This window comes from Hevea brasiliensis, chromosome 10 (genome assembly GCF_030052815.1).
Source record: "Hevea brasiliensis isolate MT/VB/25A 57/8 chromosome 10, ASM3005281v1, whole genome shotgun sequence".
Classification (NCBI taxonomy): domain Eukaryota; kingdom Viridiplantae; phylum Streptophyta; class Magnoliopsida; order Malpighiales; family Euphorbiaceae; genus Hevea; species Hevea brasiliensis.
The window spans coordinates 26059225-27212657 of NC_079502.1; the positions used below are offsets into that span (position 1 = coordinate 26059225).

Sequence of the window (1153433 nt, forward strand, 5' to 3'; positions counted from 1 at the left end):
TAATATTATCTCTTAGATTTTTATGTCTGTAAATTAAATTGTGAATGTAAATTAATTATTTTAAATACAATGTGTGTGAATTATTTGGAAATATTTGAGATGACAATTTTGACTTGAATTGCGGATTTTGAATGGAATTATTGTTGATGTTGTTGGTTTGAAATATTTGGAGGTAAGGGTGTGATTGAAACTTATTTGGAAGTGCTTTTCTACAGGTTTAAATTTTTTGTTTTTCTCAATTACAGCCTGCATTGTGCCGAAATTTTTACAAAATTTACAAAAAATAGAATTTGTAAAAAATTTTACCTAGCCTTTAAAATTCAATTAAAAGTTTTTAATACTTGTCAAAAGTTTTCACCACTTTCAAAAGAAGTAAAAAGTTTTAAAATCCCTTATAGTATATTTAATGGGTTAATGGTAGGTGAAGTTCAGTAATTCATTAAGTATACTGCTGGATCATGTTATACCTTACGGAGGGGTAAGGTGTGACATGTTTTAGTGGTATCAAAGCATGGTTTTGAAATGAGTTTTGACTATGCATGTGAATATTTCTTTTGATAAGTACAACTGCTCAAGTGTCCTAAATTGATACATGTGACATATTTACATCATGAATATGCAGTCAACCTCTTTGTGTTTGTTATTAGGGAGTAGAAAATTACTGGAATCGGAATGAAAGAGGGAGATCATTTCGTAGAACAGTCTATTGAGGCTGAGGCACAAGGGGAAGCCCCATCACTTTAGAATGTGAGTGGGTTAGCCACTCTAGCTCCTCCTCAAGTACCACAGTTCCCTGCTCAGTTTGCACAGCAAATGGCTATATTGTTTCAACAAATGGCGGAAAACTTTCCACCACAACCTCAGATGCAAGCACCAGCAGCGCAACCACAGCCCCCAGCCCTGCAATATGAAAAATTAATGAAATTTAGGGCTACAGAATTCATAGGAATAGTGGATCCACTGGAAGCGAAGCAGTGATTAGAGAGGATGGAATGAGTTTTCAAAAAATTACAGTGTGTTGAAGAGCTGATGTGACACCCCTTACCCGTGTACAGTATACCCGAGTAAGTAATGCCACACAGTGTACTGGCACACTCTAATATACCTTACTTAATTTGTATCATGCTTTTGAAGCTAATTTATGAAATATGATTCATTTAAGCCATTTATCGAAATTATTATTCATTTGAGGTTCCGAAAATTTTAAAGAAAATCCGACGGAGTACCGGCTAAAAATGGAGAAAACAGTTCTTCGGAACCTGTTAAAAAAACTTCCAAATAATTTCCAAACAATCCCAACTTCAATTTATCAACAAAATCTCAATATTAAGATCTCAACAACATTTCAATTCCAGTTCTCAATCATCCATCACATGTGATGATCACATATAAATCACAAGTAAACATTTACTTTTCTATTCACAAGTACAATTTTCATAATTTACATAAACATCAATATACATTACACAAGTTTAATTACATAGGAGAAAAACAAAGTTAAGTTACAAAATGTCAAAATGACACCTAATGTCCTACCAATGCACTGCAGAAGTTGAGGTGACACGGACACTGTGCAGAGCTGCAGGATGGACTCACCCAGTCTGTGGTCTACTGGGCTCACAATCGGAATCTCCAGTACCTACGCGTGGCAAAAGCAAAGCGCTAAGCAATAATGCTTAGTGGTGCAATAATATAATAAAGGAAAATAGCAAGAAAATAAATGTGTATAGAATGTGTATGCTTTCTTTGTTTGGTGTTGGTATATTCATTATTTCATTAACTTTGTTCACTTTTATTCATTTGGTTGCCCAAGTAACCTACACTAGACGATCGGATGGATAACGGGTAACCGCACCGGGTACCTAGTACCTCGGGCCACACCATCGGTCACATATGCATCTCCTGTGCAAATGTAATAGCTAACAAGTCAGAATAATATCAGGCATAAGGCCAAGTCTCAATACAAAGTCAGAATGGCTAAAAGCCATGAAATCATAGAATGGCATATCGCCATGTGCAGTACTGCTAACTGAACCCTATTGGCATGCCAAACTATCCAAACCAATCTTGTTAGGTATACTAGGGCATTCGATACTTTAAAATTCTTCAATCTTTGAATTTCAAGTTTCGGTGTTACTATTCACCTCTATGGTCAACTAAAATGTTGACTTTTAGGTAGAAATTAGGTACATTGGTTTTGGCACTCCCAACATACCACATTTTGTATTTAAAACTCTTTGGAATTGAGCGTTAATACCATTTCTAAGCATCAAACAAAAGGAGCAGATTTTTCAGATTTTGTACCATAACTTTACTGTTCCATTTGGAACTGTTACAGTGGACATTTGAAGAAATGGCAAACATGAAAGTTGTTCCTTATTTTGTCTAGTTGAATTTCCTTTTTTGAATCACTCCATTTGGAGTTTTGTAGCTCCAGATATGGTCCAAAAACCACAGCTGGCCGGATTTCCATTCTGCAGAAATTACCATATCTACAGTAACATGAACAGTAACTGCCACTGCCATTTAGGTTAGGTTCTGGCCATAATTTGGGGTAGGTTTCTTTATGAAAGTTGTTTGTCTATGTCTTAACTTGTTGCTGTAAAACTTTCAGGTCAATTGACCAAATCTACAGTGAGTTATGGCCAAATGAACAGTTACTGTTCATTTGGTCAATTCTGCAGGGGCTGTTGCAGTGTGTCCGGATTGGGGCCAAGTTTTGGTCCTCTTGCTTTGGTCTTTTGGGCATGGTTTCTTCAGCAAAAATGTGCCATTATAAGCCTAGTTTCATGTCCAATTTTCCAAACATCAATTGGACCTACACAGCCAAAGTTATGGCTGTGCAAGTGGACTGAAATTTTAGTCACTCTGCTGCACTAACAAGGCAGCCTACACATTCACTTGGCTATACTATTTTTCAGTCCAATTCATGGTCAACATGCCTAAAATGGTCACTAATTGACCCTTATAATGTTCTTTCACAATTTCATAAGCTAAATCCAAGTTTCACTTCTCAAAACCCTAATGTCCAATTTAAATTACCCATAAACCTCAATTAGCACACTATTTTAACATCCATGCATATTCATACCTTAAACATCATTTCTATCCATTCTAAATTCATTAAAACAATCAACCTCATCCTTCCTTAGGGCTGCCGAAAATTGAAGATGCCCTAACACATATAATTTACTTCAAATTCTTACAATTTCTTAACTTAAAATGATGCTCTAACAAGGATTAAAGGAGTGAGAGTGAAAGGATAGCACTAACCTCACTTTAACCTCTTGTAGGGCAGATTTCTTCAAGCTAAAACTTCACTTTCCTTCTTCTTCTTGGCTGCCAAAAGCTTCCCCAAGTGATATGGTCAAGGTTTAATGAAAGGGGTTAGGGTTTAGTGGTGTAACAAGGTAGGAAATTAAGCTTGCTTGATTAAACATCAATGGAGGGAGGAAGAAGAGAAACTCACGTTTTTGGCTGAAGAGAAGGCAGCTGGTTTTTGGTCTTCCTTGGTCTTTATTTAGCTCTTTTATTAGTTAGTCAAATGGTTACTTAATGGTGATTGGTTGGCAATTTTAAATGACATCATCAAGATGTCATAAATGAGCTTTTCTTTGATTTTTCTTTTCTTTTCATCACTACTCAACTTCAATTTAATTTCTAGTAATGTTTATTCATATTTTATGTCATATTAATTATTTACTCAACTGGACAAGCCAGCCAAAAATCACCTCTGAAGGCGAAATGACCAAAATGCCCTCCGTTTGGCTTAACGGGTCAAAATTGTCTGTACCGATTGAAAAATTTTCCTAGGTATTTTCTTGGCATTCTAATGCCATGGGAACCTCAATAACCCTTTTTTGGAGTCCGAAAAATTATTTTATAATTTTTCCCCCGGGTCTAGGGCTCCTCGTTGCGAGAACCGCAACTTCCCTCCGGTTACCCATCGCTTGGGCACCGACTCATTTTACTTGGTTGTATTTTATTTTTAAAATTTTTACTAAGTGTTTCTTATTAATATTTGAGTTAATTATGGTCCCTCACTTAAGTTTAATTATTTTTTCGGACGTTCTAGTCATGGACCGACCTGGTCATCGAGCAGTAGAATGTACGGAGTTGTTATCGGGAGGGTGTTACAACTCTTCCCCTCTAATTTAAATTTCGTCCTCGAAATTTACCTGATGCAAACAGTTGAGGGAACTATTGCCTCATCGTCTCTTCACTTTCCCAAGTTGCCTCCTCGGTGTTGTGGTGCCTCCAAAGCACTTTCACCAGTGGAATCTGCTTGTTCCTCAACTCTTTTACTTCCCGAGCCAGGATCCGTAGAGGTTCTTCTTCATTTGTCAAATTCATTGTATTTCAATTTCTTCTCTGGAGATGACATGTGAAGGATCTGAGCGATATCTTCTGAGCATGGACACGTGGAACACATTGTGGATCTTGCCCAGCTCTGGTGGTAAAGCTAGCCTATAGGCCACTGGACCCACACGTTCAATGACTTTATATGGGCCAATGAACCTAGGGCTTAACTTACCTTTCCTTCCAAACCTCAATACTTTCTTCCATGGTGACACCTTGAGGAACACCTTGTCTCCAACCACATATTCTATTTCTTTTCTCTTTAGGTCGGCATAGGATTTCTGTCTGTCTGAGGCAACCTTGAGATTTACTTTGATTAGTTTTACCTTTTCCTCAGTCTGTTTCACCAGGTCTGGCCCCACCAATTTGTCTTCACCCAATTCAGTCCAGCACACTGGAGTTCTACATTTTCTCCCATATAGCGCTTCATACGGGGCCATTTGGATACTAGCTTGGTAGCTATTGTTGTATGCAAATTCTGCCAGTGGGAGGTATCTATCCCAACTTCCCTCAAACTCAATGACACAACTCCTCAGCATATCCTCAAGGACCTGACAAGTATTTCACGTTATTGTTATCACTTCAATTCAATATTTGTATCAATTTCATTGGTTTCAGTTATTTACCTGGATTACTCTTTCAGATTGCCCATCCGTCTGAGGATGGAAAGTCATCTTGAAATGGAGTTGTGTACCCAAGGATTCATGCAACTTCTTCCGATCTCGATGTAAACCTTGGGTCTCGATCAGATATGATGGAAAGTGGAATTCCATGCAGTCTAACTATCTCACTGATATACAATTTTGCTAACCTCTCTAGTGAGTTGTCATCGGTCTAAGCGAGAAAGTGTGCTGACTTTGTCAATCTATCAACTATCACCCATGCTGCATCATGTTTCTTCTGGGTGAGGGGTAGACCACTTACAAAATCCATGGTGACCCGATCCCATTTCCATTCAGGTATGCGTATAGGCTGTAGCAAACCTGATGGAACTTGATGTTCTGCCTTGACTTGCTGACATGTCAAGCATTTAGTCACATAGTCGGCTATGTCCCTCTTCATACTGTGCCACCAATCTGAAGCTTGGATCATGATACATCTTTGTACTTCACAGGTGCATAGCATATACACCGGTGTGTGCCTCTTTTAGAATCTGGCCTTCAATTCCCGTCATCCGGTACACACAGTCTTCCTTTGTATCTGAGACACCCATCTGCTTTCACCTCATAATCGATTGCTTTTCCCTCGATATTTTGCTCATAATAGCCATTAGCTTCTCATCCGCCTTTTGCCCATCTAAAATCTGCATAGCGAGTTTGGCCTCACTTGCAACTCAGCCAAAATAGCTCCATCTCGAATCAAAGTTAGACGGGCATTCAATGATCTCAAGGCTGTCATGGATTTTCTGCTCAAAGCATCAGCAACTACATTTGCCTTCCCAGGATGGTAGTCAATTACACAATCATAGTCCTTCAAGAATTCAATCCATCGCCTCTGTCTAAGGTTGAGCTCTTTCTGGGTTGGCAAGTATTTCAAGCTTTTGTGGTCTGTGTAAATATAGCACTTTTCACCATACAAGTAATGCCTCCATATCTTCAGTGCGAAGATAATTGCTGCAAGCTCTAAATCATGGGTAGGGTAATTCTGTTCATGTGGCCTTAGCTGCCTGGAAGCATAGGCGACCACCTTCCCCTCTTGCATCAATACACACCCTAACCCATTATGAGAGGCATCACTGTAGACCACGAAGTCCTTTCCTGACAGTGGCTGTGTTAACACTGGTGCCTCTGTCAACATAGCCTTTAACTTCTCAAAAATGGTCTGACACTTGTCATTCCAGTCAAATCGGACATTCTTGTGTAACAACTTGGTCATTGGAGCAGCTATTAGGGAAAATCCCTTCACAAATCTCCTATAATACCCAGCTAGCCCCAAAAAGCTTCTGACCTCAGTTGTGTTTCTGGGAGGCTTCCATTCCATCACTGCTTCTATTTTCTTGGGATCCACCCTAATCCCATCAGCTGACACTATGTGTCTAAGGAATGCAATCTCATTCAACCAAAAGTCACACTTGGATAACTTAGCATACAGCTTCTTTTCTCTCAGGGTTTGTAGAACAATCCTCAAATGCTCATCATGTTCTTCCCTGGTCTTGGAATACACCAAAATGTCATCAATAAAGACCACTACGAATCAATCTAAGTATGGATGGAAGATACAGTTCATAAGGTCCATGAATGCTGCTGGTGCATTTGTTAGGCCAAAGGGCATCACTAGGAACTCATAATGCCCATATCGGGTCACGAATGCGATCTTTGGCACATCTGCATCCTTCACCCTCAATCGATGATACCACGATCGAGATCAATCTTAGAAAATACTCACGCTTACGATCAAGCGGATCATCAATTCTAGGCAACGGATATTTGTTCTTCACGGTCACTTTATTCAAGCTGCCGGTAATCAATGCATAGCCTCAAAGTCCCATCCTTCTTTTTCACAAACATTTGATCGAGCTCCCCATGGTGACACCTTGGGCGTATGAACCCCTCATCTAACAACTCTTGCAACCGAGTTTTCAACTCCCTCAATTCGATGGGTGCCATCCTATAAGGAGCAATGGAAATGGGTCTTTGTGCCAGTGTCTCAATAACAAATTGGACTTCCCTTTACGGTGGTAAACCGGGCAACTCTTCAGAAATACCTGCAGGAAGTCTCTTCTGTGGGTATATCATTCAAGTTTGGCTTAGCACGCCTAGTATCCACCACATGTGCTAGGTAGGCTTCTGACCTTTTCTCATCATTCTTCTTGCAACGATGGTGAGATGACATTGGACAAGAAATCATCCTTTCCCCCACAAGCGTGATCTCATTACCCTTTGAAGTTTTTAGAAATTCTCTTCAATTTGCAATCAACTATTGCACGATGGCGTGACAACCAGTCCATTCCCAAAATCACGTCAAACTCGTGGAAGGGTAACTCAATCAGTCGGCCAAGAATTCATACCCACAATCCTTAACGGGCAACCCTTGTATACTTTGTTCACCACTACTGCTGTGGCCTAATGGATTAGTGACGAGAATGTCTTGGTCACTCTCCCTACCAGTATCCCCCTTTCTGGGTAGATTGATGCGGATGTATGAGTGAGTGGATCTGGATCCACCAATGCATGCACAGTGTAGTGTAGAGGAGAAACGTACCCGATGACGTCAGGGCATCTTGCTCCTCTGAGCTCTCGGGGCATAATTTACGGCGGGTGGTACATTATCGGCCTCTCTGTGGCTCGGATCTGAGCCTCTGTGATGGTCCAACGACCTAAGATTTGCAGTTTTCTACCTCTGCGTAGTGCGGGAGGCAGTGCATGCGCTTGTGTTGGAGCATTTGTAGTAGTTCTGCGTGGGCGGTTCCTTAGCGATGCTCTGTTGACCCACACCTCAGCGAGCACGATTACTCTCTAACACTCCCCCTTATGCCACTTCAGCGGTGTGGACATGCGAGAAGATGTTGGGGCTGGTCCTGAACCCCATCCACGGAGGCGCGCTTGATGGTGTGGACTGACCTCTCCTAGGGGTGAACTGTGGCCTGGGCCCCTGAGACTGACCCTGACCCTATGGCTGAGCTGAACTCTATGCAGGAGGACCCTTGAACTTCTTCCCAAATACAGGAGCTGAACTAGACTGACCCGGGCCCCTCTTCTGCTGTCTATCCCTTCTGGTTTGCTCACTGATTCTCACTTTTTCCACCTTTATTGCAGCTTCCACTAACTTGGTAAATTCTGTGATTCCCAAGGCAGTGAGCTGGATCTTGATGTTGTCATTTAGTCCCTCTTCAAATCTCTTGCACTTTTCAGCTTCATTAGGGACTATCTCCCTTCCTTAGCGGCTCAATCTTACGAATTCCTTCTCATATTCGGCCACTGACAGCTGTCTCTGCCTCAGGTTAATAAACTCTCTTCTTCTCTCTTCCAGGTATACAGTACCCACATATTTCTTCTTGAATTCAGAGAGGAAGAAGTCCCAAGTTATAGTTTCTGGCTGCACTTCACTGGACACCGTGTCCCACCACTCATAAGCATCATCTTGCAGCAAAGATATGGCAGCTTCCAGGTTTTGCTCTGGAGTGCAGTGGAGTTGTTTTAGGACTCTGCCTATTCTGTTCAACCAATTCTACCGCAATGAGTCATCTTCTCTCTTGCCATAGAAATCCACTGCCCCAAACTTTCTTAGTCTTTCCGGGTGTTTCTGCTGTGGAGCTGGTGGTGGTGGTGGTGGTGCTGGCATTACCCCGGCCATTTGTCTAAAGAAATCGGCCATTTGCTGAAACATGGCCTGTGGAGGCTGAGCGGGCTCTGCCTGAGCTGGTGGAGCAGGTTCTCCCATGCCCCCAGTCTCAGCTGCTGCAGGTGGAGCATGACTCTCCACTTCCTCCTCAACAACTCTCTGAGATGAAGGGTCCATATCCTATTCAAAATAACAAAGACAAACAGGTCTGCATTAGTGTCACCTCGACTCTTACAAATGCAATGCATGGTATGGACTCAATCTAGGCCCAGAAACGCCTAAACCGTGCTCTGATACCACTAAATGTGACACCCCTTACCCGTGTACAGTATACCCGAGTAAGTAATGCCACACGGTGTACTGGCACACTCTAATATACCTTAATTTGTATCATGCTTTTGAAGCTAATTTATGAAATATGATTCATTTAACCCATTTATCGAAATTATTATTCATTTGAGGTTCCGAAAATTTTAAAGAAAATCCGACGGAGTACCGGCTAAAAATGGAGAAAACAGTTCTTCGGAACCTGTTAAAAAAACTTCCAAATAATTTCCAAACAATCCCAACTTCAATTTATCAACAAAATCTCAATATTAAGATCTCAACAACATTTCAATTCCAGTTCTCAATCATCCATCACATGTGATGATCACATATAAATCACAAGTAAACATTTACTTTTCTATTCACAAGTACAATTTTCATAATTTACATAAACATCAATATACATTACACAAGTTTAATTACATAGGAGAAAAACAAAGTTAAGTTACAAAATGTCAAAATGACACCTAATGTCCTACCAATGCACTGCAGAAGTTGAGGTGACACGGACATCGCAGTGCTGCAGGATGGACTCACCCGATCTGTGGTCTCTGGGCTCACAATCGAATCTCCGGTACTACGCTGCGTGGCAAAAGCAACGCGCTAAGCAATAATGCTTAGTGGTGCAATAATATAATAAAGGAAAATAACAAGAAAATAAATGTGTATAGAATGTGTATGCTTTCTTTGTTTGGTGTTGGTATATTCATTATTTCATTAACTTTGTTCACTTTTATTCATTTGGTTGCCCCAAGTAACCTACACTAGACGACTGGACTGGATAACGGGTAAACTGGCACTGGGTACCTAGTACCTCGGGCCGTCACACCATCGGTCACATATGCATCTCCGGCAGGCATGTAAGCGGCTAACAAGTCAGAATAATATCAGGCATAAGGCCAAGTCTCAATACAAAGTCAGAATGGCTAAAAGCCATGAAATCATAGAATGGCATATCGCCATGTGCAGTACTGCTAACTGAACCCTATTGGCATGCCAAACTATCCAAACCAATCTTGTTAGGTATACTAGGGCATTCGATACTTTAAAATTCTTCAATCTTTGAATTTCAAGTTTCGGTGTTACTATTCACCTCTATGGTCAACTAAAATGTTGACTTTTAGGTAGAAATTAGGTACATTGGTTTTGGCACTCCCAACATACCACATTTTGTATTTAAAACTCTTTGGAATTGAGCGTTAATACCATTTCTAAGCATCAAACAAAAGGAGCAGATTTTTCAGATTTTGTACCATAACTTTACTATTCCATTTGGAACTGTTACAGTGGAAATTTGAAGAAATGGCAAACATGAAAGTTGTTCCTTATTTTGTCTAGTTGAATTTCCTTTTTTGAATCACTCCATTTGGAGTTTTGTAGCTCCCGATATGGTCCAAAAACCACAGCTGGCCGGATTTCCATTCTGCAGAAATTACCATATCTACAGTAACATGAACAGTAACTGCCACTGCCATTTAGGTTAGGTTCTGGCCATAATTTGGGGTAGGTTTCTTTATGAAAGTTGTTTGTCTATGTCTTAACTTGTTGTTGTAAAACTTTCAGGTCAATTGACCAAATCTACAGTGAGTTATGGCCAAATGAACAGTTACTGTTCATTTGGTCAATTCTGCAGGGGCTGTTGCAGTGTGTCCGGATTGGGGCCAAGTTTTGGTCCTCTTGCTTTGGTCTTTTGGGCATGGTTTCTTCAGCAAAAATGTGCCATTATAAGCCTAGTTTCATGTCCAATTTTCCAAACATCAATTGGACCTACACAGCCAAAGTTATGGCTGTGCAAGTGGACTGAAATTTTAGTCACTCTGCTGCACTAACAAGGCAGCCTACACATTCACTTGGCTATACTATTTTTCAGTCCAATTCATGGTCAACATGCCTAAAATGGTCACTAATTGACCCTTATAATGTTCTTTCACAATTTCATAAGCTAAATCCAAGTTTCACTTCTCAAAACCCTAATGTCCAATTTAAATTACCCATAAACCTCAATTAGCACACTATTTTAACATCCATGCATATTCATACCTTAAACATCATTTCTATCCATTCTAAATTCATTAAAACAATCAACCTCATCCTTCCTTAGGGCTGCCGAAAATTGAAGATGCCCTAACACATATAATTTACTTCAAATTCTTACAATTTCTTAACTTAAAATGATGCTCTAACAAGGATTAAAGGAGTGAGAGTGAAAGGATAGCACTAACCTCACTTTAACCTCTTGTAGGGCAGATTTCTTCAAGCTAAAACTTCACTTTCCTTCTTCTTCTTGGCTGCCAAAAGCTTCCCCAAGTGATATGGTCAAGGTTTAATGAAAGGGGTTAGGGTTTAGTGGTGTAACAAGGTAGGAAATTAAGCTTGCTTGATTAAACATCAATGGAGGGAGGAAGAAGAGAAACTCACGTTTTGTCTGAAGAGAAGTCAGCTGGTATTTTGTCTTCCTTGGTCTTTATTTAGCTCTTTTATTAGTTAGTCAAATGGTTACTTAATGGTGATTGGTTGGCAATTTTAAATGACATCATCAAGATGTCATAAATGAGCTTTTCTTTGATTTTTCTTTTCTTTTCATCACTACTCAACTTCAATTTAATTTCTAGTAATGTTTATTCATATTTTATGTCATATTAATTATTTACTCAACTGGACAAGCCAGCCAAAAATCACCTCTGAAGGCGAAATGACCAAAATGCCCTCCGTTTGGCTTAACGGGTCAAAATTGTCTGTACCGATTGAAAAATTTTCCTAGGTATTTTCTTGGCATTCTAATGCCATGGGAACCTCAATAACCCTTTTTTGGAGTCCGAAAAATTATTTTATAATTTTTCCCCCGGGTCTAGGGCTCCTCGTTGCGAGAACCGCAACTTCCCTCCGGTTACCCATCGCTTGGGCACCGACTCATTTTACTTGGTTGTATTTTATTTTTAAAATTTTTACTAAGTGTTTCTTATTAATATTTGAGTTAATTATGGTCCCTCACTTAAGTTTAATTATTTTTTCGGACGTTCTAGCTGTCCGGACCGACACCGGTCATCAGAACAGTAGAATGTACGGAGTTGTTATCGGGAGGGTGTTACAACTCTTCCCCTCTAATTTAAATTTCGTCCTCGAAATTTACCTGATGCAAACAGTTGAGGGAACTATTGCCTCATCGTCTCTTCACTTTCCCAAGTTGCCTCCTCGGTGTTGTGGTGCCTCCAAAGCACTTTCACCAGTGGAATCTGCTTGTTCCTCAACTCTTTTACTTCCCGAGCCAGGATCCGTAGAGGTTCTTCTTCATTTGTCAAATTCGGCTGTATTTCAATTTCTTCTCTGGAGATGACATGTGAAGGATCTGAGCGATATCTTCTGAGCATGGACACGTGGAACACATTGTGGATCTTGCCCAGCTCTGGTGGTAAAGCTAGCCTATAGGCCACTGGACCCACACGTTCAATGACTTTATATGGGCCAATGAACCTAGGGCTTAACTTACCTTTCCTTCCAAACCTCAATACTTTCTTCCATGGTGACACCTTGAGGAACACCTTGTCTCCAACCACATATTCTATTTCTTTTCTCTTTAGGTCGGCATAGGATTTCTGTCTGTCTGAGGCAACCTTGAGATTTACTTTGATTAGTTTTACCTTTTCCTCAGTCTGTTTCACCAGGTCTGGCCCCACCAATTTGTCTTCACCCAATTCAGTCCAGCACACTGGAGTTCTACATTTTCTCCCATATAGCGCTTCATACGGGGCCATTTGGATACTAGCTTGGTAGCTATTGTTGTATGCAAATTCTGCCAGTGGGAGGTATCTATCCCAACTTCCCTCAAACTCAATGACACAACTCCTCAGCATATCCTCAAGGACCTGACAAGTATTTCACGTTATTGTTATCACTTCAATTCAATATTTGTATCAATTTCATTGGTTTGATTATTTACAGGATTACTCTTTCAGATTGCCCATCCGTCTGAGGATGGAAAGCTGTGCTGAAATGGAGTTGTGTACCCAAGGATTCATGCAACTTCTTCCAGAATCTCGATGTAAACCTTGGGTCTCGATCAGATATGATGGAAAGTGGAATTCCATGCAGTCTAACTATCTCACTGATATACAATTTTGCTAACCTCTCTAGTGAGTTGTCAGTCCTAACTGGCAGAAAGTGTGCTGACTTTGTCAATCTATCAACTATCACCCATGCTGCATCATGTTTCTTCTGGGTGAGGGGTAGACCACTTACAAAATCCATGGTGACCCGATCCCATTTCCATTCAGGTATGCGTATAGGCTGTAGCAAACCTGATGGAACTTGATGTTCTGCCTTGACTTGCTGACATGTCAAGCATTTAGTCACATAGTCAGCTATGTCCCTCTTCATACCAGGCCACCAATACTGAAGCTTCAGATCATGATACATCTTTGTACTTCCTGGGTGCATAGCATATACACTGGTGTGTGCCTCTTTTAGAATACTGGCCTTCAATTCCCCGTCATCTGGTACACACAGTCTTCCTTTGTAATACAGACACCCATCTGCTTTCACCTCATAATCAGTTGCTTTTCCCTCTGAGATTTTGCTCATAATAGCCATTAGCTTCTCATCTGCCTTTTGCCCATCTAAAATCTGCTGTAGCAGGTTTGGCCTCACTTGCAACTCAGCCAAAATAGCTCCATCTCGAATCAAAGTTAGACGGGCATTCAATGATCTCAAGGCTGTCATGGATTTTCTGCTCAAAGCATCAGCAACTACATTTGCCTTCCCAGGATGGTAGTCAATTACACAATCATAGTCCTTCAAGAACTCAATCCATCGCCTCTGTCTAAGGTTGAGCTCTTTCTGGGTTGGCAAGTATTTCAAGCTTTTGTGGTCTGTGTAAATATAGCACTTTTCACCATACAAGTAATGCCTCCATATCTTCAGTGCGAAGATAATTGCTGCAAGCTCTAAATCATGGGTAGGGTAATTCTATTCATGTGGCCTTAGTGCTGGAAGCATAGGCGACCACCTTCCCCTCTTGCATCAATACACACCCTAACCCATTATGAGAGGCATCACTGTAGACCACGAAGTCCTTTCCTGACAGTGGCTGTGTTAACACTGGTGCCTCTGTCAACATAGCCTTTAACTTCTCAAAAATGGTCTGACACTTGTCATTCCAGTCAAATCGGACATTCTTGTGTAACAACTTGGTCATTGGAGCAGCTATTAGGGAAAATCCCTTCACAAATCTCCTATAATACCCAGCTAGCCCCAAAAAGCTTCTGACCTCAGTTGTGTTTCTGGGAGGCTTCCATTCCATCACTGCTTCTATTTTCTTGGGATCCACCCTAATCCCATCAGCTGACACTATGTGTCTAAGGAATGCAATCTCATTCAACCAAAAGTCACACTTGGATAACTTAGCATACAGCTTCTTTTCTCTCAGGGTTTGTAGAACAATCCTCAAATGCTCATCATGTTCTTCCCTGGTCTTGGAATACACCAAAATGTCATCAATAAAGACCACTACGAATCAATCTAAGTATGGATGGAAGATACAGTTCATAAGGTCCATGAATGCTGCTGGTGCATTTGTTAGGCCAAAGGGCATCACTAGGAACTCATAATGCCCATATCGGGTCCTGAATGCAGTCTTTGGCACATCTGCATCCTTCACCCTCAACTGATGATACCCTGATCAGAGATCAATCTTAGAAAATACTCCTGCTTCTGATCAAACAGATCATCAATTCTAGGCAACGGATATTTGTTCTTCACAGTCACTTTATTCAACTGCCGGTAATCAATGCATAGCCTCAAAGTCCCATCCTTCTTTTTCACAAACAGCACTGGAGCTCCCCATGGTGACACACTGGGGCGTATGAACCCCTCATCTAACAACTCTTGCAACTGAGTTTTCAACTCCCTCAATTCAGTGGGTGCCATCCTATAAGGAGCAATGGAAATGGGTGCTGTACCCGGCAGTGTCTCAATAACAAATTGGACTTCCCTTTCTGGTGGTAAACCAGGCAACTCTTCAGGAAATACCTCTGGGAAGTCTCTTACTGTGGGTATATCATTCAAGTTTGGCTTAGCCTGCCTAGTATCCACCACATGTGCTAGGTAGGCTTTACAGCCTTTTCTCATCATTCTTCTTGCAACGATGGCTGAGATGACATTGGACAAGAAATCTGTCCTTTCCCCCACAACTGTGATCTCATTACCCTTTGAAGTTTTTAGAGAAATTCTCTTCAATTTGCAATCAACTATTGCCTGATGACGTGACAACCAGTCCATTCCCAAAATCACGTCAAACTCGTGGAAGGGTAACTCAATCAGGTCGGCCAAGAATTCATACCCCTGAATCCTTAACGGGCAACCCTTGTATACTTTGTTCACCACTACACTGTGGCCTAATGGATTAGTGACCAGAATGTCTTGGTCACTCTCCCTACCGATATCCCCTTTCTACGGGTAGATTGATGCAGATGTATGAGTGAGTGGATCTGGATCCACCAATGCATGCACAGTGTAGTGTAGAGGAGAACGCACTCGATGACGTCCGGCATCTTGCTCCTCCCGAGCTCTCGGGGCATAATTTCGGCAGGTGGTCATTATCCGCCTCTCTGCTCAGATGCGAGCCTCGTGATGGTCCAATGACCTAAGATTTACGCATTTTCTACCTCTGCGTGGTGCGGAGCAGTGTCTGCGCTTGTGTTGGAGCAGCTGTAGTAGTTCTGCGTGGACAGTTCCTTAACTGATGCTCTGTTGACCCACACCTCAAGCAGGCACCAGTTACTCTCTAACACTCCCCCTTATGCCACTTCAGGCAGTGTGGACATGCAGAAGATGTTGGGGCTGGTCCCCTGAACCCCATCCTCGGAGAGCGCCACCGATGGTGTGGGTGACCTCTCCTAGGGGTGAATCGTGGCACGGGCCCCGAGACCACCACGACCCTATGGTGAGCTGAACTCTATGCAGAGGACCCTTGAACTTCTTCCCAAATACAGAGCTGAACTAGACCGACCGGCCCCTCTTCTGCTGTCTATCCCTTCTGGTTTGCTCACTGATTCTCACTTTTTCCACCTTTATTGCAGCTTCCACTAACTTGGTAAATTCTGTGATTCCCAAGGCAGTGAGCTGGATCTTGATGTTGTCATTTAGTCCCTCTTCAAATCTCTTGCACTTTTCAGCTTCATTAGGGACTATCTCCCTTCCTTAGCGGCTCAATCTTACGAATTCCTTCTCATATTCGGCCACTGACAGCTGTCTCTGCCTCAGGTTAATAAACTCTCTTCTTCTCTCTTCCAGGTATACAGTACCCACATATTTCTTCTTGAATTCAGAGAGGAAGAAGTCCCAAGTTATAGTTTCTGGCTGCACTTCACTGGACACCGTGTCCCACCACTCATAAGCATCATCTTGCAGCAAAGATATGGCAGCTTCCAGGTTTTGCTCTGGAGTGCAGTGGAGTTGTTTTAGGACTCTGCCTATTCTGTTCAACCAATTCTCGGCTGCAACAGAGTCATCTTCTCTCTTGCCATAGAAATCCACTGCCCCAAACTTTCTTAGTCTTTCCGGGTGTGATTTCTGCTGTGGAGCTGGTGGTGGTGGTGGTGGTGGTGCTGGCATTACCCCGGCCATTTGTCTAAAGAAATCGGCCATTTGCTGAAACATGGCCTGTGGAGGCTGAGCGGGCTCTGCCTGAGCTGGTGGAGCAGGTTCTCCCATGCCCCCAGTCTCAGCTGCTGCAGGTGGAGCATGACTCTCCACTTCCTCCTCAACAACTCTCTGAGATGAAGGGTCCATATCCTATTCAAAATAACAAAGACAAACAGGTCTGCATTAGTGTCACCTCGACTCTTACAAATGCAATGCATGGTATGGACTCAATCTAGGCCCAGAAACACCTAAACCGTGCTCTGATACCACTAAATGTGACACCCCTTACCCGTACAAAGATACCCGAGTAAGTAATGCCACACTGCAATCTTGGCACACTCTAATATACCTTAATTTGTATCATGCTTTTGAAGCTAATTTATGAAATATGATTCATTTAACCCATTTATCGAAATTATTATTCATTTGAGGTTCCGAAAATTTTAAAGAAAATCCGACGGAGTACCGGCTAAAAATGGAGAAAACAGTTCTTCGGAACCTGTTAAAAAAACTTCCAAATAATTTCCAAACAATCCCAACTTCAATTTATCAACAAAATCTCAATATTAAGATCTCAACAACATTTCAATTCCAGTTCTTAAGTTTAATTATTTTTCCGGACGTTCTAGCTGTCCGGACCGACACCGGTCACCGGAACAGTAGAATGTACGGAGTTGTTATTGGGAGGGTGTTACAGCTAAAGTTCAAATATTCAGTATTACTTCTGCAAGGGGATGCTTATGAGTGGTGGAAGACCATCCCCCACAGCCTGGGAGAACCACCAGTTCTCACTTGGGCTGACTTTTTGAGAGAATTTAGGCAAAAATGGGTCCCCGACACTTATGTTGACATGAAGCTGCAAGAATTCCTGAATTTAAAGCAAGGGGACAGAATGATAGTAGAGTATGAGCGGGACTTCTCTCAACTAAGCCACTACGCTAGGAACGTAGTTTCTACCCCTAGAGATCGATGCAAGAGGTTTGAGGCTGGGTTGAGGCCTAGCTTGAGAATTCAAGTAGTGGGGTTCAGATGCCAGAATTTTTCTGAGCTAATTTCACAAGCCCTTGAAGTAAAAAGAGTTGAAAATGAAGGATTAGTTAAGAAGGGTACACAAGAGAAAGAGAAGACTGAAAAGGCTACTAGCCAAGCTACTGAGAGTGGTTCTAGGAAGAGGAAACAGTTTGGGGGATCCAGCTCTTGTAAATCCGATAGAGGTAGATTCTCTGGCCAGAGACCACCCCGGTATGGTCAGCAGACACAGCAGGCACACCGAGGTGCATTATCAGTCCGCCAATGCGAGACCTGTGGCAGAACACATGGTGGGGTATGCTTTAAAGCCACAGGCACATGTTTTAATTGTGTAGAGACTGGACATTTTGCAAAGGACTGTGCCAGTCCACACCATTCTGGACCATCTGCCACCTCAGAGGGATCAGCCCAAGCCTCTACACCGAAGGGTTCACAGCCAGTTAGTAGAGGCAGAGGCAGAGGTGGGGGTAGTACCCTAGGAAGTCAGAGCGTAGTAAATTAGCCTATGCAAGCTCCAGCTAGAGTTTACACCACGACACAATGAGAAGAGGCTAAGACTTCAGACATAGTAGCAGGGGCATTACAGATGGTATCAAAGCTGGAGCCCCTCCAGTAGATGTGTGGTTCAGGAATGAACCAGGTGGAAGCTGGTAGGCCTGTAACATCCTGTGTGGCAAGAGGAAATAATCTACAGCTGGAGTCAGGGCCTCGTGTAACACCCCTATGTTCATCAGTCCCGTACAGTCTACTGTTCCGGCACCTGATGTCTATCCAGACAGTCAAGATGTCTAGAACTATATCTATGACATCCAGGTAAGCCATAGATAAAAATAAATAGCTACTACGTGAAGGTAAAAAGGAAATGAAGAAAATAAAGCATGAAGGGTTAAATGAGCCGAGGGTCACAGCGATGGGTGACCGTACCAGGAAGTGACTACGAGGTCAGTTGTAGCCCTAATTTCATACGGGGCATTGTGACACCGCAATTCTAGGAACTATTGTGAAGCTAGTGGAAATGAGAAAATCATATAAAAGAGTTAAGAAGTAGATCAAATAATTAGGTTAGAGTTCTGGAAGGAACATAGTATTATTGGTAAACCGGATCAGACAGGCGAGGGGCAAATTGTTCAATTCATCCTTAGAGGTGACTCATGGCCTAACTGTCCAATAAAATGTGAGAAATTAAAATTGTGAAATATATAATTAAATTGAAGAAGTGGGGAAAAAGAAAGGAAAAGAAAAGAAAAGAAAATATTAATGACATCATCACACCCATGTAAGCATGACCAAATTAATCTATAATTTTAATTTTTGAAATTATGGGATAATAACAATATAAAGTCACCAACTAAAATAAAAGTTTTATTTTCTCATTTCCTTCTTCTTCTTGCCAAATTGCTCCTCACTCTCTTCTCTCTCTCTTTTTCATTTTTCCTCCATTAAAGCTCACTTTGGAGCTTCCCTAACCTTAAATTCCACCATAATATTTCTAGCTTCTTAGATTAAATCTTATATTTGAGACTTGGAAAGAAGGTGGGAGAAATAAATTGAGGGAAAAAGTGAAGAGATTTGAAGATTGAAAAGCTATACAAAGGTTAGTGTTATTCCTTCAATTCTTTCTTTATCTTTATGCTTAAATACTTGAATTAAGTGAAATTTGATGAAAAAAAATTGAAAAAAAAATTATGTAAGTAAAGAGACCCCATGAAAATCGGTCATGCTAGGGATAAGTTGGAATTGAAGGTGTTTAGTTAAATTAACCGTGAATTCTTGGTGAATTGATGTTGTATAGATGATGTGTATGTGTAAATTGCATGAATTGAAGAAATTAGGAAATTAAGGTTCATGGACAATGAGAAATTGGGGGAAAAAAGATAGAGGTTTTTGAAATTAAACTAAATTGACCAAATTGAGACTCAAAATGGTCAATTGGGACCAATTACGGTGTGTTGGAATGGTGAGAAGTGAAACCAAATTCGAATTGGTAAGTGTCCAATTATGGATAGCCAGACCTTGCTCCACTTAAAGGACCAAAACTGTAATTCTGCAACTCTAATTGGTGTGATGAAAATTGGAGATGAAAGTAAACACATAATGCCTTAATTTTCATGTAGAAACTCTGCCTTGAAAATGACTTTAAGTTAGTGCACAATTAGGTCAAATCCGAAATAGGTACCCTGCCACTGGGCAAAACTGCCATATGAACAGTATATGTTCAAATGGCCATAACTTGGTGTAGGAAGGTCCAAATGACTTGATTTTTATACCATTAGAAAGCTATGACATAGCACTACAACTTTAATCAAGAACATAGACCTAAATTCTACCCATAACCAAGTCAATTTGCCACCCAAATTTGGGTCACCAAAACTACCAGAACCAGAATTGTGCCCAGAATTCTGGGTTTGGACCAATCTAGCTAGCCTTTGAAAAATAGGCATAAATTGAGCTAAAAAACTCCAAATGGAGTGATTCAAAAAGGAAATTAAAGCTAAGACAATAAGGAACAACTTTGATGAAGGCAAGATTGCCAAATTTTCATTGTAGATATGGTCAATGGAACAGTAAACTTGGGTAATCAAAATTGAAATTTTGAAATGTCACTTAGAGAGTTTGAAATTTCAATTGGCAATCAATGCCAACAAAATTTAGACCCAAAATGTAGTATGTGGGTGTAATGAGAATTGATATACCTATTTAGTACGGAAAAGTCAACATTTTGACCCAATGGTCAAATAAATAGTAACCCCATAACCATAAATATAAGAATTCATCTTATGCGACCTAATAGGTAAATTTAGTAGGAAAGAATGAAATTATTGTTGGATTAATTTCTAGAAATAATTGAAGGGGTATTGAAATACTTTAAAATTTTGTGTTTCAGTTGGAAAGAAACTATTCAAGGAAAGAGGAAAAATTAGATTAGATCAAGACAACTAAATAGGTTTGTGCACAACTAATTTTCCATTTATAATGTTTTGCATATTTCCTTTGATTAAATGAGTTTATTTTCTTTATGTATTATGTTTCTCAAGCATTGAACTTATTTCAACAATTATGAAAATGTGTTACACTATGAATGAGTTTATTTTTGAGAAATGGTTAAATTATGACTTTTTTGTTATTATGGATTGAAAAGAATTTTATTTTGGAAAATTATGATTGGAACATGGTTACATGGGAAATGGATAAAGTATGTTTTGAATTGTGATGGGCATAAAAATTATTGGATATTGGAATTGACATTGAATTGAATTGTATTGTGAATTTTATGCCCACAAAAAGAATAATGAAATTTATGAGGTTATTTTATATCTCACTATAGATGCTTGACTTGGTTATTACCCGTCCCTCATTTGTTGAGGAGACACTAGAGTTAGCTTTGTTTTGATTACCATGGTACGTGCACATGCTTAGATTCTCCTCTTATTAGAGGATAGATCTAAGTTTAACTTGGCCCTTTTCGGAAGTAATTTGTTGTGTGGATGTAATGTGCACGACGATTCGATCTCCCAGATCATAGGGAGTTATAATCACTTTGAAGATAGCCCTGACGGATTAGTCCTGCATAGTTAGTGAGATAAAGAATGGTTTTTAGAGAATGAGCAATGGTGATTTTAAAATGATATTTGTGCATAATTGATTTTAGTGAAGTTTATTCTTTATTTTCATAAATTGATGGGATTATTTTAAATGTTCATTTATAATTTGATAAATTATGATTATTGATCAAGGTCATTTAAGCAAATGATTGATATTATTGGCAACGTTTATTGTGATTTTTGGAATTTTGATGAATTTAAAGATTTTCAAATTTTTGTTATAATTTGTCAATGTATATTGTATTACATTTTAAATTATAGTTGTGCACCACTGAGTTCACCGCTTAGCGATAGCTTTGTATGCTGTCGCAGGTGAAAGTAAGGAGAGAGTAGTTGAGTGAGATCACTTGTAACTACGCCTCGAAGACACATTGGGACTAGCTTCGGGTATATTATAGGTATACCTTTGTACATTAAATTTTGATGTAATCATGTAATTATATGTATGTAATTTCATTTGAGCAGTTGCATAAATACTCTTATAAAATATTTTGGTATGTAATTAAATGCAAATGATTGTAATGTAATTTTAAGATTTTGATTATCTGTATAGTTTTGTAATAGTAATTTTATTACCTTAATGAATGTAATATTCAAAATTCCTTCTGAGTTTAGTAATGAATGAACTGTTTCCTTTATGATGAGTTTAACTTGAAAATTGAATTGAGTTGCTTGTATTGAATTGGGAGATGAAATTGAGTTTATTGGAGTTATGGTTGAGAAAATATATTGGAAGTGTTTTTCTTTTCATATTTTGAAGAACTGTTTTATCAAAATACAGCCGGCATTCTGCTGAAATTGTGAAAAATTTTCGTAACACCAAATTTTTTTTGAAGATTTGATCCATGACCAAAATTTCAATTGAAGGCTTTTTAATAAATATTCAACGTTCCCACCACTATAAAAATGATCAGAAATTGTTTTAAAATCCTTTGTAGTATATTTAATAGGTTACCGATATGCGAAGTACGGTAATTTATTAAGTGTATTAAAGAAGCATGTTATGCCTTACGGAGGGGTGAGGTGTGACACCTTGCTTAAGACCTTGACCAAATAGGGGGTAGGAATGAACCTAATCATACATTGAAATGGAGGAAAATAATCACTAGAAGTGCCTTTTGGTGGAATGGCCTGGAGAGTTAGAAGAACTCCAGGTTAAGCATGCTCGCTTGAGAAAAATCCTAGGATAGGTGACCTCCTAGGAAGTTCTCCATTCCACCTATGGGACAAAACCGTGAGGCTCAGGATGGGGTGGGCCAAAGTGGACAATTCCTCTAGTGGTTGGAGTAGGGGCGTTACAAATGAAGAAGAAGAGGATAGCGCAAGATAAATAATAGGCAGTCATCATTGAAGTCAATAAACTTTTAAAAGTAGGTCCCATAAGAGAGGTTCAATACATGACATGGGTGGCAAATGTGGTTTTGCAACTATCAAAGACTGGTGAAGAAGATGTTTAGAAACAGTGGAAGTGTACATTAATGATATGATCACGAAAAGTAAAAGATTGGAAGATCACGGAGGTAAATTGTCAAATCCAAACACCAATCGCAAAAGTTTAGACATCCAAGTGTCAGTACTTTCATCTGCCTACATAAGCACACAATCAAAGGTAGTCCAACTCTTAAACCAAATCCTTCTTGTGGTCTTCCTTACTTCGGCCAAGCAATACACAAATTTGGGAATGGGTTAAATTGGTTTTACTTTTGGGTAACTAGAAAATAAACTTCTTTAACTTTGATTTAATAGTAAAATACTTATTGCAAGAAGAAAATGGGTAGAGAAAAACTTTAGCTTGAGAGGACAAGAAAGAAAAGAAAAGTTATCTTTCAAAAGATACCACCAAATGAAGATGTTGTTGGCTTTTTATGCTTTAAGGATTTCCATATCCCTAAAGTGGATAGAATTCTCTAAACTTTAGAGATTTTAACCCCTAAACATGGTTAGTGGAGATTAGTTATCTCTCACTAATAAGATGAGCTTTACAAGTGTCATCTTCTCATCTAATTAATAAGATGAGTTGCCACCATCTCATGGTGCCACTTGTCATCTTAAGCCAAATCTCTACCAAGCCACTATTCTCTCATGGCTTCAAAAGCCATATTAGTTAACTTAATTATAATATCTTATAATTTAATCACATATAAATTGCTAATTAATTGAACTCTTTTAATTAATTAAGCTTATATTTAAATACTTTAAATGTTAGCTTATATTCTTCTAATAAACCCAATTGCTTGAATTTGGTTTTAAGTTATGCTAGGGACTTTGCAATCTAATTATAAACTATCTTTATTAATTTAATTAATTAATTAAACTATTTAATTAATTAATCAAATTAATCATTCCTTGATCATTTGTTCTTATGTGTGTGACTTCTTAGGTCCATTACAAATTGGCAATGAGAATAATATTAAACTTTAATATTATTGGAACTCTTTCCACACTTAAAGTGAAATTCCCTTTTCACTCTTGAGTCTCATAAATCATGGTTGACACCTAGCATAGTGTACCTTGACTACCCAATTAGTGCTGAATTAAATTCATGCCTTAATTTTGAGCCTTGATCATACATGCCATTTGCTAAAGTCTCTCTACTATAAAATCCTAATTCTAACTAGAGTCACAGTTTATGTCAAACCTTTCACACCTTACCCTTCCATAAGATATGACATGATTCTGTAATATGCTGAATGAATTATCGAACTCCGTCTACCGATAATCTATTAAACATACTAGAAGGGATTTTAAACAATTTCAAATTCACGTTTTAAATTAAACTTGGTGATAAAAGATTTAAGAAAAATATTATGAAATTAATTAGGAAGAAAAATAAGCAATGAAGCAATTTTTAAAGCTTAAAGAAATTTTATGAAAATTGGCGTGGTGAAGGTTAAAATTTCAATTAACAAAAAATTTAAACCTGTTTAATAAAACCTGTAGCAATATATACATTGATCACAAATACTCATCAAATCAACAATTCATCAAATCCACGTTTCTTCAAGGCTTTTCTTCATTCACAATCAAAAGAAATAAGTTTTTACGAATTTACATTCATTTGAATACAATGAAATAGTATTACATTAATTTTGTACAATTGCTCAAATGATTCTTACATGCACATATAGTTCATATTTACATCAAAACGAATTTCAGAAAGGTATTCTAGAAGTATACCCTACTAGTCAAGGAGTACAACTTCTATTGCTTTCACTTAGCTATCTTATCTTTTCCTCTACCTACGACAGCATAAAAATAGCTATCGCTGAGTATTTAAACTCAATGGTGCACAACTATCAAATTTTTAAATCCATCATAAAACATAATTTACCAAACCATAAATGAATATTTAAGATGTTCAAACTTCCATGAATATGAAGGCTAGGGAAGCGTGGAATAAGGGCATTAGGAGCTTGAATTTCAAAAATTAAACTAGGGTTACATGCCCCATGTGTGACACCCCTTGCCCGTGTACAGTATACCCGAGTAAGTAATGCCACACGGTGTACCGGCACACTCTAATTTTCCTCAATTAATTTATATCATGCTTTTGCATATAATTTATGAAATACAATTTATTTAAGCCATTTATCAAAAGTATTTTTCATTTAAGGTTCCGAAAATTTTAAAGAAAATCCGGCGGAGTACCAGCTAAAAATGGAGAAAACCGTTCTTCGGAACCTATGAAAACACTTCCAAATAATTTTCAAACAAACCCAACTTCAATTCATCATCAGAGTCTCAATATCAAAAACTCAACAATACTTCTCAATTTCAGTTCTCAATAGCCTTTTCATTTCTCAAACATCCATTTCTCAGGGTTCTCATATATATATAAATAACAATTAAAAGCTCAAATTACTTCCATACATAACCATAAATCTTTATTATTTACATGAACCTCAAAATACATTACATAATCCCAAATACATATGAGAAAATAAAAATTTAATTACAAAATGACAAAATGACACCTAGTGCCCTACCAATGCACTGCAGGTAGTGAGGTGACACGGACACTGTGCAGATCTGCAGGATGAACTCACCCAGTCTGCGGTCTACTGGGCTCACGATCGGGATCTCCAGTACCTACGCGTGGCAAAAGCAACGCGCTAAGCAATAATGCTTAGTGGTGTAATAATATAATAAAAGAAAATAGCAAGAAAATGAATATATAGTGAATGTGTATGATTCATTTGTTTAGTATGGTTATATATACATTAATTCAGTAACTTTGTTCACTTTCATTCATTTGGTTGCCCAAGTAACCTACACTAGACGACTGGACTGGATAACGGGTAAACTGGCACTGGGTATCTAATACCTCAGGCCGTCACACCATCGGTCGCATATGCATCACCCGGTGTGCAACAGAACAGCTACCAAGCTGTAAATAATCTCAGGCACAAGGCCAAGTCTCAATGCAAAGTCAGAATGGCTAAAAGCCATGAAATCACAGAATGGCATTTTTGCCATGTGCAGTACTGCTAATTGAACCCTATTGGCATGCCAAACTATCCAAACCAATCATGTTAGGTATACTAGGGCATTTGAAACTTTTAAATTCTTCAATCTTTAAATTTCAAGTTTCGGTGTTACTATTCATCTCTATGGTCAACTAAAATGTTGACTTTTGGATAGAAAATATGTACATTGACTTTGGCACTCCCAATATACCACATTTGGCATTCAAAACTTGTTGGCATTAAGTGTTTATACCATTTCTAAGCATTAAACCAAAGGACAGATTTTTCAGTTTTTGTGAGTCAACTTCACTGTTCCATTGGACACTGTTGCTGTGGGAATTTGTAAGAAATGTAAAACATGAAAGTTTTTCCTTATTTTGTCTAGTTGAATTTCTTTTTTTGAATCACTCCATTTGGAGTTTTGTAGCTCTAGATATGGTCCAAAAACCCAAGCTGGCCGGATTTGCATTCTGCAGAAAATACCATATCTACAGTAGCATGAACAGTGACTGCCATAGCCATTTGGGTTAGGTTCTGGCCATAATTTGGGGTAGGTTCCTTCATGAAAGTTGTTTTTCTATGTCTTAACTTGTTGCTGTAAAAATTTCAGGTCAATTGACCAAATCTACAGTGAGTTATGGCCAAATGAACAGTTACTATTCATTTGGTCAATTCTGCAGAACCAGTTGCAGGGTATCCGGATTGGGGCCAAGTTTTGGTCCTCTTGCTTTGGTCTTTTGGGCATGGTTTCTTCAGCAAAAATGTGCCATTATAAGCCTAATTTCATGTCCAATTGGCCAAACACCAATTGGACTAACACAGCCCAAGTTATGGCAGTGCAAGTGGACTGAAATTTCAGTCCCTATGCTGCTGTCCTAGGGCAGCTTACTCCTTCTCTTTGCAATCCCATTTTTCAGTCCAAATTGTGCTCAACATACCTAAAATAGTCACTAATTGACCATTAACAAGTTCTCTAACAATTTCCTAAGCCAAGTCACATTTTCACCTTTCCAAACCCTAATGTCCAAATCAATTTACTCATAAACCTTAATTAACATACTTAGTTCAATATCCATGCATATTAATACCTTAACCCTCATTTCCAGCCACTCTAAGTTTATTAAACAATCAAACTCAATCTTCCATAGGGCTGCCGAAAATTGAAGGTACCCTTAACACATGTAATTTACTTCAATTTCTTAAAATCTCTTAGCTCAAAATGATGTTCTAACTAAGATTACAAGAGTGAGAATAAAAGTGTAGCACTAACCTTGATTGGGCAGAATTTCCAAAGCCCTAAACTTCACTTTCTTTCCTCTTGTTGGCTGCCAAAGCTTGTTTAAGATGTGGGGTAGTTTTAATGAAGAGAGGTTAGAGAAATATAGTGAAAATGGTGGAAATCTAAAGCTTGAAAAAGCTTGAATGGAAGGTGGCTATAGAGATGAGTTTCGGCTGGTCTTTTGGGAAGGATGGCTGCTGCAATTTCTTTCTTATTTTGGTCTTCTTTTATGTCTTTTAATAGTTTAGTCAAATGGTAGCTTAATGGTGATTGGTTGGAAACTTTGAATGACATCATACTATGTCATTATTTGCATTATTTTGCATTTTCTTTTCTTTTCTTTCACTACTCATTTTCAATTTAATTTCTAGCAATATTTCTTCATATTTTATGTCATAATAATTATTTACTGAACTAGACAAGTCAGCCAAAAATCACCTCTGAAGGCGAAATGACCAAAATGCCCTCCGTTTGGCTGAACGGGTCAAAATTGTCTGTACCGATTGAAAAATTTTTCTAGGTATTTTCTTGGCATTATAATGCCATGGGAACCTCAATAACCCTTTTCTGGAGTCCCAAAAATTATTTTATAATTTTTCCTCCGGGTCTAGGTCTCCTCGTTGCGAAAACCGCAACTTTCCTCTGGTTACCCATCGCTAGGGCACCGGCTCGTTTAACTTGGTTGTATTTTATTTCTAAAATTTTTACTAAATTTTTCTTATTAATATTTGAGTTAATTATGGTTCCTGACTTTAGTTTAAATATTTTTCCGGACGTTCTAGCTGTCCGGACCGACACCGGTCACCGGAACAGTAGGATGTATGGAGTGGTTACCGGGAGGGTGTTACACCATGTTTGATGAGTTATGTGTCTAATCAATTTTCAATGCCCAATTGTGACATCCTTTACCCGTCTACAGTGTAGCCTAGCAAGGCATATCACATTCAGTGCCGGAGCACCTTAACTTATCTTACTTTATTCCTTAAATCATTTTAAACTCATTATCTTTTAATATCAATTAGTTTTCTAAGGAGAAATCGATGGAGTTTCCCCTATTCTATTACCGTTTGGCGTCTCTCGCTACTTACCTGCTTGAAAATTCAACAACATTTTTACAATAAAACTCTCATCCATACTAATTATAATTATCTCATCAATCCAAATATCTTCTATATAATTCAATTTCATATTCATTTCCATACATTCCCACTCATGCTCAACTCATATGTGAAAATTCTCAATCTTCATTAATTTACATGATTTACAAGATAATTACATAAATTCACAATTTACATGATATAAAAATTAATTACAATTTGCTAATTTACATTACAACATAAGAAATAATTAACATATACAAAATACATGATATGCTTAATGTGAGCCCTATCTACATGCATTGCTAAGGAGGTGACAACCTTGAACACTTCTGATACTTTTGCAGATCTGGACTCCAAAAATCCCAGTCAAATATCCACTGGGTTTTATCTTCAGTACTTGCATGAAAGAAACAAATCCATCGCGCTAAGCATTGCTGTTTAGTGGTGCTATAATATAACAAAGAATGTAATATATATATATATATATATATATATATAATACAGATGGAAATAAAACATAGTTCAGATAATTAAGATTTAATTATGCTTCAATGAGGTTTCTAAAATTTGATATCTTTTATCCTAATTTAGTCCTCTTTGGAGGTGATTAGTTCGTAAGGTTACAGTAAGAATATACAATTTACTAATATTCTAATAACATTATTCTTAACTTAATATTATTATGAAAGGTACATTTGTAACATTTATTTAAATTATATTTCTATTACTAATCTTTTTGTATCATTTAATTAAATACCTTCTAGGTTGTCTTAGATTATTTCATACTGATTAAAGTCCTCAGAGTTATTTCATAATAGATAAATTTTAATTTTAATCCAGTTCCTTTTCAGGTCTTTCATATAAATAATCTTCTTAGAGCTAATCTAATTTAGTTCGGGTCTTTCTAACTCATTTATTTAATTTCTCATATTTGCATTTCTAGTATTTTAATTTCTAATATACTTAATTTATTTCACTGTCCAAGTAACCTATGACAGGCTGACTAAACTAGATAACGAGTCGTGGGCACTAGACACCGTAGTGTCTCGGGCCGTCATACCATGGGACGTGTAAGCTCAGTACGTCAACCACATATGCAATCAATATATCAAAAAGCCATGAAATAGTATGGCTATGTAGACCCTTATTTTGTGATGAGTATGTGCATTGAGGCTGTGGGAAACCCGATGATGAAAAATTATATGACTGTAAGATGTAATTGGAGGCATGAAGCTGAATTATTAATTCCGTGACATGATCTTGAAAAAAAATATATGTTTTTTGGGAAATTAATTTAATTTAAATAAAATCTTGTTTTGTTTAAATTTAATATGGGTAGTTCTTAAATAGAACTAATTAAGTTTAATTGGGCTCCATGGGCCTAAGAAAGCCTAGTTAAAAATTTTAAATAAGACCCATTTAATTTATTTTTTGAAAATTAAAATAAGAAAATATATTTTTCTCTATCATTCTCCCATACAAACTCTCTCTCCCCCTTTGGCCCCACTCTCTTCCTCACTCTCTATTGGTACCACCCCCTTTCCCTCTCTTCCTATTGGTTGAAACACCTCACTCATATCCCAATCTCATCCAAATTCCTCAATCTCGATTTTTTAAGTTATTTGAACCTTATCATACTAGGACTTCAAACCCTACCACGCCTCTTCCTCACTCCCAATTGGTGCCTTCCCCTTCCCCTCTCTTCCCATTGGTTGAAACACCTCATCCACATCTCAGTCTCACCCAAATTCCGCAATCCTAGTTGTTTAAGTTATCTGAACTTTATCACCCTAGGACTCCAAACCCTATCACACCTCTCTCCCAAAACCCTATAAATACCCCACTAAAAAAAAGGGAAGGTGGAGGAGAAGACAAAAAAAAAAAAAAAGGAAAAAAAATTAAAAGGAGGAATAGCCAAAATTCTTTTAGTTCTTCTTTCTTTCTAGCGATATTTCTTAAAGGTTAGTTCTTTTATTTTCTTTTTAATATCTATGCCATGTAATGTTTAATTCTATGTTCCTTATTTTTAATTTATTTTATATGTTCATATAGACCATGTAATCATGTTTAATTTTAGGGGATACACAACTCTGCACATATTTAGTTTTTTGTTTCTCATATTTTTATTATTTTTTGTTATTTTTTGAATCTGTAAAAAATTTGTAAAAATTATATTCATATTTTGCACGGAATTCTATTAATTTTAGGCTCAAGAATCGCTAAAGAAGCTTTAATATTTTATAAGTTATGGCTATTTGAAGTTAGGGTTTCTGTAAAATCCAATTTGCAGGATACCCGACTTGTGAAGCCTATATCTCCCTTGTTTCTTAATATTTTTGTGTAAATCTAGAATCTAAAATTAAGTTTGGAATCTTGTGAATCTTTTCCAATTAGTTTCGCTTTCATATCTATTATGGTTGGTGAGTTATGAATTTTACAAAAAAGTAGTGCGATTCTATTACTGGAAAAAGTTACGATTTGTGTAGACCATTCAGCTAGGGTTTTATTTGGTTTATAAATTTTATGATATTGTATGATGTTTTGAATATCTTCTTTAATTTTTTCATGATTTTTAGGCTTGCTTAACTATTTTTCAAAAATCAAATTCCTTGCCACTATCAATCTGCTAGAATTTGGAAATTGTATATTTATGCATGTTCTTGTATTTTCTTGGGTTCCAATTGATATTTGATCTATTTTCTATGCTTTTTTAATTCAAGAAGTATTATGAAGTGTTTGGAATATGTTAGAAGATGTGGACCCTTAGGTAGTTGTAACTAATTAGGAATCTTGATCCTTTAGGAGACTAGAGTTAGAATCCAATGAAAATTGTTATTAATATTTTTCTTATTTTCTTTATTTCTTTTATTTTCTTTAGTTTCTTTATTTTTTATTACAAACAAAATTAGTAAGTAGCCCTAAGGTAAGTACCAAAGAGGGCATTTGCGTGGAGGTTACATGGAGCTAAAAGAGTAAGCAAGGAATATCATTGTCATACTAGAAGAGAAGACCCTTTTTTAAGGGTAGCTTGCCCCAATGGCAATAGCAATTACTAACAAGTAATCCTAAATTCCTAGAATGACCATTGGCATGAAATTGTAGTAATAATATAATTTTTATTTGGTAAATTAAAATTAACTTTGTTTTTAATTTAACTGATGTTTGCATGTAATTAATTTAAATAAATGCTTTGTAAATTAAAATTAATTTTGTTTGTAAATTAAACTAACATTGGCATGTAAAATAAATTTAATTTAATACTTGGTAATTGTATAATAAATTTGCATGGTAGAAATTTTTATTAGGTTGTGATTGTTTGGGCCTTATGTGATATTAGAACAAATTACGCATGTACATAATTAACTTATTTCAATTATCCTTATGGTAACTTGGTAAAAATTAATTAATTAGTTTAAATAGAAACTTAGGGTTATTTGAAATTGAATTTGTTTGTAAATTAAATTCTCAATAATAAATTAATTTTAGTCATCTGATAAATATCATTTAAATAATTAGCAACCCCATAGATAGGAATTACTTGTGCATGAAAATTGTGTGTAAACAACAACCCTTTTGTGAATTACTTGTGTGTGTAGGATTAGAATTGCATTTTTTAGGATAAAGTTTAACAAAGGAATAATAAACAAGACTTTTAGAAACATTAGTAGAGGACTGGCACTCGAATTAACAAGGTTAGACTAGGCGTAAGGGGTGCCTAACACCTTCCTCTTACGTACGCACTATCCTGAACCTAGACATTGGGCTATGGTAATGATGGTTGTGGAAATTTTGCAAGGAGTTAGTTGCCATCCATGACCCTCGGAAGAAACACTAAATATGTCCCGGTTATTACCCGGGTAGCGACTCCTGTCTATCTATGACTTTGTGACATAAATCCTTAGTACCATGGTAGTGTTATGGGACGACGGTACTTACCAGTGGTTTGATTCTATTAGAATTGTATGAAGTGCATGTCTAAGAAATGCTGTTTAAGGAGGTGCTACTTAAGTGAGACCATTGTGACTCTACCATCTTTCCTGGGCATTACCTGGTGCATTTTATATAATTCTAATGGATGATATTTTGCCTCACAACCTCGCTCCTACAGGCTAAAACTCATGATAACAGATAATCGGACATATAAGCCATGAGTGTGGGCATAAACATAAAGCCATAAATACAGGCATAAAGCCTTATACAGTACTGCTATAACAATACCCTATTGGCATGCCAATCTATCCAATCTGACACATGTGTCTAGGCAATACATGGGTACACTAGTACTATTAAATGTTCTTAAGTTTTATTCTTTCAATATATATTCCAATTATAGTTCATAGTATTCTAATTTTCCATTCATAGTAGAAGCATAATTCTCCAATTCTCATTTTTACATAATTTATCATTCATCATACCATTCACGTTAATTGCAATTCACATCAATCGATTTTCATGTACCATTTGTACATCAAAATATATTACTTTCTCTCATGATGGAAACAAATGTCCCATTCACACATTTATATGATGTATTCATTCATTACAATACTTATATAAATTATTATTCACAATATAAGAAGTGTTTTACATAGTAGGTATTTGTAATTCACATTATTTCCACTCTTGTACCATTTATTGTACAAGGTATCATCATCATTCTATTTATAATGGGAACATAAGTCCTAAGTATGGCTTCACTTCATTTTCACATTTAACATTTCCTTTATGCTAAGACATTTTCATATTTCAAGTTATATTGCAAATATATTATGAGTTCTATTTGTGATGGGAATACAAGTCCTTACTACCTATGATGCCCCTCACCCGTCTACTGTGTAGCCGAGCGAGGAGGGCCACATTCGGTGCCGGAGCACCCTATCTCATCTTATCATGTCCATTAAAAATTTGTAATATCATTTAAATAGGTAATCCATGTGTAGGGAAATTTTTTTTTTCTATGGAGACCCGGACAGAGCCTCCTCTGTTTTATTAGTATTTGACGGGTTCCACTAATTACCTGTTAACATATTCATTTCACACATTTCCATCATATTTTATTGTGTCGTATCATTCACAATTTATTCATGAGATCTCAAAAATATCATCTATTGCATACATATAGAAATTCATAGATAATAAATTACAAGTTTACATTGCAATGTCAAAGTTTAATTACAATCCAAAATGAAATACATTATAGGTTTATGTATGATGAAAAAAAGACAAAAGCTAGACATACATGGGCCCTACCAACAAAATACAAAAGACTGAGGTGGCTCTGGACGGTGGCAGATCTGGTCCAGGCTCTGTTAGGGCACTACTGGTACTGCTGCTGTGATTGCTGCGACAGCTGGGACTGATGGGACTGATCTCCAGTACCTACGCGATGGAAAACCAACACGCTAAGCATAACGCTTAGTGGTGCATAATTTACAATAACAATAATTAAACAATTGAATTAATAGTTGCAAATCATAATTTTTGGGTCTTTAACATTTTTATTGCACTTTAGAAATAATTAACATTATCGGGATCTTTTATGTTTACTTATTGTATTTTAAGTCTTAATTAATTTTTATCAATGCCCAAGAAACCTATAACAAATTATAAAAGCTGGATGCACTGGAGTATACTGGTTAGACAGCCATATGTCAATCCAGTATACGTCGGTCATTTCATAAGGCCATATGTCAATCCAGTATACGTCGGGTATGTAGCCTGCGGGCAGGCTTTTAAGCCTGATATAAAAATTAGGCACAATGGCCAATGGGCAGGCATGAGGCCTGTAGAACAATCATATCAGACATATTTTATCTGTTATTGATTATTCTTAAGGGCAGTACTGTAGACCCTTATTTCGTGATGAGTATGTGCATTGAGACCGTGGGAAACCCGATGATGAAAAATTATATGACTGTAACATGTAATTAGAGGCATGGAGCTGAATTATTAATTCCATGGCATGATCTTGAAATAATAATAATAATAATAATAATAATAATAAAGTTTTGGGAAAATTAATTTAATTAAATTTAAATAAAATTTTATTTTGTTTAAATTTAATATGGGTAGTTCTTAAATGGATTTAATTAAGTTTAATTGGGCTCCATGGGTCTAAGAAAGCCTAGTTAGGAATTTTAAATGGGACCCATTTAATTATTTTTTGAAAATTAAAATAACAAAATATCTCTCTCCTCTTTGGCCCCACTCTCTTCCTCAGTCCCTATTGGTGTCATCCCCTTTCCCTCTCTTTCTATTGGTTGGAACACCTCATCCATATTTCAGTCTCATCCAAATTCATCAATCCTAGTCATTTAAGTTATCTGAACTTTATCACACTATGACTCCAAACACTACCACATCTCTTCCTCACTCCCTATTGGTGCCTTCCATTTTTTCTTGTCTTCCTATTGGTTGAAACACCTCACCCATATCCCAGTCTTATTCGAATTCTGCAATCGTAGTTATTTAAGTCATCTAAACTTTATCACCCTGAGACTCTAAACCCTATCATACCTCTCTCCCAAAACCCTATAAATACCCTACTAGAGAAGGAAAAAAAGGGGGGAGGTGGAAAGAAAGAGGAAGAGAAAATTCATAGCTATAGGAAATTTAGAGATGTTCAAGACTCTTTGAGTTCTTCCTTATTTTTTTTTTTCTTTTCTTCAAGAAGATTTTCATACAAAATTTTTGGAAGGTTAGTTTTTATTGTTTTCTTTTCAAGATCTATGCCACACAATATTTTAATTATATGCTCTTTGTCTTCAATTTATTTTATATGTTCATATAGATCATGTAATCATGTTTAATTTGAGGGGATACACAACTCTGCACATGTTTTGTTTCTGTCTCTTATATTTTTATTATTTTTCTTTAATTTCTGAACCTGTAAAAAATTTGTAAAAATTATATTCAAATTCTACACGAAATTCCATTAATTTTAAGCTCAAGAATCATTAAAAAAGCATTAATATTTTGTAAGTTATGGCTGTTTGAAGTTAGGGTTCCTGTAAAATCTGATTTGCAGGATATCCAACTTGTGGAGCCAATATCTCCCTTGTTACTTAATATTTTTGTGTAAATCTAGTGTCTAAAATTAACTTCAGAATCTTATGAATCTTTTCCAATTGGTTTTGTATTCATATCTATTGTGGTTAATGAGTTATGAATTAAAAAAAAAAATAGTACGATTCTGTCACTTAGAAAAGTTACGATTTATGTAGACCATTCGGCTAGGGTTTTGTTTGATTTATAAATTTTATAATATTGTATGAAATGTAGGCTGCCTTCTGTAATTTTTTTTATGAATTTTAGGCATGTCTAACTATTTTAAAAAAATCAGATTTCTTGCTACCATCAATATACCAGAATTTGGAAATTGTATATTTATGCATGTTCTTGTATTTCTTGGGTTTTAATTGATATTTGATCTATTTTTCTGTGTTCTTTTATTTTAAGAAGTGTTATGAAGTGTTTGGATCATGTAGAAGACTTAGACTATTAGGTAGTTATAACTAATTAGGAATCTTAACCCTTTAGGAGACTAGAGTTAGAATCCAATGTAAATTGTTATTAATATTTTCTTTATTTCTTTTATTTTCTTCTTTATTTACTACAAACAAAATTAGTAAGTAGCCCTAAGGTAAGTACCAAAGAGGGCATTTGCGTGGAGCTTATATGAAGCTTAATGGGAGTAAGCCATGGATATCATTGCCATACTAGAAGAGAAGACCATTTTTTAAGGGTAGCTTGCCCCAATGGCAACTGCATTTACTAACAGGTAAGTAGCTCTAGACTTCTCGAATAACCATTGGTATGAAATTGTAGTAATAATAGAACTTTTATTTGATAAATTAGAATTAACTTTATTTTTAATTTAACTGACTTTTGTATGTAATTAATTTAAATAAATACTTTGTAAATTAAAATTAATCTTGTTTGTAAATTAAACTAACATTGGCATGTAAATTAAATTTAATTTAGTACTTGGTAATTGTAAAATAAATTTGCATGTTAGAAATCTTTATTAGGTTGTGATTGTTTAGGCCTTATGTGATATTAGAATAAATTACACATGTACATAATTAACTTAGTTCAATTATCCTTAGGGTAACTTGGTGAAAATTAATTAATTAGGTTAAATAGAAATGTAGGGTTATTTGAAATTAAATTTGTTTGTAAATTAAATTCTCAATAATAAATTAATTTTAGTCATCTGATAAATATCATTTAAATAATTAGCAACCCCATAGATAGGAATTACTTGTGCATGAAAATTGTGTGTAAATAACAACCATTTTGTGAATTACTTGCGTGTGTAGGATTAGAATTGCATTTTTTAGGATAAAGTTTAATAAATGAATAATAAACAAGACTTCTAGAAACATTAGTAGAGGACTGGCACTCGAATCAACGAGGTTAGACCAGGCGTAAGGGGTGCCTAACACCTTCCCCTTGCGTACCCACTATACCGAACCTAGACATTGGGCTATGGTAATGACGGTTGTGGAAACTCTGCAAGGAGTAAGTTGCCATCCATGACCCTCGGAAAAAATACTGAATATGTCCCGGTTATTACCTGGGTGGCAACTCCTATCTATCTATGCCTTCGTGGCATAAATCCTTAGTACCGTGGTAGTGTTATGGGAAGATGGTACTTACCAATGGTTTGATTCTATTAGGATTGTATGAAGTGCATGTCTAGGAAATGCTGTTTAAGGAGGTGGTACTTAAGTGAGACCATTGTGACTCCACCATCTTTCCTGGGCATTACCTGGTGCATTTTATATAATTCTAATGGATGATATTTCGCTTCACGCCCCCTCCCTACAGTTTGGCGACTCCACTGGGGACTAAATGGATAGTTACTCCAACATGTTTCTATTAGTCTAATATTATTCCTCTGTTAAACTTTTTGCATTGCACTACACTATCACACAGACCACCCTTACCCTTTTAGCCCCGTTAGTACTAGCCAAGGAGACCATGGTTCTACTCGAGCTATGATGAATTGGTGAATGCTAGCACCCCATGCCCGTACCTTCGAGTATATAAAAGAGCCGCAGCTCCGGCCGTTGTGCTTAATGGACAAGCTCTCGCATGGGTGACCCTTTTCCTACCCAATGAAGCCCATGAGCCATAGATTTCAACCCTAGGTACCCCATAGATTTTTATTGTGCTGGATTCGTATCCTTACTGGTCAAACCATAAGTTCTAGTGGTAGTTGAGATGAACCTAGGCCTATGCATATACCCAATGTGTGTATAGGCTCAAGTCCATTTTAAAACCCATGTTAAGCAAGAGGATGCTTACTTATGGTTAAACTTTAAGGATACAAATCATTTGTTTATAAAGGAAAGGTCGTCCTGGACCACCCCTTGTTGGTGTGTCTAGTGTACCATAGCCTAAGATAGATTTTTTTCCTACCCTACACATGAGAGTTGAAGGTATAAGGGGGCGAAGATTCAATTCTGGAGACATTCTTTTCGGTTTTTTATTCAGTCTTTGGTCTGATCATAGTTCAGTTTATACAGTTTGGTTTTGGTTCAATTTTGGTCCTATTAGTATGGTTCGATTTTGGTTTTGTAAAGGCGAAGGTAAAAATGAAAGTGCATATTCTTGCATTCATGCATTGCATTTGTACATACCATAAGATGTTAAAACCTTGTATTTTATTTTTCTTCACTGGTAGTAAACATAGCTTTAGAACACATCGGAAAGACTTCTAACTAGGTCACTTGGGTTAGGGAGGGAAAGAGATTAGTAAGAGTCACACCTGCACAAGCTAAAATGGAAGACACTAAGGTCATGTTTAGACAGATGCTTGAGGAAGCTTTGATTGCCAAGATGGCTGAGCTTCAAGGAAAAATCATGGCCAACTTTGAGAAGAAGCTAGAGATGGGTGGGCCTGGTGACATTCAAGTGAAAAGGCCCGAAGAAGATACTGGTAAAAAAAAGGCCTTTGATGACCTTTGGGATGAAGAGGATTATCTCCAAGACAAGGCCAAAAAGAAAGAAAAAGGGACAAGTGAGGAGATTAGAGTTGTTACTGAGATGATGGAAAAACTTCAGGCCAGTGTGAAAAAGCAAGCTGAATTTACTGGAATGGGGCTGTTAGATGCAAATGACTTTGACATCCAGATGGACGGAAATCTACCTGAAAATTTCAAGATGCCTGATTTGCCTAAATCAATGGTACTAGTGACCTAAAAACCCACCTCAGGTCTTATCTGATAGTCATGAAAACAACTGGTTTTACTAGGAACCAAGTCACTCAGTTCTTTTTTATGTCACTAGAAGGGGTTGCATCTTCATGGTATCATCGGCTAGAAACCACTGTGAGAAAGATTGGGAGGAGCTAGTTAGGAGATTTATGCAACAATACTCCTATAATACAGCTTTAGATGTTACCCTAAGATACTTAGAGTCCACTAGGCAAAAACCAAATGAAACCTTTTCAGAGTATCTATTGAGATGGAGGAAAAAGTCCATGAAGATGACCAATAGGCCTACTGAAAAGGATCAAGTGCGATTAGTAGTGAAAAGTCTGCAGCCTAGTTACTATGAGAAACTTTATTATTATCCCTTAGTGTCACACCCTACCCCTCTGTAAGGCATAACATGATCCCATAGTATACCTAATGAATTACCAACTCCGTCTACTGATAACCCATTAAATACACTACAAGGGATTTTAAAAACTTTTCTTACTTCTTTTACAGTGGTGAGCACTATTTACAGGTGTTAAAAACCTTTTTTAACTGAAGTGATAGAACTGACACATTTGACTTATTTGGAATTTCTGTGATAATTTTGGCAGAGTGCCATTTGTAATTTGGATAAAACAGTTCTTCAAAAAACCTGTAAAAAGCACTTCAATATATTTTCCAAATCTCAAATCCAACATAGTTCTCAACACAACATTTTTCTCAACTCAAATCTGCAGTGATTTTTCAAAGACTGAGATAAAAGAAATATAATACAATTTTTACAAGCCAAAATAACTCATAATTATTTTACAACTTCAATGTACAATTTTTATTTACAACTGCTCAAAACCAACAACAATATGTACATACAGTGAACATACATTACATTACAAAACACAAAATATTGGTATACTCATTATACCCAGTAGTCTCTCGCTGGAGGTACTAGCAGCCTAGTCTGCTGCACTGTCTGTCTGTCTACCTGCGATAGCAATAAAAAGCTATCGCTGAGACAATGTCTCAGTGGTGCACAACATTAACCAAATACAATTTAAATCACAATTCATAAATCATATAAATAGTGGATACTTAAAAACCATAGTTAAATTCAAGACAATACTGTCATAAGGAATTTAACACAATATCAAAATAAATCTCAATAATCAAAACATAGTTAAATTCGAAAGACAGTAAATGTCAATAAGAATTTAAACTTCATTTCACAAATTATCAAATTGCATAACAACAAAATTTAGTCGAATAAGTTAAGAATACAGTGTTGCCAATTCATTCACAACTTGAGCCATGACACAAATTTCCGATCAATGCCGCGTTGTACACCACGACAAAGCAATCACAACCCCTCTAATCGAAATCAATGAGGAAGGGAGCTAGCTATATAATGAGTACTCATCCGATCACCTCAATTGGTAAACCAAAGAGGGAGAAAAATAAACGATCACGACTCCATAAATGGAGAAGGAAAATAAACGATCACAATCCCATAAAAGGAGAAGGAATGATATGATACTGTCATGCTAAGTGTGAACACAAAATCAATTCCAAACATTTTATTCAAATGATTCGTGAGAATCCAATAAATTTCCAAAGTTATAATTTCATTCACAAAATGGCAACACAATTCATAATTAACTTCAATTTTCACAAATCACACTAAATCAATTTTTTCACAGTTTCAAACCATTTACAATGCTTTTCAAGCAATAAGTATCCATCAATATCATTTAAACAATTTTTCACAATTTCAAACTATTTACAATGCTTTCAAGAAATAAGTATCCATTCAAACACATTTCCATAATTAAAAACAATAATATTCAAATAGTCATAATTCATTTCAATTGAAAAATTCAAAAGAAATACTATTGTGCACAAACACAATTTAAATCAATAACATACAATTAATCATATGAAATATTATTCAGAGCAAAATCAGTTGAAAACTAGTTGTGCACAAACCTCTGATAATTGTCTCCTGGTCTGGACTCAGTGTTCCCTTCCCTTTTCCTGAGTCTTTGGTAACTGAGAAACACAATTTGAAGTGTTTCAGTACTAAATTAAATTGTCTCTAACGATAATGTTCGATAATTAATTCACTGAAGGCTATTATTTGCTCAATCACCTAATATACTGACCCTCGATGCGTTTTAGGTAAATTAGGTTTTAGTGTCATTAATATGTCACATTCGATAGGGTTTTAGGGTTGGTACGTTTTACCAAACTCATTTCCTTGTTTAGTGCATTTTAATGCAACTTGCTGGATTCCGGGATACTAGTTTGACCTAGCCGGATGACCTAGTTCCCTCGATTTTCGGGTTTTGGTCAAAACTACAAACTTGTAGATCCATGTCTTATTGCACGCGGGGAAAAATTTTAGGTCAATCCGAGTTAAGTAGACCAAGTTATGGTCATTATACTATTGCTGGTCAAATGGTATCAAATTAGGTCAATTTTATGTCAATTTGGTCAACTTTGGTTCGGCCAGTTTTTGGACCCGAACTTGTGCAAGCTTTTTGACTTTCTTATGGTCATTTCTGGGATTTTGTGTCTTCATAAGACTTGTAGGTATGGGTCTTAACTATTCATGGTTAAAATTTCAGGTCAATTGGACCTGTTTTGAGTGAGTTATGGCCTAAACACTAACTGCTGCCCAATTGGTCAGTTTTTAGGTCTCAATTGCACTTAATCCGAATTGGTCATTTTTCATATCACCTTGCAAGCAGAATTTTGGTATGCTTTCTCAATGAAAGTTGGCACATTTTGTGCCTAGTTTCACCTCCAATTGGTCTCATGCCAATTGAGGTTAAACATCTAAAGTTATTGACTAAAATGCATACTGCCCTTAACTACCATGCTTAAACACACATCAATTACACATGTACCTTACTATATGTTCACTTCCCCTACCATTTCTGTTTTGGTTCATTACCAAAACCATATCCCACTTTACATTAACATCACTTTGGGCAGATTACAAACATCCTTGATACACCAATTAAAGCTCACATTTACAAAGTCTAAATACAATCACATACACACCTAAACATCACTAATTCTTACATACACTTTACACAATCAATCTTTACACATATCCATCAATTCTCAAGGTCAATATTCTGCCAACACCTTCATGAACATATACATTTATCCAAGTATCTCAAGGCTGCCGAAAATTTCCTCAACACCAAAGTATCCCACAATTCATCAATTTCCATCCAAGTGCAAAAATCACTATATACATATGAAGTAATTTATTAGGGTATTAAATCACCATAACCAACAACATTTCTCATCAAATATATACACAATTATTTCATCAATTACATGACTCTATGGCTGTCCAAAATGAACATCTCAACAACTCTTCAAACTTAAAAATTTTCTTCACAAAACCAACACCCATAACATGCACACAAAGTTTAACAAAGCTATCTTCAAAAATGCTAATTTACCTTATAGTTGGAACTTGTTAAACCTTGATTAAACTTCTTAAATTTGGTATCAAACTCTTCCTTGTGATGTGTAGACAATTTTTCATGAAGGAACCTAAGTGTTTAGAGGTGAAATGAGGGAGTGTATGAAGGTTGCATGCAAACGCCCATGGAGGTTTTCTCCTTTCCTTCAATTCGGCTGGTTTGGTGTTTTGGAGAAGATGAACTTTTCTGTTTGGATAATGGAGTTACAGCTGCCCCATTATGTGTCTATTATATTCCTTTAGTGGCCCACTCACTCATTTTTAACTATATAATAAGCTTACATGTTTTATTTACACATTTTTCACTCCATTTTGGCTATTTGTATTAGGTACCCTCAATTTAATTTTTCATTTTATTTTCTAAGTGTAATATTATTTATTTTTAATGGACATTTAGGTTAAAAGACAATTCGGGATGTCAAATGACCATAATGCCCCTGTTCGGGTTGCATTCCCGATTTTTTGGTAATACCGGGTTTTGTCTATTTTTCGATTTCTCACTTTTCTTTGTACTAATTATTTAATTTTTCTTTGATCTTTCTATTGATATTTATTCTTCAATAAGGGTCTATTTAAGTCCTACAAATATTTTCTAGGGTTCCTCGCAGTCCAGGGCTAGTCAACGGTCCACGCCGTGACTTCCCAGTGCGGTCAACCATCGTTAGGTTTCCCGGCTCGCTTAACTTGATCACATTTCTTTGCTATTATTTTTCCTTTGTTTTTCTTGTATTTTCTTTTCTTGTATTTCATCATTTTATGTCTTCTCACTCATATCGAAGTGTAGTTCTAGGCATCCTAGCTGTCCGGACAACACTGGTCACCGGAGCAGCAGAACGCACTACCGAACTTAGGGGTGTTACACTTAGCTACCTTTGAACAGCTATATGATGCTAGGGTATTAGTGGAGGATGTATTGAAAAATGAAAGGAAGAATTATTAGCCTAAGAGGGGAGGATACCAGTTAGCTGGCAACATTACTGGGGAAAACAAAGTCATTGAGGTTCAAACTGTGTCCCGCACCCCTAGAAAGTTCTCTCAGTTCAACCAACCCCTATCTAAAGTCTTCGAGCGACTCAAAGCTCAGGGTCTCCTCCAACCCTTGGCACCTAGACCACCACCAAACCCACTGCCACCCAATTACAATGCTAACCTATACTGCCAATTCTATCAAACTCATGGCCATGACACTGATAGATGTTTTCAGCTAAAACACGAAGTTCAGGACCTGATCTATGCTAAGAAAATAGCTGACCCAGAAAATCGACCCAACACACGCACCAGCCCAGTGCCCAACCATAATGTTCCACCTCCACTAGGACTTTACATGATTTCCACCACCTCAATTGACCCTGACCAAATTCTTAACCTTATCCAACCTATCCAAAAGCTTGATGAACCTTGATCTGTGATGACAATTGATATCTGGGATAGTTCCAGTGATGAGGAAGGTTTGTTAGATGTTTGGGTTGACTCCGACGGAGAGGAAACAAGTAGGGTGAGCCACATAACTAAGAGTGGTAGATATTATCCTGATCCACCCATAGAGAAGGATGATGTGAGAGGGAAAGCCAAGGTGTTGGCTGAAGAGGACACAAATAAAGAGGATGATCAGTTCCTTAGGCAATTGAAAAGGACTCAGGCTAGCATAACGGTCTGGGAATTGTTATTGGCATAAGAAAAACACAGAACCGCGCTGACCAAGGCCCTAAGTGTACTTAAGGTCTCCACGGAGAAAACTCCAGAAGAGATTGCCAAAGTTGTGCTTATAGAAGATGGGGTTCATATTACTTTCTCGGATCATGATCTCCCAGCTGAGGGGAAAAACCATAGCAAGGCTCTGTTTGTGACCGCCGAGGTTGGAGGGTGGAAAGTGCCTTGTGTGATGATAGATGATGGGTCAGCCATCAACATATGCCCTCTGAAGATTCTGCCAAAATTAGGAATTTCTATGTCTGAACTAACTGGTTCTGATCTGGTTATCAGTGCCTATGATGATTCAAAGAGAAACGTGATAGGGGTATTCAAGACTATGGTTAAGGTGGGGCCTATAGAAACCGAAGTTGAGTTTACTGTGCTAGACATCCCCATGACATTCTCCTTAATGTTGGGTAGAATCTGGTTCCATCCCTTAGGTGGAGTCCCCTCTACACTCCACCAAAAGATCAAGATCCCGCACTAAGATGGTATAATCACCGTCAATGCTGAAAGAGATGGGGAAGTAGCTATGCTGCAAGTGGATGGTTCGGTACCACTGTTGTCTGGTTTCCAAGTTCCTGGGATCTATGGAGACTGGATGAACCCTAGGGTGGCCACTATGATGAAAGAGATGAAGTTTTTTCCTGGCATGGGTCTGGGAAAACGAGCTAATGGCTTAGTGACTTTTCCAGAAATAAAGGGGCAGATCACTAGATATGGGCTGGGCTATCAGCCAACTGAAGATGAAGAGGGACTCAAGCCCACCAAGTTTATCACGGAGGGCGCAATTGCATGGACTGATGACTAGGAGCTGCCACATGTTGAGGAATTAGAATAAGAGGTCAGTGCCATCAAGTTAAGGTCTGCATGGAAGCCAAGCACTTGGACCTACACCCCTACGTTTGAGTCTATCTTTTGTAATGCTCACAGTAGTGATACTAATATTGTTATTTCTAATGTACTTAATGACAATTTTGAGGCAAAAATAAATAATATGACTAGTCCTTTTGCTTATTTGTTTGATGTTCATCCTAATGGCTATACGCATGGCATTCATAATCATTTAGAATCTGTTTCTGTTAATGCATTAAAATCAATCTCTATTAATTTGGGTACACCAGATGATCCTAAAGACATTAAGTTAGCTGAAGATTTAACCCAAAAAGAAAGAGATAAATTTGTACCCTCATTAATAAAGTACCAAGAAGCATTTGCCTGGTCTTATAAAGATATGCCGGGAATTGATCGAGACATAGTACAACACAAGATCCCCAAAGACCCTAACATGAGGCCAGTAAAATAAAAGAAGCGTCGGTGTAACACCCCTAAGTCCGGTAGTGCGTTCTACTGCTCCGGTGACCAGTGCTGTCCGGACAGTTAGGATGCCTAGAACTACACTTCAATATGAATGAGGAGACATAAATAATGAAATACAAGAAAAGAAAATATAAGAAAAACAAAGGAAAAATCATAGCAAAGAAATGTAACCAAGTTAAGCGAGCCGAAAACCCTAGCGATGGGTGACCGCACCGGGAAGTCACGGCGTGGACCATTGACTAGCCCTGGACTGCAGGGAACCCTGGAAAACATTTTTAGGACTTAAATAGACCCTTATTGAAGAATAAATATCATTAGAAAGATCAAAGAAAAATTAAATAATTAGTACAAAGAAAAGTGAGAAAACGAAAAACAGACAAAACCCGGTGTTACCGAAAAATCGGGAATGCAACCCGAACAGGGGCATTATGGTCATTTGACTTCCCGAATTGTCTTTTGACCTAAATGTCCATTAAAAATAAATAATATTACACTTAGAAAATAAAATGAAAAATTAGTTTAGTGGTACCTAAAGTAAATAGCCAAAATGGAGTGAAAAATGTGTAAATAAAACATGTAAGCTTATTATATAGTTAAAATTGAGTGAGTGGGCCACTAAAGGAATATAATAAACACATAATGGGGCAGGTGTAAGTCCACTATATCCAGCAGAATGTTCATCTTCCTCACTCCCTTAACTTAGGCGAATTGAAGAAGAAAAATCCTCCATGGCCATTTTTCAATCAAGCTCCATGCACTCCTCCATTTCAACTCCAATCACCTAGGGTTCTTCATTAAAGTTTGTCTACACATCACAAGGAAGAGTTTGATACCAAATTTAAGAAGTTTAAGCAAGGTTTAACAAGCTCCAACCATAAGGTAAGTTAGCATTTTTGAAGATTTCTTTGATAAACTTTGTATACATGTTATGGGTGTTGGTTTTGTGAAGGAAATTTTTAAGTTTGAAGAGTATTGAGATATCCATTTTTGGGCAGCCATGTAATCATGTATTGATGAAGTAATTGTACATATATTTGATGAGAATTATGTTAGTTATGATGATTTAATAAACCTAGTGAATTACTTCATATTTATATGGTGATTTTGGCACTTGGATGGGAATTGATGAATTGTAGGACAATTTGGTGTTGAAGAAGATTTTCGGCAGCTTGGGGACACTTGAATAAATGTATGTATTCATGGAAGTGTTGGCAGAATATTGACATAGAAGGATTGATGGATATGTATATGAACTTGTTGTGTAAAGTATATGCAAAAATTTGTAATGGTTAGGTGTGTATGTGATTGTACTTAGAACTTGTAAATTGAGTGTTAATTGGTGTATTGAGGATAATTGTAATCTGCCCAAAATGATGTTAATGTAAAGGGGAATGTGTTTTTGGTAATGTACCAAAACAGATTTGGTAGGGAAGTAAACATATTGCAAGGTAAATGTGTGTAATTAATGTGTGTTAAGCAAAGTAACCAAGGGCAGTGTACATTTTAGCCAATAAGTTTAAATGTGTAACCTCAATTGGTATGAGACCAATTGGAGGTGGAACTAGGCACAAAATGTGCCAACTTTCATTGAGAAAGCATACCAAAATTCTGCTTGCAAGGTGACCTAAGAAAATGACCAATTCGGATTAGGTGCAATTAGGACCTGAAAAATGACCAATTGGGCAGCAGTGAGTGTTTAGGCCATAACTCACTCAAAACAGGTCCAATTGACCTGAAATTTTAACCATGAATAGTTAAGACCCATACCTACATGTCTTATGAAGACACCAAAGCCCAGAAATGACCATAAGCAAGTCAAAAAGCTTGCACAAGTTCGGGTCCAAAAACTGGCCGAACCAAAGTTGACCAAATTGACCTAAAAATGACCTAATTTGATACCATTTGACCAGCAATAGTATAATGACCATAACTTGGTCTACTTAACTCGGATTGATCTAAAATTTTGCACCGCGGTCCATAAGACATAGATCTACAAGTTTGTAGTTTTGACCGAAACCCGAAAACCGAGGGAACTAGGCCGTCCGGCTAGGTCAAACTAGTATCCCGGAATCCAGCAAGTTGCATTAAAATGCACTAAACAAGGAAACGAGTTTGGCAAAACGTACCAAACCTAAAACCCTATCGAGTGTGACATATTAATGACACTAAAACCTAATTTACCTAGAAAACATCGAGGGTCGGTATATTAGGTGATTTAGCAAATAAAGGTATTCAGTGAATTGTTTAGTGAACATTATCGTTAGAGGCAAATTAATTTAGCACTTAAACACTTCAAATTGTGTTTCTCAGTTACTAAAGACTTAGGGAAAGGGAAAGAAACACTGAGTCCAGACCAGGGAGACAGTCATCAGAGGTTTGTGCACAACAACTATTTCTTTTGAATTTTTCAATTGAAATAAATATTGACTATTTGTACATTATAGTTTTAAATTGTGGAAATGTGTTTGAATGGATATTTATTGCTTGAAAAGCATTGTAAATGATTTGAAACAGTGAGAAATTGTTTGAATGATATTGATGGATACTCATTGCTTAAAAAGCATTGTAAATGGTTTGAAATTGTGGAAAAATTGGTTTAGTGTGATTTGTGAAAATTGAAGTTAATTATGAATTATGTTGCCATTTTGTGAATGAAATTATGACTTGGGAAATTTATTGGATTCTCACGAATCATTTGAATAAAATGTTTGGAAGTGATTTTGTGTTCACACTTAGCATGACAGTATCGTATCATTCTTTCTCCATTTATGGGGTTGTGATCGTTTATTTTGCTTCTCCATTTATGGAGTCGTGATCGTTTATTTTTCCCTCTCTGGTTTACCAGTTGAGGTGATCAGATGAGTACTCATTATGTAGCTAGCTCCCTTCCTCATTGATTTCGACTAGTGGGGTTGTGATTGCTTTGTCGTGGTGTACAACGCGGCATTGATCGGAAATTTGTGTCATGGCTTAAGATGTGAATGAATTGGCAACACTGTATTCTTAAATTATTTGACTAAATTGTGTTATTATGCGATTTGATAATTTGTGAAATGGAGTTTAAATTCTTATTGACATTTACTGTCTTTTGAATTTAACTATGTTTCGATTACTGAGATTTAATGTGATATTGTGTTAAATTCTTTATGACATTTATTGTCTTGAATTTAATTATGGTTTTACGTATCCATCATTTATTTGAATGAATTGCGATTTAAACTTGTATTTGGTTAATGTTGTGCACCACTGAGACATTGTCTCAGCGATAGCTTTTTATTGCTGTCGCAGGTAGACAGACAGACAGGGCAGCAGACTAGGCTGCATATACATCTAGCGAGGGATTACCTGGTATAATGAGTATACCAATATTTTGCATTTTGTACTGTAATGTATGACACTGTATGTACATTTTGTTTTTGGTTTTGAGCAGTTGTAAATTCAAATTGTACCTTGAAGTTGTAAATTAATTACGAGTTATTTGACTTGTAAAAATTGTATTATATTTCCTTATCTCATACTTTGAAAAATTTCTATGGAATTGAGTTGGTAAATTGTTGTGTTGAGAAATGTATTGGAGTTGAGATTTGGAAAATTTTTGAAGTGCTTTTTTACAGGTTTTCTGAAGAACTGTTTTGTCCAAAATACAGATGGCACTTTGCCAAAATTTTTACAGGAATTCCAAATAAACCAAATGAGTTAGTTGTTTCACTTCAGTTCACCAAAGTTTTTAATACCTGTAAATAGTGCTCACCACTGTAAAAGAAGTAAGAAAAGTTTTTAAAATCCCTTGTAGTGTATTTAATGGGTTATCAGTAGACGGAGTTGGTAATTCATTAGGTATACTACGGGATCATGTTATGCCTTACAGAGGGGTAGGGTGTGACAGTCGGCTTAGGCCAGAATGGGAAGAAAAGATAGCTCAAGAGGCGAAAAAGCTCATTGAGGCTAATTTCATTGAAGTAATTGAGCATCCCAAGTGGTTAGCCATTATTGTGCCAGTCCCCAAGAAGGATGGGCGAGTTCGGATGTGTGTAGATTATAGGGACCTGAACAAGGCTACTCCTAAGGATGATTTCCCATTGCCTCACATCGATGTGCTTGTTGATAGTGTTGCTTGCATGGCCATGTATTCTTTCATGGATGGTTTTTCGGGATATAATCAGATCCTCATGGATTTGATAGATAAAGCAAAGACAACTTTTATCACTGAATGGGGGACTTATTGTTATAAGGTCATGCCTTTTGGGCTAAAAAATGCTGGTGCGACTTATCAGAGAATGGCTACTATGTTGTTTCATGACATGATGCACAAAGAAGTTGAAGTATATGTGGATGACATGGTAGTCATAGTAGTAAAATCCCCAACTAGGGAGAGACATTTTGAGGCATTAGAGAAGTTCTTTCAGAGGGTCATCAAGTATAAATTGAGACTGAACCCTAGCAAGTGTGTGTTTGGGGTCACTTCAGGCAAACTATTAGGGCATATGATCAGTAGGAAAGGGATTGAGGTTGACCCAGATAAGGTGAAGGCAATCCAGGAGATGCCAACCCCAAGAACAGAAAAAGAGATTAGAGGTTTCTTAGGAAAATTACAGTACATCAGTAGGTTCATAGCTAGGCTCACAACTACCTGTGAACCAATTTTTAAGCTACTAAGAAAGAATCAGCCAGTGGTGTGGAATGAGCAATGTCAAGAAGCATTTGAAAAGATAAAGCAATACCTGAGCAATCCACTAATTTTGTCACCAACCATCCCTAACATCCCTCTAATCCTCTACCTATCAGTAGAAAACATGGCCCTGGGGGCAATGTTGGCACAAGAAGTAGAGAACCTGGAGAAAGCCATCTATTACATCAGTAAGAAACTCCTTGCTTATAAGAAGAATTATTCACTAATAGAAAGAACCTGTCTGGCTGTAGTATGGGCAACTAAAAAGTTAAGGCACTACTTTCAGACCCATCGAGTTATTGTAGTATCCCAGATGGATCCTTTAAAGTACCTATTTGAAGTACCGATGCTAGTTGGAAAATTGGCCAAATGGTTGGTCCTACTGTCTGAATTTGATATTGTGTATGAGACTCGAAAAACCATTAAAGGGAGTGTAGTGGCTGAATTTCTTTCTGAAAATCCAGTTAATGAAGAGGAAGAAGTCGAAACAGCCTTCTCGGATAAGAGTCTCAAGCTAGTAGAGGTCCAGCCATGGAAAATGCACTTTGATGGGGCCATGAATAAGAGCGGAGCCAATATAGGGGTAGTTTTGGAAGCACCGAATGGAGAACAATTGTTAATATCAAAAAGACTATGTTTCCTAGCCACTAATAATATTGCAGAATATGAGGCTTGCATTTGTGGCCTAGAGGCATTAATAGCTGTTGGGGCTAAAAAAGTGGAGGTGTTCGGAGATTCAATGCTAGTGGTTTCCCATGTTAAAGGTGAATGGGAATTGAAAGAAGAAAAGTTGAGGCCATATCTGGAGTATGCTAAGAAACTATTATTTAGCTTTGAGGAAGTGACAATGAAGCACATGCCTAGAGCTCAGAACTAGATGGCTGATGCTCTAGCCACGCTAGCATCCTTATGGGAGAAGGGTGATCAGAAGCTGACCCAGCCAGTTATCCTAATGAGGAGTAGAATCACATACTATGAAGGGTTAATAATAGCACATTTAGATCTAGAAGATGAGATGAAATGGTATGAGGACATAAGAAGATATTTAGAGGTAAGAGAATACCCATAGTCTGCTAAGAGTAGGGATAGAGCTACAATTCATAGATTAGCCACTCAATTCACTTTGGCTGGGGGGCAACTCTACAAAAGGTTCTTCGAAGGATTATTGCTCTTGTGTGTGATAAAAAAGCAGTCTAAGCAGATAATGGAGGAAGTACATGCAGGAGTGTGTGGTCCTCACATGAACGAAAGGGCATTAGCGGGCAAAATTTTAAGATTGGGCTATTACTGGTCTACCATGGATACTGACTGCGCTAAATTTGTGAAAAGATGCCATGAGTGCCAAATCCATGGGAATTTGAATCACCTACTGTCCAGTGAACTCTACAGCATAACTTCACCATGGCCATTCTCAATATGGGGCATAGACATTATTGGGAAGATTTCTCCTACGGCTTCTAATGGCCATAGATTTATCATTGTGGCAATTGACTATTTCACTAAGTGGGTTGAAGCAGAATCTTATAAAGTAGTAGGAGCCAAGTAGATAAGTAAGTTTGTGCAAAAGAACTTGATTTACAGGTTTGGGGTACCCAATGAGATAGTATCAGATAACGGTAGCCAGTTCAAAGGTGATTTCTTAGAATTAATTACCGAATTCAAGATTAAGCATCACAAGTCCTCACCATACAGGCCACAAACTAATGGAGCAGTAGAAGCAGCAAATAAGAATGTGAAAACCATTTTGAGGAAAATGGTCGAAACCTATAAGGATTGGCCTGAGAAACTCCCTTATGCTCTTTAGGGTTATCGCACTACTGCAAGAACATCGACAGGGGCAACTCCATTCTCTTTAGTGCATGGGACTGAAGCAGTGCTACCCATTGAGCCAGAGGTCAAATCCTTAAGAGTGATACTAGAAGCTAAGATTCTGGAAAATGAGTGGGCCCAGAAAAGATATGAAGAACTAGCTTTGATTGATGAGAAGAGGATGCGAGCCTTGTATCATATGCAGGCTTATCAAAGGAAGATAGCAAGGGCCTTTAATAAGAAGGTGAAGCCAAGAAAGATCAAAGAGGGAGACATGGTTTTGAAACAAGCTCGGCCCATCCCTTTTGATCCAAGAGGAAAGTTTAAGCCAAACTGGGATGGTCCATACATAGTCAAAAACATCTTGTCAGGAGGTGCTGTAAGAATATCAGACCTAGATGTGAATGAATTTCAAGAACTAGTAAACTTAGATAAGCTCAAACGGTACTTTGTGTGAGATAGGCCCACTAGGCTGAAAACTTACAAAAGACAGTCTAGGAAAAAGTAAGGGTCAAAGAAAAAAAAAAGAAAAGAAAAGAAAAAAATGCTAGATTGAAAACCTGCAAAAGGCAGTCTAGGCAAAAGGAGAGAGGAGAGAAGATCTGGATGGAAAACCTAAAAAGGCCATTCGGCAGGTTATAAAGCTTATTTCTAACTTTGGAATGTTAGAAATTTGGCAAAACTAAATGTAAGAGGGAGTAATGGTGCACCTGAATAAATAAAGAAATTTTTATTGCATTAACTAGGAATGGGTTTTATTTAATTATGATCACGAATGTTTGTGTTTTGAGGGATACATCAAATGATTAAGTAATTGAACTGCATTGTTTTGATTTTATCTATGTCTTATGAGCATGACAAGATAGGTGCTTGATATGAATGCCCTAGTAATTGTCTAATTTAAAAAAAAAAAAAAAGGGAGCTTGCTAGGTGGAAAACCTAAAAGGGCCACTTAGGCAAAAGTTAGAGCAAGCCCGCTGAGATGAAAATCCAAAAGGACATTTCAGGCAAAAGTTAGGGCACAGAGAATGGAGTTCATGGAAAAGAAATGAGTCAAAGCAAAAATTGTAACACCCTAGGCAAATCCCACATCGGCAAAACACGGGAGAGATGCTGGGTTTATAAGTTGGTAGTTCGTAACCCCTAGTGACGCGTTTTAAAACCGTGAGGGCTTTGGCCTAGAGCAGACAATATCACTAGTGGACCGGGCCATTACATTTGTGGTATCAGAGCCGCTCCGCGTGCAGCCTTGGGCGATGGTGGGGCAAACCTCAGCGAGGACGCTGAGTCCCATAAGTGGGGTGGATTGTAACACCCTAGGGAAATCCCACATGGGCAAAACACGGGAGAGATGCTGGGTTTATAAGTTCATGGTTCGTAACCCCTAGTGACGCATTTTAAAACCGCGAGGGCTTCGGCCCAGAGCGGACAATATCACTAGTGGGCCGAAGCCCTCACAATTTTAAAACCCGTCACTAGGGGTTACAAACCACCAACTTATAAACCCAACATCTCTCCCGTGTTTTGCCGATGTGGGATTTGCCATGGGGGGAGAGAAGAAAAAGAAAAATTAGAGGGCAAATGTATTGTGACCTTAAGGAAGTCTTTTTTGATGAACAATTATTCTAAAAAATTTTGAGGTTATAAGAAAGTTTTTGCAAAAAGAGTTCCCCCAGAGAACTAAGTTTTTTTTAGAATCTCGAGTAAAATCAGCATGCCCATGATAGGAAGTAGCATACAAGAAGCACAAAAAAATAAAAAAGAATTTTGAAACCCAGTCATCCCAACTTTTTTCAAATCATGAAATATATACTTTTTGGTAAGTCCTTAGACATTATTTAGGGCGCACGACATAGTTGTGTAAGGCTTAGAAGAACACACATCAACATGTCACCTATAGGTGTGTAAGGCGTAGAAAAACATGCAGCACTATAGTTTCAAGTGTCGAACTACAAGGGGGTCTGATTCTTTCTCAGGATAACTAGGGGGATACATAGGTAGTTTAGGACCGAGGTCCTAAATACGAACCCACAACATTTCATGACAAATGTTTTTTGGCAAGTCCTTAGACGTTGTTTAGGGCATATGGCATAGTTGTGTAAGGCGTACAAGAACACGTGTCAACATGTCACCTGTAGGTGTGTAAGGCGTAGAAGAACATGCATCACCATAGTTTCAAGTGTTGAACTACGAGTGGGTCTGATTCTTTCTCAAGATAACGAGGGGGATACGTAGGTAGTTTAGGATTGCGGTCCTAAATACAAATCCACAACATTTCAAATCACACAGTTGCCATTGTCATGAGACCGTAGCTAGTCTCATGACACAAAGTGTATCGACAGAGCAAGATGCACTCAATTTTCACATGACACAGTTATCACTGTTATGAGACCATAGCTAGTCTCACGACGCAGAGTGTATCGACAGAGCAAGATACACTCATTTCTCACATGACACAGTTATTACTAGTATGAGACCGTAGCTAGTCTCATAACATAGAGTATGTCGACCGAGCAAGATATACTTGATCTTCATAGCCAATGCTTCATAGTTATTAGAAATTTGAGTTTCACTTTGACGAAACTTGAGCAATGCTTTCGCATTGATTTCAACTTTCGCCAAAGTGGGGGGCAAACTGTAGACCCTTATTTTATGATGAGTATGTGCATTGAGACCATGGGAAACCCGATGATGAAGAATTATATGACTGTAAGATGTAATTGGAGGCATGGAGCTGAATTATTAATTCCGTGGCATGATCTTGAAATAATAATAATAATAATAATAATAATAATAATAATAATAATAATAATAATAATAATAATAATAATAATAATAATAAAGTTTTGGGAAAATTAATTTAATTAAATTTAAATAAAATTTTATTTTGTTTAAACTTAATATGGGTAGTTCTTAAATGGATCTAATTAAGTTTAATTGGGCTCCATAGGCCTAAGAAAGCTTAGTTAGGAATTTTAAATAGGACCCATTTAATTATTTTTTGAAAATTAAAATAACAAAATATCTCTCTCCTCCTTGGCCCTACTCTCTTCCTCAGTCCCCATTGGTGTCATCCCCTTTCCTTCTTTTTCTATTGGTTGGAACACCTCACCCATATTTTAGTCTCATCCAAATTCATCAATCCTAGTCATTTAAGTTATCTGAACTTTATCACACTAGGACTCCAAACCCTACCACACCTCTTCCTCACTCCCTATTGGTGCCTTCCATTTTTCTTGTCTTCCTATTGGTTGAAACACCTCACCCATATCCCAGTCTTATTCGAATTCTGCAATCGTAGTTGTTTAAGTCATCTAAACTTTATCACCCTGAGACTCCAAACCCTATCATACCTCTCTCCCAAAACCCTATAAATACCCTACTAGAGAAGGAAAAAAAGGGGGGAGGTGGAAGGAAAGAGGAAGAGAAAATTCAGAGCTATAGAAAATTTAGAGATGTTCAAGACTCTTTAAGTTCTTCCTTATTTTTTTTCTTTTCTTCAAGAAGATTTTCATACAAGATTTCTGGAAGGTTAGTTTTTATTGTTTTCTTTTCAAGATCTATGCCACACAATATTTTAATTCTATGCTCTTTGTCTTCAATTTATTTTATATGTTCATATAGATCATGTAATCATGTTTAATTTGAGGGGATACACAATTCTGCACATGTTTAATTTCTGTCTCTCATATTTTTATTATTTTTCTTTATTTTCTGAACCTATAAAAAATTTGTAAAAATTATATTCATATTCTACACGAAGTTCCATTAATTTTAGGCTCAAGAATCACTAAAAAAGCTTTAATATTTTGTAAGTTATGGCTGTTTGAAGTTAGGGTTCCTGTAAAATCTGATTTGCAGGATATCCGACTTGTGGAGTCCATATCTCCCTTGTTCCTTAATATTTTTGTGTAAATCTAGTGTCTAAAATTAACTTCAGAATCTTATGAATCTTTTCCAATTAGTTTTGTATTCATATCTATTGTGGTTAATGAGTTATGAATTTTACAAAACAATAGTATGATTCTGTCACTTAGAAAATTTACAATTTTTGTAGACCATTCGGCTAGGATTTTGTTTGATTTATAAATTTTATGATCTTGTATGAAATGTAGGCTGTCTTCTGTAATTTTTTTTATGATTTTTAGGCATGTCTAACTATTTTTAAAAAATTAGATTTCTTGCTACCATCAATCTGCCAGAATTTGGAAATTATATATTTATGCATGTTCTTGTATTTTCTTGGGTTTTAATTGATATTTGATCTATTTTTCTGTGTTCTTTTAATTTAAGAAGTGTTATGAAGTGTTTGGATCATGTTAGAAGACTTAGACCATTAGGTAGTTGTAACTAATTAGGAATCTTAACCCTTTAGGAGACTAGAGTTAGAATCCAATGTAAATTGTTATTAATATTTTCTTTATTTTTTTTTATTTTCTTTAGTTTCTTTATTTTTTTATTACAAACAAAATTAGTAAGTAGCCTTAAGGTAAGTACCAAAGAGGGCATTTGCATGGAGCTTATATGGAGCTAAATGGGAGTAAGCCAGGGATATCATTGCCATACTAGAAGAGAAGACCCTTTTTTAAGAGTAGTTTGCCCCAATGACAACTGCATTTACCAATAGGTAAGTAGCTCTAGACTTCTCGAATAACCATTGGCATGAAATTGTAGTAATAATAGAACTTTTATTTGGTAAATTAAAATTAACTTTATTTTTAATTTAACTGACTTTTGTTTGTAATTAATTTAAATAAATACTTTGTAAATTAAAATTAATCTTGTTTGTAAATTAAACTAACATTGACATGTAAAATAAATTTAATTTAGCACTTGGTAATTGTAAAATAAATTTGCATGTTAGAAATCTTTATTAGGTTGTGATTGTTTGGGCCTTATGTGATATTAGAATAAATTACACATGTACATAATTAACTTAGTTCAATTATCCTTAGGGTAACTTAGTGAAAATTAATTAATTAGGTTAAATAGAAATGTAGGGTTATTTGAAATTGAATTTATTTGTAAATTAAATTCTCAATAATAAATTAATTTTAGTCATTTGGTAAATATCATTTAAATAATTAGCAACCCCATAGATAGGAATTACTTATGCATGAAAATTGTGTGTAAACAAAAACCCTTTTGTGAATTACTTGCGTGTGTAGGATTAGAATTGCATTTTTTAGGGTAAAGTTTAATAAAGGAATAATAAACAAGACTTCTAGAAACATTAGTAGAGGACTGGCACTCGAATCAACGAGGTTAGACCAGGCGTAAGGGGTGCCTAACACCTTCCCCTTGCATACCCACTATCCCGAACCTAGACATTGGGCTATGGTAATGACGGTTGTGGAAACTCTGCAAGGAGTAAGTTGCCATCCATGACCCTCGGAAGAAACACTGAATATGTCCCGGTTATTACTCGGGTGGCGACTCCTGTCTATCTATGCCTTCGTGGCATAAATCCTTAGTACCGTGGTAGTGTTATGGGAAGATGGTACTTACCAGTGGTTTGATTCTATTAGGATTGTATGAAGTGCATGTCTAGGAAATGCTGTCTAAGGAGATGATACTTAAGTGAGACAATTGTGACTCCACCATCTTTCCTTGGCATTACCTGGTGCATTTTATATAATTCTAATGGATGATATTTTGCCTCACACCCCCTCCTTACAAGTACTGCTATCTGTAGTCCCTAATTGGTATACCAATTTATCCAAACTAAATAAATAAGTCTAGGTATACTATGGGCAATTACACATGATTTTAATTATTTTAGTACTATTCACTGTCACTGTTTTCTAGTACTATTCAGTGGTACCATTAATTTCATATTAATAGGACATTAGTCTCAATTACATATTCATATCATTTTTAATATTTAATTAGCCTTATGAGTGTTTTAATTATCATGTATAGCATTTTTCCCATGAACCTTTCTTTAGGTTCATTTTGATGTATTATATTTATCTAGGAATTTGGCTAGGTTAGGATGTATATTTGGTCATCCTTCCTGCATAACAATTGCTCTTCTATGTTTAAACTTGAGTTTCAATTTTGAATCACTCAATTTGGGGCTGTAGAACTCAAGTTATGGTCAAAATACCATAAGTGGTCCATTTGCCTCTAAGCTGTCCAGAATTGACAATTCCTGGTTAATAAACTTTGACCAGTCATTTGATCATTTTATGGTCATTTTTAGACTTAGGTTCCTTCACAAGATATGTTCCTCTCTGTCTTAGGGACTCCCAGGTACAATTTCACAATTTTTCAAGCTTGGTATAATGAGTTATGGTCAATGTATTGACCTAGACTCTTAGTCCTATAAAGTCAATAATTAAACTTCAGGGTAGTATATTTGACCCTCTTTTTAAGGTCTTGACACTTAGAATTTGGCAAAGGTGTCTAAATCAATGTTGTAGTCCTAAGTATCATGTTTCCAGATCATATTGGCACATCTCAAATGGAATTTCCTAGTGGGAGTTACGGCCAAATGAACACACGGGTATCAAATGGCATTCAGGGTTTAACTTAACATTTTCCAGATTTCAACTCCTAACTTTGGCTAATATTTTCCCTAGGATGCAGTGAGTTTTGGAGCTTGGTCAAAATAAAAATTGTTGTGCTATGTCTTATGAAACTTTCAGCACTGGTTTCACTAAATTTGCAGCTTTGGAGACCAAGTTATGGTATATTTGCCAAAACTGGTCAAGCATACTAAAGGAACAGTGTTTTGGTCAATTTCTAGGTTGGCAGTTTTAGTGATCCAACTTTTGCTAACAATTTAACTTGGTTAAATATAAAACTGGGTCAAGTGGTCTCCATGAAAAATGTAGCCCTATGTCTAAGCTTTCCATTGATGTAAATTTTAGGTCATTTGGACCAGTATAGAGAGAGTTATGACCAAATGAACACGTACTGTTCATTTGGTCATTTTCTAGGTTTTAGTGTTTGGTCATCCAAGTTTGGGTAGAGAATTGGTCATGATTTTGATAGAATTTGGGTAGGGTCTCTTCTTGAAAAATGAATGTTTGGATGTCCCAAAACACCTCCACTTGGCCTCATACCAATTGGAGTCACACATTTTCAGTTAAGGTTCAACAAACACATTGGACTCATTGAGTCCCAACCTGTAGAAAATTTGACACTCCCAAAATTCAATCCCCTCCTTCTTCCAAATTCCAAATAAGCATACATGGTAGTTCTATAAGCATCATTCACAACTCAATTAGGTCAATTTCAAAAATATCACCAAATCCCCAATTTCAAGTGCACAACCCTATTTCAACATCAAATTCACATATATAACCATGAAATCAATTCCCACTTATAATACCATGTTAATTAACTTCCCTAACTAAATTAAAACCAACAAAATCCATCAATTTCATGGTTCCTCTAGGGCTACCAAATTCAAGGGTTTCCTTCCTTAATTTTTCTTTTTAATTTCATGCAAATTTTCACTTGGTTTAGCATGATTTTCATGCTTAAAGAAGAGATTAAGAGTTTTGAGCACTAACCTCACTTGAGCTTCCCAAACTTGAACTTTCTTGCTTCTTACTACTATTAATAGCTTCCTTAGGGTGTAGGGAGTATTTTTTGTGAAGGGTGCTAAAGGTTTTAGTGAGGACAATGGGGTGGAAATCAAGCTTGAAGCTTGAATAACAATGGAGGAAAAAGGGACAAGGGTGGGTGGCACAAAGAGAAAAAGAAGAAGAAGAAGTGAGTTGGTGGTGTTTTGTCTCTTGTGGGTATTTATATATATTTATATGTGTACTTAAATTTAAATTTTTCATAAGCCTTTCTTTTCTTATCTTTTTCCTTTCTTTTCTTTTCTTTTCTTTTTCTTTTCTTTTTCTTCCTAATTCAATTCATAATATTAATTTGTGTTAATTATTTTTATTCTCTAAATTTTATTTTAACATTTAGGTCAAAATTCACCTCTGGGAGTGAAATGACCAAAATGCCCTTCATAATGCATATCGGGTCATTTTTATTATTTTTGTACCAATTTATAAATTCTCTAAATTTTTTCTATATTTTCTTTACATTTATTTCTTCAATTTATGCCTCCTCACTATAGTTTAGGTATAGTTCCAAACATTTTGATTGTCCGAACAGACATTAGTCATCGGAACAGTAAAATGTATGGACTACCTATGGTGAGAGCGTTACACTACCTATTTTCATGATTTAGGTATTCATTAAGTCATTAAAGTGGGTATTATTCATATTCTAGGTTATTCCGAACCCTTTTCATAAATCAAATTTGTCTCTAAATTTTCCTAAATCATTAGGGTCACTATTCACATTATTATTTACTCAAAATGTTGACTTTTTTTTTTTCTATATAAAAGATGTGTTAATGCCAATTGCACTAAGATCCCATATTTTGGGTTCTAAATTTGTTGGCATTGATTGCCAATTATAATTCAAAGCCTCCTAAAAATATTTCCAAATTTTTAGTTTTTATATCCTATATTTATTGTTCCATTGGTCTATGCTAAAGTGAGAATTTGGCTAATGTTTCTTCATGAAAGTTATTCCTTTATGTATCTAGTTTAATTTTCTTTTTAAATCACTCCATTTGGAGTTTTGTAGCTCAAGTTATGGTCAAATAACCTTAACTGGTTCCCTTCCTAATTCTGGTTCCTTGACTAGGTAGATTTTGTAGTTACAATTTACAAATTTTATTAAACAAGTTGTAGTCACATTTAGGTTTAGTGTTCTTCATAGAATTTGTTACTCTATGTCTTATGGTCACTCAAAATTTTGAATCACAATTTTTCAAGTTTTTTAGAATTAATTATACCAATTTAACTGGCCTAGACTCCAGTACCCTATGTCTTTAGGGTCTAGGTTCAAGTCAGTGACTGCGAATGGATTTTTAAGATTCTTACATTCATAATTTTAGGAAAGTTTCTAAGACAAAGTTGGAGCCCTGTGTCTTAGGTTTTTGGAAAGGTATGTCTCATCCTAACTGGAGTTTTCTAGTGGCATATATGCTATGAAAACTAATCCGGGGTCAGATGTAATTGGGTCAAATTCCAGGTTTTGATGTACTAAATTCTTCTAAGCATCTGACCTAGTTCCTTTGGGTTCTGGGTTTGGGTCAAAAGATCAATATTGTAGACCTATGTCTTATAAAACTTTTTCCATTTGTTTCATTGCATTTGAATTTTTATAGACCAAGATATGGCCATTTTCCCAAAACTGATTTGGTAGGCTTATATCCAAAAAATTTTGGGTAGAATGGATTCTAGTCAGTTTGGTGACCTCACTTAGGCCAATAATTTTATTTGGTTAGAGGCATTTTGGGGCTTGTGTTCTTAAAGAAAGTTGTAGTCCTATGTCAAAGCTTTCCAATGGTATAAAATTCAGGTCATTTGGACATTTCTACACTGAGTTATGACCATTTGAACAAACACTGTTCATTTGGTCATTTTCCAGGGACAGCATGTTGGTCACCCGGATTGGGGCAATTTTTAGGTCAACTTAAGTTGGTTTTCTGGGCAAGGTTTCTTCACCAAAAATGTTGCATTATATGTTTAATTTCACCTTCAATTGGCCTTGCACCAATTAGAGCTACACAAGTCCAATTAACGCTGTCCAAACACACTGGACTCCAATGGTTTAGAATCCATCACATAAGCAGCCAATCCATTTCAATATCCAATATCACATATGATCCCAAATTAAGGTCAAACCATGACAATTGGTCATCAATTGACCTTAAGAATCCTAATTGACCATCAATTTTGAAAAACCCTAATTCTTCCTCAAACCCTAATTCCCAAATATTCAAATCCTACTTCACACACTTCAATTTATGTTCAAAGTCTCATAATCACCATCAAAGCCACCCATAAACATCTTTAATTGTATCAAAACTCATCAAATACTTTCCTAATTCATGGCTACCAAAAAAAATGGAAGTAGCTCATACATGGATATTTTTTTTCAATTCTTTCAAATTCTAAGTCAATTCATGCTGCTAGCATGAAATCTAAGGAGAAATTAAAGAGTAGTAGCACAAACCCTTTTTGAGTAGAATTTTCCCATGCTTAGACTTCACTTTCTCTTCAATTCTTGGTAGCTAAACACTTCCCCAAGAGGTATAAAAAAGTTTTTGTGAAGAGAACTAAGGGTATTATAGTGATTTAAGGTGGGAATCAAGCTTGGAGCTAAGAGAAAATGGAGGATTTGTTTCAGAGAGGTTCGCCTAGCAAGGGAAGAAGAAGAAGTACAAAAATTATTTTCCAATTTTTGACCTTTTTAATGAGTTTTAAGTGTGCTTATTGCATGGTGATTGGCTAAGGGGTCCTTATGACATCATATTATGTCATAATTAGGTATTTATTTCATTTTTCTTTCTCTTTCTTTTCCATTCATTTTTAATTAAATTTTTCATCAATATTGGTTCACATTTTAAGTCATATAATTCACCTACTTAAATTGACAAGTCAGTCAAAAATCATCTCTGAAGGCAAAATGACCAAAATGCCTTCGTTTTGCTTAACAGACTAAAATTATCTACACCAATTTAAAAATTTTTCTAAGCATTTTCTTGGTATTCTAATGCAATTCAAACCTCAATGACTCTTCTCTGGAGTACCAAAAATTATTTCACAGAATTTCCCTCGGGTTTAGGGCTACTAGCTGTGAAGACAGCAACTTCCTGTTAAGGTCACCCATCACCGAGGCACCGGTTCATTTAACTTTGTTGTATTTCATTTTTAAAATTTTTTCTTAATTTTTCTTACAATTGTTTGGTCTATTTATGACTCATCACTCTAGTTTAATTATAGTTCCAGATATTCTGGCTGTTCGGTCATACATTGGTCACCAGAACAGTAGAACGTACGGATTATCTAAAGTGAGGGCGTTACACCAATTGCATACCAAAACACATTTTAGCATGCATTAAACTTTCATTTGCCATCATAGATTGTGAATAAACATTTAATTCTAAATAATCCTAACTAAAAGAGAGATTTAGGGTACTAACCTCTTGAAGCACAATTGATGGAATTCCCACTCTTTGGATGCTCTTAGGACCCCAAATGAAGTCCCTCTAGCTTGTCCACCACAAGCTCACCAATGGTAGCACCTATTTGACTTTCCAAGCCTTTGCCAACCACTTATAATTAGGGGTTTATGTTTTAGTGAGGTTTAATGGATATATGTATCACTAGAAACACTTTCTAGCAATTTTAATTCAAAGAAAATGAAGGATTTCTCTTTGAATTGAAATGAACAAATGAAGAAAGAGGGGAGGGAGCTAAGGTTGCCATCCACTTTGAAGAAGAAGAAGAGAACTTGTTTCTCTTTCTTCCTTTTCCCCTTTTATAGTAAGGTCAAACCTTACTAACTCCTTGCCACATGTCACCACAAGATCCCATCTTTTCTTGGTTGACTTAATCCTATGGAGCCAAGTGTCAAGCCCCCTTTAAATCATGAAAGGTGGTCTTCCATCATGGGAAGACAAGTGGCAATATCATATGGTGCTATGTGTCAACATCTCATAGTGTCACATGTCACCACATGATTTTCCCAAAATTATAATTTCTTCTCTTCAAAGTAATTTATATCAAATATAATTAATCAATTAATTAATCTCCATTAATTAATTTTTCTCACAATTAAATTTATATTAAAACACTTTAAATATAAATTTAATTTAAGCTATATATCCCATAACCTAGATTTAGTTTCAAGTCATGCTAGAGACTTTGCAATCTTATTGCAAATCAAACCTGTTTAATTAATTAATTAAACTCTTTAATTAATCAATTAAATTACATTTTACTTGGTGATTAACTTGTGTAGTTGTGTGACTTACTAGGCTCATTACTTATTGGCAATGAGAAATGATATTAACTCTTAATATCATTAGAACTCTTTCTTGCTTTAAATGATTTCTCTAAATCATATTAGGCATCTCATAGACCATGGTTAACACCTAGCATAGCATGCCATGGCCACCCAATGAGTAATAAGGAATCCCTTAAATGAACCTTTAATCATATGTTACCATGCACTAGAATCTCTCCATTACAAAATCCCAATTCTAGCTAGAGTCATGGTTAATGTCAAACTCCATTTACTATGAACATTATGTTCTCTTTTAATTCCAATTCTTGACTAATTAGATTTTCTTGTTAGAAACCCCTTTTCGACTAAATCTATCTGTCCTAGGCAGGAACTTAACTCATCAAGAACAATTAAATGAACATAGTATTCTATTCCTATTTACTTAGGGTAACAGATTCCATCTTGATCAACACTTATCTCTATATATAACTAGTAGGAGCCAACACATGTCTATACACTCATACACAGTACGAGTATGAAAGCAGTATCAAACTCAAACCACCTATATATAAGATAACTGTGTTATCTTAGGTCTAAATATGATTTATGATAATGCATTGACAAGAGTAAACTCCACATGCTTGTCATAAGCATCACTGGTTCAGCCTACTTATCGTGTATAAGTGCCTATCATGTTTGTTATGTGGCATGAGACTCACCACTCCAACTTATTTATATCTCATATTAATACTTTGGTAATAAACATGATTACAATCTTTCTGGATAAGTCATGTCCTTTGTGAAGTATCCACGATTGTGAACCAATTTATGATACTTTGTACTAGAAATACTATCACTCATATTTTTAACAACTTAAGAATAGAATTTCTAATAAAATATCAATGGACCTTTTCAATTACACATAAATAAATTATGTAAACAAAAAAGTGAAAATGCCTTTTATTAATGAAATATGTACAAGATACATATAAAATAATATGCTCTAGGGCATATTACTAACAGAATATGAAAACAATAATAATGTTCTCAACATAAAAAATTTGTAATTCATAGATCATTTATTTGCTCAGCACATTTATTAAAACAATTAAAATCATTTCTGTTGCCAACTACCCATGGTTTAAGCGATAACACAAAATTTCATGATCAATGCCATATTGTACACCATGACAAAGCTATCTTAACCCCAATAGCCATTACTAATAAGGGAAGTAAGGCTAGCTGGCAAATATGAATGCATTCATCTTATCTCAAACTCAATTGGCAAGTCAGAGAGGGAAGGTAACAAATCAATCTCAACCTCATTAGCCGTTATTAATGAAGGAATAATCAAAGTTTGCCATGCCAACTATGATTTCAAAACAATTTAAAGCAATTTCCATTCAAATAACAACATTTGAAATCATCACAATTCAACAAATAGGGTTGGCAATGTAACACCCTCACTGTAGCAATTACGTACATTCTATTGTTCCGGTGACCGGTGTCGGTCCGGATAGCTAGAACGTCAGGAAAAATAATTAGACTAGAGTGAGGAGTCATAAATAACTCAAATATTAATAAGAAAAATTTAGAAAAAATTTTAGAAGTGCCCTAGCGATGGGTAACCCAGTGGGAAGTTGCGGTTCTCGCAACTAGGAGCCCTAGACCCGGGAGAAAATTTATAAAATAATTTTTGGGACTCCAGAGAAGGGTCATTGAGGTTCCTATGGCATTAGAATGCCAAGAAAATACTTAGAAAATTTTTTCAATCGGTACAGACAATTTTAGTCTGTTAAGCCAAACGGATGGCATTTTGGTCATTTCGTCTTCAGAGATGATTTTTGACCAACTTGTCCAATTAATTAAATAATTATCATGACATAAAAAATGAATAAATATTGATGAAAATTGAATTAAAAATGAGTAAAAGAAAGAAGAAAGAAAGATAAACCGACAACTCGGTAAGAGCAAAATTTGGTCAATTCAATTTGAGGGTCCAATATTGACAAAAAATGATGATTATTAATTTAATGAAGCTAAATTAATTTAATTAATTGAAATTATAAAAATTAAAAATAATTATTGAAAAGTCAAATTATAATGATTATAAACTTCAAAATAATTTCAAATTTGCCATTCTACTTATTTACCATATTGCCATTAAATATTTAATTATTATATAGGCTAATTATTGAACCAAAATTCTGCATTTTTTCCCTTCTTCTTCCCGTCACTTGCCTTCTTCTCTTCTTCTCTAAAATTCTCCATTAAAACCCAAAATCCAAAGCTTAAAACCCTAAGTCTCAACCAAATTTTTTCTTGGAAAAATTATAGCCCACCCTAAACTAAAGCCTAATTAGTAGAAAGCACTCAAGAAAACCAAAAAAAAAAATTGATTTTGGGGCAAGAGGAATTTCAGCCAAGGTGGACCAAGAAGGAGCTTCAAGTTTTTGATTGATTAGAAGGTTGAATTGAAGTTGAGTGAAGCTAAGGAATAAGGTTAGTGCTAGAAATTCTCTTGGAATTTAAAATTTTTGCAAGTTGATTTAGGGTTTGCTCAAATATGGAATTTTATGTTGTGACTTGAATTTGATGATGTTGAGGTTGATTATTGACAATTAGAAGTGTTATAAATGTGAATTGAAGTTTGGAAGTTGGGTGAAATTGAAAATTGGGAGTGCTTCTCTTATGCAGGAAATTTGGACCTATGAGTCCAGGGTATTGTTTGACCTATAACTGAGGTTGTATGACTCCAATTGGTATAAGGCCAATTAGAGGTGAAACTAGACACATAATGGCACAACTTTGATGAAGAAACCATGCCCAGAAAACCAAACCAACTTGACCAAAAGTTTGCCCTAATTCGGGTGACCTGCAATCTGCCTGGGCAAAATGACCAAATGAACAGTATTTGGTCATTTGGCCATAACTCAATGTAGCAAGGTCCAATTGACCTGAAATTTTACCAGAAACAAGCTGAGATATAGACCAACAATTTTCATGAAGAAACCTGACCCAAATTATGACCATAACCTAGTCAAATTGCCAACCAAACTTGAGTTACCAAATCTGGCAGAAACAATTTTACCCAGAATTTTGGGTTCTGCCCAATCCGGCCAGTCACGGTTTTTAGGCCATAACTTGAGTTACAAAACTCCAAATGGAGTGATTCAAAAAACGAAATTCAACTAGACAAAATAAGGAACAACTTTCATGTTGAACATTTTTCCAAATTCCCAATGCAAAAGTGACAAATGGAACAGTAAAGAAAAAGCATGAAAACTGAAAATTTTGCCCAATTAACATTAAGCTTGGAAATGGTATTGGCAACCAATACCAACAAATTTTGAATGCAAAATGTGGTATCTTGGAGAACTTAGGTTCAATAAATTTATTATGTATTAAAAAATCAACAATTTGAGTGAATAGTATTGTGAATAGTAATACAAAGACACAAAGTATAATAACTAAATTAGTAGAGGAAATTAAGGTATGAAATTTGGAATCCATGAAACATTCATGGATTACTTGGAATAGAAGTAGTAATTTACCTAAATGACTTAATAAACATTTAAGTTATGTGAGTATATGATTAAGATTTGTATTCCCCTTACTAGTAGGTCTAATAAAACATAAGTAATACCACTTGAATATGAAATGAAATTAAACTAGATGGATTGTTGAGTATAAATAGGATAAGGTTTACATTAGGATTTATGTTTCCATTACAAATAAGATAATAACACCATGTATGAGTTATGAATTCATATAAATATTGTAATGAATAAATGAATCACATGAAAATATAAATGAAACATTAGTTCTATTTATAAGAGAAAGGAAGAAAGTTTTGAGTACAATGGTATATGAACACCATTGTTGTGAATTGTGATCAATATGAATGATGTAAGAAATGTATGAATAGTGTGATGAATGTTTAAATTATGAATTTTATTATGAAATAATAAAGTCATAAAACACAATATATTAATATTTAATGATATTATGTGCCCTTGTATTGCCTAGACATGTGTGTCAGATTGGATAGTTTGGCATGCCAATAGGGTATTGTTTTAGCAGTACTGCGAAAGGCTTTATGTCGGTATTCATGGCTTTGTGCCCGTATTCATGGCTTTATGCCCGCATTCATGGCTTTATGCCAACATTCATGGCTTTTATGCTTGATTATGTGTTATCATGGTTTTTTAGCCATACTGACTGCATACGTGGTTGACGTTCTACGTCCCATGGTATGACGGCCCGAGACACCGCGGTGTCTAGTGCCAACGAACCGTTATCCAGTTTAGTCAGCCTGTCATAGGTTACTTGGGCAGTGAAATTTATTGAAATAAGTTAAGAATACTAGTAATTAAAAATATTAGAAATTAAATAAAATAAATGAGTATGATGACCTAAAATAAATTAGAATAGTTATTTATTAGAAAGAATCGAAATGAACTAGACCGATATTAAAATTTACTTATTATGAGATAATCTGAGACAACCTAGCAAGTATTAAGAAAATGCTAAAAGATTAGCAAAGAAAATTATAACATAAATAAATATTGCAAATGTGACTTATATAATAATATAAGCATAAATTTATTATTTTTAGATTATTTTTCTTGGTACATTATTACTGCACATTGGCAAAATAAACACTTTCAAAGAAGACTCAATTAGGATAAAATATATTAAATTTTAGAAATCGCATGTTAAGTATAAATAAATCTTAATTATCCGAATTTTGTTTCTATCATTATTTGTATATTATTTCCTTGTTATATTATTGCACCACTAAGCAGCAATGCTTAGCGCGATGGAATTGTTTCCTCGCGCAGGTACTGAAGTTAAAGCCCAGCAAATACTAAACAGAGATTTTAGAGTTCTGATCGATCTGCAAAGCGTTCAAGGTTGTCACCTCCTCAGCAATGCATGTAGATAGGGCTCACATTAAGCATATCATGTATTTTGTATATGTTATTTATTTCTTATATTGTAATGTAAATTAGCGAATTGTAATTAATTTATATATCATGTAAATTATGAAATTTTGTAATTATTTTGTAAATGATGTAAATTAATGCAAATTTGAGAATTTTGCTATAAGAATGGAGCATGAATGAATTTGTACAAATGAGTATAGATTTGAATTACATAATGATTTTTCAAATGATAATATGAGTATGGATGAGATTACACTTAGAAAATATTGGTGAATTTTCAAACAGGTGAATAGCAAAACACGTCAAACGAAAATAAAATAGGGAAAACTCCGTTAGTTTCTCCGTCGAAAAATAATCGATATTAAATAGAACGAGAACAAAATTTTTAAAGAAATAAAGTAAGATAAGTTAGGTTGCTCCGGCACCGAATGTAGCACGCTTTACTCGGCTACACTATAGTCGGGTGAGGGGTGTTACAGGCAACACATCAAATTCTCAAAGCACTTCTAAAACACATTCAATCCGGCCACCTCCTTACTACAGTAAAATCAATGGCCAAATGTCTGCCTTTTCAACACAATAACACATTCTTTTCAACATTCAAATTATTCTCAAAACAATGTAAACATTTCTCAAATACAAAGGAAATTCACATTAGTTTCATTTGTAAACTTAAAACACAAGAAAAATTCAAGTTGTGCACAAACCTCAACTTAGACTTCTTTATTAGGCTTAATTCTCCCTTATTTCCAACGTTCTCTTCTCCACTGAAAATATACAATTTCAAAAGCTTCAATACTGATTCTAATTTCTACTAGTAGCTAATCAATTAAATTCCTAGTGGAATCCTAAGATAATTACACATTCTACTATTCCTAACTGCAAGGGAGCAATTGAGCATGTCTTTTAAACTTAATTTCAACCTAGTTCCAATCATAATTTGACAAAGTGATCTTCATAAAAGTTGTTCCTCTATGTCTTAGCTTTAATTACCATTTTGAGTCATTTAATTTGGAGGTCTAGATCATCAGTTATGGTTAAAATACTAGGTATTGCTCCTGGTGTCTTATCCTTTGATTCTTAGGCTTTCCAGATTTTCACCAGAATTTGCACTTACTATTCAAGTACTTTACTCCCAGAATTTATACTAGATCTCTAAAGAAAAGTTTTGGGCCTTTGTCTTAAGTTTCTAAATCATTTTGTAGCACCTCAATTGGATATGTACAAAGAAAGTTCTGCTCTATTTACTACTTGGAGGCCACAGAGCAAAATTACTGAGTTGTAGGAAATTCCAATTTTGATGTTCTAATTTACTCTAACATTTCAACCAATTTTCCCTAACATCTAGGTCTAGGTCAAAATATGAAAGTTATAGTTCTATAGCTTATATGTGTTTTGGCTTTAGAATCATCTAATTTTCATTTATATAACTTCAGTTATGGTCATTCTGTAAAAACTGTCCAGGTGACAATTTCTCAAGCTTTAGGTCAATTTCAGAATCAAGGCAGAATTTTGGACTTACATTTTCTAATGAATTTGGGTAGGTTATAGTCATAATTTGGCTTCATAGTCTCAATATGAATTGTTTTCCTATGTCTCAGGATTACACAAGTTCAAGAATGACTCAATTTTGAGTTTTGCAGAGTGAGTTATGCTCAATTAAGTACATATTGTTCATTTGGTCAGTTTTTTAGGTTCTAGGGTTTACATTATCGAATTCTAGCCCTAATTGAGATATTTACTAGCCATTTTCAAGTCAAGTGTTCTGCATGAAATTTTAGCATTTTGTCTTAGTTTTCATTTCCGTTGGTTTCACATCAATTGGAGTTATGTAGCTTAAGTTATGAGTATTTAACCCCACTAGACTCAAGCTATCCAGATTCAGCACTTAGGGTACCCTTATCCTTTCATTCAATTTCTTCACCAATTCATCCTTGTTTCCTAATAACCACACATCAGATAGTCACAATATAACCATATTAACATTAATTAAGCTCCATACCACAAAAACCCTAATTTCCATCTTTCAATTTCAATCAAATTCAAGTACACAATTCATGTTTCCTACTTCATTCAAGCCTAAAATTCAAGTTATTGGCATCAAAACACATAAACCCTAACTTCTTCATCTTGACCAAAATTCCCCTCTTTCATGTCATGCATGATTCACTCAATTTTCACAATAATTTCTACACAATCAAACTTAAATTTAATGAATACACAACTAATTAAGCTTGAATCTCAACTTACCTCACTTGGCTGAATTTCCTTCTTCACAAATCTCCCAAATTTCTTGAATTTCTTGCTTCCTTTCTTCACTTTAGGGCTTAATTCAATGATTTCTAGTGATTTTCTATGAAATTTATGGAAGATTTGTAGGGTTTGGAACCTTGAAGTGAAGCAAAAATGGTGGTTTAGTGAGAGAGAGGTGGATAGCCAACAAAGAAAGAAGAAAAAAATGATGGTGAGTGATGATGAAATGATGTAACTAAATGAATTTTTATCTTAAATAATCAAATTTTGTCTTACACACAAAATCTCTCAATAATTATATTTATAATTTTATTTATATTTATTACAATTTTAATAATTCCTTCTATGTCCCTTTTAATCTTTCATATACCTTTCCATTAATTAAATCCTATTCTAATGTATTAATCTCACTTGCTTTAATTGATATTTTTGTCAAAAGTCAACTCTTCAAGTGAGTTGACCAAAATGCCCTTCACCGGGTTATAGTCCATCTTTTTCATTAATATCGATTATGTCTATAACCCGATTATCACTTCTATTTTTATTCTACTTATCTTAATTAATTTCCATCTCATTTTTAGTCCTCAAATTGGCTTTGAATAATACTATTCAGAATTTGGAACTTTTAGGACATTACAAAACCCTAATTGCTTGGAATTATATGTTCTCATCTTAATTGTAATTCCACCAAAAACTTTTTTTTGACTTAGTCTATTTATTCTCACCAAGAACTTTATTTATCAAGAAAAATTTAGATAAGTAAAAAACTTTATTCTCATTTACTTAGACTTTGTCCTCGTTTACTTAGGGTAATGTATCCCATCTGGACTAAACACCTATCTCCATATATAATTAGTCAGAGCCAATTCATGCCTATATACCCATAACTAGTACAAGTAGGTAAGTAGTATCAAACTCAAATCACCTATATACAAAATAACCATGTTATCTTAGCTCAAGCAACTATATGCACTATGTGATTTGGATGACAATGTATTGATAAAAGTAAACTCGATGTATGTACATGTCCTCTCAATATCATTAGTTTAACCTATTTATTTTATAAGTGCCATTGTGTTTGTCCTAATATCATAATGTTAGATGGAATGAGATTCATCATTCTACTTTCATTAATATGTCATACTAATTCATGAAAATAAACAGAGGTGACAATCTATTTGGCTAAACTATACCCAGTGAGTTATACTCGATTGTGTACCATAATTCATGATACTTGTGCCAAATTATTCCATCACTCATTCTTAACATCTTAATAATGTAATATCTAACAAGCTCCTAATGGATGTTTTCGATTAACTATACACTATTTAAATTAAAAGAAAAGATATTTGCCATTAATTGGGAATTAAATATTTATAAGATATAAATTATAAGTAATGCTCTAGGCATATTACTAATACAGGCTAAACTAGAGAAAATCTGAGCCATCTTAGGCATGTAGCCACCTAAAAGCATTAAGGAGATCCAGAGGTTAAATTGCTGGATCACAACTCTCGGACGTTTTATGTCCTGTTCAGTTAAGAAATGCTTTCCTTTCTGCCAAGTGCTCAAACCTTGAAGGAACTTCAAATGGGGAAAGGACTTTTAGGTAGAATTTAATGAGTTGAAATTTTTTTGACTAATTTACCTTTGCTTGACATGACCAAATAGGGAAAAGTCCTATATCTATATATTGTAATGACTAAGGAAACTGTAAGCTTAGTTTTGGTTCGTGAGGAAGGAGGTGAGCAAAGGCTGATGTATTACACAAGTTAAGTATTGAAGGCTATCGAACTCAACTATCTTTTCCTCAATAAGCTTGCCTTTGTAGTTATCTTAGTTGCTATAAATTTAAGACCATACTTTGAGTATCACACAATTATGGTGCGAACCAATTTCCCATTGTGAAAGACCTTACATAGACCAGACACATTAGGCAAGTCTTATGATGTTTTAACTATCTTATGTAATCTTTTTTCTGATTTTTAGGCATGTCTAATATTTTTCAAAAAGTAGATTTCTTATTACTGTCAATCTGCCAGAATCTGAGAATTATATGTTTATGCATGTTTTTATGTGTTCTTGGGTTCCAATTGATATTTGATCATTTTTCTATGTTCTTTTAATTTAAGAAGTGTTATGAAGTGTTTGGATTATGTTAAAAAACCTGGACCCTTAGGTCATTGTAACTAATTAGGAATTTTAATCCCTTAAGAGACTAGAGTTAGAATCTACTGCAAATTATTATTAGTATTTTCTTATTTTCTTTACTTTCTTTATTTTCTTTAGTTTCTTTATTTTTTTATTACAAACAAAATTAGTAAGTAGCTCTAAGGTAAGTACCAAAGAGAGCATTTGCATGGAACTTACATGGAGCTAAACGGGAGTAGGCTAGGGATATCATTGTCATGCTAGAAGAGAAAGCCCTTTTTTAAGGGTAGCTTGCCCCAATGGCAACTGTAATTACCAATAATTAAATAACCCTAAATTTTTAAGATAACAATTGGCATGAAATTATAGTAATAACAGGATTTTTATTTGGTAAATTAAAATTAACTTTGTTTTTTAATTTAACCAACTTTTGCATGTAATTAATTTAAATAAATACTTGGTAAATTAAAATTAATCTTATTTGTAAATTAAACTAACATTGGCATATAAAATAAATTTAATTAAATAGTTAGTAATTATAAAATAAATTAGCATGTTAGAAATCTTTATTAGGTTATGATTGTTTGAGCCTTATGTGATATTAGAATAAATTACACATATACATAATTAATTTAGTTTAAATACCCTTACGATAACTTGGTGAAAAATTAATTAATTAAGTTAAATAGAAACTGAGGGTTGTTTGAAATTGAATTTGTCTGTAAATTAAATTTTTAATATTAAATTAGTTTGTCATCCAATAAATATCATTTAAATAATTAGCAACCCTATAGATAAGAATTACTTGTGCATGAAAACTATTTATAAACAACAACCCTTTTTGGAATTACTTGCATATGTAGGTTTAGAATTACATTTTTAAGATAAAAGCTCAATAGAAGAATAATAAACAAGACTTTTAGAAATATTAGTAGAGTACTAGTACTCGAATTAATGAGATTAGACTAGGTGTAAGGAGTGCCTAACACCTTCCCCTTATGTACTTACTATCCTGAACTTAGACATTGGGCTATGGTAATGACGGTTGTAGAAACTCTGTAAGGAGTAAGTTGTAATCTATGACCCTCAAAAGAAACCCTAAATATGTCACGGTTATTACTCGGGTGGCAACTCCTGTCTATCTATGCCTTCATAGCATAAATCCTTAGTACTGTGATAGTGTTATGGGAAGATAGTACTTACCAATGATTAGATTCTATTATGATTGTATAAAGTGCATGTCTAGAAAAAGCTGTCTAAGGAGGTGATATTTAAGTGAGACCAAGTGACTCCACCATCTTTCCTGGGCATTATCTAGTGCATTTTATATGATTCTAGTTAATAATATTTTGCCTCACGACTTAATACAACCCCCCTCATACAAGTTAAGGAACTTGAGAAGCTTAAAGGAGAATTGGATAACTCCTTGACTCTTGAAAAGGAAGCCACTAATTAGTTCTTCTCCTTGCAAATCAAATTAATTAGAGTTGATCAAGAGCTAAAAGAGTTGAATGCCAAGAAGGAAAGACTTGTATCTTCTTTGGGAATAGTTGAGAAAGAGCTATAAGATAGGCAAAGTGATGTTTCAAGAATATAAGAAAAGATCTCTAATGTTGAGAATATCGTTGTCTGTGGTGAAGTGGAAGAACAAGCCCTACAGCGAGCTCAGAATCTACCTCAAAATGAATTTGAAGGCGTAAAGAGTTTCCATTGGGAACCATAACATTTTTTTTTAATTGTTTCCTTATCTTTTGCTATTCTATTCCCTGTGTAATAAAATAATTATTTAATAAAACTCACAAACTTGCTTTAGTTCTTTAATAAAACACCATTTCATTCATTTATTCATTAATGCACAACACACTTTATTTTTTCGGTGTGACTGAACTTGGTAAGATTCCAAGATGTCTATGTACCTTCATGAGAAGGATCAAGTCAAAACATAGTTCATTACAAAGGTTTTTCTTTTTCACACATTTTTTTATGTGACTGAACTTGGTAAGATTCCAAGTTGCCTACATACCTTCATGAGAAGGATCAAGTCAGAACCTAGTTCATTACAAATGCTTTTTTTTTTTTTTAGTCATTCATAGTTTTAGCACATGCAGGCCTAGAGCACTATTGAGCTTCAAGTATAGTACCTCTTTAAAAATCTACCATTGATAGGCCCAATACACACTGCATAACATATGGGACATACTAATTTGGAAGAACCCTATACCTCATGCGTCGAGACATAATGATTAGCCTTCTTATTGCAAGCACCAAATCTCTAACTTGAAAGGAACATGGGTGAACTTTTTGGTTAAAAGCTTTGGAGAGTCTAGCTTGATAACACTCTAACCTTTGTTGTGCTTCTCTTCATCTAGTGCCTCAAGTTCTTTAAGATGTAGGCGAACATAATCTTCAGTGGAAAGATGTTCTTGAATAGCAATCCGTGGGGAAGGAACTTGGCATTCAAGTGGTAGCACAACTTCTACACCATACATAAGTGAATATGGAGCAGCTTGAGTTACTGTTCTATAAGTGATTTGGTAAGCCCAAATATCTTTTCTAATCCATTCATGCTAATCCCTCTTAGAGCAATTGACAATCTTCTTAAGCAACTTACATAAAGTCTTATTGAAAGCTTCAGCCAAACCTTTAGTAGGTGCAGAAACATTGAAGAATTGTGCTGTATGTCCATGGCTTTGTTGCAGAATGCCTTACAATTGTCAGTTATGATGTTTCGAGGTACAACATACCGATAGATAATGTTGGATCAAATGAAGTTCACCATGGTCTCTTTCTTCACTTCCTTTAATACTACAGCTTTAGCCCACTTAGAGAAATAGTCAGCGGCAACTAGAATGTAAAGATTTAGACCCAAGCTCTTGGGAAAAGTGTCAACCACATCTAATCCCTAAGCATCAAATGGCTAAGAAGCAATAGTTAGATGAAGTGGCTCTGGAGGTTGGCAAATAAGGCTGCCACTAGAGTTGGCTTTAATAATAACTTCTTCATCATCAAAGTCATCTACTTCTCCAATGTTTTAGCATGAGAAGATCATGGGTTCTGATTCCACTAGTACCTTCGGCATGAATTCCTGTAAAGTTATAAAAGTCCTTAGTTTTTGTAATGCCCTCACTTTAGGTAGTTCCGTGCATTCGACTGTTCCGATGAATAATGTCTGGTCAGACAGCTAAGATGTTTGGAACTACACTTGAACTAGAGTGAGGAGTCATAAGATGGTTAAATAAAGATCAAGAAAAATTAAAGAAAAATAAAAAAAAGCAAAGTTCAACTTGGTTAAATGAGCCGGAGGTATTGGCAATGGGCAACCCTAATGGGAAGTGACTGTGAAGACAGTTGCCAACCCCAGACTCGCAGGGAAACCCTGTTAGAAAAATATTGGGACTTAATTGAATGATTAACTGACAAAGAAAATGCTAAGAAAATATAAGAAAATTTAAGTCAATCGGTACAGACAATTATAACTCGATGAACATAATGAAGGGCATTTTGGTCATTTCACTCTCCGTATTGAATCTTGACCTAAATGTCAATCAAAATAAGAGAGAATAAAACCTTAAAAATAAGTTAAAATCATGAATTGGGTAATGGAAAAGAGAAAAGAAAGAAAAGGAAAAAAAATTTAATTATGACACAGACATTACCTCATGATGACTTAAGCATGACTAAGCATGATGAGATAATGAGATAATTAAAACTTTAATTCATTTATATGAAGATAAATATATAGCTAGAGACAAATTTGGCTAAAGAAAATCATCTTCTTCCTTTAACTCCTTCATGGCCGAACCTTGAGTCCCATTCCTTTCTACCATTTTTGATCTTCAAAGCTTCAATTTCCCATCAATTTCCCATCAATTTCTTTCATATTTCAAACACAAAAATTTGATATTTGACCTTGCTAAAGTGATTAGTAGCAAAAAGAAGTAGAAAAAGAGAAGGTTTGGCAAGCTTGGAAATCCTTTAATTGAGGTTAGTGCAAGATTCTAACTACTTCTCTTATTTAATCATTTATAGCATGTAGGAATGAGTTGAAATTCCATGAAATTGAAAGAATATAATGAGTATATGAAAAACCTAAATTTCGGAAGCCATGGGAGGGAGATTGGGATTTGATAATTTATTTGAATTAAATTGCCTAGAAGTGGCTTTTGATGAGTATATTTGAGTTAGATCTTGGTTGGTATATGTTACATGAGATTGCAAAATTAATAAGTTAGGGTTTGGTATAAAAATTGGGAATTTCATGATATGTTGATTAATTGATGATGTTGAGATTAATTATGGACTATTTGAAGTGCATTTAATGTGATTTGAAGTTGGTAGTAGTATGGAAATGTGGTATTAGGAGTGTTGTTTCATGCAGAAAATTTTGGACCTTGTGTCCAGTACATAAATATGGCAATAAGTAGAGCTATGTTGCTCTAATTGGTATGAGACTAATTGAAAATGAACCTTAGGACATAAAGCCTCATTTTTTATGAAGAGACCCTGCCCAGAAACCAAACACAAAAAGACCTAAAATTGGCTTGAATCTGGGTAACCACATGCTGGACCTGAAAAAATGATCATATAAACAGTAATTGTTCAAATGGCCATAACATACTCTAGGAAGGTCAGAATGATTTGATTCTTGAACCATTATAAAGGTTAGACATAGGAGCACATTTTTCATGAAAAACATAGAGTCCAATTTGATACATGCTCCACAAGTATACGAGTCATTCGAGTAGTAAAGAAAAGATATCGTCCCACAGAGATTTGTTGTTTGAGTACCAAACTATAAAAGTCACAATTATTTGGGCTATCGATGATGTGTGCTAAAAAGTAAAGGAAGAGATGCAGCAAATTAAATTGGGAAAGTAAAGAAATTATAATAAAATAAGCAATTAAGTTTCTAAACACTATATTAATTTACTAAAATTTCAACAAGTAACTAAAAATTTAATTAATTAATGGCAAAATTGATTCCAGAGTTAAGGTTCATGAAGTAAATTTCATTGGAATTGGATAGGCAGAACCAAGATTAAGGGAAATACAAGTTTGAAGGAAGTTGATTTTGATTTCCTTTAATTTCTCTTTCAAGCAAATTAATGAGTATTTTAAAGGAAACTAAACCCCATTCTCATACGATGTTTAATTACCCAAAACCCTTTAAGCTCTTTAACCAACTTGAAATTTCTCTTAACCCACTAGTTTATTTCAACACTAGGTGATTAAATTTATTAGCTTGATTATCTATCATATATTTTCACCTCTCGGTCCTTTAATCTAAGATTAAGAACAAAACCCAAAGGGTACCAATGATGGGTATGTAAATAAGCACACAAGATAAGAATCAAAACTTATATACACTAAAATCTGGTTAAAACAAGTCTAAATCTACAAATAAAACTTAAATCATTACACCCAACTCTGAAATCTTAAGTATCTACTCACTCATGCTTGTATTTACAAGTAGAAAATATGTAATAGAGCAAAAAAACATGAAAATAAGGCTAAAAATAATAGAACCCAGAAGAAGAGAATCCAAATCTCTGAAAATGGAAGCTGGAAACGTCACTCTGCAGGTGGTTTTCCTCCAAAAATGGCATGGTTCCTTTTTTCCTCCCCCTTTTGATTTTTCTCTCTTTTTCTCCTTATAGTAAAAATGAGAATATGATGCTTATATATCCCCTCAAGCTTTACCCTAAAAATGGTCTCTAAAGGGATAAAGACAAAAGGTGTAAAAGGTGTGAGAAGAGAAAATTTTTTCATGTCAGCAAATGTGCCAACGTCATCCCACATGCCTCATGTTGATTTAAGTTGTTTTGAACATGCCTCATGTTGATTCAGAGGGGAAGCCTTTAAATTCTGCACGACCAACTACGTGGGGCCTATTGAAGCCCTTGAAACTTTTGACGTGTTTTGTTCCAAAATCTCTATTTACATGACCCAGTGTTGAATCTACATGCCTCATGTGGATCCCTGTTGACTGACCCTTATCTCCGCACCACCTTCAACATGGGGCATGTTGATGCCCTTGAAAATCTTTGCTAGTCTTCTTCCTTAGGCAAATTTTCTTTTTCCTTCACACTACTTTAACCTTCCAAATCACTCAGAATTTCTTCTATATGGACTTTTTTGCCTTTAAACCTTTCAAAAACATTAAAATTCCAAAAATCAAATATAATGAAACTAAAATGAATAAATTAACTAAAATAAGCTCTAAAAACATGAAATTACTAAACTAAAAAGGGCAAAATGGATGCAAAACTACCCTAAAATACCTATATAAAATGAGTTTATCACAATTCTGCCTCTAACCCAACCAATTTGCTAGAATAAGTTAGGTCAACAATTCTGACCAGAACCAAAACTAACATGAAATTATGGACTTGAACCTACCCAACTAGTTTTGGTAAAAATGCCATAACTTGGTCCAAAAAACTGCAAATGTAGTGAAACTAAAGCTCAAATTTTTATAAGACCTAGATCTACAATTTTTATGTTTTGACCAAAACCCAAAAACAAATGCAACTTAAAGAATTGCTAGGAGAAATTAGGACTTCCCAATTTGGAAATTTTTACACCTGGACCAAATTGATCATTTGACACCTGGATAGTAAATGAACCATAACTTCCAGTAGAAAACTCCATACATGATGAGCCAAATTTATTTGGAAACTTAAGAAATAGAGCTAAAATTTTGGTTTAGAAACCTCACTCAAATTATGAGTGTAAGAACCTCAAATGTGGGTTGCAAAGATTGACTTGAACCTGAAATACTGGATGTATAGGGTGTAGGAGTCCAAGTCAACTAAACTACCATAACTCATCCTATATAGCTTGAAAATTTGTGATTTTTGAACCTATATGACTAGGAAACATAGGGGAACAATTCATATGCAGAACATTAGGCCAAAATATGATTGTAGCTTGTCCAAATGCCTAGTCAAAATGAGGTTCCAGAATCTATTAGGTTCTGGAATAGTAAAGGGTCAGTAAACTAGTCTTAGTCAATTGACCATATCTGGAGTTACAAAGCTTTAAATTGAATGATTCAAAAAGGAAATTAAAGTTAAAACATAGAGGAGTAACTTCCATAAAGGAAGCAGGCTCAAAAGAAGTTTACATCTCAATGAAATTGCTAGGGGAATTTGAGTCTTCAATTTTGAAACTTATAATACATTAACAATACAACTTGAAATATGAGATGTAATTAATATAAATGAATTGTTAAATGTATAAATGAAGTGAATCTATCATTAAGACTTATGTTTCTATTGCAAATAGAATAATAATATCTTGCACAATAAATGGCACATGAGAGGGAATAATGTAAATTATAAATACTTAGAATGCAAAACACCTCTTGAATAAAATGCTTTGAGTACAAATGATACATGAAGTCAATTAATGTGAATTGTAATCAACATGAATGATATGATGAATGCATAAATTATGTAGAAATGTGATTTGGAAATTTATGCTCCCACCATGAATAGAATTAAAATGCTATAAAATATTAACGAAACATATAACGAAATAATGGAACATATGAACACTTAATGGTACTAATGTGCCAATGTATTATCTAGACATGTGTGTCAGATTGGATAGATTGACATGCCAACAGGGGATTGATTTAGCAGTACTACGTAAGGCTTTATGCCCATTATTAAGGCTTTATGCTTGCATTTATGGCTTATATGCCCGATTATGTGTTACCATGGCTTCTTAACCATATTGATTATGTACGTGGTTGACGTTATGAGTCTCATGGTATGACTGCCTGAGGCACCACGGTGTCTAGTGCCAGAGACTCGTATATCTAGTGCAATCAACCTGTCATATGTTACTTAGGCAGTGAAATAAATTAAGAATATTGGAAATTAAATAAATAAGTGAGAAAGATCTGAAAAGAACTAGATTAGCTCTAAAAATTTATTTATTATGAAATGATCCAAAACACATAGAAAATGTTGAGTAAAATAATGTCACACCCTACTCCTCGTAAGATGTAATATGCTCCCGTATTACACCTAATGAATTACTGTACTTCGCCTACCGGTAACTCATTAAATATATTACAAGGGATTTTAAAATAATTTTTGTTTATTTTTAAATTGGTGGGTAAAATTTTTTTCCAGATATTAAAAACCTTTATTAAAAGTCCAAACATAAATTAAATTCTTAGATATTTAAAATCTTCGTAATTTTTACAAAAATTTCGGCAGAGTGCCGTCTATATTTTGAGAAAACAGTTATTCAAAACCTGAAAATAAAAGCACTCCCAATATATTTCTCAATCTCAACTCTATTATTCAATCTCATTTCACAAATCAACACAAGCAACTCAATACACATTTAAATTAAATTAAACATTGAAATATCTCTTTAGGGTAACAAAATTAATATTTACATTCATGGGAGCATTAAAAATTTAATAGTGCAAAACTTTATAAGTATATAAAATCTCAAGATAACCTTACAATAATTTGTATTTGATTACAATCTAAAAATATATTACAAAAGAGTTAATACAACTGTTCAAATGAAATTACATACATATAATTACATAATTACATCAAAATCTAATGTACAAGGGTATACCTATGATATACTCGAAGGTAATCTCACTATGTCTTTTCAATAATCCTGCTCAGCTGCTTTATATTTCCTTTCACCTGTGACAGCATACAAAGCTATCGCTGAGTGGTAAACTCAGTGGTGCACAAACTAATAATTTATAACTTAATACAAATTATGCTTGATAATTCATAACAAATAGAATTTTAAAATTTCTAAATTCTTCAAAATCTATGACCTTCAGAAATCAATATTTTCATTTGAATAAATTATTCATTTGAATAACATTTTGATTAAATAGTAACTATTTATTTGCATTTCTTTTAAATTTCGAAACAATACAAAAAAATTTTGAATCACTGACAAATTATTTATTTTAATCATAATTTATCAAATTATGCATAATTTAAAGGGCGTTGCCAACAATTCACACAGTTGAACCCATGACTCAAAATTCAAATAGATGTCATGTTGTACACCACGACATTTCAAACTCTTCTAATAACCAAGGCAAAAAGGGAGGAACAAAGACTAGTTAGTATATATGAGTACTCATTTAAACTCTTCCCCAACGGGCAAGCTAGAGAGAAAGGAACTCGCCCCATCTAGTTGAGGAGATATCTCACTAGACAAGCTAATGAGAATTCACAACATATTTTGCCATGTCAACTGTGGTTTCAAATCATATTCAAAATAATTCCTATTTACAAAAGTGTTTACAAATCATCAACATATTAAATTATCATAAATTCATGCTCAAGGTTGGCAACACATCAAACTTAAAATTTATAAATCTCAAAACCATGCAACAAATCCTTAAATGCATAAGAAAATTTATATTTAAATTATACAATTTTATTCAATAAATTAAAATTATCAACACAACAAACATAAAATAAACTTGTTCAAATCGATTTAGAAGTAAAAATATAATAAAAGAGTTAGTTGTGCACAAACCTTATACGAGTCGCCTCTTGGCCTTGACTCGATGTCTCGAATTCTTTCCCGGTATTCTTTTCCACTGAAACACAGTATTTCAGTATCACCATTTATCATAACTCCAAAAATAAATTCAAATCTACTTTTACTTAGCTTTAATATGCTAAACTTAATGTTCTTTAAAATTTGTGTTTCGGGGTTACTATTCACAATACTATTTAAGTCAATTTGTTGATTTTCTAAGGCTTAATAGGTATGGGAATTCCAACTTTACCCACATACCACATTTGGTTACTAAATTTGTTGGTTTTGGTTGTTTACTCAAATTCTAAGTCTTTTAGACAAATTTGCAAATTTTCAGTTTTGGTGTCTTATGTTGCACTGTTCCATTGGTCATTTTTCTGTTAGAATTTGGCAAAACTTTCTTCATAGAAAATGTTCCCTATTATCTTAACTTTATTCTCATTTTTTAATCACTCCATTTAGAGTTTTGTAGCTCAAGTTATACGATTTGAATCATGGCTGTCAGATTGGACTTAACCCAAATTTCTGGGCACCAAACTGGTTTAGGCAGTTTTAGATCACAAATTTTGGGTGGCCAAATGACTTAGTTAAGGGCATAATTTGGGTTTGTGTTCTCCATAAAAGTTTTAGGTCTATACCTCAGCTGTCCATTGGAAAAATTTTAGGTCAGTTAGACCTATCTAGCCCAAGTTATGGCCAAATGAACAAACACTGTTCATTTGGTCATTTTTGTACAGGTCAGACTGCAGAAATCCGGATTTGGTCAATTTGTTCACTAGGTTTTAGTCACTTTTTGGGCATGATTCCAAAATGAAAATTGTGTTATTTTGTGTCTATTTTCATTCTCAATTGGTCTCATACCAATTGGACTTGTAAATTTTTAGTTTTGGTCCCTCAAAGGGACCTTGATCCTGCTGCCTGCAGCATGACCCTAAGCAACCCGAATTTGCATTTGGTTCCAACACATCTAACATACTCCAATTGGTCTCAAATGACCATTTCTCACCTCAAATCAAGTCCAACACGCCATTTACCACATTCTCACATTTTTGTCTCCAAAACCCTAAATGCCAATGCAACACCCCAAAGATCGATAGTGCGTTCTACTGTTCCGGTGACCAGTGTTGTCCGGACAGCTAGAATGCCTAGAACTACACTTACATATTAATGAGGAGACATAAAATAATGAAATACAAGAAAAGAAAACACATGAAAAACAAAGGAAAAAAAATAGCAAAGAATTATAACCAAGTTAAGCGAGCCGAGAACCCTAGCGATGGGTGACCGCACCGGGAAGTCACGGCGTGGACCGTTGACTAGCCCTAGACCGTGGGGAACCCTGAAAAATATTTTTTAGGACTTAAATAGACACCTATTGAAGTATAAGTACCATTAGAAATATCAAATAAAAATTAATTAATTAGTACAAAGAAAAGTGAGAAATCGAAAATTGGATAAAACCCGGTGTTACCGAAAAATCGGGAATGCAACCCGAACAGGGGCATTGTGGTCATTTGATACCCTGAGTTGTTTTTTGACCAAAATGTCCATTAAAAATAAGTGGTATTAAATTTTTTAAAATGCCATGGAAATAAGAAATTTTACAAGTAATGTAATTAGAGGACTTAAGGGGGATTAATTGAAATGTTAATAAGATTTGATTGTTATAATATTAATTACACTTAATGGACAATTAGTGGACCACTAAGTGGGACTATAAAATGCCAAAATTCTGCCCACTTTCACCTTCATTTTTCTCATTTCTTGATTTTTGCCGAATTCATTTTCTCTCCATTGTCCTCCATGGCCACCCACCCATGCAAAGCTCCAATCTTCACTTTCAAGCCATAATTTCTTGTAAGTCTCTCCATTAAAAGTGATCCTTACACAATGGGCAGTAGATAGGCAGCAAGAAGACCATGTTTTGGAGAGGTTTTGAAGAATTTCCAAAGTGGTAAGTTTGTGTTTTTGGTTATTGCTTCATTAAAGTTTGTGAGGAGGTTATGGGTACTTGAATTGTGGAAAGAATTTTGAGGTTTGATGTTTAAAGGGAGAGCTGTATTTTTAGTAGCCATGGAAACTCCTTAAGGACAGTTTATTCTTACTTGTAAATGGTAGATTAAAAGGTTGATTAAATGTTTATGTGTATAGGAATTAATTTTGGGTGATGTATACTTAGTATATGTGAATGTGTACTTGAATTTGGAAGCTTGGAAATTAATGGATTGTAATGTATGAATCGGCAGCCTCGTTTGGTGAACCATAAAGATGTTATTTCATGTTTGGTTGATGGAATATTAATATTGAATTGTGATAGTTGTTATGGCAGCTTGGGTATATGTATGATGGTGTGAGGTTGGACATGTAAATGAGCTAGGTTAGGTGATTGAATTATTGTAATTGAGCTTGAAAAATTCTGCACTATATGGTGCATGTTGAGTGTGATTATAAGCTGCCAAAATGACCAACAATATGTTGTGAAATGTATTTAGGTTAGGGTACAAACCAAAATTGGCATGATTGTGTAGTTTGGTAAGTGTTGAAAGTATCCTTTGATGAGTAATGAACAAAATGCAATAGGGCAGTTTATGTTTTGGACCTAGAACCTTAAGTGTGTGGCTCCAATTGGTATGAAACCAATTAGAGGTGAAACTAGGCACAAAATGTGCCAACCTTCATGAAGGAAGCTTACCAAAATTCTTCTTGTAAGGTAACTTGAAAAGTGACCAAATTCGGATTAGTGCAATTGAGGCCTGAAAATTGACCATTTGGGCAGCAGTTAGTGTTTTGGCCATAACTCACTCAAAACAGATCCAATTGACCTGAAAATTTTGACATTGAATAGCTAAGACCTATATCTACAAGTCTTATGAAGACACCAAAGCCCATAAATTACCATAAGCAAGTCAAATAGCTTACACAAATTCGGGTCCAAAAACTGGCCGAACCTAAAATGACCTAAAATGACCTAAAGTGACCAATTTTGATGCATTTTGACCAGCAATAGTAAAATGACCATAACTTGGTCTACATAACTCAGAATGACCTAAAATTTTGGCCCGTGTGCATTAAGACATAGATCTACAAGTTTGTAATTTCGACCGAAACCCGAAAACGGAGGGAACTAGGTCGTTCGGCCAGGTTAAACTAGTATCCTGGAATTCGACAAATTGCAATAAAATGAAATATAAATGGAAATAAATTCGGTAACAAATGTGACATATTGGTAACATTAAAACCTAATTCACCTAGACTGCATTGAGGGTTGACATCTTAGGTTGACTAAGGAAATAATAGAATTCAATAAGTTAATTATTAAGCTTTATTCTTAGAGACAGTTTAAATGAGTACTGAAACACTTCAAATTGTGTGTTTCAGTTAGCAAAGACTCAGGGAAGGGGAAGGAAACACTGAGTCAGAGCCAAGAGATAGGTATCATAGGTTTGTGCACAACTAGTTTTCAACTGATTTTGTTTTGAATATTTCATATGATTAAATGACATATTTTTCTCATGTATTATGTTTAACAAGCATTGGATTTAATTCAATGATTATTGAAATTGTTATAGTATGTATGAATTTAGCTTTGTGAAATGGTATTTCCACAAGTATTAAGCATTGTTATGGATTGAATAAATTATGTTTTGGAAAATTGTGATAGAACATGTTTTGAATTGTGATGGTAATTTTCATGGAAAAATGCAAATTTATGATTTGAATTGTGATGAGCATAAAAATTATTGGATATTGGAATTGAATTTGAATTGAATTATATTGTGATTTATGCTCACTAAAAGGATTGTGATATTGTTTTATATCACACTATAGATGCTTGACTAGCTTATTACCCGTCTCTGTCATTTGTTGAGAAGACAATGGAGTTAGTTGTGTTTTGATTATCATGGTACGTGCACAGGCTTAGATTTTCCTCTGATTTGAGGTTAGATCTAAGTTTTTTTATCGTTATGGCCCTTGCAGAAGATTCATTATTGTGATGTGTACTGTGCACGATAATTCGACCTCCCCGACCATAGGGAGTTAGAATCTGATTCGACCTCCCCAACCATAGGGAGTTAGAATCACTTCGAATATGGCCCTTTCCGATTAGTCTTGCATAGTTTGTGAGATAAAGAATAATTTTTGAGATACAGCATGATTTTTGAGATACAGCGTGGTTTTTGAGATACAACATGATTTTTGAGACACATAATGTTTTTGAATAGTAAAGAATTATGATTTCAGTTATGATTTATGTATAATTGATTTTGTTGGAATTACCTTAAATGGTTAGTCATGATTTGATAAATTGAATTTTGTATTCAAAGTCATTTTATACAAATGATTTACATTATTGGCAATGAATATTTTGAGTTTTGGAATTTGATGAGTATTCAGATTTTCAAATTATGTGCTGTAAATTTTGTCAATGTATATTGTACTATGTTTTAAATTATAGTTGAGCACCACTGAGTTCACCACTCAGCGATAGCTTTGTATGATGTCGCAGGTAAGAAGAGCACAGAGTAGTGAGTAAGTTTCTTTGAAGATACATTCAGATCAGCTCCAGGTATATCATAGGTATACCCATATACATAAGTTTTGATGTATGCATGTAATATTATGTATGTAAATTATTTGAGCAGTTGTATAAAAACTCTTGTAAAATATTTTGGTATGTAATTAAATGTAAATTATTGTAAATGTAAATTTGGGATTTCATTTATCTGAATAGTTTTGTAATATTAATTTTGAGTCTTGTAATCAATGAAATGTTTCTTTTATGAGGAGATTGTTTTGATTATTGAGATTTGAATTATGGGTTCAAATGAAGTTATTGAAGTTGTATTTGAGAAAACATATTGGGAGTGTGTTCTTTGCAGGTTTTGAAGAACTGTTTTCTCAAAATACAACCGGCACTTTGCCGAAATTTTGAAAAAACATTTATAACGCCAGATTTTAATCGATGACTTAAATTTCATGAAAATTGTTTTAAAATCCCTTGTAGTATATTTAATGGATTATCGGTAGGCAAAGTACGGTAATTCATTAGGTGTACTACGGGATCAGGTTACATCTTACAGGGGAGTAGGGTGTGACATGTTTAGTGGTATCAGAGCAATGGTTTTAAAGTAAATTTCGAACTGTGAATTTGAAATCTTTTTGTCAGTAACTACAACTACTTAAATGTTTGATACATATAGTACATTTACATCATAAATATGAACTAATGGAGAGGAATCTCCTTATGTTGGTTGTACAGGAATAGAAAATCTTGTGAAAAGATATGGAAGAGAAGAATGAGACAATAGAACAGTCCGTGATGGCAGAAGTACAAGTTGAGGCCCCAGCTCCACAAAGTGTCGAAGGCCCGACTGTACCAGTTTTACCAGTACAAATTACTGCACAAATGGCCCAGCAAATGGCCACTTTCTTCCAACAAATGGCTGATAATCTGTCAGCCCAAGCCCAAGTACAGACCCAACCCCCACAAGGGCAGTGTGAAATAGAGAAGAGGGAGAAATCTACAGGTCAGAACTCGAGCAGTAATTTGGGGAAGAGAAAGAATTTGAGGAACCCCGAGCTCAGAGATATGACAGAGGCAGATCATTAGGGCAGAAAACACCAAGATCTAGTAGTCGAACAACCAGAAGTTCCTATTCTGCCCGTTTCTACCATGTTTGTGGTAAGCTAAATGGAGGTATTTGTGGAAGGGCCTCTGAAGCCTGCTACAATTGTGGAAAGCTTGGACACTTTGTAAGAGATTGTACTAGACCACCTCGATATGCTCTCCGAAGTTCACAGATCGTCAGTCAGAGTCGAGATAGAAATAGAGTTGGTACTCCTCACCACTATAACACAGTGAATCAACCCGAATATAGTAGCACACCAATCAGAGCGTCCACTAAGCGCCAAGGAGAAAGAGTAGAAACTTCGGATGTAGCTGCTGGCAAGTTCTTAATTTTTGAAAGAAACAATGAGTTATTATTTAATCCCAGCACTACTTATTTATATGTTAGTGTTAGAATTCTATGTTTTGTTGCTATTCCTTTACAGGGGAATAAATTTTGATGTGTTAGTGTGTAACACCCTCCCTGTAGCAACTCCGTACATTCTACTGTTCCGGTGACCGGTGTCGGTCCGGACAGCTAGAACATCCGGAAAAATATTTAAACTAAAGTAAGGAACCATAATTAACTCAAATATTAATAAGAAAAATTTAGGAAAAATTTTAGAAATAAAATACAACCAAGTTAAATGAGCCGGTGCCCAAGCGATGGGTAACCCAGAGGGAAGTTGCGGTTCTCGCAACTAGGAGCCCTAGACCCGGGGGAAAAATTATAAAATAATTTTTGGGACTCCAGAGAAGGGTCATTGAGGTTCCTATGGCATTAGAATGCCAAGAAAATATTTAGAAAAATTTTTCAATCGGTACAGACAATTTTGACCCGTTAAGCCAAACGGAGGGCATTTTGGTCATTGCGCCCTCAGAGGCAATTTTTGGCCGACTTGTCTAGTTGAGTAAATAATTATTATGACATAAAATATGAATTAATGTTGATAAAAAACTAATTTAAAGTTAGTAGAAAAGAAAATGCAATAAAATGCAATAAAATGCCAAATATGACATCATTATGATGTCATTTAAAAGTTTCCACCAATTATAATCAAACAACCATTTCATTGACTAATAAAAAGAGATAATTGAGACAAAAGAAATTAAAAACACCAGCTGCTTCCTCCTTCCTCAAACCAGCTGAAATCATACCCTTGCCCTAAACCTCCATTAACACTCCATTCAAGCTTAAAAATCTCTCAAACCTCACCCTAAAACCCTAAGTCACCTTCACTAAAACTTATCTACACACCCTAAGGAAGCTCTAGGCAGCCAAGAAAAAGGAAAAGAAGGGAAGTTTAAGCTTGGAAAATTTTTCCCTACAAGAGGTTAGTGCACATATGTATATAAAGCTCTTTATTTCTATGTTAGAGACTTGAAATAAGTAAGAATTTGTAACTTAAATGAATAAAAATCATGTGTATGTCCACCTTGGATTTCGGCAGCCCCTAAGGAAGGAATGAGTTTGATTGTTTTAATGGACATTGAATGAATTAGAGATTATGTTTAAAGTGTATATATATACATGTAATGAATGAAAGTGTTTAATTAAGGTGGGTGGTGTGAACTTTGAATTTGGGCTAGGGTTTGGGAGTGAAAATTTGACTTGGCTTATGAAATTGTTAAAGAACATTCTAATGGTCAATTAGTGACCATTTGAGGTAAGTTGACCATAATTTGGACTGAAATATAGCATGGCAAGGTGAAATGGTAGGCTGCTTAGGGACAGCAGCAAGGAGGCTGTGAATCCAGTCTGTTTGGACTGCCATATCTTTGGCTATGTAGGTTCAATTGGTGTTTGGCCAATTGGACATGAAACTAGACTTATAATGGCACAATTTTGCTGAAGAAACCATGTCCAAAAGACCAAAGCAAGTAGACCAAAAATTGGCCCCAATCCGGATACCCTGCAATTAAATTCTGCAGAATGACCAAATGAACAGTAACTGTTCATTTGGCCATAACTCACTGTAGAATGGTCCATTTGACCTGAAATTTTTACAGAAATAAGATAAGATATAGACAAACAACTTTCATGAAGAAACCTACCCCAAATTATGAACAGAACCTATCCAACAAGGCAGTGGCAGTCACTATTTATTGTACTATAGATTTGGTAAATTCTGCAGATTGGAAATCCGGCCAGCTGTGGTTTTTGGACCATATCTGGAGCTACAAAACTCCAAATGGAGTGATTAAAAAAAAGAAATTCAACTAGACAAAATAAGGAACAATTTTCATGTTTGCCATTTCCTCAAATTCCCACTGCAACAGTGCCTAATGGAACAGTAAATGTGGGTTACAAAAACTGAAAATTTTGCTTCCCTTGGTTTAAGCTTAGAAATGGTATTAATGCTTAATGCCAACAAGTTTTCAATGCAAAATGTGGTATGTTGGAAGTGTCAAAACCAATGTATCTATTTTCTATCCAAAAGTCAACATTTTTGTTGACCAATGAGATAAATAGTGACACCAAAACTTGAAATTCAAAAATTGAAGAATTTAAAAGTATCAAATGCCCTAGTATACCTAACAAGATTAGTTTGGACAGTTTGGCATGCCAATAGGGTTCAGTTAGCAGTACTGCACATGGCATTATGCCATTCTGTGATTTTATGGCTTTTAGCCATTTTGATATTGTGTTGAGACTTGGCCTCGTGCCTAATATTATTTACAGCTTGTTAGCTATTCCGTTGCACACCGGGAGATGCATATGTGACCGATGGTGTGACGGCCCGAGGTACTAGATACCCAGTGCCAGTTTACCCGTTTATCCAGTCCAGTCGTTCAGTATAGGTTACTTGGGCAACTAAATGAATGAAAATGGACAAAGTTAAAGAAATAAATGAATATAACAGATACAAAACAAATAAGACATATACATTAAATACATATTTATTTTCTGCCATTTTCTTTTATTTTATTATTGCACCACTAAGCATCATTGCTTAGCGCGTTGCTTTTGCCACGCGTAGGTTCTGGAGATACTGATCGTGAGCCCGATGAGACCGCAGGTGGGTGAGTCCATCCTGCAGCTCTGCACAGTGTCCGTGTCACCTCACCTTCCACAGTGCATTGGTAGGACACTAGGCTTCATTTTGGTATTTTGTAACCAATTTTTATTTTCCTTTGTGTAAATGAAACTTATGAAATGTATTTTGATGTTCATGTAAATAATAAAGATTTGTGATTATGTATGGAAAAATCTGGGTATTTATTCATTGCTTATATATGAGTACCCTGAGAAATGATTGATTGAGAAATGTTGTTGAAAAATATTGAGTTTGTGATGACATTGGAGTTTGAGAATGATTGAATACGATTATTGGAAGTGTTTTTCACAGGTTCCGAAGAACTGTTTTCTCCATTTTTAGCCAGTACTCTGCCGGATTTTCTATAAAATGTTCGGAACCTCAAATAAATTATAATTTCGACAAATGGCTCAAATATATTATATTTCACAAGTTATATTCAAAACTATGACAAAAATTGATTAAATTAAAATAGAGGGTGCCGATACACCGTGTGACATTGCTTACTCGGATATACTGTACACGGGTAAGGGGTGTCACATTTAGTGGTATCAGAGCACGGTTTAGGCGTTTCTGGGCCTAGATTGAGTCCATACCATGCATTGGATTTTTAAGAGTCGAGGTGACACTAATGCAGATCTGTTTGTCTTTCTTATTTTGAATAGGATATGGATCCTACATCTCAGAGAGCAGTTGAGGAGGAAGTGGAGAGTCATACTCCACCTGCAGCAGCTGAGACTGGGGGTATGGGAGAACCTGTTCCGCCAGCTCAAGCAAAGCCTGCTCAGCCTCCACAGGCCATGTTTCAGCAAATGGCCGAGTTCTTCAGACAAATGGCTGGGGTAATGCCAGCAGCACCACCACCACCACCACCTCCACAACCAAAATCACACCTGGAAAAATTGAGAAAGTATGGAGCAGTGGACTTCTTTGGCAAGAGAGAAGATGATTCTGTTGCAGCCGAGAATTGGTTGAACAGAACAGGCAGAGTCTTAAAACAACTTCACTGCACCCCAGAACAAAACCTAGAAGCTGTCATATCTCTGTTGCAAGATGATGCTTATGAATGGTGGGATACGGTGTCCAGTGAAGTACAGCCAGAAATAATAACTTGGGACTTCTTCCTCTCCGAATTCAAGAAGAAATATGTGGGTACTGTATACCTAGAAGAGAAAAGAAGGGAATTCATTAACCTGAGGCAGAGACAGTTGTCAGTGGCCGAGTATGAGAAGGAATTCGTTAGATTGAGCCGCTATGGAAGGGAGATAGTCCCTAATGAAGCTGAAAGGTGCAAGAGATTTAAAGAGGGACTAAATGACAACATAAAGATCCAGCTCACTGCCCTGGGAATCACAGAATTTACTAAGTTAGTGGAAGCTGCAATAAAGGTTGAAAAAGTAAGAATCAGTGAGCAGACCAGAAGAGAGAGACAGCAGAAGAGGGGCCCAGGTCAGTCTAGTTCATCTCCTGCATTTAGGAAGAAGTTTAAGGGTCCACCTGCACAGAGTTCAGGCCAGCTACAAGGTCAGGGTCAGTCTCAGGGGCCCAGGCCACAGTTTACCCCTAGGAGAGGTCAGTCCACACCATCAGTGGGCAGCTCTCCAGGGATGGGGTTCAGGGGACCAGCCCCAGCATCTTCTGCGTGTCCACATTGTTTGAAATGGCATAAGGGGGAGTGTTGGAGAGTGACTGGTGCCTGCTTAAGGTGTGGGTCAACAGAGCATCAGTTGAAGAACTGTCCACACAAAACTACTACGGCTGCTCCAACACAAGCAGACAGACCTGCTCCTGCACCACAAAAGGGTAGGAAATCTGGCAAATCTGACGCAGTGGGACCATCACAGAGGCCTGCATCTGAGCCAGCAGAGAGGCCTGAAAGTAGACCACCTGCAAGAGCTTATGCCATTAGAGCTCAGGAGGAGCAAGATGCCCCAGAGGTTATCAGGGGTACGTTCTCCCTCTACAATACATCTGTGCATGCATTGGTGGATCCAGGATCCACTCATTCATACATCTGCATCAACCTACCCGTAGAAAGGGGGATACTAGTAGGGGAGAGTGACCAAGACATTCTGGTCACTAATCCATTGGGCCACAGTGTAGTGGTGAACAAAGTATACAAGGGTTGCCCGTTAAGGATTCAGGGGTATGAATTCTTGGCAGACCTGATTGAGTTGCCCTTCCACGAGTTTGACGTGATTTTGGGAACGGATTGGTTGTCACGTCATCAAGCAATAGTTGATTGCAAATTGAAGAGAATTTCTTTGAAAACTTCTGAGGGTAATGAGATCACAGTTGTGGGGGAAAGGACAGATTTCTTGTCCAATGTCATCTCAGCCACAGTTGCAAAAAGAATGATGAGAAAAGGCTGTGAAGCCTACCTAGCACATGTGGTGGATACTAGGCAGGCTAAGCCAAACTTGAGTGATATACCCACAGTAAGAGACTTCCCAGAGATATTTCCTGAAGAGTTGCTTGGTTTGCCACCAGAAAGAGAAGTTGAATTTGCTATTGAGACACTGCCAGGTACAACACCCATTTCCATTGCTCCTTATAGGATGGCACCCACTGAATTGAGGGAGTTGAAAACTTAGTTGCAAGAGTTGCTTGATAAGGGGTTCATACGCCCCAGTGTGTCACCATGGGGAGCTCCAGTGCTGTTTGTGAAAAAGAAGGATGGGACTTTGAGGCTTTGCATTGATTATCGACAGTTGAATAAAGTGAATGTGAAGAACAAATATCCGTTGCCTAGAATTGATGATCTGTTTGATCAGCTGAAGGGAGCAGAAGTATTTTCTAAGATTGATCTCAGATCAGGGTATCATCAATTGAGGGTGAAGGATGCAGATGTGCCAAAGACTGCATTCAGGACCTGGTATGGGCATTATGAGTTTCTGGTGATGCCCTTTGGCCTAACAAATGCACCAGCGGCATTTATGGACCTTATGAACCGTATCTTCCATCCACACTTAGATCGGTTCGTAGTGGCCTTTATTGATGATATTTTGGTGTATTCCAAGACCAGGGAAGAACATGATGAACATTTGAGGATTGTTCTGCAAACCCTGAGAGAAAAGAAGCTGTATGCTAAATTGTCCAAGTGTGACTTTTGGTTGAATGAGATTGCATTTCTTGGACACATAGTGTCAGCTGATGGGATTAGGGTGGATCCCAAGAAAATAGAAGCAGTGATGGAATGGAAGCCTCCCAGAAATACAACTGAGGTCAAAAGCTTCTTGGGGCTAGCTGGGTATTACAGGAGATTTGTGAAGGGATTTTCCTTAATAGCTGCTCCAATGACCAAGTTGTTACACAAGAATGTCAGATTTGACTGGAATAACAAGTGTCAGACCAGTTTTGAGAAGTTGAAGGCTATGTTGACAGAGGCACCAGTGTTAACACAGCCAGTGTCAGGAAAGGACTTTGTGGTCTACAGTGATGCCTCTTATAATGGGTTAGGGTGTGTATTGATGTAAGAGGGGAAGGTGGTCACTTATGCTTCCAGGCAGCTAAGGCCACATGAACAGAACTACCCTACCCATGATCTAGAGCTTGCAGCAATTATCTTCGCACTGAAGATATGGAGGCGTTACTTGTATGGTGAAAAGTGCTACATTTACACGGACCACAAAAGCCTAAAATACTTACCAACCCAGAAGGAGCTCAACCTTAGACAGAGGCGGTTGATTGAGTTCCTGAAAGACTATGATTGTGTAATTGACTACCATCCTGGGAAGGCAAATGTAGTTGCTGATGCTTTGAGCAGAAAATCCATGACAACTTTGAGATCATTGAATGCCCGTCTATCTTTGGTTCGAGATGGAACTATTTTGGCCGAGTTGCAAGTGAGGCCAAACACATTCTGACAGATTTTAGATGGGCAGAAGGTAGAAGAGAAGCTAATGGCTATTATGAGCAAAATCTCAGAGGGAAAAGCAACTGACTATGAGGTGAAAGCCGATGGGTGTTTGTATTACAAAGGAAGATTGTGTGTACCAGATGATGGGGAATTGAAGGCCAGTATTCTAAAAGAGGCACACACCAGTGTATATGCTATGCACCCAGGAAGTACAAAGATGTATCATGATCCAAGCTTGATATTGGTGGCACAGTATGAAGAAAGACATAGCTGACTACGTGACTAAATGCTTGACATGTCAGCAAGTCAAGGCAGAACATCAAGTTCCATCGGGTTTGCTACAGCCTATACGCATACCTGAATGGAAATGGGATCAGGTCACCATGGATTTTGTAAGTGGTCTACCTCTCACCCAGAAGAAACATGATGCAGCATGGGTGATAGTGGATAGATTGTGAAGTCGACACACTTCTGCCCGATTAGGGTGACTACTCCGGAGAAGTTAGCGTAATTGTATATCGGTGAGATAGTTAGGCGCATGGAATTCCACTTTCCATCATATCTGATCGAGACCCAAGGTTTACATCGAGATTTTGGAAGAAGTTGCATGAGTCCTTGGGTACACAACTCCACTTCAGCACAACTTTCCATCCTCAGACGGATGGGCAATCAGAAAGAGTAATCCAGGTAAACAATTGAACTAATTGAATTAATACAACTATTGAACTAAAATGATAACAATAACATGAAATATATGTTAGGTCCTTGAGGATATGCTGAGGAGTTGTGTCACTGAGTTTGAGGGAAGTTGGGATAGATACCTCCCACTGGCAGAATTTGCATACAACAATAGCTACCAAGCTAGCATCCAAATGGCCCCATATGAAGCATTATATGGGAGGAAATGTAGAACTCCAGTGTGTTGGACTGAATTGGGCAAAGACAAACTGGTGGGGCCAGACCTGGTGAAACAGACTGAGGAGAAAGTGAAACTAATCAAAGCCAATCTGAAGGTTGCCTCAGATAGACAGAAATCTTATGCCGACCTGAAGAGAAAAGAAATAGAATATGCAGTTGGCGACAAAGTGTTCCTCAAGGTGTCACCATGGAAGAAGGTATTGAGGTTTGGAAGGAAAAGTAAGTTAAGCCCTAGGTTCATTGGCCCATATGAAGTCATTGAACGTGTGGGTCCAGTGGCCTATAGGCTAACTTTACCACCAGAGCTGGACAAGATCCACAATGTGTTCCACGTGTCCATGGTCAGAAGATACCGCTCAGATCCTTCACATGTCATCTCCATGGAAGAAATTGAAGTACAACCGGATTTGACATATGAAGAAGAACCTCTACGGATCCTAGCTCGAGAAGTAAAAGCATTGAGGAACAACCAGATTCCACTGGTGAAAGTGCTTTGGAGGCACCACAACACCGAGGAGGCAACTTGGGAAAGTGAAGAGATAATGAGGTAACAATTCCCTCAACTGTTTGCATCAGGTAAATTTCGAGGACGAAATTTAAATTAGAGGGGAAGAGTTGTAACACCCTCCCGGTAGCAACTCCGTACATTCTCATCGTTCGGTGACCGGTGTCGATGCAGACTAGAAACGTCCGGAAAAATATTTAAACTAAAGTAAGGAACCATAATTAACTCAAATATTAATAACAAAAATTTAGGAAAAATTTTAGAAATAAAATACAACCAAGTTAAATGAGCCGGTGCCCAAGCGATGGGTAACCCAGAGGGAAGTTGCGGTTCTCGCAACTAGGAGCCCTAGACCTGGGGGAAAAATTATAAAATAATTTTTGGGACTCTAGAGAAGGGTCATTGAGGTTCCTATGGCATTAGAATGCCAAGAAAATATTTAGAAAAATTTTTCAATCGGTACAGACAATTTTGACCCGTTAAGCCAAACGGAGGGCATTTTGGTCATTGCGCCCCTCAGAGGCAATTTTTGGCCGACTTGTCCAGTTGAGTAAATAATTATTATGACATAAAATATGAATTAATGTTGATAAAAAACTAATTTAAAGTTAGTAGAAAAGAAAATGCAATAAAATGCCAAATATGACATCATTATGATGTCATTTAAAAGTTTCCACCAATTATAATCAAACAACCATTTCATTAACTAATAAAAAGAGATAATTGAGACAAAAGAAATTAAAAACACCAGCTGCTTCCTCCTTCCTCAAACCAGCCGAAATCATACCCTTGCCCTAAACCTCCATTAACACTCCATTCAAGCTTAAAAATCTCTCAAACCTCACCCTAAAACCCTAAGTCACCTTCACTAAAACTTATCTACACACCCTAAGGAAGCTCTAGGCAGCCAAGAAAAAGGAAAAGAAGTGACGTTTAAGCTTGGAAAATTCTGCCCTACAAGAGGTTAGTGCACATATGTATATAAAGCTCTTTATTTCTATGTTAGAGACTTGAAATAAGTAAGAATTTGTAACTTAAATGAATAAAAATCATGTGTATGTCTACCATGGATTTCGGCAGCCCCTAAGTAAGGAATGAGTTTGATTGTTTTAATGGACTTAGAATGAATTAGAGATTATGTTTAAAGTGTATATATATGCATGTAATGAATGAAAGTGTTTAATTAAGGTGGGTGGTGTGAACTTTGAATTTGGGCTAGGGTTTGGGAGTGAAAATTTGACTTGGCTTATGAAATTGTTAAAGAACATTCTAATGGTCAATTAGTGACCATTTGAGGTAAGTTGACCATAATTTGGACTGAAATATAGCATGGCAAAGTGAAATGGTAGGCTGCCTAGGGACAGCAGCAAGGAGGCTGTGAATCCAGCCTATTTGGACTGCCATATCTTTGGCTGTGTAAGTTCAATTGGTGTTTGGCCAATTGGACATGAAACTAGACTTATAATGGCACAATTTTGCTGAAGAAACCATGTCCAAAAGACCAAAGCAAGTGGACCAAAAATTGGCCCCAATCCGGATACCATGCAATTAAATTCTGCAGAATGACCAAATGAACAGTAACTGTGCATTTGGCCATAACTCACTGTAGAATGGTCCATTTGACCTGAAATGTTTACAGAAACAAGATAAGATATAGACAAACAACTTTCATGAAGAAACATACCCCAAATTATGACCAGAACCTATCCAACAAGGCAGTGGAAATCACTGTTCATTGTACTGTAGATTTGGTAAATTCTGCAGATTGGAAATCCGGCCAGCTGTGGTTTTGGGACCATATCTGGAGCTACAAAACTCCAAATGGAGTGATTCAAAAAAAGAAATTCAATTAGACAAAATAAGGAACAACTTTCATGTTTACCATTTCCTCAAATTCTCACTGCAACAGTGCCCAATGGAACAGTAAAGTTGGGTTACAAAAATTGAAAATTTTGCTTCCCTTGGTTTAAGCTTAGAAATGGTATTAATGCTTAATGCCAACAAGTTTTCAATGCAAAATGTGGTATGTTGGGAGTGTCAAAACCAATGTACCTATTTTCTATCCAAAAGTCAGCATTTTTGTTGACCAATGAGGTGAATAGTGACACTAAAACTTGAAATTCAAAAATTGAAGAATTTAAAAGTATCAAATGCCCTAGTATACCTAACAAGATTGGTTTGGATAGTTTGGCATGCCAATAGGGTTCAGTTAGCAGTACTGCACATGGCATTATGCCATTCTGTGATTTTATGGCTTTTAGCAATTTTGATATTGTGTTGAGACTTGGTCTCGTGCCTAATATTATTTACAGCTTGTTAGTTGTTCTGTTGCACACCGGGAGATGCATATGTGACCGATGGTGTGACGGCCCGAGGTACTAGATACCCGGCGCCAGTTTACCCATTTATCCAGTCCAGTCATTCAGTATAGGTTACTTGGGCAACTAAATGAATGAAAATGGACAAAGTTAAAGAAATAAATGAATATAACAGATACAAAACAAATAAGACATATACATTAAATACATATTTATTTTATGCTATTTTCTTTTATTTTATTATTGCACCACTAAGCATCATTGCTTAGTGCGTTGCTTTTGCCACGCGTAGGTTCTGGAGATACTGATCGTGAGCCCAGTAGACCGCAGACTGGGTGAGTCCATCCTGTAGCTCTACACAGTGTCCGTGTCACCTCACCTTCCACAGTGCATTGGTAGGACACTAGGCTTCATTTTGGTATTTTGTAACCAATTTTTATTTTCCTTTGTGTAAATGAAACTTATGCAATGTATTTTGATGTTCATGTAAATAATAAAGATTTGTGGTTATGTATGGAAAAATCTGGGTATTTATTCATTGCTTATATATGAGTACCCTGAGAAATGATTGATTGAGAAATGTTGTTGAAAAATATTGAGTTTGTGATGACATTGGAGTTTGAGAATGATTGAATACGATTATTGGAAGTGTTTTTCACAGGTTCCGAAGAACTGTTTTCTCCATTTTTAGCCGGTACTCTGCTAGATTTTCTATAAAATGTTCGGAACCTCAAATAAATTATAATTTCAACAAATGGCTCAAATATATTATATTTCACAAGTTATATTCAAAACTATGACAAAAATTGATTAAATTAAAATAGAGGGTGCCGATACACCGTGTGACATTGCTTACTTAGATATACTGTACACGGGTAAGGGGTGTCACATAGTGACTAGTCTTTTAGGATCAAAACTACAATAACAAGTATGATTGACATTAATTTTGGAAGAATTGTTAGCTAAAAGTATTTTCTAACATACCATAAATTATAAAGCTAATTGGCGAGCCTACTTAATGTAAGGCAACAGGACCTAAAAGTAAGTTACAGTAATAGAATTGCTCTAGATGAGGGCAAAGATGTTACTGTTAGTAATTATTAATGGATATTGTAATCATAATCATTTAGGATATTAGTGGATTCAAGAAAGATAAGATGTTAGAAAACCTAGTCCATGAGGTTATAATGTAGTGACTATATAATGTTCTCGATGTTTGTATTGTAAGTGCGATTACTGATGCAGGCACGAGATTATTATGTAGAGCTACGTGCTTCCTCATGGTACAATAAATTAATAATATTTGTAAGTAATCTATAAATTGATACAGTTGCGCCCGAATAGAGTACTATTACGGGAAATAAATGTGAAAATTCTAGTAAGAAATTTAAAACTTTAAAACTAGCCTATCAAGCGACTACACTTGTAAGGTAGCTAGAGTCAGTGACTCGGTTACATTAATGTGAATTACCTATACCACAGTAATTGTTATAAGCTTAGAGATATCAGTACGACTTATCATCCTCAGACGGATGGACAGTCGAAACAAGTGATTCAGGTAAATTTTGAAACTCATTGAGTTTCTATAAATAATGAAATGAAATGATAATAATAACTTGTAATATGTGATAAGCCCTCAAGAATATACTGAGAACTTGTGTCATTGAATCCGAGGGGAGATGGGACAGATGCATCCCACTAACAGAATTTGTATACATTAATAAGTGTCAAGCTAGCATACAAGTGGCACCCTATGAAACATTGTAAGGGAACAGATAACTATGGATTTTGTGATGAGACTTCCGAGGACACAGAGTAGTCATGATGTAGTATGGGTTATAGTTGATAGACTAACCAAGTCTGCTCACTTTTTGCCAGTCTGGATGGACTATAGCCTGGGAAGATTGGCCAGATTATACATAAATGAGATTGTAAAACTGCATGGAGTGTCAGTATTGATTGTATTAGGCAGAGATCCTAGGTTCACTTCTAGATTCTGGGGTAGTCTTCAGAGAGCCCTAGGAACTAGATTGAACTTCAGCACGGCATTCCACCCACAGATAGATGGCCAGTCTGAGAGGGTAATTCAGATATTGGAGAATATGCTATGGGTTTGTGTGATTGAGTTTAAAGGTAGTTGGGATACACACTTGCCTTTGATTGAGTTTGCTTATAACAACAGCTACCAATTAAGCATTAGAATGCCTCCATATGAAGCTTTGTATGGCAGGAAGTATAGAACTCCCCTATGTTGGGATGAAGTAGGTGAAAGGAAGATGATTGGGCCAGAAATTGTTCAGCAGACAGAGGAAAAGATCATATTGATCAGAGATAGACTCAAGGCTGCATTAGACCATCAGAAGTCCTATGTTGGTCTAAAGAGAAGAGATATTGAATATGCAGTGGGTGATAAAGTATTCCACAAAGTTTCTCCTTGGAAGAGGATTATGAGATTTGGCAAAAAGGGGAAACTAAGTCCTCGTTTCATCGGACCATATGAGATTCTAGAAAGAGTGGGCCCTTTGGCATATCGGTTGGCATTACCTCCGGAGTTAGCAAGGATACACAGTGTCTTCCATGTGTCCATGTTAAGGATGTACAGATCAGACCCATCTCATGTACTATCAGTTGAAGAGATTGAGGTAAATCCAGACCTCTCCTATGAGGAAGAACCCATAGAAATTCTTGTTTATGAGGTGAAGCAGCTGAGGAATAAACAGATATACCTGGTTAAAGTATTGTGGAACCATCATTCAGGCCAGGAATCTACTTGGGAACATGAATAGGATATGAGTAGACAGCACCCGCAGCTGTTTAGAAACTAATGCCAGGTAAAATTTATTTTAAGAGGGGGAGAACTGTAACACCCTGAAGTTTGGTAGTGCGTTCTACTATTCCGGTGACCAGTGTTGTTCGGACAGCTAGAATGCCTAGAACTACACTTACATACTAATGAGGAGACATAAAATAATGAAATACAAGAAAAGAAAATACAAGAAAAACAAAGGAAAAATAAAAGGAAAGAAATGTAACCAAGTTAAGCGAGCCGAGAACCCTAGCGATGGGTGACCGCATCGGGAAGTCATGGCGTGGACCGTTCACTAGCCCTGGACCGTGGGGAACCCTGAAAAATATTTTTTAGGACTTAAATAGACACCTATTGAAGTATAAATACCATTAGAAATATCAAAGAAAAATTAATTAATTAGTACAAAGAAAAGTAAGAAATCAAAAAATGGACAAAATCCGGTGTTACCGAAAAATCAGGAATGCAACCTGAACAGGGGCATTGTGGTCGTTTGACACCCCGAGTTGTCTTTTGACCTAAATGTCCATTAAAAATAAGTGGTATTAAATTTTTTAAAATGCCATGGAAATAAGAAATTTTACAAGTAATGTAATTAGAGGACTTAAGGGGGATTAATTGAAATGTTAATAAGATTTAATTATTATAATATTAATTATACTTAATGGACAATTAGTGGACCACTAAGTGGGACTATAAAATGCCAAAATTCTGCCCACTTTCACCTTCATCTTCCTCATTTCTTGATTTTTGCCGAATTCATTTTCTCTCCATTGTCCTCCATGGCCGGCCACCCATGCAAAGCTCCAATCTTCACTTTCAAGCCATAATTTCTTATAAGTCTCTCCATTAAAAGTGATCCTTACACAATGGGCAGTAGATAGGCAGTAAGAAGACGAAGTTTTGGAGAGGTTTTGAAGAATTTCCAAAGTGGTAAGTTTGTGTTTTTGGTTATTGCTTCATTAAAGTTTGTGAGGAGGTTATGGGTACTTGAATTGTGGAAAGAATTTTGAGGTTTGATGTTTAAAGGGAGAGCTGTATTTTTGGCAGCCATGGAAACTCCTTGAGGACAGTTTATTCTTGCTTGTAAATGGTAGATTAAAAGGTTGATTAAATGTTTATGTGTGTAGGAATTAATTTGGGTGATGTATACTTAGTATATGTGAATGTGTACTTGAATTTGGAAGCTTGGAAATTAATGGATTGTAATGTATGAATCGGCAGCCTGGTTTGGTGAACCATAAAGATGTTATTTCATGTTTGGTTTATGGAATATTAATGTTGAATTGTGATAGTTGTTATGGCAGCTTGGGTATATGTATGATGGTGTGAGGTTGGACATGTAAATGAGCTAGGTTAGGTGATTGAATTGTTGTAATTGAGCTTGAAAAATTCTGTACTATATGGTGCATGTTGAGTGTGATTATAAGCTACCAAAATGACCAACAATATGTTGTGAAATGTATTTAGGTTAGGGTACAAACCAAAATTGGCATGAATGTATAGTTTGGTAAGTGTTGAAAGTATCCTTTGATGAGTAATGAACAAAATGCAATAGGGCAGTTTATGTTTTGGACTTAGAACCTTAAGTTTGTGGCTCCAATTGGTATGAAACCAATTGGAGGTGAAACTAGGCACAAAATGTGCTAACTTTCATGAAGGAAGCTTACCAAAATTCTGCTTGTAAGGTAACTTGAAAATGACCAAATCCGGATTAGTGCAATTAAGGCCTAAAATTTGATTATTTGGGCAGCAGTTAGTGTTTTGGCCATAACTCACTGAAAAATGGTCCAATTGACCTGAAATTTTGACCATGAATAGTTAAGACCTATATCTACAAGTCTTATGAAGACACCAAAGCCCATAAATGACCATAAACAAGTCAAATAGCTTGCACAAGTTCGGGTCCAAAAACTAGCCGAACCTAAAATGACCTAAAATGACCTAAAGTGACCAATTTTGATGCATTTTGACCAACAATAGTAAAATGACCATAACTTGGTCTACATAATTCAGAATAACCTGAAATTTTGCCCCACATGCAATAAGACATAGATCTACAAGTTTGTAATTTCGACCGAAACCCGAAAATGGAGGGAACTAGGTCGTTCGGCCAGGTCAAACTAGTATCCCGGAATTTGACAAATTACAATAAAACGCAATATACATGGAAATAAATTCGGTAACAAATGTGACATATTGGTAACAATAAAACCTAATTCACCTAGTCTGCATTGAGGGTTGACATCTTAGGTTGACTAAGGAAATAATAGAATTCAATAAGTTAATTATTAAGCTTTATTCTTAGAGACAATTTAAATGAGTACTGAAACACTTCAAATTGTGCGTTTCAGTTAGCAAAGACTCAGTGAAGGGGAAGGAAACACTGAGTCAGAGCCAAGAGACAGGTATCAGAGGTTTGTGCACAACTAGTTTTCAACTGATTTTGTTTTGAATATTTCATATGATTAAATGACATATTTTTCTCATGTATTATGTTTAACAAGCATTGGATTTAATTCATTGATTATTGAAATTGTTATAGTATGTATGAATTTAGCTTTGTGAAATGGTATTTCCACAAGTATTAAGCATTGTTATGGATTGAATAAATTATGTTTTGGAAAATTGTGATAGAACATGTTTTGAATTGTGATGGTAATTTTCATGGAAAAATGCAAATTTATGATTTGAATTGTGATGAGCATAAAAATTATTGGATATTGGAATTGAATTTGAATCGAATTATATTGTGATTTATTCTCACTAAAAGGATTGTGATATTATTTTATATCTTACTATAGATGCTTGACTAGGTTATTACCCGTCTCTCTCATTTGTTGAAAAGATAATGGAGTTAGTTGTGTTTTGATTACCATGGTACGTGCACAGGCTTAGATTTTCCTCTGATTTGAGGTTAGATCTAAGTTTTTTTATCGTTATAGCCCTTGCGGAAGATTCATTATTGTGATGTGTACTGTGCACGATGATTCGACCTCCCCGACCATATGGAGTTAGAATCTGACTCGACCTCCCCGACTATAGGGAGTTAGAATCACTTCGAATATGGCCCTTTCGGATTAGTCTTGCATAGTTTGTGAGATAAAGAATGATTTTTAAGATACAGAATAATTTTTGAGATACAGCATGATTTTTGAGATATAGCATGGTTTTCGAGATACAGTGTGGTTTTTGAGATACAACATGGTTTTTGAGACACTGAATGTTTTTGAATAGTAAGGAATTGTGATTTCAGTTATGATTTTTGTATAATTGATTTTGTTGGAATTACCTTAAATGGTTAGTCATGATTTGATAAATTGAATTTCGTGATCAAAGTCATTTCATACAAATGATTTACATTATTGGCAATGAATATTTTGAGTTTTGGAATTTGATGAGTATTCAGATTTTCAAATTATGTGCTGTAAATTTTGTCAATGTATATTGTACTATGTTTTAAATTATAGTTGTGCACCACTGAGTTCACCAATCAGCGATAGCTTTGTATGCTGTCGCAGGTAAGAAGAGCATAGAGCAGTGAGTAAGTTTCTTTGAAGACACATTCAGATCAGTTCCAGGTATATCATAGGTATACCCATGTACATAAGTTTTGATGTATGCATGTAATAATATGTATATAAATTATTTGAGCAGTTGTATAAAAACTCTTGTAAAATATTTTGGTATGTAATTAAATATAAATTATTGTAAATGTAAATTTGGGATTTCATTTATCTGAATAGTTTTGTAATTTTAATTTTGAGTCTTGTAATCAATGAAATATTTCTTTTATGAGGAGATTGATTTGATTATTGAGATTTGAATTATGGATTCAAATGAAGTTATTGAAGTTGTATTTGAGAAAACATATTGGGAGTGTATTCTTTGTAGGTTTTGAAGAACAGTTTTCTTAAAATACAACCAACACTTTGCCGAAATTTTGAAAAAAAATTTATAATGCCAAATTTTAATCATAAACACATGTATTAAACTCAAAATTCCAAAGTAAATAGCTTACCTCAACTTTGATATTCAATCTTCAAATTTTCTCCTCTTTTCTTATTTCTTTCTTGCTAAATCTCTTTCTCAAAGGAAGAAAATAAGGTTTTATGAAGTGATTGGGGAAGAAATTAGGGTTTAATGGGGGATTTAAAGCTTGGAGCAAGCTTTCATAGAGGTGTGGTAATCGTGGTGTTAAGGGAGAGGTGGGGCGGCACACTTGGTGGAAGAAGAAGAAAAATTATTTTTATTTCCTTTTTTTAAGTATTTTATGTCTTTTAAAATTGCTTTTGACTTGGTTAATTTAGGTAGAAAAATTAAAATTAGTTTTGACATTATGATGATGTCATAAAAGTGATGTAATAAACTTTTTAAATTTTCTTTTTCTTTTGTATTTATTTTTCCATTAGTTCTTTAATTTAATTCTTGATCCCAAAATTTTCTTTTCTCCAATTTTATTGGACAGTTAGGTCAGGAATCACCACTAGGAGTGAATTGACCAAATTGCCCCTCGCTGGTTCAATCTGGTTTGTGAGTTATTCGCTATTTCTTCCGGATCCCTGACCTAATTATTTGACCTGCTTAACAACTATTTTTCGTGATTTTCTCTTTTCCACTGTGTTCGCAATAGTCCTAAGAACCGCAGCGTCACATTTTATTGTTTGAAATTTGAGTTTAAATCGACTTCGCAGTCCTTCCCGAGAAGATCACCCATCGCTGTGACTCTCGGCTCGTTTAACTTCTTATGTTCTGTTTTTCTTGTTTATACTTAACTAATTGACAATTACTTATTATTTTTGTTTATGGCTTATCTAGTTGTCTTAAGTATGGTTCTAATCCCCTTAATTGTCTGGACCGACACCGGTCACCGAAATAGTATAATTTACCAGGCTATACAAATAGGGGTGTTACAAATAATGAAAAGATTAGCAAAATAAGTATAACTTAATGATTATTACAAATGCATCCTCCATAATGAATATGAATATAAATACAATATTTATATTTATTTTGTATATTGTATATTATTATTGTAAACTTATGATATAAGCGCTTCCAAGGAACAATAAAAATCACAAAAGATATTTAATATTAAAAATTTCATATGAAAACAAAATAATTCTTGATTATAGAAATCGTGCTCCATTTTTATCTTTACTTGTATATATTATTTCCTTGTCATATTATTGCACTATTAAGCAGAAATGCTTAGCGCGATGGATTATTTCCTCGCGTAGGTATTGAAGATAAAGCTCAGTGGACATCAGACTGAGATTTTGGAGTCTAAATCTACAGAAGAGTCCAAGGTGTCACCTCCTCAGCAATGCATGTAGATAGGGCCCATATAGGTCATATTAATGTATTTTGTACATTATAAATATTCATTATGTTTTAATGTAAAATATGAAATTTTATTTAATATGTACATGACGTAAATTAATAAATTAGTTATTTTATATGTAATGTGGGTTGTAAGCCGTTGTAAATTGAAATGGATGGAATTTTTGAAATTGTGATAAAAAAAAAACATGAATTGAAATTTATGAGATGAAATTTGAAATTGTGGAAATGATGATGTTGAGAAATGATATTTGGGATTATGAGTTGAATTTTTTTGGTTATGATGAATACGGATGAGATTATTATTATAAAATATTGTTGAAATTTTTAAACAGGTGAATAGTAAAATACGGCAAATGATAATAAAATAGGAGAAAATCCGTTAGTTTCTCCTTAGAATATAATTGACTTTAAAATATAATGATTTTAAAAGTATTAAAGCAATAAAGTAAGATAAGATAAGTTTCTCCAGCACCGAATGTAACATGTCTTGTTGGGCTACACTATAGACTGGGTAAGCGGTGTTACAATTTTGGTGTGGAACAATTGTCAAACATCGCCTGAGTTGGCTTCCTCTTCCTCTTTTGAGGTTTTGCTTTTCTCGTGGGCCTCCTCACCATTTTAGATCACCTTGGGGTTACTTTGGCAATGGTGCCTCCTTCATTTTACTCCTTTAATGAGTGACTAAAGTCCATCTTTCATCAAACTCTACCTCACTTTTGATACTTTCAACCTTGATGCCCCCAACACACTTTTGGTTGTTAGTTTAAAATAGAGCCTTTTAAAGGGCGATGAGGTTTAAACCAAGGATTTACTTCCCATGACTTGAATTGGTTCTAAAGACCCAAATTTCAATATCATGAAATATGTTCTAGCATGTGAACTGATTCCTCCAATGGTAGCCATGTTGGACATTGCAGCTTCCTCATCAAAAACTACCTCTCCTTTTTCATGCAATTGCATAATTTTATCTTTTAAGATGAAACATCTTTTAACAGGATGGCTAACCAAAAAATGATACTTGAGGTAGTTCGAATCATTCACTCGATCAACTTCTTCTAGGCATTTCATCTTAGGCAATTCAATGAGGTTAACTTGAAGTAAATCCTCTAACATTTTTGGTATGTTAGAATCAGAGAAGGGATACTCTTTCTCTTTTCTCTCTTTCAGAGTACTTTTCTTTTTACCATAACCATTGGTACAAAAGGTCTTCTCTTCTTTTTTTTCTTCCACTTTAGCATTAGCGAAGAACTTCATTGGTGTTGTACTTACAGACATTGATTGTTTCCCTTCAATTTTTATAGGAGCCATGCCTTCTTTATGAAACTCATATTTTTCCTTAGCTTTCTTGGGCTCTTGCATCAAGAGAGCTTAACTTCCTACAATAGTGATACTGTCATGAGCACAAGTAGCTAATTCTTCAAATGTTTTAGGCTTGATGCCTTAAAGAATGTATCATAGTCCCCAATTCATGCCTTGAATACACATATCTAGAGCAGATACTTTTGAAAGGCGATCCTTATAATTGAGGCTTAGGTTTCTCCACCTATGAATGTAGTTGATTATAGGCTTTTCTGCCCATTAACGAGTTTTTGTGAGTTCAATAATGCTAACAATTCGACAAGTGTTATAGAAATGATTAAAGAACTCACGTTTGAGCTGCTCCCAACTATTAATAGTGCCTAGTTCCAAATCAATATACCAATCAAAGGCATTTCCTTTTAGTGATCAAATAAATTACCTGACCATGAGATCCCCCTTAGTACTAGTGTTGTTGCAAGTTTCCATAAAGTGGGCCATATGTTGCCTCGGGTTGCCTTTACCATCAAACTATGGAAACTTTATAGCTTGATAGTTAGTAGGCATCTTCATGACATCAATTCTTAGACTGTAAGGTTTAGAATATGAGTAGGATGGCTAAGTGATACTGTCAACTTGGTCTTTGATGGCCTCCTCGATAAGATCTTTCAAGTAGTTGGAAGGAATAAAACCATCAATAGTAACTTACGAGATTTTTATAACAGTAGCAGTAGAACTCTCTGTAGCCTCTTGATGACCTTGTGGCTGAAGCTCCTTGGTGACCTTATTCACAATCTGATTGTCTTTCTCTTTAACATAGTCCACAAGCATTTCTAAATGTTTGCCCATTTTGGCTATTTATTCTTCTAGAGAAATAGTGTTGGTCATCATAATAGTCATGGTGTCAACAGGTTTGTGAGGAGTCTCCAATGAAGTGTCACTAGTTGGAAAAGATTCCTCACTTATTTGGGAGTGTAGTTTTCCCTGAGATTTGTTAGCAGCCTCATTACTTCAGGATGACTTCCCATTTGCTCTTTGCAAAGTGGTTGGTGTTTGGAGCACAGGAGCACTCCATGTATATACATCTTCAATTGATCTTTCTTTGATTTAAACACTGGGGCTAGCATCAGTAATTGCCTAAGTAGTGAAATTGATAGGTTAATTCATCTTTGAAGCCATTGAAGTTGATTCTTAATTCTTGACAAGGAAAGACATGAAAGGTAGAGATATCCCACTAGGCGTGCTGGAAATTTGTACACACAAATTTCATGTCTAGAATCTAAACACAAGACAATGGTGAACAAATATCAATGCTTGCATACATTCACATACATCTCATTCATACATGGACAAACAAATAATATGGTATGATCATGGACTTTCTAAGGGATTCAATTATGAGCCACCAAGAATTGAATCAGGGCATTCCTAGGTGCATTTCATTCATACATTTTACAAGAGTTGATCTTGATTTCCTCCCACTGGTCCCACCAATGCTCTTGACCTCCTTGATCTTTTTATAATCCAATTACATTGTAATCCTTGGCATTCCAAGGCGAGTTTACAAGAATATGGACTTTAAAGTCCTCAAATAAATGAAATTACAACCCAAATTATTGCAACATTTATAATACATGCCATTAAAATAAAATTAATTATTTTACAATCCAAAGAAAAATAAAAGAAATAAATCCAATTACATTGGTCTTTTATTATCCATGATCATCCATCATGCATATTAAAATTTAACAATTAAACAAAATATACATACTAAAAATTAAATTGAATATCACATATTCAACCAAAAATTCAGATTTGAATCTCATTCAAATAATTTAAATTTAGAAACCCTTTCCAAATTTAATACCTTGAAAACATTTTTCAATAATTAATTGTGTGATTAAAATTCCTAATTAAACAATTTAATTATGTATGGGCCTAATTATGGGCCTTAAAATATACAACAATTGCATGATTAGCCCATAAACCATGCGCATAATTGAAACACTCCCTAGGGGTGTTCTTCACTTTCATACCGCCACCTTTGATTACCCAAATAGCTTTGAATCAATCCAAATTTGATCCAATCACACAATTAAACCTCATAAAAAATCTTAATGGCAAATAAAGTGGCTCTGATACCAATTGAAAGAGTGGAAGCGTGATTATTGGACATTAGAACCTTGAATTTCAAAAATTATTTCTAAGGTTACATGCTCCATACCATGTTTCTTATAAACCTAATCAATTTCTAATGCCCAATTGTATACCAAAACATATTTTAGCATGCATTAAAATTTCATTTACCATTAAAGATTATGAATTAACATTTAATTCAATCAAACCCTAACTAAAAGAAGGATTTTTAGGTACTAACCTCTTGATGCACAATTGATGCAATCTTAGGATGTTCTGAGGACCCCAAATATTGTCCCTCTAGTTTGTCCACACAAGCACACACCAAGACAGCAATGGCAGGCCCTAGATTGGCTTCTCAAGCCTTGTTAACTAATTATGAGATGGGATTTATGCTTTGTGAAGGTTTTATGAATGTATTGGGTGTTAGAAACACTTTCTAATAATTTAATTCAAGAGGAAACCTTAGTTTTTCTCTTCAATCAATTAAGAAATTGAGAGGAGAAGGAGAGAGCAATGTTGCCGTCCCATATATAGAGAAGAAAAAGAGGTGGCTCTATTTTTTTTTTATAACTTCTCTTTATATACTTAGGTCAAACCCTAACTCCCTTGCCACATGTCACCACAAGATCCCATCTTCTTATTATTTGATTTAATTCTATGAAGCCATGTGTCAAGCTCCATTTAAATCATAAAATGTGGTCTTCTATCATAGGAAGACAAGTGGCAAGATCATATAGTGCCATGTGTTATCATTTCATGGGGCCATATGTCACCACGTGAAAGACCAATTTGCCCTTACTTTTTAATTTGAGTTTTCAATCCAAAATTATAATTTCTCCTTTTTAAATCAATTTATATCAAATATAAATAAATAAATAAATAAATTTCTATTAATTAATTTCTCATAATTAAATTCATATTTAATCCAATTAAATATAAATTTAATTTATACTATACATCCAATAACCTAGATTTGGTTTCAAGTCATGCTAGGGACTTTGCAATCTTATTACAAACAAAACATCTTTAATTAATTAATTAAACTCTTTAATTAATCAATTAAATCATATTTTAAATTGTGATTAGCTTGTGTAGATGTGTGACTTACTAGGCTTATTACTTATTGGTAATGAGAAATGATATTAACTCTTAATAACATTAGAACTCTTTCTTACCGTAAATGATTTCTCTAAATCATTTCAGGCATCTCATAAACCATGGTTGACACCTAGCATAGTATGTCATGGCCACCCAATTAGTAATAAGGAATACCTTAAATGAACCTTTTATCATATGTTACCATGCACTAGAATCTCTCCGTTATAAAATCCCAATTCGAGCTAGAGTCATAGTTAATGTCAAACCCATTTGCTATGAACATTATGTTCTCTTTTAATTCCAGTTCTTGATTAATTAGATTTTCTTATCAAAAACTCTTTTCTGACTAAATCTGTCTGTCTTGGCCAAGAACTTGAAACATTAAGAACAATTAAATGAACATAGGATTTTATCCCTATTCACTTAGGGTAACGAATTCCATCTTGATCAATACCTATCTCCATATATAACTAGTAAAAGCCAACACATGCCCATATACCCATACACAGTATAAGTATGAAAGCAGTATCAAACTCAAACCACCTATATACAAGATAACTGTGTTATCTCAGGTCTAAAGATTATATGCACTGATATGATATATGACAATGCATTGACAAGGGTAAACTCCATGTGCTTATCATAAGCATCACTGGTTTAGCCCACTTATCATGTATAAGTGCCTATCATATTTATTATATGGCATGAGACTCACCATTCCATCTTATTTATATCTCATATAAATACCTTGGGAACAAACATGATTACAATCTTTTTGGATAAGTCATATCCTTTGTGAAGTATCCTCGATTGTAAACCAATTTATGATACTTTGTACTAGAAATGTTGTCACTCATATTCTTAACAACTTAAGAATAAAATTTCTAACAAAATATCAATGGACCTTTTCTATTACATATAAATATATTATGTAAAAGGAAAAGTGAAATTGCCTTTTTATTAATAAAATATGTACAAGATATATACAAAATGATATGCTCTAGGGCATACTACTAACAATCTCCCACTAGCACTAGAGCCATCCATTATAATATCTTAGACCCATCTTCTCAAGATGTTAGTCTAACTGAGCTTGTGACATAGGCTTTGTGAGTGGATCAGTTGAATTTTCAACTGATGCTATTTTCTATATGGCTACATCGCTTCGCCCAATTATCTCTCTGATAATGTGGTAGCACCTTTCTATGTGTTTGGATTTCTGGTGAGACTAGGGTTCCTTAGCTTGTATGACGGCTCCATTGTTGTCACAGTAGAGAGAAACTACTAACTCAATGGAAAGAACTACTGCAAGTCCTATCACAAACTTCTTTATTTGAACAACCTCTTTTGTAGCATCTAGTGCAGCTGTGTACTCAGCCTCTATAGTGGAATCAGCAGTCATACTCTGTTTGGAACTCTTCCAAAAAACTGCACCTCCATTACAAATGAATACAAACCCAGAGGTAAACTTTCTATCATCGATATCAGATTGAAAATCAGAATCAATATAACCATCCAATTGCAAGTCACCACCTCCATAAATCAAGAATAAATCCTTAGTTCTTCTCAAGTACTTAAGGATATTCTTGATAGCTATCCAGAGTTCCAAACCTGGATTGGATTGAAACCTGCTAGTCAAACTAAAAGCATATGCGATATTCGGCCTAGTACACAATATTGCATACATTAAAAATCCAATATCCAAAGCATATGGAATCCTAGCCATTTTATCTATTTCTTCAGGTGTCTTTGGAGGCATTTCCTTAGAAATGTGGATACCATGTCTTACTGGTAACAATCCTCTCTTTGAATCAAGCATGTTAAACCTCTTTAACACCTTTTCCAAGTATAGATTTTGGGATAAACCAATTATTCTTTTCGCTCTATCTCTATAGATGCGAATTCTAAGAATATAGGTTGCCTCCCCTAAGTCTTTCATGGAGAATGTATTTGACAACCATACCTTGATAGTTGTCAACATACCTATGTTATTACCTATCAACATAATGTCATCCATATATAAGACAAGGAAAGTGATAGCACTATCACTAACCTTCTTATATATACATGGTTCATCCACATTTTTTATAAAACCAAATGTCTTAATGGCTTCATCAAAACGGATGTTCCAACTCCTCGAAGCTTATTTTTGTTAGTAGTATGTCCTAGAGCATATAATTTTATATGTATCTAGTACACATTTTATTAATAAAAGGTAATTTCACTTTTTCGTTTACATAATATATTTATGTGTAATAGAAAAGGTCCATTGATATTTTGTTAGAAATTCTATTCTTAAGTTGTTAAGAATATGAGTGACAGAATTTGTAGCACAAAGTATCATAAATTGGTTCATAATCGAGGATACTTCAAAATAAGGACATGACTTGTCCAGAAAGATTGTAATCATGTTTGTTCCCAAGTTATTTATATGAGATATAGATAAAATGGAATGGTGAGTCTCATGCCATATAACAAACATGATAGGCACTTATACATGATAAGTAGGCCGAACCAATGACACTTATGATAAGCACGTGTAGTTTACTCTTGCCAATGCATTGTCATAAATCATATTAGTGCATATAATCTTTAGACTTGAGATAACACAGTTATCTTGTATATAGGTAGTTTGAGTTTGATACTGCTCTCATACTTGTATTGTGTATGGGTATATGTGCATGTGTTGGCTCCTACTAGTTATATATGGAGGTAGGTGTTGATCAAGATAGAATCTATTACCCTAAGTAAATAGAGATAAAATCTTATGTTCATTTAATTGTTCTTGATGTTTCAAGTTCTTGGCCAGGATAGACAAATTTAATCAGAAAAGAGTTTCTGATAAGAAAATCTTATTAATCAAGAATTAGAATTAAAAGAGAATATAATGTTCATAGCAATTAGAGTTTGACATTAACCATGGCTCCAGCTGGGATTGGGATTTTATAATAGAGAGATTCTTGTGCATGGTAACATATGATTATAAGTTCATTTTAGGTATTCCTTATTACTGATTGGGTGGCCATGGCATGCTATGCTAGGTGTTAACCATGGTCTATGAGATGCCTAAAATGATTTAGAGAAATCATTTATGGTAAGAAAGAGTTCTGAAGATATTAAGAGTTGATATCATATCTCATTGCCAATTAGTGATAAGCCTAGTGAGTCACACACATACGTAAGTAATTACCAAGTTAAAGTGATTTAATTGATTAATTAAAGAGTTTAATTGATTAATTAAATAGGTTTAGTTTTCAATAAAATTGCAAAGTCCCTAGCATGGCTTGAAACCAAATCTAGGTTATTGGATGTATAACATAAGTTAAATTTGTATTTAAAGTGTTTAAATATGAATTTAATTATGAGAAATTAATTAATAGAGATTAATTAACTAATTTATATTTGATATAAATTGATTAGAAGAAGAGAAATAATGATTTTGGGTTGAGAACTCAAAATTACAATACAAGGGTAATTTGGTCATTTCACAGGGTAACATGTGGCACCATGAGATGGTGACATGTGGAACCATATGAGTTTGCCATTTGTCTTCCTATCATGCAAGGTGATCAAAGCCAAGATTAAATCTAGCTTTGACACTTGGCTTGATGTGATTAGGTCAATTAAAAATAAGATGAAATTAGGTGATGACATGTGGCAAGGGTTTTAAGTGATGACCTAATTATAAAAGGAAAAAGAAAGAAAATAAAACACATTCTTGAGATGGTGACACATGGCACCATATGAGTTTGCCATTTGTCTTCCTATAATGCAAGGTGATCAAAGCCAAAATTAAATCTAGCTTTGACACTTGGCTTAATGTGATTAGGTCAATTAAAAATAAAATGCAATTAGGTGATGACATGTGGCAAGGGTTTTAAGTGATGACCTAATTATAAAAGGGAAAATAAAAGAAAATAAAACACATTCTTTCATCTTCAAAAAGCTGCCGCCACCCCTTGTGCTGCCTCTCCTCTTCTTCTTGTTCTCTCATTAATTCAAAGAGAATTTCATCAATTCCTTTGAATTAAAATTGCTAGAAATTGTTTCTAGTGTTCTATATACATCTACAACCTCTCTAAAGGCAAATCCCTAATTTCTAATTGGTTGGCAAGGCTTGGGAAGCTAGTAAAGGGGCTGCCATTGGTGATATTGGTGTGCACATGCTAGAGAGACAACATTTGGGGTCCTAGGTGCTTCACAAAGGTATCAATTACATCTACAGTGCATCAAAAGGTTAGTGCACATCTTGTTCTTCTAATATAGGGTTCTAATGAATTAATTTGTTAATTCAAAAATCTTAAATGGCAAATGTAGATCCTAATACATATTAAAAGTGTTTTAATATACAATTGAACATTGAAATCAATTAGGTGCATAATGGATATGGCATGATGCATGAAACCCTAAAAGAAAATTTTTGAATTTAATGTTCTAATTAACCTACCAACATGCTTCTGCTCCTTCAATTGGTATCAGAGCCACTATATTTGCCATTTTGATTGTTCAATATGAGATTTAATTGTGTGATTTGATCAAAAGTTAATCAATTCATTGCTGGTTGGATTCATCAAGGTGGCAGCATTGTGAGTGCACCATGGGTGCACATGGCTTTAGGCCATTTAAGTGGTGCGCATGAATCCTTTGGTTCTTTGGGTAATCTTTGTACAATTGTTGTATGCTTGATGCCCATAATTATGTCCACGACTAATTAAATTTTTTAATTAGGAATTATAATCACACAATTAAATTTGTTTGAATGTGATTCAAATCTGAATTTTTAAATTTGTTTGAATGTGATTCAAATATGAAATTTTTAAATTTGTTTGAATATGACTCAAATATGAATTTTTAAATTTATTTGAATGAGATTCAAATCTAAATTTTTAAATTTATTTGAATGAGATTCAAATCTGAATTTTTTAATTTGAATATGAGATATTCAATTTAATTTTATTATGTATGTTTTATTTAATTGTTAAATAGTAATATGCATGATGGATGATCATGAACAATAAAAGACCAATATGATTGGATTTATTTCTTTTATTTTTCTTTGGGTTGTAAATTAATTAATTTATTTTGGTGGCATGTGTTATAAGTGTTATAATAATTTTTGGGTTGTAATGTCATTTATTTGAGGACTTTAAAGTCCATGTTCTTGTAAATTCGCCTTCGTAAGCCAACGATTACTATGTAATTGGATTGCAAGAAGATCAAGGAGGTCAAGAGCATTGGTGGGACCAGTGGGAGGAATTCAAGATCAAGTGTTGATTATGTACGCCTTCAGTAACTCTTGTAATATGAATGAATGAAGTACACCTAGGAATGCCCTGATTCAATTCTTGGTAGCTTAGAATTGAATCCCTTAGAAGGTCTATGACACCCTTTACCCGCCTACAGTGTAGCCAAGTAAGATATGTCACACAGTGTACCGGAACACCATATTTTATCTCAATTATTTTTATCCTTCCTTAATTTATTTCTTTATGATAATGAAATGCAATTTGGGAGATTTGACTCATTTAAGTCATTTATTGAAATTATAATTTAATTTGGAGTTCCGAAAATTTTATAGAAAATTTGGCAGAGTGCCGGCTAAAAATGGAGAAAACAGTTCTTCGGAACCTTTGAAAAACACTCCCAAATATTCATCCATATTCTCAAACTCCAATAACCATCAACATGGTCTCAACAATTTTCAACATTCACAATCGTCTCAAGTTTTCAACATGAATCGACAATTTCATTCAGATTAAAATCAAATCTAATTTCATGAAGATATTCTCAAATTATATTAGTTAACGAAATTTTATAAAATATGTACATCAACATATGATTACATAAATTTACTATTTACATGAGTTCATAATTTAAAAATCACAAACTACTACCTATTACAAAATGCAAAAACCAAATTTTAAAAGGAACCTAAAGCTCCTACCACTGATTCACTGCAAATGAGAGGTGACTCTGACTCTATGCAGATCTGTGACCTCACCCAGTCTATGGTCTGCTGGGCTCTCTGTCAGTCTCTCTAGAACCTACGCGTGGCAAAAAGTGACGCACTAAGCAATAATGCTTAGTAGTGCTAATAATAAAATAAAGAGAACTAAAAAGAAATAAATATGCATTGTGTATATTGATGTCTCATGCAGACAAATTTTTGGTAATTATTTATAATCTTATTTATTTAGTACTTCTTGTATCCATTATTTCGTTAGATTTATCAACTTCCATTTTTGGTTGCCCAAGCAACCTATAATGGATGACTGGACTGGATAAATGAGTAAGCTGGCACTGGGTACCAAGTACCTCGTAACACCATCAGTCACATAGGTATCTGCCGGTGTGCAACAGAATAGCTAATAAACTTTAATAATCATTAGGCACAAGGTCAAGTATCACCATAATATCAGAATAGCTAATATCCATAAAATCACAGAATGGCATAATGCCATGTGCAGTACTGCTAACTGAATCCTATTGGCATGCTAACCCATCCAAACCAATCTTACTAGGTGTACTAGGGCACATTACTAAGTTATTGATTGAATTTTCATGCTTTACATATAAGGTTACTATTCATTTCACTATTTAGGTCAAATTATTGACTTTCCAATGCATAATAGCTACATAGGTCCTAATCACGTAAATTTACCACATTTTGGTTCCCAAAATTATTGGCATTAGTTGCCAATCCATACTTCTAACCAATGGTTACTAAATCAGAAATTTCAATTTTGGGTGCTAGAATTCACTGTTCTATTAGGCCATTCTACAGTGAGAATTTGACCAAATGTTCTTCATCAAAGTTGTTCCTTATTGTGTCTAGTTACATTTATTTTTTTTTAATCACTCCATTTGGAGTTTTGTAGCTCAAGTTATGGCCTAAGCACCATAACTAGCCGGATTGCAATTTTTTTAGAATTTTTGGGCAGAATCAATTCTGCAGTTTTTTGTACATAGGCTGCAGGTTAGTTTTTGAACATGTTATGGTCAAAATTTGGGTTTATTTTCTTCATGAAAGTTGTAGGGCTATGTCTCAAATTTCTACCGGTAAAATGTTAGGTCAATTGAACTTTTCTATACTGAGTTATGACCATTTGAACAAACACTATTCATTTGGTCATTTTCTAGGGACAGCATGTTGGTCACCTGGATTAGGGTAATTTTTAGGTCAATTTGGTTTGGTTTTCTGGGCAAGGTTTCTTCAGCAAAGTTGTGCCATTATGTGTTTAGTTTCATGTCTAATTAGCCTTGTGCCAATTACACCTACACCTTTCAAGTTACAGCTGCCCAAACCTACTAGACTCACACCCAGCCCTATAGGTCACCAAGGGCAGCATACCTAACTTCAATTCCATTGTCCTAAATCACTTTAATTCCTCATCACATATAGTTAAATGATCACTAATTGACCATTACAATGTTTATATACCATTACATGAGCAAACCCTAATTTTGTTCAAGTCTCCAAGTTCTCAAAGTTCAATTTATGCATTAAACTTATAATTTCAACTTATATCACGTCCTTAAACATGAATTGAGTGAGAGAGAGAATAAATTGGGCACTAACCTTGAATGGAGTCAATCCCAAGCTTGTAAAAGCTCTTCCTTCTTGCTTCTTTTTTCTGGCTAGAGATAGTTTAAGGTGTGAGGCAAAATTTTAGTGAAGAGAGTGAGGGATTTTGAGGTGAAATGGAGTGGGGTATAAAGCTTGATAAAGCTTTAATGGAAGAATAGAGATGGGTTTCAGCTGGTATGGCTAAGGAAGAAGAAAGCAGATTTTCTTTTCTTGTTTTCCTCCCATTTTATCTCTTTTTATTTATTTTAAGTGGGCTTGGTTAAATGTGATTGGTGGAAATGGTTTAATGACATCATGTGATGTCAAAATTCAATTTTTCATCCATTGTTTTCTTTTCTTTTCTTTTTTACTCATTTTCAATTCAATTTTTAGCAATATTTATTCATATTTTATGTCATACAAATTATTTATTTAACTGGACAAGTTGGCCAAAACTCATCTCTGAAGACGAAATGACCAAAATGCCCTCCTTTTGGCTTATCGAGCCAAAATCATCTGTACCGATCTCAAAAATTTTCTAAGTATTTTTTGGCATTCTAATACCATCGAAATCTCAATAACTCTTCTCTGGAGTCCCAAAAATAATTTCATGAATTTTTCCTTGGGTTTAGGGCTCCTGGCTACGAAGACCGCAACTTCTCACTGGGTTACCCATCGCTAGGGCACCGGCTCATTTAACTTGGTTGCATTTTATTTCTAAAATTTTTCATAAATTTTTCTTATTAATATTTGAGTTAATTATGGCTCCTCACTTTAGTTTAAATGTTTTTTTTTTCTCTAGACGTTCTAGCTGTCCAGACTAACACCGGTCACCTGAACAATAGAATGTATGGAATTGCTACAGTGAGGGATGTTACAACTCTTCCCCTCTAATTTAAATTTCATCCTCGAAATTTACCTAATGCAAACAGTTGAGAGAACTGTTGTCTTATCGTCTCTTCACTTTCCCAAGTTGCCTCCTCGGTGTTGTGGTGCCTCCAAAGCACTTTCACCAGTAGAATCTGCTTATTCCTCAACTCTTTCACTTCTCGAGCCAAGATTCGTATGGGTTCTTCTTCATATATCAAATCCGATTGTACTTTAATTTCTTCCATGGAGATGACATGTGAAGGATCTGAGCGGTATCTTCTTAGCATAGGTACATGGAACACATTGTGGATCTTGTCCAGCTCTGGTAGTAAAGTTAGCCTGTAGGCCACTGGACCCACACGTTCAATGACTTCATATGGGCCAATGAACCTAGGGCTTAACTTACCTTTTCTTCCAAACCTTAGTACCTTCTTCCACAGTGATACCTTGAGGAACACATTGTCGCCAATTGTATATACTATCTCTTTTCTCTTTAGGTCGGTATAGGACTTTTGTCTGTCTGAGGCAACCTTCAGATTGGCTTTGATTAGCTTTACTTTCTCCTCAGTCTGTTTCACCAGGTCTGGCCCTACCAGTTTATCTTTGCCCAATTCAGTCCAACACACTAGAGTTCTACATTTCCTCCCATACAGTGCTTCATACGGGGCCATTTGGATGCTAGCTTAGTAGCTATTGTTGTATGCAAATTCTGCCAGTGGGAGGTATCTATCCCAACTTCCCTCAAACTCGATGACACAACTCCTCAGCATATCCTCAAGGACCTAGCATATATCTCATGTTATTATTATCATTTCAGTTCAATATTTGTATTAGTCCAATTGGTTTCAATTGTTTACCTGGATTACTCTTTCTAATTGCCCATCCATCTGAGGATGGAAAGCTATACTAAAGTGGAGTTGTGTACCCAAGGATTCATGCAACTTCTTCCAAAATCTCGATGTAAACCTTGGGTCTCGATTAGATATGATGGAAAGTGGAATTCCATGCAGTCTAACTATCTCACTGATATATAATTATGCTAACTTCTCCAGTGAGTAGTCAGTCTTAACTGGCAGAAAGTGTGCTAACTTTGTCAATCTATCCACTATCACCCATACTGCATCATGCTTCTTCTAGGTGAGAGCTAGACCACTTACAAAATCCATGGTGACCCGATCCCATTTCCATTCAGGTATGCATATGGGCTATAGGAAACCCGATGGAGCTTGATATTCTGCCTTGACTTGTTGACATATCAAGCATTTAGTCACATAGTCAGCTATGTCATTCTTCATACCAGGTCACCAATAATGAAGCTTCAAGTCATGCTATGTAACTGCCTGAACCTCCGAGTTATGAATAGTACCATTTTTTATCCGTGACTAGTACTATTCAAAGACACCTTGAGGACTAAAAATAAATAAAAAATTAATTGAGATAGACACAATAAAAATTCAAGTGAAGCAAAGACCTAAGGATTTAACGGGTATCCAAAAAAAAAAAAGAAGGATTATGACCCGATGAGGCGCATTTTGGTCAATTCAATTCAAGAGTTAATTTTTGACCAAAATATCAATTTAATTAAATGAAAATAAAATATTGAATTATGAAGAAATATTGAGGGAAAAATTAGAGTAAAAGTGAAAAGAAAATAAAAGAGGCAAAAATCTAGAATTTTAAATTGCATTTTTGACCCAAAAAAAAATTAAGGGACCAATGGGCTTGTGACAATTAAACTTAATTAATTAATTAAAAGAAATTAAATGGGTATGAAAGAAGACAAACCCCTCCCTTTTATTCTCTATGTGCCGCCACCCATCTTCACTCTCCCTTTCTCTTCTTTTCTCTTATTCTCCAATCTTCTTCCACCATTGTTTTCCCTTTCAAGTCTTGATTCACTTCAATTCCCTTCATAAATCCCATAACCCACTAAAAGAAAAGATCAAAGAGAACTTTGATTGAGGTATTGGAGCAAGTAGAGCAAGAGAAATTGGAAGAAAAATTAAAGTTGGAAAGAAATCACTTGAGGTAAGTTTCTTTTCATGTTAGATTAGTTGTGTAAGCCTTGAATGAAGTTAACTTATGATGAAATTTCATGAGAAATTGAAAGGAAACATGTATGGAAATCTAAACTAGGGTTTTGGCCAACTTAGAGGAAATTAGGGTTTTGATGTATTTTAGTTAAATTGATGATAAATCAAGTTAAATTGAAGTAGTATGCATGATTGGGAGTAGTAAGATTTCATGAGATTGCATAAATTGAATTATGGGAGATTAGGGTTCATGGAAAAATTGGGTTTTGGTGCTAGAGAGTGAAATTGGTGTGTGTAGTGTTAAATTATGATCATTTGAGGTTTATTTAGTTTGAATTAACATTGGCTTGATGAATGGAAGTAATGAAATGGTAGGATTAAGGAAAATTGCAAACTTTGGTGTTTGAAAATTATGGGTTTTGTGCTAGGAAGTGCCATTGATGTGTCAATGCTAAATTATAGTCATTTTGGGTGAATTAAATGTGAATTGAGGTTGGTTAAAGGGGATAATTGAAGAAATGAAAATTTTAAACCTAGGGCAGAATTTGCACACTGAGTTCAGTGTGTTTGACAGCCCATAAATTGAGCTACACAACTCCAATTGGTGTGAAACCAATTGGAAATGAAACTTAAGACATAGGGCTAGAATTTTCATGAAGAGACCCACCCTAGAAACTGCCCAGAAATTGCCTAAACCTTGGCTTGAACTTAGAGACACAATTCTGGAACCTGCAGAATTTGACCATATGAATAGTAAACTTTGGATGGCCATAACTCTCTCTAGAAATCTCCGATTTATATGATTCTTAAACCGATGGAAATGTAAGACATAGTATAACATTTCATATGAAGAACTTAAGGCCAAATTATGGACTTAAGCCAATCAAATTGCCGAGCAAAGTTGAATCATCGAATCTGCAGAACTGTAAATTTATCATATGAACAATAAATTTTGCATGGCCATAACTCTTTCTAGAAAACTCCGATTTAGGCGATTCTTAAACCGATGGAAACCTATGACATATTAGAACATTTAGTATGAAGAACATTAGACCAAATTATTGACTTAACTTGATCAAATTGCTGAACGAAGTTGGATTGATAAATCTGCCAGAGCTGATTCTGCAGCATGAACAGTGACATGAACAGTAACCATATTTTGGTCGTAACTTAAGCTACATAGCTCCGAATTAGGCGATTCAAAAAAGAAAATAAAGTCAAGACCTAAATGAACAATTTTCATGAAGAACACCTCACCAAATTATTATTGAAACTAGGTAAAAATTTAGTTCAAAGATTGGGGGTACCAAGTTGTCCTAAAACCAAAATATTCTAAAATTTTCAAAGCTAACTTGGGATGCATTAGACATGCATGTAATGAGTTCTTGGCAGCAATTGATATTGGTATTGAGGTATTCTATTTGTGTATTTTCAGTAGAAAAAGAAGTTGGAATGGACAAGGAGAAGTAGGTAACAAGAAAGGAGAGCATTGAAGGTTTGTGCACAACTACCATTTTCTTTGTTTTTAAACTTGTAAATTGCTTGGAATGTGTTACATTGAATGAGTTTGCTTTGAACAAGTTTACTTTGACTGAAATATGGTTTTTCTCTTGTATTTAAGAAATTTAGGTGTTGCCACTTTTATTTGGATATTATGATGAATTTAAATGTGATTGTTGAATGGAAAATTTTTGGAAACTGTTTTGAAACCACAGTTAGCATGATAGTCCCTTTCGGAAATCCTTAGTAGTAACGGCTACTTGGGGTCGGTAATTGATATTGATTATGTCTCCCATTAATAACGGTTAGTGGGGTAAGACTACATGTGTACTCATTAGCTAGCTAGCCCTTCCCTCATTAATAATGGTTAGTGAGGTTGAGATTGCTTTGTCGTGGTGTACAACACGGCACTGATTGTGAAAATTTGTGTCATGGCCTGAACTGTGTGTTGATGTTGGCAACACTAATGCTTTGTGAATTGTGATTTATGAAGAATGATTTCTCATTTGAAATGTTATTCCAATAAATGGCTCTTATGAACTTAGAACTATTATGAAGTTTTCATGCTTAAGAAAAATATGATTTATTATGCTTTGACAAATTGTGTTTTACCTTAAGTTTTAAAGTTATTAGTTGTGCACCATTGACTGATATACTCAGCAATAGCTTCTTTATGCTGTCACAGGTAAGGGAAAGGAGAAGGCTGCCGAGTGAGAGACTTGAAAGCAGCATTTTGGTATTGATTGTGGGTATATATCGTAGGTATACCCCTGTAATTTCCTTTTGATGTATTTTGTACCTATATATATGGATGTACGGATATTGAGTAGTTTGTATTTAAAAGCATTGCATTGCTATCACATTTTGAGTTTGTAACTATTTTGTATTTTACTTTGAGACTTATGAAAATGTAACTTTTGTAATATTTAGTCTATCATTATTTCCAATGAATGTTTACAAGGAATTTTAACTATTCTCATGCAGTTTTCCACAAAAGAATTGATAAGATAAAAGGCTATGGTTGTATTAAAATCCTTTGTAGCATAACTAATTGGTTATCGGTAGGTGGAGTTCGGTGATTCATTAGGTATGCTATGGGAACATGTCGTGCCTTACAAGGGATAAGGTGTGACATGTTTTAGTGGTATCAGAGCTTTGATTTTTATATAAGTTTTGAAATTGCATGTTTGAAAATTTTTTATAAGTACAACTGCTCAACTGTCATTATTGATGCATATAGTGCTTTACATCATAAATATGGACTAATAGAGGGAAATCTCCTTATGTTGGTTGTTCAGGGAGTAGAATTCCTTGTGATTTAATATGGAAGAGGGGGATCACACAGTAGAGTAATCAGTAGCAGCTGAGGTACAGGGGGAAGCCCCCAGCTCCTCAGAATGCCAGTGGATCGGCTACACCCATCTCACCCATGCAGTTTCCTGCTCAGTTCGCTCAGCAGATGGCTGCATTATTTCAGCAAATGGCTGGCAATATACCAGTCCAAGCTCCTGTGCAAGCACCTCCAGTGCAACCACCATCCCCAGCCAGACAATATGATAAGTTAATGAAGAATGGGGCAGCAGAGTTCAAGGGTATAGTGGACTCATTGCAAGCTGAGCAATGGTTAGAATGGATGGAGAGGGTCTTCAAGAAATTGCACTGCACAGATGAGTTGAAGTTTGAATATTCAATTTCCTTGCTGCATGGAGATGCATATGAGTGATGGAAGACCATTCCCCACAGTTTAGCTGAACCGCCAGTGCTTATATGGGATGACTTTCTAAGGGAGTTTAGACAGAAGTATCTTCCTAATACCTATGTGGATATGAAGCTGCAGAAGTTTCTCAGTTTGAAGCAAGGGAACAAGACTGTAGCCGAGTATGAGAGAGACTTTTCTCACCTCAGCCACTATGCTGGAATCCTACTCACTACCAGTAGAGACAGATGCAAACGGTTTGAGGCCGGTTTGAGGCTTAGTTTGAGATTGCAAGTGGTTAGGTTTCGACATGACAACTTATCTGGGTTGATATCACAGGCCCTTGAATTGGAAAGGATAGAACTGGAAGGGGCATCTGAGAAGGTAAACACTGAAAAAGAGAAGAGAAGTAAGCCTACAGTTCAGAGTCCAAGTAACAATTCGGGTAAGAGGAAGAGCTTTGGGGGGCCAAGTAATAGAGGATCTAGTAGGGAAAGATTCTCAGGGAAGAGGCCACCTAGATCCGGACAGCAGCCATCTAGGGGTTCCTTTCCTACCCGTGCTTATGAAACTTGCGGCAAGACTCATGGAGGAGTATGTTATAAGGCCATAGGAGCCTGTTACAACTGTGGTGGAAGTGGGAATTTTGCTAGAGATTGCACTAGTGCCCGCAGATCTGGGCCGCCTACTACCACTGAGGGATCTATTCAAGGTTTTGCTTCCAGAGGACAACAGACAATTAGTAGAGGCAGAGGCAGAGGCAGGGGTAGAGGTAACACTTCTGGCAGCCAGGGCACATTGAGCCAACCAGAGCAGAGTGGTGCACCAGTCAGGGTGTACACCATGTGCTAGAGGGATGAAGCTGAGACATCAGATGTTGTGGCTGGTACTTTCTCCATTTTTGATAGAGATGTATATGTGCTGTTTGACCCTGGTTCTACACATTCTTATGCTAGTGCCAGTATTACATGCTTTGTTGCTATTCCTTGTGTGAAATTGGATTATGATGTGCTAGTGACTAGTCCTTTAGGACAAGAGGTTAGGGTGAACAAATTGTATAAGGATTGTCCTCTGGTGATCCAAGGACATACATTCTTGTCAGACTTAATTAACATGCCCTTTCGAGATTATGATATCATCTTGAGCATGGATTGGTTAGCCAGGCATCACGTCATGATCGACTGTAGACTGAAGACAGTCACTTTTGGTCTTCTCGAGTATGCAGATATAGTGATACACGAGGAGATGCAGTTATTGCCATCGAACATTATTTCAGCTGCACTTGCTAGAAGATGATTAGAAAGGGATGTGAAGCTTATCTAGCTCATGTGATAGACACCCAGGTGAGGACTCTAGATCTTAAAGATATTCCTATGGTATGGGATTTTCCGGATGTCTTTCCAGAAGAATTATCGGGATTGCCTCCAGAAAGAGAGGTACAGTTTGAAATTGAGACTATGCCTGGTGTGGAGCCAATCTCCATCAATCCTTATAGGATGGCACCTGCTGAGTTGAAAGAGTTGAAGGTGCAATTGCAGGAATTGTTAGATAAGGGTTTCATCCACCCTAGCGTGTCACCTTGGAGAGCACTAGTATTATTTGTGAAGAAGAATGATGGTACTCTCCGTCTATGCATAGACTATAGACAATTGAATAAAGTGATCATAAAGAATAGATATCCTCTGCCATGGATCGATGATTTGTTTGATCAGTTGAAGGATATAACTGTATTCTCCAAAATTGACTTGAAATCAGGCTACTACCAGTTGAGGGTACAGGAGCAAAGTATTCCTAAAACTGCCTTTAGGACTTGGTATGGCCACTATGAGTATTTGGTAATGCCATTCGGGTTGACTAATGCTCCAGCTGCTTTTATGGGCCTAATGAACACTATCTTCAGGCTATATTTGGACCAGTTTGTTGTGGTGTTCATTGATGATATTTTGGTGTACTTAAAGAATGCAGAGGAACACGACAAGCACTTGAGGATAGTATTGCAGACTTTGAGGGAGAAGCAGTTGTATGCCAAACTGTCGAAATGTGAGTTTTGGCTAAAGGAGATTTCATTTTTGGGGCATATTGTATTTGCAGAGGCTATCCAGGTGGATCCTAGCAAAGTAAAAGCCATTCTTAATTGGAAGCCACCTAAAAATGTCACAGAAGTTCGGAGTTTCCTGGGTTTAGCTGGGTATTATCGAAGGTTTGTGAAGGGATTCTCCATGCTAGCATCTCCACTGACCAAGCTAGTTAGGAAGGATGTAAAATTTCAGTGGACTGATCGGTGCCAGGAAAGTTTTGATGAGTTAAAGAGGCATTTAACTAAAGCTCCAGTCTTAACCTTGCCCACTTTGGGTAAGGAGTATACCATATATAGTGATGCTTCTCATAACGGATTAGGCTATGTGTTGATGCAAGATAGAAATGTCATTGCCTATGCTTCACGCCAGCTTAAACCGCATGAGAGGAATTGTCCCACGTATGACTTGAAGTTGGCAGCCATTGTCTTTGCCTTGAAGATCTGGAGACATTACTTGTATGGGGAGAGATGTTATATATACACAGATAATAAAAGTTTGAAGTACTTGGGCACACAAAAGGAATTAAATTTGAGGTAGAGGAGATGGTTAGAGCTAATAAAAGATTATGATTGTTTGATAGACTATCAGCCTGGAAAAGCTAATGTTGTAGCTGATGCTTTAAGTCGCAAGACTATGGCTAGTTTGAGGGTTTCTCCATTGTCCATGGTGCATGATTTAAGGGTATTGCATGCTAATTTGGAGATTAATAAAGATGGTCAGATGGTAGCTACTTGGCAAGTGAAGCCAATGCTGGTAGAACAAATTAAAACAGTTGCACATAAGGATGATAAGTATGTGAGGTTTATGGAAGAGGCTCGGGATGGCAAGAAACCAGAATTATCAGTAAATGATGAGGGCTTATTATTATATAAGGGTAGAATGTGCATTCCTGAGAATGTTGAACTGAGGCAGACCATTTTAAAGGAAGCACATGATTCACCTTTTGCAATGCACCCCGGTGGAACCAAAATGTACAAAAGTGTGAAAGAGCACTATTGGTGGAGAGGAATGAAGAAAGACATTGCAGAATATGTTGCCAAATGCCTAACTTGTCAGAAAGTAAAGGCAGAACACCAAGTGCCTACAGGGTTGCTACAACCATTGCCAATTCCCGAGTGGAAATGGGAAAGAATCACTATGGATTTTGTGACAGGACTTCAATATACACAAAAGAATCATGATGTAGTTTGGGTTATTATTGATAGATTGACCAAGTCTGCACACTTTTTGCTAGTGAGAATGGATTACAACCTGGAAAGATTGGCCAAACTATACATTGACGAAATGGTGAGGTTGCATGGAGTGCCAATGTCTATTGTGTCTGATAGAGATCCTAGGTTCACTTCTAGATTCTGGGGTAGTCTCCAAAAAGCCCTAGGGACTAGATTTAACTTCAGTACAGCATTCCATCCACAGATAGACGGCCAGTCTGAAAGGATCATTCAGATTTTGGGGGATATGCTTCGGGCTTGTGTGATTGAGTTTGAAGGGAGTTGGGACACACACTTGCCTTTAATTGAATTTGCCTACAACAACAGTTATCAATCAAGCATCGGAATGCCTCCATACGAAGCACTTTATGGCAGGAAGTGTAGAACTCCTTTGTGTTGGGATGAAGTGGGCGAGAGGAAGTTGATTGGTCCAGAATTAGTACAGCAGACAGAAGAAAAGGTTAAGCTCATTAGAGACAGACTCAAAGTTGCAATGGATAGACAAAAGTCCTACATTGACCTAAAGAGAAGAGATATTCGGTATATTGTGGGTGACAAGGTGTTCCTGAAAGTTTCCCCATGGAAGAGGATCATGAGGTTTGGTAGAAAGGGGAAACTAAGTCCTCGCTTCATTGGGCCATATGAGGTTCTAGAAAGAGTGGGTCCATTGGCATATAGACTTGCATTACCTCCGGAGTTAGAAAAGATTCACAATGTCTTCCATGTCTCCATGTTGAGGAGGTACAGATCAGATCCCCTCTCACATTTTGCCAATAGAGGAGATTGAGGTGAATCCAGACCTGACATATGATGAAGAGCCCATAAAGATCTTGGCACATGAGGTGAAGCAGCTGAGGAACAAACAGATACCTCTAGTCAAAGTGTTGTGGAACCATCATTCAGGCCAGGAGGTTACATGGGAGTGTGAGGAGGACATGAGGAGACAACACCCATAACTATTCAGAGACTGAGAGCAGATAAATTTCGAGGACGAAATTTATTTTTAAGGAGGGGAGAAATTGTAACAACCCGAACCTCCGAGTTATGAATAGTACCATTTTTTGTCCGTGACTAGTACTATTCAAAGAAACCTTGAGGACTAAAAATAAATAAAAAATTTATTGAGATAGACACAATAAAAATTCAAGTGAAGCAAAGACCTAAGGATTTAATGGGTATCAAAAAAAAAAAAGGATTATGACCCGATGAGGGGCATTTTGGTCAATTTACTTCAAGAGTTGATTTTTGACCAAAATATCAATTTAATTAAATTAAAATAAAATATTGAATTATGAAGAAATATTGAGGGAAAAATTAGAGTAGAAGTGAAAAGAAAATAAAAGAGGCAAAAATCTAGAATTTTAAATTGCATTTTTGACCTAAAAAAAAAATTAAGGGACCAATGGGCTTGTGACAATTAAACTTAATTAACTAATTAAAAGAAATAAAATGGGTATGAAAGAAGACAAACCCCTCCCTTTTATTCTCTATGTGCCACCACCCATCTTCACTCTCCCTTTCTCTTCTTTTCTCTTCTTCTCCAATCTTCTTCCACCATTGTTTTCCCTTCCAAGTCTTGATTCACTTCAATTCCCTTCATAAATCCCATAACCCACTAAAAGAAAAGATCAAAGAGAACTTTGATTGAGGTATTGGAGCAAGTAGAGCAAGAGAAATTGGAAGAAAAATTGAAGTTGGAAAGAAATCACTTGAGGTAAGTTTCTTTTCATGTTAGATTAGTTGTGTAAGCCTTGAATGAAGTTAACTTATGATGAAATTTCATGAGAAATTGAAAGGAAACATGTATAGAAATCTAAACTAGGGTTTTGGCCCACTTAGAGGAATTTAGGGTTTTGATGTATTTTAGTTAAATTGATGATAAATCTAAGTTAAATTGAAGTAGTATGCATGATTGGGAGTAGTAAGATTTCATAAGATTGCATAAATTGAATTATGGGAGATTAGGATTCATGGAAAAATTGGGTTTTGGTGCTAGAGAGTGAAATTGGTATGTAGTGTTAAACTATGATCATTTGAGTAATGAAATGGTAGGATTAAGGAAAATTGCAAACTTTGGTGTTTGAAAATTGTGGGGTTTGTGCTAGGAAGTGCCATTGATGTGTCAATACTAAATTATAGTCATTTTGGGTGAATTAAATGTGAATTGAGGTTGGTTAAAGGGGATAATTGAAGAAATGAAAATTTTAAACCTAGGGCAGAATTTGCACACTGAGTTCAGTGTGTTTGACAGCCCATAAATTGAGCTACAAAACTCCAATTGGTATGAAACCAATTGGAAATGAAACTTAAGACATAGGGCTAGAATTTTGATGAAGAGACCGACCCTAGAAACTGCCCAGAAATTGCCTAAACCTTAGCTTGAACTTAGAGACACAATTCTGGAACCTGCAGAACCTGACCATATGAACAGTAAACTTTGGATGGCCATAACTCTTTCTAGAAAACTCCGATTTAGGCAATTCTTAAACTGATGAAAACATAAGACATAGTAGAAAATTTCATATGAAGAACTTGAGGCCAAATTATGGACTTAACCCAATCAAATTGCTAAGCAAAGTTGAATTATCGAATCTGCAGAACTGCAGATTTACCGTATGAATAGTAAATTTTGCATGGCAATAACTCTTTCTAGAAAACTTCGATTTAGGCGATTCTTAAACCGATGGAAACCTAAGACATATTAGAACATTTTGTATGAAGAATATTAGACCAAATTATGGGCTTAACTTGATCAAATTGCTGAACGAAGTTGGATTGATAAATCTGCCAGAGCTGATTCTGCAGCATGAACAGTGACATGAACAGTAATTGTATTTTGGTCGTAACTTGAGCTACACCGCTCCGAATTAGGTGATTCAAAAAGGAAAATAAATTTAAGACCTAAATGAACAATTTCATGAAGAACACCTCACCAAATTATGATCGCAACTAGGTAAAAATTTGGTTCAAAAATTGGGGCACCAAGCTGTCCCAAAACCAAATTATTCTAAAATTTTCAAAGCTAACTTGGGATGCATTAGACATACATTGAATGAGTTCTTGGCAGCAATTGAGATTGGTATTGAGGTATTCTATTTGTGTATTTTCAGTAGAAAAAGAAGTTGGAACAGACAAGGAGAAGTAGGTAACAAGAAAGGAGAGCATTGAAGGTTTGTGCACAACTAACATTTTCTTTGTTTTTAAACTTGTAAATTGCTTGAAATGTGTTAAAATAAATGAGTTTGCTTTGAATAAGTTTACTTTGACTGAAATATGGTTTTTCTCTTGTATTTAATAAATTTAGGTGTTGCCACCTTTATTTGGATATTATGATGAATTTAAATGTGATTGTTGAATGGAAAATTTTTGGAAACTATTTTGAAACCACAGTTAGCATGACAGTCCCTTTCGGAACTCCCTAGTAGTAATGTCTACTTGGGGTTGGTAATTGATATTGATTATGTCTCCCATTAATAATGGTTAGTGGGGTAAGACTACATGAGTACTCATTAGCTAGCTAGCCCTTCCCTCATTAATAACGGTTAGTGAGGTTGAGATTACTTTGTCGAGGTGTACAAAGACAAGACCGATCGTGAAATTTTATGTCATGGTTCGAATCAGGTGTTGATATTGGCAACACTAATGCTTTGTGAATTGTGATTTATGAAGTATGATTTCTCATTTGAAATGTTATTCCAATAAATGGCTCTTATGAACTTAGAACTATTATGAAGTTTTCATGCTTAAGAAAAATGTGATTTATTATGCTTTGACAATTTGTGTTTTACCTTAAGTTTTAAAGTTATTAGTTGTGCACCACTGAGTGATATACGCAGCGATAGCTTTTTTATGCTGTCGCAGGTATGGGAAAGGAGAAGGCTGCCGAGTGAGAGACTTGAAAGCAGCATTTTAGCATTGATTGTGGGTATATATCGTAGGTATACCCCTGTAATTTCCTTTTGATGTATTTTGTACCTATATGTAACTATTTTGAGCAGTTTTTATTTAAAAGCATTGCATTGCTATCACATTTTGAGTTTGTAACTATTTTTTATTTTACTTTGAGACTTATGAAAATGTAACTTTTGCAATATTTAGTCTATCATTATTTCCAATGAATGTTTACATGGAATTTTAACTATTCTCATGCAGTTTTCCGCAAAAGAATTGATAAGATAAAAAGCTATGGTTGTATTAAAATCCTTTGTAGCATAACTAATGGGTTATCGGCAGGTAGAGTTCTGTGATTCATTAGGTATGCTACGGGAACATGTCGTGCCTTACAAGGGATAAGGTGTGACATGATACATTTTTGTACTTCCTGGTTGCATAGCATAAACACTGGTGTGTTGCTCGTTTAGAATACTGGCTTTCAATTCCCCATCATCTGGTACACATACTCTTCCTTTGTAGTACAGACCCCCATCTACTTTCACCTCATAATCAGTTGCCTTCCCTTCTGAGATTTTGCTCATAATAGCTATTAACTTCTCATCTACCTTCTGCCCATCTAAAATATGCTGTAGAAGGTTTAGCCTCACTTGCAACTCAGCCAAATTAGCTCCATCTTGAGCCAAAGATAGACCGGCATTCAATGATCTCAAAGCTGTGATGGATTTTCTGCTCAAAGCATCTGCAACTACATTTGCCTTCCTAGGATGGTAGTCAATCACATAATCATAGTCCTTCAGGAACTCAATCCATCGCCCCTGTCTAAGGTTAAGCTCCTTATGGGTTGGCAAATATTTTAGACTTTTGTGGTATGTGTAAATGTAGCACCTTTCACCATACAAGTAGTGCCTCCATATATTCAGTGCAAAGATAATTGCTGCAAGTTCTAGATCATGGGTAAGGTAATTCTGTTCATATGGCCTTAGCTGCCTAGAAGCATAGGCGACCACCTTCCCCTCTTACATTAATACACACCCTAACCCATTATGCGAGACATCACTGTAGACTACAAAGTCCTTTCCCGAAACTGGCTGTGTTAACACTGGTGCCTCTATCAACATAGCCTTCAAATTCTCAAAACTGGCCTGACACTTGTCATTCTAGTCAAATCTGACATTCTTGTGTAATAACTTGGCCATTGGAGTAGCTATTAAAGAAAATCCCTTCACAAATCTTCTGTAATACCCAGCTAGCCCCAAGAAACTTCTGACCTCAGTTGTATTTCTGGGAGGCTTCCATTCCATCACTACTTCTATTTTCTTTGGATCCACTCTAATCCCATCAGCTGACACTATGTGTCCAAGGAATATATCTCATTCAACCAGAAGTCACACTTGGACAACTTAACATATAACTTCTTTTCTGTCAAGGTTTGCAGAACAATCCCCAAATGCTCATCATGTTCTTTCCTGGTCTTGGAATACACCAAAATATCATCAATAAACACCACTATGAACCAATCTAGGTATGGATGGAAGATACAGTTCATAAGGTCCATGAATGCTGTTGGTGTATTTATTAGGCTAAAGGGCATCACCAGGAACTCATAGTGCCTATACCGGGTCCTGAATGCAGTCTTTGGCACATCTGCATCAGTCACCCTCAACTGATGATACCCTGATCTGATATCAATTTTAGAAAATACTCCTGCTCCCTTCAACTAATCAAACAGATCATCAATTCTAGGCAACGATTACTTGTTCTTCACAGTCACTTTATTCAACTTCCGGTAATCGATGCATAACCTCAAAGTCCCATCCTTCTTCTTCACAAACAACACTGGAGCTCCCCATAGTGACACATTGGGGTGTATGAACCCCTTATTCAGTAGCTCCTGCAACTGGATTTTCAGATCCTTTAACTCAGTAGGTGTCATTCTATAAGGAGCAATAGAGATTGGTGTTGTACCCGGCAATATCTCAATAGCAAATCTGACTTCCCTTTCTGTTGGTAAACTAGGCAATTCTTTAGGGAACACATCTGGGAAGTCTCTTACTATGGGTATGTCACACAGATCTGGCTTAGTCTGCCTAGTATCCACCACATGTGCTAGGTAGGCTTCACAGCCTTTTCTCATCAGTTTTCTTACAACTGTGGCTGAGATGACATTGGACAAGAAATATGTCCTTTCCCCCACAACTGTAATCTCATTACCCTCAGAAGTTTTCAAAGAAATCCTCTTCAATTTACAATCAACCATTGCTTGATGATATGACAACTTTTCCATTCCCAAAATTACGTTAAACTCATGGAAAGGCAATTCAATCAGGTCTGCCAAGAATTCATACCCCTGAATCCTTAACGGGCAACCCTTGTACACTTTGTTCACCATTACACTGTGGCCCAATGGATTAGTAGCTAGAATGTCTTGGTCACTCTCCCCTACCAGTATCCCCCTTTCTATGGGTAAGTTGATGCAGATGTATGAATGAGTAGATCCTGGATCCACCAATGCATGCACAGATGTATTATAGAGGGAGAACGTATCCCTGATGACATCCGGGGCATCTTGCTCCTCCTGAGCTCTTATGGCATAGGCTCTGGTAGGTGCTCTGACCTTTGGCCTCTCTGCTAGCTCAAATGCAGGTCTCTGTGATAGTCCCATTACCTCAGATTTACCAGACTTCCTACCCCTTTGAGGTGCAGGGGTAGGTCTATCTACTTATGTTGCAAAGAATCAGAAAGGCTGCGTGATGCAGTTCCTTAATCGATGCTCACAACCCACACCTTAAGCAGGCACCGGTCACTCTCCAACACTCCCCCTTATGCCATTTCAAGAAGTGTGGACAAGCAGAAGATGTTGGGGCTGGTCCCTTGAACACCATCCCTGGAGAGCTGCCCAATGATGGTGTGGACTGGCCTCTCTTAGGTGTGAAGTATAGCCTGGGCCCCTGGGATTGACCCTGACCTTGAGGCTGACCTGAACTCTGAGTAGGTGGACCTTTGAACTTCTTTACTAATGTAGGAGATGAGCTAAACTGACCTGGACCCCTCATCTGCTGTCTTTCTCTCCTGGTCTGCTCACTTATTCTAACTTTCTCAACTTTTATTGCAGCTTCAACTAACTTGGTGAAGTCTGTGATTCCTAAGGCAATGATCATTATCTTTATGTTGTCATTTAGCCCCTCTTCAAATCTTTTACACCTCTTGGCCTCATTAAGGACTATCTCCCTTCCATAGCCGCTTAGTCTAACAAATTCTTTTTCATACTCTGCCACCATTAACTGTCTCTGCCTCAGATTAATGAATTCTCTTCTTCTCTCTTCCAGGTATACACTACCCACATACTTCTTTTTAAACTCTGAGAGGAAGAAGTCCCAGGTTATTTGTTCTAGCTGCACTTCACTAGACACTATATCCCACCATTGATAGGCATCATCTTGCAGTAAAGATACAATAGCTTCTAGGTTTTTCTTAGGAGTGCAATGGAGTTGTTTTAAAACCCTTCCTGTTCTGTTCAACCAGTTCTCAGCTGCAACCGAATCATCTTCTCTCTTGCCAAAGAAATCCACCTCTCCAAATTCCTCAGTTTTTTAAGATGGGATTTCTGCTGTGGAGGTGGTGGTGGTGGTGGCATTAGTCCTGCCATTTGTCTAAAAAACTCGGTCATTTGCTGGAACATGGCCTGTGGAGGATGAGCAGGCTCTCCTGGAGCTGGTGGAGCAGGTTTTCCCCTACCCCCAGTTTCAGCTGCTGCAGGTGGAGCATGACTCTCCACTTCCTCCTCAACTGCCCTCTAAGACGTGGGGTCCATATCCTAATCAAAATAACAAAGACAAATAGATCTGCATTAGTGTCACCTCAGCTCTTACAAATACAATGCATGGTATGGGCATGATCTAGACCTAGAAACGCCTAAACCGTGCTCTGATACCACTAAATGTGACACCCATTTCCCGTCTACAGTGTAGCCAAGTAAGATATGCCACACAGTGTACCGGAATACCATATTTTATCTCAATTATTTTTATCCTTCCTTAATTTATTTCTTTATGATGATGAAATAAAATTTGGGAGATTTGACTCATTTATGTCATTTATTGAAATTATAATTTAACTAGGGGTTCCGAAAATTTTATAGAAAATCCAGCAGAGTGCAGGCTAAAAATGGAGAAAAAAGTTCTTTGGAACCTGTGAAAAACACTCCCAAATATTCATCCATAGTCTCAAACTCCAATAACCATCAACATGGTCTTAACAATTTTCAACATTCACAACCTTTTCAAGTTTTCAACATGAATCCATAATTTCATTTAGATCAAAATCAAATTTAATTTCATGAAGATATTTTCAAATTATATTAATTAATGAAGTTTTACAAAATATGTACATCAACATATGATTACATAAATTTACTATTTACATGAGTTCATAATTTACAAATCACAAACTACTACCTATTACAAAATACAAAAACCAAATTTCAAAAGGAACCTAAAGGTTCCACCACTGATGCACTGCAAATGAGAGGTGACTCTGACTCTATGCAGATTTGTGACCTCACCTAGTCTGTGGTTTGCTAGGCTCTCTGTCAGTCTCTCCAGAACCTGCGCGTGGTAAAAAGCGACGCTCTAAGAAATAATGCTTAGTGGTGCCAATAATAAAATAAAGAGAACTAAAAAGAAATAAATATGCAGTGTGTATATTGATGTCTCATGCAGACAAATTTTTGGTAATTATTTATAATCTTATTTATTTGGTACTTGTTGTATCCATTATTTCATTAGATTTATCAACTTCCATTTTTGGTTGCCCAAGTAACCTATACTGGATGACTGGACTGGATAAACGGGTAAACTGGCACTGAGTACTAAGTACCTCGGGCCATCACACCATCGGTCACATATGTATCTCCCGGTGTGCAACAGAATAGCTAATAAGCTGTAATAATTATTAGGCATAAGGCCAAGTATGTGCAGTACTGCTAACTGAACCCTATTAGCATACCAACCTATCCAAACCAATCTTACTAGGTGTACTAGGGCACATTACCAAGTTATTGATTGAATTTTCATGCTTTACATGTAAGGTTACTATTCATTTCACTATTTAGGTCAAATTATTGAATTTCCAATGCATAATAACTACATAGGTCCTAATCACATAAATTTACCACCTTTTGGTTCCCAAAATTGTTGGCATTAGTTGCCAATCCATACTTCTAACCAATGGTGACTAAATCAGAAATTTCAGTTTTGGGTGCTAGAATTCACCATTCCATTAGGCCATTCTACAGTGAGAATTTGGCCAAATGTTCTTCATCAAAGTTGTTCCTTATTGCGTCTAGTTACTTTTCTTTTTTTAGAATCACTCAATTTGGAGTTTTTTTATCTCAAGTTATGGCCGAAACACCATAACTGGTTGGATTGCAAATTTTTCAGAATTTCTGGGCAGAATCAATTCTTCAGTTTTTTGTACACTAATTGCATGTTAGTTTTTGAACATGTTATGGTCAAAATTTGGATTTGTTTTCTTCATGAAAGTTGTAGGGCTATGTCTCAGGTTTCTACTAGTAAAATTTTAGATTAATTGAACTTTTCTACATTGAGTTATGACATTTGAATAAAGACTATTCATTTGGTCATTTTCCAGGGACAGCATGTTGGTTACCTAAATTAGGGTAATTTTTAGGTCAACTTGGTTTAGTTTTCTGGGTAAGGTTTCTTCACCAAAGTTGTGCCATTATGTGTCTGTTTTCTTTTCCAATTGGCCTTGCACCAATTACACCTACACCTTTCAAGTTACAGCTACCCAAACCTACTGGACTTACACCCAGCCCTGCAGGTCACCAATGGCAGCATACCTAACTTCAATTCCATTGTCCTAAATCACTTCAATTCCTCATCACATATAGTTAAATGGTCACTAATTGATAATTACAATGTTCATATACCATTACATGTGCAAACAATAATTTTGTTCAAGTTTCCAAGTTCTCAAAGTTTTATTTATGCATTAAACTTACAATTTCAACTTATATCGTGTCCTTAAACATGAATTGAGTGAGAGAGAGAATAACTTGGGCACTAACCTTAAATGGAGTCAATCCCAAGCTTGTAAAAGCTCTTCCTTCTTACTTCTTTTTGCTGGCTAGAGATAGTTTAAGGTGTGAGGGAAAATTTTAGTGAAGAGAGTGAGGGATTTTAAGGTGAAACGGAGTGGGGTATAAAGCTTGATAAAGCTTTAATGGAAGAATAGAGATGGGTTTTGGATGGTATGGCTAAGGAAGAAGAAAGCATATTTTCTTTTCTTGTTTTTCTCCCATTTTATTTCTTTTTATTTGTTTTAAGTGGGCTTGGTTAAATGTGATTGGTGGAAACGGTTTTAATGACATCATGTGATGTCAAAATTCAATTTTCCATCCATTTTCTTTTCTTTTCTTTTCTACTCATTTTCTGTGACACCCCTTACCCGTCTATAGTGTAGCTGAGCAAGATATGCCACACAGTATGTTGGAGCACCCAAATCATATTTCCATTACAATTTACCCTTTTTAATTCATTTATTTACAATTTTGATTAATCTGAATTTTTTGCAAATTTTATAGAAAATCCGGTAGAGTGCCTACTGTAAATTGGAAAAACAGTTCTTCTGAATATGTTAAAAACACTTCCAATATAATCATAATATCAATCTCAATCAACCACCAACATATTTTCAACAATTTCTCAATTGACTTCAATATCTCAAAATTCAAGTCGTTTCATATCATACTCAACTCAATAAGAAATACTCAAATTTATTACTGAACATGGTTTATAGATAATTATATCAAAAGCATAATTACATGAGTTTATAATATACATGAAAAAATAAAAGTCTAATTACAAAAGTTTACAAAGTACAAAATACCAAAAGTAACCTAATGTCCTACCAATGCACTGCAAATATGAGGTGACTCTGGACTATGTGTGCAGATCTGACAATTCATCCGGTCTGAGGCCTGCTGGACTCCCCAACTATGTCTCCAGTACCTGCGCGTGGCAAAAGTGACACGCTAAGCAATTCTGTTTAGTGGTGCTAATATAAAATAAAATAACTAAAATAAAATAAATATGCAGAATGTGTGTTTATATTTTATGTAAACTTAATTTCTGACATTTATTGCAGTATCATTTGATTAAAATTTGGTAAGATTTGTTTTAATTGCCTGAGTAACCTATACTAGTCGACTAGACTGGACAAATGGGTAAACTAGCGCTGGGTACCAAATACCTTGGACCATCACACCATCGATCATATTGTGTCTCCCGGTATGCAACAGAACAGCTAATAAGCTATAATAATTTATCAGGGATAAAACCCAAGTATAGCAACTCAACCAACATAGCCAAAGCCTATTATATCATAGAATGGCACGAGAGGCCATAAAACACAGAATGGCATAAAGCCATATGCAGTACTGCTAACAGAACCCTATTGGCATGCCAACCTCTCCAAACTAATCTTGCTATGTGTACTAGGGCATGTTACACTTTTAAATTGTACAAAATTTTGAAATTTAAGTTTAGGTGTTACTATTCATTTCATTAGTCAGCTAAAATGTTGACTTTTGCATAGATAATAGGTACATTGGTTCCAACATACCACATTTTGCATTCTAAATTTGTTGGTATTGGTTACCAATACCATTTCTAAGCTTAGTGTTCGTTGTTCAAAATTTTCAAATTTCAAGCCTTGTGTTTACTATTCCATTGGTTATTTTTACAGTGGGAATTTGGCAAGGTTGTCAACATGAAAGTTGTTCCTTATTGTGTTTAGTTACATTTCTTTTTTTGAAGCACTCCATTTGGAGTTTTGTAGCTCAAGTTATGGCCTAAACACCATAACTGGCTGGATTGCAAACTTTCTAGATTTTCTGGACTGACCAAATCTATAGTGTTTTGTGCAATGGCTGCAGGTCACTTTTTAAACATGTTATGGTCTAAATTTGGGTTAGGTTTCTTCATGAAAGTTATAGGTCTATATCTCATCTTTCTGATGGTAAAATTTCAGGTCAATTGGACCTTTCTACATTGAGTTATCACCAAATGAATAAATACTATTCATTTGGTCATTTTGCCTAGGCAGAATGCAGGTCACCCAGATTAGGGCAATTTTTAAGTCAACTTAGTTTGGTTTTCTGGGTAGGGTTTCTTCACTAAAGTTGTGCCGTTATGTGTCTAGTTTCATGTCCAATTTTCCTTGCACCAATGGAACCTACACAACTCTAGTTATAGCTGCCCAAACCTGCTGGACTCACACTCAGTCATAGAGGTCACCAAGGGCAGCAACACTAACTTCAATTCCCACTAAACAAACCACTTCATTTCTTATTCACACATAACCAAATGGTCACTAATTGACCATTAAAACTTACTTTCACCATTACATGATCAAAGTCTCAATTTCATACCCAAACCCTAACTCAAGCATCTCAAATCATGCCTTCACTTACCTTTCAATATCCTAAGCAATAGATTAATGTTAAGGGCAGCTAGGGTACCATTTTAATTTAAGAAAATCTTCAAAACCCTACCAAGCCCAAGGCTGCTGAAATTTTAAGTAAGACATACACATGATGTTTACTCAATTTTTTTGTAAATTTGCATTCAATTTCACTCTTTCAACATGATTTGAAAGAGAAAGAGCAAGTTTGGTCACTAACCTCTAATGGAGTTAATCTCAAACTTGTAAAAGCTCCTCCTTTCTACTTCTTTTTGTTACCTTTAGCTTGCCCAAGGTGTAAAACCAGTTTTTAATGAAATCACTAAGGGGTTTTATGGTGGAGTTGAAGGGGAGATGGAGCTTTTGGGTGAGCAAAAATGGTAGAAGGGATATGGGAGCTGGTTCGGCTAGGAAGAAGAGATGAGGGCAGATAGCTTTTTGCAATTTTGACTTCTTCTTTCTTTTTTAATTTATTTTAAATGTATTTAGTGATTTTTTATTGGCCAAAGTATTTTAATTATCTCATGCTTACATAAGCATTAAGTAATAATTCTAATTTACTTTCATTTTCTTTTCTTTCATTTTCTTTTCATTTTTAAATAATTTTTCATCAATATTTGTTCATATTTTATGTCAGATAATTTACTTACATAAATGGACAAGTTGGTCAAAAATCATCTCTGAAGACGAAATGACCAAAATGCCCTTCGTTTGGCTTAACGAGCTAAAATTGTGTGTCCCGAGTAATTAAATTTTTCTTGTGTTTCTTAACATTTTATTGTCATTGGAACTCCAATAATCCTTCCCTGAGGTCCCAAAAACTATTTCATGAGGTTTTCCTCCAGTGTAGGGTTGCTAACGGCCTTCACCATCACTTCCTATTCGGGTTACTCATCACTAGGGTTTCGGCTCATTTAACCTTAGTGCATTTCATTCTTAAAAATTTTCCTTGATTTTTTTATGAGCATTATTTGGTTTCTTTATAACTCCTTACTCTAGTATATTTATAATTTCAAATATGTAGCTGCCTGGATCGACATTGGTCACTGAAATAGTAAATTGTACGGACTAGCTAAAGTGAAGATGTTACAACTCTTCCCCTCTAATAAAAATTTCATCCTCGAAATTTGCCTAATGCAAATAGTTGAGGGAACTGTTGCCTCATCGTCTCTTCACTTTCCCAAGTTGCCTCCTCAGTATTATGGTGCCTCTAAAGTACTTTCACTAGTGGAATTTGTTTATTTCTCAGTTCTTTCACTTCCCGAGCCAGGATCCGTATAGGTTCTTCTATATATGTCAAGTCCGGTTGAATTTCAATCTCTTCCATGGAGATGACATGTGAAGGGTCTGAGAGATATCTTCTTAGCATAGACACATGGAATACATTATGGATCTTATCCAGTTCTAGTGGTAAAGCTAGCCGATAGGCCACTAGTCCCACATGTTCAATGACTTTCATATGGGCCAATGAACCTAGAGCTTAACTTATCCTTTCTTCCAAACCTCAGTACTTTCTTCCACGGTGAGACTTTGAGGAACACTTTATCGCTAACTGCATACTCTATCTCATTTCTCTTCAAGTCGGCATAAGATTTTTATCTATCTGAGGCAACCTTCAAATTAGCTTTGATTATCTTTACTTTCTCCTCAGTCCGTTTCACCAGGTCTAGTCCTATTAGCTTATCTTCGCCCAATTCAGTCCAACACACTGGGGTTCTACACTTCCTCCCATACAGTGCTTCACATGGGGCCATTTGAATGCTAGCTTGATAGCTATTATTATATGCGAATTCTGCCAGTGGGAGATATCTATCCCAACTCCCCTCAAACTCAATGACACAACTCCTCAGCATATCCTCCAGGATCTAGCACATAATTCACATTGTTACTATCATTTCAATTTATTAATTGTGAAAATTCAATTAGTTTTTAGGTTTACCTGGATTACTCGTTCTGACTGTCCATCCATCTGAGGATGAAAAGCCATGCTAAAGTGGAGTTGTGTACCCAAGGCTTCTTGCAACTTCTTCCAAAATCTCAATGTAAACCTTGGGTCTCGGTCAGATATGATGGAAAGTGGGATTCCATGCAGTCTAACTATCTCACTGATATACAATTCTGCTAGCTTCTCCAGTGAGTAGTCAGTCCTCACTGGCAGAAAATGTGTTGACTTCGTCAATCTATCCACTATCACCCATACTACGTCATGCTTCTTCTGGGTGAGAGGTAAACCACTGACAAAATCCATGGTGATCCGATCCCATTTCCACTCAGGTATGCATTTAGGCTGCAGCAAACCCGATAGAACCTGATGTTCTGCCTTTACTTGCTGACATGTCAAGCATTTAGTTACATAGTCAGCTATGTCCTTTTTCATACCAAGCCAACAATAATGAGGCTTCAAATCTGTGACACCCCTTACTCGTCTACAGTTTAGCCGAGTAAGATAAGTCACACAGTGTACCGGAACACTCTATTTTATTTTAATCATTTTTATCCTTCTTTATTTATTTTTTTTCATAGTTATGAAGTACAATTGTGAAATATAATTTATTTAAGTCATTTATTGAAATTATAAATTTATTTGAGGTTCCACAAATTTTATAGAAAATCCGACAGAGTACTGGTTAAAAATGGAGAAAACAGTTATTTTGAACTTGTGAAAAACACTTTCAAAATTTTCAATCAATCCCAAACTCCATTTCATCTTCAAAATCTCAATATTTTTTAACAACATTTTCATTTCTCAATCATTCATTTCTCATGGTTTTCATATACAAGCAATAAATAAATACTCAATTTTCCATTCATAAACACAATTTCCACTATTTACATTAACATCAAAATACATTACATAAGTCTCAATTACACATGAGAAAATAAAAGTTAGTTATAAAATACCAAAATGAAACCTAGTGTCCTACCAGTGCACTGAAGATGGTGAGATGACACGGATACTATGCAGAGCTGCAGGAGGTCTCACCCAGTCTGTGGTCTACTGGGCTCTCGATTAGTATTTCCAGAACCTACGCGTGGCAAGAGCAATGCGCTAAGCAATAATGCTTAGTGGTGCCAATAATAAAATAAAAAGAAATAACAGGAAGTAAATATGCAGTGCATGTTTTGATGTCTTATGCAGACAATGTTTTTCGATCATTATTGGTAATCTTATTTATTATGTACTTGTTTTATTCATTATTTCATTAAATTTGTTCACTTTCATTTTTGGGTGCCCAAGTAACCTATACTGGATGACTGGACTGGATAAACGGGTAAATTGGCATTGGGTATCAAGTACCTCTGGCCGTCACACCATCGGTCACATATGTATCTCCCGGTGTGCAACAGAACAGCTAATAAGCTGTAATAACATTAGGCACAAGGCCAAGTATCAACATAATGTTAGAATGGCTAAAAGCTATGAAATCACAGAATGACATAATGCCATGTGCAGTACTGCTAACTGAACCCTATTGGCATGCCAACCTATCCAAACCAATCTTGCTAGGTGTACTAAGGCATGTTACACTTTTAAATTGCACAATTCTTGAAATTTAAGTTTAGATGTTACTATTCATTTCATTAGTCAACTAAAATGTTGACTTTTGCATAGACAATAGGTACATTAGTTCTAATACTCCCAACATACCACATTTTGCATTCTAAAATTGTTGGTATTGGTTGCCAATACCATTTCCAAGCTTAGTGTTAGTCATTCAAAATTTTCAGATTTTAAGCCTCATATTTATTGTTCTATTGGTCATTTGTACATTAGGAATTTGGCAAAATTGTCTTCATGAAAGTTGTTCCTTATTTTGTCTAGTTACATTTCGTTTTTTGAATCACTCCATTTGGAGTTTTGTAGCTCAAGTTATGGCCTAAAAACTATAACTGGATGGATTGGACAAAATCCAAAATTCTGGGCAAAACTGGTTCTGCCAGATTTGATAACCTAAGTTTGGTTGGAACTTTGACTAGGTTATGGTCAGAATTGGGATTTATGTTCTTCATGAAAGTTGTAGGTATATATCTCATCTTTTTTCTGGTAAAATTTAAGGTCAATTGGACCTTTCTACACTGAGTTATGACCAAATGAATAAACACTATTCATTTGGTCATTTTGCCCAGGCAGATTGCAGGTCACCCAGATTAGGGCAATTTTTCGGCCAACTTGGTTTGGTTTTCTGGGCAGAGTTTCTTCACCAACGTTGTGCCATTATGTATCTAGTTTCATGTCTAATTGGCCTTGCACCAATTGAACCTCTACAACTCCATTTATAGCTACCCAAACCTGCTGAACTCATACTCAGTCTTGCAGGTCGGCCAAGGCAGCTCACCTAAACTCAAATCCAACATCCTTACTTACTTCAATTCCTTCTCACACACATTCAAATGGTCACTAATTGACCATTACAAGGTTAATAAACCATTACATGAGCAAAACCTAATGTTGTTAAGTGTCCACATTTTCCATGTCTATACATGCCAAAACTTTGCATTTTACTTACACAACTAGGTTCAATCACTCATTTAATACCAAGGGCATCTCATAACCATTTTTCTACCAAGAAAAATCATCAAACCCTAGCTAACTCTAGCTGCCAAAATTTTTAGAGTGCACACACACATATTTTTATGTTGTTGTCTTACATTTCCTACTTACTTTATACCATTAAACATGAATTTAATCAAAATAGCAAAAAATTTGGACACTAACCTTGATTTAGCTAATTCCCAAAGCTTGAGAACTCCTCTTTTTCTCTTCTTTTTGCTGCCCAATACTTGTTCTAGGTGTAAGGGTAAATATTTGTGAAGGGAAGCTAGGGTTTTGGGGTGATTTAGGTGGTGAACTCAAGCTTGGTGAAGCTTTAATGGAGTTTTCCTTCCTCTCTCTCACTCTCCATGTTTTTGGCTGCCCCAAAGGTTGAAGAAGCCACTGATTTTTCTTTCTTTTTTTTTGGCCATTAAGTTATTTGAAATAACTTAATGCCATGTGTCAAAGTTTGATTGGGTGGGAGGATTTTTAATGACATCATAATGATGTCATAATTCCAATTCCTTAATTTTCTTTCCTTTTCTTGTCTACTAAATTTCAATTTAATTTTTAGCAATATTTATTCATATTTTATGTCACAATAATTATTTATTTAACTAAACAAGTCGGCCAAAAATCATCTCTGAAGACGAAATGACCAAAATGCCCTCCGTTTGGCTTACTAAGCCAAAATCGTCTGTACCGATTTAAAAATTTTTTTAAGCATTTTCTTGGCATTATAATGTCATAAAACCCTCAATGACTCTTCTCTAGAGTCCCAAAAGTTATTTCATGAAATTTCCCCAGGGTCTAGGGCTCCTAGTTGCGAGAACCGCAACTTCCACTAGGTTACCCATCGTTAGGGCACCGGCTCATTTAACTTGGTTGTATTTTATTTCTAAAATTTTTCCTAAGTTTTTCTTATTAATATTTGAGTTAATTATAGTTCCTCACTTTAGTTTAAATATTTTTCTGAATGTTCTAGCCATTCGGACCGACACTGGTCACCGGAACAGTAGAATGTACAGAATTACTACAGGGAGGGTGTTACAACTCTTCCCCTCTAATTTAAATTTCGTCCTCAAAATTTACCTAATGTAAATAGTTTAGGAAACTTTTGCCTCATCGTCTCTTTACTTTCCCAAGTTGCCTCTTCGGTGTTGTGGTGCCTCCAAAGCACTTTCACCAGTGGAATCTGATTATTCCTCAACTCTTTCACTTCCTGAGCTAGGATCCGTATGGGTTCTTCTTCATACGTTAAATCTAGTTGTACTTTGATTTCTTCCATAGAGATAACATGTGAAGGATCTGAGCGGTATCTTCTTAGCATAGACACGTGGAACATATTGTGGATCTTGTCCAGCTCTGGTGGTAAAGCTAACCTGTAGGCCACTGGACCCACATGTTTAATGACTTCATATGGGCCAATGAACCTAGGGCTTAACTTACCTTTTCTTCCAAATCTCAGTACCTTCTTCCACAGTGACACCTTGAGGAACACTTTGTCGCCAACCGCATATTCTAGTTCTTTTCTCTTCAGGTCGGCATAGGATTTTTGTCTGTCTGAGGCAACCTTTAGATTGGCTTTGATTAGCTTTACCTTCTCCTCAGTCTGTTTCACCAGGTCTGGCCCTACCAGTTTATCTTCACCCAATTTAGTCCAGCAAACTGGGGTTCTATAGTTCCTCCCATACAGTGCTTCATACGGGGCCATTTGGATGCTAGCTTGGTAGCTATTGTTGTATGCAAATTCTGCCAGTGGGAGGTATCTATCTCAACTTCCCTCAAACTCAATGACACAACTCCTCAGCATATCCTCAAGGACCTAACATATATTTCATGTTATTATTATCATTTCACTTTAATATTTGTATTAGTTCAATTAGTTTCAATTGTTTACCTGGATTACTCTTTCTGATTGCCCATCCGTATGAGGATGGAAAGCTATGCTGAAGTGAAGTTGTGTACCCAAGGATTCATGCAACTTCTTCCAAAATCTCGATGGAAACCTTGGGTCTCAATCAGATATGATGGAAAGTGCTATTCCATGCTGTCTAACTATCTTACTGATATATAATTTTGCTAACTTCTCCAGTGAGTAGTCAGTCCTAACTGGCAGAAAGTGTGCTAACTTCGTCAATCTATAAAATATCACCCATACTGCATCATGCTTCTTCTAGGTGAGAGGTAGACCACTTATAAAATCCATAGTGACCCGATCCCATTTCTATTCAGGTATGCATATAGGCTATAGCAAACCCGATGGAACTTGATGTTCTGCCTTGACTTGCTGACATGTGAAGCATTTATTCACATAGTCAGCTATGTCCTTCTTCATACCAGGCCACCAATATTGAAGCTTCAGATCATGATACATTTTTGTACTTCCTGAGTGCATAGCATAAACACTGGTGTGTGCCTCTTTTAGAATACTAGTTTTCAATTCCCCATCATCTGGTACACATACTCTTCCTTTGTTGTACAGACGCCCATCTATTTTCACTTCATAGTCAGTTTCTTTCCCTTCTAGGATTTTGCTCATAATAGCCTTTAGCTTCTCATCTACCTTCTGCCCATCTAAAATTTGCTGTAGCAGGTTTGGCCTCACTTGTAACTCAGCCAAAATAGCTCCATCTCCAGCCAAAGATAGACGGGCATTCAATGATCTCAAAGTTGTGATGGATTTTCTACTCAAAGCATCAGCAACTACATTTGCCCTCCCAGGATGATAGTTAATTACACAATCATAGTCCTTCAGGAACTCAATCCATCGCCTCTGTCTAAGGTTGAGCTCCTTCTGGGTTGGCAAGTATTTCAGACTTTTGTGGTCTGTGTAAATGTAGCATTTTTAACCATACAAGTAGTGCCTCCATATCTTCAGTGTGAAGATAATTGCTGCAAGTTCTAGATCATGTGTAGGGTAATTCTGTTCATGTGGCCTTAGTTGCCTGGAAGCATAGGCGACCACCTTCCCCTCTTGCATCAATACACACCCTAACCCATTATGAGAGGCATTACTGTAGACCACAAAGTCCTTTCCCGACGCTGGCTGTGTTAACACTGGTGCCTCTGTCAATATAGCCTTTAACTTCTCAAAACTGGCCTGACACTTGTCATTCCAGTCAAATATGACATTCTTGTGTAATAACTTGGTCATTGGAGTAGCTATTAAAGAAAATCTCTTCACAAATCTTCTGTAATACCCAGCTAGCCCCAAGAAACTTCTGACCTCAGTTGTATTTCTGAGAGGCTTCCATTCCATCACTGCTTCTATTTTCTTGGGATCCACTCTAATCCCATCAGCTAACACTATGTGTCCAAGGAATGCAATTTCATTTAACCAGAAGTCACACTTTGACAACTTAGCATACAGCTTCTTTTCTCTCAGGGTTTGCAGAACAATCCTCAAATGTTCATCATGTTCTTCCTGTTAGTAGTATGCCCTAGAGCATATCATTTAGTATGTATCTTGTACATATTTTAATAATAAAAGGCATTTCCACTTTTCCGTTTACATAATATATTTATGTATAATAGAAAAGGTCCATTAATATTTTGTTAGAAATATTATTCTTAAGTTGTTAAGAATATGAGTGACAATATTTCTAGCACAAAGTATCATAAATAGGTTCACAATCGAGGATACTTGATAATAAGGACATGACTTATCCAGAAAGATTGTATTCATGTTTGTTCCCAAGTTATTTATATTAGATATAAATAAGATGGAATGGTGAGTCTCATGCCATATAACAAACATGATAGGCACTTATAAATGATAAGTAGGCGAACAAGGACACTTATGACAAGCACATGGAGTTTACTCTTGTCAATGTTTTGTCATAAATCATATCGATGCATATAATCTTTAGACTGAGATAGCACAGTTATCTTGTATATAGGTAGTTTGAGTTTGATCTCGCTTTCATACTTGTACTATGTATGGGTATATGGGCATGTGTTGGCTCCTGCTAGTTATATATGGAGGTAGGTGTTGATCAAGATGGAATCTGTTCCTCTAAGTAAATAGAGATAAAATCCTATGTTCATTTAATTGTTCTTGATGTTTCAAGTTCCTGGCCAGGACAGATAGATTTATTCAGAAAAGAGTTTCTTATGAGAAAAATATTTTAATCAAGAACTGGAATTAAAAGAGAACATAATATTCATAGCAAATGGAGTTTGACATAAACCATGACTCCAGCTTGAGTTGGGATTTTGTAACAGAGAGATTCTAGTGCATGGTAACATATGATTATAGGTTCATTTAAGGTAAATCTTATTACTAATTGGGTGGTCATGGCATGCTATGCTAGGTGTTAACCATGGTCTATGAGGTTCATAAAATGATTTAGAGAAATCATTTATGGTAAGAAAGAGTTCTGATGATATTAAGAGTTGATATCATGTCTCATTGCCAATTAGTGATGAGCCTAGTAAGTCACAAACATACACAAGTTATCACCTATTTAAATATGATTTAATTAATTAATTAAAGAGTTTAATTGATTAATTAAATAGATTTGGTTTGCAATTAAATTGCAAAGTCCCTAGCATGACTTGAAACCAAATCTAGATTATTGGATGTGTAGTATAAATTAAATTTATATTTAAAGTGTTTAAATATGAATTTAATTGATGAGAAATTAATTAATAGAGATTAATTAATTAATTTATATTTGATATAAATTAATTAGAAGAAGAAAATAATTATTTTGGGTTAAGAACTCAAAATTAAGATACAGGGGCATTTTGGTCATTTCACAGTGTGACACGTGGCACCATGAGATGGTGACACATGGCATAACACATAAGCTTGCCAAATGTTTTTTTAATCATGTAAGATGATTAAAATCAAGATTAAATATAGGTTTGACACTTGGCACAATGTGATTGGGTCACTTAAACCTAGAGCTAATCAAAAGGTGACATGTGGCTAGGGTTTAATGTGTTAACCTAGCTATTTAAGTGTGGTTATGAAAAGAAAACATAACCAGCAGCCTCTCCTCTCATATGTCACGCCACTTTGAGCCTCTCCAGCTATTTCTCTTCATCTCTCATCAATTCAAAGAGATTAGCCATCAATCTCTTGAATTAAGAACACTAGAAATTGTTTCTAGTGTCCTGTTTACATCTTTAATCTCTTAAAAGGCAGAACTTGATTTTCTAATTAATAGAAAAAGCTTTAGAAGCCATTCAAGGGCTGCCATAGGTGTTCTTGGTATGGACAAGCTAGAGGGACAACATCTGGTGTCCTGAAGACGAATCTCAAAGGCGCAGACACGTTGCAGTGCATCAAGAGGTTAGTGTAATCGTTCTTGATTTAATCTAGGGTTCTAAAATTAATCTGATTAATTTTAAAATCTTAAATGGCAAATACAGATCCAAAAACATATTAAAAGAGTTTTAATATGTTGTTTATCATTGAAATCAAATAAATAAAAATCAATCTTGCATGGTGCATGTGACCATAGATGAAAATTTTTGAATTCAATGGTATAATCTTGTGTTTTTCACGCTTCCGTTCCTTCACTTCCCTGGTCTTGGAATACACCAAAATATCATCAATAAAGGCCACTACAAACTAATCTAGGTATGGATGGAAGATATGGTTCATAAAGTCCATGAATGCCACTGGTACATTTGTTAGTCTAAAGGGCATCACCAGGAACTCATAATGCCCATACCGGGTCCTGAATGCAGTCTTTGGCACATCTGCATCCTTCACCCTCAACTGATGATACCCTGATCTGAGATCAATTTTAGAAAATACTCCTACTCCCTTCAACTGATCAAACAGATCATCAATTCTAGGCAACGGATACTTATTCTTCATAGTCACTTTATTCAACTGTCGGTAATCAATGCATAACCTCAAAGTCCCATCCTTCTTTTTCACAAATAGCACTAGAGCTCCCCATGGTGATAGACTGGGGCGTATGAACCCCTTATCCAGTAACTCCTGTAACTGAATTTTCAGTTCCTTCAATTCTGTGGGCGCCATCCTATAAGGAGCAATAGAGATTGGTGCTGTACCTGACAGTATTTCAATAGCAGATTCAACTTTGCTTTCTAGTGGCAAGCCAGGCAATTCTTCAGGAAACACATCTGGGAAGTCTCTTACTGTGGGTATGTCACACAGATCTGGCTTAGCCTGCCTAGTATCCACCACATGTGCTAGGTATGTAACATCCCCACTGTACGTATTCTTACGTTCTATTACTCCAGTGGCTAAATAACAATCCAGGCAAGTTAGGATGTCTGGAAATACACTTCGGTGATAGTGAACAGACATATAATGATGAAATAAATAAAAAGAAAATACAAGAAAAATGAAAGAGAGAAAATGAAGCTAAGTTAAACGAGCCGGCACCGCAGCGATGGGTGACTGAATTGGAAAGGCTGTTGCTAACCCCAGGACTGCGGGGAACCCTCGGAATTTAATTTTGAGGCATAAATAAAGGTTTGTTGAAATGTAATTAACACTAGAAATATTAAAGAAAAATTAATAAATTAGTACAAAGAAAAATAAAAAATAGAGAAACAGACAAAAATCGGTGTTACCGAAAAATCAAGAATATAACCCGAAGTGGGGTATTTTGGTCATTTGACACCTAGAGTTGCCTTTTGACCTCAATTTCCATTAAAAATAAATGATATTACACTTTATAAATGTCATGAAAAATTAAATTGTGATACATTATAAGAATAGTGAAAGAAATAGGGGATAAAATCTAATTTATGAAACTTTGAATAATTAACATTAAAATCCAAGTTAGTGCTCCACTAACTCTTAATTTGGGACACTTAAATATTCCTTTGGGACAGCAGAACCATCATCTTCCACCTTGAGAAATAACCAGCTAAGAGAAATGAAGTTCACCATGGAAATCTCCATGGACGCCTCATATGCAACCTCCATGGGTGCATGATCAAGCCACCATTTCTACTTAGTTCCTTCATTAAAGCTTGCCTATTCACCTTGGGGAAGATATTGGCAACAAGAAAAATAAGATTTGGTGAATTTTTTATAAGCTCTAAAAGTGGTAAGTGTCCAAAACCTCTCCCTTACTTTAGTAAACCTTGTGTTTAGGTTGAGGTGAGTATTTTGGTAAAGAGAAATGAAGAAAATCTTAAGAAATGAAATGGTCCATTTTTGGCAGCCATGAATATATGTTGTAGTTGAATTTTTCTTATCTATAATGGATGGAAACTAAGGTTGAATAACTTAAATGGAGGAAGTAGTAAGTTAAAATATTCTGCCCAAAATTGTTGCTGAAATTGTGTACAATATATATATGGAAGTGTTATTGATTGAATATTGAAGTAATGAGGAGGAGAAGGAAAATCAAATTGGAAGTGTATGTGCTTTGTGCAGGTTGTGTATTGAAGGCAGTACCTAAATTAGGCCATAAATGCCAACCTATGAACCCAATTGATATGTGGCCAATGAGGGGTGAAACTAGACACCAAATAGGCCAACTTTCATGTAGAAATGTTGCCAAAATTCTACCTAGAAACTTACCTTAAAAATGACCAAATCCGGATGAGCAACCTTGCAACCCAGATTTTTGACTATATGAACAATAGTCCTTGGGATGACCATAACTCACTCAAAACAAGTTCAATTGACCTAAAATTTTTCCCATGGTTAGTTTAGACATAGATATACAATTCTTATGAAGACACCAAAGCCCAGAAATGGCCAGAACCAAGTCAAATGGCTTGCAAAAATTCAGGTACAAAAACTGCCGAACCAAAAGTGACCTAAAAATTGACCAAATTTTGCACTAAAGGTGCAATCTGTCTAGCTCTAGTAAATTGACCATATCTTGGTCTATACAACTCAGAATGACCTGAAATTTTGCCCCGCGTGCAATAAGACATAGAGCTACAATTTTTCTTCTTTGAGTGGAAGCTAAAAACCAAGAGAAATAGGACTTTAAGCTAGACCAATCTAGCACACAAAAATTAAGAATTTGACATCTTACATACAATGATGCTTGAAGCATTTTGGCAATGAATGCCAACTTGTAAAAATGGTAAATTGCACTATATTGGCAGCATATTGAGATATAAATTGTGACATATTGATGCTAGAAACAACTTATCCATATTACCTAAAAAGGTCAACATATGCATTGACTTGTGAATTATATAATAGTTAGTAAACTCCAAAGATTGAAGAATTAAACAATTAATTTATAATGTGCCCTAGTTTACCTAGTTGACTAGTATGGATAGGTTGGCATGCCAATAGGATTCTGACAACTGTTCTGTAAATGGCTTCATGCCATAGTGTGTTTCTACAGCTTATTATGCCGCACTGTGACTTTAATAGCCTACGACTATACATAGTGTGTATTTATTCTTGGCTTATCGCCATATTGACTATATGGCTTCTTAGCCACACTAATTGCACACCGAGAGACACTTTGTGACCGATGGTGTGACAGACCGAGGTACTAGGTACCCAGTGCCAGTATATCCGTTTATCCAGTCTTGTCAGTATATAGGCTACACGGGCAATAATTCAAGTACTATTAAATTCAAATAGCTAAATCCAGTCTACTGACATACAGCACCACCAAAAATTCATAAACACTTTATTTATTTTATTTTAGTGTATATTTTTTTATATTTGGCACCACTAAGAAAAATTGCTTAGCGTGTTGCTTTTGTAACGCGTAGGTATTGGAGACACAGATGAGGAGCCTAGCAGACCTACGACTGGGTGAGACATCAGATCTACACAGGAGTCCATATTCATCTGCACTACATTACATACATGGTAGGACTTAGGATATCTTGTATTTTGTACTTTTATTGTATTTTTGAAATTCGGCCTTGTATTTTCTAATATTATGAAAGCCCTAAAGTTTGTAATATCTTGTACATATTAAATAACATGGAGATTTTCTGGATATAGTTAAATTATTATGGACTATATTATGGAACCGTTTAATAACTGTAAAAGTCTATTGACTTTACTGAGAAATACAGACTGTGAAATATTTGAGATTTTAACATTATCATATTGAACTGTTTTCAACAGGTTTAGAAGGATAGTTTGTCCAAAATACAAACGACACCTTGCCAAATTTTTATTACCAATCTTGAAACATTGATTTTATTAATGTATGAAAATAGTATCAGCATCATATGAATATTACATAAAAGACTTCTTGAAATCAAATTGAGCTTAGGAAAAGAGATAATCACAAATTAGGTGTTCCGGCACGCTGTGTAGTACGCCTTGCTCGGCTATTCTGTAGACGAGTGAGGGGTGTTACAAGGTAGGCTTCATAGCCTTTTCTTATCAGTTTTCTTGCCACTATAGCTAAGATGACATTGGACAAGAAATCTGTCCTTTCCCCCACAACAGTGATCTCATTACCCTCAAGAGTTTTCAAGGAAATTCTCTTCAATTTACAATCAACCATTACCTGATGACGTGATAACGAGTCCATTCCCAAAATCACATCAAACTCATGGAAAGGCAATTCAATCAGGTCTGAAAAGAATTCATTCCCCTGAATCCTTAACGAGCAATCTTTGTACACTTTGTTCACCATTACACTGTGGCCCAATGGATTAGTGACCAGGATGTCTTGGTCACTCTCCCTTACTAGTATCCCCCTTTCTACAGGTAGGTTAATGCAGATGTATGAATGAGTGGATCCTGGAACTACCAATGCATGCACAGATGTATTGTAGAGGGAGAACGTACCCCTAATGACATTCGGGATATCTTGCTCCTCCTGAGCTCTCATGACATAGGCTATGATAGGTGGTCTACCCTCAGGCCTCTCTGTTGGCTCAGATGCAGGCCTCTGTGATGGTCCCACTGCCTCAGATTTTCTAGATTTCCTACTCCTTTGTGGTGCAGGAGCAGGTCTGTCTGTTTGTGTTGGAGCAGCTATAACAGTTCTGCGTGGACAATTCCTCAACTGATGCTCTGTCGACCCACACCATAAGCAGGCACTAGTCACTCTCCAACACTCCCCCTTATGCCACTTCAGGCAATGTGGACATGCAGAAGATGCTGGGGATGGTCCCCTGAACCCCGTCCCTGGAGAGCTGCCCACTGATGATGTGGACTGACCTCTCTTAGGGGTGAATTATGGCTTGGGACCCTGAGACTGACCCTGACCTTGTGGTTGACCTGAACTCTGTGCAGGTGCACCTTTGTGAAGGAACGGAAGCGTGAAAAACACAAGTTTATACCATTGAATTCAAAAATTTTCACCTAGGGTCATATGCATCATGCAAGATTTATTTTTATCTATTTGATTTCAAAGATAAACAATATATTAAAACTCTTTTAATATGTTTTTGGATCTGTATTTTTCATTTAAGATTTTAAAATTAATCAGATTAATTTTAGAACCCCAGATTAAATCAAGAATGATTACACTAACCTCTTGATGCACTGCAGCGTGTCTATGCCTTTGAGATTCGTCTTCAGGACACCAGATGTTGTCCCTCTAGCTTGTCCACACCAAGAACACCTATGGCAGCCCTTGAACAGCTTCTAAAGCTTTTTCTATTAATTAGAAAATCAAGTTCTACCTCTTAAGAGATTAAGGATGTAAACAGGACACTAGAAACGATTTCTAGTATTTTTAATTCAAGAGATTGATGGCTAATCTCTTTGAATTGATGAGAGATGAAGAAGAATAGATGGAGAGCCTCAAAATGGCGTGGCAAAGGAGGAGTGGTTGCTGGTTGTGTTTTTTCTCTTTATAACAACACTTATATAGCTAGGTTAACACATTAAACCCTTGTCACATGTCACCCTCTGATTGGTTCTAGGTTTAATTGACCCAATCACATTGTGCCAAGTGTCAAACCTATATTTAAACTTAATTTTAATCATCTTACATGATTAAAAGACATTTGGCAAGCTTATGTGTAATGCCATGTGTCACCATCACATGATGCCACGTGTCACCCTGTGAAATGACCAAAATGCCCCTGTGTCTTAATTTTGAGTTCTCAATCCAAAATAATTATTTCTCTTCTTCTAATCAATTTATATCAAATATAAATCAATTGATTAATCTATATTAATTAATTTTGCATTAATTAAATTCATATTTAAACACTTTAAATATAAATTTAACTTATACTATACATCAAATAATCTAGATTTGGTTTCAAGTCATGCTAGGGACTTTGCAATCTAATTGCAAACCAAACATATTTAATTAATCAATTAAACTCTTTAATTAATTAATTAAATCATATTTAATTAGGTGATAACTTGTGTATGTGTGTGACTTACTAGGCTCATCACTAATTGGCAATGAGACATGATATCAACTCTTAATATCATCAGAACTCTTTCTTACCATAAATGATTTTTCTAAATCATTTTATGCACCTCATAGACCATGGTTAACACCTAGCATAGCATGCCATGGCCACCTAATTAGTAATAAGGTTTACCTTAAATGAACCTATAACCATATGTTACCATGCACTAGAATCTCTCTGTTACAAAATCCCAACTCAAGCTGGAGTTACGGTTTATGTCAAACTCTATTTGCTGTAAATATTATGCTCTCTTTTAATTCTAGTTCTTGATTAAAAAGATTTTTCTCATCAGAAACTCTTTTCTGAATAAATCTATCTGTCCTGGCCAGGAACTTGAAACATCAAGAACAATTAAATGAACATAGGATTTTATCTCTATTTACTTAGAGGAACAGATTCCATCTTGATCAACACCTACCTCCATATATAACTAGTAGGAGCCAACACATGCCCATATAACCATACATAGTATAAGTATGAAAGTAGTATCAAACTCAAACCACCTATATACAAGATAACTGTGCTATCTCAGGTCTAAAGATTATATGCACTGATATGATTTATGACAAAACATTGACAAGAGCAAACTCCATGTGCTTGTCATAAGTGTCACTGGTTCGGCCTACTTATCATTTATAAGTGCCTATCATGTTTGTCATATGGCATGAGACTCACCATTCTATCTTATTTATATCTCATATAAATAACTTGGTAACAAACATGAATACAATCTTTCTGGATAAGTCATGTCCTTATTATGAAGTATCCTCGATTGTGAACCTATTTATGATACTTTATACTAGAAATATTGTCACTCATATTCTTAATAACTTAAGAATAATATTTCTAACAAAATATCAATGGACCTTTTCTATTACACATAAATATATTATGTAAACGGAAAAGTGGAAATGCCTTTTATTAATAAAACATGTACAAGATACGTACTAAATGATATGCTCTAGGGCATACTACTAACAATCTCCCACTAGCACTAGAGTTATTCATTACAATATCTTAGAACTATCTTCTCAAGATGTCGGTCTAGCTGAGTCTGTGACATAGGCTTAGTGAATGGATCAGCTGGATTTTCAGCTGATGCTATTTTCTGCATGGCTACATCGCCTTGTCCAACTATTTCTCTGATAATGTGGTAGCGCCTTTTTATGTGTTTGGATTTCTGGTGAGACCTTGATTCCTTAGCCTGTATGACTGCTCCAATGTTGTCACAGTGTAATGGAACTGCTGACTCAATGGAAGGAACTACTGTAAGTTCTGTCACAAACTTCTTTATCCAAACAGCTTCCTTTGCAAAGATTCGATGCAAAGAATATACTCAGCCTCTGTAGTGGAATCTAAAGTCGTGCTCTGTTTGGAACTCTTCCAACTGACTGCACCTTCATTACAAATGAATACATATCCAGAGGTAGACTTTCTATCATCGATATCTGATTGGAAGTTAGAATCAGTATAACCATCCAATTGCAAGTCTCCACCTCCATAAATCAAGAATAAATCCTTAGTTCTTCTCAAGTACTTAAGAATATTCTTGACAGCTATCCAGTGTTCCAAACCTGGATTGGATTGATACCTGCTAGTTAAACTAACAGCATATGCGATATCCGGCCTAGTACACAATATTGCATACATTAAACTTCCAATAGCCAAAGCATATGGAATCCTGGCCATCTTATCTCTTTCTTCAGGTGTCTTTGGAGACATCTCTTTAGAAAGGTAGATACCATGTCTCACTGGTAACAATCCTCTCTTGGAATCATGCATGTTAAACCTCTTTAACACCTTTTCCAATTATAGACTTTGGGATAAACCAATTATTCTTTTCGCTCTATCTCTGTAGATGCGAATCCCAAGAATATAGGTTGCCTCCCCTAAGTCTTTCATGGAGAATGTATTTGACAACCCTACATTTATAGTTGTCAACATACCTGTGTCATTACCCATCAACAATATATCATCCACATATAAGATAAGGAAAGTGATAGCACTATCACTAACCTTCTTATATACACATGGCTCATCCTCATTTTTGATAAAACCAAAGGATTTAATGGCTTCATCAAAACGGATGTTCCAACTCCTCAAAGCTTGCTTCAACCCATAAATAGATCGCTTTAGCTTGCATACCTTGGAACCATCTTAGGATTCAAAACCCCTAGGTTGTTCCATGAAAATGTTTTCATCAATGTATCCATTGAGAAAAGCTGTTTTGACATCTATCTGCCAAATCTCATAATCATAGTATGCAGCTATTGCTAATAAAATCCTAATTGATTTAAGCATGGCAACAGGCAAGAAAGTCTCCTTATAGTCAATTCCTTGCCTTTGTCGAAACCCTTTCGCTACTAACCTTGCCTTATAGGTCTCTACCTTTCCATCAGAACCAATTTTTTTCTTGAAAACCCATTTATTTCGTATAGGTACAATACCTTCAGGTGGGTCAACAAGATCCCAAACTTGATTCTTATACAAGGAATCAATCTCGGATTTCATAGCATCAATCCATTTTGAAGAGTCTATATCTGATATAGCTTCTTCATAGGTGAGTGGATCATCTCCATGATCTACTTCTTCATGAGTAAACAACCCTTGTTTTTCTTCATGAAGAAAACCATATCTTACTGGTGGGTGAGATACCATGGTTGTTCTACAAGGAACAGCTGTAGATATTTCATCAATGGGTATAGGTTGACTAGATGGATCTATATCCATCTGATCTGTTGGTTGGTCAAAATTCTCCAATTCTAACTCTATTTTCCTTCCTTTGCCTCCTTTTTGAACAAACTATTGTTCAAGAAATGTGGCATCTCTACTTATCACAATCTTTTGTGAAGTAGGCAAATAAAATAATATCCAAAACTATCTTTTGGATATCCAACAAATCAACCTTTTTCTGATCTGGTTTCCAATTTATCAGTGTTCAGCTTTTTGATATAAGCTGGACAACCCCAAATCTTAACTTGCTTAAGACTTGGTTTTCTTCCATGCCATATCTCATAAGGTGTGGAAGAAATTGATTTTGATGGAATCCTATTCAGAATATACAAAGCTGATTCTAATGCAAATCCCCAAAAGGAGATTAGCATATCAGTATAGCTCATTATACTACGTACCATATCCAATAGGGTACGATTGGTGTTCCTGGAGGAGTTAGCTTGGAAACAATGTTGTGCTCTCTCAAGTATTCATCAAATTCAGTACTCAAATATTCACCTCCACGATCTGATCGAAGAGCTTTAATACTATTTCCTGTTTGATTTTCTACTTCAGATTTAAATTCTTTGAACTTTTCAAAGGATTCATGTTTCTATTTCATCAAATACAAATACCCAAACCTTCATTGATCATCAGTAAAGGTAATAAAGTAATGAAAACTGCCTCTAGCCATTTCTTTAAATGGACCACATATATCACTATGTTTTAACTCCAAAATATTTTCAGCTCTTAGCCCTTGTCCAACAAAGGGTGATCTAGTCATTTTGCCCTGAAGGTAAGATTCACAAGTTGGAGTAGGCTCAGAGCCCAATGAGGATAAAATCCCAATTTTCTCCAATTTTGCAATCCTATCTTCTGTAACATGACATAACCTTAAGTGCCAAATATATTTTGAACTTGAGTTGGTTTTTCACCATGGCATTGCATTCATTTAGATTGCTATACTCTGGCCAATGGAAACACTTTCTTACTGGCAATGGAAACACTTTCCTATTAGCAATGAAAACACTTTTCTGTTGGCAATGGAAACACTTTCCTTTGCCTTTTTCAGCTTTGGTTTTCCTTTTCTGTTTAGCTATTTTCTTGGAAGGACCAGGAATCTGAGGTTTCTTTTTCTTATTGCCCTTCTTCTTGTTGGATTTTCCAGCAGAAGAAGAAGCAATCAAAGCTAACTCTTTTCCTTTATTGCTCGGCATATTCTTTTGGGCAATAATTATCATGTTGAGTAAACCAGCTAAGGTGCATTCCTGTTTAGTCATATGGAAATTTGTCACAAAATTCCCAAAAGACTCAGGAAGGGACTGAAGAATCAAATCCGTCTGTAGTTGGAAATCCATATTGAAGTCAAGATGTTCCAACTACTCAATCAGTCGAATCATCTTGTGGACATGATCCCCAACATTTTGTCCCTCAGACATCCTCATGCGGAACAGCTGCCTAGATATCTCATACCTAGCATTCCTACTGTGCTCACCATACAACTCTTGTAGGTGAAGGAGGATCTCACTTGCACTCTACATGTTTTCATGTTGCTTCTGTAACTCATTACTCATGGAAACAAGCATGTAACACTTAGCTCTCATATCATGCTCCTTCCACTTGTCCAAAGTTTCATGTTTCTCTTGAGTGGCCTATGGAGGTAAGGGACCAGGAACATTTGAATCTAGAACATATCCTATATGTTCAAAGTTCAGGACAAGTTTCAAATTTCTTAGCTAATCAGAGAGATTAGGTCCTGTCAACCTATTGCGATCAAGTATGCTTGCAAGGATATTGGATGGTGGTGGTTGTTCTGTGCTCTTTATTATCAGAAAATTAATTGCAGAAAATAACCAGATTAATTAGTAAATGTATCATGTATTTAACCAAAATGATTATGGTCTTTTAATCAAATTGGTCCTCCCACTAACTTAGCGAATCCTACACTTCCAAATTAGAAAACGGAAATCCTAGTTGGATGGATTTCTAGTGGGTGATTGAATTCTTATAATTCTATTGATCATCCTCAGGTACATCCGTTATTGGAATTATAATAAACTATAAGTGCGTAACTCCTTGCTCATCACATCTCATGTGAGGTTCAATCCTTTACCTAGCCCCTAATGCTCAAAATCTCAGGTACATCCATTATTGACTTATCTTGCATTAGTTAAGTTGATCCCATTGAGCCACTAATTATGAAAATAATTTTAATGTCCTCAGGTACATCCAATATTAGCCACCAAACCATTTACATATTTATAACATCTCATACTTAACAATTATTCTTAAGAAAATCTCTTAAATTAATTGAATCTTATGCAACTATTTAAAATTTCTTAAAATAATTGCCCCAATGGAGGGCCTATGTTATAATTACTTTAATTATAGCATTTCCAACTTAATCATTTGTTTGGAAGATTTTATAGTCATTCTAATTACTATTAAGGTCTCACTTTGCACATTATCCATTTAGCATGCATATATCATATAATTGCATACATTCCCATACATCTCATGCATTCATAGATAAGTAGTAAATATGGTATGATCATGGACTTTCTAAGGGATTCAATTCTGAGCCACCAAGAATTGAATCAGGGCATTCCTAGGTGCATTTAATTCATTCATTTTACAAGAGTTGCTCAAGGAGTACATAATCAATACTTGATCTTGAATTCCTCCCATTGGTCCCACCAATGCACTAAAGCCATTCATTACAATATCTTAGACCTATCTTCTCAAGATGTCAGTCTAGCTGAGTCTGTGACATAGGCTTAGTGAATGGATCAGCTGGATTTTAAGCTGATGCTATTTTCTGCATGGCTACATCGCCTCGTCCAACTATTTCTCTGATAATGTGGTAGCGCCTTTCTATGTATTCGGATTTCTGGTGAGACCTTGGTTCCTTAGCCTGTATGACTGCTCCATTGTTGTCACAGTGTAATGGAAATGATGACTCAATGGAAGAAACTACTGTAAGTTCTGTCACGAACTTCTTTATCCAAATAGCTTCCTTTGCTGCATCTGATGCAGCAATATACTCAGCATCAGTAGTGGAATCTGCAGTCGTGCTCTGTTTGGAACTCTTCCAACTGACTGCACCTCCATTACAAATGAACACATATCTAGAGGTAGACTTTCTATCATCGATATCTGATTGGAAGTCAGAATCAGTATAACCATCCAATTGCAAGTCTCCACCTTCATAAATCAAGAATAAATCCTTAGTTCTTCTCAAGTACTTAAGAATATTCTTGACAACTATACAGTGTTCCAAACCTGGATTGGATTGATACCTGCTAGTCAAACTAACACCATATGCGATATCCGGCCTAGTACACAACATTGCATACATTAAACTTCGAATAGCTGAAGCATATGAAATCCTAGCCATCTTATCTCTTTCTTCAGGTGTCTTTAGAGACATCTCTTTAGAAAGGTAGATACCATGTCTCACTGGTAACAATCCTCTCTTGGAATCAAGCATGTTAAACCTCTTTAACACCTTTTCCAAGTATAGACTTTGGGATAAACCAATTATTCTTTTCGTTCTATCTCTATAGATGCGAATCCCAAGAATATAGGTAGCCTCCCGTAAGTCTTTTATGGAGAATATATTTGACAACCATACCTTTATAGTTGTCAACATACCTGTGTCATTGCCCATCAATAGTATATCATCCACATATAGGATAAGGAAAGTGATAGCACTGTCACTAACCTTCTTATATACACATGGCTCATCCTCATTTTTGATAAAACCAAAGGATTTAATGGCTTCATCAAAATGGATGTTCCAACTCCTCGAAGCTTGCTTCAACCTATAAATAGTGGGGGTGGTGGTGGTGGTGGCATTACCCTAGCCATTTGTCTGAAGAATTCGGCCATTTGCTAGAACATGGCCTGTGGAGGCTAAGCAGGCTCTACTGGAGCTAGCGGAGCAGGTTCTCCCCTACCCCCAGTCTCAGGTGCTGCAGGTGGAGCATGACTCTCCACTTCCTCCTCAACTGCCCTCTGAAATGTGGGGTCCATATCCTATTCAAAATAACAAAGACAAACAGGTCTGCATTAGTGTCACCTCAACTCTTAAAAATGCAATGCATTGTATGGACTCGATCTAAGCCCAGAAATGCCTAAATCATACTCTGATACTACTAAATGTGACACTCCTTACCCGTCTACAGTGTAGCCGAGTAAGATAAGTCACACAGTGTACCGGAACACTCTATTTTATTTCAATAATTTTTATCCTTATTTATTTATTTTTTTCACATTGTTACTATCATTTCAATTTATTAATTGTGAAAATTCAATTAGTTTTTAAGTTTACCTGGATTACTCATTCCGACTGTCCATCCGTCTAAGGATGAAAAGCCATGCTAAAGTGGAGTTGTGTGCCCAAGGCTTCTTGCAACTTCTTCCAAAATCTCAATGAAAATCTTGGGTCTCGATCAAATATAATGGAAAGTGGGATTCCATGTAGTCTAACTATCTCACTGATATACAATTCTACTAGCTTCTCCAGTGAGTAGTCAGTCCTAACTGGCAGAAAATGTGCTGACTTCATCAATCTATCCACTATCACCCATACTGCGTCATGCTTCTTCTGGGTGAGAGGTAGACTACAGACAAAACCCTTGGTGACCCGATCCCATTTCCATTCAGGTACACATATAGGCTACAGTAAACCTGATGGAACCTGATGTTCTACCTTTACTTGCTGACATGTCAAGCATTTAGTCACATAGTCAGCTATGTCCTTCTTCATACCAAGCCAACAATAATAAGGCTTCAAATCTGTGACACCCCTTACCCGTCTATAGTGTAGCCGAGTAAGATAAGTCACACAGTGTACCAGAACACTCTATTTTATTTCAATCATTTTTATCCTTCTTTATTTATTTTTTTTATAGTTATGAAGTACAATTGTGAAATATAATTTATTTAAGTCATTTATTGAAATTATAAATTTATTTGAGGTTCCACAAATTTTATAGAAAATCCAGCAGAGTACCGACTAAAAACGGAGAAAACAGTTCTTTGGAACCTGTGAAAAACACTTCCAAAATTTTCAATCAATCCCAAACTCCATTTCATCATCAAAATCTCAATATTTTTTAACAACATTTCCATTTCTCAATCATTCATTTCTCATAGTTTTCATATACAAGCAATAAATAAATACTCAATTTTTCATTCATAAACACAATTTTCACTATTTACATTAACATCAAAATACATTAAATAAGTCTTAATTACACATGAGAAAATAAAAGTTAGTTATAAAATACCAAAATGAAACCTAGTGTCCTACTAATGCACTGAAGATGGTGAGGTGACACGGACACTATGCAGAGCTGCAGGAGGTCTCACCCATTCTGTGGTCTTCTGGGCTCTCGGTCAGTATCTCCAAAACCTACGCATGGCAAAAGTAACGCGCTAAGCACTAATGCTTAGTGGTGCCAATAATAAAATAAAAAGAAATAACAGGAAGTAAATATGCAGTGCATGTTTTGATATCTTTTATGCAGACAATGTTTTTCGATCATTATTAGTAATCTTATTTATTATGTACTTGTTCTATTCATTATTTCATTAAATTTGTTCACTTTCATTTTTTGGTGCCCAAGTAACCTATACTGGATGATCGGACTGGATAAACGGGTAAACTGGCACTGGGTATCAAGTACCTCAAGCCGTCACACCATCGGTCACATATGTATCTCCCGGTGTGCAACAGAATAGCTAATAAGCTGTAATAATATTAGGCACAAGGCCAAGTATCAACATAATGTCAGAATGGCTAAAAGCCATGAAATCACAGAATGACATAATGCCATGTGCAGTACTGCTAACTAAACCCTATTGGCATGCCAACCTATCCAAACCAATCTTGCTAGGTGTACTAGGGCATGTTACACTTTTAAATTGTACAATTCTTGAAATTTATGTTTAGATGTTACTATTCATTTCATTAGTCAACTAAAATGTTAACTTTTGCATAGACAATAGGTACATTGATTCTAACACTCCCAACATACCACATTTTGCATTCTAAAATTGTTGGTATTGGTTGCCAATACCATTTTCAAGCTTAGTGTTAGTTATTCAAAATTTTCAGATTTCAAGCCTCATATTTACTGTTCCATTGGTCATTTGTACAGTAGGAATTTGGTAAAATTGTCTTCATGAAAGTTGTTCCTTATTTTGTCTAGTTACATTTCCTTTTTTGAATCACTCCATTTGGAGTTTTGTAGCTCAAGTTATAGCCTAAACACCATAACTGGCCTGATTGGATAGAATCCAAAATTTTGGGCAAAACTGGTTCTACCAGATTTAATAACCTAAGTTTTGTTGGAACTTTGACTAGGTTATGGTCAGAATTGGGATTTATGTTCCTCATGAAAGTTGTAGGTATATATCTCATCTTTCGTCTGGTAAAATTTCAGGTCAATTGGACCTTTCTACACTGAGTTATGACCAAATGAATAAACACTGTTTATTTGGTCATTTTGCCCAAGCAGACTGCAGGTCACCCAAATTAGGGCAATTTTTAGGCTAACTTGGTTTGGTTTTCTGGGTAGGGTTTCTTCACCAAAGTTGTGACATTATGTGTTTATTTTCATTTTCAATTGGCCTTGAACCAATTGAACCTCTATAATTCCATTTATAGCTGCCCAAACCTGCTATACTCATACTCAGTCCTGCAGGTCAGCCAAGGCAGCTCACCTAAACTCAAATCCAACATCCTTACGCACTTTAATTCCTTCTCACACACATTCAAATGGTTACTAATTGACCATTACAAGATTAATAAACCATTACATGAGCAAACCCTAATGTTGTTAAGTGTCCACATTTTCCATGTCCATACATGCCAAAACTTTGCATTTCACTTACACAACTAGGTTCAATCACTCATTTAATACCAAGGGCTGCTCATAACCATTTTTCTACCAAGAAAAATCATCAAACCCTAGCTAACTCTAGCTGCCAAAATTTTTAAAGTGCACACACACACATTTTTATGTTGTTTTCTTACATTTCCTACTTACTTCATGCCATTAAACATGAATTTAATCAAAATAGCAAAAGTTTGGACACTAACCTTGATTTAGGTAATTACCAAAGCTTGATAAATCCTCTTTTTCTCTTTCTTTTTGCTGCCTAAGACTTGCTCTAGGTGTAAAGGTAAATATTTGTGAAGGGAAGCTAGGGTTTTGGGGTGATTTAGGTGGTGAACTCAAGCTTGGTGAAGCTTTAATGGAGTTTTCCTTCCTCTCTCTCTCTCTCTCTCTCTCTCTCCATGTTTTTGGCTGCCCCAAAGATTGAAGAAATAACTGATTTTTCTTTCTTTTTTTCTGCCCATTAAGTCATTTTAAATAAGTTAATGCCATGTGTCAAAGTTTGATTGGGTGGGAGGATTTTTAATGACATCATAATGACGTCATAATTCCAATTCTTTAATTTTCTTTCCTTTTCTTGTCTATTAAATTTCAATTTAATTTTTAGCAATATTTATTCACATTTTATGTCATAATAATTATTTATTTAACTGGAAAAGTGGGCCAAAAATCATCTCTGAAGACGAAATGACCAAAATGCCCTTCGTTTGGCTTATTGAGCCAAAATCGTCTGTACCGATTTAAAAATTTTTCTAAGTATTTTATTGCAATTCTAATGTCATAAAACCCTTAATGACTCTTCTCTGAAGTCCCAAAATTTATTTTATGAAAATTTTCCTGGTCTAGGACTCCTAGTTGCGAGAACCGCAACTTCCCACTAGGTTATCCATCGCTAGGGCATCGGCTCATTTAACTTGGTTGTATTTTATTTCTAAAATTTTTTCTAAGTTTTTCTTATTAATGTTTGAGTTAATTATGTTTCGTCACTTTGGTTTAAATATTTTTTCGAATGTTCTAGCTGTCCGACCTTTAATCGGTCACGAATAAAGAGAATGTACGGAGTTGCTACAGGGAGGGTGTTACAAAATCATTATACATTTTTGTGCTTCCCGGGTGCATAGCATAAACACTAGTGTGTGCTTCTTTCAGAATACTAGTTTTCAATTCCCTATCATCTGGTACACACACTCTTCCTTTGTTGTACAGACACCCATCCGCTTTCACCTCATAATTAGTTTCCTTTCCCTCTGGAATTTTACCCATAATAGCCATTAATTTTTCATCTGCCTTCTGCCCATCATGTATCTGCTGTAGCAGGTTTGGCCTCACTTGTAATTCAGCCAAAATAGCTCCATCTTAAGCTAGGGACAGACGGGTACTTAGTGATCTTAAAGCTATGATGGACTTCCTGCTCAAGGCATCAGCAACTACAATTGCCTTCCCAGGATGATAATCTATCACACAATCATAGTCCTTTAGGAACTCAATCCATTGCCTCTGTCTAAGATTGAGCTCCTTCTGGGTTGGAAAATATTTTAAACTTTTGTGGTCTGTGTAGATGTAGCATTTTTCACCATATAAATAATGCCTCCGTATCTTCAATGCAAAGATAATTGCTGCTAACTCCAAGTCATGAGTAGGGTGGTTCTATTCATGTGGCCTTAACTGCCTAGAAGCATAGGCGACCACTTTCCCCTCTTGCATCAATACACACCCCAACCCATTATGCAAGGCATCACTGTAGACCACAAAGTCCTTTCCTGACACTGTCTGTGTTAACACTGGTGCTTCTGTCAACATAGCCTTCAGCCTCTCAAAACTGGCTTGGCACTTATCGTTCTAGCCAAATTTCACATTCTTGTGTAACAACTTGGTCATTGGAGCAGCTATAAGAGAAAATTCCTTCACAAATCTTCTGTAATACCCAGCTAGCCCCAAGAAACTTCTGACCTCAGTTGTATTTCTGGGAGGCTTCCATTCTCACTACTTCTATCTTTATGGGATCCACTCTAATCCCCTCAGCTGATACTATGTGTCCAAGGAAGGAGATTTCACTCATCCAGAAGTCACACTTGGACAACTTAGCATACAACTTCTTTTCTCACAGGGTTTGCAGAATAATCCTCAAATGTTCATCATGTTCTTCCTTGGTCTTGGAATACACCAGAATATCATCCATAAAGACCAATACAAACCAATCTAAATATGGATGGAAGATACAGTTCATAAGGTCCATAAATGTTGCTGGTGCATTTGTTAACCAAAATGGCATCACTAGGAATTCATAATGTCCATACCGAGTTCTGAATGCAGTTTTTGACATAGCTACATCCTTTACCCTTAGTTGATGATACCTTGATCTAAGATCAATTTTTGAAAATACACCAGCTCCCTTTAACTGATCAAACAGATCGTCAATTCTGGGCAACGGATATTTATTCTTCACAGTTAGTTTATTCAATTGCCGGTAATCAATGCATAATCTTAAGGTTCCATCCTTTTTCTTCACAAACAGCACCGAAGCTCCCTATGGTGATGAAGGAACGGAAGCGTGAAAAACATAAGTTTATACCATTGAATTCAAAAATTTTCACTTAGGGTCACATGCATCATGCAAGATTTATTTTTATCTATTTAATTTCAATGATAAACAATATATTAAAACTCTTTTAATATGTTTTTGGATCTGTATTTTCAATTTAAGATTTTAAAATTAATCAAATTAATTTTATAACCCTAGATTAAATCAAGAACAAACACACTAACCTCTTGATGCACTGCAGTGTATTTGCGCCTTTGAGATTCGTCTTCAGGACACCAGATGTTGTCTCTCTAGCTTGTCCACACCAAGAACACCTATAGCAGCCCTTGAATAGCTTCTAAGCTTTTTCTATGAATTAGAAAATCAAGTTCTGCCTTTTAAGAGATTAAAGATGTAAACAGGATACTAGAAACAATTTCTAGTATTTTTAATTCAAGAGATTGCTTGTTTATCTCTTGGAATAGTTGAGAGAATAAGATGAAGAGAAGGAGAGCCTCAAGGTGGCGGCACAAATGAGAGCAGTTGCTGGTTGTGTTATTTTTTTTTTCATAACATCATTTATATAGCTAGGTCAACACATTAAACCCTTGCCACATGTCACCCTTTGATTGGTTCTAGGTTTAATTGACCCAATCACATTGTGCCAAGTGTCAAACCTATATTTAATCTTAATTTTAATCATCTTACATGATTAAAAGACATTTGGCAAGCTTATGTGTAATGCCATGTGTCACCATCTCATGGTGCCACATGTCACCCTGTAAAATGATCAAAATGCTCCTATGTCTTAATTTTGAGTTCTCAACCCAAAACAATTATTTCTCTTCTTCTAATTAATTTATATCAAATATAAATTAATTAATTAATCTCTATTAATTAATTTTTCATTAATTAAATTAATATTTAAACACTTTAAATATAAATATAACTTATACTATACATCCAATAATCTAGATTTGGTTTCAAGTCATGCTAGGGACTTTGCAATCTAATTGCAAACCAAACCTATTTAATTAATCAATTAAACTCTTTAATTAATTAATTAAATCATATTTAATTAGGTGATAATTTGTGTATGTGTGTGACTTACTAGGCTCATCACTAATTGGCAATGAGATATGATATCAACTCTTAATATCATCAGAACTCTTTCTTACTATAAATGATTTCTCTAAATCATTTTATGCACCTCATAGACCATGGTTAACACCTAGCATAGCATGCCATGGCCACCCAATTAGTAATAAGGTTTACCTTAAATGAACCTATAATTATATGTTACCATGCACTAGAATCTCTCTATTACAAAATCCCAACTCAAGCTGGAGTCATGGTTTATGTCAAACTCCATTTGCTATGAATATTATATTCTCTTTTAATTCTAGTTCTTAATTAAAAGATTTTTCTCATCAGAAACTCTTTTTTGAATAAATCTATCTGTCCTGGCCAGGAACTTGAAACATCAAGAACAATTAAATGAACATAGGATTTTATCTCTATTTACTTAGAGGAACAGATTCCATATTGATCAACACCTACCTCCATATATAACTAGTAGGAGCCAACACATGCCCATATACCCATACATAGTATAAGTACGAAAGCAGTATCAAACTCAAACCACCTTTATACAAGATAACTGTGTTATCTCAGGTCTAAAGATTATATGCACTGATATGATTTATGACAATGCATTGAGAAGAGTAAACTCCATGTGCTTGTCATAAGTGTCACTGGTTCGACCTACTTATCATGTATAAGTGTGTGTTATATGGTATGAAACTCACCATTCCATCTTATTTATATCTCATATAAATAACTTGGGAACAAACATGAATACAATCTTTCTGGATAAGTCATGTCCTTATTATGAAGTATCCTCGATTGTGAACCTATTTATTATACTTTGTACTAAAAATACTGTCACTCATATTCTTAACAACTTAAGAATAGAATTTCTAACAAAATATCAATGGACCTTTTCTATTACACGTAAATATGTTATGTAAATGGAAAAGTGGAAATGCCTTTTATTAATAAAAACATGTACAAGATACATACTAAATGATATGCTTTAGGGCATACTACTAACAGGTGATACACTGGGGCATATGAACCCCTTATCTAGTAACTCTTGCAACTGGATTTTCAACTACCTCAATTCAGATGGTACCATCCTATAAGGAGCAATAGAAATTGGTGTTGTACCCATCATTACCTCAATAGCAAATTTGACTTCCCTTTCTGGTGGTAAACCAGGCAATTCTTCAGAAAACACATCTGGGAAGTCTTTTACTGTGGGTATATCACACAGGTTCAGTTTAGCCTGCCTAGTATCAACCACGTGTGCTAGGTAAGCTTCACAGCCTTTTCTCATCAATCTGCTTGCAATTGTGGCTAAGATAACATTGGGCAGGAAATCTGTCCTTTGACCCACAATTGAAATCTCATTACCCTTAGGAGTTTTTAGAGAAATCCTCTTTAATTTGCAATCAACTATTGCTTGATGACGTGATAACCAGTCCATTCCCAAAATCATGTCAAATTCGTGGAAGGGTAATTTAATTAGGTCTGCCGAGAATTCATACCCTTGAATCCTCAATGGGCAACCTTTATACACCTTATTCACTACCACATTGTGACCTAACAGATTTGTGACCAAAATATCTTGATCACTCTCCTCTACTGAAACTCCCCTATCTATGGGTAGTTTGATGCAGATGTATGAATAAGTGGATCCTGGATCCACCAATGCATGCACAGGTGTGTTGCAGAGGGAGAACATACCCCTGATGACATCTGGGGCATCTTGCTCCTCCTAAGCTCTTATGGCATAGGCTCTGGCAGGTACTCTGGCCTCTGGTCTTTTAGCTGACTCAGATGCAAGCCTCAGTGATGGACTAGCTGCCTCAGATTTACTAGACTTCCTACCCCTTTGAGGCGCAGGGGCAGGCCTATCTGCTTGTGTTGGTGCAACTGTAGTAGTCCTCTTTGGGCAATTTTTGATCTGATGTTCTATAGATCCACACTGTAAGCATGCACTAGTCACTCACCAATAATCCCCCTTATGCCACTTCTGGCAGTATGGACAGGCAAAAGATGTTGGGGCTGGTCCCCTGAACACTGTCCCTGGGGAGCTACCCACTGATGGTGTGGACTGACCTCTCCTAGGTGTGAACTATGGTCTGGACCCCTGGTACTGACCCTGACCTTGTGGTTCTCTCGAACTCTGAGTAGGAGGACCCTTAGACTTCTTACTAGGAGCAGAGAATGAACTGGATTGACTTGGACCCCTCTTCTGCTGTCTTTCCCTTCTATTTTGCTCATTTATTCGGACTCTTTCTACTTTCGATGCAGCATCTACTAATTTAGCAAAATCCGTGATCTCCAATGCTGTTATCATGACTTTGCTATTGTCATTGAGCCCTTCTTCGAACCTTCTGCACCTCTCTGCCTCTGTAGGGACTATTTCCCTCCCATACCGGCTCAATCTGACGAATTCTCGCTCATACTCTACCTTTGATAGTTGCCTCTGTCTTAGACTGATAAATTCTCTTATTCTCTCTTCTAAATACACTTTACTGACATACTTCTTCCTGAACTCTGTGAGGAAGAAATCCCAGGTGATCTGATCCGGTTGCACCTCACTGGTTACTGTGTCCCACCACTGGTATGCATCATCTTGAAGTAGGGACACAACACCCTCCAGGTTCTGCTCGAGGGTGCAATGAAGCTGTTTCAACACTATGACTATTTTATCCAACTAGTTTTCAGCTGTCATAGGATCATCCTCCTTCTTCCCAAAGAAATCCACAGCCCCATGTTTTTATAGTTTCTCTATATGGGACTTCTGTGGTGCTGGTGGGGGTTGTAGCTGTGGTTATGGTAGCAGAATTGCCCCTAATCATTTTTCTGTAAAATTCGGTCATTTTCAGGAATAATGCAAACTGTGGTTGGGCAGGTGCCTCAACTACTGGTGGCACAGATTCTCCCCTGCCTTCAGATTCAACCCATAGTAGAGCACAACTCTCTACCTCTTCATCAACTGCTCTTTGAGAAGTAGGATCCATATCCTAATCAAAATAAGAAAACAAATAGATCTGCATTAGTGTCACCTCAACACTTACAAATGCAATGCAATGATATACTCTCTATCTAGGCCCAGAAACGCCTAAACCGATGCTCTGATGCCACTAAATGTGACACCCCTTACCTATCTATAGTGTAGCCGAGCAAGATATGTCACACAGTATGCCGGAGCACCCAAATCATATTTCCATTACGATTTACCCTTTTTAATTTATTTATTTACAATTTTGATTAATCTGAATATTTCACAAATTTTATAGAAAATCCAGCAGAGTGCCGGCTGTAAATTGGAAAAACAGTTCTTCTGAATCTGTTAAAAACACTTCCAATATAATCATAATATCAATCTCAGTCAACCACCAATATATTTTTAACAATTTCTCAATTGACTTCAATATCTCAAAATTCAAGTCATTTTACATCATACTCAACTCAATAAGAAATACTCAAATTTATTACTGAACATGGTTTATAGATAATTGCATCAAAAGCATAATTATATGAGGTTATAATATACATGACAAAATAAAAGTCTAACTACAAAAGTTTACAAAATACAAAAGATCAAAAGTAACCTAATGTCCTACCAATGCACTGTAAATGTGAGGTGACTCTGGACTCTATGTGCAGATCTAACAATTCACCGGGTATGAGGTTTGCTGGACTCTCCAGCTATGTCTCCAGTACCTGCACATGGCAAAAGTGACGCGCTAAGCAATTCTGCTTAGTGGTGCCAATATAAAATAAAATAACTAAAATAGAATAAATATGCAGAATGTGCATTTATATTTTATGTAGACTTAATTTCTGACATTTATTGCAATATCATTTGATTAAAATTTGGTAAGATTTGTTTTAATTGTCCGATAAGCTATACTAGTCGACTGGACTGGATAAACGAGTAAATTGGCACTGGGTACCAAGTACCTCAGACCATCACACCATCGGTCACATTGTGTCTCCCGGTATGCAATAGAACAGCTAATAAGCTGTAATAATTTATCAGGAATAAAACCTAAGCATAGCAACTCAACCAATATAGCCAAAGGCTATTATATCACAGAATGGCACGAGAGGCCATAAAACATAGAATGGCATGAAGCCATATGCAGTACTGCTAATAGAACCCTATTGGCATGCCAACTTGTCCAAACCAATCTTGCTAGGTGTACTAGGGCATGTTACACTTTTAAATTGTACAATTCTTGAAATTTAAGTTTAGGTGTTACTATTCATTTCATTAGTCAACTAAAATGTTGACTTTTGCATTGACAATAGGTACATTGGTTCTAATACTCCCAACATACCACATGTTGCATTCTAAATTTATTGGTATTGGTTACCAATACCATTTCTAAGCTTAGTGTTAGTTGTTCAAAATTTTCAAATTTCAAGCCTTGTGTTTACTGTTCCCTTGGTCATTTTTACAGTGGGAATTTGGCAAGGTTTTCAACATGAAAGTTGTTCCTTATTGTGTCTAGTTACATTTCTTTTTTTGAAGTACTCCATTTAGAGTTTTGTAGCTCACGTTATGGCCTAAACACCATAACTGGCCAGATTGCAAACTTTCCAGATTTTCTGGGCTGACCAAATCTATAATGTTTTGTGCAGTACTGCAGGTCGCTTTTTGAACATGTTATGATCAAATTTTGAGTTAGGTTTCTTCATGAAAGTTGTAGGTCTATATCTCAGCTTTCTGATGGTAAAAGTTCAAGTCAATTAGACCTTTCTACACTGAGTTATGACCAAATGAATAAATACTATTCATTTGGTCATTTTGCCTAGGCAAAATGTAGGTCACCCATATTAGGGCAATTTTTAAAACAACTTAGTTTGGTTTTCTAGGCAGTGTTTCTTCACCAAAGTTGTGCCATTATGTGTCTAGTTTCATTTCCAATTGGCCTTGCACCAATTGAACCTACAAAACTCCAGTTATAGCTACCCAAACCTGCTGGACTCACACCCAGTCCTGTAGGTCACCAAGGGCAGCAACACTAACTTCAATTCCCACTAAACAAACCACTTCATTTCTTATTCACACATAACCAAATGGTCACTAATTGACCATTAAAACTTAATTTCACCATTACATGATCAAAGTCTCAATTTCATAGCCAAACCCTAACTCAAGCATCTTAAAAATTTTCTAAGTATTTTCTTGGCATTCTAATGCCATCGAAACCTCAATAACTCTTCTCTAGAGTCCCAAAAATAATTCATGAATTTTCTCCTGGGTTTAGGGCACCGCAACTTCCCACTGGGTTATCCATCACTAGGGCACCGGCTCATTTAACTTGGTTGTATTTTATTTCTAAAATTTTTCCTTAATTTTTCTTATTAATATTTGAGTTAATTATGGCTCCTCACTTTAGTTTAAATGTTTTTTTTTTCTCCAGACGTTCTAGTTATCTGGACTGACACTGGTCACCGAAATAGTAGAATGTACGGAATTACTACACTCAACAACCACCACCATCCAATATCCTTGCAAGCATACTTGATCATAACAAGTTGATGGGACCTAATCTTTCCGATTAGCTCAGAAATTTGAAACTTGTCCTAAACTTAGAACGTATTGGATATGTTCTAGACTCAAAGGTTCCTGGCCCATTACCTCCAGAGGCCACTCAAGAGGAACATGATACTTTGGACAAGTGGAAGGAGCTTGATATGAGAGATAAGTGTTACATGCTTGCTTCTATGAGTAATGAGTTATAGAAGCAGGATGAGAAAATGCAATATGCAAGTGAGATCCTCCTCTACCTGTAAGAATTATATGGTGAGCACAGCAGGAATGCTAGGTATGAGATATCTAGATAGTTATTCTGCATGAGGATGTCTGAGGGACAAAATGTTGGGGATCATGTCTACAAGATGATTCGGCTTATAGAGCAGCTGGAACATCTTGACTTTCACATGGATTTCCAACTACAGACGGATTTGATCCTTCAGTTCCTACCTGAGTCATTTGGGAATTTTGTGACAAACTTCCATATGACAAAGCAGGAATACACATTGGCTGGTTTACTCAACATGTTGGTTATTGCCTAAAAGAATATGTCGGGCAATAAAGGAAAAGAGGTAGCTTTGATTGCATCTTCTTCTGGAAAGTCCAACAAGAAGAAAGGCAATAAGAATAAGAAACCTAAAATTCCTGGACCTTCCAAGAAGATAGCCAAATAGAAGGGGAAGACCAAAGTTGATGGAGGCAAAGGAAAGTGTTTCCACTGCCAGAGGGATGGGCACTGGAAAAGGAACTGCCCATAGTATCTTACTTCTCTGAAGGACAAGAAGGATACACCTTTAGAAGGTATATCTATATCTTGTTATTTAGATGCTGATGATTCTCATATTTCATCTATAACTTGGATTTTAGATACTGGTGCCAGTTCTCACATTTCTTATGATATGCAGGAACTAGTAAACAGTAGAAGCTTGCATGCTAGAAATGTTAGACTCCGGATTGGCGATGGCTCAACTGTTGAAGCTTTAGCCATAGGATCTAAATCCTTTTACGTATGTGGACATGTTTTGTGTTTAAGTAACATTTTGTATGTACCTGATGCTTTTAAGAATATTATTTCTATATCTAGTTTGACTAGAAATGATTATGAATTTCAGTTCACAAATGATGGTTGCAATATTTATTTTGGAAATAAATATGTTGGCTCAGGCTATATGCATGATGGTCTTTATTATTTGGATAATAATGATAAAAACAAATTGAATGCAAGCAATCTAAATGAATGTAATGCCATGATGAAAATAAACTCAAGTTCAAAATAACTTTGACACTTAAGATTAGGTCATATTGTAGAAGATAGGATTGCAAAGCTGGAGAAAATGGGGATTTTATCCTCATTGGGTTCTGAACTTACTTCAACTTGTGAATCCTGCTGTTAGGACAAAATGACTAGATCATCCTTTGTTGGACAAGGACAAAGAGCTGAAAATATTTTAGAGCTAATACATAGTGATGTATGTGGTCCATTTAAGGAAATGGCTAGAGGCAGTTTTCATTACTTCATTACCTTTACTGATGATAAATCAAGGTTTTGGTATTTGTATTTGATGAAATACAAACATGAATCCTTTGAAAAGTTCAAGGAATTTAAATCTAAAGTAGAAAATCAAATAGTAAAAAGTATTAAAACTCTTCGATCAGATCGGGGAGGTGAATACTTGAGTACTGAATTTGATGAATACTTGAAAGAGCATGGCATTACTTCCCAGCTAACTCCTCCAGGAACACCATAGCTAAATGGTGTATCTGAAATGAGAAATCGTACCCTATTAGATATGGTACACAGTATGATGAGCTATATTGATATGCCAGTCTCCTTTTGGAGATTTGCATTAGAATCAGCTTTGCACATTCTGAATAGGATTCCATTAAAATCAGTTTCTTCCACACCTTATGAGATATGGCATGGAAGAAAACCAAGTCTTAAGCATGTTAAGATTTGGGATTGTCCAGCTTATATCAAAAAGCTGAACACTGATAAGTTGGAAACCAGATCAGAGAAAGGTCGATTTGTTGTATATCCAAAAGAAAGTTTTGGATATTATTTTTATTGGCCTACATCATAAAAGGTTGTGGTGAGCAAAGATGCCATATTTCTTAAACAACAGTTAGTTCAAGAAGGAGGCAAAGGAAGGAAAATAGAGTTGGAATTGGATAATTCTGACCAACCAACAGATCAAATGGATATAGATTCATCTAGTCAACCTACACCTGTTAATGAAACATCTACAGTAATTCCTCATAGATCAACCAGGATATCCCACCCACTAGTGAGATATGGTTTTCTTTATGAAGATGAACAAGAGTTATTTATTCATGAAGAAGTAGATCATAGAGATGATCCACTTACCTATGAAGAAGTTATATCAGATATAGACTCTTCAAAATGGATTGAAGCTACGAAATTCGAGATTGATTCCATGTATAAGAATCAAGCTTGGGATCTTGTTGACCCACCTGAAGGTATTGTACTTATAGGGAATAAATGGGTTTTCAAGAAGAAAATTGGTTTTGATGGAAAGGTAGAGACCTATAAGGCAAGGCTAGTTGCAAAAGGGTTTCGCCAAAGGCAAAGAATCGACTATGAGGAGACTTTCTCGCCTGTTGCTATGCTTAAATCAATTAGGATTTTATTAGCAATAGCTGCATACTATGATTATGAGATTTGGCAGATGGATGTCAAAACAACTTTTCTCAATGGATACATTAAAGAAAACATTTTCATGGAACAACCTAAGGGTTTTGAATCCTAAGATGGTTCTAAAGTGTGCAAGCTAAAGCGATCCATTTATGGGTCAAAACAAGCTTCGAGGAGTTAGAACATCCGTTTTGATGAAGCCATTAAGTCATTTGGTTTTATTAAAAATGAGGATGAACCATATGTATATAAGAAGGTTAGTGACAACACTGTCATTTTCCTTGTCTTATATATAGATGACATTTTTATTGATGGGTAATGACATTGGTATGTTGACAACTGTAAAGGTATGGTTGTCAAATATATTCTCTATAAAACACTTAGGGGAGGCAACCTATATTCTTGGAATTCACATCTATAGAGATAGAACAATAAGAATAATTGATTTATCCCAAAGTATACACTTGAAAAAGGTGTTAAAGAGGTTTAACATGCTTAATTCCAAGAGAGGATTGTTACCAGTGAGACATGGTATCCACCTTTCTAAAGAGATGTCTCCAAAGACACCAGAAGAAAGAGATAAAATGGTCAAGATTCCATTTACTTCAGCTATTCGAAGTTTAATGTATGCAATATTGTGTACTAGGCCGGATACCACATATGCTGTTAGTTTGACTAGCAGGTTTCAATCTAATCCAGGTTTGGAACACTGGATAGCTATCAAGAATATCCTTAAGTACTTGAGAAGAACTAAGGATTTATTCTTGATTTATGGAGGTGGTGACTTGCAATTGGATGGTTATACTGATTCTGATTTTCAATCAGATATCGATGATAGAAAGTCTACCTCTGGTTTTATGCTTATTTATAATGGAGGTGCAACCAGTTGGAAAAGTTTCAAACAGAGTACGACTGCAAACTCCACTACAGAGGCTGAGTACATTGCTGCATTAGATGCTACATTAGATGCTGCAAAAGAGGCTGTTTGGATAAGGAACCCAGATCTCACCAGAAATCCAAACACATAGAAAGGTGCTACCACATTATCAGAGAGATAGTTAGGTGAGGTGATGTAGCCATATAGAAAATAGCATCAGCTTAAATTTAGCTGATCCATTCACTAAGCCTATATCACAAGCTCAGTTAGGCCGACATCTTGAGAAGATGAGTCTAAGATATTGTAATGAATGGCTCTGGTGCTAGTGGAAGATTGTTAGTAGTATGCCCTAGAGCATATCATTTTGTATGTATCTAGTACACATTTTATTAATAAACGGCAATCTCACTTTTCCATTTACATAATATATTTATGTGTAATAGAAAAGGTCCATTGATATTTTGTTAGAAATTCTATTTTTAAGTTGTTAAGAATATGAGTGACAGAATTTCTAGCACAAAGTATCATAAATTGGTTCACAATCGAGGATACTTCACAATAAGGACATGACTTATCCAGAAAGATTGTAATCATATTTGTTCCCAAGTTATTTATATAAGATATAGATAAGATGGAATGGTGAGTCTCATGCCATATAACAAACATGATAGGCACTTATACATGATAAGTAGGCCAAACCAGTGACACTTATGACAAGCACGTGGAGTTTACTCTTATCAATGCATTGTCATAAATCATATCAGTGCATATAATCTTTAGACCTAAGATAACACAATTATCTTATATATAGGTAGTTTGAGTTTGATACTGCTTTCATAATTATACTGTGTATGGGTATATGGGCATGTGTTGGCTCCGACTAGTTATATATGGAGGTAGGTGTTGATTAAGATGGAATCTGTTACCCTAAGTAAATAGGGATAAAATCCTATGTTTATTTAATTGTTCTTGATGTTTCAAGTTCCTGGCCAGGACAGACATATTTAATCAGAAAAGAGTTTCTGATAAGAAAATCTTATTAATCAAGAACTAAAATTAAAAGAGAACATAATGTTCATAGCAATTGGAGTTTGACATTAACCATGGCTCCAGCTGGGATTGGTATTTTGTAACAGAGAGATTCTAGTGCATGGTAACATATGATTATAGGTTCATTTAAGGTATTCCTTATTACTGATTGGGTGGCCATGGCATGCTATGCTAGGTGTTAACCATGGTCTATGAGATGCCTAAAATGATTTAGAGAAATCATTTATGGTAAGAAAGAGTTCTAATGATATTAAGAGTTGATATCATATCTCATTGCCAATTAGTGATGAGCCTAGTGAGTCACGCACATAGACGAGTAATCACCAAGTTAAAAGTGATTTAATTGATTAATTAAAGAGTTTAATTAATTAATTAATTATGTTTGGTTTGCAATAAAATTGCAAAGTCCCTAGCATGGCTTGAAACCAAATCTAAGTTATTGGATGTATAGCATAAGTTAAATTTATATTTAAAGTGTTTAAATATGAATTTAATTATGAGAAATTAATTAATAGAGATTAATTAATTAATTTATATTTGATGTAAATTTATTAGAAGAAGATAAATAATGATTTTGGGTTGAGAACTCAAATTTACAACATAAGGGTAATTTGGTCATTTCACAGGGTGACATGTGGCACCATGAGATGGTGACACATGGCATCATATGAGTTTTCCATTTTTCTTTCTATCATGCAAGGTGATCAAAGCCAAGATTAAATCTAGCTTTGACACTTGGCTTAATGTGATTAGGTCAATGAAAAATAAGATACAATTAGGTGATGACATGTGGCAAGGGTTTTAAGTGATGACCTAATTTCATCTTCAAAAAGGTGCCGCCACCCCTTGTGCTACCTCTCCTCTTCTTCTTCTTCTCTCATTAATTCAAAGAGAATTCCATAAATTCCTTTGAATTAAAATTGCTAGAAATTGTTTCTAGTGTTCTATATACATCTACAACCTCTCTAAGGCAAATCCCTAATTTCTAATTGGTTAGTAAGGCTTGGGAAGCTGGTTTAGGGGCTGTCATTGGTGATCTTAGTGCGGACAAGCTAGAGGGACAACATTTGGGGTCCTAGGTGCTTCACAAAGGTACCAATTACATCTACAGTGCATCAAAAGGTTAGTGCACATCTTGTTCTTCTAATATAGGGTTCTAATGAATTAATTTGTTAATTCAAAATCTTAAATGGCAAATGTAGATCCTAATACATATTAAAAGTGTTTTAATATACAATTGAATAATGAAATCAATTAGGTGCATAATGGATATGGCATGATGCATGAAACCCTAGAAGAAAATTTTTGAATTTAATGTTCTAATTAACCTACCAACATGCTTCCGCTCCTTCAATTGGTATCAGAGCCACTATATTTGTCATTTTGATTGTTCTATATGAGATTTAATTATGTGATTTGATCAAAAGTTGATCAATTCATTGCTGGTTGGATTCCTGAAGGTGGCAGCATTGTGAGTGCACCATGGGTGCACATGGCTTTAGGCCATTTAAGTGGTGCGCATGAGTCCTTTGGTTCTTTGGGTAATCTTTGTGCAATTGTTGTATGCTTGATGCCCATAATTATGTCCATGACTAATTAAATTTTTTAATTAGAAATTATAATCACACAATTAAATTTGTTTGAATAAGATTCAATCTGAATTCTTAAATTTGTTTGAATGTGATTCAAATATGAAATTTTTAAATTTGTTTGAATGAGATTCAAATATGAATTTTTAAATTTATTTGAATGAGATTCAAATCTAAATTTTTTTAGTTGAATATGAGATATTCAATTTAATTTTATTATGTATGTTTTATTTAATTGTTAAATAGTAATATGCATGATAGATGATCATGGACAATAAAAGACCAATGTGATTGGATTTATTTCTTTTATTTTTCTTTGGGTTGTAAATTAATTAATTTATTTTGGTGGCATGTAGGAAATGAAAATCCTAGTTGGATGGATTTCTAGGGGGTGATTGAACTCTTATAGTCTTATTGATCATCCTCAGGCACATCCATTATTGGAATTACAATAAACTATAAGGGAGCAACTCCTTGCCCATCACATCTCATCTGAGGTTCAATCATTTATTTAGCCTCTAATGCTCAAAATCTAAGGTATATCCATTATTGATTTATCTTGCATTAGTTATATTGATCTCATTAAGTCAGTAAACATGCAAATAATTTTAATGTCCTCAAGCACATCCATTATTGGCCACCAAATATTTACATATTTACAACATCTCATGCTTAACATGTCACACCTTACCCCTCTGTAAGGCATAACATGATCCCGTAGAATACCTAATGAACTACCGAACTTCACCTACTGATAACTCATTAAGTACCCTACAAGGGATTTTAAAACCATTTCCTTACTTTTTAAAAGTGGTGAGCATTTTCTTACATTTAATAAAAGTTTAAAAATGAGTTAAAATTTTTGAACATTTTATTTTTACGCAAATTTTTAGAAAAATTTGGGCAGAGTGTCTTCTGTATTTTAAGAAAACAGTTCTTAAAAAACCAGTAAAAACACTTCCAATAATTCTTTAAATCAAACTCACTACTACCTTAACAAACTTCAACATCATTTCTCAACTCAATTGTCATCAAATATAACACTCAATATTTTCATTCATTTTTCATTAAACTAAAAACAATTTACATTTATCAACCAAACTTTACATTAGTAAAACCAAAATAATATTATTACAAACTCTATATAACTGCTCATGACCAGTTACTACATGTACATACAGTTACATACACAAATATAAGCATTACATTCAGGATATAAAATATACCCGACAAAACTTCAAAAAAGGTGGCTCCAAGATCCTTAGCAGCTCACTCTGCTCCTCTTCTAGTCTCTATATCTATGACAGCAATAATAGCCATCGCTGAGTACTATGACTCAGGGGTGCACAACGTACTAAAATAACATTTATGCATAATTCAAATCACATTTATTCAAACACATTGCTTAAAATGAAAGACAGATACAAAGCATGATTTATAAACTTTTTATCTAAACAATTTCATTTTGGAAGTCTCAAAACAAATTTTATAAAAACACACAGTTATGTCATGCCATTCGAACCATATTCATCTCAATAGCTGGAGGCTTATGAGAAATCATAAGGCTAGCTAGCTCAAATATATGAGTACCCATTCAAATTTCTTTTTCTACTGGCACACACCTTAATATTTCAGCCAGAAAAGGAATCAAAATTCAAAACTATTTCCTTCCACTAGTCATGCTAGTGAGGTATTCAAATATATAGTCATGACACTGTGATTTCAAAACTATCTTAGCAATTGACTAAACATTTATTACCATTAAAAACACATACAACTAAACTTTCAACAATTTAACTCAAAAACGTAATACACATTTCAATAACTATTTTGTAATATAAGTAAGTCACAATTCATTTCATGCACTTTGCAAATAAATTTTAAAGAATGATTATGTTGTGCACAAACCTTATACGAGTCGCCTCTTGGCCTTGACTCGATGCTTCGAGTTCTTTCCTGATATTCTTTTGAACTAAAACACTCAGATTCAAAGTTTTTCAATATCATAATTTATCATAAATCCAAAAATAATTTCAAATATATTTATATCTAACTTTAATATACTTAACTTGACGTTCTTTAAAATTTGCATTTTAAGGTTACTATTCACGATACTATTCAAGTTAATTTGTTGACTTTCTAATGCTTAATAGGTATGGGAATTCCAACTTCACCCACATACCACATTTTGGTTACCTAATTTGTTAGTTTTGGTTATTTTCTCAAACTTTAAGTTTCTTAGGTGAAACTTTCAAAATTTCAGATTTGGTGTCCTGTTTTGCACTGTTCCATCGGTCAAGTTGTTGTGGTAATTTGGCTAAGTTTTCTTCATAAAAGTTGTCCTTATTGTCTTAAATTTATTTCTCTTTTTGAATCACTCCATTTGGAGTTTTGTAGCCCTAGTTATGGCCATTTGAACATGGCTGGCCGGATTTGGTGTTACCCAGAATTCTAAGCAATTTCCTGGATTATGGCAATTTTTTGCATATTGACTGCAGGTGGTTTTTCAAACAGGTTATGGTCAAAAATTGGATTTGTTTTCTCCATAAAAGTTATAGGGCTATATCTCAAATTTCTTTCGGTATAAAATTCAGGTCATTTGGACCTTCCTATACCAAGTTATGATGATTTATGTAACTACTGTTCATTTGGTCATTTTTGTACAGGTTAGTTTGCCCAATTCTAGATTTGGCCTAATTGTTCACTAAGTTATGGTCACTTTCTGGGCATGATTCCTAAATAAAAAATGTGTCATTTTGTGTCTAGTTTCATTCCCAATTGACCTCATACCAATTAGGTTGGCAAATTTTCAGTTTCGGTCTTTGAAAGGGACTTAGGTCAAGCTGCCTACAGATTGACCTTCACCAATCCGAATCGGAACTTGGTTCCAACAATTCATACACACCACAAATGGTCACAATTGACCATTTCTCAACTCAAATAAGGTCAACTACATTATTTGGCCAATTCTAAAATTTTTCTTCAATTTTTCATATGCTCAAAACCCTAGCTACACATAAAATTCAATCTAATGCATTTTAAAGTGTGTATTCATTTTTTATACACCTAATTCATCTCAAATAACCATTCAAAACCATCAAACTCATTCATATCAAACCCTAACTCTAGTTGGATGAAATTTCTATTTGGTCCCTCAATAATTGTTTTTGCTAGAATTTAAGTTAAAATCTAAGTTAATTAAACTAGAACATAAACATTTAACTGCAATTTCCAAGTTTAGATGACTAACCTTAACTTTGATGTACAATCTTCAATTTTTTTCTTCTTTTCTTCTTTCTTTCTTGATCAATCTTCTTCTCAAATCACCAAAGTAAGGTTTAGTAGCAAATTTGAGGGAAATTGATAGAAATTTGAGGGTTTAAAAGCTTAGACTTAAGCTTTAATGCAGGTTTTTTTCATGGAGTGGGAGAAAGAGATGGTGGCTGAACCACTTCAAAAGATGAGGTCTGATTTTTTTTTTTTTTTTTTAAATTATGTGTTTTAAGTCTTATTTTGTGTATTTGAATTGGTCAAAAAATGTGGGAAATTAAAAATAATGTTGACATCATAATTGATGTCATCAACATGATATAATAAAACTTTTTCTTTTCTATTTTTTTTACATTTATTTTTTCATTAGTTCTTTAATTTAATTCCCAATTATGAAATTTTTTTTTCTCTAATTTTATTGGACAGTTAGGTCGGGTGTCAGCACTAGGGGTGAATTGACCAAATTGCCCCTCGCCGGTTTGATCCGGTTTGCAAGTTATTTGATATTTCTTCTGGATCCTTAACCTAATTATTTGACCTACTTAACAACTCTTTTCTATGATTTTCTCTTTTTCACTGTGTTCACAATAGTCCTAAGGACCGCGGCGTCACATTTTACGGTTCAAAATTTGAGTTTAGACTGACCTCACAGTCATTTCTGAGAAGGTCACCCATCGTTGTGACTCCCAGCTCATTTAACTTCTTGTGTTCTGTTTTTCTTATTTATACTTAACTATTTGACAATTACTAATTATTTGTGTTTAGGGCTTAACTAGGTGTCTTAGATGTGGTTCTAATCCCCTTAATTTTTTGGACCGACACCGGTCATTAGAACAGTAAAATGTACTAGGCTATGCAAATAGGGGTGTTACAATTCTTCCCCCCTTAAAATAAATTCCGTCTCGAAATTTTACTAGGTATCAATCTCTGAATAGCTATGGATATTGTCTCCTCATGTCCTCCTCTAGTTCCCAAGTAGCCTCCTGGCCCGAATAATGGTTCTACAGCACTTTTACCTGTGGTATTTGCTTGTTCTGTAGCTGCTTCACCTCATAAGCCAGAATCTCTATGGGTTCTTCCTCATATGTGATGTTTGGATTCACTTTAATCTCTTCTACTAGTAGTACATGAGATGGGTCTGATTGATACCTCCTCAACATCGATACATGGAAGACGTTATGTATCTTCTCCAACTCTAGAGGTAATGCTAGATGATATGCCAAAGGACCCACCCTCTCCAGAACCTCATATGGCCCAATGAAATGAGGAATCAATTTCCCCTTTTTGCCGAATCTCATAATTCTCTTCCAAGGGAAACCTTGAGGAATACTTTCTCACCCACTACATATTCAATATCCCTTCTCTTCAGATCAATATAGGACTTCTGACGGTATGATGTAGTCTTAAGTCGATCTCTCATCAATCTGATTTTTTCTTCAGTTTGCTGAACAATTTCTAGCCCAATCATCTTTCTTTCACCTACCACATCCCAACACAACAGGCTTTTACATTTTCTGCCATACAAAGCTTCATATGGAGGCATCCCAATGCTTGATTGGTAGCTGTTGTTATAAGCAAACTCAATCAAAGGCAAGTGTGTGTCCCAACTACCCTCAAACTCAATCACACAAGCCCGTAGCATGTCCTCTAAGATCTGAATTATTCTCTCGGATTAGCCATCTGTTTGTGGGTGGAATGTCGTACTGAAGTTCAATCTAGTTCCTAGGGCTCTCTGAAGACTACCCCAGAATCTAGAAGTGAACCTAGGATCTCTATTTGATACGATGGATACTGGCACTCTGTGCAGTCTTACTATCTCATCAATGTACAACTTGGCCAATCTTTCTAAACTGTAGTCCATCTGGACAGGTAGAAAATGAGCAGACTTGGTCAGTATATCAACTATAACCCATACTACATCATGACTCTTCTGTGTCCTCGGAAGTCTCATCACAAAATCCATAGTTATTCTCTCCCATTTCCATTCTGGTATTGGTAATAGATGTAACAAACCAGCTGGTATTTGATGCTCTGCCTTCACTTGCTGACAAGTTAGCCATTTGGAAAAAAATTCTACTACATCTCTTTTCATACCCATCCACCAATAGTGCCCTTTCAGCCCTCTATACATTTTTGTGCCACTAGGGTGCATAGCAAAAGAGGACTCATGTGCTTCCTTCAAAATGATCTGTCTCAAGTCAACATCATTAGGAATGCACATTCTGCCCTGGTGAAGCAATAGACCATCATCTCTCACTGAGAATTCTAGTTTCTTGCCCTGTCTGACTTCTTCTAATAGCTTCTGATACTTTTGATCATTCTGAGCAGCCATTCTGATTTAATCAATCAACACTGGCTATACATGCCATGCAACTGCTGTCTGCCCCTCATCATTAATCTCTAAGCTGGCATGCAATACTCTCAACTCATGTACTATAGACAAAGGAGAAACCCATAGACTTGCCATAGTCTTGCGACTTAAGGCGTCAGCCATAACATTTGTAACACCCCTATGTTCGGTAGTGCGTTCTACTGTTCCGGTAACCAGTGTTGTCCGGACAGCTAGGATGCCTAGAACTACACCTCGATATGAGTGAGGAGACATAAAATAATGAAATACAAGAGAATAAAACACAAGAAAAACAAAGGAAAAATAATAGCAAAGAAATGTAACCAAGTTAAGCGAGCCGAGAACCCTAGCGATAGGTGACTGCACCGGGAAGTCACGGCATGGACCGTTGACTAGCCCTAGACCGCGGGAAACCCTGGAAAATATTTTTAGGACTTAAAGAGACATCAATTGAAGTATAAATGCCATTAGAAATATCAAAGAAAAATTAAATAATTAGTACAAAGAAAAGTGAGAAATCGAAAAAACGGACAAAACCCGGTGTTACCAAAAAATAGGGAATGCAACCCGAACAGGGGCATTGTGGTCATTCGACAGCCCGAGTTATCTTTTGACCTAAATTTCCATTAAAAATAAATAATATTACACTTAGAAAATATAATGAAAAATTAATTTAGTGGTACCTAATGTAAATAGCAAAAATGGAGTGTAAATGGAGTAATTATCAATTAAAACATATAATATAGTTTAATTAAGGTGAGTGGACCACTATGGATTGAATTAAACACTAAATGGGCAGGTGCAAATCCACTACCAATCTGAAAACTCATCTTCAACCTTCATTCTTCTCCCATGCTGAAATGAAGCTTGAGAAACCTCCTATGGCCGCCCAAATGCATGGTTCATTACACCCATTTTCAAGCTAGATTTTGTTTACTTGTCTTCATTAATTTTGATCCTCACACTATGGGCAGTAGATAGGCAGCAAGAAAGGAAAGTTTTTGTGGAGTTTTGAAGAATTTCCAAAGTGGTAAGTTTGTGTTTTTTATTATTGTTTAATTAAAGTTTGTAAGGATGTTATGGGTGTTTGAGTTATGGAGAGAATTTTGAGGTTTGATGTTGAATGGGGAAGTGTACTTTTGGCAGCCATGGAAACACCTTGAAGAAAGTTTATTTTTGCTTGTAAATGGTGAATTAAAGGATTGATTAAATGTAAATTGTGTAGGAAATTATTTGGGTGATTATACATAGTATATGTAAATGTGTATTGAAATTTGAAGCTTAGAAATTAATGGAATGTAAATGTATCATTGCGGTAGTTTGTTGACTCTTGAAGAATGCTGGAATTCATGCTTGGTTTATGGTATATTAATGTTGACTTGTGTTGGATGTTATGGCAGTTTGAGTGTATATATGATAGTGTGAGGTTGGACATGTAAAAGTGTTATGGTTAGGTGCTTGAATTGTTGTAAATTGAGTTTGACAAATTTTGCACTTTATGGTGTATATTGAATGTGATTTTAAGATGCCAAAATGACCTATAATATGTTGTGAATTATGTTTAGGTTATGGTACAACCAGAATTGGCTTGAATGTTGAGTTTGGGGAGTGTTAAAAGTGATCCTGGATGTGTATAAAAGAAATGCAATAAGGCAGTTTGTGTTTTAGGCCTAGAACTTTAAGTGTGTAGCTCCAATTGGTATGAGACCAATTTGAGGTGAAACTAGGCACAAAATGTGCCAACTTTCATGAAGGAAGCTTGCCAAAATTCTGCTTGCAAGGTAGCTTGAAAAATGACCAAATCCGGATTAAGTGCAAATAAGGCCTGAAAATTGACCATTTGGGCAGCAGTTAGTTTTTAGGCCATAACTCACTCAAAACAGGTCCAATTGACCTGAAATTTTGACCATTAATAGTTAAGACCCATATCTACAAGTCCTATGAAGACACCAAAGCCTAGAAATGACCATAAGCAAGTCAAACAGCTTGCATAAGTTCGGGTCCAAAAACTGGCCGAACCAAAATTGACATAAAATGACCTAAAATGACCAATTTTAGTGCAATTTGACCAGTAATAGTAAAATGACCATAACTTGGTCTACATAACTCAGAATGACCTAAAATTTTGCCCTGCGTGCAATAAGACATAGATCTACAAGTTTGTAGTTTAGACCAAACACGAAAACCGAGGGAACTAGGTCGTCCGGCTAGGTCAAACTAGTATCCTGGAATCCAGCAAATTGCAAGAAATTGCAGTATACACAGAAATGAACTTGGTAACATGTACCAACCCTAAAAGACTATCGAATGTGGCATATTAGTAACATTAAAATCTAATTTACCTAGAATGCACCGAGGGTCAACATATTAGGGTGACTAAGCAAATAATAGAATTCAATGAATTAATTATTAAGCATTATCGTTAGAAACAGTTTAATTTAGTACTGAAACACTTCAAATTATATTTCTCAGTTAGCAAGGAAAGGGAAGGAAACACTGAGTCAAGACCAGGAGACTGTTATCAGAGGTTTGTGCACAACAGCTATTTCTTTTGAATTTTTCAATTGAAATGAATTATGACTATTTGTACATTATTATTTTAAATTGTGGAAATGTGTTTGAATGGATACTTATTGCTTGAAAAACATTGTAAATGGTTTGAAACTGTGAAAAATTGTTTGAATGATATTGATGGATACTTATTGATTGAAAAGCATTGGAAATGGTTTGAAACCACAGCTATCATGTATATTGATTGTATTCCTCACTAGCTTGTCTAGTGGGACGAATTAAATTCCCTCTCTGGCTAAAGTGTTGAGGTGTGTGCCTGTTAAGGACGAATCAAATGAGTACTCATATTTTTGCTAGCTAGCTATGTTAATCCTCATTAGCCATCGGCTTCTAGGACGAATTGAATACCTCATTAGCCATCGGCTTTTGGGATGAATTGAACTTTGGAACATGATTAAGCTGTGTGTGATTTATTGATATGTATTGTGAGATTGTGAAGTGAATTTAAACTCTTATTGACATTCACTGTCTTTTGAAGTTAACTATGTTTTGATCTCTGAGATTTATTGTGATATTGTGTTAAATTTCTTATGACATTAATTGTCTTGAATTTAATTATGATTTTACGTATCCATCATTTATATGATTTATGAATTGTGATTTAAAGTTGTATTTGGTTAATGTTGTGCACCATTGAGACATTGTCTCAGCGATAGCTTTTCATTCTTTATCGCAGTAAATGACAGACGAGCGTGATTAGGTCGCTAGTACATCCAACGAGAGATTATCGAGTATAACGAGTATACCACATTTTGCATTTTGTACTGTAATGTATGACCACTGTATGTATATATTGTTTTTGGTTTTGAGCAGTTGTAAATTAAAATTGTACATTTAAGTTGTAAAGTAAACTATGAGTTATTTTGACTTGTAAAATTTGTATTATATTTCTTTTATCTCATCCTTTGAAAATACTGAAAAGTTATTGTGGATTTGAGTTGAGAAAAATATTGTGTAATTTAACTGTTGGAGTTGAGATTGGGAAATATATTTGAAGTGCTTTTTACAGGTTTTTCGAAGAACTGTTTTATCCAAAATACATATGGCACTTTGCCAAAATTTTTACAGAAATTACTAATAGTCCAAATGAGTTAGCTGTTTCACTTCAGTTCACAAAGGTTTTTAACACCTGTAAATAGTGCTCACCACTGTAAAAGAAGTAAGAAAAGTTTTTAAAATCCCTTGTAGTGTATTTAATGGGTTATCAGTAGACGGAGTTAGTAATTCATTAGGTATAGTGCGGGATCATGTTATGCCTTAGAGAGGGGTAGGGTGTGACATGTTTTAGTGGTATCAGAGCTAGTTTTTAAATTTTGTTTTCACCTATTATTTGAATATTCTTTCTTCATAGTACAACTGCTCAATATCATTGTTTGATACATACAGTACATTACATTATAAATATGCACTAACGGGAGGATATCTCCTTGTGTTATTTGTTCAGGAGATCTAAGATCCTCGCATTACCATGGAAGAGGGTGATCGTTCAGTTGATCAATCTATAGAGGCTGAGGTGCAAGGGGCGCTGACCCTTCAAAATGTCGATGGTTAGTGACACCGGCCCTGCGATCGCAGATTTCTTACTCGATTCGCTCGTGAGATGGCTGCAATGTTCCAACAAATGGCTGGTAATATGCCTACTCAAGTCCCAATATAGATACCAGTGGTACAACCACAGTCTCCTACTAGGCAATACGACAAATTGATGAAGTATGGGGCTACAGAGTTCAAGGGGACAGTAGATCCTCTAGAGGCTGAACAGTGGTTAGAGAGGATGGATAGGATATTCAAGAAACTGCATTGCACAAAGGAGCTCAGATTTGAATTCTCAGTATCTTTGCTACAGGGGGATGCTTATGACTGGTGGAAAACCATTCCCCACAGTCTGGTAGAACCTGCAGTGTTAACATGGAATGACTTTCTCAGGGAATTCAGACAAAAATATGTCCCCGATGCTTATGTAGACTAGAAGTTACAAGAATTCCTAAGTCTTAAACAGGGGAGCAGATCAGTGGCTGAGTATGAAAGAGAATTTTCCCGCTTGAGCCATTATGCAGTAAGTTTACTTTCTACCAGTAGGGAGAGATGAAAGAGGTTTGAAACTGGCTTGAAGCCCAGTATCAGATTACAAGTAGTCGGATTCAAACACACTAACTTCTCTGAACTTGTTTCTCAAGCCCTATTTGTTGGAAAGAATTGAGTCTGAAGCTGCTCCTGAGAAAAAGAAATAAGAGAAGACAGAGAAAGAGGGAAAATCAGTATAACAGAGTTCCAGTGGTCCTACTGGAAAGAGGAAGAATCATGGGGGACATGGCAGAGGTGGCAAGAAGTCTGGTAGGGGAAGATATTTAGGATAGAAGCCTCCTCTATCTGGTCAGTAGAGTACCAGAGGTTCCTGTTAGTAGTATGCCCTAGAGCATATCATTTAGTATGTATCTTGTATATATTTTTATTAATAAAAGGCATTTCCACTTTTCTGTTTACATAATATATTTATGTGTAATAGAAAAGGTCCATTGATATTTTGTTAGAAATATTATTCTTAAGTTGTTAAGAATATGAGTGACAATATTTCTAGCACAAAGTATCATAAATAGGTTCACAATCGAGGATACTTCATAATAAGGACATGACTTATCCAGAAAGATTGTATTCATGTTTGTTCCCAAGTTATTTATATGAGATATAAATAAGATGGAATGGTGAGTCTCATGCCATATGACAAACATGGTAGGCACTTATAAATGATAAGTAAACCGAACCAGTGACACTTATGACAAGCACATGGAGTTTACTCTTGTCAATGTTTTGTCATAAATCATATCAGTGCATATAATCTTTAGACCTGAGATAGCACAGTTATCTTGTATATAGGTAGTTTGAGTTTGATATTGCTTTCATACTTTTACTGTGTATGGGTATATGGGCATGTGTTGGCTCCTACTAGTTATATATGGAGGTAGGTGTTGATCAAGATGGAATCTGTTCCTCTAAGTAAATAGAGATAAAATCCTATGTTCATTTAATTGTTCTTGATGTTTCAAGTTCCTGGCCAGGACAGATAGATTTATTCAGAAAAGAGTTTCTGATGAGAAAAATCTTTTTAATCAAGAACTGGAATTAAAAGAGAACATAATATTCATAGCAAAAGGAGTTTGACATAAACCATGACTCCAGCTTGAGTTGGGATTTTGTAATAGAGAGATTCTAGTGCATGGTAACATATGATTATAGGTTCATTTAAGGTAAACCTTATTACTAATTGGGTGGCCATGGCATGCTATGCTAGGTGTTAACCATGGTCTATGAGATTCATAAAATGATTTAGAGAAATCATTTATGGTAAGAAAGAGTTCTGATGATATTAAGAGTTGATATCATGTCTCATTGCCAATTAGTGATGAGCCTAGTAAGTCACACACATACACAAGTTATCACCTATTTAAATATGATTTAATTAATTAATTAAAGAGTTTAATTGATTAATTAAATAGGTTTGGTTTGCAATTAAATTGCAAAGTCCCTAGCATGACTTGAAACCAAATCTAGATTATTGGATGTGTAGTATAAATTAAATTTATATTTAAAGTGTTTAAATATGAATTTAATTGATGAGAAATTAATTAATAGAGATTAATTAATTAATTTATATTTGATATAAATTAATTAGAAGAAGAAAATAATTGTTTTGGGTTAAGAACTCAAAATTAAGACACAGGGGCATTTTGGTCATTTCACAGTGTGACACGTGGCACCATGAGATGGTGACACGTGGCACCATGAGATGGTGACACATGGGATTACACATAAGCTTGCCAAATGTTTTCTTAATCATGTAAGATGATTAAAATCAAGATTAAATATAGGTTTGACACTTGGCACAATGTGATTGGGTCACTTAAACCTAGAGCTAATCAAAGGGTGACATGTGGCAAGGGTTTAATGTGTTAACCTAGCTATTTAAGTGTTGTTATGAAAAGAAAAAGCAACCAGCAGCCACTCCTCTCCTTTGTCATGCCTCTTTGAGGTTTTTCATCTATTCTTCTTCATCTCTCATCAATTCAAAGAGATTAGCCATCAATCTCTTGAATTAAGAATGCTAGAAATTGTTTCTAGTGTCCTGTTTACATCTCTAATCTCTTAAAAGGCAGAACTTGAATTTCTAATTAATAAAAAAAGCTTTAGAAGCTATTCAAGGGCTGCCATAGGTGTTCTTGGTGTGGAGAAGCTAGAGGGACAACATCTGGTGTCCTGAAGACGAATCTCAAAGACGCAGACACGCTGCAGTGCATCAAGAGGTTAGTGTAATCGTTCTTGATTTAATCTAGGGTTCTAAAATTAATCTGATTAATTTTAAAATCTTAAATGGCAAATACAGATCCAAAAATATATTAAAAGAGTTTTAATATGTTATTTATCATTGAAATCAAATAGATAAAAATAAATCTTGCATGATGCATGTGACCCTAGGTGAAAATTTTTTAATTCAATGGTATAAACTTGTGTTTTTCACGCTTCCGTTCCTTCAATTGGTATCAGAGCCACTATATTTGCCATTTAGATTGTTGATTATATGATTTAATTGTGTGATTTGATCATGAGATGATTGATTCATTGCTGGTTGGATCAAGAGGAGTGGCGGCACACATGGTGAAGTCACCATTGGTGGCGGCAACAATGGTTCCATGGGTGGTTCAAGGTTTGGCTTTTAATTCTGCAATTGTTGTATGATCTAAGGCCTATTCTTTGACTAATTAAAGTGTTTAATTAGTTGTTTTAATCACACAATTAAATTATGATTCAAATCAGAATTTTAAAAATTATTTGAATGTGATTCAAATCTGAATTTTAAAAGTTGTTTGAATTTGATTCAAATCTGAATTTTTAAAGTTGTTTGAATCATATTTAAATCTGATTTTTTAAAATTGATTCAATAAAATTCAGATCTGATTTTTTAAAAAATATTTGAATGTGATTCAAATCTGATTTTTTTAAAAAATGTTTGAATGTGATTCAAATCTGAATTTTTGAAGTTGTTTGAATGTGATTCAAATCTGAATTTTTAAATTTGTTTGAATGAGATTCAAATCTGAATTTTTAAATTTATTTGAATCATATTCAAATCTGGATTTTTAAGTTGAATATGAGATATTCAATTTAATTTAAGTATGTATGTTTTATTTAATTGTTAAATAGTGATATGCATGATGGATGATCATGGACTATAAAAGACCAATGTGATTGAATTTATTTCTTTTATGTTTCTTTGGGATTGTAAATTAATTAATTTATTTTAATTTATTTTGGGCATGTATTATTAAGTTTGTAATATTTTTTGGGTTGTAATTTCATTTATTTAAGATCTTGTAAATTCGCCTTGGTATGCCAAGGATTACTATGTAATATTGGATTGCAAGAAGTTCAAGGAGGTCAAGAGCATTGGTGGGACCGGTGGGAGGAATTCAAGATCAAGTGTTGATTATGTACTCCTTCAGCAACTCTTGTAAAATGAATGAATGAAATGCACCTAGGAATGCCCTGATTCAATTCTTGGTGGCTCAGAATTGAATCCCTCAGAGAGTCCATGATCATACCATATTTACTGCTTATCCATGAATGCATGAGATGTATGGGAATGTATGCAATTATATGATATATGCATGCTAAATGGATAATGTGCAAAGTGAGACCTTAATAGTAATTAGGATGGCTATAAAATCTTCCAAACAAATGATTAAGTTGGAAATGGTATAATTAAAGTAATTATAACATAAGCCCTCCATTGGGGCAATTATTTTAAGAAATTTTAAATAGTTGCATGAGATGCAATTAATTTAAGAGATTTTCTTAAGAATAATTGTTAAGCATGAGATGTTGTAAATATGTAAATGGTTTGGTGGCCAATATTGGATGTACCTGAGGACATTAAAATTATTTGCATAATTATTGGCTCAATGGGATCAACTTAACTAATGCAAGATGAGTCAATAATGGATGTACCTGAGATTTTGAGCATTAGGGGCTAGGTAAAGGATTGAACCTCACATGGGATGTGATGGGCAAGGAGTTGCTCACTTATAGTTTATTGTAATTCCAATAATGGATGTACCTGAGGATGATCAATAGAATTATAAGAATTCAATCACCCACTAGAAATCCATCCAACTAGGATTTCCGTTTTCTACTTTGGAAGTGTAGGATTCGCTAAGTTAGTGGGAGGACCAATTTGATTAAAAGACCATAATCATTTTGGTTAATTACATGATACATTTACTAATTAATCTGGTTATTTTTTGCAGTTAATTTTCTGATAAAAATGAGCACAAAACAACCACCACCATCCAATATCCTTGCAAGCATACTTGATCACAATAGGTTGACAGGACCTAATCTGTCTGATTGGCTAAGAAATTTGAAACTTGTCCTGAACCTTGAACATATAGGATATGTTCTAGATTCAAATGTTCCTGGTCCTTTACCTCCAGAGGCCACACAAGAGGAACATGAAACTTTGGACAAGTGGAAGGAGCATGATATGAGAGCTAAGTGTTACATGTTTGCTTCTATGAGTAATGAGTTACAGAAACAACATGAGAACGTGCAGAGTGAGAGTGAGATCCTCCTTCACCTACAAGAGTTGTATGGTGAGCACAGCAGGAATGCTAGGTATGAGATATATAGACAGCTATTCCGTATGAGGATGTCTGAGGGACAGAATGTTGGGGATCATGTCCACAAGATGATTCGGATGATTGAGCAGTTGGAACATCTTGACTTCAACATGGATTTCCAACTACAGACGGATTTGATCCTTCAGTCCCTTCCTGAGTCTTTTGGAAATTTTGTGACAAATTTCCATATGACTAAACAGGAATGCACCTTAGCTGGTTTACTCAACATGCTGGTTATTGCCCAAAAGAATATGCCAGGCAATAAAGGAAAAGAGGTAGCTTTGGTTGCATCTTCTTCTGCTGGAAAGTCCAACAAGAAGAAGGGCAATAAGAAAAAGAAACTTCAAATTCCTGGTCCTTCCAAGAAAATAGCTAAACAGAAAGGGAAGACCAAAGCTGACAAAGGCAAAGGAAAGTGTTTTCACTGCCAATAGGAAAGTGTTTCCATTGCCTGTAAGAAAGTGTTTCCACTGGCTAGAGTATAGCAATCTAAAAGAATGCAATGCCATGGTGAAAATCAACTCAAGTTCAAAATATATTTGGCACTTAAGGTTATGTCATGTTGCAGAAGATAGGATTGCAAAACTGGAGAAAATGGGGATTCTATCCTCATTGGGCTCTGAGCCTACTCCAACTTGTGAATCTTGCCTTCTGGTCAAATTGACTTTATCACCCTTTGTTGGACAGGGGCTAAGAGCTGAAAATATTTTAGAGCTAATACATAGTGATGTATGTGGTCCATTTAAAGAAATGGCTAGAGGGGGTTTTCATTATTTTATTACCTTTACTGATGATAAATCAAGGTTTGGGTATTTGTATTTGATGAAATACAAGCATGAATCTTTTGAAAAGTTCAAAGAATTTAAATCTGAAGTAGAAAATCAAACAGGAAAGAATATTAAAGCTCTTCGATCAGATCGTGGAGGTGAATATTTGAGTACTGAATTTGATGAATACTTGAGAGAGCATGGCATTGTTTCTCACCGACTCTCTAGGAACGCCACAATGAATGGTGTATCCGAAGGAGAAATCGTACCCTATTGGATATGGTACGTAGTATGATGAGCTATACTGATGTGCCAATCTTCTTTTGGGGATTTGCATTAGAATCAGCTTTGTATATTCTGAATAGGATTCCATCAAAATCAGTTTCTTCCACATCTTATGAGATATGGCATGGAAGAAAACCAAATCTTAAGCATGTTAAGATTATATCAAAAAGCTGAACACTGATAAATTGGAGACCAGATCAGAAAAAGGTCGATTTGTTGGATATCCAAAAGATAGTTTTGGATATTATTTTTATTTGCCTACTTCACAAAAGGTTGTTATAAGTAGAGATGCCACATTTCTTGAACAACAGTTTGTTCAAGAAGGAGGCAAAGGAAGGCAAATAGAATTAGAATTGGAGAATTCTGACCAACCAATGCATCGATGGATATAGATCCATCTAGTCAACCTATACCCATTGATGAAACATCTACAGCTGTTCCTCGTAGAACAACCAGGGTATCTCACCCACCAGTGAGATATGGTTTTCTTCATGAAGAAGAACAAGAGTTGTATACTCATGAAGAAGTAGATCATGGAGATGATCCACTTACCTATGAAGAAGCTATATCAGATATAGACTCTTCAAAATGGATTGATGCTATGAAATCCGAGATTGATTCCATGTATAAGAATCAAGTTTGGGATCTTGTTGACCCACCTGAAGTTATTGTACATATAGGGAACAAATGGGTTTTCAAGAAGATAATTGTTTATGATTGAAAGGTAGAGACCTATAAGGCAAGGCTAGTAGCGAAAGGGTTTCGCCAAAGGCAAGGAATAGACTATGAGGAGACTTTCTCGCCTGTTGCCATGCTTAAATCAATTAGGATTTTATTAGCAATAGCTGCATATTATGATTATGAGATTTGGAAGATGGATGTCAAAGCAGCTTTTCTCAATGGATACATTGAAGAAAACATTTTCATGGAACAACCTAGGGGATTTGAATCCCAAGATGGTTCCAAGGTATGCAAGCTAAAGCGATCCATTTATGGGTTGAAACAAGCTTCGAGGAGTTGGAACATCCGTTTTGATGAAGCCGTTAAATCCTTTAGTTTTATCAAAAATGAGGATGAGCCATGTGTATATAAGAAGATTAGTGATAGTGCTATCACTTTCCTTGTCTTATATGTGGATGACATACTGTTGATAGGTAATGACACAGGTATGTTGATGACTATAAAGGTATGGTTGTCAAATACATTCTCCATGAAAGACTTGGGGGAGGCAACCTATATTCTTGGGATTCACATCTATAGAGATAGAGCGAAAAGAATAATTGGTTTATCCCAAAGTCTATACTTGGAAAAGGTGTTAAAGAGGTTTAACATGCTTGATTCGAAGAGAGGATTGTTACTAGTGAGACATGGTATCCACCTTTCTAAAGAGATGTCTCCAAAGACACCTGAAGAAAGAGATAAGATGGCCAGGATTCCATATGCTTCGGCTATTGGAAGTTTAATGTATGCAATGTTGTGTACTAGGCCGGATATCGCATATGCTGTTAGTTTGACTAGCGGTATCAATCCAATCCAGTTTGGAACATCTGGATAGTCATCAAGAATATCCTTAAGTACTTGAGAAGAACTAAGGATTTATTCTTGATTTATGGAGGTGGAGACTTGCAATTGGATGGTTATACTGATTCTGATTTCAATCAGATATCGATGATAGAAAGTCTACCTCTGGATATGTGTTCATTTGTAATGGAGGTGCAGTCAGTTGGAAGAGTTCCAAATAGAGCACGACTGCATATTCCACTACAGAGGCTGAGTATATTGCTGCATCAGATGCTGCAAAGGAAGCTGTTTGGATAAAGAAGTTCGTGATAGAACTTACAGTAGTTCCTTCCATTGAGACAGCAGTTCCACTACACTGTGACAATAATGGAGCAGTCATACAGGCTAAGGAACTAAGGTCTCACCAAAATCCAAACACATAGAAAGGCACTAACATATTATCAGGGATATAGTTGGGCAAGGCGATATAGCCATGCAGAAAATATAACATCAGCTAAAAACCAGCTGATCCATTCACTAAGCCTTTGTCACAAGCTCAGTTAGGCTGACATCTTGAGAAGATGGATATAAGGTATTGTAATGAATGGCTCTAGTGCTAGTGGGAGATTGATAGTAGTATGCCCTAGAGCATATCATTTAGTATGTATCTTGTATATATTTTTATTAATAAAAGGCATTTCCACTTTTCCGTTTACATAATATATTTATGTGTAATAGAAAAGGTCCATTGATATTTTGTTGGAAATATTATTCTTAAGTTGTTAAGAATATGAGTGACAATATTTCTAGCACAAAGTATCATAAATAGGTTCACAATCGAGGATACTTCATAATAAGGACATGACTTATCCAGAAAGATTGTATTCATGTTTGTTCCCAAGTTATTTATATGAGATATAAATAAGATGGAATGGTGAGTCTCATGCCATATGACAAACATGATAGGCACTTATAAATGATAAGTAGACCGAACCAGTGATACTTATGACAAGCACATGGAGTTTACTCTTGTCAATGTTTTGTCATAAATCATATCAGTGCATATAATCTTTAGACCTGAGATAGCACAGTTATCTTGTATATAGGTAGTTTGAGTTTGATCTCGCTTTCATACTTGTACTGTGTATGGGTATATGGGCATGTGTTGGCTCCTACTAGTTATATATGGAGGTAGGTGTTGATCAAGATGGAATCTGTTCCTCTAAGTAAATAGAGATAAAATCCTATGTTCATTTAATTGTTCTTGATGTTTCAAGTTCTGCCAGACAGATAGATTTATTCATAAAAGAGTTTCGATGAGAAAAATCTTTTAATCAAGAACTGGAATTAAAAGAGAACATAATATTCATAGCAAAAGGAGTTTGACATAAACCATGACTCAAATTGAGTTGGGATTTTATAACAGAGAGATTCTAGTGCATGGTAACATATGATTATAGGTTCATTTAAGGTAAACCTTATTACTAATTGGGTGGCCATGGCATGCTATGCTAGGTGTTAACCATGGTCTATGAGGTTCATAAAATGATTTAGAGAAATCATTTATGGTAAGAAAGAGTTCTGATGATATTAAGAGTTGATATCATGTCTCATTGCCAATTAGTGATGAGCCTAGTAAGTCACACACATACACAAGTTATCACCTATTTAAATATGATTTAATTAATTAATTAAAGAGTTTAATTGATTAATTAAATAGGTTTGGTTTGCAATTAAATTGCAAAGTCCCTAGCATGACTTGAAACCAAATCTAGATTATTGGATGTGTAGTATAAATTAAATTTATATTTAAAGTGTTTAAATATGAATTTAATTGATGAGAAATTAATTAATAGATATTAATTAATTAATTTATATTTGATATAAATTAATTAGAAGAAGAAAATAATTGTTTTGGGTTAAGAACTCAAAATTAAGACACAGGGGCATTTTGGTCATTTCACAGTGTGACACGTGGCACCATGAGATGGTGACACATGGGATTACACATAAGCTTGCAAATTTTTTTTTTTCATCATGTAAGTTGATTAAAATCAAGATTAAATATAGGTTTGACACTTGGCACAATGTGATTGGGTCACTTAAACCTAGAGCTAATCAAAGGGTGACATGTGGCAAGGGTTTAATGTGTTAACCTAGCTATTTAAGTGTTGTTATGAAAAGAAAAAGCAACCAGCAGCCACTCCTCTCCTTTGTCACGCCTCTTTGAGGTTTTTCATCTATTCTTCTTCATCTCTCATCAATTCAAAGAGATTAGCCATCAATCTCTTGAATTAAGAACGCTAGAAATTGTTTCTAGTGTCCTGTTTACATCTCTAATCTCTTAAAAGGCAGAACTTGAATTTCTAATTAATAAAAAAAGCTTTAGAAGCTTGGACCACCTCCTACTACTGCAGAAGGGTCAGTTCAGAGCCCTATCACTAGAAGTTCACAACCACCCAGCAGAGGAAGAGGCAGGGGTAGAGGTAGCCCAGTAGGCAGCCAAGGCACAGTAAAACATTCAGAGCAAAACAGTGCTCCAGTCAGAGTCTATGCAATGAGACAGAGGGAAGAGACCGAGACATCTGATGTTGTGGCTGGTACCTTTTCAACTTTTAATCAAGATGTGTTTGTGTTATTTGATCCGGGTTCTACCCATTCTTATGTGAGTGCTAGCATCATTGATTGCATTGCTATTCCATGTACAAAAATGGACTTTGAGGTGCTAGTAACAAGTCCGCTAGGACAGGAGGTCAGGGTTAATAAAATGTATAAATATTGTCCTTTGGTGATCCAAGGACACACTTTTCTGTCTGATTTCATTGAAATGCCCTTCAGAGATTATGATATCATCTTGGGCATGGATTGGTTAGCTAGGCATCATGTCGTGATTGACTGTAGGCTGAAGACAGTCACTTTTGGTCTCCCTTAGTACAGTGATGTGGTAATACATGGGCAGAGGCAGTTATTGCCATCAAACATCATTTCGGCTGCACTAGCCAAAAAAATGATCAGAAAGGGGTGTGAAGCATACTTGGCACATGTGGTAGACACCCAAGTTGGGAGTCCAGCATTGAAGGACATCCCTACAGTATATGACTTTCCAGATGTGTTTCCTAATGAATTGCCAGGATTACCTCCAGAAAGAGAAGTGCAGTTTGAAATTAATGTTATGTTCGGTGTGGGTCCAATCTCCATAACACCATACAGAATGGCACCAGCAGAGTTGAAGGAGTTAAGGATACAGTTGCAAGAATTACTTGAAAAGGGCTTCATCCGCCCTAGTGTGTCACCTTGGGGAGCACCAGTGTTGTTTGTTAAGAAGAAGGATGGTACTCTCCGCTTATGTATAGATTACCTACAGTTGAATAAGGTGACAATAAAGAACAGATATCCATTGCCTCGCATTGATGATCTGTTTGATCAGTTGAAGGGTGCAGCTGTATTCTCCAAAATTGATTGGCGATCTGGTTATTATCAGCTAAAGGTGCAAGAGCAGAGTATTCCAAAAATTGCTTTCAGAACTCGGTATGGCCACTATAAGTTTCTAGTAATGCCATTCGGGTTAACAAATGCTACAGCTGATTTTATAGATCTGATGAACACTATCTTCAGACCATATCTCGGCCAATTTGTGGTGGTATTTATTGATGACATCTTGATATATTCGAGGAATGTAGAGGAGCATGACAGACATCTGCGGATTGTACTGCAGACTTTAAGGGAGAAACAGCTATACGCCAAATTGTCGAAGTGTGAATTTTGGCTGAAAGAAATCTCTTTTTTGGGACATGTTGTGTCAGCTGAAGGGATCAAGGTAGATTCCAACAAGGTAGAAGCTATCCTTCATTGGAAGCCGCCCAGAAATATCATAGAAATTCGCAGTTTTCTGGGTTTAGCTGGATATTACCGTCGGTTTGTGAAGGGGTTTTCTGTGTTATCTTCTCCACTGACCAAACTGCTTCGGAAAGATGTAAAATTTCAGTGGACAAATAAATGCCAGCAAAGTTTTGATGAGTTGAAGAGGTGTTTGACTGAAGCTCCAGTTCTCACTTTACCTACTCCGGGTAAAGAATACACAGTTTATAGTGATGCTTCTCACAATTGGTTAGGTCAAGCATCGATGCAAGATCGGAATGTCATTACTTATGCATCACGCCAGCTGAAACCGCATGAGAGGAACTACCCAACACATGATTTGGAGCTAGCAGCTATTGTTTTTACTCTGAAGATCTGGAGACACTATTTGTATGGGGAGAAATGCTACATTTACACAGATCACAAGAGCTTGAAGTACTTAGGCACCCAGAAGGAATTGAATTTGAGGCAGAGGAGATGGTTAGAACTCATTAAAGATTATGATTGCTTAATAGACTATCATCCAGGGAAAGCAAATGTGGTGGCTGACGCCTTAAGTCATAAGACTATGGCAATCTCAGAGTTTCTCCTTTGTCCATGGTATATGAATTGAAAGCACAGCATGCCAGTTTAGAGATTGATGATGAGGGACAGACAGTAGTTGCATGGCATGTACAGCCAGTGTTGATTGGTCAGATCAGAATGGTTGCTTAGAGTGATGAAAAATATCAGAAGCTACTGAAAGAAGTCCAACAGGGCAAGAAACCTGAATTTTCTGTGAAAAATGATGGTTTATTGCTACATCAGGGCAGAATGTGCGTTCCTAGTGATGTGGAATTGAGACAAATCATTATGAAGGAAGCACATGAGTCTCCTTTTGCTATGCACCCTGATGGAACTAAAATGTACAGAGGGCTGAAAGAGCATTATTGGTGGATGGGAATGAAGAGAGATATAGCTAAATTTGTTTCCAAATGCCTAACTTGTCAGCAAGTAAAGGCAGAATATCAAGTTCTAGCTGGTTTGTTACATCCTTTGTCAGTACCATGGTGGAAATGGGAACAAATAACTATGGATTTTGTTACAGGACTTCCAAGGACATAGAGTGGTCATGATGCAGTATGGGTTATAGTTGACAGATTGACCAAGTCTGCTCACTTTTTGCCAGTTCTGATGGACTATAGCCTGGAAAGATTGGCCAGATTGTACATATATGAGATTGTAAAATTGCATGGAGTGCCAGTATCAATTGTGTCTGACAGAGATCCTAGGTTCACTTCTAGATTCTGGGGTAGTCTTCAGAGAGCCCTAGGAACTAGATTGAACTTCAGCACAACATTCCACCCTCAAACAGATAATTGTAACACCCCTATGTTCGATAGTGCGTTCTACTGTTCCGATAACCAGTGTTGTCCGGACAGCTAGGATGCCTAGAACTACACTTCGATATGAGTGAGGAGACATAAAATAAAGAAATACAAGAGAAGAAAACACAAGAAAAACAAATGAAAAATAATAGGAAAGAAATGTAACCAAGTTAAGCGAGCCAAGAACCCTAGCGATGGGCGACCGCACCGGGAAGTCACGGCGTGGACCGTTGACTAGCCCTGGACCGCGAGGAACCCTGGAAAATATTTTTAGGACTTAAAGAGACATCAATTGAAGTATAAATGCCATTAGAAATATCAAAGAAAAATTAAATAATTAGTACAAAGAAAAGTGAGAAATCGAAAAACGGACAAAACCCGGTGTTACCGAAAAATCGGGAATGCAACCCGAACAGGGGCATTGTGGTCATTCGACAGCCTGAGTTGTCTTTTGACCTAAATTTCCATTAAAAATAAATAATATTACACTTGGAAAATATAATGAAAAATTAATTTAGTGGTACCTAATGTAAATAGCAAAAATGGAGTGTAAATGGAGTAATTATCAATTAAAACATATAATATAGTTTAATTAAGGTGAGTGGACCACTATGGATTAAATTAAACACTAAATGGGCAGGTGTAAATCCACTAACAATCTGTAAACTCATCTTCAACCTTCATTCTTCTCCCATGCCGAAATGAAGCTTGAGAAACCTCCCATGGCCGCCCAAATGCATGGTTCATTACACCCATTTTCAAGCTAGATTTTGTTTACTTGTCTTCATTAATTTTGATCCTCACACCATGGGCAGTAGATAGGCAGCAAGAAAGGAAAATTTTTGTGGAGTTTTGAAGAATTTCCAAAGTGGTAAGTTTGTGTTTTTTATTATTGTTTAATTAAAGTTTGTAAGGATGTTATAGGTGTTTGAGTTATGGAGAGATTTTTGAGGTTTGATATTGAATGGGGAAGTGTACTTTTGGCAGCCATGGAAACACCTTGAAGATAGTTTATTTTTGCTTGTAAATGGTGAATTAAAGGATTGATTAAATGTATATTGTGTAGGAAATTATTTGGGTGATTATACTTAGTATATGTAAATGTGTATTGAAATTTGAAGCTTAGAAATTAATGGAATGTAAATGTATCATTGCGGCAGTTTGTTGACGCTTGAAGAATGCTGGAATTCATGCTTGGTTTATGGTATATTAATGTTGACTTGTGTTGGATGTTATGGCAGTTTGAGTGTATATATGATGGTGTGAGGTTGGACATGTAAAAGTGTTATGGTTAGGTGCTTGAATTGTTGTAAATTGAGTTTGACAAATTCTGCACTTTATGGTGTATGTTGAATGTGATTGTAAGCTGCCAAAATGACCTATAATATGTTGTGAATTATGTTTAGGTTATGGTACAACCAGAATTGGCTTGAATATTGAGTTTGGTGAGTGTTAAAAGTGATCCTTGATGTGTATGAAAGAAATGCAATAAGGCAGTTTGTGTTTTAGGCCTAGAACTTTAAGTGTGTGGCTCCAATTGGTATGAGACCAATTGGAGGTGAAACTAGGCACAAAATGTGCCAACTTTCATGAAGGAAGCTTGCCAAAATTCTGCTTGCAAGGCAGCTTGAAAAATGACCAAATCCGGATTAAGTGCAAATAAGGCCTGAAAATTGACCATTTGGGCAGCAGTTAGTGTTTATGCCATAACTCACTCAAAACAGGTCCAATTGACCTGAAATTTTGACCATAAATAGTTAAGACCCATATCTACAAGTCTTATGAAGACACCAAAGCCCAGATATAACACTCCTATGTTCGGTAGTGCGTTCTATTGTTCTGGTGACCAGTGTTGTCCGGAAAACTAGGATGCCTAGAACTACACTTCGATATGAGTGAAGAGACATAAAATAATGAAATGAAAGAAAAGAAAATACAAGAAAAATAAAGAAAAAATAATAGCAAAGAAATGTAACCAAGTTAAGCGAGCCGAGAATCCTAGGGATGGGTGACCGCACCAGGAAGTCACGGTGTGGACCGTTGACTAGCCCTGGACTGTGGGGAACCCTGGAAAATATTTTTAGGACTTAAATAGACCCCTATTGAAGTATAAATATCATTAGAAATATTAAATAAAAATTAAATAATTAGTACAAAGAAAAGTGGGAAATCGAAAAATGGACAAAACCCGGTGTTACCGAAAAATCGGGAATGCAACCCGAACAGGGGCATTGTTGTCATTTGACATCCTGAATTGTCTTTTGACCTAAATGTCCATTAAAAATAAATAATATTACACTTGGAATAAATAATGAAAAATTAATTTAGGGGTACCTAATGTAAATAGCAAAAATGGAGGGTAAATAGAGTAATTATCAATTAAAACATATAATATGATTTAATTAAGGTGAGTGGACCACTATGGGAATTAATTTAACATCTTATGGGCAGGTGTACTTCCACTAAACATCAACTTCTCCATTTCTTTCATCCAAACCGAAATGAAACCTTAGGAAACCTCCATAGCCGAAACTTGAGTGAAGCTTCAAACCTCCTCCATTTTCACCTCCAAACACCAAAGTTCCTTCACTAATCTTGATCCCCACTTCACAAGGAAGAAGTAGATACCAATTTCAATAAGTTTTGGTGAAGATTTAAGAAGTCTCATCCATAGGTAAGTTTAAGTTTTTGATTGTTGCTTTGTTAAAGTTTGTAAGGATGTTATGGGTGTTTGATTTATGGGGAAATTTTTGAGGTTTGATGTTGAATGGGAGTGTGTACTTTTGGTAGCCATGGAAGCACCTTGAAGGCAGTTTATTTGTGCTTGTAAATGGTGAATTAAATGATTGATTAAATGTATAATGTGTAGGAAATTGTTTGGGTAATGTACACTTAGTATATGTAAATGTAAAATGAAATTTAAAGCTTGGAAAGTAATGGAATGTAAGTGTACCTTTGTGGTAGTATGCTAACTCTTGAGGAATGCTGGAATTCATGCTTGGTTTATGGAATAATGATGTTAAAATGTGTTGGTTGTTATGGCAGTTTGAGTGCATGCATGATGGTGTGAAGTTGGATATGTAAATGAGCATGAATTGGTGATTGAATTGTTGTAAATTGAGTTGGACAAATTCTGCACTTATTGGTGCACATTAAATGTAATTGTAAGCTGCCAAAATGACCTATAAAATGTTGTAAATTATGTTTAGGCTGTGGTACAACCAGAATTGGTTTGAATGTTGAGTTTGGTGAGTGTTAAAAGTGATGCTTAATGTGTATGCAAGAATTGTAATAAGGCAGTTTGAGTTTTAGGCTTATAACTTTAAGTGTGTGGCTCCAATTGGTATGAGACCAATTGGAGGTGAAAATAGGCACAAAATTTGCCAACTTTCATAAAGAAACCTTGCCAAAATTCTGCTTGCAAGGTAGCTTGAAAAATGACCAAATCCGGATTAAGTGCAATTGAGGCCTGAAAATTGACCATTTGGGCACCAGTTAGTGCTTAGGCCATAACTCACTCAAAACAGGTCCAATTGACCTGAAATTTTAACCATGAATAGTTAAGACCCACATCTACAAGTCTTATGGAGACACTAAAGCCCAGAAATGACCATAAGCAAGTCAAACAGCTTGCATAAGTTCGGGTCCAAAAACTGGCCGAACCTAAAATGGCCTAAAATGACCTAAAGTGACTAATTTTGGTTCAATTTGACCAGCAATAGTAAAATGACCAAAACTTGGTCTACATAACGCAGAATGACCTCAAATTTTTCCCCGCGTTCCATAAGACATAGATCTACAAGTTTATAGTTTTGACCGAAACCCGAAAACTGAGGGAACTAGGTCGTCCGGCTAGGTCAAACTAGTATCCCGGAATCCAGCAAATTGCAAGAAAATGCAGTATACACGAAAATGAATTTGGTAACATATACCAACCCTAAAATACTATCAAATGTGACATATTAATAGCACTAAAACCTAATTTACCTAAAACGCATCGAGGGCCGATATATTAGGTTGATTAAGCAAATAATAGCATTAAGTGAATTACTTATCAAGCATTATCGTTAGAGATAGTTTAATTAAGTACTGAAAATTCAAATTGTGTTTCTCAATTAGCAAAGACTCAGGAAAAGGGAAGGAAACACTGAGTCAAGACCAGGAGACAGTTATCAGAGGTTTGTGCACAACAACTATTTCTTTTGAATTTTTTAATTGAAATAAATTATGACTATTTGTACATTATTGTTTTAAATTGTGGAAATGTGTTTGAATGGATATTTATTGCTTGAAAAGCATTGTAAATGGTTTGAAACTGTGAGAAATTGTTTGAATGATATTGATGGATACTTATTGATTGAAAAGTATTGGAAATGGTTTGAAACCACAGCTATCATGTATATTGATTGTATTCCTCACTAGCTTGTCTATTGGGACGAATTGAATTCCCTCTCTGGCTGCAGTGTTGAGGTGTGTGCCTGTTGAGGACGAATCGAATGAGTACTCATATTTTTGCTAGCTAGCTATGTTATTCCTCATTAGTCATCGACTTTTGGGATGAATTGGATACCTCATTAGCCATCGGCTTTTGGGACGAATTGAACTTTGGAACATGATTAAGCTGTGTGTGATTTATTGATATGTATTGTGAGATTGTGAAATGAATTTAAATTCTTATTGACATTCACTGTCTTTTGAATTTAATCATGATTTGATTTATTGAAATTATTGTGATATTGAGAAATGGAGTTTAAATTCTTGTTGACATTTACTGTCTTGAATTTAACTATGGTTTTAAGTATCTACTATTTGAATGATTTATGAATTGTGATTTAAAGTTGTATTTGGTTAATGTTGTGCACCACTGAGACATTGTCTCAGCGATAGCTTTATTCTTTGTCGCAGTAGACAGACAGGGCAGCAGACTAGGCTGCTAGTACATCCAGTGAGAGATTATCGGGTATAATGAGTATACCACATTTTGCATTTTATACTGTAATGTATGACCACTGTATGTACATATTGTTTTTGGTTTTGAGCAGTTGTAAATTAAAATTGTACATTGAAGTTGTAAAGTAAATTATGAGTTATTTTGACTTGTAAAAATTGTATTATATTTCTTGTATCTCAGTCTTTGAAAAATCACTGTGGATTTGAGTTGAGAAATATGTTGGAGTTGAGATTTGGAAATATATTGAAGTGCTTTTTACAGGTTTTCTGAAGAACTGTTTTATCCAAAATACAGATGACACTCTGCTAAAATTATTACACAAATTCTAAATAATTCAAATGTGTTAGTTCTATCACTTCAGTTCAAAAATGTTTTTAACATCTGTGAATAGTGCTCACCACTATAAAAGAAGTAAGAAAAGTTTTTAAAATCCCTTGTAGTGTATTTAATAGGTTATCAGTAAACGGAGTTGGTAATTCATTAGGTATACTACGTAATCATGTCATGCCTTGCAGAGGGGTAGGGTGTGACATGTTTTAGTGGTATCAGAGCAAAGTTTTTAAATTATGTTTTCACCTATTATTTGAATATTCTTTCTTCATAGTACAACTGCTCAATATCATTGTTTGATACATACAGTACTTTACATTATAAATATGCGCTAACGGGAGGAAATCTCTTTGTGTTATTTGTTTAGGAGATCTAAAATCCTCGCATTGACCATGGAAGAGGGTGATCATTCAGTCGATCAATATATTGAGGCTGAGGTGCAAGGGGACGCCTCAGGCCTACATAATGTTAGTGGTTCAGTAGCACCAGCCCCTACAGTACCGCAGTTCCCTACTCAGTTCGCTCAGCAGATGGCTGCAATGTTCCAACAAATGGTTGGTAATGTGCCTACTCAAGTCCCAATACAAATACCAGTGGTACAACCACAGTCTCCTACTAGGCAGTATGGCAAATTGATGAAGTATGGGGCTACAAAGTTCAAGGGGACAGTAGATCCTCTAGAGGCTGAACAGTGGTTAGAGAGGATGGATACAGTATTCAAGAAATTGCACTGCACAGAGGAGCTCAGATTTGAATACTCAGTATCCTTGCTACAGGGGGATGCTTATGACTGGTGGAAAACCATTCCCCACAGTCTGGTAGAACCTGCAGTGCTAAAATGAAATGACTTTCTCAGGGAATTCAGACAGAAATATGTCCCCGATGCTTATGTAGACCAGAAGCTACAAGAGTTCCTAAGTGCAAACAGGGGAAGCGGTCGGTGAGTATGAAAGAGAATTTTCCCGCCTGAGCCATTATGCAGTAAGTTTACTTGCTACCAGCAGTGAGAGATGCAAGAGGTTTGAAACTGGCTAGAAGCCCAGTATTAGATTACAAGTGGTTGGATTCAAACACACTAACTTCTCTGAACTTGTTTCTCAAGCCCTAGAGTTGGAAAGAATTGAGTTTGAAGCTGCTCCTGAGAAAAAGAAATCAAAGAAGATAGAGAAAGAGGGAAAATCTGTAGAACAGAGTTCCAGTGGTCTTACTGGAAAGAGGAAGAACTATGGGGGACACAGCAGAGGTGGCAAGAAGTCTGGTAGGGGAAGATATTCAGGACAGAAATCTCCTCTATCTGGTCAGCAGAGTACCAGAGGTTCCTACCCTCCCCGCCAATGTGAAACTTGTGGAAGAAATCATGGTGGGATATGCTACAAGGCTATTGGAGCCTGTTATAACTGTGGAGGCACAGGACACTTTGCCAAGGACTGCACCAATAGTCGCAGAGTTGGACCACCTCCTACTGCTGCAGAAGGGTCAGTTCAGAGCCCTGTCACCAGAAGTTCACAACTACCCAGCAGGGGTAGAGGCAAGGGTAGAGGTAGCCCAGCAGGCAGCCAAGGCACAGTAAAACATTCAGAGCAAGACAGTGCTCCAGTCAGAATCTATGCAATGAGATAGAGGGAAGAGGCCGAGACATCTGATGTTGTGGCTGGTACCTTCTTAACTTTTAATCAGAATGTGTTTGTGTTATTTGATCCGAGTTCTACCCATTCTTATGTGAGTGCTAGCATCATTGATTGCATTGCTATTCCATGTACACAAATGGACTTTGAGGTGCTAGTAACAAGTCCACTAGGACAGAAAGTCAAGTTAATAGAATGTATAGAGATTGTCCTTTGGTGATCCAAGGACACACTTTTCTGTCTGATTTCATTGAAATGCCCTTCAGAGATTATGATATCATCTTGGGCATGGATTGGTTAGCTAGGCATCATGCCATGATTGACTGTAGGCTGAAGACAGTCACTTTTGGTCTCCCTCAGTACAGTGATGTGGTAATACATGGGGAGAGGCAATTATTGCCATCAAACATCATTTCGGCTGCACTAGCCAGGAAAATGATCAGAAAGGGGTGTGAAGCCTACTTGCCACATGTGGTAGACACCCAAGTGGGGAGTCCAGCATTGAAGGACATCCCTACAGTATATGACCTTCCAGATGTGTTTCCTAATGAATTGCCAGGATTACCTCCGGAAAGAGAAGTGCAGTTTGAAATTAATGTTATGCCTGGTGTGGATCCAATCTCCATAACGCCATACAGAATGGCACCAGAAGAGTTGAAGGAGTTGAAGATACAATTGCAAGAATTACTTGAAAAGGGCTTCATCCGCCCTAGTGTGTCACCATGGGGAGCGCCAGTGTTGTTTGTTAAGAAGAAGGATGGTACTCTTCACTTGTGTATTGACTACCGGCAGTTGAATAAGGTGACAATAAAGAACAGATATCCATTGCCTCACATTGATGATCTGTTTGATCAATTGAAGGGTGCAGCTGTGTTCTCCAAAATTGATTTGCGATCTGGTTATTATCAGTAGAAGGTGCAAGAGCAGAGTATTCCAAAAACTGCTTTCAGAACTCGGTATGGCCACTATGATTTTCTAGTAATGCCATTCGGGTTAACAAATGCTCCAGCTGCTTTTATGGATCTGATGAACACTATCTTAAGACCATATCTCGACCAATTTGTAGTGGTGTTTATTGATGTAACACCCCTAAGTTCGGTAGTGCGTTCTACTGTTCCTGTGACTAGTGTTGCCCGGACAGCTAGGATGCCTAGAACTACACTTCGATATGAGTGAGGAGACATAAAATAATGAAATACAAGAAAAGAAAATACAAAAAAAACAAAGGAAAAATAATAGCAAAGAAATGTAACTAAGTTAAGCGAGCCGAGAACCCTAGCGATGGGTGACCGCACCGGGAAGTCACGGTGTGGACCATTGACTAACCCTGGACCCCGGGGAACCCTGGAAAATATTTTTAGGACTTAAATAGACCCCTATTGAAGTATAAATATCATTATAAATATTAAATAAAAATTAAATAATTAGTACAAAGAAAAGTGGGAAATCAAAAAACGGACAAAACCCGAAATTACCGAAAAATCGGGAATACAATCCGAACAGGGGCATTGTGGTCATTTGACACCCCGAATTGTCTTTTGACCTAAATGTCCATTAAAAATAAATAATATTACACTTGGAAAATATAATGACAAAATTAATTTAGGGGTACCTAATATAAATAGCAAAAATGGGGTCCAATTTAGGTAATTAACACATTTTAAACATAAAATATAATTGATTTTATGTGAGTGGACCACTAAGGATTTTAATATGTATTAAGTGGGCAGATTGCTCCACTAAAACTTCATCTTTCACTTTAGAAATCTCCATTGCCGTAGATGAAGAGCTCCCAAAACCTCCATTGCCACATGTAATTCAAGCTTCATCATCTCCTTCATTTCACCTCCAAACACCTAGGTTGCTTCATTAAAGTTTATCCCCACATCACAAGGAAGAGTTTGATAGCAATTTCAAGAAGTTTTGGTGAAGACTTGAGAAGTCTCATCCATAGGTAAGTTTGAGTTTTTGATTGTTGCTTTGTTAAAGTTTGTAAGGGTGTTATGGGTGTTTGATTTATGGAGAAATTTTTTAGTTTTGATGTTGAATGGGAATGTGCACTTTTGGCAGCCATGGAAGCACCTTGAAGGCAGTTTAATTGTGCTTGTAAATGGTGAATTAAATGATTGATTAAATGCATATTGTGTAGGAAATTGTTTAGGTAATGTATACTTAGTATATGTAAATGTAAAATGAGATTTAAAGCTTGGAAAGTAATGGAATGTAAGTGCACCATTGTGGTAGTTTGCTAACTCTTGAGGAATGCTGGAATTCATGCTTGGTTTATGGAATAATGATGTTAAAATTTGTTGGTTGTTATGGTAGTTTGAGTGTATGTATGGTGGTGTGGAGTGGGACATGTAAATGAGCATGAATTGGTGATTGAATTATTGTAAATTGAATTGGACAAATTCTGCACTTGTTGGTGCACATTGAATGTAATTGTAAGCTGCCAAAATGACCTATAATATGTTATAAATTATGTTTAGGTTGTGGTACAACCAGAATTAGTTTGAATGTTAAGTTTGGTGAGTGTTAAAAGTGATGTTTGATATGTATGCAAGAATTGCAATAAGGCAGTTTGAGTTTTAGGCCTATAACCTTAAGTGTGTAGCTCCAATTGGTATGAGACCAATTGGAGGTGAAACTAGGCACAAAATGTGTCCACTTTCATGAAGGAAGCTTGCCAAAATTCTGCTTGCAAGGTAGCTTGAAAAATGACCAAATCCGGATTAAGTGCAATTGAGGCCTGAAAACTGACCATTTGGGCAGTAGTTAGTGTTTGGGCCATAACTCACTCAAAACAGGTCCAATTAACCTGAAATTTTAACCATGAATAATTAAGACCCATATCTACAAGTCTTATGAAGACACCAAAGCCCAGAAATGACCATAAGGAAGTCAAACAGCTTGCACAAGTTCGGGTCCAAAAACTGGCCGAACCAAAATTGACCTAAAATGACCTAAAATGACCAAATTTGATGCCATTTGACCAGCAATAGTAAAATGATTATAACTTGGTCTACATAACTCAGAATGACCTGAAATTTTGCCCCGCGTTCCATAAGAGATAGATCTACAAGTTTGTAGTTTAGACCAAAACTCAAAAACCAAGGGAACTAGGTCGTCCGGCTAGGTCAAACTAGTATCCCGGAATCCAGCAAGTTGCAAGAAAATGCAGTATACACGGAAATGAACTTGGTAACATATACCAACCCTAAAATACTATCGAATGTGACATATTAATAACATTAAAACCTAATTTACCTAGAATGCATCGAGGGTCGATATATTAGGTTGATTAAGCAAATAATAGCATTCAGTGAATTACTTATCAAACATTATCGTTAGAGACAGTTTAATTAAGTACTGAAACACTTCAAATTGTGTTTCTCAGTTAGCAAAGACTCAGGAAAAGGGAAGGAAACACTGAGTCAAGACCAGAGGAGCTTATCGAGGTTTGTGCACAACAACTATTTCTTTTGAATTTTTCAATTGAAATGAATTATGACTATTTGTACATTATTGTTTTAAATTGTGGAAATGTGTTTGAATGGATATTTATCGCTTGAAAAGCACTGTAAATGGTTTGAAATTGTGAGAAATTGTTTGAATGATATTGATGGATACTTATTGATTGAAAAGCATTGAAAATGGTTTGAAACCACAGCTATCATGTATATTGATTGTATTCCTCGCTAGCTTGTCTAGTGGGACGAATTGAATTCCCTCTCTGGCTGAAGTGTTGAGGTGTGTGCCTGTTGAGGACGAATTGGATGAGTACTCATATTTTTGCTAGCTAGCTATGTTATTCCTCATTGGTCATTGACTTTTGGGACGAATTGAACTTTGGAACATGATTAAGCTGTGTGTGATTTATTGATATGTATTGTGAGATTGTGAAATGAATTTAAACTCTTATTGACATACACTGTCTTTTGAATTAAACCATGATCTGACTTATTGAAATTTATTGTGATATTGAGAAATGGAGTTTAAATTCTTGTTTACAATTACTGTCTTGAAATTAACTATGGTTTTAAGTATCCACTATTAATATGATTTATGAATTGTGATTTAAAGTTATATTTGGTTAATGTTGTGCACTACTGAGACATTGTCTCGTGATAGCTTTCATTCTTTGTGAGTGCAGAGACAGAGCAGCGTGATTAAATTTGCTAGTACATCCAGCGAGAGATTATCAGGTATAACGAGTATACCACATTTTGCATTTTGTACTGTAATGTATAACCACTGTATGTATACATTGTTTTTGGTTTTGAGCAGTTGTAAATTAAAATTGTACATTGAAGTTGTAAAGTAAATTATGAGTTATTTTGACTTGTAAAAATTGTATTATATTTCTTTTATCTCAGTCTTTGAAAAATTACTGTGGATTTGAGTTGAGAAATATGTTGTGTTGAGAAATATGTTGGAGTTGAGATTTGGAAATATATTGAAATGCTTTTCTGAGTTTTCAAGAACTGTGTTATCCAAAATACAAATGGCACTCTGCCAAAATTTTTACAGAAATTCCAAATAATTCAAATGTGTTAGTTCTATCACTTCAGTTCAAAAAGGTTTTTAACACCTGTAAATAGTGCTCACCACTGTAAAAAAGTAAGAAAAGTTTTTCAAATCCCTTGTAGTGTATTTAATGGGTTACCAGTAGACGGAGTTGGTAATTCATTAGGTATACTACGGGATCATGTCATGCCTTACAGAGGGGTAGGGTGTGACATGTTTTAGTGGTATCAGAGCAAAATTTTTAAATTCTATTTTCACATGTTACTTGAATATTCTTTCTTCATAGTACAACTGCTCAACATCATTGTTTGATACATACAGTACATTACATTACAATTATGCACTAACGAGAGGAAATCTCCTTGTGTTGTTTGTTCAGGAAGTCTAAGATCCTCGCATTGACTATGGAAGAGGGTGATCGTTCAGTCGATCAATCTATTGAGGCTGAGGTGCAAGGGGATGCCCCAGCCCTCCAAAATGTCAGTGGTTCAGCTGCACCAGCTCCTGCAGTACCGCAGTTTCCTGCTCAGTTCGCTCAGCAGATGGCTGCAATGTTCCAACAAATGGCTGGTAATGTGCCTACTCAAGTCCCAATACAGACACCAGTGGTACAACCACAGTCTCCTACTAGGCAGTATGATAAATTGATGAAATATGGGGCTACAGAGTTCAAGGGGACAGTAGATCCTCTAGAAGCTGAACAGTGGTTAGAGAGGATGGATAGGGTATTCAAGAAACTGCACTGCACAGAGGAGCTCAGATTTGAATACTCAGTATCTTTGCTACAGGGGGATGCTTATGACTGGTGGAAAACCATTTTCCACAGTCTGGTGGAACCTACAGTGTTAACATGGAATGACTTTCTCAGGGAATTCAGACAAAAATATGTCCCCGATGCTTATGTAGACCAGAAGCTACAAGAGTTCCTAAGTCTGAAACAGGGGAGCAAATCAGTGGCTGAGTATGAAAGAGAATTTTCCCACCTAAGCCATTATGCAGTAAGTTTACTTGCTACCAGTAGGGAGAGATGCAAGAGGTTTGAAACCGGCTTGAAGCCCAGTATCAGATTACAAGTAGTCAGCTTCAAACACACTAATTTCTCTGAACTTGTTTCTCAAGCCCTAGAGTTGGAAAGAATTGAGTCCAAGTCACTGAGAAAAAGAAATCAGAGAAGACAGAGAAAGAGGGAAAATCAGTAGAACAGAGTTCCAGTGGTCCTACTGGAAAGAGGAAGAACCATGGGGGACATGGCAGAGGTGGCAAGAAGTCTGGTAGGGGAAGATATTCAGGACAGAAACCTCCATTATCTGGTCAGCAGAGTACCAGAGGTTCCTACCCTTCCCGCCAATGTGAAACTTGTGGAAGAAATCATGGTGGGATATGCTATAAGGCTATTGGAGCCTGTTATAACTGTGGAGGCACAGGACACTTTGCCAAGGACTGCACCAGTAGTCGCAGAGTTGGACCACCTCCTATTTGGCTGAAAGGTCGATTGAGCCTGCTACTGAAGTTCACACCACCCAAAGAGGTAGAGGCAGGGGTAGAGGTAGCCCAGCAGGCAGCCAAGGCACAGTGAAACATTCAGAGCAAGACAGTGCTCCAGTCAGAATCTATGCAATGAGACAGAGGGAAGAGGCAGAGACATCTGATGTTGTGGCTGGTACCTTCTCAACTTTTAATCAAGATGTATTTGTGTTATTTGATCCGGGTTCTACCCATTCTTATGTGACTGCTAGCATCATTGATTGCATTGCTGTTCCATGTACAAAAATGGACTTTGAGGTGCTAGTAACAAGTCCGCTAGGACAGGAGGTTAGGGTTAATAGAATGTATAGAGATTGTCCTTTTGTGATCCAAGGACACACTTTTCTGTCTGATTTCATTGAAATGCCCTTCAAAGATTATGATATCATCTTGGGCATGGATTGGTTAGCTAGGCATCATGCCATGATTGACTGTAGGCTGAAGACAGTCACTTTTGGTCTCCCTCAGTATAGTGATGTGGTAATACATGGGGAGAGGCAGTTATTGCCATCAAACATCATTTCGGCTACACTAGCTAGAAAAATGATCAGAAAGGGGTGTGAAGCATACTTGGCACATGTGGTAGACACCCAAGTGGGGAGTCCAGCATTGAAGGACATCCCTACAGTATATGACTTTCCAGATGTGTTTCCTAATGAATTGCCAGGATTACCTCCGGAAAGAGAAGTGCAGTTTGAAATTAATGTTATGCCTGGTGTGGATCCAATCTCCATAACACCATATAGAATGGCACCAGCAGAGTTAAAGGAGTTGAAGATACAGTTGCAAGAACTACTTGAAAAGGTCTTCATCCGCCCTAGTGTGTCACCTTAGGGAGCGCCAGTGTTGTTCGTTAAGAAGAAGGATGGTACTCTCCGCTTATGTATAGATTACCAGCAGTTGAATAAAGTGACAATAAAGAACAGATATCCATTGCCACGCATTGGTGATATGTTCGACCAGTTGAAGAGTGCAGCTGTATTCTCCAAAATTGATTGTCAATCTGGTTATTATCAGTTGAAGGTGCAAGAGCAGAGTATTCCCAAAACTGCTTTCAGAACTCAGTATGGCCACTATGAGTTTCTAGTAATGCCATTCGGGTTAACAAATGCTCCAGCTGCTTTTATGGATCTGATGAACACTATCGTTAGACCATATCTCGACCAATTTGTGGTGGTGTTTATTGATGACATTTTGATATACTCGAGGAATGCAAAGGAGCATGATAGACATTTGCGGTTTATACTGCAGACTTTAAGGGAGAAACATCTATACGCCAAATTATAGAAGTGTGAATTTTGGCTGAAAGAAATCTCCTTTTTGGGACATGTTGTGTCAACTGAAGGGATCAAGGTAGATTCCAGCAAGGTAGAAGCTATCCTTAATTGGAAGCCACCCAGGAATATCACAGAAGTTCGCAGTTTTCTAGGTTTAGCGGGATATTACCGTCGGTTTGTGAAAGGATTTTCTATGTTATCTTCTCCACTGACCAAGCTGCTTCTGAAAGATGTTAAATTTTAGTGGACAGATAAATGTCAGCAGAGTTTTGATGAGTTGAAGAGGTGTTTGACTGAAGCTCCAGTCCTCACTTTACCAACTCCGGGTAAAGAATACACAGTTTATAGTGATGCTTCTCACAATGGGTTAGGCTGTGTACTGATGCAAGATCGGAATGTCATTGCTTATGCATCACGCCAGCTGAAACCGCGTGAGAGGAACTACCCAACACATGATCTGGAGCTAGCAGCTATTGTTTTTGCTCTGAAGATCTGGAGACACTATTTGTATGGGGAGAAATGCTACATTTACACAGATCACAAGAGCTTGAAGTATTTGGGCACCCAGAAGGAATTGAATTTGAGGCAGAGGAGATGGTTAGAACTCATTAAAGACTATGATTGCTTAATAGACTATCAGCCAGGGAAAGCAAATGTGGTGGCTGACGCCTTAAGTCGCAAAACTATGGCAAGTCTCAGAGTTTCTCCTTTGTCCATGGTATATGAATTGAAAGCACAAAGATGCCGCTTTAGAGATTGACGATGAGGGACAGATAAGAGTTGCATGGCATGTACGGCCGGTGTTGATTGATCGATCGAATGGTCGCTCGTGAGTGATGAAAAATATCAGAAGCTACTGAAGGAAGTCCAGCAGGGCAAGAAACCTGAATTTTCTGTGAAAGATGATGGTTTATTGCTACATCAGGGTAGAATGTGCGTTCCTATTGATGCTAAATTGAGACAGATCATTATGAAGGAAGCACATGAGTCTCCTTTTGCTATGCACCCTGGTGGAACTAAAATGTATAGAGGGCTGAAAGAGCATTACTGGTGGATGGGTATGAAGAGGGATATAGCTGAGTTTGTTTCCAAATGCCTAACTTGTCAGCAAGTAAAGGCAGAACATCAAGTTCCAGCTAGTTTGTTACATCCTTTATCAGTACCATAGTGGAAATGGGAACGAATAACTATGGATTTTGTTACAGGACTTCCAAGGACACAGAGTAGTCATGATGCAGTATGGGTTATAGTTGACAGATTGACCAAGTCTGCTCACTTTTTGCCGATTCGATGGACTATAGCACGGAAAGATTGGCCGATTGTACATATATGAGATTGTAAAATTGCATGGAGTGCCGTGATCAATTGAATCGATAGAGATCCTAGGTTCACTTCTAGATTCAGGGTAGTCTTCAGAGAGCCCTAGGAACTAGATTGAACTTGAGCAAAGATTCCACCCACGCATGCATGGCCACCGAGAGGGTTATTCAGATATTGGAGGATATGCTACGGGCTTGTGTAATTGAATTTGAAGGTAGTTGGGATATACACTTGCCTTTGATTGAGTTTGCTTATAACAACAGCTATCAATCAAGCATTGGAATGCCTCCATATGAAGCTTTGTATGGCAGAAAGTGCAGAACTCCCTTATGTTGGGATGAAGTAGGTGAAAGGAAGATGATTGGGCCAGAAATTGTTCAGCAGACAGAGGAAAAAGACCAGATTGATCAGAGATAGACTCAAGGCTGCATCAGACCGTCAGAAGTCCTATGTTGATCTGAAGAGAAGAGATATTGAATATGCAGTGGGTGATAAGGTATTCCTCAAAGTTTCTCCTTGGAAGAGGATTATGAGATTTGGCAGATAGGGGAAACTGAGTCCTCGTTTCATCGGACCATATGAGGTTCTGGAAAGAGTGGGTCCTTTGGCATATCGGTTGGCATTACCTCTAGAGCTAGCAAGGATACACAGTGTCTTCCATGTGTCCATGTTAAGGAGGTATAGATCTGACCCATCTCATGTACTATCGGTTGAAGAGATTGAGGTAAATCCAGACCTCTCATATGAGGAAGAACCCATAAAAATTCTGGCATATGAGGTTAAGCAGCTGAGGAATAAACAGATACACCTGGTTAAAGTGCTGTGGAACCATCATTCAGGCCAGGAAGCTACTTGGGAATGTGAAGAGGATATGAGAAGACAGCACCCACAGCTGTTCAGAGACTAAAGCCAGGTAAAATTTCGAGACGAAATTTATTTTAAGGGGGGGAGAATTGTAACACCCCTATGTTCGGTAGTGCGTTCTACTGTTCCTGTGACCAGTGTTGTCCGGACAGCTAGGATGCCTAGAACTACACTTCGATATGAGTGAGGAGACATAAAATAATGAAATACAAGAAAAGAAAATACAAGAAAAACAAAGGAAAAATAATAGCAAAGAAATGTAACTAAGTTAAGCGAGCCGAGAACCCTAGCGATGGGTGACCGCACCGGGAAGTCACGGCGTGGACCGTTGACTAACCCTTGACCGTGAGGAACCCTGGAAAATATTTTTAGGACTTAAATAGACCCCTATTGAAGTATAAATATCATTAGAAATATTAAATAAAAATTAAATAATTAGTACAAAGAAAAGTGGGAAATCGAAAAACGGACAAAACCCGGTATTACCGAAAAATCGGGAATACAATCCAAACAGGGGCATTGTGGTCATTTGACACCCCGAATTGTCTTTTGACCTAAATGTCCATTAAAAATAAATAATATTACACTTGAAAAATCTAATGACAAAATTAATTTAGGGGTACCTAATATAAATAGCAAAAATGGGGTCCAATTTAGGTAATTAACACATTTTAAACATAAAATATGATTGATTTTATGTGAGTGGACCACTAAGGATTTTAATATGTATTAAGTGGGCAGATTGCTCCACTAAAACTTCATCTTCCACTTTAGAAATCTCCATTGCCATAGAAGAAGAGCTCCCAAAACCTCCATTGCCACATGTAATTCAAGCTTCATCATCTCCTTCATTTCACCTCCAAACACCTAGGTTGCTTCATTAAAGTTTATCCCTACATCACAAGGAAGAGTTTGATAGCAATTTCAAGAAGTTTTGGTGAAGATTTGAGAAGTCTCATCCATAGATAAGTTTGGGTTTTTGATTGTTGCTTTGTTAAAGTTTGTAAGGGTGTTATGGGTGTTTGATTTGTGGAGAAATTTTTTAGTTTTGATGTTGAATGGGAATGTGCACTTTTGGCAGCCATGGAAGCACCTTGAAGGCAGTTTAATTGTGCCTGTAAATGGTGAATTAAATGATTGATTAAATGTATATTGTGTAGGAAATTGTTTGGGTAATGTATACTTAGTATATGTAAATGTAAAATGAGATTTAAAGCTTGGAAAGTAATGGAATGTAAGTGTACCATTGTGGCAATTTGCTAACTCTTGAGGAATGCTGGAATTCATGCTTGGTTTATGGAATAATGATGTTAAAATGTGTTGGTTGTTATGGCAGTTTGAGTGTATGTATGGTGGTGTGGAGTGGGACATGTAAATGAGCATGAATTGGTGATTGAATTGTTGTAAATTGAATTGGACAAATTCTGCACTTGTTGTTGCACATTGAATGTAATTGTAAGCTGCCAAAATGACCTATAATATGTTGCAAATTATGTTTAGGTTGTGGTACAACCAAAATTAGTTTGAATGTTAAGTTTGGTGAGTGTTAAAAGTGATGTTTGATATGTATGCAAGAATTGCAATAAGGCAGTTTGAGTTTTAGGCCTATAACCTTAAGTGTGTAGCTCCAATTGGTATGAGACCAATTGGAGGTGAAACTAGGCACAAAATGTGCCAACTTTCATGAAGGAAGCTTGCCAAAATTCTGCTTGCAAGGTAGCTTGAAAAATGACCAAATCCGTATTAAGTGCAATTGAGGCCTGAAAACTGACCATTTGGGCAGCAGTTAGTGTTTAGGCCATAACTCACTCAAAACAGGTCCAATTGACCTGAAATTTTAACCATGGATAGTTAAGACCCATATATACAAGTCTTGTAAAGACACCAAAGCCCAGAAATGACCATAAGCAAGTCAAACAGCTTGCACAAGTTCGGGTCCAAAAACTGGCCGAACCAAAATTGACCTAAAATGACCTAAAATGACCAAATTTGATGCCATTTGACCAGCAATAGTAAGATGACCATAACTTGGTCTACATAACTCAGAATGACCTGAAATTTTGCTCTGCGTTCCGTAAGACATAGATCTACAAGTTTTTAGTTTAGACCGAAACTCGAAAACCAAGGGAACTAGGTCGTCCGGCTAGGTCAAACTAGTATCCCGGAATCCAGCAAGTTGCAAGAAAATGCAGTATACACGGAAATGAACTTGGTAACATATACCAACCCTAAAATACTATCGAATGTGACATATTAATAACATTAAAAACTAATTTACCTAGAATGCATCGAGGGTCGATATATTAGGTTGATTAAGCAAATAATAGCATTCAGTGAATTACTTATCAAACATTATTGTTAGAGACAGTTAATTAAGTACTGAAACACTTCAAATTGTGTTTCTCAGTTAGCAAAGACTCAGGAAAAGGGAAGGAAACACTGAGTCAAGACCAGGAGACAGTTATCAGAGGTTTGTGCACAACAACTATTTCTTTTGAATTTTTCAATTGAAATGAATTATGACTATTTGTACATTATTGTTTTAAATTGTGGAAATGTGTTTGAATGGATATTTATCGCTTGAAAAGCACTGTAAATGGTTTGAAGTTGTGAGAAATTGTTTGAATGATATTGATGGATACTTATTGATTGAAAAGCATTGAAAATGGTTCTATCATGTATATTGATTGTATTCCTCGCTAGCTTGTCTAGTGGGACGAATTGAATTCCCTCTCTGGCTGAAGTGTTGAGGTGTGTGCCTGTTGAGGACGAATTGGATGAGTACTCATATTTTTGCTAGCTAGCTATGTTATCCCTCATTGGTCATTGACTTTTGGGACGAATTGAACTTTGGAACATGATTAAGCTGTGTGTGATTTATTGATATGTATTGTGAGATTGTGAAATGAATTTAAACTCTTATTGACATACACTGTCTTTTGAATTTAACCATGATCTGACTTATTGAAATTTATTGTGATATTGAGAAATGGAGTTTAAATTCTTGTTGATAATTACTGTCTTGAAATTAACTATGGTTTTAAGTATCCACTATTAATATGATTTATGAATTGTGATTTAAAGTTGTATTTGGTTAATGTTGTGCACCACTGAGACATTGTCTCAAATGATAACTTTTCATTCATCACGCAGTAGACATGCATGTGCAGTAGCAGATTAGGCTGCTAGTACATCCAGCGAGAGATTATCGGGTATAACAAGTATACCACATTTTGCATTTTGTACTATAATGTATAACCACTGTATGTATACATTGTTTTTGGTTTTGAGCAGTTGTAAATTAAAATTGTACATTGAAGTTGTAAAGTAAATTATGAGTTATTTTGACTTGTAAAAATTGTATTATATTTCTTTTATCTCAGTCTTTGAAAAATTACTGTGGATTTGAGTTGAGAAATATGTTGTGTTGAGAAATATGTTGGAGTTGAGATTTGGAAATATATTGAAGTGCTTTTTACAGGTTTTCTGAAGAACTGTGTTATCCAAAATACAGATGGCACTCTGCCAAAATTTTTACAGAAATTTCAAATAATTCAAATGTGTTAGTTCTATCACTTCAGTTCAAAAAGGTTTTTAACACCTGTAAATAGTGCTCACCACTGTAAAAGAAGTAAGAAAAGTTTTTAAAATCCCTTGTAGTGTATTTAATGGGTTACCAGTAGACGGAGTTGGTAATTCATTAGGTATACTATGGGATCATGTCATGCCTTACAGAGGGGTAGGGTGTGACAATTGATGACATTTTGATATACTCGAGGAATGCAGAGGAGCATGATAGACATCTGCGGATTGTACTGCAGACTTTAAGGGAGAAACAGCTATACGCCAAATTGTCGAAGTGTGAATTTTGGCTGAAAGAAATCTCCTTTTTGGGACATGTTGTGTCAGCTGAAGGGATCAAGGTAGATTCCACCAAGGTAGAAGCTATCCTTAATTGTAAGCCGCCCAGGAACATCACAGAAATTCGCAGTTTTCTGGGTTTAGCTGGATATTACCGTCAGTTTGCGAAGGGGTTTTCTATGTTATCTTCTCCACTGACTAAGCTGCTTCAGAAAGATAGAAAATTTCATTGGACAGATAAATGCTAGCAAAGTTTTGATGAGTTGAAGAGGTGTTTAACTGAAGCTCCAGTCCTCACTTTACCTACTCCGGGTAAAGAATACACAGTTTATAGTGATGCTTCTCACAATGGGTTAGGTTGTGTACTGATGCAAGATCGGAATGTCATTGCTTATGCATCACGCCAGCTGAAACCGCATGAGAGGAACTACCCAGCACATGATCTGAAGCTAGCAGCTATTGTTTTTGCTATGAAGATCTGGAGACACTATTTGTATGGAGAGAAATGCTTTATTTACACAGATCATAAGAGCTTGAAGTACTTAGGCACCCAGAAGGAATTGAATTTGAGGCAGAGGAGATGGTTAGAACTCATTAAAGACTATGATTGCTTAATAGACTATCAGCCAGGAAAAGCAAATGTGGTGGCTGACGCCTTAAGTCGTAAGACTATGGCAAGTCTCAGAGTTTCTCCTTTGTCCATGGTATATGAATTGAAAGCACAGCATGCCAGTTTAGAGATTGATGATGAGGGACAGACAGTAGTTGCATGGCATGTACAGCCAGTGTTGATTGATCAAATCAGAATGGCTGCTCAGAGTGATGAAAAATATCAGAAGCTACTGAAAGAAGTCCAGCAGGGCAAGAAACCTGAATTTTCTGTGAAAGATGATGTGCGTTCCTAGTGATGTGGAATTGAGACAGATCATTATGAAGGAAGCACATGAGTCTCCTTTTGCTATGCACCCTGGTGGAACTAAAATGTACAGAGGGCTGAAAGAGCATTACTGGTGGATGGGTATGAAGAGAGATATAGCTGAATTTATTTCCAAATGCCTAACTTGTCTGTAAGTAAAGGCAGAACATCAAGTTCCAGCTGGTTTGTTACATCCTTTGTCAGTACCAGAGTGGAAATGGGAACGAATAACTATGGATTTTGTTACAGGACTCCCAAGGACACATAATAGTCATGATGCAGTATGGGTTATAGTTGACAGATTGACCAAGTCTGCTCACTTTTTGCCAGTTCGGATGGACTATAGCCTGGAAAGATTGGCTAGATTGTACATATATGAGATTGTAAAATTGCATGGAGTGCCAGTATCAATTGTGTCTGACAGAGATCCTAGGTTTACTTCTAGATTCTGGGGTAGTCTTCAAAGAGCCCTAGGAACTAGATTGAACTTCAGCATAGCATTCCACCCACAGATAGATGGCCAGTCTGAGAGGGTTATTCAGATATTGGAGGATATGCTACGGGCTTGTGTGATTGAGTTTGAAGGTAGTTGGGATACACACTTGCCTTTGATTGAGTTTGCTTATAACAACAGCTACCAATCAAGCATAGGGATGCCTCCATATGAAGCTTTGTATGGCAGAAAGTGCAGAACTCCCTTATGTTGGGATGAAGTAGGTGAAAGGAAGATGATTGGGCCAGAAATTGTTCAGCAGACAGAGGAAAAGATCAGATTGATCAGAGATAGACTCAAGGCTGCATCAGACCGTCAGAAGTCCTATGTTGATCTGAAGAGAAGAGATATTGAGTATGCAGTGGGTGATAAAGTATTCCTCAAAGTTTCTCCTTGGAAGAGAATTGTGAGATTTGGCAAAAAGGGGAAACTGAGTCCTCATTTCATCGGACCATATGAGGTTCTGGAAAGAGTGGTTCATTTGGCATATCGGTTGGCATTACCTCTAGAGTTAGTAAGGATACACAATGTCTTCCATGTTAAGGAGGTACAGATCTGACCCATCTCATGTACTCTCAGTTGAAAAGATTGAGGTAAATTCAGACCTCTCATATGAGGAAGAACCCATAAAAATTATGGCTTATGAGGTGAAGCAGCTGAGGAACAAACAGCTACACCTGGTTAAAGTGTTGTGGAACCATCATTCAGGCTAGGAAACTACTTGGGAACGTGAAGAGGATATGAGGAGATAGCACCCACAGCTGTTTAGAGACTAATGCCAGGTAAAATTTTGAGATGAAATTTATTTAAGGGGGGGAGAATTGTAACACCCCTATGTTCGGTAGTGCGTTCTACTGTTCCGGTGACCAGTGTTGTCCGGACTGTTAGGATGCCTAGAACTACAATTCGATATGAGTGAGGAGACATAAAATAATGAAATGCAAGAAAAACAAAGGAAAAATAATAGCAAAGAAATGTAACCAAGTTAAGTGAGCCGAGAACCCTAGCGATGGGTGACCGCACCGGGAAGTCACGGCGTGGACTGTTGACTAGCCCTAGACTGTGGGGAACCCTGGAAAATATTTTTAGGACTTAAATAGACCCCTATTGAAGTATAAATATCATTAGAAATATTAAATAAAAATTAAATAATTAGTACAAAGAAAAGTGGGAAATCGAAAAACGGACAAAACCCAGTGTTACCAAAAAATCGGGAATGCAACCCGAACAGGGGCATTGTGGTCATTTGACATCCTGAATTGTCTTTTGACCTAAATGTCCATTAAAAATAAATAATATTACACTTGGAAAATATAATGAAAAATTAATTTAGGGGTACCTAATGTAAATAGCAAAAATGGAGGGTAAATGGAGTAATTATCAATTAAAACATATAATATGATTTAATTAAGGTGAGTGGACCACTATGGGAATTAATTTAACATCTTATGGGCAGGTGTACTTCCACTAAACATCATCTTCTCCATTTCTTTCATCCAAACCGAAATGAAACCTTAGGAAACCTCCATAGCCGAAACTTGAGTGAAACTTCAAACCTCCTCCATTTTCACCTCCAAACACCAAAGTTCCTTCACTAATCTTGATCCCCACTTCACAAGGAAGAAGTAGATACCAATTTCAAGAAGTTTTGGTGAAGATTTAAGAAGTCTCATCCATAGGTAAGTTTAAGTTTTTTATTGTTGCTTTGTTAAAGTTTGTAAGGATGTTATGGGTGTTTGATTTATGGAGAAATTTTTGAGGTTTGATGTTGAATGGGAGTGTGTACTTTGGCAGCCATGGAAGCACCTTGAAGGTAGTTTATTTGTGCTTGTAAATGTTGAATTAAATGATTGATTAAATGTATATTGTGTAGGAAATTGTTTGGGTAATGTACACTTAGTATATGTAAATGTAAAATGAAATTTAAAGCTTGGAAAGTAATGAAATGTAAGTGTACCATTGTGGCAGTTTGCTAACTCTTGAGGAATGCTGGAATTCATGCTTGGTTTGTGGAATAATGATGTTAAAATGTGTTGGTTGTTATGGCAGTTTGAGTGCATGTATGATGGTGTGAAGTTGGATATGTAAATGAGCATGAATTGGTGATTGAATTGTTGTAAATTGAGTTGGACAAATTCTGCACTTATTGGTGCACATTGAATGTAATTGTAAGCTGCCAAAATGACCTATAAAATGTTGTAAATTATGTTTAGGTTGTGGTACAACCAGAATTGGTTTGAATGTTGAGTTTGGTGAGTGTTAAAAGTGATCCTTGATGTGTATGCAAGAATTGCAATAAGGCAGTTTGAGTTTTAGGCTTATAACATTAAGTGTGTGGCTCTAATTGGTATGAGACCAATTGGAGGTGAAACTAGGCACAAAATGTGCCAACTTTTATGAAGAAAGCTTGCCAAAATTCTGCTTGCAAGGTAGCTTGAAAAATGACCAAATCCGGATTAAGTGCAATTGAGGCCTGAAAATTGACTATTTGGGCAGCAGTTAGTGTTTAGGCCATAATTCACTCAAAACCGGTCCAATTGACCTGAAATTTTAACCATGAATAGTTAAGACCCATATCTACAAGTATTATGAAGAACCAAAGCCCAGAAATGACCATAAGCAAGTCAAACAGCTTGCACAATTTCGGGTCCAAAAACTGGCCGAACCTAAAATGACCTAAAGTGACCAATTTTGGTGCAATTTGACCAGCAATAGTAAAATGACCATAACTTGGTCTACATAACTCAGAATAACCTAAGATTTTGCCCCGCGTTCCATAAGACATAGATCTACAAGTTTGTAGTTTTGACCAAAACCCAAAATCTGAGGGAACTAGGTTGTCCGGCTAGGTCAAACTAGTATCCTGGAATCCAGCAAATTGCAAGAAAATGCAGTATACACGGAAATGAATTTGGTAACATATACCAACCCTAAAATACTATCAAATGTGACATATTAATAGCACTAAAACCTAATTTACCTAAAATGCATCGAGGGTCAATATATTAGGTTGATTAAGCAAATAATAGCATTCAGTGAATTACTTATCAAGCATTATCGTTAGAGATAGTTTAATTAAGTACTGAAACACTTCAAATTGTGTTTCTCAGTTAGCAAAGACTCAGGAAAAGGGAAGGAAACACTGAGTCAAGACCAGGAGACAGTTATCAGAGGTTTGTGCACAACAACTATTTCTTTTGAATTTTTCAATTGAAATGAATTATGACTATTTGTACATTATTGTTTTAAATTGTGGAAATGTGTTTGAATGGATATTTATTGCTTGAAAAGCATTGTAAATGGTTTGAAACTGTGAGAAATTGTTTGAATGATATTGATGGATACTTATTGATTGAAAAGTATTGGAAATGGTTTAAAACCACAGCTATCATGTATATTGATTGTATTCCTCATTAGCTTGTCTAGTGGGACGAATTGAATTCCCTCTCTGGCTGAAGTGTTGAGGTGTGTGCCTGTTGAGGACGAATTGAATGAGTACTCATATTTTTGCTAGCTAGCTATGTTATTCCTCATTAGTCATCAACTTTTGGGATGAATTGGATACCTCATTAGCCATCGACTTTTGGGACGAATTGAACTTTGGAACATGATTAAGCTGTGTGTGATTTATTCATATGTATTGTGAGATTGTGAAATGAATTTAAATTCTTATTGGCGTTCACTGTCTTTTGAATTTAATCATGATTTGATTTGTTGAAATTATTGTGATATTGAGAAATGGAGTTTAAATTCTTGTTGACATTTATTGTCTTGAATTTAACTATGGTTTTAAGTATCCACTATTTGAATGATTTATGAATTGTGATTTAAAGTTGTATTTGGTTAATGTTGTGCACCACTGAGACATTGTCTCAGCGATAGCTTTTTATTGCTGTCGCAGGTAGACAGATGGACAGGGCAGCAAACTAGGGTGCTAGTACATCCAGTGAGAGATTATCGGGTATAATGAGTATACCACATTTTGCATTTTGTACTGTAATGTATGACCACTGTATGTACATAGTGTTTTTGGTTTTGAGCAGTTGTAAATTAAAATTGTACATTGAAGTTGTAAAGTAAATTATGAGTTATTTTGACTTGTAAAAATTATATTATATTTCTTGTATCTCAGTCTTTGAAAAATCACTGTGGATTTGAGTTGAGAAATATGTTGGAGTTGAGATTTGGAAATATATTAAAGTGTTTTTTACAGGTTTTCTGAAGAACTGTTTTATCCAAAATACAGATGGCACTCTGCTAAAATTTTTACACAAATTCCAAATAATTTAAATATGTTAGTTCTATCACTTCAGTTCAAAAAGGTTTTTAACACCTGTAAATAGTGCTCACCACTATAAAAGAAGTAAGAAAAGTTTTTAAAATCCTTTGTAGTGTATTTAATGGGTTATCAGTAGACGGAGTTGGTAATTCATTAGGTATACTACGGGATCATGTCATGCCTTACAGAGGGGTAGGGTGTGACACCAGAAATGACCATAAGCAAGTCAAAAAGCTTGCACAAGTTTCGGTCCAAAAACTGGCCGAACCAAAATTGACCTAAAATGACCTAAAATGACCAATTTTAGTGCAATTTGACCAGCAATAGGAAAATGACCATAAGTTGGTCTACATAACTCAGAATGACCTGATATTTTGCCCCGAGTGCAATAAGAAATAGATTTACAAGTTTGTAGTTTAGATTGAAACCCAAAAACCGAGGGAACTAGGTCGTCCGGCTAGGTCAAACTAGTATCCCAGAATCCAGCAAATTGCAAGAAAATGCAGTATACACGGAAATGAACTTGGTAACATGTACCAACCCTAAAAGACTATTGAATGTGAAATATTAGTAACATTAAAACCTAATTTACCTAGAATGCACCGAGGGTCAACATATTAGGGTGACTAAGAAAATAATAGAATTCAGTGAATTAATTATTAAGCATTATTGTTAGAAACAGTTTAATTTAGTACTGAAACACTTCAAATTGTGTTTCTCAGTTAGGAAAGACTCAGGAAAAGGGAAGGAAACACTGAGTCAAGACCAGGAGAGAGTTATCAGAGGTTTGTGCACAACAGCTATATCTTTTGAATTTTTCAATTGAAATGAATTATGACTATTTGTACATTATTATTTTAAATTGTGGAAATGTGTTTGAATGGATACTTATTGCTTGAAAAACATTGTAAATGGTTTGAAACTGTGAAAAATTGTTTGAATGATATTGATGGATACTTATTGATTGAAAATCATTGGAAATGGTTTGAAACCACAGCTATCATGTATATTGATTGTATTCCTCACTAGCTTGTCTAGTGGGATGAATTGAATTCCCTCTCTGGCTGAAGTGTTGAGGTGTGTGCCTGTTGAAGACGAATCGAATGAGTACTCATTTTTTTGCTAGCTAACTATGTTATTCCTCATTAGCCATCGGCTTCTGGGATGAATTGAATACTTCATTAGCCATCGGCTTTTGGGACGAATTGAACTTTGGAACATGATTAAGCTGTGTGTGATTTATTGATATGTATTTTGAGATTGTGAAATGAATTTGAACTCTTATTGATATTCACTGTCTTTTGAAGTTAACTATGTTTTGATCTCTGAGATTTATTGTGATATTATGTTAAATTTCTTATGACATTAATTGTCTTTAATTTAACTATGATTTTACGTATCCATCATTTATATGATTTATGAATTGTGATTTAAAGTTGTATTTGGTTAATACTGTGCACCACTAAGACATTGTCTCAGCGATAGCTTTTCATTGCTGTCGCAGGTAGACAGACGGACAGGGCAGCAGATTAGGCTGCTAGTACATCCAGCGAGAGATTATCAGGTATAACGAGTATACCACATTTTGCATTTTGTACTGTAATGTATGACCACTGTATGTATATATTGTTTTTGGTTTTGAGCAGTTGAAAATTAAAATTGTACATTTAAGTTGTAAAGTAAATTATGAGTTATTTTGACTTGTAAAATTTGTATTATATTTCTTTTATCTTATCCTTTGAAAATACTGAAAAGTTGTTGTGGATTTGAGTTGAGAAAAATATTGTGTAATTTAACTGTTGGAGTTGAGATTAGGAAATATATTTGAAGTGCTTTTTACAAGTTTTCTGAAGAACTATTTTATCCAAAATACAGATGGCACTCTGCCAAAATTTTTACAGAAATTACTAATAGTCCAAATGAGTTAGCTGTTTCACTTCAGTTCACAAAGGTTTTTAACACCTGTAAATAGTGCTCACCACTGTAAAAGAAGTAAGAAAAGTTTTTAAAATCCCTTGTAGTGTATTTAATGGGTTATCAGTAGACGAAGTTGGTAATTCATTAGGTATACTACGGGATCATGTTATGCCTTACAGAGGGGTAGGGTGTGACAACATTAGCTTTCCCTAGCTGATAGTCTATCAGACAATCATAGTCTTTTATCAACTCTAACCATCTTCTCTGTCTCAAATTCATCTCTTTCTAAGTGCCCAGATACTTCAAACTCTTATGATCTGTGTAGATATAGCACTTCTCCCCATACAAATAGTGTCTCCAAATCTTAAAAGCAAACACAATAGCTACTAGCTCCAAGTCATGTGTCAGATAATTCCTCTCATGCAGTTTCAGCTGGCGTGATGCATATGCAATGACATTCTGATCTTGCATCAATACACAGCCTAACCCATTATAAGAAGCATCACTGTAAACTGTGTATTCTTTACCCGGGGTAGGTAAAGTAAAGACTGGGGCTTCAGTTAAACATTTTTTCAACTCATCAAAACTCTGTTGGCATTTATCTATCCACTGAAATTTCACATCTTTTCGAAGTAGCTTAGTCAATGGAGATGCCAACATGGAGAACCCTTTCACAAATTGGCGGTAATATCCAGCTAAACCCAAAAAACTGTGAATTTTTGTGATATTTTTAGGTGGCTTTCAAGTAAGAACAACTTCTATATTACTTGGATCTACCTTGATGCCCTCAGCCGATACTATATGCCCCAAGAAGGATATTTCCTTCAGCCAAAATTTACACTTCAACAATTTGGCGTATAGCTGTTTCTCCCTCAAAGTCTGCAATACAATTCGCAGATGTCTATCATGCACTTATGCACTCCTCGCATAAATCAATATATCATCTATGAATACCACAACAAACTGGTCAAGGTATGGTCTAAAGATAGTGTTCATCAGATCCATAAAAGCAGCCAGAGCATTAGTTAACCAGAATGGCATTACCAAGAACTCATAATGGTCATAGCGGGTTCTAAAGGCAGCTTTAGGAATACTCTACTCTTGTACTTTCAGCTGATAATAACCTGATCTCAAGTCAATTTTGGAGAACACAGCTGCACCCCTCAACTGATCAAATAAATCATCAATACAGGGCAATGGATATTTACTCTTTATTGTCACCTTATTCAACTGGCGATAGTCGATACATAAGCGGAGAGTGCCATTCTTCTTCTTAACAAACAACACCGGCGCTCCCCAAGGTGACACACTAGGGCGAATAAAGCCCTTGTCAAGCAGCTCTTGCAACTGCACTTTCAACTCTTTAAATTCTGCTGGTGCCATTCTATATGGTGTTATAGAGATTGGATCCACACCAGGCATAACATCAATTTCAAACTGCACTTCTCTTTCTGGAGGTAATCCTAGCAATTCATCAGGAAGCACATCCGGAAAGTCACATGCAGTAGGGATGTCCCTCAGTGCTGGACTCCCCACTTGGGTGTCTATCACATGTGCCAAGTAGGCTTCACACCCCTTTCTGATCATCCTTCTAGCTAGTGCAGCCGAAATGATGTTTGATGGCAGTAACTGCCTCTCCCCATGTATTACCACATCATCGTACAGAGGGAGACCAAAAGTGATTATCTTCAGTCTACAGTCAATCATGGCATGATGCCTGGCTAACCAATCCATGCCCAATATGATATCATAATCTCTAAAGGGCATTTCAATCAAATCTGATAGAAAAGTGTGTCCTTGGATCACCAAAGGACAATCTCTATAGATTCTATTGACCCAGACCTCTTGTCCTAACAGACTAGTTACTAGCACTTCGAAATCCATTTTGACACACGGGACAGCAAGTGAACTGACTATGGTAGCACTAACATATGAGTGGGTTGAACCCGGATCAAACAGTACAAATACATCTTCATCAGAGATAGAGAATATACCTGCTACAATATTGGAAGTCTCAGCCTCTTCCCGCTGTCGCATCGTGTAAACCCTGGCTAGAGCACTCCTCAGGCCGATCAAGCACAATGATCCCACCGCGTAAACATTTCCTCTACCTCTGCCTCTTCCTCTGCTAACCGGTTGTGAACCTCTAGTAGTAGGACTCTGAATGGATGCTTCTACAGTAATAGGAGCAGGACTAAATCTAGGGGCACTGGTGCAGTACTTAGCAAGATGGCCTTTGCCTCCACAGTTAAAGCAAGCTCCTGTTGCCCAATAACATTCTCTCCAATGAATCTTGCCACATGTCTCATAGGGGCAGGGAGGATATGAACCCGTGGTCGACTGCTGACCAAATCTAGGGGGTCTCTTTCCAGAGAATCTGCCCCTTCCAAACCTTCCACCTCTACCTCTGCTAGGTCCCCCAAATTTCTTCTTTTTTCCAGATGTACCACTAGGACTTTGCTCTTCTGATTTTTCCCCTTTATCTTTCTCTGATTTTTCAGTCTTCTCAGATTTTTCTTTCACTGGGGTCACTTCTAATTCAATCCTTTTCTAATTCAAGTGCCTGAGAGATGAGCTAAGAGAAGTTATAGTGTCTGAATCCCACTACTTACATCCTCAGACTGGGCTTCAAACTGGTCTCAAATCTCTTACACCTTTCTTTGCTGGTAGACAGGAGACTCCCAGCATAGTGGCTTAAGCGGGAGAACTCCCTCTCATACTCTGCCACTAATCTGTTGCCTTGCTTCAGACTCAGAAATTCTTACAATTTCTTATCCACATATGCATCTAGGACATATTTCTATCTGAATTCTCTGATGAAGTCATCCCAGGTCAATACTGGCGGTTCTGCTAAGCTATGGGGGATGGTTTTCCACCAGTCATACGCATCCCCTTGCAATAAGGATACTGAGTATTCAAACTTTAGTTCATCCGGGCAGTGTAGTTTCTTGAACACTCTATCCACTGCTCTGCCTTTAAAGGGTCCACTGCACCCTTAAACTCTGTAGCCCCATAATTAAGTAGCTTGTCATACTGCCTGGCTGGAGGCAGTGGTTGCATCATAGGTGTTTAGGGTGGAGCTTGAGCAGGCATGCATCCATCCATTTGTTGGAACATCACAGCCATCTGCTGGGCTAATTGTGCAGGAGACTGTGGCATTTATGGGCCTGGTGTCACCGAGCCACTGACATTTTAAAGAGCTGGGGCTTCCCCTTGGGCCTCAGCCTCTACCGACTGCTCAACTGAGCGATCCCCTTCTTCCATCTCAAATCAAAGTTAAGATATCTCCTGAACAAATAACACAAGGAGATTTCCCTCCGTTAGTTCATATTTATGATGTAATGCATTGTATGTAACAAATAAGGACATTGAGCAGTTGTACTTAGCAAAGAAAAGACACAATTTCACATGTCAAAACATACTTCAAAAATTTCCCTCTGATACCACTAAAACATGTCACATCTTACCCCTCTGTAAGGCATAACATGATCCCATAACATATCTAATGAACTACCAAACTTCACCTATTGATAACTCATTAAGTACCCTACAAGGGATTTTAAAACCATTTTCTTACTTTTTAGAAATGGTGAGCATTTTCTTACATTTAATAGAAGTTTAAAAACTAGTTAAAATTTTTGTCCATTTTATTTTTACGTAAATTTTTAGAAAAATTTCGACAAAGTGCCATCTATATTTTAAGAAAATAATTCATCAAAAGCCTGTAAAAACACTTCTAATAATTCTTTAAATCAAACTCACTACTACCATAACAAACTTCAACATCATTTCTCAACTCAATTGTCATCAAATATAACACTCAATAATTTCATTCATTTTTCATTAAAGTAAAAATAATTTACATTCATCAACCAAACTTCACATTAGCAAAACCAAAATAATATTATTACAAACTCTATACAACTGCTTATGACCAGTTATTACATGTACATATAGTTACATACACAAATATAAACATTACATTTAGGGTATAAAATATACCCGAAAAAACTTCAAGAAATGTGGCTCCAAGATCCTTAGTAACTCACTCTGCTGCTCCTCTAGTCTCTATGTCTGCGACAGCAATAACAGCCATTGCTGAGTACTATGACTCAGTGGTGCACAACATACTAAAATAACATTTATGCATAATTCAAATCACAGTTATTCAAACACATTTCTTAAAATGAAAGACAGATACAAAGCATGATTTATAAACGTTTAATCCAAACAATTACATTTTGGAAGTCTCAAAACGAATTTCATAAAAACACACAGTTATATCATGCCATTCGAAACATATTCATCTCAATAGCCGGAGGCTTATGAGAAATCACAAGGCTAGCTAGCTCAAATATATGGGTACCCATTCAAATTTCTTCTTCTATTGGCACACACCTCAACATTTTAGCTAGAGAAGGAATCAAAATTCAAAACTATTTACACCAACTAGTCATGCTAGTGAGGTATTCAAATATATGGTCATGACACTGTAGTTTCAAAACTATCTTAGCAATTTACTAAATATTTATTGCCATTTCAAATACATACAGGTAAACTTTTAACAATTTAAGTCAAAATCATAATACACATTTCAATAACTATTTTGCAATATAAGTAAGTCACAATTCATTTCATGCACTTTGCAAAGAAATTTTAAAGAATGATTATGTTGTGCACAAACCTTATACGAGTCGCCTCTTGGCCTTGACTCGATGCTTCAGGTTCTTTCTCGGTATTCTTTTCAACTAAAACACACAGTTTCACAGTGTTTCAATATCATAATTTATCATAAATCCAAAAATAATTTCAAATCTATTTATATCTAACTTTAATATGCTTAACTTGACGTTCTTTAAAATTTATATTTTGGGGTTACTATTCACGATACTATTCAAGTCAATTTGTTGACTTTCTAATGCTTAATAGGTATGGGAATTCCAACTTCACCCACATACCACATTTTGGTTACCTAATTTGTTCATTTTGGTTATTTTCTCAAACTTTAAGTTTCTTAGGTGAAACTTCCAAAATTTCAGATTTGGTGCCCTATATTGCACTATTCTATTGGTCAAGTTGTTGTGGTAATTTGACTAAGTTTTCTTCATAAAAGTTATTCCTTATTGTCTTAACTTTATTTCCCTTTTTCAATCACTCCATTTGGAGTTTTGTAGCCCTATTTATGGCCATTTGAACATGGCTGGCTAGATTTGGTATTACCCAAAATTCTAGGCAATTTCCTGGATTATGGCAGTTTTTTGCACATTGATTGTAGGTGGTTTTTCAAACAGGTTATGGTCAAAATTTGGGTTTGTTTTCTTTATGAAAGTTGTAGGGCTATGTCTCAGCTTTCTTTCAGTATAAAATTCAGGTCATTTGGACCTTCCTAGGTCAAGTTATAGTTATTTATGTAACTACTGTTTATTTGGTCATTTTTGTATAGGTCAGTTTGCCCAACTCCGAATTTGGCCTAATTGTTCAATAAGTTATGGTCACTTTCTGGGCATGATTCCTGAATGAAAAATGTGTGATTTTGTGTCTAATTTCATTCCCAATTGGCCTCACACTAACTAGGTTGGTAAATTTTTAGTTTTAGTCCCTGAAAGGGACCTAGGTCAAGCTCCTTGCAGATTGACCTTCACCAATCTGAATTGGAACTTGGTTCCAACAATTCATACACACCACAAATGGTCAAAATTAACCATTTCTCAACTCAAATAAGGTCAACTACATCATTTGGCCAATTCTAAAAATTTTCTTCAATTTTTCACATGCTCAAAACCCTAGCTACACATAAAATTCAATCTAATGCATTTTAAAGTGTGTATTCATGTTTTTATACACCTAATTCATCTCAAATAACCATTCAAAACTATCAAACTCATTCATATCAAGCCCTAACCCTAGCTAGATGAAATTTCTATTTGGTCCCTAAACAATTTTTTTTTCTAGAATTTAAGTTAAAATCTAAGTTAATTAAACTAGAACATAAACATTTAACTATAATTTCCAAGTTTAGATGACTAACCTCAACTTTGATGCTCAATCTTCAATTTTTTTCTTCCTTTCTTCTTTCTTTCTTGATCAATCTTCTTCTCAAGTTACCAAAGTAAGGTTTAGTAGCTAATTTGAGGGAAATTGATGGAAATTTGGGAGTTTAAAAGCTTATACTTAAGCTTTAATGGAGGTTTTTTTCATGGAGTGGGAGAGAGAGATGGTGGTTGAACCACTTCAGAAGATGAGGCCTGATTTCTTTTTTTTTTAATTTTTATGTGTTTTAGATCTTATTTTGTGTATTTGAATTGGTCAAAAAATGTGGGAAATTTAAAATAAATTTTGACATCATAATTGATGTCATCAACATGATGTAATAAAACTTTTTTTTTCTCTTTTTTTTTCATTTATTCTTTCCATTAGTTCTTTAATTTAATTCTTGATTCTGAAATTTTCTTTTCTTCAATTTTATTGGACAGTTAGGTCAGGTGTCAGCTCTAGGGGTGAATTGAATAAATTGCCCCTCGCCGGTTCGATCCGGTCTGCAAGTTATTCGATATTTCTTTTGGATCCCTGACCTAATTATTTGACCTTCTTAACAACTCTTTTCTATGATTTTCTCTTTTCCACTGTGTTCGCAATAGTCCTAAGGACCGCAGCGTCACATTTTACAGTTCAAAATTTGAGTTTAGACTGACCTCGTAGTCATTCCCGAGAAGGTCACCCATCGCTGTGACTCCCGGCTCATTTAACTTCTTTTGTTCTGTTTTTCTTATTTATACTTAACTATTTGGCAATTACTAATTATTTGTGTTCAGGCTTAACTAGGTGTCTTAAATGTGGTTCTAATCCCCTTAATTTTTCGGACCGACACCAGTCACCGGAACAGTAAAACGTACCAAGCTATGCAAATAGGGGTGTTACATAACAATTATTCTTATCTGTTAAATAAATGCATCACATGCAAGTATTTAAAATTTCTTAAAATAATTGCCTCAATGGAGGGCCATAATATAATTACCTTAATTATACCATTTCCAACTTAATCGTTTAATTGGAAGATTTTGTGGTCGACTTAATTAATATTATGGTCTCATTTTGCACATTATCCAATTGGCATGTATATATCATATACTTGCATACATTCATATACATCTCATGCATACATGGACAAACAAATAATATGGTATGATCATGGACTTTCTAAGGTATTCAATTCTAAGCCACCAAGAATTGAATCAGGGCATTCTTAGGTGCATTTCATTCATTCATTTTATAAGAGTTGCTGAAGGAGTACATAATCAACACTTGATCTTGATTTCCTCCCACTGGTCCCATCAATGCTCTTGACCTCCTTGATCTTCTTGTAATCTAATTACATTGTAATCCTTGGCATAACAAGGCAAGTTTACAAGAATATGGACTTTAAAGTCCTCAAATAAATGAAATTACAACCCAAATTATTACAACATTTATAATACATACCATTAAAATAAAATTAATTATTTTACAACCCAAAGAAAAATAAAAGAAATAAATCCAATCACATTTGTCTTTTATTGTCCATAATCATCCATCATGTATATTAAAATTTAACAATTAAATAAAATATACATACTAAAAATTAAATTGAATATCACATATTCAACCAAAAATTCAGATTTGAATCTCATTCAAATAATTTAAATTTAGAAACCCTTTCCAAATTTAATACCTTGAAAATATTTTTTAATAATTAATTGTGTGATTAAAATTCTAAATTAAATAATTTAATTAGGTATGGGCCTAATTATGGGCCTTAAAATATACAACAATTGCATGATTAGCCCAAAAACAATGCGCATAATTGAAACACTCCCTAGGGGTGTCCTTCACTTTCATGCCGCCACCTTTGATTACCCAAACAGCTTTGAATCAATCCAACTTTGATCCAATCTCACAATTAAACCTCATAAAAAATCTTAATGGCAAATATAGTGGCTCTGATACTAATTAAAAGAGAGGAAGCATGATTATTGGACATTAGAACCTTGAATTTCAAAAATTATTTCTAAGGTTACATGCACCACACCAAGTTTCTTATGAACCTAATCAATTTCTAATGCCCAATTGCATACTAAAACATATTTTAGCATGCATTAAAATTTCATTTGCCATTAAAGATTATAAATTAACTTTAACACCCATCACCCGACTATAGTGTAGCCGAGCAAGGTATGCTACATTCAATGCCGGAGCACCCTATCTTATCTTACTTTATTCCTTTAATAATTTTGTTCTCATTTTTTTTCTATAGAGAAACCAGCGGAGTTTCCCCTATTTTTTTTACCATTTGGCGTATTTTACTATTCACCTGCTTAAAAATCCCAATAATATTTTCCATATAATAATTCATCCATACTCATATCATTATTTCAAAAATAATTATGTAATTCAAATCCATACTCATTTGTACAAATTCATTCATGCTTATCACATATATCAAAATTCTCAATTTCATTAGTTTACATAATTTGCAAACTAATTGCATAAATTCATAATTTACATCAGGTGCATATTACATACAATTTCCTAATTTTCATTACAACATAATAAATAATTATAATGCACAAATTACATAATATGACTAATGTGAGCCCTATCTACATGCATTGCTGAAGAGGTGACAATCTTGAATCCTTTTGACATTTCTGCAGATCTGGACTTCAAAATCCCAGTCTAATATCCACTGGGTTTTACCATCAGTACTTGCGCGAAGAAAACAAATCCATCGCACTAAGTATTTCTTCTTAGTGGTGCAATAGTATAACAAGAAAATAATATACAATAAGAAAGGAAATGGATCAAAATTTAGATACTCTAGAATTTAATCTAATTTCATATAATACTTCTAGTATTAATTATCATTTGTTCTAATTTATTCCTCTTCAAAAGTGCTCAATTCTTTCATAATAATTAAATTTTAATATCATTCCAATTCATTTCAATTCTTTCTGCTAAATAACTAATCTAATTTATTTTAAATATTCTTACTTGTTTATTTAATTGCTAATATTTTTAGTTGCTAATATTCTTAACTTATTTCAATAAATTTCACTGCCCAAGTAACCTATGACAGGCTGACTAAACTGGATAACGGGTCATTGGCACTGGACACCATGGTGCCTCGGGTCGTCATACCATGGGACGCGGAACGTTAACTACATATGCAATCAGAATGGCTAAAAATTCATGATAACACATAATCGGGAATAAAAGCCATGAGTGCAGGCATAAAGCCATGAGTGCGAGCATAAAGCCATAAATACAGGCATAAAACTTTTCGCAGTACTGCTAAAACAAAACCCTATTGCCATGCCAATCTATCCAATCTGACACACGTGTCTAGGCAATACATGGACACATAAGTACCATTAAGTGTTAATATGTTTTATTTTATTATTTCATTATAAGCTCCAATAATAATTTATAATATTTCAATTATATTCCTAGCGGAAATATAAATTTCTAAAATATAATTCTATATAATTTATGCATTCATCATAATTTATACATTCATTTGATCATTTATATGATCACAATTCATGTCAATTATCCTTTTATACCATTGTACTCAAAGTACTTTTCCTTTCTACAATAATGAGAACTAATGTCTCATTCATACATTAACATGATCTCTTTATTCATTACACTATTTATATAACTTATCATTTGCAATTTAAGTTTTGGTCCTTTGCATTAATATTATTGAGGTTACTATTCACTTGACCATTTCCCTTCAAAGGTTGACTTTTTAATTCATAATAGTTTTGTTAAGCCTAAGTTCACTAATATATCACATTTTATACTTTATTTTTGTTGGCATTGATTTCCAATACCATTTCAAAGCTTATTTTATGGTATTCAAAATTTTCAGATTTCATACCTTAAGTTTACTGTTCCATTGGTCATTGTTACAGTGGAAATTTGGCAAAATTTTCTCCATCAAAGTTATTCCTTTATGTATCTTCTTTAATTTCCTTTTTGAATCACTCCAATTAGAGTTTTATAGCTTAAATTATGGCCTAAATACTATAACTAGCTGGATAGGGCAGTACCCAGAATTTCTGGGCAGAATCCATTCTAGCAGTTTTGGTGTCTGAGTTTGGTGGGCAATTTCATTAAGTTCTGGTCAAAATTTGAAGTTGTTTCCTTCATGAAAGTTGTCCTAAATTGTCTAAGCTTTCTATTGATATAAAGTTTAGGTCATTTGGACATTTCTACACTGAGTTATGACCATTTGAACAAATACTGTTCATTTGGTCAATTTCCAGGACTAGTAGGTTGGATACCTGGATTTGGTCAATTTTTAGGGTATCCTAAGTTTGTTTTCTAGACAAGATTTCTTCATCAAAGTTGTGAAATTATGTATCTAGTTTCATGTCCGATTGGCCTTCAACCAATTGAATCTACACAACTCAAGTTACAGCTGCCCAAACTTGCTAGACTCACATCTAGACCTGTAGGGCACTCAAGACAGCACACCCAACCTCAAATCCTAAGCTACAATTCACTTCAATTCCTCATTATACTCAGCCAAATGGTCACTAATTGACCATTAGAACTTCCATTTACCATCAATATGGTGAAACCCTAATATAGCTCAAAACCCTAATTTCCAATACCTTAATTCATGCATAAGACCTTATAATTCAACTTCTACCATATACAACTCATCAAGAACATTAGTAATCAAATTTAATTCCATCAAAATCATAATTTCCTCAAGGTTCCTCATGGCTGCTGAAATTTCATGAAATATAATCATGCATTTTTAATTCAATTTTCAACAAGTTTTCAACTTAGCTTAGCTTAAATTCATGTTTAGAAAGAAGTAAGAGAAAAGAATATGGCACTAACCTCTTGAATGATTTTCTAAGCTAAGTTTTCAACTTAGCTTAGTTTAAATTCATGTTTAGAAAGAAGTAAGAGCAAAGAATATGGCACTAACCTCTTAGATGATTTTCTAAGCTTGTTCACACCTCACTTTCTTTCACTTTCTCTTCTTCTAATTGCTGCCCAAGTCTTGCTCTAGTGATAAGGGAAATTTTTAGTGAAGGAAGGATGAGGTTTTGAGGTGAATTGAAGTGGGAAATGAAGCTTAAGGAAGCTTTAATGGTGGAAAGGGTTTTGGGAATGGGTTCCACTGGTTGGAGGTAAGGGAAAGACATCGAAACCTCAATGACTCTTCTCTGGAGTTTCAAAAATTATTTCATGAATTTTCTCCCGAGTTTAGGGCTTCTAGCTGCGAAAACCGCAACTTCCCACTTGATTACCCATCGCTAGGGCACCGACTCATTTAACTTGGTTATATTTTATTTCTAAATTTTTTCCTAAATTTTTCGTATTAATATTTGAGTTATTTATGACTCCTCACTCTAGACTATATATAGTTCCAGTCATTCTAGCTGTCCGGATAGACATTAGTCACCGGAATAGCCAAATGTATGGACTAGCTAAAGTGAGGGTGTTACATTAACTTTTAATTCAATCAAACCCTAACTAAAAGAGGGATTTTTAGGTACTAACCTCTTGATACACAATTGATGCAATCTTAGGATGTTCTTAGGATCTCAAATGTTGTCCCTCTAGTTTGTCCACCACAAGCACACACCAAGACAACAATGGCAGCCCCTAGATTGGCTTCTCAAGCCTTGTCAACCAATTATGAGATAGGGTTTATGCTTTGTGAAGGTTGTATGAATGTATTGGGTGCTAGAAACACATTCTAATAATTTAATTCAAGAGGAAACCTTAGTTTTTCTCTTGAATCAATTGAGAAATTGAGAGGAGAAGGAGAGAGCAATGTTGTCGTCCCATATATAGAGAAAAAAAGAGGTGGCTCTATTTTTCTTTATAACTTCTCTTTATATACTTAGGTCAAACCCTAACTCCCTTGCCACATGTCATCACAATATCCCATCTTCTTATTATTTAATTTAATTCTATGAAGCCATATGTCAAGCTCCATTTAAATTATAACATGTGGTCTTCCATCATAGGAAGACAAGTGGCAAGATCATATGGTGCCATGTGTCATCATCTCATGGTGTCACATGTCACCATGTGAAAAGACTAATTTGCCCTTACTTTTTAATTTGAGTTCTCAATCCAAAATTATAATTTCTCCTCTTTAAATCAATTTATATGAAATATAAATTAATTAATTAATTAATCTCCATTAATTAATTTCTCATAATAAAATTCATATTTAATCAAATTAAATATAAATTTAATTTATACTATCCATCCAATAACCTAAATTTGGTTTCAAGTCATGCTAGGGACTTTGCAATCTTATTGCAAACCAAACCTCTTTAATTAATTAATTAAACTCTTTAATTAATTAATTAAATCACATTTTAAATGGTGATTAGCTTGTGTAGATGTGTGACTTACTAGGCTCATTACTTATTAGTAATGAGAAATGATATTAACTCTTAATACCATTAGAACTCTTTCTTACCTTAAATGATTTCTCTAAATCATTTTAGGCATCTCATAGACCATGGTTGGCACCTAGCATAGTATGCCATGGCCACCCAATCAGTAATAAGGAATACCTTAAATGAACCTTTAATCATATGTTACCATGCACTAGAATCTCTCTGTTACAAAATCCCAATTCGAAATGGAGTAATGGTTAATATCAAACCCCATTTGCTATAAACATTATGTTCTCTTTTAATTCCAGTCTTGATTAATTAGATTTTCTTATCAGAAACTCTTTTCTGACTAAATCTGTCTATCCTGGCCAGGAACTTGAAACATCAAGAATAATTAAATGAACATAGGATTTTATCCCTATTTACTTAGGGTAACGGATTCCATCTTGATCAACACCTATCTCCATATATAACTAGTAGGAGCCAACACATGCCCATATACCCATACACAGTACAAGTATGAAAGCAGTATCAAACTCAAACCACCTATATACAAGATAACTTTGTTATCTCAGGTCTAAAGATTATATGTACTAATATGATATATGACAATGCATTAACAAGAGTAAATTCCATGTGTTTGTCATAAGCGTCACTGGTTCGGCCTACTTATCATGTATAAGTGCCTATCATATTTGTTATGTGGCATGAGACTCACAACTCCATCTTATTTATATCTCATATAAATAAATTGGGAATAAACATAATTACAATCTTTCTGGATAAGTCATGTCCTTTGTGAAGTATCCTCGATTGTAAACTAATTTATGATACTTTGTGCTAGAAATGCTGTCACTCATATTCTTAACAACTTAATAATAGAATTTCTAACAAAATATCAATGGACCTTTTCTATTACACATAAATATATTACGTAAATGAAAAAGTGAAATTGCCTTTTTATTAATAAAATATGTACAAGATACATACAAAATAATATGTTCTAGGGCATAATATTAACAATTTAAATGGGCTTATTTAGTGAAATTAATTAAAAAAACACTAAATAAAATTTATGGGCTCAAAAGCCATGTGGTGATTTGTAATTGGAATTTAAAATTTTCATTCCTACAATAAGATTCAACTATCACCCTAATAATAGATCTTGAACAAATAAATTCACATAGATATAGAAAACCAGGTGTGGCAATTCGGGTTGGTGGGTCATGCTCACATCGTGTCAACAAGCGACATAAATGCGATTAAGATCAATACGAACACGACACGATTAATAAATCGTGTCAAAAATTTAAATACGAACACGACCCTTCTATTATACGGGTTACACGACACGACACGATTAATATTTAATTGTATTAGGTGTATTCAATAAGACATAACCCATTTAACACGAAATAACCCATTTAACATGGTTTGACATGACTTAACCCATTTAACACACTATATAAGTGGGTTCGTGGGTCATAGTGGGTCCAATGGGTTAGTGGGTCACGGGTCAACCTGTGACACGACACGATTATAATCGTATCATAAGTGGGTTGACACGAACACGAATAAGCCTAACCCAAACCCTATATTTTCGTGTCGTGTTCGCGGGTCATGTCCAAAATTGCCACCCCTATAAAAAACATACCTGATGCAGAGTTTAATTGAGCCATGGTAATAAATAAGAGAGATCTTTTGATTCAATAAATTGATTTCTCCCTCTTGACCCTTTTTGATTCACACATATAACTTTAATGATGGAAGACTTTCTTGAGATGACCCTAATATCTCTAACTTTATAAAAGAGAATATGTGTCACCTTGTAAGTAGAGAGAGGACCAGCTTATATATATATATACTTAATTTGGTACGTCCATCGAGTAATTCTTATAAAATTAGAATTAGGATTTGTTTTACTCAAAGTAAATATCAATTAATATTAGGCCACATTAAAGGAATTGATTTTAGCCTATTTAATTTTTTAAAGTCATGGGCAAAATCTTACATTTAGGTGATATGTCTCATCTCATGATGACACATGGCATCATATGCCATAAGACTATGAAACCCACTAAGCTTTCTTTTGTCTCTCATGACTTCAAAAGTCATAAGGAATGAAATACCCCATGCCATATCAGCATGCGCCATGTAACACTTGCATGCACTTGCTTGGATGCAACATGCCCCATGCTACCGCTACATGCCCCATGTAACTTTTGCATGCCTCGTGCAATAATTGCTTAGGCTGTGGCATGGCCATGCCATAAGGCCATATTTGTTTCTTATTCCTTAATAATTTATATCAAACACATAAATTATTCTTTAATTAAACTCCTTTAATTAATTATGTTGATATTTAAAAATCTTAAATATCAACTAATTTTCTTTTAATTAAACTAATTCTTTTAATATAATTTCAACTCATGCTAGAGACTTCATAATCTTATTGCAAACTTAATTCATTAATTTAATTAATTAATTAAACCATTTAATCAATCAATCAAATTAATATTTTCTTGGTCATAAGTTATTATGTGTGACTTTTTAGGTTTATAGCTAATTGGCAATCAGAATTATATTAATTCTTAAATACCATTGGAACTCTTTCCATAACTAGAGGGGAATTCCCTTTTCACTCTTGATTCTCATAAATCATGATTAACACCTAGCATAGTGTGTCATGACCATCCAACTAGGGATGAATCAAATTCACCCCATTCCTTAAAACCTTCATCATACATACCATGTACCAAAGTTGCTCCGTTATAAAGTTTTAATCCTAGCTAGGGCCATGGTACATGTCAAACCCAGTTGCTTTGGACCATATGTCTTCATCTAAACTCCAATTCTTGAATAATGAGACTTTTCATCAGAAACTCTTTTTTTACTAAATCTATTTATTCTGGCCAGGAACTTTATTTATTAAGAATAATTTAGATAGCATGGGACTTTATCCCTATTTACTAAAGGTAATAGATCCCATCTTTATTTAATACTTATCTCCATATATAACTAGTCATAGCCAATACACACTAGTATACCCATACATAGTACAAGCATGTAAGCAGTATTTGTAACATCCTTACTTAGAGTAGTTCCATATATTCTACTGTTCCAATAACTAAAGTCTGTTCAGACAGCTAAAATGTCTGGAACCACACTTAAATTAGAGTGAGGAGTTATAAATAAATTAAATAAAGATCAATTAAGGTTGAAGAAAAATAAAAGAAGTGGAGTACAAATCGATTAAATGAGCATAAGTCCCGGCGATGAACAACCCTACTAGGAAGTGACTGTAAATTTAGTTGCTACTCCAAACTCATGCAGGACCTTGTAAGACCCGAGTTATAGTTTAAATGAGATATTATTAATGAATTAATAAGTCAAGAAAATGAAAAAAAAAAAAAGCACAAATAAGTAAATTAAAAGCTAAGGTGAAAATTGAAATTTAGGACTTATCGGGTATTATGAAAAAGATGAACATAAACCTGGTAAGAGAAAAATTTAGTCAATTAAATTTAAGAGTTTAAAATTGACAAAAATTGAGATGAATTGAGTTAATGAAGCTAGATTAATTACACTAATCAAGCTTAAGAAAAAAAAAATTAAACATAATTGGTAAAAGTCAAATTGTAATGATTATAGATTTTAACATAATTACAATTCTATCATTCCCCTTAATTACAAAAATGCCATTATCCCATAAAATAACATAAATATGCATAAAAAGAAAAAAAAATCAGATCAGCATCTTCCTCATTAAGATTGTCATCCCTTTTTCTCTCTTCCTTCTCTCTCACTTGTTTCAACCATTAAAGCTTAACCAAGTTTTCAAACCCTAACTTTCCTCCATGATTTTTTTAGGAAATCACTAGAAAACCCTAAATTAAAGCTTGAATTGAAGGAAGCATACAAGTGATTCAAGAAATTTGGGAGATTGGGTGAAGAAAAATTCTGCCCAAATTGAGGTAAGCTATGTTTAAGCTTGATTAGTTATGGAATTAAGGGTATTCAAGTTTAATTGTGGAATTGCTTATGGGAATTAACTTGAATCATGGGTGTAAATGGAGCTAGGGTTTCAGTCAAGGTGGGAACAAGAAGAAAGTCAACTTGTTGGCTGTTTTAGAGGTAGAATTGGAGTTGATTCAAGTTGGTGATCAGGGTTAGTGCTATGATTTATAATGAATTTTAAGGTTATAGTAATTCGAAATTAGGTTTCATGAAATAAGAGTTTTTAATTCTTATGCCCTATTTGACGTGTTTATGCCTAAATTAAGACTATTTGATGTGTAATTGTTATGAAATATTGATGAAATGCCAAAATAGAGTGGTGGATTCAGACTGCTTCTAGACAACCTGAGTCTAGCGAGTTCAAATGCTCATAACTTGAGCTAGACTACTCCAAATGATGTGAACCTAAAGCCAAATTAAAGATAAGACAAAATACTAAATTTTTCATGCAGAACACTTGACCTAAAACTGACTCGAAGTCACTTGAATTCTGAGTTGAATCTAGATATGAAAATCTGGGATTCTAAAAAAATGACCAAATAAATAGTATACACCAAAATGAGCATAACTTGTACTAGGAAACTCCAAATGAGGTGATTTTTGTTTTGTTGGAAAGTTGAGACATAATAGAACAACTTTTATAAAGAACAAACTGCCCAGTTATAATTGTAAATTAGCCAAATTCTGGAATCCAAAAACTTCCTCAAAACCTATATTAGGACTGGAATAGTAAAATATAGTATATGAATAGTAGTGAATCAAATGACCATAACTTTTGATCCAAAATTCTAAATTGAGTGATTCTTGAACTTGTGTAACCCTGAGACATAGGGGAATAATTTATATGGGGAACATGAAGTCAAATTGTGATTGGAACCTATCCAAAATGGCTTGATAAAGTAGTTCCAGAAATCTGCCTTATTCTAAAATGCCTTGAACCTGAAATTGGCCACTAGACTAGTTTTGGTAAAATGGCTATAACTTGAGTTACACATATGCAAATTGAATGATTCCAAAGCCAAAATAAACATAAGATATATATCTACAAACTTCATCAAGAAAGTATGGCCAAATTTTTACTGCACATATAAGAGAAGCTAAAGTACCAAATCTGAAACTTATGAAATATCCATAAAATGACTTGAAATGTAAATTGTACTTGATGCCAATGGCTTGGTGAACATATATCATATGTGAATATGTGATTGGGACCCATGTTCCCACTATGATTGAGATGATAATGCCATGATGAAAGAATGATGATGAAAAAAAAAATGAACATTGAAAAGCTAATGATAATAAATAAGCCCAAGGGTACCTAGACAGTAGTGTAAGCGTTAGATAGATTAGCATGCCGAGAAGGGGTCAGATTAGTAGTACTGCACATGACTTCTATGCCAGAATACCATGGGCAAGCACCGAGTGTCCGATATGGTTATCCCTTATTGATGATGACTTGAATAATCATGGGCAGGCACCGAGTGTCCGATGTGATTATTCCCATGGCTTTATGCTCGATATTACATACTCGGTAGGCACCGAGTGTCCAACGGTATGATGGCTAGCAGGCACTAAGTGTCCATTGCCAGTATACTAGCTTATCTAGTCTTAACAGTCTATTAGAGGTTACTTTGGGTACTGAAAGTAAGAAAGAGAGTTGAATAACAAAGTAAAAAAAAGTAAAGATCCTCTAAAAGGAACGATTCTAAAGATCATGAAAATATGGAAAGTACCCAAAATTTATTACATAGTAAACATATGTAGAAGTTATAAACATTTGACATTATAAAACCTACATTACTATCAAATTGTTTTATGAAAACTCATATGTGAATTATGCTTACTCTACACAGCTTGTTAACTAATTTAATTTATATATATTGCATTTTATTATATTGTTATACCACTAAGTAAAAATGCTTAGTGCGATGGTTCTTCCTCGCGCAGGTACTAGAGATAAGACCTAGTAGATATCAAACTGGATTTTGAGACAAATCTACTGTGACACCCCTTACCCGTCTACGGTGTAACCGAGTAAGGTATGTCACACGGTGTACCAGAACACCATATTTTATCTCATTCATTTTTATCCGTTCTTAATTTATTTATTTATAGTTATTAAGTAAAATTTATGAAATTGATCTCATTTAGATCATTTAGTGAAATTATAATTTAATTTGAGGTTCTGAAAATTTTATAGAAACTCTGACAGAGTACCGGCTCAAAATGGAGAAAACAATTCTTCAGAACCTGTGAAAAACACTTCCAATAATCATTCAAATCCATAACTCCAATTGTTATCATCCATTCTAAAAAATTTATCAACAATTTCTCATAAATTCTTCTATTTGTCATTCATTCATTTTACATGGTAATCATTTTCAAATCATAAATAAATACTCAATTATTATTTATAAACACGTTACAAATGTTTGCATTAATACAAAAGTGTATTACATGAGTTTCAACTATACATGTAAAATAAAAGTTTAATTACAAAATACAAACAGTATAAAATACCAAAATGGGACATAGTGTCCTATCAATGCACTGTAGTCTGTGAGGTGACACAGATACTATGCAAATCTGTATACAAGCCACACCCAGTCCGTGGTCTGCTGGACTCTCTGTCAGTCTCTCCAGAACCTACGCGTGGCAAAAAGCAACGCGCTAAGCAATACAGCTTAGTGGTGCCAATAATAAAATAAAAGGAACTAAAAAGAAATAAATATGCAGTGTATTTGTTGATTTCTCATACGGACAAAAAAAAAATTTTTTTTTGTAGTAGTATTCATATGGTGTTATTTATATTAGTTATTTACTTAAATTTATCCATTTCCATTTTTGGTTGCCCAAGTAACCTATACTGAATGATTGGACTGGATAAATGGGTAAACTGGCACTGCGTACCAAGTACCTCGGGCTGTCACACCATCGGTCACATATGTGTCTCCCGGTGTGCAATAGAACAACTAATGAGCTGTAATAAATATTAGGCACAAGACCAAGTATCACCATAATATCATAATGGCTAAAAGCCATAAAATCACAGAATGGCTTGAGCAGTTGTACTTATCAAAGAAATATTCACATAAATAGTCAAAATTTATTGCAAAGCCATGCTATGATACCACTAAAACATGTCACACCTTACCCCTCTGTAAGGCATAACATGATCCCATAAAATACCTAATGAACTACCGAACTTCACCTACCGATAATTCATTAAGTACACTACAAGGGATTTTGAAACCATTTTCTTACATTTTGGAAGTTGTGAGCATTTTGGTAGGAATTAAAAACATTTACTTGAAGTCTCAAAATTAGTAAAAAAATTTTGTCCATTTTATTCTTCCGCAAATTTTATAAAAATTTCGGTAGAGTGTCGTTTGTATTTTGAGAAAATAGTTCTTCAAAAACTTGTAAAAACACTTCCAATAAATTTTTCCACAACTCCTAACCTCCAAATAATCTCAATTCAACATAACTCAAATCAATTTCACAATTCAATCCAAGTTTGTCATCTCAAAATATTTCATCATTTCATTCAATAAAGTTAATTTACATTCACAAGTTTAATTTACAGATATAAAATATAAAAATAATATTATTACAATTTATTATACAACTACTCAACTTTACATTGATACATAAAATATTACAATGTTTACATCAAATAATTATAAGGGTATAAATAAATACCCGTACAAAAGTGATCAAGAAGTTCTTGCCAATCCAGCAGCTCACTCTGCTGCTTTTTCCTTGCCCTTATCTGCGATAGCAAAACAAGCTATCGCTGAGTATAAAAATACTCAGTGGTGCATAAATAAAAATTTGAAATACAATACATAAATCATTCATTGACAAAACATAATTTAAATGTTACACAATTTCATTTCACAAATTATCAAAGCTCATTATAGCAAAATTTTGGGTCAAATAATTTAATAAACACAGTGTTGCCAATTCATACACAACTTAAGCCATGACATAAAATTTCAGATCAATGCCGCGTTGTACACCACGACAAAGCAATCTACAACCCCACTAATCGAAATAAATGAGGGAGGTGGCTAGCTAGCTAATGAGTACTCATCCGATCTACAACCTCAACTGGTCAACCAGAGAAGGAGGAAAATAATCGATCTCAACCCCATAAATGGAGGAGGAATAATAAGTCACTGTCTTGCTAAGTGTGAATCAGAAATCCATTTCAAACATTTTATTCAAATATTGCATATAAAAATCAAATCAATTTCCAAAGTTACAATTTCATCACAAGGTGGCAACACAAAAGTTCTTAAATTCATAATGCGTACTAAGTCAATTTTTTTCAAGGATAAAATGCTTAAATAGGGTTTATCGTGCACAAACCTAATGTGAGTCGCCTCTGGGCCTTGACTCAGTCTCTCAGACTTTCCAAGTCTTTTTCAACTGAAACACAAAATTTATAGTGTCCCTGTATCTTTACTTTGTAACAATTCCAATAATTAATTCCAATATGTTTAAACTTGCATTCTTGCAAATTTCATGTTGAGGTTACTATTCATGATACTATTCAAGTCAATTTGTTGACTTTCTAAGGCTTAATAGGTATGGGAACTCCAACTTCACCCACATACCATATTTTGGTCACCAATTTTGTTGGTTTTGGTTGTTTTCTCAAAACTTAGGTCTTTTAGGCAAAATTGCAAATTTTTCAGTTTTGGTGTCTTATGTTGCACTGTTCCATTGGTCATTTCTCTATTAGAATTTGGTAAAACTTTCTTCATAGAAAATGTTCCCTATTGTCTTAAATTGATTCTTCTTTTTGAATCACTCTATTTGGAGTTTTGTAGCTCAAGTTATAGCCATTTGAATCATGGCTGCCGGATTGGACTTAACCCAGATTTCTGGGCACAAAACTGGTTCTAGCAGTTTTAGGTCACCAATTTTGGGTGGCCAAATGACTTGGTTAATGGCATAATTTTAGTTTGTGTTCTTCATGAAAGTTTTAGGTCTATATCTCAGCTTTATACTGGTAAAATTTTAGGTCATTTAGACCTGCCTAGCCCAAGTTATGACCAAATGAACAAACACTGTTCATTTGATCATTTTTATACAGGTCAGACTTCATAAATCAGGATTTGGTCAATTTGTTCACTAGGTTTTAGTCACTTTTTGGGTATGATTCCCAAATGAAAAATGTTCTATTTTGTGTCTATATTCATTCCTAATTGGTTTTATACCAATTGAACTTATAAATTTTCAGTTTTGGTCCCTTAAAGGGACCGCAGCATGACCATTTTCAATCTGAATTCAAACTCACTTCCAACACTTCCAACACATCTCAATTGGTCACAAATGACCATTTTTCATCTCAAACAAGGTCAAACACACCAATTGACCAATTCTCACATTTTTGGTTTCCAAAACCCTAGGTGCCAAAACCCTAATTTGTCTAAATACACAAATCATATATACACTTAACCCAACTTCTCTAACACTTTAATTCCAATATTTTCCATCAAATCCAATATCTCCCTAGGCTGGCCAAATTCCCACACAATCCTCCAAAGAAGTTTTATTATCATTTTAAGCATATCTCTAGGTTTATTTCCAAGTTCAATAAGTTAGAAATGCAAAAATCAAACTAAAAGTGTTAAGTTTGCTTACTAACGTTGCTTTGAATTTTCACCTCTTCAAAACCTCTTCCTTTCTTCTTCTTTTTCTTGTCAAGTTCTCTACCAAAGCTTAAAATCAAGATTTAATGTTGGAGGCTTAACTTTCTATGGTGGGATTTAGGGTTTGATCAAGCTCAAAATGAGCTTCCATGGAGTTTTGGTGAGGGAGAGGGAGAGAGAGAGTTGGACGGCAATGAAGAAGATAATCTCTTTTTTTTTTCTTTCTTTTCATTTTTTTTTATGAGTTAGTAAGACCACAAATTTTAAAATTATAAATTTTAATTATAATAATTATGGCATCATGCTTGATGTCATCTCTTTTCACCTTTTTCATTTTTCCTCTTTTTTTATTTATTTTTTCATTAGTTCTTTAATTTAATTTCCAATTCCAAAATTTTCTTTTCTCCAATATAATTTGACAGTTAAATCAGGAGTCAGCTCTCGGGGTCAATTGACCAAATTGCCCCTCGCCGGTTCAACCCAGTTTACAAATAATTAAGTATTTCTTTTGGATCCTGGACCTAATTATTTGACTGGCTTAACAATTCTTTTTCATGATTTTCTCTTTTCCATTGTGTTCACAATAGTCCTAAGGACCACGGCATCATATTTTACGGCTCGAAATTTGAGTTTAAATAGACTTTGCAGTCCTTCCCGAGAAGGTCACTCATCGCTGTGACTCTCGGCTCATTTAACTTCTTATGTTCTATTTTTCTTATTTATACTTAACTAATTGGTAATTACTAATTATTTGTGTTCAGGGCTTATCTAGTTGTCTTAAGTATGGTTCTAATCCCCTTAATTATCCGGACCGACATCTGTCACCGGAATAGTGAAATATACCAGGCTATGCACATAGGGGTGTTATAATGATGCCATATGCAGTACTACTAACTGAACCCTATTAGCATGCTAACCTATCCAAACCAATCTTACTAGGTGCACTACGGTACATTACAAAGTTATTAATTGAATATTTGTATTTAACATGTAAAGTTACTATTCATTTTGTCATTTAAGTCAAAATATTGACTTTCTCATATATAATAGTTACATGAATTCTAATCATATGAAATTACCACATTTTGGTTCCCAATAATGTTGGCATTAGTTGCCAATCAATATTTCAAACCAATAGGAAATAAATAAAAAATTTTAGTTTTGGGTGCTAGAGTTCACTATTCCATTAGGCCATTCTTTAGTAAGAATTTGGCCAAATTTTCTTAATCAAAGTTGTTCATTATTGTGTCTAGTTATATTTCCCTTTTTAAAACACTCCATTTGGAGTTTTCTACCTCAAGATATGCTAATTTGAACAATACTAGCCGGATTAGTATCTGCCCAGAATTTCTGGGCAGAATCCCATTTTGCCAGATTTGGTAGCTTAACTTTGGCTAATAATTTCATTTGGTTTAGTTCAGAATTAGAGTTTGTGTTCAACATGAAAGTTGTTCTAAATTGTCTAAGCTTTCCATTGATATAAATTTCAGGTCAATTAGGCCTTTCTACACTAAGTTATGACTAAATGAATGAACACTATTCATTTAGTCATTTTGCCCAAGCAGAATGTGTGTTACCCGGATTTGGTTAATTTTTAGGCTATCCTAAGTTTGTTTTCTAGACAGGTTTCCTTCATCAAAGTTGTTCCATTATGTGTCTGATTTCATGTTCAATTAGCCTTGCACCAATTGAACCTACAAAACCCAAGTTATAGCTGCCCAAACTTGCTGGACTCACATCCAGCCCTGTAGGTCACTCAAGGCAGCACATCTTACCCCAAACCAAAAGTTACAATTCACTTTAATTCCTTATTATACATAACCAAATAGTCACTAATTAACCATTAGAACTTCTATTCACCAACCCATGAGCAAAACCCTAGATTTTCCCCAAACCCTAACTCCAACAACTTCAATTCTTCCATATACATACAATCAATGAATTTAGGCATAATTCATGTTCAATGGCAGCCATGTACAACTATAATTCAATCAAATCAATAAAACCCTAATGTACCCTAAGGCTGCCGAAATTTGGTGAATTTTAACCATGGAAAATTTGTTTAAATTAGCTTAATTTCACACATTTCATGTTCTCCATGATGTATACACAAAGTATTAAAGATTAATTGGCACTAACCTTGAATGGAGTCACTCCTAAGCTTGCTAAACTTCACTTTTTCCTCTTCAAATTGCTGCCCAAGTCTTGCTTTAGTGGTAGGGACAAATTTTCATGAAGGAAAGTTAGGGTTTTGAGGTGGTTTGGTGGGGGATTTGAAGCTTGGTAAAGCTTTAATGGTGGAAGAGAGGGAGAGAGTGGTTTGGCTAGAATGAAGAAGAAGGTGAGCAGATGGTTCTTTTATTTTTTTTTTCCTCATTTTCCTCTTTTTTAATTAGGTTTACGTATGCTTGTTGAAGTGTGATTGGTGGAGGGATTTTAATTGACATCATATGATGTCAAAAGTCCCATTTTTCTTCATTTTTCCTTTCTTTTCTTTCTATTCATTTTCAATTCAATTTTTTTAGCAATAGTTATTCACATTTTATGTCATGTAAATTATTTATTTAACTGGACAAGTCGGCCAAAGATCATCTCTGAAGACGAAATGACCAAAATGCCCTCCGTTTAGCTTATTAAGCCAAAATCATCTGTACCGATCTAAAAATTTTTCTAAGCATTTTTTTGGAATTCTAATGCCATCAAAACCTCAATGACTCTTCTCTGGAGTTCTAAAAATTATTTCATGAATTTTCTTCCAGGTTTAGGGCTTCTAGCTGCGAAGACCGCAACTTCCCACTGGATTACCCATCGTTAGGGCACCAGCTCATTTAACTTGATTGTATTTTATTTCTAAAATTTTTCCTAAATTTTTCTTACTAATATTTGAGTTATTTATGACTCCTTACTCTAGTTTAAATATTTTTCTAGATGTTCTAACTATTCAGACTGACACTAGTCACCGGAATAATAGAATGTGCGGAATTGCTACAGTGACGGTGTTACAACTCTTCCCCTCTAATTTAAATTTCATCTTCGAAATTTACCTGATGCAAACAGTTGAGGGAACTATTGCCTCATCATCTCTTCACTTTCCTAGGTTGCCTTCTAGGTGTTGTAGTGCCTCCAAAGCACTTTCACCAGTGGAATCTGCTTATTCCTCAATTCTTTCACTTTTCGAGCCAGGATCCATATGGGTTCTTCTTCATATGTCAAGTCCGATTGCACTTCAATTTCTTCCATGGAAATGACATGTGAAGGATTTGACCTGTATCTTCTTAGCATAAATACATGAAACACATTGTGGATCTTTTCCAGCTTTGATGGCAAAGCTAGTCTGTAGGCCACTGGACCCACATGCTCAATGACTTCATATGGGCCAATGAACCTAGGCCTTAACTTACCTTTTCTTCCGAACCTTAGTACCTTCTTCCATGGTGACACCTTGAGAAACACCTTGTCGCTAACTGCATATTCTATCCCTTTTCTCTTCAAGTCAGCATAAGATTTCTATCTGTCTGAGGTAACTTTCAGATTAGCTTTGATTAACTTTACCTTCTCCTCAGTCTATTTCACCAGGTCTGGCCCTACCAGTTTATCTTCGCCCAATTCAGTCCAACTTACTGGAGTTCTACATTTTCTCCCATACAGTGCCTCATACGGGGCCATTTGAATGCTAGCTTGATAGCTGTTGTTATATGCAAATTCTACTAGTGCGAGGTATTTATCCCAACTTCCCTCAAATTCGATGACACAACTCCTCAACATATCCTCAAGGACCTAACATATATTTCATGTTATTATTATCATTTCAGTTTAATATTTGTATTAATTTAATGGGTTTCAATGTTTACCTGGATTACTCTTTCTAATTGCCCATCCGTCTGAGGATGGAAAGCTGTACTAAAGTGGAGTTGTGTATCCAAGGATTCGTGCAACTTCTTCCAAAATCTCGATGTAAACCTTGGGTCTCAATTAGATATAATGGAAAGTGGGATTCCATGCAGTGAAACTATCTCACTGATATACAATTCTGCTAGCTTCTCTAGTGAGTAGTCAGTCCTAACTGGCAGAAAATGTGCTGATTTCATCAATCTATCCACTATCACCCATACTGCATCATGCTTCTTCTGGGTGAGAGGTAGACCACTTACAAAATCCATAATGACCCGGTCCCATTTTCATTCAGGTATGCTTATAGGCTGTAGCAAACCCGACGGAACTTGATGTTCTGCCTTAACTTGTTGACATGTCAAGCATCTGGTTACATAGTCAACTGTGTCCTTCTTCATACCAGTCCACCAATACTGAATCTTCAAGTCATGATACATTTTTGTGCTTCCTGGGTGCATAGCATAAACACTGATGTGTGCTTCCTTCAGAATACTGGCTTTCAATTTCCCATCATCTGGTATACACACTCTTCCTTTGTAATACAGGCACCCATCTTCTTTTACCTCATAATCAGTTTCTTTCCCTTCTGGGATTTTGCCTATAATAGCCATTAACTTCTCATCTACCTTCTGCCCATTTAAAATCTACTATAGTAGTTTTGGCCTCACTTGCAACTCAGCCAAAATAGCTCCATCTCGAGCCAAGGACAGACAGGCATTCAATGATCTCAAGGCTGTGATAGATTTTCTGCTTAAAGCATTAGCAACTACATTTGCTTTCCCAGGATGATAGTCAATCACATAGTCATAGTCTTTTAGGAACTCAATCTATTGCCTCTGTCTAAGTTTGAGCTCCTTCTGGGTCGGCAAATATTTCAGACTTTTGTAGTCTATGTAAACGTAGCACTTTTCACCATACAAGTAGTGCCTCCTTATCTTCAGTGCAAAGATAATTGCTGCAAGTTCTAGATCATGGGTAGGATAGTTCTATTCATGTGGCCTTAGCTGCCTGGAAGCATAGGCGACCACCTTTCCCTCTTGCATTAATACACACCCTAGCCCATTAATTGAGGCATCACTGTAGACCACAAAGTCCTTTCCCGACATTGGCTATGTTAACACTGGTGCCTCTGTCAACATAGCCTTCAACTTCTCAAAACTAGCCTGACATTTGTCATTCTAGTCAAATCTGACATTCTTGTATAACAACTTGGTCATTGGAGCAGCTGTTAAAGAGAACCCTTTCACAAATCTTCTGTAATATCCAGGTAGCCCCAAGAAACTTTTGACCTCAGTTGTATTTATGGGAGGCTTCCATTCCATCACTGCTTCAATCTTCTTGGGATCCACTCTAATCCCATCAGCTGACACTATGTGTCCAAGAAATGCAATCTCATTCAGCCAGAAGTCACACTTAGACAACTTAGCATACAGCTTCTTTTCTCTCATGGTTTACAGAACAATCCTCAAATGTTCATCATGTTCTTCCCTGGTCTTGGAATACACCAAAATATCATCAATAAAGACCACTATGAACCGATTTAGGTATGGATGGAAGATACGGTTCATAAGGTCCATGAATGCTGCTAGTGCATTTGTTAAGCCAAAGGGCATCACCAGGAACTCATAATGCCCATACCAGGTCCTGAATGTAGCCTTTGGCACATCTACATCCTTTACCCTCAGCTGATGATACCCTGATCTGAGATCAATTTTGGAAAATACTCCTGCTCCCTTCAACTGATCAAACAGATCATCAATTCTAGCCAACGGATACTTATTCTTCACAGTCACTTTATTCAACTGTTGGTAATCAATGCATAACCTCAAAGTCCCATCCTTCTTCACAAATAGCACTGGAGCTCCCCATGGTGACACACTGGGGCGTATGAACCCCTTATCTAGTAACTCCTGCAACTAGATTTTCAACTCCTTTAACTCAGTAAGTGCAATCTTATTAGGAGCAATAGAGATTGGTGCTGTACCCGATAGTACCTCAATGGCAAATTTGACTTCCCTTTCTGGTGGCAATCCAGGCAATTCTTCAGGAAACACATCTAGGAAGTCCCTTACTATGGGTATGTCACACAGATCTAGCTTAGCCTGCCTAGTATCCACCACATGTGCTAGGTAGGCTTCACAGCCTTTTCTCATCAGTTTTCTTGTAATTGTGGCTGAGATGACATTGGACAAGAAATCTATCATTTCCCCCACAACTATAATCTCATTACCCTTAGGAGTTTTCAAAGAAATTCTCTTCAATTTACAATCAACCATTGCCTAATGACATGACAACCAGTCTATTCCCAAAATCATGTCAAACTCATGAAAAGGTAATTTAATAAGATCTGCCGAGAATTCATACCCCTGAATCATTAACAGGCAACCTTTGTACACCTTATTCACCACCACACTGTGGCCTAATGGATTAGTGACCAAAATGTCTTGGTCACTCTCCCCTACTAGTATCCCCCTTTCTACAGGTAGGTTGATGCAAATGTATGAATGAGTGGATCCTGGATCCACCAATGCATGCACAGATGTGTTGTAAAGGGAGAACGTACGCTTGATGACATCCAGGGCATCTTGCTCCTCCTGAGCTCTCATGGCATAAGCTCTGGCAGGTGCTCTGTCCTCTGGCCTCTCGGCTGTCTCAGATGTAGGTCTCTGTGATGGATCAGCTGCCTTAGATTTACCGGAATTCCTACCCCTTTGTGGTGCAGGGGCAGGCCTATCTGCTTGTACTAGAGTAGCTGTAACAGTTTTACGTGGATAGTTTCTTAACTGATGCTCTGTAGACCCACAACTTAAGCAGGAACCTGTCATTCTCCAACACTCCCCCTTATGCCACTTTAGATAATGTGGACAGGCAGAAGATGCTGGGACTGGTCCTCTGAACACCATCCCTAAAGAGCTGCCCACTGATGGTGTGGACTGGCCTCTCCTAGGTGTAAACTGTGGCCTGGGCCCCTAGGACTGACCCTGACCTTGAGGTTAACCTGAACTTTGAGCAGGTGGACCTCTGAACTTCTTTCCAGGAGCAGATGATGAGCTGGACTGACCTGGGCCCCTCTTCTGCTATATCTCTCTTCTGGTTTACTCACTAACTCTGACTTTCTCAACCTTCAAAGTAGCTTCTACTAACTTGGAAAAATCAGAAATCCCCAAGGCTGTAATCATTATTTTAATGTTATCATTGAGCCCTTGTTCAAACCTTCTACAACTTTCTGCTTCAGTGGGGACTATCTCCCTTCCGTAGCGGCTTAATCTGACGAACTCCCTCTCATACTCCACTACCGATAACTGCCTCTACCTCAGGCTGATAAACTTTCTTCTTCTATCTTCTAGGTACACACTTCTCACATATTTCTTCTTAAATTCTCTTGAATTCGGCAAGGAAAAATTCCCAAGTGATCTGCTCGGGCTACACCTCACTGGATACTGTGTCCCACCACTGGTATGCATCATCTTGAAGCAAGGACACAGCACCCTCTAAATTCTGCTCTGGGGTGCAATGCAGTTGCTTTAATACCCGGATGGTTCTGTCTAACCAATTTTCAGCTTCCACTGAATCATCTTCTCTCTTACCCAAAAAGTCCACAGCTCCAAATTTCCTCAGTTTTTCTAGGTAAGATTTTTGCTGTGGAGGTAGTGGTGGTGGCATTACCCATGCCATTTGTCTGCAGAATTCTGGAACCTGCAGAATTTGACCATATGAATAGTAAACTTTGCATGGCCATAACTCTCTCTAGTAAACTCCGATTTAGGAAATTCTTGAATCGATGCAAACCTAAGACATATTAAAACATTTCATATGAAGAATATTAGACCAAATTATGGACTTAACTTGATCAAATTGCTGAATGAAGTTGGATCGATAAATCTACCAGAACTAAATCTGCAGCATGAACAGTGACGTGAACAGTAATCGTGTTTTGGGCATAACTTGAGCTACACAGCTCCGAATGAGGTGACTTAAAAAGGAAAATAAAGTTAAGACCTAGATGAACAATGTTCATGAAGAACACCTCACTAAATTATGATCGAAACTAGGTAAAAATTTGGATTCAAAGATTGGGGCACTAAGTTATCCAAAAATAAAATTTTCTAAAATTTACAAAGCTAATTTGGGATGCATTAGACATTCATGTAATGAGTTCTTGGCAGCAATTGAGATTAGTATTGAGGTATTCTATTTGTATATTTTCAGTAGAAAGAGAAGTGGGAACGGACAAGGAGAAGTAGGTAACAAGTAAGGAGAATTATTGAAGGTTTGTGCACAACTAACCTTTTCTTCGTTTTTAAACTTGTAAATTGTTTGGAATGTGTTTATTTGAATGAGTTTGCTTTGAACAAGTTTACTTTGACTGAAATATGATTTTTCTCTTGCATTTGAGAAATTTGGGGGTTGCCACCTTTATATGGATAATATGATGAATTTAAATGTGTTTATTGGTTTATAAACGTGATTGTTAAGTGGAAAATTTTTGGAAACTCTTTTGAAACCACAGTTAGCATGACAGTCCCTTTCGAAACTCCCTAGTAGTAACAGCTACTTGGGGTTAATAATTGATACTGATTATGTCTTCCATTAATAACGTTTAGTGGGGTAAGACTACATGAGTACTCATTAGCTAGCTAGCCCTTCCCTCATTAATAACGGTTAGTGAGGTTGAGATTGCTTTGTCGTGGTGTACAACATGGCACTGATCGTGAAATTTTGTGTCATGGCTTGAACTGTGTGTTGATGTTGGCAACACTAATGCTTTGTGAATTGTGATTTATGAAGTGTGATTTCTCATTTTAAATGTTATTCCAATAACTGACTCTTATGAACTTAGAACTATTGTGATGTTTTCATGCTTAAGAAGGATGTGATTTATTATGCTTTGACAAATTGTGTTTTACCTTAAGTTTTGAAATTTTAGTTGTGCACCACTGAGTGATATACTCAGCGATAGCTTCTTTATGCTGTCGCAGGAAAGGGAAAGGAGAAGGCTGCTAAGTGAGAGACTTGGAAGCAGCATTTTGGTTTTAATTGTGGGTATATATCGTAGGTATATCCCTGTAATTTTTTTTTATGTATTTTGTACCTATATGTATAGATGTGCGGACATTGAGCAGTTTGTATCTAAAAGCATTACATTGCTATCACATTTTTGAGTTTGTAACTATTTTGTATATTACTTTGAGACTTATAAAAATGTAACTTTTGCAATATTTAGTCTATCATTATTTCCAATGAATGTTTACATGGAATTATAACTATTCTCATGCAGTTTTCTGCAAAAGAATTGATAAGATAAAAAGCTATGAATTGTTTTAAAATCCTTTGTAGCATAACTAATGGGTTATCGATAGGTGGAGTTTGGTAATACATTAGGTATGCTTCAGGAATATGTCATGCCTTACTAGGGATAAGGTGTGACATGTTTTGGTGGGATCAGAGCTTTGGTTTTTGTACAAGTTTTGAAATTGCATGTTTGAAAATTTTTGATAAGTACAACAGCTCAACTGTTATTAATTGATACATATAGTACATTACATCATAAATATGGACTAATTGAGGAAAATCTCCTTGTGTTGGTTGTCCAGGAAGTAGAATTCTTTGTGTTTCGGTATGGAAGAGGGGGATCACACGGTAGAACAATCTGTAGCTGCTGAAGTACAGGGGGAGGCCCTAGCTCCTCAAAATGCCAGTGGATCAGCTGCACCCGTCCCGCCTATGCAGTTTCCTGCTTAGTTCGCTCAGTAGATGGCTGCACTATTTCAGCAAATGACTAGCAATATACTAGTCCAAGCTCCTGTGCAAGCACCTCCAGTGCAACCACCATCCTCAGCCAGATAATATGACAAGTTAATGAAGTATGGGGCAACAGAGTTCATGGGTACAGTGGACCCATTGGAAGCTGAGCAATGGTTAGAACGGATGGAGAGAGTATTCAAGAAACTGCACTGCACTGATGATTTGAAGTTCTAATACTCGGTCTCTCTACTGCATGGAGATGCATATGAGTGGTGGAAGACCATTCCCCACAGTTTGGCCTAGCCATTAGTGCTGACATGGGATGACTTTCTAAGGGAGTTTAGACAGAAGTATGTTCCTGATACCTATGTGGATATGAAGCTACAGGAGTTTCTCAGTTTGAAGCAAGGGAACAAAACTATAACCGAGTGTGAGAGAGACTTTTCCCGCTTCAGCCACTATGCTGGAAGCCTACTCACTACCAGTAGAGATAGATGCAAATGGTTTGAGGCCAGTATAAGGCCTAGTTTGAGATTGCAAGTGGTTGGGTTTTGACATGACAACTTCTCTGGGTTGATATCACAGGCCCTTGAATTGGAAAGGATAGAACTGGAAGGGACATCTGAGAAGGTAACCACTGAAAAAAAGAAGAGCAGTAAGCCTACAGGTCAGAGTCCAAGTAACAATTCGGGTAAGAGGAAGAGTTTTGGAGGACCAAGTAACAGAGGATCTAGTAGGAAAAGATTCTCAGTGCAAAGGCCACCTAGATCTGAACAACAGACATTTAGGGTTTCCTTCCCTGCTCGTACCTATGAAACCTGTGGCAGGAATCATGAAGGAGTATGTTATAAGGCCATAGGAGCCTGTTACAACTATAGTGGAAGTAGGCATTTTGCTAGAGATTGCACTAATACTCACAAGTCTAGGCTGCCTACCACCACTAAGGGATCTGTTCAAGGTTCTACTTCTAGAGGACAACAAACAGTTAGTAGAGACAAAGGCAGGGGTAAAGGTAACACTTCTGGCAGGCAGGGCACAGCGAGCCAACCAGAGCAAAGTGGTGCATCAGCCAGGGTGTACACCATGTGCCAGAGGGAGGAAGTTGAGACATCAGATGTTGTGGCTGGTACTTTCTCCATCTCTGATAGAGATGTATATGTGCTGTTTGACCCTGGTTCTACACATTCTTATACTAGTGCCAGTATTACATGCTCTGTTGCTATTTCTTGTGTGAAATTGGTTTATGATGTGCTAATGACTAGTCCTTTAGGATAAGAGGTTAGGGTGAACAAATTGTATAAAGATTGTTCTTTGGTGATCCAAGGACATACATTCCTTTCAGACTTAATTGAAATGCCCTTCTGAGATTATGATATCATCTTGGGCATGGATTGGTTAGCCAGGCATCATGCCATGAGTGACTGTAGACTGAAGACAGTCACTTTTGGTCTTCCCGAATATGCAGACGTAGTGATACACAGGGAGAGGCAGTTATTGCCATCCAACATCATTTCAGTTGCACTTGCTAGAAAGATGATTAGAAAGGAATGTGAAGCTTATCTATCTCATGTGATAGACACCCAGGTGGGGAGCCCAGATCTTAAAGATATTCCTATGGTATGGGATTTTTTGGATGTCTTTCTAGAAGAATTGCTGGGATTGCCTACGAAAAGAGAGGTGCAGTTTGAAATTGAGACTATGCCTGGTGTGGATCCAATCTCCATCACTCCTTATAGGATGGCACCAGTTGAGTTGAAAGAGTTGAAGGTGCAATTGCAGGAATTGTTAGATAAGGGTTTCATCCACCCTAGTGTGTCACCTTGGGGAGCACCAGTATTATTTGTGAAGAAGAAGGATGGTACTTTCTGCCTATACATAGACTACAGACAGTTGAATAAGGTGACCATAAAGAATAGATATCCTTTGCCATGGATCGATGATTTGTTTGATTAGTTGAAGGATGCAACTATACTCTCCAAAATTGACTTGAGATCGGGCTACTACCAGTTAAGGGTGCAGGAGCAAAGTATTCCTAAAACTGCCTTTAGGACTCGGTATAGCCACTATGAGTTCTTAGTAATGCCATTCGGGTTGACTAATGCTTCAGCTGCTTTTATGGGCCTGATGAACATTATCTTTAGGTCATATTTGGACCAGTTTGTTGTGGTGTTCATTGATCATATTTTGTTGTACTCAAAGAATGCAGAGGAACATGACAAGCATTTGAGGATAGTATTGCAGACTTTGAGGGAGAAGCAATTGTATGCCAAACTATCGAAATGTGAGTTTTGGCTAAAGGAGATTACATTTTTTGGGCATATTTTATCTGCAGAGGGTATCCAGGTGGGTCTTAGCAAAGTAGAAGCCATTCTTAATTGGAAGCCACCTAGAAATGTTATAGAAGTTCGGAGTTTCCTTGGTTTAGCCGGGTATTACCCAAGGTTTGTAAAGGGATTCTTCATGCTAGCATTTCCACTGACCAAGCTACTTAGGAAGGATGTAAAATTTCAATGGACGGTGCTAGGAAAGTTTTGATGAGTTGAAGAGACATTTAACTGAAGCTCCAGTCTTAACCTTGCCCACTTTGGGTAAAGAGTACACCATATATAGTGATGCTTCTCATAACGGATTGGGCTGTGTGTTGATGCAAGATAGGAATGTCATTACCTATGCTTCACGCCAGCTTAAACCGCATGAGAGGAATTATCCTATGCATGACCTGGAGCTGGCAGCCATCGTCTTTGCCTTGAAGATCTGGAGACATTACTTGTATGGGGAGAGATGTTATATATACACAGATCATAAAAGTTTGAAGTACTTGGGCACACAAAAGGAGTTAAATTTGAGGCAGAGGAGATGGTTAGAGCTGATAAAAGATTATGATTGTTTGATAGACTATCAGCCTAGAAAAGCTAATATTATAGCTGATGCTTTAAGTCGCAAGACTATGGTTGGTTTGAGGGTTTCTCCATTGTCCATGGTGCATGAGTTAAGGGCATTGCATGCTAATTTAGAGATTAATGAAGATGGGCAGATGGTAGCTACTTGGCAAGTGAAGCCAGTACTGGCAGAACAAATTAAAACAGTTGCACAGAAGGATGATAAGTATATGAAGTTGATTGAAGAGGCTCAGGATGGCAAGAAACCAGAATTATCAGTAAATGATGAGGGCTTGTTGTTATATAAGGGCAGAATGTGCATTCCTAAAAATGTTGAACTGAGGCAGACCATTTTAAAGGAAGCACATGATTCACCTTTTGCAATGCACCCTGGTGGAACCAAAATGTACAGAAGTGTGAAAGAGCACTAATGGTGGAGAGAAATGAAGAAAGACATTGCAGAATATGTTGCCAAATGCCTAACTTATCAACAAGTAAAGGCAGAACACCAAGTGCCTGCAGGGTTGCTACAGCCATTACTAATTCCCAAGCGGAAATGGGAAAGAATCACTATGGATTTCATGATAGGACTTTCATGTACACAAAAGAATCATGATGCAGTATGGGTTATTATTGATAGATTGATCAAGTCTGCACACTTTTTGCCGGTGAGAACGGATTACAGCCTAGAAAGATTGGCCAAACTATACATTGACGAAGTTGTGAGGTTGCATGGAGTGCCAATGTCTATTGTGTCTGATAGAGACCCAAGGTTCACTTCTAGATTCTGGGGTAGTCTCTAAAAAGCCCTAGGAACTAGATTGAACTTTAGTATAGCATTCGATCCACAAACAGATGGCCAATCTGAAAGGATAATTCAAATTTTGGAGGATATGCTTCGGGCTTGTGTGATTGAATTTAAAGGAAGTTGGGATACACACTTGCCTTTAATTGAATTTGCCTACAATAACAGTTATCATTCAAGCATTGGGATGCCTCCATACGAAGCACTTTATGGCAAAAAGTGTAGAACTCCCTTGTATTGGGATGAAGTGGGCGAGAGGAAGTTAATTGGCCAAGAATCAATGCAGTAGACGGAAGAAAAGGTTAAGATCATTAGAGATAAACTCAAAGTTGCAACGGATAGACAGAGTCCTACATTGACCAAAAGAGAAGAGATATTCAGTACAGTGTAGGTGAGAAGGTGTTCCTGAAAGTTTTCCCATGGAAGAGGATCATGAGGTTTGGTAGGAAGGGGAAACTAAGTCCTCGCTTTATCGAGCCATATGAGGTTTTGGAGAGAGTGGGTCCATTGGCATATAGACTTGCATTGCCTCCGAAGTTAGAAAAGATTCACAATGTCTTTAATGTCTCCATGTTGAGGAGGTATAAATCAGACCCCTCTCACATTTTGCTAGTAGAGGACATTAAAGTGAATCCAGACCTGACATATGATGAAGAGCCCATAAAGATCTTGGCATATAAGGTAAAACAGTTAAGGAACAAATAGATACCTCTAGTCAAAGTGCTGTGGAACCATCATTCAGGCCAAAAGGCTACATGTGAGCGTGAGGAGGACATGAGGAGACAGCACCCACAGCTATTCAGAGGATGAGACCAGGTAAATTTTAAGGACGAAATTTTATTGTTAAGGAGAGGAGAATGGTAACACTCCGAACCTCCGAGTTGTGAATAGTACCATTTTTTGCATGTGACTGGTACTATTCAAAGACACCTTGAGGACCAAAAATAAATAGAAAATAAATTGAGAAAGACACAATAAAAATTTAAGTGACCCAAAAATTTAAGGATTCATCGGGTATTAGTAAATAAGAGGATTATGACCCGATGAGGGGTATTTTAGTAAATTCACCTCAAGAGTTGACTTTTGACCAAAATATTAATTAAATTAAATGAAAATAAATTATTAAATTATGAAGAAATATTGAGGAAATTTTAGTGTAAATATAAAAAGAAAAGAAAGCAAATAAAATTGTAAGTTTTATGACATTTTTTACACAATTAAAATTTTTAATTGAAATAAACTAATTTTGGGAATAAATATATATAAAAGATAAAACAAATTAAAAAGCCATTTTTTTCCCTTTCTTTCCCATTGTTGCCGCCCCATATTCTCGCCCTCTTCCTCTCTTTTATTTCTTTTTTCTTCACTCTTCCATTCACAAGTTCTCTCACCCTTTTGATTCCCCATATTTCTTCCATTAATCTTCCAACAAATTAATAGAAAAACATTGATTAAGCATCCAAGTAAAGATTGAAACAAGAAGAAGAAGATTTGGAAGAGATTGGAAGTGGAAAAAATCATTAAGTGAGGTAAGCTCTCTCTTTCATGCTTGATTTCCTAAGTATGCTTTAAATCAAGTTTGGGTGTGATGAAATAACATGAAAAATTGAAAGAAAACATGTATGGAAATCTAAACTAGGGTTTTGGCCAATTTAGAAAAAATTAGGGTTTTGATATATTTTAGTTAAATTGATGATAAATCTAAGTTAAATTGAAGTAGTATGCATTATTGGGAGTAGTAAGATTTCATGGGATTGCCTAAATTGAATTAACGAAGATTAGGGTTCATGGGGAAATTGGGTTTTGGTGCTAGAGAGTGAAATTGGTGCGTGTAGTGTTAAATTATGATCATTTGAGGTTATTTAATTTGAATTGACATTGGGTTGATGAATAAAAGTAATGAAATGTTAGAATTAGGGAAAATTGCAAACTTTGGTATTTGAAAATTGTGGGTTTTGTACTAGGAAGTGCCATTGATGTGTCAATGATAAATTATAGTCATTTTGGGTGAATAAAATGTGAATTGAGGTTGGTTAATGGAAGTAATTGAAGAAATGAAAATTTGAACTTAGGGCAGAATTTTGCACACTGAAGTTAGTGTGTTTGGAAGCCCATAACTTAAGCTACACAACTCCAATTGATGTGAAACTAATTGGAAAAGAAACTTAAGACATAGGGTTAGAATTTTCGTGAAGATACCCTTCCTCAAAAATGAACTTAAGCTATACAAAATGAGCCTTAAACTTAGAGACAAAATTTTGAAACTTGAAGAATTTGACCATATAAACAGTAAAATTTGCATGGCCATAACTCTCTCTAAAAAACTCCGATTTAGGTGATTCTTAAACCGATAGAAACTTAAAATATAGTAGAACATTTCATATGAATAACTTGAGGCAAAATTTTGGACTTAACCTAATCAAACTACTAAGTAAAGTTGAATCACCGAATTTGCAGAATTCTGGAACCTGCAGAAGTTAACCATATGAACAGTAAACTTTGCATGGCCATAACTCTCTCTAGAAAACTCCGATTTAGGCGATTCTTGAACCGATGCAAACCTAAGACGTATTAAAACATTTCATATGAAGAACATTAGACCAAATTATATACTTAACTTAATCAATTTACTAAACAAAATTGGATCGATAAATTTGCCAGAACTGAATCTGCAGCATGAATAGTGATGTGAACAGTAATTGTGTTTTGGGCATAACTTGAGGTACACATATCCGAATTAGGCGATTCAAAAAGGAAAATAAAGTTAATACCTAGATAAACAATTTTCATGAAGAGCACCTCACCAAATTATGATCGAAACTAGGTAAAAATTTGGATTCAAAGATTAGGGCACCAAGTTATCTAAAACCAAAATTTTCTAAAATTTGCAAAACTAATTTGGGGTTTGCCACCTTTATATGGATATTATGATGAATTTAAATGTGTTTATTAGTTTATAAACGTGATTGTTGAGTGGAAAATTTTTGGAAACTGTTTTGAAACCACAGTTAGCATGACAGTCCCTTTCGGAACTCCCCAGTAGTAATGGCTACTTGGGGTTGATAATTGATATTGATTATATTTCCCATTAATAACGGTTAGTGGGGTAAGACTACATGAGTACTCATTAGCTAGCTAGCCCTTCCCTCATTAATAACGGTTAGTGACGTTGAGATTACTTTGTCGTGGTGTACAATATGGCACTGATCGTGAAATTTTGTGTCATGGCCTGAACTGTGTGTTGATGTTGATAACACTAATACTTTGTGAATTGTGATTTATAAAGTGTGATTTCTCATTTAAAATGTTATTCCAATAAATGACTCTTATAAACTTAGAACTATTGTGATGTTTTCATGCTTAAGAAGGATGTGATTTATTATGCTTTGACAAATTGTGTTTTACCTTAAGTTTTGAAATTTTAGTTGTGCACCACTAAGTGATATACTCAGCGATAGCTTCTTTATGCTGTCACAGGAAAGGGAAAGGAGAAGGCTGCTGAGTGAGAGACTTGGAAGTAGCATTTTGGTTTTAATTGTGGGTATATATTGTAGGTATACCCCTGTAATTTTCTTTTGATATATTTTGTACCTATATGTATGGATGTACGGACATTGAGCAGTTTGTATCTAAAAGCATTGCATTGCAATCACATTTTGAGTTTGTAACTATTTTGTATATTACTTTGAGAATTATGAAAATGTAACTTTTGTAATATTTAGTCTATCATTATTTCCAATGAATGTTTACATGGAATTTAAACTATTCTCATGCAGTTTTCCGCAAAAGAATTGATAAGATAAAAATCTATGAATTGTTTTAAAATCCTTTGTTGCATAACTAATGGGTTATCGATAGGTGGAGTTCGGTGATTCATTAGGTATGCTACAGGAACATGTCATGCCTTACCAGGGATAAGGTGTGACAATAATCATATTCAAATCATAAATAAATACTCAATTATCATTTATAAACACAAGTTACAAATATTTACATTAATACAAAAGTGTATTACATGAGTTTTAACTATACATGATAAAATAAAAGTTTAATTATAAAATACAAATAGTACAAAATGCCAAAATGAGACCTAGTATTCTACCAATGCACTGTAGTTTGTGAGGTGACACGGATACTATGCAGATCTGTATACAAGCCTCACCCAGTCTGTGGTCTGTTGGGCTCTCTGTCAGTCTCTCTAAAACCTACGCGTCGTAAAAAGCAATGCGCTAAGCAATACAACTTAGTGGTGCCAATAATAAAATAAAAAGAATTAAAAAGAAATAAATATGCAGTGTATGTGTTGATTTCTCATACGGACAATTTTTTTTTTTTTTGTACTAGTAGTATTCATATGGTGTTGTTTATATTAGTTATTTACTTAAATTTATCCATTTCCATTTTTGGTTGCCCAAGTAACTTATACTAGATGACTGGACTGGATAAACAGGTAAACTGGCACTGGGTACCAAGTACGTCGGGCCGTCACACCATCGGTCACATATGTGTCTCCCGGTGTGCAACAGAACAGCTAATGAGTTGTAATAAATATTAGGCATAAGGTCAAGTATCACCATAATATCATAATGGCTAAAAGCCATAAAATCACAGAATGGCATGATGCCATGTGCAGTACTGCTAACTGAACCCTATTGGCATGCCAACCTATTCAAATCAATCTTACTAGGTGTACTAAGGCACATTACAAAGTTATTAATTGAATATTTGTATTTAACATGTAAGGTTACTATTCATTTTGTCATTTAAGTCAAAATATTGACTTTCTCATATATAATAGTTACATGAATTCTAATCACATGAAATTACCAAATTTTGGTTCCCAATAATGCTGCCATTAGTTGCCAATCAACACTTCAAACTTATAGGAAATAAATCAAAAATTTTAGTTTTGGGTGCTAGAGTTCATTGTTCCATTAGGCCATTCTTCAGTGAGAATTTGGCCAAATTTTCTTAATCAAAGTTGTTTCTTATCGTGTCTAGTTACATTTCTCTTTTTGAAACACTCTATTTGGAGTTTTCTAGCTTAAGATATGCTAATTTGAACAAGACTGGCCAGATTGGTATTTGCCCAGAATTTCTAGGTAGAATCCCATTCTGCTATATTTGGTAGCTTAAATTTGGCTAATAATTTCATTTGGTTAAGTTCAGAATTAGAGTTCGTGTTCTACATGAAAGTTATTCTAAATTTTCTAAGCTTTCCATTGATATAAATTTTAGGTCAATTAGACCTTTCTACACTGAGTTATGATCAAATGAATGAATACTATTCATTTAGTCATTTTGCCCAGGCAGAATGTGTGTTACCCAGATTTGGTCAATTTTTAGGGCATGCTAAGTTTGTTTTTTGGACAGGTTTCCTTCATCAAAGTTGTGCCATTATGTGTCCAATTTCATGTTCAATTGGCCTTGTACTAATTGAACCTACACAACCCAAGTTATAGCTACCCAAACTTGCTGGACTCACATCCAGCCCTGCAGGTCACTCAAGGCAGCACATCTAACCTCAAACCTAAAACTACAATTCACTTCAATTCCTCATTATAAATAGCCAAATGGTCACTAATTAACTATTAGAACTTCCATTCACCAACCCATGAGCAAAACCCTAGTTTTTCCCAAACCTTAACTCCAACAACTTCAATTCTTCCATATACATACAATCAATGAATTTAGGCATCAATTCATGTTCAATGGCAGCCATGTACAACTATAATTCAATCAAATCAATAAAACCCTAATGTACCCTAAGGTTGCTAAAATTTGGTGAATTTCAACCGTGGAAAATTTGTTTAAATTAGCTTAATTTCACACTCAATTCATGTTCTCCATGATGTATACACAAAGTATTAAAGATTAATTGACACTAACCTTGAATGGAGTCACTCCTAAGCTTGCTAAACTTCACTTTTTCCTCTTCAAATTGCTGCCCAAGTCTTGCTTTAGTGGTAGGGACAAATTTTCATGAAGGGAAGTTTGGGTTTTGAGGTGGTTTGGTGGGGGATTTGAAGCTTAGTGAAGCTTTAATGGTAGAAGAGAGGGAGAGAAAGTGGTTTGGCTGTAATGAGGAAGAAGGTGAGTAGATGGTTCTTTTTTTTTTTCCTCATTTTCCTCTCTTTTAATTAGGTTTAAGTATGTTTGTTGAAGTGTGATTGGTGGAGGGATTTTAATTGACATCATATGATGTCAAAAGTCTTATTTTTCTTCATTTTTCCTTTCTTTTCTTTCTATCCATTTTCAATTCAATTCTTTTAGCAATAGTTATTCACATTTTATATCATGTAAATTATTTATTTAACTAGATAAGTTGGCCAAAAATCATCTCTGAAGATGAAATGACCAAAATACCCTCCGTTTGGCTTATTGAGCCAAAATTATCTGTACCGATCTAAAAATTTTTCTAAGTATTTTCTTGGCATTCTAATGCCATTGAAACCTCAATGACTCTTCTCTGGAGTTCCAAAAATTATTTTATAAATTTTCTCTCGGGTTTAGGGCTTCTAGCTGTGAAGACCGCAACTTTCCACTGAGTTACCCATCACTAGGGCACCGGCTCATTTAACTTGGTTGTATTTTATTTCTAAAATTTTTCCTAAAATTTTCTTATTAATATTTGAGTTATTTATGGCTCCTCAATCTAGTCTAAATATTTTTCTAGACATTCTAGCTGTTCGGACCGATACCGATCATCAGAACAGTAGAATGTACGAAATTACTACAGTGAGGGTGTTACATCTACAGTAGGGATTGTTTTCACTTCATCCTACCACTTTGGTAGGGCTCACGGTTCCAGAGCAATGTATATTTTGCATATTGTAATTAAATGTAAAGCCTATAATTAAATTTTGAGTTTGTATAAAAATTATGTAAATGATGTACATTGAGTAAATTATGGGAATGAGATAAATCCATATATGGAATGGATGTGAATGACATGAAAACATGATTTTTGATATTGAGTAGTTATGAAATTGAGATTATATTGTTGAAATATTTGAACAGGTAAATATTTTAACAAGGCAAAACGTTAATAAAACAAGGAAAACTCTTGCAGTTTTCACTTAAAATTTTCATAATTAAATTATAACAAACCTAAAGTGACAATTAATTGAAGGAAGACAAAATTAAGTGTTTCGGCACTGGTTGTGACATTCTTTTGCTTAGCTATAGATAGATCGGGCAACGCGGTGTTGCAGTATTAAACTCAAACCACCTCTATACAAGATAACTATGTCATTTCAAGTTAAGAGACTCTATACACTATTATGATCTACATGAAAACATATTAACAAAAGTAAACTCCATGTATATATGATCCATGCACTAGTGATTTGACCTACTTATTTTTTAAGTGCCCACTATATTTGTCTCGACATCATAATGTCAAATAGCATGAGATTCACAATTCCAGTTTTATTAGTATCTCATACTAATCTGTGGAAACATATAGAGGTAATAGTGTATCTAGATAAATCATGTCCAATAAAATATCCTTGACTATGAACCATTATTTATAACACTTGTACAAGATAGTTCTGCCACTCATATTCTCAACTCTTTGAGAATGGAACTTCCAATAAGAAACTAATGGGTTTGTCCAATTAAACATAAACATTTTAAGTTAAAACAAAACATTAATGCCATTTGTTGGGAATAAAGTTACAATACATAACGCAAAGGTATTGCTCTAGGGCACACCACTAACAATATTATAATATTCGACTTAGGGCTCTAAAGTGGGCTTCTTTGCTTGTTTGATGGTCTTTACTTTCTTCTAAATACTTTAACTTAACCATATTTATTTTTGGAAGGCTAAAATTGCATAAAATAACTACCATATAAATTAAAATCAAAAGCAAATTCAAACAGGGAAGTGATTAAATTACAAATTAGGAAATAAATTAAAAAAAAAAAAAAACGTAAGTCTGCACAATTTCAATCAAGGGTTCTTAAATCCTTAGCCACTCCATTCAGTCATCAATCCATAGTAAATATGTCCATTAACATTGTATAAAACAAAGGTAAAATGGTTGGTAATTAATTTTGACAAATAAAATGAAAAGAAAAATCAAAATTTTCATTAATTTAACTCATACACTGTACAGGGCAGCAAATATAGAAATTCAAGGAAAAATAGTAAACCTGTATGAAAAAAATACCAAATTTTATGAGAATTCTCCTAACATGCCATTCTAAAATATAGAAAAAAAAAAAGAATTACTAAAAGATAAACTAAAAAATTAAAAATGAATTTACAAAGTACTATGTACCCAAGTAGAATCTGTCCACCAAAATTAAAATCCACTTGCATACCAATCCATATAGAATTTTGTAAAACTAAAAATTGGGACAGAAAGAGGACATCCAGAAATTGATTGTAAGCATAAGAATCACTCAAAAAGAGTGTTCGCTCATCAAGTTATAGTCCTCCAACTTTAAGGTATATGCATAGAATTGATGAAAAACTTTAAAAATTTATAATTTGGTGTAGAAAATTGATTTTTGAGTGATTAAGAAGCCAAAATTTAAATAAAAATATGACCAAGACCAAAAGAGCCCTCCAGCTATGAGACACAACTGGACAGAACAATGGTTGCTATGAGACTGACATAGAGGATTAAGGTTTTCCTCAAATTGTTTTCCATTCTTGTGATAATATTGGACTCAATTGTCCTCGTAAACACTTGTACAAGTGTATAATCAAACTAGCCCATTCTCACCTTTTGACAGTGGGTTTAGGTGTGTCAATCGGCTGTAGGAATTTTTCGAGAGGAGAGTGGCTTTCCTTTTTAGCATGTGAGCATTTATTTTTTACTGGAATAAATTAATTATTGTAAAAATTTTAATTTAAAATATTTTTTATTAAAAAAGTTAAATTTTTTTATTTAAAAATTATTTAACCATTTAAATTATTTTCAAAAATATATTTACATATTAAAATTTAACTAATTTTATTTTAATAATAATTTATAAAAATATAAAATTTTGTATTATTATAATAAAGTATTGTAATTAATTTATAGTATTTATTTAATAATATACCAGTTAAACTACGATTCAAAACTGGTTGAACTTTAAATTTTTTGTTTTCACCGTTTTAATAACTGAGCAGGTTTTGAAAGCCTTGATAAATACCCATGTATTTACATATTCTATAAATTTTAACAGACTTTGATAAATTTCTCTTCAATAAAATGAGGTTGAATTTATTTTATCTTTAAGATTTTATATTGAATCTTATATATTTGGGAGTTTTAGACTAAACCTGTTTAAATTTAAGGGTATCATGTGCTTTTTTTTTTTTTTTTTTTTTTGTGCTGTACGCTGAATCAGAGATTGTGTTGATGGATTAGAGAAGGAGATCAAAGAGGTCTTAAGTCAAAAGCTAGAAGCAAGCCAATGAGGGAGAGGGAACAAGGAAGGAGAGGGCAAGAGGTAGTCCGAGGAAGGAGGCAAAGAGAGGGAAAGGTCTGGAGAGGAACTAAGCTTCTTAGGACAAAACACAATGCTTTAGGAATAAATCATTAATATGCTTTATAGTGATAAATTTACAACATCAATTAAATTTATAATCTTTCAATTAATAAAACGATGGATTAGATCCCGTCGTTGTTCCAATGTTAAATAGCGGCATTTCTTTTAGGTAGATTTCTCTTAAGATAATAATTAATATTAAATTTAATAAATACTTAATGATGGAACATTTTTCGCTATATTTCTACTGTACTTTTAATTGCATTAATTTTGTATGCAATGTGTATTGTACATTATTATTCTCTATACTTGTGATTTAAATTTTTATACATTATTTTTTTATTAAATTTTTATATATGATAAAATATTAACATGGTATTATAAATATTATATTTAACTATTTAAATTAAAATATTAATTTTTATGTTATTTTAATTAATTATATAAATAAAAATATTATTTAATTTAAAATTATTAAATATTTTTATTGAATCACATTTTTATGAATATGAATATGGGATACATATAATAATAACGTAATTATAAACTTAATTGTAATATAATAAAAAAGATATAATAATAATAATTATATTATATATGTTCTAAATATATTGTAGATTTAAAATATAAATTTAATCACGTATTAGTTAATTCATCTTAATTATATAATTAATACGCTCAAGTAGTTAATTTTTTTTCCTTTTCATATCTACTTGTTATTTTAAAAATTTAAAACATAATAATTTAAAATTAATATTGAGAGAAGCATATCTTTTTATATAAATATATGCAAAAATATAATTAATTAAGCTTTCTTATAACCTTATGATAAAAAAAAAAACTTAAGTAAGATTTACTAATAAATTAAAAATAAAAAAATATATATGTTTATGAACATCAGCATAACATTTAAATTAAATAAATATACAAAAAAATTAAAATCCATACAATCATATATAAAATATATTTTTTATGCAAAGATGATATTAATCATCCCAAATATTATATGATGCATCAATATAAAATAAAAAATAGAAAAATCAATTTATCTTAGTGTATATCAATATCATTGAATTTGTAAGGATATTTCTTTTATTTGATATTTGAAATAATAATAAAAAAAAATTTAGTGATTATATTAACAGGCAACTACCTTATAAGAATGATACTTATGACATACAAAAGTTCAAAAAATTTAAAGATTTAGAAATAGATTTTGCCCGTTAAAGAAAAAAGACACACAAAAAAGTAGTAAAGAAAGAAAAAAACATATTATAAATCAAAGGTAATTAAGTTTAAGTCTTATTGGGCGAAAATACAGTGTCTAAATGTAAAAATTATCATAACTCATATTAAAATAAAAAAAACTACAAATTTATAATAAATAAAATATTTGTCATTTAATATGCTTAGAATTTTATATATACTGATATAAATACAATTTTTGTATTTAATTAAATAGTTAAATTTTAATAATAATTTTATAATTATATTAATTAAATAGTTATTTTTAAAATAGTAATTTTATAATTTAATATTATAAGTTAATAAATATTTAGAATAATTAAAAAAATAAATTAATATAAGTGAGATTTTATTAATTTTATTAAAAAATAAAATAATTTTCAAGAAATTCATAGTACTTATAGGATTAAGAATATAGAATTATAATATGATTTTTAACATAAGTACAATTACAATTAAAGTAATATTAAATTTTTAATTCATATTAATGTTAATAATATTAGAAATTAAAATTATTATAAATTTAGCAACGGATAAGTCATCCTTAAAATTATTAGTGACAAATTTCTATTGAATAACTTAAATTATTAGTGTGGAAAATTTATTAATAAAAATTATTAGCAAAGAACTTGTATAAATAATTTCTCAAAGCTGAAAGAATTACCGATGACATTATATGAAATAGTTTTCTATTACTTAAAATATTAGCGATGAATTTAGAATCGCTAAAAGTAATTAGCGATGTATTTTCATACTAAACTTGAATAAATTATTATTTATTACAAAAATTCCTAAGTGACAACTGTATATAATTCTTCTTAAACAAAACTACTTTTATTATTATTTCTTTTTTCTTTTGATCTAATAATAATTTTATTATATATATATTATACATACTTATTATACATACTTATAAACTTAAAATAAAAATTTTAATTAAAAAAACACTCTTTCTTTCAATGATTTTTAGTTTAATTAAGTTTTTTAATTTTTTTAATGTCAAATAATATGAGAGAATTTTGCCTATTTAAAATTAATTTTAGTTTTCATTAATCAATAAAATTTAATTTTTTATTATAATCAATTTTAAATTACATAAGATTCATTATTATAATATGATATTTTTAAAATTCTATTTCCCCCTCGCCTTCTTTATAGATATATAGAAAATAATTAGATATATCTTTCAGCCGTCTATAATTTACAATAGCCTAACCACGTATTTTTTTATTATTTTTCAAAAAAAAATTATTATGACAAATTTTCTCTCACTAAACTATCCTTAATATGTGATACAAAATTGCCGCCCAATTCTCTCTATTGATTGATTACACAAGTTGTAATAAAAAATAGAAAAGGGCGAATGAAAGCCAATCTTATCTAATCTGCGGACATTAGCTTCTTGCCGTTGCCGATACAAAAACCTATCAAAATTCTGCAGAGAAGAATACTCCGCGCAATAAAATTGGTAAATTCTATAATCTAGAAAAAAAAATTGTGTTTGAAAATATTCTGTCACTAACTCCATCACAACCTTACTTTAAATTTTAAATTTTAAATATTTATATTTATTTTTTGCTATTATTATTCTATTATTATATACAAAAATTATTATTTAGTCTTTATGATTTAACAAAATTAATTATTTAATTCTATATTTTGAAAAATATAGTATTTAGTCTTTATATTTTACTTCCGTTAAACTATTTAGCCTCCATTAAATTCTTCGTTATTCATGTTATTCAAACTCATATTTTCCGTTATTCATGTTATTCAAATTAATATTTAAGTACTCCATTTTGAGAAAACTAATTAGTTAATTCTTATATTTAGAAAAACACTATTATTTAGTCATCTATTTTAGTAAAACTAATTAGTTGGTTCATATATTTTTTGAAAATATAATATTTTTAAAAATATATTTGTTGGGTAAAAATAGAAATTATACTATGCAAAGACTAAATTTGAATTTACATTTTTTTTATTTTCCAATTGCTTTGACATTATTTTTGTATTTTCTCTACTAGAAAATAATTTTTCTTGATTACTTATAATAAAAAAACTGATTAACTTTTTTGTCTAGATAGCTTATACAGTTTTATCAACAGACGAAGATAAAGAGAGAATGAAAAGGAGAAGGATGTGGACGTAGAGAAGAAAAAACATGATGAGAGAAATAGGGAAAGATAAGAGAAAAATGAGGAGGAGAGAATTATGGTAGTTTAGATATAAAAAATAATTATTAGAGTAAATAGTTTTTGGAGTCAAATTATAGAACTAATTAATGTATTTTTTCAAAATATAGAGACTAACTAATTAGTTTCACTAAAATAGAGGGATTAAATAGTAGTTTGACTAGTATTAATTAATGAAAAAATTGACAGAGGAACTAAAAAATTTGATAAAAGTAAAATACATAAATTAAATAGTGCATTTCTAAAATACAAATATCAAGTATGTAATTTTATTAAAATACAAAGACTAAAAAGTAATTTACCACACACACACACATATATATATATATATATTGAAATTGTATCAATCACTATTTTAAAATTAAAGTTTAAAGTAAATTAATATGGATTTATATATTTTCACAAGTCTAAAGTGCTTTCGCTAATGGTTGTTGGGACATTAATTAACACGATCATAGAATTGTAAATGCATAATTTATTTGATTACATCACAAAGACGAGGTCAGAATCCCTTAAAGGATGGAGCAAAGTTGACCTTCATGGGGTGAAAACCCGACAGCTACGAGTTCGCATTGCTTACAACAAGTAGGGAGCGGTTTATAAGGTTTCTGCTTGTCTTGTTTTGGATTTTCTTTCTTTGGTGGTCCGACGCTTTTGTTACTACCACTGGATCAACACTTCCTATCACTATCAATTCTCCCTTGTTACCATCAACAGTCATCTCGCTTATACCTGTTAAGTAAACACTGGTGTAAGCATACCTTATGATAAGTAATGATAATAATTAGCTATTAATTAAAAAAAAATTATCCACAAACATCTTAAACTTATGAAATTAAGCTGGGACCTCTAAATCACAAACAGAGAAATTTGACCATTACATCAAAACAACCTGCTATTAAAGTTGGCATAAAAAGAGTCCTCTCCTCCTACTTTATTTTCCTCCTATGAGCTTTAATCACTTAGAAATATGAAGACCTTCAAGTTTGGCAACAGCTTTCAAAACCTCCATCTTGCATTTGACGCAGTTGGTGCAGACCTGCAACGCTATCTTCTGCTCGTACGTATGAATACAAAAAGTATATAAGCAGAAGAATTTTTTAGCATAATTAGTTATAAATAAATATACATACCTTTTCATCCATGGTTGATATATATCCATGGATCAGTGATACAAAGAGCCTTTACGGAACTCTACATATGTTTGCTCAGACCTGGTTGACAAGGGCATATATATATATATATATATATATATATATATATATATATATATATATATATATATATATATATATATATATAACCTAGTACTGATGCTACAGCCTCATAGATGAGTTAATCAATAATAGAGGCGCCAACCGGCCGGTGGGACGAGCCTAGGTTCACAATATTTTGAACAGTAGATTATTATAAGTTTTGCTTCTTTTTTTTTCATAAATATTGATTTTGTTATTTTATTTTGTCAATTGATTAGGTTATTTATTTGACTTCTATATAAAAAAATTTTTAATCAAATTCAAATCAACCTATAAATATAAATCATTTCGGATGAAAATGTTAAATTTAAAAAAAAAATTTATCGATCAACTTTCCAATTGAGTGTTATTATTATTATTATTATTATTATTATTATTATTATAAGGGATAGAGTTTAGGACAGTTGAGCTTGGACTATGCCTGTCACTACATATCGAACGCTGAGTCTTAATAAACACTTAATTTCATGAATCATTTGAATTTAGATTGTTTTAAATTTCGTAAGAGTTAAAGTGAGTTACGTATCAATTTGAGCGAATGGATTCGAATTGAATTGACAAAATTAGATAATAATTTATTACCTCTAATCAATAATATATTAATTTATTATTATTAATATTGTTTCTCTCTCCTTTTCAATTAGGTGCTTAATCAAAAATTTTTTTTAATTCTTAATGCAAATAATTAACAAGACATTAATATTATTTTGGTAACCACATAGAATAAAATAATTTTATCAATGCCTCAACATATATATGAACATAAAATAATTAAACTTAGTGCTAGAAAGTTGTTTGATGAAAATTAATAGATTAAGACTTCTTCCTTTAACAAACAATCGGACCATATACTTGATGACATATGTTGAAAATATACAGAGAATATATGTCGCAGGAGGTGTGTTATATATGCATTGCCATTAAGAATAAACTGCATCCCTCAAAAATAAATAATTTTATGCTAACTTTATCATAATTTAATTTTAATATTTAGGATTTAATTAATTATGAGTTTGAGATTTAAAATTAAATTGTCTGATTAAAATGGTACGACCCATAATTTAAATCAAGAGAAAATTAAAAGTTAAAAGTCAAAAGAGCAGTAATTATCTTGAAATAAGAAGCAGTTAAAGTGATTACCAGAATCAAGACCCGTTACAAGGTCATGGATCATTATCAGTTGGTTACCTATGATCATACTGCAGTGGATGAAGTGGTTACGTGGATAAGGAGCACCATGCATGTGGTTACTAGAATCAAGATAATGGATAAAGTGGTTGTACCATTTATGGCTGAAGTGGTTGCAACTTAGACAAAGTATTGGATAAACAGGACGTGAAATTGATGATAAGTAGAATTCTTGGATGCAGTAGCTACATTTAAGCATGCAAAAGCTGATGTACTGGATATAGATGTACTTGTTCACCAAGTTTTCCGAGATATAATCCTTGGTTACCAAGCAAGTCAAGTTTATAAATAGTGAAGCAAGCTTCATTTTAAGACACAACTAGACAATCAACACAAATCAACACATATCAACACATACATAATGTCTTAGATCAATTCCCTTAAGTTCAACAACCTTTTTACTTTTCATAAATCAATTTTATTTTAGTCAAACAATCAATTTCAATTTCAATCCTATTATTTGCATTTCAAGCAATCAACTTTCAGTTTCAGTTTAAAATTTCTCCACATATTTCAATTTCAGAAATCAATCTTTAGTTTCAAAGCTCTCATTTATAATTTCTTCCAAGTCTTTTAATTCAAGCGACTAGTCTTTATTTTCAATGTTCAATTCTTGCACATATTTCAATTCTAGCAAATCAGTTTTTTAATTTTCAATGCCAGTTAATAATTTTTTGCACGTATTTACGTCTCAACAATTAACTCTTTAATTTTCCTAGCTCAGTTAACATTTTCCTGGAAATTTTTTCATTCAAGTGATCAGTTCTTTAATTTTCAAAGCTCTCAGTTACTTTTTCCTACACATATTTACAATTTTTTACAAACAATTTTCTTTTTCAATCAAGGCTCAATTTACATATTCCTACACATATTTACTTTACAATGTGATCTTTTACATTTACTATAATAAACAGACTTTAATTTTCAAGCACAATTTTTGCCATTTCATGCACAAGTGATTTTTCAATTACAACAATCAATCTTAGCTTTCTCAAATTTCCAAAGTGATTCAGTAGAGAACTTGACAAAATACATCCTAGTAGAGTTAAGGAATCCAACGTAATTCGGTCCTTTATTTTTTGCTAATCGTTCAGATTATAAGTTAGATCAGTACATTTATTTTGCACAATTGAAATATTATGTCTATGATACATTGGCAATTCTATACACACGTGAGAAAAAAGACCATATGACTTTTGACATGCTCAAATTTAGTAAAATCAATTCAGTACAAAAACACATGTAACATATATTAGCATGTTTAATTCAAAAAGGAAAAAAAAGAATTTAATTCAATTGAATTTTACTTAATTTTTTTAATAATTAATTATATATTTTAAAAAAATAAATTTATGCATAGAGATAATTTACAAAAATTCAATTTATTTAATGATCTGTTTTATTAAAGCTCCTAAACCTACTTAGGTTATATTTATTTTTATTAACAAAGTAAAATAGGAATATAATAACGATCATTTTAGATTTTAAGTGTTTCAAACAATAAAATTTACAAGAATTTTATATTTTAAAACTTATTTTAAATGCAAAAATTTTATAACAAAATTATTAGAAGCAAATTCTTTTAATAAAATTAAATTTAGTTTTAGGCTAAAAATCATTTCAAAATGCTTATAAACTTAAAATACGACAAACACTAATTAGGTGTTCAGGAATAATAATATCTATTTCTCAAAAGAATAATATTATAAATTAATTTTATAATATTCACAACAAAATAATTCAATAACAATAATTCTTTTCAGTAATATAAATATCTTTTGCTTACGTACTTATGCTATATTTTAATATATAGTAGGAAGTTGAAATTAAAAAAAGAAAAATGTGATGCATGATGTATGGGTGGTATTAGTAGTATTTTAATTTATTTTTATAATGTTGAGGATAAAATATATAATTATGATTGACAATAACATTTTTTATTTAATAGGATATGATATATTATATCTGCTTGTGTAAAAAATTTTAAAAGATAATAGTTAGAATAAAATGATAAAAGAATGAAAAAATAATTTATTGCATTTAAGATAAAGATGAGACATAAATTAAAAAATAAAATAAGATTTCACATAGATAAATAAAATATTGTAAAATAGTATGTAGTCTTGTATTAAATGATCTTATTCCTTAATTTTTATATGTACTATACAATAAAATGATTGATTTTTCGTCAAATGTGCACTAAATAGATGAGGAGATTACACTGTTCTTTCAGTATAATTGATTTTGATTATGAGTTGAATTTTGAATTTCATAATTTTGAAAATCACTTCAATATTGCTAAATTAAAGTTAGTTTATTCAATTAAAATACACTTTTCTTTTTATAGATTATTTATTTATTTCTCATGATAAAGGTAAATAATTTTAGAATAGTTAAATAGAGAGACATAAACTCAAAACCTGCTCACTCTTTCTACTTGGAGGTAGAAAAAAACTAACCAAGCTACTTAATTAGCAACTAAAACACACTCCTAATTGCCTTTGAAGTTTTTCATTCTTTGAAGGATAGATGTCAGGGTAAGAAAGGGTTTTTTTTTTTGCTTCAAAGATGGATATGTCAAAAGCATATGATAGGGTTGATTGGCACTTTTCTGGAAAATGTTATGAGAAGGATGGTTTTTCCAGCTTCTTTTGTGAGATTAATTATGACTTGTCTCTGCACTGTGTCCTTTTCTTTTTCAATTAATGGCAGCCCATCTGGGTTTGCGCAACCTACCAGAGGATTGTGTCAAGGGGATCCTCTCTCCTCATACTTGTTCCTTCTATACGTTGAAGGCTTCTCAGTCTTGATTAGGCAGGCGATGAATAGACAGGAAACTCATGATGTTCAAATTTGTATGGGTAGTCCCAACATTTCACACTTTTTTTTTTTTTTTTTTGTGCTGATGACAATGTGATGTTCGCCCATGCCAATAAGCAAGAATGTTGAAGCCTAAAGCTATTATTCAGAAGTGTGAGAGGGTGCCAGGTCAGAGGATCAACTTTGATAGATCAACTATCTCTTTTTAGTTCTCAGGTACTGGCTGATGTACGTGATATGGTTAAAACCACTTTGGGTGTTAATGTAGTGGTAAGCTATGTAGCACGGAAACGAAAACGCGAACACGGGAAAATGCTGAAACGGACACGGGGAAACGGCATTTTAAAAAACATAGGAAACGGAAACGTGGGGGAAACGTATAAATATAAAAAAATATAGGGGTATATTTATAAATAAATAAATATATATATATATATATATATATATATCATGAAAGATGTTCAATAATAAATAAAGTTGAAATCAACATTTAAATTCAACCATAAAAATACATATTTAGAAGTTTCATACTTATAAGAAATAAATATTAACTACAACACATTCAAATATTAAAAAAGAAAAGATAATGAAATTTATGACATTTCCTCAATTTCACTGTCTTTCTCATTCTCCTTCTCCATGCTTGTAGTTGCATTTTCATCAAACAAAATAGACTCTAACTCTGGTTCATCCAATGAAAGGTTGGCAAATTCAAGAACTCCTACATCTTCCATACTCCCAAATTGATCACCACCAACATCTCACAATTTTATATTCTCATCATAATATTGGGAAGAGTTTCTTGACAGAAGACGAAGATTATTATGGACAAAAACCAAGTCCTCTACACGTTTTGGAGTTGATTTATTCCTTCTACATGAATGAATGAAGGAATAAATACTCCAATTTCTTTCACAACAAGAGGAGGTAGTAGGTTGTCCAAGCACTTTAAAAAGCCAACCTTTGAAGTAAAGGTGCATTAGAACCAAAACATGCCCACCATTTCCTAGTATCTGTAGCATACATACTTCCAATAGAATCAGGATCAGCAAAAGGTCCACTTTTCAAAGAAAAATTTGTAAATTTATCATTTTCTCTAATTCGCTCATTTTCATTAGAAAAAAATCCTCCTAAAGCATTTAATTCTCTCAGTTGATACTTCTCCATCCATATGAGGAGGCACTCTACCTTCTCCCTCTTGAAGCCATTTTTCACTATAAAATCTTCAAAAATAAGAAAATAAATTCAGAAAATAAAAAAAAATTATAACAAGAAGATGAGTATGTAAGTTAGAAATTTACCTTGGATTTAATGAATGGGCTAAACAATGAAGGGAGTGTTGCTCTTTGCCCAACGATCAACAAGAATTCGATGAACCACATAATAAAAAGGAGAAAACCCATCTGCTTGCTTTCCTTCATGATCAAAAATAACTTGCTTCATTTTTTTCAATCATAGAATCCCACAACTCATAAACCAAATGAAGGCATGGTTTGTCTGTGTCACAAACTCTGATCATGTCATAAATGGGCCCAGTAAAAGCAATGATGTAATCAACCTTTTCCCACTAATCCTCATCTACCACTTTATCATGAACAAATCTAGCTTTGCCTTGGTCATCTTCTCGGTATTGTGCCCATTGATCACTCATAACCATTGCTTCTAAAGCACGCCTAATAAGTTTAAATCTTTTAAGCATCACAACAATAGAAGCAAAACGAGTGTCAGCAACTGAAAGCAATTTCAAAGGGCTAAACCGATTATAAATTGCAAGCCTCATGGAATGATTCATTATAAAATTCTTGATTTGCAAAGCATCCCCATGGATTTCAGTGATCCAGTGACACATCATAAGTTTCTTGATTAGTTTCCAAATTTTTTGCTGCATATATATTCTTCAAAGCAAGATTAAGAGTGTGCACAACACAAGGAGTCCAATAAATATGTGAAAACATTCCCTCAATGATTTCTCCAGCACCTTTACAATTTGAAGCATTATCAGTAATGACTTGTACCACTTTTTGATGACCCACCTCATCAATTACTTCTTTTAGCAAATTAGCAATAAATTGCTTATCTTTCACTACACCAGAACAATCTACAGATTTGATAAACATGGGGCCAGACTCAGAAACAACCATAAAATTAATCAAAGGCCTCCTTTGGGGATCACTCCATCCATCACTCACAATACTAACACCCTTTTCTAACTAAGTGCTTTTAATTGGTTCAAGCAACCTCTCTACATTTGCTTTTTCTTACTGAAGTAATGTGGTTCTCAATTTGTTATAACCAGGCGGCACATAACCACCCAAAACATGATTAGCAGCAAAAGAATAAGAACTCACATAATAAGGATTTCTAGCAAAATTAAAAGGTAGACCCCTAGTGTAGAACATTCTAGCAATCTCTGCATCTAATTGAGCTCTAGTTTGCAAGTCAAAAGCTCTACCAAGGGGAGAATCATTAACTTTTCTTTTCTTCAAAGCTGCTGAAATACTTGGTTCAGTTATATTCAATGAAAGAACAGAAGTTATACTAATAGGCAAAGAAACTCGCCTAGATTGTGAATTGGTAATTTTGTTTGTTGCCTCATCCTTCTGTTTCCTCATTTCAGAAAAACTATCATTCATCACTTTTTTACACACACCAATCCCTTTTCCAGTGATTTTCAATAAATGAGCCCTCACTCTAGTATAAGTCCCTTGCTTTTCTTGTCCACAAAAATTGCATATCCATTTATAATTACCCTCTCCTTCTCCAGTTTTCTCTAGTTTAGTTACATATCTCCACAAAGGATTAAATTCTTCCTCCCTAGTTTTTGAAGAAGTGGCACTAGTGCTATTTGCTTGGGTAGAATTTGAGTTCGAAGAATCCATTCAAATATTGTCCTATCAAAATGACAAAAAAAAATGCAATTTTATATAATTTACAAATTATTTAAACAAATTATATACTAAGGATTAAAGCACAATGCAAATTATATATTAAAAGATTAAAGAATTAAATAATAGAATTGAATAAATTGACTATATTATGAAAAATTTTAATATATAATATAACGATGCATTAAAACAAATTATATTAAACACATTATAAATCAATTATTACAAAAATATAAAATATATTAATATAAAATACAAATTTTTAATGTTGGAATTTTTTTTTATTTATCATTAATTAGAATTTAAACTTGAAATTTTATAATTTTAAAAATAACTTTAAAAATATATTTACATTTGTCCTTAATTTCCTTCAAAATGTTGATTGTAAAAATATGGCAAATCTTGAAAATTTTTAGTGAATTTGGGAAAATTTTTTTTTTATCTTTTTTTAAAAAAAAAAATATTTATGATAACTCCTCAAATTTAGTTTGAGAAAAATCTAATTATGAAATATAAATTTAGAGAAAAAAAATTGATATTAAATATGATAAATTTATGATTAATTAATGGAACAAAATTATAATTAATTAATAAAAGTTGCTTAATAAAATTATTTCACAAAGAAATTAGAAAAGGAAAATAATAAATTAATAATAAGGAAAATAATAAATTAATAAAACCCCAATATAAACCTAATTATTCTGATTCACAATCGGGAAGAAAAAGAAAATAGGAAAGGCCACTTACCTGTCGATATTCTCGCTTCGGCTGTTGCTGCTTCTTCTTCTTCTTCTTCTTCTTCTTCTTCTGTTGATAAGGATGGAGAGAGCATATCAAAGAGTGAATATGGCAGATCAGAGAGAAATGAAGAGAAAGGGTTGTGATTCTTACCTGCGTTGAGAACTGCGACGCTGCCGACTGCCGTTGAAGATACTCCCTTTCTTTTTTCTTTTTTTTTCTTCTTCCTTTTCTATTGGTGAATGTTGTGAAGTAATCGATTTTAACCTACCCTTTTTTTTTTAATTTTCTTTAAAGAAACGCGTTTCCCATTTTCAATATTTTCGGAAACGGCCCGGAAACGTTTCCCAGCCGTGTCAGTTCGTTTCCTCGTCGAAAACGTTTCCGACACTGGGAAACGTGACTCAGTGCTGTTTCCGTGCTTCATAGGTGGTAAGTCATGCTTGGTGTTTGGGTCTACCCACTATAATTGGCAGGACTAAGAGGGAGATTTTCTTCTTATGTTAAAGATAGAGTATGGAAAAAGCTAAAAGGGTAGAAGGAGAAGTTTTATTGCAAGCTGGTAAAGAGGTTCTTATTAAATCCATAGCCCAATCCATTCCAAATTATGTTATGAGCTGGTTTGCACTTCCTAAAACTCTATGTGATGACATTCATAAAATGGTTGCCTCTTTCTATTGGCAGAAAAGTGAGAATAATCGGAAAATCCATTTGCTATCATGGGAGAAACTGTATCAGCCAAAAAAAGTTCGGAGGTCTTGGATTCCGAGATGTTCACCGCTTTAACCTTACTTTACTAGCTAAGCAGGGATGGAGACTTCTCCAAAACTTGGACAGTTTATGTGCAGGAATCTTGAAAGCTAAGGATTCCCTCATGTTCATTTTCTGGAGGCTAAGGTTAGTAATAGGTCCAATTATATTAGGCAGAGTATTACGAAAGGAAGGGATGTGCTTATGCGTGGATTGAGGTGAAGGGTGGGCAATGGTGAATCAATTAAGCTTTGGTCTGACTCCCAGATTCCATATGTTCCTATTGGCAAACCACTGATCTGAAGAATTTTTCTAAAGGATGCCGCTGTTCCTAACTCAATTAATTTCGTAGAATATTTCTCTAATCTTTCAAGTATTTCTTGCACATGAATAGGAGGCCATTATTCGTATTCCACTAAGTTCTCGCCAGCCTCATGATAGCTTATTTTAGCCATATGTGCATAATGGTGTTTACTGAATTTGTTCTGGGTACTATATTGCGAAGGAGTTATCTAGTGCGCATATATCTGCTCCATCCACATCATCCTTTGTTCCTTTTAACTAGAAGAAACTATGGGACATCAAAGTGCCACCCAAAGTACGTGTTTTCTTATGGCGTTGGCTTCATGGGAGCCTTTCGACGTGGGCTACCTGTCTAGAAGAATTGGGCACGTCTCAGAAGTGCGTCCACGATGTGGTGCTATGAGGGAGACTTATATTCATGCTCTTAAGGTATGTCCTTGGGTTAGGGCTTGTGGCTCTTACCTCCTCTTGCTTTGAGAGTTGGCGCTGTTTCTAGTGAGGATTGTTGGTCTTTCTTTAAGATTGTTTTCTTCAAAGTTGAATGAGGACCAGCTTGTCTTGTTTGTTTTATTGTTGTGGAGTTTTTGGTGTGGTTGAATCAATTGGTCTTTCAACAATTAGATCTTTTGGCACCAAAAACATACAAGGTGCGATAAGGGTGTTTGACGAAATGTCCGGTCAATTAATGGATCTTTTTGAGAGGTATTCTTCTTCAGCTTCTCCACAATGGATAACTCCCTCTCTCGTGACTCAAACTTAATGCTGATGGTTCAGTATTATCATCCACTACCTCAATAGGATAAGGTTGTGTCTTCTGAATTCGAGTGGTGATATTGTGTCAGCTGCTTGTGCTCATTTGAGTTTTTCTTTGGAGTCGCAGTCTTTGCAGAGCGTCAAGCTCTTTGTTTCGTCTTCACCAGGTTATTCAACATGTTTTCTTGAGTTACAAGTTGAGGCTAACTTGGTTGAACTCATACATGCAATTAATGGTACTAAGCTCCACTTTGGCCCCTTGTTCCTTAAAAATGACTTACTTAATCACTTTAGCAATTATTTTGTAATAAATTTAGTAGGTTGCAATGAGATTGATTACTAGTTTACTTTGCAACCGAATGATATTTCCATTGCTATCAATAATCGAATAACAATCAACAATTCATTTGCAAGTAGCAACCGACAATAGTTTTGGTTACTAGATTAATTAATTTTACAAAATAGATAAACTGACAACAATTTACTAATGACAATATGCTGTTAACAGCAATTGGTACCATAATTGGTTGCAAATTTTTGAAATCTTTAATTAAGCAATATGACAACCAATATAGCAACCGTTTTTAAAAAATCAGTTGCTTTTTGTAATTGATTTAGCAACAGATTTTATGTTGCTTTTTGTAATTGATTTAGCAATAGATTTTATGCTGCTAATTAAAAAAATAAATTATAAAAATTTTACTAATAGAAATAACAAATAAAAAATTCATATAACTAAATTGTAATAACAATTACTACAATAATAAATTATTAATGAAAAATTAATACTAAAAATTTAATATAAAAATATTATAAAAACAAATTACTAATAACAATTAATAACGAAAACAATATAATAAATAAATTATAATAAATATTACTAATAAAAATATACTAATAAGCTACTAACAAAAAAATAATATAAAAATATATTTATAAGACAAATCAGTAAAAAAATTACCATATATATTATAAAAATTACTAAAAAAATTAATTATTACTAAAAACTACTACTAAAAAAATTACTAACAAAAAATATATTTATATAAAAATTTCCATTTTATGACTAAAAAAATAAATTAAATAAAAAAGATGACAAAAAAAATATGATGAAAAAAAAAAGAAGAGAAAAAAAATATGATGATGAAGAAAATAAGGAGTAAAATGAGAGAAAAGTATATATATATATATATAAAAGGAAGAAAATGAGAGAAATAACAGAAAAAGAAAATAAAAGAGAGCTAACGAAAATAAAAATAATAATTTATATAAACAAATTAGTAACTGACTTTGAAATCAATTCAATTGATTCCTAATTTTTTAAAAAGAAAATTGGGTTTTTTCCCTCCATAAATTAGCAATCGATTTCGTAAATCAATTGCTATTTTTTTTTTTAAAGCATACTTTTGAAAAATTAACATAAATTTTCCTCCTAAAATTAGTAACTAATTCAAAATATTTTATATATTTAGCAATCAATTCGTGAATCAATTGCTAAATTTATTGTCAATTAAAAAACTCTAAATTTAGTAATTGATTTGTGAATTGATTGCTAAATTTAGTGTGAATTAAAAAATCTCTACAATTTAACAATTTATTCAAAATCCATCAGTAAACAAGATTTGTCAATCGGCTGCTAAATTTGGTTTGAATTGATTACTAAATTTTAGAACCAATTAGAGAGGCACTAATAAAACTTAACAGCCAATTCAAAATCAATTGCTAAGTTTAGCAAATGCATTTTAAATCGGTTATTGGTAAAAACTGATTTTACAAATCAGTTGCAATATATTCATCTATTTTTATAATATTGTTCAGCAATCAATCTGACATCAAATAATATTTTTATTATTATTAGCAACTAATTTAGTAATAAAATTTTAAGTTGATTGTTAAAATATTGTTCTGTAAAATTTTATTTAAAAAAAAAACCAAAATCATATATTAGCTGTAAAATTTATTGTTAACAATAATCAATTTTAGTCGATTGCAAATTTACTTATTTTTTTAATAATATTGAATTCAATATTATTAGGATAATTTTTATTTAATTTCAAAATTTAATAGGAATCAATTGTATTAAAAAAAGTTGATTTATTAAATAAATTACTTAATAAAAATATGAGAATGAGGTATTAAAAGAAAACAAAATATCGAGTCAATATTCCATTGAGACCATGGATGATTAAAAATTTTTGCTGATTAACTGTGGACGAGTTGGATGACATAATTGCAAAAAGCTTATTAATTACATTTTTAATCATTATTATAGAGAACGATAGCGACAGTTAACAACTATCAACCATGTATTTCTCATCATCATGATTTCTGTTTCAAGGGTGCTTGGGCTGCAACTAGGTAAATTAAATAACCATAACCCTGCTTTCAATAATAATAATAATAATAATAATAATAATAATAATAATAGCCCTGTCTTATTTTTTATATAATGTTTAATATTTTTATTTTTTAAATAATTTATAATTTAAATAAATTGCAAATTATGTGATATATTTTTTTATTCAGATAATTTGAAATGCTATTTCCTATTAATATTACGTGAATACTAGAAAATAATTAATATATCTAAACAAAATACCACTTTTGTTTAACTTGGAATGGATCTGCCGATGGATGGAATCAGTGAACTTCTAATCTAAGCAATAAATTAATTTAAAATTATAATTAAATCAAATAGTAAGTGATCCAACCAATTTTTCATCAATCTGTGTGATCCCATGAGTTAATCTTGAAATTTTCTTTTTTTTTTTTTTTAGTATTGACAAGAATATTGGAACTCAAAATTAACCTCATGGAAGATCTTTAAAAAGCACAAATAATTGTGTTTGCATTATAATTGTATAATTTTTATTCTTAATTAACGTGATAATTATATAATTTTTATTTTAAAACATATATACTACAAGTATTTGACGGATTACCAAATGCATCGCATAATAATTATATAATTATATCTCTTATTCTATAACAATTGTTTTATTATAAAATTATTTTATGCGAATTTAGTCATCATAAATAAAATATATTCAAACTAATTTTATTTGTTGAAAATAAAATTCATTTACTACTTCTTATACTAAAAATATTTAAAAATTTAAATCTTAATAAAATATTTAAATAATTCATGAAATAAATATATTTTATTTAATTTTTTAATATTATTAATAATTATAAAATAATATAATAAATATTGAAAATTTAATTTTAACAATTAAAATGAATTAATTAAACCTATTTATTTATATTAATAGTCGTGACATATAAATAATTTAAATAAAACTTATTTTTCAATAATTTATTGATTAAATTATTGACCTCTAATTAAATCAATGATTCAATAGATCCAATTTCCTAACCGGATCAAAATTCAAACAGAATTTAATAACTATACATCATAATTTCATTTTTTATTTATTTTTATATATACATATTTATTTTTAAATGCATATATTTTTTAGCATAATTAATATATATCTCACTTAAGAAATCCAAATGCATTATCAGAAAATTTTAAATTTCACAAAAAACTAAAATCAAGAATTTTTAGCATAAATTTCATAATTTTTTTGGGTATGGTAAATGTTTTAAAATTTTAGATCTTATTTTGTTTAATTATATGATAAAATTTATTTCATGATATAATTTATTTACAAATAAATTTCTTTATTTGATATATTTTTTATTAAATATTGAATTAAATTTCTAATAAAATAAATTTTATGTTAAGAGTGAAAAATTCAATTCAAAATGTTTTTTTTTTCAAAAATATCTTTCTATATCTATTATTGCATATATCTTCTCTTTTTTTCCTTTTTTTTTTTAAAAGAAAATACATACATTTAAAATATTTATAATATCATATGTTTGTGTATGCATCTGTCTATCTATCTGCGTTTGTATTCATTTATTTTAGTCTATCTCTATTTGTGTGTATCTGTGTCTGTGTCTATGTCTGTGTCTGTGTTTGTATCTTTATTTGTGTTTGTGTCTATCCTCTTACGCCTGCATATGTCTGTCTATCTATTTTTGTATCTATATCTATCTATCTATCTGTTTGTTTGTCTACTTTTATATATGTCTATGTCTATGTTTGTGTTTGCGTGTGTGTTTATCTGTCTGTGTCTGTATTTGTGTATATATCTATCTTTCTACATATGTATATCTCTATCTATCTATGTTTGCATCTATCTGTTTAGCTATGTTTATATATGTTTGTGCTTGTGTCTATGTCCATTTGTCTAAGTCTTTATTTGTGTATATATCTGTGTTTCTACACATGTATATCTCTGTCTATCTGTTTATCTATGTTTATATATGTTTGCGTCTATGTCTGTGGCTGTATTTGTGTATGTATTTATCTATTTATGTCTATATATGTTTGTGCCTATCCATGTTTGCGTTTGCCTATCTATATTTGTATATGTCTCTTTTTGTCTGATTCTATGCTTGTGTCTATCTATATATCTGTGTATGTTTGTATCTGTGTCTTTATATAACTGTGTTGATGTCTTTGTCTATGTCTATTTGTGTTTGTGCCTATATTTGTATGTGTCCATGTCTATGTTAATGTTTATTTGTGCCTATGTTTATGTCTTTGTTCGTATCTGTATATTTGTTTATTTGTATATTTGTTATACAGATAAAATGAGGAAATATAAATAAGAAGAGAAAATAAAATAGAATGATATATAATAAGAGAGAATAATTTTGTCACTTACTATTAATTTTAATGGAATTTGGTTTAGTTATAGTAAATTTCATAAAATTAATTATTAAAAATTCCAAATGAATTTTTATTTAAACAAAACATTTAAATTTTATATTTACAAATGAATTCTACAAAATCTTATGGAATTCATTTATAAGAAATTGGACCTTAGCAAATTTCTAAAACTTCTAAAAAGTTAGAAAAGTTAAAACGACACATCATTTCACTTTAAACAACTGCATGTTTGGGCCATGCGTGATGCATATCATAGATGTGCCAAAATAGTTCGTCATTTTGGTCTTCCCTATCCTTTAGCTAGGGCAACACCAATTTCATTTAGTGCACCATCATACTACTACAAACTTCATTTGTTATATTTCATTGTTAAATTTGTTGCAGTTATTTATAACAACAACAGCAATAATAATAATAATAATAATAGCAATAAATAAATAAATAAATAATTGTATCTTATGATCATTGAATGGCCAAATATAAGTTATGGCCATTGAAATATATATAGATAGTAGAGTAGGTTGACAACATGACACTTTGATCGTCAACACAGAGTTTGAGAAGCAAGCACCTGCAATTGTTCCACCCAAGTTCTTTCTTTCCTTTTTATTTGAACTTTTGCGGATGAATGCTCTTAAGGAGGGAGATTGTAATACTCTTCATCAAGATAGACAAAATATGACAAAATATGCGCTTGGAGATGGAATCGGATGAGTCCTACTCAAGCTCTCTTCCTCCCTTTTATGTTTTAAGTTTGAGTACAAATTTTTATTACTCAAATTTTTATTAAGGGTAGGAGAATGCAATACCTTAAAAAATTCAAGAAATAAATAAATTATGAATTAGGTAAATTGAAGGAATAAACTGAAATAATTATGTTATTTTTATTATTGTTATTCTTTTCATTGTTAATTTAATAGTTAATTAATGTGCAATAAGATTACATGTTATTTTAGTATTTTATTAGGAGAAAGTTAAGGTAGATATTTTTAGGTTCAATATTATTATTATTATTATTAAACAAACATTCAAAATTGCGAGTAGTAAAGGATACCCTATCTCCGAAACTTCATCTCCCTCCCCCTTCGCTTGTTTCTTCTCTAACACAGGTCAACGCCTAGCGAAGCTCTAGCCAGTAGCTATGGCATCAGACGATGCCTAAAGAGGCGAAACAGACGATTAATGGCGAGGATCAACTGTTCTTGGTTGAAGGAGAGACTAAGTGAGCACAACGCTTTTCCAGTGCCATTCACGGCATTCCTAACGTTTAATCGATGTAATCCAGTGGCTATGGACTCCTTGAGTGATGAGTGTGATGTCACAACTAAATTTCTAAGGTACTACTATTCACAACAGCTATTGTTCACGTTCCTAATCCGGTATTGCAAACATTAACTTCTAACAGATTAGCTCATTTACTCAATCAAGATTTCTCATAATTTTTTTAAGTAATTCTATTTAAAAAATTAACTAATTTTCTTCTCAAAAACTTAATTAAAATAACCTGTAATCAATCTCTGAAACCATAATTTTAAACTCAAAACTCATTTCTTCATAATAATCAATTTTTGCAAATTATGTTTTGAAAAGTACTTGTCACATAACCGAAGCCAAGAATAACACTCGTTTACATTCTTATTTATAACATTTTCCAAAACATTTATGCAATTTTGCAATCCTGATAATGTATGCAAATGCTCATATACATGACCCAAGTTTCGACTATTACAATTGTCTTCGTGTCTAATAGATTTACCATTCTTCTCTTTCAACTAAAGAATATCCTTGACACAATACCAACAAAAATAATAAATACTATTAAATAAATTAATTAATGAATAGCAAGAATTAATAAATAATTCCTAAAACATCAGATTCAAAGTTTCTGGAAATTTTGGTATTTCCATTCTCATCAACAAAACCTTTACTAATCAGTTAAACAACATATTTATCATATTATTTTATTACCCTCCATAAGTTATAATTTATAGTTCAGTATTTTCAGATTTTCTCCAATAATCATTCTTGACTGATAATGACAAAAAGGGAAAATTATGCCATTATGCAAGATTGCGCAAATATAATTTAAAACCATTATTTTAATTCACAAAATTTCTCAATCTTAATCCATTATATGGTATGGTAATTTCTCAATCTTAATCCATTATATGGTATGGTACTAACATCTAAAAACAAATTATGGCAACACATTATTATAAATTCCTTATTTAGAACTATTTACACCATAATTTAGTTTTAATATTTTTGAACCTCAATTAATTAATGGGTCTAAAATATTAAATTAAATCACCTATTTAATGTGGCATGGCCTGTAGCTCAAGCTGGCAGAAGGCCAATAATTAGTTGGTATTAATTATTTCGAGCTAGACCAGCAAAATGATTAGTTGTATTAGTGGGTGTTATTTATTGGGCAGTTACAGATATTAAACGTCTAAAAATATCTACTAAAAATAATGGACATGAAAGTGGAGTAGTAGGAAAGTGGAGAAAGTTGCGTAAGTAGGTGGTTATGTGTGGTTATGAGTGGTTGTAGATAGTGATTAGTGGTGAGAAGAATGTGTAAGTGCCGGAGAAAGTGGTCACTACCAAACATGGTCACCAAGCAGCTCTTCTCCTATAAATAGACGTGCTGGGCTTTAGTCAAACATACAACAATAGCCAATCAATTAATCAACACCTGATAGACACAATGTCTTAGCTCAATTTTCCTTGTAGTTTAACCTTTTCTTTTATAATTCAACAGCTATTTTTATTTTTTATTCTAGTATCAGTTTCAATTCAGCATTGTCATCTTCTTTTCAAGAAAATAATTTACAATTCGTCCGCAAATATTTTATTCTTGTATTCAAGATCTTCAATTTTCAATGCAATTTATAATTTCTTATTCATATTTCATTTCCTGCAAATCAGCTCTTTAATTTTTCAGCAAGCCAATTTACTATTTTCTGCCAGTGTTTACATTTTCAAGCAAATTAGTCTTTCAATTTCTTAAAACTTTTATTTACACTTTTTGCATATATTTACGTTTTCTTAACAAGCAATTTACTCTTTCAATCAAGTGCAATTTTTTCCTTTTTTGCATGGATTTACTTTTCGAAGTAATCAACCATGAACAACCTTTATTTTTCAAGCACAACATTTACTCTTTCATGCACGAACGATCTTTTAAATTCTTAATAATCAATTCCAATTCTTAAAATTTTTAAGTTGATCAAGTAGAGATCTTCTCAGTGGAGTTAAGGAACTCAAGGGAAAATTGAGTCTTTTATTTCCTATTAATTGCTCGGATTAGAAATCAGACCAGTGCAAATACATTTACAAATGGGATCACACGTGTCTCTTGCTTGCCCACAATCCAACTCTCATGTGCGAAAAAGGCTATATTTGAAGGAGCAGAAGCATGAAAAGCATAAGTTTAGATCATTGAATTCAAAGTTTTTTTTCATCTAGGGTCACATGCATCATGCAAGATTTATTTTTATCTATTTGATTTCGATGATAAACAGCATATTAAAATAATTTTAATATATTTTTGGATCTACATTTGCCATTTTAGATTTTAGAATTAACAGATTAATTCATTAGAACCCTAGATTAGATCAAGAACAAGTGCACTAACCTTTTTGATGCACTGCAATGTGTTTGGCACCTTTGGGATGTGCCTAGGACACAAGATGTTGTCCCTCTAGCTTGTCCACACCAAGATCACCAATGGCAGCCCCTTGAATAGCTTCTCAAGCCTTTTCAATCAATTAGAAATTCAGGTTTTGCCTTTTTTGAGAGATTACAGATGTATACAGGACACTAGAAACGATTACTAGCAATTTTAATTCAAGAGAATGTCAGCTATTCTCTTTGAATTGATGAGAGATGAAGACGATGAGAGGGGAGAGGCTCAAAAGCGGCAGCAATAAAGAGAGAATGAGCTGACTGTATTTTTTCTTTTCATCATTTCTCTTATATAGCTAGGTCACCACTTAAAACCCTTACCACATGTCACCTTCTGATTGGCTCTTAGTTTAATTAGCCCAATCACATTGTGCCAAGTGTCAAACTAAGATTTAATCTTATCTTTAATCATCTTACGTGATTAAAAGACAATTTGGCAAGCTTATGTGTAGTGTCATGTGTCACTATCTCATGGTGCCATATGTCACCCTGTGAAATGACCAAAATACCCTTGTGTCTTAATTTTGAGTTCTCAACCCAAAATAATTATTTCTCTTCTTTTAATTAATTTATATCAAATACAAATTAATTAATTAATCTCTATTAATTAATTTCTCATAATTAAATTCATATTTAAACACTTTAAATGTAAATTTAACTAATACTATACATCCAATAAACTAGATTTGGTTTCAAGCCATGCTAAGGACTTTGCAATCTAATTGCAAACCAAACTTATTTAATTAATCCATCAAACTCTTTAATTAATTAATTAAATCATATTTAATTTGATGATTACTTGTGTATATGTGTGACTCACTAGGCTCATCACTAATTGGCGATGAGACATGATATCAACTCTTAATATCATCAGAACCCTTTCTTACCATAAATGATTTCTCTAAATTATTTTATGCAGCTCATAAACTATGGTTAACACCTAGCATAGCATGCCATAGCCACCCAATCAGTAATAAAGTTTACCTTAAATGAACCTATAATCATATGTTACCATGCACTAGAATCTCTCTATTACAAAATCCCAATTCGAGCTGGAGTCATGGTTTATGTCAAACCCCATTTGCTATGAATATTATGTTCTCTTTTAATTCCAATTCTTGATTAAAAATATTTTCTCATTAGAAACTCTTTTCTGATTAAATCTATCTGTCCTGGCCAGGAACTTGAAACAATTAAGAATAATTAAATAAACATAGGATTTTATCCCTATTTACTTAGGGTAACAGATTCCATCTTGATCAACACCTACCTCCATATATAACTAGTAGGAGCCAACACATGCCCATATACCCATACAAAATACAAGTATGAAAGCAGTATCAAACTCAAACTACCTATATACAAGATAATTGTGCTATCTCAGGTCTAAAGATTATATGCACTTATATGATTTATGACAATACATTGACAAGAGTAAACTCCATGTGCTTGTCATAAATGTCACTGGTTCGGCCTACTTTTCATGCATAAGTACCTATCATATTTGTTATATGGCATGAGACTCACCATTCCATCTTATTTATATCTCATATAAATACATTGGGAACAAACATGAATACAATCTTTGTGGATAAGTTATGTCCTTATTATGAAGTATCCTCGATTGTGAACTAATTTATGATACTTTATACTAGAAATACTGTCACTCATATTCTTAACAACTTAAGAATAGAATTTCTAACAAAATATCAATGGACCTTTTCTATTACACATAAATATATTATGTAAACGGAAAAGTGAAAATGTCTTTTAATTAATAAAACATGTACAATATACATACTAAATGATATGCTCTAGGGCATACTACTAACAATCTCCCATTAGCACTAGAGCCATTCATTACAATACCTTAGACCTATCTTCTCAAGATGTCAGTCTAACTAAACTTGTGACATAGGCTTAGTGATGGATCAGCTAGATTTTTAGCTGATGCTATTTTCTACATGGCTACATCGCCTTGCCCAGCTATTTCTCTGATAATGTGGTAGTGCCTTTCTATGTGTTTGGATTTCTGGTGAGACTGGGGTTCCTAATATCCAAACAGTCTCTTTTGCAATATCTGATGCAGCAATATACTCGGCCTCTGTAGTGGAATCAGCAGTCGTACTCTATTTGGAACTCCTCCAACTTACTACACCTCCATTACAAATGAGCACATACCCTGAGGTAGACTTTCTATCATCGATATCTGATTGGAAATCAGAATCAGTGTAACCACCCAATTGCAAGTCACCATCTCTATAAATTAAGAATAAATCCTTAGTTCTTCTCAAGTACTCAAAGATGTTCTTGACAGCTATCCAGTGTTCCAAACCTGGATTGGATTGATACCTGCTAGTCAAACTAATAGCATATGCGATATCCGGCCTAGTACACAACATTGCATACATCAAACTTCCAATAGCCGAAGCATATGGAATCCTAGCCATTTTATCTCTTTCTTCAGGTGTCTTTGGAGACATCTCTTTAGAAAGGTGGATACCATGTCTCACTGGTAACAATCCTCTCTTGGAATCAAGCATGTTAAAACTCTTTAACACCTTTTCCAAGTATAGACTTTGGGATAAACCAATTATTCTTTTTGCTCTATCTCTATAAATGCGAATCCCAAGAATATAGGTTGCCTCTCCTAATTCTTTCATGGAGAATGTATTTGACAATCATACCTTTACAGTTGTCAACATACCTGTGTCATTACCCATCAACAAAATGTCATCCACATATAAGATAAGGAAAGTGACAACAATATCACTTACCTTCTCATATACACATAGCTCATCCTCATTTTTGATAAAACTAAATGACTTAATAGCTTCATCAAAACGGATGTTCCAACTCCTTGAAGCTTATTTCAACCCATAAATGGATCGCTTTAGCTTGCGCACTTTGGAACCATCTTGGGATTGAAAACTCCTAGGTTATTCCATGAAAATATTTTCTTCAATGTATCCATTGAGAAAAGTTGTTTTGACATCCATCTGCCAAATCTCATAATCATAGTATGTAGTTATTGCTAATAGAATCCTAATTGATTTAAGCATGGCAACAGGCGAGAAAGTCTCCTCATAGTTGATTCCTTGCCTTTGGCGAAACCCTTTCGCTACTAGCCTTGCTTTATAGGTCTCTACCTTTCCATCAGAACCAATTTTCTTCTTGAAAATCCATTTGTTCCCTATAGGTATAATACCTTCAGGTGGGTTAACAAGATTCCAAACTTGATTCTTATATATGGAATCAATTTCGGATTTCATAGCATCAATCCATTTTGAAGAGTCTATATCTGATATAGCATCTTCATAGGTAAGTGGATCATCTCCATGATCTACTTCTTTATGAGTAGACAACTCTTGTCCTTCTTCATGAAGAAAACTATATCTCACTGGTGGGTGAGATACCCTTGTTGATCAATGAGGAACAACTGTAGACATTTCATTAATAGGTGTAGGTTGACTAGATGGATCTATATCCATCTGATCTGTTGGTTGGTCAGAATTCTCCAATTCTAACTCTATTTGTCTTCCTTTGCCTCCCTCTTAAACAAACTATTGTTCAAGAAATGTGGCATTTCTACTTACCACAATCTTTTGTGATGTAGGCAAATAAAAATAATATCCAAAACTATCTTTTGGATATCCAACAAATCGACCTTTTTCTGATCTGGTTTTCAATTTATCAGTATTCAGCTTTTTGATATAAGCTGGACAACCCCAAATCTTAACATGCTTAAGACTTGGTTTTCTTCCATGCCATATCTCATAAGGTGTGGAAGATACTGATTTTGATAGAATCCTATTCAGAATATACAAAGCTGATTCTAATGCAAATCCCAAAAAGGAGATTGGCATATCAGTATGCATCATGCCACATATCTTATGTGCCTAATTAATTTTAATGCTCAATTGCATATTAAAACACTTTTAATATGTATTAGGATATATGTTTTTCCATTCAAGATTGTGAATTAACCAATTAATTCATTTAAACCCTAGTTTAAAAAAGGAGTTAGAGCACTAACCTCTTTGATGCACTATGGATGTAATTGGCACCTTTAAGAAGCACCTAGGACCCCAAGTGTTGTCCCTCTAGCTTGTCCACACCAAGATTACCAATGGGCAGCCCCCAATTTTCTTCTCAAGCCTTTGCCAACCAATTATAAATTGGGTTTTTGCCTTTAGAGAGGAAGTATGCATGTATAAAACACTAGAAACAATTTCTAGCAATTTTAATTTAAAGAAATTTGGGCAATTCTCTTTGAATTGATGAGAAAAGAAGAAAAGGAGAGGGAGAATGTTGGCTGCCGCCACCTTTGAGGAAAGAAGTGTTATATTTTATTTTTCATTCTTTTCCCTTTTATATAATTAGGTCATTAAGTCACTTAAACCCTATGCCACATGTCACTACCACATTGCATCTTATTTTTAATTGAATCAATCACATTAAGCCAAGTGTCAAAGCTAGACTTAATCTTGACTTTGATAATCTTACATGATAGGAAGACAAATGGCAAGCTAATATGGTGCCATGTGTCACCATCTCATGGTGCCTCATGTCACCATGTGAAATGACCAAATTACCCTTATGTTGTAATTTTGAGTTCTCAACCCAAATCATTATTTCTCCTCTTCTAATCAATTTATATCAAATATAAATTAATTAATTAATCTCCATTGATTAATTTCTCACAATTAAATTCATATTTAAACACTTTAAATATAAATTTAACTTATACTACACATCCAATAACCTAGATTTGGTTTCAAGCCATGCTAGGGACTTTGCAATCTTATTGCAAACCAAACCTAATTAATTAATTAATTAATTAAACTCTTTAATTAATCAATTAAATCACATTTTACTTGGTGATTATCTTGCGTATATGTGTGACTTACTAGGCTCATCACTAATTGGCAATGAGATATGATATTAACTCTTAATATCATCAGAACTCTTTCTTACCATAAATGATTTCTCTAAATCATTTTAGGCATCTCATAGACCATGGTTGACACCTAGCATAGCGTGCCATGCCCACCCAATCAGTAATAAGGAGTACCTTAAATGAACCTATAATCATATGTTACCATGCACTAGAATCTCTCTATTATAAAATCCCAATTCGAGCTGGAGTCATGGTTTATGTCAAACCCCATTTGCTATGAATATTATGTTATCTTTTAATTCTAGTTTTTTATTAATTAGATTTTCTTGTCAGAAACTCTTTTCGGGCTAAATCTGTCTGTCCTGGCGAGGAACTTGAAATATCAAAAACAATTAAATGAACACAGGATTTTATCCCTATTTACTTAGGGTAACAGATTCCACCGTAATCAACACCTATCTCCATATATAACTAGTAGGAGCCAACACATGCCCATATACCCATACACAGTACAAGTATGAAAGCAGTATCAAACTCGAACTACCTATATATAAGATAACTGTGCTATCTCCGGTCTAAAGATTATATGCACTGATATGATTTATGAAAAAATATTAACAAGAGTAAAATCCATGTGCTTGTTATAGGCGTCACTGGTTCGGCCTACTTATCATGTATAAGTGCTTATCATGTTTGTTATATGGCATGAGACTCACCATTCCATCTTATTTATATCTCATATAAATACCTTGGGAACAAACATGATTACAATCTTTCTAGATAAGTCATATCCTGTGTGAAGTATCCTAGATTGTGAACCAATTTATGATACTTTATGCTAGAAATACTGTCACTCATATTCTTAACAACTTAAGAATAGAATTTCTAACAAAATATCAATGGACCTTTTCTATTACACATAAATACATTATGTAAATGGAAAAGTGAAATTGCCTTTTATTAATAAAATATGTACAAGATACATACTAAATGATATGCTCTAGGGCATACTACTAACAATCTCCCACTAGCACTATAGCCATTCATTACAATATCTTAGACCCATCTTCTTAAGATATCTATCTAACTGAACTTGTGATAGGCTTCGTGAATGGATCAGCTGGATTTTCAGCTGATGCTATTTTCTGTATGGCTACATCGCCTCGCCCAACTATTTCTATGATAATGTGGTAGCACCTTTCTATGTTTTTGGATTTTTGGTGAGACTGGGGTTCCTTAGCCTGTATGACCGCTCCATTGTTAGCACAGTAGAGTGGAACTGCTGACTCAATGGAAGGAACTACTAATGTTTTAAATGATTGCCCATATAGCCTATACACTGACCAGACTGGATAAACGGATATACTAGCACTGGGCACCTAGTACCTCGGACCGTCACAACATCGGTCACAAAGTATCTCCCGGTGTGCAAGCAGTGTGGCTAAAAAGCCATATAATCAATCAGGCATTAAGCCGAGTATAATAACACAAACTGCCATAGGCTATTAAAATCATAGTATGGCATAATAAGCCATAAAACACAGTATGACATAAAGTCATTCACAGAACAGCTGTCAGAATCCTATTGGCATGCCAACCTATCCAAACTAGTCAACTAGGCAAACTAGGGCATATTACGAGATTAAATATTTATTTCTTTATTTTCAGGGTTTACTGGTCATTACACAATTCACTGGTCAATGAAAATATTGACCTTTTCATACATCATGGATAAGTTGATTCTAGTATCAACATATCACAATTTGCATTTCAATATGCTGCCAATATAGTGCAATTTACCATTTTTACAAGTTGGCATTCATTGCCAAATTGCTTCAAGCATCATTGTATGTAAATGTCAAATTCTCAATTTTTGTGTGCTAGATTGGTCTAGCTTAAAGTCCTATTTCTCTTGGTTTTTAGCTTCTGGTTAAAGAAGAAAAATTGTAGCTCTATGTCTCATTGCACGCGGGGCAAAATTTCAGGTCATTCCGAGTTGTATAGACCAAGTTATGGTCAATTTACTAAAACTGGACAGATTGCACTTTTGGTGCAAAATTTGGTCAATTTCTCAATTTTTGTGTGCTAGATTTGTCTAGCTTAAAGTCCTATTTCCCTTGGTACTGTTCCCTTCAATTTATTTCATTAGTCAACCTATAATGTTAACCCTTGATGCACTCTATGTGAGTCAATTCTAATGTTACCAATATGTCACATTTTATAGCCCTTTAGTGTTGGTATATGTTACCAATTTCATTTCCAAGTGTATTGCATTTTATTGCAATTTACCGGATTTCACTATACTATTTTGACCTAGCCGGACGACCTAGTTCCCTCGGTTTTTAGGTTTCGGGTTTCGGTCCAAACTACAAACTTGTAGGTCTATGTCTTATTGCACGCGGGGCAAAATTTCAGGTCATTCTGAGTTGTGTAGACCAAGATATGGTCAATTTACTAAAGCTGGACAAAATGTATCAAAATTGGTCACTTTAGGTCATTTTAGGTCATTTTAGGTTCGGCCAGTTTTGGACCCGAACTTGTGCAAGCTTTTTGACTTGCTTATGGTCATTTCTTGGCTTGGGTGTTTTCATAAGACTTGTAGATATAGGTCTTAACTATTCATGGTCAAAATTTCAGGTCAATTGGACCTGTTTTGAGTAAGTTATGGCCTAAACACTAACTGCTGCCCAAATGATCAGTTTCAGGCCTTAAATGCACTAATCCGGATTTGGTCACTTTTTAAGGTCAGTTTCTAGGCAGAATTTTGGCAACCTTTCTACATGAAAGTTGGCCTATTTGGTGTCTAGTTTCACCCCCCATTGGCCTCATACCAATTGGGTTCACAGTTTGGCACTTATGGCCTAATTTAGGTGCTGCCTTCAATACACAACCTGCACAAAGCTCATACACTCCCAATTTAATGTTCCTTCTCCTCCTCATTACTACAATATTCAATCAATAACACTTTCATACATCTATTGTACACAATTCCAGCAACAATTCTGGGTAGAATGTTCAAGTGCTCAATGCACACAATTCATCATTAAGTTCAACATTCACTTCCACCAAAATTCAACATACTTCAATGTCAATTTACACATACACTTCAACATATTCATACTTCAATGTCACTTACACTTGCTGCCCATAATTTAACATTAGCATATACCATTAATAATCACATGTTCACACACAAATTCATGCTATTAGGGGCTGCCAAACATGGCAGTTTGCTCAAGGCATCAAGGTTCCATTTCACACCCTTAATTTAAACACTACATGCACATACTTAAATACAAACTTACTACAACTTTCATTTGAATTAATCAACCTTCATTTTCATTCATTAGAAGTAAAAATAACTCAAGCTCAACAAGGGTTAATGGCTGCCCAAAATGAAGCAACAACACAAATCTCCAATAATTGTTTCAAACCATAATTTAAATTTCTCAATTTCAATCAATTCAAGTCCTATCACTTCCCATACATATACCCATATCAAACACCATCTTTAAACTCATCTACATCATTTAAAAACCTCAAAATCCCATGAATGTCTTGGCTGCCGAAATGAAGGGCTCACCAAATATACATTAATTTACTCAATTTCTTCACAAATCAACTCACCCAAAGCTCAAAACAAGATCTAATGAAAGAAAATGGGGAGATTAAGCACTAACCTCAACTTGGGCTTGATTAAACTTCACCAAAACTCCTCTTTCTTGCTTCCTACATGCTGCCCATGATGTGTAGACCAAGTTTAATGAAGATACTTGCATGGAATCATGGCTTGATCAATGGTGCATGAAGGCTTGTATATGGGGCGGCCATGGATGAAGCTTGGAGAAATTTCAATTCAGCAAAGAAGAATAATGAGGAAGGAGATGAATAGTGGAAAAATCTGTCCTAGTGGTCCTTATATACTCCACTAATGCCCCACTAATCACAATTAAAAATTACATTAATTCATGATTTCCTTTAATTGCAATTATGCCCTCCAATTCCCTTAAATTACATGTTATCTTGAATTTCATTTTTCATGGGATTTTTAAAATATAATACCACTTATTTTTCATGGACATTTAAGTCAAAAGTCAACTCTAGGTGTCAATTGACCAAAATGCCCCAGTTCGGACTTTTTCGGTAACACCGATTTACTCCTTGTACCGCCGATTTCTTTAATTTTTATTTTTTTCATTTATACTAACTTTCTAATTTTTCTTTGACATTTTCTAAGTGTAATATCATTTATTTTTAATGGAGATTGAGGTCAAAAGGCAACACTATGTGTCAAATGACCAAAATACCCCACTTCGGGTTATATTCCCGATTTTTTATCTGTTTCTCGATTTTTCATTTTTCTTTGTACTAATCTATTAATTTTTTTTTTGATATTTCTAGTGTCAATTACATTTCAATAAACCTTTATTTATGTCTTAAAATTAAATTCAGAGGGTTCTCATGATTCTGGCTCGGCAAGCAACGGCCTTCCAGCAAATCACCCATCATTGCGATGCCGCTCGCTTAACTTAGCATCATTTTCTCTCTTTCATTTTTGTTTGATTTTTCTTGTATTTTCTTTTATTTATTTCATCATTATATGTCTGCTCACTATCACCAAGTGTAGTTCCGCACATCCCGACTTGCCTGGATCGTTATTTGGCCACTAGAGCAACAGTAACGCATGCAACACGCATGATGGGGATGTTACAACTCTTCCCCTCTAAATAAAAATTTCGTCCTCGAAATTTACCTGATGTGAAGAGCTGAGGGAACTGTTGTCTCATTGTCTCCTCGCTCTCCCATGTTGCCTCTTCCATGCATAGGATTTTCACTAGTGGAATTGTCTTATTTCTGAGCTCTTTTACCTCTCGTGCCAAGATTTTAATTGGTTCTTCATATGTCAGGTCAGGTTGTACTACAATTTCTTCTGCTGAGATGACATGTGAAGGATCTGATCTGTATCTTCTGAGCATCGAGACATGGAACACATTATGTATCTTGTCCAGCTCAGGTGGTAAGGCTAATCTGTAGGCTACTGGTCCCACACGTTCAATAAATTCATATGAACCAATAAACCTAGGGCTTAATTTTCCCTTTTTCCCAAATCTCAACACTTTCTTCCATGGTGATACTCTGAGAAATACTTTCTCGCCAACTTCATACTCAATGTCCTTTCTTTGCAAGTCAGCATAAGATTTCTGTCGGTCTGAGGCAACTTTCAAATTGGCCTTTATCAGTTTCACCTTTTCCTCTGTCTGTTTTATCAGGTCTAGCCCCACTAGCTTATCTTCACCCAACTCAGTCCAACATACAGGTGTTCTGCATTTTCTCTCATACAGTGTTTCATAGGGTGCCATTTTTATGCTAGCTTGATAGCTATTATTGTATACAAATTCTGCCAGTGGAAGGTATCTGTCCCAACATCCTTCAAACTCAATAACACAACTTCTTAGCATATCCTTGAGGACCTATCACCTATGTTTGGTTATTATTATCATTATCAGTTCAATTATTGTTTACAATAACTCAATGAGTTTCAAAATTTACCTGGATTATTCTTTCCGACTGTCCATCCGTGTAAGGATGAAAAGCCGTACTAAAATGGAGTTGTGTGCCCAAGGATTCTTGTAATTTCTTCCAAAATCTAGATGTAAACCTTGGGTCTCTATCAGATATAATGGAAAGTGGGATTCCATGTAGTCTAACTATCTCACTGATGTACAATTCTGCTAGCTTTTCTAGTGAGTAGTCAGTTCTGACTGGCAAAAAATGTGCTGATTTGGTCAACCTATCCACAATCACCCATACTGCATCATGCTTCTTCTGAGTGAGAGGTAGACCACTGACAAAGTCCATAGTGACTCGGTCCCATTTCCATTCAGGTATGTTTATGGGCTGTAACAAACCTGATGGAACTTGATGTTCTGCTTTGACTTACTGACATGTCAAGCATCTAGTTACATAGTCAACTATGTCCTTCTTCATACCTGGCCACCAGTATCGGAGTTTGAGGTCACAGTACATCTTTGTGCTTCCTGGGTGCATAGCATACACACTGTTATGTGCTTCTCTCAGAATACTAGTTTTCAATTCTTTATCATCTGGTACACATACTCTTTCTTTATAGTACAGGCACCCATTTTCTTTCACTTCATATTCAGTTTCCTTCCCCTCAGTGATTTTGCCCATAATAGCCATTAATTTCCCATCTGTCTTTTGCCCATCCTGTATCTGTTGTAACAGATTCGGCTTCACTTGAAACTCAGCCAAAATAACTCCATCAATGGAAGGTATCTATTCTTGCTTCCGGAGAGAGCATCAATACAATTTCTAAATGTATTCTCAAATACCTACATCATTCCTTTCTGTCAAAAATATTAAAATACTGATAAGACTCCATATCAATGTCTAGATATCTTCATCCTTAAGGTGTTCTTTCTAATTTATAGCCATACTAGATTCTCTAAGCTCATAGCAATTTTTGAGGTAATGGTAGTCCACATTACTGTAACTGAGTCTCTGACTCTAGCTACCTTAGAAGTGTAGTCTTTCAATAGGCTAGTTCTGAAGTTTTAAATTTCTGAATAGAATTTTTTTTTTTACATTTATTTCCCGTAATAGTACTCTATTCGGGCGTAACTGTATCAATTTATAGATTACTTACAAATATTCTTAGTTTATTGTACCATGAGGAAGCACGTAGCTCTACACAATAATCCCATATCGGTATTGTAATCTGCAGCTTACAATACAAACATCGAGAACATTACATAGTCACTACGTTATAACCTCATGATCTAGGTTTTCTACTTCTTTTTCCAATGCCCTCTGCGACTCTGAGTCAATATTTTAACTTTGAATAATCAAAAGTAAACAGATCTGCATAGTGTCACCTCGATTCTTATGAATGCAATGCATGTATGCACACTAGTTCTTTCTACTTATCTTTGCCTAGGAATGCCTAAACCGTGCTCTGATACCACTAAATGTAACACCCCTCACCTGTCTACAGTGTAGCCGAGCAAGACGTGCTACACGGTGTGCCGGAGCACCTGATCTTATCTGATTTCATTATAGTTCTAGATTTACTTGTTCAAAAACTTTATCTGAGGTTTAGGCTATTTTTACTTTTATCAAAATCTGACTAATTTGGAAAATTCAAAAATTTCAATGATAATCCAGAGTCTTTGTGATAATTTGGACTAACAGTTCTTCTGAACCTGCCAAAAACAATTTCAATATATACTCAATTTCACAACTCAGAATTAGTCTCAAAATTTTTCATACTCAATCTTAATCAGAATCATCATGATCAGATACTTAACTCATATATCAAAATTCTTACATTTTATTATTTTGCATAATTTACCAACTAATTACATAAATTTGTCAAGTACAGGATGTATAAATAATTTACATTATACTTAGAATGAACAAAATACATAACATGTATAAATATGAGCCCTATCTACATGCATTGCTGAGGAGGTGACAACCTTGGACTCTTCTGACACTTCTGCAGATCTGGACTCCAAAAATCTCAGTCGATAGTCTACTGGTTTTACCTTCAGTACCTGTGCGAGGAAGCAATTCCATCGCGCTAAGCATTTCTGCTTAGTGGTGCAATAGTATAACAAGAAATAATATATACAAATAAAGAAAGAGATAAATCATAATTTGGATACTCGAGAATCAATTTAATTTGGTATGGTATTTCTAGTATCAACGATCTTATATACTAGTTGGTTCCTCTTTGGAAGTGCTTAGTTTATAGCTTTTCAGTAATACTACCCAGTATACAAATTATTCTAACTGTATTGTATTTCAAGTTTCTACGATTCTGCAATTTATATTTTTGTTATGTTGTTTTCGCTAATTTCTTTTACTCATTCATTCAATACTTAATTTAATTGTACTGAAATTTCATTATACTTAACTTAACTTAGCTACCTGAATTGTATAATGTTTTAAATGACTGCCCATATAGCCTATACACTGACCAGACTGGATAAACGAATATACTAGCACTGGGTACCTAGTACCTCGGGCCGTCACACCATCGGTCACAAAGTATCTCCCGGTGTGCAAACAGTGTGGCTAAAAAGCCATATAATCAATCAGGCATAAAGCTGAGTATAATAACACAAACTGTATAGCCATAGGCTATTAAAATCATAGTATGGCATAATAAGCCATAAAACACAGTATGACATAAAGTCATTCACAGAACAGCTGTCAGAATCCTATTGGTATGCCAACCTATCCAAACTAGTCAACTAGGCAAACTAGGGCATATTACGAGATTAAATATTTATTTCTTTATTTTCAGGGTTTACTGGTCATTACACAATTCACTGGTCAATGAAAATATTGACCTTTTTATACATCATGGATAAGTTGATTCTAGTATCAACATATCACAATTTGCATTTCAATATGCTGCCAATATAGTTCAATTTACAATTTTTACAAGTTGGCATTCATTGCCAAATTGCTTCAAGCATCATTGTATGTAAATGTCAAATTCTCAATTTTTGTGTGCTAGATTGGTCTAGCTTAAAGTCCTATTTCTCTTGGTTTTTAGCTTCTGGTTAAAGAAGCAAAATTGTAGCTCTATGTCTCATTGCACGCGGGGCAAAATTTTAGGTCATTCCGAGTTGTATAGACCAAGTTATGGTCAATTTACTAAAACTGGACAGATTGCACCTTTGGTGCAAAATTTGGTCAATTTCTCAATTTTTGTGTGCTAGATTTGTCTAGCTTAAAGTCCTATTTCCCTTGGTACTGTTCCCTTCAATTTATTTCATTAGTCAACCTATAATGTTAACCCTTGATGCACTCTACGTAAGTCAATTCTAATGTTACCAATATGTCACATTTTATAGCCCTTTAGTGTTGGTATATGTTACCAATTTCATTTCCAAGTGTATTGCATTTTATTGCAATTTACCGAATTTCAGTGTACTATTTTGACCTAGCCGGACGACCTAGTTCCCTCGGTTTTCGATCCAAACTACAAACTTGTAGGTCTATGTCTTATTGCACGCGGGGCAAAATTTCAGGTCATTCTGAGTTGTGTAGACCAAGATATGGTCAATTTACTAAAGCTGGACAAAATGTATCAAAACTGGTCACTTTAGGTCATTTTAGGTCATTTTAGGTTCGGCCAGTTTTTGGACCCGAACTTGTGCAAGCTTTTTGACTTGCTTATGGTCATTTCTTGGCTTGGGTGTCTTCATAAGACTTGTAGATATAGGTCGTAACTATTCATGGTCAAAATTTCAGGTCAATTGGACCTGTTTTGAGTAAGTTATGGCCTAAACACTAACTGCTGCCCAAATGATCAGTTTCAGGCCTTAAATGCACTAATCCGGATTTGGTCACTTTTTAAGGTCAGTTTCTAGGCAGAATTTTGGCAACCTTTCTACATGAAAGTTGGCCTATTTGGTGTCTAGTTTCACCCCCCATTGGCCTCATACCAATTGGGTTCACAGTTTGGCACTTATGGCCTAATTTAGGTGCTGCCTTCAATACACAACCTGCACAAAGCTCATACACTCCCAATTTAATGTTCCTTCTCCTCCTCATTACTACAATATTCAATCAACAACAATTCCATACATCTATTGTACACAATTCCAGCAACAATTCTGGGCAGAATGTTGAAGTGCTCAATGCACATAATTCATCATTAATTTCAACATTCATTTCCACCAAAATTCAACATACTTCAATGTCAATATTACACATACACTTCAACATATTCATACTTCAATGTCACTTACACTTGCTGCCCATAATTTAACATTAGCATATACCATTAATAATCACATGTTCACACACAAATTTCTGCTATTAGGGGATGCCAAACATGGCAGTTTGCTCAAGGCATCAAGGTTCCATTTCACACCCTTAATTTAAACACTACATGCACATACTTAAATACAAACTTACTACAACTTTCATTTGAATTAATCAACCTTCATTTTCATTCATTAGAAGTAAAAATAACTCAAGCTCAACAAGGGTTAATGGCTGCCCAAAATGAAGCAACAACACAAATCTCCAATAATTGTTTCAAACCATAATTTAAATTTCTCAATTTCAATCAATTCAAGTCCTATCACTTCCCATACATATACCCATATCAAACACCATCTTTAAACTCATCTACATTATTTAAACACCTCAAAATCCCATGAATGTCTTGGCTGCCGAAATGAAGGGCTCACCAAATATACATTAATTTACTCAATTTCTTCACAAATCAACTCACCCAAAGCTCAAAACAAGATCTAATGAAAGAAAATGGGGAGATTAAGCACTAACCTCAACTTGGGCTTGATTAAACTTCACCAAAACTCCTCTTTCTTGCTTCCTACATGCTGCCCATGATGTGTAGACCAAGTTTAATGAAGATACTTGCATGGAATCATGGCTTGATCAATGGTGCATGAAGGCTTGTATATGGGGCGGCCATGGATGAAGCTTGGAGAAATTTCAATTCAGCAAAGAAGAATAATGAGGAAGGAGATGAATAGTGGAAAAATCTGTCCTAGTGGTCCTTATATACTCCACTAATGCCCCACTAATCACAATTAAAAATTACATTAATTCATGATTTCCTTTAATTGCAATTATGCCCTCCAATTCCCTTAAATTACATGTTATCTTGAATTTCATTTTTCATGGGATTTTTAAAATATAATACCACTTATTTTTCATGGAAATTTAAGTCAAAAGTCAACTCTAGGTGTCAATTGGCCAAAATGCCCCTCTTCGGGTCAAGTTCGGACTTTTTCGGAACACCGATTTACTCCTTGTACCGCCGATTTCTTTAATTTTTATTTTTTTCGTTTATACTAACTTTCTAATTTTTCTTTGACATTTTCTAAGTGTAATATCATTTATTTTTAATGGAGATTGAGGTCAAAAGGCAACACTATGTGTCAAATGACCAAAATACCCCACTTTGGGTTATATTCCCGATTTTTTGTCTGTTTCTCGATTTTTCATTTTTCTTTGTACTAATCTATTAATTTTTTTTTTGATATTTCTAGTGTCAATTACATTTCAATAAACCTTTATTTATGTCTCAAAATTAAATTCAGAGGGTTCCCCGCGGTCTTGGGGTCGGCAACGGCCTTCCCAGTGCAGTCACCCATCGCTGCGATGCCTACTCGTTTAACTTAGCATCATTTTCTCTCTTTCATTTTTATTTGATTTTTTTTGTATTTTCTTTTTATTTATTTCATCATTATATGTCTGTTCACTATCACCGAAGTGTAGTTCCAGACATCCTGACTTGCCTGGACTGTTATTTGGCCACTAGAGCAACAGAACGTACAGAACACGTACAGTGGGGATGTTACAAATATATTCAGTCTCTATAATGGAATCAGCAGTCATACTATGTTTGGAACTCTTCTAACTGACTGCACCTTCATTACAAATGAACACAAGTCCAGAGGTAGACTTTCTATCATCAATATCTGATTAGAAATCAGAATAAGTATAATCATCCAATTGCAAGCCACCACCTCCATAAATCAAGAATAAATCCTTAGTTCTTCTCAAGTACTTAAGGATATTCTTGACAGCTATCCAGTGTTCCAAACCTGGATTGGATTGAAACTTGCGAGTCAAACTAATAGCATGTGCGATATCCAGCCTAGTACACATCATTGCATACATCAAACTTTCAATAGCCGAAGCATATGGAATCCTGGCCATTTTATCTCTTTCTTTAGGTGTCTTTGGAGACATCTCTTTAGAAAGGTGGATACCATGTCTCATTGGTAACAATCCTCTCTTAGAATCAAGCATGTTAAACCTCTTTAACAACTTTTCCAAGTATAGACTTTGGGATAAACCAATTATTCTTTTCGCTCTATCTCTATAGATGCGAATTCGAAGAATATAGGTTGCCTCCCCTAAGTTTTTTATGAATAATGTATTTGACAACCATACCTTTACAGCAACATACCCATGTCATTACCTATCAACAGAATATCATCCACATATAAGACAAGGAAAGTGATAGCATTATCACTAACCTTTTTATATACACATGGTTCATCCACATTTTTTATAAAACCAAATGACTTAATGGCTTTATCAAAATGGATGTTCCAACTCCTCGAAGCTTGTTTCAACCCATAAATGGATCGCTTTAACTTGCATACCTTGGAACCATCTTGGAAATCAAAACCCCTAGGTTGTTCCATGAAAATGTTTTCTTCAATGTATCCATTGAGAAAAGCTATTTTGACATCCATCTGCCAAATCTCATAATCATAGTATGCAGCTATTGCTAATAGAATCCTAATTGATTTAAGCATGGCAACAAGTGAGAAAGTCTCCTCATAGTTGATTCCTTGCCTTTGGAGAAACCCTTTCGCTACTAGCATTGCTTTATAGGTCTCTACCTTTCCATCAGAACCAATTTTCTTTTTGAAAACCCATTTATTCCCTATAGGTACAATACCTTTAAGTGGGTCAATAAGATCCCAAACTTGATTCTTATACATGAAATTAATTTCAGATTTCATAGCTTCAATCCATTTTTAAGAGTCTATATCTGATATAGCTTCTTCATAGGTAAGTGAATCATCTCCATGATCTACTTCTTCATGAGTAAACAACTCTTATTCATCTTCATAAAGAAAACCATATCTCACTGGTGGGTGAGATATCCTGATTGATATGCGAGGAATTGATGTAGATGTTTCATCAATAAGTGTAGGTTGACTAGATGGATCTATATCCATTTGATCGTTGGTTGGTTAGAATTCTCCAATTCTAACTCTATTTGCCTTCCTTTGCCTCCTTCTTGAATAAACTGTTGTTCATGAAATATGGCATCTCTGCTTACCACAACCTTTTGTGATGTAGGCAAATAAAAATAATATCCAAAACTTTCTTTTGGATATCCAACAAATCGACTTTTTTTTTATCTGGTTTCCAATTTATCAGTGTTCAGCTTTTTGATATAAGCTGGACAACCCCAAATCTTAACATGCTTAAAAGTTGGTTTTCTTCCATGCCATATCTCATAAGGTGTGGAAGAAACTGATTTTCATAGAATTCTATTCAGAATATGCAAAGCTAAATCTAATGCAAATTCCCAAAAGGAGATTGGCATATCAGTATAGCTCATCATACTACGTACCATATCTAATAGGGGTATGATTTGTCTTTTCAAATACACCATTCAGTTGTGGCATTCCTGGAGGCGTTAGCTGGGAAATAATGCCATGCTCTTTCAAGTATTCATCAAATTCAGTACTTAAGTATTCACCTCTACAATTTGATCGAATAGTTTTAACACTTTTTCCTGTTTGATTTTCTACTTCAGATTTAAATTCTTTGAACTTTTCAAAGGATTCATGTTTGTATTTCATCAAATACAAATACCCAAACCTTGATTTATCATCAGTAAAGGTAATAAAGTAATGAAAACCGCCTCTAGCCATTTTCTTAAATGGACCACATACATCACTATGTATTAGCTCCAAAATATTTTCAGCTCTTAGTCATTGTCTAATAAAGGGTGATCTAGTCATTTTGCCCTAAAGGCAGGATTCACAAGTTAGAGTAGGTTCAGAACTCAATGAGGATAAAATCCTCATTTTCTCCAGTTTTGCAATCCTATCTTATGCAACATGACCTAATCTTAAGTGCAAAAGATATTTTGAACTTGAGTTGATTTTCATCATGGTATTGCATTCTTTTAGATTGCTTGCATTCAATTTGCATTTATCATTATTATCCAAATAATAAAGACCATAATGCATATAACCCGAGCCAACATATTTATTTCAAAAATAAATATTGCAAACATCATCTGTGAACTAAAATTCATAACCATTTCTAGTCAAACTCGATATAGAAATGATGTTCTTAAAAGCATCAGGCACATATAAAATATTATTCAAACACAAAACATGTCCACACATGTAAAAAGATTTAGATCCTATGGCTAAAGCTTCAACAGTTGAGCCATCGCCAATCCGGAGTCTAACATCTCGAGCATGCAAGCTGCTACTGTTTGCTAGTTCCTGCATATCATAAGAAATGTGAGAACTGGCACCAGTATCTAAAACCCAAGTTGTAGATGAACTATCATCAGAATCTAAATAACAAGATATAGACATACCTTCTGAAGGTGTATCCTTCTTGTCCTTCAAAGAAGCAAGATACTCTAGGCAGTTCCTTTTCCAATGCCCATCCTTCTGGCAGTGGAAACACTTTCCTTTGCCTCCATCAGCTTTGGTCTTCCCTTTCTGTTTGGCTATCTTCTTGGAAGGTCCTGGAACTTGAGGTTTTTTTTTTATTGCCCTTCTTCTTGTTGGACTTTCCAGCAGAAGAAGATACAATCAAAGCTACATCTTTTCCTTTATTGCCAGTATATTCTTTTGGGCAATAACAAGCATGTTAAGTAAACAAGCCAAGGTGTATTCCTGCTTAGTCATATAGAAATTTGTCACAAAATTCCCAAATGACTCAGGTAGGGACTGAAGGATCAAATCCGTCTGCAGTTGGAAATCCATATTAAAGTCAAGATGTTCTAGCTACTCAATAAGCCGAATCATCTTATGGACATGATCTCCTACATTCTGTCTCTCAGATATCCTCATGCGGAATAGCTGCCTAGATATCTCATACCTAGCATTCCTTCTATGCTCACCATACAACTCTTGTAGGTGAAGAAGGATCTCACTAGCACTTTGCATATTTTCATGCTGCTTCTGTAACTCATTACTCATATAAGCAAGCATGTAACACTTGGCTCTCATATCATGCTCCTTCCACTTGTCCAAAGTATCATGTTCCTCTTGAGTGGCCTCTGGAGGTAAGGGACCAGGAACCTTTGAGTTTAGAACACATCCAATACGTTCTAGGTTCAAGACAAGTTTTAAATTTCTTAGCCAATCAGAAAGATTAGGTCCCGTTAACCTATTGTGATCAAGTATGCTCGCAAGGATATTGGATGATGGTGGTTGTTATGTGCTCATTATTATCAGAGGAATAACTATAGAAAATAACTAGATTAATTAGTAAATGTATCAAGTAATTAACCAAAATGATTATGGTCTTTTAATCAAATTGGTCCTCCCACTAACTTGGCGAATCCTACACTTCCAAAGTAGGAAACAAAAATCCTAGTTGGATGGATTTCTAGTGGGTGATTGAATTCTTATAGTCTTATTGATTATCCTCAGGCAAATCCATTATTGGAATTACAATAAACTATAAGTGAGCAACTCCTTGCCCATCACATCTCATGTGAGGTCGTCACAACTTACCCCTCTGTAAGGCATAACATGATCCCGTAGTATACCTAATGAATTACCGAACTTCGCCTAACAATAATCCATTAAATACACTACAAGGGATTTTAAAATAATTTTATTTCTTTTTGAAGGTGGCAAGAACTTTTGGTAGGAATAAAAAACTTATACTTATTACATTAAAATACTTAAATTACATACACAAGTTAAATTTACAAACATAAAATCCAAAAATAATACTATTACAAATTTACTGTACAATTGCTCAATTTTACATTAATACATATGACATTACAATATTAACATCAAAATAAATACATTGGGTATAGAATAATACCCGTACAAAATTTAACAGAGTCCTCTATCTCAATAGCAGCTCACTCTGCTGCTTTCTCCTTTCCTTTATCTGTGACAACAAAATAAGCTATCGCCGAGTATAATTTACTTAGTAGTTCACAATAAAATTTAAAATGCTGAATATAAAATATTCACTGATAAATCATAATTCAAACATTTCACCCTCATATTTCACAATTTTCAAATCACATTTATAATACAATTTTGTCAAATAATGTAATAAACACAGTATTGCCAATCCATACACATCTTAGGTCATGACACAAAATTTTCGAACAATGCCGTGTTGTACACCACGACAAAGCAATCTACAACCTCACTAATCGAAATCAATGAGGGAGGTGGCTAGCTAGCTAATGAGTACTCATTCAATCTTGACCTCAACTGGTAAGCCAGAGAAGGAGGAAAATAGTCGATCTCAACCCCATACATGGATGAGGAATAATGTGGTACTGTCATGCTAAGTGTGAATCCAAAATCAATTTAAAAGAATTTATTCAAATATTGCATGAAAAATCCAATCAATTTCCAAAGTCCAATTTACAAGCACAAAGTGGCAACACAATAGTTCTCGGAATTCATAATTAACACAATACATTTACAATACGAAATAAATCAAGTTTTCAAGGTGAAAATAATAATTTAGAGTTATTATGCACAGACCTGATTTGAATAGCCTCTAGGCATTGACTCAATGTTCCTTATGCTTTTCAATGTCCTTTTCAACTAAAACACAAATTTACAGTGTTTTAGTATCACATCTCATAATAATTCTAACAATTTATTTAATTGTATCCTTACATAGGCTTAAAATGGCATTTTCTAGACTTTCCATTTTATTGCAATTTTTCAGATTTGTTATGCTGCCTTGACCTAGCTAATTAACTGATTTCCCTTTATTTCTGGGTTTTGGTCAAATTACCAATAATGTAGCTCTATGTCTTATTGAAATTTTGCCACTGATCTCATGTCATTTGGAGTTCTATGGACCAAATTATGGTCATTTTACTATGGCTGGTCAAGTTGCACTTACATTGCACAATTAGGTCATTTTCAGGTCAAAATCAATTCGGCCAGTTTTTGTAACCCAACTTGGGTAATCATTTTGACTTGCTTAATGGCATTTCTGGGCTTGGTGAGATTAACCAAAGTTGTAGCCCTATGTCTAAGCCTTCCATTGATATAAATTTCAGGTCATTTGGACTTGTTTTGAGTGAGTTATGGTCATTTGAGTAACTACTATTCATATGGTAAAAAATCTGGGTTCACATGTTAGGCAATTCCGAATTTGGTCATTTTTTTATGTCACTTCTAGGCAGAATTTAGGCATGACCTATACATGAAAATTGGTCTACTATAAGTCATATTTCACCTTCAATTAGCCTCATACCAATTGGAGTCACACATTTCCATTTAGAACCTAAAATATGCACTGTTTTTACTAATACACTTTGCATTGCAAATTTTGGCAATTCTAATGGACATTATGCACTTTATACTTAGGTCAATTGTCCAATATCAATCTAATACAACCAATATCCAGCCAGAATATATGTGATCAAATATCCAGAAATTTTATCAATGCCCAAATACAAATTCAACTCAAGTAATTCTCCATCACACTCAATTGATCAAATCCATGTCTAACAGCAATTCAATTACTCAAACCTAATCCAACTAACCAAGATCAATAACATACTCCCATTGTTCTTAAATCAACATTAAATATACATGAAATTAAGTTCTTCCTAAGCACATCAAGGCTGCCAAATTTACATATACACTTCAAACTTCCCATTTTCAATTCACAACCTCACTTCACATACCAAATTCAAACATACATATGCTAATTAACTCTTATACATTTGAGAACTCTAATCAACCCCTCAAATCACCATTTACATGAAGAAATAATTCATACTCCCATGGACATAAGGGCTGCTGAATTGGAGACTTGTCAACACTCAACAATTTCTTTAAATTCTTTAATATTCCTACTCACCATAACCTCAATTACAACTTTAATGAAGCAAGTAAGGAAAATAAGCACTTACCTCTTTTGAAGCTTGTCCAAAACTTCACCAAAACCTTTCTTTCTTGCTCCTTATCTCTTCCCCAATGTGTATGGACAACTTTTAATGAAGGAGACTTAAGGTTTTTATGGTTGGATCATGGATGCATGGAGCTTGAAGCTTACACGGCAATAGAGTTTCTTTGGAGAATTGATTTTGGCTGAATGTTGAGAGGTTGAAGATGATGACATTTTCTATCCCAAATGGCTTATATAGGTCTCTTAATTTGAAGTTAGTGGAGCACTAAACTTACTTAATGAATTAATTGATCCAAAAGTTTCTTAATTTGCAATTATGCCACAATTCTTTCACTATTTATATTATATACCACATTTCTTATTTTCATGACATTTTCAATGTTTAACATCACTTATTTTTCATGAAAATTTAGATCAAAAGTCAACTCTAGGTGTCAATTGACCAAAAAGCCCCTCTTCGGGTTGTATTTTGGATTTTTCGGTAACACTGATTTAGTCCTTGTCCCGCCGATTTCTTAAATTTTTTTTTTCGTTTATACCAACTTACTATTTTTTCTTTGACATTTTCAAAGTCAATTATACCTCAATAGATCTTTAATTAGGTCCCAAATATATTTCCTAGGGTTTCCCGTGGTCCAGGGCTAGTCAACGATCCTCGCCGTAACTTCCCGGTGCGGTCACCCATCGCTATGGTTTCTGGCTCGTTTAACCTAATTGTGCTTCATCACTTTTATTTTCTTTTAATTTTTCTTGTATTTTCTTACCTTATATTTCATCATTTTATTTATTCTCAATATCATTTAAATGTAGTTCTAGACATCCTAGTTGTCCGGACAGACACCGGTCACTGAAACAGCAAATTGTACAGAACTACCTATTATGGGGGTGTTACAGAGGTTCAATCATTTATCTAGCCCCTAATGCCCGAAATCTTAGGCACATCCATTATTCATTTATCTTGCATTAGTTAAGCTAGTAAACATGTAAATAATTTTAATGTCCTCAGGCATATCCATTATTAGCCATCAACTTATTTACACATTTACAACATCTCATGCTTAACAATTATTCTTAAGAAAATCTCTTAAATTAAATGCAGCACATGCAAGTATTTAAAATTTCTTAAAATAATTGCCTCAATGGAGGGCCTATAATATAATTACTTTAATTATACCATTTCCAACTTAATCATTTGTTTGGAAGATTTAGTGGTCGGCTTAATTACTATTATGGTCTCACTTTGCACATTATCCAATTAGCATGCATATAACATATACTTGCATACATTTCCATACATCTCATGCATACATGGATAAACAATAAATATGGTATGATCGTGGACTTTCTAAGGGATTCAATTCTGAGCCACCAAGAATTGAATCAGGGCATTCCTAAGTGTATTTCATTCATTCATTTTACAATAGTTGCCGAAGGAGTACATAATCAACACTTGATCTTGAATTCCTCCCACTAGTCCCAGCAATGCTCTTGACCTCCTTGATCTCCTTGCAATCCAATTACATTGTAATCCTTGGCATACCAAGGCGAATTTACAAGAATATGGACTTTAAAGTCCTCAAATAAATGAAATTACAACCCAAATTATTACAACACTTATAATACATGCTACCAAAAATAAAATTAATTATTTTACAACCCAAAGAAAAATAAAAGAAATAAATCCAATCACATTAGTCTTTTTTTGTCCATGATTATCCATCATGCATATTACCATTTAACAATTAAATAAAATATACATACTAAAATTAAATTGAATATCTCATATTCAACTAAAAAATTCAGAATTGAATCTCATTCAAACAAATTTAAAAATTCATATTTGAATCTCATTCAAACAAATTTAAAAATTCAGATTTGAATCCCATTCAAATAAATTTAAAAATTCAGATTTGAATCCCATTCAAACAAATTTAAAAATTCAGATTTGAATCTCATTCAAACAATTGAATCAAAATTTAATTGTGTGATTATAATTCTTAATTAAACAATTTAATTAAGCATGGGCCTAATTATGGGCCTTAAATACCAAGCCCATACATCAAAGCCAAACCATGCGCATGGTTGGTGTTCACAACCATGCAAGCCGCCACACATAAGGACTTCAACATGCATGCCACCACCATTGGTTAATCCAAACAGCTTTAGATCAATTCAATTCACATAATTAAATCTCAATAATCAATCTAAATGGCAAATATAGTGGCTCTGATACCAATTAAAGGAGCAGAAGCATGAAAATTGTTTCATTAGAGCATTGAATTTCAAATTTTTTCTTCTAGGGTTACATGCATCATGCCATATATCTTATGTGCCTAATTAATTTCAACGATCAATTGCATATTAAAACACTTTTAATATACATTAGGATCTATGTCTACCATTCAAGATTGAGAATTAACAAATTAATTCATTTAAACCCTAGTTTAAAAGAGGAGTTAGAGCACTAACCCCTTTGATGCACTTTGTATGTAATTGGCACCTTTAGGAAGCACCTAGTGTTAGTAGTATGCCCTAGAATATATCATTTAGTATGTATCTTGTACATGTTTTATTAATAAAAAGGCATTTTCACTTTTCCGTTTACATAATATATTTATGTGTAATAGAAAAGGTCCATTGATATTTTGTTAGAAATTCTATTCTTAAGTTGTTAAGAATATGAGTGACAGTATTTCTAGCACAAAGTATCATAAATTGGTTCACAATCGAGCATACTTCACAATAAGGACATGACTTATCCAGAAAGATTGTAATCATGTTTGTTCCCAAGTTATTTATATGAGATGTAAATAAGATAGAATGGTGAGTCTCATGCCATATAACAAACATGATAGGCACTTATGCATGATAAGTAGGCCGAACCAGTGACACTTATGATAATAACGTGGAAGTTTACTCTTGTCAATGCATTGTCATAAATTATATCAGTGCACATATTCTTGTATCAATCTAAGGTTCTAATGAATTAATTTGTTAATTATAAAATCTTAAATAGCAAATGTAGATCCTAATGCATATTAAAAGGGTTTTAATATGCAATTTGTAACACCCCTAAGTTCGGTAGTGCGTTCTACTGTTCCAGTGACCAGTGCTGTCCGGACAGCTAGGATGCCTAGAACCACACTTCAATGAGAGTGAGGAGACATAAAATAATGAAATACAAGAAAAGAACGTACAAGAAAAACAAAGGAAAAATGATAAGCAAAGAAATGTGATCAAGTTAAACGCAGTGGAAACCTAGCGATGGGTGATCAGACTTAGGAAGTCACTGGCGTGGACCGTTGACTAGCCCCGATCATGGGAATCCTGGAAAACATTTTTAGGACTTAAATAGAACCTTGTTGAAGAATAAATCTCATTAGAAAGATCAAAGAAAAATTAAATAATTAGTACAAAGAAAAGTGAGAAATCGAAAAATAGACAAAACCCGGTATTACCGAAAAATCGAAAACGTAACCCGAACAGGGGCATTATGGTCATTTGACACCCCGAATTGTCTTTTGACCTAAATGTCAATTAAAAATAAATAATATTACACTTAGAAAATAAAATGAAAAATTAGTTTAATGGTACTTAAAGTAAATAGTTAAAATCATGGGTTAATGTGGGATTAAGTGAACAATTAGATTATAAAATGATTAAATTTGTGAGTGGACCACTAATGCATAAATTAAATACATAATAGGGCAGCTGTAACTCCACTAAACCAGCAGAAATATTCATCTTCTCCAAAGCATTCAAACTTGCCGAATTGAAGGAAAGGAGAAGAACTCCATGGGCGTTTGCATGCAAGCTTGATCCATCCTCCATTTTCAACTCCAATCTCTTAGGTTCCTTCATGAAACTTTGTCTACACATCACAAGGAAGATATTGACACCAAATTTGAGAAGTTTGGTGAAGGTTTAGCAAGTTACAATTAAAGGTAAGTTTACATTTTTGAGAATTCCTTTGTTAAACTTTATGTTCATGTTATGGGTGTTAGTTTTGTGAAGGAAATTTTAAAGTTTAAATAGTTATTGAGATAGCCATTTTTGGACAGCCATGAGGTCACGCATTTAATGATTTATTATGCATATAATTGATGAGAAATAATATTGATCATGGTGATTTAATATCCTAGTGAATTATTTCACATATATATGGTGATTTATGCACTTGGATGGGAATTGGTAAATTATAGGGCACTTTGATGTTGAAGGAAAATTTTCGCAGCTTGGGAACACTTGAGTAAATGTATGTATTCATGGAAGTGTAGGCAGAATATTGACCTAGAAGGATTGATGGATATGTATGGAGATTGATATTGTAAAGTGTATGTAAGATTTGTAATGGTTAGGTGTGAATGTAATGGTACTTAGAACTTGTAAATGTGAATTATATTTGGTGTGTTGAGGGTAATTGTAATCTGCCCAAAGTAATGTTAGTGTAAAGTAGAATATGCTTTTGGTAATGTACCAAAACAGATTGGTAGAGAAGTAAACAAATTGCAAGGTAAATGTGTGTAATTGATGTGTGTTAAGCAAAGTAACCAAGGGCAGTGTACATTTTAGCCAATAAGTTTAAATGTGTAACCTCAATTGGTATGAGACCAATTGGAGGTGGAACTAGGCACAAAATGTGCCAACTTTCATTGAGAGAACATACCAAAATTCTGCTCGCAAGGTGATGTGAAAATGACCAATTCGGATTAGGTACACTTGAGACCTAAAAACTGACCATTTGGGCAGCAGTGAGTGTTTAGGCCATAACTCACTCAAAACAGGTCCAATTGACCTGAAATTTTGACCAAGAATAGTTAAGACCCATACTTACAAGTCTTATGAAGACACCAAAACCCAGAAATGACCAGAAGCAAGTCAAAAAGCTTGCACAAGTTCGGGTCCAAAAACTGGCCGAACCAAAGTTGACCAAATTGACCAAAAATTTACCTAATTTGATACCAATTGACCAGCAATAGTATAATGACCATAACTTGGTCTACTTAACTCGGATTGACCTGAAATTTTTCCCCGCGTGCAATAAGACATAGATCTACAAGTTTGTAGTTTTGACCGAAATCAGAAAACCAAGGGAACTAGGTCGTCCGGCTAGGTCAAACTAGTATCCCGAAATCCAGCAATTTGCAATAAAATGCAAGAAAACGCAATATACATAGAATTGAGTTTGGTAACACGTACCAAACCTAAAACCCTATCGAATGTGACATATTAATGACACCAAAACCTAATTTACCTAAAACGCATCGAGGGTTGGTATATTAGGTGATTAAGCAAATAACGGTATTCAAAGGAATTGTTTATCGAACATTATCGCTGAGGCAAATTAATTTAGCATCAAACACTTCAAATTGTGTTTCCCAGTTAACAAGGACTCAAAGAAAAGGGAAAGAAATACTGAGTCAAGACCAGAGACAAATATCGAGGTTTGTGCACAACAACTGTTTCTTTTGAATTATTTTCAATTGAAATAAATATTGACTATTTGTATATTATTGTTTTAAATTGTGGAAATGTGTTTGATGGACACTTATTGATTGAAAAACATTGTGAATGGTTTTAAACTGTGAAAAATTGTTTGAATGATATTGATGGATACTTATTGATTGAAAAGAACTTAACATGGTTTTTGTGGAAATTGAAGTGAATTACAATTGTGTTGCCATTTTGTGAATGAAATTATAACTTTGGAAATTTATTGGATTCTTACGGATCATTTGAATAAAATGTTTGGAATTGTTTTGACTCACAATTGGCATGACACTGATACTATGTTCCTCCTCCATTAATGGGGTGAGTGTGATTATTCCTCCCTCTTTGACTTATCAGTCTGGGGTGAGTATGATTATGTTCCTCCCTCTTTGACTTATCAGTCTGAGGTGAGTGTGGATGAGTACTCATTATATAGCTAGCTTCCTCCCTCATTGATTTCGATTATTGGGGTGAGTGTGTCTTGTCGTGGTGTACAACACGGCATGTACGAAAAAAATTGTGTCATGGCTCAAATTGTGATATTGATTGGCAACACTGTATTCTGCAGTTATTTGATCGAATTGTGATATTGATTGGCAACACTGTATTCTTCAGTTATTTGATCGAATTGTGTTATTGATTTACAAAACGATATTATTCAGTTATTTGATCGAATTGTGTTATTGATTTACAAAACGATATTATTCAGTTATTTGATCGAATTGTGTTATTGATTTACAAAACGATATTATTCAGTTATTTGATCGAATTGTGTTATTGATTTACAAAACGATATTATTCAGTTATTTGATCGAATTGTGTTATTGAATTGCAAAACGATATTATTCAGTTATTTGATCAAATTGTGATATTGATCGGCAACACTGTATTATTCAGTAATTTGATCAAATTGTGTATGAATTGGCAATACGGTATTCTTAAACTATTTGACTAAATTGTGTTATTATGAATTTTGATAAGTTGTGAATTGGAGTTTAAATTCCTTATGACATCCATTGTCTTGAATTTAACTATGGTTTTACGTATCCACTATTTATATGGTTTATGAGTTGTGATTTAAAGTTGTATTTGGTTAATGTTGTGCACCACTGAGACATTGTCTCAGCGATAGCTTTTTATTGCTGTCGCAGGTAGACAGACAGATAGGGCAGCAGACTAGGCTGCTAGTACCGCCAGCGAGAGATTTTTGGGTATAGTGAGTATACCGCATTTTGTATTTTGTAATGTAATGTATATTCACTGTATGTATATTTTGTTTTTGGTTTTGAGCAGTTGCAAATTCAAATTGTACCTTGAAGCTGTAAATTAATTATGAGCTATTTGACTTGTAAAAACTGTATTATATTTCCTTATCTCAGACTTTGAAAAATTTCTATGGAATTGAGTTGATAAATTGTTGTGTTGAGAAATGTATTGGAGTTGAGATTTGGAAAATTATTGAAGTGTCTTTTTATAGGTTTTCTGAAGAACTGTTTTATCCAAAATACAGATAGCACTCTGCCAAAATTTTTACAGAAATTCCAAATAAATCAAATGAGTTAATTGTTTCACTTCAGTTCACAAAAGTTTTTAACACCTATAAATAGTGCTCACCATCGAAAAGAAGTAAGAAAAGTTTTTAAAATCCCTTGTAGTGTACTTAATGGGTTATCAGTAGACGAAGTTGGTAATTCATTAGGTATACTACGGGATCATGTTATGCCTTACAGAGGGGTAGGGTGTGACATGTTTTAGTGGTATCAGAGCAAAGTTTTTAGATTCTGTTTTCACATGTTATTTGAATATTCTTTCTTCACAGTACAATTGCTCAATATCATTGTTTGATACATACAGTATATTACATTATAAATATGCACTAACGGGAGGAAATCTCCTTGTATTATTGTACAGGAGGTATAGAATCCTCGCACTAACTATGGAAGAGGGTGATCGTTTAGTCGATCAATCTATAGAGGCTGAGGTGCAAAGGGATGCCCCAGCCGTACATAATGTTAGTGGTTCAAGAAAGACCACTTCTACAGCATTTCTGCTTCGTCATTCGCTCGCCAGATGGTCGCAATGTCCCAACAAATGGCTGGTAATGTGCCTACTCAAGTCCCAATACAAACACCAGTGGTACAACCACAGTCTTCTGCAAGGCAGTATGATAAATTGATGAAATATGGGGCTACAGAGTTCAAGGGGACAGTAGATCCTCTAGAAGCTGAACAGTGATTAGAGAGGATGGATAGAGTATTCAAGAAACTGCATTGTACAGAGTAGCTCAGATTTGAATACTCAGTATCTTTGCTACAGGGGGATGCTTATGACTGGTGGAAAACCATTCCCCACACCGTAAAACCTACAGATTAACATGGAATGACTTTCTCAGTGGAATTCGCATGTAAATATGTCCCCGATGCTTATGTGGACCGTGTCGCAAGAGTTCCTAAGTCTGAAACAGGGGAATAGATCAGTGGCTGAGTATGAAAGAGAATTTTTTCGCCTGAACCATTATGCAGTAAGTCTACTTTCTACCAGCAGGGAGAGATGCAAGAGGTTTGAAACCGGCTTGAAGCCCAGTATCAGATTACAAGTAGTCGGCTTCAAACACACTAACTTCTCTGAACTTATTTCTCATGCTCTAGAGTTAGAAAGAATTGAGTCTGAAGTTGCTCCTGAGAAAAAGAAATCAGAGAAGACAGAAAAAGAGGGAAATTCAGTAGAACAGAGTTCTAGTGGTCTTACCGAAAGAGGAAAACTTTGGGGATACAACAGAGATAGTAAGAAGTCCATTAGAGATAGATCTTCCGGATGTAAACCACCTCGATCCGATCAAGAAACTCAACGTAAAACCCAGAAATGCGCTGTCAGATCGACTTTGTGAAAGTTGTGGTAAACCACATAGTGGGGTATGTTATAGAGCCGTAGGAGCATGTTTTAACTGTGGAGAGACTGGCCATTTTGCTAGGGATTGTGTAAATCTAGGTCGTTCTGGATCATTTACTACACCAAAGGGATCAACCCAAGTTTCTACCCCAAATAGTTCACCATCAGTTAGTAGAGGCAGAGGTAGAGGTAGGGGTAGTACACCTAGAAGTCAGAGTACTGTGAATCAGCCAGAACAGGGTGATGCTCCAGCTGGAGTATACGCTATACGGCAGAGAGAAGAGGCTTAGACTTTTGATATTATTACTGGTACTTTCTCAATTAGTGACTAAGATATATATATATGTATTGTTTGCCCTGGAACCTGCATACTTTTATGCTAGTGTTAGAACTATATGTTCTGTTGTTATTCCTTTACAGGGGAATAAATTTTGATGCATTAGTGATTAGTCCTTTAAGATAAGGATTGTAATAATAAGTGAAATTACTTTTGAAAGAGTTTATCGGCGAAAAGTATTTTCTAACACACCATAAATTATAAAGCTAATTGGCGAGCCTACTTAATGTAAGGTAAGAGGACGTAAAAGTAAGATGCAGTAATGGAATTGCTCTAGATGAGGGCAAGGAGGTTACTGTTAGAAATTGCTAATAGATATTGTAATCAAAATAAGATTCGAATATCAGTGAATTCGAAATGGATAAAAGATAGGAAAGTTTGATTTATTGGGATGTATCGTAGTAACTATGCAATGTTCTTGATGTTTATACCGTAGTCGCAGACATGACTAACTTGAGATTATTGTGTAGAGCTACGTACTACCCGATAGTACACCTAGATGAGAATAGTTGCCAACGGCATCTGTTTTGGTATAGTTATGCCAGGACAGAATTTAATTGTTAGAAATAAGTTTGAAAATCCTACTTAGGGATCTAAAACTCAAAAGTTAAAATATCAAAAGGTTATAGTTCAGTACAAAAGGAAGTAAGTTATAGAATATTGACAGATAAAAAGAGTTATGGAAGTAGAGATTTGAACAATTGATTCATATATAACAAAGAAATATTACGAATGTGAGGAAGACTATGGACTAGAATGGTCAGAGGACCAATGACTGATGAATGATTCTAACATGACCTCAAGGGTCATTCAAGAAGGAACGTGAACCGAAATATTAGACAACATAATAGTAAGAGGAGATTAGTATTATACAAACAAATTAAACGTGGTATTAGATTGTTAAAAGTCTTATACAAATTTGAGGAAAAGAAGATTATACGATCATATAGACAGGAGAAAATAAAAGTATGACTATTGTAAGATAGCTATTGGGTAAAATTTCGTGGACGAAATTTATTTAAGGGGGGGAGAATTGTAACACCCCTAAGTTCGGTAGTGCGTTCTACTGTTCCAGTGACCAGTGCTGTCCGGACAGCTAGGATGCCTAGAACCACACTTCAATGAGAGTGAGGAGACATAAAATAATGAAATACAAGAAAAGAACGTACAAGAAAAACAAAGGAAAAATGATAAGCAAAGAAATGTGATCAAGTTAAACGAGCCGGGAAACCTAGCGATGGGTGACCGCACCGGAAAGTCACGGCGTGGACCGTTGACTAGCCCTGGACTGCGGGGAACCCTGGAAAACATTTTTAGGACTTAAATAGAACCTTGTTGAAGAATAAATCTCATTAGAAAGATCAAAGAAAAATTAAATAATTAGTACAAAGAAAAGTGAGAAATCGAAAAATAGACAAAACCCGGTATTACCGAAAAATCGGAAACGTAACCCGAACAGGGGCATTATGGTCATTTGACACCCCGAATTGTCTTTTGACCTAAATGTCCATTAAAAATAAATAATATTACACTTAGAAAATAAAATGAAAAATTAGTTTAATGGTACTTAAAGTAAATAGTTAAAATCATGGGTTAATGTGGGATTAAGTGAACAATTAGATTATAAAATGATTAAATTTGTGAGTGGACCACTAATGCATAAATTAAATACATAATAGGGCAGCTGTAACTCCACTAAACCAGCAGAAATATTCATCTTCTCCAAAGCATTCAAACTTGCCGAATTGAAGGAAAGGAGAAGAACTCCATGGGCGTTTGCATGCAAGCTTGATCCATCCTCCATTTTCAACTCCAATCTCTTAGGTTCCTTCATGAAACTTTGTCTACACATCACAAGGAAGATATTGACACCAAATTTGAGAAGTTTGGTGAAGGTTTAGCAAGTTACAATTAAAGGTAAGTTTACATTTTTGAGAATTCCTTTGTTAAACTTTATGTTCATGTTATGGGTGTTAGTTTTGTGAAGGAAATTTTAAAGTTTAAATAGTTATTGAGATAGCCATTTTTGGACAGCCATGAGGTCACGCATTTAATGATTTATTATGCATATAATTGATGAGAAATAATATTGATCATGGTGATTTAATATCCTAGTGAATTATTTCACATATATATGGTGATTTATGCACTTGGATGGGAATTGGTAAATTATAGGGCACTTTGATGTTGAAGGAAAATTTTCGGCAGCTTGGGAACACTTGAGTAAATGTATGTATTCATGGAAGTGTAGGCAGAATATTGACCTAGAAGGATTGATGGATATGTATGGAGATTGATATTGTAAAGTGTATGTAAGATTTGTAATGGTTAGGTGTGAATGTAATGGTACTTAGAACTTGTAAATGTGAATTATATTTGGTGTGTTGAGGGTAATTGTAATCTGCCCAAAGTAATGTTAGTGTAAAGTAGAATATGCTTTTGGTAATGTACCAAAACAGATTGGTAGAGAAGTAAACAAATTGCAAGGTAAATGTGTGTAATTGATGTGTGTTAAGCAAAGTAACCAAGGGCAGTGTACATTTTAGCCAATAAGTTTAAATGTGTAACCTCAATTGGTATGAGACCAATTGGAGGTGGAACTAGGCACAAAATGTGCCAACTTTCATTGAGAGAACATACCAAAATTCTGCTTGCAAGGTGATGTGAAAAATGACCAATTCGGATTAGGTACACTTGAGACCTAAAAACTGACCATTTGGGCAGCAGTGAGTGTTTAGGCCATAACTCACTCAAAACAGGTCCAATTGACCTGAAATTTTGACCAAGAATAGTTAAGACCCATACTTACAAGTCTTATGAAGACACCAAAACCCAGAAATGACCAGAAGCAAGTCAAAAAGCTTGCACAAGTTCGGGTCCAAAAACTGGCCGAACCAAAGTTGACCAAATTGACCAAAAATTTACCTAATTTGATACCAATTGACCAGCAATAGTATAATGACCATAACTTGGTCTACTTAACTCGGATTGACCTGAAATTTTTCCCCGCGTGCAATAAGACATAGATCTACAAGTTTGTAGTTTTGACCGAAATCCGAAAACCAAGGGAACTAGGTCGTCCGGCTAGGTCAAACTAGTATCCCGAAATCCAGCAATTTGCAATAAAATGCAAGAAAACGCAATATACATAGAATTGAGTTTGGTAACACGTACCAAACCTAAAACCCTATCGAATGTGACATATTAATGACACCAAAACCTAATTTACCTAAAACGCATCGAGGGTTGGTATATTAGGTGATTAAGCAAATAAAGGTATTCAGTGAATTGTTTATCGAACATTATCGTCAGAGGCAAATTAATTTAGCACTGAAACACTTCAAATTGTGTTTCAGCTTAACAAGGACTCAAAGAAAAGGGAAAGAAATACTGAGTCAAGACCAGGAGACAAATATCAGAGGTTTGTGCACAACAACTGTTTCTTTTGAATTATTTTCAATTGAAATAAATATTGACTATTTGTATATTATTGTTTTAAATTGTGGAAATGTGTTTGATGGACACTTATTGATTGAAAAACATTGTGAATGGTTTTAAACTGTGAAAAATTGTTTGAATGATATTGATGGATACTTATTGATTGAAAAGCACTGTAAATGGTTTTTGTGGAAATTGAAGTGAATTACGAATTGTGTTGCCATTTTGTGAATGAAATTATAACTTTGGAAATTTATTGGATTCTTACAGATCATTTGAATAAAATGTTTGGAATTGTTTTGACTCACAATTGGCATGCCATCGATACTATGTTCCTCCTCCATTAATGGGGTGAGTGTGATTATTCCTCCCTCTTTGACTTATCACCGGGGGTGAGTATGATTATGTTCCTCCCTCTTTGACTTATCAGTCTGAGGTGAGTGTGGATGAGTACTCATTATATAGCTAGCTTCCTCCCTCATTGATTTCGATTATTGGGGTGAGTGTGTCATGTCGTGGTGTACAACACGGCATGTACGAAAAAAATTGTGTCATGGCTCAAATTGTGATATTGATTGGCAACATCAGATTCTCAGCTTATTTGATCGAATTGTGATATTGATTGGCAACATCTGTATTCTTGATTATTTGATCGAATTGTGTTATTGATTTACAAAACGATATTATTCAGTTATTTGATCGAATTGTGTTATTGATTTACAAAACGATATTATTCAGTTATTTGATCGAATTGTGTTATTGATTTACAAAACGATATTATTCAGTTATTTGATCGAATTGTGTTATTGATTTACAAAATGATATTATTCAGTTATTTGATCGAATTGTGTTATTGAATTGCAAACGATATTATTCATTATTTGATCAAATTGTGATATTGATCGGCAACATCAGATTATTCAAGAATTTGATCAAATTGTGTATGAATTGGCAATACGGTATTCTTAAACTATTTGACTAAATTGTGTTATTATGAATTTTGATAAGTTGTGAATTGGAGTTTAAATTCCTTATGACATCCATTGTCTTGAATTTAACTATGGTTTTACGATTCCACTATTTATATGGTTTATGAGTTGTGATTTAAAGTTGTATTTGGTTAATGTTGTGCACCATCGAGACATTGTCTTAGCGATAGCTTTTATTGCCGCAGTGCAGTAGACAGATAGGGTAGCAGACTAGGTCGCTAGTACCGCCAAATGAGAGATTTTGGGTATAGTGAGTATACCGCATTTTGTATTTTGTAATGTAATGTATATTCACTGTATGTATATTTTGTTTTTGGTTTTGAGCAGTTGCAAATTCAAATTGTACCTTGAAGTCAGAATTAATTATGAGCTATTTGACTTGTAAAATCAGATTATATTTCCTTATCTCAGACTTTGAAAAATTTCTATGGAATTGAGTTGATAAATTGTTGTGTTGAGAAATGTATTGGAGTTGAGATTTGGAAAATTATTGAAGTGTCTTTTTACAGGTTTTCTGAAGAACTGTTTTATCCAAAATACAGATAGCACTCTGCCAAAATTTTTACAGAAATTCCAAATAAATCAAATGAGTTAATTGTTTCACTTCAGTTCACAAAAGTTTTTAACACCTATAAATAGTGCTCACCACTGTAAAAGAAGTAAGAAAAGTTTTTAAAATCCCTTGTAGTGTACTTAATGGGTTATCAGTAGACGAAGTTGGTAATTCATTAGGTATACTACGGGATCATGTTATGCCTTACAGAGGGGTAGGGTGTGACACAATTAAACATTGAAATCAATTAGGTATAAAATGAATCTTGCATGATGCATGAGACCCTAGAAGAAAAATTTTGAAATCAATGTTCTAATGAACAATTTTTATGCTTCCGCTCCTTCAATTAGTATCAGAGCCACTATATTTGTCATTTATATAGTTTAATATGTGATTTAATTGTGTGATTTGATCAAAAGTTGATTGATTCATTGCTGGTTGAGATTCAATATGTGGCGGCTAGATTGTATATGACCACCATAGGTGGCGGCATGAGTGTTCATGCCCACTATAGCTGGTGGCTTGATTATGAATCACACCCTAAGGGTGTATTTGATGTATGGGCTTGATTTTTAAGGTCCATAATTAGGCCTATACCTAATTAAAATGTTTAATTAGGAATTTTAATCACACAATTAAATTTTTGAAAATTGTTTTCAAGGTATTAAATTTGCAAAGAACTTCTAAATTTAATTTATTTGAATGAGATTCAAATCTGAATTTTTAAATTAGGTTGAATGAGATTCAAATCTGAATTTTTAAATTTGTTTGAATGAGATTCAAATCTGAATTTTTATATTTGTTTGAATGAGATTCAAATCTGAATTTTTAAATTTGGTTGAATGAGATTCAAATCTGAATTTTTTAGTTGAAAATGGGATATTCAATTTAATTTCTTAGGATGTATGTTTTATTTAATTGTTAAATGGTAATATGCATGATAGATGATCATGGACAATAAAAGACCAATGTGATTGGATTTATTTCTTTTATTTTTCTTTCGGTTGTAAATTAATTAATTTATTTTTGTGGCATGTATTATAAAGGTTGTAATATTCTTGTATTATAATTTTATTTATTTGAGGACTTTAAAGTCCATATTCTTGTAAATTCGCCTTGGTATGCCAAGGATTACAATGTAATGAATTGCAAGAAGATCAAGGAGGTCAAGATCATTGGTGGGACCAGTGGAAGGAATTGATGATCAAGTGTTGATTATGTATTCCTTCAGCAACTCTTGTAAAATGAATAAATGAAATGCACCTAGGAATGCCCTGATTCAATTCTTAGTGGCTCAGAATTGAATCCCTTAGAAAGTTCATGATTATACCATATTTATTGTTTATCCATGTATGCATGAGATGTATGAGAATGTATGCAAGTATATGATATATGCATGCTAATTGGATAATGTGTAAAGTGAGACTATAATAGTAATTAGGCCGACCACAAAATCTTCCAAACAAATGATTAAGATGAAAATAGTATAATTAAAGTAATTATATCATGGGCCCTCCATTGAGGCAATTATTTTAAGAAATTTTAAATAACTTGCATATGATGCAATTAATTTAAGAGATTTTCTCAAGAATAATTATTAAGCATGAGATGTTGTAAATATGTAAATGGTTTTGTGGCCAATAATGGATGTGCCTGAGGACATTAAAATTATTTGCATGTTTACATGTTTAGTGGCTTAATGGGATCAACTTAACTAATGCAAGATGAGTCAATAATGGATGTGCCTGAGATTTTGAGCATTAGGGGCTAGATAAAGGATTGAACCTCACATGAGATGTGATGAGCAAGGAGTTGCTCACTTATAGTTTATTGTAATTCCAATAATGGATGTGCCTGAGGATGATCAATAAGATTATAAGAATTCAATCACCCACTAGAAATCCATCCAACTAGGATTTCCATTTCCTACTGTGGAAGTGTAGGATTCGCTAAGTTAGTGGGAGGACTAATTTGATTAAAAGACCATAATCATTTTGGTTAATTACATGATACATTTACTAATTATCTAGTTATTTTTTGCAGTTATTCTTCTGATAATAATGACCACACAACAACCACCACCATCCAATATCCTTACGAGCATACTTGATCACAATAGGTTGACAGGACCTAATCTTTCTGATTGGCTTAGAAATTTGAAACTTGTCCTGAACCTTGAACATATAGGATATGTTTTAGACTCAAATATTCCTGGTCCCTTACCTCCAGAGGCCACTCAAGAGGAACATGATACTTTGAACAACTGGAAGGAGCATGATATGAGAGCCAAGTGTTATATGCTTGCTTCTATGAGTAATGAGTTACAGAAGTAGCATGAGAACATGCAGAGTGCAAGTGAGATCCTCCTTCACCTACAAGAGTTGTATGGTGAGCATAGCAGGAATTCCAGGTATGAGATATCTAGGAAGCTTCCTTCGAATGAGGATGTCTAAGGGATAGAATGTTGGGAATCATGTCCACAAAATGATTTGGCTTATTGAGCAACTGGAACATTTTGACTTTAATATGGATTTCCAACTGCAGATGGATTTGATCCTTCAATCCCTACCTGAGTCATTTGGGAATTTTGTGATAAATTTCCATATGACTAAATAGGAATACACCTTGGCTGGTTTACTTAACATGCTGGTTATTGCCCAAAAGAATATGCCTGGCAATAAAGGAAAAGAGGTAGCTTTGATTGCATTTTCTTCTGCTAGAAAGTCCAACAAGAAGAAGGGCAATAAGAAAAAGAAACCTCAAATTCCTGGTCCTTCCAAGAAGATAGCTAAATAGAAGGGGAAGACCAAAGCTGATGGAGGCAAAGGAAAGTGTTTCCACACCAAAAAGATGGGCACTGGAAAAGGAACTACCCAGAGTATTTTGCTTCTCTAAAGGACAACAAAGATAGACCTTTAGAAGGTATGTCTTTGTCTTGTTATTCAGATTCTGATGATACTCATAGTTTATCTACAGCTTGGGTTTTAGATACTGGTGCTAGTTCTCACATTTCTTTTGATATGCAGGAACTAGCAAACAGTAGCAGCTTGCATTCTCGAGATGTTAGACTCTGGATTGGCGATGGCTCAACTGTTGAAGCTTTAACCATAGGATCTAAATCTTTTTACATGTCTGGACATGTTTTGTATTTGAATAATATCTTATATGTACCTGATGCTTTTAAGAACATCATTTCTATATCTAGTTTGACTAGAAATGGCTATGAATTTCAATTCATAGATGATGTTTGTAATATTTATTTTGGAAATAAATATGTTGGCTCGGGTTATATGCATGATGGTCTTTATTATTTGGATAATAATGATAAATACAAATTGAATACAAGTGATCTAAATGAATGCAATGCCATGATGAAAATCAACTCAAGTTCAAAATATATTTGGCACTTAAGGTTAGGTCATGTTGCAAAAGATAGGATTACAAAGCTGAAGAAAATGGAGATTTTATCCTCATTGGATTCTGAACCTACTCCAACTTGTGAATCTTGCCTTCAGGGCAAAATGACTAGATCACCCTTTATTGGACAAGGGCTAAGAGCTGAAAATATTTTGAAGCTAATACATAGTGATGTATGTGGCCCATTTAGAGAAATGGCTAGAGGCGGTTTTCATTACTTTATTACCTTTACTAATGACAAATCAAGGTTTGGGTGTTTGTATTTGGTAAAATACAAACATGAATCCTTTGAAAAGTTCAAAGAATTTAAATCTGAAGTAAAAAATCAAACAGTAAAAAGTATTAAAGCTCTTCGATCAGATCGTGGAGGTGAATACTTGAGTACTGAATTTGATGAATACTTGAAAGAGCATGGCATTGTTTCCCAGCTGACTCCTCCAGGAACACCACAGCTAAATGGTGTATCTGAAAGGAGAAATCATACCCTATTAGATATGGTACATAGTATGATGAGCTATACTAATATGCCAATCTCCTTTTGAGGATTTGCATTAGAATCAGATTTGCATATTCTTAATAGGATTCCATCAAAATCAGTATCTTCCACACTTTATGAGATATGGCATGGAAGAAAACCAATTCTTAAGTATGTTAAGATTTGGGCTTGTCCGGCTTATATCAAAAAGCTGAACACTGATAAATTAAAAAACAGATTAGAAAAAGGTTGATTTGTTGGATATCCAAAAGAGTTTTGGATATTATTTTTATTTGCCTACATCACAAAAGGTTGTGGTAAGTAGAGATGCCACATTTCTTGAACAACAGTTTGTTCAAGAAGGAGGCAAAGGAAGGCAAATAGAGTTAGAATTGGAGAATTCTGACCAACCAACAGATCAGATGGATATAGATCCATCTAGTCAACCTACACCTATTAATGAAACATCTACAGCTATTCCTTGCAGATCAACCAGGATATCTCACCCACCATTGAGATATGATTTTTTTCATGAAGATAACAAGAGTTATTTACTCATGAAGAAGCAGATCATGGATATGATCCACTTACCTATGAAGAAGCTATATCAGATATAGACTCTAGAAAATGGATTGATGCTATGAAATCCAAAATTGATTCCATGTATAAGAATCAAGTTTGGGATCTTGTTGACCCACCTGAAGGTATTATACCTATAGGGAATAAATGGGTTTTCAAGAAGAAAATTGATTATGATGGAAAGGTAGAGACCTATAAAGCAAGGCTAGTAGCGAAAAGGTTTCACTAAAGGCAAGGCATCGACTATGAGGAGACTTTCTCGCCTGTTGCCATGCTTTAATTAATTAGGATTCTATTAGCAATAGCTGCATACTATGATTATAAGATTTGGCAGATGGATGTCAAACAGCTTTTCTCAATGGATACATTGAAGAAAATATTTTCATGGAACAACCTAGGGGTTTTGAATCCCAAGATGATTCCAAAGTATGCATGCTAAAGCGATCCATTTATGGGTTGAAATAAGCTTCGAGGAGTTGGAACATCCGTTTTGATGAAGTTATTAAGTCATTTGGTTATATTAAAAATGAGGATGAGCCATGTGTATATAAGAAGGTTAGTGATAGTGCTATCACTTTCCTTGTCGTATATGTGGATGACATTTTGTTGATGGGTAATGACATAGGTATGTTGACAACTGTAAAGGTATAGTTGTCAAATACATTCTCCATGAAAGACTTAGGGGAGGCAACCTATATTCTTGGGATTCACATTTATAGAGATAGAGCGAAATGAATAATTGGTTTATCCCAAAGTCTATACTTGGAAAAGGTGTTAAAGAGGTTTAACATGCTTGATTCCAAGAGAGGATTGTTACCAGTGAGACATGGTATCCACCTTTCTAAAGAGATGTCTCCAAAGACACCTGAAGAAAGAGATAAAATGGTCAGGATTCCATATGCTTTGGCTATTGGAAATTTGATATATGCAATGTTGCGTACTAGACCGGATATCACATATGCTATTAGTTTGACTATCAGGTTTCAATCAAATCCAGGTTTGGAACACTGGATAGCTATCAAGAATATCCTTAAGTACTTGAGAAGAACTAAGGATTTATTATTGATTTATGGAGGTGGTGACTTACAATTGGATGGTTATACTGATTCTGATTTCCAATCAGATATCGACAATAGAAAGTCTATCTCTGGGTATGTGTTCATTTGTAATGGAGGTGCAGTCAGTTGGAAGAGTTCCAAACAGAGTACGACTGCAGGTTCCACTACAGAGGCTGAGTATATTGCTGCATCAGATGCTACAAAGGAAACTGTTTGGATAAAGAAGTTTGTGACAGAACTTGCAATAGTTCCTTCCATTGAGTCAGCAGTTCCACTCCACTGTGACAATAATGGAGCAGTCATATAGGTCTCACCAGAAATCCAAACATATAGAAAGGCGCTACCACATTATCAGAGAGATAGTTAGGTGAGGCGATGTAGCCATGCAGAAAATAGCATCAGCTGAAAATCCAGCTGATCCATTCACTAAGCCTATGTCACAAGCTTAGCTAGACCGACATCTTGAGAAGATAGGTCTAAGATATTATAATGAATGGCTCTAATGCTGGTGGGAGATTGTTAGTAGTATGTCCTAGAGCATATCATTTAGTATGTATCTTGTACATGTTTTATTATTAAAAAGGCATTTTCACTTTTCCGTTTACATAATATATTTATGTGTAATAGAAAAGGTCCATTGATATTTTGTTAGAAATTCTATTCTTAAGTTGTTAAGAATATGAGTGACAGTATTTCTAGCATAAAGTATCATAAATTGGTTCACAATCAAGGATACTTCACAATAAGGACATGACTTATCCAGAAAGATTGTAATCAAGGTTGTTCCCAAGTTATTTATATGAGATGTGAATAAAATGGAATGGTGAGTCTCATGCCATATAACAAACATGATAGGCACTTATGCATATAAGTAGGTCGAACCAGTGACACTTATGACAATCACGTGGAAGTTTACTCTTGTCAATGCATTGTCATAAATCATATCAGTGCATATAATCTTTAGACCTGAGATAGCACAATTATCTTGTATATAGGTGGTTTGAGTTTGATACTGCTTTCATATTTGTACTATGTATGGGTATATGGGCATGTGTTGGCTCCTACCAGTTATATATGAAGATAGGTGTTGGTCAAGATAGAATCTGTTACCCTAAGTAAATAGGGATAAAATCTTATGTTCATTTAATTATTCTTGATGTTTTAAGTTTCTGGCCAGGACAGACAGATTTAATCAGAAAAGAGTTTCTAATAAAAAAAATCTTTTTAATCAAGAACTGGAATTAAAAGAGAACATAATATTCATAGCAAATGGAGTTTGACATAAACCATGACTCCAGCTCAAATTGGGATTTTGTAACAGAAAGATTCTAGTGCATGGTAACATATGATTATAGGTTCATTTAAGGCATTCCTTATTACTGATTGGGTGGCCATGGCAGGCAATGCTAGGTGTTAACCATGGTCTATGAGGTGCCTAAAATGATTTAGAGAAATCATTTATGGAAAGAAAATAGTTCTGATGATATTAAGAGTTGATATCATATCTCATTGCCAATTAGTAATGAGCCTAGTGAGTCACACACATACACAAGTAATCATCAAGTTAAATATGATTTAATTAATTAGTTAAAGAGTTTAATTGATTAATGAAAGAACGAAAGCTTGAAAAACACAAGTTTATATCATTAAATTCAAAAATTTTCACCTAGGGTCACATGCATCATACAAGATTTATTTTTATCTATTTGATTTCATTGATAAACAACATATTAAAACTCTTTTAATATGTTTTTGGATCTGTATTTGCCATTTAAGATTTTTAAATTAATCAGATTGATTTTAAAAATCTAGATTAAATCAAGAACGATTACACTAACCTCTTGATGCACTGCAGCATTTCTGTGCCTTTGAGATTCATCTTCAGGACACCAGATGTTGTCCCTCTAGCTTGTCCACACCAAGAACACCTATGGCAGCCCTTGAACAGCTTCTAAAGCTTTTTCTATTAATTAGAAATTCAAGTTCTGCCTTTTAAGAGATTAGAGATGTAAATAGGACACTAGAAAGAATTTCTGGTGTTCTTAATTCAAGAGATTGATGGCTAATCTCTTTAAATTGATGAGAGATGAAGAAGAATAGATGGAGAGCCTCAAAATGGCGTGACAAAGGAGGAGTGGCTGCTGGTTGTATTTTTCTTTTTTATAACAACACTTATATAGCTAGGTTAACACATTAAACCCTTGCCACATGTCACCCTTTGATTAGCTCTAGGTTTAAGTGACCCAATCACATTGTGCCAAGTGTCAAACCTATATTTAATATGGATTTTAATCATCTTACATGATTAAAAAACATTTGGCAAGCTTATGTGTAATCTCATGTGTCACCATCTCATTGTGCCACGTGTCATACTGTGAAATGACCAAAATGCCCCTGTGTCTTAATTTTGAGTTCTCAACCCAAAATAATTATTTTTTCTTCTTCTAATTAATTTATATCAAATATAAATTAATTAATTAATCTCTATTAATTAATTTCTCATTAATTAAATTCATATTTAAACACTTTAAATATAAATTTAACTTATACTATACATCCAATAATCTATATTTGGTTTCAAGTCATCCTAGGGACTTTGCAATCTAATTGCAAACCAAACCTATTTAATTAATCAATTAAACTCTTTAATTAATTAATTAAATTATATTTAAATAGGTGATAACTTGTGTATGTGTGGGACTTACTAGGCTCATCATTAATTGGCAATGAGACATGATATCAACTCTTAATATCATCAAAACTCTTTCTTACCATAAATGATTTCTCTAAATCATTTTTTGCAACTCATAGACCATGGTTAACACCTAGCATAGCATGCCATGGACACCCAATTAGTAATAAGGTTTACCTTAAATGAACCTATAATCATATGTTACCATACACTAGAATCTCTCTGTTACAAAATCCCAACTCAAGCTGGAGTCATGGTTTATGTCAAACTCCATTTGCTATGAATATTATGTTCTCTTTTAATTCCAGTTCTTGATTAAAAAGATTTTCTGATTAGAAACTCTTTTCTGAATAAATCTATCTGTCCTGGCTAGGAACTTGAAACATCAAGAACAATTAAATGAACATAGGATTTTATCTCTATTTACTTAGAGGAACAGATTCCATCTTGATCAACACTTGCCTCCATATATAACTAGTAAGAGCCAACACATGCCCATATACCCATACACAGTACAAGTATGAAAGCAGTATCAAACTCAAACTACCTATATACAAGATAACTGTGCTATCTCAGGTCTAAAGATTATATGCACTGATATGATTTATGACAAAACATTGACAAGTGTAAACTCCATGTGCTTATCATAAGTGTCACTGGTTCAGCCTACTTATCATGTATAAGTGCCTATCATGTTTGTTATATGGCATGAGACTCACCATTCCATCTTATTTATATCTCATATAAATAACTTGGGAACAAACATGAATACAATCTTTCTGGATAAGTCATGTCCTTATTATGAAGTATCCTCGATTGTGAACCTATTTATGATACTTTGTGCTAGAAATATTGTCACTCATATTCTTAACAACTTAAGAATAATATTTCTAACAAAATATCAATGGACCTTTTCTATTACACATAAATATATTATGTAAATGGAAAAGTGGAAATGCCTTTTATTAATAAAATATGTACGAGATACATACTAAATGATATACTCTAGGGCATACTACTAACAATTAATTAAATAGGTTTGGTTTGCAATTAGATTGCAAAGTCCCTAGCATGGATTGAAACCAAATCTAGGTTATTGGATGTATAGTATAAGTTAAATTTATATTTAAAGTATTTAAATATGAATTTAATTATGAGAAATTAATTAATAGAGATTAATTAATTAATTTATATTTGATATAAATTGGTTAGAGGAGGAGAAATAATGATTTTGGGTTGAGAACTCAAAATTACAACACATGGGTAATTTGGTCATTTCACAGAGTGACAAGTGGCACCATGAGATGGTAACACATGGCATCATGGTTTGTCATTTGTCTTCCTATCATGCATGATGATCAAAGTCAAGATTAAACCTAGCTTTGACACTTGGCTTAATGTGATTACATCAATTAAAATTAAGATGCAATCAGAAGATGACATGTGGCAAGGGTTTTAAGTGATGACCTAATTATAAAAGGGAAAGAATGAAAGAATAAAATATACATTTTGATTTTTATCTCATAGGTGTCACCACCTCTATGCCTTTTTCCTCTCTTCTTTTTCTTCTCTCATCAATTCAAAGAGAATTGTCCATATTCTCTTGAATTAAAATTGCTAGAAATTTTTTCTAGTGTCCTATGTACATCTACAACCTCTCTAAAGGCAAATCCCTAATTTACAATTGGTTGGCAAGGCTTGAGAAGCAAATTGGGGGCTGCCCATTAGTGATCTTGGTGTGGAGAAGCTAGAGGGACAACACTTGGGGTCCTAGGTGCTTCCTAAAGGTGCCAATCACATCCATAGTGCATCAAAGAGGTTAGTGCTCCAACTCCTCTTTTAAACTAGGGTTTAAATGAATTAATTTGTTAATTTACAATCTTGAATGGCAAAAAAAATCCTAATACATATTAAAAGTATTTTAATGTGCAATTGAGAATTGAAATTAATTAGGCACATAAAGTATGTGGTATGATGCATGTAACCCTAGAAGAAAATTTTTGTAATTCAATGCTCTAATGAACAATTTTTATGTTTCCGCTCCTTCACTTAGAACCCCAAGTGTTGTCCCTCTAGCTTGTTCAAGATCACCAATGGGCAGCTCCTAATTTGCTTTTCAAGCCTTTGCCAACCAATTATAAATTAGGTTTTTTCTTTTAGAGAGGTAGTATGTATGTATAGAACACTAGAAATAATTTTTAGCAATTTTAATTCAAAGAAATTTGGGCAATTCTCTTTGAATTGATGAGAAAAGAAGAAAAGAAGAAAAGAAGAGGGAGAATGTTGGCTGCTACCACATTTGAGGAGAGGAGTGTTATATTTTATTTTTCATTCTTTTCCCTTTTATATAATTAGGTCATTAAGTCACTTAAACCCTATGCCACATGTCACTACCACATTGCATCTTATTTTTAATTGACTCAATCACATTAAGCCAAGTGTTAAAGCTAGATTTAATCTTGACTTTGATCATCTTACATGATAGGAAGACAAATGGCAAGCTAATATGTTGCCATGTGTCACCATCTCATGGTGCCACATGTCACCATGTCAAATGACCAAATTACCCTTATGTTGTAATTTTGAGTTCTTAACCCAAAATCATTATTTTTCCTCTTCCAATCAATTTATATCAAATATAAATTAATTAATTAATCTCCATTAATTAATTTCTCATAATTAAATTCGTATTTAAAATTAGTGATAAGTCTAGTAAGTCTCACTCATACACAAGATAATCACCAAGTAAAATGTGATTTAATTGATTAGTTAAAGAGTTTAATTAATTAATTAAATAGGTTTGGTTTGCAATAAGATTACAAAGTCCCTAGCGTGGCTTGAAACCAAATCTAGGTTATTAGATGTATAGTATAAGTTAAATTTATATTTAAAGTGTTTAAATATGAATTTAACTTATACTATACATCTAATAACCTAGATTTGGTTTCAAGCCACGCTAGGGACTTTGTAATCTTATTGCAAACCAAACCTATTTAATTAATTAATTAAACTCTTTAACTAATCAATTAAATCACATTTTACTTGGTGATTATCTTGTGTATGTATGTGACTTACTAGGCTTATCACTAATTAGCAATGAGATATGATATTAACTCTTAATATTATCAGAACTCTTTCTTACCATAAATGATTTCTCTAAATCATTTTTGGCAACTCATAAACCATGGTTGACACCTAGCATAGCGTGCGATGGCCACTCAATCAGTAACAAGGAGTACCTTAAATGAACCTATAATCATATGTTACCATGCACTAGAATCTCTCTGTTATAAAATCCCAATTCGAGCTGGAGTCATGGTTTATTTCAAACCCCATTTGTTATGAATATTATGTTCTCTTTTAATTTTAGTTCTTGATTAATTAGATTTTCTTATCAGAAACTCTTTTCTGACTAAATCTATTTGTCCTGGCCAGAAACTTGAAACATCAAGAATAATTAAATGAACATAAGATTTTATCCCTATTTACTTAGGGTAACAGATTCCATCTTGATCAACACCTATCTCCATATATAACTAGTAGGAGCCAACACATGCCCATATACCCATACACAGTACAAATATGAAAGCAGTATCAAACTCAAACCACCTATATACAAGATAACTGTGTTATCTCAGGTCTAAAGATTATATGCATTGATATGATATATGATAATGCATTGACAAGAGTAAACTCCATGTGCATGTCATATGCATCACTAGTTCAGCCTACTTATCATGTATAAGAGCCTATCATGTTTGTTATATGGCATGAGACTCACCATTCCATCTTATTTATATCTCATATAAATACCTTGGGAACAAACATGATTACAATCTTTCTGGATAAGTCATGTCCTGTGTGAAGTATCCTCGATTGTAAACCTATTTATGATACTTTGTACTAGAAATACTGTCACTCATATTCTTAACAACTTAAGAATAGAATTTCTAACAAAATATCAATGGACCTTTTCTATTACACTTAAACACATTATGTAAACGGAAAAGTGAAATTGCCTTTTATTAATAAAATATGTATAAGATACATACTAAATGATATGCTCTAGGGCATACTACTAACAGGAGCTTTAATATCTCCTTCTTCACTATCTCCATCATAAGTGAATTTAGCCTCCTTTATACCTCATAAGCAGGTTTGGCATCTTTCTCCAAAAGAATCCTATGCATACAAGTGGAAGGGTTTATTCCCTTTATATAAAAAATGGTCCACCCAATAGCACTCATATGCTCCTTCAAAACCACCTTTTTCTCGTGCTCCAATATGAGGTTATTAAAGATTATAACAGGAAGTGTATCATTCTCTCCTAGGTACACGTACTTGAGGTGATCCAGAAGACATTTTAATTCCAGTTGATGTGCCAGCACAATAGAAGGTAAAAGCTTTATATGAGAAATAAGTAACTCTTCAAATCTATGTCCATGCTTTACTTATAGTGCAGGGATTAATTCCTTAAGTGTATCCTTCATTTCGGCAATCATTGCAAAAATATCATTCATAATTTTTGCATTTTTAGGATAAATGCCATGCATAAGTGCTAACTTCAAATGATCATTAGTAGCAAAATTAATAACATCACGAACACAAGAATCAATAACATTTAGAATCAATAACATTTAGATGGTATACTGAATCATCATCACTTGGATATTTCATGGCATCATAAATATTGAATTTGCAAATTTTGCCATTAAATTCCAAAGAAACACTACCTTCAAATGTGTGAATCTTAGCCCTTGCTGTTTTAAAAATGGTATTCCTAGCAAAATAAGAGGTGTTTCACTCTTTTCCATATCAAAGCACATAAAAGTCAATAGGAGAAACCAAGTTATCTATATGCACTAACACATCCTTAATTACACCATCAGGGTAAGCTTTGGATCTATCAGCTAATTTAATGACAGTACTAGTTTCATTAAAAGGTCTTAGATTCAATGATGCATAAATAGATTTTGGCATGACATTAATGGATGCACCTAAATCTAGCATAGCTCTTTCAATCCTAGTATTACTAATTTGAATAGGAATGGTAAATATACCTAGATCATTTAGCTTTGGTGGGAGCTTCTTTTTAATTGCTAAAGAAACATGTTCTCCCTCACTAGCTTATTCTTTACCCATTAACTTTCTTTTATTAGTGCACAAGTTCTTTAAGAATTTTGCATACTTAGGAATTAATTTGATAACATCTAGAAGAGGGATATTCACCTCTACTTTTCTAAATGTATTAAGTTTTGTTTTTTCTTCTTCCTCTTTCTTAGACTTAGCAAATCTTGTAAGAAAGGGAGGGTGAAGGAGCGGAAGCATGGTAATTGGTGCATTGGAGCATTGAATTTTAAAATTTTTTTTGTAGGGTTTCATGCATCATACCACATCTCTTATGTGCCTAATTAATTTCAATGCTCAATTGCATATTAAAACACTTTAATATGTATTAGGATCTTCATTTGACATTTAAGATTGTGAATTAACAAATTAATTCAATTAAACCCTAATTTGAAAGAGAAATTTGGGCACTAACTTCTTTGATGCACTATGGATGCAATTGACACCTTTAGGAAGCTCCTAGGACCCTAAGTGTTGTCCCTCTAGCTTGTCCACACCAAGATCACCAATGGCAGACCCCAATTTTGCTTCTCAAGCCTTGCCAAACAATTATAATTTGGGGTTTTGCTTTTAGAGAGGTTATATGTGTGTATAGGACACTAGTAACAATTCCTAACAATTTTAATTCAAAGAAACTAAGGGATTTTCCTTTGAATCAAGTGAGAAAAGAAGAGAGGAGATGGAGAGAGCCTTTGTGCCATCCCACATGAGAGACAAGAGAGAGTGTTTTGTTTCTTCTTTCTTTTTCTTTTATAATTAGGTCAAATAATCACTTAAACCCATTGCCACATGTCACCACCACATTGCATCGTATTTTTTTAATTGACTTAATCTCATTATGCCAAGTGTCCAAGCTAGATTTAATCTTGACTTTGATCATTTTGTATGATAGGAAGACAAATGGCAAGTTTATATGGTGCTATGTGTCACCATCTCATGGTGCCACATGCCACCATGTGAAATGACCAAATTACCCTTATGTTGTAATTTTGAGTTCTCAACCCAAAATCATTATTTCTCCTCTTCTAATCAATTTATATCAAATATAAATTAACTAATTAATCTCTATTAATTAATTTCTCACAATTAAATTCATATTTAAACACTTTAAATATAAATTTAACTTATACTATGCATCCAATAACCTAGATTTGATTTCAAGCCATGCTAGGGACTTTGCAATCTCATTGCAAACCAAACCTATTTAATTAATCAATTAAACTCTTTAATTAATCAATTAAATCACATTTTACTTGGTGATTAACTTGTGTATGTGTATGACTCACTAAGCTCATTACTAATTGGCAATGAGATATGATATTAACTCTTAATATCATCAGAACTCTTTCTTACTATAAATGATTTCTCTAAATCATTTTAGGCATCTCATAGACCATGGTTAACACCTAGCATAGTGTGCCATGGCCACCCAATCAGTAACAAGGAATACCTTAAATGAACCTTTAATCATATGTTACCATGCACTAGAATCTCTCCGTTACCAAATCCCAATTCGAGCTGGAGTCATGGTTAATGTCAAACCCCATTTGCTATGAACATTATGTTCTCTTTTAATTCCAGTTCTTGATAAATTAGATTTTCTTATCAGAAACTCTTTTCTGACTAAATCAGTCTATCCTGGCCAGGAACTTGAAACATCAAGAATAATTAAATGAACATAGCATTTTATCCCTATTTACTTAGGGTAATAGATTCCATCTTAATCAACAACTATTTCCACATATAACTAGTAGGAGCCAACACATGCCCATATATCCATACATAGTACAAGTATGAAAGCAGTATCAAACTCAAACCACCTATATATAAGATAACTGTGTTATCTCAGGTCTGAAGATTATATGCACTAATATGATATATGACAATGCATTGATAAGAGTAAACTCCATGTGCTTTTCATAAGCATCACTGGTTCGGCCTACTTATGTAACACCCCTGATTTTTTTATATATTATTATTGGGCTTCGTGTAGGTATCCTCAATTCGCGGAAATTCGACAGTTGTCCGGATCTGTGAATTTTCGGCCAGACAGACCAGCTACCGGAAAAGTCTCCGAATTGGATCGAGGTTTTGGCTACCCCACCATTGTCAGGCATCCCGACCGCGTTCCCGAAGTCAGAATCGGCAAAGGTAAACCCGAACCTTGCTTTTTCGTAATTTTCTAGTGCTTAAATAGGATTAAAAATCCATAAAATATTCGTGGTAGCTTAGAAAATTACGATCCTTTTTGCAATAGCTTAGTAATATTGCTAAGGACCGCGGGGCAAAGTTTTAGAATTTTTAGAGCTTATTTGGGCAGTTTTTGCAGAAATGGTCAATTATAGGGACTAAATTGAAATTTTACATATTGTGATGGATGATTGATTTGATGGGCCCAGGAGGGGCTGTGTGATGTGATTGAGTTGTGGATATATGGATTGTGAGTATAGAAGTGTGTTTTGAGCCATTTTGCAGGTTGGGTAGGTCCTAGGTATAGGGGAGACTCTGCCGGATTTTCGGCACGACTTAGGACGTATTGGTCTTTTTCTTTGTTTGTATTGAGTCAAATTTATTAAATGATTGTAATAAAATTGTCAGGTGAGCCGGGACAGCCTTCTTCCTCCGCCCAGCCGCCTCAGTGACCATCGTCAAGTCTGTGAGTAAAATATTAATTTTAATTGTAATTTCGATATTATTATATGTTTAAGCATGCCCATGCATCACTTATATGCATATATCTATGTAGATAAATCCTAGGCACGATTTATGTTGCATTCATAACTGTGAAAGTGCCATGTATGTTGTTGTGGTAATTTGGAGCAGTGTGCGTGCGTTGGCGTGCGTGTGATGTGGTGTGGACTATGGATAGGACGGGGTAGTCACGGCTTGAGTAATTCGCTGGGACCCGATCCTTCGAGGGGTAGTCACGGCTTGAGTAATTTTGGGACCCTCGATTTGGTTATTAAGTGGAAGTCCGAAATGAGTAATTCACCGGCACTGGTTGGATTTAAGAGAGCTGTATAGGGGATCAGCTCCCATATGTTATGATTGATACTACAGGGTGTGTGAGTGCTCCAAATTACCTTTTTGATGTTATGATGTGAAAATGTTGTTGCTGTTGCATTTCACTCTACAGGGTGCATTAGTTTTAGATAGTTATAGGGATTATGGTTAAAATTGATATTTTACTCTCTGAGTCGAACGCTCACTCCTGTTCAAAAAATTTTACAGGCCACAGGAGGATATTTTTTGAGGATAACCTGCTTTCTCCCTCGCAGGTCAATTATTACTGTTTGTATAAATTTGTTAAATCTTAGAATTTCCGCATGTGTTAGAAATGTTTATTTGATTTGGGTCTGTAAACTAAATTATTATTTTGGACCTGTAAACTTAATATTCTATGCATGTTTGATGGATTGGATGAGGGAGCTGAGCTCCCATTCATTTTTATGCTGATGAGTATGTGGAGGGTGAGCTGAGCTCCCCAATTGAGTATTTATTGTGTTTACAGGTTGGGTGAGTCGAAAACTCCCCGTTGGAAAGTCCATTTTATGGCCGAACTCTGTCCGTTTGGTTTCTTGAAATTGGGCCCAAATGGGCCTTAGAATTGGGTAAATGAACAGTTAGGCTTACTACGGGCCTCGGGGGCTTTAGGCTGGCCCAGGTCCTAGTGCCGGTCCGGCCCATAGGTTGGGTCGTGACAACTTATCATGTATAAGTGCCTATCATGAATGTTATGTGGCATGAGACTCACCACACCATCTTATTTATATCTCATATAAATACCTTGGGAACAAACATGATTATAATCTTTCTGGATAAGTCATGTCCTATGTGAAGTATCCTCGATTGTTAACTAATTTATGGTACTTTGTGCTAGAAATACTGTTACTCATATTCTTAACAACTTAAGAATAGAATTTCTAACAAAATATCAATGGACTTTTTCTATTACACATTAATATATTATGTAAACGAAAAAGTGAAATTGCCTTTTATTAATAAAATATGTACAAGATACATATAAAATGATATACTCTAGGGCATACTTCTAACAGAGGGGGCTCTCTATATTCATGCATAGTGGAAGAATTACTTACCTTTGGAGGGGGTGTGGTGCTTTTAGCCATGGTTGGGTTGGCCACCTCCAATTTAGCCTCATCATCATTCTAACCCTTAGTGTTCTTTTCAGCTTCTTTTTGGCGCATAAGAGTATCTTCTAATTCCTTTCCACTCTTTAATATGATAGCACTCATGTTATCTTTTAGATTCACGACAAGTTGTGATGGGATTTTTTTGGAGCTTTGCATTTTAGGCATGTTAATGTCATTAGCCAGTTGGCTAATTTGGTTCTCCACCATCCCTCTATCAACTGAACGTAGTCCCTCATAAAAATATTGAATTAACAATTGATCTCCAAATTCATGTGGACTTGATGTGCACAACTTCATGAATCTCTCCCAATATTCATGGAGAGTTTCTTGATTAAATTGTTAAATTCCTTTGATTGCCTTCCTTATTTGCATTTCCTTGGAAGTGGGAAAGTATTTCTCAAGGAACAATCTCTTCATTTCATCCAAGAATTAATGGTGCCTGAAGGTAAGTAATATAGCCATTCCTTAGCTGAATCAGCCAAAGAAAAAGGAAAGGCCTTAAGCTTCATTTGTTCATCTGTAGCACCTTGTGGTTTCATGCTAGAGCAAACCACATGCAACTTCTTCAGATGTTTATGTGAGTCTTCACTAGGAAGTCCATGGAATGTAGGCAATAAGTGAATTAAGCCTGATTTTAGCTCAATAGATGGTACACCAGCACAGAAGTTTATGCACAAAGGTTGTTGATTGAGGTGCGCCTAGGATTATCCACTGCCATGGTTTTAGCTTCAATTTCTGATGCACTAGATGATGAGGTTTCAATTTTGGTGTCCTCTACCCTAACTTTCTCTTCAAGCCTTGTATCAAATCTTTTAGTGATGGGGGTGTTTAATGAAAAAGTAGGAGTATGTTTAACTGAAGATCCAGGTGTGTTAACTGAGATGATGAACTCACGAATTCACCTTAACCTGGGATTAATGTCTTCATTAAACATACACTAATACTTGAAAAACAAAAGAAAAAAAAAAGGTGAATGAAATCCTAACAATAGCCAAATACAAACAAAGCAAAATAAAGTAAAAAAACAGCAAATAAACACTTCTAAAATCTAATTACTTAATTAACCACACTCCCCGGAAATGGCGCCAAAATTTGATGAGTGCTGAGGTCACCAATTAAATTACTATTTATTCTAATCCAATTAACTTGTAGTTAGGGCAAATAGGATATTGTTCCCACAGAGAATGTGTAATTAAGCTAATTTAATCTCAGAAGTAACTAAACTAATAAACAAAAACTAATTAATACTAACTAAATTGGGGTTATGATTTGATTTTGTAGACAAAATAGAAGAAACAATTTAAAAATTAATCTATCAAATACCTAATGTATGCAAGACAATAAGATGAATGAGTTTGATGCTAAAACAATAATATGATAAACCTTAGCATAGATAACCAATTCCACAACTTGGTTAACATTAATCATGGACCAAAATTAAGTTAATTTAGTTCATACAATTTGATTGTGGATTATTACATGCGTGACCACTCCCTATCTCTTCTTAAGCTTAGATTAATTTAGCCAATGAGCCTAGCTAACCCCTAATCATATGATCCATCCCATCATGCATGTGAATTAAATTCAGTGATTACATTCATGTACCAAAGAGACATCATCAAAACAAGGTAGTATAGATGACATGCGCATAAATACTTATCCTAGCTCATATACTTTCAATTAATCATGATGGATACTCAATATATTAATTGCTGCCACTTTGAATAATCAACTTAATAATTATGGATTAAGTTAATTAAACTAGCTTTAGAATCACATGAAAATTATTGTGCACCCTAATAACATGTATTCATTGACAAAAGTATATGAATGTATGAACAAAATTAAGCTTTCTCATTAAAACAGAATCAAGGTCTCATAATGTTAACTTGGTAGCTTCATGGCATCTATGCTAAGAATCTAATATGCTCACACATAACTAAAAACAAAACACAAAATAAAAGAGATAGAATTATGGAAAACATATTCCCTAATTGAATTCACTTGAAATTCTTTGAAGATACACCAAGATGAATATGCGGCCACACTAAGGTTGTGCCAAACAAATCTCCAACTTGATTAACTCCTTGCTGCCATGGGGTATGATGCTCCAAATAACTCAATTCTTCAACTTAAAAACAGCCACAAGTATACTATGATGTGTGCACAATGGTAGCCTCCTTATACTTGCAAAAACCTAAGGAATTTTTAATGCAAAAATCCCTAGATTTTCTTGGGTAATATTTGGCCACTATGAGAAAGAGGGGAGAAGTATGAAATTTCTAATGCAAGTGTGTGTTCTCTCATCATTCCTAAGGCCCCTTTATATAGTGTTGCTAGGTTAAAATTCCATTAGGAGTAGGACTTCATGCCTTGGCCAAATTCTTCATGGGAGGATTTAGCTTGATTTTCTTGCTTAAATCTAATTGGTTGATGCATATTTATCTTGCATATGATTGGTTAAAGAGAGTTCTTGAAGATGTGGATATCAAAATCCAACTCCAAGCATGATTTCTAATGTTGGCCGAATTTTCCATGGTGGTGTAAACATGGTTTGAGCTCTTGTTGGTATGGAAAATTCTAGTTGGTTAGAGTGTCATATGTCTTTTCCTCATTGGTCCATCATGTCATCACCTTATCCTACAGGAAAGATAAATCCATTCTTAAGTAAACTAGGATAGGGATTAGGAATCCTGAAACAACAAGGAAAAGAAAGTAAACTCATCTTTAATTCTATCCATCCACATGCCACACATGTGCACTTACTCAAACATGCACATTTTTCACATGCTTGGCCAATCACATAATGCCAACACATTAATGAACTAATTAACACATGTTTAATTAACTTATGACACATATCATGCAATTAAAATCCCTAGCTTATTAATAAGCCCATTAAACATTAGTTACTACTGCTTAAGCCCAAAATGAAATATGTATTTTATAAGCCCATAATAGGAATTAAATAAGACACTTCACACGTGGGCCCATATGAAGACATGCTTAATTAACTTAAGGCCTTTATTGGACATATGTCCAAATTAAGACCAAAAGCCCAAAATTGATTTAAGACATCATAAAAACACATTTAAAAGCCCAATAAACATGTCTTACATGTAGGGGAGAGCAGTTTTGGGGTTAAACTGATTAACCGAACCGAATTGAACCAAACCAAAATTAGTGGTTCGGTTCGGTTATAACTTTCAAGGAGTTTCGGTTATCAGCTCAGTTCAGTTTAATTATTAGTTATAACTAAAAAAATTGATAAAACTGAAATTGATACAGGCCTTTATAATTTTATGAGAATACAAATATCTAAGCCCAACCTTTTCACACAACCCAGCCCATTATTGATTCCTTAACCTAAAACTAAAACCAAAATCTGTAGCCTTTCTCATCTATCGACTGCTGCTGCCGCTCCGCCCACTCGACTTGTCTCCTCCAAAAGCTGAAATCCCAAGCTTGCTTCCTCTTCGTCTCTCTTCTTCCTTGAATCCTTGCTTTCTGGAGATGTGGACTCTGTGACACCCCTTACCCGACTACAGTGTAGCCGAGCAAGTTATGCCACTCAGTGTGCCGGAGCACTCTATTTTATCTGATTTCATTACAGTCCTTGATTTATTTATTCAAAAACTTTATTGAAGATTTAGGCTATTTTTACTTTTATCAAAATCTAACTAAGTTGGAAATTTCAAAAATTTTAACGATAATCCGACAAAGTGTCGGCTGTAATTTGGACTAACAGTTCTTCTGAACCTGCCAAAGACAATTTCAATATATACTCAATTTCTCAAACTTAATAGTCTCAAAAATTTTCAAACATAATGTATCTCAATGCAGTATCCAGATTTCTCAGAAATCTCATTAGATTTTCAATATCTCAATATTCACAAGTATAATATCATTATAACTCAAATTCAATTCACATACTAAAATACTTACTTTGAATAGCTTCCATAATTCATAGGTTAATTACATGAGTTTATTTTGTACAAGATATACAAATAATTTATAATGTGCTAGGAATGAACAATATACATAACATGTATAAAATGAGCCCTATCTACATGCATTGCTGAGGAGGTGACAATCTTGAACTCTTCTGACACTTCTGCAGATCTGGACTCCAAAAATCTCAGTCGACAGTCTACTGGTTTTACCTTCAGTACCTGTGCGAGGAAGCAATTCCATCGCGCTAAGCATTTCTGCTTAGTGGTGCAATAATATAACCAGAAATAATATATACAAGTAAAGAAAGAAATAAATGATAATTCAGATACTCAAGAATCAATTTAATTTGGTATGGTATTTCTAATATCAACGATCTTATATACTAGTTTGTTCCTCTTTGGAAGTGCTTAGTTTATAACTTTTCAGTAATACTAGCAGGTATATAATTTATTCTATCTGTATTGTATTTCAAGTGCATGCGATTACGCAATTTATATTTTTGTTATGTTTCTTTTACTAATCTCTTTTGCTTATTCATTCAATACTTAATTTAATTGTATCGATTTTCATTATACTTAACTTAGTGCTGAATTGAATAATACTTTAATTGATTGCCCAAGTAACCTATACTAGGCATCGATCGATAACGGGTCGTTGGCACTGAACACCGCGGTGCCTCGGGCCGTCATACCATGGGACGCAGAACGTCAACCACGTATGCAGTCAGTATGGCTAAAGAGCCATGATATCACATAATCGGCATAAAAGCCATGAATACGGGCATAAAAGCCATGGATACGGGCATAAAGCCATGAATACAGGCATAAAGCCTTTCCTTTCGCAGTACTGCTAAAACAATACCCTATTGGCATGCCAAACTATCCAAACCAATCTTGTTAGGTATACTAGGGCATTTGATACTTTAAAATATTAATATATTGTGCTTTATGACTTCATTATTTCATGATAAATTTCAATCATAATTCATACATTCATTTGATCATTTATATGATCACAATTCACATTAATTATCCTTTTATACCATTGTACTCAAAATACTTCTCCTCTTTACAATAATGAGAACTAATGTCTCATTCATACATTTATATGGTTTATTTATCCATTCATTATGTTATTCATATTGATCCCAATTCTAAACAATGGTTCACATGTACCATTGTATTCAAAACATTTTTCCTTTCTCATTTATACATTAAAGAGTCTACTTATGTAATTACAAATTTTATATTTCAAGTTGAGTTACTAATATTTTATGAATTCCATTTGTGATGGGCATATATGCCCTAACTATCTATTCACATCAATTAGGTGACTTATTTTTCATGTTTCAAGTAATCCATGAATATTTCATGGATTTCAAATTTATGGCCTAATTTCTTTTTGACAATTTTGACTAGGATGCATAGTCCATATTTGTCATACAATTATAAGCATTTAAGCTTAGAATTGGTTCTAGGTCTTCATCTTAATTCACTAATCATTTTGATTACTATTCACCATACTAGTCAACCAAAATGGTGACCTTTTTATACTTAATGGATATATTAATTCTAATTACACCAAGATCCCACATTTTGAGTTTTACATTTACTAGTATTAATTTCCAATTGCAATTTAAAGTCCCCTAGATGCATTTCTAATTTCAAATTTTGAATTTCAAGTTTTGGTGTCACTATTCACCTCATTGGTCAACAAAAATGTTGACTTTTGCATAGACAATAGGTACATTGGTTTTAACACTCCCGATGTACCACATTTTGCATTTAAAACTTGTTGGAATCAATTACCAAATCCATTTCCAAGCTTATTTCAAGTTTTCATGTCACTATTCACTTCATTAGTCAACTAAAATGTTGACTTTTGCATAGAAAATATGTACATTGACTTCGGCACTTCAAACATACTATATTTTTCATTTAAAACTTGTTGGTTTTGGTCACTTTCTCAAAGCTTAGGTCATTTTGGCAAAATTGCCAATTTTAGTTTGGTGCTCAGTTGCACTGTTTCATTGGTCGATTTACTGTTGGAATTTGACAAAACTTCCTTTATAGAAAATGTTCCTTATTTTGTCTAGTTGAATTTATTTTTTTGAATCACTCCATTTGGAGTTTTGTAGCTCAAGTTATGGCCAAAATAAGTTTCTTGTTCACGTGCCTTTATTCATCTTTGAGATTTTGGGTCCGCAGATTTTTGGTCCAACTTTGGTCAGTAATTTGATCAAGTTAAGTTCATAATTTGGTCTAACTTTCTTCTTATGAAATGTTCTACCATACCTTAGGTTTCCATCGGTTCAAGAATCGCCTAAATCCGAGTTTTCTAGAGAGAGTTATAGTCCTCCAAACATTGCTGCTCATATGAAAATTCTGGAAATCTCGATCTGATAAACTTTACTTTGCTCAATGATTTGATTAGGTTCTGGTCATAATTTGGGGTAGGTTTCTTCATGAAAGTTGTTTGTCTATGTCTTAGCTTGTTGCTGTAAAATTTCAGGTCAATTGACCAAATCTACTGATGAGTTATGGCCAAATGAGCGATTCGTTCATTTGGTCATTCTGTTTGTTGCGAGTATCCGGATTGGGGCCAAGTTTTGGTCCTCTTGCTTTGTTCTTTTGGGCATGGTTTCTTCAGCAAAAATGTGCCATTACAAGCCTAGTTTCATGTCCAATTGGCCAACATCAATTGGACCTACACGACCAAAGTTATGGGTGCAAGTGGACTGAAATTTCAGTCACTCTGCTTTGCACTCACAAGGCGACCTACACATTCACTTGGCTATACTATTTTTCAGTCCAATTCATGGTCAACATGCCTAAAATGGTCACTAATTGACCATTAAGATGTTCTCTAACAATTTCCTAAGCCAAGTCAATTTTTCACTTCTCAAAACCCTAGTTTTCCCTTATGATTCACACATACACCTAATTAAGCACTTCCATTCATTATTTATGTGTATATACACCTTAAACATAATCTCTAATTCATTCTAAGTCCATTAAAACCATCAAAAACACTCCACCTTTGTTCCTTCCTTAGGGCAGCCAAAATTGATGGCATACATACACATAGTTTTTATTCATTTTACTTACAATTCCTTACTTATTTCAAGTCTTTAACATAGAAATAAAGAGTTTTAAATAGATAGGTGCACTAACCTTGAATGGGGCAGAATTTCCAGCCACCCAAACTCCTTTCTTTCTTCCTCTTTTGGCTTCCTAGAGGTTGCTCAAGTTGCTAGGTTAATTTTTTGTGAAGTTAGGTTATGATTTTGTTGAGTAGAAATGGGTGAATCAAGCTTTGAAAAGCTTGAATATGCTTAGCTATGGAAGAGGTCACGTATTGGAAGAAGATGAAGAAGAAGAAGAGCAGAATTTTTAGGTCCATTTGTCTCTTTTATTGGTTAAGTAAATGGTTGGTTAAATGTGATTGGTGGGAAACTCTTAGATGACATCATATGATGTCAAAATTGACATTTATTGTCATTTTTCTTTCCTCTTCTTCTCTACCCATTTTCACTTTAATTTTTAGTAATATTTATTCATATTTTAGACCATAATAATTATTTACTTAACTGGACAAGTCGGCCAAAAATCGTCTCTGAAGGCGAAATGACCAAAATGCCCTCCGTTTGGCTTAACGGGTCAAAATTGTCTGTACCGATTGAAAAATTTTTCTAAATATTTTCTTGGCATTCTAATGCCATAGGAACCTCAATGACCCTTCTCTAGAGTCTCAAAAATTATTTTATAATTTTTCCCCCGGGTCTAGGGCTCCTCGTTGCGAGAACCGCAACTTTCCTCTGGTTACCCATCGCTTTGCCATCGGCTCATTTAACTTGGTTGTATTTTATTTCTAAAATTTTTACTATATTTTTCTTATTAATATTTGAGTTAATTTTGGTCCCTCACTTTAGTTTAAATATTTTTCCGAACGTTCTAGCTGTCCGGACCGACACCGGTCACCGGAACAGTAGAATGTACGGAGTTGCTACCGGGAGGGTGTTACAACTCTTCCCCTCTAATTTAAATTTCGTCCTTGAAATTTACCCAATGTAAATAGCCAAGGAGCTACTATCTCTTTATTTCTTCACCTTTCCGTGTTATCCTACTTCACTTTCTCCTTAGTCTCAATCCTATCCTCAAACAGTTATGTACTTATCCTTTTTCATCTTAAATACAGTCTCTTTCTCATCTCCATTCGCTATCTCATTGTCTCTTCACTCTCTTATTCCATACCTTAACCTAAAATAAACAGGAAATACAGATCTGCAATAGTGTCACCTCGACTCTTATGAATGCAATGCATGATATGCAATCTATCTAGGTCCAGAAACGCCTAAACCGTGCTCTGATACCACTAAATGTGACACCCCTTACCCGACTACAGTGTAGCCGAGCAAGTTATGCCACTCAGTGTGCCGGAGCACTCTATTTTATCTGATTTCATTACAGTCCTTGATTTATTTATTCAAAAACTTTATTGAAGATTTAGGCTATTTTTATTTTTATCAAAATCTAACTAAGTTGGAAATTTCAAAAATTTTAACGATAATCCGACAAAGTGTCGGCTGTAATTTGGACTAACAGTTCTTCCAACTGCCAAAGACAATTTCAATATATACTCAATTTCTCAAACTTAATAGTCTCAAAAATTTTCAAACATAATGTATCTCAATGCGGTATCCAGTTTCTCGAGAAATCTCATTAGATTTTTAATATCTCAATATTCACAAGTATAATCTCATTATAACTCAAATTCAATTCACATACTAAAATACTTACTTTGAATAGCTTCCATAATTCATAGGTTAATTACATGAGTTTATTTTGTACAAGATATACAAATAATTTACAATGTGCTAGGAATGAACAATATACATAACATGTATAAAATGAGCCCTATCTACATGCATTCTTGAGGAGGTGACAATCTTGAACTCTTCGACACTTCGCAGATCTGGACTCCAAAAATCTCGATCGACAGTCTCTGGTTTTACCTTGATACTGCGAGGAAGCAATTCCATCGCGCTAAGCATTTCGCTTAGTGGTGCAATAATATAACGAAATAATATATACAAGTAAAGAAAGAAATAAATGATAATTCGGATACTCAAGAATCAATTTAATTTGGTATGGTATTTCTAATATCAACGATCTTATATACTAGTTTGTTCCTCTTTGGAAGTGCTTAGTTTATAACTTTTCGTAATACTAGCGGTATATAATTTATTCTATCCGTATTGTATTTCAAGTGCATGATTACGCAATTTATATTTTTGTTATGTTTCTTTTGCTAATCTCTTTTGCTTATTCATTCAATACTTAATTTAATTGTCTTTGGATTTTCATTATACTTAACTTAGCTGAATTGAATAATACTTTAATTGATCCCAAGTAACCTATACTAGACGATTTGGATGGATAACGGTCGTTGTACTCGACACCATGATTGCCTCGGGCCGTCATACCATGGGACGCAGAGCGTCAACCACGTATGCGATCGGTATGGCTAAAGAGCCATGATATCACATAATCGGCATAAAAGCCATGAATACGGGCATAAAAGCCATGGATACGGGCATAAAGCCATGAATACAAGCATAAAGCCTTTCCTTTCGCAGTACTGCTAAAACAATACCCTATTGGCATGCCAAACTATCCAAACCAATCTTGTTAGGTATACTAGGGCATTTGATACTTTAAAATATTAATATATTGTGCTTTATGACTTCATTATTTCATGATAAATTTCAATCATAATTCATACATTCATTTGATCATTTATATGATCACAATTCACATCAATTATCCTTTTATACCATTGTACTCAAAATACTTCTCCTCTTTACAATAATGAGAACTAATGTCTCATTCATACATTTATATGGTTTATTTATCCATTCATTATGTTATTCATATTGATCCCAATTCTAAACAATGGTTCACATGTACCATTGTATTCAAAACATTTTTCCTTTCTCATTTATACATTAAAGAGTCTACTTATGTAATTACAAATTTTATATTTCAAGTTAAGTTACTAATATTTTATGAATTCCATTTGTGATGGGCATATATGCCCTAACTATCTATTCACATCAATTAGGTGACTTATTTTTCATGTTTCAAGTAATCCATGAATATTTCATGGATTTCAAATTTATGGCCTAATTTCTTTTTGACAATTTTGACTAGGATGCATAGTCCATATTTTTCATACAATTATAAGCATTTAAGCTTAGAATTGGTTCTAGGTCTTCATCTTAATTCACTAATCATTTTGATTACTATTCACCATACTAGTCAACCAAAATGGTGACCTTTTTATACTTAATGGATATATTAATTCTAATTACACCAAGATCCCACATTTTGAGTTTTACATTTACTAGTATTAATTTCCAATTGCAATTTAAAGTCCCCTAGATGCATTTCTAATTTCAAATTTTGAATTTCAAGTTTTGGTGTCACTATTCACCTCATTGGTCAACAAAAATGTTGACTTTTGCATAGACAATAGGTACATTGGTTTTAACACTCCCGATGTACCACATTTTGCATTTAAAACTTGTTGGAATCAATTACCAAATCCATTTCCAAGCTTATTTCAAGTTTTCATGTCACTATTCACTTCATTAGTCAACTAAAATGTTGACTTTTGCATAGAAAATATGTACATTGACTTCGGCACTTCAAACATACTACATTTTTCATTTAAAACTTGTTGGTTTTGGTCACTTTCTCAAAGCTTAGGTCATTTTGGCAAAATTGCCAATTTTCGCTTTGGTGCTCAGAAGTTGCACCTTTGTTTCATTGGTCGATTTATGTTGGAATTTGACAAAACTTTCTTCATAGAAAATGTTTCTTATTTTGTCTAGTTGAATTTCTTTTTTGAATAACTCCATTTGGAGTTTTGTAGCTCAAGTTATGGCCAAAATAAGTTTCTTGTTCACGCAATCGCTCATGCTTTGAGATTTTGGTCCGCAGATTTTTGGTCCAACTTTGGTCGATAATTTGATCAAGTTAAGTTCATAATTTGGTCTAACTTTCTTCTTATGAAATGTTCTACCATACCTTAGGTTTCCATCGGTTTAAGAATCGCCTAAATCCGAGTTTTCTAGAGAGTTATAGTCCTCCAAACATTGCTGCTCATATGAAAATTCTCGAAATCTCGATCTGATAAACTTTACTTTGCTCAATGATTTGATTAGGTTCTGGTCATAATTTGGGGTAGGTTTCTTCATGAAAGTTGTTTGTCTATGTCTTAGCTTGTTGCTGTAAAATTTCAGGTCAATTGACCAAATCTCTGATGAGTTATGGCCAAATGAGCGATTCTTGTTCATTTGGTCATTCTGGTCGCTTTGCAGGGTATCCGGATTGGGGCCAAGTTTTGGTCCTCTTGCTTTGTTCTTTTGGGCATGGTTTCTTCAGCAAAAATGTGCCATTACAAGCCTAGTTTCATGTCCAATTGGCCAACATCAATTGGACCTACACAGCCAAAGTTATGGCTGTGCAAGTGGACTGAAATTTGATCCACTCACAGCACTCACAAGGCAGCCTACACATTCACTTGGCTATACTATTTTTCAGTCCAATTCATGGTCAACATGCCTAAAATGGTCACTAATTGACCATTAAGATGTTCTCTAACAATTTCCTAAGCCAAGTCAATTTTTCACTTCTCAAAACCCTAGTTTTCCCTTATGATTCACACATACACCTAATTAAGCACTTCCATTCATTATTTATGTGTATATACACCTTAAACATAATCTCTAATTCATTCTAAGTCCATTAAAACCATCAAAAACACTCCACCTTTGTTCCTTCCTTAGGGCAGCCAAAATTGATGGCATACATACACATAGTTTTTATTCATTTTACTTACAATTCCTTACTTATTTCAAGTCTTTAACATAGAAATAAAGAGTTTTAAATAGATAGGTGCACTAACCTTGAATGGGGCAGAATTTCCAGCCACCCAAACTCCTTTCTTTCTTCCTCTTTTGGCTGCCTAGAGGTTGCTCAAGTTGCTAGGTTAATTTTTTGTGAAGCTAGGTTATGATTTTGTTGAGTAGAAATGGGTGAATCAAGCTTTGAAAAGCTTGAATATGCTTAGCTATGGAAGAGGTCACGTATTGGAAGAAGATGAAGAAGAAGAAGAGCAGAATTTTTAGGTCCATTTGTCTCTTTTATTGGTTAAGTAAATGGTTGGTTAAATGTGATTGGTGGGAAACTCTTAGATGACATCATATGATGTCAAAATTGACATTTATTGTCATTTTTCTTTCCTCTTCTTCTCTACCCATTTTCACTTTAATTTTTAGTAATATTTATTCATATTTTAGACCATAATAATTATTTACTTAACTGGACAAGTCGGCCAAAAATCGTCTCTGAAGGCGAAATGACCAAAATGCCCTCCGTTTGGCTTAACGGGTCAAAATTGTCTGTACCGATTGAAAAATTTTTCTAAATATTTTCTTGGCATTCTAATGCCATAGGAACCTCAATGACCCTTCTCTGGAGTCTCAAACATTATTTTATAATTTTTCCCCCGGGTCTAGGGCTCCTCGTTGCGAGAACCGCAACTTTCCTCTGGTTACCCATCGCTTGGCCATCGGCTCATTTAACTTGGTTGTATTTTATTTCTAAAATTTTTACTATATTTTTCTTATTAATATTTGAGTTAATTTTGGTCCCTCACTTTAGTTTAAATATTTTTCCGAACGTTCTAGCTGTCCGGACCGACACCGGTCACCGAATAAGAGAATGTACGGAGTTGCTACCGGGAGGGTGTTACAACTCTTCCCCTCTAATTTAAATTTCGTCCTCGAAATTTACCCAATGTAAATAGCCAAGGAGCTACTATCTCTTTATTTCTTCACCTTTCCGTGTTATCCTACTTCACTTTCTCCTTAGTCTCAATCCTATCCTCAAACAGTTATGTACTTATCCTTTTTCATCTTAAATACAGTCTCTTTCTCATCTCCATTCGCTATCTCATTGTCTCTTCACTCTCTTATTCCATACCTTAACCTAAAATAAACAGGAAATACAGATCTGCAATAGTGTCACCTCGACTCTTATGAATGCAATGCATGATATGCAATCTATCTAGGTCTAGAAACGCCTAAACCGTGCTCTGATACCACTAAATGTGACACCCCTTACCCGACTACAGTGTAGCCGAGCAAGTTATGCCACTCAGTGTGCCGGAGCACTCTATTTTATCTGATTTCATTACAGTCCTTGATTTATTTATTCAAAAACTTTATTGAAGATTTAGGCTATTTTTACTTTTATCAAAATATAACTAAGTTGAAAATTTCAAAAATTTTAACGATAATCCGACAAAGTGTCGGCTGTAATTTGGACTAACAGTTCTTCTGAACCTGCCAAAGACAATTTCAATATATACTCAATTTCTCAAACTTAATAGTCTCAAAAATTTTCAAACATAATGTATCTCAATGCAGTATCTAGATTTCTCAGAAATCTCATTAGATTTTCAATATCTCAATATTCACAAGTATAATCTCATTATAACTCAAATTCAATTCACATACTAAAATACTTACTTTGAATAGCTTCCATAATTCATAGGTTAATTACATGAGTTTATTTTGTACAAGATATACAAATAATTTACAATGTGCTAGGAATGAACAATATACATAACATGTATAAAATGAGCCCTATCTACATGCATTGCTGAGGAGGTGACAATCTTGAACTCTTCTGACACTTCTGCAGATCTGGACTCCAAAAATCTCAGTCGACAGTCTACTGGTTTTACCTTCAGTACCTGTGCGAGGAAGCAATTCCATCGCGCTAAGCATTTCTGCTTAGTGGTGCAATAATATAACCAGAAATAATATATACAAGTAAAGAAAGAAATAAATGATAATTCAGATACTCAAGAATCAATTTAATTTGGTATGGTATTTCTAATATCAACGATCTTATATACTAGTTTGTTCCTCTTTGGAAGTGCTTAGTTTATAACTTTTCAGTAATACTAGCAGGTATATAATTTATTCTATCTGTATTGTATTTCAAGTCCATGCAGTTCTGCAATTTATATTTTTGTTATGTTTCTTTTGCTAATCTCTTTTGCTTATTCATTCAATACTTAATTTAATTGTACCGATTTTCATTATACTTAACTTAGCTGAATTGAATAATACTTTAATTGATTGCCCAAGTAACCTATACTAGACGATCGATGGATAACGGGTCGTTGGCACCGACACCGCGATTGCCTCGGGCCGTCATACCATGGGACGCAGCGCCAACCACGTATGCATCGGTATGGCTAAAGAGCCATGATATCACATAATCGGCATAAAAGCCATGAATACGGGCATAAAAGCCATGGATACGGGCATAAAGCCATGAATACAGGCATAAAGCCTTTCCTTTCGCAGTACTGCTAAAACAATACCCTATTGGCATGCCAAACTATCCAAACCAATCTTGTTAGGTATACTAGGGCATTTGATACTTTAAAATATTAATATATTGTGCTTTATGACTTCATTATTTCATGATAAATTTCAATCATAATTCATACATTCATTTGATCATTTATATGATCACAATTCACATCAATTATCCTTTTATACCATTGTACTCAAAATACTTCTCCTCTTTACAATAATGAGAACTAATGTCTCATTCATACATTTATATGGTTTATTTATCCATTCATTATGTTATTCATATTGATCCCAATTCTAAACAATGGTTCACATGTACCATTGTATTCAAAACATTTTTCCTTTCTCATTTATACATTAAAGAGTCTACTTATGTAATTACAAATTTTATATTTCAAGTTAAGTTACTAATATTTTATGAATTCCATTTGTGATGGGCATATATGCCCTAACTATCTATTCACATCAATTAGGTGACTTATTTTTCATGTTTCAAGTAATCCATGAATATTTCATGGATTTCAAATTTATGGCCTAATTTCTTTTTGACAATTTTGACTAGGATGCATAGTCCATATTTTTCATACAATTATAAGCATTTAAGCTTAGAATTGGTTCTAGGTCTTCATCTTAATTCACTAATCATTTTGATTACTATTCACCATACTAGTCAACCAAAATGGTGACCTTTTTATACTTAATGGATATATTAATTCTAATTACACCAAGATCCCACATTTTGAGTTTTACATTTACTAGTATTAATTTCCAATTGCAATTTAAAGTCCCCTAGATGCATTTCTAATTTCAAATTTTGAATTTCAAGTTTTGGTGTCACTATTCACCTCATTGGTCAACAAAAATGTTGACTTTTGCATAGACAATAGGTACATTGGTTTTAACACTCCCGATGTACCACATTTTGCATTTAAAACTTGTTGGAATCAATTACCAAATCCATTTCCAAGCTTATTTCAAGTTTTCATGTCACTATTCACTTCATTAGTCAACTAAAATGTTGACTTTTGTATAGAAAATATGTACATTGACTTCGGCACTTCAAACATACTACATTTTTCATTTAAAACTTGTTGGTTTTGGTCACTTTCTCAAAGCTTAGGTCATTTTGGCAAAATTGCCAATTTTCGGTTTTGGTGCTCCGAAGTTGCACTGTTTCATTGGTCGATTTACTGTTGGAATTTGACAAAACTTTCTTCATAGAAAATGTTTCTTATTTTGTCTAGTTGAATTTCTTTTTTTGAATAACTCCATTTGGAGTTTTGTAGCTCAAGTTATGGCCAAAATAAGTTTATCGCTCACGCAATCGCTCATGCCTTGAGATTTTGGTCCGCAGATTTTTGGTCCAACTTTGGTCAGTAATTTGATCAAGTTAAGTTCATAATTTGGTCTAACTTTCTTCTTATGAAATGTTCTACCATACCTTAGGTTTCCATCGGTTTAAGAATCGCCTAAATCCGAGTTTTCTAGAGAGAGTTATAGTCCTCCAAACATTGCTGCTCATATGAAAATTCTGGAAATCTCAGTACAGTAAACTTTACTTTGCTCAATGATTTGATTAGGTTCTGGTCATAATTTGGGGTAGGTTTCTTCATGAAAGTTGTTTGTCTATGTCTTAGCTTGTTGCTGTAAAATTTCAGGTCAATTGACCAAATCTACAGTGAGTTATGGCCAAATGAACAGTTACTGTTCATTTGGTCATTCTGCAGGGTCGCTTATGTGGTATCCGGATTGGGGCCAAGTTTTGGTCCTCTTGCTTTGTTCTTTTGGGCATGGTTTCTTCAGCAAAAATGTGCCATTACAAGCCTAGTTTCATGTCCAATTGGCCAACATCAATTGGACCTACACAGCCAAAGTTATGGCTGTGCAAGTGGACTGAAATTTCACCACTCACTGCACTCACAAGGCAGCCTACACATTCACTTGGCTATACTATTTTTCAGTCCAATTCATGGTCAACATGCCTAAAATGGTCACTAATTGACCATTAAGATGTTCTCTAACAATTTCCTAAGCCAAGTCAATTTTTCACTTCTCAAAACCCTAGTTTTCCCTTATGATTCACACATACACCTAATTAAGCACTTCCATTCATTATTTATGTGTATATACACCTTAAACATAATCTCTAATTCATTCTAAGTCCATTAAAACCATCAAAAACACTCCACCTTTGTTCCTTCCTTAGGGCAGCCAAAATTGATGGCATACATACACATAGTTTTTATTCATTTTACTTACAATTCCTTACTTATTTCAAGTCTTTAACATAGAAATAAAGAGTTTTAAATAGATAGGTGCACTAACCTTGAATGGGGCAGAATTTCCAGCCACCCAAACTCCTTTCTTTCTTCCTCTTTGGCTGCCTAGAGGTTGCTCAAGTTGCTAGGTTAATTTTTGTGAAGCTAGGTTATGATTTTGTTGAGTAGAAATGGGTGAATCAAGCTTTGAAAAGCTTGAATATGCTTAGCTATGGAAGAGGTCACGTATTGGAAGAAGATGAAGAAGAAGAAGAGCAGAATTTTTAGGTCCATTTGTCTCTTTTATTGGTTAAGTAAATGGTTGGTTAAATGTGATTGGTTGGAAACTCTTAGATGACATCATATGATGTCAAAATTGACATTTATTGTCATTTTTCTTTCCTCTTCTTCTCTACCCATTTTCACTTTAATTTTTAGTAATATTTATTCATATTTTAGACCATAATAATTATTTACTTAACTGGACAAGTCGCCAAAAATCGCCTCTGAAGGCGAAATGACCAAAATGCCCTCCGCTTGGCTTAACGGGTCAAAATTGTCTGCACTGGATTGAAAAATTTTTCAAACTATTTTCTTGGCATTCTAATGCCATAGGAACCTCAATGACCCTTCTCTGGAGTCTCAAAAATTATTTTATAATTTTTCCCCCGGGTCTAGGGCTCCTCGTTGCGAGAACCGCAACTTCCCTCTGGTTACCCATCGCTTGGGCACCGGCTCATTTAACTTGGTTGTATTTTATTTCTAAAATTTTTACTATATTTTTCTTATTAATATTTGAGTTAATTTTGGTCCCTCACTTTAGTTTAAATATTTTTCCGAACGTTCTAGCTGTCCGGACCGACACCGGTCACGAGCAAGAGAATGTACTGAGTTGCTACCGGAGGGTGTTACAACTCTTCCTCTAATTTAAATTTCGTCTCTAAATTTACCCAATGTAAATAGCCAAGGAGCTACTACCTCTTTATTTCTTCACCTTTCCGTGTTATCCTACTTCACTTTCTCCTTAGTCTCAATCCTATCCTCAAACAGTTATGTACTTATCCTTTTTCATCTTAAATACAGTCTCTTTCTCATCTCCATTCGCTATCTCATTGTCTCTTCACTCTCTTATTCCATACCTTAACCTAAAATAAACAGAAATACAGATCCGCAATAGTGTCACCTCGACTCTTATGAATGCAATGCATGATATGCAATCTATCTAGGTCCAGAACGCCTAAACCGTGCTCGATTACTAAATGTGACACCCTTACCCGACTACAAGCAGCCGAGCAAGTTATGCCACTCAGTGTGCCGGAGCACTCTATTTTATCTGATTTCATTACAGTCCTTGATTTATTTATTCAAAAACTTTATTGAAGATTTAGGCTATTTTTACTTTTATCAAAATCTAACTAAGTTGGAAATTTCAAAAATTTTAACGATAATCCGACAAAGTGTCGGCTGTAATTTGACTAACAGCTTCTTCCAACCCGCCAAAGACAATTTCAATATATACTCAATTTCTAAAACTTAATAGTCTCAAAAATTTTCAAATAAAATGTATCTCAATGAAGAATCCAGATTTCTCAGAAAAATCATTAGATTTTCAAAATCTCAATATTCACAAGTATAAACTCAATATAACTCAAATTCAATACACATACTAAAATACTTACTTTGAATAGCTTCCATAATTCATAGGTTAATTACATGAGTTTATTTTGTACATGATATACAAATAATTTACAATGTGATAGGAATTAACTATCTTCATTACTTGTATAAACTGTGCCCTATCTACATGCATTGCTGAGGATGTGACATTCTTGAACTCTTCTGACCCTTCTGCAGATCCGACTCCAAAAATCTCAATCGATACCATCTGGTTTTACCTTGACTACTGCGAGGAAGCAATTCCATCGCGCTAAGCATTTCTCGCTTAGTGGTGCAATAATATAACCGTAAATAATATATACAAGTAAAGAAAGAAATAAATGATAATTCAGATACTCAAGAATCAATTTAATTTGGTATGGTATTTCTAATATCAACGATCTTATATACTAGTTTGTTCCTCTTTGGAAGTGCTTAGTTTATAACTTTTCAGTAATACTAGCGGTATATAATTTATTCTATCCGTATTGTATTTCAAGTCCATGCATTCGCAATTTATATTTTTGTTATGTTTCTTTTGCTAATCTCTTTTGCTTATTCATTCAATACTTAATTTAATTGTATCGATTTTCATTATACTTAACTTAGTGCTCGAATTGAATAATACTTTAATTGATCGCCAAGTAACCTATACTAGACGATCGGATCGATAACGGGTCGTTGGCACCGACACCGCGGTGCCTCGGCCGTCATACCATGGGACGCGTAACGCCAACCACGTATGCAATCAGATGGCTAAAGAGCCATGATATCACATAATCGCATAAAAGCCATGAATACGGGCATAAAAGCCATGGATACGGGCATAAAGCCATGAATACAGGCATAAAGCCTTTCCTTTCGCAGTACTGCTAAAACAATACCCTATTGGCATGCCAAACTATCCAAACCAATCTTGTTAGGTATACTAGGGCATTTGATACTTTAAAATATTAATATATTGTGCTTTATGACTTCATTATTTCATGATAAATTTCAATCATAATTCATACATTCATTTGATCATTTATATGATCACAATTCACATCAATTATCCTTTTATACCATTGTACTCAAAATACTTCTCCTCTTTACAATAATGAGAACTAATGTCTCATTCATACATTTATATGGTTTATTTATCCATTCATTATGTTATTCATATTGATCCCAATTCTAAACAATGGTTCACATGTACCATTGTATTCAAAACATTTTTCCTTTCTCATTTATACATTAAAGAGTCTACTTATGTAATTACAAATTTTATATTTCAAGTTAAGTTACTAATATTTTATGAATTCCATTTGTGATGGGCATATATGCCCTAACTATCTATTCACATCAATTAGGTGACTTATTTTTCATGTTTCAAGTAATCCATGAATATTTCATGGATTTCAAATTTATGGCCTAATTTCTTTTTGACAATTTTGACTAGGATGCATAGTCCATATTTTTCATACAATTATAAGCATTTAAGCTTAGAATTGGTTCTAGGTCTTCATCTTAATTCACTAATCATTTTGATTACTATTCACCATACTAGTCAACCAAAATGGTGACCTTTTTATACTTAATGGATATATTAATTCTAATTACACCAAGATCCCACATTTTGAGTTTTACATTTACTAGTATTAATTTCCAATTGCAATTTAAAGTCCCCTAGATGCATTTCTAATTTCAAATTTTGAATTTCAAGTTTTGGTGTCACTATTCACCTCATTGGTCAACAAAAATGTTGACTTTTGCATAGACAATAGGTACATTGGTTTTAACACTCCCGATGTACCACATTTTGCATTTAAAACTTGTTGGAATCAATTACCAAATCCATTTCCAAGCTTATTTCAAGTTTTCATGTCACTATTCACTTCATTAGTCAACTAAAATGTTGACTTTTGCATAGAAAATATGTACATTGACTTCGGCACTTCAAACATACTACATTTTTCATTTAAAACTTGTTGGTTTTGGTCACTTTCTCAAAGCTTAGGTCATTTTGGCAAAATTGCCAATTTTCGGTTTTGGTGCTCCGAAGTTGCACTGTTTCATTGGTCGATTTACTGTTGGAATTTGACAAAACTTTCTTCATAGAAAATGTTTCTTATTTTGTCTAGTTGAATTTCTTTTTTTGAATAACTCCATTTGGAGTTTTGTAGCTCAAGTTATGGCCAAAATAAGTTTACTCGCTCACGCAATTCATGCCTTGAGATTTTGGGTCCGCAGATTTTTGGTCCAACTTTGGTCAAGAATTTGATCAAGTTAAGTTCATAATTTGGTCTAACTTTCTTCTTATGAAATGTTCTACCATACCTTAGGTTTCCATCGGTTTAAGAATCGCCTAAATCGAGTTTTCTAGAGAGTTATAGTCCTCCAAACATTGCTGCTCATATGAAAATTCCGAAATCTCGATCTGATAAACTTTACTTTGCTCAATGATTTGATTAGGTTCTGGTCATAATTTGGGGTAGGTTTCTTCATGAAAGTTGTTTGTCTATGTCTTAGCTTGTTGCTGTAAAATTTCAGGTCAATTGACCAAATCTCTGATGAGTTATGGCCAAATGAACGATTCTCGCTCATTTGGTCATTCTCAGTTTGTTTGCAGGGTATCCGGATTGGGGCCAAGTTTTGGTCCTCTTGCTTTGTTCTTTTGGGCATGGTTTCTTCAGCAAAAATGTGCCATTACAAGCCTAGTTTCATGTCCAATTGGCCAACATCAATTGGACCTACACAGCCAAAGTTATGGCTGTGCAAGTGGATGAAATTTGATCACTCTGCACTCACAAGGCAGCCTACACATTCACTTGGCTATACTATTTTTCAGTCCAATTCATGGTCAACATGCCTAAAATGGTCACTAATTGACCATTAAGATGTTCTCTAACAATTTCCTAAGCCAAGTCAATTTTTCACTTCTCAAAACCCTAGTTTTCCCTTATGATTCACACATACACCTAATTAAGCACTTCCATTCATTATTTATGTGTATATACACCTTAAACATAATCTCTAATTCATTCTAAGTCCATTAAAACCATCAAAAACACTCCACCTTTGTTCCTTCCTTAGGGCAGCCAAAATTGATGGCATACATACACATAGTTTTTATTCATTTTACTTACAATTCCTTACTTATTTCAAGTCTTTAACATAGAAATAAAGAGTTTTAAATAGATAGGTGCACTAACCTTGAATGGGGCAGAATTTCCAGCCACCCAAACTCCTTTCTTTCTTCCTCTTTTGGCTGCCTAGAGGTTGCTCAAGTTGCTAGGTTAATTTTTTGTGAAGCTAGGTTATGATTTTGTTGAGTAGAAATGGGTGAATCAAGCTTTGAAAAGCTTGAATATGCTTAGCTATGGAAGAGGTCACGTATTGGAAGAAGATGAAGAAGAAGAAGAGCAGAATTTTTAGGTCCATTTGTCTCTTTTATTGGTTAAGTAAATGGTTGGTTAAATGTGATTGGTGGGAAACTCTTAGATGACATCATATGATGTCAAAATTGACATTTATTGTCATTTTTCTTTCCTCTTCTTCTCTACCCATTTTCACTTTAATTTTTAGTAATATTTATTCATATTTTAGACCATAATAATTATTTACTTAACTGGACAAGTCGGCCAAAAATCGTGTCTGAAGGCGAAATGACCAAAATGCCCTCCGTTTGGCTTAACGGGTCAAAATTGTCTGTACCGATTGAAAAATTTTTCTAAATATTTTCTTGGCATTCTAATGCCATAGGAACCTCAATGACCCTTCTCTGGAGTCTCAAAAATTATTTTATAATTTTTCCCCCGGGTCTAGGGCTCCTCGTTGCGAGAACCGCAACTTTCCTCTAGTTACCCATCGCTTGGCCACCGGCTCATTTAACTTGGTTGTATTTTATTTCTAAAATTTTTACTATATTTTTCTTATTAATATTTGAGTTAATTTTGGTCCCTCACTTTAGTTTAAATATTTTTCCGAACGTTCTAGCTGTCCGGACCGACACCGGTCACCGGAACAGTAGAATGTACGGAGTTGCTACCGGGAGGGTGTTACAACTCTTCCCCTCTAATTTAAATTTCGTCCTCGAAATTTACCCAATGTAAATAGCCAAGGAGCTACTATCTCTTTATTTCTTCACCTTTCCGTGTTATCCTACTTCACTTTCTCCTTAGTCTCAATCCTATCCTCAAACAGTTATGTACTTATCCTTTTTCATCTTAAATACAGTCTCTTTCTCATCTCCATTCGCTATCTCATTGTCTCTTCACTCTCTTATTCCATACCTTAACCTAAAATAAACAGGAAATACAGATCTGCAATAGTGTCACCTCGACTCTTATGAATGCAATGCATGATATGCAATCTATCTAGGTCCAGAAACGCCTAAACCGTGCTCTGATACCACTAAATGTGACACCCCTTACCCGACTACAGTGTAGCCGAGCAAGTTATGCCACTCAGTGTGCCGGAGCACTCTATTTTATCTGATTTCATTACAGTCCTTGATTTATTTATTCAAAAACTTTATTGAAGATTTAGGCTATTTTTACTTTTATAAAAATCTAACTAAGTTGGAAATTTCAAAAATTTTAACGATAATCCGACAAAGTGTCGGCTGTAATTTGGACTAACATTCTTCCGAACTGCCAAAGACAATTTCAATATATACTCAATTTCTCAAACTTAATAGTCTCAAAAATTTTCAAACATAATGTATCTCAATGCAGTATCCAGATTTCTCAGAAATCTCATTAGATTTTCAATATCTCAATATTCACAAGTATAATCTCATTATAACTCAAATTCAATTCACATACTAAAATACTTACTTTGAATAGCTTCCATAATTCATAGGTTAATTACATGAGTTTATTTTGTACAAGATATACAAATAATTTACAATATGCTAGGAATGAACAATATACATAACATGTATAAAATGAGCCCTATCTACATGCATTGCTGAGGAGGTGACAATCTTGAACTCTTCTGACACTTCTGCAGATCTGGACTCCAAAAATCTCGATCGACGATCTCTGGTTTTACCTTGATCACTGCGCGAGGAAGCAATTCCATCGCTAAGCATTTCTGCTTAGTGGTGCAATAATATAACTAGAAATAATATATACAAGTAAAGAAAGAAATAAATGATAATTCAGATACTCAAGAATCAATTTAATTTGGTATGGTATTTCTAATATCAACGATCTTATATACTAGTTTGTTCCTCTTTGGAAGTGCTTAGTTTATAACTTTTGATAATACTAGCGGTATATAATTTATTCTATCGTATTATATTTCAAGTCATGCGGTTACGCAATTTATATTTTTGTTATGTTTCTTTTGCTAATCTCTTTTGCTTATTCATTCAATACTTAATTTAATTGTCTTGGATTTTCTTTATACTTAACTTAACTTAGCTGCCTGATTTGAATAATTCTTTAATTGATCGCCCAAGTAACCTATACTAGACGATCGGATCGATAACGGTCGTTGGCATGGACACCGCATGATTGCCTCGGGCCGTCATACCATGGGACGTGAACGCCAACCACGTATCACGATCGGTATGGCTAAAGAGCCATGATATCACATAATCGGCATAAAAGCCATGAATACGGGAAAAAAAGACATGGATACGGGCATAAAGCCATGAATACAGCATAAAGCCTTTCCTTTCGCGATCGCTAAAACAATACCCTATTGGCATGCCAAACTATCCAAACCAATCTTGTTAGGTATACTAGGGCATTTGATACTTTAAAATATTAATATATTGTGCTTTATGACTTCATTATTTCATGATAAATTTCAATCATAATTCATACATTCATTTGATCATTTATATGATCACAATTCACATCAATTATCCTTTTATACCATTGTACTCAAAATACTTCTCCTCTTTACAATAATGAGAACTAATGTCTCATTTATACATTTATATGGTTTATTTATCCATTCATTATGTTATTCATATTGATCCCAATTCTAAACAATGGTTCACATGTACCATTGTATTCAAAACATTTTTCCTTTCTCATTTATACATTAAAGAGTCTACTTATGTAATTACAAATTTTATATTTCAAGTTGAGTTACTAATATTTTATGAATTCCATTTGTGATGGGCATATATGCCCTAACTATCTATTCACATCAATTAGGTGACTTATTTTTCATGTTTCAAGTAATCCATGAATATTTCATGGATTTCAAATTTATGGCCTAATTTCTTTTTGACAATTTTGACTAGGATGCATAGTCCATATTTTTCATACAATTATAAGCATTTAAGCTTAGAATTGGTTCTAGGTCTTCATCTTAATTCACTAATCATTTTGATTACTATTCACCATACTAGTCAACCAAAATGGTGACCTTTTTATACTTAATGGATATATTAATTCTAATTACACCAAGATCCCACATTTTGAGTTTTACATTTACTAGTATTAATTTCCAATTGCAATTTAAAGTCCCCTAGATGCATTTCTAATTTCAAATTTTGAATTTCAAGTTTTGGTGTCACTATTCACCTCATTGGTCAACAAAAATGTTGACTTTTGCATAGACAATAGGTACATTGGTTTTAACACTCCCGATGTACCACATTTTGCTTTTAAAACTTGTTGGAATCAATTACCAAATCCATTTCCAAGCTTATTTCAAGTTTTCATGTCACTATTCACTTCATTAGTCAACTAAAATGTTGACTTTTGCATAGAAAATATGTACATTGACTTCGGCACTTCAAACATACTACATTTTTCATTTAAAACTTGTTGGTTTTGGTCACTTTCTCAAAGCTTAGGTCATTTTGGCAAAATTGCCAATTTTCGGTTTTGGTGCTCCGAAGTTGCACTGTTTCATTGGTCGATTTACTGTTGGAATTTGACAAAACTTCCTTCATAGAAAATGTTCCTTATTTTGTCTAGTTGAATTTCTTTTTTTGAATCACTCCATTTGGAGTTTTGTAGCTCAAGTTATGGCCAAAATAAGTTTACTGTTCATGTGCACTATTCATGCTGAGATTTTGGGTCTGGCAGATTTTTGGTCCAACTTTGGTCAGTAATTTGATCAAGTTAAAACATTAAGTTAGGCTAGGAAATTGTGGAATTGAAGAAAATTAAACATGCTAGGGTAAATGGTGAATTTTGGCAGCCCATTGGGGGTGATGATTTTAATTGTTTTGATGGGCTTAGAGTGGACTAGAGATGGTGTTTAAAGTGTATATATATATATATATATAATGAATTAGTGTGTTTAACTAAGGTGTGTGGTGTGAATTGATATGGGAAATTAGGGTTTTGGAGAGAAACTTAGACTTTGCTTATGTAATGGTGAATGAACATTTTAATGGTCAATTAGTGACCATTTGAGGTAAGTTGACCATAACTTAGAGTGAATTATAGCATTACAAACTGATTTGGTATGCTGCCTAGTGAAACCAGCAGGGTGGCTGTGAGTCCAGCCTGTTTGGACAGCCATAACTTGGGCTGTGTAGGTTCAATTGGTGTTTGGCCAATTGGACATGAAACTAAACACATAATGGCACAATTTTGGTGAAGAAACCATGCCCAAAAGACCAAATAAAGTAGACCAAAAACTTGCCCCAATCCGGATGTCCTGCAACCAGTTTCTGCAGAATGACCAAATGAACAGTGATTGTTCATTTGGCCATAACTCAGTGTATAATGGCCCAATTGACCTGAAATTTTACCAGAAACAAGCTGAGATATAGACCAACAACTTTCATGAAGGAACCTACCCCAAATTATGACCAGAACCTATTCAACAAGAGAGTGGAAGTTACTGTTTACTACACTGTAGATATGGTCAGTTCTGAAATTTTTCAATCCGAGCAGTTGTGGTTTTTGGACCATAACTTGAGCTAAAAAACTCCAAATGGAGTGATTCAAAAAAAGAAATTCAACTAGACAAAATAAGGAACAACTTTCATGTTTATCATTTTCCCAAATTCCCACTGCAACAGCAACTAATGGAATAGTAAATATTGGGTATGAAAACTGAAAATTCTGCTCCATTAATTTTAAGCTTAGAAATGGTATTGTTAACCAATACCAACAAATTTTGAATGCAAAATGTGGTATGTTGAGAGTGTTAAAACCAATATACCTATTTTCTATGCAAAAGTCAATATTTTTGTTGACTAATAAAGGGAATAGTAACACCAGAACTTGAAATTCAAAAATTGTAAAATTCAAAAGTATCAAATGCCCTAGTATACCTAACAAGATTGGTTTGGATAGTTTGGCATGCCAATAGGGTTCAGTTAGCAGTACTGCACATGGCATTATGCCATTCTGTGATTTCATGGCTTTTAGCCATTCTGACATTGTGTTGATATTTGGCCTTGTGCCTATTGTTATTGACTTATTAGGCATTACATTTGCCTGGGAGATGTATATGTGACCGATGGTGTGACGGCCCGAGGTACTAGATACCATGTGCAGTTTACCCGTTTATCCAGTCCAGTCGTCCAGTATAGGTTACTTGGGCAACCAAAAATGCAAGTGGATAAATTTAATGAAATAATGAATATAACAAGTACAAAATAAGTAAGACTACAAATACTCATCGAAAATTTATTTACAGTAAGACACCGATACATTCAATGCATATTTACTTCTTGTTATTTCTTTTTATTTTATTATTGGCACCACTAAGCATTATTGCTTAGCGCGTTGCTTTTGCCACGCATAGGTTCTGGAGATACTGACCGAGAGCCCAGTAGACCACAGGCTGGGTGAGACCTCCTGCAGTTCTGCATAATGTCCGTGTCACCTCACCATCTTCAGTGCATTGGTAGGACACTAGGTTTCATTTTGGTATTTTGTAACTATCTTTTATTTTCTAATGTGTAAATGAGACTTATATAATGTATTTTGATGTTAATATAAATAGTGAAAATTGTGGTTATGAATGGAAAATTTGAGTATTTATTTATTTCTTATACATATGAGTACCATGAGAAATGAATGATTGAGAAATGTTATTGAAAAATATTGAGTTTTTGATGATTGTTGGAGTTGAGAATGATTGGATATGATTATTGGAAGTGTTTTTCACAGGTTCCGAAGAACTGTTTTCTCCATTTTTAGCCGGTACTCTGCCGGATTTTCTATAAAATTTTCGGAACCTCAAACAAATTATAATTTCAATAAATAACTTAAATGAATTATATTTCACAAGTTATATTCAAAACTATGATAAAAATAAATTAAGGAAGAATAAAAATGATTATGATAAAATAGAGTGTTCCGGTACACCATGTGACATATCTTACTCGGATACACTGTAGACGGGTAAGAGGTGTCACATTTAGTGGTATCAGAGCACGGTTTAGGCGTTTCTGGGCCTAGATTGAGTCCATACCATGCATTTCATTTGCGAGAGTTGAGGTGACACTAATGCAGATCTGCTTGTCTTTGTTATTTTGAATAGGATATGGACCCTACATCACAGAGAGCAGTTGAGGAGGAAGTGGAGAGTCATGCTCCACCTGCAGCAGTTGAGACTGGGGGTAGGGGAGAACCTACTCCACCAGCTCAAGCAGAGCCTGCTCAGCCTCCACAGGCCATGTTCCAGCAAATGGCCGAATTCTTCAGACAAATGGCTGGGGTAATGCCAGCACCACCACCACCACCACCTCCACATCATAAATCACACCTGGAAAGACTAAGAAAATTTGGAGCAGTGGACTTCTTTGGCAAGAGAGAAGATGATTCTGTTGCAGCTGAAAATTGGTTGAACAGAATAGGCAGAGTTTTAAAACAACTCCACTGCACTCCATAACAAAATCTAGAAGCTGCCATATCTCTGTTGCAAGATGATGCATATGAATGGTGGGATACTGTGTCCAGTGAAGTACAGCCAGAAGTAATAACTTGGGACTTCTTCCTCTCCGAATTTGAGAAGAAATATGTGGGTAGTGTATACCTGGAAGAGAGAAGAAGAGAGTTCATTAACTTTGAGAGGCAGGTGTGATGGCGAGTATGAAAAGGAATTTATCAGATTAAGCCGCTATGGAAGGGAGATAGTCCCTAATGAGGCCGAAAGGTGTAAGAGATTTGAAGAGGGATTAAATGACAACATAAAGATCATGATCACTGCCTTGGGAATCACCGACTTCACCAAGTTAGTGGAAGCTGCAATAAAGGTTGAAAAGGTTAGAATAAGTGAGCAGACCAGAAGAGAGAGATAGCAGAAGAGGGGCCCAGGTCAGTCTAGTTCATTTTCTGTATTTGGAAAGAAGTTCAAAGGTCCACCTGCACAGAGTTCAGGTCAACCACAAGGTCAGGGTCAGTCTCAGGGGCCCAGGCCACAGTTTACCCCTAGGAGAGGTCAGTCCACACCATCAGTGGGCAGCTCTCCAGGGATGGGGTTCAGGGGACCAGCCCCAGCAACTTTTGCATGTCCACATTGCCTGAAGTGGCATAAGGGGGAGTGTTGGAGAGTGACTGGTGCCTGCTTAAGGTGTGGGTCAACAGAGCATCAGTTGAGGAACTGTCCACGCAGAACTACTACAGCTGCTCCAACACAAGCAGACAGACCTACTCCTGCACCACAAAGGGGTAGGAAATCTAGCAAATCTGAGGCAGTGGGACCATCACAGAGGCCTGCATCTGAGCCAGCAGAGAGGCCTGAGAGCAGACCACCTGCCAGAGCCTATGCCATGAGAGCTCAGGAGGAGCAAGATGCCCCGGACGTCATCAGGGGTACGTTCTCCCTCTACAATACATCTGTGCATGCATTGGTGGATCCAGGATCCACTCATTCATACATCTGCATCAACTTACCTATAGAAAGGGGGATATTAGTAGGGGAGAGTGACCAAGACATTCTGGTCACTAATCCATTGGGCCACAGTGTAGTGGTGAACAAAGTATACAAGGGTTGCCCGTTAAGGATTCAGGGGTATGAATTCTTGGCAGACCTGATTGAGTTGCCTTTCCATGAGTTTGACGTGATTTTGGGAATGGACTGGTTGTCACGTCATCAGGCAATAGTTGATTGTAAACTGAAGAGGATTTCTTTGAAAACTCCTGGGGGTAATGAGATCACAGTTGTGGGGGAAAGGACAGATTTCTTGTCCAATGTCATCTCAGCCATAGCTGCAAGAAAACTGATGAGAAAAGGCTGTGAAGCCTACTTAGCACATGTGGTGGATACTAGGCAGGCTAAGCCAGATCTGTGTGACATATCCACAGTAAAGGACTTCCCAGATGTGTTTCCTGAAGAATTGCCTGGTTTGCCACCAGAAAGGGAAGTTGAATTTGCTATTGAGACACTGCCGGGTACAGCACCCATTTCCATTGCTCCTTATAGGATGGCACCCACTGAATTGAGGGAGTTGAAAACTCAATTGCAAGAGTTGCTTGATAAGGGATTCATACGCCCCAGTGTGTCACCATGGGGAGCTCTAGTGCTGTTTGTGGAAAAGAAGGATGGGACTTTGAGGTTATGCATCGATTACCGGCAGTTGAATAAAGTGACTGTGAAGAACAAATATCTGTTGCCTAGAATTGATGATTTGTTTGATCAGTTGAAGGGAGTAGGAGTATTTCCTAAGATTGATCTCAGATCAGGGTATCATCAGTTGAGGGTGAAGGATGCAGATGTGCCAAAAACTGCATTCAGGACCCGATATGGGCATTATGAGTTCTTAGTGATGCCCTTTGGCCTAACAAATGCACCAGCGGCATTCATGGACCTTATGAACCGTATCTTCCATCCACACTTAGATCGGTTCGTAGTGGTCGTTATTGATGATATTTTGGTGTATTCCAAGACCAGTGAAGAACATGATGAGCATTTGAGGATTGTTCTGCAAACCCTGAGAGAAAAGAAGTTGTATGCTAAGTTGTCCAAGTGTGACTTCTGGTTAAATGAAATTGCATTCCTTGGACACATAGTGTCAGCTGATGGGATTAGAGTGGATCCCAAGAAAATAGAAGCAGTGATGGAATGGAAGCCTCCCAGGAATACAACTGAGGTCAGAAGTTTCTTGGGGCTAGCTGGGTATTACAGGAGATTTGTGAAGGGATTTTCCTTAATAGCTGCTCCAATGACCAAGTTGTTACACAAGAATGTCAGATTTGACTGGAATGACAAGTGTCAGACCAGTTTTGAGAAGTTGAAGGCTATGTTGACAGAGGCACCAGTGTTAATACAGCCAGTGTCAGGAAAGGACTTTGTGGTCTATAGTGATGCCTCTCATAATGGGTTAGGGTGTGTATTGATGCAAGAGGGAAAGGTGGTCGCTTATGCTTCCAGGCAGCTAAGGCCACATGAACAGAATTACCCTACCCATGATCTAGAGCTTGCAGCAATTATCTTTGCACTGAAGATATGGAGGCATTACTTATATGGTGAAAAGTGCTACATTTACACGGACCACAAAAGCCTAAAATACTTGCCAACCCAGAAGGAGCTCAACCTTAGATAGAGACGATGGATTGAGTTCCTGAAGGACTATGATTGTGTAATTGACTACCATCCTGGGAAAGCAAATGTAGTTGCTGATGCTTTGAGCAGAAAATCCATCACAGCTTTGAGATCATTGAATGCCCGTCTATCTTTGGTTCGAGATGGAGCTATTTTGGCTGAGTTGCAAGTGAGGCCAAACTCTCTACAGATTTTAGATGGGCAAAAGGCAGATGAAAAGTTAATGGCTATTAATAGCAAAATCTCAGAGGGAAAAGCAACTGACTATGAGGTGAAAGCAGATGGGTGTCTGTACTACAAAGGAAGAGTATGTGTACCAGATAATGGGGAATTGAAAGCCAGTATTCTGAAAGAGGCACATGCCAGTGTTTATGCTATGCACCCAGGAAGTACAAAGATGTATCATGATTTGAAGCTTCAGTATTGGTGGCCTAGTATGAAGAAGGACATAGCTGACTATGTGACTAAATGCTTGACATGTTAGCAAGTTATGGCATAACATCAAGTTCCATCAGGTTTGCTACAGCCTATACGCATACCTGAATGGAAATGGGATCGGGTCACTATGGATTTTGTAAGTGGTCTACCTCTCACCCAGAAGAAACATAATGCAGTATGGGTGATAGTAGATAGATTGACGAAGTCAGCACACTTTCTGCCAGTTAGCACTGACTACTCACTGGAGAAGTTAGCAGAATTGTATATCAGTGAGATAGTGAGACTACATGGAATTCCACTTTCCATCATATCTGATCGAGACCCAAGGTTTACATCGAGATTTTGGAAGAAGTTGCATGAATCCTTGGGTACACAACTTCACTTCAGCACAGCTTTCCATCCTTAGACGGATGGGCAATCAGAAAGAGTAATCCAGGTCTTTGAGGATATGCTGAGGAGTTGTGTCATTGAGTTTGAGGGAAGTTGGGATAGATATCTTCCACTGGCAGAATTTGCATACAACAATATCTACCAAGCTAGCATCCAAATGGCCCCATATGAAGCATTGTATGGGAGGAAATGTAGAACTCCAGTGTGCTGGACTGAATTGGGCGAAGACAAACTGGTAGGTCGGACACAGTGAAACAGATCGAGGAGAAAGTAAAACTAATCAAAGCCAATCGAAGGTTGCCTCAAATGCATGTAAATCCTATGCCGACTTGAAGAGAAAAGAAATAGAATATGCGGTTGGCGATAAAGTGTTCCTCAAGGTGTCACCGTGGAAGAAAGTACTGAGGTTTGGAAGAAAAGGTAAGTTGAGCCCTAGGTTCATTGGCCCATATGAAGTCATTGAACGTGTGGGTCCAGTGGTCTATAGGCTAGCTTTACCACCAGAGCTGGACAAGATCCATAATGTGTTCCACTTGTCTATGCTAAGAAGATACCGCTCAGATCCTTCACATGTCATCTCCATGGAAGAAATTGAAGTACAACCGGATTTGACATATGAAGAAGAACCCATACGGATCCTGGCTCGGGAAGTTAAAGAGTTGAGGAATAAGCAGATTCCACTGGTGAAAGTGCTTTGGAGGCACCACAACACCGAAGAGGCAACTTGGGAAAGTGAAGAGGCGATGAGGCAACAGTTCCCTCAACTGTTTGCATCAGGTAAATTTCGAGGACGAAATTTAAATTAGAGGGGAAGAGTTGTAACACCCTCCCGGTAGCAACTCCGTACATTCTACTGTTCCGGTGACCAGTGTCGGTCCGAACAGCTAGAACGTCCAAAAAAATATTTAAACAAAAGTGAGGAACTAAAATTAACTCAAATATTAATAATAAAAATTTAGAAAAATTTTTAGAAATAAAATACAACCAAGTTAAATGAGCCGGTGCCCTAGCGATGGGTAACCTAGTGAGAAGTTACGGTTCTCGCAACTAGGAGCCCTAGACCCGGGAGAAAAATTATAAAATAATTATTGGGACTCCAGAGAAGGGTCATTGAGGTTCCTATGGCATTAGAATGCCAAGAAAATATTTAGAAAAATTTTTCAATCGGTATAGACAATTTGACCCGTTAAGCCAAACGGAGGGCATTTTGGTCATTTCGTCTTCAGAGATGATTTTTAGCCGACTTGTCCAGTTAAGTAAATAATTATTATTATCTAAAATATGAATAAATATTGCTAAAAATTGAATTGAAAATGAATAGAAAAGAAAAGAAAAGAAAAATAAAAGAAATTGAGAATAATGACATCACATGATGTCATTGCAATGCCCTCCACCAATCAAATTTCAACAAGCACTTTAAAAGGAGATAATTGAGACAAAAATTGAAAACAAATCTGCATCTTCCTCTCCTAAACCAGCCGGCAGCCACCTCTCCCATTTCCACCATTGTTATCTTTCATTACACCTTGCTAACTTTGAATTTTTCACCATAAAATCCCTACCTTCCTTCATAAAAATTTAATATTACATCTTGAGCAAGTGTTTGGCTGCCAAGAAAAGCCAAGAAAGTGAAGGAAAAATTGAAGTTAGCTAAGGAAAAATTCTGCTCAAAGAGGTTAGTGCCATCTTTCTCCTTCTTCCTTTGGATATTCATGTTAAAACATTAAGTTAGGCTAGGAAATTGTGGAATTGAAGAAAATTAAACATGCTAGGGTAAATGGTGAATTTCGGCAGCCTATTGGGGGTGATGATTTTGATTGTTTTGATGGGCTTAGAGTGGACTAGAGATGGTGTTTAAAGTGTATATATATATATATATATATATATATATAATGAATTAGTGTGTTTAACTAAGGTGTGTGGTGTGAATTGATATGGGGAATTAGGGTTTTGGAGAGAAACTTAGACTTTGCTTATGTAATGGTGAATGAAAATTTTAATGGTCAATTATTGACCATTTGAGGTAAGTTGACCATAACTTAGAGTGAATTATAGCATTACAAACTGATTTGGTATCTCGCCTAGTGAAACCAAAGCAGGTGGCTGTGAGTCCAGCCTGTTTGGACAGCCATAACTTGGGCTGTGTAGGTTCAATTGGTGTTTGGCCAATTGGACATGAAACTAGACACATAATTGCACAATTTTAGTGAAGAAACCATGCCCAAAAGACCAAATCAAGTGGACCAAAAACTTGCCCCAATCCGGATGTCCTGCAACCAGTTTCTGCAGAATGACCAAATGAACAGTGATTGTTCATTTGGCCATAACTCAGTGTAGATTGGCCCAATTGACCTGAAATTTTACTAGAAATAAGCTGAGATATAGACCAACAACTTTCATGAAGGAACCTACCCCAAATTATGACCAGAACCTATTCAACAAGAGAGTGGAATTTACTGTTTACTGCACTGTAGATATGGTCAGTTCTGAAATTTTTCAATCCGAGCAGTTGTGGTTTTTGGACTATAACTTGAGCTACAAAACTCCAAATGGAGTGATTCAAGAAAAGAAATTCAACTAGACAAAATAAGGAACAACTTTCATGTTTATCATTTTCCCAAATTCCCATTACAACAGCAACTAATGGAACAGTAAATATTGGGTAGGAAAACTGAAAATTCTGCTCCATTAATTTTAAGCTTAGAAATAGTATTGTTAACCAATACCAACAAATTTTGAAAGCAAAATGTGGTATGTTGAGAGTGTTAAAACCAATGTACCTATTTTCTATGCAAAAGTCAATATTTTTGTTGACTAATAAAGGGAATAGTAACACCAAAACTTGAAATTCAAAAATTGTAAAATTCAAAAGTATCAAATGCCCTAGTATACCTAACAAGATTGGTTTGGATAGTTTGGCATGCCAATAGGGTTCAGTTAGCGATCGCACATGGCATTATGCCATTCTGTGATTTCATGGCTTTTAGCCATTCTGACATTGTGTTGATATTTGGCCTTGTGCCTATTGTTATTACAGCTTATTAGCTGTTCTGTTGCACACCGGGAGATGTATATGTGACCGATGGTGTGACGGCCCGAGGTACTAGATACCATGTGCCAGTTTACCCGTTTATCCAGTCCAGTCGTCCAATATAGGTTACTTGGGCAACCAAAAATGAAAGTGGATAAATTTAATGAAATAATGAATATAACAAGTACAAAATAAGTAAGACTACAAATACTCATCGAAAATTTATTTGCAATAAGACACCGATACATTCACTGCATATTTACTTCCTGTTATTTCTTTTTATTTTATTATTGGCACCTCTAAGCATTATTGTTTAGCGCGTTGCTTTTGCCACGCGTAGGTTCTGGAGATACTGACCGAGAGCCCAGTAGACCACAGGCTGGGTGAGACCTCTTGCAGTTCTGCATAGTGTCCGTGTCACCTCACCATCTTCAGTGCATTGGTAGGACACTAGGTTTCATTTTGGTATTTTGTAACTATCTTTTATTTTCTATTGTGTAAATGAGACTTATATAATGTATTTTGATGTTAATGTAAATAGTGAAAATTGTGGTTATGAATAGAAAATTTGAGTATTTATTTATTTCTTATACATATGAGTACCATGAGAAATGAATGATTGAGAAATGTTGTTGAAAAATATTGAGTTTTTGACGATTATTGGAGTTGAGAATGATTGGATATGATTATTGGAAGTGTTTTTCACAGGTTCCGAAGAACTGTTTCCTCCATTTTTAGCCGGTACTCTGCCGGATTTTCTATAAAATTTTCAGAACCTCAAACAAATTATAATTTCAATAAATAACTTAAATGAATTATATTTCACAAGTTATATTAAAAAATATGATAAAAATAAATTAAGGAAGAATAAAAATGATTATGATAAAATAGAGTGTTCCGGTACACCATGTGACATATCTTACTCGGATATACTGTAGACGGGTAAGGGGTGTCACACTTTTTCTATTTACTAGCTTGATATCTCTTATTTTATTTTTATTTAAATGATTTACTGGCTTTCATAAATCTTCATTAGGAGATGCTTTTCTAATATTATCATGGTATAAATGAAGGAGCGGAAGCATGAAAATTATCAGATTAGAACATTGAATTCAAAAAAATATTCTTTTAGGGTCTCATGCATCATGCAAGATTCATTATGTACCTAATTGATTTTAATGTTCAATTGCATATTAAAACACTTTTAATATGTATTTTGATCTACATTTGACATTTAAGATTTTAGAATTACAAATTAATTCATTAGAACCCTAAATTAATTCAAGAACATGTGCACTCACCTTTTGATGCACTATAGATGTGTTTGGTACCTTTAGGAAGCACCTAGGACCCCAAATGTTGTCCCTCTAGTTTGTCCAAACCAAGATCACCAATGGCAGCCCCTTGAACAGCTTCTCAAGCCTTGCCAACCAATTAGAAAATAGGGATTTGCCTTTAGGGAGGTTGTAGAAGTATATTAGACACTAGAAACAATTTCTAGCAATTTTAATTCAAGAGAATATGGGCAACTCTCTTTGAATTGATAAGAGACGAAGAAGAAGAGAGGAAAAGAGCCTTTTCGGTGGCAGCACCTTTGAGAGAAAAATCATATTGTTATTTCATTCTTTCATAACATCACATTATATAATTAGGTCATCACTTAAAACCCTTGCCACATGTCATCTTCTGATTGCATCTTAATTTTAATTGACCTAATCAAATTAAGCCAAGTGTCAAAGCTAGGTTTAATCTTGACTTTGATCATCTTACATGATTGGAAGACAAATGGCAAGCTCATATGGTGCTATGTGTCACCATCTCATGGTGCCACATGTCACCCTGTGAAATGACCAAATTACCCTTGTGTTGTAATTTTGAGTTCTCAACCCAAAATAATTATTTCTCCTCTTATAAATAATTTATATCAAATATAAATTAATTAATTAATCTCTATTAATTAATTTCTCATAATTAAATTCAAATTTAAACACTTTAAATATAAATTTAACTTATACTATACATCCAATAACTTAGATTTGGCTTCAAGTTATGCTAGGGACTTTGCAATCTAGTTGCAAACCAAACCTATTTAATTAATCAATTAAACTCTTTAACTAATTAATTAAATCACATTTAACTTGGTGATTACTTGTGTATGTGTGTGACTCACTAGGCTCGTCACTAATTGGCAATGGGATATGATATTAACTCTTAATATCATCAGAACTCTTTCTTACTATAAATGATTTCTCTAAGTTATTTTAGGCATCTCATAGACCATGGTTAACACCTAGCATAGCATGCCATAGCCACCTAATCAGTAATAAGGAATACCTTAAATGAACCTTTTATCATATGTTACCATGCACTAGAATCCCTCTGTTACAAAATCCCAATTCGAGCTGGAGTCGTGGTTTATGTCAAACCCCAATTTGCTAGGAATATTATGTTCTCTTTTAATTCTAATTCTTGATTAAAAAGATTTTCTCATCAGAAACTCTTTTATGTTTAAATCTGTCTGTCCTGGCCAGGAACTTGAAACATCAAGAACAATTAAATGAACATAGGATTTTATCCTATTTACTTAGGGTAAAAAATTCCATCTTGATCAACACCTACCTCCATATATAACTAGTAGCAGCCAACACATGCCCATATACCCATACACAGTATAAGTATGAAAGCAGTATCAAACTCAAACCACCTATATACAAAATAACTGAGTTATCTCAGGTCTAAAGATTATATGCACTGATATGATTTATGACAATGTATTGACAAGAGTAAACTCCACGTGCTTGTCATAAGTGTCACTGGTTCGGCCTACTTATCATGCATAAGTGCCTATCATGTTTGTTATATGGCATGAGACTCACCATTCTATCTTATTTACATCTCATATAAATAACTTAGGAATAAACATGATTATAATCTTTCTGGATAAGTCATGTCCTTATTGTGAAGTACCCTCGATTGTGAACCAATTTATGATACTTTGTGCTAGAAATACTATCACTCATATTCTTAATAACTTAATAATAGAATTTCTAACAAAATATCAATGGACCTTTTCTATTGTAGATATGCTCTAGGGCATACTACTAACAATCTCCCACTAGCGTTAGAGCCATTCATTACAATACCTTAGACCCATCTTCTCAAGATGTTAGTCTAACTGAGCTTGTGACATAGGCTCAGTGAATGGATCAGCTGGATTTTCAGCTGATGCTATTTTCTGCATGGCTAAATCACCTCGTCCAACTATCTCTCTGATAATGTGGTAGTGCCTTTCTATGTGTTTGGATTTCTGGTGAGACCGAAGTTCCTTATATCCAAACAGCCTCTTTTGTAGCATCTTATGCAGCAATATACTCAGCCTCTGTAGTGGAATCAGCAGTAGTACTCTGTTTGGAACTCTTTCAGCTGACTGCACCTCCATTTCAAATGAACACAAACCCGGAGGTAGACTTTCTATCATTGATATTTGATTGAAAATCAGAATCAGTATAACCATCCAATTGTAAGTCACCACCTCCATATATCAAGAATAAATCCTTAGTTCTTCTCAAGTACTTAAAGATATTCTTGACAGCTATCCAGTGTTCCAAACCTGGATTGGAATGAAACCTGTTAATCAAACTAATAGCATATGCGATATACGGCCTAGTACACAACATTGCATACATCAAACTTCCAATAGCCGAAGCATATGGAATCCTAGCCATTTTATCTCTTTCTTCAGGTGTCTTTGGAGACATCTCTTTAGAAAGGTGGATACCATGTCTCACTGGTAACAATCCTCTCTTGGAATCAAGCATGTTAAACCTTTTTAACACCTTTTCTAAGTATAGACTTTGGGATAAATCAATTATTCTTTTCGCTCTATCTCTATAGATGCGAATCCCAAGAATATAGGTTGTCTCCCCTAAGTCTTTCATGGAGAATGTATTTGACAACCATACCTTTATAGCTGTCAACATACCTGTGTCATTACCCATCAACAAAATGTCATCCACATATAAGACAAGGAAAGTGACAGCACTATCACTAACCTTTTTATATACACATGGCTCATCCTCATTTTTTATGAAACCAAATGACTTAATGGCTTCATCAAAACGGATGTTCCAACTCCTCGAAGCTTGTTTCAACCCATAAATGGATCGCTTTAGCTTGCGTACTTTGGAACCATCTTGGAATTCAAAACCACTAGGTTGTTCCATGAAAATGTTTTCTTGAATGTATCCATAATAATTATTTCTCCTCTTCTAATCAATTTATATTAAATATAAATTAATTAATTAATCTCTATTAATTAATTTCTCATAATTAAATTAATATTTGAATACTTTAAATATAAATTTAACTTATACTATACATCCAATAACCTAGATTTGGTTTCAAGTCATGCTAGGGACTTTGCAATCTAATTGCAAACTAAACCTAATTAATTAAATCACATTTAACTTGGTGATTACTTGTGTATGTGTGTGACTCACAAGGCTCATCATTAATTAACAATGAGATATGATATTAACTCTTAATATCATCAGAACTCTTTCTTACCATAAATGATTTCTCTAAGTCTTTTTAGGCATCTCATAGACCATGGTTAACACCTAGCATAGCATGCCAAGGCCACCTAATCAGTAATAAGGAATACCTTAAATGAACCTTTTTTCATATGTTACCATGCACTAGAATCTCTCTGTTACAAAATCCCAATTCAAGCTAAAGTCATGGTTTATGTCAAACCGCAATTTGCTATGAATATTATATTCTCTTTTAATTCTAATTCTTGATTAAAAAGATTTTCTCATCAGAAACTCTTTTCTAATTAAATATGTCTGTCTTGGCCAGGAACTTGAAACATCAAGAACAATTAAATGAACATAGGATTTTATCCCTATTTACTTAGGGTAACAGATTCCATCTTGATCAATACCTACCTCCATATATAACTAGTAGGAGCCAAAACATGCCCATATAACCATACACAGTACAAGTATAAAAGTAGTATCAAACTCAAACTACTTATATACAAGATAATTATGTTATCTCAGGTCTAAAGATTATATGCACTGATATGATTTATGACAATGCATTGATAAGAGTAAACTCCACATGCTTGTCATAAGTGTAAATGGTTCGGCCTACTTATCATGCATAAGTGCCTATCATGTTTGTTATATGGCTTGAGACTCACCATTCTATCTTATTTACATCTCATATAAATAACTTGGGAACAAAAATGATTACAATCTTTCTGGATAAGTCATATCCTTATTATGAAGTATCCTCGATTGTGAACCAATTTATGATACTTTGTGCTAGAAATACTGTTACTCATATTCTTAACAACTTAAGAATATAATTTCTAACAAAATATCAATGGACCTTTTCTATTACACATAAATATATTATGTAAACAGAAAAGTGAAAATAAACATGTACAAGATACATACTAAATGATATGCTCCAAGGCATACTACTAACAATAAATAGTTGTACTTATTAGAGTAGTGATTCCTGTTAATTGATATCTAATATTATCAAGTGTTTCTTAATTAATGTCAAACTAGTGCACTTACCCAAAACCAAAAGTCTGTTCTTGTTAATGTTAGTTCTAACCTGAATTTATTCCCTCCTCTGAAGAAACGATTATTGTGCTTTAGGTTCTTCTCTTTGATAAAAGTGATATTTTTACTTGATTCAGTCTTTTTTTTTTTGTTTATTCCTTTTGTTGAAATGCATGTAAATGCAAGAATTGAATACTTTCTACTTAATCTTAATTGTTCCAGCTTTGACTCTGATTTTTCATTTGGCTTTTAAGAACTTTTGTAGTCTGATTTTATATTGACTAAAGTGGCATCATTATTTCTTGATTAATTACTACAGATATCGCGAATAGTTTGCTAGGTTCATGTTTTTCCTACCTTATCTTAATTACATCAAGTGGCACCATTTTATTTATACCTATTGTTCTTTATAGGAACCTTAGAGATGAGACATGGCCAATTTCAATTGAATTTGTCGAGCCTTTGGAACTTCATGACCAAGTTTTTCAATGCAATCCTGAAGCATTTGAACTTCATAATCTTAATAAATTACATATACTAATAATTTATATTATTAATGTTAATTGGAATTTATTAAAAATTCCCTTGCCTTTAATTTATTAATTAATATGTTAGTAATTCTTATTGGGAACTCAATAATTAAGTTGAACTTTTGCTTGGAAGTAAAATCTTGATCAACTAAGTGATCATTTGCTTTAATAGTTGGAAGTTAGTTTTTGATTTTTAAACTCCCAGCCTCTTAATTTAAACGTTATCACATATGCAACATATTTTTCAAAGCCAATCTTGTATTAGTGTGAGTATCTTTTACATTGAGTTTCATTAGGCCTACTACACCTCAAATAGAAACCTTCTTTTCTACATTGGGCTTACTCCTCCTTGAATAAAAGCTTTTCTCTTAGTATTTACAGAGTCATCGAAAATCCAATTACACCACTAATTCTGCCATCAAACTTCACGGATCTACTCTTTTTCATTAGTACATCTAACTATTTCATTAAGTTGATTTTACTGAGAGTCACCATTCTATCAATTTATAAATAATCTCTTTGCTCTTTCATCCACTTATGAGAAGACAAAATGTATTTAATATATATCCAAAACAAAATGTAATTAATATATATCTTTAAACAAATTTAATTGCATGACTATATATATATAGGTAAAAAAATTTTTGAATCATTAATATTGATTAGAGTTCTATGGTAGAAATAGAATTGCTCTTTCTATGGTAGCTTGTGCTCCACAATAATATTGATTAGAGTTCTAATATTAATTAATTGTGTACTCTTGTAGTAGCTGAACACGGATTCTAGTTCTAGTGGGCAAAATGATCCAATAAATACAACTGATTCCAATCAAAGTGAACAAGAAACTGCAGCAAGTTCAAAATCAAAAGTGAAAAGAAAGCCAGTTAGGCCAAGGTCTATAGTTTGGGATCACTTCACCAAGTTCAAAACTGATGATGGCAACACCAAAGACAAGTGTAATTATTGTAATAAGGAATTTTGTTGTGATCCCAAGAGAAATGGAACCACTGCACTTAGCAATCATATGAATGTTTGCAAAAAGCATCCACATGCCATTGAGACTAAGCAAGCACTATTGAATTTGCAACCAAATTCAAACAATGTAGAGGGTGAAGTAGGCACACTTACTACTTGGAAATATGATGAAAATGCAATTAGGGAGGCTCTTGTTTCCATGATTATCATTGATGAGTTGACATTTAAATTTGTAGAAGGTGAGGGATTTCGAAAATTTATGAGAGCCATATGTCCTAAGTTTAAGATTCCCTCTCATTGGATTATTTCGCGAGATTATTATTTAGTGTATGTTGAGGAGAGGTCAAAATTGAAGTCTTATTTGAAGAGAAATTGTCAAAGGGTGAGTTTTACTATGGATACATGGACATCATTACAATGAATTAATTATATGTATATTACTGCTCATTTCATTGATAATGATTGGAAGTTACATAAGAAAATCATTAATTTTTGTCCTATTACAAGTCATAAAGGTGATGCTATTGGTAGAGCTATTAAAACTTGTCTGCTAGAGTGGGGGCTAGATAAGATATTCACCATTATAGTTGACAATGCTAGTTCAAATGATATAGCCATTTCTTATTTGAAAAAAAAGCTTGCAAATTGGGGTGTTAGTGTTTCTAATTTTGATTACCTTCATATGAGGTGTATGGCACATGCAGTTAATTTGGTTATCATGGATGGCTTAAAAGATGTTGGTGAGTTAGTTTTAAAAGTAAGGAATGCAGTGAGATACATTAGGAGTTCTCCAACTAGGTTAAAAAAGTTTAAGGAGTGTGTTGAATATGAAAAACTAAATGGCAAGTCTTCTTTGTGTTTGGATGTGTCAACTAGGTGGAATTCAACTTACTTGATGTTGAATACATCTCAAAAATATGAAAGGGCATTCAAGAGGTATGAGTCACAAGAACCTATGTTTAGGCTTAAATTGGGAGAGAATGGGGTGCCTGATTTTCATGATTGGTTTGAGTGTAGGAAAATGGCTGAAATGTCATCTCATTTTTATGAGCTTACTTTGCGTATTTCTAGTTCTCGGTATGTCACATCTAACATGTTTTTTTGGGAGATAAATGACTTGGCTTTTATCTTAAATCGATGGGTGGATAGTACTAATATTGAGGTGAAAAATATAGGGGACAAAATGAAGAAAAAATTTGACAACTACAAGGGGGATATAGATAAAATGAATAAATTGATTTATTTTGCTACTGTTCTTAACCCTCGTGATAAGTTTGAATATATGGAGTTTCAATTTTGCCAAATGCATGGAGAAGAAAAGGTTGAGCAGTTGTTCTAGAAGGTGAAGTCATCTTTGATTGACTTATTTAATGAGTACAAGAAAATGTACCAAACTGATTGTGAGCAAACAAATGATAAAACTATCTCATAGCTCTCAAGTGGTAGTGGTAGTACAATAAATCGGAAGTCCAAATTGTACTTGAAGCATCACTACAAGAAGCAAAAGTTAGAAAAAAATAGAGGTTTAGATTCAAAAATAGAGTTGGAAGTGTATCTTAATGAGGCAATTCAAGAGGACAAGGAAGATTTTGATATTTTGAAATGGTGGAAAATCAATTCTGAGAGATTTTCTATCCTTAGAAAAATGGCAAGAGACACATTGGCAGTCCTAGTTTCAACTGTTGCATTAGAGAGTGCTTTTAGTACTGGTGGGAGAGTACTAGATCCCTTTAGGAGTTCTTTAACTCCCAGAATTGTAGAGGCTTTGATATGTGCACAAGATTGGACACGTTCCTCAAATTGTCTAATAAATGTTGAGGATGTAACACCCCGATTTGTATAGCCTGGTATATTTCACTGTTCCGGTGACCGGTGCCGGTCCGGACAATTAATGGGATTAGGGCCACACTTAAGACAACTTGAGAAGCCATAAACAGAAATAATTAGTAATGTTTAATTAGTTAACTATAAATAAGAAAAACAGAACATAAGAGGTTAAACGAGCCGAGAGTCACAGCGATGAGTGACCTTCTCGGGAACGACTGCGAAGTCATTTTAAACTCAAATTTCGAACCGTAAAAAGTGACGCTGTGGTCCTTAGGACCCTTATGAACACAGTGGAAAAGAGAAAATCATGAAAAAGAACTGTTAAGTCAGTCAAATAATTAGGTCAGGGAGCCGGAAGAAATATTGGATTATTTGCAAACCGGGATGAACCGGCGAGGGGCAATTTAGTCAATTGACCCCGAGAGTTGACTCCTGACCTAACTGTCAAATAAAATCGGAGAAAAGAAAATTTCGGAATCGAGAATTAAATTAAAAAACTAATAGAAAAAAATAAATAGAAAAAAAAGGAAGAAGATGGAAAAGTCAAAGGTGATGACATCATGCATGATGTCATAAAGGATTAATTAATTTATTTTATTAAATTGGGATTTTTGGTCTTCTAAAAGGGGATAATTACTAACAATTAAAAAGAAAAAAATCACTTTCTTCCTCCCCATGTCCAACTGTCCCTCTCTCTCTCCATTTCTCTCAAAAATCCTCCATTGATGAATATTTGAAGCTCATAAAACCCTAAATTTTCTTCATAATTCTCATAATTCCCAACACCAAATCTTGATATTAGACCTTGGTTAAGAACTTAGAAGCAATGAAAGGAAGAAAAAGTGAAGAGATTGAAGTTGGGAAAAGCTTCATCAAAGGTAAGTCTCCCTCTCCTAACTTAAATTAGTTTATACTTATGAAAATGATGTTGAGCAAATGAAAATTAAATGAAAATGGAAAGAAATATTTTGTTGAGGGAAAAAGGGAAATTCAGCCAACTTGATGGGGGGTTAGGGTTTGATGGAATTGATAGAATTGAACATGTAATTGAGGTTTGATGCATTAGAATGAGTTTAAAAGCTTTATTTAGTTGAATGGTTAAGTTGAAATTCTTAAACGTGATTAATTGCAACAAAGTAGTGAGATTAGGGTTTTGAGGCAAATTTTGGAGAAATGCATAAATGATGACTTTGGTCTATTGTGAGATGAAAAATGGTCAATAATGACCAAAAGAGATGTGTGGAAATTGTGAGAATGAAAGTTAAATTCGTAGGTCAAATGGTCATGCTGCTGGCAGTATGACCAAACCAACTTTGAAGGACCAAAACGGAAATTTTACAAGTCCAATTGATATGCCACCAATTAGAGATGAAAATAGACATAAAATAGCACAATTTTCATTAAGGAACCATGGCCAAAAACTGACTAAAACTTGGTGAACCAATTGACCAAAGTGAAATGAGAGCAGGCTGCCACTGCACCAAACTGACCAAATGAATAGTAACTGTTCATTTAGTCATAATTCGAGCTATACAGGTCAAATTGACCTGAAATTTTACCAGTAATTAGATATGACATAGATCTAAAACTTTCATGAAGAACACCACCCCAAATTATGCCATTAACCTAGTCAAATTATTGAGCAAAGTTGAGTTATTAAACCTGCAACTCTGCAGAATTGCCATTGAGCAGTAAAGTTCCAATGGCTATAACTCTCTCTAGAAAACTCCGATTTAGGTGAATCTTGAACCGATGAAAACCTAAGACATAGTAGAACATTTCGTATGAAGGAAATTAGACCAAATTATGAACTTAACTTGATCAAATTACTGAACAAAGTTGGATAAAAAACCTGCCAGAACCATAGTTGCAGTATGAACAGTGCACGTGCACAGTAACTGTATTTTGGCTATAACTTGAGCTGCAAAACTCCGATTGGGGTGATCCAAAAATGAGAATACACTTAAGACAATAAGGAACATTTTCTATGAAAGAAGTTTTTCCAAATGCCAACAGTAGATTAACCAATGGAACAATGCAACTTCGGAGCACCAAAACCGAAAATTGGCAATTTTGCCAAAATGACCCAAGCTTTGAGAAAATGACCAAAACCAACAAGTTTAATGACCAAAATTTGGTATGTGGGTGAAGTTGGAGTTCCCATACCTATTAAGCCTTAAAAAGTCAACAATTTGACTTGAATAGTATAGTGAATAGTAACCCGAAACACAAAAACTTCGAGAACGTTGAATTTAGCACGTTAGAGCTAGGTAATTGTGAAGCTAAATTTATTTTGGATTTATGTTATGTTCTAGTACTGAAACATTGTAAAATTGTGTGTTTCAGTTGAAAAGAATATCGGGAAGGAACCCGAGGAACCGAGTCGAGGCTAAAGGACGACTTGCTTGAGATTTGTGCACAATAAACCCTATTTAAGCATTTTATCCTTGAAAAATTGATTTAGTACGCATTATGAATTTATGAACTTTTGTGTTGCCACCTTGTGATTAAATTGTAACTTTGGAAATTGATTTGAATTTTGTATGCAATATTTGAATAAAATGTTTGAAATGGATTTCTGATTCACACTTAGCATGACAGTTACTTATTATTCCTCCTCCATTTATGGGGTTGAGATCGTTTATTTTCCTCCCTCTCCGCTTGCGATTGAGGTTGTAGATCGAATGAGTACTCATTAGCTAGCTAGCCACCTCCCTCATTGATTTTCATTAATGGGGTTGAGATTGCTTTGTCGTGGTGTACAACGCGGCATTGATTGAAAATTTTGTGTCATTGCTTAAGTTGTGTATAACTTTGGCAACACTGTGTTTATGAAATTGTTTGACTAAACTGTGTTTAATAGATTATTTGACAAAATGATGTTATTATGAACTTTAATATTTGTGAAATGTAATTGAGAAACATTTAAATTGTGTTTGGCAATGAATGATTTATTTATTGCATTTTAAATTTTTATTGTGCACCACTGAGTATTTTTATACTCAGCGATAGCTTATTTTGCTGTCGCAGATAAGAGCAAGGAGAAAGCAGCAGAGTGAGCTGCTGTTAAATCGAGGACTACTCTGATCATTTTGTACGGGTATTATTTTATACCCTTGTAGATAATCTTGATGTTATTTGTATCAATGTAAGTTGAGCTGTTGTAAATAAATTGTAATGATATTATTTTGGACTTTCTTCTGTAAATTTAATATTTGTACATATGAAATTCCTACTTTATGCTTTGTGAATGGAATTATTAACTATTCTGAGTTGATAAATTTGATTTGGATTGTGGAACTGTTTTGAAATGAATTGATTGGAGTTGAATTGTGATTTATTGGAGGTTGGAAATTGTGAAACATTTTTGGGAGTGTTTTTCTCAGGTATTTGAAGAACGGTTTTCTCCAAAAACAAACGGAACTCTGTCAAAATTTTTACTTGAATAAATGGTTTTTAATTCTCACTAAAATGCTCACCACTTCCAAAATGTAAGAAAATCGTTTTAAAATCTCTTGTAGGGTACTTAATGAGTTATCGGTAGGGGAAGTTCGGTAGTTCATTAAGTATTCTACGGGATCATGTTATGCCTTACAGAGGGGTAAGGTGTGACATGTTTTAGTGGTATCAGAGCATGGTTTTGCAATAAATTTTGACTATGCATGTGAATATTTCTTTGATAAGTACAACTGCTCAAGTGTCTTTAATTGATACATATGACATATTTACATCATGAATATGCACTAACGGAGGTTAACATCCTTGTGTTTGATCTCAGGAAGTAGAAATTTTGAGAAAACGGAATGGAAGGAGGAGAACATTCTGAAGAACAATCTATTGAGGCTGAGGTTCAAGGGGAAGCCCCAGCACTCCAGAATGTGAGTGGGTCAGCCACTCCAGCTCCTGCCCAAAGATCGCAGCTTCTGCTCAATTTATGCAGCAGATGGCTGCCTTCTTTCAGCAAATGGCGGGTAATGTGCCACCCCAAGCTCAGATGCTAGTACCTGTAACACAACCACAGCCCTCAGCTCGGCAATATGAAAAATTGATGAAATTTGGGGCCACCGAGTTTAAAGGCACTGTGGATCCACTGGAGGCAGAACAGTGGTTGGAAAGAATGGAACGAGTTTACAGAAAACTGCAGTGCACGGAAGAGATGAAGTTCGAGTATTCTATTTCCTTGTTACAAGGGGATGCATATGAATGGTGGAAGACCATCCTCCATAGCCTAGTTGAGCCGCCTGTGCTGACATGGATAGACTTCCTGAGGGAATTCAGGTAGAAATGGGTTCCCGATGCGTATGTAGATAAGAAATTGCAAGAATTCCTGAGTTAGAAGCAAGGGGACCAAACCATAGCAGAGTATGAGAGAGACTTCTCAAGGCTAAGCCACTATGCTAGAAGCTTAGTCTCCACCCCCAGAGATAGATGCAAGAGGTTTGAGTCCGGCCTAAGGCAGAGTCTGAGAATGCAAGTTGTGTGTTTCAGACATCAAAATTTTGCTGAATTGATCTCACAAGCCTTGGAATTAGAAAGGATAGAATCCGAAGGGGCAGTGAAGAAGGGTTCACAAGAGAAAGAGAAGGCTGAAAAGACTACTGGACAAGCATCTGAAAGTGGTTCTGGCAAGAGGAAACAGTTTGGGGGATCTAGCTCCCGTAGAGGCAGAGGCAGATTTTCTGGCCAAAGACCACCTCAGTCTGGTCAGCCGACCCTCTTCTCGAGGATCTCTATCGGTCCGGCAGTGTGAAACGTGTGGTAGAACTCATGGTGGGGTTTGTTTCAAGGCTACTGGTGCATGTTTTAACTGTGGAGGAAGCAGACATTTCGCTAAGGATTGCACTAGTCTGCGCCGGTCTGGATCTTTTGCCACATCTGAAGGATCAACCCAAGTCTCTGCACCTAAAGGGTCACCGTCAGTTGCTAGAGGTAGAGGCAGAGGTAGGGGTCCTGGTAACACTCCTGGAAGTGAAAGCACTGTTAACCAGCCAGCACCCAGTGGTGCACCAGTTAGAGTGTATACCATGCGTCAGAGGGAAGAGGTTGAAACATCAGATGTTGTAGCTGGTATTTTCTCCATCTTTGACCAAGATGTGTATGTGTTATTTGATCCTGGCTCCACACATTCGTATGTTAGTGCTAGTGTGATGTGTCCTACTGCTATTCAGTGTGTACCAATGGACTATGATGTGCTAGTAACTAGTCCATTAGGCCAGGAGGTCAGGGTAAATAGGCTATATAGGGACTGTCCTTTGGTGATCCAAGGACACACTTTTCTGTCTGACTTAATTGAAATGCCCTTCAGAGATTATGACATTATCCTGGGCATGGATTGGTTAGCCAGGCATCACGCCATGATTGGATCAGAGACAAGAGTCACTTTTGGCCTTCCTCAGTAGGTGATGTTGTAATACATGGGGAGAGACAGTTATTGCCTTCAAACATCATTTCAGCTGTACTGGCCAGGAAAATGATTAGAAAAGGGTGTGAGGCGTCCTTGGCACATGTGATAGACACCCAAGTGGGGAGTCCAGCACTGAAGGACATTCCTACTGTATGTGACTTTTCGGATGTATTTCGTGATAAATTGCCAGGATTAACTCCAGAAAGAGAAGTGCAGTTTGAAATTGATGTTATGCCTGGTGTGAACCCAATCTCTATAATGCCATATAGAATGGCACCAGCAGAACTAAAAGAATTGAAAGTACAGTTGCAAGAGTTGCTTGACAAGGGTTTCATCCGCCCTAGTGTGTCACCTTGGGGAGCGCCAGTGTTGTTTGTAAAGAAGAAAGATGGCACTCTCCAGTTATGCATTGACTATAGGCAATTGAATAAGGTGACAATAAAGAACAGATACCCATTGCCCCGCATTGATGACTTGTTTGATCAGTTGAGGAGTGCAGCTGTATTCTCTAAAATTGACCTGAGATTAGGCTATTACCAGCTGAAAGTACAAGAGTAGAGTATACCTAAAACTGCTTTCAGAACCCATTATAGCCATTATGAGTTCTTGGTCATGCCATTCGGGTTAACTAATGCTCTGGCTGCTTTTATGGATCTGATGAACACTATCTTCAGACCATACCTCGACCAGTTTGTTGTGGTATTTATTGATGATATATTGGTCTATTCGAGGAATGCAGAAGAGCAAGATAGACATCTGCGAAATGTACTGTAGACTTTGAGAGAGAAACAGCTATATGCCAAATTGTCGAAGTGTGAATTTTGGCTGAAGGAGATATCCTTTTTGGGGCATGTAGTATCAGAAGAGGGTATTAAGGTAGATCCTAGCAAAATTGAAGCTGTCCTTAATTGGAAGCCACCCAGAAATGTCACAGAGATTCGCAGTTTTCTGGGTTTAGCTGGATACTACCGTAGATTTGTGAAGGGATTCTCCATGTTGGTATCTCCATTGACCAAGTTGCTTAGAAAGGATGTGAAATTTCAGTGGACGGACAAATGCCAGCAAAGTTTTGATGAATTGAAGAGACGTTTGGTCGAGGCTCGATCCGACTTTACCTACACCGTAAAGAATATACGATTCTGATGATGCTTCTCACAATGGGTTAGGTTGTGTGTTGATGCAAGATCGAAATGTCATTGCCTATGCATCACGCCAGCTGAAACCGCATGAGAGGAATTATCCGACACATGACTTGGAGCTTCCAACCATTGTGTTTGCTCTTAAAATCTGGAGACATTATTTGTATGGGGAGAAATGTTACATCTACACAGATCATAAGAGTTTGAAGTATTTGGGCACCCTGAAAGAGTTGAATTTGAGACAGAGGAGGTGGTTAGAGTTGATAAAATACTATGATTGCCTGATAGACTATCAGCCAGGGAAAGCTAATGTTGTGGCTGACGCCCTAAGTCGCAAGACTATGGCAAGTCTACAAGTTACTCCTTTGTCTTTGATACATGAGTTGAGATTATTACATGCCAGTTTCGAGATTAATGATGAGGAGCAGACAGCAGTTGCATGGCATGTACAGCCAGTGTTGATTGATCATATTAGAATGGCTACTCAAAATGAGAAGAAGTATCAGAAGCTGATGGAAGAAGTCCAGCAGGGTAAGAAACCAGAGTTCTCAATCAGAAATGATGGTTTACTGCTACACCAAGGCAGAATGTGTATTCTTAATGATGTTAATTTGAGGCAGATCATTTTGAAGGAAGCACATGAGTCTCCTTTTGCTATGCACCCTGGTGGTACAAAAATGTATAGAGGGCTAAAGGAGCATTACTGGTGGATGGGTTTAAAAAGAGATGTGGCAGAGTTTGTGTCAAAATGCCTAACTTGTCAGCAAGTAAAGGCAGAGCATCAAGTACCAACTGGGTTGTTACATCCACTACCAGTGCCAGAATGGAAATGGGAGAGAATAACAATGGATTTTGTGATGGGACTTCCAAAGACACAGAAGGGTCATGATGCAGTATGGGTCATTGTTGATAGACTGACTAAGTCTGCTCATTTTTTGCCAGTCCGAATGGACTATAGTTTAGACAGATTGGCCAAATTGTACATCGATGAGATTGTGAGACTGCATGGAGTGCGATTCTATCGTGACGCATGCAGATCCTAGGTTCACTTATAGATTCTGGGGTAGTCTTCAGAGAGCCCTAGGAACTAGATTGAACTTCAGTACTGCATTCCACCCACAAACAGATGGCCAGTCTGATAGGGTAATTCAGATTTTGGAGGACATGCTACGGGCTTGTGTGATTGAGTTTGAGGGTAGTTGGGATACACACTTGCCTTTGATTGAGTTTGCTTACAACAACAGCTACCAATCAACCATTGGGATGCCTCCATATGAAGCATTGTATGGCAGGAAATGTAGAACCCCGTTGTGTTGGGATGACGTGGGTGAAAGAAAAATGATTGGACCCGAAATTGTTCAACAGACTGAAGAGAAAATCAGGGTGATCAAAGGTCGACTTAAAGCTGCAACAGACCGTCAAAAGTCCTATGTTGATTTGAAGAAAGGGATATTGAGTATGCAGTGGGTGAGAAAGTGTTCCTCAAGGTTTCTCCTGTCACACCCTACCCCTCTATAAGGCATAACATGATCCCGTAGTATACCTAATGAATTACCAACTCCGTCTACTGATAACCCATTAAATACACTACAAGGGATTTTCAAAACTTTTCTTACTTCTTTTACCAAGTGAGCACTATTTACAGGTGTTAAAACCTTTTTGAACTGAAGTGATAGAATGGACACATTTGAATTATTTGGAATTTCTGTAAAAATTTTGGCAGAGTGCTCTCTGTATTTTGGATAAAACAGTTCTTTAGAAAACCTGTAAAAAGCACTTCAATATGTATTTGCAAATCTCAACTCCAACATATTTCTCAACACAACATTTTTCTCAACTCAAATCCGCAGTGATTTTTCAAAGACTGAGATACAAGAAATATAATACAAAACTATTCAAGTAAATGAAATCTCAAATTTACATTTACAATAATTTACATTTAATTACAAACCAAAATATTTTACAAGAGTTTCTATACAACTGCTCAAATAATTTACATACATATTATTACATGCATACATCAAAACCTATGTACATGGGTATACCTATGATATACCTGGAGCTGATCTGAATATATCTTCAAGGAAATTTACTTATCATTTATGCTCTTCTTACTGCGACAAAGATACAAAGCTATCGCTGAGTGGTGAACTCAGTGGTGCACAACTATAATTTAAAACATAGTACAATATACATTGACAAAATTTACAGTAAATAAATTGGGAATCTGAATACTCATCAAATTTCAAAACTCAAAATATTTGTTGCCAATAATGTAAATCATTTGTATAAATGACTTTGATCACAAAATTCAATTTATCAAATCATGACTAACCATTTAAGTAATTCAACAAAATCAATTATACATAACCCATAATTGAAATCACAATTTCTTACCATTCAAAAGCCATTCTGTATCTCAAAAATCAATCTTTATCTCACTAATATGCAAGACTAATCCGAAAGGGCCATATTCGATGTGATTCTAACTCCCTATGGTCGGGAGGTCGAATCGATTCTAACTCCCTATGGTCGGGAAGTCGAATCATCGCACAGCATGCCATCACAATAATGAATCTTCCGCAAGGGCCATAACGATAAAATAAACTTAGATCTAACCTCAAATCGAGGAAAATCTAAGCTGTGCACGTACCATGGTAATCAAAACACAACTAACTCCATTGTCTTCTCAACAAATGAGAGAGACGGGTAATAACCTAGTCAAGCATCTATAGTGAGATATAAAACAATATCACAATCCATTTAGTGAGCATAAATCACAATACAATTCGATTCAAAGTCAATTTCAATATCCAATAAAGTTTTATGCTCATCACAATTCAAATCATACAATTGCATTTTTCCATGAAAATTGCCATCACAATTCAAAACATGTTCTATCACAATTTTCTAAAACATAATTTATTCAATCCATAACAATGCCTAATACTTGTGGAAATATCATTTCACAAAGCTAAATTCATACCTACTATAACAATTTCAATAATCATTGAATTAAATCCAATGCTTGTTAAACATAATACATAAGAAAAATATGTCATTTAATCATATGAAATATTCAAAACAAAATCAGTTAAAAACTAGTTGTGCACAAACCTCTGATGACTGTCTCCTGGTCTGGACTCAGTATTTCCTTCCCTTTCCCTGAGTCTTTACTAATTGAGAAACACAATTTAAAGTGTTTCAGTACTAAATTAAATTGTCTCTATCGATAATGCTTGTTAAGTGGTTCACTGAAATCTATTTTTTGCTTAATCACTTAATATACCGACCCTCAATATTTTCTAGGTAAATTAGGTTTTGGTGTCCTTAATATGTCACATTCGATAATGTTTTAGGATTGGTACGTGTTACCAAACTCAATTCTATGTATATTGCGTTTTCTTGCATTTCATTGCAAATTGCTGGATTTCGGGATACTAGTTTGACCTAGCCGGACGGCCTAGTTCCCTCGGTTTTCGGGTTTCAGTCAAAACTACAAACTTGTAGATCTATGTCTTATTGCACGCGGGGCAAAATTTCAGGTCAATCCGAGTTAAGTAGACCAAGTTATGGTCATTACACTATTGCTGGTCAAATGGCATCAAGTTAGGTCAATTTTAGGTCAATTTGGTCAACTTTGGTTCGGCCAGTTTTTGGACCCGAACTTGTGCAAGCTTTTTGACTTGCTTCTGGTCATTTCTGGGTTTTAGTGTCTTCATAAGACTTGTAGGTATGGGTCTTAACTATTCATGGTTAAAATTTCAGGTCAATTGGACCTGTTTTGAGTGAGTTATGGCCTAAACACTCACTGCTGCCCAATTGGTCATTTTTCAGGTCCTAATTGCACCTAATCCGAATTGGTCATTTTCTTAGGTCACCTTGCAAGCAGAATTTTGGTATGTTTTCTCAATGAAAGTTGGCACATTTTGTTCCTAGTTTCACCTCCAATTGGTCTCATACCAATTGAGGTTACACATTTAAACTTATTGGCTAAAATGTACACTGCCCTTGGTTACCTTGCTTAACACACATCAATTACACACATTTACCTTGCAATTTGTTCACTTCCCTACCAATCTGTTTTGGTACATTACCAAAAGCATATTCTACTTTACATTAACATTACTTTGGGCAGATTACAATTACCCTCAACACACCAAATATAATTCACATTTACAAGTTCTAAGTATCATTACATACACACCTAACCATTACAAATCTTACATACACTTACAATATCAATCTACATACATATCCATCAATCCTTCTAGGTCAATATTCTGCCTACACTTCCATGAATACATACATTTACTCAAGTGTTCCCAAGCTGCCGAAAATTGTCCTTCAACATCAAAGTGCCCTACAATTTACCAATTCCCATCCAAGTGCATAAATCACCATATATATGTGAAATAATTCACTAGGATATTAAATCACCATGATCAACATTATTTCTCATCAATTATATGCATAATAAATCATTAAATGCGTGACCCCATGGCTGTCCAAAAATGGCTATCTCAATAACTATTTAAACTTTAAAATTTCCTTCACAAAACTAACACCCATAACATGAACATAAAGTTTAACAAAGGAATTCTCAAAAGTGTAAACTTACCTTTGATTGTAACTTGCTAAACCTTCACCAAACTTCTCAAATTTGGTATCAATATCTTCCTTGTGATGTGTAGACCATTTTTCATGAAGGAACCTAAGTATTTAGAGATGAAATGGAGGGTGTTAAGTGAGCTTGAAGAAAATGGCCATGGAGTTTTCCTTTTCCTTCAATTCGGCATGGATGGAGCATTTGGAGAAGATGAAGTTTCTGATTGCATTTTAGGTGTACACATGTTCCACTTAACTCTTAGTTTATTCCTTTAGTGGCCCACTCACTCACTTAATCATATAATATGTTAAACTTTCACTTAATCCCACATTAAACCCTTAATTCTCACTATTTACTTTAGGTACCACTAAATTAATTTTTCATTTTATTTTCTAAGTGTAATATTATTTATTTTTAATGGACATTTATGTCAAAAGACAATTCGGGATGTCAAATGACCATAATGCCCCTGTTCGGGTGGCATTCCCGATTTTTCAGAATACCGGTTTTGTCTGCTTTTTCGATTTCTCAGGTTTCTTTTTACTTATTTTTTATTTTTTATTTGATCTTTATATTGTTATTTATTCTTCAATAAGGGTCTATTTAAGTCCTAAAATGTTTTCCGTGGTTCCATGATCCAGTATTAGTCAACGGTCCACGCCGTGACTTCCCGGTGCGGTCACCCATCGCTAGGATTCCCGGCTCGCTTAACTTGGCTACATTTCTTTGCTATTATTTTTCCTTTGTTTTTCTTGTATTTTCTTTTCTTGTATTTCATTATTTTATGTCTCCCCACTCATATTGAAGTGTAGTTCTAGGCATCCTAGCTGTCCGGACAACACTGGTCACCGGAGCAGCAGAACGCACTACCGAACTTAGGGGTGTTACATCTCCTTGGAAGAGGATTATGAGATTCTGCAAGAAGGGGAAACTAAGTCCTCGTTTTATCGGGCCATATGAGGTATTGGAAAGAGTGGGTCCTTTGGCTTATCGTTTGGCACTACCTCCAGAGTTAGAGAAGATACATAACGTCTTCCATGTGTCGATGTTGAGGAAGTATCGATCAGACCCATCTCATGTACTACCAATAGAAGAAATAGAAGTGAATCCAGACCTCACATATGAAGAAGAACCCATAAAGATTCTGGCTTATGAGGTGAAGCAGCTACGGAATAAGCAGATACCATTGGTAAAAGTGCTGTGCAACCATCATTCGGGCCAAGAAGCTACTTGGGAACGAGAGGAGGACATGAGGAGACAACACCCATAGCTATTCAGAAATTGATACCAGGTAAAATTTTGAGACGAAATTTATTTTAAGGGGGGGAGAATTGTAACACCCCTATTTGTATAGCCTGGTATATTTCACTGTTCCGGTGACCGGTGTCGGTCCAGATAATTAATGGGATCAGGGCCACACTTAAGACAACTTGAGAAGCCATAAACACAAATAATTATTAATGTTTAATTAGTTAACTATAAATAAGAAAAACAGAACATAAGAGGTTAAACGAGCCGAGAGTCACAGCGATGATTGACCTACTTGGGAACGACTGCGAAGTCATTTTAAACTCAAATTTCGAACCGTAAAAAGTGACGCTGCGGTCCTTAGGACCCTTATGAACACAGTGGAAAAGAGAAAATCATGAAAAAGAACTGTTAAGTTAGTCAAATAATTAGGTCAGGGAGCCGAAAGAAATATTGGATTATTTGCAAACCGGGATGAACCGGCGAGGGGCAATTTGGTCAATTGACCTCGAGAGCTGACTCCTGACCTAACTGTCAAATAAAATCAGAGAAAAGAAAATTTCGGAATCGAGAATTAAATTAAAGAACTAATAAAAAAAATAAATAGAAAAAAAAAAGGAAGAATATGGAAAAGTCAAAGGTGATGACATCATGCATGATGTCATAAAGGATTAATTAATTTATTTTATTAAATTGGGATTTTTGGTCTTCTAAAAGGGGATAATTACTAACAATTAAAAAGAAAAAAATCACTTTCTTCCTCCCCATGTCCAACCGTCCCTCTCTCTCTCCATTTCTCTAAAAAAACCTCCATTGATGAATATTTGAAGCTCATAAAACCCTAAATTTTCTTCATAATTCCCATAATTCAAAACACCAAATCTTGATAATAGACCTTGGTTAAGAACTTAGAAGCAAAGAAAGGAAGAAAAAGTAAAGAGATTGAAGTTGGGAAAAGCTTCATCAAAGGTAAGTCTCCCTCTCCTAACTTAAATTAGTTTATACTTATGAAAATGATGTTGAGCAAATGAAAATTAAATGAAAAAGGAAAGAAATATTTTGTTGAGGGAAAAAGGGAAATTCAGCCAACTTGATGGGTGGTTAGGGTTTGATGGAATTGATAGAATTGAACATGTATTTGAGGTTTGATGCATTAGAATGAGTTTAAAAGCTTTATTTAGTTGAATGGTTAAGTTGAAATTCTTAAATGTGATTAATTGCAACAAAGTAGTGAGATTAGGGTTTTGAGGAAAATTTTGGAGAAATGTATAAATGATGACTTTGGTCTATTGTGAGATGAAAAATGGTCAATAATGACCAAAAGAGATGTGTGGAAATTGTGAGAATGAAAGTTAAATTCGTAGGTCAAATGGTCATGCTGCTGGCAGCATGACCAAACCAAATTTGAAGGACCAAAATGGAAATTTTACAAGTTCAATTGATATGCCACCAATTAGAGATGAAAATAGACATAAAATAGCACAATTTTCATTAAGGAACCATGGCCAGAAACTGACTAAAACTTGGTGAACCAATTGACCAAAGTGAAATGAGAGCAGGCTGCCACTGCACCAAACTGACCAAATGAACAGTAACTATTTATTTGGTCATAATTTCGAGCTAGACAGGTCAAATTGACCTGAAATTTTTTCCAGTAATTAGATAAGACATAGATCTAAAACTTTCATGAAGAATACCACTCCAAATTATGCCATTAACCTAGTCAAATTATTGAGCAAAGTTGAGTTATTAAACCTGCAACTCTGCAGAATTGCCATTGAGCAGTAAAGTTCCAATGGCTATAACTCTCTCTAGAAAACTCCAATTTAGGTGAATCTTGAACCGATGAAAACCTAAGACATAGTAGAACATTTCGTATGAAGGAAATTAGACCCAATTATGAACTTAACTTGATCAAATTACTGAACAAAGTTGGATAAAAAACCTGCCAGAACCATAGTTGCAGTATGAACAGTGCACGTGAACAGTAACTGTATTTTGGCTATAACTTGAGTTACAAAACTCCGATTGGGGTGATCCAAAAATGAGAATACACTTAAGACAATAAGGAACATTTTCTATGAAGGAAGTTTTGCCAAATTCCAACAGTAGATTGACCAATGGAACAGTGCAACTTCGGAGCACCAAAACCGAAAATTGGCAATTTTGCCAAAATGACCTAAGCTTTGAGAAAATGACCAAACCAACAAGTTTAATGACCAAAATTTGGTATGTGGGTGAAGTTGGAGTTCTCATACCTATTAAGCCTTAAAAAGTCAACAATTTGACTTGAATAGTGTAGTGAATAGTAACCCAAAATACAAAAACTTCGAGAACGTTGAATTTAGCACGTTAGAGCTAGGTAATTGTGAAGCTAAATTTATTTTGGATTTATGTTAAGTTCTAGTACTGAAACATTGTAAAATTGTGTGTTTCAGTTGAAAAGAATATCGGGAAGGAACCCGAGGAACCGAATCGAGGCTAAAGGACGACTTGCTTGAGATTTGTGCACAATAAACCCTATTTAAGCATTTTATCCTTGAAAAATTGATTTAGTACGCATTATGAATTTATGAACTTTTGTGTTGCCACCTTGTGATCAAATTGTAACTTTAGAAATTGATTTGAATTTTGTATGCAATATTTGAATGAAATGTTTGAAATGGATTTCTGATTCACACTTAGCATGACAGTTACTTATTATTCCTCCTCCATTTATGGGGTTGAGATCGTTTATTTTCCTCCCTCTCTGGCTTGCCAATTGAGGTTGTAGATCGAATGAGTACTCATTAGCTAGCTAGCCACCTCCCTCATTGATTTTCATTAATGGGGTTGAGATTGCTTTGTCGTGGTGTACAACGCGGCATTGATTGGAAATTTTGTGTCATTGCTTAAGTTGTGTATAACTTTGGCAACACTATGTTTATGAAATTGTTTGACTAAACTGTGTTTAATAGATTATTTAACAAAATGATGTTATTATGAACTTTAATATTTGTGAAATGTAATTGAGAAACATTTAAATTGTGTTTGGCAATGAATGATTTATTTATTGCATTTTAAATTTTTATTGTGGACCACTGAGTATTTTTATACTCAGCGATAACTTATTTTGCTGTCGCAGATAAGAGTAAGGAGAAAGCAGCAGAGTGAGCTGCTGTTAAATCGAGGACTACTCTGATCATTTTGTACGGGTATTATTTTATACCCTTGTAGATAATCTTGATGTAAATATAGAAATGTTATTTGTATCAATGTAAGTTGAGCAGTTGTAAATAAATTGTAATGATATTATTTTGGACTTTCTTCTGTAAATTTAATATTTGTACATATGAAATTCGTACTTTATGCTTTGTGAATGGAATTATTAACTATTCTGAGTTGATAAATTTGATTTGGATTGTGGAACTGTTTTGAAATGAATTGATTGGAGTTGAATTGTGATTTATTGGAGGTTGGAAATTGTGAAACATTTTTGGGAGTGTTTTTCTCATGTATTTAAAGAACGGTTTTCTCCAAAAACAAACGGAACTCTGTCAAAATTTTTATAAAAATTGCGGCAAAAGTAAAATGGATAAAAATTTTTACTAGTATTTAAACTTGAATAAATGGTTTTTAATTCTCACTAAAATGCTCACCACTTCCAAAATGTAAGAAAATCGTTTTAAAATCTCTTTTAGGGTACTTAATGAGTTATCGGTAGGGGAAGTTCGGTAGTTCATTAAGTATTCTACGGGATCATGTTATGCCTTACGGAGGGGTAAGGTGTGACAGAGGAAGATTTAGAGGAATTTGAAAATTTTGAAGAGGGTATGTAATAAATACATGTATTTAGATAATTTTTATCTTTTAATATTTTCATTTCAACATGGATTGATTTTTTTTTTTTCATTATATAATTCAATTTTCAATACTACCAAGTGTTGACCTAACCCAATTAGGGGGATCAAGTTATTCAACCCCTACGCTTAACACCCTCCCGATAGCAACTCCGTACATTCTACTGTTCCAGTGACCAGTGTCAGTCCGGACAGCTAGAACGTCTGGAAAAAATATTTAAACTAAAGTGAGGAACCATAATTAACTCAAATATTAATAAGAAAAATTTAGAAAAAATTTTAGAAATAAAATACAACCAAGTTAAACGAGCCGGTGCCCTAGCGATGGGTAACCCAGAGGGAAGTTGCGGTTCTCGCAACTAGGAGCCCTAGACCCTAGAGAAAATTCATAAAATAATTTTTGGGACTCCAGAGAAGGGTCATTGAGGTCCCTATGGCATTAGAATGCCAAGAAGATGTTTAGAAAAATTTTTCAATCAGTACAGACAATTTTGACCCGTTAAGCCAAACGGAGGGCATTTTGGTCATTTCGCCTTCAGAGGTGATTTTTGGCCGACTTGTCCAGTTGAGTAAATAATTATTATAACATAAAATATGAATAAACATTACTAAAAATTAAATTGAAAATGAGTAGAGATGAAAAGAAAAGAAAAATCAAAATAAAGCAAATTATGACATCTTTATGATGTCATTTAAAAGCCCCCTCTAATCACAATTAAACAAACACTCAACTAACTAATAAAAGAGATAATTGAGACCAAAAAAATTAAAAAGCAACAGCAGCCATCCTCTTCTTCCCTAACCAGCCGAAATCCAAGCTTGCCCAAACCTCCATTAACACCTTCAAAAAAAAGCTTCATTTCTCTCTTTGTTTCACTACTAAACCCTAAACACCTTTCATTAAAATTTGTCCATACCTCTTGGGAAAGTGTTTGGCAGCCAAGAAAAGGAAAGAAAGTGAAGTTAAGCTTGGGAAAATTCTGCCCTACAAGAGGTTAGTGCACATATATATCTTAAACTCTTTAATTCCATGTTAGAGACTTGAAATAAGTAAGAATTTGTAACTTAAATGAATAAAAATTATGTGTATGTATACCCTGAATTTCGGTAGCCCTAAGGAAGGAACAAGATGGAGTGTTTTTGATGGACTTGGAGTGAAATAGAAATCATGTTTAAAGTATATAAACATAAGGAAAAGGAATTAGTTAGTTAACTAAGGCAAATGGTGTGAACCTTGAATTTGAGCTAGGTTTTGGGAGTAAAATTTAGACTTGGCTTATGAAATTGTTAAAGAACATTCTAATGGTCAATTAGTGACCATTTGAGGTAAGTTGACCATAATTTGGACTGAAATATAGCATGGCAAAGTGAAAAGTGTATGCTGCCTAGTGAGTGCAGCAGGATGGCTGTGATTCCAGCCCACTTAGACAGCTATAACTTTTGTTGTGTAGGTCCAATTGGTGTTTAGCCAATTGGACATGAAACTGGACATAAAATGGCACAATTTTGCTGAAGAAACCATGCCCAAAAGACCAAAGCAAGAGGACCAAAAGTTGGCCCCAATCCGGATACCCTGCAAACAGGTTCTGCAGAATGACCAAATGAACAGTTTCATTTGGCCATAACTCACTGTAGAATGGCTCAATTGACCTGAAATTTTTACAGCAACAAGATACGATATATACAAACAACTTTCATGAAGAAACCTACCCCAAATTATGACCAAAACCTATCCAACAAGGCAGTGACAGTTACTATTCACTGCACTGTAGATATGGTCAATTCTGCAGTTTTGCAATCCGGCCAGCTGTGGTTTTTGGACCATAACTGGAGCTACAAAACTCCAAATGGAGTGATTCAAAAAAAAGAAATTCAACTAGTCATAATTAGGATCCACTTTTATGTTTACCATTTCCTGAAATTCCCACCGCAATAAAGGCTTAATGGAACAAAGAAAGTTAGGGTTCAAAAACTGAAAATTCTGCTCTCTTGGATTTAAGCTTAGAAATGGTAATGATGATCAATTCCAACAAGTTTTAAATGCAAAATGTGGTACATTGGGAGTGTTAAAACCAATGTACCTATTTTCTATCCAAAAGTCAACATTTTTGTTGACCAATGAGGTGAATAGTGACACCAAAATTTGAAATTCAAAAATTGAAGAATTCAAAAGTATCAAATGCCCTAGTATACCTAACAAGATTGGTTTGGATAGTTTGGCATGCCAATAGGGTTCGATTAGCGATCGCACATGGCAATATGCCATTCTGTGTTTTCATGGCTTTTAGCCATTCAGACCTTGTGTTGATATTTGGCCTTGTGCCTATTGTTATCTGACTTATTAGTCGCTGCTGCACAAGAGATGCATATGTGACCGATGGTGTGACGGCCCGAGGTACTAGATGCCCAGTGCCAGTTTACCCGTTTATCCAGTCCAGTCGTTCAGTATAGGTTACTTGGGCAACCAAATGAATGAAAATGGACAAAGTTAAAGAAATAAATGAATATAACAGATACAAAACAAATAAGACATATACATTAAATGCATATTTATTTTCTGCTATTTTCTTTTATTTTATTATTGCACCACTAAGCTTCATTGCTTAGCGCGTTGCTTTTGCCACTCATAGGTTCTGGAGATACTAAACGTGAGCCTAGTAGACCGCAGACTGGGTGAGTCCATCCTGCAGCTCTGCACAGTGTCCGTGTCACCTCACCTTCTACAGTGCATTGGTAGGACACTAGGTTTCATTTTGGTGTTTTGTAACTAAATTTTTATTTTCTCATATGTATTTGGATTTATGTAATGTATTTTGATGTTCATGTAAATAATGAAAATGGTGTTGGTGAATGAAAAATGTGAATATCTATATGTAAATTGTACTGGATTATCACATGAGATGAATGATTGAGAAATTAAATTGAAAAATGTTGAGGTTGTGATGATATGGGAGTTTGAGAGTGATGAGATATGAATATTGGAAGTGTTTTTAACAGGTTCCGAAGAACTATTTTCTCCATTTTTAGCCGGTACTCTGCCGGATTTTCTTTAAAATTTTTGGAACCTCAAATAAATAATAATTTCGATAAATGGCTTAAATAAATTATATTTCATAAAATGTATTCAAAACTATGACAAAAATTGATTAAGTTAAAATAGAGGGTGCCGATACACCGTGTGACATTGCTTACTCGGATATACTGTACACGGGTAAGGGGTGTCACATTTAGTGGTATCAGAGCACGGTTTAGGCGTCTCTAGGCCTAGATTGAGTCCATACCATGCATTGCATTTGTAAGAGTCGAGGTGACACTAATGCAGATCTGTTTGTCTTTCTTATTTTGAATAGGATATGGACCCTACATCACAGAGAGCAGTCGAGGAGGAAGTGGAGAGTCATGCTCCACCTACAGCAGCTGAGACTGGGGGTATGGGAGAACCTGCTCCGCTAGCTCAAGCAGAGCCTGCTCAGCCTCCACAGGCCATGTTCCAGCAAATGGCCAAATTCTTCAGACAAATGGCCGGGGTAATGCCAGCACCACCACCACCACCAGCTCCACAACCAAAATCACACCTGGAAAGATTAAGAAAATTTGGAGCAGTGGACTTCTTCAGCAAGAGAGAAGATGATTCTGTTGTAGCTGAAAATTGGTTGAATAGAACAGGCAGAGTCTTAAAACAACTCCACTGCACTCCAGAGCAAAACTTGGAAGCTACCATATCTCTGTTACAAGATGATGCATATGAATGGTGGGACACGGTATCCAGTGAAGTACAGCCAGAAATAGTAACTTGGGACTTCTTTCTCTCCGAATTCAAGAAGAAATATGTGGGTACTATATACTTAGAAGAGAGAAGAAGGGAATTCATTAACCTGAGGCAGAGACAGCTGTCAGTGGCCGAATATGAGAAGGAATTCGTTAGATTAAGCCGCTACGGAAGGGAGATAGTCCCTAATGAAGTTGAAAGGTGTAAGAGATTTGAAGAGGGACTAAATGACAACATAAAGATCATGATCACTGCCTTGGGAATTACAGACTTCACCAAGTTAGTGGAAGCTGCAATAAAGGTTGAAAAAGTAAGAATCAGTGAGCAGACCAGAAGGGAAAGATAGCAGAAGAGGGGCCCGGGTCAGTCTAGTTCATCTCCTACATTTGGGAAGAAGTTTAAGGGTCCACCTGCACATAGTTCAGGTCAACCACAAGGTCAGGGTCAGTCTCAGGGGCCCAGGCCACAGTTTACCCCTAGGAGAGGTCAGTTCACACCATCAGTGGGTAGCTCTCCAGGGATGGGGTTCAGGGGACTAGCCCCAGCATCTTCTGCATGTCCACACTGTTTGAAATGGCATAAGGGGGAGTGTTGGAGAGTGACTGTGCTCGCTAAGGTGTGGGTCAACAGAGCATCGATTGAAGAACCGCCCACGCAGAACTACTACGGTGGCATACGCACTGCTCCAACACAAGCGCATGCACTGCTCCGCACCACAAAGGGGTAAAAACTGCAATTCGACGCAGGTGGGACCATCACAGAGGCTCGCATCCGAGCCGCAGAGAGGCACGATAATGCACCACCTGCCGAGCCTATGCCATTAGAGCCCAGGAGGAGCAAGATGCCCCGGACGTCATCAGGGGTACGTTCTCCCTCTACAATACATCTGTGCATGCATTGGTGGATCCAGGATCCACTCATTCATACATCTGCATCAACCTACCCATAGAAAGGGGGATACTAGTAGGGGAGAGTGACCAAGACATTTTGGTCACTAATCCATTGGGTCACAGTGTAGTGGTGAACAAAGTATACAAGGGTTGCCCGTTAAGGATTCAGGGGTATGAATTTTTGGCAGACCTGAATGAGTTGCCCTTCCACGAGTTTGACGTGATTTTGGGAATGGACTGGTTGTCACGTCATCAGGCAATAGTTGATTGCAAATTGAAGAGAATTTCTTTGAAAACTTCTGAGGGTAATGAGATCACAGTTGTGGGGGAAAGGACAGATTTCTTGTCCAATGTCATCTCAGCCACAGTTGCAAAAAGAATAATGAGAAAAGGCTGTGAAGCCTACCTAGCACATGTGGTGGATACTAGGTAGGCTAAGCCAAACTCGAGTGATATACCCACAGTAAGAGACTTCCCAGAGATATTTCCGGAAGAGTTGCCTGGTTTGCCACCAGAAAGAGAAGTTGAATTTGCTATTGAGACACTGCCGGATACATCACCCATTTCCATTGCTCCTTATAGAATGGCACCCACTGAATTGAGGGAGTTGAAAACTCAGTTGCAAGAGTTGCTTGATAAGGGGTTCATACGCCCCAGTGTGTCACCATGGGGAGCTCCAGTGCTGTTTGTGAAAAAGAAGGATGGGACTTTGAGGCTTTGCATTGATTACCGGCAGTTGAATAAAGTGACTGTGAAGAACAAATATCCGTTGCCTAGAATTGATGATCTATTTGATCAGTTGAAGGGAGCAGGAGTATTTTCTAAAATTGATCTCAGATCAGGGTATCATCAGTTGAGGGTGAAGGATGCAGATGTGCCAAAGACTGCATTCAGGACCCGATATGGGCATTATGAGTTTCTAGTGATGCCCTTTGGCCTAACAAATGCACCAGCGGCATTCATGGACCTTATGAACCGTATCTTCCATCCACATTTAGATCGGTTCGTAGTGGTCTTTATTGATGATATTTTGGTGTATTCCAAGACCAGGGAAGAACATGATGAGCATTTGAGGATTGTTCTGCAAACCCTGAGAGAAAAGAAGCTGTATGCTAAGTTGTCCAAGTATGACTTTTGATTGAATGAGATTTCATTCCTTGGACACATAGTGTCAGCTGATGGGATTAGGGTGGATCCTAAGAAAATAGAAGCAGTGATGGAATGGAAGCCTCCCAGAAATACAACTGAGGTCAGAAGCTTCTTGGGGCTAGCTGGGTATTACAGGAGATTTGTGAAGGGATTTTCCTTAATAGCTGCTCCAATGACCAAGTTGTTACACAAAAATGTCATATTTGACTGGAATGACAAGTGTCAGACCAGTTTTGAGAAGCTAAAGGCTATGTTGACAGAGGCACCAGTGTTAACACAGCCAGTGTCAGGAAAGGACTTTGTGGTCTACAGTGATGCCTCTCATAATGGGTTAGGGTGTGTATTGATGCAAGAGGGGAAGGTGGTCGCTTATGCTTCCAGGCAGCTAAGGCCACATGAACAAAATTACCCTACCCATGATCTAGAGCTTGCAGCAATTATCTTCGCACTGAAGATGTGGAGACATTACTTGTATGGTGAAAAGTGCTACATTTACACAGACCACAAGAGTCTGAAATACTTGCCAACTCAGAAGGAGCTCAACCTTAGACAGAGGCGATGGATTGAGTTCCTGAAGGACTATGATTGTGTAATTGACTACCATCCTGGAAAGGCAAATGTAGTTGCGGATGCTTTGAGCAGAAAGTCCATCACAGCTTTGAGATCATTGAATGCCCGTCTATCTTTGGTTCGAGATGGAGCTATTTTGGCTGAGTTGCAAGTGAGGCCAAACCTGCTACAGCAGATTTTAGATGGGCAAAAGGCAGATGAAAAGTTAATGGCTATTATGAGCAAAATCTCAGAGGGAAAAGCAACTGACTATGGGGTGAAAGCAGATGGGTGTCTGTACTACAAAGGAAGACTGTGTGTACTAGATGAGGGGGAATTAAAGGCCAGTATTCTAAAAGAGGCACACACCAGTGTATATGCTATGCACCTAGGAAGTACAAAGATGTATCATGATCTGAAGCTTCAGTATTGGTGGCCTGGTATGAAGAAGGACATAGCTGACTATGTGACTAAATGCTTGACATGTCAGCAAGTCAAGGCAGAACATCAAGTTCCATCAGGTTTGCTACAGCCTATACGCATACCTGAATGGAAATGGGATCGGGTCACCATGGATTTTGTAAGTGGTCTACCTCTCACCCAGAAGAAACATGATGCAGTATGGGTGATAGTGGATAGATTGACAAAGTCAGCACACTTTCTGCCAGTTAGGACTGACTACTCACTGGAGAAGTTAGCAGAATTGTATATCAGTGAGATAGTTAGACTGCATGGAATTCCACTTTCCATCATATCTGATCAAGACCCAAGGTTTACATCGAGATTCTGGAAGAAGTTGCATGAATTCTTGGGTACACAACTCCACTTCAGCACAGCTTTCCATCCTCAGACGGATGGGCAATCAGAAAGAGTAATCCAGGTAAACAATTGAAACCAATGGAATTGATATAAATATTGAATTAAAATGATAACAATAACATGAAATATATGTCAGGTCCTTGAGGATATGCCGAGGAGTTGTGTCATTGAGTTTGAGGGAAGTTGGGATAGATACCTCCCACTGACAGAATTTGCATACAACAATAACTACCAAGCTAGCATCCAAATGGCCCCATATGAAGCACTGTATGGGAGAAAATGTAGAACTCAGCAGTCTTTGGACTGAATTGGGCGAAGACAAATCGATAGGGCGGACACTGTGAAACAGACTGAGGAGAAAGTAAAACTAATCAAAGCCAATCTGAAGGTTGCCTCAGACAAACAGAAATCTTATGCCGACCTGAAGAGAAAAGAAATAGAATATGTGGTTGGCGACAAAGTGTTCCTCAAAGTGTCACCGTGGAAGAAGGTATTGAGGTTTGGAAGAAAAGGTAAGTTAAGCCCTAGGTTCATTGGCCCATATGAAGTCATTGAACGTGTGGGTCCAGTGGCCTATAGGCTAGCTTTACCACCAGAGCTGGACAAGATCCACAATGTGTTCCATGTGTCCATGCTCAGAAGATACCGCTCAGATCCTTCACATGTCATCTTCAGGGAAGAAATTGAAATACAACCGGATTTGACATATGAAGAAGAACCTTTACGGATCCTGGCTCGGGAAGTAAAATAGTTGAGAAATAAGCAGATTCCACTGGTGAAAGTGCTTTGGAGGCACCACAACACCGAGGAGGCAACTTGGGAAAGTGAAGAAACAATGAGGCAACAGTTCCCTCAACTGTTTGCATCAGGTAAATTTCGAGGACAAAATTTAAATTAGAGGGGAAGAGTTGTAACACCCTCCCGGTAGCAACTCCGTACATTCTACTGTTCCGGTGACCAGTGTCGGTCCGGACAGCTAGAACGTCCGGAAAAATATTTAAACTAAAGTGAGGAACCATAATTAACTCAAATATTAATAAGAAAAATTTAGGAAAAATTTTAGAAATAAAATACAACCAAGTTAAACGAGCCGGTGCCCTAGCGATGGGTAACCCAGAGGGAAGTTGCGGTTCTCGCAACTAGGAGCCCTAGACCCGAGAGAACATTCATAAAATAATTTTTGGGACTCCAGAGAAGGGTCATTGAGGTCCCTATGGCATTAGAATTCCAAGAAGATATTTAGAAAAATTTTTCAATCGGTACAGACAATTTTGACCCGTTAAGCCAAACGGAGGGCATTTTGGTCATTTCGCCTTCAGAGGTGATTTTTGGCCGACTTGTCCAGTTGAGTAAATAATTATTATAACATAAAATATGAATAAACATTACTAAAAATTAAATTAAAAATGAGTAGAGATGAAAATAAAAGAAAAATCAAAATAAAGCAAATTATGACATCTTTATGATGTCATTTAAAAGCCCCCTCCAATCACAATTAAACAAACACTCAACTAACTAATAAAAGAGATAATTGAGACCAAAAAAATTAAAAAGCAACAGCAGCCATCCTCTTCCTCCCTAACCAGCCGAAATCCAAGCTTGCCCAAACCTCCATTAACACCTTCAAAAAAAAGCTTCATTTCTCTCTTTGTTTCACTACTAAACCCTAAACACCATTCATTAAAATTTGTCCATACCTCTTGGGGAAGTGTTTGGCAGCCAAGAAAAGGAAAGAAAGTGAAGTTAAGCTTGGGAAAATTCTTCCCTACAAGAGGTTAGTGCACATATATATCTTAAACTCTTTAATTCCATGTTAGAGACTTGAAATAAGTAAGAATTTGTAACTTAAATGAATAAAAATTATGTGTATGTATACCCTGAATTTTGGCTGCCCTAAGGAAGGAACAAGATGGAGTGTTTTTGATGGACTTGGAGTGAAATAGAAATCATGTTTAAAGTATATAAACATAAGGAAAAGGAATTAGTTAGTTAACTATGGCAAATGGTGTGAACCTTGAATTTGAGCTAGGTTTTGGGAGTAAAATTTAGACTTGGCTTATGAAATTGTTAAAGAACATTCTAATGGTCAATTAGTGACCATTTGAGGTAAGTTGACCATAATTTGGACTGAAATATAGCATGGCAAAGTGAAAAGTGTATGCTGCCTAGTGAGTGCAGCAGGGTAGCTGTGATTCCAGCCCACTTAGACAGCTATAACTTTGGCTGTGTAGGTCCAATTGGTGTTTGGCCAATTGGACATGAAATTGGACATAAAATGGCACAATTTTGCTGAAGAAACCATGCCCAAAAGACCAAAGCAAGAGGACCAAAAGTTGGCCCCAATCCGGATACCCTACAAACAGGTTCTGCAGAATGACCAAATGAACGGCCATAACTCATTGTAGAATGGCTCAATTGACCTGAAATTTTTACAGCAACAAGATAAGATATAGACAAACAACTTTCATGAAGAAACCTACCCCAAATTATGACCAGAACCTATCCAACAAGGCAGTGACAGTTACTATTCACTGCACTGTAGATATAGTCAATTCGCAGATTTGCAATCCGCCACTGTGGTTTTGGACCATAACTGAGCTACAAAACTCCAAATGGAGTGATTCAAAAAAGAAATTCAACTAGACAAAATAAGGAACAACTTTCATGTTTACCATTTCCTCAAATTCCCACTGCACAAAGGCTTAATGGAACAGTAAAGTTAGGGTTCAACAACTAAAAATTCTGCTCTCTTGGATTTAAGCTTAGAAATGGTAATGATGATCAATTCCAACAAGTTTTAAATGCAAAATGTGGTACATTGGGAGTGTTAAAACCAATGTACCTATTTTTTATCCAGAAGTCAACATTTTTGTTGACCAATGAGGTGAATAGTGACACCAAAACTTGAAATTCAAAAATTGAAGAATTCAAAAGTATCAAATGTCCTAGTATACCTAACAAGATTGGTTTGGATAGTTTGGCATGCCAATAGGGTTCAGTTAGCAGTACTGCACATGGCAATATGCCATTCTGTGATTTCATGGCTTTTAGCCATTCTGACCTTGTGTTGATATTTGGCCTTGTGCCTCATTATTACAAATTATTAGTCGCTGTACACCGGAGATGCATATGTGATCGATGGTGTGACGGCCCGAGGTACTAGATGCCCAGTGCCAGTTTACCCGTTTATCCAGTCCAGTCGTTCAATATAGGTTACTTGGGCAACCAAATGAATGAAAATGGACAAAGTTAAAGAAATAAATGAATATAACAGATACAAAACAAATAAGACATATACATTAAATACATATTTATTTTTTGCTATTTTCTTTTATTTTATTATTGCACCACTAAGCAGCATTGCTTAGCGCGTTGCTTTTGCCACGCGTAGGTTCTGGAGATACTGAACGTGAGCCCAGTAGACAGCAGACTGGGTGAGTCCATCCTGCAGCTCTGCACAGTGTCCTTGTCACCTCACCTTCTACAGTGCATTGGTAGGACACTAGGTTTCATTTTGGTTTTTTGTAACTAAATTTTTATTTTCTCATACGTATTTGGATTTATGTAATGTATTTTGATGTTCATGTAAATAATGAAAATGGTGTTGGTGAATGAAAAATGTGAATATCTATCTGTAAATTGTACTGGATTATCACATGAGATGAATGATTGAGAAATTAAATTGAAAAATGTTGAGGTTGTGATGATATGGGAGTTTGAGAGTGATGAGTTATGAATATTGGAAGTGTTTTTAACAGGTTCCAAAGAACTGTTTTCTCCATTTTTAGCCGGTACTCTGCCGGATTTTCTTTAAAATTTTCGGAACCTCAAATAAATAATAATTTCGATAAATGGCTTAAATAAATTATATTTCATAAACTGTATTCAAAACTATGACAAAAATTGATTAAGTTAAAATAGAGGGTGCCGATACACCGTGTGACATTGCTTACTCGGATATACTGTACACAGGTAAGGGGTGTCACATTTTCTATAAATTTTTCATTACCTAAAAAATTCTAATACCTGCATTCATCAATATCATCAATTCTGTTTGTTACCCGAAAAATTTTGATATTAAAAAAATTCATGCAAACTCATCAAATTCATCAATAATTCATTAGCCATAAATTTTTTTGTCCTCAGAATCATTTAACTTCACATCATTCTCATCAAAACAATAAATCTTTTGTTACTTAAAAATTTCTGATACATCGAAAATTGCTAAAAATTTAAAGAGAACAAGTCTTTTTCTTCGCCTTTTCCCTTTTCCTTTCTTATTCCTTTCTTTCTCTTTCTTTTCCTTCCTTTCTTTTCTTTTCTTTATCTTCCTTTTTTCTCCTTCGCACCACCCTTCTCTCCTCCTATCCTTAATGCCGCATTGCTTTGGGTCCTTCTTTAGATGGTGATCACTATTCCCTCCTCTCCTTGGCTAGTGGCAATACTTCCTCCGCTTCCTTGCTTGCTAATTTGGAGCTTAATGGGTGTGGGTTTGTGAGATTTGAGAGGGTTTGGTGAGTTTCTTGGTTGAAATTAAGAAGAAAATTAGGGATTTATGAGTGATTAGAAGGAAAATTGAGAGAAAACTATAAGATTGAGAGAGTGAGAGAGATAGATCAATGGGGAGTGAGAGAGAGATGGTAAGAGAATGGAAGAGAAAAGAGTGTGTGAGAAAGATGTGTTGTGGGTGATTTAGGTTTATGTGTGAAGTTTAGGTACCTGTGTGAACTAATGGGCTTGTAATTGGGTGAGTGAGAGTTGTGATATTAAGCCCATTAGTAAGAGTGATGTGAGATTTGGTCCATTATGTTTAGGTAAAAGAGTTGAGTTCAGGCTCATTATATTTTAAGAGCTAATGGGCTAGTGAGAAAGAAAATTTGATAGTCTATTATGTTTAGGTAAGGAATTTATGAAACTAAGTTTATTATTTATGGGTAAGAGAGTTAATGGGTCCATTGTAATTGGGTAAGAGAAAAATAAATTGTGAGCGGGCTTATGAGAATTAAAATAACACATCATTTTAATTTTTTCAGGGTCTCTATGGTTTGTGAGAGAAAACGAGTTATGTGTGTATATATATATATATATATATATATATATATATATATATGATACACTTAAATTATATAGATGTCACACCCTACCCCTCTGTAAGGCATAACATGATCTCGTAGTATACCTAATGAATTACCAAACTTCGTCTACTGATAACCCATTAAATACACTACAAGGGATTTTAAAACTTTTCTTACTTCTTTTTTACAGTGGTGAGCACTTTTGACAGGTATTAAAAATTTTCTTTTACTAAAGTGAAACCAAATAACACATTTGAAGTATTAACAATTTATGTAAAAATTTTGGCAGAGTGCCATCTGTATTTTGAATAAAACAGTTCTTCAAAAACCTAAAAAAAAAAAAACACTTCCAATATATATAATTCCTCAATCTCAAACTCCAATAATTTTTTCAACACAATAAATTTCTCAACATTATCAACTCAGTTCAACAATCAATTTCTAGTGTTTCCAAAAATAAAAGCTGAGATAAGATAAATTTATCACAATACTTTTACAGGCCAAATAGTTTACAAATTTAGTTTACAACTGCTCAAGACTAAGTACAATATATACATATAGTGCATATACATTACAACAAAAACTACACAATATGGTATACTCAATATACCCGGCGAAATCTCAAAATGTGGTACAAGCAGCTTACTCTACTGCTCTGTCCGTCTATCTATCTGCGACAGCAATGAAAAAGCTATCGCTGAGTAAAATTTACTCAGTGGTGCACAATAACAATTTAAAATGTGGTATGTAAAACTTTTGTTGATAATTTACAATCCAAATAATTTACAAATTTTCAAAGCTCATATAACACAAATTTGATCAAACAATTGAATAACACAATTTGATCAAATAACTGAAAAACACAAGGTTGTCAATCAATAACACAATTTGATCAAATAACTGAATAACACAGTGTTGCCAAGCAATAACACAATTTAGGTCATGACACAAACTTTTCTGAACTTGTCGTGTTGTACACCACGACAAGGCACACTCACCCCACTAATCGAAATCAATGAGGGAGGAAGCTAGCTAGATAATGAGTACTCATCCAAACTCACCTCAGACTAGCAAGTCAAAGAGGGAGGAATATAATCACACTCACACTATAAATGGAGGAGGAACATAGTAACATTGTCATGCCAAGTGTGAATCAAAATAATTCCAAATCACAATATTTCATACAAACCACAAATCACATTTTATCTCAAAATTTCCATTTGCAAAGTAGGCAATACAATAATTTCCAAATACAATTCCCAAAGTTAAAACAATAAAAAATTATTCATAACTCAATTCTCCAAATAAATTTTCTGGTAAAAGCAGTGAATATAAAAAGTATTGTGCACAGACCTCTGATATATGCTTCTTGGCCCTGACTCAATGTTCCTTACGCTTCTCAATATCCTTTTCAACTGAAACACACAATTTATAGTGTTTCAGTACTCAATGAATTTGTTTCTAACAATAAAATCCAATATTTAAATTTTCTTAATACTATTCCCTTCAATTCATTTCATTAGTCAACCTATAATGTTAACCCTTGATGCACTCTAAGTGAATTAGGTTTAATGTTACCAATATGTCACATTTTATAGCCTTTTAGTGTTGGTACATGTTACCAAATTCATTTTCAAGTATATTGCATTTTATTACAATTTGCCAGATTTCGGAATACTAATTTGACCTAGCAGGATGACCTAGTTTCCTCGATTTTCGGGTTTTGGTCCAAACTACAAACTTATAGTTCTATGTCTTATTGCACGCGAGGAAAAATTTCAGATCATTCTGAGTTGTGTAGACCAAGATATGGTCAATTTACCAATGCTAGACAGAATGCACCAAAATGGTAGGCTTAGGTCATTTTTAGGTCATTTTCACTTCGGCTAGTTTTGGTACCGGAATTTGTGCAAGCTATTTGGCTTGGTTCTGGCCATTTCTGGGCTTTGGTGTCTTCATAAGAATTGTAGATATATGTCTAAACTATTCATGGTAAAAATTTCAGGTCATTTGGACCTGTTTTGAGTAAGTTATGGTCAAAATATTAACTGCTGAACAAATGGTCAATTTTCAGGCTTTCAAGTTACTAATCCGGATTTGGTCATTTTTCAAGTCACCTTCTAGGCAGAATTTTGGTAAACTTTCTTCATGAAAGTTGGCACATTTTGTGCCTAGTTTCACCTCCAATTGGTCTCATACCAATTGGAGTCACACACTTAAGGCTCTAAGCTAAAACATACACTGCCCTGCTACACATTATTCAACACTTACCAATTACACATTCAATACTTACCAATTACACATTCAATACTTACCAAGTTTGCCTTTCATGCCAATTCTGATTTGGTATCATAACATTAACACACTTTACATCACATTTTGGTTATTTTGGGTAGCTTGTAACCACTCTCAACATACACATTATAACTCAGAATTTTCAAAGTCCAATTACAATAATTTAACCACATGAACATACCTCATTCACATGTCCAAATCCAAACAATTATTCACATACACATGCTGCCACCATAAGCAACATAATTCAACAATATTTCATGAACTTAAACACTTCAATCTTCTTCATGAGGCTGCCACAAGTTTACACATATCCATCAACTTCCATTTTCACTTTTCAAGCTTACAAATCAAACCTTACACATGGAATTCAACTTCAATACAATTAAACATTTAAATCATCATCCAAACAACCATTTACATGCAAGGACAAGCTATTCATGGTGAGGTTTCATGGCTGCCAAAATGGCTCAACTCCAATAATTCATCAAACATAAAAAATTCTTCCATAAATCAATTACCCACAACCTTGGTTACACTTTTAATGAAACAAGAATTGAAAACACCCACTTACCTCTTTTGGACTTCTTCAAAACCTCACCAAAACTTATCTTTCTTGCTCCAAGTATGTTGCACAAGGTGTGTAGAAAACTTTAGTGAAGGAACTTTAACAAATGGAAGCTTGGATCATGGAGAGAGAAAGCTTGGTTGGGACATCCATGGAGTTTTCCTTTCAGAGAGAAATATAATTTGGCAATGTGGTGATTCAAGGTTGAAGATGAGTTTTTGTTGTCCCATTTAGCTTAACTAGGTGTCCCAAATCTACCTTAGTGGAGCACTAATGTAGTATATTGATTATTTATTCCAAAGTTTCATTATTCCCACATTTACCTCATTTCTTTTTCTATTTACATAATGTATCTCACTTTAATTTTTCATGATATTTTCAAAGTGTAATATCATTTATTTTTAATGGACATTTAGGTCAAAAGGCAACTCGGGGTGTCAAATGACCACAATGCCCCTATTCGGGTTGCATTCCCGATTTTTCGGTAATACCGAGTTTTTATCTATTTCTTGATTTTTCATTTTTCTTTGTACTAATTATTTATGTAACACCCCCGTTTGCATAGCCTGGTAGATCTCACTGTTTCGGTGACTAGTGTTGGTCCGGACAATTAAGAGGATTAGAATCACATCTAAGACAACTAGATAACCTATAAAAACAAATAATTAGTAATGTCCAATTAGTTAAATATAAATAAGAAAAACAGAACATAAGAAGTTAAACAAGCCGAGAGTCACAGCGATGGGTGACCTTCTCGGGAATGACTGCGAAGTCGATTTAAACTCAAATTTCGAACCATAAAATGTGACGCCGTGGTCCTTAGGACCATTACGAACACAGTGGAAAAGAGAAAATCACGAAAAAGTATTGTAGTCAAATAATTAGGTCAGGGAGCCAGAAGAAATATTGAATTATTTACAAACCGGGTTGAACCGGCGAGGGGTAATTTGGTCAATTGACCCCAAGAGCTGACTCCTGACCTAACTGTCAAATAAAATTGGAGAAAAGAAAATTCCGAAATCGAGAATTAAATTTAAGAACTAATAGAAAAATAAATAGAAAAAAAAAAAGAAAAAGAAAAGTCAAAAAGGTAGTAACATCTTCAAGGTGACATCACATATTAAGTCATAAATAAATTTTTGTATACTTGATATTTTGACTAAGTTAATTAAGGGATAAATATACAAAATAAAGAAAAAAAAATTCATTGTATTCTTCTTCCCTTCCAAGCCGTTCTCTCTCTCCCCAAAGTTCTCTCTTCCAAACTCCATTGGAGCTCCAAATTTAAGCTTCATACACCCCAATTTAACCATAAATTCCCCTAAAGTCCTTAAGTAAATCTTAACCTAGACCTTTGATTTAGCTATTGTCTACAAAAAGAAGAAGAAAGGAGAAGAAATAAGAAGAGGAAAAAGACACCTAACATGGTTAGTGATTTAAGATACAAAATTAGTTTATTTGTTGTGTTTTTAGCTTGATTAACTTGTAAATAAACTTAAAATGAAAAGAAAAATTTTTTAAGAGACCATGACTGAAATTCGGCCAGCATGTGTATGGGGGTTTTATTGCATGGTTTGAATGGTTTGAATGGGTATATGAACCTTAATTAGTTGAATGACTATGGTTAAAGGCATGGAAATGGTTGAATGCAACAATTAGAGTGAATTAGGGTTTTGGACATTAGGGTTTAGAGACAAAAATGTGAGAAAATTGTAAAAGATGTCTTTGACCTAGTTTAAGGAGAGAAATGGTCAATTGTGACCTAATGAGGTGTGTTGGAGTGGTTGGAGTTAAGGCCAAATTCGGATTGAGCATGGTCATGCTGCTGGCAGCATGACCAAGTTACCTTTGAGGGACCAAAAATGAAATTTTACAAGTCCAATTGGTATGAGACCAATTGGGAATGAAAATAGACACTAAATGACACAATTTTCATTTAGGAAGTATGCCCAAAAAGTGACCAAAACCTAGTAAACAAATTGACCAAACTTGAAAAATCACAGTCTACCCTGTACAAACTGACCAAATGAACAGTGTTTGTTCATTTGGTCATAACTTGAGCTAGGCAGGTCTAAATGACCTGAAATTTTACCAGTGGTTAGATGAGATATAGACCTAAAACTTTCATGAAGAACACAAACCCAATTATGTCATGAACCAAGTCATTTGGCCACCCCAAGTTGGTGACCCAAATCTGCCAGCACCAAAAATTACCCAGAATTCTGGGTTGAGTCCAATCTGGCAGCCATGGTTCAAATGGCTATAACTTGAGCGACAAATCTCTAATTGGAGTGATTCAAAAAGGAGAATAAACTTAAGACAATAGGGAACATTTTCTATGAAGAAAGTTTTGCCAAATTCCAACAGTAAAATGACCAATGGAATAGTGCAACCTAAGGTACCAAAACTGAAAATTTGCAATTTTGCCTAAAAGACTTAGAATTTGAATAAACAATAAAAACCAACAAATTTAATGACCAAAATGTGGTATGTGGGTGAAGTTAGAATTCTCATACCTATTAAGCCTTAGAAAGTCAACAATTTGACTTGAATAGTAGAGTGAATAGTAACCCGAAACACAAAAATTTCAAGAACATCGAGTTTAGCACATTAGAGCTAGGTAAAAGTGAAGTTAAATTTATTTTTGGATTTATGCTGAGTTATGGTACTGAAACACTGTGAAACTGTGTGTTTCAGCTGAAAAAGACTTGGAAGGTCTGAGAGACTGAATTAAGGCCTAGAGGCGACTCACGTCAGGTCTGTGCACAATAATTATTGTTTAAATATTTTATTCTCGAAAATTTGACTTATGTGATTAATTATGTATTGTGTTGCCATTTTATGATCGCAAATATGACTTTGAAAATTGATCAGATTTCTCACAAATTATTTGATTAAATTGTTTTAAATTGATTTTGTGTTCACACTTAGCATGAAAGTGACTTATTATTCCTCCTCCATTTATGGGGTGAGATCGATTATTTTTCCTCCCTCTCTGGTTTACCAGTTGAGGTTGTAGATCGGATGAGTACTCATTAGCTAGCTAGCCACCTCCCTTATTGATTTCAATTAGTGGGGTTGTAGATTGCTTTGTCGTGGTGTACAACACGGCATTGATCAGAAATTTTGTGTCATGGCTTAAGTTGTGTATGACTTGGCAATACTGTGTTATTAAATTATTTGATTAAATTGTGTTATTATGAGTTTTGATAATTTGTGAAATGTGATTGAGAAATATTTAAATTGTGTTTTGTTAATGAATGATTTATGTATTTTATTTTAAAATTTTATTGTGCACCACTGAGTATTTTTATACTCAGCGATAGCTGTTTTTGCTGTCGCAGATAAGAGCAAGGAGAAAGCAGCAAAGTGAGTTGCTATTGAATTGAGGACCACACTGATCTTTTTGTACGGGTATTATTTTATACCCTTGTAGTTAATTTTGATGTAAATATTATAATGTTTTATGTATCAATGTAAAGTTGAGTAGTTGTATAATAAATTGTAATAATATTATTTTTGAATTTCCTTCTGTAAATTAAGATTTGTATTTGTGAATTTCATATTATATGCACTGTGGATGGAATTATGAAATATTTTAAGTTGATAAAATTTTGGTTGAATTATGGAATGATTTGAACTGTGTTGATTTGAGACTAATTGGAGGTTGGGAGTTGTGGAAAATTATTGGAAGTGTTTTTCTCAGGTATTTGAAGAACTGTTTCTCCAAATACAAACGAAACTCTGTCAAAATTTTTATAAAATTTGCGAAAAAATAAAAATGGACAAAAATTTTTACTAGTTTTTAAGCTCTGAATAAATGATTTTAATTCATACCAAAATGCTCACCACTTCCAAAATGTAAGAAAATAGTTTTAAAATCCCTTGTAGTATACTTAATGACTTATCGGTAGGTGAAGTTCGGTAGTTCATTATGTATTCTACAGGAAAATGTCATGCCTTACAAAAGGGTAAGGTGTGACATGTTTTAGAAGGCTAGCTAGCTCAAATATATGGATATCCATTCACATCCTCTTCTACTAGCACACCTCAACACTTCTCCAGAGAAGGAATCAAAATTCGAAACTAATTACCCCCACTAGTCGTGCTAGTGAGGTGTTCAAATATATGGTCATGACACTGTGGTTTCAAAACTCATCTTAACAATTTGCTAAACATTGTCATTTCAAATATACACAATAACTTTCACAATTTAAATCAAAACATCATAAATAAGGTCACAATAAACTTTCAACAATTCAAAGCAAAAGTAAAATGCATATTTCATTCACTTTATCAATGAATTTTAAAACATAGTGATGTTGTGCACAAACCTCAAATGAGTCCTAGTACTCAGCGATAGCTTTTATTGCTGTCGTAGATATAGAGACTAGAAGAGCAGCAGACTGAGCTGCTGAGGATTGAGGATCTTCCTGCTTTAAAGCTATCGGGTATAATTTATACCCTGATTGTAAATATTTATTTTGATGTATGTAATGCACAGAAATGCATGGACATGTGAAAATGGGTCTTGAGCAGCTTGTACAAAATCTATATAAAATTCGTAATAAATTTTAGTTTGGATTTTCTTAATGTAAATTTTTGTATGATGTATATATAAATTGTTTATCTTTAAAGAAATATGAATGTATGAAATTGATTAACAGTACCTTGAGGATTATTGAATTTTGAACTTGAGAAATTGATTGAAATGATTGTGGAGTTGTTGAAATTGATTGAGTTTGATTATGAAATTGAAGTAGTTGTTGAGAAAATTATTATAAGTGCTTTTATTTCAGGTATTTGAAGAATTTTTTTCTCAAAATACAGACGGAACTCTGTCAAAATTTTTATAAAATTTGCGGAAAAATAAAATGGACCAAAAATATTAACTAGTTTTAATTTTAACTAAATGTTTTAAATTACCTAGTAGAAAATGCTCACCACTCATAAAAAATAAGAAAATTGTTTTAAAATCCCTTGTAGGGTACTTAATGAGTTATCGGTAGGTGAAGTTCGGTAGTTCATTAGGTATTCTACGGGATCATGTTATGCCTTACAGAGGGGTAAGGTGTGACAATTTAATTTTTCTTTGACATTTCTACTACCATTTATTTTTCAATAGATGTTTATTTAAGTCACAAAAATCTTTTCAGGGTTCCCCGTGGTCCAAGGCTAGTCAACGGTCCACGCCGCAACTTTCCTATGCGGTCACCCATCGCTACGATTTTTGGCTTGTTTAACTTGGTTACATTTCATTGCTATTATTTTTCCTTTATTTTTCTTGTATTTTCCTTTCTTGTATTTCATTATTTTATGTCTCCTCACTAACATTTAAATTTAGTTCTAAGCATCCTAGCTGTCCGGACAGACACTGGTCACCGAAACAGTAGAATGCATTACCGAATATAGGGGTGTTACAATAGATGTTTTTAAGAGCATTTGTATACTATCTCATGGAATTTAGGTAAGTAATCTCATGCATAGTAGTTGATTTCATTAGTTTTTGTAATTTCTATTATCAAGATCTTAATTCCATGTTTTCTGCATCATTTCAGACGTTTTGGTGAAGTCACAGAGCATAGGAGTGCAAAAGGGAAGCTTGGAGGGATCAAAAGACTCAGAATTGCTACTGATACAAAGTACATGGGTCGTGCAAGCAAAGCCATAGACCCATGTAACTTTCTGCCAAAAGAAAGAAAGAGAGCCAATGGAGAAATAAAAGTACACGGGTCGTGTAATTGGACCCGTGTAATCTGCATGGACCCGTGTAAGTCTCTGCTGGGCACAAGCTTGAAGAACTTTCTGAGAACAAAAGTACACGGCCTGTGTAATCAGGCTCGTGTAGCCAACGTCGACCCGTGTAAGTCTCTGTGCCAATGCAAGAATCCGTAATTCTGCTCGAGTAAGTTACACGGCCTGGGGCCGTGTAGTGACACACGGGCTGTATACTATGTGGCAGCCAGTTTTTTAACCCGGATTTCTGCTCTTGTTTACTGATTCAAATCAGACTCCTAAAGCTTTTTGGACTCAAAATGACCTAACCCTAGAACAACCATTATAAATATAAGCAGAAGACATCCAAAGTGAGAGAAATCTTTTGACAGCACTTTTTAGGAGTTTCAAAGAGGATTCGCCTCTGAAATCTCACCAGCCGTCTTGAGGAGAAGAATATCAGTATCAAGAGGAGTTTTTCAGCCGAAGTTCCACAAGATCAAAGCTTCAAACCCTCTTTGGTTCTTTCATTCCATTTCCTTAAATGGATTTTTATCGCTTTATTTCTTCTAGACGATTTCTTTTTATTGTCTTTATTTTTGTTTATCATGATGTTTGATGAACTCACCATGAGTGAGTAGTTTTCATATTCTGGAATTGGGAGAGTAATGCTTGCAATCATTATTGTGGATGAACATTAAGTTTTATTTATTGGATTTGAGATTTGTTCCTTGATTTAATTTCTTGTGATCTTAATGCATGCTATGTGTTGGTACCCACTTAGTAATGATTATAGATATTAATTGAAGGACTGAAAGGTGAAGATTAATATTAGAAAATCAAGATTTTGAACCTAGGAATTCTAACCTAGACGTAGGCCGATACCTTTGTGGAATTCAAAATTGGTCAAAGACCTTAAAGGATTTTAATTAATTTGATCACACGAAAGTCGAGTTTAAGTTAATTAGAATACACCCTAGGTGCCCTAAGAGAGGACTTAGGATACCTTAGGATTAATTTCCATCAAGGCAAACGATTCTCAATCCATTAAATAAATAAGATAACATCTATAGTAAGATTCAAGTGTGAAATCTTAATTCCGAAATTATTTAAAAATAGATTATTTCATTTTAAGTTTATCATTTTAGTGTTTAAAATAAACAACTTTCATTCCCTCATTGTTCGATAGCCTAAACAGTCAAAAGTACTGTGTAGATTGGTGCTTACTAATCAAATCCCTCATGGGAACTATACTTTACTCATCACTCTATTACTTATTAGCGATCCGTGAACTTGCGGGGTTGTAAAACCAGTGAAATAAGTTTTTGGCGCTGTTGCCGGGGATTTTTACTTTAGTAATATTGAGCGATTTCTATTTGATTTGTTTTATTTCTTTTCCTTTCTCTTAGGTGCTTGACCTGGTATATGACCAGAACAAGGCCAGAAGAAGAAACCTTAGACTGTGATCCAGAGATAGATAGAACTCTGAGAGCCATCAGGAGGGAAAGGAAACACCAAGAGCACAATCAAGAAGATCCTGACATTCCAACCATAGCCGATAATAATGACAGGCCAAGACTCTTGCGAGACTATGGAGCTCCATCTATCCAAGGATTTTAGCCCAGTGCCACAAGACCTATAGTAGAAGCCAACAATTTTGAGTTAAAACCAGCATGGCTTCAAATGATACAACAAAACCAGTTCGGAGGCTCACCAACAGAAGATCCACACTATCACCTCCAATGCTTTCTTGTCCTTTGTGACACATTCAAGATGAATGGAGTTTTTGATCAAGCTATAAGACTCAGAGCATTCCCATTCTCCCTTCAAGACAGAGCAAGGAAGTGGTTACTTTCTCAACCAGCTGGAACGTTCACCACCTGGGAAAACCTATCACAAGCTTTTCTAGCAAGGTACTTCCCACCTGTAAAGACTGTAAGACTGAGGCTTGAGCTCAACACCTTCAGATAAAAGGAAGGTGAATCACTCTATGACGCATGGGAAAGATATAAATGAAGGAGCATAAGCATGTAAATTGTTAGATTAGAGCATTGAATTTCAAAATTTTCTTCTAAGGTTTCATGCATCATGCCACATCCATTATGTGCCTAATTAATTTCAATGCTCAATTGCATATTAAAACAATTTTACTATGTATTAGGATCTATGTTTTCCATTTAAGATTTTTGAATTAACAAATTAATTCAATTGAACCCTAGTTTAAAGAAGAAAATGTGCATTAACCTTTTGATGCACTAGTGATGTAATTGCCACCTTTAGGAAGCACCTAGGACCCCAATTGTTGTCCCTCTAGCTTGTCCACACCAAGATCACCAATGGGAAGCCCCTAAATCAGCTTCTCAAGCCTTGCCAACCAATTGTAATTTAGGTTTTTGCCTTTAGAGAGGTTGCAGATGTGTAGAGGACACTAGAAACAACTTCTAGCAATTTTAATTCAAAGAAAACAATTGATTTCTCTTTGAATTGATGAGAAAAAGATGAAGAGAGGAGAGGGAGGAAGAGGTGCCACCACACATAAGAGAGAATAAGATTGTGGCTGAATTTTTCTTTCTTTTTCCTTTATAACTAGGTCTGTAACATCCCCACTATACGTGTTCTGTATGTTCTGTCGCTCCAGTGGCTAAATAACAATCCAAGCAAATCAAGATGTCTGGAACTACACTTCGGTGATAGTGAACAGACATATAATGATGAAATAAATAAAAATAAAATACAAGAAAAATCAAAGAAAAGTGAAAGAGAGAAAATGAAGCTAAGTTAAACGAGCTAGCACCGCAGCGATGGGTGACTGTACTGGGAAGACCGTTGCCGACCCCAGGACCGCGGGGAACCCTCGGAATTTAATTTTGAGAGATAAATAAAGGTTTATTGAAATGTAATTGACACTAGAATTATCAAAGAAAAGTTAATAAATTAATACAAAGAAAAATGAAAAATCGAGAAACAGACAAAAATCGGTGTTACCGAAAAATTAGGAATATAACCTGAAGTGGGGTATTTTGCTCATTTGACATGTAGAGTTGCCTTTTGACCTCAATGTCCATTAAAAATAAATGATATTACACTTTAGAAAATGTCATAAAAAATTAAATTGTGATACATTATGTAAATTGTGAAAGAAAGGAGATAAATGTGTAAATAAAGGAAACTTAGTATAATTAAACATTAAACAATTGATTAGTGCTCCACTAACTACATTATAAGGTACATAAAATAACCATTAGTGGGCAGAAATGGGTCATCTTCAACCTTTAGAGAAAGCTAGCCAAAGTGAATTCCACCATTGAAGTCCACCATGGCCAAATGAACTCTTCTTCCATTCAACCTTGATCAAGGCATCCTTTCCTCTTGATTCCTTCATTAAAACTTGTCTACTCACCTTGGGGAAGATATTGGCAACAAGAAAAACAAGATTTGGTGAAGTTTGAAGGAAGCTCTCAAGTGGTAAGTGTCCAAATCTTCTCCCTAGCTTTAGTAAAAGTTGTGTTTAGGTTGAGATGAGTAGTTTGGTGAAGAGAAATGAAAGAAATAGTGAGATATGGACTTGTCCATTTTTGGCATCCATGAACCTTTTTTGAGTTTGAGTTATTTTTACTTCTAATGAATAGAAATGTAGGTTGATTAATTCAAATGAAAATTGTAGTAAGTTTATATCCAAGTATGTGCATGCTAAGGCTTGAATTAAGGGTTTGAATGGGATTTTGATGCTTTGGCAAACTGCCATGTTTGGCAGCCTATAATATCATGAATTTTTATGTATGAATATGTAGTTTATTAATGAAATGTAATGGTGTTAAATTGTGGGCAGCATGTGTAGTTAAAATGGAAGTGTATGTGTAATATAAGTGTTGATGCACATTGAATTTGGGTGGATGTAAATGTTGAAGTTTAATGGTGTATTGTATGCCTTGTGCACTTGAGTATTCTGCCCAGAATGCTTGCTGGAATTGTGTACAATATATATATATATATATAGAAGTGCCATTGATTGAATATTGAAGTATTGGGAGGAGGAGGATTGTTAAAATTGGAAGTGTGATGTTCAAATACAGGTTGTGTATGTTGGCAGCACCTAAATTAGGTCATAAGTGCAATATTGTGAACCCAATTGGTATGAGGCCAATGGGGAGTGAAACTAGACACCAAATAGGCCAACTTTCATGTAGAAATGCTGCCAAAATTCTGCCTAAAAACTGACCTTAAAAATTACCAAACCTGGAATGGCAACCTTGCAACCCAGATTTTTGACCATATGAACAGTAGTCCTTGGGATGACCATAACTCACTTAAAACAGGTCCAATTGACCTGAAATTTTTACTATGGTTATTTTAGACATAGATCTACAATTCTTATGAAGACACCAAAGCTCAGAATGGCCAAAACCAAGTCAAATGGCTTGCACAAGTTCGGGTACAAAAACTGTCGAACCAAAAGTGACCTAAAATTGACCAAATTTTACACTAAAGGTGCAATCTGTCCAGCTTTAACAAATTGACCATAACTTGGCCTATACAACTCAGAATGACCTGAAATTTTGCCTCGAGTGTAATAAGACATAGAGCTACAATTTTTCTTCTTTGACCAGAAGCTAAAAACCAAGAGAAATAGGACTTTAAGCTAGACCAATCTAGCACACAAAAATTGAGAATTTGACATTTTACATATAATGATGCTTGAAGCATTTTGGCAATGAATGCCAACTTGTAAAAATGGTAAATTGCACTATATTGGCAGCATATTGAGATATAAATTGTGACATATTGATGCTAGAAACAACTTATCTATATTACCTAAAAAGGTCAACATATGTATTCACTTGTGAATTATATAATAGTTAGTAAACTCCAAAAATTGAATAATTAAACAATTAATTTATAATGTGCCCTAGTTTGCCTAGTTGACTAGTATGGATAGGTTGGCATACCAATAGGATTCTGACAGCTGTTCTGTAAATGGCTTCATGCCATACTGTGTTTTTACGGCTTATTATGCCGCACTATGACTTTAATAGCCCACGGCTATACATATTGTGTATTTATTCTCGGCTTATAGCCAGATGGACTATATGGCTTTTTAGCCACACTATTTGCACACCGGGAGACACTTTGTGACCGATGGTGTGATGGCCCAAGGTACTAGGTACCCAGTGCCAGTATATCTGTTTATCCAGTCTGGTCAGTATATAGGCTACACGGGCAATAATTCAAGTACTATTAAATTCAAATAGCTAAATCCAGTCTACTGACATACAGCACTACCAAAAATTAGCAAATATTGGAATGTTAGCAAATAAAAGTAAAATCAGTAACTACAAAGTATATCGCTGTTATAAATTTGTAAACACTTTATTTACTTTATTTTAGTCTATATTTCTTTATATTTGGCACCACTAAGCAAATTGCTTAGCGCGTTACTTTTGTAACGCGTAGGTATTGGAGACACAGCTAGGGAGCCCAGCAGACCTACGACCGGGTGAGTCATCAGATCTGCACAGGAGTCCAGAGTCATTTGCACTGCATTGCATACATGGTAGGACTTAGGATATCTTGTATTTTGTACTTTTGTTATATTTTTGAAATTCAGCCTTGTATTTGGTAATGTTATGAAAGCTCTAAAGTTTGTAATATCTTGTACATATTAAATAACATGGAGATTTTCTGGATATATCTGAATTATTATGGACTGTATTGTGGAACTGTTTAATGACTATAAAAGTCTATTGACTTTACTGAGAAATAGAGACTGTGAAATATCTGAGGTTTTGATATTATCATATTAAACTTGTAATACTCCTATTTGTATAGCCTGGTATATTTCACTGTTCTGGGTGACCGGTGTCGGTCTGGACAATTAAGGGGATTAGAAACACACTTAAGACAACTAGATAAGCCTTAAACCCAAATAATTAGTAATTGCCAATTACTTAAGTATAAATAAGAAAAATAGAACATAAGAAGTTAAACGAGTCGAGAGTCACAGCGATGGGTGACCTTCTCGGGAACGACTGCGAAGTCGATTTAAACTCAAATTTCGAATCGTAAAATGTGATGCCGCGGTCCTTAGGACCATTATAAACACAGTGGAAAAGAGAAAATTATGGAAAAGAACTGTTAAGCTAGTCAAATAATTAGGTCAGGGAGCCAGAAGAAATGTTGAATTATTTGCAAAACGGGTTGAACCGGCGAGGGGCAATTTGGTCAATTGACCCCGAGAGCTGACTCCTGACCTAACTGTCAAATAAAATCGGAGAAAAAAAAATTCGGAATCGAGAATTAAATTAAAGAACTAATAGAAAAAAAAGAAGGAAAATAAAAAAGTGAAGAGAGGTGACATCATGCATGATGCCATAAATCCTATAACTTATAAATTTAATTAAATTGATTTAAATACCTATTAGAAAATGCTCACCACTTATCAAAAATAAGAAAATTGTTTTAAAATCTTTTGTAGGGTACTTAATGAGTTATCAGTAGGTGAGGTTTGGTAGTTCATTAGGTATTTTACGGGATCATGTTATGCCTTACAGAGGGGTAAGGTGTGACAAAACTGTTTTCAACAAGTTTGGAAGGACAGTTTGTCCGAAATACAGGCAGCACCTTGCCAAATTTTTATTATCAATCTTGAAACACTGATTTTATTAAAGTATGAAAATAGTATCAGTATGATATGAATATTACATAAAAGACTTCTTAAAATCAAATTGAGCTCAGGAAATGAAATAATCACAGACTAGGTGTTCCGGCACGCCGTGTAGCACACCTTGCTCGGCTATACTGTAGACGGGTGAGGGGTGTTACAAGGTCACCACTTAAAACCCTTGCCACATGTTATCACCACATTGCATCTAAATTTTAATTGACTTAATCACATTAAGCCAAGTGTCAAAGCTAGACCTAATCTTGACTTTGATCATCTTGCATGATAGGAAGACAAATGACAAACTATGATGCCATGTGTCACCATCTCATGATGCCACATGTCACCCCTGTGAAATGACCAAATTACCCTTATATTGTAATTTTGAGTTCTCAACCCAAAATTATTATTTCTCCTCTTCTAATCAATTTATATCAAATATAAATTAATTAATTAATCTCTATTAATTAATTTCTCATAATTAAATTCATATTTAAACACTTTAAATATAAATTTAACTTGTACTATACATTCAATGACCTAGATTTGGTTTCAAGCCATGCTAGGGACTTTGCAATCTTATTGCAAACCAAACCAATTTAATTAATTAATTAAACTCTTTAATTAATCAATTAAATCACATTTTACTTGGTGATTATCTTGTGTATGTGTGTGACTCACTAGGCTCATCACTAATTGGCAATGAGATATGATATCAACTCTTAATATCATTAGAACTCTTTCTTACCATAAATGATTTCTATAAATCATTTTAGCCACCTCATAGACCACGGTTAACACCTAGCATAGCATACCATGGCCACCTAATCAGTAATAAGGAATATCTTAAATGAACCTATAATCATATGTTACCTTGCATTAAACTCTCTCCGTTATAAAATCCCAATTCGAGCTGGAGTCATGGTTTATGTCAAACTCCATTTGCTATGAACATTATGTTCTCTTTTAATTCCAGTTCTTGATTAATTAGATTTTCCTGTCAGAAACTCCTTTCTGACTAAATCTGTCTATCCTTGCCAGGAACTTGAAACATCAAGAATAATTAAATGAACATAAGATTTTATCCCTATTTAAATAGGGTAACAGATTCCATCTTGATCAACACCTACCTCCATATATAACTAGTAGGAGCCAACACATGCCCATATACCCATACACAGTATAAGTATGAAAGTAGTATCAAACTCAAACCACTTATATATAAGATAATTGTGTTATCTCAAGTCTAAAAATTATGTGCACTGAAATAATATATGATAATGCATTGACAAGAGTAAACTCCATGTGCTTGTCATATGCATCACTGGTTCGGTCTACTTATTATGTATAAGTGCCTATCATGTTTGTTATATGGCATGAGACTCACCATTCTATCTTATTTATATCTCATATAAATACCTTGGGAACAAACATGATTACAATCTTTCTAGATAAATAATATCCTTATTGTGAAGTATCCTCGATTGTGAACCAATTTATGATACTTTGTGGTATAAATACTGTCACTCATATTCTTAACAACTTAAGAATAGAATTTCTAACAAAATATCAATGGACCTTTTCTATTACACATAAATATATTATGTAAATGGAAAAGTGAAATTGCCTTTTATTAATAAAATATGTACAAGATACATACTAATAATATGCTCTAGGGCACACTACTAACAATAAAGACCTGCAGAGGGAATGTCTACACCATGGCATACAGGATTGGCTACTAGTATAAAACTTCTATAATGGGTTACTACCCTCTACAAGGAGAATAGTTGATTCAGCTGCAGAAGGTGACCTAATGGAGAAAACAGTGACACAAGCACTTGAACTTCTAGAGAGGGTTGCATACCATAATTATGAGTGGTCAAATGAAAGAGGAAATGCAAGGAGAACAGCAGGGGTCTTGGAAGTGGATGCCCTAAGCATGATAAATGCCCAATTTGATCAGCTTACAAGGAGGCTTGATAAAATGCAAGCCAATGCAGTAGGGATGAATAGTCAACATGAGGACAGCTATGGAGTAGGATACATGAATTTAGAATATAACAGCTTCAATGAACCTTCCACAAAACAGATGAACTATGTGAATAATGGAGGAAACTTCAACTAGAGGTAGCACAACAATCCATATTCAAACACTTATAACCTTGGATGGAGGAACCACCCAAATTTCTCATGGTCCAATCAGTAGAATCAGCCAATAAACAAGCAACAGGGGTACAAACCACTAGCAACCCCTAGATTTCAAAATAGAGACTAAAACTTTGCACAGCCACCACCGCCTCCTCAACCTCAGCAACCTGAACCGAAGATAACCATGGAATCCATGATGGAAGGTTTCCTAACAGCTCAACAACAATAGAATGAATTAATTAAATAGCTAACTTCCAAAATGGACCAACTTGCTACCTATAACAAGATGCTAGAGAATCAAATTGCTCAGCAAGTAAGTTCTTCAAGTAAGGCTACTGGTAAACTGCCTAGTCAACCGGAGATGAATCCAAGGGAGCATTGTAAGGCAGTTACATTGAGGAGTGGGAGAACTCTAGTACAATCAGAGAAAGAACCAACAGAGGATGTAACATCCTCATTTTCGTAGTCCGTACGTCCTACTGTTCCGACAGCTAATGTCTGCCCCGAAAAGTCGGAATGTCTGGAACTACACTGTAATGATAGTGAGGAAGTATAATGAAAATGAAATATGTGATGAGAAAAATTAAGGAAAAATAAAAGAGATAAAATGTGACTAAGTTAAACGAGCCGAACCCGCAGCGATGGGTGACCGCACTGGGAAGTTACGGCGAGGACCGTTGACTAGCCTTGGACTGCGAGGGACCCAGGGAAATATTTTCGAGACCAAATTAAAGGTCTACAGAGGTGTAGAAATGTCAAAGAAAAATTAATAAGTTAGTATAAATGAAAAATGAAAATTAAAGAAATCGACGGTACAAGGAGTAAATCGGTGTTACCGAAAAATTCAAAATACAACCCGAAGAGGGGCATTTTAGTCAATTGACACCTAGAGTTGACTTTTGACCTCAATGTCCATTAAAAATAAGTGGTATTAAATTTTGAAAATTTCATGAAAAATGAAATTATACAAGATATTTGCAATTAAGGAAAAATGAGTGGTGTAATTTGGAATAATTAAAAGTGGATTATTAAACTAATTAACCTAAGGTTAGTGGAGCATAATATATATTAATTAACCTAAAGAAAATGGGGCATAAAAGTGCTAAAGTGGACAGATTTCTCCACTAACCCATTTCATTTTCTTCAAGCTTTCATCCATGGCCGAAAATGCTCTCCCATAAAACTCCATGGCCATTCATGCATGAAGTTTCAATCCTCCATGATCAAGCCCTAGTTTCTTCAAGAGTTCTTCATTAAAGTTAGCCTACACATCATGGGCAACACATAGGCAGCAAAAAGAAGAAGTTTTGGTGAGGTTTAGCAAACTCCAAATAAAGGTTAGTGCTTAATCTTTCCATTTTCCTTCAATAATCCTTGTGTTGAGCTTTGGGTAAGTTGAATTGCTAAGAAAAATTGAGGAAATGATGAGTATTGGTGAACCTTAGTTTTGGCAGCCATGGCAATGAATGGTTAGTGACTTATTCTTATATTTAATGAATGAGAATTAAGGTTGATTAACTCAAATGGAATTTGTAGTAGGTTAATGTTCAAGTATGTGCATGTTAGTGCTTGAATTAAGGGTTTGAAATGGGACCTTGATGCTTTGGCAAACTGCCATGTTTGGCAGCCTATAATATCATGAATTTGTGTGTGTGAATATGAAGTTTATTAATGAAATATGATAGTATTAAATTGTGGGCAGCATGTGTAGTTGATATTGAGGTATGAGTATATGGAAGTGTATGTGTAATATTGATATTGAGGTATGTTGAATTTTGGTGGAAGTGAATGTTGAACTTGAATGGTGTATTGTGTGAATTGAGCACTTGAGTGTTCTACCCAAAATGCTTGCTAGAATTGTGTACAATATATATAGAAATGCCATGATTAAATGTTGAAGTATTGGGAGGAAGAGGATTGTCAAAATTGGAAGTGTAATGTTCAAATGCAGGTTGTGTATGTTGGCAGCACCTAAATTAGGTCATAAGTGCAAAACTGTTAACCCAATTAGTATGAGGCCAATGGGGGTGAAACTAGACGCCAAATAGGGAAACTTTCATGTAGAAATGTTGTCAAAATTCTGCCTAGAAACTAACCTTAAAAATGACCAAATCTGAAATGGCAACTTTGCAAACCCAGATTTTTGACCATATGAACAGTAGTCATTAGGATGACCATAACTCACTCAAAACAAGTCCAATTGACCTGAAAGTTTTACCATGGATAGCTTAGACATAGAGATACAATTCTTATGAAGACACCAAAGCCCATAAATGGCCAGAACCAAGTCAAATAGCTTGCACAAGTTCGGGTACCAAAACTGCCAGAACTAAAAGTGACCTAAAATTGACCAAATTTTGCACTAAAGGTGCAATCTGTCCAGCTTTAGTAAATTGACCATATCTTGGTGTATAAAACTCAGAATGACCTGAAATTTTTCCCCGAGTGCAATAAGACATAGAGATACAATTCTTATGAAGACACCAAAGCCCAAAAATGGCTAGAACCAAGTCAAATAGCTTGCACAAGTTCGGGTACCAAAACTGCCAGAACTAAAAGTGACCTAAAATTGATCAAATTTTGCACTAAAGGTGCAATCTATCCAGCTTTAGTAAATTGACTATATCTTAGTCTATACAATTCAAAATGACCTAAAATTTTACCCAGAATGCAATAAGACATAGAGCTACAATTTTTCTTCTTTGATCAGAAGTTAAAAACTAAGAAAAATAAGACTTTAAGCCAGACTAATCTAGCACACTAAAATTGAGAATTTGACAATTACATACAATGATGCTTGAAGCAATTTGGCAATGAATGCCAACTTGTAAAAATGGTAAATTGCACTATATTGGCAGCATACTGAATTACGAATTGTGACATGTTGATACTAGAATCAACTTATGTATGATGTATGAAAAGGTCAACACTTTCATTGACCAGTGAATTGTATAATGACCAGTAAACCCTAAAAATAAGTGTTTAATCTTGTACTATGCCCTAATTTGCCTAGTTGACTAGTTTAGATAGGTTGGCATGCCAATAGGATTCTGACAGCTATTCTATAAATGACTTTACATCATATTGTGTTTTATGGCTTATTATGCCATACTATGATTTTAATAGCCTATGGCTATACAATTTGTGTTATTATACTCGGCTTAATGCCTGATTGATTATATGGCTTTTTAGCCACACTGTTTGCACACCGGGCGATACTTTGTGACCAATGGTGTGACGGCCTGAGGTACTAGGTACCCAGTGCTAGTATATCCGTTTATCCAGTCTGGTCAGTGTATAGGCTACATGGGCAATCATTTAAAATATTATTCAATTTAGGAAGCTAAGTTAAGTTAAGTCTAATGAAATTTCAGTACAATTAAATTAAGTATTGAATGAATGAGTAAAAGAGATTAGCAAAAGAAACATAACAAAAATATAAATTACAGAATAGTAGAGACTTGAAATACAATACAGTTAGAATAATTTGTATACTGGGTAGTATTACTGAAAAGTTATAAACTAAGCACTTCCAAAAAGAAACAAACTAGTATATAAGATTATTGATACTAGAAATACCATACCAAATTAAATTGATTCTTGAGTATCCGAATTATGATTTATTTCTTTCTTTATTTGTATATATTATTTCTTGTTATACTATTGCACCACTAAGTAGAAATGCTTAGCGCGATGGAATTGCTTCCTCGCGCAGGTACTGAAGGTAAAACCAGTAGACTGTCGACTGAGATTTTTGGAGTTCAGATCTGCAGAAGTGTCAGAAGAGTTCAAGATTCTCACCTCCTCAGCAATGCATGTAGATAGGGCTCATTTTAAGCATGTTTTATAATCTGTACATTATAATTAATGCTATTATTGTAATGCGAATTAGTAACTGTAATTTTATTTGTATATCTTGTACTTGATAAATTTATGTACTTAATTGGCAAATTATATAAGTTAATGAAATATAAGAATTCTGATATTTGAGTTGATTATCTAATCATAATGATTCTGAATGAGATTGAGTTTGAGAAATTTTGAGACTAAATCTGAGTTTGAGAAACTGTTGAGAATGCTTTGAGATAATCTGAGTTATGAATTTGAGTATATATATTGAAATTGTTTTTGGCAGGTTCAGAAGAACTATTAGTCCAAATTACAGCCGTCTCTCTGCCGAATTGTAGTTAAAATTTTTGAAATTTCCAAATTAGTCAGATTTTGATAAATAGTAAAAATAGCCTAAACCTCAGATAAAGTTTTTGAACAAGTAAATCAAGAATTGTAATGAAATCAGATAAGATCATGTGCTCCGGCACACTGTGTAGCACGCCTCACTCGGCTACACTGTAGACGGGTGAGGGGTGTTACAAAGGAGACCTCAGAAGAATCTGAAAGCCGAGCAGAGAAAAAGGAGGAAGAAGCCAAGAAAGATCAGAAAGAGGAAGCAGGGAAGAAAAAGAATTTACTAGAGCCATACCAGCCTCCCCTACCTTTTTCTCAAAGATTTCAAAAAGCCAAATTGGACAAGCAGTTTGGGAAGTTTTTAGAAGTTTTATAGAAACTTTATATCAACATTCCCTTCACAGAAGCACTCTCTCAGATGCCATCCTATGCCAAATTTTTTAAGGAAATTCTGTCAAAGAAAAGAAAACTGGAAGACTATGAGACAGTTGCTCTAACAGAGGAATGCAGTGCCATACTGCAAAACAAGCTACCCCCAAAGTTGAAAGATCTAGGAAGCTTCTCCATACCTTGCCTTATTGGCAAAAAGAAAATAGACAAAGCCCTCTTTGATCTTGGGGCAAGTGTGAGTTTAATGCCTCTATCAATATGCAAAAAGCTGGAGATCGGAGAACTGAAGCCCACGACAATTTCACTGCAATTAGCTGATCGATTAGTTAAATATCCAGTGGGCATACTTGAGAACATCCCCATCAAAGTGGGCAAATTCTTCATTCCAGTAGACTTTGTTGTCCTTGAGATGGAAGAAGATGTTCAGATCCCCATCATCTTAGGAAGACCATTCTTGGCAACTGCCGGAGCAATCATAGACGTCAAAAATGGGCGACTAACCCTCAACGTAGGAAAAGAAGAAGTGGAATTCAACTTGTTTGGCATAATGAAACACAAATTTGAACCTGATGAATGCTTCAAGGTTGACATAATTGACAAACAAGTTGAAGAGGAATTTTATAAGATACATCTTAAAGATCCTTTTAAAGCATGCATTGTGCACAGTCACATGGCAGATAATGAAAACACAGAAATAGCAGTCTATGCACAATAATTAGCAGCTCATCCACCCCCTACCCCTAACTCAAGCCTCCAAGATGGAGGAGTTAAAGGAGGAACAGCCCAAGGACAAGCTCCAGGAAAACACCAAACAGGTAGAGCTTAAACCTCTCCCATCCTCGCTAAGGTACGCATTTCTGGACTCAAACTCTAAATATCCTGTTATAATCAATGCTAGCCTGTCTAAGTTAGAAGAGGAAAAATTGTTAAGAGAACTTAGGATCCACAACAAGGCCATAGGGTATACAATAGAAAACCTGAAAGGGATTAACCCCTTTATTTGCATGCATAGGATACCTATGGAGGAAAATAGTAAACCCATTATAGAGCACCAAAGAAGACTAAACCCAAACATGAAAGAAGTAGTCAAGAAGGAAATTTTAACACTATTAGATACAAATATCATATACCCAATTTCTGATAGTAAATGGGTTAGTCCAGTACATGTAGTTCCTAAGAAAGGTGGGACAACTGCTATCTAAAATGCAAACAATGAACTGATCCCTACTAGGGTTATCAATGGTTGGCGAATGTGCATAGAATATAGGAAATTAAACAGTGCCACCAGAAAAGGCCACTTTTCTCTCCCTTTCTTTGACCAAATGTTAGAGAGGTTAGCAAAACACTCTTATTTCTGTTATTTAGATGGGTATTCAGGATTCTTTCAAATTCCTATTTACCCAGAAGACCAAGAAAAGTCCACATTCACTTGCCCTAATGGAACATTTGCATATAGAAGAATGCCTTTTGGTCTTTGTAATGCCCCTGCTATCTTTCAAAGATGCATGATGGCTATTTTTTCTGATTATATTGAAAATATCATGGAAGTATTTATGGATGATTTTTCTTTCTATGAAACTACTTTTGATGATTGCCTAGCTAATTTATCTAAGGTGTTGCAAAGATGTGAAGAATCAAACTTGGTTCTAAACTGGAAAAAATGCCACTTCATGGTAAGGGAAGGTATAGTGCTGGGACATTTGTTATCAGAAAGAGGAATTGAGGTTGATAAGGCAAAAATTGAGATTATTGAAACATGCCACCACTAACATTAGTCAAGGGAGTGCGAAGCTTTTTGGGCCATGCAGGGTTCTACAGAAGATTCATTAAAGATTTTTTCAAAATAGCTAAGCCACTTACCAACCTGTTAATTCAATATGTTCCCTTTGATTTTGATGAAAATCGCCTTATCTCTTTTAACAGGATCAAAGAAGCCCTAATCTTAGCACCGAGTAATTTAGCCACCAAATTGGGAGCTACCATTCGAGGTGATGTGCGATGCGAGTGACTTTGTAGTTGGAGCAGTGCTCGGGCAAAGAAAAGATAAAAAGCTCCATGCCATTTATTATGCCAACAAGACACTTGATAACGCACAAATAAATTATGCTACCACAGAGAAGGAATTCCTAGAAGTGGTGTTTGCAATGGACAAATTCAGATCCTACTTAATTGGGTCAAAAGTCATTATTTTCACAGATCATGCTGCAATCCGGTACCTTTTGAATAAGAAGGAAGCAAAACCAAGGCTAATTCGATGGATTTTACTCCTGCAAGAATTTGACCTTGAAATCAAGGACAAAAAGGGGTCTGAAAATGTAGCAGCTAACCATTTTTTCAGCCTGAAATTGGAATACGCAGGAGACTTTGAGGATTTGCCAATTAATGACTCATTTCCTGATGAGCAATTATTAGCATTCTCCCAAGCTCCATGGATGCTGACTTTATTTATTTTCTTGTATGCAGGGTATTGCCTCCAAACATGACTTATCAGCAAAGGAAGAAATTCCTATAAGATGTGAGATACTACACATGGGAGGAACCTCTACTATACAAGAGATGCAATGATGGACTAATAAGAAGATGCATACTGGAGAAGGACATGGAGAGCATCCTCCAGCACTGCCATTCATCACTATATGGAGGACACTTTAGCACCACAAAAATAGCAGCAAAAATTTTACAAGCTAGATTTTACTAGCCACATTTGTTTAAGGATGTAAGATCCTTTGTGTTAGCTTGTGACCAATGCCAAAGAACAGGTAACACTTCAAAAAGGAAAGAAATGCCACTATATGGTATACTTGAGGTAGAATTGTTTGATGTATGGGGGATAGACTTCATGGGCCCATTCCCCTCTTCCCATGGAAACAAGTATATTCTTGTTGGTGTTGATTATGTGTCAAAATGGGTAGAAACAATAGCCACACCAACCCTCTTCCTATGGAAATAAGTATATTCTGGTTGGTGTTGATTATGTGTCAAAATGGGTAGAAGCAATAGCCACACCAACCAATGATGCTAGAGTGGTCACAAGATTCCTGAAGTAGACTATATTCACAAGATTTGGCATACCGCGAGCAATAATCAGCGATGGAAGAAGTCACTTCTGCAACCAACAATTCGAAACTCTATTGAAAAAGTATGGAGTGACTCACAAGGTGGCCACACCTTATCATCCTCAAGCCAGCAACCAAGTAAAAATCTCAAACAGGGAACTGAAGTGGATTCTAGAGAAAACTGTAAACAGATCTAGGAAGGACTAGTGTATGAAGTTAGATGATGCACTGTGGGCATACCGCACTGTATATAAAATAATTGGCACAACACCCTTCTGACTGGTTTATGGAAAATCATGCCATCTCCCTGTCGAACTTGAACATAAAGCTTACTGGGCAATTCAGATCATAAACTTTGACTTCAAAGCTGCTGGTGAAAAAAGGCTCCTACAACTGAATGAGTTGGAAGAAATCCGACAGGATGCGTACGAAAATGCCAAAATCTTCAAAGATAAAACCAAAAGATGGCATGATAGGCGCATAGCAGGAAAGAAATAAAAGAAGGAGACCTTGTCTTGTTATTCAACTTTAGATTAAAACACTTTCCAGGGAAGCTGAAATCAAGATGATCTGGACCTTTTAAGGTCACTCGAGTCTTCCCACATGGAGCAACAGAAGTGTAGAGCGAAACCTCAGGAGCATTTAAGGTCAATGGGCAAAGGCTGAGGCCTTACTTTCAAGGAGAACCCATAGAGAAGGGAGTCAATTTCACCCTCGACCATCCTACTGACAGACCATGAAAGATGAAAGCAAAGTCGAGCTAATGACTATAAACAAATGATTTTTGGGAGGCAACCCAACATTTCTAATTTTTCTTTCTTTCTTTCTTATTTTAATATTTGTTCACATTTTCTTTTGTAGGAATCCCAAAAGATCTTAGATCCGAAAAAGCAAAGGGGAGTAGAGAACAAGAGAAGAGAGGAATCATCAAGTCAAAACCACAAAAGAGAAGATTGAATAAAATCGGGGAAGTAGCTCTGTTGCTAACCTTTACATTCATTTCATGTATTGTGATGATAAAATTTTCATTAGAAGAAAAAAATTTGGAAAATCAAAAAATTACACGAGTCGTGTTCTGGTTTCACACACCTCGTGTAACTTTTTGGAAGTCCATAAATTTCTTACAATTTTTAACTCTGAGGAAGACAGAAAGTTACATGGATCCATAGCCAAATTTACACGGGCCGTGTAATGTTACTAGTAGAATAATCTAATGATAAAAAGTTACATGGGTCCCCTTTGTAATTTACATGGTCCATGTAACATGTCTAGCAGAGCAACTCGAGAGGCAGTAAGTTACACGGGTCCCAGAGCTCAATTACAAGGGTCGTGTACTATGTCAGACTTTGAAATTTTTGGGCAAAAATTTACACGACCTTACATGTCAGGACCCGTGTAGTGATACACGACCTGTGTATCATATTGTAGATGTGACTCCTAGGGCACAAAACTCGCGAAACGAAGAGTCTTAACAGCTCTTTAAATGCACCCCTCGCCTTAAACCTGTTCATAAAGGCACAACCCTTCATCTCCACCCCTCCTAGTGTAACACCCTCCCGATAACAACTCCGTACATTCTACTGTTCCGGTGACCGGTGTCGGTTCGGACAGCTAGAATGTCCGGAAAAATAATTAAACTTAAGTGAGGGACCTTAATTAACTCAAATATTAATAAGAAACACTTAGTAAAAATTTTAAAAATAAAATACAACCAAGTCAAATGAGCCGGTGCCCAAGCGATGGGTAACCGGAGGGAAGTTGCGGTTCTCGCAACGAGGAGCCCTAGACCCGGGGGAAAAATTATAAAATAATTTTTGGAACTCCAAAAAAGGGTTATTGAGGTTCCCATGGCATTAGAATGCCAAGAAAATACCTAGAAAAATTTTTCAATCGGTACAGACAATTTTGACCCGTTAAGCCAAACGGAGGGCATTTTGGTCATTTCGCCTTCAGAGGTGATTTTTGGCCGACTTGTCCAATTGAGTAAATAATTAATATGACATAAAATATGAATAAACATTACTAGAAATTAAATTGAAAATGAGTAGTGATGAAAAGAAAAGAAAAATCAAAGAAAAGCTTATTTATGACATCATTGTGATGTCATTTAAAACTCACCAACCAATCACAAGCTAATAAACTTTCTTAAATACTTAAAAGAGACAAAATGAAGACCAAAATAATTAAATTGCAGCTGCCTTCTTCTTCTCCAATTCCAGCCGAAATCTCTCTCTCTCTCAACCTCCATTAAACCTCACTTCCCAAGCTCCCTTTCTCCTTTGTTTCCACCACTAAACCCTAAACCCCTTCATTAAAACTTAATCACACCTCTTGGGGAAGTGTTTGGCAGCCTAGAAAGTGAAGGAAAGTGAAGTTTTAAGTGGGGAAAAATATGCCCTATTCAAGGTTAGTGCATATATATACTTAAATCTCCTTTATTCCATGTTAAAGCCTTAAAGTGAGCAAGAATTTGTAACTTGAATGAATGAAATTTATGTTTATGCATGCCTTGAATTTCGGCAGCCCTAATGAGGGAACAATAATGGAGTGTCTTGATGATTTTAATGGACTTAGAATGAATTGGAGATTATGTTTAAGCTATATATCTACATAGATAATGATTTAGTGTGCTTAACCAAGGTGCATGAGTAAATTGGAATGGAAACTAGGGTTTTGAGGGTGAAAAATTGACTTGGCTTAGGAAATTGTTAGAGCACATTTTAATGGTCAATTAGTGACCATTTTAGGTAAGTTGACCATCAAATGGACTGAAAAATAGGATTGCAAAGTGAAGTTGCAGGCTGCCCTAGGACAGCAGCAGAAGGACTGAAAATTCAGTCCACCTGCACTGCCATAACTTTGGCTGTGTTGGTCCAATTGGTGTTTGGCCAATTGGATATGAAACTAGGCTTATAATGGCACATATTTTCTGAAGAAACCATGCCCAAAAGACCAAAGCAAGAGGACCAAAACTTGGCCCCAATCCGGACACTCTGCAACAGCCCCTGCAGAATTGACCAAATGAATAGTAACTGTTCATTTGGCCATAACTCACTGTAGATTTGGTCAATTGACCTGAAATTTTTACAGCAACAAGTTAAGACATAGACAAAAAACTTTCATGAAGGAACTTACCCCAAATTATGGCCAGAACCTAACCCAAATGGCAGTGGCAGTCACTGTTCATGTTACTGTAGATATGGTAATTTCTGCAGAATGGAAATCCGGCCAGCTGTGGTTTTTGGACCATATCTGGAGCTACAAAACTCCAAATGGAGTGATTCAAAAAAGGAAATTCAATTAGACAAAATAAGGAACAACTTTCATGTTTTCCATTTCTTCAAATTTCCACTGTAACAGTTCCAAATGGAACAGTAAAGTTATGGTACAAAATCTGAAAAATCTGCTCCTTTTGTTTAATGCTTAGAAATGGTATTAACGCTCAATGCCAACAAGTTTTAAATACAAAATGTGGTATGTTGGGAGTGCCAAAACCAATGTACCTAATTTTTACCTAAAAGTCAACATTTTAGTTGACCATAGAGGTGAATAGTAACACCAAAACTTGAAATTCAAAGATTGAAGAATTTTAAAGTATCGAATGCCCTAGTATACCTAACAAGATTGGTTTGGATAGTTTGGCATGCCAATAGGGTTCAGTTAGCAGTACTGCACATGGCGATATGCCATTCTGTGATTTCATGGCTTTTAGCCATTCTGATTTTGTATTGAGACTTGGCCTTGTGCCTGATATTATTCTGACATTGTTACATTACTGCCGGAGATGCATATGTGACCGATGGTGTGACGGCGAGTACTAGGTACCCGATGCGGTTACCGTTATCGATCCGATCGTCTAGTGTAGGTTACTTGGGGCAACCAAATGAATAAAAGTGAACAAAGTTAATGAAATAATGAATATACCAACACCAAACAAAGAAAGCATACACATTCTATACACATTTATTTTCTTGCTATTTTCTTTTATTATATTATTGCACCACTAAGCATTATTGTTTAGTGCGTCGCTTTTGCCACGCGTAGGTACTGGAGATACAGATCGTGAGCCCAGTAGACCGCAGACTGGGTGAGTCCATCCTGTAGTTCTGCACAGTGTCCGTGTCACCTCATCACCTGCAGTGCATTGGTAGGACATTAGATGTCATTTTGTCATTTTGTAATTAAATATTTGTTTTCTCATATGTATTTGGGATTTATGTAATGTATTTTGAGGTTCATGTAAATAATAAAGATTTATGGTTATGTATGGAAATAATTTGAGTATTTAATTGTTGTTTATATATGAAAACCCTGAGAAATGGATGTTTGAGAAATGAAAAGGTTGTTGAGACCTGAAATTGAAAAATTGTTGAGATCTTGATATTGAGCTTTGTGATGATATTGGAGTTGAGAATGAATGAATTTGTTCATTGGAAGTGTTTTTAACAGGTTCCGAAGAGCTGTTTTCTCCATTTTTAGCCGGTACTCTGCCGGATTTTCTTTAAAATTTACGGAACCTCAAATAAATTATGATTTTAATAAATGACTTAAATGAGTTATATTTTACGAGTTATATTCAAAAGCATGATATAAATTAATTAAGGAATATTAGAGTGTGCCGGTACACCGTGTGGCATTAATTACTCGGGTATACTGTACACGGGTAAGGGGTGTCACACTTAGTCTATAAAAACCCCTTAAATCTCTTCTCCCTTCACAAAACCCTACTCTTCTCCTACCCAAAAACTGATCAATGGTTCCTGCGAAGCGATCTGCGTGAAGAATGGGCTCTTCCTCGAGGCAAGGAGGGGAATCCTCACCTTCTCCCCCTCAGCTGACACCCCAATGCCCAAGAATAGGGCAACCTTTCCTCAACCAGCCCCTCCTCAACTACAACCCAGCCACAAGCTGCACTATAACCCAAAATCTCCATTCCTTGGGGATTCCGTAATGATGCCCACAAGGCAATGTACACTCGGCTTCACACCTAAAAAATTAGCTCCATGAAATACATGGATTTTACGCTACTAGAGCAAATCGGGCTGTAGCATAAGATCAACATGCTACTCAATAAGCATCGGGTGGACAAGGTTCACCTAACTCTAATTCCCAGCATATCGAGACACCACATTGGAGTTTTTGGGCAGTTTCAAGGCCACCTTATGGCCTACCCACAGGGAAGATAGAGGCAGAATTGAATTTTGCCATTTCCATTGCCCCGAACACAGAGTCGTATAACTCCAGCAAGTCCAAATCCTCGGGTATCACAAGTCCAGCCCTGCACTACATGCACCGATTAGCCGCCCACACCATCATGGGCCGTGGTGATAGCCTTAGTGTGGTATATACCAGCGAGCTATTTTTCTGATGGTATATGGTCACCGGGCAGCGCTACAGCACCGATTTCTTTTTGTGCAACCACCTTTGCTGCCTTTGTCATCAGGCTACCGAGCACATCGTGCTTAGTGGCCTCGTCACAACCATCACCCTCCACTTTGGATTCGTTCCAGGACATCACAGGCTACGCTCAGTCAGCAGAACATCAAGAATAGATCAAACCATCTACATATCCATGGGGATATGTAAGAAGGTGGGCAACACTTGCTACCTGCTTGATGCCGAAGGGAATGTAATCCCTCAGAGAGACGAAGCACAAGAAGGGCCTGGAGAGACTTCGCAGCCATAGGCGGAAGCCCAAGAGCCACTGTTTCATGAGTCCCCCACTCGAGTGCCTCCATACACACCACTACCTACAAACCTAGTCCTCACATACCTATAGCCCATGGAGACCACCATCAATAATAGGATGCGAGCAATCGAGGACAGCCTCCAAGAAGCCCACAACAAGTTAGACATGCTAATGGAGAGGCTCGATGAAGAGGAGCCAGCATCGCCATCACCACCATCAGAGACCTTTTAGAGCTAGGACTATAGGATAGGTTCTTTATTGTAAAATCTTGAATACCTTAAAATCTTGAATACCTTAGTCCTAAACTGCAATCATAAGTCTCTTTCATTTGCTTTATGTCCAAACTTTTCCATGCTTAATAAATAATATGCTTTCTTATAATTTTTGTACATTTTCTCTAATTTTGCATATTATGTTAACATTGAGGACAATGTCCGATTTGAGTTTAGGGGGGTATAAGTGCATTTCATGTCTTGCATATCATTACATTGTTTAAATTCAGCTATATTATTCTTGTGTATCAAAATTCCAGAAAAATATTGAAAATTTTTAAAAATTTTGAACTTTGAATTGTGAAACTTAGCACTATAACCAATTTCTAGTAAGCTAATAATTGGACTCCACGGGATAGAGGAATGAATGTATTTGGATAGAAAAAAAGGGATTCTAACATGTTGTTTGTGAAAAACCTAATCTCTTTAGTGGAACTAGACTAGTTAAACCCCTTCATAACTATTAATTTGTCACATCGAACTTGTGAAGTTAGGAGAAATTTCTTGAAATATAAACAAACCTGAAAATATCTCACCAGCTCTAGAACATATCTCTTGGACCTATCAACAGGAAATCCTAGCATATTTTTTATAAAGAAATGATTAAGGCATTCTTTGCTATAGCCAAATTAAGCCTTAGCCACCCTTAGTCAGATATGTCCCTTGCACCCAACTTGAGCCTATATTTTTACCTATGTGATTTTCCTTGCTTACCCATATTATTTACCTAGCCCCTAGCCTAAACACATACCTACCCTTTTGAGGAAGTTAAATGCATAAGTAAAAAGTATATTAAAGTGCAAAAAGAAAATGGAGAGAGGATGAAGAACTCGAGAATGAGTGTAAGTGTGAAATTGAAACCAAAGAAAAATCTGCCTTCCTAACCCAACAAAAGCAATGAGTTTGGGGGAGAAAACAAAAGGGACATAAATAAATAAATAAAGGGAAGAGAAAAAGGAAGTCTCAAGAATCATGGAAGCATGCTTAACACTATAGAAACTAAAAGCCCCTCCTCTCCAGAAAAAATCAATAAACCTTTCATTGGCAACCCAGTCATTATCCCTTTAGCCCCATTACAACCATTTTAAAGACCTTTTGATCTTTTGAAAAGTGTATGCTATATTAGTGGAGATAGAAAATTGAGATATGCCTATGGAGTTAGAATTGAGTCACTTCATCATAATTATCCACAATAGAGACAAATTTAAGGGAGTAAGTGTTTCTCAAGTCTATCCTAATAAAACAGGTTATTTGTGACTTATTAATGGCCTTGTATAGAGGAATAATTAGTTGAGACACCAAGAAGAGAGGTGAAGTTCCAAACAGGTAGCTATTAGAATCCTTATGCCTTGAAAGAGGGTAATTGGTATGAAGGATTGGAGGAGTTCAATTTTGTGCTTATTAAATTATTGGTTATATTCCTAAGTTATCCCTGAAAATGTGTTTTAAAATAGAGTTTTGTTTTGCTTGAGGACAAGCAAGAGTTTGAGTTTGGGGGTATTTGATACATTTGAATTATATAGATGTTTTTAAGCACATTTGAATACTATCTCATGGCATTTAGATAAGTAATCTCATGCATAGTAGTTGATTTCATTAGTTTTTATAATTTCTATTGTCAAGATCTTAATTCCATGTTTTCTGCATCATTTCAGGTGTTTTGGTGAAGTCACAAAGCATAGGAGTGCAAAAGGGAAGCTTGGAGGGATCAAAAGACTCATAATTACTGCTGATGCAAAGTACACAGGTGAAGGAGCGGAAGCATGAAAAATATAAGTTTAGATCATCGAATTCAATATTTTTTCATCTAGGGTCACATGCATCATGCAAGATTCATTTTTATCTATTTGATTTCAATGATAAACAGCATATTAAAACTCTTTTAATATGTTTTTGGATCTACATTTGCTATTTAAGATTTCAGAATTAACAGATTAATTCATTAAAACCCTATATTAGATCAAGAACAAGTGCACTAACCTTTTGATGCACTGCAGTGTGTTTGGCACCTTTGGGATGTGCCTAGGACACCAGATGTTGTCCCTCTAGCTTGTCCACACCAAGATCACCAATGGCAGCCCCTTGAACAACTTCTAAAGCTTTTCCAATCAATTAGAAAATCAAGTTTTGCCTTTTGAGAGATTACAGATGTAAACAGGACACTAGAAACGATTTTTAGAATTTTTAATTCAAGAGATTGTTGTCTAATCTCTTTAAATTGATGAGAGATGAAGAAGAAGAGAAGGAGAGATAGCCAAGGGTGGTGGCACTAAAGAGAGAACAGCAGCTTGTCATTTTTTCTTTTCATAACAACACATTATATAGCTAGGTCATCACTTAAAACAACTTTTGATTAGCTCTAGGTTTAATTGACCCAATCACATTGTGCCAAGTATCAAACCTATGTTTAATCTTGACTTTGATCATCTAAAATGATTAAAAGACATATGGCAAGCTTATGTGTAGTGCCATGTGTCACCATCTCATGGTGCCACATGTCACCCTATGAAATAACCAAAATACCCCTGTGTCTTAATTTTGAGTTCTCAACCCAAAATAATTATTTCTCTTCTTTTAATCAATTTATATCAAATATAAATTAATTAATTAATATTTATTAATTAATTTCTCATTAATTAAATTCATATTTAAACACTTTAAATATAAATTTAACTTATATTATACATCCAATAACCTAGATTTGGTTTCAAGCCATGTTAGGGACTTTGCAATCTAATTGCAAGCCAAACCTATTTAATTAATCAATTAAACTCTTTAATTAATTAATTAAATCATATTTAATTTGGTGATTACTTATGTATGTGTGTGACTTACTAGGCTCATCACTAATTGGCAATGAGACATGATATCAACTCTTAATATCATCAGAACTCTTTCTTACCATAAATGATTTCTCTACATCATTTTATGCACCTCATAGACCATGGTTAACACCTAGCATAGCGTGCCATGGCCACCCAATTAGTAATAAGGTTTACTTTAAATAAACCTATAATCATATGTTACCATACACTAGAATCTCTCTGTTACAAAATCCCAATTTGAGTTGGAGTCATGGTTTATGTCAAACCCCATTTGCTATGAATATTATGTTCTCTTTTAATTCCAGTTCTTAATTAAAAAGATTTTTCTCATTAGAAACTCTTTTCTTATTAAATTTATCTGTCCTTGCCAGGAACTTGAAATATCAAGAATAATTAAATGAACATAGGATTTTATCCCTATTTACTTAGAGGAATAGATTCCATCTTGATCAACACCTACCTCCATATATAACTAGTAGGAGCCAACACATGCCCATATACCCATACATAGTACAAGTATCAAACTCAAACCACCTATATATAAGATAACTGTGCTATCTCAGGTCTAAAGATTATATGCACTAATATGATTTATGACAATACATTGACAAGAGTAAACTCCATGTGCTTGTCATAAATGTCACTGGCTCAGCCTACTTATCATGTATAAGTGCCTATCATGTTTGTTATATGGCATGAGACTCACTATTCCATCTTATTTACATCTCATATAAATAACTTGGGAACAAACATGATTACAATCTTTCTGGATAAGTCATGTCCTTATTGTGAAGTATCCTCGATTGTGAACCAATTTATGATACTTTGTGCTAAAAAAACTGTCACTCATATTCTTAACAACTTAAGAATAGAATTTCTAATAAAATATCAATGGACCTTTTCTATTACACATAAATATATTATGTAAACAGAAAAGTGAAAATACCTTTTATTAATAAAATATCTACAAGATACATACTAAACGATATGCTCTAGGGCATACTACTAACAATGGGTCGTGTAAGCAAAGCCACAGACCCATGTAACTTTCTGCCAGAACAAAGATAGAGAGCCAATGGAGAAACAAAAGTACACGGGTCGTGTAATTGGACCCATGTAATCTGCATGGACCCATGTAAGTCTCTGCCGGGTGCAAGCTTGAAGAACTTTATGAGAACAAAAGTAGATGGCCCATGTAATCAGGCCCGTGTAGCCAACGCAAACATGTGTAAGTCTCTGTGCCAATGAAAGAATCCACAATTCCGCTCCAGTAAGTTACACCGCCCGGGGCTGTGTAGTGACACACGGGCCATGTACTATGAGGCAGCTAGTTTTCTAGCTCGATTTCCCGCTCTTGTTTACTGATTCAAATCAGACTCCTAAAGGTTTTTGGACTCAAAATAACCTAACCCTAGAACAACCATTATAAATAGAAGCAAAAAAACATCCAAAGTGAGAGGAATCTTTTGACAGCACTTTTTAGGAGTTTCAAAGAGGATTCACCTCTGAAATCTCACCAGCCATATTGAGGAGAAGAATATCAGTATCAAGAGGAGTTTTCCAGCCGAAGTTCCACAAGATCAAAGCTGTAAACCCTCTTCGATTCTTTCATTCCATTTCCTTAAACGGATTTTTATTGCTTTATTTCTTCTAGACGATTTCTTTTTATTGTCTTTATATTTGTTTATCATGATGTTTGCTGAACTCACCATGAGTGAGTAGTTTTCATATTCTGGAATTGGGAGAGTAATGCTTGTAATCATTATTATATATGAACATTAAGTTTTATTTATTGGATTTGAGATTTGTTCCTTGATTTAATTTTTTGTAATCTTAATGCATGCTATATGTTGGTACCCACTTAGTAATGATTATAAATATTAATTGAAGGACTAAAAGGTGAAGATTAATATTAGAAAATCAAGATTTTAAATGTAGGAATTCTGACCTAGACATAGGCTGATACCTTTGTGGAATTTCAAAATTGGTCAAAGACCTTAAAGGATTTTAGTTAATTTGATCACCACGAAAGTCGGGTTTAAGTTAATTAGAATACACCCTAGATGCCTTGAGAGAGGACTTAGGATACCTTAGGATTAATTTTCATCAAGGCAAATGATTATCAATCCAGTAAATAAACAAGATAACATCCATAGTAAGATTTAAGTGTGAAATCTTAATTCCGGAATTATTTCAAAATAGATTTTTTCATTTTAAGTTTATCATTTTAGTGTTTAAAATAAACAACTTTCATTCCCTCATTGTTCGATAGCCTAAATAGTCAAAATTACTGTGTAGATTGGTACTTACTAATCAAATTCATCATGGGAACAATACTTTACTTATCACTCTATTGTGTTAGCGATCCATGCACTTGCGGGGTTGTAAAACTAGCGAAACAATATATATATATATATATATATATATATATATATATATATATATATATATATATATATGTACAAAGAAGGAGAAAAAAAAATAATACAGGGAAAAAAATGTGAGCATAGTCATGAAAAATTCAAGCTACTTTTGTTAAATAAATTTTGGTTGGCACATCATTAGTTAAATTTTATTTAATAAAATTAAAAATCTCTTATTTAATTTATTGGGTACAATTTTTGCTCTACCATTATTGCCAATTTTTATTTAGTAGATTATATCCTTCAAAAATTTCCCCATGGAAGCAAGTCGACAGAAGCAACACAGAAGTTACAGAATTTCTAGTCCAATTCAAAATAGTCAAGTGGCCGATGAGATAACATTCATATGTACAAGTTAATTTCTCAAGCTATACACATGGGGGCATCTGTTTGCACTATAATTTAATTTTAATATTTTTGAGCCCCATTTAATTAACAAGTTTAAAATATTAAATTAAATTGCCTATTTAATGTGGCATAGCCCATAGCTCAAGCTGGAATAAGATTAACAGTTAGTGGGTATTAATTATTTCGAGCTAGACCAGTAAAATTACTATCTGTATAAGTGGGTGTTATTTGTTAGGCAGTTAAGATATTGAATGTCTAAAAATATCTATTGAAGATGATGGACATGAAAGTGGAGTAGTGAGAAAGAGGAGAGGGTAGTATAAGTGGGTGGTTATGGGAGTTATGAGTAGTTGTGAATAGTGGTTAGTGGTAAGAAGAATGTGCAAGTGGTGGAGAAAGTGGTCACCTCCAAACTTGGTCACCAAGTAGCTCTTCTCCTATAAATATGCGTGCTGGGCTTCAGTCAAACACGCAATAACAACCAATCAATCAATCAACATTTGACAATATATAAGCTTAATTTTCCTTTTAGTTTAACCATTTTTTTACAATTCAACAAATTTCTTTATTTTTCAATCTACTAGCAATTTCAATTCAGCATTGTCATTTTCTTTTCAAGTAAATAATTGTTAGTAGTATGACCTAGAGCATATCTTGAAATTGTATCTTGTAAATATTTATTCCCTTTTTAATAGCATATATCTTTTTCTTTTAACTTTAAATGGTTTAAATTTAATAGAAAATATAATTTAGTAACTTGTTAGATGTTTTGTTCTTAAAGTGTAAAGAATATGAGTGACGAAACATTATGGTACAAGTGCTATAAATTATGGTTTACAGTTATGGATACTTCAGAGGAAAAGATTTATCCATATAGACTATCATATTTGTTTGTTCCCATCGATTAATGTAACACCCTTACCCGTTCTACAGTGTAGCCGAGCAAGGAATACTACATTATGTGCCGGAGCACCTTATCTTATCTTACTTTATTCATTATTAATTTTAATGCCCTTATAATTTAAAACTCAATATTTTTAAGTGGGGAAATGGGTGGAGTTTGCTCTATTTTATTAACATTTGACATGTTAAATATCTTCACCTGTTTAAAATCTCATCAACATTTTCTAATTCAAATCATACAATCATTTCCTTCAAAATCTCAATAAATTCCACATATTAGCTCATATCAAATTCCAAACTCATATTATACATGAAATGATCAAATTTATTAATGTACATCATGTATAAATTTTATAATTTATATCATATACAAACTCTTATACCATCTCATAATTAACATTACAACTGAATGAAAATTTGCAATGTACAAAAATAATTACTATGGCCTAGCGGGCCCTACCAAAACGCACTACGGAGAGAGGTGACACAACTCGACACTATGCAGATCCAAATACTCCAACTCCCAGTCTGATGTCTACTGGGCTTTATCCTTATCTCCAGTACCTACGCAAGGAAAAATCCACGCGCTAAGCATAACGCTTAGTTGTGCAATAATAATATAAAAATAAACTAAATAATTAAAAATAATGAATTCATGTTCATGTTGTCATGGGAGGTACATTTTTAATAAATATTTGAATTACATTGATTTGTTGATCCTTTCATTCATTTATTTATTATTTACTTTTCAACATCTCATTTCAATGCCCAAGCAACCTATGACAGACTGATTGGACTGGATAAGTGGGTAAACTAGCACTGGACATATCTATGCCTTGGGCCGTCATACCGTGGAACACATAATGTCAACCAGGTATGCAACATAATGGCTAAAAAGCAATAATAGTAATCAGGCATAAAGTTATGTACAACAAAATGCAACATAATGGCTAGAAGCCATAATCACATAATGGCAATAAAAGCCATGATAACAGAATGGCACAAAGGCCATAGTCACAGAATGGCACAAATGTAACGTCCTGAACTTCTAAGCTCTGAACAGTACTATTTTCAGTCCATGAATAGTACTATTCAAAGCCAATTTGAGGACTCAAAATGAAATGAAAATAAATTGAAATAAGCAGTATAAAAATCAAAGTGATCATCGGGTTATGGACTAAATGGTCATTGTCGAAAAAGATAGACTATAACCCGATGAGGGGCATTTTGATCATTTGACACTTAGAGTTGACTTTTGACCTAAATGTCCATTAAAATGAGTGACATTAAAATGTTGAAAATGCATTAAAAATTTAAAGTGTTTATGGAAACTAATAATGGGACATAAAGGAAATTAAAGGATTTGATATAATTAAAATTATATTAATTAATTCTAAATAAAAATTTTAACTAATTAAAATTAGACAACATATATATATAGGGACAAAATAATTAAATGAATCAAAAGTGGTCTTCTTCTTCCTCTTGCTTACCTTGGCCGAACCATAGGCACTTCCTCTTCCTCCATTTTTTCTTCAATTCAAGCTTGAATTTCCTTAGGTTCTCACCATAAAACCCATAGTTCCCAACACTAAACCTTGTTATTTGATCTTGGTGAAGAGTTTGGAAGTAAAAAGAAGTAGAGAATTAGAGTTTTGCCAAGCTTGGAATCCACATAAGTGAGGTTAGTGTAAATTCTTATCTTCCATCTTCTTCTAACCTTGAAATTAAGTAGAGTCATGAAGAATTAATTGGAAAAATGAAGAAAATATGCATGAAGAAACAACATAGGGTCTCGGTCAGCCTTGCTGATATGGGGTTTTGATGGTTTTTTATCAAATTAAACTTGTTTACTAATGTTATTAGAGATGTTTGCATGAATTATGATTGAAGTTGCATGTGTTGTATAAAGTTGAGAATTGTGAAAGTTAGGGTTTTGAATAAATTTGGGGATTTGATGCTATGATGTACAAATGATATGTTTGAGGTCAATTATGGACCAATTGATGTGTGTTGGTTGAGAATTGAAGTTGGTTGTTGAGTTGAATTGATGAATTGGAAGTGTGACTTTTGTGCAGGAATTCTGGACCTTTGAGTCCAGTGTGTTCATATGGCTATAAGTAGAGCTAAACAGCTCTAATTGGTGTGAGGCTAATTGGAGATTAAACATAAGACATAATGCTAGAAATGCCATGAAGGAAGTTTGCCCAGAAACTGACCACAAGCTGCCCTAGATTAGGCTTGAATCTGGAATTGATGTTCTGGACCTGGGCAGAAATGACCATATGAATAGTATTTAGTAATTTAATCATAACTTGCACTAGGAAACTCCAAATAACTTGATTCTTGAACCTATGAAATTATGAGACATAGGAGAACATTTTTCATGAGGACTAGGAAACCTAGTTTTGACCCATGGACCAAATCTGACCTGGACCAATCCTGACCTGGAAGTCCTAAACTTTAGGGTACCTGCTAGTTGTGGCAAAAATACCATAACTTAGTCTACAAAACTGCAAATGCAGTGATTCAAAAGCCAAAATTTCCATAGACCTAAAACTACAACTTTGATGTTTTTATAAGAACTTGGATCTCAATGCAACTTAGAGAAATTGTTAGGATAACTTAGGAACTCCAATCCTGGAATTCCTGTACCTGGAGCAAATTGCCAATTGACACATGGATACTAATCAGACCATAACGTCCACTAGAAAACTCCAATTAGAGTGAATCAAGATGATCTATATACCTAAGAATGAGGGCTACAACTTTTATTTTAGGGACTTACTCAAATTCTGGATGTAAAATCCTTAAATGTTAAATGAAAAGCTGACCTGAACTTGAAATCCTAAATGTATAGGGTTTATGAGTCTAGGTTTGTTAAATTGCCATAACTCACCCTATACAGGTTCAAATTTAGAAATTCTTGAACTTTTATAACTATGAGACACAGGGGAACAACTCATATGAAGAACACCAAGCCAAATTATGCCTATAACTTGTCCAAAAAGGTTGATAAAGTGGAGTTCTAGAATCTGCCTTGTTCCTAAATAGTATTGGTCGCTGGACTAGTACTTAGTAAATTGACCATAACTAGAGCTACAAAACTTCAAATTGACTGATTCAAAATGGACATTAAAGTTAAGACAATAAGGAATAACTTCTATGAAGAAAGTGTGGCCAAATTACTACTGTAGCTTGGCCTACTATAAGAGTAAAATTAAGATGGAAATTTTGGAAATTATGATGTACTCCTAAAATGACTTGAAATATGATTCGTAATTAATACCAATGACTCATGGAATATGATTGTGATGTAAATGTGTATTTGGAACTTATATTTGTTAATATGATTGAAATAAAAATGTTATGAAGTATAAATACTAATTGCCCATGTATGCCTATACATGTTTGTATGGGTTGAATAGATTGGCATGCCAAGATGGGTTCTGATTTGTAATATTGCTTATGGCTTCGTGCCATTCTGTTATCTTGGATTTTATGCCATTCTGTTGATTATGGCTTTTAGCCATTCTGTTGCATATGATGTATATAACTTTATGCCCGATTATTATTATGGCTTTTTAGCCATTCTGTTGCATACCTGGTTGACATTATGTGTCCCACGGTATGACGGTCCGAGGCATAGATGTATCTAGTACTAGTTTACCCACTTATCCAGTCCAGTCAGTCTGTCATAGGTTACTTGGGCATTAAAATGAAATGTTGAAAAGTAAATAACAAATAAATGAATGAAAGGATCAACAAATCAATGTAATTCAAATATTTATTAAAAATGTATCTCCCATGACAACATGAACATAAATTCATTATTTTTAAGTGTTTAGTTTATTTTTATATTATTATTGCACCATTAAGCGTTATGCTTAGCGTGTGGATTTTTCATCGTGTAGGTACTAGAGATAAGGATAAAACCTAGTAGATATCTGACTGGGAGTTGAAAATTTTGGATCTGCATAGTGTCGAGTTGTGTCACCTCACTCCTGCAGTGCATTCTGGTAGGGTCTGCCATACCACATTAGTGTATTTTGTACATTGTAAATATTCATTTAATTTTATAATGTAAATCATGTATTTATGTAATTAGTTTGTACATGATGTAAATAAATAAATTTGAAAATTTCATGTATGAATTGAGTATGAATGAATGAGAATTAGAATGGTTTGATGATTTGAATTTGAGAATGATGACGAGACTATGAATTGGAAATATGATAATATTGATGAAATTTTTAAACAGGTGATTAGTGTAACACGGCAATGTTAATAAAACAGGGAAAACTCCATCGGTTTCTCCATTTAAATATTTGGATTTAAATAAAAAAAAAAAGAAATAAAAGTAATAGTGAATAAAGTAAGATAAGTTAAGGTGCTCCGTGTAACACTCTCACCGTAGGTAGTCTATACGTTCTACTGTTCTGACGACTAACGTCTATGCGGACAGCTAGACTGTCTAGAACTACACTTAAATGATAGTGGAGAGACATAAAATGATAGAATAAATGACAAAAAAATACAAGAAAAATTAAGGAAAAATAAAAGAGATGAAATGTAACTAGGTTAAATGAGCCGTGGTTCCAGCTATGGGTGACCGTACCGGGAAGTCACTGTGTAGACAGTTGACGACCCCAGACCCACGAGGAACCCTTTTCAGGACTTAATTAAAGGTTTACAGAGGTACAAATGACATTAAAAATGTCAAAGAAAATTTAGTAAATCGGTACCGATGAACATGAAAATTAAAGGAACTGTCGGATTAGAGATTTAATCGGTAGTATCGAAAAAGTTCGATTGTACCCCTAAGAGGGGCATTGTGATCATTTGACACCTAGAGTTGACTTTTGACCCATATGTCCATTCAAAATAAGTAGTATTAAATTTTGAAAATCACATGAAAAATGAAATTATATATGAAATTTAATTAAGGAAAAATGAAGGGGGAAATATTTGAAATATCAAAACTTGATTATTATAATTAATTAAAAAAAGATTTAGTGGGCATATAAATAGTATAAGATGGCAAGGATTTCTCCACTTCACTCATCTTCTTCCTAAGTTCTTATCCATGGCCGAATTTCATCTCCATTTTCTCTCCATGGATTCTTCACATGCAAAGCTCCCAATCCCACCATTTTCCATATGAAATCATAAAGTTCCTTCATTAAACTTTGTCCTTACCTCTTGGGAAGACTATAAGCAACAAAATGAAGGAGAAATTTCAAGGTTTTAACAAGCTCAAGAAAAGGGAACAAAAAGGTTAGTGCTTAATCTTCCCACCTTTCTTTGTTAATTCTTGAATTAAGATTAAATGGAGTTGATATGATGAGAAATTGAAGGTAATTGATGAGAGACTTGAAACCTTCATATCGGCAGCCATGGAAACTATGGGAATTTGATTGATTCTTACATGTAAAAGATGATTAGTGAAGTTGATTAATTAGTTACATGTATTAGCAAATTAATTGCATGTGTATATTGAGGTTGACAATGTGAATTAGGGTTTTGAATTGATTATTGGAGACTTGTGTAAATTGCTGGAAATTTGACCAATTGAGATTTTATTGATAATATTAGAAGTGCCATGAATGCCTAAATTGTAGTTTGGGAGATGGAGGAATGAAAATTGGAAGTGTTCTTTTGCGCAGGTTGAGTGATTGTGGAAATCAGTGTATGTTTTGAGCTATAAGTGAATATGTGTGACCCCAATTGGTATAAGGCCAATTGGAGGTAAAACTAGACCTAAAATGTGTCATTTTCCATGTAGAAGTCATTTTCAAATTCTACCTAAAAAGTGACCAAAAGTTTGCCCTAATCCGGATTGCCATTTAGTGAACCCAGAAAATTGACCAAATGAACAGTATTTATTCATTTAGCCATAACTCACTGTAGACAGGTCCAAATGACCTAAATTTCATACCATTGGAAATCTTAGACATAGGGCTACAACTCTTGTGAAGACACCAAAGTCCAGAAATGCCATTAACCAAGTCAAATTGCTTGCCTAATTAGGGACACCAAAACTGTCCAGAATTGAAACTGCCCAAAATTGCTAGACAAAGGCAAACTGACCAGTTTTGGTAAAGAGACCATAACTTGGTCCACAGAACTCCAAATGATATGAAATGAGTGCCAAAATTTCAATAAGACATAGACCTACAATATTGGTATTTTGACCAAAACCTAAAAATCAAGGGAATTAGGTCATTTAGCTAGGTCAACATAGCATACAAAATCTGGAAATTTGCATAAGTAGCCATGGAGTCCAGAATAGTCTTTTAAGCATAACTTGAGCTAGAAAACTCCAAATGGAGTGATTCAAAAATGAATTATAGAAGACATAATAAGGAACAACTTTGTTAAAGAGAGTTTAGCCAAATTATTACTGTAGCAATGACTAATGGAACAGTAAACTCAAGGCATAAAATCTGAAAATTTGAAATAACATGTAATAAGCTTTGAAATGGATTTGGCAACAAATGCCAACATTTGTGGAATGCAAAATGTGTTATGTTGGTGTTATTAGAACCAACATACCTATTGCTTATGAAAAAGTCAATATTTTGGTTGACTAGTAAGATGAATAATAACTATTGAACTTCAATTGCAAAGAACTTCACATTTAAATTTGTAATAGGCCCTAGTAGGCCTAGCGTGATTGGTTTGGATAGGTTTGCATGCCAATAGAGTTCTGTTAGCAGTACTGCATATGGCATTATGCCATTCTGTGATTTATAACATTTCGTGCCATTCAGTGATTTATGGCATTTCGTGCCATTCTGTGATATTATGGCCTATAGCCATTCTGCTATGCTTAATATACTTGGCCTTGTGCCCAATGATTATTACGGCTCATTAGCTGTTCTGTTGCACACCTGGAGACACTTTGTGACTGATGGTGTGATGGCCCGAGGTACTTGATATCCAGTGCCAGTTTACTCGTTTATCCAGTCCAGTCAGTTGGTTATAGGTTACTTGGGCAGTGAAAAGTATTAATGAGATTAAAAATGTATTGAAATAAAGTATAGGAATTGAGTAATAAGACAAAGAAGGAAAAGCAAGATTGCAATGAAATTAATATTTCCAAAGTTCAATAAAACTTAAAATGATGTTTAAGATCAGTATAGGATCAAAATGCTAGGAAGAGTTGATACTATAAATTTTAATTAGCCTTCAACTAATCCATAACTTATTTAGTATACATTTTCCTTATAAGTATTACAATTTGGAAATTATTACTTTCATTTGTATATTATATTTTCATTATATTATTGCAACACTAAGCAGAAATGCTTAGCGCGTTGGATTTTCCATCGCATAGGTTCTTGAGATAAGGAGAAAGCCCAGTGGATATCGAATTGGGAGTTTGAGATTTTGGATCTGCATCGGTATCAGACAGTATCACCTCCTCCATGCAGTGCATTTGGTAGGGCCCACTAGGACATATTAGTTATTTTTAGTGTATTGTGAATATTCATTAAATTTTGTAATGTAAATTATGAATTTATGGAATTACAATTGTACATGATGTAAATTATAACTTTTTGTAATAAATTGTATAGTGATGTAAATTAATGAAATTTGAGAATTTCATGTATAAATTAACTATGAATGGATGAACATCTAAATGAATTTGATGGCTTGAAATTGAGTAATGTTGATTGGGATTTTAAATTGAAATTGAGAATGTTGATGAGTACATGAATTGATATGAAATTGTTTTAAGCAGGTGAATAGTGTAATACGTCAAATATTAATAAATTAGGGGAAACTTAGTCAGTTTCTCCTGTAAAATAAATCAATCTGAACTTAAATAAAATTAAATGTGATAACCAAGAATATAATGGGATAAGTTAAGATGCTCCGACACACTGTGTGGCATGCCTTGCTCGCCTACACTGTAGACGGGTAAGGGGTGTTACACTCCTACGCAGAATGCAGCATTCCTTTCTCGACTACACTGTAGATCAGGTTGTGGTGTTACAACAAAGCCATAAGCAGTACTACAGAATACAACCCTTCATAGCATGCCAATCTATCCAACCGAGAGAATTTGGCCACTATGAGTGGAAGGGAATTTTTCAACTCTAGATCCATATTTGGATCTTTTTTATAAAGAAAAATAGGTTAAGTAAGACTCCAAATCTGATTTGAAAGTCCTAGTTGCATTTGGAAGTCCTAGTTGTATTCTGACTTAAAACTCTCTTAAGAATCCTAGTTAAAGTAAGAAAACAAGTTAAAAACAACTCTCCTTACATAGATTTACTTGAATGACCTTGGCGACTCACACACCTCTATTTTATTTATTTTAGGCCTTTAATAAAATAACTAAACCCACCAATTAAGGCCCTAACTCTTGGTCCAACATAACTCAGCATAAAGAGCCCAAACACACTCAACATGTGACTTTCAATGTAATCTGGCCTAACTGCACTCAATTTTCATATACAACTCAACTCAACTCAACTCAACTAAGTCTTTATCCCAAAAATTAGGGGTCGGCTATATGGATTCTCTTTCTACACTCTAAACGATTTTGCATTAAATCCTCGGAAATATATAATGCTTCTAGCTCATGTTGTACTACTCTCCTCCAAGTCAGTTTAGGTCTACCCCTTCTTTTCTTTCTATCCTCTAACCTAATGTGCTCTACTTGTCTAACTGGAGCCTCTGTATGTCTACTATGACACCCCTTACCCATCTACAGTGTAGCCAAGCAAGTTATGCCACTCAGTGTGCCGGAGCACCAATTTATGTTTCTATTACAATTTATCCCTTTAAAATTCATTTATTTTCAATTTTGATAAATCTGAATTTATCCGCAAATTTTATAGAAAATCCGACAGAATGCCGGCTGTAAATTGAAAAAACAGTTCTTTTGAACATGTTTAAAAACACTTCCAAAATAATTTTCAAATCCAAACTCCATTATATATATATTCAAGTCAATCTCAAATTTTCAATCTCAATCACGAAACTATTTTCAAAACTTTTCTGTTCACTTCATCACTTGAAGCATATTCACAAATAATTCTCAACATTTCATTTGTCAACATACATAATGCAGAAAATCTCAATAATATGAAATTTCATATATTTACATTAATACATAATTACAGGAGTTTATAGTTACAATCCAAACTAATACAAAATGCAAAATACAAAAAGGGCCACCTATAATCCTAATGTCCTACCATATGCAGTGCAGATGTGAGGTGACTCTGGACTCCTGATGCAGCTCTGAAGACTCACCCCGTCTGATGTCTGCTGGGCTCCCCAGCTAGGTCTCCAGTACCTGCGTGTGGCAAAAGCAACGCGCTAAGCAATTCTGCTTAGTGGTGACAATATAAAATAAAATAAAATATAATAAAATATGATAAAACAAAGATGCAGAATGTGTGTTTACATTTTTGGTAGATTCAACTTCTGATATTATTTGCATTATTATACGATTAAAATTTTGGTAAGGTTCATTAACATTGACCGAGTAACCCATACTAATTGACTAGACTGGATATAGGGGTAAACTGGCACTGGATACTAAGTACCTCTGACCATCACACCATCGGTCACATTGTGTCTCCCGGTGTGCAACAGAACAGCTAATAAGCTGTAATAATTATCAGGGTTAATACCCAAGCATATCAACTCAAATAACATAGCCAAAGGCTATTATGTCACAGAATGGCATGGGAGCCATGAAACATAGAATGGCATAAAGCCATATGCAGTACTGCTAACAGAACCCTATTGGCATGCCAAACTATCCAAACCAATCTTGTTAGGTATACTAGGGTATTTTACACTTTTGAGTTTTACAATTTTTAAATTTCAAGTTTTGGTGTTACTATTCACCTCATTAGTCAACCAAAATGTTGACTTTTGCATAGACAATAGGTACATTGGTTTTAATACTCCCAACATACCACATTTTGCATTCAAAATTTGTTGGTATTGGTTGCCCATACCATTTCTAAGCTTAATGCTAATTGAGCAGAATTTTTCAGTTTTCATGCTTCATTTTTATTATTCCATTAGTCATTTTTGCAGTGGGAATTTGGCAAAATGATCAACATAAAAGTTGTTCCTTATTTTGTCTAGTTGAATTTCCTTTTTGATTCACTCCATTTGGAGTTTTTTAGCTCAAGTTCTGATCCAAAAACCACAACTGGCCGGATTGAAATTTTTCTGGACTGACCATATCTATAGTGCAGTGAACAGTGATTGTAACTCACTTGTTGGATAGGTTCTGGTCATAATTTGGGTTAGATTTCTTCATGAAAGTTGTTGTTCTATATCTCAGCTTGTTGCTGGTAATATTTCAGGTCAATTGGACCATTCTACACTGAGTTATGGCCAAATGACCAAACACTGTTCATTTGGTCATTCTGCAAAAACAGACTGCAGGTCACCTGGATTAAGGCAAGCTTTTGGTCCACTTGGTTTGGTTTTATGGGCATGGTTTCTTCACCAAAGTTGTGCCATTATGTGTCTAGTTTCGTGTCCAATTGGCCTTGCACCAATTGAACCTCTACAATTCAAGTTATGGCTGCCCAAACCTGCTGGACTCATGTGCAATTCTGCAGGTCACCATGGGCAGCCACACCAACTGCAATTCCCACTAATCAAACCACCTCATTTCTTGCTTACACATAACCAAATGGTCACTAATTGACCATTACAACTCACTTTCATCATTACATGATCAAAGTCTCCATTTTATACCCAAACCCTAACCCTAACATCTCAAATCACGCATTTAACTTGCCTTTCACAATTCTAAACAATAGGTTAGTGTTATGGGTAGCCACAATACCAAATTTATTCAAGGAAAACAGTCAAAACCCTACCCTTCACATAGCTACTGAAAATGGGGGTTTACATAATCATCAATTTCATTTAAATCTCTCTCATTTTCTAGCTCAATTTTTTGTCCCTAAACATGAATTTCAAAAAGAAAGCAAGGATTGGTCACTAACCTTTGTTGGAGAGTTTCCCTAGCTTAGAAAACTTCTTGATTTTTCTTTCTCTTTGCTGCCCAAAGTTTCCTCAAGGTGCTAGGTTAATTTTTTTGTGAAGAAGGCTAGGGTTTTGGAGTGAGATTTGGTGAGGTTGGGAGCTTGGGTGAGCTTTAATGGAGTTTTTCCTTCCTCTCTCTCTCTCTCTCCACGTTTTTGGCTTCCCCAAAGGTTGAAGAAGCAACTGATTTTTCTTTCTTTTTCCAGCCCATTTTACCTCTTTTATATATGTTTATGCCATGTGTCAAGATTGGGTTGGTTGGGTGAGTTTTAATGACATCATGATGATGTCATAAATCCATTTTCTTTCATTTCCTCTCCATTTTTTGTCTGTTTAATTGCAATTATATTTTTTACAATATTTATCTATATTTTATGTTATATAAATTATTTATTTAACTGGACAAGTTGGCCCAAAAATCATCTCTGAAGACGAAATGACCAAAATGCCCTCCGTTTGGCTTAACGGGCCAAAATTGTCTGTACCGATTGAAAAATTTTTCTAAGTATTTTCTTGGCATTCTAATGCTATAAGAACCTCAATGACCCTTCTCTGGAGTCCCAAAAATTATTTTATAATTTTTTTTTTACTAAATTTTTTTTTCTTGTTAATATTTGAGTTAATTTTTGGTTCCTTACTTTAGTTTAAATATTTTTCCGAACGTTCTAGCTGTCCGGACAGACACTGGTCAACGGAACAGTAGACTATACGCACTAGCTAAAATGAGGATGTTACAACTCTTCCCCTCTAAGAAAAATTTCGTTCTCAAAATTTACCTGATGCAAACAGTTGAGGGAACTGTTGCCTCATTATCTCTTCACTTTCCCAAGTTACCTCTTCAGTGTTGTGGTGCCTCCAAAGCACTTTCACCAGTGGAATTTGTTTATTTCTCAGTTCGTTCACTTCCCGAGCTAGGATTTGTATAGGTTCTTCCGTGTATGTCAAGTCCGGTTGGATTTCAATTTCTTTCATGGAAATGACATGTGAAGGGTCTGAGCGATATCTTCTCAACATAGAAACATGGAATACATTGTGTATTTTATCCAGTTCTGGTGGTAAAGCTAGCCGATAGGCCACTTGTCCCACACGTTCAATGACTTCATATGGGCCAATGAACCTAGGGCTTAACTTACCTTTTCTTCCAAACCTCAGTACCTTCTGCCATGGTGACACCTTGAGGAACACTTTGTCGCCAACCGCATATTTTATTTCTTTCCTCTTTAGGTCGGCATAAGATTTCTGTCTGTCTGAGGCAACCTTCATATTGGCTTTGATTAGTTTTACTTTCTCCTCAGTCTGTTTCACCAGGTCTAGCCCTACTAGTTTATCTTCACCCAATTCAATCCAGCACACTGGAGTTCTACATTTCATCCCATACAGTGCTTCATACGGGGCCATTTTGATGCTAGCTTTGTAGCTATTGTTGTATGCAAATTCTGCCAGTGGGAGGTATCTATCCCAACTCTCCTCAAACTCAATGACACAACTTCTTAGCATATCCTCCAGGATCTATCACATAATTCACATTGTTACTATCATTTCAATTTATTAATTGCGATAATTCAATTAGTTCTTAGGTTTACCTAGATTACTCGTTCTGACTGTCCATCCGTCTGGGGATGAAAAGCCGTGCTAAAACAGAGTTGTGTGCCCAAGGCTTCTTGCAACTTTTTCCAGAATCTCGATGTAAACCTTGGGTCTCGGTCAGATATGATGGAAAGTGGGATTCCATACAGTCTAACTATCTCACTGATATATAATTTTGCTAGCTTCTCCAAAGGAGTAGTCATCCCTAATCGTAAAATGTGCTGACTTCGTCAATCTATCCACTATCACCCACACTGCATCATGCTTCCTTTGGGTGAAAGGTAACCCACTAACAAAATCCATAGTGACCCGGTCCCATTTCTATTCAGGTATGCTTATAGGCTGTAGCAATCCTGATGGAACTTGATGTTCTGCTTTAACTTGCTGACATGTCAAACACTTAGTCACATAGTCAGCTATATCCCTCTTCATACCAAGCCACCAATAATGAGGCTTCAAATCATTATACATTTTTGTGCTTCCCGGGTGCATAGCATAAACACTAGTGTGTGCTTCTTTCAGAATACTAGTCTTCAATTCCCCATCATCTGGTACACACACTCTTCCTCTGTAGTACAAACACCCATCTGCTTTCACCTCATATTCAGTTTCCTTTCCCTCAGGAATTTTACCCACAATGGCCATTAGTTTTTCATCTGCCCTCTGCCCATCTTGTATCTGCTGTAGCAGGATTGGCCTCACTTGCAACTCAGCCAAAATAGCTCCATCTTGAGCTAAGGACAGACAGGCATTGAGTGATCTTAAAGCTGTGATGGACTTTTTGCTTAAAGCATCAGCAACTACATTTGCCTTCCCAGGATGATAGTCAATCACACAATCATAGTCCTTCAAGAACTCAATCCATCGTCTCTGCCTGAGGTTGAGCCCCTTCTGGGTTGGCAAATATTTTAGACTCTTGTGGTCTGTATAGATGTAGCATTTTTCACCATATAAATAATGCCTCCATATCTTCAATGCGAAGATAATTACTGCTAACTCCAGGTCATGAGTAGGGTAGTTCTGTTCATGTAGCCTTAACTGCCTGGAAGCATAGGCGACCACTTTCCCCTCTTGCATCAATACACACCCTAGCCCATTATGTGAGGCATCACTATAGACCACAAAGTCTTTTCTCGACACTGGCTGTGTTAACACTAGTGCTTCTGTCAATATAGCCTTCAGCCTCTCAAAACTAGCTTGGCACTTGTCGTTCCAGCCAAATTTCACATTCTTGTGCAACAACTTCATTATTGGAGCAGCTATAAGAGAGAACCCCTTCACAAATCTTCTGTAATACCCAGCGAGCCCCAAGAAACTTCTGACCTCAGTTGTATTTCTGGGAGGCTTCCATTCCATCACTGCTTCTATCTTTTTGGGATCCACTCTAATCCCCTCAGCTGATACTATGTGTCCAAGGAAAGAGATCTCACTCATCCAGAAGTCACACTTGGACAACTTAGCATACAGCTTCTTTTCTTGCAGGGTTTGCAGAACAATCCTCAAATGTTCATCATGTTCTTCCCTAGTCTTGGAATACACCAGAATATCATCAATAAAGACCACTACAAACCGATCTAGGTATGGATGGAAGATACGGTTCATAAGGTCCATAAATGCTGCTGGTGCATTTGTTAACCCAAACGGCATCACTAAAAATTCATAGTGTCCATACTGGGTTCTGAATGCAATTTTTGACACATCTGCATCCTTTACCCTCAACTGATGATACCCTGATCTGAGATCAATTTTTGAAAATACACCGGCTCCTTTCAACTGATCAAATAGATCGTCGATTCTGGGCAATGGATATTTGTTCTTCACAATTACTTTGTTCAACTGCCGGTAATCAATACACAATCTCAAAGTTCCATCCTTTTTTTTCACAAATAGCACCGGAGCTCCCCATGGTGACACACTGGGGCGTATGAACCCCTTATCAAGCAACTCTTGCAACTGAGTTTTCAACTCCCTCAATTCAGTGGGTGCCATCCTATAAGGAGCAATAGAAATGGGTGCTGTACCCGACATTACCTCAATAGTAAACTCGACTTCCCTTTCTGGTGGTAAACCAGGCAACTCTTTAGGAAACACATCTGGGAAATCTTTCACTGTGGGTATATCACACAGGTTCAGCTTAGCCTGCCTAGTATCAACCACATGTGCTAGGTAAGCTTCACAGCCTTTTCTTATAAATCTTCTTGCAACTGTGGCTAAGATAACATTGGACAGGAAATCTATCCTTTCACCCACAACAGTGATCTCATTACCCTCAGAAGTTTTCAGAGAAATCCTCTTCAATTTGCAATTAACTATTGCCTGATGATGTGACAACCAATCCATACCTAAAATCACGTCAAACTCGTGGAAGGGCAACTCAATTAGGTCTACCGAGAATTCATACCCCTGAATCCTCAACGGGCAACCTTTATACACCTTATTCACTACCACACTGTGGCCTAGTGGATTTGTGACTAGAATGTCTTGATCACTCTCCTCTACTGGAACTCCCCTCTCTATGTGTAGTTTGATGCAAAAGTAGGAATGAGTGGATCCTGGATCCACCAATGCATGCACAGAAGTGTTGTAGAGGGAAAACATACCCCTGAACACATCCGAGGCATCTTGCTCCTCCTGAGCTCTGATGGCATAGGCCCTGGCTGGTATTCTAGTATCTGGCCTCTCAGCTGACTCGGATGCAGGCCTCAATGATGGACCGGCTGCCTCAGGTTTATGGGGCTTCCTACCCCTTTGTGGTGCAAGAGCATTTCTGTCAGTTTGTGTTGGAGTAACAGTAATAGTCCTCTTCGGACAATTCTTGATCTAGTGTTCTGTCGATCCACACCGTAAGCAGGCACCGGTTACTCGTCAACATTCCCCCTTATGCCACTTCTGACAGTACTGACAAGCAGAAGATGTAGGGGCTGGTCCCCTAAATACCGTCCCTAGAGAGCTGCCCATTAATGGTGTGAACTGGCCTCTCCTAGGTGTGAACTGTGGGCTGGGCTCCTGAGACTGACTCTAACCCTGTGGTGGTCCTGAACTCTGAGTAGGAGGACCCTTACTCTTCTTACTGAGAGCAGAAAAAGTACTGGACTGACCCGGACCCCTCTTCTGCTGTCTTTCCCTTCTATTTTGTTCATTAATTCTGACCCTTTCCACTTTTGATGCAGCATCAACTAATTTAGCAAAATCAGTAATCTCCAGTGCTGTGATCATGATTTTGATGTTGTCATTGAGCCCTTCTTAAAACCGTCTGCACCTCTCTGCCTCTGTAGGGACTATCTCCCTCCCATATCTACTCAGTCTGAAAAATTCACGCTCATACTCAGCCACTGACAACTGTCTCTGTCTCAGACTGATAAATTCCCTTCTTCACTCTTCTAAATACACTTTGCTAATATATTTCTTCCTAAACTCTGTGAGGAAGAATTCCCAGGTGATCCGTTCAGGTTGCACCTCATCGTTCATCGTGTCCCACCACCGATATGCATCATTCAAGTAGGGACACAAAGACCCACCGTGTTACGCTCGGGGTGCAATTTAGGCTTTCAAAGACTGATGGTTCTATCCAACTAATTTTCTGCAGCCATGGGATCATCCTCCCTCTTCCCAAAGAAGTCTATAGCCCCATGCTTCTTTAATTTCTCCAAATGAGATTTCTGTGGTGCTGGTGGAGGTTGTGGCTATGGTTGTGGTGGTGGAATTGCCCCATCATTTGCTGGTAAAACTCGATCATTTGTTGAAATAGTGCAAACTGAGGTTGGGCAGGTGCCTCAGCTGCTGGTGGAGCAGGTTCTCCCCTGCCCTCAGACTCAGCCCTTGGTGGAGCATGCCTCTCCACCTCTTCATCAATTGCTCTTTGCGAAGCAGGATCCATATCCTATTCAAAATAAGAAAACAAACAGATCTGCATCAGCATCACCTCAACACTTACAAATGCAATGCAATGGTATGCACTCTATCTAGGCCCAGAAACGCCTAAACCGATGCTCTGATACCACTAAATGTGACACTCTTACCCGTCTACAGTATAGCCGAGCAAGTTATGCCACTCAGTGTGCCGGAGCACCAATTTATGTTTCAAAATACAAAAAGGGCCACCTATAATCCTAATGTCCTACCATATGCAGTGCAGATGTGAGGTGACTCTGGACTCCTGATGCAGCTCTGAGGACTCACCCCGTCTGATGTTTACTGGGCTCCCCAGCTAAGTCTCCAGTACCCACGCGTGGCAAAAGCGACGCGCTAAGCAATTCTGCTTAGTGGTGACAATATAAAATAAAATAAAATATAATAAAATATGATAAAACAAAGATGCAGAATGTGTGTTTACATTTTTGGTAGATTCAACTTCTGATATTATTTGCATTATTATACGATTAAAATTTTGGTAAGGTTCATTAACATTGCCCGAGTAACCCATACTAATTAACTAGACTGGATAAACGAGTAAACTGGCACTGGGTACTAAGTACCTCTGACCATCACACCATCGGTCAAATTGTGTCTCCCGGTGTGCAACAGAATAGCTAATAAGCTGTAATAATTATCAGGGTTAAAACCCAAGCTTATCAACTCAAATAATATAGCCAAAGGCTATTATGTCACAGAATGGCATGGGAGCCATGAAACATAGAATGGCATAAAGCCATATGTAGTACTGCTAATAGAACCCTATTGGCATGCCAAGCTATCCAAACCAATCTTGTTAGGTATACTAGGGCATTTTACACTTTTGAATTTTACAATTTTTAAATTTCAAGTTTTGGTGTTACTATTCACCTCATTAGTCAACCAAAATGTTGACTTTTGCATAGAAAATAGGTACATTGGTTTTAATACTCCCAACATACCACATTTTTCATTCAAAATTTGTTAGTATCGGTTGCCCATACCATTTCTAAGCTTAATGCTAATTGAGCAGAATTTTCAGTTTTCATGCTTCATTTTTACTATTCCATTAGTCATTTTTGCAGTGGGAATTTGGCAAAATGATCAACATGAAAGTTGTTCCTTATTTTGTCTAGTTGAATTTCCTTTTTTGATTCACTCCATTTGGAGTTTTTTAGCTCAAGTTATGGTCCAAAAACCACAATTGGCCGGATTGAAATTTTTCTGGACTGACCATATCTACAGTGCAGTGAACAGTGACTGCAACTCACTTATTGGATAGGTTCTGGGCATAATTTGGGTTAGGTTTCTTCATGAAAGTTGTTGGTCTATATCTCAGATTGTTGCTGGTAACATTTCAGGTCAATTGGACCATTCTACACTGAGTTATGGCCAAATGACCAAACACTGTTCATTTGGTCATTCTACAGAAACAGACTGCAGGTCACCCGGATTAAGGCAAGCTTTTGGTCCACTTGGCTTGGTTTTATGGGCATGGTTTCTTCACCAAAGTTGCGCCATTATGTGTCTAGTTTTGTCTCCAATTGGCCTTGCACCAATTGAACCTCTACAATTCAAGTTATGGCTGCCCAAACCTACTGGACTCATGTCCAATTCTGCAGGTCACCATGGGCAGCCACACCAACTGCAATTCCCACTAATCAAACCACCTAATTTCTTGTTTACACATAACCAAATGGTCACTAATTGACCATTACAACTCACTTTCATCATTACATGATCAAAGTCTCCATTTTATACCCAAACCCTAACCCTAACATCTCAAATCACGCATTTAACTTGCCTTTCACAATTCTAAACAATAGGTTAGTATTATGGGCAGCCACAATACCAAATTTATTCAAGGAAAATAATCAAAACCCTACCCTTCACATAGCTACTAAAAATGGGGGTTTACATAATCATCAATTTCATTTAAATCTCTCTCATTTTCTAGCTCAATTTTTTGTCCCTAAATATGAATTTCAAAAAGAAAGCAAGGATTGGTCACTAACCTTTGTTGGAGAGTTTCCCTAGCTTAGAAAACTTCTTGATTTTTCTTTCTCTTTGCTGCCCAAAGTTTCCTCAAGGTGCTAGGTTAATTTTTTTGTGAAGAAGGCTAGGGTTTTGGAGTGAGATTTAGTGAGGTTGGGAGCTTGGGTGAGCTTTAATGGAGTTTTTCCTTCCTCTCTCTCTCTCTCCACGTTTTTGGCTGCCCCAAAGGTTGAAGAAGCAACTGATTTTTCTTTCTTTTTCCAGCCCATTTTACCTCTTTTATATATGTTTATGCTATGTGTCAAGATTGGGTTGGTTGAGTGAGTTTTGATGACATCATGATGATGTCATAAATCCATTTTCTTTCATTTCCTCTCCATTTTTTGTCTATTTAATTGCAATTAAATTTTTGACAATATTTATTTATATTTTATGTTATATAAATTATTTATTTAACTAAACAAGTTGGCCCAAAAATCATCTCTGAAGACGAAATGACCAAAATGCCCTCCGTTTGGCTTAACAGGCTAAAATTATCTGTACCGACTAAAAAAATTTTCTAAGTATTTTCTTGGCATTCTAATGCCATAAGAACCTCAATGACCCTTCTCTGGAGTCCCAAAAATTATTTTATAATTTTTTTTCCCAAATTTTTTTTCTTATTAATATTTGAGTTAATTTTTGGTTCCTTACTTTAGTTTAAATATTTTTTCGAACATTCTAGCTGTCCGGACAGACACTGGTCACCGGAACTGTAGACTATATGGACTAGCTAAAATGAAGATGTTACATCTACGCTTCACATGATCAAACCACCTCAATCTCCCTTCTATCAACTTATCCTCATCAATTTTCATATGATACCTCAAAATATGTCAATTAAGGTCCATCCAAATTGATAAGGTTATATAAATAATGGATCACATACAAGCTTCATTAAGACTATCCAAAAAAGCTCAACATGGGTTGATATCCAAATCTGTTTACTTTTTACCATTAGCCTCCAAATACCATGAATAGAACACCTCTAAACCCATTTTGTTATTGGCTAACTCTCTATCAAAATTGCACCTCTTTATGCCTTAGAATGCTTGATGTGTGTTTTGCTTATTTTTATGCTCAGTTGACCCTTTTATGCTCAGTTGACCCCTTTATGCTTCATAAACTCTTTCGTATTCTTGTACACACTTAATAATATAAAAACAAGCATTAAAAAGCTAATTAAATCAGAAATAAACTCAAAAGACTAAGTATTCAATGACAACTATCACCATAGCTTTTCAAAACCACCAAATTGGTGATTTGGCATGGTTTAAAATTTTTGTTTTCCTATTTTATTCTTGCACAATATATAAAATTCTAATTATAAATATTATATATTTATAAAGTATATTTAGTGATTAATTAAAAAAATAAAATATCTTTAATTATTATAATAATATAATTTATAAATTAATATTTTATTTAAATAAATATTTTTAAATTATTAATACATTTAAAATAATATTAAGGATATTTTAATAATTTTTATACTTATTTTACTATATTATTTAATAAAATAAAAAATATTATCAAACTATTATGCACTATATTTTTTTAAAATATATTATAAATAAAAATATAATATATCATATAATATGTTAATAAACTATGCTACAATCGAACTCGAACAGAAAGAGGTAAATCTTGCTGGCCTTTTGTACCTTAACAACATGTTGTTTTGGTTTGTCTTATCCGAAACATGTCATTCAGATTTGATGAGCATCTAGGCGCGCAATTGTTTCAACCAAAGGACATGTCTTTTGTCAAAGTCAACTTTTTCAGTTTTCTTTTGATTTTCCAAAAATTTTAAAATTTGCCAAATATTCTTTGGTGCTCGGAAAATTTACTAAACCCACGTCACAAATTCTTAAATTTCTCTTTTTTTTTCTGTAAGGTTTGAAAACATTTTGGTTATTACTTTTTTAAATTTCAATATTATATAAATTCATAATTAAAATTTGAATAACAAAATTACAGATATCAAATAAAAATATTTTAATAACTTTTGTGTGCAAAGTACCTGACCAGTACATGAAAATAAAAGCAATTCCATAAATAATTGATATACAGTTAAAGGAGGATAAAACCAAAGAATGCATAAATAAAAATGAAATTTTCAGAGGGGATAGAAAGTGAAAACTCATATATAGAACCTCTCTGCTATCTGCCGTCTTCTAGCGTGACCGTTAACTCGTTGTTGGAGCAAGTTTCTGGTTTGCCAGATGAAGAAGCTCTGCTGGAAGGGCATCTCCTAACAACGAAGGCTGGTTGTTTAGGGCCTGGAAGAGAAGCAGTTTCACTGCCAAGCATGAGTAGTACATTTGACATAGTGGGACGGTCACAGGGGTCCTCTTGTACACATAAAAGTCCAACAGTTATGCACTTCAAAAATTCATTTGCATTGCAGGTTTTCCTCAGGGTTGGGTCTAAAAAGTCCAACGCCTTTTCTTCTTTCCACAGATTCCAGGCCTGTGAACAATTTTGAAATGGGAAGTGGCATGAAGTAATAATGCAGGATTATGGAGTTCAGAAAAATATGAAAAGTTGCACAAACTCACATAACCTAGAAGACTCAGAGATTGTTCAGGTTGATAAAAACCTATGTTCCTTTTTCCACTTATAATCTCAAGCACCACTACTCCAAAGCTGAACACATCTGACTTGAAAGAAAATAGACCATCCAGTGCATACTCAGGAGCTATATATCCACTGCATAACCAGAATTTCATAGCTCTTCAGTGAAAATGTAAGCAACTGACTGTTTTTCTAACCTAGGAAGATCAGGGTTTGAGAAGTATATGGCACGAAAATTGAACAATTAACTTTGGTGATTTGAAAATTGACATAAAACTTACTAGGTTCCAACTACTCTGGTGGTATTTGCAGCTGTTTCTTTGCCTCCGAAAATCCTTGCCAAGCCGAAGTCAGAAATTTTGGGGTTCATCTCCTCATCTAGCAAAATGTTACTTGTTTTCAAGTCTCTATGGATGATCCTCAGCCTGGAATCCTGGTGAAGATATAGAAGCCCACGAGCAATTCCCAAAATTATGCTATAACGCATCCCCCAGTCCAAAGTCACACGCAGCTTTCGATCTTGCAAGGTTTTTTTTTTTTTTTTTTCCATTCAAGAACGTTGAATCAATGACTATTTTATGCAAGTCTCTATCAGTCCAGTAAATTTTGGAAGGTATATTGCACAATGAAAAAACTAACCAAATATGAAAGAGTCCAAGCTTTTGTTGGGCATGTATTCATAGAGTAGCATCTTTTCATCTCCTTCAACACAATAGCCTAAAAGCCTGACAAGATTCCTATGCTGAAGTTTGGCAATCAGTACAATCTCATTTTTAAATTCTTGCAAGCCTTGACCAGAACCACTTGAGAGCCTCTTAACAGCAATCTCTTCTCCTCCCGGAAATGTAGCCTGATTGTAGAACCCATAGAGATCCAATTTTAACCATAACCTAACTGACAAATGAACTTAATGTTTGAATTTCTGATAACCAACACGAGGAAAATAAATGGGTTATTACCTTGTAAACAGGTCCAAACCCACCTTGTCCTAGCTTGTTTGAATTTGAAAACTTATTTGTAGCAGCTAATATGCTTTCCAAGTCAAAATATCGCACATCCATGGCTTTTGTCTCGTCTTCTTTGAACCTACCTGAGTCAATTATATCTTTCACAAGTCGCTCACTGTTATACAAGTGAAGGCCTAGATGTCTTTGCAGAGTTCCCCTGTTTCCTGATTTTACAGGATCATTGCCATAACATAACAAAGCATCATATCCCAGTTAGAGATACAAAATTCCACATCTAATAAACACAAAATATCAAAATTTGATAACATATTAGACCTTCTAACTTCAACACCTGAATTTGAGGTTGAACTTGATTTGTAATATGATATCAGAACTAATTATACGCTCCTCATTATGCACATTCACATTGTCTATTTGCTACATGTTTACCCATTTCACGCCAAGTTTTAATTTGGCAACGTATTTCTGCTATGTGAACCTTAGCTTTCTATTATTTCGCCTCTTGTGCTTTTAATCAATTAATTACACTTTTTTCATACTAGGTTCTTAACAGTAGAGCTTAACCCGTGTGCGTTCTAATAAAAAATATATGCTGTAATATAAAATTGTACCACATACAAGTAGGATAGCAAGTTTCAAAAGGTGGTGTTAGAGATGTGACATTTCATATCTAATAAATAGAAAAGATACCAACAAGTAATAACTTCTTATACCCTCTAACTTCAATACCTGAGTTTTGATGTTGGGCTTAGTTTTCTAAAATCCTCATCGCAAAACTTGTGAAAATGCATTTCTTTTTCTAAAAGGCATCAATTAATAACAGTTATATGATTACTAGTTACCTTGTACAATTGCAAGCCTTCTTCTCTGCAAATACATAAAAATAATAGTGCTTGACAGAACAACTAGACCAATGACACTAGCGAAAGCTACTGCGACAATAAGGGATGCGGGGATCTTTCCTATCGAAGGTTTATTTTTTTGCTTCCTGTAACCTTCTGCAAGAATAAAAAAGGAAAATTTCTTTCACTTGCACGTATAGAATGAATGTGCAACATTTGATTCTTTCGAGTTGATAACATGCTTACCTTGAGTACAGTTCAATCTCAAGCAATCCCATCGAAAGTTCATATTGCATAGACACTTTTTCTTTCGATCTCCTGGTGCCTGGCAAGTCGAATTTGGCCAATCTTTGCAGTCTGTTGGAGAAGAGCAAGTTGGCTCTGGTGGTGGGTCCCAACTTACCTCTACTTCACCTCGTCCTGTAAATGATGCATCAGAAGTATAATTTCCCAGATCAGCCATACACCACCTAATCACATGAAATGGTGATGATTGGTTGAGCAGTAAAAATTTGGTATTTGAATTTATGGCCTTGCAACTATCGACATCATTTGTCTGCATGACGAACTTGCGCATTTGTGAATTGATTTTTGTGACTCTGTAAGTGCCACCTGGCGCCTGAAAGTTAAGTTGCCCTGTGGAGATGTTGCAGTAGAAATTGAAGTAGTAGGGATCTCCACAATTAGGCCCAGTGCTAAGGGGATAGGGAATTATGTTTGCACCACAAGTCCCACAGTTCCTTGAAGTTAAATCTGCAGAAGTAAAATTTCTTGAAATTTCAGGACTTTAGTCATTGATATCTTGTTCTCTACTATAGATGGAAAGTTTAATAAAGTAATTATAGAAATTTCACTGATATCCTAATCTCTTCACATGAGTCTGAATGGTGGTCACCAACACATAAGGTGTAAGGGCTACGATAAAATGAGAAATGCAAGAGAAATATGCCTGTGATGATAAATTAGAAGTCCAAGAACATCAACCACAGAGCAGATTTACATATAACTCAGTGGGTCAAAAAGTTATCAATTTTGAAATTTAAACTGGTTCAAAGGTAAGAAATTTACCTATATCAGAAACTGATATACGTACATTGAGATTTCGGCCACCATCATACTCCTCTTGAAGGTCGCTGAGATCCTCCAACCAAATCCAGCATTTGGCACTGCCAGATTCTCCCTGTTGTGTGATTTCAGCTTCTTCATAGGAAAAGGCCTGGCATTGGCAGTTGTTAAGGCACTCTGTTTTGCACTCCAATTCACTTTTAGCCTTGAATTGAGAATCTGGGTTTCCTACTTTCATCATTTTTAAGTTCAAGAATGAGTCACTTGCAGCATTGCCGCTGCATAATGGTGACCTCCTGGTGCACCCCCCTGAGTAGTCTCCAGAATTCCAATATTCCGGTGAGATTGGCTGAAACCCAGGCAAACACTTGCAAACAAGTTCATTATTACTGTTGCAGCTACCAAAATTTCCACAAGCATTATAAAGACTGCATCTTTTTCTTGGCATTGCCCAGAACAAGGTCCAAATCTTCTGAGTGTCCCACTTCAGGTACTGAATTTGGCCTGAGAAGCTCATGATCATTCTTGTGTCTATGTACAATGATGATGTGATGTACGGCACAGAATCATTGTGGGCTACAGTTGAGGTGAAATTTGATAAGAAATATGATATTGAAGAAGGCATCTCACTGGAGCTGCCAACTTTACCTGAAACTCCACTTCTCCAGTATCGGATCGATCTCTTCCAGATGACAAATTGGTCTGCTTCTTGATCTAGCTGAAAAGTAAAGTTCCCAGATGCAGGATCATCATAACTTTTCCATGAAACCAATGCCATATCTTCATTCATTTTCATTCCAGGAAGAAATGTATCAGTTGGGTTATCAAAACTCTGCCACAAAGTTCTCCGCAAGTGATTTTCTCCATCCCCATCGCTGACAACAAGGTTCCCAGTATCCATTAACTTTGTTTGCCTGTCCACAGATGAATCTGCCCCAAGATTTGTCGACCAGTAAGATCTCCCCCTCCCATCCAGTATCTTGACGTTGCCATCTTCTGCCATTGAAAAAACTCCATCATAATCTAAAAGTGGATTATCTCTATTGGCGACCCAAACAACAGTAAGTGGATTCGACATGTAATACCAAATCCCAATATATCTCCTTCCTGAGCTTCCATTAGGAGTAAAGAATCCAAGCTCAAACTTTTCACCAAACGAAACAAGAGTTTCTCCTCTGCTGTCACTGATAGAACTATCCTTAGTTATGGTATCTCTGCCAAAGGAATGTAGAAGCAAAGAGCAGAACAGAAACGCATACGGAATTAATGTAGTGCGTAGCATCTGTTTTATAGAGCATTCAATTCTCATCCTACTTGTTTTATTTGTGATTGCAAACTGAATATAAGTAGTTAGAATCTTTCCTTGCTTACTAGGAAATCTATACTGGCTGCTGCTAAAATTCAAATACATGTCTTTTCCTCTATGAAAATTATCCGTAGGCCCTATTTGTCTGTTTCAATATCCAAAATGACGTAATAGTATGCAATAATCATTAAGACTACAGGTTGAAAATAATTGAGGGATTGCACTAGTGAATCACCTTAATAATTGTAATCTTTATCCCTTACTTAAAAATTATTGATTTGGAGCTCAATTTTAAGGTAATGTCCAAAACACAATATCCAAACAAAAAATAAAAATAAAAAAAGGGGAAACACTATTTGCAATCCAAATCAAGGTCCTTGGGTACCAGACTATGTACTATAGCCAAAACTAAAAATACCTAGAAGTGATTATAACCTTTGCAAAATGATTGCTTCCTAAGGAAAGCAACCTTTTGTTCAATATGAGGATGCGTCTATGTAAGTTGTGTAGGGAAATTTATTAAGGCCGACTGGATATAAATAGATATACTTTTCTGCTAACAAATTATATATAAATGTTCTAATTTTAGATCATATATTTCAACCTTTAAGATTGTGAGCATATTCAAATCTCAAAATTTAAAGTAACAAAATGTATTGACTTTAAACTATTTTTCAGTTTTCTATCAATCAGGTAAACAATTTTTACAATCCTCCAAATTAATGTTTAGATTTTGACTACAATTATTTCCAATTTTAAAAGTTAAAATACGAGATTCAAAATTAGAATATTAAAATATAATTATTAATTAGTAAAAACTTTTGATATTTTTTGTTCATTAGACCATTTATTAAAAACGTTAGGTACTTGAGTTATTTATAGAACTACAAACTCCCTTGAATTTAAGGAAAAAAAAATCTCTGAAATTCTGTGTACACACTTACATCTGTGTTGTTTCAAATTAGATACTTAAATCGTTACACTACCACTAGTACAAAAATTTGAGAGATTGAAGTGTTTTATAATATAATAATTCACATGCTAAAATGTATAAAAATTTAAAATACAAAAATATAAATTACACCAAACCTTAAGTAGGATGGACCTAAGTAATATCCACTGTTTACAATTAGTTACGTTGACAACTTGAACAATTACTTTCCTTTTAAATACAGCAAACTAAAACTAGGAAAGGCTTAATTTTGTATTGTCAACCCCAAAAAACTATATTGGGTTAAACCCTAAATCTCCAGATGAGCGTATATGGGAGCACCGACATCAATGGCCTTTTACAAATGAGAGTGGAAAATGATATCATGTAATAGCTTCCAAGAGAATAGAGACAGAAAAAAGGGCAAAACAACAAAAAAAAGAATTGCCATTTCAGTAGAAGTTTAGTCGATTAAATTGAATTATTGGGGAGGAAGGAAGCTGTCAAAGTTGATGAGCAACAATGCAAAGGTCTCTGGACTAGTATATTTCATGTTTCAATCTGTGGTCCCACCTTTGCTTCAATTTTCTTCCTCTTTTTGTGAAAATTCTTGAAAAGAATAGGATTGCGAGGGGCTCCATACACAAAGCAAAACCAATCTCTTCATGTGTCCATTTTTTATTGGATTGATAATGACCCTTCAAGGCCATCACCAATCTACATGGATTTTTATGTGCTGCCCACTTACTGAGTGATGTGCAAACATGGAAATGGACTGTTCACTGGCAGAAAACCATTTTTATAATCCTTAAACCATTTTTATAATCCTTCTTCTTTTCCTTTGAGCTAATTACCTTTAAAAAAAAAATTAAGGGAGTCACCAACCTTGACTAGAGAGGACAATTTAGGATAACTGATATTAATGAAATTTGGTATGGATTACACGTGTCAAATTCAAATCGGTTGGAGGAGGGAGACTTTAGTATTTGGTGAGATGCAAAACTTGTGATTTTATTTCATTTCACCACTAAATTAAGACACGTACCATTAAGTCTTTTCAGTAATTAACTATATGTTTATCATTTAATTATCTCTTTAAAACTGATTATTATGTCATAAATAAAGCATTTGTTCGCATTTGATTTACTAAAATTTCAGTATAAATGATCAACATGAATAGAATATTAAACGTAAATGTTATAATTTACAAAGACCATGTAAGAAATTATTTGATCCCAACCCATATGCTACAATATTTTGCATTTGCAGCACGCTTAATATAACCCACATTTGCTGTGTATAGCAATGGAAGAAAAGTAGAACATCATACTCAAACAACAAACTGTATTATGCACGATCTTTACCCTTGTTTCATATTTTTTTAAGCTAATTCTTCCAACTCAATACAACTGGAACACCAAACAGGCAACCATTGACAACATTAGTTCTGGGATTGTATTCTATTTGATCATAGAGTATGACATCTTACAATTGCTTAACAGAAGTAACATATATGGCAATTTATCAAGGAAAATGCAGACAATTTTACTTTTGAGAAAATAAATAAATAAATAAAATATAGCCTAGCATTATATTTGATGCATGAGCATCATCGGCCTCCTCCAAATGCAGTTGTTGAGATGGTACTTATTTCTTGTTTACTTGAAGAAGAAGCTGTATCAGCAATACCTTCTCTTTCAACAAAGGCTGGCTGCTTAGGTGCTGGAAAGGTTGCAGTGTCACTGTTGAGCATAACAATAACATATGACATGTCAGGCCGGTCAGCTGGATCTTCTTGAACGCATAACAGTGCGATGCGTAGGCACTTCAAAAACTCATTGCTGTTACAACTTTCACTTATCGTCTTGTCCATGAAATCCAATGCCTTGTCTTCTCTCCACAATCTCCATGCCTGACGATTTCAAATTTGGTCAGAACCAAGTATTAAACAAGTATAGAGAACTGTGGCTTAGACGAATTAGTAGAACTTACATAACTCAGAAGGTTTAAAGCTTGTTCAGGCTTAAATACTCCGGTACTCCTCCTTCCACTCAGAATTTCAAGCACAACCACGCCAAAGCTAAAAGCATCTGATTTAACTGAGAAAAGCCCATCTAATGCGTACTCTGGGGACATATAGCCGCTGCATTTTAACAATTATCAAGACAATTAGAGGAATTTTTTTTTTTTCCAACAGCTTAGTCAGGGTCATATAAAATTCTGAATTGATATATGAATAATCAACCCATGAGGGTTGTGTTTGAGAGGCTGTTCATCCAGATCCACAAGCCAACTGGTCATCCCCCAAAAGATATCCCCAGGAGGTAATCAGGCATGCACATTTAAATATACACGGCATAAGTGAAACTTACTAAGTTCCGACTACTCTGTTTGTGCTTCCCTCTGTTTGTTTGCCTTCAAATATCCTTGCCAAGCCAAAGTCTGAAATTTTGGGGTTCATTTCTGCATCTAGTAAAATGTTGCTAGTTTTCAAATCCCTATGAATAATCCTCAACCTAGAATCTTGGTGCAGATAAACAAGTCCTCGAACAACTCCGATAATGATATTGAAGCGCACCTCCCAATTCAGAAGCATGCCAAGCTTTTCATCTGGAATGTTTTCCATGCATAAAAATAGCAGAAAATAGTGATTTTTGACAATCTGGTTTACACATATAGATATTGAGTTTGCCTTGAAATGAGGATGAGGAACTCCTTTTGAGGCTTACCGAATAAAAAAGAATCTAAACTTCTGTTAGGCATATATTCATAGAGTAAAATCTTTTCATTTCCGTGAATGCAATAGCCCAAAAGTCTTACAAGATTCCGATGTTGAAGTTTAGCAATCAGCACAACTTCATTTTTGAATTCCTCTAACCCTTGTCCTGAAACACTTGAAAGTCTCTTTATAGCAATTTCCTGGCCCCCTGGAAATATACCCTGGAACCGAAGTGCTATTACAGGTTATTGAGCCATCAGCCAGACAAACATAAATGAATAATCTGAAATTACCTTGTACACAGGCCCAAAGCCCCCTCTTCCAAGCTTGTTCGCATCTGAGAAATTATCAGTGGCAGCTAGTATGCTGTCTAAATTGAAAAATGGTACATCTATGCCCTTCTTGTCCTCTTCCTTAAAATCTTTGGAGCCCATCAAGTCTTTGATGCGTTTCTCAGTGCCATACAATAGAGCTGCATTTCTTTCAATGTTTTCTCTTTCTGAATTCAGCATTGTAACCATAGACTTAAGAAATGAAACAAATATCTGCGTAGAACCCCAAAAATTCAGTTCTGACATAAAAGACGGAAAATTTTTCTACTTACCTTGTCTTTTTCTCATCCTTCTTCTGCATATGCATATGAAAGCAATGGTGCATGAAAAAACTATGACACTTGCAATTGTTACTCCAATGATTAAAAGCAACGGTGTCTTTCTTCTTGAGGCTAATTGCTTTGGATAACTCGTATTTTCTACGGGAAGAAAGAGGAATATCCTTGTGTGTCAAATTAGAAGAAAAGAACCTACAAAGTCTTTACTGTAAGAAATACGTGTCAAATTCAAACAATATATGGTTTTCATTGACTTTTGCAGTGTTTTGTCTTGCAGTGCCAGATTGTCATCTTATTTGGCACCCTGCCTTTTAGGAGATATGGCTTGACTCACAAGGAAATTCTTATTTGCATTGGGTTCTTCACCGACTCAAGACTTATACTTGTGAGATTCACTGTTTAACAAGTGAGTGTTACTATTTATATTATTATATATATTGTGTCTTCCATCTATAGTGCACCCGATCTAGTTAAAAGAAAAATCCGACTCACAAATACACAGACATATATATGCATGCATGGTAGACCCTCAAGTAACTGGGAAGTTCAACACGAAAGTGGAAATGCAACATTGCAGTTTCGTGGACATGATAAGATTCTCACCAGAAGTAAAATTCAGCGCTGATCCATTCCATCGAAAGTTTGCATTACAAAGGCATCTTCTCATGCCATTTCCTGTCACTTTGCATGTTGAAAATGGCCAATCCTTGCAGTCAGCAGATGAACTGCAGCTTGGCTCTGGGGGTGGATCCCAACTGATCTCTATTTCATCCATACCTTTTGACAAAATATTAGCACTAAAATTCTCCACCTCATCACTACAGTTGTGGGTTTCATTAATCACTTTAAATGGTAATGACTGGTCAAGATGCAGAATTGCACTATTTCTAGCATTGCAATTATCTGCTTCTTTGGCATGGATGACAAATGTTCTTGTAATTGGATTGATACTGGTGACATCATAAGTTCCGGTAGGTACCTTAAAGTTAAGCTTTCCTGTGGAGTTGTTGCAGTAGAATTTCAAGTACATAGGATCACCACAATTTGATCCAGTGCTTAGGGGATAAGGAATTAAGTTCGTGCCACAAGCTTCACAATTTCTAGCCGTTGATTCTGAAAAGGTTGAAACTTGTCAATACAGAACAAAATTCTAATGAGCAATCAGGTGAAGGGTTTATAGGCACTTCATAACTAACCAGATTCCTGCTAGGATTTGGAATACTAAGGAAGATTCTAATCTGATAACTAATACAAGGCAAACAATTTTACGAAGATTGCTTAAGAAATTAAAAATTCTCAAATAATACTGAAGCCCTAAATTTCCTATGTAGAAAAGCTACAAGAAATATGGTTTTCCATTACCACACCAAGAAGCTAAGTAATTTCCAGAAACTTATCCAAATTAATTGAAAAAGAACAGGAGAAGAAATTAAGTACCTATATCGGACCTCGCTACACGGACAAAGAGGTCATGACCATTATGATAGTCCTCCTGTAGATTGCTAAGATCCTCTGTCCAAATCCAGCAGGTGGGGCTACTAGGTTCAACGTCTCTCCGAGAACTATTATTACCTTCAATATAGGAATAAGCGTGGCATTGGCAATCGCTGAGACACTCCTCTCTGCATTTTGTCTCATTAACATCAGATTTTGATTCTGTGTTGGCCACTTTCATCATCTTCAAGTTCAAGAAGATGTCATTCATGCCGCATGATGTTGACTTTCTATTGCATCCACCAGAAAATTCTCCCTTGTTCCAATCTTCCGGATGTTGGGGCTTGAAACCTGGCAAACATTTACAGGGTATTTTGTTGTTGTTATTGCAGCTGCCAAAGCTTCCACAAGCTTTAAGAGCACTGCATCTGTCTTTTGGTTCCCACCAAATTAATGACCATTCATTCCGCTCATCCAAGCTCCAACATTGTATCTCTCCTGTAAAATTCATCACAATCCTTGTCTTATTATAACTGGAGGGTAAAGGATGGCCTTCTGACCTGTGAGGCCAAACATTTTTGTTAAAGTTGAATAAAAGGTAGGCTACTGTGGAATTTACTTCATCTGTACTAAAGAATTCACCAGATACTCCACTTCTCCAATAAGGGAAATGTCCATTCCTAATGATGAACTGGTTCTTATCGTCTTCATATGGATTAAACTTGAATTTTCCAGGTGCTGGATCAACGTGACTAGTCCATGAAGTCAACGCGATGTTCTGGTCCATCTTCATACCTGAAATAAATGTATCAGTTGGGTTCTGAAAGCTCTGCCATATGATTATCGCTAACTGATTCCTCAAGACCAAGTTCCCAGAATCCAAAAGCTTAGCTTCCCAGTAATGCCGATATCTTGGTGATGGTGTTTCAAGCTCTGTTGACCAGAAAAGATTTCCAGATTTATCCAGTACCGTGAGGTTGCCGTCATGCACAGCAAAACATCCACCAACGTCCGAAAGTGGCTTGTTTCTATTGGCAACCCATATGACTGTTCTTGGATTTAATCCGTAATACCATATCCCTACATACCTTTTGGTATCAGAGCTTCCAGCAGGAGCAAAGAATCCCAGTTCAAATCTGTTTTCAGCGGAAATAAGGGTTTCTCCATCGGTAAGTGAACTGTTTATTGATGAGATGGTATCCCTAGCAAAGGAATTTAGAAGTGAAAAGCACAATATGAACACACAAGAAAAGAAGATGGTATTTAGCATATTTTCCAAAGATTCCAAAGATTATGGATGGTTGTTTTGGTTATCATCAAGATCAAAAGGATGTATCTAATTAGAGAGTAGTCATCCATACACAAGGGCACGCTGTGGCTAATCATACAAGAACCTGTAGATTTCTCCTCAGCTCATTGTTCTTTTGTGGAAATGGTGTCCAGCAAGAGTCACAGGACTCACGGGACGCACTAAAAGACACATCCATGTTTTACGTTTAATGCTACTCTCATTATTATAGGCTAAAGTCTGTACATTGTGGTTGAGAACATTCAAAATGACTCTGAAAAGTCATTTATGACAAATTTTGCACGAGATTAGATGCTCCGCAGTCATAAAATTTTCGCAGCAGTGAAAGGAGCAGAATAACAGCCTACAATGAAACGAGACAAATTGATAACAGCTAGCATTCAGATTAAAACAATGGACGCGCTATAAAATATCATCTTTTAAATGTAAATATCTTGGAATAAATATAATATTTATTATTAATAATTATTATTTAAGATAAAATTTTATTAATCTTTAAATATTATATTATTTATTTTTAATAATTTATTTTTTAAATAAAAATTTATTAATTTTTAAATGTTATATTATTTGTTTTTAATAATTAATTTTTTTTAAAAAAATTTATTAGCCTCTAAATATATAATTATTTATTTTTAATAGTTAATTTTTGAAAAAAAATTTATTAATCTCTAAATATTATATTATTTATTGCTAATAATTAATTTTTTAAGCAAAGTTTATTAATTTTTAAATATTATATTTTTTGTTTCTAATTCATTAAGATTAACTTTATTTATGTAAGAAGTTTTAAGGGTTTTTTTTTTAATTTGTTATTAAAAAATTCCCTTTTTCACATTAAAAAATTTCAATAACTAATATATATATATAAAGTGTGTTAAAGTATGTATAGATTATATATAGTTAAATAAAAAAGTGATTTTTAAAAATTAAACATGTAAATACATACACATATATAATTATATTGCATTATGTTTATATATATTAAAATAGAAAAATTATATTTTACTTTTAATCTATATAATTAAAGCTTTTAATCAATACATTATTATTAATCATTGAGTTAACAAGTGTTATAATTTATTAAGAAAAGTACTAAAAAAATTGATAAAAACACTTTTACCATTAAACTACAAATATTTTGATGATTTAAATTTATTAATTACACATATATTAATATATTTATTTTTAATTAAATTTATACTTAAAAATATAAAAGTACTATAATAAATATGTAATGCCCTCACTTTATGTAGTTTCATATATTCCGCTATTCTGACAATTAATATTTATTTGGACGGCTGGAATATCTGGAATTATCCTTAAATTAAAGTGACGAGACATAATTTAATATTAAATTGGTCAATTAAAGGTGAAAGAAACAATAAAAAAAAATATTAGAAACAGTTAAATGTGTTCAAGTCCCGGCAATGAGTAACTCCCTGAGAAATAGCAAAAAATCAGTAATTTGATTACGTTGCTATTTTAATCAATGTAGGACTTTGTAAGACTCTCATATTAAGATATAATTATAAATTAATAAGCCAAAGCAATGAAAAGATGCAATTAAGTTAAATTAGAATAGGAAAAAGGACACATTTAGCATAATTAAGGAAGATTTAGGTAGCAATTAAAAACTAGAATTAGTCATGTTACTTGCATATGACCCATACAGCAATAAAACATCCCTTAAACCATATTAGAGTGCAGAAAATAAAAAAGAAAGGAGAAAGGGAGAGGGAGAAGAGAAAGGGGAAGAAGAAATTCTATCTTTTAACTTGATTTCTCACTTCTAATCAAGGTAAATTGACTCCAAATCAACTCTATGCAATTTATTTTCACTTTTTCTTATTTAATTTCATGAATTGGGAGAGAGGAAAGTTAGGGTTCATGTGGGTTGGAATATGGAAATTGATAGATGTAACACCCCTATTTGCATAGCCTGGTATATTTCACTGTTATGGTGACCGGTGTCGGTCCGGATAATTAAGAGAATTAGAACCATATCTAAGACAACTAGATAAGCCCTGAACACAATTAATTAGTAATTGTCAATTAGTTAAGTATAAATAAGAAAAACAGAACATAAGAAGTTAAATGAGCCAAGAGTCACAGCGATGGGTGGCCTTCTCGGGAAGGACTGCGAAGTTGATTTAAACTCGAATTTCAAACCACAAAATGTGACGCCGCGGTCCTTAGAACTATTGAAAACACAGTAGAAAAGAGAAAAGCGCGAAAAAGAATTGTTAAGCCAGTCAAATAATTAGGTCAGGGATCCGAAAGAAATATCAAATAACTAACAAACCGGATCGAACCAGCGAGGGGCAATTTAGTCAATTCACCCCTAGAGCTGACTCCTGACCTAACTGTCCAATAAAATTTCAGAATCGAAAATTTCAGAATCGAAAATTAAATTAAAGAACTATTGAAAAATTAAAGAAAAAGAAAAAGAATAAAAATGAGACTTATTACATCATGATGATAACATCATATATGATGTCAAAATTAATTTTAATTTTCTAACCTTTTTGACCAAGTCAAATAGCCAAATAATTACAAAAAAAAAAGAGAAAGAAAAGAAAATAAGGATTAATGACATCATGCATGACATCATAAAGCTATAATTAAAATTTAGAAAATTATGGATAAAGACAATACAAAAGGGACCAATTAAAATTAAAGGATAAAAAAAAAGAAAAACAAAATAGTTATCTTCTTCTTCAACCTCCTTGCCGCCCCATTTCATTCATTTCTCTCTTCTCTCTTTCTTTCCACCATTAACAACATTACCAAGCTCTAACACTCCCATTTCTTCCATAAACCCCATGCTAAATTAATAGAAAACATTCAATTGACACTTGATAGGAAGAATTGAAGCAAAAGAAACAAGAAAATTTGGAAGGATTTTGAGAATTGGAAAAGCTCCATGAGAGGTAAGCTAATCTAACCTTCCCTTTTTGGTATTAATGATTGATTTAGGATAGGATTGAATGAAATTATATGAAGAAAAGTGAAAAACTATGCATGATTGGTAACTAGAGATTTCAGCCAACTAAGTAATAAGTAGGAATTGATGGATTTGGATGCATTTAAATATGTAGGCAAGTTTGATTGAGTGTGTAGATAATGTTTATACACTTTGATTTCATGATTTGAAGCTATTGAAAAATTAGGGTTTTGGCACCTAGGGTTTTGAGAGAAAATATTTTGAGAATTGGTCAAATGATGTGTTTGACCTTGTTTGAGTTGAAAAATGGTCATGTGTGACCAACTGTGATGTGTTGGAAGTGTTAGAACCAAATTGAAATTCGGATTGGATATGGTCATTCTGCAGGCAGCATGACCAAGGTCCTTTTTAGGGACCAAAACTAAAAATTTACAAACCCAATTGGTGTGAGGCCAATTGGGAATGAAACTAGACATAAAATGGCACATTTTTCATTTAGGAATCATGCTCAGAAAGTGATCATAGCTTAGTGAACAAATTGGCCAAACCCGGAATTGGGCACACTGCTCTGTACAAAAATGACCAAATAAATAATGTTTGTTCATTTAGCCATAACTTGGGCTAGGCAAGTCTAAATGACATGAAATTTTACCAGTAGAAAGCTGAGATATAGACCTACAACTTTCATGAAGAACACAAGTCCAAATTATGCCCTTAACCAAGTTATTTAGCCACCCAAATTTGGTGACCTAAAACTGCCAAAACCAAGTTGGTGCCCAGAAAATTTGGGTTAGACCAATCCGGCTAGCCATGTTCAAATGGCTATAACTTTAGCCACAAAACTCCAAATGGAGTAATTCAAAAAGAAAAATAAAGTTAAGACAATAAGGAACAACTTCTATGAAGAAAACTTAATCAAATTCTAACAGCAACATGACTAATAGAATAGTGCAAAATAGGACAACAAAATTGAAAATTTGAAATTTTGCTTAAAAGACTTAAGATTTGAGAAAACAATCAAAACCAACAAATTAGGTAACCAAAATGTAGTATGTGGGTGAAATTACAATTCTCATACCTATTAAGCATTAGAAAGTCAACAAATTGACTTAAATAGTGTCATGAATAGTAACCCCGAAATATAAATTTTAAAGAACGTCAAGTTTAGCATATTAAAGCTAGGTATAAGTATATTTGAATTTATTTGTGGAGTTATAATAAATTGTGATACTGAAACATTGTGAAACTGTGTGTTTTAGTGGAAAAGAATATCGGAAAAGAACCCGAGACATCGAGTCAAGGCCAAGAGGTGACTCGTATAAGGTTTGTGCACAACTAACTATTTTGTTACTTTTCACTTCTAAATTGATTTGAACAAGTTTATTTTATGACTTATGATTTTTTTGTGTTGAGAATTTTAACTTATTGAATGAAATTGGAAATTTTAAATATAAATTTTCTTATGCATTTAACGATTTATTACATGGTTTTGAGGATTGTAAATTTTAAGTTTGATGTGTTGCCAATCTTGAGCATGAATTTATGATGATTCAATATGTTAATGGTTTGTAAACACTTGGTAAATAGAAATTTTTTTGAATATGATTTGAAACCACAGTTGACATGGCAAAATATGTTGTGAATTCTCATTAGCTTGTCTAGTGAGATATCGCATTCACTAGATAGGGTGAGTTCCTTCCTCTCCGGCTTGCCAGTTGGGGAAGAGTTTGAATGAGTACTCATATATACTAACTAATCTTTGTTCCTCCCTTTTAGCCTCGGTTATTGGGAGAGTTTGAAATGTCGTGGTGTACAACACAACATCTATTTGAATTTTGGGTCATGGGTTCAACTGTGTGAATTGTTGGCAACGCCCTTTTAAATTATGCATAGTTTGATAAGTTGTTGTTGAAATAAATAATTTGTCAATGATTCAAAATATTTTTGTATTGTTTCGAGATTTAAAAGAAATGTAGATAAATAATTACTATTTGATCAAAACATTATTCAAATGAATAATTTGCATGAATGAAAATATTGATTTTTGAATGTTATGAATTTTGAAGAATTTAGAAATTTTAAATTTTTATTTGTTATGAATTGTCAAGCATAACTTGTATTTAAGTTTTAAATTATTAGTTTGTGCACCATCGAAGTTCACCACTCAAGGATACTTTGTATGTCGTCAGTGAAAGAAAATATAAAGCAGTTGAGCAAGATTACTGAAAGATATAGTGAGACTATCTTCGGGTATATCATAGGTATACCCTTGTACTTTAGATTTTGATGTAATTCTGTAATTATATGTATGAAATTTCCTTTGAGCAGTTGTACCAACTCTTTTGCAATATATTTTTGGATTGTAATTAAATACAAATTATTGTAAGGTTATCTTGAGATTTTATGTATTTATAAAGTTTTGCACTACTAAATTTTTAATGCTCCCATGAATTTAAATATTAATTTTATTATCTTAATGAGATATTTCAATGTTTGATTTAATTTAAACTGTGTATTGAGTTGCTTGTGTTGATTTAGGAAATGAAATTGAATAATGGAGTTGTGATTGAGAAATATATTGGGAGTGTTTTTATTTTCAGGTTTTGAAGAACTATTTTCTCAAAATACAGATGGCACTCTGCCGAAATTTTTATAAAAATTTTGGAGATTTTAGATATCTAAAGATTTGATTTATGTTTGGACTTCAAATAAAGGTTTTTAATATATGAAAAAATTTTTGCCCACCAATTTAAAAATGAACAAAAATTATTTTAAAATCCCTTGTAGTATATTTAATGGGTTACTGGTAGGCAAAGTACGGTAATTCATTAGATGTACGGTAATTCATTAGATATACTACGGGAGCATGTTACATCTTACGAGTAGTAGGGTGTGACAATAGAAATTTGGGAATATATGAAAGTAATTTGATTTAATTAGGTTTAATTTGATTTTTAGCATGATTTTAACATTCTAAACACAAAACCAATAAGAATTTTGCATGAATCAACAAAATTCACCTAGGGTACCAAGAATCATGGTTCGGCCAAGATGGGAGAGTTTGGGAAAAATAGATTTTGATTCTAATAAACAAGTTAAATAAGCTAATTAAGCATCCTAAGCATGATTTATAATATTAGAACACTTGTTTGGATATTGGATTGAATTTCTTATGAGTTAAAGTGTAGAAAATGTATGAGAAAATGAAGAAAAAGTACTTTTTGGGCAACCACATTGATAAATTTATTTGATATTGTGTGGATGTTGATTGGATGATTGTGAATAGCAAGATTAAAGTGCATTTGATGAAGAATACCAAGGTATTTTCTGAGGTTCGAAAAACAAAGGAAGCTAGTTCTTTTTGGTATGTGAATGTTGCACACTAAGTGTTTGATAAAATGCCTAAATGAACTTGATATAATGTAGGAAGAATGACCAATTGGTTAAAGAAAATTTTTATGGTTTATCAGGTACGAAAATTCTTGAATAAACAGCAAAATTAACTCAGCGGGAGTGCTTATTAGGAATAGTAGAGGAATTTATTATAAACTATCTGTATTTTTCTGTATGACAGCAGTTAATAAGGAGAAAGGTAAAAGTGTTGACTTAGGAACCAAATCCACATAAATTGGAGATAAACAGGTTTGTGTGTAACACCCCTATGTTCGATAGTGCGTTTTACTGTTTCGGTGACTAGTGTTGTCCGGACAGCTAGGATGCCTGGAACTACACTTCGATATGAGTGAGGAGACATAAAATAATGAAATACAAGACAAGAAAATACAAGAAAAACAAAGGAAAAATAGTAGCAAAGAAATGTAACCAAGTTAAGCGAGCCGAGAACTCTAGCGATGGGTGACCGCACCGGGAAGTCACGGCGTGGACCGTTGACTAGCTCTGGACTGCGGGGAACCCTGGAAAATATTTTTAGGACTTAAAGAGACATCAATTGAAGTATAAATATCATTAGAAATATCAAAGAAAAATTGATTAACTAGTACAAAGAAAAGTGAGAAATCGAAAAAACGGACAAAATCTGGTGTTACCGAAAAATCGGGAATGTAACCCGAACAGGGGCATTGTGGTTATTTGACACCCCGAGTTGTCTTTTGACCTAAATGTCCATTAAAAATACATGATATTATATTTAGAAAATGTCATGAAAAATTAAATTAGGGGTACCTAATGTAAATAGCAAAAATGGGATTCAAATTGAGTAATTAGCACATTTAACTTATAATGTAATTAAATTTTGGTGAGTGGAGCACTATGGGGTTAAAATAATCACTATGTGGGCAGGTGTAAACTCCACTAACACCTTCATCTTCTTCATTCACTCACCATTGCCGAAATGAAAAGCTTGAAAATCCTCCATGGCTGATTTGCTTGAAGCTTCATAACCTCCTCCATTTTCACCTCCAAACACCAAAGTCCGTTCACTAATTTTGATCCCCACCTCACAAGGAAGAAGTAGATACTAAATTCAAGGGAGTTTAAAGAAGATTTAACAAGCCTCATCAATAGGTAAGTTTGTGTTTTTGATTTTTGTTTTACTAAAGGTTGTAAGGATGTTATGGGTATTTGATTTATGGATAGATTTTTGAGGTTTGATGTTTAAAGAGGGATGTGTACTTTTGGCAGCCATGGAAACTCCTTGAAGACAGTTTATTTTTGCTTGTAAATGGTGGATTAAAGGATTGATTAAATGTTTATGTGTGTAGGAAATTATTTGGGTGATGTATACTTAGTATATGTGAATGTGTATTTGAAATTTGAAGCTTGGGAATTAATGGAATGTAAATGCATGAACTGGCAGTTTGGGTATATGTATGGTGGTGTGAAGTTGGACATGTAAATGAGCATGAATAAGTGATTAAATTGTTCTAATTGAGTTTGACAATTCTGCACTTTATGGTGTATGTTGAATGTGATTATAAGCTGCCAAAATGATCAACAATATGTGGCAAAATATGTTTAGGTTATGGTACAAACCAGAATGGGCATGAATGTGAAGTTTGGTAAGTGTTAAAGGTGACCTTTGATGAGTATGAACAAAATTCAATAGGGTAGTTTGTGTTTTGGGCTTAGAACCTTAAGTGTGTGGCTCCAATTGGTATGAGACCAATTGGAGGTGAAACTAGGCACAAAATGTGCCAACTTTCATGAAGGAAGCATGCCAAAATTCTGCTTGTAAGGTAACTTGAAAAATGACCAAATCTGGATTAGTGCAATTAAGGCCAAAAAATTGACCATTTGGGCAGCAGTTAGTGTTTAGGCCATAACTCACCCAAACAGGTCTAATTGACCTGAAATTTTGACCATGAATAGTTAAGGCCCATATCTACAAGTCTTATGAAGACACCAAAGCCAGAAATGACCATAAGCAAGTCAAACAGCTTGCACAAGTTCGGGTCCAAAAACTGGCCAAACCTAAAATGACCTAAAATGACCTAAAGTGACCAATTTTGATGCATTTTGACAAGCAAGAGTAAAATGACCATAACTTGGTCTACATAACTCAGAATGACCTGAAATTTTGCCCCTCGTGCAATAAGACATAGATCTACAAGTTTGTAGTTTTGATCGAAACCCGAAAACTGAGGGAACTATGTCGTCCGGCTAGGTCAAACTAGTATCCTGGAATCCAGCAAATTACAAGAAAACGCAGTATACATGGAAATTGTAACACCCCTAAGTTCGGTAGTGCGTTCTACTGTTTCGGTTACCAGTGCTGTCCGGACAGCTAGGATGCCTAGAACTACACTTCGATATGTGTGAGGAGACATAAAATAATGAAATACAAGAAAAGAAAATACAAGAAAAACAAAGGAAAAATAATAGCAAAGAAATGTAACCAAGTTAAGTGAGCCGGAAACACTAGCGATGGTGATCAGACGGAAGTCACGGCGTGGACCGTTGACTAGCTCCTGGATGGGAACCACGAAAACATTTTTGGGACTTAAATAGACCCTTATTGAAGAATAAATATCATTAGAAAGATCAAAGAAAAATTAAATAATTAGTACAAAGAAAAGTGAGAAATCGAAAAGCATAAAACCCAGATACTAGAAAAATCTGAATGCAACCCGAACAGGGGCATTATGGTCATTTGACATCCCGAATTGTCTTTTGACCTAAATTTCCATTAAAAATAAATAATATTACACTTAGAAAATAAAAAGAAAAATTACTTTAGTGGTACCTAAAGTAAATAGCAAAAATGAAGGGTTTAATGTGGAATAAGTGGAAATTCAACATATTATATGATTTAAAGTAAGTAAGTGGACCACTAAGAATCATAAAATGAATTAAAAATAAGCATAAGTGGGCAGATTGCTCCACTAAAAGATCATCTTCAACATTGAAACCTCCATTTGCCGTGAATGAAAAACTCCCCAAAATCCTCCATGGCCATTTTTCAATCAAGCTCCATGCACTCCTCCATTTCAACTCCAATCACCTAGGGTTCTTCATTAAAGTTTGTCTACACATCACAAGGAAGAGTTTGATACCAAATTTAAGAAGTTTAAGCAAGGTTTAACAAGCTCCAACCATAAGGTAAGTTAGCATTTTTGAAGATTTCTTTGATAAACTTTGTATACATGTTATGGGTGTTGGTTTTGTGAAGGAAATTTTTAAGTTTGAAGAGTATTGAGATATCCATTTTTGGGCAGCCATGTAATCATGTATTGATGAAGTAATTGTACATATATTTGATGAGAATTATGTTAGTTATGATGATTTAATAAACCTAGTGAATTACTTCATATTTATATGGTGATTTTTGGCACTTGGATGGGAATTGATGAATTGTAGGACAATTTGGTGTTGAAGAAGATTTTCGGCAGCTTGGGGACACTTGAATAATTGTATGTATTGATGGAAGTGTTGGCAGAATGTTGACATAGAAGAATTGATGAATGTGTATGTAAATTAGTAGTGGAAATTATATGTAATGATTAGGTGTATTTATGTACATATATTGCTAAATTTGGACTTTGTGGTTTAGGGTTGCATTTGATGTATTGAGAATATTTGTATTCTGTCCAAATTGACCATAGTAAGAAGTGATAAATGAATATGGAATGGTATAAAATCAGAATTAGGTAAGGGGATTTAAAGTAGAGCAAGATAAATGTGTGTTTGAATTGGGGTTTGAAAGGCATATAGAGGGCAGTGTGCAAATAGACCAATAAGTTTAAATGTGTAACCTCAATTGGTATGAGACTAATTGGAGGTGAAACTAGGCACAAAATGTGCCAACTTTCATTGAGAAAACATACCAAAATTCTGCTTGCAAGGTGACCTAAGAAAATGACCAATTCGGATTAGGTGCAATTAGGACCTGAAAAATGACCAATTGGGCAGCAGTGAGTGTTTAGGCCATAACTCACTCAAAACAGGTCCAATTGACCTGAAATTTTAACCATGAATAGTTAAGACCCATACCTACAAGTCTTATGAAGACACCAAAGCCCAGAAATGACCATAAGCAAGTCAAACAACTTGCACAAGTTCGGGTCCAAAAACTGGCCGAACCAGAGTTGACCAAATTGACCTAAAATTGACCTAAATTGGTGCCATTTGACCAGCAGTAGTATAATAACCATAACTTGGTCTACTTAACTCGGATTGACCTAAAATTTTGCACCGCGGTCCATAAGACCTAGATCTACAAGTTTGTAGTTTTGACCGAAACCCGAAAACCGAGGGAACTAGGCCGTCCGGCTAGGTCAAACCAGTATTTCAGAATCCAGCAATTTGCAATGAAATGCAAAAAAATGCACTAAACCAGGAAATGAGTTTGGTAACACGTACCAACCCTAAAGCCCTATCGAATATGACATATTAATGACACTAAGACCTAATTTACCTAGAACACGTCGAGGGTCGGTATATTAGGTGATTAAGCAAATAAAGGTATTCAGTGAATTGTTTATCGAACATTATCGTTAGAGGCAAATTAATTTAGCACTGAAACACTTCAAATTGTGTTTCTCGATTAACAAGGACTCAAAGAAAAGGGAAAGAAATACTGAGTCGGGACCAGGAGACAAATATCGAGGTTTGTGCACAACAACTGCTTTTGAATTATTTTCAATTGAAATAAATATTGACTATTTGGATATTATTGTTTTAAATTGTGAAAATGTGTTTGATGGACACTTATTGATTGAAAAATATTGTGAATGGTTTGAAATCGTGAAAATTGTTTGAATGACATTGATGGATACTTATTGATTGAAAAGCATCAGTAAATGGTTTTGTGCAAATTGAAGTTAATTACGAATTGTGTTGCCATTTTGTGAATGAAATTATAACTTTGGAAATTTATTGGATTCTTACGGATCATTTGAATAAAATGTTTGGAATTGTTTTGACTCACAATTGGCATGACACGGACACTATGTTCCTCCTCCATTAATGGGGTGAGTGTGATTATTCCTCCCTCTTTGACTTATCAGTCTGGGGTGAGTATGATTATGTTCCTCCCTCTTTGACTTCCCAGTCTGAGGTGAGTATGGATGAGTACTCATTATATAGCTAGCTTCCTCCCTCATTGATTTCGATTATTGGGGTGAGTATGTCTTGTCGTGGTGTACAACACGGCATATATGGAAAAATTGTGTCATGGCCTAAATTGTGTTATTGATTGGCAACATTGTATTATTTAGTTATTTGATCAAATTGTGTTATTGATTTATAAAACAATATTATTCAGTTATTTGATCGAATTGTGTTATTGATTTGCAAAACGATATTATTCAGTTATTTGATCAAATTGTGATATTGATCGGCAACACTGTGTTATTCAGTAATTTGATCAAATTGTGTATGAATTGGCAATACGGTATTCTTAAACTATTTAACTAAATTGTGTTATTATGAATTTTGATAATTTGTGAATTGGAGTTTAAATTCCTTATGACATTCATTGTCTTGAATTTAACTATGGTTTTAAGTATCCACTATTGATATGATTTATAAATTGCGATTTAAAATTGTATTTGGTTAATGTTGTGCACCACTGAGACATTGTCTCAACGATAGCTTTTTATTGTTGTCGCAGGTAGAGAGACAGACAGGGCAGCAGACTAGGCTGCTAGTACATCCAGCGAGGGATTACCTGGTATAATGAGTATACCAATATTTTGCATTTTGTACTGTAATGTATGACCACTGTATGTACATATTGTTTTGGTTTGAGCAGTTGTAAATTCAAATTGTAACTTGAGGTTGTAAAATAAATTATGAGTTATTTTGACTTGTAAAAAAATTGTATTATATTTTCTATATCTCAGACTTTGAAAAATTTCTATGGAATTGAGTTGATAAATTGTTGTGTTGAGAAATATATTGGAGTTGAGATTTGGAAAATTATTGAAGTGCTTTTTACAGGTTTTCTGAAGAACTGTTTTGTCCAAAATACAGATGGCACTCTGCCAAAATTTTTATAGAAATTCCAAATAATACAAATGAGTTAATTCTATCACTTCAGTTCACAAAAGTTTTTAACACCTGTAAATAGTGCTCACCACTGTAAAAGAAGTAAGAAAAGTTTTTAAAATCCCTTGTAGTGTATTTAATGGGTTATCAGTAGACGGAGTTGGTAATTCATTAGGTATACTACGGGATCATGTTATGCCTTACAGAGGGGTAGGGTGTGACATGTTTTAGTGGTATCAGAGCAAAGTTTTTAAATTCTGTTTTCACATGTTATTTGAATATTCTTTCTTCATAGTACATGTGACACCCCTCACCCGACTACAGTGTAGCCGAGCAAGGCGTGCTACAATCGGTGCCGGAGCACTCTATTTTATCTGATTTCATTACAGTCCTTGATTTATTTATTCAAAAACTTTATTGAAGATTTAGGCTATTTTTACTTTTATCAAAATCGAACTAAATTAGAAATTTCAAAAATTTTAACGATAATCCGACAAAGTGTCGGCTGTAATTTGGACTAACAGTTCTTCTGAACCTGCCAAAGACAATTTCAATATATACTCAATTTCTCAAACTTAATAGTCTCAAAAATTTTCAAACATAATGTATCTCAATACAAGATTCAGATTTCTGTAAATCTCATCAGATTTTCAATATCTCAATATTCACAAGTATAATCTCATTATAACTCAAATTCAATTCGCATACTAAAATACTTACTTTGAATAGCTTCCATAATTCATAGGTTAATTACATGAGTTTATTTTGTACAAGATATACAAATAATTTACAATGTGCTAGGAATGAACAATATACATAACATGTATAAAATGAGCCCTATCTACATGCATTGCTGAGGAGGTGACAATCTTGAACTCTTCTGACACTTCGCAGATCCGACTCCAAAAATCTCGATCGATACCCATCGGTTTTACCTTCAAGACTGCGCGAGGAAGCAATTCCATCGCGCTAAGCATTTCGCTTAGTGGTGCAATAATATAACCAGAAATAATATATACAAGTAAAGAAAGAAATAAATGATAATTCAGATACTCAAGAATCAATTTAATTTGGTATGGTATTTCTAGTATCAACGATCTTATATACTAGTTTGTTCCTCTTTGGAAGTGCTTAGTTTATAACTTTCAAGAATACTAGCGGTATATAATGTATTCTATCTGTATTGTATTTCAAGTCCATGCAGTTACGCAATTTATATTTTTGTTATGTTTCTTTTGCTAATCTCTTTTGCTTATTCATTCAATGCTTAATTTAATTGTACTGGATTTTCATTATACTTAACTTAACTTATTGTTTAGTCGAGGGCTAATCATGTTTCATGATATTAAGTTTCTTTGTATTCTATCGTAATTATTCCTGATATTTGATTTTTGTATTTTCTTTAACAGTCAGTTCAATTACAGTTATACTTTTCCATGCCCAAGTAACCTATACTGGACGACTAGACTGGATAACGGGTCGTTGGCACTGGACACCGCGGTGCCTCCGGCCGTCATACCATGGGACGCTGAACGTCAACCACGTATGCAGTCAGTATGGCTAAAAAGCCATGATATCACATAATCGGGTATAAAAGCCATGAATACTGGCATAAAAGCCATGAATACGGGCATAAAGCCATGAATACAGGCATAAAGCCTTTCCTTTCGCAGTACTGCTAAAACAATACCCTATTGGCATGCCAAACTATCCAAACCAATCACATTAGGCCTACTAGGGCATTTTGCATATTTAAGTTTCACAATTTTTGGATTTCAAGTTTTCATGTCACTATTCATTTCATTAGTCAACTAAAATGTTGACTTTTGCATAGAACATAGGTGCATTGGTTTTAACACTCCCAATGTACCACATTTTGCATTTAAAACTTGTTGGTTTTGGTCACTTTCTCAAAGCTTAGGTCATTTTGGCAAAATTGCCAATTTTTGGTTTTGGGGTCACTATTCACCTCATTGGTCAACAAAAATATTGACTTTTGGATAGAAAATATGTACATTGACTTTGGCACTCCCAACATACCACATTTGGTGTTTAAAACTTGTTGGCATTAAGTGTTAATACCATTTCAAAGTGTAAACCCACACAAGCAGAATTTTCAGTTTTGGTGAGTCAACTTCACTATTCCATTGGACACTGTTACTGTGGGAATTTGAAGAAATGTAAAACATGAAAGTTGTTCCTTATTTTGTCTAGTTGAATTTCCTTTTTTGAATCACTCCATTTGGAGTTTTGTAGCTCAAGTTATGGCCAAAATAAGTTTACTGTTCACGTGCACTGTTCATGCTGCATTTTTGGGTCTGGCAGATTTTTGGTCCAACTTTGGTCAGTAATTTGATCAAGTTAAGTTCATAATTTGGTCTCACTTTCTTCATATGAAATGTTCTACTATGTCTTAGGTTTCCATTGGTTCAAGAATTGCCTAAATCCGAGTTTTCTAGAGAGAGTTATAGCCATCCAAACATTACTGCTCAAATCAAACTCTGCAGAGTTGCAGGTTTGAACAGTGACTGCCATTGCCATTTGAGTTAGGTTCTGGCCATAATTTGGGGTAGGTTCCTTCATGAAAGTTGTTTGTCTATGTCTTAACTTGTTGCTGTAAAAATTTCAGGTCAATTGACCAAATCTACAGTGAGTTATGGCCAAATGAACAGTTACTGTTCATTTGGTCAATTCTGCAGAATCAGTGCAGGGTATCCGGATTTGGGGCCAAGTTTTGGTCCTCTTGCTTTGGTCTTTTGGGCATGGTTTCTTCAGCAAAAATGTGCCATTATAAGCCTAGTTTCAAGTCCAATTGGCCAAACATCAATTGGACTAACACAGCCCAAGTTATGGCTGTGCAAAGGGACTGAATTTTCAGTCCCTATGCTACTGTCCATAGGCAGATTTCACCTTCACTTTACCATCCTATTTTTCAGTTCAAATTAGGGTCAACCTACCTAAAATGGTCACTAATTGACCATTAGGATGTAATTTAACAATTCCATAAGCCAAGCTAATTCTTACTCCCCAAAACCCTAGCTCAAATTCAAGGTTCACACAACACACACCAATTAAACATACTAATCACACTTCTCATCATAACCAAGCAAGTTATCCATTTTATTTGCAATAAAACACTTCAAATCCTACTCCTACACAAGCTGGCTGGATTCTTAGTCTAACATATATCCATCAATTTCAACATTTATCATGTAATCCTAGTGTAACTCACTTTATTTTCATCATTTATCATGTAATTCTAGTGTAATTCACTTTATTTTCATCATTATAAGAGGAAGAAGTAAGAATTTAGCACTAACCTTTGCATGAGCTTTTTGTCCCTTCCTCAAAGTCTTGGTTTCCTTTTTCTTTTTGCTCCCACAATAATCACTAAGATGATAGAATGAATTCTTGTGTTGGTAATTAGGGTTTTTTAGTGGAAGAAGGCTAAGAAAGATGAAGGATGAAGGGTTGTTAATGGTGGAATGGGTAAGGGTGAGTGAGTGGCGTGAAGAAGAAGAGAGGGGGCTGGTTTTGGGTTTCTAAAATTCTGCCTCATTTACCCATTTTTATTTCATTTTAATGGACTTGCTTAAATTTGATTGGTTGGAGGTAAGTGAGTGACATCATAATAGGTCATAATTTGCTTAATTTTTGATTTTTCTTTTCTTTTCTTTTCTACCACATTTCAATTTAATTTTTAGCAATATTTCTTCATATTTTATGTCATATTAATTATTTACTCAACTGGACAAGTCGGCCAAAAATCACCTCTGAAGGCGAAATGACCAAAATGCCCTCCGTTTGGCTTAACGGGTCAAAATTGTCTGTACCGATTGAAAAATTTTTCTAGATATTTTCTTGGCATTCTAATGCCATGGGAACCTCAATGACCCTTCTCTGGAGTTCCAAAAATTATTTTATAATTTTTCCCCCGGGTCTAGGGCTCCTCGTTGCGAGAACCGCAACTTACCTCTGGTTACCCATCGCTTGGGCACCGGCTCTTTTGACTTAATCAGATTTTATTTCTAAAATTTTTACTAAATTTTTCTCATTAATATTTGAGTTAATTATGGTCCTCACTTTGATTTGAATATTTTTCCGATGTTCTAGCTGTCCGACCGACACCGGCCACGAATAAAGAGAATGTACTGAGTTGCTACGGAGGATGTTACAAGATACACCGCTCAATATCATTGTTTGATACATACAGTACATTACATTATAAATATGCAATAACGGGAGGAAATCTCCTTGTATTATTGTACAGGAGGTCTAAGATCCTCGAATTGACTATGGAAGAGGGTGATCGTTCAGTCGATCAATCTATAGAGGCTGAGGTGCAAGGGGATGCCCCAGCCCTACATAATGTTAGTGGTTCAAGAAGACCACTCGCAGCATCGCAGCTTCTGCTTCGCTCAGACAGACTACTGCAATGCTCCAACAAATGGTCGTAATGTGCCTACTCAAGTCCCAATACACCGATGGTACAACCACGATCTTACGCTAGACAATATGACAAATTGATGAAATATGGGGCTACAGAGTTCAAGGGGACGATAGATCCTCTAGAGGCGTAATGCTGGTTAGAAAGGATGGATAGGGTATTCAAGAAACCGCACCGCATTGCAGAGGAGCTCGATTTGAATACTCGGTGTCTTTGTTACAGGGGATGCTTATGATTGGTGGAAACCATTCCCCACACCGTGGAACCTACAAAGGTCGACATGGAATGACTTCCTCAGGGAATTCAGGCAAAAAAATGTCCCTGATGCTTATGTAGACCAGAAGCTGCAAGAGTTCCTAAGTCTGAAACAGGGGAGCAGATCAGTGGCTGAATATGAAAGGGAATTTTTCCTCCTAAGCCATTATGCAGTAAGTCTACTTTCTACCAGTAGGGAGAGATGTAAGAGGTTTGAAACCGGCTTGAAGCCTAGTATCAGATTACAAGTGGTCGGATTCAAACATAACAACTTCTCTGAACTTATTTCTCAAGCACTAGAATTAGAAAGAATTGAATCTGAAGCGGCTTTTGAGAAAAAGAAATCAGAGAAGACAGAAAAAGACGGAAAGTCAGTAGAACAGAGTTCTAGTGGTCCTACTGGAAGGAGGAAAAACTTTGGGGGATACGACGGAGATAGTAAGAAGTCCAGTAGAGATAGATCTTTTGGACAGAAACCACCTCGATCGGATCAGCAAACTCAACAGAAACCCAGGAATGCGCTGTCAGATCGACTTTGTGAAACTTGTGGTAAACCACATAGTGGGGTATGTTATAGAGCCGTAGGAGCATGTTTTAACTGTGGAGAGACTGGCCATTTTGCTAGGGATTGTGTAAATCCAGGTCGTTCTGGATCATTTACTACCCCAAAGGGATCAACCCAAGTTTCTACCCCAAATAGTTCACCATCAGTTAGTAGAGGCAGAGGTAGAGGTAGGGGTAGTACACCTAGAAGTCAGAGTACTGTGAATCAGCCAGAACAGGGTGATGCTCCAGCTGGAATATACGCTGTACGGCAGAGAGAAGAGGCTTAGACTTTTGACATTATTGCTGGTACTTTCTCAATTAGCAACTAAGATATATATATGTATTGTTTGACCTGGAGTTTGCATACTTTTATGTTAGTGTTAGAACTACATGTTCTGTTGTTATTCCTTTACAGGGGAATAAATTTTGATACATTAGTGATTAGTCCTTAAGATAAGGATTGTGATAATAAGTGAAATTAGTTTTGGAAGAGTTTATCGACGAAAAATATTTTCTAACACACCATAAATTATAAAGCTAATTAGTGAGCCTACTTAATGTAAGGCAAGAGGACGTAAAAGTAAGATGCAGTAATGGAATTGCTCTTGATAAGGGCAAGGAGGTTACTGTTAGAAATTGCTAATGGATATTGTAATCAGAATAAGATTCGAAAATCAGTGAATTCAAAAAGGATAAAAGATAGGAAAATTTGATCTATTGGGATGTATCGTAGTAACTATGCAATGTTCTTGATGTTTATACTGTAAGCTGCAGATTACAGTACTGACTTGAGATTATTGTGTAGAGCTACGTACTACTCGATAGTATACCTAGCTAAGAATAGTTACCAACGGCATCTGTTTTGGTATAGTTATGCCAGGACAGAATTTAATTGTTAGAAATAAGTTTGAAAATCCTACTTAGGGATCTAAAACTCAAAAGTTAGAATATCGAAAGGTTATAGTTCAGTACAAAAAGAAGTAAGTTATAGAATATTGACAGATAAAAAAAAAAAAAAAGAGTTATGGAAGTAGAGATTTGAACAGTTGATTCATATATAACAAAGAAATATTACGAATGTGAGGAAGACTATGGACTAGAATGGTCAAAGGACCAATGACTGATGAATGATTCTAACATGACCTCAAGGGTCATTCAAGAAGCAACGTGAACCGAAATATTAGATAGTACAATAGTAAGAGGAGATTAGTATTATACAAACAAATTAAACGTTGTACTAGGTTGCTAAAAAGACTTATACAAATTTGAGGAAAAGAAGATTATACGATCGTATAGAAAGGGAAAATAAACGTATGACTATTGTAAGATGGCCATTGGGTAAAATTTCGCAGACGAAATTTATTTAAGGGGGGGAGAATTGTAACACCCCTAAGTTCGGTAGTGCGTTCTACTGTTCCGGTTACCAGTGCTGTCCGGACAGCTAGGATGCCTAGAACTACACTTCGATATGTGTGAGGAGACATAAAATAATGAAATACAAGAAAAGAAAATACAAGAAAAACAAAGGAAAAATAATAGCAAAGAAATATAACCAAGTTAAGTGAGCCGGAAACCCTAGCGATGGGTGACCGCACCGGGAAGTCACGGCGTGGACCGTTGACTAGCTCCGGATCATGGAACCTCGAAAACATTTTTGGGACTTAAATAGACCCTTATTGAAGAATAAATATCATTAGAAAGATCAAAGAAAAATTAAATAATTAGTATAAAGAAAAGTGAGAAATCGAAAAACAGACAAAACCCGGTCTTACCGAAAAATCGGGAATGCAACCCGAACAGGGGCATTATGGTCATTTGACATCCCGAATTGTCTTTTGACCTAAATGTCCATTAAAAATAAATAATATTACACTTAGAAAAATAAAAAGAAAAATTAGTTTAGTGGTACCTAAAGTAAATAGCAAAAATGAAGGGTTTAATGTGGAATAAGTGGAAATTCAACATATTATATGATTTAAAGTAAGTAAGTGGACCACTAAGAATCATAAAATGAATTAAAAATAAGCATAAGTGGGTAGATTGCTCCACTAAAAGATCATCTTCAACATTGAAACCTCCATTTGCCGTGAATGAAAAACTCCCCAAAATCCTCCATGGCCATTTTTCAATTAAGCTCCATGCACTCCTCCATTTCAACTCCAATCACCTAGGGTTCTTCATTAAAGTTTGTCTACACATCACAAGGAAGAGTTTGATACCAAATTTAAGAAGTTTAAGCAAGGTTTAACAAGCTCCAACCATAAGGTAAGTTAGCATTTTTGAAGATTTCTTTGATAAACTTTGTATACATGTTATGGGTGTTGGTTTTGTGAAGGAAATTTTTAAGTTTGAAGAGTATTGAGATATCCATTTTTGGGCAGCCATGTAATCATGTATTGATGAAGTAATTGTACATATATTTGATGAGAATTATGTTAGTTATGATGATTTAATAAACCTAGTGAATTACTTCATATTTATATGGTGATTTTTGGCACTTGGATGGGAATTGATGAATTGTAGGACAATTTGGTGTTGAAGAAGATTTTCGGCAGCTTGGGGATACTTGAATAATTGTATGTATTGATGGAAGTGTTGGCAGAATGTTGACATAGAAGAATTGATGAATGTGTATGTAAATTAGTAGTGGAAATTATATGTAATGATTAGGTGTATTTATGTACATATATTGCTAAATTTGGACTTTGTGGTTTCGGGTTGTATTTGATGTATTGAGAATATTTGTATTCTGTCCAAATTGACCATAGTAAGAAGTGATAAATGAATATGGAATGGTATAAAATCAGAATTAGGTAAGGGGATTTAAAGTAGAGCAAGATAAATGTGTGTTTGAATTGGGGTTTGAAAGGCATATAGAGGGCAGTGTGCAAATAGACCAATAAGTTTAAATGTGTAACCTCTATTGGTATGAGACCAATTGGAGGTGAAACTAGGCACAAAATGTGCCAACTTTCATTGAGAAAACATACCAAAATTCTGCTTGCAAGGTGACCTAAGAAAATGACCAATTCGGATTAGGTGCAATTAGGACCTGAAAAATGACCAATTGGGCAGCAGTGAGTGTTTAGGCCATAACTCACTCAAAACAGGTCCAATTGACCTGAAATTTTAACCATGAATAGTTAAGACCCATACCTACAAGTCTTATGAAGACACCAAAGCCCAGAAATGACCATAAGCAAGTCAAACAACTTGCACAAGTTCGGGTCCAAAAACTGGCCGAACCAGAGTTGACCAAATTGACCTAAAAATGACCTAAATTGGTGCCATTTGACCAGCAGTAGTATAATAACCATAACTTGGTCTACTTAACTCGGATTGACCTAAAATTTTGCACCGCGGTCCATAAGACCTAGATCTACAAGTTTGTAGTTTTGACCGAAACCCGAAAACCGAGGGAACTAGGCCGTTCGGCTAGGTCAAACCAGTATTTCGGAATCCAGCAATTTGCAATGAAATGCAAGAAAATGCACTAAACCAGGAAATGAGTTTGGTAACACGTACCAACCCTAAAGCCCTATCGAATATGACATATTAATGACACTAAGACCTAATTTACCTAGAACACGTCGAGGGTCGGTATATTAGGTGATTAAGCAAATAAAGGTATTCAGTGAATTGTTTATCGAACATTATCGTTAGAGGCAAATTAATTTAGCACTGAAACACTTCAAATTGTGTTTCTCAGTTAACAAGGACTCAGCAAAAGGGAAAGAAATACTGAGTCAGGACCAGGAGACAAATATCAGAGGTTTGTGCACAACAACTGTTTCTTTTGAATTATTTTCAATTGAAATAAATATTGACTATTTGGATATTATTGTTTTAAATTGTGAAAATGTGTTTGATGGACACTTATTGATTGAAAAATATTGTGAATGGTTTGAAACTGTGAAAAATTGTTTGAATGACATTGATGGATACTTATTGATTGAAAAGCACTGTAAATGGTTTTTGTGGAAATTGAAGTGAATTACGAATTGTGTTGCCATTTTGTGAATGAAATTATAACTTTGGAAATTTATTGGATTCTTACGGATCATTTGAATAAAATGTTTGGAATTGTTTTGACTCACAATTGGCATGACACGGACACTATGTTCCTCCTCCATTAATGGGGTGAGTGTGATTATTCCTCCCTCTTTGACTTATCAGTCTGGGGTGAGTATGATTATGTTCCTCCCTCTTTGACTTCCCAGTCTGAGGTGAGTATGGATGAGTACTCATTATATAGCTAGCTTCCTCCCTCATTGATTTCGATTATTGGGGTGAGTATGTCTTGTCGTGGTGTACAACACGGCATATATGGAAAAATTGTGTCATGGCCTAAATTGTGTTATTGATTGGCAACATTGTATTATTTAGTTATTTGATCAAATTGTGTTATTGATTTGTAAAACAATATTATTCAGTTATTTGATCGAATTGTGTTATTGATTTGCAAAACGATATTATTCAGTTATTTGATCAAATTGTGATATTGATCGGCAACACTGTGTTATTCAGTAATTTGATCAAATTGTGTATGAATTGGCAATACGGTATTCTTAAACTATTTAACTAAATTGTGTTATTATGAATTTTGATAATTTGTGAATTGGAGTTTAAATTCCTTATGACATTCATTGTCTTGAATTTAACTATGGTTTTAAGTATCCACTATTGATATGATTTATGAATTGCGATTTAAAATTGTATTTGGTTAATGTTGTGCACCACTGAGACATTGTCTCAACGATAGCATTTTATTGTTGTCGCAGGTAGAGAGACAGACAGGGCAGCAGACTAGGCTGCTAGTACATCCAGCGAGGGATTACCTGGTATAATGAGTATACCAATATTTTGCATTTTGTACTGTAATGTATGACCACTGTATGTACATATTGTTTTGGTTTGAGCAGTTGTAAATTCAAATTGTAACTTGAGGTTGTAAAATAAATTATGAGTTATTTTGACTTGTAAAAAAATTGTATTATATTTCCTATATCTCAGACTTTGAAAAATTTCTATGGAATTGAGTTGATAAATTGTTGTGTTGAGAAATGTATTGGAGTTGAGATTTGGAAAATTATTGAAGTGCTTTTTACAGGTTTTCTGAAGAACTGTTTTGTCCAAAATACAGATGGCACTCTGCCAAAATTTTTATAGAAATTCCAAATAATACAAATGAGTTAATTCTATCACTTCAGTTCACAAAAGTTTTTAACACCTGTAAATAGTGCTCACCACTGTAAAAGAAGTAAGAAAAGTTTTTAAAATCCCTTGTAGTGTATTTAATGGGTTATCAGTAGACGGAGTTGGTAATTCATTAGGTATACTACGGGATCATGTTATGCCTTACAGAGGGGTAGGGTGTGACAGAAATGAATTTGGTAACATGTACCAACCCTAAAAGACTATCGAATGTGACATATTTACCTAGAATGCATCGAGAGTCGACATATTAGGCTGACTAAGCAAGTAATAGAATCCAGTGAATTAATTGTCAAGCATTATCATTAGAGATAGTTTAAATGAGTACTGAAACACTTCAAATTGTGTTTCTCAGTTAGCAAAGACTTAGGGAAAGGGAAGGAAACACTGAGTCAAGGTCAGGAGACAGTTATAAGAGGTTTGTGCACAACATATATTTCTTCTGAATTTTTCAATTGAAATAAATTATGACTATTTGTATATTATTATTTTCAATTATGGAAATGTGTTTGAACGGATACTTATTGCTTGAAAAGCATTGTAAATGGTTTGAAACTGTGGAAAAATTGATTTAGTGTGATTTGTGAAAATTGAAGTTAATTATGAACTTGAAAAGCATTGTAAATGGTTTGAAACTGTGGAAAAATTGATTTAGTGTGATTTGTGAAAATTGAAGTTAATTATGAATTGTGTTGCCATTTTGTGAATGAAATTATGACTTTGGAAATTTATTGGATTCTCACGAATCATTTGAATAAAATGTTTGGTATTGATTTTGTATTCACACTTAGCATGATGGTATCACATCATTCCTTCTCCATTTATGGGGTTGTGATCGTTTATTTTCCTTCTCCATTTATGGAGTTGTGATCGTTTATTTTTCTCCCTCTCTGGTTTACCAGTTGAGGTGATCGGATGAGTACTCATTATATAGCTAGCTTCCTTCCTCATTGATTTCGATTAGTGGGGTCGTGATTGCTCTGTCGTGGTGTACAACGTGGCATTGATCGGAAAATTGTGTCATGGCTTAAGTTGTGTATGAACTGGCAACACTGTATTCTTAAATTATTTGACTAAATTGTGTAATTATGAGCTTTGATAAATTGTGAAATGGAGTTTAAATTCTTATTGGCATTCATTGTCTTTGAATTTAACTATGTTTTGATTTCTGAGACTTATTGTGATATTGTGTTAAATTCCTTATGACATTCAGTGTCTTGAATTTAACTATGGTTTTACGTATCCACTATTTATATGATTTATGAATTGTGATTTAAAGTTGTAGTTGGTTAATGTTGTGCACCACTGAGACATTATCTCAGCGATAACTTTTCATTGCTGTCGCAGGTAGACAGACGGATAGGGCAGCAGACTAGGCTGCTAGTGCATTCAGCGAGAGATCATCGGGTATATTGAGTATACCACATTTTGCATTTTGTACTGTAATGTATGTTCACTGTATGTATATATTGTTTTTGATTTTGAGCAGTTGTAAATTAAAATTGTACATTGAAGTTGTAAAATAAATTATGAGTTATTTTGGCTTGTAAAATTTGTAATGTATTTCTTTATCTCAGTCTTTGAAAAACTATTGGGGATTTGAGTTGAGAAATATATTGTGGTGTTTAACGGTTGGAGTTGAGATTGAGAAAAATATTGAAGTGCTTTTTACAGGTTTTCTGAAGAATTGTTTTATCCAAAATACAGATGGCACTCTGCTAAAATTTTTACAGAAGTCACTAATAGTCCAAATGTATTAGCTGTTTGACTTCAGTTCAAAAAGGTTTTTAACACCTGTAAATTGTGATCACCACTGTAAAAAGAAGTAAGAAAAGTTTTAAAATCCCTTGTAGTATATTTAATGGGTTATCAGTAGACGAAATTGGTAATTTATTAGGTATACTACGGGATCATGTTATGCCTTACAGAGGGGTAGGGTGTGACATGTTTTAGTGGTATCAGAGCTAGTTTTTAAATTCTGTTTTCACTTGTAATTTGAATATTCTTTCTTCATAGTGCAACTGCTCAATATCATTGTTTGATACATACAGTACATTACATTATAAATATGCACTAACGGGAGGAAATCTCCTTGTGTTAATTATTCAGGAGGTCTAAGATCCTCGAATTGACTATGGAAGAGGGTGATCGTAGCTGAGGTACAAGTTGAGGCCCCAGCTCCACAAAGTGTCGAAGGCCCGACTGTACCAGTTTTACCGGTACAAATTACTGCACAAATGGCCCAGCAAATGGCCACTTTCTTTCAACAAATAGCTGATAATCTGTCAGCCCAAGCCCAAGTACAGACCCAACCCCCACAAGGGCAACATGAAATAGAAAAGAGGGAGAAACCTATGGGTCAGAGCTTAAGTAGTAAATTGAGAAAGAGAAAAGAATTTGAGGAGCCCCGAGTTCAGGGATATAACAGAGGTGGATCATCAAGATAGAGACCACCAAGGTCCAGTCGTCGAACAACTAGAAGTTCCTACTCTCCTCGCCAATGCGAAACTTGTGGTAGAAATCATGGTGGGGTATGCTACAAGGCCATAGGAGCCTGTTATAACTGTGGAGGCATAGGACACTTTGCCAAGGACTGCAGTGCTCGCAGAGTTGGACCATCTCCTACTACTGCAGAAGGGTCAGTTCAGAGCCCGGTCACCAGAAGTTCACAACCACCTAGCAGAGGTAGAGGCAGGGGTAGAGGTAGCCCAGCAGGCAGCCAAGGCACAGTGAAACATTCAGAGCAAGATAGTGCTCCAGTCAGAATCTATGCAATGAGACAGAGAGAAGAGGCCGAGACATCTGATGTTGTGGCTGGTACCTTCTCAACTTTTAATTAAGATGTGTTTGTGTTATTTGATCAGGATTCTACCCATTTTTATGTGAGTGCTAGCATCATTGACTGCATTGCTGTTCCATGTACAAAAATGGACTTTGAGGTGCCAGTAACAAGTCCGCTAGGAAAGGAGGTCAGGGTTAATAGAATGTATAGAGATTGTCCTTTGGTGATCCAAGGACACACTTTTCTATCTGATTTCATTGAAATGCCCTTCAGAGATTATAATATCATCTTGGGCATGGATTGGTTAGCTAGGCATCATGCCATGATTGACTGTAGGCTGAAGACAGTCACTTTTGGCCTCCTTCAGTACAGTGATGTGGTAATACATGGGAAGAGGCAGCTATTGCCATCAAACGTCATTTTGGCTGCACTAGCCAGGAAAATGATCAGAAAGGGGTGTGAAGCATACTTGGCACGTGTGGTAGACACCCAAGTGGAGAGTCCAGCATTGAAAGACATCCCTACAGTACATGACTTTCCAGATGTGTTTCCTGATGAATTGCCAGGATTGCCTCCTGAAAGAGAAGTGCAGTTTGAAATTAATGTTATGCCTGGTGTGGATCCAATCTCCATAACACCATACAGAATGGCACCAGCAGAGTTGAAGGAGTTGAAGATACAGTTACAAGAATTACTTGAAAAGGGCTTCATCCGCCCTAGTGTGTTACCATGGGGAGCGCCAGTATTGTTCGTTAAGAAGAAGGATGGCACTCTTCATTTATGTATTGTTTGACCTGGAACCTACATACTTTTATGTTAGTGTTAGAACTATATGTTCTGTTATTATTCCTTTATAGGGGAATAAATTTTGATGCATTAGTGATTAGTCCTTTAAGATAAGGATTGTGATAATAAGTGAAATTAGTTTGGAAGAGCTTATCGGCGAAAAGTATTTTCTAACACACCATAAATTATAAAGCTAATTGGCGAGCCTACTTAATGTAAGGCAAGAGGACATAAAAATAAGTTGTGGTAATAGACTTGCTCTAGATGAGGGCAAAGATGTTACAGTTATTAATTATTTATGGATATTGTAATCAGAATAAGTTTCAGATATCAGTGAATTCGAAAAGGATAAAAGATAGGAAAGTTTGATCTATTGGGATATATTGTAGTAACTATGCAATGTTCTTGATGTTTATACTTTAAGCTGCAGATTACAGTACTGACTTGAGATTATTGTATAGAGCTACGTACTACTCGATAGTACACCTAGATGAGAATAGTTGCCAACGGCATCTATTTTGGTATAGTTATGCGAGGACAGAATTTAATTGTTAGAAATAAGTTTGAAAATCATACTTAGGGATCTAAAACTCAAAAGTTAGAATATCGAAAGGTTATAGTTCAGTACAAAAGGAAGTAAGTTATAGAATATTGATAGATAAAAAGAGTTATGGACGTAAAAATTCGAACAGTTGGTTCAGATACAACAAAGAAATGTTACGAATGTGAGGAAGACTATGGCAAGTCTCAGAGTTGTGGTCATTTGACACCCCGAGTTGTCTTTTGACCTAAATGTCAATTAAAAAAACATGATATTATATTTGGAAAATGTCATGAAAAATTAAATTAGGGGTACCTAATGTAAATAGCAAAAATGGGATTCAAATTGAGTAATTAACACATTTAACTTATAATGTAATTAAATATTGGTGAGTGGAGCACTATGGGGTTAAAATAATCACTATGTGGGCAAATGTAAACTCTACTAACACCTTCATCTTCTTCATTCACTCACCATTGCCGAAATGAAAAGCTTGAAAATCCTCCATGGCCGATTTGCTTGAAGCTTTATAACCTCCTCCATTTTCACCTCTAAACACCAAAGTCCCTTCACAAATTTTGATCCCCACCTCACAAGGAAGAAGTAGATACTAAATTCAAGGGAGTTTGGTGAAGATTTAACAAGCCTCATCAATAGGTAAGTTTGTGTTTTTGATTTTTGTTTTATTAAAGGTTGTAAGGATGTTATGGGTATTTGATTTATGGAGAGATTTTTGAGGTTTGATGTTTAAAGAGGGATGTGTACTTTTGGCAACCATGGAAACTCCTTGAAGACAGTTTATTTTTGCTTGTAAATGGTGGATTAAAGGATTGATTAAATGTTTATGTGTGTAGGAAATTATTTGGGTGATATATACTTAGTATATGTGAATGTGTATTTGAAATTTGAAGCTTGGGAATTAATGGAATGTAAATGCATGAACCGGCAGTCTGGTTTGGTGAACCATGAGGATGTTATTTTATGTTTGGATTATGGTATAATTGTGACACCCCTTACCCGTGTACAGTATATCCGAGTAAGCAATGTCACACGGTGTATCGGCACACTCTATTTTACCTTAATCAATTTTTGTCATAGTTTTGAATATAATTTATGAAATATAATTTATTTTAAGCCATTTATTGAAATTATCATTTATTTGAGGTTCTGAAAATTTTAAAGAAAATCCGGCAGAGTACCGGCTAAAAATAGAGAAAACAGTTCTTCGGAACCTGTGAAAAACACTTCCTATATACATATTCAATCATCTCAACTCCATTTATCAACAAAGTCTCAGAATGATTTCATCAACCTTTCCATTACTCAAAAATTCTTTTCTCATGTTACTCATATACAAACAATAAATAAATACTCAAATTTTACATTCATAACCACAATTTTCATTATTTACATGAATATCAAAATACATTACATAAGTTTAATTACATATGAGAAAATAAAAGTTAGATACAAGATACCAAAATGAAACCTAGTGTCCTACCAATGCAGTGTAAAAGGTGAGGTGACACGGACACTATGCAGAGCTGCAGGAGGTCTCACCCAGTCTGCAGTCTACTGGGCTCTCGATCAGTATCTCTAGAACCTACGTGTGGCAAAAGCAACGCGTTAAGCAATAATGCTTAGTGGTGCAATAATAAAATAAAAGAAAATAGCAGAAAATAAATATGAATTGAATGTATATGTCTTATTTGTTTTGTGTTTGTTATATTCATTTATTTCGTTAACTTGTCCATTTTCATTCATTTGGTTGCCCAAGTAACCTATCTTTGGGCACTGGATGGATAGCAGATGGCCCGCCTTTGGGTATCAAGTACCTCGGGCCGTCACACCATCGGTCACATATGCATCTCCCGGTGTGCAACAGAACAGCTAATAAGCTGTAAACAATATTAGGCACGAGGCCAAGTCTCAAGACAATATCAAAATGGCTAAAAGCCATAAAATCACAGAATGGCATAATGCCATGTGCAGTATTGCTAACTGAACCCTATTGGCATGCCAAACTATCCAAACCAATCTTGTTAGGTATACTAGGGCATTTGATACTTTAAAATTCTTCAATTTGTGAATTTCAAGTTTTGGTGTCACTATTCACTTCATTGGTCAACAAAAAGTTGACTTTTGCATAGAAAATAGGTGCATTGGTTTTAACACTCCCAATGTACCACATTTGGCATTTAAAACTTGTTGGAATAAGTCACCAAATCCATTTCCAAGCTTAGCACTAAGGGGGCAGAAATTTCAGATTTTGTACCATAAGTTCACTGTTCCATTAGGGACTGTTACATTGAGAATTTGAGGAAATGGTAAACATGAAAGTTGTTCCTCATTTTGTCTAGTTGAATTTCATTTTGTGAATCACTCTATTTTGAGTTTTGTAGCTCCAGATATGGTCCAAAAACCACAGCTGGCCGGATTTCAATTCTGCAGAATTTACCAAATCTACAGTACCATGAACAGTGACTGCCACTGCCTTGTTGGATAGGTTCTGGTCAGAATTTGGGGTAGGTTTCTTCATAAAAGTTGTTTGTCTATGTCTTATCTTGTTGCTGTAAAAATTTCAGGTCAAATGGACCATTCTACAGTGAGTTATGGCCAAATGAACAGTACTGTTCATTTGGTCATTCTGCAGAATCTGTTTGCAGGGTATCCGGATTGGGGCTAACTTTTGGTCCACTTGATTTGGTCTTTTGAGCATGGTTTCTTCAGAAAAATTGTGCCATTATAAGTCTTGTTTCATTTCCAATTGGCCAAACACCAATTGAACCTACACAGCCAAAGATATGGCAGTCCAAACAGGCTGGACTCACAGCCTCCCTGCTGCTGTCACTAGGCAGAATGCCCATTTCAGTTTGCCATGCAATAGTTCACTCCTAATTATGGTCAACTTACCCCAAATGGTCACTAATTGACCATTAGAATGTTCTTTAACAATTTCCTAAGCAAAGTCAAATTTTCACTCCCAAACCCTAGCTCAAATTCAAGGTTTTCACAAATTTCCTTAGTTAACTCTTTCATTCCTCATATATATATATATATATACACTTTAAACATAATCTCTAATTCACTCTAAGTCCATTAAAACAATCAAACTCATTCCTTCCTTAGGGCTGCCGAAATTCATGGTAAACATACACATAAATTGTATTCATTTGGCTTACAAATTCTTACTCCTTCTTAAGTCTCTAACATGGAAATAAAGAGTTTTAGATATATATGTGCACTAACCTCTTGTAGGGCAGAATTTTCCAAGCTTAAACTTCACTTCCTTCCCTTTTCTTGGCTGCCAAAAGGTTATGCAAGGTGCAAGGATGAATTTTAGTGAAAGGTGTCTAGGGTTTATGGTGAAATGAAGAGGGAATTTGAGCTTTGGATTGAAAATCAATGGAGGGAGGGGGAGAAGGGTTTCGGCTGGCTGAAGAAGAAGAAGAAGACCAGAATTTTTTTTTGTCTATTTTGACTCTTTTAAGTGATTTAAGAAAGCTTGTTAACTTGTGATTGGTTGGGAGTGAGATAATGACATCATAATATGTCATAAATGGCATTATCTTGTATTTTTCTTTTCTTTTCTTTTCTACTAACTTTAAATTAATTTTTCATCAATATTAATTCATATTTTATGTCATAATAATTATTTACTCGACTGGACAAGTCGGCCAAAAATCGTCTCTGAAGGCGAAATGACCAAAATGCCCTCCGTTTTGCTTAACGGGTCAAATTTGTCTGTACCGATTGAAAAATTTTTCTAAATATTTTCTTGGCATTCTAATGCCATAGGAACCTCAATGACCCTTCTCTGGAGTCCCAAAAATTATTTTATGAATTTTTCCCCGGGTCTAGGGCTCCTAGTTGCGAGAACTGCAACTTCCCTCTGGTTACCCATCGCTTGGGCACCGGCTCATTTGACTTAGTTGTATTTTATTTTTAAAATTTTTACTAAATTTTTCTTATTAATATTTGAGTTAATTATGGTTCCTTACTTTAGTTTAAATATTTTTCCGAACGTTCTAGCTGTCCGGACCGACACCGGTCAGGAATGGAGAATGTCTGAGTTGCTACCGGGAGGGTGTTACAACTCTTCCCCTCTAATTTAAATTTCGTCCTCGAAATTTACCTGATGCAAACAGTTGAGGGAACTGTTGCCTCATCGTCTCTTCACTTTCCCAAGTTGCCTCCTCGATGTTGTGGTGCCTCCAAAGCACTTTCACCAGTGGAATCTGCTTGTTCCTCAACTCTTTCACTTCCCGAGCTAGGATCCGTAGAGGTTCTTCTTCATATGTCAAATCCGGTTGTATTTCAATTTCTTCCCTGGAGATAACATGTGAAGAATCTGGGCGGTATCTTCTGAGCATGGACACGTGGAACACATTGTGGATCTTGTCCAGCTCTGGTGGTAAAGCTAGCTTATAGGCCACTGGACCCACACGTTCAATGACTTCATATGGGCCAATGAACCTAGGGCTTAACTTACCTTTTCTTCCAAACCTCAGTACTTTTTTCCATGGTGACACCTTGAGGAACACTTTGTTGCCAACCACATATTCTATTTCTTTTCTCCTCAGGTCGGCATAAGATTTACATGCATGCGAGGCAACCTTGGTCGCTTTGATTAGTTTTACTTTCTCCTCGATCTGTTTCACAGTGCAGCCCTACCGGTTGTCTTCGCCCAATTCAGTCCAAAGACTGCTGGAGTTCTGCATTTTCTCCCATACAGTGCTTCATACGGGGCCATTTGGATGCTAGCTTGGTAGCTATTGTTGTATGCAAATTCTGCCAGTGGGAGGTATCTATCCCAACTTCCCTCAAACTCAATGACACAACTCCTCAGCATATCCTCAAGGACCTGACATATATTTCATGTTATTATTATCATTTTAATTTAATATTTGTATCAATTCCATTGGTTTCAATTGTTTACCTGGATTACTCTTTCCGATTGCCCATCCGTCTGAGGATGGAAAGCTGTGCTGAAGTGGAGTTGTGTACCCAAGGACTCATGCAATTTCTTCTAGAATCTCGATGTAAACCTTGGGTCTCGATCAGATATGATGGAAAGTGGAATTCCATGCAGTCTAACTATCTCAGCGATATACAATCGCTAACTTCTCCGGTGAGTAGTCGGTCCTAATCGGCGAGAAAGTGTGCTGACTTCGTCAATCTATCCACTATTACCCATACTGCATCATGTTTCTTCTGGGTGAGAGGTAGACCACTTACAAAATCCATGGTGACCCGATCCCATTTCCATTCAGGTATGCGTATAGGCTGTAGCAAACCTGTTGGAACTTGATGTTCTGCCTTGACTTGCTGACATGTCAAGCATTTAGTCACATAGTCAGCTATGTCCTTCTTCATACCAGGCCACCAATATCAAGCTTGGATCATGATACATCTTTGTACTTCACAGGTGCATAGCATATACACCGGTGTGTGCCTCTTTTAGAATACTAGCCTTCAATTCCCCATCATCCGTACACAGTCTTCCTTTGTAGTCTGAGACACCCATCTGCTTTCACTTCATAGTCGGTTGCCTACCCTTCTAGCATTTTGCTCATAATAGCCAGAAACTTTTCATCCGCTTTTGCCCATCTAAAATTTGTCAGCGAGTTTGGCCTCACTTGCAACTCACCAAAATAGCTCCATCTCGAACCAAAGATAGACGGGCATTCAATGATCTCAAAGCTGTGATGGATTTTCTGCTCAAAGCATCAGCAATTACATTTGCCTTCCCAGGATGGTAGTCAATTACACAATCATAGTCCTTCAGGAACTCAATCCATCGCCTCTGTCTAAGGTTGAGCTCCTTCTGGGTGGGCAAGTATTTCAGACTCTTGTGGTCTGTGTAAATGTAGCACTTTTCACCATACAAGTAATGCCTCCATATCTTCAGTACGAAGATAATTGCTGCAAGCTCTAGATCATGGGTAGGGTAATTTTGTTCATGTGGCCTTAGCTGCCTGGAAGCATAAGCGACCACCTTTCCTCTTGCATCAATACACACCTAACCCATTATGAGAGGCATCACTTGTAGACCACAAAGTCCTTTCGACACCGTTTGTGTGCTGCTGGTGCCTCTGTCAACATAGCCTTCAACTTCTCAAAACTGGTCTGACATTTATCATTCCAGTCAAATCTAACATTCTTGTGTAACAACTTGGTCATTGGAGCAGCTATTAAGGAAAATCCCTTCACAAATCTTCTGTAATACCCAGCTAGCCCCAAGAAGCTTCTGACCTCAGTTGTATTCCTGGGAGGCTTCCATTCCATCACTGCTTCTATTTTCTTGGGATCCACCCTAATCCCATCAGCTGACACTATGTGTCCAAGGAATGCAATCTCATTCAACCAAAAGTCACACTTGGACAACTTAGCATACAGCTTCTTTTCTCTCAGGGTTTGCAGAACAATCCTCAAATGTTCATCATGTTCTTCCCTGGTCTTGGAATACACCAAAATATCATCAATAAAGACCATTACGAACCGATCTAAGTGTGGGTGGAAGATACGGTTCATAAGGTCCATGAATGCTGCTGGTGCATTTGTTAGGCCAAAGGGCATCACTAAGAACTCATAATGCCCATATCGGGTCCTGAATGCAGTCTTTGGCTACATCCTTCACCCTCAACTGGTGATACCCTGATCTGAGATCAATATTAGAAAATACTCCTGCTCCCTTCAACTGATCAAACAGATCATCAATTCTAGGCAACGGATATTTGTTCTTCACAGTCACTTTATTCAACTGCCGGTAATCAATGCAAAGCCTCAAAGTCCCATCCTTCTTTTTCACAAACAGCACTGGAGCTCCCCATGGTGACACACTGGGGCGTATGAATCCCTTATCAAGCAACTCTTGCAACTGAGTTTTCAACTCCCTCAATTCAGTGGGTGCCATCCTATAAGGAGCAATGGAAATAGGTGCTGTACCCGGCAGTGTTTCAATAGCAAATTCGATTTCCCTTTCTGGTGGCAAACCAAGCAATTCTTCAGGAAATACCTCTGGGAAGTCTCTTACTGTGGGTATATCACTTAGGTTTGGCTTAGCCTGCCTAGTATCCACCACATGTGCTAGGTAGGCTTCACAGCCTTTTCTCATCATTCTTCTTGCAACTGTGGCTGAGATAACATTGGACATAAAATCTGTCCTTTCACCCACAACAGTGATCTCATTGCCCTCAGAAGTTTTCAGAGAAATTCTCTTCAATTTGCAATCAACCATTGCCTGATGACGTGACAACCAGTCCATTCCCAAAATCACGTCAAACTCGTGGAAGGGCAACTCAATTAAGTCTGCCAAGAATTCATACCCCTGAATCCTTAACGGGCAACCCTTGTATACTTTGTTCACCACTATACTGTGGCCCAATGGATTAGTGACCAGAATGTCTTGGTCACTCTCCCCTACTAGTATCCCCCTTTCTATGGGTAGGTTGATGCAGATGTATGAATGAGTGGATCCTGGATCCACCAATGCATGCACAGATGTATTGTAGAGGGAGAACGTACCCCTGATGACATCCGGGGCATCTTGCTCCTCCTGAGCTCTCATGGCATAAGCTCTAGCAGGTGGTCTATTATCAGGCCTCTCTGTTGGCTCAGATGCAGGCCTCTGAGATGATCCCACTGCCTCAGATTTGCCAGATTTCCTACCCCTTTGTGGTGCAGGAGTAGGTCTATCTGCTTGTGTTGGAGCAGCTGTAGTAGTTCTGCGTGGACAGTTCCTCAACTGATGCTCCGTTGACCCACACCTTAAGCAGGCACCAATCACTCTCCAACACTCCCCCTTATGCCATTTCAAACAGTGTGGACATGCAGAAGATGCTGGGGCTGGTCCCCTGAACCCCATCCCTGGAGAGCTGCCCACTGATGGTGTGGACTAACCTCTCCTAGGGGTATACTGTGGCACAGGCCCCGAGACCACGACCTTGTGGTTGCCCTGAACTCTGTGCAGATGGACCTTTGAACTTCTTCCCAAATGCAGGAGCTGAACTAGACTGACCTGGGCCCCTCTTCTGCTGTCTCTCTCTTCTGGTCTGCTCACTGATTCTTACTTTTTCCACCTTTATTGCAGCTTCCACTAACTTGGTGAAGTCGGTGATTCCCAAGGCAGTGATCATAATCTTTATGTTGTCATTTAGTCCCTCTTCGAATCTCTTGCACCTTTTAGCTTCATTAGGGACTATCTCCCTTCCATACCGGCTCAATCTAACAAACTCCTTCTCATACTCGGCCACTGACAGCTGTCTCTGCCTCAGATTAATAAACTCTCTTATTCTCTCTTCCAGGTATACACTACCCACATATTTCTTCTTAAATTCGGAGAGAAAGAAGTCCCATGTCACTATTTCTGGCTGTACTTCACTGGACACAGTATCCCACCATTCGTATGCATCGTCTTGCAGCAGAGATACAGCAGATTCCAAGTTTTGCTCTGGAGTGCAGTGGAGTTGTTTTAACACTCTGCCTGTTCTGTTCAACCAATTTTCGGCTGCAACAGAGTCATCTTCTCTCTTGCCATAGAAGTCCACTGCTCCAAACTTTCTCAACTTTTCCAGGTGTGATTTTGGTTGTGAAGGTGGTGGTGGTGGTGGTACTGGCATTACCCCAGCCATTTGTGTGACACCCCTTACCCGACTACAGTGTAGCCGAGCAAGTTATGCCACTCAGTGTGCCGAGCACTCTATTTTATCTTAATTCATTTTTATTCTTCCTTTTGAATATAACTTGTGAAATATAATTTATTTAAGCCATTTATCAAAATTTTAATTTATTTAAGGTTCCGAAAATTTTAAAGAAAATCCGGCAGAGTACCGGCTAAAAATGGAGAAAACAGTTCTTCGGAACCTATGAAAAACACTTCCAATATTCATATATTCGTATTCAATTACTCTCAAACTCCAATAATCATCATCTCAACATTTGTCAACCATTCATTTCTCAATTTCAATTTTCAATCATTCATCTCATTTAATAGTCATGTAACAATCACAGATCAATATTCACTTTTCCATTTACAAACACAAATTTGCATTATTTACATGAAAATCAAAATACATTACATAAGTTTCATTACATATGAGAAAATCAAAATTTATTACAGAATGCCAAAATGACACCTAGTGTCCTACCAATGCACTGCAGAAGTTGAGGTGACACGGACACTATGCAGAACTGTGAACTGCCTTACCGAATCTGTGGACTACTGGGCCCTCTGTCCAAATCTTCAGTACCTACGCGTTGCAAAAGCGACGCGCTAAGCATAAAGCTTAGTGGTGCCAATAATACAAGAAAATATAATATGCAAATAAAAATAATAATTTCCTTGCTATTGTGTTCATAAGAAATGAATAATTACTAACTTATTGTTTAGTCGAGGGCTAATCATGTTTTATGATATTAACTTCTTCATGCATTTCGTTAATTATTTTCTTCATGATCTTGAGCTTCTTTGTACTTTTATAATTATTCCTGATACTTAATTTTCGTATTTTCTTTAATGTTTAGTTCAATCACAGTTATACTTTTCCATGCCCAAGTAACCTATACTGGACGACTGGACTGGATAACGGGTCGTTGGCACTGGACACCGCGGTGTCTCGGGCCGTCATACCATGGGACGCAGAACGTCAACCATGTATGCAGTCAGTATGGCTAAAAAGCCATGATATCACATAATCGGGCATAAAAGCCATGAACACTGGCATAAAAGCCATGAATACGGGCATAAAGCCATGAATACAGGCATAAAGCCTTTCCTTTCGCAGTACTGCTAAAACAATACCCTATTGGCATGCCAAACTATCCAAACCAATCACATTAGGCCTACTAGGGCATTTTGCATTTTTAAGTTTCACAATTTTTGAATTTCAAGTTTTCATGTCACTATTCATTTCATTAGTCAACTAAAATGTTGACTTTTGCATAAACAATAGATACATTGGTTTTAATACTCCCAACATACCACATTTTGTATTCAAAACTTGTTAGTTTTGGTCACTTTCTCAAAGCTCAGGTCATTTTGGCAAAATTGCCAATTTTTGGTTTTGGTGTCACTATTCACCTCATTGGTCAACAAAAATGTTGACTTTTAGATAGAAAATAGGTGTATTGGTTTTAACACCTCAAACATACCACATTTTGTATTTAAAACTTGTTGGTATTGGTTGCCAATACCATTTCTAAGCTTAATGCTAATTGAACAAAATTTTCAGATTTGGTGCTTCATTTTTGCTGTTCCATTTGTTATTTTTACAGTGGGAATTTGAGGAAATGGTAAACATGAAAGTTTTTCCTTATTCTATCTAGTTGAATTTCATTTTTTGAATCACTCCATTTGGAGTTTTGTAGCTCAAGTTATGGCCAAAATAAGTTTACTGTTCACGTGCACTGTTCATGCTGCACTTTTGGGTTTTGGCAGATTTTGGTCCAACTTTGGTCAGTAATTTGATCAAGTTAAGTTCATAATTTGGCCTAACTTTCTTCATATGAAATGTTCTACTATGCCTTAGGTTTTCATCGGTTCAAGAATCGCCTAAATCTGAGTTTTCTAGAGGAAGTTATAGCCATCCAAACATTACTGTTCAAATGTAAATCTGCAGAGTTGCAGGTTTGATAACTTAACTTTGCCCAATCATTTGAATGGGTTAATGGCATTATTTGGGGTAGGTTTCTTCATGAAAGTTGTTTGTCTATATCTTTTCTTGTTTCTGTAAAAATTTCAGGTCAATTGACCATATCTACAGTGAGTTATGGCCAAATGAACAGTTACTGTTCATTTGGTCATTTCTGCAGGGGCTGTTGCAGGGTGTCCGGATTGGGGCCAAGTTTTGGTCTTCTTGCTTTGGTCTTTTGGGCATGGTTTCTTCAGCAAAAATGTGCCATTACAAGCCTAGTTTCATGTCCAATTGGCCAAACATCAATTGGACTAACACAGCCCAAGTTATGGCAGTCCAAGTGGACTGAATTTTCAGTCACTCTGCTGCACTAACAAGGCAGCCTACACATTCACTTGGCTATACTATTTTTCAGTCCAATTCATGGTCAACATACCTAAAATGGTCACTAATTGACCATTAAGATGTTCTCTAACAATTTCCTAAGCCAAGTCAATTTTTCACTTCTCAAAACCCTAGTTTTCCCTTATGATTCACACATACACCTAATTAAGCACTTCCATTCATTATTTATGTGTATATACACCTTAAACATAATCTCTAATTCATTCTAAGTCCACTAAAACCATAAAAAACACTCCACCTTTGTTCCTTCCTTAGGGCAGCCGAAATTTATGGGCTACATACACTTAACTTTTATTCATTTGGTTCACAAATTCATACTTATTTTGAGTCATTAACATGGAATAATAGAGATATAAGTGGAATTAGGCACTAACCTCTTGTAGGGCAGAATTTTCCAACTTTAATCTTCACTTTCTTTCCTTTTCTAGGCTGCCAAACACTCTCCCAAGATGAGTGGACAAGTTTTAATGAAAGGGGTTTAGGGTTTAGTAGTGGAAACAAGGGAGAAATGAAGTTTTTTGGTTAAACATCAATGGAGGGAGAAGAGGGAGAGGTTTGAAACGTTTTGAAGAAGAAGAAGGCAGCTGGTATTTTAATTCCTTTGGCCTTGTTTATCTCTTTTTATTAGTTAGTAAATTGGTTGTTTAATTGTCATTGGTGGATGCTTTTAAATGACATCACCTTATGTCATAAATAAGCCTTTTTTTCTCATTTTCTTTTCTTTTCTTCTCTACTTCTTTTCAATTTAATTTTTAGTAATATTTATTCATATTTTATGTCATATTAATTATTTACTTAACTGGACAAGTCAGCCAAAAATCACCTCTGAAGGCGAAATGACCAAAATGCCCTCCGTTTGGCTTAACAGGTCAAAATTATGCATCTGATTGAAAAATTTTTCTAAATATTTTCTTGGCATTCTAATGCCATAGAAACCTCAATGACCCTTCTCTGGAGTTCCAAAAATTATTTTATGAATTTTTACCCGGGTCTAGGGCTCCTAGTTGCGAGAACCGCAACTTCCCTCCGGTTACCCATCGCTTGGGCACCGGCTCATTTGACTTGGTTGTATTTTATTTCTAAAATTTTTACTAAATTTTTCTTATTAATATTTGAGTTAATTATGATTCCTGACTTTAGTTTAAATATTTTTCCAGAAGGTCTAGTCAGGGACCGACATCAGTCACCGAACGATGAAGTGCGGAATTGCTACCGGGAGGATGTTACAATTTGTCTGAAAAATTCGGCCATTTGATGGAACATGGCCTGTGGAGGCTGAGCAGGCTCTGCTTGAGCTGGCGGAGCAGGTTCTCCCATACCCCCAGTCTCAGCTGCTGCAGGTGGAGCATGACTCTCCACTTCCTCCTCAACTGCCCTCTGAGATGTAGGGTCCATTTCCTATTCAAAATAAGAAAGACAAACAGATCTGCATTAGTGTCACCTCGACTCTTACAAATGCAATGCATGGTATGGACTCATTCTAGGCCCAAAAATGCCTAAACCGTGCTCTGATACCACTAAATGTGACACCCCTTACCCGTGTACAGTATATCCGAGTAAGCAATGTCACACGGTGTATCGGCACACTCTATTTTACCTTAATCAATTTTTGTCATAGTTTTGAATATAATTTATGAAATATAATTTATTTTAAGCCATTTATTGAAATTATCATTTATTTGAGGTTCCGAAAATTTTAAAGAAAATCCGGCAGAGTACCGGCTAAAAATGGAGAAAACAGTTCTTCGGAACTTGTGAAAAACACTTCCTATATACATATTCAATCATCTCAACTCCATTTATCAACAAAGCCTCAGAATGATTTCATCAACCTTTCCATTACTCAAACATTCTTTTCTCATGTTACTCATATACAAACAATAAATAAATACTCAAATTTTACATTCATAACCACAATTTTCATTATTTACATGAACATCAAAATACATTACATAAGTTTAATTACATATGAGAAAATAAAAGTTAGATACAAGATACCAAAATGAAACCTAGTGTCCTACCAATGCATTGTAGAAGGTGAGGTGACACGGACACTATGCAGAGCTGCAGGAGGTCTCACCCAGTCTGCGGTCTACTGGGCTCTCGATCAGTATCTCCAGAACCTACGCGTGGCAAAAGCAAAGCGCTAAGAAATAATGCTTAGTGGTGCAATAATAAAATAAAAGAAAATAGCCGAAAATAAATATGTATTGAATGTATATGTCTTATTTGTTTTGTGTTTGTTATATTCATTTATTTCGTTAACTTGTCCATTTTCATTCATTTGGTTGCCCAAGTAACCTATCTTTGGACGATCGGATGGATAACGTAATGGCAGCTTTGGGTATCAAGTACCTCGGGCCGTCACACCATCGGTCACATATGCATCTCCCGGTGTGCAACAGAACAGCTAATAAGCTGTAAATAATATTAGGGACGAGGCCAAGTCTCAAGACAATATCAAAATGGCTAAAAGCCATAAAATCACAGAATGGCATAATGCCATGTGCAGTACTGCTAACTGAACCCTATTGGCATGCCAAACTATCCAAACCAATCTTGTTAGGTATACTAAGGCATTTGATACTTTAAAATTCTTCAATTTCTGAATTTCAAGTTTTGGTGTCACTATTCACTTCATTGGTCAACAAAAAGTTGACTTTTGCATAGAAAATAGGTGCATTGGTTTTAACACTCCCAATGTACCACATTTTGCATTTAAAACTTGTTGGAATAAGTCACCAAATCCATTTCCAAGCTTAGCACTAAGGGGGCAGAAATTTCAGATTTTGTACCATAAGTTCACTGTTCCATTAGGGACTGTTACATTGAGAATTTGAGGAAATAGTAAACATAAAAGTTGTTCCTCATTTTGTCTAGTTGAATTTCCTTTTTTGAATCACTCCATTTGGAGTTTTGTAGCTCCATATATGGTCCAAAAACCACAGCTGGCCGGATTTCAATTCTGCAGAATTTACCAAATCTACAGTATCATGAACAGTGACTGCCACTGCCTTGTTGGATAGGTTCTGGTCAGAATTTGGGGTAGGTTTCTTCATGAAAGTTGTTTGTATATGTCTTATCTTGTTTCTGTAAAAATTTCAGGTCAAGTGGACCATTCTACAGTGAGTTATGGCCAAATGAACATTTACTGTTCATTTGGTCATTCTGCAGAACCTGTTTGCAGGTATCCGGATTGGGGCCAACTTTTGGTCCACTTGATTTGGTCTTTTGGGCATGGTTTCTTCAGCAAAATTGTGCCATTATAAGTCTAGTTTCATGTCCAATTGGCCAAACACTAATTGAACCTACACAGCCAAAGATATGGCAGTCCAAACAGGCTGGACTCACAGCCTCCCTGCTGCTGTCACTAGGCAGCATGCCCATTTCAGTTTGCCATGCAATAGTTCACTCCTAATTATAGTCAACTTACCCCAAATGGTCACTAATTGACCATTAGAATGTTCTTTCACAATTTCCTAAGTAAAGTCAAATTTTCACTCCCAAACCCTAGCTCAAATTCAAGGTTTTCACAAATTTCCTTAGTTAACTCTTTCATTCCTCATATATATATATATATATATATATATATATATATATATATATATATATATATATATATATATATATATATATATATACACTTTAAACATAATCTCTAATTCACTCTAAGTCCATTAAAACAATCAAACTCATTCCTTCCTTAGGGCTGCCGAAATTCATGGTAAACATACACATAAATTGTATTCATTTGGCTTACAAATTCTTACTCCTTCTTAAGTCTCTAACATGGAAATAAAGAGTTTTAGATATATATGTGCACTAACCTCTTGTAGGGCAGAATTTTCCAAGCTTAAACTTCACTTCCTTCCCTTTTCTTGGCTGCCAAAAGGTTATGCAAGGTGCAAGGATGAATTTTAGTGAAAGGTGTCTAGGGTTTATGGTGAAATGAAGAGGGAATTTGAGCTTTGGATTGAAAATCAATGGAGGGAGGGGGAGAAGGGTTTCGGCTGGCTGAAGAAGAAGAAGAAGACCAGAATTTTTTTGGTCTATTTTGACTCTTTTAAGTGATTTAAGAAAGCTTGTTAACTTGTGATTGGTTGGGAGTGAGATAATGACATCATAATATGTCATAAATGGCATTATCTTGTATTTTTCTTTTCTTTTCTTTTCTACTAACTTTAAATTAATTTTTCATCAATATTAATTCATATTTTATGTCATAATAATTATTTACTCGACTGGACAAGTCGGCCAAAAATCGTCTCTGAAGGCGAAATGACCAAAATGCCCTCCGTTTGGCTTAACGGGTCAAATTTGTCTGTACCGATTGAAAAATTTTTCTAAATATTTTCTTGGCATTCTAATGCCATAGGAACCTCAATGACCCTTCTCTGGAGTCCCAAAAATTATTTTATGAATTTTTCCCCGGGTCTAGGGCTCCTAGTTGCGAAGCAACTTCCCTCACAGTTACCCATCGCTTGGGCACCGGCTCATTTGACTTAGTTGTATTTTATTTCTAAAATTTTTACTAAATTTTTCTTATTAATATTTGAGTTAATTATGGTTCCTTACTTTAGTTTAAATATTTTTTCGGACGTTCTAGCTGTCCGGACCGACACCGGTCACCGGAACAGTAGAATGTACGGAGTTGCTACCGGGAGGGTGTTACAATAATAATGTTGAATTGTGATGGTTGTTATGGCAGATTGGGTATATGTATGGTGGTGTGAAGTTGGACATGTAAATGAGCATGAATAGGTGATTAAATTGTTCTAATTGAGTTTGACAAATTCTGCACTTTATGGTGTATGTTGAATGTGATTATAAGCTGCCAAAATGATCAACAATATGTGGTAAAATATGTTTAGGTTATGGTACAAACCAGAATGGGCATGAATGTGAAGTTTGGTAAGTGTTAAAGGTGACCTTTGATGAGTATGAACAAAATTCAATAGGGCAGTTTGTGTTTTGGGCTTAGAACCTTAAGTGTATGGCTCCAATTGGTATGAGACCAATTGGAGGTGAAACTAGGCACAAAATGTGCCAACTTTCATGAAGGAAGCATGCCAAAATTCTGATGGTAAGGTAATTTGAAAAATGACCAAATCCGGATTAGTGCAATTAAGGCCAAAAAATTGACCATTTGGGCAGCAGTTAGTGTTTAGGCCATAACTCACTCAAAACAGGTCCAATTGACCTGAAATTTTGACCATGAATAGTTAAGACCCATATCTACAAGTCTTATGAAGACACCAAAGCCAGAAATGACCATAAGCAAGTCAAACAGCTTGCACAAGTTCGGGTCCAAAAACTGGCCGAACCTAAAATGACCTAAAATGACCTAAAGTGACCAATTTTGATGCATTTTGACCAGAAAGAGTAAAATGACCATAACTTGGTCTACATAACTCAGAATGACCTGAAATTTCGCCCCGCGTGCAATAAGACATAGATCTACAAGTTTGTAGTTTTGACTGAAACCCGAAAACCGAGGAAACTATGTCGTCCGGCTAGGTCAAACTAGTATCCCGGAATCCAGCAAATTGTAAGAAAATACAGTATACATGGAAATGAATTTGGTAACATGTACCAACCCTAAAAGACTATCGAATGTGACATATTTACCTTGAATGCATCAAGAGTCGACATATTAGGCTGACTAAGTAAGTAATAGAATCCAGTGAATTAATTATCAAGCATTATCGTTAGAGATAGTTTAAATGAGTACTGAAACACTTCAAATTGTGTTTCTCAGTTAGCAAAGACTTAGGGAAAGGGAAGGAAACACTGAGTCAAGGCCAGGAGACAGTTATTAGAGGTTTGTGCACAACAGTTATTTCTTTTGAATTTTTCAATTAAAATAAATTATGACTATTTGTATATTATTGTTTTCAATTATGGAAATGTGTTTGAACAGATACTTATTGCTAGAAAAGCATTGTAAATGGTTTAAAACTATGGAAAAATTGATTTAGTGTGATTTGTGAAAATTGAAGTTAATTATGAATTGTGTTGCCATTTTGTGAATGAAATTATGACTTTGGAAATTTATTGGATTCTCACGAATCATTTGAATAAAATGTTTGGAATTGATTTTGTATTCACACTTAGCATGACAGTATCACATCATTCCTTCTCCATTTATGGGGTTGTGATCGTTTATTTTCCTTCTCCATTTATGGAGTTGTGATCGTTTATTTTTCTCCCTCTCTGGTTTACCAGTTGAGGTGATCGGATGAGTACTCATTATATAGCTAGCTTCCTTCCTCATTGATTTCGATTAGTGGGGTCGTGATTGCTCTGTCGTGGTGTACAACGCGGCATTGATTGGAAAATTGTGTCATGGCTTAAGTTGTGTATGAACTGGCAACACTGTATTCTTAAATTATTTGACTAAATTGTGTTATTATGAGCTTTGATAAATTGTGAAATGGAGTTTAAATTCTTATTGGCATTCACTGTCTTTGAATTTAACTATGTTTTGATTTCTGAGACTTATTGTGATATTGTGTTAAATTCCTTATGACATTCATTGTCTTGAATTTAACTATGGTTTTACGTATCCACTATTTATATGATTTATGAATTGTGATTTAAAGTTGTAGTTGGTTAATGTTGTGCACCACTGAGACATTGTCTCGTGATAGCTTTCATTCTTTGTCGCGGTAGACAGACGGATAGGGCAGCAGACTAGGCTGCTAGTGCATTCAGCGAGAGATCATAGGGTATATTGAGTATACCACATTTTGCATTTTGTACTGTAATGTATGTTCACTGTATGTATATATTGTTTTTGGTTTTGAGCAGTTGTAAATTAAAATTGTACATTGAAGTTGTAAAATAAATTATGAGTTATTTTGGCTTGTATAAGTTGTACTGTATTTCTTTTATCTCAGTCTTTGAAAAACTATTGGGGATTTGAGTTGAGAAATATATTGTGGTGTTTAACGGTTGGAGTTGAGATTGAGAAAAATATTGAAGTGCTTTTTATAGGTTTTCTGAAGAACTGTTTTATCCAAAATACAGATGGCACTCTGCCAAAATTTTTACAGAAGTCACTAATAGTCCAAATGTATTAGCTGTTTCACTTCAGTTCAAAAAGGTTTTTAACACTTGTAAATTGTGATCACCACTGTAAAAAGAAGTAAGAAAAGTTTTAAAATCCCTTGTAGTATATTTAATGGGTTATCACTAGACGAAGTTGGTAATTCATTAGGTATACTACGGGATCATGTTATGCCTTACAGAGGGGTAGGGTGTGACATTGTGCACAACTAGTATTAAACTATTAAATTTTTTTAATATATTTATGTTGATAATATGGTTTTATTGTTACATGTTTTATATTTCCCATGACATAATTTTTCTACAACAGCTGATTGAGTTCATTATGGTTATGATGAATTTTATTTGAAATTATGATTTTATATTGTGTTTTGCATGAAAAGTATATGATGCTGAGATTTGCAGGAAATGAATCCACATGGTAATTTCATACTCATACAAAAAGGGAAATAAATTTATAATATTGTTTTCATATCTCACAGTTAATGCTGAGATGGTTATTACCTGTCCCTCATTTATTGAGGTGACACACTAGTATTCTGGTGGATGTGATATAGATACCATGGTATGTGCACATTGTTATAATATGATCTCCTTTATGTAAGAGGTGAGATGAGATTTGAAGATGGCCCTTTCGGATTATAGACATAAATGCGGTGTTATGAATGGCATGTGCACATTGTTATGATATGGTCTCCCTCATGTATGAGGTGAGATGAGATTTGAAAATGGCCCTTTCGGATTGGTCTTGCAATAGGCTGGTGAGATTAAAAATGGAATTGGAGATGTGCAAATGTGTTTTAAAAATAATACCTTATAAGTAAATGATTCATAAGAAACTGCTTTCTATATGTGATCCATACTTATATATTCACCTTGTGAGTATAATTGAATATCTATTTTCATGACTTGTTTTGAATATTGTTTCCATGACTTATTACTTGATTATTTATTTGGTTTATGGATTAATAATTATTGTGTATCACTGTGTACATTTGCACTCAGTGTTAGTTGTTTTCTAACTAACATAAATAAAGGAAAGGAAAAGGTTTTAGGCGAGTAGGAGCAGCACCTGTTACCACGATTGTAACACCCTTCACTTGTCTATAGTGTAGCCGAGCGAGGTGTGCTACATTTGGTGCCAGAGCACCCTATTCTGTCTTATCATGTACAATATTCGTTTAACTATATTATCTTATGTGTAGAATTCTTTTTTTTTTTCATCACATCTTATTTTTATGGAGACCCAGATAGAGTCTCCTCTATTCTTTTAATGCATGGTGGCTTTCCTGTTAACTGTTAAACAATGTATATTCTTTTCATCTATTCATTCATCATATCATTTATCATGCACATATAATTTTTCAAGAAAATAAAATAACTCATTTCATTTATATAGAGTCAAGTACAATATTTTCAATTTATATACAATCCAAAATTTAATTACATGTCTTAATTACATATAATACCAAAATGCAAAATCTAATATGTGCATGGGCCCTACCAAAACAACTAATGAGGTGACAATCTACCCTATAGTAGATCTGATCAAGTCCAGACTAAGCTCTACTGCTGTTGCTATGGGTCTCATGTACCTATGCGATGGAAAGACCAATGCGCTAAGCATAACGCTTAGTGGTGCATAAATAAAGAAAAATAACCAAACAATTTAAAATAATTATTTTAAGTATAATCTTATAAAGTAACTGTAACATCTCCCTGTACGTATTATGTACGTTTTGTTGCTCCAGTGGCCAAATAATAGTCCAGGCAAGTCAGGAAGTCTGGAACTACATTTCGGTGATAGTGAAAAAACATATAATGATGAAATAATTAAAAAAGAAATACAAGAAAAATCAAAGAAAAATAAAAGAGAGAAAATGAAACTAAGTTAAGCAGTAGGCACATGATGATGGGTAACGATGCAGGAAGGCCGTTGCCGACCCCAGGACTGCAGGGAACCCTCAGAATTAAATTTTGGGACGTAAGTAAAGGTTTATTGAAATATAATTGGCACTAGAATTATCAAAGAAAAATTAATAAATTAGTACAAAGAAAAACGAAAAATCGAGAAACAGACAAAAATCGGTGTTACTGAAAAATCGGGAATATAACCCGAAGTGGGGCATTTTGGTCATTTGACACCTAGAGTTGCCTTTTGACCTCAATGTCCATTAAGAATACATCATATTACACTTAGAAAATATTATGAAAAATTAAATTGTGATACAATACGTAAATAGTGAAAGAAATGAGGTAAATGTGCAAATATGAAACTTAGTATAATTAAACATTAAACTATTGTTTAGTGCTCCACTAACTACATTGTAAGAGACATAAAATAACAATTAGTGGGCAGAAATGGGTCATCTTCAACCTCAAGAACAAATAAGCCGAATTGGTTCTCCATGAAAGACTCCATGGCCGAATGAGCTCTTCCTCCATGCAACCTTGATCTAGCCACTCTTTCCACTTGGTTCCTTCATTAAACCTTGCATACTCAGCTTGGGGAAGACATTGGTAGCAAAAAAAAGAAGAAGTTTAGTGAGGTTTGAGCAAACTACAAAAAGAAGTAAGTGTCCAATTCTTTTCCTTTCTTTAGTGAAAGTGATGCTTGAGTTAAGGGATGTTGTTTGGTGAAGAAAATATGTAGAAATGTTGAGTATTGGAATTGAGCCATTTTCGGTAGCCATGAAGGTTTGTAATGTTTGAGTTTTTCTTACCTCTAATGGATGGAAATTAAGGTTGATTAACTCAAATGGAAGTTATAGTAAGTTAATATCCAATGATGTGCATGTTAGTGCTTGAATTAAGGGTTTGAAAATGGGTCTTGATACTTTAGTAAACTGCCATGTTTGGTAGCATAATAAACCATGAATTTGTATGTAAGTTTATGTGAATTATAGATGAAATGTGATGGTGTTAAATAGTGGGCAGCATGTGTAGTTGTCATGGATATATATGTGAAATATTGGTGTTGAGGCATGTTGTATTTCGGTGGAATTGAATGTTGGACTTTAATGGTGAATTGTGTGCATTGAGCACTTGAATGTTCTGTCCAAAAATTGCTTGCTGGAATTGTGTTTAGTATTTTTAGAAGTGCTATGAATGAATAATGAAGTCATGAGGAGGAGGAGAAATGGCAAATTGGAAGTGTAATTGTCTTGTGTAGGTTATGTGTTGTTGGCAGTACCTAAATTAGGTCATAAGTGCCAAACTGTGAACCCAATTGGTATGAGGCTAATGGGGGGTGAAACTAGACACCAAATAGGCCAACTTTCATGAGGAAATATTGCCAAAATTTTGCCTAGAAACTAACCTTAAAAATGACCAAATCCGGAATGGCAACCTTGCAACCCAGATTCTTGACCATATAACAGTAATCATTAAGATGTCCATAACTCACTCAAAACAAGTCCAATTGACCTGAAATTTTTATCATGGATAGCTTAGACATAGAGCTACAATTCTTATGAGGACACCAAAGCCCAGAAATGGCCAAAACCAAGTCAAATAGCTTGCATAAGTTCGGGTACCAAAACTGCCAGAACTAAAAGTGACCTAAAATTGACCAAATTTTGTACTAAAGGTGCAATCTGTCCAGCTTTAGTAAAGTGACCATATCTTGGTCTATACAACTCAGAATGACCTGAAATTTTGCCCCAAGTGCAATAAGACATAGAGCTACAATTTTTCTTCTTTGACCAGAAGCTAAAAGCCAAGAGAAATAGGACTTTAAGCTAGACCAATCTAGCACACAAAAATTGAGAATATTAACATTTACATACAATGATGCTTGAAGCAATTTGGCAATGAATGCTAACTTGTAAAAATGGTAAATTGCACTATATTGGCAGCATATTGAATAACAATTTGTGACATGTTGATGCTAGAAACAACTTATCCATAGTACCTAAAAAGGTCAACATATGCATTGACTTATGAATTACATAATAGCTAGTAAACTTTAAAAATTGAAGAATTAAACAATTAATTCATAATGTGCCATAGTTTGCCTAGTTGACTAGTTTGGATAGGTTGGTATGCCAATAGGATTCTGATAGCTGTTCTGTAAATGGCTTTATGTCATACTGTATTTTTACGACATATTATGCTGCACTGTGACTTTAATAGCCTACGGCTATACATATTGTATATTTATACTTGGCTTATCGTCAGATTGACTAGATGGCTTTTTAGCCACACTGTTGCACACCAGGAGACACTTTGTGATCGATGGTGTGATGGCCCGAGGTACTAGGTACCCAGTGCTAGTATATCCGTTTATCCAGTCTGGTCAGTATATAGGCTACACTGGCAGTAATTCAGGTACTATTAAATTCAAATAGCTAAATCCAGTCTTCTGACATATAGCACCACCAAAATTAACAAATATTGAAATGTTAGCAAATAAAAGTAGAATCAGCAACTACAAAGTATATCAATGTTATAAATTCATAAACAATTCATTTACTTTATTTTAATGTATATTTCTTTATATTTGGCACCACTAAGCAAAATTGCTTAGTATGTTGCTTTTGTAACGTGTAGGTATTGGAGACACAGCTGGGGAGCCCAGCAGACCTACGACCGGGTGAGACATCAGATCAGACAGAGTCGAGTCATCCAGACCTTTGCATTGCATACATGGTAGGACTTAGGATATCTTGTATTTTATACTTCTGTTGTATTTTGAAATTTGCCCTGTATTTTGTAATGTTATAAAAGTTTAAAGTTTATAATACTTTGTACATATTAAATAACATGGGGATTTTTTGGATATATTTGAATTATTATGGAAATGTTTAATGACTGTGAAAGTCTATTGCCTTTACTGAGAAATTAAGACAGTGAATGAGATTGTAATTTTGAGAATACTATATTGAGACTATTTTTAACAGGTGCAGAAGGACTGTTTGTCCAATTTACAGATGGCACCTTGCCGGATTTTTATTATTATTTTTAAAACACTGATTTTATAAAAAAAAGAAAATAGAACTAGTATGTTATGAATAGCACATAAAGACTTCTTAAATCAAATTGAGTTCAGAAAATGTGATAATCATAGACTAGGTGCTCCGGCACACCGTGTAGCACGCCTTGCTCGGCTACACTGTAGATGGGTAAGGAGTGTTACAGTAACATATAATTATATTTATTTACAATCCTTTTTACTTGTTTATCAAACTTTGAAAGCAATTAAATTAATCGGGATCTTTTTATTCATGTAATTTATATTCGGTCCTATATAATTTATATTAATGTTTCTCTCATGTACTTATTTGAATTTAAAATTTTATTTCTCATAACTGTGCCCAAGTAACCTATGACAAACTATAAGGACTGGATACATGGGAGTATACTAGTTAGACAACCGTATGTCTAACATGTATACAGTGGTCGTGTCAGGCACAAGGCCAATGGGCAAGTATAAGCTAGTAATAATGAAAATTGGCACTATGGCCATTGGGCAGGCATAAAGCCTGATAAACAATCATATTAGACATATGTTGTCTATTAATGATCATTCCTATGGGCAGTACTACAATTTATAATCCCTAATTGGTATACCAATAGATCCATACTATATAAGTAAGCCTAGGTACACTTAGGGCAAATTAATATTATTAAGTATTTATAGTTTTATATTATGTGCTAGTTGTATTTAATAACATTTTCATGTTACTTATGATAGGAAACATGAGTCCCCAATGTACATTCATGTCACATTCATGTCTAACAATTCATTTTGATTAACTTATTATCATGTAACAAGTCATTTTAGGAACCTTTCTCAAGGTCCAAATTTGGTATCTTAAGTTCATCTAACAGATTGATCAAGATGGGGCCACTGTTTGGCCACACTTACTTCATGGAAGTTGTCTATCTATGTCTTATCTTCGTTTTCCTTTTTGAATCATGTCATTTGGAGTTTTAGAACTCAAGTTATGATCAAATAACCATAACTAGTTCACTTCTTAATTCTGGTTCCTTGAATAGACAGATTTTGTAGTTACATTTTACAAATTTTATTGAACAAGTTGTAGTCATATTTAGGTCTAGTGTTCTTCATAGGATTTGTTGCCTTATGTCTTATAGTCACTCAAAATTTTGAATCACAATTTTTCTAATTTTTTAGAATTAGTTATGGCCAAATCACTGGCCTGGACTCAAGTACCCTGTGTCTTCAGGGTCCAGGTTCAGGTCAGTGAATGCGGGTGGATTTTTAAGGTTCTTTCATTCATAATTTAAAGAAGATTTGTAAAACAAAGTTGTAGCCCTGTGTCTTAGGTTTCTAGAAAGGTATGGGTCATCCCAATTAGATTTTCCTAGTGGAAGATATGACTAAAAGAGTATTCTGGGGTCAAGTGAAGTTTGGTCAGATTCCAGGTTTTGATATATTGACTTCTTCTAGAAATTTGACCTAGTTCTCTTGATTTTTGGGTTTTTGTCAAAATGCCAATATTTTATATCTATGTCTTGTGGAAATTTTGCCACTGGTTTCATTGGATTTGGGTTTTTGTAGGCAACCATTTTGCTAAAACTGGTCAGGTAGGCCTATGTCCAGGAAATTCTGGGCAGAATGAATTTTGGTTAGTTTGGTGACCTCATTTGGGCCAGTAATTTCATTTGGTTAGAGGCATTTTTGGGCTTGGTGTTCTTAATGAAAGTTGTAGTCCTATGTCTAAGCTTTCCAATGGTATCAAATTCATATCATTTGGACCTGTCTAGAGAAAGTTATGGCCAAATGAACATGACTATTCATTTGCTCAATTTTCTGGGTTCAATGTCTGAACATCCGGATTGGGATAGTAAATTGGTCAACTTATGGACAGAATTTGGGCATAGTTTCTTCATGAAAAATGGGGCATTTTGTCCTAGGTTTCATCGCCAATTAGACTCACACCAATTGGACCAACACAACTCTAGTTATAACTTAAAAAATACACTAGACTCATAGGTCTGAATTTCCTGCATAAAAATCATCACTCCCAAATTCAATTCTCCCAACTCCACAAACTTCATTTGACATACATGGCACTTCTAATGGTCATTAAATCATCTCAACATCATCAATTTCAAGTCACACATCAATTTCCCCAAAGTTAGGTCACAAACCCTAACTCAACATTCCTCAAGTCATGTAAACACATGCCAATCAACATATTGATCACAAATACTCATCAATAACACTAAGAAACACAATTAATTTCATCAAAACCATTAAACTACAACTCTTATCATGGCTGCCAAATTCTAGGTATTCATTTACACATAGCATTTCTTTTAATTTTATGTCAATTTAACTTAATTTAGCAAGCTTGTCATGCTTAGAAAAGAAATAGAAGTGAATTAGTGCACTAACCTCTTTAATCAATTCTTGACTTTGACAAAACTTCAATATTCTTCAATTCTTTTGCTCCTAATCATTCAAGCTAGGTCAAATATCAAAGTTTTATGTTGGAGACTATGGAAATTATGGTAAGAATTCAAGGAAAATGAAGCTTAGAAAAAGAAAATCAATGGTGGAAGAAAACTCAAAGTGTTCAGCCAAAGGGAGCTCAAAGAGAAAGAATATGATTTTTATGAATTTTGGTCTCTTTTTAACTTCTCTTCTTATCCCTTTAATTGGTTGTTAATTTCCTATTGGTCCACAATTTTTTTTAATGATGTCATATGACATCATAAATATAAAGTAATAATATTCTTTTCTTTTCTTTTCTTATTTTCTTACACAATTTCATGTTTTTAATTAATTTTATGTATTTTAATCTCTCTCATTTTAATTGAAATTTAGGTCAAAATTCATCTTTGGGGATGAAATGATAAAAATGCCCTTCGTTGGCTTATCGGGTTATTTTTGGTCTGTACCGATTAACTAATTTTCTTTGACCTTTCTGATGTCATTTATACTTCAATAAATATCTAATTAGGTCTCAAAAATTATTTCCTAGGGTTCCCTGTGGGTTTGGGGTCAACAATTGACTTTACAGTCGCTTCCCATTAGGGTTACCCATCACTATGACTCCTTCTCATTTAACCGAGTCGTACTTCGCTTTTTTTTTTTCTTCATTTTCCTTAGTCTGTATTCAGTAAATTTATACTTCCGCACTCTAGTTTGAGTGTAGTTCCAGACATCCTATCTGTCTGATCAGACATTAGTTATCGGAACAGTAGGATACACGAATTACCTAAAGTGAGGGCATTGCAATTCTCCCTCTCTAATAAGAATTTCGTCCTCGAAATTTACCCAGTATAAATAATCGAGGAACTGCTATCTCTTTAGTCTTTTTTACTAGTTCTGGTTTTACGATCTTATTCTCAACTAGTTCTGTACCTATTTACTTTCATCTCGTGCACAGGGTCTATTATTACATATACTAAAATATTATAATGAGAAATATACCTCTGACATCATCTGCCGGCTCTGGCTCCTCCTATGCTCTCATAGCATATACATGAGGTGCAACTCTGGTCTTGGGCCACTCAATCGTCTCAGAAGCTGGTCTCTGTGAGGTACCCGTTACCTCTGGTCTCACAGGTCATCTACCCCTCTGAACTGTAGGGGTAGATCTCTCAGTCGGTGGTGGGGTAGTGGGAACACTCCTATGGGGACAATCTCGTAGAAAATGGTATGTAGCTCCACATCGGAAGCATCCCCTAGTTAGCAATCGACACTCTCCTCGGTGCCTCCTCTCATAGTAGGTGCATAATGGTATAGAGGCAGATCCCTCTACCACTGTGTCAGGAGAACTCCCCACTGATGCTCTGGACTGTCCTCCCCTCTGTATAAATTGAGACCTTTGTCTCTGGTCCTAGCCCTGCGAACCCTTGGGCCTCTTACCCTAAGGAACTGATATGCTGGACTGACCTTACCCAGAACTCCTCTTTTGCTGTCTATCCTTCCTAGACTGCTCCTCATTTTGTACTCTATCCACATTAAGTGATGCAGCCACTAACTTGGAGAAGTCTGTATAATCATGTGCTATCACTATAATTTTGATATTATCATTCAGTCCATCTTCAAAACTACGGCACCTCTCTGCCTCTGTAGGCATGATATCCCGAGCATATCTACTTAACCTTAGAAACTCCCTCAGAGACCGTGAGCTGTCTTTGCCTCAAAGTCAGGAACTCTCTCCTCCTAGCCTCTAGGTATATATGACTAATATACTTCTTTTAAACTCAGTTAGAAAGAAATCCCATGTATGCTCTGTCGGCTACACTGCTCTAGAAACTATATCCCACCACTGGTAAGCTTCATCCTGTAGCAACGACAGAGTGCACTCTAGCTTTTGCTCTGGAGTGCAGTGCAACTGCTTCAACACTCTCTCAGTCCGCTTTAGCCAATGCTCAATAGCGGCTGGGTCATCTCCTTCTTACCCATAAAGTCAACGGTCCCATATTTTCTCACTTTCTCTAGTGGGGACCATTGTGTAGACTATGAGGTGGCTCCGGTAAACTGGTGGAGCATCTGAGTCATCTGCTCCAAATACGCCTGCTGCGTTCTACCTGCAGCACCATGTGAGGACTCCTCTCTCCTGTCTCGACCTTGGCAGCAAAAAAGCATGTGGCTACTAATCTCCTCCTCCTCAAGTCTGTATGACCCATCCTCTGAAGGATTGGACTCCATCGATCCTATAAAACAGACAAAGAACATATCTGCTTTAGTGTCACCTTGACTCCTAAATAAGGGCTCATGCATGTAATGTACACTATATCTTTCTATCTATCTATGCCTAGGAATGCCTAAACCTTTGCTCTGACACCATTAAATGTAACACCCTCACCCTTCTACAATGTAGTCGAGTGAGGTGTGCTACATTTGGTATCGGAGCACCCTATCCTGTCTTATCATGTACAATATTCGTTTAATTATATTATCTTATGTGTAGAATTTTTTTCATCAAATCTTATTTTTATGGAGACCCATACAGAGTCTCCTCTATTCTTTTAGTGCATGGTGGCTTTCCTGTTACATGTTAAACAATGTATATTCTTTTCATCTATTCATTCATCATATCATTTATCATGCAAATATAAATTTTCAAGAAAATAAAATAACTCATTTCATTCATATAGAGTCAAGTACAATATTTACAATTTATATACAATCCAAAATTTAATTACATGTCTTAATTACATACAATACCAAAATGTAAAATCTAATATATAAATGAGCCCTACCAAAACAATTGATGAGGTGACAATCTATCCTGTAGCAGATCTGATCAAGTCCAGACTAAGCTCTACTACTGCTGCTGTGGGTCTCATGTACCTACGCGATGGAAAAACTAACGCGCTAAGCATAACGCTTGGTGGTGCATAAATAAAGAAAAATAACTAAACAATTTAAAATAATTATTTTAAGTATAACCTTATAAAGTAGCATACAATTACTTGAATTTATAGTCCTTTTTACTTGTTTATCAAACTTTGAAAGCAATTAAATTAATCGGGATCTTTTTATTCATGTAATTTATATTCGATCCTATATAATTTATAACAATGTTTCTCTCATGTACTTGTTTGAATTTCAAATTTTATTTCTCATAATTGTGCCCAAGTAACCTATGACAGACTATAAGGACTGGATACACGGGAGTATACTAGTTAGACAGCTGTATGTCTAACATGTATACAGTGGTCGTGTCAGGCACAAGGCCAACGGGCAGGTATAAGCCAGTAATAATGAAAATTGGCACTATGGCCATTGGGCAGGCATAAAGCCTGATAAATAATCATATCAGACATATGTTGTCTATTAATGATCTTTCTTGTGCGCAATACTGCAATTTATAATCCCTAATTGGTATACCAATCGATCCATACTATATAAGTAAGTCTAGGTACACTTTGAACAAATTAATATTATTAAGTATTTATAGTTTCATATTATGTGTTAGTTGTATTTAATAACATTTTCATGTTACTTATGATGGGAAACATAAGTCCCCAATGTACATTCATGTCACATTTATGTCTAACAATTCATTTTGATTAACTTATTATCATGTAACAAGTCATTTTAGGAACCTTTCTCAAGGTACAAATTTGGTATCTTAAGTTCATCTAACAAATTGATCAAGATGGGGCCACTGTTTGGCCACAATTCCTTGATGGAAGTTGTCCATCTATGTCTTATCTTCATTTTCCTTTTGGAATCACGTCATTCAGAGTTTTAGAACTCAAGTTATGGTCAAATAACTATAACTGGTTCACTTCCTAATTCTGGTTCCTTGATTAGGCAGATTTTGCAGTTACAATTTACAAATTTTATTGAACAAGTTACAGTCACATTTAGGTCTAGTGTTCTTCATAGGATTTATTGCCCTATGTCTTATGGTCACGTAAAATTTTGAATCACAATTTTCCTAATTTTGTAGAATTAGTTATGGCCAAATCACTGGCTTGGACTCAAGTACCCTGTGTCTTCAGGGTCCATATTCAGGTCAGTGAATTTAGGGGATTTTTAAGGTTCCTTCATTCATAATTTGAAGAAGGTTTCTAAAACAAAGTTATAGCTCTATATTTTAGGTTTCTGGAAAGGTATGGCTCATCGCAATTAGATTTTTCTAGTGGAAGATATAACTAAAAGACTGTTCTGGGGTCAAGTGAAGTTTGGTCAGATTCGATGTTTTGATGTATTGACTTGTTCTAGAAATTTGAGGAAGAACAAGTCTGGATCCTCCAATGCATGCACAGATGTGTTGTAGAGGAAGAACTTACCCCTGATGATGTCCGAGGGAAATCTTGCTCCTCCTGAGCTCTCATGGCATAAGCTCTGGCAGGTGCTTTGGCCTCTCGGCTGGTTCAGATGCAGATCTTTATGATGGACTGACTACCTCAGATTTACCAGACTTCTTACCCCTTTGAGGTGCAGGGGCAGGTTTATCTACTTGTGCTAGAGCAGTTGCGGCAGTTCTGCGTGGACAGTTCCTTAACTGATGCTCTGTCAACCCACACTTTAGGCAGGCACTCGTCACTCTCCAACACTCCCCCTTATGTCATTTCAGGCAATGTGGACAAGCAGAAGAGGCTGGGGCTGGTCCCCTAAACACCGTACCTAGAGAGCTACCCACTGATGGTGTGGACTGGCCTCTTCTAGGTGTGAATTGTGGCTTGGGCCCCTGGGACTGACCCTGACCTTGAGGCTGACCCAAACTCTGAGCACGTGGACCCTTAAATTTCTTTCTAGGTGCAGAAGATGAACTAGACTGACCTGGACCCCTCTTCTGTTGTCTCTCTCTTCTGGTCTGCTCACTTATCCTGACTTTCTTAACCTTTAAAGTAGCTTCCACTAACTTGGTGAAGTCCATGATTCCCAAGGCAGTGATCATTATCTTGATGTTATCATTCAGTCCCTTTTCAAATCTTCTACACCTCTCGGCCTCATTAGGGACTATTTCCCTTCCATAATGGCTTAGTCTAACAAATTCTCTTTCATACTCTGCCACTTTTAGCTGTCTCTGCCTTAGGTTAATGAATTCTCTTCTTCTCTCTTCCAAATATACACTACCCACATACTTCTTTCTAAACTCTGAGAGGAAGAAGTCCCAGGTTATTTGTTCTGGCTGCACTTCACTAGACACTGTATCCCACCAGTGATATGCATCGTCTTGCAGTAGAGATACAGCAGCTTCTAGGTTTTGCTCTGGGGTGCAGTGGAGTTATTTTAAAACTCTTCCTATTCTGTCCAACCAGCTCTCAGCTGCAACAGAATCATCTTCTCTCTTGCCAAGAAATCCACTGCTAATTTCCTGAGTTTTTCCAAATGCGATTTTTGCTGTGGAGGTGGTGGTGGTGGTGGCATTACCCCTACAATTTGTCTGAAAAACTCAGCCATTTGCTGAAACATGGCCTGTGGAGGCTGTGCAGGCTCTGCTGGAGCTGGTGGAGCAGGTTCTCCCTTACCCCCAGTTTTAGCTATTACAGGTGGAGCATGACTCTCCACTTCCTCCTCAACTACCCTCTGAGACGTGAGGTCTATATCCTAATCAAAATAAGAAAAACGAACAAATCTGCATTAGTGTAATCTCGACTCTTACAAATGCAATGCATGGTATGGACTCGATCTAGACCCAGAAACGCCTAAACCGTGCTCTGATACCACTAAATGTGACGCTACTTACCCGTCTACAGTGTAGCCGAGCAAGATATGCCACATAGTGTGTCGAAACACCATATTTTTTCTCATTTATTATTATCCATTCTTGATTTATTTATTTATAATTATTAAGTGAAATTTATGAAATTGATTCATTTAGATCATTTATTGAAATTATAAATTAATTTGAGGTTCCGAAAATTTTATGGAAAATCCGGCAAAGAACCGGCTAAAAATGGAGAAAACAGTTCTTCGGAACCTATGAAAAACACTTCCAATACATTTTCAATCATTCTCAAACTCCATTATATCAACATAATCTCAATATTTCTCAATCATTTCTAAAAAATTCTTCTATTTATCATTCATTCATTTCACATGATAAACATGTACAAATCATAAATAAATACTAAATTTTCATTTATAAATACAAATTACAAATATTTGCATTAATACCATAATATATTACATGAGTTTCAACTATACATGAGAAAATAAAAGTTTAATTACAAAATACAAATAGTACAAAATATCAAAATGGGACCTAGTGTCCTACCAATGCACTATAGTCTGTGAGGTGACACGGATACTATGCAGATATGTGAACAGGCCTCACCCAGTTTATGGTCTACTGGGCTCTCTGTCAGTCTCTCTAGAACCTACACATGGAAAAAAGCAACGCGCTAAGCAATACTACTTAGTGGTGTTAATAATAAAATAAAAAGAGCTTAAAAGAAATAAACATGTAGTGTATATATTAATTTCTCATACAGACAAATTTTTTTGATAATTATTTATAACATTATTTATTTGGTCAATAATTGATTAAAATTTTTCAATATTTATTTTTTGTTGCCCAAGTAACCTATACCAGTTGACTAGATAGGGTAACGGGTAAACTAGCATTGGGTATCAAGTACCTCGGGCCGTTACACCATCGATCACAAAGTGTCTCCCGGTGTGCAACAGAACAGCTAATAAGCTGTAATAAATATTAGGCACAAGGCCAAGTATCATAACAATGTCAGAATGGCTAAAATGCCATAAAATCACAGAATGGCCATTTAAGCCATGAATCATAGAATGGCATAATGCCATGTGCAGTACTGCTAACAAAACCCTATTGGCATGCCAACCTATCCAAACCAATCACACTAGGCTTACTAGGGCAATTACACTTTTTAATTATGTAATTCTTTGAAATTGAAATTTTATGGCTACTATTCATTTCATTAGTCAACTAAAATGTTGACTTTTTCATAGACAATAGGTATATTGGTTCTAATATCACCAACATACCATATTTTGCATTCTAAAATTGTTGGCATTGGTTACCAATTCCATTTCAAAGCTTAGGGTTGGTTATTTAAAATTTTTAGATTTCAAATACTTGGTTTACTGTTCCATTGGTCAATTGTACAATAGGAATTGGCAATATTGTCTTCATGAAACTTGTTCCTTTATGTGTGTTCTTTAATTCCCTTTTTGAATCACTCCATTTGGAGTTTTCTAGTTCAAGATATGCCACTTTGAGCAAGGCTAGCCGGATTGGTATCTGCCCAGAATTTCTGGGCAGAATCCCATTCTGCTAGATTTGGTAGTTCAAATTTGGACAATAATTTCATTTGGTTAAGTCCAGAATTAGAGTTTGTGTTCAAAATAAAAGTTATTCTAAATTGTCTAAGCTTTTCATTGATATAAATTTTAGGTCAATTGGACCTTTCTACACTGAGTTATGACCAAATAAATAAACACTGTTCATTTAGTCATTTTGCCCAGGCAGAATTGGTGCTACCCAGATTTGGTCAATTTTTAGGGCATCCTAAGTTTATTTTCTAGATAGGATTCCTTCATCAAAGTTGTGCCATTATGTGTCTAATTGCATGTCCAATTGGCCTTGCACCAATTGAACCTACACAACTCAAGTTATAGCTGCCCAAACTTGCTGGACTCACATCCAGTCCTGCAGGTCACTCAAGGAAGCAAACCCAACCTCAAATCCATAGTTACAATTCACTTCAATTCCTCATTATACTCAGCCAAATGGTCACTAATTGACCATTAGATCTTCCATTCACCAACACATGAGCAAAATCCAAATTTTGTGCCCCAAACCCTAACTCCAACAACTACAATTCTTCATACACACACAATCAATGCATTAATCCATCAAATTCATGTTCAATTGCTTCCATTTACAACTATAATTCAATTCTATCCTTGATACCCTAAGGTACCATATGGCTGCTGAAATTAGAGGGGTACATAACTTATGATTTTCTTTTCAATTTCTTGCAATTCCTAATCTAAATCAAGTCCTTAAACATGTATTGAAAGAAAGGAAGAGAGATTGGTCACTAACCTTGTGAGCAGAATTTTTTCACTCTAAATTCCTTCACTTTCTTAGCTTTTCTTGGCAGCCAAACACTTGCTCCAGATGTAATATCAAGTTTTTATGAAGGAAGGTAGGGATTTTATGGCGTATTTACAAGGAAAATCTAGTGAGAAGGATGAGCATCCATGGAGGTGGAAGGAGAGATGGGTTTCGGCTGGTTGGGAAAGAAGAAAGAGCTGATGGTTCTTTTTAATTTCTGACCTCTTCTTCTCTTTTTTAATGTATTATTAATGTTTTTGTTGGATTATGATTGGCTAACACAATCTTTATGAGATCATTATGATGTAATAATTAAGTTTAAACTTTTTTTTTCTTTCTTTTCTTTTTTACTTAATTTTAATTCAATTTTTAGCAATATTTATTCACATTTTATGTCATATAAATTATTTATTCAACTGGACAAGTTGGCCAAAAATCATCTCTGAAGACGAAATAACCAAAATGCCCTCCATTTGGCTTATCAAGCCAAAATCGTCTGTACCGATCTACAAATTTTTCTAAGCATTTTCTTGGCATTTTAATGCCATCGAAACCTCAATGACTCTTCTCTGGAGTCCCAAAAATTATTTCATAAATTTTCTCCCAGGTTTAGGGCTTTTAGAGGCGAAGACCGCAACTGCCCACTGGGTTATCCATCACTAGGTCACCGGCTCATTTAACTTGGTTGTATTTTATTTCTAAAATTTTTCCTACATTTTTCTTGTTAATATTTGAGTTAATTATGGCTCCTCACTTTAGTCTAAATATTTTTCTAGACGTTCTAGCTGTTCGGACTGACACCGATCACCTGAACAGTAGAATATATAGAATTGCTACAGTGAGGGTGTTACACAACATTCGTCAAGTCATGTAAACACATGCCAATCAACTTATTCATCACAAATACACATCAATAACACTAAGAAACACAATTAATTTTATCAAAACCATTAAACTACAACTCTTATCATAGCTGCCGAATTCTAGGGGTTCATTTACACATAGCATTTCTTTTAATTTCATGTCAATTTAACTTAATTTAGCAAGCTTTTCATGCTTAGAAAAGAAATAGAAGTGAATTAGTGCACTAACCTCTTTAATCACTTCTTGACTTTGATAAAACTTCAATATTCTTCAATTCTTTTGCTCTTAATCACTCAAGCTAGGTCAAATATCAAAGTTTTATGTTGGAGACTATGGAAATTATGGTAATAATTCAAGGAAAATGAAGCTTAGAAAAAGAAAATCAATGGTGGAAGAAAACTTAAAGGGTTCGACCAAAGGGAGCTCAAAGAGGAAAAGATGATTTTATGAATTTTTTGTCTCTTTGTAAACTCTCTTCTTATCCCTTTAATTGGTTGTTAATTTCCTATTGGTCCAAAATTTTTTTAATGATGTCATATGACATCATAAATATAAGGTAATAATTTTCTTTTCTTTTCTTTTCTTTTCTTATTTTCTTACACAATTTCATGTTTTTAATTGATTTTATGTATTTTAATCTCTCTCATTTTAATTGACATTTAGGTCAAAATTCATCTTTAGGGATGAAATGACCAAAATGCCCTTCGTTGGCTTATCGGGTTATTTTTGGTCTGTACCGATTAACTAATTTTCTTAAATTTTCTTTGACCTTTCTGATGTCATTTATACTTCAATAAATCTCTAATTAGGTCTCAAAAATTATTTCCTAGGGTTCCCTGTGGGTCTGGGGTCAGCAACTGACTTCACAGTCGCTTCCCATTAGGGTTACCAGTCACTATGACTCCTGCTCGTTTAATCGAGTCGTACTTTACTTCTTTTATTTTTCCTTCATTTTTCTTAGTTTGTATTCAGTAAATTTATACCTCCTCACTCTAGTTTGAGTGTAGTTCCAGACATCCTCACTATCCGAACAGACATTAGTCATCAGAATAGTAGGATACACGAACTACCTAAAGTGAGGGCGTTACAATGGTGATAAGGAGCCAACTTAATGTAGGAGACTTGATTCCTCTATTTTTTGCGTATATATATGATGTTAACCATTTGCAATAGGATATTTTGATTTAAATATCTGAGCAGAGCAGAATAATATTTTGTTATCTGTATATAAATATAAACTTAATGAAATGATTTATAAGTTACTTGAGGAAAGAAAACTAGTATGCAATTCTGATACCCATGGGACTGTTGAGTTATGGACTTGCCACAGGTTTCCACAGGTGTTATTTTAAGGTATTATTTGAAATGTTTTAGCTGAAATACAACAGTTTTAAAATTTAAGGTTATCTGATTTAAAGTTTTTCTATAGGAAAACTTATATTTTGAAACTATATCATTTCCTTAAGAAGGTGTACTGCAACTGATTTTAAAATAAAATATAAAATTGCAAAGTACTTTGAAAATAGATTAAAATAAGTGGTAGCGAATTTATGATTTACAGCTATTTTACTAATCATTTTGTAGTCTGAAGTTCAGTAGTTAAATGTTGCTTACTATATTATATTTAAAAGAAAGTGATTTTAAATTTGTGCTAAATCCCTAGTAATGTGTTCACAGGGTTCCTGTGACACCTCTCACCCGTCTACAGTGTAGCCGAGCAAGGCATGTCACACAATGTGCCAGAGAACCTTATCTTATCTTATTTCCAATTTATTATTTTAAAAGCTTTCATCTGAAGTTTATGTCATTTATTGAAATTTTGAATTAATTTGAGATCCTAAAAATTTTTATAGAAAATCCGGCTAAAAATTTGGAAAAGAGTTCTTCGAAACCTATTAAAGACACTTCTAATATATTATTCATATCATCAACTATGTAACACCCTCCCTGTAGCAACTCCGTATATTCTATTGTTCCAGTGACCAGTGTCGGTTAGAACAACTAGAATGTCCAGAAAAAAAAAATTTAAACTAAAGTGAGGAACCATAATTAACTCAAATATTAATAAGAAAAATTTAGGAAAAATTTTAGAAATAAAATACAACCAAGTTAAATGAGCCGGTGCCCTAGTGATAGGTAACCCAGTGGGAAGTTGCGGTTCTCGCAACTAGGAGCCCTAGACCCAGGGAAAAATCCATAAAATAATTTTTGGGACTCCAGAGAAGGGTCATTGAGGTTCCTATGGCATTAGGATGCCAAGAAAATGCTTAGAAAAATTTTTCAAATGGTACAGAAAATTTTGGTCTGTTAAGCTAAACGGAGGGCATTTTGATCATTTCGCCTTCAGAGGTGATTTTTGACCGGCTTATCCAGTTAAGTAAATAATTATTATGACATAAAACGTGAATAAATATTGCTAAAAATTAAATTGAAATTAAGTAGACAAGAAAAGGAAAGAAAATGAAAGAAATTGGAATTATGACATCATTATGATGTCATTAATGTAACACCCCTATGTTCGGTAGTGCGTTCTATTGTTTCGGTGACAGTGTCTGTTCGGACAGCTAGGATGCCTAGAACTACACTTAGATATGGGTGAGGAGACATAAAATAATGAAATACAAGAAAAGAAAATACAAGAAAAACAAAGGAAAAATAATAGCAATAAAATGTAACCAAGTTAAACGAGCCGAAAACCATAGCGATGGGTGATTGCATTAGGAAGTTACAGTGTGGACTGTTGACTAGCCCTGGACCGTGGGAAACCCTGGAAAATATTTTTAAGACATAAATAAACGTCTATTAAAGTATAAATGTCATTAGAAATATCAAAGAAAAATTAATTAATTAGTACAAAGAAAAACGAAAAATCGAAAAACCGAAAAAAAATCGGTGTTATCGAAAAAGCCAAAAAGCAACTCGAATAGGGGCATTGTGGTCATTTGACACCCCGAGTTTCCTTTTGACCTAAATTTCTATTAAAAATAAATGATATTAAACTTTGAAAATACCGTGAAAAATTAAAATGAGATACATTATGTAAATAGTGAAAGTGTGGTGGCCAAATTGCAAAAATTGGAAAGTTTAACATTAAAATAGATTTTTAATCAATTAGTGCTCCACTAACATCACTTAAGTGGACCTTTAATCAACCTTTGGACTGAAAATTCTGTCATCTTCAACCTTTGGAAGAGTGGCTAAAATGAACTCCATGGGAGACTCCATGGCCAAACTCACATCCACACCCATGCATCCATGATTCAAGCTTCCTTTCATCATAAGTCCTTCCTTAAACCTTGCATACTCAACTTGGGGAAAACATTGGCAGCAAAAAGAAGAATTTTAGGTGAGGTTTTGAAGAACTTCAAAAGTGGTAAGTGAGTGTTTTCAATTCTTGTTTCATTAAAAGTGTAACCAAGGTTGTGGGTAGTTGATTTATGGAAGAATTTTTGAAGTTTGATATTTTAATGGAGATGTACATTTTGGCAGCCATGGAAATTCAGTATATGTAGCTTGTTTTTACTTGTTTATGGTTGTTTAAGATGTTATTGATGGCAGCATGGATATGTGTATAATGGTTTGGAATTGGGTATGTAAATGGGGTATGTTGATGTGGTTAAATGATGTAAATGGACTTTGGAAAATTTTGTATTATAGTGTGCATATTGAGAATGGTTACAAGCTTTCCAAAATGACCAAAAATGTGTTGTTAAAGGTGTTAATAGTAAGGTACAAACTAGAATTGGCATGAAGGAAGTAATTTGGTAAGTGTTGAATATGCAATTGGTAAGTGATGAGAAGTGTGTTGTAGGGCAGTGTATGTTTTGGCTTAGAACCTTAAGTGTGTGACTCCAATTGGTATGAGACCAATTGGAGGCATACCAATTCGAGGTGAAACTAGGCACAAAATGTGCCAACTTTCATGAAGGAAGCTTACCTAAATTCTGCCTAGAAGGTGACTTGAAAAATGACCAAATCCGGATTAGTGACTTGAAAGCCTGAAAATTGACCATTTGGGCAACAGTTAGTATTTTGACCATAACTTACTCAAAACAGGTCTAAATGACCTGAAATTTTTACCATGAATAGTTTAGACATAGATCTACAATTCTTATGAAGACACCAAAGCCCAGAAATGGCCAAAACCAAGCCAAATAGCTTGCATAAGTTCAGGTACCAAAACTAGCCGAACCAAAAGTGACCTAAAAATGACATAAAGTTACCATTTTGATGCATTCTGTCCAGCATTGGTAAATTGACCATAACTTGGTCTACAAAACTCAGAATGACCTAAAATTTTACCCTGCGTGCAATAAGACATGGACTTACAAGTTTGTAGTTTGGACCGAAACTCGAAAACCGAGGAAACTAGGTTGTCCGGCTAGGTCAAAATAGTACACCAAAATCTGGTAAATTGCAATAAAATGCAATACACTTGAAAATGAATTTGGTAACATATATCAACACTAAAGGGCTATAAAATGTGACATATTGGTAACATTAAACCTAATTCACCTAGAATGCATCGAGGGTCAACATCTTGGGTTGACTAAGGAAATAATAGAATTCAATAAATTAATTATTAAGCCTTATTGTTAGAAACGATTTAAATGAGTACTGAAACACTTCAAATTGTGCATTTCAGTTAACAAAGACTCAGGGAAGGGGAAGGAAACAATGAGTCATAGCCAAGAGGCATTTATCAGAGGTTTGTGCACAACTAGTTTTTAACTGATTTTGTTCTGAAAATTTCATATGACTAAATGACATATTTTTCTTATGTATTATGTTTAACAAGCATTGGATTTAATTCAATGATTATTGAAATTGTTATAGTATGTATGAATTTAGCTTTGTGAAATGGTATTTCCACAAGTATTAAGCATTGTTGTGAATTGAATAAATTATGTTTTGGAAAATTATGATAGAACATGTTTTGAATTATGATAGGCAATTTGCATGGAAAAATGCAAATTTATGATTTGAATTGTGATGAGCATAAAAATTATTGGATATTGGAATTGACTTTGAATCGAATTGTATTGTGATTTATGCTCATTAAAAGGATTGTGATATTGTTTTATATCTCACTATAGATGTTTGACTACGTTATTACCATCTCTCTCATTTGTTGAGAAGACAATGGAGTTAGTTGTGTTTTGATTACCAAGGTACGTGCACAGGCTTAGATTTTCCTCTTATTAGAGGTTAGATCTAAGTTTTTTATGTTATGGCCCTTTCGAAAGATTCATTATTTTGGTGTGTACTGTGCACGATGATTCGACCTCCCCGACCATAGGGAGTTAGAATCACCCCGAAGATGGCCCTTTCGGATTAGTCTTATATAGTTAGTGAGATAAAGAATAGTTAGTGAGATAAAGAATGGTTTTTGAGATAAAGAATGGCTTTTGAGATAAAGAATGGCTTTTGAGATAAAGAATGGTTTTTGAATAGTAAAGAATTGTGATTTCAATTATGATTTATGTCTAATTGATTTTGTTGGAATTACCTTAAATGGTTAGTTGTGAATTGATAAATTGAATTTTGTGATCAAAGTCATTTTGTACAAATGATTTATATTATTGGCAATGAATAATTTGATTTTTGGAATTTGATGAGTATTCTGATTTCCAAATTATTTACTGTAATTTTGCTAAGGTATATTGAACTATGTTTTAAGTTATAGTTGTGCACCACTGAGTTCACCACTCAGCGATAGCTTTGTATGTTGTCGTAGGTGAAAAGAGCATAGAGCAATTGAGTAAGCTTCTTTGAAGGGACATTCATACCAGCTCCAGGTTTACCCATGTACACAGGTTTTGATGTATGCATGTAATAATATATATGTAAATTATTTGAGCAGTTGTATAAAAACTCTTGTAAAATATTTTGGTATGTAATTAAATGTCAATTATTGTAAATGAAAATTTGAGATTTCATTTACACGAATAGTTTTGTAATATTAATGTTGAGTCTTGTAATCAATGAAATATTCTTTATGATGAGATTGGTTTGAAAGTGAATTAATTTGATTATTGAGATTTGAATTATGAGTTGAAATGAAGTTATTGGAGTTGTATTTGAGAAAACATGTTGGGAGTGTTTTTCCTTTTCAGGTTTGAAGAACTGTTTTCTCAAAATATAGCCGGCACTTTGCCAAAATTTTGAAAAAAATTTTATAACACCAGATTTTAATCGATGTTTAAATTTCATGAAAATTGTTTTAAAATCTCTTATAGTATATCTAATGGGTTATCGGTAGGCGAAGTACGGTAATTCATTAGGCGTACCACGGGATCATGTTACATCTTACGGGGGAGTAGGGTGTGACAATTAAACATCCTCCCACCCAATCAAACTTTGACACATGGCATTAACTTATTTAAAATGACTAAATGGGCAGAAAAAAAAGAAAGAAAAAAAATCAGTTCTTCTCCTTCCCCATTTCCAACCGTTTCCTCTCCTAGCCCAAAACCACTATTAAAGCTTATATAAGCTTTCTAACTCACCAAATCTCACTTGAAACCCTAAGTCCACTTCAATAAAATTTGTCTATACAACTTAGCAAGGTGATTGGCTGCCAAGAAAAGCTAAGAAACTGAAGTTTATGATGGGAGAAAATTCTGCTCCAAGTTGTAAGTGACCATACTCTTGCTATTTTTAGTTTAATTCATGTTTAATGGCATGATATGTGCAGGAAATGTAAGAAAATGAAACAAACAAGTGTGTGTGTGCACCCGACAAGTTTAGGCAGCTAGGGTTAGTTAGGGTTGGTGATTTTGCTTGATAACAAAGTGTTGATGAGTAGCCCTTAGTGCTAAATGCATGATTGAACTTAGTTGTGTAGGTGAAATGCAATGATTAGGCATGTATGAACATGGAAAAATATGGACACTTAACAACATTAGGGTTTGCTCATGTGATGGTTCATTAACCTTGTAATGGTCAATTAGTAACCATTTGAATGTGTATGATGAGGAAATGAAGTGAGTTGAGGCTTGGCATTTGTGTATGGGTGAGCTGCCTTGGCTGACCTACAGGACTGAGCATGAGTCCAGCAGGTTTGGGCAGTTATAAATAGAGTTGTAGAGGTTCAATTGGTGCAAGGCCAATTGGACTTGAAACTAGACACATAATGGCACAACTTTGGCATAGAAGCCCTGGCCAGAAAAGCAAGCCAAGTTGACCTAAAAATTGCCCTAATCTGGGTGATATGCATTCTGCCTAGGCAAAATGACCAATGAATAGTGTCTATTCATTTTGTCATAACTCAGTGTAGAAAGGTCCAATTGACTTGAAATTTACCAGCAAAAAGCTGAGATATAGACCTACAATTTTCATGAAGAAACTTGACTCAAATTTTGATCATAACATGTTCAAAAAGTGACCTGCAGTCACTGCACAAAACACTGTAGATTTGGTCAGTCCAAAAAATCTGGAAAGTTTGCAATCCGGCCAGTTATGGTATTTAGGCCATAACTTAAGCTACAAAACTCCAAATGGAGTGATTCAAAAAAAGAAATGTAACTAGACACAATAAGGAACAACTTTCATGTTGACAACTTTGCTAAATTCCTACTGTAAAAATGACTAATGAAACAGTAAACACAAGGCTTGAAATCTGAATATTTTGAACAACTAGCACTAAGCTTAGAAATGGCATTGGCAACCAATACTAACAACTTTAGAATGCAAAATGTGATATGTTGGGAGTATTCGAATCAATGTACCTATTGCCTATACAAAAGTCAACATTTAAGTTGACTAATGAAATGAATAGTAACACCTAAATTTAAATTTCAAGAATTGTACAATTTAAAAGTGTAATATGCCCTAGTACACCTAGCAAGATTGGTTTGGATAGGTTGGTACGCCAATAGGGTTCAGTTAGCAGTACTGCACATGGCATTATGCCATTCTATGATTTTATGGCTTTTAGCCATTTTGACATTGTGATGATACTTGACCTTGTGCCTAATATTTATTATAGCTCATTAGCTGTTCTGTTGCATACCGGGAGATACATATGTGACCGATGGTGTAACGGCCCGAGGTACTTGATACCCAGTGCCAGTTTATCCGTTTATCCAGTCTAGTCATCCAGAATAGGTTACTTGGGCAACTAAAAATGGAAGTGGATAAATTTAATGAAATTATGAATATAACAAGTACAAAATAAATAAGATTACCAATAATGATCGAAAAATTGTCTGCATAAGACATCAGAACATGCATTGCATATTTATTTGCTGTTATTTCTTTTTATTCTATTATTGGTACCATTAAGCATTATTGCTTAGCGCATTGCTTTTTACTACACGTAGGTTCTGGAGAGACCGATAGAGAGCCCAGTAGACCACAGACTGGGTGAAACCTTCTGCAGCTCTACATAGTGTCTGTGTCACCTCACCGTCATCAGTGCATTAGTAGGACACTAGGTTTCATTTTGTGTATTTTGTAATTAACTTTTATTTTCTCATGTGTAATTAAGACTTATGTAATGTATTTTGGTATTGATGTAAATAGTGAAAATTGTGTTTATGAATGAAAAAGTGAATATTGATTTATGACTTGTACATGAATATCATATGAAATAAATGATTGAGAAATGGAAATATTGTTGAAAAATATTAAGATTTTATTGATGAAATGGAGTTTGGGAATGATTGAAAATTTTGGAAGTATTTTTCACAGGTTCCAAAGAACTGTTTTCTTCATTTTTAGTCGGTACTCTGCCTGATTTTCTATAAAATTTGCGGAACCTCAAATAAATTGATGTTTTCCATAAATGACATAAATAAATTATACTTCACTAATTGTACTTTATAACTATGATAAAAATAAATAAAGAAGGATAAAAAGGATTAAAATAAAATAGGGTGTTTCGGTACACTGTGTGACATATCTTACTCGGCTATACTGTAGATAGGTAAAGGGTGTCACATTTAGTGGTATCAGAGCACGGTTTAGGCGTTTCTGGATCTAGACTGAGTCCATACCATGCATTGCATTTGTAAGAGTCGAGGTGGCACTAATACAGATCTGTTTGTCTTTGTTATTTTGAATAGGATATGGACCCCACATCTCAGAGGGCAGTTGAGGAGGAAGTGGAGAGTCACACTCCACCTGCAATAGCTGAGACTGGGGGTAGGGGAGAACCTGCTCCACCAGCTCCAGCAGAGCCTGCTCAGCCTCCACAGGCCATATTCCAGCAAATGGCCAAATTCTTCAGACAAATAGCTGGGGTAATGCCACCACCACCACCACTTCCACAGCAGAAATCACATCTGGAAAGACTGAGAAAATTTGGAGCAGTGGATTTCTTTGGCAAGAGAGAAGATGATTCTGTTGCAGCTGAAAACTGGTTGAACAGAACAGGGAGAGTTCTAAAACAACTCCACTGCACTCCAGAGCAAAACCTAGAAGCTGTTGTATCTCTATTGCAAGATGATGCCTACCAATGGTGGGATACAGTGTCTAGTGAAGTGCAGCCAGAAGTAATAACTTGGGACTTATTCCTCTCAGAATTCAAGAAGAAATATATGGGTAGTGTATACCTGGAAGAGAGAAGAAGAGAGTTCATTAACTTGAGACAAAGACAGCAGACAGTGGCAGAGTATGAAAATGAATTTGTCAGACTGAGCCGCTACGGAAGGGAGATAGTCCCTAATAAAGCCGAAAGGTGTAAGAGATTTGAAGAGGGATTAAATGACAACATAAAGATCATGATTACTACCTTGGGAATCACAGACTTCACCAAGTTAGTGGAAGCTGCAATAAAAGTTGAAAAGGTTAGAATAAGTGAGCAGACTAGGAGAGAGAGACAACAAAAGAGGGGCCCGGGTCAGTCTAGCTCATCTCCTGCACCAGGAAAAAAGTTCAAAGGTCCACCTGCACAGAGTTCAGGTCAACCACAAGGTCAGGGTCAGTTTTAGGGGCCCAGGCCACAGTTTACCCCTAGAAGAGGTCAGTCCACACCATCAGTGGGCAGCTCTCCAGGGACGGGGTTCAGGGGACCAGCCCCAGCATCTTCTGCATGTCCACATTGCCTGAAGTGGCATAAGAGGGAGTGTTGGAGAGTGACTGGTGCCTGCTTAAGATATGGGTCGACAGAGCATCAGTTGAGGAACTGTCCATGCAGAACTGCTACATCTGCTCCAACACAAGCAGACAGACATGCTCCTGCACCATAAAGGGGTAGGAAATTTGGAAAATCTGAGGCAGTGGGACCATCACAGAGTCCTGCATCTAAGCCAGCAGAGAGGCCTGAGGGTAGAGCACCTGTCAGAGCCTATGCCATAAGAGCTCAGGAGGAGCAAGATGCCCTGGACGTTATCAGGGGTATGTTCTCCCTCTACAATACATCTGTGCATGTATTGGTGGATCCAGGATCCACTCATTCATACATCTGCATCAACCTACCCATAGAAAGGGGGGTATTAGTAGGGGAGAGTGACCAAGACATCCTGGTCACTAATCCATTGGGCCACAATGTAGTGGTGAACAAAGTGTACAAGGGTTGCCCGTTAAGAATTCAGGGGTATGAATTCTTGGCAGACCTGATTGAGTTGCCTTTCCATGAGTTTGATGTGATTTTGGGAATGGACTGGTTGTCACATCATCAAGCAATGGTTGATTGTAAACTGAAGAGGATTTCTTTGAAAACTCCTGAGGGTAATGAGATTACAGTTATAGGGGAAAGGACAGATTTCTTGTCCAATGTAATCTCAGCCACAGTTGCAAGAAAACTGATGAGAAAAGGATGTGAAGCTTACCTAGCACATGTGGTGGACACTAGGCAGGCTAAGCCAAATCTATGTGACATACCCACAGTAAGAGACTTCCCAGATGTGTTCCCTGAAGAATTTCCTGGCTTGCCACTAGAAAGGGAAGTTGAATTTGCTATTGAGATATTACCGGGTACAGCCCCAATCTCTATTGCTCCTTATAGGATGGCACCCATAGAACTGAAGGAACTGAAAATCCAGTTACAGGAGTTACTGGATAAGGGGTTCATACGCCCCAGTGTGTCACCATGGGGAGCTCCAGTGCTATTTGTAAAGAAGAAGGATAGGACTTTGAGGTTGTGCATCGATTACCGGCAGTTGAATAAAGTGACAGTGAAGAATAAGTATCCATTGCCTAAAATTGATGATCTGTTTGATCAGTTGAAGGGAGCAAGAGTATTTTCTAAAATTGATCTCAGATCAGGGTATTATCAGTTGAGGGTAAAGGATGCAGATGTGTCAAAGACTGCATTCAGGGCCCGGTATGGGCATTATGAGTTCCTGGTGATGCCCTTTGGCCTAACAAATGCACCAGCGGCATTCATGGACCTTATGAACCGTATCTTCCATCCATACCTAGGTCGGTTCGTAGTGTTCTTTATTGATGATATTTTGGTGTAATCCAAGACCAGGGAAGAACATGATGAGCATTTGAGGATTGTTCTGCAAACCCTAAGAGAAAAGAAGCTGTATGCTAAGTTGTCCAAGTGTGACTTCTGGTTGAATGAGATTGCATTCCTTGGATACATAGTGTCAGCTGATGGGATTAGAGTGGATCCCAAGAAGATAGAAGCAGTGATGGCATGGAAGCCTCCCAGAAATACAACTGAGGTCAAAAGTTTCTTAGGGCTAGCTGGGTATTATAGAAGATTTGTGAAGGGATTTTCTTTAATAGCTGCTCCAATAACCAAGTTGTTACACAAGAATGTCAGATTTGACTGGAATGACAAGTGCCAGGCCAATTTTGAGAAGTTGAAGGCCATATTTGTAACACCCCTCACCCGACTATAATGTAGCCGAGCAAAGTGTGCTACATTTGGTGCCGGAGCACCCTATCTTATCTTACTTTATTCCTTTAATCATTTTCAAGTTATTATCTTTTAATATCAATTATTTTTCGACGGAGAAACTAACGGAGTTTCCCCTATTTTATTAACGTTTAACGTATTTCACTATTCATCTGCTTGAAGTTTTCAACAATATTTTAAAATAAAAATCTCATCAATAATTCTCATAATCATCTCATCATTTCATGCATCATCATTTCTGATAGTGTCCATACATTTCGATTCTTATTCATTACCATGCATATTCATTCATGCTTATTTCATATATCAAAAATTTCAAATTTTCATTAATTACATAATTTACAATTTACATAATACACATATTAATTACAATTTCATAATTTATATTTCAACATGATAACTAATTATAAATACATAAAATAACTTTTGTGAGCCCTATCTATATGCATTGTTGAGGAGGTGACAACTTGAACACTTCTGACACTTCTGCCGATCTGGACTCCAAAAATCTCAGTCAAAGTATCTGCACGAGGAAACAAATCCATCGCGCTAAGCATTGCTGCTTCGTAGTGCAATAATATAACAAGAAAATAATATATACAAATTAAGAAAAAAAACAGAGCATAATTTAAGTATTCAGAAATCAATTTGATTTACTATGATGTTTCTAGTATTATCTACTAATATGATAATTTGTTCCTCTTTAGAAGTGCTAAGTTTATACAGTAATAATATTCGATATACAGATTAATCCTAGGAGTAATGTATTTTCGGTTTCTACAATTCTAAAAATTTCATTTACTACTACTTGATTCAATTATGTTTCCATTACTAATCTTTTTTTTTTCCTCATTTTATTCAATACTTTCTAATATTTTTAATTACTAATGTTCTTAAATAGTTTTAATAATTTACATTGCCCAGGTAACCTATGACAGGCTGACTAAACTGGATAACGTGTCATTAGCACTGGACATCGCGGTGCCTCTGGCCGTCATACCACGGGACGCAGAACGTCAACCACGTATGCAATCAGTATGGCTAAAAAGCTATGATAATACATAATCGGGCATAAAAGCCATGAATACGGGCATAAAAGCCATGAATATGGGCATAAAGCCATGAATACAAGCATAAAGCCTTTCGCAGTACTGCTAAAACAACACCCTATTGGCATGCCAATCTATTCAATCTGACACACGTGTCTAGGCAATACATGGGCACATAGTACCATTAAGAGTTTATATGTTTCATCATTTCATTATATTTTTCGTTTATATATTTTATAGCATTCTAATTTTGTTTATAATGGAAACATAATTTCCAAATTCATATTTCTAGGTAATTTATGCATTCATCGTAATATTCATACTAATTACAATTCACATTCATTTAATCTCATGTACCATTCACATTTAAAACATCTTTCCTTTCTCTCTTGATGGGAACCTAAATCCCAAATGACACTTTTATCACATTTATTCATTCAACAATCTATTCATGTAAAGTACATTTCATACTTCAAGTTGTATTGCTAATATATTATGAACTCCATTGGTGTTGGGAGTATAAGTCTCAACAATCCATCTAGGTTAATTTCATTTCATATTCAAGTGGTATCACTCATGTTTATTAAACCTACTAGTAATAGGAATACAAATCTTAATTATATATTCACATAACTTAAAAGTTCATTAAGTCATTTAGGTAAATTACTATTTTTATTCCAAGTAATCCATGAACATTTCATGGATTCCAAATTTCATACCTTAATTTCCTCTACCAATTTAGTTACTACACTTTGTATCTTTGTATTACTATTCACATTACTATTCACTCAAATTATTGACTTTTTAATACATAATAAATTTATTGAACCTAAGTTCACCAAGATACCATATTTTGCATTTTATTTTTGTTGGTATTGATTTCCAATACCATTTTAAAGCTTATCATATGTTATTCAAAATTTTTAGCTTTCATATCCTAGGTTTACTGTTTCATTGATCATTTGTACAGTAGGAATTTTGTAACACCCCTAAGTTCAGTAGTGCGTTCTACTGTTCCGGCGACCAGTGTTGTCCGGACAGCTAGGATGCCTAGAACTACACTTCGATATGAGTGAGGAGACATAAAATAATGAAATACAAGAAAATAAAATACAAGAAAAACAAAGGAAAAATAATAGCAAAGAAATGTAACCAAGTTAAGCGAGCCGAGAACCCTAGCGATGGGTGATCGCACCGGGAAGTCACGGCATGGACCGTTGACTAGCTCTGGACTGCGAGGAACCCTGGAAAACATTTTTAAGACTTATAGAGACATCAATTGAAGTATAAATATCATTAGAAATATCAAAGAAAAATTAAATAATTAGTATAAAGAAAAGTGGGAAATCGAAAAACGGACAAAATCGATGTTACCGAAAAATCAGGAATGTAACCCGAACAGGGGCATTGTGGTCATTTGACACCCCGAGTTGTCTTTTGACCTAAATTTCCATTAAAAATAAATAATATTACACTTGGAAAATGTCATGAAAAATTTAATTAGGGGTACCTAATATAAATAGCAAAAATGAAGGGTAAATGGAGTAATTAACACATTTAAACATAAAATATAGTTTATAATTGGTGAGTGGAGCACTATGGATTAAATATAATCATTAAGTGGACAAAGTGGGCAGCACTTAAAACCTTCATCTTCAACCTCACGTCTCACCATTGCCAAAGTGAAGAATTCCTCTCAAAGAAACTCCATGGCCGCACCATGTATGGAGCTCAAGTTCTCCATGATCAAGCCTTGATTTCTTGCAAGTGTCTTCATGAAAAATGATCCTCACACCATGGGCAGTAGATAGGCAGCAAGAAATGAAAGTTTTAGTGAAGATTTAGCAAATCCCAACAATAGGTAAGTTTGTGTTTTTGATTGTTGCTTTGTTAAAGTTTGTAAGGATGTTATGGGTGTTTGATTTATGAAGAAAATTTTGAGGTTTGATGTTGAATGGGAATGTGTACTTTTGGCAGCCATGGAAACACCTTGAAGATAGTTTACTCTTGCTTGTAAATGGTGGATTAAAAGGTTGATTAAATATTTATGTGTATGGGAAATCATTTGGGTGATTATACTTAGTATATGTAAATGTGAAATGAAATTTAAAGCTTGGAAATTAATGGAATGTAAATGTACCATTGTGGCAGTTTGTTAACTCTTGAGGAATGCTGGAATTCATGCTTGGTTTATGGAATAATGATGTTAATTTGTGATAGGAGTTATGGCAGTTTGAGTGCATGTATGATGGTGTGAAGTTGGGCATGTAAATGGGCATGAATTGGTGATTGAATTGTTGTAAATTGAGTTGGACAAATTCTGCACTTGTTGGTGCACATTGAATGTAATTGTAAGCTGCCAAAATGACCTATAATATGTTATAAATTATGTTTAGGTTGTGGTACAACCAGAATTGGTTTGAAGGTTAAGTTTGGTGAGTGATAAGAATGATGCTTGATGTGTATGCAAGAATTTCAATAAGGCAGTTTGAGTTTTAGGCCTATAACTTTAAGTGTGTGGCTCCAATTGGTATGAGACCAATTGAAGGTGAAATTAGGCACAAAATGTGCCAACTTTCATGAAGAAAGCTTGCCAAAATTCTGCTTGCAAGGTAGCTTGAAAAATGACCAAATCCGGATTAAGTGCAAATAAGGCCTGAAAATTAACCATTTGGGCAGCAGTTAGTGTTTAGGCCATAACTCACTCAAAACAGGTCCAATTAACCTGAAATTTTATCCATGAATAGTTAAGACCCATATCTACAAGTCTTATGAAGACACTAAAGCCCAGAAATGACCATAAGCAAGTCAAACAGCTTGCACAAGTTCGGGTCCAAAAACTGGCCGAACCTAAAATGACCTAAAGTGACCTAAAATGACCAATTTTGGTGCAATTTGACCAGCAATAGTAAAATGACCATAACTTGGTCTACATAACTCAGAATGACCTAAAATTTTGCCCCGTGTTCCATAAGACATAGATCTACAAGTTTTTAGTTTAACCCGAAAACTGAGGGAACTAGGACGTCCGGCTAGGTCAAACTAGTATCCCGGAATCCAGCAAATTGCAAGAAAACGCAATATACATAGAAATGAATTTGGTAACATGTACCAACCCTAGAAGACTCTCGAATGTGACATATTAGTAACATTAAAACCTAATTTACCTAGAATGCACCGAGGGTCAACATATTAGGGTGACTAAGCAAATAATAGAATTCAGTGAACTAATTATTAAGCATTATCGTTAGAGACAGTTTAATTAAGTACTGAAACACTTCAAATTGTATTTCTCAGTTAGCAAAGACTCAGGGAAAGGAAGGAAATCGAGTCAAGACCAAGAGACGATTATCGAGGTTTGTGCACACTAGTTTTTAAGCGATTTTGTTTTGAATATTTCATATGATTAAATGACATGTTTTTCTTATGTATTATGTTTAACAAGCATTGGATTTAATTCAATGATTATTGAAATTGTTATAGTATGTATGAATTTAGCTTTGTGAAATGGTATTTCCACAAGTATTAAGTATTGTTATGGATTGAATAAATTATGTTTTGGAAAATTGTGATAGAACATGTTTTGAATTGTGATGGTAATTTTCATGGAAAAATGCAAATTTATGATTTGAATTGTGATGAGCATAAAAATTATTGGATATTGGAATTGAATTTGAATCGAATTATATTGTGATTTATGCTCACTAAAAGGATTGTGATATTGTTTTATATCTCACTATAGATGCTTGACTAGGTTATTACTCGTCTCTCTCATTTGTTGAGAAGACAATGGAGTTAGTTGTGTTTTCATTACCATGGTACGTGCACAGGCTTAGATTTTCCTCTGATTTGAGGTTAGATCTAAGTTTATTTTATCGTTATGGCCCTTGCGGAAGATTCATTATTGTGATGGTACTGTGCACGATGATTCGACCTCCCCGACCATAGGGAGTTAAAATCTGATTCGACCTCCCCGACCATAGGGAGTTAGAATCACATCGAATATGGCCCTTTCGGATTAGTCTTGCATAGTTAGTGAGATAAAGATTGATTTTTGAGATACAACATGGTTTTTGAGATATATAATGATTTTTGAGATACAGAATGGCTTTTGAATGGTAAAGAAATGTGATTTCAATTATGGTTTATGTATAATTGATTTTGTTGGAATTACTTAAATGGTTAGTCATGATTTGATAAATTGAATTTTGTGATCAAAGTCATTTATACAAATGATTTACATTATTGGCAATGAATATTTTGAGTTTTGGAATTTGATGAGTATTCAGATTTTCAAATTAGTTACTGTAAATTTTGTCAATGTATATTGTACTATGTTTTAAATTATAGTTGTGCACCACTGAGTTCACCACTCAGCGATAGCTTTGAATGCTGTCGCAGGTAAAAAGAGCATAGAGCAGTGAATAAGTTTCTTTGAAGACATATTCAGATCAGCTCCAGGTATATCATAGGTATACCCATGTACATAGGTTTTGATGTATACATGTAATAATATGTATGTAAATTATTTGAGCAGTTGTATAAAAACTCTTGTAAAATATTTTGGTATGTAATTAAATGTAAATTATTGTAAATATAAAGTTGAGATTTCATTTACTTGAATAGTTTTGTATTATAAATTTTAAGTCTTGTAATCAATGAAATGGTTCTTTATGATGAGAGTAGTTTGAAAATGAATTGATTGTTTATTGAGAATTGAATTGTGAATTGAAATGAAGTTATTGAAGTTGTATTTGAGAAAACATATTGGGAGCATTTTCTTTTGCAGGATTGAAGAACTGTTTTCTCAAAATACAGCCGGCACTTTGTCGAAATTAAAAAAAAAAAAAAAAAATTTATAACACCAGATTTTAACCGATGATTTAAATTTCACGAAAATTGTTTTAAAATCCCTTGTAGTATATCTAATGGGTTATCGGTAGGCGAAGTATGGTAATTCATTAGGTGTACTACGGGATCATGTTGCATCTTACAGGGGAGTAGGGTGTGACATGTTTTGTGGTATCAGAGCAATGGTTTTAAAGTGAATTTCGAACTGTGAATTTGAAATCTTTTTGTCAGTAACTACAACTGCTCAAATGTTTGATACATATAGTACATTTACATCATAAATATGAACTAACGGAGAGGAATCTCCTTATGTTGGTTGTATAGGAATAGAAAATCTTGTGAAAAGATATGGAAGAGAAGAATGAGACAATAGAACAGTCTGTGATGGCAGAAGAACAAGCTGAGGCCCCAGCTCCACCAAATGTCGAAGGCCCGACTGTACTAGTTTTACCGGTACAAATTACTGCACAAATGGCCCAGCAAATGGCCACTTTCTTTTAACAAATGGCTGATAATCTGTCAGGCCAAGCCCAAGTACAGACCTAACCCCCACAAGGGCAACATGAAATAGAGAAGAGGGAGAAACCTATGGGTCAGAGCTCAAGCAGTAATTTGAGAAAGAGAAAAGAAATTGAGGAGCCCCGAGCTCAGGGATATAACAGAGGTGGATCATCAAGGCAGAGACCACCAAGGTCCAGTCGTCGAACAACTAGAAGTTCCTACCCTTCTCGTCAATGTGAAGCTTGTGGAAGATATCATGGTGTGATATGCTATAAGGCTATTGGAGCCTGCTATAATTGTGGAGGCACAGGACACTTTGCCAAGGACTGCACCAGTAGTCGTAGAGTTGGACCACCTCCTACTACTGCAGGAAGGGTCGATTGAGCCACCTGTCACCAGAAGTTCACAACCACCCAGCAGAGGTAGAGGCAGGGGTAGAGGTAGCCCAGCAGGCAGCCAAGGCACAGTGAAATAATCAGAGCAAGACTGTGCTCCGGTTAGAGTCTACGCAACGAGACAGAGGGAAGAAGTCGAGACATCTGATGTTGTGGCTGGTACCTTCTCAACTTTTAACCAAGATGTGTTTGTGTTATTTGATCTGGGTTCTACCCATTCTTATGTGAGTGCTAGCATCATTGATTGCATTGCTGTTCCATGTACAAAAATGGACTTTGAGGTGCTAGTAACAAGTCTGCTAGGACAGGAGGTCAGGGTTAATAGAATGTATAGAGATTGTCCTTTGGTGATCCAAGGACACACTTTTCTATCTGATTTCATTGAAATGCCCTTCAGAGATTATGATATCATCTTGGGCATGGATTGGTTAGCTAGGCATCATGCCATGATTGACTGTAGGCTGAAGACAGTCACTTTCGGTCTCCCTCAGTACAGTGATGTGGTAATACATGGGAAGAGGCAGCTATTGCCATCAAACATTATTTCGGCTGCACTAGCCAGAAAATGATCAGAAAGGGGTGTGAAGCATACTTGGCACATGTGGTAGACACCCAAGTGGGGAGTCCAGCATTGAGGGACATCCCTACAGTATATGACTTTCCAGACGTGTTTCCTGATGAATTGCCAGGATTACCTCTGGAAAGAGAGGTGTAGTTTAAAATTAATGTTATGCCTGGTGTGGATCCAATCTCCATAAAACCATATAGAATGCCACCAGCAGAGTTGAAGGAGTTGAAGGTACAGTTGCAAGAACTACTTGAAAAGGGCTTCATCCACCCTAGTGTATCACCATGGGGAGCGCCAGTATTGTTTGTTAAGAAAAAGGATGGCACTCTTCGTTTATGTATTGTTTGACCTAGGGTCTGCATACTTTTATGTTAGAGTTAGAACTATATGTTCTGTTGTTATTCCTTTACAGGGGAATAAATTTTGATGCATTAGTGATTAGTCCTTAAGATAAGGATTGTGATAATAAGTGAAATTAGTTTTGGAAGAGTTTATCGGCGAAAAGTATTTTCTAACACACCATAAATTATAAAGCTAAACGGCAAGCCTACTTAATGTAAGGCAAAAGGACATAAAAGTAAGATGCGGTAATAGAATTGTTCTAGATGAAGGCAGAGATGTTACAGTTGTTAATTTTTAATGGATATTGTAATCAGAATAAGTTTCAGGTATCGGTGAATTCGAAAAGGATAAAAGATAGGAAAGTTTGATCTATTGGGATGTATCGTAGTTACTATGCAATGTTCTTGATGTTTATACTGTAAGCTGCAGATTACAGTACTGACTTGAGATTATTGTGTAGAGCTACGTACTACCCGATCGTATACCTAGATAAGAATAGTTACCAACGGCATCTGTTTTGGTATAGTTATGCCAGGACATAATTTAATTGTTAGAAATAAGTTTGAAAATCCTACTTAGGGATCTAAAACTCAAAAGTTAGAATATCGAAAGGTTATAGTTCAGTACAAAAGGAAGTAAGTTATAGAATATTGACAGATAAAAAGAGTTATGGAAGTAGAGATTTGAACAGCTGATTCATATATAACAAAGAAATATTATGAATGAGGAAGACCATTGATTAGAATGGTCAGAGAACCAATGACTAGATAAATCGTGCTAACATGACCTCAAGGGTCATTCAAGAAGGAACATGAACTGAAATATTAGACAGCACAATAGTAAGAGGAGATTGGTGTTATACAAACAAATTAAGCATTGTATTAGATTGTTAAAAGTCTTATACAAATTTGAGGAAAAGAAGATTATACGATCATATAGAAAGGAGAAAATAAACATATGACTATTGTAAGATGGCTATTGGATAAAATTTCGTGGACGAAATTTATTTTAAGGGGGGGAGAATTGTAACACCCCTAAGTTCGGTAGTGCGTTCTACTGTTCCGGTGACCAGTGTTGTCCGGACAGCGAGGATGCCTAGAACTACACTTCGATATGAGTGAGGAGACGTAAAATAATGAAATATAAGAAAATAAAATACAAGAAAAACAAAGCAAAAATAATAGCAAAGAAATGTAACCAAGTTAAGCGAGTCGAGAACCCTAGCGATGGGTGACCGCACCGGGAAGTCACGGCGTGGACCGTTGACTAGCCCTGGACTGTGAGGAACCCTGGAAAACATTTTTAAGACTTATAGAGACATCAATTGAAGTATAAATATCATTAGAAATATCAAAGAAAAATTAAATAATTAGTACAAAGAAAAGTGGGAAATCGAAAAACGGACAAAACTCGATGTTACCGAAAAATCAGGAATGCAACCCGAACAGGGGCATTGTGGTCATTTGACACCCCGAGTTGTCTTTTGACCTAAATGTCCATTAAAAATAAATAATATTACACTTGGAAAATATCATGAAAAATTAAATTAGGGGTACCTAATATAAATAGCAAAAATGAAGGGTAAATGGAGTAATTAACACATTTAAACATATAATATAGTTTATAATTGGTGAGTGGAGCACTATGGATTAAATATAATCATTAAGTGGACAAAGTGGGCAGCACTTAAAACCTTCATCTTCAACCTCACGTCTCACCATTGCCAAAGTGAAGAATTCCTCTCAAAGAAACTCCATGGCCGCACCATGCATGGAGCTCAAGTTCTCCATGATCAAGCCTTGATTTCTTGCAAGTGTCTTCATGAAAAATGATCCTCACACCATGGGCAGTAGATAGGCAGCAAGAAATGAAAGTTTTAGTGAAGATTTAGCAAATCCCACAATAGGTAAGTTTGTGTTTTTGATTGTTGCTTTGTTAAAGTTTGTAAGGATGTTATGGGTGTTTGATTTATGAAGAAAATTTTGAGGTTTGATGTTGAATGGGAATGTGTACTTTTGGTAGCCATGGAAACACCTTGAAGATAGTTTACTCTTGCTTGTAAATGGTGGATTAAAAGGTTGATTAAATATTTATGTGTATGGGAAATCATTTGGGTGATTATACTTAGTATATGTAAATGTGAAATGAAATTTAAAGCTTGGAAATTAATGGAATGTAAATGTACCAATGTGGCAGTTTGTTAACTCTTGAAGAATGCAGGAATTCATGCTTGGTTTATGGAATAATGATGTTAATTTGTGATAGGAGTTATGGCAGTTTGAGCGCATGTATGATGGTGTGAAGTTGGGCATGTAAATGGGCATGAATTGGTGATTGAATTGTTATAAATTGAGTTGGACAAATTCTGCACTTGTTGGTGTACATTGAATGTAATTGTAAGCTGTCAAAATGACCTATAATATGTTATAAATTATGTTTAGGCTGTGGTACAACCAGAATTGGTTTGAAGGTTAAGTTTGGTGAGTGATAAGAATGATGCTTAATGTGTATGCAAGAATTTCAATAAGGCAGTTTGAGTTTTAGGCCTATAACTTTAAGTGTGTGGCTCCAATTAGTATGAGACCAATTGGAGGTGAAATTAGGCACAAAATGTGCCAACTTTCATGAAGAAAGCTTGCCAAAATTCTGCTTGCAAGATAGCTTGAAAAATGACCAAATCCGGATTAAGTGCAAATAAGGCCTGAAAATTGACCATTTGGGCAGCAGTTAGTGTTTAGACCATAACTCACTCAAAACAGGTCCAATTGACCTGAAATTTTAACCATGAATATTTAAGACCCATATCTACAAGTCTTATGAAGACACCAAAGCCCAGAAATGACCATAAGCAAGTCAAACAGCTTGCACAAGTTCGGGTCCAAAAACTGGCCGAACCTAAAATGACCTAAAGTGACCTAAAATGACCAATTTTGGTGCAATTTGACCAGCAATAGTAAAATGACCATAACTTGGTCTACATAACTCAGAATGACCTGAAATTTTGCCCCGCGTTCCATAAGACATAGATCTACAAGTTTGTAGTTTTGACCGAAACCCGAAAACTGAGGGAACTAGGACGTCCGGCTAGGTCAAACTAGTATCCCGGAATCCAGCAAATTGCAAGAAAACGCAATATACATAGAAATGAATTTGGTAACATGTACCAACCCTAGAAGACTCTCGAATGTGACATATTAGTAACATTAAAACCTAATTTACCTAGAATGCACCGAGGGTCAACATATTAGGGTGACTAAGCAAATAATAGAATTCAGTGAACTAATTATTAAGCATTATCGTTAGAGACAGTTTAATTAAGTACTGAAACACTTCAAATTGTGTTTCTCAGTTAGCAAAGACTCAGGGAAAGGGAAGGAAATACTGAGTCAAGACCAAGAGACAGTTATCAGAGGTTTGTGCACAGCTAGTTTTTAACTGATTTTGTTTTGAATATTTCATATGATTAAATGGCATGTTTTTCTTATGTATTATGTTTAACAAGCATTGGATTTAATTCAATGATTATTGAAATTGTTATAGTATGTATGAATTTAGCTTTGTGAAATGGTATTTCCACAAGTATTAAGTATTGTTATGGATTGAATAAATTATGTTTTGGAAAATTGTGATAGAACATGTTTTGAATTGTGATGGTAATTTTCATGGAAAAATGCAAATTTATGATTTGAATTGTGATGAGCATAAAAATTATTGGATATTGGAATTGAATTTGAATCGAATTATATTGTGATTTATGCTCACTAAAAGGATTGTGATATTGTTTTATATCTCACTATAGATGCTTGACTAGGTTATTACCAGTCTCTCTCATTTGTTGAGAAGACAATGGAGTTAGTTGTGTTTTCATTACCATGGTACGTGCACAGGCTTAGATTTTCCTCTGATTTGAGGTTAGATCTAAGTTTATTTTATCGTTATGGCCCTTGCGGAAGATTCATTATTGTGATGGTATCAGGCACGATGATTCGACCTCCCGACCATAGGGAGTTAGAATCGATTCGACCTCCCCGACCATAGGGAGTTAGAATCACATCGAATATGGCCCTTTCGGATTAGTCTTGCATAGTTAGTGAGATAAAGATTGATTTTTGAGATACAACATGGTTTTTGAGATACATAATGATTTTTGAGATACAGAATGGCTTTTGAATGGTAAAGAATTGTGATTTCAATTATGGTTTATGTATAATTGATTTTGTTGGAATTACTTAAATGGTTAGTCATGATTTGATAAATTGAATTTTGTGATCAAAGTCATTTATACAAATGATTTACATTATTGGCAATGAATATTTTGAGTTTTGGAATTTGATGAGTATTGATTTCCAAATTAGTTCTGTAAATTTTGTCAATGTATATTGTACTATGTTTTAAATTATAGTTGTGCACCATCGAGTTCACCACTCAATGATAGCTTTATGTCGTCGCAGTAAAAGAGCATAGAGCGATGAATAAGTTTCTTTGAAGACATATTCAGATCACCCAGTGTATATCATAGGTATACCCATGTACATAGGTTTTGATGTATGCATGTAATAATATGTATGTAAATTATTTGAGCAGTTGTATAAAAACTCTTGTAAAATATTTTGGTATGTAATTAAATGTAAATTATTGTAAATATAAAGTTGAGATTTCATTTACTTGAATAGTTTTATATTATAAATTTTGAGTCTTGTAATCAATGAAATGGTTCTTTATGATGAGAGTAGTTTGAAAATGAATTGATTGTTTATTGAGAATTGAATTGTGAATTGAAATGAAGTTATTGAAGTTGTATTTGAGAAAACATATTGGGAGCATTTTCTTTTGCAGGATTGAAGAGCTGTTTTCTCAAAATACAGCCAGCACTTTGTCGAAATTTAAAAAAAAAAAAAAATTTATAACACCAGATTTTAACCGATGATTTAAATTTCACGAAAATTGTTTTAAAATCCCTTGTAGTATATCTAATGGGTTATCGGTAGGCGAAGTATGGTAATTCATTAGGTGTACTACGGGATCATGTTGCATCTTACAGGGGAGTAGGGTGTGACAAATTTGACAAAATTGTCTTCATGAAAGTTGTTCTTTATTGTGTCTTGTTATATTTCTTTTTTGAATCACTCCATTTGGAGTTTTGTAGCTCAAGTTATGGCCTAAACACCATAACTGGCTGGATTGGACAGAATCCAGAATTCTGGGCAAAACTGGTTCTCGCAGATTTGGTGGCCTAAGTTTGGTTGGCAATTTGAATTAGTTAAGTTCAGAATTTGAGTTTGTGTTCTTCATGAAAGTTGTAGGGCTATGTCTCAGATTTCTTCTAGTAAAATTTCAGGTCAATTGGACCTTTCTACACTGAGTTATGACCAAATGAATAAACACTATTCATTTGGTCATTTTGCCCAGGCAGAATGCAAGTCACCGGGATTAGGGCAATTTTTAGGTCAACTTGGTTTGGTTTTCTGGGCAGGGTTTCTTCACTAAAGTTGTGCCATTATGTGTCTAGTTTCATGTACAATTGGCCTTGCACCAATTGAACCTATGCAACTCCATTTATGGCTGCCCAAACCTGCTGGACTCACAACCAGTCCTGCAAGTCACCAAGGGCAGCATGCCTAAGCTGAACTCCAACATCCTTACTCACTTCAATTCCTCCTCACACACATTCAAATGGTTACTAATTGACCATTACAAGGTTAATATACCATTTCATGAGCAAACCCTAATTTTTTTTCACAAACTCTAATTTCCAAGTGTCCATTTCATGCTATCATGCCATCTAACATATCCAACACACATAATCCAACATCTAACTCAAGTTTTCTCATCACAAACCACTTCTAAACAATTCAAGTCATACAAATTAACAAATCTCATCCTTCTCCCATGGCTGCAAATTTTCCTACACACTTCAATATAATTGTTTTGTTCAATTTTTCAACTAACTCTCATTTAATTAGTCTTCCTAACAAGGATTAAAAAGAGAGGGAAGTAAGTATAGGCACTAACCTTTTTGAGCTTCATTTAACCTTGATCAAACCTCCCTAATCTCTTCTTCTTTGGCTGCCAATAGCTTTTTCTAGGTGAAAGATCAAATTTTTGTGAAGGGACCTGGCAATTTTGGTGAACAAATGGAGAGGAAATTCAAGCTTTTAAGCTTGAAAATGGTGGAATCTCTTCTCTCTCTCTCTCTCTCTCAACGTTTTTGGCTGCCCAAAGGTTGATGATGCAGAATGTTTTTCAAATTTTGGTCTCTTTTATCTCTTTTAATGAGTTTAACAAATTGTGATTGGTGGAGGAAATTTAAATGACATCATATGATGTCATAATTAGCATTTTCTTTTATTTTATTTTCTTCTCTTCTCTACTTATTTTCAATATTTATTCATATTTTAGATCATAATAATTATTTACTTAACTGGACAAGTCGGCCAAAAATCATCTCTGAAGACAAAATGACCAAAATGCCCTCCGTTTGGCTTAATAGACTAAAATTGTCTGTACCGATTGAAAAATTTTTCTAAACATTTTCTTGGCATTCTAATGCCATAGAAACCTCAATAACTCTTCTCTGGAGTCCCAAAAATTATTTTATAAATTTTCCTCCAGGTTTAGGGCTCCTAGTTGTGAGAACCGCAACTTTCCATTGGGTTACCCATCGCTAGGGCCCCGGCTCATTTAACTTGGTTGTATTTTATTTCTAAAATTTTTCCTTAATTTTTCTTACACTTATTTGAGTTATTTATGACTCCTCACTCTAATCTAAATATTTTTCCAGATGTTCTTGTGACACCCCTTACCCGGCTATAGTGTAGCCGAGCAAGTTATGCCACTCAGTGTGCCGAGCACTCTATTTTATCTTAATTCATTTTTATTCTTCCTTTTGAATATAACTTGTGAAATATAATTTATTTAAGCCATTTATCGAAATTATAATTTATTTGAGGTTCCGAGAACTTTATAGAAAATCCGGCAGAGTACCGGCTAAAAATAGAGAAAACCGTTCTTCGGAACCTGTGAAAAACACTTCCTATGATCATATTCAATCATCTCATCACTCTCAAACTTCAATACCAAAATCACAACATTTTTCACCATTCATTTCTCAATCATTCATCTCATGTGATAATCATGTACAAGTCACAGTTATGTATTCACTTTTCCTTTCACAAACACAATTTTCTTAACAATTCCTCTATTTGTCATTCATTCATTTCACATCATCATTAGACTCAAATCATAAATAAATTCTCACATGTGATTTATAATCACAAATTACAAGTACTTACATTAATACAAAATTATATTACATTTGTTTCAAATACACATGATAAAATAAGAGTTTAATTACAAAATTTACAAAAATCTCAAAATACAAAATGGGACCTAGTGTCCTACCAATGCACTGTGGATGGTGAGGTGACACGGACACTATGCATAACTGTGAACTGCCTTACCGAATCTGTGGTCTACTGGGCCCTCTGTCCAAATCTTCAGTACCTACGCGTTGCAAAAGCGACGCGCTAAGCATAAAGCTTAGTGGTGCCAATAATACAAGAAAATATAATATGCAAATAAAAATCATAATTTCCTTGCTATTGTGTTCATAAGAAATGAATAATTATTAACTTATTGTTTAGTCGAGGGCTAATCATGTTTTATGATATTAACTTCTTCATGCATTTCGTTAATTATTTTCTTCATGATCTTGAGCTTCTTTGTATTTTTGTAATCATTCCTGATACTTAATTTTCGTATTTTCTTTAATAATCAGTTCAATCACAGTTATACTTTTCCATGCCCAAGTAACCTATACTGGAGGACTGGACTGGATAACGGGTCGTTGGCACTAGACACCGCGGTGCCTCGGGCCGTCATACCATGGGACGCAGAACGTCAACCATGTATGCAGTCAGTATGGCTAAAAAGCCATGATATCACATAATCGGGCATAAAAGCCATGCATACGGGCATAAAAGCCATGAATACGGGCATAAAAGCCATGAATACAGGCATAAAGCCTTTTGCAGTACTGCTAAAACAATACCCTATTGGCATGCCAAACTATCCAAACCAATCACATTAGGCCTACTAGGGCATCTTGCATTTTTAAGTTTCACATTTTTGAATTTCAAGTTTTGGTGTCACTATTCACTTCATTAGTCAAACAAAAAGTTGACTTTTGTATAGAAAGTAGGTACATTGGCTTTGGCACTTCAAACATACCACATTTTTCATTTAAAACTTGTTGGAAGTGATCACCATTACCATTTCTAGGCTTAAACCAAGGGAAATAAAATTTTCAGTTTTTGAAGCTTAACTTTACTATTCCATTAAGCACTGTTACAGTGGGAATTTGAGGAAATGGTAAACATGAAAGTTGTTCCTTATTTTGTCTAGTTGAATTTCTTTTTTTGAATCACTCCATTTGGAGTTTTGTAGCTCAAGTTATGGCCAAAATAAGTTTACTGTTCACGTGTACTGTTCATGCTGAAATTTTGGGTTTTGGCAGATTTTGGTCCAACTTTGGTCAGTAATTTGACCAAGTTAAGTTCATAATTTGGTCTAACTTTCTTCATATGAAATGTTCTACCATGCCTTAGGTTTCCATCGGTTCAAGAATCGCCTAAATCCGAGTTTTCTAGAGGGAGTTATAGTCATCCAAACATTACTGTTCAAATGAAAATCTGCAGAGTTGCAGGTTTGATAACTTAACTTTGCTCAATAATTTGAATGGGTTAATGGCATAATTTGGGGTGATGTTCTTCATGAAAGTTGTTTGTCTATATCATATCTTGTTGCTGTAAAAATTTCAGGTCAATTTGACCATTCTACAGTGAGTTATGGCCAAATGAACAGTTACTGTTCATTTGGTCATTTCTGCAGGGGCTGTTTGCAGGGTATCCGGATTGGGGCCAACTTTTGGTCCACTTGCTTTGGTCTTTTGGGCTTGGTTTCTTCAGCAAAAATGTGCCATTATAAGCCTAGTTTCATGTCCAATTGGCCAAACACCAATTAAACCTACACAACCAAAGTTATGGCAGTCCAATTGGACTGAAATCTCAGCCACCATGCTGCTGTCTTTAGGCAGCCTACCATTCCACTTTGCCATGCCATTTTTCAGTCCAATTTATGGTCAACATACCTCAAATGGTCACTAATTGACCATTAGAGTGTTCTTTAACCATTTCATAAGCCAAGTCAAATTTTCATTCCTAAACCCTAGCTAAATTTCAAAGTTTTTCACAATTTCCCTAATTTACTCTTTCATTCTCTATATATATATATGTATACACTTTAAACCTAAGCTCTAGTTCACTCTAAGTCCATCAAACACTCCATTTCTATTCCTTCAATAGGGCTGCCGAAATTCAAGGAGTACATATACATAAATTTCATTCCTTTAATTCACAATTCCTTACTTATTTTAAGTCCTTAATATGGAATAAAAGAAGTATAAGTATAAATAGGCACTAACCTTTTTGAAACCAACCTTGAGCTTGTTATTCTTCAAGATTTCCCCTAGAATCATAATAATCATAATCAATTATAACTTCACTTTCCTAAATTAAATATCCAATAAAAATTCAATAGCATTTCCCCTTAAATTGGACTAAACTCCTATCATAAATCTTAAATCCACAACCACCCATTAATACCCAATCTGGCAGCTTGTGCATTCAAATTTATATATAATGATCTAACCGTTAGATAAATCCCAAATTTTAACCATATATTCAAGACATCCCTATACAATATCAGTAAAAATTTTAGTATCAAATAATCTCTATATCATGAGATATCAAAACATTCATTCAACCCTTCAAAATCTGAATTGTTGCAGAAATCAGTCTTACTCAGACAGCTCATGCAAAACAATTTATATCTCATAAACCACAAGCCTAAAATTCACCAAATTTTAACCCAGCAGCCTCAACATCCCAAATATCATTTGTACCAAATTTCATAATTTTATAAGCATCCTAACTATTTATTTTTCTCAAATTTCAGTAGCCAAAATTCAGAATTCAACCTACAGACAGCGTGTGTTCAACAATATATTTCTCCAAATCCAACCGTTGAACAATCGCCAAATTTTAACCGTAACTTCCACACATACATACCTCAAACATATCCAAAAATGAGCCATAGATGTTGAGCCAAACTCACTTGGACGGAAGAGAAACATGCTGCCCTGCTGAACCCCTTTTTCTGCTACTGTTCATCTCCTTCTCCTTCTTCCTTTCTTTCTTTCTTTTCCTTTTCTCTCTCTTTCTCTCTTATTCCAGCCCGTATGAAGAAGGAAACTGCTGGTTTCCTTTGTTTTTTTATCTCATTTTAAGTCATTTTTATCTCTTTTTATTGGTTTGTCAAATGGTGATTGGAAGGGGCTTTTAAATGACATCATCATATGTCATAATTAAGCATTTTCCTTCATTTTCTTTTCTTCTTTTCTCTACTCATTTTCAATTCAATTTTTTAGCAATATTTATTCATATTTTAGATCATTATAATTATTTACTTAACTAGACAAGTCGGCCAAAAATCACCTCTGAAGGCGAAATGACCAAAATGCCCTCCGTTTGGCTTAACGGGTCAAAATTGTATGTATCGATTGAAAATTTTTTCTAATTATTTTCTTGGCATTCTAATGCCATAGGAACCTCAATGACCCTTCTCTGGAGTCCCAAAAATTATTTTATGAAATTTTTCTCGGGTCTAGGGCTCCTAGTTGCGAGAACCGCAACTTCCCTCTGGGTTACCCATTGCTTGGGCACCGGCTCATTTGACTTAACTGTATTTTATTTCTAAAATTTTTACTAAATTTTTCTCATTAATATTTGAGTTAATTATGGTTTCTCACTTTAGTTTAAATATTTTTCCAGAAGTTCTAGCTGTCCGGACCGACACCGGTCACCGGAACAGTAGACTGTGCGGAATTGCTACCGGGAGGATGTTACAGTTCTAGCTGTCCAGATCGACACCGGTCACCGAAATAGTAGAATGTGCGAAATTACTACAGTGTGGGTGTTATAATTCTTCCCCTCTAATAAAAATTTCGTCCTCGAAATTTACCGGGTGTAGGTATTTGAGATAATTCCTTTACCTTTCTATTGCTCATTCTTTCTACTTTTTTTTATATATATATGGTACTATTTAGTATCTACGAATCTATCATTATACACTTAGGCATATTATAAGGGAAGGATACTTTATCTCAAAATCACATTTGGGGCTTCTTGCTCCTCTCTGGCTTGGGTGACATTTGGAAGTGGTGTTATTGTTGTACTTGGTCCTTCCACAACCTCTGTTTGGGTCCGTGGTAAATTCCTCTTAGGACAATCTTTTAGACGATGGTCTATGGCCCCACATCTATAATAGGCTCCAGTTAATCCCCTACATTCACCTTTATGCCACTTGTTACAATGGCCACATTTTCTTGCTAGTCTTGGCGCACTCACTACTAGTGTTTCTGGTTGATCTCTTTTAGGTATAGGCCTGGGTCTAGATCTCCTACTTTGATCAGATGTCTGACTTAACTATTCTCTCGGTCTCTTATTACTAGACTGTCCAAATTTCCTCTTTTGCTAATCACCACTCCTCTTCATGAACACGACTAATATATTTCTTTCTGAACTCTATCAGAAAGAATTCCCAAGTTACATCGGCTGGTGGCATTACCTTGGTTACAACGTCCCACCATCGATATGCAGCTTCTTGTAATAATGAAACTGCACACTCCAAACTCTTTTCTGGTGTGCAATGGAGCTACTGCAGGACTCTTTCAGTCCTTTCTAACCAATACTCAGCCGCTGAAGAATCGTCTTCCTTTCTACCATTGAAATCTATAGCTCTATACTTCCTAATTTTTCCTAGAGGTGATTTTTGCTGAGGCGGTGGTGGAATAACCCTAGTCATCTGTCGAAAGAATGCAGTCATCTGCTCAAACAAGGCTTGTTGGGGTTGTACAGGCACCTCTTGCACTGGTGGAGTAGGATCTCCCTGATTTCCAATATCACTCTCAGTCGGGATACGAGTTACTACTTCTTCTTCTACTGCCCTCTGCGATTCTGAGTCCATACCTTAACCTAAAATAACCAAGAAAACAGATCTGCATTAGTGTCACCTCGACTCATATGAATGCAATGCATGTTATGCACACTATCCCCTTCCATCTATCTATGCCTAGGAACGCCTAAACCATACTCTGATACCAATAAATGTAACACCCCTCACCCGACTATAGTGTAGCCAAGCAAAGTGTGCCACATTCGGTGCCGGAGCACCCTATCTTATCTTACTTTATTCCTTTAATCATTTTCAAGTTATTATCTTTTAATATCAATTATTTTTCGACGGAGAAAATAACGGAGTTTCCCCTATTTTATTAACGTTTGACGTATTTCACTATTCATCTACTTGAAATTTTCAATAATATTTTAAAATAAAAATCTCATCAATAATTCTCATAATTATCTCATCATTTCATGCATCATCATTTCTGATAGTGTCCATACATTTCAATTCTTATTCATTACCATGCATATTCATTCATGCTCATTTCATATATCAAAAATTTCAAATTTCCATTAATTACACAATTTACAATTTACATAATACACAAATTAATTACAAATTCATAATTTATATTTCAACATGATAACTAATTATAAATACATAAAATAACTTTTGTGAGCCCTATCTACATGCATTGCTGAGGAGGTGGTAACTTGAACACTTCTGACACTTCTGCTGATCTGGACTCCAAAAATCTCAGTCAAAGTACCTGCGCAAGGAAACAAATCCATCACGCTAAGCATTGCTGCTTAGTGGTGCAATAATATAATAAGAAAATAATTCATACAAATTAAGAAAAAAAAATAGAGCATAATTTAAGTATTCAGGAATCAAATTGATTTGCTATGATGTTTCTAGTATTATCTATCTTATATGCTAATTTGTTTAGAAGTGCTGAGTTTATACAGTAATAATATTCGATATACAGATTAATTCTAGGAGTTTCTACAATTCTGAAAATTTCATTTACTACAACTTGATTCAATTATGTTTCCATTGCTAATCTTTTTTTTTTCTCATTTTATTCAATACTTTCTAATATTTTTAATTACTAATGTTCTTAAATAATTTTAATAATTTACATTACCCAGGTAACCTATGACAGGCTGACTAAACTGGATAACGGGTCGTTGACACTGGACACCGCGGTGCCTCGGGCGGTCATACCATGGGACGTAGAACGTTAACCACGTATGCAGTCAGTATGGCTAAAAAGCCATGAATACGGGCATAAAAGCCATGAATATGGGCATAAAACCATGAATATAGGCATAAAGCTTTTTGCAGTACTGCTAAAACAATACCCTATTGGCATGCCAATCTATCCAATCTGACACACGTGTCTAGGCAATACATGGACACATAGTACCATTAAGAGTTTATATGTTTCATCATTTCATTATATTTTTCATTTATATATTTTATAGCATTCTAATTTTGTTTATAATGGAAACATAATTTCCAAATTCATATTTCTAGGTAATTTATGCATTCATCGTAATATTCATACTAATTACAATTCACATTCATTTAATGTCATGTACCATTCACATTCAAAACATCTTTCCTTTCTCTTTGATGGGAACCTAAATCCCAAATGACACTTTTATCACAATTATTCATTCAACAATCTATTCATGTAAACTAAATTTCATACTTCAAATTGTATTGCTAATATATTGTGAACTCCATTGGTGTTGGGAGTATAAGTCTCAACAATCCATCTAGGTTAATTTCATTTCATATTCAAGTGGTATCACTCATGTTTTATTAAACCTACTAGTAATGGGAATATAAATCTTAATTATATATTCACATAACTTAAATGTTCATTAAGTCATTTAGGTAAATTACTATTTCTATTCCAAGTAATCCATGAACATTTCATGGATTCCAAATTTCATACCTTAATTTCCTCTACCAATTGAGTTACTACACTTTGTGTTTTCGTATTACTATTCACATTATTATTCACTCAAATTATTGACTTTTTAATACATAATAAATTTATTGAACCTAAGTTCACCAAGATACCACATTTTGCATTTTATTTTTGTTGGTATTGATTTCCAATACCATTTCAAAGCTTATCTTATGTTATTCAAAATTTTTAGATTTAATACCCTAGGTTTACTGTTCCATTTGTCATTTGTACAGTAGGAATTTGACAAAATTGTCTTTATGAAAGTTGTTCCTTATTATGTATAGTTACATTTCTTTTTTGAATCACTCCATTTGGAGTTTTGTAGCTCAGGTTATAGCCTAAACACCATAACTGGCAGGATTGGACAGAATCCAGAATTCTGGGCAAAACTGGTTCTGGCAAATTTGGTGACCTAAGTTTGGTTGGCAATTTGAATTAGTTAGGTTAAGAATTTGAGTTTGTATTCTTTATGAAAGTTTTAGGGCTATGTCTCAGCTTTCTTCTTGTAAAATTTCAGATCAATTGGACCTTTCTACACTGAGTTATGACCAAATGAATAATTACTATTCATTTGGTCATTTTGCCCAGGCAGAATGCAAGTCACCCGGATTAGGGCAATTTTTAGGTCAACTTGGTTTGGTTTTCTGGGCAGGGTTTCTCCACTAAAGTTGTGCCATTATGTGTCTAGTTTCATGTCCAATTGGCCTTGCACCAATTGAACCTATGCAACTCCATTTATGGCTGCCCAAACCTGCTGGACTCACAACTAGTACTGCAAGTCACCAAGGGCAGCATGCCTAAGCTGAACTCCAACATCCTTACTCACTTCAATTCCTCCTTTCACACATTCAAATGGTAACTATTTGACCATTACAAGGTTAATATACCATTTTATAAGCAAACCCTGATTTGTTTTCACAAACCCTAATTTCCAAGTGTCCATTTCATACTATCATGCCATCTAACACATCCAACACACATAATCCAACATTTAACTCAATTTTTCTCATCACAAACCACTTCTAATGTAACACCCCTAAGTTCGGTAGTGCGTTCTACTATTCCGGTGGCCAGTGTTGTCCGGACAGCTAGGATGCCTAGAACTACACTTCGTTATGATTGAGGAGACATAAAATAATGAAATACAAGAAAAGAAAATACAAGAAAAACAAAGGAAAAATAATAGCAAAGAAATGTAACCAAGTTAAGCGAGCTGAGAACCCTAGCGATGGTGATCATGCAGGAAGTCACGGCGTGGACCGTTGACTAGCCCTGGATGGCGGGGAACCCTGAAAAATATTTTTAGGACTTAAAGAGACATCAATTGAAGTATAAATATCATTAGAAATATCAAAAAAAAAATAATTAATTAGTACAAAGAAAAGTGAGAAATCGAAAAATGGACAAAACCCGGTGTTACCAAAAAATCGGGAATGCAACCCGAACAGGGGCATTGTGGTCATTTGACACCCTGAGTTGTCTTTTGACCTAAATGTCCATTAAAAATAAATAATATTACACTTGGAAAATATAATGAAAAATTAAATTAGTGGTACCTAATATAAATAGCAAAAATGGGGAGTTAAATGTGGGAAAATGAAATTTATGAATAAACTAATATTAAAGGCCCTTAGTGCTCCACTCACCCACCAAAGTGGACCACTTATTCATCAATTTGGACCAGCAGATTGTCATCTTCCTCACTTCTCAAAATTTCAGCCGTGAACCTCCATTGAAGATACTCCATGGCCAAAGTTTAACCAAGCCATGCAACCATGACTTAGCCACATTTTTCACTAGCTTCCTTCACAAAAACTGTTCTACACCACTTGGGCAGTAGATAGGCAGCAAGAAGACCAAGTTTTGGAGAGGTTTTGAAGAGTTTCCAAAGTGGTAAGTTTGTATTTTTGGGTTATTGCTTCATTAAAGTTGGTAGGAATGTTATGGGTACTTGAATTGTGGAAAGAATTTTGAGGTTTGATGTTTAAAAGGAGAGCTGTATTTTTGGAAGCCATGGAAACACTTTGAGGACAGCTTATTTTTGCTTGTAAATGATAAATTAAATGATTGATTAAATGTATATTGTGTAGGAAATTATTTGGGTGATGTATACTTAGTATATGTAAATGTGAATTGAAATTTGAAGCTTGGAAATTAATGGATTGTAAATGCACTAATGCGGCAGGTTGTTGACTCTTGAAGAATGCTGGAATTCATGCTTGGTTTATGGTATATTAATGTTGACTTATGTTGGATGTTATGGCAGTTTGAGTGTATATATGATGGTGTGAAGTTGGACATGAAAAAAATGTTATGGTTAGGTGCTTGAATTGTTGTAATTGAGTTGAAAAATTTTGCACTTTATGGCGTTTGTTGAATGTAATTGTAAGCTGCCAAAATGACCTATAATATGTTGTAAATTATGTTTAGGTTATGGTACAACCAGAATTGACTTGAATGTTGAGTTTGGTAAGTGTTAGGAGTGATCCTTGATGTGTATGAAAGAAATGCAATAAGGCAGTTTGAGTTTTAGGCCTAGAACTTTGAGTGTGTGGCTCCAATTGGTATGAGACCAATTGGAAGTGAAACTAGGCACAAAATGTGCCAACTTTCATGAAGGAAGCTTGCCAAAATTCTGCTTCCAAGGTAGCTTGAAAAATGACCAAATCCGGATTAAGTGCAATTGAGGCCTGAAAATTGACCATTTGGGCAGCAGTTAGTGTTTAAGTCATAACTCACTCAAAACAGGTCCAATTGACCTGCAATTTTAACCATGAATAGTTAAGACCCATATCTACAAGTCTTATGAAGACACCAAAGCCCAGAAATGACCATAAGCAAGTCAAACAGCTTGCACAAATTCGGGTCCAAAAACTGGCCGAACCTAAAATGACCTAAAATGACCTAAAGTGACCAATTTTTATGCATTTTGACCAGCAATAGTAAAATGACCATAACTTGGTCTACATAACTCAGAATGACCTGAAATTTTGTCCCGCGTGCAATAAGACATAGATCTACAAGTTTGTAGTTTTGACCGAAACCCGAAAACTGAGGGAACTAGGTCGTCCAGCTAGGTCAAACTAGTATCCCGGAATCCAGCAAATTGCAATAAAACGCAAAATACAAGGAAATAAATTTGGTAATATGTACCAACCCTAAAAGGCTACAAATGTGACATATTAGTAACATTAAAACCTAATTTACCTAGAATGCATCGAGGGTCGACATATTAGGTTGACTAAGCAAATAATAGAATTCAGTGAATTAATTATCAAGCATTATCGTTAGAGACAGTTTAAATGAGTACTGAAACACTTCAAATTGTGTTTCTCAGTTAGCAAAGACTCAGGAAAAGGGAAGGAAACACTGAGTCAAGGCCAGGAGACAGTTATCAGAGGTTTGTGCACAACAGTTTTTTTTTTTAATTTTTCAATTGAAATAAATTATGACTATTTGAATATTATTGTTTCAATTATGGAAATGTGTTTGAATGGATACTTATTGCTTGAAAAGCATTGTAAATGGTTTGAAACTGTGGAAAAATTGATTTAGTGTGATTTGTGAAAATTTGAAGTTAATTATGAATTGTGTTGCCATTTTGTGAATGAATTTATGACTTTAGAAATTTATTGGATTCTCACGAATCATTTGAATAAAATGTTTGGAATTGATTTTGTGTTCACACTTAGCATGACAGTATCGTATCATTCCTTCTCCATTTATGGGGTTGTGATCGTTTATTTTCCTTCTCCATTTATGGAGTCGTGATCTTTTATTTTTCTCCCTCTCTGGTTTACCAGTTGAGGTGATCGGATGAGTACTCATTATATAGCTAGCTCCCTTCCTCATTGATTTCAATTAGTGGGGTTGTGATTGCTTTGTCGTGGTGTACAACGCGACATTGATCGGAAATTTTGTGTCATGGCTTAAGTTGTGTATGAATTGGCAACACTGTGTTCGTAAATTATTTGACTAAATTGTGTTATTATGAGCCTCGATAATTTGTGAAATGGAGTTTAAATTCTTATTGACATTCACTGTCTTTTGAATTTAACTACGTTTTGATTACTGAGATTTATTGTGATATTGTGTTAAATTCCTTATGACATTCATTGTCTTGAATTTAACTATGGTTTTATGTATCCATCATTTATATGATTTATGAACTTTGATTTAAAGTTGTATTTGGTTAATGTTATGCACCACTGAGACATCGTCTCAGCGATAGCTTTTCATTGCTGTCGCAGGTAGACAGACAGACAGGACAGTAGACTAGGCTGCTAGTACATCCAGTGAGAGATTATCGGGTATAATGAGTATACCACATTTTGCATTTTGTACTGTAATGTATGACCACTGTATGTACATAGTGTTCTTGGTTTTGAGCAGTTATAAATTCAAATTGTACATTGAAGTTGTAAAATAATTATGAGTTATTTTGGCTTGTAAAAATTGTATTATATTTCTTGTATCTCAGTCTTTGAAAAATCACTGTGGATTTGAGTTGAGAAATATGTTGTGTTGAGAAATATGTTGGAGTTGAGATTTGGAAATATATTGAAGTGCTTTTACTGAGTTTTACAAGAACTGTTTTATCCAAAATACAGATGGCACTCTGCCAAAATTTTTACAAAAATTCCAAATAATTCAAATGTGTTAGTTCTATCACTTCAGTTCAAAAAGGTTTTTAACACCTGTAAATAGTGCTCACCATTATAAAAGAAGCAAGAAAAGTTTTTAAAATCCCTTGTAGTGTATTTAATGGGTTATCAGTAGACAGAGTTGGTAATTCATTAGGTATACTACGGGATCATGTTATGCCTTACAGAGGGGTAGGGTGTGACATGTTTTAGTGGTATCAGAGCTAGTTTTTAAATTTTTTTTTTCACCTGTTATTTGAATATTCTTTCTTCATAGTACAACTGCTCAATATCATTGTTTGATACATACAGTACATTACATTATAAATATGCACTAACGGAAGGAAATCTCCTTATGTTATTTGTTCAAGAGATCTAAGATCCTCGCATTGACTATGGAAGAGGGTGATCATTCAGTCGATCAATCTATTGAGGCTGAGGTGTAAGGGGATGCCCCAGGCCTACACATTGTCAGTGGTTTAGCAGCACCAGCCCCTGCAGTACCACAGTTTCCTGCTCAGTTCGCTCAGCAGATGGCTGCAATGTTCCAACAAATGGCTGGTAATGTGCCTACTCAAGTCCCAATACAGACACCAGTGGTACAACCACAGTCTCCTACTAGGCAGTATGACAAATTGATGAAATATGGGGCTACAGAGTTCAAGGGGACAGTAGATCCTCTAGAGGCTGAACAATGGTTAGAGAGGATGGATAGGGTATTCAAGAAGCTACATTATACAGAGGAGCTCAGATTTGAATACTCAGTATATTTGCTACAGGGGGATGCTTATGACTGGTGGCAAACCATTCCCCACAGTTTGGTAGAACCTGCAGTGTTAACATGGAATGACTTTCTCAGGGAATTCAGACAAAAGTATGTCCCTGATGCTTATGTAGACCAGAAGCTACAAGAGTTCCTAAGTCTAAAATAAGGGGGCAGATCAGTGGCTGAGTATGAAAGAGAATTTTCCCGCCTGAGCCATTATGCAGTGAGTTTACTTTCTACCAGCAGGGAGAGATGCAAGAGGTCTGAAACCGGCTTGAAGCCCAGTATCAGATTACAAGTAGTCGGATTCAAACACACTAACTTCTCTGAACTTGTTTCCCAAGCCCTAGAGTTGGAAAGAATTGAGTCTGAAGCTGCTCCTGAGAAAAAGAAATCAGAGAAGACAGAGAAAGAGGGAAAATCAGTAGAACAGAGTTCCAGTGGTCCTACTGGAAAGAGGAAGAATCATAGGGGACATGGCAGAGGTGGCAAGAAGTCTGGTAGGGGAAGATATTCAGGACAGAAGCCTCCTTTATCTGGTCAGCAGAGTACCAGAGGTTCCTACCCTTCCCGCCAATGTGAAACTTGTGGAAGATATCATGGTGAAATATGCTATAAGGCTATTGGAGCCTGTTATAACTGTGGAGGCACAGGACACTTTGCCAAGGACTGCACCAGTAGTCGCAGAGTTGGACCACCTCCTACTACTGTAGAAGGGTCAGTTTAGAGCCCTGTCACCAGAAGTTCACAACCACCTAGCAGAGGTAGAGGCAGGGGTAGAGGTAGCCCAGCAGGCAGCCAAGGCACAGTGAAACATTCAGAGCAAGACATTGCTCCGATCAGAGTCTATGCAATGAGACAGAGGGAAGAGGCCGAGACATCTGATGTTGTGGCTGGTACCTTCTCAACTTTTAACCAAGACGTGTTTGTGTTATTTGATCCGGGTTCTACCCATTCTTATGTGAGTGCTAGCATCATTGATTGCATTGCTGTTCCATGTACACAAATGAACTTTGAGGTGCTAGTAACAAGTCCGCTAGGATAGGAGGTCAGGGTTAATAAAATATATAGGGATTGTCCTTTGGTGATCCAAGGACACACTTTTCTATCTGATTTCATTGAAATGCCCTTCAGAGATTATGATATCATCTTGGGCATGGATTGGTTAGCTAGGCATCATGCCATGATTGACTGTAGGTCAAGATGCCACTTTTGGCCTCCTCGATCTGTGATGTGGTAATACATGGGGAGAGGCGATTATTGCCATCAAACATCATTTGTTTGCACTAGCCAGAAAAATGATCAGAAAGGGGTGTGAAGCATACTTGGCACATGTGGTAGACACCCAAGTGGGGAGTCCAGCATTGAAGGACATCCCTACAGTGTATGAATTTCCAGAGGTGTTTCCTGATGAATTGCCAGGATTACCTCCGGAAAGAGAAGTGCAGTTTGAAATTAATGTTATGCTTGGTGTGGATCCAATCTCCATAAAACCATATAGAATGGCACCAGCAGAGTTGAAGGAGTCTGAATACTTTTATGTTAGTGTTTGAATTATATGTTATGTTGTTATTCCTTTACAGGGGAATAAATTTCGATGCATTAGTAATTAGTCCTTTAAGATAAGGGTTGTGATAATGAGTGAAATTAGTTTTGGAAGAGTTTATCAGTGAAAAGTATTTTCTAACACACCATAAATTATAAAGCTAAACGGCAAGCCTACTTAATGTAAGGCAAGAGGACATAAAAGTAAGATGCGGTAATAGAATTGTTCTAGATGAAGGCAAGGATGTTACTGTTAGTAATTGTTAATGGATCTTGTAATCAGAATAAGATTCGGATATCAGTAAATTCGAAAAGGATAAAATATCAGAAAGTTTGATCTATTGGGATGTATCGTAGTAACTACGCAATGTTCTTGATGCTTATACTATAAGCTGCAGATTACAGTACTAACTTGAGATTATTGTGTAGAGCTACGTACTACTCGATAGCACACCTAGATGAGAATAGTTGCCAACGACATCTATTTTGGTATAGTTATGCCAGGACAGAATTTAATTGCTAGAAATAAGTTTGAAAATCCTACTTAGGGATCTAAAACTCAAAAGTTAGAATATCGAAAGGTTATAGTTCAGTACAAAAGGAAGTAAGTTATAGAATATTAATAGATAAAAAGAGTTGTGGAAGTAGAAATTTGAACAGTTGATTCAGATATAACAAAGAAATGTTACGAATGTGAGTAAGACTATGGACTAGAATGGTCAGAGGACCAATGACTAGATGAATGATTCTAACATGACCTCAAGGGTCATTCAAGAAGGAACATGAACTGAAATATTAGACAGCACAATAGTAAGAGAAGATTGGTGTTATCCAAACAAATTAAACGTTGTATTAGATTGTTAAAAGTCTTATACAAATTTGAAGAAAAGAAGATTATACGATCATATAGAAAGGAGAAAATAAACGTATGACTATTGTAAGATGGCTATTGGGTAAAATTTTGTGGATGAAATTTATTTTAAGGGGGGGAGAATTGTAACACACCTAAGTTCGGTAGTGCGTTCTACTGTTCCGGTGGCCAGTGTTGTCCGGACAGCTAGGATGCATAGAACTACACTTCGTTATGATTGAGGAGACATAAAATAATGAAATACAAGAAAAGAAAATACAAAAAAAAAACAAAGGAAAAATAATAGCAAAGAAATGTAACCAAGTTAAGCGAGCCGAGAACCCTAGCGATGGGTGACCGCACCGGGAAGTCACGGTATGGACCGTTGACTAGCCCTGGACCGTGGAGAACCCAGAAAAATATTTTTAGGACTTAAAGAGACATCAATTGAAGTATAAATATCATTAGAAATATCAAAGAAAAATTAATTAATTAGTACAAAGAAAAGTGAGAAATCGAAAAACGGACAAAACCCGGTGTTACCAAAAAATCGGGAATGCAACCCGAACAGGGGCATTGTGGTCATTTGACACCCCAAGTTGTCATTTGACCTAAATGTCCATTAAAAATAAATAATATTAGACTTGGAAAATATAATGAAAAATTAAATTAGTGGTACCTAATATAAATAGCAAAAATGGGGAGTTAAATGTGGGAAAATGAAATTTATGAATAAACTAATATTAAAGGCCCTTAGTGCTCCACTCACCCACCAAAGTGGACCACTTATTCATCAATTTGGACCAGCAGGTTGTCATCTTCCTCACTTCTCAAAATTTCAGCCGTGAACCTCCATTGAAGATACTCCATGGCCAAAGTTTAACCAAGCCATACAACCATGATTTAGCCACATTTTTCACTAGCTTCCTTCACAAAAACTGTTCTACACCACTTGGGCAGTAGATAGGCAGCAAGAAGACCAAGTTTTGGAGAGGTTTTGAAGAGTTTCCAAAGTGGTAGGTTTGTATTTTTGGGTTATTGCTTCATTAAAGTTGGTAGGAATGTTATGGGTACTTGAATTGTGGAAAGAATTTTGAGGTTTGATGTTTAAAAGGAGAGCTGTATTTTTGGCAGCCATGGAAACACTTTGAGGACAGCTTATTTTTGCTTGTAAATGATGAATTAAATGATTGATTAAATGTATATTGTGTAGGAAATTGTTTGGGTGATGTATACTTAGTATATGTAAATGTGAATTGAAATTTGAAGCTTGGAAATTAATGGATTGTAAATGCACTAATGCGGCAGGTTGTTGACTCTTGAAGAATGCTGGAATTCATGCTTGGTTTATGGTATATTAATGTTGACTTGTGTTGGATGTTATGGCAGTTTGAGTGTATATATGATGGTGTGAAGTTAGACATGAAAAAAATGTTATGGTTAGGTGCTTGAATTGTTGTAATTGAGTTGAAAAATTTTACACTTTATGGTGTTTGTTGAATGTAATTGTAAGCTGCCAAAATGACCTATAATATGTTGTAAATTATGTTTAGGTTATGGTACAACCAGAATTGACTTGAATGTTGAGTTTGGTAAGTGTTAGGAGTGATCCTTGATGTGCATGAAAGAAATGCAATAAGGCAGTTTGAGTTTTAGGCCTAGAACTTTGAGTGTGTGGTTCCAATTGGTATGAGACCAATTGGAGGTGAAACTAGGCACAAAATGTGCCAACTTTCATGAAGGAAGCTTGTCTAAATTCTGTTTGCAAGGTAGCTTGAAAAATGACCAAATCCGGATTAAGTGCAATTGAGGCCTGAAAATTGACCATTTGGGCAGCAGTTAGTATTTAGGCCATAACTCACTCAAAACAGGTCCAATTGACCTGAAATTTTAACCATGAATAGTTAAGACCCATATCTACAAGTCTTATGAAGATACCAAAGCCCAGAAATGACCATAAGCAAGTCAAACAGCTTGCACAAATTCGGGTCCAAAAACTGGCTGAACCTAAAATGACCTAAAATGACCTAAAGTGATCAATTTTGATGCATTTTGACCAGCAATAGTAAAATGACCATAACTTGGTCTACATAACTCAAAATGACCTGAAATTTTGTCCCGCATGCAATAAGACATAGATCTACAAGTTTGTAGTTTTGACCGAAACCCGAAAACCGAGGAAACTAGGTCGTCCAGCTAGGTCAAACTAGTATCCCGGAATCCAGCAAATTGCAATAAAACGCAAAATACATAGAAATAAATTTGGTAATATGTACCAACCCTAAAAGGCTACAAATGTGACATATTAGTAACATTAAAACCTAATTTACCTAGAATGCATCGAGGGTCGACATATTAGGTTGACTAAGCAAATAATAGAATTCAGTGAATTAATTATCAAGCATTATCGTTAGAGATAGTTTAAATGAGTACTGAAACACTTCAAATTGTGTTTCTCAGTTAGCAAAAACTCAGGAAAAGGGAAGGAAACACTGAGTCAAGGCCAGGAGACAGTTATCAGAGGTTTGTGTACAACAGTTATTTCTTTTGAATTTTTCAATTGAAATAAATTATGACTATTTGTATATTATTGTTTTCAATTATGGAAATGTGTTTGAATGGATACTTATTGCTTGAAAAGCATTGTAAATGGTTTGAAACTGTGGAAAAATTGATTTAGTGTGATTTGTGAAAATTTGAAGTTAATTATGAATTGTGTTGCCATTTTGTGAATGAATTTATGACTTTAGAAATTTATTGGATTCCCACGAATCATGTGAATAAAATGTTTGGAATTGATTTTGTGTTCACACTTAGCATGACAGTATCGTATCATTTCTTCTCCATTTATAGGGTTGTGATCGTTTATTTTCCTTCTCCATTTATGGAGTCGTGATCGTTTATTTTTCTCCCTCTCTGGTTTACCAGTTGAGGTGATCGGATGAGTACTCATTATATAGCTAGCTCCCTTCCTCATTGATTTCAATTAGTGGGGTTGTGATTGCTTTGTCGTGGTGTACAACGCGGCATTGATCGGAAATTTTGTGTCATGGCTTAAGTTGTGTATGAATTGGCAACACTGTGTTCGTAAATTATTTGACTAAATTGTGTTATTATGAGCTTCGATAATTTGTGAAATGGAGTTTAAATTCTTATTGACATTCACTGTCTTTTGAATTTAACTACGTTTTGATTACTGAGATTTATTGTGATATTGTGTTAAATTCCTTATGACGTTCATTGTCTTGAATTTAACTATGGTTTTACGTATCCATCATTTATATGATTTATGAACTGTGATTTAAAGTTATATTTGGTTAATGTTGTGCACCACTGAGACATCGTCTCAGCGATAGCTTTCATTCTTTATCACGGTGAAATGACAGACAGGGCAGCAGACTAGGCTGCTAGTACATCCAGCGAGAGATTATCGGGTATAATGAGTATACCACATTTTGCATTTTGTACTGTAATGTATGACCACTGTATGTACATAGTGTTCTTGGTTTTGATCAGTTGTAAATTCAAATTGTACATTGAAGTTGTAAAATAACTATGAGTTATTTTGGCTTGTAAAAATTGTATTATATTTCTTGTATCTCAGTCTTTGAAAAATCACTGTGGATTTGAGTTGAGAAATATGTTGTGTTGAGAAATATGTTGGAGTTGAGATTTGGAAATATATTGAAGTGCTTTTCTGAGTTTTTGAAGAACTGTTTTATCCAAAATACAGATGGCACTCTGCCAAAATTTTTACAGAAATTCCAAATAATTCAAATGTGTTAGTTCTATCACTTCAGTTCAAAAAGGTTTTTAACACTTGTAAATAGTGCTCACCATTATAAAAGAAGCAAGAAAAGTTTTTAAAATCCCTTGTAGTGTATTTAATGGGTTATCAGTAGACGGAGCTGGTAATTCATTAGGTATACTACGGGATCATGTTATGCCTTACAGAGGGGTAGGGTGTGACATCTAAACAATTCAAGTCATACAAATCAAAAAATTTCATCCTTCTCCCATGGCTAAAAATTTTCCTGCACACTTCAATATAATTGTTTTGTTCAATTTTTCAACAAACTCTCATTTAATTAGTCTTCCTAACAAGGATTAAAAAGAGAGGGAAGTAAGTATAGGCACTAACCTTTTTGAGCTTCACTTAACCTTGATTAAACCTCCCTAATCTCTTCTTCTTTGGCTGCCAGTAGCTTTTTCTACGTGAAAGATTAAATTTTTGTGAAGAGACTTGGCAATTTTGGTGAACAAATGGAGAGGAAATTCAAGCTTTTAAGCTTGAAAATGGTGGAACCTCTTCTCTCTCTCTCTCTCTCTCTCAATGTTTTTGGCTGCCCAAAGGTTGAAGATGCAGATTGTTTTTCAATTTTTGGTCTCTTTTATCTCTTTTAATGAGTTTAATAAATTGTGATTGGTGGAGGAAATTTAAATGACATTATATGATGCCATAATTAGCATTTTTTTTATTTTCTTTTCTTCTCTTTTCTACTCATTTCTAATTTAATTTTTAGCAATATTTATTCATATTTTAGATCATAATAATTATTTACTTAACTGGACAAGTTTGCCAAAAATCATCTCTGAAGACGAAATGACCAAAATGCCCTCCGTTTGGGTTAACAGACTAAAATTGTCTGTACCGATTGAAAAATTTTTCTAAACTTTTTCCTGGCATTCTAATGCCATAGAAACCTCAATAACTCTTCTCTGGAGTCCCAAAAATTATTTAATAAATTTTCCTCCTGGTTTAGGCCTCCTAGTTGTGAGAACCACAACTTTCCATTGGGTTACCCATCGCTAAGGCCCCGGCTCATTTAACTTGGTTGTATTTTATTTCTAAAATTTTTCCTTAATTTTTCTTACACTTATTTGAGTTATTTATGACTCCTCACTCTAGTGTAAATATTTTTCCAAATGTTCTAGCTGTCCAGACCGACACCGGTCACCGAAACAGTAGAATGTGCAAAATTACTACAGTGAGAGTGTTACAATATTGACAGAGGCACCATTATTAACACAACCAGTGTCGGGAAAGGACTTTGTGGTCTACAGTAATGCCTCTCATAATGGGTTAGAGAGTGTATTGATGCAAGAGGGGAAGGTGGTCGCTTATGCTTCCAGGCAGCTAAGGCCACATGAACGGAATTACCCTACCCATATCTAGAACTTGCAGCAACTATCTTCGCACTGAAGATATGGAGGCATTACTTGTATGGTGAAAAGTGCTACATTTACATAGACCATAAAAGTTTGAAATATTTGCCAACCCAGAAGGAGCTCAACCTTAGACAGAGGCGATGGATTGAGTTCCTGAAGGACTATGATTGTGTGATTGATTACCATCTTGGGAAGGCAAATGTAGTTGTTGATGCTTTGAGTAGAAAATCCATCATAGCTTTGAGATCATTGAATGCCCGTCTATCTTTAGCTCGAGAAGGAGCTATTTTGGCTTAATTGCAAGTGAGGCCAAACTTGTTACAGCAGATTTTAGATGGGCAGAGGGCAGATGAGAAATTAATGACTACTGTGAGTAAAATCTCAGATGGGAAAGCAACTGACTATGAGGTGAAAGCAGATGGGTATCTGTACTATAAAGGAAGAGTATGTGTACCAGATAATGGGGAATTGAAAGCCAATATTCTGAAAGAGGCACACACCAGTGTTTATTCTATGCACCCAGGAAGTACAAAAATGTATCATGATCTAAAGCTTCAGTATTGGTGGCCTGATATGAAGGACATAACTGACTATGTGACTAAATGCTTGATATGCCAGCAAGTCAAGGCAGAACATTAAGTTCCATTGAGTTTGCTATAGCCTATACGCATACCTGAATGGAAATGAGATTGGGTCACCATAGATTTTGTAAGTGGTCTATGTAACACCCTCCCTGTAGCAACTCCATACATTCTACTGTTCTGGTGACCAGTGTCGGTCCGGACAGCTAGAACGTCTGAAAAAATATTTAAATTAAAGTGAGGAACCATAATTAACTCAAATATTAATAAGAAAAATTTAGGAAAAATTTTAGAAATAAAATACAACTAAGTCAAATGAGCCGGTGCCCAAGCGATGGGTAACCTAGTAGGAAGTTGCGGTTCTCGTAACTAGGAGCCCTAGACCTAGGAGAAAATTCATAAAATAATTTTTGGGACTCCAGAGAAGGTTCATTGAGGTTCCTATGGCATTAGAATGCCAAGAAAATATTTAGAAAAATTTTTCAATCGGTACAGACAATTTTGGTCTGTTAAGCCAAACGGAGGGTATTTTGGTCATTTCGCCTTCAGAGGTAATTTTTGGCCGACTTGTCCAGTTAAGTAAATAATTATTTTGACATAAAATGTGAATAACATTACTAAAAATTAAATTGAAAATGAGTAGAGATGAAAAGAAAAGAAAATGAAAGAAAATACCTAATAATGACATCATATGATGTCATTAAAAACCTATCCACCAATCACAATTAAGCACCACTTAAATTAACCTATTGAAGAGGATAATTGAGACAAAGAAAAAAAAATCCATCTGCTCTTCCTCACCCAAAACCAGACTTCACACTCTCTCCCAAACCCATTCCTCCATGGAAGCTTAATGGAAGCTTGAGACAACCCACCAAATCACCTTTAAACCACAACCTTGCTTCACTAAAAATTGATTTTGCAACTTGAACAACCTCTAGCCAGCAAAAAGAAGAAGGAAGAAGGGAGTTTTGGAGACTTGGAAAAGTTAGCAAAAAAGGTTAGTGCCCAATTTATTCTCTCTCTCACTCAATTCATGTTTAAGGACATGATTTAAGTTGAAATTGTAAGTTTAATGCATAAATTGAACTTTGAGAACTTGGAGACTTGAACAAAATTAGGGTTTGCTCATGAAATGGTATATGAACATTGTAATGGTCAATTAGTGACCATTTGAATGTGTGTGAGGAGGGAATAAGGTGAGTTGACGCTTGGCATTTGTGTATGGGTGGGCTGCCCATGGTGACCTGCAAAATTGGACATGAGTCCAGTAGGTTTGGGCAGACATAACTTGAATTGTAGAGGTTCAATTGGTATTTGGCTAATTGGACATGAAACTAGACACAAAATGTCACAACTTTGGTGAAGAAACCATGCCCATAAGACCAAACCAAGTGGACCAAAAGCTTGCTTCAATCTGGGTGACCTGCAGTCTGTTTCTGCAGAATGACCAAATGAACAGTATTTGGTCATTTGGCCATAACTCAGTGTAGAATGGTCCAATTGACCTGAAATTTTACCCACAACAAGCTGAGATATAGACCAACAACTTTCATGAAGAAACCTAACCCAAATTATGACCAGAACCTATCCAACAAGTGAGTTGAATTCACTGTTCACTGCACTGTAGATATGGTCAGTCTAGAAAAATTTCAATCCGGCCAGTTGTGGTTTTTGGACCATAACTTGAGCTAAAAAACTCCAAATGGAGTGATTCAAAAAAGGAAATTCAACTAGACAAAATAAGGAACAACTTTCATGTTGATCATTTTGCCAAATTCCCACTGCAAAATTGACCAATGGAACAGTAAAAACAAGGCATAAAAACTGAAAATTCTGCCCAACTAACATTAAGCTTAGAAATGGTATTGGCAACCAATACCAACAAATTTTGAATGCAAAATGTGGTATGTTGATGAGATTAAAACCAATGTACCTATTGCCTATGCAAAAGTCAACATTTTTGTTGACCAATGAATGGAATAGTAACACTAAAACTTAAATTCCAAAAATTGTGAAACTTAAAAGTGTGAAATGCCCTAGTATACCTAACAAGATTGGTTTGGATAGCTTGGCATGCCAATAGGGTTCAGTTAGCAGTACTACACATGGCATTATGCCATTCCTTGATTTCATGGCTTTTAGCCATTCTGACATTGTGTTGAGACTTGGCCTTGTGCCTAATGTTATTACAGCTTATTAGCTGTTCTGTTGCACACCGGGAGATACATATGTGACCGATGGTGTGACGGCCCGAGGTACTTGATACCCAGTGCCAGTTTACCCGCTTATCCAGTCCAGTCGTCCAGTATAGGTTACTTGGGCAACCAAAAATGAAAGTGGATAAATTTAATGAATAATGAATATAACAAGTACAAAATAAGTAAGACTACAAATACTCAACGAAAATTTATTTGCAATGAGACATCGATACATTCACTGCATATTTATTTTCTGTTATTTCTTTTTATTTTATTATTGGCACTACTAAGCATTATTGCTTAGCGCGTTGCTTTTGCCACGCGTAGGTTCTGGAGATACTGACCGAGAGCCCAGTAGACCACAGACTGGGTGAGACCTCCTGCAGCTCTGCATAGTGTCCGTGTCACCTCACCATCTTCAGTGCATTGGTAGGACACTAGGTTTTCATTTTGGTATTTTGTAACTAACTTTTATTTTCTCTTGTGTAATTGAGACTTATGTAATGTATTTTGATGTTAATGTAAATAGTGAAAATTGTGTTTATGAATGGAAAATTGAGTATTTATTTATTGCTTATATACGAATACCATGAGAAATGAATGATTGAGAAATGGAAATGTTGTTGAAAAATATTGAGATTTTGATGATTATTGGAGTTTGAGAATGAATGGAAATGATTATTGGAAGTGTTTTTCCCAGGTTCCGAAGAACTGTTTTCTCCATTTTTAGCCGGTACTCTGCTGGATTTTCTATAAAATTTTTGGAACCTCAAATAAATTGTAATTTCAATAAATGACTTAAATGAATTATATTTCACAAATTATATTCAAAACTATGATAAAAATAAATTAAGGAAGAATAAAAATGATTGAGATAAAATAGAGTGTTCCGGTACACTGTGTGACATATCTTACTCGAATATACTGTAGACAGGTAAGGGGTGTCACATTTAGTGGTATCAGAGCCAGCAGAGAGGCCTGAGGGCAGACCACCTGCCAGAGCCTATGCCATGAGAGCTCAGGAGGAGCAAGATGCCCCAGACGTCATCAGGGGTACGTTCTCCCTCTACAATACATCTGTGCATGCATTGGTGGATCCAGGATCCACTCATTCATACATCTGCATCAACCTACCTGTAGAAAGGGGGATACTAGCAGGGGAGAGTGACCAAGACATTCTGGTCACTAATCCATTGGGCCACAGTGTAGTGGTGAACAAAGTGTACAAGGGTTGCCCGTTAAGGATTCAGGGGTATGAATTCTTGGCAGACCTGATTGAGTTGCCTTTCCATGAGTTTTAATGTGATTTTGGGAGTGGACTGGTTATCACATCATCAGGCAATAGTTGATTGTAAATTGAAGAGAATTTCTTTGAAAACTCCTGAGGGTAATGAGATTGCAGTTATGGGGGAAAGGACAGATTTCTTATCCAATGTCATCTCAGCCACAGTTGCAAGAAAACTGATGAGAAAAGGCTGTGAAGCCTACCTAGCAAATGTGGTGGATACTAGGCAGGCTAAGCCAGATCTGTGTGACATACCCACAGTAAAAGACTTCCCAGATCTATTCCCTGAAGAATTGCCTGGTTTGCCACCAGAAAGGGAAGTTGAATTTGCTATTGAGATACTGCCGGGTACAGCACCAATCTCTATTGCTCCTTATAGGATGGCGCCCACAGAATTGAAGGAACTGAAAATCCAGTTACAGGAGTTGCTGGATAAGGGGTTCATGCGCCCCAGTGTGTCACCATGGGGAGCTCCAGTACTGTTTGTGAAAAAAAAGGATGGGACTTTGAGGTTATGCATTGATTACCGGCAGTTGAATAAAGTGACAGTGAAGAATAAGTATCCGTTGCCTAGAATTAATGATCTATTTGATCAGTTGAAGGGAGCAGGAGTGTTTTCTAAGCTTGATCTTAGATCAGGGTATCATCAGTTGAGGGTGAAGGATGCAGATGTGCCAAAGACTACATTCAGGACCCGATATGGGCATTATGAGTTCCTAGTGATGCCCTTTGGCCTAACAAATGCACCAGCGGCATTCATGGACCTTATGAACCGTATCTTCCATCCATACCTAGATCGGTTCGTAGTGGTCTTTATTGATGATATTTTGGTGCATTCCAAGACCAGGGAAGAACATGATGAGCATTTGAGGATTGTTCTGCAAACCCTGAGAGAAAAGAAGCTGTATGCTAAGTTGTCCAAGTGTGACTTCTGGTTGAATGAGATTGCATTCCTTGGACACATAGTGTCAGCTGATGGGATTAGGGTGGATCCTAAGAAAATAGAAGCAGTGATGGAATGGAAGCCTCCCAGAAATACAACTGAGGTCAGAAGCTTCTTGGGGCTAGCTGGGTATTACAGGAGATTTGTGAAGGGATTTTCCTTAATAGCTGCTCCAATGACCAAGTTATTACATAAGAATGTCAGATTTGACTGGAATGACAAGTGTCAGACTAGTTTTGAGAAGTTAAAGGCTATGTTGACAGAGGCACCAGTGTTAACACAGCCAGTGTCAGGAAAGGACTTTGTGGTCTACAGTGATGCCTCTCATAATGGGTTAGGGTGTGTATTGATGCAAGAGGGGAAGGTGGTCGCTTATGCATCCAGGCAGCTAAGGCCACATGAACAGAATTACCCTACCCATGATCTAGAGCTTGCAGCAATTATCTTCGCACTGAAGATATGGAGGCACTACTTATATGGTGAAAAGTGCTACATTTACACAGACCACAAAAGTCTAAAATATTTGCCAACTCAGAAGGAGCTCAACCTTAGACAGAGGCGATGGATTGAGTTCCTGAAGGACTATGATTGTGTAATTGACTACCATCCTGGGAAGGCAAATGTAGTTGCTGATGCTTTGAGCAGAAAATCCATCACAGCTTTGAGATCATTGAATGCCCATCTATATTTGGTTCGAGATGGAGCTATTTTGGCTGAGTTGCAAGTGAGGCCAAACCTGCTACAGCAGATTTTAGATGGGCAAAAGGCAGATGAAAAGTTAATGGCTATTATGAGCAAAATCTTAGAGAGAAAAGCAACTGACTATGAGGTGAAAGCAGATGGGTGTCAGTACTACAAAGGAAGACTGTGTGTACCAGATGATGGGGAATTGAAGGCCAGTATTCCAAAAGAGGCACACACCAATGTATATGCTATGCACCCGGGAAGTACAAAAATGTATCATGATCTGAAGCTTCAGTATTGGTGGCCTGGTATGAAGAAGGATATAACTGACTATGTGACTAAATGCTTGACATGTCAGCAAGTTAAGGCAGAATATCAAGTTCCATCGGGTTTGCTATAGCCTATATGCATACCTGAATGGAAATGGGATCGGGTCACCATGGATTTTGTAAGTGGTCTACCTCTCACCCAGAAGAAACATGATGCAGTATGGGTGATAGTAGATAGATTGACGAAGTCAGCACACTTTCTGCCAGTTAGGACTGACTACTCACTGGAGAAGTTAGCAGAATTGTATATCAGTGAGATAGTTAGACTGCATGGAATTCCACTTTCCATCATATTTGATCGAAACCCAAGGTTTACATCGAGATTTTGGAAGAAGTTGCATGAATCCTTGGGTACACAACTTCACTTCAGCACAACTTTCCATCCTCAGACGGATGGGCAATCAGAAAGAGTAATCTAGGTAAATAATTGAAACCAATTGAATTAATACAAATATTGAACTAAAATGGTAATAATAATATGAAATATATGTCAGGTCCTTGAGGATATGCTGAGGAGTTGTGTCATTGAGTTTGAGGGAAGTTGGGATAGATATCTTCCACTGGCAGAATTTGCATACAACAATAGCTACCAAGCTAGCATCCAAATGGCCCCGTATGAAGCACTGTATGGGAGAAAATGTAGAACTCCAGTGTACTAGACTGAATTGGGCGAAGACAAATTGGTAGGCCCAGACTTGGTGAAACAGACTGAAGAGAAGGTAAAACTAATCAAAGCCAATCTAAAGGTTGCCTCAGACAGACAAAAATCCTATGCCGACTTGAAGAGAAAAGAAATAGAATATGTGGTTGGTGACAAAGTGTTCCTCAAGGTGTCACCTGTTAGTAGTATGCCCAAGAGCATATCATTTAGTATGTATCTTGTACATATTTTTATTAATAAAAGGCATTTCCACTTTTCCGTTTACATAATATATTTATGTGTAATAGAAAAGGTCCATTGATATTTTGTTAGAAATTTATTCTTAAGTTGTTAAGAATATGAGTGACAATATTTCTAGCACAAAGTATCATAAATAGGTTCACAATCGAGGATACTGCATAATAAGGACATGACTTATCCAGAAAGATTGTATTCATGTTTGTTCCCAAGTTATTTATATGAGATATAAATAAGATGGAATGGTGAGTCTCATGCCATATAACAAACATGATAGGCACTTATAAATGATAAGTAGGCCGAACCGATGTGATTATGACAAGCACATGGAGTTTACTCTTGTCAATGTTTTGTCATAAATCATATCAGTGCATATAATCTTTAGAACTGAGATAGCACAGTTATCTTGTATATAGGTAGTTTGAGTTTGATACTGCTTTCATACTTGTACTGAGTATGGGTATATGGGCATCTGTTGGCTCCTACTAGTTATATATGGAGGTAGGTGTTGATCAAGATGGAATCTGTTCCTTTAAGTAAATAGAGATAAAATCCTATGTTCATTTAATTATTCTTGATGTTTCAAGTTCCTGGCCAGGACAGATAGATTTATTCAGAAAAGAGTTTCTGATGAGAAAAATCTTTTAATCAAGAACTGGAATTAAAAGAGAACATAATATTCATAGCAAATGGAGTTTGACATAAACCATGACTCCAGCTTGAGTTGGGATTTTGTAACAGAGAGATTCTAGTGCATGGTAACATATGATTATAGGTTCATTTAAGGTAAACCTTATTACTAATTGGGTGGCCATGGCATGCTATGCTAGGTGTTAACCATGGTCTATGAGGTTCATAAAATGATTTAGAGAAATCGTTTATGGTAAGAAAGAGTTCTAATGATATTAAGAGTTGATATCATTTCTCATTGCCAATTAGTGATGAGCCTAGTAAGTCACACACATACACAAGTTATCACCTATTTAAATATGATTTAATTAATTAATTAAAGAGTTTAATTGATTAATTAAATAGGTTTGGTTTGCAATTAAATTGCAAAGTCCCTAGCATGACTTGAAACCAAATCTAGATTATTGGATGTATAGTATAAGTTAAATTTATTTTTAAAGTGTTTAAATATGAATTTAATTAATGAGAAATTAATTAATAGAGATTAATTAATTAATTTATATTTGATATAAATTGATTAGAAGAAGAAAAATAATTATTTTGGGTTAAGAACTCAAAATTAAGACACAGGGGCATTTTGGTCATTTCACAGTGTGACACGTGGCATCATGAGATGGTGACATATGGGATTACACATAAGCTTGCCAAATGTTTTTTTTTAATCATGTAAGATGATTAAAATCAAGATTAAATATAGGTTTAACACTTGGCACAATGTGATATGGTCACTTAAACCTAGAGCTAATCAAAGGCTGACATGTGGCAAGGGTTTAATGTGTTAACCTAGCTATTTAGTGTTGTTATGAAAAGAAAAGCAACCAGCAGCCACTTCTCTCCTTTGTCACTCCACTTTGAGGCTTTTCATCTGTTCTTCTTCATCTCTCATCAATTCAAAGAGATTGGCCATCAATCTCTTGAATTAAGAACACTAGAAATTGTTTCTAGTGTCCTGTTTACATCTCTAATCTCTTAAAAGGCAGAACTTGAATTTCTAATTAATAGAAAAAGCTTTAGAAGCTGTTCAAGGGCTTCCATAGGTGTTCTTGGTGTGGACAAGCTAGAGGGACAACATCTGGTGTCCTGAAGACGAATCTCAAAGGCACAGACACACTGCAGTGCATCAAGAGGTTAGTGTAATCATTCTTGATTTAATCTAGGGTTCTAAAATTAATCTGATTAATTTTAAAATCTGAAATGGAAAATAAAAATCCAAAAACATATTAAAAGAGTTTTAATATGTTGTTTATCATTGAAATCAAATAGATAAAATTAAATCTTGCATGATGCATGTGACCCTAGGTGAAAAATTTTTGAATTCAATGGTATAAACTTGTGTTTTTCACACTTCCGTTCCTCCAATTGGTATCAGAGCCACTATATTTGCCATTTAGATTGTTGATTATATAATTTAATTGTCTGTTTGATCATGAGATCAAAAGATTATTGCTGGTTGCAAAGCAAGGTGGCGGCATACTTGAAAAAAGACCATCAATGGTGCGCATGGTTTGGCTACCATGGGTGGTTCAAGGTTTGGCTTTTAATTCTGTAATTGTTGTATGATCTAAGGCCTATTCTTTGACTAATTAAAGTGTTTAATTAGTAGTTTTAATCACACAATTAAATTATGATTCAAATCAAAATTTTAAAAATTGTTTGAATGTGATTCAAATCTGAATTTTAAAAGTTGTTTGAATGTGATTCAAATCTGAATTTTTAAAGTTGTTTGAATCATATTTAAATCTGATTTTTTAAATTTGATTGAATAAAATTCAGATCTGATTTTTTAAAAAATGTTTGAATGTGATTCAAATCTGATTTTTTAAAAAATGTTTGATTGTGATTCAAATCTGAATTTTTAAAGTTGTTTGAATGTGATTCAAATCTGAATTTTTAAATTTGTTTGAATGAGATTCAAATCTGAATTTTTAAATTTATTTGAATCATATTCAAATCTGGATTTTTAAGTTGAATATGAGATATTCAATTTAATTTAAGTATGTATGTTTTCTTTAATTGTTAAATAATGATATGCATGATGGATGATCATGGACTATAAAAGACCAATGTGATTGGATTTATTTCTTTTATGTTTCTTTGGGATTGTAAATTAATTAATTAATTTTAATTTATTTTGGGCATGTATTATTAAGTTTGTAATAATTTTTGGGTTGTAATTTCATTTATTTAAGTTCTTGTAAATTCGCCTTAGTATGCCAAGGATTACTATGTAATATTGGATTGCAAGAAGTTCAAGGAGGTCAAGAGCATTGGTGGGACCAGTGGGAGGAATTCAAGATCAAGTGTTGATTATGTACTCCTTCAGCAACTCTTGTAAAATGAATGAATGAATGAATGAAATGCACCTAGGAATGCCCTGATTCAATTCTTGGTGGCTCAGAATTGAATCCCTTAAAAAGTCCATGATCATATCATATTTATTGCTTATCCATGAATGCATGAGATGTATGGGAATGTATGCTATCATATGATATATGCATGCTAATTGGATAATGTGCAAAATGAGACCTTAATAGTAATTAGAATGACCATAAAATCTTTCAAACAAATGATTAAGTTGGAAATGCTATAATTAAAGTAATTATAACATAGGCCCTCCATTGGGGCAATTATTTTAAGAAATTTTAAATAGTTGCATGAGATGCAATTAATTTAAGAGATTTTCTTAAGAATAATTGTTAAGCATGAGATGTTGTAAATATGTAAATGGTTTAGTGGCCAATATTGGATGTACCTGAGGACATTAAAATTATTTGCATAATTACTGGTTCAATGGGATCAACTTAACTAATGCAAGATAAGTCAATAATGGATGTACCTGAGATTTTGAGCATTAGGGGCTAGGTAAAGGATTGAACCTCACATGAGATGTGATGGGCAAGGCGTTGCTCACTTATAGTTTATTGTAATTCCAATAATGGATGTACCTGAGGATGATTAATAGAATTATAAGAATTCAATCACCCACTAGAAATCTATCCAACTAGGATTTCCGTTTTCTACTTTGGAAGTGTAGGATTCGCTAAGTTAGTGGGAGGACCAATTTCATTAAAAGACCATAATCATTTTGGTTATTTACATGATACATTTACTAATTAATCTGGTTATTTTCTGCAGTTAATTTTTTGATAAAAATGAGCACAAAATAACCACCACCATCCAATATCCTTGCAAGCATACTTGATCACAATAGGTTGACAGGACCTAATCTGTCTGATTGGCTAAGAAATTTGAAACTTGTCCTGAACCTTGAACATATAGGATATGTTCTAGATTCAAATGTTCCTGGTTCCTTACCTCCAGAGGCCACACAAGAGGAACATGAAACTTTGGACTAGTGGAAGGAGCATGATATGAGAGCTAAGTGTTACATGCTTGCTTCCATGAGTAATGAGTTACAGAAGCAACATGAGAACATGCAGAGTGCGAGTGAGATCCTCCTTCACCTACAAGAGTTGTATGGTGAGCACAGCAGGAATGCTAGGTATGAGATATCTAGACAGCTATTCCGTATGAGGATGTCTGAGGGACAGAATGTTGGGGATCAGGTCCACAAGATGATTCGGCTGATTGAGCAGTTGGAACATCTTGACTTCAACATGGATTTCCAACTACAGACGGATTTGATCCTTCAGTCCCTTCCTGAGTCTTTTGGGAATTTTGTGACAAATTTCCATATGACTATATAGGAATGCACCTTAGCTGGTTTACTCAACATGCTGGTTATTGCCCAAAAGAATATGCTGTGCAATAAAGGAAAAGAGGTAGCTTTGGTTGCATTTTCTTCACTGGAAAGGCCAACAAGAAGAAGGGCAATAAGAAAAAGAAACCTGATTCTGGTCCTTCCAAAAATAGCTAAACAGAAAAGGAAGACTAAAGTCGATGGAGGCAAGGAAAGTGTTTCCACCGCCAAAAGGATGGGCACCGGAAAAGGAACCGCCTAGAGTATCTTGCTTCTCTCAAGGACAAGAAGGATACACCTTCGGAAGGTATGTCCATATCTTGTTATTTAGATTCGATGATACTCATAGTTCATCTACACTGGTTTTAGATATCGTGCCGCTTCACATTTCTAATGATATGCAGGAACTAGCAAACAAGAGTGGCCATGCGTTCTCAAGATATTAGAGTCCGGATTGGCAATGGCTCAACTGTTGAAGCTTTAGCCATAGGATCTAAATCTTTTTACATGTTTCGACATGTTTTGTGTTTGGATAATATTTTATATGTACCTGATGCTTTTAAGAACATCATTTCTATATCTAGTTTGACTAGAAATGGCTATGAATTTCAGTTCACAGATGATGTTTGCAATATTTAGTTTGGAAATAAATATGTTGGTTCGGGTTATATGAATGATGGTCTTTATTATTTGGATAATAATGACAAACACAAATTGAATGCAAGTGATCTAAAAGAATGCAATGCCATGATGAAAACCAACTCAAGTTCAAAATATATTTGGCACTTAAGGTTATGTCATGTTGCAGAAGATAGGATTGCAAAACTAGAGAAAATGGGGATTTTATCCTCATTGGGCTCTAAGCCTACTCCAACTTGTGAATCTTGCCTTCAGGGCAAAATGACTAGATCACACTTTGTTGGACAAGGGCTAAGAGCTGAAAATATTTTGGAGCTAATACATAGTGATGTATGTGGTCCATTTAAAGAAATGGCTAGAGGGGGCTTTCATTATTTTATTACCTTTACTGATGATAAATTAAGATTTGGGTATTTGTATTTGATGAAATACAAACATAAATCCTTTGAAAAGTTTAAAGAATTTAAATCTAAAGTAGAAAATCAAACAGGAAAGAGTATTAAAGCTCTTCGATTAGATCGTGGAGGTGAATATTTGAGTACTGAATTTGATGAATACTTGAGAGAGCATGGCATTGTTTCTCAGCTGACTCCTCTAGGAATGCCACAGCTGAATGGTGTATCTGAAAGGAGAAATCGTACCCTATTGGATATGGTACGTAGTATGATGAGCTATACTGATATGCCAATCTTCTTTTGGGGATTTGCATTAGAATCAGCTTTGTATATTCTGAATAGGATTCCATCAAAATCAGTTTCTTCCACACCTTATGAGATATGGCATGGAAGAAAACCAAGTCTTAAGCATGTTAAGATTTGGGGTTGTCCAGCTTATATCAAAAAGCTGAACACTGATAAATTGGAGACCAGATCAGAAAAAGGTTGATTTGTTGGATATCCAAAAGATAGTTTTGGATATTATTTTTATTTGCCTACTTCACAAAAGGTTGTGATAAGTAGAGATGCCACATTTCTTGAACAACAGTTTGTTCAAGAAGGAGGCAAAGGAAGGCAAATAGAGTTAGAATTGGAGAATTCTGACCAACCAACAGATCAGATGGATATAGATCCATCTAGTCAACCTATACCCATTGATGAAACATCTACAGCTGTTCCTCGTAGAACAACCAGGGTATCTCACCCACCAGTGAGATATGGTTTTCTTCATGAAGAAGAATAAGAGTTGTTTACTCATGAAGAAGTAGATCATGGAGATGATCCACTTACTTATGAAGAAGCTATATCAGATATAGACTCTTTAAAATGGATTGATGCTATGAAATCCGAGATTGATTCTATGTATAAGAATCAAGTTTGGGATTTTGTTGACCCACCTGAAGGTATTGTACCTATAGGGAACAAATGGGTTTTCAAGAAGAAAATTTGTTCTGATGGAAAGGTAGAGACCTATAAGGCAAGGCTAGTAGTGAAAGGGTTTCGCCAAAGGCAAGGAATCGACTATGAGGAGACTTTCTCGCCTGTTGCCATGCTTAAATCAATTAGGATTTTATTAGCAATAGCTGCATACTATGATTATGAGATTTGGCAGATGGATGTCAAAACAGCTTTTCTCAATGGATACATTGAAGAAAACATTTTCATGGAACAACCTAGGAGTTTTCAATCCCAAGATGGTTCCAAGGTATGCAAGCTAAAGCGATCCATTTATGGGTTGAAACAAGCTTCGAGGAGTTGGAACATCCGTTTTGATGAAGCGATTAAATCCTTTGGTTTTATCAAAAATGAGGATGAGCCATGTGTATATAAGAAGGTTAGTGACAGTGCTATCACTTTCCTTGTCTTATATGTGGATGACATACTGTTGATGGGTAATGACACAGGTATGTTAACGACTATAAAGGTATGGTTGTCAAATACATTCTCCATGAAAGACTTAGGGGAGGCAACCTATATTCTTGGGATTCGCATTTATAGAGATAGAGCGAAAAGAATAATTGGTTTATCTCAAAGTCTATGCTTGGAAAAGGTGTTAAAGAGGTTTAACATGCTTGATTCCAAGAGAGGATTGTTACCAGTGAGACATGGTATCCACCTTTCTAAAGAGATGTCTCCAAAGACACCTGAAGAAAGAGATAAAATGGCCAGGATTCCATATACTTCGGCTATTGGAAGTTTAATGTATGCAATGTTGTGTACTAGGCCGGATATCGCATATGCTGTTAGTTTGACTAGTAGGTATCAATCCAATCCAAGTTTGGAACACTGGATAATTGTCAATAATATCCTTAAGTACTTGAGAAGAACTAAGGATTTATTCTTGATTTATGGAGGTGGAGACTTGCAATTGGATGGTTATACTGATTCTGATTTCCAATCAGATATCGATGATAGAAAGTCTACCTCTGGATATGTATTCATTTGTAATGGAGGTGCAGTCAGTTGGAAGAGTTCCAAACAGAGCACGACTGCAGATTCCACTACAGAGGCTGAGTATATTGCTGCATCAGATGCTGCAAAGGAAGCTGTTTGGATAAAGAAGTTCGTGACAGAACTTACGGTAGTTCCTTCCATTGAGTCAGCAATTCCACTACACTGTGACAATAGTGGAGCAGTCATACAGGCTAAGGAACCACGGTCTCACCAGAAATCCAAACACATAGAAAGGCGCTACCACATTATCAGAGAAATAGTTGGGCGAGGCGATGTAGCCATGCAGAAAATAGCATCAGCTGAAAATCCAGCTGATCCATTCACTAAGCCTATGTCACGCACTCGCTTAGACTGACATCTTGAGAAGATAGGTCTAAGATATTGTAATGAATGGCTCTAGTGCTAGTGGGAGATTGTTAGTAGTATGCCCTAGAGCATATCATTTAGTATGTATCTTGTACATATTTTTATTGATAAAAGGCATTTCCACTTTTCCGTTTACATAATATATTTATGTGTAATAGAAAAGGTCCATTGATATTTTGTTAGAAATATTATTCTTAAGTTGTTAAGAATATGAGTGACAATATTTCTAGCACAAAGTATCATAAATAGGTTCACAATCGAGGATAAGTCATAATAAGGACATGACTTATCCAGAAAGATTGTATTCATGTTTGTTCCCAAGTTATTTATATGAGATATAAATAAGATGGAATGGTGAGTCTCATGCCATATAACAAACATGATAGGCACTTATAAATGATAAGTAGGCCGAACCAGTGACACTTATGACAAGCACATAGAGTTTACTCTTGTCAATGTTTTGTCATAAATCATATCAGTGCATATAATCTTTAGACCTGAGATAGCACAGTTATCTTCTATATAGGTAGTTTGAGTTTGATACTGCCTTCATACTTGTACTGAGTATGGGTATATGGGCATCTATTGGCTCCTACTAGTTATATATGGAGGTAGGTGTTGATCAAGATGGAATCTGTTCCTCTAAGTAAATAGAGATAAAATCCTATGTTCATTTAATTATTCTTGATGTTTCAAGTTCCTGGCCAGGACAGATAGATTTATTCAGAAAAGAGTTTCTGATGAGAAAAATCTTTTTAATCAAGAACTGGAATTAAAAGAGAACATAATATTCATAGAAAATGGAGTTTGACATAAACCATGACTCCAGCTTGAGTTGGGATTTTGTAACAGAGAGATTCTAGTGCATGGTAACATATGATTATAGGTTCATTTAAGGTAAACCTTATTACTAATTGGGTGGCCATGGCATGCTATGCTAGGTGTTAACCATGGTCTATGAGGTTCGTAAAATGATTTAGAGAAATCGTTTATGGTAAGAAAGAGTTCTGATGATATTAAGAGTTGATATCATGTCTCATTGCCAATTAGTGATGAGCCTAGTAAGTCACACACATACACAAGTTATCACCTATTTAAATATGATTTAATTAATTAATTAAAGAGTTTAATTGATTAATTAAATAGGTTTGGTTTGCAATTAAATTGCAAAGTCCCTAGCATGACTTGAAACCAAATCTAGATTATTGGATGTATAGTATAAGTTAAATTTATTTTTAAAGTGTTTAAATATGAATTTAATTAATGAGAAATTAATTAATAGAGATTAATTAATTAATTTATATTTGATATAAATTGATTAGAAGAAGAAAAATAATTATTTTGGGTTAAGAACTCAAAATTAAGACACAGGGGCATTTTGGTCATTTCACAGTGTGACACGTGGCATCATGAGATGGTGACATATGGGATTACATATAAGCTTGCCAAATGTTTTTTTTAATCATGTAAGATGATTAAAATCAAGATTAAATATAGGTTTGACACTTGGCACAATGTGATTGGGTCACTTAAACCTAGAGTTAATCAAAGGGTGACATGTGGCAAGGGTTTAATGTGTTAACCTAGCTATTTAGTGTTGTTATGAAAAGAAAAGCAACCAGCAGCCACTTCTCTCCTTTGTCACGCCACTTTGAGGCTTTTCATCTATTCTTCTTCATCTCTCATCAATTAAAAGAGATTGGCCATCAATCTCTTGAATTAAGAACACTAGAAATTGTTTCTAGTGTCCTGTTTACATCTCTAATCTCTTAAAAGGCAGAACTTGAATTTCTAATTAATATAAAAAGCTTTAGAAGCTGTTCAAGGGCTGCCATAGGTGTTCTTGGTGTGGACAAGCTAGAGGGACAACATTTGGTATCCTTAAGACAAATCTTAAAGGCGCAGACACGCTGCAGTGCATCAAGAGGTTAGTGTAATCGTTCTTGATTTAATCTAGGGTTCTAAAATTAATCTGATTAATTTTAAAATCTTAAATGGAAAATACAGATCCAAAAACATATTAAAAGAGTTTTAATATGTTGTTTATCATTGAAATCAAATAGATAAAAATAAATCTTGCATGATGCATGTGACCCTAGGTGAAAAATTTTTGAATTCAATGGTATAAACTTGTGTTTTTCACGCTTCCGTTCCTCCATCACCTTGGAAGAAGGTACTGAGATTTGGAAGAAAAGGTAAGTTAAGCCCTAGGTTCATTGGCCCATATGAAGTTATTGAACGTGTGGGTCCATTGGCCTATAGGCTAGCTTTACCACCAGAGCTGGATAAGATCCACAATGTGTTCCATGTGTCTATACTAAGAAGATACCGCTCAGATCCTTCACATGTCATCTCCATGGAAGAAATTGAAGTACAACCGGATTTGACATATGAAGAAGAACCCATAAGGATCCTGGCTCGTGAAGTGAAAGAGTTGAGGAATAAGCAGATACCACTGGTGAAAGTGCTTTGGAGGCACCACAATACCGAAGAGGCAACATGGGAAAATGAAGAGACGATGAGGCAACAGTTCCCTCAACTGTTTGCATCAGGTAAATTTCGAGGACGAAATTTAAATTAGAGGGGAGGAGTTGTAACACCGTCCCTGTAGCAACTCCATACATTCTACTGTTCTGGTGACCAGTGTCGGTCCGGACAGCTAGAACGTCCGGAAAAATATTTAAATTAAATTGAGGAACCATAATTAACTCAAATATTAATAAGAAAAATTTAGGAAAAATTTTAGAAATAAAATACAACTAAGTCAAATGAGCCGGTGCCCAAGCGATGGGTAACCTAGTAGGAAGTTGCGGTTCTCGTAACTAGGAGCCCTAGACCTAGGGAAAAATTCATAAAATAATTTTTGGGACTCCAGAGAAGGGTCATTGAGGTTCTTATGGCATTAGAATGCCAAGAAAATATTTAGAAAAATTTTTCAATCGGTACAGACAATTTTGGTCTGTTAAGCCAAACGGAGGGCATTTTGGTCATTTCGCCTTCAGAGGTAATTTTTGGCCGACTTGTCCAGTTAAGTAAATAATTATTATGACATAAAATGTGAATAAACATTACTAAAAATTAAATTGAAAATAAGTAGAGATGAAAAGAAAAGAAAATGAAAGAAAATACCTAATAATGACATCATATGATGTCATTAAAAACCTATCCACCAATCACAATTAACTTAAATTAACCTATTAAAGAGGATAATTGAGACAAAGAAAAACAAAAGCCATCTGCTCTTCCTCACCCAAAACCAGACGTCACACTCTCTCCCAAACCCATTCCTCCATGGAAGCTTAATGGAAGCTTGAGACAACCTACCAAATCACCTTGAAACCACAACCTTGCTTCACTAAAAATTGATTTTGCAACTTGAACAACCTCTAGCCAGCAAAAAGAATAAGGAAGAAGGGAGTTTTGGAGACTTGGAAAAGTTAGCAAAAAAGGTTAGTGCCCAATTTATTCTCTCTCTCACTAAATTCATGTTTAAGGATATGATTTAAGTTGAAATTGTAAGTTTAATGCATAAATTGAACTTTGAGAACTTGGAGACTTGAACAAAATTAGGGTTTGCTCATGAAATGGTATATGAACATTGTAATGGTCAATTAGTGACCATTTGAATGTGTGTGAGGAGGGAATAAGGTGAGTTGAGGCTTGGCATTTGTGTGTGGGTGGGCTGCCCATGGTGACCTGCAAAATTGGACATGAGTCCAGCAGGTTTGGGCAGCCATAACTTGAATTCTAGAGGTTCAATTGGTGTTTGGCCAATTGGACATGAAACTAGACACAAAATGTCACAAATTTGGTGAAGAAAGCATGCCCATAAGACCAAGCCAAGTGGACCAAAAGCTTGCTCCAATCCGGGTGACCTGCAGTCTGTTTCTGCAGAATGACCAAATGAATAGTATTTAGTCATTTGGCTATAACTCAGTGTAGAATGGTCCAATTGACCTGAAATTTTACCCAAAACAAGCTGAGATATAGACCAACAACTTTCGTGAAGAAACTTATCCCAAATTATGACCAGAACCTATCTAAAAAGTGAGTTGAATCACTGTTCACTGCACTCTAGATATGGTCAGTCTAGAAAAATTTCAATCCGGCTAGTTGTGGTTTTTGGACCATAAATTGAGCTAAAAAACTCCATATGGAGTGATTCAAAAAAGAAAATTCAACTAGACAAAATAAGGAACAACTTTCATGTTGATCATTTTGCCAAATTCCCACTGCAAAATTGACCAATGAAACAGTAAATACAAGGCATAAAAACTGAAAATTCTGCCCAACTAACATTAAGCTTAGAAATGGTATTGGCAACCAATACCAACAAATTTTTAATGCAAAATGTGATATGTTGATGAGATTAAAACCAATGTACTTATTGCCTATGCAAAAATCAACATTTTTGTTGACCAATGAATGGAATAGTAACACTAAAACTTAAATTCCAAAAATTGTGAAACTTAAAAGTGTGAAATGCCCTAGTATACCTAACAAGATTGGTTTGGATAGCTTAGCATGCCAATAAGGTTCAGTTAGCAGTACTGCACATGGCATTATGCCATTCTGTGATTTCATGGCTTTTAGCCATTTTGACATTGTGTTGAGACTTGGCCTTGTGCCTAATGTTATTACAGCTTATTAGCTATTCTGTTGCACACCAGGAGATACATATGTGACCGATGGTGTGACGGCCCGAGGTACTTGATACCCAGTGCCAGTTTACCCGCTTATCCAGTCCATTCGTCCAGTATAGGTTACTTGGGCAACCAAAAATGAAAGTGCATAAATTTAATGAATGATGAATATAACAAGTACAAAATAAGTAAGACTACAAATACTCAACGAAAATTTATTTGCAATGAGACATCGATACATTCACTGCATATTTATTTTTTGTTATTTCTTTTTATTTTATTATTGGCACCACTAAGCATTATTGCTTAGCGCGTTGCTTTTGCCACGCGTAGGTTCTAGAGATACTGACCGAGAGCCCAGTAGACCATAGACTGGGTAAGACCTCCTGCAGCTCTGCATGGTGTCCGTGTCACCTCACCATCTTCAGTGCATTAGTAGGACACTAGGTTTCATTTTGGTATTTTGTAACTAACTTTTATTTTCTCTTGTGTAATTGAGACTTATGTAATGTATTTTGATGTTAATGTAAATAGTGAAAATTGTGTTTATGAATGGAAAATTGAGTATTTATTTATTGCTTATATACGAATACCATGAGAAATGAATGATTGAGAAATAGAAATGTTGTTGAAAAATATTGAGATTTTGATGATTATTGGAGTTTGAGAATGAATGGAAATGATTATTGGAAGTGTTTTTCTCAGGTTCCGAAGAACTTTTTTCTCCATTTTTAGCCGGTACTCTGCCGGATTTTCTATAAAATTTTTGGAACCTCAAATAAATTGTAATTTCAATAAATGACTTAAATGAATTATATTTCACAAATTATATTCAAAACTATGATAAAAATAAATTAAGGAAGAATAAAAATGATTAAGATAAAATAGAGCGTTCCGGCATACTGTGTGACATATCTTACTCGAATATACTGTAAACGGGTAAGGGGTGTCACAGTCTACCTCTCACCCAGAAGAAGCATGATGCAGTATGGGTGATAGTAGATAGATTGACGAAGTCAGCACACTTTCTGCCAATTAGGACTGACTACTCACTGGAGAAATTAGCAGAATTGTATATCGGTGAGATAGTTAGACTGCATGGAATTCCATTTTCCATTATATCTGATCGAGACCTAAGGTTACATCAAGATTCTGGAAGAAGTTGCATGAATCCTTGGGTACACAACTCCACTTCAGCATAGCTTTCTATCCTTAGACGGATGGACAATCAGAAAGAGTAATCTAGGTAAACAATTGAAACCAATTGAACTAATACAAATATTGAACTAAAATGATAATAATAACATGAAATATATATCAAGTTCTTGAGGATATGCTGAGGAGTTGTGTCATTGAGTTTGAGGGAAATTGGGATAGATACCTCCCACTAGCAGAATTTGCATACAACAATAACTACCAAGCTAGTATCCAAATGGCCCCGTATGAAGCATTGTATGGGAGCATATGCAGAACTCCAGTGTGCTGGACTGAATTAGGCGAAGATAAACTGGTAGGGCTAGACTTGGTGAAACAAACTGAGGAGAAGGTAAAGCTAATCAAAGCTAATCTGAAGGTTGCCTCAGGCAGACAGAAATCCTACGCCGACCTGAAGAGAAAAGAAATAGAATATGCGGTTGGTGACAAAGTGTTCCTCAAGGTGTCACCGTGGAAGAAGGTACTGAGGTTTGGAAGAAAAGGTAAGTTAAGCCCTAGGTTCATTGGCCCATATGAAGTCATCGAACAAGTAGGTCCAGTAGCTTACAGGCTAGCTTTACCACTAGAGCTGGACAAGATCCACAATGTGTTCCATATATCTATGCTAAGAAGATACTGCTCAGATCCTTCACATGTCATCTCCATGGAAGAAATTGAAGTACAACCGGATTTGATATATGAAGAAGAACCCATACGGATCCTGGCTAGGGAAGTGAAAGAGTTGAGGAATAAGCAGATTCTGCTGGTGAAAGTGCTTTGGAGGCACCACAACACCGAGGAGGCAACATGGGAAAGTGAAGAGACGATGAGGCAATAGTTCCACAACTATTTGCATCAGGTGAATTTTGAGGACGAAATTTAAATTAGAGGGGAAGAGTTGTAACACCCTCCCTGTAGTAACTCCGTACATTCTACTGTTCCGGTGACCAGTATCGGTCCGGACAGCTAGAACGTCCAGAAAAAAAAATATTTAAACTAAAGTGAGGAACCATAATTAACTCAAATATTAATAAGAAAAATATAGGAAAAATTTTAGAAATAAAATGCAACCAAGTTAAATGAGCTGGTGCCCTAGCGATGGGTAACCTAGTGGGAAGTTACGGTTCTTGCAACTAGGAGCCCTAGACCCAGGCGAAAATTCATAAAATAATTTTTGGGACTCCAGAGAAGGGTCATTGAGGTTCCTATGACATTAGAATGCCAAGAAAATGCTTAGAAAATTTTTTTAATCGGTACAGACAATTTTAGTCTGTTAAGCCAAACGGATGGCATTTTGGTCATTTCGCCTTTAGAGGAGATTTTTGGCCGACTTGTCCAGTTAAGTAAATAATTATTATGACACAAAACGTGATTAAATATTGCTAAAAATTAAATTGAAATTAAGTAGACAAGAAAAGGAAAGAAAATGAAAGACATTGGAATTATGACATCATTATGATGTCATTAAACATCCTCCCACCCAATCAAACTTTGACACATGGCATTAACTTATTTAAAATGACTAAATGGGTAGAAAAAAAGAAAGAAAAAAAATTAGTTCTTCTTCTTCCCCATTTCCAGCCGTTTCCTCTCCTAGCCCAAAACCACCATTAAAGCTTATATAAGCTTTCTAACTCACCAAATCTCACTAAAAACCCTAAGTCCACTTCAACAAAATTTATCTATGCAACTTGGCAAGGTGATTAGTTGCCAAGAAAAGCCAAGAAACTGAAGTTTTGTGAAGGAAAAAAATTCTGCTCTAAGTTGTAAGTGACCATACTTTTGCTATTTTTAGTTTAATTCATGTTTAATGGCATGAAATGTGTAGGAAATGTAAGAAAATGAAACAAACAAGTGTGTGTATGCACCCTACAAGTTTAGGCAGCTAGGGTTAGTTAGGGTTGGTGATTTTGCTTGATAGCAAAGTGTTGATGAGCATCCCTTAGTGCTAAATGCATGATTGAACTTAGTTGTGTAGGTGAAATGGAAAGATTAGGCATGTATGAACATGGAAAAATATGGACACTTAACAACATTGGGGTTTGCTCATGTGATGGTTCATTAACCTTGTAATGGTCAATTAGTAACCATTTGAATGTGTATGATGAGGAAATGAAGTGAGTTGAGGCTTGGCATTTATTTATGGGTGAGCTGCCTTGGCTGACCTGCAGGACTAAGCATGAGTCCAGCAGGTTTGGGCAGTTATAAATGGAGTTGTAGAGGTTCAATTAGTGCAAGGATAATTGGACATGAAACTAGACACATAATGGCACAACGTTGGTATAGAAACCCTGCCCAGAAAACCAAACCAAGTTGACCTAAAAATTGCCCTAATCTAGGTGACTTGCATTCTACCTGGGCAAAATGACTAAATGAATAGTGTCTATTAATTTGGTCATAACTCAGTATAGAAAGGTCCAATTGACCTGAAATTTTACCAACAGAAAGCTAAGATATATACCTACAACTTTCATGAAAAAACCTAACCCAAATTTTGATCATAACATATTCAAAAAGTGACCGGCAGTCACTGCACAAAACACTATAGATTTGGTCAATCCAGAAAATCTAGAAAGTTTACAATTCGGCCAGTTATGGTGTTTAGGCTATAACTTGAGATACAAAACTCCAAATGGAGTGATTCAAAAAACAAAATGTAACTAGACACAATAAGGAACAACTTTTATGTTGACAACTTTGCCAAATTCCTACTGTAAAAATAACCAATGGAATAGTAAACACAAGGCTTGAAATCTGAAAATTTTGAATAACTAGCACTAAGCTTAGAAATAGTATTGGCAACCAATACCAACAACTTTAGAATGCAAAATGTGGTATGTTGGGAGTATTAGAACCAATGTACCTATTGCCTATGCAAAAGTCAACATTTTAGTTGACTAATGAAATGAATAGTAACACCTAAACTTAAATTTCAAGAATTGTATAATTTAAAAGTGTAACATGCCCTAGTACACCTAGCGAGATTGGTTTGGATAGGTTGGCATGCCAATAGGGTTCAGTTAGCAGTACTGCACATGGCATTATGCCATTCTGTGATTTTATGGCTTTTAGCCATTCTAACATTGTGATGATACTTGGCCTTGTGCCTAATATTTATTACAGCTCATTAGCTGTTCTGTTGCACACTCGGAGATACATATGCGACCGATGGTGTGACGGCCCGAGGTACTTGATACCCAAAGGTGCCATCTGCTTATTTAGTCCACTATCCAAAGATAGGTTACTTGGGCAACTAAAAATGGAAGTGGATAAATTTAATGAAATTATAAATATAACAAGTACAAAATAAATAAGATTACCAATAATGATTGAAAAATTGTTTGTATAAGAGATCAGAACATGCACTGCATATTTATTTGCTATTATTTCTTTTTATTCTATTATTGGCACCACTAAGCATTATTGCTTAGCGCGTTGCTTTTTGCCATGCGTAGGTTCTGGAGAGATTAATAGAGAGCCTAGTAAACCACAGACTGGGTGAGACCTTCTGCAGCTCTGCATAGTATCCATGTCACCTCACCGTCATCAGTGAATTGGTAGGACACTAGGTTTTATTTTGGGTATTTTGTAATTAACTTTTATTTTCTCATGTGCAATTAAGACTTATGTAATGTATTTTGGTATTGATGTAAATAGTGAAAATTGTGGTTATGAATGAAAAAGTGAATATTTATTTATGACTTGTACATGAATATCATATGAAATGAATGATTGAGAAATGGAAACGTTATTGAAAAATATTGAGATTTTGTTGATGAAATGGAGTTTGGGAATGATTGAAAATTTTAGAAGTGTTTTTCACATGTTCCGAAAAACCATTTTCTCTATTTTTAGCCGGTACTCTATCGAATTTTCTGTAAAATTTGCAGAACCTCAAATAAATTGACGTTTACCATAAATAACTTAAAAAAAAATACTTCACTAATTGTACTTCATAACTATGATAAAAATAAATAAGGAAGTATAAAAAGGATTAAAATAAAATAGGGTATTCCGGTACACTGTGTGACATATCTTACTTGGCTATACTATAGACGGATAAGGGGTGTTACAAACTCCAATTACCATCAACACAAATTCACAATTTCTCAATAATCTCAATTTCAATTTCATAAAGAAATATTCAAATTTTATTTGTTAACAAAATTTACAGCTAAATACATCAGTCTATAAATGCATGAGTTTATAGTTTACAAGACAAAAACTAATGTCTTTTACAAAATGCAAAATACAAAATACAAAAGGAAGCCTAGTGGTCCTACTAAAAATACACTATAGTGAAGGTGACTCGAGACTTAATTTAGATCTGTACTCTCACCCAGTTTGAGATCAACTGGGCTCTATCAGTGTCTCTAGTACTTACGCATGGCAAAAAGCGACGCACTAAGCAATACATATTAGTGGTGCTAATATAAAATGAAATAAACTAAATAAATAAATATGCAGATATTATGTTGCTATTTCATACAAACTAAAATTTTTGATAATTATTAACATTTTTATTAATTTAGTACTTTTATGTTCATTAGTTGGTGATAATTTATTTAGACTTATTTTAATTGTCCAAGTACCTTATACTAATTGACCGAACTGCATAAATGAGTAAACTGGCACTAGATACCAAGTACCTCAGGCTGTCAGACCATCGGTCACAAGTGGTCTTCAGGTGTGCAACAGAACGGCTAACAAGCCACAATCATCATCAGGTACAAGGCCAAGTATATTAAACATAACAAAATGGCCATAGGCCATAATATCACCAAATGGCACAAAATATCATAAATTAAGAAATGGCGTAAAGCCATATGCAATACTACTATTGGAACCCTATTGGCATGCCAACTTATCCAAACCAATCATTCTAGGTATACTAGGGCATGTTACAAAGTTATTTGATTAATTCTTTGCATATAAAGTTTGGTGGGTACTATTCATGCATAAATGTTGACTTTTTTATACATAATAGATATGTTAGTTCTAATTACTCCAAAATCTCACATTTTGGATTTTACATTTGTTGGCATTAATTGCCAACCTCAATTCAAAACTCATTTAGAGTTATTTCAAATTTTCAAATTTCATTGCCTAATTTTACTGTTTCATTGGCCAAGCTACAGTGGGAATTTGGCTAACCTTCCTTCATCAAAGTTGTTTCTTATTATGTCTAGTTTAATTCCCTTTTTGAATCACTACATTTGGAGTTTTGTAGCTCAAGTTATGGCCTTTTTACCATAACTAGCTAGATTGGTCAATTCCCAGAATTTTTGGGCACAAATTGGTTCTGGCAGTTTTGCTGTCCTAATTTTAGCTAGCAATTTGAATTGGTTATGGTCAGAATTTGAGTTTCTGTACTTCATAAAAGTTGTTCTACCTTGTCTTAGCTTTCCATGGCCATAAAAATCAGGTTATTTGGACCTATCTACACCAAGTTATGACCATTTGAACAAATACTGTTCATATGGTCAATTTTTAGGTCCAGAATGTTAGTTACCCAGGTTTAGGCAGATTTTAAGTCAACTTAAGTTGGTTTTCTGGGTAAGGTATCTTCATAAAAAATGTGACATTATGTGCCTAGTTTCAGCTCCAACTGGTCTTGAATCAATTGAAGCCCAGTCAAGTTATTGCTACCCAAACCCACTGGACTCAAGTTTAGAATTTCTGGCACAAAGGGACAGCACACTAATTCTCAATTCAATGCCACCATAAACCTCATTTTATGGTCAAGCTGAGCCAAATGGTCACTAATGGACCATTAGAACATCAATTCATCATTAAATTTGCAAAACCCTAATTTTTGTCTCAATTCCAATTCACTTTGACATACACTAATTGAGTTGTCAAGTTGGATATTCTTATCAAGTGCATCACTAATCACTTGAATTTAATTGAAATTTCACATAACCCTAACCTGTGTTAAGGTTGCCGAAAATTTGAGGAAGCTCTAACATGCATAATTTGCTTCAAATTTCAAAATTCCTAACTTAATTTGATGTTCCAACCAGGAATAAAAGGATAGAGAGAGGAAAAGTGGCACTAACCTCTTAGTGAACCAATCTCAAACTTGAAAAACCTCTTTGTTTTCACTTCTTTTTGTTGCCTCAAGCTTGCTCAAGGTGCAAGGGGTAATTTTAATGAAAGGACCAAGGGGTTTTATGGTGGGAAATTAGAGTTTAGCAAGGTATTGATGGAAGTTCATCAATGGAGGGAGAGAGTGTGACTATCGGCCAAAGAAGAAGAAGAAAGGAAAAAGCAGATTTTTTTTTCTAATTTTGACTTCTTTTATGCTTATTAATAAATTTAAGTGTGATTGTTGAGTTTTGATTGGTTAACACATTTTATGGCATCATGCATGATGTCATAATTAAACATTTACTTTCATTTTCTTTTTCTTTCTTTTCTACTCATTTTTAATTAATTTTCTTCAATATTTATTCACATTTTATGTCATATACCTCACTTACTTGAATGCACAAGTTGGTAAAAAATTATATCTGAAGGTGAAATGACTAAAATACCCTTCGTTTTGCTTAATTTGGTAAAATTATCTGTACCGATTTTTAAAAATTCTCTTTGCATTTTCTTGGCATTCCATTGCCATCTAAACCTCAATAACACTTTACTGGAGTCCCAAAAATTATTTCACAGGGTTTTCCCATGGGTCTGGGGTCAACAACTGTCTTTACAGTCACTTCCCGTTAGGTCACCCATCGCCGGAACACCGACTCATTTAATCTTATTGTATTCTATTTCTTAATATTTTTCCTAAATTTTTCTTACCATTATTTGGCTTTTTTATGACTCCTCACTCTAGTTTACATATAATTCCAGATATTCTGGTTGTTCGGATAGACATTGGTCACCAGGACAGTAGAATGTATGAACTACCTAAAGTGAGGGTGTTACAGTTTCGATGATTCGATCTCGGCATTCATTGAACATATTATGGGAGGCATGTTATGTCCAAGAGAGGGGTAAGACGTGACATGTTATTATTGGTAACAAAGCACGGTTTGAATTGCATACTAGAAGGATTTCCCATATTAAATGTATGATTTGTATAACTGCTCAGATGTTTGAAATTGTAACACCTCGAATCTTTTGAGCTTTGAATAGTACCATTTTCAGTCAGTGAATAGTACTATTCAAAGCCAGTTTGAGGATTAAAAAAAAAAATAAATAATAAGATGAAAAATAATTGTAAATAAGCAGAATAAAAATTAAGAAACCATTGGGTTATGGAAAATATCGGTATTAAAGAAAAAAGATTAATTATAACCCGATGAGGGGCATTTTGGTCATTTAACACCCAGAGTTGACTTTTGACCAAAATGTTAATTAAATTAAGTGAAATTTAAGGAAATAAAATATGAAGAAATTTTGGTAAAAATTTAAATAGAAATGTGTAATTAAAAGAAGAAAAGAAAGAAAATGAAAACTTAATTAAAATTATGACATAAGCATGACCAAATTAAAAATAAAATTTTAGAAAAAAAAAGAAAAGTATATAAATAAGAGACAAAAACCCTAAAAGGGAAATACCATCTTCCTTATTCCTTACCACATGTGCCACCCACTCTCTCTCCCTGTCTTCCTCCATTTGCTTTTCTTCCAAAGCTTGATCCCTTGCATTTCTTCCATATTTTCTTAAACCCCAAACACAAAAACTTGTTAATTGACCTTGTTTTGAAGATTGGGAGTATAAAGAAGAAGAGAAATTGAAGTTTTGGAAGTGGGGGAAATCTCTCAAGTGAGGTATGTGCAATTTTAGTTTAGATTCTTGTTAAACCCTTGAATTTAAACTTGATTATGCAAAATTGACAAAATAAATTTAAGAAATTATGCATGAATTAAAGAAGAAAATTTTGGTTCAACGGGGATTTTGATATCTTCATGAAATTAAGCATGAATCTTAGTGAGAAATGAAGCATATGGATGAATGGTATGTTGGATTTCATGAAGAGTGCATGAAATTAAGAATTGGAAAATTTAGGGTTTTAGAAATTGGGGAAAAATTAGGGTTTTGATGCCATGAAGTGTCATTAATATTTTTAAGGTAAAATATTAACCAAATTATGTGTGTTGATTATGAAATGAAGTTGGTTGTTAAGTGAAATTAGTAAATTTGGAAATTGGCCAATATGCTGAATTCTGGAATCCCTGAGTCCAACAGCTTTGGAGGAGCATAAGTAGAATTACATAGCTTCAATTGGTGCGAAGCCAATTGGAAATGAAACTTAAGATGTAATGCCACAATTTTCATGAAGGAAGCCTGCCCAGAAAATGACCATAGGTTATGCTAATTCACCCTTGAATTCGTAATGCAAATTCTGGACAATAGTAGAAAAGCCACGTGAACAGTAAAATTTAAATGGCCATAACTCACTATAGAAAACTCCAATTGACCTGATTCTTTAACCTATGGAAACCTTAGACATAGGAGAACATTTCATATGAAGAATGTAGAGCCAAATTATTAACTTAACTCAATCACATTGCTAAGCAAATTTGGAACAGCAATTTGCCTGCACCTGAACCAAGTCTGGAAATTCTACCCAAATTGTGCATCTGACTAGCTTCGGTAAAAATGACATAACTCAAGCTACAAAACTGCAAATGTGGTAATTCAAAAGCCTAATTTCTCATAGGATAGAACTAAAATGTTTCTCTTTTTACCAAAACCCAGATCTTAGGGCAACCTAGTGAAATTGTTAGAACAAGTTAGGATAACCAATTTGAAATTTTGAAATCCAGCAGGCTGCCTTATGACCTCTGGACACTCATTAGGTCATAACTTCTTCTAGAAAAATCCTATTGAGGTGAATCAAATTGATTTAGAAACCCAAGACAAATATCTAAAACTTTATTTTAGAGACTTGAATCAAAATTTGACCTAAGATGCTCGGATATGGGATGTAAAATTTGGTAACAATTTTGATAGCATTGGTCTGCAGAATTTGGTGCGTGAATAGTAATTGGAAATTTGATCATATCTAGAGTTACAAAACTCTAAATTGAATGATTCAAAAATGGAAATAAAGTTAAGACATAAAGGAACAACTTCCATGAAGGAAGTGTGGCCAAACAGATTTTGCATCTTAGCCAAATTGCTAGGAAAATTTATAACCCCAATTTTAGAAATTCTTGAATTTTTCCCAAATGATTGGAAATGTGAAAATAACTTAATGTAAATGGTTTAATGATCACATGAACTGCACAAACGTGCCATTAGGACTTATGTTCCCACCATGAATAGTTTACTAATGCTATGAAGCATGAATAACACAAGTGATAAGATATTGAAATTATGAACACATAAGGACATTAAATTGCCCTTGTATGCCTAAACTTATATGTATGAGTTGGATCGATTGACATGTCAATTAGGGACTACCGATGCAGTACTGCCCATGGCTTTTTAGCCTATCTCCTAGATGATCATTGAAAGGCAATGTATGCCCAACATGGTTATTCTTCTGGCTTTTATGCCCTACATGATTTTTTTGGCTTCATGCCTGCCCGCTGGCTTTATGCCTGACAAATGTATACATGATAGGCATATGGGGTGCCTAACTAGTATACTCCCATGTATCCAGTTTTTAACAGTCTTTCATAGGTTGCTTGGGCAATAAAATGAGTTAATTTGACTAAATACCAAACAAATAAACAAAGAAGAACAATAAACTGTAAAACACTCATAACTCATGAAATGCATTTCTATTATGACATCATACATATGAAACATGTATTTCTATTTATTTAGTTTATTTTGATTGTGTTATTGTACTATTAAGCAATATGCTTAGCACATTGGTTTTCCACGTGTAGGCACTAGAGACGGAGCCCAGTAGTGATCAAATCTGCAGTAGGAGAGTGGTCACCTCAGCTATTCATTTTGGTAGGGCCCTTGGATATCAGATATATGTATTTATTTTGACCATTGTAGATAAGAAAGCTTGTAATTAATTTTGTGATTGTATAAGTTATGTAACTTATGTCCTTGAACTTTTTATATATGAAATGAGATGAATTCCACATGAATGATTATGAGAAATTTTTATGTGCGGATGAAAGCATGATGAGATATGAATTGAAATGATTGAGTTTAAAATATAACGACATTAAAGCTACTGAGGAATAAGACAAGATAAGATAAGATGCTTCAACATCGAATGTGATTTTTCTTACTGTAGACCGGGTGAGGGGTGTTACATTTAGAGGTATTAGAGCATAGGTTTAGGCATTCCTAGGCTTATATAGATAAAAAGAGATAGTGTGCATGACATGCATAGGCTTTTAATTAGGAGTTGAGGTGACACTAATGCAGATCTGTTCTTCTGTTCATTTTATAGGTTAGATGGCTACTGATCCTTCAGAACATAACCCTCCTAGATATGTGGAGGAAGAGGTCGAGAGTCATGTACCTGTACGTAGTCAGGATCGGGATAGGAGAAAGGAGTCTTCATAGAGTGCTGTCGATAGGGCCCAGTAGGCATTCTTGGAGTAGATGACTCAGATGCTTCGTTAGGTTAGCAGAGCTTTTCCATAGCCACAGCCAGTGCAGAGGTCCCCATTGGAGAAATTGAGGAAGTATGGGGTCGTTGACTTTAAGGGTAAGAAGGAGGATGATCCAGCAGCTGCAGAGCACTGGTTAGAGAGAACTAAGAGAGTACTACAGTAGCTACACTGTACACCTTAGCAGTAGTTAGAGTGTGCTCTTTCCCTACTATAGGAGGACTCCTATCAGTGGTGGGTCACGGTGTCCCGGGTTGTATAGCCGGTAGTGATTACATAGGACTTCTTCTTAGCTGAATTCAAGAAAAAGTACATCAGTCACATGTACTGATACACTTGTATTATATAGATGTTTTTAAGCACATTTGTATACCATTTTATAGCATTTAGGTAAGTAATCTCATGCATAGTCATTTATTTCATTAACTTTTGTGATTTTCATTGACAAACCCTCAATTCCATGTTTTCTGCATCATTTTAGGTGTTTGGATGGAGTTCCAAGGTATAGGAATACAAAAGAAAGCTTGGAGAAACACATAAGGAAAATAAGTGTTGCTGATACACTTTACACGGGTCGTGTAATCATAGACACAGACCCGTGTAACCTACTGCCAAAGGAAGAATGAGAAGGATAGGGAAGAAATGCAATACACGGGCCGTGTATTCAGACTCCTGTAAATCCTGGCAACCCATGTAAGTCTCTGCTTGGCCAAGCTTGAAGAATTCTCTAAGGAATGAAAGTACATGGGTCGTGTACCTGGACCCGTGTAAAACCCTGCACCCCGTGTAACCTTCTATAACATCACGAGATGCAGCCTTCAAAACTCCAATAAGTTACACGGCCCTGGGCCATATAGTGATACACAGGCCATGTATCGTCGATAGCTAACTTCCTGATTTCACTCCAGCTTTTATTTTTGATGGAGAGAAGAGACTTTTGACACTTTTGGGACTCTAAAAAGACCTAACCCTAGGCCAACCATTATAAATAGAAGCGGCAGAAAACAAAAGAGAGAGAGCCTTTTTAGTTTATGAAGAGTTTTTCTTTTAAAAGTAATTTCTTTCAGAGTAGGTTTGGTAGAAGACAAGAGATATCATTTTCATTGTCTTCGCAGCTGTCAAGAGGAGAAGGATATCAGTATTAAGGAGGAGCCTTTAGCCGAAGTTCCACAAGATCAAAGCTGTAGATCCTCTTCGGTTCTTTCAATCCATTTCTCTTAATGGATTTTTATTGTTCTCTATTTTATTTTTATGTTTGCTAAACTCACCATGAGTGAGTAGTTTCCATATTCTGGGATTAGGAGAGTAATGCTTGTTATCATTATTATGGATAAACATTAAGTTTATTTATTGGATTTGAGATTTGTTCCTTGATTCATTTTCTTGTGGCTTTAATGCATGCTATGTGTTGGTACCCACTTAACCCACTTAGTATTGATTACAGACATTAATTGAAGGATTGAAAGGTGAAGATTAATATTAGAAAATCAAGATTTTGAACCTAGAAAATCTGACCTAGAGATAAGCTGATGACCTTTGTAGAGTTCTAAAATTAATTAAAGATCTTAAAGGGTTTTAATTAATTTTATCACCACAAAAGTAGAGTTTAGGTTAATTAAAATACACCTTAGGTGCATTGAGAGAGGACTTAGGATATCTTAGGATTAATTTCCATCAAGGCAAACGATTCTCAATCCGGTGAATAGACAATATTATATCTATAGTAAGATTAAAGTATGAAATCTTAATTCTGGAATTGTTTTAAATTAGATTATTTCATTTTAAGTTTATCATTCTAGTGTTTAAAATAGATAAGATTTAATCCCTGATTTTACTCGATAGCCTAGATAGCCAAAATCACTGTGTAGTTTGGTATTTACTAATTAAATTCCTTGTGGGAACGATACTCTACTTATCACTTTATTACTTGTTAGCGATCCGTGTACTTGCGGTGGTTGTAAAACCAGCAAACAAGTTTTTGGGGCCATTGCCGGGGAGTTTAGTTTTAGTAATATTAGGCGATAGGTAATTTAGCTGATTTAGGCATTTTCATTTATTATTCAATTTTGTTTAAATTGTTTTATTTTCTTATTCTTTCTCAGGTGATTGGATTGGTACATGACCAGAACAAGACCAGAGGAAGAAATCTTTGATTTGGATCCAGAGATAGATAGGACCCTAAGAACTATCAGGAGGGAGAAGAAACGTAAAGGACAAGATCAAAGAAATCCAGAAATTCCAGACATGGCCAACAATAATAACAATAAGCCAAGGCTTTTGAAGGACTACAGAGCCCCCTCTATATAAGGATTCCAGCCTAGTGTTACAAGACCCTCAGTGGATGTAAACAATTTTGAATTAAAACCAGCATGGCTCCAGATGATCCAACAGACCCAGTTTGGGGGTTCACCAATAGAAGATCCGCACTACCATCTCCAGTGCTTTCTTGCCCTTTGTGACACATTCAAGATGAATGGGGTCTCTAATCAAGCCATAAGACTCAGAGCATTTCTATTTTCCCTTCGAGATAGAGCAAGGAAGTGGCTACTTTCTCAACCAGTTGGGACATTCACCACTTGGGAGGACCTCTCTTAAGCCTTTCTAGCAAGATACTTCCCTCCTGCGAAGATTGCAAAGTTGAGAATTAAACTCAACACCTTTAGGCAAAGGGAAGGTGAATCACTCTATGATGCATGGGAGAGATACAAAGACCTATAGAGGGAATGCCCACACCATGGCATAGAAGACTGGCTCCTAATTCAGAACTTTTATAATGGCCATCGCCTCTACAAAGAGCACAGAGATTCAAAGAATGTAAGGTGACCTAATGGAGAAAACAGTGGATCAAGCACTTGAACTTCTAGAGAGGGTCGCATATCACAACTATGAGTGGTCGAATGAAAAGGGAAATACAAGGAGAACAACAGGGATCTTAGAAGTGGATGCTCTAAGCATGATAAATGCTCAATTTGACCAGCTCACAAAGAGGCTTGAGAAAATGCTAGCCAATGCTACAGGGATAAATAGTCAACATGATGACAGCTATGGTGTTAGTAGTATACCCTAGAGCATATCATTTAATATGTATCATGTACATGTTTTTATTAATAAAAGGCATTTTCACTTTTTTATGGCGTTAGTAGTATGCCTTAGAGCATATCATTTAGTATGTATCTTGTACATGTTTTTATTAATAAAACGTATTTTCACTTTTTCGTTTACATAATCTATTTATGTGTAATAGAAAAGGTCCATTGATATTTTATTAGAAATTCTATTCTTAAGTTGTTAAGAATATGAGTGACAGTATTTCTAGTATAAAGTATCATAAATAGGTTCACAATCGATGATACTTCACAATAAGGACATGACTTATCCAGAAAGATTGTATTCATATTTGTTCCAAAGTTATTTGTACGAGATATAAATAAGATAGAATGCTGAGTCTCATACCATATAACAAACATGATAGGCACTTATACATGATAAGTAGGCCAAACCAGTGACACTTATGACAAGCACATGGAGTTTACTCTTGTCAATACATTGTCATAAATCATATCAGTGTATATAATCTTTAGACCTGAGATAGCACAGTTATCTTGTATATAGGTGGTTTGAGTTTGATACTGCTTTCATACTTGTACTGTGTATAGGTATATGGGCATGTGTTGGCTCCTACTAGTTATATATGGAGGTAGGTGTTGATCAAGATGGAATCTATTACCCTAAGTAAAAAGGGATAAAATCCTATGTTTATTTAATTGTTCTTGATATTTTAAGTTCCTGGTCAGGACAGATAGATTTAATCAGAAAAGAGTTTCTGATGAGAAAATCTTTTTAATCAAGAACTGGAATTAAATGAAAACATAATATTCATAGCAAATGGGGTTTGATATAAACCATGACTCCAGTTTGAATTGGGATTTTGCAACAGAGAGATTCTAGTGCATGGTAACATATGATTATAGGTTCATTTAAGGTAAACCTTATTACTAATTGGGTGGCCATGGCATACTATGCTAGGTGTTAACCATGGTTTATGAGGTGTATAAAATGACTTAAAGAAATCATTTATGGTAAGCAAGAGTTCTTATGATATTAAGAGTTGATATCATGTCTCATTGCCAATTAGTGATGAGCCTAGTAAGTCACACACATACATAAGTAATCACCAAATTAAATATGATTTAATTAATTAATTAAAGAGTTTAATTGATTAATTAAATAGGTTTGATTTGCAATTAGATTGCAAAGTCCCTAGCATGGCTTGAAACCAAATATAGGTTATTGGATGTATAGTATAAGTTAAATTTATATTTAAAGTGTTTAAATATGAATTTAATTAATGAGAAATTAATTAATAAAGATTAATTAATTAATTAATTTATATTTGATATAAATTGATTAGAAGAAGAGAAATAATTATTTTGGGTTGAGAACTCAAAATTAAGACACAACAGTATTTTGGTCATTTCACAGGTTGACATGTGGCACCATGAGATGGTGACACATGGCACTACACATAAGCTTGCCAAATGTCTTTTAATCATATAAGATGATCAAAGTCAAGATTAAATATGGGTTTGACACTTGGCACAATGTGAATGGGTCAATTAAACCTAGAACCAATCAGAGGGTGACATGTGGCAAGGGTTTTAAGTGGTGACCTAGCTACATAAGTGTAAGGATGAAAGAACAAAAATACAATCTGCTCATTCACAAAAGGTGCCACCACCCTTGGCTCCTCTCCCTTCTCTTCTTTTTCATCTCTCATCAATTCAAAGAGATTAGCAAGCAATCTCTTGAATTAAAAATACTAAAAATTGTTTCTAGTGTCCTGTTTACATCTGTAATATCTCAAGAGGCAAAACTTGATTTTCTAATTCATAGAAAAAGCTTTAGAAGCTATTCAAGGGCTGCCATATGTGATCTTGGTGTGGACAAGCTAGAGGGATAACATCTGGTGTCCTAGACGCATCCCAAAGGTGTCAAATACACTATAGTGCATCAAGAGGTTAGTGCATTTGTTCTTGATCTAATCTAGGGTTCTAATAATTAATATGATTAATTCTAAAATCTTAAATGGTAGATGTAGATCCAAAAACATATTAAAAGAGTTTTAATATGCTGTTTATCATTGAAATCAAATAGATAAAAATGAATCTTGCATGATGCATGTGACCCTAGGTGAAAAATTTTTGAATTCAATGATATAAACTTGTGTTTTTCATGCTTCCGCTCCTTCAATTGGTATCAGAGCCACTATATTTGCCATTTCGATTGTTGATTATATGGTTTAATTGTGTGGTATGATCATGAGATGATAGATCCATTGCTAGTTGTAAAGAAAGGTGGCGGCTTACTGACCAACACCATTGGTGCGCACAATTTGTGGCATCCAATGGTGTGCACAAGGTTTGGCTTTTTAATTTATAATTGTTGTATGATTTAAAAGCTCATCCTATATCTAATTAAATTGTTTAATTAGAGTTTTAATCACACAATTAAATTTTAATTCAAATATGAATTTTTAAAATTGTTTGAATGTGATTCAACTATGAATTTTTAAAATTGTTGAATGTGATTCAAATCTGAATTTTAAAAGTTGTTTGAATGTGATTCAAATCTGAAATTTTAAATTTATTGGAATGAGATTCAAATCTGAATTTTTAAATTTGTTTGAATCATATTCAAATCTGGATTTTTAAGTTGAATATGAGATATTCAATTTAATTTAAGTATGTATGTCTTATTTAATTGTTAAATAGTGATATGCATGATGGATGATCATGGACTATAAAAGACCAATGTGATTGGATTTATTTCTTTTATATTTCTTTAGGTTGTAAATTAATTAATTTATTTTAATTTATTATTGGGCATGTATTATTAAGGTTGTAATAATTTTGGGTTGTAATTTCATTTATTTAGTTCTTGTTAATTCGCCTTGGTATGCCAAGGATTACTATGTAATTGGATTGCAAGAAGATCAAGGAGGTCAAGAGCATTGGTGGGACCAATGGGAGGAATTCAAGATCAAGTGTTGATTATGTACTCCTTCAGCAACTCTTGTAATATGAACGAATGAAATGCACCTAGGAATGCCCTGATTCAATTCTTAGTGGCTCAGAATTGAATCCCTTAGAAAAGTCCATGATCATACCATATTTATTTATTATCCATGAATGCATGAGATGTATGAGAATGTATGCAAGTATATGATATATGCATGCTAATTGGATAATGTACAAAGTGAGACCTTAATAGTAATTAGGACGACCATAAAATCTTCCAAACAAATGATTAAGTTGGAAATGGTATAATTAAAGTAATTATAACATGGGCCCTCTATTGAGGCAATTAGTTTAAGAAATTTTAAATACTTGCATAAGAAGCAATTAATTTAAGAGATTTTCTTAAGAATAATTATTAAGCATGAGATGTTGTAAACATGTAAATGGTTTGGTGGTGAATATTGGATGTACTTGAGGTCATTAAAATTATTTGCATAATTACTGGCTTAATGGGATCAACTTAACTAATGCAAGATAAGTCAATAATAGATGTACTTGAGATTTTGAGCATTAGGGGCTAGGTAAAGGATTGAACATCACATGAGATGTGATGGGCAAGGAGTTGCTTACTTATAGTTTATTGTAATTCTAATAATGGACGTACCTGAGGATGATCAATAGAATTATAAGAATTCAATCACCCACTAGAAATCCATCCAACTAAAATTTTCGTTTTCTACTTTGGAAATGTAGGATTCGCTAAGTTAGTTGGAGGACCAATTTGATTAAAAGACCATAATCATTTTGGTTAATTACATGATACATTTACTAATTAATCTGGTTATTTTCTACAGTTAATTTTCTGATAATAATGAGCACAGAACAACCACCACCATCTAATATCCTTGCAAGCATACTTGATCGCAATAGGTTAACAGGACCTAATATGTCTGATTAGCTAAGAAATTTGAAACTTGTCCTGAACCTTGAACATATAGGATATGTTCTAGACTCAAATGTTCCTGGTCCCTTACCTCCAGAGGCCACTCAAGAGGAACATGAAACTTTGGACAAGTGGAAGGAGCATGATATAAGAGCGAAATGTTACATGCTTGCTTCCTTGAGTAATGAGTTACAGAAGCAGCATGAGAACATGTAGAGTGTGAGTGAGATCCTCCTTCACCTACAAGAGTTGTATGGTGAGCACAGCAAGAATGCTAGGTATGAGATATCTAGACAGCTATTCCGCATGAGGATGTCTGAGGGACAGAATGTTGGGGATCATGTCCACATGATGATTCGGCTGATAGAGCAGCTGGAACATCTTGACTTTAACATGGATTTCCAATTGCAGACGGAATTGATCCTTCAGTCCCTGCCTGAGTCTTTTGGGAATTTTGTGACAAATTTCCATATGACTAAACAGGAATGCACCTTAGCTGGTTTACTCAACATGCTGGTTATTGCCCAAAAGAATATGTCGGGTAATAAAGGAAAAGAGGTAGCTTTGATTGCATCTTGTTCTACTGAAAAGTCCAACAAGAAGAATGTTACACCTTACCCCACTGTAAGGCACAACATGCTCCCGTATAATACCTAATAAACTACCGAACTTCACCTACCGATAACTCATTAAGTACCCTACAAGGGATTTTAAAACAATTTTCTTACTTTTGATAAGTGGTGAGCATTTTCTAATAAGTATTAAAACATTTAATTAAAGTTGGAAACTAGTTAAAATTTTTGGCCCGTTTTATTTTTCCGCAAATTTTATAAAAATTTTGGTAGAGTTCCGTTTATATTTTGAGAAAATAGTTTTTCAAATACCTGTAAAAAGCACTTCCAATAAATTTTCTTAACCACTACTTCAATTTCACAATCAATTTCAACCAATTTCTCAAGTCTCAAAATTTAACTGTCAACATTTCTCAATTTTCAAAATTCAATAATCATTAAAATAATATCTATCAATCTCATTCAAATTAAAATAAAACATTTTCATTCATTAAAGACAAACAATCTATATATACATCATACTAAAATCTACATTAGGAAAATTCAAACTAAATTTTATTACAACTTTATACAAACTTTGTACAAACTACTCAAGACTCATTTTACATGTCCATACATTTATGTACATTACATATATCAAAATAAATTTCTACAATCAGGTTATAAAATATACTCGATATAACTTCAAGCAGGTAGCTCCCCTGTCCTCAGCAGCTCAGTCTGCTGCTCCTCTAGTCTCTAAATCTGTGACAGCAATAACAGCTATCGTTGAGTACTGGGACTCAGTGGTGCACAACATACTAAAATAATCTTTATGTAGAATTTAAATCACATTTATTCAAAAATTGAACTGAACATGAGAATTAAGTATAAAACATGAATTATGAGATTTTGATCTAAACAATTTCATTTCAAGAATCAAAACACATTTCACAAAACCCACAGTTAGATCATGCCATTCGAAACAAATATAATCTCAATAGCCAGAGGCTAAGGAGAAATCACATCACAAGGCTAGCTAGCTCAAATATATGGATATCCATTCAAATTCCTCTTCTACTGGCACACCTCAATACTTCATCCAGAGAAGGAATCAAAATTCGAAACTGATTACCCCCACTAGTCATGCTAGTGAGGTGTTCAAATATATGATCATGACATTGTGGTTTCAAAACTTATCTTAACAATTTGCTAAATATTGCCATTTCAAATATACACAATAACTTTCAACAATTTAAATCAAAACATCATAAATAATTTCACAAATAAACTTTCAACAATTCAAAGCAAAAGTAAAATACGTATTTCATTCACTTTATCAATGAATTTTAAAGCATGGTGATGTTGTGGACAAACTTCAAGCGAGTCGCCTCTTGGCCTTGACTCGGTTCCTCGGGTTCTTTCCCGATATTCTTTTCAACTGAAACACACAATTTTATAGTGTTTCAGTACCATAACTTAGCATAAATCTAAAAATAAATTTAACTTCACTTTTACCTAGCTCTAATATGCTAAACTCGACGTCCTTTAAATTTTTTTGTTTCGGGTTACTATTCACTATACTATTCAAGTCAAATTGTTGACTTTCTAAGGCTTAATAGGTATGGGAATTCCAACTTCACCCACATGCCACATTTTGGTCACTAAATTTGTTGGTTTTGGTTATTTATTTGAAATTCTAAGTCTTTTAGGTAAATTTGATAATTTTTAGTTTTGGAGTCTAAGGTTGCACTATTCCATTGGTCACTTTTCTGTTAGAATTTGGAAAACTTCCTTCATAGAAAATGTTTCCTATTGTCTTAAGTTTATTCTCCTTTTTGAATCACTCCAATTGGAGTTTTTTAGCTCAAGTTATAGCCATTTGAACTATGGCTGCCGGATTGGACTCAACCCAATTTTCTGGGCAATTTTGGTTCTGGCAGTTTTAGGTCACCAATTTTGTGTGGCCAAATGACTTGGTTAATGGCATAATTTGGGTTTGTGTTCTTCATGAAAGTTTTAGGTCTATATCTAAACAGTCCACTGGTAAACTTTCAGGTCATTTTGGCCTGCCTAGCTCAAGTTATGACTAAATGAACAAACATTGTTTATTTGATGAGTTTGTACAGGGCAGACTGAGATTTTCCAAGTTTGGTCAATTTGTTCACTAGGTTTTGGTCACTTTTTGGGCATGGTTTCTAAATGAAAATTGTGTCTTTTAGTGTCTATTTTCATTCCCAATTGGTCTCATACCAATTGGACTTGTAAATTTTCATTTTTGGTCCCTCAAAGGGACCTTGGTCATGCTGCCAGCAGCATGACCACATTGAATCCGAATTTGGTTTCAACTCCAACACTTTCAACACACTTCATTTGGTCACCATTGACCATTTCCCACCTCAAATTAGGTCCAAGACATCTTTTACCAATTTTTCACATTTTTGTCTCTAACCCTAAGTGTCCCAAAACCCTAACTTACTAAATTGTTGCATTTAACCACATTTAAGCATACCAATCTCATTAGCACATCCATACAAGCTTGCCTACCAAATTAAATTCAATCAAAACTCAAGCATATGCATAGCAACCCTAGCTGGCCAAAATTCAGCTTGGTCCCTCAACAATGTTTTTATTTCATTTGAAGTTTATTTACAAGTTCAATAAGTTAAAAATGAAAGAATCAAACTAAAATGTCAAATTTGCTTACTAACCTTTCTTAGAACTTCAAATCCTCCAAATCTCTATCTTTTGTTCTTCTTTCCTCTTTCAATCTTCTTCTTAGGTTGAGATAACAAGCTTTAATGAGGTTTTTATGGAAGCTATTAAGGTTTAGTGAAGAAATTTAAGCTTGAGTGCAAGCTTTAATGGAAGACAACCATGGTGAGGAAGAGAGAGAGTGAGGGCGGCACATATGAGGAAGATGAAGACTTTTGTTTATTTTTTTTTTCTTTTCTTTTTCTTTCTTTTTTTTTTTTATGTCTTAGGAAGACTAAAATAACTAATTAATTGAATTTATTAATTATACTATTTATGGCATCATGCATGATGTCATGCATGATGTCACCTCTTTTCACTTTTTCATTTTCTCTTCTTTTTTTTTATTTTTTTATTTTTCTATTAGTTCTTTAATTTAATTCTCGATTCCAAAATTTTCTTTTCTCCAATTTTATTTGACAATTGGGTCAGGAGTCAGCTCTCGGGTTCAATTGACCAAATTGCCCCTCGCCGGTTCGACCAGGTTTGTAAATAATTCAATATTTCTTCTGGCTCACTGACCTAATTATTTGACTGGCTTAACAATTCTTTTTCGTGATTTTCTCTTTTCCACTATGTTCGTAATGGTCCTAAGGACCGCGGCGTCACATTTTATGGTTCGAAGTTTGAGTGTAAATTGACTTCGCAACCCTTCCCGAGAGGGTCACCCACCGCTATGACTCTCGGCTCGTTTAACTTCTTATGTTCTGTTTTTCTTATTTATACTAAACTAATTGACAATTACTAATTATTTGTGTTTATAGGTTATCTAGTTGTCTTAAGTGTGGTTCTAATCCCCTTAATTGTCCGGACCGACTCCGATCACCGGAACAGTGAAATATACCAGGCCATACAAATAGGGGTGTTACAATTCTTCCCCCCTTAAAATAAATTTCGTCTTGAAATTTTACCTGGTATTAATCTCTGAATAGCTGTGGGTGCTGTCTTCTCATGTCCTCCTCTCGTTCCTAAGTAGCTTCTTGGCCCGAATGATGGTTCCACAGCACTTTTACCAATGGTATCTGCTTGTTCCGTAGCTGCTTCACCTCATAAGCCAGAATCTCTATGGGTTCTTCTTGATATGTGAGGTCTGGATTTACTTCAATTTCTTCCACTGGTAGTACATGAGATGGGTCTGATCAGTACCTCCTCAACATAGACACATGGAAGACATTATGTATCTTCTCCAATTCTGGAGGTAGTGCCAAATTATATGCCAAAGGACCCACTCTTTTCAGAATCTAATATGGTCCAATGAAGCGAGGACTCAGTTTCCCCTTCCTGCCGAATCTCATAATTCTCTTCCAAGGAGAAACCTTGAGGAAAACTTTCTCACCCACTGCATACTCAATATCTCTTCTCTTTAAATCAATGTAGGACTTCTGACGGTCTGATGCAGTCTTAAGTCGATCTCTGATCACCTTGATCTTCTCCTCAGTTTGCTAAACAATTTCGGGTCCAATCATCTTTCTTTCACCCACGTCATCCCAACACAATGGGGTTCTACATTTTCTGCCATACAAAGCTTCATATGGAGGCATCCCAATGCTTGATTGGTAGCTGTTATTGTAAGCAAACTCAATCAAAGGCAAGTGTGTATCCCAACTGCCCTGAAATTAAATCACACAAGCCCGTAGCATGTCCTCTAAGATCTGAATTACCCTCTCGCATCGCCATGCATCTGCGTGGGTAGAATGCGATCTTGAAGTTCAATCTAGTTCCTAGGGCTCTCTGAAGACTACCCCAAAATCTAGAAGTGAACCTAGGATCTCTGTCTGATACAATGGATACTGGCACTCCATGCAGTCTCACAATTTCATCAATGTACAACTTGGCCAATCTTTCTAAACTGTAGTCCATCTGGACTGGCAGAAATGAGCAGACTTGGTTAGTCTGTCAATAATGACCCATATTGCATCATGACTCTTCTGTGTCCTCGGAAGTCCCATCACAAAATCCATTGTTATTCTCTCCCATTTCCATTCTAGTACTGATAGTGGATGTAACAACCCAGCGGGTATTTGATGTTCTGCCTTCACTTGCTGACAAGTTAGGCATTTAGAAACAAACTCTGCCACATTTCTTTTCATACCCATCCACCAGTAATGCTCCTTTAGCCCTCTATACATTTTTGTGCCACCAGGGTGCATGGTAAAAGGAGACTCATATGCTTCTTTCAAAATGATTTGCCTCAAATCAACATCATTAGGAACATATATTATGCCCTGGTGTAGTAGTAGACCATCATTTCTGATTAAGAATTCTGGTTTCTTGCCCTGCCGGACTTCTTCCAACAGCTTCTGATATCTTTCATCATTCTGAGCAGCCATTCTGATATGATCAATCAACACTGGCTGTACATGCCATGCAACTGCTGTCTGCCCGTCATAATTAATCTCTAAGTTGGCATGCAGTGATCTTAACTCATGTACCATAGACAAAGGAGTAACCCGTAGACTTGCCATAGTCTTGCGACTTAAGGCATCAGCCACCACATTAGCTTTCCCTGGCTGATAGTCTATCAGATAATCATAGTCTTTTATCAACTCTAACCATCTCCTCTGTCTCAAATTCAGCTCTTTCTGGGTGCCCAAATACTTCAAACTCTTATGATCTGTATAGATGTAACACTTTTCCCCATACAAATAGTGTCTCCAGATCTTAAGAGCAAACACTATAGCTGTAAGCTCCAAGTCATGCATCGGATAGTTCCTCTCATGCGGTTTTAGCTGGCGTGATGCATAGGCAATGACATTTCGATCTTGCATCAATACACAACCTAACCCATTGTGAGAAGCATCACTATAAACTGTGTATTCTTTACCCGGGGTAGGTAAAGTCAGGACTGGAGCTTCAGTCAAACATTTCTTCAATTCATCAAAACTCTGTTGGCATTTATCCGTCCACTAAAATTTCACATCTTTTCTAAGCAGCTTGGTTAATGGAGATGCCAACATGGAGAATCCCTTCACAAACCGACGGTAGTATCCAGCTAAACCCAGAAAACTGTGAATCTCTGTGATATTTCTAGGTGGCCTCCAATTAAGAACAGCTTCAATCTTACTTGGATCTACCTAATGCCTTCTTCTGATACTACATACCCCAAGAAAGATATTTCCTTCAGCCAAAATTCATATTTCGACAATTTGGCATATAGTTGTTTCTCCCTCAAAGTCTGTAGTACAATCTGCAGATGTCTATCATGCTCTTCTGCACTCTTCGAATAGACCAATATATCATCTATGAATACCACAACAAACTGGTCGAGGTATGGTCTGAAGATAGTGTTCATCAGATCCATAAAAGCAGCCGGAGCATTAGTTAACCCGAATGGCATAACCAAGAACTCATAATGGCCATAGCGGGTTCTGAAGGCAGTTTTAGAAATACTCTGCTCTTATACTTTCAGCTGATAATAACTTGATCTCAGGTTAATTTTGGAGAACACAGTTGCACCCCTCAACTGATCAAATAAGTCATCGATGCGGGGCAATGGGTATCTGTTCTTTATTGTCACCTTATTCAACTGTCGATAGTCAATGCATAAGCAGAGAGTGCCATCCTTCTTCTTAACAAACAACACTGGCGCTCCCCAAGGTGACACACTAGGGTGGATAAAGCCCTTATCCAGTAGCTCTTGTAGCTGCACTTTCAACTCTTTCAATTCTGTAGGTGCCATTATATATGGCGTTATGGAGATTGGATCCACACCAGGCATAACATCAATCTCAAACTGCACATCTCTTTCTGAAGATAATCCTGGCAATTCATCAGGAAACACATCCGGAAAGTCACATACAGTAGGGATGTCCCTCAGTGCTGGACTCCCCACTTGGGTGTCTATCACATGTGCCAAGTATGCTTCACACCCCTTTCTGATAATTTTTCTGGCTAGTGCAGCCGAAATGATGTTTGATGGCAGTAAATGCCTCTCCCCATGTATTACCACATCACCGTACAGAGGGAGACCAAAAGTGACTGTCTTTAGTCTTCAGTCAATCATGGCGTGATGCCTGGCTAACCAATCCATGCCCAAGATGATATCATACTCTCTGAAGGGCATTTCAATCAAATCTAATAGAAAAACATGTCCTTGGATCACCAAAGGACAGTCTCTATAAATTTTGTTGACCCAGAACTCTTGTCCTAATGGACTAGTTACTAGCACTTCAAAACCCATTTGGACACATGAAACAGCAAGTGAACTAACTATGCTAGCACTAACATATGAGTGGGTTGAACTTGGATCAAACAACACAAATACTTCTGGATCAGAGATAGAAAATGTACCAGCTACAACATCAGAAGTCTCAGCCTCTTCTCGCTGTCTCATTGTGTAGACTCTGGCTGACACACTTCCTTGTGCTGACTGACCAACCGTACCCTGGTTGCTAGAAGCAGTGCCTCTATCTCTGCTTCTTCCTCTGCCAACAGGTTATGAACCTCTGGGAGCAGGACTCTGAATAGATCCCTCAGCAGTAGTAGGAGCTAGACCATATTTAGGAGCACTAGTGTAGTCTCTTGTTAAATGGCCCTTGCCTCCACAGTTAAAACAGGCTCCAGTAGCCCAATAGCATTCCCTCCCATGAATCTTGCCATAAGTCTCACAGGGGCGGGCAGAATATGAACCCCTGCTCGACTGCTAACCAGACCTAGGGGGTCTCTGTCCAGAAAATATGCCCTTACCAAATCTTCCACCTCGACCCCTGTTGGGTCCACTAAATTTCTTCTTCTTTCCAGAGGTACCACCAGAACTTGGCTCTACTAATTTTCCCCCTTGTCTTTCTCTGATTTTTCAACTTTTTCTGATTTTTCTTTTGTTGGGGTCGCTTCTGATTCTATTCTTTCTAACTCGAGTGCTTGAGACATGAGCTTTGAGATGTTGCCATGTCGGAATACCACAACTTGCATCCTTATACTGGGCTACAAACCCGTCTCAAATCTCTTACACCTTGCCTTACTGGTGGAAAGGAGACTCCCAGCATAATGACTTAAGCGGGAGAACTCCCTCTCATACTGTGCCATTGATCGGTTGCCTTCTTTCAAACTTAAAAATTGTTGCAATTTCTGATCAACATATGCATCTGGGATGTATTTCTGTCTGAATTCTCTGATGAAGTCATCCCAGGTTAGCACTGGTGGTTCAGCTAAGCTGTGGGGGATGGTTTTCCACCAATCATATACATCCCCTTGCAGTAGAGACACAGAGTATTCAAACTTCAGTTCATCTTGGCAGTGCAGCTTCTTGAACACTCTTTCCATCCTTTCAAGCCATTGCTCTACCTCTAAAGGGTCCACTATACCCTTAAATTCTGTAGCCCTATACTTCAATAACTTATCATACTATCTGGCTGGAGGCAGTGGTTGTGCCACAGGTGTCTGGGGTGGAGCTTGAGCAGGCATACCCCCAGCCATTTATTGAAACATCGCAGCCATCTGCTGTGTGAACTGTGTGGGAAACTACGGCATTTGTGGGGCTGGTGCTACTGACCCACTGACATTCGGTATAGCTAGGGCTTCCCCTTATGCCTCAGCTTCAACAGATTGCTCAACTGAGTGATTCCCTTCTTCCATTTCAATCTGAAGTTAGGGTATCTCCTGAACAAGTAACACATGGAGATTTCCCTCCATTAGTTCATATTTATGATGTGATGCACTGTATGTAACAAATATGGACATTGAGCAGTTGTACTTAATAAGGAAAGACACAAATTTCTCAAGTTAAAACATACTTCAAAACTTTGCTCTGATACCACTAAAACATGTCACACCTTACCCCTCTGTAAGGCATAACATGCCCCCGTAGAATACCTAATGAACTACCAAACTTCACCTACAGATAACTCATTAAGCACCCTACAAGGGATTTTAAAACAATTTTCTTACTTTTGATAAGTGGTGAGCATTTTCTAATAAGTATTAAAACATTTAATTAAAGTTGGAAACTAGTTAAAATTTTTGGCCCATTTTATTTTTCTGCAAATTTTATAAAAATTTTGGCAGAGTTCCGTTTATATTTTGAGAAAACAGTTTTTCAAATACCTGTAAAAAGCACTTCCAATAAATTTTCTCAACCACTACTTCAATTTCACAATCAATTTCAACCAATTTCTCAAGTTTCAAAATTCAACTGTCAAAATTTCTCAATTTCCAAAATTCAATAATCATAAAATAATATCTATCAATCTCATTCAAATTAAAATAAAACATTTCCATTCATTAAAGACAAACAATCTATATATACATCATACTAAAATCTACATTAGGAAAATTCAAACTAAATTTTATTACAACTTTATACAAACTTTGTACAAACTGCTCAAGACCCATTTTACATGTCCATACATTTATGTACATTACATATATCAAAATAAATTTCTATAATCAGGGTATAAAATATACCCAATATAACTTCAAGCAGGTAGCTCCCCTGTCCTCAGCAGCTCAGTCTGCTGCTCCTCTAGTATCTAAATCTATGATAGCAATAACAGCTATCGCTGAGTACTGGGACTCAGTGGTGCACAACATACTAAAATAATCTTTATGCAGAATTTAAATCACATTTATTCAAAAATTGAACTGAACATGAGAATTAAGTATAAAACATGAATTATGAGATTTTGATCTAAACAATTTCATTTCAAGAATCAAAAAACATTTCACAAAACCCACAGTTAGATCATGCCATTGGAAACAAATATAATCTCAATAGCCAGAGGCTAAGGAGAAATCACATCACAAGGCTAGCTAGCTCAAATATATGGATATCCATTCAAATTCCTCTTCTACTGGCACACCTCAACACTTCATCCAGAGAAGGAATCAAAATTCGAAACTGATTACCCCTACTAGTCATGCTAGTGAGGTGTTCAAATATATGGTCATGACACTGTCGTTTCAAAACTTATCTTAACAATTTGCTAAATATTACCATTTCAAATATACACAATAACTTTCAACAATTTAAATCAAAACATCATAAATAATGTCACAAATAAACTTTCAACAATTCAAAGCAAAAGTAAAATACATATTTCATTCACTTTATCAATGAATTTTAAAGCATGGTGATCTTATGCACAAACCTCAAGCGAGTCGCCTCTTGGCCTTGACTCGGTTCCTCGGGTTCTTTCCCGGTATTCTTTTCAACTGAAATACACAATTTTACAGTGTTTCAGTACCATAACTTAGCATAAATTCAAAATTAAATTTAACTTCACTTTTACCTAGCTCTAATATGCTAAACTCGACGTTCTTTAAATTTTTGTGTTTTGGGTTACTATTCACTATACTATTTAAGTCAAATTGTTGACTTTCTAAGGCTTAATAGGTATGGGAATTTCAACTTCACCCACATACCACATTTTGGTCACTAAATTTGTTGGTTTTGGTTGTTTATTCAAATTCTAATTCTTTTAGGTAAATTTGATAATTTTTAGTTTTAGAGTCTAAGGTTGCACTGTTCCATTGGTCATTTTTCTGTTAGAATTTGGCAAAACTTCCTTCATAGAAAATGTTCCCTATTATCTTAAGTTTATTCTTCTTTTTGAATCACTCCAATTGGAGTTTTGTAGCTCAAGTTATAGCCATTTGAACCATGGCTGCCGGATTGGACTCAACCCAGTTTTCTGGGTAATTTTGGTTCTGGCAGTTTTAGGTCACCAATTTTGGGTGGCCAAATGACTTTGTTAATGGCATAATTTGGATTTGTGTTCTTCATGAAAGTTTTAAGTCTATATCTAAAATGTCCACTGGTAAAATTTCAGGTCATTTCGACCAGCCTAGCTCAAGTTATGACCAAATGAACAAACACTATTCATTTGATCAGTTTGTACAGGGCAGACTGAGATTTTCCAAGTTTGGTCAATTTGTTCACTAGGTTTTGGTCACTTTTTAGGCATGGTTTCTAAATGAAAATTGTGTCATTTAGTGTCTATTTTCATTCCCAATTGGTCTCATACCAATTGGACTTGTAAATTTTCATTTTTGGTCCCTCAAAGGGACCTTGCAGCATGACCACATTGAATCCGAATTTGGTTTCAACTCCAACACTTTCAACACACTTCATTTGGTCACCATTGACCATTTCCCACTTCAAATTAGGTCTAAGACATCTTTTACCAATTTTTCACATTTTTTTCTCTAACCCTGAGTGTCCCAAAACCCTAACTTATTAAATTGTTGCATTTAACCACATTTAAGCATACCAATCTCATTAGCACATCCATACAAGCTTGCCTATCATATTAAATTCAATCAAAACTCAAACATATGCATACTAACCCTAGCTGGCCGAAATTTAGCCTGGTCCCTCAACAATGTTTTTATTTCATTTGAAGTTTATTTACAAGTTCAATAAGTTAAAAATGTAAGAATCAAACTAAAATTGTCAAATTTGCTTACTAACCTTTCTTAGAACTTCAAATCCTCCAAATCTCTATCTTTTGTTCTTCTTTCCTCTTTCAATCTTCTTCTTAGGTTGAGATAACAAGCTCTAATGAGGTTTTTATGGAAGCTATTAAGGTTTAGTGAAGAAATTTAAGCTTGAGTGCAAGCTTTAATGGAAGACAACCATGGTGAGGGAGAGAGAGAGCTAGGGCGGCACATATGAGGAAGATGAAGACTTTTGTTTTTTTTTTTTTCTTTTCTTTTCCTTTCTTTTTTTTATGTCTTAGGAAGGCCAAAATATCTAATTAATTGAATTTATTAATTATACTATTTATGGCATCATGCATGATGCCATGCATGATGTTACCTCTCTTCACTTTTTCATTTTCTCTTTTTTTTTTTTCTATTAGTTCTTTAATTTAATTCTCGATTCCAAAATTTTCTTTTCTCTGATTTTATTAGACAGTTGGGTCAGGAGTCAGCTCTCAGGGTCAATTGACCAAATTGCCCCTCGCCGGTTCGGCCCTGTTTGTAAATAATTCAATATTTCTTTTGGCTCCCTAACCTAATTATTTGACTAGCTTAACAATTCTTTTTCATGATTTTCTCTTTCCCACTGTGTTCATAATGGTCCTAAGGACCGCGGCGTCACATTTTTCGATTCGAAATTTGAGTTTAAATTAACTTCGCAACCCTTCTCGAGAGGGTCACCCATTGCTATGACTCTCGGCTAGTTTAACTTCTTATGTTCTGTTTTTCTTATTTCACTTAAATTAATTGGCAATTACTAATTATTTGTGTTTATAGGTTATCTAGTTGTCTTAAGTGTAGTTCTAATCCCCTTAATTGTTCGGACCGACTCTGGTCACTGGAACAGTGAAATATACCAGGCCATACAAATAGCGGTGTTACAAAGAAAGACAATAAGAAAAAGAAACCTCAGATTCCTGATCTTCCAAGAAGATAGCCTAACAAAAAACAAAGACCAAAGTTGACAAAGGCGAAGGAAAGTGTTTCCACTGCTAGAATGATGGGTACTGGAATAGGAACTGCCCAGAGTATAGCCAATAAAAGAAGCTTGCAGTAATGAGATATTAGACTCCTGATTGGCAATGGCTCAACTGTGTTAGTAGTATGCCCTAGAGCATATCATTTAGTATGTATCTTGTACATATTTTTATTAATAAAAGGCATTTCCACTTTTCCGTTTACATAATATATTTATGTGTAATAGAAAAGGTCCATTGATATTTTGTTAGAAATATTATTCTTAAGTTGTTAAGAATATGAGTGACAATATTTCTAGCACAAAGTATCATAAATAGGTTCACAATCGAGGATACTTCATAATAAGGACATGACTTATCCAGAAAGATTGTATTCATGTTTGTTCCCAAGTTATTTATATGAGATATAAATAAGATGGAATGGTGAGTCTCATGCCATATAACAAACATGATAGGCACTTATAAATGATAAGTAGGCCGAACCAGTGACACTTATGACAAGCACATGGAGTTTACTCTTGTCAATATTTTGTCATAAATCATATCAGTGCATATAATCTTTAGACCTGAGATAGCACAGTTATCTTGTATATAGGTAGTTTGAGTTTGATACTGCTTTCATACTTATACTGAGTATGGGTATATGGGCATCTGTTGGCTCCTACTAGTTATATATGGAGGTAGGTGTTGATCAAGATGGAATCTGTTCCTCTAAGTAAATAGAGATAAAATCCTATGTTCATTTAATTGTTCTTGATGTTTCAAGTTCCTGGCCAGGACAAATAGATTTATTCAGAAAAGAGTTTCTGAAGAGAAAAATCTTTTTAATTAAGAACTGGAATTAAAAGAGAACATAATACTCATAGCAAATGGAGTTTGACATAAACAATGGCTCAAGCTTGAGTTGGGATTTTGTAATAGAGAGATTCTAGTGCATGGTAATATATGATTATAGGTTCATTTAAGGTAAACCTTATTACTAATTGGGTCGCCATGGCATGCTATGCTAGGTGTTAACCATGGTCTATGAGGTTCATAAAATGATTTAGAGAAATCATTTATGGTAAGAAAGAGTTCTGATGATATTAAGAGTTGATATCATGTCTCATTGCCAATTAGTGATGAGCCTAGTAAGTCACACACATACACAAGTAATCACCTATTTAAATATGATTTAACTAATTAATTAAAGAGTTTAATTGATTAATTAAATAGGTTTGGTTTGTAATTAAATTGCAAAGTCCCTAGCATGACTTGAAACCAAATCTAGATTATTGGATGTATAGTATAAGTTAAATTTATATTTAAAGTGTTTAAATATGAATTTAATTAATGAGAAATTAATTAATAGAGATTAATTAATTAATTTATATTTGATATAAATTGATTAGAAGAAGAAAAATAATTATTTTGGGTTAAGAACTCAAAATTAAGACACAAGGGCATTTTGGTCATTTCACAGTGTGACACGTGGCATCATGAGATGGTGACATATGAGATTACACATAAGCTTACCAAATGTTTTTTTAATCATGTAAGATGATTAAAATCAAGATTAAATATAGGTTTGACACTTGGCACAATGTGATTGGGTCACTTAAACTTAGAGCTAATCAAAGGGTGACATGTGGCAAGGGTTTAATGTGTTAACCTAGCTATTTAAGTGTTGTTATGAAAAGAAAAGCAACCAGTAGCCACTTCTCTCCTTTGTCACGCCACTTTGAGGCTTTTCATCTATTCTTCTTTATCTATCATCAATTCAAAGAGATTAGCCATCAATCTCTTGAATTAAGAACACTAGAAATTGTTTCTAGTGTCCTGTTTGCATCTCTAATCTCTTAAAAGGCAGAATTTTAATTTCTAATTAATAGAAAAAGCTTTAGAAGCTGTTCAAGGGCTGCCATAGGTGTTCTTGGTGTGGACAAGCTAGAGGGACAACATCTGGTGTCCTGAAGACGAATCTCAAAGGCGCAGACACGCAGCAGTGCGTCAAGAGGTTAGTGTAATCGTTCTTGATTTAATATTGGGTTCTAAAATTAATCTGATTAATTTTAAAATCTTAAATGGCAAAACAGATCCAAAAACATATTAAAAGAGTTTTAATATGTTTTTTATCATTGAAATCAAATAGACAAAAATAAATCTTGCATGATGCATGTGACCCTAGGTGAAAATTTTTGAATTCAATGGTATAAACTTGTGTTTTTCACGCTTCCGTTTCTTCAATTGGTATCAGAGCCACTATATTTGCCATTTAGATTGTTGATTATATGATTTAATTGTGTGATTTGATCATGAGATGATTGATCCATTGCTGGTTGGATCAAGAGGTTTGGCGGCATGCTTGATGAACTACAACATGGTGCGCATGGCTTGGGAAGATCATGGTGCGCATGGTTGTTATTAAATTCTGCAATTGTTGCATGATGAAAGGTTCATCATATGACTAATTAAAATGTTTAATTGAGATTTTTAATCACACAATTAAATTATGATTCAAATCAGAATTTTAAAAATTGTTTGAATGTGATTCAAATCTGAATTTCAAAAGTTGTTTGAATGTGATTCAAATCTGAATTTTTAAAGTTGTTTGAATCATATTTAAATCTATTTTTTTAAAATTGATTGAATAAAATTCAAATCTGATTTTTTTTAAAAATGTTTGAATGTGATTCAAATATGAATTTTTAAAGTTGTTTGAATGTGATTCAAATCTGAATTTTTAAATTTGTTTGAATGAGATTCAAATCTGAATTTTTAAATTTATTTGAATCATATTCAAATCTGGATTTTTAAGTTGAATATGAGATATTCAATTTAATTTAAGAACGTATGTTTTATTTAATTGTTAAATAGTGATATGCATGATGGATGATCATGGACTATAAAAGACCAATGTGATTGGATTTATTTCTTTTATGTTTCTTTGGGATTGTAAATTAATTAATTTATTTTAATTTATTTTGGGTATGTATTATTAAGTTTGTAATAATTTTTGGGTTGTAATTTCATTTATTTAAGTTCTTGTAAATTTGCCTTGGTATGCCAAGGATTACTATGTAATATTGGATTGCAAGAAGTTCAAGGAGGTCAAGAGCATTGGTGGGACCAGTGGGAGGAACTCAAGATCAAGTGTTGATTATGTACTCCTTCAGCAACTCTTGTAAAATGAATGAATGAATGAAATGCACCTAGGAATGCCCTGATTCAATTCTTAGTGGCTCAGAATTGAATCCCTTAGAAAGTCCATGATCATACCATATTTATTGCTTATCCATGAATGCATGAGATGTATGGGAATGTATGCTATTATATGATATATGCATGCTAATTGGATAATGTGCAAAGTGAGAGCTTAATAGTAATTAGAATGACCATAAAATCTTCCAAACAAATGATTAAGTTGGAAATGCTATAATTAAAGTAATTATAACATAGGCCCTCTATTGGGGCAATTATTTTAAGAAATTTTAAATAGTTGCATAAGATGCAATTAATTTATGAGATTTTCTTAAGAATAATTGTTAAGCATGAGATGTTGTAAATATGTAAATGGTTTAGTGGCCAATATTGGATGTACCTGAGGACATTAATATTATTTGCATAATTACTGGCTTAATGGGATCAACTTAACTAATGCAAGATAAGTCAATAATGGATGTACCTGAGATTTTGAGCATTAGGGGCTAGGTAAAGGATTGAACCTCACATGAGATGTGATGGGCAAGGAGTTGCTCACATATAGTTTATTGTAATTCCAATAATGGATGTACCTGAGCATGATCAATAAAATTATAAGAATTCAATCACCTACTAGAAATCTATCCAACTAGGATTTCCGTTTTCTACTTTGGAAGTGTAGGATTCGCTAAGTTAGTGGGAGGACCAATTTGATTAAAAGACCATAATCATTTTGGTTAATTACATGTTACATTTACTAATTAATCTGGTTATTTTTTGCAGTTAATTTTCTGATAAAAATGAGCATAAAACAACCACCACCATCCAATATCCTTGCAAGCATACTTGATCACAATAGGTTGACAGGACCTAATCTGTCTGATTGGCTAAGAAATTTGAAACTTGTCCTGAACCTTGAACATATAGGATATGTTCTAGATTCAAATGTTCCTGGTCCCTTACCTCCAGAGGCCACACAAGAGGAACATGAAACTTTGGACAAGTGGAAGGAGCATGATATGAGAGCTAAGTGTTACATGCTTGCTTCCATGAGTAATGAGTTACAGAAGCAACATGAGAACATGCAGAGTGCGAGTGAGATTCTCATTCACCTACAAGAGTTGTATGGTGAGCACAGCAGGAATGCTAGGTATGAGATATCTAGACAGCTATTCCGTATGAGGATGTCTGAGGGACAGAATGTTGGGGATTATGTCCATAAGATGATTCGGCTGGTTGAGCAGCTAGAACATCTTAACTTCAACGTGGATTTCCAACTACAGACGGATTTGATCCTTCAGTCCCTTCCTGAGTCTTTTGGAAATTTTGTGACAAATTTCCATATGACTAAACAGGAATGCACCTTAGCTGGTTTACTCAACATGCTGGTTATTGCCCAAAAGAATATGCCAGGCAATAAAGGAAAAGAGGTAGCTTTGGTTGCATCTTCTTCTGCTGGAAAGTCCAACAAGAAGAAGGGAAATAAGAAAAAGAAACCTTAGATTCCTGGTCCTTCCAAGAAAATAGCTAAACAGAAAAAGAAGACTAAAGCTGATGGAGGCAAAGGAAAGTGTTTCCACTGCCAAAAGGATGGGCACTAGAAAAGGAACTGCCCAGAGTATCTTGCTTTTCTGAAGGACAAGAAGGATACACCTTCGGAAAGTATGTCCATATCTTGTTATTTAGATTCTGATGATACTCATAGTTCATCTACAGCTTGGGTTTTAGATACTGGTGCTAGTTCTCACATTTCTAATGATATGCAGGAACTAGCAAACAAAGAGACTATGCGTTCTCAAGATATTAGAGTCCGGATTGGCAATTGCGCAACTGTTGAAGCTTTAGCCATAGGATCTAAATCTTTTTACATGTTTGGACATGTTTTGTGTTTGGATAATATTTTATATGTACCTGATGCTTTTAAGAACATCATTTCTATATCTAGTTTGACTAGAAATGGCTATGAATTTCAGTTCACAGATGATGTTTGCAATATTTATTTTGGAAATAAATATGTTGGTTCGGGTTATATGAATGATGGTCTTTATTATTTGGATAATAATGACAAACACAAATTGAATGCAAGTGATCTAAAAGAATGCAATGCCATGGTGAAAACCAACTCAAGTTCAAAATGTATTTGGCACTTAAGGTTATGTCATGTTGCAGAAGATAGGATTGCAAAACTGGAGAAAATGGGGATTTTATCCTCATTGGGCTCTGAGCCTGCTCCAACTTGTGAATCTTGCCTTCAGGGCAAAATGACTAGATCACCCTTTGTTGGACAAGGGCTAAGAGCTGAAAATATTTTGGAGCTAATACATAGTGATGTATGTGGTCCATTTAAAGAAATGGCTAGAGGGGGTTTTCATTATTTTATTACCTTTACTGATGATAAATCAAGGTTTGGGTATTTGTATTTGATGAAATACAAACATGAATCCTTTGAAAAGTTTAAGGAATTTAAATCTGAAGTAGAAAATCAAACAGGAAAGAGTATTAAAGCTCTTCGATCAGATCGTGGAGGTGAATATTTGAGTTTTGAATTTGATGAATACTTGATAAAGCATGGCATTGTTTCTCAGCAGACTCCTCCAGGAACGCCACAGCTGAATGGTGTATCTGAAAGGAGAAATCGTACCCTATTGGATATGGTACGTAGTATGATGAGCTATACTGATATGCCAATCTTCTTTTGGGGATTTGCATTAGAATCAGCTTTGTATATTCTGAATAGGATTCCATCAAAATCAGTTTCTTCCACACCTTATGAGATATGGCATGAAAGAAAACCAAGTCTTAAGCATGTTAAGATTTGGGGTTGTCCAGCTTATATCAAAAAGTTAAACACTGATAAATTGGAGACCAGATCAGAAAAAGGTCGATTTGTTGGATATCCAAAAGATAGTTTTGGATATTATTTTTATTTGCCTACTTCACAAAAGGTTGTGATAAGTAGAGATGCCACATTTCTTGAACAACAGTTTGTTCAAGAAGGAGGCAAAGGAAGGCAAATAGAGTTAGAATTGGAGAATTCTGACCAACCAACAGATCAGATGGATATACATCTATCTAGTCAACCTATACCCGTTGATGAAACATCTACAGCTGTTCCTCGTAGAACAACCAGAGTATCTCACCCACCAGTGAGATATGGTTTTCTTCATGAAGAAGAACAAGAGTTGTCTACTCATGAAGAAGTAGATCATGGAGATGATCCACTTACCTATGAATAAGCTATATCAGATATAGACTCTTCAAAATGGATTGATGCTATGAAATCCGAAATTGATTCCATGTATAAGAATCAAGTTTGGGATCTTATTGACCCACCTGAAGGTATTGTACCTATAGGGAACAAATGGGTTTTCAAGAAGAAAATTGGTTCTGATGGAAAGGTAGAGACCTATAAGGCAAGGCTAGTAGCGAAAGGGTTTCGTCAAAGGCAAGGAATCGACTGTAAGGAGACTTTCTCGCCTGTTGCCATGCTTAAATCAATTAGGATTTTATTAGCAATAGCTACATACTATGATTATGAGATTTGGCAGATGGATGTCAAAACAGCCTTTCTCAATGGATACATTGAAGAAAACATTTTCATGGAACAACCTAGGGATTTTGAATCCCAAGATGGTTCCAAGGTATGCAAGCTAAAGCGATCCATTTATGGGTTGAAACAAGCTTCGAGGAGTTGGAACATCCGTTTTGATGAAGCCATTAAATCCTTTGGTTTTATCAAAAATGAGGATGAGCCATGTATATATAAGAAGGTTAGTGACAGTGCTATCACTTTCCTTGTTTTATATGTGGATGACATACTGTTGATGGGTAATGACACAGGTATGTTGACGACTATAAAGGTATGGTTGTCAAATACATTCTCCATGAAAGACTTAGGGGAGGCAACCTATATTCTTGGGATTCGCATCTATGGAGATAGAGCGAAAAGAATAATTGGTTTATCCCAAAGTCTATACTTGGAAAAGGTGTTAAAGAGGTTTAACATGCTTGATTCCAAGAGAGGATTGTTACCAGTGAGACATGGTATCCATCTTTCTAAAGAGATGTCTCCAAAGACATCTGAAGAAAGAGATAAGATGGCCAGGATTCCATATGCTTCGGCTATTAGAAGTTTAATGTATGCAATGTTGTGTACTAGGCCGGATATTGCATATGTTGTTAGTTTGACTAGCAGGTATCAATCCAATCCAGATTTGGAACACTAGATAGCTGTCAAGAATATCCTTAAGTACTTGAGAAGAACTAAGGATTTATTCTTGATTTATGGAGGTGGAGACTTGCAATTGGATGGTTATACTGATTCTGATTTTCAATCAGATATCGATGATAGAAAGTCTACCTCTGGATATGTGTTCATTTGTAATGGAGGTGCGATGGTTGGAAGAGTTCCAAGCGAGCACGATCGCAGATTCCACTACGTAGGTGAGTATATTCTCGCATCGATGTCGCAAAGGAAGTCGTTTGGATAAAGAAGTTCGTGATGAACTTACATGAGTTCCTTCCATTGAGTCGCAGGTTCCACTACATCGTGACAATAATGGAGCGATCATACTGCTAAGGAACCAAGGTCTCACCAGAAATCCAAACACATAGAAAGGCGCTACCACATTATCGGAGAAATAGTTGGGCGAGGCGATGTAGCCATGCAGAAAATAGCATCGGTGAAAATCCAGCTGATCCATTCACTAAGCCTATGTCACAGACTCAGTTAGACCGACATCTTGAGAAGATAGGTCTAAGATATTGTAATGAATGGCTCTAGTCCTAGTGGGAGATTATTAGTAGTATGCCCTAGAGCATATCATTTAGTATGTATATTGTACATATTTTTATTAATAAAAGGCATTTCCACTTTTCCGTTTACATAATATATTTATGTGTAATTGAAAAGGTCCATTGATATTTTGTTAGAAATATTATTCTTAAGTTGTTAAGAATATGAGTGACAATATTTCTAGCACAAAGTATCATAAATAGGTTCATAATCGAGGATACTTCATAATAAGGACATGACTTATCCAGAAAGATTGTATTCATGTTTGTTCCCAAGTTATTTATATGAGATATAAATAAGATGGAATGGTGAGTCTCATGCCATATAACAAACATGATAGGCACTTATAAATGATAAGTAGGCCGAACCAGTGACACTTATGACAAGCACATGGAGTTTACTCTTATCAATGTTTTGTCATAAATCATATCAGTGCATATAATCTTTAGACCTGAGATAGCACAGTTATCTTGTATATAGGTAGTTTGAGTTTGATACTGCTTTCATACTTGTACTGAGTATGGGTATATGGGCATCTGTTGGCTCCTACTAGTTATATATGAAGGTAGGTGTTGATCAAGATGGAATCTGTTCCTCTAAGTAAATAGAGAGAAAATCCTATGTTCATTTAATTGTTCTTGATGTTTCAAGTTCCTGGCCAGGACAGATAGATTTATTCAGAAAAGAGTTTCTCATGAGAAAAATCTTTTTAATCATGAACTGGATTAAAAGAGAACATAATATTCATAGCAAATGGAGTTTGACATAAACCATGACTCCAGCTTGAGTTAGGATTTTGTAACAGAGAGATTCTAGTGCATGGTAACATATGATTATAGGTTCATTTAAGGTAAACCTTATTACTAATTGGGTGGCAATGACATACTATGCTAGGTGTTAACCATGGTCTATGAGGTTCATAAAATGATTTAGAGAAATCATTTATGGTAAGAAAGAGTTCTGATGATATTAAGAGTTGATATCATGTCTCATTGCCAATTAGTGATGAGCCTAGTAAGTCACACACATACACAAGTAATCACCTATTTAAATATGATTTAATTAATTAATTAAAGAGTTTAATTGATTAATTAAATAGGTTTGGTTTGCAATTAAATTGCAAAGTCCCTAGCATGACTTGAAACCAAATCTAGATTATTGGATGTATAGTATAAGTTAAATTTATATTTAAAGTGTTTAAATATAAATTTAATTAATGAGAAATTAATTAATAGATATTAATTAATTAATTTATATTTGATATAAATTGATTAGAAGAAGAAAAATAATTATTTTGGGTTAAGAACTCAAAATTAAGACACAGGGGCATTTTGGTCATTTCACAGTGTGACACGTGGCATCATGAGATGGTGACATATGGGATTACACATAAGCTTGCCAAATGTTTTTTTAATCATGTAAGATGATTAAAATCAAGATTAAATATAGGTTTGACACTTGGCACAATGTGATTGGGTCACTTAAACCTAGAGCTAATCAAAGGGTGACATGTGACAAGGGTTTAATGTGTTAACCTAGCTATTTAAGTGTTGTTATGAAAAGAAAAGCAACCAGCAGCCACTTCTCTCCTTTGTCACGCCACTTTGAGGCTTTTCATCTATTCTTCTTTATCTATCATCAATTCAAAGAGATTAGCCATCAATCTCTTGAATTAAGAACACTAGAAATTATTTCTAGTGTCCTGTTTACATCTCTAATCTATTAAAAGGCAGAACTTGAATTTCTAATTAATAGAAAAAGCTTTAGAAGCTGTTCAAGGGCTGCCATAGGTGTTCTTGGTGTGGACAAGCTAGAGGGACAACATCTGGTGTCCTGAAGACGAATCTCAAAGGCGCAGACACACTGCAGTGCATCAAGAGGTTAGTGTAATCGTTCTTGATTTAATCTAGGGTTCTAAAATTAATCTGATTAATTTTAAAATCTTAAATGGCAAATACAGATCCAAAAACATATTAAAAGAGTTTTAATATGTTGTTTATCATTGAAATCAAATTGACAAAAATAAATCTTGCATGATGCATGTGACCCTAGGTGAAAATTTTTGAATTCAATGGTATAAAATTGTGTTTTTCACGCTTCCGTTCCTTCAAACTGTTGAAGCCTTAGCCATAGGATCTAAATCTTTATACATGTGTAGACATGTTTTGTATTTAAATAAAGTTTTGCATGTACCTGATGCTTTTAAGAACATCATTTCTATATCTAGTTTGACTAGAGGTGGTTATGAATTTCAGTTCATAAATGATGTTTGCAATATTTATTTTAGAAATCAATATGTTGATTCAGGTTATATGTATGACGGACTTTATTATTTAGATAATAAAGTTAAATACAAATCTAATGTAAGCAATCTAAAATAATGCAATGCCATGGTGAAAATAAACTCAAGTACAAAATATATTTAGCAGTTAAGGTTAGGTCATGTTGTAGAAGATAGGATTGCAAAACTGGAGAAAATGGGGATTCTATCCTCATTGGGTTCTGAACCTACTCCAACCTGTGAATCCTACCTTCAGGGCAAAATGACTAGATCACCCTATGTTTGACAAGGGCTAAGAGCTAAAAATATTTTGGAGCTAATACATAACGATATATGTGGTCCATTTAAAGAAATAGCTAGAGGCGGTTTTCATTATTTTATTACCTTTACTGATTATAAATCAAGGTTTGGGCATTTGTATTTGATGAAATACAAACATGAATCCTTTGAAAAGTTTAAAGAATTTAAATATGAAGTAAAAAAATTAAACAGGAAAAAAGTATTAAAGCTCTTCGATCAGATCGTGGAGGTGAATACTTGAGTATTGAATTTGATGAATACTTGAGAGAGCATGGCATTGTTTCCTAGCTAACTCCTCCAGGAACACCACAGCTGAATAGTGTTTTTGAAAGGAGAAATCGTACCCTATTAGATATGGTACGTAGTATGATGAGCTATACTAATATGCCAATCTCCTTTTGGGGATTTGCATTAGAATCAGTTTGGCATATTTTGAATAGGATTCCATCAAAGCCAGTATCTTCCACACCTTATGAGATATGGCATGGAAGAAACCAAGTCTTAAGCATGTTAAGATTTGGGGTTGTCCAGCTTATATCAAAAAGCTAAACACTGATAAATTGGAAACCAGATTAGAAAAGGGTCGATTTGTTGCATATCCAAAAGATAGTTTTGGATACTATTTTTATTTGCCTATATCACAAAAGGTTGTGATAAGTAGAGACGCCACATTTCTTGAACAATAGTTTGTTTAAGAAGGAGGCAAAGGAAGGCAAATAGAGTTAGAATTGGAGAATTCTGACCAACCAACAGATCAGATGGATATAGATCCATCTAGTCATCCTAGACCCGTTGATGAAACATGTACAGCTATTCCTCATAAAACAACCAGGGTATCTCACCCACTAGTGAGATATGGTTTGCTTCATGAAGAAGAATAAGAGTTGTCTACTCATGAAAAAGTAGATAATGGAGATGATCCGCTTACCTATGAAGAAGCTATATCAGTTATAGACTCTTCAAAATGGATTGATGCTATGAAATCCGAAATTGATTCCATGTATAAGAATCAAGTTTGGGATCTTGTTAAGCCACCTAAAGGTATTATACCTATAGGGAACAAATGGGTTTTCAAGAAGAAAATTGGTTCTGATGGAAAGGTAGAGACTTATAAGGCAAGGCAAGTAGCGAAAGGGTTTCACCAAAGCCAAGGAATCGACTATGAGGAGACTTTCTCGCCTGTTGCCATGCTTAAATCAATTAGGATTCTATTAGCAATAGCTGCATACTATGATTATGAGATTTGGCAGATGGATGTCAAAACAGCATTTCTCAATGGACACATTGAAGAAAACATTTTCATGGAACAACCTAGGGGTTTTGAATCCTAAGATGGTTCCAAGGTATGCAAGCTAAAGTGATTCATTTATGGGTTGAAACAGGTTTCGAGGAGTTGGAACATCTATTTTGATGAAGCCATTAAGTCATTTGGTTTTATCAAAAATGAGGATAAGCCATGTGCATATAAAAAGGTTAGTGATAGTGCTGTCACTTTCCTTGTCTTATATGAGGATGACATTTTGTTAATGGGTAATGACACAGGTATGTTGACAACTGTAAAGGTATGATTGTCAAATACATTCTCCATGAAATACTTAGGGGAGGTAACCTATATTCTTGGGATTCGCATTTATAGAGATAGAGCGAAAAGAATAATTGGTTTGTCCCAAAGTCTATACCTGGAAAAAGTGTTAAAGAGGTTTAACATGCCTGATTCCAAGAGAGGATTGTTACCAGTGAAAAATGGTATCCACCTTTCTAAAGAGATGTCTCCAAAGACACCTAAAGAAAGAGATAAAATGGCTAAGATTCCATATGCATTGGCTATTGGAAGTTTAATGTATGCAATATTGTGTACTAGGCCGGATATCGCATATGTTGTTAGTTTGACTAGCAGGTATGAATCCAATCCAGGTTTGGAACACTGGATAGCTGTCAAAAATATCCTTAAGTACTGGAGAAGAACTAAGGATTGATTCTTGATTTATGGAGGTGGAGACTTGTAATTGGATGGTTATACTGATTCTGATTTCCAATTAGATATCGATGATAGAAAGTCTACCTCTAGGTATATGTTCATTTGTAATGAAGGTGCAGTCAATTGGAAGAGTTCCAAATAGAGTACGACTACAGATTCCACTACCGAGGCTGAGTATATTGCGGCAAAGGAAGCTGTTTGGATAAAGAAGTTCAAGAAAAAAATTGCAGTAGTTCCTTCCATTGAGTCAGCAGTTCCACTTCACTGTGACAACAATGGAGCAGTCAAACAGGCTAAGGAACCCCAGTCTCACCAGAAATCCAAACACATAGAAAGGTGCTACCACATTATCAGAGAAATAGTTGGACGAGGAGATGTAGCCATGCGAAAAATAGCATCAGCTGAAAATCCAGCTGATCCATTCACTAAGCCTATGTCATAAACTCAGCTAGACTGACATCTTGAGAAGATGGGTCTAAGATATTGTAATGAATGGCTCTAGTGCTAGTGGGAGATTGTCAGTAGTATGCCCTACAGCATATCATTTAGTATGTATCTTGTATATGTTTTTATTAATAAAAGGCATTTTCACTTTTCTGTTTACATAATATATTTATTTGTAATAGAAAAGGTCCATTGTTATTTTGTTAGAAATTCTATTCTTAAGTTGTTAAGAATATGAGTGACAGTATTTCTTATACAAAGTATCATAAATAGGTTCACAATCGAGGATACTTCACAATAAGGACATGACTTATCCAGAAAGATTGTATTCATGTTTGTTCCCAAGTTATTTGTTTGAGATATAAATAAGATGGAATGGTAAGTCCCATGCCATTTAACAAACATGATAGGCACTTATACATGATAAGTAGGCCAAACCAGTGACACTTATGACAAGCACATGGAGTCTACTCTTGTCAATGCATTATCATAAATCATATCAGTGCATATAATCTTTAGACCTGAGATAGCAGAGTTATCTTGTATATAGGTGGTTTGAGTTTGATACTGCTTTCATACTTATACTATGTATGGGTATATGAGCATGTGTTGGCTCCAACTAGTTATATATGGAGGTAGGTGTTGATCAAGATGGAATCTATTACCCTAAGTAAATTGGGATAAAATCCTATGTTTATTTAATTGTTCTTGATGTTTCAAGTTCCTGGCCAGGACAGATAGATTTAATTAGAAAAGAGTTTCTAATGAGAAATTCTTTTTAATCAAGAACTGGAATTAAATGAGAACATAATGTTCATAGCAAATGGGGTTTGACATAAACCATGACTCCAGCTCGAATTGGGATTTTATAACAGAGAGATTCTAGTGTATGGTAACATATGATTATAGGTTCATTTAAGGTAAACCTTATTACTAATTGGGTGGCCATGGCATGCTATGCTAGGTGTTAATCATGGTCTATGCGGTGCATAAAATGATTTGGAGAAATCATTTATAGTAAGAAAGAGTTCAGATGATATTAAGAGTTGATATCATGTCTCATTGCCAATTAGTGATGAGCCTAGTAATGAAGGAACGGAAGCGTGAAAAACACAAGTTTATACCATTGAATTCAAAAATTTTTCACCTAGGGTCACATGCACCATGCAAGATTTATTTTTATCTATTTGATTTCAATGATAAACAACATATTAAAACTCTTTTAATATGTTTTTGGATCTGTATTTGCCATTTAAGATTTTAAAATTAATCAGATTAATTTTAGAACCCTAGATTAAATCAAGAACGATTACACTAACCTCTTGATGTGCTGCAGCGTGTCTGCGCCTTTGAGATTCGTCTTGAGACACGGATGTTGTCCTCTAGCTTGTCCACACCAAGAACACCTATGGCAGCCCTTGAACAGCTTCTAAAGCCTTTTCTATTAATTAGAAATTCAAGTTCTGCCTTTTAAGAGATTAGAGATGTAAACAGGACACTAGAAACAATTTCTAGTGTTCTTAATTCAAGAGATTGATGGCTAATCTCTTTGAATTGATGAGAGATGAAGAAGAATGGCTGGAGAGGCTCAAAGTGGCGTGAAAATTGAGAGGAGAGGCTGCTGGTTATGTTTTCCATTCATAACCACACTTAAATAGCTAGGTTAACACATTAAACCCTAGCCACATGTCACCTTTTGATTAGCTCTAGGTTTAAGTGACCCAATCACATTGTGCCAAGTGTCAAACCTATATTTAATCTTGATTTTAATCATCTTACATGATTAAAAAATAACATTTGGCAAGCTTTTGTGTTATGCCATGTGTCACCATCTCATGGTGCCACGTGTCACAATCGTGAAATGACGAAAATGCCCTGTGTCTTAATTTTGAGTTCTTAACCCAAAATAATTATTTTCTTCTTCTAATTAATTTATATCAAATATAAATTAATTAATTAATCTCTATTAATTAATTTCTCATCAATTAAATTCATATTTAAACACTTTAAATATAAATTTAATTTATACTACACATCCAATAATCTAGATTTGGTTTCAAGTCATGCTAGGGACTTTGCAATTTTATTGCAAAAAATCTATTTAATTAATCAATTAAACTCTTTAATTAATTAATTAAATCATATTTAAATAGGTGATAACTTGTGTATGTGTGTGACTTACTAGGCTCATCACTAATTGGCAATGAGAAATGATATCAACTCTTAATATCATCAGAACTCTTTCTTACCATAAATGATTTCTCTAAATCATTTTATGAACCTCATAGACCATGGTTAACACCTAGCATAGCATGCCATGGCCACCCAATTAGTAATAAGGTTTACCTTAAATGAACCTATAATCATATGTTACCATGCACTAGAATCTCTCTCATACAAAATCCCAACTCAAGCCGAGTCATGGTTTATGTCAAACTCCATTTGCTATGAATATTATGTTCTCTTTTAATTCCAGTTCTTGATTAAAAGATTTTTCTCATCGAAACTCTTTTACGAATAAATCTATCTGTCTGGCCAGAACTTGAAACACCAAGAACAATTAAATGAACATAGGATTTTATCTCTATTTACTTAGAGGAACAGATTCCATCTTGATCAACACCTACCTCCATATATAACTAGCAGGAGCCAACACATGCCCATATACCCATACATAGTACAAGTATGAAAGCAGTATCAAACTCAAACTACCTATATACAAGATAACTGTGCTATCTCAGTCTAAAGATTATATGCCTCGATATGATTTATGACAAAACATTGACAAGAGTAAACTCCATGTGCTTGTCATAAGTGTCACCGGTTCGACCTACTTATCATTTATAAGTGCCTATCATGTTTGTTATATGGCATGAGACTCACCATTCCATCTTATTTATATCTCATATAAATAACTTGGGAACAAACATGAATACAATCTTTACGATAAGTCATGTCCTTATTATGAAGTATCCTCGATTGTGAACCTATTTATGATACTTTGTGCTAGAAATATTGTCACTCATATTCTTAACAACTTAAGAATAATATTTCTAACAAAATATCAATGGACCTTTTCTATTACACATAAATATATTATGTAAACGGAAAAGTGGAAATGCCTTTTATTATTAAAATATATACAAGATACATACTAAATGATAAGCTCTAGGCATACTACTAACAATCTCCCACTAGCACTAGAGCCATTCATTACAATATCTTAGACCTATCTTCTCAAGATGTCGGTCTAACTGAGTCGTGACATAGGCTTAGTGAATGGATCACCGGATTTTCACCGATGCTATTTTCTGCATGGCTACATCGCCGCCCAACTATTTCTCCGATAATGTGGTAGCGCTTTCTATGTGTTTGGATTTACGGTGAGACCTTGGTTCCTTAGCTCAGAGGATCGCTCCATTGTTGTCACAGGTAATGGAACCTGACTCAATGGAAGGAACTACTGTAAGTTCTCACACGAACTTCTTTATCCAAGCGACTTCCTTTGCAAAGATCTCGATGCAAAGAATATACTCGACTCGTAGTGGAATCTGCGATGTGCTCGCTTGGAACTCTTCCAACCGATCGCACCTCCATTACAAATGAACACATATCCAGAGGTAGACTTTCTATCATCGATATCCGATTGGAAATCGAATCGTGATAACCATCCAATTGCAAGCCTCCACCTCCATAAATCAAGAATAAATCCTTAGTTCTTCTCAAGTACTTAAGATATTCTTGACACTATCGATGTTCCAAACACGATTGGATTGATACCGCTAGTCAAACTAACGAAGATATGCGATATCGACCTAGTACACAACATTGCATACATTAAACTTCCAATAGCCAAGCATATGGAATCTGGCCATCTTATCTCTTTCTTGGTGTCTTTGGAGACATCTCTTTAGAAAGATGGATACCATGTCTCACTGGTAACAATCCTCTCTTGGAATCAAGCATGTTAAACCTCTTTAACACCTTTTCCAAGTATAGACTTTGGGATAAACCAATTATTCTTTTCGCTCTATCTCTATAGATGCGAATCCCAAGAATATAGGTTGCCTCCCTAAGTCTTTCATGGAGAATGTATTTGACAACCATACCTTTATAGTCGCCAACATACTGTATCATTACCTATCAACGAGATGTCATCCACATATAAGACAAGGAAAGTGATAGCATCACACTAACCTTCTTATATACACATGGCTCATCCTCATTTTTGATAAAACCAAAGGATTTAATGGCTTCATCAAAGCGGATGTTCCAACTCCTCAAGCTTGTTTCAACCCATAAATGGATCGCTTTAGCTTGCATACCTTGGAACCATCTTGGGATTCAAATCCCTAGGTTGTTCCATGAAAATGTTTTCTTCAATGTATCCATTGAGAAAAGCCGCTTTGACATCCATCCGCCAAATCTCATAATCATAGTATGCATTATTGCTAATAAAATCCTAATTGATTTAAGCATGGCAACAAAGCAGAAAGTCTCCTCATAGTCTATTCCTTGCCTTTGGCGAAACCCTTTCGCTACTAGCCTTGCCTTATAGGTCTCTACCTTTCCATCGTAACCAATTTTCTTCTTGAAAACCCATTTATTCCCTATAGGTACAATACCTTCTGTGGGTCAACAAGATCCCAAACTTGATTCTTATACATGGAATCAATCTCGATTTCATAGCATCAATCCATTTTGAAGAGTCTATATCCGATATAGCTTCTTCATAGGTAAGTGGATCATCTCCATGATCTACTTCTTCATGAGTAGACAACTCTTGTTCTTCTTCATGAAGAAAACCATATCTCACCGGTGGGTGAGATACTGGTTGTTCTCCGAGGAACATCTGTAGATGTTTCATCAATGGGTATAGGTTGACTAGATGGATCTATATCCATCTGATCTGTTGGTTGGTCAGAATTCCCAAATTCTAACTCTATTTGCCTTCCTTTGCCTCCTTCTTGAACAAACTGTTGTTCAAGAAATGTGGCATCTCTACTTATCACAACCTTTTGTGAAGTAGGCAAATAAAAATAATATCCAAAACTATCTTTTGGATATCCAACAAATCGACCTTTTCCGATCCGTCTCCAATTTATCGGTGTTCACTTTTTGATATAAGTCGACAACCCCAAATCTTAACATGCTTAAGACTTGGTTTTCTTCCATGCCATATCTCATAAGGTGTGGAAGAAACTGATTTTGATGGAATCCTATTCAGAATATATAAAGCTGATTCTAATGCAAATCCCCAAAAGGAGATTGGCATATCTGTATAGCTCATCATACTATGTACCATATCCAATAGGGTACGATTTCTCCTTCAGATACACCATTCACCGTGGCGTTCTGGAGGAGTCACCGAGAAACAATGCCATGCTCTCTCAAGTATTCATCAAATTCAAGACTCAAATATTCACCTCCACGATCCGATCGAAGAGCTTTAATATTTTTTCTGTTTGATTTTCTACTTGATTTAAATTCTTTGAACTTTTCAAAGATTCATGTTTGTATTTCATCAAATACAAATACCCAAACCTTGATTTATCATCGAAAGGTAATAAAATAATGAAAGCCCCTCTAGCCATTTCTTTAAACGGACCACATACATCACTATGTATTAGTTCCAAAATATTTTCAGCTCTTAGCCCTTGTCCAACAAAGGGTGATCTAGTCATTTTCCCTTGAAGGCAAGATTCACAAGTTGGAGTAGGCTCAGAGCCCAATGAGGATAAAATCCCCATTTTCTCCAATTTTGCAATCCTATCTTACGCAACATGACATAACCTTAAGTGCCAAATATATTTTGAACTTGAGTTGGTTTTCACCATGGCATTGTATTCTTTTAGATCACTTGCATTCAATTTGTGTTTGTCATTATTATCCAAATAATAAAGACCATCATTCATATAACCGAACCAACATATTTATTTCCAAAATAAATATTGCAAACATCATCGATGAACTGAAATTCATAGCCATTTCTAGTCAAACTAGATATAGAAATGATGTTCTTAAAAGCATCAGTACATATAAAATATTATCCAAACACAAAACATGTCCAAACATGTAAAAGATTTAGATCCTATGGCTAAAGCTTCAACAGTTGAGCCATTGCCAATCAGGACTCTAATATCTTGAGAGCAAGTACTCTTGTTTGCTAGTTCTGCATATCATTAGAAATGTGAGCGCACGATATCTAAAACCCAAGTGTAGATGAACTATGAGTATCATCGAATCTAAATAACAAGATATGGACATACCTTAGAAGGTGTATCCTTCTTGTCCTTGAGAGAAGCAAGATACTGCAGGCGGTTCCTTTTCGGTGCCCATCCTTTTGGCGGTGGAAACACTTTCCTTTGCCTTCATCGACTTTAGTCTTCCTTTTACGTTTAGCTATTTTCTTGGAAGGACCAGAATCGAGGTTTCTTTTTCTTATTGCCCTTCTTCTTGTTGGACTTTCCAGAAGAAGATGCAACAAAGCTACCTCTTTTCCTTTATTGCACAGCATATTCTTTTGGGCAATAACCGACATGTTGAGTAATTCGGCTAAGGTGCATTCTGTTTAGTCATATGGAAATTTGTCACAAAATTCCCAAAAGACTCGAGGAAGGGATGAAGGATCAAATCCGTTTGTAGTTGGAAATCCATGTTGAAGTCAAGATGTTCCAAGCGCTCAATCGATCGAATCATCTTGTGGACATGATCCCCAACATTACGTCCCTCGGACATCCTCATACGGAATAACTGTCTAGATATCTCATACCTAGCATTCTCTTTGTGCTCACCATACAACTCTTGTAGGTGAAGGAGGATCTCACTAGCACTCTGCATGTTCTCATGTTATACGTAACTCATTACTCATGGAAGCAAGCATGTAACACTTAGCTCTCATATCATGCTCCTTCCACTTGTCCAAAGTATCATGTTCCTCTTGTGTGGCCTCTGGAGGTAAGGGACCAGGAACATTTGAATCTAGAACATATCCTATATGTTCAAGGTTGAGAACAAGTTTCAAATTTCTTAGCCAATCAGACAGTTAGGTCTGTCAACTGTTGTGATCAAGTATGCTTGCAAGGATATTGGATGGTGGTGGTTGTTTTGTGCTCATTTTTATCGAGAAAATTAAGCTGCAGAAAATAACTGATTAATTAGTAAATGTATCATGTAATTAACCAAAATGATTATGGTCTTTTAATCAAATTGGTCCTCCCACTAACTTAGCGAATCCTACACTTCCAAAGTAGAAAGCGGAAATCCTAGTTGGATGGATTTCTAGTGGGTGATTAATTCTTATAATTCTATTGATCATCCTCGGTACATCCATTATTGGAATTACAATAAACTATAAGTGAGCAACTCCTTGCCCATCACATCTCATGTGAGGTTCAATCCTTTGCTAGCCCCTAATGCTCAAAATCTCGGTACATCAATATTGACTTATCTTGCATTAGTTAAGTTGATCCCATTGAGCGATAATTATGCAAATAATTTTAATGTCCTCAGGTACATCCAATATTGGCCACCAAACCATTTACATATTTACAACATCTCATGCTTAACAATTATTCTTAAGAAAATCTCTTAAATTAATTGCATCTCATGCAACTATTTAAAATTTCTTAAAATAATTGCCCCAATGGAGGGCTTATGTTATAATTACTTTAATTATAGCATTTCCAACTTAATCATTTGTTTGGAAGATTTTATAGCCATCCTAATTACTATTAAGGTCTCACTTTGCACATTATCCATTTAGCATGCATATATCATATAATTGCACACATTCCCATACATCTCATGCATTCATGGATAAGCAGTAAATATGGTATGATCATGGACTTTCTAAGGGATTCAATTCGAGCCACCAAGAATTGAATCGGGCATTCCTAGGTGCATTTCATTCATTCATTTTACAAGAGTTGCTGAAGGAGTACATAATCAACACTTGATCTTGAATTCCTCCCACTGGTCCCACCAATGCTCTTGACCTCCTTGAACTTCTTGCAATCCAATATTACAAAGTAATCCTTGGCATACCAAGGCGAATTTACAAGAACTTAAATAAATGAAATTACAACCCAAAAATTATTACAAACTTAATAATACATGCCCAAAATAAATTAAAATAAATTAATTAATTTACAATCCCAAAGAAACATAAAAGAAATAAATCCAATCACATTGGTCTTTTATAGTCCATGATCATCCATCATGCATATCACTATTTAACAATTAAATAAAACATACATTCTTAAATTAAATTGAATATCTCATATTCAACTTAAAAATCCAGATTTGAATATGATTCAAATAAATTTAAAAATTCAGATTTGAATCTCATTCAAACAAATTTAAAAATTCAGATTTGAATCACATTCAAACAACTTCAAAAATTCAGATTTGAATCACATTCAAACAATTTTTAAAAAATCAGATTTGAATCACATTCAAATATTTTTTAAAAAAATCAGATCTGAATTTTATTGAATCAATTTTAAAAAATCAGATTTAAATATGATTCAAACAACTTTAAAAATTCAGATTTGAATCTCATTCAAACAACTTTTAAAATTCAGATTTGAATCACATTCAAACATTTTTTAAAATTCTGATTTGAATCATAATTTAATTGTGTAATTAAAATTCTAATTAAACAATTTAATTAGACATAAGATAAGCTTTTAGATCATACAACAATTGTAAATTAAAAAGCAAACCTTGCGCCACCATGAAGAAGCATTGTTGCCGCCACCTATGGTGGATTTACCTTGTGTGCCGCCACACATCCATTGCAACCAGCAATGGATCAATCATCTCATGATCAAATCACACAATTAAATCATATAATCAACAATCTAAATGGCAAATATAGTGGCTCTGATACCAATTGAAGGAACGGAAGCGTGAAAAACACAAGTTTATACCATTGAATTCAAAAATTTTTCACCTAGGGTCACATGCACCATGCAAGATTTATTTTTATCTATTTGATTTCAATGATAAACAACATATTAAAACTCTTTTAATATGTTTTTGGATCTGTATTTGCCATTTAAGATTTTAAAATTAATCAGATTAATTTTAGAACCCTAGATTAAATCAAGAACGATTACACTAACCTCTTGATGTCTTTGCAGTATGTCCGCGCTTTGAGATTCGTCTTGAGACACGGATGTTGTCCCTCTAGCTTGTCCACACCAAGAACACCTATGGCAGCCCTTGAACAGCTTCTAAAGCCTTTTCTATTAATTAGAAATTCAAGTTCTGCCTTTTAAGAGATTAGAGATGTAAACAGGACACTAGAAACAATTTCTAGTGTTCTTAATTCAAGAGATTGATGGCTAATCTCTTTGAATTGATGAGAGATGAAGAAGAATGGCTGGAGAGGCTCAAAGTGGCGTGACAATTGAGAGGAGAGGCTGCTGGTTATGTTTTCCATTCATAACCACACTTAAATAGCTAGGTTAACACATTAAACCCTAGCCACATGTCACCTTTTGATTAGCTCTAGGTTTAAGTGACCCAATCACATTGTGCCAAGTGTCAAACCTATATTTAATCTTGATTTTAATCATCTTACATGATTAAAAAAAAACATTTGGCAAGCTTATGTGTTATGCCATGTGTCACCATCTCATGGTGCCACGTGTCACACTGTGAAATGACGAAAATGCCCCTGTGTCTTAATTTTGAGTTCTTAACCCAAAATAATTATTTTCTTCTTCTAATTAATTTATATCAAATATAAATTAATTAATTAATCTCTATTAATTAATTTCTCATCAATTAAATTCATATTTAAACACTTTAAATATAAATTTAATTTATACTACACATCCAATAATCTAGATTTGGTTTCAAGTCATGCTAGGGACTTTGCAATTTTATTGCAAACCAAATCTATTTAATTAATCAATTAAACTCTTTAATTAATTAATTAAATCATATTTAAATAGGTGATAACTTGTGTATGTGTGTGACTTACTAGGCTCATCACTAATTGGCAATGAGAAATGATATCAACTCTTAATATCATCGAACTCTTTCTTACCATAAATGATTTCTCTAAATCATTTTATGAACCTCATAGACCATGGTTAACACCTAGCATAGCATGCCATGGCCACCCAATTAGTAATAAGGTTTACCTTAAATGAACCTATAATCATATGTTACCATGCACTAGAATCTCTCTCATACAAAATCCCAACTCAAGCCGGAGTCATGGTTTATGTCAAACTCCATTTGCTATGAATATTATGTTCTCTTTTAATTCCAGTTCTTGATTAAAAGATTTTTCTCATCGTAAACTCTTTTACGAATAAATCTATCTGTCTGGCCAGAACTTGAAACATCAAGAACAATTAAATGAACATAGGATTTTATCTCTATTTACTTAGAGGAACAGATTCCATCTTGATCAACACCTACCTCCATATATAACTAGCAGGAGCCAACACATGCCCATATACCCATACATAGTACAAGTATGAAAGCGATCAAACTCAAACTACCTATATACAAGATAAGCGTGCTATCTCGGTCTAAAGATTATATGCCTCGATATGATTTATGACAAAACATTGACAAGAGTAAACTCCATGTGCTTGTCATAAGTGTCACTGGTTCGGCCTACTTATCATTTATAAGTGCCTATCATGTTTGTTATATGGCATGAGACTCACCATTCCATCTTATTTATATCTCATATAAATAACTTGGGAACAAACATGAATACAATCTTTCTGGATAAGTCATGTCCTTATTATGAAGTATCCTCGATTGTGAACCTATTTATGATACTTTGTGCTAGAAATATTGTCACTCATATTCTTAACAACTTAAGAATAATATTTCTAACAAAATATCAATGGACCTTTTCTATTACACATAAATATATTATGTAAACGGAAAAGTGGAAATGCCTTTTATTATTAAAATATGTACAAGATACATACTAAATGATATGCTCTAGGGCATACTACTAACAAGTAAGTCACACACATACACAAGTAATCACCAAATTAAATATGATTTAATTAATTAATTAATTAAAGAGTTTAATTGATTAATTAAATAGATTTGGTTTGCAATTAGATTGCAAAGTCCCTAGCATGGCTTGAAACCAAATCTAGGTTATTGAATGTATAGTATAAGTTAAATTTATATTTAAAATGTTTAAATATGAATTTAATTAATGAGAAATTAATTAATAAAGATTAATTAATTAATTTATATTTGATATAAATTGATTAGAAGAAGAGAAATAATTATTTTGGATTGAGAATTCAAAATTAAGACACAAGGGTATTTTGGTCATTTCACAGGGTGACATGTGGCACCATGAGATGGTGACACATGGCAGTACATATAAGCTTGCCAAATGTCTTTTAATCATGTAAGATTATCAAAGTCGAGTTTAAATATTGGTTTGACACTTGGCACAATGTGATTGGGTCAATTAAATATAGAACCAATTAGAGGGTGACATGTGGCAAGGGTTTTAAGTGGTGACCTAGCTATATAAGTGTAAGGATGAAAGAACAATAATACAATCTTCTCATTCTCAAAAGGTGCTGCCACCCTTGGCTCCTCTCCCTTCTCTTTTTCTTCATCTCTCATCAATTCAAAGAGTGTCACACCCTACCCCTCTGTAAGGCATAACATGATCCCGTAGTTGAAGGAACGGAAGCGTGAAAAACACAAGTTTATACCATTGAATTCAAAAATTTTCACCTAGGGTCACATGCATCATGCAAGATTTATTTTTATCTATTTGATTTCAATGATAAACAACATATTAAAACTCTTTTAATATGTTTTTTCGATCTGTATTTGCCATTTAAGATTTTAAAATTAATCAGATTAATTTTAGAACCCTAGATTAAATCAAGAACGATTACACTGACCTCTTGATGTACTGCAGCGTGTCTGCGCCTTTGAGATTCGTCTTCAGGACACCAGATGTTGTCCCTCTAGCTTGTCCACACCAAGAACACCTATGGCAGCCCTTGAACAGCTTCTAAAGCTTTTTCTATTAATTAGAAATTCAAGTTCTGCCTTTTAAGAGATTAGAGATGTAAACAGGACATTAGAAACAATTTCTAGCGTTCTTAATTCAAGAGATTGATGGCTAATCTCTTTGAATTGATGAGAGATGAAGAATAATAGATGAAAACCCTCAAAGTGGCGTGACAAAGGAGAGGAGTGGCTGCTGGTTATTTTTTTGTTTCATAACCACACTTAAATAGCTAGGTTAACACATTAAACCCTTGCCACATGTCACCCTTTGATTAGCTCTAGGTTTAAGTGACCCAATCACATTGTGCCGAGTGTCAAACCTATATTTAATCTTGATTTTAATCATCTTACATGATTAAAAAATATTTGGCAAACTTATGTGTAATCCCATGTGTCACCATCTCATGGTGCCGCGTGTCACACTGTGAAATGACCAAAATGCCCCTGTGTCTTAATTTTGAGTTCTTAACCCAAAATAATTATTTTTCTTCTTCTAATTAATTTATATCAAATATAAATTAATTAATTAATCTCTATTAATTAATTTCTCATTAATTAAATTCATATTTAAACACTTTAAATATAAATTTAATTTATACTACACATCCAATAATCTAGATTTGGTTTCAAGTCATGCTAGGGACTTTGCAATTTAATTGCAAACCAAACCTATTTAATTAATCAATTAAACTCTTTAATTAATTAATTAAATCATATTTAAATAGGTGATAACTTGTGTGTGTGTGTGACTTACTAGGCTCATCACTAATTGGCAATGAGACATGATATCAACTCTCAATATCATCAGAACTCTTTCTTACCATAAATGATTTCTCTAAATCATTTTATGAACCTCATAGACCATGGTTAACACCTAGCATAGCATGCCATGGCCACCCAATTAGTAATAAGGTTTACCTTAAATGAACCTATAATCATATGTTACCATGCACTAGAATCTCTCTGTTACAAAATCCCAACTCAAGCTAGAGTCATGGTTTATGTCAAACTCCATTTGCTATGAATATTATGTTCTCTTTTAATTCCAGTTCTTGATTAAAAAGATTTTCTCATCAGAAACTCTTTTTTGAATAAATCTATCTGTCCTGGCCAGGAACTTGAAACATCAAGAACAATTAAATAAACATAGGATTTTATCTCTATTTACTTAGAGGAACAGATTCCATCTTGATCAACACCTACCTCCATATATAACTAGTAGGAGCCAACACATGCCCATATACCCATACACAGTACAAGTATGAAAGCAGTATCAAACTCAAACTACCTATATACAAGATAACTGTGCTATCTCAGGTCTAAAGATTATATGCACTGAAATGATTTATGACAAAACATTGACAAGAGTAAACTCCATGTGCTTGTCATAAGTGTCATTGGTTTGGCCTACTTATCATTTATAATGTTAGTAGTATGCCCTAGAGCATATCATTTAGTATGTATCTTGTACATATTTTTATTAATAAAAGGCATTTCCACTTTTCCGTTTACATAATATATTTATGTGTAATAGAAAAGGTCCATTGATATTTTGTTAGAAATATTATTCTTAAGTTGTTAAGAATATGAGTGACAATTTCTAGCACGAAGTATCATAAATAGGTTCACAATCGAGGATACTTCATAATAAGGACATGACTTGTCCAGAAAGATTGTATTCATGTTTGTTCCCAAGTTATTTATATGAGATATAAATAAGATGGAATGGTGAGTCTCATGCCATATAACAAACATGATAGGCACTTATAAATGATAAGTAGGCCGAACCAGTGACACTTATGACAAGCACATGGAGTTTACTCTTGTCAATGTTTTGTCATAAATCATATCAGTGCATATAATCTTTAGACATAAGATAGCACAGTTATATTGTTTTTAGGTAGTTTGAGTTTGATTTTGCTTTCATACTTGTACTATGTATGGGTATATGGGCATGTGTTGGCTCCTACTAGTTATATATGGAGGTAGGTGTTGATCAAGATGGAATCTGTTCCTCTAAGTAAATAGAGATAAAATCCTATGTTCATTTAATTGTTCTTGATGTTTCAAGTTCTGCCAGACAGATAGATTTATTCGTAAAAGAGTTTCGATGAGAAAATCTTTTAATCAAGAACTGGAATTAAAAGAGAACATAATATTCATAGCAAATGGAGTTTGGCATAAACCATGACTCGACTTGAGTTGGGATTTTGTAATGTAGAGATTCTAGTGCATGGTAACATATGATTATAGGTTCATTTAAGGTAAACCTTATTACTAATTGGGTGGCCATGGCATGCTATGCTAGGTGTTAACCATGGTCTCTGAGGTTCATAAAATGATTTAGAGAAATCATTTATGGTAAGAAAGAGTTCTGATGATATTAAGAGTTGATATCATGTCTCATTGCCAATTAGTGATGAGCCTAGTAAGTCACACACATATACAAGTTATCACCTATTTAAATATGATTTAATTAATTAATTAAAGAGTTTAATTGATTAATTAAATAGATTTGGTTTGCAATTAAATTGCAAAGTCCCTAGCATGACTTGAAACCAAATCTAGATTATTGGATGTGTAGTATAAATTAAATTTATATTTAAAGTGTTTAAATATGAATTTAATTGATGAGAAATTAATTAATAGATATTAATTAATTAATTTATATTTGATATAAATTAATTAGAAGAAGAAAATAATTATTTTGGGTTAAGAACTCAAAATTAAGACACAAGGGCATTTTGGCCATTTCACAGTGTGACACGTGGCACCATGAGATGGTGACACATGGCATAACACATAAGCTTGCCAAATGTTTTTTAATCTTGTAAGATGATTAAAATCAAGATTAAATATAGGTTTGACACTTGGCACAATGTGATTGGGTCACTTAAACCTAGAGCTAATCAAAAGGTGACATGTGGCTAGGGTTTAATGTGTTAACCTAGCTATTTAAGTGTGGTTATGAAAAGAAAACATAACCAGCAGCCTCTCCTCTCATTTGTCATGCCACTTTGAGCCTCTCCAGCTATTCTTCTTCATCTCTCATCAATTCAAAGAGATTAGCCATCAATCTCTTGAATTAAGAACACTAGAAATTGTTTCTAGTGTCCTGTTTACATCTCTAATCTCTTAAAAGGTAGAACTTGAATTTCTAGTTAATAGAAAAGGCTTTAGAAGCTGTTCAAGGGCTGCCATAGGTGTTCTTGGTGTGGACAAGCTAGAGGGACAACATTTGGTGTCCTGAAGACGAATCTCAAAGGCGCAGACACGCAAAGACATCATGAGGATAGTGTAATCGTTCTTGATTTAATCTAGGGTTCTAAAAGTAATCTGATTAATTTTAAAATCTTAAATGGCAAATACAGATCCAAAAACATATTAAAAGAGTTTTAATATGTTGTTTATCATTGAAATCAAATAGATAAAAATAAATCTTGCATGGTGCATGTGACCCTAGGTGAAAATTTTTGAATTCAATGGTATAATCTTGTGTTTTTCACGCCTGTTCCTTCAATTGGTATCGAGCCACTATATTTGCCATTTAGATTGTTGATTATATAATTTAATTGTGTGTTTGATCATGAGATCAAGAGATTCATTGCTGGTTGGATCATGAGGTGTGGCGGCACACATGGTGAAACCACCATTGGTGGCGGCAACAATGGTTCCATGGGTGGTTCAAGGTTTGGCTTTTAATTATGTAATTGTTGTATGATCTAAGGCCTATTCTTTGACTAATTAAAGTGTTTAATTAGTTGTTTTAATCACACAATTAAATTATGATTCAAATCAGAATTTTAAAAATTGTTTGAATGTGATTCAAATCTGAATTTTAAAAGTTGTTTGAATGTGATTCAAATCTGAATTTTTAAAGTTGTTTGAATCATATTTAAATCTGATTTTTTAAAATTGATTCAATAAAATTCAGATCTGATTTTTTAAAAAATATTTGAATGTGATTCAAATCTGATTTTTTAAAAAATATTTGAATGTGATTCAAATCTGAATTTTTGAAGTTGTTTGAATGTGATTCAAATCTGAATTTTTAAATTTGTTTGAATGAGATTCAAATCTGAATTTTTAAATTTATTTGAATCATATTCAAATCTGGATTTTTAAGTTGAATATGAGATATTCAATTTAATATAAGTATGTATGTTTTATTTAATTGTTAAATAGTGATATGCATGATGGATGATCATGGACTATAAAAGACCAATGTGATTGGATTTATTTCTTTTATGTTTCTTTGGGAATGTAAATTAATTAATTTATTTTAATCTATTTTGGGCATGTATTATTAAGTTTGTAATATTTTTGGGTTGTAATTTCATTTATTTAAGTTCTTGTAAATTCGCCTTGGTATGCCAAGGATTACTATGTAATATTGGATTGCAAGAAGTTCAAGGAGGTCAAGAGCATTGGTGGGACCAGTGGGAGGAATTCAAGATCAAGTGTTGATTATGTACTCCTTCAGCAACTCTTGTAAAATGAATGAATGAAATGCACCTAGGAATGCCCTGATTCAATTCTTGGTGGCTCAGAATTGAATCCCTTAGAAAGTCCATGATCATACCATATTTACTGCTTATCCATGAATGCATGAGATGTATGGGAATGTATGCAATTATGTGATATATGCATGCCAAATGGATAATGTGCAAAGTGAGACCTTAATAGTAATTAGGATGGCTATAAAATCTTCCAAACAAATGATTAAGTTGGAAATGGTATAATTAAAGTAATTATAACATAAGCCCTCCATTGGGGCAATTATTTTAAGAAATTTTATATAGTTGCATGAGATGCAATTAATTTAAGATATTTTCTTAAGAATAATTGTTAAGCATGAGATGTTGTAAATATGTAAATGGTTTGGTGGCCAATATTGGATGTACCTGAGGACATTAAAATTATTTGCATAATTACTGGCTCAATGGGATCAACTTAACTAATGCAAGATAAGTCAATAATGGATGTACCTGAGATTTTGAGCATTAGGGGCTAGGTAAAGGATTGAACCTCACATGAGATGTGATGGGCAAGGAGTTGCTCACTTATAGTTTATTGTAATTCCAATAATGGATGTACCTGTGGATGATCAATAGAATTATAAGAATTCAATCACCCACTAGAAATCCATCCAACTAGGATTTCCGTTTTCTACTTTGGAAGTGTAGGATTTGCTAAGTTAGTGGGAGGACCAATTTGATTAAAAGACCATAATCATTTTGGTTAATTACATGATACATTTACTAATTAATCCGATTATTTTTTGCAGTTAATTTTCTGATAAAAATGAGCACAAAACAACCACCACCATATATTCTTGCAAGAATACTTAATCGCAATAGGTTGACAGGACCTAATCTCTATGATTGGCTAAAAAATTTGAAACTTGTCCTGAACCTTGAACATATAGGATATGTTCTAGACTCAAATGTTCCTGGTCCCTTACCTCCAGAGGCCACACAAGAGGAACATGAAACTTTGGACAAGTGGAAGGAGCATAATATGAGAGCTAAGTGTTACATGCTTGCTTCCATGAGTAATGAGTTACAGAAGCAACATGAGAACATGCAGAGTGCGAGTGAGATCCTCCTTCACCTACAAGAGTTGTATGGTGAGCACAACAGGAATGCTAGGTATGAGATATCTAGACAGCTATTCCATATGAGGATGTCTGAGGGACAGAATGTTGGGGATCATGTCCACAAGATGATTCGGCTGATTGAGCAGTTGGAACATCTTGACTTCAACATGGATTTCCAACTACAAACGGATTTGATCCTTCAGTCCCTTCCTGAGTCTTTTGGGAATTTTGTGACAAATTTTCATATGACTAAACAGGAATGCACCTTAGCTGAATTACTCAACATGCTGGTTATTGCCCAAAAGAATATGCCAGGCAATAAAGGAAAAGAGGTAGCTTTGGTTGCATCTTCTTCTGCTGGAAAGTCCAACAAGAAGAGGGGCAATAAGAAAAAGAAACCTTAGATTCCTGGTCCTTCCAAGAAGATAGCTAAACAGAAAAGGAAGACTAAAGCTGATGGAGGCAAAGGAAAGTGTTTCCACTGCCAAAAGGATGGGCACTGGAAAAGGAACTGCCCAGAGTATCTTGCTTCTCTGAAGGACAAGAAGGATACACCTTCGGAAGGTATGTCAATATCTTGTTATTTAGATTCTGATGATACTCATAGTTCATCTACAGCTTGGGTTTTAGATACTGGTGCCAGTTCTCACATTTCTAATGATATGCAGGAACTAGCAAACAAGAGCTCATGCGTTCTCAAGATATTAGAGTCCGGATTGGCAATGGCTCAACTGTTGAAGCTTTAGCCATAGGATCTAAATCTTTTTACATGTTTGGACATGTTTTGTGTTTGGATAATATTTTATATGTACCTGATGCTTTTAAGAACATCATTTCTATATCTAGTTTGACTAGAAATGGCTATGAATTTGATTCATAGATGATGTTTGCAATATTTATTTTGGAAATAAATATGTTGGTTCGGGTTATATGAATGATGGTCTTTATTATTTGGATAATAATGACAAACACAAATTGAATGCAAGTGATCTAAAAGAATACAATGCCATGGTGAAAACCAACTCAAGTTCAAAATATATTTGGCACTTAAGGTTATGTCATGTTGCAGAAGATAGGATTGCAAAATTGGAGAAAATGGGGATTCTATCCTCATTGGGCTCTGAGCCTACTCCAACTTGTGAATCTTGCCTTCAAGGCAAAATGACTAGATCACCCTTTGTTGGACAAGGGCTAAGAGCTGAAAATATTTTGGAACTAATACATAGTGATGTATGTGGTCCGTTTAAAGAAATGGCTAGAAGGGGCTTTCATTATTTTATTACCTTTACTGATGATAAATCAAGGTTTGGGTATTTGTATTTGATGAAATACAAACATGAATCCTTTGAAAAGTTTAAGGAATTTAAATCTGAAGTAGAAAATCAAACAGGAAAAAGTATTAAAGCTCTTCGATCAGATCGTGGAGGTAAATATTTGAGTACTGAATTTGATGAATACTTGAGAGAGCATGGCATTGTTTCTCAGCTGACTCCTCCAGGAACGCCATAGTTGAATGGTGTATCTGAAAGGAGAAATCGTACCCTATTGGATATGGTACGTAGTATGATGAGCTATACTGATATGCCAATCTTCTTTTGGGGATTTGCATTAGGATCAGCTTTGTATATTCTGAATAGGATTCCATCAAAATCAGTTTCTTCCACACCTTATGAGATATGGCATGGAAGAAAACCAAGTCTTAAGCATGTTAAGATTTGGGGTTGTCCAGCTTATATCAAAAAGCTGAACACTGATAAATTGGAGACCAGATCAGAAAAAGGTCAATTTGTTGGATATCCAAAAGATAGTTTTGGATATTATTTTTATTTGCCTACTTCACAAAAGGTTGTAATAAGTAGAGATGCCACATTTCTTGAACAATAGTTTGTTCAAGAAGGAGGCAAAGGAAGGCAAATAGAGTTAGAATTGGAGAATTCTGACCAACCAACAGATCAGATGGATATAGATCCATCTAGTCAACCTATACCCATTGATGAAACATCTACAGCTGTTCCTCGTAGAACAACCAGGGTATCTCACCCACCAGTGAGATATGGTTTTCTTCATGAAGAAGAACAAGAGTTGTCTACTCATGAAGAAGTAGATCATGGAGATGATCCACTTACCTATGAAGAAGCTATATCAGATATAGACTCTTCAAAATGGATTGATGCTATGAAATTCGAGATTGATTCCATGTATAAGAATCAAGTTTGGGATCTTGTTGACCCACCTGAAGGCATTGTATCTATAGGGAACAAATGGGTTTTCAAGAAGAAAATTGGTTCTGATGGAACGGTAGAGACCTATAAGGCAAGGCTAGTAGCGAAAGGGTTTCGCCAAAGGAAAGGAATAGACTATGAGGAGACTTTCTCGCCTGTTGCCATGCTTAAATCAATTAGGATTTTACTAGCAATAGCTGCATACTATGATTATGAGATTTGGCAGATGGATGTCAAAACAGCTTTTCTCAATGGATACATTGAAGAAAAAATTTTCATGGAACAACCTAGGGGATTTGAATCCCAAGATGGTTCCAAGGTATGCAAGCTAAAGCGATCCATTTATGGGTTGAAACAAGCTTCGAGGAGTTGGAACATCCGTTTTGATGTAGCCATTAAATTTTTTGGTTTTATCAAAAATGAGGATGAGCCATGTGTATATAAGAAGGTTAGTGACAGTGCTATCACTTTCCTTGTCTTATATGTGATGACATACTGTTGATGGGTAATGATACAGGTATGTTGACGACTATAAAGATATGGTTGTCAAATACATTCTCGATGAAAGACTTAGGGGAGGCAACCTATATTCTTGGGATTCGCATCTATAGAGATAGAGCGAAAAGAATAATTGGTTTATCTCAAAGTCTATACTTGGAAAAGGTGTTAAAGAGGTTTAACATGCTTGATTCCAAGAGAGGATTGTTACCAGTGAGACATGGTATCCACTTTTCTAAAGAGATGTCTCCAAATACACCTGAAGAAAGAGATAAGATGGCCAGGATTCCATATGCTTCGGCTATTGGAAGTTTAATGTATGCAATGTTGTGTACTAGGCCGGATATCGCATATCTCGTTAGTTTGACTAGCGGTATCAATCCAATCCAGTTTGGAACATCGATAGTCATCAAGAATATCCTTAAGTACTTGAGAAGAACTAAGGATTTATTCTTGATTTATGGAGGTGGAGACTTGCAATTGGATGGTTATACTGATTCTGATTTCCAATCAGATATCGATGATAGAAAGTCTACCTCTGGATATGTGTTCATTTGTAATGGAGGTGCGATCGGTTGGAAGAGTTCCAAGCAGAGCACGATTGCAGATTCCACTACAGAGGTCGAGTATATTCTTTGCATCAGATGCTGCAAAGGAAGCTGTTTGGATAAAGAAGTTCATGACAGAACTTACAGTAGTTCCTTCCATTGAGTCAGCAGTTCCACTACACTGTGACAATAATGGAGCAGTCATACAGACTAAGGAACTAAGGTCTCACCAAAATCCAAACACATAGAAAGGCGCCACCACATTATCAGAGAAATAGTTGGGCAAGGCGATATAGCCATGCAGAAATTATAACATCAGCTAAAAACCAGCTGATCCATTCACTAAGCCTTTGTCACAAGCTCAGTTAGACTGACATCTTGAGAAGATGGGTCTAAGATATTGTAATGAATGGCTCTAGTGCTAGTGGGAGTTTGTTAGTAGTATGCCCTAGAGCATATCATTTAGTATGTATCTTGTACATATTTTTATTAATAAAAGGCATTTCCACTTTTCCGTTTACATAATATATTTATGTGTAATAGAAAAGGTCCATTGATATTTTGTTAGAAATATTATTCTTAAGTTGTTAAGAATATGAGTGACAATATTTCTAGCACGAAGTATCATAAATAGGTTCAAAATCGAGGATACTTCATAATAAGGACATGACTTTTCCAGAAAGATTGTATTCATGTTTGTTCCCAAGTTATTTATATGAGATATAAATAAGATGGAATGGTGAGTCTCATGCCATATAACAAACATGATAGGCACTTATAAATGATAAGTAGGCCGAACCAGTGACACTTATGACAAGCACATGGAGTTTACTCTTGTCAATGTTTTGTCATAAATCATATCAGTGCATATAATCTTTAGACCTGAGATAGCACAGTTATCTTGTATATAGGTAGTTTGAGTTTGATCTCGCTTTCATACTTGTACTATGTATGGGTATATGGGCATGTGTTGGCTCCTACTAGTTATATATGGAGGTAGGTGTTGATCAAGATGGAATCTGTTCCTCTAAGTAAATAGAGATAAAATCCTATGTTCATTTAATTGTTCTTGATGTTTCAAGTTCTGGCCAGACAGATAGATTTATTGAGTAAAAGAGTTTCGATGAGAAAATCTTTTAATCAAGAACTGGAATTAAAAGAGAACATAATATTCATAGCAAATGGAGTTTCACATAAACCATGACTACAAGTTGAGTAGTGATTTTGTAACAGAGAGATTCTAGTGCATGGTAACATATGATTATAGGTTCATTTAAGGTAAACCTTAGTACTAATTGGGTGGCCATGGCATGCTATGCTAGGTGTTAACCATGGTCTATGAGGTTCATAAAATGATTTAGAGAAATCATTTATGGTAAGAAAGAGTTCTGATGATATTAAGAGTTGATATCATGTCTCATTGCCAATTAGTGATGAGCCTAGTAAGTCACACACATACACAAGTTATCACCTATTTAAATATGATTTAATTAATTAATTAAAGAGTTTAATTGATTAATTAAATAGATTTGGTTTGCAATTAAATTGCAAAGTCCCTAGCATGACTTGAAACCAAATCTAGATTATTGGATGTGTAGTATAAATTAAATTTATATTTAAAGTGTTTAAATATGAATTTAATTGATGAGAAATTAATTAATAGATATTAATTAATTAATTTATATTTGATATAAATTAATTAGAAGAAGAAAATAATTATTTTGGGTTAAGAACTCAAAATTAAGGCACAGGGGCATTTTGGTCATTTCACAGTGTGACACGTGGCACCATGAGATGGTGACACATGGCATAACACATAAGCTTGCCAAATGTTTTTTAATCATGTAAGATAATTAAAATCAAGATTAAATATAGGTTTGACACTTCGCACAATGTGATTGGGTCACTTAAACCTAGAGCTAATCAAAAGGTGACATGTGGCTAGGGTTTAATGTGTTAACCTAGCTATTTAAGTGTGGTTATGAAAAGAAAACATAACCAGCAGCCTCTCCTCTCATTTGTCACGCCACTTTGAGCCTCTCCAGCTATTCTTCTTCATCTCTCATCAATTCAAAGAGATTAGCCATCAATCTCTTGAATTAAGAACACTAGAAATTGTTTCTAGTGTCCTGTTTACATCTCTAATCTCTTAAAAGGCAGAACTTGAATTTCTAATTAATAGAAAAGGCTTTAGAAGCTGTTCAAGGGCTGCCATAGGTGTTCTTGGTGTGGACAAGCTAGAGGGACAACATTTGGTGTCCTGAAGACGAATCTCAAAGCGCGAGACAGCTGCAGCACATCAAGAGGTTAGTGTAATCGTTCTTGATTTAATCTAGGGTTCTAAAATTAATCTGATTAATTTTAAAATCTTAAATGGCAAATACAGATCCAAAAACATATTAAAAGAGTTTTAATATGTTGTTTATCATTGAAATCAAATAGATAAAAATAAATCTTGCATGGTGCATGTGACCCTAGGTGAAAATTTTTGAATTCAATGGTATAATCTTGTGTTTTTCACGCTTCCGTTCCTTCATATAAGTGCCTATCATGTTTGTTATATGGCATGAGACTCACCATTCCATCTTATTTATATCTCATATAAATAACTTGGGAACAAATATGAATACAATCTTTCTGGATAAGTCATGTCCTTATTATGAAGTATCCTCGATTGTGAACCTATTTATGATACTTTGTGCTAGAAATATTGTCACTCATATTCTTAACAACTTAAGAATAATATTTCTAACAAAATATCAATGGACCTTTTCCATTACACATAAATACATTATGTATACGGAATCGTGGAAATGCCTTTTATTAATAAAAATATGTACAAGATACATACTAAATGATATGCTCTAGGGCATACTACTAACAATCTCCCACTAGTACTAGAGCCATTCATTATAATATCTTAGACCTATCTTCTTAAGATGTCGGTCTAATTGAGTCTGTGACATAGGCTTAGTGAATGGATCAGCTGGATTTTCAGCTGATGCTATTTTCTGCATGGCTATATCGCCTTGCCCAACTATATCTCTGATAATGTGGTAGCGCCTTTCTATGTGTTTGGATTTTTGGGTGAGACCTTAGTTCCTTAGCCTGTATGACTGCTCCATTATTGTCGCAGTGTAGTGGAACTGCTGACTCAATGGAAGGAACTACTGTAAGTTCTATCACGAACTTCTTTATCCAAGCGACTTCCTTTGCGACATCGATGCGACAATATACTCGACCTGCGTAGTGGAATCTGCGATCGTGCTCTGTTGGAACTCTTCCAACCGATGCACCTCCATTACAAATGAACACATATCCAGAGGTAGACTTTCTATCATCGATATCTGATTGGAAATCAGAATCAGTATAACCATCCAATTGCAAGTCTCCACCTCCATAAATCAAGAATAAATCCTTAGTTCTTCTCAAGTACTTAAGGATACTCTTGACAACTATCCAGTGTTCTAAACCTGGATTGGATTGATACCTGCTAGTCAAACTAACAGCATATGCGATATCCGGCCTAGTACACAACATTGCATACATTAAACTTCTAATAGCCGAAGCATATGGAATCCAAGCCATCTTATCTCTTTCTTCAGGTGTATTTGGAGACATCTCTTTAGAAAGATGGATACCATGTCTCACTGGTAACAATCCTCTCTTGGAATCAAGCATGTTAAACCTCTTTAACACCTTTTCCAAGTATAGACTTTGGGATAAACCAATTATTCTTTTCGCTCTATCTCTATAGATGCGAATCCCAAGAATATAGGTTGCCTCCCCTAAGTCTTTCATGGAGAATGTATTTAACAACCATACCTTTATAGTTGTCAACATACCTGTGTCATTACCCATCAGCAGTATGTCATCCACATATAAGACAAGGAAAGTGATAGCACTGTCACTAACCTTCTTATATACACATGGCTCATCCTCATTTTTGATAAAACCAAAGGATTTAATGGCTTCATCAAAACGGATGTTCCAACTCCTCGAAGCTTGTTTCAACCCATAAATGGATCGCTTTAGCTTGCATACCTTGGAACCATCTTGGGATTCAAATCCCCTAGGTTGTTCCATGAAAATGTTTTCTTCAATGTATCCATTGAGAAAAGCTGTTTTGACATCCATCTGCCAAATCTCATAATCATAGTACGCAGCTATTGCTAATAAAATCCTAATTGATTTAAGCATGGCAACAGGCGAGAAAGTCTCCTCATAGTCGATTCCTTGCCTTTGGCGAAACCCTTTCACTACTAGCCTTGCCTTATAGGTCTCTACCTTTCCATCAGAACTAATTTTCTTCTTGAAAACCCATTTGTTCCCTATAGGTACAATACCTTCAGGTGGGTCAACAAGATCCCAAACTTGATTCTTATACATGGAATCAATCTCGGATTTCATAGCATCAATCCATTTTGAAGAGTCTATATCTGATATAGCTTCTTCATAGGTAAGTGGATCATCTCCATGATCCACTTCTTCATGAGTAGACAACTCTTGTTCTTCTTCATGAAGAAAACCATATCTCACTGGTGGGTGAGATACCTTGGTTGTTCTACGAGGAACAGCTGTAGATGTTTCATCAACGGGTATAGGTTGACTAGATGGATCTATATCCATCTGATTTGTTGGTTGGTCAGAATTCTCCAATTCTAACTCTATTTGCCTTCCTTTGCCTCCTTCTTGAACAAACTGTTGTTCAAGAAATGTGGCATCTCTACTTATCACAACCTTTTGTGAAGTAGGCAAATAAAAATTATATCCAAAACTATCTTTTGGATATCCAACAAATCGACCTTTTTCTGATCTGGTCTCCAAGTTATCAGTGTTCACTTTTGATATAAGTGGACAACCCCAAATCTTAACATGCTTAAGACTTGGTTTTCTTCCATGCCATATCTCATAAGGTGTGGAAGAAACGATTTTGATGGAATCCTATTCAGAATATACAAAGGCGATTCTAATGCAAATCCCCAAAAGAAGATTGGCATATCGGTATAGCTCATCATACTACGTACCATATCCAATAGGTACGATTTCTCCTTTCGAGATACACCATTCAACGTGGCGTTCTGGAGGAGTCGGTGAGAAACAATGCCATGCTCTATCAAGTATTCATCAAATTCAGTACTCAAATATTCACCTCCACGATCTGATCGAAGAGCTTTAATACTCTTTCCTGTTTGATTTTCTACTTCAGATTTAAATTCTTTAAACTTTCCAAAGGATTCATGTTTGTATTTCATCAAATACAAATAACCAAATCTTGATTTATCATCAGTAAAGGTAATAAAATAATGAAAGCCCCCTCTAGCCATTTCTTTAAATGGACCACATACATCACTATGTATTAGCTACAAAATATTTTCAGCTCTTAGCCCTTGTCCAACAAAGGGTGATCTAGTCATTTTACCCTGAAGGCAAGATTCACAAGTTGGAGTAGGCTCAGAGCCCAATGAGGATAGAATCCCTATTTTCTCCAGTTTTTTAATCCTATCTTCTGTAACATGACATAACCTCAAGTGCCAAATATATTTTGAACTTGAGTTGGTTTTCACCATGGCATTGCATTCATTTAGATTGCTATACTCTGGCCAGTGGAAACACTTTCTTACTAGCAATGGAAACACTTTCCTGTTGGCAATGGAAACACTTTCCTATTGGCAGTGGAAACACTTTCCTTTGCCTTTGTCAACTTTGGTCTTCCTTTTCTGTTTAGCTATTTTCTTGGAAGGACCAAGAATCTGAGGTTTCTTTTCCTTATTGCCCTTCTTCTTGTTGGACTTTCCATCAGAAGAAGACGCAATCAAAGCTACCACTTTTCCTTTATTGCCCGGCATATTCTTTTAGGCAATAACCAGCATGTTGACTAAACCAGCTAAGGTGCATTCCTATTTAGTTATATGGAAATTTGTCACAAAATTCCCAAAAGACTCAGGAAGGGACTGAAGGATCAAATCCGTCTGTAGTTGGAAATCCATGTTGAAGTCAAGATGTTCCAACTGCTCAATCAGCCGAATCATCTTGTGGACATGATCCCCAACATTCTGTCCCTCAGACATCCTCATACGGAATAGTTGTCTAGATATCTCATACTTAGCATTCCTGCTGTGCTCACCATACAACTCTTGTAGGTGAAAGAGGATCTCACTCGCACTCTGCATGTTCTCACGTTACTTCTGTAACTCATTACTCATGGAAGCAAGCATGTAACACTTAGCTCTCATATCATGCTCCTTCCACTTGTCCAAATTTCATGTTCCTCTTGTGTGGCCTCTGGAGGTAAGGGACCAGGAACATTTGAATCTAGAACATATCCTATATGTTCAAGGTTCAGGACAAGTTTCAAATTTCTTAGCCAATCAGACAGATTAGGTCCTGTCAACCTATTGTGATCAAGTATGCTTGCAAGGATATTGGATGGTGGTGGTTGTTTTGTGCTCATTTTTATCAGAAAATTAACTGCAGAAAATAACCAGATTAATTAGTAAATATATCATGTAATTAACCAAAATGATTATGGTCTTTTAATCAAATTGGTCCTCCCACTAACTTAGCGAATCCTACACTTCCAAAGTAGAAAACGGAAATCCTAGTTGGATGGATTTCTAGTGGGTGATTGAATTCTTATAATTCTATTGATCATCCTCAGGTACATCCATTATTGGAATTACAATAAACTATAAGTGAGCAACTCCTTGCCCATCACATCTCATGTGAGGTTCAATCCTTTACCTAGCCCCTAATGCTCAAAATCTCAGGTACATCCATTATTGACTTATCTTGCATTAGTTAAGTTGATCCCATTGAGCCAGTAATTATGCAAATAATTTTAATGTCCTCAGGTACATCCAATATTGGCCACTAAACCATTTACATATTTACAACATCTCATGCTTAACAATTATTCATAAGAAAATCTCTTAAATTAATTGTATCTTATGCAACTATTTAAAATTTCTTAAAATAATTGCCCCAATGGAGGGCCTATGTTATAATTACTTTAATTATAGCATTTCCAACTTAATCATTTGTTTGGAAGATTTTATGGTCATTCTAATTACTATTAAGGTCTCACTTTGCACATTATCCATTTAGCATGCATATATCATATAATTGCATACATTCCCATACATCTCATGCATTCATGGATAAGCAGTAAATATGGTATGATCATGGACTTTCTAAGGGATTCAATTCTGAGCCACCAAGAATTGAATCAAGGCATTCCTAGGTGCATTTCATTCATTCATTCATTTTACAAGAGTTGCTGAAGGAGTACATAATCAACACTTGATCTTGAATTCCTCCCACTGGTCCCACCAATGCTCTTGACCTCCTTGAACTTCTTGCAATCCAATATTACATAGTAATCCTTGGCATACCAAGGCGAATTTACAAGAACTTAAATAAATGAAATTACAATCCAAAAATTATTACAAACTTAATAATACATGCCCAAAATAAATTAAAATAAATTAATTAATTTACAATCCCAAAGAAACATAAAAGAAATAAATCCAATCACATTGGTCTTTTATAGTCTGTGATCATCCATCATGCATATCACTATTTAACAATTAAATAAAACATACATACTTAAATTAAATTGAATATCTCATATTCAACTTAAAAATCCAGATTTGAATATGATTCAAATAAATTTAAAAATTCAGATTTGAATCTCATTCAAACAAATTTAAAAATTTAGATTTGAATCACATTCAAACAACTTTAAAAATTCATATTTGAATCACATCCAAACATTTTTTAAAAAATCAGATTTGAATCACATTCAAATATTTTTTTAAAAAATCAGATCTAAATTTTATTCAATCAATTTTAAAAAATCAGATTTAAATATGATTCAAACAACTTTAAAAATTCATATTTGAATCACATTCAAACAACTTTTAAAATTCAGATTTGAATCACATTCAAACAATTTTTAAAATTCTGATTTGAATCATAATTTAATTGTGTGATAAAAATTCTAATTAAACAATTTAATTAGACATAAAATGGATCTTAGATCATCCAACAATTGCACATTCACCATCCATTTACCTTTGCACACCATTGTGATGCATCAACCATGCGCACCATGGTGTTCATCATTTGTGCCGCCACCTTGACTTTGCAACCAGCAATAAACTTTTGATCTCATGATCAAACACACAATTAAATCATATAAACATCAATCTAAATGGCAAATATAGTGGCTCTGATACCAATTGAAGGCAGGCGTGAAAAACACAAGTTTATACCATTGAATTCAAAAATTTTACTAGGGTCACATGCATCATGCAAGATTTATTTTTATCTATTTGATTTCAATGATAAACAACATATTAAAACTCTTTTAATATGTTTTTGGATCTGTATTTGCCATTTAAGATTTTAAAATTAATCAGATTAATTTTAGAACCCTAGATTAAATCAAGAACGATTACACTAACCTCTTGATGTACTGCAGCGTGTCTGCGCCTTTGAGATTCGTCTTTAGGACACTAGATGTTGTCCCTCTAGCTTGTCCACACCAAGAACACCTATGGCAGCCCTTGAACAGCTTCTAAAGCCTTTTCTATTAATTAGAAATTCAAGTTCGCCTTTTAAGAGATTAGAGATGTAAACAGGACACTAGAAACAATTTCTAGCGTTCTTAATTCAAGAGATTGATGGCTAATCTCTTTGAATTGATGAGAGATGAAGAATAATAGATGAAAACCCTCAAAGTGGCGTGACAAAGGAGAGGAGTGGCTGCTGGTTATTTTTCTTTTCATAACCACACTTAAATAGCTAGGTTAACACATTAAACCCTTGCCACATGTCACCCTTTGATTAGCTCTAGGTTTAAGTGACCCAATCACATTGTGCCAAGTGTCAAACCTATATTTAATCTTGATTTTAATCATCTTACATGATTAAAAAACATTTGGCAAGCTTATGTGTAATCCCATGTGTCACCATCTCATGGTGCCGCGTGTCACTGCGTGAAATGACCAAAATGCCCCTGGGTCTTAATTTTGAGTTCTTAACCCAAAATAATTATTTTCTTCTTCTAATTAATTTATATCAAATATAAATTAATTAAATAATCTCTATTAATTAATTTCTCATTAATTAAATTCATATTTAAACACTTTAAATATAAATTTAATTTATACTACACATCCAATAATCTAGATTTGGTTTCAAGTCATGCTAGGGACTTTGCAATTTAATTGCAAACCAAACCTATTTAATTAATCAATTAAACTCTTTAATTAATTAATTAAATCATATTTAAATAGGTGATAACTTGTGTATGTGTGTGACTTACTAGGCTCATCATTAATTGGCAATGAGACATGATATCAACTCTTAATATCATCAGAACTCTTTCTTACCATAAATGATTTCTCTAAATCATTTTATGAACCTCATAGACCATGGTTAACACCTAGCATAGCATGCCATGGCCACCCAATTAGTAATAAGGTTTATCTTAAATGAACCTATAATCATATGTTACCATGCACTTGAATCTCTCTGTTACAAAATCCCAACTCAAGCTGAGTCATGGTTTATGTCAAACTCCATTTGCTATGAATATTATGTTCTCTTTTAATTCCTGTTCTTGATTAAAAAGATTTTCTCTTTAGAAACTCTTTTCTGAATAAATCTATCTGTCCTGGCCAGGAACTTGAAACATTAAGAACAATTAAATGAACATAGGATTTTATCTCTATTTACTTAGAGGAACAGATTCCATCTTGATCAACACCTACCTCCATATATAACTAGTAGGAGCCAACACATGCCCATATACCCATACACAGTACAAGTATGAAAGTAGTATCAAACTCAAACTACCTATATACAAGATAACTGTGCTATCTCAGGTTTAAAGATTATATGTACTGATATGATTTATGACAAAACATTGACAAGAGTAAACTCCATGTGCTTGTCATAAGTGTCACTTGTTCGGCCTACTTATCATTTATAAGTGCCTATCATGATTGTTATATGGCATAAGACTCACCATTCCATCTTATTTATATCTCATATAAATAACTTGGGAACAAATATGAATACAATCTTTCTGGATAAGTCATGTCCTTATTATGAAGTATCCTCGATTGTGAACCTATTTATGATACTTTGTGCTAGAAATATTGTCACTCATATTATTAACAACTTAAGAATAATATTTCTAACAAAATATCATTGGACCTTTTCCATTACACATAAATATATTATGTAAACGGAAAAGTGGAAATGCCTTTTATTAATAAAAATATGTACAAGATACATATTAAATGATATGCTCTAGGGCATACTACTAACAATCTCCCACTAGTACTAGAGCCATTCATTATAATATCTTAGACCTATCTTCTTAAGATGTCGGTCTAACTGAGTCTGTGACATAGGCTTAGTGAATGGATCATTTGGATTTTCGGTGATGCTATTTTCTGCATGGCTATATCGCCTTGCCCAACTATATCTCACGATAATGTGGTAGCGCCTTTCACGTGTTTGGATTTTTGGGTGAGACCTTGGTTCCTTAGCTTTGTATGTTGCTCCATTATTGTCACGGTGTAGTGGGCTGGCGACTCAATGGAAGGAACTCTGTAAGTTACATCACGAACTTCTTTATCCAAGCGACTTCCTTTGCGACATCGATGCGATAATATACTCGGCCTACGTAGTGGAATCTCTGATCGTGCTCTGTTTGAAACTCTTCCAACTGACTGCACCTCCATTACAAATGAACACATATCCAGAGGTAGACTTTCTATCATCGATATCTGATTGGAAATCAGAATCAGTATAACCATCCAATTACAAGTCTCCACCTCCATAAATCAAGAATAAATCCTTAGTTCTTCTCAAGTACTTAAGGATATTCTTGATAGCTATCCAGTGTTCTAAACCTGGATTGGATTGATACCTGCTAGTCAAACTAATAGCATATGCGATATCCGGCCTAGTACACAACATTGCATACATTAAACTTCCAATAGCCGAAGCATATGGAATCCTGGCCATCTTATCTCTTTCTTCAGGTGTATTTGGAGACATCTCTTTAGAAAGATGGATACCATGTCTCACTGGTAACAATCCTCTCTTGGAATCAAGCATGTTAAACCTCTTTAACACCTTTTCCAAGTATAGACTTTGGGATAAACCAATTATTCTTTTCGCTCTATCCCTATAGATGCGAATCCCAAGAATATAGGTTGCCTCCCCTAAGTCTTTCATGGAGAATGTATTTGACAACCATACCTTTATAGTTGTCAACATACCTGTGTCATTACCCATCAACAGTATGTCATCCACATATAAGACAAGGAAAGTGATAGCACTGTCACTAACCTTCTTATATACACATGGCTCATCCTCATTTTTGATAAAACCAAAGGATTTAATGGCTTCATCAAAACGGATGTTCCAACTCCTCGAAGCTTGTTTTAACCCATAAATGGATCGCTTTAGCTTGCATACTTTGGAACCATCTTGGGATTCAAATCCCCTAGGTTGTTCCATGAAAATGTTTTCTTCAATGTATCCATTGAGAAAAGGCATTTTGACATCCATCCGCCAAATCTCATAATCATAGTGCAGCTATTGCTAATAAAATCCTAATTGATTTAAGCATGGCAACGTAGAAAGTCTCCTCATAGTCGATTCCTTGCCTTTGGCGAAACCCTTTCACTACTAGCCTTGCCTTATAGGTCTCTACCTTTCCATCAGAACCAATTTTCTTCTTGAAAACCCATTTGTTCCCTATAGGTACAATACCTTCAGGTGGGTCAACAAGATCCCAAACTTGATTCTTTTACATGGAATCAATCTCGGATTTCATAGCATCAATCCATTTTGAAGAGTCTATATCTGATATAGCTTCTTCATAGGTAAGTGGATCATCTCCATGATCTACTTCTTCATGAGTAGACAACTCTTGTTCTTCTTCATGAAGAAAACCATATCTCACTGGTGGGTGAGATACCTTGGTTGTTCTACGAGGAACAGCTGTAGATGTTTCATCAACGGGTATAGGTTGACTAGATGGATCTATATCCATCTGATCTGTTGGTTGGTCAGAATTCTCTAATTCTAACTCTATTTGCCTTCCTTTGCCTCCTTCTTGAACAAACTGTTGTTCAAGAAATGTGGCATCTCTACTTATCACAACCTTTTGTGAAGTAGGCAAATAAAAATTATATCCAAAACTATCTTTTGGATATCCAACAAATCGACCTTTTTCTGATCTGGTCTCCAATTTATCAGTGTTCATCTTTTTGATATAAGCTGGACAACCCCAAATCTTAACATGCTTAAGACTTGGTTTTCTTCCATGCCATATCTCATAAGGTGTGGAAAAGCGATTTTGATGGAATCCTATTCAGAATATACAAAGCTGATTCTAATGCAAATCCCCAAAAGAAGATTGGCTTATCAGTATAGCTCATCATACTACGTACCATATCCAATAGGGTACGATTTCTCCTTTCAGATACACCATTCAGCTGTGGCGTTCCTGGAGGAGTCAGCTGAGAAACAATGCCATGCTCTCTCAAGTATTCATCAAATTCAGTACTCAAATATTCACCTCCACGATCTGATCGAAGAGCTTTAATACTCTTTCCTGTTTGATTTTCTACTTCAGATTTAAATTCTTTAAACTTTTCAAAGGATTCATGTTTGTATTTTATCAAATAAAAATACCCAAATCTTGATTTATCATCAGTAAAGGTAATAAAATAATGAAAGCCCCCTCTAGCCATTTCTTTAAATGGACCACATACATCACTATGTATTAGCTACAAAATATTTTCAGCTCTTAGCCCTTGTCCAACAAAGGGTGATCTAGTCATTTTACCCTGAAGGCAAGATTCACAAGTTGGAGTAGGCTCAGAGCCCAATGAGGATAGAATCCCCATTTTCTCCAGTTTTGTAATCCTATCTTCTGTAACATGACAAAACCTAAAGTGCCAAATATATTTTGAACTTGAGTTGGTTTTCACCATGGCATTGCATTCATTTAGATTGCTATACTCTGGCCAGTGGAAACACTTTCTTACTAGCAATGGAAACACTTTCCTGTTGGCAATGGAAACACTTTCCTATTGGCAGTGGAAACACTTTCCTTTGCCTTTGCCAGCTTTGGTCTTCCTTTTCTGTTTAGCTATTTTCTTGGAAGGACCAAGAATCTGAGGTTTCTTTTCCTTATTGCCCTTCTTCTTGTTGGACTTTCCATCAGAAGAAGACGCAATCAAAGCTACCTCTTTTCCTTTATTGCCCGGCATATTCTTTTAGGCAATAACCAGCATGTTGAGTAAACCAGCTAAGGTGCATTCCTATTTAGTTATATGGAAATTTGTCACAAAATTCCCAAAAGACTCAGGAAGGGACTGAAGGATCAAATCCGTCTGTAGTTGGAAATCCATGTTGAAGTCAAGATGTTCCAACTGCTCAATCAGCCGAATCATCTTGTGGACATGATCCCCAACATTCTGTCCCTCAGACATCCTCATACGGAATAGTTGTCTAGATATCTCATACTTAGCATTCCTGCTGTGCTCACCATACAACTCTTGTAGGTGAAGGAGGATCTCACTCGCACTCTGCATGTTCTCACGTTGCTTCTGTAACTCATTACTCATGGAAGCAAGCATGTAACACTTAGCTCTCATATCATGCTCCTTCCACTTGTCCAAAGTTTCATGTTCCTCTTGTGTGTCCTCTGGAGGTAAGGGACCGGGAACATTTGAATCTAGAACATATCCTATATGTTCAAGGTTCAGGACAAGATTCAAATTTCTTAGCCAATCAGCCAGATTAAGTCCTGTCAACCTATTGTGATCAAGTATGCTTGCAAGGATATTGGATGGTGGTGGTTGTTTTGTGCTCATTTTTATCAGAAAATTAACTGCAGAAAATAACCAGATTAATTAGTAAATGTATCATGTAATTAACCAAAATGATTATGGTCTTTTAATCAAATTGATCCTCCCACTAACTTAGCGAATCCTACACTTCCAAAGTAAGCGGAAATCCTAGTTGGATGGATTTCTAGTGGGTGATTGAATTCTTATAATTCTATTGATCATCCTCAGGTACATCCATTATTGGAATTACAATAAACTATAAGTGAGCAACTCCTTGCCCATCACATCTCATGTGAGGTTCAATCCTTTACCTAGCCCCTAATGCTCAAAATCTCAAGTACATCCATTATTGACTTATCTTGCATTAGTTAAGTTGATCCCATTGAGCCAGTAATTATGTAAATAATTTTAATGTCCTCAGGTACATCCAATATTGGCCACTAAACCATTTACATATTTACAACATCTCATGCTTAACAATTATTCTTAAGAAAATCTCTTAAATTAATTGCATCTTATGCAACTATTTAAAATTTCTTAAAATAATTGCCCCAATGGAGGGCCTATGTTATAATTACTTTAATTGTAGCATTTCCAACTTAATCATTTGTTTGGAAGATTTTATGGTCATTCTAATTACTATTAAGGTCTCACTTTGCACATTATCCATTTAGCATGCATATATCATATAATTGCATACATTCCCATACATCTCATGCATTTATGGATAAGCAGTAAATATGGTATGATCATGGACTTTCTAAGGGATTCAATTCTGAGCCACCAAGAATTGAATCAGGGCATTCCTAGGTGTATTTCATTCATTCATTCATTTTACAAGAGTTGCTGAAGGAAGAGTTGCTGAAGGAGTACATAATCAACACTTGATCTTGAATTCCTCCCACTGGTCCCACCAATGCTCTTGACCTCCTTGAACTTCTTGCAATCCAATATTACATAGTAATCCTTGGCATATCAAGGCGAATTTACAAGAACTTAAATAAATGAAATTACAACCCAAAAATTATTACAAACTTAATAATACATGCCCAAAATAAATTAAAATAAATTAATTAATTTACAATCCCAAAGAAACATAAAAGAAATAAATCCAATCATATTGGTCTTTTATAGTCCGTGATCATCCATCATGCATATCACTATTTAACAATTAAATAAAACATACATACTTAAATTAAATTAAATATCTCATATTCAACTTAAAAATCCAGATTTGAATATGATTCAAATAAATTTAAAAATTCAGATTTGAATCTCATTCAAACAAATTTAAAAATTTAGATTTGAATCACATTCAAACAACTTTAAAAATTCATATTTGAATCACATCCAAACATTTTTTAAAAAATCAGATTTGAATCACATTCAAATATTTTTTAAAAAAATCAGATCTAAATTTTATTCAATCGATTTTAAAAAATCAGATTTAAATATGATTCAAACAACTTTAAAAATTCAGATTTGAATCACATTCAAACAACTTTTAAAATTCAGATTTGAATCACATTCAAACAATTTTTAAAATTCTGATTTGAATCATAATTTAATTGTGTGATAAAAATTCTAATTAAACAATTTAATTAGACATAAAATGGATCTTAGATCATACAACAATTGCACATTCACCATCCATTTACCTTTGCACACCATTGTGATGCATCAACCATGCGCACCATGGTGTTCATCATTTGTGCCGCCACCTTGACTTTGCAACCAGCAGTAAACTTTTGATCTCATGATCAAACACACAATTAAATCATATAAACATCAATCTAAATGGCAAATATAGTGGCTCTGATACCAATTGAAGGAACGAAAGCGTGAAAAACACAAGTTTATACCATTGAATTCAAAAATTTTCACCTAGGGTCACATGCATCATACAAGATTTATTTTTATCTATTTGATTTCAATGATAAACAACATATTAAAACTCTTTTAATATGTTTTTTGGATCTGTATTTTCCATTTAAGATTTTAAAATTAATCAGATTAATTTTAGAACCCTAGATTAAATCAAGAACGATTACACTAACCTCTTGATGTACTGCAGCGTGTCTGCGCCTTTGAGATTCGTCTTCAGGACACCAGATGTTGTCCCTCTAGCTTGTCCACACTAAGAACACCTATGGCAGCCCTTGAACAGCTTCTAAAGCTTTTTCTATTAATTAGAAATTCAAGTTCTGCCTTTTAAGAGATTAGAGATGTAAACAGGACACTAGAAACAATTTCTAGCGTTCTTAATTCAAGAGATTGATGGCTAATCTCTTTGAATTGATGAGAGATGAAGAATAATAGATGAAAACCCTCAAAGTGGCGTGAAAAAGGAGAGGAGTGGCTGCTGGTTATTTTTTCTTTTCATAACCACGCTTAAATAGCTAGGCTAACATATTAAACCCTTGCCACATGTCACCCTTTGATTAGCTCTAGGTTTAAGTGACCCAATCACATTGTGCCAAGTGTCAAACCTATATTTAATCTTGATTTTAATCATCTTACATGATTAAAAAACATTTGGCAAGCTTATGTGTAATCCCATGTGTCACCATCTCATGGTGCCGCGTGTCACACTGTGAAATGACCAAAATGCCCCTGTGTCTTAATTTTGAGTTCTTAACCCAAAATAATTATTTTTCTTCTTCTAATTAATTTATATCAAATATAAATTAATTAATTAATCTCTATTAATTAATTTCTCATTAATTAAATTAATATTTAAACACTTTAAATATAAATTTAATTTATACTACACATTCAATAATCTAGATTTGGTTTCAAGTCATGCTAGGGACTTTGCAATTTAATTGCAAACCAAACCTATTTAATTAATCAATTAAACTCTTTAATTAATTAATTAATTAAATCATATTTAAATAAGTGATAACTTGTGTATGTGTGTGACTTACTAGGCTCATCATTAATTGGCAATGAGACATGATATCAACTCTTAATATCATCAGAACTCTTTCTTACCATAAATGATTTCTCTAAATCATTTTATGAACCTCATAGACCATGGTTAACACTTAGCATAGCATGCCATGGCCACCTAATTAGTAATAAGGTTTACCTTAAATGAACCTATAATCATATGTTACCATGCACTAGAATCTCTCTGTTACAAAATCCCAACTCAAGCTGGAGTCATGGTTTATGTCAAACTCCATTTGCTATGAATATTATGTTCTCTTTTAATTCCAGTTCTTGATTAAAAAGATTTTCTCATCGAAACTCTTTTACGAATAAATCTATCTGTTGGCCAGAACTTGAAACATCAAGAACAATTAAATGAACATAGGATTTTATCTCTATTTACTTAGAGGAACAGATTCCATCTTGATCAACACCTACCTCCATAGATAACTAGTAGGAGCCAACACATGCCCATCTACACATACACAGTCAAGTATGAAAGCAGTATCAAACTCAAACTACCTATATACAAGATAACTGTGCTATCTCAGGTCTAAAGATTATATGCACTGAAATGATTTATGACAAAACATTGACAAGAGTAAACTCCATGTGCTTGTCATAAGTGTCACTGGTTCGGCCTACTTATCATTTATAAGTGCCTATCATGTTTGTTATATGGCATGAGACTCACCATTCCATCTTATTTATATCTCATATAAATAACTTGGGAACAAATATGAATACAATCTTTCTGGATAAGTCATGTCCTTATTATGAAGTATCCTCGATTGTGAACCTATTCTGATACTTTGTGCTAGAAATATTGTCACTCATATTCTTAACAACATAAGAATAATATTTCTAACAAAATATCAATGGACCTTTTCTGTTACACATAAATATATTATGTAAACGGAAAAGTGGAAATGCCTTTTATTAATAAAAATATGTACAAGATACATACTAAATGATATGGTCTAGGGCAAACTACTAACAGTAGTATACCTAATGAATTACCAACTCCGTCTACTGATAACCCATTAAATACACTACAAGGGATTTTAAAAACTTTTCTTACTTCTTTTACAGCGGTGAGCATTAATAGAACTAACACATTTGAATTATTTGGAATTTCTGTAAAAATTTTGGCAGAGTGCCATCTGTATTTTGGATAAAATAGTTCTTCAGAAAACCTGTAAAAAGCACTTCAATATATTTCCAAATCTCAACTCTAACATTTTTCCTAACACAACATATTTCTCAACTCAAATCCACAGTGATTTTTCAAAGACTGAGATACAAGAAATATAATACCATTTTTACAAGCCAAAATAACTCATAATTATTTTACAACTTCAATGTACAATTTGAATTTACAACTGCTCAAAACCAAAAACAATATGTACATACAGTGAACATACATTACAGTACAAAATGCAAAATGTGGTATACTCGTTATACCCGAGAATCTCTCGCTGGATGTACTAGCAGCCTAGTCTGCTGCCCTGTCTGTCTGTCTACCTGCGACAGCAATAAAAAGCTATAGCTGAGACAATGTCTCCGTGGTGCACAACATTAACCAAATACAACTTTAAATCACAATTCACAAGTTATATAAATAGTGGATACTTAAAACCATAGTTAAATTCAAGACAGTAAATGTCAACAAGAATTTAAATTCCATTTCTCAATATCACAATAATTTCAATAAATCAAATCATGATTAAATTCAAAAGACAGTGAATGTCAATAAGAATTTAAATTCCATTTCACAATCTCATAATACATATCAATAAATCACACACAGCTTAATCATGTTCCAAAGTTCAATTCGTCCCAAAAGTCGATGACTAATGAGGAATAACATAGCTAGCTAGCAAAAATATGAGTACTCATCCAATTCGTCCTCAACAGGCACACACCTCAACACTTCAGCCAGAGAGGGAATTCAATTCGTCCCACTAGACAAGCTAGCGAGGAATACAATCAATATACATGATAGCTGTGGTTTCAAACCATTTCCAATGCTTTTCAATCAATAAGTATCCATCAATATCATTCAAACAATTTTTCACAGTTTCAAACCATTTACAATGCTTTTCAAGCAATAAATATTCATTCAAACACATTTCCACAGTTTAAAACAATAATGTACAAATAGTCATAATTCATTTCAATTGAAAAATTCAAAAGAATTAGATGTTGTGCACAAACCTCTGATAACTGTCTCCTGGTCTTGACTCAGTGTTTCCTTCCCTTTTCCTGAGTCTTTGCTAACTGAGAAACACAATTTGAAGTGTTTCAGTACTAAATTAAACTGTCTCTAATGATAATGTTTGATAAATAATTCATTGAATGCTATTATTTGCTTAATCAACCTAATATATCGACCCTCGATGCATTCTAGGTAAATTAGGTTTTAATGTTATTAATATGCCACATTCAATAGTCTTTTAGGGTTGGTACATGTTACTAAATTCATTTCCGTGTATACTGCATTTTCTTGCAATTTGTTGGATTCCGGGATACTAATTTGACCTAGCCGGACGACCTAGTTCCCTCGGTTTTCGGGCTTCGGTCAAAACTAAAAACTTGTAGATCTATGTCTTATGGAACGCGGGGCAAAATTTCAGGTCATTCTGAGTTATGTAGACCAAGTTATGGTCATTTTACTATTGCTGGTCAAATTGCACCAAAATTGGTCATTTTAGGTTACTTTAGGTCATTTTAGGTTCGGCCAGTTTTTGGACCCGAACTTGTGCAAGCTGTTTGACTTGCTTATGGTCATTTCTGGGCTTTGGTGTCTTCATAAGACTTGTAGATATGGGTCTTAACTATTCATGGTTAATATTTCAGGTCAATTAGACCTGTTTTGAGTGAGTTATGGCCTAAACACTAACTGCTGCCCAAATGGTCAATTTTCAGGCCTTACTTGCACTTAATTCGGATTTGGTCATTTTTCAAGCTACCTTGCAAGCAGAATTTTGGTAAACTTTCTTCATGAAAGCTGGCACATTTTGTGCCTAGTTTCACCTCCAATTGGTCTCATACCAATTGGAGCCACACAATTAAAGTTCTAGGCCTAAAACTCAAACTGCCTTATTGCAATTCTTGCATACATATCAAACATCACTTTTAACACTCACCAAACTTAACATTCAAACTAATTCTGGTTGTACCACAACCTAAACATAATTTACAACATATTATAGGTCATTTTGGCAGCTTACAATTACATTCAATGTGCACCAACAAGTGCAGAATTTGTCCAATTCAATTTACAACAATTCAATCACCAATTCATGCTCATTTACATGTCCCACTTCACACCACCTTACACACACTCAAACTGCCATAACAACCAACACATTTTAACATCATTATTCCATAAACCAAGCATGAATTCCAGCATTCTTCAAGAGTTAGCAAACTACCACAATGGTACACTTACATTCCATTACTTTCCAAGCTTTAAATTTCATTTTACATTTACATATACTAAGTATACATCACCCAAACAATTTCCTACACAATATACATTTAATCAATCATTTAATTCACCATTTACAAGCACAAATAAACTGCCTTCAAGGTGTTTCCATGGCTGCCAAAAGTACACACCATCATAACTCACCAAAAACTCAAAATTTCTTCATCAATCATTTTATCTCAAGCTTCCCATAAACTTTACTTAAGAAAAAACATAATTTAAACACTTACCTATTATTGGGGCTTGTTAAATCTTCACCAAATTTCTTCCTTTTTGTTCCCTATAATATGCCCAAGAGGTGTGGACCATGTTTAATGAAGAGAATTTATGGTTTTATGTTGAAAATGGGAGAGAATTAAGCTTTGCATGGAAAATTTTCCATGGAGAATTGGGAGTGACAATCGGCCATTGTTGGAAGCTTGAAGAAAATGAGTTAGTTAGTGGAGAAATCTACCCATTTAATGGTTATTATAATCCTTAGTGCTTCACTCACCAATTATAAACTATATTATATGTTTAAATGTGTTAATTAGTCAATTTACCCTCCATTTTTACTATTTACATTAGGTACCCCTAAATTAATTTTTCATTATATTTTCCAAGTGTAATATTATTTATTTTTAATGGACATTTAGGTCAAAAGACAACTCGGGATGTCAAATGACTACAATGCCCCTGTTCGGGTTGTATTCCCGATTTTTCGATAACACCAGGTTTTGTCCGTTTTTCGATTTCTCACTTTTCTTTGTACTAATTATTAAATTTTCATTTAATATTTGTAATGATATTTATACTTCAATAGGGGTCTATTTAATTCCTAAAAATATTTTCCAGGGTTCCCCGCAGTCCAGGGCTAGTCAACGGTCCACACCGTGACTTCTCATGATCACCATCATCGCTAGGGTTCTCGCCGCTTAACTTGAGTGCATTTCTTTGCTATTATTTTTCCTTTGTTTTTCTTGTATTTTCTTTTCTTGTATTTCATTATTTTATGTCTCCTCACTCATATCGAAGTGTAGTTCTAGGCATCCTAGCTGTCCGGACAACACTGGTCACAGAAATGAGAGAGCACTACAGAACATAGGGGTGTTACAATTCTCCCCCTTAAATAAATTTCATCTCAAAATTTTACTCGGCATTAGTCTACGAGCAGTGTGGGTCTGTATCCTCATATTCTCTTAAAGTTCCCAAGTAGCTTACTTGACTGAATGATGGTTCCACAGCACTTTAACCAGGTGTATCTGTTTGTTCCTCAGCTGCTTCACCTCATAAGCCAGATTTTTTATGGGTTCTTCCTCATATGAGAGGTCTGGATTTACCTCAATTTGTTCAACTGATAGTACATGAGATGGGTCAGATCTGTACCTCCTTAACATGGACACATGGAAGACATTGTGTATCCTTACTAACTCTGGAAGTAATGCCAACCGATATGCCAAAGGACCCACTCTTTCCAGAACCTCATATGGTCCGATGAAACGAGGACTCAGTTTCCCCTTTCTGCCAAATCTCACAATTCTCTTCTAAGGAGAAACTTTGAGGAATACTTTATCACCCACTGCATACTCAATATCTCTTCTCTTCAGATCAACATAGGACTTGACGGCGATGCGATGCGTAGTGAGTCTATCTCTGATCAATCTTATGTTTTCCTCTGTCTGCTGAACAATTTCTGGCCCAATCATCTTCCTTTCACCTACTTCATCCCAACATAAGGGAGTTCTGCACTTTCTGCCATACAAAGCTTCATATTGAGGCATCCCAATGCTTGATTGGTAGCTGTTGTTATAAGCAAACTCAATCAAAGGCAAGTGTGTATCCCAACTACCTTCAAATTCAATCACACAAGCCCGTAGCATATCCTCCAATATCTGAATAACCCTTTCGGTGGCCATCTGCGTGGGTGGAATCTTTGTCTTTGAAGTTCAATCTAGTTCCTATGGCTTTTTGAAGACTACCCCAGAATCTAGAAGTGAACCTAGGATCTTTGTCAGACACAATTGATACTGGCACTCCATGCAATTTTACAATCTCATATATGTACAATTTGGCCAATCTTTTCAGGCTATAGTCCATCCGAACTGGCAAAAAGTGAGCAGACTTGGTCAATCATCAACTATAACCCATCTTGCATCATCACTACTCTGTGTCCTTGGAAGTCCTGTAACAAAATCCATAGTTATTCGTTCCCATTTCCACTGCATGTGACAAAGGATGTAACAAACCAATCTGGAACTTGATGTTACGCCTTTACTTGCGACAAGTTAGGCATTTGGAAACAAATTCATCTATATCTCTCTTCATACCCATCCACCAAGTAATGCTCTTTGACCCTCTGTACATTTTAGTTCCATCGAGTGCATAGCAAAGGAGGCTCATGTGCTTCCTTCATAATGATCTGTCTCAATTCACATCATTAGGAGCGCACATTCTACTTCGATGTAGCAATAAACCATCATCTCTCACAGAGAATTCAGGTTTCTTGCCCTGCTGGACTTCTTTCAGTAGCTTCTGATATTTATCATCACTCTGAGCAGCCATTCTAATCTGATCAATTAACACTGGCTGTACATGCCATGCAACTACTGTCTGTCCCTCATCATTAATCTCTAAACTGGCATGCTGTGCTTTCAATTCATATACCATGGACAAAGGAGAAACTCTGAGACTTGCCATAGTCTTGCGACTTAAGGCGTCAGCCACCACATTTGCTTTCCCTGGCTGATAGTCTATTAAACAATCATAGTCTTTAATGAGTTCTAACCATCTCCTCTGCCTCAAATTCAATTCCTTCTGGGTGCCTAAGTACTTCAAGCTCTTGTGATCTGTGTAAATGTAGCATTTCTCCCCATACAAATAGTGTCTCCAGATCATGTGTTGGGTAGTTCCTCTCATGCGGTTTCAGCTGGCGTGATGCATAAGCAATAACATTCTGATCTTGCATCAGTACACAGCCTAACCCATTGTGAGAAGCATCACTATAAACTGTGTATTCTTTACTCGGAGTAGGTAAAGTGAGGACTGGAGCTTTAGTCAAACACCTCTTCAACTCATCAAAACTTTGCTGGCATTTATCAGTCCACTAAAATTTTACATCTTTCCGAAGCAGTTTGGTCAGTGGAGAAGATAACATAGAAAACCCTTTCACAAATCGACGGTAATATCCAGTTAAACCCAGAAAACTGCGAATTTCTATGATGTTCCTGGGCGGCTTCCAATTAAGGATAGCTTCTACCTTGCTGGAATTTACCTTGATCCCTTCAGCTGACACAACATGTCCCAAAAAGGAGATTTCTTTCAGCCAAAATTCACACTTCGACAATTTGGTGTATAGCTGTTTCTCCCTTAAAGTCTGCAGTACAATCCGCTGATGTCTATCATGCTCCTCTGCATTCCTCGAATATATCAAAATGTCATCAATAAACACCACCACAAATTGATCTAGATATGGTCTGAAGATAGTGTTCATCAGATCCATAAAAGCAGCTGGAGCATTCGTTAACCCGAATGGCATTACTAGAAACTCATAGTGGCCATACCGAGTTCCAAAGCGCTTTTGGAATACTCTTCTCTTGCACCTTCAACTGATAATAACCAGATCGCAAATCAATTTTGGAGAATACAGCTGCACCCTTCAATTGGTCAAACAGATCATCAATGCGAGGCAATGGATATTTGTTCTTTATTGTCACCTTATTCAACTGTCGGTAGTCAATGCATAAGCGGAGAGTACCATCCTTCTTCTTAACAAACAACACTGGTGCTCTCGAAGGTGACACACTAGGGCGGATGAAGCCCTTTTCAAGTAATTCTTGCAACTGTATCTTCAACTCTTTCAACTCTGCTGGTGCCATTCTATATGGTGTTATGGAGATTGGATCCACACCAGGCATAACATTAATTTCAAACTGCACCTCTCTTTCCAGAGGTAATCCTGGCAATTCATCAGGAAACACATCTGGAAAGTCATGTACTGTAGGGATGTCCTTCAATGCTGGACTCCCCACTTGGGTGTCTACCACATGTGCCAAGTAGGCTTCACACCCCTTTCTGATCATTTTTCTGGCTAGTGCAGCCAAAATGATGTTTGATGGCAATAATTGCCTCTCCCCATGTATTACCACATCACTGCATCGAGGAGACCAAAAGTGACTATCTTGACCTCTGATCAATCATAGCATGATGCCTAGCTAACCAATCCATGCCCAAGATGATATCATAATCTCTGAAGGGCATTTCAATGAAATCAGACAGAAAAGTGCGTCCTTGGATCACCAAAGGACAGTCTCTATACATTCTATTAACCCTGACCTCCTGTCCAAGCGGACTTGTTACTAGCACCTCAAAGTCCATTTTTGTACATGGAACAGTAATGCAATCAATGATGCTAGCACTCACATAAGAATGGGTAGAACCCGGATCAAATAACACAAATACATTCTGATTAAAAGTTGAGAAGGTACCAGCCACAACATCAGATGTCTCGACCTCTTCTCTCTGTCTCATTGCATAGATTCTGACTGGAGCAATGTCTTGCTCTGATTGTTTCACTGTGCCTTGGCTGCCTACTGGGCTACCTCTACCCCTGCCTCTACCTCTGCGGGGTGGTTCTGAACTTCTAGTGATAGGGCTCTGAACTGACCCTTCTGCAGTAGTAGGAGGTGGTCCAACTCTGCGACTACTGGTGCAGTCCTTGGCAAAGTGTCCTGTGCCTCCACAGTTATAACAGGCTCCAATAGCCTTGTAGCATATCCCACCATGATTTCTTCCATAAGTTTCACATTGGCGGGGAGGATAGGAACTTCTGGAACTCTGCTGACCAGATAGTGGAGGTCTCTGTCCTGAATATCTTCCCCTACCAGACTTCTTGCCACCTCTGCCATGTCCCCCATGATTCTTCCTTCCTCTTTCCAGTAGGACCACTGGAACTCTGTTCTACTGATTTTCCCTCTTTCTCTGTCTTCTCTGATTTCTTTTTCTCAAGAGCTGCTTCAAACTCAATTCTTTCTAACTCTAGGGCTTGAGAAATAAGTTCAGAGAAGTTAGTGTGTTTGAATCCGACTACTTGTAGTCTGATACTGGGCTTCAAGCCGGTTTCAAACCTCTTGCATCTCTCCCTGCTGGTAGCAAGTAAACTTACTGCATAATGGCTCAGGCGAGAAAATTCCCTTTCATACTCAGCCACTGATCTGCTCCCTTGTTTTAGACTTAGGAACTCTTGTAGCTTCTGGTCTACATAAGCATCGGGGACATACTTTTGTCTGAATTCCCTGAGAAAGTCATTCCATGTTAGCACTGCAGGTTCTACCAGACTGTGGGGAATGGTTTTCCACCAATCATAAGCATCCCCTTGTAGCAAAGATACTGAGTATTCAAATCTGAGTTCCTCCGTGCAATGCAGTTTCTTGAATACCCTATCCATCCTCTCTAACCACTGTTCATCCTCTAGAGGATCTACTGTCCCCTTGAACTCTGTAGCCCCATACTTCACCAATTTGTCATACTGCCTAGTAGGAGACTATGGTTGTACCACTGGTGGCTATATTGGGACTTGAGTAGACACATTACCAGCCATTTGTTGGAACATTGCAGCCATCTCACGAGCGAATCGAAAGGTGGAATCGCGCAGACTGCAGGGCCGGGTGTCTTTGAACCACCGACATTGTGTAGGCCTGGGGCATCCCCTTGCACCTCAGCCTCAATAGATTGATCGACTGAACGATCACCCTCTTCCATAGTCAATGCGAGGATTTTAGATCTCCTGAACAAATAACACAAGGAGATTTCCTCCTGTTAGTGCATATTTATAATGTAATGTACTGTACGTATCAAACAATGATATTGAGCAGTTGTACTATGAAGAAAGAATATTCAAATAACAGGCGAAAATAAAATTTAAAAACTAGCTCTGATACCACTAAAACATGTCACACCCTACCCCTCTGTAAGGCATAACATGATCCCGTAGTATACCTAATGAATTACCAACTCCGTCTACTGATAACCCATTAAATACACTACAAGGGATTTTAAAAACTTTTCTTACTTCTTTTACAGTGGTGAGCACTATTTACAGTTGTTAAAAACCTTTTTGAACTAAAGCGAAAGAACTAACACATTTGAATTATTTGGAATTTTTGTAAAAATTTTGGCAGAGTGCCATCTGTATTTTGGATAAAACAGTTCTTCAGAAAACCTGTAAAAAGCACTTCAATATATTTCCAAATCTCAACTCCAACATTTTTCCTAACACAACATATTTCTCAACTTAAATCCACAGTGATTTTTCAAAGACTGAGATACAAAAAATATAATACAATTTTTACAAGCCAAAACAACTCATAATTATTTTACAACTTCAATGTACAATTTGAATTTACAACTGCTCAAAACCAAAAACAATATGTACATACAGTGAACATACATTACAGTACAAAATACAAAATGTGGTATACTCGTTATACCCGAGAATCTCTTGCTGGATGTACTAGCAAATTTAGTCTGCTCTGTCTGTCTGCCTACTCGCGACAAAGAATAAAGCTATCGCTGAGACAATGTCTCAGTGGTGCACAACATTAACCAAATACAACTTTAAATCACAATTCACAAGTTATATAAATAGTGGATACTTAAAACCATAGTTAAATTCAAGACAGTAAATGTCAACAAGAATTTAAATTCCATTTCTCAATATCACAATAATTTCAATAAATCAAATCATGATTAAATTCAAAAGACAGTGAATGTCAATAAGAATTTAAATTCCATTTCACAATCTCATAATACATATCAATAAATCACACACAGCTTAATCATGTTCCAAAGTTCAATTCGTCCCAAAAGTCGATGACTAATGAGGAATAACATAGCTAGCTAGCAAAAATATGAGTACTCATCCAATTCGTCCTCAACAGGCACACACCTCAACACTTCAGCCAAAGAGGGAATTCAATTCGTCCCACTAGACAAGCTAGCGAGGAATACAATCAATATACATGATAGTTGTGGTTTCAAACCATTTCCAATGCTTTTCAATCAATAAGTATCCATCAATATCATTCATACAATTTTTCACAGTTTCAAACCATTTACAATGCTTTTCAAGCAATAAATATTCATTCAAAAACATTTTCACAGTTTAAAACAATAATGTACAAATAGTCATAATTCATTTCAATTGAAAAATTCAAAAGAATTAGTCACAGTGCACAAACCTCGATAATCGTCTCTGGTCTTGACTCAGTGTTTCCTTCCCTTTTCCTGAGTCTTTGCTAACTGAGAAACACAATTTGAAGTGTTTCAGTACTAAATTAAACTGTCTCTAACGATAATGTTTGATAAATAATTCATTGAATGCTATTATTTGCTTAATCAACCTAATATATCGACCCTCGATGCATTCTAGGTAAATTAGGTTTTAATGTTATTAATATACCACATTCGATAGTCTTTTAGGGTTGGTACATGTTACCAAATTCATTTCCGTGTATACTGCATTTTCTTGCAATTTGCTGGATTCCGGGATACTAGTTTGACCTAGCCGGACGACCTAGTTCCCTCGGTTTTCGGGTTTCGGTCAAAACTACAAACTTGTAGATCTTCACCAAACTTTACTTATTGTTGGGGCTTATTAAATCTTCACCAAATTTCTTACTTTTTGTTCCCTATAATCTGCCCAAGAGGTGTGGACCAAGTTTAATGAAGAGAATTTATGGTTTTATGTTGAAAATGGGAGAGAAATAAGCTTTGCATGGAAAATTTTCCATGGAGAATTGGGAGTAACAATCGGCCATTGTTGGAAGCTTGAAGAAAATGAGTTAGTTAGTGGAGAAATCTGCCCATTTAATGGTTATTATAATCCTTAGTGCTCCACTCACCAATTATAAACTATATTATATGTTTAAATGTGTTAATTAGTCAATTTACCCTCCATTTTTACTATTTACATTAGGTACCCCTAAATTAATTTTTCATTATATTTTCCAAGTGTAATATTATTTATTTTTAATGGACATTTAGGTCAAAAGACAACTCGGGATGTCAAATGACCACAATGCCCCTGTTCGGGTTGTATTCCCAATTTTTCGGTAACACCGGGTTTTGTCCGTTTTTCGATTTCTCACTTTTCTTTGTACTAATTATTAAATTTTCATTTAATATTTCTAATGATATTTATACTTCAATAGGGGTCTATTTAATTCCTAAAAATATTTTCCAGGGTTCCTCATGTCCGAGCTAGTCAACGGTCCACGCCGTGACTTCTCGGTGCGGTCACCCATCGCTAGGGTTCTCGGCTCGCTTAACTTGATTGCATTTCTTTGCTATTATTTTTCCTTTGTTTTTCTTGTATTTTCTTTTCTTGTATTTCATTATTTTATGTCTCCTCACTCATATCGAAGTGTAGTTCTAGGCATCCTAGCTGTCCGGACAACACTGGTCACAGGAACAGTAGAACACACTACCGAACATAGGGGTTTTACAAAGAGATTAGCAAACAATATCTTGAATTAAAAATACTAGAAATTGTTTCTAGTATCCTGTTTACATCTGTTGTCACACCCTACCCCTCTGTAAGGCGTAACATGATCCCGTAGTATACCTAATGAATTACCAACTCCATCTACTGATAACCCATTAAATACACTACAAGGGATTTTAAAAACTTTTCTTACTTCTTTTACAGTGGTGAGCACTATTTACAGGTGTTAAAAACCTTTTTGAACTGAAGTGATAGAACTAACACATTTGAATTATTTGGAATTTCTGTAAAAATTTTGGCAGAGTGCCATCTGTATTTTGGATAAAATAGTTCTTCAGAAAAACCTGTAAAAAGTACTTCAATATATATTTCCAAATCTCAACTCCAACATTTTTCTCAATACAACATATTTCTCAACTCAAATCCACAGTGATTTTTCAAAAGCTGAGAAATAGAAAATATAATACAATTTTTACAAGTCAAAATAACTCATAATTATTTTACAACCTCAAGTTATAATTTGAATTTACAACTGCTCAAACCAAAGTAATATGTACATACAGTGGTCATACATTACAGTACAAAATGCAAAATATTGGTATACTCATTATACCAGGTAATCCCTCGCTGGATGTACTAGCAGCCTAGTCCATCGCTCTGTCTCTCTACTGCGATAAAGAATAAAGCTATCATTTGAGACAATGTCTCAGTGGTGCACAACATTAACCAAATACAATTTTAAATCACAATTCATAAATCATATCAATAGTGGATACTTAAAACCATAGTTAAATTCAAGACAATGAATGTCATATGGAATTTAAACTCCAATTCACAAATTATCAAAATTCATAATAACACAATTTAGTCAAATAGTTTAAGAATACCGTATTGCCAATTCATACACAATTTGATCAAATTACTGAATAACACCGTTTTTCCAATCAATAACACAATTTTATCAAATAACTGAATAATACCATATTGCAAATCAACAACACAATTCGATCAAATAACTGAAGAATACCATTTTGCAAATCAACAGCACAATTCGATCAAATAACTGAAGAATACAGTGTTGTCAATCTATAACACAATTTAGGTCATGACACAATTTTTCCATATATGCCGTGTTGTACACCACGACAAGACATACTCACCCCAATAATCGAAATCAATGAGGGAGGAAGCTAGCTGAATAATGAGTAATCATCCACACTCACCTCAGACTGATAAGTCAAAGAGGGAGGAACATAATCATACTCACCCCAGACTGATAAGTCAAAGAGGGAGGAATAATCACACTCACCCCATTAATGGAGGAGGAACATAGTATCAGTGTCATGCCAATTGTGAGTCAAAACAATTCCAAACATTTTATTCAAATGATCCGTAAGAATCCAATAATTTTCCAAAGTTATAATTTTATTCACAAAATGGCAACACAATTCGTAATTAACTTCAATTTCCACAAAAACCATTTACAGTGCTTTTCAATCAATAAGTATCCATCAAATACCATTCAAACAGTTTCTCACAGTTTCAAATCACTTACAATGCTTTTCAAGCAATAAATATCCATTCAAGTACATTTCCACAATTTAAAACAATAATATACAAGTAGTCATAATTTATTTCAATTGAAAATAATTCAAAAGAAATAAATATTGTGCACAAACACAATTTAAAACAATAACATATAATTAATCATATGAAATATTATTCAGAACAAAATCAGTTGAAAACTAGTTGTGCACAAACACAATTTAAAACAATAATGTACAATAGTCATAATTCATTTCAATTGAAAAATTCAAAAGAAATAGCCGTTGTGCACAAACCTCTGATATTTGTCTCCCGGTCTTGACTCAGTATTTCTTTCCCTTTTGTTGAGTCCTTGTTAACTGAGAAACACAATTTGAAGTGTTTCAGTGCTAAATTAATTTGTCTCTAACAATAATGTTCGATAAGTAATTCACTGCAAGTTATTATTTGCTTAATCACCTAATATACCGACCCTCGATGTGTTCTAGGTAAATTAGGTTTTAGTGTCATTAATATGTCACATTCGATAGGGTTTTAGGTTTGGTACACGTTACCAATTTCATTTCCTTGTTTAGTGCATTTTATTGCAACTTGCTGGATTCCGGGATACTAGTTTGACCTAACCGGATGACCTAGTTCCCTCGGTTTTCGGGTTTCGATCAAAACTACAAACTTGTAGATCTATGTCTTATGGACCGCGGTGCAAAATTTCAGGTCATTCTGAGTTAAGTAGACCAAGTTATGGTCATTATACTATTGCTGGTCAAATGGTATCAAATTAGGTCAATTTTAGGTCAATTTGGTCAACTCTGGTTCGGCCAGTTTTTGAACCCGAACTTGTGCAAGCTTTTTGACTTGCTTATGGTCATTTCTGGGCTTTGGTGTCTTCATAAGACTTGTAGGTATGGGTCTTACTATTCTTGGTCAAAATTTCAGGTCAATTGGACCTGGTTTGAGTGAGTTATGGCCTAAACACTCACTGCTGCCCAATTGGTCATTTTTCAGGTCCTAATTGCACCTAATCCGAATTGGTCATTTTCTTAGGTCACCTTGCAAGCAGAATTTTGGTATGTTTTCTCAATGAAAGTTGGCACATTTTGTGCCTAGTTTCACCTCCAATTGGTCTCATACCAATTGAGGTTACACATTTAAACTTATTGGCTAAAATGTACACTGCCCTTAACTACCTTACTTAACATACATCAATTACACACTTCATTACTATATGTGCACTTCCCCTTACCATTTCTGTTTTGGTTCATTACTAAAACCATATTCCACTTTACATTAACATCACTTTGGACAGATTACAAACATCCTTAATACACCAATTAAAGCTCACATTTACAAAGTCTAAATACAATCACATACACACCTAAACATCACTAATTCTTACATACACTTTACACAATCAATATATATACATATCCATCAAACTTCTATGTCAATATTCTGCCAACACCTTCATGAACACACACATTTATTCAAGTATCCCAAGGCTGCCGAAAATGTTCCTCAACACTAAAGTGTCCTACAATTCATCAATTCCCATCCAAGTGCAAAAATCACCATATACATATGAAGTAATGCACTAGGTTATTAAATCACCATAACCAACATCATTTCTCATCAAATACATGTACAAATACTTCATCAATACATGAATACATGGCTGCCCAAAAATGGATATCTCAATAACTCTTCAAACTTAAAAATTTTCTTCACAAATTCAACACCCATAACATGCACACAAAGTTTAACAAAGCTATCTTCAAAAATGCTAACTTACCTTATGGTTGGAACTTGCTAAACCTTCACCAAACTTCTTGATTTTAGTATCAAACCCTTCCTTGTGATGTGTAGACAATTTTTCATGAAGGAACCTAAGTGATTGAAGTTGAAATGGAGGGTGTTAAGTGAGCTTGAAGAAAACGGCCATGGAGGTTCTTCCTTTTCTTCAATTCGGCTAGTTTAATGGAAATGGAGAAGATGAACTTTCTGATGGCATTATGGACTTACACCTGCCCCACTTAGTATATATTAATCCCATAGTGCCCCACTCACACCATTTAATTATATAATAAGCTTAAATGTGTTATTTACACATTTTTCACTCCATTTTTGGCTATTTGTATTAGGTACCCCCAATTTAATTTTTCATGTTATTTTCTAAGTGTAATATTATTTATTTTTAGTGGAAATTTAGGTCAAAAGACAATTCGGGATGTCAAATGACCATAATGGCCCTGTTCGGGTTACATTCCCGATTTTTCGGTAATACCGTATTTTGTCTGTTTTTCGATTTCTCACTTTTCTTTGTACTAATTATTTAATTTTTCTTTGATCTTTCTAATGATATTTATTCTTCAATAAGGGTCTATTTAAGTCCTAAAAATGTTTTCCAGGGTTCCCCGCAGTCCAGGGCTAGTCAACGGTCCATGCCGTGACTTCCCGGTGCGGTCACCCATCGCTAGGGTTTCCGGCTCACTTAACTTGGTTACATTTCTTTGCTATTATTTTTCCTTTGTTTTTCTTGTATTTCCTTTTCTTGTATTTTATTATTTTATGTCTCCTCACCCATATTGAAGTGTGGTTGTAGGCATCCTAGCTGTCCGGACAGCACTGGTCACCGGGACAGCAGAACGCACTACCGAACATAGGGGTGTTACAATTCTCCCCCCCTTAAATAAATTTCGTCCACGAAATTTTACCCAATAGCTATCTTACAATAGTCATACGTTTATTTTCTCCTTTCTATATGATCGTATAATCTTCTTTTCCTCAAATTTGTATAAGACTTTTAACAATCTAATACAACGTTTAATTTGTTTGTATAATACTAATCTCCTCTTACTATTGTGTTGTCTAATATTTCGGTTCACGTTCCTTCTTGAATGACCCTTGAGGTCATGTTAGAATCATTCATCAGTCATTGGTCCTCTGACCATTCTAGTCCATAGTCTTCCTCACATTCGTAATATTTCTTTGTTATATATGAATCAACTGTTCAAATCTCTACTTCCATAACTCTTTTTATCTGTCAATATTCTATAACTTACTTCTTTTTGTACTGAACTATAACCTTTCGATATTCTAACTTTTAAGTTTTAGATCCCTAAGTAGGATTTTCAAACTTATTTCTAACAATTAAATTCTGTCCTGGCATAACTATACCAAAACAGATGCCGTTGGTAACTATTCTTAGCTAGGTATACTATCGGGTAGTACGTAGCTCTACACAATAATCTCAAGTCAGTACTGTAATCTGCAGCTTACAGTATAAACATCAAGAACATTGCATAGTTACTACGATACATCCCAATAGATCAAATTTTCCTATCTTTTATCCTTTTTGAATTCACTGATATTCGAATCTTATTCTGATTACAATATCCATTAGCAATTTCTAACAGTAACCTCCTTGCCCTTATCAAGAGCAATTCCATTACTGCATCTTACTTTTACTTCCTCTTGCCTTACATTAAGTAGGCTCACTAATTAGCTTTATAATTTATGGTGTGTTAGAAAATACTTTTCGCCGATAAACTCTTTCAAAACTAATTTCACTTATTATCACAATCCTTATCTTAAAGGACCAATCACTAATGCATCAAAATTTATTCCCTCAGAAGGAATAACAACAGAACATGTAGTTCTAACACTAACATAAAAGTATGCAAACTCCAGGTCAAACAATACATATATATATATTAGTTGCTAATTGAGAAGGTACCAGCAATAATGTCAAAAGTCTAAGCCTCTTCTCTCTCACATGCAGCGTATACTCCACCGGAGCATCACCCTATTCAGGTGATTAACAAGACTGACTTCTAGGTGTACCGCCCTACCTCTACCTCTGCCTCTACTAACTGATGGTGAACTATTTGGGGTAGAAACTTGGGCTGATCCCTTTGGTGTAGTAAATGATCCAGAACGACCTGGATTTACACAATCCCTAGCAAAATGGCCAGTCTCTCCACAGTTAAAACATGCTCCTACGGCTCTATAGCATACCCCACTATGTGGTTTACCACAAGTATCACAAAGACGATCCGACGCATTCCCGGGTTTCTCATGAGTTTGTCGATCCGATCGAGGTGGTTTCATTCAAAAGATCTATCTCTACTGACTTTTTACTATCTCTGTCAGATCCCCAAAGTTTTTCCTCTTTCCAAGAGGGACCACTAGAACTCGTCACTGACTTTCCCTCTTTTTCTGTCTTCTCTGATTTCTTTTTCTCAAGAGCCGCTTCAGATTCAATTCTTTCTAATTCTAGTGCTTGAGAAATAAGTTCAGAGAAGTTGTTATGTTTGAATCCGACCACTTGTAATCTGATACTAGGCTTCAAGCCGGTTTCAAACCTCTTACATCTCTCCCTACTGGTAGAAAGTAGACTTACTGCATAATGGCTTAGGCGGAAAAATTCCCTTTCATATTCAGCCACTGATCTACTCCCCTGTTTCAGACTTAAGAACTCTTGTAGCTTCTGGTCTACATAAGCATCAGGAACATATTTCTGCCTGAATTCCCTGAGGAAGTCATTCCATGTTAGCACTGCAGGTTCTACCAGACTGTGGGGAATGGTTTTCCACCAGTCATAAGCATCCCCCTGTAACAAGGACACTGAGTATTCAAATCTGAGCTCCTCTGTACAATGCAGCTTCTTGAATACTCTATCCATCCTCTCTAACCATTGTTCAGCCTCTAGAGGATCTACTGTCCCCTTGAACTCTGTAGCCCCATACTTCATCAATTTGTCATACTACCTCGTAGGAGACTGTGGTTGTACCACTGGTGTCTGTATTGGGACTTGAGTAGGCACATTACCATCCATTTGTTGGAACATTGCAGCCGTCTGCTGAGCGAATTGAGCAGAGAATCGCTGATCGCTGGGTGTCTTTGAACTACTGACATTATGTAGGGCTGGGGCATCCCCTTGCACCTCAGCCTCTATAGATTGATCGACTGAATGATCACCCTCTTCCATAGTCAATTTGAGGATCTTAGACCTCCTGTACAATAATACAAGGAGATTTCCTCCCGTTAGTGCATATTTATAATGTAATGTACTGTATGTATCAAACAATGATATTGAGCAGTTGTACTGTGAAGAAAGAATATTCAAATAACATGTGAAAATAGAATTTAAAAACTTTGCTCTGATACCACTAAAACATGTCACACCCTACCCCTCTGTAAGGAGTAACATGATCCCGTAGTATACCTAATGAATTACCAACTCCATCTACTGATAACCCATTAAATACACTACAAGGGATTTTAAAAACTTTTCTTACTTCTTTTACAGTGGTGAGCACTATTTACAGGTGTTAAAAACCTTTTTGAACTGAAGTGATAGAACTAACACATTTGAATTATTTGGAATTTCTGTAAAAATTTTGGCAGAGTGCCATCTGTATTTTGGATAAAACAGTTCTTCAGAAAAACCTATAAAAAGTACTTCAATATATATTTCCAAATCTCAACTCCAACATTTTTCTCAATACAACATATTTCTTAACTCAAATCCACAGTGATTTTTCAAAAGCTGAGAAATAGAAAATATAATACAATTTTTACAAGTCAAAATAACTCATAATTATTTTACAACCTCAAGTTATAATTTGAATTTACAACTGCTCAAACCAAAACAATATGTACATACAGTGGTCATACATTACAGTACAAAATGCAAAATATTGGTATACTCATTATACCAGGTAATCCCTCGCTGGATGTACTAGCAGCCTAGTCTGTGCCACTGCATCTCTCTACTGCGATGACAAATAAAAGCTATTGCTGAGATAATGTCTCAGTGGTGCACAACATTAACCAAATACAATTTTAAATCACAATTCATAAATCATATCAATAGTGGATACTTAAAACCATAGTTAAATTCAAGACAATGAATGTCATATGGAATTTAAACTCCAATTCACAAATTATCAAAATTCATAATAACACAATTTAGTCAAATAGTTTAAGAATACCGTATTGCCAATTCATACACAATTTGATCAAATTACTGAATAACACCGTTTTTCCAATCAATAATACAATTTTATCAAATAACTGAATAATACCATTTTGCAAATCAACAACACAATTCGATCAAATAACTGAAGAATACCATTTTGCAAATCAACAACACAATTCGATCAAATAACTGAAGAATACAGTGTTGTCAATCTATAACACAATTTAGGTCATGACACAATTTTTCCATATATGCCGTGTTGTACACCACGACAAGACATACTCACCCCAATAATCGAAATCAATGAGGGAGGAAGCTAGCTGAATAATGAGTACTCATCCACACTCACCTCAGACTGATAAGTCAAAGAGGGAGGAACATAATCATACTCACCCCAGACTGATAAGTCAAAGAGGGAGGAATAATCACACTCACCCCATTAATGGAGGAGGAACATAGTATCAGTGTCATGCCAATTGTGAGTCAAAACAATTCCAAACATTTTATTCAAATGATCCGTAAGAATCCAATAATTTTCCAAAGTTATAATTTTATTCACAAAATGGCAACACAATTCGTAATTCACTTCAATTTCCACAAAAACCATTTACAGTGCTTTTCAATCAATAAGTATCCACCAAATACCATTCAAACAGTTTCTCACAGTTTCAAATCACTTACAATGCTTTTCAAGCAATAAATATCCATTCAAGTACATTTCCACAATTTAAAACAATAATATACAAGTAGTCATAATTTATTTCAATTGAAAATAATTCAAAAGAAATAAATATTGTGCACAAACACAATTTAAAACAATAACATATAATTAATCATATGAAATATTATTCAGAACAAAATCAGTTGAAAACTAGTTGTGCACAAACACAATTTAAAACAATAATGTACAATAGTCATAATTCATTTCAATTGAAAAATTCAAAAGAAATAGCCGTTGTGCACAAACCTCTGATATTTGTCTCCCGGTCTTGACTCAGTATTTCTTTCCCTTTTGCTGAGTCCTTGTTAACTGAGAAACACAATTTGAAGTGTTTCAGTGCTAAATTAATTTGTCTCTAACGATAATGTTCGATAAGTAATTCACTGCAAGTTATTATTTGCTTAATCACCTAATATACCGACCCTCGATGTGTTCTAGGTAAAATAGGTTTTAGTGTCATTAATATGTCACATTCGATAGGGTTTTAGGTTTGGTACACGCTACCAATTTCATTTCCTTGTTTAGTGCATTTTATTGCAACTTGCTGGATTCCGGGATACTAGTTTGACCTAACCGGACGACCTAGTTCCCTCGGTTTTCGGGTTTCGGTCAAAACTACAAACTTGTAGATCTATGTCTTATGGACCGCGGTGCAAAATTTCAGGTCAATCCGAGTTAAGTAGACCAAGTTATGGTCATTATACTATTGCTGGTCAAATGGTATCAAATTAGGTCAATTTTAGGTCAATTTGGTCAACTCTGGTTCGGCCAGTTTTTGGACCCGAAATTGTGCAAGCTTTTTGACTTGCTTATGGTCATTTCTGGGCTTTGGTGTCTTCATAAGACTTGTAGGTATGGGTCTTAACTATTCTTGGTCAAAATATCAGGTCAATTGGACCTGGTTTGAGTGAGTTATGGCCTAAACACTCACTGCTGCCCAATTGGTCATTTTTCAGGTCCTAATTGCACCTAATCCGAATTGGTCATTTTCTTAGGTCACCTTGCAAGCAGAATTTTGGTATGTTTTCTCAATGAAAGTTGGCACATTTTGTGCCTAGTTTCACCTCCAATTGGTCTCATACCAATTGAGGTTATACATTTAAACTTATTGGCTAAAATGTACACTGCCCTTAACTACCTTACTTAACATACATCAATTACACACTTCATTACTATATGTGCACTTCCCCTTACCATTTCTGTTTTGGTTCATTACTAAAACCATATTCCACTTTACATTAACATCACTTTGGACAGATTACAAACATCCTTAATACACCAATTAAAGCTCACATTTACAAAGTCTAAATACAATCACATACACACCTAAACATCACTAATTCTTACATACACTTTACACAATCAATCTATATACATATCCATCAAACTTCTATGTCAATATTCTGCCAACACCTTCATGAACACACACATTTATTCAAGTGTCCCAAGGCTGCCGAAAATGTTCCTCAACACCAAAGTGTCCTACAATTCATCAATTCCCATCCAAGTGCAAAAATCACCATATACATATGAAGTAATGCACTAGGTTATTAAATCACCATAACCAACATCATTTCTCATCAAATACATGTACAAATACTTCATCAATACATGAATACATGGCTGCCCAAAAATGGATATCTCAATAACTCTTCAAACTTAAAAATTTTCTTCACAAATTCAACACTCATAACATGCACACAAAGTTTAACAAAGCTATCTTCAAAAATGCTAACTTACCTTATGGTTGGAACTTGCTAAACCTTCACCAAACTTCTTGATTTTAGTATCAAACCCTTCCTTGTGATGTGTAGACAATTTTTCATGAAGGAACCTAAGTGATTGAAGTTGAAATGGAGGGTGTTAAGTGAGCTTAAAGAAAACGGCCATGGAGGTTCTTCCTTTTCTTCAATTCGGCTAGTTTAATGGAAATGGAGGAGATGAACTTTCTGATGGCATTATGGACTTACACCTGCCCCACTTAGTATATATTAATCCCATAGTGCCCCACTCACACCATTTAATTATATAATAAGCTTAAATGTGTTATTTACACATTTTTCACTCCATTTTTGGCTATTTGTATTAGGTACCCCCAATTTAATTTTTCATGTTATTTTCTAAGTGTAATATTATTTATTTTTAGTGGACATTTAGGTCAAAAGATAATTCGGGATGTCAAATGACCATAATGCCCCTGTTCGGGTTACATTCCCGATTTTTCGGTAACACCGTATTTTGTCTGTTTTTCGATTTCTCACTTTTCTTTGTACTAATTATTTAATTTTTCTTTGATCTTTCTAATGATATTTATTCTTCAATAAGGGTCTATTTAAGTCCTAAAAATGTTTTCCGTGGTTCCTCGCAGTCTGTATTAGTCAACGGTCCATGCCGTGACTTCCCGGTGCGGTCACCCATCGCTAGGGTTTCCGGCTCACTTAACTTGGTTACATTTCTTTGCTATTATTTTTCCTTTGTTTTTCTTGTATTTCCTTTTCTTGTATTTCATTATTTTATGTCTCCTCACCCATATTGAAGTGTGGTTCTAGGCATACTAGCTGTCCGGACAGCACTGGTCACCGGGACAGCAGAACGCACTACCGAACATAGGGGTGTTACATCTGTAATCTCTCAAAAGGCAAAACTTGATTTTCTAATTCATAGAAAAAGCTTTAGAAGCTATTCAAGGCTGCCATAGGTGATCTTGGTGTGGACAAGTTAGAGGGATAACATCTGGTGTCCTAGATGCATCCCAAAGGTGTCAAATACACTGCAGTGCATCAAGAGGTTAGTGCACTTATTCTTGATCTAATCTAGGGTTCTAATAATTAATCTGATTAATTCTAAAATCATAAATGGCAGATGTAGATCCAAAAACATATTAAAAGAGTTTTAATATGCTATTTATCATTGAAATCAAATAGATAAAAATGAATCTTGCATGATGCATGTGACCCTAAGTGAAAAATTTTTAAATTCAATGATATAAACTTGTGTTTTTTATACTTCCGCTCCTTCATATGGAGGAGGATACATGGGTTCAGTGTATAACAGCTTCAGTGAACCCCCCACAGAACAGATGAACTATGTGAATAATGCAAGGAACTTTAACCAGAAATAGCCCCACAATCCATATCCAAATACATACAATCCTGAATGGAGGCACCACCCTAATTTCTCATTGTCAAATCCTCTAATCGCCTAATGAACAAACAAAGAAGGGCAGTGCACCACTAGTACCCCTGGATTTCGAGCAGGATAAAACCCTACACAGGCACTACCACCTCCTCAGACTCAATAGCCTGAACCAAGGTCGACTATGGAATCCATGACGGAAGGCTTCCTAGTAGCTCAACAGCGGCAGAATGAAATGATCAAACAGCTAGCTTCCAGAATGGATCAACTTGCCACTCACAACATGATGCTTGAAAATCAAATTGCTCAGCAAGTAACCTCTTCGAGCAAAATAGCTAGTAAGCTCCCTAGTCAACTGGAGATGAACGCAAAAGAGCACTGTAAGGCAATTACTCTGAGGAGTGGAAGAGTTTTAGAACAATCATAGGAAGAACTAACTGAGAGAATCTCTGATAAAGCTGAAAACCAAACAGAGGAGAAAAAGGAAGAAGCTGAAGAAAAGCAAAAAGAGGAAGCAAGGAAGAAAAAGAAGTTGCCAGAACCATATCAGCCTCCTCTACCCTTTCCTCAGAGATTCCAGAAAGCCAAATTGGATAAGTAATTTGAAAAGTTCCTAGAAATCTTACGAAAACTTTATATAAACATTCCTTTTACAGAAGCACTCTCTCAAATGCCATCTTATGCCAAGTTCTTCAAAGACACCTTATCAAAGAAGAAAAGGCTAGAGGACTATGAGACTGTTGCTCTTACAGAGAAATGCAGTGCCATATTGCAGAACAAGCTACCACCAAAACTCAAGGATCCAGGAAGCTTCTCCATACCTTGTCTTGTTGGTGACATGAATATAGATAAAGCCCTCTGTGATCTAGGTGCAAGTGTGAGTCTAATGCCTTTGTCAATCTTTAAGAAGCTTGATGTGGGAGAGCTTAAGCCTACAACAATTTCATTACAACTGGCTGATCAATCTATGAAATACCTTGTGGGCATACTGGAAAACATCCCTATTAAAGTGGGAAAATTTTTTATCCCAGTTGATTTTGTTATACTGGAAATGGAGGAGGATGTCCAAATCCCTATAATCCTTGGAGAAATCATAGACATTAAGAATGGACTGCTAACTCTCAAGGTAGGGGATGAAAAAGTGGAGTTCAACCTGTTCAGCGCAATGAAGCACAAACTTGAGCCTGACGAATGCTTCAGGGTTAATATAATTGATAAGCAAGTTGAAGAGGAATTCCATAAAGCACATATGAAAGATCCTCTTGAAACATGCATTGTGCACAGCCACACAGCTAATAATGAAAACACAAAAATCACAGCCTGTGCAAAATCCCTAGTAGATAATCCACCATTATCCATGGCCCAAACTTTTAAGGTGGAGGAGTTAAAGGAGGAACAGCCCAAAGGCAAGCTTCGGGAAAACACCAAACAGGTAGAACTGAAACCTCTTCCCTCTACGCTAAGGTATGCATTCCTAGACTCAAATTCTGAATATCCTGTGATTATCAATGCTAGCTTGTCTGATATAGAAGAGGAAAAATTGTTAAGAATGCTTGGGACCCATAGTAAGGCTATAGGGTATAAAATAGAATACCTGAAAGGGATACATCCTTCCATTTGCATGCATAGGATACCTATGGAGGAAAGCAGTAAACTCACTATTGAACACCAAAGGAGGCTTAACCCAAACATGAAAGAAGTAGTTAAGAAAGAAATTTTGAAACTATTAGATACAGATATTATATACCCAATCTCTGATAGTAAATAGGTTAGTCCAGTGCATGTAGTGCTTAAGAAAGGAGGGATAACTGTTATTGAGAATGCAAACAATGAACTGATCCCTACTAGGGTAGTCACTAGTTGGCACATGTGCATAGATTATAGGAATTTGAATACTGCCACCAGAAAAGACCAGTTTCCTCTTCCTTTCATTGACCAAATGCTAGAAAGGCTAGTAAAACATTCCTACTTCTGCTATCTAGATGGGTACTCGGGATTTTTCCAAAACCCTATTCACCTAGAAGACCAAGAAAAGAGCACATTCACATGCCCTTAAGGAACATTTGCATATAGAAGAATGCCCTTTAGTCTTTGCAATGCCCCTACTACTTTCCAAAGATGCATGATGGCTATTTTTTCAGATTATATTGAAAATATTATGGAAATTTTTATGGATGATTTTTTTGTCTATGGAATTACTTTTAATGATTACCTAGCTAACTATCTAAAGTATTGCAAAGATGTGAAGAATCAAACCTGATCCTAAATTAGGAAAAATGTGATGGTACTCTCCATCTGTGTATTAACTACAGGCAGTTGAATTAGGTGACAATAAAGAACAGAAATCCGTTGCCCTGCATAGATAATTTATTTGATCAGTTGAAAGGTACAGCTGTATTCTCTAAAATTGACTAAAGATTGGGGTATTATCAGTTGAGGGTATAAGAGCAAAGTATTCTAAAAACTGCTTTTAGAACTCGATATGGTCACTATGAGTTTCTGGTTATGCCATTCAGGTTAACTAATGCTCTAGCCGCTTTTATGGACCTGATGAATACTATCTTCAGGCTATATTTAGATCAGTTTGTTATGGTATTTACTGATGACATCTTGGTGTATTCCAAGAATGCAGAAGAGCATGATAGACATTTGCAGATTTTGCTACAGATTTTAAGGGAGAAATACTTATATGCCAAGTTATTGAAGTGTGAATTTTGGTTGGAAGAAATTTCTTTCTTGGGGCACATTGTGTCGTCTGAAGGTATTAAGGTAGATTTCAGCAAGATTGAAGCTATCCTTAACAGGAATCCACCTAGAAATGTGACAGAAGTTCACAGTTTTTTGGGTTTAGCAGGATACTACCAACGCTTTGTGAAGGGATTTTCCATGTTAGCATCTCCACTGACCAAGCTACTTCGGAAGGATGTAAAATTTCAGTGGACTGATAAATGTCAGCAGAGTTTTGATGAATTGAAGAGATGTTTGACTGAAGCTCCAGTCCTAACTTTACCTACTCCGGGTAAAGAATACACTGTTTATAGCAATGCTTCTCACAATGGGTTAGGCTGTGTACTGCTGCAAAACCAAAATGTTATTGCTTATGCATCTCGTTAGCTGAAACCCCATGAGGGAAACTACCCTACACATGACTTGGAGCTTGTTGCCATAGAATTTGCTCTGGAGATCTGGAGACACTATTTGTATGGGAAGAAATTCTACATTTACATAGATCACAAAAGCTTGAAGTATTTGGGTACACAAAAGGAGTTAAATTTGAGACAGAGGAGATGGCTAGAACTTATCAAAGATTATGACTACTTAATAGATTATCAACTAGGAAAGGCAAATGTGATCGCTGATGCTTTGAGCCGTAAAACCATAGTGAGTTTAAAAGTTTCTCCTTTGTCCATGGTGCATGAATTAAGAGCACTGTATGCTAGTTTGGAGGTTGATGATGAGGGGTAGATAACAGTTACTTGGCAAGTGAAACCCATATTGGTTGATCAAATAAAAATGGTAACACAAAATGATGAAAAATACTAGAAATTAATGGAGGAAGCTAGGGATGGCAAGAAACTAGACTTTTTCAGTGAATGATGATGGCTTACTGCTACACCAGGGCAGAATGTGCGTTCCTAATGATGTGGAATTGAGACAAATCATTATGAAAGAAGCACATGAGTCTCCTTTTGCTATGCATCCTCGTGGGACTAAAATGTGTAGAACTGTTAAAGAACATTATTGGTGGAATAGGATGAAGAAGGACATAGTAGAGTATGTAGCCAAATGCCTGAATTGTCAACAAGTAAAGGTAGAGCATCAAGTGCCAGCTGGTTTACTACACCCATTGCCAATTCTTAAGTGGAAATGGGAAAGAATCACAATGGACTTTGTGATGGGACTACCGAGAACACAGAAGAATCATGATGCAATTTGGGTCATTGTAGACAGATTGACTAAATCTGCACACTTTCTGCCAGTGAGAATGGGTTATAGCCAGGATAGATTGGCTAAACTTTATATTGATGAGATAGTAAGACTTCATGGAGTGCTAGTATCAATTGTGTTAGATAGAGATCCAAGGTTCACTTCTAGATTCTGGGGTAGTTTGCAAAAAGCCCTAGGAACTAGATTGAACTTCATCACTATATTCTATCCACAAACAAATGGCCAACCTGAGAGAGTGATTCAGATCTTGGAGGATATGCTACGGGCTTATGTAATTGAGTTTGATAATAGTTGGGATACACACTTGTCTTTGATTGAATTTGCTTACAATAATAGCTATCAATCAAGTACTGGAATGCCTCCATATGAAGCTCTGTATGGTAGGAAGTGTAGAACCCCTCTGTGTTAGGATGAAGTGGGTGAAAGAAAACTTATTGGCCCAGAAATTGTTCAGCAAACAGAGAGGAAGATTAAGCTTATCAGAGACAGACTTAAGGCTGCTTCAGCCCATCAAAAGTCCTATATTGATTTGAAGAGAAGGGATATTGAGTATGCAGTGGGTGACAAGGTACCTCAAGGTTTCCCCTTGGAAAAGGATTATGAGATTTAGCAGAAAGGGAAAGCTAAGTCCTAATTTCATTGGGCCATATGAGGTGCTGGAAAGAGTGGGTCCTTTGGCATACCGATTGGCATTACCTCTAAAATTGGAAAAGATACATAATGTCTTCCATGTATCTATGTTAAGGAGGTATTGATGAGACCCCTCACATGTTCTACCAGTAGAAGAGATTGAAGTGAATTCGGACCTCACTTATGAAGAAGAACCCATTGAGATTCTGGCATATGAGGTGCAGCAGCTGAGGAACAAATAGATACCATTGGTTAAGGTGTTGTGGAACCATCATTCAGGCCAAGAGGCTACTTGGGAACACGAGGAGGACATGAGAAGGTAGTACCCACAACTGTTCAGAGACTAAAACTAAGTAAAATTTTGGGATAAAATTTATTTAAGGGGGAAAGAATTGTAACACCCCTATGTTTATTAGTTCCGTACATTCCACAGTTAGGATGTGTAAAACCATATTCAAGTCACCTAGAAAAGCCAGGAATAAAAATTAATAGCAATTACATTAATGTAAAATGGAAATGAAGAAAACAAAGCATAATGGGTTAAATGAGCTAAGGCCACAGCAATGGGTGATCGAACTGAGAAGTTGCTGCTAGCTCAGTCATTACTCTGATTTTGTGTGGGACCTTATGGCACCCCAGGCCTAAGGATTATTGCGAAACTAGTGTCAATGTGAAAGAGACAAAAAGGAATTGAGAATGAGCTCAAACAATTGAAATAGACTTCAGGAAGCAACTCAGTACTATTGGAAAAACGGATCAGACCGGTAAGAGGCAATTTGGTCAATTCACCCTTAGAGGTGACTTTTGGCCTAAATGTCCATTAAAATGTAGGAAATTAAAATTATGAAAAATAGATTACAAGTGAAGAGGTGAGTAAAAGACAAGGAAAAGAAAATTTAATTGTTAAAGGAATTATGGCATCACCATGTGATGCAAATATGACACAATAAATATTTATAATTTAATTAACTAATTGAGATAAGTATAAATAGGAAATAATGAAAATAAAAAAGAAACTAAAATTGGGTCTTCTTCTTCTTAACCTTGCCGCCACTCTCTCTCTCTTGCCCTCTCTCAAATTCCACCATTAACAACCAAAGCTAAGCTTTTAAACTATAACACCCCTATGTTCAATAGTGCGTTCTACTATTCCGATGACCAGTGTTTGTCCAGACAGCTAGGATGCCTAGAACTACATTTAAATATTACTGAGGAGACATAAAATAAAAAAATACAAGAAAGGAAAATACAAGAAAAACAAAGGAAAAATAATAGCAATGAAATGAAACTAAGTTAAACAAGCTAGCACCGCAGCGATGGGTGACCGCACGGGGAAGTTACAGCGCAAGCAATAGCCGAACCTAGGACTGTAGGGAACCCTCAGAATTTAGTTTCGAGACATAATTAAAGACTTATTGAAGTATAAATGTCATTAAAAATATCAAAGAAAAATTAATTAATTAGTACAAAGAAAAACGAGAAATCGAGAAAACGACAAAACTCGGTGTTACCAAAAAATCGAGAATGTAACCCGAATAGGGGCATTGTGGTCAATTGATAGCCCGAGTTGCCTTTTAACCTAAATTTCCATTAAAAATAAATAGTATTTAAATTTGGAGGCCCCATGAAAAAGGAAATTAATTGTGTAATGAAATTTAGGGAAATGTGGGATTAAATGCAATTTTGAAAACTTTAAACTATAATAAGGTTAGAATAGATTAGTGGAGCACTATGGACACCTTAAAAAATTATTAAGAAATAGATTAGTAGACCACTAACCATTTCATCTTCTTCTCCCACTAATCCTTCAAAGTTGTTGAACCCATTTTCCTCTCAAAACTCCATGGCCGGCCAAACTTAAAGCTTCATGCCACCTTAATTCAACCATGGAATCCTCTAGTCTTCTTCACTAAAGTTGTTCTATACAACTTGGGAAATATTTTGGGAGCAAGAAAGGAAAGTTTTGGTGGAGTTTTGAAGAAGTCCAAAAGAGGTAAGTGGTTATTTTCAATTATTGTTTCATTAAAAGTGTAACTAAGGTTGTGGTTGTTGGATTTATGGAAGAAGTTTTGAGTTTTGATGAGTTAAGGTGCTGTACCATTTTGTCAGCCATGAAAGTTAAAATGTTTAACTTATTGTTTACATGTAAATGATGGGAAAATATGTTGATTAATATTATAAGATGTTGTAGTCAATGTGTATTAAGTGTATGTGGTGATTGAGCCATTGATCTTGAAATTGAAGAAAGTATGGGAAACTTTGGTAAATTGGAGCATTTCGGTAGCCTTGAGAAAGTCATGAGGAATATTTGAATTCATGAAGATTATTTAATGTAATGTGATTTTAGAGTTGCTAAGTATGTATGTAATTTGTTAGTGAAATTATATGTAATAATTAGGAATGTTTATGTGTGTACATTGTTGGATTTGGACTTTGTGAATTGTGATTGCATTTGGAGTATTTTGAAGTGGTTATATTCTGTCCAAGTTGACCTATAATGTAAAGAATTAAATGATTTTGGTTAGTGCCAAATGCAGAATGGTATGGAAAAGTGAAAATGTAGTTGGTAATTATGTGTTTGGTTTGGTGCTTGAAAGGCAAGTAGAGGAAAGTGTGCAAATGAGCCTATAACCCTAAGTGTGTGACTCCAATTGGTATGAGGCCAATTGGAGGTGAAACTAGGCACAAAATGTGCCAACTTTCATGAAGAAAGTCTACCTAAATTCTATCCAGAAAGTGACTTGAAAAATGACTAAATCCGGATTAATGACTTAAAAGCCTGAAAATTGACCATTTGGGCAGCAGTTAGTTTTTTTGCCATAACTCACTCAAAATAGGTCCAAATGACCTGAAATTTTTACGATGAATAGATTAGATGTAGAGCTACAACTCTTATGAAGACACCAAAATCCAAAAATGACCATAAGCAAGTCAAAAGGCTTGCATAAGTTTGGGTATAAAAACCGCCAGAACCAGAAATGACCTAAAAATGACCTAAAGTTGCCATTTTAGTGCAATCTGCCCAGCTTTAGTAAATTGACCATATCTTGATCTATACAACTTAGAATAATCTGAAATTTTTCCCAGAGTGCAATAAGGCATAGAGCTACAATTTTGCTTCTTTGACCAGAAGCTAAAAACCAAGAGAAGTAGGACTTTAAGATAGACCAATCTAGCACACAAAAATTGAGAACTTGACATTTACATACAATGATGCTTGAAATAATTTGGCAATGAATGCCAACTTGTAAAAATGGTAAATTGCACTATATTGGTAGCATATTGAAATGCAAAATGTGACATATTGATAACATTAAACCTAATTCACCTGGAGTGCATCAAGGGTCAACATTATAGGTTGACTAAGGAAAATAATAGAATTAAATAAATTAATTATTGAACCTTATTGTTAGAGACAGTTTAAATGAGTACTGAAACACTTTAAATTGTGTGTTTCAGTTAGCAAAGACTCAGGGAAGGGGAAGGAAACACTTAGTCAGGGCCAAGAGGTTACTCTTTAGAGGTTTGTGCACAACAGTTATTTCTTTTTGAATTTTCAATTGAAATAAATTATGACAATTTGTCTGTTATTGTTTAAATTGTGAAAAATTTGTTTGAATGATATTTGATGGATACTTATTGCTTGAAAAACATTATAAATGGTTTGAAACCATAGCTATCATGTATATTGATTGAATTCCTCGCTAGCTTGCCTAGTGGGACGAATTGACTTTGAATTCCCTCTCTGCCTGAAGTGTTGAGGTGTGTGCCTATTGAGGACGAATAGGATGTGTCCTCATTTATTTGCTAGCTAGCTATGTTATTCCTCACTAGCCATCGGCTTTTGGGACGAATTGGACTGTGGAATTATGATTAAGCTGTGTGTGTGATTTATTGATATTTATTGTGATATTGTAAAATGGAGTTTAAATTCTTTATGACATTCTCTGTCTTTTGAATTTAACTATGATTTTAAGTATCCACAGTTCATATGATTTATGGTTTATGATTTTAAATTATATTTTCTTAATGTTGTGCACCACTGAGACATTGGCTTAGCGATAGCTTTTTCATTACTATCGCAGGTAGACAGACGGACAGAGCAGCAGAGTAGGTTGCTTGTGCTACATTTTGAGATTTCGTCGGGTATATTGAGTATATCATTTTTTGTAGTTTTTGTTGTAATGTATGTGCACTGTATGTATATATTGTACTTGGTCTTGAGCAGTTGTAAACTAAAATTGTAAATTATTTTGCCTTGTAAAAATATTATGACAGATTTCTTTTATCTCAGCTTTTGGAAACACTGGAAACTTGATGTTGAATTGAGTTGAGAAATTTATTGTGTTGAACTATTATTGGAGTTTGGGATTGAAGAAATATATATATTGGAAGTGCTTTTTATAGGTTTTTAAAGAACTGTTTTATTCAAAATACAGATGACACTTTGCCAAAATTTTTATATAAATTACTGATACTCAGATTTGTTATTTGGTTTCACTTCAGTAAAAAAAATTTTTTTAACACCTGTCAAAAGTGCTCACCACTGTAAAAAGAAATAAGAAAAAGTTTAAAATCCCTTGTAGTATATTTAATGGGTTATCAGTAGACGAAGTTTGGTAATTCATTAGGTATACTACGGGATCATGTCATGCCTTACAGAGGGGTAGGGTGTGACATAAACTCTCAAACTTAACCCTAAATTTCATAATTTCTCCACTAAAAACCCTTAACTAGACCTTGGTAAGTAGGATTAGAGAAAGAAAATCAAGAAAGAAGTGGAAATTAAAAAGAGTGAAAAGCTCCATATAAGGTTAGTGAAAATTTTTTTATTTCTCTCTTTAAATTCATAATTGGACATTTAATTTGAGTAGAACTTGTTGAAATTGAAACAAAAATGACAAGTTAAGGGAACTCTATGGATTTCGGCTAGCCATGAGGAAAGTATGATTGAGGTGAATTGAATGGAATTAAGTGTGTCATTAAGCTTAAATAAGTATGTAGAAGTGATTGGTGTAGTGAAATTGATATGAATTAGGTAATTACAAAATTAGAGTTCTTGACAATTGGGAAATTGGGGGAAATTTGGGGATTTTGGTGAATTGATGCCCAATTGACATTATTAATGCATAAATTAGTCAATTAGTGTGCTTATAAGTGTGATTGAATGCATGGAATTGAATTGACGTGTGAATGTGGTAATGTCCAAATCTGGACAGCTTAACCCTTGCTCATTCACATGGCTATAACTAAAATTTTGTTACACTAATTGGTATTGTAACACCCCTCACCCGACTACAGTGTAGCCGAGCGAAGTGTGTCACACTCGGTGCTGGAGCACCCTATCTTGTCTTACTTTATTATTTTAATAATTGATCTTGTTATATTTTTAATATCAATTATTTTTCGATGGAGAAACCAGCAGAGTTTCCCCTATTTTATTATCGTTTGTCATATTTCAAAATTCACCTGTTTGAAATTTAACAATATTTTCAGAATAAAATCTTATCCATGCTAATCATAATTATCTCATCAATCATTCTCATAATTTTCTCATATTTCAAATCTCATACATACATTTCAATTTCATAATCATTTCTATACATTTCTATTCATACTCAATTCATATGTAAACATTCTCAAGTTACATAAGCAAAATTTTCAAATTTCCTTAATTTACGAAATTTACAAAATAATTGCAAAATTTCATAATTTACATGATATATAAATTAATTACATATGAAAAAGCTAATTAATTAATTTGCATCACATTCCTATTAATTACTTGTTCATAATATACATTACAATACAACTTCTAAGCATTTTTTTTTATACAAAATATAAAATATGATCTATATGGGCCCTATCTACATGCATTACTGAGGAAGTGACAATCTTGAATACTTCAGACACTTCTGCAGATCTGGACTCCAAAATCTCTGTTTAGTATTCGCTGGGCTTTAACTTCAGTACCTGCGCGAGGAAACAATTCCATCGCGCTAAGCATTGCTGCTTAGTGGTGCAATAATAGAACAAGAAAATAAAATATACAAATAAAGAAAGGAAGAAGGAGAAGGAGATGAACAGTATCAGAAATAGGGATTCAGCAGGGCAGCATGTTTCTCTTCCGTCCAGGTGAGTTTGGCTCAACATCTACGGCTGATTTTTGGATATGTTTGAGGTATGTATGTGTGGAAGTTATGGTTAAAATTTGGTGATTGTTCAACGGTTGGATTTGGAGAAATATATGTTGAACACAGGCTGTCTGTAGGTTGAATTCTGAATTTTAGCTACTGAAATTTGAGAAAAATAAATAGTTAGGATGCTTATAAAATTATGAAATTTGGTACAAATGATATTTGGGATGTTGAGGCTGCTGTGTTAAAATTTGGTGAATGTTAGACTTGTGGTTTATGAGATATAAATTGTTTTGCATGAGCTGTCTAAGTAAGACTGATTTCTGTAAAAATTCAGATTTTGAAGGGTTGAATGAATGTTCTGATATCTCATGATATAGAGATGATTTGATGCTAAAATATTTACTGATATTGTATAGGGATGTCTTGAATATATGGTTAAAATTTGGGATTTATCTAACGGTTAGATCATTATATATAAATTTGAATGCACAAGCTGCCAGATTGGGTATTAATGGGTGGTTGTGGATTTAAGATTTATGATAGGAGTTTAGTCCAATTTAAGGGGAAATGCTGTTGAATTTTTATTGGATATTTAATTTAGGAAAGTGAAGTTAAAATTGATTATGATTATTATGATTCTAGGAGAAATCTTGAAGAATAACAAGCTCAAAGTTGGTTTCAAAAAGGTTAGTGCTTACTTATGCAAATATTTCTTTATATCCATGTTAGGGACTTGAATTTAGTATGAAATTGTAAATTAAATGGACTAAAACTCATGTGTATGTATACCATGAATTTTGGCAGCCCTAAGGAAGGAATGAGTTTGATTGTTTTAATGGACTTAAAGTGAATTAGAGATTATGTTTAAAGTGTATACATACATATATACAAAGAATGAAAGAGTTAACTAAGGAAATTTGTGAAAACTTTGAATTTGAGCTAGGGTTTGAGGAGTGAAAATTTGACTTGGCTTATGAAATTGTTAAAGAACATTCTAATGGTCAATTAGTGACCATTTGAGGTAAGTTGACCATAATTTGAAGTGCATTAGAGTGTCACAAACTGAAATGGTAGGCTGCCTTGTGAGTGCAGCAGGGTGGCTGGAATTCCAGCCCACTTGGACAGCCATAACTTTGGCTGTGTAAGTTCAATTGGTATTTGGCCAATTGGTCATAAAACTAGACATATAAGGGCATAATTTTTCTGAAGAAACCATGCCCAAAAGACCAAAGCAAGTGGACCAAAAGTTGGCCCCAATCTGGACACCCTGCATTCAAATTCTGCAGAATGACCAAATGAACAGTAACTGTTCATTTAGCCATAACTCACTGTAGAATGGGTCAATTGACCTGAAATTTTTACAGCAACAAGATGAGATATAGACAAACAACTTTCATGAAGAAACCTACCCCAAATTATGACCAGAACCTAACCAAAATGGCAGTCACAATCACTGTTCATGGTACTATAGATTTGATAAATTCTGCAGATTGGAAATCCGGCCAGCTGTGGTTTTTGGACCATATCTGGAGCTACAAAACTCCAAATGGAGTTATTGAAAAAAGGAAATTCAACTAGACAAAATAAGGAACAACTTTCATGTTTACCATTTCCTCAAATTCCCACTGCAACAGTGCTTAATGGAACAGTAAAGTTAGGCTTCAAAAACTGAAAATTTTGCCCTCTTGGTTTTAAGTTTAGAAATGGTATGGGTGCTCAATTCCAACAAGTTTTAAATGTAAAATGTGGTACATGGGGAGTGTTAAAACTAATGCACCTATTTTCTATCCAAAAGTCAACATTTTGTTGACTAATAAAGTGAATAGTGACACCAAAACTTGAAATATGAAATGTACTTACATGAATAAATTGTTGAATGAATAAATGTGATAAAAGTGTCATTTATGATTTAGGTTCCCATCAAGAGAGAAAGGTTAGCCCAGTTTCCACTCTAAAATTGTCCAATGGAATAGTAAACTTAGGTAGTAAAAACTAAAAATTTAGAAATGCATATAGGGGACTTTAAATTGCAATTGGCAATTAATACTAGCAAATGTAAAACTCAAAATGTGGGATCTTAGTGTAATTAGAATTAATATATCCATTAAGTATAAAAAAGTCAACATTTTGGTTGACTAGTAAGGTGAATAGTAATCAAAATGATTAGTAAATTAAGATGAAGACCTAGAACCAATTCTAAGCTTAAATGCTTAGAATTGTATGACGAATGTGGACTATGCATCCTAGTCAAAATTGTTAACAAGAAATTAAGGCCATAAATTTGAAATCCATGAAATATTCATGGATTACTTGAAACATGAAAAATAAGTCACCTAATTGATGTGAATAGATAGTTAGGGCTTATATACCCATCACAAATGGAATTCATAAAATATTAGTAACTCAACTTGAAATATAAAATTTGTAATTACATAAGTAGATTCTTGAATGTATAAATGAGAAAGGAAAAATGTTTTGAATACAATGGTACATGTGAACCATTGTTTAAAATTGTGATCAATATGAATAACATAATGAATGAATAAATGAACCATATTAATTTATGAATGAGACATTAGTTCTCATTATTGTAGAGAGGAGAAGTATTTTGAGTACAATGGTATAAAAGGATAATTGATGTGAATTGTGATCATATAAATGATCAAATGAATGTATGAATTATAATTGAAATTTATCATGAAATAATAAAGTCATAAAACACAAAATATGACGGCCCGAGACACCATGGTGTCCAGTGCCAACGACCCGTTATCCAGTTTAGTCAGCCTGTCGTAGGTTACTTGGGCAGTGTAATTTATTGAAATAAATTAAGACTATTAGTAATTGAAAATATTAGAAATCAAATAAATGAGTTAATAAGACTTCAAAAGAATTAGTTAGAATTATGAAATGATCCAAACCACATAAAAATTGTTAAGTAAAATGATAAAAGAGTTGTAAAAATAGGTATAACTTAACTAAATATTTTAAATGTACCTTCTATTACCATATGAATATAAACTGAGTATTTTTATTAATTGTGTATATTGTACATTACCACTATGAATTTCGGAATTAAACGCTTCCAAAGAGGAAGAAATTAGAATAAAAGATAATTAATATTAGACACATTGTATTAAATTAAATTGATTCTTAAATATTCAAATTATGCTTCGTTCTTTCTTTATTTGTATATTTTATTTTCTTGTTCTATTATTGCACCACTAAGCAACAATGCTTAGCGCGATGGAATTGTTTCCTCGTGCAGGTACTGAAGTTAAAGCCCAGCGAATACTAAACAGAGATTTTGGAGTCCAGATCTGCCGAAGTGTCTGAAGTATTCAAGATTGTCACCTCCTCAGCAATGCATGTAGATAGGGCCCATATAGATCATATTTTATATTTTGTATAAAAAAAAATGCTTAGAAGTTGTATTGTAATGTATATTATGAACAAGTAATTAATAGGAATGTGATGTAAATTAATTAATTAGCTTTTTCATATGTAATTAATTTATATATCATGTAAATTATGAAATTTTGCAATTATTTTGTAAATTTCGTAAATTAAGGAAATTTGAAAATTTTGCTTATGTAACTTGAGAATGTTTACATATGAATTGAGTATGAATAGAAATGCATAGAAATGATTATGAAATTGAAATGTATGTATGAGATTTAAAATATGAGAAAATTATGAGAATGATTGATGAGATAATTATGATTAGCATGGATAAGATTTTATTCTGAAAATATTGTTAAATTTCAAACAGGTGAATTTTGAAATACGCCAAACGATAATAAAATAGGGAACACTCCGCTGGTTTCTCCATCGAAAAATAATTGATATTAAAATTATAACAAGATCAATTATTAAAATAATAAAATAAGACAAGATAGGGTGCTCCGGCACCGAGTGTGACACACTTCGCTCGGCTACACTATAGTCGGGTGAGGGGTGTTACTGGTATGAGGCCAATTGGAGATGGAAATTAAAACCTAAAGCAACAATTTTCATATAGAAACCTTGCCCTAAAACTGACCACAAGTTGGTGTGAAATCAGGTTGAATCTGGATTAGGTGCCCTGCCACTGGACAAAACTGACCATATGAACAGTACTTATTCAAATGGTCATAACTTGTGTAGAGAGGTCCAAATGACCTGATTTTTGAACCATTAGAAAGCCAAGACATAGTAGAACAACTTTCATGCAGAACACAACCCCAAATTCTGGCCATAACCTAGTCAAATTTCTAACTAAACTTAGGTCACCAAATCTACAAGAACCCTAATGTGCCCAGAATTTCTGGATTTTTACCAATCCGGCTAGCCTTAGTAAAAATGGCATAACTTGAGCTAAAAACACCAAATGGAGTGATTCAAAAAGAGAATTATAGTTAAGATAGTAAGGAACAACTTTGATGAAGAAAAGTTGGCCAAATTTCCATTATAGATAGGTCAAATGGAACAGTAAACCCAAGTGATCAAAACTGAAATTTTAGAATTTTTTTTAGGCAGTTTTGAATTTTAATTAGCAACCAATGCCAACACAATGTTAAACTAAAATGTGGTATGACCATGAGTTTGGAATTGGTCTACCTATTAAATATGAAAAAATCAACATTTTACATAACTAGTCAAATGAATAGTAACCACCATAATAAAATACAAAGAACTAAACTTAGAGGACTATATAAGTAAAGTGAAAATGCAAAGTTTAATTGTTGGAATAATTATTAAAAGTGATTTGAATGATTACTGAAACACTTTAAATTGTGTGTTTCAGTGGAAAAAGAGATCAGAAAGGATAAGAAAAAAGTGAGTCAAGGCAGAGAGGTGACTCACTAGAGGTTTGTACACAACTAATTTTATTTAATTGATTTTAATTTTATAAATGAGTTAAGCAAATTATAATTCTAGATGATTTGTATGAAACTATGATTTCACTTTGAATTTGATAAATTATGTGTTACCAATCTTCTAAGAGAAATTTCATTAAACGAAATGTGTTATGTGAATTGAAATGCACTTATTTGAATGGAATTTTTATGAATTGGTTTTTAAACCACAGTTAGTATGACAGTCCTGTTTGGAACTCCACAGTTGTAATGGTTTGGCAATTAAAATTGCTTATGTCTCCCATTAATAACGGTTAGTGGGGTAAAACTATATGAGTACTCATTACCTAGCTAGCCCTTCCCTCATTAATAACGATTAGTGAGGTGATTTGCTTTGTCGTTGTGTACAACACGGCATTGATCTTGAAATTTTGTGTCATGGTCTACTTGGCAACACCTTTGCTTTGAGATTTGTGAAATATGATTGAAATGATGGTTTTTCATGATTTGATAATTTTGATATGTTTCATTATTATGAAAACTTTGATTTGTTATGAATTGATTTATTTTATTTTATAATGATATTTTTTTTATTAGTTATGTACCACTGGGTAAAAATTATTCAATGATGGCTTTTCTTACTGTTGCAAATAGGGAAAAGGATAAGGCAGCGGAGTAAGCTGCTTGGAGCTGAGATTAGAGTTTATTTTGGACTTATTCCGAGTATATCAGTTATATCCCTTTGTAAATTTTCCTTTGATGTAAATTAATTTGTATGTATCCATATGTGAACGTTGAGCAGTTGTATAAAAGTTATACTGTCATTTTGGGCAATGTAAATTTTTGTAATATAACTTGTTTATTCTTTTTATATATATAAATGCAGTAATTAAATTTCTTTGGGAATTCTATAAATTGTGATTTTGCTTGAAATTGTGTTGAATTGAGAATGAATGGTGATGAATATAAATGGAGTTGTGAGAATTATAACTATTGGAAGTGTTTTTAACATGTTTTGAAGAACTGTTTTCTCCATTTTTAGTTGACACTCTGCCGAATTTTATGTAAAATTTTCAGAACTCCCAATTTAATCAAAAATTTAATTTATGACCTAAACTTCAATTAATAGTTTGAATAAGTGTTCAATATTACCCACCACCTTAAAATGAATGGGAATTAGTTTAAAATCCCTTGTAGTATATTTAATGAGTTATTGATAGGAAAAATTCAGTAATTCAGTAAGTATACTATGGGATCATGTTATGCCTTACGAAGGGGTAAGGTGTGACATCCAGTGTGGTGTCCTGGTAGGCGAGGAATTGGAGTTGGGCGAATCTGGTCCACCCAATATTGTTAAACAACCCATCAATCCCCTCTCATAGCCAGAGTTATTCCAGCAACCCGAAATCCAGGTACTTGGTGGAGATAATCCTCTTGTTGTTGAGCCGTGCACATAAGTTTTGATGGGCAGTATCGTGAAATGGCTAGACAATGGAGAACTTAAGTTGTGCTGGCTGTGGAGGTTGCGGTTGTGGTTGTAGTGCGGGTTGTGGTTGTGGTTGAAATGGTGGAGGTGTGGCTTATCTTATTCTCGGGCGCTGGGGTGATGGCTGGGGAGTTGATGGTGAGGAATGTCCTCCTTGCCTTGAGAAAGAGCCCATTCTCCTTGCGGGGCATTTTACAGGTGCCATTGGTGCTCTAGAGAGGAGGAAAAGCTAGGGGTTTGTGAGGGGAATGGAGATTTGAAAGGTTTTTAGAGAGAAAAATGCGTGGAGAGGAAGAATCTTTGAGTGGGAGGGAGTTTAAGGGTGAGAGGGGAATTTAAAGGGTCATTTTGACCCTTCGTTTCGCTCATTTTTGTGCCCTAGGTATCGAATTTACGACAAGATACAAGGGGCGTGTATCACTACATGGGACCCAGTCTGAAGACCCGTGTAACTTTTTGTCCAAAAATTCCATTTTTTGCCAAGTTACATAGCCCGTGTAAATATGTTTAAGGACCCATGTAACCTTCTTTTCACAAGTCACTTTGACATTTAAGTTACACAGCCCGTGTAAATATATTTGGGGACCCATGTAACTCTCTATCTCCCTTAAACTCAAAATTTTTCTCTCCATTTCTGAAGCACGGGGCGTGTAACATTACACGGGGTTAACCCATTTAAGTTTCTGGAGCTTATTAACCATAGTCTATGAGATGCATAAAATGATTTAGAGAAATCATTTATGGTAAGAAAGAGTTCTGATGATATTAAGAGTTGATATCATATCTCATTGCCAATTAGTGATGAGTATAGCAAGTCACACACATACACAAGTTATCACCTAATTAAATATGATTTAATTAATTAATTAAAGAGTTTAATTGATTAATTAAATAGGTTTGATTTGCAATTAGATTGCAAAGTCCCTGGCATGACTGGAAACCAAATCTAGATTATTGGATGTAAAGTATAAGTTAAATTTATATTTAAAGTGTTTAAATATGAATTTAATTAATGAGAAATTAATTAATAGAGATTAATTAATTAATTTATATTTGATATAAATTGATTAGAAAAAGAGAAATAATTATTTTGGGTTAAGAACTCAAAATTAAGACACAGGGGCATTTTGGTCATTTCACAGGGTGACTGTGGTGACATGTGGCACCATGAGATGGTGACACATGGCATTACACATAAGCTTGCAAAATGTTTTTTAATCATGTGATATGCTTAAAATTAAGATTAAATATAGGTTTGACACTTGGCACAATGTGATTGGGTCAATTAAATCTAGAACCAATCAAAGGGTAACATGTGGCAAGGGTTTAAGTGGTGACCTAGCTATATAAGTGTTGTTATGAAAAAATAAAACATACAAGCTGCTGCTCCCAAAGGTGCCGCCACCCCTTGGCTGCCTCTTCCTTCTTTTCTTCTTCATCTCTCATTCATTCCAAGAGATTAGCAAACAATCTCTTGAATTAAAAATACTAGAAATTGTTTCTAGTGTCCTGTTTACATCTTTAATCTCTTAAAACACAGAACTTGATTTTCTAAATAATAGAAAAAGCTTTAGAAGCTATTCAAGGGCTGCCATAGGTGTTCTTGGTGTGGACAAGCTAGAGGGACAACATTTGGTGTCCTGAAGACGAATCTCAAAGGCGCAAATACACTGCAGTGCATCAAGAGTTTAGTGTGTTTGTTCTTGATTTAATCTAGGGTTCTAAAATTAATCTGATTAATTTTAAAATCTTAAATGGAAAATACAGATCCAAAAACATATTAAAAGAGTTTTAATATGTTGTTTATCATTGAAATCAAATAGATAAAAATAAATCTTGCATGATGCATGTGACCCTAGATAAAAAATTTTTAATTCAATGGTATAAACTTGTGTTTTTCACACTTTCGTTCCTTCAATTGGTATCAGAGCCACTATATTTGCCATTTAGATTGTTGATTATATGATTTAATTGTGTGTTTTGATCATGAGATGATTTATCCATTGCTGGTTGCGATGGATGTGTGGCGGCATGCTTGAAGAACACCATCAATGGTGCGCTTGGTTTGGCTTCATGGGTGGTGCAAAGGTTTGACTTTTTAATTTGCAATTGTTGTATGATGTAAAAGCTTATCCTATGTCTAATTAAATTGTTTAATTAGAATTTTAATCACACAATTAAATTTTGATTCAAATCAGAATTTTAAAAATTGTTTGAATGTAATTCAAATCTGAATTTTAAAAGTTATTTGAATGTGATTCAAATATAAATTTTTAAAGTTGTTTGAATCATATTTAAATCTGATTTTTTAAAGTTGTTTTAATAATATTCAGATCTGAATTTTTAAAAATTGTTTGAATGTGATTCAAATCTGATTTTTTAAAAATTGTTTGAATGTGATTCAAATCTGAATTTTTAAATTTATTTGAATGAGATTCAAATCTAAATTTTTAAATTTATTTGAATCATATTCAAATCTTGATTTTTAAGTTGAATATGAGATATTCAATTTAATTTAAGTATGTATGTTTTATTTAATTGTTAAATAGTGATATGCATGATGGATGATCATGGACTATAAAAGACCAATGTGATTGGATTTATTTCTTTTATGTTTCATCGGGATTAAAAATTAATTAATTTATTTTAATTTATTTTGGGCATGTATTATTAAGTTTGTAATAATTTTTGGGTTGTAATTTCATTTATTTAAGTTCTTGTAAATTCACCTTGGTATGCCAAGGATTACTATGTAATATTGGATTGCAAGAAGTTCAAGGAGGTCAAGAGCATTGGTGGGACTAGTGGGAGGAATTCAAGATCAAGTGTTGATTATGTACTTCTTCAGCAACTCTTGTAAAATGAATGAATGAAATGCACCTAGGAATGCCCTGGTTCAATTCTTGGTGGCTCAGAATTGAATCCCTTAGAAAGTCCATGATTATACCATATTTACTGCTTATCCATGAATGCATGAGATGTATGGGAATGTATGCATGCTAAATGGATAATGTGCAAAGTGAGACCTTAATAGTAATTAGGATGACCATAAAATCTTCCAAATAAATGATTAAGTTGAAAATGCTAAAATTAAAGTAATTATAACATGGGCCCTCCATTGGGGCAATTATTTTAAGAAATTTTAAATAGTTGCATAAGATGCAATTAATTTAAGAGATTTTCTTAAAAATAATTGTTAAGCATGAGATGTTGTAAATATGTAAATGGTTTGGTGGCCAATATTGGATGTACCTGAGGACATTAAAATTATTTGCATAATTACTGGCTCAATGAGATCAACTTAACTAATGCAAGATAAGTCAATAATGGATGTACCAGAGATTTTGAGCATTAGGGGCTAGGTAAAGGATTGAACCTCACATGAGATGTGATGGGCAAGGAGTTGCTCACTTATAGTTTATTGTAATTCCAATAATGGATGTACCTGAGGATGATCAATAGAATTATAAGAATTCAATCACCCACTAGAAATCCATCCAACTAGGATTTCCGTTTTCTACTTTTGAAGTGTAGGATTCGCTAAGTTAGTGGGAGGACCAATTTGATTAAAAGACCATAATCATTTTGGTTAATTACTTAATACATTTACTAATTAATCTGGTTATTTTCTACAGTTAATTTTTATGATAATAATGAGCACAGAACAACCACCACCATCCAATATCCTTGCAAGCATACTTGATTGTAATAGGTTAACAGGACCTAATCTCTCTAATTGGCTAAGAAATTTGAAACTTGTCCTGAACCTTGAACATATAGGATATGTTGTAGACTCAAATGTTCCTGGTCCCTTACCTCCAGATGCCACTCCAAAGGAACATGAAACTTTGGACAAGTGGAAGGAGCATGATATGAGAGCTAAGTGTTACATGTTTGCTTCCATGAGTAATGAGTTACAGAAGCAGCATGAGAACATGCAGAGTGCGAGTGAGATCCTCTTTCAACTACAAGAGTTGTATGGTGAGCACAGCAGGAATGCTAGGTATGAGATATCTAAGTAGCTGTTCCGCATGAGGATGTCTGAGGGACAGAATGTTGGGGATCATGTCCACAAGATGATTCGGCTGATTGAGCAGTTGGAACATTTTGACTTCAACATGGATTTCCAACTATAGACGGATTTGATCCTTCAGTCCCTTCTTGAGTCTTTTGGGAATTTTGTGACAAATTTCCATATGACTAAATAAGAATGCACCTTAGCTGGTTTACTCAACATGCTAGTTATTGCCCAAAAGAATATGCCGGGCAATAAAGGAAAAGAGGTAGCTTTGATTGCATCTTCTTCTACTGGAAAGTCCAATAAGAAGAAGGGCAATAAGAAAAAGAAATCTCAGATTCCTAATCTTTCTGAGAAAATAGCTAAACAGAAAGGGAAGACTAAAGCTGATGGAGGCAAAGGAAAGTGTTTCCACTACCAGAAGGATGGGCACTGCAAAAGGAACTACTCAGAGTATCTTGCTTCTCTGAAGGACAAGAAGGATAAACCTTCAGAAGGTATGTCCATATCTTGTTATTTAGATTTTGATGATACTCATAGTTCATCTACAGCTTGGATTTTAGATACTAGTGCCAGTTCTCACATTTCTAATGATATGCAGGAACTAGCAAATAGTAGCAGCTTGCGTTCTCAAGATGTTAGAGTCCGGATTGACAATGGTTCAACTGTTGAAGCTTTAGCCATAGGATCTAAATCTTTTTAAATGTTTGGACATGTTTTGTGTTTGGATAATATTTTGTATGTACCTGATGCTTTTAAGAACATCATTTCTATATCTAGTTTGACTAGAAATGGCTATGAATTTCAATTCACAGATGATGTTTGCAATATTTATTTTGGAAATAAATATATTGGTTCGGGTTATGTGAATGAAGGTCTTTATTATTTAGATAATAATGACAAACACAAAATAAATGCAAGTGATCTAAATGAATGCAATGCCATGGTGAAAACCAACTCAAGTTCAAAACATATTTGGCACTTAAGGTTATGTCATGCTGTAGAAGATAGAATTGCAAAATTGGAGAAAATAGGGATTCTATCCTTATTGGGCTCTGAGCCTATTCCAACTTGTGAATCTTACCTTTAGGGCAAAATAACTAGATCACCCTTTGTTGGATAAGGGCTAAAGGCTGAAAATATTTTGGAGCTATTACATAGTGATGTATGTGGTCCATTTAAGGAAATGGCTAGAGGCGGTTTTCATTACTTTATTACTTTTACTGATGATAAATCAAGGTTTGGGTATTTGTATTTGATGAAATACAAACATGAATCTTTTGAAAAGTTCAAAGAATTTAAATCTGAAGTAGAAAATCAAACAGGAAAGAGTATTAAAGCTCTTCGATCAGATCGTGGAGGTGAATATTTGAGTACTGAATTTGATGAATACTGTTGACACCATATTTTGGCCAATCACCGAAGTTAATGAACTTTGAAAATCGACCCCTAACTGACATTCTTCGGTTACAAGTAACTTGATTAGGAAATAAATTGATCCCGCATCTAATCGAATGCTTTCTGATCTCTCAACAAAGGAGATCACACCAATATCAAGTCTCCATGCCGTTTAATCTCATTTTCGATCTCTCGACAAGGGAGATCACACCAATATCAAGTCTCCATGCTGTCTAATCTTATTTCCGATCTCTCCTTCACAAATATTGTGGAAAATCATTTAATAAAGTTAAGGTTTCAGTCTGACTTAATGGTGTTTCCGATCTTAAGTATTCAAATCAAGTTTCCAATTTTAATGATCTAAAGTTCTATCCAGTGTTTGGTCTCGGCTTAGGCTGATCTCATGGTTACAATGTTTTTCTGACCTCTTATACTTAGATTAGTGATTACTTTTAAGTTTGATGTCCTAATATGTTCAAACAATCAAACACTCATACAATTTGGATACTTTCCGATCTCATTAAAAAATTGAACAAAAGAGATTTCATTTCATCTCAAAATAAAGGTTACAAGTCATTCGGCTGGAGAGTCACCCCCAGCCTGTTCTACATTGACATTTCGCTCAATCTCCCTCTCTCTCTCGGTTTCCTCCTCGCTCTCCTCTTCGTCTCTAGGAGCAAGATCCACCATCCAGGAAAAGTCTTCCCCAGGATAACGCCTCTCAAGCTCGGCCAGAAGATCGCTGTGTGCATTCACATAAGCACCACCTTCCCTCGTCACAGCCTCTTCTTCCTTCGCTTTGAGCTCCTCAGTAAGGCAGGTAACATCGGCAGTTCGGAGCGACCGAGCTTCCCCAAGTACACGAGCCTGCTTGGCCAGCTTATCCTCGTAGGATTTCATTTGACCTTCAATTTCAGCAATGTAGTCTTGGGCGGATAAAAGTTGGGCTCGGGCAGAAGCCATGTCCTGGACTGCTTTCAGAATCTCCTGCCTCAGAAAATGAGCATTTTCCCTGATTATATGCTAGTTCACCAGGCTCTTTACACTCAAACTCATCGTCTGGGCTAAGAGATCGTCAATGCTACTCGGGACCAGCCTGTTCTGATCCTCCTGGAGGCAGATGGAAGCTCCCAAAACCTTGGCCAAGCCTGAATTCTCCCGAACTGATCGGTTCTTCTCTAAGGAATGAATAAGGACATGGGCACCTCGAGACAGGGTCCTCACAGTAGGTTGGGAAGGCCCACCTTCTGCACTAGAAGGAATAGGTGGAGGTGGTGGCTCTTCTTGTCGAGGGGGAGAAGGAGCAACTTCTACTTCTGAGACCGGTTGACTCGAAGGTCAGGACGAGTCTCCCGGCACTTCTCCCGAATCCCGCCCTGGCATCTGTGATGCCGCGGTGATCTTCATTTCTCCTACCTTCTGGGAGACTTCTCTTTTTCGCTTGCGGCTCTCCTTTGCGCCTTCGCCTCCAGCCATTTTTGCACAGAAAAACAGTTAGTGAAATTACCTAAACCGGGAGACTAAAGATTTAGGTTATACCGGTCCTGGGTCCGAGGTCAGAGAGCTGTAGTTCATAGTTTTCATTGGCGATCATCCGCATCAGCCACCATCTCAGTTCAGCCATAACAGCGTATAGGCACGAATACTTTTGAGTGGCCGCCTGATCCTTTAATTCCATTACCATGGCACCCTTGTCCCTACTCAGGGCGATCTTCTTGGGAATTGATGGGCCCAGATGCTGCCAGCTACGTGGGAATCCCCCAAAACCATTAGGAATCTTGCTCCTCAACATAAAGAAGCAATTCTTCTAATTTTTCAGTGAAGAGGGGAGATCGGTAAAAAGCCCACAGTGCGGTTTGGCTTGGAAGAACCAATGCTCGTCGTCTTTTCGACGAGTAAGTCTATGCAGCTCGGTAAAAACCTTTGTTGTAGGCTCGAGCTTCTTGGCTCGGCATAAGCCTCTGAAAGCCATCAGAATTCGCTATGAGTTCGAATGTACTTGGGCTATAAATACGTGGTGGAACTTCAGAATGTCCTTGAAGAAGTTGTCAAGAGGAAACCGAAGCCCGGCTTTTAATTGCTCTTCATATATCATGATCGCATCATTTTCTTCAAAGAAGTGATCGGCTCGGAGATCGCCATGGCATCTGATAAGCTCGTATGAGTCGATCCGAAGGTTGTACTCTTGACTGATCGACTGCAGATCAGTTTCTTGGAAGATCGACAGCAACTCATCCACGGAAAGATTTTCTCTCCCAGAGGAATGTGTTCGTCTTGATTGTGCCGCTTGACCACGGGCTGAAACAGAGGTCGTAGGAAGCTCAGGGTGCCCACTCAACCTAATCACCTCGACTTCATCCGATGACCATAAGACATGGACGAAAGGAGGGCTCGCCGCTCTCTGACCCTTAGCGCCACTCATTTTCAAAGAAATGAAAGAAGTTTAACTAAGAAAAGATCAACACCCTTATCGAAATGTGATCGGCGTCGGAAAAACTTGAAGAAACGAGAGAATTTTGGAATCACTCGCAAAGTGCTAAAAATGACATAAGGGAGCAACTGACTGACCCTTCCCCTATTTATACCTGTCTGAGCATTCAATGCTCACAGTGTCCCAAGTGACACATCAGTTAGCAGAATCTGCCCACTTCCCTGACACGTCGCAGGAAGATTCTAGAAACACCATAAATAAAATAAAAGGAGATAGGCTGGTTAAGGTCATCGGATTAAGGCGGATGTTCAGAGTCACAGATCGGCTAAGGGTGATTTAGTTAGGAACCAGATCGAATATGCACATCAGAGATCAAAAAATAACCAATGCAATAATTAAATGATAACTGTCAAATAAAATTTCATTTCATTTCCAAAAGGTCAGATTACATCATTTGGGCGATCTCAAGAGATCGGATTACATCATTAAGAACCTTTAAAGAACAGATTACATCATTTGGGCGATCTCTAAAGATCGGCATTACATCCTACCTAGTAGGGACCTATGTCAAAGCCTAAACTTGTGGCTGAATCAAAAGATGTGTTTGATCCGAAAGCCAGCCATAGGCATCAGATAGATGTACAGCTCAGATGGAGTGACTATGACTCTCATGATGATAAGAGGAGTCATCGTCGATGTCATCGACCAGAACTGAGTCGCAGTTGGGACGCCTGATGTGGTGAGGAGCCAAATGAACTTCAAAGGGCGGTCACCGATATTTAGAGGGAAATTAACAGTCCTCTCGCCCGAAATCAGTTCACCGATTATATCGGTAGACGGATTTGAGATCGGCACGATCAACATTTTTGATCTGGATCAATAAATTAGTCTGATTCTTTCACTGTCATCAGATGTGATTCTCATGATTCTCCGATCACCGGGATCATCAATTTTCAGTCGAGGAATAAGGAGAACAATCAAAAAAAGATCAAAAGCGGTCACCATGGCCGGAATTGTTATCGGAGAAACTTGGACAGGAGAAGTGCAAAATGGGAAGAGGAGAAATGGAATGTGGGAGAAATTCCTCGCTGAGGCATATATATAGGTGGTCTGAGCATTTATTACTTGCGAAAACCGAAGCAGATGCATCGGTAACCGAAGAATTAAATGCTTTAACTGAGGCAGCTCGGATAGAGGGGAAGGTCCTAGAATGGGAAAGATCGGGAGAAGGGCCCAATATGAGAGATTGGAAAAGGGTCATAATAAATTGGAAGAAATAAGAGATCGAAATGCACGAAGAGGATAAGATAACTTCCAATAACTCTCCACACAATCAGAGCTAAGGTAGTTAAAGCGTTGCAGGCGTGATCAAATCTTCACCGCACGCCTCATTTGCAGAATCGCCCACATTGTTGATAGACGCCAAAAGCAGTTATGACAGTCCTGTACATCACAATCCCCAATGTTGATTATACTTGCAAGGACGAACTCGGAGCCCTTGGATCAAAAACAGACGACAGGGCCAGCGCCTTTTATTCCTAGCCCTCAGATCCATCTTGTAAGGCAGGATCCTGAGTCGTTGGATTGGGAAGAGAAAGGACGGATATTCTGGGTAGGATCCCAGCCATCCGTTTTGATTCCCTTTAATTTTCAAATGTCGGATTATGTCCTTTTAAATCCAAACCTTTCGTCTCCCCAATGGGAGATCTTGACCCTTCATTAGCAGCACCCGTTCCCTATAAATACCTGCATGCAATACTGTAGAGGGGACGGATAAAAGGTGGTGGTGATTATAGTGGAAAGGCTTTGAAATTTAATTCAGTCTTGCTGCTTTGCCATTCTAAGCTTGCATGAAAATTGAGAAACTTCAGAAACTAGTTTTCTCGAGTATCTCCAGTGATAGAGAGTTTTCGAACCCTGAAATCCTTCATTTTCAGTTTGTTCATTACTCTACTACACCATTTCCGTTCAGTTTCGTCTTCATCACCCCAACATCAGCACATTATTCTTTCAGCCTGATCTCATTCTAACCTGGTTTTTGTCACTTTGGTTCAACTGCATTTTAACCTGGTTTCTGAAATCTCAGAGTAAGCATTGATCCTTGTATCGCTAGCTTTCAACTCTACAATACTTGTGATCCCCAGAGTCAGTTTGATATCCTTGATCTCACACAGGTAAGTGCCCAGACTATCACCTTTCCGAATGCTCTCATTTTATGTTCTCTGCTTTTATTTTCAAAATTCTCATTAAGTTCAGTTATATTAAAATCTCCATGCGGATATTTCAGGCCGATAATTACTCTTATGAGTTTACTTTTTCTATTCTCCAGTTCACGTTATTTATTTGTTCTTAGTTCTTATTTCCTTCGAAATGGGTGTTCCGGTTGTAAGTAACTTCTAGGTAATTTAGCAAAGTGTTGGTAGCAATATCCTAACGTGATAATGTCTTTTGGAAATGAGTAAAATAATCAAAGAATGAATAGGGAATCAGGAGAAAAGTCATGAGGTTGGGTTACTAAGTGAGTCTAGGAAATAACATAATAAAGCTGGGACCGAGATAGGTCCCCAAACTAGCAACCGAAAGAAATCAGATGTAGCCAGCCTAAGAGGTCGGGGGAGAGTTCTTACCTAATTCTTATTCAAACAGAAACATGGACATCGGAGAAGAGTTCTTATCCGAGATCCTTCCTTAAAATCTTAAACCGAATGCTTTAAGAGGTCGGGGGAGAGTTCTTACCCGATCCTCATTCAAACAGAAACATGGAGATCGGAGGAGAGTTCTTATCTGAGATCCTTCCTTAAAATCTTAAACCAAATGCTTTAAGAGGTCGGGGGAGAGTTCTTACCCGATCCTCATTCAAACAGAAACATGGAGATCGGAGGAGAGTTCTTATCCGAGATCCTTCCTTAAAATCTTAAATCGAATGCTTTAAGAGGTCGGGGGAGAGTTCTTACCCGATCCTCATTCAAATAGAAACATGGAGATCGGAGGAGAGTTCTTATCCGAGATCCTTCCTTAAAATCTTAAATCGAATGCTTTAAGAGGTCAGGGGAGAGTTCTTACCCGATCCTCATTCAAACAAAAACACGAAGATCGGAGGAGAGTTCTTATCCGATATCCCTCTTTAAAATCTTAAACCGAATACTATAAGAGGTCGGGAGAGAGTTCTTACCTGATCCTCATTCAAATAAAGACGTGGAGATCGAAAGAGAGTTCTTATCCGCGATCCTCCATTTAAATTTTTGAACCAAAAGAGGTCGGGAAGGGTTCTTACCTGATCCTCATTCAAATAAAAAGGCGGAGATCGGAGGAGAGTTCTTATCTGAGATCCTTCATCAAACTTTAAGCCAAACACCCTAAGAGATCGGGGGAGAGTTCTTACCTGATTCTCGCCTAAATTAAAATGGAGAGATCGGAGAAGAGTCCTTATCCGAAATTTCCCACTCAAAACTCCTAATAAAATATATCTAGAGATCGGGAGAAATTCCCTACCCGAGCTCTCTTAACGAAATTCAAACTAAATGACATGACCCCAATACAAAGACAACCTCCCTCAAACACTCACTCACCAAAGGGCCATCTCGTGAACTTGTGTTCCTAAGCAACACAAAATAAGTGAAATATCAAACATTCCTTCATTTTGCACAAAGGATTAATATCATCACTATCCCAATCCCCTAATTACCCTTTTCATTTATGAAAGAGCATAAGATTAAATTTGTTTACCCTCATGGAGGGATGAGGCGGGGTGCTTAACACCTTCCCCACCCGTATATGCACCTCGAACTTGGAATCTCTGTTTTCGAAGTGGTTTCTTTTAATTTATTTTCACAAATGGTTTTCTTCAATTCCCCTCAAAATTAAAGTGGCGACTCCTCATTTTTTCCCACTTCGGTGAGCTTTAGTCCAGGCAACTACAAAATACCTTGCGACAAATACTTGAGAGAGCATGGCATTGTTTCCCAGCTAACTCCTCTTAGAATGCCACTGTCACACATTACCCCTCTGTAAGGCATAACTGTTAGTAGTATGCCCTAGAGCATATCATTTAGTATGTATCTTATACATATTTTTATTAATAAAAGGCATTTCCACTTTTCTGTTTACGTAATATATTTATGTGTAATAGAAAAGGTCCATTGATATTTTGTTAGAAATATTATTCTTAAGTTGTTAAGAATATGAGTGACAATATTTCTAGCACAAAGTATCATAAATAGGTTCACAATCGAGGATACTTCATAATAAGGACATGACTTATCCAGAAAGATTGTATTCATATTTGTTCCCAAGTTATTTATATGAGATATAAATAAGATGGAATGGTGAGTCTCATGCCATATAACAAACATGATAGGCACTTATAAATGATAAGTAGGCCAAACCAGTGACACTTATGACAAGCACATGGAGTTTACTCTTGTCAATATTTTGTCATAAATCATATCAGTGCATATAATCTTTAGACCTGAGATAGCACAGTTATCTTGTATATAGGTAGTTTGAGTTTGATACTACTTTCATACTTGTACTGTGTATGGGCATATGGGCATCTGTTGGCTCCTACTAGTTACATATGGAGGTAGGTGTTGATCAAGATGGAATCTGTTCCTCTAAGTAAATAGAGATAAAATCCTATGTTCATTTAATTATTCTTGATGTTTTAAGTTCCTGGCCAGGACAGATAGATTTATTCAGAAAAGAGTTTCTGATGAGAAAATCTTTTTAATCAAGAACTGGAATTAAAAGAGAACATAATGTTCATAGCAAATGGAGTTTGACATAAACCATGACTCCAGCTTGAGTTGGGATTTTGTACCAGAGAGGTTCTAGTGCATGGTAACATATGATTATAGGTTCATTTAAGGTAAACTTTATTACTAATTGGGTGGCCATGGCATGCTATGCTAGGTGTTAACCATGGTCTATGAGGTTCATAAAATGATTTAGAGAAATCATTTATGGTAAGAAAGAGTTCTGATGATATTACGAGTTGATATCATGTCTCATTGCCAATTAGTGATGAGCCTAGCAAGTCACACACATACACAAGTTATCACCTATTTAAATATGATTTAATTAATTAATTAAAGAGTTTAATTGATTAATTAAATAGGTTTGGTTTGCAATTAAATTGCAAAGTCCCTAGCATGACTTGAAACCAAATCTAGATTATTGGATGTATAGTATAAGTTAAATTTATATTTAAAGTGTTTAAATATGAATTTAATTAATGAGAAATTAATTAATAGAGATTAATTAATTAATTTATATTTGATATAAATTAGAAGAAGAAAAAATAATTATTTTGGGTTAAGAACTCAAAATTAAGACACAGGGGCATTTTGGTCATTTCACAGTGTGACACGTGGCACCATGAGATGGTGACACATGGGATTACACATAAGCTTGCCAAATGTTTTTAATCATGTAAGATGATTAAAATCAAGATTAAATATAGGTTTGACACTTGGAACAATGTGATTGGGTCACTTAAACCTAGAGCTAATCAAAGGGTGACATGTGGCAAGGGTTTAATGTGTTAACCTAGCTATATAAGTGTTGTTATGAGAAAGAAAAACAACTAGCAGCCACTCCTCTCCTTTGTCATGCCATTTTGAGGCTCTCCATCTATTCTTATTTATCTCTCATCAATTCAAAGACATTAGCCATCAATCTCTTGAATTAAGAACACTAGAAATTGTTTCTAGTGTCCTGTTTACATCTCTAATCTCTTAAAAGGCAGAACTTGAATTTATAATTAATAGAAAAAGCTTTAGAAGTTGTTTAAGGGCTGCCATAGGTGTTCGTGGTGTGGACAAACTAGAGGGACAACATCTGGTGTTCTGAAGACAAATCTCAAAGGCGCAGACACGTTGCATTACATTAAGAGGTTAGTGTAATCGTTCTTGATTTAATCTAGGGTTATAAAATTAATCTGATTAATTTTAAAATCTTAAATGGAAAATACAGATCCAAAAACATATTAAAAGAGTTTTAATATGTTGTTTATCATTGAAATCAAATAGATAAAAATAAATCTTGCATGATGCATGTGACCCTAGGTGAAAATTTTTGAATTCAATGGTATAAACTTGTGTTTTTCATGCTTCTGTTCCTTCAATTGGTATCAGAGCCACTATATTTGCTATTTAGATTGATATTTATATGATTTAATTGTGTGTTTGATCATGAGATCAAAAGTTCATTATTGGTTGCAAAGCCAAGGTGGCGGCACAAATGATGAACACCATGGTGCGCATGGATGATGCACCACAATGGTGTGCAAAGGTAAATGGATGGTGAATGTGCAATTGTTGTATGATCTAAGATCCATTTTATGTCTAATTAAATTGTTTAATTATAATTTTTATCATATAATTAAATTATGATTCAAATCAGAATTTTAAAAATTGTTTGAATGTGATTCAAATCTGAATTTTAAAAGTTGTTTAAATGTGATTCAAATCTGAATTTTTAAAGTTGTTTGAATCATATTTAAATCTGATTTTTTAAAATTGATTGAATAAAATTCAGATCTGATTTTTTAAAAAATGTTTGAATGTGATTCAAATCTGATTTTTTAAAAATGTTTGAATGCGATTCAAATCTGAATTTTTAAAGTTGTTTGAATGTGATTCAAATTTGAATTTTTAAATTTGTTTGAATGAGATTCAAATCTGAATTTTTAAATATATTTGAATCATATTCAAATCTGGATTTTTAAGTTGAATATGAGATATTCAATTTAATTTAAGTATGTATGTTTTATTTAATTGTTAAATAGTGATATGCATGATGGATGATCATGGACTATAAAAGACCAATGTGATTGGATTTATTTCTTTTATGTTTCTTTGGGATTGTAAATTAATTAATTAATTTTAATTTATTTTGGGCATGTATTATTAAGTTTGTAATAATTTTTGGGTTGTAATTTCATTTATTTAAGTTCTTGTAAATTCGCCTTGGTATGCCAAGGATTAAGATTACAAGAAGTTCAAGGAGGTCAAGAGCATTGGTGGGACCAGTGGGAGGAATTCAAGATCAAGTGTTGATTATGTACTCCTTCAGCAACTCTTGTAAAATGAATAAATGAAATGCACCTAGGAATGCCCTGATTCAATTCTTGGTGGCTCAGAATTGAATCCCTTAGAAAGTCCATGATCATACCATATTTATTGCTTATCCATGAATGCATGAGATGTATGGGAATGTATGCTATTATATGATATATGCATGCTAATTGGATAATGTGCAAAGTGAGACCTTAATAGTAATTAGAATGACCATAAAATCTTCCAAATAAATGATTAAGTTGGAAATGCTATAACTAAAGTAATTATAGCATAGGCCCTCCATTGGGGCAATTATTTTAAGAAATTTTAAATAGTTGTAAAAGATGCAATTAATTTAAGAGATTTTCTTAAGAATAATTGTTAAGCATGAGATGTTGTAATTATGTAAATAGTTTGGTGGCCAATATTATATGTACCTGAGGACATTAAAATTATTTGCATAATTACTGGCTCAATGGGATCAACTTAACTAATGCAAGAAAAGTCAATAATGGATGTACCTGAGATTTTGAGCATTAGGGGCTAGGTAAAGGATTCAACCTCACATGAGATGTGATGGGCAAGGAGTTGCTCACTTATAGTTTATTGTAATTCCAATAATGGATGTACCTGAGGATAATCAATAGAATTATAAGAATTCAATCACCCACTAGAAATCCATCCAACTAGGATTTCCTTTTTTTACTTTGGAAGTGTAGGATTCGCTAAGTTAGTAGGAGAACCAATTTGATTAAAAGACCATAATCATTTTGGTTAATTACATGATACATTTACTAATTAATCTGGTTATTTTCTGCAGTTAATTTTCTGATAAAAATGAGCATAGAACAACCACCACCATCCAATATCCTTGCAAGCATACTTGATCGCAATAGGTTGACAGGACCTAATCTGTCTGATTGGCTAAGAAATTTGAAACTTGTCCTGAACCTTGAACATATAGGATATATTTTAGATTCAAATGTTCCTGGTCCCTTACCTCCAGGGGCCACATAAGAAGAACATGAAACTTTGGATAAGTGGAAGGAGCATGATATGAGAGCTAAGTGTTACATGCTTGCTTCCATGAGTAATGAGTTACAAAAGTAGCATGAGAACATGTTGAGTGCGAGTGAGATCCTTCTTCACCTACAAGAGTTGTATGGTGAGCACAGCAGGAATGCTAGGTATGAGATATCTAGACAGCTATTCCGTATGAGGATGTCTGAGGGACAGAATGTTGGGGATCATGTCCACAAGATGATTCGGCTGATTGAGCAGTTGGAACATCTTGACTTCAACATGGATTTCCAACTACAGACGGATTTCATCCTTCAGTCCCTTCCTGAGTCTTTTGGGAATTTTGTGACAAATTTTCATATGACTCAACAGGAATGCACCTTAGCTGGTTTACTCAACATGCTGGTTATTGCCTAAAAGAATATGCCGGGCAATAAAGGAAAAGAGGTAGCTTTGATCGCATCTTCTTCTACTGGAAAGTCCAACAAGAAGAAGGGCAATAAGAAAAAGAAACCTCAGATTCCTGGTCCTTCCAAGAAAATAGCTGAACAGAAAAGGAAGACTAAAGTTGGTGGAGGCAAAGGAAAGTGTTTCCACTGCCAAAAGGATGGGCCTTTGGAAAAGGGCGCCTGAGTATCTTTCTTCTCTGAAGGACAAGAAGGATACACCTTCAGAAGGTATGTCCATATCTTGTTATTTAGATTCTGATGATACTCATAGTTCATCTACAGCTTGGGTTTTAGATACTGGTGCCAGTTCTCACATTTCTAATGATATGCAGGAACTAGCAAATAGTAGCAGCTTGCGTTCTCAAGATATTAGAGTCCGAATTGGCAATGGCTCAGCTGTTGAAGCTTTAGCCATAGGATCTAAATCTTTTTACATGTTTAGACATGTTTTGTGTTTGGATAATATTTTATATGTACCTGATGCTTTTAAGAACATCATTTATATATCTAGTTTGACTAGAAATGGCTATGAATTTCAGTTCATAGATGATGTTTGCAATATTTATTTTGGAAATAAATATGTTGGTTCGAGTTATATGAATGATGGTCTTTATTATTTGGATAATAATGACAAACACAAATTGAATGCAAGTGATCTAAAAGAATGCAATGCCATGGTAAAAACCAACTCAAGTTCAAAATACATTTGGCACTTAAGGTTATGTCATGTTACAGAAGATAAGATTGCAAAACTGGAGAAAATGGGGATTCTATCCTCATTAGGCTCTAAGCCTACTCCAACTTGTGAATCTTGCCTTCACGGCAAAATGACTAGATCATCCTTTGTTGGACAAGGGCTAAGAGCTAAAAATATTTTGGAGCTAATACATAGTGATGTATGTGGTCCATTTAAAGAAATGGCTAGAGGGGGATTTCATTATTTTAATACCTTTACTTATGATAAATCAAGATTTGGGTATTTGTATTTGATGAAATACAAACATGAATCCTTTGAAAAGTTTAAAGAATTTAAATCTGAAGTAGAAAATCAAACAGGAAAGAGTATTAAAGCTCTTCGATCAGATCGTGGAGGTGAATATTTGAGTACTGAATTTGATGAATACTTGAGCGAGCATGGCATTGTTTCTCAGCTGACTCCTCCAGGAACGCCACAGCTGAATGGTGTATCTGAATGGAGAAATCGTACCCTATTGGATATGGCACATATTATGATGAGCTATACTGATATGCCAATCTTCTTTTGGGGATTTGCATTAGAATCAACTTTGTATATTCTTAATAGGATTCCATTAAGATCAGTTTCTTCCATACCTTATGAGATATGGCATGGAAGAAAACCAGGTCTTAAGCATGTTAAGATTTGGGGTTGTCCAGCTTATATCAAAAAGCTGAACACTGATAAATTGGAGACGGATCGAGAAAAGGTCGATTTGTTGGATATCCAAAAGATAGTTTTGGATATTATTTTTATTTGCCTACTTCACAAAAGGTTATGATAACTAGAGATGCCACATTTCTTGAACAACAGTTTGTTCAAGAAGGAGGCAAAGGAAGGCAAATAGAGTTAGAATTGGAGAATTCTAACCAACCAACAGATCAGATGGATATAGATCCATCTAGTCAACCCATTGATGAAACATCTACAGCTATTCCTCGTAGAACAACCAGGGTATCTCACCCACCAGTGAGATATGGTTTTCTTCATAAAGAAGAACAAGAGTTGTCTACTCATGAAGAAGTAGATCATAGAGATGATCCACTTACCTATGAAGAAGCTATATCAGATATAGACTCTTCAAAATGGATTGATGCTATGAAATCCGAGATTGATTCCATGTATGAGAATCAAGTTTGGGATCTTGTTGACCCACCTGAAGGTATTGTACCTATAGGGAACAAATGGATTTTCAAGAAGAAAATTGGTTCTGATGGAAAGGTAGAGACCTATAAGGCAAGGCTAGTAGCGAAAGGGTTTTGCCAAAGGCAAGGAGTCGACTATGAGGAGACTTTCTCGCCTGTTGCCATGCTTAAATCAATTAGGATTTTATTAGCAATAGCTGCATACTATGATTATGAGATTTGGCAGATGGATGTCAAAACAGCTTTTCTTAATGGATACATTGAAGAAAACATTTTCATGGAACAACCTAGAGGTTTTGAATCCCAAGATGGTTCCAAGGTATGCAAGCTAAAACGATCCATTTATGGGTTGAAACAAGCTTCGAGGAGTTGGAACATCCGTTTTGATGAAGCCATTAAATCCTTGGTTTTATAAAAAATGAGGATGAGCCATGTGTATATAAGAAGGTTAGTGACAGTGCTATCACTTTCCTTGTCTTATATGTGGATGACATACTGTTGATGGATAATGACACAGGTATGTTGACAACTATAAAGGTATGGTTGTCAAATACATTCTCCATGAGAGACTTAGGGGAGGCAACCTATATTCTTGGCATTCGCATATATAGAGATAGAGCGAAAAGAATAATTGGTTTATCCCAAAGTCTATACTTGGAAAAGGTGTTAAAGAGGTTTAACATGCTTGATTCCAAGAGAGGATTGTTACCAGTGAGACATGGTATCCACCTTTCTAAAGAGATGTCTCCAAAGACACCTGAAGAAAGAGATAAGATGGCTAGGATTCCATATGCTTCGGCTATTGGAAGTTTAATGTATGCAATGTTGTGTACTAGGCCGGATATCGCATATGTTGTTAGCTTGACTAGCAGGTATCAAACCAATCCAGGTTTGGAACACTGGATAGCTGTCAAGAATATCCTTAAGTACTTGAGAAGAACTAAGGATTTATTCTTGATTTATGGAGGTGGAGACTTGCAATTGGATGGTTATACTGATTCTGATTTCCAATCAGATATTGATGATAGAAAGTCTACCTCTGGATATGTGTTCATTTGTAATGGAGGTGCAGTCAGTTGGAAGAGTTCCAAACAGAGCACGATCAGAGATTCCACTACGAGGTGAGTATTTTCTTTGCGCATCGAATCTTGCAAAGGAAGCTATTTGGATAAAGAAGTTCGTGACAGAACTTACAGTAGTTCCTTCCATTGAGTCAGCAGTTCTACTACACTGTGACAACAATGGAGCAGTCATACAGGCTAAGGAACTAAGGTCTCACTAGAAAGCCAAACACATAGAAAGGCGCTACCACATTATCAGAGAAATAGTTGGGCGAGGCGATGTAGCCATGCAGAAAATAGCATCAGCTGAAAATCCAGCTGATCCATTCACTGAGCCTATGTCACAGACTTAGTTAGACCGACATCTTGAGAAGATAGGTCAAAGATATTGTAATAAATGGCTCTAGTGCTAGTGGAAGATTGTTAGTAGTATGCCCTAGAGCATATCATTTAGTATGTATCTTCTACATATTTTTATTAATAAAAGGCAATTTCCACTTTTCCGTTTACATAATATATTTATGTGTAATAGAAAAGGTCCATTGATATTTTGTTAGAAATATTATTCTTAAGTTGTTAATAATATGAGTGACAATATTTCTAGCACAAAGTATCATAAATAGGTTCACAATCGAGGATACTTCATAATAAGGACATGACTTATCCAGAAAGATCGTATTCATATTTGTTTCCAAGTTATTTATATGAGATATAAATAAGATGGAATAGTGAGTCTCATGCCATATAACAAATATGATAGGCACTTATAAATGATAAGTAGGCCGAACCAGTGACACTTATGACAAGCACATGGAGTTTACTCTTGTTAATGCTTTGTCATAAATCATATCAGTGCATATAATCTTTAGACCTGAAATAGCACAGTTATCTTGCATATAGGTAGTTTGAGTTTGATACTGCTTTCATACTTGTACTGTGTATGGGTATATGGGCATCTGTTGGCTCTTACTAGTTATATATGGAGGTAGGTGTTGATCAAGATGGAATCTGTTCCTCTAAGTAAATAGAGATAAAATCCTATGTTCATTTAATTGTTCTTGATGTTTCAAGTTCCTGGCCAGTACAGATGGATTTATTCAGAAAAGAGTTTCTGATGAGAAAATCTTTTTAATCAAGAACTGGAATTAAAAGAGAACATAATATTCATAGCAAATGGAGTTTGACATAAACCATGACTCCAGCTTGAGTTGGGATTTTCTAATAGAGAGATTCTAGTGCATGGCAACATATGATTATAGGTTCATTTAAGGTAAACTTTATTACTAATTGGGTGGCCATGGCATGCTATGCTAGGTGTTAACCATTGTCTATGAGGTTCATAAAATGATTTAGAGAAATCATTTATGGTAAGAAAGAGTTCTGATGATATTAAGAGTTCATATCATGTCTCATTGCCAATTAGTGATGAGCCTAGTAAGTCACACACATATACAAGTTATCACCTATTTAAATATGATTTAATTAATTAATTAAAGATTTTAATTGATTAATTAAATAGGTTTGATTTGCAATTAAATTGCAAAGTCCCTAGCATGACTTGAAACCAAATCTAGATTATTGGATGTATAATATAAGTTAAATTTATATTTAAAATGTTTAAATATGAATTTAATTAATGGGAAATTAATTAATAGAGATTAATTAATTAATTTATATTTGATATAAATTAGAAGAAGAAAAAATAATTATTTTGGGTTAAGAACTCAAAATTAAGACACAGGGGCATTTTGGTCATTTCACAGTGTGACACGTGGCACCATGAGATGCTGACACATGGGATTACACATAAGCTTGCCAAATGTTTTTTAATCATGTAAGATGATTAAAATCAAGATTAAATATAGGTTTGACACTTGGCACAATGTGATTGGGTCACTTAAACCTAGAGCTAATCAAAGGGTGACATGTGGCAAGGGTTTAATGTGTTAACCTAGCTATATAAGTGTTGTTATGAAAAAGAAAAACAACCAGCAGCCACTCCTCTCCTTTGTCATGCCATTTTGAGGCTCTCCATCTATTCTTCTTCATCTCTCATCAATTCAAAGAGATTAGCCATCAATCTCTTGAATTACGAACACTAGAAATTGTTTCTAGTGTCCTGTTTATATCTCTAATCTCTTAAAAGGTAGAACTTGAATTTCTAATTATTAGAAAAAGCTTTAGAAGTTGTTCAAGGGCTGCCATAGGTGTTCTTGGTGTGGACAAACTAGAGGGACAGCATCTGGTGTTCTGAAGACAAATCTCAAAGGCGCAGACACGCTGTAGTACATCAAGAGGTTAGTGTAATCGTTCTTGATTTAATCTAGGGTTCTAAAATTAATCTAATTAATTTTAAAATCTTAAATGGCAAATACAGATCCAAAAACATATTAAAAGAGTTTTAATATGTTGTTTATCATTGAAATCAAATAGATAAAAATAAATCTTGCATGATTCATGTGACCCTAGGTGAAAATTTTTGAATTCAATGGTATAAACTTGTGTCTTTCATGCTTTCGTTCCTTCAATAACATGATCCCGTACAATACCTAATGAACTACCGCACTTCACCTACCGATAACTTATTAAGTGTCACACCTTACCCCTCTGTAAGGCATAACATGATCCCGTAGAATACCTAATGAACTACCGCACTTCACCTACCGGTAACTCATTAAGTACCCTACAAGGGATTTTAAAACAATTTTCTTATTTTTGATAAGTGGTGAGCATTTCTAATAAGTATTTAAAACATGTAATTAAGTTGAAAGCTAGTTGGAAATTTTGGCCCATTTTATTTTTCCGCAAACTTTATAAAAATTTTGACAGAGTTCCCTCTGTATTTTGAGAAAATAGTTCTTCAAATGCCTGTAAAAAGCACTTCTAAAACTTTTTCTCAATAACTGCTTCAATTTTATACTCAATCTCAATCAATTTCTCAACACATTTATCAACTTTCAAATTTCAAATCCACTATCCAATGATCATCAAAATACTAGCAATCCATTTCATTCAAATTAAATAAAATAGTTCCATTCGTATTTCATTAGAAACAAAACACATCATTACAAAATTTACATTAAGAGAATTTCAAACTACAATATATATTACAACTTTATACAAATTTTATACAAACTGCTCAAGACCCATTTTTACATGTCCATACATTTATGTGCAATATATACATCAAAAGAAATATTTACTGATTAGGGTATAAATTATACAGAAGACTTCAAGTGAATGATCCTCAATCTTCAAGACTCGATCACGCTCCTCTAGTCTCTAAATCTGCGACAGCAATGAAAGCCATCGCTGAGTACTAGGACTCAGTGGTGCACAACATACTAAAATAATCTTTATGCAGAATATAATCACATTTATTCAAAAATTTGACTAAACATGAGCATTAAACACAAAACATGAATTATGAAATTTTAATGCAAACCAAGTTCATTTCGAAGTATCAAAACACATTTCATAAAACCCACAGTTAGATCATGCCATTCGAAACAAATAGAATCTCAATAGCTAGAGGCTAAAGAGAAATCACATCACAAGGCTAGCTAGCTCAAATATATGGATATCCATTCACATCCTCTTCTACTGGCACACCTCAACACTTCTCCAGAGAAGGAATCAAAATTCGAAACTAATTACCCCCACTAGTCGTGCTAGTGAGGTGTTCAAATATATGGTCATGACACTGTGGTTTGAAAACTTATCTTAACAATTTGCTAAACATTGTCATTTCAATATACATAATAACTTTCAACAATTCAAATCAAAACATCATAAGAATGCCATAATTCAATATTTCACATTATTCAAAACAGTATGCAAAAGATGATTATAAAAAGTATACGTTGTGCACAAACCTCAAGCAAGTCGCCTCTTGGCCTTGACTCGGTTCCTCTGGTTTTTTCCCGGTATTCTTTTCAACTGAAATACACAATTTTACAATTTTTCAGTACTAGAACTTAACATAAATCCAAAATAAATTTAGCTTCACATTTACATAGTTCTAACATGTTAAATTCGACGTTCTCGAAATTTTTGTGTTTCGGATTACTATTCACTACACTATTCAAGTCAAATAGTTGACTTTCTAAGGCTTAATAGGTATGGGAACTCCAACTTCACCCACATACCACATTTTGGTCACTAACTTGTTGGTTTTGGTTGTTTACTCAAATCCTAAGTCTTTTAGGCAAATTTGGTAAATTTCAGTTTTGGAGTCCTAAGTTGCACTGTTCCATTGGTCACTTTATTGTTGGAATTTGGAAAAAATTTCTTCATAGAAAATGTTCCCCATTGTCTTAAGTTTATTCTCCTTTTTGAATCACCCCAATTGGAGTTTTGTAGCTCAAGTTATAGCCAAAATACGATTCTTGTTCACGCAGACTGCTCATGCCGCAGATTTTGGTTCTGGCAGATTTTTTATCCAACTTCGTTCAACAATTTGATCAAGTTAAGTCCATAATTTGGTCTAATTTCCTTCATACGAAATGTTCTACTATGTCTTAGGTTTCCATCGGTTCAAGATTCACCTAAATCGGAGTTTTCTAGAGAGAGTTATAGCCATTGAAACTTTACTGTTCAAATGGAAATTCTGCAGTTTTGCAGGTTCACTAACTCAACTTTGCTCAATAATTTGATTAGGTTAATGGCATAATTTGGGTTGGTGTTCTTCATAAAAGTTTTAGATCTATATCTTATCTAATTACTGGTAAATTTTCAAGTCATTTTGACCTTCCTAGCTCGAGTTATGACCAAATGAACAAATACTGTTCATTTCGTCAGTTTGTGCGATGTGATCGCTCTTAACCAACTTTGGTCAATTGGTTCACTAGGTTTTGGTCAGTTTTTGGGCATGGTTCCTTAATGAAAATTGTGTCATTTTATGTCTATTTTCATCCCCAATTGGTGGCATATCAATTGGACTTGTAAATTTTCCGTTTTGGTCCTTCAAAGTTGGAGCATGACCATTTACCCTACGAATTTGACTTCCATTCTAACAATTCCCACACATCTCCTTTGGTCATTATTGACCATTTTTCACTTCACAATAGGTCAAAGTCATCATTTATGCATTTCTCCAAAATTTGCCTAAAAACCCTAGGCCTCCAAACCCTAATCTCACTACTTAATTACCATTAGCAATTTCAAAGTTCCCAACTATAATCATTCAACTAAGGGAGGTCCATAACTCATTCAAACCCATTAAATTCATGGAAATCATGGCCCCCTTCAAGCTGGCCGAAAATTCAATAATGGTCCTTCCCCCATATTTTCATTTCATTTCATTAATTCTAAGCTCATTTCAACCATCACATATGCATTTAAAATGGAAAAATGACAAGTTAACATACTAACCTCAACTTAAACACCAAATCTTCAATTGTTCTCCTTCTTTCTTCTTTCTTTCTTGTTCTTAAGTTGAGATTGCAAGGTCTAGTGAGGTTTTTAGGGGAGTTATGTAGATTGGGTGAAGGAATTTAAGCTTAGATGTAAGCTTAGATGAAGGATTTTCATGGATGAAATTGGGAGGATGTGGGGCGGCATAAGGGAGGAAGAAGATAACTAGTTAAATTTTTTTTTTCTTTTCTTTTCTTTATGCATTTTGGCTTATGGAAGACCACAAAAACCTAATTAATTAATTTATTAATTACACCTTTTATGGCATCATGCATGATGTCATGCATGATGTCATCACCCTTTTTACTTTTTCATTTTTCTCTTTTTTTTTATATTTTTCTATTAGTTCTTTAATTTAATTCTCGATTCTGAAATTTTCTTTTCTCCATTTTTATTTGACAGTTAGGTCAGAAGTCAGCTCTCGGGGTCAATTGACCAAATTGCCCCTCGCCGGTTTATCCCGGTTTGCAATTAATTCCATATTTCTTCCGGCTCCCTGACCTAATTATTTGACTGGCTTAACAGTTCTTTTTCGTCATTTTCTCTTTTCCACTGTGTTCATAAGGGTCCTAAGGACCGCAGCGTCACTTTTTACGGTTCGAAATTTGAGTTTAAAATGACTTCGCAGTCATTCCCGAGAAGGTCACCCATCGCTGTGACTCTCGGCTAGTTTAACTTCTTCTGTTCTGTTTTTCTTGTTTATACTTAACTAATTGAACATTACTAATTATTTGTGTTTTTGGTTTATCTAGTTGTCTTAAGTGTGGTTCTAATCCCCTTAATTATTCGGACCGACACTGATCACCGGAACAGTGAAATCTACCAGGCTATGCAAACGGGGGTGTTACAATTGTCCCCCCCCCCCCTAAAATAAATTTCGTCTCAAAATTTTACCTGGTATCAATCTCTGAACAGCTGTGGGTGCTGTCTCCTCATGTCCTCTTCTCGTTCCCAAGTAGCCTCCTGGCCCGAATGATGGTTCCACAGCACTTTTACGAACGGTATCTGCTTGTTTCGTAGCTGTTTCACCTCATAAGCCAGAATCTCTATGGGTTCTTCTTCATATGTGAGGTCTGGATTTACTTCAATTTCCTCTACTGGTAGTACATGAGATGGGTCTGATCGATACCTCCTCAACATAGACACATGGAAGACATTATGTATCTTTTCCAACTCTGGAGGTAGTGCCAAACGATAAGCCAAAGGACCCACTCCTTCCAGAACCTCATATGGCCCAATATAACGAGGACTTAGTTTCCCCTTTCTACCGAATCTCATAATTCTCTTCCAAGGAGAAACCTTGAGGAACACTCGATCACCCACTGCATACTCAATATCTCTTCTCTTCAAATCAATGTAGGACTTCTGACGGTCTGATGCAGTCTTAAGTCGATCTCTGATCACCCTGATCTTTTCCTCAGTCTGCTGAACAATTTCGGGTCCAATCATCTTTCTTTCACCCACATCATCCCAACACAACGGGGTTTTACATTTTCTGCCATACAAAGCTTCATATGGAGGCATCCCAATACTAGATTGATAGCTGTTATTGTAAGCAAACTCAATTAAAGGCAAGTGTGTATCCCAACTGCCCTCAAACTCAATCACACAAGCCCGTAGCATGTCCTCCAAGATCTGAATTACCCTCTCGGTGGCCATGCATGCGTGGGTGGAATGCAGTACTGAAGTTCAATCTAGTTCCTAGGGCTCTCTGAAGACTACCCAGAATCTAGAAGTGAACCTAGGATCTCTATCTGATACGATGGATACTGGCACTCTATGCAGTCTCACAATCTCATCGATGTATAACTTGGCCAATCTTTCTAAATTGTAGTCCATCCGAACTAGCAGAAAATGAGCAGATTTAGTCAGTCTATCAACAATGACCCAAACTGCATCATGACTCTTCTGTGTCCTCGGAAGTCCCATCACAAAATCCATCGTTATTCTCTCCCATTTCCACTGCATGCGGTAGTGGATGTAACAACCCAGTGGGTACTTGATGCTCTGCCTTTACTTACTGATAAGTTAGGCATTTAGAAATAAACTCTGCCACATCTCTTTTCATACCCATCCACTAGTAATGCTCCTTTAGCCCTCTATACATTTTTGTACCACCAGGGTGCATGGCAAAAGGAGACTCATGTGCTTCCTTCAAAATGATCTTCCTCAATTCAACATCATTAGGAACACATATTCTGCCCTGGTGTAGCAATGAGACCATCATCTCCGATTGAGAATTACGGTTTCTTGCCTGCTGACTTCTTCCAACGATACTTGATCATTACGAGCGACCATTCTAATCTGATCAATCAACACTGGCTGTACATGCCATGCAACTGCTGTCTGCCCATCATCATTAATCTCTAAGCTGGCATGCAATGATCTCAACTCATGTACCAAAGACAAAGGAGTAACCCGTAGACTTGCCATAGTCTTGCGACTTAAGGCATCAGCCACAACATTAGCTTTCCCTGGCTGATAGTCTATCAGACAATCATAGTCTTTTATCAACTCTAACCATCTCCTCTGTCTCAAATTCAACTCTTTCTGGGTGCCCAAATACTTCAAACTCTTATGATCTATATAGATGTAACACTTTTCCCCATACAAATAGTGTCTCCAGATCTTAAGAGCAAACACAATAGCTGCAAGCTCCAAATCATGTGTTGGATAATTCCTCTCATGCGATTTTAGTTGGCGTGATGCATAGGCAATGACATTTCGATCTTGCATCAACACACAGCCTAACCCATTGTGAGAAGCATCACTATATACTGTATATTCTTTACCCAGAGTAGGTAAAGTCAGGACTGGAGCTTCAGTTAAACATCTCTTCAATTCATCAAAACTCTGCTGGCATTTGTTCGTCCACTGAAATTTCACATCTTTTCTAAGCAGCTTGGTCAATGGAGATGCCAACATGGAGAATCCCTTCACAAATCTACTGTAGTATCCAGCTAAACCCAGAAAACTACGAATTTCTATGACATTTCTGGGTGGCCTCCAATTAAGGACAGCTTCAATCTTACTTGGATCTACCTTGATGCCCTCTTCTGATACTACATGCCCCAAGAAAGATATTTCTTTTAGCTAAAATTCACACTTCGACAATTTGGCATATAGCTGTTTCTCTCTCAAAGTCTACAGTATAATCCGCAGATGTCTATCATGCTCTTCTGCATTCCTCGAATAGACCAATATATCATCTATGAATACCACAACAAACTGGTCGAGGTATGATCTGAAGATAGTGTTCATCAGATCCATAAAAGCAGCCGGACCATTAGTTAACCCGAATGGCATGACCAAGAACTCATAATGGCCATAGCGGGTTCTGAAGGCAGTTTTAGCAATATTCTGCTCTTGTACTTTCAGCTGATAATAACCTGATCTCAGGTCAATTTTGGAGAACACAGCTGCACCCCTCAACTGATCAAACAAGTCATTAATACGAGGCAATGGATATCTGTTCTTTATTGTCACCTTATTCAACTGCCGATAGTCAATGCATAATCGGAGAGTGCCATCCTTCTTCTTAACAAACAATACTGGCGCTCCCCAAGGTGACACACTAGGGCGGATAAAGCCCTTGTCAAGTAATTCTTGCAACTGCACTTTCAACTCTTTCAATTCTGCAGGTGCCATTCTATATGGCATTATGGAGATTGGGTCCACACCAGGCATAACATTAATCTCAAACTGCACCTTTCTTTCTGGAGGTAATCCTGGTAATTCATTAGGAAATACATCCAGAAAATCACATACAGTAGGGATGTCCCTTAGTGCTGGACTCCCCACTTGGGTGTCTATCACATGTGCCAAATATGCTTCACACCCCTTTCTGATCATTCTTCTGGCTAGTGTAGCCAAAATGATGTTTGATGGCAGTAAATGCCTCTCCTCGTGTATTACCACATTACCGTACAAAGGGAGACCAAAAGTAGTGTCTTGATCTCTGATCCAATCATAGCGTGATGCCTGGCTAACCAATCCATGCCCAAGATGATATCATACTCTCTGAAGGGCATTTCAATCAAGTCTGACAGGAAAACATGTCCTTGGATCACCAAAGGACAGTCTCTATAAATTCTGTTGACCCGAACCTCTTGTCCTAACGGACTAGTTACTAGCACTTCAAAACCCATTTGCACACATGGAACAGCAAGTGAACTGACTATGCTAGCACTAACATATGAATGGGTTGAACCCGGATCAAACAACACAAATACATCTTGATCAGAGATAGAGAATGTACCAGCTACCACATTGGAAGTCTCAGCCTCTTCTCACTGTCTCATTGTGTAGACTCTGGCTGAAGCACTACCTTGTGCTGATTGACCAACTGTGCCCTGACTGCCTGAAGCAGTGCCTCTACCTCTGTGAAGGAACGGAAGCATGAAAAACACAAGTTTATACCATTGAATTCAAAAATTTTCACCTAGGGTCACGTGCATCATGCAAGATTTATTTTTATCTATTTGATTTCAATGATAAACAACATATTAAAACTCTTTTAATATGTTTTTGGATCTGTATTTGCCATTTAAGATTTTAAAATTAATCAGATTAATTTTAGAACCCTAGATTAAATCAAGAACGATTACACTAACCTCTTGATGAACTGCAGCGTGTCTGCGCTTTGAGATCGTCTTGAGGACACGGATGTTGTCCCTCTAGCTTGTCCACACCAAGAACACCTATGGCAGCCCTTGAACAGCTTCTAAAGCTTTTTCTATTAATTAGAAATTCAAGTTCTGCCTTTTAAGAGATTAGAGATGTAAACAGGACACTAGAAACAATTTCTAGCGTTCTTAATTCAAGAGATTGATGGCAAATCTCTTTGAATTGATGAGAGATGAAGAAAAATAGATGAAAACCCTCAAAGTGGCGTGACAAAGGAGAGGAGTGGCTGCTGGTTGTATTTTATTTTCTCATAACAACACTTAAATAGCTAGGTTGCCACATGTCACCCTTGCCACATGTCACCCTTTGATTAGCTCTAGGTTTAAGTGACCCAATCACATTGTGCCAAGCGTCAAACCTATATTTAATCTTGATTTTAATCATCTTACATGATTAAAAAAACATTTGGCAAGCTTATGTGTAATCCCATGTGTCACCATCTCATGGTGCCACGTGTCCTGTAATGAAATGACCAAAATGCCCCTGTGTCTTAATTTTGAGTTCTTAACCCAAAATAATTATTTTTCTTCTTCTAATTAATTTATATCAAATATAAATTAATTAATTAATCTCTATTAATTAATTTCTCATTAATTAAATTCATATTTAAACACTTTAAATATAAATTTAACTTATACTATACATCCAATAATCTAGATTTGGTTTCAAGTCATGCTAGGGACTTTGCAATTTAATTGCAAACCAAACCTATTTAATTAATCAATTAAACTCTTTAATTAATTAATTAAATCATATTTAAATAGGTGATAACTTGTGTATGTGTGTGACTTACTAGGCTCATCACTAATTGGCAATGAGACATGATATCAACTCTTAATATCATCAGAACTCTTTCTTACCTTAAATGATTTCTCTAAATCATTTTATGAACCTCATAGACCATGGTTAACACCTAGCATAGCATGCCATGGCCACCCAATTAGTAATAAGGTTTACCTTAAATGAACCTATAATCATATGTTACCATGCACTAGAATCTCTCTGTTACAAAATCCCAACTCAAGCTGGAGTCATGGTTTATGTCAAAATCCATTTGCTATGAATATTATGTTCTCTTTTAATTCCAGTTCTTGATTAAAAAGATTTTCTCATCAGAAACTCTTTTCTGAATAAATCTATTTGTCCTGGCCAGGAACTTGAAACATCAAGAACAATTAAATGAACATAGGATTTTATCTCTATTTACTTAGAGGAACAGATTCCATCTTGATCAACACCTACCTCCATATATAACTAGGAGGAGCCAACAGATGCCCATATACCCATACACAGTACAAGTATGAAAGCAGTATCAAACTCAAACTACCTATATACAAGATAACTGTGCTATCTCAGGTCTAAAGATTATATGCAATGATATAATTTATGACAAAACATTGACAAGAGTAAGCTCCATGTGCTTATCATAAGTGTCACTGGTTCGGCCTACATATCATGTATAAGTGCCTATCATGTTTATCATATGGCATGAGACTCACCATTCCATCTTATTTATATCTCATATAAATAACTTGGGAACAAACATGAATACAATCTTTCTGGATAAGTCATGTCCTTATTATGAAGTATCCTTGATTGTGAACCTATTTATGATACTTTGTGCAAGAAATATTGTCACTCGTATTCTTAACAACTTAAGAATAATATTTCTAACAAAATATCAATGGACCTTTTCTATTACACATAAATATATTATGTAAACGGAAAAGTGGTAATGCCTTTTATTAATAAAATATATACAAGATACATACTAAATGATATGCTCTAGGGCATACTACTAACAATCTCCCACTAGCACTAGAGCCATTCATTACAATACCTTAAACCCATCTTCTCAAGATGTCAGTCTAACTGAGCTTGTGACAAAGGCTTAGTGAATGGATCAGCTGAATTTTTCAGCTGATGTTATTTTTCTGCATGGCTATATCGCCTTTGCCCAACTATATGTCTGATAATGTGGTAGTGCCTTTCTAAGTGTTTGGATTTTGGGTGAGACCTTCGTTCCTTAGTCTGTATGACTGCTCCATTGTTGTCACGCGATTAGTGGGCTGGCGACTCAATGGAAGGAACTCATGTAAGTTCATCACGAACTTCTTTATCCAAGCGACTTCCTTTGCGACATCGATGCGACAATATACTCGACCTACGTAGTGGAATCTGCAGTCGTGCTCTGTTTGGAACTCTTCCAACTGACTGCACCTCCATTACAAATGAACACATATCCAGAGGTAGACTTTCTATCATCGATATCTGATTGGAAATCAGAATCAGTATAACCATCCAATTGTAAGTGTCCACCTCCATAAATCAAGAATAAATCCTTAGTTCTTCTCAAGTACTTAAGGATATTCTTGTGACTATCGATGTTTCAAACCTGGATTGGATTGATACCTGCTAGTCAAACTAACAGCATATGTGATATCCGGCCTAGTACACAACATTGCATACATTAAACTTCCAATAGCCGAAGCATATGGAATCCTAGCCATCTTATCTCTTTCTTCAGATGTCTTTGGAGACATCTCTTTAGAAAGGTGGATACCATGTCTCACTGGTAATAATCCTCTCTTGGAATCAAGCATGTTAAACCTCTTTAACACCTTTTCCAAGTATAGACTTTGGGATAAACCAATTATTCTTTTCGCTCTATCTCTATAGATGCGAATCCCAAGAATATAGGTCGCCTCCCCTAAGTCTTTCATGGAGAATGTATTTGACAACCATACCTTTATAGTCGTCAACATACCTGTGTCATTACCCATCAATAGTATGTCATCCACATATAAGACAAGGAAAGTGATAGCACTGTCACTAACCTTCTTATATACACATGGCTCATCCTCATTTTTGATAAAACCAAAGGATTTAATGGCTTCATCAAAACAGATGTTCCAACTCCTCGAAGCTTGTTTCAACCCATAAATGGATCCCTTTAGCTTGCATACCTTGGAACCATCTTGGGATTCAAATCCACTAAGTTGTTCCATGAAAATGTTTTCTTCAATGTATCCATTGAAAAAAGCTTTTTTGACATCCATCTGCCAAATCTCATAATCATAATATGCAGCTATTGCTAGTAAAATCCTAATTGATTTAAGCATGGCAACAGGCGAGAAAGTCTCCTCATAGTCGATTCCTTGCCTTTGGCGAAACCCTTTCGCTACTAGCCTTGCCTTATAGGTCTCTACCTTTCCATCAGAACCAATTTTCTTCTTGAAAACCCATTTGTTCCCTATAGGTACAATACCTTCAGGTGGGTTAACAAGATCCCAAACTTGATTCTTATACATGGAATCAATCTCGGATTTCATAGCATCAATCCATTTTGAAGAGTCTATATCTGATATAGCTTCTTCATAGGTAAGTGGATCATCCCCATGATCTACTTCTTCATGAGTAGACAACTCTTGTTCTTCTTCATGAAGAAAACCATATCTCACTAGTGGGTGAGATACCCTGGTTGTTCTACGAGGAACAGCTGTAGATGTTTCATCAACGGGTATAGGTTGACTAGATGGATCTATATCCATATGATCTGTTAGTTGGTCAGAATTCTCCAATTCTAACTCTATTTGCCTTCCTTTGCCTCCTTATTGAACAAACTGTTGTTCAAGAAATATGGCATCTCTACTTATCACAACCTTTTGTGAAGTAGGCAAACAAAAATAATATCCAAAACTATCTTTTGGATATCCAACAAATCGACCTTTTACGATGCAGTCCGCAATTTATCGGTGTTCACTTTTTGATATAAGTTTGGACAACCCCAAATCTTAACATGCTTAAGACTTGGTTTTCTTCCATGCCATATCTCATAAGGTGTGGAAGAAACTGATTTTGATAGAATCCTATTCAGAATATACAAAGCTGATTCTAATGCAAATCCCCAAAAGGAGATTGGCATATCAGTGTAGCTCATCATACTACGTACCATATCCAATAGGGTACGATTTCTCCTTTCAGATACACCATTCAGTTGTGGTGTTCCTGGAGGAGTCAGCTGAGAAACAATGCCATGCTCTCCCTATTCATCAAATTAAGTACTCAAATATTCACCTCCACGATCTGATCGAAGAGCTTTAATACTCTTTCCTGTTTGATTTTCTACTTCAGATTTAAATTCTTTGAACTTTTCAAAAGATTCATGTTTGTATTTCATCAAATACAAATACCCAAACCTTGATTTATCATCAGTAAAGGTAATAAAATAATGAAAACCCCCTCTAGCCATTTCTTTAAATGGACCACATACATCACTATGTATTAGCTCCAAAATATTTTCAGCTCTTAGCCCCTGTCCAACAAAGGGTGATCTAGTCATTTTGCCACAAGGCAAGATTCACAAGTTGGAGTAGGCTCAGAGTCCAATAAGGATAGAATCCCCATTTTCTCCAATTTTGTAATCTTATCTTCTGCAACATGACATAACCTTAAGTGCTAAATATATTTTGAACTTGAGTTGGTTTTCACCACGGCATTGCATTCATTTAGATTGCTATACTCTGGCCAGTGGAAACATTTTCTTACTGGCAATGGAAACACTTTCCTATTGGCAATGGAAACACTTTCTGTTGGCGGTGGAAACACTTTCCTTTGCCTTCATCGACTTTAGTCTTCCTTTTGCATTTAGCTATTTTCTTAGAAGGACCAGGAATCTACGGTTTCTTTTTCTTATTGCCCTTCTTCTTGTTGGACTTTCCAGCAGAAGAAGATGCAACCAAAGCTACCTCTTTTCCTTTATTGCCTGGCATATTCTTTTGGGCAATAACCAGCATGTTGAGTAAACCCTAAGGTGCATTCTGTTTAGTCATATAGAAATTTGTCACAAAATTCCCAAAAGACTCGGAAGGGTGAAGGATCAAATCCGTTTGTAGTTGGAAATCCATATTGAAGTCAAGATGTTCCAATTGCTCAATCAAGAATCATCTTGTGGACATGATCCCCAACATTACATCCCTCATACATCCTCATACGGAATAGTTTGTCTAGATATCTCATACCTAGCATTCTCTTTGTGCTCACCATACAACTCTTGTAGGTGAAGGAGGATCTCACTCGCACTCTGCATGTTCTCATGTTGCTTCTGTAACTCATTACTCATGGAAGCAAGCATGTAACACTTAGCTCTCATATCATGCTCCTTCCACTTGTCCAAAGTTTCATGTTCCTTTTGTGTGGCCTCTGGAGGTAAGGGACCAGGAACATTTGAATCTAGAACATATCCTATATGTTCAAGGTTCAGGACAAGTTTCAAATTTCTTAGCCAATCAGACAGATTAGGTCCTGTCAACCTATTGTGATCAAGTATGCTTGCAAGGATATTGGATGGTGGTGGTTGTTCTGTGCTCATTATTACCAGAAAATTAATTGTAGAAATAACCAGATTAATTAATAAACGTATCATGTAATTAACCAAATATGATTATGGTCTTTTAATCAAATTGGTCCTCCCACTAACTTAGCGAATCCTACACTTCCAAAGTAGAAAACGGAAATCCTAGTTGGATGGATTTCTAGTGGGTGATTGAATTCTTATAATTCTATCGATCATCCTCAGGTACATCCGTTATTGGAATTATAATATGAAGGAGCGGAAGCGTGAAAAACACAAGATTATACCATTGAATTCAATAATTTTCACCTAGGGTCACATGCACCATGCAAGATTTATTTTTATCTATTTGATTTCAATGATAAACAACATATTAAAACTCTTTTAATATGTTTTTGGATCTGTATTTGCCATTTAAGATTTTAAAATTAATCAGATTAATTTTAGAACCCTAGATTAAATCAAGAACGATTACACTAACCTCTTGATGCACTGCAGCGTGTCTGCGCCTTTGAGATTCGTCTTCAGGACACCAGATGTTGTCCCTCTAGCTTGTCCACACCAAGAACACCTATGGCAGCCCTTGAATAGCTTCTAAAGCTTTTTCTATTAATTAGAAAATCAAGTTCTGCCTTTTAAGAGATTAAAGATGTAAACAGGACACTAGAAACAATTTCTAGTGTTCTTAATTCAAGAGATTGATGGCTAATCTCTTTGAATTGATGAGAGATGAAGAGAAATAGCTGGAGAGGCTCAAAGTGGCGTGACAAATGAGAGGAGAGGCTGCTGGTTATGTTTTCTTTTCATAACCACACTTAAATAGCTAGGTTAACACATTAAACCCTAGCCACATGTCACCTTTTGATTAGCTCTAGGTTTAAGTGACCCAATCACATTGTGCCAAGTGTCAAACCTATATTTAATCTTGATTTTAATCATCTTACATGATTAAAAAACATTTGGCAAGCTTATGTGTTATGCCATGTGTCATCATCTCATGGTGCCACGTGTCACACTGTGAAATGACCAAAAATGACCCTGTGTCTTAATTTTGAGTTCTTAACCCAAAATAATTATTTTCTTCTTCTAATTAATTTATATCAAATATAAATTAAATAATTAATCTATATTAATTAATTTCTCATCAATTAAATTCATATTTAAACACTTTAAATATAAATTTAATTTATACTACACATCCAATAATCTAGATTTGGTTTCAAGTCATGCTAGGGACTTTGCAATTTAATTGCAAACCAAATCTATTTAATTAATCAATTAAACTCTTTAATTAATTAATTAAATCATATTTAATTAGGTGATAACTTGTGTATGTGTGTGACTTACTAGGCTCATCACTAATTGGCAATGAGACATGATATCAACTCTTAATATCATCAGAACTCTTTCTTACCATAAATGATTTCTCTAAATCATTTTATGAACCTCATAGACCATGGTTAACACCTAGCATAGCATGCCATGGCCACCCAATTAGTAATAAGATTTACCTTAAATGAACCTATAATCCTATGTTACCATGCACTAGAATCTCTCTGTTACAAAATCCCAACTCAAGCTGGAGTCATGGTTTATGTCAAACTCCATTTGCTATGAATATTATGTTCTCTTTTAATTCCAGTTCTTGATTAAAAAGATTTTCTCATCGAAACTCTTTTCTAAATAAATCTATACATCTGGCAGAACTTGAAACATCAAGAACAATTAAATGAACATAGGATTTTATCTCTATTTACTTAGAGGAACAGATTCCATCTTGATCAACACCTACCTCCATATATAACTAGCAGGAGCCAACACATGCCCATATACCCATACATAGTACAAGTATGAAAGCAGTATCAAACTCAAACTACCTATATACAAGATAACTGTGCTATCTCAGGTCTAAAGATTATATGCACTGATATGATTTATGACAAAACATTGACAAGAGTAAACTCCATGTGCTTGTCATAAGTGTCACTGGTTCGGCCTACTTATCATTTATAAGTGCCTATCATGTTTGTTATATGGCATGAGACTCACCATTCCATCTTATTTATATCCCATATAAATAACTTGGGAACAAACATGAATACAATCTTTCTTGATAAGTCATGTCCTTATTATGAAGTATCCTCGATTGTGAACCTATTTATGATACTTTGTGCTACAAATATTGTCACTCATATTCTTAACAACTTAAGAATAATATTTCTAACAAAATATCAATGGACCTTTTCTATTACACATAAATATATTATGTAAACGAAAAAGTGGAAATGCCTTTTATTATTAAAAATATGTACAAGATACATACTAAATGATATGCTCTAGGGCATACTACTAACAATCTCCCACTAGCACTAGAGCCATTCATTACAATACCTTAGACCCATCTTCTCAAGATGTCAGTCTAACTGAGCTTATGACAAAGGCTTAGTGAATGGATCAGCTGAATTTTTCAGCTGATGTTATTTTTCTGCATGACTATATCGCCTTGCCCAACTATATCTCTGATAATGTGATAGTGTCTTTCTATGTGTTTAGATTTTGGGTGAGACCTTAGTTCCTTAGCCTGCATGACTGCTCCATTGTTGTCACAGTGTAATGGAACTGCTGACTCAATGGAAGGAACTACTATAAGTTCTGTCACGAACTTCTTTATCCAAAGCGACTTCCTTTGCGACATCGATGCGACAATATACTCGACCTCTGTAGTGGAATCTGCGATCGTGCTCTGTTTGGAACTCTTCCAACCGATCGCACCTCCATTACAAATGAACACATATCCAGAGGTAGACTTTCTATCATCGATATCGATTGGAAATCGAATCGTATAACCATCCAATTGCAAGTCTCCACCTCCATAAATCAAGAATAAATCCTTAGTTCTTCTCAAGTACTTAAGGATATTCTTGTGACTATCGATGTTCCAAACCTGGATTGGATTGATACCTGCTAGTCAAACTAACAGCATATGCAATATCCGGCCTAGTACACAACATTGCATACATTAAACTTCCAATAGCCGAAGCATATGGAATCCTGGCCATCTTATCTCTTTCTTTAGGTGTCTTTGGAGACATCTCTTTAGAAAGGTGGATACCATGTCTCACTGGTAACAATCCTCTCTTGGAATCAAGCATGTTAAACCTCTTTAACACCTTTTCCAAGTATAGACTTTGGGATAAACCAATTATTCTTTTCGCTCTATCTCTATAGATGCGAATCCCAAGAATATAGGTTGCCTCCCCTAAGTCTTTCATGGAGAATGTATTTGACAACCATATCTTTATAGTCGTCAACATACCTGTATCATTACCCATCAACAGTATGTCATCCATATATAAGTCAAGGAAAGTGATAGCACTGTCACTAACCTTCTTATATACACATGGCTCATCCTCATTTTTGATAAAACCAAAGGATTTAATGGCTTCATCAAAACGGATGTTCCAACTCCTCGAAGCTTGTTTCAACCCATAAATGGATCGCTTTAGCTTGCATACCTTGGAACCATCTTGGGATTCAAATCCCCTAGGTTGTTCCATGAAAATGTTTTCTTCAATGTATCCATTGAGAAAAGCTTTTGACATCCATCCGCCAAATCTCATAATCATAGTAGGCCGCTATTGCTAGTAAAATCCTAATTGATTTAAGCATGGCAACAGGTGAGAAAGTCTCCTCATAGTCTATTCCTTGCCTTTGGCGAAACCCTTTCGCTACTAGCCTTGCCTTATAGGTCTCTACCTTTCCATCAGAACCAATTTTCTTCTTGAAAACCCATTTGTTCCCTATAGGTACAATACCTTCAGGTGGGTCAACAAGATCCCAAACTTGATTCTTATACATGGAATCAATCTCGGATTTCATAGCATCAATCCATTTTGAAGAGTCTATATCTGATATAGCTTCTTCATAGGTAAGTGGATCATCTCCATGATCTACTTCTTCATGAGTAGACAACTCTTGTTCTTCTTCATGAAGAAAACCATATCTCACTGGTGGGTGAGATACCCTGGTTGTTCTACGAGGAACAGCTGTAGATGTTTCATCAATGGGTATAGGTTGACTAGATGGATCTATATCCATCTGATCTGTTGGTTGGTCAGAATTCTCCAATTCTAATTCTATTTGCCTTCCTTTGCCTCCTTCTTGAACAAACTGTTGTTCAAGAAATATGGCATCTCTACTTATTACAACCTTTTGTGAAGTAGGCAAGTAAAATTAATATCCAAAACTATCTTTTGGATATCCAACAAATCGACCTTTTTCTGATCTGGTTTCCAATTTATCAGTGTTCAACTTTTTGATATAAGCTGGACAACCCCAAATCTTAACATGCTTAAGACTTGGTTTTCTTCCATGCCATATCTCATAAGGTATGGAAGAAACTGATTTTGATGGAATCCTATTCAGAATATACAAAGCTGATTCTAATGCAAATCCCCAAAAGAAGATTGGCATATTAGTATAGCTCATCATACTACGTACCATATCTAATAGGGTACGATTTCTCCTTTCAGATACACCATTCAGTTGTGGCGTTCCTGGAGGAGTCAGCTGAGAAACAATGCCATGCTCTCTCAAGTATTCATCAAATTCAGTACTCAAATATTCACCTCCACGATCTGATCGAAGAGCTTTAATACTCTTTCCTGTTTGATTTTCTACTTCAGATTTAAATTCTTTGAACTTTTCAAAGAATTCATGTTTGTATTTCATCAAATACAATACCCAAATCTTGATTTATCATCAGTAAAGGTAATAAAATAGTGAAAACCCCTTCTAGCCATTTCTTTAAATGGACCACATACATCACTATGTATTAGCTCCAAAATATTTTCAGCTCTTAGCCCTTGTCCAACAAAGGGTGATCTAGTCATTTTGCCCTGAAGGCAAGATTCACAAGTTGGAGTAGGCTCAGAGCCCAATGAGGATAGAATCCCCATTTTCTCCAGTTTTGCAATCCTATCTTCTGCAACATGACATAACCTTAAGTGCCAAATATATTTTGAACTTGAGTTGGTTTTCACCATGGCATTGAATTCTTTTAGATTGCTATACTCTGGCTAGTGGAAACACTTTCTTACTGGCAATGGAAACAATTTCCTGTTGGCAATGGAAACACTTTCCTGTTGGCAGTGGAAACACTTTCCTGTTGGCAGTGGAAACACTTTCCTTTGCCTTTGTCAGCTTTGGTCTTCCCTTTTTGTTTAGCTATTTTCTTGGAAGGACTAGGAATCTGAAGTTTCTTTTTTCTTATTGCCCTTCTTCTTGTTGGACTTTCCAACAAAAGAAGATGCAACCAAAGCTACCTCTTTTCTTTTATTGCCTGGCATATTCTTTTGGGCAATAACCAGCATGTTGAGTAAACCAGCTAAGGTGCATTCCTGTTTAGTCATATGGAAATTTGTCACAAAATTCCCAAAAGACTCAGGAAGGGACTGAAGGATCAAATCCATTTGTAGTTGGAAATCCATGTTGAAGTCAAGATGTTCCAACTGCTCAATCAGCCGAATCATCTTGTGGACATGATCCCCAACATTCATCCCTCGGACATCCTCATACGGAATAAGCTGTATAGATATCTCATACCTACCATTCTCTTTGTGCTCACCATACAACTCTTGTAGGTGAAGGAGGATCTCACTCGCACTCTGCATGTTCTCATGTTGCTTCTGTAACTCATTACTCATAGAAGCAAGCATGTAACACTTAGCTCTCATGTAACACCCTCCCGGTAGCAACTCCGTACATTCTACTGTTCCGGTGACCGGTGTCAGTCTGGACAGCTAGAACGTCCGGAAAAATATTTAAACTAAAGTCAGGGACCATAATTAACTCAAATATTAATGAGAAAAATTTAGTAAAAATTTTAGAAATAAAATCTGATTAAGTCAAAAGAGGTGCCCAAGCGATGGGTAACGAGGAGGTAAGTTGCGGTTCTCATAGCGAGAGCCCTAGACTGGGAAAAATTATAAAATAATTTTTGGGACTCCAGAGAAGGGTCATTGAGGTTCCTATGGCATTAGAATTCCAAGAAAATATTTAGAAAAATTTTTCAATCGGTACAGACAATTTTGACCCGTTAAGCCAAACGGAGGGCATTTTGGTCATTTCGCCTTCAGAGGTGATTTTTGGCCGACTTGTCCAGTTAAGTAAATAATTATTATGATCTTAAATATGAATAAATATTGCTAAAAATTAAATTGAAATGTGGTAGAAAAGAAAAGAAAAGAAAAATAAAAAATAAAGCAAATAATGACATCACATGATGTCACTCACTAACTCCCACCCAATCACCACTAGACAAAAATAATCAAAAGAGATAAAATGAACTTAAAATGAGATAAAAACAAAAGAACCAGCAGTTTCCTTCTTCATACGGGCTGGAATAAGAAAGAAAGAGAGAAAAGGAAAAGAAAGAAAGAAAGAAAGGAAGAAGGAGAAGGAGAAGTAGCAGAAATAGGGGTTCAGCAGGGCAGCATATTTCTTTTCCGTCCAGGTGAGTTTGGCTCAACATCTAAGGCTGATTTTTGGATATGTTTAAGCTATGTATGTGTGGAAGTTATGGTAAAAATTTGGTGATTGTTCAACGGTTGGATTTGGAGAAACATATTGTTGAACACAGGCTGTCTGTAGGTTGAATTCTGAATTTTGGCTACTGAAATTTGAGAAAAATAAATAGTTAGGATGCTTATAAAATTATGAAATTTGGTACAAATGATATTTGGGATGTTGAGGCTGCTGTGTTAAAATTTGGTGAATTTTAGACTTGTGGTTTATGAGATATAAATTGTTTTGCATGAGCTGTCTGAGTAAGACTGATTTCTGCAAAAATTCAGATTGTGAAGGGTTGAATGAATGTTTTGATATCTCATGATATAGAGATAATTTGATGCTGAAATTTTTACTGATATTGTATAGGGATGTCTTGAATATATGGTATCAATTTGGGATTTATCTAACGGTTAGATCATTATATATAAATTTGAATGCACAAGCTGCTAGATTGGGTATTAATGGGTTGTGGATTTAAGATTTATGATGGGAGTTTAGTCCAATTTAAGGGGAAATGCTATTGAATTTTTATTGGATATTTAATTTAGGAAAGTGAAGTTATAATTGATTATGATTATTATGGTTCTAGGAGAAATCTTGAAGAATAACAAGCTCAAGGTTGGTTTCAAAAAGGTTAGTGCATATACTTATCTTCCTTTCTTAAATTTTGTTAGGAAGTTAAATTGAATGAGAAATTGATGAAAAAATTGAACAAAACATATCTGTGGGAGTGTGCATGAATTTCGGCAGCTTTGATGTATAAGGGTATGATGAGTTTAATTGATATTAAACTTGCCTAGAGATGGTATGAGATATGTATATATGTGATGGATGGGTTGATAAAGTATAGGTTGCATGAAATGAATATGAAAACTAGGGTTTTGGGGAGTAAAAATTAGCTTGGCTTATGAAATTGTTAAAGTACATCCTAATGGTCAATTAGTGACCATTTGAAGGAATTTGACCTTAATTGGGACTGGAATAAAGCATGGCAAAGGGAAGGTGTGTACTGCCTAGAGGGTGCAGAATGGTGACTGAAAATTCAGTCCATTTGCACAGCCATAACTTTGGCTGTGTAGGTCCAATTGGTGTTTGGCCAATTGGACATGAAACTAGGCTTATAATGGCACATTTTTGCTGAAGAAACCATGCCCAAAAGACTAAAGCAAGTGGACCAAAAGTTGGCCCCAATCCGGATACCCTGCAAACAGCCCCTGCAGAATGACCAAATGAACAGTAACTGTTCATTTGGTCATAACTCACTGTAGATTTGGTCAATTGACCTGAAATTTTTACAGAAACAAGTTAAGACATAGACAAACAACTTTCATGAAGGAACCTACCCCAAATTATGGCCAGAACCCATCCAACCAAGTGACTCTAGCTACTGTTCATGCACTGTAGATATGGTAAATCTGCAGATTTGGCAATCCGGCCAGCTTGGGTTTTTGAGCCATATCTGGACCTACAAAACTCCAAATGGAGTGATTCAAAAAAAGAAATTCAACTAGACAAAATAAGGAACAACTTTCATGTTTTACATTTCTTCAAATTCCAACAGTAACAGTGTCCAATGGAACAGTGAAGTTGTCTCACCAAAACTGAAAATTCTGTTTAAGTAGAGTTACACTTTGGAATGGTATTAACACTTAATGCCAACAAGTTTTAAACACCAAATGTGGTATTTTGGGAGTGCCAAAGTCAATGTACACATTTTTATGCTAAAAGTCAACATTTTTGTTGACCAATGATGAATAGTAACATCAAAACCAAAAATTGGCAATTTTGCCAAAATGACCTAAGCTTTGAGAAAGTGACCAAAACCAACAAGTTTTGAATACAAAATGTGGCATGTTGGGAGTATTAAAATCAATGTACCTATTGTTTATGCAAAAGTCAACATTTTAGTTGACTAATGAAATGAATAGTGACATGAAAACTTGAAATCCAAAAATTGTGAAACTTAAATATGCAAAATGCCCTAGTAGGCCTAATGTGATTGGTTTGGATAGTTTGGCATGCCAATAGGGTATTGTTTTAGCAGTACTGCGAAAGGCTTTATGCCTGTATTCATGGCTTTATGCCCGTATTCATGGCTTTTATGCCCGTATGCATGGCTTTTATGCCCGATTATGTGATATCATGGCTTTTTAGCCATACTGACTGCATACATGGTTGACGTTCTGCGTCCCATAGTATGACGGCCCGAGGCACCGTGGTGTCCAGTGCCAACGACCCGTTATCCAGTCCAGTCGTTCAGTATAGGTTACTTGGGCATGGAAAAGTATAACTGTAATTGAACTGATTGTTAAAGAAAATACGAAAATTAAATATCAGGAATGATTATGATAGAATACAAAGAAATTCAAGATCATGAAGAAAATAATTAACAAAATGCATGAAGAAGTTAATATCATAAAACGTAATTAGCCCTCGACTAAACATTAAGTTGGTAATTATTCAGTTCTTATGAACACAATGGCTAAGAAATTATGATTTTTATTTGCATATTATTTCTTTCTATAATATTATTTGCACCACTAAGCTTTATGCTTAGCGCGTCGCTTTTGCAACGCGTAGGTACTGAAGATTGGACAGAGGGCCCAGTAGACCACAGATTTGGTAAGGCAGCTCACAGTTCTGCATAGTGTCTGTGTCACCTCACTGTCAGCAGTGCATTGGTAGGACGCTAGATTTCATTTTGATATTTTGTAACTAATTTCTATTTTCTCATATGTAATGAAACTTATGTAATGTATTTTGATTTTCATGTAAATAATGCAAATTTGTGTTTGTAAATGGAAAAGTGAATATTGATCTGTGATTGTTACATGACTATCAAACGAGATGAATGATTGAGAATTGAAATTGAGAAATGAATGGTTGACAAATGTTGAGATGATGATTATTGGAGTTTGAGAGTAATTGAATACGAATATATGAATATTGGAAGTGTTTTTCACAGGTTCCGAAGAACTGTTTTCTCCATTTTTAGCCGGTACTCCGCCGGATTTTCTTTAAAATTTTCGGAACCTTAAATAAATAATAATTTCGATAAATGGCTTAAAATGAATTATATTTCACAAGTTATGTTCAAAACTATGATAAAAATGACTTAAGATAAAATAGAGTGCTCCGGCACACTGAGTGGCATAACTTGCTCGGCTACACTGTAGCCGGGTAAGGGGTGTCACATCTCATATCATGCTCCTTCCACTTGTCCAAAGTTTCATGTTCCTCTTGTGTGGCCTCTGGAGGTAAGGGACCAGGAACATTTGAATCTAGAACATATCCTATATGTTCAAGGTTCAGGACAAGTTTCAAATTTCTTAGCCAATCAGACAGATTAGGTCCTGTCAACCTGTTGTGATCAAGTATGCTTGCAAGGATATTAGATGGTGGTGGTTGTTTTGTGCTCATTTTTATCAAAAAATTAACTGCAGAAAATAACCAGATTAATTAGTAAATGTATCATGTAATTAACCAAAATGATTATGGTCTTTTAATCAAATTGGTCCTCCCACTAACTTAGCGAATCCTACACTTCCAAAGTAGAAAACGGAAATCCTAGTTGGATGGATTTCTAGTGGGTGATTGAATTCTTATAATTCTATTGATCATCCTCAGGTACATCCATTATTGGAATTACAATAAACTATAAGTGAGCAACTCCTTGCCCATCACATCTCATGTGAGGTTCAATCCTTTACCTAGCCCCTAATGCTCAAAATCTCAGGTACATCCATTATTGAATTATCTTGCATTAGTTAAGTTGATCCCATTGAGCCAGTAATTATGCAAATAATTTTAATGTCCTCAGGTACATCCAATGTTGGCCACCAAACCATTTACATATTTACAACATCTCATGCTTAACAATTATTCTTAAGAAAATCTCTTAAATTAATTGCATCTCATGCAACTATTTAAAATTTCTTAAAATAATTGCCCCAATGGAGGGCTTATGTTATAATTACTTTAATTATACCATTTCCAACTTAATCATTTGTTTGGAAGATTTTATAGCCATCCTAATTACTATTAAGGTCTCACTTTGCACATTATCCATTTAGCATGCATATATCATATAATTGCATACATTCCCATACATCTCATGCATTCATGGATAAGCGTAAAAATATGGTATGATCATGGACTTTCTAAGGGATTCAATTACAGCCACCAAGAATTGAATCAGGGCATTCCTAGGTGCATTTCATTCATTCATTTTACAAGAGTTGCTGAAGGAGTACATAATCAACACTTGATCTTGAATTCCTCCCACTGGTCCCACCAATGCTCTTGACCTCCTTGAACTTCTTGCAATCCAATATTACATAGTAATCCTTGGAATACCAAGGCGAATTTACAAGAACTTAAATAAATGAAATTACAACCCAAAAATATTACAAACTTAATAATACATGCCCAAAATAAATTAAAATAAATTAATTAATTTACATTCCCAAAGAAACATAAAAGAAATAAATCCAATCACATTGGTCTTTTATAGTCCATGATCATCCATCATGCATATCACTATTTAACAATTAAATAAAACATACATACTTAAATTAAATTGAATATCTCATATTCAACTTAAAAATCCAGATTTGAATATGATTCAAATAAATTTAAAAATTCAGATTTGAATCTCATTCAAACAAATTTAAAAATTCAGATTTGAATCACATTCAAACAACTTCAAAAATTCAGATTTGAATCTCATTCAAACATTTTTTAAAAAATCAGATTTGAATCACATTCAAATATTTTTTAAAAAATCAGATCTGAATTTTATTGAATCAATTTTAAAAAATCAGATTTAAATATGATTCAAACAACTTTAAAAATTCAGATTTGAATCACATTCAAATAACTTTTAAAATTCATATTTGAATCACATTCAAACAATTTTTAAAATTCTGATTTGAATCATAATTTAATTGTGTGATTAAAAAAACTAATTAAACACTTTAATTAGTCAAAGAATAGGCCTTAGATCATACAACAATTGCAGAATTAAAAGCCAAACCTTGAACCAACCATGGAACCATTGTTGCCGCCACCAATAGTGGCTTCACCATGTGTGCCGCCACACCTCTTGATCCAACCAGCAATGGATTACTTGATCTCATGATCAAACACACAATTAAATTATATAAACAACAATCTAAATGGCAAATATAGTAGCTCTGATACCAATTGAAGGAGCGGAAGCGTGAAAAACACAAGATTATACCATTGAATTCAAAAATTTTCACCTAGGGTCACATGCACCATGCAAGATTTATTTTTATCTATTTGATTTCAATGATAAACAACATATTAAAACCCTTTTAATATGTTTTTGGATATGTATTTATCATTTAAGATTTTAAAATTAATCAGATTAATTTTAGAACCCTAGATTAAATCAAGAACGATTACACTAACCTCTTGATGCCTGCGGCGTATGCGCCTTTGAGATTCATCTTGAGGACACGGATGTTGTCCCTCTAGCTTGTCCACACCAAGAACACCTATGGCAGCCCTTGAATAGCTTCTAAAGCTTTTTCTATTAATTAGAAAATCAAGTTCTGCCTTTTAAGAGATTAAAGATGTAAACAGGACACTAGAAACAATTTCTAGTGTTCTTAATTCAAGAGATTGATGGCTAATCTCTTTGAATTGATGAGAGATGAAGAGAAATAGCTGGAGAGGCTCAAAGTGGCGTGACAAATGAGAGGAGAGGCTGCTGGTTATGTTTTCTTTTCATAACCACACTTAAATAGCTAGGTTAACACATTAAACCCTAGCCACATGTCACCTTTTGATTAGCTCTAGGTTTAAGTGACCCAATCACATTGTGCCAAGTGTCAAACCTATATTTAATCTTGATTTTAATAATCTTACATGATTAAAAACATTTGGCAAGCTCATGAGTTATGCCATGTGTCACCATCTCATGGTGCCACGTGTCACAATAATGAAATGACCAAAATGCCCTGTGTCTTAATTTTGAGTTCTTAACCCAAAATAATTATTTTCTTCTTCTAATTAATTTATATCAAATATAAATTAATTAATTAATCTCTATTAATTAATTTCTCATCAATTAAATTCATATTTAAACACTTTAAATATAAATTTAATTTATACTACACATCCAATAATCTAGATTTGGTTTCAAGTCATGCTAGGGACTTTGCAATTTAATTGCAAACCAAATCTATTTAATTAATCAATTAAACTCTTTAATTAATTAATTAAATCATATTTAATTAGGTGATAACTTGTGTATGTGTGTGACTTACTAGGCTCATCACTAATTGGCAATGAGACATGATATCAACTCTTAATATCATCAGAACTCTTTCTTACCATAACTGATTTCTCTAAATCATTTTATGAACCTCATAGACCATGGTTAACACCTAGCATAGCATGCCATGGCCACCCAATTAGTAATAAGATTTACCTTAAATGAACCTATAATCATATGTTACCATGCACTAGAATCTCTACATTTACAAAATCCCAACTCAAGCCGAGTCATGGTTTATGTCAAACTCCATTTGCTATGAATATTATGTTCTCTTTTAATTCCAGTTCTTGATTAAAAGATTTTTCTCATCGAAACTCTTTTACGAATAAATCTATCTGTCCGGGTCAGGAACTTGAAACATCAAGTACAATTAAATGAACATAGGATTTTATCTCTATTTACTTAGAGGAACAGATTCCATCTTGATCAACACCTACATCCATATATAACTAGCGAGCCAACACATGCCCATATACCCATACATAGTACAAGTATGAAAGCGATCAAACTCAAACTACCTATATACAAGATAATCTGTGCTATCTCAGGTCTAAAGATTATATGCACTGATATGATTTATGACAAAACATTGACAAGAGTAAACTCTATGTGCTTGTCATAAGTGTCACTGGTTCGGCCTACTTATCATTTATAAGTGTCTATCATGTTTGTTATATGGCATGAGACTCACCATTCCATCTTATTTATATCTAATATAAATAACTTGGGAACAAACATGAATACAATCTTTCTGGATAAGTCATGTCCTTATTATGAAGTATCCTCGATTGTGAACCTATTTATGATACTTTGTGCTAGAAATATTGTCACTCATATTCTTAACAACTTAAGAATAATATTTCTAACAAAATATCAATGGACCTTTTCTATTACACATAAATATATTATGTAAACGGAAAAGTGAAAATGCCTTTTATTATTAAAAATATGTACAAGATACATACTAAATGATATGCTCTAGGGCATACTACTAACACAATAAACTATAAGTGAGCAACTCCTTGCCCATCACATCTCATGTGAGGTTCAATCCTTTACCTAGCCCCTAATGCTCAAAGTCTCAGGTACATCCATTATTGGCTTATCTTGCATTAGTTAAGTTGATCTCATTGAGCCAGTAATTATGCAAATAATTTTAATGTCCTCAGGTACATCCAATATTGGCCACCAAACCATTTACATATTTACAACATCTCATGCTTAACAATTATTCTTAAGAAAATCTCTTAAATTAATTGCATCTCATGCAACTATTTAAAATTTCTTAAAATAATTGCCCTAATGGAAGGCCTATGTTATAATTACTTTAATTATAGCATTTCCAACTTAATCATTTGTTTGGAAGATTTTATGGTCATCATAATTACTATTAAGGTCTCACTTTGCACATTATCCATTTAGCATGCATATATCATATAATTGCATACATTCCCATACATCTCATGCATTCGTGGATAAGCAGTAAATATGGTATGATCATGGACTTTCTAAGGGATTCAATTCTGAGCCACCAAGAATTGAATCAGGGCATTCCTAGGTGCATTTCATTCATTCATTCATTTTACAAGAGTTGCTGAAGGAGTACATAATCAACATTTGATCCTGAATTCCTTCCACTGGTCCAACCAATGCTCTTGACCTCCTTGAACTTCTTGCAATCCAATATTACATGGTAATCCTTGGCATACCAAGGCGAATTTACAAGAACTTAAATAAATGAAATTACAACCCAAAAATTATTACAAACTTAATAATACATGCCCAAAATAAATTAAAATAAATTAATTAATTTACAATCCCAAAGAAACATAAAAGAAATAAATCCAATCACATTGGTCTTTTATAGTCCATGATCATCCATCATGCATATCACTATTTAACAATTAAATAAAACATACATACTTAAATTAAATTGAATATCTCATATTCAACTTAAAAATTCAGATTTGAATATGATTCAAATAAATTTAAAAATTCAGATTTGAATCTCATTCAAACAAATTTAAAAATTCATATTTGAATCACATTCAAACAACTTTAAAAATTCAGATTTGAATCACATTCAAACATTTTTTAAAAAATCAGATTTGAATCACATTCAAATATTTTTAAAAAATCAGATCTGAATTTTATTCAATCAATTTTAAAAAATCAGATTTAAATATGATTCAAACAACTTTAAAAATTCAGATTTGAATCACATTCAAACAACTTTTAAAATTCAGATTTGAATCACATTCAAACAATTTTTAAAATTCTAATTTGAATCATAATTTAATTGTGTGATAAAAATTCTAATTAAACAATTTAATTAGACATAAAATGGATCTTAGATCATACAACAATTGCACATTCACCATACATTTACCTTTGCACACCATTGTGATGCATCAACCATGCGCACCATGGTGTTCATCATTTGTGCCGCCACCTTGACTTTGCAACCAGCAATAAACTTTTGATCTCATGATCAAACACACAATTAAATCATATAAACATCAATCTAAATGGCAAATATATTGTCTCTGATAACAATTGAAGGCAGGCGTGAAAAACACAAGTTTATACCATTGAATTCAAAAATTTTCACCTAGGGTCACGTGCATCATGCAAGATTTATTTTTATCTATTTGATTTCAATGATAAACAACATATTAAAACTCTTTTAATATGTTTTTGGATCTGTATTTGCCATTTAAGATTTTAAAATTAATCAGATTAATTTTAGAACCCTAGATTAAATCAAGAACGATTACACTAACCTCTTGATGCACTGCAGCGTGTCTGCGCCTTTGAGATTCGTCTTCAGGACACCAGATGTTGTCCCTCTAGCTTGTCCACACCAAGAACACCTATGGCAGCCCTTGAACAGCTTCTAAAGCTTTTTCTATTAATTAGAAATTCAAGTTCTGCCTTTTAAGAGATTAGAGATGTAAACAGGACACTAGAAACAATTTCTAGCGTTCTTAATTCAAGAGATTGATGGCTAATCTCTTTGAATTGATGAGAGATGAAGAAAAATAGATGAAAACCCTCAAAGTGGCGTGACAAAGGAGAGGAGTGGCTGCTGGTTGTATTTTATTTTCTCATAACAACACTTAAATAGCTAGGTTAACACATTAAACCCCTGCCACATGTCACCCTTTGATTAGCTCTAGGTTTAAGTGACCCAATCACATTGTGCCAAGCGTCAAACCTATATTTAATCTTGATTTTAATCATCTTACATGATTAAAAAAACATTTGGCAAGCTTATGTGTAATCCCATGTGTCACCATCTCAAGGTGCCACGTGTCACACTGTGAAATGACCAAAATGCCACTGTGTCTTAATTTTGAGTTCTTAACCCAAAATAATTATTTTTCTTTTTCTAATTAATTTATATCAAATATAAATTAATTAATTAATCTCTATTAATTAATTTCTCATTAATTAAATTCATATTTAAACACTTTAAATATAAATTTAACTTATACTATACATCCAATAATCTAGATTTGGTTTCAAGTCATGCTAGGGACTTTGCAATTTAATTGCAAACTAAACCTATTTAATTAATCAATTAAACTCTTTAATTAATTAATTAAATCATATTTAAATAGGTGATAACTTGTGTATGTGTGTGACTTACTAGGCTCATCACTAATTGGCAATGAGACATGATATCAACTCTTAATATCATCAGAACTCTTTCTTACCATAAATGATTTCTCTAAATCATTTTACGAACCTCATAGACCATGGTTAACACCTAGCATAGCATGCCATGGCCACCCAATTAGTAATAAGGTTTACCTTAAATGAACCTATAATCATATGTTACCATGCACTAGAATCTCTCTGTTACAAAATCCCAACACAAGCTGGAGTCATGGTTTAGTCAAAATCCATTTGCTATGAATATTATGTTCTCTTTTAATTCCAGTTCTTGATTAAAAAGATTTTCTCATCAGAAACTCTTTTCTGAATAAATCTATCTGTCCTGGCCAGGAACTTGAAACATCAAGAACAATTAAATGAACATAGGACTTTATCTCTATTTACTTAGAGGAATAGATTCCATCTTGATCAACACCTACCTCCATATATAACTAGTAGGAGCCAACAGATGCCCATATACCCATACACAGTACAAGTATGAAAGCAGTATCAAACTCAAACTACCTATATACAAGATAACTATGCTATCTCAGGTCTAAAGATTATATGCACTGATATGATTTATGACAAAACATTGACAAGAGTAAACTCCATGTGCTTATCATAAGTGTCACTGGTTCGGCCTACTTATCATGTATAAGTGCCTATCATGTTTGTCATATGGCATGAGACTCACCATTCCATCTTATTTATATCTCATATAAATAACTTGGGAACAAACATGAATACAATCTTTCTGGATAAGTCATGTCTTTATTATGAAGTATCCTTGATTGTGAACCTATTTATGATACTTTGTGCTAGAAATATTATCACTCGTATTCTTAACAACTTAAGAATAATATTTCTAACAAAATATCAATGGACCTTTTCTATTACACATAAATATATTATGTAAACGGAAAAGTGGTAATGCCTTTTATTAATAAAATATATACAAGATACATACTAAATGATATGCTCTAGGGCATACTACTAACACTCTGCCTCTTCCTCTGCCAAATGACTGTGAACCTCTGGGAGTGGGATTCTGAATAGATCCCTCGGCAGTAGTAGGAGCTGGACCATATCTTAAAGATGGAGCATTAGTGCAGTCTCTTGCTAAATGACCCTTGCCTCCGCAGTTAAAGCAGGCTCCAGTGGCCCAATAACATTTCCCCCCCATGAACCTTGCCATAAGTCTCACAGGGGCGGGCAGAATATGAACCCCTGCTCGACTGCTGACCAGACCTAGGGGGTCTCTGTCCAGAAATTCTGCCTCTACCAAATCTTCCACCTTGACCCCTGCTGGGTCCACTAAACTTCTTTTTCTTTCTAGAGGTAGCACCAGAACTCTGTTCAACTGATTTTTCCCCCTTGTTTTTTTCTGATTTCTCAGCTTTTTCTGATTTTTCTTTCACTGGGGTTGCTTCTGATTCAATTCTCTCTAGTTCAAGTGCTTGAGATATAAGCTCTGAGAAGTTGCTGTGTTGAAATCCCACAACTTGCATCCTTATACTGGACTTCAAAACCGTCTCAAATCTCTTGCATCTTGCCTTGCTGGTAGTAAGGAGGCTCCCAGCATAATGACTTAGGCGGGAGAACTCCCTTTCATACTCTGCCACTGATCGATTTCCTTGTTTCAAACTCAAAAATTCTTGCAGTTTCTGATCAACATATGCATCTGGGATGTATTTCTGTCTGAACTCTCTGATGAAGTCATCCCAGGCCAACACTGGTAGTTCAACCAAGCTGTGGGGGATGGTCTTCCACCAATCATATGCATCCCCTTGCAGTAGCGACATAGAATATTCAAACTTCAGCTCATGCAGGCGGTCGGTTTCTTAAACACTCTGTCCATTCTTTCAAGCCATTGCTCGCCTCTAAAGGGTCCACTTTGTACCCTTAAATTTTGCAGCCCCATACTTGATAATTTATCATCTTATCGGCTGGAGGCAGTGGTGGTGTCACAGGTGTCTGGGCTGGAACTTGAGCAAGCATACCCCCTGCCATTTGCTAAAACATCACGACCATCTGCATGCGAATCTTGACTGCGGCATTTGTGGGTGGTGCTCGACCCATCGACATTACGCAAAGCCGGGCTTCCCCTTGTGCCTCAGCTTCAACATACTGCTCAACTGAGCGATCCCCTTCTTCCATAATAGTCTGGAGTAGGGTATCTCCTGAACAAGTAACACAAGGAGATTTCCCTCCGTTAGTTCATATTCATGATGTAATGCACTGTATGTAACAATTATGGACATTGAGCAGTTGTACTTAACAAGAAAGACACAAATTTATATGTTAAAACATACTTCAAAAATTTGCTCTGATACCACTAAAACATGTCACACCTTACTCCTCTGTAAGGCATAACATGATCCCGTAGAATACCTAATGAACTACCGCACTTCACCTACTGATAACTCATTAAGTACCCTACAAGGGATTTTAAAACAATTTTCTTAATTTTGATAAGTGGTGAGCATTTCTAATAAGTATTTAAAACATGTAATTAAGTTGAAGGCTAGTTGGAAATTTTGGCCCATTTAATTTTTCCGCAAACTTTATAAAAATTTTGACAGAGTTCCCTCTGTATTTTGAGAAAACAGTTCTTCAAATGCCTGTAAAAAGCACTTCTAAAAATTTTTCTCAACAACTGCTTCAATTTTATACTCAATCTCAATCAATTTCTCAACACATTTATCAACTTTCAAATTTCAAATCCACTATCCAATGATCATCAAAATACTAGCAATCCATTTCACTCAAATTAAATAAAATAGTTCCATTCGTATTTCATTAGAAACAAAACACATCATTACAAAATTTACATTAAGAGAATTTCAAACTACAATATATATTACAACTTTATACAAATTTTATACAAACTGCTCAAGACCCATTTTTACATGTCCATACATTTATGTGCAATATATACATCAAAAGAAATATTTACAGTTAGGGTATAAATTATACCCGAAGACTTCAAGCTGAATGATCCTCAATCTTCAGCAGCTCAGTCTGTTGCTCCTCTAGTCTCTAAATCTGCGACAGCAATGAAAGCCATCGCTGAGTACTAGGACTCAGTATTAGTAGTATGCCCTAGAGCATATCATTTAGTATGTATCTTGTACATATTTTTATTAATAAAAGGCATTTCCACTTTTCCGTTTACATAATATATTTATGTGTAATAGAAAAGGTCCATTGATATTTTGTTAGAAATATTATTCTTAAGTTGTTAAGAATATGAGTGACAATATTTCTAGCACGAAGTATCATAAATAGGTTCACAATCGAGGATACTTCATAATAAGGACATGACTTATCCAGAAAGATTGTATTCATGTTTGTTCCCAAGTTATTTATATGAGATATAAATAAGATGGAATGGTGAGTCTCATGCCATATAACAAACATGATAGGCACTTATAAATGATAAGTAGGCCGAACCAGTGACACTTATGACAAGCACATGGAGTTTACTCTTGTCAATGTTTTGTCATAAATCATATCAATGCATATAATCTTTAGACCTGAGATAGCACAGTTATCTTGTATATAGGTAGTTTGAGTTTGATACTGCTTTCATACTTGTACTATGTATGGGTATATGGGCATGTGTTGGCTCCTGCTAGTTATATATGGAGGTAGGTGTTGATAAAAATGGAATCTGTTCCTCTAAGTAAATAGAGATAAAATCCTATGTTCATTTAATTGTTCTTGATGTTTCAAGTTCCTGGCCAGGACAGATAGATTTATTCAGAAAAGAGTTTCTGATGAGAAAAATCTTTTAATCAAGAACTGGAATTAAAAGAGAACATAATATTCATAGCAAATGGAGTTTGACATAAACCATGACTCCAGCTTGAGTTGGGATTTTGTAACAGAGAGATTCTAGTGCATGGTAACATATGATTATAGGTTCATTTAAGGTAAACCTTATTACTAATTGGGTGGCCATGGCATGCTATGCTAGGTGTTAACCATGATCTATGAGGTTCATAAAATGATTTAGAGAAATCATTTATGGTAAGAAAGAGTTATGATGATATTAAGAGTTGATATCATTTCTCATTGCCAATTAGTGATGAGCCTAGTAAGTCACACACATACACAAGTTATCACCTATTTAAACATGATTTAATTAATTAATTAAAGAGTTTAATTGATTAATTAAATAGGTTTGGTTTGCAATTAGATTGCAAAGTCCCTAGCATGACTTGAAACCAAATCTAGATTATTGGATGTATAATATAAGTTAAATTTATATTTAAAGTGTTTAAATATGAATTTAATTGATGAGAAATTAATTAATAGAGATTAATTAATTAATTTATATTTGATATAAATTAATTAGAAGAAGAAAATAATTATTTTGGGTTAAGAACTCAAAATTAAGACACAGGGGCATTTTGGTCATTTTGCAGTGTGACACGTGGCACCTTGAGATGGTGACACATGGCATAACACATAAGCTTGCCAAATGTTTTTTAATCATGTAAGATGATTAAAATCAAGATTAAATATAGGTTTGGCACTTGGCAAAATGTGACTGGGTCAGTTAAACCAAGAGCTAATCAAAAAGTGACATGTGGCTAGGGTTTAATGTGTTAACCTAGCTATTTAAGTGTGGTTATGAAAAGAAAACATAACCAGCAGCCTCTCCTATCATTTGTCACGCCACTTTGAGCCTCTCCAGCTATTTCTCTTCATCTCTCATCAATTCAAAGAGATTAGCCATCAATCTCTTGAATTAAGAACACTAGAAATTGTTTCTAGTGTCCTGTTTACATCTCTAATCTCTTAAAAGGCAGAACTTGAATTTCTAATTAATAGAAAAGGCTTTAGAAGCTGTTCAAGGGCTGCCATAGGTGTTCTTGGTGTGGACAAGCTAGAGGACAACATCCGGTGTCTCAAGACGAATCTCAAAGGCGCAGACATGCAATTACATCAAGAGGTTAGTGTAATCGTTCTTGATTTAATCTAGGGTTCTAAAATTAATCTGATTAATTTTAAAATCTTAAATGGCAAATACAGATCCAAAAACATATTAAAAGAGTTTTAATATATTGTTTATCATTGAAATCAAATAGATAAAAATAAATCTTGCATGGTGCATGTGACCCTAGGTGAAAATTTTTGAATTCAATGGTATAAACTTGTGTTTTTCACGCTTCCGTTCATACAATTGGTATCAGAGCCACTATATTTGCCATTTAGATTGTTGATTATATAATTTAATTGTGTGTTTGATCATGAGATCAAGTGATCCATTGCTGGTTGGATCAAGAGGTGTGGCGGCACACATGGTGAAGCCACCATTGGTGGCGGCAACAATGGTTCCATGGGTGGTTCAAGGTTTGGCTTTTAATTCTGCAATTGTTGTATGATCTAAGGCCTATTCTTTGACTAATTAAAGTGTTTAATTAGTTGTTTTAATCACACAATTAAATTATGATTCAAATCAGAATTTTAAAAATTGTTTGAATGTGATTCAAATCTGAATTTTAAAAGTTGTTTGAATGTGATTCAAATCTGAATTTTTAAAGTTGTTTGAATCATATTTAAATCTGATTTTTTAAAATTGATTCAATAAAATTCAGATCTGATTTTTTAAAAAATATTTGAATGTGATTGAAATCTGATTTTTTAAAAAATGTTTGAATGAGATTCAAATCTGAATTTTTGAAGTTGTTTGAATGTGATTCAAATCTGAATTTTAAAATTTGTTTGAATGAGATTCAAATCTGAATTTTTAAATTTATTTGAATCATATTCAAATCTAGATTTTTAAGTTGAATATGAGATATTCAATTTAATTTAAGTATGTATGTTTTATTTAATTGTTAAATAGTGATATGCATGATGGATGATCATGGACTATAAAAGACCAATGTGATTGGATTTATTTCTTTTATGTTTCTTTGGGATTGTAAATTAATTAATTTATTTTAATTTATTTTGGGCATGTATTATTAAGTTTGTAATATTTTTGGGTTGTAATTTCATTTATTTAAGTTCTTGTAAATTCGCCTTGGTATGCCAATGATTACTTTGTAATATTGGATTGCAAGAAGTTCAAGGAGGTCAAGAGCATTGGTGGGACCAGTGGGAGGAATTCAAGATCAAGTGTTGATTATGTACTCCTTCAGCAACTCTTGTAAAATGAATGAATGAAATGCACCTAGGAATGTCCTGATTCAATTATTGGTGGATTCGAATTGACTCCCTTAGAAAGTGCATGACGATACCATATTTATCGCTTATCCATGAATGCATGAGATGTATGGGAATGTATGCAATTATATGATATATGCATGCTAAATGGATAATGTGCAAAGTGAGACCTTAATAGTAATTAGGATGGCTATAAAATCTTCCAAACAAATGATTAAGTTGGAAATGCTATAATTAAAGTAATCATAACATAAGCCCTCCATTGGGGCAATTATTTTAAGAAATTTTAAATAGTTGCATGAGATGCAATTAATTTAAGAGATTTTCTTAAGAATAATTGTTAAGCATGAGATGTTGCAAATATGTAAATGGTTTGGTGGCCAATATTGGATGTACCTGAGGACATTAAAATTATTTGCATAATTATCGCTCAATGGGATCAACTTAACTAATGCAAGATAAGTCAATAATGGATGTACGAGATTTTGAGCATTAGGGGCTAGGTAAAGGATTGAACCTCACATGAGATGTGATGGGCAAGGAGTTGCTCACTTATAGTTTATTGTAATTCCAATAATGGATGTACCTGAGGATGATCAATAGAATTATAAGAATTCAATCACCCACTAGAAATCCATCCAACTAGGATTTCCGTTTTCTACTTTGGAAGTGTAGGATTCGCTAAGTTAGTGGGAGGACCAATTTGATTAAAAGACCATAATCATTTTGGTTAATTACATGATACATTTACTAATTAATCTGGTTATTTTCTGCAATTAATTTTTACGATAATAATGAGCACGAACAACCACCACCATCCAATATCCTTGCAAGCATACTTGATCGCAATAGGTTGACAAGACCTAATCATGCGATTGGCTAAGAAATTTGAAACTTTTCTTGAACCTTGAACATATATGATATGTTCTAGATTCAAATGTTCCTGGTCACTTAACTCTAGAGGCCACACAAGATTAAAATGAAACTTTGGACAAGTGGAAGGAGCATGATATGAGAGCTAAGTGTTACATGCTTGCTTCCATGAGTAATGAGTTCTGAAGCAACATGAGAACATGCAGTGCGAGTGAGATCCTCCTTCACCTACAAGAGTTGTATGGTGAGCACAAAGAGAATGCTAGGTATGAGATATCTAGACGGCTATTCCGTATGAGGATGTCCGAGGGATGAATGTTGGGGATCATGTCCACAAGATGATTCGGTGATTGAGCAGCTTGGAACATCTTGACTTCAACATGGATTTCCAACTACTAACTGATTTGATCCTTCAGTCCTTCACGAGTCTTTTGGGAATTTTGTGACAAATTTCCATATGACTAAATAGGAATGCACCTTAGTTGAATTACTCAACATCTGGTTATTGCCCAAAAGAATATGCTGTGCAATAAAGGAAAAGAGGTAGCTTTGGTTGCATCTTCTTCTGCTGGAAAGTCCAACAAGAAGAAGGGCAATAAGAAAAAGAAACCTCAGATTCCTGGTCCTTCTAAGAAAATAGCTAAACAGACTAAAGCTGATGAAGGAGTAAGAAAGTGTTTCCATTGCCAGTAAGAAAGTGTTTCTACTGGCCAGAGTATAGCAATCTAAATGAAAGCAATGTCGTGGTGAAAACCAACTCAAGTTCAAAATATATTTGGCACTTAAGGTTATGTCATGTTGCAGAAGATAGGATTACAAAATTGGAGAAAATGGGGATTCTATCCTCATTGGGCTCTGAGCCTACTCCAACTTGTGAATCTTGCCTTCAAGGCAAAATGACTAGATCACCCTTTGTTGGACAAGGGCTAAGAGCTGAAAATATTTTGGAGCTAATACATAGTGATGTATGTGGTCCATTTAAAGAAATGGCTAGAGGGCTTTCATTATTTTATTACCTTTCTTGATGATAAATCAAGGTTTGGGTATTTGTATTTGATGAAATACAAACATGAATCTTTGAAAAGTTTAAAGAATTTAAATCAAGTAGAAAATCAAACAGAAAGAGTATTAAAGCTCTTCGATCGGATCGTGGAGGTGAATATTTGAGTTTTTAATTTGATGAATACTTGAGAGAGCTTGGCTTTGTTTCTCGGTGACTCCTCAGAACGCCACGGTTGAATGGTGCATCTGAAGGAGAAATCGTACCCTATTGGATATGGTACGTAGTATGATGAGCTATCTTGATATGCCAATCTTCTTTTGGGGATTTGCATTAGAATCACTTTGTATATTCCGAATAGGATTCCATCAAAATCGTTTCTTCCAAAACTTATGAGATATGGCATGGAAGAAAACTAAGTCTTAAGCATGTTAAGATTTGGGGTTGTCCAGCTTATATCAAAAATCTGAACACTGATAAATTGGAGACCAGATCAGAAAAAGGTCGATTTGTTGGATATCCAAAAGATAGTTTTGGATATTATTTTTATTTGCCTACTTCACAAAAGGTTGTGATAAGTAGAGATGCCACATTTCTTGAACAACAGTTTGTTCAAGAAGGAGGCAAAGGAAGGCAAATAGAGTTAGAATTGGAGAATTCTGACCAACCAACAGATCAGATGGATATAGATCCATCTAGTCAACCTATACCCGTTGATGAAACATCTACAACTGTTCCTCGTAGAACAACCAGGGTATTTCACCCACCAGTGAGATATGGTTTTCTTCATGAAGAAGAACAAGAGTTGTCTGCTCATGAAGAAGTAGATCATGGAGATGATCCACTTACCTATGAAGAAGCTATATCAGATATAAACTCTTCAAAATGGATTGATGCTATGAAATCCGAGATTGATTCCATGTATAAGAATCAAGTTTGGGATCTTGTTGACCCACCTGAAGGTATTGTACCTATAGGGAATAAATGGGTTTTCAAGAAGAAAATTGGTTTTGATGGAAAGGTAGAGACCTATAAGGCAAGGCTAGTAGCGAAAGGGTTTCGCCAAAGGCAAGGAATCGACTATGAGGAGACTTTCTCGCCTGTTGCCAAGCTTAAATCAATTAGGATTTTATTAGCAATAGCTGCATACTATGATTATGAGATTTGGCAGATGGATGTCAAAACAGCTTTTCTCAATGGATACATTGAAGAAAACATTTTCATGGCACAACCTAGGGGTTTTGAATCCCAAGATGGTTCCAAGGTATGCAAGCTAAAGCGATCCATTTATGGGTTGAAACAAGCTTCGAGGAGTTGGAACATCCGTTTTGATGAAGCCATTAAATCCTTTGGTTTTATCAAAAATGAGGATGAGCCATGTGTATATAAGAAGGTTAGTGACAATGCTATCACTTTCCTTGTCTTATATGTGGATGACATACTGTTGATGGGTAATGACACGGTATGTTGTGACTATAAAGATATGGTTGTCAAATACATTCTCCATGAAAGACTTAGGGGAGGCAACCTATATTCTTGGGATTCGCATCTATAGAGATAGAGCGAAAAGAATAATTGGTTTATCCCAAAGTCTATACTTGGAAAAGGTGTTAAAGAGGTTTAACATGCTTGATTCCAAGAGAGGATTGTTACCATTGAGACATGGTATCCACCTTTCTAAAGAGATGTCTCCAAAGACACCTGAAGAAAGAGATAAGATGGCCAGGATTACATATGCTTGGCTATTGGAAGTTTAATGTATGCAATGTTGTGTACTAGGCGGATATCGCATATCTCGTTAGTTTGACTAGCGGTATCAATCCAATCCAGTTTGGAACATTTGGATAGTCACAAGAATATCCTCAAGTACTTGAGAAGAACTAAGAATTTATTCTTGATTTATGGAGGTGGAGACTTGCAATTGCATGGTTATATTGATTCTGATTTCCAATCAGATATCGATGATAGAAAGTCTGCCTCTGGATATGTGTTCATTTGTAATGGAGGTGCGATCGGTTGGAAGAGTTCCAAGCGAGCACGACTACGATTCCACTCTCGAGGCCGAGTATATTCGCATCGGATCTGCAAAAGAAGTCGCTTTGGATAAAGAAGTTCGTGATGAGAACTTACAGAGTTCCTTCCATTGAGTCAGCGGTTCCACTACACTCGTGACAATAATGGAGCGATCATCTGAGCTAAGGAACCAAGGTCTCACCAAAATCCAAACACATAGAAAGGCACTACCACATTATCAGAGAAATAGTTGGGCGAGGTGATATAGCCATGCAGAAAATAACATCAGCTGAAAATCCAGCTGATCCATTCACTAAGCCTATGTCACAGACTCAGTTAGACCGACATCTTGAGAAGATAGGTCTAAGATATTGTAATGAATGGCTCTAGTGCTAGTGGGAGATTATTAGTAGTATGCCCTAGAGCATATCATTTAGTATGTATCTTGTACATATTTTTATTAATAAAAGGCATTTCCACTTTTCCGTTTACATAATATATTTATGTGTAATAGAAAAGGTCCATTGATATTTTGTTAGAAATATTATTCTTAAGTTGTTAAGAATATGAGTGACAATATTTCTAGCACGAAGTATCATAAATAGGTTCACAATCGAGGATACTTCATAATAAGGACATGACTTATCCAGAAAGATTGTAGTCATGTTTGTTCCCAAGTTATTTATATGAGATATAAATAAGATGGAATGGTGAGTCTCATGCCATATAACAAACATGATAGGCACTTATAAATGATAAGTAGGCCGAACCAGTGACACTTATGACAAGCACATGGAGTTTACTCTTGTCAATGTTTTGTCATAAATCATATCGATGCATATAATCTTTAGACTGAGATATACAGTTATCTTATATATAGGTAGTTTGAGTTTGATCTCGCTTTCATACTTGTACTATGTATGGGTATATGGGCATGTGTTGGCTCCTGCTAGTTATATATGGAGGTAGGTGTTGATCAAGATGGAATGTTCCTCTAAGTAAATAGAGATAAAATCCTATGTTCATTTAATTGTTCTTGATGTTTCAAGTTCTGGCCAGACAGATAGATTTATTCGAAAGAGTTTCGATGAGAAAAATCTTTTAATCAAGAACTGGAATTAAAAGAGAACATAATATTCATAGCAAATGGAGTTTGACATAAACCATGACTCCGGCTTGAGTTGGGATTTTGTAATGAGAGATTCTAGTGCATGGTAACATATGATTATAGGTTCATTTAAGGTAAACCTTATTACTAATTGGGTGGCCATGGCATGCTATGCTAGGTGTTAACCATGGTCTATGAGGTTCATAAAATGATTTAGAGAAATCATTTATGGTAAGAAAGAGTTCTGATGATATTAAGAGTTGATATCATTTCTCATTGCCAATTAGTGATGAGCCTAGTAAGTCACACACATACACAAGTTATCACCTATTTAAACATGATTTAATTAATTAATTAAAGAGTTTAATTGATTAATTAAATAGGTTTGGTTTGCAATTAGATTGCAAAGTCCCTAGCATGACTTGAAACCAAATCTAGATTATTGGATGTATAATATAAGTTAAATTTATATTTAAAGTGTTTAAATATGAATTTAATTGATGAGAAATTAATTAATAGAGATTAATTAATTAATTTATATTTGATATAAATTAATTAGAAGAAGAAAATAATTATTTTGGGTTAAGAACTCAAAATTAAGACACAGGGGCATTTTGGTCATTTTGCAGTGTGACACGTGGCACCATGAGATGGTGACACATGGCATAACACATAAGCTTGCCAAATGTTTTTTAATCATGTCAGATGATTAAAATCAAGATTAAATATAGGTTTGACACTTGGCACAATGTGATTGGGTCACTTAAACCTAGAGCTAATCAAAAGGTGACATGTGGCTAGGGTTTAATGTGTTAACCTAGCTATTTAAGTGTGGTTATGAAAAGAAAACATAACCAGCAGCCTCTCCTATCATTTGTCACGCCACTTTGAGCCTCTCCAGCTATTTCTCTTCATCTCTCATCAATTCAAAGAGATTAGCCATCAATCTCTTGAATTAAGAACACTAGAAATTGTTTCTAGTGTCCTGTTTACATCTCTAATCTCTTAAAAGGCAGAACTTGAATTTCTAATTAATAGAAAAGGCTTTAGAAGCTGTGCCATAGGTGTTCTTGGTGTGGACAAGCTAGAGGGACAACATCTGGTGTCCTGAAGACGAATCTCAAAGGCGCAGACACGCTGCAGTACATCAAGAGGTTAGTGTAATCGTTCTTGATTTAATCTAGGGTTCTAAAATTAATCTGATTAATTTTAAAATCTTAAATGGCAAATATAGATCCAAAAACATATTAAAAGAGTTTTAATATGTTGTTTATCATTGAAATCAAATAGATAAAAATAAATCTTGCATGGTGCATGTGACCCTAGGTGAAAATTTTTGAATTCAATGGTATAAACTTGTGTTTTTCACGCTTCCATTCCTACACTCAGTGGTGCACAACATACTAAAATAATCTTTATGTAGAATATAATCACATTTATTCAAAAATTTGACTAAACATGAGCATTAAACACAAAACATGAATTATGAAATTTTAATGCAAACCAAGTTCATTTCGAAGTATCAAAACACATTTCATAAAACCCACAGTTAGATCATGCCATTCAAAACAAATAGAATCTCAATAGCCAGAGGCTAAAGAGAAATCACATCACAGGGCTAGCTAGCTCAAATATATGGATATCCATTCACATCCTCTTCTACTGGCACACCTCAACACTTCTCCAGAGAAGGAATCAAAATTCGAAACTAATTACCCCCACTAGTCGTGTTAGTGAGGTGTTCAAATATATGGTCATGACACTGTGGTTTGAAAACTTATCTTAACAATTTGCTAAACATTGTCATTTCAATATACATAATAACTTTCAACAATTCAAATCAAAACATCATAAGAATGCCATAATTCAATATTTCACATTATTCAAAACAGTATGCAAAAGATGATTATAAAAAGTATACGTTGTGCACAAACCTCAAGCGAGTCGCCTCTTGGCCTTGACTCGGTTTCTCGGGTTTTTTTCCGGTATTCTTTTCAACTGAAACACACAATTTTACAATGTTTCAGTACTAGAACTTAACATAAATCCAAAATAAATTTAGCTTCACATTTACCTAGTTCTAACGTGTTAAATTCGACGTTCTCGAAATTTTTGTGTTTCGGGTTACTATTCACTACACTATTCAAGTCAAATAGTTGACTTTCTAAGGCTTAATAGGTATGGGAACTCCAACTTCACCCACATACCACATTTTGGTCACTAAACTTGTTGGTTTTGGTTGTTTACTCAAATCCTAAGTCTTTTAGGCAAATTTGGTAAATTTCAGTTTTGGAGTCCTAAGTTGCACTGTTCCATTGGTCACTTTATTGTTGGAATTTGGCAAACTTCATAGAAAATGTTCCCCAATGTCTTAAGTTTATTCTCCTTTTTGAATCACCCCAATTGGAGTTTTGTAGCTCAAGTTATAGCCAAAATACGATTCGCTCACGTGCTTTATTCATGCTGCAGATTTTGGTTCTGGCAGATTTTTGATCCAACTTCTTTCAATAATTTGATCAAGTTAAGTCCATAATTTGGTCTAATTTCCTTCATACGAAATGTTTTACTATGTCTTAGGTTTCTATCGGTTCAAGATTCACCTAAATCGGAGTTTTCTAGAGAGAGTTATAGCCATTGAAACTTTACTGTTCAAATGGCAATTCTGCAGTTTTACAGGTTCAGTAACTCAACTTTGCTCAATAATTTGATTAGGTTAATGGCATAATTTGGGTTGGTGTTCTTCATAAAAGTTTTAGATCTATATCTTATCTAATTACTGGTAAAATTTCAGGTCATTTTGACCTTCCTAGCTTGAGTTATGACCAAATGAACAAATACTGTGCATTTGGTCAGTTTGTGCAGTAGCAGACTGCTCTTAACCAACTTTGGTCAATTGGTTCACTTGGTTTTGGTCAGTTTTTGGGCATGGTTCCTCAATGAAAATTGTGTCATTTTATGTCTATTTTTATCTCCAATTGGTGGCATATCAATTGGACTTGTAAAATTTCCATTTTGGTCCTTCAAAGTTGGCTTGGTCATGCTGCCAGCAGCATGACCATTTACCCTACGAATTTGACTTCCATTCTAACAATTCCCACACATCTCCTTTGGTCATTATTGACCATTTTTCACTTCAAAATAGGTCAAAGTCATCATTTATGCATTTCTCCAAAATTTGCCTCAAAACCCTAGGCCTCCAAACCCTAATCTCACTACTTAATTACCATTAGCAATTTCAAAGTTCCCAACTATAATCATTCAACTAAGGGAGGTCCATAACTCATTCAAACCCATTAAATTCATGCAAATCATGGCCCCCTTCAAGCTGGCCAAAAATTCAATAATGGTCCTTCCCCCATATTTTCATTTCATTTCATTAATTCTAAGCTCATTTCAACCATCACATATGCATTTAAAATGGAAAAATGACAAGTTAACATACTAACCTCAACTTAAACACTAAATCTTCAATTGTTCTCCTTCTTTCTTCTTTCTTTCTTGTTCTTAAGTTGAGATTGCAAGGTCTAGTGAGGTTTTTAGGGGAGTTATGTAGATTGGGTGAAGGAATTTAAGCTTAGATGTAAGCTTAGATGAAGGATTTTCATGGATGAAATTGGGAGGATGTGGGGCGGCATAAGGGAGGAAGAAGATAACTAGTTAATTTTTTTTTTCTTTTCTTTTCTTTATGCATTTTGGCTTATGGAAGACCACAAAAACCTAATTAATTAATTTATTAATTATACCTTTTATGGCATCATGCATGATGTCATGCATGATGTCATCACCTGTTTTACTTTTTCATTTTCCTTTTTTTTTTCTATTAGTTCTTTAATTTAATTCTCGATTCCGAAATTTTCTTTTCTCCATTTTTATTTGACAGTTAGGTCAGAAGTCAGCTCTCGGGGTCAATTGACCAAATTGCCCCTCACCGGTTCATCCCGGTTTGCAATTAATTTCATATTTCTTCCGGCTCCCTGACCTAATTATTTGACTGGCTTAATAGTTCTTTTTCGTGATTTTCTCTTTTCCACTGTGTTCATAAGGGTCCTAAGGACCGCAGCGTCACTTTTTACGGTTCGAAATTTGAGTTTAAAATGACTTCGCAGTCATTCCCGAGAAGGTCACCCATCGCTGTGACTCTCGGCTAGTTTAACTTCTTCTGTTTTATTTTTCTTGTTTATACTTAACTAATTGAACATTACTAATTATTTGTGTTTATGGTTTATCTAGTTGTCTTAAGTGCGGTTCTAATCCCCTTAATTGTTCGGACCGACATCGGTCACCGGAACAGTGAAATTTACCAGGCTATGCAAACGGGGGTGTTACATTAAGTACCCTACAAGGGATTTTAAAACAATTTTCTTACTTTTTATCAGTGGTGAGCATTTTCTAATAGTTATTAAAACATTTAATTAAAGTTGAAAACCAGTTAAAATTTTTGGCCCATTTTATTTTTTCGCAAATTTTATAAAAATTTCGGCAGAGTGCCGTCTGTATTTTGAGAAAATAGTTCTTCAAATACCTGTAAAAAGCACTTCCAATTATTGATCTCAGCCTCTTTCAACATCTCCACAACAATGCCAACCAATTTCTCAAGTTTCAAAATTCAACGATCCTCAAGATACTGTCAATCAATTTCATACATTCATATTTCATTAAAGATAAACAATTTATATATACATCATAGTAAAATTTACATTAAGAAAATCCAAACTAAAATTTATTACAAATTTTATACAAACTTTGTACAAGCTGCTCAAGACCAATTTTACATGTCCATACATTTACGTGCATTACATACTTCAAGATAAATATTTACAGTCAGGGTATAAATTATACCCGATAACTTCAAGCAGGAAGCTCCTCTGTCCTCAGCAGCTCAATCTGCTGCTCCTCTAGTCTCTATATCTGCGACAACAATAACAGCTATCGCTGAGTCCTAGGACTCAGTGGTGCACAATATACTAAAATAATCTTTATGCAGAATTTAAATCACATTTATTCAAAAATTGGACTGAATATGAGAATTAAATACAAAACATGAATTATGAGATTTTAATCCAAACAAGTTCATTTCGAAGTGTCAAAACACATTTCATAAAACCCATAGTTGTATCATGCCATTCGAAACAAATATAATCTCAATAGCCAGAGGCTAAGGAGAAGTCACATCACAAGGCTAGCTAGCTCAAATATATGGATATCCATTCAATTTATTCTTTTACTGGCACACACCTCAACACTTCAGCCAGAGAATGAATCAAAATTCAAAATTGATTACCCTCACTAGTCATGCTAGTGAGGTGTTCAAATATATGGTCATGACACTGTGGTTTCAAAACTTATCTTAACAATTTACTAAACATTGCCATTTCAAATATACACAATAACTTTCAACAATTTAAATCAAAATATCATAAATAATGTCACCATTCACTATTTCAAATTATTAAAAACAAGATGCAGAAAATAATTTACAGAAATTAGATGTTATGCACAAACCTTAAGCGAGTCGCCTCTTGGCCTTGACTCGATTCTTCGGGTTCCTTCCCGGTATTCTTTTCCACTAAAACACACAGTTTCACAGTGTTTCAGTATCATAACTTAGCATAAATCCCAAAATAAATTTAAATTCACTTTTACCTAGCTCTAATGTGCTAAACTTGACGTTCTTTAAATTTTGTGTTTCGGAGTTACTATTCACTACACTATTTAAGTCAATTTTTTGACTTTCTAAGGTTTAATAGGTATGGGAATTCCAACTTCACCCACATACCACATTTTGATCACTAAATTTGTTGGTTTTGGTTGTTCACTCAAATTCTAAGTCTCTTAGGCAAATTTGTAAATTTTCAGTTTTGGTGTCTTAAGTTGTACTATTCTATTGGTCATTTTTCTGTTAGAATTTGACAAAACTTCCTTCATAGAAAATGTTCCCTATTGTCTTAAGTTTATTCTCCTTTTTGAATCACTCCAATTGGAGTTTTTTTAGCTCAAGTTATAGCCATTTGAACTATGGCTGCCGGATTGGACTTAACCCAGATTTCTGGGCAAATTTTGTTTCTGGCAGTTTTAGGTTACCAAATTGGGGTGGCCAAATGACTAGGTTAATGGCATAATTTGGGTTTGTGTTCTTCATGAAAGTTTTAGGTCTATATCTCATCTGTCCACTGGTAAAATTTCAGGTCATTTAGACCTGCCTAGCTCAAGTTATAGCCAAATGAACAAACACTATTCATTTGGTCAGTTTGTACAGGGCAGACTGAGAATTTCTGGATTTGGTCAATTTGTTTACTAGGTTTTGGTCACTTTTTGGGCATGATTCCCAAATGAAAATTGTGTCATTTTGTGTCTATTTTCATTCTCAATTGGCCTCACACCAATTGGACTTGTAAATTTTCAGTTTAGGTCCCTCAAAGGGACCTTGGTCCTACTGTCAGCAGCATGATCACATTGAATCCGAATTTAACCTCAACTCCAACACTTCCAACACACTTTATTTGGTCACAAATGACCATTTCTCACCTCAAACTAGGTCAAAGACATCATTTACCAATTTCTCACATTTTTTGTCTCTAAACCCTAAGTTTCCAAAACCCTAATTCACACTAATTGTTACATTTGATTGATTCAACACATCTTAACATACTTTTACATCTCATTCAAGCATTCTAACAAGTTTAATGCAATCAAACTCATGCAATTCATCCCCCTTCATAGGCTGGCCGAAATCCTTATGATCCCTTATCTTACCATTTTGTTTGAACTTTCATCAAATTCCAACTTAATACAAGTATTTAATCATTAATATAAAGAAAAATTTAAGGGATAAACACTAACCTTGCTTGGAGGGTTTCTAAGCTTTCCTTTCATCAAGTCTTTCTTCTTTTTTTTGCTCTCTAATGCTTCCTCAACATGTAAAGAGAATTTTTAATGTTGTGACTTTGTGAATTTATGGAAGAAAGTAGGGAAATTCAAGCTTTCTATCTCTTAAAAATGGTGGAACAAGGTGAATGAGAAGGAAGAGAGAGATGGGGCGGCAAGGATATGAGGAAGATAACTTTTTTCTTTTTTTTTTTTCTTTTCTTTATGTCTTTTGTCTTATGGAAGACCAAAAAATCAAATTAATTAAATTTATTAATTATAATATTTATGGCATCATGCATGATGTCATGCATGATGTCATCTCCCTTCACTTTTTCATTTTTTTTTCATTTATTTTTCTATTAGTTCTTTAATTTAATTCCCGACTCCGAAATTTTCTTTTCTCTGATTTTATTTGACAGTTAGGTCAGGAGTCAGCTTTCGGGGTCAATTGACCAAATTGCCCCTTGTCGGTTCAACCCAGTTTGCAAATAATTCAATATTTCTTTCGGCTCCCTAACCTAATTATTTGACTAGCTTAACAACCTTTTTTTCATGATTTTCTCTTTTCCACTGTGTTCACAATAGTCTTAAGGACCGCGGCGTCATATTTTATGGTTTGAAATTTGAGTTTAAATTGACTTCGCAGTCGTTCCCGAGAAGGTCACCCATCGCTGTTACTCTCGGCTCATTTAACTTCTTATGTTCTGTTTTTCTTATTTATACTTAACTAATTGACAATTACTAATTATTTGTGCTTATAGCTTATCTAGTTGTCTTAAGTGTGGTTCTAATCCCCTTAATTGTCCGGACCAACACCGGTCACCGGAACAGTAAAATATACCAGGCTATACAAATAGGGGTGTTACAGCCACAGCTGAATGGTGCATTTGAAAGGAGAAATTGTACCCTATTGGATATGGTATGTGGTATGATGAGCTATACTGATATGCCAATCTCCTTTTGGGGATTTGCATTAGAATCAGCTTTGTATATTCTGAATAGGATTCCATCAAAATCAGTTTCTTCCACACCTTATGAGATATGGCATGGAGGAAAACCAAGTCTTAAGCATGTTAAGATTTGGGGTTGTCCAGCTTATATCAAAAAGCTGAACACGGATAAATTGGAAACAGGATTAGAAAAGGGTCGATTTGTTGGATATCCAAAAGATAGTTTAGGATATTATTTTTATTTGCCTACATCATAATAGGTTGTGGTGAGTAGAGATGCCACATTTCTTGAACAACAGTTTGTTCAAGAAGGAGGCAAAGGAAGGCAAATAGAGTAGGAATTAGAGAATTCTGACCAACCAACAGATCAGATGGATATAGATCCATCTAGTCAACCTACACCCGTTCATGAAGCATCTACAGCTATTCTGTTAGTAGTATGCCCTATATCAAATCATTTAGTATGTATCTCGTATATGTTTTATTAATAAAAGGCATTTCCACTTTTCCGTTTACATAATATATTTATGTGTAATAGAAAAGGTCCATTGATATTTTGTTAGAAATTCTATTCTTAAGTTGTTAAGAATGTGAGTGACAGTATTTCTAGTACAAAGTATCATAAATAGGTTCACAATCGAGGATACTTCATAATAAGGACATGACTTATCTAGAAAGATTGTATTCATGTTTGTTTTCAAGTTATTATATGAGATATAAATAAGATGGAATGGTGAGTCTCATGCCATATGACAAATATGATAGGCACTTATAAATGATAAGTAGGCCAAACTAGTGACACTTATGACAAGCACATGGAGTTTACTCTTGTCAATGTTTTGTTATAAATCATATCAGTGCATATAGTCTTTAGACCTGAGATAGCACAGTTATCTTGTATATAGGTAGTTTGAGTTTGATACTGCTTTTATACTTGTACTATGTATGGGTATATGGGCATGTGTTGGCTCCTACTAGTTATATATGGAGGTAGGTGTTGATCAAGATGAAATATGTTCCTCTAAGTAAATAGAGATAAAATGCTATGTTCATTTAATTGTTCTTGATGTTTCAAGTTCCTGGCTATGACAGATAGATTTATTCAGAAAAGAGTTTCTGATGAGAAAATCTTTTTAATCAAGAACTGGAATTAAAAGAGAACATAATATTAATAGCAAATGGAGTTTGACATAAACCATGACTCCAACTTGAGTTGGGATTTTGTAACAGAGAGATTCCAGTGCATGGTAACATATGATTATAGGTTAATTTAAGGTAAACCTTATTACTAATTGGGTGGCCAAGGCATGCTATGCTAGGTGTTAACCATGGTCTATGAGGTGCATAAAATGATTTAGAGAAATCATTTATGGTAAGAAAGAGTTCTGATGGTATTAAGAGTTGATATCATATCTCATTGCCAATTAGTGATGAGCCTAGTAAGTCGCACACATAAATAAGTTATCACCTAATTAAATATGATTTAATTAATTAATTAAAGAGTTTAATTGATTAATTAAATAGGTTTGGTTTGCAATTAGATTGCAAAGTCCCTAGCATGACTTGAAACCAAATCTAGATTATTGGATGTATAGTATAAGTTAAATTTATATTTAAAGTGTTTAAATATGAATTTAATTAATGAGAAATTAATTAATAGAGATTAATTAATTAATTTATATTTGATATAAATTAATTAGAAGAAGAGAAATAATTATTTTGGGTTATGAACTCAAAATTAAGACACAGGGGCATTTTGGTCATTTCACAGTGTGACACGTGGCACCATGAGATGGTGACACATGGAATTACACATAAGCATGCCAATTGTCTTTTAATCATATAAGATGATTAAAATTAAGATTGAATATAGGTTTGACACTTGGCACAATGTGATTGGGTCACTTACACCTAGAACCAATCAAAGGGTGACATGTGGCAAGGGTTTAATGTGTTGACCTTGCTATATAAGTGTTGTTATGAATTAAAAATAAGACAACCAGCAGCCACTCCTTCTTTGTCATGCCATTTTGAAGCTCTCCCTCTCTTCTTCTTCATCTCTCATCAATTCAAAGAGATTAGCCATCAATCTCTTGAATTAAAAATACTAGAAATCGTTTCTAGTGTCCTATTTACATCTTTAATCTCTTAAAAGGCAGAACTTGATTTTCTAATAAATAAAAAAAGCTTTAGAAGCTTTTCAAGGGCTACCATAGGTGTTCTTGGTGTGGACAAGCTAGAGGGACAACATTTGGTGTCCTGAAGATAAATCTCAGAGGCGCAAATACGCTGCAGTGCATCAAGAGGTTAGTGTAATCATTCTTGATTTAATCTAGGGTTCTAAAATTAATCTGATTAATTTTAAAATCTTAAATGGCAAATACAGATCCAAAAACATATTAAAAGAGTTTTAATATGTTGTTTATCATTGAAATCAAATAGATAAAAATAAATCTTGCATGATGCATGTGATCCTAGGTAAAAATTTTTGAATTCAATGGTATAAACTTCTATTTTTCACGCTTCTGTTCCTTCAATTGGTATCAGAGCCACTATATTTGCCATTTAGATTGTTGATTATATGATTTCATTGTGTGTTTTGATAATGAGATGATTTATCCATTGCTGGTTGCAATGGAGGTGTGGCGGCATGCTTGAAAAACACCATCAATGGTGCGCATGGTTTGGCTTCCATGAGTGGTTCAAGATTTGGCTTTTAATTCTTCAATTGTTGTATGATCTAAGGCCTATTCTTTGACTAATTAAAGTGTTTAATTAGTAGTTTTAATCACATAATTAAATTATGATTCAAATCAAAATTTTAAAAATTATTTGAATGTGATTCAAATCTGAATTTTAAAAATTGTTTGAATGTGATTCAAATCTGAATTTTTAAAGTTGTTTGAATCATATTCAAATCTGAAATTTTAAAGTTGTTTGAATAATATTCAGATCTGATTTTTTAAAAAATGTTTGAATGTGATTCAAATCTGATTTTTTAAGAAATGTTTGAATGTGATTCAAATCTAAATTTTTAAGATTGTTTGAATGTGATTCAAATCTGAATTTTTAAATTTGTTTGAATGAGATTCAAATCTGAATTTTTAAATTTATTTGAATCATATTCAAATCTGGATTTTTAAGTTGAAGATGAGATATTCAATTTAATTTATGTATGTATGTTTTATTTAATTGTTAAATAGTGATATGCATGATGGATGATCATGGACTATAAAAGACCAATGTGATTGAATTTATTTCTTTTATGTTTCATTGGGATTGTAAATTAATTAATTTATTTCAATTTATTTTGGGCATGTATTATTAAGTTTATAATAATTTTTGGGTTGTAATTTCATTTATTTAAATTTTTGTAAATTCGCCTTGGTATGCCAAGGATTACTATGTAATATTGGATTACAAGAAGTTCAAGGAGGTCAAGAGCATTGGTGGGACCAGTGGGAGGAATTCAAGATCAAGTGTTGATTATGTACTCCTTCAGTAACTCTTGTAAAATGAATGAATGAAATGCACCTAGAAATGCCCTAATTCAATTCTTGGTGGCTCAGAATTGAATCCCTTAGAAAGTCCATGATCATACCATATTTACTGCTTATCCATGATTGCATGAGATGTATGGGAATGTATGCAATTATATGATATATGCATGCTAAATGGATAATGTGCAAAGTGAGACCTAAATAGTAATTAGGATGACCATAAAATCTTCCAAACAAATGATTAAGTTGGAAATGCTATAATTAAAGTAATTATAACATGGGCCCTCCATTGGGGCAATTATTTTAAGAAAGTTTAAATAGTTGCATAAGATGTAATTAATTTAAGAGATTTTCTTAAAAATAATTGTTAAGCATGAGATGTTGTAAATATGTAAATGGTTTGGTGGCCAATATTAGATGTACCTGAGGACATTAAAATTATTTGCATAATTACTGGCTCAATGGGATCAACTTAACTAATGCAAGATAAGTCAATAAGGATGTACCTGAGATTTTGAGCATTAGGGGCTAGGTAAAGGATTGAACCTCACATGAGATGTGATGGGCAAGGAATTGCTCACTTATAGTTTATTTATTTGTATACACATGCTGCCACCAATGACAACATAATTCAATAATGTTTCATGAACTCAAACACTTCAATCTTTTTCACGAGGCTGCCACAAGTTTACACATACCCATCAACCTCCATTTGAAATTTTCAAGCTTACAAATCAAACCTTACTAATGGAATTCAACTACAATACAATCAAACATTTAAATCATCATTCAAACCACTATTTACATGCAAGAACAAGCTGTTCATATTGAGGTTTCATGGCTGCCAAAATGTACATCTTCATTAATTCATCAAACTTCAAAAATTCTTCCATAAATCAATTACCCACAACCTTGGTTACACTTTTAATGAAACAAGAATTGAAAACACTCACTTACCACTTTTGAAGTTCTTCAAAACCTCACCAAAACTTAACTTTCTTGCTCCTGGTATGCTGCCCAAGTTGTGTGGACAAGGTTTAGTGAAGAAACCCTAACCATTAGAGGCTTGGATTATGGTTGCATGGTGGACTTCAAGGTGCGGCCATGGAGTTTTCTCTCCCAAAGGTTTCGGCTGAATTTTCCTAAGGTTGAACATGAAGTTATCTTCTGTCCACATGTTGATTAAATTCCCACTTAAGTGGAGTTAGTGGAGCACTAAGGTAAAGGTTTAATATTTGTTTAGTTAAAGTTTCGTAATTTAGTTTTTATCCCCCATTTCTTTCACTATTCTTATAATGTGTCACAATTTAATTTTTCATGACATTTCTAAAGTGTAATATCATTTATTTTTAATGGACATTTAGGTCAAAAGACAATTCGGGGTGTCAAATGACCACAATGCCCCTATTCGAGTTGCATTCCCGATTTTTCAGTAACACCGAGTTTTGTTATTTTCTCGATTTCTTGTTTTTCTTTGTACTAATTAATTAATTTTTCTTTGATATTTCTAATGATATTTATACTTCAATAGACATTTATTTAAGTCCTAAAAGTTATTTTCCAGGGTTTCCCATGGTCCAGGGCTAGTCAACAGTCCACACCGCAACTTTCCGGTGCGGTCACCCATCGTTAGGGTTCTCGACTCGTTTAACTTAGTTACATTTCATTGCTATTATTTTTCCTTTGTTTTTCTTGTATTTTCTTTTCTTGTATTTCATTATTTTATGTCTCCTCATCAATATTTAAGTGTAGTTCTAGGCATTCTAGCTGTGTGGACAGACACTGGTCACCGGAACAGTAGAATGCACTACCGAACATAGGGGTGTTGCATATTTGGCTACACTTCCTTCAGGAAAGTTGTCCCTCTATGTCTTGTCTTTGTTTTCCTTTTTGAATCATATCGTTTGGAGTTTTAGAACTCAAGTTATGGTCAAATAACCGAAACTGGTTCATTAACTCATTCTGTTTCTAGAATCAGGCAGATTCTGGAGTACAAATTTGTCTAATTATTTAGTCATGTTACAGTCATTTTTAGGCCTAATGTTCTTCTTAGGAGTTGTTATCCTATGTCTTATGTTCATTCATAGTTTTGAATTATAATTTTTCAAGTTATATAGAATAAGTTATGTTCAATTTACTGGCCTAAACTCATGTACCCCATGTCATTAGGAATCTAGGTTCAAGTCAGTAGTTTTGACTCACATTTTAGGGTTCTTAAACTCACAATTTGAGGAAAGTTCCTAAACCAAAGTTAGAGCCCTGTTTCTTAGATTTCCAGAACAGTTTGGCTCATCCCAATTGAAGTTTTTTACTAAAAGTTATGGTATAAACACTTTCCTAGAGTCAAGTGGTTATTTAGTTCAATTTCAGGTTTTGGCATGTTGAATTGTCCTAGCAAATTAACCAAGTTCCATTAGGTTCTGGGTTTTTGTCAAAACACCAAACTTGTAGTTCTAGGGCTTATGAAAATTTGGGCCTTGGTTTCACTACATTTTCAGTTTTTTGGACCAAGTTATGGCATTTTTTTCCAAAATTGGTCGAGTAGGCCTAAGTTCAGAATTTTAGGTTAATTTGGTTTTAGACAGTTTTGGTAATCTAACTTGTGCTAGCAATTTGATTTGGTTAGAGGCAATGCTAGGTTCTATGTTCTTCATGAAAGTTGTGCTCCTATGTCTAGCCTTTCCTATGGTATAAAAATCAGATCATTATGACCTTTCTAGAAGGAGTTATAGCCAAATGAAATACTATTTATTTGGTCATTTTTCTAGGTTTAAGTTATAGCTATCCGAATTCAAGCAGTAATTGGGCTAAGTTGTGGACAGTTTTTGGGCATAGTTTCTCCATGAAAAATGGGGCATTTTGACCCTAGTTTTATCTCCAATTGGCCTCATATCAATTGGAGCAACACAACTCTAGTTATGACTCAATTTTCACACTCGACTCATTGGTCCCAAAACCTGCATAAAAACACACTCCCAAATTTTTAATTTCCTGCAACTCCCATACTTCAATTGGCATACATGGCACTTCAAATAGACAACAATTGGTCTCAACAATCTCAATTTCAAGCCATAATACAAAGGTACTAAAGTTAGGTCAAAACCCTTACTCACAATTTGTAACACCCCTACATTCGGTAGTGCGTTCTACTGTTCCGATGATCAGTGTCTGTCCGGACAACTAAAATGCCTAGAACTACATTTAAATGTTAGTGAGCAGATATGAAATGATGAAATAAATAAAAAGAAAATACAAGAAAAATTAAGGAAAAATAAAAGAGAGAAAATGAAACTAAGTTAAACGAGCGGACCATGGCGTGATGGGTAGCATACGAGAAGTGCAGCACGAGGCAATAATGAGCCCTAGAATTGCAGGAACTCTCATAATTTAGTTTCGAGATACAATTAAAGACTTATTGAAGTATAATTGACATTAGAAATGTCTGAGAAAAATTAATTAACTAGTACAAAGAAAAATGAGGAATCGAGAAACCGACAAAAATCGGTGTTACCAAAAAATCGAGAATACAACACGAATAGGGGTATTTTGGTCAATTGACACCCCGAGTTACCTTTTAACCTAAATGTCCACTAAAAACAAGTGACATTAAAGTTGGAAAACTTTATGAAAAATGAAATTGTAAATGAAATATATAAATAAGGAAAATTAGGGGGTAAGAATTTGAATAATTAAAAGTTGAATTAAATTAATGTTATTCCTACATTAGTGGACCACTAAGCACTTTGTAAATCAATTAAAAATCTATCATCTTCCACTAACTTCTGCAAAACCATCTTCTTCCTCAAACTCTCTCTTGGCTGAAACCAAGTTCTTCCCAAAACCTCCATGGCCGCCTCACAACCAAACTCCATGCATCCATGATCCAACCATGGAATCCTCTACTCTTCTTCACTAAAGTTATTCTATACAACTTGGGCAACATTTTGGGAGCAAGAAAGGAAAGCTTTGGTGAAGTTTTCAAGAAGTCCATAAAAGATAAGTATTCATTTCCTCATCCTTTCTTTGTTAAAGTTTGTGTGGGTGTTGTGGTGAGTTGATTTATGGAGAAACTTTGAAGTTTTAATGAGTTATTGGAAGGTACTGTTTTTGGCAGCCATGGAATATCAAGGTTAATGAATTATTTCTTTATGTAAATGGTATTTTGAGGTGTTGAATTAAGTGTTTAAATGTATATGAATGATTTACCATGTATATAGTTTGAATTGTAAGTTTGAAAAGTTAAAATGGAAGCTTGATGTATATGTGTTACTTGGGCAGCCTCATGATGAAGATTGGAAGTGGTTAAATTCATGAAAAGTTTGTTGAATTATGGTACTAAAAGTGGTAGCATATGTGTATGATATAGTAGTGAATATATATATAATTGATGATGGAAATTATATGTATTGGTTAGGAGTATTATATGGAAAAATTATTTAAAATTGGATATTGTGAAATGGAAGTGTAAATGGTGCATTGCCAATTGGTTATATTCTGCCCAAAGTTACTATAATGTAAACTAATGAATGGGTATGGTATGGTACAAGTGCAAAATTGTTTGGGAAGTAAAGATATAGTTGGTTAAATGTGTGATTGGTTAAATGCTTTAAAAATGTGTTAAGGGCAGTATGTGTTTTAGGCTATAAATGGAATTGTGTGACTCCAATTGGTATGAGAACAATTGGAGGTGAAACTAGGCACAAAATGTGCCAACTTTCGTGTTGGAAGCCTACCTAAATTCTGTCCAGAAAGTGACATGAGAATTGACCAAATCCGGATTAGTGACTTTGCAAACCTGAAAATTGACCATTTGAACAGCAGTCAGTATTTTGGCTATAACTCACTCAAAACAAGTCCAAATGACCTGAAATTTATATGGTTGGAAAGCTTAGAAATAGGGCTACATCTTTTGTAGAGACCACAAAACCCAGAAATGACCATAAGCAAGTCAAAATGCTTGCATAAATTTGGGTATAAAAACTGCCAGAATTGGAAATGACCTAAAAATGACCTAAGTTTGCCATTTTAGTGCAATCTGTCCAACAATAGTAAAATGACCATAACTTGGTCTAGTAAACTCCAAATGACCTAAAATTTGTGGCAAAAGTTCACTAAGACATAGACCTACAAGTTTGTAATTCTTACTAGAACCCGAAAATGGAGGGAACTAGGTCATCCAGCTATTCATCAGAGGTTTGTGCACAACAGTTATTTCTTTTGAATTTTCATTTGAAATAAATTATGACAATTTGTATGTTATTGCTTAAATTATGGAAAATTTATTTGAATGGAATTTGGTGGATACTTATTGCTTGAAAAATATTGCAAATGGTTTGAAACCACAGCTGTCATGTATATTTGATTGAATTCCTCGCTAGTTTGTTTAGTGGGACGAATTGGCTTTGAATTCCCTCTCTGGCTGAAGTGTTGAGGTGTATGCCAGTTGAGGATGAATAGGATGAGTACTCATATAATTGCTAGCTAGCTATGTTATTCCTCATTAGCCATTGGCTTTTGGGACGAATTGGACTTTGGAATCATGATTAAGCTGTGTGTGTGATTTATTGATATTCATTGAGACATTATGAAATGGAGTTTAATTCTTTATGACATTCTCTATCTTTTGAATTTAACTATGATTTTAAGTATCCACAGTTTATATGATTTATAGTTTATGGTTTTAAATTGCATTTTCTTAATGTTGTGCACCACTGAGACATTGGCTCAGCGATAGCTTTTTCATTGTTGTCGCAGGTAGACAGACAGACAGAGCAGCAGAGTAGGCTGCTTGTGCTACATTTTGAGATTCTGCCGAGTATATTTAGTATACCATATTTTTATAATTTTTTTTGTAAAGTATGTGCACTGTATGTATATATTGTACTTGGTCTTGAGCAGTTGTAAACTAAAGTTATAATATATTTATTTCTTATCTCAGCTTTTGAACTACTCAGCCATTTTGTAGTTTATCTTTGGAAATACTGAAAATTGATGTTGAATTGAGCTGACAAATGTTGAGAAATTTATTTGTGTTGAACTATTATTGAAGTTTGAGATTGAACAAATCTATTGGAAGTGTTTTTTTTTTTTCTTTTCAGGTTTTTGAAGAACTGTTTTATTCAAAATACAGATGGCACTTTGCCAAAATTTTTACAGAAATTTTTGATATTTTAGATGTGTTATTTGGTTTCATTTCAGTTAAAAAAAAAACTTTAATTTAACACCCGTCAAAAGTGCTCACCACTGTAAAAAGAAATAAGAAAAGGTTTAAAATCCCTTGTAGTGTATTTAATGGGTTATCAGTAGACGAAGTTTGGTAATTCATTAGGTATACTATGGGATCATATTATACCTTACGTAAGGGTAAGGTGTGACATGTTTTAGTGGTATCAGAGCTAGTTTTTAAATTCTATTTTGACCTGTAATTTGAATATTCTTTCTTCATAGTACAACTGCTCAATGTCATGGTTTGATACATACAGTACATTACATTATAAATATGCACTAACGGGAGGAAATCTTCTTATGTTATTTTTTCAGGAGGTATAATATCCTCTAATTGACTATGGAAGAAGGGGACCTTTCAGTCGATCAATTAATAGAGGCTGAGGTACAAGGGGAAGCCCCAGCCCTTCACAATGTGAGTGGATCAACCGCACCAGCCCCCTCAGTATCGCAGTTCCCTGCTCTGTTTCCTCAGCAAATGGCTGTAAGGTTCCAACAGATGGCTGGTAATGAAGGAACGAAAGCGTGAAAAACACAAGTTTATACCATTGAATTCAAAAAGTTTAACCTAGGGTCACATGCATCATGCAAGATTTATTTTTATCTATTTGATATTAATGATAAACAGCATATTAAAACTCTTTTAATATGTTTTTTGGATCTGTATTTTCCATTTAAGATTTTAAAATTAATCAGATTAATTTTAGAACCCTAGATTAAATCAAGAATAAATACACTAACCTCTTGATGCACTGCAGTGTATTTGCACCTTTGAGATTCACCTTCAGGACACCAAATGTTGTCCCTCTAGTTTGTCCACACCAAGAACACCTATGGCAGCCCTTGAACAGCTTCTAAAGCTTTTTCTATTAATTAGAAAATCAAGTTCTGCCTTTTAAAAGATTAGAGATGTAAACAGGGCACTAGAAACAATTTCTGGTGTTCTTAATTCAAGAGATTGTTTTTCTAATCTCTTGGATTGATGAGAGAAGAAGAAGAAGAGGAGAGAATTGCACACCAAGGTGGCGGCACAAAGGAGTGGCTGCTTGTCACACCTTACCCCTCTGTAAGGCATAACATGATCCCGTAGAATACTTAATGAACTACCGAACTTCACCTACCGATAACTCATTAAGTACCCTACAAGGGATTTTAAAACAATTTTCTTACATTTTGGAAGTGGTGAGCATTTTGGTAGGAATTAAAAACCATTTATTCAAAGTTTAAATACTAGTAAAAATTTTTGTCCATTTTAATTTTGCCACAAATTTTATAAAAATTTTGACAGAGTTCCGTTTGTATTTGGAGAAAACAGTTCTTCAAATACCTGAAAAAAACACTTCCAATAATTTTCTCAACTCCCAACCTTCAATTAATCTCAAATCAACTCAATTCAATTCACTTCAAAATAATTCCACAATCCAAATTAAAATTTATCATCTCAAAATATTTAATAACTTCATTCACAAGGCATAAGGTATGAAATTCACAAGTACAAATATTAATTTACAGAAGAAAATCCAAAAATAATATTATTACAATTTATTTTACAACTGCTCAACTTTACATTGATACATAAAGCGTTATAATATTTACATCAAAATTAACTACAAGGGTATAAAATAATACCCGTACAAAATATCAGTGTGGTCCTCAATTCAATAACAGCTCACTCTGCTGCTTTTTCCTTGCTCTTATCTGTGACAGCAAAATAAGCTATCGCTGAGTATAAAAATACTCAGTGGTGCACAATAAAAATTTAAAATACAATACATAAATCATTCATTGATGAAACACAATTTAAATATTTCTCAATCACGTTTCACAAATTATCAAAGCTTATAATAACACAATTTAGTCAAATAATTTAATAAACACAGTGTTGCCAAAATCATACACAACTTAAGCCAAGACACAAAATTTCTGATCAATGCCGTGTTGTACACCACGACAAAGCAATCTCCAACCTCATTAATCGAAATCAATGAGGGAGGTGGCTAGCTAGCTAATGAGTACTCATCCGATCTCAACCTCAACTGGCAAGCCAGAGAGGGAGGAAAATAAACGATCTCAACCCCATAAATGGAGGAGGAATAACATGATTCTGTCATGCTAAGTGTGAACACAAAATCAATTCAAAACAATTTATTTAAATAATTTATGAGAAATCTGATCAATTTCCAAAGTCATATTTGCGATCATAAAATAGCAACACAGTACATAATTAATCACAGAAGTCAAATTTTTTTGAGAATAAAATATTTAAACAAGAATTATTATGCACAGACCTGACGTGAGTCACCTCTAGGCCTTAACTCATTCTCTCAGAACTTCCAAGCCTTTTTCAGCTGAAACACACAGTTTCACAATGTTTCAGTACCATAACTTAGCATAAATCTAAAAATAAATTTAACTTCACTTTTACCTAGCTTTAATGTGCTAAATTCGACGTTCTCGAAGTTTTTGTGTTTTGGGTTACTATTCACTACACTATTTAAGTCAAATTGTTGACTTTTTAAGGCTTAATAGGTATGGGAACTCCAACTTCACCCACATAGCACATTTTGGTCATTAAATTTGTTGGTTTTGGTCATTTTCTCAAAGCTTAAGTCCTTTAGGCAAAATTGTCAAATTTTCAGTTTTGGTGTCCCTAGTTACACTGTTCCATTGGTCATTCTACTGTTAGAATTTGGCAAACCTTTCTTCATAGAAAATGTTCCCTATTGTCATAAGTTTATTCTCCTTTTTGAATCACTCCAATTGGAGTTTTGTAGGTCAAGTTATGGCCATTTGAACCATAGCTACCGGATTGGACACAACCCAGATTTTCTGGGCAATTTTGGTGCTGGCAGTTTTGGGTCACCAAATTTGGGTGGCCAAATGGCTTGGTTGCTGGTAGAATTTGAGCTAGTGTTCTCCATAAAAGTTTTAGGTCTATATCTCGTCTAACCTCTGGTAAAATTTCAGGTCATTTTGACCTGCCTAGCTCGAGTTATGACCAAATGAACAAACACTGTTCATTTGGTCAGTTTGTACAGGGCAGCCTGCAATTTTCCAACTTTGGTCAATTTGTTCACTAGGTTTTGGTCACTTTTTGGGCATGCTTCCTAAATGAAAATTGTGTCATTTAGTGTCTATTTTCATCCTCAGTTGGCCCCATACCAATTGGACTTGTAAAATTTCATTTTTGAGTCCTTCAAAGTTGACTTGGTCATGCTGCCAGCAGCATGACCACACTCCCTCCGAATTTAGCTTTAATTCCAACCATTCCAACACAACTCATTTGGTCACAAATGACCATTTTTCGCTTCACAATAGGTCAAAGACATCATTTACTCATTTCTCACATTTTTTATTCATAAACCCTAATGTTCAAAACCCTAATTCACCAACCTCATGTATTTAACCACATTTAGTGCTTTTAATCCTAACCATTCAACTAAATAAAGTTTCTAAACTCATTCAAATCCATCAAACCATGCAAAACACACTCCCCATCATGCTGGGCAAATTTCAGTTTAGTCCTTTACAAGTGCTTTTATTTCATTTCTTTAGTTTTTAAGCTCACTTCAATAACTAAATATGCATTTCATTAGATAATTGGTAGTTAGAAGACTAACCTTTGCTTGGAGGGTTTCTAGACTTTCCTTTCTTCAATTCTTTCTTCTTCTTTTTACTCTCTAATGTTTCCTCAACATGTAAGGAGAATTTTTTGTGTTGGGACTTTGTGAATTTATGGGATAGAGTAGGGAAATTCATGCTTCCTTTCCCTTAACAACGGTGGAACAAAGTGAAAGAATGGGGAGAGAGAGGTGAGGCGACAAGTTTGGGTAAGGAAGATGACTTTATTTTTTCTTTTCTTTTCTTTTCTTTTATCTATTTTAGCTTATGCAAGACCCAAAAAAATCTAATTAATTAAATATATTAATTATTACTTTTATGGCATCATGCATGATGTCATGCATGATGTCATCTCCTTACACTTTTTCATTTTCTTTTTTTTTTATTAGTTCTTTAATTTAATTCTCGATTCCGAAATTTTCTTTTCTCCAATTTTATTTGACAGTTAAGTCAAGAGTCAGCTCTCGGGGTCAATTGACCAAATTGCCCCTCGCCGGTTCATCCTGGTTTGTAAATAATTCAATATTTCTTCCAGCTCCCTGACCTAATTATTTGACTGACTTAACAGTTCTTTTTCATGATTTTCTCTTTTCCACTATGTTCATAAGGGTCCTAAGGACTGCAGCGTCACATTTTACAGTTCGAAATTCAAGTTTAAAATGACTTCGCAGTCCTTCCTGAGAAGGTCACCCATTGCTGTGACTCTCGGCTCGTTTAACTTTTTATATTATGTTTTTCTTATTTATACTTAACTAATTGGCAATTACTAATTATTTGTATTTATGGCTTCCCCAGTTGTCTTAAGTGTGGTTCTAATCCCCTACACCGGTCACCGGAATAGTGAAATATACTAGACTATCCAAATAGGGGTGTTACAATTCTCCCCCCCTTAAATAAATTTCTTCTCAAAATTTTACCTGGTATCAATCTCTGAACAGTTGTGGGTGTTGTCTCCTCATTTCCTCCTCTCGTTCCCTAGTAGCCTCCTAGCCCAAATGATGGTTTCACAGCACTTTTACCAACGGTATCTGCTTGTTCTGTAGCTGCTTCACCTCATAAGTCAGAATCTTTATGGGTTCTTCTTCATATGTGAGGTTTGGATTCACTTCAATTTCTTCTACTGGTAGTACATGAGATGTAACATCCTCCCGGCAGCAACTCCGTACATTCTACTGTTCCGGTGACCGGTGTCGGTCCGGACAGCTAGAACGTCCGGAAAAATATTTAAACTAAAGTGAGGAACCAAAATTTACTCAAATATTAATAAGAAAAATTTAGAAAAAATTTTAGAAATAAAATACAACCAAGTCAAATGAGCCGGTGCCCAAGCGATGTATAGAAAGGAGAAATATTTTGAGTACAATGGTATAAAAGGATAATTGATGTGAATTGTGATCATATAAATGATCAAAGGAATGTATGAATTATAATTGAAATTTGTCATGAACTAATGAATTCATAAAACACAATATATTAATATTTAATGATATTATGTGCCCTTGTATTGCCTAGACACGTGTGTCAGATTGGATAGATTGGCATGCCAATAGGGTATTATTTTAGCAGTACTGCGAAAGGCTTTATGCCCGTATTCATGGCTTTATGCCCGTATTCATGGCTTTATGCCCATATCATGGCTTTATGCCAACATTCATGGCTTTTATGCCTGATTATGTGTTATCATGGCTTTTTAGCCATACTGACTGCATACGTGGTTGACGTTCTGCGTCCCATGGTATGACGGCCCGAGGCACCGTGGTGTCCAGTGCCAACGACCCGTTATCCAGTTTAGTCAGCCTGTCGTAGGTTACTTGGGCAGTGTAATTTATTGAAATAAATTAAGACTATTAGTAATTAAAAATATTAGAAATCAAATAAATGAGTTAATAAGACTTTTAAAGAATTAGTTACAATTATGAAATGATCCAAACCACATAAAAATTGTTAAGTAAAATGACAAAAGAGTTGCAAAAATAGGTATAACTTAACTAAATATTTTAAATGTACCTTCTATTGCCATATGAATATAAACTAAGTATTTTTATTAATTCTGTATATTGTACATTATCACTGTGAATTTCGGAATTAAACGCTTCCAAAGCGAAACAAATGAGAACAAAAGATAATTAATATTAGACACATTGTATTAAATTAAATTGATTCTTAAATATTCAAAGTATGCTTCGTTCTTTCTTTATTTTTATATTTTATTTTTCTTGTTCTATTATTGCACCACTAAGCAGCAATGCTTAGCGCGATGGATTTGTTTCCTTGCGCAGGTACTTTGACTAAGATTTTTGGAGTCCAGATCTGCAGAAGTGCCTGAAGTATTCAAGGTTGTCACCTCCTCAGCAATGCATGTAGATAGGGCCCATATAAATGATATTTTGTATTTTGTATAAAATGCTAGATATTGTATTATGATGTAAATTATGAAATTTTGTAATTATTTTGTAAATTATGTAAATTAAGGAAATTTGAAAATTTTGCTTATGTAAATTGAGAGTGTTTACATATGAATTGAGTATGAATGGAAATGATTATGAAATTGAAATGTATGGATGAGTTTTGAAATATGAGATAATTATGATTAGCATGGATAAGATTTTATTTTAGAAATATTGTTGAATTGAATTTCAAACAGGTGAATATTGAAATACGCCAAACGATAATAAAATAGGGGAAACTCTACTAGTTTCTCCATCGAAAAATAATTGATATTAAAAATATAACAAGATCAAATTATTAAAATAATAAAGTAAGACATGATAGGGTGCTTCGGCACCGAGTGTGACACACTTCGCTCGGCTACACTATAGTCGGGTGAGGGGTGTTACATGAGATGGGTCTGATCGATACCTTCTCAACATAGACACATGGAAGACATTATGTATCTTCTCCAACTGTGGAGGTAGTGCCAAACGATATGCCAAAGGATCCACTCTTTCCAGAACCTCATATGGCCCGATAAAATGAGGACTTAGTTTCCCCTTTTTGCCGAATCTCATAATCCTCTTCCAAGGAGAAACCTTGAGGAAAACTTTCTCACCCACTGCATACTCAATATCCATTCTTTTCAAATCAATATAGGACTTCTGACGGTCTGATGCAGTTTTAAGTCGATCTCTGATCACCCTGATTTTCTCTTCAGTCTGTTGAACAATTTCGAGTCCAATCATTTTTCTTTCACCCACGTCATCCCAACACAACGGGGTTCTACATTTTCTGCCATACAAAGCTTCATATGGAGGCATCCCAATGCTTAATTGGTAGCTGTTGTTATAAGCAAATTCAATCAAAGGCAAGTGTGTATCCCAACTACCCTCAAACTCAATCACACAAGCCCGTAGCATGTCCTCCAAGATCTGAATTACCCTCTCAGACTGGCCATCTGTCTGTGGGTGGAATGCAGTACTGAAGTTCCATCTAGTTCCTAGGGCTCTCTATAGACTACTCGAGAATCTAAAAGTGAACCTAGGATCTCTGTCTGATACAATGGATACTGGCACTCCATGAAGCCTCACAATCTCATCGATGTACAACCTGGCCAATCTGTCTAAACTGTACTCCATTCGGGCTGGCAGAAAATGAGCAGACTTAGTCAGTCTGTCGACAATGACCCATACTGCATCATGACTCTTCCGTGTCTTTGGTAGTCCCATTACAAAATGCATCGTTATTCTTTCCCATTTCCATTCTGGTATTGGTAGTGGATGTAACAACCCAGTGGGTACTTGATGCTCTGCCTTTACTTGCTGACAACTTAGGCATTTGGATACAAACTCTGCAACATCTCTCTTCATGCCCATCCATCAGTAATGCTCCTTTAGCCCTCTATACATTTTTATACCACCAGGGTGCATGGTAAAAGGAGACTCTTGTGCTTCCTTCAAAATGATCTGTCTCAAATCAACATCATTAGGAACATATATTCTGCCCTGATATAGCAATAGACCGTCATCTCTAATTGAGAATTCTGGTTTCTTGCCCTGCTGAACTTCTTCTAATAACTTCTGATACCTTTCATCATTACGGCGACCATTACGACCGATCAATCAACACTGGCTGTACATGCCATGCAACTGCTGTCTGCCCATCATCATTAATCTCTAAGCTAGCATGCAATGATCTTAACTCATGCACCAAAGACAAAGGAGTAACCCGTAGACTTGCCATAGTCTTGCGACTTAAGGCGTCAGCCACAACATTAGCTTTCCCTGGCTGATAGTCTATTAGACAATCATAGTCTTTTATCAACTCTAACCATCTCCTCTGTCTCAAATTCAACTCTTTCTGGGTGCCCAAATACTTCAAACTCTTATGATCTGTGTAGATGTAACACTTCTCCCCATACAAATAATGTCTCCAGATCTTAAGAGCAAACACAATAGCTGCAAGCTCCAAATCATGTGTTGAATAATTCCTCTCATGCGGTTTTAGCTGGCGTGATGCATAGGAAATAACATTTCGATCTTGCATGAATACACAACCTAACCCATTGTGAGAAGCATCGCTGTAAATTGTATATTCTTTACCCGGTGTAGGTAAAGTCAGGACTGGAGCCTCTGTCAAACATCTTTTCAATTCATTGAAACTTTGCTGGCATTTGTCCGTCCACTGAAATTTCACATCCTTTCTAAGTAGCCTGGTCAATGGAGATGCCAACATGGAGAATCCCTTCACAAATCGACGGTAGTATCCAGCTAACCCCAGAAAGCTGTGAATCTCTGTGACATTTCTGGGTGGCTTCCAATTAAGGACAGCTTCAATCTTGCTAGGATCTACCTTAATACCCTCTGTTGATACTATGTGCCCCAAAAAGGATATCTCCTTCAGCCAAAATTCACATTTCGACAATTTGGCATGTAGCTGTTTCTCCATCAAAGTCTGTAGTACAATCCACAGATGTCTATCATGCTCTTCTGCATTCCTCGAATAGACCAATATATCATCAATAAATACCACAACAAACTGGTCGAGGTATGGCCTGAAGATAGTGTTCATCAGATCCATAAAAGCAGCCAGAGCATTAGTTAACCCGAATGGCATAACCAAGAAATCATAATGGCCATAGTAGTTTTTGAAGGCAGTTTTAGGAATACTCTACTCTTGTACTTTCAGCTCATAATAACCTGATCTCAGGTCAATTTTGGAGAACACAGTTGCACCTCTCAACTGATCAAATAAGTCATCAATGTGGGGCAATGGGTATCTGTTCTTTATTGTCACCTTATTCAACTGCCGATAGTCAATGCATAACCGGAGAGTGCCATCCTTCTTCTTTACAAACAATACTGGCGCTCCCCAAGGTGACACACTAGGGTGGATAAAGCCCTTATCAAGCAGCTCTTGCAACTGTACTTTCAATTCTTTTAGTTCTGCTGGTGCCATTCTATATGGCGTTATGGAGATTGGGTCCACACCAGGCATAACATTAATTTCAAACTGCACTTCTCTTTCTGGAGGTAATCCTGGCAATTCATCAGGAAACACATCCGGAAAGTCACATACAGTAGGAATGTCCCTCAATGCTGAACTCCCCACTTAGGTGTCTATCACATGTGCCAAGTACGCCTCACACCCTTTCCTAATCATTTTTCTGGCCAGTGCAGCTGAAATGATGTTTGAAGGCAATAACTGCCTCTCCCCATGTATTACTACATCACCATACTGAGGGAGACTAAAAGTGACTATCTTCAGTCTACAGTCAATCATGGCGTGATGGCTGGCTAACCAATCCATGCCCAAGATAATGTCATAATCTCTGAAGGGCATTTCAATTAAATCAGATAGAAAAGTGTGTCCTTGGATCACCAAAGGATAATCCCTATATAGCCTATTTACCCTGACCTCCTGGCCTAATGGACTAGTTACTAGCACATCATAGTCCATTGGTACACACTGAATAGCAGTAGAACACATCACACTAGCACTAACATACGAATGTGTGGAGCCAGGATCAAATAACACATGTACATCTTGGTCAAGGATGGAAAAATTACCAGCTACAATGTCTGATGTTTCAGCCTCCTCCCTCTGATACATGGTATACACTCTGACTGGTGCGCCACTGGGTACTAGCTGGTTAACAGTGCTTTGACTTCCAAGAGTGTTACGAGGACCCCTACCTCTGCCTCTACCTCTAGCAGCTGACTGTGACCCTCTAGGTACAGAGACTTGGGCTGATCCCTCAGATGTAGCAGAAGGTCTAGACCGGTGCAGACTAGTGCAATCCTTAGCAAAATGTCCGCTCCCTCCACAGTTAAAACATGCACCGGTGGCCTTGAAACAAACCCCACTGTGAGTTCTGCCACAAGTTTCACCTTTGTTATCATTAGAGCTCCTGGGTGCTTGCTAGGTCTCACGACTGCACCGGGTGGTCTTTGGCCAGAAAATCTGCCTCTGCCAGATCTACGGGAGCTGGATCCCCCAAACTGTTTCCTCTTCCCAGAATTACTCTCAGGTGCTTGTCCCGTAGTCTTTTCAGTCTTCTCTTTCTCTTGTGTACCCTTCTTTACTGCCCTTTCTGATTCTATCCTTTCCAGTTCCAGGGCCTGTGAAATCCTGATGTCAGAAACCCACAACTTGCATCCTCAAATTCGGCCTTAACCCGGACTCAAACCTCTTACATCTATCTCTGGGGGTGGAGACTAAGCTTCCAGCATAGTGGCTTAGCCTAGAGAAGTCTCTCTCATACTCTACTATGGTTCTGTCCCCTTGTTTCAAACTTAGGAATTCTTGTAACTTCATATCCACATATGCATCGGGAACCCACTTCTGTCAAAACTCCCTCAAAAAGTCTAACCAGGTTAACACAGGTGGCTCAACCAGGCTGTGGGGGATGGTCTTCCACCATTCATACGCATCCCCTTGCAACAAGGGAACAGAATACTCGAACTTCAGCTCTTCCGTACACTGCAGCTTTCTGAAAACTCGTTCCATTCTTTCCAACCACTGTTCTGCCTCCAGTGGATCCACAGTGCCTTTAAACTCAGTGGCCCCAAATTTCATCAATTTTTCATATTGCCGAGCTGAGGGCTGTGGTTGTGCTACAGGTGCTTGCATCTGAACTTGGGGTGGCACATTACCCACCATTTGCTGGAAAAATGCAACCATCTCATTGCATAACCGAGCAAGAAATCGCGGTCTTGGAGTAGGAGCCGGAGTGGTCGACCCACTCACGCTCGAGTCTCGGGGCTTCCCCTTGAACCTCAGCCTCAACAGATTGTTCTTCGGAATGATCTCCTCCTTCCATTCTGTTTTCCCAAAATTTCTACTTCCTGAGATCAAACATAAGGAGGTTGACCTCCGTTAGTGCATATTCATGATGTAAATACGTCATATGTATCAATTAAAGACAGTTGAGCAGTTGTACTTATCAATAAAATATTCATACACATAGTTAAAATTTATTGAAAAACCATGCTCTGATACCACTAAAACATGTCACACCTTACCCCTCTGTAAGGCATAACATGATCCCGTAGAATACTTAATGAACTACCGAACTTCACCTACCGATAACTCATTAAGTACCCTACAAGGGATTTTAAAACAATTTTCTTATATTTTGGAAGTGGTGAGCATTTTGGTAGGAATTAAAAACCGTTTATTCAAAGTTTAAATACTAGTAAAAATTTTTGTCCATTTTAATTTTGCCGCAAATTTTATAAAAATTTGGACAGAGTTCCGTTTATATTTGGAGAAAACAATTCTTCAAATACCTGAAAAAACACTTCCAATAATTTTCTCAACTCCCAACCTTCAATTAATCTCAAATCAACTCAATTCAATTCACTTCAAAATAATTCCACAATCCAAATTAAAATTTATCATCTCAAAATATTTAATAACTTAATTCACAAGGCATAAGGTATGAAATTCACAAGTACAAATATTAATTTACAGAAGAAAATCCAAAAATAATATTATTACAATTTATTTTACAACTGCTCAACTTTACATTGATACATAAAGCGTTATAATATTTACATCAAAATTAACTACAAGGGTATAAAATAATACGCATACAAAATATCAGTGTAGTCCTCAATTCAATAGCAGCTCACTCTACTGCTTTTTCCTTGCTCTTATCTACGACAGCAAAATAAGCTATCGCTGAGTATAAAAATACTCAGTGGTGCACAATAAAAATTTAAAATACAATACATAAATCATTCATTGATGAAACACAATTTAAATATTTCTCAATCACGTTTCACAGGTTATCAAAGCTTATAATAACACAATTTAGTCAAATAATTTAATAAATATAGTGTTGCCAAAATCATACACAACTTAAGCCATGACACAAAATTTATTGATCAATGCCGTGTTGTACACCACGACAAAGCAATCTACAACCCCATTAATCGAAATCAATGAGGGAGGTGGCTAGCTAGCTAATGAGTACTCATCCGATCTCAACCTTAACTGGCAAGCCAGAGAGGGAGGAAAATAAACGATCTCAACCCCATAAATGGAGGAGGAATAATGTGATTCTGTCATGCTAAGTGTGAACACAAAATCAATTTAAAACAATTTATTTAAATAATTTATGAGAAATCTGATCAATTTCTAAAGTCATATTTGCGATCATAAAATGGCAACACAGTACATAATTAATCACAGAAGTCAAATTTTTTTGAGAATAAAATATTTAAATAAGAATTATTACGCACAGACCTGACGTGAGTCGCCTCTAGGCCTTGACTCAATCTCTCAGAGCTTTCAAGCCTTTTTCAGCTGAAACACACAGTTTCATAGTGTTTCAGTGCCATAACTTAGCATAAATCCAAAAATAAATTTAACTTCACTTTTACCTAGCTTTAATGTGCTAAATTCGACGTTCTCGAAGTTTTTGTGTTTTGGGTTACTATTTGTAACACCCTCCCTGTAGCAATTCCATACATTCTACTGTTTCGGTGATCGGTGTCGATTCGGACAGCTAGAACGTTTGGAAAAATATTTAAACTAAAGTGAGGAACCATAATTAACTCAAATATTAATAAGAAAAATTTAGAGAAAATTTTAGAAATAAAATATAACCAAGTTAAATGAGCCGGTGCCCTAGCGATGGGTAACCTAGTGAGAAGTTGCGGTTCTTGCAACTAGGAGCCCTAGACCCGGGGGAAAAATTATAAAATAATTTCTGGGACTCCAGAGAAGGGTTATAGATGTTCTTAATACATAGAAAAAAATTTCAATCGGTACAGACAATTTTGACCTGTTAAGCGAAACGGAGGGCATTTTGGTCATTTCGCCTTCACAGGTGATTTTTGGCCGACTTGTCCAGTTAAGTAAATAATTATTATGATATAAAATATGAATAAATATTACTAAAAATTGAATTGAAAATGAGTAGAGAAGAGAAGAAAAAAAAATGGAAGAAAATACCAATTATGACATCATATGATGTCATTAAACACTTACCCACCAATCATATTTAATCAACACTTAAATTAACTAATAAAATATGGATAAGAATACAGCAAAAGCTCCTAAAAATCCAGCAGCCATCACCTCCACAAAAACTCACCCGTAGCTCTCAAATTCCATAACCATTCCACCATAGAAAGCTTACCAAAGCTTTATAACCCACCCAAATCTCACTTAAAACCTTAAGTCCCTTCACTAAAAATTGTCACCCAACCTTGCTAGAGTGTTTGGCAGCTAAGAAAATAAAAGAAAGTGAAGAATTTACAAGGGAAAATTCTTGTAACACCCCTGTTGCATAGCCTGGTATATTTCACTATTCCGGTGACCGGTGTCGGTCCGGACAATTATTGGGATTAGGGCCACACCTAAGACAACTTGAGAAGCCATAAACACAAATATTTAGTAATGTTTAATTAGTTAACTATAAATAAGAAAAACAGAACATAAGAGGTTAGACGAGCCGAGAGTCACAGCGATGAGTGACCTCCTCGGGAACGACTGCGAAGTCGTTTTAAACTCAAATTTCGAACCGTAAAAAGTGACGCTGCAGTCCTTAGGACCCTTTGAACACAGTGGAAAAGAGAAAATCACAAAAAAGAACTGTTAAGTCAGTCAAATAATTAGGTCAGGGAGCCGGAAGAAATATTGGATTATTTGCAAACCGGGATGAACCGGCGAGGGGCAATTTGGTCAATTGACCCCGAGAGCTGACTCCTGACCTAACTGTCAAATAAAATCGGAGAAAAGAAAATTTCAGAGTCGAGAATTAAATTAAAGAACTAATAGAAAAATAGAAAAAAAAAAGAGGAAAATGAAAAAGTAAAAAGGTGATGACATCATGCATGACCTCATGTATGATGTCATAAAAGAACTAATTAAATGAATTATTAAATTTGGATTTAGTGGTCTTCCATAAGCAAAATAAAAAGAAAAGAAATTGGTTTTTTTTTTCTTCATTCCCGTCAACTCTCATTTCCTCTCTCATTTCTCTCATTTTCTTAACCTCCTCCATTGAAGCTCACTAAAAAGCTTCTTAAATCCAAGATTTGAGCCATAAAATTTATAAGTTTCTTAATTAAAGCTTGTAGTTGAGTCTTGTTAAGAAGATTGGGAAGAGAAAAATTTAGAAAAAAGCTTGAAGAAACAAGAAGTTGGAAAGCTCCATTTGAGGTAAGCTCTCTTCCTTAATTTTGATTGAATTATAAGTATAGAAGTAAGATGAAACTGGCTAGAAATACATGAAAACATGCAAAATCATGCCTATCTATAACCCTAGGAATTTTGGTCAGCAGCAAAGTAATGTTGAAATGGGTAATTTTGATACAAATAATGAAGTGGTTAAGTGTAAGTGAGGGTATGAGTACTAAAAATGCAATTAGAATTCAACAAGTGAGTAAGATGAATGAGATTAGGGTTTGAATGTTAGGGTTTGTAAGCCAAATTTTGGAGAAATGCACAAATGATGACTTTGGTCTATTGTGAGATGAAAAATGGTCAATAATGACCAAAAGAGATGTGTGGGAATTGTTGGAATGAAAACCAAATTCGTAGGTCAATTGGTCATGCTGCTGGCAGCATGACCAAACCTACTTTGAAGGACCAAAACGGGAATTTTACAAGCCCAATGGATATGCCATTAATTGGGGATGAAACTAGACATAAAATAGCACAATTTTCATTAAGGAACCATGGCCAAAAACTGACCAAAACTTGGTGAAACAATTGACCAAAGTGAAATGAGAGCAGGCTGCCATTGCACCAAACTGACCAAATGAACAGTAACTGTTCATTTGGTCATAACTCGAGTTAGACAGGTCAAATTGACCTGAAATTTGGCCAGGGGTTAGAGGAGATATAGATCTAAAACTTTCATGAAGAATATCACCCAAAATTATGCCATTAACCCATTCAAATTATTGAGCCAATTGAGTTATCAAACCTGCAACTCTGCAGATTTTCATTTGAGCAGTAATGTTTGGATGGCTATAACTCTCTCTAGAAAACTCGGATTTAGGCGATTCTTGAACCGATGGAAACCTAAGGCATATTAGAACATTTTATATGAAGAAAGTTAGACCAAATTATGAACTTAACTTGATCAAATTACTGACCAAAGTTGGATCAAAATCTGCCAGAGCCCAAGATACCAGTATGAACAGTGCACGTGAACAGTAAATTTATTTTTGCCATAACTTGAGCTACAAAACTCCGATTGAGGTGATCCAAAAATGAGAATACACTTAAGACAATAAGGAACATTTTCTATGAAGGAAGTTTTGTCAAATTCCAATAGTAGATTGACTAATGGAATAGTGCAACTTCGGAGCACCAAAACCGAAAATTGGCAATTTTGCCAAAATGACCTAAGCTTTGAGAAAATGACCAAAACCAACAAGTTTAATGACCAAAATGTGGTATGTGGGTAAAGTTGGAGTTCCCATACCTATTAAGCCTTAGAAAGTCAACTATTTGACTTGAATAGTGCAGTGAATAGTAACCCAAAACACAAAAACTTCGAGAACGTCGAATTTAACACAATAGAGCTAGTTAAAGTGAAGTTAAATTTATTTTTGGACTTATGTTAAGTTATGGTACTGAAACACTATGAAATTGTGTGTTTCAGCTGAAAAAGACTTGGAAGCTCGGAGAGACTGAGTCAAGGCCTAGAGGCAACTCCAGTCAGGTTTGTGCACAATAAATCCTATTTAAGCATTTTACCCTTGAAAAATTGATTTAGCATGCAGTATGAATTTATGAACTTTTGTGTTGCCACCTTGTGATCAAATTGTAACTTTGGAAATTGATTTGATTTTTGTATGCAATATTTGAATGAAATGTTTGAAATGGATTTTATGTTCACACTTAGCATGACAGTATCACATTTCCTCCTCCATTTATGGGGTTGAGATCGTTTATTTTCCTCCCTCTCTGGCTTGCCAGTTGAGGTTGTAGATCGGATGAGTACTCATTAGCTAGCTAGCCACCTCCCTCATTGATTTCGATTAATGGGGTTGTAGATTGCTTTGTCGTGGTGTACAACGCGGCATTGATCGAAAATTTTATGTCATGGCTTAAGTTGTGTATGACTTGGCAACACTGTGTTTATGAAAATGTTTGACTAAACTGTGTTTAATAGATTATTTGATAAAATGGTGTTATTATGAACTTTGATCATTATTGAAATGTGATTGAGAAACATTGAATTGTATTTGGCAATGAATGATTTATTTATTGCATTTTAAATTTTTATTGTGCACCACTGAGTATTTTTATACTCAGCGATGGCTTATTTTCTTTATCATGCAGATAAGAGCAAGGAAAAAGCAGCAGAGTGAGCTGCGATTAAATCGAGGATTACATTGATCTTTTGTACGGGTATTATTTTATGCCCTTGTAGATAAATTTTGATGTAAATATGGAAATGTTGTATGTATCAATATAAAGTCGAGAAGTTGTAAATAAATTGTAATAATATTATTTTTGATTTTCTTCTGCAAATTTAATATTTGTACATATGAATTTACTACTTTATGTTTTGTTAATGAAGATATTAAATATTTTGAGATGAGAAATCTTGATTTGTATTGTGAAATTATTTGAAGTGCCTTGTATTGAGTTGATTTGAGAATTATTGGTGGTTGGGAGTTGTGAAATATTTTTGGAAGTGCTTTTTACAGGTATTTGAAGAACTGGTTTCTCAAAATACAGAGGGAACTCTGTCAAAATTTTTATAAAATTTGCGGCAAAATTAAAATGGACAAAAATTTTTACTAGTATTTTAACTTTGAATAAATGGTTTTTAATTCCTACCAAAATGCTCACCACTTCCAAAATGTAAGAAAATTGTTTTAAAATCCCTTGTAGGGTACTTAATAAGTTATCGGTAGGTGAAGTTCGGTAGTTCATTAAGTATTCTACGGGATCATGTTATGCCTTACGGAGGGGTAAGGTGTGACATGTTTTAGTGGTATCAGAGCATGGTTTTGCAATAAATTTTGACTATGTATGTGAATATTTCTTTGATAAGTACAACTGCTCAAGTGTCTTTAATTGATACATATGACATATTTAAATCATGAATATGCACTAACGGAGGTCAACCTCCTTGTGTTTGATCTCAGGAAGTAGAAAATTGTGAAAAACGGAATGGAAGGAGGAGATCATTCCGAAGAACAATCTGTTGAGGCTGAGGTTCAAGGGGAAGCCCCAGCACTCCAGAATGTGAGTGGGTCAGCCACTCGGCTCTGCTCAAAGACCGCAGTTTCCTGCTCAATTTATGCAGCAGATGGCTGCCTTCTTTCAGCAAATTGTGGGTAATGTGCCACCCCAAGCTCAGATGCCAATACCTGTAGCCCAACCACAGCCCTCAGCTAGGCAGTATGAAAAATTGATGAAATTTGGGGCCACAGAGTTTAAAGGCACTGTGGATCCACTGGAGGCAGAACAATGGTTAGAAAGAATGGAACGAGTTTTCAGGAAGCTACAGTGTACAGAAGAATTGAAGTTTGAGTATTCTGTTTCCTTGTTGTAAGGGGATGCGTTTGAATGGTGGAAGACCATCCCCCACAGCCTGGTTGAGCCACCTGTGCTGACATGGACAGACTTTTTGAGGGAGTTCGTCAGAAATGGGTTCCCGATGCATATGTGGATATGAAGTTGCAAGAATTTTTGAGTTTGAAACAAGGGAACCAAACTATAGCAGAATATGAGAGAGATTTCTCGAGGCTAAGCCACTATGCTGGAAGCTTAGTCTCTACCCTCAGAGACAGATGCAAGAGGTTTGAGTTCGGGCTAAGGCAGAGTCTGAGAATGCAAGTTGTGGGTTTCAGACATCAGAATTTTGCTGAATTGATCTCACAAGCCTTGGAATTAGAAAGGATAGAATCCGAAGGGGCAGTGAAGAAGGGTTCACAAGAGAAAGAGAAAACTGAAAAGACTACTGAACAAGCATCTGGAAGTGGTTCTGGGAAGAGGAAACAGTTTGGGGGATCTAGCTCCCGTAGAGGCAGAGGCAGATTTCTGGCCAAAGACCACCCCGGTCTGGTCAGCAGACCCAGCAGGCACCCCGAGGAGCTCTATCAGTTCGGCAGTGTGAAACGTGTGGTAGAACTCATGGTGGGGTTTGTTTCAAGGCTACTGGTGCATGTTTTAACTGTGGAGGAAGCGGACATTTCGCTAAGGATTGCACTAGTCCGCGCCGGTCTGGATCTTTCACTACATCTGAAGGATCAGCCCAAGTCTCTGCACCCAGAGGGTCACAGTCAGCTGCTAGAGGTAGAGGCAGAGGTAGGGGTCCTGGTAACACCCCTGGAAGTCAGAGCACTGTTAACCAGCCAGTACCTAGTGGCGCACCAGTCAGAGTGTATACCATGCGTCAGAGAGAAGAGGCTGAAACATCAGATGTTGTAGCTGTTATTTTCTCCATACTTGACCAAGATGTGTATGTGTTATTTGATCCTGGCTCCACACATTCGTATGTTAGTGCTAGTGTGATGTGTTCTACTACTATTCAGTGTGTACCAATGGACTATGATGTGCTAGTAACTAGTCCATTAGGCCAGGAGGTCAGGGTAAATAGGCTATATAGAGGTTGTCCTTTGGTGATCCAAGGACATATTTTCCTGTCAGACTTAATTGAAATGCCCTTCAGAGATTATGACATTATCTTGGGCATGGATTGGTTAGCTAGGCATCACGCCATGATTGATCAGTAGGCGAAGATACGATCACTTTTGGTCTCCTCGGTATGGTGATGTAGTAATACATGGGAGAGAAACGATTATTGCCTTCAAACATCATTTCAACTGCATTGGCCAGGAAAATGATTAGAAAAGGGTGTGAGGCATACTTGGCACATGTGATAGACACCCAAGTGGGGAGTCCAACATTGGAGGACATTCCTATCAGATGTGACTTTCGGATGTATTTCTGAAGAATTGCGGGATTACCTCGAAAGAGAAGTGCGATTTGAAATTGATGTTATGCACAGTGTGGACCCAATCTCCATAACACCATACTGAGAATGGCACCTGCACTGAAAGAGTTGAAAGTGCAGTTGCAAGAACTGCTTGACAAGGGCTTTATCCGCCCTAGTGTGTCACCTTGGGGAGCGCCAGTGTTGTTTGTAAAGAAGAAAGATGGCACTCTCCGTTTGTGTATTGATTATCGGCAGTTGAATAAGGTGACAATAAAGAATAGATATCCATTGCCCCGCATTGATGACTTGTTTGATCAGTTAAGGGGTGCAATTGTGTTCTCCAAAATTGACTTGAGATCAGGTTATTATCAGCTGAAAGTACAAGAGCAGAGTATTTCTAAAACTGCCTTTAGAACCCGTTATGGCCATTATGAGTTTTTGGTTATGCCATTCGGGTTAACTAATGCTCCGGCTGCTTTTATGGATCTAATGAACACTATCTTCAGACCATACCTCGACCAGTTTGTTGTGGTATTTATTGATGATATATTGGTCTATTCGAGGAATGCAGGAGAGCATGATAGACATCTGCGGATTGTATTGCAGACTTTGAGGGAGAAACAGCTATATGCCAAATTGTCAAAGTGTGAATTTTGGCTGAAGGAAGTATCTTTCTTGGGGCATGTAGTATCAGAAGAGGGCATTAAGGTAGATCCAAGTAAGATTGAAGCTGTCCTTAATTGGAGGCCACCCAGAAATGTCACAGAAATTCACGATTTTAGGTTTAGCCGATACTACCGTAGATTTGTGAAGGGATTCTCCATGTTGGCATCTCCATTGACCAAGCTGCTTAGAAAAGAAGTAAAATTTCAGTGGATGGATAAATGCCAGCAGAGTTTTGATGAATTGAAGAGATGTTTGACTGAAGCTCCAGTCCTGACTTTACCTACCCCGGGTAAAGAATATACCGTTTATAGTGATGCTTCTCACAATGGGTTAGGCTGTGTATTGATGCAAGATTGAAATGTCATTGCCTATGCATCACGCCAGCTAAAACCGCATGAGAGAAACTATCCAACACATGATTTGAAGCTTGCAGCTATTGTGTTTGCTCTTAAGATCTGGAGGCATTATTTGTATGGGGAGAAGTGCTACATCTATACAGATCATAAGAGTTTGAAGTATTTGGGCACCCAGAAAGAGTTGAATTTGAGACAGAGGAGATGGTTAGAGTTGATAAAAGACTATGATTGTCTGATAGACTATCAGCCAGGGAAAGCTAATGTTGTGGCTGACGCCCTAAGTCGCAAGACTATGGCAAGTCTACGGGTTACTCCTTTGTCTTTGGTACATGAGTTGAGGTTATTACATGCCAGTTTAGAGATTAATGATGATGGGCAGGCAGCAGTTGCATGGCATGTACAGCCAGTGTTGATTGATCGGTCGAATGGTCGCCGAATGATGAAAGGTATCGGAAGGCTGTTGGAAGAAGTCGGCAGGGCAAGAAACCGAGTTCTCAATCGAGAGATGATGGTTTCTTTGCTACACGAGCGAGAATGTGTGTTCCTAATGATGTTGATTTGAGAGATCATTTTGAAGGAAGCACATGAGTCTCCTTTGCCATGCACCACAGTGGTACAAAAATGTATAGAGGGCTAAAGGAGCATTCTTGGTGGATGGGTATGAAGAGAGATGTGGCAGAGTTTGTGTCCAAATGCCTAACTTGTTAGCAAGTAAAGGCAGAGCATCAAGTACCCACTGGGTTGTTACATCCACTACCAGTGCCGGAATGAAAATGGGAAAGAATAACAATGGATTTTGTAATGGGACTTCCGCGGACACAGAAGAGTCATGATGCAGTATGGGTCATTGTCGACAGACTGACTAAGTCTGCTCATTTTACGCGATCCGGATGGACTACGATTTGGACAGTTGGCGGGTTGTACATTGATGAGAATGTGAGGCGCATGGAGTGCGGTATCCATTGTATCGAGCAGATCCTAGGTTCACTTCTAGATTGCAGGGTAGTCTTGAGAGCCCTAGGAACTAGATTGAACTTCGATCGCATTCCGCCCATAGACAGATGGCCAGTCTGAGAGGGTAATTCAGATCTTGGAGGACATGCTACGGGCTTGTGTGATTGAGTTTGAGGGTAGTTGGGATACACACTTGCCTTTGATTGAGTTTGCTTATAACAACAGCTACCAATTAAGCATTGGGATGCCTCCATATGAAGCTTTGTATGGCAGGAAATGTAGAACCCCGTTATGTTGGGATGACGTGGGTGAAAGAAAAATGATTGGACCCGAAATTGTTCAACAGACTAAAGAGAAAATCAGGGTGATCAGAGATCGACTTAAAGCTGCATCAGACCGTCAGAAGTCCTACATTGATCTGAAGAGAAGGGATATTGAGTATGCAGTGGGTGAGAAAGTTTTCCTCAAAGTTTCTCCTTGGAAGAGAATTATGAGATTCGGTAGAAAGGGGAAACTAAGTCCTCGTTTTATCGGGCCATATGAGGTTCTGGAAAGAGTGGGTCCTTTGGCATATCGGTTGGCACTACCTCCAGAGTTGGAGAAGATACATAATGTCTTCCATATGTCTATGTTGAGGAGGTACCGATCAGACCCATCTCATGTACTACCAATAGAAGAAATAGAAGTGAATCCAGACCTCACATATGAAGAAGAACCCATAAAGATTCTGGCTTATGAGGTGAAGCAGCTACGGAATAAGCAGATACCGTTGGTAAAAGTGCTGTGGAACCATCATTCGGGCCAAGAAGCTACTTGGGAACGAGAGGAGGACATGAGGAGACAACACCCACAGCTATTCAGAGATTGATACCAGGTAAAAATTTCGAGACGAAATTTATTTAAGGGGGGGAGAATTGTAACACCCCCGTTGCATAGCCTGGTATATTTCACTGTTCCGGTGACCGGTGTCGGTCCGGACAATTATTGGGATTAGGGCCACACCTAAGACAACTTGAGAAGCCATAAACACAAATAATTAGTAATGTTTAATTAGTTAACTATAAATAAGAAAAACAGAACATAAGAGGTTAAACGAGCCGAGAGTCACAGCGATGAGTGACCTCCTCGGGAATGACTGCGAAGTCGTTTTAAACTCAAATTTCGAACCGTAAAAAGTGACACTGCGGTCCTTAGGACCCTTATGAACACAGTGACTGTGAAGCTCCAGTGCTGATGAAAAAGAAGGATGGGACTTTGAGGTTATGCATCGATTACCGGCAGTTGAATAAAGTGACTGTGAAGAATAAATATCTGTTGCCTAGAATTGATGATCTGTTTGATCAGTTGAAGGGAGCAGGAGTATTTTCTAAAATTGATCTCAGATCAGGGTACCATCAGTTGAGGGTGAGGGATGTAGATGTGCCAAAGACTGCATTCAGGACCCGGTATGGGCATTATGATTTCCTAGTAATGCCCTTTGGCCTAACGAATGCACCAGCGGCATTCATGGACCTTATGAACCGTATCTTCCATTCACACTTAGATCGGTTCGTAGTGGTCTTTATTGATGATATTTTGGTGTATTCCAAGACCAGGGAAGAACATGATGAGCATTTGAGGATTGTTCTGCAAACCCTGAGAGAAAAGAAGCTGTATGCTAAGTTGTCCAAGTGTGACTTCTGGTTGAATGAGATTACATTCCTTAGACACATAGTGTCAGCTGATGGGATTAGAGTGGATCACAAGAAAATAGAAGCAGTGATAGAATGGAAGCCTCCCAGGAATACAACTGAGGTCAGAAGCTTATTGGGGCTAGCTGGGTATTACAGGAGATTTGTGAAGGGATTTTCCTTAATAGCTGCTCCAATGACCAAGTTGTTACACAAGAATGTCAGATTTGACTGGAATGACAAGTTTCAGACCAGTTTTGAGAAATTGAAGGCTATGTTGACAGAGGCACGATTAACACGCCAGGTCGTGAAAGGACTTTGTGGTCTACAGTGATGCCTCTCATAATGGGTTAGGGTGTGTATTGATGCAAGAGGGAAAGGTGGTCGCTTATGCTTCCAGACAGCTAAGGCCACATTAACAGAATTACCCTACCCATGATCTAGAGCTTGCAGCAATTATCTTCACACTGAAGATATGGAGGCATTACTTGTATGGTGAAAAGTGCTACATTTACATAGACCACAAGAGTCTGAAATACTTGCCAACCCAGAAGGAGCTCAACCTTAGACAGAGGCGATGGATTGAGTTCTTGAAGGAGTTCTTGAAGGACTATGATTGTGTAATTGACTACCATCCTGGGAAGGCAAATGTAGTTGCTGATGCTTTGAGCAGAAAATCCATCACAGCTTTGAGATCATTGAATGCCCGTCTAACTTTGGTTCGAGATGGAGCTATTTTGGCTGAGTTGCAAGTGAGGCCAAACCTGTTATAGCAGATTTTAGATGGGCAGAAGGCAGATGAAAAGTTAATGGCTATTATGAGCAAAATCTCAGAGGGAAAAGCAACTGACAATGAGGTGAAAGCAGATGGGTGTCTGTACTACAAAGGAAGAGTATGTGTACCAGACAATGGGGAATTAAAAGCCAGTATTCTGAAAGAGGCACATGCCAGTGTTTATGCTATTCACCTAGGAAGTACAAAAATGTATCATGATCTGAAACTTCAGTGTTTGTGGCCTGGTATGAAGAATGACATAGCTGACTATGTGACTAAATGCTTGACATGTCAGCAAGTCAAGGCAGAACATCAAGTTCCATCAGGTTTGCTACAGCCTATACGCATACCTGAATGGAAATGGGATCGGGTCACCATGGATTTTGTAAGTGGTCTACCTCTCACCCAGAAGAAACATGATGCAGTATGGGTGATAGTAGATAGATTGACGAAGTCAGCACACTTTCTGCCAGTTAGGACTGACTACTCACTGGAGAAGTTAGCAGAATTGTATATCAGTGAGATAGTTAGATTGCATGGAATTCCACTTTCCATCATATCGGATCGAGACCCAAGGTTTACATCGAGATTTTGGAAGAAGTTGCATGAATCCTTGGGTACACAACTCCACTTCAGCACAGCTTTCCATCCTCAGACGGATGGGCAATCAGAAAGAGTAATCCAGGTAAACAATTGAACCAATTGAATTAATACAAATATTGAACTAAAGTGATAATAATAACATGAAATATATGTCAGGTCCTTGAGGATATGCTGAGGGGTTGTGTCATTGAGTTTGAGGGAAGTTGGGATAGATACCTTCCACTGGCAGAATTTGCATACAACAATAGCTACCAAGCTAGTATCCAAATGGCCCCATATGAAGCACTGTATGGGAGGAAATGTAGAACTCCAGTGTGCTGGACTGAATTGGGCGAAGAAAAACTAGTAGGGCCAGACCTGGTGAAACAGACTGAGGAGAAGGTAAAACTAATCAAAGCCAATCTGAAGGTTGCCTCAGACAGACAAAAATCCTATGCTGATCTGAAGAGAAAAGAAATAGAATACACAGCTGGCGATAAAGTGTTCCTCAAGGTGTCACCTTGGAAGAAGGTACTGAGGTTTGGAAGAAAAGGTAAGTTAAGCCCTAGGTTCATTGGCCCATATGAAGTCATTGAACGTGTGGGTCCAGTGGCCTATAGGCTAGCTTTACCACCAGAGCTGGACAAGATCCACAATGTATTCCACGTATCTATGCTAAGAAGATATCGCTCAGATCCTTCACATGTCATCTCCATGGAAGAAATCGAAGTACAACAACGGATTTGACATATGAAGAAGAACCCATACGGATCCTGGCTCGGGAAGTGAAAGAGTTGAGGAATAAGCAGATTCCACTAGTGAAAGTGCTTTGGAGGCACCACAACACCAAGGAGGCAACTTGGGAAAGTGAAGAGACGATGAGGCAACAGTTCCCTCAACTATTTGCATCAGGTAAATTTCGAGGACGAAATTTAATTAGAGGGGAAGAGTTGTAACACCCTCCCTGTAGCAATTCCGTACATTCTACTGTTCCGGTGATCGGTGTCGGTTCGGACAGCTAGAACGTTTGGAAAAATATTTAAACTAAAGTGAGGAACCATAATTAACTCAAATATTAATAAGAAAAATTTAGAGAAAATTTTAGAAATAAAATACAACCAAGTTAAATGAGCCGGTGCCCTAGCGATGGGTAACCTAGTGAGAAGTTGCGGTTCTCGCAACTAGGAGCCCTAGACCCAGGGGAAAAATTATAAAATAATTTCTGGGACTCTAGAGAAGGGTTATAGAGGTTCTTATGGCATTAGAATGCCAAGAAAATACTTAGAAAAAAATTTAAATCGGTACAGACAATTTTGACCCGTTAAGCCAAACGGAGGGCATTTTGGTCATTTCGCCTTCACAGGTGATTTTTAGCCGACTTGTCCAGTTAAGTAAATAATTATTATGATATAAAATATGAATAAATATTACTAAAAATTGAATTGAAAATGAGTAGAGAAGAGAAGAAAAAAAAATGGAAGAAAATACCAATTATGACATCATATGATGTCATTAAACACTTACCCACCAATCATATTTAATCAACACTTAAATTAACTAATAAAATATGGATAATAATACAGCAAAAGCTCCTAAAAATCCAGCAGCCATCATCTCCACAAAAACTCACCCGTAGCTCTCAAATTCCATAACCATTCCACCATAGAAAGCTTACCAAAGCTTTATAACCCACCCAAATCTCACTTAAAACCTTAAGTCCCTTCACTAAAAATTGTCACCCAACCTTGCTAGAGTGTTTGGCAGCCAAGAAAACAAAAGAAAGTGAATAATTTACAAGGGAAAATTCTGCCCTACTAAGGTTAGTGCTTATTTATACATATTTCTCTCTTTATTCCATGTTAGGGACTTAAAATGAGTATGAAATTGTAAATTAAATGAAATAAAACTTATGTGTATGTACACCATGGAATTTGGCAGCCCTAAGGAAGGGATAATGTTGATGGTTTTGATGGATTTAAAATGGTTTAGAAATGGTGTTGATGTGTAGACATAAAGTTGAAATGGATTAGTATGCCTAAATGACATGTGTTGTGTGAACCTTGAATTTGAGTTAGGTTTTTGGATAGAAATTTGGGCTTTGCTTATGTAATGGTGAATGAACATTCTAATAGTAAATTAGTGACCATTTGAGGTAAATTGACCATAATTTGAAGTGAATTATAGCATAAAGAAACTGATTTGGTATGCTGCCTAGTGAGAGCAGTAGGTTTGGATGTAAGTCCAGCCCGTTTGGACAGCCATAACTTGGGCTGTGTAGGTTCAATTGGTGTTTGGCCAATTGGATATGAAACTAGACACATAATGGCACAATTTTGGTGAAGAAACTATGCCCAAAAGACCAAAGCAAGTGGACCAAAAACTTGCCCCAATCCGGATGTCCTGCAACCAGTTTCTGCAGAATGACCAAATGAACAGTGAGCCATAACTCATTGTAGAATGACCCAATTGACCTGAAAGTTTTATAGCAACAAGTTAACATATAGACCAACAACTTTCATGAAGAAACCTACCCCAAATTATGACCAGAACCTATCCAACAAGGCAGTTGCAGTCACTATTCACTGCACTGTAGATATGGTCAGTTCTGAAATTTTTCAATCCGGCCAGTTGTGGTTTTTGGACCATAACTTGAGCTACAAAACTCCAAATGGAGTGATTCAAAAAAAGAAATTCAACTAGACAAAATAAGAAACAACTTTCATGTTTATCATTTTCTCAAATTCCCACTGCAACAGTAACTAATGGAATAGTAAAGTTAGGGTATAAAAACTGAAAATTCTGCTCCATTAGTTTTAAGCTTAGAAATGGTATTGGTAATTAATGCCAACAAGTTTTGAATGCAAAATGTGGTATGTTGGGAGTGTTAAAACCAATGTACCTATTTTCTATGCAAAAGTCAACATTTTTGTTGACTAATAAAGTGAATAGTAACACCAAAGCTTGAAATTCAAAAATTACAAAATTCAAAAGTATCAAATGCCCTAGTATACCTAACAAGATTGGTTTGGATAGTTTGGCATGCCAATAGGGTTCGATTAAGACAAAGACATGGCATTATGCCATTCTGTGATTTCATGGCTTTTAGCCATTCTGACATTGTGTTGATATTTGGCCTTGTGCCTATTGTCATTACAGCTTATTAGCTGTTCTGTTGCATTCCGGGAGATGCATATGTGACCGATGGTGTGACGGCCCGAGGTACTAGATACCCAGTGCCAGTTTACCCTTTTATCCAATCTAGTCGTCCAGTATAGGTTACTTGGGCAACCAAAAGAATGAAAGTGGATAAATTTAATGAAATAATGAATATAACAAGTACAAAACAAGTAAGACATCGATACATTCAATGCATATTTATTTCTATTATTTCCTTTTATTTTATTATTGAACCACTAAGCATTATTGCTTAGCGCGTTGCTTTTGCCACGCGTAGGTTCTGAAGATACTGACCGAGAGCCCAGTAGACCACAGACTGGGTGAGACCTCCTGCAGCTCTGCATAGTGTCCGTGTCACCTCACCATCTTCAGTGCGTTGGTAGGACACTAGGTTTCATTTTGGTATTTTGTAATTAACTTTTATTTTCTTATATGTAATTGAAACTTATGTAATGTATTTTGGTATTAATGTAAATAGTAGAAATGGTGGTTATGAATGGAAAATTTAAGTATTTATTTATTGCTTATATACATGAGTACTATGAGAAATGAATGATTGAGAAATGTTGTTGAAAAATATTGAGATTTTGATGATATTGGAGTTTGAGAATGATTGAATAGGATTATTGGAAGTGTTTTTCACAGGTTCCGAAGAACCGTTTTCTCCATTTTTAGCCTAGATCACGGATTTTCTATAAAATTTTCGGAACCTCAAATAAATTATAATTTCAATAAATGACTTGAATGAATTATATTTCACAAATTATATTCAAAACTATGATAAAAATAAATTAAGGAAGAATAAAAATAATTGAGTTAAAATAGGGTGTTCCGGTACACTGTGTGACATATCTTGCTCGGCTACACTGTAGACGGGTAAGGGGTGTCACACTATTCACTACACAATTCAAGTCAAATTGTTGACTTTTTAAGGCTTAATAGGTATGGGAACTCCAACTTCACCCACATAGCTCATTTTGATCATTAAATTTGTTGATTTTGGTCATTTTCTCAAAGCTTAAGTCCTTTAGGCAAAATTGTCAAATTTTCAGTTTTGGTGTCCCTAGTTACACTGTTCCATTGGTCATTCTACTCTTAGAATTTGGAAAACCGTTCTGCATATAAAATATTCCCTATTGTCTTAAGTTTATTCTCCTTTTTGAATCACTTCAATTGGAGTTTTGTAGCTCAAGTTATGGCCATTTGAACCATAGCTGCCGAATTGGACACAACCCAGATTTTATGGGCAATTATTGTGCTGGCAGTTTTGGGTCACCAACTTGGGGTGGCCAAATGGCTTGGTTGCTGGCAGAATTTGAGATGATGTTCTACATGAAAGTTTTAGGTCTATATCTCATCTAACCTCTGGTAAAATTTCAGGTCATTTTGACCTGTCTAGCTAGAGTTATGACCAAATGAACAAACACTGTTCATTTGGTCAGTTTGTACAGGGTAGCCTGCAATTTTCCAACTTTGGTCAATTTGTTCACTAGGTTTTGGTCACTTTTTGGGCATGCTTCCTAAATGAAAATTGTGTCATTTAGTGTCTATTTTCATCCCTAATTGGTCCCATACCAATTGGACTTGTAAAATTTCATTTTTGGTCCTTCAAAGTTGACATGGTCATGCTGCCAGCAGCATGACCACACTCCCTCTGAATTTAGCTTTAATTCCAACCATTCCAACACAACTCATTTGGTCACAAATGACCATTTTTCACTTCACAATAGGTCAAAGACATCACTTACTCATTTCTCACATTTTTGGTTCATAAACCCTAATGTTCAAAACCCTAATTCACCAACCTCATGCATTTAACCACATTTAGTGCTTTTAATCCTAACCATTCAACTAAATAAAGTTTCTAAACTCATTCAAATCCATCAAACCATGCAAAACACACTCCCCATCATGCTGGCCAAATTTCAGTTTAGTCCTTTACAAGTTTTTTTATTTCATTTCTTTAGTTTCTAAGCTCACTTCAATAACTAAATATGCATTTGATTAGATAATTGGTAGTTAGAAGACTAACCTTTGCTTGGAGGGTTTCTAGACTTTCCTTTCTTCAATTCTTTCTTCTTCTTTTTACTCTCTAATGTTTCCTCAACATATAAGGAGAATTTTTTGTGTTGGGACTTTGTGAATTTATGGGATAGAGTAGGGAAATTCAAGCTTCCTTTCCCTTAACAATGGTGGAACAAAGTGAAAGAATGGGGAGAGAGAGGCGAGGCGGCAAGTTTGGGTAAGGAAGATGACTTTATATTTTTTTTTCTTTTCTTTTCTTTTATCTATTTTAGCTTGTGGAAGACATAAAAAAATATAATTAATTAAGTGTATTAATTATTACTTTTATGGCATCATGCATGATGTCATGCATGATGTCATCTCCCTACACTTTTTCATTTTCTTTTTTTTTTCTATTAGTTCTTTAATTTAATTCTCGATTCTGAAATTTTCTTTTCTTCGATTTTATTTGTGATTAGGTCAGAGTCACTCGGGGTCAATTGACCAAATTACCCCTCGCCAGTTCATCCCGGTTTGTAAATAATTTAATATTTCTTTCGGCTCCCTGACCTAATTATTTGACTGACTTAACAGTTCTTTTTCGTGATTTTCTCTTTTCCACTGTGTTCATAAGGGTCCTAAGGACCGCAGCGTCACATTTTACAGTTCGAAATTTGAGTTTAAAATGACTTCGCAGTCCTTCCCGAGAAGGTCACCCATCGCTGTGACTCTCGGCTCGTTTAACTTCTTATATTCTGTTTTTCTTATTTATACTTAACTAATTAGCAATTGCTAATTATTTGTATTTATGGCTTCTCCAGTTATCTTAAGTGTGGCTCTAATTCCCTTAATTCTCCGGACCGACACCGGTCACCAGAACAGTGAAATATACCAGGCTATCCAAATAGGGGTGTTACACTGCTGCTTGTGTTTCATTTTTCTCATAACAACACTTATATAGCTAGGTTAACACATTAAACCCTTGACACATGTCACCCTTTGATTAGCTTTAGGTTTAAGTGACCCAATCACATTGTGCCAAGTGTCAAACCTATATTTAATCTTAATTTTAATCATCTTACATGATTAAAAGACATTTGCCAAGCTTATGTGTAATGCCATGTGTCACCATTTCATGGTGCCACGTGTCACATTGTGAAATGACCAAAATGCCTCTGTGTCTTAATTTTGAGTTCTCAACCCAAAATAATTACTTCTCTTCTTCTAATTATTTTATATCAAATATAAATTAATTAATTAATCTCTATTAATTAATTTCTTATTAATTAAATTTATATTTAAACACTTTAAATATAAATTTAACTTATACTTTACATCCAATAATCTAGATTTGTTTTCAAGTCATGCTAGGGACTTTGCAATCTAATTGCAAACCAAACCTATTTAATTAATCAATTAAACTCTTTAATTAATTAATTAAATCATATTTAATTAGGTAATAACTTGTGTATGTGTGTGACTTACTAGGCTTATCACTAATTGGCAATGAGACATGATATCAACTCTTAATATCATCAGAACTCTTTCTTACCATAAATGATTTCTCTAAATCATTTTATGCACCTCATAGACCATGGTTAACACCTAGCATAGCATTCCATGGCCACCCAATTAGTATTAAGGTTTTACCGTAAATGAACCTATAATCATATGTTACCATGCACTGGAATCTCTCTATTACAAAATCCCAACTCAAGCTGGAGTCATGGTTTTTGTCAAACTCCATTTGCTATGAATATTATGTTCTCTTTTAATTCTAGTTCTTGATTAAAAAGATTTTTCTCATCAGAAACTCTTTTCTGATTAAATCTATCTGTCCTGGCCAGGAACTTGAAACATCAAGAACAATTAAATGAACATAGGATTTTATCTCTATTTACTTAGAGGAACAGATTCCATCTTGATAAACACCTACCTCCATATATAACTAGTAGAAGGCAACACATGCCCATATACCCATACACAGTACAAGTATGAAAGCAGTATCAAACTCAAACTACCTATATATAAGATAACTGTGCTATCTCAGGTCTAAAGATTATATGCACTGATATGATTTATGACAAAACAATGACAAAAGTAAACTCCATGTGCTTGTCATAAGTGTCACTGGTTTGGCCTACTTATCATTTATAAGTGCCTATCATGTTTGTCATATGGCATGAGACTCACCATTCCATCTTATTTATATCTCATATAAATAACTTGGGAACAAACATGAATACAATCTTTCTGAATAAGTTATGTCCTTATTATGAAGTATCCTCGATTGTGAACCTATTTATGATACTTTGTACTAGAAATCCTGTCACTCATATTCTTAACAACTTAAGAATAGAATTTCTAACAAAATATCAATGGACCTTTTCTATTACACATAAATATCTTATGTAAACGGAAAAGTGGAAATGCCTTTTATTAATAAAAACATGTACAAGATACATATTAAATGATATGCTCTAGGGCATACTACTAACAATCTCCCACTAGCACTAGAGCCATTCATTACAATATCTTAGACCCATCTTCTCAAGATGTCAGTCTAGCTGAGTTTGTGACATAGGCTTAGTGAATGGATCAGCTAGATTTTTAGCTGATGCTATTTTTTGTATGGCTACATCGCCTCGTCTAACTATTTCTCTGATAATGTGGTAGCACCTTTCTATGTGTTTGGATTTTTGGTGAGACCTTGGTTCCTTAGCCTGTATAACTTCTCCATTGTTGTCACAGTGTAGTGCAACTACTAACTCAATGGAAGGAACTACTGCAAGTTCTGTCACGAACTTCTTTATCCAAACAGCTTCCTTTACAGCATCTGATGCAACAATATACTCAGCCTCTGTAGTTGAATCTGCATGTTAAACCTCTTTAACACCTTTTCCAAGTATAGACTTTGGGATAAACCAATTATTCTTTTCGCTCTATCTCTATAGATGCGAATCCCAATAATATAGGTTGCCTCCCCTAAGTCTTTCATGGAGAATGTATTTGACAACCATATCTTTACAGTTGTTAACATACCTGTGTCATTACCCATCAATAGTATGTCATCCACATATAAGACAAGGAAAGTGATAGCACTATCACTAGCCTTCTTATATATACACGGCTCATCCTTATTTTTTATAAAACCAAAGGATTTAATGGCTTCATCAAAACAGATGTTCCAACTCCTCGAAGCTTATTTCAACCCATAAATGGATCGCTTTAGCTTGCATACCTTGGAACTATCTTAGGATTCAAAACCCCTAGGTTATTCCATGAAAATGTTTTCTTCAATGTATCCATTGAGAAAAGCTGTTTTGACATCCATCTGCCAAAGTTCATAATCATAGTATGCAACTATTGCTAATAGAATCCTAATTGATTTAAGCATGGCAACAGGCGAGAAAGTCTCCTCATAGTCGATTCCTTGCCTTTGGTGAAACCCTTTCGCTACTAGCCTTGCCTTATCGGACTCTACCTTTCCATCAGAACCAATTTTTTTCTTGAAAACCCATTTGTTCCCTATAGGTACAATACCTTCAGGTGGGTCAACAAGATCCCAAACTTGATTCTTATACATGGAATCAATCTCGGATTTCATAGCATCAATCCATTTTGAAGAGTCTATATCTGATATAGCTTCTTCATAGGTAAGTGGATCATCTCCATGATCCAATTCTTCATGAGTAGACAACTCTTGTTCTTCTTCATGAAGAAAACCATATCTCACTGATGGGTGAGATACCCTGGTTGTTCTACGAGGAATAGCTATAGATGTTTCATCAACGGGTGTAGGTTGACTAGATGGATCTATATCCATCTGATCTGTTGGTTGGTCAGAATTCTCCAATTCCAACTCTATCTGCCTTACTTTGCCTCCTTCGTGAACAATCTGTTGTTCAAGAAATGTGGCATCTCTACTTATCATAACCTTTTGTGAAGTAGGCAAATAAAAATAATATCCAAAACTATCTTTTGGATATCCAACAAATCGACCCTTTTCTGATCTGGTCTCCAATTTATCGGTGTTCAGCTTTTTGATATAAGCTGGACAACTCCAAATCTTAACATGCTTAAGACTGGGTTTTCTTCCATGCCATATCTCATAAGGTGTGGAAGAAACTGATTTTGATGGAATCCTATTCAGAATATACAAAGCTGATTCTAATGCAAATCCCCAAAAGGAGATTGGCATATCAGTATAGCTCATCCTACTACGTACCATATCTAATAAGGTACGATTTCTCCTTTCAGATACACCATTCAGCTATGGCGTTCCTGGAGGAGTCAGCTGGGAAATAATGCCATGCTCTCTCAAGTATTCATCAAATTCAGTACTCAAATATTCACCTCCACGATCTGATCGAAGAGCTTTAATACTCTTTCCTGTTTGATTTTCTACTTCAGATTTAAATTCTTTGATCTTTTCAAAGGATTCATGTTTGTATTTCATCAAATACAAATACCCAAACCTTAATTTTTCATCAGTAAAGGTAATAAAATAATGAAAGCCCCCTCTAGCCATATCTTTAAATGGACCATATACATTACTATGTGTCAACTCCAAAATATTTTCAGCTTTTAGCCTTTGTCCAACAAAGGGTGATCTAGTCATTTTGCCCTGAAGGCAAGATTCACAAGTTGGAGTAGGCTCAGAGCCCAATGAGGATAGAATCCCCATTTTCTCCAGTTCTGCAATCCTATTTTCTGCAACATGACATAACCTTAAGTGCCAAATATATTTTGAACTTGAGTTGATTTTCACTATGGCATTGCATTCATTTAGATCACTTGCATCATTCATATAACCCAAACCAACATATTTATTTCCAAAATAAATATTGCAAACATCATTTGTGAACTGAAATTCATAGCCATTTCTAGTCAAACTAGATATAGAAATGATGTTCTTAAAAGCATTAGGTACATATAAAATATTATCCAAACACAAAACATGTCTAAACATGTAAAAAGATTTAGATCCTATGGCTAAAGCTTCAACAGTTGAGCCATTGCCAATCCGGACTCTAACATCTTGAGAACGCAAGCTACTACTATTTGCTAGTTCCTGCATATCATTAGAAATGTGAGAACTAGCACTAGTATCTAAAACTCAAGCTGTAGATGAACTATGAGTATCATCAGAATCTAAATAACAAGATATGGACATACCTTCCAAAGGTGTATCCTTCTTGTCCTTCAGAGAAGCAAGATACTCTGGGCTGTTCCTTTTCCAGTGCCCATCCTTATGGCAGTGGAAACACTTTCCTTTGCCTCCATCAACTTTAGTCTTCCCTTTCTGTTTAGCTATTTTCTTAGGAGGACTAGGAATCTGAGGTTTCTTTTTCTTATTGCCCTTCTTCTTGTTGGACTTTCCAGTAGAAGAAGATGCAATCAAAGCTACCTCTTTTCCTTTATTGCCCGGCATATTCTTTTGGGCAATAACCAGCATGTTGAGTAAACCAGCTAAGGTGCATTCCTGTTTAGTCATATGGAAATTTGTCACAAAATTCCCAAAAGACTCAGGAAGGGACTGAAGGATCAAATCCGTCTGTAGTTGGAAATCCATGTTGAAGTCAAGATGTTCCAACTGCTCAATCAGCTGAATCATCTTGTGGACATGATGCCAAAAATTCTGTCCCTCAAACATCCTCAAGCGGAACAGCTGCCTAGATATTTCATACCTAGCATTCCTATTGTGCTCACCATACAACTCTTGTAGGTGAAGGAGGATCTCACTCGCACTCTGCATGTTCTCATGCTGCTTCTTTAACTCATTACTCATGGAAGTAAGCATGTAACACTTAGCTCTCATATCATGCTCCTTCCACTTGTCCAAAGTTTCATGTTCCTCTTGAGTGGCCTTTGGAGGTAAGGGACCAGGAACATTTGAATCTAGAACATATCCTATATGTTCAAGGTTCAGGACAAGTTTCAAATTTCTTAGCCAATCAGAGAGATTAGGTCCTGTCAACCTATTGCGATCAAGTATGTTTGCAAGGATATTGGATGGTGGTGGTTGTTCTATGCTCATTATTATCAAAAAATTAATTACAGAAAATAACCAGATTAATTAGTAAATGTATCATATAATTAACTAAAATAATTATGGTCTTTTAATCAAATTGGTCCTCCCACTAACTTAGCGAATCCTATACTTCCAAAGTAGAAAACGGAAATCCTAGTTGGATGGATTTCTAGTGGGTAATTGAATTCTTATAATTCTATTGATTATCCTCAGGTACATCCGTTATTGGAATTATAATAAACTATAAGTGAGCAACTCCTTGCCCATCACATCTCATGTGAGGTTCAATCCTTTACCTAGCCCCTAATGCTTAAAATCTCAGGTACATCCATTATTGACTTATCTTGCATTGGTTAAGTTGATCCCATTGAGCCAGTAATTATGCAAATAATTTTAATGTCCTCAGGTACATCCAATATTGGCCACCAAACCATTTACATATTTATAACATCTCATGCTTCACAATTATTCTTAAGAAAATCTCTTAAATTAATTGCATCTTATGCAAGTATTTAAAATTTCTTAAAATAATTGCCTCAATGGATAGCCTATGTTATAATTACTTTAATTATAGCATTTCCAACTTAATCATTTGTTTGGAGGATTTTATAGTCATCCTAATTACTATTAAGGTCTCACTTTGCACATTATCCAATTAGTATGCATATATCATATAATTGTATATATTACCATATATCTCATGCATTCATGGATAAGCAGTAAATATGGTATAATCATGGACTTTCTAAGGGATTCAATTCTCAGCCACTAAAAATTGAATCAAGACATTCCTAGGTGCATTTCATTTATTCATTTTACAAGAGTTGCTGAAGGAGTGCATAATCAACACTTGATCTTGAATTCCTCCCACTGGTCCCACCAATGCTCTTGACCTCCTTGAACTTCTTGCAATCCAATATTACATAGTAATCCTTGGCATACCAAGGCGAATTTACAAGAACTTAAATAAATGAAATTACAACCCAAAAATTATTACAAACTTAATAATACATGCCCGAAATAAATCAAAATAAATTAATTAATTTACAATCCCAAAGAAACATAAAAGAAATAAATCCAATCACATTGGTCTTTTATAGTCCATGATCATCCATCATGCATATCACTATTTAACAATTAAATAAAATATACATACTTAAATTAAATTGAATATCTCATATTCAACTTAAAAATCTAGATTTGAATATGATTCAAATAAATTTAAAAATTCAGATTTGAATCTCATTCAAACAAATTTAAAAATTCAGATTTGAATCACATTCAAACAACCTTAAAAATTCATATTTGAATCACATTCAAACATTTCTTAAAAAATCAGATTTGAATCACATTCAAACATTTTTTAAAAAATCAGATCTAAATATTATTCAATCAACTTTAAAAATTCAGATTTGAATATGATTCAAACAACTTTAAAAATTCAGATTTGAATCACATTCAAACAACTTTTAAAATTCAGATTTGAATCACATTCAAATAGTTTTTTAAATTTCTAATTTGAATCATAATTTAATTGTATGATTAAAACTACTAATTAAACACTTTAATTAGTCAAAGAATAGGCCTTAGATCATACAACAATTGCAGAATTAAAAGCCAAACCTTGAACCACCCATGGAAGCCAAATCATGCGCACCATTGATGGTGTTTTTCAAGCATGCCACCACACCTCCATTGCAACCAGCAGTGGATAAATCATCTCATGATCAAAACACACAATTAAATCATATAATCAACAATCTAAATGGCAAATATAGTGGCTCTGGTACCAATTGAAGAAACGGAAGCTTGAAAAATACAAGTTTATACCATTGAATTCAAAAATTTTAACCTAGGGTCACATGCATCATGCAAGATTTATTTTTATCTATTTGATTTTAATGATAAACAACATATTAAAACTCTTTTAATATGTTTTTTGGATATGTATTTGCCATTTAAGATTTTAAAATTAATTAGATTAATTTTAAAACCCTAGATTAAATCAAGAACAAACACACTAACCTCTTGATGCACTGCAGTGTATTTGCGCCTTTGAGATTCGTCTTCAGAACACCAAATGTTATCCCTCTAGTTTGTCCACACCAAGAACACCTATGGTAGCCCTTGAACAGCTTCTAAAGCTTTTTCTATTAATTAGAAAATCAAGTTCTGCCTTTTAAAAGATTAGAGATGTAAACAGGACACTAGAAACAATTTCTGGTGTTCTTAATTCAAGAGATTGTTTTTCTGATCTCTTGGATTGATGAAAGAAGAAGAAGAAGAGGAGAGAATTGCACACCAAGGTGGCGGCACAAGGGAGTGGCTGCTGCTTATGTTTTATTTTTTCTCATAACAACACTTATATAGCTAGGTTAACACATTAAACCCTTGCCACATGTCACCCTTTGATTAGCTCTAGGTTTAAGTGACCCAATCACATTGTGCCAAGTGTCAAACCTATATTTAATCTTAATTTTAATCATCTTACATGATTAAAAGACAATTGGCAAGCTTATGTGTAATGCCATGTGTCACCATCTAATGGTGCCACGTGTCACATTGTGAAATGACCAAAATGCCCCTGTGTCTTAATTTTGAGTTCTCAAATCAAAATAATTATTTCTCTTCTTCTAATTATTTTATATCAAATATAAATTAATTAATTAATCTCTATTAATTAATTTCTCATTAATTAAATTCATATTTAAACACTTTAAATATAAATTTAACTTATACTTTACATCCAATAATCTAGATTTGGTTTCAAGTCATGCTAGGGACTTTGCAATCTAATTGCAAATCAAATCTATTTAATTAATCAATTAAACTTTTTAATTAATTAATTAAATCATATTTAATTAGGTAATAACTTGTGTATGTGTGTGACTTACTAGGCTCATCACTAATTGGCAATGAGACATGATATCAACTCTTTATATCATCAGAACTCTTTCTTAGCATAATGATTTCTCTAAATCATTTTATGCACCTCATAGACCATGGTTAACACCTAGCATAGCATGCCATGGCCACCAAATTAGTAATAAGGTTTACCTTAAATGAACCTATAATCATATGTTACCATGCATTGGAATCTCTCTTTTACAAGATCCCAATTCAAGCTAGAGTCATGGATTATGTCAAACTCCATTTGCTATGAATATTATGTTCTCTTTTAATTCCAGTTCTTGATTTAAAAGATTTTTCTCATCAGAAACTCTTTTCTGATTAAATCTATCTGTCCTGGCCAAGAACTTGAAACATCAAGAACAATTAAATGAATATAGGATTTTATCTCTATTTACTTAGAGGAACATATTCTATCTTGATCAACACCTACCTCCATATATAACTAGTAGGAGCCAACACATGCCCATATACCCATACACAGTACAAGTATGAAAGAACTATCAAACTCAAACTACCTATATATAATATAACTATGCTATCTCAGGTCTAAAGATTATATGCACTGATATGATTTATGACAAAATATTGACAGGAGTAAACTCCATGTGCTTGTCATAAGTGTCACTGGTTTGGCCTACTTATTATTTATAAGTGCCTATCATGTTTGTCATATGGCATGAGACTCACCATTCCATCTTATTTATATCTCATATAAATAACTTGGGAACAAATATGAATACAATCTTTCTGGATAAGTCATGTCCTTATTATGAAGTATCCTCGATTGTAATCCTATTTATGATACTTTGTACTAGAAATACTTTCACTCATATTCTTAACAACTTAAGAATAGAATTTCTAACAAAATATCAATGGACCTTTTCTATTACACATAAATATCTTATGTAAACGGAAAAGTGGAAATGCCTTTTGTCGCAAGGGATTTTGCGGTCGCCTGGACGATCACTCACCGAAGTGGGAAGGAGTGAGGAGTCGCCACCTTAGTTTTGAGGGAAACTAAAGAAAACCATTTGAGAAGTTAAATAAAAAATGAAACCACTTCAAGACAGAGATTCTAGGTTCAGGGTCCGTAAACGGGTGGGGAAGGTGTTAGGCACCCCACCTCGTCCCTTAATAAGGGTAAGTAGATTTAATTTTGCGTTCTTTATAAATTAGTTAGAAGGGCTTGAACGGCAATGTTAATCCTCTCGGTGAAAGGAATATTCGATTTTTCACTAAATTCGGATCACCCAGATACATAAGTAAATGAGACAACCTTAGTGAATTGACGTCGCGAATTGTTTTTGGTATTGGGATTATTTTGTGTACGGGTTAAGATTTGGTGTGAGAATCGGATAAGAACCCTCCTCCGATCTCTTATTTAATGGTTATTTATTAAAACTTTGAGGGGAGACGGGATAAGAACCCTCCTCCGATCTCCTTTGAATATTTATTAATGTTTTGAGTGGAGACCGGATAAGAACTCTCCTCCGATCTCTATATAATAGTTATTAAAATTTTGAGTTGAGACCGGATAAGAACCCTCCTCCGATCTCTATTTAATAGTTATTAAAATTTTGAGTTGAGACCGGATAAGAACTCTCCTCCGATCTCTTTTAGATTAACAGGAGCCTGAAAGGGACTTTTCCGATCTCCCGGACTTTAATTTCAGCTACATGACATAAGAGCCTAAAGCTAAGGATTCTGGCATCCAAAGATGCTGGGGATAAGGCTTCTCGATACCTTTTGGTTAGATGAGGAAAACTAGACTTGACTTACCGACCTTCCATGTATTCATTTTACCAATATCTATTAATGACCGATCTATTCTGTTTCGTTTACTTCGGTTTTATTCCACTTTATGACATCTTTGTCGAATTGCTGTTTACGTCAACCTAATAGTTCGGTTATCTTCCTGACAGGTTATTCATGCCCTTTTCTTTTAAAAGAGACCTCTAAGTTGCAGTTACATACGTCTTGCCAGACCATTTACATGTTACTAAGAACCAAAAGAACTCGCATGACGACGATTAACAAAATGACAGACTAATCACTAAAGAGATAACTCAGGAGTAACATTCTTTTGGGTCTTTTTGCACAGAATGAACTTGGAGAAAATCACATACGTAAGAAGAACAAAATAAATGTAAACACTTAACAAAACAACAATATGAACTCTTACCTGTGAGGAGCCAAATCTACTAAAATAGTTACGGGATGGCAAACAGAGATAAGATAGCGGACTGATTAGCCTGAGGACCGAAGTTCGTCGGGAAGTGAAGGGAGCTTAGCTAAAATGTAATCAGATTAAGATAAGAGCCAAGCGGAATGAAGTTTAGCTTAGACAGTGGGAACGAAAACAGAGACGATAAAAGGCTGGAAGTAAGAGTGTAGCCAGATAATGAACAAACTGGAAATGTAGGGTTCCAGTATTCAGAATCCTTTTCAAGAAACACTTCAGAAAACTAGTTTCAAAAGTCTTTCCAATCAACACTTCGAAGCAGCGGAATAACAAACTTAATCAAATTTTCAGAGTTCTTCCGCTATAATAACAACCTCTCTTTTGCTCGTCCGTCCCCCCTCTCCTATTTTTTCATGCAGGTATTTATAGGAATCGGGTGCTCCCCGTGAAGGGTCAGGATTTATTTTGAGGGAGATGGAGGGTCAAGATTTCAAAGGACATGATCGGATGTTCAGGAATTAAAGAGAATCAAAATGAATGGCGGAGATCACTCTTCAGAATATTTGTCCTCTTCTCCTTTCAATCTGACGGTCTTGAATCCTCTTGTCCGGAACGATCTGAGGGCTAAGAGCGAAAGACGCTGGTATTGTCGTTTTCTCTTTTGATCCAATGGTTCTGGTTTAGTCCTTACGAGTGAGATCAACGGTAGGGATTGGGATGTACAGGACTGTCATGACATGCTCTGGCATTTGTCAGCATTGCGGGCGATTCTCAGGCGTGCGGTGGAGATCTCGTCTGCCATGCTTTAACTACCTCGGCTCTGATTCTGACGACGGTTATTGGGATTTGTCTTTATTCTTTTTGTCTTCCGATCTCTCCCCCTTCTCGATCTTCTTGACATGCTCTTGTTCCGATCTCTCATGCTGACCTCCCATCTTCCGATCTACTATTCTGATCTTTTCCTTTCCTCAGGTCCGGTCTGGTCAAAGCATTAATTGCCCCTCGATTCCCGAAGCGTTCGCTTCGTTTACTGCTCAGCAATAAATGCTCATTTTCCCCTATATATACCCCCGTCAACAGAGACATTTCCTTCATCTGATTTCCTCTCTTCCTTTCTTACTTTCCTAGTTCTAGCTGCTCCGGCGGTCGCTCCGGCCATGATTGTGGTTTTTGATCTTTTTCCGACGGATTTTCTTACTCACCGACTGAAAACTTACGATCCCGGTGATCGAATGACCTTAACCGACGATGGTGAGAGAACTGGATTTGACCGATCTGTATTGCGGACCTCGGTTGTACCGATCTCGAGTCGCTCAACTAAGTTCATTCGGCTTCTCATCACATTGAGTGTTCCGACAGCGATTCTGATCCACATTGGGTGTTCCGACAGCGGATGAGGCATCCGGTCGGCAATATCCTTGGGATCAGTTATAAACTGATCTTTAGATCAGCCTTTTGATATAGTCAGATCTCCAATGTATTCCGATCCTTAGAGATCGCCCAAATGATGTAGTTAGAATTTTATTGTAATCCGATCCCTAGAGATCGCCCAAATGATGTAATCCGAACTTTTGGAAATAAAAATTTTGTTTCTCCAATTATCATCTTATTGATTATTTTCTGATCTCTGATATATTTGTCCGATCTGGTTCCTAACAAAATGACTCTTAGCTGATCCTTTATTCAAAATATTCAACTTATTATGCCGATCTCCAGTTAACCGATCTCGGAATGTTCGAGAGACGTGTCAGAACAGCTGGCGAATCCCGTTAACCGATGCAATGCATGGAACCTCGTGAGCATTAAATGCTCGGACTAGTATAAATAGGGGCGAGGGGCTAGCCAGTTGTTCTCTCATTCCATTTTCAGTCTCTTGCTCGCAACTTCGAAGTTCTCTCACTTTCTCCAGTTCTTCCGACGCCGATCAGACTCCGGTAAGGGTTTTGATCCTCTTTTAGTTTAAGTTCTTTGTTTCTTTTGGAAATGAGCGGTGCCGAAGGTCAGAGAGCGGCGAGCCCTCCTTCTATCCAATTCTCGTGGTCCTCTGATGAAGAAGAGGTGGTCGGGCCAAGCACACAGCCAGAACCTCCCAGGGCCTCTGCTCCAGCTCGGGGGCGGATCATACCATCGAGACATGTTCGTTCCTCAGGGAGGGAGACTCTCCCCATAGACGAGCTACCGTCGGTTCTTCGAGAATCCGATCTTCAATCGTTTAGTCAAGAGTATAATATTTGTCCTGATTCGTACGAGCTAATCAAGTGCCACGGCGATCTTCGTGTCGATCACTCCTTCGAAGAGAATGACATGGTTATGGTGTACGAGGAACAATTAAAGGCCGGTCTTCGGTTCCCCCTGGATGACTTCTACAAGGAGGTCTTAAAACTTCACCGAGCGTGCATTGCTCAAATTCACCCCAACTCATGGCGGATCTTGGTAGCCTTCCGAGGCCTATGCCGAGCTAAGGGAATCGGACCTACGGCTAAGGTGTTTGCCGAGTTGCACAGGCTAACTCCCCGAAAGGATGATGATCACTGGTTCTTTCAGGCGAAGCCTCATTGCGGGCTCTTTTCCGATCTGCCCTCTTCTCTCAAGAATTGGAAGAACCGTTTCTTCATCCTGAGGAGCAAAGATCTGAGCTGCTTTGAGGACTTCCCCCGCAGCTAGTGGTACCAGGGGCCCTTGCTTCCGAATCGCCTTACCCTGAGTCAAGAGGAAAGCTTAATAGTGATGGATCTGAAGAGTCAGGCCGCCACTCTAAAGTATTCCTGTCCAAATGCGGTGACCGCCGAGCTGCACCATTGGACCATGCAGCTGATCACCGGCCAAGATCGCAAACTTCCGCTCTCTGACCTCGGCATTGGTATTTTCTATATCTCAGATCTCAGGACCTTAGCGGTCTCACTGACCTTTTCTTTGTGCAGGTATGGCGGGTGGTGAGGGTTCTAGGAAGCGGAAGAAGGACAAAGAGATCTCCCGGAAAGTAAAGGAGATGAAGCGTTCGGAAATGCTTCGAACACCTGGTCGTGAACCTGGGGAAGTACAAGGAGACCCGCCTCCACCTTCGGATCTGCCGACCACTGAAGCTGTCCGATCTCCTCCTAGATCGGAAGAGCAGCCTCCGACTCTTTCAGTTGTTCCAAGCACGGAAAGGGGGCCTTCTCAATCTTCTGGGAGGACCTCTTCTCGTGGCGCCCAAAGGTTAATGGAGTCTCTGAAGAATAACCGGACTGTTCGGAAGAACCCCGGTTTTGCCCAAGTCTTGGGGTCTTCCATCTTTCTTCGGGAGGATCGGGACAGGCTATCCTCGAGCAGCCTTGATGATATGTTGACTCACTCCATGAGTCTGAATGTGGAGTGCCTGGTGAATCAGACCATGGTTTGGGAAAAGGTCCAGCGTCTGGGTAAGGAGATCGGGAAGAAAAAATCAGGAATTGGCTTCCCTCCGATCCCAACTCTCATCCGCTCAGGATTATATATCTCAAGTTGAGGGACGGGCGAAGTACTACGAAGACAAGCTGGCCGAACAGACTCGTGTCCTGGCTGAAAGGGATCGGGCTCTCGGAGAAGTCCAGGCGCTTCAGGCCAACGAAGCTGCTCAGGTCGCCCAACTCATCGAGGAGCTTAACGAGAAAGACGAGGAGCTTAAGGCGAAGGATGAGGAGCTTAAGGAGAAAGACGAAGAGATGGTGACAGGGATAGCCGGAGCCTATGTGAATGCTCACAAGGACCTCTTGGCCGAACTCCAGAAGCGCTACCCTGAAGAGGACTTCTCCTGGATGGCCGACCTGGCTCCTGAGGGCGACGATGAGGACAGTGAGGAGGAAGCCGAGGGTGAGAGAGAGAGTGAGCAGAATGTAAATCAGGCTGGGGGTGATCCCCCAGCCGAATAACTTGTACAAATTATGAAATGAAATGGAATGCCTCTTTGTTCAATGAATGGTTGTGATCGGAAAATTTTAAACCATTGTTTGTCTGAGTATTTGATTGTATGAGCACAGCAAAACAAAAACTAAATGCAATTATTAATCTAAGTATAAGAGATCGGAAAGCACAATAAGCATGAGATCGGTGGGGAAGAAATGCTGAACGGGACTTGATTAAAATTGAAATTTTAACTTGAAAACTTAAGATCGGAATCCTCGTTAAACCGAACCAAAACCTTAGCTCTTAATCTTCCGAAAAGGAGATCGGCAATAAAACTGGTAAGAAAATATCTAATGCTAGTTCACTTCATTTATCAACAGAGATCAGGGATATACCCGACGGGTCCGGAAATTCGACAGCGGGTTTGAGAGATCGGTAAATGATTTGAGAGATCGGCAGGGCTTTAACGAATGTTAGGACTTAGCATTGATTCAATTCCTTTTAAGGAGAGTTCGGAAATATGGTCATCTGGTAAAGAAAGATAAAGAGAAATCGGAAATGTCATTGGCTGGCCCAGGGTGACCTAGTGCTGGGGATCGGTTTCAAAGTCTTGTTGATTTTGGGGATCGGCCAAAATATGGTGTCGACACCTTTTATTAATAAAAACATGTACAAGATACATACTAAATGATATGCTCTAGGGCATACTACTAACAGGTAACATGCCTACTCTAGCCCCACTGCAGACACAAGTGGTACAACAACAGTCTTCAGCTAGGCAATATGACAAGCTTATTAAATATGGGGCTACTGAGTTCAAGGGGACAGTAGATCCACTAGAGGCAGAATAATGGTTGGAAACAATGGATAGGGTGTTCAAGAAACTACACTGCACAAAAGAGCTAAGATTTGAGTATTCAGTGTCACTACTACAAGGGGATGCATATGACTAGTGGAAAACCATTCCCCATAGTTTAGTGGAACTTCCAGTGCTAACTTGGGATGACTTTCTTCGGGAGTTCAGACTAAATTATGTCCCAAATGCCTATGTGGACTAGAAGTTATAAGAGTTCTTAAGTCTGAAACAGGGAAGTAGATCAATGGCAGAATATGAAAAGGAGTTTTCCTGCCTGAGCCACTATGCAAGAAGTCTCTTTTCTACCAGCAGGGAAAGATGTAAGAGGTTTGAAACTTGCTTGAAGCCCAGTCTCACATTACAAGTGATCGGATTCAAACATAATAACTTCTTTGAGCGCATTTCTCAAGCACTTGAATTAGAAAGAATTGAGTCAGAAGCGGCCCCAGAGAAAAAGAAATCAGAGAAGATAGAAAAAGAAAAAGAGGGAAAATTAGTAGATCAGAGTTCCAGTGGTCCTCCTGGCAAGAGAAAGAACTTTAGGGGACAAAGCAGGGATGGTAAAAAGTCTGGTAGGGGAAGATTTTTAGGACAGAGACCTCTTCCATCTAGTCAGCAAACTACCAAAAGTTCCTACCCTCCCCGTCAATGTGAACTTGTGGTAGAAATCATGGTGGGGTATGCTACAAGGCCACAAGAGCTTGTTATAACTGCAGAGGCATAGGACACTTTGCTAAAGACTGCACTAGTGCCCGTAGAGTTGGGCCACCTCTTACTACTGCAGAAGGGTCAGTTCAGAATCCTGCCACCAAAGGTTCACAACCACCTAGCAGAGGTAGAGACAGGGGTAAAGGTAATCCATTAGGCAGCCAAGGCATAGTAAATCAGTCAGAGTAAGGCAGTGCTTCAGTCAGAGTCTACGCAATGAGACAGAGAGAAGAGGCTGAGACATCTGATATTGTGGCTGGTACCTTCTCAACTTTTAATCAAGATGTGTTTGTGCTATTTGATTCGGGTTTTACCCACTCCTATGTGAGTGCTAGCATCATTGATTGCATTGTTGTTCCGTATACAAAAATGAACTTTGAGGTGCTATTAACAAGTCCACTAAGACAAGAGGTCAGAGTCAATAGAATGTATAGGGATTATCCTTTGGTGATCCAAGGACGTACTTTTTTGTCTGATCTCATTGAAATGCCCTTCAGAGATTATGATATCATCTTGGGCATGGATTTGTTAGCCAGGCATCACGCTATCATTGACTGCAGACTGAAGACAGTCACTTTTGGTCTCCCTCAGTACAGTGATGTGGTAATACATGGGGAGAGGTAGCTATTGCTATCAAACATCATTTCGGCTGCACTAGCCAGAAAAATGATCAGAAAGGGGTGTGAAGCGTACTTGGTACATGTGGTAGACACCCAAGTGGGGAGCCCAGCATTGAGGGACATCCCTATAGTATGTGACTTTCCAGATGTGTTTCCTGATGAATTACGGATTACCTCCAGAAAGAGAAGTGCAGTTTGAGATTAATGTTATGCTTGGTGTGGATCCAATCTCCATAACACCATACAGAATGGCACCAGCAGAATTGAAGGAGTTGAAGGTACAGTTGCAAGAACTACTTGAAAAGGGTTTCATCCACCCTAGCATGTCACCTTAGGGAGTGCCAGTATTGTTTGTTAAGAAGAAAGATAGCACTCTCCGCTTATGTATTGACTACCGACAGTTAAATAAGGTGACAATAAAGAACAAATATCCATTACCTCGTATTGATGATCTATTAGATCAGTTGAAGGGTGCAGCTGTGTTCTCTAAAATTGATTTGTGATCTGGTTATTATCAGTTGAAAGTGCAAGAGCAGAGTATTCCAAAAACTGCTTTCAGAACTCGATATGGCCACTATGAGTTTTTAGTAATGCCATTTGGGTTAACTAATGCTCGAGCTGCTTTTATAGATCTGATGAACATTATCTTCAGACCATATCTCGACCAATTTGTGGTGGTGTTTATTGATGATATTTTGATATATTCGAGGAATACAGAGGAGTATAACAGACATCTGCTGATTGTACTACAGACCTTAAGGGAGAAACAGCTATACACCAAATTGTCAAAATGTGAATTTTGGCTGAAAGAAATCTCTTTCTTAGGACATGTTGTGTCAGCTGAAAGGATCAAGGTAGATTCCAGCAAGGTAAAAGCTATCCTTAATTGGAAGCCACCCAAGAATATCACAGAAATTTACAGTTTTATGGGTTTAGCTGGATACTACCTCCGATTTGTGAAAGGGTTTTCTATGTTGGCTTCTCCACTGAAAAAGCTGCTTCGAAAAGATGTGAAATTTCAGTGGACGGATAAATGCTAGTAGAGTTTTGATGAGTTGAAGAGGTGTTTGACTGAAGCTCCAGTCCTTACTTTACCTAGACTAGGTAAAGAATACACAGTTTATAGTGATGCTTCTCGCAATGGATTAGGCTATGTACTGATACAAGATCGGAATGTCATTGCTTATACATCACGCCAGCTGAAACCGCATGAGAGGAACTATTCGACACATGACTTGGAGCTAGCAGCTATTGTATTTTCTCTGAAGATCTGGAGACATTACTTATATAGGGAGAAGTGTTATATCTACATAGATTACAAAAGCTTGAAGTACTTGGGCACCCAGAAGGAATTGAATTTAAGGCAGAGGAGATGGTTAGAACTGATTAAAGACTATGATTGCTTAATAGACTATCAGCCAGGGAAAGTAAATGTGGTGGCTGACGCCTTAAGTCGCAAGACTATGGCAAGTCTCAGAGTTTCTCCTTTGTCCATGGGACATGAGTTGAAAGCACAGCATGCCAGTTTGGAGATTGATGATGAGGGATAGACAGTAGTTGCATGGCATGTACAACCAGTGTTGATTGATTAGATCAGAATGGTTACTCAGAATGATGAAAAATACCAGAAGCTCCTAAAAGAATAGCAGGGCAATAAACCTGAATTTTCTGTGAGAGATGATGGTTTACTACTACATCAGGGTAGAATGTGTGTTCCTAATGATGTGGAATTGAGACAGATCATTATGAAGGAAGCACATGAGTCTCCTTTTGCTATGCACCCTAGTGGAACTAAAATGTACAGAGGGCTAAAAGAGCATTACTGGTGGATGGGTATGAAAAGGGATGTAGCTGATTTTGTCTCCAAATGCCTAACTTGTCAACAAGTGAAGGCAGAACATCAAGTACCAACTGGTTTGTTACATCCATTGCTAATACCAGAGTGGAAATGGGAACAGATAACTATGGATTTTGTGATGGGACTTCCGAGGACACAGAAGGGCCATGATGCAATATGAGTTATAGTTGACAGACTGACCAAGTCTGCTCACTTTCTACCAGTCCGAATGGACTATAGCCTGAAGAGATTGGCTAGATAGTACATAGATGAGATTGTAAGACTGCATGGAGTGCCAGTAGCGATTGTATCAGACAGAGATCCTAAGTTCACTTCTAGATTCTGGGGTAGTCTTCAGAGAGCCCTAGGAACTAGATTGAACTTCAGCATGGCATTCCACCCACAGACAGATGGCCAGTCTAAGAGAGTAATTCAAATCTTGAACGATATGCTACGAGCTTGTGTGATTGAGTTCGAAGGTAGTTGGGATACACTTGCCTCTGATTGCGTTTGCTTATAACAATAGCTACCAATTAAGCATTGGGATGCCTCCATATGAAGCTTTGCGTAACAGCCCTTACCCATCTACAGTATAGCCGAGCGAGGTATGCTACATTCGGTACCTGAGCACCCTATCTTATCTTACTTTATTCCTTTAATCATTTTTAAGTTATTATCTTTTAATATCAATTATTTTTCTATGGAGAAACAGCGGAGTTTTCCCTATTTTATTTCACATTGGCGAATTTCACTATTCACCTACTTGGGATTCAACAATATTTTCAAAATAAAATCTCATAATTATCTCATATTTCAATATCATCCATGTATTTCAATTCTCACATTCATTTCCATCCACTTTCATTCATACTCCATTCACATATCAAAATTCTCATATTTCTATTAATTTATATGATTTACAACTAATTACATAAAGTTCATACTTTACATGATATACAAATTAATTACAAATCAATAATTTATATTAAAACATACAATTCATGGGCCCTATCTACAAGCAGTGCTGAGGAGGTGACAACTTGAACACTTCTGATACTTTTGCAGATCTGGACTCCAAAAATCCCAGTCAACTATCCACTGGGTTTTAGCTTCAGTACCTGCGCGAAGGAAACAAATCCATCCCGCTAAGCATTTCTGCTTAGTGGTGCAATAATATAACAAAGAAAATAATATATAAAATATAGATGGAAATAAAACATAGTTCATTGTAACATTTATTTAAATTATAATTCTATTACTAATCTTTTGTATCATTTAATTCAATACTTTCTAGGTTATCTTTGATTATTTCATAATAACTAAGGCTCTCAGAGTAATAGAATTACAGGCTGACTAAACTGGATAACGGGTCGTCAGCACTGGACACCGTGGTGCCTCGGGTTGTCATACCATGGGACGCGGAACGTCAACCACGTATGTAGTCAGAATGGCTAAAAAGCCATGATAACACATAATCAGGCATAAAAAGCCATGACTGCGGGCATAAAACCATTAATGCGAGCATAAAGCCATAAGTACGGGCATAAAGCCATGAATACAGGCATAAAGGCTTTCGCAGTACTGCTAAAATAATACCCTATTGGCATGCCAATCTATCCAATCTGACACACATGTCTAGGCAATACAAGGGCACGTAATATCATTAAATATTAATATATTGTATTTTATGACTTCATTATTTCATGAAAAATTCTATAATTTATACATTCATCATAATATTCATACATTCCTTACATCATTCGTATTGATCACAATTCACAACAATGGTGTTCATGTACCATTGTACTAAAGACATTCTTCCTTTCTCTCATAAAGAAAACTAATGTTCTATTCATATTTTCATGTGATTCATTTATTTATTACAATATTTATATGAATTCATAACTCATACAAGGTGTTATTATCTTATTTATAATGGAAACATAAGTCTTAATGTAAACCTCATCCCATTTATACTCAACAATCCATCGAGGTTAATTTCATTTCATATTCAAGTGGTATCATTTATGTTTTATTAAACCTACTAGTAATGGGAATACAAATCTTAACTATATACTCACATAACTTAAATGTTCATTAAGTTATTTAGGTGAATTACTATTTCTATTCCAAGTAATCCATGAACATTTCATGGATTCCAAATTTCATGCCTTAATTTCCTCTACCAATTTAATTCTTACACTTTGTGTCTTTGTATTACTATTCACATTACTATTCACTCAAATTGTTGACTTTTTAATACATAATAAATTTATTGAACCTAAGTTTACCAAGATACAACATTTTGCATTCTAAAATTGTTGGTATTGGTTGCCAATACCATTTCAAAGCTTAGTGTTGGTTACGTTACAATTTTTAGATTTCAAGTACTAAGTTTACTGTTCCATTGGTCATTTGTACAGTAGGAATTTGATAAAATTGTCTTCATGAAATTTGTTCCTTATTGTGTCTAGTTACATTTCTTTTTTTGAATCACTCCATTTGGAGTTTTATAGCTCAAGTTATGGCCTAAAAACCATAACTGGTCGGATTGCAATTTTCCAGATTTTCCTGGCAGAATCAATTCTGCAGTTTTTGTACACTGAATGTAGGTCTGTTTTTTGGCATGTTATGATCAAAATTTGGGTTTCTACATGAAAGTTGTAGGGCTATGTCTCAGCTTTCTTCTGGTAAAATTTCAGATCAATTGAACTTTTCTACACTGAGTTATGACCATTTGAACAAATACTGTTCATTTGGTCATTTTCCAGGGACAACATGTTAATCACCCGGATTAGGGTAATTTTTAGGTCAACTTGGTTTGGTTTTCTGGGTAGGGTTTCTTCACCAAAGTTGTGCCATTATTTGTCTAGTTTCATGTCCAGTTATAGCTCGTTTACAGTATAGCCGAGTGAGGTATGCTACATTCGGTGCCGAAGCACCCTATCTTATCTTACTTTATTCCTTTAATCATTTTCAAGTTATTATCTTTTAATATCAATTATTTTTCTATGGAGAAACAGCGGAGTTTCCCCTATTTTATTTTACATTGGTGTATTTCACTATTCACCTGCTTGGAATTCAACAATATTTTCAAAATAAAATCTCATAATTATCTCATATTTCAATATCATCCATGTATTTCAATTCTCACATTCATTTTCATCCACTTTCATTCATACTCCATTCACATGTCAAAATTCTCATATTTCTATTAATTTATATGATTTATGACTAATTACATAAAGTTCATACTTTACATGATATACAAATTAATTACAATTCTATAATTTATATTAAAACATACAATTCATAGGCCCTATCTACATGCAGTGCTGAGGAGGTGACAACTTGAACACTTCTGACACTTCTACAGATCTGGACTCCAAAAATCCCAGTCAACTGTCCACTGGGTTTTAGCTTCAATACCTGCACAAAGGAAACAAATCCATCGCGCTAAGCATTTCTGCTTAGTGGTGCAATAATATAACAAAGAAAATAATATATAAAATACAGATGGAAATAAAACATAGTTCATTGTAACATTTATTTAAATTATAATTCTATTACTAATCTTTTGTATCGTTTAATTCAATAATTTCTAGGTTATCTTTCATTATTTCATAATAACTAAGGCTTTCAGAGTCATTTCATAATAGATAAATTTTTAACTTCAGTCCAGTTCATTTTAATTCTTTCTGCTAAATAACTAATCTAATTTATTTTAGGTCATCTAACTCATTTATTTAATTTCTAATATTTTTAACTTATTTAAATAAATTTCACTGCCCAAGTAACCTATGACAGGCTAACTAAACTGGATAACGGGTCGTTGGCATTGGACACCGCGGTGCCTCAGGCCGTCATACCATGGGACGCGGAATGTCAACCACATATGCAGTGAGAATAGCTAAAAAGCCATGATAACACATAATCAGGCATAGAAGCCATGAGTGTGGGCATAAAGCCATGAATGCGGGCATAAAGCCATGAGTACGGGCATAAAGCCATGAATACAGGCATAAAGCCTTTCGCAGTACAGCTAAAATAATACCCTATTGGCATGCCAATCTATCCAATCTAACACACATGTCTAGGCAATACAAGGGCACATAATCTCATTAAATATTAATATATTGTATTTTATGACTTCATTATTTCATGACAAATTCCATAATTTATACATTCACTATAATATTCATATATTCGTTATATCATTCATATTGATCATAATTCTTAACAATGGTGTTCATGTACCATTGTACTTAAGACATTCTTCCTTTCTCTCATAAAGAAAACTAATGTTCCATTCATATTTTCATGTGATTCATTTATTTATTACAATATTTATATGAATTCATAACTCATACAAGGTGTTATTATCTTATTTGTAATGGAAACATAAGTCCTAATGTAAACCTTATCCCATTTATATTCAACAATCCATCTAGGTTAATTTCATTTCATATTCAAGTGGTATTATTTATGTTTTATTAGACCTACTACTAATGGGAATACAAATCTTAACTATATACTCACATAACTTAAATGTTCATTAAGTTATTTAGGTGAATTACTATTTCTATTCCAAGTAATCCATGAACACTTCATGGATTCCAAATTTCATACCTTAATTTCCTCTACCAATTTAGTTCTTACACTTTGTGTCTTTGTATTACTATTCACATTACTATTCACTCAAATTGTTGACTTTTTAATACATAATAAATTTATTGAACCTAAGTTCACCAAGATACCACATTTTGCATTCTAAAGTTGTTGGTATTGGTTGCCAATACCATTTCAAAGCTTAGTGTTGGTTACTTTACAATTTTTAGATTTCAAGTACTAAGTTTACTGCTCCATTGGTCATTTGTACAGTAGAAATTTGACAAAATTGTCTTCATGAAAGTTGTTCCTTATTATGTCTAGTTACATTTATTTTTTTGAATCACTCCATTTAGAGTTTTGTAGCTCAAGTTATGGCCTAAAAACCATAACTGGCCGGATTGCAATTTTCCAGATTTTCTGGGCAGAATGAATTCTGCAGTTTTTGTACACTGATTGTAGGTCAGTTTTATGGTCAAAATTTGGGTTTATTTTCTGCATGAAAGTTGTAGGGCTATGTCTCAACTTTCTGTTGGTAAAGTTTCAGATCAATTGAACTTTCCTACACTAAGTTATGACTATTTGAATAAATACTATTTATTTGGTCATTTTCCAAGGACAACATGTTGATCACCCGAATTAGGGTAATTTTTAGGTCAATTTGGTTTGGTTTTCTGGGCAGGGTTTCTTCACCAAAGTTGTGCCATTATGTGTCTAGTTTTATATCCAATTGGCCTTGCACCAATTGAACCTAGACAACTCTAGTTATAGCTGCCCAAACCTGCTAGACTCACTCCCAGTCCTGCAGGTCACTAAGGGCAGCATGCCTAAGCTCAACTCCATTATCCTTACTCACTTCAATTCCTCCTCACACACATTTAAATGGTCATTAATTGACCATTACAATGTTGATATACCCTTATGTAAGAAAGACTCTAATTTTTCACAAACCTTAATTTCCAAAGTGTCCATTTCATGCTATCCATGCCATCTAACACATCCAACACACATAATTCAACATCTAACTCAAGTTTTCTCATCATAAACCACTTCTAAACAATTCAATTCATACAAATCAACAAATCTCATCCTTCTCCCGTGGCTGCCGATTTTCATACATACTTCAATATAATGTTTTGTTCAATTTTACAACAAATTCTCATCTAATTTGTCTTTCTAACAAAGATTAAAAAGAGAGGGAAGTATGTATAGGCACTAACCTCTTTTAACCACTTTCTTGGTGTAACATCCTCCTTGTACGTGTTCTGTACGTTCTGTTACTCCGGTAACCTAATATCAGTCCGGGCAAGTCAGAATGTCTAGAACTACACTTCGGTGATAGTGAACAGACATATAATGATGAAATAAATAAAAAGAAAATACAAGAAAAGTAAAAAAAAAATGAAAGAGATAAAATGTGACTAAGTTATACGAGCCGAACCCATAGCGTTGGGTGACTGCACCGGGAAGTCACGACGAGGACCGTTGACTAACCCTGGACTGCGGGAAACTCGGGAAAATATTTTTGGGATATAATTAAAGGTCTACTGAGGTATAATTGACATTGGAAATGTCAAAGAAAAATTAATAAGTTAGTATAAACAAAAAATGAAAATTAAAGAAATAGACGGTACAAGGAGTAAATCGGTAGTACCGAAAAATTCAAAATGCAAATCGAAGAGGGGCATTTTGGTCATTTGACACTTAGAGTGGACTTTTGACCTAAATGTCCATTAAAAATAAGTAGTATTAAATTTTGAAAATGCCATGAAAATAAGAAATTTGACATATTAAGTAAATAATGAGAAATGAGGGCATTAGTGTAATTATGAAGACCTTAGCTTATTTTAATGTTTAATGTCACTAAGTGGGACTATGTAAACTTATTAGAGGACAAAATATGCAGCACTTAAATTCATCTTCCCCATTTTTCTAATTTGCCGAAATGAAATGTCCCATTTTCCTCCATAGCCATCCGCTTTTCTAAGCTCTCTCTGCATGATCAAGCCCTAGTTTCTTCTAGATTTCTTCATTAAAGTTAGTCTACACATCATAGGCAATACATAGGCAGCAAAAAGAAGAAGTTTTGGTGAGGTTTTATAAAGCTCAAAAAAGGTTAGTGCTTATTTTTCCTCCCTTGTTTAATTAAACTTTGAGTTGATGTTGTGATGAGTTGAATTGTGGAGAAATTGAAATAATTGGATGAGTATTTATGGGGATTTAAATTCAGCAGCCAAGGAAGTCCATGGGAAGTTAGTTAATTCTACTTGTAATTGATGGTTCAACATGTTAATTTAAGTAAATAAATGAATTAGAGCTTATGGGCATGTGTATGTTTGAAATGATAATTGAATTAGGGGTTTGAATAAGTGTTAGAGACTTTGGACAATTGAGCTTAAATGTGGTAGCCTTGAGGTACTTAAGGGATTGGTAATTCATGAATTTTATTGTTGAATTATGGTATTGATAGATTAGTGGGAGTGTACTGTAAGTTGTTAGTGGAAATTTCAAGTATTAACTAATTGTTTACAAGTATATATTATTGACCTTGACTTTGTGAATTAGGGTTCTGTATTGATTAATGAGGACTTGAGTAAACTGTTGGGAATTGACCAATTTGAGACTTGATGAATGAGATTAAAAGTGCTATGAATGTTGTATTGTAGTTTGGGAGAAGGAGGATTAAACATTGGAAGTGCAATTTGTGTGCAGGTTGTGTGATTGATGAAGGCAGTGTATAAATTAGGCCATAACTGACCTTATATGACCCCAATTGGTATGAGGCCAATTGGAGGTAAAACTAGACTTATAATGGACCAAATTTCATGTAGAAGTTATGCCAAAATTCTACCTATAAATGACCAAAAGAAATGACCAAATCCGGATTTGCAACCTTGCAAACTTGAAAACTGACCATTTGAACAGTAGCCAGTATTTTGGCCATGACTCACTCAAAAAAGGTCCAAATGACCTGAAATGTATACCATGGAAAGCTTAGAAATAGAGCTACAACTTTGGTGAAGATCACAGAACCTAGAAATGTCATTTACTAAGTCAAATTGCTTGCACAAGTTGAGGTATCAAAACTGTCCAGAACCATTGTAACCTAGAATTTGACCATATGAACAATAGTCACTCATTTGACCATAACTCACTCAAAACAGGTCCAAATGACTTGAAATTTATATCATGGAAAGCTTAGACATAGAGATACAATTCTTATGAAGATACCAAAGCCCATAAATGACCAGAACCAAGTCAAATTGCTTGCCCAAGTTAGGGTACCAAAACTACCAGAACTGAATTTGACCTAAAATTGATCAAATTTTGCACTAAAAATGCAATATGTCCAGCTTTAGTAAATTGACCATATCTTCATCTATACAACTCAGAATGACTTGAAATTTGTGCCAAAAGTTCAATAAGACATAGAGCTACAATTTTACTTCTTTGATAAGAAGCTAAAAACCAAGAGAAATAGGACATTTAGCTAGACCAATCTAGCATACTAAATCTTACAATTGACCTTTAAGTCCAAACAAAAAAAAATTCAAATAGGCATATCTCCCACAAGAAGTATCCAAATGTAATCAGCCATACCAATCTGGAAAGCTAGGAAAGAGACCTAAAACTTTATTTTAGGCAACTTCCTCAAATTATAAATGTATAAGGCCAGAATTTAAGGTCAAAGCTATTGACCTAATTAAGGACCATGCCAATATAGGACCTTTGAGTCTAAGTCAATAATTTAACTAAAAATAATTTATAAGACTTGACAAATTACAAGTAAAATTTCTAACTGAATAAAACATAGGGCAACAAATCCTATGAAGCACACTAGGCTTAAATGTCATTATAAGCAGTCAAAATAAATTAGTAAAGTCCAGAATCAAAATGACTACTAAGGGAACCAAAATTCATATTTGACCTAGTTATGGTTAATTGACCATAACTTGAGTTATACAACTCAAAATGGAGTAATTCAAAAAGGAAATTAAAGAAGACACAATAAGAAACAATTTGATGAAGAGAATTTCGCTAATTTCACCCTATAGCCTGACCCAATGGAACAGTAATCATTGAAATTTGAAAAATTGGAATTACATATAATTAGCCTTGAATTAAGTTTGGAAATCAATACCGAGTATAAACTCAAAATGAGGAATCCTAGTGCAACTAGAACCAACATATATGTTCAGTGTGGGAAAGTCAATGTTTATGTTTGACTAGTAATGTGAATAAGAAATGTAATGACTTAATAAATCACATAAATGTATGAATGGGACATTAGTCCTTATTATCAGAGACATGAAAAATGCTTTGAGCACAATGGTACTTCAGAATAATTGTAACACCCTAGGCAAATCCCACATAGGTAAAACATGGGAGAGATGCTGGGTTTATAAGTTGGTGGTTCGTAACCCTAGTGACGTGTTTTAAAACCGTGAGGGCTTCGGCCCAGAGCGGACAATATCACTAGTGGGTCGGGCCATTACAATAATTGAAATGAAACGTGATCTATCTGATGATCTACTGAATAATTGTGACATGTTGATACTAGAATAAACCTATCCATGATGCATAAAAAGATCAACAATTTTGTTGACCAGTGAAAGGCATAATGACCTATAAATCCTAAAAATAAAGAATTAAATATTTAGTTTGTAAATGCCCTAGTATTGCCTAGTTGACTAGTTTGGATAAGTTGGCATACTAACAGGATTCTGACAGCTGTTCTGTAAATGGCTTTACGCCACATTGTGTTTTTTGGCTTATTATGCCATACTATGATTTTAATAGCCTATGGCTACACGGATTGTGTTATTATATTCGGCTTAATGCCTGATTGATTATATGGCTTTTTAGCCACACTGTTTACACACTAGGAGATACTTTGTGACCGATGGTGTGACAGCCTGATGTACTAGGTACCCAGTGCTAGTTTATCCATTTATCCAGTCTGGTCAGTGTATAGGCTACACGGGCAGTTTATTAAAACATTATTCAATTCAGACAGTATAATTAAGTTAAATATAATGAAATTTCAGTATAATTAAGTATTGAATGAAATGAGTAAAAGAGATTAGCAATAGAAACATAACAAAAATATAATTTGTAGAATCGTAGAGACTTAAAATACAATACAGTTAGAATAATTTGTATAGTAGGCATTATTACTGAAAAGTTATAACTTAGTACTTCCAAAGAAGATCAAATTAGTATATAAGATAGTTGATACTAGAAATATCATACCAAAATTAAATTGATTCCTAAGTATCTGAATTATGATTTATTTCTTTCTTTATTTGTATATATTTTTTTTCTTGTTATACTATTGCACCACTAAGTAGAAATGCTTAGCGCGATGGAATTATTTCCTCGCACAGGTACTGAAGGTAAAACAAGTAGACAGTTGACTGAGATTTTTAGAGTCTAGATCTGCAGAAGTGTTATAAGAGTTCAAGGTTGTCACCTCCTCAGCAATGCATGTAGATAGGGCTCATTTTAAGCATGTTTTCTAATCTGTTCATTATAATTACTGCTTCTATTGTAATGTGAATTAGTAACTATAATTTCATTTGTATATCCTGTACTTGACAAATTTATGTACTTAATTGGAAAATTATATACGTTAATGAAATATAAAAATTATGATATCTGAGTTAGTTATGTAATCATAATGATTCTGAATGAGATTGAGTTTGAGAAATTTTGAGACTAAATCTGAGTTTGAGAAACTGTTGAGAATGCTTTGAGACAATCTGAGTTATGAATTTGAGCATATATTGAAATTATTTTTGACAGGTTCAGAATAACTGTTAGTCCAAATTACTACCAGCACTCTGCTGGATTGTCATTAAAATTTTTGAATTTTCCAAATTAGTCAAATTTTGATAAACAGTAAAAATAGCCTAAACCTCAAATAAAATTTTTGAACAAGTAAATCTAGAACTATAATGAAATCAGATAAATCAAGTGCTCTGGCACTCTGTGTGACACGCCTTGCTTGGCTACACTGTAGACGGCTGAGGGGTGTTACACTTGGCTTGTTAAAACTTGAATTTTCTTCACTTTATGACAATCAAAATGTTACTCTTGATGTGGGGATTAATTTTTGTGAAGGGTGTGTAGGGTTTTGGGGTGGAAAACTTAGGGAAAATCAAGCTCAAAGCTTGATGAAAATGGAGGAATTAATGGATGGCCGGTTACTTGAGGAAGAGAAAGTGAGAAGATGAGCTGAAATTTTGTGTATTTATCTCTAATTTTATCTCTTAAATAAATTTGTTAAATGGTGATTGGTGGAAAGAATTTAAATGACATCATCATGATGTCATAATTCCAATTTTCTTCATTTTTCTTTTCCTTTCTTTTCTACTCATTTTCAATTAAATTTTTAGCAATATTTATTCATATTTTAGATCATAATAATTATTTACTTAACTGGACAAGTCGGCCAAAATCATCTCTAAAGACGAAATGACCAAAATGCCCTCCGTTTGGCTTAACAAACTAAAATTGTTTGTATCGATTGTAAAATTTTTCTAAGCCTTTTCTTGGCATTCTAATGCCATAAGAACCTCAATGACTCTTCTCTAAAGTCCCAAAAATATTATTTTATGAATTTTCACCCGGGTTTAGGGCTTTTAGTTGTGAATACCGCAACTTCCCACTGGGGTACCCATCGTTAAGGCACCAGCTCATTTAACTTGGTTGTATTTTACTTCTAAAATTTTTCCTAAATTTTTCTTATTAATATTTGAGTTATTTATGATTCCTCACTCTAGTCTAAATATTTTTCCAGACGTTCTAGCTATCCAGACCAACACCGGTCACCGGAATAGTAGAATGTATGGAATAGCTAAAGTGAGGGTGTTACACTTTGTATGGAAAAAAGTGCAGAACTACCCTATGTTGGGATGAAGTAGGTGAAAGAAAGATGATTGGCCCAAAAATTGTTTAGCAGACAGAGGAAAATATCAGATTGATCAAAGATCGACTCAAGGCTACATCAGACCGTCAGAAGTCCTATATTGATCTGAAGAGAAGAGATATTGAATGTGCAGTGGATGATAAGGTATTCCTCAAAGTTTCTCCTTGGAAAAGGATTATGAGATTTGGCAAAAAGGGGAAACTGAGTCCTCATTTTATCGGACCATATGAGGTTCTGGAAAGAGTGGGTCCTTTGGCATATCGGTTGGCATTACCTCCAGAGCTATAAAGGATACACAGTGTCTTTCATGTGTCTATGTTAAGGAGGTACAGATCTGACCCATCTCAAGTTCTATCAATTGAAGAGATTGAGGTAAATCCAAACCTTTCATATGAGGAAGAACCCATAGAGATTCTGGCATATGAGGTGAAGCAGCTGAGGAACAAGTAGATACCCCTGGTTAAAGTGTTGTAGAACCATCATTCAGCCTAAGAAGCTACTTGGGAATGTGAAGAGGACATGAGGAGACAGCACCCACAGCTGTTCAGAGACTGATGCCAGATAAAATTTCGAGATGAAATTTATTTTAAGGGGGGAAGAATTGTAACACCCTTATATTCGGTAGTGCATTCTACTGTTCCGATGACCAGTGTCTGTCCGGACAGCTAGAATGCCTAGAACTACAATTAAATATTAGTGAGGAGACATGAAATGATGAAATAAATAAAAAGAAAATACAAGAAAAATTAAGGAAAAATAAAAGTGAGAAAATGAAACTAAGTTGAACGAGCCAGCACCGCAGCGATGGGTAACCGCACGAGGAAGTTACGGCGCAGGCAATAGCCAACCCTAGGACTATTGGAAACTATCGGAATTTAGTTTCAAGATATAATTAAAGACTTATTGAAGTATAATTGACATTAGAAATTTCTAAGAAAAATTAATTAATTAATTAGTACGAAGAAAAACGAGGAATCGAGAAACCGACAAAAATTAGTGTTACCGAAAAATCGGGAATACAACCCGAATAGGGGCATTTTGGTCAATTGACACCCCGTGTTACCTTTTGACCTAAATGTCCACTAAAAATAAGTGACATTAAAGTTGGAAAACTTCATGAAAAATGAAATTGTAAATGAAATATATAAATAAGGAAAATTAGGGGGTAAGAATTTGAATAATTGAAAGTTGAATTAAATTAATGTTATTCATACATTAGTGGACCACTAAGCACTTTGTAAATCAATTACAAATCTATCATCTTCCACTGACTTCTGCAAAACCATCTTCTTCCTCAAACTCTCTCTTGGCAGAAACCAAGTTCTTCCCAAAACCTCCATGGCCGCCTCACAACCAAACTCCATGCATCCATGATCCAACCATGGAATCCTCTAGTCTTCTTCACTAAAGTTATTCTATACAACTTGGGCAACATTTTGGGAGTAAGAAAGGAAAGTTTTGGTGGAGTTTTGAGGAAGTCCATAAGAGGTAAGTATTCATTTCCTCATCCTTTCTTTGTTAAAGTTTGTGTGGGTGTTGTGGTGAGTTGATTTATGGAGAAACTTTGAAGTTTTAATGAGTTATTGGAGGGTACTGTTTTTAGCAGCCATAGAATATCAAGGTTAATGAATTATTTCTTCATGTAAATGGTGTTTTGAGGTGTTGAATTAAGTGTTTAAATGTATAGGAATGATTTACCATGTATATAGTTTGAATTGTAAGTTTCAAATGGAAGCTTGATGTATATGTGTTACTTGGGCAGCCTCATGATGAAGATTGGAAGTGGTTAAATTCATGAAAAGTTTGTTGAATTATGGTACTAAAAGTGGTAGCATATGTGTATGATATAGTAGCGAATATATATATAATTGATGATGGAAATTGTATGTATTGGTTAGGAGTATTATGTGGAAAAATTATTTAGAATTGGATATTGTGAAATGGAAGTGTAAATGGTGCATTGCCAATTGGTTATATTCTGCCCAAAGTTACTATAATGTAAACTAATGAATGGGTATGGTATGGTACAAGTGCAAATTGTTTGGGAAGTGAAGATATAGTTGGTTGAATGTGTGATTGGTTAAATGCTTTAAAAATGTGTTAAGGGCAGTATGTGTTTTAGGCTATAAATGAAATTGTGTGACTCCAATTGGTATGAGGCCAATTGGAGATGAAACTAGGCACAAAATATGCCAACTTTCATGTTGGAAGCCTACCTAAATTCTGTCCAGAAAGTGACATGAGAATTGACCAAATCTGGAATAGTGACTTTGCAAACCTGAAAATTGAGCATTTGAATAGCAGTCAGTATTTTGGCCATAACTCACTCAAAACAGGCCCAAATGACCTAAAATTTATATGTTTAGAAAGCTTAGACATAGGGCTACATCTTTTGTAGAGACCACAAAACCCAGAAATGACCATAAACAAGTCAAAATGCTTGCACAAGTTCAGATATAAAAACTGCTAGAATCGGAAATGACCTAAAAATGACATAAGTTTGCCATTTTAGTACAATCTGTCCAGCAATAGTAAAATGACCATAACTTGGTCTAGTAAACTCCAAATGACCTAAAATTTGTGGCAAAAGTTCACTAAGACATAGACTTACAAGTTTGTAATTCTGACCAGAACCCAAAAATCGAGGAAACTAGGTCATCCGGCTAGGTCAAAACAGCATACTCAAATCCAATAAATTGCAATAAAATGCAATACACTCGAAAATGAAATTGGTAACATATACCAACACTAAAGGACTATAAAATGTGACATATTGGTAATATTAAAATTTATTCCCATAGAGTGCATCAAAGGTTAACATTATAGATTAACTAATGAAAGCAATAGTATTAAATAAATTAATTATTGAACCTTATTGTTAGAGACAATTTAACTGAGTACTGAAACACTTTAAATTATGTGTTTCAGTTAGCAAAGACTCAGGGAAGAGAAAGAACCACTGAGTCAAGGCCAAGAGGCTATTCATTTGAGGTTTGTGCACAACAGTTATTTCTTTTGAATTTTCAATTGAAATAAATTATAACAATTTGTATGTTATTGCTTAAATTGTGGAAAATTTGTTTGAATGGAATTTGATGGATACTTATTGCTTGAAAAATATTGCAAATAGTTTGAAACCACAGCTATCATGTATATTTGATTGAATTCCTCGCTAGCTTGTTTAGTGGGATGAATTGGCTTTGAATTCACTTTCTGGCTGAAGTGTTGAGGTGTGTGCCAGTAGAGGACGAATATGATGAGTACTCATATAATTGCTAGCTAGCTATGTTATTCCTCATTAGCCATTGGCTTTTGGGATGAATTGGACTTTGGAATCATGATTAAGCTGTGTGTGTGATTTATTGATATTCATTGAGACATTGTGAAATGGAGTTTAATTCTTTATGACATTCTCTGTCTTTTGAATTTAACTATGATTTTAAGTATCCACAGTTTATATGATTTATGGTTTATGGTTTTAAATTGCATTTTCTTAATGTTGTGCACCACTAAGACATTAGCTCAGCGATAGCTTTTTCATTGCTGTCACAGATAAATAGACAGACAGAGCAACAGAGTAGGCTGCTTGTGCTATATTTTGGGATTTTGCTAGGTATATTGAGTATACCATATTTTTGTAATTTTTGTTGTAATGAATGTGCACTGTATGTATATACTGTACTTGGTCTTGAGCAGTTGTAAACTAAAGTTGTAATATATTTATTTTTTATCTCATCTTTTGAACTACTCAGCCATTTTGTAGTCTATCTTTGGAAATACTGAAAATTGATGTTGAATTGAGTTGACAAATGTTGAGAAATTTATTTGTGTTGAACTATTATTGGAGTTTGGGATTGAACAAATCTATTGAAAGTGTTTTTTTTTTTTTTTCAGGTTTTTGAAGAACTGTTTTATTCAAAATACAAATGGCACTCTATCAAAATTTTTACAGAAATTTTTGATATTTCAGATGTGTTATTTGGTTTTATTTCAATTAAAAAAAATAATTTAATTTAACACCTGTCAAAAGTGCTCACCACTGTAAAAAGAAATAAGAAAATATTTAAAATCCTTTGTAGTGTATTTAATGGGTTATCAATAGATGAAGTTTGGTAATTTATTAGGTATACTACGGGATCATGTTATACCTTACGGAGGGGTAAGGTATAACACAATTTCAATCTCATGCAATTCAATCCATATAACTTCTAATATACTTAAAATCATCAATCATCATCACTAATCAAGTTTAAGTTAATCAAAATTATTAAACTCTCCCTCCTACTATGGCTGCTGAAATTCAACCCCTTCATAAACTTATCAATTTCTTTTGATTTCATGCAATTTCCACTCATCTCAACAACAATTCAATGAAATTTCCACTTATCAATTTACCAAAATACCCTTTGTTGGACTTATCGGGTTATTTTTATCTGTACTGATTGACTTAATTTTTTTAAATTTTTTTTGATATTTTTAACGTCATTTAGTCCTCATAAAACCTTCAATTAATCCAAAATATTTATTCCACAGGGTTCCCCACAGGTCTAGGGTTGTCAACTGTCCTCACAGTCACTTCCCGGTATGGTTACCCATCGCCGTGACTTTCAGCTCGTTTAACCGACTTGCACTTCATTTTTTTTATTTTTCTTTAATTTTACTTGGTCTTAATTCAGTCAATTTATGTTTCCTCACTCTAACTTGAGTGTAGTTTCAGACATTCAGACTGTCTGAGCAGACGTTAGTCATCGGAATAGTCAAATGTACGGACTACCTAAAGTGAGGGCATTACACTAGCGGTAGGTGGTCTCAGATCCTTAGCTTCCCTAATCCCTCAAGTCTGATCCTATAAACATCAAAACCTAAGGAGTTATTCAAAGCTCTAAAACTCTATACATAGATCGAGCAGACAATTCTAGGTGCTTTTGGATAGTGAATCATGTTTTGGAGCCTTAGAACTAAAGGAAAAATAAGGCTAGCAGAACCAAGTTTGGCTGCCAAAGTGTTAGACTTCGACTACCAAAGCCTTGAACATCAGGTGCCCATTTTAAGCAGTAGTCACTGCAACTGCCAAAGTGTTGGACTTCGACTGTCAAACCTAGAATTTCTCTATATTTTTTCCTAAAAAACTACATGATATGGCTGCCGAAATAATGGCTTTTGGCAACCGAAACTAGGAATTTCTAAAATTCCTAAGTCAAAAACTAGCAGAACTTCTCTCCCAAAAACTTAAAAACAATTTCCAAGCTTCCAAATCATGATCCAAACATATAGAAACAAGCCTAGGGCCTAAACAACTTGGAATCAAGCTCCAAACACACATGTAAAACCAAATTAAACTTGAATATAAGATTTAACCAAACTTAAACATAACACTGTTAAGAAATTCTTTAATCCAACAAAAGAAACTTGTAATTTAAGTACTAAGGGAGCTTGAAATCAAGTTTAAATTCACATGCAAATTCTAAAAGCTAGAATTCAAAGTTCCATTAGCTTCACACGTCACATTTAACCATAAAAACATTAAGAACACAACTTGCAACCCCATTTTCAATTGAGACATGCTCCAAAACTCTTCTAAACATACATGCAATAAAAAAAAACCAATAATCTAATACACCTAAACATATTTGGATTCCTCTAAAAAATCAAAAGAAAAGAGAAATTACCTCTTTCCCTTAAATTGGAGAAGGAAGTGAATTGATGATTCCAGTTTTAATCCACTTTCACCAAGCTTCCTTGTAGAAAAATAAAACTTCAAAGTATGAAATGGCCAAGAAAAACCTTTTCATACCCAACTTTGCATGTTACCAAAGCATGGAGAGAGAGAGAAAAGAGAGTTTGAGTTCCTTTTTGGTAGAAAACCAGGTTGTTAGCCCTTTATACCCTCAATGTCAAGGGACTTTCGGCTACCAAAAATCGTAATTCTGACTACCAGAGTCCATTATGTCAAAAAAAGATTTGAACAGTAAAAAGGGACTTCAGTTGCTAAAAGTTCATACTTCAGCTGCTAAAGTTCCTTCCGCCCATAGAAGCACTTTAAAACAATTTTATTTTTAAATACATTTTAAACACCTCATACATACATGCACATACATTTCTTACCACCATTTCCTTATCTCTTAATCTCTGAATATGTTGAAATATTTCATCAACGATAGAAATTCTAACATCGAGAAAAGGTGGGTGTTACATTTTTCTCCTCCCCCACACCCCCCCCCCCAACCCAAAGAAACAATAATCTTTGAATGTTAAACAACTCATATAACAACATGATCACATAAAGCACAACATAGACAAGTATAATATTATTGTAATATGGAATCATGAGTCTCCCACATGCATTCTTCCATATTATGTTGATTCCTCAGGACTTTGACCATTGGCATCTCCTTATTCTTGAGCTTTCTTATTTGTGTGTCCATAATATGTACTAGTTATTTGACATAAGAAAGACCCTTTAATAACTTTGCTCGAATTTGCCACATACTTCCTTAACTAAAACATATGAAATATCGAATGGATCCTCTCCTTTTAGGGTGGCAAGGCTAGCTTATAAGATACATTTTTAACCATTTGCAGCACTTTATATGGTCTAACATACCTCAGAGCTAGTTTGCCTCTCCTCCTAAACTAGATGACACCCTTCATCTAAGATACATTTAGAAGCACCATATCCCCCTATTAGAAAGCCATTTCTCTTCTATAGAGATCTACATAACTTTTCTGTTTACTAGCGACTATCTTCAGCCTTACTTTAATTAAGGGCATAGTTTGATTGGTGATTTCCACCAACTCTATTCCTGCTGAAGCTTTTTCACCTAATTCTTCCTAACACACAGGAGACCTATACTTCCTCCAATACAAAGCTGCATATAGTGCCAAACTGATGCTAGAGTGATAGCTATTGTTGCATGCAAACTCAACTAGAGGAAGATATTTTTTCTATGATCCAACAAAGTCAAGTGCACGCATTCTTAGCATATCCTCCAAAGTCTATATGGTCCTTTCTAACTGACCATCTATCTAAGGATGGAAAGTTATGCTGAAGTCCAACCTAGTGCCTAACTCATTCTGAACACAATGCCAAAACCTTGATGTGAACTATAGTCCTCTGAAAGAGACTTTTGTCACTGGAGCTCCATGCAACGTTGCTACCTCTGCCACATACACTTGAGCCAACTTATCCATAAAGTAGTTAGCTTTTATAGGAATGAAATGAATAATCTTGGTCAACCTGTCCATTATAACCCATATCGAGTTATGCATGTTAGAGGCTATTAGTAACCCCACAACAAAGTCCATTGCCACATATTCCCATTTCCATTCTAGAATGGGTAGTGGGTTAAGCATTCCCATTGGCTTCCAATGTTCTAGCTTCACTTTCTGATAGACTTCATAAGTAGGCACAAACTATGTAATCTCTTTCTTCATGGAAGGCCACCAATACACCATTTTTAGATCTTGATACATTTTGGTAGCTATAGGATGGATGTTATACCTAGCATTATGAGATTTTCTCATAATATCTCCCTTGAGCCCAATATCATTTGGTACACATAACCTGCTGCCATATCTCAAAACTCCTTTCCCATTAAATTGGAACTCAGGGTTCTCATCCTTCCACAATGCTTTAGCTATCTTCACTAACTCAAGGTCTTTACGTCGCCTTTCTGCTACTTGTCTTTCTGCTACTTGTCTTAAGTACATAAGTATCACCTTCATTTGAGCTATTTAGGTACCCTTAACTGATAACTCTAGCAATAACCCTTCTCTAATTCGCTAGTGTAACTCCTTCAAATAGGCCACTTTTCTATGGATATAAGAGCTAAACTGCCAAATGATTTCCAGCTGAGGACATCTATAATCACATTTCCCTTCCACGAATGGTGCTAGATAGTACAATCATAATCACTGAGCAGCTCTACCTATCTCCTCTATTTGAGATTTAGGTCTTTCTGATTGAAGATATATGGAGATTTTTGTGGTCTACAAAGATTTCACATTTAGCCCTATATAGACTGTGTCTCTACATCTTTAGGATAAAGACTACAGTCGCCATCTCTAAATCATAAGTGGGATAATTAGCTTCATGCTTCTTTAATTGCCTCAAAGCATAAGCTATTACTCTAGCATTTTGCATAAGAACACATTCCAAACCCTATGGATGCATCATAGTAAACAGTGAAATGTTTATTGTCTGAAGGTAAAGCCAGCACTGGTGCTGAAATAAGGCATTCCTTAAGCTTTTGGAAGCTATTCTCACACTAATCACTCCATTCAAATTTCTTATTTTTCTGAGTTAACCTAGTCATTAAAATAACTATCTTGGAGAAATCAGGCACAAATCTCCCATAATAGCTAGCCAAACCTAAGAAACTCTTAATCTCCGTCACTATAGTAAGCTTCGACCAATCTGTTACTACTTCGACCTTCTTGAAATCTGTTTTAATTCCCTTCTCTAACAATAAATGTCCCAAGAAAGATATGCTCTTTAACTAGAACTCACACTTAGAAAACTTTGCATACAACTTATGCTCCGCCAATGTCTGAAGAATCATTCTTAGATGCTATGCATGCTCTTCGGGACTCCTGGAATACACTAATATATCATTAATAAAGACGATCACAAAGTGATCTAGATAAAGTTTGAATAACCTGTCATGAGATCTATAAATGCAGTTGGGGCATTGGTTAACCTGAACGGCATCATAAGAAACTCATAATGCCCATACCTGGTCCAAAAAGCAATCTTCAAAATATCTCTCCTTGATCCTTAATTGGTGATATCCGGACCTTAAGTCTATTATAGAGAAACAACTAGCTCCTGCTAGCTGATCAAACAGGTTATTAATATAGGGTAAAAGGTATTTGTTCTTTGTGGTCACTTTTTTAACTATCTGTAGTCTATGCATAGCCTTAAGGATCCATCTTTCTTTTTCACAAATAATATAGGAGCACCCTAAGGAGAGGTACACGATCCGATGATGCCCTTATCCACTAAATCCTGTAGTTGTTCCTTTAACTCTTTAATTCTACAGGAGCCATTTTGTAAGGAGGGATAGAGGTGGGTCTAATGTCAAGCACTAGATCAATGTCAAAATCCATCTCCTTCTCAGGTGGCAACCTCGGTAACTCCTTTGAAAACACATCTGGAAATTCTCTTATAACTTCTTTAACATGTGTTGTCACTTTACGCCCTTTTCAAAGCATTTTTTTTAGCATGCATCGCTGAGATTATACCCTTTATAGGTGCTACCTAATCTCCTTAGAACACTGCAACTGACCCATCTTATCCTTTAAACTCTACTATCTTGCTTCTACAGTCTAGGGTAGCATAGTTGGCCGATACCCAATCCATTCCTAGAATGACATCAAAATATGTCAATTCTAGAACTATTAAGTCAATTGGATAACATCTATTCTCAATCATCACTGGACGAGCATAACAGATTATTTATGTTACCAAAGGGTCACACTTGGGTCCACTAACAAGCAACAGACATTCTAAACTTGAGACTATAAATCTTAATCTTAGGATTGTATTAGGTTAACAAATGAGTGATATACTAGGATCAATGAAAGCATGCACATTGAAACTTCCTATGCAAAGATTACCTGACACTACAGTGTTAGAGGTATTGGCTTCTTATTGTGTTATGGTAAAGATTCGAGTTGGTGTTGTTGAACCCCTTCCTTATAAACCTGCTACGAAGGATAAAGAACCTCATCCTCTACCCTGTCCCCGTCTTAATGAGGGACATGTAGAAGTCTATCTCATTGTCGGTTGGGCCACATTGCTTAACCCTACTTATTACAAAACCACCCTTTCAGTATTGGGACACTCTTTCGATATGTGTCTCTCTTATCCACATCCGTAGCACTCAGAGGTTCCGAATGTAACACCCCGAACCTCCGAGCTCCAAATAGTAATATTTTTAGTCTGTGACTAGTACTATTCAAAGAATTAAGAGTTGATTTTTGGTCAAGTGAACCAAAGAATTCAAGTGAACCAAAGAATTAAGGACTCATCGGGTGTTATGAAAAAGAAGGATTATGACCCGATGATGGGCATTTTGGTCAATTCACTTTAAGAGTTGATTTTTTACCAAAATATCAATTAAATTAAATGAAAATAATATATTGAATTATGAAGAAATTTTGATAAAAAAAATAAGTGTAAAAGTGAAAAGAAAATAAAAGAAATAAAAACTTAGAATTTTAATTCCATTTTGACCTAATTAAAATTTTTGGACCAATGGGCTTTGGACTGTTAGTTGTGTGTGCCCTAGAGCATGCACTAATCTTGTAACTTGTAAATAACATTGTAAATATTTTAATGGCAATGAACGTTTCATTTAAATGTTGAGTATGTTTAATATCATATTTATTTGAAATTGTCCATTAGCAAAATGTTACATATTCTATTCTTATGAGATAAGAATATCAATGACAGAATATATGGGACATTTGCTATAAATAAGAGTTCGCAGCTAAAGGATATTTTGGTGGGCACATTATATCTAAAGAGTTGTCACCTCTTTTTATCTCAATTGATCAGTATGAGATACCAATGTATATGGAATGGCGAATCTCATGCCATCTGATATGAGTACAGTGGACACTTATGAGATAAGTAGGTAGAACTTGTGACAAACAGATAACATGAACATGGCGTTTACTCGAGTCAACAAAATGTTATCTGTATCATACTAGTGCATATAATCCTTAGACCTAAGAGGACATGGTTATCTCTTATATGGGTGCTTTGAGTTTGATACCACTTACATATATGTACTGTGTATGGATATTTCGATATGTGTTGGCTCAAATTGGTCATATGTTGGGATAGGTGTTCAGTCAAGAGGGGATCTGTAACCTTGAGTAAACAAGGTTAAAAGTCCTATGCGGATTTGAACTGTTCTTGACAAGATTAAGTTCTTGGTCAAGACAGATGACTTTATCAGGAAAGGTGTTTCCTGATGGTAAAGTCTTAAATGTTGAGAATCAGATTTTAAATGAGTGCATAAGATTCCATCATAAAAGGTTTGACTTAACCATGACCCTTAATGGGATTGGGACATAATACGGAAGAATTTTAGTGCATGATGATGTATGATTAAAGGTTCATTTTAAGATATTTCTTATTGCTATTTGGGTGGCCATGGCATGCTATGCTAGGTATCAACCATGGTCTATGAGATGCCTAAAATTATTTGGGGAAATGAATTGTGGTATGGAAGAGTTCCAATGATATTAAGAGTTAATATCATCTCTCATTGCCAATTAGTAATGAGCCTAGTAAGTCACACACCTACATAAGTTAACCACGAAGTTAAATTATGATTTAATTGATTAATTAAAGAGTTTAATTAATTAATTAAATAGATTTAGTTTGCAATTAGATTGCAAAGTCCCTAGCATGACTTGAAACCAAATCTTAGATATGGGATGTATGATATAAATTGAATTTATGTTTAAAGAGTTTAAATATGAATTTAATTGTCAAATTAATTAATGGAGATTAATTAATTAATTAATTTGTATGTGATATAAATTAATTTGAGGGAGAAATTACAATTTTGGGTTGAGAACTAAAAAATGTATACAAGGGCAAAATGATAATTTCACATGATGACACGTGGCACCTATAGATGTGTGCCATTTGTCTTCCATGTGATGGAAGATGATATTTGATGATTCAATCTTGCATTGACACTTGTCGTAATGAGATTAAGACACACTAAAAGCAAGATTGAATAGGAAGGTGACATGTGGCAACCATTTAATGGTTTTTGTCTCTTGTATATAAATGAAAGACAAGAAGAAAACTTATCTTCTTCTTCCTGGAACAAGGTTGGACGGCAACCTCTCTCTCTCCTTCTTCTTATTTTTGTTCCATTGATTGTAGAAAGAAAACTTGTTTCTTTCTTGAATAAAAAATTCTAGAAATTATTTCTAGTCTTAAATACATCTAATTAATATCACCTAAAGCAAATACCCTAATAGTTAGTGGTAGGCAAACATCAAAGTGAAGACTTGAGCTATCTAAGGTGATCTTGGTGGAAGCTTGTGGTGGACAAGCTATGTAACACCCCTATATTCAGTAGTGCGTTCTACTATTCCGGTGACCAGTGTCTGTCCGGACAGCTAGAATGCTTGGAACTACACTTAAATATTAGTGAGGAGACATGAAATAATGAAATACAATAGAGGAAAATATAAGAAAAATAAAGAAAAAATAAGAGCAATGAAATGTGACTAAGTTAAACGAGCTAAACCCGTAGAGATGAGTGACCCCACTGAAAAGTTGTGGCGAGGACCGTTTAATGGCCCTGGACTGCGGGGAACCCTGGAAAATATTTTTAAGACTTGAATAAACATTTATTGAGGTATAAATGACATTAGAAATGTCAAAGAAAAATTAATTAATTAGTACAAAGCAAAACGAGAAATCGAGAAACCGACAAAAATCGGTGTTACTGAAAAATTAGGAATACAAACTGAATATGGGTATTTTGGTCAATTGACACCCCGAGTTGACTTTTGACCTAAATGTCCATTAAAAATAAGTGACATTAAAGTTTGAAAACCCCATGAAAAATGAAATTGCAAATGAATTGTATAAATAGAAAATTAAGGGGATAAGAATTTGAATAATTAAAAGTTTAATTAAATAAATATTTCCTTAACATTAGTGGACCACTAAGGATTATATAAAGGCACAAATCAACATAATTTTCCACTAACATTCTACAACTCATTGTTCTTCCTCAAAATTCACCATAGCTGAACCAAAAGCTCCCAAAGTTCATCCATGGCCGCCCACTTTTACAAGCTCCAAACTCCATGATCAAGCCATGATTTTCCACCAATGGTGTAACATCCTCACTTTAGCTAATCCGTACAATCTACTGTTTCGGTGACCAGTGTTGGTCCGGACAGCTAGAATGTCCGAAAAAATATTTAAACTAAAGTGAGGAATCATAAATAACTCAAATATTAATAAAAAAAATTTAGGAAAAATTTTAGAAATAAAATACAACCAAGTTAAATGAGCCGGTACCCTAGCGATGGGTAACCTAGTGAGAAGTTACGGTTCTCGCAACTAGGAGCCTTAGACCCGGGGGAAAAATTATAAAATAATTATTAGGACTCCAGAGAAGGGTTATTGATTCTTATGGCATTAGAATGCCAAGGAAATGCTTAGAAAAAGTTTTCAATCGGTACAGACAATTTTGGCCCGTTAAGACAAACGGAGGGCATTTTGGTCATTTCGTCTTCAGAGATGATTTTTGGCCAACTTGTCCAGTTAAATAAATAATTTATATAACATAAAATATGACTAAATGTTGTTAAAAATTTAATTGAAATTAATTAGACAAGAAATGGAGAAGAAATGAAAGAAAATAGTATTATGACATCATAACGATATCATTAAAGTTTTCCCAACCTATCCAATATGGACACATGGTATCAACTTATTTTAAAGAGACAAAATGGGCTGAAAATGAGAAAAAAAAAATCAGATTTCTCTTCCTCATCTCTTCCTTGCCGTGAACCTCTACCATTGTTATCCATTTGCAAGCTTTTTCAAGCTTTATTTTCCCTAGCTTTCTTCCACCAAAAACCCTAATTGTCAACACAAAAAAGTATTCTTGCAACTTGGTGAGTATTTTGGGAGCAAAAAAAAGAGGAAAACAAGAGCTTTAGCTAGTGGGAAAAATCTCACTCCATATAGGTTAGTGACTTGAACTTAAATTTTACTTAAAATTCATGTTTAATAATTATGAATGAGTGCAAATGATAAGGAAAATTAATGGAATACCATTTGTATGTAAACCCTAAGTTTTGGCAGCCTTGGTTAGGCAAGATGGTGATGATTTTAATGAAGTTAAAAGGGTAGTATGGCTGCCCACAATATGTCTCTTTTATGCGGATTTATGAAATGCAATCTTAATGCATGGTTTGAAATGTTGAGTTAGGGTTTGGGGTGGAGAAATGGGACTTTGACCATGTGATGATGAAAATAGGTATTAATGGTCAATTAATGACCATTTAGTTCTGTTTAAATAAAAAATGAAGTGTGTTGAGTGACGGGATTTGGGTTTGGTGTGGCTGCCCTTGGTGACCTACAAAATTGGACATGAGTCCAGCAGTTTTGGGCAGCCATAACTTGAATTGTAGAGGTTCAATTGGTGCAAGGCCAATTAGACATGAAACAAGACACATAATGGCACAACTTTGGTAGAAACCAAGCCCATAAAACCAAACCAAGTGGACCAAAAGCTTGCCCTAATCCGGGTGACCTGCAGTCTGCCTGGGCAAAATGACCAAATAAACAGTGTTTGGTCATTTGGCCATAAATCAGTGTAGAAAGGTCCAATTGACCTGAAATTTTACCAGCAACAAGCTGAGATATAGACCAACAACTTTCATGAAGAAATCTAACCCAAATTATGACCAGAACATATTCAAAGGGTGAGTTGCAGTCACTATTCATTACACTGTAGATATGGTCAGTCCAGAAATTCTGGACAAAATTTCAATTTGGCCAGTTATGGTTTTTGGACCATAACTTGAGCTACAAAACTCCAAATGGAGTGATTCAAAAAAGGAAATGCAACTAGACAAAATAAGGAAAAACTTTCATGTTGATCGATTTGCCAAATTCCCACTACAAAGTTGACCAATGGAACAGTAAAGCCAAAGTATAAAAACTGAAAAGTCTGCCTAACTAACATTAAGCTTAGAAATGGTATTGGCAACCAATACCAACAAATTTTGAATCCAAAATGTGGTATGTTGATGATATTAGAACTAATGTACCTATTGCCTATGCAAAAGTCAACATTTTTGTTGACCAATGAATGGAATAGTAATACTAAAACTTAAATTCCAAAAATTGTGAAACTTAAAAGTGTAAAATGCCCTAGTATACCTAACAAGATTGGTTTGGATAGCTTGGCATGCCAATAGGGTTCTGTTAGCAGTACTGCATATGGCTTCATGCCATTTTGTGTTTCATGGCTTCCCATGCCATTCTGTGACAAAATAGCCTTTGGCTATGTTATTTGAATTATTACACTTGGATTTTAACCCCGCCAATTATTACAGCTTATTAGATGTTCTGTTTCACACCGGGAGACACAATGTGACCGATGGTGTGATGGTCTGAGGTACTTAGTACCTAGTGCCAGTTTAGCCGTTTATCCAGTCTAGTCGACTAATATAGGTTACTCAGGCAATGATAATAAACTTTACAGAATTTTAAATGGATAATACTGCAATTAATAGTAGAAATTAAGTCTACCCAAAAATGTAAACATACATTCTGCATATTTATTTTTATTTCATTTTATTTTACTTTATATTGTCACCACTAAGCAAAATTGTTTAGCGCGTCACTTTTGCCACGCCAGTAGTATCGAGACCTAGCCGGGAGCCCAGCAGACATCGACAAAGTTGAGCATTGAGTCAGATCCGGAGTCCAAAGTCATCTCACATCTGCACTGCATATGGTAGGACATTAGGATTTTGGGTAGCATTTTATATTTTGCATTTTGTATTAGCTTTGGGTTGTAACTATAAACTCTTGTAATTATGTAATGATGTAAATATATGAAATTTCATATTATTGAAATTTTCTGTATATTATATTGAGAAATATTTATGAATGTCCTTCCAACAATGAAGTGAAAAGAAATATTTCTGGAAATAGTGTTGTGATTTGAGATTGAGATTCTGAGATTGACTTGAATGTGTATAATGGAGTTTGGATTTGGAAATTATATTGGAAGTGTTTTTAAACAGGTTCAGAAGAACTATTTTTCCAATTTACAGCCGGTACTCTGCCGGATTTTCTATAAAATTTGCGAAAAAATTCAGATTTATCAAAAATTATAAATAAATAAATTAAAAGGGATAAATTGTAATTAGAAATATAAATTGGTGCTCCGGCATACTGAGTGGCATAACTTGCTCGGCTACACTATAGACGGATAAGGGGTGTCACATTTAGTGGTATCAGAGCATCGGTTTAGGCGTTTCTGCTCCTAGATAGAGTGCATACCATTGCATTGCATTTGTAAGTGTTGAGGTGACACTGATGCAGATCTGTTTGTTTTCTTATTTTGAATAGGATATGGATCCTGCTTCGTAAAGAGCAGTTGAAGAAGAGGTAGAGAGTCGTGCTCCACCCTGGGCTGAATCTGGGGGCAGGGGAGAATCTGCTCCACCAGCAGCTGAGGCACTTGCCCAACCTCAGTTTGCTCTATTTCAGCAAATGACTGAATTCTATCGGCAAATGATGGGGGCAATTCCACCACCACAACCACAGCCACAACCTCCACTAGCATCACATAAATCTCATCTGGAGAAACTGCGAAAGCATGGGGCTGTGGACTTCTTTGGGAAGAGGGAGGATGATCCCATGACAGCAGAAAACTGGTTGGATAGAACCATTAGAGTGCTGAAACAGCTAAACTGCACCCCCGAGCTGAACCTAAAGGGTGTTGTGTCCCTACTTTAGGATGATGCATATCAGTGGTGGGACACAGTAACTAGTGAGGTGCAACATGAATGGATCACTTGGGAATTCTTCCTCACAGAGTTCAGGAAGAAATATGTGAGCAAAGTGTATCTAGAAGAGCGCAGAAGAGAGTTTATCAGTCTGAGACAGAGACAATTGTCAGTGGTGGAATATGAGCATGAGTTTGTCAGACTGAGCAGATATGGGAGGGAGATAGTCCCTACAGAGGCAGAGAGGTGCAGAAGGTTTGAAGAAGGGCTCAATGACAATATCAAAGTCATGATCACAGCATTGGAGATCATTGATTTTGCTAAGCTAGTAGATGCTGCATCAAAAGTGGAAAGGGTCAGAATCAATGAAAAAAATAGAAGGGAAAACAAAGAAGAGGGGTCCGGTCGCAAGACATTTTCTCGCTCCCAAGAAGAAGAGTAAGGGTCCTCCCGCTCGAGTTCAGGACCACCACGAGTCGTGGTCACCTCAGGGCCTGCCACGATTCACACACCATCAGTGGGCAGCTCTCCAGGGACGGTGTTCAGGGGACCAGCCCCGGTATCTTTTACCTGTCAGTACTATCAGAAGTGGCATAAGGGGGATTATTGGCGAGTGACTGGTGCATGCTTACGGTGTGGATCGACAGAACATCAAATCAAGAATTGTCTTAAGAGGACTACTACAGTTGCTCCAACACAAACTGATAGACCTGCTCCTGCACCACAAAGGGGTAGGAAGCCCGGTAAACCTGAGGCAACTGGTCCATCACTGAGGCATTCATCTGAGTCAGTTGAGAGGCCAGACACTAGAATACCAGCCAGGGCCTATGCCATCAGAGCTCAGGAGGAGCAAGATGTCTCGGATGTCATCAGGGGTACGTTTTCCCTCTACAACACTTCTGTGCATGCATTGGTGGATCCAGGATCCACTCATTCCTACATTTGCATCAAACTACCCATTGAAAGGGGAGTTCCAGTAGAGGAGAGTGATCAAGACATTCTGGTCACAAATCCACTAGGCTACAGTGTGGTGGTGAATAAGGTGTATAAAGGTTGCCCGTTGAGGATTCAGGGGTATGAATTCTCGGCAGACCTAATTGAGTTACCCTTCCACGAGTTTGACGTGATTTTGGGAATGGATTGGTTGTCACATCATCAGGCAATAGTTGATTGCAAATTAAAGAGGATTTCTTTGAAAACTTCTGAGGCTAATGAGATCACTCTTGTGGGTGAAAGGACAAATTTTCTGTCCAATGTTATCTCAGCCATAGTTGCAAGAAGATTGATGAAAAAAGGCTATGAAGCTTACCTAGCACATGTGGTTGATACTAGGCAGGCTAAGCCAAACCTGTGTGATATACCCACAGTAAGAGACTTCCCAGATGTATTTCCTGAGGAGTTGCTTGGTTTACCACCAGAAAGGGAAGTCGAGTTTGCTATTGAGATAATGCCGGGTACAGCACCCATTTCTATTGCTCCTTATAGGATGGCACCCACTAAATTGAGGGAGTTGAAAACTCAGTTGCAAGAGTTGCTTGATAAGGGGTTCATACGCCCCAGTGTGTCACCATGGGGAGCTCCGGTGCTATTTGTGAAGAAGAAGGATGGAACCTTAAGATTGTGCATTGATTACTGGCAGTTGAACAAGGTAACTGTGAAGAATAAATATCCATTACCCATAATTGACTATCTGTTTAATCAGTTAAAGGGAGCCGGTGTATTTTTGAAAATTGATCTCAGATCAGGGTATCATCAGTTGAGGGTAAAGGATGCAAATGTGTCAAAAACTGCATTCAGAACCCGGTATGGGCATTATGAATTTTTAGTGATGCCGTTTGGGTTAACAAACGCACCAGCAGCATTTATGGACCTTATGAACCGTATCTTCCATCCATATCTAGATCGGTTTGTAGTGGTCTTTATTGATGATATTCTGGTGTATTCCAAGACCAGGGAAGAACATGATGAACATTTGAGGATTATTCTGCAAACCCTGCGAGAAAAGAAGCTGTATGCTAAGCTATCCAAGTGTGACTTTTAGATGAGTGAAATCTCTTTCCTTGGACACATAGTATCAGCTGAGGGGATTAGAGTAGATCCCAAAAAGATAGAAGCAGTGATGGAATGGAAGCCTCCCAGAAATACAACTGAGGTCAGAAGTTTCTTGGGGCTAGCTGGGTATTACAGAAGATTTGTGAAGGGGTTCTCTCTTATAGCTGCTCCAATGACCAAGTTGTTGCACAAGAATGTGAAATTTGGTTGGAACGATAAGTGCCAAGCCAATTTTGAGAGGCTAAAGGCTATGTTGACAGAAGCACTAGTGTTAACACAGCCAGTGTCGGGGAAAGACTTTTGATCTATAGTGATGCCTCGCATAATGGGCTAGGGTGTGTATTGATGCAAGAGGGGAAAGTAGTTGCCTATGCTTCCAGGCAGTTAAGGCCACATGAACAGAACTACCCTACTCATGATCTGGAGTTAGCAGCAATTATCTTCACACTGAAGATATGGAGGCATTATTTATATGGTGAAAAATGCTACATCTATACAGACCACAAGAGTCTAAAATATTTGCCAACCCAGAAGGAGCTCAATCTTAGACAGAGGCGATGGATTGAGTTCCTAAAGGACTATGATTGTGTGATAGATTATCATCCTGGGAAGGCAAATGTAGTTGCCGATGCCTTGAGCAGAAAGTCCATCACAGCTTTAAGATCACTAAATGCCTGTCTGTCCTTAGCTCAAGATGGAGCTATTTTGGCTGAGTTGCAAGTGAGGCCAACCCTGCTATAGCATATACAAGATGGGCAGAGGGTAGATGAAAAATTGATGGCCATTGTGGATAAAATTCTAGAGGGAAACAAAACTGATTATGAGGTGAAAGCAGATGGGTGTCTGTACTACAGAGGAAGAGTGTGTGTACCAGATGATGGGGAACTAAAGACTAGTATTCTGAAAGAAGCACACACTAGTGTTTATGCTATGCACTCGGAAAGCACAAAAATGTATAATGATTTGAAGCCTCATTATTGGTGGCCTAATATGAAGAGGGATATAATTGACTATGTGACTAAGCGTTTGACATGTCAGCAAGTTAAAGCAGAACATCAAGTTCTATTAGGATTGCTACAGTTTATAAGCATACCTGAATGGAAATGGGATCGGGTCACTATGGATTTTGTTACTAGTCTACCTCTCACCCAAAAGAAACATGATGCAGTGTGGGTGATAGTGGATAGATTGACGAAGTCAGCACATTTTCTACTAGTTAGGACTGGCTACTCACTGGAGAAGCTAGCAGAATTGTATATCAGTGAGATAGTTAGACTGCACGGAATCCCACTTTCCATCATATCTAATCGAGACCCAAGTTTTACATCGAGATTCTGGAAAAAGTTACAAGAAGCCTTAGGCACACAACTCCGTTTTAGCACGGCTTTTCATCCCCAGACGAATGGACAGTCAGAATGAGTAATCCAGGTAAACCTAAGAACTAATTGAATTTTTGCAATTAATAAATTGAAATGATAGTAACAATGTGAATTATGTGATAGATCCTGGAGGATATGCTAAGGAGTTGTGTCATTGAGTTTGAGGGGAGTTGGGATATATACCTCCCACTGGCAGAATTCGCCTATAATAATAGCTACCAAGCTAGCATTCAAATGGCTCCGTATAAAGCACTGTATGGGAGGAAATGTCGAACCCCAGTATGTTGGACTGAATTGGGCAAAGATAAGCTGTAGGACCAGACCTGGTGAAACAGACTGAGGAGAAAGTAAAGATAATCAAAGCAAACCTGAAGGTTGCCTCAAATAGACAGAAATCTTATGCCGACTTGAAGAGAAAAGAGATAGAGTATGCAGTTGGCGATAAAGTGTTTCTCAAAGTCTCACCGTGGATGAAAGTATTGAGGTTTGGAAGGAAGGGTAAGTTAAGCCCTAGGTTCATTGGCCCATATGAAGTTATTGAACGTGTGGGACCAGTGGCCTATTGGCTAGCTTTACCACCAGAACTGGATAAAATACACAATGTATTCCATGTTTCTATATTGAGAAGATATCGCTCAGACCCTTCACATGTCATTTCCATGGAAGAGATTGAAATCCAACCGGACTTGACATATACAGAAGAACCTATACATATCCTAGCTCGGGAAGTAAAGGAACTGAGAAATAAACAAATTCCAATGGTGAAAGTGCTTTGGAAGCACCACAACACTGACGAGGCAACTTGGGAAAGTGAAGAGACGATGAGGCAACAGTTCCCTCAACTGTTTGCATCAGGTAAATTTCGAGGATGAAATTTTTCTTAGAGTGGAAGAGTTGTAACATCCTCACTTTAGCTAGTCCGTACAGTCTACTGTTTCGATGACCAGTGTCGGTCCGGACAGCTAAAATGTCCAGAAAAATATTTAAACTAAAGTGAGGAACCATAAATAACTCAAATATTAATAAGAAAAATTTAGGAAAAATTTTAGAAATAAAATACAACCAAGTTAAATGAGCCGGTGCCCTAGCAATGGGTAACCTAGTGAGAAGTTGCAGTTCTCACAATTAGGAGCCCTAGATCTGGGGAAAAAATTATAAAATAATTATTGGGACTCCAGAGAAGGGTTATTGAGGTTCTTATGGCATTAGAATGCCAAAGAAATGCTTAGAAAAATTTTTCAAATGGTACAGACAATTTTGGCCCGTTAAGCCAAACGAAGGGCATTTTGGTTATTTTGTCTTCAGAGATGATTTTTGGCCAACTTGTCCAGTTAAATAAATAATTTATATAACATAAAATATGACTAAATGTTGTTAAAAATTTAATTGAAATTAATTAGACAAGAAATGGAGAAAAAATGAAAGAAAATAGCATTATGACATCATAATGATGTCATTAAAGTTTTCCCAACCTATCCAATATGGACACATGGTATCAACTTATTTTAAGGAGACAAAATGGGTTGAAAATGAAAAAAAAAAATCAAATTTCTCTTCCTCATCTCTTCCTTGCCGTGAACCTCTACCATTGTTACCCATTTGCAATCTTTTTCAAGCTTGATTTTCCCTAACTTTCTTCCACTAAAAACCCTAATTGTCAACACAAAAAAGTATTCTTGCAACTTGGTGAGTATTTTGGGAGCAAAAAGAAGAGGAAAACAAGAGCTTTAGCAAGTGGGAAAAATCTCACTCCATAGAGGTTAGTGACTTGAACTTAAATTTCACTTAAAATTCATGTTTAATAATTATGAATGAGTGCAAATGATAAGGAAAATTGATGGAATACCATTTGTATGTAAACCCTAAGTTTTGGCAGCCTTGGTTAGGCAAGATGGTGATGATTTTAATGAAGTTAAAAGGGCAGTATGGCTGCCCACAATATGTCTCTTTTATGTGGATTGATGAAATGCAATCTTAATGCATGGTTTGAAATGTTGAGTTAGGGTTTGGGGTGGAGAAATGAGACTTTGACCATGTGATGATGAAAATAGGTATTAGTGGTCAATTAGTGACCATTTAGTTATGTTTAAATAAAAAATAAAGTGTGTTGAGTGATGAGATTTGGGTTTGGTGTGGCTGCCCTTGGTGACCTACAGAATTGGACATGAGTCCAGCAGGTTTGGGCAGCCATAACTTGAATTGTAGAGGTTCAATTGATGCAAGGCCAATTGTACATGGAACTAGACACATAATGACATAACTTTGGTGAAGAAACCATGCCCATAAAACCAAACCAAGTGGACCAAAAGCTTGCCCTAATCTGGGTGACCTGCAGTCTGCCTGGGCAAAATGACTAAATGAACAGTGTTTGGTCATTTGGCCATAAATCAGTGTAAAAAAGTCCAATTGACATGAAATTTTACCAGAAAAAGCTGAGATATATACCAATAACTTTCATGAAGAAACGTAACCCAAATTATGACTAGAACATATTCAAAAGGTGAGTGCAGTCACTATTCATTACACTGTAGATATGGTCAGTCTAGAAATTCTGGACAAAATTTCAATCCGGCCAGTTGTGGTTTTTGGACCATAACTTGAGCTAAAAAACTCCAAATGGAGTGATTCAAAAAAGGAAATACAACTAGACAAAATAAGGAACCACTGTCATGTTGATCAGTTTGCCAAATTCCCACTGCAAAATTGACCAATGGAACAGTAAATACAAAGCATAAAAACTGAAAATTCTGCCCAACTAACATTAAGCTTAGAAATGTTATTGGCAACCAATACCAAAAAATTTTGAATACAAAATGTGGTATGTTGATGATATTAGAACTAATGTACCTATTGCCTATGCAAAAGTCAACATTTTTATTGACCAATGAATGGAATAGTAACACTAAAACTTAAATTCCAAAAATTGTGAAACTTAAAAGTGTAAAATGCCCTAGTATACCTAACAAGATTTGTTTGGATAGCTTGGCATGCCAATAGGGTTCTGTTAGCAGTACTACAAATGGCTTCATGCCATTTTGTGTTTCATGGCTTCCCATGCCATTCTGTGACAAAATAGCCTTTGGCTATGTTATTTGAAATATTACACTTGGGTTTTAACCCCGCCAATTATTACAGCTTATTAGCTGTTCTGTTGCACACTGGGAGACACAATGTGACCGATGGTGTGATGGTCCGAGGTACTTAGTATCCAGTGCTAGTTTACCCGTTTATCTAGTCTAGTCGACTAATGTAGGTTACTCGGGCAATGATAATAAACTTTACAGAATTTTAAATGGATAATACTGCAATTAATAGCAGAAATTAAGTCTACCCAAAAATGTAAACATACATTCTGCATATTTATTTTTATTTCATTTTATTTTAAATTATATTGTCACCACTAAGCAAAATTGCTTAGCACGTCGCTTTTGCCACGCGCAGGTACTGGAGACCTAGCTGGGGAGCCCAGCAGATATCAGACAGGTTGAGCATTCAGAGCTGCATCCGGAGTCCAGAGTCACCTCACATCTGCACTGCATATGGTAGGACATTAGGATTTTGGGTAGCATTTTATATTTTGCATTTTGTATTAGCTTTGGGTTGTAACTATAAACTCTTGTAATTATGTAATGATGTAAATATATGAAATTTCATATTATTGGAATTTTCTGTATATGATGTTAAGAAATATTTTTGAATGTGCTTCCAGCAATGAAGTGAAAAGAAATATTTCTGAAAATAGTGTTGTGATTTGAGATTGAGATTTCGAGATTGACATGAATGTGTATAATGGAGTTTGGATTTGAAAATTATATTGGAAGTGTTTTTAAACAGGTTCAGAAGAACTGTTTTTCCAATTTACAGCCGGCACTCTGCCGGATTTTCTATAAAATTTGCGAAAAAATTCAGATTTATCAAAAATTATAAATAAATAAATTTAAATAAATAAATTGTAATTAGAAATATAAATTGGTGCTCCGGCACACTGAGTGGCATAACTTGCTCGGCTACACTGTAGATGGGTAAGGGGTGTCACAAATGGTATTCATTAAAGTTAATCCTTACTTTGCAAGGAAGAAGTTGATACTAAATTTAAGAGATTTTGGTGAAGATTTAACAAGCTTCAACAATAGGTAAGTGTTCAAATTCCTTTCCTTCTTAAGTAAAGTTTGTGAAGGAACGGAAGCGTGAAAAACACAAGTTTATACCATTGAATTCAAAAATTTTCACCTAGGGTCACATGCATCATGCAAGGTTTATTTTTGTCTATTTGATTTCAATGATAAACAACATATTAAAACTCTTTTAATATGTTTTTGGATCTGTATTTGCCATTTAAGATTTTAAAATTAATCAGATTAATTTTAGAACCATAGATTAAATCAAGAACGATTACACTAACCTCTTGATGCACTGCAGCGTGTCTGCGCCTTTGAGATTCGTCTTCAGGACACCAGATGTTGTCCCTCTAGCTTGTCCACACCAAGAACACCTATGGAAGCCCTTGAATAGCTTCTAAAGCTTTTTCTATTAATTAGAAATTCAAGTTCTGCCTTTTAAGAGATTAGAGATGTAAACAGGACACTAGAAACAATTTCTGGTGTTCTTAATTCAAGAAATTGATGGCCAATCTCTTTGAATTGATGAGAGATGAAGAAGAATAGATGAAAAGCCTCAAAGTGGCGTGATAAAGGAGAGGAGTGGCTGCTGGTTGCTTTTCTTTTCATAACAACACTTAAATAGCTAGGTTAACACATTAAACCCTTGCCACATGTCACCCTTTGATTAGCTATAGGTTTAAGTGACCCAATCACATTGTGCTAAGTGTCAAACCTATATTTAATCTTGATTTTAATCATCTTACATGATTAAAAAACATTTGGCAAGCTTATGTGTAATCCCATGTGTCACCATCTCATGGTGCCACGTGTCACACTGTGAAATGACCAAAATGCCCCTGTGTCAAAATTTTGAGTTCTTAATCCAAAATAAATATTTTTCTTCTTCTAATTAATTTATATCAAATATAAATTAATTAATTAATCTCTATTAATTAATTTCTCATTAATTAAATTCATATTTAAACACTTTAAATATAAATTTAACTTATACTATACATCCAATAATCTAGATTTGGTTTCAAGTCATGCTAGGGACTTTGCAATTTAATTGCAAACCAAAACTATTTAATTAATCAATTAAACTCTTTAATTAATTAATTAAATCATATTTAAATAGGTGATAACTTGTGTATGTGTGTGACTTACTAGGCTCATCACTAATTGGCAATGAGACATGATATCAACTCTCAATATCATCATAACTCTTTCTTACCATAAATGATTTCTCTAAATCATTTTATGAACCTCATAGACCATGGTTAACACCTAGCATAGCATGCCATGGCCACCCAATTAGTAATAAGGTTTACCTTAAATGAACCTATAATCATATGTTACCATGCACTAGAATCTCTCTGTTACAAAATCCCAACTCAAGCTGGAGTCATGGTTTATGTCAAACTCCATTTGTTATGAATATTATGTTCTCTTTTAATTCCAGTTCTAGATTAAAAAGATTTTCTCATCAGAAACTCTTTTCTGAATAAATCTATCTGTCCTGGCCAGGAACTTGAAACATCAAGAACAATTAAATGAGCATAGGATTTTATCTCTATTTACTTAGAGGAACAGATTCCATCTTGATCAACACCTACCTCCATATATAACTAGTAGGAGCCAACACATGCCCATATACCCATACATAGTACAAGTATGAAAGCAGTATCAAACTCAAACTACCTATATACAAGATAACTGTGCTATCTCAGGTCTAAAGATTATATGCACTGATATGATTTATGACAAAATATTGAAAAGAGTAAACTCCATGTGCTTGTCATAAGTGTCACTGGTTCGGCCTATTTATCATTTATAAGTGCCTATCATGTTTGTTATATGGCATGAGACTCACCATTCTATCTTATTTATATCTCATATAAATAACTTGGGAACAAACATTAATACAATCTTTCTGGATAAGTCATGTCCTTATTATGAAGTATCCTCGATTGTGAACCTATTTATGATACTTTGTGCTAGAAATATTGTCACTCATATTCTTAACAACTTAAGAATAATATTTCTAACAAAATATCAATGGACCTTTTTCTATTACACATAAATATATTATGTAAATGGAAAAGTGGAAATGCCTTTTATTAATAAAAATATGTACAAGATACATACTAAATGATATACTCTAGGGCATACTACTAACAATCTCCCACTAGCACTAGAGCCATTCATTACAATACCTTAGACCCATCTTCTCAAGATGTCAGTCTAACTGAGCTTGTGACAAAAGCTTAGTGAATGGATCAGCTGGATTTTTCAGCTGATGTTATTTTTCCGCATGGCTATATCGCCTTGCCCAACTATATCTCTGATAATGTGGTAGTGCCTTTCTATGTGTTTGGATTTTGGGTAAGACCTTAGTTCCTTAGCCTGTATGACTGCTCCATTGTTGTCACAGTGTAATGGAACTGCTGACTCAATGGAAGGAACTACTGTAAGTTCTATCACGAACTTCTTTATCCAAACAGCTTCCTTTGCAGCATCTGATGCAGCAATATACTCAGCCTCTATAGTGGAATCTGCAGTCGTGCTCAGTTTGGAACTCTTCATCGATATCTGATTGGAAATCAGAATCAGTATAACCATCCAATTGCAATTCTCCACCTCCATAAATCAAGAATAAATCCTTAGTTCTTCTCAAGTACTTAAGGATATTCTTGTGACTATCGATGTTCCAAACCTGGATTGGATTAATACCTGCTAGTCAAACTAACAGCATATGCGATATCCGGCCTAGTACACAACATTGCATACATTAAACTTCCAATAGCCGAAGCATATGGAATCCTGGCCATCTTATCTCTTTCTTCAGGTGTCTTTGGAGACATCTCTTTAGAAAGGTGGATACCATGTCTCACTGGTAACAATCCTCTCTTGGAATCGAGCATGTTAAACCTCTTTAACACCTTTTCCAAGTATAAACTTTGAGATAAACCAATTATTCTTTTCGCTCTATCTCTATAGATGCGAATCCCAAGAATATAGGTTCCCTCCCCTAAGTCTTTCATGGAGAATGTATTTGACAACCATACCTTTATAGTTGTCAACATACTTGTGTCATTACCCATTAACAATATGTCATCCACATATAAGATAAGGAAAGTGATAGCACTGTCACTAAACTTCTTATATACACATGGCTCATCCTCATTTTTGATAAAACCAAAGAATTTAATGGCTTCATCAAAACGGATGTTCCAACTCCTCGAAGCTTGTTTCAACCCATAAATGGATCGCTTTAGCTTGCATACCTTGGAACCATCTTGGGATTCAAAACCCCTAGGTTGTTCCATGAAAATGTTTTCTTCAATGTATCCATTGAGAAAAGCTGTTTTGACATCCATCTGCCAAATCTCATAATCATAGTATGCAGCTATTGCTAATAAAATCCTAATTGATTTAAGCATGGCAACAGGTGAGAAAGTCTCCTCATAGTCGATTCCTTGCCTTTGGCGAAACCCTTTCGCTACTAGCCTTGCCTTATAGGTCTCTACCTTTCCATCAGAACCAATTTTCTTCTTGAAAACCCATTTGTTCTCTATAGGTACAATACCTTCAGGTGGGTCAACAAGATCCCAAACTTGATTCTTATACATGGAATCAATTTCGGATTTCATAGCATCAATCCATTTTGAAGAGTCTATATCTGATATAGCTTCTTCATAAGTAAGTGGATCATCTCCATGATCTACTTCTTCATGAGTAGACAACTCTTGTTCTTCTTCATGAAGAAAACCATATCTCACTGGTGGGTGAGATACCCTAGTTGTTCTACGAGGAACAGCTGTAGATGTTTCATCAACGGGTATAGGTTGACTAGATAGATCTATATCCATCTGATCTGTTGGTTGGTCAGAATTCTCCAATTCTAACTCTATTTGCCTTCCTTTGCCTCCTTCTTGAACAAACTATTGTTCAAGAATTATGGCATCTCTACTTATCACAACCTTTTGTGAAGTAGGCAAATAAAAATAATATCCAAAACTATCTTTTGGATATATAACAAATCGACCTTTTTCTGATCTGGTCTCCAATTTATCAGTGTTCAGCTTTTTGATATAAGCTGGACAAACCCAAATCTTAACATGCTTAAGACTTGGTTTTCTTCCATGCCATATCTCATAAAGTGTGGAAGAAACTGATTTTGATGGAATCCTATTCAAAATATACAAAGCTGATTCTAATGCAAATCCCTAAAAGAAGATTGGCATATCAGTATGGCTCATCATACTGCGTACCATATCCAATAGGGTATGATTTCTCCTTTCAGATACACCATTCAGCTGTGGCGTTCCTGGAGGAGTCAACTGAGAAACAATGCCATGCTCTCTCAAGTATTCATCAAATTCAGTACTTAAATATTCACCTCCACGATCTGATCGAAGAGCTTTAACACTCTTTCCTGTTTGATTTTCTACTTCAGATTTAAATTCTTTGAACTTTTCAAAAGATTCATATTTGTATTTTATCAAATACAAATACCCAAACCTCGATTTATCATCAGTAAAGGTAATAAAATAATGTAAACCCTCTCTAGCCATTTCTTTAAATGGACCACATACATCACTATGTATTAGTTCCAAAATATTTTCAGCTCTTAGCCCTTGTCCAAGAAAGAGTGATATAGTCATTTTGCCCTGAAGGCAAGATTCACAAGTTGGAGTAGGCTCAGAGCCCAATGAGGATAGAATCCCCATTTTCTCCAGTTTTGCAATCCTATCTTCTGCAACATGACATAACCTTAAACGCCAAATATATTTTAAACTTGAGTTGGTTTTCACCATGGCATTGCATTCTTTTAGATCACTTGCATTCAATTTGTGTTTGTCATTATTATCCAAATAATAAAGACCATCATTCATATAACCCGAACCAACATATTTATTTCCAAAATAAATATTGCAAACATCATCTGTGAACTGAAATTCATAGCCATTTCTAGTCAAACTAGATATAGAAATGATGTTCTTAAAAGCATCAGGTACATATAAAATATTATCCAAACACAAAACATGTCCAAACATGTAAAAAGATTTAGATCCTATGGCTAAAGCTTCATGATTGAGCCATTGCCAATCCGGACTCTAATATCTTGAGAATGCAAGCTGCTACTGTTTGCTAGTTCCTGCATATCATTAGAAATGTGAGAACTGGCACCAGTATCTAAAACCCAAGCTGTAGATGAACTATAAGTATCATCAGAATCTAAATAACAAGATATGGACATACCTTCCGAAGGTGTATCCTTCTTGTCTTTCAGAGAAGCAAGATACTGCAGGCGGTTCTTTTCCAGTGCCCATCCTTTTGGCAGTGGAAACACTTTCCTTTGCCTCCATCAGCTTTAGTCTTCCTTTTCTGTTTAGCTATTTTCTTGGAAGGACCAGGAATCTGAGGTTTCTTTTTCTTATTGCCCTTCTTCTTGTTGGACTTTCCAGCAGAAGAAGATGCAACTAAAGTTACCTCTTTTCCTTTATTGCCTGGCATATTCTTTTGGGCAATAACCAGCATGTTGAGTAAACCAGCTAAGGTGCATTCCTGTTTAGTCATATGGAAATTTGTCACAAAATTCCCAAAAGACTCAAGAAGGGACTGAAGGATCAAATCCGTCTGTAGTTGGAAATCCATGTTGAAGTCAAGATGTTCCAACTGCTCAATTAGCCGAATCATCTTGTGGACATGATCCCCAACATTTTGTCCCTCAGACATACTCATACGGAATAGCTGTCTAGATATCTCATACCTAGCATTCCTACTGTGCTCACCATACAACTCTTGTAGGTGAAGGAGGATCTCACTCGTACTCTGCATGTTCTCATGTTGCTTCTGTAACTCATTACTCATGGAAGCAAGCATGTAACACTTAGCTCTCATATCATGCTCCTTCCACTTGTCCAAAGTTTCATGTTCCTCTTGTGTGGCCTGGAGGTAAGGGACCAGAACATTTGAATCTAGAACATATCCTATATGTTCAAGGTTCAGACAAGTTTTAAATTTCTTAGCCAATCGACATTAGGTCTGTCAACCTATTGTGATCAAGTATGCTTGCAAGGATATTGGATGGTGGTGGTTGTTTTGTGCTCATTTTTATCAGAAAATTAACTACAGAAAATAACCAGATTAATTAGTAAATGTATCATGTAATTAACCAAAATGATTATGGTCTTTTAATCAAATTGGTCCTCCCGCTAACTTAGCGAATCCTACACTTCCAAAGTAGAAAACGGAAATCTCATGTGAGGTTCAATCCTTGCCCATCACATCTCATGTGAGGTTCAATCCTTTACCTAGCCCCTAATGCTCAAAATCTCAGGTACATCCATTATTGACTTATCTTGCATTAGTTAAGTTGATCCCATTGAGCCAGTAATTATGCAAATAATTTTAATGTCCTCAGGTACATCCAATATTGGCCACTAAACCATTTACATATTTATAACATCTCATGCTTAACAATTATTCTTAAGAAAATCTCTTAAATTAATTGCATCTCATGCAACTATTTAAAATTTCTTAAAATAATTGCCCCAATGGAGGGCTTATGTTATAATTACTTTAATTATAGCATTTCCAACTTAATCATTTGTTTGGAAGATTTTATGGTCATTCTAATTACTATTAAGGTCTCACTTTGCACATTATCCATTTAGCATGCATATATCATATAATTGCATACATTCCCATACATCTCATGCATTCATGGATAAGCAATAAATATGGTATGATCATGGACTTTCTAAGGGATTCAATTCTGAGCCACCAAGAATTGAATCAGGGCATTCCTAGGTGCATTTCATTCATTCATTCATTTTACAAGAGTTGCTGAAGGAGTACATAATCAACACTTGATCTTGAATTCCTCCCACTGGTCCCACCAATGCTCTTGACCTCCTTGAACTTCTTGCAATCCAATATTACATAGTAATCCTTGGCATACCAAGGCGAATTTACAAGAACTTAAATGTAACACCCCTATGTTCGGTAGTGCGTTCTACTGTTCCGGTGACCAGTGTTGTCCGGACAGCTAGGATGCCTAGAACTACACTTCGTTATGAGTGAGGAGACATAAAATAATGAAATACAAGAAAAGAAAATACAAGAAAAACAAAGGAAAAATAATAGCAAAGAAATGTAACCAAGTTAAGCGAGCCGAGAACCCTAGCGATGGGTGACCTCACCGGGAAGTCACGGCGTGGACCGTTGACTAGCCCTGGAATGCAGAGAACCCTGGAAAATATTTTTAGGACTTAAATAGACACCTATTGAAGTATAAATATCATTAGAAATAAAAAAAATTAAATAATTAGTACAAAGAAAAGTGAGAAATCGAAAAACGAACAAAACTCGGTGTTACCGAAAAATCGGGAATGCAACCCGAACAGGGGCATTATGGTCAATCGACATCCCAAATTGTCTTTTGACCTAAATGTCCATTAAAAATAAATAATATTACACTTGGAAAATATAATGAAAAATTAATTTGGTGGTACCTAAAGTAAATAGCAAAAATTATGGGTTAATGTGGAATAAATGAAAGTTAAACTTATAATATGATTTTAATTGTGTTAGTGGACCACTAAACATTATATTAAGTATTAAAAACCAGGTTCCTTCCACTATATCTTTGCATTCATCTTCTTCTTCAATTAAAACTTCATTTGGCCGAATGAAAATCTCTCCCAAAGTTCATCCATGGCCGCCCCATTTGCATGCTCCATGCTCCCATGATCAAGCAACAACTTCTTGCAAGAGTCTTCATCAAAGTTGGTCTATACAACTTGGGCAGCCATTTGAGAGCAAAAAGGGAGAGGTTTGAAGAAGATTTAGTAAGCTTCAAAGATAGGTAAGTGCTTATTTTCCATTTTTGCTTCATTAAAGTTTGAAAGCATGTTATGGGTGTTTGCTTGGTGAAGAAATTTTTAAGTTTTGAGGAGTTATTGACATATCCAATTTTGGACAGCCATGAAGTTGTATATTTGATGATTTATTCTTACATATAATTGGTGTGAATCCATGTTGAGTAGGGTGATTTAATGTCCTAATAAGTTAATCCCACATGTATATGGTGATTGTGCACTTGAAGTTGACGAAATTATGGACACTTTGGCATGGTGGAGCATTTCGGCAGCCTTGAGGCTTCTTGATGAGTGTTTGAATTCATGAAGATATTGGGTAAATTGTGACATTGAGGATTGATGAATTTGTATGTAAATTGGTTGTGGAAATTGTATGTAACAATTAGGAGTGTTTATGTGTATTTATGGTTGTAATTGTACTTTGTGAGTTAGAGCTTCATTTGGTGTATTGAGGATATTTGTATTCTACCCAAAGTGACTTTAAAGTGAAGTGGTATATGGTTTTGGTAATGTACTAAATCAGAATTAGGTCGAGAAGTGGATTTGTAACAAGGTAAATGTGTAATTGATACATGTTTATGCAATGTAATTAAGGATAGTAAACATTTCAGCCTATAACCTTAAATGTGTAACTCCAATTGGTATGAGACCAACTGGAGGTGAAACTAGGCACAAAATGTGCCAACTTTCATTAAGGAAGCATACCAAAATTCTATTTGCAAGGTAGCTTGAAAAATGACCAAATCCGGATTAAGTGCAATGAGGCCTGAAAACTGACCATTTGGGCAGCAGTTAGTGTTTAGGCCATAACTCACTCAAAACAGGTCCAATTGACCTGAAATTTTGACCATGAATAGTTAAGACCCATACATACAAGTCTTATGAAGACACCAAAACCCAGAAATGAACATAAGCAAGTCAAACAGCTTGCACAAGTTCGGGTCCAAAAACTGGCCGAACCAAAGTTGACCAAAATTGACCTAAATTGACCAAATTTGATGCCATTTGACCAGCAATAGTAAAATGACCATAACTTGGTCTACTTAACTTAGAATGACCTAAAATTTTGCCCCGCGTTCCATAAGACATAGATCTACAAGTTTTTAGTTTTGACCGAAACCCGAAAACTGAGGGAACTAGGTTGTCCGGCTAGATCAAACTAGTATCCCGGAATCCAGCAAGTTGCAATAAAATGCACTAAACAAGGAAATGAGTTTGGTAAAACGTACCAACCCTAAAATACTATCGAATGTGACATATTAGTAACGTTAAAACCTAGTTTACCTAGAAAGCATCGAGGGTCGATATATTGGTTGATTAAGCAAATAAGGGTATTCAGTGAACTACTTATCAAACATTATCGCTAGAAATAGTTTAAATGAATACTGAAACACTTCAAATTGTGTTTCTCAATTAGCAAAGACTCAGGAAAAGGGAAGGAAACACTGAGTCCAGACCAGGAGACAAATATCAGAGGTTTGTGCACAACAGTATTTCTTTTGAATTTTCAATTGAAATAAATATTGACTATTTGTATATTATTGTTTTAAATTATGGAAGTATATTTGAATGGATACTTATTTCTTGAAAAGCATTGTAAATAGTTTGAAATTGTGAAAAACTGTTTGAATGATATTGATGGATACTTACTGCTTGAAAAGCATTGTAAATGGTTTGAAACTGTGAAAAAAATTGATTTAGTGTGATTTGTGGAAATTAAAGTTAATTATGAATTGTGTTGCCATTTTGTGAATGAAATTATAAATTTGGAAGTTTATTGGATTCTCACGAATCATTTGAATAAAATGTTTGGAATTGATTTTATGTTCACACTTAGCATGACAGTATCATATCATTCCTTCTCCATTTATGGGGTTGTGATCGTTTATTTTCCTTCTCCATTTATGGAGTCATGATCGTTTATTTTTCTCCCTCTCTGGTTTACCAGTTGAGGTGATCGGATGAGTACTCATTATATAGCTAGCTCCCTTCCTCATTGATTTCGATTAGTGGGGTTGTGATTACTTTGTCGTGGTGTACAATGCAGCATTGATCGGAAATTTGTGTCATGGTTTAAGTTGTGAATGAATTGGCAACACTGTATTCTTAAATTACTCGACTAAATTGTGTTATTATGCGATTTGATAATTTGCGAAATGGAGTTTAAATTCTTATTGACATTCACTGTCTTTTGAATTTAACCATGTTTTGACTATTGAGATTTATTGTGATAATTTGTTAAATGGAGTTTAAATCCTTATTGACATCACTGTCTTATGAATTTAACTATTTTTCGATTACTGAGATTTAATGTGATATTGTGTTAAATTCTTTATGACATTCATTGTCTTGAATTTAACTATGGTTTTACATATCCATCATTTATATGATTTATGAATTGTGATTTAAAGTTGTACTTGGTTAATGTTGTGCACCACTGAGACATTGTCTCAGCAATAGCTTTTTATTGCTGTCGCAGGTAGACAGACAGACAGGGCAGCAGACTAGGTTGCTAATACTTCCAGTGAGAGATTACCGGGTAGAATGAGTATACCAACATTTTGCATTTTGTACTGTAATGTATGACCACTGTATGTACATATTGTTTTTGGTTTTGAGCAGTTGTAAATTCAAATTGTACATTCAAGTTGTAAAATAATCATGAGTTATTTTGGCTTGTAAAATTGTATTATATTCCTTGTATCTCAGTCTTTGAAAAATCACTGTGGATTTGAGTTGAGAAAAATGTTGTGTTGAGAAAAACGTTGGAGTTGGGATTTGGAAATATATTGAAGTGCTTTTTATAGGTCTTCTGAAAAACTGTTTTATCCAAAATACAGATGGCACTCTGCCAAAATTTTTACATAAATTCCAAATAATTCAAATGTGTTAGTTCTATCACTTCAGTTCAAAAAGGTTTTTAACACCTGTAAATAGTGCTCACCACTGTAAAAGAAGTAAGAAAAGTTTTTAAAATCCCTTGTAGTGTATTTAATGGGTTATCAGTAGACGGAGTTGGTAATTCATTAGGTATACTACGGGATCATGTTATGCCTTACAGAGGGGTAGGGTGTGACATTAAATAAATGAAATTACATCCCAAAAATTATTACAAACTTAATAATACATGCCCAAAATAAATTAAAATAAATTAATTAATTTACAATCCCAAAGAAACATAAAAGAAATAAATCCAATCGTATTGGTCTTTTATAGTCCATGATCATCCATCATGCATATCACTATTTAACAATTAAATAAAACATACATACTTAAATTAAATTGAATATCTCATATTCAACTTAAAAATCCAGATTTAAATATGATTCAAATAAATTTAAAAATTCAGATTTGAATCTCATTCAAACAAATTTAAAAATTCAGATTTGAATCACATTCAAACAACTTTAAAAATTCAGATTTGAATCACATTCAAACATTTTTTAAAAAATCATATTTGAATCACATTCAAACATTTTTTAAAAAATCAGATCTGAATTTTATTCAATCAAATTTAAAAAGTCAGATTTAAATATGATTCAAACAACTTTAAAAATTCAGATTTGAATCACATTCAAACAACTTTTAAAATTCAGATTTGAATCATAATTTAATTGTGTGATTAAAACTACTAATTAAACACTTTAATTAGTCAATGAATAGGCCTTAGATCATACAAAAATTGCAGAATTAAAAGCCAAACCTTGAACCACCCATGGTAGCCAAACCATGCGCACCATTGATGGTCTTTTTTTCAAGTATGCCGCCACCTTGCTTTGCAACCAGCAATAATCTTTTGATCTCATGATCAAACACACAATTAAATTATATAATCAACAATCTAAATGGAAAATATAGTGGCTCTGATACCAATTGAAGGAACAGAAGCGTGAAAAACACAAGTTTATACCATTGAATTCAAAAATTTTCACCTAGGGTCACATGCATCATACAAGGTTTATTTTTATCTATTTGATTTCAATGATAAACAACATATTAAAACTCTTTTAATATGTTTTTGGATCTGTATTTGCCATTTAAGATTTTAAAATTAATCAGATTAATTTTAGAACCCTAGATTAAATCAAGAACAATTACACTAACCTCTTGATGCACTGCAGCGTGTCTGCGCCTTTGAGATTCGTCTTCAAGACACTAGATGTTGTCCCTCTAGCTTGTCCACACCAAGAACACCTATGGCAGCCCTTGAACAGCTTCTAAAGCTTTTTCTATTAATTAGAAATTCAAGTTCTGCCTTTTAAGAGATTAGAGATGTAAACAGGACACTAGAAACAATTTCTAGTGTTCTTAATTCAAGAGATTGATGGCCAATCTCTTTGAATTGATGAGAGATGAAGAAGAATAGATGAAAAGCCTCAAAGTGGCGTGACAAAGGAGAGGAGTGGCTGCTGGTTGCTTTTCTTTTCATAACAACACTTAAATAGCTAGGTTAACACATTAAACCCTTGCCACATGTCACCCTTTGATTAGCTCTAGGTTTAAGTGACCCAATCACATTGTGCCAAGTGTCAAACCTATATTTAATCTTGATTTTAATCATCTTACATGATTAAAAAACATTTGGCAAGCTTATGTGTAATCCCGTGTGTCACCATTTCATGGTGCCACGTGTCACACTGTGAAATGACCAAAATGCCCCTGTGTCTTAATTTTGAGTTCTCAACCCAAAATAAATATTTTTCTTCTTCTAATTAATTTATATCAAATATAAATTAATTAATTAATCTCTATTAATTAATTTCTCATTAATTAAATTCATATTTAAACACTTTAAATATAAATTTAACTTATACTATACATCCAATAATCTAGATTTGGTTTCAAGTCATGCTAGGGACTTTGCAATTTAATTGCAAACCAAAACTATTTAATTAATCAATTAAACTCTTTAATTAATTAATTAAATCATATTTAAATAGGTGATAACTTGTGTATGTGTGTGACTTACTAGGCTCATCACTAATTGGCAATGAGACATGATATCAACTCTCAATATGATCATAACTCTTTCTTACCATAAATGATTTCTCTAAATCATTTTATGAACCTCATAGACCATGGTTAACACCTAGCATAGCATGCCATGGCCACCCAATTAGTAATAAGGTTTACCTTAAATGAACCTATAATCATATGTTACCATGCACTAGAATCTCTCTGTTACAAAATCCCAACTCAAGCTGGAGTCATGGTTTATGTCAAACTCCATTTGCTATGAATATTATGTTCTCTTTTAATTCTAGTTCTTGATTAAAAAGATTTTCTCATCAGAAACTCTTTTACAATAAATCTATCTGTCCTGGCCAGGAACTTGAAACATCAAGAACAATTAAATGAACATAGGATTTTATCTCTATTTACTTAGAGGAACAGATTCCATCTTGATCAACACCTACCTCCATATATAACTAGCATGAGCCAACACATGCCCATATACCCATACATAGTACAAGTATGAAAGCAGTATCAAACTCAAACTACCTATATACAAGATAACTGTGCTATCTCAGGTCTAAAGATTATATGCACTGATATGATTTATGACAAAACATTGACAAGAGTAAACTCCATGTGCTTGTCATAAGTGTCACTGGTTCGGCCTACTTATCATTTATAAGTGCCTATCATGTTTGTTATATTGCATGAGACTCACCATTCCATCTTATTTATATCTCATATAAATAACTTGGGAACAAACATGAATACAATCTTTCTGGATAAGTCATGTCCTTATTATGAAGTATCCTCTATTGTGAACCTATTTATGATACTTTGTGCTAGAAATATTGTCACTCATATTCTTAACAACTTAAGAATAATATTTCTAACAAAATATCAATGGACCTTTTCTATTACACATAAATATATTATGTAAACGGAAAAGTGGAAATGCCTTTTATTAATAAAAATATGTATAAGATACATACTAAATGATATGCTCTACGGCATACTACTAACAGTTTGTGGGTAGTTTGAGATAAGTGATTTGGTGAAGAAATTTTAAAGTTTTGAGGAGTTATTAATATATCTAATTTTGGGCAGCCATGAAAGTGGAAGTTATTGAGTTATTCTTATATAAATTTCATGGGAATTAAGATTGGTTAACCTAATTTAAAGAGTTAGTGAATTAATATCATGTATATATGTGATTAAACATGTGAATTGGAGATTTGCATGAAGTAGTGAAGGCCTTGGGCCATGTTCGGTAGTCTTGAATCCCATGGAAGAGTGCTGGATTTCATGAATTCCTTTAATGAATTATGATATTGATGAATTAAGGGCAGTGTATGTGAAGTAATGGTTGGGAAGTATATATAATAATTAAGTAATTTCATGTATATATATTGTATTGAATGTAACTTTGAGAATTAAAGTTGTAATATGTATATTGAAAATATGTATATTCTGTCCAAAATGACCATGTTGAGATGTGATGAATGATGTTAGTGACTTATAAATCCAGAAATTTGTAAGGAAAGTTAAGGTGAAGCAAGTAGGATGTGTAATGGTTGTGTATTTGATGAAGTTGTATAAGGGCAGTATACAATTGAGCTTATAAACTGATTTGTGTGACCCCAATTGGTATGAGGCCAATTGGAGGTAAAATTAAACTCAATATGGACCAACTTTCATGTTGAAAGCCTACCAAAATTCTGTCCGAAAAGTGACACTAAAACTGACCTAATCCAGAATTGCAAACTTGGTAACCCAAAAATTGACCATTTGAATAGCTGTCAGTCTTTTGGCCATAACTCACCCAAAACAGGTCCAAATGACCTGAAATTTATATTGTTGGAAAGCTTAGACATAGGGCTACATCTTTGTAGAGATCACAAAACCCAGAATGTCACACCTTACCCCTCTGTAAGGCATAATATGATTCCATAGTATACCTAATGAATTATCAAACTACGTCTACTGATAACCCATTAAATACACTACAAGGGATTTTAAACCTTTTATTATTTCTTTTTACAGTGGTAAGCACTTTTGACAGGTGTTAAATTTTTTTTAACTGAAGTGAAACCAAATAACACATTTGAAGTATCAGTAATTTCTGAAAAAATTTTGGCAAAGTGCCATCTATATTTTGAATAAAACAGTTCTTCAATAACCTGCAAAAAGGCACTTCCAATATATTTGTTCAATCCCCAAACTCCAGTATGGCTTAACACAAATCAATTTTCTCAACATTTGTCAAATTCAATTCAACATAAATTTCCAGTGGTTCCAAAAGCTGAGATAAGAGAAATATGTCACAATATTTTTACAGGCCAAAATAATTTACAATTTCAGTTTACAACTGCTCAAGACCAAGTACAATATATACATATAGTGCACATACATTACAAACAAAATTACAAAAATATGGTATACTTAATATACCCAGCAAAATCTCAAAATGTAGCACAAGCAGCCTACTCTGCTGCTCTGTCTGTCTGTCTATCTACCTGCGATAGCAATGAAAAAGCTATCATTGAGCCAATGTCCCAGTGGTGCACAACATTAAGAAAATATAATTTAAAACCATAAACCATAAATCATATGAACTGTGGATACTTAAAATAATAGTTGAATTCAAAAGACAGTGAATGTCATAAAGAATTAAACTCCATTTCACAATATCACAATAAATATCAATAAATCACACACACAGCTTAATCATGTTTCCAAAGTCTAATTCATCCTAAAAGCCGATGGCTAGTGAGGAATAACATAGCTAGCTAGTAATTATATGAGTACTCATCTTATTCGTCCTCAACTGGCACACACCTCAACACTTTAGCCAGAGAGGGAATTCAAAGCCAATTCGTTCCACTAGACAAGTTAGCGAGAAATTCAATCAAATATACATGATAGCTGTGGTTTCAGACCATTTGCAATATTTTTCAAGCAATAAGTATCCATCAAATTCCATTCAAATAAGTTTTCCACAATTTAAGTAATAACATACAAATTGTCAATATTTATTTCAATTGAAAATTCAAAAGAAATAACTGTTGTGCACAAACCTCTTAAGAGTAGCCTCTTAGCCTTGACTCAGTGTTTCCTTCCCTGTCCTTGAGTCTTTGCTAACTGCAACACACAATTTAAAGTGTTTCAGTAATCATTTAAACTGTCTCTAACAATAAGGTTCAATAATTAATTTATTTAATACTATTGCTTTCCTTAGTCAACCTATAATGTTGACCTTTAATGCACTCTAAGGGAATAAATTTTAATGTTACCAATATGTCACATTTTATAGTCCTTTAGTGTTGATAAATGTTACCAAATTCATTTTCAAGTGTATTGCATTTTATTGCAATTTATCGTATTTCGGTATGCTGTTTTAACCTAACTGGATGATCTAGTTCCCTCAGTTTTCGAGTTCTGGTCCGAATTACAAACTTGTAGGTCTATGTCTTAGTGAACTTTTGTCACAAATTTTAGGTCATTTGGAGTTTACTAGACCAAGTTATGGTCATTTTACTATTGCTGGACAGATTGCACTAAAATGGCAAACTTAGGTCATTTTTAGGTCATTTCCGATTCTAGCAGTTTTTATACCCAAATTTGTGCAAGCATTTTGACTTGCTTATGGTCATTTCTGGGTTTTGGTGTCTTCATAAGAGTTGTAGCTATATGTCTAAGCTATGCATGGTATAAATTTCAGGTCATTTGGACCTATTTTGAGTGAGTTATGGCCAAAACATTGACTACTGTCCAAATGGTCAATTTTTAGGTTTGCAAAGTCACTAATCCGGATTTGGTCAATTCTCATGTCACTTTTTGAATAGAATTTGTAACACCCCTATTTGCGTAGCTTGGTATATTTCACTATTCTGGTGACTGGTGTCGGTTCGAATAATTAAGGAGATTAGAACCACGTCCAAGACAATTAGATAAGCCTTGAACACAAATAATTAGTAACTATCAATTAGTTAAGTATAAATAAGAAAAATAAAACATAAGAAGTTAAATGAGCCGAGAGTCACAACGATGGGTGACCTTCTCGGGAACGACTGCGAGGTCGATTTAAACTCAAATTTCAAACCGTAAAATATGACGCCGCGATCCTTAGGACTATTGCGAACACAGTGGAAAAGAGAAAATCACAAAAAATAATTGTTAAGCTGGTCAAATAATTAGGTTAGGGATCCGGAAGAAATATTAAATTATTTGCAAACTGGGTCGAACCGACGAAGGGCAATTTGGTCAATTGACCCCTAGAGCTGACTCCTGACCTGACTGTCAAATAAAATCAGAGAAAAGAAAATTTTGAGATCAAGAATTAAATTAAAGAACTAATAGAAAAATAAAGGAAAAAGAAAAGAAAATGAAATGTGAATTATGACATCATCCAAATGACATCATACATGATGTCAAAAATGCAATTTATTTAATTAAAGTTGAATAAGTCAAAATTTAAGATAATTAGACACATAAAAGAAAGGAAAAAAAAAAACACACTCTTCTTCTTTGTCGTGAACCTTCACCCTTCTCTCTTCCTTTCCATTTTTAAAAGCTCCATTAAAGCTTGGGTAAAGCTTGATTTTACTCCACTAAACCCTAAGCCCCCCACAATTAGCTCATAAAACCTTGTTAACGTCACTTGAGAAGAATATTGATCAAGAAAAAAAAAAGGAAGAAAAGAAGAAGAAAATTGAAGATTGAACATCAAAGTGAGGTTAGTTCTTTTAATTGAAATTTTAGTTTATTAGTTGTGTTTGTGGTATGAATAACCTAGAAATTAACTTAAAATGAAATGAAAACAACTTGGGAGGACTATATGTGAATTTCGGCTAGCCATAGTTGTATGAGAATATGATGTGTTTTGAATGAATTAAAAGTGTAAGTAAGCTTGAATGATTTGAGAAATGGTGTTGGTATGCTTGGAATCAATTAAATGTGACAAATCAAGTGAATTAGGGTTTGAACCTAGGGTTTTGGAAGGCAAAAATTGGAGAATTGGTCAAATGGTGTGTTTGAACTTGTTTGAGCTGAAAAATGGTCATATGTGACCAATTGAGATATGTTGGAAGTGTTAGAATTAGGTTTAAATTCGGATTACTTAGGGACATTCTGCAGGCAGCAGGACCAAGGTCCCTTTCAGGGACCAAAACTAAAAATTTACCAAACCAATTGGTATGAGGCCAATTAGGAATGAAACTAGACACAAAATGGCACTTTTTTCATCTAGGAATCATGCCCAAAAATGATCATAGCATAGTGAACAAATTGACCAAATCTGGACTTAGGTATTCTGCCCTGTACAAAAATGACTAAATGAATAGTGTTTGTTCATTTGGCCATAACTTGGTCTAGGCAAGTCCAAATGACCTAAAATTTTACCAGTAGAAAGCTGAGATATAGACCTACAACTTTCATGAAGAACACAAACCCAAATTATGCCTTTAGCCAAGTCATTTGGCTACCCAAATTTGGTGACCTAAAACTGCCAGAAACCATAAATTTGCCTAGAAATTTGGGTTAGACCAATCCGACAGCCATGATTCAAATGGCTATAACTTGAGCTAAAAAACTCCAATTGGAGTGATTCAAAAAGGAGAATAAAGTTAAGACAATAAGGAACAATTTCTATGAAGAAAACTTGGCCAAATTCTAACAGCAACATGACCAATGGAACAGTGCAAAATAGGTCACCAAAATTGAAAATTTGACTAAAAGACTTAAGTTTTGAGAAAATGACCAAAACCAATAAGTTTGGTAACTAAAATATGGTATGTGAGTATAGTTGGATTTCCCATACCTATTAAGCATAAGAAAGTCAATATTTTGACTTGAATAGTATCATAAATAGTAACCTCAACATGAAAATTTTCAAGAATGTAAGTTTAAGCATATTGGGACTAGAATTGAACATATATGAATTAGTTATTGGAATTATTGTGAGGCAAAGATACTGAGACACTATAAATTTCATGCTTCAGCTAAAAAAGACCCGAAAGGTCTAAGAGACTGAGTCATGGCCTAGAGGTGACTCACGTCAGGTTTGTGCATAAAAAAATTATAAATTATAGTTTTCACAATGAAAATTGATTTGTTATACATTGTGAATGTGTTTTATTGATTATGAATTTCGAGAATGTTTTGTTGCCTATTTTACAATGGAAATTTGCAATGAAAATTATTTATTGATTTGTATGAAATTTTTGAATAATATGGTTTTGAATTTGGTTATGGCCTTAGAAATTTTATTTCAGAATTTATGTGTTGCCTACTTTGGAAATGGAGATTTGAAATGAAGTTTGTTTAATTGTTGTATCAATTATAATTAAACATTATAGTTTTAAATTGTTTTGATTCACACTTGGCATGACAGTCTCTTATTATGTTCCTCCTCCATTTATGGGGTGAGTTTGACTATATTCCTCCCTCTTTGGCTTCCCAGTCAGGAGGTGAGTTTGGATGAGTATTCATTAGCTAGCTAGCCACCTCCCTTATTGATTTCGATTAGTGAGGTGAGTTTGCCTTGTCGTGGTGTACAACATGGCATGTTTGGAAATTTTATGTCATGGCCTAAGTTGTATTATTGATTAGCAACACTATGATTATTAAATTGTTTGATCAAATTTATGTTATATTAAGCTTTGAAAATTATGATTTGCTATAACGGTGATTTGAAAAATTGTGAAATGTGATTGTGAGATTTTTGAATTATGAATTGTTCATAAATATTTTATATTATGCATTTTGCATTTTATTGTGCACCACTGAGTATTTTTATACTTAGCAATAGCTTTCTTTGCTGTCGCAAATAGAGAAAAGGACATAGCAGCAGAGTGAGCTGCTATAGTCAGAGAGGAGCACAGTTGAAGAATTTTTGTATGGGTATTTGTTAATACCTTTGTAATTATTTTGATGTAAATGGTTTAGTGTCATATGTATTAAGGTAGATTGAGCAGTTGTACAGTTAATGTATAATAATATTATTTTTGAGATTTTACATCTGTAAATTAACTTATAAATATAAATTAAATATTTAAAATGCAGTGTGCATGAGATTATGAAATGTTTTGAGATATCAATTCTTGATTTGAAATTTGGATTTTGAATTGAAGTGTTGCTGTTGCTGTTGAGTTGAAGTTTGGTGGTTGCAAATGGGGCTGAAATTAATTATTTGGAAGTATTTTTCGCAGGCTTTGAAGAACTGTTTTTCCCAAATATAGATGGCACTCTGCCGAAATTTTTATAAAATTTGCAGAAAAATAAAAATGGACAAAAATTTTTACTAGTTTTGAAACTTTAATTAATATTTTTAATTCCTACTAAAATGCTCACCACTTCCAAAAAAGTAAGAAAATGATTTTAAAATCCCTTGTAGAGTACTTAATGAGTTATCGGTAGGTGAAGTTCGGTAGTTCATTAAATATTCTACGGGATGATGTCATGCCTTACAGAGGGGTAGGGTGTGATAGAATTTAGGTAGGCTTTCTTCATGAAAGTTGGCACATTTTGTGCCTAGTTTCACCTCTAATTGGCCTCATACCAATTGGAGTCACACAATTCCATTTATAGCCTAAAACATATACTGCCCTTAACACATTTTAAAAGCATCAATCCAAATACACATTCAACAAATGCATCTTTACTTCCCAAACCATTATCCACTTATACCATACCATGCTCATTCAATAGTTTACATTATAGCAACTTTGGGTAGAATACCATAAGCTTACATACACCAAATATAACTCCTAATTTACAATATCCAATTTTAAAAAATTTTCCATATAGTACTCCTAATCAATACATACAATTTACACTACCAAATTACATACATTATCACCACTATTTCATATACATTAAAGGAACGGACGCGTGAAAAACACAAGTTTATACCATTGAATTCAAAAATTTTCACCTAGGGTCACATGCATCATGCAATATTTATTTTTATCTATTTGATTTCAATGATAAACAACATATTAAAACTCTTTTAATATGTTTTTGGATCTGTATTTGCCATTTAAGATTTTAAAATTAATCAGATTAATTTTAGAATCCTAGATTAAATCAAGAACGATTACACTAACCTCTTGATGCACTGCAGCATGTCTGCGCCTTTGAGATTCATCTTCAGGACACCAGATGTTGTCCCTCTAGCTTGTCCACACCAAGAACACCTATGGCAGCCCTTGAACAGCTTCTAAAGCTTTTCTATTAATTAGAAATTCAAGTTCTGCCTTTTAACCACATGTCACCCTTTGATTAGCTCTAGGTTTAAGTGACCCAATCACATTGTGCCAAGTGTCAAATCTATATTTAATCTTGATTTTAATCATCTTACATGATTAAAAAACATTTGGTAAGCTTATTTGTAATCCCATGTGTCACCATCTCATGGTGCCACGTGTCACCATCTCATGGTGCCACGTGTCACACTGTGAAATGACCAAAATGCCCCTGTGTCTTAATTTTGAGTTCTTAACCCAAAATAATTATTTTTCTTCTTCCAATCAATTTATATCAAATATAAATTAATTAATTAATCTCTATTAATTAATTTCTCATTAATTAAATTCATATTTAAACACTTTAAATATAAATTTAACTTATACTATACATCCAATAATCTATATTTGGTTTCAAGTCATGCTAGGGACTTTGCAATTTAATTGCAAACCAAACCTATTTAATTAATCAATTAAACTCTTTAATTAATTAATTAAATCATATTTAAATAGGTGATAACTTGTGTATGTATGTAACTTACTAGGCTCATCACTAATTGGCAATGAGACATGATATCAACTCTTAATATCATCATAACTCTTTCTTACCATAAATGATTTCTCTAAATCATTTTATGAACCTCATAGACCATGGTTAACACCTAGCATAGCATGCCATGGCCACCCAATTAGTAATAAGGTTTACCTTAAGTGAACCTATAATCATATGTTACCATGCACTAGAATCTCTCTGTTACAAAATCCCAACTCAAGCTGGAGTCATGGTTTATGTCAAACTCCATTTGCTATGAATATTATGTTCTCTTTTAATTCCAGTTCTTGATTAAAAAGATTTTCTCATCAGAAACTCTTTTCTGAATAAATCTATCTGTCCTGACCAGGAACTTGAAACATCAAGAACAATTAAATGAACATAGGATTTTATCTCTATTTACTTAGAGGAACAAATTCCATCTTGATCAACACCTACCTCCATATATAACTAGTAGGAGCCAACACATGCCCATATACCCATACATAGTACAAGTATGAAAGCAGTATCAAACTCAAACTACCTATATACAAGATAACTGTGCTATCTCAGGTCTAAAGATTATATGCACTGATATGATTTATGACAAAACATTGACAAGAGTAAACTCCATATGCTTGTCATAAGTGTCACTAGTTTGGCCTACTTATCATTTATAAGTGCCTATCATGTTTGTTATATGGCATGAGACTCACCATTCCATCTTATTTATATATCATATAAATAACTTGGGAACAAACATGAATACAATCTTTCTGGATAAGTCATGTCCTTATTATGAAGTATCCTCGATTGTGAACCTATTTATGATACTTTGTGCTAGAAATATTGTCACTCATATTCTTAACAACTTAAGAATAATATTTCTAACAAAATATCAATGGACCTTTTCTATTACACATAAATATATTATGTAAACGGAAAAGTGGAAATGCCTTTTATTAATAAAAATATGTACAAGATACATACTAAATGATATGCTCTAGGGCATACTACTAACAATCTCCCACTAGCACTAGAGCCATTCATTACATTATCTTAGACCTATCTTCTCAAGATGTCGGTCTAACTGAGTCTGTGACATAGGCTTAGTGAATGGATCACCGGATTTTCAGCTGATGCTATTTTCTGCATGGCTACATCGCCTCGCCCAACTATTTCTCTGATAATGTGGTAGCGCCTTTCTATGTGTTTGGATTTCTGGTGAGACCTTGGTTCCTTAGCCTATATGACTGCTCCATTATTGTCACAATGTAGTGGAACTGCTGACTCAATGGAAGGAACTACTGTAAGTTCTGTCACGAACTTCTTTATCCAAACAGCTTCCTTTGCAGCATCTGATGCAGCAATATACTCAGCCTCTGTAGTGGAATCTACAGTCGTGCTCTATTTGGAACTCTTCCAACTGACTGCACCCCCATTACAAATGAACACATATCCAGAGGTAGACTTTCTATCATCGATATCTGATTGGAAATCAGAATCAGTATAACCATCCAATTGAAAGTCTCCACCTCCATAAATCAATAATAAATCCTTAGTTCTTCTCAAGTTTTAAGGATATTCTTGACAGCTATCCAGTGTTCCAAACGTGGATTGGATTGATACCTGCTAGTCAAACTAATAGCATATGCGATATCCGGCCTAGTACACAACATTGCATACATTAAACTTCCAATAGCCGAAGTATATGGAATCCTGGCCATCTTATCTCTTTCTTCAGGAGTCTTTGGAGACATTTCTTTAGAAAGGTGGATACCATGTCTCACTGGTAACAATCCTCTCTTGGAATCAAGCATGTTAAACCTCTTTAACACCTTTTCCAAGTATAAACTTTGAGATAAACCAATTATTCTTTTAGCTCTATCTCTATAGATGCGAATCCCAAGAATATAGGTTGCCTCCCCTAAGTCTTTCATGGAGAATGTATTTGACAACCATACCTTTATAGTCGTCAACATACCTGTGTCATTACCCATTAACAGTATGTCATCCACATATAAGACAAGGAAAGTGATAGCACTGTCACTAACCATCTTATATACACATGGCTCATCCTCATTTTTGATAAAACCAAAGGATTTAATGGCTTCATCAAAACGGATGTTCCAACTCCTCGAAGCTTGTTTCAACCCATAAATGGATCGCTTTAGCTTGCATACCTTGGAACCATCTTGGGATTCAAAACCCCTAGGTTGTTCCATGAAAATGTTTTCTTCAATGTATCCATTGAGAAAAGCTATTTTGACATCCATCTGCCAAATCTCATAATCATAGTATGAAGCTATTGCTAATAAAATCCTAATTGATTTAAGCATGGCAACAGGCGAGAAAGTCTCCTCATAGTCGATTCCTTACCTTTGGCGAAACCCTTTCGCTACTAGCCTTGCCTTATAGGTCTTTACCTTTCCATCAGAACCAATTTTCTTCTTGAAAACCCATTTGTTCCCTATAGGTACAATACCTTCAGGTGGGTCAACAAGATCCCAAACTTGATTCTTATACATGGAATCAATTTCAGATTTCATAGCATCAATCCATTTTGAAGAGTCTATATCTGATATCGCTTCTTCATAGGTAAGTGGATCATCTCCATGATCTACTTCTTCATGAGTAGACAACTCTTGTTCTTCTTCATGAAAAAAACCATATCTCACTGGTGGATGAGATACCCTGGTTGTTCTACGAGGAACAGCTGTAGATGTTTCATCAACGGGTATAGATTGACTAGGTGGATCTATATCCATCTGATCTGTTGGTTGCTCAGAATTCTCCAATTCTAACTCTATTTGCCTTCCTTTGCCTCCTTCTTGAACAAACTGTTGTTCAAGAAATGTGGCATCTCTACTTATCACAACCTTTTGTGAAGTAGGCAAATAAAAATAATATCCAAAACTATCTTTTGGATATCCAACAAATCGACCTTTTACGATGGTCTCCAATTTATCAGTGTTCAGCTTTTTGATATAAGCTGGACAACCCCAAATCTTAACATGCTTAAGACTTGGTTTTCTTCCATGCCATATCTCATAAGGTGTGGAAGAAACTGATTTTGATGGAATCCTATTCAGAATATACAAAGCTGATTCTAATGCAAATCCTCAAAAAAAAGATTGGCATATCAGTATAGCTCATCATACTACGTACCATATCCAATAGGGTACGATTTCTCCTTTCAGATACACCATTCACCGTATGCGTTCTCGGAGGAGTCGGTGAGAAACAATGCCATGCTCTCTCAAGTATTCATCAAATTCAGTACTCAAATATTCACCTCCACGATCTGATTGAAGAGCTTTAACACTCTTTCCTGTTTGATTTTCTACTTCAGATTTAAATTCCTTAAACTTTTCAAAGGATTCATGTTTGTATTTCATCAAATACAAATACCCAAACCTTGATTTATCATCAGTAAAGGTAATAAAATAATGAAAGCCCACTCTAGCCATTTCTTTAAATGGACCACATACATCACTATGTATTAGCTCCAAAATATTTTCAGCTCTTAGCCCTTGTCCAACAAAGGGTGATCTAGTCATTTTGCCCTGAAGGCAAGATTCACAAGTTGGAGTAGGCTCAGAGCCCAATAAGGATAGAATCCCCATTTTCTCCAGTTTTGCAATCCTATCTTCTGCAACATGACATAACCTTAAGTGCCAAATATATTTTGAACTTGAGTTGGTTTTCACCATGGCATTGCATTCTTTTAGATCACTTGCATTCAATTTGTGTTTGTCATTATTATCCAAATAATAAAGACCATCATTCATATAACCCGAACCAACATATTTATTTCCAAAATAAATATTGCAAACATCATCTGTGAACTGAAATTCATAGCCATTTCTAGTCAAACTAGATATAGAAATGATGTTCTTAAAAGCATCAGGTATATATAAAATATTATCCAAACACAAAACATGTCCAAACATGTAAAAAGATTTAGATCCTATGGCTAAAGCTTCAACAGTTGAACCATTGCCAATCCGGACTCTAATATCTTGAGAACGCATGCTGCTACTGTTTGCTAGTTCCTGCATATCATTAGAAATGTGAGAACTGGCACTAGTATCTAAAACCCAAGCTGTAGATGAACTATGAGTATCATCATAATCTAAATAACAAGATATGGACATACCTTCCGAAGGTGTATCCTTCTTGTCCTTCAAAGAAGCAAGATACTCTGGGCAGTTCCTTTTCTAGTGCCCATCCTTTTGGTAGTGGAAACACTTTCCTTTGCCTCCATCAGCTTTAGTCTTCCTTTTCTGTTTAGCTATTTTCTTGGAAGGACCAGGAATCTGAGGTTTCTTTTTCTTATTGCTCTTCTTCTTGTTGGACTTTCCAGCAGAAGAAGATGTAACCAAAGCTACCTCTTTTCCTTTATTGCCTGGCATATTCTTTTGGGCAATAACCAGCATGTTGAGTAAAGCAGCTAAGGTGCATTCCTGTTTAGTCATATGGATATTTGTCATAAAATTCCCAAAAGACTCAGGAAGGGACTGAAGGATCAAATCCGTCTGTAGTTGGAAATCCATGTTGAAGTCAAGATGTTCCAACTGCTCAATCAGCCGAATCATCTTGTGGACATGATCCCCAACATTCTGTCCCTCAGACATCCTCATACGGAATAGCTGTCTAGATATCTCATACCTAGCATCCCTGCTGTGCTCACCATACAACTCTTGTAGGTGAAGGAGGATCTCACTCGCACTTTGCATGTTCTCATGTTGCTTCTGTAACTTATTACTCATGGAAGCAAGCATGTAACACTTAGCTCTCATATCATGCTCCTTCCACTTGTCCAAAGTTTCATGTTCCTCCTGTATGGCCTCTGGAGGTAAGGGACCAGGAACATTTGAATCTAGAACATATCCTATATGTTCAAGGTTTAGGACAAGTTTCAAATTTCTTAGCCAATTAGACAGATTAGGTCCTGTCAACCTATTGTGATCAAGTATGCTTGCAAGGATATTGGATGGTGGTGGTTGTTTTGTGCTCATTTTTATCAGAAAATTAACTACAGAAAATAACCAGATTAATTAGTAAATGTATCATGTAATTAACCAAAATGATTGAGGTCTTTTAATCAAATTGGTCCTCCCACTAACTTAGAGAATCCTACACTTCCAAAGTAGAAAACGGAAATCCTAGTTGGATGGATTTCTAGTGGGTGATTGAATTCTTATAATTCTATTGATCATCCTCAGGTACATCCATTATTGGAATTACAATAAACTATAAGTGAGCAACTCCTTGCCCATCACATCTCATGTGAGGTTCAATCCTTTACCTAGCCCCTAATGCTCAAAATCTCAGGTACATCCATTATTGACTTATCTTGCATTAGTTAAGTTGATCCCATTGAGTCAGTAATTATGCAAATATTTTTAATATCCTCAGGTACATCCAATATTGGCCACCAAACCATTTACATATTTACAACATCTCATGCTTAACAATTATTCTTAAGAAAATCTCTTAAATTAATTGCATCTCATGCAACTATTTAAAATTTCTTAAAATAATTGCCCCAATGGAGGGCCTATGTTATAATTACTTTAATTATAGCATTTCCAACTTAATCATTTGTTTGGAAGATTTTATGGTCATTCTAATTACTATTAAGGTCTCACTTTGCACATTATCCATTTAGCATGCATATATCATATAATTGCATATATTCCCATACATCTCATGCATTCATGGATAAGCAGTAAATATGGTATGATCATGGACTTTCTAAGGGATTCAATTCTGAGCCACCAAGAATTGAATCAGGGCATTCCTAGGTGCATTTCATTCATTCATTCATTTTACAAGAGTTGCTGAAGGGGTACATAATCAACACTTGATCTTGAATTCCTCCCACTGGTCCCACCAATGCTCTTGACCTCCTTAAACTTCTTGCAATCCAATATTACGTAGTAATCCTTGGCATACCAACGCGAATTTACAAGAACTTAAATAAATGAAATTACAACCCAAAAATTATTACAAACTTAATAATACATGCCCAAAATAAATTAAAATAAATTAATTAATTTACAATCCCAAAGAAACATAAAAGAAATAAATCCAATCACATTGGTCTTTTATAGTCTATGATCATCTATCATGCATATCACTATTTAATAATTAAATAAAACATACATACTTAAATCAAATTGAATATCTCATATTCAACTTAAAAATCAAGATTTGAATATGATTCAAACAAATTTAAAAATTAAGATTTGAATCTCATTCAAACAAATTTAAAAATTCAGATTTGAATCACATTCAAACAACTTTAAAAATTCAGATTTGAATCACATTCAAACATTTTTTAAAAAATTAGATTTGAATCACATTCAAACATTTTTAAAAAAATCAAATATGAATTTTATTCAATCAATTTTAAAAAATCAGATTTAAATATGATTCAAACAACTTTAAAAATTCAGATTTGAATCACATTCAAACAACTTTTAAAATTCAGATTTGAATCATAATTTAATTGTGTGATTAAAAATCCTAATTAAACATTTTAATTTGTCATATGATGAACCTTTCATCATGCAACAATTGCAGAATTTAATAACAACCATGCGCACCATGATCTTCCTAAGCCATGCGCACCATGTTGGAGTTCATCAAGCATGCTGCCACACCTCTTGATCCAACTAGCAATGGATCAATCATCTCATGATCAAATCATACAATTAAATCATACAATCAACAATCTAAATGGCAAATATAGTGGCTCTAATACAAATTGAAGCAACGGAAGCGTGAAAAACACAAGTTTATACCATTAAATTCAAAAATTTTCACCTAGGGTCACATGCATCATGCAAGATTTATTTTTATCTATTTGATTTCAATGATAAACAACATATTAAAAATCTTTTAATATGTTTTTGGATCTGTATTTGCCATTTAAGATTTTAAAATTAATCAGATTAATTTTAGAAGCCTAGATTAAATCAAGAACGATTACACTAACCTCTTGATGCAATCGCAGTGTCTCGCGCTTTGAGATTCGTCTTCGTGACACGGATGTTGTCCCTCTAGCTTGTCCACACCAAGAACACCTATGGCAGCCCTTGAACAGCTTCTAAAGCTTTTCTATTAATTAGAAATTCAAGTTCTGCCTTTTAAGAGATTAGAGATGTAAACAGGACACTAGAAACAATTTCTAGTGTTCTTAATTCAAGAGATTGATGGCTAATCTCTTTGAATTGATGAGAGATGAAGAAGAATAGATGAAAAACCTCAAAGTGGCATGACAAAGGAGAGGAGTGGCTGCTGGTTATTTTTTCTTTTCATAACCACACTTAAATAGCTAGGTTAACACATTAAACCCTTGCCACATGTCACCCTTTGATTAGCTCTAGGTTAAGTGACCCAATCACATTGTGCCAAGTGTCAAACCTATATTTAATCTTGATTTTAATCATCATACATGATTAAAAAACATTTGGCAAGCTTATGTGTAATCCCATGTGTCACCATCTCATGGTGCTGAAGGAGCGGAAGCGTGAAAAACACAAGATTATACCATTGAATTCAAAAATTTTCACCTAGGGTCACATGCACCATGCAAGATTTATTTTTATCTATTTGATTTCAATGATAAACAACATATTAAAACTCTTTTAATATGTTTTTGGATCTGTATTTGCCATTTAAGATTTTAAAATTAATCAGATTAATTTTAGAACCCCAGATTAAATCAAGAACGATTACACTAACCTCTTGATGCACTGCAGCGTGTCTGCGCCTTTGAGATTCGTCTTCAGGACACCAGATGTTGTCCCTCTAGCTTGTCCACACCAAGAACACCTATGGCAGGCCTTGAACAGCTTCTAAAGCCTTTTCTATTAATTAGAAATTCAAGTTCTGCCTTTTAAGAGATTAGAGATGTAAACAGGACACTAGAAACAATTTCTAGTGTTCTTAATTCAAGAGATTGATGGCTAATCTCTTTGAATTGATGAGAGATGAAGAGAAATAGCTGGAGAGGCTCAAAGTGGCGTGACAATTGAGAGGAGAGGCTGCTGGTTATGTTTTCTTTTCATAACCACACTTAAATAGCTAGGTTAACACATTAAACCCTAGCCACATGTCACCTTTTGATTAGCTCTAGGTTTAAGTGACCCAATCACATTGTGCCAAGTGTCAAACCTATATTTAATCTTGATTTTAATCATCTTACATGATTAAAAAACATTTGGCAAGCTTATGTGTTATGCCATGTGTCACCATCTCATGGTGCCACGTGTCACACTGTGAAATGACCAAAATGCCCCTGTATCTTAATTTTGAGTTCTTAACCCAAAATAATTATTTTCTTCTTCTAATCAATTTATATCAAATATAAATTAATTAATTAATCTCTATTAATTAATTTCTCATCAATTAAATTCATATTTAAACACTTTAAATATAAATTTAATTTATACTACACATCCAATAATCTAGATTTGGTTTCAAGTCATGCTAAGGACTTTGCAATTTAATTGCAAACCAAATCTATTTAATTAATCAATTAAACTCTTTAATTAATTAATTAAATCATATTTAAATAGGTGATAACTTGTGTATGTGTGTGACTTACTAGGCTCATCACTAATTGGCAATGAGACATGATATCAACTCTTAATATCATCATAACTCTTTCTTACCATAAATGATTTCTCTAAATCATTTTATGAACCTCATAGACCATGGTTAACACCTAGCATAGCATGCCATGGCCACCCAATTAGTAATAAGATTTACCTTAAATGAACCTATAATCATATGTTACCATGCACTAGAATCTCTCTGTTACAAAATCCCAACTCAAGCTGGAGTCATGGTTTATGTCAAACTCCATTTGCTATGAATATTATGTTCTCTTTTAATTCCAGTTCTTGATTAAAAGATTTTTCTCATCAGAAATTCTTTTCTGAATAAATCTATCTGTCCTGGCCAAGAACTTGAAACATCAAGAACAATTAAATGAACATAGGATTTTATCTCTATTTACTTAGAGGAACAGATTCCATCTTGATCAACACCTACCTCCATATATAACTAGCAGGAGCCAACACATGCCCATATACCCATACATAGTACAAGTATGAAAGCAGTATCAAACTCAAACTACCTATATACAAGATAACTATGCTATCTCAGTCTAAAGATTATATGCCTTGATATGATTTATGACAAAACATTGACAAGAGTAAACTCCATGTGCTTGTCATAAGTGTCACCGGTTCGCCTACTTATCATTTATAAGTGCCTATCATGTTTGTTATATGGCATGAGACTCACCATTCCATCTTATTTATATCTCATATAAATAACTTGGGAACAAACATGAATACAATCTTTCTGGATAAGTCATGTCCTTATTATGAAGTATCCTCGATTGTGAACCTATTTATGATACTTTGTGCTAGAAATATTGTCACTCATATTCTTAACAACTTAAGAATAATATTTCTAACAAAATATCAATGGACCTTTTCTATTACACATAAATATATTATGTAAACGGAAAAGTGGAAATGCCTTTTATTAATAAAATTATGTACAAGATACATACTAAATGATATGCTCTAGGGCATACTACTAACAATCTCCCACTAGCACTAGAGCCATTCATTACAATATCTTAGACCTATCTTCTCAAGATGTCGGTCTAACTGAGTCTGTGACATAGGCTTAGTAAATGGATCAGCTGGATTTTCAACTGATGCTATTTTCTGCATGGCTACATTGCCTCGCCCAACTATTTCTCTGATAATGTGGTAGCGCCTTTCTATGTGTTTGGATTTCTGGTGAGACCTTGGTTCCTTAGCCTGTATGACTGCTCCATTATTGTCACAGTGTAGTGGGCCGACTCAATGGAAGGAACTCTGTAAGTTCTCACACAAACTTCTTTATCCAAACAACTTCTTTTGCAAAGATTCGATGCGACAATATACTCACCTCGATGAGTGGAATCTGCAATCGTGCTCTGTTTGGAACTCTTCTAATCGATCGCACCTCCATTACAAATGAACACATATCCAGGTAGACTTTCTATCATCGATATCGATTGGAAATCGTAATCGTATAACCATCCAATTGCAAGTCTCCACCTCCATAAATCAAGAATAAATCCTTAGTTCTTCTCAAGTACTTAAGGATATTCTTGACAGCTATCCAGTGTTCCAAATCTGGATTGAATTGATACCTGCTAGTCCAACTAACAGCATATGCGATATCCGGCCTAGTACACAACATTGCATACATTAAACTTCCAATAGCCGAAGCATATGGAATCCTGGCCATCTTATCTCTTTCTTCAGGTGTCTTTGGAGACATCTCTTTAGAAAGATGGATACCATGTCTTACTGGTAACAATCCTCTCTTGGAATCAAGCATGTTAAACCTCTTTAACACCTTTTCCAAGTATAGACTTTGGGATAAACCAATTATTCTTTTCGCTCTATCTCTATAGATGCGAATCCCAAGAATATAGGTTGCCTCCCCTAAGTCTTTCGTGGAGAATGTATTTGACAACCATATCTTTATAGTCGTCAACATACCTGTATCATTACCCATCAATAGTATGTCATCCACATATAAGACAAGGAAAGTGATAGCACTGTCACTAACCTTCTTATATACACATGGCTCATCCTCATTTTTGATAAAACCAAAGGATTTAATGGCTTCATCAAAACGGATGTTCCAACTCCTCGAAGCTTGTTTCAACCCATAAATGGATCGCTTTAGCTTGCATACCTTGGAACCATCTTGGGATTCAAATCCCCTAGGTTGTTCCATGAAAATGTTTTCTTCAATGTATCCATTGAGAAAAGCTGTTTTGACATCCATCTGCCAAATCTCATAATCATAGTATGCAGCTCTTGCTAGTAAAATCCTAATAGATTTAAGCATGGTAACAGTTGAGAAAGTCTCCTCATAGTCTATTCCTTGCCTTTGGCGAAACCCTTTCGCTACTAGCCTTGCCTTATAGGTCTCTACCTTTCCATCAGAACCAATTTTCTTCTTGAAAACCCATTTGTTCCCTATAGGTACAATACCTTCAGGTGGGTCAACAAGATCCCAAACTCGATTCTTATACATGGAATCAATCTCGGATTTCATAGCATCAATCCATTTTGAAGAGTCTATATCTGATATAGCTTCTTCATAGGTAAATGGATCATCTCCATGATCTACTTCTTCATGAGTAGACAACTATTGTTCTTCTTCATGAAGAAAACCATATCTCACTGGTGGGTGAGATACCCTGGTTGTTCTACGAGGAACAGCTATAGATGTTTCATCAATGGGTATAGGTTGACTAGATGGATCTATATCCATCTGATCTATTGGTTGGTTAGAATTCTCTAATTCTAACTCTATTTGCCTTCCTTTGCCTCCTTCTCGAACAAACTGTTGTTCAAGAAATGTGGCATCTCTACTTATCACAACCTTTTGGGAAGTAGGCAAATAAAAATAATATCCAAAACTATCTTTTGGATATCCAACAAATCGACCTTTTTCTGATCTGGTCTCCAATTTATCAGTGTTCAGCTTTTTGATATAAGCTGGACAACCCCAAATCTTAACATGCTTAAGACTTGGTTTTCTTCCATGCCATATCTCATAAGGTGTGGAAGAAACTGATTTTGATGGAATCCTATTCAGAATATACAAAGATGCAAATCCCCAAAAGAAGATTGGCATATCAGTATAGCTCATCATACGACGTACCATATCCAATAGGGTACGATTTCTCCTTTCAGATACACCATTCAGCTGTGGCGTTCCTGGAGGAGTCAGCTGAGAAACAATGCCATGCTCTCTCAAGTATTCATCAAATTCAGTACTCAAATATTCACCTCCACGATCTGATCGAAGAGCTTTAATACTCTTTCCTGTTTGATTTTCTACTTCAGATTTAAATTCTTTGAATTTTTCAAAAGATTCATGTTTGTATTTCATCAAATACAAATACCCAAACCTTGATTTATCATCAGTAAAGGTAATAAAATAATGAAAGCCCCCTCTAGCCATTTCTTTAAATGGACCACATACATCACTATGTATTAGCTCCAAAATATTTTCAGCTCTTAGCCCTTGTCCAACAAAGGGTGATCTAGTCATTTTGCCCTGAAGGCAAGATTCACAAGTTGGAGTAGGCTCAGAGCCCAATGAGGATAAAATCCCCATTTTCTCCAGTTTTGTAATCCTATCTTCTGCAACATGACATAACCTTAAGTGCCAAATATATTTTGAACTTGAGTTGGTTTTCACTATGGCATTGCATTTATTTAGATTGCTATACTCTGGCCAGTAGAAACACTTTCTTACTAGCAATGGAAACACTTTCCTTTGCCTTTCATCAGCTTTAGTCTTCCCTTTTTGTTTAGCTATTTTCTTGGAAGGACCAGGAATCTGAGGTTTCTTTTTCTTATTGCCCTTCTTCTTGTTGGACTTTCCAGCAGAAGAAGATGCAACCAAAGCTACCTCTTTTGCTTTATTGCCTGGCATATTCTTTTGGGCAATAACCAGCATGTTGAGTAATTCAGCTAAGGTGCATTCCTGTTTAGTCATATGGAAATTTGTCACAAAATTCCCAAAAGACTCAGGAAGGGACTGAAGGATCAAATCCGTTTGTAGTTGGAAATCCATGTTGAAGTCAAGATGTTCCAACTGCTCAATCAGCTGAATCATCTTGTGGACATGATCCCCAACATTCTGTCCCTCAGACATCCTCATGCGGAACAGCTACCTAGATATCTCATACCTAGCATTCCTCCTGTGCTCACCATACAACTCTTGTAGGTGAAGGAGGATCTCACTCGCACTCTGCATGTTCTCATGTTGCTTCTGTAACTCATTACTCATGGAAGCAAGCATGTAACACTTAGCTCTCATATCATGCTCCTTCCACTTGTCCAAAGTTTCATGTTCCTCTTGTGTGGCCTCTGGAGGTAAGGGACCAGGAACATTTGAATCTAGAACATATCCTATATGTTCAAGGTTCAGGACAAGTTTCAAATTTCTTAGCCAATCGCATGATTAGGTCCTGTCAACCTATTGTGATCAAGTATGCTTGCAAGGATATTGGATGGTGGTGGTTGTTTTGTGCTCATTTTTATCAGAAAATTAATTGCGGAAAATAACCAGATTAATTAGTAAATGTATCATGTAATTAACTAAAATGATTATGGTCTTTTAATCAAATTGGTCCTCCCACTAACTTAGCGAATCCTACACTTCCAAAGTAGAAAACGGAAATCCTAGTTGGATGGATTTCTAGTGGGTGATTGAATTCTTATAATTCTATTGATCATCCTCAGGTACATCCATTATTGGAATTACAATAAACTATAAGTGAGCAACTCCTTGCCCATCACATCTCATGTGAGGTTCAATCCTTTACCTAGCCCCTAATGCTCAAAATCTCAGGTACATCCATTATTGACTTATCTTGCATTAGTTAAGTTGATCCCATTGAGCGATAATTATGCAAATAATTTTAATGTCCTCAGGTACATCCAATATTGGCCACCAAACCATTTACATATTTACAACATCTCATGCTTAACAATTATTCTTAAGAAAATCTCTTAAATTAATTGCATCTCATGCAACTATTTAAAATTTCTTAAAATAATTGCCCCAATGGAGGGCTTATGTTATAATTACTTTAATTATACCATTTCCAACTTAATCATTTGTTTGGAAGATTTTATAGCCATCCTAATTACTATTAAGGTCTCACTTTGCACATTATCCATTTGGCATGCATATATCACATAATTGCATACATTCCCATACATCTCATGCATTCATGGATAAGCAGTAAATATGGTATGATCATGGACTTTCTAAGGGATTCAATTCTGAGTCACCAAGAATTGAATCAGGGCATTCCTAGGTGCATTTCATTCATTCATTTTACAAGAGTTGCTGAAGGAGTACATAATCAACACTTGATCTTGAATTCCTCCCACTGGTCCCACCAATGCTCTTGACCTCCTTGAACTTCTTGCAATCCAATATTACAAAGTAATCCTTGGCATACCAAGGCGAATTTACAAGAACTTAAATAAATGAAATTACAACCCAAAATATTATTACAAACTTAATAATACATGCCCAAAATAAATTAAAATAAATTAATTAATTTACAATCCCAAAGAAACATAAAAGAAATAAATCCAATCACATTGGTCTTTTATAGTCCATGATCATCCATCATGCATATCACTATTTAACAATTAAATAAAACATACATACTTAAATTAAATTGAATATCTCATATTCAACTTAAAAATCTAGATTTGAATATGATTCAAATAAATTTAAAAATTCAGATTTGAATCTCATTCAAACAAATTTAAAAATTCAGATTTGAATCACATTCAAACAACTTCAAAAATTCAGATTTGAATCACATTCAAACATTTTTTTAAAAATCAGATTTGAATCACATTCAAATATTTTTTAAAAAATGAGATCTGAATTTTATTGAATCAATTTTAAAAAATCAGATTTAAATATGATTCAAACAACTTTAAAAATTCAGATTTGAATCACATTCAAACAACTTTTAAAATTCAGATTTGAATCACATTCAAACAATTTTTAAAATTCTGATTTGAATCATAATTTAATTGTGTGATTAAAACAACTAATTAAACACTTTAATTAGTCAAAGAATAGGCCTTAGATCATACAACAATTGCAGAATTAAAAGCCAAACCTTGAACCACCCATGGAACCATTGTTGCCGCCACCAATGGTGGCTTCTCCATGTGTGCCGCCACACCTCATGATCCAACCAGAAATGAATCTCTTGATCTCATGATCAATCACACAATTAAATTATATAATCAACAATCTAAATGGCAAATATAGTGGCTCTGATACCAATTGAAGGAGCGGAAGCGTGAAAAACACAAGATTATACCATTGAATTCAAAAATTTTCACCTAGGGTCACATGCACTATGCAAGATTTATTTTTATCTATTTGATTTCAATGATAAACAACATATTAAAACTCTTTTAATATGTTTTTGGATCTGTATTTTCCATTTAAGATTTTAAAATTAATCAGATTAATTTTAGAACCCTAGATTAAATCAAGAACGATTACACTAACCTCTTGATGCACTGCAGCATGTCTGCGCCTTTGAGATTCGTCTTTAGGACACCAGATGTTGTCCCTCTAGCTTGTCCACACCAAGAACACCTATGGCAGCCCTTGAACAGCTTCTAAAGCCTTTTCTATTAATTAGAAATTCAAGTTCTGCCTTTTAAGAGATTAGAGATGTAAACAGGACACTAGAAACAATTTCTAGTGTTCTTAATTCAAGAAATTGATGGCTAATCTCTTTGAATTGATGAGAGATGAAGAGAAATAGCTGGAGAGGCTCAAAGTGGCGTGACAATTGAGAGGAGAGGCTGCTGGTTATGTTTTCTTTTCATAACCACACTTAAATAGCTAGGTTAACACATTAAACCCTAGCCACATGTCACCTTTTGATTAGCTCTAGGTTTAAGTGACCCAATCACATTGTGCCAAGTGTCAAACCTATATTTAATCTTGATTTTAATCATCTTACATGATTAAAAAACATTTGGCAAGCTTATGTGTTATGCCATGTGTCACCATCTCATGGTGCCACGTGTCACACTGTGAAATGACCAAATTGCCCCTGTGTCTTAATTTTGAGTTCTTAACCCAAAATAATTATTTTCTTCTTCTAATTAATTTATATCAAATATAAATTAATTAATTAATCTCTATTAATTAATTTCTCATCAATTAAATTCATATTTAAACACTTTAAATATAAATTTAATTTATGCTACACATCCAATAATCTAGATTTGGTTTCAAGTCATGCTAGGGACTTTGCAATTTAATTGCAAACCAAATCTATTTAATTAATCAATTAAACTCTTTAATTAATTAATTAAATCATATTTAAATTGGTGATAACTTGTGTATGTGTGTGACTTACTAGGCTCATCACTAATTGGCAATGAGACATGATATCAACTCTTAATATCATCAGAACTCTTTCTTACCATAAATGATTTCTCTAAATCATTTTATGAACCTCATAGACCATGGTTAACACCTAGCATAGCATGCCATGGCCACCCAATTAGTAATAAGATTTACCTTAAATGAACTTATAATAATATGTTACCATGCACTAGAATCTCTCTGTTACAAAATCCCAACTCAAGCTGGAGTCATGGTTTATGTCAAACTCCATTTGCTATGAATATTATGTTCTCTTTTAATTCCAGTTCTTGATTAAAAGATTTTTCTCATCAGAAACTCTTTTCTGAATAAATCTATCTGTCCTGGCCAGGAACTTGAAACATCAAGAACAATTAAATGAACATAGGATTTTATCTCTATTTACTTAGAGGAACAGATTCCATCTTGATCAACACCTACCTCCATATATAACTAGCAGGAGCCAACACATGCCCATATACCCATACATAGTACAAGTATGAAAGCAGTATCAAACTCAAACTACCTATATACAAGATAACTGTGCTATCTCAGGTCTAAAGATTATATGCACTGATATGATTTATGACAAAACATTGACAAGAGTAAACTCCATGTGCTTGTCATAAGTGTCACTGGTTCGGCCTACTTATCATTTATAAGTGCCTATCATGTTTGTTATATGGCATGAGACTCACCATTCCATCTTATTTATATCTCATATAAATAACTTGGGAACAAACATGAATACAATCTTTCTGGATAAGTCATGTCCTTATTATGAAGTATCCTCGATTGTGAACCTATTTATGATACTTTGTGCTAGAAATATTGTCACTCATATTCTTAACAACTTAAGAATAATATTTCTAACAAAATATCAATGGACCTTTTCTATTACACATAAATATATTATGTAAACGGAAAAGTGGAAATGCCTTTTATTAATAAAATTATGTACAAGATGCATACTAAATGATATGCTCTAGGGCATACTACTAACAGGTGCCACGTGTCACACTGTGAAATGACCAAAATGCCCCTGTGTCTTAATTTTGAGTTCTTAACCCAAAATAATTATTTTTCTTCTTCTAATCAATTTATATCAAATATAAATTAATTAATTAATCTCTACTAATTAATTTCTCATTAATTAAATTAATATTTAAACACTTTAAGTATAAATTTAACTTATACTATACATTCAATAATCTAGATTTGGTTTCAAGTCATGCTAGGGACTTTGCAATTTAATTGCAAACCAAACCTATTTAATTAATCAATTAAACTCTTTAATTAATTAATTAATTAAATCATATTTAAATAGGTGATAACTTGTGTATGTGTGTGACTTACTAGGTTCATCACTAATTGGCAATGAGACATGATATCAACTCTTAATATCATCATAACTCTTTCATACCATAAATGATTTCTCTAAATCATTTTATGAACCTCATAGACCATGGTTAACACCTAGCATAGCATGCCATGGCCACCCAATTAGTAATAAGGTTTACCTTAAATGAACCTATAATCATATGTTACCATGCACTAGAATCTCTCTGTTACAAAATCCCAACTCAAGCTGGAGTCATGGTTTATGTCAAACTCCATTTGCTATGAATATTATGTTCTCTTTTAATTCCAGTTCTTGATTAAAAAGATTTTCTCATCAGAAACTCTTTTCTGAATAAATCTATCTGTCCTGACCAGGAACTTGAAACATCAAGAACAATTAAATGAACATAGGATTTTATCTCTATTTACTTAGAGGAACATATTCCATCTTGATCAACACCTACCTCCATATATAACTAGTAGGAGCCAACCCATGCCCATATACCCATACATAGTACAAGTATGAAAGCAGTATCAAACTCAAACTACCTATATACAAGATAATTGTGCTATCTCAGGTCTAAAGATTATATGCACTGATATGATTTATGACAAAACATTGACAAGAGTAAACTCCATGTGCTTGTCATAAGTGTCACTGGTTCGGCCTACTTATCATTTATAAGTGCCTATCATGTTTGTTATATGGCATGAGACTCACCATTCCATCTTATTTATATCTCATATAAATAACTTGGGAACAAACATGAATACAATCTTTCTAGATAAGTCATGTCCTTATTATGAAGTATCCTCGATTGTGAACCTATTTATGATACTTTGTGCTAGAAATATTGTCACTCATATTCTTAACAACTTAAGAATAATATTTCTAACAAAATATCAATGGACCTTTTCTATTACACATAAATATATTATGTAAAAGGAAAAGTGGAAATGCCTTTTATTAATAAAAATATGTATAATATACATACTAAATGATATGCTCTAAGGCATACGACTAACATACATATGCTGCCATTTTTTGTACCATAATTCAACCACTTTTCATGAACTTAAATATTAACAATCTTCACTATGAGGCTACCCAAGTAACACATTCACATAAAACTTCCATTTTCACTTTTCAAACTTACCATTCAAACTTTATACATGGAAATCAACTTCAATACATTTAAACACTTAATTCAATACCTCAAACTACCACTTATATGTAGAAACAAGTTAAACATATTGAACTACCATGGCTGCCGAAATGTAATATCATCCTAACTCACCAAACTTCAACTTTTCTTCCATAAATCAACTCACTACAACCTTAGTTACAATTTTAATGAAACAAGAAATGAAAACAACCACTTACCTCTTTTGAAGCTTGACCAAAACTTCACTAAAACCTCTTAAATTTTCTATCAACTTCTTCCTTACAATGTGAGGATTAACTTTAATGAAGACCACTCATGCAAACCATGGCTTGAAGAGGGAGATGGGAGCTTGGACATGGGGCGGCCATGGGAGAGTTTTCTTCAAGCTTGGTTTGGCTAGTTTGATTATGAGAGGTTGAAGATGACTTTCTGATGTCCCAAGTGTCTTTTATGTGCCCATAAATTGAGGTTAGTGGAGCACTAATGTAAAGTAATATTAGTTTAATCCAAAGTTTCACAATTCCCACATTTTACCTCATTTCTTTTACTATTTAAATTATGTATCACCACTTTAATTTTCATGATATTTTTAAGGTTTAATATCATTTATTTTTAATGGACATTTAGGTCAAAAGGCAACTCGGGGTGTCAAATGACCACAATGCCCGTATTTGGGTTTGTTCCCGATTTTTCAGTAACACCGATTTTTGTCTGTTTCTCAATTTGTCATTTTTCTTTGTACTAATTACTTAATTCTTGTTTGACGTTTCTAATATCATTTATACTTCAATAGATGTTTATTTAAGTCTTAAAAATATTTTCCAGGGTTTCCCGTAGTCCAGGGCTAGTCAACGGTCTACACCGCAACTTCCCGGGGCGATCACCCATTGCTATGATTTTTGGCTCGTTTAACTTGGTTATTTTTCATTGCTATTATTTTTCCTTTGTTTTTCTTGTATTTCCCTCTATTGTATTTCATTATTTTATGTCTCCTCACTAACATTTAAGTGTAGTTCTAGGTATTCTAGCTGTCCGGATAGACACTGGTCACTAGAATAGTAAAACGGACTACCGAATATAGGGGTGTTACAATTCTCCACCCCCCCCCCCCTTAAAATAAATTTCGTATCAAAATTTTACCTGGTTTTAGTCTCTGAACAGCTATGGGTGTTGTCTCCTCATGTCCTCTTCATGTTCCCAGGTAGCTTCCAGGCTTGAATGATGGTTCCACAGCACTTTAACCAGGGGTATTGTTTGTTCCTCAGCTGCTTCACCTCATGTGCCAGAATTTCTATGGGTTCTTCCTCATATGAGAGGTTTGGATTTACCTCAATCTCTTCAACTGATAGAACATGAGATGGTTCAGTTCTGTACCTCCTTAACATGGACACATGGAAGACACTGTGTATCCTTTCTAGCTCTGGAGGTAATGCCAATCGATATGTTAAAGGACCCACTCTTTCCAGAACCTCATATGGTCTGATAAAACGAGGACTCAGTTTTCCCTTTCTGCCAAATCTCATAATCCTCTTCCAAGGAGAAACTTTGAGGAATACCTTATCACCCACTGCATATTTAATATCTCTTCTCTTCAGATCAATATAGGACTTCTGACGGTCTGATGCAGCCTTGAGTCAATCTCTGATCAATCTGATCTTTTCCTCTGTCTGCTGAACAATTTTTAGGCTAATCATCATTCTTTCACCTACTTCATCCCAACATAGGGGAGTTCTGCACTTTCTGCCATACAAAGCTTCATATGAAGGCATCCCAATGCTTGATTGGTAGCTGTTGTTATAAGCAAACTCAATCAAAGGCAAGTATATATCCCAACTACCTTCAAACTCAATCACACAAGCCCATAGCATATCCTCTAATATCTGAATTACCCTCTTAGACTGGCCATCTGTCTGTGGGTGGAATGCCATGCTGAAGTTCAATCTAGTTTCTAAGGCTCTCTGAAGACTACCCCAAAATCTAGAAGGGAATCTAGGATCTCTGTCAGATACAATCGATACTGGTACTCCATACAGTTTTACAATCTCATTTATGTACAATCTGGCCAATCTCTCCAAACTATAATTCATCCGGACTAGCAGAAAGTGAGCAGACTTGGTCAGTCTGTCAACTATAACCCATACTACATCATAACTATTATGTGTCCTCGAAAGTCCCATCACAAAATCCATAGTTATCCATTCCCATTTCCACTCTGGTACTGGCAATAGATGTAATAAACTAGCTAGAACTTGATGTTCTACCTTCACGTGCTGACAAGTTAGGCATTTGGAGACAAAATCAGCTACATCCCTCTTCATACCTATCCACCAGTAATGCTCTTTCAGCCCACTGTACATTTTAGTTCCACCAGGGTGCATAGCAAAAGGAGACTCATGTGCTTCCTTCATAATGATCTGTCTCAAGTCAACATTATTAGGAATGCACATTATGCCCTGATGTAGCAATAAACCATCATCTCTCACAGAGAATTTAGGTTTCTTGCCCTGCTGGACTTCTTTCAGTAGCTTCTGATATTTTTCATCATTCTGAGTAGCCATTCTGATATGATCAATCAACACTGGCTGTACATGCCATGCAACTACTGTCTATCCTTCACCATCATTCTCCAAACTGGCATGCTGTGCTTTCAACTCATGTACCATGGACAAAGGAGAAACTCTGAGACTTGCCATAGTCTTGCAACTTAAGGCATCAGCCACCACATTTGCTTTTCCTGGCTGATAGTCTATTAAGCAATCATAGTCTTTAATTAGTTCTAACCATCTTCTCTGCCTCAAGTTCAATTCCTTCTGGGTGCCCAAGTACTTGAAGCTCTTGTGATCTGTGTAAATGTAGCATTTCTCCCCATATAAGTAGTGTCTCCAGATCTTCAGAGCAAAAATAATAGCTGCTAGCTCCAAGTCATGTATCGGATAGTTCCTCTCATTCGGTTTCAGCTGGCGTGATGCATAAGCAATAACATTCCGATCTTGTATCAGTACACAGCCTAACCCATTGTGAGAAGCATCACTATAAACTGTGTATTCTTTACCCAGTGTAGGTAAAGTAAGGACTGGAGCTTCAGTCAAACACCTCTTCAACTCATCAAAACTCTGCTAGCATTTATCTGTCCACTGAAATTTTACATCTTTCAAAAGCAGCTTGGTCAGTGGAGAAGCTAACATAGAAAACCCTTTCACAAATCGACGGTAATATCCAACTAAACCCAGAAAACTGTGAATTTTGGTGATATTCCTGGGTGGCTTCCAATTAAGGATGGCTTCTACCTTGCTGGAATCTACCTTGATCCCTTCAGCTGACATAACATGTTCCAAGAAAGAGATTTCTTTTAGCTAAAATTCACATTTCGACAATTTGGCGTATAACTGTTTCTCTCTCAAAGTCTGTAGTACAATCTGCATATGTCTATCATGCTCCTCTGCATTCCTCGAATATATCAAAATATCATCAATAAACACCACCACAAATTGGTCGAGATATGGTATGAAGATAGTGTTCATCATATCCACAAAAGCAGCTGGAGCATTAGTTAACCCGAATGGCATTACCAGAAACTCATAGTGGCCATACCGAGTTCTGAAAGCAGTTTTTGGAATACTCTGCTCTTGCACTTTCAACTAATAATAACTAGATCGCAAATAAATTTTGGAGAACACTGCTGCACCCTTCAACTGATCAAACAGATCATCAATGCGAGGCAATGGATATCTGTTCTTTATTGTCACTTTAGTCAACTACCGGTAGTCAACACATAAGCGGAGAGTGCCATCTTTCTTCTTAACAAACAATACTGGTGCTCCCCAAGGTGACACACTAGGGCGGATGAAGCCCTTTTCAAGTAGTTCTTGCAACTTTACCTTCAACTCCTTCAATTCTACTGGTGCCATTCTGTATGGTGTTATAGAGATTGGATCCACACCAGCCATAACATTAATCTCAAACTGCACTTCTCTTTCCGAAGGTAATCCTGGCAATTCATCAGGAAACACATATAGAAAGTCATATATTATAGGGATGTCCCTCAATGCTGGACTCCCCACTTGGGTGTCTACCACATGTGCCAAGTATGCTTCACACCCCTTTCTGATCATTTTTCTGGCTAGTGCAGCTGAAATGATGTTTGATGGCAATAACTGCCTCTCCCCATGTATTACCACATCACAGCATCGAGGAGACCAAAAGTGACTGTCTTCAGTCTACAGTCAATCATGGCGTGATGCCTGGCTAACCAATCCATGCCCAAGATGATATCATAATCTCTGAAGAGCATTTCAATGAGATCAGACAGAAAAGTATGTCCTTGGATCACCAAAGGACAATCCCTATACATTCTACTGACCTTGACCTCTTGTCCTAGCGGACTTATTACTAGCACCTCAAAGTTCATTTTTGTACATGGGACAGCAATGCAATCAATGATGCTAGCATTCATATAGGAGTGGGTAGAACCTGGATCAAATAACACTAACATATCTTGATTAAAAGTTGAGAAGGTACCAGCCACAATATCAGATGTCTCAGCCTCTTCTCTCTATCTCATTATGTAAACTCTGACTGAAGCACTGCCTTGCTCTGATTGATTCACTGTGCCTTGGTTGCCTGCTAGACTACCTCTACCCCTGCCTCTACCTCTGCTAGGTGGTTGTGAACCTTTGGTGGCAGGATTCTGAACTGACCCTTCTGTAGTAGTAGGAGGTGGCCCAACTCTACGGGCACAGGTGCAGTCTTTAGCAAAGTGTCCGGTGCCTCCGCAGTTATAACAGGCTCCTGTGGCCTTGTAACATACCCCATCATTATTTCTTCCATAAGTTTCACATTGACGGGGAAGGTAGGAACTTCTGGTAGTCTGCTAACCAGATGGAGGAGGTCTCTGTCCTGAAAATCTTCCCCTACTAGACTTTTTACCATCCCTGTTGTGTCCCCTAAAGTTCTTTCTCTTTCTAGGAGGACCACTGGAACTCTAATCTATTGACTTCCCCTCCTTCTCTTTTTCTGTCTTCTCTGATTTCTTTTTCTCTGGGGCAGCTTCTGACTCAATTCTTTCTAATTTAAGTGCTTGAGAAATAAGCTCAGAAAAGTTATTATGTTTGAATCTGACCACTTGTTGTCTGAGACTAGGCTTCAAGCCGGTTTCAAACCTCTTACATCTTTCCTTGCTGGTAGAAAGGAGACTTCCTGCATAGTGGCTCAAACAGGGAAATTCCCTTTCATATTTGCCACTGATCTACTTCCCTGTTTTAGACTTAAGAACTCCTGTAGCTTCTGGTCTACATAGGCATCTGGGACATATTTTTGTCTGAACTCTCGAAGAAAGTCATCCCAGGTTAGCACTGGAGGTTCCACCAAACTATGAGGAATGGTTTTCCACTAGTCATATGCATCCCCCTATAGTAGTGACACTGAATACTCAAATCTGAGCTCCTCTGTACAGTGTAGTTTCTTGAACACCCTATTCATTCTCTCCAACCATTGTTCTGCCTCTAGTGGATCTACTGTCCCCTTGAACTCAGTAGCCCTATATTTAATCAGCTTGTTATACTGCCTAGCTGAAGACTGTGGTTGTACCACTGGTGTTTGTAGTGGGGCTTGAGTAGGCATGTTACCAGCCATCTATTGGAACATTGCAGCCATCTGCTGAGCAAACTGAGTAGGAAACTGCGGTACTGAGGGGATTAGTGCGGCTGATCCACTCACATTATGTAGGACTGGGGCTTCCCCTTGTACCTCAGCCTCTATTGATTGATTGACAGAATGATCCCCTTCTTCCATAGTTAATTTGGGGATATTATACCTCCTGAACAAATAACATAAGGAGATTTCCTCCCCTTAGTATATATTTATGATGTAATGTACTGTATGTATCAAACCATGACATTGAGCAGTTGTACTATGAAGAAAGAATATTCAAATTAAAGGTCAAAACAGAATTTAAAAACTAGCTCTGATACCACTAAAACATGTCACACCTTACCCATCAGTAAGGCATAAAATGATCCCGTAGTATACTTAATGAATTACCAAACTACGTCTATTGATAACCCATTAAATACACTACAAGGGATTTTAAACCTTTTCTTATTTCTTTTTACAGTAGTGAGCACTTTTGACAGGTGTTAAATTTTTTTTAACTGAAGTGAAACCAAATAACACATTTGAAGTATTAGTAATTTCTGTAAAAATTTTGGCAGAGTGCCATCTGTATTTTGAATAAAACAGTTCTTCAATAACCTGTAAAAAGGCACTTCCAATATATTTGTTCAATCCCCAAACTCCAGTATGGCTCAAAACAAATCAATTTTCTCAACATTTGTTAAATTCAATTCAACATAAATTTCCAGTGGTTCCAAAAGCTAAGATAAGAGAAATATGTCACAATATTTTTACAGGCCAAAATAATTTACAATTTTAGTTTACAACTGCTCAAGACCAAGTACAATATATACATACAGTGCACATATATTACAACCAAAATTACAAAAATATGGTATACTTAATATACCCGGAAAAATCTCAAAATGTAGCACAAACAGCCTATTCTGCTGCTCTGGCTATCTGTCTACCTGTGACAGCAATGAAAAAGCTATCGCTGAGCCAATGTCTCAGTGGTGCACAACATTAAGAAAATACAATTTAAAACTATAAACCATAAATCATATGAACTGTGGATACTTAAAATCATCGTTGAATTCAAAATATAGTGAATGTCATAAAGAATTAAACTCCATTTCACACATTCACAATAAATATCAATAAATCACACATACAACTTAATCATGTTCCCAAAGTCCAATTCGTCCCAAAAGCCGATGGCTAGTGAGGAATAACATAGCTAGCTAGCAATTATATGAGTACTCATCCTATTCGCCCTCAACTGGCACACACCTCAACACTTCAGTTAAGGAGGGAATTCAAAGCCAATTCATCCCACTAGACAAGCTAGCGAGGAATTCAATCAAATATTCATAATAGTTATGGTTTCAAACCATTTGCAATATTTTTCAAGCAATAAGTATCCATTAAATTCCATTCAAATAAGTTTTCCACAATTTAAGCAATAACATACAAATTGTCAATATTTATTTCAATTGAAAATTCAAAAGAAATAACTGTTATGCACAAACCTCTTAAGAGTAGCCTCTTGGCCTTGACTCAGTGTTTCCTTCTCCTTCTCTGAGTTTTTGCTAACTGAAACACACAATTTAAAGTGTTTCAGTACTCATTTAAACTGTCTCTAACAATAAGGTTCAATAATTAATTTATTTAATACTATTGCTTTTCATAGTCAACCTATAATGTTGACCTTTAATGCACTCTAGGAGAATAAATTTTAATGTTACCAATATGTCACATTTTATAGTCCTTTAGTGTTGATAAATGTTATCAAATTCATTTTCAAGTATATTGCATTTTATTGCAATTTATTGGATTTCGGTATGCTGTTTTGACCTAACCGGATGACCTAGTTCCCTCAGTTTTCGGGTTCTGGTCCGAATTACAAACTTGTAGGTCTATGTCTTTGTGAACTTTTGCCACAAATTTTAGGTCATTTGGAGTTTACTAGCCCAAATTATGGTCATTTTACTATTTCAGGACAGATTGCACTAAAATGGCAAACTTAGGTCATTTTTAGGTTATTTCTAATTCTGACAGTTTTTATACCCGAATTTGTACAAGCATTTTGACTTGCTTATGGTCATTTCTGGGTTTTGGTGTCTTCATAAGAGTTGTAGCTCTATGTCTAAGCTATCCATGGTATAAATTTCAGGTCATTTGGACCTCTTTTAAGTGAGTTATGGCCAAAAAACTGACTATTGTCCAAATGGTCAATTTTCAAGTTTGCAAAGTCACTAATCCGGATTTGGTCAATTCTCATGTCACTTTTTGGACAGAATTTAGGTAGGATTTCTTCATGAAAGTTGGCACATTTTGTGCCTAGTTTCACCTTCAATTGGCCTTATACCAATTGGAGTCACACAATTCCATTTATAGCCTAAAACATGTACTGCCCTTAACACATTTTAAAATCATCAATCCAAATACACATTCAACAAGTGCATCTTTACTTCCCAAACCATTCTGCACTTATAGCATACCATGCTCATTCAATAGTTTACATTATAGCAACTTTGGGCAGAGTACCATGAGCTTACATACACCAAATATAACTCCTAATTTACAATATCAAATTCTAAACAACTTTCCATACATTGCTCCTAACCAATACATACAATTTACACTACCAAATTACATATATTATCACCACTATTTCATATATATATGCTGCCATTTTTTGTACCATAATTCAACCACTTCTTATGATCTTAAACATTACCAATCTTCACCATGAGGCTGCCTAAGTAACACATTCACATCAAACTTCCATTTTCATATTTCAAACTTACCATTCAAACTTTATACATGGAAATCAACTTCAATACATTTAAACACTTAATTCAACCCCTCAAACTACCACTTACATGTAGAAATAAGTTAAACATATTGAACTACCATGGCTGCTGAAACGTAATATCATCCTAACTCACCAAACTTTAACTTTTCTTCCATAAATTAACTCACCACAACCTTAGTTACAATTTTAATGCAACAAGAAATGAAAACAACCACTTACCTCTTTTGAAGCTTGACCAAAACTTCACTAAAACCTCTTAATTTGCTATCAACTTCTTCCTTACAAAGTGAGGATTAACTTTAATGAAGACCACTTATGCAAACCATGGCTTGAAGAGGGAGATGGGAGCTTGGACATGGGGCGGCCATGGGAGAGTTTTCTTCAAGCTTGGTTCGGCTAGTTTGATTATGAGAGGTTGAAGATGACTTTCTAATGTCCCAAGTGTCCTTTATGTGTCCATAAATTGAGGTTAGTGCAGCACTAATGTAAAGTAATATTAGTTTAATCCAAAGTTTCACAATTCTCACATTTTACCTAATTTCTTTTACTATTTAAATTATCTTCCGCCACTTTAACTTTCATGATATTTTCAAGGTTTAATATTATTTATTTTTAATGGACATTTAGGTCAAAAGACAACTCAGCGTGTCAAATGACCACAATGCCCCTATTCGGGTTGTATTCTCGATTTTTTGGTAACACCGATTTTTGTCGGTTTCTCGATTTCTCGTTTTTCTTTATACTAATTACTTAATTTTTCTTTGACATTTCTAATGTCATTTATACTTCAATAGATGTTTATTTAAGTCTTAATAATATTTTTCAGGGTTTCCCGCAGTCCAGGGCTAGTCAACGGTCCACGCCGCAACTTCCCTGTGCGGTCACCCATCGCTACAATTTTTGGCTCGTTTAACTTGGTTACATTTCATTGCTATTATTTTTCCTTTGTTTTTCTTGTATTTTTCTCTATTGTATTTCATTATTTTACGTCTCCTCACTAACATTTAAGTATAGTTCTAGGTATTCTAGCTGTCCGGATAGACACTGGTCACCGGAACAGTAGAACGCATTACCGAATATGGGAGTGTTACACAGAAATGACCATAAGCAAGTCAAAATGCTTGCACCAGTTCGGGTATAAAACCTGCCAGAATTAGAAGTGACCTAAAAATGACCTAAGTTTGCTATTTTAGTGCAACCTGTCCAGCATTGGTAAAATGACCATAACTTGGTCTATTATACTCCAAATAACCTAAAATTTGTGGCAAAAGTTCAATAAGACATAGACCTACAAGTTTGTAATTATGACCAGAACTCAGAAACTGAGGAAACTAGGTCATCTGGCTAGGTTAAAACAGCATACCAAAATTAGATAAATTGCAATAAAATGCAATATACTTGAAAATGAAATTATTAATATATACCAACATTAAAGGACTATAAAATGTGACAAGTTAGGAACATTAAAATTGACTCACTTGGAATGCATCAAAGGTCAACATTATAGGTTGACTAATGAAAGCAATAGTATTAATAAAATTTAATTATTGAACCTTATTATTAGAAACAATTTAAATAAGTACTGAAACACTTTAAATTGTGTGTTTCAGTTAGCAAAGACTCAAGAAAGGGGAAAGAACTACTGAGTCAAGGCCAAGAGGCTACTCTTCAGAGGTTTGTGCACAACAGTTATTTCTTTTGAATTTTCAATTGAAATAAATTATGACAATTTGTATGTTATTGCTTAAATTATGGAAAATTTGTTTGAATGAAATTTGATGGATACTTATTGCTTGAAAAATATTGCAAATGGTTTGAAACCACAGCTATCATGTATATTTGATTGAATTCCTCGCTAGCTTGTCTATTGGGACGAATTGGCTTTGAATTCCCTCTGTGGCTGAAGTGTTGAGGTGTGTGTCAGTTGAGGATGAATAGAATGAGTACTCAGATAATTGCTAGCTAGCTATGTTATTCCTCATTAGCCATTGGCTTTTGGGATGAATTGGACTTTGGAATCATGATTAAGATGTGTGTGTGATTTATTGATATTTATTGAGAAATTGTGAAATGGAGTTTAATTCTTTATGATGTTCTCTGTCTTTTGAAATGAACTATGATTTTAAGTATCCACAGTACATGTGATTTATGGTTTATGATTTTAAATTGTATTTTCTTAATGTTGTGCACCACTGAGACATTAGCTTAGTAATAGCTTTTTCATTGCTGTCGCAGGTAGATAGATAGACAAAGCAGCAGGTAGGCTGCTTGTACTACACTTTTGGGATTTTGCCGGGTATATTGAGTATACCACCTCCTTGTAATTTTTGTTATAATGCATGTGAACTGCATGTATATATTGTACTTAGTCTTAAGCAGTTGTAAACTAAAGTTGTAAATTATTTTGGCCTGTAAAAATGTTATATTATATTTCTTTTATCTCAGCTTTTGAACTACTAAGTTATTTTGCATTCTATTTTGGAACTACTAAAAATGAGGTTGAATTGAGTTTGACAAATGTTGAGAAAATTGATTTGTGTTGAGCCATATTGGAGTTTGGGAATGAAACAAACATATTGGAAGTACTTTTTACAGGTTTTTGAAGAACTATTTTGCTCCAAATACAGATGACACTCTGCCGAAACTTTTACAGAAATTATTGATACTTCAGATTTGTTATTTGGTTTCACTTCAGTTAAAAAATTTTAACACCTGTCAAAAGTGCTCACCACTATAAAAAGAAATAAGAAAAGGTTTAAAATCCCTTGTAGTGCATTTAATGGGTTATCAGTAGAAGAAGTTTGGTAATTCATTAGGGATACTGCGGAATCATGTTATGCCTTACGGAGGGGTAAGGTGTGACATATTTTAGTGGTATCAGAGCTAGTTTTAAATTCTGTTTTGACCTGTAATTTGAATATTCTTTCTTCATAGTACAACTGCTCAATGTCATGGTTTGATACATACAGTACATTATATTATAAATATGCACTAACGGGAGTAAATTTCTTTGTGTTATTTGTTCAGAAGGTATAATATCCTCTAATCGACTATGGAAGAAGGGGACCATTCAGTCGATCAATCAATAGAGGCTGAGGTACAAGGGGAAGCCCCACCCCTTCACAATATAAGTGGATCAGCTGCACCAGCCCCTCAGTACCGCAGTTCCCTGCTCAATTTGCTCAGCAGATGGCTGCAATATTCCAACAGATGGCTGGTAACATGCCTACTCAAGCCCCACTGCAGACACCGGTGGTTCAACCACAGCCTTCAGCTAGGCAGTATGACAAGCTGATTAAATATAGGGCTACTGAGTTCAAGGGGACAGTAGATCCACTAGATGCAGAACAATGGTTAGAGAGAATGGATAGGGTGTTCAAGAAACTGCACTGCACATATGAGCTATGATTTGAGTATTCAATGTCACTACTATAGGGGGATGCATATGACTGGTGGAAAACCATTCCCTATAGTTTGGTGGAACCTCCAATGCTAACCTGGGATGATTTTTTTTAGGAGTTCAGACAAAAATATGTCCCAGATGCCTATGTGGACCAAAAGCTATAGGAGTTCTTAAGTCTGAAACGAGGAAGTAGATCAGTGGCAGAATATGAAAGGGAGTTTTCCCGCCTGAGCCACTATGCAGAAAGCCTCCTTTTTACCAACAGAGAAAGATATAAGAGGTTTGAAACCGGCTTGAAGCCTAATCTTAGACTACAAGTGGTCGGATTCAAACATAATAACTTCTCTGAGCTCATTTCTCAAGCACTTGAATTAGAAAGAATTGAGTCAGAAGCGGCCCCAGAGAAAAAGAAATCAGAGAAGACAAAAAAAGAGAAAGAGGGGAAGTCAGTAGATCAGAGTTCTTGTGGTCCTCCTGGAAAGAGAAAGAACTTTGGGGGACACAACAGGAGTGGTAAAAAGCCTGGTAGGGGAAGATTTTCATGACAGAAACCTCTTCTATCTAGTTAGCAGACTACCAGAAGTTCCTACCCTCTCCGTCAATGTGAAACTTATGGTAGAAATCATGGTGGGATATGCTACAAGGCCATAGGAGCCTGTTATAACTGCGGAGGCACAGACACTTTGCCAAAGACTGCACCAATAACTGTAGAGTTAGACTACCTCCTACTACTGTAAAGGGTCAGTTCAGAATCCTGCCACCAGAGGTTCACAACCACCTAGCAAAGGTAGAGGCAGGGGCAGAGATAGTCTATCTAGCAGCCAAGGGACAGTAAATCAATCAGAGTAAGGCAGTGCTTCAGCTAGAGTCTACACAATGAGACAGAGAGAAGAGGCTGAGACATCTGATATTGTGGCTGGTACCTTCTCAACTTTTAATCAAGATGTGTTTGTGTTATTTGATCTAGGTTCTACCCACTCCTATGTGAGTGCTAGCATCATTGATTGCATTGTTGTTCCGTATACGAAAATGGACTTTGAGGTGCTAGTAACAAGTCCGCTAGGACAAGAGGTCAGGGTTAATAAAATCTATAGGGATTGTCCTTTGGTGATCCAATGACATACTTTTCTGTCTGATCTCATTGAAATGCCCTTCCGAGAATAAGATATCATCTTGGGCATGGATTGGTTAGCCAAGCATTATGCCATGATTGACTGTAGACTGAAGACAGTCACTTTTGGTCTACCTCAGTACAGTAATGTGGTAATACATGGGGAGAGGCAGCTATTGTCATCAAACATTATTTCAGCTGCACTAGCCAGAAAAATGATCAGAAAGGGGTGTGAAACATACTTGGCACATGTGGTAGACACCCAAGTGGGGAGTTCAGCATTGAGGGACATCCCTATAGTATGTGACTTTTCAAATGTGTTTCCTAATGAATTACCAAGATTACCTCCAAAAAGAGAAGTGCAGTTTGAGATTAATGTTATGCCTGGTGTGGATCCAATCTCCATAACACCATATAGAATGGCACTAGCAAAATTGGAGTTAAAGGTACAATTGCAAGAACTACTTGAAAAGGGCTTCATCCGCCCTAGTATGTCTCCTTGGGGAGCGCCAGTATTGTTTGTTAAGAAGAAAGATGGCACTTTCCGCTTATGTATTGACTACCGGTAGTTGAATAAGGTGACAATAAAGAACAGATATCCATAACCTCGCATTGATGATCTGTTTGATTAGTTGAAGGGTGCAGCTGTGTTCTCCAAAATTGATTTGCGATCTAGTTTTTATCAGTTGAAAGTGCAAGATCAGAGTATTCCAAAAACTGCTTTCAGAACTCGATATAGCCACTATGAGTTTCTGGTAATGCCATTTGGGTTAACTAATGTTCCAGCTGCTTTTATGGATCAGATGAACACTATCTTCAGACCATATTTCGACCAATTTGTGGTTGTGTTTATTGATGATATTTTGATATATTCGAGGAATGTAGAGGAGCATGATAGACATCTGCGGATTATACTACAGACCTTAAGGGAGAAACAACTATACGCCAAATTATCGAAATGTGAATTTTGGCTAAAAGAAATCTCTTTCTTAGGACATATTGTGTCAACTGAAGGGATCAAAGTAGATTCTAGCAAGGTAGAAGCTATCCTTAATTGGAAGCCACCCAGGAATATCACAGAAATTTGCTGTTTTCTGGGTTTAGCTGGATATTACCGCTGATTTGTGAAAGGGTTTTCTATGTTAGCTTCTCCACTGACCAAGCTGCTTCGAAAAGATGTGAAATTTTAGTGGACGAATAAATGCCATCAAAGTTTTGATGAGTTGAAGAGGTGTTTGACTGAAGCTCTAGCCCTTACTTTACCTACACTGGGTAAAGAATACATAATTTATAGTGATGCTTCTCATAATGGGCTAGGCTGTATACTGATGCAAGATCGGAATGTCATTACTTATGCATCATGCTAGCTAAAACCACATGAGAGGAACTATCCGACACATGATTTGGAGCTTGCAGCCATGGTTTTTGCTCTGAAGATCTGGAGACACTACTTGTATGGGGAGAAATGCTACATTTACACAGATCACAGGAGCTTGAAGTACCTGGGCACCCAAAAGGAATTGAATTTGAGACAGAGAAGATCGTTAGAATTGATTAAGGACTATAATTGCTTAATAGACTATCAGCCAGGGAAAGCAAATGTGGTGGCTGATGCCTTAAGTCGCAAGACTATGGCAAGTCTCAGAGTTTTTCCTTTGTCCATGGTACATGAGTTGAAAGCACAGCATGCCAGTTTGAACATTGATAATGAGGGACAGACAGTAGTTGCATGGTATGTATAGCCAGTGTTGATTGATCGATCGTAATGGTCTCGTAATGATGAGAAATATCGGTTACCTTGGAAGAAGTTCAGCAGGGCAAGAAACCTAAATTTTCTATGAAAGATGATGGTTTACTACTACATCAAGGCAGAATGTGCATTCCTAATAATGTGAAATTGAGACAGATCATTATGAAAGAAGCACATGAGTCTCCTTTTGCTATGCACCCTAGTGGAACTAAAATGTATAGAGGGATAAAAGAGCATTACTGGTGGATGGATATGAAAAGGGATGTAGCTGATTTTGTCTCCAAATGCCTAACTTGTCAGCAAGTGAAGGCAGAACATCAAGTACCAGCTGGCTTGTTACATCCACTAGTACCATAGTGGAAATGGGAATGGATAACTATGGATTTTATGATGGTACTTCTGAGGACACAGAATAGTCATGATGCAGTATGGGTTATAGTTGACAGACTGACCAAGTCTGCTCATTTTTTACTAGTTCGGATGGACTATAGCCTGGAAAGATTGGCCAGATTATACATAGATGAGATTGTAAGATTGCATGGAGTGCCAATATCGATTGTATCAGACAGAGATCCTAGGTTCACTTCTAGATTCTGGGGTAGTCTTTAGAGAGCCCTAGGAACTAGATTGAACTTCAGCACGACATTCCACCTACAGACAGATGGCCAGTCTGAGAGGGTAATTCAGATATTGGAGGACATGCTACGAGCTTGTGTGATTGAGTTTGAAGGTAGTTGGGATACACATTTGCCTTTGATTGAGTTTGCTTATAACAACAGCTACCAATCAAGCATTGGGATGCCTCCATATGAAGCTTTGTATGGCAGAAAGAGTAGAACTCCCCTATGTTGGGATGAAGTAGGTGAAAGAAAGATGATTGGCCCAAAAATTGTTCAGCAGACAGAGAAAAATATCAGATTGATCAAAGATTGACTCAAGGCTACATCAGACCTTCAGAAGTCCTATATTGATTTGAAGAGAAGAGATATTGAATATGCAGTGGGTGATAAGGTATTCCTCAAAGTTTCTCCTTAGAAGAGGATTATGAGATTTAGCAGAAAGGGGAAACTGAGTCCTCATTTTATTGGACCATATGAGATTCTGGAAAGAGTGGGACCTTTGGCATATCGGTTGGCATTACTTCCAGAGCTAGAAAGGATACACAGTGTCTTCCATATGTCCATGTTAAGGAGGTACAGATCTGACCCATCTCATGTTCTATCAGTTGAAGAGATTGAGGTAAATCCAGACCTCTCATATGAGAAAAAACCCATAGAGATTCTGGCATATGAGGTGAAGCAGCTGAGGAACAAATAGATACCTCTGGTTAAAGTGCTATGGAACCATCATTCAGGCCAGGAAGCTACTGTTAGTACTATGCCCTAGAGCATATCATTTAGTATGCATATTGTACATGCTTTATTAATAAAAGGCAATTTCACTTTTCCATTTACATAATATATTTATGTGTAATAGAAAAGGTCCATAGATATTTTGTTAGAAATTCTATTCTTAAGTTGTTAAGAATATGAATGATAGTATTTCTAGTACAAAGTATCATAAATTGGTTCACAATCGAGGATACTTCACAATAAGGACATGACTTATCCAGAAAGATTGTATCAAGTTTGTTCCCAAGTTATTTATATGAGATGTAAATAAGATGGAATGGTGAGTCTCATGCCATATAACAAATATGATAGGCACTTATGCATGATAAGTAGGCCAAACCAGTGACATTTATGACAAGCACATGGAGTTTACTCTTGTCAATGTATTGTCATAAATCATATCAGTGCATATAATCTTTAGACCAGAGATATTACAGTTATCTTGTATATAGGTGGTTTGAGTTTGATGCTGCTTTCATACTTATACTGTGTACGGGTATATGGGCATGTGTTGGCTCCTACTAGTTATATATGGAGGTAGGTCTTGATCAAGATGGAATCTGTTACCCTAAGTAAATAGGGATAAAATCCTATGTTTATTTAATTGTTCTTGATATTTTAAGTTCCTAGCCAGGACAGATAGATTTAATCAGAAAAGAGTTTATGATGAGAAAATCTTTTAATCAAGAACTGGAATTAAAAGAGAACATAATATTCATAACAAATGGGGTTTGACATAAACCATGACTCCAGCTCGAATTGAGATTTTGCAACAGAGAGATTTTAGTGCATGGTAACATATGATTATAGGTTCATTTAAGGTAAACCTTATTATTGATTGGGTGGCCATGGCATACTATGCTAGGTGTTAACCATGGTCTATGAGGTGCATAAAATAATTTAGAGAAATCATTTATGATAAGAAAGAGTTCTGATGATATTAAGAGTTAATATCATATCTCATTGCCAATTAGTGATGAGCCAAGTAAGTCACACACATACATAAGTAATCACCAAATTAAATATGATTTAATTAATTAATTAAAGAGTTTAATTGATTAATTCAATAGGTTTGGTTTGCAATTAGATTGCAAAGTCCCTAGCATGGCTTGAAGCCGAATCTAGGTTATTGGATTTATAGTATAAGTTAAATTTCTCATTAATTAATAAAGATTAATTAATTAATTTATATTTGATATAAATTGATTAGAAGAAGAGAAATAATTATTTTGGGTTGAGAACTCAAAATTAAAACACAGGGCTATTTTAGTCATTTCACAGGGTGACATGTGGCACCATGAGATGGTGACACATGGCACTACACATAAGCTTGTCAAATGTCTTTTAATCATGTAAGATGATCAAAGTCAAGATTAAATATAGGTTTGACACTTGGCACAATGTGATTGGGTCAATTAAACTTAGAGCCAATCAGAGGGTGACATGTGGCAAGGGTTTTAAGTGGTGACCTAGCTATATAAGTTTAAGGATGAAAGAACAAAAACACAATCTGCCATTCATGTCTTTGTGCCACCACCCTTGGCTGCTCTCCCTTCTCTTCTTCTTCATCTCTCATTAATCCAAAGAGATTAGCAAACAATCTCTTGAATTAAAAATACTAGAAATTGTTTCTAGTGTCCTGTTTACATTTGTAATATCTCAAAAGGCAAAACTTAATTTTCTAATTCATAAAAAAAGCTTTAGAAGCTGTTCAAGAACTGCCATAGGTGATCTTGGTGTGGACAAGCTAGAGGGACAACATCTGGTGTCCTAAGGTGCATCCCAAATGTGTCAAATACACTGCAGTGCATCAAAAGATTAGTGCACTTATTCTTGATCTAATCTAGAGTTCTAGTGAATTAATCTAATTAATTCTAAAATCTTAAATGGCAAATCTAGATCCAAATCATATTAAAAGAGTTTTAATATGCTGTTTATCATTGAAATCAAATAGATAAAAATAAATCTTGCATGATGCATGTGACCCTAGGTGAAAAATTTTTGAAGTCAATGATATAAACTTGTGTTTTCATGCTTCTGCTCCTTCAATTGGTATCAGAGCCACTATATTTGCCATTTAGATTGTTGATTATATGATTTAATTATGTGATTTGATCATGAGATGATTGATTCATTGCTGGTTGTAAAGCAAAGGTGGCGGCTTGATGAAGAACACCATGGTGCGCATGATTTGATGCATTCAACCTTGTGCATGCCTGTTTGGGTTTGTTTGTGGGCTTAGTTTCAAGGCCCATAATTAGGCCCATGACTAATTAAAATGTCTAATTAGGAGTTTTAATCACACAATTAAATTTTAATTCATTTGTTTGAATGAGATTCAAATTTGAATTTTTAAGTTGGTTGAATGAGATTCAAATCTGAATTTTTAAATTTGGTTGAATGAGATTCAAATCTGAATTTTTAAATTTATTTGAATGAGATTCAAATCTGAATTTTTAAATTTATTTGAATGAGATTCAAATTTGAATTTTTAAATTTGGTTGAATGAGATTCAAATCTAAATTTTTAAATTTGTTTGAATGTGATTCAAATATGAATTTTTAAATTAGTTTGAATGAGATTCAAATCTGAATTTTTAAATTTGTTTGAATGTGATTCAAATCTGAATTTTTAAATTTGGTTAAATCATATTAAAATCTAAATTTTTAAGTTGAATATGAGATATTGAATTTAATTTAAGTATGTATGTTTTATTTAATTATTAAATAGTAATATGCATGATGAATGATCATGGACAATAAAAGACCAATGTGATTGGATTTATTTCTTTTATGTTTCTTTGGGTTGTAAGTTAATTAATTTATTTTAATTTATTTTGGGTATGTATTATAAAGGTTATAATATTTTTTTTGTTGTAATTTCATTTATTTAGTTCTTGTAAATTCGCCTTGGTATGCCAAGGATTACTATGTAATTGGATTGCAAGAAGATCAAGGAGGTCAAGAGCATTGGGGGGACCAGTGGGAGGAATTCAAGATCAAGTGTTGATTATGTACTCCTTCAGCAACTCTTGTAATATGAATGAATGAAATGCACCTAGGAATGCCTTGATTCAATTCTTGGTGGCTCAGAATTGAATCCCTTAGAAAGTCCATAATCATACCATATTTATTATTGTCCATGAATTCATGAGATGTATGGGAATGTATGCAAGTATATGATATATGCATGCTAATTGGATAATGTGCAAAGTGAGACCATAATAGTTGTAACACCGCAAAGTTCGGTAGTGCGTTCTGCTGCTCCGGTGACCAGTGTTGTCCGGACAGCTAGGATGCCTAGAACCGTACCTCAATATGAGTGAGGAGACATAAAATAATGAAATACAAGAAAAGAAAATACAAGAAAAACAAAGGAAAAATAATAGCAAAGAAATGTGATCAAGTTAAGCGAGCCGGGAAACCTAGCGATGGGTGATCAGACTGAAGTCACGGCGTGGACCGTTGACTAGCTCCTCGATCATGGGAACCACGAAAACATTTTTTGGACTTAAATAGAACCTTATTGAAGAATAAATATCATTAGAAAGATCAAAAAAAAAAAATTAAATAATTAGTACAAAGAAAAGTGAGAAATCGAAAAACAGACAAAACCCGGTAATACCGAAAAATCGGAAATGCGACCCGAACAGGGGCATTATGGTCATTTGACACCCCGAATTGTCTTTTGACCTAAATGTCCATTAAAAATAAATAATATTACACTTAGAAAATAAAATGAAAAATTAATTTGGGGGTACCTAATATAAATAGCCAAAAGTGGAGTAAAAATGTGTAAATAAAACATTTAACTTATTATATGATTTAATAAGTGTAAGTGGACCACTAAAGGGATAAATTAAACATAAAATGGGCAGGTGTAGGTTCATTAAACAATCTGAAAATTCTTTTCTTCCAAGTTCTTCAACAATGCCGAATTGAGGAAAAGAAAATCCTCCATTGCCGTTGGCCTTCAAGCTTGATCTTCTCCTTTATTTCACTTCTAATCACCTAGGTAGCTTCACAAAAAATGGTCTACACATCACAAGGAAGATATTGATACCAAATTTGAGAAGTTTGGTGAAGGTTTAGCAAGTTACAATTAAAGGTAAGTTTGCATTTTTGAGAATTTCTTTGTTAAAGTTTATGTTCATGTTATGGGTGTTAGTTTGGTGAAGGAAACTTTTGAGTTTGAAGGGTTATTGTTGTTTTCATTTTGGACAGCCATGAGTCACGTTTTTGATGAGATATTTGTGCATATAATTGATGAGAAATGGTGTTGATCATGATGAATTAGTAACCTAGTGAATTATTTCATGTTTATATGGTGATTTATGCACTTGGATGGGAATTGGTAAATTGGATGGCACTTTGATGTTGAAGAATGGTTTATGCAGCTTGGGGACACTTGAGTAATGGTATATCTTGAAGGAAGTGTGGGCAGAATATTGACCTAGAAGGTTGATGAGATGTATGTAGATTGATATTGTAAAGTGTATGTAAAATTTGTAATGGTTAGGTGTGTTTGTAATGGTAATTAGAAATTGTAATTATGAATGATATTTGGTGTGTTGAGGGTAATGGTAATCTGCCCAAAATAATGTTAATGTAAAGTAGATAATGCTTTTGGTAATGTACCAAAACAGATTGGTAGGGTATGGAAGTAAACTTTGCAAGTTAAATGTGTGTTTGAAGTGGGGTGTGAAAGGCATAGTGAGGGCAGTGTACATTTTAGCCTATAACCTTAAATGTGTAACTTCAATTGGTATGAGACTAATTTGAGGTGAAACTAGGCACAAAATGTGCCAACTTTCATTGAGAAACCATGCCAAAATTCTGCTTGCAAGGTGACCTAAAAAAATTTCCAATTCGGATTAGGTGCAATTAGGACCTGAAAAATGACCAATTGGGCAGCAGTGAGTGTTTAGGCCATAACTCACTCAAACCAGGTCCAATTGACCTGAAATTTTGACCAAGAATAGTTAAGACCCATACCTACAAGTCTTATGAAGACACGAAAGCCCAGAAATGACCATAAGCAAGTCAAACAACTTGCACAAGTTCGGGTCCAAAAACTGGCCGAACCAGAATTGACCAATTTGACCTAAAATTGACCTAAAATGGTACCATTTGACCAGCAAGAGTGTAATGACCATAACTTGGTCTACTTAACTTGGATTGACCTAAAATTTTGCACCGCGGTCCATAAGACCTAAATCTACAAGTTTGTAGTTTCGACCGAGACCCGAAAACCGAGGGAACTAGATCGTCCGGTTAGGTCAAACCAGTGTCCCGGAATCCAGCAATTTGCATTAAAATGCACTAAGCAAGGAAATGACTTTGGTAAAACATACCAAACCTAAAACCCTATCAAATGTGACATATTAACGACACTAAAACCTAATTTACCTAAAACGCAACGAGGGTCGGTATATTAGGTGATTAAGTGAATAACTGAGTTTAGTGCATTATTTACCAAACACCATCGATAGAGACAGTTTAATTTAGTACTGAAACACTTCAAATTGTGTTTCTCAGTTACCAAAGACTCAGGAAAAGGGAAGGAAACACTGAGTCCAGACCGAGAGACAGTCATCAGAGGTTTGTGCATAACTAGTTTTTAACTGATTTTATTCTGAATATTTTATATGATTAAATGACATATTTTCTTATGAACTATGTTTAACAGGCATTGGATTTAATTCAATGATTATTGAAATTGCTATAGTATGTATGAATTTATCTTTGTGAAATGGTATTTCCACAAGTATTAAGCATTGTTATGGTTGAATAAATTATGTTTTGAATTGTGATGGTAATTTTCATGGAAAAATGTAAATTTATGATTTGAATTGTGTTGAGCATAAAAATTATTGGATATTGGAATTGACTTTGAATCGAATTATATTGTGATTTATGCTCACTAAAAGGATTGTAATATTGTTTTATATCTCACTATAGATGCTTGACTAGGTTATTACCCGTCTCTCTCATTTGTTGAGAAGACAATGGAGTGAGTTGTGTTTTGATTACCATGGTACGTGCACAGGCTTAGATTTTCCTCTGATTTGAGGTTAGATCTAAGTTTATTTTATCGTTATGGCCCTTGCGGAAGATTCATTATTGTGATGGTACTGTGCACGATGATTCGACCTCCCCGACCATAGGGAGTTAGAATCAGATTCGACCTCCCGACCATAGGGAGTTAGAATCACATCGAATATGGCCCTTCGGATTAGTCTTGCATAGTTAGTGAGATAAAGATTGATTTTGAGATACAACATGGTTTTTGAGATGCATAATGACTTTTGAGATACTGATGATTTTTGAGATACAAAATGATTTTGAGATACAGAATGGCTTTTGAATGGTAAGGAATGGTGATTTCAATTATGGTTTGTGTGTAATTGATTTTGTTGGAATTACTTAAATGGATAGTCAAGATTTGATAAATTGAATTTTGTGCTCCAAGTTATTTATACAAATGATTTACATTATTGGCAATGAATATTTTGAGTTGTGAAATTTGATCAAGATTGATTCTCAAATAATTTCAGTAAAATTTGTCAATGTATATTGTACTATGTTTTAAATTATAGTTGTGCACCATCGAGTTCACCACTCGTGATAGCTTTGTATCTTTGTCGCAGTAAGAAGAGCATAGAGCGATGATTAAGTTGCTTTGAGGATACATTCAGATCACCTTCGGGTATATCATAGATATACCCATGTACATAGGTTTTGATGTAAGCATGTAATAATATGTATGTAAATTATTTGAGCGATTGTATAAAAACTCAGTAAAATATTTTGGCATGTAATTAAATGTAAATTATTGTAAATGTAAATTTGAGATTTCGTTTACTTGCATAGTCTTGTATTATATTTCTTGTATCTCGCTTTTTGAAAAATCATCATGGATTTGAGTTGAGAAATATGTTGTGTTGAGAATTATATTGGAGTTGAGATTTGCAAATACAGATTGAAGTGCTTTTTACAGTTTTCAAGAACTGCTTTATCCAAAATACAGATGGCACTCTGCCAAAATTTTCTGAAATTCCAAATAAATTAAATGAGTTAGTCATTTCATTTGATTCACCAAAGTCTTTAACATCCAGAAATAGTGCTCACCATCGTAAAAGAAGTAAGAAAAGTTTTTAAAATCCCTTGTAGTGTATTTAATGGATTATCGAGAAGCGAGTTGGTAATCCATTAGGTATACTACGGATCATGTTATGCCTTCTGAGGGGTAGGGTGTGACATGTTTTAGTGGTATCGAGCCTGGTTTTAAAGTAAATTTAATTGTGAATTTGAAATCTTTTGTCGGTAACTACAATTTGCTCAAATGTTTGATACATATAGTACATTTACATCATAAATGTGAACTAATGGAGAGGAATCTCCTTGTGTTGGTTGTACAGGAATAGAAAATTCTGTGAGAAAAGATATGGAAGAGAAGAATGAGACAATAGAACAGTCTGTGATGGCAAAAGAACAAGTTGAGGCCCCAGCTCCACAAAATGTCGAAGGCCTGACTGTACAGCTTTCTGGTACAAATTATCGCACAAATGGCCCAAAGAATGGCCACTTTCTTTCAACAAATGGCTGATAATCTGTCACACCAAGCCCAAGTATTGCACCCAACCCCCACAAGGGCAGTGTGAAATGGAAAAGAGGGAGAAACCTATGGGTCAGAGCTCAAGCAGTAATTTGAGAAAGAGAAAAGAATTTGAGGAACCCCGAGCTCAGGGATATGATAGAGGTGGATCAGTAAGACAGAGACCATCAAGGTCCAGTCGTCGAACAACTAGAAGTTCCTACCCTTCCCGCCAATGTGAAACTTGTAGAAGATATCATGGTGGGATATGCTATAAGGCGTCTGAGCTGCTACAATTGTGGAAAACTTGGACACTTTGCTAAAGATTGTACTAAACCACCTCGACCGCTCTCCGGATTTCACTGCATCACAATCGAGTCAAGATAGAAATAGAGTTGGTACTCCTCACCACTATAACACGCTGAATCAACCCAATATGGTAGCACACCATCGGGCGTCCACTATGCGCCAAGGAGAAAGAGCAAACTTGGATGTAGGCTTTGGTAAGTTCTTAATTTTTGAAAGAAACAATTAGTTATTATTTGATCCCAAAGACTACTTAATTGTGTGTTAGTGTCGAACTATATGTTGTTTCTATTCCCTTACAGGAGAATAAATTTGATGCGTTAGTGACTAGTCTTTTAGGATCAAAACTACAATAACAAGTATGATTGACACTAATTTTGGAAGAATTGTTAACTAAAAGAATTGGGATATTGTAATCAGAATCGGTTTAGGATATTAGTGGATTCGAGAAAGATAAGATGTTAGGAAACCTAGTCCATGAGGTTATAACGTAGTGACTATATAATGTTCTCAATGTTTGTATTGTAAGCTGCAGATTACTGATGCAGACAGGATTATTGTGTAGAGCTACGTGCTTCCTCGTGGTACAATAAATTAAGAATATTTGTAAGTAATCTATAAATTGATATAGTTGCACCTGAATAGAGTACTAGTACTGGAAATAAATGTGAAAATTTTAGTCAGAAATTTAAGACTTCAAAACTAGCCTATCAAACGACTACACTTGTAAGGTAGCTAGAGTCAGTGACTCGGTTACATTAATGTGAATTACCTGTACCCCAGTAATTGCTATAAGCTTAGAGATATCAGTACAACGTATCATCCTCAGACCGATGGACAATTGAAACAAGTGATTCAGGTAAATTTTAAAACTCATTGAGTTTCTATAAATAATGAAATGAAATGATAATAATAACCTGTAATATGTGAAAACCCTCGAGAATATACTGAGAACTTGTGTCATTGAATCCGAAGGGAGATGGGACAGATAAATCCCACTAATAGAATTTGTATACATTAATAAGTGTCAAGCTAGCATACAAGTGGCACCCTATGAAAACATTATAAGGGAATAGATAACTATGGATTTTGTGATGAGACTTCCGAGGACACAGAATAGTCATGATGCAGTATGGGTTATAGTTGATAGACTAACCAAGTCTACTCACTTTTTGCCATTCTAAATGGACTATAGTTGGAGAGATTGGCCAGATTTTTACATATATGAAATTGTAAAATTGCATGGAGTGCCAGTATCGATTATATCTTATAGAGATCCTTTGTTCACTTCTAGATTAGGGTAGTCTTGAGAGAGCCCTAGGAACTAGATTGAACTTCAAAGACATTCCACCCACGCACGGATGGCCAACCCGAAAGAGTTATTCAGATATTGGAGGATTTGCTACGGGCTTGTGTGATTGAATTTGAAGGTAGTTGGGATACACACTTGCCTTTGATTGCGTTTGCTTATAACAACAGCTACCAATCAATCATTGGGATGCCTCCATATGAAGCTTTGTATGGCGTAGTGCGTAACTCCCTATGTTGGGATGAAATTGGTGAAGGAAAGATGATTGGGCCGTAAATTGTTCACAGACATAGGAAAAGATCAAATTGATCGAGAGATAGACTCAAGGCTGCGTCGGGGCCGTGGAAGTCCTATGTTGATCTGAAGAGAAGAGATATTGAGTATGCAATGGGTGATAAGGTAGTCCTCAAAGTTTCTCCTTGGAAGTGGATTATGAGATTTGGCAGAAAAGGGAAACTGAGTCCTCATTTCATCGGATCATATGAGGTTTTGGAAAGAGTGGGTCCTTTGGCATATCGGTTGGCATTACCTCGAGTTAGCAAGGATACACAATGTCTTCCATGTGTCCATATTAAGGAGGTACAGATCGGACCCATCTCATGTACTATCGGTTGAAGAGATTGAAGTAAATCCAGACCTCTCATATGAGGAAGAACCCATAAAAATTCTGGCTTATGAGGTGAAGCGGTGAAGAACAAGCAGATACCCTCGGTTAAAGTCTTTGTGGAACCATCATTCAGCCGTGAAGCAACTTGGGAACGTGAAGAGGATACGAGGAGACAGCACCCACAGCTATTCAGAGACTAATGCCAGGTAAAATTTCGAGACGAAATTTATTTAAGGGGGGGAGAATTATAACACCGCAAAGTTCGGTAGTGCGTGCTCACGCCCGTGACCGGTGTTGTCGGACAGCTAGGATGCCTAGAACTGCACCTCAATATGAGTGAGAAGACATAAAATAATGAAATACAATAAAAGAAAATAAAAGAAAAACAAATGAAATATAATAGCAAAGAAATGTGATCAAGTTAAGCGGCGGAAACCTAGCGATGGGTGATCAAGACGGAAGTCACGGCGTGGACCGTTGACTAGCTCTCGGATCATGGAACTCGGAAAACATTTTTGGACTTAAATATAACATTATTTAAGAATAAATATCATTATTAAGATCAAAAAATATATTAAATAATTAGTACAAATAAAAGTGAGAAATAGAAAAAAAGACAAAACCCGTTAATAACTAAAAATCGGGAATGCGACCAGAACAGGGTCATTATGGTCATTTGACACCCCGAATTGTCTTTTGACCTAAATGTCCATTAAAAATAAATAATATTACACTTAGAAAATAAAATGAAAAATTAATTTGGGGGTACCTAATATAAATAGCCAAAAGTGGAGTAAAAATGTGTAAATAAAACATTTAACTTATTATATGATTTAATAAGTGTAAGTGGACCACTAAAGGGATAAATTAAACATAAAATGGGCAGGTGTAGGTTCATTAAACAATCTGAAAATTCTTTTCTTCCAAGTTCTTCAACAATGCCAAATTGAGGAAAAGAAAATCCTCCATTGCCGTTGGCCTTCAAGCATGATCTTCTCCTTTATTTCACTTCTAATCACCTAGGTAGCTTCACAAAAAATGGTCTACACATCACAAGGAAGATATTGATACCAAATTTGAGAAGTTTGGTGAAGGTTTAGCAAGTTACAATTAAAGGTAAGTTTGCATTTTTGAGAATTTCTTTGTTAAAGTTTATGTTCATGTTATGGGTGTTAGTTTGGTGAAGGAAACTTTTGAGTTTGAAGGGTTATTGTTGTTTTCATTTTGGACAGCCATGAGTCACGTTTTTGATGAGATATTTGTGCATATAATTGATGAGAAATGGTGTTGATCATGATGAATTAGTAACCTAGTGAATTATTTCATGTTTATATGGTGATTTATGCACTTGGATGGGAATTGGTAAATTGGATGGCACTTTGATGTTGAAGAATGGTTTATGCAGCTTGGGGACACTTGAGTAATGGTATATATTAAAGGAAGTGTGGGCAGAATATTGACCTAGAAGGTTGATGAGATGTATGTAGATTGATATTGTAAAGTGTATGTAAAATTTGTAATGGTTAGGTGTGTTTGTAATGGTAATTAGAAATTGTAATTATGAATGATATTTGGTGTGTTGAGGGTAATGGTAATCTGCCCAAAATAATGTTAATGTAAAGTAGATAATGCTTTTGGTAATGTACCAAAACAGATTGGTAGGGTATGGAAGCAAACTTTGCAAGTTAAATGTGTGTTTGAAGTGGGGTGTGAAAGGCATAGTGAGGGCAGTGTACATTTTAGCCTATAACCTTAAATGTGTAACTTCAATTGGTATGAGACCAATTTGAGGTGAAACTAGGCACAAAATGTGCCAACTTTCATTGAGAAACCATGCCAAAATTCTGCTTGCAAGGTGACCTAAAAAAATGACCAATTCGGATTAGGTGAAATTAGGACCTGAAAAATGACCAATTGGGCAGCAGTGAGTGTTTAGGCCATAACTCACTCAAACCAGGTCCAATTGACCTGAAATTTTGACCAAGAATAGTTAAGACCCATACCTACAAGTCTTATGAAGACACCAAAGCCCAGAAATGACCATAAGCAAGTCAAACAACTTGCACAAGTTCGGGTCCAAAAACTGGCCGAACCAGAATTGACCAATTTGACCTAAAATTGACCTAAAATGGTACCATTTGACCAGCAAGAGTGTAATGACCATAACTTGGTCTACTTAACTCGTATTGACTTAAATTTTTGCACATGTCCATAAGACCTAAATCTACAAAATTTGTAGTTTCGACCGAGACCCAAAACCGAGGAACTAGATCGTCGGTTAGGTCAAACCAGGTCCCGAATCCAAAGAATTTGCATTAAAATGCACTAAGCAAGGAAATGACTTTGGTAAAACATACCAAACCTAAAACCCTATCAAATGTGACATATTAACGACACTAAAACCTAATTTACCTAAAACGCAACGAGGGTCGGTATATTAGGTGATTAAGTGAATAACTGAGTTTAGTGCATTATTTACCAAAAACCATCGATAGAGACAGTTTAATTTAGTACTGAAACACTTCAAATTGTGTTTCTCAGTTACCAAAGACTCAGGAAAAGGGAAGGAAACACTGAGTCGGCAGAGAGAGTCATCGAGGTTTGTGCACAACTAGTTTTTAAGCGATTTTGTTACGAATATTTTATATGATTAAATGACATATTTTCTTATGAACTATGTTTAACAGGCATTGGATTTAATTCAATGATTATTGAAATTGCTATAGTATGTATGAATTTATCTTTGTGAAATGGTATTTCCACAAGTATTAAGCATTGTTATAGTTGAATAAATTATGTTTTGAATTATGATGGTAATTTTCATGGAAAAATGTAAATTTATGATTTGAATTGTGTTGAGCAGAAAAATTATTGGATATTGGAATTGACTTTGAATCGAATTATATTGTGATTTATGCTCACTAAAAGGATTGTAATATTGTTTTATATCTCACTATAGATGCTTGACTAGGTTATTACAGTCTCTCATTTGTTGAGAAGACAATGGAGTGAGTTGTGTTTTGATTACCATGGTACGTGCACAGGCTTAGATTTTCCTCTGATTTGAGGTTAGATCTAAGTTTATTTTATCGCTATGGCCCTTGCGGAAGATTCATTATTGTGATGGTACTGTGCACGATGATTCGACCTCCCCGACCATAGGGAGTTAGAATCAGATTCGACCTCCCCGACCATAGGGAGTTAGAATCACATCGAATATGGCCCTTTCGGATTAGTCTTGCATAGTTAGTGAGATAAAGATTGATTTTTGAGATACAACATGGTTTTGAGATGCATAATGACTTTTGAGATACTGATGATTTTTGAGATACAAAATGATTTTGAGATCTGAGAATGGCTTTTGAATGGTAAGGAATGGTGATTTCAATTATGGTTTGTGTGTAATTGATTTTGTTGGAATTACTTAAATGGATAGTCAAGATTTGATAAATTGAATTTTGTGCTCCAAGTTATTTATACAAATGATTTACATTATTGGCAATGAATATTTTGAGTTGTGAAATTTGATCGATTGATTCTCAAATAATTTACTGTAAAATTTATCAATGTATATTGTACTATGTTTTAAATTATAGTTGTGCACCACTGAGTTCACCACTCAGCGATAGCTTTGTATGCTGTCGCAGGTAAGAAGAGCATAGAGCAGTGATTAAGTTGCTTTGAGGATACATTCAGATCGACTGTGTATATCATAGATATACCCATGTACATAGGTTTTGATGTAAGCATGTAATAATATGTATGTAAATTATTTGAGCAGTTGTATAAAAACTCTGGTAAAATATTTTGGCATGTAATTAAATGTAAATTATTGTAAATGTAAATTTGAGATTTCGTTTACTTGCATAGTCTTGTATTATATTTCTTGTATCTCAGTTTTTTGAAAAATCACTGCGGATTTGAGTTGAGAAATATGTTGTGTTGAGAATTATATTGGAGTTGAGATTTGCAAATACAGATTGAAGTGCTTTTTACAGGTTTTCTGAAGAACTGTTTTATCCAAAATACAGATGGCACTCTGCCAAAATTTTTACAGAAATTCCAAATAAATTAAATGAGTTAGTCGTTTCATTTCAGTTCACCAAAGTCTTTAACATCTGTAAATAGTGCTCACCACTGTAAAAGAAGTAAGAAAAGTTTTTAAAATCCCTTGTAGTGTATTTAATGGATTATCAGTAGACGGAGTTGGTAATCCATTAGGTATACTACGGGATCATGTTATGCCTTACAGAGGGGTAGGGTGTGACAATAGTAATTAGGACGACCACAAAATCTTCCAAACAAATGATTAAGTTGGAAATAGTATAATTAAAGTAATTATAACATGGACCCTTCATTGAGGTAATTATTTCAAGAAATTTTAAATGCTTGCATTAGGTGCAATAAATTTAAGAGATTTTTTTAAGAATAATTATTAAGCATGAGATGTTGTAAATATGTAAATGGTTTGGTGGCAAATATTGGATGTACCTGAGGATATTAAAATTATTTGCATGTTTACTGGCTCAATGGGATCAACTTAACTAATGCAAGATAAGTCAATAACAGATGTACCTGAGATTTTGAGCATTAGGTGATGAGAATCAAGCTACATCCACGCCAAAGGATTTCATCCAAGGTCCAATTACTAGAGCTAGAGCTAAATCACTTCAGAATTTAATTTGTGAAATCATAAGGAGCAAGGAGTATAAGCTGGAATGGCATGAAGAAAAATATAAAGGATTAAATTTGGTGAAAATTATGCTTGGAAGTGACCAGGTGTCATGTGGAGCATTAGATTACATGGAATAACCTGTGGACATGCATGCACCAGATCCAACCCATGTACATGTATCTACTGGCACCTTTTTCAAGGAATATTCCTTGCTGTTATAACCACCTCTCTTTTGGACTTAAATGCCCTTACTTGCTGCTGTATTAAATTTACTTTTTGTAAGGAGTATTTAGTCTTTTGATAGATTAATTTTTGTTTGGACTTAAAGCTCCTTACAGCTGTTACTAAAGTAGGGATATTTTTGTCTTTAGCTTTGAAGCCAAGAGGCTATAAATACAAGTGTAATGAGAGAGTGGAGGACACACTTTGAATATTAATGAAAGATTGTTTCTGCTCCTTTAGTGAGTAAATTGGTTGTTACCTTTGTTCTTGTGAAGCTCATTAACTTGCTGAGATTTCTATCTTGCAAGGTTTAATGTGCATAATATTCTTGGTTTATTCATTCTCCATATGAATTAGGTCAAGAATCCAATTTCTGATATTTTCTTTGAATTACATAACAATCTGATTGTGCTGGTTCAAAGAATCAAATTCATACATCTTGATTTGGTGCTTTCCATATTGTTCATTTAATTCTTGAATGTGGGTTTTCAAGTTACCAATTGCTTGAAGGTTTACATCAGTTTTGGTATCAGAGCAAAGGGACATCCAAACAAGGTAGATTCTCTATTTGCTTCTTATTCTTTGTGTTTGTTACCTTCTTCATAGTTGTTGTTTGGCTCTTGGGGTTTAGTTTGACTTGTTTGTTTAAAAATTTGTTTCTTAGGGTTTTGGGTTAATCAAGCCAAAGCCATTATTCTAGCTATCCATCTTGCTTCCTTCATTTTGATATCAAGCATGAGAGATTATTTGGGTCATTGAGTTCGACTGACCAATTTGGCCTGAAACTGTACCAGCATTATTTGGGTGTGTTTAAGACGTTGGGTGTAAATTTTGGGGGTTGTTTGATATTGTTTGCCTGCTGAACCAAAATTTTGTGGCAAACCCGATCAAATCAAGTTTACATAGCAAATAGAGCCAAAAATTCCTGAAAATTTACAAGGTGTTTATACCCCATTTCAGTAGTTCCCAAATTAAATTTCAGCTTAAAATTCATCCGTTTGTGTGGGGAACCAAAATTTTGCGGCAGAATCGATTAAAATAAGTTCACATAGTAAATATACCCAGAAATTTCTGAAAATTTTCTGGGTGTATATACCCCATATCAGTAGTTCCCAAATTAAATTTCAGCTTAGAATTCATCCGTTTGTGTGGGGAACCAAAATTTTGCGGCAGACACGATCAAATTAAGTTCACATAGCAAGTCAGCCCGGAAATTCCTGAAAATTTACAGGTTGTTTTTGCCACATTTGAGCTATTCTCAAATTAAATCTCAGCTCAAAATTTAACCGTTTGTATGGGGAACAAAATTTTGCGGCAGACAAGACTAATTTTGGTTTACATAGTAAACCTGTCAAGAAAAGCTTGAAATTCTAGCAGCAATTAGTCAGTACTGGATTGCATTTGCCTTCTCAATTTTAGATCAAAAAACACTCGTTTGCTTGGTGATCCTAAATTTATGCAATTCTTAGTGTATTGTGTGAACTGCTGGTAATTGTGATAAGTTGGTGGCAAACTTGGATATTTAAGCTTGATATCTCTTCTTTAGGTTGTCTCTTTTCCAGCTTACTACTCTTTTATTTTGGTGTCTTCTTTCTTGATTCCTTATTGCACTACATTTCCATACTTGAGCTTTTCTTTTCTTGATTTCTTGAGTCACACTATTGTTTTTTTACTCGTTTTGATCCGTCACGTACAAGAATTTTATTGTGTGTTAAATTTTTGTGAGTACAGTCTTGGTTTGAGTTACTTGAGTTTGATAAGAACTTATGGACATAGCCAAGAGAGGTAAAAGGCACAGAGTGGTGAGTTCATAAGAGGGGAAAAGCCTTGTTGAGTTAAACACGAGTGGAGTGTCCCCTGTTGAGTGTAAACACGTAAGGGAGTGAGTGAGGTGTTTTCTTTACACTAACCATTTTCTTGCAGGTCTAAAAACATGTCTAGAAGGGGTGATGGTAGTGAGGGGGAAGGTGAAAATCCATTACACATGCAGGCTGTCAGACAACAATTTGAAAGAATGAATGTTGTGTGCAATGGAATCATAGATAGGTTGGAAAGATTGGAGCAAAGAGATAGGCAAAATGAGAGAAGGCCAAATAGGAGGGATCTTGTACCTCCAGTAGTTGAATCTGATGAAGATGAGGTTGATAACTACGATTTTGAGGTTGAAAGACCTAGGAGGGGTAGATATGAGAGAAGAGCTGAAGATAGGAGGAATGGGGATAGGAGGATAAGAAGAGAGGAAAGAGAGAGGAATAGGGTAGATGACAATATCAAAAGTATTAAAATGAGCATCCCTTCTTTCCAAGGGAAAAATGATCCGGATGTGTATCTAGAATGGGAAAGGAAGGTAGAAGCTGTGTTTGATTGTCATCACTATTCAGAGGAGAAGAAAGTAAAGTTAGCAGCAGTAGAATTTACTGATTATGCTTTGGTATGGTGGGATCAAGTGTTGATTAGTAGAAGGAGAAATTATGAGCAATCAATTGCAACCTAGGGTGAGATGAAATCTATAATGAGAAGGAGATTTGTTCCTAGTCATTACTATAGAGAGCTACATCAGAGGTTACAAAGATTGACTCAAGGTTCTAAAAGTGTTGAAGATTATCATAAAGAAATGGAAATTACTATGATTAGAGCAAATGTAGAGGAGGATAGAGAAGCCACCATGGCTAGATTCTTGAATGGGCTAAACAAGGAGATTGCTCATATTGTTGAGTTACATCACTATGTTGAGTTGGAGGATATGGTCCACATGGCTATGAAGGTAGAAAGGCAACTTAAAAGCAAGTCAAAATTTAGAGGAAATGCAGGTACTTCTTCATCTTGGAAGTCTAACTGGAAGAAGGAGGATAGGGAAAAGGCTGTTAGCAACTATAAGAAAATGAGGAAAAGGAAAAGAAGGTGGAGAAGAAATTTGTATAAAGTAAAGGAAAGGAGGTTGCAACTACTACTCGAAATAGAGATGTGAAGTGTTTTAGGTGTTTGGGCAGTGGACACATAGCTTCTCAATGCCCTAATAAGAGAGTCATGGTCATGAGAGAAAATGGTGAGATAGAAACAGAGGAGGAAATTGTGAGTGATTCCACATCTTCAGGGGAGGAGGATGCAAAGGTAGAATATGCTACTGAAGGAAGTGCTCTAGTGATTATGAGAGCATTAAACACTCAAGTAAAGGAGGATGTTGGTGATGAATTGCAAAGAGAAATAATTTTTCATACAAGGTGTCTTATCCAAGACAAAGCTTGTAGTGTCATCATTGATGGGGGAAGTTGTGCCAATGTTGCTAGTACTATTTTGGTGCAGAGATTAGGGTTGAGGACTTTGAAACACCCTAAACCCTATAAATTGCAGTGGTTGAATGAATGCGGTGAGGTGAAAGTAACAAAACGAGTGCTGATTTCCTTTGCAATAGGAAAGTATCAAGATGAGGTTATGTGTGACGTGGTTCCAATGCAAGCTGGCCATTTATTACTTGGCCGACCATGGCAATTTGATAGAAAGGTGATCCATGATGGGTATAAAAATAGGTATTCTTTTGAAATGAATGGAAGGAAAATCATTTTAGCACCTATGACACCAAAACAAATTTATGAAGACCAAACAAGGCTTAAGCAAGCAATGGGTGAGGTAAAATCAAGAGTGGCCGAAAAGAGAGCAGAGAAGAAAAGAATGAGTGAAAAGAAATTGAGTGAAAATGTTGTGAGTGAGCAAGATAAGGGTGGTTGTGAGGAAAGAAAAGACAGTAAAGAAAACATTCCAAGAGTGCTTGAAAAAGGTGAATCTTCGGCGCAAAAGGAGAGCTGTGTAAAAAGAGGGGAGAGAAAATTAAGCTTGTATGCTAAAGGAAGAGATGTGAGGAATGCCATGTTTTCCAACAAGCAAATGTTATTAATTGTGTTTAAGGACTCTTGTTTATCCACATCTGACCTTGACCCCAATTTGCCTAGTGTTGTTGTCTCCTTTTTGCAGGAATATGAGGATGTGCTACCTGAGGAGATGCCAGCTGGACTACCACCTATTCGAGGGATTGAGCACCAGATTGATTTTGTACCTGGAGCAGTTATTCCCAACCGTCCAGCCTATAGAACTAACCCTAAAGAAACCAAAGAATTACAAAGGCAAGTTGAGGAATTGCTAGATAAGGGTTATGTGAGAGAAAGTATGAGCCCTTGTGCTGTACCTGTCCTTTTGGTACCAAAGAAAGATGGCACATGGCGTCTGTGTGTGGATTGTAGGGCGGTCAACAAAATCACTGTAAAGTATCGCCACCCTAGACCTAGATTGGATGATATGTTGGATGAACTTTGTGGTGCTTGTGTGTTTACCAAAATTGACTTGAAAAGCGGATATCATCAAATTTGCATGAAAGTAGGTGATGAATGGAAGACTGCATTTAAAACAAAGCATGGACTATATGAGTGGTTAGTGATGCCTTTTGGGCTAACTAATGCTCCTAGCACTTTTATGAGATTGATGAATCATGTGTTGCGTGCTTTTATTGGAAAATTTGTTGTTGTTTATTTTGATGATATATTGGTTTCTGAGAGGCATGGATGAACATATGCATCATTTAAGAGCTGTATTCGATGTGTTAAGAAAGGAAAAATTATATGCTAACTTGAAGAAATGTCCATTTTGCATGGAAAAGGTTGTCTTTTTAGGATTTGTCATTAATGCTAATGGTGTTGAAGTCGATGATGAAAAAATTAGGGCTATTAGAGACTGGCCCACTCCAAAGTCTGCATCTGAAGTGTGTAGTTTCCATGGACTAGCTAGTTTCTATAGAAGATTTATTAAGAATTTCAGTACCATTGCAGCACCATTGAATGATCTTGTCAAAAAGAATGTTAATTTTGTTTGGGCAGAAACAAGATGATGCTTTTCACAAAATTAAAGACATGTTATGTTCCGCTCTGTGTTGGCTTTACTGATTTTTCTAAGACTTTTGAGATTGAGTGTGACGCATCAGGTATAGGTATTGGAGCCGTTTTAATGCAGGAAAAGAGACCAATAGCATACTTTAGTGAGAAGCTTAATGGAGCAGCTTTAAACTATTCTACATATGACAAGGAGTTGTATGCATTAGTACGTGCCTTGGAAACATGGCAACATTACCTTTGGCCAAAGCAATTTGTCATCCACACAGATCATGAGTCATTGAAGCATATCAAGGGGCAAAATAAGTTGAGTAGGCGTCATGCAAAATGGGTTGAGTTCCTTGAGACCTTCCCATATGTGATTCAATACAAACATGGGAAAGAAAATGTGGTGGCTGATGCCTTATCTCGAAGGTCTAACCTTCTTGCCCTTCTTGATGCAAAGTTATTAGGATTCGAATATGTGAAAGAATTATATGCTGAAGATGATGACTTTGCTAGAGTGTATGCAGCTTGTGAAAAGAATGCTTTTGAGAAGTTTTATAGGCATGATGGATATTTGTTTAGAGAAAATAAATTGTGTGTGCCTAAGAGTTCCATGCGTGAATTACTTGTGAATGAGTCTCATGCTGGTGGATTAATGGGTCATTTTGGTGTTGCCAAAACTTTAGATGTATTAAAGGAACATTTTTATTGGCCGAATATGAAAAGAGATGTTGAAAGAGTATGTGTTAGGTGCATTGTGTGTGCTAAGGCTAAATCTAGAGTTTTGCCACAAGGTTTGTATACACCTTTGCCTACCCCTAGTGATCCTTGGGTTCATTTGTCTATGGATTTTGTGTTGGGATTACCTAGGTCTAAACAAGGCCATGATTCAATTTTTGTTATTGTTGACAGGTTTTCAAAAATGGCACATTTTATTCCATGCCATAAAACTGATGATGCTACAAATGTTGCAAATTTATTCTTTAGAGATATTGTTAGGTTGCATGGCATACCTAAGAGTTTAGTTAGTGATAGGGATGTTAAATTCCTCAGTCACTTTTGGAAGGTTTTGTGGGGAAAATTAGGCACCAAGTTGTTATTTTCCACCACTTATCACCCACAAACCGATGGTCAAACTGAAGTAGTAAATAGGACACTAACTACTCTTTTGCGTGCTGTGGTTAAGCAAATTTTGAAGTCATGGGAAGATTGCATTCCACTGTTGAATTTGCATACAATAGAAATGTGCATTCTTCTACTGGCTATTCTCCATTTGAAATTGTGTATGGTTTCAATCCTTCAACTCCTTTGGATCTTTTACCTTTGCCTGTGAACGAGCTTACTAGTTCAGATGGAAAAAGAAAAGCAGAATTGGTGAAGAAAATCCATGAACAAGCCAAGCTTCAAATTGAAAAGAAAAATGAAAAATATGCTAGTTAAGCCAACAAAGGAAGGAAGAAAGTCACATTTCAACCTGGAGATTGGGTATGGGTTCACTTGCACAAAGAAAGGTTTCCCTCTCGAAGGAAATCAAAATTACAACCAAGATGTGATGGACCTTTCCAAGTGCTGACCAAAATTAATGATAACGCCTACAAAATAAACCTGCCCGGTGAGTATAATGTCAGTGCCACCTTCAATGTTGCTGATTTATCTCCTTGTGTTGATGCAGGAATAGATTCAAGGACGAATCCTTTTGAAGCGGAGGGGAATGATGAGAATCAAGCTACATCCACGCCAAAGGATTTCATCCAAGGTCCAATTACTAGAGCTAGAGCTAAATCACTTCAGAATTTAATTTGTGAAATCATAAGGAGCAAGGAGTATAAGCTGGAATGGCATGAAGAAAAATATAAAGGATTAAATTTGATGAAAATTATGCTTGGAAGTGACCAGGTGTCATGTGGAGCATTAGATTACATGGAATAACCTGTGGACATGCATGCACCAGATCCAACCCATGTACATGTATCTACTGGCACCTTTTTCAAGGAATATTCCTTGCTGTTATAACCACCTCTCTTTTGGACTTCAATGCCCTTACTTGCTGCTGTATTAAATTTACTTTTTGTAAGGAGTTTTTAGTCTTTTGATAAATTAATTTTTGTTTGGACTTAAAGCTCCTTACAGTTGTTAATAAAGTAGGGATATTTTTGTCATTAGCTTTGAAGCCAAGAGGCTATAAATACAAATGTAATGAGAGAGTGGAGGACACACTTTGAATATTAATGAAAGATTGTTTCTGCTCCTTTAGTGAGTAAATTGGCTGTTGCCTTTGTTCTTGTGAAGCTCATTAACTTGCTGAGATTTCTATCTTGCAAGGTTTAATGTGCATAATATTCTTGGTTTATTCATTCTCCATATGAATTAGGTCAAGAATCCAATTTCTGATATTTTCTTTGAATTACACAACAATCTGATTGTGCTAGTTCAAAGAATCAAATTCATACATCTTGATTTGGTGCTTTCCATATTGTTCATTTAAGTCTTGAATGTGGGTTTTCAAGTTAGCAATTGCTTGAAGGTTCACATCATTAGGGGCTAGGTAAAGGATTGAACCTCACATAAGATGTGATGGGCAAGGAGTTGCTCACTTATAGTTTATTGTAATTCCAATAATAGATGTACCTGTGGTTGATCAATAGGATTATAAGAATTCAATCACCCACTAGAAATTCTGTCAGTAGTATGCCCTAGAGCATATGATTTAGTATGTATCTTGTACATATTTTTATTAATAAAAGGCATTTCCACTTTTCCATTTACATAATATATTTATGTGTAATAAAAAAGGTCCATTGATATTTTGTTAGAAATTCTATTCTTAAGTTGTTAAGAATATGAGTGACAGTATTTTTAGTACAAAGTGTCATAAATAGGTTCACAATCGAGGATACTTCACAATAACGACATGACTTATCTAGAAAGATTGTATTCATGTTTGTTCCCAAGTTGTTTATATGAGATATAAATAAGATGGAATGGTGAGTCTCATGCCATATGACAAACATGATAGGCACTTATACATGATAAGTAGGTCGAACCAGTGACACTTATGACAAGCACATGGAGTTTACTCTTGTCAATGTATTGTCATAAATAATATTAGTGCATATAATCTTTAGACCTAAAATAACATAGTTATCTTGTATATAGGTGGTTTGAGTTTGATACTGCTTTCATACTTGTACTGTGTATGGGTATATGGGCATGTGTTGGCTCCTACTAGTTATATATGGAGGTAGGTGTTGATCAAGATGGAATCTGTTCCTTTAAGTAAATAGGGATAAAATCCTATGTTTATTTAATTATTCTTGATGTTTCAAGTTCCTGGCCAGGACAGATAGATTTAATCAGAAAAGAGTTTCTAATGAGAAAATCTTTTAATCAAGAACTAGAATTAAAAGAGAACATAATATTCATAGCAAATGGGGTTTGACATAAACCATGACTCCAGCTTGAGTTGGGATTTTGTAACAGAGAGATTCTAATGCATGGTAACATATGATTATAGGTTCATTTAAGGTAAAACTTATTATTGATTGGGTGGCCATGGCATGCTATGCAAGGTTTTAACTATGGTCTATGAGGTACATAAAATGGTTTAGAGAAATCGTTTATGGTAAGAAAAAGTTTTGATGATATTAAGAGTTGATATTATGTCTCATTGCCAATTAGTGATGAGCCTAGTAAGTCACATGCATACACAAGTAATCACCAAATTAAATATGATTTAATTAATTAATTAAAGAGTTTAATTGATTAATTAAATAAGTTTGGTTTGTAATTAGATTGCAAAGTCCCTAGCATAACTTGAAACCAAATCTAGGTTATTGGATGTATAGAATAAGTTAAATTTATATTTAAAGTGTTTAAATATGAATTTAATTAATGAGAAATTAATTAATAGAGATTAATTAATTTATTTATATTTGATATAAATTGATTAGAAAAAGAGAAATAATTATTTTGGGTTAAGAACTCAAAATTAAGACACAGGGGTATTTTGGTCATTTCACAGGGTGACATGTGGCACCATGAGATGGTGATACATAGCATTCCACATAAGCTTGCCAAATGTCTTTTAATCATGTAAGATGATTAAAATTAAGATTAAATATAGGTTTAACACTTGGCACAATGTGATTGGGTCAATTAAACCTAGAACCAATCAGAAGGTGACATGCGGCAAGGGTTTTAAGTGGTGACCTAGTTATATAAGTGTTGTTATGAAAAGAAAAAGAACAACCAGCTATTGCCTCTCTTTGTGCCGCCACCCTTGAGGCTTCCATTCTCTCTTCTTCATCATCTCTCATCAATTCCAAGAGATTAGCAAACAATCTCTTGAATTAAAAATACTAGAAATTGTTTTTAGTGTCCTGTTTACATCCTTAATCTCTTAAAAGGCAAAACTTAATTTTCTAATTAATAGAAAAAGATTTAGAAGCTGTTCAAGGGCTGCCATAGGTGATCTTGGTGTGGACAAGCTAGAGGGATAACATCTGGTATCCTAAAGACGCATCCCAAAGGTGCCAAACACAGTGCAGTGCATCAAGAGGTTAGTGCACTTATTTTTTATCTAATCTAGGTTTCTAAAATTAATCTGATTAATTCTAAAATCTTAAATGGCAAATACAGATCCAAAAACATGTTGAAAGAGTTTTAATATGTTGTTTATCATTGAAATCAAATAGATAAAAATAAATCTTGCATGATGCATGTGACCCTAGGTGAAAATTTTTGAATTTAATGATATAAACTTGTGTTTTTCATGCTTTCGTTCCTTCAATTGGTATCAGAGCCACTATATTTGCCATTTAGATTGTTGATTATATGATTTAATTATGTGGAATAATCATGAGATGATAGATCCATTGCTGGTTGGATAAAGAAGTGTGGCGGCATGCTTGATCTCATCATCAATGGTGCGCCATCTTTGGGCTTCATAGGTGGCGCAAGGTTTGGTTTTAAATTCTGCAATTGTTGTATGATCTACTTCCTATCTTATGACTAATTAAAGTGTTTAATTAGTAGTTTTAATCACACAATTAAATTTTGATTCAAATCAGAATTTTAAAAATTGTTTGAATGTGATTCAAATCTGAATTTTAAAAGTTGTTTGAATGTGATTCAAATATGAATTTTTAAAGTTGTTTGAATCATATTCAAATCTGGATTTTTAAATTTGTTTGAATAATATTCAAATCTGAATTTTTAAAAATTGTTTGAATGTGATTCAAATCTAATTTTTAAAAATTGTTTGAATGTGATTCAAATCTGAATTTTTAAGGTTGTTTGAATGTGATTCAAATCTGAATTTTTAAATTTGTTTGAATAAGATTCAAATCTAAATTTTTAAATTTGTTTGAATCATATTCAAATCTGGATTTTTAAGTTGAATATGAGATATTCAATTTAATTTAAGTATGTATGTTTTATTTAATTATTAAATAGTGATATGCATGATGGATGATCATGGCTATAAAAGACCAATATTATTAGATTTATTTCTTTTATATTTCTTTGGGTTGTAATTTAAATTAATTTATTTTAATTTATTTTTGGGCATGTATTATTAAGGTTGTAATAATTTTTGGGTTGTAATTTCATTTATTTTGTAACGATCGGGAACCAACCACTAGAGGAATTGTCCGCTTTGGCCATGAGCCTCACGGTTTTGTCCCATAGGTGGAATGGAGAACTTCCCAGGAGGTCACCCATCCTAGGATTTCTCTCAAACGAGCACGCTTAACCCTGGAGTTCTTCCAACTCTCCAGGCCATTCCACCAAAAGGCACCTCTAGTGATTAGTTTAGGTCCCTTAGGCAAATCCCACATCGGCAAAGCACGGAGTTGGTCTTGGGTTCAAAAGTAATGATATATAAAATGGGGGAACTAATCACTAGAGGCGCCTTTTGGTGGAATGGCCTGGAGAGTTGGAAGAACTCCAGGGTTAAGCGTGCTCATTTGAGAGAAATCCTAGGATGGGTGACCTCCTAGGAAGTTCTCCATTCCACCTATGGGACAAAATCGTGAGGCTTATGGCCAAAGCGGACAATTCCTCTAGTGGTTGGTTCCCAATCGTTACATATTTAGTTCTTGTAAATTCGCCTTGGTATGCCAAGGATTACTATGTAATATTGGATTGCAAGAAGATCAAGGAGGTCAAGAGCATTGGTGGGACCAGTGGGAGGAATTCAAGATCAAGGGTTGATTATGTACTCCTTCAGCAACTCTTGTAAAATGAATGAATGATATGCACCTAGGAATGCCCTGATTCAATTCTTGGTGGCTCATTATTGAATCCCTTAGAAAGTCAATGATCATACCATATTTACTGTTTATCCATGAATGCATGAGATGTATGTGAATGTATGCAAGTATATGATATATGTATGCTAAATGGATAATGTGCAAAGTGAGACCTTAATAGTAATTAGGATGACCATAAAATCTTCCAAACAAATGATTAAGTTGGAAATGCTATAATTAAAGTAATTATAACATGGGCCCTCCATTGAGGCAATTATTTTAAGAAATTTTAAATACTTGCATAAGATGAAATTAATTTAAGAGAATTTCTTCAGAATAATTGTTAAGCATGAGATATTGCAAATATGTAAATGGTTTGGTGGCCAATATTGGATGTACTTGAGGACATTAAAATTATTTGCATAATTACTGGCTCAATGGGATCAACTTAACTAATGCAAGATAAGTCAATAATGGATGTACCTGAGATTCTGAGCATTAGGGGCTAGGTAAAGGATTGAACCTAACATGAGATGTGATGGGCAAGGAGTTGCTCACTTATAGTTTATTGTAATTCCAATAATGGATGTACCTGAGGATGATCAATAGAATTATAAGAATTTAATCACCCACTAGAAATCTATCCAACTAGGATTTTCGTTTTCTACTTTTGAAGTGTAGGATTCGTTAAGTTAGTGGGAGGACCAATTTGATTAAAAGACCATAATCATTTTGGCTAATTACATGATACATTGACTAATTAATCTGGTTATTTTCTGTAGTTAATTTTCTGATAATAATGAGCACAGAACAACCACCACCATCCAATATCCTTGCAAGCATACTTGATCGCAATAGGTTGACAGGACCTAATCTGTCTGATTGGCTAAGGAATTTGAAACTTGTCCTGAACCTTGAACATATAGGATATGTTCTAGACTCAAATGTTCCTGGTCCCTTACCTCCAGAGGCCACTCCAGAGGAACATGAAACTTTGGGCAAGTGGAAGGAGCATGATATGAGAACTAAGTGTTACATGCTTGCTTCTATGAGTAATGAGTTACAGAAGCAGCATCAAAACATGCAGAGTGCGAGTGAGATCCTCCTTTACCTACAAGAGTTGTATGGTGAGCACAGCAGGAATGTTAGGTATGAGATATCTAGACAGCTATTCCGCATGAGGATGTCTGAGGGACAGAATATTAGGGATCATGTCCACAAGATGATTCGGCTGATTGAGCAGTTGGAACATCTTGACTTCAACATGGATTTCCAACTACAAACGAATTTGATCCTTCAGTCCCTTCCTGAGTCTTTTGGGAATTTTGTGACAAATTTTCATATGACTAAATAGGAATGTACCTTGGCTGGTTTACTCAACATGCTGGTTATTGCCCAAAAGAATATGTTAGGAAATAAAGGAAAAGAGGTAGCTTTGATTGCATCTTCTTCTACTAGAAAGTCCAACAAGAAGAAGGGTAATAAGAAAAAGAAACCTCAGATTCCTGGTCCTTCTAAGAAAATAGCTAAACAGTAAGGGAAGATTAAAGCTGATGGAGGCAAAGGAAAGTGTTTCCATTGCCAAAAGGATGGGCTCTGGAAAAGGAATTGCCCATAGTAACTTGCTTCTCTGAAGGACAAGAAGGATAAACCTTCAGAAGGTATATCTATATCTTGTTATTTAGATTCTGATGATACTCATAGTTCATCTACAGCTTGGGTTTTATATACTGGTGCCAGTTCTCACATTTCTTATGATATGCAGGAACTAGCAAATAGTAGCAGCTTGCGTTCTCGAGATGTTAGAGTCCGGATTGGTAATGGCTCAACTGTTGAAGCTTTAGCCATAGGTTCTAAATCTTTTTGAATGTCAAGACATGTTTTGTGTTTCGATAATATTTTATATGTATCTGATGCATTTAAGAACATCATTTCTATATCTTGTTTAACTAGAAATGGCTATGAATTTCAGTTCATAGATGATGTTTGCAATATTTATTTTGGAAATAAATATGTTGGTTCGGGTTATATAAATGATAGTCTTTATCATTTGGATAATAATGACAAACACAAAATGAATGCAAGTGATATAAATGAATGCAATGCCATGGTGAAAATCAACTCAAGTTCAAAATATATTTGGCACTTAAGGTTAGGTCATGTTGCAGAAGATAGGATTGCAAAACTGGAGAAAATGAGGATTATATCCTCATTGGGCTCTGAGTCTACTCCAACTTGTGAATCTTGCCTTCAGGGCAAAATGTCTAGATCACCCTTTATTGAACAAGTTAGTAGAATGCCCTAGAGCATATCATTTAGTACGTATCTTGTACATATTTTTATTAATAAAAGGCATTTCCACTTTTTTGTTTATATAATATATTTATGTGTAAAAGAAAAGGTCCATTGATATTTTGTTAGAAATATTATTCTTAAGTTGTTAAGAATATGAGTGACAATATTTCTAGCACGAAGTATCATAAATAGGTTCACAATCGAGGATACTTCATAATAAGGACATGACTTATCCAGAAAGATTGTATTCATGTTTGTTCCCAAGTTATTTATATGAGATATAAATAAGATGGAATGGTGAGTCTCATGCCATATAACAAACATGATAGGCACTTATAAATGATAAGTAGGCCGAACTAGTGACACTTATGACAAGCACATGGAGTTTACTCTTGTCAATGTTTTGTCATAAATCATATCAGTGCATATAATTTTTGGACCTGAGATAGCATAGTTATCTTGTATATAGGTAGTTTGAGTTTGATACTGCTTTCATACTTGTACTGTGTATGGGTATATGGGCATGTGTTGGCTCCTACTAGTTATATATGGAGGTAGGTGTTGATCAAGATGGAATATGTTCCTCTAAGTAAATAGAGATAAAATCCTATGTTCATTTAATTGTTCTTGATGTTTCAAATTCCTGGCCAGGATAGATAGATTTATTCAAAAAATAGTTTCTGATGAGAAAATCTTTTTAATCAAGAACTGGAATTAAAAGAGAACATAATATTCATAGCAAATGGAGTTTGACATAAACCATGACTCCAGCTTGAGTTGGGATTTTGTAACAGAGAGATTCTAGTGCATGGTAACATATGATTATAGGTTCATTTAAGGTAAACCTTATTACTAATTGGGTGGCCATGGCATGCTATGCTAGGTGTTAACCATGGTCTATGAGGTTCATAAAATGATTTAGAGAAATCATTTATGGTAAGAAAGAGTTCTGATGATATTAAGAGTTGATATCATGTCTCATTGCCAATTGGTGATGAGCCTAGTAAGTCACACACATACACAAGTTATCACCTATTTAAATATGATTTAATTAATTAATTAATTAATTAAAGAGTTTAATTGATTAATTAAATAGGTTTGGATTGCAATTAAATTGCAAAGTCCCTAGCATGACTTGAAACCAAATCTAGATTATTGGATGTATAGTATAAGTTAAATTTATATTTAAAGTGTTTAAATATGAATTTAATTAATGAGAAATTAATTAATAGAGATTAATTAATTAATTTATATTTGATATAAATTAGAAGAAGAAAAATACTTATTTTGGGTTAAGAACCCAAAATTAAGACACAGGGGCATTTTGGTCATTTCACAGTGTGACACGTGGCACCATGAGATGGTGACACATGGGATTACACATAAGCTTGCCAAATGTTTTTTAATCATGTAAGATGATTAAAATCAAGATTAAATATAGGTTTGACACTTGGCACAATGTGATTGGGTCACTTAAACCTAGAGCTAATCAAAGGGTGACATGTGGCAAGTGTTTAATATGTTAACCTAGCTATATAAGTATTGTTATGAAAAAGAAAAACAACCAGCAGCCACTCCTCTCCTTTGTCACGCCATTTTGAGGCTCTCCATCTATTCTTCTTCATCTCTCATCAATTCAAAGAGATTAGCCATCTATCTCTTTAATTAAGAATATTAGAAATTGTTTCTAGTGTCCTGTTTATATCTCTAATCTCTTAAAAGGCAGAACTTGAATTTCTAATTAATAGAAAAAGCTTTAGAAGCTGTTCAAGGGCTGCCATAGGTGTTCTTGGTGTGGACAAACTAGAGGGACAACATCTAGTGTCATGAAGACAAATCTCAAAGGCGCAGGCACGCTGCAGTGCATCAGGAGGTTAGTGTAATCGTTCTTGATTTAATCTAGGGTTCTAAAATTAATCTGATTAATTTTAAAATCTTAAATGGCAAATACAGATCCAAAAACATATTAAAAGAGTTTTAATATGTTGTTTATCATTGAAATCAAATAGATAAAAATAAATCTTGCATGATGCATGCGACCCTAGGTGAAAATTTTTTAATTCAATGGTATAAACTTGTGTTTTTCACGCTTCCGTTCCTTCAAGACAAGGGCTAAGAGTTGAAAATATTTTGGAGCTAATACATAGTAATGTATGTGGTCTATTTAAGGAAATGGCTAGAGGCAGTTTTCATTACTTTATTACCTTTACTGATGATAAATCAAAGTTTGGGTATTTGTATTTAATGAAATACAAACATGAATCCTTTGAAAAGTTCAAAGAATTTAAATCTAAAGTAGAAAATCAAACAGGAAAGAGTATTAAAGCTCTTTGATCAGATCGTGGAGGTGAATATTTGAGTACTGAATTTGATGAATACTTGAGAGAGCACAACATTGTTTCCCAGCTGACTTCTCCAGGAACACCATAGCTAAATGGTGTATGTGAAAGGATAAATCGTACCCTATTGGATATGGTACGTAGTATGATGAGCTATATTGATATGCCAATCTCCTTTTGGGGATTTGCATTAGAATCAGCTTTGTATATTCTAAATAGGATTCCATCAAAATTAGTTTCTTTAACACCTTATGAGATATGGCATGGAAGAAAATCAAGCCTTAAGCATGTTAAGATTTGGGGTTGTCCAGCTTATATCAAAAAGCTGAACACTGATAAATTGAAAACCAGATTAGAAAAGGGTCGATTTCTTGGATATCCAAAAGATAGTTTTAGATATTATTTTTATTTGCCTACTTCACAAAAGGTTGTGATAAGTAGAGATGCCACATTTCTTGAACAATAGTTTGTACAAGAAGGAGGTAAAGGAAGGCAAATAGAGTTAGAATTAGAGATTTCTGACCAACCAACAGATCAGATGGATATATATCCATCTAGTCAACCTACACCCATTGATGAAACATCTATAGCTATTCCTTGTAGAACAACCAGGGTATCTCACCCACCAGTGAGTAATGGTTTCCTTCATGAAGAAGAACAAGAGTTGTCTACTTATGAAGAAGTAGATCATGGAGATGATCCACTTACCTATGAAGAAGCTATACTCTTTAAAATGGATTGAGGTTATGAAATTTGAGATTGATTCCATGTATAAGAATCAAGTTTGGGATCTTGTTGACCCACCTGGAGGCATTGTACCTATAGGGAACAAATGGGTTTTCAAGAAGAAAATTAGTTCTGATGGAAAGGTAGAGACCTATAAGGCAAGGCTAGCAGCAATAGGGTTTCGTCAAAGGCAAGGAATCGACTATGAGGAGACTTTCTCGCCTGTTGCCATGCTTAAATCAATTAGGATTCTATTAGTAATAGCCGCATACTATGATTATGAGATTTGGCAGATGGATGTCAAAACAGCTTTTCTCAATGGATACATTGAAGAAAACATTTTCATGGAACAACCTAGGGGTTTTGAATCCCAAGATGGTTCCAAGGTATGCAAGCTAAAGCGATCCATTTATGGGTTGAAACAAGCTTCAAGGAGTTGGAACATCCATTTTGATGAAGCCATTAAATCATTTGGTTTTATCAAAAATGAGGATGAGCCATGTGTATATAAGAAGGTTAGTGACAGTGCTATCACTTTCCTTGTCTTATATGTGGATGACATACTGTTGATGGGTAATGACACAGGTATGTTGATAACTGTAAAGGTATGGTTGTCAAATACATTCTCCATGAAAAACTTAGGGGAGGCAACCTATATTTCTGGGATTCGCATCTATAGAGATAGAGAAAAAAGAATAATTGATTTATCCCAAAGTTTATACTTGGAAAAGGTGTTAAAGAGGTTTAACATGCTTGATTCCAAGAGAGGATTATTACCAGTGAGACATGGTATCCACCTTTCTAAAGAGATGTCTCCAAAGACACCTGAAGAAAGAGATAAAATGGCCAGGATTCTATATACTTCGGCTATTGGAAGTTTAATGCATGCAATGTTGTGTACTAGGTCGGATATCGCATATGCTGCTAGTTTGACTAGCAGGTATCAATTCAATCCAAGTTTGGAACACTGGGTAGTTGTCAAGAATATCCTAAAGTACTTAAGAAGAACTAAGGATTTATTCTTAATTTATGGAGGTGGAGACTTGCAATTGGATGGTTATACTGATTCTGATTTTCAATCAGATATCGATGATAGAAAGTCTACCTCTAGATATGTGTTCATTTGTAATGGAGGTGCAGTCAGTTGGAAGAGTTCCAAACAGAGTACGACTGCAGATTCCACTACCGAGGCTGAGTATATTGCTGCATCAGATGCTGCAAAGGAAGCTGTTTGGATAAAGAAGTTCATGACAGAACTTGCAATAGTTCCTTCCATTGAATCAGCAGTTCCACTTCACTGTGACAACAATGGAGCAGTCATATAGGCTAAGGAACCTCGGCCTCACCAGAAATCTAAATACATAGAAAGGCGCTCCCACATTATCAGAGAAATAGTTGGATGAGGTGATGTAGCCATGCAGAAAATAACATTAGCTGAAAATCTAGCTGATCCATTCACTAAGCCTATGTCACAGACTCAGCTAGACCGACATCTTGAGAAGATGGGTCTAAGATATTATAATGAATGGCTCTAATGCTAGTGGGAGAATGTTAGTAGTATGCCCTAGAGCATATCATTTAGTATGTATCATATACATGTTTTTATTAATAAAACGCATTTCCACTTTTCCATTTACATAATATATTTATGTGTAATAGAAAAGGTCCATTGATATTTTTGTTAAAAATTCTATTCTTAAGTTGTCAAGCATATGAGTGACAATATTTCTAGTACAAAGTATCATAAATAGGTTCACAATCGAGGTTACTTCATAATAACGACATGACTTATCCAGAAAGATTGTACTCATGTTTGTTCCCAAGTTATTTATATGAGATATAAATAAGATGGAATAGTGAGTCTCATGCCATATGACAAACATGATAGGCACTTATACATGATAAGTGGGTAGAACCAGTAACACTTATGACAAGCACATGGAGTTTACTCTTATCAATTTATTGTCATAAATAATATCAGTGCATATAATCTTTAGACCTGAGATAGCACAGTTATCTTATATATAGGTGGTTTGAGTTTGATACTGCTTTCATACTTGTACTGTGTATGGGTATATGGGCATGTGTTGGCTCCTACTAGTTATATATGGATGTAAGTGTTGATCAAGATGGAATCTGTTCCTCTAAGTAAATAAGGATAAAATCCTATGTTCATTTAATTATTCTTGATGTTCCAAGTTCCTGGCCAGGACAGATAGATTTAATCAGAAAAGAGTTTCTGATGAGAAAATCTTTTAATCAAGAACTGAAATTAAAAGAGAACATAATATTCATAGCAAAGGTTTGACATAAACCATAACTCTAGCTTGAGTTAGGATTTTGTAACAGAGAGATTCTAGTACATGGTAACATATGATTATAGGTTCATTTAAGGTAAACCTTATTACTGATTGGGTGGCCATGGCATGCTATGAAGGAACGGAAGCGTGAAAAACACAAGTTTATACCATTGAATTCAAAAATTTTCACCTAGGGTCACATGCATCATGCAAGATTTATTTTTATCTATTTGATTTCAATGATAAACAACATATTAAAACTCTTTTAATATGTTTTTGGATCTGTATTTTCCATTTAAGATTTTAAAATTAATCAGATTAATTTTAGAACCCTAGATTAAATCAAGAACGATTACACTAACCTCTTGATGCCTTCGCAAATGTCTGCGCCTTTGAGATTCGTCTTCAGGACACCAGATATTGTCCCTCTAGCTTGTCCACAACAAGAACACCTATGGCAGCCCTTGAACAGCTTCTAAAGCCTTTTTCTATTAATTAGAAATTCAAGTTCTGCCTTTTAAGAGATTAGAGATGTAAACAGGACACTAGAAACAATTTCTAGTGTTCTTAATTCAAGAGATTGATGGCTAATCTCTTTGAATTGATGAGAGATGAAGAAGAATGGAGGGAGGGCTGAAAAATGGCATGACAAAGGAGTGTGGCTGCTGGTTGTATTTTATTTTCTCATAACAACACTTAAATAGCTAGGTTAACACATTAAACCCTTGCCACATGTCACCCATTGATTAGCTCTAGATTTAAGTGACCCAATCACATTGTGCCAAGTGTCAAACCTATATTTAATCTTGATTTTAATCATCTTACATGATTAAAAAAAACATTTGGCAAGCTTATGTGTTATGCCATGTGTCACCATCTCATGGTGCCACGTGTCACACTGCAAAATGACCAAAATGCCCCTGTGTCTTAATTTTGAGTTCTCAACCAAAAATAATTATTTTTCTTCTTCTAATTAATTTATATCAAATATAAATTAATTAATTAATCTCTATTAATTAATTTCTCATTAATTAAATTCATATTTAAACACTTTAAATATAAATTTAACTTATATTATACATCCAATAATCTATATTTGGTTTCAAGTCATGCTAGGGACTTTGCAATCTAATTACAAACCAAACCTATTTAATTAATTAATTAAACTCTTTAATTAATTAATTAAATCATATTTAATTAGGTGATAACTTGTGTTTGTGTGTGACTTACTAGGCTCATCACTAATTGGCAATGAGACATGATATCAACTCTTAATATCATCACTAGTAGGAGCCAACACATGCCCATATACCCATACACAGTACAAGTATGAAAGCAGTATCAAACTCAAACTACCTATATACAAGATAACTATGCTATCTCAGGTCTAAAGATTATATGCACTGATATGATTTATGACAAAACATTGATAAGAGTAAACTCCATGTGCTTGTCATAAGTGTCACTGGTTCGGCCTACTTATCATTTATAAGTGCCTATCATGTTTGTTATATGGCATGAGACTCACCATTCCATCTTATTTATATCTCATATAAATAACTTGGGAACAAACATGAATACAATCTTTCTGGATAAGTCATGTCCTTATTATGAAGTATCCTCGATTGTGAACCTATTTATGATACTTCGTGCTAGAAATATTGTCACTCATATTCTTAACAACTTAAGAATAATATTTCTAACAAAATATCAATGGACCTTTTCTATTACACATAAATATATTATGTAAACGGAAAAGTGGAAATGACTTTTATTAATAAAAATATGTACAAGATACATACTAAATGATATGCTCTAGGGCATACTACTAACAATCTCCCACTAGCACTAGAGCCATTCATTATAATATCTTAGACCTATCTTCTCAAGATGTCGGTCTAATCGAGTCTGACATAGGCTTAGTGAATGGATCACCTGGATTTTGGTGATGCTATTTTCTGCATGGCTACATCGCCGCCCAACTATTTCTCCGATAATGTGGTAGCGCCTTTCTATGTGTTTGGATTTGGTGAGACCTTGGTTCCTTAGCTCGTATGATCGCTCCATTATTGTCACGGTGTAGTGGAACTGCGACTCAATAGAAGGAACTCTGTAAGTTCATCACGAACTTCTTTATCCAAGCGACTTCCTTTGCAAAGATCTCGATGCAAAGAATATACTCAGCCTCTGTAGTGGAATCTGCAGTCGTGCTCTGTTTGGAACTCTTCCAACTGACTGCACCTCCATTACAAATGAACACATATCAAGAGGTAGACTTTCTATCATCGATATCTGATTGGAAATCAGAATCAGTATAACCATCCAATTGCAAGTCTCCACCTCCATAAATCAAGAATAAATCCTTAGTTCTTCTCAAGTACTTAAGAATATTCTTGACAGCTATCCAGTGTTCCAAACCTGGATTGGATTGATACCTGCTAGTCAAACTAACAGCATATGCGATATCCGGCCTAGTACACAACATTGCATACATTAAACTTCCAATAGCCGAAGCATATGGAATCCTAGCCATCTTATCTCTTTCTTCAGTTGTCTTTGGAGACATCTCTTTAGAAAGATGGATACCATGTCTCACTGGTAACAATCCTCTCTTAGAATCAAGCATGTTAAACCTCTTTAACACCTTTTCCAAGTATAGACTTTGGGATAAACCAATTATTCTTTTCACTCTATCTCTATAGATGCGAATCCCAAGAATATAGGTTGCCTCCCCTAAGTCTTTCATGGAGAATGTATTTGACAACCATACCTTTATAGTCGTCAACATGCCTGTGTCATTACCCATCAACAGTATGTCATCCACATATAAGACAAGGAAAGTGATAGCACTGTCACTAACCTTCTTATATACACATGGCTCATCCTCATTTTTGATAAAACCAAAGGATTTAATAGCTTCATCAAAACGGATGTTCCAACTCCTCGAAGCTTGTTTCAACCCATAAATGGATCTCTTTAGCTTGCATACCTTGGAACCATCTTGGGATTCAAATCCCTTAGGTTGTTCCATGAAAATGTTTTCTTCAATGTATCCATTGAGAAAAGTCGCTTTGACATCCATCCGCCAAATCTCATAATCATAGTATGCACTATTGCTAATAAAATCCTAATTGATTTAAGCATGGCAACAAAGCAGAAAGTCTCCTCATAGTCGATTCCTTGCCTTTGGCGAAACCCTTTCGCTACTAGCCTTGCCTTATAGGTCTCTACCTTTCCATCAGAATCAATTTTCTTCTTGAAAACCCATTTGTTCCCTATAGGTATAATACCTTCAGGTGGGTCAACAAGATCCCAAACTTGATTCTTATACATGGAATCAATCTCAGATTTCATAGCATCAATCCATTTTAAAGAGTCTATATCTGATATAGCTTCTTCATAGGTAAGTGGATCATCTCCATGATCTACTTCTTCATGAGTAGACAACTCTTGTTCTTCTTCATGAAGAAAACCATATCTCATCGGTGGGTGAGATACTGCAGTTGTTCTACGAGGAACAGCTATAGATGTTTCATCAACGGGTATTGGTTGACTAGATGGATCTATATCCATCTGATCTGTTGGTTGGTCAGAATTCTCCAATTCTAACTCTATTTGCCTTCCTTTGCCTCCTTCTTGAACAAATTGTTGTTCAAGAAATGTGGCATCTCTACTTATCACAACCTTTTGTGAAGTAGGCAAATAAAAATAATATCCAAAACTATCTTTTGGATATCCAACAAATCGACCTTTTTTCTGATCTGGTCTCCAATTTATCAGTGTTCAGCTTTTTGATATAAGTTGGACAACCCCAAATCTTAACATGCGTAAGACTTGGTTTTCTTCCATGCCATATCTCATAAGGTGTGGAAGAAACTGATTTTGATGGAATCCTATTTAGAATATACAAAGCTGATTCTAATGCAAATCCCCAAAAGAAGATTGGCATATCAGTATAGCTCATCATACTACGTACCATATCCAATAGGGTACGATTTCTCCTTTCAGATACACCATTCATTGTGGCATTCCTGGAGGAGTCAGCCGAGAAACAATGCCATGCTCTCTCAAGTATTCATCAAATTCAGTACTCAAATATTCACCTCCACGATCTGATCGAAGAGCTTTAATATTCTTTCCTGTTTGATTTTCTACTTCAGATTTAAATTCTTTGAACTTTTCAAAAGATTCATGTTTGTATTTCATCAAATACAAATACCCAAACCTTGATTTATCATCAATAAAGGTAATAAAATAATGAAAACCCCCTCTAGCCATTTCTTTAAATGGACCACATACATCACTATGTATTAGCTCCAAAATATTTTCAGCTCTTAGCCCTTGTCCAACAAAGGGTGATCTAGTCATTTTACCCTGAAGGCAAGATTCACAAGTTGGAGTAGGCTCAAAGCCCAATGAGGATAGAATCCCCATTTTCTCCAGTTTTGCAATCCTATCTTCTGCAACATGACATAACCTTAAGTGCCAAATATATTTTGAACTTGAGTTGGTTTTCACCATGGCATTGCATTCTTTTAGATCACTTGCATTCAATTTGTGTTTGTCATTATTATCCAAATAATAAAGACCATCATTCATATAACCCGAACCAACATATTTATTTCCAAAATAAATATTGCAAACATCATCGTGAATGAAATTCATAGCCATTTCTAGTCAAACTAGATATAGAAATGATGTTCTTAAAAGCATCAGGTACATATAAAATATTATCCAAACACAAAACATATCCAAACATGTAAAAAGATTTAGATCCTATGACTAAAGCTTCAACAGTTGAGCCATTGCCAATCCGGACTCTAATATCTTGAGAACGCAAGTCGCCATTGTTTGCTAGTTCACGCATATCATTAGAAATGTGAGAACTGGCACCAAAGATCTAAAACCCAAGTGTAGATGAACTATGAGTATCATCGAATCTAAATAACAACATATGGACATACCTTCCAAGGTGTATCCTTCTTGTCCTTGAGAAGCAAGATACTGCAGCGTTCCTTTTCCAGTGCCTATCCTTTTGGCAGTGGAAACACTTTCCTTTGCCTCCATCAGCTTTAGTCTTCCTTTTCTGTTTAGCTATTTTCTTGGAAGGACCAGGAATCTGAGGTTTCTTTTTCCTATTGCCCTTCTTCTTGTTGGACTTTCCAGCAGAAGAAGATGCAACTAAAGCTACCTCTTTTCCTTTATTGCCTGGCATATTCTTTTGGGCAATAACCAGCATGTTGAGTAAACCAGCTAAGGTGCATTCCTGTTTAGTCATATGGAAATTTGTCACAAAATTTCCAAAAGACTCAGGAAGGGACTGAAGGATCAAATCCGTCTATAGTTGGAAATCTATGTTGAAGTCAAGATGTTCCAACTGCTAAATCAGCCGAATCATCTTGTGGACATGATCCCCAACATTCTGTCCCTCAGACATCCTCATACGGAATAGCTGTCTAGATATCTCATACCTAGCATTCCTGTTGTGCTCACCATACAACTCTTGTAGGTGAAGGAGGATCTCACTCGCACTCTGCATGTTCTCATGTTGCTTCTGTAACTCTTTACTCATGGAAGTAAGCATGTAACACTTAGCTCTCATATCATGCTCCTTCCACTTGTCCAAAGTATCATGTTCCTCTTGTGTGGCCTCTGGAGGTAAGGGACCAGGAACATTTTAATCTAGAATATATCCTATATGTTCAAGGTTCAGGACAAGTTTCAAATTTCTTAGCCAATCAGACAGATTAGGTCCTGTCAACCTATTGTGATCAAGTATGCTTGCAAGGATATTGGATGGTGGTGGTTGTTTTGTGCTCATTTTTATCAGAAAATTAACTGTAGAAAATAACCAGATTAATTAGTAAATGTATCATGTAATTAACCAAAATGATTATGGTCTTTTAATCAAATTGGTCCTCCCACTAACTTAGCGAATCCTACACTTCCAAAGTAGAAAACGGAAATCCTAGTTGGATGGATTTCTAGTGGGTGATTGAATTCTTATAATTCTATTGATCATCCTCAGGTACATCCATTATTGGAATTACAATAAACTATAAGTGAGCAACTCCTTGCCCATCACATCTCATGTGAGGTTCAATCCTTTACCTAGCCCCTAATGCTCAAAATCTCAGGTACATCCATTATTGACTTATCTAGCATTAGTTAAGTTGATCCCATTGAGCCAGTAATTATGTAAATAATTTTAATGTCCTCAGGTACATCCAATATTGACCACCAAACCATTTACATATTTACAACATCTCATGCTTAACAATTATTCTTAAGAAAATCTCTTAAATTAATTGCATCTTATGCAACTATTTAAAATTTCTTAAAATAATTGCCCCAATGGAGGGCTTATGTTATAATTACTTTAATTATAGCATTTCCAACTTAATCATTTGTTTGGAAGATTTTATGGTCATTCTAATTACTATTAAGGTCTCACTTTGCACATTATCCATTTAGCATGCATATATCATATAATTGCATACATTCCCATACATCTCATGCATTCATGGATAAGCAGTAAATATGGTATGATCATGGACTTTCTAAGGGATTCAATTCTGAGCCACCAAGAATTGTGTAACACCCTAGGCAAATCCCACATCGGCAAAACACAGGAGAGATGCTGGGTTTATAAGTTGGTGGCTCGTAACTCCTAGTGACGCGTTTTAAAACCGTGAGGGCTTCGGCCTAGAGCGGACAATATCACTAGTGGGTCGGGCCGTTACATTTGTGGTATCAGAGCTGCTCCGCGTGCAACCTTGAACGATGGTGGGGCAAACCTCAGCGAGGACGCTGAGTCCCATAAGGGGGGTGGATACAAATGTAATGGCCCGGCCCACTAGTGATATTGTCCGCTCTGGGCCGAAGCCCTCACGGTTTTCAAACGCGTCACTAGGAGTTACGAACCACCAACTTATAAACCCAGCATCTCTCCCGTGTTTTACCGATGTGGGATTTGCCTAGGGTGTTACAATCCACCCCCCTTATGGGACTCAGCGTCCTCGCTGAGGTTTGCCCCACCATCGTTCAAGGTTGCACGCGGAGCGGCTCTGATACCACAAATGTAATGGCTCGGTCCACTAGTGATATTGTCCGCTCTGGACCGAATCCCTCACGGTTTTAAAACGCGTCAATATGGGTTAGGAACCACCAACTTATGAACCCAGCATCTCTCCTGTGTTTTGTCGATGTGGGATTTGCCTAGGGTGTTACAAATTGAATCAGGGCATTCCTAGGTGCATTTCATTCATTCATTTTACAAGAGTTGCTGAAGGAGTACATAATCAACACTTGATCTTGAATTCCTCCCACTGGTCCCACCAATGCTCTTGACCTCCTTGAACTTCTTGCAATCCAATATTACATAGTAATCATTGGCATACCAAGGCGAATTTACAATAACTTAAATAAATGAAATTACAACCCAAAAATTATTACAAACTCAATAATACATGCCCAAAATAAATTAAAATAAATAAATTAATTTACAATCCCAAAGAAACATAAAAGAAATAAATCCAATCACATTGGTCTTTTATAGTCCATGATCATCCATCATGCATATCACTATTTAACAATTAAATAAAACATACATACTTAAATTAAATTGAATATCTCATATTCAACTTAAAAATCCAGATTTGAATATGATTCAAATAAATTTAAAAATTCAGATTTGAATCTTATTCAAACAAATTTAAAAATTCAGATTTGAATCACATTCAAACATTTTTTAAAAAATCATATTTGAATCACATTCAAACATTTTTTTAAAAATCAGATCTGAATTTTATTCAATCAATTTTAAAAAATCAGATTTAAATATGATTCAAACAACTTTAAAAATTCAGATTTGAATCATATTCAAACAACTTTTAAAATTCAGATTTGAATCACATTCAAACAATTTTTAAAATTCTGATTTGAATCATAATTTAATTGTGTGGTTAAAAATCCTAATTAAACATTTTAATTAGTCATATGATGAACCTTTCATCATGCAGCAATTGCAGAATTTAATAACAACCATGCGCACCATGATCTTCCAAAGCCATGCGCACCATGTTGGAGTTCATCAAGCATGCCGCCACACCTCTTGATCCAACCAGCAATGGATCAATCATCTCATGATCAAATCACACCATTAAATCATATAATAAACAATCTAAATGGCAAATATAGTGGCTCTGATACCAATTGAAGGAACGGAAGCGTGAAAAACACAAGTTTATACCATTGAATTCAAAAATTTTCACCTAGGGTCACATGCATCATGCAAGATTTATTTTTATCTACTTGATTTCAATGATAAACAACATATTAAAACTCTTTTAATATGTTTTTGGATCTGTATTTGCCATTTAAGATTTTAAAATTAATCAGATTAATTTTAGAACCCTAGATTAAATCAAGAACGATTACACTAACCTCTTGATGCACTACAGCGTGTCTGCGCCTTTGAGATTCGTCTTCAGGACACCAGATGTTGTCCCTCTAGCTTGTCCACACTAAGAACACCTATGGCAGCCCTTGAACAGCTTCTAAAGCCTTTTTCTATTAATTAGAAATTCAAGTTCTGCCTTTTAAGAGATTAGAGATGTAAACAGGACACTAGAAACAATTTATAGTGTTCTTAATTCAAGAGATTGATGGCTAATCTCTTTAAATTGATGAGAGATGAAGAAGAATAGAGGGAGGGCTGCAAAATGGCGTGACAAAGGAGTGTGGCTGCTGGTTGTATTTTATTTTCTCATAACAACACTTAAATAGCTAGGTTAACACATTAAACCCTTGCCACATGTCACCCTTTGATTAGCTCTAGGTTTAAGTGACTCAATCACATTGTGCCAAGTGTCAAACCTATATTTAATCTTGATTTTAATCATCTTACATGATTAAAAAAACATTTGGCAAGCTTATGTGTTATGCCATGTGTCACCATCTCATGGTGCCACGTGTCACACTGCAAAATGACCAAAATGCCCCTGTCTCTTAATTTTGAGTTCTCAACCCAAAATAATTATTTTTCTTCTTCTAATTAATTTATATCAAATATAAATTAATTAATTAATCTCTATTAATTAATTTCTCATTAATTAAATTCATATTTAAACACTTTAAATATAAATTTAACTTATATTATACATCCAATAATCTAGATTTGGTTTCAAGTCATGCTAGGGACTTTGCAATCTAATTGCAAACCAAACCTATTTAATTAATCAATTAAACTCTTTAATTAATTAATTAAATCATATTTAATTAGGTGATAACTTGTGTATGTGTGTGACTTACTAGGCTCATCACTAATTGGCAATGAGACATGATATCAACTCTTAATATCATCAGTACTCTTTCTTACCATAAATGATTTCTCTAAATCATTTTATGAACCTCATAGACCATGGTTAACACCTAGCATAGCATGCCATGGCCACCCAATTAGTAATAAGGTTTACCTTAAATGAACCTATAATCATATGTTACTATGCACTAGAATCTCTCAGTTACAAAATCCCAACTCAAGCTGGAGTCATGTTTTATGTCAAACTCCATTTGCTATGAATATTATGTTCTCTTTTAATTCCAGTTCTTGATTAAAAAGATTTTCTCATCAGAAACTCTTTTCTGAATAAATCTATCTGTCCTGGCCAGGAACTTGAAACATCAAGAACAATTAAATGAATATAGGATTTTATCTCTATTTACTTAGAGGAACAGATTCCATCTTGATCAACACCTACCTCCATATATAACTAGTAGGAGCCAACACATGCCCATATACCCATACATAGTACAAGTATGAAAGCAGTATCAAACTCAAACTACCTATACACAAGATAACTGTGCTATCTCAGGTCTAAAGATTATATGCACTGATATGATTTATGACAAAACATTGACAAGAGTAAACTCCATGTGCTTGTCATAAGTGTCACTGGTTCGGCCTACTTATCATTTATAAGTGCCTATCATGTTTGTTATATGGCATGAGACTCACCATTCCATCTTATTTATATCTCATATAAATAACTTGGGAACAAACATGAATACAATCTTTCTGGATAAGTCATGTCCTTATTATGAAGTATCCTCGATTATGAACCTATTTATGATACTTCGTGCTAGAAATATTGTCACTCATATTCTTAACAACTTAAGAATAATGTTTCTAACAAAATATCAATGGACCTTTTCTATTACACATAAATATATTATATAAACGGAAAAGTGGAAATGCCTTTTATTAATAAAAATATGTACAAGATACATACTAAATGATATGCTCTAGGGCATACTACTAACAAGCTATGCTAGGTGTTAACCATGGTCTATGAGGTGCATAAAATGGTTTAGAGAAATCGTTTATGGTAAGAAAGAGTTCTGATGATATTAAGAGATGATATCATGTCTCATTGCCAATTAGTGATGAGCCTAGTAAGTCACACACATACACAAGTGATCACCAAATTAAATATGATTTAATTAATTAATTAAAGAGTTTAATTGATTAATTAAATAGGTTTGGTTTGTAATTAGATTGCAAAGTCCCTATGTGACACCCCTTACTCGTGTACAGTATACCTGAATAAGTAATGCCACACGGTGTACTGGCACACTCTAATATACCTTACTTAATTTGTGTCATGCTTTTGAAATTAATTTATGAAATATGATTTATTTTAACCATTTATCAAAAGTATTATTTCATTTGAGGTTCCGAAGATTTTAAGGAAAATCCGGCGGAGTACCGGCTAAAAATGGAGAAAACAGTTCTTCGGAACCTGTTAAAAACACTTCCAATATACAATTTCATTCATTCTCAACTCCAATATCATCAATAAAACTCAATATCAATATCTCAGTAATTTGTCAATTTCAGGTCTCAACAACCTTTTCATTTTTCAAAACATCCCTTTCTCAGGGTTCTCATACATAAACAACCATTAAATACTCAAATTAATACCATACATAACCATGAATCTTTATTATTTACATGAACCTCAAAATACATTACATAAATCCTAAATACATATGAGAAAATAAAAAGTTAATTACAAGATGACAAAATGGCATCTAGTGTCCTACCAATGCAATCGCAGTGACGAGGTGACACGGACATCGAAAGCGTAATCGGATGGCCTCACCCAGTCTGTGGTCTACTGGGCTCACGATCGGGGTCTCCAGTACCTACGCGTGGCAAAAGCAACGCGCTAAGCAATAATGCTTAGTGGTGCAATAATAAAATAACAAGAAATGACAGATAGAAATATGTATTGCATGTACATGTTTTGTTTGTCATGTATTTGTATATCCATTCATTTATTTCTTCTGCATTGCTCATTTTCATTCATTTGGTTGCCCAAGTAACCTACACTAGACGACTGGACTGGATAACGGGTAAACTGGCACTGGGTACCTAGTACCTCGGGCCGTCACACCATCGGTCACATATGCATCTCCCGGTGTGCAGTGAGCGGCTAATAAGTCAGAATGATATCAGGCACAAGGCCAAGTCTCAATGCAAAGTCAGAATGGCTAAAAGCCATGAAATCACAGAATGGCATTTTTGCCATGTGCAGTACTGCTAACTGAACCCTATTGGCATGCCAAACTATCCAAACCAATCTTGTTAGGTATACTAGGGCATTTGAAACTCTTAAATTCGTCAATTTGTGAATTTCAACTTTTTTGGTGTTACTATTCATCATTGGTCAACAAAAATGTTGACTTTTAGCATAAAAATGTGTACATCAACTTTGGCACTCCCAACATACCACATTTGGTGTTTAAAACTTGTTGGCATTAAGTGTTTTTGCAATTTCAAAGTGTAACCCACACTAGCAGAAAATTTCAGTTTTGGTGCCCTAACTTCACTGTTCCATTGGACGCTGTTACTGTTGGAATTTCAAGAAATGTAAAACATGAAAGTTGTTCCTTATTTTGTCTAGTTGAATTTCCTTTTTTGAATCACTCCATTTGAAGTTTTGTAGCTCCAGATATGGCTCAAAAACCCAAGCTACCCGGATATGCAGTCTGCAGAATTTTACCATATCTACAGTGCATGAACAGTGACTTGAGTCACTTGGTTGAATGGGTTCTGGCCATAATTTGGGGTAGGTTCCTTCATGAAAGTTGTTTGTCTATGTCTTAACTTGTTGCTGTAAAAATTTCAGACCAATTGACCAAATCTAAAGTGACTTATGGCCAAATGAACAGTTACTGTTCATTTGGTCAAATTCTGCAGAGGCAATTTCAGGGTTCCGGATTGTGGCTGAGTTTTGACCCTTTTGCTTTGGTCTTTTGGGCATGGTTTCTTCAGCAAAAATGTGCCATTATAAGCCTAGTTTCATGTCCAATTGGCCAAACATCAATTGGACAAGCACAGCCCAAGTTATGGCAGTGCAAAGGGACTGAAATTTCAGTCCCTATGCTGCTGTCCATAGGGCAGTTTATACTTTCACTTTACCATCTCATTTTTCAGTTCTAATTAGGGTCAACCTACCTAAAATGGTCACTAATTGACCATTAAAAAGTTCCCTAACCATTTCCTAAGCTAAGTCACAATTTCACCTACACAACCCTAATGTCCAAACTCATTACTCATACACTTTGATTAACATACTTACTTAAGTCTCCATGCATGTTAATACTTTAACCATAATTTCCAACCATTCTAAGCTTATCAAACAATCAACCTCAATCTCCCATAGGGCTGCCTAAATTCTTTGGTAGAGATACACATGGATTTGTTTCATTATTTCACAATTTTTCATTCATTACAAGCATAGATCATGGAACTAATGAGTTTTAAACTTCATATATGCACTAACCTTGTTTGGGCAGAATTTCCAAAGCCCTAAACTCCAATTTCTTCCTTCTTCTAGGCTGCCAAGAGACCATGCAAGGTTTTAGAACAAACTTTAGTGAAGCTAGGTTATGATTTTAGGGTGAAACAAGGTAGTAATTTGAGCTTGCTTATTTGAACTTCAATGGAGGTTTCTAGGTGTGTTTCGGCTGGGTATGGAATGAGGAGGGGCTGCTGCAAATTTTGGTAAATTTAGTATTCATTTAGTCTTTTATTTAGTTAGTCAAAGGGTGGTTAAATTGTGATTGGTCCAAATAACCTTAATGACATCACCATGATGCCATAATTAAGCTTTTTTCCTCATTTTCTTTCCTTTTCTCCACTACTCATTTTCAATTTGATTTCTAGTAATGTTTATTCATATTTTATGTCATATTAATTATTTACTCAACTGGGCAAGTCGGCCAAAAATCACCTCAGAAGGCGAAATGACCAAAATGCCCTCCGTTTGGCTTAACGGGTCAAAATTGGCTATACCGATTGAGATATTTTTCTAGGTATTTTCTTGGCATTCTAATGCCATAGGAACCTCAATGACCCTTCTCTGGAGTGCCAAAAATTATTTTATAATTTTTCCCCCGGGTCTAGGGCTCCTCGTTGCGAGAACCGCAACTTCCCTCCGGTTACCCATCGCTTGGGCATCGGCTCGTTTTACTTGATTGTATTTTATTTCTAAAATTTTTGCTAAGTGTTTCTTATTAATATTTGAGTTAATTATGGTTCCTGACTTTAGTTTAATTATTTTTTCGAACGTTCTAGCTGTCCGGACCGACACCGGTCACCGGAACAGTAGGATGTACGGAGTGGTTACCGGGAGGGTGTTACAACTCTTCCCCTCTAATTTAAATTTCATCCTCGAAATTTACCTGATGCAAACAGTTGAGGGAACTGTTGCCTCATCGTTTCTTCACTTTCCCAAGTTGCCTCCTCGGTGTTGTGGTGCCTCCAAAGCACTTTCACCAATGGAATTTGCTTGTTCCTCAATTCTTTTACTTCCCGAGCCAGGATCCATAGAGGTTCTTCTTCATATGTCAAATCCGGCTGTATTTCAATTTCTTCTCTGGAGATGACATGTGAAGGATCTGAGCGGTATCTTCTGAGCATGGACACGTGGAACACATTGTGAATTTTGTCCAGCTCTGGAGGTAAAGCTAGCCTATAGGCCACTGGACCCACACGTTCAATGACTTCATATGGGCCAATGAACCTAGGGCTTAACTTACCTTTCCTTCCAAACCTCAATACTTTCTTCCATGGTGACACTTTGAGGAACACCTTGTCGCCAACCACATATTCTATTTCTTTTCTCTTCAGGTCGGCATAAGATTTCTGTCTGTCCGAGGCAACCTTCAAGTTGGCTTTGATTAGTTTCACTTTCTCCTCAGTCTGTTTCACCAGGTCTGGCCCTACCAGTTTGTCTTCGCCCAATTCAGTCCAGCACACTGGAGTTCTACATTTTCTCCCATACAATGCTTCATATGGGGCCATTTGAATGCTAGCTTGGTAGCTATTGTTGTATGCAAATTCTGCCAGTGGGAGGTATCTATCCCAACTTCCCTCAAACTCAATGACACAACTCCTCAGCATATCCTCAAGGACCTGACAAGTATTTCACGTTATTGTTATCATTTCAATTCAATATTTGTATCAATTTCATGGGTTTCAATTGTTTACCTGGATTACTCTTTCTGATTGCCCATCCATCTGAGGATGGAAAGCTGTGCTGAAATGGAGTTGTGTACCCAAGGACTCATGTAACTTCTTCCAGAATCTCGATGTAAACCTTGGGTCTCGGTCAGATATGATGGAAAGTGGAATTCCATGCAGTCTAACTATCTCACTGATATACAATTCTGCTAACTTCTCCAGTGAGTAGTCAGTCCTAATCGGCGTAAAGTGTCTCGACTTTGTCAATCTATCAACTATCACCCATCTTTGCATCATGTTTCTTCCGGGTGAGAGGTAGCCCACTTACAAAATCCATGGTGACCCGATCCCATTTCCATTCAGGTATGCGTATAGGCTGTAGCAAACCTGATGGAACTTGATGTTCTGCCTTGACTTGCTGACATGTCAAGCATTTAGTCACATAGTCACCGATATCTCTCTTCATACCAGGCCACCAATACTGAAGCTTCAGGTCATGATACATCTTTGTACTTCCTGGGTGCATAGCATATACACTGGTGTGTGCCTCTCTTAGAATACTAGCTTTCAATTCCCCATCATTTGGTACACACAGTCTTTCTTTGTAGTACAGACACCCATCTGCTTTCACCCCATAGTCAGTTGCTTTTCCCTCTGAGATCTTGCTCATAATAGCCATTAACTTTTCATCTGCCTTTTGCCCATCTAAAATCTGTCAGTGAGTTTGGCCTCACTTGCAACTCAGCCAAAATAGCTCCATCTCGAACCAAGGATAGACGGGCTTTCAATGATCTCAAAGCTGTGATGGACTTTCTGCTCAAAGCATCTGCAACTACATTTGCCTTCCCAGGATGGTAGTCAATTACACAGTCATAATCCTTCAGGAACTCAATCCATCGCCTCTGTCTAAGGTTGAGCTCCTTCTGGGTTGGCAAATATTTCAGGCTCTTGTGGTCTGTGTAAATGTAGCACTTTTCCCCATACAAGTAGTGCCTCCATATCTTCAGTGCAAAGATAATTGCTGCAAGCTCTAGATCATGGGTAGGGTAGTTCTGCTCATGTGGCCTTAGCTGTCTGGAAGCATAGGCGATCACTTTCCCCTCTTGCATCAATACACACCCTAACCCATTATGAGAGGCATCACTGTAGACCACAAAGTCCTTCCCTGACACTGGCTGTGTTAACACTGGTGCCTCTGTCAACATAGCCTTCAACTTCTCAAAACTGGTCTGACACTTGTCATTCCAGTCAAATCTGACATTCTTGTGTAACAACTTGGTCATTGGAGCAGCTATTAGGGAAAATCCCTTCACAAATCTCCTGTAATACCCAGCTAACCCCAAAAAGCTTCTGACCTCAGTTGTATTTCTGGGAGGCTTCCATTCCATCACTGCTTCTATTTTCTTGGGATCCACCCTAATCCCATCAGCTGACACTATGTGTCCAAGGAATGCAATCTCATCCAACCAGAAGTCACACTTGGACAACTTAGCATACAGCTTCTTTTCTTTCAGGGTTTGCAGAACAATCCTCAAATGCTCATCATGTTCTTCCCTGGTCTTGGAATACACCAAAATATCATCAATAAAGACCACTACAAACCGATCTAAGTGTGGATGGAAGATACGGTTCATAAGGTCCATGAATGCCGCTGGTGCATTTGTTAAGCCAAAGGGCATCACCAGAAACTCATAATGCCCATACCGGGTCCTGAATGCAGTCTTGGGCACATCTACATCTTTTACCCTCAGCTGATGATACCCTGATCTGAGATCAATCTTAGAAAATACTCCTGCTTCCTTCAACTGATCAAACAGATCATCAATTCTAGGCAACGGATATTTGTTCTTCACAGTCACTTTATTCAATCGCCAGAATCGATGCATAGTCTCAAAGTCCCATCCTTCTTTTTCACAAACAGCACTGGAGCTCCCCATGGTGACACACTGGGGCGTATGAACCCCTTATCAAGCAACTCTTGCAACTGAGTTTTCAACTCCCTCAATTCAGTGGGTGCCATCCTATAAGGGGCAATGGAAATGGGTGCTGTACCCGGCAGTGTCTCAATAGCAAATTCAACTTCCCTTTCGGTGGCAAACTGGTAATTCTTCAGAAATACCTGGGAAGTCTCTCACTGTGGGTATGTCACTCGTGTTTGGCTTAGCTCGCCTAGTATCCACCACATGTGCTAGGTAGGCTTCACCTTTTCTCATCATTCTTCTTGCAATCGTGGTGAGATGACATTGGACAAGAAATCGTCCTTTCCCCACAACTGTGATCTAATGACCCTCTGAAGTTTTTAGAGAAATTCTCTTCAATTTGCAATCAACTATTGCCTGATGACATGACAACCAGTCCATTCCCAAAATCACGTCAAACTCATGGAAGGGCAACTCAATCAGGTCTGCCAAGAATTTATACCCCTGAATCCTTAACGGGCAACCCTTGTATACCTTGTTCACTACCACACTGTGACCCAATGGATTAGTGACCAGAATGTCTTGGTCACTCTCCCCTACCAAGATCCCCTTTCTACGGGTAGATTGATGCAGATGTATGAGTGAGTGGATCTGGATCCACCAATGCATGCACAGTGTAGTGTAGAGGAGAACGCACTTCGATGACGTCCGGCATCTTGCTCCTCCCGAGCTCTCATAGCATAAGCCCTTGCTGGTGGTCTCTTGTCGAGCCTCTCTGCTGGCTCGATGCAGCCTCGTGATGGTCCTCTGACCTCGACTTGCCGATTTTCTACCCTACGTGGTGCAGGAGCAGTCTGCTTGTGTTGGAGCAGCTGTAGTAGTTTTACGCGGACAGTTTCTCAGCTAATGCTCTGTTGACCCACACCTCAAGCAAGCACCAGTCACTCTCCAACACTCCCCCTTATGCCATCTTTGACAGTGTGGACATGCGGAAGATGCCGGCTGGTCCCTGAACCCCATCCTCGGAGAGGCGCCCACCGATGGTGTGGACCGACCTCTCCTAGGGGTAAACGTGGCTGGGCCCCGAGGTGACCACTCGCCCCGTGGTCGGGCTGAACTTTGTGCAGAGGACCCTTGAACTTCTTCCCCGATGCAGAGCTGAACTCGACCGACCCGGCCCCTCTTCTGTCTCTCTCTTGTAGTCCACTCACTAATTCTCACTTTTTCAACGTTTATTGGTGCTTCCACTTTCTTTGTAAATTCTTTTATTCCAAAGTAAGTGTGCTTGATCTTGATGTTGTCATTTAGTCCCTCTTCAAATCTCTTGCATCTTTCAGCTTCATTAGGACTATCTCCTTCCGTAGCGGCTTAATCGGACGAATTCTTTCTCATACTCACCACCGACAATTGTCTCTCGCCAAAGTTAATAAATTCTCTTCTTCTCTTCCAAATATACAAGACTACATACTTCTTCTTGAACTCGGAGAGAAAGAAATCCCAAATTCTGACTGCACTTCACTGGACACAGATGTCCCACCACTCATAGGCATCGTCTTGCAAAGAAAGAGATGGCGACTTCGTGTTTTGCTCGGAGTGCGGTGGAGTTGTTTTAGGACTCGCCTGCCTGCTCAACCAATTCTACCGCAACAGAGTCATCTTCTCTCTTGCCATAGAAGTCCACAGCTCCAAACTTCCTTAACCTTTCCAGGTGTGATTTCTGCTGTTGAGCTGGTGGTGGTGGCGGTGGTGCTGGCATTACTCCAGCCATCTATCTAAAGAAGTCGGCCATTTGTTGGAACATGGCACTGGAGGCCGAAAGGTGCTCGCTGAGCTGGTGGAGCAGATTCTCTCATGCCCCCAGTCTCAGCTGCTGCATGTGGAGCATGACTCTCCACTTCCTCCTCGACTGCCCTCTGCGATGAAGGGTCCATATCCTATTTAACAAAGACAAACAGATCTGCATTAGTGTCACCTCGACTCTTACAAATGCAATGCATGGTATGGACTCAATCTAGGCCCCGAAACGCCTAAACCGTGCTCTGATACCACTAAATGTGACACCCCTTACTCGTACAAGATAATGCGAATAAGTAATGCCACACGGTGTACTGGCACACTCTAATATACCTTACTTAATTTGTGTCATGCTTTTGAAATTAATTTATGAAATATGATTTATTTTAACCATTTATCAAAAGTATTATTTCATTTGAGGTTCCGAAGATTTTAAGGAAAATCCGGCGGAGTACCGGCTAAAAATGGAGAAAACAGTTCTTCGGAACCTGTTAAAAACACTTCCAATATACAATTTCATTCATTCTCAACTCCAATATCATCAATAAAACTCAATATCAATATCTCAGTAATTTGTCAATTTCAGGTCTCAACAACCTTTTCATTTTTCAAAACATCCCTTTCTCAGGGTTCTCATACATAAACAACCATTAAATACTCAAATTAATACCATACATAACCATGAATCTTTATTATTTACATGAACCTCAAAATACATTACATAAATCCTAAATACATATGAGAAAATAAAAAGTTAATTACAAGATGACAAAATGGCATCTCGTGTCCTACCAATGCACTGCAGGTGACGAGGTGACACAGACACTGAGCAGAACTGTCGAATGGCCTCGCCCGATGCGTGGTCTCTGGGCTCACGATCGGGTCTCTCGGTACCTACGCGTGGCAAAAGCAATGCGCTAAGCAATAATGCTTAGTGGTGCAATAATAAAATAACAAGAAATGACAGATAGAAATATGTATTGCATGTACATGTTTTGTTTGTCATGTATTTGTATATCCATTCATTTATTTCTTCTGCATTGCTCATTTTCATTCATTTGGTTGCCCAAGTAACCTACACTAGACGCATCGGGTGGATAACGGGTAACCGCCTTTGGGTACCTAGTACCTCGGGTCACACCATCGGTCACATATGCATCTCCCGGTGTGCAACAGAACAGCTAACAAGCTGTAAATGATATCAGGCACAAGGCCAAGTCTCAATGCAAAGTCAGAATGGCTAAAAGCCATGAAATCACAGAATGGCATTTTTGCCATGTGCAGTACTGCTAACTGAACCCTATTGGCATGCCAAACTATCCAAACCAATCTTGTTAGGTATACTAGGGCATTTGAAACTCTTAAATTCGTCAATTTGTGAATTTCAACTTTTTTGGTGTTACTATTCATCATTGGTCAACAAAAATGTTGACTTTTAGCATAAAAATGTGTACATCAACTTTGGCACTCCCAACATACCACATTTGGTGTTTAAAACTTGTTGGCATTAAGTGTTTTTGCAATTTCAAAGTGTAACCCACACTAGCAGAAAATTTCAGTTTTGGTGCCCTAACTTCACTGTTCCATTGGACACTGTTACTGTTGGAATTTCAAGAAATGTAAAACATGAAAGTTGTTCCTTATTTTGTCTAGTTGAATTTCCTTTTTTGAATCACTCCATTTGGAGTTTTGTAGCTCCAGATATGGCTCAAAAACCCAAGCTGCCCGGATATGCAGTCTGCAGAATTTTACCATATCTACAGTGCATGAACAGTGACTTGAGTCACTTGGTTGAATGGGTTCTGGCCATAATTTGGGGTAGGTTCCTTCATGAAAGTTGTTTGTCTATGTCTTAACTTGTTGCTGTAAAAATTTCAGACCAATTGACCAAATCTACAGTGACTTATGGCCAAATGAACAGTTACTGTTCATTTGGTCAAATTCTGCAGAGGCAGTTTCAGGGTTCCGGATTGTGGCTGAGTTTTGACCCTTTTGCTTTGGTCTTTTGGGCATGGTTTCTTCAGCAAAAATGTGCCATTATAAGCATAGTTTCATGTCCAATTGGCCAAACATCAATTGGACAAGCACAGCCCAAGTTATGGCAGTGCAAAGGGACTGAAATTTCAGTCCCTATGCTGCTGTCCATAGGGCAGTTTATACTTTCACTTTACCATCTCATTTTTCAGTTCTAATTAGGGTCAACCTACCTAAAATGGTCACTAATTAACCATTAAAAAGTTCCCTAACCATTTCCTAAGCTAAGTCACAATTTCACCTACACAACCCTAATGTCCAAACTCATTACTCATACACTTTGATTAACATACTTACTTAAGTCTCCATGCATGTTAATACTTTAACCATAATTTCCAACCATTCTAAGCTTATCAAACAATCAACCTCAATCTCCCATAGGGCTGCCTAAATTCTTTGGTAGAGATACACATGGATTTGTTTCATTATTTCACAATTTTTCATTCATTACAAGCATAGATCATGGAACTAATGAGTTTTAAACTTCATATATGCACTAACCTTGTTTGGGCAGAATTTCCAAAGCCCTAAACTCCAATTTCTTCCTTCTTCTAGGCTGCCAAGAGACCATGCAAGGTTCTAGAACAAACTTTAGTGAAGCTAGGTTATGATTTTAGGGTGAAACAAGGTAGTAATTTGAGCTTGCTTATTTGAACTTCAATGGAGGTTTCTAGGTGTGTTTCGGCTGGGTATGGAATGAGGAGGGGCTGCTGCAAATTTTGGTAAATTTAGTATTCATTTAGTCTTTTATTTAGTTAGTCAAAGGGTGGTTAAATTGTGATTGGTCCAAATAACCTTAATGACATCACCATGATGCCATAATTAAGCTTTTTTCCTCATTTTCTTTCCTTTTCTCCACTACTCATTTTCAATTTGATTTCTAGTAATGTTTATTCATATTTTATGTCATATTAATTATTTACTCAACTGGGCAAGTCGGCCAAAAATCACCTCAGAAGGCGAAATGACCAAAATGCCCTCCGTTTGGCTTAACGGGTCAAAATTGGCTGTACCGATTGAGATATTTTTCTAGGTATTTTCTTGGCATTCTAATGCCATAGGAACCTCAATGACCCTTCTCTGGAGTCCCAAAAATTATTTTATAATTTTTCCCCCGGGTCTAGGGCTCCTCGTTGCGAGCAACTTCCCTCGATTACCCATCGCTAGGCACTTCGTTTACTTGATTGTATTTTATTTCTAAAATTTTTACTAAGTGTTTCTTATTAATATTTGAGTTAATTATGGTTCCTGACTTTAGTTTAATTATTTTTCCGAACGTTCTAGCTGTCCGGACCGACACCGATCACCGGAACAGTAGGATGTACGGAGTGGTTACCGGGAGGGTGTTACACCCTAGCATGACTTGAAACCAAATCTAGGTTATTGGATGAATAGAATAAGTTAAATTTATATTTAAAGTGTTTAAATATAAATTTAATTAATGAGAAATTAATTAATAGAGATTAATTAATTAATTTATATTTGATATAAATTAATTAGAAGAAGAGGAATAATTATTTTGGGTTGAGAACTCAAAATTAAGACGCAGGGGTATTTTGGTCATTTCACAGGGTGACATGTGGCACCATGAGATAGTGACACATGGCACTACACATAAGCTTGCCAAATGTCTTTTAATCATGTAAGATGATTAAAATTAAGATAAAATATAGGTTTGACACTTGGCACAATGTGATTGGGTCAATTAAACTTAGAACTAATCAGAAGGTGACATGTGGCAAGGGTTTTAAGTAGTGACCTAGCTATATAAGTGTTGTTATGAAAAGAAAAAGAACAACCAGCTATTGCCTCCCTTTGTGCTTCCACCCTTGAGGCTGCCATTCTCTCTTTTTCTTCATCTCTCATTAATTCCAAGAGATTAGCAAACAATCTCTTGAATTAAAAATACTAGAAATTATTTCTAGTGTCCTATTTACATCCTTAATCTCTTAAAAGGCAAAACTTAATTTTCTAATTAATAGAAAAAGCTTTAGAAGTTGTTCAAGGGTTGCCATAGGTGATCTTGGTGTGGACAAGCTAGAGGGACAACGTTTGGTGTCCTAAAGACGCATCCCAAAGGTGCCAAACACACTGCAGTGCATCAAGAGGTTAGTGCACTTGTTCTTGATCTAATCTAGGGTTCTAAAATTAATCTGATTAATTCTAAAATCTTAAATGGCAAATACAGATCCAAAAACATATTAAAAGAGTTTTAATATGTTGTTTATCATTTAAATCCAATAGATAAAAATAAATCTTGCATGATGCATGTGACCCTAGGTGAAAATTTTTGAATTCAATGATATAAACTTGTGTTTTTCATGCATTCGCTCCTTCAAATCCATCCAACTACGATTTCTATTTTCTACTTTAGAGGTGTAGGATTCGCTAAGTTAGTGGGAGGACCAATTTGATTAAAAGACCGTAATCATTTTGGTTAAATACATTATACATTTACTAATTAATCTAGTTATTTTCTGTAGTTAATTTTCTGATAATAATGAGCACACCATAACCACCACCATCCAATATCCTTGCAAGCATACTTGATCGCAATAGGTTGACAGGATCTAATCTCTCTGATTGGCTAAGAAATTTAAAAATTGTCCTGAACCTTGAATATATAGGATATGTTCTAGACTCAAATGTTCCTGGTCCCTTACCTCCAGAGGCCACTCAAGAGAAACATGAAACTTTGGACAAGTGGAAGGAGCATGATATGAAAGCCAAGTATTACATACTTGCTTCTATGAGTAATGAGTTACAGAAGTAGCATGAGAACATGCAGAATGCGAGTGAGATCCTCCTTCACCTACAAGAGTTGTATGGTGAGCACAATAGGAATGCTAGGTATGAGATATCTAGACAGTTATTCCACATGAGGATGTCTGAGGGACAGAATGTTAGGGATCATGTCCACAAGATGATTTGGCTGATTAAGCAGCTGGAACATCTTGACTTTAACATAGATTTCCAACTGCAAACGGATTTGATCATTCAGTCCCTTCCTGAGTCTTCTGGAAATTTTATGACAAATTTTCATATGACTAAACAGGAATGCACCTTGGCTGGTTTACTCAACATGCTGGTTATTGCCCGAAAGAATATGCTGGGTAATAAAGGAAAAGAGGTAGCCTTGATTGCATCTTCTTCTGCTGGAAAGTCTAATAAGAAGAAGGGCAATAAGAAAAAGAAACCTCAAATTCCTGGTCCTTCCATGATAATAGCTAAACAGAAAGGGAAGACTAAAGCTGATGGAGGTAAAGGAAAGTGTTTCCATTACCAGCAGGATGGGCATTGGAAAGGGAAATGCCCAGAGTATAGCAATCTAAATGAATGCAATGCCATGGTGAAAATCAACTCAAGTTCAAAATATATTTGGCACTTAAGGTTAGGTCATGTTGCAGAAGATAGGATCGCAAAACTGGAGAAAATAGGGATTTTATCCTCATTAGGCTCTAAGCCTACTCTAACTTGTGAACCCTGTCTTCAGGGAAAAATGACTAGATCACCCTTTGTTGGACAAGGACTAAGAGCTGAAAATATTTTGGAGCTAATACACAGTGATGTATGTGGTCCATTTAAAGGAATGGCTAGAGGCAATTTTCATTATTTTATTACCTTTACTGATGATAAATCAAAATTTTTGGTATTTGTATTTGATGAAATACAAACATGAATCCTTTGAAAAGTTCAAAGAATTTAAATCTAAAATAGATAAATCAAACAAGAAAAAGTATTAAATCTCTTCGATCAGATTGTGGAGGTAAATACTTGAATACTGAATTTGATGAATACTTGAAAGAGCATGGCATTGTTTCCCAGCTGACACCTCCAGGAACACCATAGCTAAATGGTGTATCTGAAAGGAGAAATCATACCCTATTGGATATGGTAAGTAGTATGATGAGCTATACTGATTTGCCAATCTCCTTTTGGGGATTTGCATTAGAATCAGCTTTCATATTCTGAATAGGATTCCATCAAAATTAGTATCTTCTACACCTTATGAGATATGACATGGAAGAAAAGCAAGTCTTAAGCATATTAAGATTTGGATTGTCCAGCTTATATCAAAAAGCTGAACACTGATAAATTGGAAACTAAATCAGAAAAAGGTCGATTTGTTGGATATCCAAAAGATAGTTTTGGATATTATTTTTATTTGCCTATATCACAAAAGGTTGTGGTAAGTAGAGATGTCATATTTCTTGAATAACAATTTGTTTAAGAAGGAGGCAAAGGAAGGCAAATAGAGTTAGGATTGGAGAATTTTGACCAATCAACAAATCAGATGGATATAGATCTATCTAGTCAATCTACACCTATTGATGAAACATCTACAGTTTTTTCTCGTAGATCAACCAGGGTATCTCACCCACCAGTGAGATATGGTTTTCTTCATGAAGAAGAACAAGAGTTGTCTACTCATGAAGAAGTAGATCATGGAGATGATCAACTTACCTATGAAGAAGCTATATCAGATATAGACTCTTCAAAATGGATTGATGTTATAAAATTCGAGATTGATTCCATGTATAAGAATTAAGTTTGGGATCTTGTTGACCCACCTGAAGGTATAGTATGTTAGTAGCATACCCTAGAGCATATCATTTAGTATGTATCTTGTACATATTTTATTAAAAATGGCATTTTCACTTTTCCGTTTACATAATATATTTATGTGTAATAGAAAAGGTCCACTGATATTTTGTTAGAAATTCTATTCTTAAGTTGTTAAGAATATGAGTGAGTATTTCTAACACAAAGTATCATAAATTGGTTCACAATCGATGATACTTCACAATAAGGACATGACTTATCTAGTAAGATTGTATTCATGTTTATTCCCAAGTTATTTATATGAGATATAAATAAGATGGAATTGTGAGTTTCATGCCATATAACAAACATGATAGACACTTATACGTAATATCAATCATATCAGTGCAAATAATCTTTAGACCTGAGATAGCACAGTTATCTTGTATATAGGTCGTTTGAGTTTAATACTGCTTTAATACTTATATTGTGTATGCGTATATGGGCATGTGTTGGCTCCTACTAGTTATATATGGAGATAGGTGTTGATCAAGATGGAATCTGTTCCTCTAAGTAAATAGGGATAAAACCCTATATTCATTTAATTGTTCTTGATGTTTCAAGTTCCTGGCCAGGATAGATAGTTTAATCAGAAAAGAGTTTCTGATGAGAAAATCTTTTAATCAAGAACTGGAATTAAAAGAGAACATAATATTCATAGCAAATGGGGTTTAACATAAACCATGACTCCAGCTTGAGTTGGGATTTTGTAACAAAGAGATTCTAGTGCATGGTAACATATGATTATAGGTTCATTTAAGGTAAACCTTATTACTAATTTGGTGGCCATGGCATGCTATGCTAGGTGTTAACCATGGTCTATGAGGTGCATAAAATGATTTAGAGAAATCATTTATGGTAAGAAAGAGTTCTAATGATATTAAGAGTTGATATCATATCTCATTGCCAATTAGTGTTGAGCCTAGTAAGTCACACACAAACACAAGTAATCACCAAATTAAATATGATTTAATTAATTAATTAAAGAGTTTAATTGATTAATTAAATAGGTTTGGTTTGCAATTAGATTGTAAAGTCTTTAGCATAGCTTGAAACCAAATCTAGGTTATTGGATGTATAGTATAAGTTAAATGTATATTTAAAGAGTTTAAATATGAATTTAATTAATGAGAAATTAATTAATAGAGATTAATTAATTAATTTATATTTGATATAAATTGATTACAAGAAGAGAAATAATTATTTTGGGTTGAGAACTCAAAATTAAGACACAGGGGTATTTTGGTCAATTCTCAGGGTGACATGTGGCATCATGAGATAGTGACACATGGCACTACACATAAGCTTGCCAAATGTCTTTTAATCATGTAAGATGATTAAAATTAAGATTTAATATAGGTTTGACACTTGGCACAATGTGATTGGGTCAATTAAACCTAGAACTAATCAGAAGGTGACATGTGGTAAGGGTTTTAAGTGGTGACCTAGCTATAGAAGTGTAAGTATGTAAGAACAAATAATACAATCTGCTCATTCTCAAAAAGCTGTTGCCACCCTTGGCTCCTCTCCCTTCTCTTCTTCTTCATCTCTCATCATTTCAAAGAGATCAGCAAACAATCTCTTGAATTAAAAATACTAGAAATTGTTTCTAGTGTCCTATTTACATATGTAATCTCTCAAAAGGCAAAACTTGATTTTCTAATTCATAGAAAAAGCTTTAGAAGCTGTTCAAGGGCTGCCATAGGTGATCTTGATGTGGACAAGCTAGAGGGACAACATCTGGTGTCCTAAAGATGCATCCCAAAGGTGCTAAACACACTGCAGTGCATCAAGAGGTTAGTGCACTTATTCTTGATCTAATCTAAGGTTCTTAAAATTAATCTGATTAATTCTTAAATCTTAAATGGAAAATATAGATCCAAAAATATATTAAAAGTGTTTTAATATGTTGTTTATCTTTGAAATCTAATAGATAAAAATAAATCTTGCATGATGCATGTGACCCTAGGTGAAAAATTTTTGAATTCAATGATATAAACTTATGTTTTTCATGCTTCTGCTCCTTTAATTGGTATCAGAGCCACTATATTTGCCATGTAGATTGTTGATTATATGATTTAATTGTGTGGTATGATTATGAGATGATAGATCCATTCTGGTTGCAAAGAAAGGTGGCGGCTTGGTGATGAACACCATTGTGTGCGCAAGGTTTGTTCATCTCTTATGCTGTGCATGGTTTTGGGCAATTTTTGTGCAATTGTCGTATGATCTAATGCTCATAATTATGTCCATTTTATGTCTAATTAAATTATTTAATTACAGTTTTAATCACACAATTAAATTTTGATTCAAATAAGAATTTTAAAAATTGTTTGAATGTGATTCAAATCTGAATTTTTAAAGTTGTTTGAATGTGATTCAAATCTAAATTTTAAAAGTTGTTTGAATGTGATTCAAATCTGAATTTTTAAAGTTGTTGAATGTGATTCAAATCTGAATTTTTGAATTTGTTTGAATGTGATTCAAATCTGAATTTTTAAATTTGTTTGAATGTGATTCAAATCTGAATTTTTAAATTTGTTTGAATCATATTCAAATCTGGATTTTTAAGTTGAATATGTGATATTCAATTTAATTTAAATATGTATGTTTTATTTAGTTGTTAAATAGTGATATGCATGATGGATGATCATGGACTACAAAAGACTAATGTGATTGGATTTATTTCTTTTATGTTTCTTTGGGTTGTAATTTAAATTAATTTATTTTTGGGCATGTATTATTAAGTTTGTAATAATTTTTGGGTTGTAATTTCATTTATTTAGTACTTGTAAATTCGCCTTGGTATGCCAAGGATTACTATATAATTGGATTGCAAGAAGATCAAGGAGGTCAAGAGCATTGGTGGGACTAGTGGGAGGAATTCAAGATCAAGTGTAGTTATGTACTCCTTCAGCAACTCTTGTAATATGAATGAATGAAATGAACCTAGGAATGCCCTGATTCAATTCTTGGTGACTCAGAATTGAATCCCTTAGAAAGTCCATAATCATACCATATTTACTATTTATCCATGAATGCATGAGATGTATGGGAATGTATGCAAGTGTATAAAATATGCATGCTAAATGGATAATGTGCAAAGTGAGACCTTAATAGTAATTAGAATAACCATAAAATCTTTCAAACAAATGATTAAGTTGGAATTGCTATAATTAAAGTAATTATAACATGGGCCCTCCATTGGGGCAATTATTTTAAGAAATTTTAAATAGTTGCATATGATGCAATTAATTTAAGAGATATTCTTAAGAATAATTGTTAGGCATGAGATGTTGTGAATATGTGAATGGTTTGGTGGCCAATATTGGATATACCTGAGGACATTAAAATTATTTGCATAATTACTGGCTCAATGGGATCAACTTAACTAATGCAAGATAAGTCAATAATGGATGTACCTGAGATTTTGAGCATTAGGGGCTAGGTTGAGATGGGATTTTATAACAGAGAGATTAATTAATTAATTTATATTTGATATAAATTGATTAGAAGAAGAGAAATAATTATTTTGGATTGAGAACTCAAAATTAAGACACAAGGGTATTTCGGTTATTTCACAGGGTGACATTTGGCACCATGAGATGGTGACACATGGCACTACACATAAGCTTGCCAAATATCTTTTAATCATGTACGATGATTAAAATTAAGATTAAATGTAGGTTTGACACATGGCACAATGTGATTAGGTCAATTAAACCTAGAACCAATCAGAAGGTGACATGTGGCAAGGGTTTTAAGTGGTGACCTAGCTATATAAGTGTAGGGATGTAAGAACAAATAATACAATCTGCTCATTCTCAAATAGGTGCCACCACCCTTGGCTCCTCTCCCTTCTTTTCTTCTTCATCTCTTATCATTGCAAAGAGATTAGCAAACAATCTGTTGAATTAAAAATACTAGAAATTGTTTCTAGTGTCCTGTTTACATTTGTAATCTCTCAAAAGGTAAAACTTGATTTTCTAATTCATAGAAAAAGCTTTAGAAGCTGTTCAAGGGCTTCCATAGGTGATCTTGGTATGGACAAGCTAGAGGGACAACATCTGGTGTCCTAAAGACGTATCCCAAAGGTGCCAAACACACTGCAGTGCATCAAGACGTTAGTGCACTTGTTCTTGATCTAATCTAGGGTTCTTAAAATTAATCTAATTAATTCTAAAATCTTAAATGGCAAATGTAAATCCAAAAACATATTAAAAGAGTTTTAATATGCTGTTTATCATTGAAATCAAATAGATAAAAATAAATCTTGCATGATACATGTGACCCTAGGTGAAAAATTTTGGAATTCAATGATATAAACTTATGTTTTTCATGCTTCCATTCCTTCATTGTACTTGTAGGGAACAAATGGATTTTGAAGAAAAAAATTGGTTCTGATGGAAAGGTAGAGACCTATAAAGTAAGGCTAGTCGCGAAAGGATTTCGCTAAAGGTAAGGAATCGACTATGAGGAGACTTCTCACCTGTTGCCATGCTTAAATCAATTAGAATTCTATTAGCAATAGCGGCATACTATGATTATGAGATTTGGCAGATGGATGTCAAGACAGCTTTTCTCAATGGATACATTGAAGAAAACATTTTCATGGAACAACCTAGGGGTTTTCAATCCCAAGATGGTTCCAAAGTGCGCAAGCTAAAGCGATCTAGTTATGGGTTAAAACAAGCTTCGAGGCGATAGAACATCCGTTTTGATGAAACCATTAAGTCATTTGGTTTTATCAAAAATGACAATGAGCCATGTGTATATAAGAAAGTTAGTGATAGTGTTATCACTTTCCTTGTCTTATATGTGGATAATATTTTGTTGATAGGTAATGACACAGGTATGTTGACAATTATAAAGGTATGATTGTTAAATACATTCTCCATGAAAGACTTAGGGGAGGCAACTTATATTCTTGGGATTCGCATCTATAGAGATAGAGTGAAAAGAATAATTGGTTTATGCCAAAGTTTATATTTGGAAAAGGTGTTAAAGAGGTTTAACATTCTTGATTCCAAGAGAGGATTATTGCTAGTGAGACATGGTATCCACCTTTCTAAAGAGATGTCTCCAAAGACACCTGAAGAAAGAGATAAAATGGCCAAGATTCCATATGCTTTGGCTATTGGAAGTTTGATGTATGCAATGTTGTGTACTAGGCCGGATATCGCATATGCTGTTAGTTTAACTTGCAGGTTTCAATCCAATCCAGGTTTGGAATATTGGATAACTGTCAAGAACATCTTTGAGTACTTGAGAAGAACTAAGGATTTTTTCTTGATTTATAAAGATGGTGACTTGCAATTGGATGGTTATATTGATTCTGATTTCTAATTAGATATCGATGATAGAAAGTCTACCTCTGGGTTTGTGTTCATTTGTAATGGAAGTGCAATCAGTTGGAAGAGTTTCAAACAGAGTATGACTGCTGATTCCACTATAGAGGCCGAGTATATTGCTGCATGAGATGCTGCAAAAGAGGCTGTTTGGATATAACGAACCACGGTCTCATCAGAAATCTAAACACATAGAAAGGCGCTACAACATTATCAGAGAGATAGTTGGGCAAGGAGATGTAGCCATGCAGAAAATAGCATCAGCTGAAAATCCAACTGATCCATTCACTAAACCTACGTCACATACTCAGCTAGACCGACATCTTGAGAAGATGGGTCTAAGATATTGTAATAAATGGCTCTAGTGTCGGTGGGAGATTGTTAGTAGTATGCCCTAGAGCATATCATTTAGTATGTATCTTGTACATGTTTTATTAATAAAAGGCAATTTCACTTTTCCATTTACATAATATATTTATGTGTAATAAAAAAAGGTCCATTGATATTTTGCTAGAAATTCTATTCTTAAGTTGTTAAGAATATGAATGATAGTATTTCTAGTACAAAGTATCATAAATTGATTCACAATCAAGGATACTTCACAATAAGGACATGACTTATCCAGAAAGATTGTAATCATGTTTGTTCCCAAGTTATTTATATGAGATGTAAATAAGATGGAATGGTGAGTCTCATGCCATATAACAAATATGATAGCCACTTATGCATGATAACTAGGCCGAACAAGTGACATTTATGAAGGAATGGAAGCGTGAAAAACACAAGTTTATACCATTGAATTCAAAAATTTTCACCTAGGGTCACATGCATCATGCAAGATTTATTTTTATCTATTTGATTTCAATGATAAATAACATATTAAAACTCTTTTAATATGTTTTTGGATCTGTATTTGCCATTTAAGATTTTAAAATTAATCAGATTAATTTTAGAACCCTAGATTAAATCAAGAACGATTACACTAACCTCTTGATGCAATCGCAGTATGTGCTCCTTTGAGATTCATCTTCAGGACACCAGATGTTGTCCCTCTAGCTTGTCCACACCAAGAACACCTATGGCAGCCCTTGAACAACTTCTAAAGCTTTTTCTATTAATTAGAAATTCAAGTTCTGCCTTTTAAGAGATTAGAAATATAAACAGGACACTAGAAACAATTTCTAGTGTTCTTAATTCAAGAGATTGATGGCTAATCTCTTTGAATTGATGAGAGATAAAGAAGAATAAATGAAAAGCCTCAAAGTGGCATGACAAAGGAGAGAAGTGGCTGCTGGTTGCTTTTCTTTTCATAACAACACTAAATAGCTAGGTTAACACATTAAACCCTTCCCACATGTCACCCTTTGATTAGCTCTAGGTTTAAGTGACCCAATCACATTGTGCCAAGTGTCAAACCTATATTTAATCTTGATTTTAATCATCTTACATGATTTAAAAACATTTGGCAAGCTTATGTGTAATCCCATATGTCACCATCTCATGATGCCACGTGTCACACTGTGAAATGACCAAAATGCCCCTGTGTCTTAATTTTGAGTTCTCAACCCAAAATAATTATTTTTCTTCTTCTAATCAATTTATATCAAATATAAATTAATTAATTAATCTCTATTAATTAATTTCTCATTAATTAAATTCATATTTAAACACTTTAAATATAAATTTAACTTATATTATACATCCAATAATCTAGATTTGGTTTCAAGTCATGCTAGGGACTTTGCAATCTAATTGCAAACCAAACCTATTTAATTAATCAATTAAACTCTTTAATTAATTAATTAAATCATATTTAATTAGGTGATAACTTGTGTATGTGTGTGACTTACTAGGCTCATCACTAATTGGCAATGAGACATGATATCAACTCTTAATATCATCAGAACTCTTTCTTACCATAAATGATTTCTCTAAATCATTTTATGAACCTCATAGACCATGGTTAACACCTAGCATAGCATGCCATGGCCACCCAATTAGTAATAAGGTTTACCTTAAATGAACCTATAATCATATGTTACCATGCACTAGAATCTCTCTGTTACAAAATCTCAACTCAAGCTGGAGTCATGGTTTATGTCAAACTCCATTTGCTATGAATATTATGTTGTGTACTAGGCCGGATATCGCATATACTGTTAGTTTGACTTACAGGCTTCAATCCAATCCAGGTTTGGAACATTGGATAACTGTCAAGAACATCTTTGAGTACTTGAGAAAAACTAAGGATTTATTCTTGATTTATAAAGATGGTGACTTGCAATTGGATGGTTATATTGATTCTGATTTCTAATCAGATATCGATGATAGAAAGTCTACCTCTGGGTTTGTGTTCATTTCTAATGGAAGTGCAATCAGTTGGAAGAGTTTCAAACAAAGTACGACTGCTTCCACTATAAAGGCCGAGTATATTGCTGCATGAGATGCTGCAAAAGAGGCTGTTTGGATATAACGAACCACGATCTCATCAGAAATCCAAAAACATAGAAAGGCGCTACAATATTATCAGAGAGATAGTTGGGCAAGGCGATGTAGCCATGCAGAAAATATCATCCGCTGAAAATCCAGCTGATCCATTCACTAAGCCTATGTCACAAACTCAGCTAGACTGACATCTTGAGAAGATGGGTATATGGGTATGTGTTGACTCCTACTAGTTATATATGGAGGTAGGTGTTGATCAAGATGGAATCTGTTACCCTAAGTAAATAGGGATAAAATCCTATGTTCATTTAATTGTTCTTGATGTTTCAAGTTCCTGGCCAGGACAGATAGATTTAATCAGAAAAGAGTTTCTTATGAGAAAATCTTTTAATCAAAAACTAGAATTAAAAAATAACATAATATTCATGGCAAATGGGGTTTGGCATAAACCATGACTCCAGCTCGAATTGGGATTTTGTAACAGAGAGATTCTAGTGCATGGTAACATATGATTATTGGTTCATTTAAGGTAAACCTTATTACTAATTGGGTGGCCATGGCATGCTATGCTAGGTGTTAACCATGGTCTATGAGGTGCATAAAATGATTTAGAGAAATCATTTATGGTAAGCAAGAGTTCTGATGGTATTAAGAGTTGATATCATGTCTCATTGCCAATTAGTGATGAGCCTAGTAAGTCACACACATACACAAGTAATCACTAAATTAAATATGATTTAATTAATTAATTAAAGAGTTTAATTGATTAATTAAATAGGTTTGGTTTACAATTAGATTGCAAAGTCTCTAGCATGGCTTGATACCAAATCTAGGTTATTGGATGTATAGTATAAGTTAAATTTATATTTAAGGTGTTTAAATATGAATTTAATTAATGAGAAATTAATTAATAAAGATTGATTAATTAATTTATATTTGATATAAATTGATTAGAAACAGAGAAATAATTATTTTGGGTTGAGAACTAAAAATTAAGACACAGGGGTATTTTGGTCAATTCACAGGGTGACATGTGGCACCATGAGATGGTGACACATGGCACTACATATAAGCTTGCCAAATACCTTTTAATCATGTAAAATGATCAAAGTCAAGATTAAATATAGGTTTGGCACTTGGCACAATGTGATTGGGTCAATTAAACTTAGAACCAATTAGAGGGTGACATGTGGCAACGGTTTTAAGTGGTGACCTAGCTATATAGGTGTAAGGATGAACGAACAAAAACACAAGCTGCCATTCATCTCTTTGTGCCGCTACCCTTGGCTGCTCTCCCTTCTCTTCTTCTTCATTTCTCATCAATTCAAAGAAATTAGTAAACAATCTCTTGAATTAAAAATACTAGAAATTGTTTCTAGTGTCCTGTTTACATCTGTAATCTGTCACAAGGCAAAGCTTGATTTTCTAATTCATAGAAAAAACTTTAGAAGCTGTTCAAGGGCTGCCATAGGTGATCTTGGTGTGGACAAGCTAGAGGGACAATATCTGGTGTCCTAAGACACATCCCAAAGGTGTCAAACACACTGCAGTGCATCAAAAGGTTAGTGCACTTGTTCTTGATCTAATCTAGGGTTCTAATGAATTAATCTGATTAATTCTAAAATCTTAAATGGCAAATCTAGATCCAAAACATGTTAAAAGAGTTTTAAAATGCTGTTTATCATTGAAATCAAATAGATAAAAATGAATCTTGCATGATGCATGTGACCCTAGGTGAAAAATTTTTGAAGTCAATGATATAAACTTGTGTTTTTCATGCTTCCGCTCCTTCAGCTACTTGGGAACTTGAAGAGGACATGAAGAGACAGCACCCATAACTGTTCAGAGACTAAAACCATGTAAAATTTTGAGACAAATTTTATTTTAAGGGGGGGAGAATTGTAACACCCCTATATTCGGTAGTGCGTTCTACTATTCCAATGACCAGTGTCTGTCTGGACAACTAGAATGCCTGGAACTACACTTAAATGTTAGTGAGAAGACATGAAATAATGAAATACAATAGAGGAAAATACAAGAAAAATAAAGGAAAAATAAGAGCAATGAAATGTGACTAAGTTAAATGAGCCAAACCCATAGCGATGAGTGACCGCATTGGGAAGTTGCGGCGAGGACCGTTGACTAGCCCTGGACCGCGGGGAACCCTGAGAAATATTTTTAAGACTTAAATAAATATTTATTGAGGTATAAATGACATTAGAAATGTCAAAGAAAAGTTAATTAATTAGTACAAAGAAAAATGAGAAATCAAGAAACCGATAAAAATCGGTGTTATCGAAAAATCAAGAATACAAACTGAATAGGGGCATTTTGGTCAATTGACACCCTGAGTTGACTTTTGATCTAAATGTTCATTAAAAATAAGTGACATTAAAGTTTAAAAACCCCATGAAAAATGAAATTGCAAATGAAATGTATAAATAAAGAAAATTAGGGGGGTAAGAATTTGAATAATTAAAAGTTTAATTAAACAAATATTTCCTTAACATTAATGGACCACTAAGGATTATATAAAGGCACAAATCAACATAATTTTCCACTAACATTCTGCAACTCATTCTTCTTCCTCAAAATTCACCATAGCCGAACCAAAAGCTCCCAAAGTTCATCCATGGCCGCCCACTTTTACAAGCTCCAAACTCCATGATCAAGCCATGATTTCCACCAATGGTCTTCATTAAAGTTAATCCTCACTTTGCAAGGAAGAAGTTGATACTAAATTTAAGAGATTTTGGTAAAGATTTAACAAGCTTCAACAATAGGTAAGTGTTCAAATTCCTGTCCTTCTTAAGTAAAGTTTGTGGGTAGTTTGAGATAAGTGATTTGGTGAAGAAATTTTAAAATTGAGGAGTTATTGATATATCTAATTTTGGGCAGCCATGGAAGTGGAAGGTATTGAGTTATCCTTATATAAATTTCATGGGAATTAAGATTGATTAAACTAATTTGAAGAGTTAGTGAATTAATATCATGTATATATGTGATTAAACATGTGAATTGGAGATTTGCATGAAGTAGTGAAGGCCTTGGCAAATTGCCATTTTCGGCAGTTTTGAATCCCATGGAAGAGTGCTGGATTTCATGAATTCCTTTGATGAATTATGATATTGATGAATTAAGGGCAGTGTATGTGAAGTAATTGTTGGGAAGTATATGTAATAATTAAGTGATTTCATGTATATATATTGTGTTGAATGTAACTTTGAGAATTAAAGTTGTAATATGTGTATTGAAAATGTGTATATTCTATCCAAAATGACCATGTTGAGATGTGATGAATGATGTTAGTGTCTTATAAATCCAAAAATTTTGTAAGGAAAGTTAAGGTGAAGCATGTAGGATGTGTAATGGTTGTGTATTTAATGAAGTGTATAAAGGTAGTATACAATTGAGCTTATAAACTGATTTGTGTAACCCTAATTGGTATGAGGCCTATTGGAGGTAAAACTAGACTCAATATGGACCAACTTTCATGTTGAAATCCTGCCAAAATTCTATCCAGAAAGTGACACTAAAACTGACCTAATCCTGAATTGCAAACTTGGTAACCCAGAAATTGACCATTTGAATAGCAGTCAGTCTTTTGGCCATAACTCACTCAAAACAGGTCCAAATGACCTGAAATTTATACCGTTGGAAAGCTTAGACATAGTGCTACATCTTTTGTAGAGATCACAAAACCCAAAAATGACCATAAGCAAGTCAAAATGCTTGCACAAGTTCAGGTATAAAACCTACCAGAATTAGAAGTGACCTAAAAATGACCTAAGTTTGCCATTTTAGTGCAACCTTTCTAGCATTGGTAAAATGACCATAACTTGGTCTAGTAAACTCCAAATGACCTAAAATTTGTGGCAAAAGTTCAATAAGACATAGACCTATAAGTTTGTAATTCTGACCAGAGCCTAAAACTGAGGGAACTAGGTCATCCGGCTAGGTCAAAACAGCATACCAAAATTCGATAAATTGCAATAAAATGCAATACACTTGAAAATGAAATTGGTAACATATACCAACACTAAAGGACTATAAAATGTAACAAGTTGGGAACATCAAAATTAACTCACTTAGAATGCATCAAAGGCCAACATTATAGGTTGACTAATGAAAGCAATAGTATTAATAAAATTTAATTATTGAACCTTATTATTAGAAACAATTTAAATGAGTATTGAAACACTTTAAATTATATGTTTCAGTTAGCAAAGACTCAGGGAAGGGGAAAGAACCACTGAGTCAAGGCCAAGAGGCTACTCTTCAGAGGTTTGTGCACAACAGTTATTTCTTTTGAATTTTCAGTTGAAATAAATTATGATAATTTGTATGTTATTGCTTAAATTGTGGAAATTTTGTTTGAATGAAATTTGATGGATACTTATTGCATGAAAAATATTGCAAATGGTTTGAAACCACAGCTATCATGTATATTTGATTGAATTCCTCGCTAGCTTGTCTAGTGGGATGAATTGGCTATGAATTCCCTCTCTGGCTGAAGTGTTGAGGTGTGTGTCAGTTGAAGACGAATAGGATGAGTACTCATATAATTGCCGGCTAGCTATATTATTCCTCATTAGCCATTGGCTTTCGGGATGAATTGTACTTTGGAATCATGATTAAGCTGTGTGTGTGATTTATTGATATTTATTGAGAAATTGTGAAATGGAGTTTAATTCTTTATGATATTCTCTGTCTTTTGAAATGAACTATGATTTTAAGTATCCACAGTTCATGTGATTTATGGTTTATGATTTTAAATTGTATTTTCTTAATGTTGTGTACCACTGAGACATTTGCTCAACGATAGCTTTTTCATTGCTGTCGCAGGTAGATAGATAGACAAAGCAGTAGAGTAGGCTACTTTTACTACACTTTTGGGATTTTTCCAGGTATGTTGAGTATACCACCTCTTTGTAATTTTTGTTGTAATGTATGTGAACTGTATGTATATATTGTACTTGGTCTTGAGCAGTTGTAAACTAAAGTTGTAAATTATTTTGGCCTATAAAAATATTATATTATATTTCTCTTATCTCAGCTTTTAAACTACTCAGTCATTTTGCATTATATTTTTGAACTACTGAAAATGAGGTTGAATTGAGTTTGACAAATGTTGAGAAAATTGATTTGTGTTGAGCCATATTGGAGTTTGGGAATGAAACAAACATATTGAAAGTGCTTTTTACAGGTTTTTGAAAAATTATTTTGCTCCAAATACAGACGGCACTCTGCCAAAATTTTTACAAAAACTATTGATACTTCATATTTGTTATTTGGCTTCACTTCAGTTAAAAAATTTTAACACCTGTCAAAAGTGCTCACCACTGTAAAAAGAAATAAGAAAAGGTTTAAAATCCTTATAATGCATTTAATGTGTTATCAGTAGACAAAGTTTGGTAATTCATTAGGTATACTACGGGATCATGTTATGCCTTACAGAGGGATAAGGTGTGACAAGCTATAGGAGCTACAAGTGGAGCTCTAGAGACTTCCAAAGGGAGCAAGAAGTTTGATTCTGCGCCCTTTAGGTTAGATGTCTCTAAATCCTCTTTTAGTTAGGGTTTGCTAGGTTTAAATGTTAAACCTCAATCCTTGATGGCAAATGAATCTTAAATGCATGTTAAAAGAGTGTTTTGACATGCTTTTGGGCATTAGAGAAAGGCTAGGATCATAATACACTTGTATGTATGCTTGAAACCCTAGAGAAAAATTTTGAAATCCATCCTCTAAAGCCCTAACCACGCTTCCAAATAACCTACATGGACAACTCAATTAAATAAATCAAAAATGGGGATAAATATAAAAAGAAACTAAAAAGCCTCTTCCTTTTCCCATTGTGCCGCCCCCACTCCCTCTTCCTATCTCTTTCTTTCTTTCTTCTTCTTCTTCCTTCTTCCACCATTAACATCCCTTCTCAAAACTTAATCCCCCACATTCCATCCATGGGATTTCATCTAATTAGTAAAGAACATCAAGTAATCTTAGATTGAGAGATTGAAGCAAGAAGAACAAGAGTTTTGGGTAAAGAATTAGAAGATTGGAAAACTCTCCATAAGAGGTAAGTTTCTTTTCTTGCTCAATTAGTTACATAAACTTTAAATCAAGTTAGATTTTGATAAAAATTACATGAGAAAATATGAGAATCATGCATGCAGGAAGCGGTGTGATTTTGGCCAATTTGGGGAAAACATAAGGTTTTATGTGTTTTAGCTAAATTAATAATGAATTTAAGTTTAATTGAAGTGGTATGCATGATTGGGGTAGTGAGATTGTATGAGATTTGCATAAATTGAAAAATAGAAGATTAGGGTTCATGGGAAATTAGGGTTTTATTGTATGAAGTGTAATTGGTGGTTATAATGGCAATTTATGGTCATTTGAAGCTCTTTGAGTGTGAATTTACAATTGTAGGATGAAAGGAATTAGTGAAATGGTATGGATTGGGGAAAATTGCAAACTAGGGTCTATGTAGAATTAGGGCTTTTATAGTATGCTATACAATTGAGGATTATAAGATTGGAAATTCAAGGAAAGAGGTTAGTCATCAATCACTTAGTTTTTCTTTAAAATTCATGCACATATGCTTTAATAAACTTAGAAATTGTACAAAATCAAACAAAAACTATTATTGGGGTACTAAACAAGAATTTTGGCTAGCCTTAGTTAGGGTTTGAAATGAATGATTTTGAGGTATTTGAATGGTTGTTTAGGTTGAGTTGCGCATGTGAAGTATGGGTATATGTTTTGAATGCATTGGATTTGAGCTCTATGTTATTAGGGTTTTGAGCGTTTTGAAAAATTGGAGAAAAAGTTGAGAATTAGTCAATTGGTGTAGTTGACCTTATTTGAGTTGAAAAATGGTCAATTGTGACCATTTGTGGTGTGTGTGAATTGTTAGAAATAAGTTTCAATTCGGATTGGTTAAGGTCAATATGAAGACAACTAGACCTTGGTCCATTTCAGGGACCAAAACTAAAAATTTACCAACCCAATTGGTGTGAGGCCAATTAGGAATGAAACTAAACACAAAATGGACCATTTTTCATTGAGGAATCATGCCCAGAAAATGACCATAACTTAGCGAACAATTAGGCCAAATCTGGATTAGGGCACACTGCCATGTACAAAAATGACCAAATGAACAATAGTTACTTAAATGACCATAACTTGGTCTAGGAAGGTCCAAATGACCTGAATTTTATACCGATGGAAAGATGAGACATAGCCCTATAAATTTTATGAAGAAAGCAAACCTAAATTTTGACCATAGCCTATCTAAAAAACCACCTGCAGTCAATACACCAAAAATTGCCAATATCCAAAAAATGTCCAAAATTCTGGGTAATACCAAATCCGGCTAGCCATGTTCAAATGGCCACAACTTGGGCTACAAAACTCCAAATGGAGTGATTCAAAAAGAGAAATAAAGTTAAGACAATAGAACAACTTCTATGAAGAAAACTTAGTGAAATTCTAACAGCAACATGACCAATGGAACAATACCAAACAGGACACCATATCTGGAAAATTTGAAATTGTGCCTAGGAAACCTAAAAATCTAAGGAGCAACTAAAACCAACAAAATTGGTAGCCAAAATGTGGTATATGGGTGAAATTGAAATCCCTATACCTATTAAGCATAAAAAGTCAATAAATTGACATGAATAGCATCGTGAATAGTAACTCCGAAATGAAAATTTTCAAGAACGTTAGTTTAAGTATATTAGGGCTAGAATTAAGAATATATGAATTAATTATTAGATTTATAGTGAGAAAAGATACTAAAACACGATAAATTGTGTGTTTTAACTAAAAAAGACCTGGAAAAGGATAGGACAAACTGGGTTAAGGCCTAGAGGCAATGCTCATCAGGTTTGTGCACAATAAACTTTAATTTATCGTTTTCTAATTGAAAACTAATTTAGCTATGCATTGTGAATTAGTTGTACTAATTATGGATTTCGAGAAATGCTGTGTTGCCATTTTATGAATGGAAATTTGAATTGAAATTGATTTGTGTTTCGCGTAAAATGTTTGAATAACTTGATTTAAATTGTTTTTTATTCACACTTGGCATGGCAATATCACTATGTTCCTCCTCCATTTATGGGGTGAGCATAACTATATTCCTCCCTCTCTGGTTTCCCAGTCTGAGGTGCGTTTGGATGAGTTCTCATTAGCTAACTAGCCACCTCCCTCATTGATTTCGATTAGTGGGGTAAGTTTGCCTTGTCGTGGTGTACAACATGGCATGTTTTGAAATTTTGTGTCATGGCTTAAGTTGTGTTATTGATTGGCAACACTATGTTTTTTAAATTTTTAATCAAATTTGTGTTATATTAAGCTTTGAAAATTGTGAAATATTTAAATTGTGATTTGTGATAAATGTGATTTGAAAATTTAAATGTGATTGTGAAATATTTGAACTGTGAATTAATGGCAAATGTTTTATATTTTGTATTTTATATTTTATTGTGTACCACTGAGTATTTTTATACTAAGTGATAGCTTTCTTTGCTGTCGCAGATAGAAATAAAGAAAAAGCAGTAGAGTGAGCTGCTGAATGTTGGAACTACACTGAGGCTTTTGTACAGGTATTTAGTTATACCCTTGTAATTAGTTGATGTAAACAATGTTATAGTCATATGTTTTTTTTTTTTTTTGTAATTGAGCAGTTGTACAGTCATAAAAATATTATCTTTTGACTTGTTATGGCTGTGAACTATATTGTGAATGAAATTAAATATTTTTAATGCAATGAGAGTGGATTTACGTAAATATTTTGCAATTGTCATAAATTATGGAGATTGGTTGAATTTGTGATGATTTGAGTTTTGGTGGTTGCAATTGGGTTGAAATTAATTATTTGGAAGTATTTTTCACAGGTTTTGAAAAACTATTTTTCCCAAATATAGATAACACTCTGCTGAAAAATTTCCAAAATTTGCGTAAAATTAAAAATGTATAAAAATTTTAACTAGTCTTTAAACTTTAAGTAAATGTTTTTAATACTTGCTATAAAAGCTCACCACTTTTAAAAAGTAAGAAAATTATTTTAAAATCCCTTGTAGTATATTTAATGGGTTACTGGTAGGCAAAGTACGGTAATTCATTAGATGTACTATAGGATCATATTGCATCTTACTGAGGGGTAAGGTGTGACATGTTTAGTGGTATTAGAGCATGGTTTTAAAATGAATTTTGATTATGCATGTAAATATTTCCTTTGATAAGTACAACTGCTCAAGTATCCTAAATTAATACATATGACATATTTACATCATGAATATGCACTAATGGAGGTCAATCTCCTTGTGTTTGATCTCAGGAAGTAGAAATTCTAGAAAACGGAATGGAAGAGGGAGATCATTCCGTAGAACAATCTGTCGAGGCTGAGGCCCGAGGAGAAGCCCCAGCACTCCAGAATGTGAGTGGGTCAACCACTCCAGCTCTTCCTCAAGCACCATAGTTTCCTGCTCAGTTTGCACAGTAGATGGTTGCATTCTTTCAACAAATGGCGAGAAACTTGCCAGCACAAGCTCAGACACAAGCCCCTATAGCACAACCATAGCCCCCAGCAAGACAATATGAGAAGTTAATGAAATTTGGGGCTACAGAATTCAAAGGAATAGTGGATCCACTGGAAGCAGAACAGTGGTTAGAGAGGATGGAACGAGTTTTTAGAAAACTACAGTGTGCTGAAGAGTTAAAGTTCAAATATTCAGTATCACTTCTCTAAGGGGATGCATATGAATGGTGGAAAACCATCCCTCATAGCCTGGTGAAGCCACCAATTCTCACTTGGACAGACTTTTTGAGAGAATTCAGACAGAAATGGGTTCCCGATACTTATGTAGACATTAAGCTGCAAGACTTTTTAAGTCTAAAGCAAGGGGACAGAACTATAGCAGAGTATGAGTGGGATTTCTCTCGACTAAGCCATTATGCTGAAAGCTTAGTCACCACCCCCAGAGACCAGTGTAAGAGGTTTGAGGACGGGTTGAGGCCTACTTTGAGAATGCAAGTGGTGGGGTTTCGACACCAGAATTTTTTTGAATTGATTTCACAAGCCCTAGAACTGGAAAGTATAGAATTAGAAGGGGCAGTGAAGAAGAGTACACAAGAGAAAGAAAAAACTGAAAAGGTTACTGGCCAAGCTACTGAGAGTGGTTCTGGGAAAAGAAAACATTTTGGAGGATCTAGCTCGCGTGAATCGGGTAGAGATAGATCTTCTAGATAGAAATCACCCCGATCCGATCAGCAAACTCAGTAGAGACACAGAAATATGTTGTCGGATTGACTTTGTGAGACTTGTGGCAAACCACATAGTGGAGTATGTTATAGAGCTATAGGAGCATGTTTTAATTGTGAAGGGACCGGTCATTTTGCTAAGGATTGCGTAAGTCCACGCCGTTATGGATCATTTACCACGTCAGAAGGATCAGCCAAAGTTTCTACCCCAAAGAGTTCACCAGCAGTTGGTAAAGGCAGAGGCAGAGGTAGGGGTAGTACACCTACAAGTCAGAGTGCTGTGAATCAACCAGGACAAGGTGATGCTCCAACTAGAGTATACACTATGCAACAAAGGGACGAGGATGAGACTTCTGATATTATTGCTACAGAGGGACGAGGATGAGACTTCTGACATTATTGCTAGTGTTTTCTCAATTCTTAACTAAGATATGTATATGTATAAAAATCAATTTTGATATGTTAGTGGCTAGTTTTTTTAGAATTAGTTTTGGAAGAGTTTGTTAGCGAAAGACATCACCTAGAATACGATAAATTATTGAATATTGATAGATAAAAGAGTTATGGAAGTAAAAAAGTTGAATAGTTAATTCAGATGTAATAAAGAAATATTACAAATATTATCAAGATTATTGACTAGAATGGTCAGAAGACCAATGATTAGGTAAATAGTATTGGTTAAAGTGCTATGGACTATTATTTAGACTATGAAGCTGCGTAGAAATGTGAGAAAAATATGAGAAAATAACACCTATGACTATTTGAAGATAGATAGTAGACATAATTTTGAGGACGAAATTTCTTTTAAGGGGGGGAGAATTGTAACACCCCTATTTGCACAGCCTGATATATGTTACTGTTCTGGTGACCGATGTCGGTCCAGATAATTAAGAGAACTAGAACAATGTTTAAGACATATAGAAAAGCCCTGATCGAAAATAAATAGTGATTACCAGATCGAAAAGTAAAAATAAGAAAAACAGAACATAAAAGGTTAAATGAGCCGGAAGTCACAGCGATGGGTGACCTTCTCGGGAAATGACTGCGAGGTTAGTCTTAACTCAAATTTCGAATCGGAAAATGTAGCGCTGCGGTCCTTAGGACTATTGCGAATACAGTGGAAAAGAGAAAATCACAAAATAGGGTTGTTAAGCAGGTCAAATAATTTGGCTAGGGATCCGGAAGAAATACCGAATAACTTGCAAACCAGATTGAACCAGCGAGGGGCGTCAATTCACCCCTAGTGCTGACTCCTGACCTAACTGTCCAATAACATTGGAGAAAAGAAAATTTTGGGATCAAGAATTAAATTAAAGAACTAATGAAAAAAATAAAGGAAAAAGAAAAAGAAAAGAAAATAGATTAATGACATCACCCAAAATGACCTAAGCATGGCCTCAAAAATAATTTTCATTTAATTACATTTTTTACCAAGTCAATTAAGAGGATAAATATCATAAAAAATTAAACAGGAATTTAGTCATCTTCTTCACTAAGTGGCCGGCTCTCTTCCACTCTCCCTTTCTCTCATTACAACCTCCATGGAAGCTTGATTCAAGCTTTTCAAAACCCTCACTTTGCCCATAATTTTCCCAATCCACTAAATTAAACCTTGTTCTAGCACTTTAGTTCAACTATTGATCAAGAAAAGGAAGGAGGAAAAATAGAGATTGAAGATTGGAAATTCAAGGAAATAGGTTAGTCATCAATCACTTAGTTTTTCTTTAAAATTTATGCACATATGCTTTAATAAACTTAAAAATTATATAAAATCAAACAAAAACTATTGTTGGGGGACCAAACAAGAATTTCGAAAAACCTTAGTTAGGGTTTGAAATGAATGATTTTGAGGTGTTTGAATGGTTGTTTTGGTTGAGTTGAGTATGTGAATATGGGTATATGTTTTGAATGCATTGGATTTGAGCTCTATGTAATTAGGGTTTTGAGCATTTTGAAAAATTGGAAAAATAGTTGAGAATTAGTTAATTGATGTAGTTGACCTTATTTTAGTTGAGAAATGGTCAATTGTGACCATTTGTGGTGTGTGTGAATTGTTAGAAATAAGTTTCAATTCGGATTGATTAAGGTCAATATGAAGATGGCTAGACCTAGGTCCCTTTCAGGGACCAAAACTAAAAATTTACCAGCCTAATTGGTGTAAGGCCAATTGGGAATGAAACTAGACACAAAATCGACCATTTTTTATTAATGAATCATGCCCAGAAAATGACCATAACTTAGTGAACAATTAGGCCAAATCCGGATTAGGCACACTGCCCTGTGCAAAAATGACCAAATGAACAGTAGTTACTTAAATGACCATAACTTAGCCTAGGAAGGTCCAAATGGCATGAATTTTATACAAATGGAAAGCTGAGACATAGCCCGACAAATTTTATGAAGAAAGCAAATCCAAATTTTGACCGTAACCTATCTAAAAGACCACCTGCAGTCAACACGCCAAAAACTGCCAATATCCAGAAAATGCCCAGAATTCTGGGTAACACCAAATCCGGCTAGCCATGTTCAAATGGCCACAACTTGGGCTACAAAACTCCAAATGGAGTGATTCAAAAAGAGAAATAAAGTTAAGACAATAAGGAACAACTTCTATGAAGAAAACTTTGCCAAATTCTAATAGCAACATGACCAATAGAACAGTACCAAACAGGACACTAAATCTGGAAAATTTAAAATTGTGCCTAAGAAACCTAAAAATCTAAAGATCAACTAAAACCAACAAAATTGGTAACCAAAATGTGGTGTGTAAGTGAAATTGAAATCCCTATACCTATTAAGCATAAGAAAGTCAACAAATTGACATGAACAGTATCGTGAATAGTAACTCCAAAATGAAAATTTCCAAGAACGTTAGTTTAAACATATTGGGCCTAGAATTAAGAATATATGAATTAATTATTGGATTTATTATGAGATAAGATACTGAAACACTATAAATTGCGTGTTTCAGCTGAAAAAGACCTAGAAAAGGATAGGGCAAACTGAGTTAAGGCCTAGAGGCAACTCACATCAGGTTTATGCACAATAAACTTTAATTTATCGTTTTCTAATTGAAAACTTATTTAGCTATGCATTGTGAATTAGTTGTACTAATTATGGGTTTCGAGAAATGTTGTGTTGCCATTTTAGAAGTGGAAATTTGAATTGAAATTGATTTGTGTTTTGCGTGAAATGTTTGAATAACTTGATTTAAATTGTTTTTTATTCACACTTGGCATGGCAATATCACTATGTTCCCCCTCCATTTATGGGGTGAGTATGACTATATTCCTCCCTCTCTGGCTTCCCAGTCTGAGGTGAGTTTGGATGAGTACTCCTTAGTTAGCTAGCCACCTCCCTCATTGATTTCAATTAGTGGGGTGAGTTTACCTTATCGTGGTGTACAACACGGCATGTTTGGAAATTTTGTGTCATGGCCTAAGTTATGCTATTGATTGGCAACACTGTGTTTATTAAATTGTTTGATCGAATTTGTGTTATATTAAGCTTTGAAAATTGTGAAATATTTAAATTGTGATTTGTGATAAATGTGATTTGAAAATTTAAATGTGATTGTGAAATATTTAAACTGTGAATTAATGACAAATGTTTTATATTTTGCATTTTATATTTTATTGTGCACCACTGAGTATTTTTATACTCAGCGATAGCTTTCTTTGCTGTCACAGATAGAAACAAGGAAAAAGCAGCAGAGTGAGTTGCTGATTGTTGGGACTACACTGAGGCTTTTGTATAGGTATTTAGTTATACCCTTGTAATTAGTTGATGTAAATAATATTATAGTCATATTTATTTATTTATTTATTTATTTTGTAATTGAGCAGTTGTACAGTCATATGTAAAAATATTATCTTTTGGCTTGTTATGGCTTTGAACTATATTGTGAATGAAATCAAATATTTTCAATGCAATGAGAATGAATTTACTTAAATGTTTTGCAATTGTCATAAATTATGGAGATTGGTTGGATTTGTGATGATTTGAGTTTTGGTGGTTGCAATTGGGTTGAAATGAATTATTTGGAAGTGTTTTTCATAGGTTTTGAAGAACTGTTTTTCCCAAATATAGTGTAACACCCTCCCGGTAGCAACTCCGTACATTCTACTGTTCCGGTGACCAGTGTCGGTCCGGACAGCTAGAACGTCCGGAAAAATATTTAAATTAAAGTGAGGGACCATAATTAACTCAAATATTAATAAGAAAAATTTAGTAAAAATTTTAGAAATAAAATACAACCAAGTCAAATGAGCCGGTGCCCAAGCGATGGGTAACCAGAGGTAAGTTGCGGTTCTCGCAACTAGGAGCCCTAGACCAGGGGAAAAATTCATAAAATAATTTTTGGGACTCCAGAGAAGGGTCATTGAGGCTCCTATGGCATTAGAATGCCAAGAAAATATTTAGAAAAAATTTTCAACCGGTACAGACAATTTTGACCCGTTAAGCCAAACGGAGGGCATTTTGGTCATTTCGCCTTCAGAGGTGATTTTTGGCCGACTTGTCCAGTTGAGTAAATAATTATTATGACATAAAATATGAATTAATGTTGATGAAAATTTAATTTAAAGTTAGTAGAAAAGAAAAGAAAAGAAAAATAAAGAAAATTAGGGATAATGACATCACATGATGTCATTATCTTACTCCCAACCAATCACAAGTTAACAAGCATTCTTAAAACATTTAAAAGATACAAAATGGACCAAAAATTCTGGTCATCTTCTTCTTCTTCCTCAAAACGTGACCTCTCTTCCATAGCCCTCCATAAAAATTTCTTGCATCACTTCCATTTTCCCATGAATTTCCACTACAAAACCCTAGACACCTTTCATTAAAACTTGTCCATACCTCTTGGGAAAGTATTTGGCAGCCTAGAAAGGGAAAGAAAGTGAAGATTAAACTTGGAAAATTCTGCCCTACAAGAGGTTAGTGCCTATTATTACTCATACTTCTTTTATTCCATATTAAGGACTTAAAATAAGTAAGGAATTGTGAATTAAATGAATGAAATTTATGTGTATGTACTCCTTGAAATTTCGGCAGCCCTAAGGAAGGGATAAGAGTGATTGTTTTGATGGACTTAGAGTGGACTAAAGATGATGTTTAAGGTATATATATACATGTATAATGAATTGGTGTGCTAACTAAGGTAATTGGTGTAAACCTTGAATATGAGCTAGGGTTTGGGAGTGAAACTTGGATTTAGCTTATGAAATTGTGAAAGAACATTTTAATGGTCAATTAGTGACCATTTGAGGTAATTTGATCATAAATTGGAGTGAAATATGGTATTGCAAATTGGTTTGGGTAGGCTGCCTAGGGTAACCAGCAGGGTGGCTGTGAGTCCAGCCCACTTGGACTGCCATATCTTTGGCTGTGTAGGTTCAATTGGTAATTGGCCAATTGGACATGAAACTAGACTTATAATGGCACAATTTTTCTGAAGAAACCATGCCCAAAAGACCAAAGCAAGTGGACCAAAAGTTGGCCCCAATCCGGATACCCTGCAAGCCAATTCTGCAGAATGACCAAATGAACAGTAACTGTTCATTTGGCCATAACTCACTGTAGAATGGTCCATTTGACCTGAAATTTTTACAGCAACAAGATAAGACATAGAAAAACAACTTTCATGAAGAAACCTACCCCAAATTATGACCAGAACCTATCCAACAAGGCAGTGGCAATCACTGTTCATGGTACTGTAGATTTGGTAAATTCTGCAGAATTGAAATCCGGCCAGCTGTGGTTTTTGGACCATATCTGGAGCTACAAAACTCCAAATGGAGTGATTCAAAAAAGGAAATTCAACTAGACAAAATGAGGAACAACTTTCATGTTTACCATTTCCTCAAATTCTCAATGTAACAGTCTCTAATGGAATAGTGAACTTACGGTACAAAATCTGAAATTTCTGCCCCCTTAGTGCTAAGCTTGGAAATGGATTTGGTGACTTATTCCAACAAGTTTTAAATGCAAAATGTGGTACATTGGGAGTGTTAAAACCAATGCACCTATTTTCTATGAAAAATTCAACATTTTTGTTGATCAATGAAGTGAATAATGACACCAAAACTTGAAATTCAAAAATTGAAGAATTCAAAAGTATCAAATGCCCTAGTATACCTAACAAGATTGGTTTGGATAGTTTGGCATGCCAATAGGGTTCAGTTAGCAGTACTGCACATGGCATTATGCCATTCTGTGATTTTATGGCTTTTAGCCATTCTGACCTTGTGTTGATATTTGGCCTTGTGCCCATTGTCATTACAGCTTATTAGCTGTTCTGTTGCACACCGGGAGATGCATATGTGACCGATGGTGTGACGGCCCGAGGTACTTGATACCTAGTGCCAGTTTACCCGTTATCTAGTCCAGTCGTCCAGTATAGGTTACTTGGGCAACCAAATGAATGAAAGTGGACAAAGTTAACGAAATAAATGGATATACAAATACAAAACAAATAAGACACATACATTCAATACATATTTATTTTCTGCTATTTCCTTTTATTTTATTATTGCACCACTAAGCATTATTGCTTAGCGCGTTGCTTTTGCCACGCGTAGGTTCTGGAGATACTGACCGAGAGCCCAGTAGACCACAGACTGGGTGAGACCTCCTGCAGCTCTGCATAGTGTCCGTGTCACCTCACCTTCCACAGTGCATTGGTAGGACACTAGATTTCATTTTGATATTTTGTAACAAATTTTTATTTTCTCATATGTATTTGAACTTATGTAATGTATTTTGATGTTCATGTAAATAATGAAAATTGTGGTTATGAATGTAAAATTCGAGTATTTGTTTATTGCTTGTATATGAGCATCATGAGAAATGAATGTTTGAGTAATGGAAAGGTTGATGAAATTATTCTGAGACTTTGTTGATAATTGGAGTTGGGATTGTTTGGAAATGATTTTGGAAATGTTTTTCACAGGTTCTGAAGAACAGTTTTCTCCATTTTTAGCCGGTACTCTGCCGGATTTTCTTTAAAATTTTCGGAACCTCAAATAAATAATAATTTCGATAAATGGCTTAAATAAATTATATTTCAAAAAAAATTATATTCAAAACTATGACAAAAATTGATTAAGGTAAAATAGAGTGTGCCGATACACCGTGTGACATTGCTTACTCGGATATACTGTACACGGGTAAGGAGTGTCACATATAGACGACACTTTACTGAAAATTTTCCAAAATTTGTGTAAAAATAAAAATGTACAAAAATTTTAACTAGTGTTTAAACTTTAAGTAAATGTTTTTAATACCTGCTATAAAAGCTCACCACTTTCAAAAAGTAAGAAAATTATTTTAAAATCCCTTGTAGTATTTTTAATGGGTTAGCGGTAGGCGAAGTACGGTAATTCATTAGATGTACTACGGGATCATGTTATATCTTACTGAGGGGTAGTGTGTGACATTATATATATGGATGTACGTACATTGAGCAGTTTGTATTAAAGAGCATTACATTGCTATAATATTTTGAGTTTGTAAATATTTGTATTTCCTTTTGAGACTTATGTAATTGTATATTTTGATAATGTTAAGTTCATTATCTCTAATGAATGAATCTTTTGAAAATCAAATGTTCGCTTGAAATATAAATTCAAAAATTTTATGTTGTGAAATGAATTAAAGAAAATCTTTAACTTGACTTATGTTATGCTTTGAACAGGTTATATATTTGGGTTTTTACTAAAATTTTTAACTATCACCACGCAGTTTTCTGCAAAAATAATGATAAGATAAAAAGCTATAAATTGTTCAAAATCCCTTCTAGTATATTTAATGGGTTATCGGTTGGTGTAGTTCGGTAATTTATTAGGTATGCTATGGGAACATATCATGCCTTACAAGGGATAAGGAGTGACACCAAACCTGTAAGGTCCTCAATGAGTTTTCCCATATCTAACACAATTAGAAGTATCTGAACCTGAACTAGATCTAATTCCCATCTCAAGGCTTAACTTGATTCTACTCTAGAACTTATTCTTCTTTTATTTCTTGCTAAACTTCCTTCCTTTTTCCTTCTTAGTCTTAGATGTGACACCCTTCTACAGTGTAGCCGAGCAAGGTATATCACACTCAGTGCCGAAGCACCCCATCTTATCTTACTTTATTCCTTTAATAATTTTGAACTCGTTATATTTTAAAATCAATTATTTTTCTAAGGAGAAACCAGTGGAGTTTCCCCTACTTTTATTACCATTTGATGTATTTCACTATTCACCTGCTTGAAATTTTCAATAATATTTTATAATAAAAATCTCATCCATACTCATCATAATCATCTCATTATTTCGAATATCATATATATATATTTTTTATTTTCAATTCATTTCCATACATTTCCATTCATGCTCAATTCATGTATAAGAATTCTCAATCTTCATTAATTTACTTGATTTACAAACTAATTACATAAATTTATAATTCACAAGATATACAAATTAATTACATATGAAACAGCCAATTTATTAATTTACATCTGATACATATTAGTTACAATTTCCTAGTTTACATTACAACATAAGAAATATTTATAATATACAAAATACATGATATGACCTATAAGGGCCCTATCTACATGCATTGCTGAGGAGGTGAACCTTGAACACTCTGCAGATCCGAACTTCAAAATCCTAGTCTAATGTCCATTGGACTTGTCTTCAGTACCTACGCGAAGGAAATAATCCATCGCGCTAAGCATTGCTGCTTAGTGGTGCAATAATATAACAAAGAGACAATATACAAATAAAGATAGAAATAAAACCTAATTTGAGTAACCCAAAATTTCTTTAATCTCGTACAAAATTTCTAATATTAACTATCTTTTATCCTAATTTATTTATTTCTTATTAAAGGTGGTTAGTTCATAAATTTACAGTAATAATATACAATGTAAAAATAATCTAAAATGTTTAATTCATGCTTAAATTATTATATATGACACATTTGCAATGTTTATTTAAGTTATAATTCTTTTGCTAATCTCTCTTAACACTTCCTCAATATTTCCTAGGTTGTCTTAGATCATTTCATAATAATTAAAATTCTCGGACTTATTTTATAATAGATAAATTTTAATATTAATCTAGTTCATTTCAGGTCTTTCAAATAAATAATTTCATAGAGTTAATCTAATTTTATTTCAGATTTTTCTAACTCATTTATTTAATTTCTAATATTTTACTGTTTAATATTCTTAATTTATTTCACTGCCCAAGTAACCTATTGTAACACCCCTCACCCAACTACAGTGTAGCCGAGCAAGGCGTGCTACACGGCGTGCCGGAGCACCTGATCTTATCTGATTTCATTACAGTTCTTAATTTACTTGTTCAAAAACTTTATTTAAGGTTTAGGCTATTTTTACTTTTATCAAAATCTAACTAATTTGGAAATTTCAAAAATATTAACAATAATCCGACAACGTGCCGACTGTAATTTGGACTAACAGTTCTTCTGAACCTGCCAAAAACAATGTCAATATATACTCAATTTCTCAAACTTAATAGTCTCAAAAATTTTCGAACATAATGTATCTCAATGCAGTATCCAGATTTCTCAGAAATCTCATCAGATTTTCAACATCTCAATATTTACAAGTACAATCTCATTATAACTCAAATTCAATTCACATATTAAAATACTTACTTTGAGTAGATTCCATAATTCATAGGTTAATTACATGAGTTTATTTTGTACAAGATATACAAATAATTTACAATGTGCTAGGAATGAACAATATACATAACATGTATAAAATGAGCCCTATCTACATGCATTGCTGAGGAGGTGACAATCTTGAACTCTTCTGACACTTCTGCAGATCTGGACTCCAAAAATCTCAGTTGACAGTCTACTGGTTTTACCTTCAGTACCTGCGCGAGGAAGCAATTCCATCGCGCTAAGCATTTCTGCTTAGTGGTGCAATAGTATAACAAGAAATAATATATACAAATAAAGAAAGAAATAAATCATAATTCGGATACTCGAGAATCAATTTAATTTGGTATGGTATTTCTAGTATCAACGATCTTATATACTAGTTTGTTCCTCTTTGGAAGTGCTTAGTTTATAACTTTTCAGTAATACTACCCAGTATACAAATTATTCTAACTGTATTGTATTTCAAGTCTCTACGATTCTGCAATTTATATTTTTGTTATGTTGCTTTTGCTAATTTCTTTTACTCATTCATTCAATACTTAATTTAATTGTACTGAAATTTCATTATACTTAACTTAACTTAGCTTCCTGAATTGAATAATGTTTTAAATGACTGCCCATATAGCCTATACATCGACTGCATCGATAAACGGATATACTAGCACTGGGTACCTAGTACCTCGGGCCGTCACACCATCGGTCACAAAGTATCTCCCGGTGTGCAAACAGTGTGGCTAAAAAGCCATATAATGAATCAGGCATTAAGCCGAGTATAATAACACAATCTGTATAGCCATAGGCTATTAAAATCATAGTATGGCATAATAAGCCATAAAACACAGTATGACGTAAAGTCATTTACAGAACAGCTGTTAGAATCCTATTAGCATGCCAACCTATCCAAACTAGTCAACTAGGCAAATTAGGGCATATTACAATGTTACATATTTAATTCTTTATTCATAGGGTTTATACATCTTTATGCCTTTCACTGGTCAATAAAATTATTGACCTTTTTATGCATCATGGATAGGTTGATTCTAGCATCAACATGTCACAATTTACAATTCAATATGTTGTCAATATAATGCAATTTACCCTTTTCACAAGTTGGCATTCATTGCCAAATCACTCAAGCATCATTTTATGTAATTACCAATTTTCAATTTTAGTATGCTAGATTGGTCTAGCTTAAAGTCCTATTTTCCTTGGTTTTTTGCTTCTGGTCAAAGAAGAAAAATTGTAGCTCTATGTCTTATTGCACGCGGGGTAAAATTTCAAGTCATTTCGAGTTGTATAGACCAAGTTATGGTCAATTTACTAAAGCTGGACAGATTGCACCTTTACTTCAAAATTTGGTCAATTTCTCAATTTTTGTGTGCTAGATTTGTCTAGCTTAAAGTCCTATTTCTCTTGGTACTATTCCCTTCAATTCATTTCCTTAGTCAACCTATAATGTTGACCCTTGACGCACTCTACGTGAGTCAATTCTAATGTTACCAATATATCACATTTTATAGCCCTTTAGTGTTGGTATATGTTACCAATTTCATTTCTAAGTGTATTGCATTTTATTGCAATTTACCGGATTTCGGTGTACTATTTTGACCTAGCCGGACGACCTAGTTTCCTCGGTTTTTGGGTTTCGGTCCAAACTACAAACTTGTAGGTCTATGTCTTATTGCACGCGGGGCAAAATTTCAGGTCATTCTGAGTTGTGTAGACCAAGATATGGTCAATTTACCAATGCTGGACAGATTGCACCTTTAGTGCAAAATTTGGTCAATTTTAGTTCTGGCAGTTTTGGTACCTGAACTTGTGCAAGCTATTTGACTTGGTTTTGGCCATTTCTGGGTTTTGGTGTCTTCATAAAAATTGTAGCTCTATGTCTTATTGCACTCGAGGAAAAATTTCAGGTCATTCTAAGTTGTATAGACCAAGATATGGTCAATTTACTAAAGCTGGACAGATTGCACCTTTAGTGCAAAATTTGGTCAGTTTTAGTTCTTCCAGTTTTGGTACCTGCACTTGTGCAAGCTATTTGACTTGGTTCTGGCCATTTCTGGGTTTTGGTGTCTTCATAAAAATTGTAGCTCTATGTCTTATTGCACTCGGGGCAAAATTTCAGGTCATTATGAGTTGTATAGACCAAGTTGTGGTCAATTTACTAAAGACAGACAGATTGCACCTTTAGTGCAAAATTTGGTCAGTTTTAGTTCTGGCAGTTTTGGTACCTGAACTTGTGCAAGCTATTTGACTTGGTTCTGGCCATTTCTAGGTTTTGGTGTCTTCATAAGAATTGTAGCTCTATGTCTAAACTAACAATGGTAAAAATTTCAGGTCAATTGGACCTGTTTTGAGTGAGTTATGGTCATCCCAAGGACTACTATTCATATGGTCAAAATTCTGGGTTGCAAGGTTGCTAATCCGGATTTGGTCATTTTTAAGGTCAGTTTCTAGGCAGAATTTTGGCAACATTTCTACATGAAAGTTGGCCCATTTGGTGTCTAGTTTCATCCCCCATTGGCCTCATACCAATTGGGTTCATAGTTTGGCACTTATGGCCTAATTTAGGTACTGCCTTCAATACACAGATTCTGCACACAAAGAACACTTCCAAATGACATTTCTCCTCCTTCCCAAAACTACCAATATACATTCATAACACTTCTATATCATTCATCAAATCTCAAACATGTCCATTTGGACAGAATATACAAGTCTTCAAAATACAATACACAACCTTAGTTTCAAAAGTCAAAATCAACATCTTACACATGAAATTACTTAGCTAATACATATACTTCAATTAGCAACATACAATACACTTTTACTAATCCAATCAATACCATAATTTACCGATTAATTTCATGAAACTATCAACCTTCTAAGCTCATCAAGGCTGCCAGACTTTTTCACTTGTCCAAGGTCTTCCACAATTACTCAAATCCTACCTCAAAGCATCAACATTTAACATACTCATGAAGTAATCTTTTTAACTCATGCAATACCTTAATTAACATCACAAAACACTTCTTTTACCCATGAATAAATCAAAGTCTAAATTCTTCCTTGGCTGCCAAAAATTGTACACATCAATAACCCATTAAAATCTTCCAATTTTTTCACCATTCAACTCATTTCAACCTTACTATAAAGTTTAATCAAGTGAGGTAAGGAAAACTAGCACTAACCTTTTGTGGAGCTTGATCAAACTTCATCAAATGCTGCCCTTTTTCCTCCCTATGTGTTGCCCATGATGTGTAGAACAACTTTAATAAAGAAACTTATAGGAAAAAATGGCTTGATCATAGGTTGATGAAGCTTGCTTCATGGACATCCATGGATGAGCTTGGGAGAGAAAATCAAATTCGGCAATGGTGATGAAGGAGTGAAGAAGATGAAATGGTTTAGTGGAAAATGCTGTCCACTTATGGTTTTATACCCCACTAAACATTTAAATAATAGTTAAAATAATTAAACTTTCATAATTCTAATTATAGCCCCATATTTCCTTTAATTGCATTTCATTTATAATTTCATTTTTCATGGAATTTTCAAAGTTTAATTCCATTTATTTTTAATGGACATTGAGGTCAAGAGGCAACTCTAGGTGTCAAATGACCAAAATACCCCACTTCGGGTTATATTCCCGATTTTTCGGTAACACCAATTTTTTTGTCTGTTTCTCGATTTTTCATTTTTCTTTGTACTAATTTATTAATTTTTCTTTAATAATTCTAGTGTCAATTATATTTCAATAGACCTTTACTTACGTCCCAGAATTAAATTCTAAGGGTTCCCCGCGGTCCTGGGGTCGGCAACGGCCTTCCCAGTGCGGTCACCCATCGCTGCGGTGTCGGCTCGTTTAACTTAGCTTCATTTTCTCTCTTTCATTTGTCTTTGATTTTTCTTGCATTTTCTTCTTATTTATTTATCATTATATGTCTGTTCATTATCACCAAAGTGCAATTCCAGACATTTTGACTTTTCGGGGCAGACATTAGCTATCGAAATCATAGAATGTACGGACTACGAAAATGAGGATGTTACACCTATGACAGGCTAACTAAACTAGATAAGCGGGTCACTAGGCACTGGACACCGTGGTGTCTCGGGCAGTCATACCATGAGATGTGAAATACAAAACATCAACCACATATGCAGTCAGTATGGCTAAAAAGCCATGATAATAGATATCAGATAATCGGGCGTACAAGCCATAAATGCGGGCATAAAGCTAGAAATACAGGCACAAAGCCTTACGCAGTACTGCTCAAACAATATCCTATTGGCATGCCAATCTATCCAATCTAACACATGTGTCTAGGCAGTACATGGGCACATAGTACCATTAAGGGTTCATAAGTTTCATTATTTCATTATATGTTCTAATTATAATTTCTAGCATTTTAATCTTTTTCATAATAGAAACATAAATCTCCAAGTCTAGTATTTACATAATTTATGCATTCATCATAATTTATATATTCATTACATTATCCATATTGATCACAATTCACAACAATGGTTCTTATATACCATTGTACTTAAAATATTCTTCCTTTCTCTCTTAATGAAAACTCATATCCCATTCACACATTTATGTGATTCATTTATTCATTACAAAATTTATATTAATTATCATTTCCAATTCAAGAAATATTTTTGCTTTCTAAGTATTTATGATCCTCCTTATTTCCTCTCATATACTGTTTATGGAGCAAGGTATTACTATTGTTATTCTATTTACGATGAAACATATATCCTCATAATGACTTCGTCTCATCTATACATTTGATAATCTACTGATGTTAATTATAATTTCATATTTCGAGTTGAACTACTAATGTATTATAAATTCTATCTGTGGTGGGCATATATGCCCTAACTACTTATTCACATGATTTAGGTGAATTACTATTCTTTGTTCAAGTAATCCATGAACATTTCATGGATTTCAAATTTTTAGCCTTAATTTCCCTTATATCCTAGAGTCACTAAAATATAAGAATTTAAATTCACTAATCACATTATCTATATTAACCATTATAATAGCTTTTTTAATTTATTATATCATTCCCTATGTCATTGGGGTTATTCAAATTTACCAATTACAATATATATATATTAGTACTCATAATTGCTTCTTTAATTTCTTTTATTATTTCTTATGTCTTTGGGGTTACTATTTACACATTACTATTCACTCAAATTGTTGAAATTTTCATACATAATATGTATACAAATTATAAATACATAATTATACTACATTTTGGGTTCTAAATTTGTTGGCATTGATTGCCAATTGCAATTCAAAGTCTCCTAGAAGTATTTTCAACAATTCAGTTTTTGTGTCCTATGTTTACTGTTCCATTGGTCTAAGCTACAGTAAGAATTTGATAAACTGTTCTTCATCAACATTGTTCCTTTATGTGTCTTCTTTAATTCCCTTTTTGAATCACTCCATTTGGAGGCTTGTAGCTCAAGTTATGGTCAATTTACCATAATTGGCCGGATTGATTAGTACCCAGAATTTCTAGGCACAAATTGGTTCTGGCAGTTTTTGTGGCCTAAATTTGGCTAGAAATTTCAATTGGTTAGGGTCAGAATTTGAGTTTGTGTTCTTCATGAAAGTTGTTCTAAATTGTTTAAGCTTTCCATTGATATAAAAATCAAGTCAATTGGACATTTCTACACTGAGTTATGGCCAAATGAATTCATTTGATCATTTTCCATGACTAGCATATTGGTTACCCGGATTAAGGTAGATTTTAGGTTATCCTAAGTTGGTATTCTGTGCAGGGTCTCTTCATAAAAAATGTGTCATTATGTCCTAAGTTTCATGTCCAATTGGCCTTATATCAATTGGAGCAACCTAACTCTACTTATGGTAACATTTATATGCTAGACTGAAAGTCCAGAAAATCCTGCATAAACACAACACTTCCAATACCTCCATTCCACACTACTACCAACTGCAATCACCTTCAATACACTTCAAATATCCCATAATTGATCTCAACATCCAATACCTCCATTCCACACTACTACCAACTTCAATCACCTTCAATACACTTCAAATAGCCCATAATTGATCTCAACAACATCAATTTAACAATAATTTAGCAAATCCCCAATTTTCTCCTCAAAACCCTAGCTCTAAATTCAAGATTCATGCCACACATACTAATTGAACATACTAACCATACTTATCATCATATTCAAGTAATTTATCAAGTTTATTTGCAATAAAACACTTCAAATCCTACTCCTACACAAGTTGACTGAAATTGACTTCTTAATTTCATGCAAAATTTCTTTCAATTTCGTAATTATTTGCTCATATTCAAGCTAAATTCTAAGGAATAATCAAGATTAGAAGATTAATAAGCACTAACCTGTTATGGCAAAATCCCAAGTCTTCCAATTCTTCAATTTCTCCTCTTCTTTTTGCCTCTAATCACTCTAGCTAGGTTAGATATCAAGTTTTTGTGTTTAGAGGTAGAAAAAATATGGAAGAAATTGATGGGAATTGAAGCTTTTAAAGATCAAAAATGGTGGAAGGAGGTGGGACTCATGGTTCGGCCAAGAGAAGGTGGTAAGAGGAAGATGACTTCTTTTGTTTTTATGTGATTTTGTCTCTTTTTTCATATTTATCTCCAACTCAATTAAATTGAATTTTAATTACATCATTATGCTTATGTCATAATTAGCTTTTTAATTTCATTTTATTTCATTTTCTTTTCTTCTTTCTTTTATCATTTTTAATTAAATTTTTCATCAATATTTATTCACATTTTATATCATATACCTCACTTACTTGAATGGACAAGTTGGTCAAAAATCATCTTTTAAGGTGAAATTGTAACACCCCTATGTTCGGTAGTGCGTTCTACTGTTCCTGTGACTAGTGTTGCCCGGACAGCTAGGATGCCTAGAACTACACTTAAATATTGGTGAAGAGACATAAAATAATGAAATACAAGAAAAAAAAAATACAAAAAAATAAAGGAAAAATAATAGCAATGAAATGTAACCAAGTTAAACGAGCCAAGAACTATAGCGATTGGTGACCATACCCGGAAGTTGCGGCGTGAACCATTGACTAGCCCTGGACCCCGCGAAACCCTGGAAAATATTTTTAAAGACTTATTGAAGTATAAATATCATTAGGAAAATCAAAGAAAAATTAATTAATTAGTACAAAGAAAAACAAGAAATTGAGAAAATGACAAAACTCGGCGTTACCAAAAATCGGGAATGAAACCCGAACAGGGGCATTGTGGTCATTTGACACCCCGAGTTGTCTTTTGACCTAAATGGCCATTAAAAATAAATGATATTACACTTGGAAAATGTCATGAAAAATAAGAAATATGGTACATAATACAAATAGTGGAAGTTTGGGGCATAAATTACAAATTATGAAACTTGGGAATTAATTACTCCTAAACTAAGGTTAGTGCTCCACTAATTATATTTTAAAGGGACCTATATAAGGGTTTAGTGGACAGAATTGAGCTCATCTTCAACCTCCTCATAACCAGCCGAAAATGAATCTCCATGGAAACTCCATGGCCAAGCTTGGAAACACCACCATGCACCCATGATTTAAGCCTCATTTCACCATACTTTCTTCATTAAAGCTTGCACACTCAACTTGAGGAAGCTTTTGGGAGCAAAGGGAAGTTTTGGTGGAGTTTTGAGGAAAGTCCATAAGAGGTGAGTGAGTATTTTTCAATCTTGCTTCATTAAACTTTGAGTGGATGTTGTGGGTATTTGATTTATGGAAGAATTTTTGAAGTTTGATGTTTTAATGGAGATGTACATTTTGGCAGCCATGAAACCTCAATATGAACAACTTGTTCTTGCATGTAAATAGTAGTTTGAATTATGATTTAAATGTTTAATTGTATTGAAGTTAAATTCCATGTGTAAGGTTTGAATTATAAGTTTGACAAGTGAAAGTGGAAATTGATGGGTATGTGTAAACTTGTGGTAGCCTTATGAAGAAGATCAAAATGTGTTGTTTCATGGTTTGCTTTATGGAATTATATTGTTGAATTATGTTATTATGGATGGCAGCATGTATGTGTGTATTAAGGTTTGAATTTGGACATGTAAATGAGGTGCATTCATGTGTTTAATTGTTGTAATTGGACTTGGAAAATTCTGGGTTATAATGTGCATATTGAGAATGGTTATAAGCTGCCAAAATGACCAAAAATGAGTTGCTAAATGTGTTAATGTTATGGTACAAACCAGAATTGGCATGGAAGAGTGACTTGGTAAGCATAGGATGTGTAATTGGTAAAGGATGAACAATGTGCAATAGGGCAGTGTATGTTTTAGCCTAGAACCTTAAGTGTGTGGCTCTAATTGGTATGAAACCAATTGGAGGTGAAACTAGGTACAAAATGTGCCAACTTTCATGAAGGAAGCTTACCTAAATTCTACCTAGAAGGTGACTTGAAAAATGACCAAATCCGGATTAGTGCTTTGAAAGCCTAAAAATTTGACCATTTGGGCAGTAGTTAGTATTTTGGCCATAACTCACTCAAAACAGGTCCAATTGACCTGAAATTTTTACCATGAATATTTTAGACATATGTCTACAATTCTTATGAAGACACCAAAGCCTAGAAATGGCTAGAACCAAGCCAAATAGCTTGCATAATTTCAGGTCCAAAAACTGGCCGAAACAAAAAGTGACCTAAAAATGACCTAAAGTTACCTTTTTGGTGCATTCTGTCCAGCATTGGTAAATTGACCATAACTTGGTCTACATAACTCAGAATGACCTAAAATTTTGCCCCGCGTGCAATAAGACATAGACTTACAAGTTTGTAGTTTGGACTGAAACCCAAAAACTGAGGGAACTAGGTCATCTGCCTAGGTCAAATTAGTATACCGAAATCCGGCGAATTGCAATAAAATGCAATATACATGAAAATGAGTTTGGTAACATGTACCAACACTAAAAGGCTATTAAATGTGACATATTGGTAACATTAAACCTAATTCACCTAGAGTGCATTGAGGATCAATATTTTAGGTTGACTAAGGAAAATAATAGAATTCAATAAATTAATTATTAAGCCTTATTGTTAGAGACAGTTTAAATGAGTACTGAAACACTTCAAATTGTGTGTTTCAGTTAGCAAAGACTCAGGGAAGGGGAAGGAAACACTAAGTCAGAGCTAAGAGACATTTATCAGAAGTTTATGCATAACAGTTATTTCTTTTGACTTTTCAATTGAAATAAATTATGAGAATTTTGTATGTTATTGTTTTGAATTGTAAAAAATTGTTTGAATGGAAATTTGATGGATACTTATTACTTGAAAAACATTGTAAATGGTTTGAAACCATAGCTATCATGTATATTGATTGAATTCCTCGCTAGCTTGTCTAGTGGGATGAATTGACTTTGAATTCTCTCTCTAGCTGAAGAGTTGAGGTGTGTGCCTATTGAGGACGAATAGAATGAGTACTCATATTATTGCTAGCTAGCTATGTTATACCTCATTAGCCATCGGCTCTTGGGATGAATTGGACTTTGGAACATGATTAAGCTGTGTGTGTGATTTATTGATATTCATTGTGATATTGTGAAATGGAGTTTAAATTCTTATTGACATTCACTGTCTTTTGAATTTAACTATGGTTTTAAGTATCCACTATTTATGTGACTTATGATTTATGATTTAAAGTTGTATTTTGTTAATGTTGTGCACCACTGAGACATTGGCTCAGCGATAGCTTTCCATTGCTGTCATAGGTAGACAGACTGACAGGGTAGTAGACTAGGCTGCTAGTACTATACTGAGAGATCATCGGGTATATTGAGTATACCATATTTTGCATTTTGTATTGTAATGTATATTCACTGTATGTATATATTTCTCTTGGTTTTGAGCAGTTGTAACTTAAAATTGTACATTAAAATTATACATTAAAATTGTAAATTATCTTGGCTTGTAAAAATATTGTGATGTATATTTCTTTTACCTCAGTTTTGAAAACAATGGAAAATTATTGTAGATTTGAGTTGGCAAATGTTGAGAAACTTATTGTGTTGATTGGATATTGGAGTTTGGAGATTGAACAAATATTGGAAGTGCTTTTTACATTTTTTTTATGAACTGTTTTATTCAAAATACAGATGGCACTCTGCCAAAATTTTTATAGAAATTATTAATACTTCAAATGTGTTATCTGGTTTCACTTCAGTTTAAAAAAAATTTTAACACCTGTAAATAGTGCTCACTACTGTAAAAAGAAGTAAGAAAAGTTTTAAAATCTCTTGTAGTGTATTTAATGGGTTATCAGTAGACGAAGTTTGGTAATTCATTAGGTATACTACAGGATCATGTTATGCCTTACAGAGGAGTAGGGTGTGACAGAAATGACCAAAATGCCCTTCATTTAGCTTACCGAGTTAAAATTATCTGTACCGATTTAGAAAATTTTCCTTGTGTTTTCTTAATAATCTATTGTCATTCAAACCTCCATAATTCTTCCATGGACTCCCAAAATTTGTTTCACAGGGTTTTCCCATGGTTCTAGGGTCGCTAACTGTCTTCACAGTCACTTCCCGTTAAGTCACCCATCATTAGGGCTACGGCTCATTTAACCTTGTTGTATTTCATTTCTAAAATTTTTTCTTGATTTTTCTTACCATTATTTGAGTTATTTATGACTCCTCACTTTAGTCTAAATATAGATCCAGACATTCTGACTGTCCGGACTGACATTGGTTACCGAAACAGTAAAATGTACGGAACACCTAAAGTGAGGATGTTACATTAGATGTGGAAACAGTATTGGTCAAGTGACTAAACCTCCCAAAATCTATGGCCTACAGAATGGCAGACTATTCAACCTTGGTACTTTTCAGATCTAGACTCCCTTTGATGATAGCCCCAGCTTCCATCTTCATTGTTACATCTATTATCGAATGGAAGCTATGGTTTTTAGCAGCCAAAATCAAGGAAAAGTATCTAGAGTGTAGCTTTTAGGTATATCTCTTAGCCTTATCTTGTTAGTAGTATGCCCTAGAGCATATCATTTAGTATATATCTTGTACATCTTTTATTAATAAAAGGCATTTTCACTTTTTTGTTTACATAATATATTTATGTGTAATAGAAAAGGTCCATTGATATTTTGTTAGAAATTATATTCTTAAGCTGTTAAGAATATGAGTGACTGTATTTCTATCACAAAATATCATAAATAGGTTCACAATCGAGGATACTTCACAATAAGGACATGACTTATCCAGAAAGATTGTATTCATGTTTGTTCCCAAGTTATTTATATGAGATATAAATAAGATGGAATGGTGAGTCTCATGCCATATGACAAACATGATAGGCACTTATACATGATAAGTAGGTCGAACCAGTGACACTTATGACAAGCACATGGAGTTCAGTCTTGTCAATATATTGTCATAAATCATATAAGTGCATATAATCTTTAGACCTGAGATAGCATAGTTATCTTGTATATAAGTGGTTTGAGTTTGATACTGCTTTCATACTTGTACTGTGTATGGGTATATGGGCATGTGTTGGCTCCTACTAGTTATATATGGAGGTAGGTGTTGATCAAGATGGAATCTGTTCCTCTAAGTAAATAGGGATAAAATCCTATGTTCATTTAATTGTTCTTGATGTTTCGAGTTCCTGGCCAGGACAGATAGATTTATTCAGAAAAGAGTTTCTGATGAGAAAAATCTTTTTAATCTAGAACTGGAATTAAAAGAGAATATAATATTCATAGCAAATGGGGTTTGACATAAACCATGACTCCAGCTCGAATTGGGATTTTATAATAGAGAGATTTTGTCACACCCTACCCCTCTGTAAGGCATAACATGATCCCGTAGTATACCTAATGAATTACCAACTCCGTCTACTGATAACCCATTAAATACACTACAAGGGATTTTAAAAACTTTTCTTACTTCTTTTACAGTGGTGAGCACTATTTACAGGTGTTAAAAACCTTTTTGAACTGAAGTGATAGAACTAACACATTTAAATTATTTGGAATTTCTGTAAAAATTTTGGCAGAGTGCCATCTGTATTTTGGATAAAACAGTTCTTCAGAAAACCTGTAAAAAGCACTTCAATATGTATTTGCAAATCTCAACTCCAACATATTTCTCAACACAACATATTTCTCAACTCAAATCCATAGTGATTTTTCAAAGACTGAGATATAAGAAATATAATAAAAAACTATTCAAGTAAATGAAATCTCAAATTTACATTCACGATAATTTACATTTAATTACATACCAAAATATTTTACAAGAGTTTTTATACAACTGCTCAAATAATTTACATACATATTATTACATGCATACATCAAAACCTATGTACATGGGTATACCTATGATATACCTGGAGCTGATCTGAATATATCTTCAAAGAAATTTACTTACTGCTCTATGCTCTTCTTACCTGCGACAGCATACAAAGCTATCGCTGAGTGGTGAACTCAGTGGTGCACAACTATAATTTAAAACATAATACAATATACATTGACAAAATTTACAGTAAATAATTTGGAAATCTGAATACTCATCAAATTCCACAACTCAAAATATTCATTGCCAATAATGTAAATCATTTGTATAAATGACTTTGATCACAAAATTCAATTTATCAAATCATGACTAACCATTTAAGTAATTCCAACAAAATCAATTATACATAAACCATAATTGAAATCACAATTCCTTACCATTCAAAAGCCATTCTGTATCTCAAAAACCATGCTGTATCTAAAAAATAATTCTTTATCTCACTAACTATGCAAGACTAATCCGAAAGGGCCATATTCGATGTGATTCTAACTCCCTATGGTCGGGGAGGTCGAATCATCGTCTGTGATACCATCACAATAATGAATCTTCCGCAAGGGCCATAACGATAAAATAAACTTAGATCTAACCTCAAATCAGAGGAAAATCTAAGCCTGTGCACGTACCATGGTAATCAAAACACAACTAACTCCATTGTCTTCTCAACAAATGAGAGAGACGGGTAATAACCTAGTCAAGCATCTATAGTGAGATATAAAACAATATCACAATCCTTTTACTGAGCCTAAATCACAATATAATTCAATTCAAAGTCAATTCCAATATCCAATAATTTTTATGCTCATCACAATTCAAATCATAAATTTACATTTTCCCATGAAAATTACCATCACAATTCAAAACATGTTCTATCACAATTTTCCAAAACATAATTTATTCAATCCATAACAATGCTTAATACTTGTGGAAATACCATTTCACAAAGCTAAATTCATACATACTATAACAATTTCAATAATCATTGAATTAAATCCAATGCTTGTTAAACATAATACATAAGAAAAATATGTCATTTAATCATATGAAATACTCAAACAAAATCAGTTAAAAACTAGTTGTGCACAAACCTCTGATAATTGTCTCTTGGCTCTGACTCAGTGTTTCTTTCCCCTTTCCCTGAGTCTTTGCTAACTGAGAAACACAATTTGAAGTGTTTCAGTACTTAATTAAACTGTCTCTAACGATAATGTTTGATAATTAATTCACTGAATGCTATTATTTGCTTAATCAACATAATATGTTGACCCTCGATGCATTCTAGGTAAATTAGGATTTAATGTTACCAACATGTGGCATTCGATAATCTTTTAAGGTTGGTACATGTTACCAAGTTCAGTTCCGTGTATACTGCATTTTCTTACAATTTGTTGGATTCCGGGATACTAGTTTCACCTAGCCGGACGACCTAGTTTCCTCAATTTTCGGGCTTCGGTCAAAACTACAAACTTGTAGATCTGTATCTTATTGCACGCGGGGCAAAATTTCAGGTCATTCCGAGTTATGTAGACCAAGTTATGGTCATTATACTATTGCTGGTCAAATGGCATCAAATTAGGTCAATTTTTGGTCAATTTGGTCAACTTTGGTTCGGCCAGTTTTTGGACCCGAACTTGTGCAAGCTGTTTGACTTGCTTATGGTCATTTCTGGGCTTTGGTGTCTTCATAAGACTTGTATATATGGGTCTTAACTATTCATGGTCAAAATTTCAGGTCAATTGGACCTGTTTTGAGTGAGTTATGACCTAAACACTAACTGCTGCCCAAATGGTCAATTTTCAGGCCTCATTTGCACTTAATCCGGATTTGGTCATTTTTCAAGCTATCTTGCAAGCAGAATTTTGGCAAGCTTTCTTCATGAAAGTTGGCACATTTTGTGCCTAGTTTCACCTCCAATTGGTCCCATACCAATTGGAGCCACACACTTAAAGTTATAGGCCTAAAACTCAAACTGCCTTATTGCATTTCTTCCATACATATCAAGGATCACTCCTAACACTTACCAAACTCAACATTCAAGTCAATTCTGGTTGTACCATAACCTAAACATAATTTACAACATTTTATATGTCATTTTGGCAGCTTACAATTACATTCAATGTGCACCAACAAGTGCAGAATTTGTCGAACTCAATTTACAATAATTCAATCACCAATTCATGCCCATTTACATGCCCAACTTCACACCATCATACATGCACTCAAACTGCCATAACCGCTATCACAATTTAACATCATTATTCCATAAACCAAGCATGAATTCCAGCATTCTTCAAGAGTTAACAAACTGCCACAATGGTGCATTCACAATCCATTAATTTCCAAGCTTCAAATTTCAATTCACATTTACATATACTAAGTATACATCACCCAAACAATTTCCTACACAATATACATTTAATCAATCATTTAATTCATCATTTACAAGCAAAAATAAACTGCCTTCAAAGTGTTTCCATGGCTGCCACAAGTACACTTCTCCATTTAAACATCAAACCTCAAAAATTTCTCCATAAATCAAACACCCATACCATGCTTACAAACTTTAACAAAGCAATATTCAAAAACTCTAACTTACCACTTTGGAAATTCTTCAAAATCTCTCCAAAACTTGGTCTTCTTGCTGCCAATCTACTGTCCAAGTGGTGTAGACTAACTTTGATGAAGGAAGGTAGAAGGAAAGAAGCTTGAATCTCATATGCATGGAGCTTCAACCATGCGTCAATGGAGTTTTTTGGGAGCAAATTTTCTGCTGGTTCTAAGGTTGAAGATGAAGATGTATATTCTGCCCAAATGAAGCTTTAGTGGTCCACTTAAATGAGTTAGTGGACCACTATGTAAGAATTAAATCATTGTTTATTCTAAGGTTTCATTTTTCCACATTTAACTCCCAATTTTTGCTATTTACATTAGGTACCACTAAATTAATTTTTCATTATATTTTTCAAGTGTAATATTATTTATTTTTAATGGACATTTAGGTCAAAAGACGATTCGGGATGTCAAATGACCATAATGCCCCTGTTCGGGTTGCATTCCCGATTTTTCGGTAACACCGGGTTTTGTCTGTTTTTCGATTTCTCACTTTTCTTTGTACTAATTATTCAATTTTTCTTTGATCTTTCTAATGAGATTTATTCTTCAATAAGGGTCAATTTAAGTCCTAAAAATGTTTTCCAGTGGTTCCATGATCGAGGAGCTAGTCAACGGTCCACGCCGTGACTTCCCGGTGCGATCACCCATCGCTAGGGTTCCCTGCTCGCTTAACTTGGTTACATTTCTTTGCTATTATTTTTCCTTTGTTTTTCTTGTATTTTCTCTTCTTGTATTTCATTATTTTATGTCTCCTCACTCATATCGAAGTGTAGTTCTAGGCATCCTAGCTGTCCGGACAACACTGGTCACTGGAATAGTAGAACGCACTACCAAACTTAGGGGTGTTACAATTCTCTCCCCCTTAAAATAAATTTCGTCCACGAAATTTTACCTGGCATTAGTCTCTGAACAGCTGTGGGTGCTGTCTCCTCATATCCTCTTCACGTTCCCAAGTAGTTTCCTGGTCTGAATGATGGTTCCACAGCACTTTAACCAGGTGTATCTGTTTGTTCTTTAGCTGCTTCACCTCATAAGCCAGAATTTTTATGGGTTCTTCCTCATATGAGAGGTCTGGATTTACCTCAATCTCTTCAACTGATAGTACATGAGATGGGTCAGATCTGTACCTCCTTAACATGGACACATGGAAGACATTGTGTATCCTTGCTAACTCTGGAGGTAATGCCAACCGGTATGCCAAAGGACCCACTCTTTCCAGAACCTCATATGGTCCGATGAAACGAGGACTCAGTTTCCCCTTTCTGCCAAATCTCATAATCCTCTTCCAAGGAGAAACTTTGAGGAATACTTTATCACCCACTGAATATTCAATATCTCTTCTCTTCAGATCAACATAGGACTTCTGACGGTCTGATGCAGCCTTAAGTCTATCTCTAATCAATCTGATCTTTTCCTCTGTCTACTGAACAATCTCTGGCCCAATCATCTTCCTTTCACCAACTTCATCCCAACAAAGGGGAGTTCTGCACTTTCTGCCATACAAAGCTTCATATGGAGGCATCCCAATGCTTGATTGATAACTGTTGTTATAAGCAAACTCAATCAAAGGCAAGTGTGTATCCCAATTACCTTCAAACTCAATCACACAAGCCCGTAGCATATCCTCCAATATCTGAATAACTCTTTCAGGTTGGCCATCATGCGTGGGTGGAATCTTTGTCTTTGAAGTTCAATCTAGTTCTTAGGGCTCTCTGAAGACTACCCCAGAATCTAGAAGTGAACCTAGGATCTCTATCAGATACAATCGATACTGGCACTCCATGTAATTTTACAATTTCATATATGTACAATCTGGCCAATCTTTTAAGGCTATAGTCCATTCGAACTGGCAAAAAGTGAGCAGACTTAGTTAGTCTATCAACTATAACCTATACTGCATTATGACTATTCTGTGTCCTCGGAAATCTCGTCACAAAATCCATAGTTATCTATTCCCTTACAATGTTTCATAGGGTGCCACTTGTATGCTAGCTTGACACTTATTAATGTATACAAATTCTGTTAGTGGGATGTATCTGTTCCATCTCCCCTCGGATTCAATGACACAAGTTCTCAGTATATTCTTAAGGGCTTATCACATCTCACAGGTTATTATTATCATTTCATTTCATTATTTACAGGAACTCAATGAGTTTCAGAATTTACCTGAATTACTCGTTTCAATTGTCCATCCGTCTGAGGATGATAAGTTGTACTGATATCTCTAAGCTTATAGCAATTACTGTGGTACAGGTAGTTCACATTAATATAACTGAGTCACTGACTCTAGCTACCTTACAAGTGTAATCATTTGATAGGCTAGTTCTGAAGTTTTAAATTTCTGACTAAAATTTTCACATTTATTTCCAGTAATAATACTCTATTCGGGTGCAACTGTATCAATTTATAGATTACTTACAAATATTCTTAATTTATTGTACCACGAGGAAGCACGTAGCTCTACACAATAATCCCGTGTCGGTACTATAATCTGCAGCTTACAATACAAACATCGAGAACATTATATAGTCACTACGTTATAACCTCATGGACTAGGTTTTCTAACATCTTATCTTTCTCGAATCTACTAATATCCTAAACCGATTCTGATTACAATATCCATTAATAATTACTAACAGTAACATCTTTGCCCTCATCTAGAGCAATTCTATTACTGTAACTTACTTTTAGGTCCTCTTGCCTTACATTAAGTAGGCTTGCCAATTAGCTTTGTAATTTATGGTATATTAGAAAATACTTTTAGCTAACAATTCTTTCAAAATTAATGTCAATCATATTTGTTATTATAGTTATTATCCTAAAGGACTAGTCACTAATACATCAAAATTCGTTCCCATGTAAAAGAATAACAACAGAACATATAGTTCTGACACTAACACACAACTAAGTAGTGCTGGGATCAAATAATAACTAATTGTTTCTTTCAAAAATTAAGAACTTACCAGCAGCTACGTCTGAAGTTTCTGCTCTTTCTCCTTGGCGCATAGTGGACGCTCTGACTGGTGCGCTACTATATTCGGGTTGATTCACTGTGTTATAGTGGTGAGGAGTACTAACTCTATTTCTATCTTGACTCTGACTGACGGTCTGTGAAATCTGGAGAGCAGATCGAGGTGGTTTAGTACAATCTTTAGCAAGGTGTCCAAGTTTTCCACAATTGTAGCAGGCTCCAGAGGCCTTATAGCATATCCCACCATGATTTCTTCCACAAGTTTCACATTGGCGGGGAGGGTAGGAACTTCTAGTTGTTCGACGACTGGACCTTGGTGGTCTCTGTCTTAATGATCCACCTCTACCGTATCCCTGAGCTCGGGGTTCCACAAATTCTTTTCTCTTTCTCAAATTACTGTTCGAGCTCTGACCCATAGGTTTCTCCCTCTTCTCTATTTCATGTTGCCCTTATGGGGGTTGGGTCTGTACTTGGGCTTGGGCTAACAGATTATCAGCCATTTGTTGAAAGAAAGTGGCCATTTGCTGGGCCATTTGTGCAGTAATTTGTATGCAGTAAAGCCCAGTACGATCGGCCTTCGACATTTTGTGGAGCTGGGGCCTCAACTTGTTCTTCTGCCATCACAGACTGTTCTATTGTCTCATTCTTCTCTTCCATATCTTTTCACAAGATTTTCTATTCCTGTACAACCAACATAAGGAGATTCCTCTGCATTAGTTCATATTTATGATGTAAATGTACTATATGTATCAAACATTTGAGCAGTTGTAGTTACTGACAAAAAGATTTCAAATTCACAGTTCAAAATTTACTTTAAAACCATTGCTCTGATACCACTAAACATGTCACACCCTACCCCTCTGTAAGGCATAACATGATCCCGTAGTATACCTAATGAATTACCAACTCCGTCTACTGATAACCCATTAAATACACTACAAGGGATTTTAAAAACTTTTCTTACTTCTTTTACAGTGGTGAGCACTATTTACAGGTGTTAAAAACCTTTTTGAACTGAAGTGATAGAACTAACACATTTAAATTATTTGGAATTTCTGTAAAAATTTTGGCAGAGTGCCATCTGTATTTTGGATAAAACAGTTCTTCAGAAAACCTGTAAAAAGCACTTCAATATGTATTTGCAAAGCTCAACTCCAACATATTTCTCAACACAACATATTTCTCAACTCAAATCCATAGTGATTTTTCAAAGACTGAGATACAAGAAATATAATACAAAACTATTCAAGTAAATGAAATCTCAAATTTACATTCACGATAATTTACATTTAATTACATACCAAAATATTTTACAAGAGTTTTTATACAACTGCTCAAATAATTTACATACATATTATTACATGCATACATCAAAACCTATGTACATGGGTATACCTATAATATACCTGGAGCTGATCTGAATATATCTTCAAAGAAATTTACTTACTGCTCTATGCTCTTCTTACCTGCGACAGCATACAAAGCTATCGCTGAGTGGTGAACTTCGATGGTGCACAACTATAATTTAAAACATAATACAATATACATTGACAAAATTTCTGATAAATAATTTGGAAATCTGAATACTCATCAAATTCCACAACTCAAAATATTCATTGCCAATAATGTAAATCATTTGTATAAATGACTTTGATCACAAAATTCAATTTATCAAATCATGACTAACCATTTAAGTAATTCCAACAAAATCAATTATACATAAACCATAATTGAAATCACAATTCCTTACCATTCAAAAGCCATTCTGTATCTCAAAAACCATGCTGTATCTAAAAAATAATTCTTTATCTCACTAACTATGCAAGACTAATCCGAAAGGGCCATATTCGATGTGATTCTAACTCCCTATGGTCGGGGAGGTCGAATCATCGTGCGCAGTACCATCACAATAATGAATCTTCCGCAAGGGCCATAACGATAAAATAAACTTAGATCTAACCTCAAATCAGAGGAAAATCTAAGCCTGTGCACGTACCATGGTAATCAAAACACAACTAACTCCATTGTCTTCTCAACAAATGAGAGAGACGGGTAATAACCTAGTCAAGCATCTATAGTGAGATATAAAACAATATCACAATCCTTTTACTGAGCCTAAATCACAATATAATTCAATTCAAAGTCAATTCCAATATCCAATAATTTTTATGCTCATCACAATTCAAATCATAAATTTACATTTTCCCATGAAAATTACCATCACAATTCAAAACATGTTCTATCACAATTTTCCAAAACATAATTTATTCAATCCATAATAATACTTGTGGAAATACCATTTCACAAAGCTAAATTCATACATACTATAACAATTTCAATAATCATTGAATTAAATCCAATGCTTGTTAAACATAATACATAAGAAAAATATGTCATTTAATCATATGAAATACTCAAATAAAATCAGTTAAAAACTAGTTGTGCACAAACCTCTGATAATTGTCTCTTGGCTCTGACTCAGTGTTTCCTTCCCCTTTCCCTGAGTCTTTGCTAACTGAGAAACACAATTTGAAGTGTTTCAGTACTTAATTAAACTGTCTCTAACGATAATGTTTGATAATTAATTCACTGAATGCTATTATTTGCTTAATCAACCTAATATGTCGACCCTCGATGCATTCTAGGTAAATTAGGATTTAATGTTACCAACATGTGGCATTCGATAATCTTTTAGGGTTGGTACATGTTACCAAGTTCAGTTCCGTGTATACTGCATTTTCTTGCAATTTGTTGGATTCCGGGATACTAGTTTGACCTAGCCGGACGACCTAGTTTCCTCGGTTTTCGGGTTTCGGTCAAAACTACAAACTTGTAGATCTATATCTTATTGCACGCGGGACAAAATTTTAGGTCATTCCGAGTTATGTAGACCAAGTTATGGTCACTATACTATTGCTGGTCAAATGGCATCAAATTAGGTCAATTTTTGGTCAATTTGGTCAACTTTGGTTCGGCCAGTTTTTGGACCCGAACTTGTGCAAGCTGTTTGACTTGCTTATGGTCATTTCTGGGCTTTGGTGTCTTCATAAGACTTGTAGATATGGGTATTAACTATTCATGGTCAAAATTTCAGGTCAATTGGACCTGTTTTGAGTGAGTTATGGCCTAAACACTAACTGCTGCCCAAATGGTCAATTTTCAGGCCTCATTTGCACTTAATCCGAATTTGGTCATTTTTCAAGCTATCTTGCAAGCAGAATTTTGGCAAGCTTTCTTCATGAAAGTTGGCACATTTTGTGCCTAGTTTCACCTCCAATTGGTCTCATACCAATTGGAGCCACACACTTAAAGTTATAGGCCTAAAACTCAAACTGCCTTATTGCATTTCTTCCATACATATCAAGGATCACTCCTGACACTTACCAAACTCAACATTCAAGTCAATTCTGGTTGTACCATAACCTAAACATAATTTACAACATTTTATATGTCATTTTGGCAGCTTACAATTACATTCAATGTGCACCAACAAGTGCAGAATTTGTCCAACTCAATTTACAATAATTCAATCACCAATTCATGCCCATTTACATGCCCAACTTCACACCATCATACATGCACTCAAACTGCCATAACCCCTATCACAATTTAACATCATTATTCCATAAACCAAGCATGAATTCCAGCATTCTTCAAGAGTTAACAAACTGCCACAATGGTGCATTCACAATCCATTAATTTCCAAGCTTCAAATTTCAATTCACATTTACATATAATATGTATACATCACCCAAACAATTTCCTATACAATATACATTTAATCAATCATTTAATTCATTATTTACAAGCAAAAATAAACTGCCTTCAAAGTGTTTCCATGGCTGCCACAAGTACACTTCTCCATTTAAACATCAAACCTCAAAAATTTCTCCATAAATCAAACACCCATACCATGCTTACAAACTTTAACAAAGCAATATTCAAAAACTCAAACTTACCACTTTGGAAATTCTTCAAAATCTCTCCAAAACTTGGTCTTCTTGCTGCCAATCTACTGTCCAAGTGGTGTAGACTAACTTTGATGAAGGAAGGTAGAAGGAAAGAAGCTTGAATCTCATATGCATGGAGCTTCAACCATGCGTCAATTGAGTTTTTTGGGAGCAAATTTTCTGCTGGTTCTAAGGTTGAAGATGAAGATGTATATTCTGCCCAAATGAAGCTTTAGTGGTCCACTTAAATGAGTTAGTGGACCACTATGTAAGAATTAAATCATTGTTTATTCTAAGGTTTCATTTTTCCACATTTAACTCCCAATTTTTGCTATTTACATTAGGTACTACTAAATTAATTTTTCATTATATTTTTCAAGTGTAATATTATTTATTTTTAATGGACATTTAGGTCAAAAGACGATTCGGGATGTCAAATGACCATAATGCCCCTGTTCGGGTTGCATTCCCGATTTTTCGGTAACACCAGGTTTTGTCTGTTTTTCGATTTCTCACTTTTCTTTGTACTAATTATTTAATTTTTCTTTGATCTTTCTAATGAGATTTATTCTTCAATAAGGGTCAATTTAAGTCCTAAAAATATTTTCCAGGGTTCCCCGCAGTCCAGGACTAGTCAACGGTCCACGCCGTGACTTCCCGGTGCGGTCACCCATCGCTAGGGTTCCCGGCTCGCTTAACTTGGTTACATTTCTTTGCTATTATTTTTCCTTTGTTTTTCTTGTATTTTCTCTTCTTGTATTTCATTATTTTATGTCTCCTCACTCATATCGAAGTGTAGTTCTAGGCATCCTAGCTGTCCGGACAACACTGGTCACTGGAACAGTAGAACGCACTACCGAACTTAGGGGTGTTACAGATTTTAGTGCATGGTAACATATAATTATAGGTTCATTTAAGGTAAACCTTATTACTGATTGGACGGCCATGGCATGCTATGCTAGGTGTTAACCATGGTCTATGAGGTGTATAAAATGATTTAGAGAAATCATTTATAGTAAGAAAGAGTTCTGATGATATTAAGAGTTGATATCATGTCTCATTGCCAATTAGTGATGAGCCTAGTAAGTCACGCACATACACAAGTAATCACCAAATTAAATATGATTTAATTAATTAATTAAAGAGTTTAATTGATTAATTAAATAGGTTTGGTTTGCAATTAGATTGCAAAGTCTCTAGCATGACTTGAAACCAAATCTAGATTATTGGATGTATAGTATAAGTTAAATTTATAATTAAAGTATTTAAATATGAATTTAATTAATGAGAAATTAATTAATAAAGATTAATTAATTGATTTATATTTGATATAAATTGATTAGAAGAAGAGAAATAATTATTTTGGGTTGAGAACTCAAAATTAAGACACAGGGGCATTTTGGTCATTTCGCAGGGTGACATGTGGCACCATGAGATGGTGACACATGGCACTACACATAAACTTGTCAAATGTCTTTGAATCATGTAAGATGATTAAAATTAAGATTAAATATAGGTTTGACACTTGGCACAATGTGATTGGGTCAATTAAACCTAGAGCCAATCAGAATGTGACATGTGGCAAGGGTTTTAAGTGGTGACCTAACTATATAAGTGTTGTTATAAAAAGAAAAATTACAACCAGCTGCTGCCTCCCATTTGTTCCACCACCCTTGAGGCTCCCATTCTCTCTTTTGCTTCATCTCTCATTAATTTCAAGAGATTAGCAAATAATCTCTTGAATTAAAAATACTAGAAATTGTTTCTAGTGTCCTGTTTACATCTTTAATCTCTTAAAAGGCAAAACTTGATTTTCTAATTCATAGAAAAAGTTTTAAAAGCTGTTCAAGGGATGCCATAGGTGAACTTGGTGTGGACAAGCTAGAAGGAGAACATATAGTGTCCTAAAGACACATCCCAAAGGTACAAATATGCTGCAGTGCATCAAGAGGTTAGTGTATTTGTTCTTGATCTAATCTAGGGTTCTAAAATTAATCTGATTAATTCTAAAATCTTAAATGGAAAATACAGATCCAAAAACATATTAAAAGAGTTTTAATATGTTGTTTATCATTGAAATCAAATAGATAAAAATAAATATGGCATGATGCATATGACCCTAGGTGAAAATTTTTGAATTCGATGGTATAAACTTGTATTTTTCATGCTTTCGCTCCTTCATATTTCTATCAGTATCATACTGCTATCCTACATACTATAAAAGATCCACAAACTTGTCTGTGTACTCATCCATACTCATACTAGCAGTCTATCTTAACTATTTAGACTCTACCACCTTCAACTCCCTAGAGCTCTCTAGGAAGGCCTAGTTGATAAATTCTACCACAAACTAAGACCAGGTCATGCTGTTAACCTTATCAGCAACATAAGCCTTATATAATTCTTTTGCCATCTTACATTTCAAGGTAAAGCCGGCCATCTGAATGGCCTTACTATCACTAGCACCCAACTCATCTGCTATCATTTTAATTGCCTTAACATACTTGAAAGGATTATCTCCATTCTTGTATTTAGGTTCATCCAGCTTCAAGTAGTTTGTCATCCTTGCTTTACCTCTACCACTTATCCCAGTTTTTTGTGTCGGAACTGTTAGGGCCGTATGAGGTGGTGGTGGTCCTTACTCTCTTATAACCCCCTCTATGGGATTTTGAGTTCTTGTGGTGGTTGAAGAGCTATGAGGATATTGCTAGGGAGGATACATGGGATACGAGTTGAACCGTGGAAAGTAAGGTAGGTAGGACATGAAGGAGGGATACTGGGGGTAACCCACAAACCCAGGGTTTCCAAAAGTTCCCTGTTGTGGATAGCCATATCCAAACCCATAATCTAGCCCTTGCTGAAGTGGGGACATAAATTTTGACTCATCTCCAACCTCAACAAAACTATCTTCTCCCACTCTTCCCATGCCTAAAGACTCAAGATTCTCATAATATTATGGAAGACCATGAAAACCCTTTTGTGCATGTACTAACATTTTAGGTGCACTGGAGGTTTCCTTGCTAACCATAAAAGATCTTCTAGGGACTCTTAATGATTCTTCCTTTCCACTTTTATCTGCTCTCTCCCTGACAATAAGGTTAGCGGGTAATGCTCCAATACCCTCATTTTCAGGTGAGGCACCAATCAACCTAGTGAACTACCATGAGCCTCGAATTTTTTGAAAGCAAATAAGAAGTGTTAAGCAAACATAAAGTTCACGTGGAGTCATAAGAACACATAACACATCATCAAACATAGCATACATATAATATACAGCATGTAACAAATAAGGACTCAACCCTACTAGACATGTATTTTCCTAACTATGCTAGTGAATATACTTCCTTTTCATACTTATCTTATCCCTTTACTAGCATCTAGGTCCACTCATCTAACCTAGAGCTTTGATACTAACTTTTAATGACCTAGGGATCGGGTCAACTTAAAGCTGTCGAAACCCATATCAGGCCTAAAAACCTATTAAACATAAATATATCCCTGTATCTCACAATCTAAGCATACTCTAAACCATTACACTTTAGTTTTCTCATTCATAATTAACAGTACATAAAAATCACTTAAGTGTAATTAGTTCATACATACATACTCATATGAGGAGTTTGCTTAGAATTCAAACATATAATTACATAACTTATATTAAAGATAAAATATTTATCAAAATCTTAAATACTAGCACAATAACTATTCCTTTACATATTACATGTCCACTAGCATACATAAAAAAAAAAAAAAAAAAAAAAAAAAAAAAAAAACTCTATAACTACTCTGCTGCTCAAACTCTAAAGAACTTTTCTTCTTCTGCACTCATGCACCTAAGGCTAGGGGAAAGGGTTGAGCTTTACAAGCTCAGCGAGTAAACTAACCAACAACATTTAATTATATCATTCATTTCATACATATGCAATGCATCATCCAAATGAGTTTCACATTACAAACATTTCAAATAGGACAGACTTGTCACTAGTGATTTCCCAGATCCAATGTGCCCGGCTCATATAAAGGCCCCTCAGGACTTCCACTTAATAAAGAAAATATCTAATGTGCCTGGCTCAAACAGAGGCTCCTTAAAACTTCCACTTAAAAATTGTGTGCTAAGGGCTTATTAGGCCTTACTTGGTCTTACCACCCATATCATGCATGATTACATCATAACCTAGCATATAAATGACATAGGGGAGGCTAGTGGGCATCCAAAGTCCATCAAGCATTAATAAGAATTATGCAAAATGCAACATATTCATGTTCTAGATACATATACCCTAATAAACAATGAATTGATGCATATGGATGATCATGAATTACATTTTAAGAACTTATATTTATTAATGTTAGAGTTGATCACCTCTGCTAACTTATCAATCACCTAACACGAATGGTCGCTAGCCTTGAATCCTTAGCTTCCCAAATTCCTTAAGTCTAATCCTATAAACATCGAAACCTAAAGAATTATTTGAAGCTCTAAAACTCTATGCATACATCAACCAGACAATTCTAGGTTCTTTTAGATAGTTGAATCATGTTTTGTAGCTTTAGAACTAAATGAGAAATAAGGCTAGTAAAATCAAGTTTGGTTATTGGAGTCTTAGATTTTGATTGTTGAACTTAAACATCGAGTGCCCATTTCAAGTAGTAGCCACTATGGCTACAGAAGTCTTAGATTTTAGCTGCCAAACCTGGAATTTCTTTGGATTTTTTCCCAAGAAACTACATGCTTCAACTGCCAAAATAATGGTTTTTGATAATCAGACTGGGGAATTTTTAGAATTCCCAAGTCAAAAACTAGCAAAACTTCTTTCCCAAAAGCATAAAAACACATTCTAAGTTTCTAAAACACGATCTAAACATATAGACACAAGCCGTGGGCCCAAAACAACTTGGAATCAAGATCCAAACACACATGCAAAACCAAATTGTACTTGAATCCAAGATTCGACCAAACTTTAACATAACACCATCAAGAAATTCTTAAATCCAACAAAAGAAACTTGCCATTCAAGGCCTAAGGGAACTTGAAATCAAGTTTATGAAAACATTAAAAGCTAGAATCCAAAGTTCCACTAGCTTCACATATCACATTTAACCATAAAAACATTAAGAACACAACAAGCAATCCCATTCTCAACCTAGACATGCTCCAAAACTCCTTTAAACATACATGCAATGAAAAAACTAACAATCTAACACACCTAGACATACTAGGATTCTTCTAAAAAATTAAAGCAAAAGAGAAATCACCTCTTTCCCTTAAATTGGAGAAAGTGAATTGATGATTCTAGCTTCAATCCACTTTCACTAAGTTTCCCTATAGAAGCATGAAATGGTCCAGAAAACTTATTCAAACCCAACCTTGCATGTCAACAAAGCATGGAGAGTGAGAGAAAGAGTGTTTGAGTTCCTTTTTAGTAGAAAAATAGGCTTTTGGCACTTTATACCCTCACTATTGACAGACATTTAGCTGCTAAAAGTTATAATTCTAGCTGTCGAAGTCCATTCTATCGAAAAAAAGATTTAAGCAATAAAAAGGAACTTCAGCTATCAAAAGTCCATACTTCAGCTGCCAAAGTTCCTTCTGCCCATAAAAACACTTTAAAACATTTTTATTTTTAAATACATTTTGAATGCCTCATACATACATACATAAACATTTCTTACCACCATTTTCTTATCTATGGAATCTTCGAATACGTTAGATATTCTATCAACGACAGAAATTCTGATGTTGAGAAAAGGTGAGTGTTATGTGGACAATCCCAAATCTTAACATGCTTAAGAATTGATTTCTTTCCGTACCATATCTTTTATGGAGTGGAAGAGACTGATTTGGAAGGGACATAGTTCAAATGGTCTAATACTATTTCTAATGCATATCCTCATAAGGAGACGGGAAGGTCAGTATAGTTCATCATGCTTTACTCCATATCTAATAGTGTTTTCTCCTTTCTAATACACCATTTAACTATGGTGTTCTAGGAAAGATCAATTGATATACTGTGGTGTTCCAAGAAAAGTCATTTGATAAATGATGCCATGTTCCTTTAGGAACTCATCGAACTCAATACTTAAGTATTCACCTTTTTTATCTAATTTTAGAGTTTTAATACTCTTTCCTATTTATTTCTCTACTTAAAATTTGAATTCCTTAAACTTTTTAAAGGATTCATGATCGTATTTCATCAAATATAAATATCCATACCTTGATACATCATTATTAAAGGTTATGAATTAGGAAAAAAGCTCTTTTTGTCATTTCCTTAAATGGGATGCCACATCACTATGTATTAGCTCCAAAACTTCTTTAGCTCTAATCCGTTATCCAATGAAAGGTGATCTGGTCATCTTGCTTTAAAGATAGGACTTACAAGTTGAAGTAGGTTCAGAACCTAATGTGAACAAAATCCCCATCTTTTCTAAGTTTGTGATCCTATCCTCTAAGTACCAAAGTTGTGTTGAACTTGATTTGGTTTTAATGATTACGTTAAACTCAATTTTATTAATTGTATTTATTTTGTTACCATTATCCAAATAATAGAGACCATCTTGTAAATAACCCATGCCAATAATTTTATTTCTAAAATAAATATTGCAAATATAATCTATGAATTGAAATTTGTATCCATTACTAGTTAAACTAGATATAGAAATGATGTTCTTAAAAGCATCAAGCATGTACAAAATATGATCCAAAAATAAAACATATTCAGTTATATACAACGATTAGGACCCTATGGCTAATGCTGTAACACTTACTCCATTGCCAATCTATAGTCTAACATCTTATCCTTCCAAGCTTTCACTGCTTGCTAGTTCCTATATATCAAAACATATATGAGAACTTGCACCAGTACCAAGCTATAGATAAGTTGTATTACCAAAATCAAAATAATAAGAACTGGGCATAACTTCAGAAAGCTTATCCTTATTGTTCTTCAAAGATTCTAAATACTCTGGGTATTTCCTTTTCCAATGCCCCACCTTTTGATAATGAAAACATTTTCCTTTATCCTCAATAGCTCTAGCCTTCTTCTTCTTAGCTTGTTTCTCAGCAATTCTGCCAAATGGACCTAAGGTGGAAGTTTTCTTCTTTTTACCTTTCTTCTTTTTAGAATTTCTAAAAAAAGAAACAACTAAAGCAATTCCCTTCCCCTTATTACCAAGCATATTATTCTATGCAATAACTAGCAAATTCAATAACGCAACAAGTGTGCATTCAATTTTAGTCATATGGAAGTTTGTAATAAACATTCCAAATGATTCAAAAAGCAACCACAAGATCAAATATGTCTGAAGTGAGAAGTCCATAGTGAATTCATGTGACTCAAGCTGTTTTATGATCCTAATCATCTTATACTCATAAGCTTCTACATCCATCCCCTTAGTCATCTTTATCCTAAATAGTTACTTTGCTATCTCATATCTAGCATTTCTACTATGCTCACCATACAAATCTCATAGGTCATCTAGGATTTTAGATGTTGTATGCTTCTTCTCATGCTACTTTTGTAACTCATTAGTCATAGAAGCTAGCATGAAACACTTTACATAGTGTCATCATTTTTCCACTTTGCCAAAGTGTCATGTTCCTTTTGGGATGCCCCTTCGGGTAAAGGACTAGGAAGTTTTGAGTCTAATAGATTCAGAATTCAAGACTATCTTGAGATGCCTTAACAAATCTGGGAAGTTAGGCCCAGTTAGCCTGTTGGTATCAAGTATAACAGTGAGAATATTGGTTAGTTTTGGTTTCATTTTATTAGATTTTATTAAAAAAAAAAAAGATTCTAATCAGTATAATATATCAAGTAATTTACCAAAATGATCATAGTCTTTTAATCAAATTGGTCCTCCCACTTATTTGGTGAATCTTACACTTCCAAAGTTAGAAACAGAAATCCTAGTTGGGGCAGATTTCGAGTGGGTGATTGAATTCTTATAAACTGCTAATCATTCTCAAATACATTTATTCTTGGATTCATAATAATCTATAAGTGAGTAACACTTTATTCTTCACATCTCATGTGAGATTCAATCAATTATTTGGCTCTTAATGCTCAAAATCTCAAGTACATCCATTATTGATTTATATTGCATTAGTTAAGTTAGGCCCACTAACTCAATAAGCATGCATATTTAAACCTTAGTGACCTTAGGTACATCCATTCTTGATCACTCAAGTTTTATATACTCGCAACACTAAAGCTTAACATAAAGAAATATAACAAAAAATGGCAAAAGGAAAATAAAAGAAAGATAGTGAGAAAAAATAAAGTACAAAATAATAAAATATAGGATACTATAGTAGTTTAATGGACATAGAAATTAGAAGAATATAAAAAAATATTGATTTTTAGAAAATCATATGCTCGAATCCTACATGGGGAGATTTGATTCATTTCGAATTAAAGAATTTGAAATGAAAAATGAAAGAGATCTCTTAAACCAAGTACATCATTCCTATGTTATCATAGCAATAGCGTAAGTGTTTAAAACTTCATAAGTGATTGCCTTAGTGGAGAGCCATGATGTAATTTCTAAAATTACACCATTAGCAACTTAATCATTTGATTTGAAGATTCATTGGCTGGCTTATTTACTATTAGGTATCACTTTGTACATTAACCGCTTTTTATGCATATCTCATGTACATTGACAAACATATACATTTATCCATATATGGTAATGTAAAAAGCATGATCATAGACTATTATATAAGACTTTATTCTCAGTCACAAGGACTAGAGTTAAAGGCATCCTAAGTTGACATCCACATATTAAAACACAAGCACAAAATCTTCAACACTTGAGGTTTTGTGCTCCCACTGATCCCCATTAATGATGTGGCCTTCTTATCTTCTTGAAAACTCCACCAATGTCATACATTTAGTTTCCTTGGTAGACCAAGGCAAGATTACAAACGAATTAAGCTTATAAATGAAATTACAACATAGATGATGCAAACCTTTGCACATAATAAAATTAATTTATTACATTCCCAAAAGAATGACAAGAGAAAGGTCTCTTAAAGTCCATGATCATCCATCTTGCATAAGCATACATTTAACACTTGAATAAAAATACACATTTTAAATATCTCATCTTCAAAATGAAAGAAATTTTAATCTCATTTAAAAAACATGTTATTTTGTTTGAGAATTCAGTTAAACAATTTAACTAATCATCCAGAAACAAATAGGTCTAATAACAGTGTTAAAACACTGATTAAAAGGACCAAAAAGGACATCATGGTGTTACACGGCCCATGCAATAATCGCATAACCCATGAAACAAACTATAGGAATAAAGAACAAATAAAATGGCCTATGTAACTATTACATGACTCATATTATTTTTACATGGCACGTGTAATATGTCACATGGCTCGTGTTCCTACCCACGCCCATGTCCTTTAAATTACATGGCACGTGTAGTGTTATACAGGTTGTGTAACACACCGTTTCTTGGTTTTTCTCTATTTTAGCACTATACTGGTTGTCTAACTTTTGCACCACTTATATAACTGCCTTAACATGTCATTACACAAATTATGTAACATTTGCATAGCTTATGTAATGACAAAACCATAAATTACACAACCCTTGTAACTAGAAAAGCAGAAAAACATGATCTCAACACTTGAAACCTAGAATTTCCTAATTCCCAAAAAACAAAACATCACTCTAATACTAATTGTAAGGGTTAGCACAGCGAGAGGGCACAAAATAACAATTTTAAAGATTATAAACCATATGTTTCATACATCACTTGCAAGTCAATTTAGCTATTTCAAATATCACATATTTGTAGCTACAACTCTTGTAACTCAATTGCTATTAGCCTATTTACCATTAGAAAGTTAGAAGCTAAAAACCTAAACTAAGGTTCTAAGGATTTTTACCCAAATAGGCACAGAACCAAATTCACCACCAATCCAAGTAGCTTTGACCTCCAAACATTAATCCTCTCATCCATTCATATGAACAAACTAATCTAGGCTTGACCCTGTTAGTAGTATGCCCTAGAGCATATCATTTAGTATGTATCTTGTACATAATTTTATTAATAAAAGGCATTTCCACTTTTCCGTTTACATAATATATTTATGTGTAATAGAAAAGGTCCATTGATATTTTGTTAGAAATATTATTCTTAAGTTGTTAAGAATATGAGTGACAATATTTCTAGCACAAAGTATCATAAATAGGTTCACAATCGAGGATACTTCATAATAAGGACATGACTTATCCAGAAAGATTGTATTCATGTTTGTTCCCAAGTTATTTATATGAGATATAAATAAGATGGAATGGTGAGTCTCATGCCATATAACAAACATGATAGGCACTTATAAATGATAAGTAGGCCGAACCAGTGACACTTATGACAAGCACATGGAGTTTACTCTTGTCAATGTTTTGTCATAAATCATATCAGTGCATATAATCTTTAGACCTGAGATAGCACAGTTATCTTGTATATAGGTAGTTTGAGTTTGATACTGCTTTCATACTTGTACTATGTATGGGTATATGGGCATGTGTTGGCTCCTGCTAGTTATATATGGAGGTAGGTGTTGATCAAGATGGAATCTGTTCCTCTAAGTAAATAGAGATAAAATCCTATGTTCATTTAATTGTTCTTGATGTTTTCAAGTTCCTGGCCAGGACAGATAGATTTATTCAGAAAAGAGTTTCTGATGAGAAAAATCTTTTAATCAAGAACTGGAATTAAAAGAGAACATAATATTCATAGCAAATGGAGTTTGACATAAACCATGACTCGGCTTGAGTTGGGATTTTATGTAGAGATTCTAGTGCATGGTAACATATGATTATAGGTTCATTTAAGGTAAATCTTATTACTAATTGGGTGGCCATGGCATGCTATGCTAGGTGTTAACCATGGTCTATGAGGTTCATAAAATGATTTAGAGAAATCATTTATGGTAAGAAAGAGTTCTGATGATATTAAGAGTTGATATCATGTCTCATTGCCAATTAGTGATGAGCCTAGTAAGTCACACACATACACAAGTTATCACCTATTTAAATATGATTTAATTAATTAATTAAAGAGTTTAATTGATTAATTAAATAGATTTGGTTTGCAATTAAATTGCAAAGTCCCTAGCATGACTTGAAACCAAATCTAGATTATTGGATGTGTAGTATAAATTAAATTTATATTTAAAGTGTTTAAATATGAATTTAATTGATGAGAAATTAATTAATAGAGATTAATTAATTAATTTATATTTGATATAAATTAATTAGAAGAAGAAAATAATTATTTTGGATTAAGAACTCAAAATTAAGACACAGGGGCATTTTGGTCATTTTACAGTGTGACACGTGGCACCATGAGATGGTGACACATGGCATAACACATAATCTTGCCAAATGTTTTTTAATCATGTAAGATGATTAAAATCAAGATTAAATATAGGTTTGACACTTGGCACAATGTGATTGGGTCACTTAAACCTAGAGCTAATCAAAAGGTGACATGTGGCTAGGGTTTAATGTGTTAACCTAGCTATTTAAGTGTGGTTATGAATGGAAAACATAACCAGCAGCCTCTCCTCTCATATGTCACGCCACTTTGAGCCTCTCCAGCCATTCTTCTTCATCTCTCATCAATTCAAAGAGATTAGCCATCAATCTCTTGAATTAAGAACACTAGAAATTGTTTCTAGTGTCCTGTTTGCATCTCTAATCTCTTAAAAGGCAGAACTTGAATTTCTAATTAATAGAAAAGGCTTTAGAAGCTGTTCAAGGGCTGCCATAGGTGTTCTTGGTGTGGACAAGCTAGAGGGACAACATCTGGTGTCATGAAGACGAATCTCAAAGGCGCAGACACGCTGCAGCACATCAAGAGGTTAGTGTAATCGTTCTTGATTTAATCTAGGGTTCTAAAATTAATCTGATTAATTTTAAAATCTTAAATGGCAAATACAGATCCAAAAACATATTAAAAGAGTTTTAATATGTTGTTTATCATTGAAATCAAATAGATAAAAATAAATCTTGCATGGTGCATGTGACCCTAGGTGAAAATTTTTGAATTCAATGGTATAAACTTGTGTTTTTCACGCTTCCGTTCCTTCAGACCCTTGAATCAAAAACCTTCTTGGTGCTCTCCCTTATGGTCCTACCAACAAGTGCACAAAGAAAAGTTTTAGATTTCTGTGGTTTTATCTTTTAGGTGATTAGAGAAATAATTTCTCTAACTTTAATTCAAGAGTTAAACTTCTAATACCTCTTGAATTAATCACAAAAAGAAAAAGGTAGTGAGGGTTTTTGCTTAAGAGAAAAAGAGAAAGTTGTCTTCCAAAAGATTCCACCAAATTGAAGAAGGAGATAGCTATTTATACTTTAGGAATTCCCATATCCCTAAAGTGGATATAATTCTCTAACTTTTCGAGATTCTAATCCCTAAACTCATTTAGTGGAGATTAGTTATCTCCCATTAATCATATCAACTTTACAAGTGTCATCATTTCATCTAATCAAGTAGATGAGTTGCCACCATTTCATGGTGCCACTTGTCAAGTTAAGCCAAACTCTTCAAAGCCATTAAGTCATTTTCTCTTATGGCTTCATAAGCCATATTGTCAAATAAATTCTCCTACCTTAAAATTTATATCACATATAAATTACAAATTAATTAAACTCTTTTAATTAATTAAGCTTAAACTTAAACACTTTAAATATTATATTATATTCTTCTTATAAACCCAATTGCTTGAATTAGTTTTAAGTCATGCTAGAGAGTTCACAATCTAATTGCAAATCAAAATCATTAATTTAATTAATCAATTAAACTATTTAATTAATTAATCAAACTAATTATGCCTGGATCATACATTCTTATATGTGCTACTTCTTAGGTCCATTACTAATTGGTAATGAGAATAATACTAACTTTTTAATATTATTGGAACTCTTTCCATACCTAAAGTACAATGCCCTTTCCACTCTTGATTCTCATAAATCATAGTTGACACCTAGCATAGTGTACCATTGCCACCCAATTAGTGATTAATTAAATCATCTTTTACCTTTTAAACCTTTGATCATACATACCATGCACTAAAGTCTCTTCATTACAAAATCCCTATTCTAGCTAGTCACAGTTTATGTCAAATCCTAATTATTTGTAATCATATGTCTTTATCGTAATTCTAATTCTTGATTAATAAGACCTTTTTATCAAAAACTCTTTTTTGACTTAGTCTATCCATCTTGACAGGCACTTTATTTATCAAGAACAATTTAGATAGCATAGGACTTTGTCTCTATTTACTTAGGGTAACGGATTCTATCTTGACTAAACACCTATCTCCATATATAATTAGTCAAAGCCAACACACGCTCTTATACCCATACCTAGTATATGTGAGTAGTATTAAACTCAAACCACCTATATATAAGATAATAATATTGCCTTGAGTCAGGAGACTATATGCACAATTATGATCTAGATGGCAATGTATTGATAAGAGTAAACTCCATGTATATGTTATCTATGTGTTACTAGTTTAGCCTACTTATCTTAGAAGTACCCACTGTGTTTGTCTGAACATCATAATGTTAGATAGCATGACACTCACCATTCCACTTTCATTATTACCTCATATTAATCCAAGGAAACAAGCAGAGGTGATAGTCTACTTGGCTAAATTATGCCTAATGAGATATCATTAATTGTGAACCATAATTTATAATATTTGTGCCAAATTATTTCATCACTCATATTCTTAACATCTTAAGAATGGAACATCTATCAGGCTATTAATGGATATTTTTAATTAAATATAAACCCTTTAAATTAAAAGAAAAGATATTTGCCATTAAATGAGAATTATTATTTATAATGTACAAATTACAAGTTATGCTTTAAGGTATACTATTAACAAAGTCAATAGGGTTTACACGATGGATAGAAAACTAGGAAGTTGGATTTCTGTGAGCAATGTGTCTATGGTAAATAGTGCAGGGTGAAGTTCTGTGTAACTATTCATACAACCAAAACTACGATGAATTATATTCACTTTTATATTTAGGGTCTCTAGTCAAATCCAAGGGTGGATCATAGTATTGTTAACCTTTATTGATGACTATTCAAATAAGGTGTGTGTTTATTTCTTAAAGAGAGAAAGTCAAGTATTCATCACTTTGAAGCAGTGGAAAGTGTTTATTAATAAGCATACTAGTAAAAAATCAAGTGCTTGAGAACAAATAATGGTAGAGAGTACTACTCAAGCTAATTTGATAAGTTCTGCAGGAATGAAAGAATAGTCAGACACCACATATTTTAAAAAAATGTCACAATAGAATGGAATGCAAAACAGATGAATAGAACACAGTTAGAGAGAGCATGTTGCATGCTTTCACATTCAAGCTTGTCTAAAGAATTTGGGCTGAAGTAATCCAAATGGTTTGCTACCTTGTAAATAAATCTCCATCAACAATAATAGATTTGAAGACTGGAGGAGGTATGGTCCAGTTCTCCTACTAGTTACTCTAATTTGAGAGTGATTGGTTTTCTTGCATATGCCCATGAAAAAGATGACAAACTTAGGCCAAGGGCAAAAAAATGCATTTCCCTAGGGTATGCATCAAGGCTAAAGGGATATAAACTATGGTGTGTTAATCCTAGCACCTAAATTTATTATAAGTAGGGATATTGTAACACCCCTATTTGTATAGCCTAGTATATTTTACTGTTCTGGTGACCGGAGTCGGTCCGGACAATTAAGGGGATTAGAACCACACCTAAGACAACTAGATAAGCCATAAACACAAATAATTAGTAATTGTCAATCAGTTAAGTATAAATAAGAAAAACAGAACATAAGAAGTTAAACGAGCTGAGAGTTAGTGACCTTCTCGGGAAGGATTGCGAAGTCCATTTAAACTCGAATTTTGAACCGTAAAATGTGACGCCACGGTCCTTAGGACCATTGCGAACATAGTGGAAAAGAGAAAATCACGAAAAAGAATTGTTAAGCCAGTCAAATAATTAGGTTAGGGATCCGGAAGAAATATTGAATTATTTGCAAACCGGGTCGAACCGGTGAGGGGCAATTTGGTCAATTGACCCCGAGATCGGACTCCTAACTTAACTGTCAAATAAAATCAAGATCAGAAAATTTCGGAGTCGGGAATTAAATTAAAGAACTAATGGAAAAATAAAAATAAAAAAAGAAAGGAAAAGAAAAAGGTTATTACATCACGGGTGACATCAATGATGATGTCATAATTAAAATTATTTTTCCTACCAAATTTGACTAAGTTAAAAATCTATTAAGTAAGACAAATAACATAAGAAAAAAAAAAAGTCACTCTCATCTTCTCTCCCAACCAAGCCGGCCACTCTTCCCTCTCCCTCAAACCACCATTGTTACACCATCAAGCTTGAATCCAAGCTTTCTTTCCACCATTTAAACCTATTTTGACCCCAACATAACTTATTAGAACTTGATTTAGTCACTTGAGAAGAAGATTGATCACCAAAGAAAGAAGAAAAGAAGAAGGAAATTAAAGAATTAGCATCCAAGTTGAAGTTAGTGATTTAAGTTGCAAATTTTAGTTTATTAGTTGTGTTTATAGCTTAACTAACTTAGAAATAAACTTAAAATGAAATAAAAACAATTGTGAAGGACCAAGTTGAATTTCGGTCAACTAGGGTTTTGATATATGTATGCATGAATTTGGTGGATTTAAAAGTGTATGTGAGCTTGATTGTGTTGAATGATTATGATTAAATGCCTTGAATTAGTTAAATGCAATGAATTGGTAAACTAGGGTTTTGGACACTTAGGGTTTAAGAGATAAAATTTGGAGAAATGATGTATTTGGCCTAGTTTGAAGTGAGAAATGGTCATTTGTGACCAAATGAAGTGTGTTGGAAGTGTTTGAATTGAGGTTAAATTCAGATTCAATGTGGTCATGCTGCTGGCAGCAGGACCAAGGTCCCTTTGAGGGACCAAAACTGAAAATTTACAAGTCCAATTGGTATGAGACCAATTGGGAATGAAAATAGACACCAAATGACACAATTTTCATTTAGGAATCATGCCCAAAAAGTGGACAAAACCTAGTGAACAAATTGACCAAATCCAAAAATTCTCAGTCTGCCCTGTACAAACTAACTAAATGAACAGTGTTTGTTGATTTGGCCATAACATGAGCTATGCAGGTCTAAATGACCTGAAATTTTACCAGTGGACAGTTGAGATATAGACTTAAAACTTTCGTGAAGAACACAAACCCAAATTATTCCATTAACCAAGTCATTTGGCCACCCAAATTTGGTGACCTAAAACTGCTAGAACCAAAATTTGCCTAGAAATATGGGTTGAGTATAATCCGGCAGCCATGGTTCAAATGGCTATAACTTGAGCTACAAAACTCCAATTGGAGTGATTCAAAAAGGAGAATAAAGTTAAGACAATGGGGAACATTTTCTATGAAGAAAGTTTTACCAAATTCTAATAGAAAAATAACCAATGGAACAGTGCAACTTAAGACACCAAAACTGAAAATTTACAAATTTGCCTAAAAGACTTAGAATTTGAATAAACAACCAAAACCAACAAATTTAGTGACCAAAATGTGGTATGTGGGTGAAGTTGGAATTCCCATACCTATTAAGCCTTAGAAAGTTAACAAATTGACTTGAATAGTGTAGTGAATAATAACCCCAAAATACAAAATTTAAAGAACGTCAAGTTTAGCACATTAGAGCTAGGTAAAAGTGAATTTAAATTTATTTTTGGATTTATGCTAAGTTATGATACTGAAACACTGTGAAACTGTGTCTTTCAGTGGAAAAGAACACCGAAAAAGAACCCGAGGAATCGAGTCAAGGCCAAGAGGCTACTCACTTAAGGTTTGTGCACAACGTATAATTTCTGTAAATTATCTTCTGCATATTGTTTTGAATAATTTGAAATAGTGAATTGTGACATTATTTATAATGTTTTGATTTAAATTGTTGAAAGTTATTGTGTATATTTCAAATGGCAATGTTTAGTAAATTGTTAAGATAAGTTTTGAAACCGCAGTGTCATGATCACATATTTGAACACCTCACTAACATGACTAGTGGGGGTAATCAGTTTCGAATTTTGATTCCTTCTCTGGCTAAAGTGTTGAGGTGTGTGCCAGTAGAAGAAGAAATTGAATTGATATCCATATATTTGAGCTAGCGAGCCTTGTGATGTGACTTCTCCTTAGCCTCTGGCTATTGAGATTATATTTGTTTTGAATGGCATGATATAACTGTGGGTTTTATGAAATGTGTTTTGATACTTCGAAATGAAATTGTTTAGATTAAAATCTCATAATTCATGTTTTGTAATTAATTCTCATGTTCAGTCCAATTTTTGAATAAATGTGATTTAAATTCTGCATAAAGATTATTTTAGTATGTTATGCACCACTGAGTCCTAGTATTCAGCGATAGCTGTTATTGCTGTCGCAGATATAGAGACTAGAGGAGCAGTAGACTGAGCTGCTGAGGATTGTGGAGCGACTTACCTTGAAGTTATATCAGGTATAAGTTATACCCTGATTGTAAATATTTATTTTGATGTATGTAATGTACGTAATGGTATGGACATGTAAAATCGGTCTTGAGCAGCTTGTATAAAGTTTGTATAAAGTTTGTAATAAATTTTAGTTTGGATTTTCCTAATGTAAATTTTTAGTATGATGCATATGTAAATTGTTTATCTTTAATGAAATATGAATGAATGAAATTGATTGACAGTATCTTGATGATTACTGAATTTTTGGAAATTGAGAAATGAGGATTGTTGAATTTTGAAACTTGAGAAAGTGGTTGAAATTGATTGTGAATTTGAAGAAGTTGTTGAGAAAAATTATTGGAAGTGCTTTTTTTCAGGTATTTGAAGAACTGTTTTCTCAAAATACAGATGGCACTCTGCAGAAATTTTTATAAAATTTGCGGAAAAATAAAATGGGCCAAAAATTTTAACTGGTTTTCATCTTTGAATAAATGATTTTAATACCTACTAGAAAATGCTCACCACTTATAAAAGTAAGAAAATTGTTTTAAAATCCCTTGTAGGGTACTTAATGAGTTATCGGTAGGTGAAGTTCGGTAGTTCATTAGGTATTCTACGGGATCATGTTATGCCTTACAGAGGGGTAAGGTGTGATAGATATGACCTTTGATGAGTCTACTATGCTCCATCCAAAAAAGAAGTCTCCTAATGTTGATAGCAATGTGGGTATCAGCAAGCAAGTGTAGTTAGAAGTTAAAACTCCATAGACAGTGTGGGATACTGATGATGATGATGATGATGAAGCTCCGATCCAAAATGAAGTACCAGTGCAATAATTCATTAAAGATGATGCACATGAGGAAGAACGATACAGTATTGCTATAGGAAGACATATAAGGGAGATAAGGCCACCTTAGAGATATGTAGATCTTTTATATATTGCTCTTTTTATAGTAAAGGACCTATAAGGTCATGAACCATCTTATTGTGAAGAGGTTATCTTTTGAAATGAGTCTTCTCAGTGGGAACTACTATGAGTAAAGAGATTGAGTCTCTAAATAAGAATCAAACTTGGGAGTTGGCAAAACTAAAATAAAGCCAGAAGATTATGGGATGCAAATAGGGTTTCAAAAGAAAAGATGGATTACATAGAGTTGAGGATGTAAGGCATAAAACATCTCTAATGGCCAAGGGCTTTACTTGGAAGGAGGGTGTTGACTTTAATGAAGTTTTTCCCCTTGTGTTAAGGCATAGTTCCATTCTTATATTGCTCACTATGGTTGCTTTATTTGACTTAGAGTTGAAGCAGCTTGTATAATTATTTATGAATCAAAGTTACTATATTACTATTGCTACAAGAATATATATATAAGGTTACTAGATACATATGAGTCTATCACAAGAGATATTCTGGAGCAAAGTGATATTAAAGCTCTTGAGGTTACATAATTTAGCTAAGATACAACAACATAGGGATGAGTCTTATCTCTCTATCATGCTTCCTTAATTCGATATTGGCAAGGCTTGAATTGTTAACTTATCTCTAAGAAGTGCATGTCTGGTCTCCAGTGAAGGTTTGGTCAAAATGTCTGTAATTTGGTCTTTGGAGGTTCACTTGCAACTCTTTCTTAGAGACTTTGTCCCTAATAAAGTGATAATCCACCTCAATGTGTTTAGTTCTTGCATGAAAAATAAGATTAGAAGAGAGATATGTGGCTCCAATGTTATCACACCACAAGTTCAATATTTTGATAATGGCAATGCCAAGCTCTCAAACTGAAGACTACAGCTAGGTGACCTCAATTGTAACAGCTCCAATGGCCTTATACTTAGCCTCAGTTGAAGATTTTTCCACAGTTCAATGCTTTTTTGAAATCCATGAGGCTAAGTTAGAAACGAAATAGATGGCATAACCCAAAATTGACTTATGATCATCAATATTACTTGCCCAATCTGCATTACTATAAACATTTAGATGATGGAGGCCATAGGTACGAGTGGCTTAAAGATAATCTAATATGCATTTTATAGCACCCAATGCTCATTAGTAGCCTAATGAAGGTACTATGATACTTTATTGATAGCAAAAGTAATGTATAACCATGTTAAAGAAAGATACAACAACCACCTATAATGCTACGGTGTAAAGAAGGATTGTCTGCTAATTTACTTAAAGCTATAGATAATTTTTCATATTAGTGGGTAAGTGTGGATAGGCATTCACAATCTTCTATGTTGGCTTTTGCAATCAACTCTCTTATATATGTTTGTTGAGTTAACAATAATCCAGTAGGTTTCTTGGTGGCTTCAATACCTAAGAAATAATCCAATGTGCCTAACTCTTTCATCATGAAGTCATTTCTTAGAGAGATGACCTGATGCTGTAAAAATGAGTATTATTGCCTGTTAGAAGGATATCATCCACATATATCATGTAAAAAGCATGAATACAGTCTTTCTTATAATTAAATAGACAATATTTAGTTATAAAAGCATGAAAGCCTCAATAAAGCTTCCATTAACCTTTTATGCGGTGCTTGCCAAAAGCCATATAATGATCTTTGAAAATGAAAAACATGATTAGGTTTATCAAGATCTAGAAAACCCAATGGCTGCTCCATATAAATGGCATCCTCCAAATTGCCATGAATAAACGAATTAGAGACATCCATTTGGCAAGTTTCCCAACTATTAGTCACAGTAATTGAAGGAATTACTAGTATAGTTATCAATTTGATTATTACAGAAAAGGTGTCAGTAAAGTGAATACCTGGCCATTAATATACCCTTTTGCAACTAAGTGGGCTTTATAATGATCAACACTACCATATGCTTTCTGTCTGATATGAAAAACCCAATTACAACTAATGATATTCTGGGCAGATGAACATTCATGGCCTCACGCCATTTTGGGTCACCAATTGTCTTAGAATAACAAGTAGGAATAAGAGAATTATCATTGGACACTAATGTTTTATAAGTTTTAGGCTTTAAACTTCCTATTTGTGACCTTGTAAATGCAGGCTCACTTGTAGGCAAAGTGTAATGCTATGAGTGATGGGAATTAAATTTTGATATATCTATAACTAATGAAATGCCACATTTATCTTGGTTTGTAACACAAGGTGTAAATGATCGAGTGACTATAGTAGTGGACAATGATGAGGTGTTTGATGTAGGTGACATTAGGTGGTTATTTGCTGGGCTATAAGGCATTGAGCTTTATAGGGAATGATATGTGGTATTTATGGAATTTTGGGTCTCATGATGCTATCTTGGTGTAAAATATGGGGAATGACATGTGGCTTATATGGAATTTTGGGTGTGATGATGCTATCTTAGTGCAATGTTCAGTGGTGGTCCCGAAATGTCGCTCTCGTCGTCGTGTGGAAGTGAGTGTTATTGACTTGGACACTATAATAAAGGAAATAATAGCGCCATGGAAATTGGAACATGCAATTTTAGAGTGTAATACTTGTCAGGTGCTAATTCATCTTTTACTAGAGAAAGGGAAAACCTATTTAAAAAAGAGCATATGTTGTGAGATAAAGATTTTGTCAGTTAAAAATTCTAACCAGTGATAACCTTTATGAATGTTTCTATATCCTGAAAATATACATTTACTAGATCACAAAAACAACTTATTTTTAGCATAGGGTTATAACCATGGATAGCAAAGGAAACCAAATATATGAAGTTCATCATAACTAAGCTTAATTTGGAAAAGAAGGTCAAATGGTGACAATGGTTTGATTTTGACACTTGTTATTTGATTAATGGCATACACATTGGTTTTGAAGACATATGTCCAATATTTATATCTTACATTAGCATGATGCAACATAGCATGCCCTAACTCAACTATATGCATGTGTTTACATTTGGCATAACTGTTTTGTTCAAGAGTGTATGGATAAGAGGCTCATTGGGTAATGCCATTATCACAAAGGTAAGTGATTAAAGCCTAAAACTCCTATCCCCAATCTGCTTGGAAATTTTTTAATTAACAATCTAAAATATTTTTCAACAATTTTTCAAATTTTGATGAAATATTCAGAACATTAGACTTCTTGTTGAGAAAATAAAGCCAACTATGCTTACTGTAATGATTAAAAAAAATAAAACATAATAATTGTACCCATTCATAAAAGTAACTAGAGATTGTCCCCAAACATCATATAGATTAATTCTAATGGATTATTAGCAGTAAAACAAGAAATGGGAAATGGTAGTTTACGCATTTTACTAATGTGACATGTATGACACAGAACAAAAGAATCAAATTTAGTATAAGAAAGATTATTTCTACAAATTATTTTGCTAACAACCCAATTATTTGCATGGCCAAGAAATGCATGCCATGTATCCAATGTATTAGCATTGACCAATGGAGTAAGAGAAGACTGAGTTTGAAGAGACATACTATAAAGACCATCCTTACTTGGGCCAGAATATATAACTTGTCTCATATGGATATCCTTCACAAGAAATGAGTCAGGAAAGAATTATATAGAAACATCATTATTTTTAGTAAAAGGATACATAGAGAAAAAATTATGGTGAATAAGTGAGGAATAAAGAATATTATCAAGCTGAAATGCAACTTTATTTGCTTGAACATAAGAAGAACCATAATGAGTAATTGGAATTGATTTACACTTCCTAGGATGATCTCATCAAAACAATGGTAAGTGGTGGAGTTAGAAAGATTCCCATTGTTTGCTGTAAGATGAAATTAGTATCTAAGTCATCTAAGATTGCATGTTGGTTATTAGTGTAGAGGCAAAATTAGATGCAAGTTTAACATTAGTGACCTAATTGCTGCTAATGTAGGAAGATTGTGGAGTTGGACATTGTTTAGCAATGTGTCTATGACCATTAAAGTTGTGGTAGATTATAGTACTAATTGTACGAAGACCCGACTGACTAGAAAAAGATTATTGAGTGGAGAAGGAATTATTATGCCCACAGCCTCAACTAGTATGTGCTCCATGAGAAGATATAATTTTGTTGGCATGTTGCATAGTTGGTGAAACAGAGGAATCAATGGCCATGGTCTCCATTTTAAGTTGAGCCTTCTTACTAAAAAGCAAAGCATAGAGGTCATTATAGGAGATGCGTGTGTTCCTAGCTTCGATGGCATGAATGAATGGATGGCAAAAAGAATCAAGGCCCTCTATTAAATTATTCCCAAGTGAATCTGCAGGTATGGGACATTGAAGGATGGTAAGTTAATCTGAAAGTGACTTTGCCTTGTTCATTTAATCATCAATGTATTATGTCCCTTTCTTTAGATGCTTAAGTTGTTTTCTTAGTTGCATCATTTGGGCCCTTGAACCAGTGGAAAAGATAGCTTTAAATTTTTCCCAAGTAGTTTTACCACTTGGTAGGCCAATTATCTACGGTAATAAGGTCACTGATATTGAGCAAAACATCCAACTAAGGATAAGTTGGTATTGTCTAAACCATAATTCATATATAGGGTTAGGAGTGTTATCTTCTTGAAGAGATGGCAGTATAATTATACAAGAAGAAATATGAGTAGCAAGGTTATGTCCCTTGGGAATGGGAAGAAGTTGTGTTTTTTATAGAAGATAGTTATTGGAGGTTAGCTTCATCAAAGGGCACTAGGCAACATTCAAAATATTAGAAGAAACATTTAAAGATGCAGAATTTGAGATTAAAGCTTGAGACATTGACATGTTTGTAAAAGAAAGCTGTAAGGTTAACTATTGCTCTAATACCATATAATTGTTTATGAATCAAAGTTATTGTATTACTGTTGCTACAAGAATACATATAAGGCTACTGGATACACATGACTCTGTCACAAGAGATATTCATGTGCAAACTAATATTTAGGTTGTTGAGGTTACCAAGTTTGGCTAAGATACAATAACATAAGGATAAGTCTTATCTCTCTATCAGCTTGATGTAAAAACAACCTTCCTACATGGTGAGCTAGAAGACAAATCTACATACATCAGCCAGAGGGTTTCATTGCTCATGGAAAAGAAGACCATGTGTGCCTGTTGAATAAATCATTATATGGCTTAAAGCAATCTCCAAGACAATGGAATAAAAGGTTTGACACTTTTATGATCAAGCACTGGTACTCATGGAGTGAGTATGATAATTGTGTTTATCATAAGAAGCTCTTTGATAGTTCATTTATTTATCTGTTATTATATAATGGCATGTTGATTACTATAAAGAACATGTCAGAAATCAATATTTTAAACGATCAATTGAATGGTGAGTTTGAGATAAAAGATTTGGGTGTGGTAAAGAAAATATTAGGAATGGAAATACACATGGATAGAAGTGTAGGAAAGTTGCATTTATCATAGAAAAAGTACATTGAAAAAGTACTTGAGAAGTTTGGAATGCAGAGTTACAAGCCTGTGAGCAATCCGTTAATAGCCCAGTTTAGGCTTTTTATAGAATTATGACCACAAATTGATGATGATAAGGAATATATATCACATATTCCCTATGGTAATGCAGTTAGGAGAGTCATGTATGTCATGGTCTCTGGGGTAGGTAGGTTCATGGGAGATCTTGGAAAGGGTCATAGGCAGGCCTTAAAATGGATTCTACATTGTCTCAGGGGTAGTGCAGATGTTGGTTTGGCATATTAGAGGAATAATGACACAAGTTGTACTATTGTTGGTTTTATGTATTCAAATTATGCAAGTGATTTGGATAAGAGGGGATCTCTGATAGGTTATGATCTCACTCTCTGTGGTTGTGCCATTAGTTGGAAATTTGTTTTGCAATCCATGGTTGCATTGTCTATGACAAAAACATAGTATATAGCAGTAACAAAGGCAATGAAGGAAGCATTATGTTTAGAGGCTTCATTGATGATCTTGGTTTACAACAGGATTCAACTCTTGTGTATTATGACAGCCAAAATGCTATATATTTGACTAAAAATCAAATGTATTATGAAAAAACCAAGCACATAGATGTTGGATTTCACTTCATTCAAAATATCACATCAAAATGGGCCATTTCAGTAACAAAAATTGGTATTAGACATGATATAATAGATATGATGACAAAGCCTTTTCCCATATTCAAGTTTAAGCATTTAAGCATTGCTTAAACTTGATTGGTATTTGCAGCAATTGAGAGTTAATGGGACAAGGTGGAGGCAATTAAAGAATTTTCTATAAGTGATTGAAAAATTCAAGTCAATGTAGAGATTTGTCAAAAAATGTCTTGAATTCAATAAATGGCCAAAGCTTAACTACTTTCATCACGTGGAGAATAAGAAAATCTCTTCATTCATTGCTTAAAGTTTGAATCTTCTACAATCTTTGACAGTCACCATGTATTTATGACAAAGATATCACATGGTCAAAGATTGAATCTTAAATGAATCTTTGCAAATCTTGACCAAGACTTCTCATTTATATCATGAGGCCATATTTGCTAAGAGAAGCCACGGTTATAAATGGACTAGGCATTTTGGCATGGCATTGAACAGGGAAGTAAGAGTGGTGGAATGTGTAAGTGAGAAGAGAGAGCAAGCTACGTAAATGGTGAGAGAAACTCATGAGTGGTTTAAACTCTTGAGCACATGAGAGTTAGTGTGAGTGAGATTTCGGCATAGTGGGTCAATTGGTTGAGAGAGAAATTCAATTGTCTTTGGAAATCTCCCAATTTCTTAGTGAAAATTCTTAGATTGTCATTGCCCGTGGATATAGGCTATATTGCTAAACCATGTTAATTCCTATGTGCTCTTGTTTTAATAATTTTTTTGTCATTTTATTTTTCCACTAAATCAATCGATAAATTTCTAGGAGTGTAATTTCCGCGACAGTGCCACTAGGCTTTTTTGATAAATATCAAAGTGAATATATGGATTTGGCCTTTTGGAAACATAGAAAGAAAAGAAAAATTATAGTGCTTAATTGTATAAAATTTTCTTATTAATTAATTAATTTAATTTTGATGTGGATTTAAAAAAATTAATATAATTATATTTCTTAATAGAATAAAATTTAAATTTAAATAAGAAATCAATCTAACTAATCAAATTAAAGTTTTTTAAATAATAATAAATTTTTATATTATTTTTTAGTCAGCATCATGTACTTTTTTTCTTCATGCCATTATTTTCTTATTTTTGCTTTTATATATATTATAGATAGATATTCATAGAAAATAGTTAATAAATGGGCGAAATTAAAAAATGTCATTCTCATTAAGCTTGAAATGGTGGGATTGAAGAATTTGAAAATATATGACGATAGATATTCTAGTGTTTGATAATCCTACAAGGATTAAGATTATGAAATCTAGAAGGAAAGGCATGACAAATTTTGGACATCTGCCCAAACAATTTTGGATTGGTTATAATTGTTAGTGTATGTACACTATAGCTAATCTGTTAGTTGCAAGTGTAATCACTTAATACATGTACATATATTTTATTATTAATAAATGTTATTTTATCTTTAATATTCAATTTAATTTTAATGAATATTAACTAATAAAGATAAAGTCCATGAAACTTATATGCATAGCAATAAAAATTATAATGTTGTTGTAATTATGAGATTCCGACTGCATTATAGCATTGTTCCAAAAATATTTCTGGTCAATGTTATATCGAGATTGAACATTAATATAATTGTTAAGACTAGTATATATTGTATTCTTTCCTTTATGAAAGGAAGCAGCAATTCTCATTAAGCTAAGGTATATGGGATACCTAGAACCAACGTGTGGGTGCTTATGGTAACAAGTTCATTGAACTAACCCACATGATGATTCCATATGGAAGTTTACTTGTGTCTATGGAAAGACTCACGTGACAGTCGTACAAGTGATCCTTAGATTCGAGACATTAAGTTATCTTATATAGGAATTGAAGGAGCGGAAGCATGTAGGTAGGTGAATTAGAACATTGAATTCAAAATTTTTCTTCTAGGGTTTCATGCATCATACCATATCCATTATGCACCTAATTGATTTCAATGTTCAATTCCACATTAAAACTCTTTTAATATGTATTAGGATCTATATTTTCCATTTAAGATTTTTTAATTAATAAATTAATTCATTAGAACCCTATATTAGAAGAACAAGATGTGCACTAACCTTTTGATGCACTGTAAATGTAATTGGTATCTTTGTGAAGCACCTAGGACCCCAAATGTTGTCCCTCTAGCTTGTCTACACTAAGATCACCAATGGCAGCCCCTAAACCAGCTTCCCAAGCCTTGCCAACTAATTAGAAATTAGGGATTTGCCTTTAGAGAGGTTGTAGATGTATATAGAACACTAGAAACAATTTCTAACAATTTTAATTCAAAGGAATTGATGGAATTCTCTTTGAATTAATGAGAGAAGAAGAAGAGGAGGAGAGGTAGCACAAGGGGTGGCAGCACCTTTTTGAAGATGAAAGAATGTGTTTTATTTTCTTTCTTTTTTCTTTTATAATTAGGTCATCACTTAAAACCCTTGCCACATGTCATCACCTAATTGCATCTTATTTTTAATTGACCTAATCACATTAAGCCAAGTGTCAAAGCTTTTAATCTTGACTTTAATCATCTTGCATGATAGGAAGACAAATGGCAAACTTATATGGTGCCATGTGTCAATATCTCATGGTGCCACATGTCACCCTGTAAAATGACTAAATTACCCTTGTATTGTAATTTTGAGTTCTTAACCCAAAATTATTATTTCTCTTCTTCTAATCAATTTATATCAAATATAAATTAATTAATTAATCTCTATTAATTAATTTCTCATAATTAAATTCATATTTAAACACTTTAAATAAAAATTTAACTTAAGCTATACATCCAATAACCTAGATTTGGTTTCAAGCCGTGCTAGGAACTTTGCAATTTTATTGCAAACCAAACCTATTTAATTAATCAATTAAATTAAACTCTTTAATTAATCAATTAAATCACTGTTAACTTGGTAATTAACTTATATATGTATGTGACTTACTAGGCTCATCACTAATTGGCAATGAGATATGATATCAACTCTTAATATCATCAGAACTCTTTCTCACCATAAATGATTTCTCTAAATCATTTTAGGCATCTCATAGACCATGTTTAACACCTAGCATAGCATGCCATGGCCACCCAATCAATAATAAGGAATACCTTAAATGAACCTACAATCATATGTTACCATGCACTAGAATCTCTCCGTTACAAAATCCCAATTCCAGCTGGAGCCATGGTTAATGTCAAACTCTAATTGCTATGAACATTATGTTCTCTTTTATTTCCAATTCTTGATTAATAAGATTTTCTTATCAGAAACTTTTTTCTAATTAAATTTGTCTGTCCTGGCCAGGAACTTGAAACATCAAGAATAATTAAATGAACATAGAATTTTATCCCTATTTACTTCGGGTAACAGATTCCATCTTGATCAACACCTACCTCCATATATAACTAGTAGGAGCCAACACATGCCCATATACCCATACACAGTATAAGTATTAAAGTAGTATCAAACTCAAACCACTTATATACAAGATAATTGTGTTATCTCAGGTCTAAAGATTATATGCACTTATATGATTTATGACAATGCATTGACAAGAGTAAACTCCACGTGCTTGTCATAAGTATCACTGGTTCGGCCTACTTATCTTGTATAAGTGCTTATCATGTTTATTATATGGCATGAGACTCACCATTCCATCTTATCTATATCTCATATAAATAACTTGGGAACAAACATGATTACAATCTTTCTGGATAAGTCATGTCCTTATTGTGAAGTATCCTCGATTGTGAACCAATTTATGATACTTTGTGCTAGAAATTCTGTCACTCATATTCTTAATAACTTAAGAATAGAATTTCCAACAAAATATCAATTGACCTTTTCTATTACACATAAATATATTATGTAAACAAAAAAGTAAAATTGCCGTTTATTAATAAAATGTGTACTAGATACATACAAAATGATATGCTCTAGGGCATAGTACTAACAATCTCCCACTAGCACTAGACCCATTCATTACAATATCTTAGACCCATCTTCTCAAGATGTCGGTCTAACTGAGCTTGTGACATAAGCTTAGTGAATGGATCAGCTGGATTTTCAACTGATGCTACTTTCTGCATGGCTACATTGCCTCGCCCAACTATCTCTCTGATAATGTGGTAGCGCCTTTCTATGTATTTGGATTTCTGGTGAGACTAGGATTCCTTATCCAAACAGCCTCTTTTGTAACATCTGATGCAGCAATGTACTCGGCCTCTGTAGTAGAGTCCACAGTCGTACTTTGTTTGGAACTCTTCCAACTGACTGCACTTCCATTACAAATGAACACAAAACCAGAGGCAGACTTTCTATCATCGATATCTGATTGAAAATCAGAATCAGTATAACCTTCCAATTGCAAGTCACCACCTCCATAAACCAGGAATAAATCCTTAGTTCTTCTTAAGTACTTAAGGATATTCTTGACAGCTATCCAGTGTTCCAAACCTGGATTGGATTGAAACCTACTAGTCAAACTAACAGCATATGCGATATCCGGCCTAGTACATAACACTGCATACATTAAACTTCCAATAGCTGAAGCAAATGGAATCCTGGCCATTTTATCTCTTTCTTCTGGTGTCTTTGGAGATATCTCTTTAGAAAGGTGGATACCATATCTCACTAGTAACAATCCTCTCTTAGAATCAAGCATGTTAAACCTCTTTAATACCTTTTCCAAGTATAGACTTTGGGATAAACCAATTATTCTTTTTGCTCTATCTCTATAGATGTGAATTCCAAGAATATAAATTGCCTCCCCTAAGTTTTTCATGGAGAATGTATTTGACAACCATACCTTAACAGTTGTCAACATACCAATATCATTACCCATCAATAAAATGTCATCTACATATAAGACAAGGAAAATATCAGCACTGTCGCTAACCTTCTTATATACACATGGTTCATCCTTATTTTTAATAAAACCAAATGACTTAATGGCTTCATCAAAACGGATGTTCCAACTCCTCAAAGCTTGTTTTAACCCATAAATGGATCGCTTTAGCTTGCACACTTTGGAACCATCTTGGGATTCAAAACCCGTAGGTTGTTCCATGAAAATGTTTTCTTCAATGTATCCATTGAGAAAAGCTGTTTTGACATCCATTTGCCAAATCTCATAATCGTAGTATGTAGCTATTGCTAATAAAATCCTAATTGCTTTAAGCATGGCAACAGGCGATAAAGTCTCCTCATAGTCGATTCCTTGCCTTTGGCGAAACCCTTTCACAACTAACCTAGCTTTATAGGTCTCTACCTTTCCATCAGAACCAATTTTCTTCTTGAAAACCCATTTATTTCCTATAGGTATAATACCTTCAGGTAGGTCAACAAGATCCCAAACTTGATTCTTATACATGGAATCAATCTCGGATTTCATAGCTTCAATCCATTTTGAAGAGTATATATCTAACATAGCTTCTTCATAGGTAAGTGGATCATCTCCATGATCTACTTCTTCATGAATAAATAACTCTTGTTCATCTTCATGAAGAAAACCATATCTCACTGGTGGGTGAGATATCTTGGTTGATCTGCGATGAATTACTGTAGATGTTTCGTTAACAGGTGTAGGTTGACTAGATGGATCTCTATCCATTTGATCTGTTTGTTGGTCAGAATTATCCAATTCCAACTCTATTTGCCTTCCTTTGCCTCCTTCTTGAACAAACTATTGTTCAAGAAATATGGCATCTCTGCTCACCACAACCTTTTGTGATGTAGGCAAATAAAAATAATATCCAAAACTTTCTTTTGGATATACAACAAATTGACCTTTCTCTAATCTGGTTTTCAACTTATCAGTGTTCAGCTTTTTGATATAAGCTGGACAACCCCAAATCTTAACATGCTTAAGACTTGGTTTTCTTCCATGCCATATCTCATAAGGTGTGGAAGATACTGATTTTAATGGAATCCTGTTCAAAATGTGCAAAGCTGATTCTAATGCAAAACCCTAAAAGGAGACTGGCATATCAGTATAGCTCATCATACTGCGTACCATATCTAATAGGGTACAATTTCTCCTTTCAGATACACCATTCAGCTGTGGTGTTCCTGGAGAAGTTAGCTGGGAAGTAATGCCATGCTCTTTCAAGTATTCATCAAATTGAGTACTCAAGTATTTACCTCCCCTATCTGATCGAAGAGTTTTAATACTTTTTCCTATTTGATTTTCTACTTCAGAATTAAATTCCTTGAACTTTTCAAAGGATTCATGTTTGTATTTCATCAAATACAAATACCTAAACCTTGATTTATCATCAGTCAAGGTAATGAAGTAATGAAAACCGCCTCTAGCCATTTCCTTAAATGGACCACATACATCACTATGTATTAGCTCCAAAATATTTTCAGCTCTTTGTCATTGTCCAACAAAGGGTGATCTAGTCATTTTGCCCTGAAGGCAGGATTCACAAGTTGAAGTAGGTTCAGAACCCAATAAGGATAAAATCCCCATTTTCTCCAGCTTTAGAATCCTATCTTCTGCAACATGACCTAATCTTAAGTGCCAAAGATATTTTGAACTTGAGTTGATTTTCATCATGGCATTACATTCATTTAGATTACTTGTATTTAATTTGTGTTTTTCATTATTATCCAAATAATAAAGACCATATGCATATAACTTGAGCTAACATATTTATTTCTAAAATAAATATTGCAACCATCATTTGTGAACTAAAATTCATAATCATTTCTAGTCAAACTAGATATAGAAATGATGTTCTTAAAAGCATCAGGTACATACAAAATGTTACTTAAATACAAAACATGTCCACACATGTAAAAAGATTGAGATCCTATGGCTAAAGCTTCAACAGTTGAGCCATCGCCAATCAGGAGTCTAACATATCTGGCATGCAAGCTTCTACTATTTGCTAGTTCCTGCATATCATAAGAAATGTGAGAACTGGCACCAGTATGTAAAACCCAAGCTGTAGATGAACTATAAGTGTCATCAGTATCTAAATAACAAGATATAAACATACCTTCTAAAGGTGTATCCTTCTTGTCATTCAAAGAAGCAAGATATTCTGGGTAGTTCCTTTTCCAGTGCCCATCCCTCTGGTAGTGGAAACACTTTCCTTTGCCTCTATCAGCTTTGATCTTCCCCTTCTATTTGGCTATCTTCTTGGAAGGTCCAGGAATTTTAGGTTTCTTATTCTCGTTGCCTTTTCCTCTTATTGGACTTTCCAAAAGAAGATGCAATCAAAGCTACCTCTTTTCCTTTATTGCCCGGCATATTCTTTTAGGCAATAACTAGCATGTTGAGTAAACCAGCCAATGTGTATTCCTGCTTTGTCATATGGAAGTTTGTCACAAAATTCCCAAATGACTCAGGCAGGGACTGAAGGATCAAATCCGTCTGTAGTTGGGAATCCATGTGAAAGTCAAGATGTTCCAGGTGCTCTATAAGCTGAATCATCTAGTAGATATGATCCCTAACATTCTGTCCCTTAGACATCCTCATGCGGAATAGCTGTCTAGATATCTCATACCTAGCATTCCTACTGTGCTCACCATACAACTCTTGTAGGTGGAAGAGGATCTCACTTGCATATTGTATTTTCTCATGCTGCTTCTGTAACTCATTACTCATAGAAGCAAGCATGTAACACTGGGCTCTCATATCATGCTCCTTCCACTTGTCCAAATTATCATGTTCCTCTTGAGTGGCCTCTGGAGGTAATAGGCCAAGAACCTTTGAGTCTAGAATATATCCAATACGTTCTATGTTTGGGACAAGCTTCAAATTTCTGAGCTAATCAGAAAGATTAGGTCCTGTCAACCTGTTATGATCAAGTATGCTTGCAAGGATATTGGATGGTGGTGGTTGTTGAGTGCTCATTATTACCAGAAAATTAACTGCAAAAAATAACTAGATTAATTAGTAAATGTATCAAGTAATTAACCAAAATGATTATGGTCTTTTAATCAAATTGGTCCTCCCACTAACTTTTCGAATCCTCCACTTCCAAAATAGGAAACGGGAATCCTAGTTGGATGGATTTCTAATGGATGATTGAATTCTTATAGTCTTATTGATCATCATCAGGCACATCTATTATTAGAATTACAATAAACTATAAGTGAGCAACTCCTTGCCCATCACATCTCATGTGAGGTTCAATCTTTTACCTAGCCCCTAATACTCAAAATCTCAGGCATATCCACTCAAAATCTCAGGCACATCCATTATTGATTTATCTTGCATTAGTTAAATTAATCCCATTAAGTGAGTAAACATGCAAATAAATTTAATATCCTCAGGCACATCCATTATTAGCCATCAACTTATTTACATATTTACAACATCTCACGCTTAACTATTATTCTTAAGAAAATCTCTTAAATTAAATACATCATATGCAAGTATTTAAAATTTCTTAAAATAATTACCTCAATGGAGGGCCCATGATATAATTACATTAATTATACCATTTCCAACTTAATCATTTGTTTGGAAGATTTAGTGGTCGGCTTAATTACTATTATGGTCTCACTTTGCACATTATCCATTTAGCATGTATATATCATATACTTGCATACATTCCTATACATCTCATACATAAATGGATAAACAATAAATATGGTATGATCATGGACTTTCTAAGGGACTCAATTCTGAGCCACCAAGAATTGAATCAGGGCATTCTTAGGTGCATTTCATTCATTCATATTACAAGAGTTGCTGAAGGAGTACATAATCAACACTTGATCTTGAATTCCTCCCACTGGTCCCATCAATGCTCTTGACCTCCTTGATCTTCTTGCAATCCAATTACATAGTAATCCTTGGCATACCAAGGCAAATTTACAAGAATATGGACTTTAAAGTCCTCAAATAAATGAAATTACAACCCAAAGAATTATTACAACACTTATAATACATGCCACCAAAATAAATTAATTAATTTACAACCCAAAGAAAAATAAAAGAAATAAATTCAATCACATTGTTCTTTTATTGTCCATGATCATCCATTATGCATATTACCATTTAACAATTAAATAAAATATACATACTAAAATTAAATTGAATATCTCATATTCAACTTAAAAATCAGATTTGAATCTCATTCAAACAAATTTAAAAATTCATATTTGAATCTCATTCAAACAAATTTAAATATTCAGATTTGAATCATATTCAAACAAATTTAAAAATTTCATATTTGAATCACATTCAAACAAATTTAAAAATTCAGATTTGAATCACATTCAAATAAATTTAAAAATTCATATTTGAATCACATTCAAACAAATTTAAAAATTCAAATTTGAATAACATTCAAACAAATTTAATTGTGTGATTATAATTCCTAATTAAACAATTTAATTAGTTATGGACATAATTATGGGCATCAAGCATACAACAATTGCACATAGATTACCCAAAGAACCAAAGGACTCATGCGCACCACTTAAATGGCCTAAAGCCATGCGCACCCATGGTGCACTCACAATATCGCCACCTTGATGAATCCAGCCAGCAATGAATTGATCAACTTTTGATCAAATCAAACAATTAAATCTCATATTGAACAATCTAAATGGCAAATATAGTGGCTCTGATACCAATTGTAGGAGCGGAAGCATGTAGGTAGGTGAATTAGAACATTGAATTCAAAAATTTTCTTCTAGGGTTTCATGCATCATACCATATCCATTATGCACCTAATTGATTTCAATGTTCAATTGCATATTAAAACTCTTTTAATATGTATTAGGATCTACATTTGCCATTTAAGATTTTTGAATTAACAAATTAATTCATTAGAACCGTAGATTAGAAGAACAATATGTGCACTAACCTTTTGATGCACTGTAGATGTAATTGGTATCTTTGTGAAGCACCTAGGACCCCAAATGTTGCTTGTCTAGCTTGTCCATACCAAGATCACCAATGGCAGCCCCTAAACTAGCTTCCCAAGCCTTGCCAACCAATTAGAAATTAGGGATTTGCCTTTAGAGAGGTTGTAGATGTATATAGAACACTAGAAACAATTTCTAGCAATTTTAATTCAAAGGAATTGATGGAATTCTCTTTGAATTAATGAGAGAAGAAGAAGAGGAGAGGTAGCACAAGGGGTGGCGGCACCATTTTGAAGACGAAAGAATGTGTTTTATTTTCTTTCTTTTTCCTTTTATAATTAGGTCATCACTTAAAACCCTTGCCACATGTCATCGCCTAATTGCATCTTATTTTTAATTGACCTAATCACATTAAGCCAAGTGTCAAAGCTAGATTTAATCTTGACTTTGATCATCTTGCATGATAGGAAGACAAATGGCAAACTTATATGGTGCCATGTGTCACCATCTCATGATGCCACATGTCACCCTGTGAAATGACCAAATTACCCTTGTGTTGTAATTTTGAGTTCTTAACCCAAAATCATTATTTCTCTTCTTCTAATCAATTTATATCAAATATAAATTAATTAATTAATCTCTATTAATTAATTTCTCATAATTAAATTCATATTTAAACACTTTAAATAAAAATTTAACTTATGCTATACATCCAATAACCTAGATTTGGTTTCAAGCCATGATAGGGACTTTGCAATTTTATTGCAAACCAAACCTATTTAATTAATCAATTGAACTCTTTAATTAATCAATTAAATCACTTTTAACTTGGTGATTAACTTGTGTATGTGTGTGACTTACTAAGCTCATCACTAATTGGCAATGAGATATGATATCAACTCTTAATATCATCAGAACTCTTTCTCACCATAAATGATTTCTCTAAATCATTTTAGGCATCTCATAGACCATGGTTAACACTTAGTATAGCATGCCATGGCCACCCAATCAGTAATAAGGAATACCTTAAATGAACCTATAATCATATGTTACCATGCACTAGAATCTCTCTGTTACAAAATCCCAATTCCAGCTGAAGCCATGGTTAATGTCAAACTCCAATTGCTATGAACATTATGTTCTCTTTTAATTCCAGTTCTTGATTAATAAGATTTTCTTATCAGAAACTCTTTTCTAATTAAATCTGTCTGTCCTAGCCAGGAACTTGAAATATCAAGAACAATTAAATGAACATAGGATTTTATCCCTATTTACTTAGGGTAACAGATTCCATCTTGATCAAAACCTGCCTCCATATATAACTAGTAGGAGCCAACACATGCCCATATACCCATACACAGTACAAGTATGAAAGCAGTATCAAACTCAAACCACCTATATACAAGATAACTGTGTTATCTCAGGTCTAAAGATTGTATGCACTTATATGATTTATGACAATGCATTGACAAGGGCAAATTCCACGTGCTTGTCATAAGTGTCACTGGTTCGGCTTACTTATCATGTATAAGTGCCTATCATATTTGTTATATGGCATGAGACTCACCATTCCATCTTATCTATATCTCATATAAATAACTGGGGAACAAACATGATTACAATCTTTCTGGATAAGTCATGTCCTTATTGTGAAGTATCCTCGATTGTGAACCAATTTATGATACTTTGTGCTAGAAATTCTGTCACTCATATTCTTAACAACTTAAGAATAGAATTTCTAACAAAATATCAATGGACCTTTTCTATTACACATAAATATATTATGTAAACGAAAAAGTGAAATTGCCTTTTATTAAAAAAATATATACTAGATACATACAAAATAATATGCTCTAGGGCATACTACTAATAGAAATTATTGTATTTTGATACTGCTTACATGTTAATTTATATAAAGATAACAAATATGGCAGTTGTTGGATATAGTGTGAACAATATGAAGATATTTAATTGTCAAGATAAAATTTATCACCCTAGGTAATTAGGGAAAATATTTTAACTATTCTTCGCCAGCGTGGATTTTTAAATCTTTGTGCAAAGTAAAATAAGATTGAGATCTTATTTAATTCGTCAATCACACTAGGAGGACGGAAATTATTTATACATAGCAAACAAATTCCATGTATCAATGTATAAATCTGAATATTATGATAAAGGGATATTAATTACACTGACAGACTAATCACATAAAGGTTAGTCAAATCACTTTGACAAATTCTAATATTTAGGTGGTCATTACATATTAGTATATGTCAATAATGATCCACAAATATAATTAATCAATTAAGAATTGATGATAAAATTAAAGTATTAATTTTATTTAATTATGTTTGTTGCCAACATATTAGAAACCTAATGGGTCACACATATAAAAACTATAAGTGAGGATTAAATTGGGTTATCAAGTTAGACTTGATAAAAACAAAATAAAATAATTTTAAAGACTTATGGATTAAAGCATTAATTTTATTTAGACTGCTTAATATCCTAATAATTAAGTGTGAAGTTTTAAGAATTGTAGGAATTAATTATGTGAATTTTAATTCCTATAGGAGTCAATTTATAATTAATAAATTTAAAGGGTTAAATTTATAAATATTAAAAGTTGCCCCCTATAAAAGGAAGCTTGTCTTCCATTCTTCAAAGAGAGCCTCTTTTACTTGAGCTAGCACTTAAAAGTTACAAATTCTCTAAAAAGAATTTTGGAGAATTTCCTCACAATCGGTCTGTATGGATACCATCAGAGGCCGGACATTTGGAAGACTAGTGGTTTGCTAATTCCCAAAGTAATTTGAGGTAATTTGCTATATAATAAAATTTTAAATTCCACCATTCCATAATTAATTAAAGTTGATTTTTGAGGTTTAATTTTCTGCTCAATTTGTTGTGCATTAATGTTTTCTAGCAATAACCCCCCTAACCTATAACACTCCTATATGCATAGCCTGGTATATTTCACTGTTCTGGTGACTGGTGTCGATCTGGACAATTAAGGAGATTAGAATCACATCTAAGATACCTAGATAAGCTTTGAATATAAATAATTAGTAATTACTAGATAGTTAAGTATGAATAAGAAAAATAAAATATAAAAAGTTAAATGAGCCGAGGGTTACAGCGATGGGTGACTTCACCGGGAAGTGACTGCGAGGTCAGTCTTAACTCGAATTATAAACCAGAAAATGTGACCTTGCGGTCCTTAGGACTATTGTGAACACAGTGAAAAAGAGAAAATCACAGAAAATAATTGTTAAACAAGTCAAATAATTAGGTCAGGGATCCAGAAGAAATATTGAATAACTAGCAAACCGGATCAGACTGGCGAGGGGCAAATTAGTCAATTCACCCCTAGAGGTGACTTCTGACCTAACTGTCTAATAAAATCGAAGAAACGACAATTTCGAAATAGGGAATTAAATTAAAGAGACAAGGGAAAATAAAGGGAAAAAAAAAAGAATTGAAATATGATTTATTACAGCATACCTATGACATCACACATGATGTTAAAAGTAATTTTTATTTTCCCACAATATTTGACTAAGTCAATTTAAGTATAAGAGACATAAAATAACAAAAAAAAAAATAAAAAGGAAAACACTTTCTTCTTCCTCCTCAAGCTTGGTCGAATCCTCCCCTTTGCCACCTCCATTAACACACTCCATTAAAGCTTGAACTCAAGCTTGATTCCACCCAATTAAATCTAGTATTTCCCAAAAATTCCTCATAAAAGCTTATTAATTCAACTTGAGAAAGAGATTGAAGAAGAAAAAGAAAGGAGAAATTGAAGAATTGGAGCAATTGGATACCAAAGTTTGAGGTTAGTAATTTAAATTGAAATTGTTATTTTAATGCCTATGTTTTGGTTAAGTAAACATAGAAATTATGGAAAGTTAAAACAAAAACAATTGTTGGGGGAACTTTTAGTGAATTTTGGCCAGCCTATGAGGGGGGTAAAAGTTGCATGAATTTGGTGAAATTGAATGGCTCATTGAGGTGAATTAGGTGTATAGACAATGATTATCCACTTTAATTACATTAGTTTGCATAATTGTATAATTAGGGTTCTTGAGCCTTGAAAATTTGGGGGAAATTTTAGGGAAATGGTTAATTGATGCAATTGACCCTAATTGAAGTGAGAAATGGTCAATTGGGAGCATTTGTGGTATGTTTGAATTGGTAGAAACCAAGTGCAAATCAAATTGGTTAGGGTCACTATTATGGCAGCTTGACCTAGATCTCTTTCAGGGATTAAAACTGAAAATTTACCAACCCAATTAGTGTGAGGTCAATTGAGAATGAAAATAGACACCTAATGGCCCATTTTTCATTTAGATACCATGCCCAGAAAATGACATTAGGATAGTGAACAATTAGGTCAAAACCGGATGTAGTGCACTTCCACTGTACCAAAATGACCAAATGAACAGTATTTGTTCATTTAGCCATAACTTCGTCTATACAAGTCTAAATGACCTGATTTTTATGGCATTGGAAAGGTATGATATAACACTACAACTTTCATGAAGAACACCAACCCAAATTCTGCCTATAACCTAGTCATTTTGCCACCTAAAGTTAGTAGTCCAAAACTATCAGAACCAAATTAGGTGCCCAGAAATCTAGGTTAGACTAATCCGGCCAACATGTTCAAATAGCCATATCTTGGGCTACAAAACTCTAAATGGAGTGATTCAAAAAGAGAACTAAAGTTAAGACAATAAGGAACAATTTTGATATAGAATACTTAGCCAAAATCTCACAGTAACTTGATTAATGGAACAGTGCAAAACAGGACACCAAATCTGAAAATTTGAGTTTTACCTTAGGAGACCTAGAAATTGCAATGGAAAACTAAAGCCAACAAATTTGGTAATTAAAATGTGGTATGTGGATGTAATTGGATTTTTCATACCTATTAAGCATAAGAAAGTCAACATTTTGACTTGAATAGTACCATGAATAGTCACCCCGAAATGAAAATTTACAAGAGTGTTAGTTTAAGCATATTAGGACTAGAATTGAGTATATATGAATTAATTATTGGATTTATTGTGAGATAAGGTACTGAAACACTGTCAATTGTGTGTCTCAACTGAAAAAGACCCAGAAGGAATAAAGGACTGAGTCAAGGCCTAGAGGCGACTCATATCAAGTCTATGCACAATAATTCTTGTTTAAATATTTTGTTCCTAAAAATTTGACTTCTATGTTAATTATGAATTGTGTTGCCATTTTATGATCGCAAATATGACTTTAGAAATTGATCAGATTTCTCACAAATTATTTGAATAAATTGTTTAGAATTGATTTTGTGTTCACACTTAGCATGACAGTACCATATTATTCCTCTTCCATTTAAGGGGTTGAGATCGTTTATTTTCCTCCTTCTCTGGCTTGCCAGTTGAGATCGGGATCGAATGAGTACTTATTAGCTAGCTAGCTACCTCCCTCGTTGATTTCAATTAGTGAGGTTGTAGATTACTTTATTGCGGTGTACAACACGGCATTGATCAGAAATTTTGTGTCATGGCTTAAGTTGTGTATGGATTGGCAACACTGTGTTTGTTAAATTGTTTGACCAAAATTGTGCTATATTGAGTTTTGAAAAATTGTGAAAAATGATTGTGAAATTTTTGAATTGTGAATTGTTCATAAATGTTTTATATTATGTATATTACCTTTTATTGTGTACCACTGAGTAATTTTATACTTAGCGATAACTTCTTTTGCTATCGCAGATAGAGGCAAGGAAAAAGCAGCAGAGTGAGCTGCTGATTTGTGGAGACTAAATTGAGACTTTTGTACGTGTATTTAATTATACCCTTGTAATTATTTTGATGTAAATAATTTTTGGAGTCATATGTATTATTGTAATTGAGCAATTATAAAATCAATATGTAATAATATTGTCTTTTGAATTTTGATGCTTGTAAATTTAATTGTACACGTAAGTTACTTCTTTTGAATGCATTGTACATGACTTGTTTTCAAACAAATTGATATAACAATCTTATTTTGATTTGTGGAGATGGATGGGATTTATGTTGATTTGAATTTTGGTGGTTGAACTGGTGAAGTGTATTATTATTGGGAGTGTTTTTCTACAGGTAAAATTTTTTGTTTTCTCAAATATAGCCGGCACTTTGCCGAAATTTTTCTAAAATTTATGGAAAAATAAAAATAGACAACAATTTTAACTAGTTTTTAAACTTCAATCAAATGTTTTTATTACTTGCTAGAAATGCTCACCACTTTAAAAAAGTAAGAAAATTATTTTTTAAAATCTCTTGTAGTGTATTTAATGGGTTATCGGTAGGTGGAGTCGGTAATTCATTAGGCATACTATGGGATCATGTTATGTCTTACAGAGAGGTAAGATGTGACATAACCCTTTAAAAAATAAATAAGTAAAAGATGGGAATTTCATTGGTATAGAGGCAAATATTCTCGTTAACCCATCTAAGGTTAATGTTAGTGCTATAATTGACTCAAAATTTAGCTGGTGTTTAATTCAGTTATTGGACATCGTTAATAATTGAAAGATATAAAAATAACTAAATAGCCTATTTGGTAAATCTATCAAAACTGTAGTTGAGTTGATAGACTATCTCTGAGTTATAATTTGTTTCAACTTTGAAATTGAAGTATTTTCTCATCAACTGATAGCTAGTTTTATTTTTTTTTTTTATTTAAACTACATTACCCTTTTAAAATTATTAATTACAAAATTTGTGTTTCCAAATTAATTTTTTTTATTAATAAATTATTTATAATTATAAAAAATAATAAATAAATATAAAAATATTATAAATAATAATTAAATTAGTTATAATATTGATAAACGATATGTTTGAAGGATAATTATATGTATAAAAGAATATGTATATACATTAAAAAATAATTATATTTTAAAGTTATGATAAGTTATAAGCTGTTAACTAGTAATATCAATTGTTAGTTATATTCAACAGTTAATAAATATAAAAATATTATAAATAATAATTAAATTAGTTATAATATTGATAAACGATATGTTTGAAGGATAATTATATGTATAAAAGAATATGTATATACATTAAAAAATAATTATATTTTAAAGTTATGATAAGTTATAAGCTGTTAACTAGTAATATCAATTGTTAGTTATATTCAACAGTTAAATCAAATAGGCGCTTAATGCATGTTTTTAATAGATGATTTCACTTATCACAAATTTTTCATTAATTAAAATAGTTTAGCATAACCCAAATTCAAAAATTGCATTGCATATAAAATAAAAATGTGATTGCTATGATGTAAACAAAACAAGCAGGGCTAAGTTTTAAAGAGTTCAAACTTCATCAAAATTTTTCCAAATTCGAACTCAATTCATATCAAGCACGAGTCGAATATTAATAAGATCAAACTCGGTTCATTTAAAAAATAAGCTCTAAATGAACCGACCCAAGTTGAATTTTTATGAAACTGAATCTTGTACAGCTCGCGACTAGCTCAACTTATGTACAACCCTAATGAATTTCAATTAGCTCTCATATAAAAATTAACTTAATTTTCTTAAAAAAAGTTAAATTTAAATTACAAATAATTATATTTTATAAATATGTTTTATATATTGATTGTATCATTGTTTTAAACAATATATTAATTTATAACATTCATAAATAAAATAATAAATATTTATATAAAATGAAATACAATAACTCATTTATATATTTTTACAAACAAGCTTGTTCAGGAGCTTGTAAATGAATCAGCTAACCAACCTTAATGAGCTAAATATTACAGAACTTGAACTCGGCCCAATTCTTAAAGGAGCCTAATAATCAAGTTAGAGTTTGGCTCATTTTACAAATGAGCTTTTATCTAACCAAGCCTCAAACCAGTTCGTAAACAGCTTAGTTTGTTTGCAGCTCTACGTGTTTAGAAAGTTAAAAGAACGAGGAAGAGTATCCACGACAGATTAAAGAGCATGTGGAGCAACAGGTATATCCATGTTGAAGAGCATGTGAAGCAATAGGTTATATCCATTACAGAAGCACAAAGTGTAAAGAAGATAACAAAGGAATGAAACAAGAACATGTGCAGCACCGGAGAGAGAACGTCGACATTAAAGAAGTTTAAAGACAAGGGCAAGATGAGAGAGATTATGAGAGTTTGAGTTGAGAAGCTGGGAGCTGCAATTTGAGAAATTAGGGCTTTAAGAGTAATAAATAAATAAATAAAAACATTGTTTTGATTTAAATAATTGAAAAAAAAAAATAAAAACTTGTCCAAATTATGCGACCTGTGACCAAATTTACCGGGTGACTGATTACTTGGCTGGGCTAGCGAATTTTTATCGGCGTTGCCAATTTTTAACGGACTTTCTTTTTAAAAAAGGGAAAAAAAAAAAAAAAGAATTTTAAGGGTAAATCAGATTGGCCAAAAAGACCATTTCTCAATTATTTTTTTTCAATTTTTCAATTGAATAGACTAATCGGTTTGAGCTTGACAATCTTAATTCAACCCTCTCAGTTGAGCCAAAGGTGTTTGGCAACTCTGTTTTTCTTATCAGTTCCTCGTACTCGTTGGAAGCGTAAATAATTCAAAAAGCTCTATTTTAGAGTTTTTTCCCGATGAATATAAGGAGTTATAAAAACATTTTATCAAAATTATCCATATTAAAATCTTTTAATGACCCATTTATCTTTTCATTATATGAATATAATATATAATTAATTACCATAATAAAATATAACTATTAAACATCCGGCATAATATAAGATAATAATAAAAAACTAGTGGTGTACCGTGTATTGCTGTCATTTTTTTTAAATAATAATAATAATTTTTATAAAAAAATTATTTAGTTAATACTAAGCTTAATACTTATATGTTTATTAAGTTAGAAATAAAATATTTAATTGTTGAGTTAATATTTTTACATTTAGATATTTCTGATTTCTTAATTTTGTTTGATTATTTTAGTAAAAAATTTGAAATACAGAATTGAATACATTTTTATTAAACTATTGTGTTTTGAATAATATTAATATATTTTATTAAACAATAAAGTAGATTTTTTAGGAATATAACCAGTTTAATCAAAAATCAGAATTTGATTCGGTTTAATTTTAATTAAATTAAATCAATTGATCAGATCAGTTTAATCAAAAATTAAAATTTAATCTGATTCGATTTAAGTAATAATTAAAAACCCAGATTAAAAATATTTACAAAATAAGAAGGATTTGATCCCGCAACTATGGTCCTCTTATGCGGGGAAGAAACTATCTAAACCACTACAACCGGTAGTTATATATATATATATACATATATCATGCTGACTTTCAAAATTAACAAATTATTTTTTAATTGTATTTAACTTTTTATAATTTGTACTTTTTTTTTACTTTATCTTTACCTTATTTTATTTCTTCTTGAACATTAAAATCAGGTGAAAAATATTTATAAAATAGGAGGAATTTGACGGATTTGATTGAGTAACTTTAGTCTTCTTATGTGGGGAAGGAACCATCTAAACCACTATAACTCTTTTACATATACATATATACATATATCACCATGACTTTCAAAATTAACAAATTATTTTTTAATTGTATTTAATTTTTTACTTTTTCTTTACCTTATTTTATTTCTTCTCTAGCATTAATATTAATATTAATATTATTCTCTAAAAATATCTGCATTACCGAGCAATTACTAATATATAGTGAATGTATTTTATTCTTATCTTTAATATTTTGCTTTCATTTTATATATAAAATAAAAAATTTTCCTATTATTTAAATTATTTATATTAATTTAAAATAATTAAAAATTATTAACCTAGAACTATTGCAAAGAAAATTAAAAATTCTTAATTTTATCTATTTATAATTTAAATAATTAATGATGTTAATAATATGATATTTTAATATATTAACTTGAATTATTAATTTTTTTATATTATTAATTTTATAATATTATTTAATAGTATACTAATTAAACTCTCATTAACCCCAATTAATTCTTAAACCCTTAACCCTCTACTTTCATCGATTCAATGACTATGTTGGATTTTAAAACTTTGATTAATTTCAATATCCACCAAACTGGTCAGTCAAGCCGAATTAACCAAAATCTAGACCACTAGTTAGTTTGGTCTAATTAAAAATCATAATTTTTTTTTTCATTTGAAAAAGAAAAAAGTGGCCTTTTTCCTTAGCAAGTGTCGAACCCTCGACTTATGAGGGAAAATAAAGGAACATTTTCACTTAGTCAATATGTGCATTTTTTATATTTATAATATAGATAATTTATTTTATTGCTATTTTAAATTATTTAATTAGTTTCTTATTAATTTTTTTAATGTATAAAAATTTATATTAAAATTTATCTTCATTGATATTGAAATGATTATTTTAATTTTAACTCTAGATATTTCTTTTATTATAAGATAATAATTATTTGTAAAATATACCAACCTATTACTTATAATAATATATTAATATTGTTTTTAAAATATTATTAATTCATATATTAATATTTATCTAATAATACACTGATTAAATTTCGATTTGACTGTAGTTGAATTTTAAACCCTTAACTTTCTTTTTTATTTGATTCAATGATTGCATCAAGATTGAAAATCTTAATATTAACTCATATTGAACTCTTTTGACCACAACGTTTATTTCATTATTTACATAACCCTATTTTTCTTCTTCTTCCTCCATCAATAACCCCAAGCATATTGTATGTTTGAGTCAAGTTCGAGTTTTGTATGTTAGATATCCGTTACTCAAACTAATTTATATAAATAATTAATTAAATATAAACTATATTTTTTATAATAATATTTATAATTTTTATATATTATATTTTAAATAAATAGAATTTAATTTAAAATCTATATCATAAAGTCTAAGAGGAGAGGTGTAACACCCTCACTGTAGCAATTCCGTACATTCTACTGTTCCGATGACCAGTGTCGGTCCGGACAGCTAGAACGTTTGGAAAAATATTTAGATTAAAGTGAGGAATCATAAATAACTCAAATATTAATAAGAAAAATTTAGGAAAAATTTTAGAAATAAAATACAACCAAGTTAAATGAGCCAGTGCCCTAGCGATGGGTAACCCAGTGGGAAGTTGCGGTTTTTGTAACTAAAAGCCTTAAACCCGGGAGAAAATTCATGAAATAATTTTTGGGACTCCAGAGAAAAGTCATTGAGATTTCTATGGCATTAGAATGCCAAGAAAAGGCTTAGAAAAAATTTTTGATAGGTACAGACGATTTTGGCTCAATAAGCCAAACAGAGGGCATTTTGGTCATTTCGTCTTCGGAGATGATTTTTGACCGACTTGTCCAGTTAAGTAAATAATTATTATGATCTAAAATATAAATAAATATTGCTAAAAATTAAATTGAAAATGTGTAAAAAGGAAAAGAAAAGAAAAATGAAGAAAATTGGAATTATTACATCATGATTATGTCATTAAAAACTTATCCACCAATCACCATTCAACAAGCTTACATAAAACAAATAAAAAGAGAATAATAAATCAAAAATTGTGGTCATCTTCTTCCTCCCAAGAGCCATAGCCAAACCACCATTTTCTAGAGCTCTCTCCATTGCTCTTTCTTCTCACCTCAAATTCCCATATAAAAACACTATAAAATCCCTAGACTTCTTTCATGAAAATTTGCTTGTGCACCTTGGGGAAGTGTTTGGCTGTCAAGAATTGAAGAGAAAGTGAAGTTTAAGCTTGGGAAAATTCTGCTCAAAAAGGTTAGTACCTATACTTACTTCCCTCTCTTTTAATCTTTGTTAGGAAGACAAATTAAATGAGAATTTGTTGTAAAATTGAACAAAACATTTATATTGAAGTATGTATGAAAATTGACAGCCATGGGAGAAGGATGAGATTTGTTGATTTGTATGAATTGAATTGTTTAGAAGTGGTTTATGAGCTGCCGTTGGCATGAGATGAGTGATTGAACATGTAAGTGTAAGTGTAATGCAAGTGTAATGCATGAATGGAACTTGAAAACTTGGACATTTGAACAACATTAGGGTTTGCTCATGTAATAGTACATTAACATTGTAATGGTTAATTAGTGACCATTTGAATGTGTGAGAGGAGGAATTGAAGTGAGTAAAGATAATAGAGTTGAGCTTAGGCATGCTGCCCTTGGTGACCTGCAGGACTGGGTGTGAGTCCAGTAGGTTTGGACAGCCATAAATGGAGTTGTATAGGTTCAATTGGTACAAGGCTAATTGGACATGAAACTAGACATATAATGGCACAACTTTGGTGAAGAAACCCTGCCCAGAAAACTAAACCAAGTTGACCTAAAAATTACCCTAATCCAGGTGACCAACATGCTATCCCTAGAAAATAACCAAATGAATAGTGTTTGTTCAAATGGTCATAACTCAGTGTAGAAAATTTTAATTGATCTGAAATTTTACCAATAGAAAGCTGATACATAGCCCTACAACTTTCATAAAGAATACAAACTCAAATTTTGAACCTAACCAATTCAAATTGCCAACCAAACTTAGGTCACCAAATCTACTAGAACCAGTTTTGCCTAGAATTCTGGATTCTGTCCAATTCGACCATAACTTAAGCTACAAAACTCCAAATGGAGTGATTCAAAAAAGGAAATGTAACTAGACACAATAAGGAACAACTTTCATGAAGACAATTTTATCAAATTCCTACTGTACAAATGACCAATGGAACAGTAAACTTAGTGCTTAAAATCTGAAAATTGTAAAGTAACCAACACTAAGCTTTGAAATGGTATTGGCAACCAATACCAACAACTTTAGAATGCAAAATGTGGTATCTTGGTGAACTTAGGTTCAATAAATTTATTATGTATTAAAAAGTCAACAATTTGAGTGAATAGTAATATGAATAGTAGTATAAAGACACAAAGTGTAAGAACTAAATTGGTAGAGGAAATTAAGATATAAAATTTGAAATCCATGAAATGTTCATGGATTACTTGGAATATAAATAGTAATTTACCTAAATGACTTAATGAACATTTAAGTTATGTGAATATATAATTAAGATTTGTATTCCCGTTATTAGTAGGTCTAATAAAACATGAGTGATACCACTTGAATATAAAATGAAATTAACCTAGATGGATTGTTGATACTTATACTCCCAATACCAATAGAGTTCATAATATATTAGTAATACAACTTGAAGTATGAAATGTATCTTACATGAATAGATTGTTGAATGAATAAATGTGATAAAAGTGTCATTTGGGATTTAGGTTCTCATCAAGAGAAAGGAAAGATGTTTTGAATGTGAATGGCACATGAGATCAAATGAATGTGAATTGTAATTAGTATGAATATTATGATGAATGTATAAATTATGGAATTTGTCATGAAATAATGAAGTCATAAAACACAATATATTAATATTTAATGATATTATGTGCCCTTGTATAGCCTAGACATGTGTGTCAGATTGGATAGATTGGCATGCCAATAGGGTATTGTTTTAGCAGTACTGTGAAAGGCTTTATGCCTGTATTCATGGTTTTATGCCCGTATTCATGGCTTTATGTCCGCATTCATGGCTTTATGCCAACATTCATAGCTTTTATGCCTGATTATGTGTTATCATGGCTTTTTAGCCATATTAACTACATACGTGGTTGATGTTCTACACCCCATGGTATGATGGCCCGAGACACTGCAGTGTCCAGTGCCAACGACCCGTTATCCAGTTTAGTTAGCTTGTCATAGGTTACCTGGGCAGTGAAATTTATTGAAATAAGTTAAAAACATTAGAAACTAAATAAATAAGTGAGAAAAATCCGAAAGGTATTAAACTAGCATTAAGAATTTAATTATTATGAAATGATCCATAATACATAGAAAATACTAAGAGAGTAAATGAAAGACTAGCAAAATAAGTATAACGTAAGTAATTATTAAAAATGCATCCTCCATAATAATATAAACATAAAATAAATATTTAGATTTATTTGTACATTATATAAATGATTATTGTAAATTTATAGAAGAAGTAATTCTAAAGAGCAACATAAATGACGAAAGATATATTGTGTGGCAAATTTCATATGAACCCAGTAAAATTCTTGAGTATAGAAAATATGCTCCAATTATTTTTATTTGTATATATTATTTCTTGTTATATTATTGCACCACTAAGCAGCAATGCTTAGCGCGATGGATTTGTTTCCTCGCACAAGTACTAAAGTTAAAGCCCAGCGAATACTAAACAGAGATTTTGGAGTCTGATCTGCAGAGTGTTCAAGGTTGTTACCTCCTCAACAATGCATGTAGATAGAGCCCATATAGATCATATTATGTATTTTGTACATTAAAATTAGTTATTATTTGTAATGTAAACTATAAATTGTATGTTGAAATATAGGTTATGGAACTATAATTAATTTATAGATTATGTAAATTATGAAATTATGTAATTATTTTGTAAATTATGTAAATTAAGGAAATTTGTAATTTTTGCTTATATAATTTGAGAATGTTTACATATGAATTGAGTAAAAATAGATTTGTGCAAATGAGTATGTGAATTACAAGAATTGAATGTGAGATGAATATGATGAGCATGAATGATATTTTTATTGTAAAATATTATTAAAAATTTTAAGCAGGTGAATAGTGAAATACGTCAACTGATAATAAAATAGGGAAAACTCCGCTGGTTTCTCCGTAGAAAAATAATTGATATTAAAATATAACGAGATCAAATTATTAAAGGAATAAAGTAAGATAAGATAGGCTGCTCCGGCACTGAATGTAGCATTTTTCACTCGGTTACACTGTAGTCGGGTGAGAGATGTTACAAGAGGAGAGAGATAATATACCTTAGTTGATATATATAAGAATTATAAATGAAAAAATGGATTAGGAGCAAAAGCAATACAATTACATATGGTGCAGCTTTAAGCATAAGCTAATTGTGTTTGTGAATATGATTTACAATTTCAAAGTTTTATATTAATATTATAGTTAAATAATAAATATTATTATGCCCTTATATATTATATATTACATATATTTAAATAATATATATTGTAAAGGTGATATAGTTCATAAAACAATTTGTAGCATGTGTTGAATAAGGTTTTTAAACTTGATTCGGTCATTAAACCTGTAAACATAAAGTGTTAACGAATTAAAAATCAACCGAGGTATATTAATAAATAAATATTATATGATTAATAATAATGTTTATATTATAATTAATAATTTTATATATTTTATAAATAATTATTAAAATAAATTTAGTTAAGTTTTAAATATTTTTTTGAAAATAAAGAAAAATTTAAAATAATATTATTTAATTATTTGTAAAAAATTTTATAATAATAAAATTTATTCATATTAATGAAATATAAATATTAATATATTAAAATTATATAACACAATAATTAGAAAAATTTTATATACTTTTTACTATTTAAAAGATAATAAAATAGAACAATAATTTAATAATTTAATTTAACATATTAGTAAACTAAATTATTGATATTATTAATTATTTAATTATAAGGGGTGAAGTTAATTTTTTTTTAGGTTGATAATTATTAATTATTATATATTAATATAATATAATTTAATAAAGGAAATAATTTATAAAATAAGTAATAACATAATATATATATATATATATATATATATATATATATATATATATATATATATATATATATATATATATATATGTCGCCTTAGATCATATGGTCATAGGGATGACAACAGATAGGGTACCCACGAAAATCATTATACTCGAACCCTAAACCAATTAATATTATTAAAACCTGAACCCGTCTCAAACCCGTTTAAAATTTATTCTCAACTACCCGAATCCATCTCAAATCCGATTATTATTACCCGAAAAAAATACGAATCCGTTTAATTTTATATTTTTTAATTAATATTTTGTATAAAAAGTTATTTTAATTAATAATTTATATTTTAAAAATTTAATAACTTCATAAAATATTTAAATTCTATTTTATATAAAATAAAATATTTAAAAATTTATAAATATTATTATAAAAATATTTAAAAATCGAAACTAGACATTAATATAACGGTTAAGACTAGTATACGTTGCATTATTTTTTTTATAAAAGGAAACAATAATTCTCGTTAAGCTGAGGTATATAAGATCCCTAAAACCAACATGTAGGTACTTATAGTGACAAGTTCACTAAATTGACTCATATGAGGATTCAATATGAAAGTTTACATGTATCTATGGAAAGACTCGTATGACAGTCATGTAAGTGATCCTTAAACCTGAGACATTAATTTATCTTATATAAAAATTATTGTGCTTTTATACTGATCACGTATTATTTTATATAAGGATAACAAATGTGATAGCAGTTGGATATTTACACAATTATTAAGATAGAATTCATCATCCTAGGTAATTAGGGAAAATATTTTAATTATTCTTGGTTAGGGTGGATTGGTAAATATTTATGCAAGATTAAATAAGATTAAGATCATATTTAATTAATCAATCACATTAGAAGAAAAGAAATAATTTATACGTAATAGATACATTTCACACATCAATGTATAAATCAGAATATTATGATGAAGGAATATTAATTATACTAACAGATTACACATAAAGGTTAGTTAAACCACTTTGACAAATTTTAATATTTGAGGGTCATTACACATTGCTAGATATCAATAATGATTTACAAATATAATTAACCAATTATGAATCGATGATAAAATTAAAATATTAATTTTATTTAATTATATTATATTTATTGTCAATAAATTATGAATCTAATGGGTCACACATATAAAAAACTTTAAATTAGAAATTAAATTATGTTATCAAATTAGACTTGATTAAAATAAAATAAAATAATTATAGAGACTTATGAATTAAGACATAAATTTTATTTAAACTACTTAATGTCCTAATAATTAAATGTAGACTTAATTTAAAATTTTAAAAATTATATAAATTAATTATATAAAGTTTAATTTATATAGGGATCAATTTATAATTAATAAATTAAAAAAATTAATTTTTAATTATTGGAAGTTACCCCCGATAAAATAGTGCTTGTTTTCCACTCTCAAGTGAGACCTTCATTTTTCACTTTTGAACTAGCACCCAAGATTACATATTCTCTAAGAGGGAGAATTTTCTCATAATCAATCTATATGTTTATCCTATCAGAGGTTAGATATCTATACGGCCGATAGTTTAATACAATCTTACCTAGCAGTTAGTAAATTCATCAAATTAATTTGAAGTAATTTACTAGATAATTAAATTTAAAACACTACCATTTTATAATAAATTAAAATTGATTTATTGGGGTTTAATTTCTGCTTAATCTGTTGTGCTTTTAATGCTTCTTAACTGTGATATCAGAACCATTTTAATTAATTATGGAATAAGTTGTTATTGTTGGTGTTGATTTAAGTATTAATTTCATGGTTTTGTATTTTGTTCCTAAAATTTTTTTCTTTCTGTCCATTTTGATTCCAGAACAGTTTTGGAAAAACACTGAGGAATTCAATTTGGGTTTCGGTTTTCTTAACATTCTAAAGCTGAAATATATATATATATATATATATATATATATATATATATATATATATATATAATTTTAATTAAAGTAAATTTTGAAATTTTTGGAAATGAGCAAATCTGGACATTTTCCATGAATAACCATTTGAGTGTAGATGAACCATTGCCGATGAGGATTGTTGGCTGCCCAACTGCGAAAATGGCTCCCTGAGTATGTGCTAGGTGGCCGGAGGCCTCGGGTTGTCGTTGCTCAGTCGTCAAGTTCAGCAAAATTGCAATTATGCCATTCGAATTTCCTTATTCCGGTTTTACCCTTGGACTTCCATTAACTAAAATTAAAAATTACACAATTTTTTTTATTAAAAATTATAATATTATTTTAGCTCAATTGGGACATAAATTAAAAGAGTTTAATTTAATATTATTTTAGGAAACTATTTTCTAAAATTAATTTATAGCATTTGAAATAAGGGAATTTGTTGAATTAAATTGTTTAATTTAATATTATTTTTTGAAAATGTTTCTTTATCTAATTAAATTACATATTAAATTAAATTATTTAATTCATATATATAATATTAGAAAATTATTTTTAAATTATATATGGCACTGAATAGCATAATAATTTGATTCAATTGTTTTTTTAATTAATAGGTATTTAATTGAGGTTAAATTACTTATTAATTAAAGAAAATTGTTCCCAAGACAATTAAATAGAATTATTTAGCGGGAAGAACATTATATATATTTTTTATTTAATATTTCTAATTATTAAAAATATTATTTTAATTACACATGAAACCAACAATAACAATGGGGATGATTAAATTTATATATGTATTTTAATTTGATTATAATGCATGATGGATGGTTAAAACTAAAGACCAGTGTGATTGCTCTTTATATGATTGAATATTTGTATATTCACAAATAGGGACTTTGTTTTCTGCCTTCTACTATATTCTGTGTTGTAAATTTTTTTCTCATCTAACTCTCCTCGAATATAACTCGAGGTTTCTATTTCTAAAATATGTAATTGTTATATAGTTTTATAATGAGTAGATAGAAAAATTATTTGTAACTGTAAGCAAAAAGAGGAGCTGGTGAATATACTTCAAGGAGCTGCTTGGAAGACTTATGATGTCCTGCAATACTACTACCTAGGCTTTTGACCCTATAATTCTATTCAATGGCTCGAGAGAATTATTTAGCAAAGTCCATAATCATCCGATTAGAAATGCATGCTAGGGGTGTATGTTATATATATATGATGTATGATATAACCAACATGCTAACTAATGAGACCTAAAAATTGGCATAGACCTAAATTCCCTCAATCAAATATTAAGTACATGTTATGAACATGATCAAGATTCCTTCCATTGTTATAGCATAAACCTAAGTTTGTTTACTGGTTTTACAACCACCGCAAGTGTACGGATCGCTAACAAGTAATAAAGTGATAAGTAGAGTATCGTTCCCACGAGAAATTTAATTAGTAAATACCAAACTACACAGTGATTTTGGCTGTCTAGGCTATCAAATAAAATGAGGGATTGAAGCTTGTTTATTTTAAACACTAGAGTGATAAATTTAAAATGAAATAATCTATTTTAAAACAATTCCGGAATTAAGATTTCATACTTTAATCTTACTATGAATGTAATCTTGACTATTTACTGGATTGAGAATCGTTTGCCTTAATGGAAATTATGTCACACCCTACTCCTCTATAAGATGTAACATGATCCGGCAGTACACCTAATGAATTACCGTACTTCGCCTTCCGATAACCCATTAGATATACTACAAGGGATTTTAAAATAATTTTCGTGAAATTTAAATCATCGATTAAAATCTGGTGTTATAAAATTTTTTTTAAAATTTCGGCAAAGTGTCAGCTGTGTTTTAAGAAAACAGTTCTTCAAATCTGAAAAGGAAAACACTCCCAATATGTTTTCTTAAATACAACTCCAATAACTTCATTTCAACTCACAATTCAAATCTCAATAATCAAATCAATTAATTTTCAAACCAATCTCATCATAAAGAACATCTCATTGATTACAAACTCAAAAATTAATATTACAAAACTATACAGGTAAATGAAATCTCAAATTTATATTACAATGATTTGCATTTAATTACATACCAAAATATTTTATAAGAGTTTTTATACAACTGCTCAAATAATTTACATACATATTATTACATGCATACATCAAAACCTATGTACAATGGTACACCTATGATATACCTGGAGCTGATCTGAATGTCTCTTCAAAGAAGCTTACTCAATTGCTCTATGCTCTTTTCACCTGCGACAGCATACAAAGCTATCGCTGAGTGGTGAACTCAGTGGTGCACAACTATAATTTAAAACATAGTACAATGTACATTGATAAAATTTACAGCAAATAATTTAGAAATCTGAATACTCATCAAATTTCAAAACTCAAAATATTCATTGCCAATAATATAAATCATTTGTATAAAATGACTTTGATCATGAAATTCAATTTATCAAATCATAACTAACCATTTAAGGTAATTCAACAATTTATTGGAAATAAAGATTAATTTCAACAAAATCAATTATACATAAATCATAATTGAAATCACAATTCTTTACTATTCAAAAGTTATTCTTTATCTCGAAAATCGTTCTTTATCTCAAAAACCATTCTTTATCTCGAAAACCGTTCTTTATCTTGAAAACCATTCTTTATTTTGAAAACCATTCTTTATCTTGAAAACCATTATTTATCTCACCAACTATGCAAGACTAATTCGAAAGGGCCATCTTCGGGGTGATTCTAACTCCCTATGGTCGGGGAGGTTGAATCGGATTCTAACTCCCTATGGTCGGGGAGGTCGAATCATCGTGCACAGTACACACTATAATAATGAATCTTTCGAAAGGGCCATAACATAAAAACTTAGATCTAACCTCTAATAAGAGGAGAATCTAAGCCTGTGCATGTACCATGGTAATCAAAACACAACTAACTCCATTGTCTTCTCAACAAATGAGAGAGACGGGTAATAACCTAGTCAAGCATCTATAGTGAGATATAAAATAATATCACAATCCTTTTAGTGAGCATAAATCACAATACAATTCGATTCAAAGTCAATTCCAATATCCAATAATTTTTATGCTAATCACAATTCAAAACATAAGTTTGCATTTTTCCATGCAAATTGCCCATCACAATTCAAAACATTTTCTATCACAATTTTCCAAAACATAATTTATTCAATCCACAAAAATGCTTAATACTTGTGGAAATACCATTTCACAAAGCTAAATTCATACATACTATAACAATTTCAATAATCATTGAATTAAATCCAATGTTTGTTAAATATAATACATAAGAAAAATATGTCATTTAATCATATTAAATATTCAGAACAAAATCAGTTAAAAACTAGTTGTGCACAAACTTGATTTGAGTCGCTCCTAGGCCTTGACTCAATGTTCTTTATGCTTCTCAATATCCTTATCAACTGAAACACACAATTTAAAGTGTTTCAGTACTCAATGAATTTGTTTTTAACCATAAGATCCAATATCTAAATTTTCTTGGTACTATTTCCTTTAATTTATTTCATTAGTCAACTTATAATGTTGACCCTTGATGCACTCTAAGTGAGTCAATTCCAATGTTACCAATATGTCACATTTTAGAGCCCTTTAGTGTTAGTATATGTTACCAAATTCATTTTCAAGTGTATTGCATTTTATTGCAATTTATAGGATTTCGGTGTACTATTTTGACCTAGCCGGACGACCTAGTTCCCTCGGTTTTCGGGTTTCGTTCCAAACTACAAACTTGTAGGTTTATGTCTTATTGCACGCGGGGCAAAATTTTAGGTCATTCTGAGTTGTGTAGACCAAGATATGGTCAATTTACCAATGCTGGATAGAATGCACTAAAATGGTAGGCTTAGGTCATTTTTAGGTCATTTTCACTTCGGCCAATTTTGGTACCCGAACTTATGCAAGCTATTTGGCTTGGTTCTAGCCATTTCTGGGCTTTGGTGTCTTCATAAGAATTGTAGATATATGTCTCAACTATTCATGGTAAACATTTCAGGTCAATTGGACTTGGTTTGCGTAAGTTATGGTCAAAATACTAACTACTACCCAAATAGTCAATTTTCAGGCTTTCAAGTCACTAATCCAGATTTGATCATTTTTCAAGTCACCTTCTAGGCAGAATCTTGGTAAGCTTCCTTTATGAAAGTTGGCACATTTTGTGCCTAGTTTCACCTCCAATTGGTCTCATACCAATTGGAGTCACACACTTAAGGTTCTAAGTCAAAACACACACTGCCCTACTACACACTTCTTCATCACATATCCATTACACATTTTATACTTACCAAACTACTTCCTTCATGCTAATTCTGGTTTGTACCTTAACATTAACACACTTTACTTCACATTTTTGGTCATTTTGGCAGCTTGTAACCACTCTCAATATGCACACTATAATACAGAATTTTCCAAAGTCCCATTTATTACAATTAAAGTCCCATTTACAACAATTCAACTACATGAACATACCTCATTTCCATGTCCAAATTCAAATAATTATTTATATACACATGCTGCCATCAATGACCACATAATTCAATAATATTTCATGAACTCAAACACTTCAATCTTCTTTATGAGACTGCTACAAGTTTACACATACCCATCAACCTCTATTTGCAATTTTCAAGCTTACAAATCAAACCTTACTCATGGAATTCAACTACAATACAATCAAACATTTAAATAATCATTCAAACCACTATTTACATGCAAGAACAAACTGTTCATAGTGAAGTTCCATGGCTGCCAAAATGTACATTTCCACTAATTCATCAAACTTAAAAAATTCTTCCATAAATCAATTACCCACAACCTTGGTTACACTTTCAATGAAACAAGAATTGAAAACACTCATTTACTACTTTTGAAGTTCTTCAAAACCTCTCCAAAACTTAACTTTCTTGCTGCCTATCTACTGCCCATGGTGTGAGGATCACTTTTAAGGAAGGGACTTACAAGAATTTATGGCTTGAAGGTAGTGAAATAAGAGCTTGCATGCAATTTGGCCATGGAGGTTTCTCTCCCTTGTTTCGGCTGGTTTTTCCCAAGGTTGAAGATGATAGAATTTTTCTGTCCAAGGGTTGATTAGTGGTCCACTTAAGTGGTGTTAGTGGAGCACTAATTGAATAAAAGGATATTTTAATGTTAAACTTTCCAATTTTTCATATTTTTCTCTTATCTTTTGCTATTTAGATTATGTACCACTATTTTAATTTTTTATGACATTTTTTGTAACACCCCTATTGGTATAGCCTGGTATATTTCACTGTTCCGGTGACCGGTGTCGGTCCGGACAATTATTGGGATTAGGGCCACACTTAAGACAATTTGAGAAGCATAAACACAAATAATTAGTAATGTTTAATTATTTAACTATAAATAAGAAAAACAGAACATAAGAGGTTAAACGAGCCGAGAGTCACAGCGATGAGTGACCTCCTCGGGAACGACTGCGAAGTCGTTTTAAACTCAAATTTTGAACCGTAAAAAGTGACGCTGCGGTCCTTAGGACCCTTATGAACACAGTGGAAAAGAGAAAATCACGAAAAAGAACTGTTAAGTTAGTCAAATAATTAGGTTAGGGAGCCAAAAGAAATATTGGATTATTTGCAAACCGGGATGAACCGGCGAGGGGCAATTTGGTCAATTGACCCCGAGAGCTGACTTCTGACCTAACTGTCAAATAAAATCGGAGAAAAGAAAATTTTGGAATCGAGAATTAAATTAAAGAACTAATAGAAAAAAAAAAAGAAAGAAGATGGAAAAGTCAAAGGTGATGACATTATGCATGATGTCATAAAGGATTAATTAATTTATTTTATTAATTTGGGATTTTTGGTCTTCAAAAAGGGGATAAGATTAAAGAAAATAAAACAAAAAAAAAATTAGAATTGTCTTCTTCCTTTCCCTTGGTTGCCGCCCCACTTCCTCCATGGATCTCCATGGAATTTTCTTCCTTTAAGCTTACACTTAAGCTTAATTCTCTTCACTTAACCTTCATAACTCCCTTAAATACCTCACTAGAACTTATAATCTCGACTTAGGAAGAAGAGTATAAGAAGAAAGAAGGGCTAAAGCTAGAGATTTGAAGCTTTAAGTTAAGGTTAGTATGTTAACTCCTTATTTTTCCATTTAAATGCATAATTAGTGTTTGAAATGAGCTTAGAACTTGATTAAATGAAATAAATATGGGGGAAGGACCCATGCTGAAATTTTGGCCTGGTTGAAGGGAGTATGAATTGCATGAATTAAATGAGTTAGAATGAGTTTAAAAGTCTTAATTAGTTGAATGATTAGCATTAAAACCATTAAATGTAGTTAAAGGCATGAGATGAATGAGTTAGGGTTTGAATGTTAGGGTTTGTGAACCAAATTTTGGAGAAATGTATAAATGATGAATTTGGTCTATTGTGAGATGAAAAATGGTCAATAATGACCAAAAGAGATGTGTGGAAATTGTGAGAATGGAAGTTAAATTCGTAGGTCAAATGGTCATGCCGTGGCAAAGATGACCAAACCAACTTTGAAGGACCAAAACGGAAATTTTACAAGTCCAATTGATATGCCACCAATTGGGGATGAAAATAGACATAAAATAGCATAATTTTCATCGAGGAACCATGGCCAAAAACTGACCAAAACTTGGTGAACCAATTGACCAAAGTGAAATGAGAGCAGTCACATCAAGATTAATCGACCAAATGAACAAGAATCTGTTCATTTGGTCATAATTCGAGCTAAACAGGTCAAATTGACTTGAAATATTTCCAGCAATTAGATGAGATATAGACCTAAAACTTTCATGAAGAATACAAACCCAAATTATGCCATTAACCCATTCAAATTATTGAGCAAAGTTGAGTTACTGTACCTGCAAAACTGTAGAATTGCCATTTGAGCAGTAATGTTTGAATGGCTATAACTCTCTCTAGAAAACTCAGATTTAGGCAATTCTTGAACCGATGGAAACCTAAGACATAGTAGAACATTTCATATGAAGAAAGTTAGACCAAATTATGAACTTAACTTGATCAAATTACTGAACAAAGTTGGATCAAAATCTGCTGTAACTGAATACCAAAGATGAGCGATTGCACGTGAACAGTAATTGTATTTTGGCCATAACTTGAGCTACAAAACTCCGATTGGGGTGATCAAAAAATGAGAATACACTTAAGACAATAAGGAACATTTTCTATGAAGGAAGTTTTGCCAAATTCCAACAGTAGATTGACCAATGGAATAGTACAACTTCGGAGCACCAAAACCGAAAATTGGCAATTTTGCCAAAATGACCTAAGCTTTAAGAAAATGACCAAAACCAACAAGTTTAGTGACCAAAATGTGGTATGTGGGTGAAGTTGGAGTTCCCATACCTATTAAGCCTTAAAAAGTCAACAATTTGACTTGAATAGTGTAGTGAATAGTAACCTAAACACACAAAAACTTCGAGAACGTCGAATTTAACGCAATAGAGCCAGTTAAAATGAAGTGAAATTTATTTTTGGATTTATGCTAAGTTATGGTACTGAAACACTGTGAAATTGTGTGTTTCAGCTGAAAAAGACTTGGAAGCCCTTAAAGACTGAGTCAAGGCCTAGATGTGACTCCAGTCAGGTTTGTGCACAATAAATTTATGTAATTGTTTTCCAATTGAAAATTTGAATTGCTATACTTTATGAAGTCGCTGTGTTATTTATGAATTGTGTTGCCACTTTGTGACTACAAAAATGACTTTGAAAATTGTTTGGGATCTCTCATAAATTATTGAAAATAATTGTTTTAAATTGATTTTGGATTCACACTTAGCATGACAGTATCACATTTCCTCCTCCATTTATGGGGTTGAGATCGTTTATTTTCCTCCCTCTCTGGCTTGCCAGTTGAGGTTGTAGATCGGATGAGTACTCATTAGCTAGCTAGCCACCTTCCTCATTGATTTCGATTAATGGGGTTGTAGATTGCTTTGTCGTGGTGTACAACGCAGCATTGATCAGAAATTTTGTGTCATGGCTTAAGTTGTGTATGACTTTGGCAACACTGTGTTTATGAAATTGTTTGACTAAACTGTGTTTAATATATTATTTAACAAAATGATGTTATTATGAACTTTGATATTTATGAAATGTGATTGAAAAATATTTAAATTGTGATTGGCAATGAATGATTTATTTATTGTATTTTAAATTTTTATTGTGCACCACTGAGTATTTTTATACTCAGCGATAGCTTATTTTGCTGTCGCAGATAAGAGCAAGGAGAAAGCAGCAGAGTGAGCTGCTGTTAAATCGAGGACTACTTTGATCATTTTGTACGGGTATTATTTTATACCCTTGTAGATAATCTTGATGTAAATAAAAAAATGTTGTATGTATCAATGTAGTTGAGCAGTTGTAAATAAATTGTAATAATATTATTTTGGATTCTCTTCAGTAAATTTAATATTTGTACATATGGATTTTCTGCTTTATGCTTGGTGAATGGAAATATTAAATATTTTGAGATGAGAAAACTTGATTTATATTGTGAAATTATTTTGAAGTGCATTAAATTGAGATGATTGAGTTATTGAAGGTTGAGAGTTGTGAAATATTTTTGGAAGTGCTTTTTACAGGTCTTTGAAGAACTGGTTTCTCAAAATACAGAGGGAACTCTGTCAAAATTTTTATAAAATTTGCGGCAAAATTAAAATGGACAAAAATTTTTATTAGTATTTAAACTTGAATAAATGATTTTAAATTCTTATCAAAATGCTCACCACTTCCAAAATGTAAGAAAATCATTTTAAAATCCCTTGTAGGGTACTTAATGAGTTATCGGTAGGTGAAGTTCGGTAGTTCATTAAGTATTCTACGGGATCATGTTATGCCTTACGGAGGGGTAAGGTGTGACATTTTTCAAGTGTAATATCATTTATTTTTAATGGACATTTAGGTCAAAAGACAACTTGGGGTGTCAAATGACCACAATGCCCTTGTTCGGGTTGCATTCCTGATTTTTCGGTAACACCGAATTTTATCGTTTTCTCGATTTCTTATTTTTCTTTGTACTAATTAATTAATTTTTCTTTGATATTTATAATTAAATTTATACTTCAATAGACGTTTATTTATGTCTTAAAAATATTTTTCAGGGTTCCCCACGGTCCAGGGCTAGTCAACGGTCCACGTTGCAACTTCCCAGTGCAGTCACCCATCGCTATGGTTCTCAGCTCGTTTAACTTGGTTGCATTTCATTATTATTATTTTTCCTTTGTTTTTCTTGTATTTTCTTTTCTTGTATTTCATTATTTTATGTCTCCTCACCCATATCTAAGTATAGTTCTAGGCATCCTAGGTATGCAGACAGACATCATCCAGAGCAGTGAGCACTCTAGAACATAGGGGTGTTACAATTCTCCCCTCCTTAAAATAAATTTTGTCTCTAAATTTTACCTGGAATTAGTTTCTGAACAGTTGTGGGTGCTGTCTTCTCATGTCCTCTTCTAAGGAGAAACTTTAAGGAATACCTTATTACCCACTGCATATTCAATATCTCTTCTCTTCAGATCAACATAGGACTTTTGACGGTCTGATGCAGCCTTGAGTCAATCTCTGATCAATCTGATCTTTTTCTTTGTCTGCTGAATAATTTCTAGCCTAATCATCTTCCTTTCACCTACTTCATCCTAACATAAGGGAATTCTGCACTTTCTGCTATATAAAGCTTCATATGGAGGCATCCCAATGCTTGATTGGTAGCTGTTGTTATAAGCAAACTCAATCAAAGGGAAGTGTATATCCCAACTACCTTCAAACTCAATCGCACAAGCCCGTAGCATATCCTCCAATATCTGAATTACCCTCTCAGACTGGCCATCTGTCTGTGGGTGGAATGCCATGCTGAAGTTCAATCTAGTTCCTAGGGCTCTCTGAAGACTATCCCAGAATCTAGAAGTGAACCTAGGATTTCTGTCTGATACAATCGATATTGGTACTCCATGCAGTTTTACAATCTTATTTATGTATAATCTGGCCAATCTCTCCAACTATAGTCCATCCGGACTGGCAAAAAGTGAGCAGACTTGGTTAGTCTATCAATTATGACCTATACTGCATCATGACTATTCTGTGTCCTCAAAAATCTCATCACAAAATCCATAGTTATCCGTTCCCTTACAATGTTTCATAGGGTGCCATTTGTATGCTAGCTTGACACTTATTATTGTATACAAATTCTGTTAGTGGGAGGTATCTGTCCCATCTCCCCTCGGATTCAAGGACACAAGTTCTCAGTATATTCTCGAGGGCTTATTACATTTTATAGGTTATTATTATCATTTCATTTCATTATTTACACAAACTCAATGAGTTTCAGAATTTACCTGAATTACTTGTTTCGACTGTCCATCCGTCTGAGGATGATAAATCGTATTGATATCTCTAAACTTATAGCAATTACTGTGGTACAGGTAGTTCACATTATTGTAACCGAGTTACTGACTCTAGCTACATTACAAGTGTAGTCTTTCGACAGGCTAGTTCTGAAGTTTTAAATTTTTGACTAAAATTTTCACATTTATTTCCAGTAATAGCACTCTATTCGGGTGTAACTGTATCAATTTATAGATTACTTACAAATATTCTTTTTTTATTGTACCATGAGGAAGCACGTAGCTCTACACAATAATCCTGTGTTGGTACTGTAATCTGCAGCTTACAATACAAACATCGAGAACATTACATAGTCACTACGTTATAACCTCATGGACTAGGTTTTCTAACATCTTATCTTTCTCGAATCTACTAATATCCTAAACCGTACTAACAGTAACATCTTTGCCCTCATCTAGAGAAATTCTATTACTGTAACTTACTTTTAGGTCCTCTTGCCTTACATTAAGTAGGCTCGCCAATTAGCTTTATAATTTATAGTGTGTTAGAAAATGCTTTTAGCTAACAATTCTTCCAAAATTAATGTCAATCATACTTGTTATTATAGTTTTTATCCTAAAGGACTAGTCGCTAATACATCAAAATTCATTCCCATGTAAAGGAATAACAACAGAACATATAATTCTAACACTAGCACACAACTAAGTAGTGTTGGGATCAAATAATAACTAATTGTTTCCTTCAACAATTAAGAACTTACCAGTAGCTATATCCGAAGTTTCTGTTCTTTCTCCTTGGTGCATAGTGGACGCTCTGACTGGTGTGCTACTATATTTGGGTTGATTCACTGTGTTATGGTGGTGAGGAGTACCAACTCTATTTCTATCTCGACTCTGACTGACTGTCTGTGAACTCCAGAGAGCAGATCGAGGTGCTCTAGTACAATCTCTAACAAAGTGTTCAAGCTTTCCACAATTGTAGCAGGCTCTAGAGGCCTTACGATAAATACCTCCATGTAGCTTACAACAAACATGGTAGAAACGGGCAGAATAGGAACTTCTGGTTGTTCGATGACTAGATTTTGGTGTTCTCTGCCCTGATGATCCGTCTCTGTCATATCCCTGAGCTCGGCGTTCCTCAAATTCTTTTCTCTTCCCCAAATTACTGCTCGAGCTCTGACCCATATGTTTCTCCCTCTTCTCTATTTCACATTGCCTTTGTGGGGGTTGGGTTTGTGCTTGAGCTTAAGTTGACAGAGTATCAGCCATTTGTTGAAAGAAAGTGGCCATTTGCTGGGCCATTTGTGCAGTAATTTGTACCAGAAATCGGTACACTGCCTTCGACACTTTGTGGGGCCGAGGCCTCAAATTGTACTTCCGCCATCTGCATCGTTTCTATTGTCTCATTCTTCTCTTCCATATCTTTTCACAGGATTTTCTATTCCTGTACAACCAACACAAGGAGATTCCTCTCCATTAGTTCATATTTATGATGTAAATGTACTATATGTATCAAACATTTGAGCGGTTGTAGTAACCGACAAAAAGATTTCAAATTCACAGTTCGAAATTTACTTTAAAACCATTGCTCTAATACCAATAAACATGTCACACCCTACTCCTCTGTAAGATGTAACATGATCCCGTAGTACACCTAATGAATTACCGTACTTCGCATACCGATAACCCATTAGACATACTACAAGGGATTTTAAAACAATTTTCGTGAAATTTAAATCATCGATTAAAATCTGGTGTTATAATTTATTTTTTTAAAATTTCGGCAAAGTGCTGGTTGTGTTTTGAGAAAACAGTTCTTCAAACCTGAAAAGGAAAACACTCCCAATATTTTTTTTCAAATACAACTCCAATAACTTCATTTCAACTCACAATTCAAATCTCAATAATCAAATCAATTCATTTTCAAACCAATCTCATCATAAAGAACATCTCATTGATTACAAACTCAAAAATTAATATTACAAAACTATACAGGTAAATGAAATCTCAAATTTATATTACAATGATTTGCATTTAATTACATACCAAAATATTTTACAAGAGTTTTTATATAACTGTTCAAATAATTTACATACATATTATTACATGCATACGTCAAAAGCTATGTACAATGGTATACCTATGATATACCCGGAGCTAATCTGAATGTCTCTTCAAAGAAGCTTACTCAATTGCTCTATGCTCTTTTCACCTGCGACAGCATACAAAGCTATCGCTGAGTGGTAAACTCAGTGGTGCACAACTATAATTTAAAACATAGTATAATAAACATTGACAAAATTTACAGCAAATAATTTGGAAATTTGAATACTCATCAAATTCCAAAACTCAAAATATTCATTGCCAATAATATAAATCATTTGTATAAAATGACTTTGATCATGAAATTCAATTTATCAAATCATAACTAACCATTTAAGGTAATTCCAACAATTTATTGGAAATAAAGATTAATTCCAACAAAATCAATTATACATAAATCATAATTGAAATCACAATTTTATACTATTCGAAAACCATTCTTTATCTCGAAAACCGTTCTTTATCTCGAAAACCGTTCTTTATCTCGAAAACCGTTCTTTATCTCAAAAACCATTCTTTATCTCGAAAACCATTCTTTATCTCAAAAACCATTCTTTATCTCACTAACTATGCAAGACTAATCCGAAAGGGCCATCTTCGGGGTGATTCTAACTCCCTATGGTCGGGGAGGTGGAATCGGATTCTAACTCCCTATGGTCGGGGAGGTCGAATCATTGTGGGGAGGTCGAATCATCGTGCACAGTACACACCACAATAATGAATCTTCCGAAAGGGCCATAACATAAAAACTTAGATTTAATCTCTAATAAGAGGAGAATCTAAGCCTATGCACGTACCATGGTAATCAAAACACAACTAACTCTATTGTTTTCTCAACAAATGAGACAGACGGGTAATAACCTAGTCAAGCATCTATAGTGAGATATAAAACAATATCACAATCCTTTTAGTGAGCATAAATCACAATACAATTCGATTCAAAGTCAATTCCAATATCCAATAATTTTTATGCTCATCACAATTCAAAACATAAGTTTGCATTTTTCCATGCAAATTGCCCATCACAATTCAAAACATGTTCTATCACAATTTTCCAAAATATAATTTATTCAATCCATAACAATGCTTAATACTTGTGGAAATACCATTTCACAAAGCTAAATTCATACATACTATAACAATTTTAATAATCATTGAATTAAATCCAATGCTTGTTAAACATAATACATAAGAAAAATGTAACGGTGGAGCTCCAACCACTAGAGGAATTGTCCGCTTTGGCCATAAGCCTCACGGTTTTGTCCCATAAGTGGAATGGAGAACTTCCCAGGAGGTCACCCATCCTAGGATTTCTCTCAAGCGAGCATGCTTAACCCTGGAGTTCTTCCAACTCTCCAGGCCATTCCACCAAAAGGCGCCTCTAGTGATTAGTTCCCCCATTTTATATATCATTACTTTTTGAACCCAAGACCATCTCCGTGCTTTGCCGATGTGGGATTTGCCTAAGGGACCTTTCTCCCCTCCTTTCGGGACTCAGCGTCCTCGCTGAGGTTTGCCCCACCATCACCCAAGAGGACACGCGAGCGGCTCTGATACCAATAAAACATGTCACACCCTACTCCTCGTAAGATGTAACATGCTCCCGTAGTACACCTAATGAATTACCGTACTTCGCCTACCGATAATCCATTAAATATACTACAAGGGATTTTAAAACAATTTTCCTACTTTTATAAGTGGTGAGCATTTCTAAATAGATATCAAAATCATTTATTCAAAGTTGAAAACTAATTAAAAGTTTTGGCTCATTTTATTTTTTCATAAATTTTATAGAAATTTCGGCAGAGTGCCGTCTGTATTTTGAGAAAACAGTTCTTCAAAACCTGAAAATAAAGACACTCCCAATATATTTCTCAATCTAAACTCCATTATTCAATCTCATTTCAATTTTATGAACACAAGCAACTCAATACACATTTAAATTAAATTAAACATTGAAATATCTCTTTAGGGTAACAAAATTAATATTTACATTTATGGGAGCATTAAAAATTTAATAGTGCAAAACTTTATAAGTATATAAAATCTCAAAATAACCTTACAATAATTTGTATTTGATTACAATCCAAAAATATATTACAAAAGAGTTGGTACAACTGCTCAAAGTAAATTTCATACATACAATTACAGAATTGCATCAAAATCCAAGGTACAAGGGTATACCTATGATATACCCAAAGATAGTCTCACTATGCCTTTCAGTAATCTTGCTCAGTTGCTTTATATTTTCTTTCACCTGCAATAACATACAAAGCTATCGCTGAGTGGTGAACTAATAATTTAAAACTTAATACAAATTATTCTTAACAATTCATAATGAATAAAAATTTAAAATTTCTAAATTCTTCAAAATCCATGACATTAAAAAAATCATTATTTTCATTCATGCAAATTATTCATTTGAATAACATTTTGATCAAATAATAACTATTTATTTACATTTCTTTTAAATTCTGAAACAATACAAAAATATTTTGAATCACTAACAAATTATTTATTTTAATCACAATTTATCAAATTATGCATAATTTAAAGGGCGTTGCCAACAATTCATACAGTTGAACCCATGACCCAAAATTCAAATAGATGCCGTGTTGTACACCACGACATTTCACACTCTCCCAATAACCGAGGCTAAAAGGGAGGAACAAAGACTAGCTAGTATATATGAGTACTCATTCAAACTCTTCCCCAACTGGCAAGCCTGAGAGGAAGAAACTCGCCCCATCTAGTGGAGGAGATATCTCACTAGACAAGCTAATGAGAATTCACAACAAATTTTTCCATGTCAAATGTGGTTTCAAATCATATTCAAAACAATTTCTATTTACAAAGTATTTATAAATCATCAACATATTTAATCATCATAAATTCATGCTCAAGGTTGGCAACACATCAAACTTAAAATTTACAATCCTCAAAACCATGCAATAAATCCTTAAATGCATAAAAAAAAATTTACATTTAATTTATACAATTTCATTCAACAAATTAAAATCCTCAACACAACAAAATTATAAATAATAAAATAAACTTGTTCAAATCAATTTGGAAGTGAATAGTAACAAAATAGTTAGTTGTGCACAAACCTTATACGAGTCGCCTCTTGGCCTTGACTCGATGTCTCGGGTTCCTTTCCGGTATTCTTTTTCACTGAAACACACAGTTTCACAGTGTTTCAGTATCATAACTTAACATAAATCCAAAAATAAATTTAAATTCACTTTTATCTAGCTCTAATGTGCTAAACTTGACGTTCTTTAAATTTTGTATTTTGGGGTTACTATTCACTACACTATTCAAGTCAATTTGTTGACTTTCTAAGGCTTAATAGGTATGCGAATTCCAACTTCACCCACATACCACATTTTGGTCACTAAATTTGTTGGTTTTGGTTGTTTACTCAAATTCTAAGTCTTTTAGGCAAATTTGCAAATTTTCAGTTTTGGTGTCTTAAGTTGCACTGTTCCATTGGTCATTTTTCTGTTAGAATTTGACAGAACTTCCTTCATAGAAAATATTCCCTATTGTCTTAACTTAATTCTCCTTTTTGAATCACTCCATTTGGAGTTTTGTAGGTCAAGTTATATCCATTTGAATCATGGCTTCCGGATTGGACTTAACCCAGATTTTCTGGGTAAATTCTGGTTCTGGCAGTTTTAGGTTACCAATATTGGGTGGCCAAATGACTTGGTTAATGGCATAATTTGGGTTTGTGTTCTTCATGAAAGTTTTAGGTCTATATCTCAACTGTCCACTGGTAAAATTTCAGGTCATTTAGACCTGCCTAGCTCAAGTTATGGCCAAATGAACAAATACTGTTCATTTGGTCTTTTTTGTACAGGTCAGACTGAGAAAATCCGAATTTGGTCAATTTGTTCACTAGGTTTTGGTCATTTTTTGGGCATGATTCCCAAATAAAAATTGTGTCATTTTGTGTCTATTTTCATTCCCAATTGGTCTCATACCAATTGGACTTGTAAATTTTCAGTTTTGGTCCCTCAAAGGGACCTTGGTCCTGCTGCTAGCAGCATGACCACATTCAATCCGAATTTAACCTCAATTCCAACACTTCAAACACACTTCATTTGGTCACAAATGACCATTTCTCACCTCAAACTAGGTCAAACACATCATTTAACAATTTCTTACATTTTTGTCTTCCAAACCCTAGGTGGCAAAACCCTAATTTTCATGCAATTCAAATCTAATGCATTCCAATCACCAATCCATAGTTTACATACATAATTCAACTTAAACACCCATTCAAATGCATCAAATTCACCCATTTCAAACCCTAACTAAGGCTGGACGAATTTCATGTTTGGTCCTCCAACAAATATTTTCTTTTGATTTTAAGTTAAACTCTATGCAATTCCTACTTATTCAATTTCATTCCTATGTAATTTATTCAAAGTAATTTAGAAAGAAGCACTTACTTGTTGAACAGAATTTTATCTTCAATTTCCCTCAATTTTCTTCAATTCTTATCCTTCTAATCTTCCTCTTGAGGTTTACTTTGAGGTTTCTACTATTTTTCACAAAAGATTTATGGTGTAATTTGGGGTTTAAAAAGCTTGATAATAAGCTTTAATGGAGGAAATTGGAAGAGAGGGTGAGGAGGAAGAGAAGTCACGGCAAGGAAGAAGAGAAAAATAAAAATTTCCTTTTTTTACTTTGTCTTTTTATTAGTGTAATTATCCTCAAAATAATTAAATTAGAAATTAAATTAATTTTGGTGTCATGCATACATCACTTAAGTGATGTCATAATGCCTTTACTTTTTGAATTTTTCATTTTCATTTTTATTTTTTTTTTCCATTAGTTCTTTAATTTAATTCTCGATTCCAAAATTTTCTTTTCTCCGATTTTATTTGACAGTTAGGTCAGGAGTCAGCTCTCGGGGTCAATTGGCCAAATTGCTCCTCGCCGGTTCAACCCGGTTTGTAAATAATTCAATATTTCTTCCGGCTCCCTGACCTAATTATTTGATTGGCTTAACAACCTTTTTCCATGATTTTCTCTTTTCCACTGTGTTTATAATAGTCTTAAGGACCGCGGCGTCACATTTTAAGATTCAAAATTTGAGTTTAAATCGACTTCGCAGTCGTTCCCGAGAAGGTCACCCATCGCTGTGACTCTCGGCTCGTTTAACTTCTTATGTTCTGTTTTTCTTATTTATATTTAACTAATTGACAATTACTAATTATTTGTGTTTAGGGCTTAACTAGGTGTCTTAGGCATGGTTCTAATTCTCTTAATTGTCTGGACCGACACCGGTCACCGGAATAGTGAAATATACCAGGCTATGCAAATAGGGGTGTTACAATTCTCCCCCCCTTAAAATAATTTCGTCCTCGAAATTTTACTTGGTATCAGTCTCTAAACAGTTGTGGGTGCTGTCTCCTCATGTCCTATTCACGCTCCTAAGTAGCTTCCTGGCCTGAATGATAGTTCCTTAGCACTTTAACCAATACTATTTACTCATCGATTGCTCACCTCGTGTGCCAAGTTTCTTATGAGCTTCTGTCATAAGTTAGATTCAAATTCATTTCAATTTTAGAGGTAAGCAAATCTGTGTGCTAGTGGATCCACTTTTTCTAGGACCTTGTACGATCCTATGAGTGAGAACTTAGTTTTACTCTTTTCTTATCAAATCTCTTGATCATTTGATGCAACCTTCAGTTTAGTTTAGAATATTTTAGTCTTTTCTTGCTGTTGTTTTTGAAGGAACGGAAGCGTGAAAAACACAAGTTTATACCATTGAATTCAAAAATTTTCACCTAGGGTCACATGCACCATGCAAGATTTATTTTTATCTATTTGATTTCAATGATAAACAACATATTAAAACTCTTTTAATATGTTTTTTGGATCTGTATTTGCCATTTAAGATTTTAAAATTAATGAGATTAATTTTAGAACCCTAGATTAAATCAAGAACGATTACACTAACCTCTTGATGTGCTGCAGCGAGTCTGCGCCTTTGAGATTCGTCTTGAGACACGGATGTTGTCCCTCTAGTTTGTCCACACCAAGAACACCTATGGCAGCCCTTGAACAGCTTCTAAAGCCTTTTCTATTAATTAGAAATTCAAGTTCTGCCTTTTAAGAGATTAGAGATGTAAACAGGACACTAGAAACAATTTCTAGTGTTCTTGATTCAAGAGATTGATGGCTAATCTCTTTGAATTGATGAGAGATGAAGAGAAATAGCTGGAGAGGCTCAAAGTGGCGTGACAAATGAGAGGAGAGGCTGCTGGTTATGTTTTCTTTTCATAACCACACTTAAATAGCTAGGTTAACACATTAAACCCTAGCCACATGTCACCTTTTGATTAGCTCTAGGTTTAAGTGACCCAATCACATTGTGCCAAGTGTCAAACCTATATTTAATCTTGATTTTAATCATCTTACATGATTAAAAAACATTTGGCAAGCTTATGTGTAATCCCATGTGTCACCATCTCATGGTGCCACGTGTCACACTGTGAAATGACCAAAATGCCCCTGTGTCTTAATTTTGAGTTCTTAACCCAAAATAATTATTTTCTTCTTCTAATTAATTTATATCAAATATAAATTAATTAATTAATCTCTATTAATTAATTTCTCATCAATTAAATTCATATTTAAACACTTTAAATATAAATTTAATTTATACTACACATCCAATAATCTAGATTTGGTTTCAAGTCATGCTAGGGACTTTGCAATTTAATTGCAAACCAAATCTATTTAATTAATCAATTAAACTCTTTAATTAATTAATTAAATCATATTTAAATAGGTGATAACTTGTGTATGTGTGTGACTTACTAGGCTCATCACTAATTGGCAATGAGACATGATATCAACTCTTAATATCATCAGAACTCTTTCTTACTATAAATGATTTCTCTAAATCATTTTATGAAACTCATAGACCATGGTTAACACCTAGCATAGCATGCCATGACCACCCAATTAGTAATAAGATTTACCTTAAATGAACCTATAATCATATGTTACCATGCACTAGAATCTCTCTGTTACAAAATCCCAACTCGAGCTGGAGTCATGGTTTATGTCAAACTCCATTTGCTATGAATATTATGTTCTCTTTTAATTCCAGTTCTTGATTAAAAGATTTTTCTCATCAGAAACTCTTTTCTGAATAAATCTATCTGTCCTGGCCAGGAACTTGAAACATCAAGAACAATTAAATGAACATAGGATTTTATCTCTATTTACTTAGAGGAACAGATTCCATCTTGATCAACACCTACCTCCATATATAACTAGCAGGAGCCAACACATGCCCATATACCCATACATAGTATTAGTATGAAAGCAGTTTCAAACTCTAACTACCTATTTTAATGATAACTGTGCTATCTCAGGTCTAAAGTTTTTATGCATTTTTATGATTTTTGTCAAAACATTGACAAGAGTAAACTCCATGTGCTTGTCATAAGTGTCACTGTTCGACCTACTTATCATTTATAAGTGCCTATCATGTTTGTTATATGGCATGAGACTCACCATTCCATCTTATTTATATCTCATATAAATAACTTGGGAACAAACATGAATACAATCTTTCCGATAAGTCATGTCCTTATTATGAAGTATCCTCGATTGTGAACCTATTTATGATACTTCGTGCTAGAAATATTGTCACTCATATTCTTAACAACTTAAGAATAATATTTCTAACAAAATATCAATGGACCTTTTCTATTACACATAAATATATTATGTAAACGGAAAAGTGGAAATGCCTTTATTAATAAAAATATGTACAAGATACATACTAAATGATATGCTCTAGGGCATACTACTAACAATCTCCCACTAGCACTAGAGCCATTCATTACAATATCTTAGGCCTATCTTCTCAAGATGTCGGTCTAACTGAGTCAGAACATAGGCTTAGTGAATGGATCACCGGATTTTCACCGATGTTAATTTTTCTGCATGGCTATATCGCCTTGCCCAACTATATCTCTGATAATGTGGTAGTGCCTTTCTAAGTGTTTGGATTTCTGGTGAGACCTTGGTTCCTTAGCCTGTATGACTGCTCCATTATTGTCACAATGTAGTGGAACTGCTGACTCAATGGAAGGAACTCCTGTAAGGTCTCACGAACTTTTTATCCAAACGACTTCCTTTGCAAAGATTCGATGCAAAGAATATACTCACCTCGTAGTGGAATCTGCAATGCGTGCTCGCTTGGAACTCTTCCAACCGATCGCACCTCCATTACAAATGAACACATATCCAGAGGTAGACTTTCTATCATCGATATCCGATTGGAAATCGAATCGTGATAACCATCCAATTGCAAGTCTCCACCTCCATAAATCAAGAATAAATCCTTAGTTCTTCTCAAGTACTTAAGGATATTCTTGATACTATCGATGTTCCAAACCCGATTGGATTGATACCGCTAGTCAAACTAATAAAGATATGCGATATCCGCCTAGTACACAACATTGCATACATTAAACTTCCAATAGCCAAGCATATGGAATCCTGGCCATCTTATCTCTGTCTTCAGGTGTCTTTGGATCCATCTCTTTAGAAAGGTGGATACCATGTCTCACTGGTAACAATCCTCTCTTGGAATTAAGCATGTTAAACCTCTTTAACACCTTTTCCAAGTATAGACTTTGGGATAAACCAATTATTCTTTTCGCTCTATCTCTATAGATGCGAATTCCAAGAATATAGGTTGCCTCCCTAAGTCTTTCATGGAGAATGTATTTGACAACAATAACTTTATAGTCGTCAACATACCTGTGTCATTACCCATCAACAGTATGTCATCCACATATAAGACAAGGAAAGTGATAGCACTGTCACTAACCTTCTTATATACACATGGCTCATCCTCATTTTTTATAAAACCAAAGGATTTAATGGCTTCATCAAAACGGATGTTCCAACTCCTCAAGCTTGTTTCAACCCATAAATGGATCGCTTTAGCTTGCATACCTTGGAACCATCTTGGGATTCAAATCCTAGGTTGTTCCATGAAAATGTTTTCTTCAATGTATCCATTGAGAAAAGTCGCTTTGACATCCATCCGCCAAATCTCATAATCATAGTATGCACTATTGCTAGTAAAATCCTAATTGATTTAAGCATGGCAACAAAGTAGAAAGTCTCCTCATAGTCTATTCCTTGCCTTTGGTGAAACCCTTTTCGCTACTAGCCTTGCCTTATAGGTCTCAACCTTTACATAAGAACAAATTTTCTTCTTGAAAACCAATTTGTTCCCGATAGGTACAATACCTTCAGGTGGGTCAACAAGATCCCAAACTTGATTCTTATACATGGAATCTATCTCGGATTTCATAGCATCAATCCATTTTGAAGAGTCTATATCTGATATAGCTTCTTCATAGGTAAGTGGATCATCTCCATGATCTACTTCTTCATGAGTAGACAACTCTTGTTCTTCTTCATGAAGAAAACCATATCTCACCGGTGGGTGAGATACCTGGTTGTTCTACGAGGAACAAATTGTAGATGTTTCATCAATGGGTATAGGTTGACTAGATGGATCTATATCCATCCGACCGCTGGTTGGTCGAATTCTCCAATTCTAACTCTATTTGCCTTCCTTTGCCTCCTTCTTGAACAAACTGTTGTTCAAGAAATGTGGCATCTCTACTTATCACAACCTTTTGTGAAGTAGGCAAATAAAAATAATATCCAAAACTATCTTTTGGATATCCAACAAATCGACCTTTTTCTGATCTGGTCTCCAATTTATCAGTGTTCAGTTTTTTGATATAAGTTGGACAACCCCAAATCTTAACATGCTTAAGACTTGGTTTTCTTCCATGCCATATCTCATAAGGTGTGGAAGAAACTGATTTTGATGGAATCCTATTCAGAATATACAAAGCTGATTCTAATGCAAATTCCCAAAAGGAGATTGGCATATCAGTATAGCTCATCATACTACGTACCATATCCAATAGGGTACGATTTCTCCTTTGAGATACACCATTCAGCTGTGGCGTTCCTGGAGGAGTCAACTGAGAAACAATGCCATGCTCTCTCAAGTATTCATCAAATTCAGTACTCAAATATTCACCTCCACGATCTGATCGAAGAGCTTTAATATTCTTTCCTGTTTGATTTTCTACTTCAGATTTAAATTCTTTGAACTTTTCAAAAGATTCATATTTGTATTTCATCAAATACAAATACCCAAACCTTGATTTATCATCAGTAAAGGTAATAAAATAATGAAAAACCCCTCTAGCTATTTCTTTAAATGGACCACATACATCACTATGTATTAGCTCCAAAATATTTTCAGCTCTTAGCCCTTGTCCAACAAAGGGTGATCTAGTCATTTTGCCCTGAAGGCAAGATTCACAAGTTGGAGTAGGCTCAGAGCCCAATGAGGATAGAATCCCCATTTTCTCCAATTTTGTAATCCTATCTTCTACAACATGACATAACCTTAAATGCCAAATATATTTTGAACTTGAGTTGGTTTTCACCATGGCATTGCATTCTTTTAGATTACTATACTCTGGCCAGTGGAAACACTTTCTTACTTGCAATGGAAACACTTTCCTGTTGGCAGTGGAAACACTTTCCCTTGCCTTTATCAACTTTAGTCTTCATTTTCTGTTTAGCTATTTTCTTGGAAGGACCAAGAATCTGAGGTTTCTTTTTCTTATTGCCCTTCTTCTTGTTGGACTTTCCAGCAGAAGAAGATGCAACCAAAGCTACCTCTTTTCCTTTATTGCCTGGCATATTCTTTTGGGCAATAGCCAGCATGTTGAGTAATTCAGCTAAGGTGCATTCTTGTTTAGTCATATGGAAATTTGTCACAAAATTCCCAAAAGACTCAGGAAGGGACTGAAGGATCAAATCCGTTTGTAGTTGGAAATCCATGTTGAAGTCAAGATATTCCAACTGCTCAATCAGCCGAATCATCTTGTGGACATGATCCCCAACATTCTGTCCCTCAGACATCCTCATACGGAATAGCTGTCTAGATATCTCATACCTAGCATTCCTGCTGTGCTCACCATACAACTCTTGTAGGTGAAGGAGGATCTCACTCGCACTCTGCATGTTCTCATGTTGCTTCTGTAACTCATTACTCATGGAAGCAAGCATGTAACACTTAGCTCTCATATCATGCTCCTTCCACTTGTCCAAAGTTTCATGTTCCTCTTGTGTGGCCTCTGGAGGTAAGGGACCAGGAACATTTGAATCTAGAACATATCCTATATGTTCAAGGTTCAGGACAAGTTTCAAATTTCTTAGCCAATCGCATGATTAGGTCCTCACAACTGTTGTGATCAAGTATGCTTGCAAGGATATTGGATGGTGGTGGTTGTTTTGTGCTTATTTTTATCAGAAAATTAACTGCAGAAAATAACCAGATTAATTAGTAAATGTATCATGTAATTAACCAAAATAATTATGGTCTTTTAATCAAATTGGTCCTCCCACTAACTTAGCGAATCCTACACTTCCAAAGTAGAAAACGGAAATCCTAGTTGGATGGATTTCTAGTGGGTGATTGAATTCTTATAATTCTATTGATCATCCTCAGGTACATCCATTATTGGAATTACAATAAACTATAAGTGAGCAACTCCTTGCCCATCACATCTCATGTGAGGTTCAATCCTTTACCTAGCCCCTAATGCTCAAAATCTCAGGTACATCCATTATTGACTTATCTTGCATTAGTTAAGTTGATCCCATTGAGCCAGTAATTATGCAAATAATTTTAATGTCCTCAGGTACATCCAATATTGGCCACCAAACCATTTATATATTTACAACATCTCATGCTTAACAATTATTCTTAAGAAAATCTCTTAAATTAATTGCATCTCATGCAACTATTTAAAATTTCTTAAAATAATTGCCCCAATGGAGGGCTTATGTTATAATTACTTTAATTATACCATTTCCAACTTAATCATTTGTTTGGAAGATTTTATAGCCATCCTAATTACTATTAATGTCTCACTTTGCACATTATCCATTTAGCATGCATATATAATATAATTGCATACATTCCCATACATCTCATGCATTCATGGATAAGCAGTAAATATGGTATGATCATGGACTTTCTAAGGGATTCAATTCTGAGCCACCAAGAATTGAATCAGGGCATTCCTAGGTGCATTTCATTCATTCATTTTACAAGAGTTGCTGAAGGAGTACATAATCAACACTTGATCTTGAATTCCTCCCACTGGTCCCACCAATGCTCTTGACCTCCTTGAACTTCTTGCAATCCAATATTACATAGTAATCCTTGGCATACCAAGGCGAATTTACAAGAACTTAAATAAATGAAATTACAACCCAAAAATATTACAAACTTAATAATACATGCCCAAAATAAATTAAAATAAATTAATTAATTTACATTCCCAAAGAAACATAAAAGAAATAAATCCAATCACATTGGTCTTTTATAGTCCATGATCATCCATCATGCATATCACTATTTAACAATTAAATAAAACATACATACTTAAATTAAATTGAATATCTCATATTCAACTTAAAAATCCAGATTTGAATATGATTCAAATAAATTTAAAAATTCAGATTTGAATCTCATTCAAACAAATTTAAAAATTCAGATTTGAATCACATTCAAACAACTTCAAAATTCAGATTTGAATCTCATTCAAACATTTTTTAAAAATCAGATTTGAATCACATTCAAATATTTTTTAAAAATCAGATCTGAATTTTATTCAATCAATTTTAAAAAATCAGATTTAAATATGATTCAAACAACTTTAAAAATTCAGATTTGAATCACATTCAAACAACTTTTAAAATTCAGATTTGAATCACATTCAAACAATTTTTTAAAATTCTGATTTGAATCATAATTTAATTGTGTGATAAAAACTACTAATTAAACACTTTAATTAGTCAAAGAATAGGCCTTAGATCATACAACAATTGCAGAATTAAAAGCCAAACCTTGAACCACCCATGGAACCATTGTTGCCGCCACCAATGGTGGCTTCACCATGTGTGCCGCCACACCTCTTGATCCAACCAGCAATGAATCTCTTGATCTCATGATCAAACACACAATTAAATTATATAATCAACAATCTAAATGGCAAATATAGTGGCTCTGATACCAATTGAAGGAACAGGCGTGAAAAACACAAGTTTATACCATTGAATTCAAAAATTTTCACCTAGGGTCACATGCACCATGCAAGATTTATTTTTATCTATTTGATTTCAATGATAAACAACATATTAAAACTCTTTTAATATGTTTTTTGGATCTGTATTTGCCATTTAAGATTTTAAAATTAATGAGATTAATTTTAGAACCCTAGATTAAATCAAGAACGATTACACTAACCTCTTGATGTGCTGCAGCGAGTCTGCGCCTTTGAGATTCGTCTTCAGGACACCAGATGTTGTCCCTCTAGTTTGTCCACACCAAGAACACCTATGGCAGCCCTTGAACAGCTTCTAAAGCCTTTTCTATTAATTAGAAATTCAAGTTCTGCCTTTTAAGAGATTAGAGATGTAAACAGGACACTAGAAACAATTTCTAGTGTTCTTGATTCAAGAGATTGATGGCTAATCTCTTTGAATTGATGAGAGATGAAGAAAAATAGCTGGAGAGGCTCAAAGTGGCGTGACAAATGAGAGGAGAGGCTGCTGGTTATGTTTTCTTTTCATAACCACACTTAAATAGCTAGGTTAACACATTAAACCCTAGCCACATGTCACCTTTTGATTAGCTCTAGGTTTAAGTGACCCAATCACATTGTGCCAAGTGTCAAACCTATATTTAATCTTGATTTTAATCATCTTACATGATTAAAAACATTTGGCAAGCTTATGTGTAATCCCATGTGTCACCATCTCATGGTGCCACGTGTCACACTGTGAAATGACCAAAATGCCCCTGTGTCTTAATTTTGAGTTCTTAACCCAAAATAATTACTTTCTTCTTCTAATTAATTTATATCAAATATTAATTAATTAATTAATCTCTATTAATTAATTTCTCATCAATTAAATTCATATTTAAACACTTTAAATATAAATTTAATTTATACTACACATCCAATAATCTAGATTTGGTTTCAAGTCATGCTAGGGACTTTGCAATTTAATTGCAAACCAAATCTATTTAATTAATCAATTAAACTCTTTAATTAATTAATTAAATCATATTTAAATAGGTGATAACTTGTGTATGTGTGTGACTTACTAGGCTCATCACTAATTGGCAATGAGACATGATATCAACTCTTAATATCATCAGAACTCTTTCTTACCATAAATGATTTCTCTAAATCATTTTATGAACCTCATAGACCATGGTTAACACCTAGCATAGCATGCCATGACCACCCAATTAGTAATAAGATTTACCTTAAATGAACCTATAATCATATGTTACCATGCACTAGAATCTCTCTGTTACAAAATCCCAACTCGAGCTGGAGTCATGGTTTATGTCAAACTCCATTTGCTATGAATATTATGTTCTCTTTTAATTCCAGTTCTTGATTAAAAGATTTTTCTCATCAGAAACTCTTTTCTGAATAAATCTATCTGTCTCCGCCAGAACTTGAAACATCAAGAACAATTAAATGAACATAGGATTTTATCTCTATTTACTTAGAGGAACAGATTCCATCTTGATCAACACCTACCTCCATATATAACTAGCAGGAGCCAACACATGCCCATATACCCATACATAGTACAAGTATGAAAGCAGTATTAAACTCAAACTACCTATATACAAGATAACTGTGCTATCTCAGGTCTAAAGATTATATGCACTGATATGATTTATGACAAAACATTGACAAGAGTAAACTCCATGTGCTTGTCATAAGTGTCACTGGTTCGGCCTACTTATCATTTATAAGTGCCTATCATGTTTGTTATATGGCATGAGACTCACCATTCCATCTTATTTATATCTCATATAAATAACTTGGGAACAAACATGAATACAATCTTTCTGGATAAGTCATGTCCTTATTATGAAGTATCCTCGATTGTGAACCTATTTATGATACTTCGTGCTAGAAATATTGTCACTCATATTCTTAACAACTTGAGAATAATATTTCTAACAAAATATCAATGGACCTTTTCTATTACACATAAATATATTATGTAAACGGAAAAGTGAAAATGCCTTTTATTAATAAAAATATGTACAAGATACATACTAAATGATATGCTCTAGGGCATACTACTAACAGTTTTAACAATTATTTTCCTTTGTAGTCTTTTTTTTTAAAGTGACCTTGTTGGTCATATATGAACTGTTTATCTCTTTCTTAGCCACAGGTCCATAACCATTATCTTACCATCTCTATTTATGACTAAGGCCTATGTGCCATTTTGCACTATCTTGTTTGCTTTTGTTTAACTTATTTCCTTCTTGATAAAATAGTTTGGGATATCGTTATGCGTCTTAAGTAAGTTGTTTGCCTTGGTGGCAATTCCTCATCTAGTGTTTTTCTCATTTCTTACTGTTCTATTTGTTTTTTTCTTTCATTCCACAACTTAACTTTAATTATTTTATTTCTCAATCTTATCTTCTTCCTTAACTTGACTGTCGAGTCATGATTTAGCACCTCTTATCATCCCTAATAAATCCACTATACTTCAATATTACTTTGATTTGGTCCTCTGACCATTCTAGTCAACACTTTAACTAATATTCATAATGTTTCTTTATTACATTCGCACCATCTATTCTAATTTTTACTTCCACAACTCTTTTATCTATCAATATTCTATAGCTTATTTTCCGCTGGTTTGCGATCATTACCCTTTTTTTTTTTTCAACCATAAACAATTTTGTAATCTTAAGAAGGGAGTATACCAGACTCTCCTGTTTCCCATGCTATTCAAAAGTTTCGCTTTAATTCTAATCTAATCCTTATGATTCGTACAATAAAATTATGCTCTTCCTAAAGAATATCTAGCCAACTACTTCCTATCGAATTACTATTATCAGTAGAATATCATTTCTTAACTGTTTTATAAGTTATAATTGTCATCCATAGCATTCTATCTCTTCTAGGGGAATAAAATTATATTTTGTGTCTTACTGCTATACAAATAGAATACTGTTCCTTACTAAACTTTGAGCAAAAGTTCCATTGCAATACCAAAACAATTATAAACCCCATATCGAAGACTGGATGACTTAGCCCTATAGGTGTTATTTTTAAATTTTTACCATGCTAAAATCTCTAGTCCCATAACAATTCTTGATGTACTGTAATT

The 1153433-nt window shown here is 35.0% G+C and overlaps 2 protein-coding genes, 1 long non-coding RNA gene, 1 other non-coding gene and 1 pseudogene across 4 annotated transcripts; 1 reads left to right on the plus strand and 4 right to left on the minus strand.

Moving 5' to 3' along the window:
- Window positions 1–280423: 280423 nt before the first annotated feature.
- On the minus strand, window positions 280424–280923 carry LOC110662170 (heavy metal-associated isoprenylated plant protein 2-like; annotated as a pseudogene).
- Window positions 280924–285652: 4729 nt separating this feature from the next.
- On the minus strand, window positions 285653–287359 carry LOC110661893 (uncharacterized). Its single transcript, XR_009140441.1, has 2 exons — window positions 286477–287359; window positions 285653–286398 (listed from the first exon to the last, which is right to left on the minus strand). It is a non-coding gene; the product is annotated as an uncharacterized LOC110661893 (long non-coding RNA).
- A 195530-nt stretch (window positions 287360–482889) lies between these two features.
- On the minus strand, window positions 482890–494813 carry LOC110669769 (uncharacterized). The gene is made up of 16 exons (XM_058129247.1): window positions 493371–494813; window positions 492537–493046; window positions 491928–492074; window positions 491617–491822; window positions 491334–491544; window positions 490977–491214; window positions 490597–490747; window positions 490222–490516; window positions 486371–487579; window positions 485549–486055; window positions 485303–485458; window positions 484452–484663; window positions 484132–484342; window positions 483774–484011; window positions 483477–483627; window positions 482890–483387 (listed from the first exon to the last, which is right to left on the minus strand). Exons 1-16 carry the CDS (start codon window positions 494635–494637, stop codon window positions 483079–483081), a joined length of 6018 nt encoding a protein of 2005 aa, XP_057985230.1. The 5' UTR covers window positions 494638–494813; the 3' UTR covers window positions 482890–483078.
- A 141490-nt stretch (window positions 494814–636303) lies between these two features.
- LOC131170023 (small nucleolar RNA R71) lies at window positions 636304–636410 on the minus strand. The gene has a single exon (XR_009140967.1). It is a non-coding gene; the product is annotated as a small nucleolar RNA R71 (small nucleolar RNA).
- A 91640-nt stretch (window positions 636411–728050) lies between these two features.
- Window positions 728051–730845, plus strand: LOC110664552 (uncharacterized). Its single transcript, XM_058128568.1, has 2 exons — window positions 728051–728945; window positions 730718–730845. The coding sequence occupies exons 1-2, from the start codon at window positions 728051–728053 to the stop codon at window positions 730843–730845; spliced, it is 1023 nt and encodes a 340-aa protein (XP_057984551.1).
- Window positions 730846–1153433: the final 422588 nt, after the last annotated feature.

Excerpts from the sequence above, each read along its gene's own strand:
- LOC110664552 (XM_058128568.1), top strand. The coding sequence starts at position 728,051 with ATGCCATCTTATGCCAAGTTCTTCAAAGACACCTTATCAAAGAAGAAA. Across the intron at positions 728,946-730,717 it reads AAGAATGCTTGGGACCCATA|GAAAGGCAAATGTGATCGCT; the intron begins GTAAGGCTATAG and ends ATTATCAACTAG.
- LOC110669769 (XM_058129247.1), bottom strand. The coding sequence starts at position 494,637 with ATGCTAAATACCATCTTCTTTTCTTGTGTGTTCATATTGTGCTTTTCA. Across the intron at positions 484,012-484,131 it reads CTTGGACTCTTTCATATTTG|ATCGAAAGCTGCGTGTGACT; the intron begins GTTAGTTTTTTC and ends AAACCTTGCAAG. Across the intron at positions 483,628-483,773 it reads ACCAGAGTAGTTGGAACCTA|TGGATATATAGCTCCTGAGT; the intron begins GTAAGTTTTATG and ends CTGGTTATGCAG.